This window comes from Mastigoproctus giganteus, chromosome 9 (assembly GCF_048544385.1).
Source record: "Mastigoproctus giganteus isolate SK-2022 chromosome 9, ASM4854438v1, whole genome shotgun sequence".
Classification (NCBI taxonomy): Eukaryota; Metazoa; Arthropoda; class Arachnida; order Uropygi; family Thelyphonidae; genus Mastigoproctus; species Mastigoproctus giganteus.
In genome coordinates, this window is record NC_143583.1 from 103,189,452 (window position 1) to 104,310,818 (window position 1,121,367).

Sequence of the window (1,121,367 nt, forward strand, 5' to 3'; positions counted from 1 at the left end):
TATTTAATATACGCGCGAAGAAGAACTGCTTTAATTCTATAGAGGGCGCAATGAAAACATTTTTAATTATTACATTTTTGTTGTGCCTTTTAGATTTTTCGTAACTAAATTCCTCATTTTAGGAAGGACGTAGAGTTGCTTGAGCATGTACAGAGAAGGGCAACAAGATTGGTTAGGAGAACGAAGGGGTATTTTTTACCAAGAAAGGCTTAAGTTCTGCAAAGTGCAGCGGCGGAAGACTAGGTACCTGCAAGGTTGAGGGCCTTTGTACACAAATGAAAAATAAAACCAATTTCCTACATTACAAAATAAAGATTTCTTCACACTGACATAATATGTGGGAATAGAATGGAACAGTCAATTTTTACCTAAAGGCGTTTAGAATAGAACAGAACAGAAAATGCCGTTGTCCTTTGTCTGACATAACATAAATCATTAAGGTAAAGAAATTAGTGGCATTATACAAAAATTTGTTTGTTTACTGTGCATTATTTAATAGTTTGAACAAATGTAAATTTAATTCTGAGTCTTGGTCTCTCTTTCTGATGGAATTCTTCCACTTGTTCAGATTATGAACCTGAGGAGGCATGGATTAAAATTGAAGAAAGACAGTTGTAGAATAGATGTACGGAAAATTGCCTTTAGCCAGTGGGTGGTTAATTGCTGGAACAAACTTCCATCTGTCGTTGTGGAAGTGGATAGCTTAAATAAATTCGAGGAGGAACTGGACAAACTTTTAGAGGGTATGGATGAATGAAATTGTTTTTTTTTTTTTTTTGTTTTTTTTTTGGCTGATGCTACATAAGCTCATGCGCTTGCTTTCTTGCATCGCACGCCTCCATTACTACTACTGCTGACTATTGTTCTCTTTCTCTCTCTATGTAAGTCAAAAAATTTTTTTGGCCGGTGCAGCAAAAGCCTCGGGCTTCTTTGTAGCATATTGCTATTGAATTCAAATTGAGGCTTCTTTGTAGCATATTGCTATTGAATTCAAATTGAGGCTTCTTTGTAGCATATTGCTATTGAATTCAAATTGAGGCTTCTTTGTAGCATATTACTATTGATCTAAATAATAATAATAACTAAGGGACTCCGCCCCCTGCCCGCTTTGCTCGCCAACCCCTGGGCACGCTTTTCTATGGTAATATGTAGAGGTATGACAGAGCAAATCAAATCTTTTCTAGGTAAAATACACACTTGTCGAAACGCACTGATCGATACCTAATCAGGAAATGACCTATGTAATTATTTACTTGTGCATTTGTAGTGCGCAGCATTCACAAGGTAGAATAAATATCACTATGTAATTATTTACCTGCGTTTACGTAGGTGACATAGGAAAAGGCATGGTAAAAATTCAGATCTTGGATACCATTCGATACTTCGATTAAACGTCAGGAAGAAGGCAGGTGTCGCTCACTGTTTAGCCCCACCCCCTCAGGGGGATAAACAGAAAGAAGCCTTAAGCAGAAGGATTAAGAGTCAAGATAGGCCAATTGACCCAATCCAAAAGTAAGAAATTGATTGGAAAAGTGAAGAGCACCCTCACGAGAGACGGCTTCCACACTAAACACGAGAAAAAAATCAGAGAATAGGATAATACCTGGACACACTGAAGCAGAAACTCCTGGCACTCAGCAAGAGACCATGCCAATCCAAAAGAAAGCTCCCGATTCTTCGATGAGCATCAAAGAGACTTCTACAAGAGTCTCTGAGAAGACGAGAACGGACCACCCGAGCAGAAGACGATTGAGGGGTTCTGGGGGTAACATTTGGAGCACGGAAGTAAGACATAACAGCCGAACCCCCTGTATAGAACTAAACGGAAGAAAACCAAGGACGTACAAGAGATGAGATAGTGGCAGATTCAGGAGGAAGAAGTAAAGCAGACGATCAGGAACTCTCACAACTGGCGAACTTCAAAAATAGATAACGTCCACGACTACTGGCACAAGAAGCTCACTTGCACCTACAAACACCTGGCAGAGCAGTTCACCAGAATCATAAGGCACCCAGAGACAATCCCGAAGTTGTTCACTCAATGAATCAACATATCTGAAGCCTAAAGACGAAGATACAATAAACCCGGCGGAATACAGGCCAATCACCTGCCTCCCAACGATGTACAAGATCCTGACCAGCTGCATAACCAAGAAGATATCAGATCACTTGGAGAGCCAGAACATAATGGCAGAAAGCAGAAGAGATACAAGCTGATGAGCAAAGGATGCAAAGAGCAATTAACCATAGATGCCTTTGTTATGCAGCAAGCCTACAAGAAGCGTCCCTCAACCTGTACACAGCCTACATCGATTACCACAAATCCTTCGACCGCGTGCCTTATAGCTCGCTAATGGAGGCGCTGAACATCTACAAAGTCAATCCCATGTTGACAAACTTCCTGGAAGCAACGATGGCGAAATGGAGTACCACCATTAGGGTCGAGAACATCACAACCAGGCAAAGCCCATCGGGAGAGGAATTTTTCAGGGAGATGCCCTGGGCCCACTGTGGTTCTGTCTATCACTTAACCCGCTATCCACCATGCTCAACAGCAGCAGAAAATACTGATGTAACCTCAAAAAAGAAAGGAAGGACCTCTACACCCTCACCCACCTGATGTACACTGATGACATCATGCTCTACGCAGCAAGCAATTCCAGCAATTACTCCGGATCACGGAAGAATTCAGCAATCATATTACGATGAAATTTAGTCTAGACAAATGCAAAACCCGCAGATTTCACAAGGAAAAATTAGTCAACCGAAACTATCAGCTGCAGACTGATAAAGAGATCGAAGCCATGACAGAGTGTAGAGTGTGTTTAGTGTCAAACGGCACCAGGGATTTCCCCTGTCTCCGCGTAGTATATATTGTGGGTGTGAAACAGAACACTGTCAATGCCAGAGGTTTAAAAGTGTATGGATTTTGTATTTTTTTCCGTAGCGTCGTGTTCCGTTGTTCCTCTGGTCATTTAGCCACTGGGCCCCTAATGAGTTCCATCGTTGTCCTCACTCTCCCCTGTGGAAGCAGACCAGGTACACTAGTATTATAGTTATTTACTCTGACAAGTCCTGCCAGCTAATTTCCTGAGATTTCAGTAGCTAGGACCTAGGAAAAAACAAAAAAAAAAAAAAACGCTACAGAAGAGGACAGCCAAAAGGATTACTGGTTATGCGATTTAATGTTGTTATTAAATTTTTGGGTGTAGGGCTCGGGGAATTTAGAGATGGTTCGGACGCTGGTTATAAGATAGAGAAGGGGGAGGGAGACGGAAGGCTGGGGGAAAGACAGAGATAAGGATAAGGAGTCCATTGAGAAGGTGACCCCCAAAACAGTGGAGCAGGTCCATTCCCCCCCCAGATGTAAAAGAGGGAAGGAGACTAGGGGCAAGGAAAGCTTAATGGCAGCAGCTGAGCTGTGCTTTTGGGTGTCATACCTGGGACGAAGGTCCCGTCCCATCTTGTCTTCTTTTTCACTCAGGTGAGGCTGTCACATTGGGACTGTACATAATGTGTCCCTCCCGATGTGTACTTATCACTACGAGTTCGGAGCTTTCAGGTCTGGTCGTCAAGTGTGTGGTTATCTTTTGGACTGTGTCACCAGTAGGGGTCTCTCCTCGGCGAGCCTGTCACACTTAGGACTGTACGTCATGTGTCCCACACGATGTATACTTGTCACTACGAGTTAGGAGCTTTAAGGTCTGGTCGTCAAGTGTGTGGTTATCACTGGACTGCGCCACTAGTAGGGTTCTCTCCTCAGATTTTTCCCGTTTGTTAAGTGAAAATTAGAGATGTATGTTCACTGCAGTCTGACTTGGAGGCGGTAGACATGTATAGTATCTTCTGTATAGCGGCTCCAGGAATATAACTTCATCTCCGCCCTGTTACTCTGTGATGATACATAACTCTGTAGAGCGGCCAGAAACGTGTAGTGTTACGTTTTTGTATATTATGTGTTGTTGTGTTGTTTAGTTGTTTCTGGCCTCTTTGCCACTGGGCAGGCGATCTCCTGGAAAGCGTGACCGATGTCCTTCTACACCACGAGGAGGTGGACCACAACTAGATATGTCCTTAGCCAAGTGGAGATAGACCATAACAATCTTTGTCTGCTCTGAAGAGGGCGAAGTCCCTCACCCACTGGAGATAGTGTATACCAGTGGGTGCCAGCAAATCCCGTACCCACAGCTATCGAAACTTAGGGTACCAGCATAGAGGAAAAAATTAATAAATAAAATCATAATTTAAAAAAAGTTAGTTAAAAAAAACAAAAAGTAAAATAAAATAAACTAAGATAAAAATTTATAGAGAAGAGTAGGAAAAAAATAAAATAAAAAATATTTATAAAAAAAATAATGAAATTTAAAAAATATGAAAATAAAATAAAACTATTAAAAAAAAGTAAAATAAAATAAAAAAATATATAGATAGATACAAAGCAAAAAAAATTGCTAATAAAATAAATAAATAAATAAAATGATGGGAAAGTCAAATTATATGAAATAAAATAAGATAAATAAATAAAAAAACAGTTTCCCAGACTTTCTTCTATTTTCTCTAGCCGGTACAACTAAAGAAAATAGAAGAAAAGAAAAAAAAATTACACAAAAGTAAAAATAAAATATATTAAAAAATAAAATAAAGAAAGAAGAGAAAAAAAAATATAAATAAATTTAGAAGAAAAAAAATAGATAAAAAAATAAATAAAAGTGAATTGTCTAAGATTGGACAAAAAACCAGAAACTACAGAAAATCATGGCTGAGAGCCCAGAGTGAACGATGACACATGGCGATGATGCCACCTGGCCTCAGAAACGATCCAACACATCACCGCGGGATGCAAGGTGATCGCCCACACGCAGTACACTCGTAGACATGACCAGATAGCCAGGATAATAACATCAGAAGCTAGCAAGAAAATACCAGTTGATCGAAGAAAGTGTACCGTACTACACGTACAAACCCCAGGCAGTACTAGAGACTCCCAACCCACAAGTTGTAGTGGGACCGCAACATAATTACGGATAAGACAATCCTGCACAACAGGCCGGACATAACCCTAGTGAACAAGAAGAAAAAGGCTATACCTATCTGATTGACATAGCGGTACCCAATACTGGCAACCAGCAAAAAACACATGAGGAAGTTCAAGAACCTAAGACAGGAGATCAAAGAGATGTGACATATGCAAAAAGTAACGACCAACCCGATCATCGTGTCAACCACCGATACAGTGCCAAAGACCCTATATAACAGCCTAGTAGCAATAGGTCTCCCAACGAACACCAACAAGGAACTTCACAAAATAGCAATCCTGATCATCACCCCACCAATCAATCAATCAATCACCCCACGTGCTTGGTAGCAATACCGTAGCGAGGTGGAACCCTTAATCAGGGAGAAATAATATGAGCAAAAAAAATAATAATAATAATAACCTAGGGGTCGTACTTGTAGTAAGTACCATACTACAAATATGAACCCTAGGCAGTACTAGAGACCAGAATCCACAAGCCGTACTGGGACCATGCCACTATAACGTATAAGACCATCCCGCACAACAGACCGGACATAACCCTTGTGGATAAGATGGAAAAGGCTACCTACCTACCTGATTGACATAGCGGTGCCCAACACTAGCAATGTCCAGAAAACCCATGAGGAAAAAATAAGGAAGTACACGAACCTGAGACATGAAGTCAAGGAGATGTGGCATATGCAAGAAGTATCGACCATCCTGATCATCGTGTCAACCACCGGTATGGTACCAAAGACTCTACATAGCAGCCTAGCAGCAATAGGTCTCCCAGAGAACACCTACAAGGAACTCCAGAAAGTGGGATAGTCAGAGATTTCTTCGACCAACAGTAACACCAGATATTACAACCACTCTGTGTACTTGGCAGCAGTACCCGTCACGGAGTGGAATCCCCCAATCAGAGAGAAATAATATAACAGCAACAACAATAATAATAATAATAACAAGGTGGCTTCGCCCCAGTTCGCTTTGCTCTCCAACCCCCCGTGCATGCTTTTCTATGTAATATGAGAGGTATACAGATTAAGTCAAATCTTTTTTACATAAAAGACACTGTCACCTGTAGAAACGCACTGATCGATATCTAATCAGGAAATGACCCACGTATTTATTTACATGTGCGTTTGTAGAGTGCGTCATTCTCAAGGTCGAATAAATATCACTATGTAATTATTTACTTGTGTTTACATAAGTCACTTAGAAAGTGCCTCTTGCTTCAGGTTCCAGAATGCATGAGGATTATTGTTGCATCCGAAAGAGCAGGACTGAAGTATATACAAACTATACAAACATTTAACTGAAATATTTACAAACTATAAAAATATTGAACCGAAAAATTTACAAACTATAAAAATATTTAACCAAAAATTTACAAACTATACAAATATTTACAAAATACTAAACTATTTAGAAATATACAATAGTCATTAATATACAATAAACGTTACAATGGAACATCAAATGTTACACAGCGAAGCACGTGCACGAGATTGGTAAACGTTTTGGAGACAATTTTTTATGACAATTTTATGGGATATTTTCCGCCTCTGACGGGTACTGTTACCAAGTGTATAGGGTGGCTGCTTGTGTCCAGTTACTGTTATTATTGCTATTACTGTGAGTCGAGGCACTCTCTTACTGTCCAACAGGTGTTCAGAATCGCAGCTTTCTGTAGTCCCATGTAAGTGCTCTCTTGGATGCCTTTTGCTAGTAGGTTCTTATGGAGGCTCTTTGGCACCATGCCGGTGGTTGACACAGTGATCAGGATGGTCTTTACTTGTTCCATATACCACATTTCTTTCACTTCTTGTCAGGTTTATGTATCTCCTACTCCTTTCCTCATTGGTTTTATGGTGGTTGTTCATGTTGGGCACAACAGTGTCGATCAGGTAGGTAGACATTTTCTTCTTGTCGTTGAGGGTTATGTCTAGTCTATTATCGGAATCATATTGTCCGTTATTATGGGGCAATCCCAGTATAGTTTGTGAGTAGGGTCTCTAGTATAGCCTTGGTTTTTGGCTGTTCAAGACAATAATACCCATTCTCGAATATGTACCACCAGGCAGTCTGAAAACTATACAGATTGAGGACATTCACAAACTATTGTATTCAAACAGAAATGTATGGGTTTATATTGTTGTAGTTGTAGTAGGGGTTTAGGAGCATTAGCAACTAAAGTCATATTGCTCCGTGTAAACTGCTTGTGTTCTGTGTTCGATTTTCTATTTGCTGGACAAAAAATCCGAGTTTCGGGGAGAAAAACCATGCTACCCTCGCCTGAGGCCGACTAACTCAGGCAGCCACGTTGTGATAAAAGTCCATAAAAATTCCTCACGCCATCGACGGGACTATAACTCAGTCCTTTTCCACCAGGTCTGGAGAGGACAGCGATTCCACCAACTGTAGAGGATACACTGTAACTGTTCACTAGCAGTCCGTGAAAGAATCATGATTTCTAAAGCAATCTGGGAAACAATAGCATTTATAGAATTAACATCACAGCATAAACTGTGGTAGAGGCTGACAGTTTGGGAAAATTGAAGTGTTACTCACGGCAGAAGTGAAACACATAGGTTATCCATTTTCTTTTTTTTTTTTTTTCGTTTATTATTTGTTAATTATTTATTTTATTTAATTTTTTATTAATACTATTTCTTTCTTTCTTTTTTGTGACTAGGGCAGCATAAGCCGTGAGCTTCTTTGCGCCATATGGCCATTACTAATACTAATAAACATTATTAACAGAATGATAATTATTGCAAATATAATGAATGAGATATGTTCCAGAAGCGAATCGACTTCCTTTATGAGCCGAGACAAACAAGAAGTGCTGTTGGTGGTTATAGAGTTTCAGGCACATCAGCAACTTAGACCATATTGCAACGTATACCGTGTAATATGCCTGTAAATTTCGTGCATTCTGTGGTCGATTTTATGTTTTCTGGACCAAAAATTCGATTGTCCGTGAGAAAAATCCATGCTACCCTCACCTCACACCGACTAACTAAGCCAGTTGTGAAAAAGGCCCATAAAAATTCCTCGCGTCATTGACGGGATTCGAGCTCGGATCTGTAGAGCCTCCGGTTACAGAACTCTTTAAGTCACATTACTATATCTGTAAAAACTCTATTTTTTCGTCCAGCAAAATGACAGACTTACCGAATAAATACAAAGCGCAATTGCAGACATAATATACTAATTCTTCACAGTCTTAGTTCCTTTCGTCTTAACACACAACTGGCCTATACGAACCTAATTGTAGAGGGTCCATCATGTATGGATTCCAATTAATGTTTCATGTCGCTGCAATTTTATATTAATTAAAGTTTCATGTCTCCAAAATTCATCAATCAATTTTTCTAAAACGTTTTAAAAGATTTTAACCTGGCGTTCGTTCTTGTAGGAATGTGCCTTCCATTTATATTCTGGGTTTTGCAGAAGAATGAGTGACTTGTTTACCATGCCTAAAGCGAGTTCGTTGTTCACGTTCAGAAAAGGACGAAATACAACAAAAAAAAAATTTAATTCTGGTCCCTTGCGCAATTCTTATGTGTTTCTCCAGTGCTCGTTAACACCGTAAAAAAACAATCTTCTGGCCTTTTACTCTTTCTCCTCCCTAGGAAGTGATGGAACTGGCGTAGTATTTTCACCACTGCAAGCGAAGCTATAAATTCTGCCCTCCCATTCCATCTGATTTATGAAAAGCCTATGTCAATAGCTAATAAAATTAGCTATTGAGTCCATTGACTCTTCGGGAGTGGGGGATCTATGGTGGTGATGGGCCTTACGGTGTGATACTTTTGTCACTATTCGCTCATTTGGAACTAGCCGGGGAGACTTTTACGTTTCTAAGAAAATCTTTGTCCACTCATTGAATTCAAGGAAATAAAAATAGTGTACATAACGGTGCATAGAGACCTCGTGAGGTCTCTATGCACCGTTATGTATACTATTTTTACGTATGTATACTATTAACCCCTGGCATGGTGCCGTGAAGGGCATTGTATGGTCGTGGTACCTGCGTGTACCGGTGAACTGTACAATAAAGATCTTATTTATTTTTGCATAGAGACCTCGTGAGGTCTCTATGCACCGTTTGGTAAAATCACCGTCTTCCCCACAATCGAACTCAGGTCCTTCCGGACGGAAAGGACCTGGGTTCGAATCCCATCAATGACGCGAGGAATTTTAATGGGTTCTGTTCCCAACGTGGTTGAGTTAGTTAGTCTCAGGCGAGAGTAGCATGGTTTTCCTCCCCGAAACTGGAAAGCAAACAAATCGATCACAGAACACGCGCAATTTACAGACATTGTATACGGTACAAAATGACCTAGGTTGCTAATGCGCCTGAAGCTCTAAAACAACCAACCAACGTTTCATATGCTGTATTTAGTTGACATTTATATGGCCTTTGGTGTTATTAATGCCAATAGTATTGATTTCTACCATTTTTCATTACAAATGTATAGTATTTTACCCGGAGCCCATTCAACGGGAGTTATGGGTTACATCCCCAGTACCTTAGCTGCGATAGAAGCCTCAAAAATGAATTATATATTCTGGCAATGTAGAGTAATCCCTCCCCTGGGCATCCAAAACTGTGCTCAGCCCTGATTGCCGGAACTGCTTAAAGGATCCTGATTTAAGCAACTTTACGAAATGAATAGGCTATTGCGGACTTTGAATGGATTGAACAAGCTCAATGCTGGTGGGATTCTTCCTCTTGCTCAGACTACACAGTGAGAAGCCACAAATTCAAATTGAGGAAAGACGGTTGCAAATAGATGTGCAAAAGTTTGACTTTTAGCCAGCGGATGGTTGATTGCTGGGAAAACTTCCATTTGTCGTTGTGAAAGTTGATAAATTAAATAAATTCAAGGAAGAACTAAACAAACTATTGAAGGCAATAAATAGGCAAAATGGAGGCGTCGTGTTTTTTTTTTTTTTTTTTTTTTTTTGGCTGATGCTGTATAAGCTCGCTTTCTTGCATCATTTGTCATTACTAATGCTAATTCTATTTAGGAACAGACCATTGTTCATGTTTTACCACCATTTACATTGTTTCTATCGGGAAATGCCTTCAAAAAACAATCGACTTAACAAAAAGCTTTTCAGACCGAACGAATTAATACTTTTTACCAGGTCGAATGTATTAGAGAATAGGCGTCAGGAAAAGACATATTAATATATATATATATATGTATTTTTTTTTTTTTTCCCGCTGGCTTGAACGGTTTATTAAAACGGCAAAATAAGTAAACAGATGTTAAAATGGTAAATTATCTACAATTAAAACTGAAAACACACAATTAAAAACAATAAATATAGCAATAGTAATAGTGGCATGTGATTCAAGAAAGCAAGCGTATGAGCTTATGTAGCATCAGCCAAAAAAAAAAAAAAAAAAAAATTCACACAACCATTCCCTCTAAATGTTTATCCAATTCCTGCTTAAATTTGTTTATCCTATCAACTTCCACAACAACAGGTGAAAGTTTGTTCCAGCAATTAACCACCAGGCAAATTAATATGGTAGACTACGATGCGCAATAAAATTAGCATTAGCATTAGTAGAGGCAAATGATGCAAGAAAGCAAGCTTACGAGTATACAGCACCAGCCAAAAAAATAAAAATAAAAAAACTTCCTATTTCACTTATCCATTCACTCCAAACGTTTGTCTAGTTCTGCCTTGAATTTATTTAAGCTGTCAACTTCCACAACAACAGATGGAAGTTTGTTCCAGCAATAAACGACCAGCTAGCTAAAGGCAAAATTCATCTATTCTACAATTGTCTTTCCTCAATTTCAATGTATGTCCCCTCAGGCGATTAATCTGGGCAAAAGGAGGAATCCCATCAGCATTGAGCTTGCTCAAACCATTCAAGGCCTTATTCACCTCAATCAGACCACCTCTCAGGTGCCTAGTCTCCAGGCACTGCAATTTGCAGAACTTAAGCTTTTCTTCACAAGAGCAACCCTTTGTCCCATTCACCAATCTCGTTGCCCTTCTCTGTACTCGTTCTAGCAGCTCTACATCCTTCCTAAAATGAGACCTCCAGCCCTATATACAGAACTGAAGGTGTGGCCCGACCATTGCCTTATACAAGGGGATAATCACCTCCTTATCAGTGCAGATGAATTTAATTATTCGGGTGGCCTAAAAATAATAGTTTGGGTTTTATTTTATCTTTTTTTTTTTAATGGTAGTAGATTAGACAGGCGTCCGTACCCGAGTGGTCATGAGCGGGAGTGCAGTAGCACACGCTTATTGAATAGACCTGGGTTCAAACCCCTGACTGCTAAATAAGGGCGATCTGCTAACTCGCACAGGAACAGCATGGCAGATTATGGTCCATTTATCCTCCACTTGAATCGTTAAGGAGGCTTCCATCCTACAGTGGATTGATAATGGCTACAGTTCACTTTTTTTCTTTTTTTTTTTTTATGCTAGTACAGTAGTTGAAGAAATTTCATCCATTGGTTTAAACTGTAGTGAGCACAGGAGCAACAGCGCGAGTAACAAGTTGATAGGGAGATGCACGACTTCGAATAATTATTTCACCACTTCAATGAATAGTGTGAAATCCCAACTACTTTATATTTATGATTGCGTTTCAGTTCTTTGTTCTTTCCTGGTTGTGGAAATTTTTGCCTGGTGTGAAAAATTTTACCCATACGCACATCTTCACTTATGTTTTTCTTCTCCTGATCAAGGAATGGAAAAGCATAAATACTTGCCACTGCTAGTAATGATAGCGCGTAGTAATGAAATACACAGGTAAATAATAAAATAGTGTTGAATTTCATCACAATGTGTGACTGTTACAAACTAGCATTCTTAACAATAGTGCAAGAGATACCCTTTGGAACAATTTAATTTGCTCCCATCAGTTGTATAAATTTAGTCTCACAACAATACGGGGTTGGATAAGTCGGCTCCTTAGTTCAATTGACGATTTCCATATGAACACGTAGGATTATGAACATTCCCACACAAGTGGATATTGTGGGATGCCAAAATTTTTGGGCTGCACTTCCAACCCCAGCTTTGGCCAAAATATTTTCATTTTTAAATTTCCGCGACCGTTTCAATGCTGCCTTAGTCTGCAGGTCCTGGTTGCATGCTTTCAAAACGCCTGCCTTATGGCGATCCATGACCTTCAGTTGCAATGGATTCCCAATAACAACAAGCGTTAAAAATGCTGTATCGTTTGCAAAACAGTAAGTAAATATTGATTTAATTAGTAGTTCGGTCCATAAATATTTTGATAATTTTCAACTTTGGCACGGTTATAATGGTAAAAAAAAAAATAATAATAAATAAAAAATCTGAAACAACTCGCTGGGTAAACCACACTTTCTCTGTCTCTGAGATCAGCCTCGATTGAAGAAGACACTACAAATTCTTTCACTCATAGGCGGGTATCGAACCCAGACCTCTCCAAGGAAGTGATGTGTCAAAATCACTATGCTGTCCCCGACGACAGGGTGGAAATTTTCATCACAAAAGGAGCAATCTTAGGTTCCTAGAGGAAAAATGATATTAGCTGCATTTCTGAAGGATTTTTTTCCGAGAGAAAAGATAGAAAGTTTTAGACGAGTGTTTAGAACAGTCTGGTATTCTAGTAATAAATGAACAATATTAGTACTGGTAACAATCGTATAACACGGTAGTTAGGTTCCTATAAAATTCCGTGTTGTGCGAAACCGTGTTATACGGGACTAAAAATAAATACAAAAAGGGGAGTTACGTTCCAAAAGCTAACAAGAATACACTATTTCGTTAACAAAAATACACCATTCTAGATTTCGTGTATCTTTTACTCTCTTTAAAAAATCCGTAATCTGGATTTGTTTGCTTTTGCTTGATAAATCTTTATGAATTTCTTCGTATGAAACTAAGCATTTTTTGAAGCTCCTTTTTGAACTCTGGGCCCCTTTCATTCAAGAATCTGCATTCAAAAAATAAGATTCTAATTGCTCGGCTAACTTTATGCCTTCCCGTATGCTTTTTAGTGTAAAATTCGAAAGTTTAGAATTTTCATTTCCGCTATCATCCTCTGAATTGATTTGATTTTATTTCCGATGCCATTTCCACCAAATCCGCTTCCCCACCTCTTTTTCTACCAGTAATTCTTGAACGTCTTCAGTAATCATATCTTTTTTTTAAATTTTTTTTAGGAGCATAGGCGACTAAGACAATGTTAATCTGTGTATATTTATTATAAATAAATTCGTGTGTCCTGAGGTAGATTTTCTGCCTTGCGGGAGAAAACACCATGCTACCCTCGCCCGACTAACTCAGCCACGTAGTGAAAAAGTCCCATAAAAATTTCTCCCGTCATCGATGAGATTCGAACTCGGGTCTTTTCCATCGGGTGTGGGGAGTAGGGCGATTCTATCAATTGTGCTATCCACGAGGGCTTCAATAGTCATATCATCAAAACCTTCCCTCCTACCGACGTAGCAAGTTTTACTATCGCACCGATTCTGTTTTCTGTGGTTGGACCATATTTCCTGAATGAATTGACTCTGGCCATACATTTTTCCAACACGCATTTAATGTTAACGGTTTTACGTCTTTCAGCGATAAAGTTATGATCCTGATACAGTCCACAATTGAGAAATGTTTTCATGCCTCCATTACTTCAATAGATTCGGAATCAATTTTTTTTCCAAAATCCATTGTAACGATTTTCTGATGTAATGAGTTTTAAAGGTGGATATAATGCCTTGATCTAACGGCTGAATGAAAGAAGTTGTATATAACCTAGTACAACTGTGGTGGTAGGAACAAAACATCAACGTTTGGATGGCTTAATCTTTTGGATGGCCTTGTGTGCTATACAATAGTAATAAACCTTTGAAATCCAGATTTTCCCACAAGTTCAATAACACAGAACGTATCACGGGGATTTCCCAACAAAATAAAATACAGGGATTTTTCAATACCTTTTTTTTTTTTTTTTTTTGACTAACGAGTCAACAGCGGGGGGGATTCAAAAGAATGGAAATGTTGAAAAATTACATCCAACGTAATATCAGGGGTGCCCCCGCACAAAAGCTCAAAAATACCCAAAAATACGAGATTTGTCTGCGCGGTAGTACAGTGGTATCGTCACTGTCCTCCCCCACACCGGGTGGAAAAGGCCCAGGTTCGAATCCCATCGATGAAGCGAGGAACTTTAATGGGCTTTTTTCACTCAGTGGCTGAGTTAGTCAGTCTCAGGCATAGAGAGCAAGGTTTTTATCCCCAGAAACTGGGGGTTTTTCGTCCAGCAAAACAGGAAAATCGACCATAGAACACACGCAATTTACAGACGCAAATACGGGTTAAATGTATTCAATTGCGGGCAACCCTATAATAATAATTTGGTTTTTTTTTTGTTATGCGAGATTTACCAAAATTCTCTTACCGTGTTATATAAGTATCGTGTTCTGCGAGGATTGCCGCAATTTATCAATCGTGTTAGAGCGAAACCGTGTTGTAGAAGTACTGTGTTATACGGAGGTTGACTGTATATTATTATTATTATTAATTATTAATTATTATTTATTTATTATTATTATTATTATTATTATTAATAGCCATATGGTGCAAGGAAGCCTAAGGCTTATGCTGGCTGCACCAGGAAGAAAAAAGTTCGCAAGTTACCGTTACCCTGAGAGAGAGAGAGAGAGAGAGAGAGAGAGAGAGAGAGAGAGAGAGAGAGAGAGAGTCAAAAGTAGAAGGGAATCACCAAGAAAGAGAAGAATGATCATATCCAGCTCAGGACCCTGGGGGTGCCAAGCCCATGTATGTTATAAATGAACAAATAATAAATATTGGAATATTATTACAATATTAGAATACTATCAGTATTACCTTTAAGTACCGTACTTGGACACAACAAGTGTGGTCTTATAATTGCCTTATACAGTTGGGTTATACCTTCCTTCCTTCTCTACAGAATATTCTTCGATAAGTCATCAATAAGACACCATGGGCGCTCCTGGCCGCCGAGTTGACATTGCTCAAAGATTTTCATATCTGCCCGTATCGTAACTCCCATATCCCTTCCTTCCTCTACTATTTTTAATTCAATCCCACCAAGTGTATCAGTTATTTTGGGGTTGCTGTTCCCCAAACCTTGCAGTTTGCTACATTAAAACATAGCTGCCACTTTTCTGACCATTCTTGAAGCCTGTTCATCCTGAAGTACCGCTGCTTGGTACTGATCATTAACGATTCTTCCAATCTTCACATCGTCTGCAAATTATAACCACGTCCTTCGTTTCATTGTCGATGTCGGTTTCAAAAATTAGAAATAACAGTGGTTTGAGAACCAAACCTTGGGAGACCCTACTAATCACGTAACACCAATCTGAAGAATAACCATTAATCACAACCCTCTGCACTGCAGCCACCCTGTGATCCACCTTAGAATCTTACCAGTAATCTCTCATGACTGAGTCAAATGCCTTGCTAAAATCCAAATAAACTATGTTGACATTATCCGATAATCCAGGTCATGAGAAACTGTGTCAAAATAGCTTACCAGTTAGTTATCTTGAAACCTTCCATCTGATCAATGATTGAAATAAGGATTTCATCAGTTTCGATCCTCTGGCTTATGTTACTCATCTATTGATATTTTCGGTGGAAAATTTGGTGAAACTCAAATAGTTGCTATTAACTATTCAAATGCTTTTGATGGTTTCTGACATAAAAGTCTTCTAAATAAGTTTCTAACTTATGGATTACCAACTGCTTTTTTGCAATTGGTATCCAGCTTCACTTCTGTCCACTCACTGCAACTCATGGTTGATAGCTCTCTGCGTTCTAACTTATTCACTAATGCTGGTATTCGCCAAGGTTCAATTCTCTCGACTATTCTTTTCTTATTGTACACTAAGGAACTTCTTTCGTTGACTGGAAATCCTATCTATAGTTTTGCTATGATAACACATTGCATTCCATCTTCCAGTTCGAGAAACTTTTTACAACACAAACTGCTTCAGCTTCTCGAATATCCACTGCCAATTCCGTAAATGCCGATCTCCAGTTAATTCGCCATTGGGGCAAACATAATTTAGTTAATTTCATTCCTTCAAAAACTCAGTCCTATTTTTATATCTCACAAAACAGGATTCTTCGGCTGCTATACTCGTCTCCAATGACACCCACATTTCTAGACAAGCTCACATATCTCTATTAGGGTAACTCTATTACGAAATCATCCTTACTTCTAATCTCTCTTGTCATAAAAACGTTACAAGCATTACTTGCTCTGCATCTAAAAACGAAGTTTCTCTTCAACTCTCAGCGTTTCTTTTCTTCTAAACAGCTATTCACTCTGTACAAATCCGCCCTACCATGGAATATTGTTCCCACATCTCGGGCGGTGCTCCTCATAATCTTAATCAAACTTCTAGACTCCATTCAAAAGCGGGCAGTTAGGATAATTAATTACCTATCTCTTACAAAGCCTCTCTCTACCACTCTCTGTCTCATAGACGTTCTGTTTCTGTTGCATGCTTTTTCTATCGATACTTCCATGAACACCGTTCTTCTGAATTGACCTCTCTTCCTAACCAGTCCGAACGTGCGCCGCAACCAGTCAACATCCCTTTACTGTCCAACTTCAAGTTCACAAAGCCAAATTTTCTTCTTCCTCATTTATCCCTTCAACTTCCGTTTTCCGAAACATTCTCCCTCCACAGTAATTCTTTAAAATAACACTCTACAGAAAACTAAATCCAAAGTCTGCAAGTATCTTCTTTCTCAACGCAGGCAGGGTACTAAGTAATATATGTTCTGATACCTTTCGTATTTAAGGTTTTCATAAGAAAAAAAAAGATTAACCTTATCACTGCTGTCAAACAGCTTCTATTATACTGGTCTGTAGTTACTCACTTCGCTGTTAGAACAGCATTTACGTACTGGCGACGTTGACACTTCTCCAAACCGAAGAAATCTTTCCCTAGTCCAATGATGCTCTCATAATTAACATTAATCGTTCAACACAATCTCTGGCTGCCACCCTCAAAAATTACTGGGTGCCATTAACTGGGATGTTGTTGTTGTTTTGGTTTTTAGGAGCATTAGCAACTAAGGCCATATTGCTCAGGGAATATGCGGTGGTCATTCCCTTGACCTTTCCGCATCCTCCGCATTTGGTGGTGACGGGCTCGAACCCCGGTCTAATCAAGAAGCGAGTGCTACGCACTGCTGCTCTTTCCCACCTGGCCACGGTGGCCATCAACTGGGTGCCAAAAATTACATATGCCATCAACTCCGGGGGCCTTACCTGCATTTAGGGTCAAAAGTTTTTTTTTTCTAATAAACAGTCATCTTTAATTTAGAAATCACTAATTTCATATACCTCAGTGTAACTCGCACAACTTCTCCTCAGCATGAAGGGTCTTTCGTCAGTAAAGATCGATGCGAAGTAACCATTCAATTTATGAACATCGGATGGGTTATCTAGGACTGTTATATTAGGGTCACCCGGTAAGTTATTAAATATACCCATGTGTATTTTGTCTGTAAATTGCGTGTTTTTTCAGGTCGATTTGCCTATTTCGCTGGATGAAAAACCCCAGTTTTTTGGGGGGAAAACCTTACCTGAGACCGATTAACTCAGTAACGGCGTGAACAGAGCCTATAAAAGTTCCTCGCGTCATCGATGGGATTCGAACACTGGCCTTTTCTACCCGATATAGGGAGGACGGTACCACTGTGCTACACGCTCTGACCAACTCTCCCACACCCAGTAAACAAGAGTCCGAGCTGATTCGTTTTCTTCTTATTCACATACGTAATAAAGTTCTTGTCTCCATTCTTTGCTCTCTCAGCCAGTGCCTTCTCATACTCTTAGCCTTCACCTCCCTGACCTTATCTGTGTTACTATTATAGATCAACTTATAGCTGTTGTAGGCTTCAGTACTAATCATCGCTCTGTAATTTTCCCACGCTATGGTTTTCTACGCTATTAGATTGGCAAGCTCCCTCTCTTCATCCATCTTGGCATTCTCCTCTTGCTATATTTTCTTAAAAAATTAATTCAGCTACCCATAAATATAATATTATGTTCGTGAATTTCGTGTGTTCTCTGACGTGTGTTTTGCTGGACGAAAAACTCGAGTTTCTAGGAGGGAGGGGGAACTTGCTATCTACCCCTGAGACTGACTAGCTTAGCCATGGAATAAAAAAAAAAGCCCATAAAAGCTCCTTGTGTCATTGAGAGATTCGAATCCGGGGTTTTTCGACCCGTTATGGGAAAGACTTTGATGATGTAACTGTGCTACCGGGGAAGACTATGTGTTTTTAATGGTATATATGCCTACATGGTTTCTATAATTGTTGTTTTAAAGGTATTCCATAATTCCAATGTAATCGCCTTCCCTCTGCAAATCGCCAAATTGATAAAGTCCAAGTAGTGCCTTATGCTGTCATAGCCGCCTTTTTAAAAATTAAAACCCCTGCCTTTACCTTCGACTACTGCGACATTTTTCTTCATCTTCCAAATTAGACTGCGTAATCACTACCTACCAGTGGTCCCTTTACTGTAAGCCCTCTGATGTCGTCTGATTCCTGAATAATGATGAAGTCTAGAATAATCTTACCTCTGGTATTTTCTCTAACATGCTGGTACAAAAAATAAGCATCTAGTTTATTTTTAAATTTTGTTCCCCATAGTGGATTTTCCTTCCGTTTATTCCAATCAATTAACTGCAGCTTGAAGTCACCCATAATACGAAGTTCGCATTTGATTGCCCGTTCCATCTGCATGTAAAGACTCTCGTCATACTCTTCGCAATCTTCTGGTCTACAGATTACTCCTACTCTCATTACACGTTTTCGTCCAACTATTCTCACATCACTCAGATTCTCCGCTGCCAGGTATAACTTCTGACTCAACAAAAGCTCTTTTCGCACTCTGGCTGCTTTTGATAAGCGCATAATCCCACCTCCCTTTCTGATTCCCAATTTTCCTAAATACATATACGTATCTTTCCTAAATACATTATACGTCGTGAAATTGACCATCCCAATTTCCGCATGACACCACTGTCCGTTAGCCCTAATATGTCAGTATTAGTTGTCCTAATGAGGAGTTCGAATTCACAGAATTTATTGACAGCACTCTTGATATTAGTGTAGACACAGTTAAGACTAAGTTTTCTTCTACCTAGACACACACCTTGAAGTTATTTACGCATGTTTCCCTAGCTTTATCTTCTCTCTCATTTGAAGCGTTGTCACTCTCAGGACATCTGGCCAACACGGCTCCAGCAACAAACAAGATTTTCTTGAGATTCGTGCGCAAAAGTTACTTTGACTCACATTATCAGAAAAGCACGCTATTATTATTATTATTATTGTTGTTGTTGTTGTTGTTGTTGTTGGTCTTATATTATTTCTCCCTTATGGGGGATTCCACTCCGTGACGGATACTGCTACCAAGTACACAGGGTGGTTGTAATGTCTGGTGTTATTGTCGGTCGAGGAAATCTCTGACTATCATACAGGTGTTCAGGATTGTGACTTTCTGGAGTTCCTTGTAGGTGTTCTCTGGGAGACCTATTGCTGCTATGTAGAGTCTTTGGTACCATACCGGTTGTTGACACGATGATTGGGATGGTTGATACTTCTTGCATTAGCATTAGCATTAGCATTAGTAGAGGCATTTGATGCAAGAAAGCAAGCTTATGCAGCATCAGCCAAAAAAAAAAAAAAAAAAAAAAACCCACTGCTACTCCACCCCTCTGTTCGTTCAAAATACCTGTCCAGCTGAGCCTTAAACTTATTTAGGCTATCAACTTCCACGACAAGGGATGGAAGTCTGTTCCACCAACCAACCACCCGCTGGCTAAAGGCAAATTTCCGCACGTCTATCCTACATCTGTCTTTCCTCAATTTGAATTTATGCCCTCTCAGGTGATTTTTCTGAGCTAGAGGAAGAATCCCATCAGCATTGAGCATGCTTAAACCATTCAAGGCTTTACACACCTCTATCAGATCACCTCGCTGGTGCCTAGTCTCCAGACACTGTAATTTTCAAAACTTAAGCCTTTCTTCGTAAGAGCACCCCTTTGTTCAATTCACTAATCTTGTTGCCCTTCTCTGTACTCGTTCCAGCAGCTCTACATCCCACTTGAAATGAGGCCTCCAGACCTGTATACAGTACTCCAGGTGTGGCCTGACCATTGCCTTATACAATGGAATAATCACCTCCTTATCCCTGCTGGAAAAATTCCTGTATATCATTGACAATACTCCATGAGCTACTCTTGCAGCCCGTCTGCACTGCTCAGAGAACTTCATATCTGCCTGCACAACCACCCCCAAGTCCCTTTCATTCTCTACCACTGTCAGTGTAGTACCACAGAGTTGATACGTTGCTCTGGGGTTGCTGTTTCCCATATGTAGTACTTTACATTTGTCAATGTTAAACTTCATTTGCCACCTCGAAGCCCATCTGCTCAACCTTTCCAAATCCTGTTGCAGTAGCATAGTGTCAGTAGTGTCCTTGACAACCCTGCCAACCTTTGTATCGTCTGCAAACTTGGACATTAAGCTTGATATACCACCATCAATATCATTTATAAATACAGAAAACAATAATGGACCCAACACTGAGCCCTGAGGGACTCCACTAATAACATTAGTCCACGATGAGCAGTGTCTATTGATTACCACTCTCTGTCTTCTCCCCCTCAACCACCCCTTTATCCACAGCAGCAATTTGCCTCAAATGTCACACTGCTCCAATTTGTGTAGCAGTCTTCCATGTGCAACAGTATCAAAAGCCTTTCTAAGATCCAAGTATACTAAGATCCTTTGTAATATCAAAGTTATTCCCTGCATCCAGTTCTTTTGTAACTGCATCATAGTATCCAATCAAGTTGGTCAGGCAAGACTTCCCCTTAACAAAACCATGCTGTGTCTGAGCTATAACTGAAGTCTTGTCTTCAGTTATAGCTCAGACTGAAGTCTTGTTGACACGAAGTCTTGTTGACACGATGACATAACTGAAGTCTTGCTGACGCGATGATTGGGATAGTTGATACTTCTTGCATATGCCAACATCTCCTTGATTTCATGTCTCAGGTTCGTATACTTCCTAATTTTTTCCTCATGAGTTTTCTGGACATTGCTAGTGTTGGGCACCGCTATGTCAATCAGGTAGGTAGTCTTTTCCATCTTGTCCACAAGGGCTATATCCGGTCTGTTGTGCGGGATGGTCTTATCCGTTATTATGGCACGGTCCCAGTACAGCTTGTTGGTTCGGGTCTCTAATACTGCCTGGGGTTCGTACTTGAAGTATGGTACACTTTCTTTGGTCAACTGGTATTTCCTCGCTAGCTTCTGATGTATTATCCTGGCTACCTGGTCGTGTCTATGAGTGTATTCAGTCTGGGTGATCACCTTGCACCCCGCGGCGATGTGTTGGATCGTTTCTGAGGCCAGGTGGCATCGTCGACATGTGTCATTTGACATTCCGGGCTCCCTTGCGATGTATTTTCTATAGTTTCTGGTGTTGATTACCTGATGTTGGATGGCCAGTATGAATCCTTCAGTCTCGCGGAAGGGCGTCCCGCTTGTGAGCCATGCATTGGAAGAAATGTTATCGATGTGATCTTGATGGAGGTCATTGTAGTGTCTGCCATGGAGTGTCTTCTTTGCCCATCTTTCTATCTTCGTTTCTTGTACCGTTTGGGCGGGAGGAGTTTCATCGCTTAGGTTGAGTGGGGTATACCACTTATCTATCTTCCTAATGGCCTGGTAGAGTGGTGCTGTGTCCTCGAAGTAACCCTTCAGGCTAACTATTGCTGTTTTCTGTTGTTCTGTCAGGTCTATCTGGCCCCTTCCTCCCTCTTATTCTCATTCTTATTCTTATTCTCTCCACTACTGACTTCGGATGGTGTTGGCGACTCTTGGTCATCATTGTCCTTCGCATGATATCTTCTAGCTCGGTGTTAGTCCAATCTATGACCCCGAATGCGTATGTTATTACTGGAGCTGCATAGGTGTTTATGGCTTTAACTGTGTCCCTCCGTTCAATTTAGCTTTCAGCAGGCTTCTGAGTCTCTGATGATATTTTTCGGTCAGACACTTCTTGATTTCCTTGTGCTGTAACTACTCAGCCTGCATCATCCCTAGGTACTTGTAAGTCTTTCCTTCTGTCATAGCTTCGATCTCTTTACCAATCAGCAGCTGGTAGTTGCGGGCAACTAATTTTCCCTGGTGCAGTGTGTGGGTCTTGCGTTTTTCTAAACTAAATTCCTTGCTGAATTTTTCGGTAATCCGGAGTAGTTGCTGGAGTTGCTTCTCGGTTGCCGCGTAGAGCTTGATATCACCCATGTACATCAGGTGGGTGAGGGTGTACAGATTCTTTCTTCCTTCTTTGAGGGTATATCTATACTTGCTGCCATTGAGCATGGTGGATAGCGGGTTGAGTGCTAGACAGAATCACAGTGGGCTCAGCGCATCTCCCTGAAAGCTCCCCTTGTAATGGGGATTGACCTGGTTGTGATGTTTTCGACCTTAATGGTGGTACTACATTTCGCCGTTGTTGCTCCTAGGAAGTTTGTCACTATCGGATTGACTGTAGATCTTCAGGGTCTCTATTAGCCAGCTATGAGGTACGGAGTCGAAGGCCTTGGTGTAATCGATGTAGGCTGTGTATAGGTTGCGGTGCTTCTTGAAGGCTTGCTCTATAACTGCGGCATCTATGGTCAATTGCTCCTTGCATCCTTTGCTTCTCCGCTTGCATCCTTTCTGCTGTTCGGCTATTATGTTCTGACTCTCTAAGTGATTATTATTAATAATAATTATGATTATTATTATTTCTCCCTGATCAGGGGATTTCACTCCGTGACGGGTACTGCTACCAAGTAAACAGGGTGGTTGTAATGTCTGGTGTTACTGTTGGTGGAGAAACTCTCTGACTGTCCTACAGGTGTTTTTATGGTGACTATCTGGAGTTCCTTGTAGATGTTATTGGGAGACCTATTGCTGCTAGGCTTATTATTATTATTAGCCATATGGTGCAAGCAAGCCTGAGTCTTATGCTGCACCAGCAAAAAAAAAAAAAATTCTTAATGAGAGAGAGAGAGAGAGAGAGAGAGAGAGAGAGAGAGAGAGAGAGAGAGAAACAGAAGTAGAAGGGAATCACCAAGAAAGAGAAGAATGATGATATCCAGCTGAGGACCCTGGGTGTGCCAAGTCCATACTCACCAGATGTGAGCCCCTGGGGTTAATGGCTATATTACCCTTCACTTCCTATGTAATAGTTTCCCTAACCACTTAGGTTATCTTCAATGTTATTGGCAAAAACTCTTGCACCGCCTTTGTTCAAATAAATTCTATCTTTACAAAATAGATTCCTTCTACCTATAAGTGGGGTTACGGTGGTAAAAATTTCTTCTCTAAAGCTTATCAGAGTCCCTCAAGTCTTGAGTTAATCCACAAGCTAAGGCTTTTAGCATAAAATCCCTCCTATCATATCTTGGCAGAACTACATGTACATACACATTCTGACTTACTTGAGGGACTCTGATAAGCTTCAGAGAAGAAATTTTTACCATCGTAGTCCCAACTTATACAGTAAGTATAAGTGGGGGCTATGATGTAGGTAGAAGGAATCTATTTTGTAAAGATGGAATTTATTTTAAACAAAGGTGGTGCAAGGGTTTTTGCCAATAACATTGAGGATACCCTAAGGTGTTTAGGGAAACTATTACTTAGTCAGGGATGGGCCGTCCCGAGAGTGATGGTGGTGCACTGTACCCGGGTGCCAACATTCAAGGGGCTCCTGAAAACCTGAAACTTACATATACATATGAAGAAAATTTTAAAATGGGCGCCAGATTTCAATTGGCACCCCGGCATCAAATTGTGATTGACACCCGGGCGCCGTATACCCTAGGAACGCCCCTGAGCTTGGTCGTAAACTTGTCTAACAAATCTTCAAGTCGTTAGTTTAATATAGTTATTCCCACGTGATAGCAATAATGCTCTCTCTATCCGTTAACCGTTTAACTTTATCCGTTTAACCTTAAAATCTGAAAATCTGTTGGTAACATCATAAGTTGTTACTCCCAGCAAAAAACACACCTATTTTTATCTGGTCCACCTATCTTTATTACAGAAAATGTTATCCGTTTCCCTGATAACAGAATCTCGCAATAAAACTAAATCCCCTTCAACCAAAGCACTTAACTGTTCTGTTCTGGGATCCGAATCGTGGATATATCATTTGGAGCTACCAGTTACATTTGTTTCTAGGGCAAGCACCGTTTCTTCAATAACACAAATTCTTCTAGTAATGTACCAAGTTGCAATTTGAGATCGGTACACTCCTTTCATCGGGTTTGAAGGAAAAACCATTAGTTGCGCTTGGTTTGTCTACTAGACTGACCTTAGAATACACGCCACAGGCTATATACAGTATAAGCAAAAAATTCAAGACTCACCTCGAAAATTCCCGCAGGAATTTCCGTCTGAGTAATGATGTCCTTGGACGATGTATTGGAAGTGGATCTTTTAAAAACCATTATTTCGATAAAATTTGTAGTTTAGAAAGATTACAGAATTTAAATTTACAATGTATTACAGAATTTAATTTAACAAAGTATTACAGAAATTAAAGGTTACCAAAACCTACTAGCGAATTTAAAATTACGCTTCCGAAGTACCAGAAAGAATATAACTTAGCAGAAATACAGGTACTGCACTTTAGAAAAGTTAAAAATTAAAATTTAAAAATATTGTAGAAATTAATTTCGCAAAATTACTGAAATGAAATTTACACAAAACTTACTGAAATAAAATTTACAAAATTACAGAAATTAAATTGAAAGAATTTTTATACAAAAATTTCGTCTACCAGACCCTGTTCTTAATCCCCTTCAGTTAATTCGCCGGATCCAACTAAAAACACTTCTGTTCTCTTCTACCTTCTTCAGCCAAAGTACTAACCGTAAGCAAACTACAAACGGTATAGTTTAGGGCTAAGCCTCAAGTTATATAAAGAGTTTAACTAATCCCCATTAAGTAGTTGGCTATTCAGTACATAGCCAAAATGGCTGAAATGATGCAATTTCACTAACTTGTACATTAGAAAACTACAAACTACTGTATTTACTTTGTGTAAAGTAAAGATATTAGTAACAGCAAGTAAGTAGTTATAAATTGGCCGAGTGGTTAAGGCAACAGACCTTACCGTACTAGCCTTCGCGCAGAGGGTGATTAAAAATGGATTAAGAAGGCTGCTAGATGATTAAAGATGTGAATAAAATCGTATTGCGAATAATACGTTATAAACGGGGGGGGGGGTGTACACCAACTTTTCTATTAGCTAGTATAGTACAATTAGAAAACTGAGACCTGCTGAAATTACGAACACCCAGGAAAATGGGTGCTGAAATCACCCAGGAAAATTCCTCACTGTTATGGAAATTTGAACTGGAGATAGCAGAAGTTCAAAGGAAGCAAATCGAAAAATTCAGTGTTATCTAAAGATGAAGAGCAATAAATACAACAAAGAAAATTTTCAAAATAGGGTAAGTTACGTTTCATAGACTTATTTGAGGCGAAACAATTGTACAGTTAGCAATTTGGGCAAAGAGATGAAGAAAAAATAGCGTTCAGGAGAATGGAGATAGAAACTGACTTGCATGAAACCAGAACTGAAACATTTATACTCGAGTATTTTTGAAGTAAACTTAGAATTTTTTTGTTTTTACTATATTTTTTTTAGTAAAAATTTTAGCTTTTATAGAATTTTCATCAATGTAAATAATCTTGAAGCGTCAATATATCGTGTATATAAATAGTATGCATTCTATGGTCTGTTTGGCCTGAGTTCTGGGGTAAAACACCAGAATTTCCAAGAGAAAATCCATAACTTAGCAGACATGTGAAAAAAGCACAAAGAAGTAGAAATCCCCATTCCTTACGAGAAAGTACTGTATTTCTTAATTTCAGCAGGCTCAGAAATCGAACTCAGGACTTTTTCCCATTGTGTGGGTAGGGTTTTGAGACCCCTTCATTCATTAATTGCTTGGAATTTTCTTTCTTCATTATCTTACTCAGTTCCTCAAGGAATTAAGTATATGAAAATTATTTTCCTTTGAAAAATTGTGAAATATTAAAATAAAAAACTATTCAGAAAATAATTTCTTAATACATTAAATTTTCTTTCTTACAGCCATGCAAAGGCTCTGCGAGAGCTCCATTTTGTCTTCTGGCATCGGGGTAACTTCAGACATGTTCGAATCCATCGTCAATTAAAAACTTTCTTTACATATGTGGGAGAAGCACAATTGTACGAAATTACTATAGATAATTTTTGTGTTGTTCATAAGAACTGCCACAGTTTTTCACGTAATACTTTCCTGAATACACTAGCGAACGTTTTAAAGAAACAAAAGTGTTTGAAGACGTTCAGCTTCCCCAGGGCCAACATCACTGAACAAGAAGGTTTGCCTATATTGTCTGCAATAGCCCTTCGAAACAGTCGCTCACTCCGAACACTCTCACTCGAATGCTCTTTCAAAAAAGACCAGAAGATCTTCATGTAAGTCTTCTTTACTGGTATGACTTTGTACGTATGGCTGAGAGCTTTTATTTAATATTTTCTTGAATACATTATTATTAGAAACTAATAAAAATTATTATGTTATATATTTTTATTAGTAATTATATTAAATATAATGTAATCTGTCGTTGTATGGACAGAAACGTCACCTAAAGTCTAGTAGGCGAAAATGCTGTTTTTAAAGTTATGACCTATAAAAAAAAATAAATAAATAAAAAAAAACTGTCGCATTAAGGCTACCCGAGAATAACCTCATCAACTCATGTGTATTATATCCATAAATTGCATGTGTTTCCTGATCGTGCTGCCTGTTTTACTGGACGAAAAACCAGAGTTTGTGTAAGAAAAATTTTCTGTTCTCACATGAGACCTACTAACTCAGCCACAGGGTTAAAAAAAACAAAACAAACAAAAAAAAAAACACTGTGTTATCTCGAGAATTTACAAATGGGTTGCAGTCCAACAATTTTGTTAGCGGCAAGCCAACAAAAAAAAAAAAAAAAAAAGGAAAGAAATTGGGTTTCTTTCTACTTTTAGATGCGCAGCTCACCTCCAGGTAGGTTATAATCAGTGCCGAATTTAATACAGTACAGTACTGTATTCGAATTAGTAGTGGCAAACAGGAACGAAGTAACTCAGGCGACGACCACCGCGGGAGCCAATAGCATTTGTAAAGTGTTACCGCTCCCGACCCCCTGGCAGCAAACAATGCAAGGAAGCAACTTAGTATCAGCCAGAAAAAAAATAAATAAATAAGTAAATAAAAATAACGACCCACTTCATCTCTCCACCTGAAATTTAGATAAGAGTTTTTATTCTGAGAAAAATTGTTTTTACTTAGATGTTTATCACTTCCATACACAAATTGGGGGTTTGTTCCAATAATAAATTACTCTCTGGCTGAAAATAAATTTTCGCACGTCTTTCCTGCAGCCATCTTTCTTCAATTGAACTTTATGTCACCTTATGTCAGGGGCGGGCCATCCTTGGGCGATAACGTTCAAGAGGCGCCTGAAAACCTGAAAATTACATATATATTTGAAGAAAATATTAAAGGAGGCGCCACATACCCTAGGAACGCCCCTGCCTTATGTTGTAGGAGAAAGAAGAAGGTTGCCATCAGCTTTTACATTATTCAATCCATTTTAAGTCTCAAAACACTTTAATCAGGTCTCTTCACAAGTGTCGAGTTTCTTGCGCTGCAACTTGCAGAACTCAATGAAGATTGAGTCAAGGAAGAACTCAATGAAGATTGAGTTCTTCCTTGACATTTTATACTAAAATCTCAATGAAGTCTCTAATTGAGATTTTAGCGTAAGCCAAGGCTAGAGGCTTCGCCTTTTCCTTTTCTGAAGAGAGAAATCTATAACTGTATATTTTGGATCTTGTTCATATGTTTTAACTTAGAGTCTCATAATATTGGGCACAGTAAATTGCACAATAATCTCATACATTTGGGTATGAGATTACTGATTTTTGGAACAAACATCCATCTGCTGTTGTGGAAGTGGGTAGTTTAAACAAATTCAAAGAACTAAATAAATTATTGGAGGGAATGGACAGGTGATGTGGGAATATACAAATTTGTATATATATTGTTTTGGCTGTTGCTTTATAAGCTCGTTTTCTTGCATCATTTCCCATTACTAATACTGTACTAATAATAATAACGTCTATGGTTGCAGTTTTGTGAGCTGTTTTGAATTTTTTTTTTTTTTTTTTTTTTTTTGCAGAGATAGGTACTTCCTAAAATATAGGTAGAGTGAAAGTAAAGCGTGTCATTCTATAAAATCGGGCTTTTTTAACATGTACGAGGTGTGGCAATAAAGTTCCCGGACTGGTGCAATAAAAAGAACACAAAGTGAAGGAGATTTGAAATGCTTTTAATTTTATTCAACGTAATCATAATAATTGAAAACATTTACCACATAATAACTGAATACATTTACTACACGGTTCTAAAAGTTGCTGAAAAGACGTCCAAAGTGATGTTCAGTCCTGCAGTTATTTTTTTTTTTTTTTTGGAAAGTGGTACAATAATGAGCACGTAATCTGCCTTTAATTTCTTAAATAAGCAGCTTTCCAGGGAGATTGCTGCTTCTGGGTAGCCAAGTGGCCAGAACAACACAACACACATAATACACACAAACCACACTGAACTATATACCTGGCCCATAGACAGTAATACTGTACAGTATGTAAATAGTGGCGGGGGTGCCAGGAAAGCTGGTGAGACCGCGTAGTACAATAAATAAATAAAGTAGTACTGTACGTCACAGTGATGTGAGGCGGAGTGCTATGAAGACATTAGGAATGAGCTGCGAAATGAAGTGCCATCCTTCAGCATAAATCAAGTTGACAAACTTGTTCTGACCTCACATCACTTGTCTGCACTCCAGGCTTTTTCAGCTGCTGCCTTTGCCAGAAGGAAAGATATGCTTACAACTAATGCGGTAGCATAACCTCAAGCACCAATCAAAGATCAACCTATTGACCTTTTCAGGCATATTATTATTCTATTTTATTTTTATTTATATTTTTTTCCTTTCCTCGCCTCTCTATCTTTTTTTTTTTCTTCTTCTTTTTTTTTTCTTCTTCCTTTTTTCCCCCCTCTTTTTTTCTTTTCTTTTTTTTTATTTCCTTCTTTTTCTTTTTTTTTTATTTATTTATTTATTTTTCTTTCTTCGCTCAAAACCTGCACCACGGGTAAATGTTTGTGTTTTTTTTTTTGTTTTTTTTTTTTTGCTGAAGTCTCTCTGGAATGGGCCCCCAGAGGATTCTGGCCCACCTGCTGGCAACACCAGGTGGGTCAGAATCTCTTTTGAGACGTTACATGATATACTGGAACTGGCCCACTTTCCCGTGGTGTGGACAAGTACCCAGAATCATCTGTCCAGGTGACTGATGCTTCTGGGTAGCCAAGAGGCCAGAACAGAACACACATATACTAATAGGTGGTAGATGACTTTCATCAACCGGTGAAATACCACCACTTTGCTTATTGGAGGCTTGAAGTGGTGAAACCCATGTTTAGTCTCTAGAGCAAAGTTTCCGGCACCCACCTCCCCCATACTTCTCCTTCAACCCATGCACGGTACTAAGTACTATAGGTTTTGATACCTTTCGTGTTTGGGGTTCTCATTAAAAAAAAAAAAAAAATACACACAAACCTACGTCACACACATATCTGGCCCATTTGTAGTGATACTGTTCTTCACAGATATACGAGGCGGAGTTGAACGAATGTTCCAGGTGCCGCCCTTGGCATATACACATGCCCTTCGGCGGAGTTGAACTGACGTTCAGGTGCCGTCCTACGTAAGATACCATACATGTCTACATACCTTTGTGGGTAGCACAGTTAGTAGAATCGCCGTCCTCCCCACACTGGGTGGAAGAGACCTGACGATGACGTGAGGAACTTTTATGGGCATTTTACACAATGTGGCTGATTAGTCGCTCTTAGGAGAGTAGCATGGTTCCCCCTCCGGAAAAATTGGGTTTTTCGTACAGCAAACAGAAAATCGACCACACAACACACACAATTTACCCAAAATATGTACGGAGCATATTATTTTCATCTTTATTTTCTCCTAAAGACGCCTGCTTACGGCTATTGATCAAGGGGTGTGCATACAGATATACAAATATAAGTTGTACATATAATTATCCACATACAATTTATACACATCCTTGTCTTATTATATTATACATACATATTATACATTGTCTTATTATATTATACATTGTCTTATTATATTATACATATCATTATCTTATTATATTATACATATCATTATCTTATTATATTATACATATCATTATCTTATTATATTATACATATCATTGTCTTATTTTACATTTCAAACATAGTTTATAATTTTACAACAAATTAAAGAACATTTAAAACAGAACAACACGACTATTTACAGCGAGATAACAACACATAAGACAAATAACAAAAACATAACAGGAGGGCCAGTTCGAAACTAAAACAGTACGATGAGTTTGATTTTGCCATTCAGTTTGTCTTCCCGACTTTAGTTCACTCTTCATTTCCTTCATTCTGTTTTCATCTGTAGGCTTTACTTACTCGTAGCATTTATGAGTAGAGAAAAACATTCTGAAACACTTCCGTCGTGTACATCTTCTCTGTCCAAAGCCTTTCTGGGTCTAGTTGGAGATCGTTGTACACCTTAATGGTATTAGAAGAAAAAAATCGCTGAAGACTTCCCAGCTGTGTGAACGCGCTACTGAGTGGATGTGATGGCGTTTTACGCCCACCTTTGCGTCATGCGGGGCTGAGTGCAAGTACTCAGCTTTCAGTGAGTCGAGTCTCCCGGTCAGCAGTTTCGCGAGCGTGAGAATGTTCTTTGTGGCGATTATGTGGGTCCACAGCGTGATATCCAAGTTGGTAAGTGGCTGCGTACTAATACTGTTTAACCATCTCAGCATCGAGTACTCTAAACCCAGGAAAGATTTGATGGTAGAGTCCGGGGCAGAAGGCCAAATCTGAGATGCGTATAGAGGGATAGGGATGACGCAGCTCAAAATGTATTGCTTGATAAGGTCTAGGTTTCTAATACCTACCAGCTTGTGTGGAGGTCCATAGTTCTGCAGCCCCAGGGGCTCACATCTGGCGAGTATGGGCTTAGCACACCCAGGGTCCTGAGCTGGATATCATAATTTTTCTCTTTCTTGGTGATTTCCTTCTACTGCTCTCTCTCTCTCTCTCTCTCTCTCTCTCTCTCTCTCTCTCTCTCTCTCTCTCTCTCTGTGATGTATTCAGGCCGGAACTCACGGGAACTACGTTCCGGTACTTTTTTCTAAATGTCATAATAGAAAATCATTAATATTATTAAACAATGGCATAATCAAAGTGCAGGGAGAAATATCTATTTTACCCATTGCTACTAAAAATATATATTAATAATAATCTTTAAAATTAATAGATTTCTTTAAAAATTTATTTAAAAACAGAAATATAAATTTCGGAATGAAACTTTTTCAACGTTTCTTACTAAAATACAATGTGTTAGATAAAGAGATCCAACGAATTAGATATACTGTGATGCGTGCGAACGCTGCATTTTGATTTGGCATGAGCTGAACACTAGAACTGATTGTTCTATGAACCGTGAGTCTGAAGTCTGATTCAGTTACTGTACAGTCGATGTGGCGTTACCATATAGTCTTCTGGAGAACGAGCATTCGGGTACTATTTGTTTTTTTAGCAATACACCTCTGCTCTCTCTCTCAGGGTTATTCAAATTTTTTTTGCCTGGTGCAGCATAAGCCTCAGGCTTCCTTCCACCATATGGCTAATAATAATAAGTTTTCGTCTTTACATGTCCTTTTATGGCCTTAGTAGTTCATGCTCTTAAACCCTACAACTACCTACGACGCGGAGTGGAACTGACGGTCTTGGAACCGCCCTTACAATAACAAATGTCCACATGAATGGTTGATCTGTACAATGCATGTTTCCTTAGAAATGTCTTCACAGCAAGTGCGGAATGAGCGGGGGCATTGTCGTGCAACAAGAATCAGCTACTTTTTTTCTCTAGAAATTGCAGCCTCACTTGTGAAATGCACTTCTACGTAAAACGCAGCATTGACTCTTTCCCCTTCAGGTACAAATTCCTTGTGAATCACACCCCTTTTTTTCGAAAAACACGATCAGCATTGTCTTTATTGTGGATTCCTGTGCGACCATACAGTCAGAGGACTTCGCAAGATACGGCACTGTATTCAGTAATCATACGGGCTCGAATCACTCAATACACGTGTACTTATTATGCCCTCACGCCAGATCACTCAGTTATAGCAGACTGTCAATCCTAAATCGGTGAAACAGTTATTTTGTTTGGGAATTTCGCTGAGAGATGTAGTCAGTATACCACGCTTCCAATATACTTGTATGCTTTGCCTTGAGATATACGTGCAAGTATATCTCTCCCTAACCGTTTCAGCTTTAAAGTCGATTTTACAGAATTCTCTTGTGAAGAGAATTCTGCAAAATCGACTGTTTTAAAAGTACATTAATTCCAGGAAATATGCGAAAGATAAGCTCTCGCACAGTTGTGTTTTCTTTAGGTATTCTTGTAACATACTGCATGAAGCAGTATATGTTATTACTAATGTAGAAAAGTTGTTAGTTCTCTGAGAATCAATGGATAAATAATATCAGTTTACTGTTAAGAGAAATGTTACATAGCAACGCATCCGAATATAACAAAACTGTATCAACCCAACAGAAAAAATAACAAAAGCAACTCACAAGAAAAGCAAGTTAAGCCACGAGTAGTTAAAAGCAAAACGTAGGTTAAACATTATACATAATTTAAAAGAGTCGATTATAGTACAGTTTCATTATTATTCTTTGTCGAGGATGTCAGAAAAGAATAATAATGCTAGATCAATGTTCATCAGATTACGGAAATAGGGAAATTCCCGATCTAAAGAAGATATTCTGTTTGGGACAAGGAAAGGTTTCTGCAGGTTTGGATCCATTGGAACCGATCCCAAATAGTAAGTGTCTAGCAAACACCTGAAAATATTTTGGCCAGAGCACAGAGATTTTATCTGAATGAGTTTTACAACGATCACATTTAGGTTACGGTATGTCACGGGCCTGCGTATGATGTACGGGAAATCACGTTGTACTTTGGCACACCCCAAAATCAGATATTCAGTTCCTAAGAGTCTCTTATGGTTAGACTGTGCTGCCTCTGAGTCGATTTCAGCGACATACAGTATGGAGGTAAACAGAACTCCTCTGACCGTTTGGTCGTCCCGGAGTATAAACAGAAAATGTATTTATTTATTTTATTTAGATGCAAGATTAAATATCTCGAGAGGATCGAGGAATCTGAAAGGTAAAAGATTCTCTAAGAATTGAGTTCTTTTTATTGCTTTAATTTTTAATTGATAATATGATCTGAAGATAGCAGTTTAGAAGACACTTAGATCTTTGTAAAAGTCGACCAATATAATTTGGAAATGAGATGAATGGTGATTATCCATGGATTATTGTTTGAAATGAACCAATATTTCACAAATTGATAAAAGAGTAGTTCATTTCAAACATTAATCCATGAAAATAAACCAGTTGCACAGGTTAAGTATGGATGACTAGAATAAGATTTAGGGTAAAGAAAGGTTTGGATTGGATTGATTTTTTTTTTTTTTTTTTTTTTTGTTATGATATGGTACTATAAATCTATCACGCCATGAATGCTTATCTGCTCTGCATGTTCCTATAGGTCACAGAAGTTCAAGGCAGTTCTATCCCTTTTCTCCAATTTGAGATTTTTGTCCCTGAATTACAACTGTCTAAGCGATGAGATAGCAGCCCTCTTTTACAATTTTGTGCCAAATTTGGAAACCTTGGTTATCACTTGTCGATCAGGAGAGCTTTATGATAATATTGTTACAAAGAAAATATGGATGGCACTAAAAGCGACATGTCCTCGACTAACCTTTGAGTTCAAAATAAGTAAGTAACAAATTAGTTAATGTACGCAGTGCGTTATATTTCAGGCACGTTCGATTTTTTTTTCTTTTTCTCTGATTAATACAAGTGGAAAGCATAGTGTGCATAGTGTGCATAGTATTAGGGTCAGGCGCCACCTGTGGTTTCCCACATCTGCGCCATATGTTCGCTGTGAAGGAATACAGTACTACTGTAAATGCCAGAAAAGTGTTGTGTGTTGTATATGACATATTGCGTTAGGTTCTGTTGTGTGTCCTGGCATTTGGCCGCAGGGCCCCTAGTGGGACTCCACGTTGCCCGCACACACCACTAGGAGGTAGCCAGTCTGCCCATTATTCTCTGGCTTGTCTCCGCCAGGGTCGCCAGAGCTTCCTGGACGGAGACAAAAAAAAAAAAAAAAAAAAAAACGATAGAGTCGGGGAAGTACAGAGTGTATGCAAGAAAGGAGGGTATAGCTAGAAATATGGAGGATGTAGGCGAAGGTATCCTCCAGGTTATCAATGGAGCAATAAGCGCCATCAGTTGAAAGGGAAACCCGGGAAGGACGATAAATAAGACAACAAGAGAGCCGTGTGCAAGTTGCTACTGAAGAATGAGGTGGTCCATATGCCAGTTGATCCTATCCAGGTTAAGATCGGTTTTGCCAGTTAGGTTAGGATCAGATGTTTGGGTTGTTCCTATTTTGTGTTGGCAATAGGGTGCTCCGTCTTGTGAAGAGGACTTGTGCAAACTTGGTAAACTCATAGTAGTAGTTTTCTTCTGTGATGAATAAGTGTTCATTTCCTTGAGGGTTATCTTGGATACGAGTAAACAGGATGCTGCGGAGGTCCTCATAGTGTTGACAGGTATATACTAGATGGTTCCAATCTTCTATTTCACCACATGCACAGTAGGGGTTGTCAATGATTCCCATGGATGTTAATTTATGGTTTATTGATCCGTGTCCAGTGATGAGGTAGGTGGTATGAAGACCAGGAGAAAACCAAGTTGGAGATTTAGGAAATACGGCATTCACATACGGTATAAATTTCTTGGTGATTGGGCCCTTGTCGGTAGCAGTCCATCTGTCCTGCCAGGTCTGAAGTAGAAGGATGGCAATTTTTTTCTTTTCCTGCCTGATTTCATTCAGGTTATTGATGGAGTGTCCAAGGATAGTTGCTGGTATACCCCTGGATAGACAGTAGTGGAGGCCCCTTTGAATAACCTCCAGATCAAGCGGAAGGACGCCCGCAAGAACCTGAAGGGCTGGGTTGCTAACTGTGCAGCATGCCCTTGTAATAGTAAGAAGGATGGTGCGCTGGATGGTTCCCAGTTTACGTTTGTTGTTGTAAAGAGTTGCCCTGCGAAACCAGACCCCTGATCCATACGTTATGAAGGGAAGGAAGATTGATTTATACAGAATCTTAAGGGTGCGTCGGTTCAATCCCCAATCGCGACGACTCACCCGTGCGATGAGAGCAGTGTAGTTTCTCACTTTCGCGTGGAGGTGTGCAAGATGCGGAGAGAAAGTGAGCTTAGGGTCAAGTACTATTCCCAGTAGTTTTAACGTAGAAACTAGCTTGACGGTTTGGCCTTGAAGTTTGATAGTGGGGTTTCTAGTAGGCTGCAGTGATCCCTTCAGGAGAATGGATTGTGTCTTTTGGGGTGAGAGTCTTAGTTTGTGTAGGGCTGCCCAGTTCTGAAGGATTTGAAGTGCCTGGTTTCCTCTGGCTTCCAGAGAAGCTCTGCTGTCAGCCTCAATCGAGATGGTCACATCGTCAGCAAAGGCTTGTATAGCTACAGGACCTAGGTCCAGTCCAAGGAGCTCATCCAGGACAATGTTCCACAAAAAAGGACCAAGGACTGAACCCTGGGGGCAACCTCTGTAGATTGACCTGGTAATTCTTCGGTACGTTGAGGAGATTGTAATTTTCCTATTTGATAAGTAGTTTTCGATGCATTTGTATAAATTTAATGGTATATTTGCTTGCCTAAGTCTGCGAAGGATACTTGCCCACCAGAGCCTGTCAAATGCTCCTGCGAAATCTATTGCTATTAGTAGGTGGTATTTGGAGGTAGAAGTTGAGACTGCAGAGATGATCATTTGCAGTGCGTCTTCTGTGCAACGCCCCGGTCGAAATCCAAACTGGAAGTTGGACTGGAGCCCAGCTTTGGTGTAATGGTCTTGGAGCCGTACTAGGAGTAGTCGTTCAAACAGTTTACTGACCATGGATAAAAGGGCAATGGGTCGATATGACTCTGGTTGTTGGAGCGGTTTAGACGGATTTTTTATGATTAGTTTTACATTGGCGTTTTTCCATTCTTCTGGAAAAGATCCATGGGACAGGCACTTATTGAAGAGGTCGAGTAGAAACTGGATGTTAATTTGGGCGGTCTTTTTAAGGACTTCGGGTTCAATGAGGTCTGGTCCGGGACATTTCCTCTCTTTCATTTTGGTAAGAGCCTGCTGCAGTTCATCAGTGGTAAATTGGTCTTCTACAGCATTGTTGAAGTAGATGTTGTTTGCCTGGCATATTTCTTGCTGTTGTACTGTCAGAGGATCAGTATCTGTACCAAAAAGTGTGTCCAGAATATTGGCCATAGACTGCTCCCACGATGTAGTCATAGTGCCGTTTGGTGTGAGAGTGGATTGGATAACTCCGCCCCTCGGGAGCTTGTTGGTGGTGATGCGGTACACCACCCCCCAGGGTTCAGTATTGCCAGTCGTTTTGACGAGTCGTTCCCAAGATGATCTTTTACACTGCCTTATAAGGGAGGTGTAATCGTTTCTGACTCTTCGATATTCTTCACGGAGGGTGTTGACCTCATTTGGGGGCCAAGAGGTACGAGCTCTCTGAAAGGCTTTTCTTTTGGAGTATACAATTCGGCGAAGGTGCTCCAGCTCTGGGGACCATCATGGGACGGCATTTGGCATTGGTCTTTTCTTTCTAATTGATTGATTGCAGGCCTGGATGATGATTTCTGTTGTGAGCTTTTGATGTTGGTTGGGGTCCAGTGCTGGAAGATCAGAAGAGTTGTGGTTCTGGATCATGGTCTGCAGCGTGGAGCAAAAGATTTCCCAATTGGCCTTGTTAATGGCATAGCGACTAATATTGTAGTGAGGTGGTGGAGTTGGATCAATGGATCTTGTGAATTGAAATGTAATAGCTCTGTGATCTGAGGTGGTCCAGGCCTCATTGACCTGCCACCCAGAAATTTTGCTGGAAATGGATCGTGTAGCTATGGAGATATCTATTGTGGATTCCCACAGAGTGCTGGAATAGGTAGGCAGGTTATTGGGCTTGTTCAGAACCAGGAAGGGAGAAGTGGCCAGGAAATCTTCAAGAAGCTGCCCATTGTGGCACCCAGAGCGATCAGTGGTCAGGCTGTACCAGGTAGGAGGGCGGCAGTTTACATCTGCCCCAAGGATAATCTTGCTGTTGGGAAGTGTAGCAAGGACTGTACGTAGATAATTTATTGTTGGAGTGATATCTTGACCAGGTCTGCAGTAGAGGGAGATGAGGTAGAAGGCTCCCAACGGGCAAATTACATGGGCACACGCCGCCCATGCAGTGCATAGGGAGGAAATCCTTGTAACCATGATGTTAGGGTTACGGACAGCTATGGCAGCCCAGGGCGTGTCTTCATCTGTATGTATGATTTTGAAAGTCAAGGGGTATCCCCTGACTAGCTTTGAATGGGTATATGGCTCCTGTAGAATTAATATGTCAGCACTACTGCACGGGCTCGCTGGGCATTTAGTTGGATGAACTTTATGATATTGCTGTTGAATGACTTAGGGCATGCTGCCATAATCGGTCTTGATTTATTGGTTCCTCTTAGCTTTTAGATAAACAGGGCACTTACTGTCCCTGAGAGAATGTGCTGCATCGAGCTTTGCTGCTTTGCAGTTTGCACAAACTGCATCTGTGGATCTGTTTGGGCAAGACTTATAGTCATGCCCTTTTTGGGCACAGTGCCCACAGGTAGATAGTTTGCATGCATGTGTGGGTGGTGTGCCCAAAATGACAGCATCGGAAGCACTTCGGAACAGGCACGTGCTCCTTGAAGCGGTGACTGCTCCAATCCATAAAGACTCTGTCCTGTAGTTTGAGGATGTTCCATGCCTGTGGAGAAAGCTCCACCACCCAATTGTATAGCTGGGGAGACTTGGAGCTAGTGTGATATTTTGGTTTGATGTGTTCCTTGGCATTACTTATGTCAGTTAATTCTTGGAAGTTTCTGTTGAAGAGTTCATCTGTGATGTTCTCTGGAGTGATATCCTTGCCCACATCAAATATACGTATGGATGGGCCTCTCTTTTTAGGGATTTCTGCTGTAAGACCTAGGGTACTGACTGTTGGATTGGTGATGATAGAGTGAGCCTCTTGCTTGGTTGTTGTTTCAATGATTACTCCAACATTTCTTGTTTTTAGGATGGACTTTATTCTTGTGGTTTTAAAGTCCTTTGCCAGTTTCTGGACAACGGTAGTTTTTACTGCTTCGCTACTGTCTATTGTCGAGTTTTCCACTGGCTTTATTATGACCAGATGTGGCGTGCTGAGTAGTGTTTTCTTCTTTGTTGATGGTAGTTTGATGCTTGCGGTTGTATCTGGAGTTGTCCTCAGCGCTTGGGCATAGGATAGGGGGCGCTGTGGCATTTCTTTCCCCCTTCCTTCAAGATAAGCTTCTAGCTTAGCCTTCGTTCTCTCATGTTCTACATGAAGATTTACCAGAACATGCTCCATTCGGGACCATACTTCTATGATTTCTCCTCTGACAATGGTAGTGATTTGATTGCTCTGTTCTGCCATTATTGCCTCCAGGTTTAGGCGCAGTGAATGGATTTGTTCTGTTATAGATCCATGTAGTGACTGTACGGTGTTAGCATCTGTATTCAGTGATGTAGAGTCTTTGGGGTCGTCATTCTGCTCTGGCAGCATGTTAGCTTCTGTGGCGACCCTCGGGGCAGGTTTGCACTGGCATCGGGCACAAACGTAACGCTCTTTAGTTACCTTTGTCATTTTAGAAATTAGTGACCGTCCTGAGCAATTTCCGCATAGGGATCGGCTGCAGTCGCCATTGCATATTATTACGTGTTTTACCTTCTTCAGGCAGGCCTGACAGGTGTGTAAAAAATCTTCTGACGACATATTGCTCATAGAGTTATTTTGGTCAGTTGTAGTGCTGTCTCTCTCTGCGTTGTTTTTTCCAGCACTTGAAATGCCGCTTTTGCATTGGCTGCAGTAGTATCTAGATCGAGCCGTGGAACTTATCTTTGGAATCGTAGATCTACAAGTGGAAAGCAATTATAGGTATCTCTTTATCAATTAATTACTGGGATTAACTTTAAAAAACACAACGAAACTATAGTTTTGCATTCTCTCAACTTAGCCGTCCAATTCAATCACCACTATACATATAATATTTATTACTCCTCTACAATATACTCTTATTGTCTGTTCTCTCTCTCTCTCTCTCTCTCTCTCTCTCTCTCTCTGTCTCTCTCTCTGTATATATATATATATATATATATATATATATATATTTGGCCACCCTGTATATATATATATATATATATAACTTTACAACTTATAACAGTCGTCATTTTGGTTTTGTTCGAACGTGACAGTGCATATTTGACCGTCGAGCAGTGTAGACACGGAAAATTTGTTATGGAGCGCTTAAAGATTCAACAACGCGTTCTTATTATTAAAACATACTACGAAAATCAGTCTTCAATAACTGCGACCCTCAGAAATTGCATCCAGTTCTTGGCAGAAACAATAGGTCTTCCAGACCCACAATTATTCGTTTAGTGGCTAATTTCGAGAAAAGCGGTGCTGCGGCAGATAGACCAGGGTCAGGCCACGTTAGAAGTGCACGCTCAGTGGAGAATATTGAAATCGTGCATAAAAGTGTAGCTGAAGAACCGACAACGTCCTCAGGGCAACGTTCCCAACAAATTGGAATTTCGCGGTCGTCTCTGCAGAATATTCTCAAAAAAGATTTTCGTATTTATCCATATAAGATACAGTTGAATCACGAGCTTCAGCCTCGAGACCATGAACGCCGTCGCAACTACAGTAATTCAATCTTCCTCGTCTCTAATGAAAACCTGAATTTTTATGAGAAAATCATAATGAGCGATGAAGCCCATTTCGATCTCAGTGGTTATGTTAACAAACACAATAGCCGCTATTGGGGCACTGAAAATCCACAATGATTCATCAGCGACCATTATATCCTCGTTGAGTGACAGAGTGGTGTGGAATTTGGTCAGGAGGTGTTATTGGACCTTATTTCTTCGAAGATGCTGCGGATAACGCTGTAACTGTGAACGGCGACCACGATCGAGAACTTTCTGTCACAGCAATTGGATGAACTGAGTTTGGAAAACATGTGGTTTCAGCAAGATGTAGTAGTAGTAGTAGTAGTAGTAGTAGTAGTAGTGGCCTGTGATGCAAGAAAGCAAGTGTATGAGCTTATGCAGCACCAGCCAAAAGAAAAAAAAAATCACACCATTCCCTCCAAATGCCTGTCCAGTTCCTCCTTAAATTTATTCACCCTATCAACTTCCACAACGACAGATGGAAGTTTGTTCCAGCAATTAACCACCCGCTGGCTAAAGGCAAATTTCCGCACATCTATTCTACATCTGTCCTTAATTTGAATTTATGCCCCCCCCCCCCTTAGGTTCTTAATCTGAACAAGTGGAAGGATCCCATCAGAATTCAGCGTGCTCAACCCATTCAAGGCCTTATAGACCTCAATCAGATCACCGCGCAGGTGCCTAGTCTCCAGCCACTGCAATTTGCAGAACTTAAGCCTCTCTTGGTAAGAGAATCCCTTCATTCCCCTCACCAATCTTGTTGCCCTTCTCTGTACACGCTCAAGCAAATCGACATCCTTCCTAAAATGAGACCATCCTTCCTAAAATGAGACCTCGTATCTACGCAGTACTTAAGGTGTGGCCTGACCATTGCCTTATACAGAGGGACAATCACCTCCTTTTCCCTGCTAGCAAAATTCCTATATATCATTGAAAAAAACCCCATAACCTGCCCTGGCAGCCTGTCTGCATTGCTCAGAAAACTTCATATCTGACTGTACAATTACTCCCAGGTCTTTTTCATTTTCTACCACCTTAAGTGTAGTACCACACAGTTGGTACGTTTCTCTGGGGTTACTTCTACCCATATGCATACTTTGCATTTGTCAAGATTAAACTTCAGTTGCCACTGCTTAACCTATCTGCCCAAATTATCTAGATCCTGTTGCAGTAGCACACTGCCATTACTGTCATTAACAACCCTGCCAACCTTTGTATCATCTGCAAACTTCTACATTAAGCCTGATATACCTTCATCAATATCATTGATAAGTAAACAAAACAACAGTGGACCCAACGCAGAACCCTGTGGGACTCCACTAATAACATTAGTCCACGAAGAGCAGCACCCATTGATTACCACCCTCTGTCTTCTCCCACTTAACCATCCTTTTATCCATTGTAGCAACTTACCCTTAATACCATTCTACTCCAATTTGTACAATTGTCTTCCATGCGCAACAGTGTTAAAAGCTTTCCTGAAATTCAAATATATGATATCGAAATTATTTTTTGCATCCAGTTCCTTTGTAACCACATCATAATAACCAATCAAATTTGTCAGACAAAACAAACCCATGCTGTGTCTGAATTGTTGCTGCAGTCTTGTGTAGATGATCCTGCAATGCATCTTTAACCAGTGACTCTATTATTTTACCCGGAACAGAAGTCAAACTAACTGGTCTGTAATTACTCGTGTCACCCTTCGATCCCCCTTTTTGAATTGGGGATACATTTGTACATCTCCAGTCCGTGGGAACCTCCCTTGAGTCCAAGGATGCTCTCATAATTATGGCTAAGGGTTTGCTTTGTTGCTTTGCCGGCTCCTTTAATATAACTGGATAGATCCCATCCACCCCAGGTACTTTTCATATGTTTAACTTCAACAATTTCTCCTCCACTTTGCTCTCAGTTATTACAAAATCATTAACTATCCTGCTACAATTTGATAACCTTCTGCCATTTTCAAACCTTAAAATGTTACACAGCTCGAGTCACAATCGAAAATTTGAAGAGAATGTTTCCACACCGATTAATCTCCAGAAGCAGTGACATCGACTGGCCGTCAAGATCGCCAGATTTAACTGCTGCAGACTTTTTTCTGTGGGGGTTATCTTAAAGGACGTGTCTATGCGAACAAGCCAGCGTCGATTGAATGACTAAAGAACAATATTCGAGAAGCAATAGTTGAAATATCGCCTGAAATTTGTGTAAATGTTATGGGAAATGCTCTTGAAAGAACTCGCATTTGTGTGGCAGCAAGAGGCCGCCATTTGGCTGACATTAAATTCCACAACATAACAATACACGAGAAGCATGCACTGACATTTAAATTTAACAATATATTTATGTACAAGTTAGTGCAATTGCATCATTTCAGTACATAGCCAACTAAGTAGTTATAAATTGCATTATTAAGTATATCTCACATTGTAAATACCTTCACAACGAGTTGCCATGATATTGCACTGCCTCGAATAAGTTAAACTTCACCATAGGAAAAGACTATTATTACTTATTCTCAGCGGATACCATCACCCATACGACACCGTTTCGGAGCTTATTAGCTCCTCATCAGTGGGTGGGCATGTACCCTGGTGTTGTAATTGATGACAACCCAGTTTCAAAGTATAAATCCACAATATGAGAGATGCCTGATGGTGTGGAGTAATTTAGATTACGGTATAGTTTAAGGCTAAAGCCTCAGGTTATGTAAAGAGTTTCCGCTGAGAATAAGTAACAATAGTCTGCTCCTATGGTGAAGCGTTACTTATTCGAGGTAGTGCAATATCATGGCAACTCCTTGTGAAGGTATTCACAATATGAGTTATACTTAATGATGCCAATTTATAACTACTTAAGTAGTTGGCTATGTACTGAAATGATTAAATTGCACTAACTTGTACATTAGTTAAACTCTACATAACCCGAGGCTTTAGCATTAAACTATACCGCAATATGTTTATCACAGTACTGCAATAAATCTGCACTTAATCTATGAATTTCTTTTTTTACATACAAATTGTATGGAAAAAAATTAAATAATAATTGCGGGACCTCTATTTGTCCGATTTTAATGAATTTTGGAATGACTCCACAAGTATTTTTATAAGGTCCAAATATAAAATTTCATGAAAATTCGCCCACTAGGAATCAAGTTGTTTGTTACATGAGGCGAGCGGACGGACAGAAAGACATAATGAAGAAAATAGGCGCATTATGCATATACACTGCTCTACCATTAATATCTGGACACCTACCTTTAGACACGAAAAGAGCTTTTATTGTGTCATTTAATATTTTGTGCTATAACCTTTTGCTTTTATGACGGCCTTCAATCTTCGAAGTGTACTCTCAACCAGCCTTTTCAAATTTCAGGTGATATGTTCCTCCACTCGGTCTTTAACGCAGTCACCAGTTCGGCCTTGTTCTTTGGGCGATATTGACGTGCACGATCCAATACATCCCAAAGATGCTCGATAGGGTTCAGATCAAAACTCTGGACTGGCCAATCCAACTTTACCACACACATGTTCTCAAATCACTCTGTTACGACCTGAGCAGTATGGCATGGCGCATTGTCTTGCTGATACAGGTATGGGTCTTCCCCGAAGTATTGCCATAATGTTGGAAGTGCATAATTGTCCAGGCTGTCCTGGTACTGCACAGCATTCATGGTTGTGTCTATAACGACTAATGGGCACAAGCCAAACCATGAAAAGCAGCCCCATACCATGACACTGCCTCCACCAAACTTCATTGTTGGGAGGATACAAGCAGGAAGGAACTGTTCCCCTGGCATTCGCCAGACCCAGGAACGGCCATCAGACTGGTAGAATGTGAACCTGGACTCGTCTGTCCATAGGGCTGTTCTCCACTGCTCTACAGTCCAGGATTCGCGCTCCTTACACCATGTTAATCGGCGTCTATCATTTGTTGAGGTGATCAATGACTTGTGAACAGCTGCACGACCATTGTAATCCATATCATGGAGTGTCCTTCGTATTGTTTTAGTGCTGATATTAATCCCAATACTGTCACAGAGGGTTTGTGTGACTTGAGACAATGGCAAATTACGATTTGGCGCACAGTTCTTGGCAGAAGTCTCTTGTCCCGTTCTGTTAGTTTTCGGGGGCTTACCAGGCCGTTTTTTTTTGGCAGATTCAGTCCCATTCCTTTTCCATTTGCATAAGAAATCACTAACCATTGACCTAAGGATCCCCAGAGTGACTCCAATGTCTCGTACCGAACGCTTGCTTTGTGGCATCTTACTATCATTCCACGTTGGAAGTCTGTTAATTTTGTTGAACGTGTCATCTTGCATGCCCACTTTTGCAATTGTCTGTTCGAAGCTCAGTGTGCATATTTATAGTAGGTTCTGTGACATGTTGCATGCATAGGACCTGTTTTCCCATCTATGGAGGGATGTCCGGATATTAATGGTAGGGTGTATGCAGTGTGTATGCAAAGGCGCAAAAAAGAAAAAAAAAGCTACTATAACACAAAAAGTTCAATCAAATATACTACTGCTTTTATTCAAAATTACATTCACAGTGTCATAAATTACTGTATAGGTTTAAAACTGAACCTCGTTATTGTTTGTTGTTGCATCAGGAACCTTTGAAATTTGCTAAACAGATACAGTGATCAGATAAAGAAGAAAGAATTCCAATAGTGAAGTTTTTCTACAAACTTGCTAGTACAACTCTTATCCATAAAGAATGACTAAAACATTTTGATTCATAAATATTCTTTCAGAGGCATGGTGCAAGATATATCAAGAAATTGGAATTAGTGAAATAATGAGCACTTCAACCTGCGTGGAGTGTAATCTGTCTTTAATTTCTAAAGGAATTACAGATTATTCGCAGAGGTTTCGTGGTACTTCCTGTACCACTTCTTCGGTGACTATATAAAGACAGAATAACGGGCAAATTATGCTGACTTCATTTACCTAGAGTTATCCAGGTTGACGTGCTCATTATTTCATCAATTTACATCACACGTTGACTCAGCTCTACCATAAAAAGAAAAAAATACCATCTGATTAAGAAATTTGAGGATGAGAGTATTCTAGCCACTCGTAATTCGAGTCCCAGTAATAAAAATGCTGGACAAGAGTTGAAATTCTACAGAATAGTCGTTAAAAGCCAACACGACAACCGACATTAAAATGAAAATGTCGTCTCTTATAAACAGTTTAAGATTGGAATATAAAGTTTATACTCCACAATCATATCGAGCTATAAATGATAACGATCCTGACAGAAGAATAGAATTTGTTGAGCCTTTTATCAAAAAGATTGGCAAGGACGAAAAATTTCCCAACAATGACCAACAGAGTTATTGAAAAGAAAAGGTGCATAGTCGCAAAAAATCCTTAGACACTGTGAAAACATTCATTGCCCAAGAACTTTCTAAAATTAATCATATACTATTAAAGAATTATGTGAGCATGTGCATAAAATAATGTTTTTTTGTATCAAGGCATAAGGATACCTAACCCTGGTGGGTAGCATACTTGGCAGAATCGCCATCCACACCGGGTGGAAAAGACCTGGGTTCGAGTCCTATCAATGAGGAGATATATTTTTATGGATCATTTCACAACGTGGCTGAATTAGTCGGCCTCAAGCGAGGGTAGCATAGTTTTCTCCCGAAAATCAGGAGTTTCTGCAAACAGCAGAATCAGTTATTCTTTCAGCAAACAGCAATTTACTGACGCAATATATGTTGTTTTCACCCAACATGCCTTTTGCCCTTCTTATATTGGAAACTTGAAAGCCTACTGGAATCTATTAAGAAATTTTCTTATACGTTTAATAATTTATTATTTACTAGCCATTTCTTTATCTATAGTATTTTGCCGATATCAGAATATGCTGTTCCTGTGTGGGTCCAGAACAGGACACGTGCCCATGAGCTGGAAAATATAAAAAATAAATGAATAAATAAAACCTCCACAGCATTATTTCTAAAATTAGATTATGCAAAATTTTTCTACAAGAAATATTACAACATGTTTCTTAAATATTTTCACTGTTTCATTTATTAAAACAGGCGAACCTTGATGAAACTCAAATTTCTTCTTAAGTTCTTTCATCACAAAATCTTAAATGCAAATCGCATAGAAAATATAAATTATTCTGTTCTTTTTACTTAGTTACGATGTCATCCATTTTTTTCATCATATATATTTTAATTATGGAGAACAACAGCTCGTTATTCGGTGTTTTTTCTTTGCTGAACAAATCGATCTCTTTAATATAAATCTACCAAATTTCAGATCCTTTTACAATATATTAAATGTTATTCAAGCTGTAAAACCCCGGCTATCGATTTGGATTTAACTCTAATTTTCACCTAAATTGATAACCGATATATTCGCGAAGTTTATTTTAAAATTTCGTTAATTTATTGTTCTTTAATATAAACATATATTACGGTATTTGTTCAAATGATATTTATTGTTATAATTATATAAATACACAATCTAAATTAAATTTACAATTTTATCTACATCTAGTTATTGTACCTCAATATATATGCATGGAATTGAAGGAACTCCATTATTATTGATTTATTATCATTTTTCAGGTGATATAAGAGATAATTTAATTTTATTTCGAATTTTACCGCCTGGAATTCCATTACGTGGCCTTTTATACCAAACTGGCATTTCGCGCTTCTATGAGGGAAATAATGGACTACCGGAATTTTTGAGATACCTACAAATCAATTTTTCTCACTGTTTGCGTAAGTATGCACATCTATCAGCACTACTGAGTTCACTGGTGGATCCAGCAGGGGCGATCCACCATTCATGTTGTATGTATGCTATACTGTATATTACTGGTTAAAAAATTGAAAAAGGTCAGTCTAAACCATAGTTAAATTTCAATTATATGTCAGTCACTTATATTATTATCGTTATATCGACCCCTTAAAATATGTCATTATTATATATCTCCCTAGAAATATATCATCATTATTATATCGCTCCCCTAAAAAAATTGTCTGGATCTGCCATTAGCTGAGTTAGATATTTAACTGATTGTAAAATATATTTCATTTATGAAGCTTTGGCATGATTTTTAAGTTCTCTTTATACTCCAACATGACTACATACGTCAGAGGACTTTACAATGAACCCACGGACTGGAGATGTGCAAATGTGACCTCAATTCACAAAGGGGGATCAAAGGCTGACACAAGTAATTATAGACCTGTGAGTTTAACTTCTGTTCCCGGAAAATTAATGGAGGCACTGGTTAAAGAAGCACTGCAGGATCATCTAGACAAGACTTCAGTTATAGCTAGGACACAGCATGGTTTTGTTAAGGGTAAGTCATGCCTGACCAATTTGATTGGATACTATGATGCAGTCACAAAAGAACTGGATGCAGGGAATAACTTTGATATTATATACTTGGATCTTAGAAAGGCTTTTGATACTGTTGCACATGGAAGACTGCTGCACAAATTGGAGCAGTGTGGCATTGGAGGCAAATTGCTGCTATGGATAAAGGGGTGGTTGAGGGAGAGAAGACAGAGAGTGGTAATCAATGGACACTGCTCATCGTGGACTAATGTTATTAGTGGAGTCCCTCAGGGTTCAGTACTGGGTCCTTTATTGTTTTCTGTATTTATAAACGATATTGATGATGGTATATCAGGCTTAATGTCCAAGTTTGCAGACGATACGAAGGTTGGCAGGATTGTCAAGGACACTACTGACACTATGCTACTGCAACAGGATTTGGAAAGGTTGAGCAGATGGGCTTCGAGGTGGCAAATGAAGTTTAACATTGACAAATGTAAAGTACTACATATGGGAAACAGCAACCCCAGAGCAACGTATCAACTCTGTGGTACTACACTGACAGTGGTAGAGAATGAAAGGGACCTGGGGGTGGTTGTGCAGGCAGATATGAAGTTCTCTGAGCAGTGCAGACGGGCTGCAAGAGTAGCTCATGGTGTATTGTCAATGATATATAGGAATTTTTCTAGCAGGGATAAGGAGGTGATTATTCCCTTGTATAAAGCAATGGTCAGGCCACACCTAGAGTACTGTATACAGGCCTGGAGGCCTCATTTCAAGAAGGATGTAGAGCTGCTGGAACGAGTACAGAGAAGGGCAACTAGATTGGTGAATGGGACAAAGGGGTGCTCTTACGAAGAAAGGCTTAAGTTTTGCGAATTACAGTCTGGAAACTAGGCACCAGCGAGGTGATCTGATAGAGGTGTACAAAGCCTTGAATGGTTTGAGCATGCTCAATGCTGATGGGATTCTTCCTCTTGCTCAGAATAATCACCTGAGAGGGCATAAATTCAAATTGAGGAAAGACAGATGTAGGATAGATGTGCGGAAATTTGCCTTTAGCCAGCGGGTGGTTGGTAGGTGGAACAGACTTCCATCCCTTGTCGTGGAAGTTGATAGCCTAAATAAGTTTAAGGCTCAGCTGGACAGGTATTTCGAACGAACAGAGGGGTGAAGTGGAAGTGGTTATTTTTATTTATGTTACTTTCTTTTTTTTTTTTTTTTGGTTGATGCTGCATAAGCTTGCTTTCTTGCATCAAATGCCTCTACTAATGCTAATGCTAATGCTAATTTCGACAAGAAAGTATCATTAATCGTGTTTAGCGATCACGTGGGTCGAACTACGATCAACTCAAACACGAGTACAGTAGTTCAAGGCTGCCTACAAGAGAATCAATCAAAATTAAAGGAAACTGGGGGGGGGGGGGTGTTGCTGCATAAAACGTTTCTGAGTGCTGTATCCCATTACGTTTTATTTATGGAGTTGTAGCTTAATGGACTGCTTTACAGAGAAATCAGTTTACAATTACCAGAGTTGGGTAAGTTACTTTTTAAAACAAACGCAGTTAAATTAAATTTGTTGGCTGAGAAAAGTAATTAAGTTTAGTTAAAAGTTACTCTAAGAAAAAAGTAACTCGTAAGTCATTTCATTAAAAGTAATTTTAAGTTACTTTCAAGTTTGTTTTTTACTTTGTCTTATGCCATCTTACACTGAATAGGTTTTTTAAAGATTGCTAAAACCGCTAGAAAAACATGGGAAATGTAAAATGAGTTTATTATATATATATATATATATATATATATATATATATATATATATATATATATATATATATATTTTTTTTTTTTTTTTTTTTTTGTAGCAAAGAAAATTTTATTATTTAAAATATTTATCGAATTTCAATAACAGCTGCATTTCAAAATTCTCGTAGATAATTTTCCTCATTTGTCTTCAAATAAGATCCTTGTAGCCCTAGGCAATCTGATTACATAAGACAACGATTTTTATTATCCTGTATTGTAGTAAAAATAGGGATTTCATAATTAGAAGGATTTTAATTAGTTAAATAGTTAGTGAGTTGCATATTTTCGTCCTCAAGATCTGTTTAAAAAAAAAAAAAAATCCTCATGTTTATTGTTTTCAGAAAAGATTTTTAGATTTCCTGGTTTTTTTTTTTTTAATTTTAATGCTACATGTAATTTGCTATCTTACTCTGGGGAAGCACCACAATGGTTGAGGGAGTTTCTTTGTTGGTTGTTGTAGATACAGATTAATACTAATCTATGGATGTAGAAAGAATTTCAGAATTAAATCAACGCAAAATTATTTGGACGTAATTCAAAATTTTTATTTTTTATATCATTTACAAATTACTCATGGATTTTGAATAGATATGAAATAAATTTGATTAAATCAAATCTAGTGATTTTATTACAAAATGTCCATCTAATTTGGACTCTAACAATTTTTGTTGCTACTGAACTTCAGTGTCTGGAATGGAAGTTGGCAGAAGCAGGTGAGTTCTTTATCTGGAAATTTCATGGTGGGCCCTTTTTCTCACCGTACTTATGGTTCTCTAGAAACAAGACTTAATGTAGGTGCCCGATAGATCAGTACAGCCAAATTAATCGAATGTTGCAGCAGAATTTCTGTTGACCCACGATCAGTTTCCATTCATTCAATGTAACAAAAACCAAAGAATTTTATTTTTTTTTCCCTCTGACTGCAAAGAACTATAATACAAGAACTGGTACAATTAAACTGAGGACAAAGAGAAACAGAGCTACCAGAAACGGTAGTAGAATAACTGGTGATTTGAACATTCTTTTTCCACCTTCACTTGACGTCACTGACTAAGTGACTATCATACTCTAATTCGGGCTCGATCCTTTGCGTGAACATATTTTGTCTTCCATAATCCTTCGGTCTAGTTTTAAGTCAGGTACATGTTTTTGACTCAGTAACGTGAGTCAAAAACAGTTACACTAAGGCAATAGCAAACAGGAAGCGACAAATGCAGGTGTAATTCGCATTTGATGTAGTCAAAGTTACAGGAAATTCAAACCCTTGGGGACTATTGTATAAAATAACAAGACATAAGTTGCAAACGGCTGGCGTATTTGGATCTGTCTCAACTGGTGACAATGAAATAACGGGATGGATTGGTTTAGTTCAATACCATTATTAATTGACCGTTTCGTGTAGATGACTCTGAAAATGATTCTGTTTATCATTCAGTTACTAGAATTGCTAATCATAGTTACTGGACTCAGACAAATTGTAATCCTTTTACTCTAGAGTCTAGATGAATTAATGTTGGTACTTAAAAGTTAATGCTACAAAATGCCCAGGATGTGATATGAATGAAACTGTCTTTATACTTCAGTTCTCTATGAAATTACCACACGTCTTATTGATAGTATTCAATAAATGTCTATGTACAGGTCTGTTTCCGAAAGCCTGGAAAGTTGCTCTGCTAAAACTTATTAAAAAAAAAAAAAATCAGAACTAGATCCTAAATCATATCGACCCATAGCTTTGTTTGCAGATGGCGCTAAGAACATCAAAGAATGTCAAATAAGAACTTAATATCATCTAAACAGGGATTAAAGTGAAATAAACCAGTAGCTTCCTTGCGTAGAGTCCACTTGAATCAAGCCTTCTTGACACAGTCCGGTTGTAAATGTTTTCACATGTGGCTGCAGCAACCTCAATAGACACAATGACAGGACATCGTATGGTTCCGCCTTGTTGTTAGAGCCAGACAGCGATGTATTCTGGTTGATGTAGCTCTCGAGAGACCTTGGTCAGCTCTTTTTATAATCGTTCCTCTCTCCTGAAACTGTTTCCATAGTGCCGAGACGACACTGTGTGACACATTTAGGCAATGTAACACCTCCGCCTGCGACTGCCCGGCTTCAAGTAGTCTAACTGCTAGCTCTCTCAACGAATCAACTAAACGACGATAACTTGCTGTCCCGAGTACTGGAGATGTGGCTATACCACTAAGCAAGACAAAAAGGGGAATGAAGTGAGTGGTCGCAACCCATCTTTTCATACGTATGAATAATATGCACAATGTGTGGATCTGTAAGTTGGTAGATCGATTTCATTCGATACTCGTAATTTGCTTGCCAGAATGCTGCTTATTATATCAACTATTCGCCTTGGATAAAACTGTTCAGAATAAAATATTTAATGAAAAACATTTTGTTCTGTTAATTTTTTCAGGCAGTGATTAACAAATTGTGGGTAAACTTGGAGACAATGTCCGAATTTTTCTGCTGAACAGAAGATTTGCTTCTGTCTGACAAATATACTTCCGTACACTGCTTAGTGCCGTGAAGGGTTTTGTAAAGTCTGAATACTTTTGCACCTTACAATACAGTTCCTATTTATGTTTGTAAAAAAATAGATTCTACAACGTTTTCAGGATTTTTGCATTTGAATTATTTAGGAGAAGGAAGCAATTGACATAATGAAGATAGTTAATAACAGGACCGTGTGCTGAATATCGCACTGTATCTCTTTTTATGATCCTTGCTGTGGTAACATGCAGTGGCCATCATAATATTATACATTTTTTTTTTGAAGTTTCTAGTTTTTTTCTGAATAACGAAAAACTTTAGAATGGTATTCCATTTAAATGGATATGATCTTATAGCTTGAATAATTATGCAGTAGGATTTTTTATTTCACTCTGGAGCAGGCCCCGAGAGAGAAGCACCCCATCCACTGGTAAGGCACTATTTCCTGTGTGTGGGGATTGTCTCAAAAATGAGACCTTCAAAGCTATCTACTGGATTGGCCCACCTTCCCGTGGCGGAACGAGTACTCGAAAGCAACTTTCCAAATAATTGCTACTTCTGGGTAGTGAAGTGGCCAGAACGACACAACACACATAATGCACACTAAACTATATACCTGGCCGACTGACAGCAGTACTGAACTTCTCAGTGACCCTAGGCGGAGTTGAACTGACTTCTAGGAGCGGCACTTTCACTAACACATGTCCAGGTCCTTTGCGCGAAAAAACCACGTGACTTAACTCCTTTTCTTTTCGCTACTAGTGGACGCCACTAGTTTATTTTAAAATTTTTCTACTACTACATGGCGCCACATGATTTTTTCATTATAATAACTTATTATTAGTGGGATTCGGAAGTCTCTATGTTCTTGTGAAAAGTACCGGAACCATTGGGCTACTAAGAAACCCAGGTTTCTTTCATCCTCCACTACTCGAGTGTACCAACTGTGTGGTGTTACACCCAGGGTAGTAGAGAATGAAAGAGACCTGGGGGTAATTGTGCAGTCAGATATGAAGTTTTCTGAGCAATGAAGGCAGGCTGCCAGACCAGGTCATGGGGTCTTGTCAATGATATTGTGGGCGGGGGGGAATTGTTAGGTTTGTTTTATTTTGCATTTGAATCCTACTGGAGTCACAATCCCACCCCACAAAACACAAATCTGACTGCAATTTACAGAAAATTCTAGATTCTAGGGTGTGTAAAGCGGCTGTTAGCAGAACATTAAAGACACACCTTTATTACAAAATATTTATAAAGCTTTAATGAACATTATCTATAGCATTTACATAAAAAAAACAAATAATTACATACAAGCATACCAATTTCCATATATTTGAACCATACTATAGTACAATACACTATCTCTCTCATCAACTATTCTCGATTTATAAATTATTAACATTAGTTTGTATCAGTTGTATCTTATTTAATATGAACCCTCGATGAATACTCAATCATTCTCTTACATTACCAATTTTTGTCACTTACATCAGTAAAACTCTTCAAATCTCTTTACTCTTTTTGTATATTTGTTTCTAGCCTTTAACAAGTGAAATGTATTACAACTAGTGTCCTCTTACTTCAGTAATATTCACTATGGATCACCCATTCTATCTTAATTACCCTCTAGTTATCATCTTAGTCATCCCCTTTACCACCCTTACGTTATTTCATAATTAACATTCATAAGAAATTATCTCAACCATAGTAACTAACTTGCCTAATAAAACACAAATCTTTTTTTTTAAAAAGGACTATCACTCAATTCCTTACAGAGTCCTTGCGTTCAGTATTCGAAAAAAACAAGAAAAGACTTACGTTCCGGAATGGCCGCTACTTCCAATTACCTTGCGTTCAGGCTTCCTTCGCGTCAAACAGGCTTTCTTCCATTTCTTGGGCACTCTGCTTTCCTTAGTGGCAGACAGGCTTTCATTCTTTCCTTGGCTCACTTATCTGCACAACTGGCTATTTCTCAACGGGCCGGACCCTAACACAAGTGTAGGCTCTTCCACTTGTGACAAAACTTCGGAGGTACATCTTGCGACTTCGTTGCTAGGGACGCTGATCACCCTATCACTGCCTTCCGATGCCGGACCAGGCTTTCTTTCTCTTCTTGGCTCACTTATTTGCACACGTGGCCATTATCACTGCCTCCCGATTCCATACCAAGCTTTCTTGCATGTTTACCTTAACCTTAAACTTAACCACCACCTTCACTGCCTAGCACTGCCCTCCGATGCAGGACAAGGCTTTCTTTTCTCACGTTTTTATTTTTCTTTTTCTTCTTCGTCTTGCTACCACGAGATGTGAACTCCGACCATCAAAAAATCTACTTCACTTCAACCCACAAATTCACAACTTTCTCCTTTAGACCACAGAGAAGTCAGATACAGAGTAGACACTTGCTCAATTTCTCCCCCCGAACTTTTCATTTTCCCTCAAGTTTGGAACGCCTCCACCAAGGACTCGTAACCAATCCCCCTACTCCGCTTAATTTTCCATTGCTTTCTATTTGCTAAAACATCTCACCCCAGCTGTCTCCCCAGTGCACAAACAAACCCTTCTCTAGAAATTTCTTATTTTTTTTTCACATGGCAGTATGGTCTTTTCATGTTTGGTGGTCGCCTCCGAAACACTCATTTTCATGTTCACCACTCTAGAAATTTCTTTTTTTTTTTTTTTTCACACGGCAGTATGACCTTTTCATGTTTGCCGGTCACCTCCAAACACTCATTTTCATGTTCACACTTTCTCTTGTTCTTCATTTATATCCTCGGGCACGGCTAGCGTCTCGAAGCGGTTGGATAGGGCGATCTGATATGCCCTTTTGTTGGCAGCATTCATTAGCTGCCTCCAGTCCAGCTTGGCTGACCGAGATGACCTTTTTGCATGCCGTAATTTGAGCTGCACCTTAGCCCGGATGAGGTAGTGATCAGATCCGCAATCAGGTCCCCTCATGGCACGAACGTCCATGAGTGATGAGCGAAATCGGGCGTTGATCAGAATGTAGTCCAGGATTGCTGAGTCCTTGCCAGATGGATTTCGCCATGTAAGTTGATGTTTTTGAGGGTGCTGGAAATGGCTGTTTCCGATGATCAGGTTGTTAGATGCGGCAAAGGACAACAAACGTAGTCCGTTGTCATTGATCTTCCCATGGCCAAACTTGCCCATTGTTGTTTCCCAACCAGATCTGTCCACGCCAATGTGGGCATTAAAGCCCCCTGCGAGGATGATCCCTTCTGTCTGTGGAATTGAATCCAGCGTATGTTGGAGCTGGTTGTAGAAGTCATTCTTGGTCGGGTCCAGGCTAGTCTCAGTTGGTGCATAGGCGGAGATAATATGGGTCTTGATGGTGCCCTTGACAGTAAGGACTGCCAGGCGGTCCGATATTGGTTGGAAAGCGATCACACTACTGGTGGCCTGAACATCGACCATAAAGCCCACTCCTGCTTCTCGTTTCTTCGTTAGGTGCTGGTGGTTGGATGATCATCGTTCCAGACCCGGTGAGCCTTAATTCGGATAATGCCGCGATTGATACCTTGCACCTAAGTAGTTCTTGGGCAATGATTTCCTTTTGTCCAATGTGGTGTCCCGTTCGAACATTCCATTCGCCAATGTTAATTGCCCTTTTCGGCGTAGTAAGCTTATTTCTATGGCCAGTGGTCCACTTTACATCAGCACCCTGGGTCCCCAGTGCTGGCGCATCGGCTACCCCGGATGCGGTAACATTGTTATAAGAGCTTGTTCTGTGGCCAGTGGTCCACTTCACACCAGCACCCTGGGTCCCCAGTGCTGGCGCATCGGCTACCCCGGATGCAGTAACATTGTTGTAAGAGCTTGTTCCGAATTTCATGCGGTTTCTTGCCTAGTTTCCCCGGTTTCCCAGTTCTGGTCATTTCGGCAGGATGACCACCCTCCTCCTTTCGCAGCCGGGCTTGGGACCGTCCATGGCGGAGTTGACCACCTACCTAATACTTCGTAGGACCTTTTGCCCTCAGTACAGCAGGTATCCGACGTGGCATTGATTCAACAAGATGTCAGAAGCGTTCGGGGGTGGTGGTATGGCCAACCAAGCCGTGTGTAATGCGGCCAGTAATGCAGGTATGGAGGTGACTGGTATATCCAGAACGCCTGATATGCCTTTCCATAGTGTCCCACAAGTGCTCTATGGGATTGATATCGGCAGAGGTCGGAAGCCAGTCGATGTGCTGGAAGTCAGAACTGTGTTCCTCAAACTATTCATGCACAACAAGTGCCTGATGGCTCGGCGCATTGTCATCTTGGAAGATACCAACGCCATTCGGAAAAAGTGTAACTTAGTGGGGTGTACACAGTCTGCAAGCAGTTGACGATAGCGGGGACCACTGATATGGTGTTCCACATGCACCAGGGGTCCAAGTTCCTGCCAGTGACACATGCCTCACACCATACAACCACCTCCACCGGCCTGCACTTTTGATACCATGCATGATGGATCAAGAGCCTCATGTTGTTGACGCCAAATCCGCACACGACCATCCACAGTGTGGAGTAATAACGTGACTCATCCGACCAGCACCCCTTCTTCCAGTTTTATAATGTCCAATTTGCATGCTCTTTGCACCAGGCGAGTCTTTTGCGCAGATGAACCTTGGTTAAGAGAAGATGCCGTAGGGTTCGTCTATTGGTATAGCCCATACGTGCGAGCGTGTGACGCATGGTCATGTCAGATATTGTTCCGGGTTGGCGGCCCATATTATATTGGGTAGTGAACTCTTACACAGTGCTGCGTCTGTTCGCCTGTACGAGTCGTCGAACCCGGCGCTCACCTCTAACATCCATCTTTCGCTGACCTTGTGTGACCATTTTGACGCCATCCCTGGTACACTTTAACTACGACGGCTCTCGACGCCCCACCAGTTCAGCCATTTGGGAAATCGAGGCACCAGCTCGTCGAGCACCCACAATCTGCCCTTTATCAAAGTCCAATAAATCCTTCCTTTTCCTATCACGCTCGGAATTTTACTGCCTACCGAGGCACTGACACCTTATCTATGCTACGTAGGTCGACTAACTCCGCACTCTCGTACCTCACGTGGTCAACGGGTCGCATTCAGTTTTTATAAGCGTGGTCATAATTCAGTGATCACTTAGTGTAGTAGTTTAGGCAAATAGCTTAATAAACTATATTATTAATTTCACGTGGTATATGAGTGGTATTAAATATAGTAATAATCTTAATAGAACTGGACATGATTTTTTTTTTAAATTCTAAGGAGAAATAAAGTTAAATGAACAAAATGATAGTGTATTTTTCTTTTGAGCTTTCTGAGAAGCAATTTAATTTTTTTGAACAGAATCTGATTTTTTTCAAAAAAAAAAAATTAAATAGAAATTATAAAGTTTGGAAATAATAGTGTATTTTTAATTTCTGAAAATTATAAGGTAAACACTCCAAGATGCAATTATACCGTTTTTCACATCTGAACTAAGGGAACACATAAGAAGAACACATTTTAGTGAATGAAATGTAAATGTAATTGTGATATTTACAAAGGAGACATCATCAATAATAAAAAAAAAAAAAAATGTGCACTAGTCTTTTCTAATAATAAAATTCTCAATTCTGATAGCATACCATACTATTTTCAAAATACGAAATTTTAGAAATAGCACTAAAAGAACACCATAAGACCACCACAACAACAAAACTAAAAGAACATCATGACAACAACTCTAAAAGAACACCATAACGTCACAACACTAGATTTTAGAAACATCAAACCATAAATTTAAAGAAACATCACACCATAAATTTAACACCATAAATTTTAGAAACATCAAAATCTATACAGACCACTGAAACTAAAAACCTTAGCTAAATTCAAACAATTTTTTTTGCAAAAAAATTATTTTAATGAAGTTATTTTCTTTTATATAGATAACTGTCTGTTTTTTAAATTTAATAAAAGCGTCAAATTTACTAAAATTCAGTATGTATCCTCTATTAAACATCAACCCGTATTTTGAGAAGTGCATTTTCGTAGAACTTTGGAGATGGTGCTTAATGTTGATTTTACTGTATACAGGAACTATTAATTTTTCTCGATTATGTGGGAAAATGTACAAGTTAGTAACTAATTTACACTTCTTCATTTCAATTTAGAATCCCTTTCTCTGATTTTTGAGGGACGTGCCTACACCACTACTAGTTCACCAGAGAATCTTCATGCCCTGCTCCAGGCCTCTCGTAATCTCCAGTTTTTAGAACTTGGGGGTCGTTTCCCAATTACAGTCATTGAAGATCTATGTGATTACCGAATAGCAAACCTTACAAGTAATTATTAATGACAACCTTTAAAGTTGCATACGTATCTTTTTTTTTTCTTTTTTTTTTTTTTTTGAGTAATGTTATTTTAAATCAGGTGAAACCAGTGGTTTTAATCGATATATATATATATATATGTAGATGTATCATACTCTCGAATTTCTTTGGACATCCAGCAATAATGAGAAAAAAAAAAATTAAGTTTACAGTTTACCAGAGAGGTAGCTCATACATCCAGTGATCCGTGGTGCATTTTGCGTGTATTCGCTCGTCGATTTGCCTGCTTTTCAGAGGAAAACCATGTTACTGTTACTTAGGACCGACTAACTTGACCACGATATGAAAACAGCCATAAAAACTCCTCTTTTCATTGACCAGATACGAACCCAGACTTTTCCATACATGGGAGACAAGCAAAGAAAGTCAAATGGCAACATGGTTATGGATCTAAAGGTTTATCATAATAATCAATATACACCGTAATTATGACCAGCTAAAAACAAAACGGAAAAAAAAAAAAAAAACTTTCCTCAGTCCTAAAAGGAATTTCCAGCTCAACCGGTTGGGTTCCGGTAATTGATCAAGTTATAATTATGAAGTATGGGTGAAGTCAGCATCATACTCCCAAAACCATTTCCAAATTATCCATGTTATTTGACATTGGTATTAATTAGTAATGGTAAAAGCTTGAAGGAAAACGAGTTTGTGCGGAATACTCCAAAAATCCATCCCATATCACTTGCCCCTCATCCCAATATACTGTAGAAAAGTTAGTCAGGACACAGTTACGAAACTAGCCCTTTATTACAATAATCAACATATTTGGTCCTTGAAGCTTGTCACACACATTCTGTCAGGTATGGCTAGAGCCTGTTACCTGGGAGTCCAAAATACTGATAGAACTGATATTCAAGTGATACTTGAATCAAATGGACCGAATTTCGACAGAATTCGGTCGTTCAACTGTCCAAATCCTCCGCTTGCATGATGGTGGGACTGCTAATAACCCTGGGTATAATTAATGTGGGCAATCCTGAAATACGGCACCTAGTATATTGGAGGTGGCAACTCAAATGTGACCTTATGTAAGCAGGGGTAAAGGTGTAGCATTCACGCCACGCAGAGGAACGCGGAATGAGGCTCAGTCATATGAAATTGGTGGTTTCGAAAATACAGATGATTGTTTATTAGAAAAACTTTCGAGCCTAATGACAAGCATGGCTCGTGGAACTGATGGAATATACCCAATAATTTTGAAGAGGCAACTAGAGAGTGCATTGAACCATTGCAGTTAATTATGAAGGCATCATTGGACTCCAGAGAGAAATCTTTGGTTTGGAGAAGTGTCAACGTATCGCCAATGCATAAAGGCGATTCTAAGAGTGAAGGCGATTACTACAGACCTGTTAGTCTAACTTCTGTGGTAGGAAAAATATTAGCGGCAATGATTAAGACTGCGATCCAAGGACATTTAAATTGAAATGCCATTTTGAAGGACACACAACGTAGTTTTGTTAAGGGAAAATCATGTTTAACTGACCTGTTAAGCTAGTTTGACAGTTATTTTGACACAATTATTATCCTACTCATGAGACTAGCTGTAAGTAATAATTTCGACATTATTTATTTGGATTTTAGCAAGGAATTTGACCCAGTCCCTCATGAGCGGTTGCTGTATAAGATGGAATATGTTGGCATATGCAGGTAAGATTCTAAAATGAATTGCAGAGTGGTTGGAAGGTAGAAGACGAAGACAGAGGGTTGTGTTTAATGTATATTCTTCAGATTGGTGTAAAAATCAGAAGCAGGGCCTCCCAAGAACCGCTTCACTGTTTTTAATTTTCATTAACGACAATGGTGAAGAGATAAAGGGCGTGATGTCAAAATTTGCAGACGATATGAAGATTGGGAGAGTCGTTAATGCTCAGTGCTAAGCAGCGTTCCTTCAGGATGATTTCAACAGGCTTCAGGAACGATACGGGCAGATATGAAGTTTTCTGGGAAATGTAAACAGGCAGTCAATTATTCAATGAATCCTCGAAAAATGTTCCTGGTATCGTATCGATGATTCATTGAATAATACTCTGGACAGAGAGAGAGAGAGAGAGAGAGAGAGAGGTCATAGTCCCATTTTATAAGACCATTTTAAGATTTCCTGATATATTGTGACTATGACCGCATTTGGAATATTGTGTTCAGGTATGAAAGCCTCATCTTATCACATGACCTGGATTTGGCGCATTATAGCCTTAGTTGCTAATGCTACGCTAATCCGCTCTCTACCAAAAAACTACAGTGTGAGCACCAGCAATTTGCTGAAAGCCATCTGTTTTAATATTTACAATTTTCCCAGAGATAAAAAAATTTATTATTATTGATAGTTGTAAGAATGGGTACTTACATCCTCACTGGTGCCGTTGCGGTCATGTTCGATGAGTTTAAAAAGAAACAAAAGTACTATGTTGTACTTCAAACTTCCTCCAAGAGATGGAGATACAGAAATTGTCCAGTAGGCTGACAGCTTGCAAGTAACAACCAGTTTCTTTAGTAGCGTTAACATTCCGTGTAACGATTTCGCAATGGAGCAACGAACGAATATGACCTTTTGCTTTAATCCGGGAAAATCTGTAACAAAAATATGAAATGATAAAAACCGTTTATGGTGGTGAAACGTTAAGTCGTACCAGTATGTTTGAATGGCATGAATGGTTCAAAGACGGACGTGAGGACGTTGGCGATTTCCCAACAATTGGGCGTCCGTCAATCTTATGAGGAGAGAGTTGCCAAAGTTCGCAAAATTGGGGCAAGAGATCATCAGAATGATGGCTGATGAGTTGGATATGAATATGGAGACGATTCGTCAAATTCTGCATAAAGATTTAAGGAAAAGGAATGTCTGTGCAAAATTTGTGCCGCACAGCCTCACGGATGAGCAGAAGCAACGAAGAGCGTCATCATGAGAAGGCTTCATTCAGACTAACCAAGACAATCCTAATTTCCTTGAGTGCATTGTCACTGGAGATTAATGTTGGATGTCTGAGTACGATCCAGAGACGAAGCATCAGAGCATGTTGTGGACTTCAAAATCATTGCCAAGGCCCAAAAAGTTTCGTTTACAAAAGTCCGGATCAAGATGATGCTGATCATGTTTTCGACAAACAGGGTGATTCCCAAGGAATTTGTACCTGAAGGGGAGTGAGTCAATGCTGCACAGGTGTTTCAAAGACTACTGAAACTAAATTTTCGGTCAAGCTGCAATTTCGAGAGAAATGGAGCTGGTTCTATTTGCACTATAATGCTCCTACCCATTCCATGCTTGTTATGAAGACATTTCTGGCTAAACATGGCATTGTAAATATCAACCATCCACCTTAGTTTTCCGATCTAGCGAACTTATTCCTCTTGATGAAAGTGATGAAAATTTTCCTCAAAGGAAAGAGATTTCAGAATATTGAGGTCATAAATACCAACAGAACTTAAATATTCTTTCAGCGGCATGGTGAACGGGTATATCAAGAACTAGAAATAGGTGAAATAATGAGCACTTAATCTTGCGTGGAGTGTAATCTGCCTTTAATTTCTTAAATAATTACACATTCTCAGATATTACAGGAATTCATTGAAGAAGTCGTACATGAAGTATCACGAAACGTCTGAGAATAATCTGTAATTCTTTAAGAAATTAAAGGCAGATCACACTCCACGCAAGATTAAGTGCTCATTATTTCACCAGTTTCTAAAAACGTAACTGTAAAACTGAATATCATCACTTTGGACCACTTCGCTGACTTTTCAGCAACTCATAGAGCCGTGCAGTGAGTGATGCATTCGGTCAGGTGGCCATTATTTTGAATTAAAAGAAAAAAAAAAATTATGCTTCTTCATTTGGTGTTCCTTTTATTGCATCAGTCCTGGAACTTTATTTCTACACCTAAGTTAATTGAGAGGATGAGAATAGAAAATGAACTATAAATGGGGATTGCATAGATAACTCATATATCAATTATGGTTGCTGGGTTCCTTCTGCTAATAAATGCAGTGTCTCTAGTTCATAAACCAAATCATAATTAGTAGTAGTAGTAGTAGTAGTAGTAGTAGTAGTGGCACATGATGCAAGAAAGCAAGTGTAGGAGCTTATGCAGCATCAGCCAAAAAAAAAAAAAAAAAAAAAAATCACACCATTCCCTCCAAATGCCTGTCCAGTTCCTCCTTAAATTTATTTAACCTATCAACTTCCACAACGACAGATGGAAGTTTGTTCCAGCAATTAACCACCCGCTGGCTAAAGGCAAATTTCCGCACATCTATTCTACATCTGTCCTTTCTTAATTTGAACTTATGTCCCCGTAGGTTCGTAATCTGAACAAGTGGAAGGATCCCATCAGAATTCAGCGTGCTCAACCCATTCAAGGCCTTATAGACCTCAATCAGATCACCGCGCAGGTGCCTAGTCTCCAGCCACTGCAATTTGCAGAACTTAAGCCTCTCTTGGTAAGAGAATCCCTTCATTCCCCTCACCAATCGTGTTGCTCTTCTCTGTACACGCTCAAGCAAATCTACATCCTTCCTAAAATGAGGCCTCCAGACCTGTACGCAGTACTCAAGGCGTGGCCTGACCATTGCCTTATACAGAGGGACAATCACCTCCTTTTCCCTGCTAGCAAAATTCCTATATATCATTGACAAAACCCCATTACCCGCCCTAGCAGCCCGTCTGCACTGCTCAGAAAACTTCATATCTGACTGCATATTTACTCCCAGGTCCTTTTCATTTTCTACCACCTTAAGTGTAGTACCACACAGTTGGTACGTTTCTATGGGGTTACTTCTACCCATATGCAGTACTTTGCATTTGTCAAGGTTGAACTTCAGTTGCCACTTCTTAGCCCATCTGCCCAAATTATCTAGATCCTATTGCAGTAGCACACTGCCATTACTGTCATTAACAACCCTGCCAACCTTTGTGTCATCTGCAAACTTCGACATTAAGCCTGATATACCTTCATCAATATCATTGATAAATACACAAAACAACAGTGGACCCAACACCGAATCCTGTGGGACTCCACTTATAACATTAGTCCACGAAGAGCAGCACCCATTGATTACCACCCTCTGTCTTCTCACACTTAACCATCCTTTTATCCATTGTAGCAACTTACCCTTAATACCATTCTGCTCCAATTTGTACAGTAGTCTTCCATGCGCAACAGTGTCAAAAGCTTTCCTGAAATCCAAGTATATGATATCAAAATTATTTTTTGCATCCAGTTCCTTTGTGATCACATCATAATAACCAATCAAATTTGTCAGACAAGACTTTCCCTTAACAAACCCATGCTGTGTTTGAATTATTGCTGCAGTCTTGTCTAGATGATCCTGCAATGCATCTTTAACCAGTGACTCCATTATTTTACCCGGAACAGAAGTTAAACTAACTGGTCTGTAATTACTCGTGTCACCCTTCGATCCACCTTTGTGAATTGGGGACACATTTGCACATCTCCAGTCCGTGGGAACCTCCCCTGAGTCCAAGGATGCTCTCATAATTATGGCTAAGGGTTTGCTTAGTTGCTTTGCCGCCTCCTTTAAAATAACTGGATAGATCCCATCCACCCCAGGTGCCTTTCTTATGTTTAACTTCAACAATTTCTCCTCCACTTTGCTCTCAGTTATTACAAAATCATTAAGCACACTGCTACAATTTGATAACCTTCTTCCATTTTCAAACTGTAATAATTCCTCACGTGTGAATGTAGATGCAAAATACTCATTCAGTTTGTTTGCTATCTGAGCAGGATCATCAACAGTCGAACCATCGATGTCAAGTGGACCAATCATATTCATCCCCTTCCTTTTAGAGTTTATATAAGTAAAGAAATCCTTGCTGTTTTTCTTAGCATCTTTTGCCAAAGATTTCTCGTAATCCGCCTCCGCCTGCCGAACCTCCTTTGTGACCTGATTACAGACTAGCTTATATCTGCCACAGGCTTCTGCGTCACCTAAATTTCTTAATATACGTCTTCATTTTTTTGTATATGTATATATACACTCAGTGATCACTCAATTATGATCACTCCATCCGTAACGGACTATACCACATAGCTCGCAACATAAAAAGCCGAATAGCTTAGTATGCAAAAGCATTGGTAATTTGCATCTGGTCGTTCAAGTGGAAGTGATAAAGTAGCAGTTATAGTAAAGATATCACGGAGTTTCAAAACAGCATGATGGTACGAGTTCGTGCGTTGCGTGCTTCCCTATCGGAAATGGAATGAGATGAACTTTAGATAACTTGTAAATCCATATTTCGAATAACTCCTGGTAAGTAATAGGATTTTATATATGAAAATACTAGATATCCATAATTTTAGGACTTAAGAGTCTTTTTTAGAGAGAGAGAGAGAGAAACAGAAAGAGAGATTAGCAATTGGTATTGGGCAGCTGCCGGCCAGCACGCGCGCACACACACACACACACACACACACACACACACACACACACACACACACACACACACACACACACACTATACAAAAATGCACTATCCAGAGCTTCTGTATCCAACACAGATATACAAAACAGATTTGGACGAACGTCTAGAAGTCACCCAAAAACAACAATATATATCGGCAGTTCTTGGGAGACCAAGTGATCACTTAAAGCCATACCATGTTGCATTTTTTCAGGATAGTAACGAATCTTCCAAGGCGATATTTCTCCCGTCATCAGCCCCCACTGTGCACTAGTGATTTGAGGAACACAGTGAAGATATCACCCAATTTGATTTGCCTCAAAATTCTTTCAATCCAATTGAACAACTGTATGATGTCTTGGTGAGGCTTTTGGACACACACAACCGTGATCAATTCCGACCCACAGTGTTGGAATAGATGACAAACAGACGTCAGTAGAGATCTGCAGGCAGATCTCTACTGGTGCATCGCTGCAGATCCCGACGGACCAGAGGTCTAGTGGTGGCAATGCCTAGATGAACAGCAGCTGTTATTTGTGCTAACGTGGCCCAATCCGGTATTAAGTAGGTGGCTATAAGTCCGTGATCACTGAGAGTATGTAAAAAGATTTCTTATGAAATATTCAAATAAGCCTTCCAGTGCTAACAGCTTGAGGCGTGTAAAAAAAAAAAAAAATGTGACAGTTTCATATTTTATAAATGAATCTCTTTCTCTTGCTTTGAAAAGGCAAATAAGTTTAAACTCGGTGTATTATTAAAATGATTTGTATGTGCATACTCCCAATTTGTTACCAAAGAACTCGTTCGGAAGAATTTCAGCTAAGAGCCATCCCTGGTTAAAGTCTGTTAAATTTTATCCAACTAATTTTTTAAAAAGGTCTAGGATAATCCCAAAACATTTAACACGAGTTCGCGCGAGGCCTTCCCCGCCCCCACCTCCTGAGGCACCTCCAACACATCTCCTGTGTGTGCAACCATTTTCACTTCTGAATAAATAAGAAATATTTTTCTTAATAATATTAATAATTTCGGTACTGTGTTCGAACTTGGTAATTTAACTTATTTTTTATACTTCAGTCCACATTAACAAAAGAATTCAGTTGAGAATTGAAAATAACCAAATATTTTATTTACTTTTATTTAGTTTCCTTTTCTTTTCTTGCAGCTTATAAAAAACTTCAAGTTCATCTGCATATACATTACCAATATTTCAAATTTCTCTTGGATGATCTCAGTGCTCTCAGTCAACGCTTCAAAAACCAAGCTGGTGTTGAATTTCAGTACTTTAGCTTTTAATTAAAACGCGAAATCAAATTAGATTTTCTTTTTGGAAATCGAATTTTGTTGATATATTGCGAACAGAAATGCCAAAATGAAAGTATAGTGTCTTTCATTTTACAAGGGACAATAAATAACATTTAAAATTGTAATAATGCCTTATAAAATTGTAAAAATGTGTTATATAAATTCTAATAAATGAATATCTTATGAAAAGAGAATATTGTTTAGATGCGTATGAATTCATTCATCCCACACATGTATTTACTTTGCAGCACAGTGCAGACCGTTTGCAACAGCAAGAACTAGGCTAACGTTGCACTGCCAAACGCTGCCTTCCCTCTACAGGCTCGAGGGATCAGGTAAAATCCGTTGATAACGTCATTCCTATGGGTGGTTTTCTACCACTGCCACATGAAGTCTATGACACTGAGTTATATTAGGTTAGTTTAGTTTTGTTAAGCACCAAAGCAACTAAGGCTATGAGGCGTCTGTATATCTTGTCTGTTATTGAGTGTATTCATCGGTCGGTTTGCTGTTTGCAGGACACACCCGAGTTTCTGGGAGAAAAACTATGTAACCCTTGCCCAAAGATAAAAGTTAAGATTAAGATCTAAAGATTAAATAAACGTCAAATGTCAGAAATCCATTCAAGACTATAATGACGGAGTAGACACAGTATGACACAGTAGAAAGTCATTAATGTTTGTATGAAGATAGTCCAAGTGTTTGTTAAAGGTAAGCTTATTGTCTACAACAATAGCAAGGAATTTGTGGAAGCCCACAAGTGACGATGAACGGTTGGAAAGTTTGACAGTTTGGGGTATAAGCAAGACAACCTTTGAGTAGCATCATTTTGGTCTTATGAAGAGAAACATAATTTGCTGGTACAGGCCATTGAGATAGCCTGGACATAATTTGATTGAAAGAGAATTTCCAAGAACAATTACAGTGAAATCTTCTGCAAAGTAAGCTTTGTGGGGTTAGGAAAGGACAACGGAGGATAACGTACTACAGAAACTTGGAACAGTTAATATCGTATCACTACTGATGCAGATTCCAAATCTCACCTATGGTTTAGTAATACACTGCTCGACAAAATTAACAAAACACATAGAATACGTGGTGTAACTAGCAACTTGCGATGAAGCTGGACAACATTTGGTAAGGTGGTGGTGTAGCACAGAATAACAATGAAATGAGGAGACAGCAAGGCGCCTCCGTAGCCAGGTGGGCAGGAGCAGCAGTGCGTAGAACACGCTTCTTGATTAGACCTTGGTTCGAGCCCGTGCTCACCAAATACGGAGGATGCGGAAAGGTCAGGGAATGAACACCGCATATCCCAGAAGCAATATGGCCTTAGTTGCTAATGCTCGTAAAAAAAAAACAAAAAAAAAACAAACAAATAACAATAACAGGAGACAGCAAGAAACTTTGAAGAGGAATAAGAGATATTTATAGGAGTTGTATAAGAATTATCAAAAAGGTCACTTTACAGAAATCGATACAAGATGCACGAAAATATGGACACCTGACAGCAGTACAGAGTACGATCCATTCCAACGGTTAAACAAGTTTGACAGTGTTGAACCATGCTCGATATAAGGGTGTCTATAAGATTCTGTGGTAACAAATCCCATACTTCTATCAGCTCAGATCTTAGCTTACCAAGTGACTGAGGAGTTGGTTGTTGGCATGCAATGGAACTCCGAAGGGCGTTCCACTCGTGTTCGATAAGATTTAAGTCTGGTGATCGTGATTGCCACGGCAGTCGTTGTATATCTTCAGTTTCAAAATGTACTTCCGCCACTTTAACTCTATGTGCAGTGGCGTTGCCGACCCTGGCCAACCGCACCCCTAAATAGACAAACAGAGTTCGAACATTTGTTCTCGGTATTTCTGTGCAGTTATTGTACCTCTAATAAAAACATGAAAAGGGGTGCATCATTATTTCGCCCCACACAGGAACATCGCCTCCGCTGTAAGTGTCCCTTTCTCTAAGGTTGGAGGGATGGTACCACATTCCTTATTGTATCCAGATGAAATAACGATTGTAGGCTAAAACGGGACTCATCAAAGAATAGAACTAAGTTCCTGTCAGGGCTCCAAGTGGCATGTTCATGGCACCAGTTTCGACAAGCTTCTGCAGTGGTTTGGGGTTAATTGGATACAAAGTTACTTGCGTAGAGTCTATGTGAACTGAGCCTTCTGAACACAGTCCAGTTGGAAATGTTTTCATCTGTGGGCGCAGTAACCTCAGGAGATAGTTGATTACAGGACATCGTAGTGTTCCGTCTTGTTGGTAGAGCCAGACAGCGGTCTGTTCTGGTTGACGTAGTCCTCTGGCGACCTTGGCCATCTCTTCTTATAATGGGTCCTGTCTCCTGAAATGCTTCCATAATGCCGAGACGAACCTGTGCGACACATTAAGCAAACGTGCCATCTCCGCCTGCGACTGTCCGGCTTCAAGTAGTCCAACTGCCGGCTATATCAAAGAATCATCTGAACGACGATGACTTGCCATCCTGAATACTGGAGATATGGCTGTCCCACTGAGGAAGCCAAAAAACGGAAATGAATTGACTGGTTGCAATCCGTGTTTTTATAAACATGAATAATTTGTATAATGTGTGGTTCTGTAAGTGGTATTACTTTTGGATACTCGTAATTTGCATGCCAGGATGACTGTAATATCAAATATTCGACTTTGGCGGCACTGTTCCCAATAATATATTCATAAAAACCATTTTGTTCTGTTAATTTTGTCGAGAAGTGTAGTATGGATCAATGCAGAATATAATTTGAGGACTTTATTCAAGCTCACAATTTGGCTATAATAAATTCTCCAGGTTTTTTAAACCTTGATAATTTATTAACAAAATGAAGTATTGTTTGTTATTATTATTATTATTATTATTATTATTATTATGTCATATGGTGCAAGGAAGCCTGAGGCTTATGCTGCGCCAGCCAAAAAAAAATTTCTGAACTACCCAGAGAGAGAGAGAGAGAGAGAGAAATAAAAGGGAATCACCAAAGAAGAGAAGAATGATGATACCCAGCTCTATCATCACAAAATGTATTGCAAAGAATTACAGGCTGGTCAACAAAAACAGATTTGACAAACAGTGACCATATGATATGATATTTTTGGATTTGATATTTTCTTCAAAATATTTCCATTATCGCTTAGGAATTCAACAATTTCCTCTCCTTGACCTTACTTGTTTCTCATTGAGCAATATCATAGTGAATAAGTTCGTTGAGTCTGTTTTGTAGGATTTCACTACAGATGTAACTTCTAAAATAAAATCCTTTCCTGCAACAGACCTTTTTCAGTTAAACAAAATTCGATAACTCAAAGCAACAGTTACATCCACAAAAGAAATAAGTGTCTTATTCAAAATTTGTCCTTGGTGGATCAATGAACTTTCAAGTCTTAGAAAACAATTCATCAAGCTCGAGTGACCTGTCATCGTTGACATTGCTGTCGACGATTATAGGCCATCATTAGAAAAATAGAATAACATTAAACGATAATATTAGAAAAAGCAAACAGTAGAAATTTTATACGTGATAACAGTAAGTTCAACTTGAAACTAACACTAACAAGCAATTATTTTTACATTTTCAACTCTAGCGACAACGAGAAATACACGCCACCTGTGCGTGTATGTGTGTGTGTATTGCGCGTTAAGAATTATGCTTGGTGACATCATAAATTTTGAAAATCTCCCACTTGTTCAGAAAATAAATCGACATCCCAAAACAACTCGCTTTTGTGTGCATTCAGACAGTTGGGAAATAACATGTTGCTAGCTTTTAGCACACATTCGTCTTTCGAAATCAGTATTGGTGTGAGGTGAATAATATACATAATCTTAACTTTTGAAAGAGCAAAATACTGATGGAAACTCAAAGTTGATTAAAAACCAACGAACACACAGCCCTTTGTTATTAGGAAAAAAAGTTGTGTTCGAAACGAATAGTTTATTTTTTCAATAACACGTTTTAATTTTTGAAATTTAACGTTATCTTTCAGTAAAAATACTTAGCATATAGATATCTCTTGTCGATTGTCTCGTTGTCACTGTCAGTCCAAAACTAAAACCCCTCTTTAGTCACTACTACTAATGAAAAATCTAAATGTGTGTATTCAGGCAGTTGGGAAATAGAATGTTGCTAGCTTTTAGCATACAAATTTATACGTCTGAAACTAAACGAGTCTTTTGTCAACATCAAAATCAACGTGGGAACAGATAAACAGACCAAATAGTCTTTAGCCCTCTGTAGTATCCGAGGTAGTTTGATCAAGGTTGACTGGCGTGTGAATACAGTTCCTTAATAGCATTGAGATCCAGTTCCTTAGAAGCATTGCAAAATTATCTAGAGAAGACTTCAGTTATAGACACAGCATGGGTTTGTTAAGGGGAAGTCTTGTCTGACCAATTTGATTGGATACAATGATGTAGTCACAAAGGAACTGGATGCAAAGAATAATTTTGATATCATGTATTTGGATCTTAGAAAGGCTTTTGCAACTGTTGCACACGGAAGACTGCTGCACAAATTAGAGCAGTGTGGCATTGGAGGCAAATTGCTGCTATGGATAAAGGGATGGTTGAGTGGGAGAAGACAGAGAGTGGTAATCAATAGAAACTGCTCTTCGTGGACTAATGTTATTAGTTCAGAATGGACCCAACACTGAACACCCGCAGTGTTCAGTGTTGGGTCCATTGTTGTTTTCTGTATTCATTAATGATATTAATGATGGTATATCAGGCTTAATGTCCAAGTTTGCAGATGATAAGAAGGTCGGCAGGGTTGTTAATGACAGTACGCTGCTGCAACGGGATCTAGAAAGGTTGAACAAATGAGCTGAGAGGTAGCAACTGAAGTTTGACATTGACAAATGTAAAGTACTGCATATTGGAAGCAGTAACCCCAGAGTAACGTATCAACTGTGTGTACTACACTGACAGTGGTAGAGAATGAAAAGGACCTGGGGGTAATTGTGCAGGCAGATATGAAGTTTTCTGAGCAGTGCAGATGGTCTGCAAGAGTAGCTCATGGTGTCTTGTCAATGATATACAGGACTTTTTCTAGCAGGGACAAGGAGGTGATTATCCCCTTGTATAAGACAGTTGTCAGGCCACACCTTGATTACTGCATACAAGTCTAGAGGCCTCATTTTAAGAAGGATGTAGAGCTGTTGGAACGAGCACAGAGAAGGGCAATGAGATTGATCAGTGGAACAAAGGGTTGCTCTTACGAAGAAAGGCTTAAGTTTTGCAGATTACAGTGTTTGGAGACTACACACCTTCGAGATGATCTGATTGAGGTGTATAAAGGCTTGAATGGTTTGAGCATGCTCAATGCTAATGGGATACTTCCTCTTGCTCAGAATAATCGCCTGAGAGGATATAAATTCAAATTGACGAAGGACAGATGTGCCGAAGTTTGGATTTGGTTTTTGTTTTTTTGGCTGAGTCTATATAAGCTTGCTTTCGTGCATCATGTGCCCTTGCTAATGCTAATAAATAAAATAAATATATGGCGACTTTCTTACAAGTAACAGAGAGCTATCTTTGGTAGCTTGATCAAAGTTGGCGTACGAATCTAGGTTCTTTAATACCAATGACGGGATGGGTCGGCTTTCTTACAAGTCAAAGCGCTATCAGGGTTATTTATTGGCTTAAAGTTTTATCATCAACTGGCTAGTGATCGTTCAAACTTTAACCACACACATTAAAGTGAATTCAGATTTTTACTCTGATCTTGCCATCTTTTGATTTCAGAACACTGATACATAATGATTTTAGTTTGATTTTATGTTCAATTTTGAGGTGGGAGAGATATTTTCGTCTTTCCAAATCAGTAAAAGGGAGAAGTTGAAAAAACCTGCTCCAACGTGAGAATAGACAACAAAGCGAGTCGAATAAGAAAAAAAAAAAAAAAGCCTTGGTTAAATTTTCAGCTTTCCCACCAATCTGATTGGTTATGTTAGGTTAACATTTGAATCCTTGCTTGGGGTTAAAATGGCTAATTTTTGGTGGTGCTCCCTTCATATTACTCTTGTGTTCTAGTTGTTATCTTTCCTGTTGTAATTTTACCGGCGTTACTTTTTTCGTCCAAATGAAAGTGTAAATTAGCATTCATCAGATGCATCATCCCGCGATTCATCCAACCCTGATCGTAAGATTCAGGCGCCTTCACCTGACATTATTGTTGTTGCTGAGTATGAAGAAGAGTCAGATGAGTCCCACAGGAATCCTAATGATAGTGCGTTTTCGACGTCGGTTGTCTCGACGGTGACTATTAACTGGAGCGATCAAAATGCTGAGATAATTACAACGGATGATGGATACAATACTCAGCCCTATTTAGGTTAGGGGTATATGTTTTTTTTTTTTGCTTTTTTTTTGACTAGTGATAATAACTTTATTAATTGGGCATAATTTTTGTGTGATTGTGTGATTTTATCAGTGCCTGTGGTTGCTACATTGGTGTGCAAAACTTAATTACCAACACTATTTGTAAAGGTTACAACCACAAAATCTTTACATAAGGTACTCTTTACTGATGAGAGTAGATTCAGTCTCAGCAGCGATTCTGGACGTCAGGTAATCTTGCGAGAAGTTGGCTGATTGATTGATTGATTGATTGAGTTTTATTGGCGCATCAGCGACTATGGCTATTATGCGCCAAGCCCTAAAGAAGTTGGCACACGGTGTCACCCCGAAAATATCACCGAAATGGATCGACGTGGCGAGCGAGGGTTCTCGTCTGGGGAGGCGTTATCTTGGAAGGACGTCACAATCCAATACTGGAAGGCGGTACTGTAACCGGTGCACGCTACTATACTGAGGTAATCCTTCACTATGTGCGTCTGTTCCGAGGTGCCATTGACCCCGAGTTCGTGTTTATGGATGAGAACGCCATACCCCATCACACTGCAGCTGTTGATATGCTTTTGGAAAGTGAGGACATTGTTCGTATGGATTGGCCTGCCCGTTCTACCGATCTAAATCCCGTCGAACACATATGGGACGCTCAGGGGGAGATGCTTAGTGGCATGTCCACACCCACCAGAAAATGTTCACCACTGAAGATGGCGCTGACAGAGGAATGGACGATGTTACTGCAAGAACTTATCAAACACATTGTTCTAAGTATGGACAGGCGGTGCAAAACTTGCATCGACAATAGGGGTGGCCATATCTCCTATTGAGGACCACCTCTTCCCTTTGTTCCATATTTAGCAGTGATGCATCTGTATCATGGCAGCCAGTGCTATGTTGCCATTTTTGAATAAAGTCCCTCTGTACCGTTTTGTTTCCTTCATCATTTCTATACCTCACAAGGTTCCTTTGGTGCACTTTTCCCATATCCAGGCCACTCCTATGACAAGCTACAGGTGAAAATCTGACTGGTCCTTAAATTTTACACCAGTATAAGTTAGTCTATGGATAGAAAAATAAGCTTTTTAAATATAACTACTAGCAATGACTAGTTGCTGTTCCTTATATTCATCCTGGTTGGTGAATTTTATAATGTGGTCTTGGAGGTGTTACAGAGGCACCTAAATATCACTAAGGATATTTCTATAGCAGTTTTAAATGTGTTGACGGGCAGCCCACCTTCAATGTAAAATTATGTATATTTTTTTATTTTTTTTTATTTTCCCTTTTCAAATTGAATGTTTCTTTTCAATGAAAATTATTGTTTTTTAAATTTTATCTCTGTCTGTGTGATTCCTTAGTATTATTATTGAGAGAGAAAAATAAGTTTTAATTGCTAAACTATTGACAGTAACTACTAACATCTTAGTACTTTTGGAAAACAAAATTAATGCAATAATGCAATTGAAAGGGACAAACACAACTTTTATTTACAGCTTTCAAACAGTTGGAACCAACGAGGAACTTAACAAACACACAAGTTTAAGTTTTCAACTTTGAAGAACAGACGGAACATTATCAAGAAAATATTCACGTGCACTTGAAAAATGTATACACAATTTTTAATTTTCAGAGTTTAGAACAGATGGAACTTTGTCAAGAAAAATCAAAGTATATACAGTTTTAAATAGCACGAGAAAAACAACAAATACAATTTTTATTTTCGGCTGCAGAGAGGAGAATAAAACACTTTTTTCAAGTAGCTTCCAACAGATCGAGACAAAATCTTGGGTAAACTTAAATTATAACTTTAGTGGCGCAATAGACCTTCGTCTGGTGGGGCCGGCACTGGAGCCTCGTCGTTTTTCAGAGCAAACGACCCACCCCACAACTTATACCCATAATTCAAAGCGCAAAGCCTAATTACAAATTCACAAACTTTTTTTACGTCACAGACTGTTCCAAGTATCTTCAACTACCACTTTTACTTTCACCCTCCCAAAAAATCCTATAGAGCTGCTGACCAGACAAACCTGCGATCAAATCCTCCTTGGAAAACAAAAATAACTAATGATATCAAGAGTAGGAGACCGGCAGAATTGCTTAACAAGTACAGGTCACTGTTGGAAAAAAGCCATGAAATAGGGCTGAATTTGAAAGTGTCTGCAATTCTGCCCAGACACGATAGGAGGGAGTATATGATGAGAGCCTTGTCGATCAATTCGGCCCTGGAAGGATTGTGCAAGGCTCAAGGGGTAGAATTTTTTTCAGCCTGGACTGTACTTGTTAACAGGAGAGATTGCTTCTACAGGGATGGGATACACTTAAATAGAAAGGGTGCAAGAATATTTGCTGATGCTATCGAGGCAGTGTTAGGTGGGTCGGAAAACTGCTAGCTTGGGGGGAGACAAAGACGAATAGATTAACAGTAGCCACTGGCAGAGGTGAAAGAGATTCTTGCACTGCTTCTATTGGAATGAGCAGAAGCTTGAAAAACAAGATGCAGGATATTTCAGAGACTGCTGGGAGTCACTGCGGTACAAGTAAACACATGGGTTGTGTTAGGGTAGCTAAGAATAGAAATAGGTGCATGTATACTTGCGTGTACACCAATGCTAGGAGTTTAGTAAATAAATTTGATGAATTTGAGGTATTGCTCAAAACATCAAAGGCAGATATTGTTGGGATATCAGAGACGTGGTGTCACACAGATATAAGGAATGCAGAACTGGAATTTGGGGAATACAATGTGTATAGAAGGAATAGACAGAACAGGAGAGGAGAGGAGGAGGAGGAGGAGGAGAGGTTATGCTATTAGTTAAGAAACACAAAATCCAAGGAAGTGAAGCCAGTCGACATTGATGGACAGGGCAGTGTCAAGTCAGTTTGGTGTGACATAAGCATTGGGAGATCAAAATTGAGAGTAGGAGTGTGCTATAGGCCTAATGACTCTGATGAGTATAATAAGAAACTGTACAGGGAAATAGAGTGGGCCAGTAAATCAGAGAGTCTTATAATGGGAGATTTTAATTTCCCAGGTATTGACTGGAATTTGGGGGCTGGCCACTCACACACTAGCAAGGCTTTTGTGGATTTATTGGATGATTGTTTTCTACATCAGCATGTTCGGGAGGCAACTAGAGGGAGGAATACTCTTGATTTGATTATCAGCAGTGATTCTTCATGCATTAAGAATCTGCAGATAAATGAACCACTAGGTGGCAGTGATCACAATGTGCTGAAGTGGGATTTACTGAAAGAGGTAACTACCATTAGGGGTAAAGGGAAGGGTTATTGCTTTCGTAAAGGAGACTACGATGGACTGAGACAGCATTTCAATTCTATACAGTGGGACCAACTGATGATGTTACCAACAGCAAATGCAAAACGGGAAGCATTCAAAGAACTTATCTTGGAAGCCACTAGACTTTACATACCAACCAAGAAATATTGTTCAAGGTTTAGGACTAAATGGATGTCAGATGAACTGAGGAGGCATATGGCAGAGAAGAAACATGCATGGGATACGTACAAATTAACACATGACACAGAAGCCTATGATAGATACAAGTTGATCTGTAACCAAGTTACAAAGGAGGTTAGGCAGGCGAAGGCAGATTACGAGAAATCTCTGGCAAGGGATGCAAAGAAAAACAGCAAAGAGTTCTTTACTTATGTAAACTCTAGAAGGAAGGGGATGAATCAGATTGGACCACTTGACATCGATGGGTCAACTGTTGATGATCCTGCTCAGGTAGCTAACCAACTAAATGAATATTTTGCATCGACATTCACACATGAGGAATTATTTAGCGAGGGGAAAGCCAGAGGTGTATTCAACTCTAGCAGTAAGCTAGAGAATCTTGTAATAACTGAGAGTAAAGTGGAGGAGAAATTGTTGAAGATAAACACAAGAAAGGCACCCGTGGTGGATGGGATCTATCCAGTTATATTAAAGGAGGCAGCAGCGGAAGTAAGCAAACCCTTAGCCATAATTATGAGAGCTTCCTTGCACTCAGGGGAGGTACCCACAGACTGGAGATGTGCAAATGTGACCCCAATTCACAAAGGAGGATCAAAGGCTGACACAAGTAATTATAGTAAAATTAATGGAGTAAAACCAGTGAAATTAATGGAGGCACTAGTTAAAGAAGCACTGCACGATCATTTAGACAAGACTTCAGTTATAGCTCGGACACAGCATGGTTTTTGTTAAGGGAAAGTCTTGCCTGACCAATTTGATTGGATACTATGATGCAGTCACAAAGGAACTGGATGCAGGGAATAACTTTGATATTATATATTTAGATCTTAGAAAGGATTTTGATACTGTTGCACATGGAAGACTGCTGCGCAAATTGGAGCAGTGTGACATTTGAGGCAAATTGCTGCTGTGAATAAAGGGGTGAGTGAGGGGGAGAAGACAGAGAGTGGTAATCAATGGACACTGCTCGTCGTGGACTAATGTTATTAGTGGAGTCCCTCAGGGCTCAGTGATGGGTCCATTATTGTTTTCTGTATTCATAAATGATATTGATGATGGTATATCAAGCGTAATGTCCAAGTTTGCAGATGATACAAAGGTTGGCAGGGTTGTCAAGGACACTACTGACACTATGCTGCTGCAACAGGATCTGGAAAGGTTGAGCAGATGGGCTGAGAGGTGGCAAATGAAGTTTAACATTGACAAATGTAAAGCACTACACATGGGAAACAGCAACCCCAGAGCAACGTATCAACTCTGTGGTACTACACTGACAGTGGTAGAGAATGAAAGGGACCTGGGGGTGGTTGTGCAGGCAGATATGAAGTTGTCTGAGCAGTGCAGACGGGCTGCAAGAGTAGCTCATGGTGTATTTTCAATGATATATAGGAATTTTTCTAGCAGGGATAAGGAGGTGATTATTCCCTTGTATAAGGCCACACCTAGAGTACTGTATACAGGTCTGGAGGCCTCATTTCAAGAAAGATGTAGAGCTGCTGGAACGAGTACAGAGAAGGGCAACAAGATTAGTGAATGGAACAAAGGGGTGCTCTTACGAAGAAAGGCTTAAGTTTTGCAAATTAAAGTGGCTGGAGACTAGGCACCAGCGAAAAGCCTTGAATGGTTTGAGCATGCTCAATGCTGATGGGATTTTTCCTCTCGTTCAGAATAATCACCTGAGAGGGCATAAATTCAAATTGAGGAAAGACAGATGTAGGATAGACGTGCGGAAATTTGCCTTTAGCCTGCGGGTGGTTGGTTGGTGGAACAGACTTCCACCCCTTGTCGTGGAAGTTAATAGCCTAAATAAGTTTAAGGCTCAGCTGGACAGGTATTTTGAACGAACAGAGGGGTGAAATGGAAGTAGTTTCTTTTTTTTATTTTTATTTATTTATTTATTTATTTATTTTATTATTATTTTTTTTTTTTTGGCTGATGCTGCATAAGCTTGCTTTCTTGCATCAAATTAGCATTTAGCATTAGTAGAGGCATATGATGCAAGAAATCAAGCTTATTCAGCATCAGCCAAAAAAAAAAAAAACACACCACTCCCATTTCATCCCTCCGTTCGTTCGAAATACCTGTCCAGTTGAGCCTTAAATTTGTTTAGGCTATCAACGTCAACAACAAGTGATGGAAGTCGGTTCCACCAACCAACCACCCGCTGGCCAAAGGCAAATTTTCGCACATCTATCCGACATCCATCCTTCCTCAATTTGAATTTATGCCCTCTCAGGTGATTATTCTGAGCAAGATGAAGAATCCCATTGGCAATGAGCATGCTCAAACCATTCAAAGCCTTATACGCCTCTATCAGACTCTGTAATTTGCAAAACTTAAGCCTTTCTTCGTAAGAGCAACCCTTTGTTCCATTCACTAATCTTGTTGCCCTTCTCTGTACCTGTTCCAGCAGCTCTACATTCTTCTTGAAATGAGGCCTCCAGACCTGTAAACAGTACTCAAGATGTGGCCTAACCATTGCCTTATACAAGGGAATAATCACCTCCTTATCCCTGCTAGAAAAATTCCTGTATATCATTGACAAAACACCATGAGCTACTCTTGCAGCTCGTCTGCACTGCTCAGAGAACTTCATATCTGCCTGCACAATTACCCCCAGGTCCTTTTCATTCTCCACCACTGTCAGTGTGAAATGCCTTTACTAATGCTAATGCTAATAAGAAAATACCACTACCGCCGTCTAGGGGAAAAAATAAAAACAACAATACCAGAAACAAATATTTTTCACCCTCCCCAACACAGCCGCCATTAAAGTGTGTTACTATAGTCCTCAGATACTATTGTGGAGGTATATAGTTTGAAGAAATTAAAAAAAGTTTGGTCGAATTATTTGAACGAATGGGGAAATGAATTTTTATTTTTTTTTTTTTTGTCTGGTGTTATATAAAAAAAAATTCGTATTAAGATTAATACGAATGTTTATAAATTATTTGTTGGTCTGGTTCGTTTACCTGTTTTTCTATACGAAATACCCAAGTTTCCAGGAGCAAAACTCACATTAGACCTATTAACACAGACACGGAGTGAAAAAAAAGTGCATAAAAGATCTTTACCTCAGTGACGGGATTTGAATCCTGTTCTTTTTCCAACCGGTATGGGGAAGAACGGCGATTATAATCACTGTGTTAACGAGGACCGATGCTGCTCTATCAGCTTTGCTTTCTAGCATCTTTCTATAATACTATTGTATTGTTGTTGGGTTTTAAGTGTTAGCTTAGATCATATTATGTCTGTGAATTACGTGCGTTTTGCGAACGATATACCTGTTTTTTGTCAGAAAAACACGATTTTGGAGGAAAAATCATGCAACCGTCTCCTGAAACTATTTTAGCTTCATTGTGGAAAAAAGTCCATAAAAATTCTTTGCGTCATTGAAGGGATTCTAACCCGGACCTTTTCCACCCAATGTGGATTGCTGCTGTGGGTTGCATATTGGTGTCAATTGGGCATGCTATTGAATCAGCAAATATTTTACCATGATGATTTTTCTTAAGTACTTTAAATCTGAATCATTATGCATATACAAATATGGCTTACTTATAAAAACGAATGTTAACATAGAAGAGATCGTAAGACGTTTATAATCGTTGGGATTGGACTGCACAAAAGAAAATAATTATTTCCTTTTGTGCATTACTTCCATTTTCCTTACTTATAAAAACATTGGTTATATAACTTACTATAAATAAGGTTATATAACAGTTTTTATATATAACTTACTATAAGTAAGGTTACATAACAGTTTTTATGAGTAAGCCATATTATATGCATAATGATTCAGATTTAAAGTAGTTAAGAAAAATCATCATGGTAAAATGTTTGCTGATTCATAGTATGCCCAATTGACACCAGTATGCAACCCACAGCAGCAATCTGCACAAAAGGAAATAATTATTTCCTTCTGTGCAGTCAAAACGTTGGATAAAAAGATACTATTTGGCGTCTCGTTTCATCTTTGTCTGGTAAAAGGGACACCTTACTCAAAAATGAAACGAAATGAGACGCCTAGGCCTAGCCCACCGATCAAGCTAGCCTACAACTTATTAATTTGTTCATCAAACTTCGTGTTGTTCCGAAAGTAATGATGTCTGAACACTTTTTTTATGGTAAGATATTATGCATTCTAGAACCATACATGATACACAGTTGACTTGCTTTTTTAATGTTTAAAAAAACCTACATGATACACAGTTGACTTGCTTTTTTAATGTTTAAAAAAAAAACTGAAATTTCTAAGGGCTAAAAAACAAAACACGAACTTAATCCCGACGAGATGGCTATCGAATCAAAGATTTTTCTGTAGCATGTGAGAACGCTGCCATCTCTCTCTTAATCAGCTACTAACGTGCTAGCCATGAGGTAGATGACATTCGTATGTTTTTTATAACTAATGTATTTAACTCTTAGATTCATTTATTTTGATTAATCTATTTTTTGTTGACTCTTGGAAGAAATAAATCACAATGATTTTGTATTTTACGTACGTACAGCATCATCATCATCATCATCAGCCATTTTCCATCCACTGCAGGATGAAGGCCTCTCCAGCAAGTTTCCAGTTCCTTCTGTTTTGAGCACTGGCCATCCATTTACTACTCAAAAACTCATGAGTTTCATCTATCCATCTCCGCCTTTGTCTTCCAGGTTTTCTTCTAGCTCCTCTTGGGTACCATTCTGTTATTTTCTTAGTCCATCTGTCATCATGTCTTTGAGCTATGTGTCCTGCCCAAGACCATTTTAGTTCTTTAGTTTTGATAAGAATGTCCTTTACTTGAGTTTGCTGCCTAATCCATGTGTTTCTCTTCTTATCTAACAGTCTGATTCCCAATATAATTCGTTCCATTCTTCGCTGTGTAGTTCTCAGCTTCTCTTCCATTCTTTTGGTGACTGCCCAAGTTTCACTTCCATAAGTCATGGTGGGGAGTATACATTGGTTCATTATTTTACGTTTCAGACAAACTGGGATATTGCTCTTCAGTATGTGACTATATTTCCTGAATGCTATCCATCCAAAATTTATTCTTCTCTTGACTTCCAGCCATTTATCATTATTACAGCTAATAACTTGTCCCAGATAAGTACATGACTCCACCTTTTCAATTACTGCTCCTTCAATCATTACTTCCCTTTCCGTGGCATACTTGTTCATCATTACTTTTGTTTTAGCCATATTCATCTTTAGTCCAAAATCCTTACTACTGTGCATAACTGATTAAGATTTTCCTCTAATTCTTTGGGATCGTGGCTTATGACAACAATGTCATCTGCAAATCGTAAATGGTTTAGGTACTCTCCGTTCACATTGACTCCTTTATGCGACCAGTCTAATCTTCTGAAAGCTTCCTCAAGGGCAGCAGTAAACAGCTTCGGAGATATTGTGTCTCCTTGTCGAACTCCTTTCTCGATTTTAAATTTCCTACTGTCTTTGTCTAGTCTAATAAAGGATGTAGCACTCTCATATATTTTCTTCAAAATCATAATATATGGAGTATCTATGCCTTGTCTTTCCAGTGCCCCAAACATTGCCTTATGCTGTATGGAGTCAAATGCCTTTTCATAATCCACAAATGCCAGGCATAATGGTGTTTTATATTCATTTGCTTTCTCCATTAGCTGTGATATTACGTGAAGGTGATCCATAGTTGAGAATCCTGTCTTAAAGCCAGCTTGCTCTTTCGGTTGATTCTCATCAAGTATTCTTTCTAATCTGTTAGTAATGACCCTTGTGAACAACTTGTAGATATGGGATAACAAGCTAATTGGTCTATAATTTCCAATTTCTGATTTATCTCCTTTCTTTTGCAACAAAACTATGATTGCATTATTCCACTGTTTAGGCATCACACCTTTTCTAATGCACTTTGTGAAGAGCCTTGCCAGTTTTTGTGTTATGTCTCTTCCTCCCAATTTTAACAACTCTACAGTAACTTCATCTTCCCCCGGGGCTTTCCGATTCTTCATTTTCTTCAATGCATGTTCTACCTCATCAGGAAGAATATCGGGTATGTCGTATGTGTTGCTACTTTGCAATCCATCTTCCCCACTGCTGGTATCATTCCCTCGCTCCTTGTATAATTCTCTATAGTAGTCTTCTGCTATTTGAATTATGCCTTCTCTGCTGTTTATAAGTACACCATCGCTATTCTTCAGTTTCAGTATCATTTGTCTTTCTGTATTACTGCTCATGGCTGCTGATTTAAATCCTTTGTTTTCCCTTAATGCTTGTTCTACTTTTCTTGTGTTAAATCTTCTTATGTCCTCTCTGAGTCTCTTTCTAATGGCTTTGCATAACTCAGTATACTCAATTTTCTCCCTGTCAGTGTTTTTCTTGCTCTTCATTTGTCGTCTTTGGTTCATCATGACAAGTGTTTCTTGACTAATTTTTTCTTCTTTGGATTTCTGTTTCCCTATAGGTTTCTTGGGCTTTATCACTTTCAGAAAGTTGTAATATTCCTCGTCGATATCTTGGTCCTGAGCAGTCTGCAGAAGCTCAAACTTGTTCTTCAGTTCCAGTACATACTGCTTTTTCTCCTCCTGTGTTATTTCAAAGACCTTTGTATTATTTACTCGAGTCAGTTTTTTCCTCTCCTTTCCTACATCTATATCAAGTGTACATCTTACCATCCTGTGATCACTTCCAACATTTACCTTATTCAGGACGGTAACATCATTCACAATATATCTTCTGTTAGTGAGGATGAAGTCGATTTCATTAGTTGTTAATCCATTTGGACTCTTCCATGTCCACTTTCTGTTCACCCTTTTCTTGAAAAAAGTGTTCATTACTGACATTCCTTGAGATTTTGGAAATTCCACAAGTCTTTCACCCCTTTTATTTCTTTCACCAATTCCAAAATTTCCTATAGTTCCTCTTTCTGCGCTGTTTTGCCTTTTTCCAACCTTAGCATTGAAGTCGCCCATAATAATAGTGTAGTGGGTTTTCTGCTCATCTAGAAGACTCTCAATTTCAGTGTACATTTCTTCAACCTCTTCATCATCATGGCTCGATGTTGGTGCATAAATCATTATAATCTTTAGCTTGTACCTCTTAGAAATCTTGAGTATTAGTCTTGACACCCTTGGTGATGTACTTTTGAATTCCAAAATGTTGTTTTTAAAATCTTTATGGACCAGAAACCCAAATCCACCTTCACTCCTTTCACTGTTTCCATTGGTGTACAGCAGATTTCCACTTGATAAACTTATAAGCGATTCATTTCTTCTTCTTGTTTCAGCCAAACCGATGATATTCCAATTCACATTTTCTAATTCCTTTTCCAGCTCTAATATCCTGTCTTCACCGATGAGTGATCGTACGTTATAACAGGCCAAGTTCAATTTCCGTGGATGGCAGCCTGGTCGTACCCAGAGATTCTTAGCACCCTCTGCTTCCACTCTGATCCTCTCGCTGCCGTAAGAGGGAGAGTGAAAGCTGCTGGGGACTGAGGGCCATTTGTATTGTTGTGCTCTCATTGCTGGAGGGTTTGGTCTTTTCCTCTTCACGCTGACCAGGCGTTTTGAAGAGAACCACTCTACACGTTCGTTGCCACCTAAGTGACGTAACAGGGCTTACCATCGAGAAGGTGTGCATGAGTGGATTTTAGGGAGGCAGGCCAACCGGACTTCTCCTAAATCTTCTGTACAGCATGCACCTCTAAATGTAGCGATATGCTAGCTCTCTGTTTTTGAAATCTGCTGATAGGCGGCGCTGAGCAAATTTCAGTTCATGTGCAAGTTTAATAGCAAACTTGGTATGATATGGTGGCGCACAGAAAGTGCCATGCGATTCTTTTATCCACAGAGTGGTATCTTACTACTCTGTGCTTTTAACTGTTGTCAATAATTTTGAATAGGGGCTCTATTATTGCTTCTGGGAGGCTAAGATACAGAAATGTTTTTTTTACTGTTAAATGGGTCTCTCAGTTTAACAAAATGTTATTCCTTGCTTTCGCTGAGGCAGATACTCTTGAAATATAGAGGTAAATTTCATTCATTCTGCATTTAGGATTATGTTTGAATTTAAAAAAAAAATTAAATTACATGTATTTTACGGTTTTATGAAAAAAAAAAAAAAGTGAAGTTTGGTAAGGAAAGTTTCACAGGAATTGAACTTTTTTTTTAAATTACCATAAATTTTAAGTGTGCGTCTCAATCTCGAGTGTATTTTATGGGCATCAGTCATTTATCGTATGAGAAGACATCAAATGGAGATTTCCTGGTGCAATAATGTTGTCGTGCTGGAGGAAAAAGAAAAGTCACACTGTTTAGGAGTGGTAGAAAAGGCAAACCTAGGGAAAAATGTCACAGGGTGGATTTCCCATATACAGGGTTGCTAGGTTACCTCAGAAAAACCGAAGTGCTATCGGGTGCTCATAACTTCGGTTTCGTACATTCGCATTAGCTACCACAAAATGAATTGGCTTACTTGGTAGCTTCCATAAAAATACCAAACATCCACAAGGAAAGCTTGACACAAAAAAAAAAAAAAAAAACTGAAAAAGTGAAATTAAAATATAATGGAAGGGGTTAGATTATAGTAAGAAATATTAATCCAAAAATATAAAAATATAATGGAACTAAATTGAAACTTTCTTCTGCAACTTATTTAAATTTCATTTCACATCTTTTAATTTTCTTTTTATAGAGAAACATCTTTCATATGGATGTCATCATTCTTCCCTTCTACTTCTGATACACACACTTTTTTTTTTTTTTTTTTTTGGCTGGTGCAGCAAAAGCCTCAAGTTTCCTTGCACCATATGGCTAATAATAATAATATTCCAAACCATTAAGACATATTAAAAACAGAGTTACCTCATGCAAATTATCAATGCAGAAACTGCTATCTGTCCATAGATAGTGGTATTTCATTGAAACAGTTGAAAGTTTATTATTCTGGTATATGAGAATAATACAGAATACAGTTCATCCTGTGAATTTTGCAACAATGTTTGCAAAATTTGTACAAAGAAATTGAGCAAATACCAGACATATAAATGCCCTGTATTTGCTCAGTTTGTTTATTGAACAGCAAGCTCAAATACTGGACTGTGTCAAAAGTGGACACATTATTATTAGCCATATAGTGCAAGGAAGTCTGAGGCTTATGCTGCACCAGCCAAAAAAAAAAAAAAAAAATTCCCGAGTTAACCTGAGAGAGTGAGAAGTAGAAAGGAATCATCAAGAAAGAGAAGAATGATGATATCCAGCCTCAGGATCCTGGGTGTGCCACACCCATACTCACCAGATGTTGATCCCCTGGGGTTGTTTGCAACCCTAAGACTTACCAGATATCTGGCAAAAGGAGAACAAGTCCTCCCTTTTATCTGCCATTTCGTCTGTCCACAGGGATTTTAAATAAATCAGATTTTGTCTGGCATTTTTGCTCCCTCCAAAATCTATAAATTTCCTTAACAATGACAGCTTTCTCAGTGAACATGTGTTCTCCCTTCACAACTCCATTCAGATTTGAGTTTAAAGTACTCTAGTACCCATAAAGGCATGTTTTCTGCTGTGACTTGTTAGTTTAGGGTGTTTTCTGCTTATTATTGCCGAATGTGAGCAAATCAGCAAATGCTGATATTAGCATACTAAATTGATATCTGAAGCAATTTAACATTTATATAAGCTAATTTTAAAAGTTAATTTTGATCCCTAAAAGAAAAAAAAAAAAAAAAAAACTAGATAAATATGTGCTCTTGCAATGAAAATGCAAATTTTCTGATAATATGGAAGCAATACATTTTTTGTTTCTCTGAAGGGCAGCAGGAAAGCAGGAAAAGTGTTCTTCATCTCCAAAGGTAACAATTTTTTATATCACAGATGAAGCCTAGCTAATAGATGAGGCAAAGAAGACTATCTCGGGACACCACTCTGTATAATGTAGTGTAATGTAATATACACTGAGTGATCACTGAATTGTGACCACATACTGAATACTGTGTTGAGCCACCGTTTGCATGCATAACAGCCACTAACACATAACACCTGGGCCTTGACCCTCCTAGATGTCTGAAGACTAGAAATCTGCAGCCATGCTGCCTACAAGGCCTTCCACAGTGTTGGAATAGATGATGGTTGCATGTTCATACACCTCGCTTTCCATTCCAAAAAATCCTACAGGTGTTCAATTGGATTGAGGTCAGGTGAATTTGGAGGCCAGTCAAGATGGATGATATCTTCACTATGTTCCTCGAACTACTCGTGCAAGGTGTGCAGTCCAATGACATGGCACATTATTGTATTGAAAGATCCCGTTTTTGTCTGGGAAAAAATGCAACATGGAAGGATGCACATGGTCTCCTAAGATCTGCTAGTAGATCTCACCAGTGAAATGCTGAGCCATATGTACTAGAGGTCCTAGTTCTTTCTAGCAAAACATGCCCCATATTAAGCAGCAACTGCCACCTTCCCGTATAGTGGAAGATAGGTCCATGAACTCATGTTGCTTGTGTCACACGAAGGCATCCATTGGATATTGCATCAGGTATTTGGACTCATCTGACCAGCACACTCATTTCCAGTCCTTCATTATCCAATCAGCATATTATTGACACCACAGCATTCTCTGTTGACGATGATCAGCAGTGAAGAGAGGCTGTCTCTTGGATCATTTGTTATGGAACCCCATATATCTGAGCACATCATCATTTGGGATATTGTTCTTGCATTCCCCGTATTGTATTGCGATGTGAACCGTTGCATAGTGACCTGCCATTGAGCCTGTACAATGTGTTGCACCCTTCACTCATCACAAACATCTGCCTTGTGTAATCCTTTACTGTTCCGTAGGCGGGAGGTTGTTTTACCTGTTCAATACCATTCTTTGTACACCTTAACCACAGTGGCCCTGAGCAACTGACAAGACATGCCATTTCTGATGTGGAAGTACATGATGCACAAGCTCCCACAACCATTCCCTTTTGAAATTCCTTGATGTCTTTACTATATTCCTTGACTTCTATTTTGTCACTTTGACTTGCATGACCAGATGCAAATTATCACTCGTCTAGCATAGGAAGCTGTACAACATAGTCCATTAGTAGGGAGCTAGGTGGCCGGGGACAATAATCGGATCGCTCTGCCAAGATTTGTATTAAACATACAAAATGACAATATTTATTTCTCACAGGGTTAAAAAGAACTTTGTAATACGTATTAACCGAATTTTGTAGTAAACTAATATATTTACATAGAAAAGCCTATCCTTTCGCAGGGGAATGGTATGTGCTTCATATAAACGAGTACTTTGTAGAAACCGAGTTTGTATTAACAAGATTTCACTGTATCTCTTTTGGGGTTTACCCTGACTTCTAATCTCCCTTGGTACAAGCATATTACAAATATTGCTTCCTCTGCATCTAAAAAACTTGGTTTTCTCTTTCGCTCACGGCGTTACTTTTCTTCCAAACAGCTGTTCATTCTGTACAAATCGCAGATCTGCCCTACCATGGAATATTGTTCCCACATCTGGGGCGGAGCCCACAAAGCCTCTCTCAGGCTTCTAGATTCCATTCAGAAGAGGGCAGTTAGTTTAATTAATGACTCCTCTCAAACAGAGTTAACTCACTGTCTCATAGACGTACTGTTTCTGCTCTATGCCTTTTCTACATATACTTCCATGGGCACTGTTCTTCTGAATTGGCTTCTATAATTCCAGCTCTCTCTTTCAAAACAGTCCAAACACATGCCGCTACCAGCCAACATCCATTTACTGTCCAACTTCAAACTCACATATCCAACTTTTCATCTTCCTTGTTTATTCATTCAACTGCCGTTTTCTGGAACAACCTTCCTTCGTACATATTTCCTGAAAATTACATTCTGTAGAAGTCAAGTCTAATATCAACAAATATCTTCTTTCATCTTCTCAACCTCCAACCCATGCATGGTACTAAGTATTATAGGTTCTAATACCTCTCGTTTGGGATTTTCATAAAAAAAAAAAAAAAAAAAAAAGGTTACTTCCTCTGATTTGTGACAACAATACAGCACGTGTGTGCAGCTCAAGTTTTGTTCTGATCACCAGTTTTGCTAACAAAGTATAAGAGATATGCATGTTTGTTGTATTTTGGTTCATATCTATAGTAATACTGTAGATTTTCTTCCTCTGAGTTTTATTGTTGTGAACCATCCGATTAAGTAGCAGAAATTGTCAGGGTAATCCATACCCTTCTCTGGCAATTGAGTTACCGACAATAACTAGCTCCCATGGGACCAGCAGATTCTGCCTTGAAGGTTGACACTGTGTTGCCTGTTTCACAAAAGTGAGCTCTGGCGTTGAGTTGGGCAGCTGAGAGCTTGATCAGTACCCCCGTTTTAATTCCTTCGACGGCATCTATCCTACTCCTCAAATTTTCATAGATGTCTATCAGAATGCTTAGTTGTCACCTAATTTCTTTGCACTTTCTGCACCTAACACACTAAGGCATTCTCTTTGGCTAGATCCTGTTCTGGAGAGGTCCACTTACATTTCACAATTTGCACATTTTTTAGACTGTGATGGTCGAAGAATTGCCCCCTTTGATTTCTCCTGAGCTACAGCACTCCCGCTCCTTTGTGCCCATTGATTTTCTGCTCTGGTCTGGGCTTGATTTCCATTTAAATTCAATTTAATTGATCGACAATGGAAATTAATAAGATTAATAAATTTAATTGATCAGATCAGTTGACAGCACTACACTAAGCTAACAGATTCCAATGCAGCACTATCAAGTTTTACATTTACCTTACATTATCAAGTTCGAGATATACGCTGCACTATACTGTACGATCTAATATACTATAAAGCTACTTATAGAAAATAAATTTATGATATTTAGATCAATAAAACACCAAAATTTATCGAAAACTTATCCAATTGTGCAAGCTGAAAATTCTTTTCCCACATGTGCTTAACCTTTCACAACGTAATGGAATCTTCTAAATTTGTAGTGATGAAGATGATGAACCTACTATGGTTGAACAATTTTCAGTGAAAGATGCCCATCAAGGATTACAACTTGTACACCGACCAGGTGTACAAGTTATAATCCTTGTACGTTGATTAAAAACCCAACGTAAAATAACTGTTATTGTGCATCTTCATAATTGCCTTTTAAAACGTGCTCTACCATTGAAACAGCATGTTTTTAACAGATTATTTTAAAGTATGAAACAATTCTCCTGTTAGGTCTTGATAGGTCACAGTAGCTTATCTAGTGAAATTTAATTGTAACCTTGCTGCACTCTGCAATCAATGCAATTTTACAATCAATTTTCTTGTTTAAAAGTGTAGTACATATAAATAAGATTATACTGTATTGTATTAGTAGAATTACATTAAATGTTCAAACTTTTACTTTACTTGTTTTGTTGTTGATTTTATGAACGATTGATACAACGTCCTTCCTATATAACAACCATTTTTCTCATTTCCCCGGAGGCTGTTATATAGAGTTTCAACTGTATAATGCTGGTTGAATCATTTTTCATTGCATAGTTTTATGCTTAGCTAACTTTATAGATTTATTGGTTATATATTTTGCAAAAGATTTTTTTTTTTTTTTTTAATCTGTTATAAATTTTATTTTTATAAATATTTGAGGCATCTTGGTGGTAATTTACTTTTAAATTATTATTTTCATAATCTGAATTCTAATAATTGTTGAAGGGCATTCAAGATTTCTGGAAAAGCTTTCTGAACAAACCTTTTTCATTTTAGGAATTAGCATTTAAAAATGGAAGCATTTTACTACTGTTAAGTTGTTGAATTGAATACATTTAACCCCAAATTTTTTTATAAAAAGTATTTTTCATAATAATATCAAAGTTTAAAATTTTCAGGTGTGAGGCACTTTTTGTCTTCTGCTTATTCATGCGAAGATGTATGGGAACAGCGATTACAGTCCCCACTCCTAAAGAAAATCGATATGTGTAAGTACCACCCATTTTTTGTTTTTATTTAATTTTTTTTACTTTTTTTATCGTTGTAGCTAATTATTGAGATTATTAATTTTATATAATTTACAGAGATAAGAAATTAGACATTTCTTTAAAGAATTAGACTATAAAAAATTATATATAAATTCTGTGAGAAATATTCAGTCACAACTGCATTATAAGTGTTTAATGTTGGGTTGCAAAATTGATTCCATGCCATCACATAGGTCATGAAAATTTCTTATGAAAAATAAAAACAAAAACTCATGCTGAATAAATGTGGTCCATTTTCATTGTTCTTAGAGTGGTATTGACCAGAAAAACATTAAGAAATATTCATAATTGACTATGTTATAAATTTATAAGTCTGGAGTGTCCAAGTGATTCTGTAACATTATATAGTATGAACTAGAGCTGTAATGCTCAATAAATGTGCATGAGCATATAGGTCTTTCGCTGTATTATTTATCTCAAAGGTTTCATCAGTTAGGCATCATTCTTCACTGTTATAGATTTAGCATAAGGTAATCCCAATGATGTGAGTACTTACAGAGTTACATTATTTATATCACAGGAGGCTTTCATTAAACAATCATACTTACTTCAGGAACTGGGGGGGGGGAGGTATGCTTATACATCCTGTTTTTGAAATATTTATCTTCATTAGAGATAACTGTCAGAAACATTCAAACTTTTTGAAACCACTTTTACATAAGACTGCCAGCTAGCTACTCTCAGTTCTTCAACAGCTAGTCTAAACGATGGACATTCAGTCCAGAACTAGCATATACATACATGTTGATGGTGCATTCAGTTTCATTGTGAGGAGGTGAAAGATAGTTTCAAATGCTTTGTGGTTGTTTTAATGAAAACTTTTAATGAATCACTTTCTTTGTGGGGTTACCTACACTCTTTAGCCCACAATAAAATATAAAGCTCTCCTATATATTGGAAATGTGCAGGTGCTTCTGTTCACAAGGGTGGTTTGCAGGGTGAAGTGAGTAGTTACAGACCTGTAAGTTTTAGTATTGGTATTAGTAATGGTAGATGATGTTGGGGGAGGCAGGCTTGTACAGCATCAGCCAATGGTGGGAACACTTCGCATAGAACCTGTCCTTTCGCTCAGTGGTTTGTCTGGTTCTTTGTTGCATTTATTCAAGCTGCCTACTTCTGCAGTGGATGGAGGTTTGCTCCAGCAGTTTGCTGACTGGGGACAGGTTCCAGCTCATTTGTCCTGTAGCTGCCTTTCTCAGTTTCAGTTTGTGCCCCCCCCATGTGTGTAGTCTGGATTGGAGGGATAGATTCTGTTGGGGGTCTTGGGCACCTTGGTCAGGTCTCTTTACGGGTTCCGGTCTCTGGATGCTGCAATTTTCGTAACTGGACCCTTTCCTAGTGGGATGCCCTTTTGTTTCCTTCACAGGTCTTGTTGTTCTTGTCTGTGCCCATTCTAGTGTAGCTGCATCCTTCCTGGGGTGGGCTTCCAGACCTGCATTCAATAATGAGTTGAGCACCTTGTCTCTATGGTGGGCTTCTGGTATTGCTGAAAGGCCTAGGAGTCAGTCCTGGTGGCCTGTCTGCACTGTGCTGAGGGCGTTTGTATCTTGCAGTACAATTGCTCACTGATCTTTTTCATTCTCTGCTGGCATGGGTGTCATGCTGCAAAGTTGGTATGTTGGTCTCAGATTGCACCTGCCCATGTCCAGTGCCTTTCATTTGTCAGTGTTGGACTTCAGTTGCCACTTCTCAGCCCATCTGCCTAAATTTTCTAGGTCTTGTTGCAGTGGTTACTGATTGCTGTAATTGGCTATGCTACCGACCTTAGTGTCATTTACAGGCTTGAACTTTGGCTTAGTGTACTTCATCAGGGTTATTAATAGATGTTGAAGGAAGCAATGGGCCCATTGCTTCTCCACTCCTCCCTTGTGACTCCACTAATGCCACTGGTCAGGAGGACTAGTGCCCGTTGATGGCCACTCTCTGTCTTCTGCAGCCCAACTGTCCCTTTGCCCATGGCAGTGACTTTTACCTGCTGCTGCAGTGCTCCAGTTTGTGCCACAGTGTTAGGGCTTTTCTGGGGTCTGGGTGTTTGACGTTGAAGTCATTTTTTGCATCCAATTGCTTTGTTGCTGCCCCATGGTGTTGAGTAAGATTGGTCAGGTGGGATTGTCCCCTTAGTGGGTCCATGCTGAGTCTGCATTGTGGCTGCTTTCCTGTCTGGTTGGTTGTGCTTTTTGACTTTTGCCAGCAGGAGTGGAGGTCGGGATGGCTGGTTTATGGTTGCTATTTTGCTGGCTTCCTTTAGTGTAGTTGGATGGATCTCCCATCCACCTCAGCTGCCTTTTTTTGTATTTGACTTTGGGAATTTTTTCCACCTTCCTCTCAGTTGTTACAGGTCATCCGGCCCCCTGTTAGAGTTTGATACACTTATAGTATCCTCATCCTTAGGGGTTTCTCATTGGTAAATGTGAATGCAAGGAGTGTGTTCAATTTGTCAGTGGCCTGAGTAGGATCGTCAGCATTTGGGCCATTTCATGTTTGGTGGACCAGTGCAATTTGTCCCCTTCCTTCTAGTGCTTACATAGGGAGGGACTGTTTGCTGCCTTTCTTTGTGTTCTTTGCCAAGAACTTCTCGTGATCTGCTTTGGCTTACCTGCCCTCCTTTGTGATTTGATTGTAGACTGGTTTATCTCTCTTGTTGGCTTCTGTATTGTCTGATAGCTTGTGTATTCCATTCATTTTTCTTCTCTGTTGTGAGTGTCATTTCCTCATATGGCATCCATTTGAGTCTGGGCCTCAAGCAGTCTCTCTTGGTTGTTGTAGGGGTCCCGGTAGCTTCAGCAATTGCTACCCCAAGTGCTTCTCCTTTGGGGTTTGCTGTTGGTGGCATCATCAGTTAGGCCCACTGAAGTGATTTTGGGGGCTGTCTTAGACACTCATGGTCACTTTTTCAGGGGCAGGGATGGTGGTTGAATATTTGGGTGAATTCCGTGTTGGTGCAGTGTGATCACTGTTGCCCTGTAGGTCTTTTGTCTGCATATTCTTAGTGTATTAGGGGTTGCTGCTGATAATCTGAATGTTTGGGAGTGTTGCTTTCTCTCATTGGATCTCTAACATACTGGTATGGAGAGTGGTCATTGAGTGGATCCTTTAGAATCCTACTGCTGTGTTAGTGACCATCCCATGGGTTCTGGTCAGTTTCTAGGGGGATGGGTCCTCCATTGTGGGATATTTCTGTTTGTTGGTCCACTTTGTGTCTGTACAGCTGTTCATTTTACTCATCACAGTCATTAGACCTATAACACATTTCTGTTTTCATTTTTATTTTCCCAGTGCTTATGGCCAACCAAACTGACTCAACGTTGCACTGACCATCCAGGTCAACTGCCTACACTACCTTATATTTTGTATGGTTCTTAACTAAGAGCATAACCCTCCCCCCCCTGCTTCCTCCATTCTATCCTGTCAGAATGGTCCACAAGGGTAGCACAGTGGTTATAATCACAGTCTTTCTCACACCAAGTAGAAAAGGTCTGGGTTCCAATCCTGGTAATAATGCGAGGAACTTTTATGGACTTTTTTCATTCTGTGGCTAAGTTAGTTGATCCACCTTCCCTAGAAACTTAGTCTTTCATCCAGGTATACAGACAAATTGATCAGAGAACAAATGCGATTTATGGACATCATATACATGGGTAAATACTATCATTCTTGGGTGGCCCTAATATGACAGTTAATTTTATTTTATTGTTTTTTCCTTTGGAATGGGTCTGTGTGGTTTATAGGTCTGAAATATCTTTACTGTTGTTTTTATTGAGAGGTTTTTTTTGTTAAATGTTTTAATAAAAATGCTTCTTTGATTTTCATTTCCATAAATCTTTTTTCCTTCCCTCCTAATGTTATTTTCACTATATACAAATTTTATCACAGAATTGGCAGAATTTTCAGTTGAGTGCAACTGTACATTGAATAACTTTGGTATATTCAATGTCACCTGCAGTATTTCTCAACAGTTAATTTTGATGTTCATTTCTCACAACTTGCATTATCATTCTCTTTTTGTACACTGCTCTGTTGAAAACAATGTATCTGCACAAAAATTTTTTATATTATTTCATGACCAAGAACTACCATATCATATGTTGTTGCATCACTAAATTTAACATGTTGTGTTGCTATCACTAAAATCCGTAAATGAATTCAAATGAATTAATCTATCAAATTCAAATGGCTTTATTTTACACTATTCAGCATGGGAAACTGTTTTGAAGCTGTCTGTTATTGTTCCTAGAGTGATTTTGCAGAATTTCAGGCCAAACTATAAATGCTGCTGGATCTGATTCTTAATATTTGTGTCATGGGAAACTGAAATTTTTTTTTTTTTTTGTTTTTGAAATGATTTTTTTTTGTTTCTAATGAGTAATATTAATTGCTATTATAATGATTTGCAACTGTGTCGAGTATGAAAACTCTCCCAAAAGTTTTAGTCAGCCACTGTTATCAACTTGCTCTTGTATATTAAATTACAGTAAATTCCTGAAGCTGAAAATTTTTCATAATTCAATAAACAACAGTAAGGGGGAGAGGAAGCACAGATAATTAAAAAATGTGAATAATCCAAATTATTTTATTTATAATTTGCATGCATCATTTTTTTTTTTTTTTACATAAGAACAACTTCCAGTTATAATTTATGTCCATCTGTAACATCAATAAATAACATCAATATATGATTAACTGTTAATTACTAAACTTTTCAAATACATAACATTATAAATTAATAAAATTAGGTTTCTTTGACTTTTGTTGCACATTGCCCTCTGTTATTGATTTTATTTGTAAATCATGCAGTGTCATGCTATACTTTCACTAAATGGGACTCTTAAGATCAAATTACAAAATATTGTTTTGATTACTGTAATTTTAATCAAAGTACAGTACAGCTTGTCATAGCCACTAGCAACAAATAGGAGAATGTGATTTCCCTCCATTAAAAATAAATTTTCTGTTTATACTCTGGGATGCCCACAGAGGATCAGAGGAGTTGACAAGGTAAAGACTACAAGAATATTATTATACTTTTTGGTATCATATGGATTTGAACTGCAGAATGTGTAGCTGTGTATTGAAACTCATCACTTGGCTGTGTCAACTTAAAAGAAACCATAAACTAGACTGTTGTAAATGAAAGGCTGGGAAAGAAATTATAAGTACTTATGGCTATGTGAAGTTTCAGAAACCTTGAGTGTATTAAGTATTGGTAGTAATAATATAAAAAAGAAAAATCTGCTAAATTGTGCACTGATAATTTTCTTACTATTCGTTATCTGGAAGGGACCAGGAAACTTAAATATAGATTGTTGGAAACACAAAGCTGGAAGAGTGTGAGAGACAAATAAAAGCTTAGTTCAGTTTATAGATAAATTTGAATTAAAATTAAACATAAACAAATTTAAAAAATCATGAATAGGTAATCCAATAACTGGATAATCTGCACACCAATAATTTTTTTTTTTTTTTATGAGAACCCCAAACACGAAAGGTATCAAAACCTATAGTACTTAGTACCGTGCATGGGTTGAAGGAGAAGTATGGGGAGAGGGTGATGCCAGAAACTTTGCTCTAGAGACTAAACATGGGTTTCACCACTTCAAGCCTCCAATAAGCAAAGTGTTGTATTTCACCGGTTGATGAAAGTCATCTACCACCTGAAATTGGGAGCTTACTGTATTTGCATCAGTCATACGAATTCATTAATTCATTTGAAATGTTTTGCTTTGCTCTTATTTGTGTTTTAAGTTAATGTTCCAAAATAAACACACATTCTTTGTGGAAAAGATCCTATATTACATATTGCACAAATAAATGCTGTGCTGCTCCTTAAATACCACTCTGTGTCATAATGAAATTTATTTTTTCTGCCACCTCTTTCAAAATAATTCATTCTGTATTTAATTGCATTTTGTGTTGCTATATTTACTCACTTTTGTGGTAGCCACTGTAGATCCATTGGGTTGTATCACAAATAAATAACAAATAGATAAATATATCTAAACAGAACGAACTAATATTTATTATTATTTGGCTGACTGGAATGACATATGTGGTCACTAGTACTTAGTTTGCATATACTGGTAATGTGGTGGCAATGAAAACTGTTTCAGTGACATTGTAAACTCCATTTGTTATAAGGTGGCTATTCTGGTAGGGCCTCTTTATTTATTTATTATTATTATTTTTTTAATTTAATATTTACATTGAAGTTTTGCAAGTGTCTTCTAGATCTGAAATAAATTTGTTGATTCCTACTACTTATTATTGCCTGGTACTGCTGAGCTTGGCCTCTTGATTGTAGGAAAGCAGACTTTTTACACTTTGTTCCCAATGACCATTGGTTCATATCTGGATAGTCTCCTTCAGCATACTAGACATGATAATTTCACACTTTTGATTTGTGATATGTATCCATTGTATTAATAATCCTGTCAGCATAAAGATATAAGTAGAGGACTGATTGTGGCAGATTGACTGGACAGCAGTAAGTGTACATTGTTCTTGCTGTTATCATTGAAAGAATATGTGTGTGCTTTAATTTTATTCTTTATACAGGTGGGCCAGAGAAAAGTAAACTGCAAGTAAAAATTATAATGGTAAAGGGTTCTGATATAAATTTATATTGATAATTTCTGGCAACATGGATGTATCTGTCAGCTCATTGCAGGGCATCTGTGGGGAATGGCTTGTAATAAACTTTTTATTTTTTATTTTTTATTTTTAAGGATTATGCTAATTTCTCAGTGAATGTTTCCTTTTAAATTCTTTTGGAGAAGCAGTATGGTAGTCATAGAAGCAAACCCATGTGCAAAATAATTCCTACAATAAAGACACAAACATTCTCAAGACATCTGTACTCGGATACAAATGTTTTGGCGAAATACACTAAGAAAAGTTTTGGCAGGTGGTATGAAATTTGCATAGTAATGAATGGTAAATGGAAGGAACCATAGTACATCTGAATGGCTGTTCGGATAAAAGGTATCAAAGAGTATATGCCTAAGGGTCTGAAAAAATTAACTAGACGATTGCTGCAACAACTAGGTCACTTACAAACCATGTGCTGATGTGTACTACTAGACTATAATGAAAGTTTAATCCATTGTAGATGTGCTATAAGAAGCATAGCCTGATAAGCAGAAATGTCTATTATTGCGAATGGTTGCCATCTTTAGTTATAGTAGTTATGATTTCATATTATTACTGTTTTTTGATCAACAGGAATTATGACTATTTCATGATCAACAGGAATTATGACTATTTCATGATCAACAGGAATTATGACTATTTCATGATCAACAGGAATGGTTCCACTTGAGTAGCTAGCTCAGTGCTTATAACAAAATACATTGGTCTTCAGAAAATTAAGTTCAATTTGAGTTAAATGCAAATTCTTTTGCATGATAAATCGATTTGTGTATAGCGTGTCATGTTTGAAACAGCTCTTGCTTGTCAAATTTTCTGTACAGAAAACATTGGGTGCTAGATGATTATCCAAATGCCATACAGGATTTCAAGACAGTTGCTGGATAATCCACTTCTAATAGGATAATTTCTCATGTAATAGTTTGCACATTTCTTGCCTGCATTTATAAATACTATGATTAGGAAGGAACTATAAGGAATGAAGAATGTGTCTTCTGTGGTTCCCAGATTTTACCTCAGAAAGGATTTAAAAAATAATATTCAGTGAGAAATTTGTATGGTTCCTGAATCTATTAAGAGTAATTGTCGTCAACATACAATAACAAACAGACATGCTCTAATTTGTAAACTGTATTGTATGGTATATTATGGCTTATTAAATTGGTTTCATGTTTTTAATTCATGTCAGAAACTACTTCTGGAATTGCAGCTATAGCATATCTTTTACAGAATGGGCCTCAGAAAAGTAGCCTATCAAAAGCTACTTTTTTTAAGCCCACTCTGTAAAATATTGTATTTAGAAATAGCTTCAGCATTTCACATGATAATTGATTATGTTATTCCAGATTCTTACTTCAATGAATTAGACAAGAAGTTTGCTACAAAAAGAAAGCCCAGTGGAGTTGATATTGATATAGTAAGTAAAAAGCATTGTTTAATAGTTGATATAGTAAGTAAAAAGTATTATTTAATAGTTGATATAGTAAGTAAAAAGCATTGTTTAATAGTTGATATAGTAAGTAAAAAGTATTATTTAATAGTTGATATAGTAAGTAAAAAGTATTATTTAATAGTAGATGAAGAAGAGAGAAATGAAAAGTACAGCAGACTCTTGATTAACCGGGATCAAAAAAAATATCAACCAGAAATCAAAAAATTCAAGTAATAACTAGAATATTTATAAACAGATGTTTTGCAAGTCATAAATAAGCAACAAGCAGCATTATAAGTCATTGTTGGGAGATTAGTGTACCTATTATCTTGCAATCCCCACTGTCTTCACGCCCACTGCTTGAAAAAGAAAAAAAAAAGACCAAATGTTTAGTTTGTTTTAGTGTGTCGCATCGATTGTTGTGTTCCATTGCAGTGCAAAAAGACAAATTTTGTTTTGTTTTTTATGTCATGGATGTCAGAATTTTTTTTATAGTATTTTTTTTTTTTTTGTTGTTTAGAAATTGCGAAAATGATGGGTAAAAGCAAAAGGAATCCCAGAAAAAATATCCCCTGTAAAAAATCCCATTTTCTTGTTAAGATACATAAATGTTTGATTATAAATTGTATGATTTTGTATGTAACTCGATTACCAATTTTAGAACAGCTGGTTAGGGAGAAAACACCCTACCTCAGCTAAGACCCCCCCCCCTAGACAGCACAAATCAATCAGAAAAAAAACACTCTCGCCTTCACCGAATCACAAAATTTTCTTATTATCATAATATTATTTAAGTGGGTAAAACTCCAGATCAGTGATTGACAGGTGCCACTCACTGTCCTCCTACATTGATATGCCTAGGGTGTTTCTCCCCACTTGACGATGTTTTTAAATCACGAACTCGTTTACCGATTTTAAAACAGCTGGATAGGGGAAAAACATCCTACCTCAGCTAAAACCTCGCCCCATCGACGACACAGATCTATTAGAAAGAAAACGCTCTCGCCTTCACCGAATCACAAAATTCGACTGTAGAATCAATCCATTTTTTCCGGGGGATATTTTTATCGGTTACCAAGCAAAAGAGTTGCGTTTTCGGTTAAACTAAAACTTGAAATTATTCCAAAGTTTGAAAACAGTGCATCTGTTAAATCTCTAAAGAACCATTATAATGTTGGTGACCCAACCATATGCAACATCGTAAAAAATGAAGGGAAGCTATTAGACTTAAAATCGACATTGCAAAAAATAAAGGGACGCATCGTATTTGGACATGCGAGTAGTGCATGGTAAGTTTTTTCATTTTTTTATCTATCGCCATAATTTTTACGCAGGTTGCTGAACATTTTTCGATTCAATAAGTCCCCGATTTATGCAACTATGGATTTACATAATTTTTTTTTTTTTTTTTTAGGATTGTAAAATTTAAAACAAATAAAAATAAAATAAGCAATCAATAATGACGATTATGGCACGCACAAATTGCACAAGTGAGATTCAGAGTAACAAGCAAAAAAATAGAAAAGAAGAGAAGATTCTTACAATTTATTTATGGTTCTTTTTTTTTTTTTTTTTTGTATGACTGAAGATTTTAGTGAAGAGGAGAGACATTTCACCATAATAATGTAAAATCCCACACAATTCCAGTTATCGGTATAATCGCAACTGCAATAAGATTGAGTTTACTACCTGTTTATAATTAGATTCACGAACAGAAAGGCCCAGTAACCTGGAAGGTGCAAATTGTTTAAATGCAGTGACCTCCAGAAATGTGCTTTAGTAAAATATGAGTTCGCGTGAGGTGATAATAATGTGTTTCCCCCTTAACCCTGTGAAGTTCTTTTCAGAAAATTTCATTTTGACCGTTATCATGGTGCCGACTAAGAGAATAAGTGACAGTGCTACTAGTAAATCTATCAAGAAAAGGAAAGCCATCGATTTGGATCAGAAAATTAAACTAATAAGGATGTATGAAAATGGCCAAACATTAACAAGTATCGCACAGATTTCAGATTTGTCAATAAATGTAATAGTAATAGCATATAGTAGCAATATGTTATTAGTCATTCCCGAGTTACGTAAAACTCAATGAAGTAAGAAGTCCCGGAATGCATCTCTTACTTATGTCGGGGACTTTTGTATTTTTGGATCATCCGGGATTTGTTTTTTACCACCTATCCCAGAAAATTGAGAGTCTACTGTATTATTTAAAAAAAAAAAGTATTGTTTAATAGTTATATATAAAAAGACATTGCAGGGAGTTACACTGCTCAAGTTGTTTATGATTTGCAAGTCTAAAAGCCCATGTTAAAAAGTACGATCATATTCTTATCTTGCATGGAGTTTTTGTATATTTTAGAATAATAAATTTTACATATACAGTACAGTTTCATTTATGTGACCCCAATTATGTAACACTCTTATCTGGTTATCCATTGGATAACTTCTTGACATCGTAACAAGGTTTGTCAAAGGGAAAATAATAATAGATAGATAAATGTTTATTCACAAAAATATCATACCAGATGATGTTGAAATTATCATAAATATGAAGAATTTATGAATTATCATAAATTTATATTTACAAATAAAATTTAGCATAATTATACAAATTTTAGCTTAGTTATTGTGCTATTCAAGACATTATAATAAGATAAAAAAGATAAAAACTCTGTTAAAACAATAGTAATAGACTAATTGAACTTGCTTAATCTTTTAATCTTAAATTCTAAGTTCTTTCCCTTCTTTTTTGATAAAATGCAGTGTATTCATTTAATTTTCCTTTGACATTTAAACAGTGAACATTACAATGGCAAGCAAACCAAAAAGGAAAAGAAAATCATTACTATTGGAAATGAAGTTACAAGAACTAAAGAGATGTGATAAAGAGATTTGATAAATCATCGACTAAAATTTCAATACATTTAAGGGTTGGCTGAGTAACAGTGGGAGATTGTGTGCAATACTGTTTGTAAATCCACAATTGGTGCTTTTTAAGTGAAGCATCACCTTCTAGAATACAGTTTGGAGAGAAAAAAATTGGGTATAGCTCTTTTTGTCATAGTTTCTGTTTCAAAGAGGAAAAGACTACCTCTATATCTGGACCAATTTTAAAAGTCAAAACTTTGAAATTCAATGAGAATTAATTGTGATTAAACCAGTCTATATTATAAAATGATGACACAGAAACAGAAACCTTGGCAGCTAAAACAGAAGCAGTGGCTCCAGGATATAAGAAAAAAAGGAAAGAACACTTAACTAGTCTAGCTGTAGACAGCTGCTGGAACATTCAACCGTCCAATAATGGTTGTAGGAAAATGTGAAAAGTCAAGAGCATTTAAAAATTTTAATAACATTAGTTCTCTTCCAGTGTACTAGTTGTCATCAAAAAGGCACTTGGCTGGATTTTCGCTTATTTCAGATATGGTTCCTAAAGTGAAGGAATTCCTTTAGAACCAAAATCCTTCTCCTAAATCTCTTCTTTTAATTGATATTGCCTCAGCACATCCTTTAAATCTCCAAGCAGGTGATAGGAAATGTTTATTCACTCTCTCACCCCCAGAATTTGACTGCCCTTATTCAGCCAGTGAATGAAGGAGTTTTAGAGAATTTAAATATAAGATTCAAACTCATGACTCATGTTTTGAAAAAATCACAAGATATGACTAAATCCCTGAAATATATAAATGTCAAAGACATCATTTTCTGGTATTTTTGACATCTACTTTACTATAATTATTATTATTTTTTTCGAAATCTTTTCAAAATCTTGGCCCAACATGTGGTTATCTTGGACAGAACTGTTAAATCTATTGGACTCTGAGTCAACAGCTGATCACAGAAGACTAATTTTATATTCATTTCAGCAAATGGTCATGAAGGTGTAGATAAATCTGATGTGAAAGATTAGCTTACAAAAGACAAAAATCAAGAAATTACTGACGAATAAATAATTTCTAATTTGACTGAAAATGAAGACTTGTGAACTTGCTAGCTCTTTCATTGTAACACACACACACACACAAAACTTTGAAGCAGCTGATCATTTGAATAAAATATTTAGAACAATGAGTACAACATATGCTGAACTTTTAATTTTAAATCAAAACAAGAATTAAAATGAAAAGATATAAATCTTTGTCAAACAAAGATCTTACTATTTTTTTTAAAGAATGAATTAATTATGTTAAAAATTCATGAAATAAATTGTGTTATAATATTCAAGCAAGATATTCCTTGAGTGGCATGGTGCCTAGGTAAACTGTGTTGTTTGAAGATAAAGAACTCAAACCCAATTGGTATTATTATGTTTATTTCTGAATTGGAAATATGTACATAATGGAGTCAAACGTTTTGTGGTATAATGACAGCAAGTAATGGTTATTATTATAAAATTCTTAGAATTTTTGGTAGAATTAAAAATTTTATAGTAGAATTAAAAGTTTTAGATCTAATTTGAAGAATTTTGTTTTAAGGTTAATTTTAAATAAGTAAGTAACAACAATATGTAAACACTTTCCAGCTGTCTTTGCAATATCACCCTCACAAAAGGTCACTTCAGTCACAATAGCTTGTTGATTTGTTTATGGGCAAAACATATATATATGTATGTATGTGTACTGTGGTTTTCTTAATCTTGTTGCAAGGTGGTTTGGTGGACAAGAGTCTAAGGGATCCTTATAGTCTCAATATTAGGGTTTGCTTGTGCTCTGAGGGTAACATTACTTCAGGTATTGCCTTAGTAAACAAAGGATGGGGCAAGGTTAAGGATATGTGATTAAAAAAAAGTAAATAACAATAAATAAATAAAAATGCTTTACCAGTTACGATCTGTTTCTAGGGTGGTTGGTAAGGATTGACCCAGGTCATAGTGTATTCCTTAGTTGGAGTTAGTTTGGGAATTGTTTGATTGGAGAGTTTATTGCAATTAAGAAGTTTAAACTTATTTTTAATTTGGGTTAGGTCTCTATTCTTGAAGATGTGTATGTGGCTGTTTTTGATATGAATTACTTTGTTGCAGTTAATACTATCTGTGGCTTCTATTAAACCACTTTACAAAGAAGCCTTTTTAATAGGCGCTGTGGCTAGCATTAGCTGCAACGAATGAATTCAGATCAAAAACAGTGACATTTGGGTTAGGACTCTATTCTTGAAGATCTTCAAGAATTAGAGTCCTAACCCAAATTAAAAATAAATTTAAACTTCTTAATTGCATCCAACCCTCCAACTAAACAACTCTCCCTTCCCACAACTAAGGAATAGTACCCTACAATCTCTAGGAATAGTACCCTAGGTCAATCTCTGCCAATCACCCTAGAAACAGAAGATCTTAACTGGTAAAGTTTTCTGACAATATTATTTAATGCTTATAATTTAGCTTATATATTTAATTTTGTCTTATTCAATTTTAATTTAAAATATTTTTATTTATTTATTATTATTATTATTATTTATCACATATCCTTAAATGTGTATTAACTTCCTTTCCCCTTTATCCACTAAGCCAACAATTGCAGTAATGTTCTCTCAGGGTCCAAGAAAACCCTGATCGTAAGGCTATAAAGGTAATCCCTTAGACTCTTGTCCACCAAACCACCTGGAAACATAATTAAGTAAACCGGTGTGTGTGTGTGTGTGTGTGTGTGTGTGTGTGTGTGTGTGTGTGTGTGTGTGTGTGTGTGTGTGTGTGTGTGTGTGTGTGTGTCACCCATAAACAAATCAAGTTCTTGTAACCAAAGTGACCTTTTGTGAGGGTAATATTGCAAAGACAGGTAAGTGTTTATGTTATTGTTGTTTTTACATATTGTTCTGCAACTGCCTCGACTACAAAAAGTTACTTTTTTTGTAAAGCTACTTTCATTATCAATATGATATATAATTTTTGAAATCTACAGGGTGTTTCAGTTAAACGTTTCAGAACTTCTAAGAGGGGTAGGGTACATCCTGACAACTCGAAATCATATAGCAATGTGGGGTCGGAAATGCTTTCCTGAAGCGGTGTTGTACACAGAAGCACCATAAAGAAAAGAGACCGTAAGTGAGAAATCGTTTTAATAATACATGAAAAGAAGCAAAAGGTACATGGATTAAAGTAAGTGTTCGAAGTTTCTTCAACCTCGTATTGCTTTCGCACAGTGGTACCTTGGAAAATGTGCTACAAATCCCCTTTTTCCTGCTGAAGTGTTGTTTTCCGATGAGGCATCCTTCACAAGGGAAGGAATTTTCAACACGCATAACGACCATATCTGGGCGGTCGAGAACCCGCATGCAATACGACGTCGTGCAGCACAGATTCGATTTTCGGTCAATGTATGGGCCGGTATTATGGGAGATCACCTCATCGGACCTTACCTGTTACCGTGTCGTCTAACCGGACCTATCTACTTGATCTTTCTGCAGCAAGTATTGCCACAACTTTTGAGAGATGAACAGATTTCTGCATCGACGCAACAGACAATGTGGTTCCAACACGATGGAGCCCCTGCCCATTATAGCGGAGATGTTTGTAACTACCTGGATGTCACATTTGGTCAACAGTGGATCGGACGTGGTGGTCCCGTGCGTTGGCCTGCTCGGTCACCCGACCTATCATGTCTTGATTTTTATTTCTGGGGTCATATGAAATCGCTAGTTTATGACACCCCTGTTGACAATGCTGAGGAGCTGGTTGCAAGAATCGCAGTAGCTGCCGAAGAAATTCGAAATTCGCCTGGAGTATTCCAGAATGTTCGGATGTCCATGCGTCGGAGATGTGAGGCGTGCATTGTAGCCCGTGGAAGAAACTTCGAACACTTACTTTAATCCATGTACCTTTTGCTTCTTTTCATGTATTATTAAAACGATTTCTCACTTACGGTCTCTTTTCTTTATGGTGCTTCTGTGTACAACACCGCTTCAGGAAAGCATTTCCGACCCCCCACATTGCTATATGATTTCGAGTTGTCAGGATGTACCCTACCCCTCTTAGAAGTTCTGAAACGTTTAACTGAAACACCCTGTATATATTATTGTTGAACAGAAAAAAAGAAAAAAAAAATTTTTAATGTTCACCCAGTTTAAGTTTCTTATTTAGTTTAAGGTGGTATAAGTTTCTTGGAGTTAGGGTATAAAAAAAAAATGTGTTACACCTATTTGTGTCATAAAAGCTTTTTTTTTTTTTGTTTTGTTTGTAGAGAAATAGTATATATATATAGAAAAATAGTATTTTGCTTTTTATTGTATATAGTATTGACCAGAGTAAAAATGAAGATATTTCTTTACAGCCACATAATAAGCTTCTACAGTGCAAATGAACTGAGGATTTGTTGAAAAGTATAGGACCATGCTGAAAAAAAATGTTGAGTTAGTTGTTGAGGTACTCCGACAGGCCGCTGGGGAACAATTTTGCAGTGATAGAATACATTTGAACTGAGGTTGCCCAAGGTTTCTTGCTAATGCTATTGAAGGAGCTTTAAAAGTTCTAAAGCCTGAATAGAAAGGGAAAGGTTATCTACCAGGTATTCTGATTAGAATACCTATTGCACATTTAACTCTCTTATATCTGCTCACCAGGAATGATCCATTCCCCACTGCCTTGCACATTTAATCATTAACCTTTTATATTTTTAAGAGCAACAGACAGTATTTCTTTCAATTTCACATGTATGTAATACTCTCGCTCTCTCTACGACACATCTTAGGAGACAAGCAAAACATTGAGAAGCATTTTTACCTTTAATGCAGACCTTGAAACTGATGCAATTCTCACAAGATCCATAATAGGTGCAATATGGGCTCAGTAGTTTTTGTTACCACGAACTCTAATGCAGCAGTTTGATTCCTAATCAAAAATGTAAGGAAAAAGTAAGTAAATGAAAGAACAATAATGTAGAGTCTAATGGATGGTTGAGGACTAGGAGAAAAATGGGGAAGTATGGGAATGTTTGATGTGAAATTTAGAGAGAGTAAGGTGCTGTTGGATATGGGGGGGGGTGGAGGACATCTTAATGTCAGTAAAATAAGCCATTTGCAGGTAGAGGAAATCAAGAAAATTTAGCTGTACTTTGTGAAATCCATTCTGCAACATGCTGTATACACCAAAAATTGAAATTTTAATTACTTTATCTTTTGCTTTTTTTTAAAAAATATAAAATTAAATCTATTTTTTAATATTAATTTCAAAATAATGTATATTGCCCTTTTTTCTCCTTAGTTTGCTAATAAACTTGAACATGAAGATCAGCTAGAAGAACTTGAACATTTACTTTACAGGTAAGACAATATTAGAATTAGTCCTTGCAGAATGATACAAGGAAAGAAAGCCTTAGGCATATAATAAAAACTGTTTCATGTCAGTATTTGTGATCCATCTTTAAAGTTTCATGAATATTCTCTTTCCACAAGATGGGATGGAAGTTTTTTTCAACTGCTAATTATGTTTTGACTGAAAGAAAATTCTCACATCTAGGCTGCAGTTGATGTAACTTAGTGTATTACACTGTGTAACAAAAAAGTATGTTTATATTTAACTCTTTCTTATATGAATTTGTTTGCTGAACCAACAGTGTTATTGCTTTTGTCTAGTGTTAGTATTTTCATGGAAATTGAAGGTTTTGTGTTTTTGCGACATTTATACATATATAAGAACCCATAGTATTTATGTTTTTTTTTGCAGTTTGCTATGGCTGCTAAATGAACATGTTATCTACATGCTTAGTTTCTGCTATGTTTGTGGACATTATATAAATCTGAAGCAGTAACACTTGTTGGCACCAACCAGTGTTATGCTTTAAAAACTGGCTGAATATAAGCATATCTCAAGCAGGAGAAAAAATACCAGGGTAAAAAGGGAACACAAAACAGGAACAAGCACAGGTTTTGAGAAAAAGTGGAGAATTGCCATCAGGACCTTAAGCTTTCTTGGCATCACGGTTGTTCAGAAATATTCTAATATCCTGTCACAAGAGGTATTGAGTGCAGTGTATTAGTATGGCAGGAGGTAGTTTACTAGTCATCGATACAAGAATTAGATGAAAAGGAGGATGCTAGTAAGTCGACTTTCTTTTTAACTGAGGATGGAATAGAACCATTAGGTTGTAACAGAGGTGGGAGTATAGATGGATAGAAAATGTGGCCAATAGCATTGGCAAAAGACCAGAATGTTTGACTACCTTAGCCTGTTCAAAATAGTTTGGATTGATTAATAACTGTTTTACAGTTTCTGCAAGCTTTAGTGTAGGCAGAAAATGAAGCCAGAGATTTGAATAAAAGCCAACTGAAATATGCTACATTCTTATCTTGAACAGCTTTAGCACATTTATTGAAAAATCAAAGTTTAGATAAAGGACAAGATTTGCAGCATGAAGGATTTCATCCTTGCAAGAATAATTTCATTGACAAACATTAGGAATGGAAGCTTTAAAACAGTAGTTTAAACAAGGAAAAGAAGAATATAAATCACTCAGATCATCCCCTTTTGTATTCATAAATACCAAATTGCATGAGCCTGAGAATGGCTATGACAGAGAGAGAGAGAGGGGGGGGGGAGCTCCATTGGAGAAAAGACCATCACCAGGTTGTGATCTGAGGTGCCTAGGGGACCACGAGTATTGAATGTGTACTTTGAAGGATTGTTGGTGAGAAAAAGATCAAGGGTGCTGGGTGTGTGTTTAGGATTGTCTGGTATTCTGGCAGGTAAATGAACGAGCTGTATTCATTGACATTTGTAATTGAAGAATCCTCATCTCAACCAACTGGGTCCACATAACTAAGAAAACCAAGGTCAGATGTAAAAAATAAAGTTACCACCTTACTGTTTAGGAAAACTGAAGAAAGTTGGGTTTCAAAGAAGGAAGTCAGGTTGGTTGAGAGATTTAAAGCCAGAGGAGATCAAAAAGAGGAAATTCCAAATTAGGAAGTCTTTGACAAGGAATATCAGAGCAAACATATGTAGAAGTATCACTTTTGAAGTGAATGGAATCATAGAATGAATAATTAGGGCAACTGAGATTAAGTACTGTTTGAGACAACCAATAATTAGGATTTTGTGAGAAAAAAGTAAGCGGGATTTGGCAGATTGTAGGTTTAAAAATGGATATCGCTGAGATTAGAAGTGAGACCAATGTATATTTGTGAAATGAATGAAGTTTTTGGGAAGCTGAGATCTTTTTCGCTGTTAAGTTTGTTCTGTTAGTGTGATTAGTGTGACATTTCATGATGCATTCAGTAGATATGGCAAAAGTAGAGAAAGACCTCATTATATGAATTAATGAAATTTTTGGATATGGCATATATACAGCAAGATTATACTCATTTGCTTGACATAGCATGGCCTCATCAGCACCTCCCACATATGCACTACTGGTATTTCCTCCAATCACTAGGTGGCAGAGTAGAGGCAGTGAGATTATATATTAGGTGAACCAGGGGCCACCTAGAGAGTTACTAGTAAGTTCATACCAGTGGACTATTTGTCAATTGACTTGTGAAAACTATTTTAGAGCTGTATCTTTGAAATGTAAGGAATATTGGATCTCACTGTGATACTGGTCATAATCTTGAATGACATATGGCATGATGGAAGAGATGGGGATGGATTTCCATGCTTTGCTCTGCAGCTTAAGCATAGGTTTCACTATTTAAAGTTTCCAGAGTGGTGGTATTGTATCAAGCAATGAGAGTCAATGCTCACCAAGTATTGCCTGGTAACACAGATGGATAGTATATTTCTGTGTGATGTGGACATCACACTTCAACCCCTGCTTACATTGGTTCATACCAGGGCAGCTACATCCAATATACAAGGTGCATTTTTCCTAATTTTATGCATGCATACCCATGTGTAAAGTCACACAGAGGTGAAGGTGCAAGGAGAGGATTTAGTTGTTGCAGAATGATTGGACTTCATCGAAATTCAATCCCTTGACTCAAGTGGGACCTGAATATCAGTTTCATCAGCATTTTCGACCCCCAGGTTGCAAGCTCTATACTCTCATACCTGGAGAATGTCTGTGATAAGTCTCTGGGTGGTCAAACATGCTCTTCCCTTAACAACTATTCAATGAGTCCCATATAATTCTAGGTGCATTATGGCCTTGCTGCCCTTGCATTGTAAAGCCTACAAACAAACAACAAAACCTTATAATTCTATTCTTATGCAGATGAACATTTATTACTTCTCAACTGTGGACATAATTTTCCCTCATACCACAAATTTAAACATATACACCAACCGTTTATAACTGATTTAATAGTAAAATAAAATAAAATAAAATGATACAAAAGACTGTAAAATAATATTTACAAAAATATGATTATTTACAAAAAAAAAAAAAAAAAAAAAAACCTAATTTACAACAAAAATAAAATAAAATAAAATAAGTAAATAAGTTAAAATGCATTAAAATATAAATTTAAAATCGATAAAAACACCATTAAAGCTTTCGGAGGTGTCTGCCTCCTTCCTCAGCAATAATGAAATTTAATTTAAGCGACACATCCTTAAGTACCAGGTTCACGGCACACGTGGATGACCAGGCGCATACTCGGTATTCCTTTCACTTGTACCAGAACCAGAAGTGGTCTGGGGACGTGGAAAAGTAAAACGATTATCTCTGGCAAAAATCACCGCCTCAAAAAGAGGATGAAGCCTAACTCCCCTGTCTCTGTTCATGCTATTGTTGCCAGAGGATCCAATCCACAGACTTTCCAGCCACCTGCGGTCCCAGAATCTATGAACTTGGTCAAGGATGACAGCGTTGTCGGGGGAGATCTGGTGTTGTTTTTCCCAGTAGTGCTCGGCAATGGCGGATTTATTGAGCTCTGTGGTCCGTATCGCTCTTGAACGTTCCCCCAGACGGTCCTTGAGACGCCGGCCTGTCTCCCCCACGTAACATTCCCCACAATCTGGGCATGTGATTTCACATACGACCCCACTACTAGACTCCCTAGTAATGGAGTCTTTAACCTGTGACACTACTGTGTGCAACCTCCAGCCCGGGAGCTGCACACAGCGTGTCTGAAAATCGCGAAGCATCCTCGCAATGTGATCCAACAGGCCCGGATAGTAGGGAACATACACTGTGGTAAGCGGTACATGACGGATCTTATGAGGTGCGGTTACCCCCAGAGGGTAATTGATAAATACAATAAAGGGTAGTTCCGCCTGTACTGCTTACCACAGTGTATGTTCCCTACTATCCGGGCCTGTCGGATCGCATTGCGAGGATGCTTCGCGATTTTCAGACACGCTGTGTGCAGCTCCCAGGCTGGAGGTTGCACACAGTAGTGTCACAGGTCAAAGACCCCATTACTAGGGATTTTAGTAGTGGGGTCGTATGTGAGATCACATGCCCGGATTGTGGGGAATGTTACGTGGGGGAGACAGGACGGCATCTCAAGGACCATCTGGGGGAACATTCAAGAGCGATACGGACTGCAGAGCTCAATAAATCCGCCATTGCCAAGCACTATTGGGAAAAACAACACCAGATCTCCCCCGACAACGCTGTCATCCTTCGAAATAACACCTGATCCATAGGTTGGATGAGTGAAGTAGTATTTGGCGGTAGAAATATGACTCATGTTCAAATTGAAATCATCTAGATGTGTAGGATGTCCAGGAGCATCATCTAATAGAAGCAAAATCTTGAAAGGAATGTCGTTGTCATTACAATATTTTTCAACCTCTGGAATGAAGCAGCATTTAAACCAATCCTCAAAGAGAGATATTTGTTATCTATGCTCTCTGGTTCGATCTAAAATGCATGGGTAGGGTGGCTTTATTGATGCCCTTAAATGCACAAGAATTTCCAGAATGGTACACAAGCAGTGGTTTTAATCTGTAACCTCCCACTGCATTAGCTTCAAGCAGGAACCCTATCTTTCGAAGACTTGAAACCTGGCAGTCTTTTCCTCTTTGGCAATGTATGTTCGATTCAGCATTTTTTTCCAATACAGAGTAGTCTCGTCAATGTTAACAATTTTCTGCATTGAGTAACCACCTTCATCAATAATTTTTTTCAGCACATCACAAAATTTCTCTGCAGTTGCAGAATTGGCACTGGCGACTTCACTGCATACTTTAACATTGTGGAAAACAGTGCGATGCTTGAACCTATTAAACCACCCATTGCTTGCCACATAGTTTTTTCAGGTTCACCGAACTTATCCTTAATATCTTCATAAATGCTTGTTGCTTTTGCTTGATCATTAGACTCAGGGGCACTTGCTTCTGAATCTGATTTTCCATCCATATTATTAATAGCTTTTCCATCTTCGATATAGCACCTGAACGCTGTTTTATGATCACTGTTGATCTTAAGTGTGTTGATCCTTTGACATGTTCTTTTATACGTGCATTGTCCTTTAAAATAGTATTCACTGTTGAAGCAGTGAGACCTAATTCCTTTGCAATAGACGACAAACTTTGTCCTGCTTTGTACTTCTTAATCATTTTCATCTTCATTTCTAAATCAGTTTTGTTTCATTTTCTGCCACTACCATTACTTGCACTTTCTATAGTCGCTTTCCCTTCATCATTGTAATATGTAAATTGGAATGAAGAGAAGTTTCTGAAAATTTGTTTTTTATATGATTGAAGATTTCATGGAAGGGGAAACACATTTCACCGTAATAACGTAAAAACCCAAACAATTCCAGTTATTGAGATTATCGCAAATGCAATAAGGTCGAGTTTACTACCTGTACTACCTGTTTATAATAGATTGCGCTAACAGAAAAGCCAAATAAACTGGAAAGTGCAAATTATTTTTATTGTTTTATGGTAGTGACCTTCAGAAATGCATTTTATAAAACTATCACAAAAGCGTTCAAAATTGATTCTTATAATGGAACATACGATAACGATGAAAGGGTAGTTCAATTTCCATTATAAATATGACCTTTTAGAGAGATAAATAGCATAGTAATATAGCGAAATTTTCAACTTCCAAGGACTTGGAACAAATTACAAAAAAAAAAAAAAAAAAAGTGTTATTGGATTCACATTACGATATTTTCACAATACCAAATACGGAGGATGCGGAAAGGTCAGGGAATGACCACCACATATCCCTGGGGCAGTATGGCCTTAGTTGCTAATGCTCCTAAAAACCAAAACAACAACAACAACAATACCTCCATTTATCTCTACAGCTGCAAAATACGTTTACATATTTTTTTCAGTTTGCACCAGTTGGCAAAAACTTACATAAGGTCATATTTGTGCAAGTCGAGTATTACATAAGTCGGGGAGTTCCTGTACTTGTATTTTCTTTCTTAATCTTAATGCCTCACATCTTGTATCTCAACTTGTGCAGGCGCCTCCGTAGCCAGGTGGGAAGGAGCAGCAGTGCGTAGCACACGCTTCTTGATTAGACCGGGGTTCGAGCCCATCACCACCAAATACGGAGGATGCAGGGAGGTCAGGGAATGACCACCGCGTATCATGGAGCAATATGGCCTTAGTTGCTAATACTCCTAAAAACCAAATAACAACAACAACTCAACTTGTGTCCCAACTTAATACTCACAGAACGAATTCATGCTCCTTGCATAGTTAGGTGCACTGATGATTTGTTTCATCATGTTTATACATGGAGTTAAACTGTCAGCTGAAAAGATCTGTATTCATCTCTAATTCCTTTAGTTTGATAATATAAAAGTAGAAAACTAAACTGAATTTATAATGTTTATTCCATATACAAAGTACTGAATATTATTTATAAGTTTATAATGTAACTTTTAGTTGTTAATTTTTTTTAATTTCAGATTTAGAAAAACAAAAAAGACTGTTGAGATGTTAGAATCCACACACTATGCTGTTGTTCATGCATATATGAAATTTGAAGGCTTTGAAACTCTCCTAAAGATTCTTAATGATCGCATGAACTATGGAGTATTTCCTAATCATTACAGTTATAATATGCTGATGGATTCCTATTTGAAGCAGAATAATTATAGAGGTTAGTTTTTTAAGTAGTATACATGTTTAACTGTACTAGATTAAGCCATATATTCCCTTCTTGCTGTCACTGTCTGAATGAGGGGGGAAGAATGCCTAAAATTAATTTTAAATTCAATAATATGAAATTTTAAGGAGATTAAAGTTCACCTTTTTATAAAGTAAATAGAAAAATTAGGAGGAGGACGAAAACTTAAGATGTCAGTGAAATGGGAGGTCTCCTTGCAGATATAAAGTTACCATAAACAAATAAAAAAAATGACTGGAATGTCTTACTTTCCATAGTCTCTGTAGCTGGTCTAAAGCTTTTAGAAATAATACTCACACTCTATTACATTTTTCTGCACATAATGCTGGAGGACCATGTTGCAACATATGTGACAGAGAATGAACTTAAGCTCTTTGAAATGACTACGTTATCCATAAGACAACCTAAAGTAATAAATATTGTTTTTAATCATACCGCCGAGTAGGTGAATCTATATTTCATTAAAATCACTTTATTAATGATCCGAAGCTATCACAAACTGAAATGAATATAGAGAACAATAATATAGTAAGCCTAATGGAGTGGAAACAGAGGTTGTGCATTGTATATAAAAAGCAAATGGAAAAATGTGCCTGGGAGATAGAACAAGAAATTTGGCTGTTGCTGCCCCACATCTTTAGGAAATGCTACAAAAGCACTCTAGTAAGCAAAGGAAGAATGTAGTATTTCAATAAGCCCTCAAGCCAGAAAGGCTTAAATTGAGCAGCTGTAGTTCCTGCAATATGGCAGTCAGAGAGTAAACATATTCCTGTCATATAAAAAGAAAATGGAAAAAATATACAAGAAGGTGCAGAAGAAGAAATTCAGCTGCCAATCCCCTATCTCTTCAGGAAAAGCTAAAAGATGCTCCAGCAGGCAGGGCAAAGGAAGAATGTGTTTCAATAACCCCTCAACCCAGAAAGTTGAGTTGTTTGCTTACTCATTGCCACTACACAATGGCACTGAGTAGGTGAACACATTCCCAGAGAAGACTGATACTAAAAATGAACTAAGAAAATAACACAGCAGTTTTTTCTAGTTGTTTTGGTCTCATATATTTATCTTTTTGTTGTTGCACGATTATGCCCTGTGTTTCAGACTTGGCTGTTTCCTGCACTTTTGCCTTGCTACCTGGCATTCTTTTTATTTTTCACAATCAAAATTCTCAATTTTGTTTTTTCCTTTTAAAATTTTATCATTTAGTTATATAGCCTTTGTTATTTGAAACCTTTGTTATCTGGCAGACTTCATTATTTGAACTTGATATAAATTATTTTATGGCACACTCAGAGTCCTGAGCTGGATATCATCATTCTACTCTTTCTTGGTGATTCCCTTCTACTTTTGACTCTCTCTCTCTCTCTCAGGGCAACTTGGGAATTTTTTTTTTTTCCTGGTGCAGCATAAGCCTTAGGCTTCCTTGCACCATATGGCTATTAATAATAATAATAATATTCCATCCTCACTAGAGGTAGATATTTACACTGAGTTATGACCACCCCTATGAAAACTGAATGCGACCCGTTAACCACGTGAGGTATGAGAATGTGGAGTTAGTCGACCTACGTAGCATAGATAAGGTGTTAGTGGTTCAGTAGGTAGTAAAATTCCAAGCGTGATGGGTAAAAGGAAGGATTTATCAGATTTATTTGATAAAGGACAAATTGTGGGTGTTCGAGAGCCACCATAGTTAAAGTGTACCAGGACTAGTGGGGTGTTTGAGAGCCACCATAGTTAAAGATTCAAACAACGATCTGACGGCAAAACTGCAAAGGTCAGCGAAAGGTTGATGTTAGAGGTGAGCGTCGGGTCTGACAACTCGTACAGGTGAACAGGCGCAGCACTGTTGAAGAGTTGACTACCCAATACAACGTGAGCCAACCCGGAACAATATCTGGCATGACCATGCGTTGCATTCTTGCACGTATGGGCTATACCAACAGACGACCCCTATGGCATCCTCTCCTAATCAAGGTTCATCAGCGTAAAAGACTCACCTGGTGCAAAGAACATGCAAGTGGGACGTTACAAGACTGGAAGAAGGTGTGCTGGTCGGATGAGTCACTTTATTTACTCCACACAGTGGATGGTCAGTCGTATATGGATTTGGCATCAACAACACAAGGCTCTTGATCCATCATGCATGGTATTAAAAGTGCAGGCTGGTGGAGGCGGCTGTATGGTGTGGGGCATGTTTCACTGGCAGGAACTTGGACCCCTGGTGCATGTGGAACGCCATATCAGTGGTCTCCGCTATCATCAACTGCTTGCTGACTGTGTACACCCCCGCTATGTTACACTTTTTCCCGAATGGCGATGGTGTCTTCCAAGATGACATTGCACCAAGCCATCGGGCACTTGTTGTGCAGGAATGGTTTGTGGAACACAGTTTTGACTTCCAGCATATTGATTGTCCTCCGAACTCCTCTGATATCAATCCCACAGAGCACTTGTGGGACACTATGGAAAGGCATATCAGGCATCTGGATACACCAGTCACCTTCATACCTGCATTGCTGACTGCATTACACACAGCTTGGTTAGCCATACCATCCAAATGCTTCTGACATCTTGTTGAATCAATGCCATGTCGGATGGCTGCTGTACTGAGGGCAAAAGGAGGACCTACAAAGTATTAGGTAAGTTGTCATAATTCAGTGATCACTCAGTGTATATTTTTATGCACGTTTTTGCTTAGTTCATTTTTACAGTTTTGGTTCCTTTGCTGTTCAAGAATGTGTTTGCTTACTGGTTGCCATAGTGTAGCGGCTACAGTTGCTAAACTTAGACCTTTCTCGGTTGAGGAGTTATTATTATTATTAGCTACATGGTGCAAGGAAACCTGAGGCTTATGCTGCACCAGCCAAAAAAAAAAAAATTCTCCAAGTTACCCTGAGAGAGAGAGAGAGAGAGAGAGAGAGAGAGAGAGAGAGAGAGAGAGAGAGAGAGAGAGAGTCAAAAGTAGAAGGGAATCACCAAGAAAGAGAAGAATGACATTATAAAAGCACTATGGTCTTCCTTTGCCCACTGGGAGTGCCTTGTAGCTTTCCCCTGAAGAGATGAGGCATTGGCAGCTGAATTTCTCTTTCTGTATCTTCTCAGGTATATTTTTTCCATTTTCTCTTCATTTGTGATGCCCAACCTGTCTCAACTCCATTAAGATTATTCTTCTTATTCTTCTCCATTAAGCTTAATTTTATTCTTCCCTAAATTAATTTCAGCTAATGATAGATATAGACCAGTTAAGTGAGACATCTTTTCACTGGTTTTCTGGAGTTTTTACTTCTGAAAATTTCTTTGGTCATTTTGTTTAATTCACTTGTTGATAACGTTGTCCGAAAGAAGACCTGGCATGTTGAGCTTTCCTTTTTCTAATTACTCTACTTTATACAAGATCAGACTCTATCTCTCTCTTTGAAATTTGATATTATTTGACTTAGTGTTTGCAATATGGTCCAAAATAAAAATTAATAAAATAAGATAAACTGCCTATTTGACTCCCTCCTCACATAGATACCTATCTACCTGACCCTTGAATCTCCCCAGGCTGTTAGCCTCAACCATCCATGGAGGTAACTTATTCTAGTAATCAACAGTTTGCTAGCTAAAAGAAAACTTCATGCAATCTGGTTTAAGTTTCTCCCCTTGCAGTTTGAATTTATGGCTCACTAGTTTGCCTTATCATAACTGTGAAAATTTCATCATTCATTTTGCTTTCTCCTCTAGGTGCCTAGTTACCAAGCTCTGCAACCCACATATTCAAAATCTTTCCTCATATGGTCATCCTTTTGCTGATCTCACCAGGCATGTTGCCCATCTTTAAACCATTTCAAGAAGCACCATGTCATCTTTTAGTTGTTTGTTTGTTATTTGGTTTTTAGGAGCATTAGCAACTAAGGCCATATTGCTCCGGGATATGCGGTGGTCATTTCCTGACCTTTCTGCATCCTCCGTATTTGGTGGTGACGGGCTCGAACCCCGGTCTAATCAAGAAGCGTGTCTTTTAGTTGTAGTCTCTATACTTGAACATAGTATTCCAAGTGTGGCCTTGGATTTTAAGAGCATGAGTTCTCTCTCTCAGTACAAGCAAACGTTTGATAAGTCATCAATGGACACCATGAACTTTCCTTTCCACCTGTCCACACTGCTCATAGAACTTCATGTCTAATCATATCATAACTCCCAAATCTCCTGCTTCTTCTACCATTTTTAATGGCCCTGAGTGCCAAGCGATTTTAAGTCCGATTTTCTAGCGTTTTTCCTAGGGCGAGTACTAGTGTTTTAATAAACTCTCCACTGCTTGCGTCATTACTGCTGACTGTTCGCAACGTTACTGCTTCCCTCACTGAGAAATGGCACTGCTTCACCGCTAGTAATGTTACTGCTATCACTAGCATCGTACTGCTCTCCTCTTCTGCTGATTGCTTGGTCACTGGTTGGTACCGCTGCTGCCTCCACGTGGCGGGGCCGGTAACCTGGGAGAAGGAATTCCCTCTTCCAGAGCTAAAAGGAGCAATGATGGATTGCAATGAATATCCATCACTAGAGCCCACAGGCGGCAAAGTCATTAACTCTGTCTCAGAACATGAGTTGAATTGTCCGAAGATACTTCGGACGAAAAAACAGATTTCAGATATGCCAGCATTTCTTATAATGCACTCATTGTCCACACAACCTGTCAGCAAGCTATCACCTTTTCTGATACAGAAATGTTTAGAATCGGTTGTTGGATTCCCTAAAATGGTGAAGCATCTTCAATTTGGAGACCTAATTGAAATTTCAAAAACATCCCATTCAGAAAAATTGTTAAAATTAACAACATTCAACAATATTCCAGTGTCAGTTACACCCTATAACGCTCTGAACACGTCTAAAGGTGCTATCAGTGAATGGGACTTACTAACTGTCTCTGAAGAAGAAATAGTACAAGAGCTTAGCAAACAAAAGGTGACACATGCTCGAAGAATAATGACCAAAAAAGATGTCAGCCTACCACCAACCAGATCCATTAATTTGACGTTCAGCACTCCGATTCTTCCATCTTCTGTTAAAGCAGGTTACTTAAACTGCAAGATTCGACCTTATATCCTGCATGCCGAGGCGATGCTGTGTGTCCTATTTGTGCCAAGAAGCATTTCCAAGGAGAGTGTACAGCTTCCTCTCCTACTTGTCCAAACTGTTAAGGAAGCCATCCTGCATTTTCTAAAGCATGTGACCTTTGGAAAACAAGAAAAAAAAATCCAGAAATATAAAGTGGATCATAAAGTCACATATCCTGAAGCAAGAAAGCAAGTGCTGTTAACCATGTCTAGCTGTCATACGCATCAGTCACCACTCAGTTACAACACAAACAGATGTCTCCATAGAACCAAGCAGTTCTTTTTCCACCTGGGCCAAAACTGTGCAAAAGAAACTTACAGTCGATGAGACAAGCAATACGCCGATCAGTTTCCCAACTGATGCTGTCTCAACATTTCCCAAAACAGCAAAATCAGCAATTGTTGAAGACCAGGAAAAAGTGAAACCATGCATTAGCAAAATGGAAATTGATGTTCAACCAGAGAATGATGAATCTGTATTAGAATTTCATGCTAATGATACCATAGAAACAGGACAGACACTTTTCCAGGAATGAAAAATTAAAACAAAGCAGACTGAAGCCTTCTCAGAAAAAACAGTCAGATCAGTCTTCCTCAATCAAACTCAAACAATGAATAAATTTCTACAATGGAACTGTAGAGGATTACACAGTAATTTTGATGACCTGAGTGATTTACTTATTCAAACGAATGCAGTAGATGTATGCTTACAGGAAACATTTTTATCACCAAAAGTCTCTCTCAGATTCAAAAATTACACCATGTTTAGGCGAGACAGAGATTTTGACGGTCGTGCTCATGGAGCAGTAGCTGTTCTTTTAAAATCTACTATACCTTCAAGACATCTCCAACTTCCTTAGAAGTTGTAGCAGTTCGAATGACAATGGGAATATCATTAATCCTTACATCCATTTATATCTCACCGAATTATCCTTGCTCCCAGACTGAACTTGACAATCTAATCACACAACTGCCGTCTCATGTCTGTTTATTTGGTGATTTCAACAGCCACCACATGGATAGGAGAGGCCAATTAATCGAAACATTCCTGGATAACCATAACCTGACTTTGCTAAATTCTGGCTCTCCAACTCATGTCCAACTACCTACAGATACTACCTCAGCCATAGACTTATCCATATGTTTAGCATCTCTTTCTCTTTTTGCAAGCATGGAACGGTTAGTGCTGAATGATCCATTCCACAGTGACCATTTTCCTATTATCAGTTCAATTCAAACATAGGTCGTGTCATCTCCTAAAGGCTGTACTTCTTGGAACTTTCATAAAGCAGACTGGGAAAACTACTCCACGTGTGTCCTACTCGACACTCAATATGTTCAACAACAACAACAACATATTGATGATGTAACTAATCACATTACCAGCCATATATTATCTGCAGCAGAAATTTCTATCCCAAAATCGGACCATTGGTGGAATGCAGATTACTCCGAAGCGAAAGTAGAAAAAAACCATGCTTGGAACCAGTTCCGCAAATGCCCAACTACTGCCAAGGCCCCGGGTGCCAAGCATTTCCGTGGCCAAGCGATTCTCGTGTGATAGAAAAGCGTTTTTCTGTAAGCGACTAGGTTCTATTTTGTTTTCTCCCTTGATTATTAAACTTTTTCTTTAAGTAGCCCTTTTTCTTAAAAGCACTAAGAAGAGAGCCCAGAAGAAGGAAAGAACCTTTTTCTTTAATTAAATCCGTCTTATTAATTGTACTAACCTATACGCTTGGCCACAAGTGGCACTGCTCCCGCCTCCCCGTGGCGGGGCCGGTAATCTGGGTGGTAAAAATATACCCCCAGGGGCCAAAAGAGCTAACATGGATACGACAAATTATCCACCTTTAGAGCCATCAAGCTCAAGGTCAGAAATTCCTGACAATGACCGTGATACCAACCAGCCCAAAAGGCTTAGAAGGGAACCTGAATGCCATGATGAATTACCAAATTTCTTGGTGATTCATTCCTTATCCTCCCAACCTGTAGGCAAATTGTCACCATTTTTGATTCAAAAATATTTGGAATCAATTACTGGATCACCAAAAATGGTGAAAAGACTACAATCCGGAGATCTCCTCATTGAAACTGCCACCGCTAAACATTCTGAGCGGCTCTTAAACACAACATCATTTTGTGGGCTCACAGTATCAGTTACTCCACACAAAACCTTAAATTCATCAAAGGGTGTAATCAGTGAGTGGGACCTAATTACAGTCTCCGAAGAAGAGCTACTTCAAGAACTAAGTAGTCAAAAAGTTACAAATGTGAAACGGATTATGACTAAAAAAGATGGAAATCTCACTCCAACGAGATCGATCATTTTAACATTCAGTACGCCAGACTTACCATTCTCAATTAAAGCTGGTTACTTGAATTGTCGTGTAAGACCATTTATCCCGAATCCCGTTCGCTGCTTCAAATGCCAGAAATACGGGCATTCGCAGCAGGCATGTAGAGGTGAGGCCATATGTCCCATCTGCGGCTCTAAAGATCACACTCAGGCGAATTGCTCTGTCAAAACCCCTGTTTGTCCCAACTGCAAAGAAAGCCACCCAGCTTTTTCCAAAACATGTGAGCTATGGATTACAGGAAAGAAAATTCAGAAGTACAAAATAGAAAATAAAGTCACCTTTCCTGAGGCACGTAGACAAGTTATGTCGACCCTGCCTAGTAGTCGTTCCTATGCAGCTCGCACTCGGAACTTCATTTCTACTGCAGCTCAAACAGATGTATCAGTTCCACCTAACACCTCTCTAGCGAACTGGCTCAAATCTACGCTTTCAACCTCAAAGAAAGATACAGTCTGTCCTCGTATAGCACGATAGTTGTGTTCCTAGAAACCCTCGTGCAATGCAAAATCATGCAATATAAACAACAGGCCCTATGGGAAAAGTGGGGTTAGGTGCCGACCACCCAAGATTGAACACACATTTGGAACCAAAACATTACCAAACACAATAAATAATCGGGTAATTTTAATCGTTTTATAACGATTAAAATACGTAATAAAAATAACATATATTTTTTTATTATAATATAATAAATAATAAAATATTTATTTTTTTATTATTTATTATATTATAATAAAGTATTTTTTAATACTAAAAAGTATTTTTTAGGAATAAAATATGTATTTCATTTGTAAAAAATTTATTATATTAAATAAAATAGTCGTAATAAAATACTTACGTATTTTATAATACGTAAGTATAAATTATAATATGTAAGTCGTAATAAAATGCTTACATATTTTATTATGACTATTACGTAATAAAATATTGCTAATGCTTTTGCTTCTATCGTAAGCAAACTTGTTTTTTGTTTGATTTTCTATACAAACAGATAGAAAATCGAAAAACAGATAGAAAAGACAGCCGTTCCATCTCTTCCAATTCTTGTGTCTTAATCTAATGGATTTTAATTACACTTTGAGTTGTTCCCGCTATGAAAGTTGTTTTTATTTTCTCTGCATTCTTTGTAATTCTCGGCGTTGCCTCATTTAGGTCTGTAGCACGTGCAATATCACATGGTCTTTCATTTCGCTCAAAGCGTTTCACAATTTCATATTTTTTCTCTATCGACAGAGGCGGACTGGCCATAAGCCTTATGTGGGAAATCCCGGTGGGCCGGAGGCCGGTGTGATTTTGGCCATAAACCGTAGTATGAGGCCACTATAAATTTTCCCGGGTAAGAATTTTTGATCCAGCCCGCCTCTGTTTATCGATATTGCTTTTTTTTTTTTTTTTTTTTTTTTCTCTCTGAATCTGCAGTGTCTTCGCCAGGACACTTCCTTTTCACACCTTTTAAGTATTTTAATCATTTTTAAAGCACAATTACAAAATGGGAGGAGGCACGCTTAATACACATAAACAAAGCTGCGCGCGTGTAGCAACTGAATAAACAACACCGTAAAGGCCGAGATACACTATTAACACCGCACATTTCTGGGGGTTACTACCATAAAACAATTTCCAGTTGCGTTTCTGCTAGTGGAATCTGTTATAAACTGGTCGTAAACTCGATCTAATTGCAATTGCAAATTATCGATAGCTGGAATTTTGTTGGTTTTTACGTTATTATGGTGAAATGTGTTTCCCCTTCACTGATATAAAACACATAAATACATTTTCAGAATCTTCTTCATTCCTATCGTGTTGTGTTCAGTTGGGGTGATTCCGCGTTCGACTGCCATTTCTTGTAAACACAAAGGCGAATCGTGCATAAGCGAATTCGGTTCATGTTATATAAGATAACGTTCCCCTATTTATAAATCGTGTATGATCGAATTCGTGTAATGTAAACACGTGTTATACGAGGACCGACTGTATCTCTCCAAAAAGAACTAGCGAAGCCACAAATACTCCAATCAGCATTCCTACTCATACCCCATTAGTCCCAGTTGGAAAAGAACAATTAAAATCTGAATCAGTCTCTAAAAGAACGGAATCTCCCTCCAAAAGCATGGATGTAGATGAGCTGCTAGACAATGAGGAACCTATTCTAGAACTCCATGCAGATGACACCATGGATACTGGACGCCCCACATTCTCAAAAAAGGACCGGAAAAAATGTCCCACGTACAGAAAACAGTCAGATGAATCACCCTCAGGTAAACCTAAATAATGAACAAGATCATACAATGGAATTGCAGAGGACTAAGCACTCATTCTGATGACTTAAGAGATTTAATAGCTCAATTTAATCCCATAGGTGTATGCTTACAGGAAACATTCTTGTCACCCCAAGTTTTGCCAAAATTTTCAAGTTATACCATTTACAGACGAGATAGGAACTCGGTATCACCTGCACGTGGAGGAGTTGCCATTCTTGTTAACGCTAACATACCATCCAAGCCGATCCAATTGAGAACTACCCTAGAAGCTGTGGCAGCTCGCCTTGCAGTTGGTACGTCATTTACCATTGTTTCCATTTATATTCCGCCATCTGCCCCACTTCTGCTTTCAGAACTTGACAACTTCATTGCACAACTCTCAACTCCAATTTGTCTTTTTGGTGACTTTAATGGACACCATCCATTGTGGGGATCGGCCACAGTGGATATAAGAGGCAAATTGATGGAGGAATTCATGCATAATAATGATCTTAATTTATTAAATTCTGGATCTCCTACCTACATCCACTTAGCAGCCGGATCTGTTTCCGCAATAGACTTGTCAATTTGTTCGCCATCCATATTTCCAATCATGACATGGTTGGTATTAACCGATCCCTTCAACAGTGATCACTTTCCAATTATTTGCTCGCTACAAACAGGGGTAACTTCAAATCCTGATCAACGATCCACTTGGCAGTTTAAAAAGGCAAACTGGGGTGGCTATTCTGCCCAGATACGCTTAGACAGATTTTATGTTCAAAGGCAACATATTGATGATGTCAACACTTACATAACCAATCGGATTCTGACTGCAGCTAAGGCCTCCATTCCAAAATCCACACCATATCGAAAACACAGAAATCACTGGTGGAATACAGATTGTTTAATTGCCAAACAGGAAAAAAACCGCGCCTGGAATCATTTCCGCAAGTATCCCACCACTACTAACCTAATTGCTTTTAAAAGACTAAAAGCAAAAGCTAGACAAGTTAGGCGGAAAGTGAAACGGGATTCATGGATTGCTTTTGCCTCCACCATTACCAAAGACACGGACACACAAGTCATCTGGAAAAGAATACAGGCACTAAATGGCAAATTTGCTCGGCTGCCGTCTCCGATACTTCATTGGAAAGGGAAAGACATTTCTACTCCCGAAGAAGTTGCAAATGCATTAGCAGAATCATTTGCAAAAATATCAGCTTCTGCCACCTACGCCTCCATCTTCCAGAAAATCAAAGCAGGTGCAGAACGGTATAAAATTAACTTCTCCACGTGCCGTTCCCCGTACAACCAACCGTTTACGTTAATAGAACTTCAAGAATCATTAAACAGATCTTCCAATAGTGCTGCAGGTCCAGATGGAGTTCATTACATTATGTTAAAGCATTTACTTGGAGAAGACTTGAGAACCCTATTAATTTTTTACAATCGGATCTACTCTGAAAATGTCTATCCATGTTCATGGCGGCATTCGTTCATTATCGCCTTACCAAAACTAGGGAAAAATCCTTCCTGTGTTGAAAACTACAGGCCAATATCTCTTACAAGCTGCATGGGAAAAATTTTCGAAAGAATGGTTCATACTAGGCTCACTTACATCTTGGAGTCAGAGAATCTCCTTCCAGATCACCAGTATGGCTTTCGGAAAAATAGATCAACCCTAGATGTGCTCATTAAAGCCGAGTCTCATATCCGAAATGCCTTTGTCATGAAACAACATCTAGTCATGGTCAATTTAGATCTTGAAAAGGCATTTGACACTACATGGCGGCATGGTATTACTATGGACCTTTACCATCTGGGGCTTAGGGGTCATTTGCCAGAAATAATTCAGAATTTCCTGCAATTGCGCTCTTTTCAAGTCCGATACAAAAATGTCCTCTCTACATCTCACATTCTGGAAGAGGGAGTCCCGCAGGGTTCAATACTCAGTCCAACACTGTTTTCAATCCGAGTTAGCAGCTTGACACGAGATATCCCAAAAACTGTTCAAACTTATATGTATGCAGATGATCTTACCATTTCCTGTCAATCTCAAAGTATGAATACCATTGAACGGCAGCTACAACTTGCCATAACCAAAATAGAATCTTGGACTTCACGGAACGGTTACAGACTGTCAGAAAAGAAATGCACTGTCACTCACTTTTGCAAGAAGCGAGCTCTCCATCCTGAACCTGAATTACAAATAAACAATACTCCAATCCTGCTCGTTAATACCGTTAAATTTCTTGGACTACTATTAGACCGCAAACTAAATTTCCAAGCTCATATCACTTATTTGAGAACTTCTTGTTTAAAGCATTTGAATATACTTCGTTCAGTATCATCTATGTCATGGGGAGCTGATCGGTGTACTTTGCTGCACCTTTATAGAAATTTAATCCGTTCACGGCTAGATTATGGTTGTCCAGTGTATGACTGCCAGGAGCACTACTTTAAAACGGCTAAATATGATCCATCACAGTGCTCTGAGGACTGCGTTGGGAGCTTTCAGGACTTCTCCGATCCAAAGTCTGTATATTGAAGCGCATGATCCTCCATTACACCTGCGTAGAAAAACACTACTGCTTCACTACGCTGCTAAGATCCAGAGTCTACCATCGCACCCAAGTTGGGAGTATCTCTATAATACTCGTTGGGATGTCTTCTATGAGAGCAAGACAAATGAAAATCGACCCGCCTCTCTCAGGATCAAAGAGCTTGTTCAGACTTGGAATGTCGATTTAAATGAAATCTTCCAAGACACAACTACACCTGTTGCTCCTTGGACATATGTGTCTGTCTCTCAAGATACATACTTCCTCCAGTGGGGGAAAAATATACCTTCCTGCAATATCAGACAGTTACATTCAGCTCATGCTATGAACAACCATGCCTGTAAAATTTATACGGATGGTTCAAAAACTGAGAGTATGGTAGGTGCTGCGGCAGTTTTTCCTTTATGTACAATTTCAGCCACACTACCGCTTGCTTGCAGCGTCTTCACAGCTGAATTATACGCCATTAAGTTAGCGCTTAGTAAGATAATTGAGCTTTCCATCTCATCTGCCATAATTTACACAGATTCTCTTAGTGCTGTCTCTGCCATAAGGAAGAATTCCTCCATTTCTCACCCTACATTGAAACAGATTCATTCCCAGCGATTTGCTTGCAGTGTGTCCAATCAGTCAATCAGTTTTTGCTGGATCCCCGGCCATTCAGGCATTCCGGGAAATGAAAGTGCCGACTTTGCCACTAAACATCCTCAACCTGCTCTCTCACAACATCCTCAGGTTCCTTTCTCTGATTTTAAGTCTGTCATACGCAAAGCCTGCTACAATAAATGGTCACAGACCTGGAAAAGTGACCCTAACAATAAACTTTACCAGATAAAAGAAGATCCAAAGCTGTGGCTGTCTGGCTTCCGAAGAAACAGACGAGAGGAAGTGGTACTGGTAAGACTCAAAATTGGACACACTCACCATACTCATCTCTTTCTGTTATTGGGTGAAAGCCCACCACAGTGCCCATCCTGTCAGACGCAACTTACAGTCCGTCATTTCCTGGTTGATTGTCCCTTACATTCAACCATCCGGTCAAACAATTTTCAGTCTCTCTCTCTAAATTGAATATATCACCTGATTTATCTCGCATCTTAGGAAATGAAGCAAATATTGAAGAACTTTTATTATATCTAAAACATATTGGTTTGTACGGAAGCATATAATGTAATTTCTTTAACAATATACTTTTTGTCAATTAACGATGAAGAGACACAATTTGGCCTTAGTAGCCCTTGTGCCATTAAACCGAACAACAACAACAACAACAACAACTACTGCCAATCTAATTTTTTACAAAAAACTCAGAGCCAAAGCAAGGTAAATTAGGAATAAAGAAAAACAAAACATTAACTTCACATTAACAAAAATACTGACACTCAAATTATATGGAAAAAAATACAAGCTCTCAATGGGAAATTTCTACCGCTGCAATCTTCGATAGTACAGTGGAATGGGCAGGACCTATCCTCCACAACTGATATTGTAAATGCTTTAGCAGAATCTTTTTATAACGTTTCTGCCTCCTCACATTAAAACTGATGAAGAAAGTCATAAATTTACACGAAACTCACTCTTCTAACTCAGAGGCCTGTAAAATCTCTACAGCTGGATCAAAAACAGACTCAAGTAGGTGCTGCAGCAATCTTCCCTTCATTCACCATTTCTGTTTCATTACCATTAGAATGCAGTATCTTTACTGCTGAGATTTATGCTATAAATTTAGCTCTTGATCGGATTACTGAGCTTTTAATTATGCCTGCTTTAACATACTCTGACTCACTCAGTGCTGTCACCATTATAATTAGTAGTAACAACTCCTCTCGCCCTGTAATAAACAAATACATTCCAAATTACTTGCTTGTAATGAGTCGAACCAAACTATGACATTCTTCTGGATCCCATGACATTCTGGAAGCCAGAAAGAGCAAATCTTGCAGCCAAACAACCAGAAACTACTATTTCGCAAACTTTTCAAGTTCCATATACAGATTACAAACACATTATCAGTAAAGTATGTTATAATAGCTGATCACTAATCTGGAAAGGTTATCCAGGAAACAAACTCAACTAAATAAAACCAGAACCAAAGCTGTGACTCTCCAGCTTCCGAAAAAACAGGCGAGATGAAATAATTTTAGGAAGACTCAGAATTGGATACTCACCTGTATCTGTTAATGAATGACAGCACCCTGCAATGCTCATCATGTCATGTACTGACTGTTCGTCATTTATTAGTAGACTGTCCCCAGTTTCTAAATATCTGTTCAAACACCTTTAAATCATTTGCCAGTTCACATTAATGCAGATTCTCGGAGATGATCATAATAAAACAGAACTGTTTACCTTCCTAAACTGTAGAGGTATATATCACAAAATATAACACCTATTACAATAAAGTTAGTATTTCGTATTAACCATTTGAAAGACACAATATGGCCCTGGCAGCCTATGTGTTGTAAAACTCCATCCCAACAACTACAACCATTTTTAATTCAACCCCACCAACCAATTGTATAAGTTATTTTTAGGTAACTATTCCCCAAGTGTTAGGCCACTCTGAGTAACCGTTAATCACAACCTTCTATCTTCTACCCAACAGCCACCCTGAAATCCATCTAAGGATTTTCTTTGTGATTTCAACATGTTCCAGCTTATATTGTAACCTTTCATGTGAACAAAGTCAGATGCATTGCTGAAATCCAAATAAACTTTGAAATTATTTCCTACATTCAGCTCATGAGTTACTGTCAAAGTAGCTAATCAGACTGATTAAACATGACTTTCCCTTTAGGAAACTGTGCTGTTTCTTTCAGAATTCCATTTCTATTTAAATGCTCCTGTACTGCCCTCTTGATCACCTTCCTTAATTTTTCCCCTACCATTGAAATCAGGCTAACTGGCCAGTAGTTACTCACTTCATTCTTAGAATTTTCTTTATGTTTTGATACTTTAGCACTTCTCCAGTTCATCAAAGGAATTTCTCCTGTGTCTAGTGATGTCCTCATAATTAATCTTAAGGTGGCATACACTCTTGATGCTTCTCTCAAACTTACTGGGTATATGCCATCAATTCCAGGAGCCTTACTTGCTTTTAGGCTCGAAAGATTTCCTAATAAATAATCTTCTGAAATTTTAGTATTGCTAATTTCGTGTTTCCCAGCTTCACTTGCACAGTTTCTTTCTCTCCCTTATTCAGGATCTTTCATCTGTAAATATCAGTGCAAAATCCCTGTTGAATTCATCCACATCAGCCATGTCATCAGAGTTTTCTGCCTCCATTATACAAAGATCTGATCATGAGAAGCTTCTTGTGTCCATTCTTTGCTCTTAGCCAGTGATCTCTGCCTTTGCCAACCTAACCTTTTCTGTGCTACTGTTACAGATCAACTTGTATTTTTTTATAGGCTTCAGTACGTTTTATTTTTCTGTAACTTTCCCATGCCATCTTTTTTACTCTATTAAAGACTAAAATTAATTTTACCCCCGATTCAGTTAATTTGTACTAGATTGTTTTAGGTTTTTAATCAATTGCATAAATATTTTCGTTCAAGTTAGAAATACAGTCATATGCGGTTTTAGGAACCTTGTAAATAATAAAAACTTAGCTAAAATATCACATTAAGTTAAAAAAAAAAAAAAAAAAATATATATATATATATATATATATATACTATCATTGAATTATATTAAGATAAGTTAATTATAATAAAGTGAAAATAAATAATTAATTAAGCATTCATTAGAGGCAGTGACAGGCAATTCCTCCATATGAAGCTGAAATACATCCAATATTTTAAATTAAATAAAATAAAACATAAGCCAGTAGTATGGCAAAAACTGTAGAGCGAAAATTAACATAAAAATAACCCAAATAAACAAACAAATTTGTACTAGATTGTTTTAGGTTTTTAATCAATTGCATAAATATTTTCGTTCAAGTTAGAAATACAGTCATATGCGGTTTTAGGAACCTTGTAAATAATAAAAACTTAGCTAAAATATCACATTAAGTTAAAAAAAAAAAAAAAAAAATATATATATATATATATATATATATATATACTATCATTGAATTATATTAAGATAAGTTAATTATAACAAAGTGAAAATAAATAATTAATTAAGCATTCATTAGAGGCAGTGACAGGCAATTCCTCCATATGAAGCTGAAATACATCCAATATTTTAAATTAAATAAAATAAAACATAAGCCAGTAGTATGGCAAAAACTGTAGAGCGAAAATTAACATAAAAATAACCCAAATAAACAAACAAACGAAAAACAAGAATAGACATAAATAGTAGCCCAGAAACCCTTGTATAATTTCAAACTTTAAATCCAGTTAACAAAAACTATACAAAATTTAGGATAATGCCAATTACTTATTAATTTAGCGGTACCCCCCCCCCCCCCCGAGAGGTACCAGTTCCAAAAGACGTGAAAAGAGGGTTAAAGGAACTACCAAACGATAACAAAATCAAAATAAATTAAAATAAAATAGACTGACCATCATGCCCCATATCGACAGAGGACCATGAGGCCAATAATGGTCATGGAATCGCTGCATTTCAATCGCTATACAAATCGTCGCAATGGTGAAAAGATCGAAGCACCAATTCACCCTCCCTCCTCTGATCGATCCACCAATGCAGAGGATTTGCATGGCGGTGGTCCTTATGCAGCGAAAAAATAAATTATAGAACAGACAGCACTCTAGAGCAGAGCCACACCACTGACATACTGTAAGCTGAATCAGCTTATATAGAAGAAAAAAAAAAAAAAAGAAAATAGATGGCGGCACGGGCGATGCTAAATTAGCATATCGACCCATTACTATTGAATTATATTAAATGTTGACGAAAGTTAAATTATAATAAAATGAATAAATAGTTAAGCATTCATTAGAGGCAGCAACTTGCAATTCCTCCATATGAAGCCGTAATATATACTATCATTGAATTATATTAAAATAAGTTAATTATAATAAAGTGAAAATAAATAATTGATTAAGCATTCATTAGAGGCAGCGACAGGCAATTCCTCCATATGAAGCTGAAATACATCCAATATTTTAAATAAAATAAAATAAAACATAAGCCAGTAGTATGGCAAAAACTGTAGACATAAATAGTATTTATGTCTATTCTTGTTTTTCATTTGTTTGTTTATTTGGGTTATTTTTATGTTAATTTTCGCTCTACAGTTTTTGCCATACTACTGGCTTATGTTTTATTTTATTTTATTTAAAATATTGGATATATATATTAAACTTTCCACTGAGCTGAACTGAGCCGAAGCAGTGTATATTTTAGAATGTGTAAAACACTCAGTGCCTGTTTATATTATACAGGGTCATCGAAAAAGGTGTCCGTGATTTCCCTTTTAATTATCTTCGGAAAATATTTGATCAATTGGTGTGATCATAGCAGCAAACAGTGTGATAACTCACTAAGTTTTATTTGACACCTCAACAATGACCTCGGCTGCACCGTGAGTGTGTGCAGAATGACTCCTATGCACACTGCCTCAGTCAGTGTCAATAAGCTGGCCACCAAGAAGTCACTCAGTCAATGCCAGCCTTGGCCACCAAGAGGTTCTGACCTGACACCATTAGACTTTTTCTTGTGGGGCTACCTAAAGAACTTCGTCTACACAGAAAAGATTCGTGGTCTGCACCATTTAAGAAAGAGAATCACAGCTTCAGTAGCAACCGTTACGCTGGAAATGACTGAGCACACGTGGACAGAGATCGACTATCGCTTGGATGTTTGCTGAGCAATGAATGGTGCTCATATTGAAACATACTAAGGTATGAATTAAAACTTGAGATATTCCTGTTGTTGATATTAACAAAGAAATCAATTGATTTATGTAAGTATTTGCATTGTTATTTTATCATGAAATCACGGATACCATTTTCGATTACCCTGTATTTTGAATGGTAATCTACTGTATTATTTATTTATTTTTTATGGTGATCCCAAACATGAAAGGTTTGCTGTACAAAGCTGAGATAATGCAGTAAAGATGCATGATGAGATCTTCCATGTTGTTACTGGCAATAAAATGGATAAATCATTGTCATTAGCAAGTTATTTATGGTAGTACATTCATTACAGAAATGTGGGCACAGTCTATTCTATGTATTGCTCAGAGATGTAACTAGGTTCGTTGATGCCCGGGGGCAACATGTCTTCCTGGCACCCCCTGAGTGTGATAATGTAATGTAAATGTGATAGATAATTATAAGCCATATGTTTGTTGTTTGTTATTTTGGTTTTTAGGAGCATTAGTAACTAAGGCCACGGGCCCGGTCTAATCAAGAAGTGTGTGCTACGCACTGCTGCTCCTGCCCACCTGGCTACGGAGGCACCTATAAGCCATATGTATGCCCATTTTAGAGCGAAGTGATTTCATGGATTTTATTCACTCGATTTAGCGGTTTGGCATCTTTAATCAATTTAGTTTTGCTATCCCAGGGCTGCTGTATTCTGGCAAATAATATGAAATATTTAAAAACAAAACTATATATTTTTCTTAGAGAAAAGGGAAATTTTGGTATACAATAAACTTAATTTATTTCCAAATTAAAAATGATCGAAAAATATACAATGAAATTGTTAATGTTTCGAACACGAAGTCTATGATATGTGATGACCATTAAATATTAACTACTGTACTTGAATTTTTACAATGTGGTGAACTAAAGGCACCAAAAAAAATCATAGATATTTCTAATACATTACATAAATATTTTCAATGTAAGTTAATTTCCCTTGCCTTCACTTCTGCAAACTTATTGATGACATTATCAAAATCAATCTTTTCAAATGTTTCCCTTTATATACTCAGAAAGGCTAAGTTACTAATTCAACCCTGTCCCATTGAGGTCCTAAGGTAAGACTGAATCATTTTCAACTTGCTGAATGAGCGTTCACAGCTGGTAATGGAAATGCCAATGGCAAGAAGAATTTGCAATGAAATTTGTAAATTTGGAAACATCTTCTCCAGAACTTACAATAAAATATAAAAGTTCCATGGCAATATTGGGTTCAGAGATTCCGTGGGCCTCAAGAAGCATTTTTCAGTTGCATATTTCATTAAATACTCTGAACCTTCTACATCCATGTCATAAAATTTTCCAAATACATAACATTTTTGACGAAAAATATTCAAATTTTCATTTCCAAAAAGATCTTTAATATTGGGTAAGAATCCAAATTTTAGGTTCAGATCGTTAAGTCAAACAAACCTAGATGTCATTTCCTGTTTCCTGTCTATGGTACTTTTCATGACTCGCACAATCTCTTCTTCTGCAGGAATTTCTATGTCCTTGCCTAGCTCTCTAGTCATCTTTTTTGCCAGATTATTTTCCTATAGGTACTCTCCAAAGCTCACATTTACCCTTTCCATTTTGTACTGATTCTCCACACAAATCATCACTGTTTTCCACAAAATATTTTTGGAGGGATTGAAGATCCAAAGATGCTTTGTGAAAGTGCATCGCAGGATCTTGAAATCTTTTCTGAACATGGTCAATCTTTTTGAAGATATTGTACCAAAAAGGAAGGAGAACTAAAAAATCGAAATTAGTGATACCTTGTACAAGATTTACTGCTTCAAATCTAGTTTCATTCATTGCATTGAGATCTTCAGACTGCTGCCCCAATAGATCTACTACGTCATCAGTGGCATCATGAATTGATTTAACAGCCTCCATCTTGTATCTGACACTCACTTTACCATAATTGGAACAGTTTTTTTTTTTTTTTTCAATTCTTCCCAACGAAGAGTTGATCGAGAGAAGAATGGATGAATATTTTCAATACCAAAAATGTCACAAGTGGATCTACGCTTGCAGTGTGTAACCCTGATAGGTTCAAGCTGTGATTATTGCAATTAACAAACAATGTACGGGGATTTTTTGTAAGAATTCTCTGCTGAACATCTGTTATTTTCCTTGACATTATAGCAGTGTTATCATAACACTGAGCCCTACAATCTTGCAAAGGAAAATTATCGGACTCCAGTTTATTTATAATTATTTCTTCTTTAGTAACTGCATCCTTGCCATGAATATGGATGAAGTTGATAAATGACTCTTTTAACATAACTTTCTTGTTCAAGAAATCAACATTGACATACCTTATAACTTCAGATATCTATTCCTAATGCCCTAAATCAGGAGTTCAATCAAATAAATCCATCTTTTAATTTTGCACAGCAATTTATTCCTAACCTCTAAAGCAAGAATGCTGATGAATTTGTTCTGTATTTCCAGGGACAAATAAGAAACGGACAAATGGAGCTTGGATCCTTTAGAGCATTTTCTGAGTACATTTGTAAAATTGGATCATACTGAGCTATAAGTTCAAGAAGAGCCAAAAAGTTTCCAATGTTTTTACTATCTGAAATATCTAGATTCTCCATGTGACATCGAAGAGCCAGATTCTGAGAAGTCAGGTATTTTATGCAATTCAGAATCCGCTTTAGAACTTCTCGCCATCGTGCTACTTCTGATTGAACTTCAATTTTTAGTAATGAATCTATTTTGCACCCTTGATTTATTGAATTTTCTCTCTGTTTCTTTTCGAATACTGAAAGATCGCTTGTGGCTAGAACTGCTTTCATGTGCTATTATTTTTTCTGTCTTTTTCCATTTGGTAAACCCAGGTTCCAATTCGAACAACAATCTGGATGAAGTAAACAATAGGCATCAAAAACAGTATGCTGCTTCTTTGACAGGCAAATAAAGTATCACACTCCTGTTAACCTGATCTTTTCCATTAGCAAGCTAGTCATCGTTTGAACCACCCTTTTGTTATCAAACGGCTACCCTTTCCAGCAAATGTAATATCTTTGTTTTGAAACAATTGGGACCCTTCAGTTATCATTGCCATGCAAAGCTGTTCAGAAACAATAAGTAGCTTAGATGTTTGGTCAAAATCCCTGTAACCAACATCATTGAACAAGAGCACTGTTGGAACACATTTCTTCGTAACTGTCTTCAATTTCTTCTTCATTATCAGATGGTACTGGTCCTTCAAGGTCATTATTTTCATCATTGTCTTCTCCTTTTACTGCTTCATCTTCAATTTTGTTAATCTCAACTGCCTTATTCTTCAGATTATTGCTTATTTTTGGATCATCAACTAGTTTTTCATCATCTCCATATGAATATTTTTGTTCATTCTCCTTGCTTTTTGTCCTTTTCTTATCCAAAAAGAAATGCTGTAGTTTACTTGACTTCCTAGCTTCTAATTTTCTCTCCGATTTTCTTTTCCTACTCTGGGCACTGCTTAGGTTTGTTTTGTACATACCTAGGATAGGAATGGATGAAAGTTAATTCAAAAGTTTTTAACTTTTGCTCTTTTAAATATTTTTAAAGTGTAGATTTTTTTACTAAAATCTACATTAGGCAAGTGTGCAACACTAGAATTTAGACATTAAGTTTTTAAAGATAACCAAGCTGCACAATTACTATTCCAGCATTTACTAAGCAGTTTTTGTAATAGTTAATTTTTTTGAATGCACAAAAAAAGTCACTGGGCCAAGGAGGAGGCCCATTCATTTATTTTGTCAGAGATAAGTTGAAAATTGAACCCATACTTATCAATGTAAAAATAAATATTTGTTTTTACAGTGATAAATATCTTTTGTGGATTCAATTATCAATGTAAAAATCATGGTATTATGCTTCAATAAGAAAAAACCATAATAATTAATGATACCAACAATTTAATTATAATAGCTGTAAATCAGAAATAGTTTTATAGATCTAAGTAAAATTATTAAAGGGTGTAGAGTATAAATAATCGGGTTACAATCAAAAATTTATAAAGATATTAAACTAACCTCTTCAATTTAAATGCCACAGTGGTGAGTTTTACTGGAACACCTGTATCAGCTATAAAAAAATATATTATGAGTCATACCTTACATATACAATGCTGAGAGAGGAAAATATGTTTTTAAATAATAAAGAAAACTCCAGACTGTTATATATTACCTGTATTGATGGTGAATTTGCTAAAATGAACAAGAAACTACATTTCTGTTGATGTTTCCTTAACGGTATTCTTTATGGAACTAACAAGAGGGAAATGTAGCGAACAAAATAATTCTATTAGACTAGGTGGCAGAGTATAATCCAATTGAAAATTGTAAAGATTAATATGTATTTACATTGTAGTCCGGCCAGTTTTGTAAGAAAGGGATGACTCACACCTCGCTTAAGACACCCTTTTCATTCAGATTTCACAGTTTTTAGCAGTCGTTCTACGAAGTAGCAAAGGTTATGGTAGGATATATAATTGATAACTATTTGAAAGAGAGAGAGATAAGAGGAGATGAATTAGAAAAACGTATGCAGAACAATATTAACGAGATAAAATGGTGTGCCTGATGGACTTAGCATCTTGGAATGAATACTATGTTTTTACATTGATAAATATCTCTAAACACTTGAAATGATTGCAAGAGTTTCAGAAGAGCGTAGAATGAATCTACGGTTGATCCACTAGCACATTACTTTTATAGATGATTTTCTTTACCTATAAGAACTTGTCCTTCAGTTTGTGCCCCTGAAGTTTTGTACCTGGGAGCAACTCCCCCGACCCCCTGCTGTTCCTCTGGTATTGCTGATTCAGCATGCCATGTTAACTGATTGATAATGCTGATTTGTTTTGACAGTTTGGTTGTTAACAGTTTGCATTTGTTCTTGATGACCATAGGCAAATTGTTAAGAAGAGCCTGTGTCCAGAGTTCTTTCCTCACTCTGTACACTGAAACTCTGTACTCTAAAGATGTTGGTAACTTCAACCATTAATTCAATGATTTCATGAAGTTGCTTCTCAGGTGTATTTCTACTATTTTGCCATAAACTCAATACAATTTTCTTCAATTTACTATGCAGCTGCTTTCCCAGCTTGTTTTTGCCTTCAGTAAGAATAGGATGCCATTACACTGTAACATCTCTTCCAAACTAAAAATGACCTAGTTGATAGAAACATAGAATGTTAGGATAATAGTTGTAACATCACTCTTTTTTTATATTAAGAATGTCAAAGTTTCCTCTAGGTGAGGAGAGAATTCTGGACACAGGCCCGACTGTAGTTTCCAAGTTTGCAATAATAATAATAATTTGTTTAATTAAACAAAATGTTTATAGATTTAGTAATGTAAAGTCATAACAGACAGCTACATATACAGTGAAGTTATATCTATAAAGTCTTAAATTTCTGATTTTACAATAGTTGCCATATACATTAACCATGGTTGGCTAAAAGATGGTACATAATGTGTGTATGTTCACTGGTCACTGTCTTTAGCAGAAGCTTTTGTTATGGTCAAAAGTTCACTACAAAGTAACATTCTTGGTGAACAAGATGGAATGACAGGATACTTCTGAAATATCATTGAAGTTTGGTTAGGTTCCTTTAAGTAAGTTTCTTTAGGCACTTTAGTAAATGAAATGTCATACTATGATTACTGTTACCCATGAGATCAAATGCTGAATGTGTAAATAAAAACAAGCTATGACGTGTAAGTGACGTAATGTAAAAGTCTCAACCAAGTTCACCGATAGCCAGTTGAGATTGGTACATTCAAGAGATTGGGGGAAACAAAGTGAACCATATTTTCATTCTTTGTGTAAAATTGGAATGATTCCTGGAAATATTTTCAAAATATTGCAGCTTTTGATTATCTTTTACCAAGTTATAAAAATAGCTGAGGGCATAAAGCTTTGTGATGTCCGTTGGCCATCCGCATACTGTTCATACTTCAAAGGCTGTTATAAACTGTGAAATCCACTTTGAAGATAAAAGATAATTTTCAGAGCTGTTAAAAATCAGACCTGAGAATGAAAGTTATTATAGCATGTGAAATGACTCCAGATATAATATAGACTTTATGTAGCTTTCTGTATTATCCCTTGTCTCTCCATATTCATTCAATACTGGATATATGTGCACACTGACAGTTATAATCTGTATCACTTGCACTTTTGTTTGTGTAACAGCATTTATAATATGATTGGGTGATGCTGAATATAATGAATCAAGTAGATTCATAATAGTTGTTTCAAAATTTCAGTGACAAAAATAGTTAATAAAAGCTATTATTCGAAAATAAAAAAAAAATTGTAGATGTAAGAAGATAATGAAAACATAATAAAATTAATATAGTATGTACTTGGGCAATATCTGCTTATATGGTATAAATTTAAATCAAAAGCATTTTTGTATTAATTTTTTATAACATTTTATTTTACCACAAATGGAATTGTATTTGTACCCATGTTATTATCTGTAAATAGCATCAATGTCTCTCAACAGGCATGTGTCCTAATTCATCTGTAATGAAATTCTCTAAAAACTCAAAAGAAAAAAAAAGACAAATATTAATGACATGCATTAATGTTTTAGATGCAACCACAACAGCTATTTTGTTAATGCTACAGGAAGACTTCAACAATCCTATAACTCGGATACTTGCTCTATATTCCTGCCACATGTATCTTCGTGAATGCCAACCACTGCCGTGGGATACAAGCACACCCAAAAAGGATGACAATGAAAGAAAGACTGATGATGAAGAAGAAGAGGTAAAAAAATATTCTAAAAACCTTGCTCTCCAGTTGACTGGTAACTAGCACATTGTTATTATAAAAGTATGATACGGAAACGTTATACTTTTTTAATTTTGTATTTTATTTAATTTCATATAATTTAATTTTATATATATTCTTGAATAGATATATAAGTTAGTGCAAATGCATCATGCCTGCATGCAGTAAATTAACCGAAGTTATTATGGTGGCATTATCATGGCGGATCATTTTATTATTTTATCATTTTGTATTGTGAAATAAGATTTTCATCTTATGTGCACCACTTACAAATTAAAACAAACTTTTTGCATATAAATGGCTCTTATAGATATCTTCTGAATATGGCTCCATGGCCAGAAATTCCTGACCAAGCTCTTGTGACATAATTTTATATGTTACCAGATTATAAAATAGTGTTGCCAAAATTCCTTAAGTTCAAAGTACGTGTTTAATCAAGTAAATTTAGGGCAAAGGCAACTACAAACATTATTGTACAAGTATGGCATATTTTTATTTTGTACACAGCAATGAGCAAAGTAACATATTGTACACAGCAATGAGCAAAGTAACATATTGTACACATCAATGTACCAAGTAGCATTGATCTGAATAATGGCATATACGTTGAATAAATAGCAGTATACTTTCCATTAGAGTAGTGCTTTTTATTCAGAGTAGTGTTGATATTGAGGAAACTTGTAGTAACATGCCTTTACAACATGAGATCAATGCACCAAATAAAAAATGTAGTTTGTTCCTTGCTGTTGCTGCATACAAAATGAGACTATACCCCTACATTATACAATAATGTATATATTTAATTTGGATTTACGTTGTTGCAAGTTAAAACAAGTTAGGAATCACCTCTTCCATAGTCTTAAGTGTGGGTTATGAAAGAATTTGATTGGGATAGTTATTGCCTAAGAGTTATTTAATTGTTCAAACGAGGACATTAACTTCCTGAAAGCTGTGTTATCATGCCTATAGCTCTCATTGTTTGGTGTTTCATATTGTAACACCAAATATGATTCCAAATGATGAGAATATTGAATAGCAGTAAGTATATTTAAACAGCAATTTGGGTAGTGATTAATCTGATCTTAATGTAATGATATTTTTGCACTGACTGATGTGTACCTCATAAAAGCACATTTGGTTTCTATTGCCTTACCAAAAAGTTTTCCAAAATGTTTTGGAAAATTTTTGGCAGCTCAGATTTCTGAGTTATGTACAATTTTCTGGTTTAGGATTCTGACTTGCTATTGTATTTTTTCTGTCGGATTTAAGATGTGACTTCAAATGTATTGTTTTCTATGAATTTTACAATCTTGGGATACTGATTTTACAATCAGTATCCCAAGAAATGCTGTCACCACAAGTATTCCAAGAATTTATGATAGCCAATACTTATTAAAGAACTTGAATTTTTTCATAGTATTTTTTCATGTGAGCAACATGTTATTCAGGCATCCTGAATATGACACATACACCTTCTTAATCAATGGAGCAAATTTTGGGGTTTTACGCAGTCAGTTATATGCATACACACGCACAAGTAAATTGGAATTATTAATGCACTTTCGTTCAGGACATATAAACTATCTTATTGCTTTCTTACTGCCTGCTGTATGTTAGTTTGATTACTTTGTGACCGATCAATCTCCATGACACGATCTCTTGACTGTTGGTTGAGTAATATTTGTCATTATATTAACTAATAGTTGCATGTGTGACATTTTCCAAGCCAAATGCTTAGAAGATATGACTGTGTCAAAGAAATCACAAATGTACTTTTCCAAAAAAAAAAAAAATAAATAAATAAAAAATAGATGGTGAGTAATGGAACATTTTTGTACTCTTGGTGTAAAAATACATAAAAATTACTGAATTCTGTGTAAGTTAAAAAAAAAATCAGTTGTACATTGCATTTGGGCGTCATCAAGCTTAAATGAAATGTTTATAAAAAAGTTCTGTTTATATGCTGCACAGCCACGCAGGCCAGAGGATTTAAGAATTAATCATTTTGACAAAGATAGAACCATTAATCATATTTATCAGTCACATGTGCTCAAACCACAGTCAAACTCAAATGCATGTAATACTCCCACATTTGCTTGGCACCATTTTTAAAAACAAAAGTTATTATTTATTTATTTTTTTTTTACCAGTAATAGTATTCACCATATAGTGCAAGGAAACTACTTTTGCTGGAAAAAAAAAAAAAAAAAAAGCCAACTAGATTAGAAAATACAAATTTAATGCTTCCCTTCTCATGCAGGTAACTATCCAGTTGACCTTTGAATTTATTCAAACTGTCAGTCTCAGTTACCTTTGTGGTCAACTTGTTCCAGCAATCAGACTCACTGGCTAAAAGAAAACTTCTTATAATCTGATCTAAACTTCAACCCCTGTAATTTGAATTTATGACCCCTAGTTCTGAATTCTTTATAACAATGAGAATTCCACCTCATTTTGCTAATTCTTCTCAGAGCCTTATAAACCTCAATTAGGTCACCCATGAGGTGCCTGGTTGCCAAGCCCTGTAGCCCACATAATCTGAGTCTTTCATCATACAGTTGTCCTTCTGCCAATTCCCCCCCCTCATTAGCAATGTTCCCGAACTCTTTGGGTATCCTCAATGATATTGGCAAAACTCCTTGCACCACCTTTGTTCAAATGAATACTATCTCTAGAAAATAGATTCCTTATACCTACAAATGCGCGCCACACTGATAAAAAAATAATCCACAACTCTTTCAGTATATAATCCCTCCTATTATGTCTGGGCAGAATTGCAGATACATACACATTCTGACCATCATCAATTGTTGCTCCTGGCAAACACACTCTAGTTCTGGACCACCTGTCTTTATTACACAAAATGCTACACATTTCCCTGACAGTAGTCTCCCAATAAAACTAGAACACCTTCGACCAGAGCAGTCTGCACTTTTGACTATTCTTTTCTGGAACCCGAATCACTTGGCAGGTCAGGAGATATTTGAGTCCCTGTCGAGCTCCCAGTTACATTTGTTTCTAGGGCAAGCACTTGTTTCTTCAGTGCTCAAATTCTTCTCATAATGCACCAAGTTATAATTTGAGATTGGTACACTCCTTACATTGGCTGCAAAAAATAGAATCACCAGATGAGTAGTTAGGTTTGTTTACTAGACCAGCCTTAGAATACATGCCATAGGCTATACAAATGACAAAGTTGCAACTTGCACTGGAAATTGCCACAAGCATTTCTTTTTCAGTCCCAATGTGCCCGGACTAAGTATTGTAAGTTGATTTTAAAGAAAATTTTACTTTACAATATTACAAAGATTACAGAATTGAAATTTACAATATATATATTACAGAATTTATGTTAACAAAATATTGCAGAAATTAAACCGTTGACAAAACTTAAATCACTAAAGAAGTTAAACTTAAGCTACTGAATGAAAGTTACAAAATTCCCACCAAAATATCTATAACAAAGGCTATCTGAATATTAAGCTGTAGCTTTACAAATTTAAACTTGCCATATACTACGTAATTTAAATTAACAAAGTATTACAGAAATGATACTGCTGACAAAACTTTTAATCATTAGCGAAATTAAATTTAAGCTACCCTTCGAAAACTACGAACTTCCCACCAAAATATCGACAGCAGATCTTATCTGAATATTAAGCTGTAGCTTTCCAAATACAGTCAGTCCTCGTATAACACGTGTTTACACTACACGAATTTGATCATACACGATTTATAAATAGGGGAACGATATCGTATGTAACACGAACCGAATTCACTTATGCACGATTCGCCTTTGTGTTTACAAGAAATGGCAGTCGAACGTGGAATCACCCCAACTGAACGCAACACAATAGGAATGAAGAGAAGATTCTGAAAATGTATTTGTTTTTTATATCAGTGAAGGGGAAACACATTTCACCATAATAACGTAAAAACCAACACAATTCCGGCTATCGGTATTATCGCAAATGCAATTAGATCGAGTTTACTACCAGTTTATAACAGATTCCACTAGCAGGAACGCAACTGGAAATTGTTTTTATTGTTTTATGGTAGTAACCCCCGGAAATGTGCTTTAGTAAAATGTGAGCTAGTGAGGAGTTCATAGTGTCTCTGCATTTATGGTGTTGTTTATTCAGTTGCTACACGTGCACAGCTTTGTTTATGTGTATCAAGCGTGCCTCCTCATTTTGTAATTTTGCTTTATTCCCTAAAAATGAGCAAAATACTTAAAATGTGTGAAAAGGAAGCGTCCTGGTGAAGACACTACAGATTCAGAGAGAAAAAGAAAAGCAATATCGATAAACAGAGGCGGACTGGGTCAAAAATTCTTACCCGGGAAAATTCCGTTTATGGCCAAAATTACACCGGCCTCCAGCCCACCGGGGTTTCCCCCGGTAAGGCTTATGGCCATGCCGCCTCTGTCGATAGAGAAAAAATATGAAATTGTGAAATGCTTTGAGCGAAATGAAAGACCATGTGATATTGCACGTGCTACATCCCTAAATGAGGCAACACCTAGATTACAAAGAATGCAGAGAAAATAAAAATAACTTTCATAGCAGAAACAACTCAAAGTGTAATTAAAATCCATTAGATTAAAACACAAAGAATTGTAAGAGATAGAACGGCTGTCATCTGTTTGGATAGAAAATCAAACAAAAAACAAGTTTGCTTACGATAGAAGCAAAAGCATTAGCAATATTTTATTATGTAATAGTCGTAATAAAATACTTTTGTATTTTATTACGATAATTTATTGTGGTTGGTAACGTTTTGGTTACAAGCGTGTGTTCAATCTTGGGTGGTCGGCAGCTAACCCTATTTTTCCCATAGGGCCTGTTGTTTATATTGCACGATTTTGCATTGCACGAGGGTTTCTAGGAACACAACTATCGTGCTATATGAGGACTGACTGTACTTATCTAAATACAAAAATAAACTAACCTATGTCAAATAGGAATTCAAACAGTATACAGTAAACCCTTGCTAATCTGGAGTAATTGGGGGAGAGGTCATCCAGATTAAGCGATAATCCTGATTAGTGAAGCAAAATATAGCCCTAAAAGACAAAAAAACGTAGAACACAAATAAATGAAAAATTTAATGATATAGGTAAGTGCTGATGAAAATAAAAAAATATATATATATCACTGCAGAGCCTTTATTTAAAAACTATAAAAAGACAATACATTTATCCATCAATAGATGGATAAATGTACTGTCTTTTTATATATTTATTAGGTGGCACTCGATCATTGCAGGGTAGTAAGATATATCTTACTACCCAGCAGTGATCAACACCAGATTCATCATCAGCCATTTTCAATCCACTGCAGGATGAAGGCATCTCCAGCAACTTTCCAGTTCCTTCTGTTTTGAGCACTGGGCATCCATTTACTACCCACAAACTCACGAATTTCATCTATCCATCTCCACCTTTGTCTTCCAGGTTTTCTTCTCGCTCCTCTTGGATACCATTCTGTTATTTTCTTAGTCCATCTGTCATCATGTCTTCGAGCTATGTGTCCTGCCCAAGACCATTTTAGTTCTTTAGTTTTGATGAGAATGTCCTTTACTTGAGTTTGCTGCCTAATCCATGTTTCTCTTCTTATCTAACAGTCTGATTCCCAATATAATTCGTTCCATTCTTCGCTGTGTAGTTCTCAGCTTCTCTTCCATTCTTTTGGTGACTGCCCAAGTTTCACTTCCATAAGTCATGGTGGGGAGTATACATTGGTTCATTATTTTACGTTTCAGACAAACTGGGATATTGCTCTTCAGTATGTGACAATATTTCCTGAATGCTATCCATCCAAAATTTATTCTTCTCTTGACTTCTACCCATTTATCATTATTACAGCTAATAACTTGTCCCAGATAAGTATATGACTCCACCTTTTCAATTACTGCTCCTTCAATCATTATTTCCCTTTCTGTGGCATACTTTTTCATCATTACTTTTGTTTTAGCCATATTCATCTTTAGTCCAAAATCCTTACTAACTGTGCATAACTGATTAAGATTTTCCTCTAATTCTTTGGGATCGTGGCTTATGACCACATCATCTGCAAATCGTAAATGGTTTAGGTACTCTCCGTTCACATTGACTCCTTTCTGTGACCAGTCTAATCTTCTGAAAGCTTCCTCAAGGGAAGCAGTAAACAGCTTCAGAGATATTGTGTCTGTCTCCTTGTCGAACTCCTTTCATCTATGCCTTGTCTTTCCAGTGCTCTAAACATTGCCTTATGCGGTATGGAGTCAAATGCCTTTTCGTAATCACAAATGCCAGGCATAATGGTGTTTTATATTCATTTGCTTTCTCCATTAGCTGTGATATTACGTGAAGGTGATCCATAGTTGAGAATCCTGTCCTAAAGCCAGCTTGCTCTTTCGGTTGATTCTCATCAAGTATTCTTTCTAATCTGTTAGTAATGACCCTTGTGAACAACTTGTAGATGTGGGATCACAAGCTAATTGGTCTATAATTTCCAATTTCTGATTTATCTCCTTTCTTATGCAGCAAAACTATGGTTGCATTATTCCACTGCTTAGGCGTCACACCTTTTCTAATGCACTTTGTGAAGAGCCTTGCCAGTTTTTGTGTTATGTCTCTTCCTCCCAATTTTAACAACTCTACAGTAACTTCATCTTCCCCTGGGGCTTTCTGATTCTTCATTTTCTTCAATGCATGTTCTACCTCATCAGGAAGAATATCGAGTATGTCGTATGTGTTGCTACTTTGCAATCCATCTTCCTCACTGCTGGCATCATTCCCTCGCTCCTTGTATAATTCTCTATAGTAGTCTTCTGCTATTTGAATTATGCCTTCTCTGCTGTTTATAAGTACACCATCGCTATTCTTCAGTTTCAGTATCATTTGTCTTTCTGTATTACTGCTCATGGCTGCTGATTTAAATCCTTTGTTTTCCCTTAATGCTTTTTCTACTTTTCTTGTGTTAAATCTTCTTACGTCCTCTCTGAGTCTCTTTCTAATGGCTTTGCATAACTCAGTATACTCAATTTTCTCCCTGTCAGTGTTTTTCTTCCTCTTCATTTGTTGTCTTCGGTTCATCATGACAAGTGTTTCTTGACTTATTTTTTCTTCTTTGGATTTTTTTTTCCCCTATAGATTTCTTGGGCTTTTTCACTTTCAGAGAGTTGTAATATTCCTCGTCGATATCTTGGTCCTGAGCAGTCTGAAGAAGCTCAAACTTGTTCTTAAGTTCCAGTACATACTGCTTTTTCTCCTCTTCTGTTATCTCAAAGACTTTTGTATTATTTACTCGAGTCAGTTTTTTCCTTTCCTTTCCTACATTTATATCAAGTGTACATCTTACCATTCTGTGATCACTTCCAACATTTACCTTATTCAGGACGGTAACATCATTCACAATATATCTTCTGTTAGTGAGGATGAAGTCGATTTCATTAGTTGTTAATCCATTTGGACTCTTCCATGTCCACTTTCTGTTCACCCTTTCCTGAAAAAAGTGTTCATTACTGACAGTCCTTGAGATTCTGCAAATTCCACAAGTCTTTCACCTCTTTCATTTCTTTCACCAATTCCAAAATTTCCTATTGTTCCCCTTTCTGTGCTGTTTTGTCTTTTTCCAACCTTAGCATTGAAGTCCCCCATAATAATAGTGTAGTGGGTTTTCTGCTCATCTAGAAGACTCAATTTCGGCGTACATTTCTTCAACCTCTTCATCATCATGGCTCGATGTTGGTGCAAAAATCATTATAATCTTTAGCTTGTACCGCTTAGAAATCTTGAGTATTAGTCTTGACACCTTTGGTGATGTACTTTTGAATTGAAAAATGTTGTTTTTAAAATCTTTATGGACCAGAAACCCAACTCCACCTTCACTCTTTTCACTGTTTCCATTGGTGTACAGCAGATTTCCGCTTGATAAACTTATAAGTGATTCATTTCTTCTTATATCTTACTACTCTGGTGTTGCTGGGTATACCTGTTAAATACAGCTTCTTCCAGCAACACTCACTGTCTATTTGATGCACTGCTTTTATCACTCCCCACATCGAATTTTAAAGGAAATATCTTTATAAATTCTTTTTGTTTTTTAATATCTGACACAGCCTGTTGGCCAATACCAAATTCTCAGTAATTTTTTTTTTCCCCAGGAACCCCATTTTCAAGTTGTTCTATCATTTTGAGCTTGTTAATGATAGTTAAAGTAAAGTGAAAGTGTTTTCTTTTTATTTCACTTTTTAATTCTTTAGAACCCATAATTATATAAAATACAGTAGGCCATTGATTTAACAGAGTAATTGGGGGAAGGGGTGTCCACTATTACCAAAAGTCCGTTAAATCGAATGTATTTTAAAAACATATATTAATAACGAACGTACAATGTACAGAATGTATTAAAATGTTATTATAATGTATAAGTATGAATAAAATATTATTATAATGTATAAAATATTATTATAATGTATAAGTATGAATAAAATATTATTATAATGTACATTGAGTAATTTATACATGCCACTAAAAACATCTGTTAAAAATAAATTTATGACAGGAACTAAACTTTATTTTAATTAAACACATCAACAACTAAACAATGTAACTAATGGAGTATTTCCACCACTTTTTTAATTTTTTTTTTCTTAAAGCTCACACAGTTGTTTTCAATGCAAACATTAGTTTTTTCATTTAAAGCAATTTTAGAGGGGGAAAAAATACTTTAAAATTTTTAAACCCCATTGAATAAAATAAATACAAAAAATTATCAAAAAAGATACATAATATTCAATATTAATTTAATTGAAAGAATCAATTTTCAGAGTCAGAAACAATTGTCATTTGGAGGGAGTGGTGTTAATTCCTTTCTAGTAGAGGGTTCTGGTGAAATAGGTCCAATTGATGAAGTGATCTTGAAGAAATCATTAAGTTTCAGTTGCCTTACACCTTGATGCTGCTTCCTTATTACTGTAGATCAAAATTCTATAAAATTTTCATAATAAGGAAGCACATCACGGTCTGATGATGATTCAATATAATGTATGATGTTATCCATATATTGCCTTATAATTTGATAAAAAAAATTTGATAATTGACAGACAGTTTAGGATGATGAATATCTTTGTCATCATCATCGTCCTCTTGTTCTCCATGAAGAACATTTTCTGCAGTCTCCACCTCAGAAAAAATTTGATAGCCCAGATCGCCTTCATCATTTTCGAGCCACTGTTCCACATCATTCTCAGTTGCATTTTTGTTGCGGGCCCTCAGAAGAGTGTTCTGAAAATTAGACACCTCAACTCCTTCAAAGTCCATTTCAGGTTCTACACCATACAACTTCTTCCAGCATTGGCCCAAGGTCTTCATGTCTTTCCACACAGCTGCTAAGTTGAAGATAGCAGATCTGATGTTGTGTGCATGTAAATTTTGCAGTGTCCTGGTGCCTCTTGTATCTTCTTCTGCATCTTCTGTTTCTTCCAAAACAACCATCACTTCTTCCAAAAACTTCTTATACAACCTATTACATGCAATGATTACACCCTGATCCATCGGCTGTATCAGTGAAGTTTATTTTTATTTCACTTTTTAATTCTTTAGAACCCATAATTATATAAAATACAGTAGGCCATTGATTTAACAGAGTAATTGGGGGAAGGGGTGTCCACTATTACTAAAAGGTAATAGTAATAGTTAGGAGGCAGAAAAACACATTTAATTCTCCCATCCCTGCTAACTAACCTCCCAGCATTAGGGTAAGCAGGTGCATTATCCTGCAGTAAAACAACCTTTATTTGATGAGAAGGAATTTTCAGCACATCTGTCTGATGTGCGACCCTATCAGATATAATGATGGTTCTAAATTTTGACTTTAGGACAGAAATATTTTGTCCATTAAATTTGGGTCTGTTAAGTCTATGGCCTATTGTATGTTAACTTATATACATATGTATATACATATAGAGAAGCACACAAATGAAGCGATATAACCAATAACATCCGTCTGACTCAGGGTCAACAATGATACTAAACAACGTGCAAGACAATGTAATGTATATTCGTTCCATCTCTCTCTCTCTCTGCGCACTCAATCAGTATGCAGTTAGAGTTACTCATCTACCCCCTAAATCCTGTGGACTTTGCGCATCACGGTCTTAGTCATCTATGCCCCATAAAAACCTAAATCAAATCCAAATCCCGTGTGTCTTTCAAAGTACTCAATTGTGAACAGAATTTTTCATATTTCGATCCGGATTAACTGTAACCTGATTGGTCAGGGTTTACTATTATTAACTACATTTCAGTATATTAAAATCTCAAAATTATTTCAAACACTAACCTACAATGTGAAATAAGCAGCCACATGCTGTACCCTCAATCCAGGTGTCACAAAATGATGTGCAAAACATTAAGATGTTTTGTCAAATAGTAGAATTATCAGAGAGTAAGAGAACTTAATGTGCATACTTTTCTGACTAGTTTTAAGCTCAATTCCTGAAAGGGTATGTTTTCAGCATTCTTAGGTCATTCCACCACCATAACATGTTTTGCCTCTAAAGTAGAGTCAGAGATCAAAACTGGGAATAAATCACAAATAATCAAACCTTCACAGCTATTACTGTAATTGTGTGTTTCAATGTAGTTTTAGCAGCTTGCTGTAGTTTCAGGATAGCATTTTCTCTTTTCGTTGTGTCGATGACCTCATGAGCATGAATTGTATTTAAGTATGGTGTGCTGGTATGTCATTCAAAAAATGCAAAGAATGTAGCAAGTCGATGAATCCCTGGGGAGAACTTTAGGCCATTGGGCTCCCTGTAATATTCGCAGACGATATTGCCTACAGACTGAATCTCAATGAGTAACACTGATTTCTAGATCATCTATAATGCAGCACCCTGCTTCATGAAGCAGATGAGTTTACAGAGGTGGCTAATTGTGGAGGCTCCATTGTTTCAAAGAAATACCTGGGTGAGATTCTTTCCTTGTGTTTATTTCAAGGAGAACAGTTGCTTTTAATGGATGGCTACTCTACTCTTTATCAAACATGCATCATTGAATGATTTCATGAAGATAGTTAACTGAATCAAGCTAACAGACTGGATTTCCCAGAGAATGTATGGGATGCAGTCAGCCAACATATTGCATTACATTTGTTCCAGTGTGGATGGAAACAACATGTCACAGTTCCTGGACTGCCATTCTGATGAATGGCTGTCCATTCTGATGGACAGCCATCCATCAGAATGGCAGTCCAGGAACTGTGAAGTGTTTCTGTTTGTCAGGATAACTTCAATACCCTGATCATAAGTATGTAGCATGTAAAGTCTGGAATGGTATATCCTTTAGGATGGTGCATTTACTGCCATTGTGCATTCTATTATTTCATTTATCAGATTATATTCTTTTAGCTAAATTTTAATTTTTAGAGGCATTTAAAAAATGCTATATCACACCTTATGATAATTTTTTGTATTTGTTGCCAGTTTGGTTTTCATTCTCATTATGAATTATGAATGTAATCTTTTTTAATTATAGTGACCCTAAACATGAAAGATATTGGAATACTCTCTCTCTCTCTCTCTCTCTCTCTCTCTCTCTCTCTCTCTCTCTCTGTGTGTGTGTGCATGCGTGCGTGTTTTGAAGATTCTGTAGATTGCAATCTTCAGGAAATACAGGAAAAGTTGCTAAAGGACAGAAGTAGAAGGGATAAATGAAGTGTATTGATAGTTTACTGTAAATGGATCTTGATTACTTTGAGGTATGGTTTTTGGACTGGTTTGAAAGAAAGTGATGAAATTACAGATGCTGGTTCAGAAGAACAGTGCTCACAGAAATATCTGTAGATAAGAAGTGCAGCAGACTGAATGAATGAATGAATGAATCTGCTGTTAAGGAGTGGAGAGAGTTCATAAATAAGTCATTAATTAACCTGATTGCCCTCTTTTGAATAGTCTAATAGTTTAAAACAAGTTTTAGGAGATCCGAAGCAGATGTGAGAACAGTATTCCATGGTAAGGCAGATGTGTAATTAATAGAGTGATTAGCTGTTTAGAAGAAAAGTAATTCTGACAGTGAAATAGAGAACCTATTTTTTTATTTTTTCTTCAACGTGGACAAATCAATATAAAATTTTTAATATGCTTATATCAAGAAAGGTTAGATAACACAGTTGCCTCCAATAAAAAAATATTTGATCTTCTTGAATGAGAAATATGATTGTCATTGAAGGTGCAAGTGGAAGAAAGAAATAAGATAAGACAGGGTTGGGTTTCAGGATTGAAGTTCTGTTTTCTTCTTTCCACTTGAGAATTACCTGGTGATCAGCATTTGAGGAATAGGTGGTGGACATTTGAGAAGTTTTAAATGTTGGTGCAAAGCAGTGTATTGAATTTTAAGGTGGAATGTGGTGTGCTCTCATCAACAAAGTGGATGAGATTTTCAGTCAGGGAAAGATAGCCATTGGAGAAAATAACCTGGGAAACTCCAGCATTAGTTGAAAAGTTAAAAGACAGAGAGCTATCTCCCATCACATAGTGAGTGTTTAGATAAAATAAACTGGCTACTTCATTGCAAAGGGAAAATTTTAATTAATCTAACTTAGTGTACAAAACTGAAAATGCAGCAATAAAATTCAGCTCTGCAAAATCTGGCACATTTATGAAAAAAAAATCCCATTTTACAATTCAGAAATATATTAAAGCAGTTTGGCACTAGAGTAATCACACTTGTCTTTAAGAATGCATACAAAAAAGGTGACATTTTTCTCTTTTATTGCTCTTGTAAATTACAACTTTATAGCTGGTTATACATTGTGAGCCAGTAATCAGTCTAAAACAGCTGAGAGTAAGCAAAGAGAGATAGGAAGTGCCTAATGTTCAGTTGGAAAATGTGTGCTTGATTAAATATATGGTTAATCTCCTTCATAAGCAGCATCTTATTGATGTGTACAAACAATAGATTTAATTCCCTGCAACCAAAGTTTTTGTAATTAATCATACAGCTTAGCATTAGTAGAGGCATATGATGCAAGAAAGCAAGCTTATTCAGCATCAGCCAAAAAAAAAAAAAAAAAAACACCACTCCCATTTCACCCCTCCATTCGTTCGAAATACCTGTCCAGCTGAGCCTTAAATTTGTTTAGTCTATCAACTACAACAAGTGATGGAAGTCTGTTCCACCAACCAACTACCCGCTGGCTAAAGGCAAATTTCCGCACATCTATCCTACATCTGTCTTTCCTCAATTTGAATTTATGCCCTCTCAGGTGATTATTCTGAGCAAGAGGAAGAATCCCATCGGCATTGAGCATGCTCAAACCATTCAAGGCCTTATACACCTCTATCAGATCACCTCGCTGGTGTCTAATCTCCAGACTCTGTAATTTGCAAAACTTAAGCCTTTCTTCGTAAGAGCAACCCTTTGTTCCATTCACTAATCTTGTTGCCCTTCTCTGTACTCGTTCCAGCAGCTCTACATCCTTCTTGAAATGAGGCCTCCAGACCTGTATACAGTACTCAAAGTGTGGCCTGACCATTGCCTTATACAAGGGAATAATCACCTCCCTATCCCTGTATATCATTGACAAGACACCATGAGCTACTCTTGCAGCTCGTCTGCCTGCTCAGAGAACTTCATATCTGCCTGCACAATTACCCCCAGGTCCTTTCCATTCTCTACCACTGTCAGTGTAGTACCGCAAAGTTGATACGTTGCTCTGGGGTTACTGTTTCCCATATGTAGTACTTTACATTTGTCAAGGTTAAACTTCATTTGCCAGCTCTCAGCCCATCTGCTTAACCTTTTCAGATCCTGTTGCAGCAGCATAGCATCAGTAGTGTCCTTAACAACCGTGCCAACCTTTGTATCGTCTGCAAACTTGGACATTAAGCTTGATATACCATCATCAATATCATTTATAAATACAGAAAACAACAACGGACCCAACACTGAACCCTGAGGAACTCCACTAATAACATTAGTCCACGTTGAGCAGTGTCCATTGATTACCACTCTCTGTCTTCTGCCACTCAACCATCCCTTTATCCATAGCAGCAGTTTGCCTCCAATGCGACATTGCTCCAGTTTGTGCAGCAGTCTTCTATGTGCAACAATATCAAAAGCCTTTCTAAGATCCAAATATATAATATCAAAGTTATTCCCTGCATCCAGTTCTTTTGTGACTACATCATAGTATCCAATCAAATTGGTCAGGCAAGACCTTCTTAACAAAACCATGCTGTGTCTGAGCTATAACTGAATTCTTGTCTAGATGATCGTGCAGTGCTTCTTTAACCAGTGCCTCCATTAATTTTCCTTGAACAGAAGTTAAACTAACAGGTCTATAATTACTTGTGTCAGCCTTTGATCCTCCTTTGTGAATTGGGGTTACAATTGCACATCTCCAGTCTATGGGTACCTCCCCTGAGTCCAAAGAAGCTCTCATAATTATGGCTAGGGGTTTGCTTAATTCCTTTGCTGCCTCCTTTAATATAACTGGATAGATCCCATCCACCCCAGGTGCCTTTTTTATGTTTATCCTCAACAATTTCTCCTCCACTTTCCTCTCGGTTATTACAAAATCATCTATCTCACTGCCAATGTTTACTTCTCCTACGACATTCCCCTTCCTGAATAACTCCTCATGTGTGAATGTAGATGCAGAATACTCGTTTAGTTTTTTAGCCACCTGAGCAGGATCCTCAACTGTTGAACCATCAATATCCAGTGGCCCAATCTGATTTATCCCTTTCCTTCTTGAGTTTAAATAGGTAAAGAACTCGTTTCTGTTTTTCTTTACATCCTTTGCCAAGGATTTCTCATAATCTGCCTTTGCCTGCCTAATCTCCTTTGTGACTTGTTACAGACCAACTTATATCTATTATAGGCTTCCATGTCACCCATTAATTTGTATGTATCCCATGCATTTTTCTTCTCTGCCATATGTCTCATTAGTTCATCTGACATCCATTTAGGCCTGAACCTTGAAAAATATTTCTTAGTTGGTATGTAAAGCCTGGTAGCTTCCAAGATTAGTTCTTTGAATTAGTTCATTTTGAATTTCCTGTTGGTAACATCATCAGTTGGTCCCATTTTATAGAATTTAAATACTGTCTCAGACCATCATAGTTGCCTTTATGAAAGCAAAAACCCTTTCCTTTACTTCTGATGGTAATTACCTCCTTGAGTAAATCTCACTTCAGCACACTGTTATCATTGTCACCTAGTGGTTCCTTTATCTGCAGATTCTTAATGCATGAAGAATCACTACTGATAATCGGATCAAGAGTATTGCTCCCTCTAGTTGCCTCCCGAACATGCTGATGTAGAAAACAATCATCCAATAAATCCACAAAAGCCTTGCTAGTGTGTGAGTGACCAACCCACAAATTCCAGTTAATATCTCGGAAATTAAAATCCCCCATTATAAGACTCTCTGATTTACTGGCCCACTCTATTTCCCTGTACAGTATCTTATTATACTCATCAGAGTCATTATGCCTTTAGCACACTCCTACTCTCAATTTTGATTTCCCTATGCTTATGTCACACCAAACTGACTTGACACTGCCCTGTCCATCAATGTCGACTGGCTTCACTTCCTTGGATTTTGTGTTTCTTAACTAATAGCATAACCCCTCCTCCTCTCCTCTCCTGTTCTGTCTATTCCTTCTATACACATTGTATTCCCCAAATTCCAGTTCTGCATTCCTTATATCTGTGTGACACCACGTCTCTGATATCCCAACAATATCTGCCTTTGATGTTTTGAGTAATACCTCAAATTCATCAAATTTATTTACCAAACTCCTAGCATTGGTCTACTACAAGTATACATGCACCTGTTCTTATTTTTAGCTGCCCTAACACAACCCATGTGTTTACTTGTTCCGCGATGACTCCCAGCAGTCTCTGAAATATCTTGTATCTTGTTTTCCAGGCTGCTGCTCACTTCAATAGAAGCAGTGCAAGAATCACTTTCACCTCTGCCAGTGGCTACTGTTAATCTATTAGTCCTTGTATCCTCCCCAAACTAGCAGTTTTCCGACCCACTTAACACTGCCTCGACAGCATCAGCAAATATTCTTGCACCCTTTCTATTTAAGTGTATCCCATCCATGTAGAAGCAGTCTCTCCTGTTAACAGCTTGTTAGCATTGTGACAAGTTACAGTGAGGGCAAAAATGAAACTTAGCAAACTTTGTTATTAAGTGCAAGGAATTGATTGAAATTACTGTGACTTTGTTTATTGTCATTTGTTGACGTTTAACAAATTTAACTATTATTTACATTTTTAATAATAAAAATTGTAAATAATAGTGAAGTTCCATAAGTCATTATAAACATTTACAGATTTAAATAAGTTCAGTTTATTCTTGATATTCATGGATTATAAGTTTTGGTTTAGGGTACAGAAAGTAGAAATAGATTTTTCTTTGCACTAGTTGCCATGTTGCGTCTAAGTCAGAAGAATCTAATATGTAGTAATATAGTGATGTCCCAAATGATTTATATGGTGTTCTTAATTATTTGTTCTTTTGTACAAATCAGTTGTCCCTTTCTTTTTCAGGTATATGTAAGGGTTCCATATGTTCGTAACCCATTCTTTGATGATCATTTTGATATTAAGGATCCCAAGCATTTGATAGGAAAGACTCTATATCTTCTTGGTAAAGAACACCAGGATATTCTTGGGAGGACATATCAACTTATAGGACTTGGCTTATACGAAAAATTTGAAAAAGCATTACAGCTGTTGGACCAATTCCTCTTATTATCAGATAAACCTATTGTTGTGGACGAAGGGGTAAAAATTTTTTTCTCTTTAATTTTTTAAAAATTTGTACTTATGGAATTATGAAAAGTATAAGGATTTGATCAATCTTTTTTGTGTTTTTGTAAGTCACCAGAGTTTAAACTGCCTAGTAAATTCAGTGAATTTGACAGTTACATCAGAACAAACTTTGTTTTTCCCATGAGCTGCCTTGATATTGCATTACTGTCAAACTAATGCTATTACTGAGAGGTTAATCTCCATTGGTTAAAGAGAGACACTACTATGACAGCCATTTTTAGGAATTACTGGTACCTCATCAGTTGTAAGTTTTCCATGGGGACAGTTCCGTGACAATGAAAATATGGTTAATCTCCAATGAAAATTAAAATGGTTGAATATGTGTTGCTTCAGGGTATACAAAGTTAGAACTTCAAAATTTTAAAGTTGAAAGAAGTACAGTACAAAGATGTGCTATTTAAACATGGCTTATTCCACTGTGGGTATATCATTGCATTTACTAGGCATTTTAAACTAGGCTGGATAAAAAGAAAACAGCAAGGAGTACAGGAAATTCCTTGGCCTTTTCAGAATTTTGAAAAGGCCAAAATAGCATTAACTACTTTATAATTTTGAAGTTCTAACTTCATATGTTGATATAAGATTTTTAATACTATCTTTTAGTGAAAATATTCTCTTTTATTTATAGGAATGGTTAGAGATCTTTACAGGTTGCCTTAGTGAGGCACATCTGTTATCAGCTAAGGCATATATGTTATCAACTGTCAGCAAATGCTTGTCAAATTGCTTCTAGCAGTTTAACAAACATTTGCTGACAGCCTACATCATCCAAAGTTGACCATTGGTAATGTTATCATGAAATGGAAGTGTGACAGTACCACCACTGACACACAGAAAGACCATGGGAGCATAAGATATTTGAAAAGGTTGGAAATATATGACAATCTCATTAGACATCCCTGCAGAACATCAACAGGGACTGAGGTCTGTATGAACATATTAGATATACAGAATTCCTAGTTTTGGTTTTCATGGGATAGTGGTAGCACATAAGTCAAACATTGCCAACTACATCTGTTTTGTCTTGTATAGTGCAGCAACCATCATAATTGATCCATAGAGCAGTGGAAATCTGTACTATGGAGTGTCAAATCCTGTTATATCCTATTCCAGTCAGATGGGTGGTGGGTATGGAGAATGCTAGAAGAATGTTTGTTGCCAAGTGCATTGTGCCAACAGTGAAGTTTGGAAGAAGTTATGGTGTGGAACTGTTTCACCTGGTATGGTCCTCACCTGAAGGCCATACCACAGCCATACAACTTTGATGGTCGTGCAGGTAATGGTAACATTTTGGACAATTCTGTGTTTCTCACAATGCAACAGTTCTTTGGTACAGAACATGTTTATTTCAACAGGTTAATGCCCAATGACATACTGTCTGTGCTGTGAATGGTTCATGGAGATGAACATACAAAAGTCAGAATGGCTGGTGCAGTTCCAGTTTGAATCCTGTGGAACACCTGTATGATGAATTGGAATGTCTGGTGAGGGCAAGACCAACATATTTGTTTCATAGATAGCTCAACTAGTCATGTTTTTTAATGAGAAATGGAAAACTATACCCACTGCAGTCTGTCATTTGTTGGTGGGAAGCTTACCCAGTAGAGTGGAGTGTATCACATTGGCCAGGGCAAAAGACAACCAACATGCTATTAAAGTGAGTGATTAGTGGTATTAGTTTGAAACTTAGCAGTGTTCATGTACTTTTTGGAGCGTATTGTACATATGGAACTACCACCTGTACACATTTTCTGTATTCAAAACAATTGAGAAATTTGTCTCATTGTTTAATCAAAATTTTCCTACCAGTGTTAAAGAAATCTGAGCTTTGTACGTATAACTTGCCTCAAATTGTTTGTTAAACATCATCTCTCTCTCACATCATTGCCTTACCCTGAAAGGTGATTTTAAATGTGTAAACAATTGAACATCAGACAAATTTGAAAGTAATGCTTATATGGTATGTTTCAGGACATCACCCAAAATTTTCTAACAGCTTCTCTTTTTATATACACATATCATCAAACTCAGTTAAAGTGATCTAGGAAATAAATTGCTTATAACATCACAATTAAGTCAGTTAAGAAAAATCTGCATATAAACTGCCATTTTAGCTGAGTTACATCATTCCAAAATTGAGTATGCAGCTCTAACATCAAATTTCCAGCAAACTAACCAGCAATATGTATTCATTATATAAGCTGACCTTCCTCTCCCTTTTTACAGTAGTCTTTCTGATTTCACATAATAATGTATTGCAATAAACTTGCACTAAGAATCACTATGTACTTTTAATTTAATTATTTTTGTGTTTTTTTTAATTAAATTGAATTACTTTTAATTCAATTATTTCTGTTTTTTTTTTTTTTTTTTTTAAATATATATTGCGATATTTTATTACTCTGTACAGCAAACTGTGAATGAAGTAGTAAGCATGCAACTCCTTACAAAGGTCACAAAATCAAAATCATAGGTGGCAACATGACATCACTGTTACTAATGCCAAATGTATACATGAGAGGCTTTATATAAATGAGCCATTCCTTTTTTGCTTGTTTAGTACTGTAAATTGATAGAGATTTTAGATAATGTATTGATTTTAGACAATTAAGTCAATAAAGCGGCTAAGTATAATTAAAAACTTTTCGTAATTAAAAAGTTTTTAATTATTATACTTAGCTGCTTTATTGACTTAATTGTTAGATTAAATTATTATCTATAAGTAGCTTATAGACCCAGTCAAGCTCCGTGGTTTATTTTGAATTTAGATAGCGTGATTTGGAAAGTAAATAATGCCTCGTATCCATAGATTAACCGTTCGTAACTTCCCGCCATTATACGATACACTGTGTGTTGGTGTAAAGTTTAACGGAAAACTAGATAGCGAGTATAGTAGTATCAATTAATCAGTAAAATTTATTAATCTTATTAAATTGAATTGTCAATTGAATTGTACTTTTTAACTAAATAAATATAGTGACCTAGTTATTACAAACGTAACATCATAAATTAATACATATAAGTTGACAGGGGATAAGAAAATCATATAACATAACTCAGAGATAATATTCAATACCGAAATACATATATATAGTGTTATAACTGCATTGGGATATAGGTTTAGGATTATATTTTGTATTGGAATTTTATTGAACTTGAATAGAAATCGTGACTCAGACCAGAGCAGCAAAGCAAAAGGCTCAAACTAGTGGAAGTGCTGTGGCTCAGGGGAGAACTGAGGGGGGGGGGTTGTCCTCTGAATCACAGTCTATTGAAATGCATGCACTGCTTGTTTGATGTTTGTGGAGCAATCAGGAACAGGACATGATATTGCCTTTGTGTGTGCACGATGTACGGAGTGCGAGGAAATCAAGTGCCAACTCAGCATTGTTATGGGCTTATATGAGAAATTGAAGGACAAGGTAGATGCCCTCGAAGGATTTAAATTGAGGGGTTCATCAAGCTCTCAGCTACCCACATCAATGCCAGAGCTTGCACTTGAACATCACGCAACACGGCGGCAACCTCCAAGGCAGAATCCTCTGGTCCCAAAGGAACTAGTTGTTGTAGGTGACTCTGTTGTCAGGGAAATGGGGAACTTATTGTGCAAAAAGGATAAATGGAACAGGACCAGGGTATGTCTGCCAGGAGCAAAGGTTGATGATGTTGTAGTGCAGATATCATCCTTTAAGGGCACAAAGGGTGATATTATTGTATACGTTGGCACTAATGATATTAAGAGTAGGAGCCCTGCAAAATTACTTAACAAGTACAAGACAATGCTGAAAAAAAGCCGTAAGTTAGGGTTGAATTTGAAAGTGTCTGCAATTCTGCCCAGACACGATAGCAGGGAGTATATGATGAGAGCCTTGTCAATCAGTTCTGCCCTGGAGAGATTGTACAAGGCTCAAGGGGTAGAATTTTTCTCAGCCTGGTCTGTGCTTGTTAACAGGAGAGACTGCTTCTACAGGGATGGGATACACTTAAATAGAAAGGGTGCTATTGAGGCAGAGTTGGTGGGTCGGAAAACTGCTAGCTTGGGAGGATACATGGACTAATAGATTAAGAGTAGCTGCTGGCAGAGGTAAAAGTGATTCTTGCACTACTTCTATTGAAATGCAATTGAGCAGCAGCCTGGAAAGCAAGGAAATGGGAATATCCAGGACTGCTGGGAGTCATAGTGGACAAGTAAATACTTCGGCTGTGTTAGGGTAACTAAGAGTAGAAACAGGTGCATGTATACTTGCATATACACCAATTCTAGGAGTATAGTTAATAAATTCAATGAGCTTGAAGTGCTAGTCAAGACATCAAAGGCAGATATTGTTGGTATATCAGAGACATGTTGTCACACAGATATAAGCAGTGCAGAACTGGAATTTGGAGAGTACAATGTGTACAGGAAGGGAGGACGGGTTATGCTGTTAGCTAAGAAAAACATAAAATCTAAGAAAGTGCATCCAATTGATGTGGGTGGACAATGCAATGTTGAGTCTGTTTGGTGTGACATAAGCACTGGGAAAGGAAAAATGAGAGTAGGTGTGTGTGTGTTATAGGCCTAATGCATCTGATGAGTATAATGAGCAATTGTGCAGAGAAATAGTGGGCCAGTAAATTAGAGTGTCTTATAAGGGGGGATTTTAATTTCCCGGATATCGACTGGAATTTGTGTGTTGGTCATCACACACTAGCAAGGCTTTTGTGGATTTATTGGATGATTGTTTTCTACAGCAGCATGTTCGGGAGGCAACTAGAGGGAGTAATACTCTCGATCTGATTATCAGTAGTGATTCTTCATGCATCAAGAATCTGCAGATAAAGGAACCACTAGGTGGCAGTGATCACAGTGTGCTGAAGTGGGATTTACCCAAAGAGGTAACTACCATCAAGGGTAAAGGGAAGAGTTTTTGCTTTCGTAAAGGTGACTATGGTGGTATGAGACAGTATTTAAATTCTATATGGTGGAACCAACTGATGATGTTACCAACAGCAAATTCAAAATGGGAAGCATTCAAAGAATTAATCGTGGAAACTACTAGGCTTTTCATACCAACAAAGAAATGTTGTTCAAGGATTTAGGCCTAAATGGATGTCAGATGAACTAATTAGACATGTGACAGAGAAAAAAAAAATGCATGGGATATATATAAATTAACATGTGACACAGAAGCCTATGATAAATATAAGATGGTCTGTAACCAAGTTACAAAGGAGGTTAGGCAGGCAAAGGCAGATTACGAGAAATCTTTGGCAAAGGATGCAAAGAAAAACACCAAAGAGTTCTTTACTTATGTAAACTCTAGCAGGAAGGGGATGAATCAGATTGGTCCACTTGATATCGATGGTTCAACTGTTGATGATGCTACTCAGGTAGCTAACAAACTAAATGAATATTTTGCATTGACATTCACACATGAGGAGTTATTCGGGGAGAGGAATGCCAGAGGTGTATTCAACTCTGGCAGTAAGCTAGATAATCTTGTAATAACTGATTAAAATTCAGGAGAAATTGTTGAAGATAAACACAAGAAAGGCACCTGGGGTGGATGGAATCTATCCAGTTATATTAAAAGAGGCAGCAAAGGAAGTAAGCAAACCCTTAGCCATAATTATGAGAGCTTCCCTGGGCTCAGGGGAGGTACTCTTGGACTGGAGATGTGCAAATGTGACCCCAATCCACAAAGGAGGATCAAAGGGAGACACAGGTAATTACAGACCTGTTAGTTTAACTTCTGTTACAGGGAAAGTAATGGAGGCACTGGTTAAAGAAGCATTGCAGGTTCATCTAGACAAGACTTCAGTTATAGCTCGGACACAGCACGGGTTTGTTAAGGGGAAGTCTTGTCTGACTAATTTGATTGGATACTATGATGTAGTCACAAAGGAACTGGATGCAAAGAATAACTTTGATATCATGTATTTGGATCTTAGAAAGGATTTTGATACTGTTGCACACGGAAGAACTGCTGCCCAAATTGGAGCAGTGTGGCATTGGAGGCAAATTGCTGCTATGGATAAAGGGATGGTTGAGTGGGAGAAGACAGACAGTGGTAATCAATGGACACTGCTCTTCATGGACTAATGTTATTAGGGGAGTCCCTCAGTATTCCCCGTTGGGTCCATTGTTGTTTCCTGTATTTATAAATGATATTGATGATGGTATATCAGGCTTAATGTCCAAGTTTGCAGATGATACGAAGGTTGGTAGGGTTGTTAATGACAGTACACTGCTGCAACAGGATCTAGAAAAGTTGAGTAGATGGGCTGAGAGGTGGCAAATGAAGTTTAACTTTGACAAATATAAAGTACTACATATGGGAAGCAGTAATCTCAGAGTAACGTATCAAATCTGTGGTACCACACTGACATTGGTAGAGAATGAAAAGGACCTGAGGGTAATTGTGCAGGCAGATATGAAGTTCTCTGAGCAGTGCAGACAAGCTGCAAGAGTAGCTCATGGTGTCTTGTCAATGATATACAGGAATGTTTCTAGCAGGGATAGGGATGTGATTATTCCCTTGTATGAGGCATTGGTCAGGCCACACCTTGAGTACTGTATACAGGTCTGGAGGCCTCATTTCATGAAGGATGTAGAGCTGCTGGAACGAGTACAGAGAAGGGCAACAAGATTAGTGAATGGAACAAAGGGTTGCTCTTACGAAGAAAGGCTTAAGTTTTGCAAATTACAGAGTCTGGAGACTAGGCATCGGCGAGGTGATCTGATAGAGGTGTATAAGGCTTTGAATGGCTTGAGCATGCTCAATGCCGATGGGATTCTTCCTCTTGCTCAGAATAATCACCTGAGAGGGCATAAATTCAAATTGAGGAAGGACGGATGTCGGATAGATGTGCGGAAATTTGCCTTTAGCCAGCGGGCAGTTGGTTTGTGGAATAGACTTCCATCACTTGTTGTTGAAGTTGATAGCCTAAACAAATTTAAGGCTTCGCTGGACAGGTATTTCGAACGAACGGAGGGGTGAAATGGGAGAAGTGGTTTTGTTTTTTTGTTTTTTTTGGCTGATGCTGAATAAGCTTGCTTTCTTGCATCATATGCCTCTACTAATGCTAAAAGCGTACCACAGTTCAAATGTATTCATTTTCTGCATGATATCTACCCAGTTAATAGAGGCCATGTAGTACCTTAAGGCATCGTAATTTCCTTTTCTGAAATTAAAACCCATTCCTTTGCCTTTTACTTCTGCTACCTCTCGTCATCATCCACCATAGAACTCCGTGATCACTTCCTGCTACTGGTTCCTCTACTGTCAACCCTGTTATGTCATCTGATTCATGTGTGATGATGAGGTCTAGGATATTCTTTTCTCTAGTACTTTCCCTGACATGTTGATACAAATAACAGTCATCTAGTTGATTTAAAAATTTTGTTCCCCATGTCGAGTTTCCTTCCCATTTACTCCAATCAATTAGAAGCAAATTGAAATCACCCATAATAAGACATTGACGCTTACTTGCCCATTTCATTTGCATGTAGAGGCTTTTGTCATAATCTTCACAATCACCTTGTCTGTAGATTACTCCTACTCGCATTATACCTTTGTTTCCAACTATCTCACACCATACAGACTCTATACTAGCATGTGAAATGTCTGAATCCGGGAAAGCTATCGTCGCACTCAGGCTGCTTCTGATAAGAAGCATTACCCCACCACCCCTTCTATCCACCCTATCCTTCCTAAATACATTATACAAGCCGTACTTAAACTCATCATCCCCAATTTCCGGGTGGCACCACATCTCTGTCAGCCCTATTATGTCCGCGTTACTTGTTTTAACCAGCAGTTCGAATTCGCTCATTTTATTGATGACACTTCTAACGTTACTGTATAAACAATTAAGATTTACAGTTCTTGTATATTTAACAACCCTAACACAACCCTTGAAGTTTTTTAGGCTCTCTTCCCTGATATTAGTGCTTGCCCAAAATAAAGCCAATTCATCAGCTTTATTTTGGGGAAGCTTCATTAAAAATATTTCATCATCTTCATTAAAAATATTTTCAGGACTGTAATCTTTAAGTAAATATGGTAATTTTGATTCATTCTTTTGTATCAACTTTCTGAACAGAACCAGCCTCTTCTTCAATGACCTTGAAACTGCACCATGCCTGCATTTAAATTTTGTAAGCCAGCCATCACTGGCCTTAAAATTACTTTCACTGTAACCTAACAATTTTGCAAAATTTGAGCTTTTAATTGAATTAAGGGACCATCAGGTGGAAACGAGATTAGCTTGGTGCGGGTGAAGTTTTAATGGCTCCAGCAAATAGAGAAGTTTTTCTTAAATATTTACCATTTTGGTGGGGATTGTGGGGATTCACAGACTGAAAGATTAACGGTGCTGCAGGCAGAGGCGAAAGTGATTCTTGCACTGCTTCTATTGTAATGAGCGGCAGCCCAGAAAGCCAGTTGTGGGGATCATGAAACAAGTAAATATATGGGCTGGGTTAGTAAATATATGGGCTGAGTAACTAAGAGTAAGAACAGGTGCATGTATACTTGCATGTACACCAATGCTACGGGTATAGTAAACAAATTTGATGAATTTGAAGTGCTGGTTAAGACATCCAAGGCGGATATTGTTGGGATATCAGAAACTTGGTGCCACTTAGATATAAGGGTTGCAGGATTGGAATTTGGGGAGTACAATGTGTACAGAAAGGATAGACAGGATAGGAAGGGAGGAGGGGTTATGCTATTATTTAAGAAAGACACAAAATCTAAGGAAGTGCATCCAGTTGAAATAGATAGACAGTGCAATGTTGAGTCAGTTTGGTGTGACATAAGCACTGGGAAAGCAGAAATGAGGGTAGCAGTTTGTTATAGGCCTAATGACTCTGATGAGTACAGTGAACAATTATACAGAGAAATAGAGTTGGCCAATAAATCAGGGTCTTATAATGGGGAATTTTAACTTCTCAGATATAGACTGTAACTTGTGGTTGGTCACTCACACACTAGCAAGGCTTTTGTGGATTTATTCGATGATTGTTTTCTACAGCAGCATTTAGAGAGGCAACAAGAGGGAATAACTCTCTTGACCTGAATAATCACTGAATGCAGTAATTATTCATGCATTAAGAATTAACAGATAAAGGAACCACTAGGTAGCAGTGATCACAGTGTACTGATGTGGGATTTACTTAAAGATGTAACTACCATCAGGAGTAAATGGAAGGGTTTTTGCTTTCATAAAGGCTATAGTGGTCTCAGATTTTTTAGGTTCTATACAGTGGGATCTACTGATGATGTTACCAACAGAAAATTCTAAATGGGAAGCATTCAAGGAAATAATCTTTGAAGCTACTAGTCTTTTTGTTCCAACTAAAAAATACTGCTCTAGGTTCAGGCCCAAATGGATGTCAGATGAACTGATGAGACTCATGGCAGAGAAGAAAAATGCATGGGATGCACATAAATTGTTAGGCGGCACAGAAGCCTATGGAAGATAAAAGCTAGTCTAATCAAGTCACAAAGGAGGTTAGGCAAGCAAAGGCAGATTATGAAAAATCTTTGGCAAAGGATGCAAAGAAAAACAGCAAAGACTTTACTTATATAAACTCTAAAAGGAAGGGGATGAATCAGATTAGTCCACTTTATATCAGTGGTTTGACTGTAAATGGTCATTCTCAGATAGCTGCCGAACTAAATGAGCATTTTGCATCTACATTCACACATTTGAGGAGGAGAGGGCCAGATGTTTATCAAACTCTAACAGGGAGTTAAATGATTTTGTAATAACTGAGAGCAAAGTGGAGGAGAAATTGTTGAAGTTAAACATAAGAAAGGCACCTGGGGTGGATGGGATCTATCCAGTTATATTAAAGGAGGCAGCAAAGGAAGTAAGCAAACCCTTAGCCGTAATTATGAGAGCTCCCTTGGACTTGGGGGAAGTCCCCACTAACTGGAGATGTGCAAATGTATCTCCATTTCACAAAGGGTGACACAAGTAATTATACACCTGTTAGTTTGACTTCAGTTCCAGGGAAAATAATAGAGCCCTGGTTAAAGAAGCATTGCAGGATCATTTAGACAAGACTGCAGCAATAATTCAGATACTGCATGGGTTTCACAAGGGGAAGTCTTGTCTACCAATTTGATTGGATACTATGATGTGGTTACAAAGGAACTGGATGCAAAAAATAATTTTGATATCATATACTTGGATTTCAGGAAATATTTTGACACTCTTGCACATGGAAGACTACTGTACAAATTGGAGCAGTATGGCATTAAGGGCAAGTTGCCGCAATGGGTAAAAGGATGGTTGAGTGGGAGAAGATAGAGTGGTAATCAATGGACACTGCTCTTCATGGACTAATGTTATTAGTGGATTCCCCCAAAGTTTCGGTGTTGAGCCCACTGTTGTTTTGTATATTTATCAATGGTATTGATGAAGGTATATCAAGCTTAATGTCAAAGTTTGCAGATGATACAAAGCTGGCAGGGTTGTTAATAACAGTAATGACAGTATGCTGCTGCAACAGGATCTGGAAAAGTTTGGTAGATGAGCCGAGAAGTGGCAACTGAAGTTTAACATTGACAAATGCAAAGTACTGCATATGGGTAGCAGTAATCCCAGAGAAATGTACCAACTATGTGATGTTACACTCAGGGTAGTGGAGAATGAAAGAGACCTTGGGGTAATTATGCAGTTAGATATAAAGTTTTCTGAGCAGTGCAGACAAGCTGCCAGAATATGTCATGGGGTCCTGTCAATGATATACAGGAATTTGGTAGCAGGGATAAGGAGGTGATTATTCCCATTGTATAAGACAGTGGTCAGGCCACACCTGGAGTACTGCATGCAGGTCTGAAGTCCCATTTTAGGAAGGATGTAGAGTTGCTAGAAGAAGTAAAGAGAAGGGCAACAAGACTGGTGAAAGGATCAAAGGGGTGTTCTTTATGAAGAGAGGCTTAAATTCTACAAATTGCAGCTTCTGGAGACTAGGCGATCTGATTGAGCAGGCTTAATGCTGAGGGGATTCTTCCTCTTGCTCAGATTACAAACCTGAGGGGGCATAGATTCAAACTGAGGAAAGACAGTTGTAGAATGGATGTGCAGGTAGTCGATTGCTGGAACAAACTTCCATGTGTTGTTGTGGAAGTTGATAGCTTAAATAAATTCAAGGCAGAACCAGACAAACATTTGGAATGAATGGATCAGTGAAATGGGATGGTTTTTTTTTTTTTTTTTTTTTTTTTGGCTGATGCTGTATAAGCTTACTTTCTTGCATCATGTGCCTCTGCTAATGCTAACATTTTGACCGTGAATTTCTTCAAACCAATTTAAAACTGCTTGATAAACATCTTTGAAGTTGGGCTTATGGATTTTTTTTTTTTTCCCAATTTATTTGCAATTGGAAGATTTCCTTTCTCCAAAATCTTTTCCTTTGACACCAATATTCTTTGTATTACAGTTTTTGGAATTTGGAATTTATTTGACAAATCTTGTTGAGACAAATTAGCATCTTCTTCATGCTGCCTTATCACATTCAATTTAACAGATAAATCATAAGAACTTTTGTTTTGAGACATTTTTTATTTCCGAATACACAAATTTTACAGAAAACATTCACATAATGTTTATTTGTCATACAGTATATATCTTTGTAAATTTAAGGTATCCAGTTTCTTACATATCTAATTACCATAAAGACCGTTCCTTATAGAGAAAGATGCATTCCTTATAGGGAGAGTAACTTCACACATAAGATATATATGCATGTGCTGCCACTGGTGTTCCTTATAGTAAATAGAGAAAGTACTGAGAGAGAGAGAGAGAGAGAGAGAGAGAGAGAGAGAGAGAGAGAGAGTCGACTGTAGATCCACACCTGACTGAGTTTGTGAGAATTTCTGTAAACAGCAAGATGTTCGTGTAATGAATTACTGTGATGAATTACCATTAAATAGGTGACCAGGGGAAGCTGCTACAAATACTAGACTGCTTAATGTGCTATATTTGAAAGATAAGACTTTGCTTCTGTTGTTTTTAGGAAACCTGTTTAACTTAGTTTTATTGTTACATATTCAGTCCTAAATATTTAAACCACTACTCTGTATTTTTAAAAATGGCATCATGTAACCTTTAATTTAATTCCAATAAAATGTAAGTTGTTTGTCAGCTTATATGGACATTGTACGTGTTAAGCAGTTTTGCCACTAAATGCGACATCACAGTCTACGAAATGGACACCTCCAGCAGCATCAAGGTACATACATTTCATGTATATAACTTGGTACTGTTGGGTGTGGCCACACTCTATTCTGCCATATTAAGAACCAAAATGTAGCCTATAAGCTGGTTCAGATTAACTAAAATTTCTATTTCGTCATAACTAAATTTATGATGAAATAGGAATCACTTTTCATTTTTTTATCACTATAAAAAATTTTTTTTCTAACATAAAAGTGCATATATTACATTTTAAATATGAAAATTCTTTGTTTTTCAGATTTCAAAATTTAAAGAATGTCTGACTTCACTTCAACCAGAAGAAAGCCATGAATTAATAGAAAATTTAAAGGTAAAAGTGCATTTTTACGTATTATTATTCACATTTACGTATTATTATTCACATATATGAAGATTTTTAAATATGTAGATTTTTCCGGCTGTGAGAAAAAAGCTTATCCTGGGTGATGGCAGAAGATATTGAAAATCAAAAGGAAAAAAAATTTGTAGGAATTCTCACAGTCATTGATTTTGATAGTATTACAGCCCTTTGTATTAATCTTTTAGCTTTCTATCCAGCACTCTACTCTCTGGGTGAAAGCAAATTTCTGTACATCTGTCCTGTAACCATTCTTTTCAAAGGGTGGTTGCAGGCCAGATGTACAGAAATTTGATTTCGGCCACAGAGTAATTGAGTGTAAAGAGTATCATGCATAACTGGATGATACTTCTTCAAATATTCTACTCATTCTTTCATGGATTTCTGTAGCATTTCTGCCTTCTTTGGTCAGAAATTTGATCAGTGAATGGTATGTTTGATTTGTTGGATATACATTCTTATTCTTTCACTTACCAACGTAAAATATTAATTTTTAGCAACTGTATAAGCATTAAAATATTGATATAATTTTTTTTTTCATGTTATTTTATACATGATTAAGCTACCTTTTTGCTCGTATCCAGCCAGTTCCTAAAAAGGGTGACAAATCCCTCTCATCCAATTTTCATCCCCTGTAAAGTAATGGAAAAATCCATTAACCACCAACTCCTAAACTACCTATAAACCTTCCATCTGATCAATAATCACCAGTATGGATTCCATGAGTGTCAATCCACTGGTGATATACTGGTTTATGCTACCCATCTATGGACAAATTCAGTGGAAAATTTTGATGAAACTCAAGCAATTGTCTTGACATTTCAAAGGCTATTGATCATTTTTGGCATAAATATCTTCTAAATAAGCTTCCCATCTTATGGTTTGCCAATTGTTTTTTGAAATTGGATATTCAGTTTTCTCTCTGAGTGCTCACTGCGGGTGATGGTAGATGGCTCTCTGCCTTCTAACTTCTCCACAATGCTGGCGTTTCCTAAGGTTCAATCCTTTCTCCCACTCTTTTATATTAAAAACCTTCTATTGACTGAAAGTCCTATCCACAGTTTTGCTGATGATAGTACATTGCATTCCACCTTCCTGTTTGGGAAACCTTGCCCTGCATAAACAACTTCAACTTCTCGAAAATCCACTACCAGCTCCTTAAATGCTGATGTCCAATTCCTTGAATTCTTTGTGCCACTGACAAAGATAACTAAGCTAGTTTTGCCAGTGGGGCAAAGCTAACTTAGTTAATTTCAATCCTTCTAAAATGCAGTCCTGTCTTATATATCACAAAAAGGATTCTTCTGCTCCTGTTCTTATCTTCAACAACACTCGGATTTTTAGATAAGATCACATACACCGATGAGCCAAAACATTATGACCAGAAATTCATTATGCAGGTGAACTATGGTGCGTGCATGGGTCAGGACATGGTATAAAAAACACCTGATACTGAGCTCCACTAATCAGTGTTACTCTTGTTCTTCAGATGGGAAATGCAGCGGACTTAAGTGAGTTTGACAAAGTCCAAATTGTAATTGCCAGACGACTGGGTCAGAGCATATCCGAAATGGCACGGCTGGTGGGATGCTCATGGTCAGCCGTGGTTAGTACCTACCGAAAGTGGTCCGAGGAGGGGGAACCTACAAACCGCCAGCGAGGTGTTGGATGACCACGACTCATCGATGCTCGAGGTGAGCAAAGGCTCTCCCGGATGGTACATGGCAACAGAAGGGCAAGTGTGGTGCAACTCGCCAGTAATTGGAATGCTGGTGATGGGAGTAATGTGTCACAACACACAGTACATTGAACCCTGCTGAAAATGGGGCTGTGTAGCCGCAGGCCACTCCAAGTGCATATTCTAACCACGGTTCATCAGCGAGAGCACCAACAATGGACACACGAGCATCAAAACTGGACCTTAAGTGATTGGAAGAAGGTTGTCTGGTCCGATGAATCATGTTTCCTGTTGCATCATGTGGATGGCTGGGTACATGTGCATCGTTTACTTGGGGAAATGATAGCGTCTGGATGCACCGTGGGACGAAAACAAACTGGTGGTGGCAGTGTCATGCTTTGGGTGATGCTGGGATACCTTGGGTCCAGTCATCCATGTGCCAGGCACTCTGTCTACCACCTACCTAAACATCATTGCTGACCAGGTACACCCTTTCGTGGCAACAGTCTTCCCCTCTGTCGGTGCCATCTTTCAGCAGGGCAATATGCCATTCCACACTGCTCGGATTATTCGAGACTGGTTCGCGAAACATGAGGAAGACTTCCAAGTATTGCCGTGGCCTCCAAATTCCCCAGGCATCAATCCCATCGAACATCTGTGGTTTGTGTTAGAACAGCAACTCCAATCTGCGGCATCTCAACTACAGACCTTACAGGAGTTAAAGCATCTGCTGGTTATGTGTTAGTACCAGGTACCACAAGACACATTTACAAATCTTGTAGCATTCATGCCTTGCCGGGTACAAGCTGTTTTGGCTGCACATGGAGGACCAACATCATATTAGGTAGGTGGTCATAATGTTTTGGCTCATCGGTATATCTCTCTTAAGGATTACCCTCACTTCAGATCTCTCTCTCTCAGCATAAGTACATCACGAATATTGCTTCCTCTGCATATAAGAAACCGGTTTTCTCTTTTGCTGTCGATGTTATTTTTCAAAATATAGAGAAAATAATATTTCGTAATAGTTGGCCTCTCAGAAACTAATATTAGTGTAATTAAAGATGACTTTATTACACTAATATTTATAATAATATAAATAAAAAGAACCACTTCTGATGTGAAAATTATGGTTGGCACTCTTTTTCTGTATTATATTCTGCACATTCGTTTCAAAGCTGTCTGTCGAGCTAGCTGTTATCTTGCCTGTTTGCTGTTAAATTTAAAGTTTAGCATAGATTGCCTTCATGTTTAATTATTCGGACATAGTTAAACAGGCAGATAACAATCAGAAACAGAGAGCCTTGCTAATTATTAGTGGGATATATTGAATGGTGTTAGCCCTTAAAAAGTACCATTCAGTGTATCCGATTATCAATAATTAGATGCATAATCATTATATTTTTATTTTATTTTATTGCTAATTATATGTTTATTTCTAGGGTATAGCAATGTAAACCAACACGGGCTATCTTAGTTTTTATAGGTTCTTTTGGCCATGTGGCCCACTGAGTACTTTTATGCCAATGTTTTAATACACTTTGAATACCTGAATAGTATCAATTAGATTACAGATTGATGTAATGTTCAATCTACAATTGATAGCATTAATCTGATCTGACATACCCTTTACATCTATTCCAATATTTCATAATAGATTAAATACACACACATATATATATACAGGTAGCCCTCGATTGACGCCGGGGTTAATCTGCACAAATGGAACCCTTTATATAATGGAGTCAATCGGAAATCACAGGGTTAGGTTCCGGGCACCAAAAATTTCATCTACCAACTTTGCATTGATTGTTTTATTTTATTAGCATTCTTCATAGTTGTAGTAATAGTCGATGGAGGCATATTCATAGCCCTGCACACATTAGGGTGGCTTTCACCAGATTCCATCCTCTGAATATTGCACTAGAATTCAATGAACTTCTTTTACCAGACGTGCCATCTCTTTATTCTATTAAATTAAAAACTTTATAACACGATTGGCAAAAACTGTACACGGATATCACTATTATTATTATTATTTAATTTATTAATAGCACAATTAATAAAAAATGTTAGTGTGATAAATTTCCAACACGTGTAAATAGCGTAAACAACAACCAGCTGAATGGTTCACCACATCCATGAGCGATTACTTTGAGAGCGGGAATCTTTCTCGTCTCTGATACGGATGTGCTAATTGCTGATTGCCTCAAGCATTATACATGAAACATGCATTATACCTAATCAAGTGAACAGTGCATAGCCAGTATGATGCTGATAAATTTTGTCTGACGATTTTAAACTTCCAATTTATAAAAAAATTGCAAAAATAAATAAATAAAAATAAAAATGGCATTGTGGTTGTTAGCGATCGGCACTATTGAGAATCAGCGCAAATTGGACCTCTACAAAACGAGGGCTACCTGTGTGTGTATATATATATATATATATATATATTGGGGTCTGTAAACTTTTTTTTATTTTTGAAGGGATCCATAGATCTGAGTACTTTGGGAACCACTGGTTTAGAACAAAAAAAAATTAAGAAACAAGCATTATATAATCTTTCACTCCTGAGTTCATGCTTCAAACTTGGGTTCCATTTTCCTTTCACCTGATGAAAGTGTTATCTTAAATGTCATCTCCCTGATACAGTAAGTGACATTGCTTTTTCCCCATGTGGTGTCACTGTCATGTTTGCTGACTTGATCGCCCATTTCACAGTATGATTATGGCACATTCCACATTAGTAGTTGTCTGAAATGTGTCCCAAATGCTCTTAGGAGGAGTGGGGGAGTTATGGATCTCTGGATTTGCTGCACTTTCTTGGTAACAATATAGAACACCTGTTTATAGTTCTGGTGATCCTTGCAACTCTGGGTTGTAAGGAAAGGCAAATGAGTTTTTTTTTTTTTTTTTTGTGTGTGTATGTGTGTTAAATATAATGAAGCCAGTATAGTGAAGGACTGGACCCCAAGAGATCTGGGTAGTTGTAGCAGTCCAGGAACTGGAACTGCTATACACCAGACTTATCTTCAGTAACTATTCCTTCAAATTTTGTTGATTGTTAATGTTAACAGCACAAAAAAAAAACTAACCTATCCCCCTCCAAACCTGATATATTAAAAAAAAAAAAAAAAAAAAAAAAAAAAAAAAAAAAGGAGAAAAAAACTAACATTTATCTTACCTTACCACTCAGGGGGTTGGAAAAATGGTTATAATGATTGCTAGATGTCATAATGAATAGCTATTCCATATTTGTAACAGTAAATTAAAACAAATCTGGAGAGCTGTGGAGCTACTCATCCTTCCAAGGGCATTCAGGACACAGTTTATAGACTTGACTGCCAGTGTGGTAACGCTACGTGAGGCATTCATGTGATATAAACCAGAGGCACAAATTAGTGAACATGATATTGTTAGTGCCATGTTGGTGGTGGTGGGGAATTTCTACCACATCCATGAAGAGCATCTGTTTTACATGAGAAAACCAGAGAGTAATTAATTAGCATTAGTAGAGGCATTTGATGCAAGAAAGCAAGCTTATGCAGCATCAGCCAAAAAAAAAACCCACTTCCACTTCACCCCTCTGTTCGTTCAAAATACCTGTCCAGCTGAGCCTTAAACTTATTTAGGCTATCAACCTCCACCACAAGGGATGGCAGTCTGTTCCACCAACCAACCACCCGCTGGCTAAAGGCAAATTTCCTCACGTCTATCCTACATCTGTCTTTCCTCAATTTGAATTTATGCCCTCTCAGGTGATTTTTCTGAGCTAGAGGAAGAATCCCATCAGCATTGAGCATGCTTAAACCATTCAAGGCTTTATACACCTCTATCAGATCACCTCGCTGGTGCCTAGTCTCCAGACACTGTAATTTGCAAAACTTAAGCCTTTCTTCGTAAGAGCACCCCTTTGTTCCATTCACTAATCTTGTTGCCCTTCTCTGTACTCGTTCCAGCAGCTCTACATCCTTCTTGAAATGAGGCCTCCAGACCTGTATACAGTACTCTAGGTGTGGCCTGACCATTGCCTTATACAATGGAATAATCACCTCCTTATCCCTGCTGGAAAAATTCCTGTATATCATTGACAATACTCCATGAGCTACTCTTGCAGCCCGTCTGCACTGCTCAGAGAACTTCATATCTGCCTGCACAATCACCCCCAAGTCCCTTTCATTCTCTACCACTGTCAGTGTAGTACCACAGAGTTGATACGTTGCTCTGGGGTTGCTTTTTCCCATGTGTAGTACTTTACATTTCTCAATGTTAAACTTCATTTGCCACCTCTCAGCCCATCTGCTCAACCTTTCCAGATCCTGTTGCAGCAGCATAGTGTCAGTAGTGTCCTTGACAACCCTGCCAACCTTTGTATCATCTGCAAACTTGGACATTAAGCTTGATATACCATCATCAATATCATTTATAAATACAGAAAACAATAATGGACCCAACACTGAGCCCTGAGGGACTCCACTAATAACATTAGTCCACGATGAGCAGTGTCCATTGATTACCACTCTCTGTCTTCTCCCCCTGAACCACCCCTTTATCCATAGCAGCAATTTGCCTCCAATGTCACACTGCTCCAATTTGTGTAGCAGTCTTCCATGTGCAACAGTATCAAAAGCCTTTCTAAGATCCAAGTATATAATATCAAAGTTATTCCCTGCATCCAGTTCTTTTGTGACTGCATCATAGTATCCAATCAAGTTGGTCAGGCAAGACTTCCCCTTAACAAAACCATGCTGTGTCTGAGCTATAACTGAAGTCTTGTCTAGATGATCCTGCAGTGCTTCTTTAACCAGTGCCTCCATTAATTTTCCTGGAACAGAAGTTAAGCTCACAGGTCTATAATTACTTGTGTCAGCCTTTGATCCTCCTTTGTGAATTGGGGTCACATTTGCACATTTCCAGTCTATAGGTACCTCCCCTGAGTCCAAGGAAGCTCTCATAATTATGGCTAAGGGTTTGCTTACTTCCTTTGCTGCCTCCTTTAATATAACTGGATAGATCCCATCCACCCCGGGTGCCTTTCTTGTGTTTATCTTCAACAGTTTCTCCTCCACTTTACTCCCAGTTATTTCAAGATTCTGTAGCTTACTGCTAGAGTTGAATACACCTCTGGCATTCCCCTTGCTGAATAACTCCTCATGTGTGAATGTCGATGCAAAATATTCATTTAGTTTGTTAGCTACCTGAGCAGGATCATCAACAGTTGACCCATCAATATCAAGTGGACCAATCTGATTCATCCCCTTCCATCTAGAGTTTACATAAGTAAAGAACTCTTTGCTGTTTTTCTTTGCATCCCTTGCCAAGGATTTCTCGTAATCTGCCTTCGCCTGCCTAACCTCCTTTGTAACTTGGTTGCATATCAACTTTTATCTATCATAGGCTTCTGTGTCATGTGTTAATTTGTAAGTATCCCATGTAAGTATGTATGTATGTAAGTATGCATGTATCCCATGCATTTTTCTTCTCTGCCATATACCTCATTAGTTCATCTGACATCCATTTTGGCCTAAACCTTGAACAATATTTCTTAGTTGGTGTGTAAAGCCTAGTAGCTTCCAAGATAAGTTCTTTGAATGCTTCCCATTTTGAATTTGCTGTTGGTAACATCATCAGTTGGTCCCACTGTATAGAATTTAAATACTGTCTCAGTCCATCGTAGTCGCCTTTACGGAAGCAATAACCCTTCCCTTTACCCCAAATGGTAGTTACCTCTTTCAGTAAATCCCACTTCAGCACACTGTGATCACTGCCACCTAGTGGTTCATTTATCTGCAGATTCTTAATGCATGAAGAATCACTGCTGATAATCAAATCAAGAGTATTACTCCCTCTAGTTGCCTCCCGAACATGCTGATGTAGAAAACAATCATCCAATAAATCCACAAAAGCCCTGCTAGTGTGTGAGTAACCAGCCCCCAAATTCCAGTCAATATCTGGGAAATTAAAATCTCCCATTATAAGACTCTCTGATTTACTGGCCCACTCTATTTCCCTGTACAGTTCCTTATTATACTCATCAGAGTCATTAGGCCTATAGCACACTCCTACTCTCAATTTTGATCTCCCAATGCTTATGTAACACCTAACTGACTCAACACTGCACTGTCCAGCGATGTCGACTGGCTTCACTTCCTTGGTTTTTATGTGTTTCTTAACTAATAGCATAACCCCTCCCCCTTTCCTATCCTGTCTATCCTTTCTGTAGACGTTGTACTCCCCAAATTGCATTTCTGCATCCCTTATATCTGTGTGACACCACGTCTCTGATATCCCAACAATATCTGCCTTTGATGTTTTGAGCAATACCTCAAATTCATCAAATTTATTTACTAAACTCCTAGCATTGGTGTACACGCAAGTATACCTGCACCTGTTTCTATTCTTAGCTACCCTAACACAACCCATGTGTTTACTTGTACCGCAATGGCTCCCAGCAGTCTCTGAAATACCATGCATCTTGTTTTTCAGGCTTCTGCTCATTCTAATAGAAGCAGTGCAAGAATCTCTTTCACCTCTGCCAGTGGCTACTGTCAATCTATTGGTCTTTGTCTCCCCCCAAGCTAGCAGTTTTCCGACCCACCTAACACTGCCTCGATAGCATCAGCAAATATTCTTGCACCCTTTCTATTCAAGTGTATCCCATCCCTGTAGAAGCAATCTCTCCTGTTAACAAGTACAGTCCAGGCTGAAAAAAATTCTACCCCTTGAGCCTTGCACAATCTTTCCAGGGCCGAATTGATCGACAAGACTCTCATCATATACTCCCTCCTATCGTGTCTGGGCAGAATTGCAGACACTTTCAAATTCAACCCTAATTCTCGGCTTTTGTTCAACAGTGACCTGTACTTGTTAAGTAATTCTGCCGGTCTCCTACTCTTAATATCGTTAGTGCCAATGTGTACAACTATATCACCTTTTGTGCCCTTAAAAGATGATATTCGCTCTACAACGTCATCAACCTTTGCCCCTGGCAGACATACCCTGGTCCTGTTCCACCTATCTTTTTTACAAAGCATGTTCCCCGTTTCCCTGACAATAGAGTCACCAACAACTACTAGTTCCTTCGGGACCAGTGCATTCTGCCTTGGGGGTTGTCTCTGTGTCACGCGATGCCCAAGTGCAAGCTCTGGCATTGATGTGGGCAGCTGAGAGCTTGATGGGCCCCTCAATTTAGTTTCTTCGAGGGCATCCACCCTGTCCTTCAAGCTCTCATATAGGCCCACAAGAACGCCGAGTTGTTGCCTGATATCGATACACTCCTTGCATCGCGCACACACAAAGACATCCCCCTTGGCAGTATCATGTCCCGTACCCGATTGCTCTGCAAACATCAAGCAACAGTGCATTTTATAAGGCTGTGAGTCAGAGGACAACTGCCCCCCTCAGTTCTGCTCTGAGCCACAGCGCTTCCATTAGCTTGATCCTTTTGCTTTGCTGCTCTGGTCTGAGTCATGATTCTATTAATTTATTAATTATGTTATGTTATTAATTATGTTAAATATAATTAATTATATTACGTTTGTAATCTAAGTCGTTATATGTATTTATTTAAACGTACAATTTACCTGCTAACGAAGTTCAACTAACGCTATCTAGTACGGCATACAACTATCGTATCACAATGGCGGGAAAATTACGAACGGTACCGGAGTTGAAACACGTGGAAACCTTTACCGATACTTTTATGCAATTACAAGGCCGAGTAAAGAATAATTACACCAAGTTAATCAGAAAATCACAAAATAATGTTATACTACTAAATTTAAATCAAAAGTTTTAGAAAAACAATAATTTCAAATCAATAAATAAGAAAAATCCACTTAGCGGCTTGGAACACGACCGTCTCTAGTAGCCTCGTCAGCAGACTCCTGTTGTTGGAATAAACTTCCTAGTGTTATGGAAGTGGATAGTTTAAATAAATTTAAAGGTGGATTGGACAGATTATTAGGAGTTGGCATATGAAGTATTTTTTTTAATCTGCTGATGCTATAAAAGCTTGCTTTCTTCCATCATTTTATTAATACTAATACAGTAAGTCCTTGATGTTCATCACTCCATGTTCATCGTTTTGTTAATTCATTGCTTAATTCACAGTTTGTGATAACTCTCATCAGGTCATACTGCTGTTAAACGAGTTGTGTATTTATATATTGAGAATTTCTCAATTTCATTGCAACCTAATATTACATTCAATTATTTAAATATTCAAGAATAATTTAAAAATGCTGGAAATATCCACCTCCATTAGTCTTTAATTTAGATGAAATAGGAATGAAATGCCAATGTTTTTCTCCTTGTTAATGTTTTTATAGTTTAGTAAAAGTTATAAATTTGATCATTTAAGGTCTGTGCTTTTTATCCACATAAATACAGTGTGATTCATAAGTACGTTACCACCCTTGTGGGAGTTTTTGTTGATGCTAGTGTTTACACATTGAATGGTGATACTTTTTCTTGGTTCTCTTTTTAAAATTTCCTGTGGAATTTTGTAAAAAAAAAAAAAAAAAAAAAAAAGGTTTATTGTTTTTGTATTTATATTTTTTGCCATTACAGTGGTAACATACTTATGAATCATTCTGTTGAATATTATTTTGCCTTTGGAACATAACTTTCATGCTGTGTCAATACATATGGAGGTTGGTCAGCTCTGATGTTCATCGCAGTTCTAGGAATATAACCATGCCAAAAAAGAGAGGACTTACTGTACCTACAGATACTCAACATCAAATGGCATAGTACAGGCTGCTTAACTAAGCTTGGCTGCCTTCAATATAGACTCACTATTCCTCCCCCTCTCCTTGCTCACTGTGTTCTGAAATGTGTCAGGAGACTCCTGGGGGTTCTCTAGAAACAGGTTCACTCCTCTCTTTGCCATGATATGACATCATGGATCACTCTAGATCTTGCAGCAAAACATCCACCTTTGGCATTCCCACCACCCCCAGTCCCTAGCTCCAGAAGCCACCTTGACTCATAACTTGAAAACACTTTCTTTGAATACCAGAGTGCAAGAAACTAGTTTATTCCCACCTAAAATATCAGGAAAGTCTGAAAGTGTCAAACTAAAACATGTCAGTGTTTGGGAAAAACAATTACGCATCAGTTTACAAATAAGGGAAGTAATCCCAAAACTGTTTTGGATAGCATTGCTCTGTTCACCATAAGTTCAGTTCTTGCTGCTTCAGATTTTTGTCTTTTTGATTAATTGGTGAGTGCTATTCATGGACAGAAGTCTGGAAATGAAGTGATGATCACCAATGACAACTTTGTTGCTGTCATTTCCATTGGTGATGTAAAGCTATTATAGAAAAAGCAGAGATTATGTAGAAAAACAATATATGTAAACAAGGTATGTAAAAACACTTCCATCAGAATATAATAGTAATAGAGGCATGTGATGCAAAAAAGCAAGTGTACGAGCTTATGTAGCATCAGCCAAAAAAAAATTCACACAACCATTCTCTCTAAAAGTTCGTCCAGTTCGTCCAGTTCCTCCTTGAATTTATTTAAGCTATCAACTTCCACAACAGATGGAAGTAAAAGTTTGGTCCAGCAATTAACCACCTGCTGGCTAAAGGAAAATTTCTGCACATCTATTCTACAGCTGTCTTTCCTCAATTTGAATTTATGTACCCCTTAGGTTCGTAATCTGAGCAAGCGGGAGAATCCCATCAGAATTCAGCGTGCTCAACCCATTCAAGGCCTTATACACCTCAATCAGATCACCTTGCAGGTGCCTAGTCTCCAGCCACTGCAATTTGCAGAACCTAAGCCTCTCATGGTAAGAGGACCCATTTGTTCTCCTCACCAATCTTGTTGCCCTTCTCTGTACATGCTCAAACAAATCTAAATCCTTCCTAAAATGAGGCCTCCAGACCTGTACGCAGTACTCAGGGCATGGCCTGACCATTGCCTTATCTTCTTCTTCCAGTCACATAGTTCATGAGGAGCTGTTGTGGCCACCAACAGCTTCTTCCAACTGCATCGATCATGTGCTATACTAGCAGTATCACAAAATGTCATGCCCAAAAGTTTACTGATCCCCATCCTTCAACCTAGTTGCAGGTCTTCCTTTAACAGCAGTTTTTGGAGTTGGTTTTGTTATGGTCTGTGGCATTAGATAACGTGGTAGTATGCCATTGCCTACCACATGGCTAATTGCCTTATACAAAGGGATAATTATACAAAGAGATTATGTAGAAAAACAATATATGTAAACAAGGTATGTAAAAACACTTCCATCAGAATGTAATAGTAATAGAGGCATGTGATGCAAAAAAGCTTTTCTCTGCTAGCAAAATTCCTGTATATCATTGACAAACCTCATGAACTGCTCTGGTAGCCTGACTGCAGAATTACTCCCAGATCTTTTTCAATTTCTATCACCTTAAGTGTAGTACGTTATGCTGAAAAAAAAAATTGATGCAATTTGAGCAACTCTCATACTTTCATTTACAAATGAAAGGTTACTGTCATGGAATTAGTCATAGTTTGAATCATTTGACATTGAATTGGCAGAGTTTTAGAACAGAAAAAAAAAAGCAAAAAGATATTCTGCAAAAAAAAGCCCATCCTTTTTTTTTGCACAATATCACAGATGTTGAAATGCATTGTGGGCCACCTATATGTGGAACTAGAAGCTACAAATCAATAAATCTCCAACTTACTCATCTGTGTCTAGTGCCACCAAATGTTTTTGCTAACTACATAAAGGAGTTTTATGCTAAGTGAGTTCTTGTAAAAAAAAATTAAAACAGTTTTACATTTATAAAATAAATATAATATTGTTAACAAATAGATATTCATCCTTACAGAATAAGTGTTGTGAGGGGCTCAGTAACGTTCCTACTTACCTGCACTAAATTAACACTGAAAAATATAAACCATAGATTCCCATCACAATTAAACCCAGGTCATAATTTCTAGCAGTAAAAGTGGATTTATGCAGTCTTTATTCTGATTTTTTTTCAAATCGATTGTACAATTTTTGTTATTTATTTATTTTATTATTTTTTTTTTTTCACATCATGCTGTGGGTTGATCACCCCTGTTTTAGCATAAACAGTAGCACCTTTTCAACTGTTTGAAGCTAAAATAATTCAAAATAGCCATTAGATAAACTATTTTGAATTATTTCATTAAATAAAGGGAACAGCAGAAAATGGATAGTTATAAATTCCTCTAGTCCCATATTGTTGTCAGAGCAGTAGTGTACAATTATGTGACTCAAAAGTTATATAGATACTATAAACAGTTATAAAATTTTAGTCCATTCAAAAATAAATATACCATGTGTAGACTTTAAGAACAGCCTCAGATTGTGTAAAATAGAACCATTATTGGGTCACAACTGCAAACCCCACCTGTGGAGTTTTTAAGATACTTAATGCCACATGATAATTACAGAAGAAAGGTTTTCCTATTTGTAGCATAGGAAGACTTTTCTTTGTAGAATAGAAACTCACTACGTTTGGTGGGGGTTGAATTAAAAGCAGTAGAGGAAGAAAGGGATTTGGGAGTTATCATATGATCAGACATGAAATTCTCTGAGCAGTATAGACAGGTGGCAAGAAAGGCCAGTGGTGTCCTATCAATGATTTATCATACATTTGCTTGTAGAGATAGGGATATCATAATTCCACTATATAAGGCAATTGTAAGGTCACACTTGGAATACTGTGTTCAAGTATGGAGACCATATCTAAAGAAAGACATCGAGCCTCCTGAAAGGGTTCAAAGGCAGGCAGCACACCTGGTGAAATCAGCAAAGGGACATCTGTATGAGGAAAGACTGAATATGTGGAAAGGTTGGGAACTATGCACCTTAGAGGAGACCTAATTGAGGTGTACAAGGCTCAGAGGGGAGAAAGTAAAATGGATGAGAGCAAAATCTTCACTATTTTTTTCATATACAAGTAATTTCCAAACTAGGGGCCATAAATTTAATTATGAGATAGATATGTGAGAAGTGGTTCATATAGGTAGTTTGTTTTATTTTATTATTTATTTATGATTTTATTGTATTATTCTTAATTTATTTATTTATTTATTTCTGTTGGTGCAGTAAAAAAGACTTAAGATTCCTTGCGCTATAATGACTAATACTACTTGGCTTATTTAAGATTTTGAAACTAAGATAATAATATCTTATGAAGAAATGTGTTTTTTTTTTAAATTTTTTTAACAAAATTAATTTTACAGGATAAAATTCAAAAATTGGAAAGCACTGAGGATAGTACATCTACTATAGACTTACACTCGCTGATGTTAGAAAAACTAGAAGAAATTCCTAGATATGAAGAAGCTGATATCCTGGTGCAAATTAAACTTTTTAAAGAGTGGGAAGTTATGAGACAAGAAGCATTAGATAAGCAGGTGAAAGAATATTTAAAAGATGAAACGTTAAAGATTATAGAGGAAAAAAAGAGGGAATTGGAAGAAAAGGAAAAACGTCTCTTCTTCTTTGAAAACTGGAACAAGATTGAAATAGAACTTGCAGAAATTGAGGATTTAAAAAAAAATTTAAAACCACAAGCTGAAAGTAAGGAAGATGATGGTTACATTCCACCTGATGTTCATCAAACAAAAAATTAACAGAAATTTTAAGCATGAACAAAGGCTTCACTTTAAAAATGTAACTAACTCTTCCCCCCTCCACCTTCAACTCTTTCTTTAAGAGATCCTAAATTGTCTGAGAGATTCTTTTAGCAATAATTCTTTTATTGGTGCACACCTTATATTACTATATCCATACATCTGTAAGAAACATATGTTCTTAAAATGTTCTTAAACAATAAAATATTATCGGTAAGCATTGGGCTTTAAATATTTCATCTTATCTGGCCCCCCCCCCCCCCATTTTTTTCTGATACATTGGCTGCTTTGTAGCTTTAATGAAAGCATTTTTCCTAATGCTTTCATTAATGGAAAAATATTGGTTGCATTCTTTGTAGATGGTTGTTCTGTGAGGCCATTGTCATATCTGCTGGATCTATATTATATTATTAATAACATTGGTAAGGATATTACAAGTTTGATGTCAAATTTCACTATCATAAGCAAAATGTTTACTAATGCAACAAACATGAAGGTAACTTAAGTTGGAAAAGATTTGGTGCATCTGACACAAATTTTGTTTAACTAATTTCACAAAAAATTTTATATAAGTTTTAAATTTGGTACCAATAGTCACTAAAGCATTGTAATCATTGTAGGAAACATCAGGTTGCCATAGCAAATGAGGATGTGAAGTTCCTCACACAAATACCAATGCTAAACTTATTCCATATAAGCAGTTTTAGTGTTGAAGGAATCCAGTACAGTTTAATGTAAAGCCTTCATAAATATCCTATCTGCTATAATGTTGGATCAATCTTGTTAACCATCTGCTGATTTTTATCATGCTATTGTGATTCACTAAACAACAGGATTCTTTGGATTTGAATTAGATATTAATGAAATATAACCTGTTCACAGTGAACAGCCTACCATGGTGTGATGTTTTAGTTACAATGCTATGGAACCTTACTCTGATTACAAACCCCAAAAACAGTAGTATAAAATAATGTATATTTAACCTGTTTACTACTGTTTATACTTCAGAGTGCATTCTGTGTGCCATAATTTTTTCCTTTTAATATCTGTCTAAAAATAAATAAGTAAAAGTATGGAATTTATAGTTAAAAGCAAATACTTACTTTTGGGCTGAGCTAGAAATCAACAAACCTCAAAATTTTATCATTCTATGTACATAATTAAAACTGTACCAGTACCAAGTATATAGCTTTACAGTGTCAGACTGTGTGGTTGGTGATAAGAAAAAACCAAGGCTTGCTGCAAATAACACAGATTTCATTGTGCCAATATCGAGCAGTTGTAAATTTCATATGCTTTTACAGTACTTCTCCATTGACTGTTTAGGAAGGACACAATATGCAGCACTTGGCCACTATTTGATGCATATATATGCATCATCAAGCAGCAGCAAATGTTAACCATTTAGTTGAGATTTTAACTGTTTCTATTGCATTCTTAAATTTACATTTAATTGGCAATGGTTTTAACATGACATTGCAACTTCTAAATGTCATTTTAAGTTTTTTCCATTTCTCTGGATTCAAATTTCCTATATTCTTCCCAACCTCCAGATCATTTTTTAATTGATGTCTGTCCTCTTGCATACTACTGGTGTATCATGAGTCTATTGCTTGCTCAAATCACAAAACACCTTAAAGACATACCTTTTTGAAGAAGAACTTGGCTATTATTCTGCAAAAATGTTTACAGATCTTTGGGGCGCCTCGGTGGGCAGGAGCAGCAGTGCGTAGCACACGCTTCTTGATTAGACTGTGGTTTGAGCCCATGACCACCAAATACGGAGGATGCGGAAAGGTCAGGGAATGACCACCGCATATCCCCGGAGCAATATGGTCTTAGTTGCTAATGCTCCTAAAAACAAAATAACAAACAAACTAGTCTTTTGCATACATATTTAGCTTTGGCTTGCAAAATTATGATTAGTAATTTTTGAAACCTGGCAAATGAGAATGTTGAGATCAAAGTGATACTATTATTCTTGTTATACACCAGTGGGATATATATATCAGTCAGACCAAAATTATGTTTTTATAAAGTAAACAAGGAGTCAGAAACATTTATGATAAACATTTAAAACATTTATGATAGACTTTTCCTTCTCTTGAATAATGAGATTAGCCCATTGGTAGTTGTGATGGATCATTTCTGCTCCATGTTTCTTTACTCCTTTTCACTTGAAAATTGTTATCCCCTTAAGAAGTAATTTTCAGTATCTTCCAGGGTAATTTTTTGATGTGAAAACATCTTTGGCAGCACCTACTACATTTTTGAACTGAAGCAAAACCAGTTGGTAATGAAATTTTCAGATGGAAATGACGTCACTTCCTAAATGGCGCTAACGATGCTGACTCAGTCACTAACGAATTATTAATATATATATCATAAACCACTCTCATACCATGTGGAGTTAATATATTTTATTTAAGCATTAACCTAAACTAATATACATTGGGTAACGTTTCAGGTATCTTGCCGATACCCATCATCAGACTGTGCTGTCTGGGAAACAAAAATAAAGGTTACAAATTAGATTTTTCATTGATTTGGTCACAATTTAACTAAGTATCAGTTCTAAGATGAATTAACAGATATAAAGTGGGGGGGAGAGAGAGAGAGTGAAAGAAAGAAGGGGAATAGAAGGTAACAAAAAAATGTTACCTTCAATAATTTCAATAATTACAAAATTGAAAAAATAAGGGTGTTGCCACACAACTTACAAAACTGGCCCCTTGTCAGATGTCAATGGCCAGGATTGCAAGCAAAATAGCAACATGTTATATTTGTTACTTCATTCCTGATGTAAACCACAAGACAAAGGTAAAAAGCATAAGCATAATGTTTATTCTTTTTACCCTTTGGCTTGTGGTTTACACCAGTAATGAAGACACATGTTGCTATTTTGCTTGCAATCCTGGCCATTTACATCTGCCGAGAGGCTGGTTTTGTAAGTTGTGTGGCAATTTTGTCAGTTTTGTAATTATTTATCTCTTATTATAAATTTTTTTTTTTTTGTTACCTTCTGTCTCCCTTCTTTCACTCTCTAGCTCTCTCTCTCTCTCTTTATTGTCCATGCTCTGCATAGGTTTAGCATTGCTGCCTTTGACTGCACTAAATTACTTCCTCTTTTTTCCATTTTTCTGCCCTCTTGTTTCCACTCTCTTGTTATTCTATTCAATATAACTAATGATATACATATACTGGACAAACAGTATTAGTATATAGAATGTACAGTAACCAAGCATTAGCTATGTAATCATGCCACTCAAGAATGAAATGTACAATTATTCCAGTAAAATTTGTATGCGTGAACTATCTTTTTCTTTTGTAATACTTTTATGTATTAGCTGAATATTTCTCAAGATTTAGGTAATTATGTTTCTCATAATAGTGATTATAATCATTGTAGTTACTATAATAATATAATTACTAAACACTATATTAAAATATACATTTCCCACTCAGTGCAAATGTACCCTGCTCAGTAACACAGCCCAGTGCAAACTTCAGAAAGTTGGTGGAAGTGACAAGAAGAGGAGGAAGCAAGTGCAAAAATAATGACTTCAGTTAATGCATACACACCCACCCATCCACCTGTATTGCCATCTTTTTCCACCCCCACCAATTTATTCATGATAAAAGAGAAATTAGTAAATGTATTAAAAATGAGTATGCTCTATATAACTGACATCATCTGCTATTGTAAAAATATGAGACCATGTTCCAGTGGAGTGGAAAAGAAATGTTGCCCCTCATGTTAATTAGAGTATGTTTCCCACTTTGGGAAACTTTTATGAACATCACATTCTAAGCTTTAAGTAAAGAGAAAAAAGAAACTGTCAGTGGTGATTGTATTAATACATCTTTGAAAACACAATCATGGTAAAGTCTGCACACCATAACTTCCTGAAGCAGCATGCTTCTCTGGAAAGTTTCCTAACATATTGAGAAATGAATGCACATCAAAATCAGCGAAATATATATAATCGCAGTTAAAAAATATAATAAAATAAAAGCTACTTGTTTAAATAACAGTAGCTGCAATTAGAAGCAACTGATGAAGATATACCTTCTGGAGTTTCACTTTGGGCAGCTGTGGCATAGTTTTCCATTGTTGTGAGCAATTTGTAATAATCAGAGCAACAGCATGAATTGTCGGAATTTTCAAAACTGTGTTAGATTGTTGCAATGCTATATTTATGAGATTTATTGTATTTTTCATATGAGAAAATGACGATTTCTCAGAAATTGGTTGATGAATCATTATTTGATAATTGTTGAACAGTTGTTCCAATAAGTGGTTTATTTATTGGATAAAGAGAGTGTAATGCCCTGAGATTCATGTTGTGAAGAGAGATGCATTATAATTATTATTTAGCCTTGCTGCGTAACTGATTAGTGAGGTAATTCAGAAGAAAATAAAAGGAAAAAAAAATAGGCATTTGTAAGTATAAATATTAATTGTAAATAAACATTTTGTAAATATTAATATGATATGTTCTTATTTTTTTTACATATAAAAAATATACACATTATCTACTTGGATACACACTGATAAATAGCAACATTTATTACAATTGTACATAACTAAAGGGATCTTAGCTGCTATACAATTTTGGACATTTTTTTCTTTTTTTTTTCTTTTTTTTTTTTCTTTTTCTTTTCAATTCTTAGTAATATACAAAAATACAACGATTTTCAGTTCTTATTAGCAACTGGTTTTAATTTATCTGTCTTTAAATTACTACAATCTTCACTACTTTGGATGCACTGTTTTTTTTTAATGCATTGATGTCAAAATTACAATAAATTCTCATTGCCAGAAAGACTAAAGTATCATTATGGTTAATTTGTGTCTGTCCAACAAGGAGTGTAAATTTAGAGAAAATAACAATTCTGTCACATTACAACAGATGACTGGTACCCGTTTGCAATAACAGTAAATACAAGGAAACATGAATGAGACAGTTAGATTCCATTCTTGGTGAAAGGCAAAGTGCAGATACAGCAGACTTTTAAATGGTTTACAACTATATAAGTGGCACTTGGAATTGCCAAAATTCAATAATTATAACTAGAAGTATTTTGAAATAATTTAGAATAATTGTTTAAATATTTAATCTCTAGGGCATATTATAAATTATGACAATTAAATGTGCCAGTTTTGAAAATTCTGTATTCAACAATTACTTTGTCACTTTCTTATCAATTTAATAGCAGGAAAAAAAAAAATTAAACTAATTATGAAATGCTCTCTAGGTAACTTTAATTTTTGTACTACCCTAACAAACAAGACTGGTTGAGCTGTTATTCTTCATCACATTCCTTCAACAGTAGGATTTTCTCCTCCTTAACAGAATGCTGGTGATAGGTTAGTGTGCATTTTATATTGTACGTTTGTTGAATTTTCAGGCAATCCTTGGCCAAGTACAGCCCACAGCAATTGTAAAACAAAACTCTCTTAAGTCGCAAGAAAGCCTACTAGATTTGCTAGTCGCTAGTCTACTAGATTTGTTGAGCTCCAAATAATGGTTTTTTGCAGTGTTATCTTATTTGATGGCTTCCTGAAAGCAATTTTCGGTCTCAGTTTTCTATGGAATTTATTCCCTTGCCATAATAAGCATCAGATATGGGATCTCAAATGAAATTCTTCACCTAAACACATGAAACAGTATGGCATTTGTCAAATTAATCATTATTGACTTACTGGAAATGCATGAAATGATTGTGTAATGTTGTACATATATTGCTATTGTACATATATTTCCAGTAATGCCATAAGTAGCAGTTTCAAGTTGGAAAATAGTTTCCTGAAAGTGGTCGTTGATAGCAGGCCAAAGCATAATGTTTTGTGGTATTCAACTTACAATATGTATTTTTCTCACTCCTTTACTTATTTTATACATTTCCAATCCATCTGGTTGAGTGGAAACTTCACTGTTGAGTAACTGCAGTCAGAATAATAAGCTTCACAGGGTCTAGTGAAATACGAATTGTTTCCACTTCTTCTGTGGAGGTTAATCCCCCTTCTTATAAATTATGTACCAAATGCTATAACAGAAGCTTGGGTAATGAGGAAAAATGCAAGTAGAGAAACTATCTGGACATATAGTTTCATAACCTTTTTTTGTCGGGTATTGATTTTTAGTGTACAAATGCTTTTTTCCCCTTCAATATTAAAATTATTGGGGAACAAAACTAAAAATGTTAGAAAAACTGGCAATGCTCAAAACTTTCTAGCACACATGTGCTGGAAGTCGTTAAAAGTAGTTTTCAGTATAAACTTTCCCTATAGATGTATGTATCGTTCCTGTCACCACCAAAAGATTCTTAATCCTCCACCAGTCATAACTGAGGATTAAGAATATCTCTATCACTGATGGATGAGTGGTGCTGTTGCAGAAAATACTTAATGTGGAAGGATGGTTTTTTTTTTTTAAATAGTCAATACAAAAGTTATGTATTTAAATGGAAGTTCTACTTGGCTGTCTGCTTAGACAAATACATTATTCACAGTTTGGCATGCATTCACTAACAGAGACCAACTGCCAGCTGACGAGAAGCCAGTAAGCTTTGAAACAGCTATCCTGGCAGTGTCTCAGATTTTTAAATGTTCACCTGTTCAGATAATGCTTATACAGTTTAAAAAAAAATTAAAGCATGTGTATCCTGTATTCGCAAAAGATGTTTTATGTGAAAACATACTTGGCCTGGAAGAGATTAGCCAAATCCATTTATAGAATAGTATGATTTGCAACAATACAAATATTTAACCACAACATTTGCATTTCTGTTACACTTCATTTATATTCCATTTTTAGGTGCCACTATAGATGTTTTCACATCAAAAAGATTATTAGCAATTTGGGCAGCATGGATGACAGCATTTGTCTAAAGTTCTGTATAAGATTAAACTTCATACAAGGATTTAGTACTCTGCCTTCATTGAGAGCAAAAAAGTCTCTCCATGATCAAAATTAAAGGAGGTAACATATACAGATTTTGACTTGAGCAATTTTATGACAAAATTTAGTCAATTTAAAGAAAACTACATGTTAGAATTTTTTCATGTTTTTTGATCTGAAGTGTGTAGCTGCTCACTCCAGATTGCTCATAGAGCTGTTGGAAATTTTAAAACCCTTTTGAGATAACCACCACGAATTCCTTTATCATATTTCTTTTAATATTCAGTGCGTGGCAGCTGGGTGCCTTTTATATATTTTTAAGAAGTTGGAGAGCACCATCAAAAAAGGGGAAAAAAATTAAATATTTACCAAAAATAAGCAAATATATACTCTTCTTCACTGCTTTTTTTTACATTACAGTAGTGTCAGTTATCTGGAATAACTGATGTCAGACCTCTTCCGGATAATCGAACCAGAAATTTTTCAGGTAAGATTAAATAAATGTAATCTTACCTTACGATTAAATTAAATTAAAAAAAATTATAAATCAATCTTGGTAAACAGAAGCATCCATCCAGACATTTTTATGATTTTTATACAAAACAGGAAAATTAGAAAGATTTTTAAATGCTCTGTTTTTTTGACCAATAACAAGCATGGACAATCTGTGCATCCCAGTAGTATTTGCACAATAGCAATTGTTTTTCTCATCTTAACACTTGGTGCAGGCATTTCTCTTTTAGTGGCTAGGGTTTTTCTTGGTAATGCTTTCCATAATAAGCCCATCTCATCATTATAAACATTTTCTTTCTCATAATTTGCTATAACTGAAGCAAACTTACTTTTCAAAGGGATACCGCTGCTGATTCGTCTGCAGAAAGTTTCTTGCCTTGAATATCTAGTTCACGTATACTGTGTCTCGGTTTAAAGTTTTTCAGCCAACCTGTGTTTGCCTTAAAATCTTCATTACCTATTAATTTTAAATTAAAATCCAATGCTTTTTCACACAACATTGGGCCATACACTGGTTCACCTAAACTTCACTTTGAAGAAAAGAAAAAAATAAAGTGAGGGCACTCTCTAAAGCGGCATTTTCAGGTTTTGGCATCGTCTTTTCCCTGCTAGATTCTCCTTCACTATCCATAATCTACAGAAATTCTGTTATAGAATTGGAATTTTTCTTATTGTCGTAAATTGAAGTCCCCACGTTAAATTCTTTGGAAAGATTTCCTAAATTTTCACCATTTCTAATTCTATTAATAATTTCCATTTTTTTTTGTTGCAATGTTAAAACTATGCATTTTCTTTTTGTTCACCTTTCACTGTAAAAAATTGAGAAAAATAATAAAAAATCATACAGTTTCAGGCCGATATTATTCTTACTGAATCTGGAGCTAAACTAATCTGAAATTCACTCATGGTTTCCAAGAAAACCCAGTAATCTCTGTAATATTTTTCTAAAGCACACAATCATAAAACAATAAAAACAATTTGCAGTTTTCAGTATTGGGCTTTTTGTTTGTACAATATGTTATAAACAGGCAGTAAACTTGATCTTTCGTTTATTATAATCAAAATTCAATTTGCAAACATGATCACTATAACCGGAGCTTACTGTACTACCGTTAATAAAAAAAAAATAAGAAAGATCAGCCTTTCAAATTATTCCAGATAACCGACCTTCTACTGTACTTTGCTTTTTATAATTATCCGTAATTAGTCATACGTGCAATTTTCTGGGCAAAAATTTTAAACTTTGGAGAAATGAAATTCACTAAATGAAGTTCAATTGACTCATTAATAAATGCCATTTTATACCAGAAAAATTCTAATTTCTAATGCTTGTGTCCTAGAATTTCCTCCAAATGTATTCTTAAAAAGGTGGTTGCCAATTTGCAGGTGTCATCTGACACCTGCAAATTGTGTCAGCACCCTCACTGCTTAGTGAGGGTGCTGCATTGGACAGCTGTGCTTTACACCATCAAATTGTCCTTTCAATGTGGATATAATTTTGCCGAACAGGTAGCAGTTTGGGTGGAGGGAACAAGGGGAATTAGACCCACAATCCTACACTTTGCCAAAATCTCCTTGATAATCATCACAGTATGTGGCCTAGCATCATGCAATAGGAACCACTTCACTTTTTGAAAACAAGCCTTACTGGTGAATTCTTTACTAAACTGATTGAAAAAATTGTGCATAGTACTCCTTATTTGTTGTCTTACCTGATGGAATAGATTTCTTGGGATTGATTCCCTTGTTGTTCAAGGAAGTGAATTAATATTTCTTTGGTTTTTGATAACAAAATTTTGTCTGAAAAAGCATGCTGATTGCAATTTCATGTTTGTCTCTGTTTGCAGATGATATTAGAATTGTGACCTCTCACAGTCAATATGATTGTAATTTTGGTTTAAAATAACTCTCACATGCTTGAAACTCTAATCAGCTTTTGCTCATTTTTTGTTAAAATAGTGTGAAATGAACACTGAGAACAGTTCCATTTACTCCTTTACTTCACTTGGTGTGATGAGGTAAAGGAGAAGAAAATTGGAATGCCTTGACCCTTAACAAAAGATTGCAGTGCAGCTTTCAAATGCAAGACCAAGACTACAATATTTTCTATGATACATAAATAAAAATTGTAGATAAGACTGTGGTTATGAAATATTGTCCCCTTCTTATTTTCTATTTAATGATTTACCAAACATGTGCCTAGCTCACAATTCCACTGTTTTCTTCTGAAAATGCTTAAACATAAATAAGTACATGCCGTGATCACTGAATTGTGACCACCACATCCGTAATGAACTATGCCACATGGCTCACAGTATAAAAAGCCAAAAGCATTGTATGTTAGAACAGTTGTAATTTGCATCTGGTCATGCAAGTCAGTGATAAAAGAAATAGCAATTATTGGATGTGGTAAAGATATCATGGAGTATCTTTATGCAGGTTGGAGTTCGTGGTGAGTTGTATGGGCTCAATGGCAGGTCACCATGTGACAGTAGACATCGCAATACAATATGGGTAATGCTAGAATATCTCAAATGATGTTATGCCACACACTCAAACATGGAATTCCACAGCAGACAGCCCAAGAGACGCCTCTTCTCATTGCTAATCATCGGTGATGGAAAATGCTGTTGTGTCAACATGTGGGTTGGATACTGGAAATGAGTATGTTGGTCAGATAAGTCCAAATACCTGATGCAACATGCTGACAGATGCCTTCATGTGTGGTACAAGCAACACGTTTGTGGGCCCATCGTGCATGGTGCCCACTATCCAGACAGGTGGTGGTGGTTGCTTAATATGGGGCATGTTTTGGTGTCAAGCACTAGGAACCTGGTGCTTATGGACCAGCATTTCACTGGTAAAGTCTATTGGTGGCTCTTAGGAGGCCATGTTGCATTTTTTCCCAGAATTAATTCACTGGTCAACACTTAAAATTTTACAAAAATGAAAATAACCAATCTTGACTAATTTCATGCTGCTGAACATGAAAATCAAAAATTGTCTGTTGGCTCTTGTTTTCGAATTACAGTTGGGGTCTCATATTAGTGAGTTACTCTACATCAGTGGTTCCCAACCGGTGGTTTGTGAACCCCCAGGGGTTCATGAAAGTGTTCCGGGGGGTTCGCAGTAAAAATTCTATAATGGCATCTGCTTAGATTTACATAGGCATATTATTGTAAACTACAAAATATAACTAGCAATAAACAATAAAGTAAAATCAAATTAAATAAAAAGTAAAGAATTGCCAAAGAAAGAAACCACATCTCCCCCAATTCCTTATAATTAGTTTACTACCTTACATATATCATGTTAAATAAACGTTTTCCATACTAAATTTTTTTTTTATTCTCAAGGACCATTGTTATGTACGTGTACTTTTAGGGTCTGAAGTCTAACGAAGGACCCTTATAATGTCACTCGGTTGTCTGTCACAGCATTTTATCTCTGGAACCACTCAACCTATTGGCTTGAAATTTTGCATGGGCTTGTACATCATGTGGGCCAACATAACGCTATATTGATTGTTGTTGACAAAAATTTGTCTGAGAAAAGGGGGGTAAATGTGGGGATACAAAAAAGTGTCAACAACCTATGGCAGCTTATTATACACCATTGGAAAGAGCTCAGTGAGTAGGTTTAAAATATATTTTTAATTTTTGGTAGTGCCAGACAGGAAAATGTGAGTAATTTTTGTTCCCCCTCTCTATTTCCGTCGCTAATGGAGCTAAAAATTTAAAAATCATATTAGCTTTGCGTTATTTGATGCTTATCAAGGGGAAACTATTCCGATTGAAATCTATCATTTACTTTTTGTGTTTAAATTAAAAAAAAATTTATTGCACTTCGACAGCACGCTTTTTTGTACTAAGTAACTCTCGTTTTAGTGACAAAAAGATTTCTAAATAGTTAGTTAATAATTCTATAAAGGTCATTTATAAATTTTGCGACGAGAAGTATTTTTTAACAATTTTCAAAGCTGGAGTTGTAGCGGCAAGGAGCTACTCAGAGAGCCAGTGTTGAGGTGGGGAGGTGCCTGCACGGCCCTCACCTGCCAGTTGCTTCTCCTCCAAGACTTTAATCGCTTCTCCAGGAAGAAGTCTGAGTTGCTTCTCCCACCCTTGTCATTTACAACAACTGGAAAGACTCAAATAGACAAAGTTTTCATTAGTTCCTCAGTTTTAGGCCAAGCCTAAAACTGTTTCTAGTACCAAGGGTACTAGAAACTTTTTTTCAGTAACCATAAAGCTCTCTATTTCAGATACTACACTAACGATCATTTGTGACTATGTATCCAAAACTCAATGTGTGGGTGAATCGAAAGGGACATTGCCTTTCATAGTGCCTATGATATGGAGGGTGCCAACAAATCACGTCACAGACTGTTACTTCTGTATGGTACCTCGCATTAGAAAAGGGATAACAATGAAGTAAAAGTGAACAGTGATATACCCAAATATACCATCTGCAATTCACCCCATGCCTCATGGTGAAGTACTACCTATTCCTGAACCACCCGACCATTTTTCTGTACACTCTGATGAAGGTGAAGACACTGATAAACATCAACTTGATATACATGAAGAACAGCAGCTGTTTATGTCACCATTTTGTACAAACCTTTATCCTTCTGAACCATATAAGATCACAGAAAATGAGCTAAATGACCTCGTCAGGAATCTCGAACTTCCACCTCGTGACTACAACAGTGGAATCTTCTAGATCAATCTGTGAAAGTGACAACATTTTGTACTCGAAATAAAGACTATGATAAATTCTATCAAACAGAAGGTGAACTTACTGTTTGAAAGGATGTTGATGATCTAATGGCAGCAATGGATATGAGACACGTTCCCAAAGAATGGCGACTATTTATAGATGCTTCTAAGGTTAGCCTTAAGTATGTGTCATTACACAATGGAAATGTGCTGCCTTCAATGCCTCTTGTGTATGTCATCCACAAAAAAAGAAACATATGCAAACATGGAGAACATTTCTTGGGTGTACACTATTAGAAGTATGAGTAGCAGATATATGATGATTTAAAGGCAATCGCCATTTTATTAGGACTACAAAAAGGTTACACTAAATATTGTTGCTTTTTCTGCGAGTGGGATAGTCGTGTCAAGGATATGCACTACAAGAAGAGGGGTTGGCCTCAACAAAAATCATTAACACCTGGAATGAAGAACGTAGCATTTGAACCTCTTGTAGATCCAAATAAAGTTTTGCTTCCACCGCTCAGCATCAAACTAGGGCTCATCAAAAATTTTGTGAAGGCTTTGGAAGTGAATGGTCCTGCACTCACATATTTACTTAATATTCTCTTAGTAGAGAGAATATTAAGGCAAGCGTTTTCATTGGTCCACAAATAAGGCAACTTTTCAAAGACGAACAGTTCGAATGTGTCCTTAGTGATAGTGAGAAATCAGCATGGGAAGCCTTTCAAAATGTTTTGACTGGTTTTTTAGGAAACGTTAAAGCCAGCAATTACAGGCAGTTTGTGGAAGACCTCGTTACTTCTTACGAAAAACTGGGGTGCAACATGTCACTGAAGATGCAGTTCTTGCACTCACACCTGGATTTTTTCCCGTCAATGGTGGTGGTAGTAGTAGTAGTGGCATGTGATGCAAGAAAGCAAGTGTATGAGCTTATGCAGCATCAGCCAAAAAAAAAAAAAAAAAAAAATCACACCATTCCCTCCAAATGCCTGTCCAGTTCCTCCTTAAATTTATTTAACCTGTCAACTTCCACAACGACAGATGGAAGTTTGTTCCAGCAATTAACCACCCGCTGGCTAAAGGCAAATTTCCACACATCTATTCTACATCTGTCTTTTCTTAATTTGAATTTGTGCCCCCTTAGGTTCGTAATCTGAACAAGTGGAAGGATCCCATCAGAATTCAGCGTGCTCAACCCATTCAAGGCTTTATACACCTCAATAAGATCACCGTGCAGGTGCCTAGTCTCCAGCCACTGCAATTTGCAGAACTTAAGCCTCTCTTGGTAAGAGGATCCCTTCATTCCCCTCACCAATCTTGTTGCCCTTCTCTGTACACGCTCAAGTAAATCTATATCCTTCCTAAAATGAGGCCTCCAGACCTGTACGCAGTACTCAAGGCGTGGCCTGACCATTGCCTTATACAGAGGGACAATCACATCCTTCTCCCTGCTAGCAAAATTCCTATATATCATTGACAAAACCCCGTGACCTGCCCTGGCAGCATTGCTCAGAAAACTTCATATCTGACTGCACGATTACTCCCAGGTCTTTTTCATTTTCTACCACCTTAAGTGTAGCACCACACAATTGGTATGTTTCTCTGGGGTTACTTCTATCCATATGCAGTACTTTGCATTTGTCAAAGTTAAACTTCAGTTGCCACTTCTTAGCCCATCTGCCCAAATTATCTAGATCCTGTTGCAGTAGTACACTGCCATTACTGTCATTAACAACCCTGCCAACCTTTGTATCATCTGCAAACTTCGACATTAAGCTTGATATACCCAATGCCCAGGTTCATCCTGCTATGGTGCCATCAGCGATGAACATGGTGAGCACTTCCATCAAGACATCGGCAATGGAACAAAGATACAAAAACAGATGGAGTGCTGCCATGTTAGCCAATTATTGTTGAATGGTGGAAAGGGATGCTCCTGAAACTGAATACAAGCGAAAGGGTCCAGTGTTTGATACAGGTATGTTTGTAGCTACATTTTACTGCCATATAAATAAAAAATATACCTTTTATAAATATAAGAACAAGAGCTAATCTGGCATTTTAAGCACTATTTCTGTTTAGCACCCCAAAATCTATAAACTTACTTTCATGCCCGTAGCAAGATATGACCAAAAATTTGTTGTTCAGTGTAATGTGGCATGTCATCAGGCCTGCACAAGTTAGAGGAACACAGTGAAGATATCATCTATCTTGATAGATGATATCTTCACTCCAAATTTGTCTGACCTCAATCCAATTGAACACCTGTGGGAAGTTTTGAAACAGGAAGTGAGACATATGGATGCTCAACTGTCATCTTTTCCGACACTGTGGAAAGCCTTGCAGGCAGGGTGGTTGGAGATCCCTATGGACATCTCACACATCTAGTGGCATCTACCCACACACATCTAGTGGCATCTACCCAGCTGTTATCCATGCAAACAGTGGCCCAACACAGTTTTAGGTAGGTGGTCATAATTCAGTGAACACTCTGTGTAAAATAAATGAGGGCTGTTTGCAGTATGAAATTTAATATAAGTCAAATAAGCCAAGTCTTAGAATCCTGCTATCCAGTAGGATAGCTCATCAATTCCTAGCAATTTCATTAGATGTCTTGCTGAAGAGCCCACAGAACGTACTATTTTCTTTTTTCAGATAATGGACAAATTTGAATACTGTACCATCATCAGATACTGGCAGAAGAAGAGTTTAACACAGGGAAATTTGTGGGAGAAGACAATGCTTATCAATGAACACTGCTCTTCGTGGACTAAGGTTATTAGTGGAAACCTCCGGAGTGTGGTGCTAGGCCCATTTGTTGTTTTATATATTTATTAATGATATTGAAGACATATCCAGAATTAATGTCTAAGTTTGTAGATGATACAAAGGTCGGCAAGGTGGTTAATGAAAGTATGCTATTGAAACAAGATTTAGAAAAATTAGGCAGATAGGCTGAGAAATGGCAATTGAAATTTAACCTTGACAATGCAAAGTGCTGCATACAAGTAGCAGTAACCCCAGAGTAACATATTGACTGTGTGGTACTATACTCAAGATAGTGGAAAATATTTGGGGGTAATTGTTCGATCAGATTGAAGCTCTCTGATCAGTGCAGACATGCTAATAGGATAGCTCATAGGGTTTTGTCAGTGATATACAGGAATTTTGCTAGCAGGGATAAGGGGATGATTTGGCCACCATGGATAAGGGGATGATTATCCCCTTATCCATGGTGGCCAAAAACTAACTTTACAAATTATAATGGCTGCCATTTTGGTTTAGTTTGAACGTGACAGTACATATTTGTCTGTTGATCAGTGTAGACATGGCAAATTTGTTATGGAGCGCTTAAAGATTCAACAACGCATTTTTATTATTAAAATGTAGTACAACAATCAGTCGTCAGTAACGGTGACCCTCAGAAAATTGCGTGCAATTCTTGGCAGAAACAATATGCCTTCCAGAACCACAATTACTCGTTTAGTGGCTAATTTCGAGGAAAGCAGTGCTGTGGCAGATAGACCAAGGTCAGGCCACATTAGAAGTGCACGCTCAGTGCGTAACTGAAGAACCAACAACGTCCTCAAAGCGACATTCTCAAAAAAGATTTCCATATGTATCCATATAAGATACAGTTGATTCAAGAACTTCAGCGTTGAGACCATGAACGCCATTGCAACTACAGTAATTCAATCTTACTTGTCTCTAATGAAGACCTGAATTTTTATGAGAAAATCATAATGAGCAACGAAGCCCATTTCGACCTCAGCGGTTATGTTAACAAACAAAGCTGCTATTCCACAAAGTGATTCATCAGCAACCATTACATTCTCGCAGAGTGACAGTGTGGTGTGTAATTTGGTCAGGAGGTGTTATTGGATCTTATTTCTTCGAAGACGCTGCGGGGTAATGCTGTAATTGTGAACAGCGACCACTACTGTGGTCGCTGTTCTTGGAAAACTGAGCTTGGAAAAAGTGGTTTCAGCAAGATGGCACTACATGTCACACAGCACGAGCCACAATCGGAATTTTGAAGAGAATGTTTCCACACAGATTAATCCAGAAGCGGTGACATCGATTGGCCACCAAGATTGCTAGATTTAACCACTGCAGTTTTTTCTGTGGGGTTATCTTAAAGGACGTGTCTAAGCCAATGAACAATATTTGAGCAGCAGTAGTTGAAATAGCACTTGAAATTTGTGTAAATGTTATGAGAAATGCTCTTAAAAGAGATCGCATTTGTGTGGCAGCAAGAGGCAGCCATTTGACCGACATTATATTCCACAAATAATTGCAAGGTCCAAATAAAGCATTTATGTTAAAATCTTTATTAGATGAATTATTTGAAATGAAAGTTGTAAAGTTAATTTTTGGCCACCTTGCATAAGGCAATGGTCAGGCCACACCTAGGGTACTGCACGCAGGTTGGGAGGCATCATTTTAGGAAGGATGTAGAACTGCTGGAATGGGTACAGAGAGGGGAAACAAGATTGGTGAGGGGAACAAAGGAATGCTCTTACCACAAAAGGCTTCAGTTTTGCAAATTGCAATGTCTGCAGACTAAGTCACCTGTGAGGTGAATGGATTGAGCAAGCTCCATTCTGATGGGATTCTTCCTCTTGCTCAGACTATAAACGTGAGGGGAAAATTCAAATTGAGGAAGGGTGGTTGCAGAAGTTTGCTTTTAGCCAGTGGGTTGTTGATTGCTGGAACAAACTTCCATCTGTTATTACAGAAGTGGATACCTTAAATAAATTAAAGGAAGAACTTGATAAACTAGGAAATGTGAAATGGGTTTTTTTTTGGCTGATGCTGTATAAGCTTGCTTCATTATATGCCACTGTGAAAAAGATTGTCCTACAGTGGATGGCCAATAACAGGTAATAAACAATATATTAGTGGCAGACCAGCAAAGGCAGCACTCTGAGCAGACAACACAAACTTTTTACTATCTTGTATTTCTTAAATTACACCTTCAGAAATTCAAGCTCAATATTAACATATTTCTTTTTAATTTTGTAATGTATGCTCATTCTACAAACAGTACTATAGGAGTCAGTAATGTTTGCATTTTGTTGTGATAATGATAAAACAAAAGCTCCCTAAGCTTGATCATTTTTAAGACTTTTTTTTTAATGATAATCTTAAATGCTGTCAAGTGAGAGAGTTAAGTGATTGATATATTTAAATTCTCTAGAAAAGTACTTAGTGACACGAGATGCTAATATAATGACATCTGGTACTCAACGATTTTTTTTTACATAAAGCACAAACCACATTTACAAAATGATTGTTTTGTGATAAAATATAAACTTAAATCAAAACTGCACATAGCATGATTGGATTTTTTTTCTCAAAAGCAACAGTAGCTTCATATAAATAATATTCACAAATAATTTATGATTTACATACATGCAATCTATTCACAGTTCACTAAACAGGGTGTTCCGTATGACTTAATATATAATACAATGCTAAAACATCTAATAAAATGTGTACAATTAACAAATTGATTTATTATAAGAGGATATATGATAAAGCAATGAAGTCTGCATAATCTTAAGGCACAATATGCACATTTTATTAATTTATCAAAATAACCAAATATTCCCAAGAGCAGTTTTTCAGTAATTTTGTTAATAAACTCCATCTGAAGAAACACAGCTCTTCAATGTTCACATAAAGATATTTACAGTCAGAGAACTTAGTTAATAAGTTAATAGAAAACTAAATAAATTGGATTATGTGACTTGCTCTAAGAAAGGAAATGTTTACATCTCTTCAGTTCATGCAACTCCAAGACAAACAGCAAACTCTCTTGAAGTGAACATTCTCGCTCTTGCAGTTCTCTAACAGCGATGAATATTGTCTTTGTTTATAGTGAGACAAACTTAGTAACGTGTTGGAAGTGCAATCAAGTTTCCACAAGCCACTGAAGATGATAAAGGATGATAGGGACACTTATTGTGTAAGCTGACATTACTGTGAGTTTCTACCATTCTTGAACTGAATCACAAAAAAATAAGTTCATTCACTTTATTATGATGTGAAGTGTCTTTTAAATATCTTAAGCCTTTGCTTTAATAAGTTGTTTTAACTTAGCCAAATGTTAACAGTTCTGTTTATAAAATCTTATGTTCTTCCTTGATTTGACATATGCAGTCTTCCTTTTAATACATCATGTTTGTTGCAAGTATAGCAGCATTTCACTTTAAAATACCAAGTGGAACACATATGTCGCAGAGATTTACAAAGAGGGGTTTCCAGTTGATCTTGACATTGAGTAAATGCTAAAATAAAAGAGAAATTAAATAGATATAAATGAATATTACTTTCAGATATCTATTATAGGTTTATTTAAAGAAAATTTGACAATTTCTGAAAGGTTCATAGTCTTAGCTTCATCCATCTCTTGCATACTGCTTAGATTGCTTAGATCAGTGTTTCTCAACTGCCAGTCTGGTGAAAGTTTAAGAAAAGATCTGAAGTCCTGTACTTTAAAGTAGAATGAAGAAAGGCCCTGTGGCCCCTTCATCCTTTTCTTTCCATTTGACTGCAGAATTTACAAGCCCTCAACCCTTCTCCTCCCTCCCCTTGAAAAATTTTTGCAAACATGTGGTACTCAGGTAGTTTTCCTCACCTCTTTCCTTGCAGCTCATTGGAATGAATTACCGTATTTCCCCATGTATAAGATGCACCTTAATTTTGGGGCCCAAAATTTGAAAAAAATGAATTACATAAAGTTATTGAACTCAAGTTTTATTCATCATATCATACAACTCCTCATCACTGTCAAAACTTCCATCCATTAGCTTGTCCTCATCTGTGTTTGATGACGAATCACTGTCTTCATATATTGCCTCGTCCTCAGTTCCATCTATGGCATTTGAAATGCCACACTTCTTAAATGACTTGACAACGATCTCAATCTTGATATTATCCCAGGATCTTTTCACCCAGGTACAAACTTCTCCTATAGTTGGTTTCTTCACTCTTCCTGCTGGTGTCAAATTGTCCCCAGAAGACTTCATCCATTGGTTCCATTCGTGTCTCATGGCAGCTTTGAAGGGTTTGTTAATGCTGACATCAAGTGGTTGGAGCTGGAATGTCAAGCCTCCAAGTATGATGGCAAGATTTGTTTTTTGCTCTGCAGCAATCTTCTTTGTGTTTTTTGTTATGTGTGCCCTGAACTGATCAAGCACCAATAGGGCAGGTTTGTGTAAGAGCCCACCTGGTCTCCTGCTCCAAACTTTCTCAAACCAGATCATCCCATCCTGATCAATCCAACCCTTGTCATGAACGTGGACAATCACTCCTCGAGGAATGTCTTCTTTTGGCATTGTTGTGCATTTGAAAATCAGCATAGGAGGCGGCTTGGTTCCGTCGACACAACAAGCTAGAACAACTGTATAATGGCTCTTTTCATGTCCACTTGTCTTCACAGTTACAGTTTTCACCCCCTTCTTATCAACAGTTCTGTTACTTGGGACATCAAATTGAAGGGGGACTTCGTCCATATTTGCAATCTGTTCCAACTCAAACTGATGCGTCTTCTGACATTGAATGACAAAACAATGAAATTCAAGGACCTTCTGCTCAGAGCTTTCAGGCATCTTTTGGACAAATCTGGTGTGTGTACGCATGCTTAGTCCATTCCGTTTCATGAACCTGAAGCACCAATTGTGTCCTTTTTCATCAGCAATTCTTCTTGCCTCATGCTGAACCATCTTTGTGGACACAGGAATTCCAATTGCCCTTTGCTCTTCAATTCCCTCTCTAAATCAGGCCATTCTGCTGACATGCCTCTCATGGCCTTCTTCTGCCATGGCGTGTTCAGTAGGGTTTCTTCTTCCCGTAGCCAGTCTCGGATTGTTTTCTCAGTTGGAGGAGGACCAAACTTACGTTCAGCAGCACGATTTCCATTCACTTTTGCAAACTGGATCACTTTTAACTTGAATTCAACACTGTACGAAAATCTTTTCTGGGGCGTACATGGCAAAACATAACCTAACATACCGGTAACAAGTGCAAAACAATGAGCGCAAAGGCAGGAAATGCAAGTAAAAAAAATCTACAACCACTGTATAAGACGCACCCAGTTTTTAGACCCCAAATTTTTCGAAAAAGGGTGCATCTTATACATGGGGAAATACAGTAATATCTCCCCCTCCCCAACATCAGAAATAAAATCAGGAAGTGTGATTAAATGAGATTGCTATTTAATTAGGTTTTGAGAACACCATTTTTTATAGTGTAATATGAGAATTAATATCGCATTGGCTTAATGTGTAAACCACCTGTACATTTTAAATAATTATTTTAATGAAATTATAAACTGTTGTGAATTAAATCTTTATCCTTTAAAGTAGTCTAAGATGCTTTCATGATTTTTACAAATGTTCAGCTGGAATATAATCATATTGTATACAAGGAAGGTACACACTTAAGCCTAATAAATATTTCAACATTCATAGAATTTCTTATTAACCCCTTAACTGGGCATGGCATGTCAATGTTTTTTTTTTTTTTTTTGAGGATCAAATGCACACTAAGAAAAAGTTACCTCATTTATATATAACCTTCAAATTTTGAATTATTTCTTCAAAAAATTAATTCAGAATTGTTCACTTTTTATGCTACTTTTATTTTCAATCTATTATGAACACATTTGAGAAACATTCATTGTTTTAAATAAAACATATATGACAGAATTTTATAGTAATTCTTAAAGTACCATGTTGTGTTAATAATCAATAGTATAGCAATTGCTTAATTATCAGGTATCACCTCACTTATCCATTTTCACATTGGTAGTAGAAAAAGTGAAGGCATTAAAAATATATAATTGAACTACATTAATGATTTTAACACTGTGCTCGGAGGAAGAAGAGGTGCACAACTTTTAACAATTTAAGTTCGTTTACATAGTGATTTTTATAAATGACAACCGGGGAAATGAGGTGAGTATAAAATATATATTTTTTTAATAAAACCTTCTCTGCAGTTCTTTAGCCATATTTTTTTATCATCCAGAAAAATGGAAATTGGAAAACCCACTTACTTCAATTGTATGCCAGCCAGCTCTTCCGTACCATAACACAAAGCCAGAGAGTAACAATTGGAAGCATTGCAATCAAAGAAAACACTTTTGTTAAACAGTAAAGGAAATTTCAAGTTGAAAGGCAAAGGCCGTGTAGACTGAGAAGATGCACACACAATATTGCTGAAATCTGGTTTCTCATAGACCCTATACACATCCACTGTTTACCTAGCTAAACAATGTTCATGACCCATACAAAAATTATGCTGGCAATATCAAATCTTGTAATTTTCTTTAAAACAGTACTACATAACAATGTAAATTTGAGTATAACAGATTTCTCTACTTTGTGGTTGATGAAAATGCAAAAATTTACCCACGTGTGCTTTTTTTCCCTGTAGTTGCATATCTTTATTTGATTGGATCTCGTGACTTACATTTCAGATTATCACCAGAAAGTTAGAATCAAAAGACAAATTCCTTCTTCGTGTTATTGGACTTTGTTAATTACAATCAAAGCTCTTTATAGCAACCGTCTTTTTAACTTCCCACATGTTATAACGTCCTATGGGGTTGGTTCTTGCCAATTTCTCATTAACCTAATGCTATTTTATGAACAATCAATATAACACCCTTCCAATATAATGACTTTTTTCATGCCCTGGGAGGGTCATTATATAAAGCTTTGACTCTACATATTACTGCAACAAATGGCATATTTTCACATGTAAACATAATGCTTCCATTTCATATTAGTAATAAGCCTCTCATCAAAAGTTTTTCAACCAAGAATTCTGTTCTGGAATACAGATAAAACTTTGCAATTAGAGATGGGCAATATCCAGTATTCTCTAAATGCACATAATAGAAAAAAGGCATCTACTTATCTAAGAAAAACTCATCATAATACTGCAGAGTTGCAACTGAAGTTAAAGAATTATGTAGTTAAAAAGAGATTTATGCATAAACCAAAAGCTATTATTAATACTGACAATATCTGCATTCCATCACCGTGTAAGTTCCTAAAATGAAGATATTGTCATATAAAAAGTTGACAAAGGAGATAGCATAATCATTATCAACAAAAATGCACCTAAATAATAATTCACAAAATACAGGCAGTTTACGAGTTTTTTTTCCCCCTAAGTATCAAGTATCAACAAAATCGAAAATATGAACATTAATTGCAAAAAAAAAAAAAATGAATGTTAAACATTCATAAATACCAAATTTCAAACCACGCTCGTAGCTGTAAGATACAGTGTACCCCTGCTTTATGATATTAATCTGTTCCAGAGACACCATCGTAATGTGAACCCAATAACACAGTTTTTAGTAATTCATTCCATGACCTCGCAAGTTGAAATTTTCACTATATAACTCTCTGGAAGATCATTTTTATAGTGTAAATTTTATTAGTTACCAATTAAAATGCACTACACTTTCATCGTTATCATATGTTCTGTTATAAGAATCAATTTTGAATGCCTTTGTGATATTTTCTAAAACACATTTCTGGAGGTCACTACCATAAAACAATAAAAACAATTTGCACTTTCCAGTTTATTGGGCTTTTCTGTTAGTGCAAGCAATTATAAATGGGTAGCAAACTCCATGTTATTGCATTTGCAAAAAACACCAATAGCTGGAATTGTGTGGTTTTTTATGTTATTATGGTGGAATGTGTTTCCACTTCCATGAAATCTTCAATCGTATAAAAAACAAATATTTAGAATTATTGCTGAATTCATCTATTTTTATTTTTAATACTGGTTAACAAGAAAGTGTTACATACAAATATGAGTATTTGTACATAACACTTCATTCTTTTTTTTTAAGCTTCGTAAACTTTTTACTCTGTGCAAATCGTTTTAGTTGCAATTTGTGCATTCCGTTAAAAAATGCTTATGCATGCTATTCAAATTTATAAAGAAAAGAGATTATCTTGGAAACAAACACCTCGAAGCATTTCTGAAGACGACAACTCCTTGTGCAATAAACTAATGAGTGCTGAGCCAATAATGAGTGATCAATGAGTGTGCATTTAGTTGATGATGATGAAGAATAAACATTCTTTAATATTATAATTTCTTAATTTTACAGGCTACGTTTTCATTTCTTTGGATAAATCAATCATTGTTTAAACAAACTAATTAGCTAACTAATTTCATTGTTGAAAACGTAACCCCTATTTTTAGCATTATGTATATGGGAAATAAATTCCCACTTTACAAGCGTGTGCTAGGAACGAATTAACTCAAAGTCGGGAACTACCGGTATTACATGAATACTCATATTCGTATATAACACTTTCTTGTTAACCAGTATTAAAAATAAGTAAAAATTATTTCACCTCATACAGTATTCCCAATTTAAAGTTCAAAATACTGCAAAAACAAGATTTAATTACTAAAATTTAAAAATACTTAGTTTTAAATTTCTCAACTTCACTAATAGTCCATACAGTTGGAAGGTAAGTTTGGAGAAAAATTAAGCCTTGTTAATTTTTTATAGGAATTGCTATTATTTATAATTTCAAAACTCAAAGCCCATGCCAATAATTGTTTTTCATTTCACATGTTTTGTACACCAATGCTAGGAGTTTGGTAAATAAATTTGACGAATTTGAGGTTTGCTCAAAGCATCTGCAGTAGGAAGGATATAACCTACTGTAGGGGTCAGCAACCTGTGGCTCTTTAACTTTTAGCCCACATGAAGCACAATTTAAAATGCAATTAGAGGACTTAAAAATCAAGGACATGTGGAGTGCAAGACTAAAATGCCTTAAACTGAAATTGAGGATTTGTCAAAGCAAAAGGCTGCCCTTGTAATTCTACACAAATGGATGGCAATAGATGAGTTGAAAAAGAAAAACCAAATTGTGTTTGATGCATAGAGTAGCTTACCAGACAAGTATATAAATTTGAAAATATTTTCTTTTGGACTTCTCTCAGTTTTTTGTTCAATGTATTTCTGCGGGAAAATATTTTCGAACATGAACTGTGTTAATGAATTGTTAACAGGAGAGACTGCTTCTACAGGGATGAGATACACTTAAATAGAAAGGGTGCAAGAATGTTTGCTGATGCTATCGAGGCAATGTTAGGTGGGTTGGAAAACTGCTAGATTGGGGGGATACAAGGACTAATAGATTAACAGTAGCCACTGGCAGAGGTGTGATTCTTGCACTGCTTCTATTGGAATGAGCAGAAGCCTGGAAAATAAGATGCAGGATATTTCAGAGACTGCTGGGAGTCATTGGGGTACAAGTAAACACATGGGTTGTGTTAGGGTAGCTAGAACAGGTGCATGTATACTTGCATGTACACCAATGCTAGCAATGCTCGAGTCTGCTGACAAGGCTAGTAGGGGCCAGATGTGTTCAAAAGCCGCTAAGTGGATTTTTCTTATTTATTGATTTGAAATTATTGTTTTTCTAAAACTTTTGATTTAAATTTAGTAGTATAGCATTATTTTGTGATTTTCTGATTAATTTGGTGTATTTATTCTTTACTCGGCCTTGCAATTGCATAAAAGTATCGGTAAGCTTATCCACGTGTTACAAGTTGCAACTCCGCTTGAACGAGAAGTTTTTTTTTAGCCATATTTAGCCGCTTATTGAATATTTTTTACATCAAATTATTTTTTGTAAGTAGCTTATAGACCTAGTAAGGATCGTTAGTTTATTCTGAATTGAGACAGCGAGATTTGAAAGTTAATTAATACTTAAGTGTCCATAGATTACCGTTCGTAACTTCCCGCCTTTGTCCTTGTCATACGATCGTTATATATCGAACCTAGATATCGTTAGTATAGTATAGGTTATAATATTTTCAGTGATCGGTAAAATCTATTAAACTTGTTGAACTTCGTTGGCATTTAAACTGTACTTTTAACTAAATACATATACCGACTTAGATTACAAACGTAACATAATTAATTAATACATAACTGATACGGAAGTTATATAAAGGGAACTCGGAGATAATTAATACTTGACACTAAAAAATATATATCCCGTTATAACTGTGTTGGGAGATAAGTTAGGGTTATAAACTGAAATTGAAATTTTATTTAAATTAAAAGAAAGCATGACTCAGCCCAGAGCAGCAAAACAAAAGGCTCAAGCTAATGGAAGTGCTGTGGCTCAGAGGAGAACTGAGAGAGGCAGTTGCCTTCTGAATCACAGCCTTCTAAAATGCACAGCTTGCATGCTGTTTGTGGAGCATTCAGGTATGGGACATGATATTGCCATGGGGGATGTCTTTGTGTGTGCGCGATGCAAGGAGTGTATCGAAATCAGGCAACAACTCAGCGTTCTTATGGGCCTATATGAGAGCTTGAAGGACAGGGTGGATGCCCTCGAAGGAACTAAATTGAGGGGCCCATCAAGCTCTCAGCTGCCCACATCAACGCCAGAGCTTGCACTTGGTCGTCGTGCAACACAGCAGCAACCCCCAAGGCAGAATGCGCTGGTCCCAAAGGAACTAGTAGTTGTTGGTGACTCTATTGTCAGGGAAACGGGGAACATGCTTTGTAAAAAGGATAGGTGGAACAGGACCAAGGTATGTCTGCCAGGGGCAAAGGTTGATGATGTTGTTGAGCGGTTATCATCTTTTAAGGGCACAAAAGGTGATATAGTTGTACACGTTGGCACTAATGATATCAAGAGTAGGAGACCGACAGAATTGCTTAACAAGTACAGGTCACTGTTGAAAAAAAGCCGGGAAATAGGGTTGAAATTGAAAGTGTCTGCAATTCTGCCCAGACACGATAGGACGGAGTATATGACGAGAGCCTTGTTGATCAATTCGGCCCTGGAAAGATTGTGCAAGGCTCAAGGGGTAGAATTTTTTTCAGCCTGGACTGTACTTGTTAACAGGAGGGATTGCTTCTACAGGGATGGGATACACTTAAATAGAAAGGGTGCAAGAATATTTGCTGATGCTATCGAGGCAGTGTTAGGTGGGTCGGAAAACTGCTAACTTGGGGAGGAGACACAGATGAATAGATTAACAGTAACCACTGGCAGAGGTGAAAGAGATTCTTGCACTGTTTCTATTGGAATGAGCAGAAGCCTGAAAAACAAGATGCAGGATATTTTAGAGACTGCCGGGAGTCATTGCGGTACAAGTAAACACATGGGTTGTGTTAGGGTAGCTAAGAATAGAAATAGTGCATGTATACTTGCGTGTACACTAATGCTAGGAGTTTAGTAAATAAATTTGATGAATTTGAGGTATTGCTCAAAACATCAAAGGCAGATATTGTTGGGATATCAGAGACGTGGTGTCACACAGATATAAGGAATGCAGAACTGGAATTTGGGGAGTACAGCATCTACAGAAAGGATAGACTGGATAGGAAGGGAGGAGGGGTTATGCTATTAGTTAAGAAATACATAAAATCCAAGGAAGTGAAGCAGTGGACATTGCTGGACAGTGCAGTGTTGAGTCAGTTTGGTGTGACATAAGCATTGGGAGATCAAAATTGAGAGGAAGAGTGTGCTATAGGCCTAATGACTCTGATGAGTACAATAAGATACTGTACAGGGAAATAGAGTGGGCCAGTAAATCAGAGAGTCTTATAATGGGAGATTTTAATTTCCCAGATATTGGCTGGAATTTGGGAGCTGGTCACTCACACACTAGCAAGGCTTTTGTGGATTTATTGGATGATTGTTTTCTACATCAGCATGTTCGGGAGGTAACTAGAGGGAGTAATACTCTTGATTTGATTATTAGTAGTGATTCTTCATGCATTAAGAATCTGCAGATAAATGAACCACTAGGTGGCAGTGATCACAGTGTGCTGAAGTGGAATTTACCCAAAGAGGTAACTACCATTAGGGGTAAAGGAAAGGGTTATTGCTTTCATAAAGGCGACTACGATGGACTGAGACAGTGTTTAAATTCTATACAGTGGGACTAACTGATGATGTTACCAACAGCAAATGCACAATGGAAGCATTCAAAGAACCTATCTTGGAAGCTACTAGGCTTTACATACCAACTAAGAAATATTGTTCAAGGTTTCGGCCTAAATGAATGTCAGATGAACTGATGAGGCAAATGGCAGAGAAGAAACATGCATTGGATACATACAAATTAACACATGACACAGAAGCCTATGATAGGTACAAGTTGGTCTGTAACCAAGTTCCAAAGGAGGTTAGGCAGGCGAAGGCAGATTACGAGAAATCTTTGGCAAGGTATGCAAAGAAAAACAGCAAAGAGTTCTCTACTTATGTAAACTCTAGAAGGAAGGGGATGAATTCGATGGGTCAACTGTTGATGATCCTGCTCAGGTAGCTAACAAATTAATGAATATTTTGCATCGACATTCACACATGAGGAGTTATTTAGCGAGGGGAAAGCCAGAGGTGTATTCAACTCTAGCAGTAAGCTAGAGAATCTTGAAATAACTGGGAGTAAAGTGGAGGAGAAACTGTTGAAGATAAACACAAGAAAGGCACCTGGGGTGGATGCGATCTATCCAGTTATATTAAAGGAGGCAGCAAAGGAAGTAAGCAAACCCTTAGCCATAATTATGAGAGCTTCCTTGGACTCAGCGGAGGTACCCACAGACTGGAGATGTGCAAATGTAACCCCAATTCACAAAGGAGGATCAAAGGCTGACACAAGTAATTATATACCTGTGAGTTTAACTTCTGTTCCAGGAAAATTAATGGAAGCACTGGTTAAAGAAGCACTGCAGGATCATCTTGACAAGAATTCAGTTATAGCTCAGACCAATTTGACTGGATACTATGATGTAGTCACAAAAGAATTGGATGCAGGGAATAACTTTGATATTATTTATTTGGATCTTAGAAAGGCTTTTGATACTGTTGCACATGAAAGACTGCTGCACAAATTGGAGCAGTGTGGCACTGGTGGCAAATTGTTGCTATGGATAAAGGGATGGTTGAGTGGCAGAAGACAGAGTGGTAATTAATGGACACTGCTCATCGTGGACTAATGTTATTAGTGGAGTCCCTCAGGGTCCATTGTTGTTTTCTGTATTTATAAATAATATTGATGATGGTATATCAAGCTTAATGTCCAAGTTTGCAGACGATACAAAGTTGGCAGGGTTGTTAAGGACGCTACTGACGCTATGCTGCTGCAACAGGATCTGGAAAGGTAGAGCAGATGGGCTGAGAGGTGGCAAATGAAGTTTAACGTTGACGTTAAACTGAAGTTTAACAATGTAAAGTACCACATATGGGAAACAGCAACCCCAGAGAAACGTATCAACTCCGTGGTACTACACTGACAGTGGTAGAGAATGAAAGGGACCTGGGGGTAATTGTGCAGGCAGATATGAAGTTCTCTGAGCAGTGCAGACGGGCTGCAAGAGTAGCTCATGGTGTGTTATCAATGATATACAGGAATTTTTCTAGCAGGGATAGGGAGGTGATTATTCTCTTGTATAAGGCAATGGTCAGGCGGCACCTTGAGTACTGTAAACAGGTCTGGAGGCCTCATTTCAAGAAGGATGTAGAGTTGCTGGAACGAGTACAGAGAAGGGCAACAAGGTTAGTGAACGGAAAGAAGGGCTTAAGTTTTGCAAATTACAGTGTCTGGAGACTAGTCACCGGCGATGTGATCTGATAGAGGTGTACAAAGTCTTGAATAGTTTGAGCATGTTCAATGCTGATGGGATACTGCCTCTTGCTCAGAATTATCACCTGAAAGAGCATAAATTCAAATTGTGGAAAGACAGATGTAGGATAGATGTGCGGAAATTTGCCTTTAGCCAGCGGGTAGTTGGTTGGTGGAACAGACTTCCATCTCGTTGTGGAAGTTGATAGCCTAAATAAATTTAAGGCTCAGCTGGACAGGTATTTCGAACGAACGGAGGGGTGAAGTGGAAGGGTTTTTTTTTTTTTTGGCTGATGCTGCATAAGCTTGCTTTCTTGCATCATATGCTAATGCTAAATCAAGAAATCGTCTGAACAATGCAAGTCTCTCGGTATGTTTAAAGTTAAAAATTATGGCATACTCGCCTGATGTTGAGAGACTCACTCAAGATATTAAGCAGCAAAAGTCTCATTAATTTGTACCTAATTGGATGTGTGTGTTAAGTTTTTTCAGTATTAATAAATATTTCAATATATATATTTTTTTAATAAAACACCTTCCCACTCTATTCCATTTCTTAAACCCCCCTCCCCCAGTTTGAGCTGAGATGTGGCTCTTCAAATTCTCTTTTCTTTTAAATTTGATCATAATACAGTGAATTCACTCAAAAAAGGCTGCTGACCCCCTGACCTGTATAAGGCAATGGTGAGACAATACCTGTAATACTGTACCCAATATGGATACCACATCTAAAATGCATTGAACTTCTTGAAAATGTCCAAAGAGAGACAATGTGCTTGTTGAGATTGGCAAAAAGTGCACTCACATGATCCAAAATTTTGATTATGTGGTTTGAGAAAAACCTGGTAACCAGATCTCAGAGAGGATCTAATTAAAGCCTCACAGGCAGCACAGTCATAATTACAATCTTCCCACACTGGGTTTAAAAGGCCCAAGTTTGAATCCTAGCAATAACACGAGGAATTCTTATGGGATTTTTTCAGAATGTGACTGTCTCAGTAGAGCTAACTTAAAAACTTCATTAAAATCGAAACATAATCATAGGATACCTAATTAGTAATGGGTAGGCCCACCTTCACCCAGATAAGGGCAGTCACATGGTGAGACATTGAGTCCACTAGTTCATAAAAGTGTTCCACAAGTTTTTCCATGCTTGCTGCACTGCTGTCCACAATTCCATTGCATTCCTGGGTGGGGGATCCAAAGCTCAAATGGTTCATGTGTAGTGAAACAGGGAGGCCATTCCATGGTGGTAAAATCTGCAGAATGCTCTTCGAACCACCACAGCTCTCTGGGGAGGTGCATTGTCCTGCTGGAAGAGTCCATTGCCCTGTGAGTGCATGATGACCATGAAGCTATGTAGAGGGTCTGCAAGAATGGACACATAACCTGGACCATTCAGCGATGCATCTAAATGTACCAGAGGTCCCAACATGTGCCAGTTCAACACACCCTATACCATTACTGACCATCCACCTGCCTGAACAGTTTCTTGTTGACATGACGGGTGCATAGCTTCGTGCAGTTTCTGCCAGATACACACCCTCCTGTCCTCTCAAAATAATTGGAAACAGGACATCATCCAAGGTCAAATCTCATGAATTCTGTCCTTTAAGTGTACATAAATTAAACCACAAAACAAACATTTATACTGCAATTGTATTAGAGATGGTTCTACATTGCTTGCCAAAATCATGCCATGAAATTGAATTCTTGAAAAGAACACGTGCATTTTTAAGTCGGTCTTTGGGGACTAATTCCAGTGAGTATGGTTGCTACAAGATTCACTCGAAGGATATTGTGGACCAGACAGAAATGCCTGCAGACATTTCCAGTGTCAGTCATGAGTTCATCATTTGTATAGCTTGTGGCATGTATTCTAAGGTTGGTCTAGTGGACAAACCTAGCTCAACTGATTCTTTCCTTTGCATCTGACGTAAAAAGTGCATCAATCTCAAATTAGAACTTGGTGTGTTATGAGAATTTAAGCCACTGAATAAACAAATGTAACTGGGAGCTCATTAGGGAAACAAGTATCTCATGATCTGGTAAGTGATGCACCCTCAATTCGGGTACTAGATAAGAATAGTCAAGTGCATACTGCTCTGGATGAAGGTGATCAAGCTTTATTGGGAGACTATTGTCAGGTAAAAATGGATAATCATTTTGTAATAAAGATAGGCAGACCAGACCTGGGGTGTTCTGTGTTAGAACCAGGAGCAACAATTAGCATTAGCATTAGCAGAGGCATATGATGCAAGAAAGCAAGCTTATTCAGCATCAGCCAAAAAAAAAAAAAAAAACCCACTCCCATTTCACCCCTCCGTTCGTTCGAAATACCTGTCCAGTTGAGCTTTAAATTTGTTTAGGCTATCTATCAACTTCAACGACAAGTGATGGAAGTCGGTTCCACCAACCAACCACCCGCTGGCCAAAGGCAAATTTCCGCACATCTATCCTACATCCGTCCTTCCTCAATTTGAATTTATGCCCTCTGAGGTGATTATTCTGAGAAAGATGAAGAATCCCATTGGCATTGAGCATGCTCAAACCATTCAAAGCCTTATACACCTCTATCAGATCACCTCGCCGGTGCCTAGTCTCCAAACTCTGTAATTTGCAAAACTTAAGCCTTTCTTCGTAAGAGCAACCCTTTGTTCCATTTACTAATCTTGTTGCCCTTCTCTGTACCCGTTCCAGCAGCTCTACATCCTTCTTGAAATGAGGCCTCCAGACCTGTATACAGTACTCAAGATGTGGCCTTACCATTGCCTTATACAAGGGAATAATCACCTCCTTATCCCTGCTAGAAAAATTCCTGTATATCATTGACAAGACACCATGAGCTACTCTTGCAGCTCGTCTGCACTGCTCAGAGAACTTCATATCTGCCTGCACAATTACCCCCAGGTCCTTTTCATTCTCCACCACTGTCAGTGTAGTACCGCAGAGTTGATACGTTGCTCTGGGGTTACTGTTTCCCATATGCAGCACTTTACATTTGTCGATGTTAAACCTCATTTGCCACCTCTCAGCCCATCTGTTCAACCTTTCCAGATCCTGTTGCAGCAGCATAGCGTCAGTATTGTCCTTAACGACCCTGCCAACCTTTGTATCATCTGCAAACTTGGACATTAAACTTGATATCCCATCATCAATATCATTCATAAACACCGAAAACAACAACGGACCCAACACTGAACCTTGAGGAACTCCACTAATAACATTAGTCCACGTTGAGCAGTGTCCATTGATTACCACTCTCTGTCTTCTGCCACTCAACCATCCCCTTATCCATAGCAGCAATTTGCCTCCAATGCCACACTGCTCCAATTTGTGCGCAGTCTTCCATGTGCAACAGTATCAAAAGCCTTTCTAAGATCCAAATATATAATATCAAAGTTATTCCCTGCATCCAGTTCTTTTGTGACTACATCATAGTATCCAATCAAATTGGTCAGGCAAGACCTGCCCTTAACAAAACCATGCTGCGTCTGAGCTATAACTGAATTCTTGTCTAGATGATCCTGCAGTGCTTCTTTAACCAGTGCCTCCATTAATTTACCTGGAACAGAAGTTAAACTAACAGGTCTATAATTACTTGTGTCAGCCTTTGATCCTCCTTTGTGAATTGGGGTTACATTTGCACATCTCCAGTCTATGGGTACCTCCCCTGAGTCCAAAGAAGCTCTCATAATTATGGCTAGGGGTTTGCATACTTCCTTTGCTGCCTCCTTTAATATAACTGGATAGATCCCATCCACCCCAGGTGCTTTTTTATGTTTATCCTCAACAATCTCTCCTCCACTTTCCTCTCAGTTATTACAAAATCATCCAGCTCACTGCCAATGTTTACTTTACCTACATCATTCTCCTTCCTGAATAACTCCTCATGCGTGAATGTAGATGCAAAATACTCGTTTAGATTGTTAGCCACCTGAGCAGGATCCTCAACTGTTGAACCATCAATATCCAGTGGGCCAATCTGATTCATCCCTTTCCTTTTCGAGTTCAAGTATGTAAAGAACTCTTTTCTGTTTTTCTTTGCATCCTTTGCCAAGGATTTTTCATAGTCTGCCTTTGCCTGCCTAATCTCCTTTGTGACTTGGTTACAGACCAACTTATATCTATCATAGGCTTCCATGTCACCCATTAATTTGTATGTATCCCATGCATTTTTCTTCTCTGCCACATGTCTCATTAGTTCATCTGACAACCATTTAGGCCTAAACCTTGAACAATATTTCTTAGTTGGTATGTAAAGCCTGGTAGCCTCCAAGATTAGTTCCTTGAACTTCCCATTTTGAGTTTGCTGTTGGTAACATCATCAGTTGGTCCCACTGTATAGAATTTAAATACTGTCTCAGACCATCATAGTCGCCTTTACGAAAACAAAAACCCTTCCCTTTACCTCTGATGGTAGTTACCTCCTTGAGTAAATCCCACTTCAACACACTGTGATCACTGCCACCTAGTGGTTCATTTATCTGCAGGTTCTTAATGCATGAAGAATCACTACTGATAATCAGATCAAGAGTATTGCTCCCTCTTGTTGCCTCACGAACAGGCTGATGTAGAAAACAATCATCCAATAAATCCACAAAAGCCTTGCTAGTGTGCGAGTGACCAACCCACAAATTCCAGTCAATATCTGGGAAATTAAAGTCCCCCATTATAAGACTCTCTGATTTACTGGCCCACTCTATTTCCCTGTACAATATCTTATTATACTCATCAGAGTCATTAGGCCTATAGCACACTCCTACTCTCAATTTTGATTTCCCTATGCTTATGTCACACCAAACTGACTCGACACTGCCCTGTCCATCGATGTCGACTGGCTTCACTTCCTTGGACTTTATGTGTTTCTTAATTAATAGCATAACCCCTCCTCCCCTCCTGTCCTGTCTATCCTTTCTATACACATTGTATTCCCCAAATTCCAGTTTCGCATTACTTATATCTGTGTGACACCACGTCTCTGATATCCCAACAATATCTGCCTTTGATGTTTTGAGCAATACCTCAAATTCATCAAATTTATTTACCAAACTCCTAGCATTGGTGTACACGCAGGTATACATGCACCTGTTTCTATTCTTAGCTACCCTAACACAACCCATGTGTTTACTTGTACCGCAATGACTACCAGCAGTCTCTGAAATATCCTGCATCTTGTTTTTCAGACTTCTGCTCATTTCAATAGAAGCAGTGCAAGAATCACTTCCACCTCTGCCACTGGCTACTGTTAATCTATTAGTCCTTGTATCCTCCCCAACTAGCAGTTTTCCGACCCACCTAACACTGCCTCGACAGCATCAGCAAAAATTCTTGCACCCTTTCTATTTAAGTGTATCCCATCCCTGTATGTCACCAACAGTATATGGGTGGCAGCAAGTGAGCACATTGAACCATTATGGCTAATTATGAGAGCATCACTAGACTCAGGAGAGATTCCGTTGTATTGGAAAAGTGCCAACATATAGACCTTCCTTTGGGACTCTATAGAATTTTTTTTATTTTTTATTTTTTTTTAAGCCACGCTCCCTTGCGTGGCCCTTTGCCTCCACTCCCCGGGCGGGAGTGGGAGGTGACTTCTGGGCTCCTCCTCCCCCTCTCTTCCCTCTGGTGGGGCATGGGCCTGCTCCACTGATTTGGGGGTCATCTTCTCTATGGACCCCTTATTTCTGTCTTTTCCCCCAGCCTTCAGTCTCCCCACCCCTCTCTCTCTTTTAATTATAATTACTAGTGTCTGAACCATTGTTAAATTGCTTGAGCCCTCCACCCAAAAACTTAAGAACATTTATTTGCATAAATAGTACTTCTTTTTGGCTGACCCATAACTATAACGGTTTTTTTTTATTTATATATTTTTTATTTTATTTATTTATTTTTTAAGGTCCTAGCCACTGAAATCTAAGGAAATTAGGTGGCAGGACCTGCCAGAGTAAATAACTATAATAGTGGTGTACCTGGTCTGCCTCCACGAGGCAGAGTGTGGACAACGTTGGGTCCCAGCAGTTAAATGACCAGAGGAACAACGGTACATGACACTACACATGTACAAAATCCATACACTTTTAAACCTCTGGCATTGACAGTGTTCTGTTTCACACCCACAATGTATAGCATGCGGAGATGGGGGAAACCCCTGGTGCCGTTTGACACTAAACACACTCTACACTCTAATACATAAAGGCAGTCCTAAGAGTATAGCAGGAAATCACCGACCAGTCAGTCTAACTTCAGCAGTAGGGAAAATTGTGGAGACAATGATCAAAGATGGAATTCTGAAGGATTCACAGCATGGTTCCGGAAAGGGAAAATCAGGTTTAACAAATCTGGTTAGCTATTTTGACAGAGTCACTTATGAGCTGGATTTAGGGAATAATTTCAAGATTGTTTATTTCGATTTCAGCAAAGCATTTGACTCAGTCCCACATGAGCGATTACTTTATAAGCTGGAACAGGTTGGGATCACAGAGAAAATCCTTAGATCGATAGTAGGCTTCAGGGCAGGACGCAGTGTCATGATAAATGGTTATTCCTCAGACTGGGTTAATGTAAGAAGTGCGGTTCCCCAAGAATCAGTATTGGGACCACTGTTGTTTTTGATTTTCTTAAATGACATTGATGAAGAGATGGAGAGCGTGATGTCTAAAATTGCAGATGATGAAAAAGATTAGTAGAGTAGTTAACAATCACTGCCAAGCCCAGATTCAGAGTGACTTAGATAGACTTCACGGATGATCAGAAGTATGCTTTAATTTAGCAAAATGTCTTACACCTGGGAAACAGCAACCCCAAAATAACTTATACACTTGGAGTTGAACTAAAGTCAGTAGGGAAGAAAGGGACCAGGGAGTTATGATGCAGTCAGACACAAAGCTGGGCATTGTAGACAGGTTCCAAGGAAGGCCCGTGGTGTCCTGTCGATGCTTTATCAAACATTTGCTAGTAGAGATAAGGATGTCATAAACCCATTATATAAGGCTATTCTTAGACCACACTTGGAATGCTGTGTTCAAGGTGTATGGAGACTACACCTAAAAAAGAGGTGCTTCTTGAAAAGGTCCAAAGACGTTTAACTCGCCTGGTGAGATTAGAAAAAGGGTATCCATATGAGAAAAGACTTCGAATATGTGGGTTGCACAGCTTGGAAACTAGGCACCTTAAAGGAGACTTGATTGAGGTGTTGAGGCTTAAGGCTCTGAGAGACAAAAGTAAGATGAATGAGGACGAAATTTTCATGGTTATAAATGATTCTAGAACTAAGGACCATAAATTCAAGTTACAGGATAGAGATGTTTAGACTGGATTGCAGGTTTTATTTTAGCCAGCAGGTTAAGGGTTCAGTTATAAATTACTGGAATAGGTTACCTACATGGGTGGTTGAAGTTGACAGTTTGTGGAAATTCAAAGGTCAGCTAGATAGTTACCTATGGGAGGAGAGAAATGCATAAGTTGTGTATTTCCTTTTATTTTATTAATTATTTATTTTATTATTATTATTTTTTTTTTTTTTGGCTAGTGCAGCATAAGCCTTAGGCTACCTTGTACCATATGGCCATTACTAATACTAAATACAGATTTTAAGGGGCAAAAAGAGCATTACAGGAACTCCCCGACTTACAGAAATTCAACATTACACAAGTTTTTGCTGGCTAGTGCAAACTTAAAAAAATCATGGAAACGTATTTTGCATTCCACAGGAATAAATGGAGGTATCGTGAAAATATAATGTGAATCCAATAACACATTTTTGTTTTTTTTTGTAATTCGTTCCAAGTCCTTTGGAAGTTGAAAATTTTGCTATATTACTAAGCTATTTATCTCTCTACAAGGTCATATTTATAATGGAAATTTCACTACCCTTTCATCATTATATTATATTTCATTATATTTCATCATTTTTATTTATTTTATTATTATTATTTTTTTTTTTTTTGGCTAGTGCAGCATAAGCCTTAGGCTACCTTGTACCATATGGCCATTACTAATACTAAATACAGATTTTAAGGGGCAAAAAGAGCATTACAGGAACTCCCCGACTTACAGAAATTCAACATTACACAAGTTTTTGCTGGCTAGTGCAAACTTAAAAAAATCATGGAAACGTATTTTGCATTCCACAGGAATAAATGGAGGTATCGTGAAAATATAATGTGAATCCAATAACACATTTTTGTTTTTTTTTGTAATTCGTTCCAAGTCCTTTGGAAGTTGAAAATTTTGCTATATTACTAAGCTATTTATCTCTCTACAAGGTCATATTTATAATGGAAATTTCACTACCCTTTCATCATTATATGTTCCCTTTATAAGAATCAATTTTGAATGCCTTTGTGATATTTTTCTAAAGCACTTTTCTGGAGGTCACTACCATAAAACAATAAAAACAGTTTGCACTTTCCGGTTTATTGAGCTTTTCTGATAGTGCATCTAATTATAAACAGATGGTGAATTCGATCTTATTGTATTTGCCATAATACCGATAACTGCAATTGTGTGGGTTTTTATGCTATTATGGCAAAATGGGTTCCCCTTCACTGAAATCTTCAATCATATAAAAAACAAATTTTCAGAAACTTCTCTTCGTTCATATTTATGTATTACAATAGCAAAGGGAAAGCAACCAACGAAAAGTGCAAGTGGTGGTAGTGGCAGGAAACGAAATGAAAATGATTAAGAATATGAAGCAGGACAAAGTTTGTCATCTATTGCATGGAATTAGGTCTTGCTGCTTCAACAGTGAAATACTATTTTAAAGGAAGTGCATGTATAAAAGAACATGTCAAAGGATCAACGCACTTAAGATCAACAGTGATCACAAAACAGTGTTCAGGTGCTATATTGAAGATGGAACAGCTGTTAATATGTATGGAAAATCAGATTCAGAAGCGAGTGTTCCTGAGTCTAATGACCATTCAGGCAAAAACAAGTATTTATAAAAATATTAAGGATAAGTTGGCAAACCACAACCCAAGTTCGTGGAAAGCAACGGGTGGTTTAATAGGTTCAAGCATCGCACTGGTTTCCACAACATTAAAGTATGTGTTGAAGTTGCCAGTGCCAATTCTGCAACTGCAGAGAAATTTTGTGATGTGTTGGAAAAAATTATTGATGACGGCGGATATTCAACGCAGCAAATTTTTAACGTTGATGAGAGTGCTCTGTATTGAAAAAAATGCCAGATCGAACATAGATTGCCAAAGAAGAAAATACAATGCCAGGTTTCAAGGCATCAAAAGACAGGACAACGCTCTTGCTTGGGGCTAATGCAGCAGGCAATTACAGATTAAAACCACTGCTTGTGTACCATTCTGGAAATCCTCGTGCATTTAAGGGCATTGATAAAGCCACCCAACCCATGCATTTCCGATCGAACCAGAGAGCATGGATAACAATATCTCTCTTTGAGGATTGGTTTAAATGCTTCTTCATTCCCGAGGTTTAAAAATATTGTAAAGACAACAACGTTCCTTTCAAGATTTTGCTTCTATTAGATAATGCTGCTGGACATCCGACGAATGATTTCAATTCGAACGTGAGAGTCATATTTCTACCGCCAAACACAACTTTACTCATCCAACCTATGGATCAGGGTGTTATTTTGAATTTAAAAGAATACTGTTTATGTACAACATCTGCTCAGGCAGTGTCTGCAGTAGATGATGAGAAAAATTTTTACATTAAGAGACTTTTGGTGGAAATCTTACAATACTTACCAAGCCATCTAAAACATTAATAAGGCCTGTGCAGAAATTACTAAAAGTTGTTTAAATGGGGCATGGAAGAAAATATGCTCACAGTACATGAAAGGCTTTGAAGGAAATGAAAAAGACAAATCGTACGAAGAGGTTACAGATAAGATTGTAAAGATTGAAGAGCTACTTCAGTTGGAAGTTGATGCCAAAGATATGGAGGAGTTTATTAATAGAGGAACAAGAGAAGGAGTTATCTAATGAAGAACTTATTGAATTGCAGGCAGCAATAGTGAAAAAAGAAAATGCTGACGAAGCTCAAGATGAACCAAATGAGGAGCCAAGACGCTTCATCACCAGAGAGATGGCAATGGCAAGGTTTGAGAAGATGGATTCTGACAGCAAACCAATATTAAAAGTTAACAGAGGGTTGAATGATATGCTTGCCTGCTATAAAGAAATCTACGATGAAGCCATCGTCCAGTCATCCATTAATATGTTCCTTTGTAAGGCTTTGAGCAGCCGACCCCTTCTAAATCTCCATAGCCTTCAACCTCTGCAGCGGCTTACTTATCAGCTAAAGACGTCGATTCTAGCACTGATGCTTGAGAGGTAAAACTTACTGACATTATGCCTGTCTCCTCTCTTTTTTTGTAATTTTTCCTGCACGTGAGAAAAAAAATTGAATAAATACAATAAATAATTCTATTTACATGTTCGTTGAATATTTCTTTTTTTGATTCAATGAATTCAGCGAGCACAGTTGCGAGTGCTGCACGAGCATGGGCGAAATTCCGACTTTAGCATTAGCATTAGTAGAGGCATTTGATGCAAGAAAGCAAGCTTATGCAGCATCAGCCAGGAAAAAAAAAAAAAAAAAAAAACCACTTCCACTTCACACCTCTGTTCATCAAAATACCTGTCCAGCTGAGCCTTAAACTGATTTAGGCTATCAACTTCCACGACAAGGGATGGAAGTCTGTTCCACCAACCAACCACCCGCTGGCTAAAGGCAAATTTCCGCACGTTTATCCTACATCTGTCTTTCCTCAATTTGAATTTATGCCCTCTCAGGTGATTATTCTGAGCGAGAGGAAGAATCCCATCAGCATTGAGCATGCTCAAACCATTCAAGGCCTTATACACCTCTATCAGATCACCCCGCTGGTGCCTAGTCTCCAGACACTGTAATTTGCAAAACTTAAGCCTTTCTTCGTAAGAGCACCCCTTTGTTCCATTCACTAATCTTGTTGCCCTTCTCTGTACTCATTCCAGCAGCTCTACATCCTTCTTGAAATGAGGCCTCCAGACCTGTATACAGTACTCTAGGTGTGGCCTGACCATTGCCTTATACAAGGGAATAATCACCTCCTTGTCCCTGCTAGAAAAATTCCTATATATCATTGACAATACACCATGAGCTACTCTTGCAGCCCGTCTGCACAGCTCAGAGAACTTCATATCTGCCTGCACAACCACCCCCAGGTCCCTTTCATTCTCTACCACTGTCAGTGTAGTACCACAGAGTTGATACGTTGCTCTGGGGTTGCTGTTTCCCATGTGTAGTACTTTACATTTGTCAATGTTAAACTTCATTTGCCACCTCTCAGCCCATCTGCTCAACCTTTCCAGATCCTGTTGCAGCAGCATAGTGTCAGTAGTGTCCTTGACAACCCTGCCTACCTTTGTATCGTCTGCAAACTTCAACATTAAGCTTGATATACCCTCATCAATATCATTTATGAATACAGAAAACAATAATGGACCCAACACTGAGCCCTGAGGGACTCCACTAATAACATTAGTCCACGACGAGCAGTGTCCATTGATTACCACTCTCTGTCTTCTTCCCCTCAGCCACCCCTTTATCCACAGCAGCAATTTGCCTCCAATGCCACACTGCTCCAATTTGTGCAGCAGTCTTCCATGTGCAACAGTATCAAAAGCCTTTCTAAGATCCAAGTATATAATATCAAAGTTATTCCCTGCATCCAGTTCCTTTGTGACTGCATCCAATAGTATCCAATCAAATTGGTCAGGCATGACTTCCCCTTAACAAAACCATGCTGTGTCCGAGCTATAGCTGAAGTCTTGTCTAAATGATCCTGCAGTGCTTCTTTAACTAGTGCCTCCATTAATCTTCCTGGAACAGAAGTTAAACTCACATGTCTATAATTACTTGTGTCAGCCTTTGATCCTCCTTTGTGAATTGGGGTGACATTTGCACATCTCCAGTCTGTGGGTACCTCCCCTGAGTCCAAGGAAGCTCTCATAATTATGGCTAAGGGTTTAATATAACTGGATAGATCCCATCCACCCCGGGTGCCTTTCTTGTGTTTATCTTCAACAATTTCTCCTCCACTTTACTCTCAGTTAATACAAGATTCTCTAGCTTACTGCTAGAGTTGAATACACCTCTGGCTTTTCCCTCCTTAAATAACTCCTCATGTGTGAATGTCGATGCAAAATATTCATTTAGTTTATTAGCTACCTGAGCAGGATCATCAACAGTTGACCCATCGACATCAAGTGGACCAATCTGATTCATCCCTTTCCTTCTAGAGTTTACATAAGTAAAGAACTCTTTGCTGTTTTTCTTTGTATCCCTTGCCAAAGATTTCTCGTAATCTGCCTTTGCCTGCCTGACCTCCTTTGTAACTTGGTTACAGATCAAGTTGTATCTATCATAGGCTTCTGTGTCATGTGTTAATTTGTATGTATCCCATGCATGTTTCTTCTCTGCCATATGCCTCATTAGTTCATCTGACATCCATTTAGGCCGAAACCTTGAACAATATTTCTTAGTTGGTATGTAAAGCCTAGTAGCTTCCTAGATTAGTTCTTTGAATTAGTTCATTTTGACTTTCCTGTTGGTAACATCATCAATTGGTCCCATTTTATAGAATTTAAATACTGTCTCAGACCATCATAGTCGCCTTTACGAAAGCAAAAACCCTTTCCTTTACTTCTGATGGTAGTTACCTCCTTGAGTAAATCCCACTTCAGCACACTGTGATCATTGCCACCTAGTGGTTCCTTTATCTGCAGATTCTTAATGCATGAAGAATCACTACTGATAATCGGATCAAGAGTATTGCTCCCTCTAGTTGTCTCCCGAACATGCTGATGTAGAAAACAATCATCCAATAAATCCACAAAAGCCTTGCTAGTGTGTGAGTGACCAGCCCCCAAATTCCAGTCAATATCTGGGAAATTAAAATCTCCCATTATAAGACTCTCTGATTCACTGGCCCACTCTATTTCCCTGTACAGTTTCTTATTACAGGTGACCCCCGCTTAACGCTGATCATTCGTTCCAGAAAAACAGAGCGCTAAGTGAATCCGCGCTAAGCGAGCGCCGCTTTCCCATAAGGTAACATATGTATTTATGAGCTGCGGTCAGTGCCATAGGATATTTCCTAATGAATAATAAACAGTAATGAAAAGATGCACAAATGTTGGTCAAAATATTTAATATTCAAATATTTGCACATATAAAATATTCTGCATTGCATACGTATAATTATGTGGTAACTACTTGCGTATCAAAAGTAAATTTAAAATTCCAATTAAAATAATGAATTTAATTTAATTGATGAATTTAATCATGAAAAATGTGTGGATTTTGAGTTGAACTTTGGCCCTCTTCCTCGTAAACTAAAAGGAGTATTAATTTTAAATCCCCCGCAGCGTTAAAACCAACAATAAAGTCAACCGATCCTTCACCGCTTTGAAACCTGGCATGTTTTTTTCTTCTTTCAATATGAAACTTCTTTTAGGCATTCGTTTCCACAAAAGTCCTGCTTCAGCTATGTTAAAAACTTGTTGAGAAGTATAACACATAATACCCCTCTTCAATAATTTTAACAAAAGTTCTTTTTTGAAAGTTTCGGCTCCTTGATCTGCACTTGCAGCTTCTCCCTGGATTTTAAATCTATTCAACCAGCCCTTACCAGTTTTAAATGGTTCCACATTTTTTTTTTTTTTTTTTTTTTTAGGCGAGTTTTCTTCAGATCATCATATTGGCTAATCTCTTTCTCTCTCTTTTTAATATTTAACTTAACTGAATTCTGCATTGGAATATTATCTTCAATAAAATTAAAGTCTTTCCATTTCAATCCTAATAGCCGGCTTAGTCCTAGTTGCTTGCAGTGGAACAGCTATCTTTCCCGCTGCAAAAATTAATTCTTTATTTTTTTATAATTGTTCTTACAGTTAAAGTTGCGAGTCCTAAATTATGGCACACATCCGTTTGTCGTTGACCGGAATCGATTCGCTTCAAAACGTCTAATTTACTTTTCAAATTCAGTCTTTTTCTTACATTTATAGTCTTCGTACTGCGCCCAGACGTTGTTGCTTTTTCATTCCTATCAGTCATTATTAGCTCTTCGAAAATGTAACTGCGTTGGTTGAATTAATTACGATACAATGTTCAAGTAAACTTTCCGTTACGCACGATGTCTAATACTCTACTGAGTGATGACTAGACTTCGGATAAATGCATATAACGCAAATATTACAAGCAATATACTTGATCATTTTTTAAAATGTTGATCGCGGAACTACGTTACAAGTCACTGTACTGAAACTAAATTAGCGTGCGAGAAAATTTTACTGAGCGTGGGAAAATGTCTCAAGTCGGCGTGGGAAACGTTTTAATGCTGTTTTGCTATTCATTTTCAAGCTATTGACTCCATCAAATGAAACGATTTCGTTAATATGTCAAAAATGTAATCTGTAAAAGAGCGTTATAGTGATCTGTGACAGCGTTATAGTCAGATACGGGTTATAATATAAGAAAAGCGTTATAGCGAATCAGCGTAAAGCGAACCGCGTTATAACGGGGGCCTGCTGTATACTCATCAGAGTCATTAGGCCTATAGCACACTCCTACTCTCAATTTTGATCTCCCAATGCTTATGTCACACCAAACTGACTCGACACTGCACTGTCCAGCGATGTCCACTGGCTTCACTTCCTTGGATTTTATGTATTTCTTAACTAATAGCATAACCCCTTCTCCCTTCCTATCCAGTCTATCCTTTCTGTAGATGTTGTACTCCCGAAATTCCAGTTCTGCATTCCTTATATCTGTGTGACACCACGTCTCTAATATCCCAACAATATCTGCCTTTGATGTATTGAGCAATACTTCAAATTCATCAAATTTATTTACTAAACTCCTAGCATTGGTGTACACGCAAGTATACATGCACCTATTTCTATTCTTAGCTACCCTAACACAACCCATGTGTTTACTTGTACCGCAATGACTCCCGGCAGTCTCTGAAATATCCTGCATCTTGTTTTTCAGGCTTCTGCTCATTCCAATAGAAGCAGTGCAAGAATCTCTTTCACCTCTGCCAGTGGCTACTGTTAATCTATTTGTCTTTGTCTCCCCCCAAGCTAGCAGTTTTCCAACCCACCTAACACTGCCTCGATAGCATCAGCAAATATTCTTGCACCCTTTCTATTTAAGTGTATCCCATCCCTGTAGAAGCAATCTCTCCTGTTAACAAGTACAGTCCAGGCTGAAAAAAATTCTACCCCTTGAGACTTGCACAATCTTTCCAGGGCCGAATTGATCGACAAGGCTCTCATCATATACTCCTTCCTATCATGTCTGGGCAGAATTGCAGACACTTTCAAATTCAACCCTATTTCACGGCTTTTTTTCAACAGTGACCTGTACTTGTTAAGCAATTCTGCCGGTCTCCTACTCTTGATATCATTAGTGCCAACGTGTACAACTATATCACCATTTGTGCACTTAAAAGATGATATCTGCTCTACAACGTCATCAACCTTTGCCCCTGGCAGACATACCCTGGTCCTGTTCCAAATTACGTACCATTCCGCGGAATGCAACGTTGTGAAGGCATCCTGTTCGTTGGAACAGGATGCCTACACAGGTTGTTGAAGTTGACAACTTTAATAAATTCAAAGGTCAACTGAATAGTTACATATGTGAGGAGGAAAGTGAGTAATATTTTATTTTCTTATCTACTTGGTGTTCCCCCCGTGGCTAGTGCAGCAAAAGCCTGTGGCTTCCTTGCACTGTATGGCTATTACTAGTGAGGATGCACAGTGATAGAGAGTACTTCACAAGAAATTCTTGAATAAAAAGCACCAAGTGTGCAGGAGCATTGTCATGACACAAGCACCAGTTTCTTGAAGTGCACTTTTCTGGCTGTTTTCTGTGAAAAGCATTGTACAATTACCGTAGAAATGTTTATTTTACATACATACACTAATCTCAACACAAATGAAAAACAAATAGAACTTTCAGCGTAAATACACAATTCTTTGTCTGTAATAGCAAACTACAGAAGTAGTTGATTGATTGATTGATTTGGTAGTTGTTGGCGCATCGGCTTCTGTGGCCATATTGCACCTCCCAAGGTTTTTGCAGTACTTTGATCCAAGCCCGAGGCGGGAATCGAACCCGCGACCTTTGGGTTGCCGGGTAGGTACTTTACCCACTCGGCTAGCCCAGTCGGCCAACACACAGAAGTAGTGTGAACGGCACTGATTTAATTGTATCTCACATTGTGACTACCTTCACAATGAGTTACATGTATTGTACTACCTCAAATAAGTAATGCTTCACCAATGGAGAAGACTATTGTTACTTATTCTCAGTGGATACCACCACCCAGACGGCACCATTTCAAGGTTTGTTAGCCTATCATCGCAGGGGTGGGTAGGTGCCCTGGTGTTACAATCATGCCAACCCAGTTATAAAGTATAATTCCACAATATGAGACATGCCAAAAGGTGTACATAGTAATATTACTAATAAGAAATAAATGCACAAAGCATAATAAACTACGAATTTGAAATTTACTATAATAAATTTAAAGTAGTAAATTTCAAGTTCTAGTTTATTATGCCTTGTACATTTATTTCTTATTAGTAATATTACTATGTACACCTATCGGCATCTCTCACATTGTGCAGTTATACTTCAAAACTGGGTTGGCGTGATTGCAACACCAAGTACCTATCTACCCACAGATGATAGGCCAACAATCCTTGAAACGGTGCCATCTGGGCAGTGATATCCACTGAGAATAAGTAACAATAGTCTTCTCCGTTAGTGAAGCATTGCTTATTCGAGGTAGTGCAATACATGGTAACTCGTTGTGAAGGTAGTCACAATATGAGATACAATTAAATCGATGCTGTTCACACTACTACTGTACGGAGCAATATGGCCTTAGTTGCTAATGCTCCTAAAAACCAAATAACAACTACTACTGTAGTTTGTTATTACAAATAAAGAATTATGTATTTACACTGAAAGTTCTATAGTAACTTTCAAGTTTGTAGTTTATTATGCCTTGTGCATTTATTTCTTATTAGTAGAAAACAAATAAAAATGTGTACCAATCTAGACAAAAATGAAGCATTACTACTAATCGCCTAGATTTCAGTCAATGTGCCAAGAGAATCGAGCAGTTGATTTCGTGTGCCTTTACTTCTATACCATTTGTCTATTGACTGCTTAAGAATGATGCTTATATGCATCGATGAAACACCTTGGGCACTGAGACATCAATCTCTCAAATACTCAGGAAAACCTTAACAGGAGACTGAGTTCATGGCCTACATACATTAGAGTTGAACTTGTTAACATACAACCCAGAAGAGGCAACAGAATATTTAATCTAGCATTTGCATCAGGTGCAATATGTGGCTAATCAAAACCCTATAAGCTATATACAGTTAGATCACAATCCCATCATTCTCTCTTTGAAAATGGAAGCAACCATTACCTCCTGTATAAAGAAAAGCCACAACAGACAATTACAACACCCAAGTATCTTGAACCAACAAAATGCAGCTATGCTACCCAGACCATACCATGGGGTGTCTTCATGGATTGCAATTCTGAACTTGGAATCTACCTGCAAACAAGATGGATAACTTTTATCTCTTTCTTTCAACAAAGAAATTGATCACTGCAGATATTCAAAGGCCTGGCAGTACCCAAAACTCTGAAGATTTCCATATTAAGTAGGAACTGCACAAGAAGTTTTATGGCTAGAACGAGCCTATTAAAGCTCCGAGAAATCTCTTCTGAAAACATTAACCACCCAAATAATTCCACAACAGCTTCCACAGTTTCAACTACGCTCATCTTGACTGATGAGCATAGTTGAAACTATGCTCATCAGTCAAGATCAACCATCACATCAACACCATTAACAAGATCCTTGAAGTATTTATAAACAGGTCTGTCTGAAGTCAGTTATATACACCACTCCCCTACCATTAATATCTGGACACCTGCCTTTAGACAAAAAAAAAAAAAAAAAAAAAAAAGAGCTTTTATTGTTTCACTTAAAATTTTGTGCTGAAACCTTTTGTTTTTATGATGGCCTTCAATCTTCGCAGCATACTCTCAACCAGCTTTTTATAAATGTCAAGTGATATGTTCCTCCACCCGGCCTTTAACTCAGCCACCAGTTCGGCCTTGCTCTTTGGGCGATCTCGACATGCACATACCTGATGATCCAATACATCCCAAAGATGCTTGATAGGGTTCAGATCAGCACTCTGGGCTGGCCAATCCAACTTTTCCACACCCATGTCCTCAAAATCACACTTTTACGACCCAAGCAGTATGGCATAGCGCACTCTTGCTGATACAGGTATGGGCCTTCCCCAAAGTATTGCCATAATGTTGGAAGTACATAATTGTCCAGGTTGTCCTGGTATTGCGCAGCATTCATGGTTGTGTCGATAACGACTAATGGGCCCAAGCTAAACCATGACACTGCCTCCACCAAACTTCATTGTTGGGAGGATACAATCAGAAAGGAGGTTCCCACTGGCATTCACCACATCCAGGAATGGCCATCAGACTAGTAGAGTGCGAACCTCAACTCGTCTTTCCACAGGACTGTTTTCCACTGCTCTACAGTCCAAGATTCCCACTCCTTACACCATGTTAATCGGCATCTAGCATTTGTTGAGATGATCAATTCTGTTGAACTGTTGAGGTAATTCTGTTTAACGTGTCATCTTGCATGCCCACTTTTGCAATTGTCTGTTCGAAGCCCAGTGTGCATATTTATAGCAGGTTCTGTGACGTGTTGCATGCATAGGACCTGTTTCCCCATCCATGGAGGGGGGTGTCTGGATATTAATGGTAGGGCAGTGTATGTCAGTGTCCAGGCTGCATCTGATGCCATATCCATTCGTGTGCTGACAGGCCTGACAAACATGTAGACAGTGTTTCAAAATAGTACTATTGTTGTTCGAGATGGTGGTTGGAGCTGCACCAGGACAATTACAGCTGAAGTTCTGCCAGGTGGAGCCAAGTCTGGGGTCTTGTTCCCAGCTATTCTTGTGCCTTTTGTGACAAGCCAAAGCAACATTATCTCCTTTGCTGGTGATCTAAAACTCTGCTCTCATCACCTTTGGAAATACAGCCGACTATATCAATGATTTAATCTAACAGATAGTCCAAACTATTAAAGCCTGTCTGAATTTGGTCTTTGCATCAATTTTGATAAGCTGAAACAGTTTACTTTCCCACTCAAATGTAATCCAACAATGGTATGGCCTATATTAAGAGATTTGTGATCTCTGCTGTCTAACAGCACACCAATATGGGTATTGTTTTCAACCAGAAGCTTTCCTTTCTTCCACACATAGATCACCTGCAAATTAAGTTCCACTGACTCCAATAGTTGCTAAAGCAACAACTTTCTCATGTGCAAGACCAAGCTGTTGTGTCCAGATATATTAAGGCTTGAGTCTACCCTCTCATTTTCTATGGTGCCATAGTCTAGACATCAACTGTTATGATGCACCTCAGATGCATTTTAACTGGAAAATTCTGGCTGTTGAATCAGGCCTCCCAGACAGAGGTGACTCAACATCAAATGTCTTCCAACCATCTTTCCCACGAGAAGGTTCATCTTTGCTGTCAAGAAAATGGTCAAGATCATCTCTGAACCCAACTTCTGGAATCACTGCAACTGGAGGATCCAAGTCCCAAGCCTTAGGGAAAACTTTATGCAGCCACGAAAGGGGGCCAACTAAAGTTATTGGATTGGCTCCTACCCATGCAAATGCTGGGCTACATACACTCACAGGATAGTGACAAGTCTGCAGTAGATAAAAGAAAAAATAGGCAGATCTTACTCCTTCCAAGATCCTTGTTACAAGGCAGTAAAACCTGTTGAGGACCCCTACTAATTCAACAATAACCACTTGCAGTGTTCCCAACTTTCTGCTGCTTTGATGATATGACTTGAGACCTACATTTTGCAATTCACAATTATCTCTGTTTCTACCTCTACTATCTATGTCTACCTCTGGCTATCTCTGTTTTCCCAGAGAAACTGTGCAAATCTGTGCTGAATGCAAATGATGGCTCCCATTATAGACACACAGGTAAGATTAACCCGTGTTAATGTTAAAGAGTGATGGACTATGTACTGGACCCTTGCTACACAACAGGTCTCCTCTGTGTCCTGCACTGTCTGCATGAGTAGCACAGTGGTATCATCACAGTCCTCTCCACATCGGGTGGAATACGCCAGGGTTCGAACATCATCGATGATGCGAGGAACTTTTATGGGCTTTTTTCACTCCATGGCTGAGTTGGTCAGTCTCAGGCATAGACAGCAAGGTTTTTACCCCAGAAACTGGGATTTTTTGTCCAGCAAAACAGCAAATCAACCAGAAACACACACAGTTTACAGACACAATACACATGGGTATGTGTAATAACTTACCAGGTGACCTAAATATAATAGTTTGGTTTGTGTCCTGCACTAGAAAGACATTAACCAAGATAATATTTGTATTGCTTCTTAATACATTGTTGTATATTTTATATATATATACAATTGAACTTGGTTATAACGAGCATTAAGGGACCAACAAAATTTCCTCGTTATAACTGTTACTCACTATCAGTGATAGCGGAGATGGGGACCCCCTGGGGCCATTAAACAATGAACACTTATATCAGTAATGAGTTAAATCTACCTCCTATTTTTTAAATTCTCAATAACTTGATAAAATGATATTTAAAAAACAAAAGAAATATTAGAGAGAAAAAAATATAAGTATATACCTACATTATTTGTATTAATATGCTTGTATAAACTACAATACACTTAATATTACACAATTTATTTCTCTGTACAAACAATACTATTTAATAATAAACACGATTTCAATCAGCATTTTATGAATCTTAAAACTGATGTTTGTTTTAATAATTTCACTTTGATAAGTTCCCCCTTAAAACACTCAACGCGTTAAAAGTCTCATTACTTGCCTCAGTTCCTTCAAAAAAATTGACTAATGTGTCCATTACACCTTGGGCTTATGGGCACTGATTTCAATTCACTTTCAGTTGTCATCATATCATCATCTTTGTTGAGCACAGCATCTACAGTGTCACTCTCTGTAGGAAGACCACCAGTTAATAAGTTGTCATCGACTCATACAAATTCATCGATGTTATCTGTATTAAAGCCTACAACATTGTTACGTAGCAACCATTTGGATAATGGTAAGCTGTTTTCTTTGCTTCCATCTTCATCTACAATTGAAATTTCATTTGAATTTAATTTCGATTTCTTAAGCAATTCAATATGGTTGTCAAAGTAACATTGTTTCACGCATCATTCAATAAATTTATAGCATCCAATATTGATATAGACTCAGTAATTTTCTCTTCTCTTTGACTGAGCAGATGTAGAAATAGAAGTCTTTTATAAAATCCTTTCAAACTCTTGATTACACCTATGTCCATTGGTTGTAAAATTAACAGCATTAGGAGGAAGAAACACTAGCTTAACGTAGGATAAATTTTTAATGGGGATGTGCAGGACAGTTATCAATTAAAGCATTCCTTTGTCCTCTTCAAGGATAGCTCCTTATTCCAATCATTTACTTATTGCCAAAAAATATCCAAAGTCATCCAAGCTTTCTTGTTTGCAGTGTAATCCACAGGAAGCTTCTTTATGTTTTTTGAAATGCCGAGGTTTTAAGGTTTTTTTTTTAACAGTTCCTGTCATATTTACGCATACAAGCACCGTCAAGTGAGCCTTTGATTTTTTCCACCAACACATTTTTTCCCTTTGAATTTAAATGTATTATCAGGTGTGAAATTATAAAAAAGTCCTGTTTTGTCTGCATTGTAGATGTCTTCGTCATTGAAATCTTTCCTGATTTCTGCCCAAACATCGTCAATCCATTCCTTTGCCATTATTGGATCTGCAGATCGATATTTTCCACTAATTTTTGCATAAACAATGTTATGTCGGTTTTTATATCAATCCAGCCAACCGTTGTTACACACAAATTTGTTGCGTCCAAATTGTTTAGCAAATTTTTCCGCTTGAGCCTTCAAGATCAGACCGTCCAGGGGCTCACAGCGGTGAGTATGGGCTTGGCACACCCAGGGTCCAATAATAAGAACAATAATAAAAATCCAGCACTTCTTTGTGTGGTGAACCATTGAAGCAATGCTTCATCGATGTTTGTAACCTCGCACTTTCTAAATTCCTCCCACCCGGTTATGTTCTTTTCCAGTGCTGATATCTAAACATCTTTATTCTTCCACAATGTCAATAAACTTGAAGAGGACAAAGAAAACTTTCTGCACACTTCAAAATTATATTTTCACCATGTTCTAACTGGTGCAAAATTAATTTTGACTTTTTTGTGAATCAAGAGACACTTCCTTTTGTTAGTATACATGTTTCCGAAGGAAGGGTTCATTTCTAACTGATTTTACTTTAAAATGATAAAGTGATCTGCATACAAAGTTCTTAGAAGTCCCGAAATAAATTTATGGTTCAGTGAATACAAGACAATCTGTAAATAGGATAATGCGACAAGCCAGTGCACTATTGTAGAGCCTCCCCGTCCCCAAAAGGACAAGGTCATAAACCGGCTGTTAATCCTGATGCGATGCGGGTGGTCATAAAAGCTTAAGTCGCCCTTTTCATTTTTGTCTATTCCAAGAATTGGGTTTTTTTGACCCCGAGCAATGAAGAATGTTTGCATAGTTACCAAAATTTGTTCGGTATATCCGTGTAGTATGGCTTTTTGCTTGTTATAGCCATGATCTCGTTATTTCCATGCAGGTTATAACCAAGTTCGACCATATATATATATATATATATATATATACATACAGTGTAAAGTGTAAAATGTGTTTGGGGTCAAACGGCACCAGGGGTTTCCCCCATCTCCGCGTAGTTTACATTGTCGCGTGATACAGTACGCTGTAAAGGCCAGAGATTTAAAAGTGTATGGATATTGTACATGAGTAGCGTTGTGTACCGTTGTTCTTCTGGCCATTTAGCCGCCAGGCCTCCGCTGAGGCCAGACATTGCCCACACTTCGCCCCGTGGAGGCAGACCAGGTACACCAATATTTTAAATAAGTACTCTGGCAGGTCCTGCCACCTAGTTTCCTGAGATTTCAGTGGCTAGGACCTAAAAAAAAATAATAATAAAAAATAAAATAAATAAAATTAAAAATAACTAAGTAATAAAAAAAAAAAAAAAAAAAATTGAGAGGTTATCGCGTGGTAGTTGTGCTAGAATTGTGAGGCCAAAAATTGTGGGTGAATCTAATTTGGCTGTAGTTAAGTTTGAATGTGTGGGGCATTCGCTTGTGTGCAGGTAGAGTGGGAGGGAGACTGAAGGCTGGGGGGGCGACAGACAGCATTCATCCACACTTTCCCTTCTGGTGGGGCATGCCCATGCCCCACCAGAAGGGAAAGTGTGGGTGGCAAGGAGGGAAGGAGACAGAGGGACTGTCACCTCCCCCCCCCTGGCCAGGGAAAGGGAAGAAAAGTGGGCCAGGCAAGGGCGCCAGGTCAGATCGCCAATAAGGCTAGTGTGCAGAGAGGCTCTGCAGTTTCTTCAGTCGGTGGAATGTCATTTCTGGGACATTGTCCCGTCCGAGGTTTACAAAAGTCCAGTTTATTTTGTAGCCATTCATTGGTTAGGATCCCATCCGAGGTTATTTAGTCCAGTCAGTTTGGATGTGCATTTGCAATTTCATTTTGTTCCTTCTGTTATGAAGTCGGATCCCTGCGGGTTTGATTTGTTCTGGTGGTCCTTAGTGGTGTTGAATTGTTTTTCAGATTATGGGCAGCTTTGATGGGTACTTGCATTCTCTTCATTGCAGTGGTTGCGGCTGGGGGAAGGTCCATCTTCTGCTGAAGAGGCCCTGAGCGAATTTTGTTAGAACTTTGTAGCTGTCTTCTTCTTCAAGGATGAGGTGTTCCTGGTTTTGCAGTGTGAATCGAATTTCAGTGATGAGCCGGCAGCGTAGATCTTGATACAGGTGACAGTGATACATGAGGTGTTCCCATGTTTCTGTTTGGCCACAGTGGCAGAGAGGAGTGTCACTGAGTCGGAAGCTTGATTACTTGTGTCTGAATGCACCGTGTCCGGTGAGTAGGTATGTGACCAGGAGTCCTGGAGACAGCCAGTGGGGATATTTTGGATATACCGTCTGAATTGTCGGCACAAATTTCCGGGTGATTTCACCTTTGATTGAATTTTCCCAGTGGGTTTGCCAGGTCTGTTGGAGATGCAGTGTGAGTCGCTTCTTTTCCATTTTAGGGTCATTGGCTAAGTCAATCGTGTAGTTCAGGCAGGTGGACGTTTTTCCTTTGCTGAGGTGGTGTAGGATTCCGCGATGAACGATCTCCAGGTCCAGGGGGAGGGCACCCATAAGGACCTGTAGCACGTGAGTACTCACCGTCCTGCAGGCTCTGGAGATCGTTAGCAGGGTATATCTTTGTATCGTCTCGAGTTTTCTCCTGTTGACCGCGGTGGTCGCTTTGTGGTACCAGACTCCGGAGGCATATGAAATGGCTGGCAGGAATACTGTCGTATAGAAGAGGGCGAGGGTCCTTTTCCTCAAGCCCCAGTCCTTACGGGTGACTCTTGCAAAGAGTGCAGAATAGTTTCTGATTTTATTCCTGATGTATGTCAGATGTGGTGTGAAGGATAGATTCCTATCGAGCATGACTCCCAAATGTTTTAATTCTGTTACGAGTTTGACGGTTTCCCCTGGACTTTGATTTGGGGAGGCCTCCTAATATCTAGGTTCTCTCTGAGTAGGACTGAACATGTCTTGGTTGGAGAAATTGTGAGTTTGTTGTTGTCAGCCCAGTCTTGCAGGATAGTGACTGCTCTATTTGCAGAGTTCTCTAATTGTGCTCTGGAGTCCTCAGCAAGCATCAGAATAAGATCGTCTGCGTAAGCCTGGGATGTGACATTTCCAAGGTTGAGATTTAGGAAGCCGTCTAGGACAACATTCCAAAGAAGAGGGCCCAGAACGGAACCCTGTGGGCATCCTCTGTGTATCAACCGTGATACGGAGCAATACAGAGTAGTGACTGTGACTGATCTGTCTGAGAGGTATGTACTGATGCATTTGTATAGATTTGCTGGCAGGTTAGCCTCCCGGAGCCTGCCAAGGACACTTGGCCACCAGAGAGTGTCAAACACCCCAGCAAAATCTATTGCGATGACGAGGAAGTACTTTCGGTTGGTTGTGGTTGTGGCGTTAACAATATTTTCCAATGCATCTACGGTGGAGTGTCCTTTTCTGAACCCGAACTGATTTCGGGATTGAAGGCCTACGTTTGAGTAGTGAGTTTCTATCCGATTTCGTAGAAGGTGTTCCATCAATTTGCTCAGTACGGATAGTAAGGCTATGGGTCTGTAGGACCCTGGGAGATCCTGCTGCTTTGTTGGATTTTTGAGGATGAGCCGAAGCGTTGCCATTTTCCAGGTGTGTGGGAAATAGCCTTCTTTTAGGCACTGGTTAAATAAATTTAGTATTTTTTCTGGGATAGTCTCAACTGCCTTTTTTAAGATTTCTGGCTCTAATAAGTCTGCAACTGGCGATTTCTTGTTTCTTAGTTTGGCGGCTGCAAGGTCCAGTTCGATCCTAGTAAAGGGCTCCTCTTCGATTGTTGTGTAGGTACTATTTCTTAGGCAGAGCGATGTTTGTTCTGGGGTGGTTGGATCCAGGTGTTTCTGGAACATGGCATCTAGGATATTATTGATGGATTCCTGCCACGTTTTGATGTACTCCCCTTGTGGCTTCTTGGTTGTGGGGATGACTTTGCCTCTGGGGAGTTTATTTGTGGTCACTCTGTAGACCACTCCCTAGGGGTTGTCGTTTCCAACTGTGGATACTAGGTGCTCCCAGGAGCGTTGTTTTCTTTCACGGATCTTTGCTGTATATTGATTCCTGGCCGTTCGGTACTGTTGTCGTAGTGCTTCCACCTCTACTGCAGGCAAGCTATGCCTGGCACGTTGAAAATTTTTTCGGCAGGTGTTTACCACACGTCTGAGTTGTTGTAATTCTGGGGACCACCAGGGAACAGCTCCCGGAGTAGGTTTTTTCCGCTTTATGGAATTGTTTGCTGCATCTGTGATAAGCTTGACAATTTTAGCTTGGTGTCCATCTGGGTCTAGTCCTTCTGTGTCAAGTGCTTGAGCGGCTGTATGTAATGACTCCTGGAAGAGAGGCCAGTCTGCCTTCTCAACAGCATATCTGTGTTGCATTTGTATATTATATATATATACAGTAAACCCCTGCTATTCGCGGTCACTGATTTAATATAAAGTGAAACCTAAAAAAATGTGAATTTTAAATCGCCGTGAACATTTTCCGCCATAAAAAAACATGGGCGTGGCTAAAATTATCTTTCCCGGTCAAACCAGCGCTCAGTAGGTGGGGGGAGAGGGGTGACAAAATCGCGAGCGTGGATGTTTCTCGCTAATCCTTGTTCAGTATGTGTTATACACTTGTCATGGCAGGTTGTCATTTGCTTTTAATTTATATGCTTATAAATTGAATAAATTTATCAATTTATAAATTGATATGCTTACAAAAGTGAAAAATCTACAGTTTTGCAGTATAAAACAGACTTTTTTTGAGTTTGTTAACAGAAGAAAGTGACTTTATTGTGGACAAGTTCTTTTCTAACCCCTACAAAAATATGGCTACGAATAACAAGGGAATTGTGAAAAGATCAAAGAAGGTGATGACATTTGCGAATAAAATTCAGTTATTAGACAAAATTTCTAATGGTGAAAGTGTCTCGTCAGTGGCAAAACATTATAAAATCAATAAATCAATGATACGATCAATCAAGAAATCGGAAGAAAAACTCAGCCGTAGTGTTCGTGAAAACACGCTAATTGCTTCAAAAATTTGCTCTGTAACTCGTGATGTTAAATTAAAAAAAAATGGAAAAAGCTTTAAATCTGTGGATAGAAGACCGAACTCAAAATAAAATTCCATTGAGTTCGCTCATCATTCGTGAAAAGGCAAAACTCCTTTATCAACACTTTAGCGAAACTGGTGATAGCACTGGCGGGATAAGTTTTATTAGCTATAGCAAAGGCGCTGGTTGAAAGATTTGTTTGAAATTTCTAATAAATATTACATTTAATATTAAATTGTTTCTTATTTTCATTTTATTAAATTGTTTCTTATTTTCATTTCGATGCCTTATGCTTTCATTTCACTATGTACTGTCTATGTACATAGTCATATTATGAAGGTACATATAACACATACATAGACAAAATTTTAGACTAATTTTTCTTATATATTTCATACTTTGGAACGGAACCCCTTTATTACTATGGGAGCCATAACTCAGTATTCACGTTTTCGGTATTCGCGGCATTTCTCAGGAATGTAACCCCCACGAATAGCGGGGGTTTACTGTGTATCATCATCAGCCATTTTCAATCCACTGTAGGATGAAGGCCTCTCCAGAAACTTTCCAGTTCCTTCTGTATTGAGCACTGGCCATCCATTTACTACCCACAAACTCATGAATTTCATCTATCCATCTCTGCCTTTGTCTTCCAGGATTTCTTCTAGCTCCTCTTGGGTACCATTCTGTTATTTTTTTAGTCCATCTGTCATCATGTCTTCGAGCTATGTGTCCTGCCCAAGACCATTTTAGTTCTTTAGTTTTGATAAGAATGTCCTTTATTTGAGTTTGCTGCCTAATCCACGTGTTTCTCTTCTTATCTAACAGTCTGATTCCCAATATAATTCGTTCCATCCTTCGCTGTGTAGTTCTCAGCTTCTCTTCCAGTCTTTTGGTGAGTGCCCAAGTTTCACTTCCATAAGTCATGGTGGGGAGTATACATTGATTCATTATTTTACGTTTCAGACAAACTGGGATTTTGCTCTTCAGTATGTGACTATATTTCCTGAATGCTATCCATCCAAAATTTATTCTTCTCTTGACTTCCAGCCATTTATCATTATTACAGCTAATAACTTGTCCCAGATAAGTATATGACTCCACCTTTTCAATTACTGCTCCTTCAATCATTATTTCCCTTTCTGTGGCATACTTGTTCATCATTACTTTTGTTTTAGCCATATTCATCTTTAGTCCTAAATCCTTACTAACTGTGCATAACTGATTAAGATTTTCCTCTAATTCTTTGGGATCATGGCTTATGACCACAATGTCATCTGCAAATCGTAAATGGTTTAGGTACTCTCCGTTCACATTGACTCCTTTCTGCAACCAGTCTAATCTTCTGAAAGCTTCCTCAAGGGCAGCAGTAAACAGCTTCGGAGATATTGTGTCTCCTTGTCGAACTCCTTTCTCAATTTTAAATTTCCTATTGTCTTTGTCTAGTCTAATGAAGGAAGTAGCACTCTCATATATTTTCTTCAAAATCATAATATGTGAGGTATCTATGCCTTGTCTTTCTAGTGCCCGAAACATTGCCTTATGCTGTATGGAGTCAAATGCCTTTTCATAATCCACAAATGCCAGGCATAATGGTGTTTTATATTCATTTGCTTTCTCCATTAGCTGTGATATTACGTGAAGGTGATCCATAGTTGAGAATCCTGTCCTAAAGCCAGCTTGCTCTTTAGTTGATTCTCATCAAGTATTCTTTCTAATCTGTTAGTAATGACCCTTATGAACAACTTGTAGATGTGGGATCACAAGCTAATTGGTCTATAATTTCCAATTTTGCTGCATAAGCAGCAAAACCATGATTGCATTTTTCCACTGATTAGGCATCATACCTTTTTGGATGCACTTTGTGAAGAGCCTTGCCAGTTTTTGTGTTATGTCTCTTCCTCCCAATTTTAACAACTCTACAGTAACTTCATCTTCCCCTGGGGCTTTCTGATTCTTCATTTTTTTCAATGCATGTTCTACCTCATCAGGAAGAATATCATGTACAATGTATGTCGTATGTGTTGCTACTTTGCAATCCATCTTCCTCACTGCTGGCATCATTCCCTATAGTAGTCTTCTGCTATTTGAATTATGCCCTCTCTGCTGTTTATAAGTACACCATTGCTATTCTTCAGTTTCAGTATCATTTGTCTTGCTGTATTACTGCTCATGGCTGCTGATTTAAATCCTTTGTTTTCCCTTAATGCTTGTTCTACTTTTCTTGTGTTAAACCTTCTTATGTCCTCTCTGAGTCTCTTTCTAATGGCTTTGCATAACTCAGTATACTCAATTTTCTCCCTGTCAGTGTTTTTCTTGCTCTTCATTTGTCGTCTTCGGTTCATCATGACAAGTGTTTCTTGACTAATTTTTTCTTCTTTGGATTTCTTTTTCCCTATAGGTTTCTTGGGCTTTATCACTTTCAGAAAGTTGTAATATTCCTCGTCGATACCTTGGTCCTGAGCAGTCTGCAGAAGCTCAAACTTGTTCTTAAGTTCCAGTACATACTGCTTTTTCTCCTCTTCTGTTATTTCAAAGATCTTTGTATTATTTACTCAAGTCAGTTTTTTCCTTTCCTTTCCTACATCTAACTCAGTATACTCAATTTTCTCACTTTGCATAACTCAGTATACTCAATTTTCTCACTTTGCATAACTCAGTATACTCAATTATATATATATATAAAAATTTTTATCACATATTCTAACCACAGTTTTTCTGTTTTCCTCTTCTGTCTTTTATTCTCTCCCCACCTCTCTCTCTCTCATTTATATTCCTTATTTTTGCACAATGTGTTGTTGGATATTGCTTTATGCAGCCACTTACGTTCGTGGGTTTCTACTTTTATTGTTATTTCTTTCCTTCTTTTCTTAATCTTTTATTATTATTAACTCTTATAGGTTACACATGTTGGATATTTCTTTAGGCAGCCAGTTACATTTGTAATTTTCTATATATATTTTTTTCCCTAGTGCATGTAATGTGTGCGAGTTGCATTGTTTTGCCCTGCTCATACTGCCCTCTATAATCTGGTTTTATATTTTGTTATCAACTTCATTCTGGCAGTAATCGGATCTAGGGGTGAGTGCTTAAGCTTTTCTGTTTTTTTTTTCTATTGTTGCATTAGGGCCTCTGTAATGTAATTTTATTGCTTCAGAAGGTGAACATTTTAGTTCATGTTCGCCTACGTCTGATGCATTGCATTTGAAATGCACTAATTTTCATGGCCGTTGTATCCAGTGGCCCTATGAAGAGAATGGTTGCAACTGTCGCTGTGGTTTTGTCTTACATATATTTTTTTGTGGCTGGTTTATTGTGTCCCCTTAGTAATATTTCATATTTTTTTGGCCTTGGTGGTTCTCAAGATGCAAGTCTAAATTTATTACTTATTGGCTCATAATTTTGGCTATTGCCCCTTTGTCTAATATTTTTATAAAATATTTTTTATCACATATTCCAAACAGATTTCTATTTCCTCTTCTGTCTTTGTTATTTATTTATTTGTTTTTTTCACTCATTTTCCACTCCCCCTCTCTCTAATTTATATACCTCATTTTTGCATGATGTGTTGTTGGATATTGCTTTATGCAGCCATTTATGTTCATGGTTTTCTATTTTTTGCTATTTCTTTCCTTTTCTTAATCTTTTATTATTATTAACTTTATATATATATATATATATATATATATATATATATATATATATATATATAATTCACTTCCTAAGGTATGCAAGTTATAGTCAGGACACCGCTGATGCAAGCAATTAAGTTATAGTTAGTTACAAGCATTTATAGAAATATAGGAACATTTCTTTAAAAATACCTGAATTGTTTTCTGGACACTCGTCAGTATTACAAGATTGTCGATGAGTAGGCTTATCTTCAGAATTGCAGCCTAAGGCAGGTTCTTGGGATGTGTGATTTATACATTTGATGTGACGGATTTGATATCCTCCTCCACAAGTTACAGAGCACTGAAAGAAATGCAATAAAATGAAATGATTATTTATGCTCAACATTCAGTTTCTAAGACTGATTATACTTGCAGTACAAGATACATCAAAGACAACTCTGGTTGCAAACTTCCATTGAAAGGAAAATGAACATATATACAGAGAGTAGATTATTTTCTTAGCCATGTGGTGTGCTACTTTGTGTTCTATTTTGTATTGATTTTTCTCTTTTCTATCTCCCTTTGCAATTAGGGCATTTTGGTTATGACACTGAATATTCCTGATTGTTATAATCTTCAGATCCAAACTTGGAATAAGTGGAGATTCCTGGGCAACGGGTTTGAGAGTGCTCAAATTTTTGAAGCTGTAATATCAAAGTAGATCGGGGATTGTGGTCGTATATGGTACATTAAATATTCAGCTTTAAACCCTAGTGAGGAGTTAAGTATATCAGTGGTTAATACAGTGGATCCCTGCTTTACGATATTAAGCCATTCCAGAACACCATCATATCATGAAAATATCATAATGGGAACCCAATAACACATTGTTTTTGATAATTCATTCCAAGACCTTGGGAAAGTGAAATTTTTGCTATAAAACTAAGCGATTTATCTTTCTAAAAAGGCGATTTTTTATAATGAAATTGTACATATTGATTAAAAAAATTGATTAAAACTAATATATTGATTAAAGCACAACACATAAAATCGCTTCAACTAAAGGATGCAAAAACAAAACACAGCCAACACATTTACAATGGTTGCTATTGGCTGAGAGGAAGGACCACGTGGCCCGGTCGGAGACTATCTTAAGCCCAAGTGAAATAAGTAGGCACCTCTTAAAATGGTCACTGATTATTAGAATCAGCCGCTTTATTCAAATTTCAGAAAACCAATTTAAATCATTAAACTGCAATACACTCTCATCATTATCATATGTTCAGTTATAAGAATCAATTTTTAATGCCTTTGTGATATTTTTCTAAAGCACATTTCTGGAGGTCACAACCATAAAACAATAAACAAAATTTGCATTTTCTAGTTTATTGGGCTTTTCTGTTAGTGCAGTCTATTATAAATGGGTAGTAAACTCGATCTTATTGCATTTGCAATAATACTGATAGGCGGAATTCTGTGGGATTTTGTTATTATGGTGAAATGTGTTTCCCCTTCCATGGAATCTTCAATCATATAAAAAACAAATTTTCAAAATCTTCTCTTCATTCCTATTTTTTTAATTTTCGTAAACTCGTTACTCCATGTCTCACTTGTGTGTATCGTGTTAGTTGGAATTTTATACATGCCATGTTCTTCATTATCGATTACTTATCTTTTTTTGTTTTAAATTTTACAACCCCCTCCCGCAATAAAAAATTTCAGTGAACAGAAATATCAATTAGTTAACATGTAAATTATACAGTATTAATTAAGCTATGTACATAAGTGTAAATTTATTTTTATTTTGCTAACCTGTGGAATTTATTCTTCTGATTTTCAAGTATCATTTAATTTTGTTAATTGCCAAGGTAATAAAGCATAAATATGTGCTTTAAATCTTTACTTTTATAGCCTGTAGATAATACTTCTCCTATTTTCACTTATCAGAATTGCCGTTTAATAGAATTGAAATTCAATTTGCAAACGGGATCACAATAACCGCTGCTTACCACACATCATAAAGTGATTTGATTGTAAAGTGAACCAATTGTAAAGTGGAGGTACACTGTATAACGGTTTGTGTAGGGGTAATATTTCCCTCTCTGTTCACTACTATGAACTTCTGTTCTTTCAGTTCTATTCCTCATTTGGGATATTGAGGTCTCACCCTGAGATTACTCTTTTTTTATTAAAATGCTGAATAACTCCTCACACATGAGGAGTTATTCAGCGAGACGAATGCCAGAGGTGTATTCAAGCTAGATGGCAGTAAGCTAGATTATCTCGTAATAACTGAGAGTAAAGTGGAGGAGAAATTGTTGAAGATAAACACAAGAAAGGCACCTGGGGTGGATGGGATCTATCCAGTTATATTAAAGGAGGCAGCAAAGGAAGTAAGCAAACCCTTAGCCATAATTATGAGAGCTTCCTTGGACTCAGGGGAGGTACCCATAGACTGGAGATGTGCAAATGTGACCCCAATTCACAAAGGAGGATCAAAGGCTGACACAAGTAATTATAGACCTGTGAGTTTAACTTCTGTTCCAGGAAAATTAATGGAGGCACTGATTAAAGAAGCACTGCGGGATCATCTAGACAAGACTTCAGTTATAGCTCGGACAAAGCATGGTTTTGTTAAGGGAAAGTCTTGCCTGACCAATTTGATTGGATACTATGATGCAGTCATAAAAGAACTGGATGCAGGGAATAACTTTGATATTATATATTTGGATCTTAGAAAGGCTTTTGATACTGTTGCACATGGAAGACTGCGCACAAATTGGAGCAGTGTGGCATTGGAGGCAAATTGCTGCCATGGATAAAGGGATGATTGAGGGGGAGAAGACAGAGAGCGGTAATTCAATGGACACTGCTCATCGTGGACTAAAGTTATTAGTGGAGTCCCTCAGAGTTCAGTGTTGGGTCCATTATTGTTTTCTGTATTTATAAATGATATTAATGATGGTATATCAAGCTTAATGTCCAAGTTTGCAGAAGATACAAAGGTTGGCAGGGTGGTTAAGGACACTATTGACGCTATGCTGCTACAAAAGGATCTGGAAAGGTTGAGCAGATGGGCTGAGAGGTGGCAAATGAAGTTCAACATTGACAAATGTAAAGTACTACATACAGGAAACAGCAACCCCAGAGCAACGTATCAACTCTGTGGTACTACACTGACAGTGGTAGAGAATGAAAAGGACCTGGGGGTAATTGTGCAGGCAGATATGAAGTTCTCTGAGCAGTGCAGATGGGCTGCAAGAGTAGCTCATGGTGTCTCGTCAATGATATACAGGAATTTTTCTAGAAGGGATAAGGAGGTGATTATTCCCTTGTATAAGGCAATGGTCAAGCCACACCTTGAGTACTGTATACAGGTCTGGGGGATTCATTTCAAGAAGGATGTAGAGCTGCTGGAACGAGTACAGAGAAGGGTAACAAGATTAGTGAATGGAACAAAGGGTTGCTCTTACGAAGAAAGGCTTAAGTTTTGCAAATTACAGTGTCTGGAGACTAGGCACCGGTGAGGTAAACTGATAGAGGTGTATAAAGCCTTGAATGGTTTGAGCATGCTCAATGCCTATGGGATTCTTGCTCAGAATAAACACCTGAGTGGGCATAAATTCAGATTAAGGAAAGATAGATGTAGGATAGATGTGCGGAAATTTGCCTTTAGCCAGCAGGTAGTTGGTTGGTGGAACAGACTTCCATCCCTTATTGTGGAAGTTGATAGACTAAATAAATTTAAGGCTCAGCTGGACAGGTATTTCGAACGAACGGAGGGGTGAAATGGAAGTGGGTTTTTTTTTTTTTTTGGCTGATGCTGCATAAGCTTGCTTTCTTGCATCATATGCCTCTACTAATGCTAAGTACAGGTCAGTGTTGAAAAAAGGCACAACATAGGGTTAAATTTGAAGGTGTCTGAAATTCTGACCAGATATGATAAGAAGTATCACAGGATGGGATACACTTAAATTGAAAGGGTGAAAGAATATTTGCTGATGCTATCGAGGCAGTGTTAGGTGGGTCAGAAAACTGCTAACTTGTGGGATTCACAGTCTAATAGATTAACAGTAGCCACAGGCAGAGATGAAAGTGATTCTTGCACTGCTTCTATTGGAATAAGCAGCAGCCTGGAAAGCGAGGTATTGGGGTTTTCAAGAACTGCTGGGAGTCATCATAGAAAAAGTAAATACATGGGTTGTGTTAGAGTAACTAAGAGTAAGAACAGGTGCACGTATACTTGCATGTACACCAATGCTAGAAGTATAGTAAATAAATTTGATGAATTTGAGGTGCTGGTGAAGACACCAAAGGCTGATGTTGTTGGGATATCAGAGACATGGTGTCTCACAGATATAAGGAATGCAGAGCTGGAATTTGGGGAGTACAATGTGTACAGAAAGGATAAACAGGATAGAAGAGGAGGAGGGGTGATGCTGTTAGTTAAGAAACATAAAATCTAAGTAAGTGCATCCAATTGACATGGGTGGATAGTGCAGTGTTGAGTCAGTTTGGTGTGACATGACCAATGGGAAAACCAAGTTGAGAGTAGGAGTGTGTTATAGGCCTAATGATTCTAATGAGTACAGTGAACAACTGTACAGAGAAATAGAGTGAGCCAGTAAATCAGATTGTCTTATAATAGGCAATTTTAACTTCAGATATAGACTGGAACTTGTGGATTGATCACTCGCACACTAGCAAGACTTTTTCGGATTTATTGGATATTTGTTTTCTACAGCAGCATCTTTGAGAGGCAGTCGGAGGGAGTAATACTCTTTACCTGATTATAAGCAGTGATTCTTCGTGCATTAAGAATCTGCAGATAAAGGAACCACTAGTTGGCAGTGATCACAGTGTACTGATATGGGATTTACTTAAAGATGCAACTACCATAAGGGGTAAAGGGAAGTTTTTTAGCTTTATGTATAGGTGACTACAGTGGTCTCAGACAGGTTTTTAAATTCCATACAGTGGGACCAACTGATGATGTTATCAACAGCAAATACTATATGGGAAGCTTTCAAGGAATTAATCTTGGAAACTACTAGGCTTTTCATCATCATCGTCATACAAGTTTATAGCAACGACCAACTAACTAGTTAAAATAAATTTATTAAAATAAACAAATGATATATACATAAAATATTAAAACAGAAATAAAATAAAAGCATTAAAATACAATAAGATAAAAGCATTAAAATACACAGAAGCTTTCAAGACGAAGTGCCTCTTCATCAGCTAGTCAGTGAATGACATACTTCAGTATACAGTGTTGGTTACAACAACAAAAGTCAGCTGAGCATGATCATGTATCACAAGTCACAATATCCAATAGGCTTTTCATACCAACTAAGAAATAATGTTCGAGGTTTAGGACTAATTGATTATGAAAGCTTTCTTGGACTCAGCGGAGGTCCCAGTGGACTGGAGATGTGCAAATGTGTCCCCAAGTCAGATAAACTAATTAGACTCATGGCAGAGAAGAAAAATGTATGGGATGCATATAAATTATCAGGAGACACATACCTATTGGAGAAATAATATAGTCTATAATCAAGACACAAAGGAGGTTAGGCAAGCAAAGGCAGATTATGACAAAACTTTGACAAAGGATGCAAAGAAAAACAGCAAAGACTTCTTTACCTATGTAAACTCTAGAAGAAAGGGGATGGATCAGATTGGTCAACTTGATATTGATGGTTCGATTGTTGATGATTCTGCTCAGGTAGCTGACAAAGTGAATGAGTATTTTGCATTTCACATGAGGAAGTCTGTAGGGAAGTTGAGGACAGAAGATTATCAAACTAACAGGAAGTTAAATGATTTTGTAATAACTGAGAGCAAAGTGAAGGAGAAATTGTTGAAGTTAAACATAAGAAAGGTACCTGGGGTGGATGGGATCTGATCTATAAAGTTATAATAAAGGAGGCAGCAAAGAGAGTAAACAGGCCCTTAGCCATGATTATGAAAGCTTCCTTGGACTCTGTGGAGGTCCCCATCAACTGGAGATGTGCAAATGTGTCCCCAATTCACACAGACCAGTCAAAGAATGACACGAGTAATTACAGACCTGTTAGTTTAACTTCTGTTCCAAGGAAAATAACGGAGTCACTGGTTAAAGAAGCAATCTAGACAAAACTGCAGTTATAGTACAGACACAGCATAGGCTTGTTAAGTAGAATCTTGTCTGATAAATTTGACTGGATACTATGATGTGGTCACAAAGGAATTGGATGCAAAAAATAATTTTGATATCATACGCTTGGATTTTAGGAAAGCTTTTGATACTGCTGCGCATGGAAGACTACTGTACAAATTGGAGCAGTATGGCATTAAAGGCAAGTTGCCACAATGGATAAAAGGCTGGTTGAGTGGGAAAAGACAGGGTGGTAATCAAGCAGTAAACAGAGAGTGGACTAATGTTATTAGTGGAGTCCCCCTGAGTTTGGTGTTGGGCCCATTTTTGTTTTCTGTACATATTAATGATATTGATGAAAGTATATCAGGGTTAATGTCTGTTTGCAGACGATACGAAGGTTGGCAGAGTTGTTAATGACAGTAATAGTACACTATTGCAACAGGATCTGGAAAAGTTGAGCAGATGGGCTAAGAGGTGGCAACTAAAAGTTTAACATTGAGAAATGTAAAGTACTGCATATGGGTAGCGGTATCCTCAGAGTAACGTATCAAATGGGTGGTACTACACTCAGGTTAGTGGAGAGTGAAAAGGACCTGGAGGTAATTGTGCAGTCAGATATGAAGTTTTCTGAACAGTGCAGACAGGTTGCAAGAGTTGCTCATGGTGTCTTGTTAATGATCAATGATATGCACGATTTTTGCTAGCATGGGTAAGGAGGTGATTGCCCCTTGTATAAGGCAATAGTTAGGCTGCACCTTGAGTACTGCATACAGGTCTGGAGGCCTCATTTTAGGAAGGATGTAGAGCTGCTGGAACGAGTACAGAGAAGGGTAGTGAGATTGGTTAGTAGAACAAAGGGTTGCTGTTACCAGGAAAGGCTTACATTCTGCAAATTGCAGCATCTGAAGACTAGACACTTGTGAGGTGATCTGATTGAGGTGTATAAGGCCTTGAATGGTTTGAGCAAGCTCAATGCTGATGGAACATAAATTCAAATTGAGGAAAGAGAACTAGATAAACATTTGGAGTGAATGGATGGGTTAATTGGGAAGTTTTTTTTTGTTTTTTTTTTTGACTGATGATATATAAACTTGCTTTCTTGCATCAGATTCCTCTGCTAATGCTATTGTAATGTAAAACAATGCCGGTATTTGTTGGTTTCTTGTAAATATTAAACTGAATATCATCCATATCTTGGTTAAGAGTAAAATTTTAAAAATTCAACGATTTCTTATCACTTTCTTTAGTTTCTAATGTGAGACAGTCTAGAATGAATATGATTAAAATCGTGTAGGACCTCCCGGATGGTGCATGAATCTGTAACACAAAAAATATCATTGAGGTTTCTTCCGTAATACCTAACACAAGGAAGAAATGAGTATTAAATACAATTGTCCAATTTTTGAGAGATAGATTTCAGACATAGGACAACTCAGACCCAAACCCATAGGTAGTATTTGATAAAGGGAAACACACAGCAATCAGCAAAAATATTTTATTAGATGGGCAAACACTTTTTGGGAATGGGAAACATTGATAAAGAACAAAATAATTAATAAAGTATCTTAACATACAATACAGAAATTAATATTTTGGTCAATCACACAGCAACAACAACAACTGGGAGGGTATTAATTATATTGAATAATTCCTCATCATTAAACACTACCATTTGATGTTACTCTTATATGGAAACATGTCAGACTGAATGACAGAACATGAAATGTTAAATATATAAATCAGAACTATTCCTCTTCCAGTTATTAGAACTGGAAGAGGAGCCCAATGCAAACATTCTGCCCTTTCGCCTTTTTTATTCAAAATTGAACATGGATAGAAACAGTATATTTAATCTACATTGCATTGTGGACTAAAGTTTATGGAGTGAGGTGGAAAGGAGATCTAATCTATTTTAAATTTAGTTCTAGAAACCACATTGTATATTGTTGTACATGCTGCCATAAATGACATTAAGAGTAGGAGATCTGCAGGCATACTTAACTTAAAAAGTACAGGGAAATTTTGAAAAAAAGTCACGATTAGGGTTAAACTGAAAGCGCCTTCAATTCTGCCCAGACATTATAGGCAGAATATATGACGATAGTAAATACATGGGCTGTGTCAGAATAACTAGAAGTAAGACCGTGTGCATGTACACCAATGCTAGATTAGGGACATAGTAAATAAATTTGAAGTGCTGGTCAAGCATAAAATGCAGACATTGTTGGGATATCAGAGACACGGTGCCACTGAAATATTAAGGATGCAGAATTTGAATACGGGGAGTACAATGTATACAGAAAGGAAAGTGGAGTGCAAGATCACATGTGCAGATGTGTTTATGTTTTTTGGCAGTTTCCGGGATTTCTCCCATTAATGGTTGTAGCATCTGTTTTAGGTATGTGCCAATGCTGGCAGTGTGTTTGTTTTGTTGAGTACAGCATCTCCCCCCCCCGCCACTTCTCTTTCAACCCATGCACGGTACTAAGTACTATAGGTTTTGATACCTTTCATGTTTGGGGTTTTCATAAAAAAAAAAAAAAAGAAAAGAAAGAAAGAAAGGACAAAAAAACCAAACTATTATACAGTAAAGTAAACCCCCGCTATTCGCGGTCGCTGATTTAATATAAAATGAAACCTTAAAAAAAATGTGAATTTTAAAGTGCCGTGAATATTTTCCACCATAAAAAAATATGGGTGTGGCTAAAATTATCTTTCTCGGTCAAAACAGCACTCAGTGGGTGGGGGAGAGGGGTGACAAAATCGCGAGCGTGGATGTTTCTCGCTAATTTCTCATTCAGTATGTGTTATGCGCTTGTCGTGGAAGGTTTCGTCGTTTGCTTTTAATTTATATGCTTAAAAACTGAATAAATTTATAAATTGATATGCTTACAAAAGTGATAAAAAAGACTTTTTCAAGTGTGTTAATGGAAGAAAGTGACTTTATTGTGGATAAGTTCTTTCTAACCCATACAAAAATATGGCTACGAATAACAAGAGAAATGTGAAAATATGAAAGAAGGTGATGACATTATCGAATAAAATTGAGTTATTAGATAAAATTTCTAATGGTGAAAGTGTCTCCTCAGTGGCAAAACATTATAAAATCAATGAGTCAAGGGTACGATCAATCAAAAAATCGGAAGAAAAAATCCGCCGTAGTGTCCGTGAAAACGCGCTAATTGCTTCAAAAATTTGCTCTGTAACTCGTGATGTTAAATTAGAAAAAATGGAAAAAGCTTTAAATCCGTGGATAGAAGACCGAACTTAAAATAAAATTCCATTAAGTTCACTGATCATTCGTGAAAAGGCAAAACTCCTTTATCAACACCTTAGCAAAACTGGTGATAGCACTGGCGGGATAAGTTTTTTAGCTAGCAAAGGCAGTGGTTTGAAATTTCTAATAAATATTACATTTAATATTAAATTGTTTCTTATTTTCATTTCAATGCCATATGCTTGCATTTCACTATGTACTGTCTATGTACATAGTCATATTATGAAGGTACATATAATACATACATAGACAAAATTTTAGACTAGTTTTTCTTATATATTTCATACTTTGGAATGGAACCCCTTTATTACTATGGGAGCCATAACTCAGTATTCACGTTTTCGGTATTCGCGACATTTCTCAGGAACGTAAGCCCCCGAATAGCGGGGATTTACTGTATTAGGGTCACCTGGTAATTTCTTACACATACCCATGTGTATTGTAATTGTAAATTGCATATGTTCTCTGGTCGATTTGCCTGTTTTGCTGAATGGAAAAACCTCAGTTTCTGGAGGGAGGTGATTTTACTATCTAAGCCTGAGACACGGAGTAAAAAAGCCCATTAAAGTTCCTCGCATCCTTGACAGGGATTTGAACCTGAGTTATTTCCACCCAGTGTGAGGAGGATGGTGATGATACCACTGTGCTACCAGCACAGATATACAGAAAAGACAGATAGGATAGGAGGGGGGAAAGGTTATGCTCTTAGTTAAGAAGCACATAAAAATATAAGGCAGTGCATCCAGTTGACATGGGTCGCCAGTGCAGTGCTGTCAGTTTGGTGTGACATAATCACTGGAAAAGCAAAAATGAGTAGGTGTGTACACAGAATGTCTTATAAAGGGTATTTGTATTCTAGGACTGGTCTAGATTGACCTATCTCATCTGATGATTCTTTTCTTTGCAACCAATGTAAGGAGTGTACAGATCTCAAATAGAAATTGGTGCATTATGAGAATTTGTGTCACTAAAGAAACGAGTGCTTTCCCTAGAAACAAACATAACTGTAGCTCATCAGGGACTGAAGTATCTCGTGACCTGCCAAGTGATGCACCCCTGATTCAGGTCCCAGAAAAGAACAGTCAAATGCAGACTACTCTGGTCAAAGGTAATCTAGGTTTATTGGGAGACTATTGTCAGAGAAATGGGTAACATTTTTTGTAATAAAGATAGGTGGTCCAGAACCAGAGTGTGTTTGCTAGGAGCAACAATTCATGATGTTACCAACAGATTATCAGAGAGTACTATTATTTGTGCGGAGGCTAACAATATTAAACATAAATGTTCTTGACCATCAGTTGGATAAATATAGGATTATGTTGAGAAAATGCTGCAAGTTAGGCCGGAGTGCTTAAGTGTTTGCAATACTGCCCACACACGAAAGGAGGGATCATATGCTGAAAACCTTGTGGATTAACTTGAGACTTGAGGGAATCTGCAAGGCTCTAGGGAGGGGGATTTTTTAATCAGCATGGCCCGCATTTGTAGGTAGAAGGAATCTATTTTGTATGGATGCTTTCATTTGAACAAAGGTGGTGCAAGGATTTTTTCCAGTATAACTGAGGATACTCTAGGGGTTCAGGGGAACTGCTAGTTACAGGAAGAAGGGTAATTTAGATCTGCATCTATCTGATGACATGGGTCAAAGTATTGCTTGCTCTCACCTCACAAATTCATGTTTGTTACCTCAACAGCCAATATTGATAAGATGTTCTGAAGGTAGTAACATTTCAAATGAGGAGGAAGATATAGCTTGGGATACAAACCTAAATACCTTCAAAGGGTGCATCAGGGTAGTAAACTATAGAAGATTACATAGTCTCAAATGTGTTTACAGTAATGTCAGAAGTGTTGTCAATACTTCCACCTGTGGAGTGATCTGACTGAGGTGTATAAGGCTTCGAATGGTTTGAGCAAGCTCAATGCTGATGGGATTCTTCTGCACCTTAGGGGACATAAATTCAAATTGAGGAAAGACAATTGTAGAAAAGATGTGCAGAAATTTGCCCTTAGCCAGCGAGTGGTTGATTGCTGAAACAAACTTCCATCTGTGGTTGTGGAAGTTGATAGCTTAAATAAATTCAAGGAAGAACTGACAAACTTTTGGAGCGAATGGATGGGTGAAAGGGGAAGTTTATTTTATTTTTATTTTTGGCTGATGCTGTCTGTATAAGCTTGCTTTCTTGTGTTATATGGCCACTGCTAATGTGAATGCTAATAAAATGGCTGAATTTGGATTCCTGATTAGGACAACAAATGCTGATATAATAGGACTAACAGAAATATTGTGCCAACCAGAAATTGGGTATAACAAGTTCCACTATAGTAAGTATAATGTATTTAGAAAAGATAGGGAAGATAGAAGGGATGGAGGGGTCATGCATCTTATCAAGAACAGCCTGAATGCAAAAAGTGCTTTTGCTGAGTCTGAAGTTAAGTCCCAGCATAGAATCTGTGTGCTGTGAGTTAGTTGGAAGTAAAGGAATAATGAGAGTGGGAGTAATCTACAGACCAGAAGATTGTGAAGAATATAACAAGAGTCTTTACATGCAGATGGAATGGGTAAGGAAACATGAATACCTTATTATAGGTGACTTTAATCTGATTGAAATAAGTGGGAGGGAAACTCACCTTGGGGGAAATTTTTTTTAAAATAAACTATATTATTTGTACCAGCATGTTAGAAAATACTAGAGGTGAAAATATTCTTGACCTCAATATTACTAATGAATCAGATGACATCACAGAGGGCTTAAAATACAGGAAGTGACTGTGCAATTGTCAGTTGGAAGATGAAGAAACATACTGCAGTAGATAAGGTAAAGGTATGGGTTTTAACTTCAGAAGAAGTTAAAACCCATACCTTGACAGTTAGCATTATTAGAGGTATATGATGCAAGAAAGAAAGCTTATACAGCATCAGCCAAAAAAAAAACCCTTCCCATTTCACTGATCCATTCATTCCAAATGTTTGTCCAGTACTGCCTCGAATTTATTTAAGCTATCAACTTCCACAACAACAACAACAGATGGAAGTTTGTTCCAGCAATCAACTACCCGCTGGCTAAAGGCAAATTTCCGCACATCCATTCTACAACTGTCTTTCCTCAGTTTGAATCTATGCCCCCTCAGGTTTGTAATCTGAGCAAGAGGAAGAATCCCATCAGCATGGACCCTACTCAATCCATTTAAGGCTTTATACACTTCAATCAGATTGCCTCGCAGGTGCCTAGTCTCCAGAAGCTACAATTTGCAGAACTTAAGCCTTTCTTCTTAAGAGCACCCCTTTGTTCCCCTCTTATTGGCCTTCTCTGTACTCATTCTAGAAATTCTATATCCTTCCTAAAATGAGGCTTCCAGACTTGTACACAGCATGCAAGGTGTGGCCTGACCATTGCCTTATACAAGGGGATAATCATCTCCTTATCCCTGCTCCAAAAATTCCTGTATATCATTGACAAGACCCCCTGACCTACTCAGGCAGTCTGTCTGCACTGCTCAGAAAACCATGTCTGACTGCACGATTATCCCGCCCAGGTCTCTTTTATTCTCCACTAACCTGAGTATAACACCACCCAGTTGGTACATTTCTCTAGGGTTACTACCCATTTGTCAATGTTAAATTTCAGTTGCCACTTCTCAGCCCATCTGCCCAACTTTTCCAGATCCTGTTGCAGCAGCAGCATACTGTCATTACTGTTATTAACAACCCTGCCAGCTTTTGTATCATCTGAAAACTTTGATATTAAGCTTGACATTTCTTCATCGATATCATTGATAAATATAGAAAACAACAATGGGCCCAACACCCAACCCTGAGGGGCACCGTTAATAGCATTAGTCCATATACAACAGTATCCATTGATTACCACTCTGTCTTCTCCCACTCAACCATCCTTTTATCCATTGTAGCAAATTAAAGCCACTATATGGCATCTATGAATTGGGCAGATTGCCGAGGGTTGGTAAATACATTTGAATTATGGAATACTTTTAAAGCAAAAACCACAGAAGCCATGAATGCATGCATACCACAACGGGTTAGTGCCATTGCACCATATTTTGTTTGTAGTGAACTGCTGAAGTAGATAAATTGGCATTTTTTAATTGTATCTCATATTGTGAATACCTTCACAACAAGTTGCTTTGCTATGGCACTACCTTGAATAAGTATTACTTCACCAATGGTGAAAACTAATGTTACTTATTCTCAGCAGATACCATCGCCCAGTTGGTACCGTTTTGAGGGTTGTTGGCCTCTCCTCAGTGGATGGTTAGGTATCCTGGTGTTGCAATCATGACAATCCAGTTATGAAGTTTAACTCCAACAATATGAAAGATGCCTGATAATGTGGAATAGTATAAACTAAGGTGATTGTTTTGCACTAGTGAATGGATTAGTGCCATTGCACCATATTGTAGAGTTAAACTTCATAACTGTATTGTCAAGATTGCAATGCCAGTGTACCTACCCGCCCACTGAGGAGAGGCCAACAAGCCTCAAAACGGTGCCAACTGGGTGGTAGTATCCACCAAGAATAAGTAACATTAGTCTTCACCATTGGTGAAGCAATACTTATTCAAGGTAGCGCAATACCATGGTAACTTGTTGTGAATGTATTCACAATGAGATAGAATTAAAATTATGATAATTATCTACTTCAGTAGTTCACTATGAACAAAACATGATGCAGTGGCACTAACCCATTCATGAGTGAATCTTATGCATAGTCTCATGCTTTATGCAAAATAATCACATACTATTAAGAAAATATTCCAGGAGGAGGAGGAGGAGGATAATAAAATAGATGAATCAGGAGCTGGCCTGTCAAATAGAGCAGAAAAAGATAGTTGGAATAGTTACAGAGTGATAAAAAGTACTGAAGCCTACAACAGGTACAAGATGATCTGTAATTGTAACACAAATAAGGTTAGGGAGGCCAAGGCTGCCTATGAGGAAGAACTCGCCAAAAGAGTAAAGTATGGGTTCAAGGAATTTGTAATATATGTGAATACAACAAAGAAGAAAGCTAATCAGATATGATCCTTGTGCACTGGGTGTGGGAAAGTCTTAGATAACCCAGCTGATGTTGCAGATGAATTGAATAGGTACTGTGCATCACTCTTTACTAATGAAAAACCCTTCACACTGAGAAGAGGCTGTGTGAGTGAGGCTGAGCTATATGAAATTAGTAATGCTGTAATTACAAATGACTGTTTGTTAGAAAAACTTTTGAGCATGAAGACAAGTAAGGCTCCCAGAATTAATGGCATATACCTTGTGGTTTTGAGGGAGAGCACCAGGAAGTGTATTGAACCACTGAGGTTAATTATGAGGGCATCTTTGGACTCGGAAGAGATTCCTTTGGATTGGAGAAGTGCCAACATATCATCAATACATAAAGACAGTTTTAAGAGTGAAGTTGGTAACCACAGACTGATTAGTCTGACTTCAGTAGTAGTAAAAATCTTAGAAGAAAATCTTCAGTAGTAGTAAAAATCTTAAATCTTGATTAAGAGAGCAATCCAGGAACATTTAGATAGATACGATATTCTGAAGGCCACAACACGACATGGCTTTGTTACAGGATAATCATGTTGAACTAACTTCACAAGCTATTTTGACACAGTTACTCATGAGCTGAATTTAGGGAATAATTTCAACATAGTTTATTTGGATTTAAGCAAAGCATTTGACTTGATCCCCTCATGTGAGGTTACTGTATAAGCTTGAACTATTGGGATTACTAGTAGGATTCTAAAATGGATTCCTGGAAGGCTGCAAAGCAGAAGGCAGAGGGTTGTAATTAATGAATATTCTTCAGGTTGGTGTAATGTAGGAGCAAGGTCCCTCAAGGATTGGTTATTGGATCACTGTTTCTTCTCATTTTCATAAATGAGATCAATGAAGGGACAGAAGGCATGATGTCAAAATTTATGACAAAGTAAAGATTGGTAGAGTCATTAATGATCAGTGCCAAGCAGTGCTTCTTTGGGATGACTTGAACAAACTTCAAAGATGGTAAGAGAAGTGACAGCTATGTTTTAATGCTGCTAAATTCAAAGTATTACACTTGAGAAATAGCAACTTCCAAATAAATTATACACATGGTAGGTTGAATTGAAAACAGTGGAGGAGGAAAGGGATCTGGGAGTTACATTTTTTTTTTTTTTTTTTATGTAAACCCCAAACATGAGAGGTATTAGAACCTATAGTACTTAGTACCGTGCTTGGATTGGAGGTTGAGAAGACCAAAGAAGATATTTGTTGATATTGGACTTGAACTTCTGTAGACTGTAATTTTCAGGAAATACGTATGAAGGAAAGTTGTTCCAGAAAACGGCAGTTGAATGAATAAACGAGGAAGATGAAAAGTTGGTTCTGTGAGTTTGAAGTTGGACAGTAAATGGATGTTGGCTGCACGTGTTCGGACTGCTTTGAAGGAGAGAGCAGGAATTATAGAAGCCAATTCGGAAGAACAGTGCCCATGGAAATATCTGTAGAAGAGGCATGCAGCAGAAACAGTACGTCTATGAGACAGCGAGTGTAGAGACTCTGTTAGAGATGAGTCATTAATTAACCTAACTGCCCTCTTCTGAATGGAATCAAGAAGCCTGAGAGAGGTTTTGGGGGCACAACACCAGATGTGGGAACAATATTCCATGGCAGGGCGGATTTGCGATTTATACAGAGTGAGCAGCTGTTTGGAAGAAAAGTAATGCCGAGAGCGAAAGAGAAAACCAAGTTTTTTATATGCAGAAGAAGCAGTATTTCTAATGTACTTGTGCCAGGAGAGATTAGAAGTCAGGGTAATCCCCAAAAGCGATATATCTTTTTGCCTAAAAATCGGAGTGTCACCAAAGATAAGCATAGGAGCAGAAGAATCCTTTTTGTGAGATATAAGACAAGACTGAGTTTTAGAAGGATTGAAATCAACTAAGTTGTCTTTGCCCCACTGGAGAATTACCTGAAGATCAGCATTTAAGGAATTGGTAGCAGATTTTCGAGAAGTTGAAGCTGATTGAGCAGGGCAAGGTTTCTCAAAATGAAAAGTGGAATGCAATGTGCTATCATCAGCAAAACTATGGATAGGATTTCCAGTCTATGGAAGAAGGTCATTAATATACAAGAGGAAAATAGTGGGGGAAAGAACTCAACCTTGGGGGGAAACCGGCATTAGTGGAGAAGTTAGAAGACAGAGAGCCATCTACTATTACCCTCAGTGAGCGATCAGAGAGAAAACTGGATAACCAATTACTAAAAACAGTTGGCAAACCACAAGATGGAAGTTTGTTTAGAAGACCTTTATGCCAAACACAATCAAAAGCCTTTGAGATGTCAAGAGCAACTACTTGTGTTTCACCGAACCTTTCCATTGAATTAGTCCATAAATCAACAACATAAGCCAGAATATCAACATTGGATCGACACTGGCAGAATCCATACTGGTGATCGTTGATCAGACGGAAGGTTTCTAGGTAGTTTAAGAGTTGGCAGTTAATTGATTTCTCCATTACTTTAAAAAGAGTAGAAGTAATTGCAATGTGACGATAATTGGATGGGAGGGATTTGTCACCCTTTTTAAGAACTGGCTGGATATGAGCAAATTTCCAAGCAGAAGGAAAAACACCTTTGGAATAAGAAAGTGAAAAAAGGCAGCAAAGAATAAGAGTAAGTTCAGGAGCACAGGTTTTGAGAACAAGTGGAGAAATACCATTGGGACCTGCAGCTTTCTTAGCATCAAGATTCGTCGACATCCTTTTGACAGAAGACCACAGGGGGCATTGAATGGAGCATGTTGGGAATGGTGAGAGGTGTTTTACCAAGATCATTAATACATGAGTTGGAAGAAAAATGGGATGTTAGCAGGTCAGCTTTATCCTTGGCTGAAGTAACAACAGAACCATCTGGTTTGTACAGAGGTGGGAGCAGAGATGGGCAAAAGTTGCGGCCAATAGCTTTGGCAAGAGACCAGAATGCTCAGCTACCATTAGGGCAAGAAGCAAGTTTTCTACTCTAGTTTGAACTGATTAATAACTGCTTTACAATTGTTGCGAGCTTTGGTGTAGGCAGAAAATGAAACTGAAGAATTAGAAACAAGCCAATTACGATATGCAACGTTCTTCTCCTGAACAGCTTTAGCACATTTATTGGAAAACCAAGGTTTAGATAACATACAGGCAGATGTGAAGTTTTCTGAACTGTGTAAACAAATCAGCCAGGTTAGGCCGTGGTATCCTATTGATGATTTATCGAACATTATCCTGTAGAGATAGGGAGGTCATAATCCCGCTGTATAAAGCAATTGTAAGATCACATTTAGAATAGTGTGTTCAAAAAAGAATTGAGCTTCCTGAAAGGATCCAAAGACTGCAACTTGAATAGTAATATTGGCAAAAGGACAACCATACAAGGAAAGACTCCTGAGTATGTGGGCTAAAGAGACTTGGCAACCAGGCACCACAGAGGTAACGAGATTGAGGTTTATAAGGCTCTGAGAGGGGTTAGTAAAACGAATGTAGGTGGAATTCTCACTGTTATAAAGAATTCTAGAACTAGGAGGCATAAATTCAAATTACAGAAGTTGAGGTTTAGATTAAATTGTAGAAAGTTTTCTTTTAGCCATAAAGTTATTGCTTGCTGGAACAGGTTGCCCACACAGGTACTTGAGGCTGACAGATTGAATAAATTCGAGGGTCAACTGGATAGTTACCTGTGTGAGAAGGGAAGTATGTAATTTGTATTTTCATATCTTTTTTTTTTTTCTTTTGCCAGTGGCAAATACTATTATTATTTTTAACTTTCCATATATTGACTGGAACTTACGAGTTGATCATTCAAAGATTAGCAAGACTTGTATGGATTTGCTGGATGACTGTTTTCAACATTAACAAGTTAGAGAGCCAACAAGAGGGAGTAATACTCTTTATCTGATTATCAGCATAGATTATTCATGCATTAAGAATAATAGGCAGATAAAAGAACAACTAGGTGCCAGTGATTAACACAGTGTATTGATGTGGAATTTACTTAAAGATGTAACTATCATAAAGGGTAAAGAGAAGGTTTCTGCTTTTGTAAAGGTGACTACAGTGGTTTCAGACAACTTTTAAATTCTATACAGCGGGAACAACTAATCATGTTACCATCAGAAAATTCTAAATGAATTCAAAGAATTAATGCAAATGCATTAATTCTTTGAATATATGCATTCAAGGAATTAATTCCTTGAATGCATTCAAGGAATTAATTACAGAAACCACTTTTCATACCAACTAAGAAATTTCTCTTCGAGGTACAGGCATAATTGGATGTCAGATGAACTGATGAGGCTCGTGGCAGAGAAGAAAATTCATGGGATGCATATAAATTATCAGACAATACAGAAGCCTATGGTAGATATAAACTAGTCTGAAATTCAAGCCACTAAGAAGGTTAGGCAATCTAAGGTAGATTACAAGAAATCTTTGTCAAAGGATGCAGACAAAGATTTCTTGTAATCTATAAAAACAGCAAAGACTTCTTTACTTATGTAAGCACTAGGAGTAAGGGGATGAATCAAATTGGTCCACTTGATATCGATGGTTTGGCTCTTGATGGTCCTCCTCATTTTGCATCTATGTTTACCCATGAGGAATTCTTTACGGAAGGAGATGCCAGAAGTTTATCAATCTCTAACAGAGAGCTAAATGATTTTAAATAAATAAAAAAAATCTTTATTTGTACTACCAAATTTAAAATATAGGTGTACATTGGTAAGTGACAAATTCCCTTCACAGCAGAAAATGCCAGGGGATTACCATAAAATGTGAATAAAAGAATGTCTAAAATATACAAGAAAGGTTAAATATACACGAAAAGATGAAATATAAACTGCATTACTCATCACTACATTTCTGTGTAGAGTCCTGGCAATTGTAATACAAAAGTTCATCTTAACATCACATCCACTGATCAACTTGTGCGAGATATACACACAGTTCTTGACAGAAATTCACACAACTATTAGGCAACAGTAGACTCAGCGAACCACACTGCCGTTTGTTTCCTATATTTCAGATCTTCTATGAGCCTTAGTAGGTCAATTCCTATATGCGTTAGGCACTGAACTGATTCTAACGCACTGGCGGGTATAAACCTGTCGGCAATCTTCAGTCTGTTGGTCTTCATTCTCAAGGATTTTGTGCCTCGTAATGCAGAAGGCGGGATGTGCCACTCACAAAGCTGCCAGAAGCATGGTGATGATATTGTGCCAGTCATCATTTTGATTGTGGTTATTAATCATTTCCAGGCAATGATGTCTGGTAAATGCTGCAGTTTAAGCTGCTCAGAGAACTGCGTGGTTCTTAACTGTTGAGGGAGATGGTGCTTATGGTTTGCCCACTTCAGCAGCCAGAATTCACTCGCATATATTCTCCTAATGTGGGTAGGGGTAGCTGATGCCCACAATTCAGCGCCATACAAAATGGCCGAATACACTGTGGTTCTTAAATATCATGCGGTTGTTGTAGTCTGTTTCACGTGCAAGAGGTGCTGTTTTGTTGCCCAACGTAAGTAATTCATTTTCTTTACAATCAGTTCAATATGAGATTTGAACTTAAGTTTTGTATCAAATGTTACTCCCAGATCTCTATGCGTCTCAACAACTGGGATAGGTTTGCCATTAAGTTTCGTAATGACTGAGAGGAAAGTGAAGAGAAGTTGTTGAAGTTAAACATAAGAAAGGCACCTGAGGTAGATTGGATCCATCCATTCACATTAAGAGAGGCAGCAAAGGAAATAACCAAACCCTTAGCCAAAATTATGACAGCATCTTTGAATTCAGGGGAAGCCCCTCCAGACTGGAGGTGTGCAAATTTATCTCCAATTCACAAAGGGAGATCAAAGGGTGAGAAGTAATTACATTGTTGTTCCAGGAAAAATAATGGAGTCACTGGTAAAAGAAGTAATGCAGGATCATCTAGACAAGGCTGCAATTATGCTTCTGACACAGCATGGGTGTGTTGAGAGGAAATCTTTCCTGACTAATTTGAATGGATACTACTCTGGACTCGAAATGCTGGAAAAAAGAAGAGATAAAGCCGACTTACTCCTTCTTAACCAGCTGTTAAATGGTACCCTGAATTGCCCTCATCTCGTCTCACAAATAAATTTCAACGCTCTGACAAGAGCGTTAAGAAACCATCCACTGCTGAAACCATCCTATGCGAGAACAAATTATGGATACTACAACTTCTACAACAGGACTGCAAGATCAATGAACAAAGCAAATGTGGAGATATTTGACACCCCCGGACACTTCAAGAGGCAACTGAAATTGCTAACCTCATCCGTTACCTGACTTAAAATGGACTCTTCTTGCAAGTTCTAAGGTTCTGATTGTGTAATGTGTGTGAAGAAATACCAGTGCTCTGCCTTACTCCTACCTGTTCACTGAAATAGGATGGATGAGTCCTACTTTTATTTATTTAGTTTTATTTTATCTGTACATTTCAATTCACTAATCTTCTTATGTACATTTACTTCTCTCTTTACTTTGGAAATGTATACTCCAAGCTTCTGCTTTGAAGCTGTGTAATAATGTTTTGTAGCTGTTAACAATAATAATAATGATGTAGTCACAAAGGAACAGGATGCAAAAAATAATCATGATATCATAGACTTGGATTTCAGGAAAGCTTTTGATACTGTGGCACATAAAAGACTGCTGTACAAATTGCAGCAGTGTGACATTAAGGGCAAGTTGCTGCTATGGATAAAGGGATGGTTGAGTGAGAGAAGACAGAGTGGTATAATAAATGGATATTCCCCTTTGTAGACTAATGTTATTAGTGGAGTCTCCCAGGGTTCGTTGTTGGGTCCATTGTTGTTTTCTATAATTATCAATGATATTGATGAAGGCATATCAGGCTTAATGTCCAAGTTTGTAGATGACACAAAGGTTGGCAGGGTTAATGCCAGGAATGATAGTATGCTACTGCAACAGGATCTAGAAAAGTTATGTAGATGGGCTGAGAAATAGCAATTGAAGTTTAACATTGAGAAATGCAAAGTACAGCACATAGGTAGCAGTAACTCCCAAAGAGTAATGTACCAAACATGTGATACTAAACTCAGGGCGGTGGGAAATGAAAGACTTGGGGATAATTGTGCAACTGGATATGAAGTTCTCTGAGCAATGCAAATATGCTGTCAGGACAGCTCATGGAGTTTTCTCAATGATATACAGGAATTTTGCTAGAAGCGATAAGGTGGTGATTATCCCATTGACAATGGTCAGGCCACATCTTGAGTACTGTGTACAGGTCTGGAGGCCTCATTTTAGGAAGGATGCAGAGCTGCTGAAATGAGTACAAGGGCAACAAGTTTGGTGAGGGGAACAAAGGGGTGCTCTTACCAAGAAAGGATTAAGTTCAGTAAATTGCGGCATCTGGAGATTAGACACCTGCGAGGTGATCTGATTCAGGTGTTTAAAGGCTTTGAATGGATTGAGCAAGCTCAATGCTGACGGGATTTTTCATCTTTCTCAGACTACACGCAAGGAGGCACCAATTAAATTGAAGGATGGTTGTAGAATAGATGTGCAAAAATTTGCCTTTAGCCAGCGACGGCTGATTGCTGGAAAAAGCTTCCATCTGTTGCTGTGGAAGTTGATAGCTTAAATAAATTCAAGGATGAACTAGACAACCTATTGGAGAGAATGAATAATAAATGAAATGGGATTTTTTTTTGGCTTATGCTGTTTTCCAAGATATACCCCACAAACTGTATCCCCCCCCCTCCCACAACACACAGACTTTTAATAAAATATAGAAAAACGACATACTCTGCTAGACTCAACTCCTTATGACCAAGGCAGAATATTAAAAACAAAAAATTAATAAATAAAATAACCTATATTGTTATTTATCAAATATCTTACCTGACTCAAATATCTTACCTGACGATTCATTTTAATGCACTAGACACTGACTCAGTTCAGCTGATGAAGGCAGCTGCTGCTGCCAAAAGCTATTGTTGTATTGTGTTTTAGTGATTTTAATCTTTTTAGTGCTTTTTTAAAATTTTTATTTTATTTATTTTATTCTAACCTCAGTTTATATTTTATTGTACAGATTTATTTTATATTAAAACTTTGTTTTATTTTGCTTGAATCAGTGTTTATTGCATTAAAATGAATCATCAAGTTCCTGACTCCAGAGGCCTTTTTAATGAATTATCTTACCTGACTCCATGCCCCTACTATCCAGTCAAGACAAGGTTTCAGAAAACATGATTGAGATTCTTGAGGTTTGTTATAAATGCTACAGGAATTGGGTTGAGGGCAGTGGACATCTCTATATTTTTTTCCATCTCCACATGAAACTGAACACTACAAGAAATGGAAAATAGTAATGTTATGTTTCAGTGATCTTATTTCAACTGAAAAACCAATTAATAAAGCTAGAGCTTTCGAAAGCCTCATACTATTTGTTACATGTTGTATTAAACCCAAAAAAAAATAATGTACAGAAATACAAAATAAATCCATAAAGCCATCACCCACCATCTTTAAGTTTCAAAAATGAATAATTCAGGTACTCACTACTCCCTAAAAAAAAAAAAAAGGTTACCTTTTATTTATTTCCAGACCTGGGATCACCCTGCCATCCTAAAATATCCTAGCACTTTTTGAAAACTATAGGCTGTGTGATAGCTTTATAGTTTAATTGTTGCATTTATGTATTTCACTATTGATAAATGCAATTAGCCAGTTAAAGCATTAAGGGTTTTTGTCAATGTTTAATATAATATAGATAAAATAAATAAATAAATGTTCTGTGACACCCAAACAAGACCTATGCAGTCATTTCCAAATTTTAAAATATGCAAAAAAAAAATTTTAATGCTCTACTATGCAAAGTATTTTTCAATTGGTATTTTACTATTTGTGTACGTTATTATACTATTTATAATTGTGTTTCATATTATAAACAATAAGTTTAGCTAATTCTGCAGTTATAATTATTGAACTCAATAGTACTGATTTCACATTAAGAGGTATCTCTAGTCTTCTTTCTTAGATATGTGATGAAATGTATTCAGGAAAAACTGTAGTTTAGTCAGCTCATTCTCCCATCCCATCTGCAGCCTTCCCTCAATAACTTACGGTAGTGGACTCAGAGGTTATGAGGAAGGTTCCTTCCACTGAAAATGGTTTCCACACATGTTATGGCTATGTTTCGCAGCACATTTTTGCAACTCACTGCACTCATTGGTAAAGTGATGTGTCTAATTTTTACCATCAGCATTAGATGAAGTTTTCAACTTCTGTTTCTCTATGCAGCACATGACCCCCTTTGGGCCATTTAAAAAATTTCCAAATAAGATTTCCAAATTTCCAAAGAGAATGAAACACAAGCAAAAAATAAACAAAAATGCAAATTTATTGGATAATCCATCTATTTTTATTCCTTGATGAATGATTAAAAATTATTTTTTAAATTCTTTTCTGGTGATAACCAGAAAATTTGAGAGAAAAATTATATTTGGTCCTTGAGGTTGTCACAGACATTCTCTCAGATATGCCAGACAAGCTGTTCTTGCTACCTGGGAGTCTAAAACGCTGATGGAACTGATATTCGGGTGACACTTAAGTCAAGTGGACCCAATTTCGGCGAAGTCCGGACGGTCTATGACAGCCAAATCCTCTGCTTGCACCTTCACGATGGTGGGACTGTTAGTAATCCTGGGTATAACCTCCATGCACAAGTACATGGTGGGTGACCACCCAGGTGTGAACCAACGTAAGCAGGGGTTGAGGTGTGGCGCCCACACCACATGGAGGAATGCCGCCCCTCTATGTTACCAGGCAGTACTAGGTGGTAGATGACCTCATCAACCGGTGAAATACCACCACTTTGCTTATTGGAGGCTTGAAGTGGTGGAACCCATGTTTAGTCTCTAGAGCTAAGTTCCGGCCAACCCTTCCCTATCTCTTGCATCCTGCAGTATGATTGATGATTTTTGAGGTTATGATGAATGTCGTGGCGAGATCCAATATTCCTTACATTTCGAGGGTACAGCTCTAAAACAGTGTTCGCAGGCCGGCCGCTAGATAGTATACCGGACCAAACCTATTGGTAACTCTCTAGGAGGCTTCCAGATCAGCTAGTGTATAATCTTGCTACCTCTACTCTGCCAGATAGTGACTGGAGGGAGTCCGAGTAGTGTGTATGCAGGGAGCATTGTCGAGGCCACGTTATGTCAAGGATCTGGGTATATTCTTACCACATGTACGCCATATCCAAAAATTTTATTACTTCATACAGCATGTCCCACCCACTTTTTCTTACTATTGAATACACCATGAATTGTCAAAATAATAGAGCAAGCTTATCTGCGAAAAGACCTAAACCTCCCAAGGACTTCCTAATTCATTTCACAAATATACGTGGTCTCAATTCCAATCTCAACGATGTCCATTTCCACTTGCAGTCTTCCAAACCCCATGTACTTTTTCTGACTGAATCTCAGTTATCAGTTGATTCAACTACTGCTCATCTCAGATGTCCAAATTATTTGCTGTATGATTCCTTTCGCCTCAAAGGTGGTACTTGTGCATATGTCCGTTCTGATATTCCCTGTCAGAGACTTGGCAATTTGGAATCTCCTCTCTTTGATCTTCTTTGGCTTAAAATCTCTCTACCTCATTGTGTTAAATTCATCTGTTGTCTCTACCGTTCTCCCAACTCCACTAATCACTTGGAGCTCTTTGACTTCCTCTCTTTGCAACTTGACTTTCTCCAGTCCAACTTTCCTAACAGTGAGGTAATTTTCCTTGGTGATTTTAACATTCACAACTCCAGCTGGCTTCCATTTTCTAGTTACACCGACCCAGCAGGTCGAGATGCTGAGGCTTTTGCAATTACTAACGACCTAGCACAGATTGTTCATTTACCTACAAGAATACCGGACAATCCTAATCATACAGCCAATACGCTTGATCTTTTTCTAACAAACAACCCTTCTAAGTACAAGGTCGAAGTGAGAGGTCCTTTACGCACTTCAGATCACAACTTGGTGATTGTCTCTTCTCCAATGGAACCTTTATCTCATGGCTATTCCCAACCTCGTATTGTTTGGCATTACAAGAATGCAAAATGGGATGACCTGCGAGACTTCTTTTCTTTGGTCTGATTACTGTTTCAAAACTTCTGGTGTCAACGTTTGCTCAGATCGTGTCAGTGAAATTATTCTTGCAGGAATGGAATCCTTTATCCCACACTCCACTTTAAAATCTCGTCCTTTATCTAAACCTTGGTTCTCCAACAAATGTGCTAAGGCTGCCCAAGAGAAGAATGTTGCATATCGTAATTGGCTTGTTTCTAATTTTTCAGTTTCATTTTCTGCCTACACCAAAGCTCGCAACAATTGTAAAGCAGTTATTAATCAGTCCAAACTAGAGTTTGAACAGGCTAAGAGTAGAAAACTTGCTTCTTGCCCTAATGGTAGCCGAGCATTCTGGTCTCTTGCCAAAGCTATTGGCCGCAACTTTTGTCCATCTCTGATCCCACCTCTGTCCAAACCTGATGGTTCTGTTGTCACTTCAGCCAAGGATAAAGCTGACCTGCTAGCATCCCATTTTTCTTCCAACTCATGTATTAATGATCTTGGTAAAACACCTCCCACCATTCCTAACACACTCCATTCAATGCCTTCTGTGGCCTTCCGTCAAAAGGATATCAGAAGGATTTTGATGAATCTTGATGCTAAGAAAGCTCCAGGTCCTGATGGTATTTCTCCACTTGTTCTCAAAACCTGTGCTCCTGAACTTACTCCTATTCTTTGCCACCTTTTTTCACTTTCTTATTCCAAAGGTGTTTTTCCTTCTGCTTGGAAATTTGCTCATATCCAGCCAGTTCCTAAAAAGGGTGACAAATCCCTCCCATCCAATTATCGTCCCATTGCAATTACTTCTACTCTTTCTAAAGTAATGGAGAAATCAATTAACCAGCAACTCTTAAACTACCTAGAAACCTTCCGTCTGATCAACGATCGCCAGTATGGATTCCGTCAGTGTCGATCCACTGGTGATATTCTGGCTTATGTTACCCATTTATGGACTAATTCAATGGAAAGGTTCGGTGAAACACAAGTAGTTGCTCCTGACATCTCAAAGGCTTTTGATCGTGTTTGGCATAAAGGTCTTCTAAACAAGCTTCCATCTTATGGTTTGCCAACTGTTTTTAGTATTTGGTTATCCAGTTTTCTCTCTGATCGCTCACTGAGGGTGATGGTAGATGGCTCTCTGTCTTCTAACTTCTCCACTAATGCCGGTGTCCCCCAAGGTTCAGTTCTTTCCCCCACTCTTTTCCTCTTGTATATCAATGACCTTCTTCCATTGACTGGAAATCCTATCCATAGTTTTGCTGATGATAGCACATTGCATTCCACTTTTCATTTTGAGAAACCTTGCCCTGCTCAATCAGCTTCAAGTTTTCGAAAATCTGCTGCCAATTCCTTAAATGTCGATCTTCAGGTAATTCTCCAGTGGGGCAAAGACAACTTGGTTGATTTCAACTCTTCTAAAACTCAGTCTTGTCTTATATCTCGCAAAAAGGATTCTTCTGCTCCTATGCTTATCTTTAGTGACACTCCGATTTCTAGGCAAAATGATATATCTCTTTTGGGGATTACCCTGACTTCTAATCTCTCTTGGCACAAGCACATTACAAATATTGCTTCCTCTGCATCTTAAAAACTTGGTTTTCTCTTTCGCTCTCGGCGTTACTTTTCTTCCAAACAGCTGCTCACTCTGTATAAATCGCAAATCCGCCCTGCCATGGAATATTGTTCCCACATCTGGGGTGGTGCCCCCAAAACCTCTCTCAGGCTTCTTGATTCCATTCAGAAGAGGGCAGTTAGGTTAATTAATGATTCATCTCTAACAGAGTCTCTCCACTCGCTTTCTCATAGACGTACTGTTTCTGCTGCATGCCTCTTCTACAGATACTTCCATGGGCACTGTTCTTCTGAATTGGCTTCTATAATTCCCGCTCTCTCTTTCAAAACAGTCCGAACACGTGCCGCCACCAGTCAACATCCATTTACTGTCAAACCCACAGAACCAACTTTTCATCTTCCTCATTTATTCATTCAACTGCCGTTTTCTGGAACAACCTTCCTTCATACGTATTTCCTGAAAATTACAATCTACAGAAGTTCAAGTCCAACGTCAACAAATATCTTCTTTCGTCTTTTCAACCTCCAACCCAAGCACGGTACTAAGTACTATAGGTTCTAATACCTCTCGTGTTTGGGGTTCTCATAAAAAAAAAATATATATATATATATATATATATATATATATATATATATATATATAACAAATAACATCTCTTTTAGAGTGCAACCCAGATATAACATACCTTGTTATACTGCAGTTTTGGATATAATGCCAGTGTGATGATATTCTGGAAGAGGAATATAAAAAATAATGCAGTTTATGGAAACAAAAATTTCACAATAGACACCAGTAACAGTAAACTCCATACCTCATGGAGGGAGCACCAGTTAATGCAATGGTTTCCAGATGTGAACTACTGGGCTACTGTATTCCCTTGTACAGCACATTCTGACAATCAGCAATTAAATGTTTATAAAAAACAAAGATTGATCCCAGAATAATTACAGTAGACATTATTTTTCATCTATCTTGGCCCAATTAGAGATACAATAAAAAAAAATAATAAAATAAAATACAGTGCATCACTGACAAGTAATTGCACACAGGAAATTGAAACTTACAAAAAAGTATACATGTGTCCTCCAAAGGGGAAATGAGAATGAGTTACCCATTGCAATATATTCAGTTATAATTTTTATTAACAACAGCATGCGGAATCCTCTTCAACGATATGAATCCATGCGTAGAATTGCAAAAACTGCTAAAGGCATAATTCAAAGCGTTCCCATAATTCATGTAATGAAGGGGTATTCAGACAAAAACAAACCTTTTTTTTCTGTAATGTAATGGGAATGTGTACTTATTTCTTTTAAAATTAAAACTTTATATTGCAATTGTTGGTTATCACATTTTAAAGTTAATAACCAACAACTGCAATTGGTCTGATTTGAGAAGGTGCCCATCTAACTTTTTCATTTATTGAAAGCAGCTTATAAAAATTAAATTGCATTCAATATTGCAGTTCTTCCTGAAAAAGGGCTGCAATATTGAACACTGTTACATTTTATTCTATAATTAAACTTTGTCATTTTGCAGTATCAAATAGAGATCAAAAATGGAAATAAGTTTTGTTTGTGTGTTCACTATTTAAATGAAAATAACTCACTACAACATTGCTAAGTAAGAATATCACCTTAGTAAAAGAGTATAATATGTCTTTTAGCCATTGCTACCCTCACCCAATAAACATAAAAAAAAAGAGTCAGGAACAAACGCTCCTACAAAAAAACAATCACTGTCAATAGCTATGATGTTACACAGCAATTACTTCCTCCCCGAACCTGGAACAAGTATGTCAACACATGCAAATAGATATTTTGTTCCAAATGGCTGAAAATGAAACTTAGGGCTGGCAAATAAACTGTTTTACGCTGAGATCCCCTGTCATTTTGGGGCAGTTCGGGGGCTACTGTGTGATATGAGGATGGCAGGCATCACATAGCAAAAGCTGATCCATGCCATGAATATAGTAATAATAAAATTTATTATCTTTGTTTCATAAAAATAAGAAAGTTGTCTTGCTTTTAACAGTGAGAACAAGAGATAAATACAAATGTATTTATTCCATAGCTAATGCAGAGTGTTTACACATTTGTCAACAATAAAAAATATGTGCTCATTGCTCCTCCCACTTGGCAATGCTACAGAGTGAGCTGAGAAAGAGCATCTTGGTATATGAAAATTAATCCCCTCCCCCAAATGAAATTGCTCACAATAAAAATGCTTGTTGCACATTACATATTCATATTACAAAAAAATAAGTAAATTTTATTTCAGGATATAATACAAGCATTAAAAGTTACCCCACCACCTACATTATATCGAGGTTGTGCTGCATTAATAAATATTGAAATATTTAATGTTCAGTGTAAAAGGTATTGATATTCGAGGGGGCAAAATTTCAAACTCCCATACTAGGTTCTAGTGTATTTTAATTATAGATATACTTTTCTTATATAGAACTTTACTAGAACCTTATATAGGTTCTAGTATCTTTTATTATCTATTTTTTAACACTTATCTGCACATGTAGGATTTAGGGTTAAAAAGCCTCAGACTGTGTAAAAAAAGTTTACTGTCATATAAGTTAATGACATTAGTATCATTTCTATACATCAGGAGTGGGCAATCTCCAGCCCACGAACGTGGGCTGGAGTTTTTAACTATTCTTTTCTGTAAGTGAATCACCGGATTCACTTACAGTTTTTAACTATTCTTTTCTTTTCTTTTATTTCGATGACAACCAAGGATTGGATGTGTACACTTCTATTTCCTTGCGCCTATTTAACTCAGCCAACTTTTACCTACTTCCCTCCCTTTTAATTTTTCAATTTAACAATTCAACTTAAACATTAACCATGCTACCTAAGTAAACCATCGCAGATTAATTTCAAGGTGAGTACCGCTTTTTATCACAACTCAAGTAATTGGCAGGCAAGCACAGCTTCTGGCAATGCTGGTAGGCAGGCACAGACTTGTATTCTCAGCTCTGCAGAATGTGATTGCAGTGCAAGTGTATTGCACATTTCAACAAAAAATGTCAGTGAATGATTGGCAGATAAAAGTAAATAATTTGGAGAGGATTCACCATTTTATTTTTATGAAGGTATTTATTGAAAACTATCGCAATGCATAATTGAAAATCTATGATTATTAAGGTTTTATTAAATCTTTGAAATTATAATAATATTTGATTTAATTTTTTTATAATTGTATACTATAATTGTATTTTTGAAATTTTATCTTGAATTTGTATTTCATTTTTCTTATTAATAAAATTAATTATAATACGAGTATGTATAAATATTACAATGAATAACATAGAACTGTTTATGACAATTTTTTCATTATACACCATTTTAATAATCCTAAAAATCATGGAAAGCTAAAAAAAAAAATTTGGCCTGCCATTTAAAAAGGTTGCTCACCCCCTGCTGTACACAGTAAACTAACTGAAGTTGTACAGTAGCATCATTATATAACATCTCATATTGTGAATTTCTTCACAAGTTGCCATTCTCATTATATCTCAAATACGTAAGGCTTCTCCAGTAGAGAAGACTAGTGTTACTTATACTCAGTGGGCACCACCACCCAGACAGCCATCAGACATTTATATGATGCTTAACTACACTTATGACACTTATCTACACTTAATTTTTAGGATTTTATATGTACTGTATTAATTTTTATTTTCTAAATAAACCATTTTAATTTTTATATTCTATTGTTTAGTCAGTTGATTTGATGCTAGTGGTACTAAAATTTGTATTTACGAACATTTTAGATAAAGCAAATCTTAATAATATTTTTAATTATTTGTTTTATACTTGTTCTAATTTCTCTTTCTGAGGACCCAAAATCCAGAAAGCCTCTAGTCCCAAGTTTTCTGGATAAGGGGTCTCATACCATAGTTACCAGAGATGAATCCTAAGTGCAGTATAATATACCAGAAAGCACATGCCAAATTTCAGAGTGGCAATGTGTAGACTCACCTCAACTGAAGAAAATCTGTGGAATATAAGGAACCATCATCTGGAGGGTTTGTTTGTTATTTGGTTTTTAGGAGCATTAGCAACTAAGGCCATATTGCTCCAGGGATATGAGGTGGTCATTCCCTGACCTTTCCGCATCCTCCATATTTGGTGGGCACGGGCTCAAACCCTGGTCTAATCAAGAAGCGTGTGCTATACACTGTTGCTCCTGCCCACCTGGCTACGGAGGTGCCTCATCTGGAGGGAGGAGAAACAGTGCTGAGTAAGAAATACTGCAATGCACTTCTAAAACAATTAAATTTGAAAGAAACAGTAATTTGCTGAATTCAGGAAATTAATGCAGTGTTAGAGGAAGTGTGTTGAACATAAAGGAAACTACACTGAAGACTGCATGCATAGTTTCTTTGTTATTTGTGAAATAAAACTCTTATTTCACTCTTGCAGTTTTCACTTGTGAATGACCTTTTTATCTATTATTAAAGTGATGTTCATATAAGTTTAGTATTCCTTCACCACAGTTCTGACTTTCAGTCTGCATCACTGACTGCATTAGAATCAGAAAAGTACATTCACTGAAAAATCAGATAGCAGTATATACCAATTATTTGCATTTTATGTCACATGCTCACTCACATAAAAAACTAACAACTGTATATTATATACTGTACAACCACAGAAAACTTGCTGAAACAGCATGTAACCAAACTCATTTTCCTCAGACTCATATATTCATTGAAGCAGTATTAAATCAACATTGAAAATACTGTTCAAAAGTATCAAAGCCAAACTGAAACAAAAATTTGTCTAAATAAAGAGTTTTAAGTGTTTAATTGCCATGTACAGTGAAGAAATATCTAAGCATTTCAATTATTATAGAGCTGGCTTGGATAGAACACATTATCATGGATTTTTTTTTTTAAGTTAATCATAATTTTTTACTTTCAGCTTGGTACCCAAGTTTTATAAGAGACATTTAGATCTGGAATAAATCTGTTGACTCCAACTTATATGCATCTCTTATTCAATCTTTTATTAAAAAATCTGCTCTACAACCATGTTGTCCATCAACTATTTTCTGAAATCCTGGTTAAATGTAAAGATGGCACCAGACAATTCTCTGGTGCATGCCGGAGAAATTCTCTCAGATGTTCAAACAATTAGTCTTGGCTGGCAAGACTGATTGAACATCTGGGAAGATTTTAGCCTTGGGAGGAATCCTAAGTTCAGAGCATGACTCTATATCCATGAATCAGATTGTTGTGCCTTATAACAATTCAATTGTATTCAGACCTCTAGTTCGACAACTCTTATAAATGAATAATGTCACTCTTCACTAAAAAATATCAGTGAAAAATTTTACTAAAAATTTTTTTGCTACTGATATTATCTATACAGGGTGTCTCAAAAATACATGGCATAACTTCAGGAATGAGTTCCTCATATGTAGACAATAAAAATATTTTATATCAACATAGTTCCCGAAATGTTTGGTTCCTGAGTTATTAACCGGAATGTACGCCTGCCCTGTGAGTTTGTTTGGAAGTACATGGGGGCCCAAATAACTTATCACTAAAAACACCAGATGTTGAGGCTGAACCGCTGTTGGTGATGTGATGGAAGAATTGCATGTGGGTTTTCCTCAGCCCATACATGCTGATTGTGAAAGTTTTGGATTCCGTCTCGTGTGAACTGTGCTTCATCTGTGAATATCACTAAGGCAGGAAAGTGAGGAGTTGTACCACACTGCTGCAATAACCACTGGCAGAACATTACTCGCACATGGTAATCTGCTGGTGACAAGGCCTGTACCCATTTCAGATGGTAAGGATACAGTTGGCATTCTCGCAACGCTCTCCAAATAGCTGAACGTTGAACAGCCAGTTGCATTGCTATTCTGTGTGTGCTGATTCCAGGAGTGGCATGCACAACATCCAAAATCTCCTTCTCTACTTCAGGAGTCATAGATCTTGGTCATCCTCTGTCGGCAGCGGATACCTTCAAACATTTTCCTGTCTGGACATCTTCGTTCTAGGAACCTTTCATGGTACAAACGACAAGCCTCCAGAGCATTGCCGTCCGCCAAACCGTACATAAAGTGCATATCCACTTGCTCCTGATTTGAGTACATGGTCGGAATGGAAAACCACCAGATTCTGTCAGGTGATGAAGGAAATCAACTGCGGGAGATAAGACATTCCGGTTAACAATTCGGGAACCAAGCATTTCCGGAACTATGTTGATATAAAATATTTTTATTGTCTACATATGAGGAACTCATTCCTGAAGTTATGCTGTGTATTTTTGAGACACATTGTATATAAATCCTAGTTTGTCTCTGTCAGAGTACTGCCCACTTCTTGGTCAGCAATATAAGATTCTTTTATATACTGTCCACAACAGAGAAACTGAAAGCATATACTTAGCACATTATGATATTCTCAACATAACAGTGGCTTTGAAGTACCTATTGATAAATAAAATATGATACATATGCATACTTACTCATTTGAAAATCGAAAAAAAAAATAATAATAATAATAATAAATAAAAGCACAATAATAATTTGAAATAAAATAAACTTACAAGAAAAACCACAAATCTCCAAAAAAAAAACAAAGGGTTGGCATGCATATAGACAAACTGATGTCTATATAAAACGACAAAGTTAATGTGAAATATTAATCTTTATTATTGCTACAGGTATTCATATGATAACACAATAAATTTTATTTTTAAATATATCTTTCTATACATTAAAATAATTTTCCTCCTAATGATATTTATTGGGAGAAGAGATGCAGTTTATGTAGTAATACGTAACAAATACAAAAATACACAACAAAGGCTTGTTTTACTATGGTAAAACAAGCTTCTGTTTAAGCATGGTTATGCACTATGTTTATCTAACATGACCATGCAGTACCATTCTTGATTTCCATATGTAACATATTTATTTAAATAAACTAAATGCAACAAGGCATAATATTTTAAAAGTTTAAGATTCTATATCTATATAAGATCAGTGTAGATACACCATAGACAACTCTTAAAGAAAAACTACGATTGTAGTGTAAAAGGCACCCACCAATGAAAAGCCAACTAGCTTTGAAACAATGCTGTCTGTCCAGGTGGTAGTGCCCACTGAGAATAAGTGACAATAGTCAATTAGTGAAGCTTTACTTATTCGGGGTAGTGCAATACATGGTAACTCGTTGTGAAGGATGAGCACAATATGAGATACAGATGAAATGACGCTTTTCAAACTACGATTGTAGTTTTTCTTTAAGAGTTGTCTATGGTGTATCTACACCGATATTATATAGATATAGTAACATATTTATGTATTCATAGCTGAGGAAGAGATACACAAAGAGTTGAAAGTTATTTGTTTTTTGATAAAAACAAATAAAATTCTGTAAGAATTTTATTTGATTTTATCAAAAGAAGTGAGCACAGAAAGCAGGGGGCAAAGCCTCCCTAGTTGTTATTATAATAAAATATGATAATGCTACTCAACAAAAGAATTTAATATTAATACTGAGAAAATACTCACAGAACTCCATTCAGATAACACCCACTGTAGACAGGGCTCCAGATTGCAAGATTCAGTAGTTGCTGGTTTATTAAATGAATCACACAGTTCAGATACAACCATGTGTTTGGTTATTACATCAAAACACATTGCTTCTCGTATTCTTGTTCCACCATCACACAAATGAGAGCACTATAAGTTAAAAACTACTTGGTATACACATATAATACAGTGAAAAGTTAATTATAGCTATAAAAATAAAAAAAGGTAAACTTTTAAATATTATTAAAATATTAATCCATCAGTTAATTAATAAGTTAAAAAATTAATTATTTCACAAAGAGTGGTATATTACTTAACACTGCACCATTTATTTGATCATTACAGGACTGACAATTTGTCAGATAACCTGGAGAGCAAAAAGGTTTTGCTATTTTAGTTACAATAGCTGCTTAAAATTAAACAAGTACATAATTATTTTCAACTAAATATATGTACTTACATATTCACAGAACAAAATATCTATTTTAAAGATAAGCAAACACTAAAATAAAAATAAAATAATTGCTTGAATTTTATATTTTTAGCAAAGTTTATTTATTCTCAGACGAAGATGACAACCCACTTGCTAAAAAGATTTCCTGCAATCTGGTCTAAATCTCTTCCCGTGTAATTTGAAATGATGGGCCCTAGTTCTGTAATTCTTTATAATAGTGAAAATTCTGCCTTCAATCGTTTTACTAATCCCTCCCAGAGCCTCATAAATCTCAACCAGGTCCTCTCTAAGGAGCATGGTGCCATGGTGCCAAGCTCTGCAGCCCACATAATCAGTCTTTCCTTATACAGTCATCCTTTTGTCAATCTCACCATTCAAGTTGCCTGTCTTCGGACCCTTTCAAGAAGCTCATTGTCTTTTTCAGATGATGTCTCCATACTTGGATGCAGTATTCCAAATGTGGTGTTACAATTGGCTTGTACAGTGAAATTATGACCTCTCCACAGGATAATGTTTGATAAATCATTGATAGGATACCATGGGCTTTCCAGGTGTCTATCAATGATTGCTCAGAAAACTTCATATCGGCCCACATCATAAGTTTCAGATCCCTTTCTTCCTCTACTGTTTTTAATTCACCCCAACCAAGTGTATAAGTTATTTTTGGGTTGCTATTTCCCAAGTGTTTTTGCTACATTAAAACATAGCAGCCACTTTTCAGACCATTCCTGAAGCCTATTCAAGTCATCCTGAAAGAGTGCCACTTTGGCACTGATCATTAACAACTCTCACAATCTTTGTATCATCTGCAAATTTTGACATCATCACTTTATGTTGTTGTTGTTTGGGGTTTAATGGTGCAAGAGCAGCTTCGGCTATATTGCGCCTGTTCAAGTTTTATTATTTCCTGTTATGCTAGTACTGATTTTACATATTAGATATGATTGGTTAGGTTTATTAAACTGAGGTATGAAAAGAGTTCACTGACGTTTGATTTTTCTCCCATAATGAGCTGAAGGCCTAATGGCTCATTTGAATGCGATTTGAAAGCTGATTGGCAGGCAATTTGGTATCGTGGACATTCTATGATGATGTGCTTCACTGTTAGTGTGATCAGACACTGAGAGCATTGTGGAGGATCGTCTTTCATTAGAAGGTAAGAGTGTGTTAAATGTGTATGGCCGATGCGAAGCCGGGCGAGGATAACCTATTCGTGTCTGTTTGACTGAAAACTTGATTTCTAGGCTTTCTGCTGCTGTTTGATTTGATATAATTTATTGTTTGTTTGAGACTTTCAGGTCTGCATCCATATATTTTCAGAGGCTTTTCGATTGATGTTTTTAAAGTCATTGAGCGGAATTTTATGCAAGTGAAAATTTTCGTTCAATGGATGTTTTGAGATTGCCGAGTATTCCAGAATGTCCAGGAATCCAAGTGAATTCCTGAATTTTTCTTACATATGGATGATCTTCTCTCTGTAAAGCATATATTGCACTTAATGAGTCTGTGAAAATGATACTTTTTTATGAGGGAATTTTTGGCAATGTGATCTAGGGTGAGAATTACTGCAAACAATTCAGCACTACAATACAGATACTATATTCTATTGGGAGAGACTGTGAAATTATGCTGTTTGGCAATACGACGACTGCAACACCATGTGCATCCGTATTGGATCCATCAGGTACAGATGAGAATAGTCAGAGAATTCCATTACATAAAATAAATGTAGCTGTTTTATATGTTGATTTGGGATATTGTTCTGTTTCCATTTTATGAGGACCATGTCACACAAAATGGAAACAAACACACCATGGGAAATCAGTTCAGTTGACTCGCATATTCTGAGAGTCAACTGAACTGATTTCCCATGGTGGAAGGGATGTGGGGGTATCTTGGTAGATTTTATCCATACTTAAGTTCAATTGTGAGAGTATTTCTTTTAGTCGGATGCCTGCAGGTTTGCAGGTGTTAGGTTTATTCACATATAAGGTTTCCCATTTCGGTTTATACAGATATTGCCATGTTGGATGTCCAGGAAGGCTTTGAACTTTCACAACATAGTTCAGAAGAAGGACTTGTCTACGAAGACTAAGTGGGAGTTCATGGATCTGTGTATAGACTATACACAGGTGAGGACGAAAGGCTCCTGAAACAACACGTAATGTACTGTGATGAATTGGATCTAACCAATTCAACACACTTTTCCTAGCTGAGGAGTAAATGGGAGAACCATAATCTAATCTAGATCTTATCATTGCACAATAAACATGCAAAAGTGAATAACAATCAGCTCCCCATGTCATGGCTGATACAGCTCGTAGAATGTTTAATTTTTTTAAGCACATTGTGCGTAGATATTTTGTGTTCTAGGAAGTTTAATTTATGATCCATGATTAGTCCTAGTAATCGAATACTATGTTTGAGTGGGATTTGTTGATTGCTTAATCTTAGTTCTGGGTCAGGATGCATCTTTCGTTTTCTGCAGAAGTGTATTGCCACTTTCTTTTGTACTGAGATTCGATATCCATTATAGATGGACCAAGACTCTATTAACAGAACATTGAAGCTGCCTCTCGACTGTCTGCATATTCTGCTTGTTTGTTTGTTTGTTGTTTGGTTTTTAGGAGCATTAGCAACTAAGGCCATATTGCTCTGGGATATGCAGTGGTCATTCCCTAATCTTTCCGCATCCTCCATATTTGGTGGTGACGGGCTCGAACCCCAGTCTAATCAAGGAGCAGCAGTGCATAGTACTGCTGCTCCTTCCCTTTTGGCTACGGAGGCGCGCATATCCTGCAAGTGACATGATATTGTGAGGTTGTCCGCATATAGGTAGGTTTCTACTGTTGCTGGAATAACTTCTGTTATAGGGTTGATTTTGATAGCGAAAAGGGTTGTACTGAGGACTGAGCCTTGGGGGGAGGAGACTCCCTGTTCTTGATTGTATATTAGAGACAGAATATGATGGTAGTGGACTTGAAAAGTTCTTTTAGTCATGAAATTCTGAAGGAATTTGGTAGATAGCCTTGAAGTCCTAATTTGTGCAATTCATTCATGAAGGATACCACATCTCCAGGTAGTATCGAATGCCTTTTCGATATCAAGGCATATATTACAAGGTGTTCGTTTCAGAGAAAGGCATTGCAAATATTTGATTCAGCTTTTGTCATTATGTCTATTGTTGATCTATTTTTCCGAAAACCGTATTGGCTAGAACTAAAGAGGTTATGGAAGTCAAGAAACCATGTTAACCGATCATTCACCATTTTTTCTAAAGTTTTACCTAGACAGCTAGTGAGGGCAATGGGGCGATAATTATATGGGTTTGAATGGTCCTTCCCAGGTTTTGGAAAGGCCAGTACAAACAAATGTTGCCAAGAGTCTGGATATGTATCCTCAAGGTATATCCTATTATATAGCAGTAAGAGCATGCATAAAGAATTTTTAGTGAGGTGTTTAATCATTTGATAGTGGATTCCATCCGGACCTGTTGCATTTGCTTAGATTTGGCTAGGGCTTTATGCAATTCATTTATAATAAAGTGATAAAATTGTGATAATTTTGTATTTTTCGATTTGAGATTTATATATGTTTGAAAGATTGGTCTGTATGATGTTGTTGCTGACAATTCTTCAAATGTTTCTCCTAGTAGATTTGCAATTTTTTCTGGTTCAGTTATGTCATGACCTTTCCAGCTTATGATTGGTTTAGGGATGGTTGAATATTTGCCTGAAATTTGTCTAATTTTATTCAAGATTATTCTGCTGTCTGTATTTCTATTAATTTTGCTTGCAAAAGATATCCAGGACTCTTTCTGAGATTTCCGGCATATATAACATGCTTTTGCTCTGGCTTTCTTATATTTTATGAATACTGTGTATTCTTCATTCCACCACTGCTTGTAATGTTTATGGAACTGGTTAGCTGTCTTTGGTATTGCAATGTTTGCTGCAGAAATTATTTGATTTGTGATATGAGTAACAGCATTATTGATATCAGAATGTCTTATGATTTTCTCATCTAAAGAAGCAGTACATTGGTATTTTTCCCAGTTTGCTTTGCAAAATTTCCATTTTATACCTCTTATAGGTTGTGGTACATCATTTGCTAGTAGGTGACAAACAACTGGGTAATGATCATTGCTATAGGGATCATCAGAAACAGACCAGTCAAGGAGAGGAAAGAGAGCTGGGGAACAGATGGTGAGATAAATTGCAGAGGTAGTCCCTGTTGGTAAGTGGACATGGGTGTGAGTACTTGTGTTTAAGAGTGTTAAGTTCCTATTATCTATAAGTGTTTCAATCATCTGTCCTCTTTTGTCTGTATGAAGTGATCCCCAGATGATATGATGCCCATTAAGGTCCTCCATCAAACAGAAAGGAGATAGTAATTGTTCAATTAAGTCCTAAAATTCTTGCAGTGTATACACATGATTAGGTGGAAGGTAGAGTGAAACCATGGTCACAGTAATTCCAGTCACGATGCGTACCGCAATGCTTCAAGGGGTGTTTGCAGCTGAATATGCTTGGATGGAATATTAGAGTCAACAAGAATGGTGACTCCTCCATGAGCTGTAGTGGTTTTTCGATCTTGCCTATATACATTGTAGTGCTTGATTGAAATACTTATGTGCAGAGTTAAGTTTCTTTCTTGTAAACAGATACTTGCAGGGCATATACGGAAATAAGATCTTTGATATCGTTTAGATTACTTCGAATTCCACGACAATTCCACTGCAGAAGTGTATGCATTATTTGGGCTTAGTAACTGATTCAGATGACTTACGATGAGCTGCTTTTTTTAATATATCTGTGTTGATTTTTTTCTTTTCTTGGGAAGCTTGGTCGGCCACCACTGTCCATGTCATCATTTGCATAAAGTTCCAGAACTGGTTCATCTTCTTGCTCCTTTTCATCAATTTCCATAGTGTCAGTATTTTTTTGTGTTTTTTTCAACAGGTTTGGTGGGATTTGTACTGCTTGTTGGTGTTGGATCTTCAGCACCTGGCGAGATTACAATGGGTGTATTAATTGCCTGGTCAACTTTTGGTTTTGTTTGTAAAAGAAGATTACGTGCCCAGTCTGCTACTGAGATGTTAGGCGGAACTGAGATGTCAGTCTGTGTTGCAATTACCTTTGTTTTCTGCACCGTAGTTGCTGCTGCTGTTGCTGCTGCTGCATATGATCTCACTGCCGGAAATAGTGGTATCTGCTTTTTTGGATTCTTGATATGTGATCTTATGTTCAGTTTTATATTTTTGAACTTGCTTTTCTCTTTTCCATATATTACAGTCTCCTTTGCAGTTTGGGCAGCGAGGAGACTGTGTATTGCATTCTTTACAGTTATGTTCTTTTGAGCCACAAGTGGCACAAATAGCTTGTCCTCTGCATACTGTTTGGGAATGGCCATATTTTTGACACTTGAAGCATCTTATTGGATTGGGGATGTATGGCTTTACCTGGCAATTCAGGTATCCCGCTTTGACTGATGATGGTAGAGTTGTACTGAAAGTAAGTATGGTAGTGCAGGTCGGAATCAGGTTTCCATTCTTTTTAATAAGGATTCTTTTGGCATGGATGACATTCTGGTTTTGTAGCTGTTGTACGATTTCTTCTTCAGAGTTGTTCAGGAGGTCCCATTCCATGATAACCCCTTTAGATGAATTTAAAGTGGCATGTGGAGTGACTTTGATGGGAATTTCTCCAAAAGTTGTGGTTTCAAGAAGAAGCTCATAATGTTGATGATTTGTCGTTTCTATCAGTAGGTCACCTGATTTCAAGTGGCGAACCATTTTCGGTGGACCATCTATATGTTCTAGACACCTTTTGTATAACAAAGGGAGAAAGTTTACTAACTGGCTGGTCTGATAGGGAATGAAAAATTAGAAAGAGTGGAGAGATGGTTTGGGTCACATCTTTCTTTTGTCTTTTGGCAGTAGATGGATTAGGATCATCTTGCTGCTGATTATGATCAGTTTGATCCATAATTCCAGGAGAAGCCTGGTTTGTCAAGTCCACTGTTGCTCCGTTTAGCCCTGAAAGGATTATTTTTCCTTTCAGGTTTCTGGCCCCACCACGGGGAGGCAGGAGCAGTGCCACCTAGTGACCAAGCGGCTGGAGGATTAGTTTGTTAGTGAGAAAATGATAAATATCCTAAAAAAGAAAGGTGATTTTCCTTCCTGGGTTCTACTTAAAATCTGCTAAGTGAAGAACCACTTTCAATGAACTGAGTATAAGAGAGCAGCTAGAAATGAAACAGAACAAAATCACTTGGAAGGATCTCTTTATAATTCACTTAAGAAAAATCGCTTGGTCCCCTATCACTTGGCACTCGGGGCCCATGCACTTTATTTCTTTATTGATGATGTAAATAAAAATCAGAAACAACAGTAGTCCAAGAACTGATCCCTGGGAACCCCTCTTCTGACTTTACAACAATCTGAAGAATATCCATTAATCACAACCCCCTGCCTTCTGCCCTGCAATGCATCTTAGAATCTTTCCAGTAATCCCAACATGTTCCAGCTTACACAGTAAGCTCTCATAAGGGACTGAGTCAAATGCCATGCTAAAATCCATATATACTATCTCAAAATTATTCTCTACATCTAACTCATGAGTTACTGTGTCATAATAGCTTATCAGGTTAGTTAAACATGATTTTCCCTTAACAAAACCATGTTTTGTCTTTCAGAATGTCATTTCTATTTAAATGTCCCTAAATTGCATTCTTGATCACTGCCTCTTAAGATTTTTCCCCTACCACTGAAGTCAGACTAACTGGTCTGTAGTTACAAACTTCACTTTGGAACTGCCTTTATGTATTCATAATGCATTGGCACATCTCCCAAGATGCCCTCATAATTAACCTCAATGGTTCAATGCACTCTCTGGCCACCTCCCGCAAAACTACTTTATAAAAAAAAAATTTTTTTCTTTATACATAAACTGTTTGCTATTAATAAAATGCCCTAAAATAACATAACTAACTTAATTTGATAAACCTTGTTATGATCTCAGAAAGTTGCCAATCAGATAATTGAGATTGTTAGTATTAGTAATGGAAAATGATGCAATGAAGCAAGTTTATACAGTATCAACTTTATAAGATTGCATCATTTTGTGATGTACCAAAAAAAAAAAAAAAACCTCTCCACATCATCTGTCCATCTCCTCTAATCCTTAAATAAATTCAAACTGCCTATTTCCACACATCTGTTCTACAACCATCCTTTTTCAATTTATCTCCCCTTGTTTGTGTCATCTGAGAAAATGTAAAGATGCCATCTATTACCTATTTAAAGCCTTATACACTTCAATTAGGTCACCATGCTGATGCCTCATTTCTAGAGACTGCAATTTACAGAACTGCAGTCTTTCATAGTAAGAATATCCTTTTGTGCCCCAAATTAATCTTGTTGCTTCTTCTTTGCACCCTTTCCAACAGATTTATGTCATCCCTAAAATGAGGGTTCCAAACCTGTACAGTATTCCAGATATGGCCTAACCAAATGTGTCTTATACAATAGGATAATTGCTCTGTTTCTTCTGATGGCAAAATTTCTGAATATCACTGGTCAGAGAATTTCATGTCAGACCATACAATTACTCCAAATATTGTATAAAAGAAAAGAAAGTAGTGTTGAAAAGACAAATTTGTAAGAGAAAAACAATTTAATATTAATTGAAAAGAATAATTCTAATTTTTTTTTGTTGACAGATGCTTATAAGCTTTCGTTTTCTTTTCATCATTTTACCAATACTAATCCATGCAAAACAGTGAGTATAGGCTTGGCACACCCAGAGCTGAGCTGGATATCATCATTCTTCTCTCTCTCTCTCTCTCTCTCTCTCTCTCTCTTAGGGTAACTTGAGAATTTTTTTTTTTTTGGCTGGTGCAGCATAAACCTCAGGCTTCCTTGCACCATATAGCATAATAATAATAATATGACAGGATACTGTCATACTATCTTTTCTTACTGAGCAGTATTTATTCAGTAAAAAAAAAAAAAAAAAAAAGTCTATGAATTGGGAATGCTAAAGAATTTTTTTTTCTTTCCAAAAAATATTTAGAAAGCTTTAATTGCCATGATGCAACTAGCACCAAAAACAAATAGTGTGAAAATTTTCCTTCTGTGAACACACAATTTCAAATGGTAGCAATCATATGTAAATCAAATTTATCTTTTTATCTCAAAGCTGTGAGGAATATTTATAGATGGAACATTTACTTATTGTGTGAATCACAACTAAGAAATCTACAATTTTAGAGAATATTCATTTCTTCTTATGTGTTTTACTGCATCAGAATTTAGAAATTCAGAAATTTAATAATAAATTTTAAATTTAATTTTACTGTATCTTTATTTAAATACCTGGCAATTACTTCTGCCATTTGACAAGTAACTTTTAAGATGATATGGTCATGACAGAACTTTAATCCATTAACACCCATCAGTCTGGAAAAATGCATACTGTTTTTTTTTTTTTTTTTGGTTCTCTCAAAAGTGAGCTTGTTTAGACGATGGGATGTGTGGTAGGTAATAAAAAAGGTGTGCTGCTTTAGGCAATTGTGATGTTATTAGTAGTGGTAAATGATACAAGAAAACACACGCATGCATGTGTGCACGCACGCACACACACACACACACACACACACACACACACACACACACACACACACACACACACACACACACACACACACTAAGAATTTTCCTAGTTCTTATTTAAATTATTCAAACTACCCATTTCCCAACATCAGATAAAAATTTATTCCAACAATCAAATACCTGCTGACTGAAAGAAAATTTACACACATCAATCCTTCAATTTATTCCTGAGAAAATACCAAAAACAGGTGGTTATCTGGAAGTTGTATTGTTGTCTGTAGTTATTAGACAACAATATCTTTTAATCTTTTAAGCATTACTGTAGATATTATTTAAACATGGTGTGTAAAATTTTAGCAGTTATTGTTGATGTGTGTGTGAGGTTGAAAGGAGATTATAATTTTATAGTATATTTGTAATGCACTCCTACACCTAATTTTATTTAAGCTATAAAAATATCATACTTACTTTGCTCCATACTCCAGTCTTCCATTCATATTTATAACTGTCAGTTTCTGGTATTTTTCTTTCCTTTTCCTCTGGAATAACTTCTGGTTCCTTTCTAATTTTGCCCAAAGATGCATTGCCATTTTCTATTTCATTTAATATTACCAAGTCATTCTTATGAGGATCTTCTGTTTCATAAAATGGAATGTATATAAAATCTTTAGCAACAGTATGGGGCCTTTCAGTCATATTCTTATCTGTGCGATGATGTCCTTTATGATAATGGTGGTGCCTATGCTTATTAAGATTATTTGGTGTAGAACTATCATGAGAAACGTTAGGCTGAGGTGAAACTGTATCCACAGGAGAAGTAAATATGAAATCAGTTGTAGTGACAAAAGGATTTTTTGAAGTTGAAAAATCATCACTATCATTGGCAAGATTTTGTTGACAAGGCTGTAAATTGCACACTTTTAATGATGATGGTTCAGTAGCTTGATGACAAACTATACCCCCTCGACATGTAACAGTGCGAAAATGCACACCTTCACTACATGACTGAGAACACTTGTAAAAAAAAAAAAATAATAATAATCAAATTTGTATAACAAAAATAAAAATATTTATTTATATGTCAAATAAAAAGTGTTACCTATCAAAATACAAAAAAGATTTTTAAAATAGTTATGCTTTACATTTTACTAATCATAGTATAGTGATAAAATATTCAGGTAAAAACATTTACATACGTAACTAAATTGCAAAGAAATAAACATGCAAAATAGAATAATTTATGGTTACCTTCTAAGGAAATCAGATTTACAAAAAAAATCCTGCTTTGTTAAGCTCTGCACATATTACAAAAGAAAAGCATTAGAATTTGTTAAAAAGGAATATTGGGCAAGTTCTGGGGGAAAACTTGGCAAACAAGATAAATCATGTGCCCAACAAAGTTTGCAATACTTGTGTTTAATGTCTGAGGAAATGGCACTGTCCACAAACCAAGTCCTGTTTGACCCCTCGCTTTATTACTCAGAGTGCTTACATGCTGGAGCTAATAAGGCCAGTTTCTGTAGTACTGCCATAGTGCAGGTAACTCATAATTGTCCAAAACATCAAAGTAGGTCATAGGCTTCATGGTTTCAATTACTGCCACCAAGAGACCAAGTTAAAACAGTTCCATACCAGTAGACTATTTACACCAAACTACTGGAACAAAATGGTGTGCAGCAAAATTCATCACATCATAGCATCTTATGCCACTATTCTAGGATCCATGAATGGCAGAATAATGCACTCTAAATGCCATTTCGCACTGGTGACATCACATTAAGGCTTATGCCTACCATTGAACCTAAAGCTATGCAGCTCCTTATATAGTAATAATCTTCGCCATATAGTGCAAGGAAGCTACAGGCTTTTGCTGCACTGGCAAAAAAAAAAACAGTACAAATAGAAATTGTTTCCCTCCTCGCATAGGACAGGTAACTATCCAGTTGACCTTTGAATTTATTCAAACTGTCAGCCTCAACTACCTGTGGGGGCAACCTGTTCAAGCAATCAACGAATCGCTGGCTAAAAGAAAACTTCCTACAATCTAATCTAAAACTCAATCCCTGTAATTTGAATTTATGACCCCTAATTCTGGAATTCTTTATAAGAGTGAGAATTCCACCTTCATTCATATAGGCTGACTGATGTGGATGTTCCTATGGTATGGACCTTCTCCATGATGTTTTCTGCTGACAATGTGAATGACACATGAACTACCCTCTTTATGATTCATCAAACATGTTTCTTGAGTTTGAGAGCCTGTCCATTTTTTTTTTTTTTTTTTTTTAAGGTATCACCTGCAGTTTTTGAATAACATCAACCACAGTGGATTTTGGAAATTCAGATGAACTGCAGCTGCACACAAAAAAAAAAAATGCAACAACCTACAGCAGGACCTTGAAATCCCCAACACCTTGCTTTCCAGGCTGCATGTTTCAATAGAAGCAGGGCAAGAATCACTTTCACCTCTGCCTGCAGCTCTAAGCAAGTTGTTAGATGCAAGATAAGCTTGAAAATTTGTTTCTTGCATCCCCACAGAATTTTCTAGAAAATCTTGATTCCTTCAGTGAGAAACTGAATTAACAATTACATCAAGATATAAAAGGAGCTCTCAGTGAAAGTCAAATGTAAACATGATAATAGATTTCTGCTGGACCTTGAGAAGGAAGATATCTAGAGTACTGAATTAAAAGAAAAACCATAAAATGTTCATTTGAGAACACAGAATGTAAAATTGATTCCAAGAAATGAGGTGAATCTATATAAATGTCCACTCTGGTATTAAAATGAAAAAAATTAAAAACAGAAGTCCCATTTGCAGACCTGTGTACTTAAATGCTTAGAGTGGCTCACCACTTTTAGTATAGTTGGGTGATATGTTTGAAATACTGGTAATGCCCCTAAACCTGTATTGGATGAATTCTACATCTATGTTACTCTTCATCCTATTGGATGAAGAGTAACATAGATGTAGAATCCCTTGAGCTCTTGGATACATCAAGATCTCAGGTTAACAATATAACAATAAATGATAGGTGCATTCTAGATCTTATGGCCAATCAATGCACACAATCTAACTTTTATCATCGCCATTTAGAATAAGTTATAGGTTATATATATGATCAACTGAAACACATGCATTGGTATCAGTAGTGGCAAATTGTAAAGCAACAGACAAAAAAAACTTTCCTCATCATCTCAAATAGTTTGTCTATTTCATCCTTGAATTTATTCAAACTAACCATCTCCACAATAACAGATATAAATTTGCTACTTGTTCCAATAATCAACACCTGCTGGCTTAAGGCAGACTTCTGCACATCTATCCTACAATCATCCTTCTTTATTTTGAATTTATGCTCCTCGTGTCTGAAGTCTGAGAAAAAGGAGAAAGGAGGATTATTGTAGGGAACTGCACAAATAACATTAGTCCACAAAGAGCAGTGCCCATTAATAACCACTCTGTCTTCTGCCATTTGACCATCCCTTTATCCATAGCAGTAACTTATCCTCAATGTCACTCTGCTCCAATTTGTGCAGCAGTCTTATGTGCAATAGTATCAAAAGCTTTCATTAAATCCAAGTATATGACAGCAAAATTATTTTTTGCATCCAGTCCCTGTTTTCTTATTGCATCAGAGTAGCCAGTCAAATTGGTCATATCAGATCACCCCTTAACAAATCCATGCTGTGACTGCAATATAATTGCATTCTATCTAGATAGTCCTGCATTACTTCTTAAACCAGTGACTATTACTTTCCCTGGAATGGAAGTTAAGCTACAGGTCTGTAATTGCTCATGTCACCTTTTGTGAATTGGAGATACATTTGCACATCTCCAGTCTATAGGGACCTCCCCTAAATCCAAAGATGCTCTTATAATTATGGCTAAAGGTTTGCTTACCTCTTTTGCTGCCTCCCTTATATAACTGGATAGATCCCATTCACCCTGGATGCCTTTTTTTATGTTTAGCTTCAACAATTTCTCCTCCACTTTCCTCTCAGTTATCACAAAATCATTTAGCTCCCTATTAGAGTTTGACAAACTTCCCATCATCCCCATCTCTGAAGATTCCTCATGTGGATATAGATGCAAAATACCTATTCAGTTTGTAAACAACCTGAGTGAGAACATCAAAGTTAAATCATTGACATCAAGTGAACCTATGTGATTCAACTCCTTCCTTCTACTGTTAATATAAGTAAAGAAATCTTTGCTGTTTTTCTTTGCATTCTTTTCTGGAAACTTCTTGTAATCTGCCTTAGCTTGCCTATACCCCTTTGTTACTTAATTACAGATTAGTTTTCATCTAGCATAGGCTTATGTATCACCTGATAATTTATATGGATCCCATGACTTTTCTTCTCTACCACAAGTCTCATCAGTTCATCTGTCATCCATTTAGAGTTAAGCTTTGAACTCTAAATTCCTTAGCTGATATAAAAAACTAGTAGCTTCTACGATTATTTTCTGAATGCTTCTCATTTAGAATTTTATGTTGGTAATTTCATCAATTGGTTACACTGCTCAGAATTTAAAATATGTCTGAGGCCACTGTAGTCACCCTTACAAAAAGCAAAAGTTCTTCCCTTTACCCTTGACAGTAATTATGTCTTTAAGTAAATCCCACATCAGCACATAGTGACCACTGCCAACCAGTGAATCTTTTACCTGCAGATACTTAATGCATATAGACTCACTGCAGATAATCAGATCAAGAGTATTGCTTCCTCTTATTGCCTCTCTAACATACTGATATAGAAAATGCTCATCTAATAAAGCCACAAAAGTCTTGCTAGTGTGTGAGGGACCAGCCCTCAATATTTCCCATCAGGCGCACTATAGCCATAACAGCTAATGCACCAATAAACAACCATACCACACATACACACCGTTCCCATCAAGGTTTCCACGTGTTTCAACTCCGGTACCGTTCGTAATTTTCCCGCCTTTGTAATACGATAGTTATATAGCGTACTAGATAGCGTTAGTTGAACTTCGTTAGCAGTTAAATTGTACGTTTAAATAAATACATATAACGACTTAGATTACAAACATAATATAATTAATTATATTTAACATAATTAATAACATAACATAATTAATTATAATTCATTAATAAATTAATAGAATCATGACTCAGACCAGAGCGGCAAAGCAAAAGGCTCAAGCTAATGGAAGTGCTGTGGCTCAGAGCAGAACTGAGGGGGGCAGTTGTCCTCTGACTCACAGCCTTATAAAATGCACTGTTTGCTTGATGTTTGCAGAGCAATCGGGTACGGGACATGATACTGCCAAGGGGGATGTCTTTGTGTGTGCGCGATGCAAGGAGTGTATCGATATCAAGCAACAACTCGGCGTTCTTGTGGGCCTATTTGAGAGCTTGAAGGACAGGGTGGATGCCCTCGAAGAAACTAAATTGAGGGGCCCATCAAGCTCTCAGCTGCCCACATCAACGCCAGAGCTTGCACTTGGGCATCGCGTGACACAGAGACAACCCCCAAGGCAGAATGCGCTGGTCCCGAAGGAACTAGTAGTTGTTTGTGACTCTATTGTCAGGGAAACGGGGAACATGCTTTGTAAAAAAGATAGGTGGAACAGGACCAGGGTATGTCTGCCAGGAGCAAAGGTTGATGACGTTGTAGAGCGAATATCATCTTTTAAGGGCACAAAAGGTGATATAGTTGTACACGTTGGCACTAATAATATTAAGAGTAGGAGACCGGCAGAATTACTTAACAAGTACAGGTCACTGTTGAACAAAAGCCGAGAATTAGGGTTGAATTTGAAAGTGTCTGCAATTCTGCCCAGACACGATAGGAGGGAGTATATGATGAGAGCCTTGTCGATCAATTCGGCCCTGGAAAGATTGTGCAAGGCTCAAGGGGTAGAATTTTTTTCAGCCTGGACTGTACTTGTTAACAGGAGAGATTGCTTCTACAGGGATGGGATACATTTAAATAGAAAGGGTGCAAGAATATTTGCTGATGCTATCGAGGCAGTGTTAGGTGGGTCGGAAAACGGCTAGCTTGGGGGGAGACAAAGACCAATACATTGACAGTAGCCACTGGCAGAGGTGAAAGAGATTCTTGCACTGCTTCTATTAGAATGAGCAGAAGCCTGGAAAACAAGATGCATGGTATTTCAGAGACTGCTGGGAGCCATTGCGGTACAAGTAAACACATGGGTTGTGTTAGGGTAGCTAAGAATAGAAACAGGTGCAGGTATACTTGCATGTACACCAATGCTAGGAGTTTAGTAAATAAATTTGATGAATTTGAGGTATTGCTCAAAACATCAAAGGCAGATATTGTTGGGATATCAGAGATGTGGTGTCACACAGATATAAGGGATGCAGAACTGCAATTTGGGGAGTACAACGTCTACAGAAAGGATAGACAGGATAGAAAGGGGGGAGGGGTTATGCTATTAGTTAAGAAACACATAAAATCCAAGGAAGGGAAGCCAGTCGACATCGCCGGACAGTGCAGTGTTGAGTCAGTTTGGTGTGACATAAGCATTGGGAGATCAAAATTGAGAGTAGGAGTGTGCTATAGGCCTAATGACTCTGATGAGTATAATAAGAAACTGTACAGGGAAATAGAGTGGGCTAGTAAATCAGAGAGTCTTATAATGGGAGATTTTAATTTCCCAGATATTGACTGGAATTTGGGGGCTGGTTACTCACACACTAGCAGGGCTTTTGTGGATTTATTGGATGATTGTTTTCTACATCAGCATGTTCGGGAGGCAACTAGAGGGAGTAATACTCTTGATTTGATTATCAGCAGTGATTCTTCATGCATTAAGAATCTGCAGATAAACGAACCACTAGGTGGCAGTGATCACAGTGTGCTGAAGTGGGATTTACTCAAAGAGGTAACTACCATTAGGGGTAAAGGGAAGGGTTATTGCTTCCGTAAAGGCGACTACGATGGACTGAGACAGTATTTAAATTCTATACAGTAGGACCAACTGATGATGTTACCAACAGCAAATTCAAAATGGGAAGCATTCAAAGAACTTATCTTGGAAGCTACTAGGCTTTACATACCAACTAAGAAATATTGTTCAAGGTTTAGGCCAAAATGGATGTCAGATGAACTAATGAGGCATATGGCAGAGAAGAAAAATGCATGGGATACTTACAAATTAACACATGACACAGAAGCCTATGATAGATACAAGTTGATATGCAACCAAGTTACAAAGGAGGTTAGGCAGGCAAAGGCAGATTACGAGAAATCCTTGGCAAGGGATGCAAAGAAAAACAGCAAAGAGTTCTTTACTTATGTTAACTCTAGAAGGAAGGGGATGAATCAGATTGGTCCACTTGATATTGATGGGTCAACTGTTGATGATCCTGCTCAGGTAGCTAACAAACTAAATGAATATTTTGCATCGACATTCACACATGAGGAGTTATTCAGCAAGGGGAATGCCAGAGGTGTATTCAACTCTAGCAGTAAGCTAGAGAATCTTGAAATAACTGGGAGTAAAGTGGAGGAGAAACTGTTGAAGATAAATACAAGAAAGGCACCTGGGGTGAATGGGATCTATCCAGTTATATTAAAGGAAGCAGCAAAGGAAGTAAGCAAACCCTTAGCCATAATTATGAGAGCTTCCTTGGACTCAGGGGAGGTACCCATAGACTGGAAATGTGCAAATGTGACCCCAATTCACAAAGGAGGATCAAAGGCTGACACAAGTAATTATAGACCTGTGAGCTTAACTTCTGTTCCAGGAAAATTAATGGAGGCACTGGTTAAAGAAGCACTGCAGGATCATTTAGACAAGACTTCAGTTATAGCTCAGACACAGCATTGTTTTGTTAAGGGGAAGTCTTGCCTGACCAACTTGATTGGATATTATGATGCAGTCACAAAAGAATTGGATGCAGGGAATAACTTTGACATTATATACTTGGATCTTAGAAAGGCTTTTGATACTGTTGCACATGGAAGACTGCTACACAAATTGGTGCAGTGTGACATTGGAGGCAAATTGCTGCTATGGATAAAGGGGTGGTTGAGGGGGAGAAGACAGAGAGTGGTAATCAATGGACACTGCTCATCGTGGACTAATGTTATTAGTGGAGTCCCTCAGGGTTCAGTGTTGGGTCCATTGTTGTTTTCTGTATTTATAAATGATATTGATGATGGTATATCAAGCTTAATGTCCAAGTTTGCAGATGATACAAAGGTTGGCAGGGTTGTCAAGGACACTACTGACACTATGCTGCTGCAACAGGATCTGGAAAGGTTGAGCAGATGGGCTGAGAGGTGGCAAATGAAGTTTAACATTGACAAATGTAAAGTACTACACATGGGAAACAGCAACCCCAGAGCAACGTATCAACTCTGTGGTACTACACTGACAGTGGTAGAGAATGAAAGGGACTTGGGGGTGGTTGTGCAGGCAGATATGAAGTTCTCTGAGCAGTGCAGACGGGCTGCAAGAGTAGCTCATGGAGTATTGTCAATGATATACAGGAATTTTTCCAGCAGGGATAAGGAGGTGATTATTCCATTGTATAAGGCAATGGTCAGGCCACACCTAGAGTACTGTATACAGGTCTGGAGGCCTCATTTCAAGAAGGATGTAGAGCTGCTGGAACGAGTACAGAGAAGGGCAACAAGATTAGTGAATGGAACAAAGGGGTGCTCTTACGAAGAAAGGCTTAAGTTTTGCAAATTACAGTGTCTGGAGACTAGGCACCAGCGAGGTGATCTGATAGAGGTGTATAAAGCCTTGAATGGTTTAAGCATGCTCAATGCTGATGGGATTCTTCCTCTAGCTCAGAAAAATCACCTGAGAGGGCATAAATTCAAATTGAGGAAAGACAGATGTAGGATAGACGCGAGGAAATTTGCCTTTAGCCAGCGGGTGGTTGGTTGGTGGAACAGACTTCCATCCCTTGTGGTGGAGTTTGATAGCCTAAATAAGTTTAAGGCTCAGCTGGACAGGTATTTGGAACGAACAGAGGGGTGAGGTGGAAGTGGGTTTTTTTTTTTTTTTTTTTGGCTGATGCTGCATAAGCTTGCTTTCTTGCATCAAATGCCCCTACTAATGCTAATTCTAATGCTAATATCTGAAAAGTTAAAATCCTCTATTATAAGACATTCTGATTTATTTGTATATATTTGTTTGCTATACTTATCGGTCATTACACCTATAACACACTCCTATTCTCATTTTCATTTTTCCAGTGCTTATGTCACACCAAATTGATTCAAAATTGCACTGGCCACTGATGTTGACTAGATGCACTATCTTAGATTTAGTATGCTTCTTACCTAAGAGCAAAATTCCTCCCTTCTCGTTTCCTGTCTGTATTTTCTGTACACATTGTACTCCCGATATTCAAATTATGCATCTCTTATGTCTCAGTGATACCACATCTCCAACATCTGTACAATGTCTACATTTGATGACTTAATCACTACTTCAAATTCGTCAGATTTATTTACTATGCTCCTAGCACTAGTGTACATGCACCTGTTCTTACTTTTAGTTACCCTAACACAACCCATGTACTTAATTGTTCTATGATGACCCACAGTAGGGCTTGAAATCACTAACACTTTGCTTTCCAGGCTACTGCATGTTCCAACAGAAGCAGTGCAAGAATCACTTTCACCTCTGCCTGAAGCTATTGTTAATCTATTAGTCTGTGAGTCCCTCCAAGCTAGCAGTTTTCCAACCCACCTAACACTGCCGCGATACCATCAGCAAATATTCTTGCGCCCTTTCTATTAAAGTGTAACCCATCCCTGTAAAAACAGTCTTTTCTGTTAACAAGCCCAGTCCAAGCTGAGAAAAATTCTACCCCATGAGCCTTTTTCACAGTTTCACCAGAGCCAAACTGACTAACAAGGCTCTCAACATGCAATCCCTTCTATCATGTCTGGGCAGAATTGCAGACACTTTCAAATTTAATCCCAAGTCATGACTTTTTCTCAACATTGCCCTGTACTTGTTAAGTAAGTCCTCAGATCTCCTACACTTAAAATTTTATTACCAATGTATATAATATTACTTTTCATGCCCTTAAAAGATGAAATTGCTCTACAGCATCATCTACTTTTGTCCCTGGCAGATCATACCCTGCTCCTATTGCACTATACATTTTGCATAATATATTTCCCATTTCCCTAACAACAGAGCCGCTGACAATAACGACCTCCTATGGGACCAACACATTCCACTTTAGATGCTGCTGCTGTGCTGCCTGATGCACGTGTAAGATCCTGTGTTGTATTGGCCAACAATGGGCATCTCATAAATTCCCATCAGAACACCGAGTTTGCACCTAATTTTCTCATAATCTTTGCACCAAAAACACACAAAGACAACCCCTTGGCTGTATCATGTCCTGTTTGAGATAGGTCTGCAAACATCACACACAAGTTGCATTTTGTAAGACCATGATTTGTAGATGAACCACCTTTCAGTTTTTTCACTACTTTGAGCTTGTTGCTTTAGTCTGAGGCATGATTTCTGTTTAAATTGAATTTAATTTGAGAATACTACACTAAACTAATGAATACCTAAATGCAGTAATGACACTACTCTATTCACAGTTATGCAGCAATAATACTAGTAAATTAATAAGAGGAGTTTACCTCAATATAGTACGTGGAACACTTCCGTATGATACCCTTCAGAAATTAAAACGGAAAAAACGAAAAAATCGACAACTTACCGGTACATTAAAGTAAAATATAAATAATTAAAGTAAAATATAAATAATTAAATAATCAATTTAACACAATTCAAAATCAATTCAAAACAATTAAAATTCAAATTAACGCAATTAAAAGAATCTAACGAAAAAATTCAAAACGATTTTCCTTCCTTAGATTCTTTTTTCGTTAGATTCTTTTAATTGCGTTAATTTGAATTTTAATTGTTTTGAATTGATTTTGAATTGTGTTAAATTGATTATTTAATTATTTATATTTTACTTTAATTATTTATATTTTACTTTAATGTACCGGTAAGTTGTCGATTTTTTCGTTTTTTCCGTTTTAATTTCTGGAGGGTATCATACGGAAGTGTTCCACGTACTATATTGAGGTAAACTCCTCTTATTAATTTACTAATATTATTATCAACGTAGAACATATTGAGTATTACAGCTCTGATTCATACTAGCAGCAATAATACGTATTACACAAACTAGCAAGTTTACATTACATGTATTATGCCAGTGGTCTCCAAACTTTTTTGGTGTGCATTTTTTATTCCGGGGTGCATTCTAATCCTTTTAAGTAAAATAAGGATTAGCATGCACCCCGGAACAAAAAATTAAATATATAAGTTTAATATATTTTTTTTATTTAAAAATCATTTACATGGAAGGCATTATATCTAAAATCACATATAATTTTAAAAGATCACAAATAAAAAAATACAAACAAAAAATTAAATTGAAGTTCAAGCACAAAATTATATGAAATCATTAATGTAAAAAGTGTAGTAAATGTAATGTAATACTATGTGTTTTATTTATAAATAATTTACATGGTATGCATCATATCTAGAATCACATATATAAAATCACAATTAATTCGATGCAAATTACAAAACAAAATGAAATTGAAATTAAAGTACAAAGTGGTATAAATCAAATCAACAGCATTTTTTAGTGGAAACAATGTGCTTGAATATTTTTCATTATTGCCATGTATCTTGGTTTCATATTTTGGGACACAGCTACCCAAAGATCTGGTTCCAAGTTAAGTTTATTTCTAAACATGGGTTTAATAATAATCACTGCAGAGAAAGTCACCTCACATAGGTACGTTGATCCAAATGAAAGGATTGCATCGCTCACTCTGCTTACCAAATCACCCCATGGATCATCCATGCACCCCACTTTGGAGACTACTGTATTATGCTATACTGTTATGTTTGTAGTTTTAAATTAGTCATAGCCTTACTATAAATAAAATTTATTATCTAAAATGTGTTTTGCTATGAGAAATTTACATATATTTTTGCATGTTATAAGCCTTCAATAATACTCTAGTGTCAGATCTATGAACCGGCCCCCATTTTATTAATCAGCTTAAATAATATCTGAAGCCTGTACTTTTAACAGATTCTTTTTATTTTTTCATTAATACCATTTATGTATGGAATTACTATTACTCTTTTGTAATCCATATTGTATGTTTAGTAATTTTTTTAAATTACTATTTTATATATAGAAGGCATATAATACACAAAAACATGTGTGAATGTGACAAAGTATATATAGGAGAGACCAGAAAATTTCAAAAGTACATAGAACACAACAAACACAGAAGTAAACAGAACCTTAAAGAATCAGAATTGGCAGAACGTGAGTTGTAATGCATTCAGACATATAGATGATAGGAACTTTACAGTAATGGGGTGAGGAGAACTTTGAAAAAAGAAAAATAAAAGAGGCCCTTTTACATTAAGAAATTTAGTCAGGTGACTTTAAACAGAGACAAGGGGGAAAATACACAGTATTTATGAAATGGCCTTTTCAACAATAAAATTTAAGTAGGGACTAATGGAGCATGGTGGAGGTTCCAGGGAATGTGATTCTGTGAGAACACTGCTTTGGAGATGCCTCTCAAGACATGAGGTCTGCAGTTGGAGAAAGACTATTTTGTATTCCTTGTTCTGACTCATTAATAAATAAGAACCCAGTAAAGACTTTTTAAAGTGATGCTTGTTTTTTAAAATTATTTAGTGTATAAAATGTTTGAATAGTTTATTTCAGGGGTGGCTAACTTAATATGTGATGCAATCTACTTTTTTTCTTCAAAATGTGCCACGATCTACCATCTCAAGTATTTCATTGCATATGGTTAAAAAAGTTAATCAACACATATTGAAAAATGTTGTTTATAAATTTTAAAATTTAATGAAATTCAGAAATCTTATTTTAAATTCATACATACTTAAATTTTTAATTTATGTGAAGCTTGTGTGTTCATGTCATCTGCCAAGCTTTCAAAATTGAGGTATACTGTGATAAGGCCAACCGTAAACAGTCTTCTGTATGCGAGTCTGTAAGAGTAGAGCAATTCTTCGTCTTTGTTTGTTTCAAATACAAAAACACTGATTCACATAGATATGTGGAGCCAAAACAAGAATTTAAAAGTTCACTACATTTTTTTTTTCATATTTGGGTACTTTTCTCGGCAAATGTATTTCCAAAAGTCTTTTCCTGATGAGCTGGCTTTTAGAAAGATATCATTTCGCAATGTAATAATTTCATTTTCAAGTAATGATTTTCTCCATGTGAAAAATCTCAGCGATTTTTTTCTGATTTGTTTTGTATCTAAGTCAACATTAAATGGATAAGAAATATATTGAATGATGTCTTTAATTGTTTTAAAATCACCGAATCTGGTTTTAAAATCATCCACAACTTTCTCAATTTCAGAAACATATTTCTCACTATTACATTCAAAAACAGGATATTTTTGCAAATGATCTTGCATATTTGCAAAATGATCGAATTCTTTTTCTTTGAGATCCTTAGCCATTGCCAAAAATTGATATTTATATGCATAAATACTACTGATCATATCACCCACATTTTTATTTTTTCCTCGTAATTCCAAATACACATTACTTAATTTACTGGTAAAATCTGCCATAAAAAAAAAGCCAGATTACACAACCACTTCCTATCTTGCAGCTGCTGATAATCATCTCCCCTTTGTTAAACAATTTTTTTTTAATTTCATTCAGCAAATTTCAAAATCTCGGTAGAAACTTACTCCAACTCAGCCACCTCACATCTGTGTATAATATCAGATCTGGTTCATTTTCATTGAGTTGCATTTTGAAAAGTCTCCTTTAAAGAGATTGTAAAATTCATCAGAGAATTCCTCTGATGGAATTCGTGATTTTGAAAGCGATGTCGATAATACTTTTAGTATTTAATCTTTTGCTGGCTAACACTTGTTGGTGGATGATACAGTGGCAACTCAAAATATCTGGGAATTCATCATCCTTTTGGCACAAAGTGATGAATCTGTTAAGATGCCCTGTCATTGTTTTAGCTCCATCTGGTGTTATTGATAAAAGCTTAAATAGTGATAATTTAATTTTTTCAATAAAATTTTTGAATGCATTAAATGTATCAAGACCTCTAGTTCTTTCTTTTAACGAAAACCATATGAATAAAATTGAGGAATTGAGCTGTATCAGTGACGTCTGTAGATTCATCCAGTTGTAAAGAAAAGGACACACCATTAGCAACATGAGCATGCAATTGTTTGCTCACATTTTTACTCATTTTTTCAATGCGTCACGTCACAGTATTTCGAGATAATTGCAGACCTTGAAGAGCACTTTTAATTTCATTTTTGTTCTTAAAATTTTCAAAAAGAGAATCTGTTATTTCTAAAAATGCATCTTTGATGAATTAACCATCAGAAAATGGTTTGTATTTTTTGCAAGAAGATGACTCGATTTAAATGATGCTACAGTTACTGCTTTAGATTGTAAATGTGTTCCGCAATGTGGCTAAGCAATTTGAAATTTGCAAGGACACTGATGGGGCATATTGTTGTTGTTATTTGGTTTTTAGGAGCATTAGCAACTAAGGCCATATTGCTCCGGTGCGGTGGTCATTCCCCTGACCTTTCCGCATCCTCCGTATTTGGTGGTGACGGGCTCGAACCCCGGTCTAATCAAGAAGCGTGTGCTACGCACTGCTGCTCCTTCCCACCTGGCTACGGAGGCGCCGATGGGGCATATGTGGAAAGCAATAATTAAATTCTTGACCTTTGTATGTAATAATTTTTTTCTGTTTCAAACTTGGATATTGTATAAAGATAAACTGTAATCATACTATTAAGTCATTCATCTCAAATTCATGAGATTTCACCAAAATACAGTGACTTTTGGGACTCCCTGTATATTTGTTATATGTAGCACATGACTCTAGAAATGTATGCTACTTTCTTTCAAGTTTGAGGATTACCAACAAATCTTTTACATTTCTTCAATAATTTTGCAATATAAAATAAGTTTTTATTTATCTTACCAGTCTTATCGTATGCATCTTAAAATTTTGAGATTTTATGAAAAACCATGTGTATTTCTCACAAAGGTCTGTTTTCAAAAAGAAAGGAAGAAAATCGCGCATCATCGCACAACACAGCGGCAACCCCCAAGGCAGAATGCGCTGGTCCCAAAGGAACTAGTAGTTGTTGGTGACTCTATTGTCAGGGAAACGGGAAACATGCTTTGTAAAAAGGATAGGTGGAACAGGACCAGGGTATGTTTGCCAGGGGCAAAAGCTGATGACGTTGTAGAGCGGATATCATCTTTTAAGGGCACAAAAGGTGATATAGTTGTACACGTTGGCACTAATGATATTAAGAGTAGGAGACCGGTGGAATTACTTAACAAGTACAGGTCACTGATGAAAAAAATCCGTGAATTAGGGTTGAATTTGAAAGTGTCTGCAATTCTGCCCAGACACGACAGGAGGGAGCCCTGTCGATCAATTCGGCCCTGGAAAGATTGTGCAGGGCTCAAGGGGTAGAATTTTTTTCAGCCTGGTCTGTACTTGTTAACAGGAGAGACTGCTTCTACAGGGATGGGATACACTTAAATAGAAAGGGTGCAAGAATGTTTGCTGATGGTATTGAGGCAGTGTTAGGGGGGTCGGAAAACTGCTAGATTGGGGGGATACAAGGACTAATAGATTAACAGTAGCACTGCTTCTATTGCAATGAGCAGCAGCCTTGAAAATAAGATACATTATATTTCAGAGACTGCTGGAAATCATGGAGGTACAAGTGAACAGATGCGTTGTGTTAGGGTGGCTAAGAGGAAGAGCAGGTGCATGTATACTTGTGTGTACACCAATGCTAGGAGTTTAGTAAATAAATTTGATGAATTTGAGGTATTGCTCAAAACATCAAAGGCAGATATTGTTGGGATTTCAGAGACGTGATGTCACACAGATATAAGGAATGCAGAACTGGAATTTGGGGAGTACAATGTCTACAGAAAGGATAGACAGGATAGGAAGGGAGGAGGGGTTATGCTATTAGTTAAGAAACACATAAAATCCAAGGAAGTGAAGCCAGTCGACATCGCTGGACAGTGCAGTGTCGAGTCAGTTTGGTGTGACATAAGCATTGGGAAAACCAAGTTGAGAGTAGGAGTGTGCTATAGGCCTAATGACTCTGATGAGTATAATAAGAAACTGTACAGAGAAATAGAGTGGGCTAGTAAATCAGAGAGTCTTATAATGGGGGATTTTAATTTCCCAGATATTGACTGGAATTTGGGGGCTGGTCACTCACACACTAGCAAGGCTTTTGTGGATTTATTGGATGATTGTTTTCTACATCAGCATGTTCGGGAGGCAACTAGAGGGAGTAATACTCTTGATTTGATTATCAGTAGTGATTCTTCATGCATTAAGAATCTGCAGATAAATGAACCACTAAGTGGCAGTGATCACAGTGTTCTGAAGTGGGGAGTTACTCAAAGAGGTAACTACCATTAGGGGTAAAGGGAAGGGGTATTGCTTTCGTAAAGGCGACTACGATGAACTGAGACAGTATTTAAATTCTATACAGTGGGATCAACTGATGATGTTACCAACAGCAAATTCAAAATGGGAAGCATTCAAAGAACTTATCTTGGAAGTTACTGGGCTTTACATACCAACTAAGAAATATTGTTCAAGGTTTAGGCCTAAATGGATGTCAGATGAACTAATGGGGCATATGGCAGAGAAGAAAAATGCATGGGATACATACAAATTAACACGTGACACAGAAGCCTATGATAGATACAAGTTGATCTGTAACCAAGTTACAAAGGAGGTTAGGCAGGCAAAGGCAGATTATGAGAGATCCTTGGCAAGGGATGCGAAGAAAAACAGCAAAGAGTTCTTTACTTATGTAAACTCTAGAAGGAAGGGGATGAATCAGATTGGTCCACTTGATATCGATGTGTCAACTGTTGATGACCCTGCTCAGGTAGCTAACAAACTAAATGAATATTTTGCATCGACATTCACACATGAGGAGTTATTCAGCGAGGGGAATTCCAGAGGTGTATTCAACTCTAGCAGTAAGCTAGAGAATCTTGTAATAACTGAAAGTAAAGTGGAGGAGAAATTGTTGAAGATAAACACAAGAAAGGCACCTGGGGTGGATGGGATCTATCCAGTTATATTAAAGGAGGCAGCAAAGGAAGTAAGCAAACCCTTAGCCATAATTATGAGAGCTTCCTTGGACTCAGGGGAGGTACCCATGGACTGGAGATGTGCAAATGTGACCCCAATTCACAAGGGAGGATCAAAGGCTGACACAAGTAATTATAGACCCTTGAGTTTAACTTCTGTTCCCGGAAAATTAATGGAGGCACTGGTTAAAGAAGCACTGCAGGATCATCTAGACAAGACTTCAGTTATAGCTCGGACACAGCATGGTTTTGTTAAGGGGAAGTCTTGCCTGATCAATTTGATTGGATACTATGATGCAGTCACAAAAGATCTGGATGCAGGGAATAACTTTAATATTATATATTTGGATCTTAGAAAGGATTTTGATACTGTTGCACATGGAAGACTGCTGCGCAAATTGGAGCAGTGTGGCATTGGAGGCAAATTGCTGCTATGGATAAAGGGGTGGTTGAGGGGGAGAAGACAGAGAGTAGTAATCAGTGGACACTGCTCATTGTGGACTAATGTTATTAGTGGAGTCCCTCAGGGTTCAGTATTGGGTGCTTTATTGTTTTCTGTATTTATAAATGATATTGATGATGGTATATCAAGCTTAATGTCCAAGTTTGCAGACGATACGAAGGTTGGCAGGGTTGTCAAGGACACTACTGACACTATGCTGCTGCAGCAGGATCTGGAAGGGTTGAGCAGATGGGCTGAGAGGTGGCAAATGAAGTTTAACATTGACAAATGTAAAGTACTACATATGGCAAACAGCAACCCCAGAGCAATGTATCAACTCTGTGGTACTACACTGACAGTGGTAGAGAATGAAAGGGACCTGGGGGTGGTTGTGCAGGCAGATATGAAGTTCTCTGAGCAGTGCAGACGGGCTGCAAGAGTAGCTCATGGTGTATTGTCAATGATATATAGGAATTTTTCTAGCAGGGATAGGGAGGTGATTATTCCCTTGTATAAGGCAATGGTCAGGATGGGCTGAGAGGTGGCAAATGAAGTTTAACATTGACAAATGTAAAGTACTACATATGGGAAACAGCAACCCCAGAGCAATGTATCAACTCTGTGGTACTACACTGACAGTGGTAGAGAATGAAAGGGACCTGGGGGTGGTTGTGCAGGCAGATATGAAGTTCTCTGAGCAGTGCAGACGGGCTGCAAGAGTAGCTCATGGTGTATTGTCAATGATATATAGGAATTTTTCTAGCAGGGATAGGGAGGTGATTATTCCCTTGTATAAGGCAATGGTCAGGTCACACCTAGAGTACTGTATACAGGCCTGGAGGCCTCATTTCAAGAAGGATGTAGAGCTGCTGGAACGAGTACAGAGAAGGGCAACAAGATTAGTGAATGGAACAAAGGGATGCTCTTACGAAGAAAGGCTTAAGTTTTGCGAATTACAGTGTCTGGAGACTAGGCACCAGCGAGGTGATCTGATAGAGGTGTACAAAGCCTTGAATGGTTTGAGCATGCTCAATGTTGATGGGATTCTTCCTCTTGCTCAGAATAATCACCTGAGAGGGCATAAATTCAAATTGAGGAAAGACAGATGTAGGATAGATGTGCGGAAATTTGCCTTTAGCCAGCGGGTGGTTGGCAGGTGGAACAGACTTCCATCCCTTGTCGTGAAAGTTGATAGCCTAAATAAGTTTAAGGCTCAGCTGGAGAGGTATTTCGAATGAACAGAGGGGTGAAGTGGAAGTGGTTATTTTTTATTTATTTATTTTACTTTATTTTTTATTTTTTTTTGGCTGATGCTGCATAAGCTTGCTTTCTTGCATAAAATGCCTCTACTAATGCTAATGCTAATGCTAAAATAAAAAGAAAAACAAAAAAAAACTTACTTCTGACCAATTTCCAACTGTCCACACTCCACAAGTAATATTACTACACTGTCTTCTAAAGAGAGGCTTCTGCTTTTCATCACATTTACCATTAGGAATATTGCAATAAACATGGCGTGTTTGATAATCACAAGGATCTGTGTTGCAATTCTGCTTGGAAACAAATTTTAAAAAAAAGTTTTTTTAAATAATATTTTCTTTTGATATAAAAATGTAACATCAAACAAAATAATTTGGGTGTCATTTAGAAGATGGCATATAACTGCATTACTGATAAATAATCAGAACCACACACACAGTGTTTTATAACATGTGGGCCATACCTTCAAGATAAATTCAACACAAAGAAAAAAATCTGGATAAACAAATATTCAGCTGATTCTGAACAGTTATGGAGCTATAGCTGTTTGAATTAAAAAAAAATATATATATATGGAGTTTTAAATGGTAAAAGGTAATAAAAATAATAAAAAATAAATAAGTATAAGCAAACCTGTACCTATATGAATTATTATTAGGTATACATCTGCTTGTTCTTATCTATTATTTTTTACCATCAAAAACTTTAGCCATATTTTAAAATTCAAACAGCCATAGCTCTATAACCATTCAGAATTGGACATATAAACTTATTGAAGGTACAGCCCATGAAGCTGTGTGTGTGTGTGTGTGTGTGTGTGTGTGTGTGTGTGTGTGTGTGTGTGTGTGTGTGTGTGTGTGTGTGTGTGTAAATTCCAGTAAATTCCAGAATTTACCAATTCACTTTGGTAAGAGCCTGAAACATTCAGTTTATTTTCTGATATGATAAATCTTAGGATTTACCTGTTTGCATTGGTAAAAAACCCAAAATAATATCAACAAATTTCACTTTATTTCAGGCTTTCACCCTGATACAGTAACTCCTGGTATTTACCAGTGTGTTTTGGTAAAAGCTTGTTTGATAATCACATTTGTGAATTCTGTTCCATTTTCTGAATAAGGTGCTGAGGTAATGTTTATTAGGTTCTCCAATTATAGTGAATTTTTTACCCAGGCAACTTTGTAGAGATAGCAGATATACTCCCCCTTGTTCAGAAATCGAGAAAAGTGGAAGGGCCAGGAAATTATTACTGCTTCCCTTTACACACTGTCTTATTACCACTTTTCCAATTCTTAAACAATAGCATATAAGGCGATATATTCCCTATCCTCAAAATATCTTTGGTGATGGTGGGAAAAGGAAAACTATAGTAATATTATCCTGCTTAATTCACTTTTCTGATTTTTAAACAAAGGCATAGAGGAGATAAATCTCATAACCCCACAAGGTTGTCTGTGTTACATATTCACTGTATTATGAACACAGTGAATATGTTACCCAGACAACCATTTGGGAATAAGAGATACATCCTCCTATGCCCTTGTTTAAAAATAGGAAAGTGAATGAATCACTGATGTGGAATTTGATATTTCAGGCTTGATATTTTGTACTTTAATCAACACAAACTGGTAAAAGTTTGAATTTCAGGCTATTACCAAAGTGAAATGGTAAATTCTATGATTTATTGGATTTCGGGCTTTTACAGTAACAATATACATACACACATTCCAGCATGCCAAGGTAAGTATACTTAAGTGTTGACACAGATTAGGATCTTCCTGCATTATTAATGTACCCAGAGAGTGGCATCGTCATCCTAGAAGAGAATGTGATGATGCCACTGTACACAACACAAGAGTTGTGCAGGGTAGGTTTGAAAAGCACACTGAATAAATGAAGCATCTAACATGGGCCCCTACAGTCCCTAATTGAAATTTAATGAGAACCTGTGTGACCATCTGAAAAAATGCACTAGGCTGTGATAAAAGAATTGCTAATGAATAGTGAAAACAAATAGGCTGTGGCTATCATTACCATTATAAGAGGCCAAATTCGATATCCATTACATTCACTAATACTTTGGTAGAGTGCTTATAATATGATAGCACGATAACTACCTCACCATCAGTAAACATCATACCATTCATTTAAAGATATTTCAAAGCTATATATTTACATATAACGAAAATCTGACCCTTACATTTGACCAGTCTCCTGTTTCCCATCTAGCATCTCCTGGACAAGGAAGTTTATGACGACATGGTTCTACAGTTATAGGTCTTTCAGTTATATTGCATTCATTGTCCAAAAGGGCTATCTGTTCATCAGAACCCAGTGAACGGACACAAATAATAGTTCTCTGTCTTATTCCAGTATTGCCACAGCTTACTGAGCAATGCTGCCATGGTCCTGCCCACCACCTATAACAAGTCAAATTACTTTGTATAAAAAAACAAAACAGTACCTCACAAAGAATGTAATTTAAGGTGCCATATTACCAACCAGTGCATTCAGCATTTTATATTTTCTAATTTTAACAAGAATTTTCTGCCTATCAATTAAAAAATATATATATATAAAAAATACTCTTCAGTATTTTAAATAAATTAAAAAACATTTTTGTTGTTGGAAACAAAGCTTATGTTAGTTCTACATTCATAAAAAAGCTACATTCATAATTGTATTATACTTTTCTAAAAATGGAGGTTTATGATAAACAAAAGTGCCCACTTATGGAATTCTGTGATAAAGAAGAGTCAGGTTAAAATTAAAAAAAAAAAAAAAATTGTTTCTGGATGAGGATATTTTATTTTTATAATGCATATAATAATATTAATCAACAAAAAAGCAATAAAAATCTATTGATATTATCATTTAAGCTAATAAATTAGAACATATTATAGGTGCCTCCGTAGCCAGGTGGGCAGGAGCAACAGTGCGTAGCACACGCTTCTTGATTAGACTGGGGTTCAAGCCCATGACCACCAAATACGGAGGATGTGGAAAGGTTAGGGAATGACCACCGCATATCCACGGAGCCTTAGCTGCTAATGCTCCTAAAAACCACACAACAACAGAACAAATTATTAAGACTGTAGTTGTTATTGACATTTTACTTAAATTTTTTAAACTAAACTATTAGAGTTACGAATAGAATTATTTATATTTATAGCATTCTAAAAAATGACAAAAAAAATAAAATAGAGAAAAAAATAAAAAAAACGGAGAAATAATGAGCTTTTACCAAAGTTATGGAGCTCTTACAGGTTTACTAATGTGGCTATGTTATATACTTTAAATATTTATGCACTAAAATCAGCCTACACACTAAGGTTAAAAATAAAATTAAAAAGTTTACCTGATCAAGAAAAAAAAAATTTTTTTTTTTAAATCAGTTGATCAAGAAAAAAAATTAACACAAAACATTCATATGTAGCCATGTTACAAAATGCTAAATATTGCAGATGTAAAAATAGTGATATAATTCACATAACTATAAAATTATAATTACATAAATAATATTATTGTATGAATAATATAATGATACGATTTTATTATATATAATAATGATGTTACGATCATAATTATAACACAAAAGAAGAAAATTTAGAGTTGAAGTGAGCACAGAATTGTTAACCAGAAAAAAAAAAATTTCAACGAGACTGTTCATGTTCAGTTCAAGGTTTGGGCCTAAATGGATGGCAGCTAAACTAATGAGACTCGTGGCAGAGAAGAAAAATGCATTGGATGCATATAAATTATCAGGTGACACAGAAGACTATGGTAGATATAAGCTAGTCTGTAATCAAGTCACAAAGGCAGTTAGCAAGCAAAAGCAGATTATGAGAAATCTTGGGAAAAGGATGCAAAGAAAAACAGCAAATACTTCTTTACTTATGTAAACTCTAGAAGGAAGATGAATCAAATTGGTCCAATTGACATTGACGGTTCGATTGTTGATGAACCTGATGAGGTACTGACAAACTGAATGAGTATTTTGCATCTACATTCACACACTATAGAAAAGTGGAGGCCAGAAGTTAATCAAATTCTGGCAGGGAACTAAATGATTTTGTAATTACTGAGAGCAAAGTGGAGGAGAAATTTTTGAAATTGAACATAAGAAAGGCACCTGGTGTGGGATCTATCCAGTTATATTAAAGGAGGCAGCAAAGAAAGTAAGCAAATCCTTAGCCATAATTATGAAAGCTTTCTTGGACTCAGGGAGATGTGCAAATGGACTGGAGATGTGCAAATGTGTTGCCAATTCACAAAGGGGAATCAGACTGTTAGTTTAACTTCTGTTCCAGGGAAAATAATGGAGTCACTGTTTAAAGAAGCAATGCAGGATCATGTAGACAAGACTGCAGTTATAGTTCAGACACAGCATGGATTTGTTAAGAGGAAATCTTGTGTAACAAATTTGATTGGATACTATGATGTGGTCACAAAGAAACTGGATGCAAAAAATAATTTTGATATCATATACTTGGATTTTAGGAAGGCTTTTGATATTGTTGCACATAGAAGACTATTGTACAAATTGGAGCAGTGTGGCATTAAGGGCAAGTTGCTACAATGGATAAAAGGATGGTTGAGTGGGAGAAGAGAGTGGTAATCAATGGACACTACTCTTTGTGGACTAATGTTATTAGTGGAGTCCCACAAGGGTTCAGTGTTGTGCACACTGTTTTTTATACTTATCAATGGTATTGATGAAGGTATATTAGGGTTAATGTCTAAGTTTTCAGACAATACAAAGGTTGTTAATGACAGTAATGATAGTACACTACTGCAACAGGATCTAGAAAAGTTGAGCAGATGGGCAACTAGTTTAACATTGACAATGTAAAGTACTGACAATACAAAGTATAGCAGTAATCCCAGAGTAATGGAGAATGGTAGTGGAGAATGAAGTGTTAGGAGTGGGAGTGCAGTAGTACACGCCCTTTGAGTAGACATGGTTCAAGTAGCCCCTGACTGCTAAATATGGTCAGTCTGCCAACCCGCACTGAACCAGCATTGCAGATTATGGCCCATTTCACTTAATATGAGTTGTTGAGGAGGCTTCCATTCTGCAGTGGGTTGATAATGGCTACAGTATACTTTTTTTTTTTTTTTTTTTTAAATCAGGCTTAATATCTAAGTTTGCAGATGATAACCTTACTCTGATTACTATCATTAACCAAAGGTGGTTAATGATAGTAATCAGAGTAAGCTAGTGCAACAAAATCTAAAAATTGTATGTAGATGGGCTGAGAAATGGCAGTCAAAGCTTAGCATTGACAAATGTAAGGAAGTGTATATGGGTAGCTGTAATCCTGGGTTGATGTACCAACTGTGTGGTACTACACTCATGGTAGCAGATAGTGAAAAAGACCTAGGAGTAATTGTGCAGTCAGATATGAAGTTCTCTGAGAAGTATAGATAGGTTGCCAGGACAGCTCATGGGGTTTTATTGATGATATACAGGAACTTTGCTAGCAGGGATAAGGAGGTGATTATCCCATTGTACAAGGCAATGATTAGGCCTCATCTTGAGTACTGCATACAGGTCTGGAGGCATTATTTTAGGAAGGATGGAAATCTGCTGGAACAGGTGCAGAGAAGGAGAAACAAGATTAGTCAGAGAAATAAAAGGATGGTCTTACCAAGAAAAGCTTCAGTTCTGCAAACTGCAGTGCCTGGACACTAGGCACCTGCAAGGTGATCTGATTGAGATGTTGAATGCTTTGAATGGATTGAGCAAGCTCATTGCTGATGGTATTCTTCCTCTTGCTCAAACTACACATGCGAGCAGGCATAAATTCAAATTGAGAAAGGATAAGAAAGGATCAGCCAGCAAGTGGCAAATTGTTGGAACAAATATCATTCTGTTGTTGAGGTCAGTAGTTGAATAAATTCAAAGAAGAACTAGACAAATTATTGGAGGGGATGGAGAGGAGATGTGAGAATTTTTTTTTTTTTTTTGGCTGATGCAAGAAAGCATACTTTCTTACTAATACTAATGTAATGCAAACACAGAATTTTGAAAAAAGTTTATTCAAGCTAACTTTTTAATATAAATTGTTACCTTGTTACACACTGTTTTCATTTAATGTATAATTACTTCACAATCACTCTGCTATTTGGATCGTTAGGTGGTATGATTGTCTTTTTTTTTAATATGATAATATAAAATTTTTAAAATGTGGAGTCACATGAGCTTTCTGGATCTGGATAAATGAATAATTGATAGAAGGGCTTTTACTGTAGCTAAAGCAATACGTTTTTCAATATTAGTTCTGTCAACTTCAGTGTGATAACCAACCAGAAGTTGTTACGAAAGAAGAAAAAAATTAATGTACAGTGGTCCTTGGTGAGAGAATTTATAGACTAAGAGGAGCCAAATTAAAGTGTAGAAGAGGAAAGAGATTTGATGGATTATAATATAGACAGACATGAAGTTTTCCAAGCAGTTCTTTCCTGCTGTTTGTCTAGACAAGCAGAAAAGAATGGAGCCCTATCAGGATTTATTGATCACTTTCTTGCAGAGAGAGAGAAAGGGTGGAAGGTTATAATTGCACTTGGAATACTATCAATAGTCAACTACCCACTGGCTGAAGGCAAACTTCCGCACATCTATCCTGCAACCATCCTTCCTCAAGTCAGTTTACTCAATCCATTCAAAGCCTCAAACACCTCAATCAGATCACCCCCACAAGTGCCTTTGCCAGATGCTGCAATTTGCTGAAACTGAAGCCTTTCTAGGTAAGAGCACCCTTTTCTTCCCTTCATCAATCTAGTTGCCCCTCTCTGCACCTGTTATAGCATATTTACATTCTTCCTGAAGTGAGGCCTCCAGACCTGTATCCAATATTCTAGATGCAGCCTAACCATGGCCTTGTACAAAGGGCCAATCATCTTCTCCCTGATAGCAAAGTTTCTGTATATCATTGACAAAACTCCATCAGCTGTTCTGGCAGCATGTATGCACTACTCAGAGAATTTCATGTCTGACTGCACAATTACCCCCAGGTCTTTTTCATTCTCCACTATCCTGAGTGTAGTACCTCACAGTTCATAAGTTATTCTGGGGTTACTGCTACCCACATATAGTATCTTGCATTTGTCAATGTTAAACTTCAACTGCCTTTTCTCAGCACATCGACCTAATTTTTCTAGATCTTTTTGCAGTAGCTCACCCTGATGACTGTCATTAACCACCCTAACAATCTCTGTATCATCTGCAAACTTGTTTTCTAGTGTTGAGCAATTTCAAACCACGTTAAAACCACCTAGTGACCAAGTAGAAGTAGATTGTATAAATACACCTAATTCCCTACAGATAAATATTTATCTGTAGGGAATTAGGTGTATATGGACCAAGCTACCAAGTTAGTAACGGTAAACTAGCTTTAGCTTGGGGGGGGGGGCTATATAACGTTATATTAATGAAATGGAAATAAAATCAAAATAAACTTAAAAATAAATGCAAAATGATGCTGTACAATTAAAATAACAATAACAATGATAATAAACAATGCAAAATGCAAATAACATTCCCTCACTTGGCCACTGGTCTGCTACTTCATCGGGGGCTTTAAGCAGAACGATAACCAGACTAAAGGAATGTCTCATACCTACCTACCCGTTTATGTTGTCCCCTTCCAGTTTTGCCAGTTATTAATTTTTAAGTGATAGTATTATAATTAAATTAAAATTAATAGAAATTAAATGAGAATAGATAATATGTTTAATTTAATTTTTGTAAAATATTTAAATTTTAATTTTTGCAAGTTTAGTGTCAGAAGCAGCAAACTGGGGTAGGCAACACAAAGCCCAACAGGTATGTATCAGAATAAATGAGAAAGGTTCTTACTTCTGTCTTGTTCTGTGGCGGTCAGACTGAAAAGGGGTCAATTCCCGCCTTCTGGTCGTTTTATTTGTTGATTAGAATATACTGCACAGCTGCGCCTTTCATAGACTATGGCATGATGGTGAAATTGCTGTAGGCAATATATCCTGTGTCAATGCAAATGTTTTGAAAGTCTTGGAAGGGTTTATGTTTGTGCTCCTGGGGTTTCCTCTGACGTCAGATGGAACCTATATAAATGATGTGTTTTTACCAGTATAATATGTGCTAGTATGATTAAATATAATAAGTATGTTAATTAATAGGGGGTGCTATCTCCTGGATAAGGCCAGTATAGCTTTTCTAAGGCATAACGTCCAGTGTATGTCCAGGGGGGGGATAGCTATATACATATTTACAGCCTTAATTTGATAATGGGTACAGATTTTTAGACAACCTGGTAATGGTAGGCTACGGGCCATTTATAGCTCTAAACTGTTTCATTGCATGTTCAATAAGTGTATTGGGATTGGCGTTAAGGTGGTGTATGTTGAGGTTCGCAAGTATGACCGCTTTAATATGGTGTTTGCTGTAGTTGGTAGGTATATTATTCTTGATGAGAGTATCTATAAGTTTTTTAATTGCTTCCGTAATGTTATCTAGATTACTGCAGATGTGTATTAACCTGTTTGTTTGGTTTCTAATAGTGTTGCCATGGATATGCTTAGCTAGATTGCTCTCCCAGTTGATGACCTTTATGGCTGGGAAGCTAAAATGGTCTCTCTTATCATAGTGCTGAGTGTAGACATTGTCTTTGGTGATGGAGATTTCGCTGTTGAAATAGTAAGATTGTAAGTTGCTATCCGGGTTAGTGTGTTCTATGGTTAAATCTGTGGGATAAATTTCCTGGGCTATACTGCCAAAATTGATAACTAGGACGTCATCAATATATCTGTAGAATATAATTTCTTCTTTGATATTGTTTTCGAAATAATGCAGGTAAAGGTTGGCTATGGAGCAGGAACTGCTAGTCCCTATGGCAACCCCCTACTCTGCACGTAAATACTGTCTCCCATAAGCACGTAATTGTTTTTGACTTTAAGATTAATAAGGTCGTGCCAGTACTGTTTACTACATTCCATTATATTTTGATAATTTTCGTAGTAGTGTAAAAGGACTTTAATTATATATACACACATACACACAATAGAGAATTTGTTTAAAACTCTAGAAATATATAGCACTCTATAACTATAAAAACTGCCTTACAGAAATCACAAAATTGCAGAGAAATCACTTGATCACTAGAAACTCTCTTGTTCAGTAAACTTCATAGTTTATTGAACAAGAGATAGCATTAAAAGTACAGTACTGTTGCCTTGGTATACTAGCTATATGATTTTGAAATTCTACAGATTGTTATCTATAAACTAATAGGAAACCAATTTCAAATTTCAAATCTAACCTCACTTCGAATGCTTACACGAAGAGAGCAATATTCTCTTTCATGGTTTATTATCCTATTTGTTTCCCAAAACTCTAATAGCAATATAATGTTCTATTGGACATTATTTAATGGTTATAGGCACATCTGAACCAACAAAGTCTTTGGCAAATGGAAACTACCAGGAGGGGCAGTATATTTCCTCAATGTTAATATAATAGGAAATTTCTGTTGACAGACTTTCATGAGCATTAAGTGAAGGTAGTGCTATATATGGGGACACTACTGGTATTTGACTATATATCAAAGAAACATCTTTTATCTTTGATCTGACTATGACAGAGAGTGGCAAGAATATAATACATGAAAACATTAATTGTGTTTTCATGTATTATAATCTCTTAAAACTTCACACAGCAAGGTGAAATGAACTGAGAAATTCCATAATTATCTGTAGAACAAGTTCTAAATTCGTATCAGTCAGATAATCCTTAAGGCAGAAAATCTTACTGATTAATTAATTTTTTTTGTCACAACTTGAAGTTATGTAAATCAAATTTTGTTTTGTTAATTATAATTTGTGGTGTTTATTTAGACTCTCCCAGACACAATTAGCTGGCCTCCGTGGCCAAGTGGGAAGGAGCAGAAGTGCGTAGCACACGCTTCTTGATTAGACCGGGGTTCGAGCCCGTCACCACCAAATACGGAGGATGTGGAAAGGTCAGGAAATGACCACCGCATATCCTAGAGCAATATGGCCTTAGTTGCTAATGCTCCTAAAAAACAAATACAATTAGCCTTCAGCAAGAATGTCAGAGCATTTCCTCCAAAACTGGAAATTCTGCATTTTTTTTTTTATAAATAAATCAAAAAGTCCCTACAAGTCTTTACAAAGTCTTGTAGAAACAAAAGGTTCCTACAAGATACCTCTTTCATTCTCATTCTCAGGCCTCCATTTCTAAATACATTTTTTCTATATCCTCAGCTGACACATCTTAATCTTCCTCTTTGTTTTCCAAAGTCCAACCCAATGTCCATGTCATCGGGATGACAGTAACTATGAGGGGAAGTTGCATGGGTACTCTTGTGATGACTTGAAAGTAGTTGGCTAATAGGGCTCTGGTGAAGCTGTGACAAGCCTAGAAAGCCAACAGAGGATAATTAAGTGCTTTCAAAATCAAATAAGCCAGGAAAATTGGACAGAATTCTAAATTTAACAACAGTGGCAGATGGAAGAAGGACATGGTACTTGTAACACTGAATGCTGTAGCTTTAAACAAGAAGAGTTAGTAAATGTAATAGTGGAGAAAAGACTAGATGTGTTGGAATTGAGAAGTGAAGTAAAGGGGCAAAGGACAAAAGGACCTAGGAAAGGATTAAAAGCTTTGGTCAGGAAATGAAGAAAGAGGGAAAAATGAAGTGGATATAGTAGTGAGGCCAGAATGGAGGGAGAGAGTTGTGGATGTTAACCAAACAAACAACAAAACAGTAGGATCAAGATAATGGTAGGACAGAAAGATCAACATTCTGCAGGTGTATGTGCCACAAACAGGATATGAGAGTAAGGAAAAGGTTATGTTTGAGGAAAAGATGGAGAAGTATCTAAAGGAAGAATATCAAATTGTTATGGGGGATTTTAAGGCACAATTTGGCATAGATAGAAGAGGATATGAAAAAAGAAGTAGGCAAAATAATGTTGGACCTATGTGTGAGGAATGGGTGGTTCCAGAAGCAGGACAGTCATGGTTATATGGGATAGAGGAAGCAGAAGTCAATAACTGACTATATATTAATTAGTAGTGACCTATGGCTGAGAGTGAACAATATTAGGTACTACCAGGAGTAGTGATGGTCAGTCATTATAGACTGCTTACAGGGGGTTGTAGCATCAATGAAGGAGAAAAATAAAAGAAGACAAGAGAAGAAGATTAAGATATGGAGGCTGAAAAACAAGCATACAGGAAAAGTGTACAGAGAAAAGATAGAGAAACTTGGCCTGAGAATGAAGTACAAGGATTAGAGAAGAAATGGGAAGGATTTAAAGTCTTTGTTGTGATGGCAGAGGAGGTGTGTAGGAGGACAAGTGATGTGAGGAGATGGAAAAGATGGAAAGTGACGCAGGGGAGGTACAGTAAGAAATGTGGCCATTTGTGGGAGAAGAACAATTACAAGAGAAGATTGAGAGGAACAGACTGAGATAGTCTTGTCATGTAAAGAGAATGGAGGAATAGACTGCCAAAAAGGATGTTAAAAATGAAAATGGACAGTAAAAGACCAAGAGGAAGGTCAAGAAGAAGATGGCAAGAAGAGGCAAAGAGCAACATTGAGAGAAGAGGCATTAACTGGGAGGAGCTGGAGAGGGAGGAATGGCAAAAAGATAGAGCTGAATGGAGAAGACTGGTTTCGTTATCAAACCAGCAAGAAGCTGGAATGACAATAGACATGTAGGTAAGTAGAGATAAAAAAAAGTAAAATTATTTGCCAGCTTCCAAATGAACTAATTCAAAAATTATCAGCACACTTACTTGGCAGGACACTGATGTTTGTTGCATATTCTTGTGATATCTACAGGCTTCTCAGCTGAATCACAGTAACTGTCTTCTACTAGCCCTGCCTCTCTTTCAAGGCATCTAGGATGAGATACTTGAACACCTAAGGAAACAGAAAGGTAAATATTTAAATAGCTAATTATTAGCATTAGTTATTAGTCATATGATGCAAGGAAGCCCCTAGGCTTTTGATGCATCAGCCAAAAAAATTCATAATAATTAATGATAAAACAATTAATTAATTTTAAAAATAATAATGATAAAATAATTAATTGATTTTAATAATAACAAATAAAAATAATGATAATAAAATAATTAATTTTAAAAATAATAATAAATAAAAATAATGATAAAATAATTAATTAATTAATTTGAAATAATAAATAAATAATAAAATAAACTACCTAGTTGACTCCTCCTCACACAGGTATCTATCCAGCTGACCATTGAATTTCCCAAAGCTTCAGCCTCAACCACCCATGGAGGCAACTTTTTCCAGTAATTAATAACATAATGTTTGCTATAAGAAAACTTCACGTAATCCAGTCTAAACCTCTTATCCTGAAATTTGAATTTACAACACCTGGTTCATTTATAACAGTTAAAATTATACCTCATTCATTTTATTTTCACCTCTCTCCTTATACACCTCAGTCAAGGCTCTGGCTCTCTCTCAACCCACATATTTGAAGTATTTTTTTGTATAGATGATCTTTTTCCAATCTCACCAGGTGTGTTACAAGGAAATTATCAGACCCTTTCAAAAAAACACAACATTTTTTTAGGTGCAGTCTCCATATTTGAACATAGTATTCCAAGTTCTATGAATTATGAGATCCCTAACTTTATGTGCAAATATTCAATAAATCAGTGACAGGAAACCATGGACCCTCTTTGCTTCCTGCCTATGCTGTTCATATCCAACAGTATCATAACTCTTAAATCCCTTTCTTCCTCTCCTGTTTTTAGTTCAGCACATGTGTAAGTTATTTTGGGATTGCTATTCCTCAAGTGTACAATGCTTCTGCTTGCATTCTGCTTCATTAATATACAGATGCCACTTTTCTGACCAACCATGAAGTCTATCCAAGCCATAATGAAGAAGCTCTGCTTGGCACTGATCATTAAATACTCTAATATTGGAACATGCAGCAGCCTGGAAAGCAAGGGTTGGAGATTTCGAAGCCTCCAGGAAGCTCAGCATAGAACAAGTAAACACATGGGCTGTGTTAGAGTAATTAATAGTAAGAGAATGCATGTATACTTGCATGTACACTAATTCCAGGGGCACAGCAAATAAATTTAATGAATTTGAAGTACTGATTAAGTCATCAAATGCAGAAATTGTGAAGATATTGGAGACATGGTGTCACTTAGACATGTATGCAGGAGTGAATATGGGGAGAAGAATGTGTACAGAAAGAAGTGAATATGGGATGTATGTGTAAAAAACTGCAGCCATTATCAACCTACTGCAGGATGGAAGCCTTCTCAACAATTCATGTTGAGGTTAATGGGCCATAATCTGCCACGCTGGTCCAGTACGGGTTGGCAGATCGACCGTATTTAGCAGGCAGGGGCTTGAACCCCGGTCTACTCAAGGAGCGTGTGCTACTGCACTCCCGCTCCTGGTCAAGCAGCACCAGGGCTCTTTCCACACTCAGCTTTTGTGACATGATACAACTCTGTAAAGGCCAGAGAGTGTGAGTTATTGTGTGGTTTACATAGTGTAGTGATGGGTTATGTTGGTCTATTGTTCACCTGGCCTCTTAGCTGCTAGGCCCTGGGAAACCAAGAACCCGATGTTGCCAGTCCAGTTGTACAAGGAGGCAGGCCAGATACAGTAGGATTGTGAGTCTCAAGCAGGGAGAACCCTAGCATCGCTGAGGGCTTGCCAGGGAAGGCCCTCAAAAAAAAAAAAAAAAAATGAAGTTTTTACTGGAAATGACAGTTAAAGTTTGGGATGAAAGGCAAAGAGGAGGGTGAATGTTAGGAATGCTTTCCACCAAGAAATAGAAGAATATGGAATATAAGAGGCACTTCTGCGAAGGCAACCCATCCTACATTGGGGGGGAGGGGGAACTGATAAAAGTTGTTGCTGTTTTTAGGGAAGTAGAGTCCACTAGATAAGATTTGGAGGGAGGGGAGGGAAAGGCGTGGGATTTTAGGGGGAAAGGTTATAGTGGTAGGATGCCCTATGGGGGGAACTGTTTTGCCTTGGCAGTTTTTTTTGTCAATTTTTGACAGCCCACACTGGTCAGACCAGCTATAACAGTGTCAGCAACCCATGCTATATATTTCTCAGCATCCCACCTGAGAAAAGGAATCAGCACAGCATATGCAAAGGCAGTAAGAGCTTCCTGGGGGTTGCTTGAAGTGCAGTCTCAAGTTGGGGGGCCTCCTGTTTTCCAAAAGTATACAAACACACATATACTCATCAATTACACGCCATTCTTATCAACATGCACACAATACACTCTATACACACTGTGCTGCCACTTTATTTGGTACACCCCTGCTGTGCACACAAATGGTTTGTCCCACAATGTTGCAAGTCACATAACCACAGTTGTGGATATAAATGCAGCAGAACAACCTTTCTAGTATCAGTTAAGCGTACAAACCGTAGCAAGAATGGGGAAAAGGAGTGACCTAACCGACTTCGAACATGACATGGTAGTAGGTGCAAGACGTGCTGGACAAAGCATCTCTGAAGTGGCAGTTCTCCTGAACTTTTCACGCACCACAGTTTCAAGGGTGTATCGAGAATGGTGCAACGAACACAAAACATCCTCTCAATGGCACTCCTGTGGAAGAAAATCGCTTGTTGATGAGAGAGTGTCAGAGGATGGCTAGAATTGTGCAAGCAAACAGATGGGCCACAATGTTGCATATCATGTCAGAATACAACCTTGATGTGCAGAACAAAATATCACAATGGACCACTAGTCGCACTTTGTCGCGAATGGGCTACAACAGCCGATGGCCACATTGCATACCTTTGTTATCAATGAAGAACAAGAGAGCACGCCTCCTGTGGGCAGAGGAACACCAGCACTGGTGTTGGATTGGAAAACAGTTGCTTGGTCTGACTAGTCCAAGTTCCTGGTGCATCATGTTGATGGAAGGCTCAGAATTTGGTGAAAGCAACATGAATCCATGGATCCGTCATGTCTCATGACTATTGTGCAAGGTGGCAGGAGCAGTGTTATGTGTGGGGAATGTTTTCTTGGCACACATTGGGTCCACTGATACCTATAGATTCATGTCTGAATGCCACATCATACCTAAACTTTGTTGCTGACCAAGCGCATCCATTCATGTTGACAGTTTATCCTCATAGTCAGATGGTTACTTCCAGCAGAATAATGCACCAGTGCACAAAGACCGAATCACTATGGAATGGTTCCAGGAACATGACAATGACTTTTCTTTGCTGCAGTGGCCTGCTCAGTCTCCAGATCTCAATCCTATTGAACATCTTTGGGATGAGCTGTAAAGGGCTGTTCACTGCAGCCCTAATCGAATCTCAAGGAACTGCATGACACACTCATGTCTGCATGGTACTCCATTCCCGCATGTTTTCAGTATCTTGTTCAATCCATGCCTAGACAAATTCAGGCTGTTTTGAAGGCTAAAAAGGAGGCTCAACACACTACTATATAGGTGTACCTAATAAAGTGGCAGCACAGTGTGTGTATATATATATATATATACACAGTAGAACGTCGGTTATCCAGAACATCAGTTATCTGGAATAATTTGAAAGGCTGATCTTTGTTTTATTAACTGGTAGTACAGTAAGCAATGGTTATAGTAATCATGCTTCAAATTGAATTTTGATTATAATAAGCAAAAGATCGAGTTTACTACCCGTTTATAATAGATTGTACAAACAAAAAGCCCAATAAACCACCCCTAAACTGCAAATTGTTTTTATTATTTTATGGTTGTGACCTCTAGAATTCTATGTGACCTTCAGAAATGTGCTTTAGAAACATATCACAGAGACTATTGGGTTTTCTCAGAAACCATGAGTGAATTTCAGATTAGTTGAGCTCCAGATTCTGTAAGAATAATATCGGCCCGAAACTATGATTTATTATTTTTCTCAATTCTTTATAGTAAAATGTGAATGAAAAGAAAACGTGTAGTTTTAACATTGCAACAAAAAATGGGAATTATTAAGAGAATTAGAAAAGGTGAAAATTTAGGCAATCTCTCCAAAGAGTTTAATTTGATGACTTCAAAAATTTATGACATCAAGAAAAATTCCAATACTCTAACAGAATTTGTGTAAATTACAGATAATGAAGGAGGATCCAGCAGGAAAAAGGCTATTTCGAAAACTGAAAATGCCGCTTTAGAGAGTGCACTTTATATTAGGTGAATCAGTGTCTGGCCCAGTGTTGTGGGAAAAAGCATTGAATTTTAATCGAAAATTAAGAGGCAATGAAGATTTTAAGGCAAGCACAGATTGGCTGAAAAATTTTAAACTGAGACAAAGGAGAAATGTCTGCACCAACTTTTAAGATGAAAAACAACTAGGTATTGTGCTATGGTAGGCACTTTACACCTTTAAAGCATCTTGGATTTCCCAATCACTAACAATGGTAAAACATGCTATCCATTTGCATTTGTACACACCATAACTGTAACATGTTGTTTGTTAGCGTTGAAACCAGGAGCAGCCATTTCGTGTTGTGATGCAAGCGATTTACGAGGGAGTGACTTCCAGTTAAGACCAGTTTCATCTGCATTGTAAACTTCATCCTTGGAAACACCTTCTTCCTCTACCATTTTCAGAAAAGATTCTTTAAAAGCTTCTGCTTCCGGTACATCACCTGATAAAGCTTCTCCTTAAATTTCAAGCTCCCTTATAATGTGATGAGATTTGAAATTTTTTAGTCATCCTGTACTGGCTTTAAATTCAGATGGGTTTTTAAACTTTTGATTCAATGGTAACACTTTTTCACATAACAGAGGTACAGAAATAGGTTCACCTTGACTGCTTTTTTGTAGAAACCATAAATAAACAGAGTCTTCTAATTTCTCATCACTAGCATTTTTCATAGTTTTCCTTTTTTTAGAGCCATCTTCATTGTCTAACTTTGAAGCAAAATTCAAAATTTCATTTTTTTCTGCTCTTTATGTCAGATATGGTTGCTTTACTAACGTTAAAAATCTTAGCAAGAGATACACTGGTTTCACCCTTTTCCAGTCTATTAATAATTGTTATCTTGTCTTCTATTGACAACAACATTGCAGTTTATTTTGCGTGTAGATGCCATTATTAATACAAATTGGCAGCAGTATTAAAATTATAAAGCAAAATTTCACTTTGAAATAGCCACGAAGATTGAGTTATTAGAAACAAAACACCTCCAATTACCTCACACTGCATTGGCTTGCAGCAGACTGAGTGAAAGCTAACTGTGCCCCCACACTGTACTCCTGCGCTCATAATGGGCAACAGTACAACAGACAATTAAGCATCAAGGTCATGGAAGACTGTCCTGGATCCACACAGTAGCTAAAGCCAACATTTTATTTTTTAACTCCAGTAATGACAAATTAAGACTATTTCTATGCTATATTGCATATATCTTTGAATAAATAATCGAAAACGAACGCATTAAGCAGCAGGAGTAATATTTCAGCATAACAACCAGTGCACTAAAAGTAGATACTGTAATTTTTGGGGGACGGCAGTGGTTTGGATAATCGACATTCTAGTGTGGTGTGTGAAGTTTTTTTTTTTTTTTTTTGCACCACATTGCAAAATATCCTGCTGGTGCCCATACTTGTAATGGAAAAAATGAATTGAAATACTTATCAAGTATAATTTTTTTTATTTTTTTAATGAAAAATTAGTTTCAATAAAACAGAACTTATTAATTCTATTAAAAATTAAAACAAAGAGAAAAAATTATAAAGGTAAAATGTAAATGTGAATCTTTATGTCACTTACTTCTATTTTGAATTTATAAAACAGTTAAGTGTGAGTGCAAAAATTTCAGCATTGTTCAAAAATTTCAGCATTATGCAAGTGCAATTAATAAATAATAATTGAGACAAGAACTAATTTAAACAATAATCAAACACATGACAAAGAGTAGATAATTTATATAGCAATAGTGCCAACTATAGAACGCAATAGTTCTAAGTGGTAGATGACTCATCAACCGGTGCAATACCACCACTTTGCTTATTGGAGGCTTGAAGTGGTGGAAACCATGTTTAGTCTCTAGAGCTAAGTTCCAGTCAACCCTTCCCTATCTCTTCCATCATGCAGTATGATTGATGACTTTTGAGGTTATGATGAACATCGTGGCAAGATCCAATATTCCTTACATTTCAAGGGTACAGCTCTAAAATGGTGTTCGCAGGCCAGCTGCTAGTTAGTACACTGGACCGAACCTATTGGTAACTCTCTAGGAGGCTTCCGGATCAGCTAGTGTATAATCTTGCTACCTCTACTCTGCCAGATAGTGACTGGAGGGAGTCCGAGTAGTGTGTATGCGGGGAGCATTGTCAAGGCCAAATTATGTCAAGGATCTGGGTATATTCTTACCATGTATACGCCATATCCAAAAATTTCATTACTTCATACAGCATGTCCCACCCACTTTTTCTTACTATTGAATACACCATGAATTGTCAAACTAATAGAGCAAGCTTATCTGTGAAAAGATCTAAACCTCCCAAGCACTTCCTAATTCATTTCACAAATATACGTGGTATCAATTCTAATCTCAAAGATGTCCATTTCCACTTGCAGTCTGCCAAACCCATGTACTTTTTCTGACAGAATCTCAGTTATTGGTTGATTCAACTACTGCTCATCTCAAATGCCCAAATTATTCGCTGTACGATTCCTTTCGCTTCAAAGGTGGTACTTGTGCATATGTCCATTCTGATATTCCCTGTCAGAGACTTGGCAATTTGGAATCTCCTCTCTTTGATCCTCTCTGGCTTAAAATCTCTCTACCTCATAGTGTCAAATTCATCTGTTGTCTCTACCGTTCTCCCAACTCCACTAATCACTTGGAGCTCTCTGACTTCCTCCAGTCCAACTTTCCCAACAGTGAGGTAATTTTCCTTGGTGATTTTAATGTTCACAAGTCCAGCTGGCTTCCGTTTTCTAGTCACACCGACCCAGCTGGTCGAGATGCTGAGGCTTTTGCAATTACTAATGATCTTGCACAGACTGTTCATTTACCTACAAGAATACCGGACAATCCTAATCATACAGCCAATACGCTTGATCTTTTTCTCACAAACAACCCTTCTAAGTACATGGTCAAAGTGAGAGGTCCTTTAGGCACTTCAGATCACAACTTGGTAATTGTCTCCAATGGAACATTTATCTCATGGCTATTCCCAACCTCGTGTTGTTTGGCATTATAAGAATGCAAAATGGGATGACCTGCGAGAATTCTTTTCTTTTTTTCCTTGGTCGGATTACTGTTTCAAAACTTCTGATGTCAACATTTACTCAGATCGTGTCAGTGAAATTATTCTTGCAGGAATGGAATCCTTTATTGGAAACCTTGGTTTTCCAATAAATGTGCTAAGGCTGTTCAAGAGAAGAATGTTGCATATCGTAATTGGCTTGTTTATAATTCTTCAGTTTCATTTTCTGCCTACACCAAAGCTCACAACAATTGTAAAGCAGTTATTAATCAGTCCAAACTAGAGTTTGAACAGGCTAAGAGTAGAAAACTTGCTTCTTGCCCTAATGGTAGCCGAGCATTCTGGTCTCTTGCCAAAGCTATTGGCCACAACTTTTGCCCATCTCTGCTCCCACCTCTGTCCAAAACAGATGGTTCTGTTGTCACTTCAGCCAAGGATAAAGCTGACCTGCTAGCATCCCATTTTTCTTCCAACTCATGTATTAATGATCTTGGTAAAACACCTCCCACCATTCCCAACACGCTCCATTCAATGCCTCCTGTGATCTTCCGTCAAAAGGATGTCAGAAGGATTTTGACAAATCTTGATGCTAAGAAAGCTCCAGGTCCCGATGGTATTTCCCCACTTGTTCTCAAAACCTGTGCTCCTGAACTTACTCCTATTCTTTGCCGCCTTGTTTCACTTTCGTATTCCAAAGGTGTTTTTCCTTCTGCTTGGAAATTTTCTCATATCCAGCCAGTTCCTAAAAAGGGTGACAAATCCCTCCCATCCAATTATCGCCCCATTGCAATTACTTCTACTCTTTCTAAAGTAATGGAGAAATCAATTAACCGGCAACTCTTAAACTACCTAGAAACCTTCCGTCTGATCAACGATCGCCAGTATGGATTCCGTCAGTGTCGATCCACTGGTGATATTCTGGCTTATGTTACCCATTTATGGACTAATTCAATGGAAAGGTTCGGTGAAACACAAGTAGTTGCTCCTGACATCTCAAAGGCTTTCGATCGTGTTTGGTATAAAGGTCTTCTAAACAAGCTTCCATCTTATGGTTTGCCAACTGTTTTTAGTAATTGATTATCCAGTTTTCTCTCTGATCGCCCACTGAGGGTGATGGTAGATGGCTCTCTGTCTTCTAACTTCTCCACTAATGCCGGTGTCCCCCAAAAGTTCAGTTCTTCCCCCCACTCTTTTCCTCTTGTATATTAATGACCTTCTTCCATTGACTGGAAATCCTATCCATAGTTTTGCCGATGATAGCACATTGCACTCCACTTTCCATTTTGAGAAATCTTGTCCTGCTCAATCAGCTTCAACTTCTCGAAAATCTGCTAACAATTCCTTAAATGCCGATCTTCAGGTAATTCTCCAGTGGGGCAAACACAACTTAGTTGATTTCAATCCTTCTAAAAGTCAGTCTTGTCTTATATCTCGCAAAAAGGATTCTTCTGCTCCTATGCTTATCTTTAGTGACACTCCGATTTCTAGGCAAAATGATATATCTCTTTTGGGGATTACCCTGACTTCTAATCTCTCTTGACACAAGCACATTAGAAATATTGCTTCCTCTGCATCTAAAAAACTTGGTTTTCTCTTTCGCTCTCGCCTTTACCTTTCTTCCAAACAGCTGCTCACTCTGTATAAATCGCAAATCCGCCCTGCCATGGAATATTGTTCCCACATCTGGGGTGGTGCCCCCAAAACCTCTCTCAGGCTTCTTGATTCCATTCAGAAGAGGGCAGTTAGGTTAATTAATGATTCATCTCTAACAGAGTCTCTCCACTCGCTTTCTCATAGACGTACTGTTTCTGCTGCATGCCTCTTCTACAGATACTTCGATGGGCACTGTTCTTCTGAATTGGCTTCTATAATTCCCGCTCTCTCTCTTTCAAAACAGTCCGAACACGTGCCACCACCAGCCAACATCCATTTACTGTCCAACTTCAAACTCACAGAACCAACTTTTCATCTTCCTCGTTTATTCATTCAACTGCCATTTTCTGGAACAATCTTCCTTCATACGTATTTCCTAAAAATTACAGTCTACAGAAGTTCAAGTCCAACGTCAACAAATACCTTCTTTCGTCTTCTCAACCTCCAACCCAAGCACGATACCAAGTACTATAGGTTCTAATACCTCTCATGTTTGGGGTTTACATAAAAAAAAAACAACTGTCCAATGAGAAATATATTTGTTTACATTACACAAAAGATAGCAACATAAAGTGTAAGGCAAAGACAGTGACATAGATGTTGGCACCAGTCTATCAGACCATTTTCATGTATGATTCCCAGTAAACAGTAACAAGTCACTTCAAAAAAGCAACTCAAATAAGCTTCTGTGTTACTTGGAAAGCAGAGAGCATCAGCCACTAATTTTAAACCAACAAATAATGTGCAATTGATATTTTTTTCTGAAGCATCCATCAGACTAGGTGCTATGCTGCTAGGCTAAAATGTGATTAGGTGAAGCAGATAAATGAAATGAAATGAAGACATGGTTTATGTTTATGAAGGGAATTTGTTTTTTCAAAGGCTGATGCTATAAAAGCATTGCTCCATTGTATAATTTGTCTATATAAAAACTAACTGAAATAAAAAAAAATTCTTTAAATTATCAAAAAAATTAGTGTTCAAATTATTTTGAGCAACTGCACTATGAATATGAAATTTAAAAAAAAAATGAATTGAGTAAAATCAAGATAATTAAATTCAAACTAACCTCCACCACAAGTAGTTGAACAAATTGTCCAGTCAGTATATTCCCAATGGAATTCAGGTTTTCTTGTAGCATTTTCATTGGGAATGGTGTATTCATATGTCAAACCAGGGTTTTCATTCTGGTATAAAAGCTACAACAGAGGATGGTTATAATTAGTTTAAAAATAATAATTCGTGGAATCAAAATCTTAGCATAAATTGTGTAGTATAGAATTATACTTTTAGTAATCAGCTACTCTTATACCACATGAATATTAAGATAATAACTAAATTCCTAGTTTGGGAACCTTGTCAGTACTCCCCCACACACACTTGCCAGGTGTGTCGATCCCTACTGAGCATTCTTATGAAGTACATTTTACTGAATGACAGAGAATGCACAGTAGGTTCAAGACCAGTAAAATAGAATACTATGGAACAGAAAGGAGAAAAAAAAAAAAGTCTTTAAAAGGAGTTTCTAGGAAGGCTTTTTTTTAAAAAAAGCAATTTCATAATTTGTGAGTTTTCAAATGATTTCAGTGCCTTGGCTACAACATTTTATGCTTTGTCAGCATCAATGGGAATTCTATAAAAAAATTAAAATATCATCCTCTGAAATGGATAGTGATCAAAAAATAAAAGAATCAGCTTCCAATTAGGGTACACTATAATGTTTCTGCTGCTATTGTTGTTCATACATTGGCATCTAAGGTCATACTGTGCTAGCGATGCTGTAGAAGTATTCATGGGCCAATCTGCATGTTTTGAAGCTGCCTAACATCTGGAATAACTCACAAAAAAAAAAAAAAAACACCCTCTACTACTTCCACCTGAGAACAAATAACTACAGCACCAAATGAAGAGACCTGCAGAAATTCCACCAGTCTCCAATGGGATTCAAAATGAGTGACAAAATCCTCTGTGACAGGCATCATGGAGGACAATTTTTCTGAATCTATCAATATGTACCAACAAAACAGTAATTAATTCAATTTCAATGGAAAGGCCTTGTAAGCTAAGATGCATGGTGAAGAAAGCTGGAATGCTCTTAAAACCATAGAATTCTAGTATTAATGCTCTTTAAACCAGAGAATTCTAGTATTAATGCTCTTTAAACCATAGAATTGCAATGCAGTTTGTGTAATGTGAAATTCTTTTTCTCAGCATTTGTCTGAAAGCTTTCTTGTGCTGGAAATGTATTTTGAATATTCATCATACCTCAAGATCAGGTATGGTTCTGGGTAGGAGCTAAAAGGGCTACAGTCCCTTCCCCCTTGTTATCAAAAAAATATGGAATTTTTTTTACTGCTACATGGTGATTGAATCTTAATGATTCTCTAGAATACTGCTTTAGCTACCCCCTTCAGAAAATTCCCATCATACTACTGTCGAGAAGCATCCACTACATGTGCACTCGTCAGACTGATTTTGTGACTGGTCTGCTTGTTATGCTTGCTGCACAGTTCCTAAGTAAGCCTTGGTACAAAATTGTGCTGTTTACTCTATTCCTGAAGAGATCAGGGAACAAGTATCTTTATTTTATAAGGGAAGAGCTGATGTTTCTTGCTGGATACTAAATACTCTTTATGCTAGATGTCCTGGATATTCTAGCAATATACTATTTTGAGGTAAAAGGCAACGAATGACACAGACAAGGGTTGTCACTACTCAATTCTTGTTGTTATTTTTTTTTTTTTTTTTTTTTTTTTTAGGAGCATTAGCAACTAAGGCCATATTGCTCCAGGGATATGCGGTGGTCATTCCCTGACCTTTCCACATCCTCCGTATTTGGTGGTCACGGGCTCGAACCCCAGGCTAATCAAGAAACGTGTGTTATGCACTGCTGCTCCTGCCCACCTGGCTGCGGAGGTGCCTCAATTCTTGTATCTGGTTGTCAGACATGTATGAAAAAAGCTGTTAATTAGTGTAGGAAGTAAGTGGCATCATTAGTTTTCTTTATATGAGTATCATATCAAATTCAATGAGCCTGCTGTTATTGTCCTTGTAGAACAGACTAGAACCAAGACTGCCATTCGTTGGACAGTGAGTAACTGTCTGCAGTCTTTGCAAACAGTTGCTAACACTTTGGCTTTCTTAAAACTGTGATGGTGGTGAGACTTGTATGGTTTCTGCTGATTGTTACCTTCAGAAATGATTACTGTCTGTGATTTTCTGCTTCCATGGTAAACAGTGCTGGGGTATTTGGTTGGCAAATACCAGTGATCTGTCAGTAGTGCTTCTACATATTTATGTAGAAGCACTACACTATAGGTTGTGTTTCCAGGAAAAGAGTTCAATACAGGCAACCCCCCCATATAATATGGTACTTCTACAACACAGTTTTGCTCTAACACAATTGATAAATTGCAGCAATTTTTGCACAACACGGTACTTATATAACACGGTTTCGCTTTAACACAGTTAGAGAATTTCGGTAAACCTCGCAAAACAGGGTATTTTTGTGTGGGGGAAACCCTGCTATTAGGTTGGATGTAATTTTTCAACATTTTCACTCTTTTTGAATCCCACTGTTGACTCGCTAGTCAAAAAAAAAAAAAATTATTGACAAATTCCTATATTTTATTTTGTTGGAAAATCTCCATGTCAAGCTTTGTGTTTGTTGAACTTGTGGAAAAATCTAGATTTAAAAGTTTTATTACTATTGGATAGCACACTGAGCCATCCAAAGTCATCCAAACATTGAAGTTATGTTCCTACTGCCACAGTTGTACTGAGTTAACACAACTTCTTTCATTCAGCCATTAGATCAAGGTATTATATCCACCTTTAAAACTCATCACATCAGAAATCGTTACAATGGATTTTGCAAAAAAATTGATTCTGAATCTATTGAAGTAATGGAGGCATGGAAACATTTCTCAATTGTGGACTGTATCAGAATCATAGCTTTATCGCTGAAATAAGTAAAACCATCCAAGTTAAATGCATGTGGAAAAATGTACGGAAAATATGGTGAAACCGGCAGAAAACAGAATCGGTACAATAGTAGAACTTGCTACGTCGTTAGGAGGGGAAGGTTTTGATGATATAACTACTGAAGCCTCATGGGTAGCACAGTTGACAGAATCGCCCTCCTCCCCACACTGGGTGGAAAAGACCAGAGTTCAAATCCTGCCGATGATGGGAGGAATTTTTTGGGTCTTTTTCACAACATGGGCGAGTTATTCGGGCTCGAGAGAGGGTAGCATGGTTTTTTTTCTCCTGGAAACTCGGGTTTTTCTTCCAGCAAAACAGAAAATAGACCTCAATTTATAGACAATATACACAGATTAACATGGCCTTAGTCGCCAATGCTCCTAAAAAAAAAAAAAAAAAAAAAAAAAGTAAAAAAGATATGATTACTGGTAGAAAAAGAGGCTGGCAAAGCAGATTTGGTGGAAATGGCATGGATGGTAAAACCAAATCAATTTAGAGGATGACAGCACAGATGAAAATTCTAAAATTCAAAATTTTACACTATAGAGCATACAGGAAGGCATAAAATAAAGTTAGCCAAGCAATTAGAATCTTATTTTTTGAATGAAAGGAGCCCAAAGTTCAAAAGGTAGCTTCTAAAATGCTTAGTTCCATATGATGAAATTCACAAAGATTTATCAAGCAAAAGCAAACAAACCCAGTTACTGATTTTTTAAAGAGAGCAGAAGATACACGAAATCTAGAATAGTGTATTTTTGTTAGTTTTGTTAACGAAATGGTATACTTTTGTTAGCTTTTGAAATGTAACCTCCCATTTTGTACATTTTCTTAGTCCCGCATAACATGGTGTCACACAACATGGCATTTTATAGGAACCTAACTACCGTGTTATATGAGGGTTACCTGTAATATGGTTCATATTATGTACTCCATTACCATATTGGCTATAACTGAAGTGACCATGGAAAAACCTATAGCACTTTCTAAAACTGCTTGATCATAGAGTTAGCATAGGCAATAGGGGTGATGCAGGTAAAGTTTCATATGGAACAGATGTTAACTTCGTAAGGTGCATAGGCGTGTTATTTTTGGCAAGAAGTGCACATATTTACTTAAAGATGTAACTACCATCAGGGGTAGAGGGAAGGGTTTCTGTTTTCGTTAAAGTGACCACAGTGGTCTCAGACAGTTTTTAAATTCTATACAGTGGGACCAACAGCATATTACAGTGGGACCAACAGCATTTGCTGTTGGTAATGATATTACCAACAGCAAATTCTAAGTGGAAAACATTCAAGGAATTAATCTTGGAAGCTACTAGGCTTATCATACCAACTAAGAAATACTGACCAAAGTTTAGGCCCAAATGGATGTCAGATGAACTAATAAGACTTGTGGCAAAAATGCATGAGATGCATATAAATTATCAGGCGACACAGACACCTATGATATATATAAGCTAGTCTGTAATCAAGTCACAAAGGAGATTAGAGAAGCAAAGGAAGATTACAAGAAATTTTTGGCAAAGGATTAAAAAAAAAAACAATAAAGACTTCTTTACTTATATAAACTCTAGAAGGAAAGTAATACATGCTATTTTTCATAACATACTTATGTAAAATCTAGAAGCAAGGGGATGAATTGGATTGGTTTACTTGATATCGATGGTTCATACATTGATGATCCTGCTCAAATATCTGACAAACTGAACGAGTATTTTGCATCTACATTCAAACATGAAAACATGATGAGTTAATTAGGGAGGGGGATGCCAAAAGTTTATCAAACCCTAACAAGGAACTAAATGATTTTGTAAAACCGAGAACAAAGTGGAGGAGAAATTGTTGAAATTAAACATAAGGCACTCAGGGTTCAGTGTTGAGTCCATTGTTTTTTCTGTATTTATCAATGGTATTGATAAAGATATATCAGGCTTAATGTCTAAGTTTGCAGACTATACAAAGATTTACAGAGTTGTTAATGACAGTGCACTGTTGAGTCAGTTTGGTGTGACATAAGCACTGCGAAAGCAAAAATAAGAGTAAGAGTGTGTTATAGGACTAATGACTCGAATGAGTACAATGAACAATTGTACAGAGAAATAGAGTGGGCTAGTAAATCAGATTGTGTTATAATGGGGGAGTGGATTTTAACTTCCCAGATATTGACTGGAACTTGTGGGTTGATCACTCACACACTAGTAAGACTTTTGTAGATTTATTGGATGATTGTTTTCTGCAGCAGCATGTTCGACAGGCAACCAGAGAGGGTAATACTCTTGATCTGGTTATCAGCAGTGATCATTCATGTATTAAGAATTTGCAGATAAAGGAACCACTAGGTGGCAGTGATCAAAGTAAACTGAGGTGAGATTTACTTAAAGATATAATTACCATCGGGGATAAAGGAAAGGTTTTTGTTTCTGTAAAGGTGAGTACAGTGGTCTCAGACAGTTTTTAAATTGTGTACAGTGGGATCAACTGACGATGTTACCAAGAGTAAATTCTAAGTGGGAAGCATTCATGGAATTAATCGTGAAAGCTACTAAAAGTTTCATACCTATTAAGAAATATTGTTCAAGGTTTAGACCTAAATGATTATCAAATGAACTAATGAGACTCGTGACACAGAAGAAAAATGCATAGGATGCATATAAATTATCAAGCCACTCAGAAGCCTATGGCAGATATAAGCTAGTCTGTAATCAGGTCACAAAGGACGTTAGGCAGGTGAAAGCAGATTACGAGAAATCTTTGGCAAAGGATGCTAAGAAAAACAGCAAGGATTTCTTTACTTATATAAACTCTAAAAGGAAGGGGTTGAATCTGATTGTTCCACTTGTTATCGATGGTTCGACTGTTGATGATCCTGCTCAGATAGCAAACAAACTGAATAGGTATTTTGCATCTACATTCACACATGAGGAGTTATTAAGGTTTGAAAATGGCAGAAGGTTATCAAATTGTAGCAGGGTGCTTAATGATTTTCTAATAACTGAGAGCAAAGTGGAGGAGAAATTGTTGAAGTTAAACATAAGAAAGGCACCTGGGGTGGATGGGATCTATCCAGTTATATTAAAGGAGATGGCAAAGCAACTAAGCAAATCCGTAGCCATAATTATTAGAGCATCCTTGGACTCAGGGGAGGTCCCCACGGACTGGAGATGTGCAAATGTATCCCCAGTTCACAAAGGGGGATCGAAGGGTGACACGAGTAATTAACACCTGTTAGTTTAACTTCTGTTCTGGGGAAAATAATGGAGTCACTGGTTAAAGATGCATTCCAGGATCATCTAGACAAGACTGCAGCAATAATTCACACAGAGCATGGGTTTGTTAAGGGAAAGTCTTGTGTGACAAATTTGACAGGATATTATGATGTGGTTACAAAGGAACTGGATGCAAAAAATAATTTTGATATCAGGTATATCAGGCTTAGTGTCGAAGTTTGCAGATGATACAAAGGTTGGCAGGGTTGTTAATGACAGTAATGGCAGTGTGCTACTGCAACAGGATCTAGAAAATTTGGGCAGATGGGCTAAGAAGTGGCAACTGAAGTTTAACCTTGACAAATGCAAAGTACTGCATATGGGTAGAAGTAAACCCCAGAGAAACGTACTAACTGTGTGGTACTACACTTAAGGTGGTAGAAAATGAAAAAGACCTGGGAATAATTGTGCAGTCAGATATGAAGTTTTCTGAGAAATGAGCACAGGCTGCCAGGGCAGGTCATGGGGTTTTGTCAATGATATATAGGAATTTTGCTAGCAGTGAAAAGGAGGTGATTATCCCTCTGTATAAGGCAATGGTCAGGCCACGCCTTGAGTACTGCGTACAAGTCTGGGGGCCTCATTTTAGGAAGGATGTAGATTTACTTGAGCGTGTACAGAGAAGGGCAACAAGATTGGTGAGGGAAATGAAGGGATCCTCTTACCAAGAGAGGCTTAAGTTCTGCAAATTGCAGTGGCTGGAGACTAGGCACCTGTGCGGTTATCTGATTGAGGTGTATAAGGCTTTGAATGGGTTGAGCATGCTGAATTCTGATGGCATCCTTCCACTTGTTCAGATTACAAACCTAAGGGGGCATAAATTCAAATTAAGAAAAGACAGATGTAGAATAGATATGCGGAAATTTGCCTTTAGCCAGCGGGTGGTTAATTGTTGGAACAAACTTCCATCTGTTGTTGTGGAAGTTGATAGGTTAAATAAATTTAAGGAGAAACCGGACAGAAATTTTGGAGGGATTTTTTTTTTTTTTTTTTTGTTTTGGCTGATGCTGCATAAGCTCATACACTTGCTTTCTTGCATCACATGCCACTACTAATGGCAGTAAGCTACTGCAACAGGATCTAGAAAAGTTGGACAGATGGTCTGAGACGTGGCAACTGACATTTATCATTGACAAATGTAAAGTACTGCATAAGGGTAGCAGTAACCCCAGAGAAACATACCAACTGTGTGGTACTACACTCAGAGGGGTGGTAGAGAATGAAAAGGACCTGGGGATAATTGAGCAGTAGATATGAAATTTTCTGAGCAGTTCAGAAAGGCCGCCAGAGCTGCCAAATCATGGAGTCTTGTCAATGATATACAGGAATTTTGCTAGTAGGGAAAGGAGGTGATTATCCCTTTGTATAAGACAATGGTCAGGCCACACCTTGAATACTACATACAGATCTGGAAGTCTCATTTTAGGAAGTAAGTAGAATTGCTAGAACAAATACAGAGAATATCAACCGAAAGGGTCTTCTTTCCAAGAAAGGCTTAATTTCTTCAAATTGCAGCATCTGGAGGCTAGGCACCTGTGAGACGATCTGATTGAGGTGTACAAGGCCTTGACTGGTTTGGGCAGGTTCAATGCTGATGGGATTTTTCCTTTTGCTCAGATTATGACCCTGAGAGTGGCATAAATTCAAATTGAGGAAGGACAGTTGTAGAATAGATGTGCTGAAATTTGCCTTTAGCCAGCGGTAGTTGATTGCTGGAACAAACTTCCATCTGTCATTGTGAAAGTTGATAGCTTAAATAAAGTCAAGGAAGAACTGGACAAACTTTTAGTGAATGAAAGGGTAAAATGGGAATGGTTTTTTTTGCTAATGCTGTATAAGCTTGCTTTCTAGCATCATATGCCTCTTCTAATGCTAATATACAACCCAAAGTGGTCTCATCATTATTATTATTATTATTATTGTTAACAGCTACAAAACAGCAAACAAACGAGCCTGAGGGAGCAGCTACAAGGCATTATTACACAGCTTCAAAGCAGAAGCTTGGAGTATACATTTCCCAAAGTAAAGAAAAAAGTAAATGTACATATAAAATAAAACTAAGTAAAAGTAGGACTCATCCGTCCTATTTAAGTGAACAGGTAGGAGTAAGGCAGAGCCTGGTATTTCTTCACACACATTACACAATCAGAGTCTTTGAACTTGCAAGAAGAGTCCATTTTAAGTCAGGTATCAGATGAGGTTAGCAATTTCAGTTGCCTCTTGAAGTGTCGGGGGGTGTCAAATATCTCCACATTTGCTTTGTTCATTGATCTTGCAATCCTGTTGTAGAAGTTGTAGTATCCATAATTTGATCTCACATAGGATGGTTTCAGCAGTGGATGGTTTCTTAACGCTCTTGTCAGAGCGTTGAAATTTATTTGTGAGACGAGATGAGGGCAATTCAGGGTACCATTTAACAGCTGGTTAAGAAGGAGTAAGTCGGCTTTATCTCTTCTTTTTTCCAGCGTTTCGAGTCCAAAGAATACACACCACTCTTGGTAGGATTTTTCATTGTATTCAAGGCCACTTTTAAAGCAAACATATTGGATTGCTCTTTTTTAAATATTTTCAATTTCTAATTTTTGATAAGCAACATGTGGGGACCAGACCTGTGAGGCAAATTCTAGGGCTGGCCTAACATAGATTTTGTAAAGAAAGATGAAAAGTGCCAATTGATTGAATTCTCGGTTAATTCTTTTCAGGAAACCTAGTTGTTTGCTAGCTGCCTTCACAATGTTAGAGACATGGGCATCATGATTGCCTTGTTGTTGATACAATAAGAAAAATTAAGTTTGTTTTTCTTGTGTGCATTAGCAAAGCTCATCAGCTCACACTTGTTTTCATTGACTGTCATTTTGTTCTCCTTCAGCCACTGAATAACTCGTTGAAGAGCTTCGTTTAGGATGATGCAGTCATTGGTACTGCGAATTGCTTTATAGATTTTTATGTCGTCTGCAAATACGTTGATTTTGATTTGGTAGTCTCCAAGGGTGCTTGGCAGGTCATTGATGTAGATAAGAAATAATAGCGGGCCTAAGGATGAACCCTGTGAGACACCAATTTCAGGACTGAAAGGATATGAGGTTTTACCTTTAAATGACATTTCTCTACCTTCCGGCGCCTCCGTAGCCAGGTGGGAAGGAGCAGCAGTGCGTAGCACACGCTTCTTGATTAGACCGGGGTTCGAGCCCGTCACCACCAAACACGGAGGATGCGGAAAGGTCATTCAGGGAATGACCACCGCATATCCCGGAGCAATATGGCCTTAGTTGCTAATGCTCCTAAAAACCAAATAACAACAACAACAACTCTACCTTCCAAGTAGTTTTCAATCCAGTTTAGTGCTTGTCCTCTGAGGCCATAGTGATGCAGTTTGTTGATTAGTCTCTGATGGACTACCTTGTCAAAGGCTTTGCTTAAATCAAGGAAGATGGAGTCGACTTGTATTCCTTCGTCAAGTGCCTGGGATATGTTCGAAACAAATGAGATCATATCTGTGCAGGTGGAACGACCCTTGATAAATCCGTGAGAGTAATCTGACAAATTAAGTTTCATAAAGTTAAATAGCTGCTTCATTACAATGGATTCAATTATCTTTGAGAGTGTATTCAATTGACAAACTGGTCTGTAATTGTTAGGTGAGGATGGGTCTCCTTTTTTGTAAAGAGGGGTAACAAAGGCCTTTTTCAGTTGAGCTGGATAGATTCTACTTTCAAATACCAATTTTATTAAGTGAAGTAATGGCTTTATAAGTGTAGTTCTACATTTTTTCCATAAGACAGTAGATAAGAATGGAAGCAAAAAGTGATAAAATAAAGGAAGACTGAGCAATTTTCTCTGGTTGCTTTTGATGTACAAGTACCTTAACAACTATATGATTCTGGCAATGATATTTGAACCGCATCTTGAGATTTGAGTGATGGGGTCATAGGCTGAGTGATAAGCTGATGCCAAATCAGGATGGTAAATCAGAGGCCTATCATACAAAACAATGAACCAAGACTGCGCTTAGCTGGAACCACCAACTTCATTTTTATTCAGTGGGTAATGTGGTGTTTTACATTTGACACCAATTTTTGCAATTTATAATGAGGCTGCCAATAGATGAATTTCTTCAAAATTTTGTTAGTAGATGAAATACACACTGAAGAAAGAAAGGAAGTATAATAATTTTTTTTCAAAAAACAATTCATCACGAGAAACAAATTTTATTTTTATTTGCATGTAAAGGAACTATTATAGTATAGTTTCTTTTCACATGTTCTGATCTAAACACGTGAAAGCATGTCTTAGCTGAGTAAACCAGCTGCAGCTGCCACACACTAGCTAATTATTCATTATTACAGTAAGTAAATGCACAAACTGCAGATGATTCAAAAATCTGGCAAAATGCCAGTTTAGTGAGAGCCCTCCTATTCATTTATGCTGGTAATAAACTAAAAAGGCTTGGTAACATTTCATACTTGATCCAATGTTTTCCCTGTTTTTATTGGAGATGAGATTTGTGTAATTTTAAATGGGGAAATCAAAGATAACATTTTTGTTGAAAGGTACTAAGAGTTTCAGCTGTGTGGATGGAGTAGATGAACAGCACAAAATTGCTGAAATTTGATCTGGGTTGGTTGGTTTAAGTTTTTATGGCACATTGGGCCATAATATGCTAAGTCCATTTGATCTGGGTCTAGTAGACCAACAGTGAGTACCAACAGGTTAATTATAATAACTACAAGGTCTTTACAAAAAGATTCTCCAATATTAATTAAATATATGTACTGCACAATACATAACATATACGAATGTGTTTATTGTTTTTGAACTCAGCAGTCTTGGGACAGTGACAATTACATGAAAACAATATGTGCACCACTGGTATCCAAAATTGCATAATCATTTTTGTGAATGTTCAATTATTCCAGCCAGAGTTTCTTGAATGATGTTCACAGATGTTAAATTTCTTTCTCTAGTCTTTGAGAGTTGAGCATGGATTGTTTCTGTAAATAGTATCCTTAAGTTAAAAAAAAAAAAAAAAAGTCACATTGGTTCAGATCTGTAAAGTATGGTAGCAAGAACAATCCACATCTAAAATGTGCAGGAAATTAATTAAACAAACCTTGGCAGTGAATGATCACTGCGAACAACACTGCATTTGTTATATGTGGTCATATCCCATCATATTTAAAAAATATTTAGTCAAAATTTATACCCATATTTTGGAGAAATGGGCTAAACTCTTCTTCAAGAAAATGTAGATAATAGTCACAATATCAACAAAATTGATCTAATGATACCAAAAGCTGCATTTTCTCAGAGTACAATTTAATATTCATTATTTTATGTGGATTTTCTTTAGCCCATATGTGCACCACTGGCATCCAAAATTGCATAATCATTTTTGTGAATGTTCAATTATTCCAGCCAGAGTTTCTTGAATGATGTTCAAGAAACTCTGGCTGGAATTTTCATCCATTTTGACCATTTTCATTTGGACCATTTGGACCATTTTCATCTGAATGCAGCCATTCAGATGAAAATGGTCTTTATCCTTAAATTATATGCTTATTAGAGCAGCACATGCAATACAAAAAACTGAATCTTCTATTTTATATATGTTGGAATAATCCTGTATGTTGGTGATTCTCCTAATTCAAATTGTGAAAGCCATTTTACAGATTTTCCAGGACCTCCCAACAGTGCATGCTGAACATGCACAATGTATCTTTGTTTTGAATACCTTATTTTTACTGACAATACTCTGTTTGTTTAATGATCAGCCATAGACTTAATATTAAACTTGTTAACTAATCTATTTATTGTAGACCTGCTTTGAGCTGTCTAGCACTCACATTTTACACAAAAATGTGTAAAATGTGAGTGCTAGACAGCATTTTGGCAAAACTGTTTCATTAAGAATATAAGCTGCTCTACTGTGTGCCATCTTACTCAGTACTGCTTTTATTAAGTAATCACAAGGGGGCAACATATCCTGCAAAGACTGCTGAAATCAGAGCCAGCAAAAATATTTATGTATGCCTTGTTTCAGTAAATATATATAATTAAAACAGGAGTTTCTTTTTGGTAAGACCCTGTAAGAAACATAACATAGTCACCTAAAAATGTATATAACCTAAATACATTATATGAAATCATAATAAGAACTACATAATTACTAAAACATGAATGTCTTCTTTAATAGGTCCAGGAGCATGAAGAGATTCTTTTTCTTTTTCTCGTTGATAATAAAACATGGTGCCTGCTGCACGATATTCTCCACTCCATTGAATAAACCATCGTCCATTTAAATAAAACTCTCCATCTTTCCCTTGTATAGCTATATAATTACTTGCATCTTCCACCTCTTCTAGTCTTATGTTACGTGCTCCTTCTGGAATTTTTACTACTGGCACATAGCCTACAAATTAAATAAATTAGCCAGTCAAGTGATACTTAAGTAATATTAATTATGCATATTTTAATATATAAATATAAGCACAACATATATGTTCACATGCAAACATAAAGGTAAAGGCTGAGCTACCATTTCCATACCTGTAAACATGAATGTCTTCTTTAATAGGTCCAGGAGCATTCTGTTCCCATTCCCATTCTGTCTGATTTCCAGTATTAATGTATACAGTATTTGATATTTTTCAAGCATGTTTAACTTTTTTTTTTTTTTTTTTTAACAGATTTTCATCATGTTTGTCTTTTTTTTATACAAATTTTATTTACCAGTACAGACTTTTCATAGTTAGTTATCAGTTAAGAAATTAGTGTAAGAATTTCTGCTTTTAAACTAATGACCATGAGCCACCATATAAACCACTCCTCACCTAATTTTGCAAAATTCTACCTAGCAAATATTATTTATTGTTTCACTTTTTGATACTGATATTGAGAATTTTGTAATTATTTTTCAATTTCTTGTATTACTGTTTGATTATCATCAAAAAGAATTGCATTTGTATGTGATTTTGTTAAGTAAAATACCCAGGTTAACCATATTCTTTCAATCTATGGTGACATCATCCAACATGGATGATGTCATCATAAATTGAAAAGAAGAGAAAATATACAATGTACCTGTTCTTATACAGCAGCTAATATTTATATCCTCTTTATTACTGAAGCCTAAATCTAAAATTATTTTTGTTATTTGATATAAACTTTATATGGCTTGTATTAGACTTGAATACGAGTTATGGGCAGTTAATGAAAAATAGCATTCTAAGGGAATTAAAAAAAAATAATAAAAAATAAATGAATCACAACTTAAAATTAAGAACTTCCATAATCTTCCTCAATGTTAGGATTAATACAGGCATGCATCAGCAAAAAAAAAAAAAAAAAAAAATCCGAATTCACCCCTCCATTAGCTCCAAACCAAAAGTTGGTCCAGTTCTTCCTTAAAAGTTATTTAAGCTATCAACTTCCACAACGACAGATGGAAGTTTGTTACAGCAATGAACCACCTGCTGGCTAAAGGCAAATTTCCACACATCTATTCTACAACTGTCTTTCCTCAATTTGAACTTATGCTCCTCAGGTGCATAATCTCTGTACTCATTCCAGCAGCTCTACATCCTTCTGAGGCCTTCAGACCAGTATACAGTACTCAAGGTGTGCCCTGACCATTGCCTTATACAAAGAGATAATCATCTTATCCCTGCTAGCAAAATTCCTGTATATCAGTGACAAGATCCCATGAACTGCTCTGGCAGCCTGTCTGCACAGCTCAGAAAACTTTGTATCTAACTGCACAATTACTCCCAAGTCTTTTTCATTCTCCACTACCCTGAGTTTAGTACCACATAGTTGGTATGTTACTCTGGGCCTATTGCTACCCATATGCTGTATTTTGCATTTGTCAATGTTAAACTTCAATTGCCACCTCTCAGTCCATTTGCTCAACTTTTCTAGACCCTGCCAACTTTCATATAGTCTACAAAATTGGACATTAAACCTGATTGATAACAAATGAACCTGAATGATAAAGAAACTTGGAAATTATACATTCATCAATAACATTCATAAATATAGATAACAACAATGGGGACTCCACTAATAACATTAGTCCATGAAGAGGACTAATCTATCAGTCCACTGATTATCCCTCTCTGTCATCTCCCACTCAACCATCCCTTTATCCATAACAGCAACTTGCCCTTAATTCCATACTGCTCCAATTTGTACAGGAGCCTTTCATGTGCAACAGTAACAAAAGCTTTTCTGAAATCAAGTATATGATATCAAAATTATTTTTTTTCATCCAGTTCCTTTGTGACCACATCATGGTATTTAATCAAATCAGTCACACAAGATTTCCACTTAGCAAACCTATGCTGTATCAGAACTATAACTGCAGTCTTGTCTAGATGACCCTGCAATGCTTTTTTTGACCAGTGACTCCATTATTTTTCCTGGAACAGAAGTTAAACTAACAAGTCTGTAATTGTTCATTCCACCCTTTGAACCCTTTGATTCCACCTTTGTGAATTGGGAATACATTTGCATATCTCCAGTCTATGGGGACCTCCCCTGAATCCAAGGATGCTCTGATAATTATGGCTAAGTGTTTACTTACTTCCTTTACTGATTCCTTTAATATAACTGGAGAGATCTTATCCACTCCAGGTACCTTTCTTATATTTAATTCAACAATTTATCCTCCACTTTGCTCTCAATTATTACAAAATCATTTAGCTCCCTGTTCGAGTTTTATAAACTTCTAGCCTCTGCTTCCCTACAGAATTCCTCATGTGTGAATGTAGATACAAAATACTCATTCAGTTTTTGTAAACTACCTGGGAAGGATCATCAACAGTTGAACCATCGATATCAAGTAAACCAATCTGATTCATTTCCTTGCTCCTAGATTTCACATAAGTATGTTATGAAAAATAGGCAGTGTTTTTTTTTTTTTTTTTTTTTTTTTTTACTTTCCTATATAAGCAAATGTTTGATCATATGTGAAAAACAATCAAACAAAAAATAAATGGATTACAACCTATAATTAAGAACTTACACACTTATCCTTAAGTGTGCATTTTCTAATGCAATTAAATGTCGACACTATGTTATATCATTTTAACTTACATCAGCAATGAATTTAATTTTTATTTTCTTGAAATATAGATTACATATTTTTAAGATAATTAATGATAGAAGTTCATTTTAAAAAGGCAACTCACCCAAACCTTGCTTCTGTTCAAACTTTCCTCTGATAGTACGGCATAAAGTACCATCTCCGTGACAGATACCACAGCGGTCCTCTTGAGCATTTGAGTCAATGCCCCAGTCACAGGCAACTTTCTTTGGACAAAAAAAATAAATTTAAATAAAATAAAGAAGAAAAAGAAAGAAAGATATATAATAACTTAATTTAATCAGGCCAAAAAAAAAAAAAGAAAGAAAATGAAGCAAGTTGTTTTGCACTTGCTTTCAATTTAATGCAATTTCGAGCATTTAATCAACAGTCTCTCTTTCCATAATACATTGCAAAATTAACTATGATAAACAATATACTGCTTATTAAAGGCAATAGTTTTGATGAGATGAACTCAATTTCAAGTAACTTTATTTTAATTTTAATTTAATAGCCTAAATTCAGCCTAAAATCAATGTTTTCAGTCTCATAAATCCAAATACTTGCAGCTCTCTATTTAAATTTTTTCAATTTTTTTACCAATGTTATTCCTTCAATGTTTATATAAATTCATTCCGAACATAATCAAATTTTGGCTACTGAATGTGCTTAGCTTGCCTGTGGATAATTATTTCTATAATAGGACTTACATTCAACTTCTACTGAAAAGGCAAATTAATCAAAAAGAGAAGTCTTTTCAAAGATAAATTGTGAGAACACAATCACACACTGCCTCGATGCTACACTACAAATAAATAACACATAAAAGGGAGGTATAGTGGTACTACTCTCCCCCACCACCCAGAGATAGCCATTATATTTCCAAAATACAATATATTTTGGAAGGGGGTGAAGGGTGAAAAGCTTCACAAAGTCACTTCATTGAACTCCCATGGCATGCCAGTGGGAGGTCAGCCACTCCAATCAGTGATGATTTAGCTTACAAAGTGAACTTCTTATTCACAGATAAGGGTAGCATGCAACTGTGGTATACAGACTCTTATGAGTAAGTGTTTATGTACCACAGACATCCATGGACAGCAATTTTGTATCAGGTAGACTGCACAGAAACTGACATGCAGATAAATTTAATTTTATTTTTGAAACCTGAACACTTTGAAACATGGAAGAGCAAATTTTGAAGGCAGACTAGAAATATTCTTGTTCTTTTTGTCAATGACAATGTTATATTATTGATAACAATAAAACAAAATGACATTTTATTTTGGGGAACCACCAATAAAACAAGGAACCAAAAACGTTTGTGTGACATTGAGCTAAGAGCATTCAACAGCTTTGTTGATTTGCACACCTTTTGGGATATTTCATCTTGTAAGTTATTTAAAACATCACCAAGTTGTGAGTTGTTGTACTAATGGGGTGAATAACCTACCACTGATAAGGTGACAAACACTAAAATAACATTTTAAATTTAATCCACCTTCCTCTGTGAAGAAGGGGATTAAATTACAAAAGACTATCATTATACACTGGATCAGAATTTTCCAAATTTCCAGTGGCCATCTATCATAAAAATAAGCCATGAAAACATTGCATTTCTTTATTACAGCTTTTGTACACAGTAAACTACAAATGTAGACTTTTTTCGAGAGGAGAGAGAAAGGTGACATGCAGTAAATACAACATGAGATGACTGCTACACAACCACAGAGGTGGGTGGGGAAGCAATTCTGCCACCTTTTATAGTCATCTTCCATTCACCCCCCATACTGAGTGACTAATCCTAATACAGGACAAGAGTCTTCTGTTTGTATGAAACGTATGTGCACAGGTCTATTTGTACATTGTGTGGTTAGAAAAAAACCTCAAAATAACTCAAAGAGGGCTCCGCTCCCTTGCCTGAGATCAGCTAACTACACCCAGAAAAGGCTTAAAGAATTTCTCCTGTCACAGATGGGAACAATAACAATACTAAACCTCTCCAAAAACTGGCAACATATTGTACTAAGTGCACAAAAGACTAATATACAGAACAGTAAAGTAATTAATTATTACTCATTTTCCATTTCCAAAATAAACTTTGTACAATACAATATATTTTGGAAGGGGGTGAAGGGTGAAAAGCTTCACAAAGTCACTTCATTGAACTACCAATGTTGTAAGTCTTTGATATCTTCCACTATAGATATGGACTTGTGTACTGTATTTTGAGAGGCAACAATCCCCTGAGCTACTTAATTTTATATGGTGCCTCTGTAGCCAGGTGGGAAGGAGCAGCAGTGCGTAGCACACGCTTCTTGATTAGACCGGGGTTCGAGCCCGTCACCACCAAATACAGAGGATGCGGAAAGGTCAGGGAATGACCACCGCACATCCCAGAGAAATATGGTCTATTTGCTAATGCTCCTAAAAACTAAATGACTAACTAACTTAATTTTATATTATATAACATTTGGACAAATACAAGTGGATGAAATAAATGTTCTAAAATTATTCACAAAACAGTAAACATGTTTAGTAAACCATTACCTCAGTCTAATGATTTATGTGTGAATTGTGCATCGTGAAACTCAGTAAGTCATTGCTTATTATCAATCAAATACTAATCTTGTACATGAATAGCAATTAGACAATTCCACGATAGCAAAATTTATCAATCACTGGAGCATGGTCAAAACTTAATTTAAACTGAGTTGAGATTTTAATTCTGTACAATCAGCTCTAATGCTGCTTTAGTAAATGGCCAATCACAGAATTAAATTTAATTCTTCATGGTTTGTCAGATTCACCCATTTTCCTAAATGCAGCTGGAAAAGGGAGATGCCACAAGCTTATATGGCATCAGCCAAAAAAAAAAAAAAAAAAAAAAGTTTATCTGTCCATCCTCGCTAACAGTTTGTTTAGTTCTTTCTCTTGGGATTTGGAAGGTTCAACTTACTTCTCTTTTAGAGAATTGCAACTCATTCATGATATGGCATTGAGGCAAACTATAGCAATAGCCATACAATTTGAGAGATAAAAGAAGCCTTTGAAAAGACTTCTTTTCATGTCAATTTGCCTATTTTATAAAAAGAAAAGTTAAAAAAAAATGGAGGCAAGCGTCCTATTATAGAAATAATTCCCAATATAAAAGTACTGCACTCAAGATACAAGTGCCTATCCAAATGTTCTGATGAAAATATATATGCATAAAACAAATTAAATTTAGTAAGTTAGTGCAGTAATTCATTTTAAATTAACTGCTATCATTAACTTCAATTCATATAAAAATACTAACAATTCATTTTATATAAAAACATACTAAAAAGTTAATCTGCTTTAGCAGGTAATTTTTTAGTTTCGGCATATTTTACTACTATTGTTATGTAACATAAATCTAGCCAGAGATGCTATGGTCCAGTCTCAAAAGTAACATCCTTTGATTTTCAGCAAATCAGTGACAAACAGTGCCACAGAGAATAACTCTAAGCATGTTCTGAAATCAAACCCAAAAGCCACTGCCAGGAAATTTAACTTTTTCCCCCCTTCCACATCCTTTAAAATGTTAGTATTAAATTTGATGCAATCCATCCAATAGTCAGTCTTTGAGACCTCTTGCTCAAGTTTGTTTCTAAGAAAATGTTGGCAGTTACAAATCAGTCCCATTTCTTGCCATTCCTGTAAATGGAGGGAATCCTGTTCCTGACTTATTATTATGCACATTAATTCGTTCCTGCCTCATTACTGTGTATTTACCACTCTTTTTGTCATTCTTCTTTGAAGATAAGTGACACATGCAATGAACAAACAATGTAGTGATGTGGGTACTCCCAAGGAAAATTGGTCTAGGGTGCAGAGTTATAGTTATCAGCATTTACAACAGACTTTAATTTGGCGCAGAAGCCACTGAATGGCATAACTCAAATTATGGACACTATTACAGTTTTATTACTTAATGTATATTAGATATAAATATCTTAAACTTAGTTAGATATCTCTCAGTAATTTAAAATACTAAAGAAGTTGGTTGGTTGGAGGTTTCTCAGAACAGCAATTGATTATACTGCACTAGTTCATATGATTTTAAATGTATGATCCCTTTCAATGTATTACATGTCTATACTGGTGTGTACTGGTCAATTTGCATGATATGTGAGCTGAAACACTTGCAAACACTACTCCCTTCACCTGAGGTCAGCTAACTATGCCCCCAACTGAGGAGACCTGTAAGAATTCCTCCAGTCTCCAGCAGGGTCAACCTCAGACCTCAACAAGCAAGTAATAAGTGGCAAACCTGATATACTTCACAGTGCATGATGAAATTCATTACATAGAAAATTTGCTAATTTGACAGAGACCATGATACTTAATCACCTAGTTAAAAAAAAAATAAATAATAAATAATTCTTTGTGAACATGGGCAATATTCTCTATTCACAATTTACACAAGTCTTCCACATTCATTCTCTCTCTTTCTCTCTCTCTCTCTCTCTCTCTCTCTCTCTCTTACTGAAACTAAAAACATAAGATAGAAATTATAAAGACAATGGCAGAAGTCGATAAATTATAATCAACAACCTTTACTTCAGTTAACAAATTGAATAGCTGAGTAGTTGAAATTTAAGAAAGGAACAAAGAAAAATACCATCAAGAAAAAATGGAATGTTGCTTTCAATGTCAGAAACTTAAGCTGCTATTCAATTTTGACATAGTCAAAGCTGGTTTACATGTAGCATTTTTGTGTTTTAGACAGCCTTTCAATATATCATTGTTGTTATTATTTAAAAATATTAGGTATGAATTATTAATTTATACTCTTACCCTGCATTTACCATTGATGCACATGTCTCGGGTTCCTGGATTACATGGCGTTCCATCTTTTACTGTATCTGACAACATCACTGAGAAAAACTTCCCCTGTGGCTTACAATGAAGCTGACAGGGAGTCACTACACAAGGAAAGTATGTAGTAAATTTTAAATGATGAAACTGTCATTTCTGAAAATGAAAGATACTGATATTTGTAAACAGATTTATAGTCAAGTAGAAGTTTTCTTTTGCTTTACTGCAAGGAGAAATTAATTCAAGATATAAATTATATTGTATTATTATTGTGATGAAGCTTCAAGGAATCCAGTGATTTATTATCAAAAATCTAGTACTGACACCAAATTCCTTCAATGGTTTCGTATGCTTTTTTTTTATTATTGAAAAAAGCATATCAACACCAACAGACAATGAAAGTCAAAATACATAAAATAGCCAATTTGTAAAATAAAGAAAGAGAATGCAAAAGAGAAAAAAAATGACAAATAGCACTGCAACCTACAGAAACCGTTTGAATGCTCATTTACTGTAACACATTACCATTAGCATATGATGCAAGAAAGTACGCTTATACAACATCAGCCAAAAAAAAAAAAAAAAAAAAAAAAACAACCTTCCCATTTCTCCCATCCATTCGCTCCACATTTTGTCTAGTTCTGCCTTGAATTTACTTAAGCTGTCAAGTTCAAAGACAGATGGAAGTTTGTTCCTGCAATCCAACAACCGCTGGCTAAAGGCAAACTTCCGTACATCCATTCTACAACTGTCTTTACTCAAATTTGAATTTACATCTCCTCAGGTAATTAATTTGGGCAAGAGGACAAATCCCATCAACATTGAGCATGCTCAAACCATTCAAGACCTTATATACTTCAATCAGATCACCTCACACATGCCTAGTCTTCAGACACTGTAATTTGCAAAATTTAAGCCTTTCTTCATAAGAGCAACACTTTGTTCCTACATCCTTCCTAAAATGTGGCCTCCAGACTCAAGGTGACCTGATATTGCCTTATACAAGGAAATAATCACATCCTTTTCCCTGCTAGAAAAATTCCTGTATATCATTGACAAGACACATTGAACTACTTTTGCAGACTGTCTGCACTGCTCAGAAAACTTCATATTTGACTGCATAATTAACCCCAAGTCCTTTTCATTCTCTACCACACAGTTAGTGGTAGAGAATGAAAGTTAGTGTAGTACCACACATATGTTACTCTGGAGTTACTGCTACTCATATTCAGTACTTTACATTTGTCAATGTTAAACTTCAGTTGCCACTGCTCAGCCCATCTGCTCAACTTTTCTAAATCCTGTTGCAGCAGCATACTGTCAGTAGTGTGATTAACAATCATGCTAACCTTCGTGTCATCTTCAAACTTATACATTAAGCCTAATATTACATCATCAATATCATTAATAAATACAGAAAACAACAATGGACCCAACAGTGAACCCTGGGAGACTCCACTAATAACATTAGTCCACAAAGAGCAGTGATCATTGATTACCACACTCTGTCTTCTCTCGCTCAACCCATCCCTTTATCCATAGCAGCAATTTGCCTCCAAGCCATACTGCTTCAATTTGTGCTGCAGTCTTCCATGTGCAACAGAATCAAAAGCTTTCCTAAGATCCAAGTACAGTCAAACTTGGTCATAACGAGCACAGAAATAACAAGATCACAGCTGTAATGAGCAAAAAGCCATAATGATTTTAATTTACGCATATTCCCATACAATCGCTCGCTGTTATAACGAGTGTACTACACAGATATACCGAACAAATTTTGGTAACTCTGCAAATATTCTTAATTGCTCGGGGTCGACAAAACCCAATTGTTGGAATAGACAAAAATGAAAAGAGTGACTTAGCTTTTATGACCACCGCATTGCATCGGACTAGTGGCCAGTTTATGATCTTGTCCTTTTGGAGACGGGGTCTATACAATAATGCATTGGCGTTTCGCTTGTTGCATTATCCTATTTACAGATTGTCTTGTATTCACTAAACCATAAATTTATTTCGGGACTTCTAAGAATTTTGTCAATGGGACTTCTAAGAACTTTGTGTGCATTTCAGGACTTCAAAGAATTTTGTAATGATTTTGGGACTTCAAAGAATTTTGTATGCAGATCACTTTACTGTCATTTTAAATAAAATCAGTTAGAAATGAATCCTTCCTTCAGAAACATGTCTACTAACAAAAGAAAGTGTCTTTCAATTTGCAAAAAAGTTGAAATTATTCGTGAGTTAGAAAGTGGTAGAAAAAATTTTGAAGTGTGTAAAATGTTTCTTTGTCCTCTTCAACAATAATTGACTTTGTGGAAGAATAAACATGTTTATGTACCGGCACTGGAAAAGAACAAAAGATTAAAAAATTAGAAAGTGCAAGGTTACAAATGCCGAGGAAGCATTGCTTCAATGGTTCACAACAAAAAGAAGTGCTGGATTTTCAATAGCCGGTCTGATCTTGAAGGCCCAAGTGGAAAAATTGCTAAAAACATCTGTGTGTGTTTGTGTGTTGATCACACATTGCAGAAGTTAAGTGAAACTTCTTTAGGTGATTATTTATAACTTGACGGAGGATCAAGTATTGACCATATGAATGCCGCAGGAAACGAATCTGCATGAATGTGAGCTTTGGATATATAAGACGTTCTGTTACCAAATCTAGTTTCGGAAAATGATGTGGCATCAGATGATATTTAAAACCATTTGACTTCGATAGTGGTGGAATCACTTTGTTCCTCAGACAGCCACGACAACTGTTCCAGGCCGATATTTCACTTACATCCTCATTTTGGAAATGCTATTTGAAGAAAAGGGCGATCTCGAGCTGTTACAATCTTCACATCATTCTTGAACACACACACACACACACACACACACACACACACACACACACACACACACACACACACACACACACACAAACAAAACAGACTGAACCAAAATCATTATCAAGGAATGTACATTTAAACTGTGCATGGATGGTTTGGTGTTTCCTAAAATATTGTTGCTGCTCCGGCTGTGTACTACATGTTCTACGATTTCAGGTTGAACTTCTGGAAACTGGTTTTGGCTTCTTTGCTTTCCGTTTAGGACTCTGCTTCGAAAGCTCTTCATTTTTTCATTTGCAGTATCAATGTCCATGACTCCTTCCAAATTCACTTCTAACATTTCTGGGGAGATGTAAGGCTCTGAAGATGTGATTGGATTTTCTCCGGATTCTACGTTCAACTCCATTGCATGCTGTAATTTCTTCCGCTTTCGAAATAGCTTAGATCTCTCCTTTGTATTCAATGTAGGTGGTTTACTAGTCACAATGCACGTATACTTACTCTATATGCCTTACAATGCTCACTATCGGTCTACCATATGTTGAATTATAAATTTTTTTCTGTCAAATTTTTTTTTGAATACAGTGGAGAATAAAGAAAGAAATAGTATGACACAATCAGTACGGGTACTGATTAACTCATGTGTCTCTCGTGCCTGATAGAGAGTGGTACAATGGTGAGAGGGCAGATATGTGCTACACGTGCATTATACTGTTGATAATCCTGCTCAGATAACAAACAAACTGAATGAGTATTTTGCATTTACATTCACACATGCGGAGTTATTAAGGAAGGAAAATGACAGAAGTTTATCAAACTGGAACAGGGTGCTTAATGATTTTGTAATAACCGAGAGCAAAGTGGAGGAGAAATTGTTGAAGTTAACTATAAGAAAGGCACCTGGAGTGGATGGGATCTATCCGGTTATATTAAAGGAGGTGGCAAAAGAACTAAGCAAATCCTTAGCTATAATTATAAGAGCACCCTTGGACCCAGGGGAAGTCCCCACAGACTGGTGATGTACAAATGTATCCCCAATTCACATGGGGGATCTAAAGGTGACACGAGTAATTACAGACCAGTTAATTTCCGTTCTCTTCCAGGTAAAATAATGGAGACACTGGTTAAAGATGCATTGCAGGATCATCTAGACAAGACAGCAGCAATAATTCAGACACAACATGGGTTTGTTAAGGGGAAAGTCTTGTCACAAATTTTATTGGATACTATGATGTGGTTACAAAGGAACTGGATGCAAAAAATAATTTTGATATCATATACATGGATTTCAGGAAAGATTTTGACACTGTTGCGCATGGAAGACTACCCTTCCATATGCAACAGTGTCCACTAATAAGTCTTCTTTGATTAATGTTATTAATGGAGTCCCACAGGGTTCAGTGTTGGGCCCACTCTTGTTTTGTATATTTTTCAATGATATTGATGAAGGTATATCAGGCTTAGGGTCGAAGTTCACAGATGATACAAATATTGGCAGGATTGTTAATGGCAGTGATGACAATGTGCTACTAGAACAGGATCTAGAAAATTTGGGCAGATGGACTGAGAAGTGGCAACTGAAGTTTAACATTGAGAAATACAAGGTACTACATATGGGTAGGAGTAACCCCAGAGGAACGTACCAACTGTGTGGTACTACACCTAGGGTGGTAGAAAATAAAAAAGACCTGGGAGTAATTGTGCAGTCAACATAAAAGTTTTCTGAAAAATGCAAATAGGCTGCCAAAGCAGCTCATGGGGTATTGTCAATGATATACAGGAATTTTGCTAGTAGGCAAAATGAGGTGATCCTGTGTGCTATCAGACACTCAGCCTAAAACACTGATGGATCCAATATCTCTCTATTACAGAAGATTTAGGAGAAGTTCGGTTGGCCTGCCTCCCTAAAATCCACTCATGCATACCTACTCGATGGTAAGCCCTGTTATATCATTTAGGTGGCAACGAACGTGTAGAGTGGTTCTCTTCAAGATGCCTGGTCAGTGTGAAGAGGAAAAGACCAAACCCTCCAGCATATGAGAGCACAACAATACAAATGGCCCTCAGTCCCCAGCAGCTTTCACTCTCCCTCTTACAGCAGCGAGAGGATCAGAGTGGAAGCAGAGGGCTAAGAATCTCTGGGTACGACCAGGCTGCCATGCACAGAAACTGAACTTGGCCTGTTATAACGTATGATCACTCATCGGTGAAGACAGGATATTAGAGCTGGAAAAGGAATTAGAAAATGTGAATTGGAATATCATCGGTTTGGCTGAAACAAGAAGAAATGAATCACTTATAAGTTTATCAAGTGGAAATCTGCTGTACACCAATGGAAAGAGTGAAGGTGGAGTTGGGTTTCTGGCCCACAGAGATTTTAAAAACAACATTTTGGAATTCAAAAGTACATCACCAAGGGTGTCAAGACTAATACTCAAGTTTTCTAAGAGGTACAAGCTGAAGATTATAATGATTTATGTACCAACATCGAGCCATGATGATGAGGAGGTTGAAGAAATGTACACCGAAATTGAGAGTCTTTTAGATGAGCAGAAAACCCACTACACTATTATTATGGGGGACTTCAATGCTAAGGTTGGAAAAAGGCAAAACAGTGCAGAAAGAGGAACTATAGGAAATTTTGGAATTGGTGAAAGAAATAAAAGAGTTGAAAGACTTGTGGAATTTGCAGAATCTCAAGGACTGTCAGTAATGAACACTTTTTTCAAGAAAAGGGTGAACAGAAAGTGGACATGGAAGAGTCCAAATGGATTAACAACTAATGAAATCGACTTCATCCTCACTAACAGAAGATATATCGTGAATGATGTTACCGTCCTGAATAAGGTAAATGTTGGAAGTGATCACCGAATGGTAAGATGTACACTTGATATAGATGTAGGAAAGGAAAGGAAAAAACTGACTCGAGTAAATAATACAAAGATCTTTGAGATAACAGAGGAGGAGAAAAGGCAGTATGTACCGGAACTTAAGAACAAGTTTGAGCTTCTGCAGACTGCTCAGGACCAAGATATCGACGAGGAATATTACAACTTTCTGAAAGTGATAAAGCCCAAGAAACCTATAGGGAAACAGAAATCCAAAGAAGAAAAAATTAGTCAAGAAACACTTGTCATGATGAACCAAAGACAACAAATGAAGAGCAAGAAAAACACTGACAGGTAGAAAATTGAGTATACTGAGTTATGCAAAGCCATTAGAAAGAGACTCAGAGAGGACATAAGAAGATTTAACACAAGAAAAGTAGAACAAGCATTAAGGGAAAACAAAGGATTTAAATCAGCAGCCATGAGCAGTAATACAGAAAGACAAATGATACTGAAACTGAAGAAAGCGATGGTGTACTTATAAACAGCAGAGAAGGCATAATTCAAATAGCAGAAGACTACTATAGAGAATTATGCAAGGAGCAGGGGAATGATGCCAGCAGTGGGGAAGATGGATTGCAAAGTAGAAACACATACGACATACCCAATATTCTTCCTGATGAGGTAGAACATGCATTGAAGAAAATGAAGAATCAGAAAGCCCCGGGGGAAGATAAAGTTACTGTAGAGTTATTAAAATTGGGAGGAAGAGACATAACACAAAAACTGGCAAGCTCTTCACAAAGTGCATTAGAAAAGGTGTGACACCTAAGCAGCGGAATAATGCAATCATAGTTTTGCTGCATAAGAAAGGAGATAAATCAGAAATTGGAAATTATAGACCAATTAGCTTGTGATCCCACATCTTCAAGTTGTTCACAAGGGTCATTACTAACAAATTAGAAAGAATACTTGATGAGAATCAACCGAAAGAGCAAGCTGGCTTTAGGACAGGATTCTCAACTATGGATCACCTTCACGTAATATCACAGCTAATGGAGAAAGCAAATGAATATAAAACACCATTATGCCTGGCATTTGTGGATTATGAAAAGGCATTTGACTCCATACAGCATAAGGCAATGTTTCGGGCACTGGAAAGACAAAGCATAGATACCTCATATATTATGATTTTGAAGAAAATATATGACAGTGCTACCGCCTTTATTAGACTAGACAAAGACAGTAGCAAATTTAAAATCGAGAAAGGAGTTCGACAAGGAGACACAATATCTCCGAAGCTGTTTACTGCTGCCCTTGAGGAAGCTTTCAGAAGATTAGACTGGTCGCAGAAAGGAGTCAATGTGAACGGAGAGTACCTAAACCATTTACGATTTGCAGATGACATTGTGGTTATAAGCCACAATCCCAAAGAATTAGAGGAAAATCTTAATCAGTTATGCAAAGTTAGTAAGGATTTTGGACTAAAGATGAATATGGCTAAAACAAAAGTAACGATGAACAAGTATGCCACGGAAAGGGAAATAATGATTGAAGGAGCAGTAATTGAAAATGTGGAGTCATATACTTATCTGGGACAAGTTATTAGCTGCAATAATGATAAATGGCTGGAAGTCAAGAGAAGAATAAATTTTGGATGGATAGCATTCAAGAAATATAGTCACATACTGAAGAGCAATATCCCAGTTTGTCTGAAACGTAAAATAATGAATCAATGTATACTCCCCACCATGACTTATGGAAGTGAAACTTGGGCACTCGCCAAAAGAATGGAAGAGAAGCTGAGAACTACACAGCGAAGAATAGAACGAATTATATTGGGAATCAGACTGTTAGATAAGAAGAGAAACACATGGATTAGGCAGCAAACTCAAGTAAAGGACATTCTTATCAAAACTAAAGAACTAAAATGGTCTTGGGCAGGACACATAGCTCGAAGATGATGACAGATGGACTAAGAAAATAACAGAATGGTACCCAAGAGGAGCTAGAAGAAAACATGGAAGATAAAGGCGGAGATGGATAGATGAAATTCATGAGTTTTTGGGTAGTAAATGGATGGTCAGTGCTCAAAACAGAAGGAACTGGAAAGTTGCTGGAGAGGCCTTCATCCTGCAGTGGATTGAAAATGGCTGATGATGATGATAATGCAATAGTCAGGCCACACCTTGAGTACTGTGCACAGGTCTGGAGGGCTCATTTTAAGAAGGATGTTGAGTTGCTTGAGCATGTACAGAGAAGGGCAACTTGGTGAGGGGAACAAAGGGGTCCTCTTACCACGAAAGGTATTTAAGTTATGCAAATTGCAGCAGCTGGAGTCTAGGCACCTGTGAGGTGATCTGACTGAGATGTATAAGGCTTTGAATGGGTTGATCACACTGAATCCTGATGGGATTCTTCCACTTGCTCAGATTACGAACCTCAGTGAGCATAAATTCAAACTGAGGAAAGACAGTCGTAGAATAGATGTGTGAAAATTTTCTTTTAGCCAGCGAATGGTTAATTTCTGGAACTTTCATTTGTCGTTGTGGACGTTGACAGCTTAAAAAAAATTCAAGGAGGAACTGGACAAAGTTTTAGAACAAATGGATGTGTCAAATTGTTTTTTTTTTTTTTTTTTTTTGTTTGGCTGATGCTACATAAGCTTACTTTCTTGCATCACATGCCTCCATTACTACTACTACTACTACTATATCAAGCTCAGGATTAATAAAAAAAGGAAAATTTTCCTACCATCTGTTTAAAAAAATAAACAGTCGCAAGATTTGAATGTTATCAGTGACAATCAATGGGATCTGTAGATTAATAATTTTTATGCTCAAGAATGTAATCAAATATGTGAAACCATGTTCGATTACATTTAGTATTAGTAATGGCTATACAGTGCAAGGAAGCCTAAGGTTTATACTGAACCAGACAAAAAAAGAGTAAAATAAATAATTAATAAATAAAGAAAAGAAAAGGAAATAGACAACCTATGCATTTCCCTCCTCCCTTTGAATTTCCCCAAACCGTCGGCCTCTACCACCCATATAGGTTTATTTCAGTAATTTATAACTTGGTGGCTAAAATAACTTTCTGCAATCCAGTCTAAACATCTCTCCCCGTAACTTGAATTTATTGCCCCTGGTTTCAGAATCATTTATAATTGTGAAAATTTCGTCCTCACTTATTTTACTTTTGCCTCTCAGAGCCTTAAACACCTCAATCAAGTCGCCTCTAAGGTGCCTAGTTTCCAAGCTGTGCAACTCACATATTCAAAGTCTTACCTCATATGGATCCCTTTTGCAGATCTCAGCAGGTGAGTTACCAGTCTTTAAATCCTTTCAAGAAGCTCTGTGTTTTTAGGTGTAGTCTCCACACTTGAGCACCGTATTCCAAGTGTGGAATAACAATAGCCTTATATAATGGGATTATGACATCTTTATCTCTACCAGTAAATGTTTGATAAATTATCGATAGGACACCATGGGCTTTATTTGTAACCTGTCTACAATGATCACAGAACTTCATGTCTGACTATATCGTAAATTCCCAAGTCCCTTTCTTCCAACTACTAACTTTAGTTCAACTCCAAAAAGGGTATAAGTTATTTTGGGGTTGCTGTTCCCCAAGTGTAAGACCTTGCATTTTGCTGCATTAAAGCATGCTGTAACTTTTCTGACCATCCCTAAAGTTTATATAGATCACTCTGAAGAAGCTCTGCTTGGCAGTGATCATTAACTACTATACCGATCTTTACATAATCTGGAAATTTAGACATCACACCCTCTATCACCTTTATTGATGTCATTTAAGAAAATCAACAACAGAGGTCCCGATACTGATCCTTGGGGAACCCCACTTCTTATATTAACTCAATCTGAAGAATAACAATTTATCACACCCCTCTACCTCCTGTCCTAAAGCCATCTTCTATCCATCTAGGCATGTTCCCTGTAATTCCAACCTGTTCCAGCTTATAAAGTAACCGCTCATGTGGTATTGAGTCCAATGCTTTGCTGAAATCTAAATAAACTTGTTTTGTATTGGAATTTTATTTGAAATTGAATAGAAATCATGACTCAGAACAGAGCAGCAAAGCAAAAGCCTCAAACTAATGGGAGTGCTGTGGCTCAGGGGAGAACTAAGGGGGGTTGTCCTCTGAATCACAGCCTTTTGAAATGTGCTGCTTGTTTGACGTTTGTGGAGCAATCAGGAACAGAACATGATATTGCCAAGGGGAATGTGTGTGTGTGTGTGTGTGTGTGTGTGTGTGTGTGTGTGTGTGTGTGTGCGCGCGCGTGCGCGCACGCACGCACGCACGCAATGTAAGGAAATCAGGTGCCAACTCAGCGTTGTTATAGGCCTATATGAGGGCTTGAAGGACAGGGAGGGTGCCCTCGAAGGATTTAAATTGAAGAATCCATCAAGCTCTCAGCTGCCCACATCAATGCCAGAGCTTGCACCTGAACATCACGCAACACAGCGGCAGTCTATAACAGCTACAAGATGATGTGTAATAGAGCCACAGAAAAGGTTCAACAGGCAAAGGCAGTTAATGAGAAATCACTAGCAAACAGAGCAAGGAAGGGGGGGATAAGGAATTCTTCACATATATAAATGCCAAGAAGAGCAGGACAAACCAGATCGGACCGTTATGTAAGGGAAAGGGGATAGTATTAAATACACCAGCTGCCATTGCAGATGAACTCAACAGTTATTTTGCATCAATATTTATAAATGAAAAACCTTTTGTGGCAATGGGAATTTGTGGGAGCGAAGTTGAAAAATATGTAATTAATGATATTGAAATTTTGCAAGCTTATTTAATGAAAAAACTTTCGGGCCTACAGGCCAGTAAGGCTCCTGGAGTTGATGGAATATACCATATAATCTTAAGGGAGGTTATGGTTTTGTAAAGAGAAAATCATGTTTAACAAATCTGGTTCGCTATTTTGAAAGGGGGTCACTGATGAGCTGGATTTATGGAATAATTTCGACATTGTTTATTTAGATTTCAGCAAAGCTTTTGACTCAGTCCCACATGAGCAGTTGCTTTATAAGCTGGAACAGGTTGGAATCACTGGGAAAATCCTTAGATGGATAGCAGGATAGCTTCAGGGCAGGAGGCAGAGGGTTGTGATAAATGGCCATTCCTCAGATTGGGTTGATGTAAGAAGTGGGGTTCCCCAAGGATCAGTATTAGGACCACTGTTGTTTTTAATTTTCATAAACAACATTGATGAAGGGATAGAGGGTGTGATGTCTAAATTGGCAGATGATGTTAAAATTGGTAGAGTAGTTAATGATCACTGTCAAGCCGAGCTTCTCAGAGAGACCTAGATAGACTTCAAGAATTGTCAGAAAAATGGCAGCTATGCTTTACTCCAACAAAGTGTAAGGTATTATACTTGGGAAACAGTAATCCCAAAATGTTGTTGTTGTTGTTTGGTTTTTAGGAGCATTAGCAACTAAGGCCATATTGCTCCGGAATATGCGGTGGTCATTCCTTGACCTTTCCGCATCCTCCATATTTGGTGGTGACGAATCCCAAAATAACTTATTCACTTGGTGGAGTTCAACTAAACCCAGTACTGGAGGAAAGGGACTTGGGTGTTATGATATGGTCAGACATGAAATTCTCTGAGCATTGTAAACAGGTTGCAAGGAAGGCCCATGGTGTCCTATCGATGATTTATTGAACTTTTGCAAGTAGAGATAGGGATGTGATAATCCCATTATATAAGGTTTTTGTTAGACCACACTTTGAATACTGTGTTCAAGTATGGAGACCGCACCTAAAGAAAGAAAGACATCGAGCTTCTTGAAAGGGTGCAAAGATGGGTAACTCGCCTGGTGGGATCAGCAAAAGGGCGTCCTTATGAAGAAAGACTTCGAATATGTGGGTTGCAGAGTTTGGAAACTAGGTACCTTAGAGGAGATTTGATTGAGGTGTTTAAGGCTCTGAGAGGCATCAGTAAAATGAATGAGGATGAAATTTTCAAGATTATAAATGATGTTAGAACTAGGGGACATAAATTCAAGTTACGGGGGGGGGGGATGTTTAGATTGGACTGCAGGAAGTTTTATTTTACCCAGCGGGTTATATATTACTGGAATAAGTTGCCTACATGGGTGGTAGAGGCTGACAGTTTGGGGAAATTCAAAGGTCATCTGGATAGTACCTTCGGGTGAGGGAAGCGCATAGGATGATAGGTTTAATTTCCTTTTCTTTTATTAATTATTATTTTATTTATTTTTCTTTTTTTATCATTGTTTTTGTCGAGTTTTTTTTTAGATGGTGCAGCATAAGCCATAAGCTTTCTTGCACCATGCGGCCATTACTAATACTAATACTAACCCCCAAGACAGAATGCACTGGTCCCAAAGGAACTAGTTGTTGTTGGTGACTCTATTGTCAGGGAGATGAGGAATATATTGTGCAAAAAGGATAGGTGGAACAGGACTAGGGTATGTCTGCCAGGGGCAAAGGCTCATGACATTGTAGGGCAGATATCATCTTTTAAGGGCACAACAGATGATATTGTTGTACATGTTGGCACTAATGATATTAAGAGTAGGAGATCGGCGGAATTACTTAACAACTACAGGTCAATGTTGAAAAAAAGCCACGAGTTAGAGTTGAATTTGAAAGTGTCTGCAATTCTGCCAGACATGATAGGAGGGAGTATATGATAAGAGCCTTATCGAACAATTCGGACTTGGAGAAATTGTGCAAGGCTCAAGGGATAGAATTTTTCTCAGCCTGGTCTGTACTTGTTAACAGGAGAGACTGCTTCTACGGGAATGGGATACACTTAAATAAAAAGGGTGCAAGAATATTTGCTGATGCTATAGAGGTAGAGTTAGGTGGGTTGGAAAACTGCTAGCTTGGGGGGGGATACATGGACTAACAGATCAACAGTAGCCGCTGGCAGAGGTCAAAGTGATTCTTGCACTGCTTCTATTTAAATGAGGAACAGCTTGGAAAACAAGGTTCAGGGTATTCCAGAGACTGCTGGAAGTCATTGCAGAACAAGTAAATACATGGGCTGTGTTAAGGTAGCCCATACAAGAAGCATGCAAAAGTTCAATGAAATTTACCGGTAAAAGTACTTTGCCATAACGGCATTTGTATTGTTGCTCGCTCGGTAAACAGACGGTGGGTCTTATCGGTCTACAGTAGCAGTTGAATCCCACAGGAACTTGAAACCCTCCCAAAGTGGAGGGGGGTAACCTGACCTTTTTTCTTTAGAATCACTAAGTGAATCACGAACAGAGTCATATTGGAAGTTCTAGTGTCATAAAAAATGTTCATAATGTAGATTTACCGATAAAATTTTTCAAAGTTTGCCATGCTTCTCGTGTGGGCTTCCTTTACCTTTGCCTTTTGTTTTCTTAATAAACAATTTATCTGCTAGTCCACCAATGATTCTAAAGAAAAAAGGTCAGGTTACTCCCTCCACTTTGGGAGAGTTTCAATTTCCCATGGGATTCAATTTCTACTCCTGACCGATAACACCCACTGTATGTTTACTGAGTGAGCAACAATACAAATGCTATTACGGCAAAGTACTTTTACTGGTAAATTTTTTCATCAAACTTTTGCATGCTTCTCATGTGGGCTTTCTTTACCTTCACCACATATTTTTCAACTTCACTCCCATAATTTCCCATTGACAAAGTATTTTCTTCTGTAAATATCAATGCAATGTAACTGTTGAGTTCATCTGCAACATCAGCTGGGGCATACTGTCCCACGTCTATTACATAAGGATCTGATCTGATTTGTCCTTCTCTTCTTTGCATTTATATATGTGAAGAATTCTCCACACTTTGCTCTCTTTGCCAGCCTAATCTTTTTGTGGCATTATTACAGATCAATTTGTTGGTTGCTGTTATGGGCTTCAGTACTTTTTATTGTTCTAACTTTTCCATGCTGTCTTTTTCTGCTCAAGTAATCTGGCAACTTAATATTCATCACTTGGAATCCTCCTCATGGGAGTATTTTTTTTTAATGGTATACCCACATTCAATGCTTCTCTGATTAATGTTTTAAAGGTATACCTTAATTCAGTTGCAATTTCTCTCTGTGAGATATCTACCCAGTTAATGGAGGCCATGTAGCCATCATAATTTCCTTTCCTGAAATTATAACCCATTCCTTTGCCTTTAACTACTGTTCACCGTAGAACTCCCTGATCACTTACTGCTACTGGTTCCTGTACTGTCAGTCTTATTATGTCATCTGGTTCATTGGTGATGACGAGGTCAGTAATATTCTTTTCTCTAGTACTTTCCCTGACATGTTGATACAAATAACAATCATCTAGTTAATTTAAAAATTTTGTCCCCCATGTCGAGTTTCCCTCCCACTTGCTCCAATCATTTAGAGGCAAATTAAAATCAGCCATAAGACATTCATGCTGACTTGCCCATTCCATTTGCATGTAGAGGCTTTCATCATAATCTTCACAATCACCTGGCCTGTTACTCCAACTCTCATTATATCTTTGCTTCCAACTATCTCACACCATATAGATTCTATACTAGCATATGAAACGTCTGAATCTGGAAAAGTTTTTGTCATGCTCCGGCTGCTTTTGATAAGAAGCATTGACCCCCCACCCCTGCTATCTGCCTTATCCTTCCTAAATACATTGTACTTACCCTACTGAAACTCATCCCATATTGCCGGGTGGGATCATGTTTCTGGAAGCCCTATTATGTCAGCGTTACTTGTCCTAACCAGCAGTTCGAATTCACTCATTTTTAGCTGCTTGGCCAAGCAGATAGTGCTAAATATAATATTAATACACCCTGACAACTTGCACTCTGAAAATATGAAAAAAAAAATCTATTTTTCTATTCATAAAATCTTTTTTTTTTTTTCTCCACTTGTTCCTCAAACTTGTGCAACTGAGTTTCTGCCTATTCTGTTGCTTTTTATAGTTTCTTATTTCACTGTTGTTTTTCCTTATGCTTGGAAATTTCTCACATTCAGCCAGTTCTTAAAATAGGAACAAATCTCTTTTTTCCAATTATCATCCCATTGCAATTACTTTTTCCAAAGTAATAAAGAAATATGGATTCCATCAGTTTCAATCCACTGGTGCTATACCAGCTTACTGCCTCATATGGTACTCATCTTTGGACAAATCCAATGGAAAATTCTGGTAAAATTCAAGCAGTCACTATTGACATTTTTAAGGCTTTTATTTAAATTTGGCATCTTCTTCTTCCAGTCACATAGTTCCCTGAGGAGCTGTTGTGGCCATCAACAAAATCTCCAACTGCATCGATCATATGCTATGTGAGCGGCATCTCAAAATGTCATGCCCAAAATTTCACTGATCCTATCCTTCCACCTAGTTGCAGGTCTTCCTTTAACAGCAGTTTTTGGAGTTGGTTTTGTTATGGTCTCTGTGGCATCAGATAATGTGGTGGTATGCCATTGCCTACCACATGGCTGATTTTGAAAGGGGCCAGCTTTAATCATAGGAAAAGTCATCATGCATCCCACGAGATGCTCTTGAAGAGGAAAGGTGACTACAGCAAAGCCCCACTTAGTGCCCCATTATTATTTTTTTTAATCTTCAGTGAGGTGGCGCATTATCACTCTTCCTCTCTCAATCTCCAGCTAATAATGTCCATTATATTAATGATTTTTGAATTTTCTTAAACACATTTTCATGGTGGTTTGCACAGGCTTAGTCCCAATGAATAAATTATAGCCAGATAAAATATTAAGTATTTGCACTATGCTGTAACATAGGCAAACAATCAGCTGGCTGTTAGAACTAAGAACATTCCAACTGTCAAATAAACGCATGTCTATAAGTAGTTGAATATACTACCTGATATGGTGCAAAAACACTCAACCCTAACTACAATGAAACTCGTTAACAAGGTGATCACTAAGAAAAATCAAATAACTCTTCTTAAAACCACATTTTAACATAAAATCCAGGAGCACACAGTAACCGCGTTAAGCATAGACAGTGGCCAGTGGCACCACTGTCAAATTTGGCATAAAGGCCTCCTAGACAAACTCCCATCTTATGGATCATCAACTGTGCTTTGCAATTAGATATCCAGTTTTCTCCTTGACTGCTCATTGCAGATGACAGTAGATGCCTCTCTCTCTCTCTCTCTCTCTCTCTCTCTCTCTCTCTCTTCTTTCCCCCCTCCCCTAACTTCCCCACTAATGCCAGTCTTTCTCCAAACAATTCTTTCTTCAACTCTTTTCCTCTTGTATATTAATGACCTTCTTTAACCAAATGGTTATCCTGTCTATAGTTTTGCTTATAACAGCACACCACATTCCACCTACCAGTTTGAGAAACCTTGTCCTGCAAAAACAGCTTTAACCTCTTGAATATCACCACCAATTCCTTAAATGCCGATTTCCAGGCAATTCTCCAATGGGGCAAAGAAAACTTAAATGCATTCAAAAACTTTCTTATTTCTCACAAAAGAAGAGTCCTACTGCTCCCATGATAATCTTTGATGACATTCAGATTTTTAGATAAGATCACATATCTCTATTAGAAATCTCTCTTGATATAAGCACATCACAAGTATTGCTTCCTCTGAATAAAAAGTTCCCACATCTAGGGTGGTGTTCCAAAAACCTCTCTCAAGTTTTTGGATGCCATTCAAAAAGAGGAAAGTCTCGTTAATTAATGACTCCTCTCTTAAAACGTTTCTCAACTCTATTTCATTAGGTTGTATAGAATAAATGCCAAATAAGTCTGTGAGATAGTTTTTATTATATTATGTATATTATTATGTCTGCAAATTGCACATTTCCTTTAGGTTATTTTCTCAGAAAGAGTTTTAAAAAAATTACAAGGCAAATTGGGGATTTTTAACCAACTATAATGATAGGGTACTTCCTAGCTATCAGAAAATAAATGGATTTTCACCAATTTATTTCTGTAAGTTTTTTTTTTTTTTTTTTTAAATACGATTTAATGGATTGACTGCCATTTCATGATTCTTTGTGAAAAATGAGAGGGTAAAACTACCTCCAACAAGAAGTGGCAGAAAGATCAACAAAAGGAATTGAGCTCTTTGGGAAAGGATTGAGGCTGATATAGTTAGAGAACTTTTTAAATTAAATTTGTATTCTCTTGTTTTGTTTAATGTACTTCAAAATATTAATGTTGTCATTGAAATATTTCAAAGACCACAGTTTGATTTCTTAGCTGCCACAGATACTCTAGATAGTTTATAAGCACTTGCAGAGTGAATAAAACTGATGACAGATTTTGCAGTGCAGCCATTAAATACTAAAGAATTGGTATAAATGACACCAAGTTCAAAATAGTTTGCTCAGTTTCAAAATGGAAAAGTGACAGCAACAGCAAGAAGCAGTAATAAGAATCTGCCAGATGAAACTCCTGAAAGATCTGGAACTATAACAAAAAGATTTAAATTGTGTATTTGACAGAGTAATCAATGGAATGTGGAAAAGATTTAAGGAAACCTCCAACATGATTCATATATTTAACACTTTCATTAGTGAAAATATTACACATAAATGTTACTGAAAATATAATTTAGATTTCTTTTATTCAACAAATTGGCTGACCAGTGCGATTTCTCAGACACTATTTTTGAATTTCACCCTCAAAGAAAGAAAAGTGTCATTTTACTAGAGATTATCTACAAGGAAGAGTAATCTGTCACTGAAAAAAAAAATTAAAAATTTTAGAGTTTTATATAATGTTTCTTGCAACTTGACCATTAATAATGATATTTAACAATGTAAAAATATGATAAATGTGAAAAATATAACTGTGTAAAGTTGTTAAACATCAGAGATGGGAGAGGGAGCAAAGTTAGCATTTTCACATGGTAACAAAACACATGACTATAATCACGAATATAATAACAGCCAGTCATGATGCGATGCTAGGCTACTAAGCATGCATAGAATATTATTCATTTGGTAATCATTAGGTATCTACCATTAGAAAAAAATATCAGTTAGCTATACATTTCATTTATTCTTGAAATTCAGCTTAGAAAAGACTGTTTTTTCATATTCATATGTTAATCTTGTGATCATTTTAATACTGCAGCTCCAGCACTACACCTGTGAGGTACTTACTTACTTTCTTTATCCACGCTGTTTGTCCTGGTTAGGGGTCAGTGACATGGATGGAATGTTTCAACTTAGTACAGTTGGCACCAGTCTGCTGGAGTAAGCCCTAGCTCTTATATATCTTGCCACACTCTGTTCTCTATTATCATCTTCGGCCTGCCTCTCCTCCTTCAACTTGGAACTTGGCAGCTAAGCACATGCTTGGTAATGTGGATATAATTGTGGGTATAATGTGGGTATAATGACTTGGTGAGTATAATTGCTTGCCAGAAAGGATGCCACCACCAGAACCTTCCCACACTAACATACTGGAACAAACTCCGCCCAAGGTTGCTAGTACTGTCCTCCAATGCGAGGGAACCCAAGTTTGCCCCATCCCTGTCATGATCTCTCAACAATGAGAGCCTCTACTTGTACGCAGCTGGGAAGCAAGGCTCCCTCCAGTGAGGATAAGCATAACAACCTCTCCTACCATCCACATAATGTTCCAGAATATCAGGTCCTTAAATTCTACTTTCAAACTCATTAGATATCTTGTGCCTCGCTGAAATGTGGTTAGATACAAACCAGACAGATATAAGCTGTTCCGTTCCCACAGGCTTCCATGTACTGGCTGCCTCCCGCGATAACTGCAGGAGGGGAGAGTTGCTATAATCTTCAATATGGCAAAGTTCTCCATTGTACACTCTGTCTCAAGCACCTCTCAAGATGTGGAAGCCTTAATGATAACTCTGGAACATCAAGGAATTTCGAACATCAAGGACTATAGATGCCGCATCCCTGTACCTTCCTCCAACCCCAACTATGATGGCTATCAATGAGGCCACTAACTGGTTAATAAATAAGCTGCACCCAGCAGCCACTCATATCGTATGCGGAGACTTCAATCTTCTGCCATCTACCCAACACCTCAAAAGTCGGCTCATAAAATTTCTCCAATCAATTCAAATCTTCCAAGTTAACTGCCAACGAGATACCAAAACCTGCTGGACATAGTCTATTCTTCGATATGTCAACTCGATAAAACCACAGGTGATATGTTTCAATCAGACCACCAACCAATCATATTTACAGCTCTTCTACCCAAAAAATACTTCGATATCCCCAAAACCAAATCTGTACGAAAGGTCACCATCCCAAAATTTCTGAATCCAACATGCTGCATTGAAGCTGCATCCACAGTCCTGTGGAACATCTTAGATAGATGTGAACTGAGCCTCACAGTCGATCTAATGACCAAATCGATCAATATCATTGCCCTTCACACTGCTACCAAGACAGTCAACATCACTCCGCATTCCAGAGCGTGTTGGACTCCCCAGCTCAACCAAAGTTTCCACTAAAAGCAATCACTACAAGCCAATTAGAAAGCTTCTGGCAATGTCCAAGACTGCATTGCATTCTCCAAAGCCAGGGCCGAATTCAACAGAAACAAATCAACTGCAATTAAGGAGCACCTCGAAAGAACCCTAAAAAGGGGGGAACCATTCTACAGAACAAAGGCTAGTTCTTCCAGCAACATCAACCCGGTTGACTGGCTCGACTATGTTGCCAGATTTTCTAAGCAGCCTCCAGCTCTACCCAACCTGCCAATCTTCAGCCACTCTCATCCCACTGAGAGTCTCGCCACGATTCGAATTTCCAAGCAACAACTGATGCAGGCCATTAACACTCTTTCTCTCACAGCAACCACCGGTGGCACCTCCGTAGCCAGGTGGGCAGGAGCAGCAGTGCATAGCACATGCTTCTCGATTAGACTGGGGTTCGAGCCAGTGACCACCAAATACGGAGGATGTGGAAAGGTCAGGGAATGACTACTGCATATCCTTGGAGCAATATGGCCTTAGTGGCTAATGCTACCAAAAAAAAAAAAAAAAACCAACCACCGGTGACAATGGCATCCCCCAGTTTATCATTGAATACTTAAGCATCTTCATCATCGATCCACTGCTCAATCTATATAACAGATGCCTCAAGGTTTGTTACTTTCCACCACAATGGAACAGGTACTCTGTCTGGCCCCTTCCTAAGCACCAACAATCGACCCTCCCAAGCCAACATAGGCCCATCGCTTGCACCTCTGTATTGCTAAAAATTCTGGAAAAAGCACTACTACTGTCCATCACCCATCAAATTCTCTGTGACAGTCCTCAGCAAATACACTATGGAATATCAGGAAGGTCAACTATAACTAACCTTGCAACAACCACACTGCACATCTTAGAAGCCTTAGAACAAAGACAGGAATTGTCAGTCATATACCTTGACATCCATTCTGCATTTGATGACATCTATATACCCAATCTCCTACATCTCTTAGAAAACTACTTCAATTTTCACTGCGATTTTCTCTGGTTCCTAGAATCTCTACTATCAAAGAGGACCCTTGTGCTAAAAATTGGAACAAAGACCTTCTAGTGTCACATAACTGCTGGTGTGCCTCAAGGGGGGGGGAGATCCTGTGTGGCATTCTCTTCACGGCAATCATGGAGCTGTTTGTGGCCAACAAATGCAATTGGATCACATATGCTGACGATGTCAAGCTCCTTACTAGGATATCGCCATCTGACTCTGCAGCCAAAACCACTCAGTAAATCAATAGCAAAGTACAGGACATGGCTGACTACCTTAATGCTTTCAAGCTCCAAATTAACCCCCTAAAATCGGCAAAAATAATTTTTTAACTAAAGGGCAGCCCAACAATGTTGGTGCCTGTGTTCAATGGCTCCTCAGTTCAGTTCCAAGTGTTCAAATGCACAAAGATCTGGGTGTCATTTTCGACTCCAAGTTACCCTTCAATTACGTAAACCTCATACAGTCGAGGCTGACCACTATGTTGGTTCACCAAGCAACAGCTGCTCCACACCAACGATCCACACCTGGTAAAAAGATACATCGTATCAAACCTATACCCGACAATACTGTATACTTCAGAGATATGAGCCTCGGCTTCCGAATCCAACATTAAAAGAATATTCTGTACCGAATTCTGGCTTCTAAAATGGGCTAACACCAAACTCCACCTTCCCTAGCTCTCAGATCAATGCAGCTAGTAGCTGCCCTTCAACTGCGCAGGCTCCGATCCTACATAGAAGAAAGAAGGCTGTTGTTCACCATCAAGATGGCCACTGGTAAAATTACAGAGCCGAATTTCTGGGATCACTGCTCTTGGCGCATTCCTCCCCCTTATCTCTGGTCTTCAGCACAGCTGCTAGCAAACCATAACTGGCTAGCAGTAACCAGCAGATTCCTGCCAAAGCAAATTCTACCCTCACTGCAAACGATCGACAGTGACCTGGAAGAAGTGGTCAACAATAAAAAATACAGGAAGGGAATCTTCGTCGAACTGAAAATGTAGAACTGTGCTTTGTTGCCTTCCAATAATCTGGATTTGTAACATATATGTTTTTCTCATGTGTATCTCTTTTGTAAATATGTATTGTAAACCCCTGGCATCATCATGCCACGACAGGACTAATTGTTTGTATATCATGCTGCAATTAAAGATTCTATTCTATTCTATAAACTCGCAGCACTGGACGTGCCCCCACCATTTAAGTCTGGTCTCCCTAATCTTCAAGTTGATAGGTGCAGTTTATCTCCCATCTCACATCTTCTTTCTGCCTTCTGTCTCTTAGGATTATTCCCAAACTCCACCTTAGCATTCTCATTTCTGCTGACATTAAAGCTCGTCCTTCTTTTCTTGCGATAGCCCAACACTCTGAGTGATATAACATACATAGCCTTAAATTTTTGATTTCAGTTTTGTTGACATCTTCTTGTCTTTCAAAACACTAGACATTTCCCACCACCTGGCCCATCCAGATTTTAATTTGACTTTGGACGTCCTGTTCACAGCTGCCATTTGTGTCTAGCACTGACCCAAGGAACTTGTAATTTTTAACCCTATTAAGCTTTATGTTGCCAATACTGAGAGAGCCGTCTCAGTTGCCAAAACACTCCATGTATTCTGTCTTGTTCCTGTTGAATTTTAGAACTGTTACCCATCTCTCTAGCTTCTCCAGCACTGCACCTGTGAGGTTTAACTCAAAAATAACCAGCATGCGTTAATTTTTGGATGAAGATAAAAATCTGTTTTCTGTACCTTCCTAAATATGACAAATTTTTACTTGATATGATTTTTGAATTTTTATTTATTATTTTCCCAGAGTTATAGCATGAGTGATCAATGGGTACAGCCCACACTTTTGTTCTGCTTTTAACCTGGAGTAATGATGGCATGGGAAACTAACTATTACTGATGCTACAAAACTTAGAATTGTGTTTATTTCTAGTTCAAGTTATTTATGAAACTCTTCTACATGATCTAATAATTACTAATAGTAATAAACTACATATTTTTGAATGATTCATTTTGAAATAGTTATTTTTTAATAATGATTCATTTTGAAATAGTTATTTTTTAATAATGATTCATTTTGAAATAGTTATTTTTTAATAATGATTCATTTTGAAATAGTTATTTTTTAATAATAAATGCAACACAAAACGCGATAATCACTCAGGATAGAGAGTTATTATGTGAATTATGTGTTTGTTTCTAGTTCAAGTTATTTATAAAACTCTCCCATTTGATCAATCATTCTTAAAGGTTTCTAACAGTCTCAAACTGTCTTTTTGAAATATTCATCATTATTTTTAAATAATAAACACAGAAACAAAGAAAGTGATAATCACACAGGATAGACAGTGATATGAATAATATTCAAATTTTATATGCTACATGATGCACCAAATTTTAAATAAATTTCTAAAATTTTTTTATATTTTAAATATTTAAAAGTTTTTGAAAACTATTTACACATATAAGAAGTAGAAATATATGCGCATCCATGTTTTTAATTTTATGCATTTAATGGTTTTTAAACTGAAAAATGGGAGGGCATAATAACATCATATTTTTATTTTATGCTTTAATATATATATATATATATATATATATATATATTTTTTTTTTTTTTTTTTTTTTCAGGCACCTATTAGCCTTCTCTATTAGAGGAAGCATTACTTATTCAAATATATGAAATACAGGCAACTCATTGTGGAAGATTTCACTTTATGAGATGTAATACTTATTTGTTGTTGTTGTGGGGGTCTCACGGCGCATAAGCAACTTTGGCTATAATGCGCCTATTCATTTATATTAAAGGAAAAGGGAAAGAATCATACTGTCTGAAATGTCCTTAATCAGAAAAGATTAAAAATTCTAATTTGCTTCAGAAAACGGAAGAATTCAGATATATTTGCCTTGTCACCTATCAAATTCTCTAGGGTTATTGGTTGTTGAAGGATAACCAATGATTGCAGGGTTGAAATTCTGTCTTGTTTATAATAGGGGCAGTCAATGAGAATGTGTTTAACTGTCATATTTATATAGCAATGTGGACACAGTGGTGGATCATCTCCTGTGAGTAAATGAAGGTGTGAGTAAATGAAGGTCATACTTACCTGACGGTAAGTATGACCTATTCTTACTCTTGAAAGAATTACTTCTTCTCGTCTTGATGTCCGGACACTGGAGGGCCAGATTTTCGGAACCTGTTTAATCTGAAAGAGTTTATTGTTCGTTTGGGAATGTCATTGCGCTGTCCATTCTGTTAGGCATGCAGCATGAATCATTATTGCATAGTCTGAGGCTGGGACAGGGATATTGGTTAAATCTAAGCTGGTTGGGTTTTTTGCAGCTTTATCAGCCTGTTCATTGCCTAAAATACCAGAATGTGCTGGTATCCAGCAGAAAGCGACCAGTTGGTGACGTTCTTTAATCTTTAGTAATAAATTTCTAATTTCATTTATAACAGGGTGAAATTTATCTGAGGAATTACTCAAAGCCTTGATTGAGCTGAGGGAATCCGTGTAAATTACTGATTTTAATGAGCAGTCAGGAGGGAGATTTTTTAAAGCTAGTTTAATTGCGAATAATTCGGCTGAGAAGATACTGAATTCAGAAGGAAGGGCTGCTGATACAATTGTATTCGGAAACACTGCAGCTGCTCCAACTTTTGAATTGGATTTAGAGCCATCTGTGTATATTGGTAAAAAATCAATATACTTTTGAGTGTGGACAGTATGAACTTGCCTGATATTTGATGATTGCAAAATATTCTTTCCCCACTGACAGAGGTAAGTGTCACAGGTCGGTATAGGAGTTTGAACCCATGGTGGTTGGGTACAAGTGGCTACTTGTTGTACGGAATGGAGGGATATATTCCAAACCTGCAGTAGTTCAAGAAGGCGATGACCAGCTGGTTTTACTATGTTAGGTTTATTTCTGTACAGATTTTCTAATGGTGGATTGAAAAGATATGGCTGAATGGGATGCGAGGCACAACTTTGTATCTTGACAGAATACTTTAGCAATAGCAGTTTCCTATGTAAATATAGTGGCGGCTCATGAGCATCAATGTAAAGGCTATGTGCGGGCGATGTTCTGAATGCGCCAAGTGCAATCCTTAGTGCACTGTGTTGTACTGGATCAAGCCAGCGTAATGCGCTCTTTCTGGCAGAATCATAAATGGGAGCTCCATAATCAAGACGGGATCTGATTAATGCCCTGTATAATCGAAGAAGGCAGGTTCGATCTGCACACCACGTTTGTGCAGATAAAGCTCTTAGTATGTTTATCTTTTTTAAGCAGGCAGTACGTACTTTTTTAATGTGCTCTAAGAAATTTAGCTTGTTGTCCATGATTAAACCTAGAAATCTAATGTTATTAGTGACTGGGATGGAAATATTAGAGATGTGAAGTTCAGGATCCAGATGAAATTTGCGTTGTCTACAAAAATGGATAGCAACTGTTTTCTTTTGTGATAGCCTATAGCCGTTAAGGCTGGCCCATTGCTGTATTTTATTTAATGATATCTGTAGCTGTCGTTCAATAGATCTCATATTTTGGGAATGACAGGAGATGGAAAGGTCATCGGCATAAAGGTAAGTTTCTACAGTATTTGGAAGTTGTTTAGTGATAGAATCTATTCTTAGAGCAAAAAGAGTGGCACTCAGTACAGATCCCTGTGGAACACCTTCTTCCTCAATGAAAGTTGCAGAGAGGGAATGTTGGTATCGTACTTGAAACGATCTAGTGTGTAGAAAATGCTTTATAAATATAGGAAGGTTGCCCCGCAGACCAAGAGAGTAAAGGTCTCTTAGTATGCCATGCCGCCAGGTGGTATCAAAAGCCTTCTCTATATCTATGGAAACCATTACTAGATGTTCATGCTTAATAAAGGCATTACGAATGGCAAATTCAGCCTTAACCATAAGGTCCAGGCATGACCTGTTTTGACGAAAGCCATACTGACTACTGCTCATTAACTGTTCTGATTGAATGATCCAGACAAGTCTAGAGTGGACAATTTTTTCTAGAATTTTGCTGAGGCAGCTTGAGAGGGATATTGGTCTATAGCTATGGGGATTGGTTGGATCTTTTCCAGGTTTTAGGAATGCCAAAACAGTAGAATGATGCCAAGAAGTTGGATAGACATTTTCTAAAAAAATACGATTGTAAAAGAGCAGAAGGAGACGCAAAGCTTTGTCGTCAAGATGTTGTAGCATGACGTAATAGATTCCGTCTGGTCCGGCAGCACCATTGTGGGCTGCTCCGATAGCATGTAAGAGTTCGGAATATTGTAGAAGTTTGTTATACGGCAGAAGAAGAGCAGTTTGGAAGTTAATAGAGTGCTGTTCTGCAGTGTTTTTTATTCTCTGGAAAAGTGAAGTGTAAGCTGCTGCTGCTGAGATTTCAGCAAATGTGTTGCCCAAAGCATTTGAGATATCTAAAGGACTAGATAAATCTTGCCCATTATAGGACAGAATTGGTGAAGGTATGGTAGGAAACTTACCAGAAAGCTGTCTAATTTTTTTCCATATTATTTTGGTGTCAGTGTTTTTGTTAATGCTTGATGCAAAACGGATCCAGGATTCTTTCTTGGCTTGCCTTTGTATGAAGCGTGCTTTTGCCTTTGACTTCTTATAATTTATTAGATTGGGTGTTGTTGGATATTGCCGAAACAAATTCCAGGCTTTATTTTTTGCTTTTTTGGCTTTTGTGCATTGCTCATTCCACCAATAATTATAATGCTTACGAACCGAGGGATTTGACAGTGGTATTGTTTCTTTAGCTACATTTAGGAGATGTGACGTGATGTATTCTGTCACATCATCGATGGGCTGGAGACGGATTTTTTGCTCATCAAAAGATATTGATGACTGGAATTTTGCCCAGTTTGCTCGGGCGAATTTCCATTTTCTGAAGTGTTGAGCTGGAGGAGTCTGTGTTATTAATAGGTTGCATACAATTGGGAAGTGATCACTACCCATTGGATCATTTAAAACATACCACTCAATGGTCGGGACCAGTAATGGAGAACAAATGGAGAGATCTATGGCTGATGTATGACCACTTGGGAGCTGAACGTGAGTGTGTGTGCCAGTATTGAGTATAGTGAGGTTTATTGCCTCTATTAGGCTCTCAATGAGTCGACCTCATCTATCTAATTTAGGATCGCCCCATAAGGGGTGGTGCCCGTTGAAGTCCCCTAACATACAGAGAGGTGGAGGTATCTGTATAAGGAGATTTTCAAGATCTTTTAAACAATAGGTACGGTTTGGCTGTAAGTAGATTGATACTAATATTATTTCAATATGGAGTGTTATACGCACAGCAACAGCTTCTATTTCAGTTTGAAGTGGAATATGCTTAGATGGAGTTTTTGAATTTATCAGGATTGCTACACCACCATGGGCAGCATTTGTTGTATTACGATCCCTTCGATAGAGGCAATAGTTCTTTATCGAAGGAGAAATTTGCAAAGTTAAGTAAGTTTCCTGAAGACAAAGGGCAACTGGAGAAAATCTATTTATTAGATCTTGGATATCAACTGTATTGCAACGAAAGCCTCTGCAGTTCCATTGTAAAATACAAGGCATTATTTGTGTTTAGTTGATGGAGCTGACTCTGACTGTTTTTTGAAAGTGACTGGTTTATGACGATCCAATTTGTGTTTGTCTTTTTTTTGGAAGACTGGCCAACCAGTGTCCATTTCTTCCTCTTCAGCATGGATTTCTAAAAGAGGATCTTCCTCTATAGATGTTCCATCTGTGTCCATGGTTGTGTCTCGAATATTTTTGATTATATTTGAATTTGTATTACATGGTGTGGTAGCACTCATTGGAGGAGATTCCGCTGGTATTGTAAGAGGAGTATTATTTGCTTGATCTGAGAGTTTGGGTTGTTTTTTAGGTACATTTGGTTTTTCCACAGAGAGGACAGTTCTAGCCCAATCTGAAATTGAAATATTAGTAGGAACTGTAACATTAGTTTGAGTAGAGATTGTTTGGTATTTTTTAACAGCATTAGCATAGGAAATATTTTTATTCATAGTAGGTGCCACTAGTCTTCTCGCTTCTGGGTAACTCACTTTGTTCTCGACCTTGTATTTTACAATTTGTTTCTCCGTTTTCCATTTTTCACAAATTCTGGAATAGGCAGGATGATCACCTTTGCAATTTGGACAGGTCATTTTTGTTGTTGTACAGTCACTTTGTATGTGATCCGAGGAACCACAGTTGGGGCAGACAGGAACTCCTCTGCATACAGTTTGTGAGTGGCCATACTTTTGACATTTGTAACACCTTAAAGGGTTTGGAATGTAAGGCTGGATTCGGCAAAGTAAATAACCTGCTTTTACAGAGGAGGGTAAGTTGGGTGTATTGAAGGTGAGAATAATGTTTCTTGTAGGTGTAAGTACATTATCTTTTTTGATCATTATTCGTCTTGCTTCAATTACGTGTTGTCCCTGCAGCTCTTGGGTTATTTCTTCCTCAGTAACGTTTAATAAGTCCCAACTGGATATCACACCCTTAGATGAATTTAAGGTTGTGTGCGGGGATATTTTAACTGGAATTCCAGCAAAACTTGTAAGCTGTAACAGCTTCTCAGAATGTCTGTGGTTGGTGGTTTCTACTAGTAAGTCTCCTGATTGCAGTCTCTTCACCATCTTGGGAGATCCTGCAATACCCTCCAGATGTTTTTGTATGACAAACGGAGACAATTTATTAATGGGCTGACTAGTAAGAGAGTGGATAATTAAGAACGATGGGCAAGGTTGCTCCATCCGATCAGTCTTTTGTCTCTTTGGATTTTCGTTCTCAATATCCTGATGGTCTGTGTTTGCCATGTTTGCTCCTTTTAGCCCTTGGCAAGTGGTCTTACTTGCCAAGATTTCCGGCCCCGCCACGGGGAGGCAGGAGCAGTGCCGCTAGGAGGCCAAGCGGTTAAAGTGTTAGTTAGTTAGTGGAAATAGAGATATATGGAAAAATAAAGAAAGGTGAGTTTCCTTTCTCTGTTCTAACTTGTGGCTTTTAAGTGTAGAACAATATAGAAATAAAGCTGCTAATAGAAACGTACAAAATTAGAAAAAACTTTAATCGCTTTTGATGAGCACTCTATATATCGCAGAGAAATCGCTTGACCTCGAATTCGCTTGGCACCCGGGGCCGAGATGTAATACAATGATGCCTCTAATAATACAATTTTGGTTGGTACAACTGCTATAGACATGCTTAAGCACTAACTTGCACAGTATATAGCAAACTCACACACAATAACTAGCAGTCAGTTGTCGTATTGCAATCCATTTAGAAAGGATGAAACACTGATATACTCTGAGCAGAATTCAAAAAACCCAAGAAGTTCTTCTAGAAATTAAAAATAAAATTTATCACTTATCAGGTTCTCTGCCATTGGGTTTGTTACTTTATGGAATGCCACCAATGCAGGTTAAAAAACATATTTTGATTTTTAATGTTAATGACTTTAGAGAAAAGGAAACTTGGATAACAAATTTGAATTAGAATAGAAAGTTAAGTTTTCCAAATTCAGTGGCCATTCCATGGTTTGAATAACTGTGAATTTTGACCCCCCCCCAACTATCAAGACATTTAATTTACACTATGAAGGTTGGAAATTTAAAAGTTATGTAACCATTCTTTTAATCGCTACGTAATCTTATGCAACCATTAAATAAGAATTTTAAAAAGTGATGCAGTGTTATTAGGATAAGAATTTTTACACCATATCTGAGCATAAAGTTTGAGAATTGGTTTGACTTCAGTAGGATAAAAATTCAAAGAAAACATAAAAAAGGAACCACTACTGCAAAATATATTTTAAAAATTTTAAAAAGTGTAAAGCTTATTAGAGGATTTACTTACATGGAGTAGCAACTGGCACCCAAGTATGCAGCTCATCCTTATATGGCACATCATCATATTTTCTACACTGGACAGTTCTAAAGGTGGCAGCATTCTCAGAGCACAGCTAATAAAAAAAAAATACCATAATTATTTATAAGACAATAAGAAAATGAAATGGGTAATAAGCATTCAGACATCAATCAAAATAATATACAATGCTTGGTATTAGTTTAAAAAAGGTATTTTGAAACACAACACAACTGACTGCTAGTTCTTAATCAACAGTGCAGTCTTAGTAATCAGCACAAAACCACAGTTTTGTTATGTTAACAAAAATCCAACATGTTCAACTTATATGGAAGCAAAATTAGAAAGACATTTTATTTATCATCTTATTCCTGATAGTTGAGAAACATTTTCTTTCATTATAGGTGGTTATAAAATTTATAGGTGGTTATAAAATTTTCCTTTAGCTGCTGTTGTGCCTATGGTGCAACACAACAACAGTATATATTCCCACCAAACTGGTAGGAATATATACTGTGAATCCATATACAGTTGTGCCCCCATATCTGCTGATTCGATATCCACTGATTCAATTACCCACGGTTAACCACATAAAAAAAAACAAAAAAACTTAACATATACTACTCGCATGTCCAATACGATGCTTCCCTTTATTTTTTACAATGTCACGTATGGTTTGGTCACCAACATTATAATGGTTCTTTAGAGATTTAACAGATGCACCATTTAGAGATTTAACGGATGCACCATTTAGAGATTTAACGGATGCACCAAACACAACTCTTGCGTTTGCCCATCATTTTTGCGATTTCTAAACAAAAAGAAAAAGTTACTATAAAAGAAAAAAAAATTCTGACATCCCTCATATAAATAACGAAACAGAATTTGTCCTTTTTCGGTGTGACTGAACGCAACAATCGAACCAACACACTAAATCAAACTAAACATTTGGTCTCTTTTTTTTTTTTTTTTTTTTTGTTTTGAGCGGTAGGTGTGAAGACAGCAGGGGTTGCAAGATAATAGGTACACGAATCTCCCAATGACAACTTATAACGCTGGTTCTTGTTGCTTATTTATTGACTTGCAAAATATCTGTTTATACCTATTCTAGTTATTACTTGAATTTTATGATTTCTGGTAGATTTTTTTTTTTTATTTTTTATTTGGAGTTTTAAGTTTAAAGTGTCCCGGTTAATCCAATCCCGGTAAATCAAGAGTCTGCTGTACTTTATTATTACCGTATTTAATGTTGGTAATGTCGTACTGTGTGTTAATTTATCAATTAAACTTTATTATACGTATGTACATACAAGAAAATCACATTATATATGAGGTCAGCAGGTGTTTGCTTATATCTGCAGTTTCAGCCACCCACAGTAGGTCTTGGAACATATCCCCCGCAGATTTGGGGGGGGGGGGTCTTACTGTAGTCACATTAGTTAGTTTATTTTTGTATTTAGTTAAGTATTTATAAAGCTACAACTAAATATTCGGAAGGCCTTTGTTATCAATATTTTGGGGGGGAACTTCGTAACTTCTGTTCGGTAGCTTAAATTCACCAGTTGTTAAAGTTTTGTTAATAGTTTAATTTCTGTAATAAAGGTAATGCTAAAGGCCATTATGCACCAAACAATGGTAGGAATATATAGTTTGAATCCATATAGTCATGTCAGTTAGTTTATTTTTGTATTTAGTTAAGTATTATAAATCTACAACAAAATATTTAGAAGGCCTTTGTTATCAATACTGTGGGGGGGAACTTCATAAATTCCATTCGGTATTAAATTCACTAGTGGTTAAAGTTTTGTTAGCAGTTTAATTTCTCTAATATTTTTTAATTTAAATCTTGTAATAAAAAGTTAAGTGCAGCCATTATCAACCCACTGCAGGATGGAAGCCTCCTCAACAATTCATGCTGAGGGAAATGGACCATAATCTGCCACGCTGGTCCAGTGCGGGTTGGCAGATCGACCGTATTCAGTAGTCAGGGGCTTGAACCCCGGTCTACTCAAGGAGCGTGTGCTACTGTACTCCCGTCCCTGACCACTCGGCTACGGAGGCCGTTAATATACTATACATTTAAAGTTTTTAAATGTATTTGAAATGCAACAGCTTAATATTCAGATAGCCGTTGTTATCGATATTTTGCCAGAAACTTAACTTTCATTTGCTTAAATTTAATTTCTCTAATGGTTAAAGTTTTGTCAACAGTTTCATTTCTGTAATATTTTGGTAATTTAAATTCTGTAATATATTGCGGACTTAACTTTTGTAATCTTTCTAAAGTTCAAATTTTACCTTAATAATGGTTACTATAAGATCTGCTTACAACACAAAGTCCAAGGATATCGTGACCCAAACGGAAATGTCTGCAGACATTTTTAGTGTCAGTCATGAGTTTGTTATTCATATGGCATGTATTCTAAGGCTGATTTAGTGGACAAACCTAGCTCAACTGATGATTCTTTTCTTTGCACCTAATGTAACAAGTGCACCAATCTCAAATTAGAACTTGGTATATTTAGCTCTTGCCCTAGACACAAATGTAACTGGGAGCTTATCAGGGACTCGAGTATCTCATAACCTATCAAGTGATGCACCCTCTGAGTTTTCTTTGTTCCCCTTCATGAATTGGGGACACTTTCACACATCTCCAGTGCATAGGGACCTCCCCTGAATCCAAGGATGTTTAATAATTATGGCTAAGTATTTTGCTTACCCCTTTGCTGTCTCTCTTAATATAATTGGATAGATTCCATCCATCCCAGGTACCTTTTTTTTTTTTTTATGTCCATCTTCAACAATTTCTCTTCCACTTTCCTTTCAGTTATTACAAAGTCATTTAGCTCCCTGTTAGAGTTTGATAAATTTCTGGCAACCCCTTCAGTAAAGAATTCCTCATGTGTGAATGTAGATGCAAAATACCTAGTCAATTTATCTACAACTTGAGCAAAGTAATCAACAGTTAACCCACAGACATCAATTGGGTCCAATGTGATTCAACCCCTTCCTTCTATTGTTAATATAAACATAGAAGTCGTTGCTGTTTTCCTTTGCCAGGGAATTCTCATATTCTGCCTTAGCATGCCTAACCTCCTTCGTGACTTGATTAGAGACTAATCAAGTCCCATAGGCTTCTGATTCACCTGATAATTTATATGCTTCCCATGCACTTTTCTTCTGTGAACATGTCTCAATAGTTCACCTGACATCCATTTAAGTCTAAGTCATGAACAGTATTTCTTCGTTGGTATGAAAAGCCTAGTAACTTCTTCGATTACTTCCCTGTGTATTTTCCACTTTGAACTTGCTGATGGTAATATCATCAGTTGGTCCCTGCACAGAATTTAAAAACTGTCTGAGACCACTGTTGTTGTTATTTGGTTTTAGGAGCATTAGCAACTAAGGCCATATTGCTCCAGGGATATGCGGTGGTCATTCCCTGACCTTTCCACATCCTCTGTATTTGGTCTGAGACCACTGTAGTCACCCTTATGAAAGCAAAAGCTTATCCCTTTACCCTTGATAGTAAAATAAATTCTTAATTAGTAAACTGTGATCACAGCCATCCAGTGGGTTTCTTACTTGCAGATTCTTAATGCATGAAGAATCACTGCTGATAACCAGATCAAGTGTATTGCTTCCTCTTGTTGCCTCTCTAACATACTGCTGTAGAAAACAGGCATCCAAAAAATCCACAAAAGTCTTTCTGGTGTGTGTGAGAGCGACCAATCCACAAATTCCAGTCAACATCTGTAACGTTAAAAACCCTCATTATGAGACATTTTGATTTGCTTGCACCACTATATATAGATAGCCCACAGTATATTTCACTTTATAGCTGTTTGGTATACTCATCACAGTCATTAGACTTATAACACACTCATACTCTCAATTTCGTTTTCCCAGTGACACCAAACTGACTCAACATTGCACTCGTCACCCATGCCAACTGGATGCACTGCCTTAGATTTAATATGCATCTTAACTAAGAGCCTAACCGCTCCACATCTCCTGTCCTGTCTGTCCTTCCTGTATACATTGTACTCGCCATATTCAAATTCAGCATCACTTATGTCTGACTGACATCATGTAGTAGTAGTAGCATGTGATGCAAGAAAGCAGTGTATGAGCTTATGCAGCATTGGCCAAAAAAAAAATTCACAACCATTCCCTCTAAATTTTTGTCCGGTTCCTCCTTAAATTTATTCAACCTATCAACTTCCACAACAACAGATGGAAGTTTGTTCCAGCAATTAACCGCTGGCTAAAGGCAAATTTCCGCACATCTATTCTACATCTGTCCTTTCGTAATTTGAATTTATGCCCCCTTAGGTTCGTAATCTGAACAAGTGGAAGGATCCCATCAGAATTCAGCGTGCTGAACCCATTCAAGGCCTTATACACCTCAATCAGATCAACGCGCAGGTGCCTAGTCTCCAGCCACTGCAATTTGCAGAACTTAAGCCTCTCTTGGTAAGAGGATCCCTTCATTCCCCTCACCAATCTTGTTGCCCTTCTCTGCACAAGCTCAAACAAATCTACATCCTTCCTAAAATGAGGCCTCCAGACCTGTACGCAGTACACAAGGCATGGCCTGATCATTGCCTTACACAGAAGGACAATCACCTCCTTTTCCCTGCTAACAAAATTCCTAAATATCATTGACAAAACCCCATGACTTGCCCTGGCAGACTGTCTGCATTTCTCAGAAAACTTTATATCTGACTGCACAATTACTCCCAGGTTTTTTTCATTTTCTACCACCTTAAGTGTAGTACCACACAGTTGGCATGCTCCTCTGGGGTTACTTCTATCCATATGCAATACTTTGCATTTGTCAAGGTTAAACTTCGGTTGCCACTTCTTAGCCCATCCGCCCAAATTTTCTAGATTCTGTTGCAGTAGCACACTCCCTTTACTGTCATTAACAACCCTGCCAACCTTTGTATCATCTGCAAACTTCGAAATTAAGCATGATATACCTTCATCAATATCATTGATAAATAGAAAAAACAACAGTGGACTCAATACCGAACCCTGTGGGACTCCACTAATAACATTAGTCCACAAAGAGCAGCACCCATTGATTACCACCCTCTGTCTTTACCAACTCAACCATCCTTTTATCCATTGTAGCAACTTACCCTTAATACCATTCTGCTCCAATTTGTACAGGAGCCTTTCATGTGCAACGGTATCAAAAGCTATCTTGAAATCCAAGTATATGATATCAAAATTATTTTTTGCATCCAGTTCCATTGTAACTACATCATAATAACCAATCGACTTTGTCAGACAAGACTTTCCCTTAACAAACCCATGCTGTGTCTGAATTATTGCTGCAGTCTTGTCTAGATGATCCTGCAATGAATCTTTAACCAGTGACTCCATTATTTTACCCAGAACAGAAGTTAAACTAACTGGTCTGTAATTACTCCTGTCACCCTTCGATCCCCCTTTGTGAATTGGGGATACATTTACACATCTCTAATCCGTGGGGACCTCCCCTGAGTCCAAAAATGCTCTCATAATTATGGCTAAGGGTTTGCTTACTTCCTTTGCCACCTCCTTTAATATAACTGGATAGATCCCATCAACTCCAGGTGCCTTTCTTATGTTTAACTTCGACAGTTTCTCCTCCACTTTGCTCTCAGTTATTAGAAAATCATTAAGCACCCTTTTACAATTTGATAACCTTCTGGCATTTTCAAACCTTTATAACTCCTCACGTGTGAATGTAGATGCAGAATACTCATTCAGTTTGTTTGCTATCTGAGCAGGATCATCAACAGTCAAACCATCGATATCAAGTGGACCAATCAGATTCATCCCCTTCCTTTTAGAGTTTATATAAGTAAAGAAATCCTTGCTGATTTTCTTAGCATCCTTTGTCAAAGATTTCTCGTAATCTGCCTTCGCCTTCCTAACCTCCTTTGTGACTTGATTACAGACTAGCTTATATCTGCCATAGGCTTCTGTGTTGCCTGATAATTTATATGCATCCCATGCATTTTTTTTTCTCTGTCACGAGTCTCATTAGTTCATTTGATAACCATTTAGGCCTAAGCTTTGAACAATATTTCTTAACAGGTGTGAAACTTTTAGTAGCTTTCACGATTAATTCCTTGAATGCTTCCCACTTGGAATTTGCTGTTGGTAACATCATCAGTTGATCCCACTGTACAGAATTTAAAAACTGTCTGAGACCAATGTACCCCCTTTACGGAAGCAAAAACCCTTTCCTTTACCCCTGATGGTAATTATATCTTTAAGTAAATCCCACCTCAGTTTACTTTGATCACTGCCACCTAGTGGTTCCTTTATCTGCAAATTCTTAATACACAAATGATCATTGCTGATAACCAGATCAAGAGTATTACCCTCTCTGGTTGCCTCTCGAACATGCTGCTGCTGAAAACAATCATCCAATAAATCCACAAAAGTCTTACTAGTGTGCAAGTGACCAAGTCACAAGTTCCAGTCAATATCTGGGAAGTTAAAATCCCCCATTATAAGACATTCTGATTTACCAGACCACTCTGTACAATTGTTTATTGTACTCATTTGAGTCATTAGGCATATAGCACACTCCTACTCTCAATTTTGATTCCCCAATGCTTATGTCAAACCAAACTGACTCAACAGTGCACTGTTCATCTATATCAACTGGATGCACTTCTTTTGATTTTATGTTTTTCTTAATTAACATGATAACATCTCCTCCCTTCCTGTTCTGTCTATCCTTTCTGTACACATTGTACTTCCCAAATTCCAATTCTGCATTCCTAATATCTGTGTGACACCACGTCTTTGATATCCCAACAATATCCGCCTTTGATGTCTTGATCAACACATCAAATTTATTTACTATACTTCTAGCGTTGGTATACATGCAAGTATACATGCATCTATTCTTATTCTTCGTTACCCTAACACTTCCCATATACCCACCTGTTTCACAATTAATGCCATCAGTCCCTGAAACCCCCAGCACCCCCTGCTCCAGGCCACTGCTTATTGTAATAGAAGTAATGCAAGAATCACCTGCACCTCTGCCTGCAGCTACTTTTAATCTGTGAATTCCCCCCCCCCAAGCTAGCAGTTTTCTGATCCACCTAACACTGCCTCGATTGCATCAGCAAATATTCCTGCACCCTTTCTATTTAAGTGTATCCCATCCCTGTAGAAGCAGTCTCTGCTGTTAATAAGCACAGACCACGCTGAAAAAAAAATTCTACCCCTTGAGCCTTGCACATTCCCTCCAGGGCCGAAATGATTGACAAGGCTCTCATCATGTACTCCCTCCTATCATGTCTGGGGAGAATTGCAGACACTTTCAAATTTAACCCTAACTCACGACTTTTTTGCAACACTGACCTGTACTGCCTAGATTTACTTAAATCTACAGATCTTCTACTCTTAATGTCAATGGTGCCAATATGTACAACAATATCACCTTTTTGTGCCCTTAAAAGATATATGCTTTACAACGTCATCAACTTTTGCCCCTGGTCCTATTCCATCTATCCTTTTTACACAATATATTCCCCGTCTCCCTGACAATAGAGTCACCAACAATAAGTAACCCCCTGTGGGACCAGCCCTTGGAGATTGCTGCTGTGTTGCCTGATGCCCAGGAGTGAGCTCTGGCATTGAGTTGAGCAGCTGAGAGCTTGACGGACCTCTCATATTAATGTTTCTGCTATTCCTACAATGTCTGCATTTAATGACTTAATCAGTACTTCAAATTCATCAAATTTATTTAAAATGCTCCTAGCATTAGTGTACTGCAAGTATGCATGCACATGTTCTTACTCTTAATTATACTAACACATCCTATATTTATTTGTTCCATGATAACTCATGGAACAAATAAATAAATACAGCAGAGCCTGAAGTACAAGATACCTTGCTTTCCAGGCTGCTGCACATACCAATAGCAGAAGTGCAAGAATCACTTTGATCTCTGTCTGTGTATCTGCCTCCCCAAACTAGCAGTTTTCTGGCCCAACTATCACTGCCTCAATAGCATCATTACTGCACCCCTTCTATTCAAGCTCATCCCTGTAAAAACAGTCTTTCCTGTGCAGATCGATCTGAGAAAAATTCTATCCCATGAACCTTGCATAGTCTCTCCTCGGTCGAATTGATTGACAAGGATCTGAACATATACTCTCTCTTATTGTATCTGGGCACAATTTCAAACTTTCAAATTCAATCTTAACTCATGACTTTATCCTAACATTACCCTGTACTTGTTAAGTAAGTCCTCACACCTCCTACTCTTAATATCATTAGTGTCAACGTGTACATCACTTTTTGTCCCATTAAAAGATATCAGTTATATCTGCTCTACAACATCATCTACTTTTGCCCTGGCCCTATTCCACTTATCCTTTTTGCACAACATATTTCATGTTTCCCTGACAGGAGTCACTGACGATAACCCACCTCCTGTGGGACCAGCACATTCTTCCTTGGAGATTGCCTCTGTGTTGTCTGATGCACAAGTGTGAGTTCTGACATTGAGTTGGGCAACTGAGAACTTGATGGGCCCAATTTTAATTCCTTCAAGGGCAGCTACCCTACTCTTTAAACTCTCACTAATGCCCATCAGAACACTGAGTTAGCATACCTAATTTCTCCACACACTCGGCACACATAAAGACATCCCCTTTGGCTGAATCATGTCCTGTTCCAGAAAGTTCTGCAAAACATTTCACAAGTTGCACATTTTGTTAGGCTGCGATATGTTGGAAAACTACCCCTTCAGTTCTACCGCGAACCACAACAATCCATCTACTTTGTGTACACTGCTTTACTGCTCTAGTCTGGGGCATGATTTCTGTTTAAATACAATTTATTGATTAACAATAAAAATTAATAAATTTAATTCATTAATTGACAAAACTAGACTAAGCTAATAGATTCCTAAATGCAATGATACGTATTATGCTATCAAGTTTTACGTTATTAGCATTAAGTTGAGCACCCCCACTATTCATGGTATCTGTATTCGTCTTTTCACGGTCAATGATTTAAATCTAAAAAAATGTGAATTTTAAAGCGCCGTGAACATTTTCCGTCATAAAAAAACATGGATGTGGCTAAAATCATCTTGCCCGGTCCACAGAGTACTACTCTGTAGACCTGTCAAAACAGTGCTCAGTGGATGGGGGGAAAGGTTACAAAATTGCGAGTGCAGATGTTTCCCGCTAATCCTTGTTCAGTATGTGTAATGCGCTTGTCGTGGAAGGTTTCTTCTCTTGCTTTTAATTGATATGTTTAAAAAAGTGAAAAATCTACCATTTTGCAGTGTGTTGGTGTAAATAGACTTTTTTGAGCATGTTAACGCTAAAAGAAAGTGACTTTATTGTGGACAAGGTCTTTTCTAGCCCTACAAAAATATGGCTACGAATAACAAGGGAATTGTGAAAAGATCCAAGGTGATGACATTAGCGAGTAAAATTGAATTATTAGACAAAATTTCTAATGGTGAAAGTGTCTCGTCAGTGACAAAACATTATAAAATCGATGGGTCAACGGTGTGATCAATCAAGAAATCGGAACAAAAAATCTGCCGTAGTATCCGTGAAAATGAGCTAATTGCTTCAAAAATTTGCTCTGTAACTCGTGATGTTAAATTAGAAAAAATGGAAAAGGCTTTAAATCTGTGGATAGAAGACCAAATTCAAAATAAAATCCCGTTAAGTTCATCATTCGTGAAAAAGCAAAACACCTTTATCAACACTTTAGTGAAACTGGTGATAGCACTGGTGGGATAAGTTTTCAGCTAGCAAAGGCTGCTTTGAAAGATTTAAAAATCGATATGGCCTTCATAACGTGAAACTTGTAGGCAAGTCTGCATCAGCGGATTTCGTGGCTGCAGAAAGTTTCCCAACTGAACTAAAAAAATTAATTACGGACAAAGGATATGTTCCCAAACAGGTGTTCAATGCAGACAAAACTGGGTTGTTTTGGAAGAGAATGCCAGCCAGAACATACTTAATACAAAATGAAAAATCTGCTCCTGGATTTAAAGCTTCCAAAGATAGGCTTACTCTTTTGTTTTGTGCAAATGCTAGTGGACACATGATCAAAAAAAATCACAGAATCCACGTGCTTTGAAGGAAAAGAATAAAAGTCATCTTCCAGTTTATTGGAAATCCAATAAAAAAGCCTGGGTAACAACTATACTTTTTAGAGAGTGGTTTAATGATAGTTTTGTGCGAGAGTGGAAAGTTACTTAGCTTCAAAATCTTTGCCTTTCAAAGTTCTGCTTCTTATTGATAACGTGCCAGGACATCCATGCAGTCTAGAATTTGACCACCCAAACGTTGAAATTGTTTTTTTTCCACCCAGCACCACATCACTTTTATAACCACTAGACTAAGGTGTGATTTCTGCATTTAAGTCTTACTACGTTAGGAGAACTTTTACTGGCTTAATTGAAAAAATGGAAAGGGAATCAGACTTTAACTGTAAGCCAAAGTTTGAAAAATTATAACATTGCAGATTGCTTGATCAACATCAAGATATCAGTTGATGAGATAAGTGCATCTACAATTAATGCGTGTTGGCAAAAATTGTAGCCAGAAGTGGTTGTTGCTAAAACAATCCCTAATGTCAATGAACTGGTTGCCAATATTGTAGAAATGCACAGGGAATAGAAGACGGGGGGCTTTGAAAACATCGATGCAACAGACATTCAGAAACTTATTGAGATTCATGCAGATGAACTTACAATAGAAGAGTTGGATGAATTAGTAACAAGGTCAAATGAAAACCAAAATGATCCTGAGGAGGAAGATCAACATTGTTAGACCAGAGTTAAATAGTAAATCATTAAAGGAAATCTTTAGCTTCTCCATACAACTTTCAGAAAAGGTGGTAGAAATGGATCCTAATTTGGAAAGAAGCATCAAGTTTAAACGAGACCTAGAACAATTACTCTTGCCTCACAGAGAAATTCAAAAGGAGCTCAATAAAAAATGAAGAAACAAACTTCGATTACGAGTTATTTTTTGAAAGGTTTGTTTAAAATGTCTAATAAATATTACATTTAATAAGTTGTTTTTTATTTTCATTTCGATGCCTTATGCTTGTATTTCACTATGTACTGTCTGCGTTTATGTAGGTAAATACACATAATACATACAGACAAAATTTTAGACTAGTTTTTGTTACATATTTCATACTCTGGAATGGAACCCTTTTATTACTATGGACACCATAACTCAGTATTCGCAGCATTTCTCAGGAACATAACCCCCACTATTCGTGGGGGTTTACTGTACAAGAAAGCATGCTTATACAGCATCAGCTAAAAAAAAAAACAAAAAAAAAACTTCCCATTTCGTCCATGCATTCCTTCCAAATGTTTGTCCAGTTTTTCCTTGAATTTATTTAAGCTATTAATTTCCACAACGACAGATGGAAGTTTGTTCCAGCAATCAACTACCCACCGGCTAAAAGCAAATTTCCTCCCATCTATTCTACAACTGCCTTTCCTCAATTTGAATTTATGTCCCCTCAGGTTTGTAATCTGAGCAAGAGGAAGAATCCCATCAGCATTAAGCCTACTCAAACCATTCAAACCTTATACACCTCAATCAGATCACCTCGCAGGTGTCTAGTCTCCAGATGCCACAATTTGCAGAATTTAAGCCTTTCTTGGTAAGAGGATCCCTTCATTCTCCCTCACCAATCTTGCTGCCCTTCTCCATACTCATTACAGCAACTCAACATCCTTCCTAAAATGAGAACTCCAGACCTGTATGCAGTACTGAAGGTGTGGTCTGATCATTGCCTTATACAAGGGGACAATCACATCCTTATCGCTGTTAACAAAATTCCTGTATATCGTTGACAAGACACCATGAGTTACTCTTGCAGCCTGTCTGCACTGCTCAGAAAACTGCATATCTGACTGCGCAATTGCCCCTAGATCTTTTTCATTCTCTATCACCCTGAGTGTAGTACCATACAGTTGATACATTTCTCTGGTACATTATACCTTATGCTATCAAGTTCAAGACATACGTTACACTATAACATTATGATTGCAGTGTTAAATTAGTTATATTCTTACTAAAAAGTAAAATTCCTTAGCTAAACACAAAAAGATATATACCCAACAAGTGATTAGAACCCTTGAGCTACTTATTTAATCACAATTAAAACCCTACTATTCCACTACATTACTCATTAGATGCTATGATACGCATGCCAAAACATGGATACAATAGCAGTATAAATAGTAAATTGTAACTTACAAAATCATTCTAGCTAAATTTAAAAAAAAAAAGCTAATGATTGTGACAGACTATTTAAACTATTTGTAAAACACAATTTAATATGCTAATAAATCAAAAAGATGATAAAAATTTCCAAAAAATGTATTGTTCCCACAAGCTCATGTCATTGGTGCCAATATTTACAACAATATCGCCTTTTGTGCCCTTAAAAGATGATATATGCTTTACATATATCATATGTAAAGGATAGATGGAATAGGACCCTGGTCCTATTCCATCTATCCTTTTTACACAATATATTCCCCATCTCCATGACAATAGAGTCACCAACAATAAGTAACCCCTGTGGGACCAGCACATTCTGCCTTGGAGATTGCTGCTGTGTTGCCTGATACCCAGGAGTGGGCTCTGGCGTTGAGTTGGGCAGCTCAGAGCTTGATGGGCCTCTCATATTAATGTTTCTGCTATTCCTAAAAATGTTATGAAATCATAAGTGTCCTGGCACTTTTGATTTCAAACTCAAGTAATTTGTTATATTTCAAGCTTCCTTGTGAACTTCTTCTCCAAAGATTACTGCACATTAATTTTTCTTATTTCATTATTATGAAAGAAGAATTGGCGGAACTAATACCGAAAAAATATCTATTTCTTTCTGTCAATTAAGTTTGCAAAAAATAATATTATTTTTGGCAAAATTGATTCATTTCAATTTCTCAAAAAACTTTCTCCTAATAGCAGAATTAGGTGACAAATTGGTTCTCCAAGTATTATTATATTTTAGTAAAAGTTAAATAATATTTATTATTATTATTATTATTAATATCCATATGATGCAAGGAAGCCTGAGGCTTATGCTGCACCAGGAAAAAAAAAAAAAAATGTTCCCGAGTAACCCTGAGAGAGAGAGAGAGAGAGAGAGAGAGAGAGAGAGAGAGAGTCAAAAGTAGAAGGGAATCACCAAGAAAGAGGAGAATGATGATATCCAGCTCAGGACCCTGGGTGTGCCAAGCCCATATTTAACTGAACACTTCTGAAAACTCAGCTGGCAACCCACTATTTATGAATTCTCTTTGGAGCAAGGAACTTTCAGACTTCCATAAGGATATCTGCCATGAAACAAAGTTCACATTTATCAAATTTATTCATAAAGAAATACAGATTGTGCTATGAGTGTATTAAATATTTGAAGCTGTACTGCTTCATTGAATTGTATCAGCAGAAAAATCTGCTTCATTGAATTGTATCAGTGATTTACTGATAGTACACATCATGATAGTATCATGATGGTTCAACCAATTCCCAAAACATCCATTTTGGACTGTGTCACAGCCTTTCTAAAATCTAAATAAGTTATGATAAAGCTATTTCTTGCATATTCAGAGAGGACATAACCTTAACAAATGCATGCTCCAGCTCTATTATTATCTCATTCCTGTCAAGTCAATCTTTCACTGCATCTTTAATTGCTGATTCAATCATTTTTCCTCCACAGAAGTTAGAATTAACCCCAGGGGCTCACATCTGGTGAATATGGGCTTGGCATACCCAGGAGCCCATCTTTGTGTATGGAAGACATATTTGCACATCTCAGTCTTCTAGAATTCAGCTGAATAAGGATGCTCTTGTTATTGTTGCTAGGGACTTTGTGATCTCCTTAGTCACTTCCTTTCAGTATAACAGAATAAATATCAATAGTCCCAGTACCTAATTTACTTTTAAACCTAAAACAAAGATCATTCAAATAAAAACTGCAAAAGTTAAATAAAAGTTGTATTTCACAAACAAGGATACTAAACATACTGATCTTTGATGTAGACCCTATTATATTCCACACACCTACTCCAACATACGTTGGAGGAATGTAATGGGATCTACACCAATACATGGATTCTTTGAGAAAAAGCTTTTGTGGCTGGCGTCAGAGCCATTCAAGAAGCACTGTCTTCACCCCTCTTCGTCTGTCATGAAGTGATATCCTCTTAGTGCATTTTTTATCGGCAAAAAAAAAAATTTTATAATCATGTGAAGCTAAGTATGGTGAATATGGAGGATGGATAATACCCCAGACTTCATTTCCTACATCTGAATTACTGTAGGATGAGCAGTGTGAGGTAAGACCTCCCACTGACCACTACTCAATCTAACCTCATTAACATGAAGGCAACATGTTAATGAAGGTTTCTTTCAAATTGCTGGCTTTAACTGGTTCAGAAGAACATCATTACAATAGTTGTCACTGTTCTCCTCTCTCAAGTTAATGTTCCAGAATCAGTCCTTTATGATCCCAGAATACAGTGGATACACTGACTAATGCCTGGGTATAGACTTGTTTTGGATGAGGTGAGCCTATGTGGCACCACTCTGAACTTGTGCACCCAAAATTCATCTCCAGCCACTATGTATTCCAAAAAAGCATCTCCTTTGCATTCATACCAATCAAGAAGCATAGAACACACAGTAAATTGTCATTCCTTCAGTTCTGGTGTTAAATAAAGAAAAATTCATCAAGTACACAATTTTCAAAAGTGCAGCTCCTTGATAATGACAGCATGCAGTGAATCAACATTATTCTTGAACGATGTGGCAATTTCTTCAAAGTAATGCAAACATATGTAATGCCTCATATCAGTTCTTTGACTAGCAAAGAACAAGGGCAAGCACACCATGTCATGATGTGCTTACCCTGTTCAAGGAGAATCTTCAAAACTTTCATTGCCATTCTTAAACCTATTCAGTCACTCATATACTTGCCATTGATTTATGTATGCTTTACCAGAGGGAGCTAACATTTGGTAATAAATTTCAGCAGGTTTTATTCCTTCTGCATTATAAATCTGACTGCAGATTCCATTTCTTTCAAATTGCTGGTTGCATAACTGCAAGGTGCCACCATCTTGAAAATTGACTGTTTCCAAATAATGTCAGCAGATGGTGCCATGTGGGTTCTCAGATTATCATCAGTTTTGTGTATGCATTTTACGTTGGTTTAGTGGTTGTCACTTGAATGAACTTTGGAATTTATCCTTAAGCACTTTCCAGTTATCACAAAATTTCTCAACCAAGTAATTGTTAACTAGATTAATAATCTATCCCCCCCCCCATTAAAACTGTGTTCCTCTAGGAATAAATGCAAAGGGTCATCAACAGTAGTTCCACTAGTCCTCTATAGTGATTCAATGTGGTTTCTTTCCTTTTAGTGTGTACACATATAAAAAACTGACTACTTGGGCTCTTTTCTAAGCAAAACTGGAAGAAAAATTTTGCACATAAATATATTTATGATGATGATATAATTATTTTTAAGAATATTTATAATTTAATGTATACATACCTCTGTATTGCACACTCGGTACTTTTTTCTTTCTCCAATGCAGAATCTTCCACCTCTGGCAGGCCTTAAAATATTGTCAAAAATTTTTCTTAAATATTCCATCCATAAAAAGATCCTTCATTTTTCATAGGCTCTCTTTATTAAAATGGTGTGGATATAAAACAGTGCAAGTCATATTAATAATCAGTAACATATGATAGAATTATAAAGTTGACAATAATAAAGTATAAAAAATACAACTTATTAATTTTACACATTCTCCTTTATATTATTGCAATCTTGTTAAACTAAGAACCAAAATTATACAAGCATTTTATTATTTCTGTGTAGCATATAAATCATAAGATAATCTATAACAGGGTTCTTTTCAGCTTCTTAGTTTCTGTCAGTTGATTCCAAGACTATGAAACAAACTTCGAATACTATGATGATGATAATGAATGATTGAATGTCATTTTGAATAACAATTGCAAGGCCTTGAAAATTGTCTTAAATTATCCTGTAAATACTGTCAAGCAAATGTAACATGGAAAACAAGTTGGATAATAAAAAAAAAGTTGCATCATGACCTGTTAATATTAAGATAATTTGTATTCTAGTCTAGTGCACAGATTAAATAGTTTTCATTTTATAGATATACAGGGTGTGTCAATTAAAGGGCACCAGCAGTCTATCTCACTAATTTTCAGATTTAGCTATTTGTCACCTGGACCTTTTGTCATATTTGGGCTAAAATTTTTGAATTTGATGTTAAAATTGGACTAAGTATTACCATTTAGATTTGATTTCTGAATTAAAATTCTGCCTAATCAACTGCTTTTCACACAATGGGAAAGTTGCTCTCTGTCTTCAGTTTCAGTTACTAATCAGTATTAGTTACTGGCAAATGATGACCAAAATCCAGCAAAATGTTAGTTTGGTAAGATTCATAGTAACAGAATAACTGGGATTATATGTTTTATAATGTATGGTGAGAAGAGGAGAGAAACTGCACTGAGAAAATCAGTGTAATATTAAGGCAGATGAGATAGAAAGGTCAATAATCTGATCCACTGCTAGTTTAATAGTGAACTCAACAGTGAAGATACTGTGAGCTACCAATAACAAAGCTGAAGTGGTGAAAGAGGAAAAGACTGCAGCAGCATCAACCAGAGTATCACATTTTGATCCATCAGTATAGATTCCGTAGGTCTGTGGTTTAGAAAGGGAATGAACTGTATGTAATGTAATTAGTATTAATACTGGCAAATTATGCAAGAAAGAAAGTTTATATGGCATCAGTCAAAAAACCACTTCCCATATCACCTATCCATCTCCTATAACAGTTTGTCATTGCCTTCCTTGAATTTATTCAAACTAACCACCTACACAATGCCAGATAGAAGTTCCCTCAAACAATCCACAACCAACTGGTGTTGTAGAGGTGGGTAGTTCAGCTCTGTTCTAGATCCTGTTACAATAAAATACCTTGATTAATGCCATTAACCACCCTGCCAACCTTTGTATTATCTGCAAACTTAGACATTAACACTGATATGTCTTCATCAATATCATTAATAAATATAGAAAACAACAATGGGTCCATCAATGAACCATGGGAAACTCCACGAATAACAATACTCCAGGAGCAGTGCCTTTATGTGTCTATAGTCTGAGCAAGTGGGAGGATTCCATTGGCAATGATACTCAATACATTCAAAGCCCTCAAGATGCACTGCAATCAGATTTCCTTGCAGCTGCTTAGTCTCCAGATGCTGCAATTTGCAAGACTGAAGCATTTCCTGGTATGAGCACCCTTCTGATCCCCCTTACTAATCTTTGATACTCTTCTTTGCATCTGTTCCAACAGATCCACATCCTTTCAAAAATTAGGTGAGGTGAGACCTATATGCAGTACTCAAGTTGTGACCTAACCATTGCCTTATACAATGGGATAATAACCTCCTTATCCCTGCTGAAAAATTCTTGTATATCACTGACAAAACTCCATGAGTTATCCTGGCAGCCTGTCTGCACTGCTTAGAGAACTTCTTATGCAATGGCACAATTATCCCCAGGTCCTTTTCATTCTCCACTACTCAGAGTAGCACCACATAGCTGGTACATTAATCTGGGATTACTGCTACTCACATGATGTACCTAGCACTTGTCAACATAAAATTTCAATTTCCATATCTCAGCCCATCTGCCTAATTTTTCTAGATCCTGTTACAGTAGTATACCTTGATTACTGCCACTAACCACCCTGCCAACCTTTGTATCATTTGCAAACTTAGACATTAAGACTGATATGTCTTCATCAATAGCATTAATAAATATAGAGAATAACAATGGGTCCAGCAATGAACCATGGGAAACTCCATGAATAACAATAGTCCAGGAGCAGTGCCCATTGATAACAACTCTGTCTACTCACATTCAATCAACCACCCCTTAATCTAGTGGTTCTCAACATTTTTGGCTGAGGTACCCCCCCCCCCCCTAGAAGTTTGACAAGGTCCTCAGTACACCACTAAGATTATCACTGACATAGAATGCTAAGAAAAGGGCATTTTTTGTTTTTTTTGCATGTATTATAATGGAACCAAAAAATAATTGCTAATCTTAAAATTTTAAACTAAAAAGAATTTTAAATATTATTAAGACTCTAAATTAAAAAATAAACTTACTCAGTAAGTCTAATCAGAGACCTGCTGTGACAGATTTTTAATGATATTGCTGAAATTAGGTGTCAAAGCTTATTTGTGACAACTTATTTATTAACAGATATTTATTTAAAGTATACCCAGTAAAATAAAATAAAATAAAATATTTCCAGAAGCTTTCGGAACTCGTGTCCCTTTCTCAACTGACAGAATTTTTAAATACATTACAAGCAAACTGTGGCACGTTACTCATTCGTCATTGTTGTAGCACGGACGTGTGCTGCCTTGCGCCAGTGATCATCCATCAATAAAACGGTTGTCTCCAGGATTGGATGTATACGCATGCCTTTCTGGCGATTTAATGCCTTAGGGTTGTTCATTATGTTTAGTGACTCTAGCCATAGGCGGTGGCGAAAGTGTCGCGCGTGGTCCACTATCTCAAAGTCGCGCTTGGGGTCAAGATCGTGGTTGGTAGCCCAAAAATGTTCTGCAAGCGCGGACTGGTCAGTTTCGGCAAGCCGGATTGCTCTGTCGTGTTCCGTGAGGCGATCCTGGAGACGTCTCGATGTCTCACCTACGTAGCAACTGTTACAGGCCCTACAGGTGATACGGTACACTACATTGCTGCGTAAGACAGGTGTGACAGGGGTCTTCACACTGGAGACAAGTGAACGTAGGTTCCTACCTGGTAATTGTACACATTTTATGTTGTAACTTCTCAGGATCTTCGAGATACGTCCTGACACTCCTGGATAATACGGAATGTAGGCGGATGATATGCCGACTTGCTTCGGAGGTCTTGGGTTGGAAGTAAGTTCTTGTGCCTGTAACAAGCATCTGTTTAGTACATGGGATGGATAACCGCATCTGGTTAAGTCCGCCTTCACACGGGAGATCTCGTTACGTCTAATTGTGTCGGTGCTGGAATGGCTCCAGGCCCTGGAGAACAGGGTGCGGGCAGTGCTACTGAGATGGCTTGGAGCGTGGCCGGACCCGTAGTTGGTGAATTGACCGCACCACATGGGTTTGCGGTATACTGAGGTCTCTAGATGTGGGCCTACGCGATGCACTAGCACGTCCAGAAACGGGAGCGAACCGTCCACCTCTGATTCTACGGTAAACTTGATGAAATTGGATAGAGAGTTGAGGTATTCTAGTAGTACCGTTTCAGAACCACGTGGTATTATGGTAAAAATATCGTCGACATATCTACACCACGTTGTAATAGGTGTAGGTGGGTTCTGGTGTATCTGCTTCTCCAGATCTTCCATGGCGATGTTAGCTACTACGGAACTGACAGGGGCACCCATAGCAGTGCCATGTACTTGTTTGTAGAGTGAGTCTTCAAAGGTGAAGATGCTGCTAGAGAGGCATAGGTTGAGGGCGGTACAGATGTCATCAGTGGATAGTGACGTCCTGGATTGGAGGCTTAAGTCGCTCTCAAGGAGCCTTCTGGCGCAGTGCACGGCCTGTTGGACGGGAATCGAGGTGAATAAAGAAACCACGTCAAATGATGCCATGACAGAGTTATCAGGGATTGAAATGTCCTTAATGGTGTTAATGAATTCACTGCTGTTTTTAACGGTGTGAGATGTATTACCTATAAGAGGCGAGAGGAGGCTCGCGATGTGTTTGGACAGTTCATACGTTGGGGCACTGCAGCAAGACACTATAGGTCTGAGAGGAATACCCGGTTTATGGATCTTTGGTAATCCGTAGAATTGTGGTAGTTGGCAGCCAGTAGCACGCAGAAGATGGTGAGTCGCGGTCGGGATCTTCTTATCTTTAAGCCATGCGTGGACAAGTTTATTAACATTTGCTTCCAGACGTTTCAAGACTTTAACGGGAGGATCAGGTAGAGGTTCATATACGTTAGGATCGAGTAATAGGGCCAAGGCTTTCTCTCGGTAGGCTGATCGGTCCAGCACAACAGTCCGGCGCCCTTTATCAGCAGGAAGTACAACGATGGAGTTGTCTTTTCTTATAGATGACAGGGCGGCACGTTGGCGGTGGTTGAGGTTTGAGCACGTTTTTCGAGTGTTGCGGAGGACTGCGGCAGTCTTGAATCGGATCTCGTTGGCAGTTTCTTCGGGAAGGTTGGTAATACTGGCTTCTATGCCCATAGCGAGCTGTGTGATGGGAGGTTTCGATGGTATAACGGCGAATTTCATACCGTTTGATAAAACACTCAGCTGCTCATTGGACAGTTGTTTGTTACTTAGATTCAAGACGAAAGAAGTCGTGTCGTCTGAACGAGTGTTCGTCTTTAAGGAGTTAGTTTCTATGCTCAAGTTTATGAACTTGCGCTGTTGGCGTAAACGGTAGGTATCCGAGGTCTGACTAGCCCGATGGCAGATGGTATGTATAAGGTTTGTAAATACAATAGGCGAGACCTTACCTTGTATGTGTTGTAACAGTCTGGACTTGTTGTAGTCAGCGTTCCTGATTTCACGGTGGAGATGGGATATCCATAAATTTAACGTGCGCAGGCTGAAGTTAAAGCAGGCACGATCCATATGAGAGTTGTGGAACGGGGCTTTGTATCGGAACCCTTTAGGTATAATTCGATTGCTTTTGCATCTGTGGGCGAAGCGTAAATGTTGCCTGTAGCGAGCTATTGAGAGGAAGCACTTTTGCAACTGTGCACAATCGTTGTAGGTATTATGGCCATAAAGTGATCGAATAGTGACAAATGGGCCTGGAGTACTGGGGTCCATAGTTTAACAGATATTTATTTAAAGTATACCCAGTAAAATAAAATAAAATAAAATATTTCCAGAAGCTTTCGGAACTCGTGTCCCTTTCTCAACTGACAGAATTTTTAAATACATTACAAGCAAACTGTGGCACGTTACTCATTCGTCATTGTTGTAGCACGGACGTGTGCTGCCTTGCGCCAGTGATCATCCATCAATAAAACGGTTGTCTCCAGGATTGGATGTATACGCATGCCTTTCTGGCGATTTAATGCCTTAGGGTTGTTCATTATGTTTAGTGACTCTAGCCATAGGCGGTGGCGAAAGTGTCGCGCGTGGTCCACTATCTCAAAGTCGCGCTTGGGGTCAAGATCGTGGTTGGTAGCCCAAAAATGTTCTGCAAGCGCGGACTGGTCAGTTTCGGCAAGCCGGATTGCTCTGTCGTGTTCCGTGAGGCGATCCTGGAGACGTCTCGATGTCTCACCTACGTAGCAACTGTTACAGGCCCTACAGGTGATACGGTACACTACATTGCTGCGTAAGACAGGTGTGACAGGGGTCTTCACACTGGAGACAAGTGAACGTAGGTTCCTACCTGGTAATTGTACACATTTTATGTTGTAACTTCTCAGGATCTTCGAGATACGTCCTGACACTCCTGGATAATACGGAATGTAGGCGGATGATATGCCGACTTGCTTCGGAGGTCTTGGGTTGGAAGTAAGTTCTTGTGCCTGTAACAAGCATCTGTTTAGTACATGGGATGGATAACCGCATCTGGTTAAGTCCGCCTTCACACGGGAGATCTCGTTACGTCTAATTGTGTCGGTGCTGGAATGGCTCCAGGCCCTGGAGAACAGGGTGCGGGCAGTGCTACTGAGATGGCTTGGAGCGTGGCCGGACCCGTAGTTGGTGAATTGACCGCACCACATGGGTTTGCGGTATACTGAGGTCTCTAGATGTGGGCCTACGCGATGCACTAGCACGTCCAGAAACGGGAATGGATGGATAACCAGATGCGGTTATCCATCCCATGTACTAAACAGATGCTTGTTACAGGCACAAGAACTTACTTCCAACCCAAGACCTCCGAAGCAAGTCGGCATATCATCCGCCTACATTCCGTATTATCCAGGAGTGTCAGGACGTATCTCGAAGATCCTGAGAAGTTACAACATAAAATGTGTACAATTACCAGGTAGGAACCTACGTTCACTTGTCTCCAGTGTGAAGACCCCTGTCACACCTGTCTTACGCAGCAATGTAGTGTACCGTATCACCTGTAGGGCCTGTAACAGTTGCTACGTAGGTGAGACATCGAGACGTCTCCAGGATCGCCTCACGGAACACGACAGAGCAATCCGGCTTGCCGAAACTGACCAGTCCGCGCTTGCAGAACATTTTTGGGCTACCAACCACGATCTTGACCCCAAGCGCGACTTTGAGATAGTGGACCACGCGCGACACTTTCGCCACCGCCTATGGCTAGAGTCACTAAACATAATGAACAACCCTAAGGCATTAAATCGCCAGAAAGGCATGCGTATACATCCAATCCTGGAGACAACCGTTTTATTGATGGATGATCACTGGCGCAAGGCAGCACACGTCCGTGCTACAACAATGACGAATGAGTAACGTGCCACAGTTTGCTTGTAATGTATTTAAAAATTCTGTCAGTTGAGAAAGGGACACGAGTTCCGAAAGCTTCTGGAAATATTTTATTTTATTTTATTTTACTGGGTATACTTTAAATAAATATCTGTTAAACTATGGACCCCAGTACTCCAGGCCCATTTGTCACTATTCGATCACTTTATGGCCATAATACCTACAACGATTGTGCACAGTTGCAAAAGTGCTTCCTCTCAATAGCTCGCTACAGGCAACATTTACGCTTCGCCCACAGATGCAAAAGCAATCGAATTATACCTAAAGGGTTCCGATACAAAGCCCCGTTCCACAACTCTCATATGGATCGTGCCTGCTTTAACTTCAGCCTGCGCACGTTAAATTTATGGATATCCCATCTCCACCGTGAAATCAGGAACGCTGACTACAACAAGTCCAGACTGTTACAACACATACAAGGTAAGGTCTCGCCTATTGTATTTACAAACCTTATACATACCATCTGCCATCGGGCTAGTCAGACCTCGGATACCTACCGTTTACGCCAACAGCGCAAGTTCATAAACTTGAGCATAGAAACTAACTCCTTAAAGACGAACACTCGTTCAGACGACACGACTTCTTTCGTCTTGAATCTAAGTAACAAACAACTGTCCAATGAGCAGCTGAGTGTTTTATCAAACGGTATGAAATTCGCCGTTATACCATCGAAACCTCCCATCACACAGCTCGCTATGGGCATAGAAGCCAGTATTACCAACCTTCCCGAAGAAACTGCCAACGAGATCCGATTCAAGACTGCCGCAGTCCTCCGCAACACTCGAAAAACGTGCTCAAACCTCAACCACCGCCAACGTGCCGCCCTGTCATCTATAAGAAAAGACAACTCCATCGTTGTACTTCCTGCTGATAAAGGGCGCCGGACTGTTGTGCTGGACCGATCAGCCTACCGAGAGAAAGCCTTGGCCCTATTACTCGATCCTAACGTATATGAACCTCTACCTGATCCTCCCGTTAAAGTCTTGAAACGTCTGGAAGCAAATGTTAATAAACTTGTCCACGCATGGCTTAAAGATAAGAAGATCCCGACCGCGACTCACCATCTTCTGCGTGCTACTGGCTGCCAACTACCACAATTCTACGGATTACCAAAGATCCATAAACCGGGTATTCCTCTCAGACCTATAGTGTCTTGCTGCAGTGCCCCAACGTATGAACTGTCCAAACACATCGCGAGCCTCCTCTCGCCTCTTATAGGTAATACATCTCACACCGTTAAAAACAGCAGTGAATTCATTAACACCATTAAGGACATTTCAATCCCTGATAACTCTGTCATGGCATCATTTGACGTGGTTTCTTTATTCACCTCGATTCCCGTCCAACAGGCCGTGCACTGCGCCAGAAGGCTCCTTGAGAGCGACTTAAGCCTCCAATCCAGGACGTCACTATCCACTGATGACATCTGTACCGCCCTCAACCTATGCCTCTCTAGCAGCATCTTCACCTTTGAAGACTCACTCTACAAACAAGTACATGGCACTGCTATGGGTGCCCCTGTCAGTTCCGTAGTAGCTAACATCGCCATGGAAGATCTGGAGAAGCAGATACACCAGAACCCACCTACACCTATTACAACGTGGTGTAGATATGTCGACGATATTTTTACCATAATACCACGTGGTTCTGAAACGGTACTACTAGAATACCTCAACTCTCTATCCAATTTCATCAAGTTTACCGTAGAATCAGAGGTGGACGGTTCGCTCCCGTTTCTGGACGTGCTAGTGCATCGCGTAGGCCCACATCTAGAGACCTCAGTATACCGCAAACCCATGTGGTGCAGTCAATTCACCAACTACGGGTCCGGCCACGCTCCAAGCCATCTCAGTAGCACTGCCCGCACCCTGTTCTCCAGGGCCTGGAGCCATTCCAGCACCGACACAATTAGACGTAACGAGATCTCCCGTGTGAAGGCGGACTTAACCAGATGCGGTTATCCATCCCATGTACTAAACAGATGCTTGTTACAGGCACAAGAACTTACTTCCAACCCAAGACCTCCGAAGCAAGTCGGCATATCATCCGCCTACATTCCGTATTATCCAGGAGTGTCAGGACGTATCTCGAAGATCCTGAGAAGTTACAACATAAAATGTGTACAATTACCAGGTAGGAACCTACGTTCACTTGTCTCCAGTGTGAAGACCCCTGTCACACCTGTCTTACGCAGCAATGTAGTGTACCGTATCACCTGTAGGGCCTGTAACAGTTGCTACGTAGGTGAGACATCGAGACGTCTCCAGGATCGCCTCACGGAACACGACAGAGCAATCCGGCTTGCCGAAACTGACCAGTCCGCGCTTGCAGAACATTTTTGGGCTACCAACCACGATCTTGACCCCAAGCGCGACTTTGAGATAGTGGACCACGCGCGACACTTTCGCCACCGCCTATGGCTAGAGTCACTAAACATAATGAACAACCCTAAGGCATTAAATCGCCAGAAAGGCATGCGTATACATCCAATCCTGGAGACAACCGTTTTATTGATGGATGATCACTGGCGCAAGGCAGCACACGTCCGTGCTACAACAATGACGAATGAGTAACGTGCCACAGTTTGCTTGTAATGTATTTAAAAATTCTGTCAGTTGAGAAAGGGACACGAGTTCCGAAAGCTTCTGGAAATATTTTATTTTATTTTATTTTACTGGGTATACTTTAAATAAATATCTGTTAAACTATGGACCCCAGTACTCCAGGCCCATTTGTCACTAACTTATTTATTCACATATGGTAAAAGTTTACAAACTGCTTTGTCTGCTATATTGGGGAAAGAGTCCAATGAACTAGCCCAGAATGAAGACAATAGAATACAAACTTTTCTTGTGACATGTCACAAGAGATATCAATCAGTTCTTCTTCTTCTTCTTTTGTGGATAGGACAGAGGATTTCTGGTTTTTCAAGAAAGGGTTAGCTATCCATCTGTAATTTTCAATGTTTGTATTAATAGGAAAATATTCTTCAAAAGAGATCGACAGCTGTGTGAGGTGGTCAATTATTGCTTTCTGTAAGTCTGTGGAAATATTTTTTTTTCAACAAGATGTAGTAAAAGTATCAAAGGCATCATATTGTCCTTCTTCAGCTCACTTTCTCCAAAGAATAATTTTATCTTTGAATGCAAGATTTTATCACTAGCCATGAAAAGTGTATTTTTACCTTGAAGTGACAGATTCCATGCATCCCCTTGTGAATTACAATCACTAGACATAAAGTTGATGAATCTCTGTGGCTTCAGCTTTACGATCAGTAAGAAACAACACAATTTTAGAGAGTAATTCAGAGAATCTTATCAGCAACTAACCTCAACTCAGCCAAAGTGCTTCAGTGCAAAAAAGTAAGCAGTTATAGTCAATGCCCATTTCATTACAAATTTGCTGAAAAAGCCTTGTATTTAGGCTAGACTTCACATAATTGATGATTTCTATGCAAAAGTCTTAAAAATATCTTTCACAGCTAAATTTTCCCTGTGGAGTACAGTGACTACTTGAACAGGAAGGGTGTGCAACTTCCTTGATTCTTGTAACAACAACTGAAATGGGACTCTGCATAGCCTTGGCACCTTGTCAGACAGACATCAATACACTTTTTCCAGTCAAGTTCATGAGAACAAAACAAGCTGCCAATTTTTTCAAAAATATCAACTCCTGTTGTAGTGGTTTTCAAATCATCACAGATAAGAATGTCTTTGCACAGCTTACCATCATACAAGTATTGAACAAATACTAACAGCACAGTTTAGATACTGACATCAGTGCTCTCATCGAGTTGCAAGGAATATCTCAATTACAAAGCTTCTTGTATTTATAGCAGAAAATCTCCAAAGTGGATAGTAGCCAATGAAATCCCAAGTAAACAGACAGACTGTGTCAACTGCATGATAAGATCATCCAGTTTAGGCTGGGTACAAGGATAAGATGGTGGAATATAAAGTAAAAAAAGAGTTAATATGATATTCCTATTCTAACACAAACTGCCAAAATTTCTAACAAGATTATAAAATATTTCTGGATGGTAGAGTAGATTTAACCAGAATTGTAACCCCATCATGAGCAGCAGAGTCAGCACTCCTATCTTGCCTATACAGAGTATGAGCCCAGTAGTATTCAGGAGAAATTTGTGGGGAACAAGAAAGTCTCCTGTAAGGAGATCTTCCACAGGACTAATCTGAATAAGTAAATCATTCAATTCATGGAAATTACTGCAAGTCCTCTGCAGGTCCATTGTATGGATTTATTTGTTGTTTGAGCTTGATTAAAGATTTCTCTGACTGTTTTTTTTATGAGTGGCAGTCGTCTGTCACACTTGTTTTAGATTTTTTTCCCTAGGAAATGCCAGGGTTTCTGATTCCATAGTATCATTTGAATGCAATTCTAACATGTGTCATCAACACCTTGAGTGCTCTTACCCAAGCCTTTCTTGGGTAAGAGCACCCCTTTGTTTTGCTCACAAATCTCACTGCCCTTCTCTGTACCTGTTCTAGCAGCTCCACATCCTTCCTAAAATGAGGCCTCCAGACCTGTATGCAGTACTTCCACATTGCTATAGTATGACTGAACAGCCTTCTGGACTTTAACACTTTTTTGATTTCATCACTTCATATAACATTGAGATAGCATTTGCTGGAACATTGCTAGTTTCATTTATAGTCTGCTTTTTTGGAGATTGTTAGGATCAGTTAGTGCAAGAAATGTTTGGGTTATAACCACATTATATCATTTAGTGATTGTTTCGTATAGGAGAAGTTAAGTATATTTAACAAAACTTTTTTGTGCCTCAGAATGTGTAAATTTAGTTTGATTTTTATACTTTTGAATTTTTTTTAATGTTTTCCAAAAATCATATGCTTTAGAAAAAGTTGGATGGCTTCCTTTGCAGTTAGAGCAAATGGAAGTAGAAGCTACACAATCTGCTTGAGTATGTCCTTTAAACCAAATAAGTAAATAGGGTAAGTAATAAGTAAATAAATAAGAAAAGAGTAAACCAATTGGGGTATGGAGCATCTTCTAAACTCATCATCAGGAAGTGGCCATACATCTGGCATTTAGCATTAGCAGTGGCAGATAATGCAAGTAGGCAGGCTTAAAGAGCACCATCCAAAAAAAAAAAAACACGACACCTCCCATTTCACCTATTTATTCCCATCAATAGTTTGCCTAGTTCTTTCTTGAATTCATTTAAACTATTAACTTCCACAACAACAGATGGAAGTTTGTTCCAAAAATCAACCACTCACTGGCTAAAGGCAAACTTCTGCATGTCTATTCTGCAACTGCCCTTCCTCGATTTGAATTTGTGTGTGCCCCTCGTGTGTTGGTCTGAGCAAGAGGAAGAATCCCATCAGCACTGAGCTTGCTCAATCCATTAAAAGCCTTAAACATCCTTAAATCAGCTCACTTTGCAGGTACCCTAGTCTCCTAGGGGTGCTCTTACCCAAGCCTTTCTTGGGTAAGAGCACCCTTTGTTCTGCTCACAAATCTCACTGCCCTTTTCTGTACCTGTTCCAGCAGCTCCACATCCTTCCTAAAATGAGGCCTCCAGACCTGTATGCAGTACTCAAGATGTGGCCTGACCATTGCCTTATACAAATGGAATAATCACGTCCTTATCTCTGCCAGAAAAATTCCTGTATATCATTGACAAAATCCCATGAGCTGTCCTGGCAGCCTGTCTGCACTGCTCAGAAAAATTCATATCTGATTGCACAATTATCCCCAGGTCTTTTCCATTTCCCACTACCCTGAGTGTAGTACCACACAGTTGGTACATTACTCTGGGGTTACTGCTACCCATATGCAGTAACCCCAGAGTAAAGGTACTTTGCATTTATCAATGTTAAACTTCAATTGCCATTTCTCAGTTCATCTGTCTAACTTTCTAGAACATTAAAAACAGCAAATGGGATTTGGGATGTAAGATCCAATCTTGAAGTTCCCACCCAGTCCTGCACAAGCCCATCTCCAGACCTGTATGCAGACCTAGCTTACCTGAAACAGTTTACCCCATACAACTCCTTTTTGATTTTTGCGTTTTCCCATCATCTTTACATCCTATGTTGCTATCCTATTTCTACTTACTACCCCTAGCTTCCCTCTTCTTACAACTGTATAATGCAATGATACCAAACATTTTATTATTTTTATTTTTATGAAAATAATCCTTCAATTTCTAATTGCTAGCCTGTGCTTGTGCAATTGTTTTACACTTTACCCTGCACAGTTATTTTTCACTTGGTCCCATATTCCACTGGAATTGGCTCTGCCCTGTCTACCAGAAGAAGGGAGTGGTCTCAACTCTCTTCTGAAAAACAGATAATTCTATGGAAACAATTGGTCATGAACTTCAGTGGCATACAAGAAAAATTATGAACAACGTGAATAATGTACAGTGTTATAAGATGAAAAGCCTTTGTGCCATTAACTGAAAACCATAGCTTTCGCACTTGACAAACTAAAAAAAACATTCTACCATTCTAGATGCCACACAAGTAGTAATTTACTTCACAAAATTTCTCTAGATTTTCCTCCACTTCATTTCTTCTTTTGGCATGGATAAAGACAAAAGGTATATACTATGGGAAGGAGTTTATGGACATCAAAACCCAAGGACATACAGGATGTTTCAATTAAAAGGCATTGGGGTCTATCTCGCTTATTAAGACCTTTATTGTCAATATTTGGGCAGAACTTTTTTAATTTGACGTTAAACTTGAACAAAACTTAAACTTTACAAATTTAATTTTTATTTTAATTGTTTAAATTTTACAACTTTTATAAATGTATTTAATTTAAAAATCTTTAAATTTAAAATTTTGATATTTCAATTTTGCAATTTTTAAATTTAAAATTTGTTTAATCAACTGCGTTTACCTCAATGAGGAAAAAATGCAGTTGATCAGGCAATTTTTTTTATGGAATTTCGGAATTCTTTCCAATTTTTTTTCCCCATTTTATTTGAAAAAATTAAAATAAATAACACTGGTTGTAGTGTGAGCAGCAACATTAACTGCTCTCTAAAACCAACTACAGCTAAACCTAAGTGCTAAAGACCAAACAGCCCATACAGCCATTAATTTTCTAAGGCTAGTCTAGTAGGCAGACCTAGCTCACCTGACAATTATTCTCTTTGCACCTGTGCAAGGAGTGCATCAATCTCAAATTACAACTTGGTGCATTACGAGAAGAATTTGAGTCACTAAAGAAACGAGTGGTTGCCCTAGAAACAAATGGAACTGGGAGTCTGTCAGAGACTTGAGTATCTCCTGACCTGCCAAGTAGCGATGTACCCCCGATTTGCGGTCCAAGAAAATAATACTCATATGCAGTCTGCTCTGGTCGAAGGTGCTCTAGTTTTATAGAGAGACTATCATCAAGAAAATGGGTTGCATTTTTTGTAATAAAGATAGGTGGTCCAGAACCAGAGTGTTTTTCCAGGAGCAGGAGCACGAATTGATGATGTTACTAACAGATTGTCATATTATAAGGGAGGTAAAGAGAGAATTATTAATCTAGGGAAAAAAAGTTTTATCAGTATACCCCACATTTGTAGGTAGAAGGAATCGATTTTACAGAGATGGTATTCATTTGAACAAAGTTGGTGCAAGAATTTTTGCCAGTATCATTAAGGATACCCTAAAGTTTCAGGGAAACTATTAGTGGGGGGGGGGAAGATAATTTAGATCCACATTTATCTGATGATATGAGTCAAAACAATACTTGCTCTCACCTCACGAATTCTATTTGTTGCCAAAACAACCAATGTTGATAAGACATTCTGAGGGTAGCAATGTTTCAAATGAGGGGAAGGATAAAGTTTGGGATACAAACCTAAATAACCTCAAGGGGTGTGTCAGGGTAGTAAAGATTAGAAGATTATTTAGTTTCAACTGTGTCTACAGAATGTCAGGAGTGCTGTCAATAAAATGACTGAATTTGAACTCCTGGTTAGGACAACTAATGCTGATATAATAGGGCTAACAGAAATGAGGTGCCACATGGAAATTGGTGATAAATTTTATAAAATTATATATTTCATATAATTATAATTTTTGTACATGGCATGATGAAGTGATGTAAAAATACAGTACTATTCATAAACAACACATTTATAGGTAGAAGGTCTATCTGCTTACTTTACTACCCATGGTCTAGAGTCTAAAGATATTATCTAGATGGAATCTAGAGTCTAGAGATTATCTGGATGGAATCTAGTCTAGATTGCATCCAGATAGTATTTTAACGTCCCATCTACAAGTTACATCCATTTATGACAAGTTCTGCTTTTAAAAAAAGACCTCTTCTGTGATTACTGCTGATAATCAATTGTTGCCACCACAATTTAAAAATTAAATTCAATTTTCATTTTCTTTCTCATTTTCTAAATTGGGGACGAAAAACTTAAAAATGAATCTAATTCCCATTGTTCACAGCAGTTACACATTATTAGGTAAAAGCCACATTAGAGGTAAATCACAAAATGCAGTAATCTCTTAATTTAAGAACATCTAATTTACAAATGTTAGAAGTTATGAATGATATTTTTTTATAATACAAATTCAATTTATGAACATAAACCTCAATCTTATGAACTTTTGTAAAACTTAAGTGCATAAGATGTCATCTTTTGAAAGTAAAATGATGCAAAAGTTTTGTTGCCACTAGTACTTAGCATTAGTAGAGACATATTATGCAAGAAAGCATGCTTATACAGCATCAGCCAAAAAAAAAAGAAAAGAAAACTTCCCATTTCATCCATCCATTTCCTTCCAAAAGTTTGTCTAGTTCTTCCTTGAATTTTTTAAGCTACCAACTTCCACAACAACAGATGGAAGTTTGTTCCAGCAATCAACCACCCACTGGCTAAAGGCATATTTCCACACATCTATTCTGCAACTGTCTTTCCTTAATTTGAATTAATACCCCCGCAAGTGTCTAATCTGAGTAAGAGTAAAATTCCCATCAGCATTGAGTTTGCTCAAACCATTCAAGGTCTTAGACACCTCAATCAGATCTCCTCGCAGGTGCCTAATCTCCAGACACTGCAATTTGCAGAACTTAAGCCTCAGTAAGAGCTACCCTTTGTTCCTCTCTGTACTTGTTCCAGCAGCTCTACTGCCTCCTTAAAATGAGGCCTCCATACCTGTATGCAGTATTCAAGGTGTGGCATGACCATTGCCTTATACAAGGGGATAATCAGTTCCCTAAACCTGCTAGCAAAATTCCTGAATATCATTGACAAGGTGCCACGGGCGGTTCTGGCGGCCTGCCAGCACTACTCAGAAAAATTCATATCTGGATGCACAATAACCCCCAAGTCTTTTTCATTCCCCAATAAACTGAGTGTAGTACCGCACAGTTGTTATGTTACTCTTGGGTTACTGATACCCATATGCAGTACTTTGCATTTGTCAATGTTAAACTTGCCACCTCTCATCCTATCTGCCCAACTTTTATAGATCCTGTTGCAGTTGTGTACTGTCATTAACAACCCTGCCAAACTTCGTATTGTCTGCAAACTTGGACATTACGCTTGATATATTTTCATCAATATCACTTATAAATACAGAAAACAACAATGGGCCTAACACCGAGCTCTGGGAAGAGCAGTGTCCATTGATTACCACTCTCTTCTGCCACCCAGCTATCCATTTATGCATAGCATCAATTTGCCCTTAATGCCATACTGCTCCAATTTGTTCGGTAGTCTTATGTTTTTTGAAGACTAAATGCTCAAGGCATAATACATTATGGGTTGAAATTAACTATATAATATTGGTGTAAATACACCATAGTTTACCCATAAGTTTAATTACATACATAGTGTAACGGCATCATTTATATTTTATCTCATATTGTGGCAACCTTCATGAGATAGCAGGAGTTATTTATTTGAAGTAGTGTAGTACCTGGTATCTCATTGTGAAGGTAGCCACAATATGAGATAAAATCTAAATGATGCCATTACACTATGTACATAGTTAAACTTATGGGTAAACTATGGTGTATTTACACTGATATTATATAGTAGTCTTACGTGTAACAGTATCAAAAGCTTTCCTGAAATCCAAATATATGATATCAAAATTATTTTTTTGCATACAGTTCCTTTTAGCATTACAGTTCCCATCGTAGTATCTGATCAAATTGGACAGAGACGACTTCCCCTTAACAAACCCATGCTGTGTCTGAACTGACGAGGCTAGTGGGAGTCAGACGTGTTCAAAGCCGCTAAGTGGATTTTCTTATTTATTGATTTGAAATTATTGTTTTTCTAAAACTTTTGATTTAAATTTAGTAGTATAGCATTATTTTGTGATTTTCTGATTAAACTGGTGTAATTATTCTTTACTCGGCCTTGTAATTGCATAAAAGTATTGGTAAAGGTATCAAATCCACGTGTTACAAGTTGCAGCTCCGCTGAACGAGAAGTTTTTTAGCCATATTTAGCCACTTTATTGACCAATTGTTACATCAAATTATTTTCTATAAGTAGCTTATAGACCTAGTCAGGATCCTTAGTTTATTCTGAATTGAGACATCGAGATTTGGATGTTAATTAATACTTAAGTGTCCGTAGATTTACCGTTCGTAACTTGCCGCCATCGTTATACAACACAACGTTATATCCTGAACTAGATAGCGTAAGCTTAGTATAGTACAGTATATAATAGAATATTGTCAATTAATCAGTAAAATCTGTTGGACTTCATTGTCAGTTAAATTGTACTTTTAACTAAATACATATAATGACTTAGATTACAAACTTAACATAATTAATTAAAACATAACTTGATACGGAAGTTATATAAACGGAACTCGTAGATAATACTCGATACTGAAAAATATATATAGCGTTATAAATGTGTTGGGATACACATTTAGGGTTATAATTTTGTACTGAAATTGAAATTTTATTGAAACTAAATTGAAATCATGACTCAGACCAGAGCAGCAAAGCAAAACGCTCAAGCTAATGGGAGTGCTGTGACTCAGGGGAGAACTGAGGGGGGCACAGTTGCCCTCTGAATCACAGCCTTTTAAAATGCACTGCTTGCATGATGTTTGTGGAGCAATCGGGTACGGGACATGATATTCCCATGGGGGATGTCGTTGTGTGTGTGTGTGTGTGTGTGTGTGTGTGTGTGTGTGTGTGTGTGTGTGTGTGTGTGTGTGTGTGTGTGTGTGTGTGTGTGTGTGTGTGTGTGTGTGTGCGATGCAAGGAGTGTAACGAAATCAGGAGACAACTCAGCGTTGTTATGGGCCTATATGAGAGCTTGAAGGACAGGGTGGATGCCCTTGAACGATCTAAATTGAGGAGCCCATCAAGCTCTCAGAGCTTGCACTTGGTCATCACGCAACACGGCGGCAACCCCCAAGGCAGAATGCGCTGGTCCCACAGGAACTAGTAGTTGTTAGTGGCTCTATTGTCAGGGGAAATGGGAAACATGCTTTGTAAAAAGGATAGGTGGAACAGGACCAGGGTATGTCTGCCAGGGGCAAAGGTTGATGGCATTGTAGAGCGGATATCATCTTTTAAAGACACAAAAGGTGATATAGTTGTACACGTTGGCACTAATGATATTAAGAGTAGGAGACCGTCGGAATTACTTAACAAGAACAGGTCACTGTTGAAAAAAAGCCATGAATTAGGGTTGAATTTGAAAGTGTCTGCAATTCTGCCCAGACATGATAGGAGTGAGTATAGGATGAGAGCCTTGTCGATCGATTCGGCCCTGGAAAGATTGTGCAAGGCTCAAGGGGTGGAATTTTTTTCAGCCTGGTCTGCACTTGTTATCAGGAGAGACTGCTTCCACAGGGATGGGATACACTTAAATAGAAAGGGTGCAAGAATATTTGCTGATGCTATTGAGGCAGTGTTAGGTGGGTTGGAAACCTGCTAGCTTGGGGGGATACAAGGACTAATAGATTAACTGTAGCCACCGGCAGAGGTGAAAGTGATTCTTGCCTGCTTCTACTGGAATGAGCATAAGCCTGAAAACAAGATGAAGGATATTTCAGAGACTGCTGGGAGTCATAGGGGTACAAGTAAACACATGGGTTGTGTCAGGGTAGCTAAGAATAGGAACAGGTGCATGTATACTTGCATGTACACCAGTGCTAGGAGTTTGGTAAATAAATTTGAGATTTTTTTTTTTTTTTTTGGTAGTTGTTGGCGCATAGGCTTCTGTGGTCATAATGCACATCCCAAGGTTTTTACAGTACTTTGATCCAAGCCCGAGGCGGAAATCGAACCCACGACCTCTGGGTTGCCAGGCAGGCACTTTACCCACCCGGCTAGCCCAGTCGGCTGAATTTTAGGTATTGCTCAAAATATCAAAGGCAGATATTGTTGGGATATCGAGACATGGTGTCACACAGATGTAAGGAACGCAGAACTGGAATTTGGGGAGTACAATGGGTACCGAAAGGATAGACAGGATAGGCAGGGAGGAGAGGTTATGCTATAAGTTAAGGAACACATAAAATACAAGGAAGTGAAGCCAGTCGACATCACTGGACAGTGCAGTGTCGAGTCAGTTTGGTGTGACATAAGCATTGGGAGATCAAAATTGAGAGTAGGAATGTGCTATAGGCCTAATGACTCTGATGAGTATAATAAGACACTGTACAGGGAAATAGAGTGGACCAGTAAATCAGAGTCATATAATGGGGGATTTTAATTTCCCAGATATTGACTGGAATTTCCATGGGCACTGTTCTTCTGAATTGGCTTCTATAATTCCCGCTCTCTCTTTCAAAACAGTCCGAACACGTGCCGATACCAGCCAACATCCATTTACTGTCCAACTTCAAACCCACAGAACCAACTTTTCATCTTCCTCATTTATTCATTCAACTGCCGTTTTCTGGAACAACCTTCCTTCATACGTATTTCCTGAAAATTACAATCTACAGAAGTTCAAGTCCAATGTCAACAAATATCTTCTTTCGTCTTCTCAAACCTCCAACCCAAGCACGGTACTAAATACTATAGGTTCTAATACCTCTCGTGTTTAGGGATCACATAAAAAAAAAAAAAAAAAAAAAAATTTGTGAGTTGGTCACTCACAACACTATAGCAAGGGTTTTGTGGATTTATTGGATGATTGTTTTCTACATCAGCATGTTCAGGAGGCAACTAGAGGGAGTAATTCTCTTGATTTGATTATCAGTAATGATTCTTCATGCATTAAGAATCTGCAGATAAAGAAACCACTAGGTGGCAGTGCTCACAATGTGCTGAAGTGGGATTTAGTCAAAGAGGTAACTACCATCAAGGGTAAAGGGAAGGGTTTTTGCTTTCACAAAGGCAACTATGATTAGTCTCAGACAGTATTTAAATTCTATACAGTGAAACCAACTGATGATGTTACCAACGACAAATTCAAAATGGGAAGCATTCAAATAACTTATTTTGGAAGCTACTAGGCTTTACATATCAACTAAGAAATATTGTTCAAGGTTTAGGCCTAAATGGATGCCAGATGAACTAATGAGACTTATGGCAGAGAAGAAAAATGGAAGGGGTACATACAAATTAACAAGTGATACAGAAGCCTATGATAGATATAAGTTGATCTGTAACCAAGTTACAAAGGAGGTTGGGCAGGTGAAGGTAGATTACGAGAAATCTTTGGCAAAGGATGCAAAGAAAAACAGGAAAGAGTTCTTTACTTATGTAAACTCTAGAAGGAAGTGGATGAATCAGATTGGTCCACTTGATATCGATGGTTCGACTGTTGATGATCCTACTCAGGTAGCTAACAAACTAAATGAATATTTTGCATCGACATTCACACATGAGGAGTTATTCAGCGAGGGGAATGCCAGAGGTGTATTCAACTCTGGCGGTAAGCTAGATAATCTTGTAATAACTGAGAGTAAAGTGGAGGAGAAACTGTTGAAGATAAACACAAGAAAGACACCCGGGGTGGATGGGATCTATCCAGTTATATTAAAGGAGGCAGCAAAGGAAGTAAGCAAACCCTTAGCCATAATTATGAGAGCTTCTGTTCCAGGAAAATTAATGGAGGCACTGGTTAAAGAAGCACTGCAGGATCATCTAGACAAGACTTCACTTATAGCTCGGACACAGCATGGTTTTGTTAAGGGAAAGCCTTGCCTGACCAATTTGATTGGATACTATGATGCAGTCACAAAAGAACTGGATGCAGGGAATAACTTTGATATTATATAGTTGGACCTCAGAAAGGTTTTTGATACTGTTGCACATGGAAGACTGCTGTACAAATTGGAGCAGTGTGGCATTGGAGGCAAATTGCTGCTATGGATAAAGGGGTGGTTGAGGGGAGAAGACAGAGAGTTGTAATCAACGGACACTGCTCATCGTGGACTAATGTTATTAGTGGAGTCCCTCAGGGTTCAGTGTTCGATCCATTATTGTTTTCTGTATTTATAAATAATACTGATGAAGCTTAATATCAAGCTTAATGTCCAAGTTTGCAGAGGATACAAAGGTTGGCAGGGTTGTTAAGGACACTACTGATGCTGTGCTGCTGCAACAGGATCTGTAAAGGTTGAGAAGATGGGCTGAGAGATGGCAAATGAAGTTTAACATTGACAAATGTAAAGTACTACATATGGGAAACAGCAACCCCAGGGCAACGTATCAACTCTGTGGTACTACGCTGACAGTGGTAGAGAATGAAAAAGATCTGGGGGTAATTGTGCAGGCAGATATGAAGTTCTCTGAGCAATGCAGACGAGCTGCAAGAGTTGCTCATGGTGTCTTGTCAATGATATACAGGAATTTTTCTAGCAGGGATAAGGAGATGATTATTCCCTTGTATAAGGCAATGGGGTCAGGCCATAGCTTGAGTACTGTATACAGGTCTGGAGGCCTCATTTCAAGAAATGATGTAGAGCTGCTGGAACGTGAACGGCAACAAGATTAGTGAATGGAACAAAAGGTTGCTCTTACGAAGAAAGGCTTAAGTTTTGCAAATTACAGTGTCTGGAGACTAGGCACCGGCAAGGTGAATAAAGCCTTGAATGGTCTGAGCATGCTCAATGCCGATGGGATTCTTCCTCTTGTTCAGAATAATCACGAGAGGGCATAAATTCAGATTGAGGAAAGACAGATGTCGGATAGATGTGTGGAAATTTGCCTTTAGCCAGCGGGTAGTTGGTTGGTGGAACAGACTTCCATCCCTTGTTGTGGAAGTTGATAGCCTAAATAAATTTAAGGCTCAGCTGGACAGGTATTTCAAACAAACGGAAGGGTGAAGTGGAAGTGTTTTTTTTTTTTTTCCCTTTTTTTGTCTGATATTGCATAAGCTTGCTTTCTTGCATCATATGCCTCTACTAATGCTAATGCTATAACTGCAGGCTTGTCTAGGTGATTCTGCAATGCTTCTTTAACCAGTGACACCATTATTTTCCCTGGGAACAGAAATACTATATAATTACAGGTCTGTAATTACTCGTGTCACTCTTTGATCCCCCTTTGTGAATTGGGGATACATTTGCACATCTACAGTCCCTGGGACCTCTCCTGAATCCAGAGATGCTCTCATAATAATGGCTACAGGTTTGCTTTCTTTCTTTGCTGCTTCTTTAAATATAATGGATAGATTCCATCTACCCCAGGTGCCTTTTTTTGTCTTTAACATCAACAATTTCTCCTCCACATTGCTCCCAATTTTTACAAAATCCTTTAACTCCCTGTTAGACTTTGATAATATTCTGGCATACCCCTCTTAAACAACTCCTCATTTGTGAATGTAGATGCAAAATACTCAGACAGTTTGTCAGCTACCTGAGAAGGATCATTAACAGTTGAACCATCGATATCAAGTGGACCAATTTTATTCATCCCCTTCTTCTAGAGTTTATACAAGTAAAGAAGTCTTTGCTGTTTTTCTTTGCATCCTTTACCAAAGATTTCTCGTAATCTGCCTTTACTTCCCTAACCTCCTTTGTGATTTGTTTACAGACTAGCTTATATCTACTATAGTTTTCTGTGTCGCCTGATGATTTATGTTTCTCATGCATTTTTCTTCTCTGCCATAAGTCTCATTAGTTTATCTGACATCCATTTAGCCCTAGCCCTTGAACAGTATTTCTTCACTGGAACAAGAAGTCTAGTAGCCCCCAAGATTACTTCTTTGAATGTCTCGCATTTAGAATTTGCTGTTGGTAACATCATCAGTTAGTATTAGTAATGGCCATAGGCTGAAAAGTAACCTAAGGCTTATGCCGCACCAGCCAAAAAAAAATAATAAAATAATAATAAATAAATAAATAAATAATAATAATAATAAAAAAATAATAATAATAAAAAAATAAAATAAAATAAATAATAATAACAGAAAAGGAAATAGTAAGGGAAATAATTTCCCCAAACTGTCAGCCTCAACCACCCATGTAACCACCCTCAACCACCCAGGTAACTTATTGCAATAATTTATAACTCACAGGCTAAAATAAAAAAACTTCCTGCAATCCAGTCTAAACATCTCTCTCCATAACTTGAATGTATGGCCCGTAGTTGTAGAATCATTTATAACCATGAGGATGATTCTCAAAATCATCCTCACTCATTTTACTACTGCCTCTCAGAGCCTTAAATACCTCAATCAAGCCACCTCTAAGTTGCCTAGTTTTCAAGCTGTTCAAACCCACATATTTGAAGTCTTTCCTTATAGGGACATCTTTTGCCGATCTCACCAGGCAAGTTACCCATCTCAAGGACCCTTTCAAGAAGCTCGATGTCTTTTATTTAAGTGCAATCTCCAAGTTGAACACAGTATGCAAGTGAGGTCTAACAATAGCCTTCTATAATGGGATTATGACATCCTTATCTCTACTAGTAAATGTTTGATAAATCATCAATAGGACACCGTGGTCCTTCCTTGCAACCTGTCTACAATGGTTGGAGACCTTCATGTCTGACCATATCGTAACTCCCAAGTCCCTTTCTTCCACTAAGTGTATAAGTTATTTTGTGGTTATTGTTCCCCAGGTGTAAGATTTTGCACTTAAAGCATAGCTGCCACTTTTCTGACCATGTAGGTCACTCTGATTTAATTTTTTTTTTTATTAAAATTACCAGGTTTCTGAAAGAAACCTTACTGACAGTCATATCACCTTAAGTATCATATATATATATATATATATATATATATACATAAAATATCAAGAATAGTACTAATAAGTTAAAAACAGTGGAAATAAAGGAAAAATAAAAATAGACTGAATATTATTATTTTCGTTGACATCGGATTTAATTGTATTTTTGTTCTATTTCCCCTTTTTTTGAACTACGGCTAAATTTTATCCACCATTATCTGATGTTATTTTATTTTAGTAAATTTAATTAATTAATTTATTTATTTTATAGGTCACTTCCTTTAAAATATTTCTTTTATGTTTCGGCTATTATTCCTTTTTGGCTTTCCATGTAACTCATACATCTTAATATTCATTATAACTAACACGCACGCCGCATGCACACACAGGGTGTCCGTAAATGATGTTTCCGATTTTGATATTTTTTTATTCAAAATTTCTTCAAAAAAGCTACACTCAAGAAACACACTCCAGCTGAAAGATCAATTCACTAAGTTTTTTTTTTAAATTGGCACTCGACTGCCAGTTTTGTATTCTACCTGCTATGCAGTGCTACATTTGCCAGAAAGGCAAAATGGTGACCGGGCCAGAGAAAGCATTCTGAGTATTACCACTTCATGCAACAAAATCTTTTGTTACAGGATTTCTTTTCATGTGGTTATGTGAAGGACAATGTATACATTTCTCAACTACCAACGACACTGCAGGAGCTGAAGACAGGGATCACAGAGGCCTTTGGTAAAATTTATTGCAAAATGAAGCACAACATATGGCACGAGATTGAATATCACTATGATATCATTCAAGTTATTAATGGTGCCCACACTGAACTTTAAGAATGACTTTATGTACCTTCATAAAACTTATTGAATTGATCTTTCAGCTGGTATGTGTTTCATGGCACATACCAGCTGAAATGGGGGATTTTCACTTCCCAGATATTGACTGGAACTTGTGGGTTGGTCACTCACACACTAGTCAGACTTTTGTGGATTTATTGGATGATTGTTTTCTGCAGCAGCATGTTCGAGAGGCAACCAGAGAAAGTAATACTCTTGATCTGGTTAGCAGCAGTGATCATTCATGTATTAGGAATTTGCAGATAAAAGAACCACTAGGTGGCAGTAATCACAGTGTACTGACGTGGGATTTACTAAAGAATTAATTACCATCAGGGGTAAAGGAAAGTGTTTTTGCTTCCGTAAAGGCAAGTACAGTGGTCTCCGACAGTTTTTAAATTCTGTACAGTGGGATCAACTGAAGATGTTACCAACGGTAAATTCTAAGTGGGAAGCATTCAAGGAATTAATCGTGGAAGCTACTAAAAGGTTCATACCTATTAAGAAATATTGTTCAAGGTTTAGCCCTAAATGGTTGTCAAATGAACTAATGAGACTCGTAACAGAGAAGAAAAATGCATGGGATGCATATAAATTATCAAGCGACTCAGAAGCCTATGGCAGATATAAGTTAATCTGTAATCAGGTCACAAAGGGGGTTCGGCAGGCAAAGGCAGATTACGAGAAATTCTTGGCAAAAGATGCTAAGAAAAACAGCAAGGATTTCTTTACTTATATAAACTCTAAAAGGAAGGGGATGAATCTGATTGGTCCACTTGACATTGATGGTTCGACTGTTGATGACCCTGCTCAGATAGCAAACAAATTGAATGAGTATTTTGCATCTACATTCACACGTGAGGAATTATTAAGGTTTGAAAATGACAGAAGGTTATCAAATTGTAGCAGAATACTTAATGATTTTGTAATAGCTGAGAGCAAAGTGGAGGAGAAATTGTTGAAGTTAAACATAAGAAAGGCACCTGGGGTGGATGGGATCTATCCAGTTATATTAAAGGAGGTGGCAGAGCAACTAAGCAAACCCTTAGCCATAATTATGAGAGCATCCTTGGACTCGGGGGAGGTTCCCACGGACTGGAGATGTGCAAATGTATCCCCAATTCACAAAGGGGGATCGAAGGGTGACACGAGTAATTACAGACCAGTTAGTTCAACTTCTGTTCCTGGTAAGATAATGGAGTCACTGGTTAAAGATGCATTGCAGGATCATCTAGACAAGACTGCAGCAATAATTCAGACACAGCACGGGTTTGTTAAGGGAAAGTCTTGTCTGACAAATCTGATAGGATATTATGATGTGGTTACAAAGGAACTGGATGCAAAAAATAATTTTGATATCATATATTTGGATTTCAGGAAAGCTTTTGACACTGTTTCGCATGGAAGATTATTGTACAAATTGGAGTAGAATGGTATTAAGGGTAAGTTGCTACAATGGATAAAAGGATGGTTAAGTGGGAGAAGACAGAGGGTGGTAATCAATGGGTGCTGCTCTTCTTGGACTAATGTTATTAGTGGGGTCCCACAGGGTTCGATGTTAGGTCCACTGTTGTTTTGTATATTTATTAATGATATTGATGAAGGTATATCAGGCTTAATGTTGAAGTTTGCAGATGATACAAAGGTTGGCAGGGTTGTTAATGACAGTAATGGCAGTGTGCTACTGCAACAGGATCTGGATAATTTGGGCAGATGGGCTAAGAAGTGGCAACTGAAGTTTAACCTTGACAAATGCAAAGTACTGCATATGGGTAGAAGTAACCCCAGAGAAACGTACCAACTGTGTGGTACTACACTTAAGGTGGTAGAAAATGAAAAAGACCTGGGAGTAATTGTGCAGGCAGATATGAAGTTTTCTGAGCAATGCAGACAGGCTGCCAGGGCAGGTCATGGGGTTTTGTCAATGATATATAGGAATTTTGCTAGCAGGGAAAAGGAGGTGATTATCCCTCTGTATAAGGCAATGGTCAGGCCACGCCTTGAGTACTGCGTACAGGTCTGGAGGCCTCATTTTAGGAAGGATGTAGATTTACTTGAGCGTGTACAGAGAAGGGCAACAAGATTGGTGAGGGGAATGAAGGGATCCTCTTATCAAGAGAGGCTTAAGTTCTGCAAATTGCAGTGGCTGGAGACTAGGCACCTGCGCGGTGATCTGATTGAGATGTATTAGGCCTTGAATGGGTTCAGCACGCTGAATTCTGATGGCATCCTTCCACTTGTTCAGATTACGAACCTAAGGGGGCATAAATTCAAATTAAGAAAGGACAGATGTAGAATAGATGTGCGGAAATTTGCCTTTAGCCAGCGGGTGGTTAATTGCTGGAACAAACTTTCATCTGTCGTTGTGGAAGTTGATAGGTTGAATAAATTTAAGGAGGAACTGGACAGGCATTTGGAGGGAATGGTGTGATTTTTTTTTTTTTGGCATGCTGCATAAGTTCATACACTTGCTTTCTTGCATCACATGCCACTACTACTACTACTACTACTACTAGTAGTGTAGCTTGAAGTAATTCTGAATAAAAAAATTATCAAAATCAGAAACATAATTTACAGACGCCCTGTATATACACACACACACACACACACACACACACACACACACACACACACACACACACACACACACACACACACACACACACACACAGTACTTTAATGTTTTTGATTAGTCTGATTACTCTTCTCTGCACTCATTCTAAGAGATTCATAGTTTTATTAAAAGGAGCTTCCAGACCTGTATAAAGTACTCAATATGTGGCCTAACCATTGCCTTATTTACAAAGGGATAACCAATTCCTTTTTTATTTATTTATGTTTTTTTTTTTTGGTGATAAACTTTTATACCAAATATATTCTTATTTAGAAAATAAAGAATAATGTATGCATTAAATAAAGTTTATTTGTTAAAGTTTGTGTTAGTTTATTTGTTATTAAAGGTTATTTGTCTGCTATTTGCCTGGCAACGAAGTTTTGGAAATTGTCAGCTTTTGCCTGGACAACGCTCTCAACAGATCACTTTTACTTTGACTACTAAACACAATTGTAAAACATTTTTTCAACCCACTCGTAATCCTTTTATCTGCGCCTAAAATCTGAAAATGCCTTTAAAGCAAGATCACCCAAATGATGAAAGCTGCGTAATTTGTGGCATTGTTCCGGACGCAGCTATAGAATGTACTTCTGTCTCAAGACATATGGAAGCGAATGTCTCGCGTTGGACCTAAAGAGGCTCGGGAAGCAGCGACGGAAAGTATGGCAGTGTCCCCCTGTAAGGGAGAAAATTATATGCAGTCACTAGGAACAACTGGTGAAACTTCTAACAACGACGCTAACCAAATTTCGGATTCACTTGAGCACAGGACCCAACCCGCACCTGAAGTAGACACGGAAAAACTGAGATCGTCAGAGATTCACATGTGGAATTGACCCCTGATTCATTACTGGCAGAACAAAATCTCATCATGCAAAAATCAAGTAGTTCCCAACAGGATAACATCCTATCAACAGAGATCTCAGCAATAGTTAATCAAGCATCACTCGAACACAGTCCACTCTTTGTCTCGCTCCTCACAAATATCGAGACAACTCTATGTAAGAAGCTATCCCCAATTAATAATATCCTCGCAGACCTACTGCTTGAAAACAAGCGACTACGAGAACAAAATGAATGCATGCACAAAACATTGGAGGTGTTGGGGAAAAACTTTGATGACTTAAAGCACTCTGTTTGTGATCTTGCTGTTCAAACTAACCATCATGAGCAGCATCCTCCGGACGGACACGTTCATGCGAAACCGAGAGCTCCTACCCAAACCACCCCATCTTTATTATCACATGACTCCTCTCCATCCCCCATTCTTACAAGATGTGAGTCTGAAGTTGTGCCCTGAAATCACAGCAGATGCCAGCGAATACTCTGGAAATACTGCCTCCCAGAAGATCCAAAGAAGTCATCAGGAGCAAAACCTGCCAAATTGCACCTTTTCGCGATCACAAAACTCACATATGGGGTCCTCGCGCTCGAGACCGGATAATGCTCTGGCTGCGGAAGTACATCGCAATTGTGGCTCCACCTCAAACAACGTGAGGGGTAACCAATATACAGGGACTACGATTGTATCTAATGTAAAGACCCATAGAGACACTACAACGTATGCAATGATTGCAAGCCAACGAACAAAAGAACAAACACTGACCCGTAATCCAACTCTTAAGGAACTGAGCCCCAATCTTAAAGTTATTGGAACCAATTTGCACTTCAGCAAGACAAATTGAGAACACTAGAATGATGGACAAGCGGATGCATAATGTCTTCATTAGTAGGCTCTCCCCTGCTACCTCAGCCGATGATGTGGAAAACCTTCTTGCTGCATTCAAAATGAATGGTAGAGTCACTAAGCTGTCCACGAAATATCCCACCTACGCCTCCTTTAAGATCGATGTAGCTGATGCAGATTTTGAAGCACTCTTCAATCCTGAAATCTGGCCTGCTGGAGCTCTTGTTATGTTGTTTGTTTGTTATTTGGTTTTTAGGAGCATTAGCAACTAAGGCCATATTGCTCCGGGATATACGGTGGTCATTCCATGACCTTTCCGCATTCTCCATATTTGGTGGTGACGGGCTCGAACCCCGGTCTAATCAAGAAGCGTGTGCTACACACTGCTGCTCCTTCCCACCTGGCTACGGAGGCGCGCTCTTGTTATGCCATATCTCGGGCAGCGATATAGAAGTAATGGAAAGGACTCCCACCAATGGTACCCTGATTCATAGCAGTTCCAGATCTTGTTACCGCAACCAGAATCACAGACACAGAACACCAATATGCCGATCCCTGTGCTCATCAGTCCTAGAGACACCCCGCTGAATCAAGTAGTGCCATGTCAGAGACCACCCGTCCGTATCAAAGTACCCAGAGTACCTGCCTGCACCATCTTTTATCAGAATGTGCGTAGTCTTAGGAACAAGCTTGATACTACGGAGCAAATTCTGCTCGCCGGACATTTTGACCTGCTCGCCATCACCGAAACCTGGCTGAATGATGATGAAGAATTCCTAGCGGCAGCTGCCCCAGCTGATTATGGGGTCGTATTCACATCTCGGATTGCACGCAAGGGTGGAGGCGTCGCATTATTCTACAAGAAATCCGCTTTCAAGCTATTGGATAATAAATCCAGTAACTCTCCCAACTATGAAGCCATCCTCGTTACGTTAGGATACAACTTCGTGACGTTTGACGTCTGTGTGCTGTATATACCCCCAAAGCCGTCCCAGCAAATCATCCTTGAAGTTTCTAACTGGTTAATCAATCAGCTGCATCCCACAGCTTCTCACTTAGTTTGTGGTGATTTCAATTTACCTCCTCAGCTATCTAATCTGAAAAAGGATCTTCTGACACACTTGAGATGTGCTGACCTACAACTTATTAATGAAGCTCCAACCAGGAGGAATAACCTCTTAGATCTAGTTCTAGCCTCTTTCTCTTGCACCCTTGATTACATTACAGAAACATCATTTGACTCTGATCATGTCCCGATACACGTGACCGCATATCTGTCAGCCCCCAAATTAGAAGCCAGAAGGACAACAACAAAGGTTGACATTTCTAGCCCCAACTTACTTGACATAGATAAGTGCATCAGAGCCGCCTCTCTCCTAACTATGAAGCAATCCTCGTTACGTTAGGATACAACTTCGTGACGTTTGACGTCTGTGTGCTGTATATACCCCCAAAGCCGTCCCAGCAAATCATCCTTGAAGTTTCTAACTGGTTAATCAATCAGCTGCATCCCACAGCTTCTCACTTAGTTTGTGGTGATTTCAATTTACCTCCTCAGCTATCTAATCTGAAAAAGGATCTTCTGACACACTTGAGATGTGCTGACCTACAACTTATTAATGAAGCTCCAACCAGGAGGAATAACCTCTTAGATCTAGTTCTAGCCTCTTTCTCTTGCACCCTTGATTACATTACAGAAACATCATTTGACTCTGATCATGTCCCGATACACGTGACCGCATATCTGTCAGCCCCCAAATTAGAAGCCAGAAGGACAACAACAAAGGTTGACATTTCTAGCCCCAACTTACTTGACATAGATAAGTGCATCAGAGCCGCCTCTCTCATTCCCTGGGTGGCTTTAGGGACTTGTGACCCAGAACTAGCTGTGAACATTCTCACAAACTGGATCAACATGGTTGCCAAATATGCTGCTTCTAAAAACATCACAATCAGTCCATATACAAGACTTTGGTGGAATTCTGAACTCAAAATGAGTTTCCAGCTGAAGCAACAGCTCCATCGCACATGGAAACAATCTCAAAATGTCAATGATCGTATCGTTTATTCAAGGGCACAGGCTCAATTTAATCGCCTGAAATCTGAGGCAATCAAATTATATGTTAACCGTGAGCTGGCTAAAGGAAAAATTCCATACAAGAAAGTGAACCCTCATTTTCCTTTACAACTTGATCCTGAATTGTGGCTCGATTTCGTCACAAGATTTAACCGTAATCCTATGCCAAACTCAGATCTAGCTCTACTAACAGAGCCCATCCAGCAAGAAGTGTTGAACAACATTCAGATTACAAAACAACAACTGATCGTAGCCATCAATTCTCTACCTGCCTCGTCAACCACCGGTGATGATGGAGTTCCCCAATTCATGCTCAAATGCCTAAGTCCGTACATTATTCAGCCACTTTTAATTATCTTCAACCAGTTACTCTCGAACAAAATTTTCCCACAGCAGTGGAAAAACTATCTCATCAAACCTTTAGCCAAAGTTCAGTCGCCATCGAAACCTAAACACTTCCGACCCATCTCCAACTCCTCCAACCTGCTGAAGCTCCTGGAGAAGGCCTTACTCCCCATCCTCACTAAGCAGATCTTGCCCAGTAATCCAGCCCAAATTCACTACTCCCTTCCAAACAGATCAACAATCACCAATCTGCTAGCCACCACGAATACTATCTTGTCAGCATTGGAGAATAGGCAGAAACTAGCTGTGACTTACTTAGACATTGAGGCTGCATTTGATGCCGTCCAAGTAAACCAACTTCTCACTCTCCTGGAATGCCACTTCCAGATCACAGGGAACATATTATGCTTTCTCTCCTCTCTTCTGAATAACAGAGTTATAAAGCTTCATACAGGAGATAGCACCCTTACTAGATCCGTCACCGCAGGAGTCCCACAAGGAGGGGTCCTTTCGGGCCTTCTGTTTTCATCCATTATCTTCCCACTGGTTGCACATTCTCGATGTCTACTGAGCTATGCGGATGATATCAAGATACTCACTCCCATCATTCCCGGTCAAGACCTAGATCTGGTAAAAGTGGAAATTAACAACACTCTCACCACAGTCACATCTTACCTCTGCCAGTTTGGGCTCAAGATCAATCCTGCTAAGTCCGAATTCATGGTGTATTCATTGAAGCAAACTCCTTCTTCTCTCCAGCCTTCGGTCGGCAACACCCTCATCCCAATTGTGTCCAGCCATCGTGATCTGGGCGTTGTATTTGACCCAAAACTTTGATTCAACGCCCACATGGATATGCTCCTCACACGTGTTTCAAGACTCCGGTGGATAGCAAAACAACATCTCCTTCATATCACAGATAAAAAGATAACCGTGAGGTACATAAGAACAGTTATCTTTCCACCTTTACTCTATGCTGCTGAAATTTGGGCGTCAGCGGCACCGTCAATAAAGAAACCACTCTTTGCCACAGAATTCTGGCTCCTAAAGTGGGCCAACAGGAAGCACAACCTTCCAGCTCTGATTCATACCACACAGCTTGCCAACTCTCTCGGAATTCCACGGCTTCCCACCTTAGTCGACGACCAAGGCCTCCTAGCAACAGTCAAGATGATAACAGGCATAATGGCAACACCTTCATTCTGGGATACCTGTGGCTGGAGGATCCCCCCCCTGCTGCCCTTAGGGCCAATCCCGAGCTCTACTCGCATTCAGCACGACTCCATCTCTCGGACAGGTTCCTTCCTCAGCAGATGCTCAAGCAAACCCAGGCACTGGACGCCGACCTGAACAAATTCGCTGCTGACCGGACTTACCGGAAAAAAATTATGACGAGTAGGACTAATCAGCAATGACTGACGTATACCTTGCATCTGTTCCTGTCTGATTGAGCTGGTGCTCTTATCTCGATGTTAAGCCAGCTCAATCAGATTTAACTCTCGTAAGGAGTTCTCCCCTTTGTATTATAATATGTTTTCTTTGTAAAATTACCTTTTTGTAAATAATTGTTCAATTTTCACAAGTTTGGGAAACTGTAAGCCCCTGGCTTTATGGCCGTGAAGGGTAATAAAGATTATCTCTCTCTCTCTCTAAATAAAGAATGCATCACATGAATTAAAAGCTGAGCAACACAAGTGGAAATTTTTTTTTTATTAGTGTGCATTATATATATATATATGAGAAATCACTCCCTATTTTACAGAAATGCAATATGTTTGCAAACAAGAAGAATACTGTGCTACAAATAACTAAATTTTATTTTATAGGAAAAAAACTAACCACTAATACAAAAGGTGGTGAGAAGGGGAGAGCTTGTGCAAAAGTTGTACTAATTCCTTTGTTATTGTTGTTGTTATTGTATGTTTTACGGCACAATGACAGCTATAGGCCATTATGCACCAAATAATTCCTTTATTACATTCCATTTGATAAAAGAATTAGCATAGATATCATAATATAAAGCTTATACTTGAGGTTAAAAACTCTCCACAGAAGAGCATTTACTTATTTGTAATATCATGGATATTACAAAGAAGATGATGTAAATTAAAACTATACACTTGATGGATCTAACTCATGAAGATGCTGTTCATATAAAAATAAGGGCTACTTTTTACCTTTAAAACAAGAAAGTCAGTCAATTCTTCTGGAACATGTATGGACAGATGCATGAACACACCCTCTACATTGAACTTTTAGCACGTAATATCAAAGTGGGAGATATCAGTAAGTGGATTAAAAAGTGCTGGGAAATTGCAGCCTAACATATTATAACACTTACATAGGATTATCACAGTGCCTCTCAGAATACATAATTCCTGCACCACATGTTCTTGAACATTCAGACCAAGAGCTCCACTGGCCCCACTCTCCATCAATAGCTTCTGGTCGCTCTCCAATCATTACACATTTGCCCATATGACACCACTGTAACATAATATGATTAGAACATTAGATGTAGGTTAAATTACTTTAATGTTCTAATCATTAAATGATTAGAACATTAAAATAATAAGGTTCAAACAAAAGAATTACATGTATATAAAAGATAACAACAAAAAAAAGCAGCGTGTGTATCCTGTACACACGAAAAACGTTTTATTTTATGTGAAAACATCTATGGCAGCACTAGAGTAAAACTGTTTAAATTTTTGATCAATCTGACTGAAACTTACCTACTTACCAGGCTAATGTTGATCAAAATATCGAGAAGCAGATTTTATTAAAGTCTGTATTTTTTTTTTCGTTCTCTATGTTTTTGAACTCATTCCTTTTCGAACCGAGTCAACGTTAGTGACTGAGTTGGCATCATTTAGGAAGTGACATCATTTCCATATCTTAGTATAAACTTATTCTATTGAATCAACTACTTACTCTGCCGAATCAACATTAGTGACTGAGTTAGCATTTAGGAAGTGACGTCATTTGCATCATTTAAAATCTAACAGCCACCTAATAGGAAGTGACGTCAATTGCAGCATTTCCGTAAAAAAATTCGTTAACAATCAATTGTCATTTTTGTAAAAAAATTTCATTACCAACTGGTTTTTACTCCAGTGCCAACCATAGATGTTTCAAATCAAAAAATTAATTACAGTTTTCCTTACTATTACTCTCTTCTTATTGTTCAAAGTATTCAGATGCAAGATTAGGCACTCCATAAAGTTGCTTTAATTAAAACCTCAAGAAATAACCTGAAGCTGGAAATTCTAAGCTTGGCTATACAGGCAAGCTGTGTTTCATTGTCTGCTAATTATGCATAGTACACATGAAAGAAAAATTATGATGTATGACCAATAAGTTTCTGAACTATATGTTATTCTTATATTTTTACATTTCACTGTTGTTCCATGCTGATTAGTTCTGTTCACCCCCCAGAGAAGTTCTGCTGTTACTTGATACAGCAAGTCCAGCAATTTGGCCGTTGTTGAAACAATCTATGGGTTTGCATTCACCAAATGTAGTCTGCAATGGGTCTTGAATCATGATGATGATGATGTTACCAAATCTCCTCCCTACATTTCAGTGTGCAATTTTGGCAAAATAATAGTGACACGATAGAAGATCTGAAAATTACAGAAGATGTGGTTTTTAGACAGGCATTTCTGTATAATAAAAGAAAAATTATCAAGAGAGTTGTTTTATTGAGAAACTAATCTCTAATGTTTCACTTCTTGAAACACTTTGGCACACATACTGTATCTCTACACTGTAGAGATACAGAACATTTTTTTTAAATGTTCTTATAATAACAATAATTATAATAATAATTATTATTAGTAGTAGTAGTGGCAAATAATGTAAGGAAGCAAGCTTATACAGCATCAGCCAAAAAAAAAAAAAAAAAAACTTTACCCATCTCTTCTGTCCATTCCTTCTAATAATATGCCTAATTTTTCCTTAAATTTATTCCAACTACCCACTTCCACAATACCAAATGGTAGTTTGTTCCAACAATCAATTATTCTCTAGCTAAAAGTAAACTTTTACACATCTATCCTGAAGCCATCCTTTTCAGTTTAGTTTCCAAGTGAACCAAAGTCTTTTGTGGTAACAATGTCTCTGTGTTTTTGATTAATCTGATTACTCTTCTCTGCATTCATTGAAAGAGATCCATATTTGTCTTAAAATAAGGCATTCAGACCGGTTTACAGTAACTCAATATGTGGCCGAACCATTGCTTTTACAAAGGAATAATCACTTCCTTGATTCCTAGTTTGTTCCTGTGGAATCAATTTCATGCTTTTCACATTAGAACAAAACTGTACGGCTTTCTTTGGGTGCAGTGACTTTGGATTCTTCCTCTATGACGCCTATTTGCTTTGTTTCAGAGTTATACTCATAACTCACATTTTATCTACTGTAATGGCTTTAGAAAGGAATTATGAGTCTCCCTGAAATATTTCCCAAAGAAAAATAGTATTTGTGTGTATAAGGTTCTTATACACACAAATACTATTTTTGCTTACCATTAGCAAACAAAAAACAAATCTAGTAGCAATCACTGCATGTTCAAAATACTGTTGAGCCTTGTTTGAGGATGCTCATCCTGAACATTCAGTACCCTCAGCAGAAGTCATTCCGCTTCTGAACTTTGAAAAACCACTTGAATGTTTGAGATCTACTCATTCTTTCCTCTCCAAAACAAAGTTTTAATGTACCATAGGTTTCCATATAAATTTTTCTTAGCTCAAAACAGAGCTTCATGCACAGTCTTCAAAGTTACTATATTTCAGCCTTTGCATCTAGCTCTGTTTTAGTAATTAATTGTTCATGAACTTCTGGATTAGAAGAAAATTAAAAGATGGAAGGACTAGTTCTAGGTGAGTGCAAGAGGTACAAATATGGCAAGACTGGTTCAACAGCAGTCATAAGAAAAGCAATGTACCTGGCCCAGTGCTTCAGCAAGCCCTGAGAATTCATGTTTTAAACTCAAGTGTAAAACATAACATGTGTACAACATGAAATCCAGAAAGCATTTTAATAACTAATAACTAGAGGGGGTAATACTCTTGATCTGATTATAAGCAGTGATGACTCATGCATTAGGAATTTGCAGATAAAGGAACCACTAGGCAACAGTGATCACAGTCTACTGATGTGAGATTTACTACAAGATGTAACTATCACCAAGGGTAAAGGGAAGGGTTTTTGTAAAGGTGACTACAGTGGTCTCAAGCAGTTTCTGAATTCTATAGAGTGGAATCACCTAATGATGTTAAAAACAGTGAATTCTAAATAGGATGCCTTCAGGGAATTAATCTTGGAAGCTACTAGGCTTTTCATACTAACTAAGAAATACTGTTCAAGATTTAGGCCTAAATGGATGTCGGATGAACTAATGAGGCTGTGGCAGGGAAGAAAAATGCATGAGATGCATATAAATTAGCAGGTGACACAGAAGCCATTGGCAGATATAAGCTAGTCTCTAATCAAGTCACAAAGGAGGTTAGGCAAGCGAAGGCTGATTATGAGAAATTCTTGGCAAAGGATGCAAAGAAAAACAACAAAGACTTCTTTACTTATGTAAATTCTAGAAGGAAGGGAATGAATCAGATTGGTCCACTTGATGTTGGTGGTTCAACTGCTGATGATCCTGCTCAGAGAGCTGACAAATTGAATGAGTATTTTACATCTAAATTCACATATGAGGAATTCTGTAAGGAAAGGGAGGACAGAAGTTTACTGAGCTCTAACAGGGAGCTAAATGATTTTGTAATAATGGAGAGCAAAGTGGAGGAGAAATTGAAGTTAAACATAACAAAGGCACCTGGGGCAGATGGAATCTATCCTGTTATACCGAAGGAGGCAGCGAGAGAAGTAAGCAAATCCTTAGCCATAATCATGAGAGCATCCTTAGATTCAGGGGAGGTCCCCATGGACTGGAGATATGCAAATGTATCCCCAATTCACAAGGGGGAAATTTCAAATAATTATAGACCTGTTAGTTTAACTTCTATTCTGGAGAAAATAATGGAGTCACTGGTTAAAGAAGTGATGTTGTTGTTGTTGTTATTATTTTTTAGGAGCATTAGCAACTAAGGCCATATTGCTCTGGGGATATACGGTGGTCATTCCCTGACCTTTCCGCATCCTCCGTATTTGGTGGGCATGGGCTCGAACCCCAGTCTAATCAAGAAGCGTGTGCTATGCACTGCTGCTCCTGCCCACCTGGCTACGGAGGGGCCTAAAGAAGTGATGCAGGATCACCTAGACAAGACTGCAGTAATAGTTCAGACACAGCATGGGTTTGTTAAAGGGAAGTCTGACCAGTCTGATCGGATACTACAATGTGGTCACAAAGGAACTGGATGCAAAAAATAATTTTGATATCATATACTCGGATTTCAGGAAAGCTTTTCATACTGTTGCATATGGAAGATTTCTGAACAACTTGGAGCAGTATGGCATTAAGGGCAAGTTGCTGCAATGGATAAAGGGATGGTTGGGTGGGAGATGGCAGAGAGTGGTAATAAATGGACGCTGCTCTATGTGGACTAATGTTACTAGTGGAGTCCCAAAAGGGTTTGGTGCTGGGCCCATTGTTGTTTTGTGTATTTATTAATGATATTGATGTAGGTATATCAAGATTAATGTCAAAGTTCGCAGATGATAAAAAGGTTGGCAATGTTTTTAACGATAGTAGAGACAGTATGTTACTGGAACAGGGTCTATAAAAGTTAGGTAGATGGGCTGAGAAGTGGCAACTGAAGTTTAATATTGACAAATGCAAAGTACTGCATATATTCTTGGGATATACCCAAGCAGTAAACCAAGAAAAACATACCAACTGTGTGGTACTACACTCAGGGAGGTGGAGAATGAAAAAGCCCGGGGGTAATTGTGCAGTCAGATATGAAGTTCTCTGAGCAGTGCAAATGGGCTGCCAGAGTAGGTCATGGAGTCTTATCAATAGTATATAGAAATTTTGCTAGCAGAGACAAGGAAGTGATTATACCTTTGTATAAGGCAATGGTTAGGCCACACCTTGGGTACTGTGTTCAAGTCTGGAGGCCTCATTTTAGAAAGGATGTAGAGTTGCTAGAACGAGTACAGAGAAGGGCAACAAGATTGGCGAGAGGAACAAATGAGTGCACTTACGAAGAAAGGCATAAATTCTGCATGTTGCAGCATCTAGAGACTAGATGCTGCAACATGATGTTCCAAGGTGATCTGATTGAAGTGTACAAGGTCTTGAATGGTTTGAGTAGGCTCAATGCTGATTGGATATTTCCATTTCCTGAGATTAAGAACCTGAGGGGGAATAGATTCAAATTGAGGAAAGACAATTGTAGAATAGATGTGCGGAAGTTTGTCTTTAGCCAGCGGGTAGTTGATTTGCCACCTCTCTTAAATTTAAAGTTGAACTAGACAAACATTTGAAGTGACCAAATGGGAGGTGTGGTTTTTTTTTTTTTTTTGGCTGATGCTTTATAAGCTTGCTTGCTTTCATCATATGCGTCAACTAATGCTAATGCTAAATATCTTCTATTTTATGTTTTGAAAACTAATACTTAAATTTATTTAAGCTATCAATAGAGATTAATACTTAAGAACATTATTTACCTAATGTTCTTGTAGATGAATATTTATTATATTATACTTAAATATTTAATTCATTTCATTTTATTTATTTATAAAAAAGAACCTTCAAATAATTTCTGATTGGCTCAGCTTAGTTACTTCATACCTGGCTTCACACTTACACTTGGGTTTGCAAGCCTTAGATGCAATCCCGAGATAGGTAATTGTGTCAAATGGAATTCTTGACTGGTGATTGAAATGAAGACTAGTATTTTTCTTAGTGTGAAAATATTCATAAAAATCTGCAATGAGCATCAAGTATTTGTAACTCTGATCTGTGGTTAGAAGATTGCTGATCTGGAGTTCCAAATAATGAAACCATCCAAACAAAGAATGAAAGAAACAGAATGCATAGGTATAGTCTCAAAAACACCACCACTACACACACACACAGCACTGCTGCTCTGCTATATTTATATACAGAATTAAACAACATTGTGTTTTTGTCAATCATGGCTATTTAGCCAGGAACGTGCGGTGCTAAACTCTTTATTTTATATATACTCATTAAGATCTAAGATTCAAGAAACAGACTATCACACAGAATAACAAAAAAAAAAAATATATATGAAACACTAATAAATAAAAAAAATTTCTTTTTTTTGTTTGGTCTGTTAATTCTGTTACCTAAAATTCTATGTCATCAGAATAGTACGATACTTTTTCTTGTAAAGGTGACTAGTCAACTGCACACTATAAATAGTTTAACAATTATGTTTATTTACCTCTTGGTTTCTAACTTACTGAGATTCTTGGAACTATATGTGCAAAACAAACAGATTTCTGAGAAGTAAGAAAATATTGTTATTTTAATCATATTTTCACTTCACAACATAAGATCAATTAATTTCATAAATCAGCTTTATCAACCTCAGAAATACTAATAAACATTCGTTAGCTCAAATCTACAACAATTAAAACCAATATCATTGTATATGAATGGTCTTCATCTGTAGTAATAATACTTGATCAGTATTATGAAGGGTCATAATACTGAGCAAATTGAGTGTACTACTTAGTACATTGCTCTCATATTGTGGACACAATCTACCATAGTTGCCTGGTATCAAACTACTCTAAATAAAATGCACTACTCCAGTGGAAAAATGTATTGCTGTTTTATTTTGATCTTGTTGTTGTTGTTGTTATTTGGTTTTTAGGAGCATTAGCAATTAAGGCCATATTGCTCCAGGATATGCGATGGTCATTCCCTGACCTTTCGCATCCTCCGTATTTGGTGGTGAGGGGCTCGAACCCCGATCTAATCAAGAAGCATGTGCTATGCCCCGCTACTCCTTCCCAATTGGCTACGGAGGCGCCTATTTTGATCTTAAATATTCTTTTAGCAACAGGGTACACAGGCATATCACTAACAGGAAATGGATAAAATAATGAGCACTTAAATCTGCATGGAACGTAACCTGCCTTTAATTTCATAAAGAATTACAGATTATTCTCAGATATTTTGTGGGTACTCCATTTCTTCAATGACTATAAAGACATTAACTACAAATTAATTTGATTATAAGTTATTAAAAATTTCTTATTTGTTAAGATTAAAGTTGGTTTAGTCTTGAATTAGCATTAGCAAATTAACATATTCCCCCAGATATTGACTGGAATTTGTGGGTTGATCACCCACTAGAAAGGCTTTTGTGGATTTATTTCAAACTAACACTGAATTAATTAGACTTTTCTGAAAATGGATTAATATAACTAGATACAGATATTTTAAAATATCATAGATTTTATCACTCTGCATTAACATCCACTCTCTCCCTTCTTTTAACTTGATTAGACTATATAAATTTCAATTACAATTAATCTATACATAAAACAAATTGAAAATATATATTAGGAAGAATACTTTCACTTGCCATATTTTTATCACATAAAGTCCCCTCTACTGCAGGTTCCAATCTGGTAACACATTTATTTTCCTGACGACACCATAATGTTTGACAAACATCCTGAAATATATATTTCTCATACATCATAAAAATCTAAATAATTATGTTTGATTTTTTTTCAATAACTTAAACAAAATACAAGTTTTGATATATTCTGCTGTTTATAAATCTTAACCCAATTATCCAATATAATGTAGTAGAGTATCATTAAAATATAACTAGCGTTTTTAAAAAGATTACTGGTAAACTAGTAACAAGGGAACATTTCACTGTGTTGGAGAGAGATTTATTCACAGAAATGATATAAAGGATACTAAAATCTATTATAATTTTTTTTTTTTAAAAAAAAGATAAGGAACCTTATATTGCCACCCCTCTAGGTAAAGGGAGAAATATTTGATTACAGTTTTCTACCTCTATAGCAAAGTTCACTCAGCTTTTGTTCACTATAGCACTCTATAATTTGATACCCTTCTCCAGAGTGCACTCTGTTTCTCTCAGGATAGCAGTATTCACTCCAAATGCCATGGGAGGAGTTATGGGTAGTGTTTGGGTGCCTGAGAGGTCCAACCAGAACAATTTTTTTTTTAATGCTCTTCAGGATCTAGAAAAGTTGAACAGATGGGCTGACAGGTGGCAAATGAAGTTTAACATTGACAAATGTAAAGTACTACATATGGGAAGCAGTAATCCCAGAGTAACTAACAACTCTGTGGTACCACACTGACAGTGGTAGAGAATGAAAAGGACCTGGGGGTAATTGTGCAGGCAAATATGAAGTTTTCTGAACAGTGCAGACGATCTTCAAGGGTTTTGATTTAATTTTTAATGGCGCATTGGCAGCTAAGGCCATAATGCGTCAAGTCAAATCTGCAAGAGTAGCTCGTGGTGTCTTGTCAATGATATACAGGAATTTTTCTAGCAGGGAAGAGCAACAAGATTAGTGAACAGAACAAAGGGTTGTTCTTACAAAGAAAGGCTTAAGTTTTGCAAATTACAGTGTCTGGAGACTAGGCACCTGCGAAGTGATCTGATTGAGGTGTATGATTCACCTGAGAGGACGTAAATTCAAATTCAGGAAAGACAGTTGTAGGATAAATGTGCGGAAGTTTGCCTTTAGCCAGCGGGTGGTTGATTGCTGGAACAAACTTCCATCTGTCATTGTAGAAGTTGATAGCTTAAATAGATTCAAGGCAAAACTTGACAAACATTTGGAGCGAGGGGATGGGTGAAATAAGGTTTTTTTTTTTTTTTTTTTTGGCTGATGCTATATAAGCTTGCTTTCTTGCATCAAGTGCCTTTGCTAATGCTAATTCAATTTTCCAATCAACTGTAATTTGCAGTACTTGCCTTCAAAGAGGTGTCCTGAATTTAAACCGACTCTTAACCAATACTGTAATTAAAGAGAAAATGACTGAATTTAAATTGAATTTCTAGCCAAACTGAAAATGCTGTAAACCATTTCCAATTTATGACAGGAGAAATTTTGAAAGCGGTCTATTTATTGTCTCAAAAGTTGCTTTTTGTGTCTGTGGGTAATTTACATCTCCGTGCTAATTTTCCATAGCTGTTTGTACTGTCACCAATTTCCTGTGTCCACAGCTGTACAATGCTATGGTCAATCAGTGCAAATAAAATGGTGGAAAAAATATCAAAGCAGTCACTGCACCACTTCTTGGGTATTTTGAAAATATACACTTTATATCCCAAAAAGTGGCGTTATAGAAAAGAGTGCCCATTCAGGGGATTTTAATTAGCTTAAGTTTACTGGTGTTATTTATAAAACTTCTCTTTAGGAACTGTTGTTTCCTGACAGGAAGTGCATTTAACTGCACAGTGCTCAGTAGCACTGCTCAGCAATGCTGTTTACAGTTTAGTTTTGGTTTCTGTATTATTTATGTGCATTTTGTGTCCTAGTGATCGATTTTAGTTTACCATGCAGGTAGTTTCAATTTCTCTCTTTTTTTCTGACCACAAAGAGATCAAGTGAGTCAGGTAATGCTAATAATACAAAGAAGGTGAAAAGCTATCAGAAACACTTTGTGCTGGAAACTTAATTGACATTCAAAAAAGACTTGATTTAGGTGAGCAGTAGATTTAAACCACATTACTGCATTTAATGGTTTTGAGAAATTTGACAATAAATAGCATTGTAAGCTGTTAGCTTTTATGCAAATAATGTAAATACAATATATGTATAAGGTGCTGTAATAAGTAAGCTTTCCTGCATATTTAAAGCTTATTTTTATTTAAATTTAATATTTAAGACTTTAAATGTTTCTGCTATACTTAACATTATTATATAGAAAAATGGCCTTAAAATCACCCAGAAACTACCTGTATATATAGATAAGCAAAGTTATAATAATTATGTGAGAGAAAAAGCTGACAGATGGAAATATAAAGGGCACAGGGTGCCAAACTAGTAGAGAAAGGACAGATAAGTATTTAGGGTAGATGAAAGGGAAAGAAAGCAAAAAACCTAAGTGATACTTTGAATTAAAGTAAAGTAAAATGCAGCCATTATCAACCCACTGCAGGATGGAAGCCTCCTCAACAATTCATGCTGAGGGAAATGGACCATAATCTGCCACGCTGGTCTAATGCGCTTTGGCAGATCGACCGTATTTAGCAGTCAGGGGCTTGAACCCCGGTCGACTCAAAGAGCGTGTACTACTACTACACTCCCGCTCCTGATCACTAGGTTACAAGTTGAATTAAAAAGCCGATTAGATGGAATGAAGCTACAAAGGAAAAGTAAAAATAAATGACTAATATTAATGATTATAATAAATTAGCATGCATAAAATATGAGGGTGGAAAATTTTTTTTTTTTTTTTTTGATGTGCAAGAGAAATCTAAAGATGTGAGAAGGAAAACACTAATAAAATAATAAAAAAAATTTTTTTGGTGCATGCTATAAATAATTGATACATAAAGCAGGTAATATATTGGGAGACTGCGCCTGATTATACATCAAGAAATTGCATTTCTTTTATAGTGATTTTGCATCTTCAAAATAGCTATGAAAGAAAAGAATATTAAAAGAGGATACTCTGATAGAACGAAAATATGAAAAAAAAATTATGATAAGGATGTAGTCCCAATGCAATGTGTATGTGAAAAATTAAGGTAAAATTTAAATAAATAGTACAGTCAGTTCTGCTATAATGTTAGCATTAGCATTAGTTGAGGCAAGAAAGCAAGCTTATACAGCATCAGCCCAAAAAAAAAAAAAAAACCTTCCCATTTCACATGTCTGGTCACTCCAAATGTTTCTCTAGTTCAGTCTTAAATTTATTTAAGCTATCAACTTCCACAACAACAAATGAAAGTCTGTTCCATCAATCAACTACCCGTGGGCTAAAGGCAAACTTCCACACATCTATTCTACAACTGTCTTTCCTCAATTTGAATCTATGCCCCCTCAAGTTCTAAATCTGAGCAAGCGGACGTTCCTGTCAGTATTGAGCCTGCTCAAACCATTCAAGGCCTTATACATCTTGTTCAGGTCACCTTGCAGGTGCCTAGTCTCCAGATGTTGCAACTTGCAAAACTTAAAGCGTTTCTTCATTAGTGCACCCCTTTATTGCTCTCACCAATCTTGCCCTTCACTTTACATGTTCTAGCAACTCTACATCCTTCCTAAAGTGAGGCCTCCAAACCTATATACAGTACTCAAGGTATGGTCTGACCACTGCCTTATACAAAGGGATAATCACCACCTTGTCTCTGCTGGCAAAATTCCTATATATCATTGACAAAACTCTATGACCTGCTCAGAGAACTTCCTATCTGACTGCACAATTACCCATAGGTCTTTCTCATTCTCCACCTCCCTGAGTGTAGTACAATACAGTTGGTATGTTTCTCTTGGGTAACTGCTACCCTTTCATTAGCATAGGCACATGATGTAAGAAAGCAAGCTTATATAGCATCAGCCAAAAAAAAAAAAAAAAAAAAAAAAAAACCTTATTTTGCCTATCCACTCACTCCAAATGTTTGTCAAGTTCTGCCTTGAATCTATTTAAGCTATCAACTTCTAAAATGACAGATGGAAGTTTGTTACAGCAATCAACCACTCGCTCACTAAAGGCAAACTTCCACACATCTATCCTACAACCGTCTTTCCTCAATTTGAATTTATGCCCTCTCAGGATTATTCTTAGCAAGAGGAAGAATCCCATCAGCATTGAGCATGCTCAAATCATTCAAGGCTTTATACACCTCAATCAGATTACCTCGCAGGTGCCTAGTCTCCAGACAGTGTAATTTGCAAAACTGAAGCCTTTCTTCATAAGAGCAACCCTTTGTTCCATTCACTAATCTTGGTGCCCTTCTCTGTACTCTTTCCAACAGCTCTACATCCTTCTTAAAATGAGGCCTCCACACCTGTATACAGTACTCAAGATGTGGTCTGACCATTGCCTTAAACAAGAGGATAATCACCTCCATATCCCTGCTAGAAAAATTCCTATATATCATTGACAAAACACCATCAGCTACTCTTGCAGACAAACTTGAACATTAAGCCTGATATACCATCATCAATATCATTTATAAATACAGAAAACAACAATGGACCCAACACTGAACGCTGAGTGACTCCACTAATAACATTAGTCTACGAAGAGCAGTGTCCATTGATTACCACTCGCTGTCTTCTCCCACTCAACCATCCCTTTATCCATAGCAGCAATTTGCCTCCAATGCCACACTGCTCCAATTTGGGCAGCAGTCTTCCATGTGCAACTGTATCAAAGGCTTTTCTAAGATCCAAATATATGATATTAAAGTTATTCTTTGCATCCCGATCCATCCAGATCCTTTGTGACTACATCATAGTATCCAATCAAATTAGTCACACAAAACTTTCCCTTAACAAACCCATGCTGTGTCCAAGCTATAACTGAAGTCTTGTCTAGATGATCCTGCAATGCTTCTTTAACCAGTGCCTCCATTAATTTCCCTGGAACAGAAGTTAAACTAACAGGTCTGTAATTATCTGTCCACGTGTTTAACGTTCGTAAATAGCGGTCATTGTACGCGATACAAAATATCTCGAAATAGATAGCATAAACTTAATATAGTATAGTACATAATATTGTCAATTAATCAGATAATTAATCTTGTTGAACTTCATTGTCAATTAAATTGTAATTTTAACTATACATATAACGACTTGGGTTACGTAACATAAATAATTAGTAAAAAATAAATAATTAATACTTAACTTGATACGGAAGTTATATAAAGGAATTTCGTAGATAACACTCGATACTGAAACATAAATATAGCGTTATAACTGTGTTGAGATATAAGTTTATCTACAGGGATGGGATACATTTAAATAGAAAGGGTGCAAGAATGTTTGCTGATGCTATCGAGGCAGTGTTAGGTGGGTCGGAAAACTGCTAGATTGAGGGGATACAAGGACTAATAGATTAACAGTAGCCACTGGCAGAGGTGAAAGTGATTCTTGCACTGCTTCTATTGGAATGAGCAGCAGCCTGGAAAATAAGATGCAGGATATTTCAGAGACTGCTGGGAATCACTGGAGTACAAATAAACACATAGGTTGTGTTAGGGTAGCTAAGAAAAAGAACAGGTGCATGTAGACTTGCGTGTACACCAATGCTAGGAGTTTAGTAAATAAATTTGATGAGTTTGAGGTATTGCTCAAAACATCAAAGGCAGATATTGTGGGGATTTCAGAGACGTGGTGTCACACAGATATAAGGAATGCAGAACTGGAATTTGGGGAGTACAATATCTACAGAAAGGATAGACAGGGTAGGAAGGGAGGAGGGGTTATGCTATTAGTTAAGAAATACATAAAATCCAAGGAAGTGAAGCCAGTCGACATTGCTGGACAGTGCAGTGTTGAGTCAGTTTGGTGTGACATAAGCATTGGGAGATCAAAATTGAGAGTAGGAGTGTGCTCTAGGCCTAATGATTCTGATGAGTATAATAAGAAACTGTACGGGGAAATAGAGTGGGCCAGCAAATCAGAGAGTCTTATAATGGGGGACTTTAATTTCCCAGATACTGACTGGAATTTGTGGGCTGGTCACTCACACACTAGCAATGCTTTTGTGGATTTATTAGATGATTGTTTTCTACATTCAGCATGTTCGGGAGGCAACTAGAGGGAGTAATACTCTTGATTTGATGATCAGTAGTGATTCTTCATGCATTAACAATCTGCAGGTAAATGAACCACTAGGTGGCAGTGATCACAGTGTGCTGAAGTGGGATTTACTCAAAGAGGTAACTACCATCAGGTGTAAAGGGAAGGGTTTTTGTTTTCATAAAGGCGACTACAATGGACTGAGACAGTATTTAAATTCTATACGGTGGGACCAACTGATGATGTTACCAACAGTAAATTCAAAATGGGAAGCATTCAAAGAACTTATCTTGGAAACTACTAGGCTTTACATACCAACTAAGAAATATTGTTCAAGGTTTAGGCCTAAGTGGATGTCAGATAAACTAATGAGACATATGGCAGAGAAGAAAAATGCATGGGATACATACAAATTAACACGTGACACATAAGCCTGGGATAGATAGAAGTTGATCTGTAACCAAGTTACAAAGGAGGTTAGGCAGGCGAAGGCAGATTACGAGAAATCTTAAGGCAACGGATGCAAAGAAAAACAGCAAAGAGTTCTTTACTTATGTAAACTCTAGCAGGAAGGGGATGAATCAGATTGGTCCACTTGATATCGATGGGTCAACTGTTGATGATCCTGCTCAGGTAGCTGACAAACTGAATGAATATTTTGCATCGACATTCACACATGAGGAGTTATTCAGCGAGGGGAATGCCAGAGGTGTATTCAACTCTGGCAGTAAGCTAGATAATCTTGTAATGACTGAGAGTAAAGTGGAGGAGAAATTGTTGAAGATAAATACAAAAAAAGCACCTGGGGTGGATGGGATCTATCCAGTTATATTAAAGGAGGCAGCAAAGGAAGTAAGCAAACAATTAGCCATAATTATGAGAGCTTCCTTGGACTCAGGGGAAGTACCCATGGACTGGAGATGTGCAAATGTGACCCCAATTCACAAAGGAGGATCAAAGGGTGACAAGTAATTATAGACCTGGTAGTTTAACTTCTGCTCCTGGAAAATTAATGGAGGCACTGGTTAAAGAAGCACTGCAGGATCATCTAGACAAGACTTCAGTTATAGCTCAGACACAGCATGGTTTTGTTAAGGGGAAGTCTTGCCTGACCAATTTGATGGGATACTATGATGCAGTCAAAAAAGAACTGGATGCAGGGAATAACTTTGATATTATATACTTGGATCTTAGAAAGGCTTTTGATACTGTTGCACATGGAAGACTGCTGCACAAATTGGAGCAGTGTGGCATTGGAGGCAAATTGCTGATATAGATAAAGGGGTGGTTGAGGGGGAGAAGACAAAGAGTGGTAATTAATGGACACTGCTCATCGTGGACTAATGTTATTAGTGGAGTTCTTCGGGGTTCAGTGTTGGGTCCATTATTGTTTTCTGTATTTATAAATAATACTGATGAAGGTATATCAAGCTTAATGTCCAAGTTTGCAGACAATACAAAGGTTGGCAGGGTTGTTAAGGACATTACTAACGCTATTCTGCTGCAACAGGATCTGTAAAGGTTGAGCAGATGGGCTGAGAGGTGGCAAATGAGGTTTAACATTCATTGACAAATGTAAAGTACTACATATGGGAAACAGCAACACCAGAGCAATGTCTCAACTATGTGGTACTACACTGACAGTGGTAGAGAATGAAAAGGACCTGGGGGTAATTGTGCAGGCAGATATGAAGTTCCCTGAGCAGTGTAGATGGGATTCAAGAGTAGCTCATGGTGTCTTGTAAATGATATACAGGAATTTTTCTAGCAGGGATAGGGAGGTGATTATTCCCTTGTATAAGGCAATGGTCGGGCCAAAGCTTGAGTACTGTATAAAGGTCTGGAGGCCTCATTTCAAGAAGGATGTAGAGCTGCTGGAACGAGTACAGAGAAGGGCAACAAGATTAGTGAATGGAACAAAGGGTTGCTCTTACGAAGAAAGGCTTAAGTTTTACAAATTACAGTGTGTGGAGACTAGGCACCGGCAAGGTGATCTGATAGAGGTGTATAAAGCCTTGAATTGTTTGAGCATGCTCACTGCTGATGGGATTCTTCCTCTTGCTCAGAATAATAATGACCTGAGAGGGCATAAATTCAAATTGAAGAAAGACAGATGTAGGATAGATGTGCGGAAATTTGCCTTTTGCCAGCGGGTAGTTGGTTGGTGGAACAGACTTCCATCCCTTGTTGTGGAAGTTTATAGCCTAAATAAATTTAAGGCTCAGCTGGACAGGTATTTCGAACGAATGGAGGGGTGAAGTGGAATGTTTTTTTTTTTTTTTTTTTGGCTGATGCTGCATAACTCGCTTTCTTGCAACAAATGCCTCTACTAATGCTAATGCTAATACCTGTGTCTCCCTTTGATCCTCCTTTGTGGATTGGGTCACATTTGCACATCTCCAGTCCATGGGTACCGCCCCTGAGTCCAAGGAAGCTCTCATAATTATGGCTAAGGGTTTGCTTACTTCATTTGCCACCTCCTTTAATATAGCTGGTTAGTTTCCATCCACTCCAGGTGCCTTTCTTGTGTTTATCTTCAACAACTTCTCCTCCACTTTACTCTCAGTTATTACAAGATTATCTAGCCTATTGCCAGAGTTGAATACACCTCTGGCATTCCACTCCCTGAATAACTACTCATGTGTGAATGATGATGCAAAATATTCATTTAGTTTGTTAGCTACCTGAGCAGGATCATCAACAGTTGAACCATCGATATCAAGTGGACCAATCTGATTCCTCGCCTTCCTTCTAGAGTTTACATAAGTAAAGAACTCTTTGCTGTTTTTCTTTGCATCCTTTGCCAAAGATTTCTTGTAATCTGCCTTCGCCTGCCTAACCTCCTTTGTAACTTGGTTACAGACCTGCTTATATCTATCATAGGATTCTGTGTCACATGTTAATTTATAAATATCCCATGCATTTTTCTTCTCTGTCACATGTCTAATTAGTTCATCTGACATCCATTTAGGCTTAAATCTTGAACAATATTTCTTTTTTAGTGTGAAAAGCCTAGTAGCTTCCAAGATTAATTCCTTCAATGCTTCCCATTTAGAATTTGCTGTTGGTAACATCATCAGTTGGTTCCATCATATAGAATTTAAATACTGTCTCAGACCACCATAGTCACTTTTACGAAAGCAAAAACCCTTCCCTTTACCCTTGATAGTAGTTACCTCCTTGAGTAAATCCCACTTCAATACTCCATGATCATTGCCACCTGGTGGTTCCTTTAGCTGCAGATTCTTGATTATTATTAACCATATGGTACAAAGAAGCCTGTGGCTTATGCTGCACCAGCCAAAAAAAAAATTCCCAAGTTACACACAAAACTCCACTAATAAGTAGTAGTACGCATAGAGCAGTGTGTCCATTTATTACCACTCTCTGCCGTCTCCCACTCAACCATCCCTTTATCCATTGCAGTAACTTTCCCTTAATACCGTACCGCTCCAATTTGTACAGCAGTCTTCCATGTGCAACAGTATCAAAAGGTTTACTGAAATCAAGTATATGATATCAAATTTATTTTTTGCATCCAGTTCCTTTGTGACCACATCATAGTATCCAATCAAACTGGTCAGACAAGACTTCCCCTTAACAAACCCATGCTGTGTCTGAACTATTACTTCTGTCTTGTCTAGGTGATTATGTATCACCTCTTTAACCAGTGACTCCATTATTTTCCCCGAAACAGAAGTTAAACTAACATGTCTATAATTATTTGTGTCACCCTTTGAACCCCCTTTGTGAATTGGGGACACATCTGCACATTTCCATTCCATGGGGACCTCTCCTGACTCTAAGGATGACTTCATAATTATGGCTAAGCATTTGCTTACTTCCCTTGCTGCCTCCTTCCTTATAACTGGATAGATTTCATCTGCCCCAGGTGCATTTTTTATGTTTAGCTTCAACAATTTCTCCTTCACTTTGCACTCAGTTATTACAAAATATCTCTTAGCTCCCTGTTAGAGTTTGATAATCTTCTGGCATTCCCCTCCTTCAATAACTCCTCATGTGTGAATGTAAATCCAAAATACTCATTCAGTTTATTAGCTACTTGAGCAGGATCATCACCAGTCGAACCATCTATGTTAAGTGGGCCAATCTGATTCATCCCTTTCCTTCTAGAGTTGACATAAATAAAGAACTCTTTGCTGTTTTACTTTGCATCCTTTGCCAAAGATGTCTCGTAATCTGCCTTCGCCTGCCTAACATCCTTTGTGAACTGATTACAGACTAGCTTATATCTACCGCCTGATAATTTATATGCATCCCATGCAGTTTTCTTCTCTGCCAGAAACCTCATTAATTAGTCTGACATCCATTTAGGCCTGAATCTTGAACAGTATTTCTTAGATGGTATGAAAAACCCAGTAGCCTCCAAGATTAAGTCCCTGAAGGCTTCCCATTCAGATTTCACCATTGGTAACATCATCAGTTGATCCCACTGTATAGAATTAAAAAAATGTCTGAGACCACTGTAGTCACCTTTACGAAAACAAAAAACCTTCCCTTTACCCTTGATGGTAGTTACATCTTTAAATAAATCCCACATCAGTACACTGTGATCACTGTCACCTTGTGGTTCCTTTATCTGCTAATTCTTAATGCATGAATAATTGCTGTTGATAATCAGATCAAGGATATTACTCCCTCTGGATGCACCTCAAACATGTTGCTGTAGAAAACAATCCTCCAATAAATCCACAAAAGTCTTGCTAGCGTGCAAGTGACCACAAGTTTCAGTCAATATCTGGAAAGTTAAAATTCCCGATTACAAGACATTCTGAGTTACTGTCCCATTCTATTTCTCTGCACAACTGTTCATTGTACTCATCAGAGTCATTAGGCCTCTAACATACTCCTACTCTCATTTTTCTTTTTCCAGTGTTTACGTCACACCAAACAGACTCAACACTGCACTGTCCATCCGTGTCAACTGGATGCACTTCCTTAGATTTTATGTTTCTTAACTAACAGCATAACCTCTCCTCCCTTTCTTCTCTATCTGTCCTTTCTGTACACACCATACTCTCCAAGTTCCAATTCTGCACTGCTTATATCTGTGTGACACCATGTCTCTGATATCCCAACAATATCTGCTTTTGATGTCTTGATCAGCACTTCAAATTCATCAATTTTATTTACTATCCTTCTAGCATTGGTGCATGCAAGATACATGCACCTGTTCTTACTCTTAGTTACCATGTATTTATTTGTTCCATGATGACTCCCAGCAGCTCTTGAAGTCCCAGCAACTTGCTCTTTAGGTTGCTGCTCATTACAATAGAAGCAGTGCAAGAATTACTTTTGCCTCTGCCTGCCACTACTGTTAATCTTTTAGTCTGTGAATCACCCCAATCTAGCAGTTTTCTGACCCACCTAACACTGTTTCGATAGCATCAGCAAATATTCTTGCACCCTTTCTATTTAAGTGTATCCCATCCCTGTAGAAGCAGTCTCTTCTGTTAGCAAACACAGTCCATGCTTAAAAAAATTCTACCCTGTGAGTCTTGCACAGTCTCTTCAGGGCCAAATTGATTGACATGATTCTCATCATATACTCCCTCCTATTGTGTCTGGGCAGAATTACAGACACTTTCAAATTTAACCCTAACTTGCAACTTTTTTCCAGCATTGACCTGCACTTGTTAAGTAAATCTGCAGATCTCTTACTATTAAGATCATTAGTGCCAACGTGTACAACAATATCACCTTTTGTGCCCCTTAAAAGATGATATCTGGCTACAATGTCATCAAGTACAATGTCAATTTTGCCCCTGGCAGACATACCCCTGGTCCTGTTCCACCTATCCTTTTTGCATAATATATTCCCCATCTCCCTGACAATAGAGTCACCGACAATAACTAGTTCCTGTGGGATAAGTGCATTCTGTCTTGGAGATTGGCACTCTGTTGCCCGATGCACAGGAGTGAGCTCTGGCATTGAGTTGGGCAGCTGAGAGCTTGATGGGCCCCTCATATTAATTTCATCTGGGGCATTTAGCCTGCATCTCAAACTCTCATAGAAGCCCATCAGAACGCTGAGTTGGCACCTAATTTCGTCATAGGAACACGTACCTATACCTGGTACATGTGTTCCTAAAAATCTCCATGTTATGGTATTTTATGCATTTAAAACTACAGAACTTATGGGAAAAATTGGGATGGGGCAGAGAACTCAAAAAAAAAAAAAAAAAAAAAATGTTCAGTCTGTTAAGTAAAGCAATAAAAAAAAGTTAGAAACCCAATAAAATTGCTAAAACAGGTTTAAACATCTTAAATTTCTAATAAATAAATAAATATTGCAGTAAATATAGCACTTTACCTTGAAAAGATATGAAGTTCGATTGATATTTCTGTTCACTGACATTTTCTTTTTTGGATTGTAAAATTTAAAACAATAAAAAAGATAAGCAGTAAATAACAACAAACACAGGATGCGCAAATTGCACAAGTGAGACAAGTTGACGAAGCTTAAAAAATAGGAATGAAGAGAAGATTCTGAAAATTTATTTTTTTATGTTTTTTATATGAGTGAAGATTTTGTGGAACACATTTCACCATAATAACGTAAAATCCAACAGAATTCCCACCCATAGGTATTATTTCAAATTCAGTAAGATCGAGTTTACTACCCCTTTATAATTAGATTGCACTAACTGAAAAGCCTAATAAACTGGGACTGCAAATTGTTTTTATTGTTTAATGGTAGTGACCTCCAGAAATGTGCTCCTCTGCTCATGCTATCACACCTCACCAAATTTCTGTTCGAACAGAAAAATGTGAGCTCCCAAAAACGAGTCAGCCTACAGTATCATATGTTATCTTGTGGATACAGCGAATGACTGTGTCTCTAACCAATACAACTACAGTAAATGGGAAATAGAGCTCTCACACACTTGATGTTTGACATTGAAACTTCGTATATTATATTTGTATGTACATGTCACTACATTCAGCTTGGTGGCGGGTTTTGCATTCACCTGGTGTTATTCACAGACGAAATTGCACATGGGCTATTCCGTCTGTGAGTAACACACGAAATTGTGCATGAGCCCCAACCTAAAAATTGCATTATACTCGCATTGATCCTTAATATATCAGTCGCTTTGGAGCAAATTCACATTGTGAAAATGCACGTTATAGCAGAACTGAATGCGTATATACCATTAAAAAAATACTCCACGAGGAGGGTTCCAAGTTGGATGACTAGTGAAGTTGCCGCATTACTTGAGCAGAAAAAGGTGGCATGGAAAGGTTACAGAACAATAAAAAGTACTGAAGCCTATAATAGCTACAAGGTGATGTGTAATAGAGCCACAGAAAAGGTTCGACAGGCAAAGGCAGTTTATGAGAAATCACTAGCAAACAGAGCAAAGAGGGGGGATAAAGAATTCTTCACATATATAAATGCCAAGAAGAGCAGGACAAACCAGATCGGACCTTTATGTAAGGGAAAGGGGATAGTAATAAATACACCAGCTGCCGTTGCAGATGAACTCAACAGTTATTTTGCATCGATATTTACAAATGAAAAGCCTTTTGTGGCAAAGGGAAATTGTGGGAGCGAAGTTAAAAAATATGTAATTAATGATATTGAAATTTCGCAAGATTATTTAATGAAAAAACTTTCGAGCCTACAGACCAGTAAGGCTCCTGGAGTTGATGGAATATACCCTATAATCTTAAGAGAGGCGGCAAGCGAGTGCATTGAACCATTGAGGCTAATTATGCGAGCATCATTAGACTCTGGGGAGATTCCCTTGGATTGGAAAAGTGCAAATGTATCTCCCATACTTAAGGGTGGCTCTAAAAGTGAAGTTGGAAATTATCGACCTGTCAGTCTGACTTCAGTAGTAGGGAAAATCATGGAGGCAATGATCAAGGGTGGAATTCAGGATCATTTGGATCGAATTGAAATTCTCAAGGATACTCAGCATGGTTTCGTAAAGGGAAAATCATGTTTAACAAATCTGGTTCGCTATTTCGAAAGGGTCACTCACGAGCTGGATTTAGGGAATAATTTCGACATTGTTTATTTAGATTTCAGCAAAGCTTTTGACTCAGTCCCACATGAGCGGTTGCTTTATAAGCTGGAACAGGTTGGAATCACTGGGAAAATCCTTAGATGGATAGAAGGATGGCTTCAGGGCAGGAGGCAGAGGGTTGTGATAAATGGCTATTCCTCAGATTGGGTTGATGTAAGAAGTGGGGTTCCCCAAGGATCAGTATTAGGACCACTGTTGTTTTTAATTTTCATAAACGACATTGATGAAGGGATAGAGGGCGTGATGTCTAAATTTGCAGATGATGTTAAAATTGGGAGAGTAGTTAATGATCACTGTCAAGCTGAGCTTCTTCAGAGAGACCTAGATAGACTTCAGGAATGGTCAGAAAAATGGCAGCTGTGCTTTAATCCAACAAAGTGTAAGGTATTACACCTGGGAAACAGTAATCCCAAAAAAACTTATTCACTTGGTGGAGTTCAACTAAACCCAGTACTGGAGGAAAGGGACTTGGGTGTTACGATACGGTCAGACATGAAATTCTCTGAGCATTGTAAACAGGTTGCAAGGAAGGCCCATGGTGTCCTATCAATGATCTATCGAACTTTTGCAAGTAGAGATAGGGACGTGATAATCCCATTATATAAGGCTTATGTTAGACCACACTTGGAATACTGTATTCAAGTATGGAGACCGCACCTGAAGAAAGACATCGAGCTTCTTGAAAGGGTGCAAAGAAGGGTAACTCGCCTGGTGAGATCGGCAAAAGGGCGTCCTTATGAAGAAAGACTTCGAATATGTGGGTTGCAGAGTTTGGAAACTAGACACCTTAGAGGAGATTTGATTGAGGTGTTTAAGGCTCTGAAAGGCATCAGTAAAATGAATGAGGACAAAATTTTCAAGATTATAAATGATGCTAGAACTAGGGGACATAAATTCAAGTTACGGGGGGAAATGTTTAGATTGGATTGCAGGAAGTTCTATTTTAGCCAGCGAGTTATAAATTACTGGAATAAGTTGCCTTCATGGGTGGTAGAGGCCGAGAGTTTGGGGAAATTCAAAGGTCATCTGGATAGTACTTTCGGGTAAGGGAAGCACATAGGATGATAGGTTTAATTTCCTTTTTATTTATTTTTTATTTTATTAATTATTATTATTTAGTTATTTTATTTTTTTGTTTTTATCATTGTTTTGTTCGGATTTATTTTTATTTTTTTTTTTTTTATTTTTTTTTATTTTTTTATTTTTTTGGCTGGTGCAGCATAAGCCATAGGCTTTCTTGCACCATGCGGCCGTTACTAATACTAATACTAATACTAATACTAACTGACTGTATAATAAAATTAAAATAATAATAAGTCAATGTATGCAGTAATAAGTGAATTTGAAGGTAGATTAAAGATCAATAAGGTGAATCTGAAAGAAAGGTAGGTTGATAAATTTGAACAGGCTTTGTATGACTACAGTTGAAGCAAAGATGAAGTATAAGTAAAAAAATGGATATGTATTATGGAAGAAAAGAAGTAAGTAGAGGCAAATGGTATTGGAAAGAAAAAAAAATATGCTAAAGGAGGTGAAAAATAATGCATAAAAAAGGAGTCGAAGATAGCTGTTATTTGGTTTTTAGGAGAATTAGCAACTAAAGCCATATTGCTCCGGAGATATGCAGTGGTCATTCCCTGACCTTTCCACATCCTCCGTTTTTGGTGGTCACGGGCTCGAACCCTGGTCTAATCAAGAAGCATGTGCTATGCACTGCTGCTCCTGCCCACCTGGCTATGGAGGCACCTGTCAAAGATAGCATAGAGAAAAGGATAGCAATAGTATCCACATTGCCCTCATATTACACTAATAGCTCAGTGGACAGTAAAAACAAGTATAGAAAGTAAAAACATAAAAAGGAAAGAATTTCAGAATCCTTGTACAAGCTTCTTCACCTCCTTTTTTATGCATTATTTTACATCTCTCTTACCACACTTTACTCTCTTTTCCAATACCATTTGCCTTTACTTATTTCTTTTCTTCCATACATATCCATTTTTTAAACCATTTTTCTTACTTATACTTCATGTTCAACTTATTAGTCATATAGCATACAAAGTCTGTTCTAATTTACCAATCTACCTTTCCTACAGATTTGCCTTATTGATCTTTAATCTTCCTTCAAATTCACTAATTACTGCATACATTAACTTACTATTATTTTAATTTTGTTATACTATTTATTTAATTTTACCTTAATTTTTCACATACACTGCATTGGAACTATTCTCCCTATCTTTTTGGAAGAATTTGCTACTTTTACCCTCCCTATTATAATTTTTTTTTTTCCATATTATTTTCATTCTATCAGAGTATCCTCTTTTAATATTTTTTCTTCCATAGCTATAATTAAAATATTTTACCTCCTAGTGATATTTATTCAGTCAATGGGAGAAGAGAGATGCAGGTTACATAGTAATACATAGCAGAAGCTTGTTTTACTGTGGTAAAACAAGCTTCTGTTTAAGCATAGTCATGTGCTATGTTTATCTAACACGACCACACGGTGCCATGCTTAATTTCCATATGTAATGTATTTATGTTTTCATAGCAAAGAGACACATACACAGTGCCAAAAACTTCTGTATTTTATTTTACTTTATCAAAATTGCAGCAAGCAGGGGGGTGAAGCCCCCTAGTAATAATTTATTTTTACTTTTCCTTTGCAGCTTCGTTCCATCTAATCAGCTTTCTAATCCAGCTTTTAATTTCATATACTTCGAAGTATCACTTAGGATTTTTTGCCTTCTTTCCCTTTCATCTACCCTAAATACTTCTTTCTTTCTCTACTAGTTTGGTACTTGTACTCTTTACATTTTCTCTGTCAGCTTTTTCTCTCATTTAATTATTATAGTTTTGCTTACATACTTTTGTATCTTTTGTTGTAGCTTTGCACACCTAGGTACATTTGCCATATAACCTTTATACTATAACTAAATACATATATCCCCATTTTTTCCGTATTATATGGTGTTGCTATAAAAATAAAAATCTAACCTTTATATCTTCAAAAATGAAGATATAAAGTACAAATTTACACTTTTATTACCTTACCAATTAACAAAATTAAATGATACATGAAAATCAGAAGAATATTATCCACAGGTTAGCTAAGCAAAAATAAATTTACTCTTACATACATAGCTTAATTAATATACATACAGTACTAACTAAACATAACACACACTGTAATCTGATATTTCTGTTTACTGATTTTTTTTTTTTTGGGGGGTAAAATCTAAAACAGCAAAAAAAAAAAAAAGATAAGCATCAATCAACAACAAAGAATACAGCACACAGAAATTGCAACTAACATGATATGTGCAAGTGAAATACAGAGTAAAAAGATTCTGAACATTTATTTACAGAGTTTTATTTTACTGTTCTTTTTTGTCTTTTCAAAGGAAGCAGAAATTTTTAACAATTGAATTGAAGATTGAGATTTTAAACAGACTATCAAGAGGAGAAAGGTGGTCTTTGTTAGCAAAATTTTAAGAGGTTAGAAAGTCAATCATAACAGACATTAAAAACAACATGGAAAAAATTTAAAGTTTGCATCAAAACTTGATTCAAATGGTGGTGTAAAAAAAAAAAAAAAAAAAACTATGAGTGCTAATGACCCATCCTTCAAAGATGTCGTTTACTTGTAGTTCACATAGAGACAATTTAGGAGGACCCATATCTGTAGCTTCGTTGCATGAAAAGGTGCTGGATTTTAACAAAAAATTTGGTAGTCCCTCAGATTTTAAACCCAGTACAGGCTGGCTAAAAAACTTTAAATCATGGCATGCATTAGGAACTTCACATTGAAGGGGAAATTTTATTTTGTGATTTTGCTGCAGTGGAATTGTTTAAAAAAAGTTTATTAGTCTTATGAAAGTGAAGGATATTCCAAAGATGATGTATACAACACTAATGAGACTGGAATAAACTGAAAGTCACTGCCTCAAAAATCTCTTACATCTCACCATGAAACTGGTGCTCCCGGGTTTAAAGTGAGTAAACAGCAAGTTACAGCTATGATCTGCACTAATGCCAATGGGACTCATGCTTTGCCATTGATGTTGATAGGAAAATCAAAGAAACCTCATTGTTTTAAAAATGTCTCTTGCCTCTCTGTGAGCTATAAAGCACAAAAAAATGATGAATGGATGAACTTAGAAGTGTTTACTGATTGTTTTTATCAACGATTTTATTTCAAATGTCAAAAAGTAACACGAACAAGAAGGCAAAATGGGCAAGGTCTTACTTATCCTAGACAACATGCCATTACATTCTTCAGTGGAAACATTAAACGAAATAGACAATGGATCCACAGTCATGTTTCTTCTGACAAACATTATTGCACTCCTCCAACCAACAGACTAGAGAGTCATTAAAAAGTTGAAGGAAATTTACAAAAAAACAAGTTTTATGTTGTTTACTTTTAGCAGAAAGCATCATAGTTTTTCCAAAAAAGCTCAGTCTCAAAGACAGCTGTTACATGTTAGCTGGGCGCCTCCGTAGCCAGGTGGGAAGGAGCAGCAGTGCGAAGCACACGCTTCTTGATTAGACTGGGGTTCGAGCCCATCACCACCAAATACAGAGGATGCGGGAAGGTCAGGGAATGACCACCGCATATCCCGGAGCAATATGGCCTTAGTTGCTAATGTTCCTAAAAACCAAAAAATAACAATAACATGTTAGCTGACACATGGGAATCCCACGCTGTGCAGAATTTAAAAAATACTTGGAAAAAACTGTGTCCAATTGCAAAATAAAGCATAGAAGATGAGCAGAATTGAACTGAAATAGATGAGGGACAAATGCCGAATGAGATGATCAACTTGTTTAAGTCAATCCCTGGGTTTGAAGATTGTGATAAAGGTGATGCAAGAACGTGGCTAGAAAATGATAATGATGCTACAGGGTTTCCAATTATAAATGAAATTGTGAATGTAAAAGAAACTGGAGCACCTGAAAATGATACAGACAAAGAAAATGACGTCAACACTGCGCCTACGCATGCTGAGGCATTACCCATGCTATAGACTGCAATAGCTTGGTATGAGCAACAAACTGAATGCTATGCAACTTAACTACTCTTGCTGAAAAGAGAGTGAGATCTTGCAGAAAACATACAAAGTTCAAAAATGGTGCAGCAAAAAATAAGTAATTATTTTGTTAAAGGCCTATACATATGTGTTATTGTGGCTGAAAGTTTCATTTATTTTGTTTTCTATGAATAAAAATACAAAAGGACATTTAGACAAAAGGGTTTGCAAATAAAAGAAAAAAATGTTTTTATTTCTAAACTTACCAAACCTTTTTTTTTAGTCTCCAGAACAGTAATTTTGATAACCAAAAATCCGAACAAATCGGAAGTCTGAACTACCCTGTCCCAATTAGTTTGGATTTTCGATGCTCTACTGTATACATGAAACTATAAAAATAATGTTTAATAGTAAAAATAAAGAAAGAGATGACTGCAAATGCAAGCAGCTGCATAAGCAATATCCAACAACACATCGCATAATATATAGAAGCAATGTGAAAAAGAAAAAGCAGAAAATAAGTGAAGAAAAAATTAACAAAGACAAAAGTGAAAGAATATGTATCTAAAAATTTTTTTAAAATATTAAGTATGAGGCAAATGTAGCCAATAAATAATAAATTTGCCACTTGACCACACCGAGGCCAAAAAAGTGAAATATCACTAAAATAATACAATAAACATTTATTGTATCATCATAAAGTCCAAGAGACAGATGGACACCCAATTACGCTGAGAGAGATTATTCTAAAAAAGTGTATCCAACCATTAATATTAATGACAACGTCATTAGATTAAGGGATTATTCTACAGGAACTTTTTGCCAATGTTGCACAAACCATGGGATTTTGTTCATTGGAGAATTTCTGGATGTAGGTTGTGTACGTAACCTGAGTTTTCTTCATCATCAATAAAGAACAAGAAATGTGCTATTTTGTTAATACTGCACTGGGATATCGACCAAGATTCCTGGAAAGTGTCGCCTATTCATTTGGTGTCCTTCAAGAAGAAGCTCACCAAATGAAAAGATGACATATTTTTTCTTTTATTTGCAAACCCCTTTGTCTAAATGTACAGAGTTGTCTGCAGCTTAATTTTATTTTTATACAAAAGCTAATTTATATATATATATATATATATATATATGAGTCACAGAATGGTTTTGTGAAAGGCAGATCTTGCCTGACAAATGCAGTAAATTACTACGACAAGGTAATAAAGCAGTTAGATGCAAAAAAAAAACAACTTTGACATTATATGTCTGAATCTTAAGTAAGGTTTTTGATACAGTTCCTCATGAAAGGTTACTGTACAAATTAGAGTAGGCCAATCAGTGACCAAAGAAGATCAATCGGTGAATTAGGGTATCAAAGGACAGGAAAGAGAGGGTGGTCATAAATGAATATTTTACAGAATAGACTGGAGTAGTAATTGGGTCCCTCAGAAATCAGTGCTCAGACCTCACTGGTTTCTTATCTTCCTAAATATCTTATCTTCTTACCTTGCTGATGCTATCGAGGCAGTGTTAGGTGGGTCGGAAAACTGCTAGCTTGGGGGGGATACAAGGACTAATAGATTAACAGTAGCCACTGGCAGAGGTGAAAGTGATTTTTGCACTGCTTCTATTGGAATGAGCAGCAGCCTGGAAAAAAAGATACAGGATATTTCAGAGACTGCTGGGAGTCATTGCGGTACAAGTAAACACATGGGTTGTGTTAGGGTAGCTAAGAAGAGAAACAGGTGCATGTATACTTGCGTGTATACCAATGCTAGGAGTTTGGTAAATAAATTTGATGAATTTGAGGTATTGCTCAAAACATCAAAGGCGGATATTGTTGGGATATCAGAGACATGGTGTCACACAGATATAAGGAATGCACAACTGGAATTTGGGGAGTATAATGTGTACAGAAAGGATAGGAAGGAAGGAGGGGTTATGCTATTAGTTAAGAAACACATAAAATCCAAGGAAGTGAAGCCAGTCGACATCGCTGGACAGTGCAGTGTCGAGTCAGTTTAGTGTGACATAAGCATTGGGAGATCAAAATTGAGAGTAGGCGTGTGCTAAAGGCATAATGACTCTGATGAGTATAATAAGAAACTGTACAGGGAAATAGAGTGGGCCAGTAATCAGAGAGTCTTATAATGGTGGATTTTAATTTCCCAGATATTGACTGGAATTTGTGGGTTGGTCACTCACACACTAGCAAAGCTTTTGTGGATTTACTGGATGATTGTTTTCTACATCAGCATGTTTGGGAGGCAACTAGAGGGAGTAATACTCTTGATTTGATTATCAGTAGTGATTCTTAATGCAATAAGAATCTGCAGAGAAAGGAACCACTAGGTAGCAGTGATCACAGCGTGCTGATGTGGGATTTACTCAAAGAGGTAACTACCATCAGAGGTAAAGGGAAGAGTTTTTGCTTTCGTAAAAGCGACTACGATGGTCTGAGACAGTATTTGAATTCTATACAGTGGGACCAACTGATGATGTTACCAACAGCAAATTCAAAATGGGAAGCATTCAAAGAACGTATCTTGGAAGCTACTAGGTTTTACATACCAACAAAAAAATATTGTTCAAGGTTTAGGCCTAAATGGATGTCAGATGAACTAATGAGACATATGGCAGAGAAGAAAAATGCATGGGATACATAAAAATTAATGGGTGACATGGAAGCCTATGATAGATATAAGTTGGTCTGTAACCAAGTCACAAAGGATTAGGCAGGCAAAGGCAGATTATGAGAAATCCTTGGCAAAGGATGCAAAGGAAAACAGAAAAGAGTTCTTTACCTATGTAAACTCTAGAAGGAAAGGGATGAATCAGATTGGTCCACTGGATATTGACGATTCAACAGTTGAGGATCCTGCTCAGGTGGCTAACAAACTAAATGAGTATTTTGCATCTACATTCACACATGAGGAGTTATTCAGGAAGGGGACTGCCAGAGGTGAAGTAAACTCTGGCAGTGAGCTAGATGATTTTGTAATAACTGAGAGGAAAGTAGAGGAGAAACATAAAAAAGGTACCTGGGGTGGATGGGATCTTTCCAGTTATACTAAAGGAGGCAGCAGAGGACGTAAGCAAACCCTTAGCCATAATTATGAGAGCTTCTTTGGACTCAGGGGGAGGTACCCATAGACTGGAGATGTGCAAATGTGACCCCAATTCACAATGCAGGATCAAAGGCTGACACAAGTAATTATAGACCTGTGAGTTTAACTTCTGTTCCAGGAAAATTAATGGAGGCACTGGTTAAAGAAGCACTGCAGGATCATCTGGACAAGACTTCAGTTATAGCTTGGACACAGCATGGTTTTGTTAAGGAAAAGTCTTGCCTGACCAATTTAATTGGATACTATGATGCAGTCACAAAAGAACTGGATGCAGGGAATAACTTTGATATTATATATTTGGATCTTAGAAAGACTTTTGATACTGTTGCACATGGAAGACTGCTGCACAAATTGGAGCAGTGTGGCATTGGAGGCAAATTGTTGCTATGGATAAATGGATGGTTGAGGGGGAGAAGACAGAGTGGTAATCAATGGACACTGCTCATCATGGACTAATGTTATTAGTGGAGTCCCTCAGGGTTCAGTGTTGGGTCCATTATTGTTTTCTGTATTTATAAATGATATTGATGATGGTATATCAAGCTTAATGTCCAAGTTTGCATATGATACAAAGGTTGGCAGGGTTGTTAAGGACACTACTGACGCTGTGCTGCTGCAACAGGATCTGGAAAGGTTGAGCAGATGGGCTGAGAGGTGGCAAACGAAGTTTAACATTGACAAAGGTAAAGTACTACATATGGGAAACAGCAACCCCAGAGCAACGTATCAACTCTGTGGTACTACACTGACAGTGGTAGAGACTGAAAAGGATCTGTGGGTAATTGTGCAGGCGGATATGAAATTCTCTGAGCAGTGCAGATGGGCGGCAAGAGTAGGTCATGGTGTCTTGTCAATGATATACAGGAATTTTTCTACCAGGGATAAGGAGGTGATTATTACCTTGTATAAGGCAATGGTCAGGCCCTACCTTGAGTACTGTATACAGGTCTGAAGGCCTCAATTTCAAGAAGGATGTTGAGCTGCTGGAACGGGTACGAGTACAGAGAAGGGCAAAAAGATTAGTGAATGGAACAAAGGGTTGCTCTTACGAAGAAAGGCTAAAGTTTTGCAAATTACAGTGTGTGGAGACTAGGCACCGGCAAGGTGATCTGATAGAGGTGTATAAAGCCTTGAATGGTTTGAACATGCTCAATGCCAATGTGATTTTTCCTCTTGCTCAGAATTATCATCTGAGAGGGCATAAATTCAGATTGAGGAAAGACAGATGTAGGATAGATGTGCGGAAATTTGCCTTTAGCCAGCAGGTAGTTGGTTGGTTGAACAGACTTTCATCCCTTGTTGTGGAAGTTGATAGCCTAAACAAATTTAAGGCTCAACTGGACAGGTATTTCGAATGAACGGAGGCGTGAAATGGAAGTGTTTTTTTTTTTTTTTTTTTTGGTTTTTTTTTGGCTGATGCTGCATAAGCTTGCTTTCTTGCATCATATGCCTCTACTAATGCTAAAAGATAGTGATGAGAAAATACAGGAGAAGCTGTCATAGTTTGCTGACAATTTAAAGGCTGGAAGTGTGGTTAATGATTGGATACTTCTTAAAAAGGATTTGGATCAAATGCAAATATAATCTGAAAAATGGCAGCTAAAGTTTAACACTACATAATGCAAGACATTGCACATGGAACAGAAGCACAGGAATAGTTTATAGACTAAGGGAAGCAAAATTGAGGAACATTGAAGAAAAGAAAGACATGTTCTTGTGAACAAGTGGCAGAAAGGGCATACAGAATTTCATCTATGATTTATCAGAATTTTAAAATAGAGATGAAGCCATTATCCCTCCCTATAAGCCAAGTAAATTTAGTACAAAAGTCTCATCCTACAAGGGCTATAAGGCAACAGTGAGGCCACAGTTTACTTGGAATATTATATCCAAGTCTTGAAGCTACATCTAAAGAAAGATCTAACTTCTGGAGAAGGTGCAAAGAGTGACACTAGATTTGTAAAGAGTGCTTAGCTCTCTTTACCAGGCTCATAGACAGTTTAGAACAGGCATATCCAACCCACAATGTATTTCTTCATTGTGCAGACAATTGCCATGTAGTTAGCTAAATGTTATGCTCTATCTATAAGCTTGTTTTCAATATATAACAATATTATTACAACATTATAATAAAATGTTAATAGTGTCTTGTCATAATTGTGTACTTCGTTATTAAGTATAAAAAATTTTAATTCCAAGGAATTTTAGAACAAATGCTTAAATGCTAAGTGTAATGCTTGAATGTGAAGTATAAAATATTTCACCTTGTCCTAATTTTCTACAAAATATACATTTTTTTAACAAAAATTAAATCTTATTGCAAAAAAGGAATAATTAGTGGTATGGAACTAATAATAGTAATAGTAGTAGTGGCATGTGATGCAAGAAAGCAAGTGTATGAGTTTATGCAGCATCAGCCAAAAAAAAAAAAAAAAAAAATCACACCATTCCCTCCAAATGCCTGTCCAGTTCCTCCTTAAATTTATTTAACCTGCCAACTTCCACAATGACAGAAGGAAGTTTGTTCCAGCAATTAACCACCCGCTGGCTAAAGGCAAATTTCCGCACATCTATTCTACATCTGTCTTTTCTTAATTTGAATTTATGCCCCCTTAGGTACGTAATCTGAACAAGTGGAAGGATCCCATCAGAATTCAGCGTGCTCAACCCATTCAAGGCCTTATACACCTCAATCAGATCACCGTGCAGGTGCCTAGTCTCCATCCACTGCAATTTGCAGAACTTAAGCCTCTCTTGGTAAGAGGATCCCTTCATTCCCCTCACCAATCTTGTTGCCCTTCTCTGTACACGCTCAAGTAAATTTACATCCTTCCTAAAATGAGGCCTCCAGACCTGTACGCAGTACTCAAGGCGTGGCCTGACCATTGCTTTATACAGAGGGATAATCACCTTTTTACTGCTAGCAAAATTCCTATATATCATTGACAAAACCCCATGACCTGCCCTGGCAGCCTGTCTGCATTGCTCAGAAAACTTCATATCTGACTGCACAATTACTCGCAGATCTTTTTCATTTTCTACCACCTTAAGTGTAGTACGACACAGTTGGTACGTTTCTCTGGGGGCTACTTCTACCCATATGCAGTACTTTGCATTTGTCAAGGTTAAACTTCAGTTGCCACTTCTTAGCCCATCTGCCCAAATTATGTAGATCCTGTTGCAGTAGCACACTGCCATTACTGTCATTAACAACCCTGCCAACCTTTGTATCATCTGCAAACGTCGACATTAAGCCTGATATACCTTCATCAATATCATTGATAAATATACAAAACAACAGTGGAACTAACACCGAACCCTGTGGACTCCACTAATAACATTAGTCCATGAAGAGCACTACCCATTGATTACCACCCTCTGCCTTCTCCCACTTAACCATCCTTTTATCCATTATAGCAACTTACCCTTAACACCATTCTGCTCCAATTTGTACAATAGTCTTCCATGCGCAACAGTGTCAAAAGCTTTCCTGAAATCCAAATATATGATTTCAAAATTATTTTTTGCATCCAGTTCCTTAATTATTTTTTGCATCCAGTTTGTACTCATTCGAGTCATTAGGGCTATAACACACTCTTACTCTTATTTTTGCTTTCGCAGTGCTTAAGTCACAACAAACTGACTCAACAGTGCACTGTTCATCTATATCAACTGGATGCACTTCTTTTGATTTTATGTTTTTCTTAATTAACAGCATAACACCTCCTCCCTTTCTATCCTTTCTGTACGCATTGTACTCCCCAAATTCCAGTTCAACATTCCTTATATCTGTGTGACACCACGTCTCTGTAATATCCCAACAATATCCGCCTTTGATGCCTTGACCAACACTTCAAATTCATCGAATTTATTTACTGTACTTCTAGCATTGGTATACATGCAAGCATACATGCTCCTACTCCTAGTTATTCTAACACATCCCATATACCCACCTATTTCAGGATTTACTGCCATCCGTCCCTGAAACCCCCAACACCCCACGCTCCAGGTCGCTACTTATTCTAATAGAAGTTGTGCAAGAATCACCTTCACCTCTGCCTATGGCTACTGTTAAACTATTAGTCCTTGTAGCCCCCAAGCTATCAGTTTTCCAACCCACCTATCACTGCCTCGATAGCATCAGCAAATATTTCTGTTCCTGTAGCCTCCATCCTGCTGCTTGCAAGAACTAATGTGTCCCATGACCTTTAGCATTTTATCTGTTTTGGCCCCTAGTTAAAAATGGTTGGATGACTGACTTAGAAGATGTGGTCTACACAGCTCAGTAACTAGACACTTTAGGAGAGATTTGACTGAAGTGTATCGGACCAGGAGGTGGGGTGGGGGGGGAAATTAGCTACTTTTTGACAATAGATAATGGATAATGAGTAATGAATTTTTTTTTTTTTTTGCAGATGCAGAATAACTTTGTTTCCCTGTATCATTATGCCATTTTAATACTAAAATATTAATATTCCACAAGAGCACATATTTAATGATTAGTGATTAAAGCACTGACAAATTAAGATAACAATACCTCTATTCCTTCACAAAATTCTGCAGTTGGTCCATACTGAAGACGACATTGGTGATTAGCATCATACATTGCTCCTGGTGGAAGTTCAGGAAATGTAAAATCATGGTCGGAAGGTTCATCGTCCAAGCAGCTTCCCCAGTCATGGCTAATTATATATTTAACAGACTGTATTCAGGAGAAATTGACTAATCAATGTTAAATAAAACTTTGTTAAATAAAAATCATAGTTAGAAAAATGCAACAATGTAATGATAAAAAAATGTAAGTAAAATACAGGATGGTCCATATGTCAGTTTACTGAGAAGAGATGCAATTTATTGAGAAGTAAATCTTAAATGTCATAAATACAGGATATCCACAAACCTCCTTTACAAAACTAAAATGTTTGTGAATAGATTGCAGGTTTGTGACACAAACCTGCAACCACTTCCCAGTAATAGAGGATATCTTCAAGTTTTTTTATTCACTAATCCAAAAAATGTGTTAAAAAATAAAACAGAGTATGGCAGCATAATCAAAAAACTCTTAATAGCAGCAGAATTTACACACAAAATTCCATCCTCTTGGTTTTGTCATTAATCAACGGCTTATGTACAAGCTGTAACTTACATGGTTTCATCCTTAGACAGTAACATAACATATTACACACTATGGACTTTGACATGATAAACGTATGTCTGGCATGCCATATATCCTATAAAACTTACTTCTCAAATCAGCTGTACTGCACCCTTTGACTGCACCCTCATTCACTTTTGCTTGGCCAACACCCTGGCTAGGTTGACTGCACAAATTGGTGTCCTTTTATGAATTTTCCATACCACTGTAGAGCTGTAGGTACAATCAGCTTCTTTTTAAACCACATTCAAATTTTACACCTAATAGCATTGGCAAACTTCAGCTCGATGAACCAAAGTACATGCTATACTTTCTTGAGGTTGGTAAATTCAGCAACAATTACAGTTTTGTGATTATGCTGCCTTTTACTGTAGCATGCACATTTTCCAGTTGGTGAAAAAGTTGAATATATCCTCTGTTATCTGGAAGTGGTTTCAGGTTTGCATCATATACCCTATTTAGACAATGTTCTAGTTTTGTAAAAAATGTTTGTAAATTTTTTGCCAATGCAGCAAAAGTCACAGGCTTTTGCTGCATTGGCAAAAAAAAAACAAAAAAAAAACAAGTAAATAAGAAAATGCAAATTATTTCCAGTATCCAGTTGACCTTTGAATTTATTCAAACTGTCAGCCTCAACTACCTGCAAGGACAATTTGTTCCAGGAATCAACGACTCCCTAGCAAAAGAAAACTACCTACAATTTAATCTAATTTAAACTTCAACCCCTGTAATTTGAATTTATGACCCCTAGTTCTGGAATTCTTTGGAACAGTAAGAATTACACTTTCATTCATTTTACTAATCCCTCTCAGAGCCTTATTAATTTCAATCAGATCACCTCTGAGGTACCCAGTTGACAAGCTCTATAGCCCACATAATCCGAGTCTTTCTTCGTACGGTCATCCTTCTGCCGATCTCGCCATTCAAGCTGCCCATCTTTGGACCCTTTCTCCATACTTGAACACAGTATTTCATTATGTGTCTTACAATTGCCTTAAACAGATGGAGTGTGACCTCCCGGTCTCTACAGGATAACGTTTGAAATTATCGATAGGATATCTGGGCTTTCCTGGCATAATTTACTGAAAACTTCATATCTGCCCATATTGTAACTCCCAGATCCCATTCTTCCTTCACTGTTTTTAATTAAACTCCACCAAAGTGTATATTTATTTGAGTGTTGATATTCCTCAGGCGTAAGACCTTGCATTTAGCAGCATTAAAACACAGTTGCCTCTTCTCTGACCATCTTTGAAGTCTGTTCAAGTCATCCTGAAGGAGTGTTGCTTGGCACTGATCATTGATGACTCTGCCAATCTTTACATCATCTGCAAATTTTGACATCCCACCTTCTATCCCTTCATTGAAGTAATTTATGAAAATGAGAAATAACAGTGGTCCAAGAACTGAACCTTGAGGGACCCCACTCCTACTGTTACACCAATCTGAAGAATATCCATTAATTGCAACCCTCTACCTTCTGCCTTGCAGCCACCCAGCAATCCATCTTAGAATCTTACCAGTAATCCCAACCTCTTCAACTTATCAGTAAGCTCTCATGAGGAACTAAGTCAAATGCTTTGCTAAAATCCAAATAAATTATGTTAAAATTGTTCTCTAAATCCAGCTCATGAGTAACTGTGTCAAAACTGTAATTCTATCACTGTTTAAACATAATATTAACATTAATAAAATAAAATAGGCACAAAACTGATTCAAGATTTAAATTATACAAATCATTTCTCGATACATTGATATATGGCCCACACTGTACATTACATTGAATCATGATAACAGAGAAATGCTCCATGAAATATCAAAATCTGTGAATTTTATTTTATTAGGAAATTAAGAAACAAGGGTAGGTGAAAAGTAATACCTCTTATTGCATAACTTTTGAAGTAAAAGAGATAATTTCAAAAGAAGAAATGTTGCTTGTTGATAAAAATATCTTTAAATTTGCTGCATCATTTTTCTACATATGCCCTGCCTAACTCAATACATTTCATCTAGCACTTAACAAGTTTTTAATATACCATTCAAATAAAATTCTTTCAGCTGAGAAGCCAAACATCTCTTCACAGTAATTAGTTACTTCAATGAAGGGAAGGAATTATTAATATATATCATAAATCACTCTTATACCACATGGAGTTACTAATATATTTTATTTAAGCATTAGCCTAAACTAATATACATTGAGTAACGTTTCAGGTAACTTGCCGATACCCATTATCAGACCGTGCTGTCTGCTGACCAAATAATCTTTTCGGGTTCACAGATGGGTAGGCAAGATACCTGAAACATTACCCAATGTATATTAGTTTAGGCTAATGCATAAATAAAATATATTAGTAACTCCACGTGGTATAAGAGTGGTTTATTATATATATTAATAATTCATGATGAATAACAACCATGTAATGTCCTTCCCAAACTATATTAGAAGGGAAGGAAAGTTACATCAATGTAACTTCATTGGTTATTGCTGTTGCTTTAGAGATGTTCATTAAGCTTTCATGGGGTGGAGGAGACATTCAGTGAAATCTATCTATAGAAAAGATTGAAAGAAAAGATCTGGAACATTCAAATCCTAGCAACAAAATTCTTGCCAATGTTGAACTGCTAGAGCAAAGTCATGTATTGTTGTGTTGAAGTAACACTGATGTATTGCTAGGCTTTACTCATTTGATTCTTTTTTTTGAAACTGTCCAATGTTCCCGTATACCAGATGGAATTCATGGTGGTCCTTTTTCTAAATTCTGTGTGAATAAAATCAACAGAGTACTGTCAATGTCACTTTTCTGGTTGATAATTGGACTTTGAATTTTTTGGATGTGGATATGTTTTATAACAAAATTCCTCAGATTTCCTTTTTTTTGGGATCACAGCGGTGAATCAAGGGTTCAACTCCAATATAATGTTTAAATTGTCTTTGTTGTCTTTTAATTTTTTTCTATAAGCCTTCTGGAGCTCATCTGGTGTCCTACCTCAGAAAAATGTGCTGAATATGTTTTTTTAGAAATATCTAAAGTTGTGGCAATATCTGACTGTTTGATCTGATGATCACCACAAACAGATTTAGCTTCTTTTTGTTTATGCACTTTATCATTGACATTGCTGGTTATCCAATTTGTCTTTCATCACTGACAATAGCTTTACCAACATCGTTACCTTTGACTTGTAAAACCAACTGATGAACAGTGTTGACCTAAGCAGTTTTATCCTTATATGCAGCCAGTAATCATCAATAAATTTCAATGGGTTTAAAATTTTCAACAGGCAGAAACTCAATAACTGCACATTGTTTGAGCCACACATACGCCACATATGAACCATATGCTGACGATATGAAAGTTGGCAGGGTTGTTAAGGACACTAATGACAGTACGCTGCTGCAACAGGATCTAGAAAAGTTGAGCAGATGGGCCAAGAGGTGGCAAATGAAGTTTAACATTGACAAATGTAAAGTACTACATATGGGAAGCAGCAACTCCAGAGTGACGTATAAACTCTGTGGTACTACACTGACAGTGGTAGAGAACGAAAAGGACCTGCGGGTAATTGTGCAGGCAGATATGAAGTTTTCTGAGCAGTGCAGACGGTCTGCAAGAGTAGCTCATAGTGTCTTGTCAATGATATACAGGAATTTTTCTAGCATGGATAAGGAGGTGATTATCCCCCTATATAAGGCAATGGTCAGGCCACACCTTGAGTACTGTATACAGGTCTGGAGGCCTCATTTCAAGAAGGATGTAGAGCTGCTGGAACGAGTACAGAGAAGGACAACAAGATTAGTGAATGGAACAAAGAGTTGCTCTTACGAAGAGCAACATACCAATAGTTTTGCAAATTACAGTGTCTGGAGACTAGGCACCTGTGAGGTGATCTTATTGAGGTGTATAAAGTCTTGAATGGTTTGAGCATGCTCAATGCTAATGGAATTCTTCCTCTTGCTCAGAATAATTATTTGAGAGGGCATAAATTCAAATTGAGGAAAGACAGATGTAAGATAGATGTGTGGAAGTTTGCCTTTAGCCAGCGGGTGGTTGGTTGGTGGAACAGACTTCCATCCATTGTTGTGGAAGTTGATAGCCTAAATAAATTTAAGGCTGAGCTGGACAGGTACTTGGAATGAATGGAGGGGTGAAATGGGAGCATGTGTTTTTTTTTTTGTTTTTTTTTGGCTGATGCTGCATAAGCTTGCTTTCTTGCATCATATGCCTCTAATAATGCTAATGCTAATATTCAAAAATGCCTTCATTAAAAAAAAAGCAGAGCTTGAAAACAAACACCACAGAGAAGTGAAAGAATTAACTAGAAACCAAAACTAAAATTAACTAAAAACTCTTGCTCTGCCACCAATTACTGATATTATGTACTAAGAGGGGCATTACTTTTCAGAGCATTACAAGAAAATTTGATGGATAAAATTTCTTTGCCTTCAAGGTCAAAGGAAAAGTCAATTTTTAATACAATAAAACTAAAGCACCAGTCACTGATATCAACCAAGTTTCATCAGATTTGCTACCATGCTCAAAACGTTTGTATAGTTTTGAAATATTTGAAGATCTTGATAAGTGTTCTCTCATCATACCTCATGCTGAAGCTGTTTCAGTTCACATATTGAATGATTTTAAATCCATTTAAAGGGAAAGAATGAGGAGCAGGCAATGAAAATGATAATTCCTTCTTTGGAAATGAATATACCTTATTTCACTGAACAATTCTAAAGAATAAGATTGGAAACAGCTTAGCCATAGAAGCTAAACTATATTAACCAAAACAGCTGGAACTTTTATTAGTACAGGCATTTTGTCACCATTAGACTATCTACAAGCCAAGTGATTTCTATACAGATATTGCTATAATAATGCCAATTAAGTACTGCTCTAGAAGCTATCCTTTAATATTTTCAGTATATGGCTGATTACCACTCTGCACTGTGATCTGATTCACAATGACAATAACTGCAACTGGCTGCTATACAATGCATATACATACCAATAGCAGAGTAAATTAGCAAAGTACACTGTAGCAGCCACAAAGGTCAAAGATAGAACGTTATTGCAAAACAGAATTTGGCTTTGTTACTGATATTTTTAATGTGCTTATTCATTGCTCAGGAAACTTTAATGAGGTCAGCAATAACACCACAATTGTCATAGTGGCAAGGTTGCTTCACCACTCTCTCTGTTGGAGCACTACAAAATAATTTTTGCAAATGTGCATTGTACTATCAGCAGTTATCTGAAAATAGATTTAAAAATTCCAGAAAATGTCGAGAACCAGCATTGCCAGATTTATGAGGTTAATAATAATAACTAATCAAAACACAATAAAAATATAATTAAAATCTTCACATAACCAAAGGGCTTATCTAAACATATGATTAAGTAATAAATAAATAAACACCAGATTATTGGTTATAGAGATAAAGTTACAAGGCTACACACCAAAATGTACCAAACCTTGTAAAGAAAAAACACAGAAATTAATATAATCAAATAGCATAATAAACAAAATGTTAGCTTAAGTAATAATAAATACCATCTGGTTTGGTTTACATCAGGTATTCTCAATGGGGGGTGATATTGCCCCCAGGGGGGAAAAACCATGGGTATCACAGTGGTGTGTGGCACTCAAGTTCAACCCTACCCAATGACATCTTATTCCTTAATATTTATTTTCTCTCATTGGGTTTTCTTTTTCCCTAAGACAACTGATTTTTAATATATATGTATATTATATTAGGAGTGAGTGAGAAATCTTGATAAAAGGATGATAGTGGATGTGATTTAATTCAACTACCTTTGCTTTTTACACAGGCATTAAATGATTACGTGCTTTCAGAGGTAACATCTCCACAATCCTCGCGGTTTGTGCCTTTCCAACAACTGCAGCCTTCATGGCGGCATTGTGGGTGTGGTTTATTTATTTATTCTTTTGTTTCATTGGTCAATATATGAGACATGGATGGGATGAGGAAATGTTTCAGTTTATTGTTTCTACTTTCTAAATGACAATTAGTACTGATTTATTGTTTCCTTGTGGAAGTTTATTTTTGAAATAAAAATAGTTTATATTTTATTAATTATTTGAATTATTCAACAGATCATTAATCATATCAAGTGATGGAAAGAAAAAAGTGTCAACAGTATCTGGATGAATATCTAGCTTATGGTTTTATTGAAAGTCCATTCAATTAAAGACAGCCTATGTGTCTTACGTGTAATAGTTCTTTTTCAAATGAGGCTATGAAACCATCAAGAATTTAGATCACTTAAAAAGGAAATATCCCGATAAAGTTGGTAAACATATCGAATATTTTAAAAATTTAAAACAGAATTTTTAGCAATGTAACGCTATTACTTCCTTATTTAAGAAGAACACACAAACAAATGACGACGTAATGATTGCGTCTTATAAAATTGCAGAAATAATCGGAAAAACTGGTAGTGCTCATACAGTTGCTGAGACTGTTATACAACCTACATTAGAGACTGTAATTTCAATAGTGATGCATCAAATCCTTCCAGTATTTTAAAAGCATTGGCATTGAGCAATGATTCAATTCAAAAATGAATCGATGAGATGTCAATTAATATTGGAGAGCAGCTAACTGATAAACCAAAAGTGAGAAAATTTTCTACTCAGAATGATGAATCCACAGTTATGTGGATAACTGTGGATTCATCATTATTGTAAAATAAGGTTCTTCTAATGGCATACGTTCATTATTTTGATGATGATTGTAAATTGCTGAAGAGATGTTATTTCTAAAATCTATAGAAACTGACTACTGGAACATCCAATTTTGCTGCTGTAAAAACCTGGTTTGATGAAAAACAAGTGCCATTGGAAAATTTGGTATCCTGTTCACTGAAAGTGAACATAAAAGTTTTATAGCCCACCTAAAGGAGGTATGTCCCTAAGTGAAGTTCTTGCAATACACCGCATTGTGCACCGATATCATCTGGTTGCAAAAAAATTAGTCCATTTCTTTATCAATTTCTCAATGTAGTTATTAAAACTATCAATAAAATAAAGTCACATAACAAATATGATTGCCTTTTCAGAAAATTTTGTGTTAATAATGAAGAACAGTGTGTGAGGCTTCTTTTACATACAGTAGTCAGATGGCTTTCTAAAGGAAACTGTCTAACAAGATTTGTAAACCTTTTTGATATGATAATTAGTTTTATAGAAAGCAAAGGAGACACAGATTTAGCAAAGGAGATCAGCAAACACAAAAACGACTTATACTATATAGCTTACATTTTTCAAAAACTTAATGAAGTATCACTTCAACTTCAAGGGAAATTAATTACGGTGATAGACTGAAAACGTGTATTAAAGCCTTCATCGAAAAACTGGAAATATTTGAAAGCAATTTAATGGAAAAACAATTTCATGGTATGCAAGAGTTAGCTGAAATCAATGAATCTCTCACCAAGAATGATCTTAAGAATTATTCAGATCATTTGTGTTCTTTAAAAGGTGAAATGAAAAATAGATTTTCAGATTTATTTTCTTTTGAAGTGAACCCATGGATGTTAGATCAAAATGGATGCAATTTTGGGTCTGCTAGCAAAGAAATTCAAGAAGAATTCATTGAATTAAAATGTATTGAAGAATGCAAATATAAATTCGAAAAAGGTGGAATGGCTGAGTTGTGGGGGATCAAAAAGAACTAAACTTCTTTATCCAACAATGTGGTATGTAATGGCCAAAGTACTTCTTTGTTTCCAACATCTTATATGGTTGAATTCTTATATGGTTCAGTAAATAAAATATTAAGAAACAGAAGGGATATAGGGTATATATGTTCAAGAGGAGACATTAGAATAAACTTACTAACATCATACCAAACATTGAACTTTTAGTTAAGAAGCATCAGGCTCAGGGATCCCAATGAATCAAAGGAAAAGTATAAAGTATTTTCTTGTTTAAAATTTCATGGGGACAATTAGAAAAAAAAAATTGTCTAAAAAAGCCCTTTAGGGGGCAATAATTAAAAAAAGGTTGAGAGACACTTTTACATTAAACAATGGTAAGTAAAATCACTTAACTCAACAAAAAGCAATTGCAACATATGTACATGAATAATAAAGAATACCAGAAAGATACAGATTGTAAAGCTTAAGTTTAGATAGATGAGTTAATGGGAGAGAATCAGTTTAACAATATCTTTCTTGCATTTTTTTTTTTTTGTGAGACAACAAATAGAAAAATGCACAGTCTTGGGAAGATATTCTATTTGCAATAGGAATAAGAGTTGGTTTCTGTTCGGTTTGCCTAGGTGGAAGGATGCCAACCAACCTTACTACAAATGGAAGGTGTTTGCCAAAAACCTGAGAATATTTTAGAGACAGTACAAATTGATTTATCTGGCTGAGCTTAACTACAAGAATCAAGTTCAGGTAACAATACATTTATCTCAAAATGTTGTTGGGAGATGGGTATCCACATATAAGTTCTCCAATTTCAATACCAAATATTCAAGAGCCCTTTTGAGATTGGATCACACAGTCACAGACCAGACTAGGTCATACAATACAGAAGTAAAAGAATGTAAAGTGCGAAAGGAGAAGAAACATGCTGTAAACTTTGCCTGAGTAAGAAGTTTATCAATGATTTAATTTTAACTAATTAATATGAAATACTAACTAGTTATGAAATTATACATTTGATTTGAAATACAAATTTCAAATCAAAGAATACTTCTAAATCCATATGATGAATTATTCAAATTTTATACTGTCAATGTAAGTGATGTTGTAAAGTGGAGGCCTTCCCCCAGTGTATCCCAGCATAGACAAATTGCTGAAAAACTTGAACTCTTCCTTAAAAAAACAGGGCATGGCTGAAAAGTGATGAGTGTATAAAGTGCAATATGTCACTAGGAGTGCTGGAGAAATGTTCAAAGAGGTCTACTAAGACTGAAAGTTTAATTTCATTAAAAGTCACTAGTAAATTAATAAGAGGAGTTTACCTCAATATAGTACGTGGAACACTTCCGTATGATACCCTCCAGAAATTAAAACGGAAAAAATCGACAACTTACCGGTACATTAAAGTAAAATATAAATAATTAAAGTAAATTATAAATAATTAAATAATCAATTTAACACAATTCAAAATCAATTCAAAACAATTAAAATTCAAATTAACGCAATTAAAAGAATCTAACGAAAATATTCAAAACGAATTTCCTTCCTCAAGGAAGGAAATTCGTTTTGAATATTTTCGTTAGATTCTTTTAATTGCGTTAATTTGAATTTTAATTGTTTTGAATTGATTTTGAATTGTGTTAAATTGATTATTTAATTATTTATAATTTACTTTAATTATTTATATTTTACTTTAATGTACCGGTAAGTTGTCGATTTTTTCCGTTTTAATTTCTGGAGGGTATCATACGGAAGTGTTCCACGTACTATATTGAGGTAAACTCCTCTTATTAATTTACTAATATCATTATCAACGTAGAACATATTGAGTATTACAGCTCTGATTCATACTATCTAATTAAAAGTCACTGTCAGTGGCTTTTGATGAAGAAAATCCTTTCCATGAAACACTATTTCCAGAAGCTAAAAATAGTATTCTAAGTAGATTGGGCAGAATGGAGACCCCCTTTTCTCCTATAATGAATATGAGAAAAATTGCAAGGGCAGAATGTGTTGGGTGAGAGAAGGGAGACAAAATCTCTGAAATAATTCCAACAATGAAGATGAGACAGAAATAGAATGTCAACCTTGGAAACACTGATTAGAGGTTTTTGCTACAGAAAACCTTAAGTGAATTTAAATAAATTTAAAATTTAAGTTAAATTAAGTTAATTTAAATTATAATAAATTTTATTATATATTATAACTTCATTGTTAAATCCTATAATTAAATTTATAATAAAATAATAATAAAATAAGATGACATTATCATCTTATTTTATTATTATTTTTATATTATGTGTTTAATTATAGGGTATAACAATGAAGTCCAACTTAGGTTAACTAAATACTTCGGCCTTATGGTGCTATAGGTATACTTTTGCTCTGAATACCTATATTCCATTTTCTAATTATATACCGATGAGCCAAAACATTATGACCTGCAAATTGAAGCAACTGCAGGTGAACTATGGTGCAAGTGCGGGTCGAGACACGGTATAAAAAAGACCCGATACTGAGTTCCGTGTTACTCGTGTTCTTCAGATGGGAAAGGCAGCGGACTTAAGCGAGTTTGACAAAGGCCAAATTGTAATGGCCAGATGACTGGGTCAGAGCATATCCAAAATGGTATGGCTGGTGGGGTGCTCATGGTCAGCCATGGTTAGTATCTACTGAAAGTGATCCGAGGAGGGAAAACCCACAAACAGCCGACAAGGTGTTGGACGACCAAGCTCATCGATACTCGAGGTGAGCGAAGGCTCTCCTGGATGGAATGTGGCAACAGAAGGGTGACTGGGGCACAACTCGCTGGTAATTGGAATGCTATTGATAGGAGTAATGTGTCACAACATATAATACATCGACCCTGCTGAAAATGGAGCTGCATAGCCACAGGCCACTCTGAGTGCCCATGCTAACCACGATTCACCGGTGACAGTGCCTACAATGGGCATGTGAGCTTTGAAACTGGACCTTGAGTGATTGAAGGTGCCTCGTCTGATGAATCACGTTTCCTGTTGCACCATGTGAATGGCCGGGTACGTGTGTATCATTTACCTGGGGAAGTGATGGCACCTGGATGCACTGTGGGACGAAAACAAGCCAGTGATGGCGGTATCATGCTTTGGGCGATGTTCTGCTGGGATACCCTGGGTCCAGTCATCCATGTGCTGGGCACTCTGACATCTACCACCTACCTAAACATCATTGCTGACCAGGTACACCCTTTCATGGCAATAGTCTTCCCCTCTGGTTGTGCCGCCTTTTAGCTGGATAATGCGCCATGCCACACCGCCCAGACTGTTCGAGACTGGTTCGCAGAACATGACAAAGATTTCCAGGTATTGCCCTGACTTCCAAATTCCCCAGACATCAATCCCATCAAGCATCTATGGTTTGTGTTGGAACAGCAACTCCGATCTGCGGCGTCTCAACCACGGACCTTACAGGATCTTGGTTACATGTTGGTACCAGATACCACAAGACACATTTAGAAATCTTGTAGCGTCCTTGCCTCGCCGGATACCAGCTGTTTTGGCTGCACGTGGAGGACCAACATCATATTAGGTAGGTGATCATAATGTTTTGGCTCATTGGTGTATTTCATTTGTCATATGATTCCCATGATCTGTATATATATATCTTTTTTTTTTTCATATATATATGAATAATACTTCCAATATGCATTAGCTTACTCTAAAAATTTAGTGATTTCACTTCGACTACAGTTTGACCACATTAGAGGGCTTGCATCAGAATTAAGATGTGGTGACATTACATGCTGACGTTCACCAAGTGGTGCCTGACAACCATTGTGGAGACCATCATGACTCATTCCAAAACTAAAAAAAAAAAAAAAAAAAAAAAAAAAAATGAATAAGTAATAAAAATCCAATTTTATGTAATAAAAAGTATTCAGTTATAACAATTCTTATCAAATATTCATAATACTTACATTTAATTAAAATTTTTATTAAATGTAATTTAAGTGAATTTATATACTAGGAAAAGTTGAAATTAATATTTTATTAAATATAACACACTTACATTAAATAATTTTTTAATAATTCACAATCATAACTATGGTATAAAATCCTGTCATGTCTAATTATCTCCTAAATACTCTCTGCCTACTAAACATAATAGCTAAGTTACTTTATACTTGACTTTATTTTTTACCAACTGCAAATACTACATAAATCCCAAAGATTACTATGAAACAAATTCATAATTAATTTGCACTTGAGTTTTTAAAAAATTTCAATTGGGAAATGCAGTAAAAAACTTTAACCTTCATTTTTAGGAGAAATTAACCCTCTAAACTTAATTTGCTGAAAGTAATCCTCTGTTAGTGATACATGTGTATTTAAATAGAAAGCTTTTGTAAAACTAAATCAAAGCTATATCATAAAATTTTGAAGCGTTGAAAGTATCTAAAATCTTAAATTTTCTAATTATAAAAAGAAATTCCAGACTTGTGTAAGTGATTCTTAGACCTGATAAAGATTTTACTTAGCATTTAAAACAGTTAAATGCTAAGCAAAAATTTTAATATTTTTAATACTGTGAAACCTTTTTGAAATTAATTTCACATTGGTCTTTAGATTTAATGTATTTTGTCATAGTTGCTAAAAGAAGGGTCACCATAGAAAGAAATTAGTTATATTTATTTATGATTTCCATTTTTCAAATAAATGTGTTATCTTTCATGGTAATTAACAACTATGGAATTTACACTGAGTCATTAATTTAGCAGTAGGCCTGGGTCACCAGCCTACTATAATATGCCTTGTAATATGCTCTCTCTCTCTCTCTCTCTCTCTCTCTCTCTCTCTCTCTCTCTCTCTCTCTCTCTCTCTCTCTCTCTCTCTCTCTCTCTCTCTCTCTCCCTATATTACTGACTTTATTTTTTCTTTTTTGCTCACTGTAGCTTCTTTTTACAAATGTTAATCTTTAATCTTTCTTCTTCTTCTTTCTAGGTTTTTCTAACAAAGAATCACTGTTATATAAAATAGAGAAAAACAAAGAAATCGGATGAGCTTCAGCTTGGCCACTTTTTTCTCTTGCACCATTTATTTACCTGTCTTAAGAATCAAATATATTATTAGCACTTACTTGTGACCCATCTCATGTGCAATTGTATAGGCCAATGCTAGGCCAGTATCCTCATTAACACTACAACTTCGGTGAGGCTGGCACATGCCTGCTACTTCAGCCAGACCCAAAGTACTGCATGGTTCATTGACTCTAGTGCAGATATTATATCTGTAAATATACATTTATAAATCTGTTTTAGTTCTCTGTTGATAATATTATGAGTGTTAGTTGTAGTTGATAATATTATGAGTGTTAGTTGTATTGATATTAACTGTTTACTAGTTGTGCTGGTGATGAAATGTCTTAAATCTTTAAAAATTAAAATATCTATTAAATTGTCATTTACACGAATTTTATTTTTCCTTCCTTACTATTTGACTTTTTCTGATCTACACCATTAATAGTTTTGTTATTGAAGAAGTTTGGCCTAATTAGGCTAAATGACAACCTAATTAATGCAATTATTGTAAAACAAGAATTTAAAATTAGCTAAATCTCTCGTGTCCAATTACTGAAGCATGCTAGCTTCATGTTTTTAGCAGCCTTCTCAAACTGTTTATGCTGTTGTTGGTGCCACATGTTACTGCAGAGTCTGGCTAGCATATAACTGTTGATGCATGTGGGTGCTATTTCACTGTTGCTATTAGTCACAGCAACAACATCCAAATGCAGACAACAGTGCAGACAACACCCTAGTGACACAGAGTGCATATATAAAGTGCTCTGGTGGGAGAAGTTACTTTAAAAATTAATTGAAAATATATTTTCAATATTAGAAAATGTATTTTTCAGTGTTGTATTCATAATATATTGAAAATAAAGCTGTCTCAAAAATGAAATTTTGAATTATTTCTTGCCAGTACACTTTAAGGTTATAAAATAGGGTTAGTGTTTCTGAGTGCACAACTGAACCTAAAAAAATATCATACCTAATAAACAGTTAACTGCAGTGAATTTATTTATTAGCAAAGCAGAAAAGCAATTTAAAATTATGTATTTCTAAATTCAGTTTCTGTCTGGGAAATGCTTTAGTTTTCTAGCAACAGAGACCAACTACATGACCATGGAAGTTTAGATTCATGCTTGCATTAGAGAAAGCACCACTTCAAGCATCAAAAAAAGCAAAGGGATGAGGTTGCACTGGATGATGAGGGTCATCTACAACCTAGTAATGCCTGGTGACACACAGGGGCATCATTTGTATTTATGTCATATTTATGCCACACTTCGGCTCTTGCTTTCATTAGTTCAGAGCTGAGTGGTCACCTCCAATACACTAGGTGCAGTTTTTTGCACTTTGCACATGTGGAGTATACTTAGGGTTATTAACAGTACCATCACCATGGAGGTGCAAGCATTCATATATAAAGTTTTCATTTTTACAAATTTTCAAAATTTAATGGAAAAAAAAAAAAAAAAAAAATCACTCCACAGAGTACAACAATAACAAAAAACTCACTGCTCAGAGCCCATATGTCCAGTAGTAAGAAACTCACTAAATACCACTTATCATCTGATGAGAAACTAGCAGTTCACTTTTTTTGGTGACGCTGTTTGTATAAAATTATTTTAGAAATTTAGATTCACTCAAGGATAATAAGAATAATGGTTACCTCTCTAAGATCATAAGCACACTCTTTGTAGCCAAAATGTTGGTTAATGTCACCCTAGTGACGAAGGTCAATGATAATTGGATAAAAAAATGCATGCAATTTTTAAAATTGATTTATGTTTTAAAAATAATATGACCAATTCCCCATTTAAAAATAATAAGACCAAAACCAAAACTCTGAAAAATAGGAATAATGAAAGTAAATTCATCAAAATTGAAATAAAAATCTGCTTTAAGCTAATTATACAATTCTCAAGTAAATTTAAGATATGTACATAAACTTATACTTAGGCATGAAAAATTCCCTTTATGTGATTCAGTTTCCATATAAAGATATATTACTAAACACTGGTGTCTTAGAGACCTTAAAAGTCAATCAAATGATATACGCAAACTATTACTGAATAAAAATTTGTTTGTCAAATTTTGAAATTAGTTAGTTACAGAAATTATTCTATTTTATTTAACTTGTGTTCATAACATACGAAAAGTTAACACTATTTTTATAATACAATTATCTTATTTATTAAAGTCAAAATTCATCATCCAAATGCCATGATGGGCAAAGGGGAAAGTATGAAGGACTGTTTGTTTTTTCCTTTTTTTGGTAGATAAAGAAAAAGTCTGCTTCCTTGCATTATTTAGCCAGTCTAATACTAATAACTAAATACGTTAGACTCAGTGCATGTATAGGTCACTATGGTATTATAAATCTTTCCTTCTAAACTATCAGCCTTCCATTCACTATTTTCTTCAATGCTATCATATTTTCTGTTAAATATTTAGGTATAATGAGAGTAAGTCCTGTTTACTTGATATTGATCCATATCTTCTTCATTTTTGTTTAAAATATCTATTTAGCTATTCTTCCTATGGCCAATATTTCTGTATATGTTAATTAAATAAAATAAATAAGTTGTCTGTTTATAGTAGTAGTAGCAGCAGTAATGGCAAATGAAGTAAGAAAGCAAGCTTATATAAAATCAGCCAAAAGAGAAAACCAGTTCACCCATCCAAACCTCCAAGAATTTGTCTAGTTCTCCCCTGAATTTATTCAATCCATCCACTTCCACAATAACAGATAGAAGCCTGAAGGCAAACTTCTGCACATCTATCCTGCAACCATCCTTCCTCAACTTGAATTTATGCCCCCTCATGTGTGTAGTCTCAGCAAGAAGAATACCATTAACATTCAGTTTGTTCAATCTAGTCAAGACTTTAAACACTTCAATCAGATCTCCCAGCAAGTGCCTACTTTCTAGATGCTGCAATTTGCAGAACTGAAGCCTTTCTAGTTAAGAGCACCGTTTTGTTCCCTTCACCAATCTGGTTGCCTTTCTCTGCACCTGTTCCAGCAGATCTATATCCTTCCCAAAGTCAAGCACGAGGATACAGACATACCCTTGTGCTTGACCACATGGCTAAAATGGCCAATTAGTATCGGCAACATGACTGGCCACTGATATAGCACCAGCCAGGGGGGGGACATTTTAGTTCCCCATTCCTTCCAATAATTTCTTCAAACCTTCCTTAAATTTATTCAAACTATCTACCTACACAATATTAGGTGGGGATTTATTCCAACAATTGATTACTTGCTGGTTGGATGCAAATTTCTGCACATTTATTCTGCAACCATCCTTTTCTAGAAAGGGTAAACATGCTATTAACATTTAGTTTACTTAACTCTTTTAAAACCCTTATACACTTCATTTAGGTTATCAAAAGTTACCTAATTTCTAGAGATGGCAATTTATAGAACTCCAGTCTTTCTCGGAGTTCTATAAATTTTTTGTGTCCCCAACACAATTAGTTGGGGACACAAAAGAATATCCTTTTGTGCTCCCAACTAATCTTGTTGCTCTTCTCTGTTGCCATTCTGCTGACGAGGCTACTAGGAGACGGTCGTGTTCAAAGCCGCTAAGTGGATTTTTCTTATTTATTGATTTGAAATTATTGTTTTTCTAAAACTTTTGATTTAAATTTAGTAGTATAACATTATTTTGTGATTTTCTGATTAATTTGGTGTATTTATTCTTTACTCGGCCTTGTAATTGCATAAAAGTATCGGTAAGGGTTTCCACGTGTTTCAACTCCGCTACCGTTCGTAACTTTCCCGCCTTTGTGATAATAGTTATATACCGTACTAGATAGCGTTAGTTGAACTTCGTTAGCAGTTAAATTGTACGTTTAAATAAATACATATAACGACTTAGATTACAAACGTAATATAATTAATTATAATTAACATAATTAATAACATAACATAATTAATTATAATTAATTAATTAATTAATAGAATCATGACTCAGACCAGAGCAGCAAAGCAAAAGGCTCAAGCTAATGGAAGTGCTGTGGCTCAGAGCAGAACTGAGGGGGGCAGTTGTCCTCTGACTCACAGCCTTATAAAATGCACTGTTTGCTTGATGTTTGCAGAGCAATCGGGTACGGGACATGATACTGCCAAGGGGGATGTCTTTGTGTGTGCAAGATGCAAGGAGTGTATCGATATCAGACAACAACTCGGCGTTCTTGTGGGCCTATACGAGAGCTTGAAATACAGGATGGATGCCCTCGAAGAAACTAAATTGAGGGGCCCATCAAGCTCTCAGCTGCCCACATCAACGCCAGAGCTTGCACTTGGGCATCGCGTGACACAGAGACAACCCCCAAGGCAGAATGCGCTGGTCCCGAAGGAACTAGTAGTTGTTGGTGACTCTATTGTCAGGGAAACGGGGAACATGCTTTGTAAAAAAGATAGGTGGAACAGGACCAGGGTATGTCTGCCAGGGGCAAAGGTTGATGACGTTGTAGAGCGAATATCATCTTTTAAGGGCACAAAAGGTGATATAGTTGTACACGTTGGCACTAATAATATTAAGAGTAGGAGACCGGCAGAATTACTTAACAAGTACAGGTCACTGTTGAACAAAAGCCGAGAATTAGGGTTGAATTTGAGTGTCTGCAATTCTGCCCAGACACGATAGGAGGGAGTATATGATGAGAGCCTTGTCGATCAATTCGGCCCTGGAAAGATTGTGCAAGGCTCAAGGGGTAGAATTTTTTTCAGCCTGGACTGTACTTGTTAACAGGAGAGATTGCTTCTACAGGGATGGGATACACTTAAATAGAAAGGGTGCAAGAATATTTGCTGATGCTATCGAGGCAGTGTTAGGTGGGTCGGAAAACTGCTAGCTTGGGGGGAGACAAAGACCAATAGATTGACAGTTGCCACTGGCAGAGGTGAAAGAGATTCTTGCACTGCTTCTATTAGAATGAGCAGAAGCCTGAAAAACAAGATGCATGGTATTTCAGACACTGCTGGGAGCCATTGCGGTACAAGTAAACACATGGGTTGTGTTAGGGTAGCTAAGAATAGAAACAGGTGCAGGTATACTTGTGTGTACACCAATGCTAGGAGTTTAGTAAATAAATTTGATGAATTTGAGGTATTGCTCAAAACATCGAAGGCAGATATTGTTGGGATATCAGAGACGTGATGTCACACAGATATAAGGGATGCAGAACTGCAATTTGGGGAGTACAACGTCTACAGAAAGGATAGACAGGATAGGAAGGGGGGAGGGGTTATGCTATTAGTTAAGAAACACATAAAAACCAAGGAAGTGAAGCCAGTCGACATCGCTGGACAGTGCAGTGTTGAGTCAGTTTGGTGTGACATAAACATTGGGAGATCAAAATTGAGAGTAGGAGTGTGCTATAGGCCTAATGACTCTGATGAGTATAATAAGGAACTGTACAGGGAAAGAGTGGGCCAGTAAATCAGAGAGTCTTATAATGGGAGATTTTAATTTCCCAGATATTGACTGCAATTTGGGGGCTGGTTACTCACACACTAGCAGGGCTTTTGTGGATTTATTGGATGATTGTTTTCTACATCAGCATGTTCGGGAGGCAACTAGAGGGAGCAATACTCTTGATTTGATTATCAGCAGTGATTCTTCATGCATTAAGAATCTGCAGATAAATGAACCACTAGGTGGCAGTGATCACAGTGTGCTAAAGTGGGATTTACTCAAAGAGGTAACTACCATTAGGGGTAAAGGGAAGGGTTATTGCTTCCGTAAAGGCGACTACGATGGACTGAGACAGTATTTAAATTCTATACAGTGGGACCCAACTGATGATGTTACCAACAGCAAATTCAAAATGGGAAGCATTCAAAGAACTTATCTTGGAAGCTACTAGGCTTTACATACCAACTAAGAAATATTGTTCAAGGTTTAGGCCAAAATGGATGTCAGATGAACTAATGAGGCATATGGCAGAGAAGAAAAATGCATGGGATACTTACAAATTAACACATGACACAGAAGCCTATGATAGATACAAGTTGATATGCAACCAAGTTACAAAGGAGGTTAGGCAGGCAAAGGCAGATTACGAGAAATCCTTGGCAAGGGATGCAAAGAAAAACAGCAAAGAGTTCTTTACTTATGTAAACTCTAGAAGGAAGGGGATGAATCAGATTGGTCCACTTGATATTGATGGGTCAACTGTTGATGATCCTGCTCAGGTAGCTAACAAACTAAATGAATATTTTGCATCGACATTCACACATCAGGAGTTATTCAGCGAGGGGAATGCCAGAGGTGTATTCAACTCTAGCAGTAAGCTAGAGAATCTTGAAATAACTGGGAGTAAAGTGGAGGAGAAACTGTTGAAGATAAATACAAGAAAGGCACCCGGGGTGGATGGGATCTATCCAGTTATATTAAAGGAGGCAGCAAAGGAAGTAAGCAAACCCTTAGCTATAATTATGAGAGCTTCCTTGGACTCAGGGGAGGTACCCATAGACTGGAAATGTGCAAATGTCACCCCAATTCACAAAGGAGGATCAAAGGCTGACACAAGTAATTATAGACCTGTGAGCTTAACTTCTATTCCAGGAAAATTAATGGAGGCACTGGTTAAAGAAGCACTGCAGGATCATTTAGACAAGACTTCAGTTATAGCTCAGACACAGCATGGTTTTGTTAAGGGGAAGTCTTGCCTGACCAACTTGATTGGATACTATGATGCAGTCACAAAAGAACTGGATGCAGAGAATAACTTTGATATTATATACTTGGATCTTAGAAAGGCTTTTGATACTGTTGCACATGGAAGACTGCTACACAAATTGGAGCAGTGTGACATTGGAGGCAAATTGCTGCTATGGATAAAGGGGTGGTTGAGGGGGAGAAGACAGAGAGTGGTAATCAATGGACACTGCTCATCATGGACTGATGTTATTAGTGGAGTCCCTCAGGGCTCAGTGTTGGGTCCATTATTGTTTTCTGTATTTATAAATGATATTGATGATGGTATATCAGGCTTAATGTCCAAGTTTGCAGACGATACAAAGGTTGGCAGGGTTGTCAAGGACACTACTGACACTATGCTGCTGCAACAGGATCTGGAAAGGTTGAGCAGATGGGCTGAGAGGTGGCAAATGAAGTTTAACATTGACAAATGTAAAGTACTACACATGGGAAACAGCAACCCCAGAGCAACGTATCAACTCTGTGGTACTACACTGACAGTGGTAGAGAATGAAAGGGACTTGGGCGTGGTTGTGCAGGCAGATATGAAGTTCTCTGAGCAGTGCAGACGGGCTGCAAGAGTAGCTCATGGAGTATTGTCAATTATATACAGGAATTTTTCCAGCAGGGATAAGGAGGTGATTATTCCGTTGTATAAGGCAATGGTCAGGCCACACCTGGAGTACTGTATACAGGTCTAGAGGCCTCATTTCAAGAAGGATGTAGAGCTGCTGGAACGAGTACAGAGAAGGGCAACAAGATTAGTGAATGGAACAAAGGGGTGCTCTTTCGAAGAAAGGCTTAAGTTTTGCAAATTACAGTGTCTGGAGACTAGGCACCAGCGAGGTGATCTGATAGAGGTGTATAAAGCCTTGAATGGTTTAAGCATGCTCAATGCTGATGGGATTCTTCCTCTAGCTCAGAAAAATCACCTGAGAGGGCATAAATTCAAATTGAGAAAAGACAGATGTAGGATAGACGTGCGGAAATTTGCCTTTAGCCAGCGGGTGGTTGGTTGGTGGAACAGACTTCCATCCCTTGTGGTGGAGGTTGATAGCCTAAATAAGTTTAAGGCTCAGCTGGACAGGTATTTTGAACGAACAGAGGGGTGAAGTGGAAGTGGGTTTTTTTTTTTTTTTTTTTTTTTTTGGCTGATGCTGCATAAGCTTGCTTTCTTGCATCAAATGCCTCTACTAATGCTAATGCTCTGCACTCTTTCTCACAAATCTATATCCTTCCTAAAATGAGGTTTACAAATGTATGCAGTATTCCAGGTGTGGCCTAACCATTATCTTATAAATAGAATAATCACCTTTTTGTCCCTGCTGGTAAAGCTCCTGTTTATTATTGACAGAAGCCCATGGACTGTTCCCGTAGCTTGACTGCACTGCTCAGAGAATTTCATGTTGACCTGTACACAATTCCGCATATGTATTTTTTATACTTCATTTCAGCTTGGTACCACCCAAATTCTGGGATTGCATTTGTATTCACTAAATGCAGGCAAACACTAGAGTGAGAAACACTAATGTGGAGAAAATTACATTATTTATATGAAGGGCTTTAGCCAGGACCACAAAAATGAATAAAAACCTTAGATCAAGAAACCAAACCTTAAATAAGGATTGTTATATATGTGTGTGAGACAATTTTTTCGGTATGATTCAGAAATGCTCTGTATATATTGAGGGTTTAGTGTCAAACAACGTTAACTACAAAATTGCAATTTTGTTTTGAAACAACTTTTACTTTATACAAATAACAATACATATCATGCCGCAGAACTGTATCTCTCTAGTACTTTACAAGTTAGCTTAGGCTATAAGAACATTTCCAGTAAACCAAGAAAATGTCAAATGACTTTTTCTTGGTCAATTACAAAACATTTACCACAAAATGATTTTGTAGTTAATGCTGTTTGACACTAAACCCTCGATACATACATACATAATTTATATATGTATAAATTATCACTATAATGCATATTGAGAGAGAGAAAGCAAAAAACATGAAAGAATTGCTGCTGGCCAGTGCTGAATAAGGTGGACTTTCACAGTTAGCAGTAGTCTGCAACTTTTCATCCTGGTGATTGTGTAGGCCTCTCACTCTCTCTCTCTCTCTGATACCAAATAAGTGGCATTAGCTCCTTCTATCACTCTCCTATTTTAATATTAATACTATATTGCTTGCATTAAGACATAAACAGACCAGAAGCTCAACTAAATTGCGAAGTATTTGTATATTCATCCATTCTGCTTATAAGTGCATTAATTCTGAATTGCAGAGAGAATGATAAAAAACAAAAAAAAAAAAAAAAACTTTAAACCCAGTAGAGAAAAAGAAACAGTATTTCATTGTACAAAATAATCTTTTTACCATATCATGTATAGTTAATTTAGGTTTTAAAATATTAATTTGAAAAAGGATGCAGACCCTTGGTGTTGTTCCCTTCCTTGAAGGTTCCTTAGCCTTCAAGGAAGGGAATAAGAATAAAAAGGTCAGTTATGGTTACACAGGAGAATTTTTCCCTTAACTGGAACAACTTGGGTTCTAAAAGTTGTATAGTCTAAAAATTATTCATATTTTATGTAATGGCCCATACGTAAGCTTTAAGATTTAAAAAAGTTAAATAAACTAAGTAAATACAGAAGTGGAAGAGGGGGAAATAATATTTTTCCATGACATGGGGATTTAAAATCAGAATGAGTAATTGTGTAGAACCCAAATGTTAGTAAGTTTTCTTTGAGTAACAAAAAGCTAGCTACTCTCCTCTGGTCTTGTTATATCAGAAAATATAAATAAACATACAAAAAAACTTTGTTAATGTACACAGTCCATTACATTTCAGGAGCATTAGAAAGTAGTAATAATTCATGATTTATAAAAAAAAAAGAAAAAAGCAAAGACTTATGTGCAAACTCAGAACATTTTTTTTTTCTGTACATCTGCCACATTGCCCATTCATTCCTCCAACTAGTGCATAGCAACAATTATAATATCCAGTACTTCAGCTACAATATATGGTATACGGATAACCTACGTGATATATATATGTATGAAAAATTAAATAATAATTGCTGGATTTCTATCAGTCCAATTTAAACAATGGGATGGCCCAAATAAAAAATTCTATGAAAATCCATCCACAAGGGTGGATTTTCATTGAATTTTTTATAGGCTCTTATTTATAGGCCTATAAAAGCCTAATTTTTATAGACTTTTATAGGTTTCTAGTGGATGGATTTAGGCACATTGCACATAGGCAACAAGTCTAAAATCTTTGGTTAAAATAAATGTTTATATTTATTTGTGGCTTACAGTTATAATTCTTTATAACTGTAAGCCACAACAAATGTATGTGGCTTACAGTTATAAAGAATAAGGACTAGAGTTTTCTTTTTTAGCTAATGGCATAAGTTTTGCTTCTTTGCTAACACTAATATAGGTCATTCAAAAAATCATCAAATTCTTTTAGCCATTCATGAATCACTGTTTCTGTATATAACAATAAATTCTCAAATAAGAATTGTCAGATAAACTTTGAAATGTTTTTAAAAAATTCTCACTAGAAATGTAATTTCCATCACTTCTACTAGGGAAGGGGAGGGGTAAAAGCATGTTACTAAAATTGCTTCTCCATAAAAATATTGCTTTTTGTCCTACATTTTGCAAAGACAAACTTGATGACTAGAGTGTAATGTGACTTTCACAGAAGCTATAATAAGATTCCTCACAATTTACAACCAATATAAACAACTTGAAAGCAAAAAGCTTTGCTTTCAAATTGTTTTATTCCAGTTTAAAAAATATTAAACTACAAAGAGGAGAAGATGGTTCCTCCCGTGCCACTGAAGAAACAGTGCACCATGTAAGAGAAGTCTTTCAAGAAAACCTGAAAAAGTCCACTTACAGATGAAGTCATGAGTTGCATATGACTCAAACAACAATGTGGCATATTCAGTAGAAGCATTTACATATGCAAGCTTAAAGCTGCAGTTACTGCATGCATTAAAATCAAAAAAACATAAAACCAATAAGAGTTTTACTGTGACTTTCAACAAAAGGTGGAAATTGCATAGTAGCCCAGCTTGTTTTCAGTAACAAAGTCACTTTTCAGTTGAGTGAAAGAGTTAAGTGCCACAACATTTTGATATAGGATACTGAAAATCCTCAAGTCAATGAGTATAAATGGGACCCCAAAAATAAATGTTTTGTGATATTTCAGAATATTTATGAGCATTTCTTTTTTTATGGAAAAGATGACCAATGGAAACATTTACTTGGTAAATATAACTTGAAGAATCCATTTGTTTCATCTTCCAGCACGAAGAACAATGTGCTTGTTCACTTTCATGTGGATGCACAAGAATATATCAATAACACTACCTCAGTGATGGATGATAACCACATTACTATTTTTTTTTTTTTTTTTTATCAGAGATTCACAAATAATGTTGATAAGTTAATAATGTTAATAATAGTGTTAAATATGGTATAGTTATAAAAAACTTAATGTAATTTAATTTATTACTTATTTCTGATATTACTTACTTTTTTCATGTCATTATGTAGGATGTTTCTTACCGTGCTAACTCTAAATGAAGTCCCACTTCTTAACAGACACTATGCAGATATTTGCAAGTTGCTCTTTCAGTAGTGATATACTGTACAGTAATCCCTCAACAACCATGGGTGATTGTTGGCAACACTACGGGCTCACACAAAATAGAGGGTTACAGGAAAAACAATAAATATGTTGATAAAATATATGGAAAAAAAAAATGGTACGCTTTATTTTCCATTTGCACAACATAAAAATGACAAGATTGACAATACAATAAGAAAAAAAGATAAGAAAAAGGTGATGGAACAAAATATACATAAAATAGACTATCTTCCTAAGTTGCATATTCGTTCACAGTGCATTATGAAAACAAATACAAAATATGCATGGGAAAATTGTAAATGTTAATCAAAAGCACAAAAATCTATAGAGATGCAGTAACATATCCATTATACATACATACAACACTATACATAGTACTGACAAGTGCATCATTGAGGTGGTAGACTGCAGAGGTTCCCAAACTTTTCCCTGGCACTATAGTGTGCCATGTGATTAGGAAAAACTCCACTGAGTTCAAGGACAATCGCTCTTTAGGTGTGCTGTGAATATAGTCTATTTTAATTCCAAGTGTGACCTGACCCAAGTGACACATGGAATTAAATCTGAATTAGTGATAATAGGGTTGAACTTAAATAAATCACATCCCTCTACCCTACCCATTCTCATGATCTAAGGAAGGCGAGTGCAATAACTGTTGTGTCCTTTCTAAAGAGACTGGATCAAACTGCATATATGTGTATATGCAGTTTGGAACAGATGGAAGTCTATTCCAGCAATCAACTACTGGCTGGCTAAAGGCAAATTTCTGAGCAGATCTATTCTACAACTGTCTTTCCTCAAGTTGAATCTATGCTGCCTCAGGTTCTTAATCTCAGCAAATGGAAGTATCTTATCAGCATTGAGCCTGCTCAAACCATTCATGGCATTGTTCACCTCAATCCTAGTTTCCAGATGCTGAAACTTGCAGAACTTAAGCCTTTCTTCATAAGCACACCCCCCTTGTTCCTCTCAACAAAATTGTTGCCCTTCTCTGTACTCTTTCTAGCAACTCTATATCTTTCCTAAAATGAGGCCTCCAGACCTGTACATGGTACTCAAGGTGTGGCCTGACCACTGCCTTATACAAAGGTATAATCACCTCCTTGTCTCTGCTAGCAAAATTCCTATATATCATTGATAAAACTCCATGACCTGCTCTGGCAGCCCGTCAGCACTGTTCAGAGAACTTCATATCCGACTGCACAATTACCTCCGGGTCTTTTTCATCTTCCACCTCCCTGAGTGTAGTACCACACAGTTGGTACATTCCGCTTATGCTACCTATATGCAGTACTTTGCATTTGTCAATATTAAACTGCAGTTGCCATCTCAGCCCATCGACCTAACTTTTCTAGATCCTGTTGCAGTAGCATACTGTCTTTAATATCATTAACAACCCTCCCAACCTTTGTAAAATCTGCAAACTTGGACATTAAACCTGATATGCCTTCATCGATATCATTAATAAATTCACAAAACGAAAATGGGCCAAGCACCGAACCATGGGGGACTCCACTAATAACATTAGCATTAGTAGAGACATTTGATGCAAGAAAGCAAGCTTATGCAGCATCAGCCAAAAAAAAAAAAAAAAAAGTAACATAAATAAATAAAAATAACCACTTCCACTTCACCCCTCTGTTCGTTCGAAATACCTGTCCAGCCGAGCCTTAAACTTATTTAGGCTATCAACTTCCACGACAAGGGATGGAAGTCTGTTCCACCTACCAACCACCCGCTGGCTAAAGGCAAATTTCCGCACATCTATCCTACATCTGTCTTTCCTCAATTTGAATTTATGCCCTCTCAGGTGATTATTCGGAGCAAGAGGAAGAATCCCATCAGCATTGAGCATGCTCAAACCATTCATGGCTTTGTACACCTCTATCAGATCACCTCGCTGGTGCCTAGTTTCCAGACACTGTAATTCGCAAAACTTAAGCCTTTCTTCGTAAGAGCACCCCTTTGTCCCATTCACCAATCTTGTTGCCCTTCTCTGTACTCGTTCCAGCAGCTCTACATCCTTCTTGAAATGAGGCCTCCAGGCCTGTATACAGTACTCTAGGTGTGGCCTGACCATTGCCTTATACAAGGGAATAATCACCTCCTTATCCCTGCTAGAAAAATTCCTATATATCATTGACAATACACCATGAGCTACTCTTGCAGCCCGTCTGCACTGCTCAGAGAACTTCATATCTGCCTGCACAACCACCCCCAGGTCCCTTTCATTCTCTACCACTGTCAGTGTAGTACCACAGAGTTGATACGTTGCTCTGGGGTTGCTGTTTCCCATATGTAGTACTTTACATTTGTCAATGTTAAACTTCATTTGCCAACTCGAAGCCCATCTGCTCAACCTTTCCAAATCCTGTTGCAGCAGCATAGTGTCAGTAGTGTCCTTGACAACCCGGCCAACCTTCGTATCGTCTGCAAACTTGGACATTAAGCTTGATATACCATCATCAATATCATTTATAAATACAGAAAACAATAAAGGACCCAATACTGAACCCTGAGGGACTCCACTAATAACATTAGTCCACGATGAGCAGTGTCCATTGATTACCACTCTCTGTCTTCTCCCCCTCAACCACCCCTTTATCCATAGCAGCAATTTGCCTCCAATGCCACACCGCTCCAATTTGTGCAGCAGTCTTCCATGTGCAACAGTATCAAAAGCCTTTCTAAGATCCAAGTATATAATATCAAAGTTATTCCCTGCATCCAGTTCTTTTGTGACTGCATCATAGTATCCAATCAAATTGGTCAGGCAAGACTTCCCCTTAACAAAACCATGCTGTGTCCTAGCTATAACTGAAGTCTTGTCTAGATGATCCTGCAGTGCTTCTTTAACCAGTGCCTCCATTAATTTTCCGGGAACAGAAGTTAAACTCACAGGTCTATAATTACTTGTGTTAGCCTTTCATCCCCTTTGTGAATTGGGGTCACATTTGCACATCTCCAGTCCATGGGTACCTCCCCTGAGTCCAAGGAAGCTCTCATAATTATGGCTAAGGGTTTGCTTACTTCCTTTGCTGCCTCCTTTAATAGAACTGGATAGATCCCATCCACCCCAGGTGCCTTTCTTGTGTTAATTTAATGTGTAACATTAGTCCACATAGAGCATGTCCATTTATTACCACTCTCTGCTGTCTCCCACTCAACCATCCCTTTATCCATTGCAGCAACATGCCTTTAATTCCATACTGCTCTACTTTGTACAGCAGTCTTCCATGTGCAACAGTATCAAAAACTTTCCTGAAATCCGCGTGTATGATAACAAAATTATTTTTTGCATCCAGTTCATTTGTGACCACATCGTAGTATCCAATCAAATTGGTCAGAAAAGACTTCCTCTTAACAAACCCATGCTGTGTCTGAACTATTACTGCAATCTTGTTTAGGTGATCCTGCATCACTCCTTGAACCAGTGACTCCATTATTTTCCAGGGAACAGATCTATAATCTCCAGTCCATGGGGACCTCCCCTGAATATAAGGATACTCTCATAATTATGGCTAAGGGTTTGCTTACTTCTCTTGCTGCCTCCTTCAATATAATTGGATAGATTCCATCTGCTCCAGGTGCCTTTTTTATGTTTAACTTCAACAATTTCCACTTTGCTCTCCATTATTACAAAATCATTTAGTTCTCTGTTTGAGTTCAGTAAAACTTCTGTCTTCCCCTTCCTTACAGAATTCCTCAAGTGTGAATGTAGATGCAAAATACTCATTTAATTTGTCAGCTATCTGAGCAAGATCATCAACAGTCAAACAATGAACATGAAGTGGACCAATCTGATTCATCCCCTTCCTTCTAGAGTTTAAATAAGTAAAGAAGTCTTTGTTATTTTTCTTTGCATCCTTTGCCAAGGATTTCTCGTAATCAACCTTTGCTGGCCTAACCTCCTTTGTGACTTGATTACAGACTAGCTTATATCTACCATAGGCTTCTGTGTCGCCTGATAATTTATATGTATCCCACGCATTTTTCTTCTCTGCCACAAGCCTCAATAGTTTATCTGACCTAAATTTAGGTCTAAATCTTGAACAGTATTTCTTAGTAGGTATGAAAAGCCTAGTAGCTTCCAAGATTAATTCCTTGAAGGCTTTCCCACCATTTAGTGTTCACTGTTTTTAGCATCATCAGTTGATCCCACTGTATAGAATTTAAAAACTGCCTGAGCCACTGTATCACCTTTACTAAAACAAAAAATCTTCCCTTTATCCCTGATGGTAGTTACATCTTTGAGTAAATTCCACATCAGTAGACTGTGATCACTGTCATCTAGTGGTTTCTTTATCTTCAAATTCCTAATGCATGAGTCATCACTGCTAATAATCAGATCAAGAATATTACCCCCTCTGGTTGCTTCTCGAAGAACATGTTGCTGTAGAAAACAATCCTCCAATTAATCCACAAAGGTCTTGCTAGCGTGCAAGTGACCAATCCACAAGTTCGAGTAAATATCTGGAAAGTCAAAATCCCCCATTACAAGACATTCTGATTTACTGGCCCACTCTATTTCTCTGCACAACTGTTCATTGTATTCATCAGAGTCATTAGAACTATAACACACTCCTACTCTCATTTTTGCATTTCCCAATGCTTATGTCACACCAAACTGACTCAACATTCCACTGTCCATCAATGTCAACTTATTGCACTTCATTGTATTTTAGTGTTTACTAATTAACAGCATAACCTCTCTTCCCTTTCTAACCTTTCTGTATGCATTTTACCCCAAATTCCAATTCTGCAATGCTTATATCTGTGTGAACCAAGTCTCTGATATCCCAACAATATCTGCCTTTGATGCCTTGATCAGCGCTTCAAATTCATTTACTATACTTCTAGCATTGGTGTACATGCAAATATACATGCACCTGTTCTTACTCTTAGTTACCCTAACACAGCCCATGTATTTACTTGTTCCATGATAACTCCCAGCACTCTTGAAATCCCCAGAAACTTGCTTTCTAGGCTGCAGTTCATTACAATAGAAGCAGGGCAAGAATCGCTTTTGCCTCTGCCTTTGGCTACTGTTAATCTTTTAGTTTGTCAATCCACCCTCCCCCCAAGCTAACTAAAAGATTAACAGTGGTCGCAGGCAGAGGCAAAAGCGATTCTTGCACAAATAGGAAGCACATCTATCTGCAAATTACGCTGGTCAACAAATTTAAACTGTTTTGTAATAAAATGTTACCTATTATGTATTCTGATTCTGAACAAATTGTGAACACAAATATGGCCTTAAATTTTGTTATCATGTGTAGTTTTTGAGAAAATTAATATCTTCATCAATTTTGTTAAGAATTTGTTTAACTAGCTTTAGCAAAACGTGAATTTTTATGTGCTTAAAATGTTTTGAGCAATTAATTTCTATTATTTTCCACTTACCTCCCCCCTCCATAAGTTTCCCTCATAAGTGTCCAGCAGTAATTAGCAAATGTATTTGAACTCTGCCTTCATACTGTATTTTATGCAAAAAATATCCTAGTGAAATCTTTCCCCTTGTACATTGCTCACATCTCCCAAGTTTTGGGAAAAAAAAATTAAGATGCAAATATAGAAAATAAATTTTTAGGATTAATGATGACTAATTTTACAGCTGAAAGCTTGAAGTACTGTTGATTATCTATTAAGATTCTTAGCAAAGCATATTATCTTAGTAGTCACCTCTAGATCTGTATTAGTTAGGGTTAAATTTACATAAAGGAAAGTAAAGAAAGTAAAAGTTTCCAATTATATTAATATTTAAATTTAAAAACATGTCTCTAGGAAGAGGAAGTGCACCACATTTTCTTGGATGTCATTTATAAAATTATATGAAGAAGATTTGCGTATTGAAAAACCAAGACCTGGACAAGAAGCTTTCGATGTTGTCGTCGTCGGTTGGTGAATGATACGAGTTGTAAGTATTGATTTATATTATCGTAATACCCAGGATTCATTACATTAAACACGTGGAAATTTGATTCATGTGAGCTGCCATACTGGTGATAGACCCACAGGTAATTTAGTGTTTAAATTTCATATGATCTATTTTGGTGGAACCATTCTATAGCTAGGGCTTCATACCGGAATATCTTATAATTCAATTTAAGTTTAATTAGCATTATCTATTAATGGATCACGATTAAAAGAGTATACATGCTGACTGAGTTCAGTTCCTGGTTGGTCTGATTTGAAACTATTATAATGATAGTATGCTTTCGTGTTGGCTGTTCTAGAAGTTCCATATTTTGTGGTGGTGTGTGGATGTAATGCATGCTACCTATGTAGCATGCATTACATCCAGATTGGCATTTTATAAGGTATATTATATTGTTTATGTCTTAAATATTGTATTTATATGTTTCTCTGTATTTGCTGAAAAAAGTACTTAGTTATATGATGAAAAAATCTGTGTAATGTTTGTCCCTCTAAAAATATTCTGGAGCTGAGGTGCAAGTTGGCTATGATACAGAAGTGTGACTATTGTATTTTGTGTATGATCAGTACTAATGTTATCACTGCAAGAACTATTATTTTTTTCTTTTACAGCTAATATGGTTTTTTGAATTAACTGTTTGGGGTATTTTCTTGCTATAAAGGTTTTTGTTTGTTATAGTAATTCTGTAGTCAAATCTTCCTGTGAATGATTGTATTTAATCACACTGTAGATTTGGTTGTATAATACTGATTTTTTTTGTGTTGTAGGGGTGGTGGCAATGAAAATGTAGGAATTTTCCTGCATGTGTCTTTTTCCTATGTTTGCGTTTTGAGTTTGTTATCAGATTTATATATGTTCAGATTTAAAAAATTAATACTATTATCTTCTTCTAGTTCCAAAGTATATTTTAGTCTGTTGTGGATGGAATTAAATTTTTTTAGGAGTTTATCAATGGTGGTTTTATTGCTTATAATTAATGTCATCTGCACATCACATGAATAATTTAATCTTAGAAGGAAAGGGTTTAAGTATTTGGTTTTCAATAGTGGCAAGATAAATTTCTGAAATTGGGGCCGAAATGCCCAAACCCATTGAAAGCCGTATACTTGTTCGTATATATAATGACAATAGACTCTACACTAAAAGATTGCAAATCCCTAAACATCAATGGTAGCCTAGAATTAACTAGGCTTTTAGTTAGGGCAAAACATTTTCAGTTTCGGAATTATATATATGAACAAGTATGTGGCCCTCCAATGGACTTCCAGAACAGCCACCATGAGAACATACTATCATTATAATAGTTTCAAATCAGACCAACCAGGAACTGAACTCAGTCAGCATGTACACTCTTTTAATCATTATCCATTAATAGATAACGCAATTACACTAATTAAACTTAAATCGAATTATAAGATATTCCATATGAAGCCTAGCTATAGAATAGTTCCACCAAAATAGATCATATGAAATTTAAACACTAAATTACCCGCGGATCTATCACCAATAAAGCAGCTCACATGAATCAAATTTCCACATGTTTAACGTAATGAATCCTGGGTATTACAATACTATAAATCAACACTTACAACTCATGTCATTCACCAACTGATGACAACGACATCAAAAGCTTCTCGTCCAGCTCTTGGTTTTTCAACATGCGAATATTCTTCATATAATTTTATAAATGACAACCAGGAAAAAGTAGTGCACTTCAGTGGTGCAGTCCTAGAGACATGTTTTAAAATTAATCTATTAATATAATTGGAAACTTACTTTTACTCTCTTTACTTTCCTTTATGTAAATTTAACCCTAACCTGTTTGCTGATTATTTAGGAGCATTAGCAACTAAGGCCATATTGTTCTGGGGATATGCGGTGGTTATTCTCTAACCTTTCTGCATCCTCCGTATTTGGTGGTCACAGGCTCGAACCCCGGTCTAATCAAGAAGCGTGTGCTACGCACTGCTGCTCCTGCCCACCTGGCTACGGAGGCACCTCAACCCTAACCAATACAGATCTAGAGGCGAGTACTAAGATAATAAGCTTTGCTAAGAATCTTAATTTTTAGAATTATATTACAAGCCAGTTCTTTGTACACTTGCAAAAGCTAGTCAAAAGTTCCTTATATTTTTTGATAATCTTTGATTTCTTAAAAAGTTTTGCCACAGTGCCTTGAAAGCATTCCATGTGGCTTTTCACCTCACACACATTGAGGACATCATAAAAACACTTTTTCAGTAATATCTTGATTTATGGACCAACAAATATTCTCTCTTTTATCTTTGCACCACTAAATCCATGAAATTTTATGAAGTTTTTCATTAAGTCTAATTTGATATGAAGGGGAAACAATAAAAACTTTTCCCATTAACCTGTGGCGACTGGCAAATGTTTTTATGTCCCAAAAATACACAGGACGATTCAGGAGGAATAGTAAATATTTTGGGAGGTTACAGTATCGATTATTCTGAATAAAAAAGTTCATATAAACATGTGTCCAATTCTTGATGGATACAGAGATACAGCAGTATGAAACTGGCACACACAAAGTCATTATGAGAGGTATTAAAGAAGGATATATGACTTATTATTAGTATTTATTGACTTTTTGAATGATACAAAACGCAAATAATTGACAAATTTTTGATAGTTCATAATAAATGTTTGAAAATCCCGCCGCCAACTTCAATGCACTTTGCAACTCTTGTGGTAATATGATGTGTTGTTCTTCTGAGGTAATCTTAGCATTCCTTTATGAGGGCAACAGTATCCAAAATGTGAGCAAGCAATTAGTCTCTTATATTCTTTGTATTCACTTTTTCTTTGTATACTACACTTTTCATCCATCCCCACAAACAAAAACTAACAGAGTGAGCTCTGGAGACTTTGCTGGACAATGAATGGGACCACTGCAGCAGATCCATCGATCAGGGAAAGTTCAATTTATATTGTATCACTAGAAAGGTATAATGTGAAGGAGCTCCATCATGCTGAAACTATATACCAATCCTTGAAGCCAAGGGAACATACTCCAATAGTAATGGAAGTTCGTTTTACAGAAATTTTAGGTAAATGGGCCTAGAACTCAGCATGGTCTGTAAGACGATTTTGTAACACAACAGGTCCAATCAACTGATTGTTGATGATACTGCACCACAGAGAAGCAATGTTGAAAATTTGTTTCTACAGTGGCATATGGATTTGTCTGATTACCTATGAGAGTTACAGGTGTTGTTGATACTGTAACAGGTGAAAGTAGCTTATCACTGAACAGTATTAATAAAATTAATCAGCGATTAGCAATTTACCCACCAACAAAATTCCAATCACTGGGCGTCGTCTCCTGGTTGAAGGTGTTGCACCCACTGTATGTGAAATGGATACAAGCCATGCACACGTAATGTTCAGCATACTCTTGTATGTGGAACACTGACATGCATAGAAATTTTTTGGGTGCTAATAGTAGTACTATGTTCTACCGACTGAAGAATGTGTTCTATTTCATCCACATTTTGTTTATTTGCATATTCAGAAGCAATACGAGTGCTAGGAACTGTACCAGTCTCATGCAGTTTGGTGTAAACACTAGTAAATGCTCGTGAATTTGATATTCTACAGTTTGATATTCAAGCAGCAATAGCACTTCCACCACAAAAACCATAGACAAACACCATATCGGCATGTGCGTGCGTGTGTGTGTGTGTGTGTGTGTGCGCCAGTTTCAAACAGTTGTATCTCTGTATCCATTGAGAATTGGACACATGCTTATATGAACTTTTTTACTCAGAATAATCAATACTATAACCTCCCAAAATATTTACTATTCCTCCTGAATCACCCTGTATGCACTTCTTGAGATGACCAATTCTTGAGAATACGATGGGAACTCACCTTGCTCTGCTGTCCGATTCACACAAGAAACAATAAAAATTTTGTAAAACCAAATTTCAATCCCTTTAAGAGTGCAACCACTTTCAGATCACAACAAAATTTTCAGTTTCAGTTACATCTTGTGTAATTAATTTTTTGAGGAGGAATTTCATATTTTCATAGGATTCTCCGCAGATCTCCTTTTATAAGATATCTGCAGACTTACTTAACAAGTATGGGTCAATGTTGAAAAAAAAAGTCACAAGTTAGGGTTAAATTTGAAAGTGTCTGCAATTCTGCCCAGACATGATAGGAGGGAGTATATGATGAGGGCCTTGTCAATAAATTCAGCCATGGAGATATTTTGCAAGGCTCGTGGGGTACAATTTTTCTCACCAAAGGTCTTTGCTTGTTAACACAAGGGACTGTTTCTAAATAGATGGAATACACTTAAATAGAAAGGCTGAAAGAATATTTGCTGATGCTATCGAGGCAGTGTTAGGTGGATCAGAGAAATTTTTAGCTTGGAGGGATTCACAGACTAATAGATTAACAGTAGCCTTAGGCAGAGGTGAAAATGATTCTTGCACTGCTTCTATTGGAATGAGCAGCAGCCTGGAAAGCAAGGTACTTGGGATTTCAAGGACTGCAAGCAGTCATCATGGAACAAGTAAATACATGGGCTGTGTTAGGGTAATTCAGAGTAAGAACAGGTGCATGCATACTTCCATTTACACCAGTGATAAGGGTATAATAAATAAATTTGATGAATTTGAGGTGCTGGTGAAGACATCAAAGGCTGATGTTGTTGGGATATCAGAGACATGGTGTCACACAGATATAAGGAATGCAGAATTGGAATTTGAGGAGTAAAATGTGTACAGAAAGGATAGATAGGATATATGGAGAGGAGGGAGTGATGCTGATAGTTAAGAAACACAAAATCTAAAGAAGTGCATCCAGTTGACATGGATGGACAGTGCAGTGTTGAGTCAGTTTGTTGTGACATAAGCACTGGAAAAGCAAAATTGAGAGTAGGAGTGTATAATAGGCCTAATGACTGATGAGTACAATGAACAACTGTACAGAGAAATAGAGTGGGCCAGTAAATCAGATTGTCTTATGATGAGAGATTTTAACTTCCCAGATATAGACTGGAACTTGTGGGTTGGTCACTCTCACACTAGCAAGACTTTTGGGGATTTATTGGATGATTGTTTTCTTTAGCAGCAGCAGCATGTTCAAGAGGCAACCAGAGGGAGTAGTAGTAGTAGTAGTGGCATGTGATGCAAGAAAGCAAGTGTATGAGCTTATGCAGCATCAGCCAAAAAAAAAAAAAAAAAAAAAATTACAAAACAATCTCCTCTAAATGTTTGTCCAGTTCCTCCTTAAATTTATTTAACCTATCAACTTCCACAACGAAAGATGGAAATTTATTCCAGCAATTAACCACCCGCTAGCTAAAGGCAAATTTCTGCACATCTATTCTACATTTGTCCTTCCTCAATTTCAATTTATGCCTCCTTAAGTTCGTAATCTGAACAAGTGGAAGAATCCCATCAGATCTCAGCATGCTCAACCCATTCAAGGCTTTATACACCTCAATCAGATCACCTCGCAGGTGCCTAGTCTCCAGCCATTGCAATTTGAAGAACATAAACCTCTCCTGGTAAGAGGATCAATTCATTCCCCTCACCAATCTTGTTGCACTTCTCTGTACATGCGCAAACAAATCTACATCCTTCCTAAAATGAGGACTCTAGACCTGCATGCAGTACTCAAAGCATGGCGTGACCATTGCCTTATACAGAGGGACAATCACCACCTTTTCCCTGCTAGCAAAATTCCTGTATATCATTTACACACCCCATGACCTGCTCTGGCAGCCTGTCTGATTTGCTCAGAAAACTTCATATCTGACTGCACAATTACTCCCAAGTCTTTTTCATTTTTTTTCACCTTAAGTGTAGTACCACACAGTTGGCACATTTCTCTGGAGTTACTTCTACCCATATGCAGTACTTTGCATTTTTCAATGTTAAACTTCAGTTGCCACTTCTCAACCAATCTGCCCAAATTTTCTAGATCCTGTTTCAGTAACACATTGTCATTAACAACCCTGTCAACCTTTGTATCATCTGCAAACTTCAATACTAAGCCTGATATACCTTCATCAATATCATTGATAAATATATAAAACAACAGTGGACCCAACACCGAACACTGTAGGACTCCACTAATAACATTAGTCCATGAAGAGCAGCACCCATTGATTACCACCCTCTGTCTTCTCCCACCCAACCATCCTTTTATTCATTGTAGCAACTTACCCTTAATACCATTCTGCTCCAATTTGTACAGCAATCTTCCATGTGCAACAGTGTCTAAAGCTTTCCCGAAATCCAAGTATATGATATCAAAATTATTTTTTGCATCCAGTTCCTTTGTAACCACATCGTAATAACCAATCAAATTTCTCACACAAGACTTTCCCTTAAAAAACCCATTCTATGTCTGAATTATTGCTGCACTCTTGTCTAGATGATCCTGCAATGCATCTTTGTGACTCTATTATTTTACCCAGAACAGAAGTTAAACTAACAGGTCTGCAATTAATTGTGTCGCCCTTTGATCCCTCTTTGTGAATTGGGGACACATTTGCATATCTCCAGTCCGTGGAGACCTCCCATGAGTCCAAGGATGCTCTCATAATTTTGGCTAAGGGTTTGCTTACTTCCTTTGCCACCTCCTTTAATATAACTGGATAGATCCCATCCTCCCTAGGTGCCTTTCTTATGTTTAATTTCAACAATTTCTCCTTCACTTTGTTTTCAGTTATTACAAAATCATTAAGCACCCTGTTACAATTTGATAACCTTTTGGCATTTTCAAACCTTAATAACTCCTCATGTGTGAATGTAGTAATGCTCTTGATCTAACTATCGGCAGCGATTCTTCATGCATTAAGAATCTGCAGAGCCACTAGGTAGCAGTGATCACAGTGTACTGATGTGGGATTTACTCAAAGATGTAACTACCATCAGGGTTAAAGCAAAGGGTTTTTGCTTTCATAAAGATGACTACAGTGGTCTCAGAGATTTTTTAAATTCAAACAGCAGGAACAACTGATGATGTTACCAACGGCAAGTTCTAAATGGAAAGCATTCAAGAATTAATCCTGGAAGCTACAAGGTTTTTCATACCTACTAAGAAATACTGCTCAAAGTTTAGGCCTAAATCGATGTCTGATGAAATAATGAGATTTGTGGCAGGGAAGAAAAATGCATTGGACGCATAATAATTATCAGAAGATATAGATGACTATGGTAGATATAAGATAGTCTGTAATCAAGTCATAGAGGACGTTGGGCAAATAAAGGCAGATTACGAGAAATCTTTGGCAAAGGATGCAAAGAAAAACAGTAAAGACTTCTTTACTTATGTAAGCTCTAGATGGGGGATGAACCAGATTGGTCAACTTGATATTGATGAGGATTCTGCTCAGACAGCTGACAAAGTGAATGAGTATTTTGCATCTACATTCACACATGAGGGGTTAATCAGGGAGAGGAATGCCAGAAGTTTATAAAACTCTGGCAGGGAGCTAAACGATTTTGTAATAAATGAGAGCAAAGTGGACGAGAAATTCCTGAAGTTAAGTGTAACGAAGGCACCAGGAGCAAATGGTATCTAGTAGTAGTAGTAGTGGCATGTGATGCAAGAAAACATGTGTATGAGCTTATGCAGCATCAGCCAAAAAAAAAAAAAAAAAAAACACACCATTCCCTCCAAATGCCTGACCAGTTCCTCCTTAAATTTATTCAACCTATCAACTTCCACAACGACAGATGGAAGTTTGTTCCAGCAATTAACCACCCGCTGGCTAAAGGCAAATTTCCGCACATCTACTCTACATCTCTTTTCTTAATTTGAATTTATGCCCCCTTAGGTTCGTAATCTGAACAAGTGGAAGGATCCCATCAGAATTCAGCGTGCTCAACCCTTTCAAGGCCTTATACACTTCAATCAGATCACTGCACAGATGCCTAGTCTCCAGCCACTGCAAATTTGCAGAACTTAAGCCTCTTGGTAAGAGGATCCCTTCATTCCCCTCACCAATCTTGTTGACCTTCTCTGTACACGCTCAAGTAAATCTACATCCTTCCTAAAATGAGGCCTCCAGACCTGTACGCAGTACTCAAGGCGTGGCCTGACCATTGCCTTATACAGAGAGATAATCACCTCCTTTTCCCTGCTAGCAAAATTCCTATATATCACTGACAAAACCCATGACCTACTCTGGCAGCCTGTCTGCATTGCTCAGAAAACTTCATATCTGCCTGCACAATTACTCCCAGGTCTTTTTCATTTTCTACCACCTTAAGTGTAGTACCACACAGTTGGTACGTTTTTCTGGGGTTACTTCTACCCATATGCAGTACTTTGCATTTGTCAAGGTTAAACTTCAGTTGCCACTTCTTAGCCCATCTGCCCAAATTATCTAGATCCTGTTGCAGTAGCACATTGCCATTACTGTCATTAACAACCCTGCCAACCTTTGTATCATCTGCAAACTTCAACATTAAGCCTGATATACCTTCATCAATATCATTGATAAATATACAAAACAACAGTGGACCTAACATCGAACCCTGTGGGACCCCACTAATAACATTAGTCCAAGAAGAGCAGCACCCATTGATTACCACCCTCTGTCTTCTCCCACTTAACCATCCTTTTATCCATTGTAGCAACTTACCGTTAATACCATTCTGCTGCAATTTGTACAATTGTCTTTCATGCGCAACAGTGTCAAAAGCTTTCCTGAAATCCAAATATATGATATCAAAATTATTTTTTGCATCCAGTTCCTTTGTAACCACATCATAATATCCTATCAAATTTGTCAGACAGTACTTTCCCTTAACAAACCCATGCTGTGTCTGAATTATTGCTGCAGTCTTGTCTAGATGATCCTGCAATGCATCTTTAAACAGTGACTCCATTATTTTACCCGGAACAGAAGTTAAACTACCTGGTCTGTAATTACTCGTGTCACCCTTCAATCCCCCTTTGTGAATTGGGGATACATTTGCACATCTCCAGTCCGTGGGAACCTCCCCTGAGTCCAAGGATGCTCTCATAATTATGGCTAAGGGTTTGCTTAGTTGCTTTGCCACCTCCTTTAATATAACTGGATAGATCCCATCCACCCCAGGTGCTTTTCTTATGTTTAACTTCAACAATTTCTCCTCCACTTTGCTTTCAGTTATTACAAAATCATTAAGTACCTTCTACAATTTGATAACCTTCTGCCATTTACAAACCTTAATAATTCCTCATGTGTGAATGTAGATGCAACATACTCATTCAGTTTGTTTGCTATCTGAGCAGGATCATCAACAGTCGAACCATCGATGTCAAGTGGACCAATCAGATTCCTCCCCTTCCTTTTAGACTTTATATAAGTAAAGAAATCCTTGCTGTTTTTCTTAGCATCTTTTGCCAAGGATTTCTTGTAATCTGCCTTCGCCTGCCTAACCTCCTTTGTGACCTGATTACAGACTAGCTTATATCTGCCATAGGCTTCTGAGCCGCGTGATAATTTATATGCATCCCATGCATTTTTCTTCCCTGTTACGAGTCTCATTAGTTCATTAGATAACCATTTAGGCCTAAACCTTGAACAATATTTCTTAATAGGTATGAAACTTTTAGCAAATCAAAGGTATTACAATTAATTCCTTGAATGCTTCCCACTTAAAATTTACTGTTGGTAACATCGTCAGTTTATCCCACTCTACAGAATTTAAAAACTTTCTGAGACCACTGTACTCACCTTTACGAAAGCAAAAACCCTTTCCTTTACCCCTAATGGTAATTATGTCTTTAAGTAAATCCCACATCAGTACACTGTGATCACTGCCACCTAGTGGTTCCTTTATCTGCAAATTCTTAATACATGAATGATCACTGCTGATAACCAGATCAAGAGTATTACTCTCTCTGGTTGCCTCTCGAACATGCTGCTGCAGAAAACAATCATCCAATAAATCCACAAAAGTCAGACTATTGTGTGAGTGACCAACCCACAAGTTCCAGTCAATATTTGGGAAGTTAAAATCCCCCATTATAAGACATTCTAATTTACTGGCCCACTCTATTTCTCTGTATAATTGTTCATTGTACTCATTCGAGTCATTAGGCCTATAACACACTCCTACTCTTATTTTTGCTTTCGCAGTGTTTATGTCACACCAAACTGACTCAACAGTGCACTGTTCATCTATATCAACTGGGTGCACTTCTTTTGATTTTATGTTTTTCTTAATTAACAGCATAACACCTCCTCCCTTTCTATCCTGTCTATCCTTTCTGTACAAATTGTACTCCCCAAATTCCAGTTCTGCATTCCTTATATCTGTGTGATACCACGTTTCTGCTATCCCAACAATATCCGCCTTTGATGTCTTGACCAACACTTCAAATTCTTGAAGGAGAAATTCCTGAAGTTAAGTGTAAGGAAGGCACCAGGGTATCTATCCAGTTATATTAAAGGTGGCTGCAAAGGAGCTAAGCAGCCCCTTATCCATGATTATGAGAGCATCCTTGGACTCAAGGGAGGTCCCTATGGACTGGAGATGTGCGAATGTATCCCCAATTCACAAAAGAGGATCGAAAGGTAACACAAATAATTACAGATCTATTAATTTAACTTCTGTTCCAGGGAAAATAGTGGAGACACTAGTTAAACCACAGTGCAGGATCATCTAGATAAAACTGCAGTTATAATTCAGGCAGAGCATGGGTCTGTTAAGAGGAAGTCTTGTCTGACCAATTTTATTGGATACTATGATGTGGTTACAAAGGAATTGGATGAAAAAATAATTTTGATATCATATACTTGGATGTTTGAAAAGCTTTTGATACTGTTGCACATGGAAGACTACTTATACAAGTTGGAGCAGTATGGCATTAAGGACAAGTTGCTACAGCGGATAAAATGATAGTTGAGTGGTAGAAGACAAAGAGTGGAAATTAATGGACACTGCTCTTCACAGACTAATGTTATTAGTGAAGTTCTCTATCTCTCCATGTTGGACCAATTTTTGTTTTCTTTATTTATCAATGATATTGATGAAAGTATATCAGTCTCATGGGGTCTTGTCGATGATATATAGGAATTTTGCTAGCAGGTATAAGGAGGTGATTATTATTATTACTAGACATACAGTATAAGGAAGCCTGAGCCTTATGCTGCACCAGCCAAAAAAAATTTCCGAGTTACCCTGAGAGAGAGAGAGACAGAAGTAGAAGAGAATCACCAAAGAATGAAGATATTTAGCTCAGGACCCTAGGTGTGCCAAGCCCATACTCCCCAGATGTGAGCCCCTAGGATCCTCTTGTATAAGGCAGTGTTCAGGCCATATACTGCATACAGGTCTGGAGGCCTAATTTTAGGAAAGATATTGAGCTACTAGAACAAGAATAGGGAGTGGAACAAAGGGTTGCTGTTACCAAGATAGGCATAATTTCTGCAAATTGCAGCATCTGGAGATTAGGCACCTGTGAGGTGTTCTAATTGAGTGTACAAGGTCTTGAATGGTTTGAGCAAGCTCATATGCTGATGGGATTCTTCCTCTTCTCTTGTTCAGATTCCACACCTGAGGGGGCATAAATTCTAATTGAGGAAAGTCAGTTGTAGAATAGATGTGTGGAAATTTGTCTTTAGCCAGCAGTATTGCTGGAACAAACTCCCATCTGTTGTTGTGGAAGTTGACAGCTTAAATAAATTGAAGCCTGAACTAGACAAAGTTTTGGAGTGAATGAATGGGTGAAACGGGAAGTTTTTTTTTTTTTTTTTTGGCTGATGCTATATAAGCTTGCTTTCTTGAATCATATGCCTCTACTAATGCTAATGCTTCCTTCAACAGGATGGCATTTCTAAGCTACATGACTATTTCCATTATGCAACAGCACATCCTTTAAACTACATTTTGAAGGGTCTATAAAAAAAAGCTTTTGCTGAGGATGATGCTTGTAAATATACGGCATCCATTAAGCCAGGAGTGAACTTCTGTTACAATAGAGCGGAGGAAATGTTTTGAAGGAGCCTATTTTTTTTTTTTTTCTTCTTTTTATTATTAACTAGAAGTATCCATTGCTGACCACAAGAGTTAAAGATCAGAAATCTCTCATGACTGACAAAACTGCACACAACTAATATTTCATCTTCACAGGTTGCCATCCTATCTGGAGTTGGCAATCAGCACCTGTTGTAAACATCATGAAATTACTGTTCCAAAGTTTTGCCTGTCCATTCCTTCAAATCATCCAGCCATGATATCCTTCTTCCTCTTACCATTAATTCTTCCAGTCAGAATTATTTGTGGCACTGCATATTCTTCTCGATGTCTCAAAATATGACCAAAAAAAAAAGGAAAAAAAGTTTTTAATTTGATGCATTATGACAACTGATATTTAAGAAACTATAAAACGGGAGTTGCATTCCAGGCAAGTTGAAAAATACAGAAATGTAATTTTTTTAACAATGAAAATAAGAAAAATTAGTAATGTAAATTTTGTCTAATTTGCCAATAATCCAAAAGAACAGACCACAGGAATCATCACACAGTGAAAGACGATGGGTAATTTGATGATGGAGGAGTTAGATGCGGAGGATACAGACATAATGAAACTTGATGTAGTAGAGGCAGAAATTGGCTTCAAGAACTAGGTGACTGAAAGCTATCTATCTTCCTTTTTAATATCTTTATGGAATTATTCATTAGGGTAATACAGCAGCTTCAGAGTTTTCAGCATGCAAATGTTTATAACCTGTAAACATAACTTGTACAGACATAATACACAAAAAACCATTGATGCATTATGAAAAAACAACATTGGCGTGCTAAAAATCCCCAAAACAAGAACAACTATAATAAATATTTATACATATTTAGAATAACATATTCAATGTTGCTCAAGACCCACAAGCAAGGGAAGTGGTCTCACTCAGAAATTTCCTAGTGTCACAGTGGCCCAATCCATAACTGCTAAAGCATCAATATCACTACAGAAAGTGAAATCTCTCGTCATAAAATCTCTTGTAATGCTGCAGAAAGTGAAATCTTTGTTCTTGGAATAAAAGTAAAGGCTTTAAGACTCCTCTTTCCTTCACATGGTCAACACTAAACACTTCCCCATTGCTTTGGTGGCTGCAGAAAAGTTTTCTGTGACTATCACAAGAGCACCTTCAATTAACTTAAAATCAATACAAAAAAATCACTTCAGAGAACAAATGCAAAGTTCAGATAATAATCTTTCAGCATGCAATGCAGGTGTCAATTGATCCAGCAAACTATGTTAACACAGTTTGTTGGATACATGTATCTACACATATATAAAATCAATGCATTTAACTTGACCCTAGTTTGGCACATTATGGCCTTGTTGCCTTTATGCCCTAAAGCCCATAAACAAACAAACAAACAAATATACACATATCTACATATCTGAACAGTGTTATCGGCTGATAGTGCTCTTAAACATCAGAAATTCTCCATAGCTGTGTTCAAATACCTCTAATACAGCCTTTTTTCAAACTATTCTCTGTGGAGCCCTTGGGCTCTGTCAATAGTTACTGGGGCTCTGCGAGGAAATTTTAGTTAATATTTTTTTCTAAAAAATTGAATCAGAATATGCTGTGCATAAAAGTAAAATTGGCCTTTTCTGAGTGACCTTGGACTGTCAATGTACATGTTACATATGTAAAGATCTGCTGCTTCTATTTTTAGTTTCTATTTTTAGTGTATTTTTTTATTAAGGCTCCAGAATGTTTTTTCTTTCTGATGTGGGGCTCCACACATCTAAAAAGTTTGAGAACACCTGCAGTACATACATACATACCTGTTTTACTTACTAAAATGTTAAACAGATATACAGTACATAATTAGAAAGGTAAGAGTAACAAATACAACCGGTGGTGAGCTATAGTGGGCTCGCAAGAGCCCATTTCTTGAAAATTTGCAAGCCCATTGTTGGGACGATCGTTTATTTTACAAATGAAATCCTGGATGCAATTATTGAGTATCCAGTGCCGAAACTATGGTGGGGCGAGTGGGGTTATTGAGTATCCAGTGCCGACACTATGGTGGGGCGAGCAGGGCCCCATTCCCAGTATTTTAATGGGCAATCAATCAGTTATGTATTTTAAAATTGCTTCATTTTTGATTTAATTTTTAAAATTCCTCTTGGTAATTACATTTAAAATATAGAAGTTTTCGTTGAACGAAGAAAATTTTCATGTAATGAATGGATTAGGAGAGACAACTTTGTATGCATTGTTCTCACCTCTGGCCTTCAGCCAATTTAGGTAATTAGAAAGTGCAAATTAAGGGTGAAAGGTATTACCATTTCACAATGTTAGTGGTGTCTGTCCTTAAAACCTATGCAGTCCCATAGCGAGAAGTCATGCTAGCCAATATGCTTTCATAGACAGTCAGAGGATTAAGAAGATTCCTGACATGGATAATAGCCTCTGGTCAAGGTGTCTTGTGGTCCCCTTTACTCTGACAAATGGGTATATGTTTTTTTGGAGAAGTGAGTGATCCACGCCTCCCAGTAAATTTCTCCTGTCTATGTTTACATGGACAGGAGAAATATATATATTCACAGATATATTCACAGTAGGTGAATATATCTGTGTGATTCTGACATTTTGCACAATATTCGAAGAACTAGTGACAGTTGCAACGTAGGAGGGGGCTTAAGGCAACTAAGATATTATATAAACTTTACGAAGATGAAATCTTGGCAGATTTTGAAATTTCATCAAAGCGTTCACTGTGTAGAAAATGTTATAAAATAAAAATTAATGATTTTAGAGATTTTGTTGAAGACAATTTATCTTTAAAATTGAGTGAAATTCCCTTTTCAATTAAGAAAGCCAGAAATATCTTTGAAACCATTGCGATTAGTAGTGCTGAAGCTGAGCAAGCTTTCAGCATAATGAATAATATTGTGTGAATAAATGAATGAATAATATTGTGACAATTAAACACGTTGCAGATTATGATTCCCATACATCTAAATGGAAAACCATTGCTTCTTTTGATCCGGATCATTATGTCAAATCATTCCTCCGTAATAATAGCTCAGCTATCGAGCAAAGAAGAAGATCGAAAACAAATATTAACAAATATAAGCAGTTTGTTTTTTATATAATATTTGTTTTTATATTCTAGAATGTTTTGTGATAATTAGTTATTTGTGATATGGGAAATATTTTCATGTTATTTTTTTATTCGCAATATTAAAATTTTATTGTGAAAAAAATGTATGTATCCATTATATTTCCCTAGTTGTAAAAAAAAAGTTGCGCGTCTGCCGAGTACGTAGATGGTTTTATGTTTCACATAAAACTGTGAAAACTGTAAAACATAATGGTTTTATGTTTCACATAAAACCATCTACCATACATAAAACCATGTTTCGCATTTCTTTTAGATATTTTGATTTGTATATATTGATTACGAAATAAAGGAGATTTTGTATTGTAAATATTTTATTGATCATTCACAAATTTCCATAATTTCTGGAAGATAATATACAATGGATTTATGATAACTAAAGTAAGAGACGTATACTTTGCAGTAGCAAGTATGTCAGGGCACCTAATAATGGAATATTAGCTGAACAGCTGCGTATGCGAAAATGCGAGACAAAAATAAGAAATTGTTGACAATTCTTTGTATTGTTGCAGTCATATGACAAATACTTGCAATCATACTTACTGCAGTAGTATGATTGCAAGTATTTGCAATCATACTACTGCAGTAAGTAGTAGTATGCAATCATACTATTGCAAGTATTTGCAACTGAAGGAAGTAATGATTGTGATGTCATACTATTCAAACTTCCAAAAGGTTAGAACTCGAAATATCGTACTGGTCATGAAAAATGTGTCGCATGATCTACTAGTGAGTGGATCATGCGACACACAGACTAGAGGTCTGAGTATGGGAAGCACCTCTGGCAGATTCCTCGGATGACGTCACTTCCGTGACTGATCAGATTTACTCGGTAGGTCCCCCCCCCAACAAAAGATGTTTCACATCAAAAAGTCGGCAAAAGTGCGAGCACATTGTTAAAATATTCACAGCTCACCACTGAATACAACCATAATAAACAGCTGGGAAAAACTTTCCATGAGCCATCAAGCAATTTTGTTCTGCAAGTTTTATTCCTATGCAATGCAAATGATATGTCCCAGATATGGTCCTCTCCCACACTTTAGAGAATAGTAAACATTTAACTAATATAAAGAATAATAAATAAATAATCAATAGTCTATTTGCCAAAAATAAATGTATAGGTACAAAGTTACTGATGGAGTTTTCAAAGGCATTAAAGTTAAATGTTGTTGTCAGTGCTATTCAAAAAAAAGTTTTGGATTGATTTGAAATGGTCTGTTTTTGGGGTGGAAAAAACATTAAAAAATGCCCAGATTTTGGGTTAGTCATTCCAATTTTTTGGGCAGCTGCATTTCAGATTTTCAGTCTGTATTAAAACCTCAAACTAGTAAAGACTGCAAGCAGAAAAATATTTATTTCCAAGAACATTAAGTAATAAAAAAATTAAACTATTCCTGCTTTACGAAGTTTCTGTATTAAAAATTTAATTACAAAACAAGATTTGATTCAATAAGTACATATTTTAGTAAATGCAAAACACAACATTTAGCACTAACTTCATGTTAATAGAGAATATCATTGATATAAAGCTAATGCTACAATTTGATTTAATCTGTGGTTTTTCTCTACACAGAATCTCTTGTTCTATTACCCATTCTATAAAAAATTAGAGCAAGAAAACTGATTTCCACCTTTTAAAAACCTAATTAAGAATAGTTTTGCAGCACTATCTCAACAATTTAAAATTAAAATAAAAATGACTGCTTACCACAATCCATACCTAGTGAGTAAGATGGCAACATCGTGATGGTTTGGATGGGTTTCATCTTTAGGATTTACAAATTTCTGCCACTTGCAAAAACTTTTCAGTGTATTATCTGCATGATGACTAATACTTAAATCTTCTTCTCTCTGAAAATTTTTACAGTTGTTCACTAAAATTTACATGGAAGCACAATTTAACAATATAAAAATAAATAAAACATAATAACATTTGAATTTTAAATTAAATAATTCTTTAGCATTATACTCAGAGTCATTAGGCCTATTAGCATTAGCATCAGTAGAGGCGTACGATGCAAGAAAGCAAACTTATGCAGCACAACTTCCACAACAAAAGATGGAAGTTTGCTCCACCAATCAACCACCTGCTGGCTAAATGCAAATTTCCGCACATCTATTCTACAACTGTCTTTCCTCAATTTGAATCTATGCCCCCCTCAGGTTCTTAATCTGAGCAAGAGGAAGAATTCCATCAGCATTCAGCTTGCTCAACCCATTCAAAGCCTTACACACCTCAACCAGATCACCTTGCAGGTGACTACTCTCCAGGTGCTGCAATTTGCAGAATTTAAGCCTTTCTTGGTAAGAGCACTGCTTTGTTCTCCTCACCAATCTTGTTGCCTTTCTTTGTACTCATTCTAGCAACTCTACATCCTTCCTAAAATGGGGCCTCCAGACCTGTACACAGTACTCTAGGACTCTATAACACACTTCTACTCTCAATTTTGCTTTGCCAGTGCTAATATCACACCAAACTGACCTGACACTGCTCTGTTCACTCATGTCGACTGGCTGTACTTCCTTGGATTTTATGTATTTCTTAACTAATAGCATAACCCTCCTCCTTTCCTATCTTGTCTATCCTTCCTGTACATTTTGTACTCCCCAAATTCCATTTCTGCATTCCTTATATCTGTGTGACACCACGTCTCTGATATCCCAACAATATCTGCCTTTGATGTTTTGAGCAATACCTCAAATTTATTTACTAGCATTGGTACAGGCATTTTAATTTATTTGTAAATAAATTTACTAGCAAATTTATTTACAAACTCCTAGCATTGGTGTACAGGCAAGTATACATGCACCTGTTCCTATTCTTAGTTACCCTAACACAACCCATGTATTTACTTGTTCCGCAATGACTCCCAGCAGTCTTTGAAATCCCCCCACACCTTGTGTTCCAAGCTGCTGCTCATTCAAATAGAAGGAGTGCAAGAATCACTTTCACCTGTGCCAGCAGCTACTGTTAATCTATTAGTCCATGTATCCCCTCCAAGCTAGATGTTTTCCAGCCCACCTAACACTGCCTCAATAGCATCAGCAAATATTCTTGCACCCTTTCTATTTAAGTGTATCCAATCCCTGTAGAAGCAATCTCTCCTGTTAACAAGCACTGACTAGGCTGAGAAAAATTCTACCCCTTGAGCCTTGCACAATCTCTCCAGGGCCGAATTGATCATTAAGGCTCTCATCATATACTCCTTCCTATCGTGTCTGGGCAAAATTGCAGACACTTTCAAATTCAACCATAACTCGTGGCTTCTTTTCATCATTGATGTGTACTTGTTAAGTAATTCCGCCGGTTTTCTACTCTTAATATCATTAGTGCTACTGTGTACAACAATATCACTTTTTGTGCCCTTAAAAGATGATATCTGCTCTACAACATCATCAACCTTTGCCCCCTGGCAGATTACCCTGGTCCTGATCCACCTATTCTTTTATAATCATCTGCAATTACAGGCATTTTCATTTAATTTGCAGCTTTTGTCAATAGGCATTTCTGCCTGGTTAACAACCAACATATCAGGAACAGAAGCTCTAATAGTGTATAGTCTCTCTCTCTCTCTCTCTCCAAAAGTTTGCATACCTGCAATAAGGAAGTACAAGGAAAGTGGCCATAACTCACATGTGAACTGTCAGTGACAATTTCTCTAACGGTCATGACATCCTGTGACAGGTTATGCATACCTTTTCCAGTTTAAACCATAATTCCATTAAAGATTTAAATAATAAAAATAGAGAAATAACTTCCGGTGAATTACTTTTAAAAATGACCCTCTTAAAACGAAAACTTCTCTGCATCGTTCCAACAGACCTACATCTTTCTTAAAATGAGGCTTCCAAACCTGTATAAAGTATTCATGACACAGCCTAAGCACTTCCTTATAAAACAGTATAAATCACCTCTTTTTGCCTACTAGCAAAATTCAGATATATATTGTTTCTACAGGGATGGGGATACACTTAAATTTAAAGGGTGGGCTGTGTTAGGGTAACAAAGAGTAAGAGGTGCTAAGTAAGTAAGAGGTTAACCAAGAGGTGCATGTACACCAATGCTAGGAGTATAGTAAATAAATTTCATGAATTTCAGGTACTGGTCAAGAAATCAAAGCAGATATTGCTGGGATATCAGAGACGTGGTGTCACATAGTTATGTTGTTGTTGTTATTTTGGTTTTCAGGAGCATTAGCAACTAAGGCCATATTGCTCCAGGACATGTGGTGGTCATTCCCTGACCTTTCCGCATCCTCCGTATTTGGTGGTGACAGGCTCGAACCCCGGTCTAATCAAGAAGCGTGTGCTACGCACTGCTGCTCCTTCCCACCTGGCTACGGAGGCGCCGTGTCACATAGAAATAATAAATGCAGAATTGGAATTTAGGGAGTACAATGTGCACAAAAAGGATATAAGGAGAGGAGGGAGTGATGCGGATAGTTAAGAAACAGATAAAATCTAAAGAAGTGCATCCAGTTGACATGGGTGGACACTGCAGTATTGAGTCAGTTTGTTGTGACATAAGCAATGGGAAAGCAAAATTTAGAGTAGGAGTGTGTAATAGGCCTAATGACCGATGAGTACAACAAGCAACTGTACAGAGAAATAGAGTGGGCCAGTAAATCAGATTGTCTTATGATGGGAGATTTTAACTTCATCATCATCATTAGCCATAGGCTGCAAGGAAGCCTGAGGCTTTGGATGCACCAGCCAAAAAGAAAAAAAATAATAATTCAGAGTTACCCTGAGAGAGAGAGAGGGAGAGAGAGAGAGAACACAAGAGTCAGAAGTAGAAGGGAATCACCAAGGAAAAGAAGAATGATGATATCAAGCTCAGGACCCTGGGTGTGCCAAGCCCATACTCGCCAGATGTGAGCCCCTGGGGTTAACTTCCCAGATATAGACTGGAACTTGTGGGTTGGTCACTTGCACACTAGCAAGACTTTTGTGGATTTACTGGCTGAGTGTTTTCTACAGCAGCTTGTTCGAGAGGCAACCAGAGGGAGTAATACCCTTGATCTGATTATCAGCAGTGATTATTCATGCATTAAGAATATGCAGATAAAAGAACAACGAAGTGGCAGTGATCACAGTGTACTGACGTGGTATTTACTCAAAGATGTAACTACCATCAGGAGCAAAAGGAAGGATTTTTGCTTTCATAAAGGTGACTACAGTGATCTCAAACAGTTTTTTAAATTCTATACAGTGGGACCAACTGATGATGTTACCAACAGCAAATTCTAAATGGGAAGCATTCAAGGAATTAACCTTGGAAGCTACTAGGCTTTTCAGTCAACTAAGAAATAATCTTTGAGGTTTAGGTCTAAATGGATGTAAGATAAATTCAGAGCAGAGAAGAAAAAATGCATGGGATGCATATAAATTATCAGGAGACACAGATGCCTATGATAGATATAAGATAGTCTGTAATCAAGTCACAGAGGAGGTTAGGCAAGGAAAGGCAGATTGCGACAAAACTTTGGCAAAGAGTGAAAAGAAAAACAGTAAAAACGACTTTACTTATGTAAACTCTAGAAGAAAGCGATTGGATCAGATTGGTCAACTTAATATTGATAGTTCGATTGTCGATGATTCTGCTCACGTAACTGACAAAGTGAATGAGTATTTTGCATCTACATTCACACATGAGGAATATCTATAGGTTGTTGTTATTTGGTTTTTAGGAGCATTAGCAACTAAGGCCATATTGCTCTGGGATATGCAGTGGTCATTCCTTGACCTTTCCGCATACTCCGTATTTGGTGGTTATGGGCTCGAACCCCGGTCTAATCAAGAAGCATGTGCTACGCACTGCTGCTCCTTCCCACCTGGCTACGGAGGCGCCCGAATATCTATAGGGAAGTGGAGGACAAAAGCTCATCAAACTCTAACAGGGATTAAACGTTAGAAAACAGGCCTTGTGCATCAGGTTGCATTATATCATCAAAGGTCGGTCATTGCAAGAAACTTGGATGAGGGATTAAACAATTCTGTAATAACTGAGAGCAAAGTGGAGGAGAAATTGAAGTTAAACATAAGAAAGGCACCTGTGGTGCCTTTCTTATGGCACCTGTGGTGGATGAGATCTATAAAGTTATAATTAAGGAGGCAGCAAAGGAAGTAAGCAGTAAGAAAGGAAGTAAGCATAATAAAGGAGGCAGCAAAGGAAATAAGCAGACCCTTAGCCATGATTTTGAGAGCATTCTTGGACTCAGGGGACGTTCCCACAGACTGGAGATGTGGAAATGTATCCCCATTTCAAAAAAGAGGATCGAAAGGTGACAAGTAATTACAGACCTATTAGTTTAACTTCTGTTTCAGGAAAATAATGGAGACACTAGTTAAACAGCAGTGCAGGATCATCTAGATGAGACTGCAGTTATAGTTCAGACACTGCATGGGTTTATTAAGAGGAAATCTTGTTTGACCAATTTGATTGGATACTATGTTGTGTTCGTGAAGGAATTGAATGCAAAAAATAATTTTGATATCACATACATGAATTTTAGGAAAGCTTTTGATACTATTGCACATGGAAAACTACTATACAAGTTGGAGCAGTATGGCATTAAAGGCAAGTTGTTGCTATTGATAAAGGGATGGGATGGTTCAATTGGAGAAGACAGAGTGGTAATCAATGGACACTGCTCTTTTTGGACTAATGTTATTAGTGGTATCCCCCATGGTTCGGTATTGAGCCCATTGTTGTTTTCTGTATCTATATTATCTATATATGATATTGAAGATATGCTTAACGTATATATCATGCTTAACGTCCAACTTTACAGACGATAGAAACATTGGTAGGGTTGTTAATGACAGTAAGGATGGTATGCTACTTCAACAGAATCTGGAAAAGCTGAGCAGATGGGCTGAGAGGCAGCAACTGAAGTTTAACATTGAAAAATGCAAAGTGCTGCATATGGGTAGCAGTAAATCCAGAGTAACATACTAACTGTGCAGTACTACACTCAAGGTAGTGGAGAATGAAAAGGACCTTGGGGTAATGGTGCAGTCAGGTATGAAGTTTTCTGAACAGTGCAGACAGGCTTCCAGAGCTTTATTTGTTTGTTTGTTATTTGGTTTTTAGGAGCATTAGCAACTAAGGCCATATTGCTCCGGGATATGCGGTGGTCATTCCCTGACCTTTCCGCATCCTCTGTATTTGGTGGTGACGGGGGCTTCCAGAGCAGCTCATGGGATCTTGTCAATGATATATAAGAATTTTTCTGGCAGAGATGAGGGGGTGATTATCCTTTTGTATAAGGCAATGGTCAGGCCACATCTTGAATACAGCATACAGGTGTTGAGACCTCATTTTTGGGAAAGATTTAGAGCTGCTGGAATGAATGAAGAAAAGGGCAACTAGATTAGTGAGTAGGACAAATGGTTGCTGTTACCAAGAAAGGCTTAAGTTCTTCAAATTGCAGAGTCTGGAGACTAGGCATGTGTGAGGTGATCTGGTTGAGATATATATAAGGCCTTGAATGGTTTGAGCAAGTTCAATGCTGAAGGGATTCTCCGTATGCCTCTAGTAATGCTGATATCATCGACAGGGCCCCATGAACTGCACTGTTCAGAGAGCTTCATGTCAGACTGTACAATTACCCCTTGGTCTTTTTCATTCTCCACCCATGTGTTTGGTACAACCAAATGGTAAGTTATTCTGGGATTATTACTACCCAAATGTACCTCACACTTAACAATGCTAAACCTCAACTGCCTTCTTTGGGCTCATTTTCTAATTTTTCCAGGTCTTGTTGGAGTTGCATGTCCTTACTACTATTCATTAACCACCCTGCCAACGTTTGTGTCACAAGCAAACAGATATTGAACTTGATAACCCCAGGGGGCTTACATCTGGTGAGTATGGGCTTGGCACACCCAGGGTCCTGAGCTGGATATCATAATTCTTCTCTTTCTTGGTGATTCCCTTCTACCTCTCTCTCTCTCTCAGGGTAACTCAGAAATGTTTTTTGGCTGGTGCAGCATAAGCAGGCTTCCTTGCACTATATGGCTGGTAATATTAATAATAATAATATTAATACTAGCCATATAGTTCAAGGAAGTTGAAGGCTTTGCTGCACCAACCAAATATAATAATATAAAATAATAATAAATAAAATAATAACACTATAATAATAAAACAATAAAAATAATAATATATAAATAAATCACGAATAAGAATTAATATAGAGAAAGATATAAAAATAAAAGAAAATATTTAAATAAAGTAAATAAAAAAATAGACTAATTATGTGCTCCATCCTCACATAAACAACTATCAGTTGAAGTTCTGCAAGCTGTCAGCACCACCCATGAAAGTTCCAGTAATCTACAACTCACTGGCTAAAATAAAACTTCCTGCAATCCAGTCCTAAATCTCACCCCCATAATTTGAATTTATGGCTGCTAGTTCTAGGATCCTTTATAATAGTAAAAATTTTGCCTTTGTTTATTTTACTATACCCTCCCCCTCAGAACTTGATAGACTTTACTGAGATTTTCTCTCTAAGGTGCCTACCTGGCTGCCAAGCTCTGTAACCCAGATAATTAGTCTTTCCTCATACAGTCAATCTTGTTGTAGTTCTCACTATGCAGGTATCTGTTTTTAGACCTTTTCAAGAAGCTCAATGTCTTATTTTATGTGAGATCTATACTTGGATACAGTACGGGCTTATAATTTCCTCATCCAGTGGAATTAAGACTTCCCTATTGTTCTACAGGATACTTGTTCAATAAATCGTTAATAGAACAACGTTAGCATTCCTGGCTGCCTGTCTACACTGCTCAGAGAACTTCATGTCCACCATAATCATAACTCCCAGATCCAATTCTTCCTGTTTTTAATTCAATCCTCATCAAGTGTATAAGTTACTTTACAGTTGCTATTTCCAAAGTGCAAGACCCTGCATTCTGCTGCATTAAAACATAGCTGCCACTTCTCTGTTCAAGTCAATATGCTTTAATCAATATTGTTAACAGATATTAAAAAAAATTAAGGGCCTAAACCATGAAACAGCAATGGCATTAATAACCAATCTGTTTCCTGCCACCCAATCATACCTTTATCCATAGTAGTAACTTTCCACCAATGCCACACTGCTGCAATTTGTATATCAGTCGTTCATGTAGTACAGTATCAAAAGCTTTACTGAAATCAAAGTATTTCATATTAAAAAATTTGTTTTCTGCATTCAGTTCCATTGTACTAGTTCCACAGTAGCTAGTCTGATTGATCAAACAAGATCTTTGCTTAATAAAGCTATGCTGCAAATCACTTCTTTAACCACAGAATCCTTTATTTTGCTAGAAAAAGAAGGCATACTTAACAGGTCTGTAATTACTCACTTCACCCACTGATCCTCTTTATGAATAGGAGAGCCATCCACTGAATCCAAAGATGCTCTCTCATTTATGGCTAAAATGTTTGCTCACTTCTTCTGCTGCTTCTTTTTAATATAACTGGATAGATTCCCTCAGCTTCAGATGCTCTGTTTACTTTTATCTTTGACAATTTATCTTCAAGTTCCTTTCAGTTATTATAAAATCATTTAATGTCAAATTAGATTTGGGTAGTTGATTGTCAAAACAGGCTTCCATCTGTTGTTGTTGTGGAAGTGGGTAGTTTAAATAAATTCAAAGAACTATATAAATTATTGGAGAGTATGGATGGGTGAAGTGTGTAGTTTTTTTTGGGTGATGCTATATAAGTTTGCTTTCTTGCATCATTTGTCACTACTACTACTAAAGTATACTTCTGGTACCTCCATCATTATAAAAACTCCTTCGCAAGTGAATGTAGGTGCAAAATATTTATTAATTTTTCACTAACCATCATCATCAATAAGCCATTCGTGTCCAATGGATCAAAGTGATTCATCCCCTTTCCAGCTAATATTAAGCAAAAAATTCTTTGCAATCTTAGTCAAAACGTTCTCATTATTTGCCTTAGCATTACAATACTATAGACGTGCAGAGTATTTTAATGCAGTAGTTGAAATTAAAAAGTGCAAATTTTGATTTGACTTAATATATATCTCAACCTCCTTTAGTAAGTAACTTGATTTCTGACTGGTTTATGCTTCTGTATCCTCGATAATTTATACATTATCTCATGCATTTTTCTTCTCTGCCACTAATCTCATCAGTTCACCTAACATCCATTTAGGTCTAAACTTTAAATAATATCACTTAGATGGTATATAAAGCCTAAATTCTGATTATTTTTTTTTAACACTTACCTTTTTAGCATTAGACAAGATCAGTTAGTAGCACTGAAAATAAATTACCAGCAGTGACTTAATCTGCAAAGGTGATTACAGAAGATTCTTAGTACACAAGGGTACTGCTTTCTCTTGTTGCCTCTCTAACATACTGGTATAGAACAGTTATCCAGTAAATCCATGAATATTCTGTAAATTGAAATTCTCCCTCCCCCATTCAAATTACATGAGGGGGAGAATTTAGATTGCACTATAGGAAGTTTTCTTTTAGCCAGTGAGTTGTCTATTATTGGAAAAAGTTGCCTCCGTGGGTGATCGAGTCTGACAGCTTGGGGAAATTTAAAGCTAAGCGGAATAGATACCTACACGAGGAGGGAGTCAAATAAGTGTTTATTATTATTATTTTTTATTTAATTTTTTTTTTTGGCAGTGCAGAAAAAGCCCAGGGCTTCATTACACCATACGGTTAATATTAAATGTTAAGTTAAAATTCCCCCAACAATAAGAGATTATGATTCACTGGCCCACTTGGTTTGTCTATATAGCTCTTCATTATACTCATCACATTCATTTGGCCTACAACATACCTTTACCCTCATTTCTGTTTGTTATGTCACAACAGACTAAGCATTACACTGGCAAATAATTCAATATGATGTACTGTTTAAGAATCTTAACAAAGAGCAAACTTTGACAGAATCTTAACAAAGAGCAAACCTTTTCTGTACAAAGGTTTGAAAATTTGAGTTTTTACCATCAGGTGCAGATTAATGTCCATGTAGGCTCAAGGCACTACACTGTCAGATGCATTTTTATGGGTAGATGGGTGATCAAAATTATTTTGAATGAATAATTTTTTTTCAGTACCAAAAAATTATGTAAAGGACTTAACAGCTGATTTCATCACTGTGCTGATTGTAATGTTCTTATCTTTTGTTTTTACAAATTAAAAAAGTTTAAAGTGAAGGAAACAGTTTAATACCATTATATGTGCACATTTTTACAATAATCATTTACATTTCTCTAAGCATGCAGCATGCCATCTTGGGAACTAATTGTGAAGGTAGTGTTCCTTTTCAAAGGTAAAGATGAGAAATTATCTCTGATCAATCATAGGACAATAATGCTTATCTTTCCTTACAAAATCCCAAAGTTCACTGTGTTAATTCCTTTTACTTTATAAAGAAAAAAAAATTGCCATTGATATGATTGTGTATACACTGTGCCCAGTCCTGTTATATATAAATTTATTGACGACATCTTTGTTACAGTTTTATCATACAAATAAAAAAAAAATAAATAAAAAATATATATATTGTATGCCATCTAGTTTTCAGACTCTAGGCATAGTGCCTATTGTGCCTGTTAGCTACTATGGTCCTACCTAACATATTTATACTTGTAAAAATATAACATTAACAAAGCAAGGTGTCAGGAACTTCAAGACCTTCATAAGTGCACAAATACTAGGTGCATAGTAAATAAATCTGATAAATTTGATGTACTGGTTAAATCACCAAATGCAGGTATTGGAGTTATGGTGTCACTCATATATTAAGGGATGCAGCATTTGAATATGGCAAGTACAATGTGTACAGAAAGAATAGACAGGACAGGAGGAGCAGAGGTGTTATGCTTTTAGTTAAGAAGCATACAAAATCGAAAGCAGTGCATCCAGTGGACTTGGGTGGCCAGACAATATTGAGTCAGTTTGGTGTGATGGCAAAACAAAATCGTTGGTGTGATGGGAAAAACAAAATCAAAAAGCAATATTATTATTATTAGCCATATGGTGCAAGGAAGCCAGAGGCTTATGCTGCACTGGCCAAAAAAAAAAAAAAAAAAAAAAAAATTCCCTATTACCCTGGTAGAGAGAGAGAAGGAGAAGGGAATCACCAAGAAAGAAAAGAGAAGAATGATGATATCCAGCTGAGGACCCTGGGTGTGCCTAGCCCATACTCACCAGATGTGAGCCCCTGGGGATAAATGTATATGTTCTGTACTGTACTATCAAAATAAGAATTTTTTGAATCAAAACTCAAGTTATGATCTCCTGGGAGCACTCATAGTTGTACTTGAGGGTAAAGATATTCACAGAAAGAGAATAGTTTTCAATGTTGTAGGATTAGACTTAAATTGTGTGGGTGGGTTCAAGCAGTAGCTTAGCGAGGATCGTCAATGCCTGTGGGTAACTTGATCCTGGTGCCCTTGAATGTGATATATAATTCCTTCAGTTCCCCCCCCCAAAGCTCGGCGCCCAGGGAAACTTCCCCCATTGCTACACCTCTGAGTTCAAGATTACGTTAGAGGGAGGATGGTGGTTCATTTTCGAGAAATAATTATTATGGTTTCCATTATGGTTTGTTTGGCTTATACTGATGACCTGGCCTTGATGCTTGCTGCAGGTAGCAGGACACAACTGGAAGCTTCAGAAAACAGAGCCCTCGAAACCCTACAGGAATGGGCAACTCAACACAACCTACAAATCTCTGCCGCTAAAACCTGCTCAGTCTTCCTAAAGGGACATCTGCATCCAAAGATAAAGATTACAGGTAAAGATTCAAAATAAAACAGTTCGAATGGATACCCAGCTTAAATACCTGGGGCTCCTGCTAGATAATAACCTTACTTTTAAACTGCACCTCAAGTACCTGCAGAGGAAAATTAAAAGCTATGCTTCACTGTTCGCCAGAATTACCAGGAAAGACTGGGGACTCAAAATGAGAATCCTCAGTCTATTCTACAAGACGGTCTTTCTACCCGCTATTACATATGCCGCTCCAGTCTGGTACAACAAGACCACAATGGTCTGCAATCAACAGAAGCTTGACACTGTCCAGAGGACAATATTACTGACAGCTTCTTGAGTTTGCTGCATAGTCAGCACCCACACCCTGCAGGCCCTAGGGGAGGCTTTCCCCCTGGATTTGGAGGTAGTCTGGTCTGGCAACCTGACCAAAGGAAAGACTGCCACCTTCCGAGACCTCACCTCAAACACAGCAAACAACCACAAAATGGAAAATCGACGTTTAACCGAATACTTACATGACCTCTGGCAGCAATGCTGGAATGACAGCACAAAGGGTGCAATTACCAAAAAATTTATTCCAGACCTCAGAAAAACTCATTCAGAAATGCCGGTCTGGCTTTCCCCAGGCCTACTGTCTTCATACCTACTCACTGGGCGGCGCCTCCGTAGCCAGGTGGGTAGGAGCAGCAGTGCGTAGCACACTTCTTGATTAAACCGGGGTTCAAGCCCGTGACCACCAAATATGGAGGATGCGGAAAGGTCAGGGAATGACCACGGCATATCCCCAGAGCAATATGGCCTTAGTTGCTAATGCTCCAAAAAAAAAAAAAAAAACCAAAACCAAATAACTCACTGGGCATGGGACCATCAGAGGAAAGTTAATAACAATGGGATTAACAGATAACCCCCTACGCTATGCTCCCAGAGACCTGGGAGCATTTGCCCAATCTGTGGAGACCTAAGATGTGTTTTAATTACCAAAATACACTTTAATCCAAAGGACTAAGAGCATTACCTCTTGGAATCCAACAAGACCTATAATGCTTTTACCAACTTCGCACAGGAACTCTTTTACAGAAGGACCCTCCCACAGTCATAATCTTGGCTTATATTACCACTGTACATCGAAACTGAGGACAGCACAATCCCAACAGCGAATAACAAAAGGACTCTCCATATACGAGGACCCTAACATGGAACCCCTGTTCACGTGAACGTCAAATCGGAACAAATGTGACGTTCATGGGTGGGGCTCTACCCCAAAGGAAGGCACAGACAGGACATCTCCGCTCCTGAAGGAACAAATGGCCCACTCCACCAGCGAAAACTCCAGCAGTGGGCCCAAATATAGAAACTTGTTTTTTTCCCATGGAATACTGAACTGTCTCCGAACCTTACCTCACTACTGTTGACTCTCGGACAGGATTTCCAGTCCCCCCAATGGACAAGACTGGACATGACATGGATCACTATGGTGGCCCTGATATAGAGATGGCCTAATGGCAACTCTTAATCCACCCTCCCTTGAGCGGATCTTTCCTTCCAACTCCCCTGGTGGAAGGAGAGTTTTACCTCTTCTCACCTCCCCAAATTTTCACTCTGGTGGGGCATGGGCATGCCCTACTGAAAAAAAAAATGGGGTCACCTTCATTATCGACCCCCTCCTTCCTACTTCACCCCCAGTCTTCAGTCTCCCCTCCCAATACTTTCTCTTACACAGCGTTGATCCCACACGTCCAAACTTAAATTACAACAAAATTTTGCCCGACCTTTTAGGCTCCTAGAACTCGTCCTTTCAGCGTACAACCCCACGCAGCGCTCTAACGAAATTTTACCTAAATCAACTGCGATCACTTCAACCTTTTTTTTCCTCTTTCTTTTTAGGTCTTTGAACTGCAATCCCAGGAAAGTAGGTGGCAGGACCTGCCAGAGTATTACTTACTGGTAACACCTGGCTAGCCTCCACGTGGTGGGGTATGGGCAACGTCGGTTCCCAATAGGGGCTCGGCGGCCAATAAGCCAGAGGAACAATGACAACATCTTACGCAACCCACGACCCACACACTTTTAAATCTCTGGCTTGACAGCGTTCTGTTTCCAATACAATGTGCATACGCGGAGATGGGAGAAACCCTTGGTGCCGTTTGATCCGAATTTACCTTATACCTATTATGGTTTCCATTTTTGTTTTTTATCTGTTCTAATACTCTGCTCTTGAAAATATGCATGTGGTTGTGGTTAATGAGGAACATCTGAGAATAATCTGCAATTCTTTAAGGAAAAGGCAGATTTCAGTCCATGTAGGTTGAAGTGCTCATTATTTCACAAGTTCCATTTCTTGATATACCTGCGCACCGTGCTGCTAAAAGAATATTAAAGACTCTTCAGTTCATTTGTTGTTTTCTAGAAAAAAAAAAAAACTTGAATTTCTTTGCGGTGGGGACGTAATCCACTTCTGAGATACTCGCTAATATCATTTTGAGGTACTGCATGCTTTTGCATTCTCAGCTAAGCATGTAAAAAATTCTCTTATTTGTACCCTGAGACAACCACATCAGTTCAGAGGAGTTTACAAGATAGAGAATACAAGAACATAACTACATTTAGCCTCCCACGGGCTGCAACCATTGTTGTTTGACGACATGGCAGCGTCACGCCTGGTAAGCAATCTACTAGTATACAATGAGTGGTCACTTCGTTGTCTACTCCAACCCTTTTATGAACATTTAAATTTTATTTTAATTAGAGCACTCATTAGCATTAGCATTAGTAGAGGCATTTGATGCAAGAAAGCAAGCTTATGCAGCATCAGCCAAAAAAAAAAAAAAAAAAAACCACTTTACCCCTCTGTTCGTTCAAAATACCTGTCCAGCTGAGCCTTAAACTCAAAATACCTGTCCAGCTGAGCCAATAGAAAAACAAAAATGAGGGGAGGAGCATGTTATAGGCATAATGACTCATGGGTATAACAAACAACAGTGCAGCGGGACAATAAATCAGAATGTCTTATAATGGGGAACTTTCCAGAAACTGACTGGACATTTTGGGTTGCCATTCACATAGTAGCAACACTTTTGTGAATTTATTGTGTGTTTGTTTCCTATACCAGCAAATTAGAGAAGCAACAAGAGAAAGCAATACTCTTGATTTAATTAGCAGTGACTTGTCATGCACTAAGAACCTCCAGATAAAAGACCTACTAGGTGGCAGCAATCTCCATGTATTGATGTGGGATTGACTTAAAGATGTAACTATTGTCAAAGGCAAAGGAAAGGCTTTTGCTTTCATAAAGGTGACTACAGTGATCCCAGATAGGTTTTAAATTCTATGCAGTGGAAACAAACTAATGAAGTTATCAACAGCAAATTCTAAATGTGAAACATTCAAGAATGTTATCGTAGAAGCTACTGGGATTTTTATACCAAGAGATACGGTTCAAGACATAGACCTAAATGAATATCAGATGAACTGACAAGACTCATGGAAATGAAGAAAAATGTATGGGATGCATATAAATTACCAGGTGATATGGATGCCTACAGTAGACATAAACTAGTCTGCAATCAAGTCACAAAGAAGATTAGGCAAATTAAGGAGGATTATAAGAAGTTTCTGGCAAAGAATGCAAAGAAAAGAAACAACAGAGGCTTCTTTACTTATGTAGCAATAGAAAGAGAGGGTTGAATCAGACTGGTCTGCTAGATGTGAATGAATTAACTGTTGAGGATCTTGCTCAGGTAGTGGAAAAACACATGAGGAATTTTTTTAAGGATGGGAATGCCAAAAGTGAGAAAAATTCTGGCAGGGAGTTGAATGATTTTGTAATAGCTAAGAGGAAAGTGGAGGAGAAATTATTCATGCAAAATGTAAAAAAGGAAACTAAAGTGGATGGGCTCTATCCAGTTATATTGAAGGAGGTAGCAAAAGAGGTAAGCAAACCTTTAGCTATGATTATGAGAGCATCTCTGAATCCAGGAGAGGTCCCTATTGACTGGAGATTGCCAAATGCAAGGTACTTCATATGGGAATCAGTAATCCCAGATTAATGTACTAGTTGTGTGATACCATATTTAGAGCAGTGAAGGATGAAAAAGACCTGGGGGTAATTGTGCAGTGAGATATGAAGTTCTGCAAGCAGTGGAGACAGGCAGCCAAGAAAACTCATGGGATTTAGTCAATGATATACAGAAATTTTGCCGGTAAGGATAAGGTGATTATACCATTGTACAAGGAAATGGTTAGGCCACATCTTGAGTACTGCATACAGGACTAAAAGTCTCATTTTAAGAAGGACATGGATCTGCAGGAACAGGTGCAGAGAAGATCAACAAGATTGGCAAAAGGAGAAAAGGGGGTGCTCTTACCAGGAAAGGCTCCAGTTTTACAAACTGCAACTAGGCACTTGCGAGAAAATCTGACTGAACTGTTTAAGGCTATGAATTGATTAAATAAGCTCAATGCTGATGGAATCTTTTCTCTTGCTCAGACTACACATGATGGGGCATAAATTCAAATTGAGGAAAATGGTTGCAGGTTGGCCATGTGGAAATTTGCCTTCAGCCAGAGGATGCTTGATTGTTTGAACAAACTCCCATCTGGCATTGTAGAGTTTAGTAATTCAAATTCAAGGAAGAACTAGATAAACTGTTGTTAGAGGGGGATGAGCAGATGAAATGGGAAATGTCAGCTTTTATTTTTTGGCCGGTGCTGTATAAGTTTGCTTTCTTGCATCATTTTCCAAATTCTAGTTATTACTAATAATAATAACTAGAGGGCTTCACCCCTGCTCACTTTGCTTGCCAACCCCCGCAAATGTTTTTCTACGTAAAATGTAGAGGTATAACGGAGTAAGTCAAATCTTTTCTATGTAAAAGACACACCTGTCAAAATGCACTGATGTTCTTCCTCCCTCTTTTTACTCCCACCCTTCAGCTATCTCCCTCACTCATGCTTTTTTTCTTCTTCTTTTGTTCTCTGTCAGGAAGCTCAGGCAATCTCTGATGGAGAGCAGCCAGAGTACTGTGCACAGCCTGGCTCACCTCCCAGTGGTGGTGGCAAGCAATGTGAAGTCCCACTAGGGGTCCAGCAGCCAATAAGCCAGCACTAACAACAGAACCCACCACAACACTGTTCTGGCTTTTACAGAGGTTCTGTATTCATCACAAGAGTACTGATGGCACAGATGTGGGAAACCACAGGTGGTGCCTTACCCAAACACTATGCCACTATGATCAATATCTAATCAGGAAATGACTTATGTAATTATTTACCTGTGCATTTGTAGTAACATAACTGCCCCACCCACTTGTATCACACGACCAGCATCCCTCTTCTCCCAACATGCAGCATTCTCAAGGTGGAATAAATATCACTATGTAATCATTTACCTGCATTTACATAGGTCACTTAGGAAAAGACATTTTGCTTCAAGCCGACTGGGCTAGCCGGGTGGATATATAGCATCTGCCTGGCAACCCAAAGGTCGCGGGTTCGAATCCCACTTCGGGCTTGGATCAAAGTACTGCAAAAACCTTGGGAGGTACATTATGGCCACAGAAGCTGATGCACCAACAACTACCAAAAAAAAAATTGCTTCGGGTTCCATAATGCATGACGAATATTGTTGCATCCGAAAGAGCAGGACTAAAATATTTACAAACAAACTATACAAATATTTAAAATATTTACAAATACAGTATACAAACTATATTGGGTTCCTTCATCAGTTAACATTACAATGGAACATCAAATGATGCTATGCATGGCCATGTATTACAGAATGAAGCATGTGTATGAGGTTGGTGAATATTATGGAGGCAGTTGTCTTTCAATGTAATTATTTACCTGCACATTTGTAGTGACATAATTGCCCTATCCTCTTTTCCCATTGGATCAAATAAATATCACTAGGAGGAAATCTTTTTTAATGTATAGAGAGAGATAATAATAATAATATTATTATTATTAATAATAATCTGATAGCAACAAACTTCCTAGAAGCAGCCATGGAAAAATGGAGTACCATCATCATCAGGGTCAAGAACACCACAACCAGACTGATCCTCATCAGGAGAAGAATCTTTCAGGGAAATGCCCTGAGCCTACTCTGGTTCTGTCTAGCACTCACCATGTTCAACAACAGCAAGTATGGATATAACCTCAAAGAAAGAAAGAAAAAGCTGTTTACCCTCTTCCACCTGATGTACATGGATGCCATCAAGCTCTACGCAGCAACTGAGGAACAACTCTAGCAACTATTCCAGATCACCAAAGAACTCAGCAATGATATCAGGATGGAATTTTGTCTAGACAAATGCAAGACTCATCATTTGCCTAGCCCAAACTGCAGACTGGCAAACAGATTGAAGCCATGACAGGGCTTCAATCTTCTGGGGATGATGCAGGCTCAGCAATTAAAGCACAGGGAGATCAAGGCCTGGTTGACTGAAAAATACCATCAGAGACTCAGAAGCCTGCTCAAAGCAAATTCAATCTGAATGAAGGGATCACAGTTAAAGCCATAAACACCTAAACAGTCCCAGTACTAATATACACTTTGGGATGATAGATTGGACTAATACTGAGCTGGAGGATATCACGAGAAAGACAATGATGACCAAGAGCTGTCAACACCACCCAAATAGCTCAGAAAGAAGGAGGAAGGGGCCTGGTAGATCTCATCGAGCAACAGAAGACAGCGATTGACATTGGCATTAGTTGAGGCATATGATACAAGAAAGAAAGCTTATACAGCATCAGCCAAAAAAAAAAAACACCCTTCCCATTTCACCCATTCAGTCACTCCAAATGTTTGTCTAGTTCAGCCTTAAATTTATTTAAGCTATCAACTTCCACAACAACAGATGGTTGTTGTGGAAGTTGATAGGATATTATGTTTGCCATCCAAGACCAGGTAATCAACACCAGGAACTATGGAAAATACACTTTTTTTTGTTTGGTAGTTGTTGGCACATCGGCTTCTGTGGCCATAATGCACCTCCCAAGGTTTTTGAAGTACTTCGATCCAAGCCCAAGGCAGGATTCGAACCCGCGACCTTTGGGTTGCCAGGCAGACACTTTACCAACCCAGCTAGCCCAGTCGGCAAAAATACACTGCCAAGGAGCCAGAGTGTCAGATGACACATGTCAATGATGGCACATGTCAATGATGGCACCTGTCCTCAACAGGATGCAAGGTGACCACCCAGGATGCAAGGTGATGCAAGGTGATCACCCAGGTTGAGTACACTCATAGATACAACCAGGTAGCCAGGATAATATATCAGAAGTTAGCGAGGAAAAACCAGTTGATCAAAGAAAGTGTACCGTATTACAAATACAAACCCCAGAAGCTGTACTGGGACTGTGCCATAATTGCAAACAAGGCAATCCCACACAATAGACCGGACACAACTCTTGTCAACAAGATGGAACAGGCTACCTATCTCATTGACACAGTGGTGCCCAACACTGGCAACCTCCAGAAAACACATGAGAAAAAGATAGGGAAGTACATGGACCTTAAGACAGGAGATCAAAGAGATGTGGCATTATGCAACAAGTTACTTAGCATTAGCATTGGCATATGATGCAAGAAAGCAAGCTTATTCAGCATCAGCCAAAAAAAAATAAATAAATAAAAAAATAAACACCACTCCCATTTCACCCCTCCATTCGTTCGAAATATCTGTCCAGCTCAAGCTCAGCCTTAAATTTGTTTAGGCTATCAACTTCCAAAACAAGTGATGGAAGTCTGTTCCAACAACCAACTACCCGCTGGCTAAAGGCAAATGTCCGCACATCTATCCTACATCTGTCTTTCCTCAATTTGAATTTATGCCCTCTCAGGTGATTATTCTGAGCAAGAGGAAGTATCCCATCGACATTGAGCAAGCTCAAACCATTCAAGGCCTTATACACCTCTATCAGATCACCTCGCCGGTGCCTAGTCTCCAGACTGTAATTTGCAAAACTTAAGCCTTTCTTCATAAGAGCAACCCTTTGTTCCATTCACTAATCTTGTTGCCCTTCTCTGTACTCGTTCCAGCAGCTCTACATCCTTCTTGAAATGAGGCCTCCAGACCTGTAGTACGACCATCCTGATCATCGTGTCAACTACCAGTATGGTGCCAAAGACCCTACATAACAGCCTAGAAACAATAGGTCTCCCAGAGACACATACAAGGAACTCCAGAAAGTCACAATGCGGAACACCTGTAGGATAGTCAGAGAATTCCTAGACCAACAATGACACCAGACATAACATAACCACCTTGTGCATTTGGTACTAGTACCTGTCATGGGATGAAACCACCATCAGGAAGAAATAACACAATAACATAAAATAAAACAAAAACAAACCTCTTGTTCTTCTGTTTCCAACAAAATTATCCTCACAGGAACAATGTTAATGGCATTACCAATACTTGCGTCATGATATAGAGATGACACCTTTGAAATAAAAAAAATAAAAATATATATGTGTGTGTGTGTGTGGCTATTGCTAATAATATATAAAAACAGATAATCTTCACCTTTCTCAATTTTTGCTAATGAGTAAAATATAAACAATGTTTGTTCAAAAAAGTGAATGCTGCAAAAAAAATAATTTTATTTCATAATAAATGCTTATATTAATATTCTTCAATACAAGCTCCTTCTGCAATCACATACATTCCATTGTGCTTGCCATTGAAATAATTTATCAAAAAATTTTTGGAAGTAGTCTTTTGTGAACAGGCCATTTTAAGAACTCTTGCCCCCCCCACTGAATTTCCAAATGTAGTCCCTATTCAGTTTAAATGTTGTTTTAATTTTTTTTCTGGGTCTCTCTTAGTCGCATTCCTAACATTATTCGTATTCCTAACATCATTTCTAACATTATAATATATAATTATATGTATATTATTAATTTATAATCATAAGAGAGAATTAAATTTGTTAATTAATTTTCTAAATATTAATATTTTTGACACTTTAAACTACAGCAGACTCTTGATTTTCTGGGATAGATGGTAAAAAACAAATCCTGGATAATCGAGTTCCCAGTTAATCCAAAAATACAAAAGTCCCCGATATACGTAAGAGGTATGTTCCACGACTTCTTACTTTGTTGAGTTTTATGTAACTCTGGAATGACTAATAACATATTGCTATTATATTATTATTGACAAATCTGAATTCCGTGTGATACTTGTTAATGTTTGGCCATTTTGATACATCCTTATTATAATGATTCCTTAAAGATTTAACAGATGCACCATTTTCAAACTTTTGAATAATTTCAAGTTTTTGTTTAACTGAAAACGCAACTCTTTTGCATTTACCAATAATTTTCGTGATTTCTAAACAAAAAAAAAAAAAAATTTTACTGTAAAAAATATTCCGACATCCCTGACATAAATAACGAAACAAAATTTGTCCATTTGCGCTGCAATGGAACGCAACACACTAAAACAAACTAAACATTTGGTCTCCCTCTTTTTTTTTTCTTTTTTTTTTTGAGTGGCGGATGTGAAGACAGCAGGGATTGCAAGATAATAGGTACACTAATCTCCCAATGATGACTTATAATGCCACTTGTCGCTTATTTACGACTTGCAAAATATCTGTTTATACCTATTCTAGTTATTACTTGAATTTTTTGATTTCTGGTTGATTTTTTTTTTTTTTTTTTTTAATTTGGAGTCTAAGTGTCCCAGTTAATCGAGAGTCTGCTGTATTTAAAGAAAGCCAAAAACATTATTCTTATATCATTATATTCCGTGCTTGCGGTGCTTTTGACTGCAATGTAACATGTGACAGAGGGTCTTTTAAAAAATTATTTAGGTTCAACAAGTGAGGTCCCTGGTGTCTGCTGGTGCACCCATGTATTAAAAAGGTCCAATTTGTGAATACTTTTAGGGCCATCTATGCTTGAATGGATTTCTTGAATTGCTTTAAATCATTTTCTTTTCATATCCTGTTTTAATTTTGGGAATAGCTAAAAGTCGCACGATGCCAATTCAGGTGAATAAGGTGATTGAGTATAACAGTAATGATTTTTCAGTCAAAAATGGGCAGACAGCATGTAACATTAACATGCTACATTATTATGTTAAAGGCATTGGGCATTTCACTATTTTTAAGATGATTTACAGTGGATAATGTATCTCAACTGTTTTAAAACTACTTAGCAGTAGGCCAAAGAAAAAGTTTTATTTACAGACGTCTAAGCTCAAGATAATGCAGATCATGTTTTTCAACAGTGACACCTTACAGAATGAATTCTAATAATACCATCCCTTCATTATCAAAAAAATGCAATCTGCGTGATTTCTGTTGTGCCTTTTTGGCCTTGTTGATAATGCTGTTTTCCTCTGCATGCTTTGAACCTTTGTCTCTTGGTCATATCCATGCACCCAAGACTCATCACACAAAATGTAATGTTTACATGTTGTTCAAATTGTCATTTTCGATAGATATGACAAATGAGAAAACAGGAGTTCAATCAAAGTAGCATTCCACTGACTGATGCATAACAAAACTTAAAACTTTGTGTGCGTACCCAAATGATGTCATTTTAAGCCCTACTGCAGAGGGGGATTTATTGTTAAGCTAATGAAGCTTAAGCTTCAGGGCCCCTCACTTGCCCAGACCCCTTCCAGAGCCCTGGGTGAGGCCCCTAACAATGTGTTCACATGGTCAAGTATTTTTGTAAAATTTGCAAAAAGTAAAATATTTTAACCACAATCAGTTATTGCTGTCTTTTTCCACTCCAACTTCCCCTCCGTCACACTTCTATCTGTGACTTTATTCAACAAAGTGAAACAAGTTCTGGATGATTGCCATTGAACAACATTCTTGGTCAGTCATATGATAATGCAGCTGTTATGAAAGGTGAGGACAAAGGGCTCAAAGCACTCTTTAAAAACATTAACAAGTGCACAGAATATGTGCTGTAAGGTATCTTATCTTACAAGTTATTTTTAATTATTTTTCTGTCAGAATTTAAATATTTTTGTTTGCAAATAAATTCTATAAAACTGTGTTTGGATGAAGAGAAAGCATATCGAAAGACACTAGGCAGATTTTTGTTTGATGTGGATGCAGCATATCTTTGCTAATGGAAACAGGTCCAGGAGAAAATATATATAATAGAAGGTAACTGTGGGAGATGGTGGTTTACCCGAAATCGAAAGGATGCAGTACTCAGGTAATGGCCAGGGTAAGAGTGGAGGCAGAAATTAAAGTGACCGACTCTGAAATGCAGTTGAAAACTGAAAGGCAGCCAGTTCTTTTTTTTTTTTTTTTTTTTTTTTTTTTGTTAGTTGTTGGCACATCGGCTTCTTTGTGCATTTACTCTGATCCAAGCCCGAGGCGGGATTCGAACCCGCGACCTTTGGGTTGCCAGACAGGCACTTTACCCACCCGGCTAGCCCAGTTCAGCCAGTTCTGGCAGAATGCAGAACCAAAGGGATAATGAGAGAGGCCATTAAGTAAAGTAGCCGATGGAGGCAGCTCCGAAAACAACACGAGTATCCCTGCAGAAGGATGGCTTGTCTATACAGAATGTTTCAAAGACAAAGAAGAGAGAATAGAGCAAATTAGAATAAACATTCAGAAAGAAAAATTGATGGTGATTGGCCAAAGAAAGGATGGAGAGGGAGTGCAAAAGTACAGTAGTTTTGATAAATGGGTATGGGAAGTGGAATAAGTTAATGGGAGACTGTAGAAAGTCTTGGTGGGTAAAGGAATACATGAAAGAGCATGGGACGATGAGAAGGCTACAGGAATCTTCTATGTGCAAGAAGCAGAAGCTACACATAGCATAGAGCCCCTTTGTGATTGCTGCTTTATGAGGATGAAGACCAAGCTAGTGTTATACGGAGACCAGTAAGGAAGATGTTCGTTTGAAGGAGTCCAGGAGGCAGGAACTCCATTGAGGCAGTGGAAGAGAAAGTAAGGAAGAAAAGAAAAGGTAAGTCCCCTGAAATTTTGATTACATTAAACTGATAGGCAATAAATAAGAATGATAGGTTGAGTTGTATGCTTTATTATAGAAAGGGAAGAGAGAAAGAGTAAGAGAGAGAGAGTGAGTTATCTATCTGTGATATAGAAGCATATGTGGAGTTAAGAATTAGATGTTATTGTCATTAATAAAGAAAGTAAATGCTCTGAGTAGAGAAATCAATTTGTTTATAAACCAACGAGAGATCTGTATGGCAAGGAAGGCTACATGCCCTGTTTTGGAGTTTATATGTACTAAGAAAGAGTGAAAATGTAATTATGTAAATATATATGTATATATCTATATATGTGGTTGATAGTGAATAAATATTGAGAGGTTAGTAAAAGGGGAATAAAATATACCTTTAGTCATACCGATGTTGATAGAGGGATATAAAAAATAAATAAGATAATTATAATTGTGAAGGAAAGGTAGACAATATAAGAGAGCTTATAAAGATGTATTACTGTGGAGGAGGAAGAATTGGATGATTATATATTCTTGTAAAGTTAGTATTTTATATTTCTCACATAAGTTAACTGTGTTATGTTACAGAAAAAAAAAATGACTCTTTATTCAGGAGAGACATACACAGCCAACTAGAATAGCCACTGAAACTTATCATGGAAGGAGAAAATAAGAAAATCCTCATTGCCCAGAATCTTCTGAGAAAGGATATTATTGCAGTCAGATAGCTTATGGGTCTTGGAGAAGGTGAGGATTCCAGTTGTTAAATTGAAACTTAATAACAACTACCTTAGTGGTAAATAGGGGTATTAGAAAGATACACTGGTGTTCAAAGAAAGTGCATCACCCCTTAAAACTGTAATTGTCATCTGAATAACGTAAATATATGGTAATATTTCTTACAGATTGCATCAGATAAGATTAACACGCATAGGTGATGATGTAATATTGCATCATCCGTTACTTTCAGCTATATAAGCACGCTCTGCAAGAGTTGTAGTCATTCCTTGCTTGTGTCAGGATGGAGAGTTACGTGCAGGTGACACCATGAAGAAAGAGTGCTACTGTTGTTTTACATGAGGAAGGATGTTCTTCCTGTCAATATTGCTTACAGAGTGTCTTGTAATCAGTCGACAGTGAGTAGATTTCTTTCCAAACTCAAGAATACTGGTTCTGCTGATAGGAAAAAGGAACCAGACACAAATGAGTCTCTACACCAAAACAGGACCGCATTTTGAAGCACTTATGCCTTAAAAACAGTAAAGCTTCTTAGTCTGAGCTGAAAAGAGAATGGGAAGAACATACAGGAGTCGTAGTAAGTGCAGAAAAGGTCAGAAGACGCCTCTTCAAAAATGGACTTGCAGCCCGTCTTCCTAAGAAGCCCCTTCTCACACAAAAAATGAAAAAGTCCCGATTAATTTGGTGTAAGGAGCATGTCAAATGGACCCCTCAAGCAGTGGAAGTCAGTTATTTTCTCAGATGAGAATAGAAATTCAATAGATGGGAGATAAATGATTCGCTGTAGACGTGGTGAAGAATACCATCCAGACTGTATGGTGTCTACAGTGAAATTCCATACCAGCCAAATGATATGAGGGTGCATTTTGTATCACGGAGTAGGTCACCTGCAGTTTATAAAAGGTTCTGTAAATGCCAATGGATACCTGGCCACATTGGAAGGCAAATTGCTGCCAACCATTAGAGATCATTTCAACCTGCCAAGTAATTGCATCTTTCAGGACGACTCTGCTCCTTGTCATCGGGCAAAAAGTATAAGTAGGCACTTCTGTAGTTACTTTAGCTTAATTTCTGCATTAGAGGTTCGACAATGTGGTTACATTTGTTACAGGTGAAAAAATCGTTGGAAGTACTGTACATTACAACTCTTAGCTAGCCAGGAAACAGCCCAGACCTGAATCCTATAGAGAGCTGTTGGCATCATGTGAAATCTGCAGCTGCCAGAAAGAAACCAAAGACCCTTTGTGAATTTCAGGAAACCATAATTCGTGTTTGGAACCACGAACTATCAGTTGATTATCTTCAGAAATTGATCTTATCAATGCCTCAACAGGGTGCTGCTGTCATCAAGGACAGAGGCAGTTCAACTAAATATTAGTTTGCACCTGGTGAACTTTTCATTTTGTTTCTCATTTAAAATGATAAACTGAAGCAAATTGAGAGCGTCTGATAACATTTCAGCCATAATTGTTGTGTTTACCAAACTGTTGTATGAAGGTTGCAAATGCTCATTTTGGAAGATTTTGAGAGCACTTGTCAAATTTTACTTAGCTTTGCCTTAACTATTAATAAATATCTTTTGTTTATATATCTATTTATGATGCTGGTCATTAATGCAACATGCCATCACGAAAAAGGGTTAGAAATGTGAAATTCCTAGGTGATGCACTTTCTTTGAACACCAGCGTATATTTATATAGTTAAATAATTAAATAAGATAAAGAAAGAAAGACCCAGTTCCCACAGTGCCATGCACAGCTCATTCCCTAAATTTTCCCTGGAACAGGGAAAATAATGGAGTCCCTAGTTAAAGAAGCATTGCAGGATCATCTAGACAAGACTGCAGTAATAATTTAGACATGGCATGTATTTTTTTTAAGGGGAAGACTTGTCTGACCAATCTGGTTGGATACTATGACGTGGTCACAAAGGCAAGGGTTTGGTGTTGGGCCCATTGTTGTTTTGTATATTTATGAATGATATTGATGAAGGTATATCAAGCTTAATGTCAAAATTTTCAGATGTTACAAAGGTTGGCAGGGTTTTTAATAACAGTAATGACAGTATTCTGCTGTAACAAGATCTGGAGAAGTTGGGCAGATGGACTGAGAATTGGCAACTGAAGTTTAACATTGACAAATGCTACCCATATGCAGTACTTTGCATTTGCATTGACAAATACAAAGTACTGCATATGGGTAGCAGAACCCTAGAGAAAAGTATAAACTGGGTGCTGGTGTTACACTCAGGGTAGTGGAGAATGAAAGAGACCTGGGGGTAATTGTGCAGTCAGATATGAAATTTTCTGAGCAGTAGACAGGTTGCCAGAGTAGGTCATGGGTTTTTGTCAATGATATACAGGAATTTTGTGAGCAGGTATAAGGAGGTGATTATCCTCTTGTATAAAGCAATGGTCAGGTCACACCTTGAGTACTGCATACAGGTCTGGAAGCCTCATTTTAGGAAGGATGTAGAGTTGCTAGAACGAGTACAGAGAAAGGCAACAAGACTGGTGAGGGGAACAAAGGGGTGCTCTTATGAAGAAAGGCTTAAGTTCTGCAAACTGCAGCACCTGAAGAGTAGGCACCTGCAAGGCGATCTGTGCAATTATATTAAGGGAGGCAGCGAAGGAAGTAAGAAAATCCTTAACCATAATTATGAGAGCATCCTTGGATTCAGTGGAGGTCCCTGCAGACTGGAGATGTTTGAATATTATTCCCAATTCACGAAGGAGTGACATGAGTAATTACTGACCTGGTAGTTTAAATTCTCCCCCATGGAAAATAATGGAGCCACTGGAAAAGAAGAAATGCAGGATCCTCTAGATGAAGCTGTACAGGTAACCCTCATATAACACAGTAGTTTTGTTCCTACAAAATCTCGTATAATGCAAAACCGTGTTATATGGGACTGAGAACCAGTACAAAAAGGGGGGTTACATTTCCAAAAGCTAACAAAAATACACCATTTTTTTTATAACTATCGGAAAATTAATTTTTATAGTAGTAATCACTTAATATTTTAACTTTATTTTTATAATAGTAGTAACTTAAATAGTAATAACTGAACAGATGTCTTGCATTACAAACTGTGATACTTATATGTGAAATAATGTACATTCATTTAATTTTCTTCCTCTTCATCGCTGCTAAGCACAATCTCTTCTGCAACATCTAGATTTCGTGTACCTGCTTTCTTTAAAAGTCACGAACTGCACTCTTCGAAGTCAATTTTTTTATGGTCTCAAACAAGCACAAGTTCAATAGCACAGAACCTAACCCATGGATCTCCCAACAAAATACAGTGAACCCTCCCGCTTTAAATGATATGTGAAAATAGGAAGAATATTTTCCAGTTAGAAAAATAAAAATAAATTTACGCTTACATACATAGCTTAATTAATACGTACTGTTATATGTACATGCTAATTGATATTTCTGTTCACTGACTTTTTTTGGTTGTAAAATTTAAAACAGTAAAAAATAAGCAATTAATAACAAAAAATATGGCATGCACAAGTTGCTTGTTTGTTTGTTTGTTTGGTTTTCAGGAGCATTAGCAACTAAGGCCATATTGCTCCGGGATATGCGGTGGTCATTCCCTGACCATTCTGCATCCTCCGTATTTGGTGGTGACAGGCTCGAACCCCGGTCTAATCAAGAAGCGTGTGCTATGCACTGCTGCTCCTTCCCACCTGGCTACAGAGGCGCCTGCACAAGTTGCAACAAACAAGCTACAGAGTAATGAGTTTCTGAATATTTATTTATGATTTTTATATGATTGAATATTTCATGGAAGGGGAAACATATTTCACTATATAATAACATGAAAACCCACAGAATTCCAGCTGTCGGTACTATAACAAATGCAAGGAGGTAGAGTTTACTACCTGTTTATAATTGATTGCGCTAACAGAAAAGACCAATGACCCAGAAACTGCAAATTGTTTTTATTGTTTTATGGTAGTGACCTCCAGAAATGTGCTTTAGAAAAATACCATGAAGGCAATAATGACTAGCAATTCAATAGTGGGGATTCACAAAAATGAATGGAAATGCCGAAAATTACATCTAACATAATAGCAGGGTTTTCCCAGCACGAAAGCTCAAAAATGCTGTGTTAGAGTGAAACCTTGTTGTAGAAGTACTGTGTTGTGTGAGGATTTCCGCAATTTATCAATCATGTTAGAGCAAAACCGTGTTGTAGAAGTACTGTGTTATACAGGGGTTGCCTATACAATGTCTGAAGGGGTTGCCTGTAATTATACAGGCAACCCCTTCAGACAAAGCACGAGTTTGTTAAAGGGATATATTATCAGATCAATTTGATTGGATACTATGATGCAGTCACAAAGAAACTGGATGGAAAAAATAATTATGATATCATATACTTGGATTTCAGGGGAGCTTTTGATAATGTTGCACATAAAAGAATGCACACAAATTGGAGCAGTGTGGCATTATGTGCAAGTTGCTGCTATGGATGAAGGAATAGTTGAGTGGATGAAGACAGAGTGGTAATCAATGGACATTGCTCTTTGTGGACTAATGTTATTAGTTGAGTCCCCCAGGATTAGGTGTTAGGGATATCGTTCTTTCCTCTCTTTATTTATGATATATTGATGAAGGCATATTCAGCTCCATGTCCAAATTTGCAGATGATATAAAGGTTGGCAGGGTGGTTAATGACAGCATGCTATTGAAACAGGATCTAAAAAAAGTGAGGCAGATGGGCTGAGAAATGGCAATTGAAGTTTAATATTGACAAATGCAAAGCACTGCACATGGGTAGCAGCAACCCCAGAGTAACATATCAACTGTGTGATACTACACTCAGAGTAGTGGAAAATGAAATAGCCTGTGGGGATAATTATGTAGTCAGATATGAAGTTCTTTGGGCAGTGCAGACAGGCTGCTAGGACAGTTCATGAGGTTTTGTCAATGATATATAGGAATTTTGCTAACTGGGATAGGGAAGTGATTATCCCATTGTATAAGGCAATGGTCAGGTCACATCTGGAGTATTGCATACAGGCCTGGAGGTCCCTATTTTAAGAAGGATTTAGAGCTGCTGAAACAAGTACAGAGAAGGGTAAAGAGATTGGAAGGGGGAGCAAAGGGGTAACTTTTCCAAGAAACGTTTCAGTTTTGCAAATTGCAGCATCTGGAGACAGACTAGGCATCTGGAAAGTGATCTGATTGAGGTGTTTTTTTTTTTTTTTTAATGTGAAAACCCCAAACACGAGAGGTATTAGAACCTATAGTACTTAGTACTGTGCTTGGGTTGGAGGTTGAGAAGATGAAAGATATTTGTTGACATTAGACTTGAACTTCTGTAGACCGTAATTTTCAGGAAATACGTTTGAAGGAAGATTGTTCCAGAAAACGGAAGTTGAATGAATAAACGAAGAAGATGAAAAGTTGGTTCTATGAGTTTGAAGTTGGACAGTAAATGGATGTTGGCTGGTGGTGGCACGTATTTGAACTGTTTTGAAAGAGAGAGTGGGAATTATAGAAACCAATTCAGAAGAACAGTGCCCATGGAGTATCTGTAGAAAAGGCATGCAACAGAAACAGTACGTCTATGAAACGGCGAGTGGAGAGACTCTGTTAGAGATGACTCATTAATTAACCTAACTGCCTTCTTTTGATGGAATCTAGAAGCCTGAGAGAGAGGTTTTTGGGGCACCGTCCCAGATGTAGAAACAATATTTCGTGGTAGGGCAAATTTGCGATTTGTACAGAGTGAACCAGCTGTTTGGAAGAAAAGTAACGCCAAGAGCAAAAGAGTAAACCAAGTTTTTTAGATGCAGAGGAAGCAATATTTGTAATGTGCTTGTGCCAAGAGAGATTAGCAGTCAGGGTAATTCCCAAAAGAGATATATCAACTTGCCTAGAAATCGGAGTGTCACCAAAGATAAGCATAGGAGCAGAAGAATCCTTTTTGCGAGATATAAGACAAGACTGGGTTTTAGAAGGATTGAAATCAACTAAGTTGTCTTTGCCCCACTGGAGAATTACCTGGGGATTGGCATTTAAGGAATTGGTAGCGGATATTCGAGAAGTTGAAGCTGATTGAGCAAGGCAAGGTTTCTCAAAATGGAAAGTGGAATGCAATGTGCTATCATCGGCAAAACTATGGATAGGATTTCCAATCAATGGAAGAAGGTCATTAATATACAAAAGGAAAAGAGTGGGGGACACAAGCATTAGTGGAGAAGTTAGAAGACAGAGAGCCATCTACCATCACCCTCGGTGAGCGATTTATGATGAATTTGTCCATAAATGGGTAATAAGCCAGAATATCACCAGTGGATTGACACTGATGGAATCCATACTGCCGATGGTTGATCAGACGGAAGGTTTCTAGATAGTTTAAGAGTTGGCGGTTAATTAATTTCTCCATTACTTTAGAAAGAGTAGAAGTCTGTTTGTTTGTTATTTGATTTTTAGGAGCATTAGCAACTAAGGCCATATTGCTTCAGGATATGCGGTGGTCATTCCCTGACCTTTCCGCATCCTCTGTATTTGGTGGTGACAGGCTCGAACCCCGGTCTAATTAAGAAGAGTGTGCTATGCACTGCTGCTACGGAGGTGCCAAGAGTAGAAGTAATTGCAATGAGACGATAAATGGATGGGAGGGATTTGTCACCCTTTTTAGAAACTGACTGGATATGAGCAGATTTCCAAGCAGAAGGAATAACACCTTTGGAATAAGAAAGTGGAAAAAAAAGGTGGCAAAGAACAGGAGTAAGTTCAGCAGCACAGGTTTTGAGAACAAGTGGAGAAATACCATCAGGACCTGGAGCTTTCTAACATCAAGATTCGTCAAAATCCTTCTGACATCCTTTTCACGGAAGACCACAGGAGGCATTGAATGGAGCATGCTAGGAACATTGGGCGGTGTTTTTCCAAAATCATTAATACATGAGTTGGAAGAAAAATGTGATGCTAGCAGGTTAGCGCTTTATCCTTGGCTGAAGTGACAACAGAACCATCTGGTTTTGACAGAGATAGGCAAAAGTTGCAGCTTTGGCAAGAGACCAGAATGCTTGGCTACCATTAGGGCAAGTAGCAAATTTTCTACTCTTAGCCTGCTCAAAATCTAGTTTGGACTGATTAATAACTGCTTTAAAATTGTTGCGAGCTTTGGTGTAGGCAGAAAATGAAACTGAAGAATTGGAAACAAGCCAATTACGATATGCAATGTTCTTCTCTTGAACAACCTTAGCACATTTATTGGAAAACCAAGGTTTAGATAAAGGACGAGATTTTAAAGTGGAGTGTGGAATAAAGGATTCCATTCCTATAAGAATAATTTCACCGACATGATCTGAGCAAACATTGACATTGAAGTTTTGAAACGGTAACCTGACCAAGGAAAAGAAATCTTGCTGGTCATTACATTTTGAATTCTTGTAATGCCAAACAATACAAAGTTGGGATTAGCCATGAGATAAAGGCTCCATTGGAGAAGAGACAATCACCAAGTTGTGATCTGAAGTGCCTAAAGGACCACTCATTGTGACTGTGTACTTAGAAGGGTTGTTTGTGAGAAAAAGATGAAACGTGTTGGCTGTATGATTAGGATTGTCCGTTATTCTGGTAGGTAAATGAACAATCTGTGCAAGGTCATTAGTAATTGCAAAAGCCTCAGCATCGCAACCAGTTGGGTCGGTGTGACTAGAAAACGGAAGCCAGCTGGAGTTGTGAACATTAAAATCACCAAGGAAAATTACCTCACTGTTAGGAAAGTTGGACTGGAGAAAGTCAAGTTGCAAAGAGAGGAAGTTTTTGTTTTGTTTTTTTTTTTTTAGGAGCATTAGCAACTAAGGCCATATTGCTCCGGGAATATGCGGTAGCCATTCCCTGACCTTCCTGCATCCTCCGTATTTGGTAGTGACAGGCTCGAACCCCGGTCTAATCAAGAAACATGTGCTACGCACTGCTGCTCCTTCCCACCTGGCTACGGAGGCGCCGAGAGGAAGTCGAAGAGAATGGTAGAGACAATAGATGAATTTGACATGAGGTAGAGAGATTTTAAGCCAGAGAAGATCGAAAAGAAGAGATTCCAAATTACCAAGTCTCTGACAGGGAATATCGGAACGGACATATGCACATGTACCACCTTTGAGGCAAAAGGAATCATAAACGAATAATTTGAGCAACTGAGATGAGCAGTTGTTGAATCAACTGATAAGTGAGATTCTGTCAGAAAAAGTATATGGGGGTTTGACAGACTGCAAGTGGAAATGGACATCGTTGGGATGAGAACTGAGAACACATATATTTGTGAAATGAACTAGGAAGTGTTTGGGAGGTATATATCTTTTCGCAGATACGCTTACTCTGTTAGTTTGACAATTCATGGTGTATTCGATAGTAAGAAAAGTGGGGGAGATGTGCTATATGAAGTAATGAAATTTTTGGATATGTCTTACATATGGTAAGAATATAAAACTAGATCCTTGACATAATGTGGCCTGGACAATGCCCCTGCTCCCACACATACACACTACTTGGACTCCCTCCAGTCACTATCTGGCAGAGTAGAGGTAGCAAGATTATACACAGCTGATCCAGAAGCCTCCTAAAGAGTTACCAATAGGTTCAGTCCGGTGTACTAACTAGCGGTCAGCCTGCGAATACCGTTTTAGAGCTGTACCCTCAAAATGAAAGGAAGATTGGATCTTGCCATGATGTTCATCATAACCTCAAAAGTCATCAGTCATATTGCATGATGGAAGACGTGGGGAAGGATTGATCGGAACTTAGCTCTGGAGACTAAACATGGGTTCCACCACTTCACGCGATGCCTCTGTAGCCAGGTGGGCAGAAGTGGCAGTGCGTAGCACACGCTTCTTGATTAGACTGGGGTTCGATCCTGTGATCACCAAATACGGAGGATGTGGAAAGGTCAGGGAATGACCACCGCATATCCTCGAAGCAATATGGCCTTAGTTGCTAATGCTCCTAAAAACCAAATAACAACAACAACAACAACAACCACCACTTCAAGCCTCCAATAAGCCAAGTGGCGGTACTGCACCTGTTGATGAGAGTCATCTACCACCTAGTATTGCCTGGTAACACAGAGGGGTGGCATTCTTCCATGTGGTGTGGGCACCACACCTCAGCCCCTGCTTACGTTGGTTCACACCTTGGTGGTCACCCACAGTGTGTTTGTGCATGGAGGTTATATCCAGGATTACTAACAGTCCCACCATCATGAAAGTGCAAGCAGAGGATTTGGCTGTCGCAGACCATCCAGACCTCACTGAATTTGGTCCACTTGACTTGAATGTCACCCGAATATCAGTTCCATCAGCATTTTAGACTCCCAGGTAGCAAGTACGGCTTGTGTGGCATATCCGAGAGAATGTCTGTGACAACCTCAAGGACCAAATGAAATAGACCCCGGGGGTAATTGTGCAGTCAGATATGAAGTTCTTTGAGCAGTGCAGACAGGCTGCTAGGACAGTTCATGAGGTTTTGTCAATGATATATAGAAATTTTGCTAGCAGGGATAGGGAAGTGTACCCCATTGTATAAGACAATGGTCAGGTCACATCTGGAGTATTGCATATAGGCCTGTAGGTACCTATTATAGGAAGAATGTAGAGCTGCTGGAACAAATACAGAGAAGGGTAACGAGATTGGTGAGGGGAAACAAAGGGGTAACTTTTCCAAGAAACGCTTCAGTTTCGCAAATTGCAGCATCTGGAGACTAGGCACCTGCGAGGTGATCTGAATGAGGTGTTTAAGGTTTTAAATGGCTTGCTCAAGCTCAGTGCTAATTGGATTATTTCTTTTGCTCAGATTACGCTCATGATGGGACATATATTCAAGTTGAGGAAGGATGATTGTAGAATAGATGTGCAAAAGTTTGTCTTTAGCCAGCAGGTGGTTTATTGCTGGAACAAACTGCCATCTGTCATTGTGATAGTTGATAACTTAAATAAATTCAAGGAAGGAAGAACTAGACAAACTATTGTAGGGAATGGATAGGTGAAATTGGAGGGGTTTTTTTTTTGGCTGATGCTGTATAAGCTTGCTTTTTTGCATCATTTGCTAATGCTAATTTCCTGAACTTTTGCAACTCTGTCCTTATTTTGATAGGTTCACAGGCACTCACTTCTTGAGTCATCTTGAACAGCCTCATGCATGTCTTTGAACCAAATTTTTCGTCACCATAAATAATTTTTGACATTTGATACATTTTATTGCTGATTATCTCAGTTTAAAGCAAAATTTGATATTTGTTTATTGCTCCCCTGTGAAATCATGACATAGAACATTACTGTCACTAATAAAACTGGTTATTTATTTCAGTCTGTTAGCCTACTGAACAATCTCTGTACTACTGTCTGTTGGACGAAGTTTGAACTACAACAGTTACTACTTCCATTTATTTTCAAATTCATTGAACATGACTGCAACAGCACCGGTGGGAACTTTATTGACGCACCTCGTATACACTGAGTTTTACTGTTTGTCCTTTTTTATGCAAAATATTATGTCATTGTTAAAAAATTTCCAGGTAGTTCATATATTTTTAATTTTCATCAGAGTTATTTTATATGTGAATGTCAGGTGTAATGCTATAAAATTTTAACCAATGACATTAGTGAATATCTATTTTTTTACTTTTGTTCCTCTATACAGGATATTTCCTCAGGTTGTTAAAGATTTCCAAGCAGTATGACTTTGTAATTTCAGTCGGAGCTCTTTTACTTGTGAAAGTCACATGTTTGCTGGTGAGCAATATAACAAACTTGTCACCATGGTAGTTCATTTTTACTAACAGAATATGAAGATGCCTAGCTATTATGAAGTATGATGCTATAATTTTATGCTGCAGACCTTTGAATGTTTAAGTTACCGAAATGAATCATATTTATTTGCTATTTTTAATTTTGTTTACTGTGATGACAGTGCAAACAATGCTGCTTAGTAGCTGGTTATATCAACCACCAGCAACTATTTTAAACATAGTATTAAATGTTTCAATAAAGTTTCAATATTTTAAAAATAAAATATTATAATATTGGGTTGTAGAGTTATATTTCGATATGGTAGTTGCAGTTGAATAAACGTGTACACAATTATTGTGTTTAATTTTGATTACAAAGAGAGATCTTTGCTCCCACTGAAAGCTGAGAGCCGAGCTTTTGGCCACCATAGCTTGGACTTATGTTGACCTTAGAGACAAATACAGTTACCAACAACTCTGCCTGAGTTGCTAATATCTTTTTAAATCATATAGCATCACCAGAAAAGGTGAATCCGTCATATATTTAAAATTAAATGAGACACTTCCAGGGCTGTTTCAAAGCTTACTGGCTTCTCATCAGTTGGTTCATAATCTCTATTAGCAAAAGTTTGCTAAACTGGGAATAATGTATTTTGTTTGAGTGAACAGCTAAGTGTTGAACAGAAGGAAATCTTCCATTTAAACATATAACAAACTATTATGTGTACCTTTAATCCCTAGAATCAGGCCATGGTATCCCTATGCAAGTCCAATAATATAGGGTTGTGAAATTATATTTCAATGCACTGGTTGAAATTAAATAAAACTTGTACACAATGCTACACTGAATTTTGATCACAAGAGATTTTTTTGCACCTGCACAATACTGATGGCCAAGTTTTTGCTCCCAAGGCTGGGCCTTATGTTCAACTTAACATTGTGGATAACAAATGCAATTTATTCACAATTACACAATAGTTATTCACAATTCTACCTAAGTTGTTAATATCTTTTCAAATTGTATAGCATTATCTGAAAGGCAAATGTGCTATACATTTAAAAATTTGACTCTGCTAGGGGAGCTGTTTTAAAGCTTACCAACATCTTATCTGCTGGTTTCTTTTTTTAATAAATGAAGTTTTACACCCTTGCACTGCTTGGCTGTTCACGCAGAAAAAATACCTTATTCACAGTTCAATAGAGATCTTATTATTTCCGGTTGTCTTCTATATAGGATATACACGTTACATTACTTTAGGCTTAAAAATATTAAAAATTTATAGGTCATGTTCAATAGGTTTTTTGAGAGTTAATGTACAAGGTTTAAAAACAGGTTTGGTGAATGATCTTCATAGCAGTAGCTAAAGATTGTGAGTGGAGCTTAAAATGACATTGTTTGAGCAGGGGTGGATCCAGCTTTTGTGGGGCCTAAAGCTTATAGAATTTTTGGGGCCCACTTTAAGAAAAAGAATACAAAATTAGGTACAAAAGTGAATATTTATTTCGAACAAGAAAAGAAATAATAAATTACAAATTTATAAAAGATGACAAATGCCACGAATATCACAAAATCCAGAAAAGTAATACAGTATAATATTTTTATTAATTAACTGCCTGACACACTTCTATAATACTTTTTTTGGCTGCATACTCTTTGATCACCTCTTCATTTAGAATGATTTTGTAATATAATTTTCTATAGAGAGAGAGAATACAAAGATAATTCAGGTTTCCTCTAGCATGGTTTATTGAAATTTGTTTTTTATTCTTGATAGTTTAGAAAAGTTTCTTCCAGCTTCACAACTCGTTACTGGTAATGTCATTTAAATTTTTAAAATTTTTTGTTAAATTTGGGAAACCTCCATCAAGTTTCTTTCATATATGAGCTGTAAGCTTTCAGGCCATTTCAAGTTTTTTTGTGCAGTAACTAATCTTATACCATCCACCCTAGGTGCCTTTCTTATGTTGATTTTTAAACGATTTCTCTTCCAGTTTCCTCTCAGTTATTAAAAATCATTTACGTCCCTCTTAAAGTCTGATAAACTTCTAGCATCTCCTTCCCTAAAGAATTCCTCATGTGTGAATGTAGATGCAAAATACTCATTCAGTTTGTCAGCAACCTAAGCAGGATCATCAACAGTTGAATCAATATCAAGTGGACCAATTTGATTCCTCCTCTTCCTTCTAATGTTTACATAAGTATAGATGACTTTGCTGGGTTTTTTTGCATCCTTTGCCAAAGATTTCTCATAATCTGACTTCACTTGCCTAACCTATTTTGTGACTTGATTACAGTTTTTACTACTCCGTAGCTGAGTGGTCAGGAGCGGGAGTGCAGTAGCACACGCTCTGAGTAGACCGGGGTTCAAGCCCCTGACTGCTGAATACGGTCGATCTGCCAACCCGCACTGGACCAGCGTGGCAGATTATGGTCCATTTCCCTCAGCATGAATTGTTGAGGAGGCTTCCATCCTGCAGTGGGTTGATAATGGCTGCACTTTACCTTTTTTACCTACCATAGGCTTCTGTGTCACTTGATAATTTATATGCATCCCGTGCATTTTTCTTCTCTGTAACGGTTCTTCATCAGTTCATCTGACATCCATTTAGGCCTATACCTTGAAGAGTATTTCTTAGTTGGTATGAAAAGCCTAGCATCCTTTATGATTAATTCCTTCACTGCTTCCCATTTAGAATTTTCTGTTAATAACATGTTGGTTCCGTTATATAGAATGTAAAAAACTGTCTGAGATCAATGTAGGCACCATTACAAAAGCAAAAACTCTTCCCTTTACCCACGAGGGTAGACTTGTCTTGTCTTCCTTCATGGATTAGGCAATCTGTCTGTTCCGATCTCAAAGAGGTCTGCCCATCTTTTCTTCAGTCTTCCTCTGTCTCTTTTTCCTTTTGCTCTATATGTGTAAGCTAATTTAGGGAATCTATTATCTTCCATTCTTTCTACATGTTCTTTCCATCTTTGTCTATATATTCTATAATTTTTTCATTAATTGAGTAAATCTTTAATTCCTTTCTAATATTTACATTTGGTATTTTATCTAATTTTGTACATCCTTTAACATATCTTAAAAATTTCATTTCTGCAGCTTGTATTCTATTAATGTCTCTTTGTTTTGGTAGTTACATCTTTAAGTAAATCCCAAATCAATACACTGATCACTACCACCTAGTAGTTCTTCTATTTGCATATTCTTAATGCATGAATAACCACTACTGATAATCAGATCAAGAGTATTACTCCCTCTTTTCGCCTCTTTAATATGCTTCTGTAGAAAACAGTCATCGAATAAATTCACAAAAGCCTTGCTGGTCTGCGAGTGACCAACCCATAAGTTCCAGTCAATATCTTGAAATGGAGTCTACTCCATTATTCTATTATAAGACATTCTGATTTACTGGCTCACTCTTTTTCACCATTCATTTTACTCGTCAGAGTCATTAAGCTAACCACACCCACTCCCATTTTTGCTTTCCCAGTGCTAATTCACACCAAACTGACTCAACTTTGCACTGGCCACCTATGTCAACTGTATGCACTTCCTTAGATTTTATGTGTTTCCTAAGGTGAGGTGTATAAGGCCTTGAATGGGTTGAGCACCTTGAATTCTGAAGGGGATCCTTCCACTTGTTCAGATTGTGAACCTAAGGGGGCATAAATTCAAATTAAGAAAAGACAGATGTAGAATAGATGTGCGGAAATTTGCCTTTAGCCAGCGGGTGGTTAATTGCTGGAACAAACTTCCATCTTTCGTTGTGGAAGTTGATGCCTGTCCAGTTCCTCCTTTAAGGAGGAACTGGACAGGCATTTGGAGGGGATGGTGTGATTTTCTTTTTCTTTTTTTTTTTTTTCTTTTTTGGCTGATGCTGCATAAGCTCATACACTTGCTTTCTTGCATCACATGCCACTACTACTACTAACTAACAATATAACTCCTATCCTGTCTGTCCTTTCTGTACACATTATACTCTTCATATTCAAATTTTGGCAGGATCGGCGTATGACTCTCAGAATGATGGTGCTTAATAGTTGGATAAGAATAAGGAGATGAGTCATCAAATCCTGCACGAAGATTTAGAGGGAAGTAAGGTCTGTGCAAAATTTGTGCTACACAGCCTCACAGATGAGCAGAAGCAATGAAGAGTGTCATCATGTGAAGGCTTCATCCAGACTTGTGAAGAAAATCCTAATTTCCCTGACTGTACTGACATTGGAGAATGTTGGGTGTTTTGGTATAACCCCGAGACACAGCAGAGCATGCAGTGTACTTCAAAGTCATCAACCAAGACCCAAAAGTTTCATTTACAGATGTCCAGGTTCAAGATAATGCTGACCATGTGTTTCCACAAACACAGGGTGTGATTCACAAGGAATCTGTACCTGAAGGACAGGAGAGTCAATGTTGCATTCTACGTACAGGTGATTCAAAGACTAGTGAAGCTCATTTCCCATGTGAAGCCACAATTTTGAGAGAACAGCAGCTGGTTCTTGTTGCACGGCAGTGTCTATGCTCATTCCGCACTTGTTGTGAAGATTTTTGATGAAACATGACATTGCACAGATCAACCATTCACCCTGCTCACCAATCTAGCACCAGTGGAATTCTTCCCTTTCCCAAATTGAAAACTGCCCTAAAAGGAAAGAGATCTCAGGATATTGAAGACAAAGATAAATATAACCTTAAAACTTAACATTATCTCTTTAGATACCTTCACTGACTTTTCAGAAACTTTTAGAATAGTGTGATAAGTGCATTCAATTAGGTAGTGATTACTTAGAATAAAAACAAAACCATTTTTGAGCTCCTTCACACTTTATATTCTTTTTATTGCACCAGTCCAGGAATTTTAATGCCACACCTCATAAAATAAATGTGGTATATTCAATTAATAATGTCAAAATTAAAAACTCTAATACCATATATAAAAATTGATACTGAATACAAAACTAAAAGCTAGCTATTCTGTTTGCCATTGGATAATATCTGACAATGTTCAGTGGACAACATAACTAGCTAACATGTGGAAATGTTTGAATGACTGTTTGAAGAAACAAAGAAAAGTCCCAACAAACCAGATATTGTTTGTTTCAGTAATTTACACAATTCACAGGTCAGCTGAATAAAATTAACATTGTATATCATAACAGAGAATAAAATTATATGACCCACTGATTGGGTGCTATGTAGGATAACAGATAAACCGACTGACATGTTGGCCTAACAGACCATAATATCAGAGGCTCAAGTAATTGAGATACCTTTTATATCTCGACATGGTGGCCGAACTAATTAGGTCACTGAATGTTTTAACTTTTTATATATGACCTGGATTTGGCACATTATAGCCTTAGTTGCTGATGCGCCAATAAAACCCAAACCAAACCAAATCAAATAAAGTGATTGAGTGACTCAGTAATTCAGATCAATCAACAATTAATGAGAGAGCAGTTTATCGATAGTGCTCATAGTCTCTTTCTTTACCTTTGCACAGGCTGAGACATTCCAATATTGCATAAAGAATCTTGCTTTGTGATCTTCCACTACTGCATTTCCTTTGTCTTTTTTTAGGTTTCATCCCATTTTGTAACTCACCTTTTTTATTAACATAACACACAACACTTCACTTTGTCAGCCATAGTGCTATTGCATCATGCAAACACATAGTTCACAGCATGCCTTTGGTTGAGATCAGTTGATAAATGATTTGCTGATTGTTGATTAATTAATATTCATAATATGGTCAAGCCCCATTTATGATGAAGTTGTTTATAGAAATATTTATGGGCATGATAAATAAATTTCAGTTCCTCTTAATTTAGAGCTTAAAACATGTTGAAGGTTAAGTAGTTTCCAGCAGTTTATTTCCTTTAACAAACTACTGGAAATGGCACCTACAACTGCAAAAAAGTTTAGAAAAACTTTCCACATTAAATCTTTTCCTCTTATAAAAAGTCATTATTGGGAGGTTGATACATGGATTAATCAACAAATTAATCAAATCTTTGGACTTAGTTACTATACATACATACATGCAGCCTAAAAATTATCTCACCATGTTCATCACTGTAAGAATATATGTCTCAATATCTTCATTAGAATAATACTCCACCATCATTTTATCAGCTACAACTAGAGTTTCTACATTGCGTTCTAGACTAATTGAACGTTTTTTTCTCAGCCCTTGTTTCTTTTGTCTCTTTCGGCTTTTTTCCCATCTTCGCCGTTTGTCGACACCGTCAACTATAATATCTGAAAAAGATAAACAAATTAAATTTTTCCCTATTGATTTTTTCAAGCTGAGCTGATTATTAGAAATTGAATTAAAATGGCAAATGTTTAAGCAGTATTTAATGGCTATAGACATTACAAATCTGTAATACTATTATACAACTTATGCAGCCAGCATTTATTTTATTTAGAAATATTTACTGAACAGATTCCCATAACTTATACCATTTCTATTTGTAACTAATAATAAAAGTATTTTTCAGTTGTGTAACAAACAATACATGAGGAAAAAAAAAACAAAAAAAAACATCCCTCTTATAATAAAGCTCATTTATGTTGTGATAGTTGGACTTGGAAAGTTACCACTTCATCTGATGCTAGCAGTCAGGTTAGCTGATGATCCTTCTCTTATGTACAGATATTTTAGATCCTACTGCGGTGCCTTTTCTACAGATATTTCCAATGACACCATTCTTCTAAATTGGTATTAGTATTAGCAAATCATGCAAGAAACCAAACTTGTGCAGCATCAGCCAAAAAAATCCAACACTTCCCATATCACCTATCCACCCCCTTCCAATAATTTGTCTAGTTCCTCCTTGAACTTATTCAGACTACCCACTTCCACAACACCAGATGGAAGTTTGTTCCAACAATCAACTACCTGGCTGAAAACAATTTGCACATCTATCCTGATCCAGCTCAATCGGAATTTATACCCCCCTCATGTCTGCAGTCTAAGTAAGAGAGAGAAAGGTAACCGTCAACATTGAGCTTACTCAATCCAGTCAAGCATGCTTTTGGTGAATATTAGTTGAAACCCTCCATCAGACCTCCTCGTAGGTACTTAGTCTGACAAAAGACTATAGAGTTCATTTAATGGATTCAATGGGAGTCGGTTTTTTTATTTTCTATTTTTAGTAGTTTTATTTATTTGACTTTCTTTGATGGTTGATTTACTGTATCTTTGTTGTAATATTTCACTTTTTTTTTTGGCCTCTGTGGTTACTGGTTGTGTCTGCTCAAAGTTCTTTCTTTTTTGGCTTTTAAACCTGGCTACTTCTGTTTACTATCTTACATATATTTTTTTTATATATATACATATTCCTTCCATTGCATTCTTTATCTTAGTTTTCTATTTTATTTATTTATCATACTTTTGTGTATGGTTTTTGGTACCATGCAATTTTTCACATTTCTGGCCTTGGAACCATCGAGAGGGCACCAGTCTCAATTTTTATTTATTGGCTCATAATCTTGGCTACATTTGCCTTTTGTTTATAATGTTCTAAATTTTTGATACACATTTCTTCTGCTGTACTCGACCTTTTTTTTTTTTTTTTTTTTTTTTTCTCCTTTATTTACTTCTATCTTGGTTTAACTTGTTTCTGCACTTTTCTATTCTGCCTTCCTCCTAATATATGGTGGTAGCTGAATGTACCTCTTAGATGAGGTATATACAGGTTAGTATAGTTTAGAATCCTAGTAGCCTGTGATACACCATAACCCATCGAGACAAGAAGACCAAAGTACGCGCCAACAGGAATTGGAAAAAATAACATATATACAAAATATTAACATGTTAATTATAGGTAATTAGATACATTGAAAGGGACTTTATCGAGGGCTAACCCTTTCAATGTATCAACCATAATTAACGAGCTATCCATTTCTGTTATCATCATCCAGTCCTACGATATTCAAAAGATAGTAAAAGTTATACATAAGTGTGGTATACGAAAATGAGAGTTCCAAAATAGAGGGTATACATAAATATGGTATACAAGAATGAGATTTCCAAAGTAAAATATGCTAAAATATTGCCGTAGACTGGCGTAATGATGTTTAAACCGACGGATAAAACTAATAGTTAGTGTTATTAAGTATGAGATCCATCCACTGTTAAACTTAAATGTGTGTTGTAAGAATTTAGCTTTTTTAAATTATTAAATCAAAGGATAGCGTGCACTAACAGAAGGTGAACGGAGGTAGAGTGGAGTATAGCTATACTCCACTCTACCTCCTTTTCTCGCAGAAGAAAAGACTTGACTCAACACCACTGGTTCACACCTGAGTAATCCACCTTATATACTACGTGTTTATTGTAATATTGAGGCCTTTTGTCCAGGGCTCTCAGATGCAATACTATATTTTTCCTCATAACATTTTTTTTTAATATACTCTATGGGTAAAACCAAAATTCACTTTTGAATATTATCAGGCTGGGTAAGCAATTCTCAATCTTTTTTTTTTTGGAGGAACCCCTAAAATATTTTTTCATATCCCAAGGAACTCCTACCAATGAAAACATTTACAGATGATATTTCAAGAAATATTTGGAATTTTTCGCAGTATTTTTAAAGTTTTATTTCTTTATTCCAAGATTTCTCACTGAACTTCAGGATTCCATGGAAACCTGGATAAGAAACACTAGGCTAATTCTTCAATCATAACTAGCAAGAATATTTACTGATGCTATCGAGGCAGTGTTAGGAGGATACAAGGACTAATAGATTAACAGTAGCCACTGGCAGAGGTGAAAGTGATTCCTGCACTGCTTCTATTGGAATGAGCAGAAGCCTGGGAAACAAGATGCAGGATATTTCAGAGACTGCTGGGAGTCATTGCGGATCTAGTAAACACATTGGTTGTGTTAGGGTAGCTAAGAAAAAGAACAGGTGCATGTATACTTGCGTGTACACCAATGCTAGGAGTTTGGTAAATAAATTTGATGAATTTGAGGTATTGCTCAACGCATCAAAGGTGCATATTGTTGGGATATCAGAGACATGGTGTCACACAGATTTAAGGAATGCAGAACTGGAATTTGGGGAGTACAACATCTACAGAAAGGATAGACAGGACAGGAAGGGAGGAGGGGTTATGCTATTAGTTCAGAAACACATAAAATCCAAGGAAGTGAAGTCAGTCGACATTGCTGGAAAGTGCAGTGTCGAGTTGGTTTGGTGTGACATAAGCATTGGGAGATCAAAATTGAGAGTAGGAGTGTGCTATAGGCCTAATGACTCTGATGAATATAATAAGAAACTGTACAGGAAAATAGAGTGGGCCAGTAAATCAGAGTCTTATAATGGGGGATTTTAATTTTCCAGATATTGACCGGAATTTGTGGGTTGGTCCCTCACACACTAGCAAGGCTTTTGTGGATTTATTGGATGATTGTTTTCTACATCAGCATGTTCGGGAGGCAACTAGCGAAGTAATACTGATCTTGATTTGATTATCAGTAGTGATTCCTCATGCATTAAGAATCTGCAGATAGAGGAACACTAGTGGCAGTAATCACAGAGTGCTGAAGTGGGATTTACTCAAAGAGGTAACTACCATCAGGGGTAAAGGGAAGGGTTATTGCTTTCGTAAAGGTGACTACGATGATGGTCTGAGACAGTATTTAAATTCTATACAGTGGGACCAACTGATGATGTTACCAACAGCAAATTCAAAATGGGAAGCATTCAAAGAACTTATCTTGGAAGCTACTAGGCTTTACGTACCAACTAAGAAATATTGTTCAAGGTTTAGGCCTAAATGGATGTCAGATGAACTAATGAGACATATGGCAGAGAAGAAAAATGCATTGGATACAAAAAAATTAACACATGACACAGAAGCCTATGATAGATATAAGTTGATCTGTAACAAAGTTACAAAGGAGGTTAGGCAGGCGAAGGCAGATTACAAGAAATCTTTGGCAAAGGATGCAAAGAAAAACAGCAAAGAGTTCTTTACTTATGTAAACTCTAGAAGGAAGGGGATGAATCAGATTGGTCCACTTGATATCGATGGTTCGACTGTTGATGATCCTACTCAGGTAGCTAACAAACTAAATGAATATATTGCATCGACATTCACACATGAGGAGTTATTCAGCAAGGGGAATGCCAGAGGTGTATTCAACTCTGGCAGTAAGCTAGATAATCTTGTAATAACTGAGAGTGAAGTGGAGGAAATATTATTGAAGATAAACACAAGAAAGGCACCTGGGGTGGATGGGATCTATCCAGTTGTATTAAAGGAGGCGGCAAATTTAGTAAGCAATCCGTTAGCCATAATTATGAGAGCTTCCTTGGACTCAGGGGAGGTACCCACAGACTGGAGATGTGCAAATGTAACCTCAATTCACAAAATAGGATCAAAGGCTGACACAAATAATTATAGTCCTGTGAGTTTAACTTCTGTTCCAGGAAAATTAATGGAGGCACTGGTTAAAGAAGCACTGCAGGATCATCTTGACAAGAATTCAGTTATAGCTCAGACACAGCATGGTTTTGTTAAGGGAAGGTCTTGTCTGACCAATTTGATTGGATACTATGATGTAGTCACAAAAGAATCGGATGCAGGGAATAACTTTGATATTATATATTTGGATCTTAGAAAGACTTTTGATACTGTTGCGCATGGAAGACTGCTGCACAAATTGGAGCAGTGTCGCATTGGTGGCAAATTGTTGCTATGGATAAAGGGATGGTTGAGGGGGAGAAGACAATGAGTGGTAATCAATGGACACTGCTCATCGTTCACTAATGTTATTAGTGGAGTCCCTCAGGGTTCAGTGTTGGGTCCATTGTTGTTTTCTGTATTTATAAATAATATTGATGATGGTATATCAAATTTAATGTCCAAGTTTGCAGACGATACAAAGGTTGGCAGGGTTATTAAGGACGCTACTGATGCTATGCTGCTGCAACAGGATCTGGAAAGGTTGAGCAGATGGGCTGAGAGGTGGTAAATGAAGTTTAACATTGACAAATGTTAAGTACTATATATGGGAAACAGCAACCCCAGAGCAACGTATAAACTCTGTGGTACTACACTGACAGTGGTAGAGAATGAAAAGGACCTGGGGGTAATTGTGCAGGCAGATATGAAGTTCTCTGAGCAGGGCAAACGGGCTGCAAGAGTAGCTCATGGTGTCTTATCAATGATATACAGGAATTTTTCTAGCAGGGATAAGGAGGCGATTATTCCCTTGTACAAGGCAATGGTCAGGCCACACCTTGAGTACTGTATACAGGTCTGGAGGCCTCATTTCAAGAAGGATGTAGAGCTGCTGGAAAGAGTACAGAGAAGGGCAACAAGGTTAGTGAACAGAACGAAGGGTTGCTCTTATGAAGAAAGGCTTAAGTTTTGCAAATTACAGTATCTGGAGACTAGGCACTGGCAAGGTGATCTGATAGAGGTGTACAAAGCCTTGAATGGCTTGAGCATGCTCAATGCTGATGGAATACTGCCTCTTGCTCAGAATAATCACCTGAGAAGGCATAAATTCAAATTGAGGAAAAACAGATGTAGTATAGATGTGCAGAAATTTGCCTTTAGCCAGCAGGTAGTTGGTTGGTGGAACAGACTTCCATCCCTTGTTGTGTAAGTTGATAGCCTAAATAAATTTAAGACTCAGCTGGACAGGTATTTCGAACAAACGGAGGGGTGAAGGGGAAGGATTTTTTTTTTTTTTTTTTTTGGCTGATGCTGCATAAGCTTGCATCATATGCCTCTACTAATGCTAAACTGAAGAATTTAGACCTGAACTGAGCTATATTTATTTATACCTTGCATGAGAATCTAATCATTATTTGTTATGTGAAGTTACACTGATGCTACTGTATGTGGTAATTGTCAGTGCTACTATGGAATTCCCAATTAATAAAATATCTCAACATTTAAAAAAATATATATATAAAAAAATCAATGAAAACTTCATTCTGGATTCATTATTTTGCTTAGAGAACTCTTATAAAATATCTGAATTCTAAAGAAATTAATAATATGCAATTAATCTCTCGATTCGATCTGAATAAGGTTAACTATGATATCAAAATCCAGATCTTTTAAATCAAACTTGTATTCAAGATGTAGTAGCTAGGCTTCCTTTTAAATCATAGGTAAATCCTTGGAAGCCATAAGGAGATTCCCGATATATATCAACCAAAATATGCAGAATGAGGTAAACAACATGGTTTGTTTTTATGGTCTTCAGATAAAACAGAATTTAATATTGCATATTAATTTTAAAACCTATTCCTGTTTCTTTTCAAATACCTTTTCCATCTCCAGACTAAGAACATTATGAAATCTATCATATATCTAATATGACCTAAGAGCAAAAGAAAATAAAAAAATAAATAAAAAATAATTATGCCCAATTTAGAGTTTAAAAATTAAAAAATTCTGTTCTCTTTGAATTAAAAATTGATAAATCTTAAAAAAACATACCCTAATTATATCTACACACTAATAAAAGATAATATGAGACAATGATCTATGTTCTTCTGATATGATGGTATTAAGAACACTGGGAGAAAAAAAAATAATAATAATACTAATAATATATATATACACACACACACACACACAGACACACCAATGAGCCAAAACATTATGACCACCTACCTAATATGATGTTGGTCTCCATGTGTAGCCAAAATGTCTCGTACCGGCGAGGCATGGACGCTACATAATTTCTAAATGTGTCTTGTGGCACCTGGTATCAACATGTAACCAGCAGATCCTTTAACTCATGTAAGGTCTGTGGTTGAGATGCCACAGATCGGAGTTGCTGTTCTAACACAAACCACAGATGCTTGATGGGATTGATGTCTGGGAAATTTGGAGGCCAGGGCAATACCTGGAAGTCTTCCACATGGTCTGCGAACCAGTCTCAAACAATCTGGGTGGTGTGGCATGGTGCATTGTCCTGCTCAAAGATGGCACTGCAAGAGGAGAGGACCGTTGCCATGAAAGGGTGTACTTCAGGGGTGCCCAACCTATGGCGCATGTGCCAAACATGGCGCTTTGGAAGATTACAAGTGGCGCATTTCATCATAAAATTTCTCAAGTACCCAAAGCCCATATTGCCGATTCTTTGGTTCTATTTCCTTTCATTTCAGGTCCTTCCGCATATGGCTTAAAACACTCACCACCTTCTTTCCACTTACATGCACATAAACGTATCAATTCCCTCAATTTAGCAAAAGAAATAAATTAAATAGTCTCCAAAAAAATGCATTTCTGAATTTTGACTGTAAGTGGTCCATGACTATGAAAATATATCAAGCACCTAGTTGTCCATTCTTTTGTACAGCCGTTGCCTCCGGCGCCCGACTCTATGCACAAGTGGGAAAATAAATGCAATACGTGACTTTTTCAGGGGACTGAGAATATACAAATAGATCCTTTGTCGGAAGTCTTTCAAGTTAAAAGGAAACAATGAAATGATAAATTTGAAGTATTTTCCTTTGAGAAATGATAAATTTGAGGTATCTATGAGAAATTTCAATCAATCGCATTTCCAAACTCAAGAAATAGTAGGGGGAGCTCCCCCCCTCGGTCGCGCCTGCTCATCAGTTCGTCGAAATTTTTCAACAGTTTACAATTGATATTCTGTGGGATGCGACGTACATACTTGTGATCTGTTTGATCTTTTTCAAGATTTAGGCTTCTAGAGTTTGTACTTTTCTGTTTTTTTTTTTTTTAGTCCTTCTATCCACCACAGTGCAAAAGAAAATGAGCAAAAGAAAAGCAGAAAGTGATATTAAACGTGAATTTAATGAACAGTGGGAAAATGAGTTGTTATTTTTAGCAAGTTCATCAGGAAAACCGTTTTGCATTGTTTGTGAAAGTACTCTTTCACATAATAAAAGACATGATCTTAATAGACACTATAAATCACAGCATCAGACTAAAATAGAAGGAAAAATGAAGCTCGTTCTTGGGTCTGAGCTATGAAAAGAATATGTGATTAAGAAAAAGGAAGAAATCAGAAGAAGACAAAATATATTTGCTAAAGTAAGTTGTGAAGACTTGGCGATGATAGAAGCATCCTATGAAATTGCTTTAGTATTGACAAAAAAAAAGAAACCTTTTTCTGACGGAGAAGAAATTGTTAAGCCTTGTCTCCAAATTTGCACGCCATCTTGGTAATAAAGGTAATTGAAAGGAAAGCAGACGAAATTGCTATATCAAGGCAGACAGTTACGAGACGTATCAAGGAACTCTCTCAGGGTGTATCTCAGCAACTAGAAGATCTTGTCCATTCTTGTACTTTCTTTTAGCATTAGTAGAGGCATATGATGCAAGAAAGCAAGCTTATTCAGCATCAGCCAAAAAAAAAAAAAAAAAAAAAAAAAACACACACCACTCCCATTTCACCCCTCCGTTCGTTCGAAATACCTGTCCAGTTGAGCTTTAAATTTGTTTAGGCTATCAACTTCAACAACAAGTGATGGAAGTCGGTTCCACCAACCAACCACCCGCTGGCCAAAGGCAAATTTCTGCACATCTATCCGACATCTGTCCTTCCTCAATTTGAATTTATGCCCTCTGAGGTGATTATTCTGAGCAAGATGAAGAATCCCATTGGCACTGAGCATGCTCAAACCATTCAAAGCCTTATACACCTCTATCAGATCACCTCGCCGGTGCCTAGTCTCCAGACTCTGTAATTTGCAAAACTTAAGCCTTTCTTCGTAAGAGCAACCCTTTGTTCCATTCACTAATCTTGTTGACCTTCTCTGTACCCGTTCCAGCAGCTCTACATCCTTCTTGAAATGAGGCCTCCAGACCTGTATACAGTACTCAAGATGTGGCCTAACCATTGCCTTATACAAGGGAATAATCACCTCCTTATCCCTGCTAGAAAAATTCCTGTATATCATTGACAAGACACCATGAGCTACTCTTGCAGCTCGTCTGCACTGCTCAGAGAACTTCATATCTGCCTGCACAATTACCCCCAGGTCCTTTTCATTCTCCACCACTGTCAGTGTAGTACCGCAGAGTTGATACGTTGCTCTGGGGTTACTGTTTCCCATATGTAGTACTTTACATTTGTCAATGTTAAACTTCATTTGCCACCTCTCAGCCCATCTGTTCAACCTTTACAGATCCTATTGCAGCAGCAGAGCATCAGTAGTGTCTTTAACAACCCTGCCAACCTTTGTATCGTCTGCAAACTTGGACATTAAGCTTGATATACCATCATCTATATGATTTATAAATACAGAAAACAACAATGGACCCAACGCTGAACGGTGAGGAACTCCACTAATAACATTAGTCCACGTTGAGCAGTGTCCATTGATTACCACTCTCTGTCTTCTGCCACTCAACCATCCCCTTATCCATAGCAGCAATTTGCCTCCAATGCCACACTGCTCCAATTTGTGCAGCAGTCTTCCATGTGCAACAGTATCAAAAGCCTTTCTAAGATCCAAATATATAATATCAAAGTTATTCCCTACATCCAGTTCTTTTGTGACTACATCATAGTATCCAATCAAATTGGTCAGGCAAGACCTGCCCTTAACAAAACCATGCTGCGTCTGAGCTATAACTGAATTCTTGTCTAGATGATCCTGCAGTGCTTCTTTAACCAGTGCCTCCATTAATTTACCTGGAACAGAAGTTAAACTAACAGGTTTATAATTACTTGTGTCAGCCTTTGATCCTCCTTTGTGAATTGGGGTTACATTTGCACATCTCCAGTCTATAGGTACCTCCCCTGAGTCCAAAGAAGCTCTCATAATTATGGCTAGGGGTTTGCTTACTTCCTTTGCTGCCTCCTTTAATATAACTGGATAGATCCCATCTACCCCAGGTGCCTTTTTTATGTTTATCCTCAACAATCTCTCCTCCACTTTCCTCTCAGTTATTACAAAATCATCCAGCTCACTGCCAATGTTTACTTTACCTACATCATTCTCCTTCCTGAATAACTCCTCATGCGTGAATGTAGATGCAAAATACTCGTTTAGATTGTTAGCCACCTGAGCAGGATCCTCAACTGTTGAACCATCAATATCCAGTGGACCAATCTGATTCATCCCTTTCCTTCTTGAGTTTAAATATGTAAAGAACTCTTTTCTGTTTTTCTTTGCATCCTTTGCCAAGGATTTTTTGTAGTCTGCCTTTGCCTGCCTAATCTCCTTTGTGACTTGGTTACAGACCAACTTATATCTATCATAGGCTTCCATATCACCCATTAATTTGTATGTATCCCATGCATTTTTCTTCTCTGCCACATGTCTCATTAGTTCATCTGACAACCATTTAGGCCTAAACCTTGAACAATATTTCTTAGTTGGTATGTAAAGCCTGGTAGCCTCCAAGATTAGTTCCTTGAATGCTTCCCATTTTGAGTTTGCTGTTGGTAACATCATCAGTTGGTCCCACTGTATAGAATTTAAATACTGTCTCAGACCATCATAGTCGCCTTTACGAAAACAAAAACCCTTCCCTTTACCTCTGATGGTAGTTACCTCCTTGAGTAAATCCCACTTCAACACACTGTGATCACTGCCACCTAGTGGTTCATTTATCTGCAGATTCTTAATGCATGAAGAATCACTACCGATAATCAGATCAAGAGTATTGCTCCCTCTTGTTGCCTCATGAACATGCTGATGTAGAAAACAATCATCCAATAAATCCACAAAAGCCTTGCTAGTGTGCGAGTGACCAACCCACAAATTCCAGTCAATATCTGGGAAATTAAAATCCCCCATTATAAGACTCTCTGATTTACTGGCCCACTCTATTTCCCTGTACAATATCTTATTATACTCATCAGAGTCATTAGGCCTATAGCACACTCCTACTCTCAATTTTGATTTCCCTATGCTTATGTCACACCAAACTGACTCGACACTGCCCTGTCCATCGATGTCGACTGGCTTCACTTCATTGGACTTTATGTGTTTCTTAACTAATAGCATAACCCCTCCTCCCCTCCTGTCCTGTCTATCCTTTCTATACACATTGTATTCCCCAAATTCCAGTTCCGCATTACTTATATCTGTGTGACACCACGTCTCTGATATCCCAACAATATCTGCCTTTGATGTTTTGAGCAATACCTCAAATTCATCAAATTTATTTACTAAACTCCTAGCATTGGTGTACACGCAGGTATACATGCACCTGTTTCTATTCTTAGCTACCCTAACACAACCCATGTGTTTACTTGTACCGCAATGACTCCCAGCAGTCTCTGAAATATCCTGCATCTTGTTTTTCAGGCTTCTGCTCATTTCAATAGAAGCAGTGCAAGAATCACTTCCACCTCTGCCAGTGGCTACTGTTAATCTATTAGTTCTTGTATCCCCCCAACTAGCAGTTTCCTGACCCACCTAACACTGCCTCGACAGCATCAGCAAAAATTCTTGCACCCTTTCTATTTAAGTGTATCCCATCCCTGTAGAAGCAATCTCTCCTGTTAACAAGTACAGTCCAGGCTGAAAAAAATTCTACCCCTTGAGCCTTGCACAATCCCTCCAGGGCCGAATTGATCGACAAGGCTCTCATCATATACTCCCTCCTATCGTGTCTGGGCAGAATTGCAGACACTTTCAAATTCAACCCTAATTCACGGCTTTTTTCTAGCTTTGGATGAATCAATGGACATATGTGGTGTAGCCCAGGTAAGCATTTTTATAAGAGGAATTGGTGATAATTTTAATGTCTTTGAAGAACTTGCCAGTCTGGAGTCATTGCATGGTAAAACAAGAGGATCAGACATATTTGAAAAATTAAAATCATGCCTAGAAAATCTAAAATTAGATTAAAGTAAACTCAAAGTTGTAGACTACAACTTTGCTTGAAAATTTTTTAAATCATCCTGTACTAAAATATCACTGCATTATACACCAAGAGGCACTGTGTGGAAAAACTTTAAATATGCAGCATGTTATGTTACCGGTTGTGAAATTTGTGAATAAAATTAGAGCAAGAGCATTAAACAGATGAGAATTCAGAGAATATTGTGAGTTGTTAGATTTGGAATATGGTGAACTTGTCCTTCATTGTGAGGTGTGCTGGCTTTCTGGAGGGCAGGTTCTGAGTAGATTTTGGAAATTGAAAAATGCTGTTTATAATATTTTAGAACAGGAAAATGAACTACCTGATGAAAGGACCTTATTATTAGATAACAACTGGCTATTTGATTTGGCATTTTTAGTTGATGTTACTAGTCATCTCAATGATCTAAATTCGAAACTACAAGGCATGAATAAATTATTTCCTAGCTTAGTAAATAGCATCAATTCATTTAAAATGAATTAAAACTGTTCATCTCTCAGTTAGAAAATCAGGATTTAAGTCAATTTCCACACTTGAAAGAGCAGAATGAATGTGCTGTGGATGATAACAATTGGACCAAATATCTTGAAAAAATCAAGTTATTGTAAGTGTCATTTGAAAGTCAATTTCATGATTTGGCTAAAGAAGAAAACTACATGCTCGCATTTATAAACCCATTTTTACTTAGTGAACAAAACATAATTGAGATGCCTAGTAATATACAAATGGAACTTATTGATTAAAAAACAAATTCATTATTAAAAATGAAATCTGATGAGCTTTTTTCAGATCAAAATGCTTCTGACATGATTAATTTCTGGTGTTTATTACCCTGTGAACATTTCCAAGAACTAAGAAAATTTGCAAAAAATTATATATGTCATTTCGGAACGACACACAGATGTGAACAAGCATTTTCATCCATGAAATTGATCAAAAGCAAAACTAGGTCGTGAATGACTGATTCAAATCTGAAGAATTCTCTGCTGCTCTCAGTAACAAATTTAACACCAAACATTGAAAGACTGGCGAAATCCAAACAGGCTCAAAAGTCTCATTAATGGTAAGTAATGTTTATGTGCTGTAATAGAAATTGCTTTACATACAATAATTAAATCATTTAAAAATGTTAATTATGTTCATAAACATACTTTTATTAAAAAGGTTATTAAAGATATGCCTGGACTCCTTCTAGCAAGCAGAGAGAACAGACGACTCCAAGTTCCAACCTGATCTCGCTCTCAGTGCTCCATCTCGCTCAGAGCCCTCTCTCTCTCATCACAAACAACAACTGTGGTACAGAGCTATCTTCACCAAACGAGACTCTCTGGCAGCTGTAGCACCATCAGCGGGTTCCACAACAGCGGTTGCCCTCTCGTCCAAGAGATCATCTCTCACTATTGTAGATTGGTGCTCCAATAAACATGTGTCTTTTGAACTGGTGTACATTATTTAATTTAGTTTCGTGTTTGAGTTATTCTTTTTCCTCCCCTAAGCGAAGCAGATCCTACCCTTATCCCTATTTTCCAACCCCAACCATGAACGTAAGAAGGTAGAAAAGGTGCTCGAGTTGTATGGCACATCTGAACTTGTATGTGAAAAAATTGGCGCATAGTATGTAAAAGGTTGGCCACCACTGGTGTACTTGGTCAGCAATGATGTTTAGGTAGGTGGTAGACATCAGAGTGCCGGGCACATGGATGATTGGACCCAGGGCATCCCAGCAGAACATCGCCCCAAAGCATTACACTGCCACTGCTGGCTTGTTTTCATTCCACGGTGCATCCAGGTGGCATCACTTCCCCAGGTAAACGATGCACGTGTATCCTGCCATCCACATGATGCAACAGGAAACGTGATTCGTTGGACCAGATGACCTTCTTCCAATCACTCAAGGTCTAGTTTCAATGCTTGCATGCCCATTGTAGGCACTGTCACCAGTAAACCATGGTTAGCATGGGCACTCAGAGTGGCCTGCGGCTACGCAGCCCCATTTTCAGCAGGGTTTCATGTATTGTGTGTTGTGACACATTACCCCCACCCATCACCAGCATTCCAATTACAGGCTAGTTGCGCCACAGTTGCCCTTCTATTGCCACGTAACATCCAGAAGAGCCTTTGCTCACCTGGAGCATCAATAAGCTGTGGTCATCCAACACCTCACCGGTGGCTCGTGGGTTTTCCCTCCTCTGACCACTTTCGGTAGGTACTAACCATGGCTGACCATGAGCACCTCACCAGCTGTGCCATTTTGGATATGCTCTGACCCAGTCGTCTGGCCATTACAATTTGGCCTTTGTCAAACTCGCTTAAGTCCACTGCCTTTCCCATCCGAAGAACAAGAGTAACACTGATTAACGGAGCTCAGTATCATGTGTTTTGTAAACAGTGTCCCAACCTGCGCAAGTGCCGTAGTTTACCTGCAGTTGCTTCGATTTGCATAACGACTCACTGGTCATAATGTTTTGGCTCAGTGTATGTAGCTCACATAGTGCTGGATCTAGGAGGGAAGCAACTGAGGTAATCCATTCCTCCCCACAGAGGCCAAGTAAATTAGAAAAAATACTGTGTGTTTTATGATATTAAGCTGTTGGATAACTGTGTTGTACAATGTCTAATGAAAATGTTTAGCACATAATCTTACAATTATTGAACAAACAATAGTAGATTGTGCTTACAATGAAATCTTAAGCAAGCAAGCACACACACACATACGCAGCATTGCTAACCTGCTGTTATGCAGCAATCCATTGGAAAATTACTTTGCATGAACACATTTTTCTCATTTGTCACATCAGCTCCTTCACCACAAAAATGTGCATGTCAGTCACTCGCTGCCTGGCAATTTTTAACTGATGAAAATATTCCTGAGCATTAGCATTAATGCTAATTTTACTCCAGGTGTCTTGAATACATGGCATGGGTTGCATGGAGGATGTCAACTGATTTTCTGCAGTCTTCTCACTGATTTTATTCTAATTATAAAATATGTCCTATTTCAGTAACCCAAAAATTTTTAAATACATGGAATTCTCATTAGAAAATAAATTATCCAAAAGGATTGAAACTGCAAGAAATGAAGATCCTCCATTTTTCCGTTGAGAGGCAATAGTAATAGAGGCATGTGGTGCAAGAAAGCAAGCATACAAGCTTATACAGCATCAGCCAAAAAAAAGGTGACCAAGCAGTCTAAATTGTTTGTAAATTTAGGCATTCAAATTAAAATGAACCTCATAACATATGAAGAACAGAGTTATGATATTTTCATTTCCTTTAAAGATGTGCATAAACAGCTCTCAGTTTCAAGACAGGTCAGAGTATAACCCACCACTGCTAAACGGAACCTATTTTTTTTTATTTATTTTGTGTGTGTGTGTGTGTGTGTGTGTGTGTGTGTGTGTGTGTGTGTGTGTGTGTGTGTGTGTGTGTGTGTGTGTGTGTGTGTGTGTACTTTGCTCTGTCTTTTATTATGGATATGATATTTGTACAAAGAAGGTTAAATATGCAATCAATTTTACCACTTATTAGATCATATTTTCCAGCTTTTATTTTTTTCAACTTTAAATCTAAGAAAGATTTTATAGATTTTTTTGTTTCATCACAAACAGCATTGTATCCTACACATTACCAGCCATAATTACTGAGCACAATTTTTAATTCATCAAAATGACTGTTCACCAATCATACATACACATAATGATTGGTGGACAATGATCATATGCAAGCTAGCCAAAACCATCATCTGTTCAACAGAAATGCAGCACAAACACAGCCAAAAGGTCCAACACTTTACAAAGACATTTATTATCATTTTAAATTTAAAAGTGGCATGAGAGCAATTAAAAAATAACTAACTTATTTATAATCAGAAAAACAATTCACTGAAAATTCTTTTCTGGTTAAAAATATGTTACGTTTTTTTTTTTTTTTTTTTTTTGTTCTTATGCCACTTTTTTCCGACACCAGAAAACTAACATAAAAGCAGATCATTTTAAAACATAGATTGACTGTATTATTGTTTTCAGACAATAAAATTCATAACCCATAGGTTTCAAGTTTTAATAAGTTGGAGCTTACATGGAAATGACCAGAGATTCTGGTTATGAGACAACACTACAAATTCTTGACCACTGCACAAGTATAAAATTACACCATAACCAACCCCCCCCAGCCCACAGATGGAAAGACCAGACAACAGAGTAGTTATGCCATTGTTTCACTGTAAGATACTATAGTGGGACAATGTTGTCATATTTTTTTAATTGCTCTCCTAGGATGACATAGGTATCTTCATATATCTCCTTTGTACATGGTGATGTGTGCTGTGTACACACTACTACTCCCCATAATAGGTGCTGATGCATCTCAAAAGCCCTTATAAGTTTGAAACCCCCCCTCCACTATCTGAAAAAAATGTTTAAAGCAGCCTAATGGAATTGACATTTTGCTGCCTGATTTAAATGACCATAATGACTTGACCAAACCCTATTCCACTTAGTTCCAAAAGTGTTCACTGAAAAGTCTACTTTAGGTAGGTTAAAGAGATGCATCCCTACCCTCACAGGTCAAACTACTTTAACCAGCTCCAAATGTACTAATCACTCATTACCAGTTAGTATATGTTGGTGAAACTGGTATTTTTAATTATTACTAGAAAACCCAGGCTACTACAAAGGCAGTTTGCATATATATAATTTATCAGTAACCACAAATCCTAATGCTATCCTTAAACTCTTAGAAATAAGCATTTATGAAGTCCAAGTGCACAAATCATCCAATAATATCTTACCTTGGTTTCCACAAGTTCCATCTTGCTTATTATGTAAAGGTGAAAAGATAGCTGATCTTTTGTAGACCATATGTGGATGTTGAGAATCTTTTCTTGTTCTATTACTTCTGAAAGGCTCAATAAAATAATCCTCTTCTGGGGTTCTAAGTACTCCCTTCTACAAAGAACAAAATATAGTCATAGTGAATAAAGCAGAGTAAATAATTAAGTATAAAACACGTACACATTTATATATTCGTGTCCAGAGAAATATTTATATATATATATATATACACAGTAGCACATCAGGGACATTTCTTTGGAGGATTTTGTTATTTGTTATTTTTGGATTTTAGGAGCATTATCAACTAAGGCCATATTGCTCCAGGGATATGCGGTGGTCATTCTCTGACCTTTCCGCATCCTCCGCATTTGGTGGGCACGGGCTCGAACCCCGGTCTAATCAAGAAGCATGTGCTACGCCCTGCTGCTCCTGCCCACCTGGCTATGGAGGCGCCTCTTTGGAGGACGCTAAGGATCAGAGTCTGCATTTGCTCCCAGAGAAATCTAATGTTTTTTTTTTTTTTTTAATCAAATCTCTTTAGGAGGAGCTAACACTCATCACCCTCAACTCCCAAGAGTCCAAACAGAAGACTCTATCTTGAAAGTCTTCCACTTGGACTCTTGGCTTTTAACCCTACAGTTTTAGTTTTTCTCATTTACATATGTTTTAGGTTCTTCTCGTTTACACAGTGATTTCATAGATGACAACCAAGAAAAAAGTAGTGCTCTTCCGCTGGGCACAGTCTTAATTTTTTAATGTAGTTAAACTTTCACTTTTATCTTTCTTATGAACTTCAAGTAATAAATATGAATTAAGAGGCGAGTACTGGACAAATTAAGCTATTGCTATAAATTAATGAGAAAATAAATAGTACTTTAAGTTCTAACTATAAAAATCTTCTAACGTCAATCCTTCCTAATTAGATCAAGAACATGTGAAATTGAATCATGGGTTTTTGAAACTGAAAGGCAGTAAGAGCAAGGAAGGGCTTTGGTGGACAAATATTAGTATCAGCTATATAGTGCAAGGAAGTTACAGGCTTTTGCTGCACCAGCCAAAAAATAAAAACAATAAATAAACATACATACACACATACATATATATATATATATATATATATATATATATATATACACACAGGGTGATTCAGGAGTATAGTAAATATTTTGGAAGGTTATAGTATTGATTATTCTGAGTAAAAAGGTTTATATAAACATTTCCAATTTTCAATGGATATGGAGATATAGCTATTTGAAACTGAGGCTTTTCATCCATCTCCACAAACAAAAATCTAATGGAGTGAGGTCTGAAGACCTTGGGGCAAAGTAACGAGACCACCGCAGCTGTTCCACTGTTCAGGGACAGTTCGATTTAGATATTCAATTACCAGACAGGCATAATGTGCAGGAGCTCCGTCTTGCTGAAAGTACATACCAATCTTTGTAGCCAAGGGAATATCCTCCAATAGTATTGGAAGTTCGTTTTACAGAAATTCTAGGTAAATGGGCCCTGTAAGATGATTTTGTAACACAACAGACCCAATCAACTGATTGTCGATGATACCACACCACAGTGAAGAAATGTTGAAAATTTTTTTATACAGTGGCATGTAGATTTGTCTGACCACCTTAGCTTTAGCATAGGCATATGATGCAAGAAAGCAAGCTTATGCAGCATCAGCCAAAAAAAAAAAAAAAAAGACACGTTCCCATTTCACCCCTCCATTCATTCCAAGAACCTGTCCAGCTCAGGCTTAAATTTATTTAAGCTATCAACTTCCGCAACAAAGGATGGAAGTCTGTTTCACCAACCAACCACCCGCTGGCTAAAGGCAAACTTCCGCACATCTATCCTACATCTGTCTTTCTCTTTCCTAAATTTGAATTTATACCCTCTCAAATGATTATTCTGAGAAAGAGAAGAATTCCATCAGCATTGAGCATGCTCAAACCCTTCAAGGCTTTATACACTTCAATCAGATCACCTCGCAGGTGCCAAGTCTCCAGACACTGTAATCTGCAAAATTTAAGCCTTTCTTCGTAAGAGCAACCCTTCGTTCCATTCACTAATCTTGTTGCCTTTCTCTGTACTCGTTCCAACAGCTCTACATCCTTCTTAAAATGAGGCCTCCAGACCTGTATACTGTACTCAAGGTGTGGCTTGACCATTGCCTTATACAATGGGATAATCACTTCCTTATCCCTGCTAGAAAAATTCCTGTATAACATTGACAAGACACCGTGAGCTACTCTTCCAGATCGTCTGCACTGCTCAGAAAACTTCATATCTGCCTGCACAATTACCACCAGGTGCTTTTCATTCTCTACCAATCTTTATATGTCAGTGTAGTACCACACAGTTGATACGTTACGCTGGGGTTACTGCTTCCCATATGTAGTACTTTACATTTTTCGATGTTAAATCTCATTTGCAACCTCTCACCCCTTCTACTCAACTTTTCAATACCCTGTTGCAGCAGCATACTGTCGTTAGTGTCATTAACAGCCCTGCCAACCTTTATATCATCTACAAACTTGGACATTAAGACTGATATACCATTATCAATATCATTTATATATACAGAAAACAACAATGGACCCAACACTAAACCCTGAGTTACTCCACTAATAACATCAGTCCACGAAGAGCAGTGTCCATCGATTACCACTCTGTCTTCTTCCACACAATCATCCCTTTATCCATAGCAGCAATTTGCCTCCAATGCCACACTGCTCAATTTGTGAGGCAGCCTTCCATATGCAACAGTATCAAAAGCCTTTCTAAGATCCAAATATATGATATCAAAGTTATTCCCTGCATCCAGTTTCTTTGTTTCCACATCATAGTATCCAATTAAATTGGTCAGACAAGACTTCCCCTTAACAAACCCATGCTGTGTCCGAGCTATAATTGAATTTTTGTCTAGATGATTCTGCAGTGCTTCTTTAACCAGTGCCTCCATTAATTTCCCTGGTACAGAAGTTAAACTAACAGGTCTATAATTACTTGTGTCGCCCTTTGATCCTCCTTTGTGAATTGGGGTCATATTTGCACATCTCCAGTCCATGGATACTTCCCCTGAGTCCAAGGAAGTTTCATAATTATGGCTAAGGGTTTGCTTACTTCCTTTGCTGCCTCCTTTAATATAACTAGATAGACCCCATCCACCCCAGGTGCCTTTCTTATGTTTATCTTCAACAATTTCTCCTCCACTTTCCTCTCAGTTATTACAAAATCATATAGTTCACTGCCAGAGTTTAGTTCACCTCTGGCATTCCCCTCGTTGAATATCTCATGTGTGAATGTGGATGCAAAATACTCATTTAGTTTGTTAGCTACCTGAGCAGGCTCATCAACAGTTGAACCATCGATATCCAGTGGACCAATCTGATTCATCCCTTTCCTTCTAGAGTTTACATAGGTAAAGAACTCTTTGCTGTTTTTCTTTTCATATTTTGCCAAAGATTTCTCATAATCTGCCTTTGCTTGCCTAACCTCCTTTGTGACTTGGTTACAGACCAGCTTATATCTATCGTAGGCTTCCATGTCACCCATTGATTTATAAGTATCCCATGCATTTTTCTTCTCTGCCACATGTCTCATGAGTTCATCTGACATCCATTTAGGCCTTAATCTTGAACAATATTTCTTAGTTGGTATGTAAAGCCTAATAGCTTCCAAAATTAATTCTTTGAATGCTTGCCATTTTGAATTTGCTGTTGGTAACATCATTAGCTGGTCCCACTGTATAGATTTTAAATACTGTCTCAGCCCTCCATAGTCGCCTTTAAGAAAGCAAAACCCTTCCCTTTACCTTTGATGGTAGTTACCTCTTTGAGTAAATCCCACTTCGGAACACTGTGATCACTGCCACCTAGTGATTCCTTTATCTGCAGATTCTTAATGCATGAAGAATCACTACTGATAATCAGATCAAGAGTATTACTCCCTCTAGTTGTCTCACAAACATGCTGATGTAGAAAACAATCATTCAATAAATCCACAAAAGCCTTGCTAGTGTGCGAGTTACCAATCCATAAATTCCAGTCAATATCTGGGAAATTAAAATCCCCCATTATAAGACTCCCTGATTTACTGGCCCACTCAATTTCGGTGTACAGTTTCTTATTATACTCATCAGAGTCATTAGGCCTATAGCATACTCCTACTCTCAATTTTGATCTCCCAATGCTTATGTCACACCAAACTGACTCTACACTGCACTGTCCAGCGATGTCGACTGGCTATACCTCCTTGGATTTTATGTGTTTATTAACTAATAGCATAACCCCTCCTCCTTTCCTATCCTGTCTATCCTTCCTGTGCACATTGTACTCCCCAAATTCCAGTTCTGCATTCCTTATATCTGGGTGACACCACGTCTCTGATATCCCAACAATATCAGCCTTCGATGTTTTGAGCAATACCTCAAATTCATCAAATTTATTTACCAAACTCCTAGCATTGGTGTACACCAATGCTAGGAGTTTGGTAAATAAATAGGAACAGGTGCAAGTATACATGCACCTATTCCTATTCTTAGCTACCCTAACACAACTCATGTGTTTACTTGTACCACAATGACTGCCAGCAGTCTTTGAAATCCCCTGCATCTTGTTTGCCAGGCTGCTACTCATTCCAATAGAAGCAGTGCAAGAATCACTTTCACCTCTGCCAGCAGCTACTGTTAATCTATTAGGCTGTGTATCCTCCCAATCTAGCAGTTTTCCAACCCACCTAACACTGCCTCGATAGCATCAGAAAATATTCTTGCACCCTTTCTATTTAAGTGTATCTCATCCCTGTAGAAGCAGTCTCTCCTGTTAACAAGCACAGACTAGGCTGAGAAAAATTCTACCCCTTGAGCCTTGCACAATCTCTCCAGGACCAAATTGATCAACACGGCTCTCATCATATACTCCCTCCTATCGTTTTGTGCAGAATTGCAGACACTTTCAAATTCAACCCTAATTCATGGCTGTTTTTTCAACAGTGACCTGTACTTGTTTTAGTAAATCCACCAGTCTCCTACTCTTAATATCATTAGTGCCATTGTGTACAACAATATCACCTTTTGTGCCATTAAAAGATATCTGCTCTACAACGTCATCAACCTTTGCCCCTGGCAAACATACCCTGGTCCTGTTCCACATATCCTTTTTACACAATATGTTCCCCGTTTCCCTGACAATAGAGTCACTGACAACTACTAGTTCCTATGGGACCAGTGCATTCTGCCTTGGGGGTTGCCGCTGTGTTGTGTGATGTTCAAGTGCAAGCTCTAGCATTGATGTGGGCAGCTGAGAGCTTGATGGGCTCCTCAATTTAGATCCTTCGAGGGCATCCACGCTGTCCTTCAAGCTCTCATACAGCCCCATAACAACTCTGAGTTGTCTTCTGATTTCCTCACACCCTTGGCAATATCATGTCCTGTACCTGATTGCTCCACAAACATCAAGCAAGCAGTGCATTTTTAAAAGGCTGTAATTCAGAGGGCAACTGCCCCACTCAGTTCTCCCCTGAGCCACAGCACTACTATTGGCTTGAGCCTTTTGCTTTGCTGCTCTGTATAGTTCTGCCTTGAATTTATTTAAGCTGTCTATTTCCACAATAACCAATGGAAGTTTGTTGTTTACTGTATATGATATAAAAATTATTTTTTGCATCCAGTTCCTTTGTAACCACATCATAATATACAATCAAATTGGTCAGACAAGACTTCACCTTAAACCCATGCTGTGTCTGAACTATAACTGCAGTCTTGTCTAGATGATCCTGCAGTGATTCTTTAACCAGCAACTCCATTATTTCCACCAGAACAGAAGTTAAACTAACAGGTCCCCCTTTGTGAATTGGGGACACATTTGCACATCTCTAGTCCACATGACCCTCCCCTGATTCCAAGGAAGCTCTTGTAATTATGGCTATGGGTTTGCTTACTTCCTTTGCTGTCTCCTTTAATATAACTGGATAGATCCCATCCACCCTAGGTGCTCTTCTTATGTTTAATTTCAACAATTTATCCTCCACTTTGCTCTCAGTTATTACAAGATCATTTAGCTTCCTGCCAGAGTTTGATAAACTTCTGGCATTCCCCTCCCTGAATATCTCCTCATGTGTGAATGTAGATGCAAAATACTCATTCAGTTTGTCAGCTACCTGAGCAGGTTCATCAATAGTCGAACCATCGATATCAAGAGAACCAAACTGATTCATCCCCTTCCTTCTAGAATTTACATCCCTTCTAGTCTTTGCTGTTTTTATTTGCATTCTTTGCTAAAGATATCTCATAATCTGCCTCTGCTTGCTTAATCTCCTTTGTGACTTGATTACAGACTCTTATATCTACCATAGGCATCTGTGTCTCCTGATAATTTATTAGCATTAGTTGAGGCATATGATGCAAGAAATCGAGCAAAAAAAAAAACTTCCACAACAACAGATGGAAGTCTGTTCCAGCAATCAATTGGGTGACAGGTGCAATGTTGAGTCTGTTTGGTATGACAAACACTGGGAAAGGGAAAATGAGAGTAGGAGTGTGTTATAGGCCTAATAACTCTGATGAGTACAATGAACAGTTGTGCATAGAAATGCATCCCATGCATTTCTCTTGTTTGCCACAAGTCTGATTAATTTATCTGACATCCAATTTAGACCTAAACCTTGAACAATTTTCTTAGTTGGAATAAAATGCCTAGTACTTCCAAGATTACCTCCTTGAATGCTTCACATTTAGAATTTGCTGTTGGTAACATCATCAGTTTGTCCGACTGTGTAGAATTTAAATTCTGCCTGAGACCACTGTAGTTTCATAAAGGTGGTCTCAGGCAGAGACCACCTTTATGAAAGCAAAAACTCTTCCCTTTACCCCTGATGGTAGTTACATCTTTGAGTAAATCCCACATCAGCACACTGTGATCACTGCCACCTAGTGGTTCCTTTATTTGCAAATTCTTAATGCATGAAGAATCACTGCTGATAATCAGATCAAGAGTATTACTCCCTCTGATTGCCTCTCAAATATGATGCTGCAGAAAACAATCATCCAATAAATCCACAAAAGCCTTGCTGGTGTGCGAGTGACCAATGCACAAGTTCCAGTCAATATCTGGGAAGTTAAAATTCCCCATTATAAGACAATCTGATTTACTGGTCCACTATTTAGGTAACTGGGGAGGAGGAGATGTACCATCAAATACAATACCTTGGATGCAGAAATTAGTTACAAGAAATAGCTGGCTGGCTCTGAAAATGATAATTTAAACATTCACATTCCTTTCTGCAAATCCATATATCTTGTGTTGTAGTAGTAAGACATAAGCGGAGTTACTTATCTGTTCCCCCCCCCCCACAAACCATTTTTGCAACTCAATCAGAAGAGTGCAGCCAGAGGCATTTACTGGTTTGATGTAACTGATACATTAGAGCAACACTGACCGTTTTGATATTATTTCTGTTTTGATTGTAGTTGTCTATTGTTCTTCACTTCTTACAGGTGTGATTTGATGATTTAAACTGTTGACATGAGGTTCACACAATATTAAAATGCATTTTTCCCATTCCCAACACACACAGGGTCCTTAGCTGGATATCATCATTTTTCTCTTTCTTGGTGATTCCCTTCTACTTCTGACACACACACACTCTCACTTTCTCTCTCTGAATATCCTTCAAATTTTTCCTTGCACCACACAGCTAATTATAATAAAAATATATATATTGTTTAAATGCTTGAATCTCCTATTGTACTGTATTTTAAAGGATGTTCAATTTCTGCTCTCTTTTATGGACTGTTCATAAATTTACAGTGACTTCTAGACATCCTATTGTTAAGCCTATGAATTTTCTTTTATTTCTTATTTTTTTCGGAAATCTACAAGTAATTGAAATAAATTAGCTTCATTATTTATTCACTTTCCTGTTTTGTCTACAATGCTATTGTTGTCACAGAAACTTGGCTCATACTGGAAAATTACCTTGTTTCCATGATGCATAATTTTCCTTTTAACATTATGACTCAAGGAAATTGTTTTATTTCTGTTTACAGTAGTACTTAAGATTTTATGGTTGTTTATTGAGCATCAGCACAATCACTGTTATTTAAGGAAATAGCATTCAGAGAAATGATTGAGTTTATTTATTTTTTGATTGTAGTGTCTATTGTTCTTCAATTCTTGCAGGTGTGATTTGATGATTTAAACTGTTGACTGCTTTCTCTATCTAAACTTTTGGATAATATTGGATAATAACACACACACTATAAGGTCATCTTGATCGGGTTTATCTTAATTAAATAAAAAAATAAAATTTATAACTACAGGCACGGCCACATGAGTTCACAGTGTGGAAGGAAGGGGAGATAAAAATCAGTTTCAAGAACTGTGCGATTGAAGATTGATCATTTCTCTTTTTAATCTCTTTATAGAGTTCTTTATAAAAGGTAATAACAGCAGGTTCTTCAGTCCCCCCACATGAAAATTGGCCTGTGAACCCATTTTTTACAAAAATAATACGTGTGTGTGTGTGTGTGTGTGTGTGTGTGTGTGTGTGTGTGTGTGTGTGTGTGTGTGTGTGTGTGTGTGTGTGTGTGTGTGTGTGTGTGTGGACATGTGTTTTTGTAATGGGCGGCACCTAGAACGTCAGTTCATCTCCGCCTCGTATCTCTGTGAAGAACAGTACCACTGTAGAAGGGCCAGAAATAAGTAGTGTATGTTTGTGTGTATTCTGTGTGTGTTCTGTTGTTGTGTCTGACCGCTTGGCTACCCAGAATCATCAGTCACCTGGATAGATGATTCTGGGTACTCGTCCACACCACGGGAAGGTGGGCCAGTCTCAATGGAGCTCGCACTGTCTCAATTCGAGACTCTAACCCACCTGATGTTGGCAAAAGATGGGCCAGATTCCTCTGGGGGCCCACTCCAGAGGAGAGAAAAAAAAAAAGAATTTCCCCGTGGTGTTAAAAAAAAAAAAAATAAATAAATAAATATATAAATAATAAAAAATAATAAATAAATAAATAATAATAATAAATAAATAATAATAAATAAAATAATAATAAAATAATAATAATAAAAATAAATAAATAAATAAAAAAAAAATTTAGGCAATGTTGCTCCCTATTGAGCAGCTCCACCAGCCAAAGGAGTAGAATTATTCGTAGCCGTATAACTAATTCTTCTTCTTGTGAAAACATCAGATGCAAACTGCTGAAGAGCAACATAAGAATTCTTGTCTCCCACCAGCAAAGTTTCATGCCCATGAGAGAGTGTAGAAACTGATGAACGAAGAACATCTCTAAAGTCATTATACAGCGGACATTCAAATAAAATATGGCTCCAATTTTCATTTTCCCCGCACTGACAAGCTCTTCCGTTCTAGAAAGACCAAAACGACATAGTTTTTCGTTAAGAGATCCATGTCCCGTTAAGAGGAAGGATGTATATAAGTCTAAAGAGAACCAAGCAGGTTTCTGCTTTACACAAAAGGTTACCTCAGGGAAAAAAGTCCTAGTAACAGATCCGACAGATGACGTATCCCAGCGGGTCTGCCACAGATTTATCATTTCATTCCACAAACGATTACGTTCTTGCTTAATATCTGAATTAATATTCAGAACCAAACCCATAAATTCAGTCGATAGTTGGTTTTTTAACCTATAACAAAGACCTCTGTAAGCTACGTGAAGGTCCAATGGCAATACACCTGCAAGAACCTGCAGTGCAGAAGTTGAAACAGTTCGACAAGCTCTTAACATACATAATAATATTGTGCGTTGCATAGTAGCCAACTTCAATCGAAATTTAACAGTTCTAAGCCTGTGAAACCATACACCTGCAGCATAAGTAGCCATAGGAAGGAATACGGCGTTATAATAGATTCTCATGGTACATCTAGAAAGTCCCCAGTCTGAACGAGAAATTTTTACAATAGCACCAGTGAATCTTCTGATCTTTGTTGTTACATTATTTAAATGAGAGACAAAATTAAGCTTTGAGTCGATTGTAATCCCAAGTAATTTAGTTTCAGAGACAAGTGGAATCCTGTTATTATTAATCTTCACTAAAGGGGGTCGTTGAGGGTTTAAATGTGATCCAAAGATCATCATTTTAGTCTTGGACGAACTTATTGTCAATTTATTATCCACTGTCCATTGGAATAAATTTTGTAAGACATCATTGGCATTACTTTCGATAGCAGATCTAGATGAACCATGAATTAAGATAGTAAAATCGTCGGCATAAGCGATGATTTTGGTACCACTGAAACTACGGGAAATCCAATCCTGCAATACCATATTCCATATAAGAGGCCCTAGGATAGACCCCTGGGGACACCCTCGTGAAACTTCTCTAGACACCTCCTGAAATTTAGATTTCACTAAAATGTGACGATTACTGAAATAGCTTGTAAATAGGTGGTATAGTTGCTGAGAGCATCCAGCTGATCGTAACCGTTCGATAGCACTCTGCCACCATAGAGAGTCAAAAGCACCCTTGAAATCAACAAAGGTAGCTAACGTGTACTTTGATGTTGAACTCTCAGTGCTGCCAGCAAATTCAACAAGTGCATCTTCACAGGACTTCCCCTACACAGAACCCGTATTGATTAGAGGACACCATATTTTTCGCCTGAAGAAGATCAGTAACACGCAGAGTCATTAGACGTTCTAGAAACTTCCCAAGATTTGGCAAAAGTGCAATAGGCCTATAAGATCTGGGATTTAATGCTGGTTTATCTGGTTTTTTTAATCAGTTTTAAAAGCGCAATTTTCCATATATCAGGAAAGAGACCTTCTTGGAGACATTTGTTAAAAAGTAAAAGCAGTACTTGTGGACGCAATTTGAAAAATCGCAAAATAAATGTATTTTCAACCAGGTCTATCCCTAGACATTTCTTAATATTAATCTTTTTAGCAACAGCGGTTAACTCATCAATAGTAAATTCTTCTGTCTGAATATTGGTGGTATAAAGCGAATTTGCAACTCGAATATTTGAATGTATAACAGAATCAGTAATTATATCATCCACCGGGAATAGTCTGTCAAGAATAACATTAACTGTATTCATCCAATCAGTGGTCTCCAGAAAATCTTCTTTCACAGTGCTGTATACATCTAAAGAGTGAATCTTATTACGAGCTATCTTATAAATAAGACCCCAAGGATTATCATTACCAGCAGTGTGAACAAACTCCTTCCATGTTTCCCGCTTACGTGTGGCAATAGCCTTTACATAACGTTGTTTGAGTGAAATATATTGAGAGTAAAAATAAGCTACTTCATCAGAGTGCCAATCCCTACATCGATGCTGATATTTTCGGTGGGCTTGATGTACCTTTTTCCTTAAAGAAGACAATTCTGAGGTCCACCAGGAACAGATCTTTAATCTAATCTTTTTCTTGCTGGCCGATTTGTATGAGGCCTTAAGTAATGACTGGCGTAATAAGGAAGCAATTCCAGCAGCCGTAAAAGAGTGAAGAGACGAAAAGTCTTGTTCAGGGAAATCTGCAGAAATGGAGGAGTCAAATAATTCCCAGTTTATATGATTTATGGAAAATCTGACTAAAGCTGGCTGTAGTAGAAATTGATCTCCAGGTTTAGAAAAATCAGTAACAACAAAAAATAGAACCCGATGATCACTTGTTGTCCAATCAGTAATCACCACCCAATCACGAACAACTGCTTTAAAATGAAAATTAGTTAATGTCACATCAATATTTGATTCTCTAACAGAGCTGGAAAAAGTTGTTACTACTTGAGGTAGGTTTATTACATTTAAGCTGTTATTAATAATAAATTCCTCCAACATATGACCACGACGATCGCTTCCATTACTGAACCAGAGTGGAGATTTAGCATTTACGTCAGAAGTTATTATGACATTCTGTGGACCCAAGAAATTTAAAGTTGTTTCTAGATAATTCAAGGATAAATTAATCTTCTGAGGGAGGACAATATAGAGAAATTAAATAAAAATTCAAATTCAAATATGTAACCAAAATACAAGTAGCTGTTCTATTGCATAAACCATTGATTATAGTGATATCAAGCTGATTATTTAACACCACAATACATGTTTTAAGTTCCTCAGAGACCAGTTGAATTATACGGGCAGTGAGTGGAAATCCCGTTACCTTTGGAGTATATCCAGGTTGCACTTTAACAGTATAAGGCTCTTGAATTGCAATAATATCAATAGCATTTTGCTCAGCAGACACTCGAATTTCGTCCGATACTGCTCTAGAACGCTGACCGTTAATCTGCATAATCCTAATACCAGCAAGCAAAGATGCAGGAGAATCAGCAAGAACATCATTATCTCCAATAACAGATCCACCTCCGGGAATAAAACTTTTATTATAACTATTATTCATTGGCGGTCCTTAATCGTGCCATCTGTAATGTCTGTAAGTACTCGGGACATGTGCCGTCCCTAACCGAGTGCTGATATTCCTTCCTACGTCTCTTACAGTTGATACAACTAGGTGGCTCTTCCTTAAATGGACACTCATTAAATACGTGCCCACTTCGAGCACAATGTCCACAAGACGGGGACTCATGCGAACAATATTGGGTAGTATGTCCATACCCAAGACACAGAAAACATTTAGTGACTATCGTATAAGGACGGTGCTTATGAGAACTCCAAGTCAAAAACAACCTGTCCAGGGAGGACACATATTTATAAATTTTAGGTGAGAAGCTAACAACCCAATGAACTAGCGATGACGACCTGGCCTGAGTAGTAAATCGAAAAACTGTTTGTTGCTTCACTTCTTCCAATGTGAAACCGTAATCTATCAAGTTCTTGTTATAGAGATTATCCACAATATCGTCCTTTGAAAGATCCCGTGGGACATCATAAATTATGACTGATGGATTACCTTTACGAGGAACGCCAGTGATCACTCCAGCTTCGGAAAACACCGCCGTAGAAGTTAAGCAGTCCAAATCTGATTTCGTAGCTGTTTCCACAACCACTCCTCGATTGCGAACAAGTCGCAAAGATTTCACTTTTACATTCTTTCTTCAAATCATTTTTAAGAGTTATAGTAACTACATTTTTCACATCAGAACTTGTTTTCAAGTCACTAGTATCTGAAGCTCTAATTATTAGATGATTTAATAATATCACTAGAAGAAACACCCTTCTCAATAGTACCCCTCACAGTATCAGCATAGGTACGCACAGGCTCTTGTGTATGTAACCTATCCGTCAGAAACTCATCTGTATCTACATCTGACTTTTGTATGTTCTTCCCTTCATCCTGTTCAATGTGTTTACCAGAGACCACAGATAAAGTTTTTAACACTTTATGTAGCAATTGGGCTCTTTTATCAATTTCCTCATTAATGGCTTTTAATCTCTCATTTTCTATCAATAATGCAGTTGTTACAATCTCCAAATTACACCATTTGTCCATAATGATATCCCCATTTTTTTAGTCACCTTATTAGCCTCTCTGAAAAGAAAACTTGTGATATCTTTTCGCATTTTAGAAATGACCGCGTATACAGAGGACGCATCTTGAATATTATCGCACTCATCAGTTATTATACTTGCATAATTTTCACATTCGTCAGTCATTATACTTGAATCAGTATTCAAAATAGGGGTGGGAATAGACCCAATCCCCTCCACTTCAATTAACTCACCACCTGTGCTCTGCTCTCATACCAACTGAGCTGCGGGTCTTAACTGCTCGTGACCAATACTTTTAGAATATACGAACTCACCTAACCTTCGTATATCGCCATGAGATTGAGGAATTTTAGGTGGGAGCAGGGGTGAAGTATCCTCTCCCTCCCCGCTGGATCTGTCTAAAGATCATTTACCATTAGGATTTCTATCTTCCATAATTGTTTAACACCAAAAACTCACAAATAGATTAATATTAGTAGTATTAAATAAGCAACTTCCAAATGTATTAGTAATAACAACTACAGTATTTCAATAATTCCAACTTCTAAATCCTGTGTTCTTGAACTGTTCCTTTTAGGTTCAAAGCAACAATATTATTTGTACTTACAGTAACTTTCTTGATCTATCAGCAAAAAAAAATAAAATAAATAAAATAATAAGAAACGTGATTTACGTTTCCCGCCAAAACTATGAATCTGCCGCTGCTGATCGTTACCACATGGCAGCCATATTGGCTCTGCCAATGTGGTAAACCTCACTCACTTAACCAGATAGCTGTATTTGTATCACAAAAGCTTAATATTAATAGTTTCACCTCGAAACTATTAATCACACCTAAGGAAATTCTTCCACAGTCAAATCACTCAAAATTAGAACCCGTTTGATCACAATAAACTGAAAATACGATGGACAATCCGTATGTCACAGTACTTCTACAACAAATACGCTGTAGCCTCGAGTATGCGAACATTAAGCGTGACTATATACTTACACATATATACTTACCACAAAAATAATACAGTCAAACCTCCCAAGTCTGGCAATCTATTAGCTGGCATCACCCATTTTCAAGCTATGCTTAGGAAACTGGGCAAATCTGGCAACCACCAAAGAATCAGCATTTATTTAATTGACTATACAACAAAGCAGCATTAGAGATGATTGTACACAACTAAAAATTCTCTATGATTCTGCCCGTGGAATTGTTGAATTGTTATTCTGGAATAAGATTAGTGACTCATGGATAATACGTAATGGAGTAGTAGACTATGGTAAAGGTTAATTAAACAACGTTATTGTGTAGTGAATGTTTTTGGGATATTTAGATTGTCATTTGTAATCGATGACCTAGTAACATTTCTCCACTTGTATTTGCCAAAAATGCTTTTTAAAATACAATTAAGTAGTATTGAGCATCACAGCTCTGGTTTATATTATCAAATGAAGTAGACCAGAATTCTTTCCCTTGAGTTAACCCAGTTTTTCAGTCTGAACAACATGAAAAATTGCCTGTGAACACATACTTCTACAAATATAATCAGTGGCAAAATTACAAATTCTGGGCCCAAGTGATCTTTAATAACCATATCAAATCAGAACCATTGGGGCCCCCTTATCCTCACTCCCACCCTGCACTGAGAGACCTGGCATATGGTAGTTTTGCCAATGAAATAATACACAACAAGCAAACCAGCTCAAAGGGTTGCAGCACCCTGAGCAAACTTAGATTTTGCACGTGTGCTCCGATAACATTCAAAAGTTGAAAAAAAGGTTTTTCAGAAAGTTCAAAAATAAAATATCAAATTTTTGATAATTTTATTGTTTATTTCATTCAGTTCATCCTTCATGACTATACAGTGGTTCCACCACTTGTCACTTGTTTAGGGAGGCCTGGCTTCAAATCCCATCAATGACTGGAGGAACTTCTAAAGTCATTTTCAATTGAGGCTGTAGTTAGCAAATCTCATATGGAAGGAGGAGGGTCCCCCCATGAGTTATTCCAGGATTTAGCTCATACAACATGCAAATCAGCCCATGAACACACTTCTATTTTTATAATAATAATTATAAAAAAAATTAAATATATCTCATTCAGTTCATTTTTATTAAAATCTTAAAATAAAAAAACGATTCATTAATTTAAATTTAATAAACAAGTTATCATTAAATTTTCATATATTAAATAATCTTTATATTTTCTGCTTCAAAGATTAATTTTTCAGGCCTTAATGGCTCCAAATCTTTGGATCACTTCATCTTGGTCTAAATCTTTGGATCACTTCATCTTGGTCTAAATCTTTGGCAAATGCATGTTCAATTGATAAGGTTGTCCAGAGGCGGATTTAACGGCGGGTGCACCGGGTGCACGCCCTGGGCCCCGACTTCTGAAGGGCCCACACAAAACCCCAACAAATTAGTTGAACATATTAGTTCAACTATTAGTAATATTTTTTATTTATTTAAAAAAATGGTTAACACATATTTTTATTTTCCCTGTCTCTCTTTTTTTAAGGGGCCCAATATTTTCTTCTGCGCCCGGGGCCTCAACCGACCTTAGTCTGCTCCTGAGGTTGCCAATCAATCTTATGTCACCATGGAATGGAAGTAGGTTTTGATTAAGATTCTTTGGCAAAAGAATGATAAACAATAGCAGGAATCTGGATGTGTGCTTTATTGACTGCGCAAAAGCATTTGACATGGTAATTTGGAATGAGCTTTTTTCTCTACTAGGAAACATGGGATGTCCACAAAGATTAATTAGGCTAATATTTGACTTGTATAAAAGACAAAAGGCCATCATTAGGTTAAACGGAGAATTGACAAAAACAGCAAAAATAAGAGAGGAGTGAGGCAAGAATGCCTGCTTTCCCCAGGTTTATTTAATATATTTGCAGAATTAATAGTGAAAGAAGCATTTGATGGTAAAAAGTTAGGTATAAAGATAGGCAGAACACTTAGCACAATCAAGTTTGCAGATGATCAGGTAATCCTTGCAAGTAGCCCAAGAATGTTATCCAATATGCCAAAACAGTTAACTAAGAAAATAAAGAAATATGGAATGAAGATTAACACTAATAAAACAAAGATTATGATGATAAGTAAAAAGCCAAAACAATTTCACATTGAAACTGATGGAGAAAAAAATAGAACAGGTAACAAAATTCAAATATCTAGGACAGATTATGACACAAGATTCATCTTGCCACAGTGAAATCGGTTCAAGAATTGCAATGGAAAACAAGCATTCAGAGGTAAAATCTCTAGTACTTAGTAAAGTACTAAGTACCAGAGGCATGGACATTAAACAAAACCAACTTGAAAAAACTAGAGGCTTTTGAGATGTTGTGCTGGCGGAGAGTGGAAAAGATTAGCTGGACAGAAAAAAAATAGTAATAACATGGTTTTACAACGTATAGGAGAAGAAAGAGAATTGCTAAGAAGAATCAGAAGACAGCAGCTACAATGGATCGGACACACCATGAGGCATAGAGGGATGTTACTGGATATGCTGGAAGGCAAAATACCTGGGAAAAGAAAACAAGGAAGACCAAGAAACATCATCATAAATACAATTCTGAAGGAAACTGGGCTTCGAAGCTATGCAGAAGTGAAACACCTAACACAAGACCGGGAGAAATGGAGACAGCTCATCAAAGGGGCAAACCAGTTGATAGATTGATACACTGAAGAAGATGCATTGGGTAATTAATCATAGTTAATCATTGGGTAGTTGATCATAGTTGATCACAGCTGTGCACTGGGTAGTTGATCATCTGAGTGACATTTGTGAATTTCATTTTTCAGACATTAGGGTAAGTAAGGATTTCAAACTGCAAAGAACAAAACGTACTTCAATAATATGCAATGCTATAGCACCACATTTCGTGGATAATTTAAAATCTGATTTAGGAAATAGAAACTCCAGTTTAATTATCAATGAAAGTAATGACATTAGTGTCATAAAAACGTTGGGAATTGTAATACAGTACTATTCGAATTTCAAGAAGCGATTTGTGGTTGTGTTGTTGTTATTTGGTTTTTAGGAGCATTAGCAACTAAGGCCATATTGCTCCGGGGATATGCGGTGGTCATTCCCTGACCTTTCCGCACCCTCCGTATTTGGTCACGGGCTCGAACCCTAGTCTAATCAAGAAGTGTGTGCTACGCACTGCTCTTGCCCACTGGCTATGGAGGCACCTCGATTTGTGTAACTTTTCTTGACATAATCGAACTAAATGAATGCACTGCAAAAGAAATATATGAACCTTTGAAATCATCGCTAAGAAATAATGATTAAATTAACAATGATGTATAAGAAATTAAAGGCTGAGTTCCTTGTCTGTCTTCTTCCAAATATCAAGTGTGTATATCATTCACTCCAACTAGCGGTGTCGATGAGTGTCTACCAAGAAACAGATTTTCTCACACCCACCTGTTAAACAGGCTAAATATAAGAAGCTTTATAGTTTAATGAATGATGGAGTTCCATATTTGATCGCTGATAAAGCACAAAGTGCAGTTATTTTATAAATTTTTTTATTCTACAACAAGTAAGTTGAAACAAAACATGCAAGAAAATGTTTTCTAACCGTCTGTTGCCTTATACTGTCTTTTTAGAATGTAAAAAAAGAATAAAAGCACACAAAGCAGCTATGCTAAAAGGAAGAGGAAAAGAGAGTCCACAGAAGCACTAGAAAAAGAACTTTTTCATCTGATTTTATTGGATGGAAAAAGGATTTTATTGCACTAGAAAAAGAACTTTTCTAGTGCAATAAAATCCGCCAAGTATTTCGCCATTATTCTTGTTTGTACACCTGATATCAGCCAGATTAAGGTATTCCTGCGCGCCATGGGCCGAAAGATTATTTCGGTGCCCTTTGCATATCCTAAAAATCTGAGTAAAGGCACCGACTCCAAGCTATAATCAGCTTCTGGAGCCCCTGTGTCTGTGCGAGTAGCACAGTAGTATCGTCACTGTCCTCCACACACCAGGTGGAAAAGGCCCAGGTTCAAATCCCGATGACGCGAGGAACTTTAATGGGATTTTTTTCACTCCGTGGCTGAGTTAGTCGTTTTCAGGCATAGATTGCAAAGTATTTTCCCCAGAAACTGGGGTTTTTCGTCCAGCAACAACAGGCAAATCGACCAGAGAAAGCATGCAATTTACAGACAAAAACACATGGGCAGATGTAATCAATTACAGGAGGCCTTAATAAAAAATTTTTTTCTAGAGAACCTGTAAGAATGATGCCCCGGGAGACTGCCCTGTTAGCTTGTGCCTTAATCCATCACTAATCAAGAACAAATGTTCCAATTAGATACGTCTCCAACGGAACGTTCCCCAACAGAGGCGGATTTAATGGTGGGCGCACCGGGCACGCACCCTGGGCCACGACTTCTGAAGGCCCACACGAAACCCCAACAAATTAGTTGAACATATTAGTTCAAAACTTTGTGATTATTATTATGCTATTATTAATTATATTATACATATATTATATTCAAATTTTATTGGAAATAAAACATTAATAGTACATAATATTTTTTATTTATTTAAAAAATTGGTTAACGTGTATTTTTATTTTCCCTGTCTCTCTCTTTTTTTTAAGGGGCCCAATATTTTCTTCTGCGCCCGGGGCCTAAACCGACCTTAATTTGCTCCTGTTCCCCAATACGCCAGTCAGTGTGTATGAACAGTTCATAAAATTTATCAATGTAAAAAGCAGTACCGGAGAAAATTTGTACAATGTGCTGAAACAGGAATTCGAAATATCAGGATTAGACATAACTAATATCTGAGGGCAGGGTTATGACAATGGTGCTAATATGAAAGGAAAAGTTTTAGGTGTTCAGGCAGAACTTTTACAGGAAAATTCAAGGAAATTTTTTACACCATGTGCTTGTCACAGTTACAATCTAGTTCTAGGTTAACAAGCAGTGTGCAATTCACAGTGGCAGATTACCTATTAAGGCAATGAGGCACGTGCCTGGGGGGGGAGGCTTTGGGGGCCCCCAAGCCAAGACATTTTCCTATAGTGTTCTAAAACAGATTGTTTTCAGTAAACATCATAAAAATCTTGATTAATTTAAGCAAAAAATTCAAAAGTACAAAATTTCATTTATTTGCCACCTAACTTTTATTTATTTTTTATTATTATTTTTTGGGGGGCCCCCAAATATAATTTGCCTAGGGAGCCCAACTATCCTTAATCTGCCACTGGCAATTCACAAAGAAGTTGTACCTAAAGGGAAAAGAGTCAATGCTGTGTCCCATACAGGTGCTTCCAAGACTGCAGAGGCACATTTCCCAGACGAACCTGTAATTTCAAAAGAATTACGGCTGGTTCTTGTTGTACGACAATGTCCCTGCCCATTCTGCACTGGTTGTGAAGACATTTCTAATGAAACATGGCATTGTACAGATCAACTACCCATCCTGCTCCCCAATTTAGCACCAATGGACTTCTTCCTCTTTCCCAATTGAAAACTGCCCTCAAAGGAGAGAAATTTCAGGATGCTGTGGACAAAGAAAGATGTAACTGAACACCTTTACTAACTATTTTTAAAACTGTGTAAAAAGTGCATTCAATCATGCTATCATGTGGTAATTACTTTGAATAAAAATAAAACCATTTTTAACTCCTTCACTTTGCATTATTTTTATTGCACCAGTCTGGAAACTTTATCATCACACTTTGTATGTAGTACAAATGGTCTGGGCACAAGTGGCCTGAGGACTACAGGTTGGGACGCACTGGTTGAGAAGACATTTAAATTTATCAATGTTCTATGCCCCGAATTAAACCTCACGATGTATAGTATATTTTGGAATGGAAAAATAATAACTTTATTCTGTTCTGCATATTTACTGTGCCTTCTGTGAAAGCTTGTTTGGCAATATTGGTAGCGCTGCAACCCTATGTGCCGCTAGCAGGCAAAATAAAATTTGCCGTCCAAAACGTTGAATAGTGATAAACGTTAAAACCAATATCAAAAAAAATTTGACGCCTTCCTGAGCTGCCACCCGTAGGCAACGCCTACCCACTTTCGGTAGCCCCGGTAATATATCGACCCCTACCACTCGTTTGGGGCGTCTCCGTAGCCAGGTGGGAAGGAACAGCAGTGCGTAGCACACGCTCCTTGATTAGACCGGGGTTCGAGCCCGTCACCACCAAATACGGAGGATGCGGAAAGGTCAGGGAATGACCACCGCATATTCCCGGAACAATATGGCCTTAGTTGCTGATGCTCCTAAAAATCAAATAACAAACAAACAAACCACTCGTTTGGAGAAGTCTGGGTTCTATTCCCGTCTGTTATTGAATAAATTGTGGTACTACACTGATTCTTTAAGCCATCTTCAATGGTGGTCGCAGTTTGCAGATCTCAGGAGAGAGGAAGAGGTTCCCACCAGTGTGAATTATTCCCGGATTTTTACATCGTTATTTGACAAAACATGCAAATCGGACTGTGAAAACAGACGTCGTAAGCCAGAAGACACGTGCCACATATTAAGATTAGTCATCATTTAGTACGGAGAAGACAAAATTGATTCGCTACAACACCTGCGGCTGGGCGATAGTCACGACGTGTCATGTCGTATTTATGTAGATTGTGATATTATGTTATCCTTTTTCTCAAAAAAAAAAAAAAAAAAAAAAAAAAAAAAAAAGAAAGAAAAGAGAGAGAGAGATTCCACTTCTACAGTGCTATGTACAAAACTTGAGCACAAAAGAGCAATATTTTTCGTACCTTTTCTTTGCCTATATGGCTCACCTGAAATCTGGAAAATTCCGAGGCCGTGAAAGATCTGATTCCGAAGTTTCAACTGTATGCAATAAACCATGTGAACAAGCACCTTATGACAAACTGGTTGATGGGCCAAAAGTCCACAAAAAAAAAAACAGCCACAATAAATTTTACCAATTCAAATCTCCTTTAATTAATGGATCCTTGTAACTACCTTTAATTAATGAATTTAATTAAATTCTTGAAAAGCTTGTTTCCAATTTCGTTTTTCTTATAGTTTATTTTTATTTATTTATTTATTATTATTTTTTTACACACGTGCAGAATTATCATACACGCAAAAAATCAACACCGCGAGCAAACACGCGAAAAGCTAGTGACGTGCACGAGATATACCTAATCTGTCTTGCTCGTCCTAATTTTTCTATTACATCGCATCTCTCCAAGCTTCAAGTCGGATGCAAACAATCCATCAAGAAAACAATCTTTCCCCTTTCGGCAAACATTTATTGCCTGCAGAACTTTGTAGCCTGCTGCGGTCTCTTTGATTTTTTGCTCAATATAGCACCACTGGGCGAAGTTATTAGAACGAAACCCATCCTGCAGGTGAAGCATAGAAGAACTGCCAAATTTGTTGATTGAAACTTGAGTCAAATCAAATCAGGACTCCAGATCGTTGCTCAGGGCTAATATAGTTGGTAACTGCATTCGCATTAAAATGACCTCTTTAATCAGAAGTCCTCATTGAATTTTAAGTTGTCTCTGGACTAGCGAAAATAGCAGTCAGCCTTTGATCAGTATAAAAAGCATGTTAAATCAATGGAGAAAAGAAATGCAGTAGGATATTTAGGAGCGTTCTAACCAGAGGCAGGGGATTTTTTTTTTTTTTTTTTTTTTGAGGGTGTGTGTGTGTGTGTGTGTGTGTATGTGTGAGAGAGACAGACAGACAAGTTCCACAAGTCCACTGCGCTTGAACTATCGTCATACCTCTAGTAGTAAGAATGCTCTTCCTACTTAGATCATTTAATGTTTAAGATTTCCATAAATCTCTCACTACAGCCACTACCACAGATTTCGGATTGGTATGGATAATTTATTTAATTAAACTTAACATGTAAAGCTGCTTATTTAACTTGCATCTATGGTTTCAAGATTGTAAGCCTATGAATACGGCCCAAGTGTATCTAGTTTGTTAAACACTAATTCATATTCAAATCTCTTGTAGCTATTGTATTATGTTATTACTGTTAAAGTTGTGTTGTTACGTGGGTCTGCCGTCAATGATTTCTCTCATGCTCCTACATTATTAATCCGATCACTGACCGCTACACTTTGGAATCTTATTCTGCTCATTCGCTTGTCTGAAGAAGACGAACCAAGGATCTGATTTATGCAGAGAGAGAGAGAGAGAGAGAGAGAGAGAGAGAGAGAGAACGGTCATCTGCACAGCGACAATGTTTCTCGAGGCGTCATCTCTCGCAGCCGTATCCTCTAATTGCCTCACAATTACATAGTCGCCAAACGAGAGGAGCACACTGCTTGCAAAGAACACATGGCCTGTAATTTTCTTCCCCTCCTTTCCTTTCACCTCGAACGATTCTCTCTTCCTGAAGCATAAGCGCCTAAGACCGCAACAACAGTGTGATACCTGCAATTCTTTCAAAAATTTAATAATCTAAGGTGCCAAGTTTAAATTTGTATGATTGTACCTTCGATAGGTCTTGCTGCTTAGGGACCAAGGGGTTGGGGGGGGGGGGGGGTATCAGGAAATTTCCCAGTGTCCCAAATGGCCCTTCGATATACAAACTAAAATTATCATTTTTGATTAGCATTTTCGGTTAATATAACAAGAGGCGAAAGGTCTGTGCTCGTATCCTGGCGTTGACTAGGGAATTTCGAAGGGCCTCTTCAATCGTGGCCGGGCTAGCTAATCTCAGGAGGCAAGTTCCCCCGATATCCACCTTTTTCCTTACCACTTTGGTCAAAATGTAAACTTGTCGCTGTCCACTGGCTCCAAAAGTTTATCCAGTTCTTCCTTGAATTTATTTAAGCTATCAACTTCGACAACAGGGTCTCATGTCTGGTGAGTATGGGCTTGGGAAACCAAGGGTCCTGAGCTGGATATCATCATTCTTCTCTTTCTTGGTGATTCCTATTTCTCTCTCTCGATAACTCAGGGAACTTCTTTTTTTTTTTTTTTTTTTTTGGCTGCTGCAGCATAAGCCTCAGGCTTCCTTGCACCATATGTCTAATAATAACAACAACAACAACAACAGATGGAAGTTTGTTCCATCACTCAACCACTCGCACATCTGTTCTGCAACTGTCTTTCCTCAATTTGAATTTATGTCTCCTCAAATATGTAACCTGAGCAAGAGGAAGAATCGCACTAGTTGAGCTTGCTCAAACCATTCAAAAGCCTTATACACCTCAATCAGATCACCTCAAAGGTGCCTAGTCTTCAGACGCCGCAATTTGCAGAACTTAAGCCTTTCTTCGTAAGAGAAACCCTTTGTTTCCCTTCTCTGTACTCGTTCCAGCAGCTCTACATCCCTCCTAAAATGAGGCCTTATGACCTGTATGCAGTAATGAAGGTGTCATGACCACTGCCTTACACAAAGGAATAATCACCTCCTTATCCCTGCTAGCAAAGTTCCTGTATAATGTGTATATCATTGCAAAACCCCATGAGCTGCACTGGTATATGACCAATATACCATACCATACTGGTATATGACCAATATACCCCTTACAGGAGATCTATGATCCTTAAGTGGACTGGCAAAAAGACTGATCAAGAAGAGTAATCAACAATGAGATCCTTTAGGTACTACTCTAATAGAATTTTTATCATCTCGTCTTCTTGATTAGACCGGGGTTCAAGCCCGTCACCACCAAATACGGAGGATGCGGAAAGGTCAGGGAATGACCACCGCATATCCCGGAGCAATATGGCCTTAGTTGCTAATGCTCCTAAAAAAAAAAAAAAAAAAAAAAAACTAAACTAAACTAAACTTATCATCTCGTCTACTTTTGTAGATTGTGATAAATGAAATTTGGCCCACAGTATTTGTGATTAGCGAAAGCTGTGCTGTGTTATCTGTGCTTACCTGTCGACTGCGCTTTAAGGAAGTCTCTCTCTCTCTCTCTCTCTCTCATAGGAACAAAGTATCTTTGAAATACTCGCACTTTAAGTCATAAAGCAAGCAGTCTTCATATACCTATTCAAGGTTAAGAGAATTTCAGAGAAGCAATAAGAATGCCTAATTTCGCATGTCATTGTGAAGTACGCACATAACCTTCACTTATGCCAAAGTCTGACAGGTATATTCCTTGACTATTTACAACACTACAATCAGTATAAGGAAAGCCAGAATGACAACCTCACGAAACAGACAGGTTTACGGTAAAGGAGATGATTTATTTGCGTGCCTTTTCACGATACAAATGAGCTGTAACATGGGATATGTCTTAGTACACACACCCATGCCATTCATTATTAAAAAAAAAAAAAAAAAAAAAATCGCGTTATCATCCCTTCACTATGTTATACACAGACACTATAAAAGCGGATATACTATAATAAAAATTAATATGGCATTGACTAAGTTTTATTCTCAATATATAAGGCAAACAATAGTTTTAAATTAAATTGTCAAAAGAATGAGAAATATGTAAAAAGAATGCAACTACCGTTTTTCAACAATTTGTATGGAATTTAGAAGGAATCTAACCTACGACTGCAAGTAGGAAATAGTCAAAGGCAGCCACAGAATTTTTTCTAAGGAGAAGAGGGAGAAGCAACCCATGTCTTAAAATAAAAAAAAAAAAAAAACATACCCGCTTTGGAAGTCTAAAGAAATGTGTTCATTGTGATATTTTACAGTACTTGCTTTTTAAAATAAATTTAAATTTTCTGTTTATACTCCTGGATAACGACACGGTCAGAGGAGTTCACGAGATAGAGATAATACGAGAAACAGCATCGTATTTAGCAGTCACGGGCTTGAACCCCGGACACTCAAAGCTTATGAACCCTCGCGCCTGACGGCGGCCACTAATTAAGTTTCGTTGTAGCCGAAAGGTCAAACGCCAGAGTGTAGTACGTACTGTATTGCACAAGAGTATGAGTGGACAGTGATTCAAGCTCTCGTAACTGCTAGATACGGTTTTTAAAACCTTGAAGTCAGAAAATAAAATATAAGAGATGGATCGGAATTTAAAATTAAAAAACTAAAGACATCCCACATTAGAGAATGATGCATGCCATTTTCCCTGGATCGACAAAATTAAAATCGCATGATATGATAAAATGAATTAAAAAAAAAAAAAAACGGCGAAGGGTAACAATACTTCTGGCTTTACTGTCTTTTTGGCGTATGCCTATTCATTTCACCATGTCCATCTGTAAATAACTCAACTCACCATAGACGAATTTTCATGAAATTTTATATTTGAACCTTCTAAAAAGATCTGTCAAGCCATACCAATTTCATTAAAATGGGAGGCGCTTCCGTAGCCAGGCGGGAAGGAGCAGCAGTCCGTACCACACGCTTCTTGATTAGACCTGGGTTTGAGCCCGTCACCACCAAATACGGAGGATGCGGAAAGGTCAGGGAATGACCACCGCATATTCCCAGAGCAATATGGCCTTAGTTGCTAATGCTCCTAAAAACCCAATAACAAACAAAAAACAAACTGCAAGCAATTATAAACGGGCAGTAAACTCAATGTTATTACATTTGTGAAAATACCGATAGATGGAATTGTGTGGGTTTTTACGTTATTACGGTCAAATGTGTTTGCCCTTTACTGAAATCTCCAATCGTATAAAAAAAATATTATTTTCAGAATCTTCTCTTCATTCCTGTTTTTTTTTAAGCTTCGTAAACTTGTTACTCCGTGCAAATCGTGCGTTCCGTTAAAAATTGCTTATGCATGCTATTCAAATTTATAAAGAAAAGAGAAGGAAGGAAATCTTGGAAATAAACGCCTCTTGAAGCATTTCTAAAGAAGACGACGCCTTGTGCAACAAACCAACGAGTGCCGATCCAATAATGAGTGATCAACGAGTGTGCATTTAGTTGATGATGATGAATAAACATTCTTTAACATTTGTAAGTCATAAATAATTTCTTTATTATTATAATTTGCACAGGTTATGTTTTCATTTATTTGGATAAATCAATCATTGTTTAAACATAAACTAATCAGCTAACTAATTTCGTTGTTGGTAACGTAACCCCTATTTTTAACATTGTCTATGGGAAATAAATTCCCGCTTTACGAGCGCGGGCTAGGAACGAATTAACTCATAAAGTCGAGAACTACCTGTATACCTATAGACCTTTGTAATAAGATTAAGCAGAAGGGGGGAGCAGGATTAACCTATCAGATTTCATCTCGAGAGCTGAGAGTTTAGGCCATTGTACATCTCCCCCCCCCCAAAAAAAAAGAAAATAAAATGTTTTCTTTTTTTTTCCCAAAAAATAAAAATAAAATAAAATAAGTGTTTACCAAAACTTCTAATTTCAAAGAGAATTACAGCAGAAGAAGTCGTATATATCATGGAGCTTTATGATATTAAGAAATAAATCCTGATGGTTCTATGGTTGATTGGAATAACGCACCAACAAAGAGGTCGTGAGGTGTCAATATATTGTGTCTTATAATCTACGGTAGGTGTTCCTTGTCTGCAATATGAAAAATCTGAGTTCCAGAAGAGAAAAATCATAGCAGTCCAGTAAGACTAACTAGGCCACAGTATAATAAAAAAAAGAAAAAAAAAAATTTCGAATACAGGCAGTTTTAGCCAGTACTGTATATAATTTATAAGCTATGGGATCGTCGCCGTGCAGGAGACATTGAATTTGCAATTAGTAACATACTTGAAGTAGTCCAGTGACAAATATACCTCTGTACCTTGCGATACCTCTGATGGACAAGAGCAACAATAACAATCTTACCACGAGACGACTCAATTGAGTTACCCGTCAGAGACATTTTAAGAATTCTTTTCTCCCCCTCCACCGAACTTGTAAAAGTGGCCCTTGGATATTCGTATCTGCCTACTAGATAACATATGCAAGCCACTGATGCGCTAAAATCTCGAGAGAATGAAAAAGTCCTATTTCATTTTAAATTTTTTTTTTTATTAAGTAAACAAAATTATAATACTATTATAACTTTCGTCTGACATTTTGCGTTTTTAATCGTCCAAATAAATACGAAATAGGATAAATCAGAACGAAACGTGCTGTTGAATTCCAATAACGAAGAGTTCTTAATTTTTTTTTAATATTGATTTTATATGAAATGCTAGCGAAGCTTCCGACAGTCCCCTGGTGGCCGCCAAGTGTGACATTATGTTAAGACGTCCCTGTTACTGATAAGATGCCACAACCAATTACTGTATTCAAAAATCTTTAAGCACTAAGATGATGTGAGACAGAGTAACTTTGTTTTCTTTTTTTTAAAGATGGCATCACTTTCGAGTGTTTTGAACTGTTTAGGAAAGATACCAGAATGGATGCGGAAATATACAGCAGTATTAAGATCTTTAAGACACTTTTTATAAAGATTGGTTATATCCAATTTAATTTCAGAATAACCCTGCAAAGAGTATGCAGCCTTAAAAATACACTGGTGTCCAAAAGCATGTTACAACTTTTTTTTAACATGACTGTGTTAAGCGTTTCGATGAGGGGCCCATCAAGCTCTCAGGTGCCCACATCAATGCCAGAGCTGGCACTTGATCATCACGCAACATAGCGTAACCCCCAAGGCAGAATGCGCTGGTCCCACAGGAACTAGTAGTTGTTGGTGACTCTATTGTTATAGAGACGGGGAACATATTGTGCAAAAAGGATAGGTGGGTATATCTGCCAGGGTTGATGACGTTGTAGAGCGGATATATTCATTTAAGGGCACAAAAGATGATATTGTTGTACACGATATTAAGAGTAGGAGACCAGTGGAATTACTTAACAAGTACAGGTCACTGTTGAAAAAAAGCCGTGAATTTGAAAGTGTCCGCAATTCTGCTCAGACACGATAGGAGGGAATATATGATGAGAGCCTCGACGATCGATTCGGCCCTGGAAAGATTGTGCAAGGCTCAAGGGGTAGAATTTTTTTCAGCCTGGTCTGTACTTGTTAACAGGAGAGACTGCTTCTACAGGGATGGGATACACTTAAATAGAAAGGGTGAAAGAATATTTGCTGATGGTATCGAGGCAGTGTTAGGTGGGCCTGGAATTTGTGGTTCGCCACTCACACATTAGCAAGACTTTTGTGGATTGAGAGTGGCTAGTGGAGAATAGATATTGTGATAACTAGAGTGAGTAATACATGATCTGATTATCAGTAGTGATTCTTAAATGAACACTAGATGCAGTGATCACAGTGTGCAGAATGGGATTTACTCAATGAGGAAGAAATGGATCTTCAGGGTAAAGGGAAAGGATTTCGCTTCGTAGGCGACTACAATGGTCTGAGACAGCATTTAAATTCTATACAGTAGGACCAACTGATGATGTTGCCAACAGCAAATTCAAAATGGGAAGCATTCAAAGAATTTATTTTGAAAGCTACTAGGCTTTACATACCAACTAAGAAATATTGTTCAAGTTTTAGGCCTAAATGGATGTCTGATGAACTAATGAGACATGTGGCAGAGAAGAAACATGCATGGGATACATATAAATTAATGGGTGACATGGAAGTCTATGATAGATATAAGCTGGTCTGTAACAAAGTCACAAAGGAGATTAGGCAGGCAAAGGCAGATTATGAGAAATCCTTGGCAAAGGATGCAAAGAAAAATAGAAAAAGAGTTCTTTACCTATGTAAACTCTAGAAGGAAAGGGATGAATCAGATTGGTCCACTGGATATTGATGGTTCAACTGTTGATGATCCTGCTCAGGTGGCTAACAAACTAAATGAGTATTTTGCATCTACGTTCACACATAAGGAGTTATTCAGGAAGAAGAATGCCAGAGGTGAAGTAAACTCTGGCAGTGGGCTAGATGGTTTTGTAATAACTGAGAGGAAAGTGGAGGAGAAATTGTTGAAGATAAACACAAGAAAGGCACCTGGGGTGGATGGGATCTATCCAGTTATATTAAAGGAGGCAGCAAAGGAAGTAAGCAAACCCTTAGCCATAATTATGAGCGCTTCTTTGGACTCACTGGAGGTACCCATAGACTGGAGATGTGCAAATGTAACCCCAATTGACAAAGGAGGATCAAAGGCTGACACAAGTAATTATAGACCTGTGAGTTTAACTTCTGTTCCAGGAACATTAATGGAGGCACTGGTTAAAGAAGCACTGAAAGATCACCTAGACAAGACTTCAGTTATAGCTCGGACACAGCATGGTTTTGTTAAGGGAAAGACTTGCCTGACCAATTTGACTGGATATCATGATGCAGTCACAAAAGAACTGGATGCAGGGAATAACTTTGATATTATATATTTGGATCTTAGAAAGGCTTTTGATACTGTTGCACATGGAAGACTGCTGCATAAATTGCAGCAGTCTTCCATGTGGCATTGGAGGCAAATTGCTGCTATGGATAAAGGGATGGTTGAGGGGGAGAAGACAGAGAGTGGTAATCAATAGACAATGCTCATCGTGGACTAATGTTATTAGTGGAGTCCCTCAGGTTTCAGTGTTGGGTCCATTGTTGTTTTCTGGCGCTTCCATAGCCAGGTGGGCTGGAGCAGCAGTGCGTAGCACACGCTTCTTGGTTAGACCGGAGTTAGAGCCCGTGACCACCAAACACGGAGGATGCGGAAAGATCAGGGAATGACCACCGCATATCCGCGGAGCAATATGGCCTTAGTTGCTAATGCTCCTAAAAAAAAAAAAAAAAAAAAAAAAATAAAGAATTGTTGTTTTCTGTATTTATAGATGATATTGATGATGGTATATCAAGCTTAATGTCCAAGTTTGCAGACGACACAAAGGTTGGCATGATTGTTCGGGACACTACTGACAGTATGCTGCTGCAACAGGATCTGGAAAGGTTGAGCAGATGGGCTGAGAGGTGACAAATGAAGTTTAACATTGGCAAATGTAAAGTACTATATATGGGAAACAGCAACCCCAGAGCAACATATCAACTCTGTGGTACTGTACTGACAAAGTATGTTTGTGTCAAACGGCACCTGGGATTTCTCCAAATTCCGCGTGTGTTTCGCTGTATCAAGCCAGAGACTTGCAAGTGTGTGGGCCGTGTCTGTGCAGTGTGATATGTTTTGCCCATTGTATGACCGGTTTATTGGCCGCCAGGCCCCTGGTGGGGCCTGACGTTGCCCATGCCCTCCCACGTGGAGGCTAGCCGGGTGTATCCAGTATCACAACAAATTGCTCTGGCAGATCCTGCCACCTAGTTTCCTGGGATTTCAGTGGCTAGGACCTTAAAAAAAAATTTTAAAAAAATTACGCATTTGACATTAGTGCTTAATGGGATTTCTGTTAGGAAATCGCTGGTTGGAGTTAAACGCTAAAGAGATGTATTAAAGGCCTAATAGGTTGGACAAAATTTTGATGTTATTAAATTTAGACGCGGGGCTATACGCTAGATAAAAGCTAATAGTTTTTGTAGTCTTAGAGATTTAGACAAAATCGGTGGAATTTAGACCTTGATTAGAATTTGGCGGCATTGTTAAGAGTGTACCTTGGTCAATTTAGTGAGGGGGGGAGACTGAAGACTGGGGGTTTGTTTGTTTGTTTGTTATTTGGTTTTTAGGAGCATTAGCAACTAAGGCCATATTGCTCCAGGATGTGCGGTGGTCATTCCCTGACGTTTCCGCATCCTCCGTATTTGGTGGTGACGGGCTCGAACCCCGGTCTAATCAAGAAGCGTGTGCTGTGCACTGCTGCTCCTTCCCACCTGGCTACAGAGGTGCAAAACTGGGGGTAAACAGATAGAAGAATAGGGATGATAGAGTAGGCATCCCCAAAGAGGTCAGTGGAGACGAGCCCACCAGGTGAAGTATGGGGGGGTAGGCAGGGAGGAGAGGAGACAGAGATCTGTCTCCCCCCGCCTGGGGATAGGGTTTTAAAGGGAACCAGGTTAGAGTACCCAGTTCAGATCGCCAATGGCGTGTTGGCAGCAAAGCCGCAGAATGTCTTCGTCAGTGTCATGTCCAAGCAGTGTCGAATCCGGTATGAAGGTCAAGCTGCCCATCCCGCTCCGGGGGTGGGATATGTTAGCTGGCAGTGGGGAACCCACCAGGCAAGGGGGTTGGAGAGACACACATTTATTTCATTCATAATCTGCATTCTCACTCTACTTGCATTCTTTTTTTTTATTTATTTTATTATATATATATATATATATATATATATATATATTTTTTTTTTTTTTTTTGCACTCAACTCATTCATCTTTTTCTCACACACCAGGAGGGGATGCAATGATGTGCAGTGTAAATTTAAACACTAATTAAAACGAGTTAGTGTGTACTTAACTGTAGCATTTATGGTTTGTGTTTTTTTTTTTTTTTTTTTTCCTCACACGCTTACACTTTTATTCATTCTTCTAGGTCTCATCTCATTTATTCGACTCTTACTTTCTCCACTGCACTCTCTGGGCTCCTCAACTTACTGTTATTCTTCAGTTGTGGTGCAGGCCTAGCCGCAAGTTTTTTTTTTTTTTTTTTTTTTTGCAGTCCAGGGGAGAATGCAGTGATAGTGTTTATGTGGTTAGTAAACGTTTGTTAGTACAGTATATGTAAAGTAATGTAAGTTATTTTTAGCTTTGTATTCTTTCGGCCAATTACATTTGCTCTTCCACTCATTCCCATTCACTCTCTCTTTCCCTCATGCTAGGTCACTTTCTTTCACCAAAACTGCCATTTATTCCCTTTTACCATAATTCCTAGTTCACTCAGTGCCCAGCCTATTCATTCTATCTTTCATTTTCATTCTTCTTTCATTCTACATTAGATCCCCTTGCTACTAGCTTACTGATATTTCTCAGTTAATCTGCGTCCCTGGCTGCCTGTACATCTCCCCTGCATGGTTACTTATTTGATGTGGGGCCCTAGGTTCCTACATATGGCAGGGTAGTCCTGGGGAGTTTTGTTATATCAGGTTTCTGTCAGGGTGCAGAATACTGCTGTCCTAACAGTTTTTAAGTCACCGTCTGGGCGTGGTGGAAAACTTGGGAAATTTTACTATTGATTATTGTCTAATTGCTGGGGGGCTGAATTGCCATTCTTTGGATTGCTCTGCGCATTTCGAATACTTTCTGTGTGAAAGATGTAAAAGCTTTATAATTTTGCTCTTCTACGATGAACAGATGTTCTTCTCCCCTGGAAAGGGAACCAATCTGTGCTATTAGCTCTGTTCTGGGGATGTCATATATTATACATTCATATAGAATGTGTGCCCAATGTTCTTCACTTTCGCCACAGGTGCAGTTTGGGTACTACACTGACAGTGGTAGAGAATAAAAAGGACCTGGGGGTAATTGTTCAGGCAGATATGAAGTTCTCTGAGCAGTGCAGACTGGCTGCAAAAGTAGCTCATGGTGTCTTAAATGATATACAGGAATTTTTCTAGCAGGGATAAGGAGGTGATTATTCCCTTGTATAAGGCAATGGTCAGGTCACACCATGAGTACAGGTCTGGAGGCCTCACTTCAAGAAGGATGTAGAGCTGCTGGAACGAGTACAGAGAAGGGCAACAAGATTAGTGAATGGAACAAAGGGTTGCTCTTAAGAAGAAAGGCTTAAATTTTGCAAATTACAGTGTCTGGAGACTAGGCACCTGCGAGGTGATCTGATTGAGGTGTATAAAGCCTTGAATGGTTTGAGCATGCCCAATGCTGATGGAATTCTTCGTCTTGCTCAGAATAATCACCTGAGTGGGCATAAATTCAAATTGAGGAAAAACAGATGCAGGATAGATGTGCGGAAATTTGCTTTAGCTAGCGGGTAGTTGGTTGGTGGAACAGACTTCCATCCCTTATTTTGGAAATTGATAGCCTAAATAAATTTAAGGCTCAGCTGGACATGTATTTTGAACGAACGGAGGGGTAAAATGAGTGTTTTTTTTTTTTTTTTGGCTGATACTGCATAAGCTTGCTTTCTTGCATCATATGCCTACACTAATGCTAATGCGGGATCAGCCAATATCTAAAGAAACTAATTATCGGACTATTGCATTATTTACAAGACTCAAAATTTCAGCCACTTTCCAACGACCGTTTCCACGATAACTGGCACTTTATATCAGCGGAAGCAAGGAATTTGAATAAAAGATTCTGAAAACATACAGTGACAGATCTAGACTGTTTTTCTAGGATGGGGTATATAACGATGACGATATATCCCATTAACAATAACTGAAAATTAAGCTGCAATTTAGCTTATCTAGTTTTTATATAATACATTTTTTTTTATTATTAAAAAAAAAATAATAATACATTTTTTTTTTTATTAAAAAAAAAATTTATTATATAAAAACTAGATAAGCTAAATTGCAGCTTAATTTTCAGTTTTTATATAATAGCTTATCTAGTTTTTATATAGCTTATCTAGTTTTTATATAATACATAAAGAACACCAACAGCTACCATAAAACTGAGGCTCTAGGAAGGAGATCGCCCATGAGAGGGTGGGGTCGCCCCTTCCTGGATCCGCCAGTAAGTTTTTATAGCGCTGAGGAAAACCATTCCAAATCTCCGAGTAAAAAAAAAACTGCCCCTAAAATGAAAATGAAGGTGGAGTAAATTTTGTACACGTTGAAGAGAAGACAAAGGAAAAGGATAGGAAGACTGCTTTCTTCGCCCTCTAATAAATAATAGCTTAGTAAGCAAAAATAATAAGAGAGAGAGAGAGAGAAAGCAAAAAAGTAAAGACGAAATGAAAGTACAGTATTATTCAAGCCCTTGTCCAGTCTCCTATTAATGAGATTCCTGGAGTATCAAACTAAAGACACGAAATATAACTTGAATGAGTTTAGCCCGCAGTTTTGGAATTTTTTTTTTTTTCCAGGACTATGTAACTTACGTGCCTTTCAGTTCGTTTTTTTTATTTTCATATTCATTACGAATCTTTTATCCAAATATCTAGTTTCCCATTGATGAAGTGCAATTACTGTTGAAATGACTATCTGGGAAGTGGAGAAAATCATTATTTAAGTATAATTACTTCTGAATAATTACTTCGTAACAGCGGGTTTCGGATAGTAAGACGTTTACCGAAGGCTGTAGTCATATGAAGTTTAACGAGGTAACAGCACAAAGTGCTCACTTTATTATTATTATTATTAAGTAATTTGTACGGTGCAATATGGCCTTAGTTGCTGATGCTGCCTAAACATCAAATAACAACAAGTAATTTGTATTTGGCGGCCTCATGTAATTTATCGAAATAAATCCGAATATGAGGTCAGGTTTAAATATCTACAACATACAAATCAGGTAGATTAAAAAAAGTGTGAGCACTACATCATAACCACTCATTTCTTATCTAATATGGTGCAGAACTTATCTGATTAAAATGGAAATCAGACATTTTGAAGTTTCGAAACAAACGGTAGTTACTGGCAAGTCAAAATCGCAACCAAAAGTGGCTAAGAGTCATATAAAAGAAGGCTTCTTAACAGACTCGCTGATTTTCTGCTTTAAAAAATATTACCGTCTGATGCCGCAGGTATCAGACGGTAATGTTTTTTGAAAATTTCATTTTGGAAGTCGTCACAGATCTAAATATACAAAAAAAAAAAAAAAAATTATATATATATATATATATATACCCGTCACCACCAAACCCGTCACCACCAAATACGGAGGATGCGGAAAGGTCAAGGGAATGACCACCGCATATTCCTGGAGCAATATGGCCTTAGTTGCTAATGCTCCTAAAAACCAAATAACAAATAACAAACAAACATAGGGTGTCTCCAAAATATTGGTACAAACGTTTAGGGGAGGTAGGTAACATCTAAAGGAATGTGAATCGCATATGAACCCATAACAGGAAACGTCACGGGAAAGTAGTAGCAGAGGCACAAGAAGCAGAAATGACACAAGACAGTAATTAGTGGCAAACATTTATTTGACATAATATTAACAAGGGAGTATGAGATGGATGCATTTCATGATGTTACAACATCATTTCATGATGTTCAAGATGCTCGAAGGTTCCACCATGAGACGCGATGACACCGACGCAGAATGGATTGGCGGACACGGTCGAACACACCTCGAGTTTCTTTGACAGTAGTAGCAGCGCCGACGAATCTCGCCACGAGATCCATTTCCGTCTCCACAGGCGATTTATACAAGATGATTTGAGGGCCCCCACAGAAAGAAATCAAGGCTCGATAAATCAGGTGAGCGTGGGGGGGGGGCAGGCAACGGGTCCACCACGGCCACTCCATCGACGCCCAAAACGCCAGTTCAAATGGTCACGAACACACCTTCCATAATCGGCAGGCGCCCCGTCATGTTGAAACCAAACATTGCGTCTCACGTTTGCTGGAACATCGTCAAGTAACCCTGGTAGAACTTGTTCAAGAAAGATCCGATATTTAGCGGAGTTCATGCGGGATGGTAACAGGTATGGGCCGACTAAGCAGTCACCGACCATACCTGCCCACACATTTATTGAGGAGCGATGTTGTGCCGCATGGGGGGGGCGCACACCGTGTGGGTTGTCGCGAGCCCACATATGAGCATTGTGCTGATTGAATAAGCTTTCCCGAGTGAAAGAAGCCTCATCCGTGACCAAAACATAGGCTGGAAAATTGAAGTCTTGAACACTTTCTTGGAGAAACTACTGCGCAAAAGCCACACGTGCAGGATGATCTTGGGGGAGCAGTAACTGAACCCTTTGTAGATGAAAGGAGTGTAAGGAATCGTCGTGCCAGACACGCTGTACACCGCAACGAGACACCTCTAAGGCAGAGGCAACGGCACGAGTGCTGGTAGTAGGATTATTTTGGACGGCATTCAACACACTTTCTTCCATGGCGGAGTTCGCGTCGAACGACCCATACCTCTAAATGACCCATAATCGCACAAATTTTGATGCGCACGCATAAACAAACGGTGGTCCGGTACATGTCTGTTTAGGAAGCGTTCTCCATTAATTCCTTGAGCGGCTCGTCCATTGCCCTCTGCTAATCCATACACTAGGTGCATGTCTGCCAGCTCACAGTTCGTATATCGATGCACGCTCTTCGTGCGGCGACTACTGCTTGAATGAGTAAACCAGAAATTTTCCCTCTCGCGAACTGATGAACAGCGCCGTGTACATACTTACGGTGACGTTTCCGGTTATGGGTTCCTATGCGATTCACATTCCTTTAGATGTTGCCTACCTCCCCTAAACGTTTGTACCAATAATTTTGAGACACCCTGTATATTGAATCAAATCTAGGACCAAACGTTTCTCATGCAGCCGCCAAAATGACTCTTAGATAAAACTTTACATTATATTGAACGACAGCTAGTTGTTGTTGTTTGTTTGGTTGGTTTTTAGGAGCATTAGCAACTAAGGCCATATTGCTCCGGGGATATGCGGTGGTCATTCCCTGACCTTTCCGCATCCTCCGTATTTGGTGGTGACGAGCTCGAACCCCGGTCTAATCAATAAGCGTGTGCTACGCACTGCTGCTCCTTCCCACCTGCCTACGGAGGCGCCTACGACAGCTAGATCCAACGGTCAACGATGTGATGTTTATAAAATAAAAAAATGAGGGAGTATGCTGCAAAACCCACATTTTATTATCTAAATCGACGAAAGTTACTGATTTTATGTAAATGAATGTACTGTACATGTAGAAAATAATATTCTTAAGGCCCATATACAGTATATGTTTTTTTTTAATGATTTCCCGCTTTAACAGGCCAAGTACTAGTCCCAATTATATCGGATAAGAGGGCTTCTATCGAATGTGAACAGTAATTTCAAGAACTATAAATTATAACAACAGCATAGAGAGATGGGGGTAGAAGCAACCCCTAAGGGGAAGTTTTGTCTGACCAATTTGATTGGATACTATGTAGTCACAAAGGAACTCGATGCAAAGAATAATTTTGATATCATATATTTGGACCTTAGAAAGGCTTTTGATACTGGCATAGTATTTAGGTTCAGGCACCACGGTGGTTTCCCACATCTGCACCATATGTACTCTATGATGAAATGCAGAACTACTGCACAGCCAGAAAAAAAAGTGTAATGTCTGGTTAATGTAGTATTGTGCTTTGTTCTGTTGTTGTGTCTGGCTGCTTGGCCGCGGGGCCCCTACTGGGACTCCACGTTGCCCGCCACAACCACTGGGAGGTGAGCCAGGCTGCCCATTATACTCTGGCTGCCTCTGCCAGGGTTGCCTGAGCTACCTGACAGAAGCCATAAAAAAAAATAAAAAATAAAATAAAAAAAAATTATAATAAAATAAAAAAATAAAAAGGCTTTTGATACTGTTGCACATGGAAGACTAGCCAACCGGGCTAGCCGAGTGGGTAAAGTGCCTACCTGGCAACCCAAAGGTCGCGGGTTCGATTCCCGCCTCGGGCTTGGATCAAAGTACTGCAAAAACCTTGGAGTACTGCAAAAACCACAGCAAGTACTGCAAAAACCACAGCAGCCTATGCGCCAACAACTACAAAGAAAAAAAAAAAAAAACATGGAAGACTGCTACACAAATTAGGCAGCGTGGCATTGGAGGCAAATTGCTGCTATGGATAAAGGGTTGAGAGGGAGAAGACAGAGAGTAGTAATCAATGGACACTGCTCTTCGTGGACTAATGTTATTAGTGGAGTCCCCCAGGGTTCAGTGTTGGGTCCATTGTTGTTTTCTGTATTCATTAATGATATTGATGATGGTATATCAGGCTTAATGTCCAAGTTTGCAGACGAAGGTCGGCAGGGTTGTTAATGACACAAATGACAGTACGCTGCTGCAACAGGATCTAGAAAAGTTGAGCAAATGGACTGAGAGGTGGCAACTGAAGTTTAACATTACATTTGTCAAAGTACTCAATATGGGAAGCAGTAACCCCAGAGTAACGTATCAACTGTATGGTACTACACTGACAGTGGCAGAAAGCGAAAAGGACCTGTGGGTAATTGTGCAGACAGATATGAAATTTTCTGAGCAGTGCAGAGAGTAACTCATGGTGTCTTGTCAATGATATACAGGAATTGTTCTAGCAGGGATAAGGAAGTTGTTGTTGTTATTTGGTTTTTAGGAGCATTAGCAACTAAGGCCATACTGCTCCGGTGATATGCGGTGGTCATTCCCTAACCTTTCCGCATCCTCCGTATTTGGTGGTCACGGGTCTAATCAAGAAGCGTGTGCTACGCACTGCTGCTCTTGCCCACCTGGCTACGGAGGCGCCGGATAAGGAAGTGATTATCCCCTTGTATAAGGTAATGATCAGGCCACACCTTGAGTACTCTATACAGGTCTGGAGGCCTCATTTTAAGAAGGATGTAGAGCTATTGGAACGAGTACAGAGAAGGGCAACAAGATTAGTGAATGGAAGAAAGGGTTGCTCTTACGAAGAAAGGCTTAAGTTTTGCAAATTAGTGTCTGGAGACTAGGCACCTGCGAGGTGATCTGATTGAGGTGTATAAAGGCTTGAATGGTTTGAGCATGCTCAATTCTGATGGAATTCTTCCTCTTGCTCAGAATAATCGCCTGAGAGGGCATATATTCAAATTGAGGATAGATGTGCGGAAGTTTGCCTTTAGCCAGTGGGTGGTTGATTGCTGGAACAAATTTCCATCTGTTGTTAAGTTGATAGCTTAAACAGATTCAAGGTAGAACTAGACAAACATTTGAAGCGAGTGGATGGGTGAAATGAGAAGGGGGGGGTGTTTTTTTTGTTTTTTTTTTGGCTGATGCTATATAAGCTTGCTTTCTTGCATCATGTGCCCCTTGCTAATGCTAATGCAAGTTCGGCGTTCACTATGACAACTCACTATTGTTTCTAGAGGTCTCAGCGGCCACATGAACAGCACTTCCGCGGTAAACTGTACACAGAAGGCTTCAGAAAAGGGAGATTCGATGCAAGATGGTTCACGGTTGCGTTTTCTCTTATCTCCCTTCGCACAGGACGGTTTTGGTTTAGTGTAAATAAGTATGCAGAACAAGGATCAACATCAAACTCCGAACTTAATCCGTTTAGAGAGTGCCAAAATTCTCTCAGAATCCCCACGCTAAGATCTGCTCTTGCAAAGGGAGGGCAATTTATTAGCTGAAGACCTTATTATCTGCCTTGTAAACATCGTGAAAGCTGATTGTGAGAGTTTGATTGTCAAGAGTAATAAAATTCTCTATTAAGTATCTCAATTATGCAGGAGTGGATGAAAATTTCAAATATCCTAGGCTCAGAATATTTTAAAATTGAGGGTGATGAGAACTTTTTAAGCACATATGAGTTTCTGAACATATCTGAACCTCGACAATCTGTCGAAATTATTTGAGGGAGGAAATTGATGCTGACCAGTGTAATTTATTACACATACCACTTTCAACTGTCCAGTCGAAAGAGTATTTTATTAACTCAAACGAGAAAATAAAGAGCAACTACTAATAAAGTTTTCGAGAAGAGAAAAATTAAACTGTTAATATTCTGAGAAACGAGATCAATATTTATCAATAAACATTATTTATGGAGGAATTAGCAAATGCTTTTGCTGGTTGAAAATTAGGAAAAAATTTCCATGAAGTAAAATAAATATTTGAAGCTCCAATGAAACTATGTACACGGTTTGAGAAATTGAACATTAGTAGAGTAACTAATAAATGGAGGGCTCGCCTACAAACGTTTACACGGGATCCACTAATTTACTCACACGCTACACTACCCTACCTAGCCACGGTATCTACCATACGCCAGTGGTATTATTTATTTATTAGCTATATTATACTGCACTGCCAGCTCGCCGTTGTTGAATACCAGTGCCTCCACCAACGAAGTGATGAACCCACGAAGGGTACCAATTACATTGCTGCCTTGAGGGCTCGGCCAGAGGTTCGGATCTGATAGAAATTAATGATCAAAATGGTAACTTTAATCATCGATTTTAATTCGCCTCATTCAACCCTTGCAGCTAGCACAACCGCCAATAGCCATCCTTCGACACAATGTGGAAGAATACTGGGTTCGAGTCGGTACAGACCAGTGCTTATGGACTGATGCTCCGCGAGAACTAATAACTTGGATTCCATGCTTAGGAATAAATTTTTACATTTATCTACAAGTCTTGTAAATATGAGTGAGATCGCATTTAGTTCATTTTCTGGATCATTTTTACGCTAAATGTAATATTTATATACAGTAAAATGTATATTTCACACCCTAGCTGAGTTGTCTTGGAGGAGGAATGCATGGTTTTTCATCCAAATACACAGGCAAATTAACCGTAGAATACACGCAATTTACATTCACAATGCAGGCTCCTCATGGCCATAGCTGATGCAAATCAGCTATGGCTGATGATAGCAAACCATAGCTGATGATAGCCATCAGCTATGGCTATCTGATGATAGCCATAGCTGATGCAAAAATTAAAATAACAAACCCCATTCCTTGTTCACTTAACACCGATATTTTTCACTTGTTCATATGCTCATACTCCAATAATTTCCTTCGATGTATTATCTCATTTATATTACTCAAACAATTCTTATACTCCAATAATTTCCTTCGATGTATTATCTCATTTATATTACTCAAACAATTCTTATACTGTATACGAATGTTGAAAAATTCAGAACTCTATTCTTTCCAAACCAATATTATCTTACACCTTGCATTTAAACTTTTTTAATTTAATAAATCATTCTTGTTATATTAGCCACCATTGGATATATTTTATTATTATTATTATATATATATATATATATATTTTTTTTTTTTTTTTTTTTTTGTATTATTACATGGACAATTCGCCAGAGAATTGCTATAGTAATAGCAATAAACATGTCAAGAAAGAACTTTCACTGCGGCTGTTTTATTAATTTAACTTCCTATTTATAATAATTTGCAAGTCTTAAATTTGTTGTTGATCGCGACAAGCGACACTTAGTGAGCAGAGTAACAGAAAATTGCACATCATTATAAATATGATTACTGTATAAGAATGGGTAACGGTAGGTGGTAATAAAAAGTCACACTTAATGTAACAGAAATAATTTCATCAATGGACGTCAAAAGTGACGTAGCCTCTTAGAGAGCGTGTGCTTGAAAGCACTCATGGGGTTTTCACTCTTACTCTTATATTATGTTGTGGGAAATGAGATACAGATAATGAGATATAGTTAGGGAGAAAACACCGTTAAGGTGTACAAAGGCCTTGGCTATCATCAGATAGCCAAGACTATTGCGCCATAACGACTTGTTTTTTTTTTTTTTTTGTTTCGTAATAAATTTCTTCTAGAGCAATTTAAAATTAAATAAAGTACAGGAATAAATGAGCAATGGCGTCAGACTTCTTAACGACAGGGAACATTAAGAAATTTCAAAGACAAACTGCTGTGAAACAGCTTACATAAAAAAAAATAATAATAAAATAACTTGACATTAGGTGCTTATGTGAGCAGGCCAGCGGATATGACGCAATTCTCGTATAGACCAACTGTTTATAGTTTTGAATCAAGCATGTATTAGCAATCAGACGAGTAAGAGGATACCCACAAGTGATCTCGCTTCACAATTACCTCCCATCGCCCCTGTTACAAACTAAGAAATATTGTTCAAGGTTTAGGCCTAAATGGAGGTCAGATAAACTAATGAGACACGTGGCAGAGAATAAAAATGCATAGGATACCTATAAATTAACAGGTGACATGGAAGCCTATGATAGATATAAGCTGATCTGTAACCAAGTTACAAAGGAGGTTAGGCAGGCTAAGGCAGATTACGAGAAATCTTTCGCAAAGGATGCAAAGAAAAACAGCAGAGAGTTCTTTACCTATGTAAACTTTAGAAGAAAGAGGATGAACCAGATTGGTCCACTTGATATCAATGGTTCAACTGTTGATGATCCTGCTCGAGTAGCTGACAAACTAAATGAGAATTTTGCATCTACATTCACACATGAGTAGTTCACACAGAGATAGTTTTGTAATAACTGAGAGCAAAGTGGAGGAGAAATTGTTGAAGATAAACATAAGAAAGGCACCTGGGGTCAATGGGAATCTATCCAGTTATATTAAAGGAAGCAGCAAAGGAAGTAAGCAAACCCTTAGCCATAATTATGAGAGCTTCGTTGGACTCAGGGGAGGTACTCATGGACTGGAGACGTACAAATGTGACCCCAATCACAAAGGAGGATCAAAGGGCGACACCAGCAATTACAGACCTGTTAGTTTAACTTCTGTTCCAGGGAAATTAATGGAGGCACTGGTTAAAGAAGCACTGCAGGTTCATTAGGGAAGACTTCAGTTATAGCTCGGACACAGCATGGGTTTGTTAGGGGGAAGTCTTATCTGACCAATTTGATTGGATACTATGATGTGGTCACAAAGGAACTGGATATAAAGAATAATTTTGATATCATATATTTGGATCTTAGAGAGGCTTTTGATATTGTTGCACATGGAATCATCATCAGCCATTTTCAATCCACTGCAGGATGAAGGCCTCTCCAGCAACTTCCCAGTTCCTTCTGTTTTGAGCACTGGCCATCCATTTACTACTCAAAAACTCATGAATTTCATCTATCCATCACATGCAATACTGCTGCACAAATTGGAGCAGTGTGGCATTGAAGGCAAATTTCTGCTATGGATAAAAGGATGGTTGAGGGGGAGAAGACAGAGAGTGGTAATCAATGGACACTACTCTTCGCGGACTAATGTTATTAGTGTAGTCCCCCAGGATTCAGTGTTGGGTCCATTGTTGTTTTCTGCATTTATTAATGATATTGAAGAAGATATATCAGCTTAATGTCCAACTTTGCAGATGATAGAAACGTTGGTAGGGTTGTTAATGACAGTAAGGACGATGTTACTGCAACAGGATTTGGAAAAGTTCAGCAGATGAGCTGAGATATGGCAACTGAAGTTTAACATTGACAAATGGAAAGTACTGCATATGGAAAGCAGTAACCCCAGAGTAACGTATCAACTGTGTGGTACTTCAGGCCTGACGTTGCCCAGTGGTCAGGAGCGAGAGTGCATAGCACACGTTCCTTGAGTGGACTGGGGTTCAAGCCCGTGACTACTAAATACGATAAATATTTGTATTGACGATTTATTGTAAACTCTACTGACTTGGTTGTCGTGTCAGAGTATAAACAGAAAATTTATTTTTTTATTTTACACTGACAGTGGTAGAGAATGGACCTGGGGGTAATTTTGCAGGCAGATATGAAGTTTTCTTAGCAGTGCAGACGGTCTGCAAGATTAGCTCATGGTGTCTTCTCAATGATATACAGGAATTTTTCTAGCAGGGATAAGGAGGTGATTATTCCCTTGTATATCGCAATAGTCAGACCCCACCTTGATTATTGCACAGGTCTGGAGGCCTCATTTTAAGAAGAATGTAGAGCTGCTGGAACGAGTACGAAGGGCAAATTAGTGAATAGAACAAAGGGGTGCTCTTACGAAGAAAGGTCTTGCAAATTACAGTCTGGAGACTAGGCACCTGCGAGGTGATCTGATTGAGGTGTATAAAGCCTCGAATGGTTTGAGCACGCTCGATGCCGATGGGATTCTTCCTTTTGCTCAGAATAATAGCCTGAGAGGGCATAAATTCAAATGGAGGAAAGACAGTTGTATGATAGATGTGTGGAAGTTTGCCTTTACTCAGCGGGTGGCTGATTGCTGGAATAAACTTCCATCTGTCGTTGTAGAATTTGATAGCTTAAACAGATTCAAGGCAGAACTAGTCAAACATTGGGAGCGAATGGATGTGTAAAATGAGATGTTTTTTTTTTTTTTGGCTGATGCTATATAAGCTTGCTTTCTTGCATCATGTGCCTTTACTAATGCTAATCTCTAACAGTCCCAAACTAATCATTAATGTCTGGGATTAAAGCAGGTTTCCGCAAACAAGGGTATTCTAAAGTACTCCGGTGGGGAGGGATAAACTCTTAACACCTTTTATTTCTGAGTAATTTCGTATTGATTCATTTGTTTAATAAATAAATACGAAGGCACTACCAAGAATATACAGTAAACCAGTGGTCTCCAAAGCAGTACCCTCGGGCACCATGGCGCCCGCGGGAAGAAGTCAAATGAGTAGGGAACGTATATACGATTATAAACTCGTGAGGGAAATCAACGATACGCGCGTGCTAAATCTTCGAGAGTAACACAATGATTATAATCGTCATTCTACCCACAGCGGGTGGAAAAGGCCTGGGTTTCAATCGACGAATTATTGGGTTTATTTGTTTATTTTTTTACTCCGTGGCTGAGTTAGTCGGTCTCGGGCGCAGTGTTATATAGCAAGGTTTCATATCTTAAAAATTCGAGGTTTTTGTTGGGCAAAAGAGAAAAGTCCATCACGAAACGCGCAATTTACGAGTAGGTGAGGTAATTCTGGGGTAGCCATAAATGAGGGTGTAATTCTGATTGATGATTGTGTATTTCAACGGAGTAATTCTGATTGATGAAAAATTCATCACGGAAGTAGTGATTAGAGCTCGTGACAATTTTCGTGACTGGTATGATATCTCGAATTCTAGTGAACCGATTTACAAAATCAAATGCCATTCGTTTGAATTTCGTCGAACAGCATTAAAAAGCACAATACTACAAAAAAAAAAAAAAAAAACGAGTGTGTACCTTGTACGCACGAAAGAAGTTTTATTTCATGTGAAAACATTCTTCGCTTGTAAAAGGTTGGCGAAATCTGAGCCGCCGCCTTCTTTGGATTTATTACGTTATTACAACGGTTCTCTTCACCCTAACATCGAAAAGTCATTCCTTTATTCTTTTTTTCCATTTTCTTCTATCTTCCCAATCTCCGTCCACCAGTCTTCTTCTATTCATGGCTGTTCTCACACCCTCTATCCACATCCTTCTTGGTCTTCCTCTCTTTTTCCTTCTCCATGGCTCCTCTGGGCAATCTGTCGTCCTCCATTCTCTTCACATGGCCAAACCACTCCAATCTTTTCTCCTCTAGTGTATTAATGATGATTTTTTGGGCATTCATGCCCAAAAAATCATCATTAATACGTGTTTTAATACATACAGAAATTAATATTTCTGTATGTATTTAACCTAATTGTAACCTAATTTCTGTATGTAACCTAATTTCTAACTTTTTCAGTCCTAGACGTTCTTCCCGATCTTCGCCAAAAATCCATCTCAACGGCCAGTAGTTTATTTTTTTGTTTTTTTTTTTAAGGTCCAAGTCTCATATCCATATAATAAAACACTTTTTAATATTGCATTATATATTTGATGTTTAGTTTTGTTAATAATATTTTTATTCCATAGCACAGAATTAAGCATTCCAGAATCTTCTACCCTCACCCAGTCTCCTCTCAATTTCCTGCGTAGATGATCTGTCAGCCTGAATAATTGCACCCAGGCCTCCGTAGCCGAGTGGGCAGGAACGGGAGTGCAGTAGCACACGCTCTTTGAGTAGACCGGGGTTCAAGCCCCTGCCTGCTGAATACGGTCGATCTGCCAACCCGCACTGGACCAGCGTGGCAGATTATGGTCCATTTCCCTCAGCATGAATTGTTGAGGAGGCTTCCACCCTGCAGTGGGTTGATAATGGCTGCACTTTACTTTTTTACTTTATTTAAATTGCTAATTACCCATTTGGTTGTAGCCATTTGTTGAATAATATGACGTGTGATCACAATCCTGCAGTAGTAACTGCAGGATTGTGACGTCATTACAACATACTTCCTGCAGTAGTAACTGAGGAGGTATGATTGCAACAATACAAGTATATATCTTGTATGATTGCATTGCAGTACAGTACAAGTATATGGTTGCAACAATACGAGTTTTTGTCATATGACCACAACAATACGAGTTTTTGTCTTATGACTATAACAATACAGTACAAGCATTTGTCAACGATTTCTTTTTTCGTCTCTCATTTTCGTTACATTCCATTCCATTCCATTGTTCGGTGCTGCTATAGATATTTTCACATCAATAATTTTCGAAAATAAAATTTGTGTTCAACAATGCCGAAGTCAAGTGCAGAACGTTCTCGAGAGTTTCGAGCAAGAATGAAAGCGACAAAACCTAAGAAAATAAAGATGAAGGCCGCAAGCATCGGGTACCTCGATCGACGCAGTTTTCCAGAGATATTTAGATAGCTGTAATCGCAAGTATATATCTCTAATTTTAGTTTATCATAAATCCAATGTAGGAAGTTTCACATAAAACCATCTACCGCGCGTGCTCGGCACATGCGCTTTTTTTTTTTTTTTTTTGCTGTGGAATGCTGCGTGGTACTAGCGTTCCACAGTTCCCGGTGGAATGCTAGTAACACGCAGCTAATGAGAGAATTTCTACACTGTTTGACAAAATTAACAGAACATGTAGAAAACGTGGTGCAACTCGTGCAGCTTGCGATGAAGTGGGGAAAATTTTCGTATGGTAGTCTACCATAGAATAACGATAAAATGAGGACATAGCGAGAAACTTCGGGCAGGTATCAATTGCTCAAAATACCGGGTGGTTATAAAACAAGTTTCACTATTCAGGAGACCCTAGTGTCAAAACGGTTAGAGTTAGCGCTGTGAAAATCGGCCCATTTAGGGTATGGGGGAAGCGATTTGTAGAAAAAAAAAAAAAAAAAGTTCAAATTGCTGCCAGCAGGGGAAAAACGGCCTGCACATATGTAAAAATTGTCATTTACTTCAAAACACGCTGCTTACGCAAATGAGATTCTGTTAGATAAAAGCAGAAAGGCCAACGCCACCGTCAATAACCATTATGGCTCTTACAAAAAAGGAACGTGCTCTTTTAGTAAAACTGTTCTACCAGAATAATAGTAACGCTAATGCAGCAGCACTACGTGAATATCGGACACTTAAAGGTTTGTGTAAAGTACCTTTGACGTCTGTGGGGCTTCGAAAACTAATAAAGAAATTTGAAGCGACCGTGCGGAGAGTTAGGTGTATTTTCAGGTAGGGGACTGGACGACCACGTATCGGAACGGAGGTAGTGGATGAAGTGGCGGTTGCAATGGTCAGAATACGAAACATTACCAGTCAGTAGTGCCACAGGTGTGTCAAGAGACTTGAACCTTCCTTGGTTTTCTGTTCGTAAAGTGCTTCGAATAATTTTACGCTGGTTCCCGTACAAGATTCACGTAGTGCAAGAACTAAAGACTTGTGATCAGCAACAACGAATAGACTTTGCTCTACGATTTCTGGCTCGTATGGAACTGGACGATACATGGGCTCGAATGACCTTGTTGTCTGATGAGGCACATTTCACTCTTCGTGGGGCTGTAAATGCACAAAACTGCCGAATATGGGGAACTTCTCGTCCATCTGCTGTGCATGAAAGACCACTACAAAGTCCATACGTTACAGTATGGTGTGGATTCACAGCAGAGTTTATAATCGGACCATTTTTCTTTGAAGAGGCTACACTATGCTCCCCCACCCGTAAGGTGTACGGTAACTAGTGCACGGTACTGCACCCTTCTAAGAGATCACATTATTCCCGCTCTGCAAGAAAGGCAATGCCTGGAGACCGTAGTGTTCATGCAAGATGATGCCCCTCCCCAGGTTGGTCGACAAGTGAAGGAACTGCTCCGTTCAACATTCGGAAATGATCGCTTCATTTTTCTAGAGACTTTCCGCAGTTCTGGCCAGCCCGATCAGGAGAAAGACGGCATACAGATGCTTGTCGATTTGAAAGCAAGCATTTCGCATAGCATCTCATTGGGGATGTTGGCTACATGCCATGTAGCCAACATCCCCAATGAGATGCTACGCGAAATTGTGTCGCACGCAGTCATCCGTTTTCAGAATGTCATCTCAAGTGAAGGAAAGCACATAGAACAATAGCTGTAGATTTCTGATATTTAAATCTAATTTTAAGTTAAGTATTCCATCTCATGTTTACAGTGCCAATTTCTCCCCTGCTGGCAAAAAATTCAACTAATTATTTTTTCTTCTACAAATCGCTTCCCCATACCCTAAATGACATATCCACCGATTTTAACAGCGTGAAAATCTAACCGTTTTGACACTAGGGTCTCCTCAATAGGGAAATTTATTTTATAACCACCCGGTATAACAAACCATAAACTCCTTTGAGGTTTGTAGGAGCACATTTCAATGAATGTTAGGCACTGACTCACTTAAGTAGTGGTTAAAATGCAAACAATAGTTCAGTTTTTTAAATATGAACAAATGTGTTCTTATCCACTGTAGTGCTAATTTCGAATGAACACATACATTATCAGATGGCGCCTCCGTAGCCAGGTGGGAAGGAGCAGTGCGTAGCACACGCTTCTTGATTAGACCGGGGTTCGAGCCCGTCACCACCAAATACGGAGGATGCGGAAAGGTCAAGGGAATGACCACCGCATATTCCCGGAGCAATATGGCCTTAGTTGCTAATGCTCCTAAAAACCAAAATAACAAACAAACAATAAACATTATCGGATAGATATCAACGAATACGCTCCAGAAAAAAAAATAAATAAATAAAATACTTTCACATTGGGTGGGGGAAGGGTAAACATAACTATTCTTAAGGAACAATTATAACGAGGTATGTGCAATCTTTATGAATTTACGTATCGCCATATAATGACAAAAAAAAAAAAAAAAACTGGTTATGGAATTGAATCTATTTTGTTTGAGGCGTCAGTAAGTCGCTGTTTATAGAAGAAATTCACCATAGATTTTATGAAGCGTACATTTTTCCAGCTGTACTCACACTTTCTCCTGATTTTATGATTCTATACTTTTTTTATTGAATTTAAATAAATAAATAAAATTTCTTTATACCCCAGATCAGCCACATAAGGTTAGAGGAGTTTACAAATAGGGAAAATACAAGAACATCACCGTATTTAGTAGTCACGCACGCTTGAATCACGGTCAATTCAAATATACCCTAATGTCTGACCACTCGGCTACTAGTAGATAAATTCTGAATTTGAAATTTATCATATTATAATTTCAATCAGTAAACACAGATAAGAATAAATAAAAAAAAATTCAAGAATTCCTAATACAAAAATTAGAAAAGAAACAAATAAATTTAAAAAAAAAAAGCACTAAATATAAAATGACTGACTAAACAGTTTTTTCCAGAAATATTTTTAATTACTTAAATAGCAATTAAATTCGACCTGGAAAATACTTCAACTCCATATATAAGAATTTGACTTTTTTTAATATTATTTTCGCAGGTGAAAATTTCTCTCTTAGCCTCCAGTAACAATAATTTTAATTTATTTCTTACCGCAATATTTTATTTTATTTTTGGTAGCAGCTCCCACCAACACCATACTTTTGTCAGCAATGCCATAGGCAGTTAGTTAAGATAACTAAAACGAACCCTGGAATACCGAAACCAGAGAATCATTTTCAGAATTTTGTATCCTGAACTAAGAGAAAATATGCTTAATTTCTATGACCTTTACTTATTACATAACCTGCCATGTGTTAATCCCGGAAGAACAACGCACGTGAGAAAACATCTTAATTTCACCAACATTTGACCTCCGATACACGTCAAGGAGGAAGTTTTTTCAGAAGGGCTGTGCAAATCAGCTTACCTGTTACTAGACCGATATCTTAAGACGTGACAACGACTTTATACTTGCTAAACGAGAATATTGAGCACCCGAAAAAATTATTCAAGGTCAAAAAAACAGAAATTTGCGATGCTGAGATGATGGAACGTGACGTAGAGCAGGCATGCAAAATTGAACTGGCATTTTTCTGAGCTCGGTATACTGCGAGCTGCTCCAGACAAATTCAGTGCACAGCAGCAGTCTGGAAAGAACTCGAGTAGGATATTCATTCTGAATTTAAAGTCCCACGCTGATCGTAAGCAATCGTCACAAAAACATCGAAAGATATCAAAAATCGTATTTTCATGGTTAACAAAAACACTAGGTATAAAACGTATTGTTATTTCGATTATGACTACCGATTATACCCATTACTACCCAACCCCAAGGGCAGATATATGCTGAGGTTTTGGTAAACTGAAACATTGCTGAGTGACTAAATCATCGTGACTCAGTGCTTGTTAGAATTGAGAGTCACCTTAAACAGACGTCGCAAATAAAAAAAATAAAAAATTTCGCTAAAAAAATTATTTTTAAAATAAATAAACATAAAAAATTCTCTGAAATGTAGATAAATTAATTATAATTTATATCCCCTCGGTACGCCCATGATACCTGAAATATGTTATTGTTTATACTCCAGCACGACCACAAGGTCTAAGAACTTTACAATAAATCAGAAATACAATAGCTAATTGCGCTTAGCAGTCACAGACTTGGACCACTCTGCACTCAAAGAGCGTGTGCTGCTGCCCTCTATCTGTCATTTTAATTTTAAATCATCCCCCACCCCCGAATTTGGTAGCTAGGCAGTGAAGATAGGAATGGCTAGGACTAAAACGTAACTATCATGTTTTATAGGCCTTTGTTGACAAAGAGTGTTTTGCGACTACTTCAGCTTATCAAAACTTACGGACACAAATTTTTTTTGACTTTCCAAAAGATTTGTGTCCGTAAAAATATAAATCTATATCTTTCAATTTTTAATTATTTTATCATTTATTTATTATTATTATTTTGCAATACAGTATGGCAACTGACATTATTGTGGGTTTCTTACGATTTTTTCGAGAACTTTTAAAGAGCGAAAAAAACGTACTCGTATAATAGCCACAGAGCCAAAGCAGGAGTCCAATGAAAGTTCACTGACGCATTTAACAGATATTGGTTCATTTGAGACCAATCACTTCATCCTCCCTTCATGAATCATTGCTTCCCCATCTCGTTTGTTACTACTAGCTAAAAATACAATACTTATCTACAAATAGAGTGGCATTTCAGACGTTTACTATATGGTAGTATCTGCATGTAATGGTTTGCGCGAGCAAACTCCGGTTAGGAGTGACGCCAGTGTGTGTGTGTGTGTGTGTGTACACGGCATGAGGAATCCACGTGTTAATTCCCGCATTCGGACAGCGATTAAGTGTAATACGAGAATTCATGCAAATGTCATAACTTATTGAAGAATGGCTTGGGAACAAATTTCCAACTGTATGGAAAAACTGTTCAATGGTAACTGAATTCTATTAAGTCAGGGTGCAACCAGGTGCTCTGAAAGTGATGTATGCCATGTTCTTCACTATCATGGGCTTACCTTAACCACTCTTTGCCACCTGATGCTACATATCAAGCAGTATGCTGTTACATCATAAGTTAAGACTTGTACTACGTCTGAAGCGAAGCGACCTGAAGTTCTGGAATAATGGTGTTATTTATCTTCAAAACAATGCGGCACTCCACGCCACCGGAATGTTCAATAACTGCTGCAGTCCTAGAGTTAGAGTTGGCATACCCTCCTTATTCTTTGGACCTATCCTCGTGTGAATGAGCCACTTCGAGGACACGCAAATGCCGTCAGAGGATTATTAGGTAGCCTGAAAACAGCCAAGCCCGACGGGGGAGGGCAGGTTAGGGGGTCTGTAGTACCTGGGTCAGCAATTCTTCAATGGGGTCGGCCGAGACCTTACTATTACAATTTTTAATAATCTGTAAAAATTATACAAACTTAAAATAACAAAAAAATGTTTTTGTTTTACATTGGTTAGTACAATTGTATCATTATTACATAGTTGAATTTTAAGACAGACCGAAATTTGCATGTTAAGCGTTATTATTATAATTCTCATATTGCAAAATCCTTAAAAACGAGTCGACTTCCTCTTATACTGTACTTCGAATAAGTAATACTTTCCCATTACAAAATCCTACTGTTACTTATTCTCAGTTGTGTACCACCCAAACTGCACCGTTTCGAAGCGATTTGGTCTCTCAAAAACATTAAAAATATTTTATTAATTTATCTTATTGATTTATTATACGTTAAAAAATGACTTGTTGCATCTTAACCCTCACATCTACATATGGACACAAGTACACAAACGGACCTGTCATGTATCCGCATTACCTCTCGACGCCCTTGATTACTAGCACTGAGATTGACTCCTTTACCAATCAACCCCAGAGGTTCACATCTGGTGAGTATGGGCTTGGCGCTGGATACCATCATTCTTCTCTTCCTTTGGTGACTCTCTCTCTCTCTCTCTCTCTCTCTCTCTCTCAGGGTAACTCAGAAAGAAATTTTTTTTTTTTGGCTGGTGCAGCATAAGTCTCAGGCTTCCTTGCACCATATGGCTATGCAAAAGAGTTCTGAAATGATCATCACAAAGTAAATAGCAACATACATAAAATAATAAATTAAAGTCTATAATATAAAAAAAATATATCTTATAGATGCAAGTCCATACCGTAAGATCGGTAAAATAATATCCATTAAAAAACACTGTATATTAAAAGATCAGAAGTTTATAAAGCTCGACTAATCATATCATAAAACATTACAAATACTCAAACACACAATCAGATGCCTGCATGAAACTATATTTCAACTTTGTGAACATATCTAACAAAATTAATCATCAGACATTCAGTCAATTAATATATTAATTCCGAAATAGTTTCCTAGTCAAACTTATCTTTTCCCACAAGTCTAATTTCGATCACAAGCAAATTCAGGAAAGTAGCCACCGTGTTCGTTGAAGTAATCGAATTACAATTTACACTAAGTGGCACTTTATTAGGTACACTTACCCTTTAATGAAATGGAGCGCTTCTTCAACGATAGCATCAACGTGCTCATGCCATACGATGTAAAGGTAGATGAAGAAAAATGTAGAAATGAAATTCCGTGCGAAAATCAGCAAGACGAAAAAAGTTAGATGATCTCAAACGTGACATGGTAGTCGGCGCCAAATGAGTTGATATGAGCACTCGGAAACTGCAACACCTTGCCGGGGTCTTCAAGTATGACTGTATCTCACGACTGGTCCAATAACCAAATCTAGTATACATCCTACTAACAGCAATCCTATGGCCGGAAGGAGGCTAACAAGACTTCCGTAGGATAAAAGAAAGTCTACAGTCAGTCAAATAAAAACTGAGTACCAAAATTGTAAATAACGCAACATTTCAAAGTGCATATTGCGTTGTATGTATCTTGTCACGGACGAGGTATCGTAGCGGATGACCGAACTGGATTCCACCACTCCTGTCAGAAGGGGAAAAAAAAAAAAAAGATTTGGTTACAGCGGACTCACATCAACACTGTACAGTGGAGAATTGGGGGGAGGAACGTTTCTTGATCTGACGAATACTGGTTCCTGCTGTTTCCTACTGACAGGAGAACCAGAAAACGACAAAAAAAAACAAAAAAACAGGACGACCACGAATCTATGGATCCATTCTGCCAGGTATCAACAATGCAGACCGTTTGTTGTAGTGGCGGCATAACAGTGTGGAGTGTTTTCATGGCGTACATTAGGTTTTCTGATACCAGTGAAGCAACATTTAGATGCTTCTAGAATTTTTTTCCGACCAGGCGCATCCCTTCACGACTGCATTGCATTCATCAGCGAATGGGTTCTTTCAACAGGATACCACGAGGCCAGAATTGTACACAGCTGGTTCTAGGAATAAGCGAGTGACTTCAGTGTACTACGATGGCCTTCTCAGCCACAGATCTCAATCCAGTTGAGCACCTGTGGGATGAAGTGAAGAGCTCTTCAGAGTATAGGTCCAGAATCATCCAATTGCAACAAATGTGGGAAGCGATTGACTTAATATGCACCAGCATCCTTGTGGCTCGCTTTCGATATTTCGTTGAATCCATGCCACGACGAATCCAGACTGTTCAGGGGGATTGTGGTGGGGGGAAGATGCGCTTAATAAAGTGACCACTCAGTGTATGTAGTTAAAAATCATTGCAGACATTCATATAAATTTAATTAGAAACAAAATAACCACAAAATGTATAAAATTTCGATAAGAACAAAACTATTATGAAAAGAAAATAAAAGAAAAATAAATAAAAACTATAATTAATTAAACTGGACGCATAGTTCAAGTGCTCGTTTTTCCCCGTAATTTCTCTCCCCCTTCCAGTAAGTCACTTATCCCAACGGCTAAGAAAATGGCTTATTGAAAACTGGTGCATTAAAAAAAAAAAAAAGGGCAAAAGGAGGGAGTTAAGAAAGAAAGAAAATGCCACTTCCTGTCGTTCTTAAGTCTTTCCGACACTTAAGGAGAGCTCTCTCTGATAAATGTTAGGTGCTTCTTATGGAGCTTCATAAAATAAAGTTTCACATGACGGAACGTTTTCTTAATGGTGAACACTTCTGCTCATCTTACCACACCCAGACAAAGAAACCTCAGTTAGGCTGGACTGTCCGATACTACAACCAATGTTTCCAGAAAGCTATTTAGGGCTTCTTGTATTTCATCCAAGGCCAAAGTCGGCTTCATCACAGAACATTCTGCCATTTCAATAACGATAGAACTGTATGTTCAGGTACACTATCAAGTATGTAACGCTCATTAAAGACCTAATGAGAAATTAAGATTGTCAATGTCTTTGCAAAACAAGCAAAGTTATGCTTCTGTCATGATAAACTTATTTACTTTTAATTTAAAAAAAAATTCAAATGAATTTAATTTTTTTCCAGTGGCGCAGTCATGAAAAGCCGCTAGCCTTCGTTTATTTTCTAGGACTCGAAAATGTACTAAGCAATTTAAAAAATGTTAATAAATATCAAGGTTTAGAAATTTTGCTTTTGGTTAAAAAAAAATCATTTTAAATGAGTACAGTATGTGCACATACTTTTCTGTATCGAACTGTAAAATTAATACATGAATATGAAAGAGAGTAGCCCCTCGATTTAACGGACTTCCGAAATAACGGACAGCGTCTACACAAGGTTTTTCGTGCATACGGGACAAATGCTTTACCTTGATTATCACTATGGCAACACATAATCAGATCTGGAAGCAAATACTGTACGAAGAATTTTTGGTTTCTTTTATGACTATTGAAATAGCTTGTTGAAATGCTGCACATAAACCATGTTTATAGTTCCTGTTGTAAAGAAGAAATTATGAGAGGAACGAAATTGACATGTCACTTTATCGATGTCATTAATGGTGATAAGTGTATTAAGGGCCCAACGCCGAATCGTGTGGTGCCCTACTCGTCATATTGGTCAATGACGAACGGTGATAGTGGCTTGCCGCTAGTTCCGCGTTGCTCCGGTATATACAGCAGCCATGCATGCGTCGAGAGCTTTGCTGAAATCTAGGTATACGATATCAGGGTCTTTCTTTGCGTTCGGTTCTTTTGTGGCAGCTTCGTGATGGCTGATCGGGCTGGTCAAATATGGCTTCCCCTTAGAGGGTTCGTCTTGCGATTTCCTTATGGCTCCTTACTGCGGCTCCAATACAATAGTTACAATGAAGTTGTAAACTCTTCTAGCCTCGGCCGTCCAAATATAAGTGGACATTTATTTAAAACATTTTCTGCTGTAGAGACTTACAGCAGAGAAGAAGGTACGCTGAAACCATTACCAGTAAACATTGTAAAGAGAGATTTCGATGAACTGTTGAAGAGTAATTACTCCATGCTCAAGTATCTCCTACCACAAGTGCCAGAAAGTTGTCAGGTGGGTATATGTTTCGTCTGCAAGCGTATCGAGGACATTTACAGAAATTCCATCCAGTTCACAATAAACCTGTAAAAGAAATGTTGCCACGAGATATGAATGGACTTTCGCCCAGTCTTAGTAAACGTAGAAACTTTTGTCAGTGGCTCATTTCGCAATGTACATACTATCCTCAATTTCTAAACGTTCTGGTTATAAGAAATGAAATTCTATTTCTAGAAACACTCATATTTGGGCCGAAGAAAACCCACATGCGATTGCCAGTACTCCATATTGTCAGCACTCGATGAACATACTTTTTTTCTTTAATGTTGAATGTTGTGTTCTTTGAGACAATCTTATTGATTATTATTATTTTACCAGCCTGCCTTTTCTTTTATATTTTCTGCAGAATAATCTGTGGTAATTGGAAGACATGCCCTTTGAAAATGGGCAGAGAATGTGGTTTTTATGCACAAAGATGCAACACCTCGCTTTTCCCCATGATGTAGCCAACTTTTTAAATAAGGAGTTCAATAACCAATGAATTGGTGGGAAAGATCCTGTACAAGGGCTACAACGTTCATCCAACTTCACACCCCAAGAGGCGCCACACATGCATAAACCTTCATGGTTGGCATCGTTTGCCATCGTTCCAAACAACCTTCCCGCATATAGTATTCTGTTCCCGATAAACCGAACTGTCCTGGTTATCCGGATTATATCGAAATGGAGGAGAAATCTGAAAAAAACGAGGAACCCCGACCCAGCGTCAGAACAACCCTGTCATTGTTGGCCAAACAGATGAAGCAGAGAACTCCCGACCAGGGGGATCTCTCAAACAAAGCGCAAAAATCGCAAACAGACGGTTCCTAAGTCAGAGAGAGAAACTCGCTCCCAGACTGAGGCAAAGGAACTGCAGGACATCACTGTATCCCAAAGGAAAGACCCTTGCGACAAAAGGCAAGGACCAGCCATTGGATCCTACCTTCACCCCACCCAGGGTACCCTACATGAGGAAACCCTATTTCTTAAGACGGCCTTGAAAAACATCTTCAAGGATCACCCAAACCGAGTCTCTACATAGTGGTATAGCGTTTAGGGTAAGGTGCCACCTGTGGTTTCCCACAACTGCACCATCTGTACTCTTGTGAAGTATACAGGACTCTGTAAATTCTAGAAATGTGTGTGGCATGTAGTATGTGTACAGTATTGTGTTGGATTGGATTCTGTTGTATCTCTGGCTTCTTGCCCTCAGGGCCCCTAATGGGACCCTACGTTGCCCGCCACCACTACCACCACTGGGAGGTGAGCGAGCCTGCCCATCATACTCTGGCTAGCCTCTGCCAGGGTCGCTTGAGCTTCCTTAAAGAGCCCACAGAAAAAAAAAAAAAAAAAAAAGGATTACGAGCCCAAATCGTAACAATCTTTAATAAAATGGAAGCCCTTCTCTCTGACACCTATCTGGAAAGTGAAAGAAAGGGCAACCGCCAAATTACAAGCATACAAGGAATGTGGGGCAAACCAAATGCCACAGCGGCCCCCCCCCCCCACATATGCACAAGCGCTGAAGACACCAGCAAATGCTCCCACTACCGCAGCTGGTGCAGAACAAGACAAAAGGAAAACCTTAATTTAGCAGCCAAACCTAGTAATCTTGCGCCTTAAAGAAAATGAAACAAAAATGACAAGCGAAGAGATAAAGACTGAAATCACGGATACGATGAAAGAAGATCTTGGAAGGACGAGAATTAGATCGATCAGAAAAATGCGAAGCGCTGGAATTGCTTTCGAAACGTTGTCGAGTGATGAGGTCCAGGGGATTATAGACAACCCTAAGTTTACGACCCTCGGCCTAACTGCTAGTCCCCGAAAAGAAGAGGCCCAGCGGCTAAAATCTTTGAACTGGATAAGGAAATTGCCCTACAGCAAGTGGTGGCCGAAATTTACCAAAGAAATCTCAGACAAGCACTACCTGATCAAGATCCAAGGAGCCTGATAAACCCAAGATACTCTACCAAGACCAGGAATAACAACATATGCAACTGGATGGTGGAGTTTACCCCAGCAAAAAAACAGTGAGCACCTAGACTAGACTACATACATTGGAGTTGTCACCGATTTAGGGAGCATGTGATAGTGCCGAAATGCTTCAGGTGTTGCAGGTGTGGCCAAACCACCCATACCTGCAACCAGACGGAAGCCACCTGTGGCCACTGCTCTAGAAAAGGTCATGAATACAACGATTGTCCGAATAAAAGCCAAAACCCACTATGTGCAAACTGCAAAGCTATGATAATGTAATCAAACCATTCATTCAGGGACCTGAAATGTCCATTATACATCAAGGCAAAGAGTACCTACCAAGTAAGAATTAACTATGGTAATACGAGCTAAAAAGTCACTTCAGAGGTCAGAGTTTTCCAACACAATGCACAGCGGACCAGAGCGGTGGCCCAGCACTCCATGTCAGGGAGATGAAGAAGGTGCGGATATCCTACTGATCCAGGAGCCGTACGCTCTAGCTGGGCAAGTGACAGGTTAACCCCTGACATAAGCTGATCCAAGCAGACAATGAAACACCTTAGGCCGTGGTCTTAGTCCGCAATCCTAATCTAACAGCTACCAAAATAACTGAATACTGCATACTATGGGCGGCCTTGCGCACATATAATTTCTCCAGTTGGCTCATTCTATGTGGTGTCCTATATTGTAGCCCTGTCCGGGATATCACCTTCGCCACAGGTTACCTACAGCGCCTTGTAGAAGCCCTCCCGAATCAGAAAATAATAATTGAAGCCAACGTGAACTGTCGCTCGCCTGCATGGCATAGTGCCACACAGGACAGAAGAGGAACACACAACGGCGAAGTTCTTGAGAACTACATAGCTGGTACGAGACTCAATCTTTAACCTGCGGAACCAACTGCCAACATTCTGCAACACCCTATGTGGGAGGCGACAATTGATGTCTCACTCGCCACTTCCAACATGGCTGCACACATTATTGACTGGACGATTGAAACTCATGGTTGTGCCGATACATGTATGAGATAGGAACCTGTTTACACATGTATCCACAAATCTCTAGTTAAAACAAAGCTAAGTTGAAAAATGTCAGCCGACAAGGAACGTCTTAAGTTTTTAAGTATGTGTACATTATTATTTATTTATATATGTTTTACATCGGGTCATATTACTGTTAAATCAGTTTGCTTTATGTATTTATTGAGAATTTCTCAATTTCGTATAAATTTCACTGCAACCTTAATGTTACTTTCAATTATTTAAAACATTTATGAATAATTTAAAAAGGCTAAAAATATCTTCGGATGTTTTAATACATCTTTTTTTATTTAAAAATGATATTAATAAAATTAATAAATCTGCGTATAAAGCAAGAATATGGCGAAAGTGCCAATGACAGAAAAAAAAAAAAAACTTACAAAGGTAGCTAAATGAAAAAAAACATTCGTCTAAATTTACTTTAGAAGTTTAAAATCATGTCTAAGTTTATTTATTTACATATTTTTAATCGTCAATATGATCGAATTAATTATTAAAGTTAATTATATGACACTAATTATAACATATAAAATAAATTACAGCAGCTATATATTAATTATTACTTAATGTTGAATCTAATTTGTTCGCGCTTTCCAAATAGCGGTAATTTCAAAGACAGCTCCATCAGACAACTTGTGGTTTGTATTTTTACTGCCGATCTATGGGAGGGGAGACAGGATCACTTGTAAGTGAGCAGGAAGCTATTTTACTCGAGTTCTGCCAACAACACCCTTACGAAATCAGTACTTTAAGCGTCTGCTCCGCTTTTCTTAGATCTCGGTCTAGATAATCGAAAGAAGTATAGTATATCACTAGAGCCGGCAAACATTTAAAAGCTCAAAATTTAAACACTTGAATATTGTCCTAATTGGTAAAATATTGTAGTTGGTAACTTGAACGCCTCAATTTGCAGTGAAACTTTCCAGCAGGAAAAATAAGATATTTTACGATACAACTACATGTATAACGAGATTCGTTATTTTCTGTGGAAGGAAAGAAAAAAAGGTTCGTATCACAGACTACACCAACTTTGTGTTATTCAAGGGCAGAACCGACAATAGAAAAGCACGGGTAACTAAATATTACTGACGAGAAGAAACAAACTATAGTATATCATACAGAGAGCTCATGAATACATACTTGCAAAAATATATTTATGATTTGATTTGTTCATCTCTTCTTTATTTTTTTTAATTTTTACATTTTTCCTAATGGTGTACAAATACTACTGTTTTGTGTCGGGCTGCTGAATTTTTTAATGATATTTCCATTAAACAGAGTCTCAACAGTGCATTTAGTACCATCGTAGGCGGTAGCAATCCATCCATTCCTCAAGTTGACAGTCGTATTGTTGGCGCACTGTCTGGCAGCTGTCACATGCACATGTGCTGGTTGCTTGACTTCAGCCAGCCACTTTGTCATCGCTTATGGTTTAGTTCAAAGGGTACAAGAGTTATCGCTCATTTAAGGCGTAAGTCACCAAAAAAAAGAAGAAAAATGGAAAAAAATAGTTCACTCAATAGAAAAAATTTCAGTAAAGGTAAGAAAGCGACTAATGCAATGTCCAGGATTCGTATTATGGGACTTAATTAAAAACAGAGACAAAAATTACAAATTGCAGTACCATCATCGGACAGTTTATATGAAAGAAATGTTAAGTTCACGAATCCCTCAGCGAGGGGGCGGATGAAATACAAGCAATTCCATTCGCGGATACTTCATTTTTTTGTTGCGTGAGCGCATTAATCATACTAGGAGAGAGAGAGAGAGATAGAAGAAGAAAATTTATGCTCATAAGAATATCCTCCGGTACTTACCGTCGAGATTAAATACAGGTTAATATTTAAAAAAACAATGAAAGAAAGTTAAGGGATTTGGTAATGTGCTTTCGACTAACTGAATAAAAACACTAAAGGTATTTCAGTTTCTAACTCTTCAAATACACAGATGTTTTATAAAAACTTCAAGCGACGAAAGGAACATTTATTACATTCTTTTAACACCGTGGCGTTAATCAGTATCTTGAGAAGAATGGTTGTTATCTTCTCCAGGAAAGTCGGGTTTTTTTATCCAGAAACAGCCAAGCCAGTTAAAATACACGCAATTTACAGAGAAATATACTGATGCCTCGTGGCCTTCATTGCCTCGGCATTTATAAAGCAGTTCATAATTAATGACTCGGGAGAGGGACGACTCAACAGATTCAAAAAGTACTGTGACAGAAAATTTCTGTAAATTGAGAGTGCAAGCACCGACACATTAATTCCATTTAAATGGATAGGCGAGTAGAGCATCATCAGTTGCAAACAAAAACTGTTAAGACACTGACCAAACATAAAATTTAAACTAAATTCTTTAAAAATAAAAATTATAAAAAGAAGAAATTAAATTGAAAAAAGCAAATGCAGTCTAATACAAATCTTTAACTTTTCATCATTTATAAGCATTTTAATATACAGTCCAGCTCTAAAATACAGCAACTTCGGGACCTGATACTTTCTGGAGCTTCGAATTTTCCAGATTTCGGGAGGTCATATTGAAGTCATTAAAAAAAAAAAAATCGTAAATTACTGCACAAAAACTTATTATACATAGTACTCACAAGCGTACCCTTTTTTACGAGAGAAAAGTAACTTACAGTTTTAAAACTACAGTCCTCTGGGCTATTTAATTTTTTTTGCAAGCAATATATTATAAATACAAAGGGACGACAGTGTGGCTGTGTCAATGTTGTTACAAAAAACCTAAAAATTCTAAAAACATTCATTAATAGTATATGTGTTTAATGGGTGTAGGACAAAACACTCTCAATTAAAGTGCAAAGTAGGACGAAACCCCCTGGGACAAATAATAATATGAAATTTTTTTAAGAATAAATACTTAAAATACTTTGGTCCTTGAGGTTGTCACAGACATTCTCTCAGATATGCCAGACAAGCTGTACTTGTCTGGCATATACAAATGAATACAAATACAAATTGCTACCTGGGAGTCTAAAACGCTGATGGAACTGATATTCGGGTGATACTCAAGTCAAGTCAAGTGGACCCAATTTCGGCGACGTCCGGACGGTCTATGACAGCCAAATCCTCTGCTTGCACCTTCACGATGGTGGGACTGTTAGTAATCCTGGGTATAACCTCCATACACAAGTACATGGTGGGTGACCACCCAGGTGTGAACCAACGTAAGCAGGGGTCGAGGTATGGCGCCCACACCACATGGAGGAACGCCGCCCCTCTATGTTACCAGGCAGTACTATGTGGTAGATGACTCTCATCAACCGGTGAAATACCACCACTTTGCTTATTGGAGGCTTGAAGTGGTGGAACCCATGTTTAGTCTCTAGAGCTAAGTTCCGGCCAACCCTTCCCTATCTCTTCCATCATGCAGTATGATTGATGATTTTTGAGGTTATGATGAATGTCGTGGCGAGATCCAATATTCCTTACATTTCGAGGGTACAGCTCTAAAACGGTGTTCGCAGGCCGGCCGCTAGATAGTACACCGGACCAAACCTATTGGTAACTCTCTAGGAGGCTTCCGGATCAGCTAGTGTATAATCTTGCTACCTCTACTCTGCCAGATAGCGACTGGAGGGAGTCCGAGTAGTGTGTATGCGGGAAGCATTGTCGAGGCCACGTTATGTCAAGGATCTGGGTATATTCTTACCACATGTACGCCATATCCAAAAATTTCATTACTTCATACAGCATGTCCCACTCACTTTTTCTTACTATTGAATACACCATGAATTGTCAAAATAATAGAGCAAGCTTATCTGCGAAAAGATCTAAACCTCCCAAGGACTTCCTAATTCATTTCACAAATATACGTGGTCTCAATTCCAATCTCAACGATGTCCATTTCCACTTGCAGTCTTCCAAACCCCATGTACTTTTTCTGACTGAATCTCAGTTATCAGTTGATTCAACTACTGCTCATCTCAGATGTCCAAATTATTTGCTGTATGATTCCTTTCGCCTCAAAGGTGGTACTTGTGCATATGTCCGTTCTGATATTCCCTGTCAGAGACTTGGCAATTTGGAATCTCCTCTCTTTGATCTTCTCTGGCTTAAAATCTCTCTACCTCATTGTGTCAAATTCATCTGTTGTCTCTACCGTTCTCCCAACTCCACTAATCACTTGGAGCTCTTTGACTTCCTCTCTTTGCAACTTGACTTTCTCCAGTCCAACTTTCCTAACACTGAGGTAATTTTCCTTGGTAATTTTAACGTTCACAACTGCAGCTGGCTTCCGTTTTCTAGTCACACCGACCCAGCAGGTCGAGATGCTGAGGCTTTTGCAATTACTAATGACCTAGCAGAGATTGTTCATTTACCTACAAGAATACCGGACAATCCTAACCATACAGCCAATACGCTTGATCTTTTTCTCACAAACAACCCTTCTAAAGTACAAGGTCGAAGTGAGAGGTCCTTTAGGCACTTCAGATCACAACTTGGTGATTGTCTCTTCTCCAATGGAACCTTTATCTCATGGCTATTCCCAACCTCGTATTGTTTGGCATTACAAGAATGCAAAATGGGATGACCTGCGAGACTTCTTTTCTTCTTTTCCTTGGTCTGATTACTGTTTCAAAACTTCTGATGTCAACGTTTGCTCAGATCGTGTCAGTGAAATTATTCTTGCAGGAATGGAATCCTTTATCCCACACTCCACTTTAAAATCTCGTCCTTTATCTAAACCTTGGTTTTCCAATAAATGTGCTAAGGCTGTCCAAGAGAAGAATGTTGCATATCGTAATTGGCTTGTTTCTAATTCTTCAGTTTCATTTTCTGCTTACAAAGCTCGCAACAATTGTAAAGCAGTTATTAATCAGTCCAAACTAGAGTTTGAACAGGCTAAGAGTAGAAAACTTGCTTCTTGCCCTAATGGTAGCCGAGCATTCTGGTGTCTTGCCAAAGCTATTGGCCGTAACTTTTGCCCATCTCTGCTCCCACCTCTGTCCAAACCAGATGGTTCTGTTGTCACTTCAGCCAAGGATAAAGCTGACCTGCTAGCATCCCATTTTTCTTCCAGCTCATGTACAAATAATGATCTTGGTAGAACACCTCCCACCATTCCTAACACGCTCCATTCAATGCCTCCTGTGGTCTTCCGTCAAAAGGATATCAGACGGATTTTGTTGAATCTTGATGGTAAGAAAGCTCCAGGTCCTGATGGTATTTCTCCACTTGTTCCCAAAACCTGTGCTCCTGAACTTACTCCTATTCTTTGCCGCCTTTTTTCACTTTCTTATTCCAAAGGTCTTTTTCCTTCTGCTTGGAAATTTGCTCATATCCAGCCAGTTCCTAAAAAGGGTGACAAATCCCTCCCATCCAATTATCGTCCCATTGCAATTACTTCTACTCTTTCTAAAGTAATGGAGAAATCAATTAACCGCCAACTCTTAAACTACCTATAAACCTTCCGTCTGATCAACGATCGCCAGTATGGATTCCGTCAGTGTCGATCCACTGGTGATATTCTGGCTTATGTTACCCATTTATGGACTAATTCAATGGAAAGGTTAGGTGAAACACAAGTAGTTGCTCTTGACATCTCAAAGGCTTTTGATCGTGTTTGGCATAAAGGTCTTCTAAACAAGTTTCCATCTTATGGTTTTCCAACTGTTTTTAGTAATTGGTTATCCAGTTTTCTCTCTGATCGCTCACTGAGGGTGATGGTAGATGGCTCTCTGTCTTCTAACTTCTCCACTAATGCCGGTGTCCCCCAAGGTTCAGTTCTTTCCCCCACTCTTTTCCTTTTGTATATCAATGACCTTCTTCCATTGACTGGAAATCCTATCCATAGTTTTGCCGATGATAGCACATTGCATTCAACTTTCCATTTTGAGAAACCTTGTCCTGCTCAATCAGCTTCAAGTTCTCGAAAATCTGCTGCCAATTCCTTAAATGCCGATCTTCAGGTAATTCTCCAGTGGGGCAAAGACAACTTAGTTGATTTCAACCCTTCTAAAATTCAGTCTTGTCTTATATCTCGCAAAAAGGATTCTTCTGCTCCTATGCTTATCTTTAGTGACACTCCGATTTCTAGGCAAAATGATATATCTCTTTTGGGGATTACCCTGACTTCTAATCTCTCTTGGCAACAAGCACATTACAAATATTGCTTCCTCTGCATCTAAAAAACTTGGTTTTCTCTTTCGCTCTCGGCGTTACTTTTCTTCCAAACAGCTGCTCACTCTGTATAAATCGCAAATCCGCCCTGCCATGGAATATTGTTCCCACATCTGGGGTGGTGCCCCCAAAACCTCTCTCAGGCTTCTTGATTCCATTCAGAAGAGGGCAGTTGGGTTAATTAATGATTCATCTCTAACAGAGTCTCTCCACTCGCTTTCTCATAGACGCACTGTTTCTGCTGCATGCCTCTTCTACAGATACTTCCATGGGCACTGTTCTTCTGAATTGGCTTCTATAATTCCCGCTCTCTCTTTCAAAACAGTCCGAACACGTGCCGCCACCAGCCAACATCCATTTACCGTCCAACTTCAAACCCACAGAACCAACTTTTCATCTCCCTCATTTATTCATTCAACTGCCGTTTTCTGGAACAACCTTCCTTCATACGTATTTCCTGAAAATTACAATCTACAAAAGTTCAAGTCCAATACCAACAAATATCTTCTTTCGTCTTCTCAACCTCCAACCCAAGCACGGTACTAAGTACTATAGGTTCTAATACCTCTCGTGTTTGGGGTTCTCATAAAAAAAAAAAAAAAATTTAAAGGACACTTCTCTGAGATGTAAAATATTACATTCATTATATAATAAGCCTGCAATAAGGAAGGCATTATAAATATTGCACTGTAACATACATTAACACTTGCATTATAAATTTATAGCTCGCTGTTTTAAAGGAGTACAAAATTATTCACACAATCATAAAAATGAACATAATAAAAGGAACATCACACCGCATCTATGAAAATTCAAACAAATAAAGCACAATATGGAAAATCTCATTAAGCGTAAGGTTCATTTTACATTCATTAAGATTAATTAATAAGTTTCATATTATAATAAGCAAAATTCATTTTACTTCCACCTGATGCTAAGACCTACGGCATTCAGAAATTCCTCTCATTCACATAGTCCAGACATAGGTTCTTCAAATGCTGTTGATACTCCTTTGTGGCACGTTTGATTCGTTTTTTTGGAGACTCACCACGTGAATCTTTAATCAGGGCTGTTGATACAAGAGTCTGATCCTTTGTAATACTTTCAATGGCTTTCCAGATGGTCGGGAATCTTGCATAGGTTGTTGGCGCGATCCTCCTCATCAATGGTTGCCTGATGGACATTCCATAACTGTGGTGGAAACGGGGAGGAATCGTTCTCATGCATACTGGAGGAAGTATTGCGCCAGGAAGAGCTGGTGGCTGGATGCGACGACGAGTACCGAACACTTAGGTGCTACTGAAATAGTGCATTAGGCCTTCCAGTCCTTCAACAAACTTGGAAGTATTTCTGAATGCCGTAGATGACAGCATCAGGTGGAAGTAAAATGAACTTTACCTTGTTATAATATGAAACTTATTAATTAACCTTAATGAACCTTAACGCTTAATGAGATTTTCAGTGTTGTGCTTTATTTGTTTGATATTTCATAGATACGATGTGATGTTCCTTTTATGTTCATTTTTATGATTTTGTAAATAATTTTTTTCTCCTGTAAAACAGCGAGTTAAAAATTTATAATGCATGCTATAGTACCATATTTATAACACCTTCCTTATTTCAGGCGTATGATATAATATCTCAGAGAAGTGTTCATTTTTAAAGAACTACAAATAATAAGAATAAAAATTATGGTTTAAACAGTTCGTATTATTATTTGTCCCAGGAGGTTTTGTCCGGGCTCACTATTAATAAGTCGATAATCTTGTTCATGAATATCAATTAGCCAATTCCGTGACCAAAAAAAATTTTTTCCTTGATATCGACTAATTTCCTAGCGGTTAATCGGTTTCCGGCGTAGAGTAAAATCGTTCAAGAATGAAGCGAAAGCACCCCTCCCCCAGACCCTGCGCAATTTGTCTTGAATCAGCCAATATCATAGCACAAGAATTCTTTGTAGAGGTAACGCATTTCTTTCCTGTCCATACATATAGAGAAAGCATAAGACTTGAGTTTTACGCTTGTTTTCTTAATAACTCAGAGAGAAAGGGGGGTTATATTTCGATGCCCATTTAAATAACCACAATTTAAAATGTTAATTACCGCTTCTCTGTCTGCTGTAATTTTAATTCTATATTTAGTGTCTTTTCTTTACATGTATGTAAATAAGCCCTTTAAAAACATCTAAGCGTACCGAGAGTTTAATAAAGTACTGGTCTGGCTTTTCTTACTCTGATAAATGGTAAACCCACTGGAAATGGCCTCCTTCTGGGAACAAAACTGATAATTAGTATCAGCAGGAGCCAACTCAGTTCTTGGAACCAATACTGACTCATTTTTCTAGGCAGAGACAACAGTTTGACTTCAGTGTTACAATGGTCTTCTTATCCGTCTCTAATAAGACGGATAAGAAGCTCCTCACTTTACTGACAGCAGAACTGCAAAGCTCTGTATCCTTTTCTGACATGTAAGCTGAACCCTGAAAAAAAATGTGAGAGAGTAACTTTTGAAGTTCCTCCATGATAATCCACTATACATCTGTACTCCGAGATAAGTCATTGGTAATCTCGTGTTACATAATACTTTGGTAAGTTTGCTGTGCACTTTCTCAGAAGCAAATTAACGAATTCTATTTAAGAAACGCGCGGCAATCATTTCTGATGGCATGATTTATATGACCTAAACTTCTAAAGGAAAGCTGCTCTGCGTGGTAGTATACAGTGGCTTTGCCATTCGCTATCGTTTTGGAAATGCCTGGGTTTGACTCCCGTCGGAATTTCTAAGGCCTTTTCGTTCAGCGCTTAGTCTTGGATATAAACCCTGGATTTTCCTAGCTTTTTCATGTAAGATGCATGGCACGCTGGTATAGTGAAACTACGTTTTAGGCAATATTCTGCCTAAGAAGAGCAAATTTCTTGTACTGAAAAGTCAATATAATTCTTGTCTCCAACAATGATAAAAGAAAATGTAAAACACAAAGTAACAAGTTAGTCAATGTACGCAGTTGAGTTACATTTGAGGTGCGTTAGATTTTTATTTCTTAAATTAATTGATTTTTTCTTTTTCTATGAAGTGAAAATTAAATAACTAATTATATTGTTACTAATTAAATACGAATTGATTAGCCAATATATAAAAGTAATTGTTTTCACTTCACTTCACTTACTCCCCAACGTAAAAGTACTCCACATTTTGTAATACTCTAATCACTGCCCATGAAATGCAACACGTATTTCAAGCTCTGTGATTTAATAAATTAAGAAAATAGTCATGATTTATGTATTTAGTATACTGATAACAAAGACACGGCTTTCTCAAACCGCAACGACTTTTGTGCACGTACTGAGAAAATTTCGTTTCTGCACATCCGCCATATTGTTCATTAATTCCTCCAATCAACTCCCGACAACAAACAGAATATCAAGTGCTTTAGCCACAATATCCAGCCCTCGCGAGTAACAATGAATATAATCACCGTTCTTCCCACGCCGAATGTAAAAGATCAGGGTTCGAATCCCGTTAATAATGCAATTTTTATGGGCCTTTTTCACAACGTGCCTGAATTAGGCGGACTCGGAGAAGGACTACCTTGCCCGAGTCCGACTACTTCTCAGCCCAGCTGCCCAACTTCTCAAGGTTCTGCTGCAGCAGCATACTATCATTACTGTTATTAACAACCCTGCCAACCTTTGTATCATCTGGAAACTTTGACATTAAGCTTGATATACCTTCATCAATATCATTGATAAATATACAAAACAACAATAGGCCCAACACCGAACCCTGGGGTCACTACTAATAACATTGGTCGACGAAAAGCAATGTCCATTGATTATCACTCTCTGTCTCTGATTCACAATCACTGAAGAACCAGAGAAGACAACATCTACAAAACAAATGACTGTTAGATTCCATTATAAGAGCAAAGAGGGGGGATAAAGAATTCTTCACATATATAAATGCCAAGAAGAGCAGGACAAACCAGATCGGACCTTTATGTAAGGGAAAGGGGATAGTAATAAATACACCAGCTGCCGTTGCAGATGAACTCAACAGTTATTTTGCATCGATATTTACAAATGAAAAGCCTTTTGTGGCAAAGGGAAATTGTGGGAGCGAAGTTAAAAAATATGTAATTAATGATATTGAAATTTCGCAAGATTATTTAATGAAAAAACTTTCGAGCCTACAGACCAGTAAGGCTCCTGGAGTTGATGGAATATACCCTATAATCTTAAGAGAGGCGGCAAGCGAGTGCATTGAACCATTGAGGCTAATTATGCGAGCATCATTAGACTCTGGGGAGATTCCCTTGGATTGGAAAAGTGCAAATGTATCTCCCATACATAAGGGTGGCTCTAAAAGTGAAGTTGGAAATTATCGACCTGTCAGTCTGACTTCAGTAGTAGGGAAAATCATGGAGGCAATGATCAAGGGTGGAATTCAGGATCATTTGGATCGAATTGAAATTCTCAAGGATACTCAGCATGGTTTCGTAAAGGGAAAATCATGTTTAACAAATCTGGTTCGCTATTTCGAAAGGGTCACTCACGAGCTGGATTTAGGGAATAATTTCGACATTGTTTATTTAGATTTCAGCAAAGCTTTTGACTCAGTCCCACATGAGCGGTTGCTTTATAAGCTGGAACAGGTTGGAATCACTGGGAAAATCCTTAGATGGATAGAAAGATGGCTTCAGGGCAGGAGGCAGAGGGTTGTGATAAATGGCTATTCCTCAGATTGGGTTGATGTAAGAAGTGGAGTTCCCCAAGGATCAGTATTAGGACCACTGTTGTTTTTAATTTTCATAAACGACATTGATGAAGGGATAGAGGGCGTGATGTCTAAATTTGCAGATGATGTTAAAATTGGGAGAGTAGTTAATGATCACTGTCAAGCTGAGCTTCTTCAGAGAGACCTAGATAGACTTCAGGAATGGTCAGAAAAATGGCAGCTGTGCTTTAATCCAACAAAGTGTAAGGTATTACACCTGGGAAACAGTAATCCCAAAAAAACTTATTCACTTGGTGGAGTTCAACTAAAGCCAGTACTGGAGGAAAGGGACTTGGGTGTTACGATACGGTCAGACATGAAATTCTCTGAGCATTGTAAACAGGTTGCAAGGAAGGCCCATGGTGTCCTATCGATGATCTATCGAACTTTTGCAAGTAGAGATAGGGACGTGATAATCCCATTATATAAGGCCTATGTTAGACCACACTTGGAATACTGTGTTCAAGTATGGAGACCGCACCTGAAGAAAGACATCGAGCTTCTTGAAAGGGTGCAAAGAAGGGTAACTCGCCTGGTGAGATCGGCAAAAGGGCGTCCTTATGAAGAAAGACTTCGAATATGTGGGTTGCAGAGTTTGGAAACTAGACACCTTAGAGGAGATTTGATTGAGGTGTTTAAGGCTCTGAGAGGCATCAGTAAAATGAATGAGGACGAAATTTTCAAGATTATAAATGATGCTAGAACTAGGGGACATAAATTCAAGTTACGGGGGGAAATGTTTAGATTGGATTGCAGGAAGTTCTATTTTAGCCAGCGAGTTATAAATTACTGGAATAAGTTGCCTTCATGGGTGGTAGAGGCCGAGAGTTTGGGGAAATTCAAAGGTCATCTGGATAGTACTTTCGGGTAAGGGAAGCACATAGGATGATAGGTTTAATTTCCTTTCTATTTATTTTTTATTTTATTAATTATTATTATTTAGTTATTTATTTTTATTTTTTTGTTTTTATCATTGTTTTGTTCGGATTTATTTTTTTTTTTATTTATTTTTTATTTTATTTTATTTTTTTTTTGGCTGGTGCAGCATAAGCCATAGGCTTTCTTGCACCATGCGGCCGTTACTAATACTAATACTAATAATATAGAAATTCTTAACTCTACAAAAGTAATTTGCTTTCATTTCAAATATTTTGATCTTACTTCAGAAAAGAGTCATAAACTAGCATTACATTCTCGGGTTTCTCCCGAATATGCAAGTATTAAGCTTCTTTGAACTTAACGACTGAACAGTGTAATGAAAGGTGTGAAATAGTAGTCAGTATTCGTTACAAAAATAGTGTTTTTGCATATGCATTTTGATGACAACTTTCCTTGTCACTTGTTTCTCTAGATTTTTGGTTTACCAAGATTCGTATCGGCTCTTCGTATTATCTAGTTCATTTTAGCTTACCGGTCAACCATGCTGTGGACTGATGTATTTTTAAAATATATATGAAATTAAAATTTTTAATATAATGAAATAAGAACTATTTATATATATATTTTCTTTTTTTATAATCTAAGTTGCGCACGAATCACCTGTATGAAGCTCACAAATGGAAGTTTGTGTATGCGTGTGTTTTAGAAGGTTACTGGGACACAGCTTATGGTGGAATCCGCAGGTTCACAATGAAGGCCGAGTATTGTAGAATTTGAAAAGTACAGAGACCTCCCTTTCCTTTCTTTCCCTTGGATGAAGACTGATAGCAGAGAGAAAAAAAAAAAAAAAGACTAGAACTGTGCCATTTGCTTCTCGCATCATGCTTGTGAATGGAGCATGCCAACTGTAATTATTTCAGAGGTTGACATAGCAAAGGCAGGGAAAGTTTCTTACTCGGAAAGCAGAAGCAGGTTACAAAGTCATGAAGCTCAGGAGAAAATGTAATTTGTAAAGGAATAAAGGGTCATTACCTCCGCTTTTTTTTTTCTACGTGCGTAGTTTTAGAAGATCACAATCTGGTTTGCGGTATGGTAAATAAAGCTGTTTTTCAAGAACAAGTGCTTAACAAATCGCCACTGGATTTTTTGCGTTGCTTCTTTAAGTGTAATGAGATTCAGCACCGCACTTATGAGATGTAGTATTCCAGATTAGACCTGATGAGGAAGATTGACAGAAAGATGAGCGCCCGATTAGTCAGAAACATGGGCATGTGCGTCATTAGAAATCCCATCATCGTGTAAGCCGATTTTGTTGTTTCACTGGTGTCTGAGGAAGAGGCCTCGCATCTCAAACACAACGCCTAAATCTTTGAAGTAGTGGATTTATTTGGTAGCCTGTTGATTAATTTCCAGTGCGCTTTATTTATTTACTTATTTTTACTTTTATTTGAGCCTTACTTGTTTACTTCAATAAAGAATTTTATGCCTCATATACACACTAATAAACATAACGTTATCCACTTACACCATACAAAATACAGCAAGTACCTTAAAGCTCTTCGCCCCAATACAATTTGTTTCATTGTTAACAGGAACACGCAGCAGTGGGACTTGGAGATGTTGTTCATGAAGACATTGGAGAATAAGGACAAGGTTGGCATATGTTTTAATTACGATATGCAGCTGAAATAACTGACCTCTCACTTAATTGTGTATCCTTTTCCTACCGGTATGAGGGAACTTCTCAATTTCTAAACTACTGAATAACTAAACAATTTACTAGGCAATTATAGTTCTTTGACATTAACTGAATGAAATTTCGGATTACCCATAGAAGTACAGAGCAAATACAATTACAGTAGTTCCCCTGGCTATTATTAACCTCCATCTCGCAAGAATAATAAAATACTAATTTATGGTGGTTCACATATTAGTCTCTAAACCTTTTGGATAACTGACTTTACGTCTTACAAAATTGTTTTCGTTGCTCCTGATGTTACTCTTTCGCACAGTGACAGGCATTCGCCGACCGGGCTAGCCAGGGGGGTAAAGTGCCTGCCTGGCAACCCAAAGGTCGCGGGTTCGAATCCCGCCTCGGGCTTGAATCAAAGTACTGCAAAAACCTTGGGAGGTGCATTATGGCCACAGAAGCCGATGGGCCAACAACTACCAAAAAAAAAAAAAAAAAAAGACAGGCATTAACTTAGGGAGTACATTTGAACTTACGTTTCGACTCTCGACATGTTATCCAAACACGACTCGATCGTTTTCCTTATAATAAATTTCATTACAAACGGGTTATAAGCTTAAAGTGTAAGGAAATTAAGTGAATGTGTGAATTTTACATCAATTTTGGCGAAATGTTTCTAATAAAGACAGAATTCAACACAATGAATTTTTTTATTTAAAAATAATATTAGTTTCATAATGTCCACGGATTTAAGAGTTGGGTTGTTAGAATTCGCTGCAAGGCAACTGAGTCCACGAGGGGTCATTATGAGTCTATAAATCGCGTATACTTCATTCCCCAATTTGCTTCTTTTATGGGATGAAAAACCGAAGTCGAAAATCAAATGCAGGCGTTTTCACACGGAAAGGAAGGAGTGGCGACGCTATTATACATTAAACTATCCGAGTGTGTCGACTTAAAAACAACTTAGCACAAAGCTGATATCTGCCAGGGCAAAGCTGAAATTTAATTTGATACATTTTATAGAATAAAAACCAAACTGAAAACTACGAGTGCAATTCTCAGGGACTTGCAGGACAAGGAATGCAGTCACCCGAGTCAATCAATTTGATTACCCTTTTTAAGGGTATTGAGTTTCATTCGCTATGTATTAAATTTCGTTGACAGGCACTGCTTGTTTTTTTTATCCTTTCTTTCTTCCGCTCTCGTGCAGCGCAGTGTACAGCGTCGCCACTTTCTCACACAACGTTGGAAAAGACACCAGTTCAATTCCCTATAGAAGAAGAACTTATGGGGTCCCCCCCACGATAACTAAGTTAAAATGTCTCGAGCAATATTTGCATTCTTTTACCCCTCATGGAAAACAGATTTTTCATCCCTAAAACTACAGACAAACCAATAATATAATACATGCAATTTACAAGCATAATATACTAACGTCTCATGGCCATAGTTTCTTCGGCGTTTATTATAAGCAACTCAAATCAACCTTCTCCTTCAGATTTAACAATAAAACTTTTGGTTAAAAGTTAAATTTCCAAATGCAGTAAATTATATTTGGTAGATAATATAGTTAATTATGCATTACAAAATGGAAACAGTTTAGAGACATTTCGTTTACAGAATCTCAATGTAGAAGAAAGATTACTAATACTTTGCAGTGATTAGCAATAAATATATAATTCAACTAAATCAGTGATATTCAAACTGGGTTCGACGAGACAGTTTCTATGGTTTCAACGAGACATTTCTGAAGTTTCAAAAAAATTATTTTCGATTTTTTTTCCGTAATTATATTTCCCTTTCTACTTCTTCTCCTCACCATTATAATAATAATTAATGTTTCAGTAAAGTACATATGATTCTAAAAATTAAGTCATTTGTGTACCTAAAAACACATTAACTGAGGATGCCACAGAAATAATATTTAGAGACAAGGGTTCCGCAGATGTTGAAAGTTTGAAGACCACTGATCTAAATGAAGAGGAAGAGTAATCGCATTGTTTGCATTGTTCTATAATTCGAAGTTAAAAAAAAAGTTTCAAATTCCAAATATTAAGTAATGAAATTAATATTGTTACATAGCAGAATCAGAAGTCCCGAACACAGAATCGGAACGTGTTTCGAATTCCCAATCGCAAAAATAAAATGAAATTAGATTTTGATTCAGCCATTAAAAGTACCCAACAGATTCGTATAATGGGCTCTGAATCGGTAGGATTCAATGTTGTTAGTTACTAGTATTCTGGCGCAGTATAATAATAGATTAATACTCACTTTTATTTGTGTACATTATTTTAAAAATGTGTAAAAAAAAAAAAAAAAAAAACACACAGTTTTCCCACCTTTACCACACTTCAAAATAAAAAAAAATAAAAAAAACATACACAAAAAGTGTAACGTAACTATCACATTAGTAAACCGAAGAGCGTGTTATTTCAAAATTTTAGATCGAATTTCCATAGATAATAATTAATGGGAGGAAGTATAAGATTTCCATCAACAAAAGTAAAATTTGATACTTATACAAACAAGGGTATAAAGCAACAGGTGGGCATTTCTTAGCCGTCGCGACTAAGAAATTAGATGAGATGTTTGTATTTCGAAATACAAATATCTCATTGAGTGTGCGAAACAATGTAGATCTGTAGGCCAGCCATGGTGTCACAAGAGACGATAGCTTATCTAGCAGGCGTAATTGACGAAGGCATAAAAACTCAGTTATCATTGGGCATCTTCTAATGCACAACAGGGAAATGAGGACAGGAAAAGTAGTTCACGGTTATAGTGAACTAACTTCCCTTAACACATACAGCTGACGTCCTTGTCACTCGAAGATGCTATTAGTGTTGTAAAGCAAGGTGCGGAACCGACTAGGCTCCCGCCTGACGCCCGACTTGGGTGTCTCAGAGAAGTCGCTCTAAGTTTCAGCGGATTCCAGAGTTTGTAGCTGACAACGTGCCCAACCGGAACGATGAGTAAAGTACATTTTGACGACTCAAGATAGTTTGTCTGCCTTGGGCTTCTGCCAGAGAAAGAGTTCATTAAAGATAATCAGTGACCAGCGGACGGGAGTGACACCAGAAACCCTACGTCCACACCCACAACGGCATTTGTGTTTTTCTCTCTAGAGACGGGGAATACGAGGCACAAAGTCAGTAGGTGTGAAACTCGATACCGCACCTAACAAACACACTATAAACTTATCCTCTCAGTTTACTTTTGGTGAAAAGTAATTTATCATTAGTTTCAAGGCAGCTTACAATGTTACCGCACAGCTATTATGATCATTAAGGCATGGGGAAGAACGGCAGAGATGCCCACTTTAATGTAGGAGAGATGCGGGACCCGCATAGTCAAGTCAATTGTACAACCCAAGTTTATAAATACTACAAAAAACAGCCTCACACCTAAAATCAACTATGATATTCTACGTGCATGCATCATTTCGTAATTAAACTCTGAATTGAAGTTTTACTTTGGGTCGATATGTTATCTATTCTCTTATGAAAACGAGATGCTGTTACGTGAAACATTAAAAAGTGTAGTACTCCGGCACAACCACCAGGTCAGTGGAGTTTACAATAAATCATCAATACAGATTTTAATCGTATTTAGCAGTCACGGGCTTAAACCCCGGTCCACTCAAAAGAGCGCGTGCTACTGCACTCACGCCCCTGACCCACTCGCTACTTCAGGCCTTAAATATTGGTATTAACAGCTCCCAAGCGTACGCGCATAACGTGCATTGTGTTTATAAAGGTGTGTATTCACAGGCCGATTTGAATGTTGCGCGGCTGAAAACCGTTCATCCTCGCCTGAGATCGGCTAACTACATTGTAAGATCAAGAGGATTTAGAAATTCTTTCAACAGTGGACGGAATCGAACCCAGAGACCTCTCCAAAAGAGAAGCAGTAGTCTATTTTTTTTTTATTCCCAAGAATACATAAAAAAAAAAAAAAAAATCAGATCATCTCATGGATTTTGATGAATCCAAATTTGATGATAGTTATTGCCTATCACCTGCTAGAGAAGAACGTATGTTTCGCTTATTAGAATATTTATGAAATTCTGACAAGTACTTTTCGTCATTTATTGCGTAAAAATATTATATAGTCTGTTTTTTTCTTTTATAAATTTTGGAGTCTCTCTCTCTCTCTCTCTCTCTCTCTCTCTCTCTCTCTCTCTCTCACACACACACATCAGAATCTAATAAGTGTGCCAACATACTGACGCCTACCTTTCTTGGTAACATTTCTCCAATGTAGCAATATGTTTATGAAAACATTCACCGCTCTCAACGTTATCTAAATGACTGGAATGGAGGAAGCACTTTTTGCAGACATATTGCAACCTAGATTTTAGTGGGCTTGTAATAAATTCTCTGTCAAGAGTTTAGTTGTCAACTCTGTTGTTGGCCAGAAAGATGTTGAAACTTTCTTGAAGAAAGTCCTTCTTGCCTGTCAGTGCGAAAGGATTTAACTATTAAACACACTTTCAAACTGTCCATCTTTCAGTAGCTCTCTGTCTGCGAACCGATGAACACATGTTTTGACATCGCTTAATTGGGTGGAAACTTCAGTTTTAAATACTGAAGGCGATTTTCATTCCTGTCAATACTTTTTATAAAATTCTTCATTAGACCTAATTTTACGCGAAGCAGCGGTAAAAATGTTTGTTCGATCAAAAGTGACTTGTATATGACATATTTCCTTTCAAATACAAATTCTTGCGAAGAGGCGAAATCTTAGTTTCGTAATGAATGATTTTGACACGACTGTTCCTCTCGCACAAAAAAGCAAGTATACTTTGTATAGTCGGATTTCAAACCCTAAAAGATCAAATAACTCTGAAATCTCCGCGGATATGACACTTGCATTTATCTTAAGAAAAGAAGCCCGCAATTTTCTATTCTTGTATTCTATCTTGTGAACTTTTCTGACCGTGTAGTCGCCCCGGAGTATATATATATATATATTTTTATTTATTTATTATTTTTTTTTTCACTGTACTTTTCTTAAGAGAAGGTCCATGTTCTCAGGATTTTTTCATGACTGACTGGTACTGGTGAATGTGTATTTCCAATGTGGAAAAGCAAAGCGTTTAGACAATCTCCAAGAGTCAATGAAAAGCCTCCAGAATAGTCTACAAACTGCCGGAAACAGTCACCACAGCAAGATCTAGAAATCTTCAGATTTTCTCAATCAGCACTTAAACTAATAGGAACAGAAAGATTCTCTGGTCTCAGTACGTGAAAACTAATACATGAGATATCTTACGAACTGACAGTGCTACGAATAAAAAAAAAATCAGTGTTAAAAAATCTAATCCATCATATTTTTCTTGGAAAAAAAAAAAAAAAAAAAATTCATTGCTAGCGATATCTAAAAACGCCACCGTAGCCGAATAGTCAATCGCAAGGGTATAAAATTATGGTGATGTTCTCGTATTCCCTATCTTGTGAGCTGCTCTGACCCTATGTGACCGCCCCAGAGTACAAACAGAAATTTTTAAAATTTACTTTTAAACCACAGTTCACAAACCCAATAGGTAGCCTATATTAAACGAGAAGACCCACCAAAAATACATCCAATTATAATTGGTTTATGAATGCATATAATATTTTGTTACATTATTTTCTGATTTACACTGTTTAAACTGAAAATATCTGTAAATCATAATTTAACTTCGTATAGTAAAAACTCGATACGAATAGTGTCAAATGCCACAAACATATGAAGATACAAAGAAAGGATACAGTTCGGATGAATACATACTAAATACAGAAGGAATTTACTAAAGGTCAGAGTTAACTGTAGTCTCATGCTAGGAACAGGAAGAAAGGTTTTTGCGAGAAGTGACCAATATAATCACTACTTAAGTGAAACTTAGGTATACTATACCTTAAGGAATTATGCTGCTTTGTTGTTTAGCAAAGTTTAAATAAAATACCCGTGGGTTTTATTTATTAGATATTAACTAGGCAGGGAAAAAGATGCAGACGATTGGGACAAATTTCTAATATTATGTGTAATAGTTTTTCTTTTTTTTTTTTTTTTTAGTTTTTCTTCATTTTAAATGACAACACATCGGCTTGGAATCTCCGTTTCAAGTAAAATTTTACTCTGTTTACTATGAACTTCATTTCCACAAAACTTCTGCCTCTTAAATGGTGACCTTATTCTCCTAAACTGTAATTTTTAATACCACTTTACTGATATAGAAATAATCACATTTTTCTATTCACTATCACGATATCCTATAGCAATGCCCACTCCCATCAGTCAAATGAAAACAAACAAAGAGTGTCATTTTTGTACTTGTATATCGTGTAAATCTTTTTTATTTTATTTACTTCTCTTTCGGCACTCTATACACAGAATCGTAATATGGTTGTGACTAGTGATAGCAAAAGGATGTTGTGTGTAGTGCACATGGATATCCAAGGTCAGAGAACTGCACACACACAGGGCGCCGATTCTCCCAGCGTTTCCCGACTTAAAAAAAAAAAAAAAAAACTCCACTCCATTAGTTAAGTTCCCTGGGGTAAAGGAATGGCTTTAAAAAAATGAGGAGGGGAAAAGAAAGCCTCTTAACTGATGTTTTGAAGTACCAAACTTAGTCAAATGATTAAGCCACACTTCAGTTAATTTAAAGCTGAGCTTCATTTTCAAAAAAGTAAAAAGTACAAAGTATATTCTAAAATGAACAAATCCTCAGAGATCTTTAGTAACTGTCAAATAACTTAATAACTTAGTGAAATCCTTAGTAGTGTTTCGTCTCACAATAGCCTTATATAGTGAAATTATAACTTCCCATTCTTTATAAGTAATTTTTCCGTGAATTTTTGGCACCTATGGTCAAATATCAGAAATAACTTTGATTTTCATTAAATTTACAAAATTATCTATTTGATAAATAAATTATTAAATACTGCTTTAATAAAATTTAAATGGTTATAGTTTAATATTGTTTTAATCAATTAATTATAATATCAATCTATACCTCTTCATCTGAATTTATGCCACCTTCAAGCATCGAATACGTGAAAATTTAGCCTTTCACTCATTTTACTGTCTCTGCTCAGAACCCTCATACAATTCAATCAGATACCCTCTTATGCATTTAGTAACCATAATTTGGCGCCCTACATTTCTACATTTGGTGCCCTCGTGGGTAGCAGTTGATATAATCACAGTCCTCCCTACACCGGCTGGAAAAGATCCGAGTTCGAATCCCGTCAATGCGCGAAGAATTTTTATGGGTCTTTTTCGAAACGTGGCTGAGTTAGTCGGTCTCAGGAGAATGATTTTTCTCCCGAAACTTGGGGTTTTTCGTCCAGCAAACAGAAAATCGACCACAGAACACACGCAGTTTACAGACAATATATAGCGCAATATGGTCTAAGTTGCTAATGTGCCTAAAACCCTATAACAACCAACCTATATTTGATAACCCAGTTTTCTAGCCTACATTCGAAATAAAGTCTCACCTAATATGGACGACTTTTTTTTTTTTTTACCAATTTCATCAGATGTATTGATAGTCTGTTTTACGTGTAGCCTTAGTAATGGACCTTAGTAGTGTTCAGGTGCAGTCTCACAATAGTCTTATACTGTATAGTGAAATTATAACTTCCCATTATTTACAAGCAATTTTTCCATAAATCATCGAAAGAATACTATGAGCCCTACTTGCAATTTGTCTGCACCGAATAGAGAACATGCCTACACGTATCACAATCCCTAAATATCTTTCTTCATCTAGAGTTTTTAGTTCAACCTAAAAGTGTATAAGTTATTTTGGGATTGCTATTTCTCGAATGTAAAACTTCACATTTTGTAAAACCTCCTATCCAAGTCGTCCTGGAGCTCTACTACTTGATGCTAATCAATACCACTCTTCCAATCTTTACTTAGTCTGAATAATTTGACATCATCCTGTATCCCTTCGCCAATGTCATTTAAGAAAATTGGAAATGAGGAGTAGCCAATGCGCGAGGATGTCCACTTCTAATCGATTGTAGTCCATTCTGAAGAGTACCCATTAATCATTTGCCACCAGCCATGTAGCCATCCTGTAATCCATATAACGGTCTTGCCCATGATCCCAGCATATTTCAGCTTGTATAGCAATCTCTCGCGTGGAACAAGTCAAATGATTTGCTAAAGTCCAAATAGACATTGTTAAAGTATTTTATAGTATTTATTTGGACTTTAACAAAGCACTGAGAACATCATGCCTACCCGTATCATAATCTACAAATCCCTTTCTTTCGATATTATGATAATGATACTGTCATAGTACTTTATTAATTAAACAAAACTTTCCCTTTACAAAACCATGCTGATTTCCTTTGAAAATACCATTTGTGTCTAGATAACCTTGTATTGCTTTTTAATCATCGCTGCCATGATTTTCCTTACCACTGAAGTCAGACTGACAGATTTGCAGTTTACAACTTCTTTCTTCGAACCACCTTTACGGATTGTCAATACAGTGGCCTTCCCATCCAAGTGAATGACCCTTGAATCCAATGAGAACTTCATGATTAACACTAAAATGTCTGCATTCCTACGACTCCTATCACATGAGCCTTGCTTGAAGCTCAAAAATTGTATTTACTAAACAATCCTCTGCATTCTCTATAGCGCTGATTTAAGTGGAGCATCAGCATAGTTTCTCCTCCACATAGACAGCGCTCATTTGTAAAGGGCGATGCGAAGTACCGTTTAGTTCATAACGTAGGTTACCAATGACTTTCCTGCTTCATTAAGGGTAAAATCTTATTTATCTTTTACATACTTATAAAACTCCTCTTTTCTTTTTTTTCTGTTACATATGTGCAAATTCCTGACTCCCCTCCTTTTTCCCCTCTCTCCCTCTATTAGCTATTGATTTCTCATAGTCAGTTTATTCCAGGATAATCAGTGGGAGGGGAGCGCTTTCTCATCCTCAATAATGCGCCTATGCCATGGCACCCTTCTTGTCGCCTGTCTGCACTGTATGGAGAACTTCATGTCTTCCTGGATCGTAACCTCCAAACAACGAGGAGACAGTACGAGGTACTTTCTCCGCCATTCTTCTGCTATTTTTAATTCAATTCTCCAAGTGTATAAATTACTTTAAGGTTATTTCCTAAGTGCAAAACTTAGGAAATAACAACCATTGCATTTTTCAGCATTATAACATTTCATTCAGCATCATAACATTATAACTTGAATTAGATGCAGCTATTCAAGTAATTCGAAGAAGTGATATCTAGTGCTAGCTATTAACCGCCCTCCGAATCATCATATCTGCCAATTTTAACAGCACACCATTTTTTTTTACTTCGTCAAAGTCATTTTAAGAAATTCTGAGAGAAAACTGAAGGCCTTATTGGAGTTATTAAAAGTATACTATTAGAATAACGGCCTCTGTAGCAGAGTGGTCAGGAGCGGGAGTGCAGTAGCACACGCTCTTTGAGTAGACCGGGGTTCAAGCCCCTGACTGCTAAATACGGTCGATCTGTCAACCCGTACTGGACCAGCGTGGCATATTATGGTCCATTTCCCTCAGCATGAATTATTGAGGAAGCTTCCATCCTGCACTGGGTTGATAATGGCTGCAATTTACCTTTTTTTTTATTTATTAGAAAAGCAGACGACCTCTCGAGAGGCATAATCAGAGGTGCTTTTACAGCAGAACTATCGTTACAGGAAGTAGCAGAAGACAACTGATTGAAGACCAAAAAGATTCATCTGTGTATTTAAGGTCTTCAATCAGTAAAAAAACAGCAAACGGGAAGAACAAATCCTTCCCAAAGAAGATTCTCCACAATTGGGACCACAGATTGGTTGGTTGTTGTAGGATTTGAGGTGCATCAGCAACTTAGGCCATATATATATATAATGTCTGTAAACTGCGCGTGTTCTGTGGTCGATTTGCTGTTTGTTGCACGAAAAATCCTACTTTTAGGGAGAAAAACCATGCTACCCTCACCTGAGACAGACTAGCTCAGTCACTTTGAGAAAGAGGCCCAAAAAAAAAAAAAATAAAAAATTCCTGGCGTCATTAACGGGATTCGAATTAAAATCTGTTCCACCTGTTGCGGGGAGGATGGCGGTTCTACTAACTGTGCTACCCACAAGGATCAAAGGGACTATAAATGCCTGACCGACTATCCACATTTCAATCATCGAATGGCAGGAACCCGTTTCTACTAAAACAGTACACAGGGAGCTGGGGAATGAGTTTGTGGTAAACTACATTGTAAGTGGTAAGTGGTAAGCATTTCTTGCGTGAATGGAACAGACGGTACAGTGTACATTACAAATGGTAACGATGGAAGATGCAGCACTGGAAATATGTAATGCTGTAAAAACGAATCATGGTTCACATTGCTTAGTACTGACAAAAACTTAAGAATATGGAGGAAGCCGCATGAAGAAGGAAAATGCATATTGTTCTCGTTTGGGGAACTGTATTCGCGGTATGAGACGGGTCCTCTTATTCTGGTTGGCCCTGTCACGTGGAAGTTGTAGCTAAACATGCTTATGAACAAAGTCATCCCATAATGCTGACCATGTACCCGGCAAAGAACGTTTCCAAGACGACAGCTCATAGGGCGCGAACTGTGCACTAATGGTATGCAGAGTGTTCCAGAGAAATGAGCCACCTGCCATGATTAGCACACTCACAGAACATGAATCCAACAAAAATCTGTGGGTTCACCCTTAATGACGCATCCCAGATAAGCCTCAGCAACCAACAAATCAGAAGGATCTAAAGGTCTTTACGAACAGAAATTGAATATCACAGCCAGAGATATCTAGTCGACTCACTGCCACGCATAATACCATTCTCATCTCCGTTAAAGGAGGACCTACGTTCTCTAATACTTTGACAGGGCAATATAAATGTGGTGCTCAAAGTCAACAAGTTAAATTAATACATGAATATGGTTTAACAAAGTAGCAAAGTGTCGAAAGCATTTTTCAAAGACATTTCAGGAAGTAAAAGTAATGTACATTGGCTTCTTACAATAAACAGCTGAAATAAAATAAACTATAAAGATCCTTTATTAAAATAAAGGGAAAAATGAAATAAAATAAATTATACTGCCGAACTGTAAGACTCTGGAAACAGAGTAGAATACGATAAAGTTACCAAGAGAAATCTGAGCAGCAGGGGAGAGGTGTGGTGTTGTTGCACAAGTCTTGGTCAGGCCATTATTGGATTACAAAGCTCAACTGTAGTCGTCCAAGTTCAAGATGAATGTTTACAAAGTTTAAAGACTTAGAGAAAGCGTACCAGGCCAGTGACGGAAAGATATCCGAGAATTAGAACCACATGTTTCCCAATCAAATCAAGTAATGGAAGCCAAAAGAAATAAAGTTAATCCTGACCTATAACATATTCAATCGCACTCCATACGGAGATAGGATCGGTAAGAAATAAATGGCATACAAAGGGAACGACATGCGCAAAGGAAAATTATATTAAAAGGGATTTTTTTCTATTTTTTTTGCTTTTCTATTCACCCTTTATACAGCTAATTTTGGAATGAATTCATTTTTTTTTCCTACTACAATTATCACAGCATTATTTAAAGGATACAAAGATACAAAAATAAAATAAATTACAAAAGTATTTAATGATTAAATTATAATCGCGTGTCCTGCTGGGGGTTACAGAATTTGGTGACTACATTCCTTCTACGACCACCACATGGCGCCCCTGCAGTGGTTTATATGTATTATGTCTGCAGGAGCGTGTGTTCGCGAGCCGATTTGAGTGTTGCAGCTGAAAAACATTCCGGAATGATGCACGGGAAAAATCCCACACTCTCCGCCTGAGATCGTCTAACTATAATATAGCGGAGATGGAGGAAACCCCTGGTACCGTCTGACACCAAATACACCTTATAGCTTCTATTGAAGAGAACTACAGAAATTCCCCCAGTCTTCGACGGGAATCGAACCTAAACCTCCCAAAAAGAGTGGATGACAGTGAAGTATCTTGTCGACTAGGCAGCAGCGGAGGACAAGAATTAAATCAACTGAAATAAGAACAGCATATCAATTGATTATTTATTATTTAGATAGGCGCCATTACATAACTTAACATTACATTTAACATAACATTTTGTTACTTTGGGAAAATTCTGTACAAGAATAATTATGGAAAAAAAAAATGATCGTAAGTACACACTATTCTATAAAAAAACTATGGGATATACTCCATCCCTCCCACCGCCTCTATTACACAAAATTATGTGACGGCGCATCTTTGAAAGAAACCCTTGTGGATCTGCATCGTGCATGTGTAAGTTTTCCTCATAAAATCGTATTAATTAGATCTGCTACACAGGCAGATTAACAGATCCCCAAGGGTTTCTTTCAAAAGAAACCGTTGTGGATCTGCAGCATGCATGTGTAATTTTTCTCTAAAATCTAACATCAAAAGACGATGTAGTACATGAAAACGGATACCATAATATTTTCTGCAAAAGGTGTAAGCATTCTTGGCACTCAGCAAGAACTGACCTATGACATGATTAAGTGTTTATGGAGGATGGTCAATACTGACCACTCAGAAATATTACATTCTCTGCCAATCACAGACATCTTAAGACGTCTACACTGCATAACCAAGTCTTTCAGTTTTTATGGCACATTTTTGGAGAAGTCACTTCAGTTGGTCGTTCCGAGGGAGAGTCATCTTCTATGGATTCTCGACCCCATTTAAAACTGCTTGGTTAAATTGCTCACCATATACAGCTGTCATAAGTTCATGAATAACTTTTGGCCAATTCCCTTCTTTTGTGAAAAATTTGAAGTCTATGCTCATCAGAACCCGATGAGCATAGAGACAGAAACGGCGCTAGCTTTTGCGGCGCCTGAAGCAAAACCTTGTAATGGCGCCTAATTCATATCGTATCTTAACACGCATATATATGCATAGTGTTGGGGGAAAGGCGCCTCCCTTGGTTTCCCACATCTGCGCTATATAAACTCTGTGGAGACAAACAGTATCACTGTGAAAGCCAGAAAGTGTTGCGTTGTAAATGAAGTATTGTGCTGGGTTCTGTTGTGTGTCCTGACTTTTGGAATATTAGTGGTGTGGTGTGTGTCACACACCACTAGGAGGTAGCCAGGCTGCCCATAATTATTTCGCTAGTCTCCTCCAGGTCGCCTGAGCTTCCTGGAAACTGCATGTATATGCAGCAGCAGCACATCTAGCATTTCGGTTTGTAGGGTTAACCCGGAGAAAATTACTTACGACTTAAAAAAGCCCTCGTAAATTTACCCGCGCCTCCATAGAAAAGCATCTGAACTCTGCAGAATCATTAAAAGGAAGCACTTAAAATAGTTTATTAATAATTCCTCAACAATTCCTCACTCAACGTCATTAAGGGAGTATGGATTACTGTACCTATCGCTGTGCTATATTTGTATAATTGTAGATAGTGAAAACCTAACAGTACAATAAATAAGAAACGCTGTTTTGTATTTGGAGTAGAGAGAAAGTAGAAATTTGATACTGAATTAAATGTAAAACATATTTTATTAACGGCGCTGCGCCTGAGGCAAGTGACTCCCTTGCGCTTCACTAGCGCCGGCTTGTATAGAGGAGATATGAGGATGAGTAGCTGACCCAAAGGAAATCGCATCCAATTTTGAGATTTCGTTTGGGTTGGCTACTTTAATTTTTTTTCCCCCTTTGTTTTTTTTTTTTTTTTTTTTTTTTCTTTTCGTGCTTCACTGTATTGAGCTGGATATGTGCAAATAAGGTACGTACATTTATAAAAGTATAACAAAAGTACACTTTTGTTAAATATTAATACATATTTCCATAATTCCAAGTGTCACAAGATATCGTATGTTTCTATATATGAAAGGTAGTGTTCAAAGACCGTGTATTGGTCCTGGATATGGATTTTTGAAGTTGAAATCACGTACGATATCTGTAATATTCACTGTACTAGGAGATAAATCCCTGCTAAGTACAGAAGAAATGCAGAAGTACAGGCGTTTTAAAATTTCAGCATTCTGCTACGAGTTGGTATCAGGTTCCTTAAATCTAACAGAAAAAGGCCATGGTAGTACACGAAAACGGTTACCATAATATTTTCTGCATAAATCTGGAATCAACATATTTTCGCTCTTGGATGAGAATGCTTTCAATGGATACTGGAAAATTGCTATGGTGGATTTTGAGTAGTAACACTCGCCATATGCAATTAATATTTCATTATCAATTCCTTGTGGTTCTTGCTCTTTAGTAATTAAAAAACCGAATCACTGCACGTAGATCCGTTTTGGATGCAGTCTATTTGAAATGCTACAGGAAAAATTAAATGTAGGACCTCAACAAAAAACTCCACAAACTATACACGGTCTTGGACACTACCTTTCATATATAGAAACATACGCTATCTTGTGACACTTGGAATTATGAATGAAATATGTATTAATATTTAACAAAAGTGTACTTTTGTTATACTTTTATAAATGTCCGTACCTTATTATATTAGGGTCACCCGGGAAGTTATTGCATATACTCATGTGTATTGTGTGTGTAAATTGCGTGTGTTCTCTGGTCGATTTGCCTGTTTTTCTGGGTGAAAAACCCCAGTTTCTGGGGGGGGGAAAACTTTGCTATCTACGCCTTAGACCCACTAACTCAGCCACGGAGTGAAAAAAAACCCATTAAAGTTCCTCGCGTCATCGATGGGATTCGAACCCGTGCCTTTTCCACACGGTGTGGGGAGGACGGTGACGATACCACTGTGCTACCCACGCAGACCGTAGGACCGCAACAAAGAGAAAAAGAAATGAAACAGTGGGTTTAATTGTAAATGTACCTTTAGTTGTAATTTACACCTCTCTGCCATGGTACTGAGAACTGTCACGTCTCGAATGAATTTCAATTGAACAACCCTCATATATTCAGGGCTTTGTCAAGACTTAAAGGACCTTGTGGTATAGACAAGAAAATCCCATCATCCCACTTTATGCAAAGGTACCAGTAACACTGTTTATTTTTCTCAGGGATGATCAGCGTTACTGATCATCCCTGAGAGCTTACACCTGGACAGGGTTACTTTCTAACTTTCGTGTATGTAGGAGCAGAGTTATTTTCATGTTCCATTAACCTATAAATCAAGTTGCCGGAGAGTGCGATTTACCTCGTGAGAGACAATTGCACTTCGGGAAATTCTGTATGAAAAGGATCAATCATCTGGGTTAATATAGTGCATCTTTTCGAACGTAAACCACATTTTCTGCAAAAGCTATCTTACAGTGGGAATAGAATCCATACATAGCAATTGGAGAATTTTGGCATTGGCGAAGTTGCTACTAGGACAAAGGAATTGCTAAGTGGTAGAAGGCAGAGTTGTCATAAATGGCCTCTGCTCTCCGTACACTAGTGTGTAAATATCATATTTTTCAGTAAATCGCGAATTCTCCAAAGCTTTCATAAAAATTCTTCGTAACACTTCATGTAGCATAGAAAGGAAACTATTTAGAACCAGTCTACAGATTAATACAGCTGTTAGTCCGGAGGTGTGTACAAAACACCTTACATCGCCGCTAGTCTTGATGCTGTCAAGCTGCTCTAACACAGAGTTTATTTCGAGAGCTTATCTTTATTATTTATTTATTATTTTTTTTTTTTTTTTGCAACAATTATGTTCACTATTTGCAGTATTTAGCAATAACACACAGCAATAATACCAAACAAATAAGTAGGAGGTTCTTGACCCCTGTACACATACTGAGAATAATAATGAAAGTATATACAACTAATGTTTTAATACCAAATTATAGATTTATTTTCATTAAAGCCCTTGTTTTCATCAGATGTCAATATACTGTATTTCAAATGTTTAAATTACTACATTTCTGTAAAAAATAATAAAATAAATAACACCATATGACTAATAGCACTCTTTCTTAGGGAACGTTTTTAGCTATTTTTATTTATAGCTTTTTTTTTTTATTCCAGTTTTTATTCGAGAATGAAAAAAAAAAAAAAAAAAAAACTACTTAAAAAAAGTTTACTGCAAACCGGAAGCTGACATAACTTTCCCGGCCAACAAAGAAGTCGAAACTTGTAGTCCTTATGCCTGTGGTGTTTGCATTTCTAGTGGGAGTAAGAGAATACCAAGCTAAAAGACATCCCAGAATAAACCGAAGCTTTGCCATTTGTAAACAAAAACCGATGTTTATTTAGGAACTGGGTTTACAGCACTAGAATTATTCGAGAGAGAGTTCTCTTCGTTTGTTCTAACCGGCTAAGCAGAGCCGGCCCGAGGGGGGTGCGAACGGTGCGAGCGCACAAGGCCCCGCGTTTTTGAAGGCCCCGCGCCGCTGACTGATTTTGCAAAATAAAAATGGTTTCATTTTTTTTTTTTGTTTTAATACTGTCGCAAAATCTAGCGACATCGCCATAAAATGGTTATATTTTTAATATACATTCTTGGAGACATTTCAAAATTATCTTCTCTTGAAAATTCATTTTTTGGGACTTTACAAAGCATATATAATATTTTTGCAAGTTCTGTGATTCGCTGGGATATATTAAAAGAGCGTGTCAAACATCTTACTCCAAAACCGCTGTCAGCAACGAGGTGGGAATGTCGCCTCGAAAGTGTGAAATGTGTGAGATACCAAGTACCACAATTTTCTCTAGCTTTGAAATACCTTTATGAACATACCAGTGACATGAAAACGAAATCCGAAATCCAATCAATCGAAAATAAACTTACTTCATTTGAATTTTTATTAAGTTTGGTCATTTGGTATGACATACTGAATGAAATTGTGAGCAAGATATTTCAAAATTCAAATATAGATATCGGTACTGCAAATTCACATTTAAAAGGCCTTTTAAATTTTTTTGAACAGTATCGTGAATCGGGATTCAAATCTTCTTTAATAACTGCAAAGGAAATAGCTGAAGAATTACAAGTGACATCTGAATTTAAGAATCGAACGAATTGAACTGGACGAAAAACAAAGCAATTTTGTTATGAAGGAACCGATCAGCCTGTTTCATCAGGCGAAGAATATTTCAGAATTCAATATTTTCTAGCCATAATCGATAGTGCGATTATTTATTTTAAGAAAAGCTTCGAAATTTATCACGAACATGAGACATCATATGGTTTTTATATAATTCGGATAATATTCAAAAACTGACTGAAAACGATCTTCTTAAATGTTGCAAAGACTTAACTGCGATCTTGCAAGATGATATTGATTGCATTGATTTATTTAATGAAATCAAAATTTGACGTCGAGTTTTGCCTTCCAGGATCACAATATTACAAATATTACAATATTTACTGAAAAATAATTTATTTGAATTGTATCCAAATTTTGTTACTGTTCTGAAAATTATATTAACCTTACCAATTACCGTCGCATCTGCAGAAAGATCTTTCTTAAGATTGAAAATAATAAAAAATTACTTGGGGCTCACATCTGGTGAGTATGGGCTTGGCACACACCCAGGGTCCTCAGCTGGATATCATCATTCTTCTCTTTCTTGGTGATTCCCTTCTCTCTCTCTCTCTCTCTCTCTCTCTCTCTCTCTCTCTCTCTCTCTCTCTCTCTCTCTCTCTCTCTCACACACACACAGGGTAACTCAGAAATTTTTTTTGGCTGGTGCAGCATAAGCCTCAGGCTTCCTTGCACAATATGGCTAATAATAATAATAATAATAATAATCTAGCATTAGTCAAGAACGATTTACCTCCTTAGCCATTTTATCTATCGAATCCGAAATAGCCAAAAAACTAAATTATGATGATATTATCAACAAATTTGCTATAAAACATGTAAGAAAATGAAACAAAAATCACATATTGTGACCTTATTCGATTAAGTCGCACACCAAATTGTATTTTATAAGTATATGAAGCAGTTGTTTTTCTTATTTGATTTATTAAAGATTTTTTTGTGATTGAAATGTTAAGTTTATTAAAAGAATTTAATTATTTATCATTTTCATGTAATCCTTACTAAACCAATTTGTGCAATGTAATAAATGTCAAAATGCAATAAATTAATTATTTTGTTGTACGAATTTGTATCAAGGCCCCGCTAATGAACTTTGCACCGGGCCCCGCTTCTTTTCGGGCCGGCCTTGCGGCTAAGTCAGTCAAATCTTTATGGTGTCTGAAAGAAAACTGTTGTCATAAAAGTTAATGTTCAGTTTCGATTTAGGTATAAAAAATGCAAGTCAATACAACGTATACTTCACACTGGGTATTTCAGTTGTGGGAAATGCATTCTACTTTGCAGCCAGCATTTCTAAAAGTAACTGACTGATCTAAGAACACGTCTTAGACAGGTGGAATTGAATTAATATTCGGTAAAGTTGTCACCTCACACAGGGCCGTGCCGTGCTATGATACACAGAGGCGGCCGCATCGGGCGGCATCGTAAGGGGGCGGCATAAGCAGCGAAATCAAAATACGGGAAATCAAAATAGGGGCGGCATTTCGAAGACTTGCATCATACTCAGAAAATCTACCGCACGGCCCTGACCTCACACATCCAACATATGTATCAACACCATACTGTTCACTTGCTCTGCAAAGCCTATTAAAAGTTGGATCATTACCTTCTGACTAGCGAAATGGTTCAAATATCAATACGGTGAGGAGGAAAAAATGTACCTATTTTTTTAATGAAAAGGTCAAAAATATTATATGTTAAAATTTGGGAAAATGCAGAATAACAAAATCCCATACGTCTTTCATCAAAACGCTTTTGCAAACGGGAATTGGACGATAATCACTGGAAAGTTCATTCCAATTAAAATGAATGAATTTGTTTATAGCAGTGTGGCAAACATTAACAACTGAATGCAGAAATGGCGCTAGCGTTTGTAACACCTGAGGAAAAACCATATCACGGCGCCTAATTCATATCGTAATCTTAACACGCATACATATGTAGTTAGCGCATCTAGCAGCGCCTATTTTTGGCGGCGCCTGTGGCAAGTGCCTCAATTGCGCGAAGGCCCTCTCTCTAATCTGCAAAGCGGTATTCGTACCGATTGTCTGCTATGGAACTTCCATATGGTGCACTAGAGCAACACTTGAGCAACTCAATACTAGATCATTTGTAATTCTATCAAACCACGATGCTGGTTTTCGGTTAGAATCCATCGCAAATATTACTGAATTACTACCCAAGCGATTTTGAACCAGTTCCATGTACCTGATGTAGAAATTAATGTCTGTTGAGTGATGACAATACATACAATATTGATAGAATGATGCAAGATCTGACCAGGAGCGGATTAAGGTCGGTTGAGGCCCCAGGTGCAGAAGAAAATATTGGGCCCCTTAAAAAAAAGAGAGAGACAGGGAAAATAAAAATACATGTTAACCAATTTCTTAAATAAATAAAAAACATTATGTACTATTAATGTTTTATTTCCAATAAAATTTGAATATAATATATGTATAATATAATTAATAATAGCATAATAATAATCACAAAGTTTTGAACTAATATGTTCAACTAATTTGTTGGGGTTTTGCGTGGGCCCTTCAGAAGTCGGGGCCCAGGGCGCGCGCCCGGTGCGCCTGCCGTTAAATCCGCCTCTGAATCTGACTCTACCCCTATGCACACTATCTGTGAAGAGCACAACGAATTTATAACAGTGATAACTATGTTCTTATTAAACACTACAATTGCAGCTGTTAAATCTAGTTCATCTGCACAGAGTACACGTGCTAAAAGTGTATATCTGTAGGCGGACCTTTCACTAAGTGTGGTTCCTGTATGCAGGCTATATCAATGTTCTCTCTCTCTGATACACACTAGTCTAACTTCATAAGCCACAGATTTTGATCTCTGAGGATTAATCTGTAGTATACGTAGGTTACCATTCCATTTTGCATTGTACTGATTAAGATTTAAGTGATTATCAATATCTGCCATTAACGTTATCAAATTGCCGTGCTCTTTCTTTGACCAACTTAAGTGCATCCAAATATTCTGGACAATGTTTACTCCTTACAGAATGATTTGCAGCTCGATTTTTTGCCTTACAATTAGAACAGATCGGTTGTTTTCGCTGATGAGTACAGAATGTGTAGGAGTGTCCTATACCTGCACAATGACTGCAGACAGGGTCTGTGCGATAACATGTTCTGGCTGTATGACCAAATCCCTGACAATTGTAGCACAAACTAATTAAATGAAAGTCATTGAACTTATATGACGTGAAGCCAATGAAAATCCTACAATGCAGTAAAAAATTACTTCTAATACGCTTGACACCTGCAGGACCCAATTATTTCCTGTTTTTGCTTTATTAATACTACAAAAACGGACAAATATCTCCATCTTCACTTCCTCCCTCGAGATGTTCGTATTTAGTAAATTTTTGGTGTATAAGTCTTCTAACAGGTCTTCCTTGTTGATCGTTTTTTTCACATCATACAATATTATTTTTCATCCTGACTCTTTTGGAGTCGAGAGAATCACGCCCAAAACGTTTAATGCTCTCGCATTCCTTTACTTCTTGTAGCTCCTTTCCTGTTTGCATCTCCAATACCACACTATTATCCCTAATCTTCCGAAGCCTCCTTATCCTAATTTTCTTTAAGCTGCTTTTAAGCTCTTTAGTTACTGCTAAACGCACCTCATCACTATTTTTCAATCTTGATCCCTCAGCTGCTTTCACTATCAGAACATGTCCTCCTGTCCCATCCAATGACGAGGAAGACAAGCACACCTGACTTTCATTTGTGCCCTTAGTTTGCCCTCGTCCCTCGATGTTCACCTGATTCTGAGGTGTTCTATGCTGGATTACATTATTATATAGTTATCTTACCATATCACTATCTTTATTTTTCAGTCCTTCAATTTTTTGTTTGTATTCCTCCAATTTCACCTCCAAGGATGTAATGTTATCCTTTAAGCATTTATTTTCTGCTCCCAACAAGGAAGCATTAAACAGTTCCTTAGTAAGCTAGTCTTCCTCGGTCTGGATCTCTCTCAATTGTTTCCCGTTCACAACTAGTACCCTCTCTAAGCCAGTAACCTTGTCCTTCAGACGTACATTTTCAATGCCAACATCATGTAGAGCACTTTCAAGTGTGCGCCATCTTGAAAGTACCCCATTTACAATCCTCATACCAACACCTTTTTTCTTCTGAAAAAAAAAAAAATCCTCCAGGTCCTTGCGCAGGCAGAGAGAAAGCTCACTAAATGTTTTAAAAGATATTTTCTCAGCTAAAACTACAGGGTCCCTCGCACGATCCAGGTAAAAATCCCCTTGATCTAGCATGCTCTGTGTTCTATCGCATGGAGACAAACCAAGGGAAACAGTTGGTGTGCATTTCATCAACTTCTCCAAATTCCTATTTGCCTTGGCTAAGTCAAGATCCTTCTGAACATTGTGCATAGTATTTTTAAAACTGTTACTTACTTTGGAACGTTACGCACGTTTACCTTTGGCACTTTTCCTAGGCTGATGGGATCTACTGCATGACGACGTAGCCGTGCCCCGCGAGGTAGGGGTGCCCCTTGAACTGTCATCCATTCTATTAGAACTATTTCGAAGCCTAACTGCTCTAAAACAGCCGGGAGACCGACTTCTGGAAGATAATGGATAACCATCCCCAAGTCACCACTCATCTGCAAACCTTCACTTCTGCTTTCCTCTTCAGTATCTAGTTTAGTTAATGTTCCATCGGTTTTATTCTTACCGCTCTTTGGCCTACCCTTTCCAGAACTTCTTTGCATTGTTCCAGCGGATATTGCATCTGTTATATTTCTCATGACTCGCTACAGACATGTAGATTTCACTATTTTCATTCTCTCCATTATCAACTTTCTCATACCCAAATCCACAAACGTCCTACAGGTAATTGCTGGTACCATGCCATTGGATTTATTTATTGTCTACAGAGGGTTTTTGTACAAATTGAAAAAGGGTACATCAGTAACGTTTTTGGATATTACAATTGATTTGGAGAATAATATTAAAGAAGAAAAACAACGAATATGGAACAAATTAATGGATTTATGGCAGACCAGATGGGAAAGTGGTGATGTTGGAGCTGTGACGAGGAAATATATTCCCCAGGTGAACTATGCATTGGCAAAAACCGTGGCATCTTGGTTTACGCCTTCTATGTACACTTCTTATTTGTTAACAGGACACGGCTCACTTAGGGCCAAATTATATGAGAGAGGGTTGGAGACAGATCCTTTCTGTACATGTGGCGAGCAGGAGACTTGGATGCATGTAATTTTTTTATGTCGGGAGTATGAAGACCAAAGGCGGATTTTGATGGCGCATATTCCTGACTTATCATTTGATACAGTGCATTTGCTTATTGCAAATCGTGACTGTTTTAATTTATTTCAGGAGTTTTCAGCTGCTGTTTTTGCAAGAAGAACTGTTCTCAGAGCCTTTCTTCAGAGGCAAACCTAGTGTCTTAATTGTCTTCATGGAGTTTCACTATTGGTTTCTGCATCTGGCTGGCGGCTGGGGTGCTGGACCTGATTCATGGTGTTGGGTCTGGTGCTCTGGTTGGTTGTCTTTTGTGCTGCAATCATGAATACTCCATTCTGGATTCTGCCGTGCTGGATCAGATTCATTGCGTCGGGTCTGGTGGTCTAAAGCGTCTATTATCCATGGCGTACAGTTGGAGATTGCTGGATAGTACCGTTATTGGTTTTGGAGGTTCCAGTGCATGTGAAACAGCAGCTGAGGAAATATTCAGTTGAACTGTGATTTTTGAAGTTTATAGTTGTGCCATCCAGACTATTGAATATTATTGTTGTTTTATTATATATATATATATTTTTTTTATTATTATTTTTTTTCCCTGCTGGCTCCCTGGTATGGGCAACCCGGGGCGCGGGATTGCTGGCACTCACTGGTATTGCACTACCTCCAGTGGGTGCGGGATTTCAAGTGCGAATAGCGCTACAGTAAAATCAGACTCAAGTAATTTAACATACTTTTTAAGGACTGCTTTGTAAAGACTATATATTCCCAAGTTCTCAAGGTAGATTTGGGCTTATGCCTGGGAGCTACCCTGAATAAGAACACACTTGCACACACACATGAGAGTTTAATGTTTGTCAGAGCATATAATTATATGTAAATATATCTTGTATATAAATCATGTATATACTTTTATGTACATAATGTTGAGGCTATATTGTGTGTAATTAATAAATGAATGAAAAATGAAAAAAAAAAAAAACCCAAATCCAGTCATATCTCTTTCGCTATTTATAACTCCACTAATTTCTCCAAGATTATTCAATTTGCCTGAACAGATTGCATCTAGAACCTTGTCATTTGAAGATCCTAAACAATCGTTACTTCCCCTCACTATGTCTTGATTATTCCCTGCTGTGAGAGAGCAAAACTCATTCACCAATGTCCCATTGACATCAAAATCTCACTCTTTTCCACCCAACAATATTTTATTGTTCTTTGTTTCCATAACTACTGTATTTATTATTAGCCATATGGTGCAAGGAAGCCTGAGGCTTATGCTGCACCGGCCAAAAAAAAAAAAAAAAAAAAAATTTCCCTATTACTCTGTGAGAGAGAGAGAGAGAGAGAGAGAGAAGTAGAAAGGAATCACCAAGAAGAGAAGAATGATGATATCCAGCTCAGGACCTGAGTGTGCCAAGCCCATACTCACCAGATGTGAGCCCCTGGGGTTTCCATATCTTCAACTAAACCCATACATCTGTCCCATAACTTATCATCCAAATGTCTTTCTCTAATCTTACCTTTGTCCTTTGCGTCTTCTAAACCCTTAGCCATTATCCTTTGGTGAGAATCCGCAAATGTAAACTTTGAGCAAAGTAAACGGTAGTACAGCTTATGCTACCTAAAGCAAAGTACCAAATTCTACGACCACAAATATCGTTACTGATTCTTCACAAATAAAACATTTTAGTCCGGACATGTTGACTAGGGCTGCTACTGCAACTGCCAGGAAAATTAAAATACCAAACGTCGGGACTATTTTACTTTCAGATCTTTCCCCTGTCGATGCACTTACTTTCCTGCGAGAAGAAATTGAAACTTATTTATTAAACGACAATAGTAAGGTTACAAAAACTGCCATCAAAGCTATTCTTCATTCTTGGAGCGGTCTTGAATTAGTTGTGAATGGCTTGATTACAGAAAACGAAGCTCTTAAGATGAAAATAAAGATGCGGCAGATAAGAAGTGATGACTCAAAAACTATGCCCACACCTCTCTCATATGCTTCTGTGGCAAAATCTTCAACTTCTACAGAATTAGTTGATACTTCTTTGAACGTAGTTTCTCCTGAAAACTTTTCTGAGGCTACTGCACAATCCCTTGCAAAAAATTCTATTAACCAAACAGACAGTCTGCAATCCGCTAATGTTAAAACTACTTCAACCAGAAAACCACATTTATTACTCCTAAAGGCATCCGAGAGTTCTACTCTTACTACGAGCACTGATGTTAAAGAACGTGTAGTTAAAACCTTAAAGCAAGAATTGAAAGAAGTCAAAGTTAAAGCTCTCCGTCTTATTAAAAACAAAGGCGTAATTTTAGAAACTGATTCACGTAAAGATTTGGATACCATCTCTTCCTCAAAAATCCTGTCTGATGTTGGAATCACCCCTGAGATACCTAAGAAATTGAATCCAACCTTACTGGTATATAATATTGATAATGATTTAACCAAAGAGGATATACTTGATGATTTCTACTTCAAAAACCTGAAAGAATTTAAATTCACACGTGAAGAAATCTCACAAGAGATCACTTTCCGATTTAAAACTAGCTCCAAATCAAAGAATACTTCGAATTGGGTGTTTGACTTTACCCCACGTATTTTTTCGGCTATCTCTACTTTAGACAGGTTATTTATTGGGTGGACCTCTCACCGATTTAAGCCGTTCACTGTTGTGACGAAGTGCTATTGTTGTCTTGCTTTCGGACACACTTCAAGTATGTGTAAACAAGAAAGACCTTCTTGTGGACATTGTGGCAAATTAGGCCATATCTTTGCTGAGTGCCCCAGCAAGGATCAACCGCCTGTCTGCATTAATTGCAAGAGGCACAAACATGATGCTAATCATTCGGTCAGAGATATCAACTGTCCTGAATACATAAAGGCTCAAGACACAGTAAGGCAACGAACAATTCCCTTTTAATATCACAGTCTTATCGAGTTCAAGCGCTTCCCAGCCAAATATTTCGACTGTAAACTTAAAATTTCTGCAAGCCAATGCTCACCATTCACGCACCGTGGCAGATGAGCTACGTCGTGTATCTGAGGAGGAACTCATTGACATTCTCATTCTTCAAGAACCATATCATAAAAAAGGACGAATTGTCGGATATCCTTGCTCTTCTCGGATTTTACAACCGACTCATACAGATCCTAAGGTAGCCATCGTAATATTTAATAAAAATGTTGACGTTTTACTCTTGTCCTGTTTAACATCACAGCATGCTATTTGCATTCAAGTCTTGAGTCCTAATCACTCGACTTATGTTATCTCAATGTATTGCCCCCCGTCATCTGACTTGACTCCTCACTTACACTATATTGATTCCGTATTCAGTTTATTAGGCCCTATTCCTCTGCTAATTTTACTCGACTCAAACTCCAAGTCTGCATTGTGGCATAGTTCTTTCACAGATGCGCGGGGATTACTGCTTGAGGATACCATCTTCTCCCATCAACTTACCGTCTTGAATCAACCAAACCAGCCATGTACCTTTTCCAATTCCCTGGGTGAATCAAACATAGACATCTCTCTGGCTACAGCCCGTATTGCTCCTTATATTATTGACTGGCACGTAGAAACTGACCTAACGACAAGTGACCATCGCTCCATCGTCTTCCTGCTGGGATCAACTCTTGCTCCTCAACAACCTCTTCGTAATCTCATACGTTACTCTCTTAGAAACATAAAATGGGAACGTTTTAATCGTTCCGTTCTCTCTCAATTGCCTGAAGACAACCTAGAAAATTTTAAATCTCTTACCACCGAACAACTAGCACTGCAGATTCAAAACATTATCATCACTGCAATTCAGAAATCTACGCATAAAAAGAAACTAAAAACTAACTGCACACCTTGGTGGAATAATGAACTATCCTCTACTCGGAAACTTGTACATAAAGCCAGAAGAAATTTTCAGCGTAAACGGCGTACTTGGCCTCAAGAAGAAGTCAACAGATTACATGAAGAATACAAAACTCTCAAAAGAAAATACGTAAAATTGATTTATGAAAGCAAATTGCAATCCTGGCACAATTTTGTCCGTACGTCTGGTAATAATAATCCTTGGGGCGTCATCTATAAAATTGCTAAAAATAAAATGATCTTGGGTGACATTTTTAACTCCGTTACCTCCAACAGTATGGAAACTATTACACTAACAGACTCCATAAATGCCATCTTGGACCAACTGCTGCCTAACGATGATCTCACTATTGACACTTCACACCATCTATCTATTCGTGATTTAAACCAAAAATACCTTCCTTTAGAAGAAACAAGTCCATTCACTGCAGAAGAACTTACTTCAATCTTGAATAAAATTCAGTCAAACAAATGTCCTGGCGATGACCTGATTGACAACATATTTATCAAACACTTTTATGACCTAAGGCCCAAAGTTCTACTTAAATTATTCAACAACTGCTTAAATACTGGAACGTTTCCCAAACCGTGGAAACACGCCATTCTTAAGATTTTACATAAACCTGGTAAGCCACTAGATAATGCGAGATCCTACCGCCCCATAGCCTTGCTCTCTCACCTGGGAAAAGTGTTAGAGAGATTAATTGCCAATAAAATAACCACACTGCAGGGAGCCACAAGCTCCACATCCTCTCTTCAATACGGATTTAGGCAAGGGCTTGGATGCGAAGACGCCTTATTAGAACTCCACCACCTCATTGACTGCTCCACTTCCAAGTACGTTATGGCAATCTTTATCGATTTTGAGGGCGCTTTTGATAATTTATGGTGGGAAAGTGCCCTCAGCAGACTCCGTTCCAATCACTGCTCTCTTCAGCTTTATAAACTTGTTAGAAACTATTTTGCTGATCGCACCGTCACCGTCATCACTAAAAGCACGAAGATTAACAGATCTGTCTCCCGTGGTTGCCCCCAAGGATCTATTTTAGGTCCCTTGATTTGGAACCTAGTTCTCGATGATTGGCTGCTTAGGACTCCTGAATTCCAAAATGTGCGACAACTTGCGTATGCAGATGACATTATCATTTTAGTGAATGGAAACTCAAGATCTGAATTAGAACTCTATGCCAATAAAGTACTCTTTGAACTATCGTCCTGGTCCTCTAAGAACAAATTAAAATTATCCCCAACAAAATCGAAGATCATGATTTTTAAACACAAATTAGACTATCGCAGACCACCAGTTGTAAAACTTGACAAGAAATCACTTCCACTTGTCCGAAGCACCAAATTTTTAGGAGTCATCATCGACGACCGCTTCTCCTTTACTGAGCATATTCAACATCTGTCTGTCAAAGTTAAGAGTTTTACCGCGATGCTGCTCCAAATTACCAGACATGACTGGGGACTGAACACTAAAACCCTACATCTATTTTACAATGCTGCCATAATCCCAATTACAACCTACGCTGCCAGCCTTTGGTTTAGACGTACTGCACTCAAAACAGTACAAACCAAGTTATCCACTATTCAACGTTGCTTTCTCCTCAGCCTACTTCACGTTTGCCGAACAGTATCAACTCCAGCTTTACAGACTCTTGCAGGCACCATACCACTTGACTTGCATGTTGTGTTTAGAGGGCTTTGCTTTTACATCCGCAAAGGCATTTCCGTGGAATTTCAGGGAATCATTGTTAACCCTCAGACTGATCCCAAAACTGAGCGAACCAGATGCTGGAATTTGTTAGTGAATACCTGGCAGAATAGATGGAATTCTACCGAAAAAGGAGCTATCACCAAAAACTTCGTTCCCGACGTAACTGCACTACTTGCATCATCCACCAGAAAATGGTTTTCACCCTCACTGTTTACCTCCTACATACTAACTGGGCATGGTTCGCTTAACGCAAAACTCTACCAATTCAGACTTTCCAATACAGTCTCCTGTCGATGTGGGCTACCGGAAGACTCTCCTCATGTACTTTTTGAATGCTCCATTTACGATGATCTAAGATCGGCTCTTAAGGCAACAGTACCAAACTTGTGTCCCGGAGGTGAGAAGATACTCATTTCTGTCAACAATTTCCAGGCCCTTCAAACCTTCTGCAATGCTGCTTTTAATCGCAGGAAGGCTCTCAACCTCAATGTTAATTCAAGAAATGAAACTGAAAATGCATCATAAATCATAATACAACTGTGCGCTGCCTCGTCGTCCTGATGACGTCATATACAAAATTGTTGTGGCTTTCAAGAACACACAAAGATTTTGACAGCTGCTGCACTTCTCTGACTCATCCTTTATCAAGACTCTCTTCAACTAAACCTCTGCTCAGTGATACCGTCATCTACCAGAGACTTCTGACACCACTCCAGATTAACAGAATTCAGAATTATATCTAGAACTTGTTCCTGCCGATCATGATTGAATGACATTACAACTTCTGTTTGACAATACACCTTTTCTCTTTGTGGACCACTTTGGGCAGCACTGCATACAGATGTGGGCAAGAAATGGATAAAGATTTTATTTTTATTTTTTTTTTTTTTTTTTTTTACTTTATGCTATTCTCATCCTTATTTCTTCGTCTTCTGCTGTCCTTTCTCCTGGGAGTGTGTGTGTGTGTGTGTGTGTGTGTGTGTGTGTGTGTGTGTGTGTGTGTGTGTGTGTGTGTGCGTGTGCGTGCGCGCGCTGTTGCCGGCTTGCTGGCGCGGGGTTCTTTTGAATGGCTCCAAATCCTCTTTGGACATTCAGTACGTGACTGTTGAGGTTGGCCATGGTTCTTGCGCAGTTGTGGCCTACCTCCCCGTGGTGTAGACGGACACTGGGCAGGCTTTCCAGGTGATCGCCTGCCTGGTGACAAAACGGCCAGAAACAACTAAACAACACAACAACACACACACTGCACGAACATAACGTTACACACATTTCTGGCCTGTTACAGTGCTTTCTGTAACCATCACAGTGTACAAAGACGGAGATGAACTTTCGTTCAGGTGCCGTCCTACATAAGATACTATACATGTCTACATGTCTACCTAAAGCTTATTAAATCCTCCTTTACAGTTTACATTTATGACTAATAAGAGATGGCGCAACAGTTCTTCTTCCACGACTAACGTAGACTATTCTTAACGGCTATCTGACTTAAAACCGTTGGGCCTGGAATACTATAAGTAATTTAAATACTAGCCACCTCTACACATGTAATCTCGAGCTAGAGGTTTAATACCGTGACCTAAGATAAGACTGTCAGTAAGAAACAGACCCAGAATTTTGAGTCATATTAGTTCTCATTTCAAAATCCGTGTAAAGCACAGGAAGCCATTAAAGGCAGTTATGCTCTGAGAACGTTCAACTGCCACGACCTAAATTTGTATTTATATTCTACATATTTACCAATTCTTGACTAAAAATATTCAAACCAGAAAGCCAACAGTTTCCTCTACCAAAACCACGTATTTCTTTAACCTAGACTCGCTGATATTACTGTTCATTTAAAGAGAATATTAGAGCAGTAAAAAAAAAAAAAAAAAAAAAAAACAGAAGTGTACAATTATACAGCAGCGCCCCCCAAATAAAACGTCTAGATATATATATAGTACATGCGGACATGTGTTTTTGTAAGGGGCGGCTCTTAGAACGTTAGTCAACTCTAATAAGATCCACCTAGCTGACCGCTTCATTCTCACAAAGCATGCTTCAGACTGTCCAGAACCTGGATGCAGATCTCTATCAATTTATCTCTAACAAAAAGTATAAAGAGATGTCACTGCAAGAATAACATTATAAGGCAGCAGATTTATGTCACCGGAAGTCCAGCTGAAGTGGCATCTCCTGTTACCTTTTTCTAAATTTCGTATAATTTCCATCTTGCTTTATACTTATGTAGTATTCTAATTTACTGTATCTATTCATCCTTAATTGTCTAACTCGCTAAATTATGTAATATTTGATATATTTACACCAGAAGCCTAGACACTTGGGATTTCGATGTGAATCCTCTAGCTTTAATTCAGCTTCCTCGATGTAAAACCGCTGGCTATTGGTCGTATCATTGCCATGTAATAAATACTTATTAAAATGCATGTGAAAGAATAGAATAATACTGGCCGGCGATAATCAGGTGTCAATTATGTGTGAGCTAATCGACATCAATTTGGCGCAAGACAATCCGTACAACGATCTCAGTTAGATCCGTGACAATTTGGTAAGTACAATGATTCGGTGATTCTATGCGAGAATTAGGTGTATGACAAAGAAAGACAGAAAACTACTAACATGCCGTGCTGTAAATGTTTAATTTAGTTATCTGGCACGGTTCCTATTTCTGATAGAGCGCATTAGTGACGGTAATTGAACATTAAGCGATATCTCAAATAGAAACTGAAAATGAGGAGTGCAATATCTTCTTGGCTATTGCAAAGGAGTCTTTCTGCTTGCGTTAGTTCTTTGTGGTGCCTTTCAAAAGGAGGCTTAGAGCGTGACATGTTAACTGTAATCAGACTGTAAGAAAGTTTTTTTTTTTGTTTTGTTTTCGAAATATCGCGAGCTTTTTTAAATCCAAAAAATCACGTGAGGCACAGAATGTTTCCTTTTTCTCAATCCACTGTTTATTCAAACATACATCCTGAACAATAGCCCAAAATCAGAGAGTTCCCCACTTTCGGTAGTAGCTCGAGCACTACTGCTTGGTTCATTTCGTGATTCTAATAGCTTTTGAAGTTCATACAGTTTCCATAAACCAAAGAAAAAATGGCAAGTTCTCATTATATAGATGTCAGTTGTATGCCCAATGTTTATCCACAAACTTGTTTGTGTAATTATCAGATTAATTGAGTGCAACCCTATCTTTCATCGTGTCTGTAATGGCGTTATGTGAAGGACGAAAGTTGTGTAGTAGAAATACGCTGCACTCAAATTCAACGAAACGCCATTTACCATGCAAGTTATAAATTTTGAGGAGACGCCTACGCAAGTGAAACAGAGTAACACCCTAAAAGTGACAATATTTATTTTTCTCTGATAATCATGTTTTATTTCGAGAGGGCTGTCTTAACATCTGTTACGCCAACGGATTCTTTGTATTTTATACTCTCATCATTGTTCAAATTTCCAACTTACAAACAATATATAAGGTGAGGTCTTTGAACTTTGGAGATACGCATCTACAAATCTTTTAAAAGCAGGTCACCAACTTCTCATCACTAACGATATCAATGGAAGCAATTATACTCAGGATCAGCTAGAGACATATGAGCTATTTATTAGTACTGTATTTCATTTCTGGTAACGTTCAAAGATAGTATATTTTATGAATTTACTGGTAATAAAATTAGTTAATGTCGTACATTTTGTACTGCTAATAGATTTGTTATTATAAACTTTAACATTACTCCAATATCCCACAAATGTTAGCTAAAAATAAGTTTAAATTTTGGGCTATTTTTGCATTGTGCGAAAAAAGTTTTTAAAAGAAGAATACTATGTGATACGCAGGCTATGCAAAAGTTTGTATAATTGTGTATTACAAGTCAGTTAACGCACGCAGTGCGCTACATTTTAGGCGCGTTCTTTTTTTTTTTCTTTCTTCTTAAATTAAATGATTTTTTTTTTTCCATTTTCAGTGATTAATAGAAGTGAAAAGTAAACAGTATTATCTCCTTATCAAATAATACTAAGATTATAACCTTACAGAACACTTAATAAAACTTTAGTCTTACGTTTCTTAAACTTGCCTTTTCAGTTTAATTACAACTGAATAATATTTATTACTCTTCTCCCTTATACTTTTTTTTAGTCTTCTTTCTCTATATATGTGCACATATAGAGTGCATATAGAGAGCACGAGTCTTACTCATACATATTAATACACATGAAAACACATGTGTATTGAAAGCACAGACTGCCTAAAGGTAACAATAATGTATTAAAACTATATTTAATCCACAAATTTTTTAATATACAAACTGTATGGGGAAAAATAATAATAATAGTCGGATATGTCCGAAATTTGGAATATTTTTAAAATGCCCAAATATAAAATATTACGAGTTGTTACTAGTGGACGGACGGACATTGCGACGACAATAGGTGCATATACACTGCCATCTAAAAGTTATAATGGTGCTTTCATGAAATGAAAAAAACATTTCAGACTTTAGTCCTGTTTACTTAATGGATTTAAAAAGTTATTAATTTATTAGGCACAGCTAAAACATAAAAACAAACCTAACATTTCATATTTATACATCTTTCAACAAGAATCGGTAGCAACCTAAGCCTGAGGAAGGCCTTAGGTTGCTATCGATGAAAAATATTAACTTAAGGCCTTAGGAAAAAGATGAGAGTGGAGGCATCATGAAAGGATCTGAGATTCTGTAGGCCCACTTTAGTGTGTTAAATGAAAAGGCTCTGTGTGCAATTTAGGAAATATTTTTTTGTTTTTCAGTGCTGGAAAAAAAAAAAGAACTATTTTTGTTTCAACTTAGTTATATATAAATAGATCTAATAGAATGGATGACAGTTCAAGGGCCCCCCCCTACCTCGCGGGGCACGGCTACGTCGTCATGCGGTAGATCCCCGAAGCCTAGGAAAAGTGCCAAAGGTAAACGTGTGCAACGTTCCAAAGTAAGTAACAGTTTGAAAAATACTATGCACAATATTCAGAAGGATCTTGACTTAGCCAAGGCAAATAGGAATTTGGAGAAGTTAATGAAATGCACACGAACTGTTTCCCTTGATTTGTCTCCATGCGATGGAACACAGAGTATGCTAGATCAAAGGGATTTTTACCGGGATCGTGCGTGGGAACCTTTAGATTTAGCTGAGAAAATATCTTTTAAAACATTTAGTAAGCTTTCTCTCTCTCTGCCTGCGCAAGAACCTGGATTAATTTCTTTTTCAGGAGAAAAAAGGTGTTGGTATGAGGATTTTAAATGGGGTACTTTCAAGATGGCGCACACACTTGAAAGTGCTCTACATGATGTTGGCATTGAAAATGAACGTCTAAAGGAGAAGGTCACTGGCTTAGAGAGGGTACTAGATATGAATGAGAAACAACTGAGAGAGAGAGAGAGAGAGAGATCCAGATAAAGGAAGAGTGGCTTACTAAGGAACTGTAATTCCTTAGTAAGAAAATAAATGCTTAAAGAATAACATTACATCCTTGGAAATGAAATTCGAGGAATACAAATAAAAAATTGAAGGAATGAAAAATAAAGATAGTGATATGGTAAGAGAACTATATAGTAAGGTAATCCAGCATAGAACACCTCAGAATCAGGTGAACATCGAGGGACGAGGGCAAACTAAGGGCACAAATGAAAGTCAGGTGTGCTTGTCTTCCTCGTCATTGGATGGGACAGGAGGACATGTTCTGATAGTGAAAGCAGCTGAGGGATCAAGATTGAAAAATAGTGATGAGGTGCGTTTAGCAGTAACTAAAGAGCTTAAAAGCAGCTTAAAGAAAATTAGGATAAGGAGGCTTCGGAAGATTAGGGATAATGGTGTGGTATTGGAGATGCAAATAGAAAAGGAGCTACAAGAGGTAAAGGAATGCGAGAGCATTAAACAATTGGGCCTGATTCTCTCGACTCCAAAAGAGCCAGGGCGAAAAATAATATTGTATGATGTGGAAAAAACGATCAACAAGGAAGACCTGTCAGAAGACTTATACAACAAAAATTTTCTAAGGAGGAAGTGAAGATGGAGATATTTGTCCGTTTTTGTAGTATTAATAAAGCAAAAACAGGAAATAATTGGGTCATCTAGGTGTCAAGGCGTATTAGAAGTCATTTGTTACTGCATGGTAGGATTTTCATTGGCTTCACGTCGTATAAGTTCAATGACTTTTATTTAGTTACTTTGTGCTACAATTGTCAGGGATTTGGTCATACAGCCAGAACATGTTATTGCACAGTCGCCCTGTCTGCAGTCACTGTGCAGGTATAGGACACTCCTACACATTCTGTACTCATCAGCGAAAACAACCGATCTGTTCTAATTGTAAGGCAAAAAATCGAGCTGCAAATCATTCTGTAAGGAGTAAACAGTGTCAGAATACTTGAATGCATTAAGTTGGTCAAAGAAAGAGCACGGCAATTTGATAACGTTAATGGCAGCTATTGATAATCACTTAATAATCAGTACAATGCAAAATGAAATGGTAACCTACGTATACTACAGATTAATGCTCAGAGATCAAAATCGGTGGCAGATGAAGTAAGACTAGTGTGCAGCAGAGAGAATTGATATAGCCTGCATACAGGAACCATATTTAGTGAAAGGTCGGCCTACAGGATATCCACTTTGAGCACTTGTACTCTGTGCAGATGAACCAGACTTAAGAGCTGCAATTGTAGTGTTTAATAAGGACATACTTATTACTGTTATAAATTCCTTGTGCTCTTCACAGATGGTGTGCATAGGGGTAGAGTCAGATCTTGCATCATTCTATCTATGTTGTATGTATTGTCATCACTCAACAGACAATTTCTACATCAGGTACATGGAACTGGTTCAAAATCGCTTGGGTAGTAATTCATTAATATTTGCGATGGATTCTAACGCAAGATCAGCATCGTGGTTTGATAGAATTACAAATGATGTGGTCGTCAACTAGATGAATTCTTGGCTTGTGGATTGTTTATACAACATCTACCAAGTTCAGATAGTACTTTCTTCACTGTTAATGAAGAATCAAATATTGACTTGACAATCTGTAACGTAAGGGCAGCTGGTATCGTGGACGATTGGCGATTAAGAGCAGACTGGGTCTGCTCTGATCATCGGGCCATTGTATTCAAAACTAGCTCCGTCTCAGGAACAGTTACGATGATTTGCAATCGAAAATGCAAAGTTAAATAGGTTTGACGAATATATTCATGTCCGACTTGGGAATCTGGGTATTGGGGCATTCAGTCAGATGTCTGGAAAGACATCTGACTGAATGCCCCAATACCCCAATGCCAATAAAATCGGCAAGGCAATTAAAATATCTAGGCATTATGTTTGACGAATCTTTGACTTTCAACTCACATGTTACTTATCTATCAGAAAAGGTGAGGAAATTTATTGGGATGATTACTCGAATCACTTGAGTTGGCTGGGGAATAAAAGGTAAGGCGCTGAACTTGCTATATGAATGTGTATTTATTCCCATGGTAACGTATGGTGCACAAATTTTGTTTGAACGTGTAAGTGGAAAAGTATTTACTAGAAAGCTCAGTTCCATTCAAAGAGTAATTCTCCTTAGGATGTGCATGGCATGCAGAACTGTGTCAACCCCAGCTTTGCAGATTGTGACTGGAAAATTGCCTATTGATCTGCATTTATTGTATTGTGCATTGGCTTACTTCATTCGCCGTGGCATTTCCTGTTGTTTTCTGAATATACAGGTGGACATTTTGACAGATCCCAGGAAGGAAAGGACAAGAATCTGGGGTGCTTTGGTAAAAGTCTGGCAAGAGCGTTAGAGTGTTTGTGATAAAGGGCAGATTACACAAAAATTTTTCCCAGATTTAAGAAATGCAGACTCAATAAAATTCAAATGGTTTGCCCCAAATTTACAAGCTATGTTCCTATTAACTGGTCATGGTTCAATTAATGCAAAGTTGCATTATTTAGGAATTAACGACAGATCTATTTGCCATTGTGGCGAAAGAGAATCATGGGAACATATTATGTACAACTGTGAGGAGTACTGCGATCTACGAATTGAATTGGTATCTCGGGTCAGTAATCTCAATCTTATGGCAGAAGGCTGCGAGACAATTCTAGTTAATAAACAGGAGAACTTCTTGGCTTTCCAACTGCAATATTTCTTAGGTAGAAAACTTTTCTGCATCTGGAAGCCTTGGATTTGTAATGCAGTATGGTGTATGCCAAATTACCTAGAATTCTGTGAAATCGTGGAGGCTTGAGTCTGCTATATCCACTGCAACTCCAGCTCCTTGTGCTGGCATTTCTGTTCTCGGCAGCTCCTTGTGTTGGAATTTCTGCTCTCGGCAGCTCCTAGCACTGCTGGCTTTCCAACAGACTGAACAGATGCAGATCTTTCCAATGAAGTTTGGACTTTGTCTGAAATTTAATTATATGTATATTTTATTTTTTATATAATTTGATTATTTTTCAATTTGTTCATATCAATCTTTTTTGGTCATGGCAGGTTTTTTCCCTCCCTGTAATTGGGCAAACAGGAGAGGGAGTATATAAGAGTACTGCTAAATTACGTGCAACTGACAGCGGGGTTACCATTGGTTGGCTGGGACCGCTTTATGTAATAAATATCAATACTTTATAATAGCTATAACAGTTCCTAATTCTATCATATCTCTCTCTCTCTCTAACACACACACAGAGAGAGAGAGAGAGAGAGAGAGAGAGAGAGAGAGAGAGAGAGAGAGAGAGAGAGAGAGAGAGAGAGAGAGATGTATTGCTAAAAAATAATAATAATACCGGAACACTCCATCTCCAGAAGACTGTATGATAACGCCACATCGACTAACACATTTTACTTTAGCAAGAAATGTTCAAGTTTCATTGCGAAATTTATATTTTTGTTTTTAAATAAATTTTTAAAGAAATCTATTAATTTTAAAGATTACTATTAATATATATTTTTAGTAGCAATGGGTAAAATAGATATTTCTCCCTTCTCTTTGATTATGCCATTGTTTCATAATATTATATGTATAAATTTAATGATTTTCTATTATGGCATTTAGAAAAAGTACCGGAACGTCGTTCCGGTCCGAATACACTGCTGCATACACTATAGAAGATATGTCTTTATCAGGCGTTGTTTTAGTGGAATTATCCAAAAATGTATTTTAATTATTAGCGCCAAATAACAGAAAGCGAAAATTAAAGTACCGTATTTTATTTATTTATCAAATTTTTGACCTTGTATACAGGGTGATTCACTACCAGTGCGACAAACTTGCAGGAGGTGTAGAGGGCACAAAGACGAATCGGAATCACATAGCATCGCAGGGTCCGAAATGCCTTCGTCATGCGGTAGAGGACGTTGAACGGGAGGTCGCGTGAACAGCGATCCCGCTGGAAGTCAGCATTTGCGAACCGGTTCCCGAGGCAGTAGGATGGACGAGTATTCAAACGTTGAACTGGCCGACATGCACCTCGTGTATGGAGTTGCGGACTGTAGCGAGCGCGCCGCTCTGCGCTTGTACCAGGAACGTTTCCCGCACAGGCGTGCTCCCCATAATACGATTTTCGCACGTGTGCACAGAAGGTTACGTGAGACTGGTTGTTTCACGAGAGGTACCATGAATCGAGAGCGAACGATGAGGACGCCAGACAATGAGGAGAATGTCCTACGTCTTGCAGAAGGCAATCCGAGTACGAGTACTCGAGCGATAGGCCAACGATTGGGTATTTTCCCAATCCACTGTATGGAGGATACTGTCAACAAACCAAATGAGTTCATACCATCTGCAACGTGTTCAATCATTGGAGCCTGCGGATTATCCACTCCGGAGGACTTTTGCTACTTGGTTTCTTCAACAGAAACGGTTCGCAAATGCTGACTTCCAGCGGGATCGCTGTTCACGCGACCTCCCGTTCAACGTCCTCTACCGCATGACGAAGGCATTTCGGACCCTGCAATGATATGTGATTCCGATTCGTCTTTGTGCCCCCTACATCTCCTGCAAGTTTGTCGCACTGGTAGTGAATCACCCTGTATATCTGTATAAAAAGCAACGGTATATACATATCTAAAACTTGTAATTAAACCTAAAGAATAGCTCTGTTTTAATCAAGAATGATTAAAAAAATACCATTGTTCAAAGAGAGATTTAATGTACATGTTGTTTTAATGTGTATTTAAATGAAACTTTCAGATAAGTACATATTAACCTAATAAATGTTATTTAATGATAATTTCGAATTCGTGCTTGGACCTTAAGCTTCAGTGATGAATGAGCGAATGCAAGTTGTCTGCTCCCCAGTGAGAATTTCTTTTTAAAAAAGGATTTATTGTAACGTTATCAGCTTAAGGCCATTATCGTTTGAGAGAGAGACCTAGTTACTTCTTCCTACAAGGAAAGTTTTCACCCAGCATAAGTTATCGGAGAGTCTTAACATGTTTTGGCGTTTGTACGCACTTTTTGAAAGGGTGGGATTGACACGCGTGAATTATGAGGCCTTGCAGTATTATGACGAGTAGATAACCTCTGCTGATAAGCTGCATGGTGCAGGAGAAAACATTTAAATTTTTAAAAGTTCAGATCTAAAATAAATCTCACGCTGTTAAAGCAACAGTTATATTAAAGCAGAACAAAGTCCTGAACTTTTATATCCAGCTAAACAAAGTGCTTAGTAGAATTGTAACGGGAAATAGTCTAGTTATTCCTTGCAAATCAGTGTGCTCGGAGATGCCCTTTAAATCTGATAACACCACATGTAGTCGAGCCTTTATCATCTTTTGCTATTAGCTTGATTTAAGGGTGACTTTAGAACTTTAATATAACGGTATCTGTTATGTTAACCAACCTGAGGCTAATTTTAGTCCTAGATACAAATAGTCAAAGATACAAATGACCTAACACATACCGAGAAATTATTTAAGTACATTTTACGTGCAATATCCTGAAAAAAATTCACCTAATATTACTCAATTACAGAAACTAGAGAAGACTGATTGACTCGTATGGTTTTAAATTTGGCATTAGCGATTAAGGCCATATTGTGCCGTATATATATCAAGTCTTTAAATTGTGTGTATTCTATGGTTGATTTGATCGTTTACTGTACGGAAAACAGTTTCTCGGAGGGAAAAACCTTTATACCCTCGCCTGAGACCCATTAACTCAGCCACGTTGTGAAAAAGTCTCTTAAAAATTCCTCGTGTGTAGCCGGGATTCGAATTCAGGTATTTTCCCGAATACCGAATACAGTATTCAGATATTTGAATTCAGGTAAATACCTGAATTCGAATCCCGGCTACACGTGAACCCGGTGTTGGAAGACGATTATTATAGTAACTGTGCTACCGCGAGGGCACTAGAGAAGATCGAATCACAATAATTATATGTTGTCCAATGTTGCTTTTGATTTATTCTAGACGTTCAAATTTTCAGAATGCAATTTTGACACTGCATTCTGAAAATGATGGCTGAACATGAAAGAAAAAAAAAGTAACATAAAAACTGAAGTAGTATTATCGTGACTTAAATATTTATTACAGTCATGATCTGCAGTTTCGTTTTGAAGCTAATGTGAAATGGAAAGGAGATGGAATCATATAAAACAACCAGTACGAAGTTTAAAGAAATTCTTTAAATTAAGTGATTAAAATGCCTTTAGTAATCATCGCGTAATGCGAAAACAATCTTCTCGGTAATAATTTTTCTATAAAAAGCAATGCAAGGCTACGTTCTAGATAAAATTATCGGACTATTTTTTTTTTTTCTTTCATGTACTTCTTCATACTAATCTTTTATAATCGTTTTAAAGATAATCATATAATCATTTAACAATAAAAATCATTTACTTAATATATTAAACATAGCAGTAACTGATGCTGAAAAAAAAATTGCATTCAAAGGAATGCTTTAAAGGGCTTAAAATTCAAGATTATATCAATTATGTATCATTAACTCAATTTATTGAGTTATTGCTGTTCAGGGATGGTATGCTTCACCCCTGATAAATGTTAGCTAAAAATAAGTTTAAATTTTGGGCTATTTTTGCATTGTGCGAAAAAAGTTTTTAAAGAAGAATATTATCTGATACGCAGGCTATGCAAACGTTTGTATAATTGTGTATTACAAGTCAGTAACGCACGCAGTACGCTACATTTCAGGCGAGTTCTTTTTTTTTTTTTTTCCTTAAATTAAATGAGTTTTTTTTCATTTTCAGTGATTAATTGAAGTGAAAAGTAAACACAGTTATCTCCTTATCAAATAATAAAATATAACTTAATAAAACTTTAGTCTTACGTTTCCTAAACTTGCCATTTCAGTTTAATTACAACTAAATAACATTTATTATTCTTCTCCTTTATACTTTTTTTTTTTAAGTCTTCTTTCTCTATATATGTGCACATATAGAGAGTTATAGAGGGTGCATATAGAGAGCACGAGTCTTACTCGTACATATATCAATACACATGAAGCGTGCACAGACTACCTAAAGCTAACAATACTGTATTAAAACTACATTTAACCTACGATTTTTTTTAATATACAAACTGTATGGGAAAAAAAAGCCTTCAGCTGGGTGGGGATGCCTATATACATTTGTACATTATAACCTAGACAATAAACACACAAATCATAAAATACGCATATATAAACATTAGGTTCTATAACATAATAAAACAAATAAAAGCCGAAACGAGCAAATAAAGCAAATATATATAGTGACACAAGCACATACGTATCGTAATATATACAACTAACATACATAATAATACAGGCAAACAATAATTTAAAACAATTTAATTCTCCTCAGCAGAGGAGCAAAGTGGGGTTGAACGGAGATTCCATCATGAAAGGGATAATCTGGAAACTGCTACAACTCCATCTGATGGTACATGTTCTGTAGCTTCTGAGATGTGTACACTTTCTCTTCAGGGCGTTGTAGGTTTGGAGGGTGTTAGCCGGAAAAATCTAAGCATGGTTAAATTCTGTAATGAGGTTCTTTGGGGAATCCACGCGCCATCGCAAATGACGCGGGATCGTAACCTTTTTATTAATAAAAAAAGATAAGATCACAGAGTGTGTACTCATTGATAGCGAAATTAAGCTACCTTGTGGTGCGAATAGTTTTATTTTTTCTTCTGACCAAAATGTGCAGTTTCAAACGGTTTTTTTTTTTTTTTTAAATACGTACTATGAGATATACTTTTTATGCCATTCTAAAATTCCTTATAAAGTCCCGGTGTCGGGTTCATTATAAAAGTGGTCGCATCAGATATGTTTCTAAGCAGTCACAATCTCGAACTCACATAATTGGAGGAATAAATTTGCACACATCTGCAAAACCTAGGTACTCCACTAGGTACCACAATATCCAACACAGTTGTCGCATATAGTGAATCGAAAAAATATAAATACTGTATAGCCAATTGTCCGTTTTATCGTTTTCTGTTTGCTTTTCTTTCTTTCATTCTATTATTGGCTAGAATGTGCTATGAGGGTTCGCTAAAAGGGCGCAGTCACCAAAGTGGACACCGTATTGCTTAGTTAGGCTAACTCAATCAAGAAAGAAAATGAGTCAGAAAAATCAAAGCTGAGAATTTGGGAGAACGCGCAGTTTCTATGAGAACTTTGATTGCCCAAATACAACAGAGAAATTAAACTCATCAGCCAAGGAGGAGAGTGACTTAACTAGTAATTCTATAATGAGACATACAAAACTAAAGAGTAATATTATAGACAGGCAGGTAACAACATTAATATAGTGGTGAGGAGGTTCACAATTTGATGGTGATATGCAGCATTAGAGAGGCCTAATTTCAGAGTTGACATCACATGCTTCCAGGATCCGAACTACTAGGAGTGCCTGAAATGGTAGTTGAAAACGACCCATAAAAATTCCTCCAGTCATCGACGTTGAACTGATAGAAATCTATCACTGATTTTGAGTCTGATTAATCTTTCCTGTTTTACTGGATCAGAACGAAGCGAGCAATCCTTAGCATTGTCGCTGTTATGGGCATTGCATCAAGCATCCATGTAACTAGTCACTGATTGCAGTAAAGATATCATCCTGGTTAATGACGAATGTACAAATTGGGGATGATGATGTTCGGAGAAGTGATCTCCGATATTAGTTTAGTTGTAATGGTCAGCCAGTTCACGGTTATCGTGAAGTGTTAATTCTGCAGCTATCTACGTTGTCGCAATTTGTAAGGGGGGGGGATGAGGCTGCCCATTTAAGCAACCAATAATCAGAGTTGTGAATCTGTTCTTTCCACGTGCGGAGGTGGAGAGAACTAACATCTAGATTTCTTCTGCATAGAATATAAGTGAGTAAATCGTAGTCTAAATATACACTGTTCTCTGAAATGTATTGGCGCACCTCACCCCCGGGGATGAATGGTTAATTTAAAATATGATTAGTCAGTAGCCATACACACTATATTTAAGCTCAGCGACTGTGGACAGAGCCGCAGGGAAAAAACCCTGACGGAAGTTAAGACGGGACAGATTTTTCATCCCACTCGGGTTACAGATTTTCACGCCGACAATGAAGGGTCAATAACCACTTTGTCTAGACTACTCACATCTCAATAGGATATTGAGGTGTAAGATATGTCTAGACTACTCACATTTCAATCCATCTTCTTACAATAAAAAACTGCTTGTAATGGTATATGGCCTTGGTATATGCCCCCCCCCCCCCCCTTAAAATATAAGAGCAAAATCCAAAAGCAACAAAATTCACCATTTAGATTAAACTCTTCCCATATCATTCGATTAAAATTCTTAAAAAAATTTTGCCTCTGTGAATTGGAGTTTAACTACAGTAGTAGTGTTTTTCTATGTTACTAGAAGTATTGAGATTTCATTCACTAGACCAGCATCAACAAACGAAAAGCTGGTATTTCTGTGTGACAGCAATTAAAGCATCACTTTCATTTAAATAATTTTAAAGGATAAATAAAATGTTCCAACAGTTTTATCATCTAGTAAAACAGATAAGCCTAATGGTACAGAAAAATAAATGAGAAAAACAACAACAACAAAAAAAAAGAAAGTAAGTTCATCACTTCTCTACAATCAAGGAAGCCGCAAACACTCAAAGAATCGAATAATTATAGGGAAAAAAATTCAATGGGCATAAAATTAAGTAACGAAACAGACTTACCAAAGGAAAAAACGTTAAAAAAAGGGCAATAAAAAAAAATTGTCAGCAGCAGAATCTCAGAGAGCTATTGAATCAGATTGTAGTGACACTAACCGGTATGCTTGCTGCGAAAAAAAATAAAAATAACATATTAGGCCCAATTATCATCCCAAATGTCCCAATGTGTGTTGTGCAAATCATGGTTTCGTAAGTATTGCCACACGTAAAATTAAATTCATATGTGGGAAGTGTACATCATAGTGGATAATATAGCTGCGATCCAATTCACTCACACTCAGTAAACATACATTTCACCTGCTGATTAAAGTAAAAATAGCAGAGAGGGAGAAATACTGTATGAATTAATTAAATTTTAGATATGGAGTACAAACAGCAAGAACATGCCCAGCCCCCTTGACATAACGTGGTCTCGACAATGCCTCCCGCATATACACTAACTACCCGAACTTCCTCCAGTCACTAGCGGCAGAATAGAGGCAGCAAGATTTAGCTGATCAGGATGCATCGTAGAGAGTTACCAATAGGTTCAGTCCGATTGAGTATCTAGCGACCTCGAAATGTTAATTTTAATCTCGCCATGATTACCATCATAACCTCAAAAAAAAAAAAAAAAAAAAAGTTCGTACTGCATGACAGAAGGAGCACCCACTGGTATTGCACTACCTCTGGTGGGTGCGGGATTTCATGCGCGAATTGCGCTACAATAAAATCAGACCCAGGTAATTCAGTTAATTCAACATATTTTTCCAGGCCTGCTTTGTAAAGAATACACATTCACAAGTTTTCTAGGTGGAATTGGACTTATGCCTGGGAGCTACCCTAATTAAAGATCACGCACACACAATGATATATACAGAACATTAATAATATGTAAATATATCTGGTATATAAATCATGTGTATACTTTGATGTACATCATCTTGAGACTGTATATTGTGTGTAATTAATAAATGAATGAATGGATGCATGACAGAAGGCAGTGGGGAAGCTTTGTTCTGGAGACTAAATATGGATTTCACCACCTTAAGCCTCTACTAAAAGTGGTCGCGTTGCACCGGATGATGAGAGATATCTACCAGCAAGTACTGCCAAAGAAAAAACGTTAAAAAAAAAAAAGGCAATAAAAAAATTGTCAGTAGCAGAATCTTAGAGATCTATTGAATCAGATTGCAGTGACACTAACTAAAGACACAGAGGGGCGACATTCGCCTGTGTAATGTGGACGCCATACTCGACCCCCTGCTTACGTTAGTTCATACTTGGTTCATCACCTACCGTATACTAGGCGCAGTGTTTCAAAACTTGCACATTGGGTATGCCCCTATGTGCAAGGTCTGACATAGTTAACTAACAATTCCTCCACCATGATGGTGCAAGAAGCTACGGTTGTCGTAGAACGATCGGACCTCACTGAAATTCGGTCCACTTCACTCGAAAATGGAATCTGAAAATTAATGTTTTAAACTCCGAGGTAGTAAACCCTAACTGTTATATATGGAAGAGTGTCTGTGGCAAGCCTCAGGAACCATTATTTTTACATGGGCACAGCTTAGTAGCTCAAGAATACTGATTCTTCTCTCCACCAGAAATCATTTGAACCTTTCTTTGAACATCCCACAATAATGTGCACACAAGGAGGAAAGTGAAAATGTCTCCGTTTCGAAACCTATTCATTACTGTGCTTTACTTAATAGTATATTTCACCGTTTTAGCAAATTTAAAATCAGTTTTATTATTCTTTAAATATAATGACTACGAAAAGAAACTTTAATTATGTATGGATTTCCTAACCTTTTTCTCAATGCTTTTGTCGTGACTTATGAACTGGAATATAAGAGCAATGTCAATATGAACAGCACGTTTTGAATATTGGGTCATGCCACACAGAACAGAGTTTATTGTTTGTAAAATTATAATTTTCAGCAGTATATCTAATAAGTGTGAACCATTTCTTACGGAACTAGGCATTAAAATTAATTAGTTTTGCTAAACGAGTTCCAAGAAGCCATTATGAGATGAAAACCACCGGCACGTTATTATTCAAAGCGGGTTCATTGTCGCAAACTGGCTTGATTACAGTCTACAAAAGACATGGTTACTCTTAACAGCTGGCTACAATGACATTACTGTTTGAGGTAGCTCCCGGTGTGTCAGCAAGATCAAACATCAACCTTATAACTCTAATTACAGTAGCAGGACGTGACCCTTTTATCTCCGCTGATAGCGCAGGATGATGGGGGAAAGGATGTGTTCCCATAACAAGATACGATAGTGACAGCGATGTGGAGTTCACTGGATGGATAATCATACACTTAGAATTTTTTCTTTCTGTGTATGCGTTGAGTTACGCTCATCGAATCCACAAAAGTATATCGCAGTAAATGCTCAATAATCATATAAATTAAATTAGCAACATGTTAAAAAAAATGTAAAGAAATTAAACGAATGAAAAGTTTACTGTTACGCCCTCTGGAATATCAGTATCATTTGTGATCAAATCACAAAATTTAGCTGATATAGGCTTGTGTCAGCTATGAGAGACACCCTCGAAATGTAATTATTGAAATATAGTAGGTTCACCGTTCAAGTAGCAGAGAAGACTGAAGATTCAAGAATTTCGATAATTATTACGCTCGATATTAGAATGGTGCTCTGCATCGGTTGTCTCGTCAATTGATAAAATCGTTTTTAAATTTTTCGAAAACATGAAAAATTAACTTGTTTAGCATGTTTAAGGATGCTTTCACAGAATTTCTAGTAAAAAAGATTATTGGTAGTAGTCGAAGCATTTCTTTTGCACGATTGAACGCTGCCCCAGTTACTCATAAACCAGCTTTGGACCTAAGTATTTTCAGCCATCAGTCTTCCACTTTAAATAAAAACATACTAAAAAAGTCCTCATCCGGGATATTGTGATGACGCCTAAATTCCGTTGTTATTATTACCTGCGGGAGCACATTTATATATTTATAAGTCCTAGACAAAGACGTATGCAGACCGTAGAAAAATATTTGTATATGGACCTTTACAATAGTAACACGGGGGAAATTTTTTGAATAATTAGTATTTTGAGCATCATTCGAAATGTTTCGAATGATGCTCCAAATGCTGAATAATTCGAAAAATGAATAATGAAAAATCTGAAAAAATAAAACAACTGTTAAATAATTGCAATATTACAATTTTTATTTTAAACAAACAAACAAAAAAAAAAAAAAAAAAATATATATATATATACACATACATATATATATATATACACACACATATATACATACACACATACACACACACACATACATACATACACACACACACACACAGCAGAATTGCAGTATTCGATTTTTTTTGCTTTTATTTTTTTTACGTAATTTCCCTCAAAGAAAGTGTTTTATACTTCATTCTATAAAATTTTATTTGCATATTCCCTTGATTTAACGTTCCATAAACAGGAATTTTCTCTGTAAAGTCGCATAAACTTTTTGGAGATTTTTAACAGAAATGCGCAAAACTAGAGGTGAAGGTTGCATTAACTGTGCGTTAATGCAAAGCATTAGCCACAGGTTGTTTTCGTAATCCATGTTATCAATTTTAGCAGATGACTAAGTAGTTTTTATATTAAATGCTAATCCGAATTGGGAAAAAATTGAAAATTAAGAGGGAGCATTATTATAAATATATTACTGTAAAACCTCGAAATCTGGTAAATCCTAGGAATTCGAAATTTTACCGTTCTGATACAGTAAGTCCCAAGATTTACCAGTTCATATCGATGAAAGTCCAAAATATCAAAAAACGTTCCCATCAATGATTCATTCACTTTTCCCAATTTTAAAGAATTGCTCAGTTGGGATATATCTCGTATCTCTGGAAAGTTGTGTGAGTAACATATTCACTATATTATGAATAGTGAATATGTACCACAGACAACCTTGGCCCAAACCGTTGTTTAAAATTCGGAAAAGTAATCGAAGCAGGAAATTATCATTGCTTCCCTTTTCGCACTATCATCAACGACCTTTCGGGAATAGAGAATATATCGTTCCTATGCCCTTTTAAAAATCGAAAAAACAATGAATTGGGTAAAACATCTTGACCGCCTAATATACACCTAATATACACTAATATCCAAAGAAAGTGCATCACCTAGGAATTTCACATTTCTAACCCTTTTTCGAGATCATATGTTACATTAATGACAAGCATGACAAATAGAAATATAAACAAAAGATATTTATTAATAGTTAAGGCAAAGCTAAGTAATATTTGACAGGTGCTCTCGAAATATTCGAAAATGAACATTTGCAACCTCTATACAACAGTTTTGGTAAACACGGCAATTATGGCTGAAATGTTATCAGAAGCCCTCAATTTGTTCGGTTTATCATTTTAAATGGAAAACGAATTGAAAAGTTTACCAGGTGCAAACTAATATTTAGTTGAACCGCATCTGGCCCTGATGACGGCAGCACACCGTCGAAGCATTGACAAAATCAATTTATGAAGATAATCAACTGATAGTTCGTAGTTCCGAACACGAATTATAGCTTCCTAAAGTTCATGCAGGGTCTTTGGTTTCTTTCTGGCAACTGCAGATTCCACACAATGCCAACAGTTCTGTACAGGATTCAAGTCCGGGCTGTTTCCTGGCCAGCTAACAGTTGTAAGGGACCTGTAAGATTTGAAAATCTTACAAAAATAAAATATTTTTTATTAAAACTTTGAAAGTTAGTTTTCCTTTGATTCTTGTCGTTAATAGGATAAATGGGTAATATCTGCAGTTTCAGAAATAAGAATTATTCTGGTAAGAGGTATAAAAATTAAAAGAGTAGCGGGAACGAAAACAGAGCCATTAGCTTTACTTCCGTTAAACCAGGGAACAGATGGAGGATACTATGACAAACCCACCAGGGGGTCCGGCGCTACAAAAACAACTTAAGGTTTATGAGTGGACACACACCGGAAACGTATTCTGTACAACACACACTAGTTTCTAAAAATAGACGCTATAGTAGCCGGTGTCACAATTTGTGGTTTTTTTTGAGTGCAATAGAGACAAGCTGTTATGAGACAGGAAGAGTTGTTTTGGAATATTCGGCCGACATCAAAGAACACATGTTAACAAGTTGAAAATAATAAAAGAGAGGGATATAGGGAATCACGTGCTAGTGCTACGGGGCAGGCTGAATTAGGCCTTCCAACAAAGAAAAAGAAAGAAAAATTGAAAAAGAAAGAGTGATTGGAAGAAAACACTGTGGGAAGGCGTGGAAAACTCCTGGAGAAAATTGTGGATGGATATGGACACGAGGAGAGAGAGTGGAAAAAGGAAGAGAAGGAGAGAGGAGAATTTTTTTTGAGCGGTGCTAGTGAAAGGGTGAGTCGGGAGGAGTTGCTTGAAAGATGAAGAAATAGCCGACGAAAAAAGTCGAAGTGGGTTATCAGAAATGTAGTGAGTGAGAAATTAGGAGATGAACTGGAAAGGGGTAGTAAAAGGAAGTTCTGCAAACAGTGAGAATGAGAGAAGAAGATTCCCTTAGAACACCCAGTCCACCGAGGAAGGCGATAATATCCTGAAAGCGGAGTAGCAGTTGTGATGCCATATGATGTTGCCCTGGAAGCTGTAAGATGTTGCCCTGGATAAGGATAGGATAGAAGGCCCTTATGAAGACACCTGATCACAGAAATTAAGTGAAAGTTAATTCGAGAATACTGTAAGTTAACTGCTAGAGAAAGGACTGTAGAGCGATATTTGGGGAATTCAATGATAAGAGAAAGTTATTTTGAAAATACTGTAAGTTAAATACTAGTGAAAGGACTGTAGTGCGATATTGGGGAATTTAATGATAAAGATAAGATTAGATGGGTGAGCCAAATAGGAGTAAATTCTACTCTAAGGCAATTATGGTTGGTTTAGGCAGTAATTTGGAATAAGGAGGATAGTAATGTAGATGAGAAAGTGAACGGAAGGAATTGTAGTAAAAAATAGAAATATTAAATGTGTGGAGATAAAATTTATGTATATTGCCAACCCTTAAAGGTGTGTTTGAATGTAATATTGTATTTTGGTGATCAAGTTCTGTAACTGATAATGGTTAAAGAAATATATAAGAAAGAGGAATAGGGAATTAAAGAATAAATTGGTAGTTATGATGATACACAAAAGTAATATGATCAATGATATGTTTAACTTTAATGATAAAAAATGTTATTGACACCTATGAGGTATGATTTGATTGTGTTGTAATAGGAGCAGAAATAAGGTGAGCATATAAAGAGTGTAACTATTTAACCTGTGTATGCGTAATGAGAAAGGTGAGATAAAAAAAGAGTCAAGTCTGTAAAGGAGCCTGTTAGATAGGAAGAGACTGGATATGTTGTAAGTACCTTGGTGTTCAAACAGTGAAATTCTATTCTTAATGAGATTTGTTATGATTTAACTGTAAATATGCATGATAAACTTGTTTTTATGTATAACATTTGTGTAATTATTTGTTGTACTGGACACAAGCCTAACCAATGGGAATTAAACATATAAGAGTTTCTCCCCTATGAACTTAGAATTTTCTGAGAAGTAAAGTCAGATGCGCAAGTGGGGAGATATTATAAAGGGGAGTTGTTTAAATAAGGGGAATAAAAATAAATAATATAAAAATAATATATATATACACAACACCTTTTAAACCCCCCCCCCCCACACAGACCGTTCTTTCAACCATTTTTTCACCTGTAACAAATGCAAACACATTACTGTCGAACCTCTAATGCAGAAATGAAACTAAAGTAAGTACAGAAGTGCCTACTTACACTTTTTGCCCGATGACAAGGAGCAGACGCGTCTTGAAAGATACAGTTACTTGGCAGGTTGAAATGGTCTCTAATGGTTGGCAGCAATTTGCCTTCCAATAGAGCCAAGTATCCATTTGCATTTACGGAACCTTTTATAAACTGCAGGTGACCTACTCCGCGATACGAAATGCACCCCCATATAATTTGGCTGGTAGGGAATTTCACTGTAGACACCATACAGTCTGGATGGTATTCTTCACCACTTCTATGGCGAATCATTTGTCTCCCATCAGAGCCATGCAGGTCGAATTTCTTCTCATCCGAGAAAATAACTGACTTCCACTGCTTGAGGGGTCCATTTGACATGCTCCTTATACTAAATTAATCGGGCCTTTTTCATTTTTTAAGACGACGGGCTACAAGTCCATTTTTGAAGAGGCATCTTCTGACTGTTACTGCACTTGCTACCACTCCTGTATGTTCGTCCGATTCTCTTTTCAGCTCAGACGAAGAAGCTTTACATTTTTATGGCATAAACACTTCAAAACGCGGTCCTGATTTGACGTAGACTCGTTTGGGTCCGGTTGCTTTTTACCTATCAGCAGAACCAGTATTCTTGAGTTTGGAAAGAAATCTACTCACTGTCGACTGATTACAAGACACCCTATAAGCAATATGACGTGAAGAACATCCTTCCTCAGGTAAAGCAACAATAGCACTCTTTCTTCGTGGCGTCAACTGCACGTAACTCGTCATCCTGACACAAGCAAGGAATGACTGCGCAACTCTTGCAGAGCGTGCTTATATAGCTGAAAATAACAGCTGATGCAATATTACATCATCACCTATGCATGTCAAACTTATCTGACGCAATCTGTAAGAAATACTGCGTTATTCGGACGACAATTACAATTTTAAGGGGTGATGCACTTTCTTTGAACACCAGTGTATAATACCTCAATCAGATAATGGGAAGGAATTCGTAAATGCGATTATCAATCAAGCTTTAAGCTACGCTAACTCGTAAATCCTAAGACTTACCCAATCGGGGAGATAAAAGTCCGAAATAAGCTGAACATTTCGAGGTTTTATCAAGGCCAATTGGTAAATCCTAGGATTTACCAGATTTCGGACTTTTCAGTAACGTATTTAACGCCCTTCATATCGCTACTATGTGGCCTTCAGATTAAGAAAAGAAAAATAATCAAAACTGACATATTTCAAGCAGCAGAAGAGTTGCAATTATTTTTAAGCAGTATAATGCATCAATAATATTCAAATCACTATAATTTTTTTCCTGTTTCCCTTTTATATGTATAAGACATTGAGAATCGACTATCCGAAATACCGTCCATCCCAATCGTTTTGGACAATCGGGATTGTACATTTTGAAAATTGCGCTACAAATAAAACTGCGTGCAATTGTTACATCGATTCTTCCTCTCCAATTTTGTTTATTTTCAAACAGCCCGTATTCATTCCTGATAATAATAATTTCCTTAAATGCAAGAAAGTAGAGTGCGTTAAATTAAATTTGCATTAATTTTGTCCATCAGGTAGGGCAGAGTGTAAAATAAATGGAACTATGTTTAATTAATTATTATCATTTCCAAAAACGTTAAAAGCTCTAAGCCAGTGTTTCCCAAACTGGAGTCCGTAGATCAGTTCCAGGGGATCCGCTAAACGTACCCTCTGTAACTGGTCAAATTATTCGTTCTATAAATAGCAAATTAACGATAAATAAAGTTATTATTATATATTTATGTATATAATACACATATATATATGTACATATAGGGGTCCGCAAAATTTTTGAAGGGGTCCGTACTTTTTTTGGTTTTTGAAAGGGTCCACAGATCTTAGAACCACCGCTCTCAGCATTCAATTGATTAGTCAGCTTTGCTTGATACGGTCGACCGTGTTTTCCCAGCACTGAACATAAACACAGTTCATCCAGTACACACACACACAGATACGGACATGCGCAGTGATGAACCGAATAGTACTAATGGCTGCAAAACAATACAAGTGCTGCACAGGGGAGGGGAAAAAATCTGTTTGCATGCAAGTCCATTATTAGTGCTTCAAGTTTATTTTATTACCCCCCCCCCCCCCCGCTTTTAAAAACTCGCAAGCGTCTGCCGAGATCTAAATGACAGTCTCGGTGTCAAGGTCACTAACCCGCTGTGCTACGAACCAATGTTTATAAGAATACAGTACTGTATTACGAAATTGATTCCGGGTACTTTCATGTGGTCGTTCACGTGTGAATGTCTCGTATCTTACTAGCGAAGTCTGTGTAAATATTAGCAACACTCCCGTCCTTTCCTAAGTTTATAGCGCGATAACAGGAAAAACTGAAAAAGAGACTCAACTACTTACCAGACCAGAGCACGTAGATAAAGCCACCTGGGATCCTTCAATGTTGCGGATAAAGCCATGATAGTAACAGTGTTGATCGACCACTTTTTTCAGCCGATTCTCTTTCGTGCGGTTAAGATTCGTACTCTTTCTCTCGAGCACTAGACCCGGAGCCAAGAGGTCACGGTTGGGTGTTAAAGTCAGGAACATCTCCTTATCAGCTACAGGAAAGCGGTAGTGAATTGTGTCATCCAAAGACTCTACTCCACGACGCCGACGAACAACAGGACTTTTTGTGTAACGATGATTAACATCATAAGAAAGGAAATCTCCTTCAGAAGTCACCTTTCGGGGCACTGTAATTTCGTAAGATTCCAAATCACGGGAAAAGTCCCCTAGATAAATAAAAATAAATAAATAAAAATAAATAAATAAAAGAGAGAGAGAGATTAGCTGGTTATTTGGTTTTTAGGAGCATTAGCAACTAAGGCCATATTGCTCCAGGATATGCGGTGGTCATTCCCTGACCTTTCCGCATCCTCCGTATTTGGTGGTGACGGGCTCGAACCCCAGTCTAATCAAGAAGCGTGTGCTACGCACTGCTGCTCCTTCCCACCTGGCTACGGAGGCGCCTGAGAGAGAGAGAGAGAGAGAGAGAGAGAGAGCGAGCGAGCTGGATGTATTTATGTTAGAATTCGGTGGACACAGCTCTAAAAATGCTAATAATAAAAAAAAGCGGTTAGCTTTCCTTGAATACAAGCCACGTTGCGGGTAATTACTTATTTAGAATTTAAAAAAAAACAGTACACAATTCTGTTGCAGTTCCAGAAATGCCTTCTTAAGACAATATTTCTGCAATCAACCAATCAGGGACAGCCTTAATTACCTGAAATTCCTTGCATCATTTGCCAGTACTAATAATAGCCAAATGTAGGTTTTTCATCCCGCAAAACAGATAAACCGACCATACAGTACACTGGCCCGCAGAGGGGGACTGGGTCAAAAATTCTTACCGGGGAAAACTTGTAGCCGCCTCGCCTAGTGTTTAGGGCCAAAATCACACCGGTCTCCATCGGCTTCCGGCCGCCGAAGTTTCCCTGGTAAGGCTTATAGCCAGTCCGCCTCTGATGGCCCATCACACCGAGGACTGGCATTAAGTGGGGAGAGCAAAGATACACTGGTGTGAAAAACTTAAGGACCAACACTTTCTAAAGGTTACAACCACAAAATCTTTACTTAAGGTACTGTTTACTGATGAGAGTAGATTCAGTATCAGCAGAGATTCTGGACGTCTGGATCTATATGGCGGTCGAGAAGTTCTCATCTGGGGAGGCGTTATCTTGGATGGACGTACACAATTCCAGATACTGGAGGGTGTACTGCAACCGGTGCACGCTACTGTACTAACCACTAGGGCCGCCGTAGCCTAGTGGTTAGGCGCGCGGGTGCATAAGTACGCGTGCCTTGAGTGACCCGGGTTCGAGCCCGTGACTGCTGAATACGGTGCTGTTTCTTGTATTCTGTCTACCTTGTGAACTCTTCTGACAGTTTGGTCGTCCTGGAGTATAAACAGAAAATTTATTTATTTATTTTTACTGAGGTAATCCTTCCCCATGTGCGTCTGTTCCGAGGTGCCATTGGCCCCGAGTTCGTGTTTATGGACGATAACGTCACATCCCATCGCACTGCAGCTGTTGATATGCTTTTGGAAAGTGAAGAAATTGTTCGTATAACGCCTGCTCGTTCCATTGGTATAAATCCCATGAAACACATTTGGGACACTATGGGGTAACGCCTAGCGGCACGTCCACACCCACCAGAAAAATGTTCACCAGCTGAAGACGGCGCTGACAGAGGAATGGACGATGTTACTGCAAGAACTTAACAACACTGTTCTAGTCCATACTTAAGACTTACAGGCGGTGCAAAGCCTGCATCGACATTAGGGGTGGCCATAGCTCCTACTCAGGACCATCTCTTCCCTTTGTTCCATCTTTGGCAGTGATGCATCTGTATCATGGTAGCCAGTGCTACGTTGCCATTTTTGAATCAAGTCCCTCTGTACCATTTTGTTTCCGTTGTTGTATCGGTGTTGTTTCCTTCATTATTTCTGAACCTCACGAGGTATGCTTTTCCCATATCCAGGCCACTCCTATGAGAAGCTACAGGTGAAAACATGACTGATCCTTAAATTTTGCACACCAGTGTAGCATTGGCTTAGGGCGCATAAATGGGTGCGCCAAAAATCGAAAGAACAGTAGAAAAAAACAAAATATCGTTTAAAAAAGGAATTTCATCTATCTGCTGCCTGATTGTTTGGACAGCATTTTGAGCAAAGCCAAATAGCAGGCCAATGTGAATTAACATTACAAGCAAAGAGGTCAATAAAATAAATATTATAAGCAAAGCCCTCTACGAGGCCAATTTGAATATATGACATGGCACGGGTTAGAATCTCACCAATGATACGAGGAATTTGTATATGGAAGTTTTTCACAACCATATATATATATATATATATATATATATATCTGATAATTAAAATAAATATGATATTTAAATAAAATCATCAGCCAGTAGTACGGCAATAATGCAGAGCGAAATGAAACGCAAAATAATTTAAATAAACAAACAGGGAAGGGAAAGTAGAGATAATAGGACAAAAAGGTAGTCGATAATCCCCTATATAATTTAGTCAATTAAGTCATTAGACCCAATTAATAAAAAACGATATAAATTTAAATAATGCCAATTATAAATAATTTAGCGGTACCGCCCTTGAAGGTACCAGTTCCAAAAGACGTGAAATATCACCAAAAAAGGGTTAAAGAAACTACCAAAAAACTAAAATATCAAAATAATAGACTGACCATCATGCCCCATATCGACAGAGGACCACGAGGCTAATAATGGTCATGGAATCGCTGCATTTCAATCGTCATCCAAATCATCGCAAAGGCAGAAATATCGAAGAACCAAACCACCCCTCCATTCTCCGATAGATCAACCAATGCAGAGGATTTGCATGGTGGTGGTCCTTATGCAGCGAAGTCCTTATCGCTGCATAAGGACCACCGCCATGCAAATCCGATAAGGACTTCGCTGCATAAGGACCACCACCATGCAAATCCTCTGCATTGGTTGATCTATCGGAGAATGGAGGGGTGGTTTGGTTCTTCGATATTTCTGCCTTTGCGATGATTTGGATGACGATTGAAATGCAGCGATTCCATGACCATTATTAGCCTCGTGGTCCTCTGTCGATATGGGGCATGATGGTCAGTCTATTATTTTGATATTTTAGTTTTTTGGTAGTTTCTTTAACCCTTTTTTGGTGATATTTCACGTCTTTTGGAACTGGTACCTTCAAGGGCGGTACCGCTAAATTATTTATAATTGGCATTATTTAAATTTATATCGTTTTTTATTAATTGGGTCTAATGACTTAATTGACTAAATTATATAGGGGATTATCGACTACCTTTTTGTCCTATTATCTCTACTTTCCCTTCCCTGTTTGTTTATTTAAATTATTTTGCGTTTCATTTCGCTCTGCATTATTGCCGTACTACTGGCTGATGATTTTATTTAAATATCATATTTATTTTAATTATCAGATATAATTAGGCATCATGTGGAGGATGTGCATTTGCTGCCTCTAATGATAGCTACATAGCCATATTTATTTATTTTTATTACTTTTACCTAACTTTTACCTCACATAATATATATATATATATATACACACACGATGCAATATGCTCTAAGTCGCTGATGCGCCTAAAATCCTACAACAATTGTAGAACAGATAACAGATTACGTCACTTAGAAGACGTACCTTCGCGGCAGCGCAGTGGTTATAACCACCATTCTTTCCACAACATATTGAAAAGGCCCGGGTTCGAATCTCGCCAATGATGCAAGGAACTTTTTTCGCTCCGTAGCCGAGTTAGCTGGTCTCAGGAGATAATACTTGAGGTTAATCGTCCAGCAAAGGGACCATAGAACACACGCAATTTATGGACAATAATATCCATGGGATGTGTGCAGATGGTCCTAATATGATAGTTCATTTATTATTATTATTTTATAGATGATGCAAAAAATTTGGCAATGGAACTGAATCTGAGCAACAAGATTTTGCCCAGAAAAAGAATGTTTGATTATGAAAACAATGACGAAGCTGGAATGATGGAGAAGGAAATTTTTGAATCCACTTTTCCAATATTTTAGACGAGATCCAGTCATTAAAAGACAGGTTTCAATTTATAGTTGTTATTGGAGGTTTTATGGCGCAACGGCAGTTAAAGGCCATTACGCGCCACAATTTATAGTAAAGTATAATGATCATTTCCAATTTCTATACAGGTTGAATTATGCCAATGTGAGGATGGAAGAGCTGCGTAATAATTTATATGAAGGAAAATCTTGCAGTTCATGTGCTCAAACCATTTAACGGTATCGGAAAACAGAGGTCTTCAAAAATGAAATTAATCAAAACTTATCTTCGTTCCACGATGACACAAGATTGGTTGGATGGCCTGGCAACCTTAGCAATTGAAACATGCCACTACCAACGATTTAGACCTGGATGAAGTGATCTAAACATCCGAAGCTGTTACGGAAGGAAAATGTTAATCTTTGAAGGCAAAATTTTAACGAGTATATAATAAATGATACTTGTGTATTTAAGTTAAATCGATGAATTATATTTTTATTTTAATAAAATTATATCGAAAAAATTTTTATTTTATTTTTCACTGAAAAAGCTTTTTCAGCTTATATGAATTTATTACTTAGTAAAACTAAAATTAGAACAAAAGAAACGGATATGCAGCAGCTATTCATTTTGATTGGATATGGGAGCACAGGCGCCAAAGCAAAGTTGGCTTGGGGGTGCCACAACCTTGCGAATCGACTCCGGTCATAGTCATTTTGGCTCAAAAGCAACAAACATAATAGCCACAGAGACTGAGGAAGCAAGGCAATGAATACCTCAGAGAGACATTTGGTATCCAAACCACACGAAATATGTCCTCGTTAGAATCATAATGGTATTTCAACAACTTCGTTAAGAACAACCTCAAATTTATAACAGTCACACGCTTTTGTCATTATAAGCACAAAGCAGACAAACTGTCAGCCTCAACCACCCATTTAGGTAACTTATTCAAGTAATTTACACCAATGAGCCAAAGCGTTATGTCTACCTACCTAATATGATGGTCCTCCACGTGCAGCCAAAACAGTTCGTACCCGGCGAGGCATGGACGCTACAAGATTTCTAAATGTCTTGTGGTATCTGGTACCAACACGTAACGCCGCAGATCGGAGTTGCTGTTCCAATACAAACCACAGATACTCCATGGGATTGATGTCTATGGAATTTGGAGGACAGGGCAATAACCAGTCTCGAACAATCCAGGCAGTGTGGCATGGCGCATTATCCTGCTGAAAGACAGCACCGCCAGAGGGGAAGACCGTTGCAATGAAAGGGTGTACCTGGTCAGCAATGATGTTTAAGTAAAGTGTAAAGTGTGTTTAGTGTCAAACGGCACCAGGGGTTCCCCCCCCCCCATCTCCACGTTGCTTACATTGTAGGTGAACCAGTTCGCTGGGAAATTCCAGAGATTTAAAAGTGTGTGTGAATTGTTCATGTGTAGTGTCATGTACCGTTGTTCATCTGGTTATTTAGTCACTGGGCCCCTGCTGAGGCCCAAGATGTTGCCCCACTTATGCCGCATGGAGGCAGACCAGGTACCCAGTAGTTTGAATTTTTTTACTCTGGCAGGCCCTGCCACCTAGTTTCCTGAGATTTCAATGGCTAGTGCCTTTGTTAAAAAAAAGGGGGGGGGGGGAAATAATGCTAGAGTTGGAAAGGCCAAATATGGCGAGCGTGGTTGAATTTTGTCATAATTAAATTTGGACGTGTAGGGCGCCTCCGTAGCCAGGTGGGCAGGAGCAGCAGTGCGTAGCACACGCTTCTTGATTAGACTGGGGTTCGAGCCCATGACCACCAAATACACTGCATATCCCCCGAGCAATATGGCCTTAGTTGCTAATGTTATTTGGTTTTTAGGAGCATTAGCTCCTAAAAACCAAATAACAACAACAATGGATGTGTAGGGCGTACGCTAGTGTACAGACAGAGTGGGAGGGGGAGACTGAAGATTGGGAAGACAGAAAAATGGGGACGATAGAGAAGATGACCCCAGGTAGGGCATCCTTCTGGTGGGGCATAGGCATGCCCCAGAAGGAAAAGTGGGGTGGCGAGGAGACAGGAGGGCCGTCACCCCCTCCCCCATGCTGGGAAACTTGGAGTAAAAGGGCACCGTGCAAAGGTGTTGGCCTAGAAGGCCAATGAGGCATAGTGCAGTGTGGAGCTGCTTTGTCAGGCCAGTAGTCATTCCTGGGACCACATCTCGTCCTTGGCATCTACATGTCCAATCCTAGTGGTGTCATTCCTGGAACAGCTAGGTCCCGTCCAAGAGGTGTAGTTGTACCAGTCGTGTGTCAGACCTGGTTGGTTTGGAGCCTAGTCCACATTCCAGACAGTGGAACTGATGAATCCTGGCTGTTGTGGTTTGGTAAGGGTTTTGAGTTTGAAGTTTTGTGAATGGGAGGAATCCTGTCCGGTGAAATAGTATCGAGTCAGGTTGTCGGTGAAGTTCAGTGTCCATCCAGTTGAAGTTTGGGTAGGGAAATTCAGGTGGGATTTTGTCCATAGGAGGAATCCTGTCCAGTGAATATGTTTTCAAGTCAGGTCGAGTCATCTGTGAATGATGTTTGATCCTGCATCTAGTGGGAGTTCTATCGTATGGAGGGAGTCCAATCAGAAGAGTTCAGCGGAATACACTTAGGTCACTGGGTCTAAAGCCATTGACCCTGTGCTTCTGTCCTACCCATGAGCACAGTAATGTGCCTTCGGATCAGTCAGTCAGTTTGTCCTAGGTATGGAGTTGTTTTAGATTTGATCAGGAGAAAGGAGGGTCTTTCGCCTAGTGAATAGTTCCTGTGCAAACCTGGAGAATCATGATAGGTCTGGTCATCTTCTAGAAGGTGTTCTTGGTTCTTCAGAATGAACTGAAGCCGAGTAATGAGGTTGCTTCTGAGGTCGTCGTATAGGTCACAGTCATGTAGCAGGTGGCCACAGGTCTCTTGGGCACCATAGATGCATAATGGATTGTTTGCTATTCCTAGGAGGGTAAGCTTACTTCTGATGGCACCATGTCCAGTGAGGAGATATGTGGTGAATAATCCCGGGGATACCAGGTAGACTTTATGGACATCCAAGATGAATTTCCAGGTTACCTAGCCTTTGGTTGACAGAACCCACCTTATTTGCCAGATTTGCTTTAGATGGGTTCTCAGTTGTATCTTTTCAGCACGATAGTTGCTCAAAGGGTCTGTGGTATAACCCTGATATGTTGTAGGTTTTCCTCTGCTATGCTGGAAGAGTATTCCAATGCGTGCCACCTCCAGGTCAAAGGGAAGGGTGCCCTCCAGAACCTGATGTGCAGATGTGTGTTGACAGTATTGCAGGAACATGTTATGGTGAGGAGTATTGAGCGTTGGAAAGTGTCCAGCTTGCATCAGTTGACTACTGTGGATGACTTGTGGTATCATACACCTGAAGCGTAGGTGATGGCAGGGATAAAAACTGCCTTGTAAAATAATGCAAGAGTACGTTTTTTCAGTCCCGACGTATCACCCTGGCGACCATCGCAGCATACTTCCTGATTTTCTGTTTTAGGTATTTGAAGTGAGAAAGGTATGTCAGGTTCTTGACAAGGATCACACCAAGGTATTTAAGTTGGGTGTTGAGTTTGATGGTCATGTCCTGAATTTTAATTTGCGATGGTCTCCTGGGATCAAGATGTCCCTTGAGTAGGATGAACTGCGTTTTGGCCAGTGATATAATGAGGTGGTGCTTGTGTGCCCAGTCCTGGGGGGTTGTAAGAGCCTGATTTGCTGTAATTTTCAGTTGTGCCTGAGGGTGAGGATCAGTGAGATTATCGGCATAGGCGAGGGTCTGCATTTTGCCAAAGTCCAAGTTTAGAAATTCATCAAGGACATAGTTCCAGAGCAGGGGACCAAGAACTGATCCCCATGGACAGCGCCGATAAACCTGCTTGCCCACCATGCAGAAGGGTGCCTGAACTACGATATAGCTCTGTTTGTGAGATAACTTGAGATGACACTGTATAGGTTGTCAGGGAGATTTGCCAATCTGAGCCTGCATAGGATGCTCAGCTACCACAGGATGTCAAACGCTCCGGCAAAGTCAACAGATATAACCAGTAGAAACTTGTGATTGCAGTTTTGGACCACTTTGTAAATGCATTCAAGCATGTCTGAAACTAAATTGGTTTTTCGCAGGTAGATTGGCAGCATTGTGGTGTATATCTATTCTGTGCCTGAGGAGCTTTTCATAGACTTTACTCAGAACGGAGAGGAGAGCAATAGGACTCCAGATCTTGTCAGATTTGGTCAGGCTTTTTAGTATTAGCTTTATGCTTGCTGTTTTTCACACTGTAGGAAAGCATCCATTGTGGAGGCAGTGATTAAACAGGAGGTTCTGAGTGTACCGTGCCACTTTTTTTTTTAACAATTTCGGGTTCTAGCATATCTAACCCAGGTATGTTTTTATTTTTGAGTTTGGCTATTGCATTTGCTAATTTTGTTTCAGTGAAGGGTTTCTCAGTCTGTACTGAGTGGTAATTGTCATTGTCGTGACAGTTGCATTTGTTCTGGGGTATTGTGATCATTCAGCTTCTTGAAGATGGTATCCAGGATGTTCAGAAGAAAATCTTGCCAGGTGTTAGTGGTGCCAAGCTGGGGATAAGGGTGGAAGGGGTCACCTCATCTCTGGGAAGTTTAGGTAGGTGGTAGATGTCTGAGTGCCTGGCACATGGATGACTGGACCCAGGTTATCCCAGCAGAACATCGCCCAAAGCATGACACTGCAGCCACTGGCTTGCTTTCATCCCACGATACATCCTGGTGCCATAACTTCACCAGGTAAACGATGCACACATACTGGGCCATCCACAAGGTGCAACAGGAAACATGATTCATCAGACCAGACGACCTTCTTCTAATCACTCAAGGTCCAGTTTCAATGCTCGCGTGCCCATTGTAGGCACTGTCGCCAGTGAACCAGGGTTAGCATGGGAACTCTAGCAGCCTGTGGCTATGAAGCCCCATTTTCAGCAGGATGCAATGTACTGTGTATTGTGCCACATTACTCCCGTCACCAGCAATCCAATTACCTGCGAGTTGAACCACAGTCGCCCTTCTGTTACGACCTACCATCCAGGAGAGCCTTCGCTCACCTTGAGCATCGATAAGCCGTGGTCGTCCAACACCTTGCCGGTGGATTTTACCTCCTCAGACCACTTTCAGTAGGTACTAACCAGGGCTGACCGTAAGTATCCCACCAGCCATGCCGTTTCGGATATGCTGTGACCCAGTCGTCTAGCCATTACAATTTGGCCTTTATCAACCTTGCTTAAGTCTGCTGCCTTTCCCATCTGAAGTATAAGCGTAACACTGATTAACGGAGCTCAAAGTGTGAGGTGTTTTTTTATACCGTGTCCTGTCCAGCGTGCTTGCCGTAGTTCACCTGCAGTTGCTTCAGCCGACCGGGCTAGCCGAGTGGGTAAAGTACCTGCCCGGCAACCCAAAGGTCGCGGGTTCGATTCTCGCCTCGGGCTTGGATCAAAGTACTGCAAAAACCTTGGGAGGTGCAATATGGCCACAGAAGCCGATGCGCCAACAACTACCAAATCAAAAAAATCAATCAAGCAGTTGCTTCGATTTGCATAATGACTCACTGATCAATGTTTTGTCTCATCGGTGTATAACTTGCTAGCTAAAATAAAACTACTTGCAATCCAGACTAAACATCTCTCCAGGTAACTTGAATTTATGGCCCCTAGTTCCAGAATCCTTCATAACCGTGAAAATTTCATCCTCATTCATTTTACTATTGCCTCTCAGAGTCTTAACACCTCGACTCATTGTTTTTGTATAGAGTGGTAGGGAATTCAAATTTTTAATTGTGGTAATTAGGTGGCTCTAACCTATAATTATATAGCGTAATATGCATCACTGCATTTAGGATTCTATTAGATAGCGTAGTATTGACAATTAATTAAATTTATTGATCTTATTAATTGAAAATAGCATGCCAAAGACTAGAGCAGCAAAGCAATGGGCACAAAGTGGCGGGAGTGCTGTGACTCGGGGAAGAACTGAGAGGGACGATTCTCCAACGCATCACAGCCGAAAAAAAAAAAAAAAAAAAAAAGTGCAACTTGTGAAATGTTTGCCCAACTTCTGGAACAGAACAGATCTAGCCAAGGAAGATGTCTTTGTGTGTGCCAGGTGCAGAGAGTGTCTAGAAATTAGGCATCAACTCAGCGTTTTACTGGGCATCTATGAGAGCTTGAGGTGTAGGGCAGATGCCCTTGAAGAAATTAATATGAGGGGCCCGTCAAGCTCTCAGCTGCTCAACTCAACGCCAGGCTCACTCCTGGGCATCAGGCAACACAGCGGCAATCTCCAAGGCAGAATGCGCTGGTCCCAAAGGAACTAGTTATTGTTGGTGACTATTGTCAGGGAGACGGAGAATATATTGTGTAAAATGGATAGATGGAACAGGACCAAGGTATGTCTGCCAGGAGCAAAAGTTGATGACGTTGTAAAGCATATATCATCTTTTAAGGGCACAAAAGGTGATATTGTTGTAAAAGTTGGCACCAATCACAATAAGAGTAGGAGATCTGCAGATTTACTAAACAAGTACAGGTCAATGTTGCAAAAAAGTCGTATTCATGGTTAAATTTGAAAGTGTCTGCAATTCTGCCCAGACACGATAGGAGGGAGTACATGATGAAAGCCTTGTCAATCAATTCGAACCTGGAGGGAATGTGCAAGGCTCAAGAGATAGAATTTTTTTCAGCGTTGTCTGTGCTCGTTAACAGGAGAGACTGCTTCTACAGGGATGGGATACACTTAAATAGAAAGGGTGCAAGAATATTTGCTGATGCTACCGAGGCAATGTTAGGTGGGTCGGAAAATTGCTAGCTTGGGGGATTCACAGACTAAAAGGTTAAAAATAGCCAGAGGAAGAGGTAAAGGTGATTCTTGCACAACTTCTATTACAATAAGTAGCAATCTGGAGAGAGGAATGCTGGGGGTTTCAGGGACTGATGGCAGTCATTGTGAAACAAGTGGATATATGGGATGTGTTAGGGTAACTAGGAATAGGAATATGTATACTTGCATGTATACCAATGCTAGAAGTATAGTAAATAAATTTGATGAATTTGAAATGCTGGTCAAGACATCAAAGGCAGCTATTGTTGGGATATCAGAGACGTGGTGTCACACTGATATTAGGAATGCAGAATTGGAATTTGGGGAGTATAATGTGTACAAAAAGGATAGACAGGGTAGGAAGGGAGGAGGTGTCATGCTGTTAATTAAGAAAAACATAAAATCAAAAGAAGTGCATCCAGTTGATATAGATGAACAGTGCACCGTTGAGTCAGTTTGGTGTGACAAGTACTGCGAAACCAAAAATAAGAGTTTGTTATAGGCCTAATTACTCGAATGAACAATTGTACAGAGAAACAGAGTGGGCTAGTAAATCAGAATGACTTATAATGGGGGATTTTAACTTCCCAGATATTGACTGGAACTTGTGTGTTGGTCACTCACACACTAGTAAGACTTTTGTGGATTTATTGGATTGTTTTCTGAAACAGCATGTTCGAGAGGCAACCAGAGAGGGTAATACTCTTGATCTGGTTATCAGCAGTGATCATTCGTGTATTGAGAATTTGCAGATAAAGGAACCACTGGGTGGCAGAGATCACAGTGTACTGATGTGGGATTTACTTAAAGATATAATTACCATCACGGGTAAAGGAAAGGGTTTTTGCTTCCGTAAAGGTGAGTACAGTGGGATAAACTGACGATGTTACCAACAGTAAATTCTAAGTGGGAAGCATTCAAGGAATTAATTGTGGAAACTACTAAAAGTTTCATACCTATTAAGAAATATTGTTGAAAGTTTAGGCCTAAATGGTTATCAAATGAGCTAATGAGACTCGTGACAGAGAAGAAAAATGCATGGGATGCATATAATTTATCAAGCGACTCAGAAGGCTATGGCAGATATAATCTAGTCTGTAATCAGGTCACAAAGGAGGTTAGGCAGATTACAAGAAATCTTTGGCAAAGGATGCTAAGAAACACAGCAAGGATTTCTTTATTTATATAAATTCTAAAAGGAAGGGGATGAATCTGATTGGTTCACTTGACATCGATGGTTCGACTGTTGATGATCCTGCTCAGATAGCAAACAAACTGAATGAGTATTTTGCATCTACATTCAGACATGAGGAGTTATTAAGGTTCGAAAATGGCAGAAGGTTATCAAATTGTAGCAGAGTGCTTAATGATTTTGTAATAACTGAGAGCAAAGTGGAGGAGAAATTGTTGAAGTTAAACATAAGAAAGGCACCTGGGTGGATGGGATCTATCCAGTTATATTAAAGGAGGCGGCAAAGGAAGTAACCAAACCCTTAGCCATAATTATGAGAGCATCTTTGGACTCAGGGGAGGTCCCCACGGACTGGAGATGTGCAAATGTATCCCCAATTCACAAAGGGGATCGAAGGGTGACACGAGTAATTACAGACCAGTTAGTTTAACTTCTGTTCCGGGTAAAATAATGGAGTTACTGTTTAAAGATGCATTGCAGGATCATCTAGACAAGACTGCAACAACAATTCAGATACAGCATGGGTTTGTTAAGGGAAAGTCTTGTCTGACAAATTTGATAGGATATTATGATGTGGTTACAAAGGAACTGGATGCAAAAAATAATTTTGATATCATATATTTGGATTTCAGGAAAGCTTTTGACACTGTTGCGCATGGAAGACTATTGTACAAATTGGAGCAGAATGGTAAGGGTAAGTTGCTACAATGGATAAAGGGATGGTTGAGTGGGAGAAGACAGAGAGTGGTAATCAATGCGTGCTGCTCTTCGTGGACTAATGTTATTAGTGGAGTCCCACAGGGTTCGGTGTTGGGTCCACTGTTGGTTTGTATATTTATCAATGAAGGTATATATCAGGCTTAGTTTCGAAGTTTGCAGATGATACAAAGGTTGCAGTGTTGTTAATGACAGTAATGGTAGTGTGCTACTGCAACAGAATCTAAAAAATTTGGTCAGATGGGCTAAGAAATGGCAACTGAAGTTTAACCTTGACAAATGCAAAGTAGTGCATATGGGTAGAAGTAACCCCAGAGAAACGTACCAACTGTGTGGTACTACATTTAAGGTGGTAGACAATGAAAAAGACCTGAGAGTAATTGTGCAGTCAAGTATGAAGTTTTCTGAGCAATGCAGACAGGCTGCCATGGCAGCCTGTCTGCATTTTGTCAATGATATATAGGAATTTTGCTAGCAGGGAAAGGAGGTGATTGTCCCCATGTATAAGGGGCAATGGTCAGGCCACGCCTTGAGTACTGCGTACAGGTCTGGGGGCCTCATTTTAGGAAGGATGTAGATTTGCTCGAGCGTGTACAGAGAAGGGCAACAAGATTGGTGAGGGGAATGAAGGGATCCTCTTACCAAGAGAGGCTTAAGTTCTGGAAATTGCAGTGGCTGGAGACTAGCCACCTGCGCGGTGATGTGATTGAGGTGTATAATGCCTTGAATGGGTTGAGCAGGCTGAATTCTAATGGGATCCTTCCACTTGTTGAGATTACGAACCTAAGGGAGCATAAATTCAAATTAAGAAAAGACAGTTGTAGAATAGATGTGCGGAAATTTGCCTTTAGCCAGCGGGTGGTTAATTGCTGGAAAAAATTACCATCTGTCGTTGTGGAAGTTGATAGGTTAAATAAATTTAAGGAGGAACTGGACAGGCATTTGGAGGAATGGTGTGGATTTTTTTTTTTTTTTTTTTTTGGCTGATGCTGCATAAGCTCATACATTTGCTTTCTTGCATCTCATGCCACTACTTCTACTACTCAATTAAGTCACCTTCAAGGTGCCTAGTGTTCAAACTGTGCAACCCACATTTCCAAAGTCTTTCCTCATATGAAAGTCCTTTTGCTGATCTCACCAGGAGAGCTACCAGTCTTGGGACCGTTTCAAGAAGCTCGATGTTTTTTTTTTGTTTTAGGTGTGGCCTGCACACTTGATTGAATACAGTATTCAAAATATGGGTTAACAATAGCCTTATATAATAGGATTATGACGTCCTTATCTCTACTAGCAAATGTTCAATAAATCATTGTTAGGACACCACGGGCCTTCCTTGAAAATTGTCTCCAATGCTCAGCGAACTTCATGTCTGACTGTATCCCAAGTCCCTTTTTTCTGCTACTGACATTAGTTCAACTCCACCAAGGGTATAAGTTATTTTTGGGTTACTGTTCCCCAGGAGTAAGACCTTGAACTTTGCTGGATTAAAGCTTAGCTGGCACTTTTCTGACTTTCCCTGAAGTCTATCTAGGTCATTCTGAAAAAAAAAAAAAAAACTCTACTTGGTAGTGATCATTAACTACTATACCAACGTTTACATCATCTGCAAATTTAGACATCACGTCCTCTATCCCTTCATCGGTGTCATTGAAGAAAATAAAAAAAAAACAATGGTTCCAATACTGATCCTTTAGGAACCCCACTTCTTACATTAGCCCAATCTGAAGAATAGCCATTTACCACAACCCTCTGCTTCCTGCCATGAAGCCATCCATCTAAGGATTTTCCCTGTGATTCCAACCAATTCCAGCTTATAAAGTAACCTTTCATGTGGGGCTGAGATATTTTTCCATTCAAAACCCCCGGTCGAGCAGCAGAATGTTAATATAAAAATTAATGGATTTGTATTTTGCCCTAGTGGCCCTTACATCATTAGTTAGCACAAACTGGCATAAATTCGAGCCGTATATAATATCTGCAAATTGTGTGTGCACTGTTGTCGATTTTCTGAAAGAAAACACGAGTTTCCTGAGGGGGGCGGATCCATGCTACCCTCGCCTGACAGGGCCGCGGTAGCACAGTTGGAAATATCAGTTGGAATGTCACAGGAGACAGCTTCAATGAAACTGTCTATTGTGACATCTTGAACAATTCTGTCTTATTTGCATTTTGGAAATGCAAAAGGAACAATATTTGAAACTAAACTCTCAGATTTTGGCTCCAAATTAAAGCTCGTTAATACAGTAACGATTTCAGGAGAAAAATGTACTGAACTTGCCAGTTCAAGCCCAGAATCCAGATCTGAACTGGAACACCTTTAGCATAATGGAGTGTTGTGGAATTTGGTTATTTTGGAATAATGGAGTGTTAGAAGAACACTTAGTACAAGCAGGAAACTAAGAGAAGCCCTATGGGAGAGGTGTTAAAAAACCCTCGAATTAAAATATGCATATTTTAATTAGAGGGTTTAGTGTCAAACAACGCTAACTGCAAAATCATTTTGTAGATTGATGCTTTTGGAATTAACCAAGAAAAAGTCATTTGACATTTTCTTGGTTTACGGGAAATGTGTTTATCAAAGCTAACTTGTAAAATACTAGAGATATACAGTCTATGACATGATATGCATTATTATTTGTATAAAGTAAAACTAAAGTTATCGGAAAAAGAAAATGCAGTTTTGTAGTTAACGTTGTTTGACACTAAATCCTCGGATTTTGGCTTAACAGTGATAAGCACTTCATTTTTTTGTTAGTGGTTTTCTGACCTTTTAACAATTTTTGAACGAAGAAACACACAAAAAAATAAAAAAATATATATTGAGATGGCTCTCTCTGCTCGCCGAAGCCACCTTTTACACTTAACTCAGAGATAATTTAAAAATACAGTAATTAAAAAGCAGTGACATTTGTAAAAGAAGTCGGTTCGGGTTCTCAATTTGTTAACTTTCTCGGCTTTCAGAATAAGTTCGTAAAAAAAAAAACACATGTGGAATATTTAACGCTGGAGCACATGAGGATGCGCAATTTTTTTTTTCTAGAGGTGTGGGAAGGTAGAAGGAGGTTCCTCCAGGAAGTCTCGCTTTGTTGACAAGAATAATGGAATCAACTTCCTTATGCTAGAAACATGCAAGACATCTGGATTACTGCCAAATCACAGACCTCACTGAAGTGATTGTTTTGCAAATTCTAAAGAGTTCCGTGTTGGGTTATGAAGGATTGTAATCTTATTCCAAAAACGTAAGCCAAGATAGAAGTAAATTTCAATTCTTTACAAATATGCAAAGCTAAAAGCAGGATGCAGTAAAAAAAATAATAATACTATAGGGAATATGTAGAAACAGTTATTTGCAAACAATGTTGACGAATTCATTAGGCAATCTGGAGTCTGCGAAAGAAATATCAAAATTTTCCACCTACCACGGACGAAATATTGTGTAATCATTGTGTGCGTATGCCTCACATGCAGAAATAATAATTTTTTTGATACTAGAGAGCTTTTAAGTGCTCGATATTTCCTATATTCTATTATATTATGAATCAACAGGGCTTACCTTTATTTTTAATATAGGAAGCTTCTTTTCCAACTCTCCTTGTCCAACTCGCTAATAATTGATGGGGAAGGCGATATCAATTTTGCAAGACGTCTTGCAAAATTGATATCGCCTTCCCCATCAATTATTAGCGGGTTGGACAAGGAGAGTTGGAAAAGAAGCTTCCTATATCAAAAATAAAGGTAAGCCCTGTTGATTCATAATAATAAGAAATAATAATAAAAAAAAACTAATGACTAATTCCAATTTATCACCGATTAGTGTATTGAGTCAGGTTCAAAGCATGAACTCAAGCACTTGGTTTCTCGTTGGATAAGACTTTATTACATAAACTTAAGAACTATGATTCTTAATTTAACGAATACATTCCTCGTTCGCAACGTGAAAAAAAAAAAATAAAAAAAAAAAAATAGTGTATGAGAGATTCAAGTAATAGCAGCCAGTTTTAATTATGAGAGAAAAATAATAATAAATAAATAAATAGCCTCTGATTCAAATAGCCACGAGACGGTGTTGATGCGAGTATTTCAGAAAGTGCTTTCCAGCATTAACGGCCACTACTGAAGATCACTGTGCGCCATTTCAAAGTCGATCCGTGGGGATGAGAGGGTGTGGCGGGTACAACGCACCAGTGCTCCGATTGAAAATGACCCCCTTCACAATCTCAGCAAGGATGACTGGATAGCTCCAGTATTATTTCTAGCAGCTGAGCACTTGTGGAACGGCCCTGTACCAGTACTACTGCCTTTATCTTGAAGTGTGTCTCTGTAAGTATGGGTTCACAGCCCGAGTGAATTTATAATTTTTGAGACAAAATATCTACAAAAGAGCCCCCAAAAAAATAACCGTGTAGGGGTCTCTTCAGTGAGAAAAATCAAAGAATAATTTTTAAATAACGATGTTATTTTTTTTTTACATTTTATAAATGGTATACTGTATCCATAAATAAAAATCCCTACCTCACGGGTTGGCCTAAAGATGGTGTTGCGGCACGCATGACACTTCTGGCACGCGCAGCTCTTGTTAATGTCACGCCTCCAATGTGAATTATTATTATTATTAGCTACATGGTGCAAGAAAGCCTGAGGCTTATGCTGCACCAGCCAAAAAAAAAAAATAAATAAAATAAAAATAAATAAAATAAAATAAAATAATTCTGAGTTACCTTGAGGGAGGGGGGAAGAGAGAGCTATTGCTATTTTTTTTTTTTTTTTTTATAGGAGCATTAGCAAGTAAGCCCATATTGCTCCGGGAATATGCGGTGGTCATTCCCTGACCCTTCCTCATCATCCTCCGTATTTGGTGGTGACTGGCTCGAACCCCGGTCTAATCAAGAAGCGTGTGTTACGCACTGCTGCTCCTTCCCACCTGGCTACGGAGGCGCCTGAGAGAGAGAGAGAGAGAGAGAGAGAGAGAGAGAGAGAGAGAGAGATGGATGGATGATATCCAGCTCAGGACCCTGGGTGTGCCAAGCCCATATGAAAAAAGCCCCTGTGAAAAAAATAAAGCAAACACGTTGACCTAATTCGATGGTAAGAAAGTCAAGCTTTACAGTAAGTACTGCCTTGTAATATTTATTCATATCTTTAAGCAATAAAGGCTAAACCCTGAGGTAGGAATTTTAACCTTGTGGTGAATGATAATTTAATTTCGTAAGTGTTTTTAAAAGTCGATTGCATTCAAAGATATTTGAAAAGGCATCTTTTAAATATTAACGCGGAACAATAATTTGACTTCATGGCCGACCGGGCTAGCCAGGTGGATAAAGTGCCTCCCTGGTAACCCAAAGGTCGCGGGTTCGAATCCCGCCTCGGGCATGGATCAAAGTACTGTAAAAACCTTTGGAGGTGCACTATGGCCACAGAAACCGATGCGCCAACAACTACCAAAATTAAAAAAAAAAAAAAAAATTTTGACTTCATTAACTTCCTAGCAACTATTAATCTTCCTTCCAGAAGGCCCTTGAATTAAGCATCCCAATGTGGTCTCTCAAACCATCGCTCTAGCTTCAGTAAGGTTGGTTGGTTATTAGGATTTTTATGGCGCATCAGCATCTAAGGCTACTTCAGTAAGGAACAATGTCTGATATTGTGTTGAATATAATCAAGCGCACGATAAAACCCGTCGTTGTGTCCGAATGCGCTACCTCAAAAAATACTCTCATTGTATTTCCTTAGGAATACATGCCTCATATCACCATAAATTGAAATTCCATAACAATACATCAGATCCAAAAACTATCTGGATTACTTAACCTTCACTATAAGCCAGAAGAGAAGTGAAATAACCTGTAAAGAGTTCCAATACGAGCTATTTCAACTAAACCTAATCTGATATTTATACAATCATAATTTGAAACTGTCTTCTTGTTAAGTCTCAAATCCAAACGAGTGAAGTTCTACCCATTATCTGATCAAATGGCACGTTCAGCCATTTGCCATCCAACTCACTATTTTTGTATTACTGCCACGAGCACTTCTACTGCCTCCATCGGCGCCTCCGTAGCCAGGTGGGAAGGAGCAGCAGTGCGTAGCACACGCTTCCTGATTAGACCGGGGTTCGGGCCCGTCACCACCCAATACGGAGGATGCGGAAAGATCAGGGAATGACCACCGAAAATCCCCGAGCAATATGGCCTTAGTTGCTAATGCTCCTAAAAACCAAATAACAAACTCCCTCTATCCACTTCCGCCTCTCTAGAAGGCTTGAGATGAGCTGACTTCAATTTGAGCAGTTTAAAAAAAAAAAATCAAGAGAGCAGGCGGTCATTTAACTGGAATTTCACCGATAGAAAGCATCTAAATCGAGGCATTAATATATCTTGTCTGTAAATTGCGTGCATACTATTGTCAACTTGCTTGTTTTTTGGCAAGAAAAATTTTATTTTTTAGGATTAAAAAAAAAGAAAAGAAAAAAAGTTTGCCTAAGATCCAAAACTTAACTGCAGCACGAATAGTAATCCTCTAATTAGAGGCCAATATGTGGAAACTCGTTGGGGTGGGGAATGTAATTCGAGTTTTCTGAGCTACTTTAAACCTCTTTTGGTTAAGGAACAGCACGAGTTCTGTAACAAAAGTTTGGTCATTACAAACACGGCTGTTTCAGGAGAGCCCCAGCTGCCTTGCCGTTGCAGATAACACAACTGATACAATCACCGTCCTTCCACACCGGGTGGAAAATGTCCAGATTCGAATCCCGTCAACGACGCGTGGAATTTTCATGCATGGGATTTTTTATGTCAGTGCGACTGAGTTAGTCAGTCTTGGGTGTTGCACATATTTTTCCCCAGAAAGTCGGTTTTTCGTCCAAATCGACCAAAGGATACACGCAATTCAGAGACAATATACTGTCTCCTCGAACATTCACTCAGCTGCAGTGGACACAGATCTTATCTATGGACTTCGTCGAAAGGAGTTTATTGAAGCTTTTTAATTCCATCTAACTAACATTTATCAAATTTTCGATGAGTTTGGTGACCATCTCAGCAGGGCCTAGAATTTACTGGAAAGCGAAATACAGCTGTAGTCCAAGGTGTTTTTTTCCCAATCTTTCACTTTGGTTACCTCACGGGATAGTGCAGATATGGACAATGAGAACTAAAACGGATCTCTTGCAAACCGCTTCCAAACCCGAGGTTATTGATCCGTCTCTCCTTTTTTTCCCCGACGTCCCCGAGCAAATGCTTATTTCCAAGTTCATAAAGCTCACTGTTGGTTTAAAGATCTACTCTGACATTATGAATTAACAGGATGATTTTGACCTTCAGAAATCACCGGATAATCAGGGTAACCATTGTGCGTATATACACGTTATCCTACAAAAATATTCGAACATCAGCGTTGGAGAAATGGTGTTTTAATTAACAAATTAATATGCAACAATGATCCGTCACGGAATACCTTCGATCCGTACCACACAATTGAGAGTGTGTGTGTGGGCACCCGCATTATGCAAGGTGCCAGTCTACGACCCGTCACTGACAGTTTTTAGCACTACAACCAATGTAATGGTTCGAGCCCAGACCACGAGAAGCAGCTTGAAGCCATGCCTCACTATCCTCCGAACTTTATTGTGGGCATAATACATTGCGGTAGATGATGTTTTCAAGGATTCTTCACACTCACACTAGACCAACTAATATGAAAACTAACGACTCTTCAAGCCATAATTAAATTCCTGTCTCCACTGTTCCATGGTCCGAGAACGATCGTGTATGCACCACCTCGAACTGTGGGAGCAGTCCTAATACAAAAACTCATGCTATGCAGCTCCCTATGGACTGTGAATGCGTTTGTGGATATCTGGAGCTCCAACGTAAGTTTTTAAAGAGGAAGTAACTCATCTGCTTTTGTCTATTAGGTTTTTTTTTTTTTTTTTGCCTACCTGACCTGACACTTGCATCGCCCTCTTTGTTCCATTGTTTTTTTTTGACTACGTCGGCACCCTCGTAGAACGAAGTGTAATCAGTTTTCCCAAACCGGGTGAAAAGGCTTCGAATCTTTTTAACGACGCGAGCATTTTTTGGGCTTTATCTGTAACTGAGTTTCTCAGTCGAGGGCTGCATGTTTTTTTTTTTTTTTTTCCGAAAATTGCGTTTTTTGTCTAGCAAACAGCCCAATGAATACATGCAATTACAAACACTTCGTGTATTCTTATTGCCTTAGTTGCTTTGGCGCTTAACTCATACACCTCGCTGCCTCTACTCTGCCAGATAATGACCGAAAGGAGCCCGAGAAGTGTGTATGCGCGGTGGGGGAAGGGCATTGTAGAGGCCACGTTATGTCAAAGAGCTGGATATATTCTTGCTGTGTGTACGCCATATCCAAAAATTTCATTACTTTATACAAAATATTCCCCCACTTCCAGCTTTTCTTTACTACGGAATACACCATGAATAGCTAAACTAATAGAACAAACTTATCTGCGAAAAGATCTGAAGCTCTCAAACACTTCCGCATTCATTTCACAAATATACTTGGCCTCAGTTCCAATCTCAATGATATTCATGCTCTCGTGGATAACACAGTATAATCGCCGTCCTCTCCACAGCAGGTAGAAAAGACTTGAGTTCGAATACCGTCAATGAAACGACGGATTTTTATTGGTCTTTTTCACAACGTGGCTGAGTTAGTCGGTGTTAGGCGACGGTAACATGGGTCTTTTCTCCTGGAAACTCTGGGTTTTCGTCCAACAAACGCAAAAAACCCGCAATTTACAGACATAATGTATAGCCTAAGTTGCCGATACGCCTAAAACCCAACAACAATGATGTCCACTCCCTTTTACAGTCTGCCAAGCCACTTACTTTTTCTGACAGAATCCCAGTTATCAGTCGATTTAATCACTGGTCATCTCACTTGTTCGAATTATTCCCTGCACGATTCATTTCGCTTCAAAGTTTTAAGTTTCTGCACATGTCAGCTCTGATATTTCCTGTCAGAGACTTAGCAATTTGGAATCTTTTCTTTCGATCTTCTCTGGGTTAAAATCTCTCTCTCTCTCTCTCTCTCTCTCTCTCTCTCTCTCTCTCTCTCATTCTGTCAAATTCATCTGTTGCCTCTATCGATCTCCAGATTCTCACTAATCACTTGGAACTAACTTCTTTTCTTTGAAACTTGACTCTCTCCAGTCCAACTTTCCTAGCAGTGAAATAATTTTCCTTGGTGACTTTAATGCTCGCAACTACAGCTGGCTTCGTTTTCTAATCACACGGATCCAGATGAATGAGATGCTGAGACTTTTGAAATTACTAATGACCTCGCACATTTTACATTTTGTTCATTTTCCTACCAGAAATGCTAACCACATAGCCAACGCTCTTGATCTTTTCTCATAAACAACCCTTCCAAGTACATGATCAAGGTGAGCAGTCCTACGCACCTCAGATCACAACTTGATGGTCTCTTCTCCAACGGAGCCTATTTCCTGTGCCCATTCTGAGCCTCGTTTTGTTTGGCATTAAAAGAATGTTACCCATTTAATTGGGATGATCTGCGAGATTTCTATTTTCTTTCCTTGGTTGGATTACTGTTTTAAATCTTCTGATGTTAATGTTTGCTCAGATAGTGTCAGTAAAATTATTCTCGAAGGGATGAAATCCTTTATTTAAAACACTCTACCTTAAAATCTCATCCTTTACCTAACTTCGCTTTCCAATAAATGTGCTAAGACTGTTCAAGAGAAGAATGTTGCCTATTAGCAGTATCAGAGTTTGTGATACTGCTAATATGCAACATTCTTATCTTGGTTTTCAACAGGCTAACAGTAGAAAACTTTCTTGTCCAAACGGTAGTCGACCATTCTGATTTTTTGCCAAAGCTATTAGCTACAACTTTTGCTCATCAATACTCCCATCTCTATTAAAACCTGATGGATCTATTGCCTCCTGAACCAAAGATAAAATCGACTTACTAGCATCCCACTTTTCTTCTAACCTTTGTATTGACGATCTTAACCACCACCTACCATTCCCAGTACACTCCACTCAATGCTCCCTGTGGTCTTCCATCAAAAAGATGGCAGAAGAATTTTGAATAATGTTGATACCAAGCTCTAGGTATGATATTCTCCAGTTTTTCTCAAAGCTTTGCGCCTGAGCTTACTCTGTTCTTTGCTTCATTTTTACTGGTGTTTTTCCTTCTGGTTGGAACTTTGCTCAAACCAGCCAGTTCCTAAAAGGGATGAGAAATCCCTCCCATCCAATTATCGTCCCATTGAACTTAACTCTCTTCTACCTAAAGTAACGGAAAAATTCATTAACTGACAACTTCTACACTATTTTGAAATCATTTCATTAATGATCGCCAATATGGATTCCATTCCATTTTTTTTTTCCATTTATTTGTACACACAATTCTTTACATTTTATATACAAGAACTTACAGAGAATATATATATACAATTTTATATACAACATGGATTCCGTCAGTGTCGATCCACTGGTGTATAATGGCTTATATTACCCATCTATGGACAAATTCGATGGAAAAATTTGGTGAAACTAAAGCCGCTGCTCTTTACATTTCAAACTCTTGATCGGGTTTGGAATATGTCTTCTAAACAAGCTTCCATCTTATGGATAGTCTACCATTTTTTTGTAATGGGACGTCCAATTTTCTCTCTGACCGCTCACTGCAGGTGATGGTAAATGGCTCCGTCTTCTAACTTCTCCACTAATGCTGGTGTTCCCCAAGGTTCAGTTATTTCTCACATTCTTTCTCTTGTATATTAATGACCTTCTTCCATTGACAAGAAATCCTAACCATCGTTTTGCTGATGATAGCACATTGCTCTCCACTCCACGCTACCTTCCAGTTTGAGAAACCTTGTCCTGCACAAAAATATCCAATATCCATCAATTCCTTAAATGCTGATCTCCAGTGGGGCAAAGATATCTTAGTTTCAATCCTGTCATATCTCACAAAAAAAGGGATTCTTTTGCTATGCTTATCTTCGATGACACTCAGATTTCTAGACAAGATCGCATACATCTATTAGGTATTATTCTGACCATCTCTCTCTTGGAATAAGCACATTAGAAATATTGCTTCCTCTGCATCTGAAAAAAAACGGGGTTTCTCTTTCGCTCGCAGTGTTCCCTTTCTTCTTTTTATCACTCTGAACAAATCTGAAATCTGTCTTATCACGGAATATTGTTCCTACTTGCGGGGCGGTGCTCCCATAATCTCTCTCAGGCTTCTCGCCTCCATTCAAATGAGGGCAGTTAGCTTAATTAATGACCCATCACTCAGTCTCTCCACTATCTCATAAACGTTCTATTTCTGCTGCATGCCTTTTCTATAGATACTTCCATGGTCGCTGTTCTTCTGAAATGGCTTCTATAATTCCCCCCCTCCCCTCTCTGTCTCTTCCAAACCAGTCCAAACTCGTGCCGCAACCCGTCAACGTACACTTATAGCTCAACTACAAACTCACAGAACCAACTTTTCTTCCTCATTCATCCCTTGAATTTCATTTCAGGTTTCTGAAACAACCTTCCTTCACATGTATTTCGTGAAAATTATAATCTTCAGAAATTCAAGTCTAATGTCAACAAGTATCTCCTTTCATCTTCTCAACCTTCAGCTCATGCACGGTACTAAGTACTATAGGTTCTAATATCTATCGTATTTGCGGTATTCATAAAAAATTAAAATCCATTAATAATCTAACTACATACACTGACTTTGCGAAGTTCAAGCGTATGACTGTTGCATGCAATGATAAATTGCTGAAGATTAAATGTCTTCTCTGGAACCACTTAGCCTTACCGCGACTCATTCTGCTTGGTTATGATATTTCTGCTATTGAATGAGCACTTTTGTATACAGTTTGTTCGCACTGTTCGCTTCATTGGGCATGGCGTCCGAATACTTTCGGTAGAGTCAAGTTATGCACAAAACGTATAACGGAGATGGTCCACATCTGTGTAACTCGCTATGAGAATAATTTTCATAGTCATATCGTTATTGGCAATTTAAAAACTGGTAAGAATACGTGGTTTCACGAAGAAGGAAGTTAAGCTTAGATTGCTTCCAAAACTCAGTGCTAAAAAGTCAAATATCAAACAGAAGAAAGTCTTGCAGCGTCGTGTAAAAGATTGCCAATTTTATGATAATTTTATACAAAGATTAACAACTGTTTCTTCAAGTAGACAGAGCTTTCGTGAGATATTTTAACGCAAATGAAGTTAATTACCGGTATATTGGCATAATATTAAACTGATTAAACATTAATAACACAATTACAAGATACGCATTACTAATATAAATAAGTTTTAAAATAAGAGAAGGAGGACTGTGCAATATTTTGAGAAAAGGGATTATATGGACATTTGAAATATGAACTGTTTAACAGAATTTAAAATAATAAAGAAAATAAATAGCGCTAAAAATATAATTATGCACAGATTTGCATTTTATAAGAGATTAGATAGTGAACATTGAAATACAAAATTTCCTTATATTTATCACGTCATTTCTAAAAATAATTGGTTTCTTTAGATAACCAGATGTAAATTGTAAAAAAGGCTTTATTTATTATTATTAGCTGTATGGTGCACCAGCCAAAAAAATTCCCGAGTTACCCTGAGAGAGAGATCAGAAGTAGAAGGAAATCGCCAAGAAAGAGAAGAATGATGATATCCAGCTCAGGACCCTGGGTGTGCCAAGCCCATACTCACCAGATGTGAGCCCTTGGGGTTACTAAGTTTAACTATTCCAAAAGCTCAGCTAGTTCAGCTTAATTTAATGGGAAACCATTATCAAAGATACTTGAAAAACATTAAAAAATATTCCCATACTGAAGTGTCGGAGCCCAGCTGAGGATGTGGCAAACCAGACACTTCGGGCGCAAGAGTCAAATGATATAATAATGAAAGTTCATGTGGCATAGTTATCTGAGGAGGGAGAAGTGCACATCTGAGTAGTGGCCTCGGACAGTCTGCGTGGTAGCACAGTGGTATCGTCACCGTCCTTCCCACACCTGGTGGAAAAGGCCCCGGTTCGAATCCCGTCGATGACGCGAGGAACTTTAAAGGACTTTACCACTCCATGGCTGAGTTAGTCTGTTTCAGGCGTAGATAGAAAGGTTTTTCCCCAGAAACTGGGGTTTTTCGTCCAGCAAAACAGACAAATCGACCAGAGAACACACGCAATTTGAAGACATAATACATATATGGATATATGTAATTACGGATGGCCCTTATATCTACGTCAGAGGTCACTCAAACTATTATATAACTCATTCCAGCTTCGAGAGGTGTGCTTGGAATGTAAATGAAAAAGGTTTTTACCATTTTTAATATTCGATACCAATTCAACTGGCAAAAAAAAAAAAAAAAAAACTGGAATCTTCATTGTTTAAAAAGTTGATGTAACTCGGATTATCGTCGGGTAAGATTAAGTACCATCTTGTGTTTCTTAAAAGTCGACTGTATTCAAAGTTATTTGAGAATGTGTTTTATAAATGTTAAGCGTTGGTGCTATGATTACACACAGGGTCGTCTTAAGGCACGATCGAGCGGTTCTTCCGAACAGGGCGCCAAAATTTAGGGGGCGCAAAAGTCTCTGAAAATTCACTGATTTGCTGTAAATTTCAAGTCGGAGAGGGCACACCAAAAAATCTTGCACAGGGCGCTGATAGACCTGGGGCCTCTTCTGATTTACACATTTAGTATACAACACATCTGCAATGTATTAATTTTAATCTGGCATACTCGAAGGTATGCCAGATTCTATAATCGACTTGTCTGAGATATTTGTGGTACAAATGGATCGCAAAATGAAGTGGGGGGACAGTTATATAGATCAAAAATAAAGTTCCAATTTAACTTATCGTGGTTAGTTTATTTAATCAGTAAACTGTTAGGTGACATGCTCTTTTACATCACTTCGTTCAATTTCTCTTTCAAATGAACCAATGAATAGTTGTGGGGAGGAAAGTCTACGTAAAAAGCCTACATCTGGATTTGATCATGTATACCCGAACTAATAAAAACATCAATGAATCTCTTTTATCCGTTTAACTACTGATTCAACTGTTGCCATTGGGCTTATAATATCTCGATTTACAATATCAGTAAGTCATTTGCGCAAACACATCAATTACTTAATTTCGTTTTTCAAAAATTAACTCATTAAATTCTAGATAATATAATAAACTTGACTCTGGTTGAATATTTTCGAATGATATATGATTTATCTTTGTAGATGAAAAACATTATGAACTAACAACATAATATTCGACAAGTTTGATATAATGTATAATATATACTGGGGAAGAGGATTGAGAAGTTTTTAGCCCAATATAAATTGCAAAGGTTTTGAAATAAAATGTTGCCAATCTGTGCTGTGACTTTCTTGCATGTTTACAAAAATAATTTCAGGCTTGTTTCTATATTCTTCTCCTTTACAGAAAGTGCTGAAGTGTGTAAAGTGAATGAAGATAGAACTGTCAAGAGAATCAAGCACCGTGTAGTCATCGGCTACTTTCAATTAAAGGGAATATCACAGAAAGAAATTCATGAAGGCATGCAGCTAACATTAGGGGAATCTTGTCCTTCGTACACCGTGGTCAAAAACTGCGTTACAGAATTTGCGTGGACGAGGCAGTGTCGCACGGTACAGGCCACCCAGCAGTGGGAGGCCTGTACCGTGCGACACCTGCACATGTGGATGCCATTCATGACTTGATCATACAAGACTGCAGAAAAACACTGAAGTACACAGAGACAACATTCAACATCTCCCATGAGCAAGCTCACGATGTTGCAGTGACTATTTTAGGAATAAAGGTTTCTTCAAGGTGGGTCCCTAAATCACAGAATGCAGATCACAAGCGGGAAAAGTGTTGTCATGAGATGCGCAGCATTTTGAAACCAATGAAGCTCAGTTTTGGGCGCCGTCGGTATGTCATTATAGACGAAACATGGGTGCACCACTTCGACCCTGAAACAAAAGAACAATCGAAACAGTGGAAGCATCCCTCTTCTCCCCCTCCTAAAAAGTTTCGAGTGCAGAAGTCAGCTGGGAAAGTCATCGCATCCGTCTTCTGGGATGGAGTGATCGTGGTTGATTTCCTCGAATGCCACTATCAACGCTGAGTATTATTCTAATCTATTGAGGCGTTTCTGCGAGGAAGTGAAGCTCAAGAGGGGAGGAAAATTGGCCAAAGGAGTCATCTTGCTTCTTGTTGCAAAACAGCGTTTGCGATCGGGCAACACTGTGGGTTCGAGCTATTACAGCATCAGCCCTGCTCACTGGATTTGGCTCCACCGGAAAATTTTCTGTGTGTATATATATATATATATATATATATAGAGAGAGAGAGAGAGAGAGAGAGAGAGAGAGAGAGAGAGAGAGAGAGAGAGAAAATCAGGTCTAACAGGCAGAAATTGAGTAGGGGTGCCGTTATTAAAAAAAAAGGTCGAAAACGATTGGGAAAAAAACCCAAATAGTGGGTCGTGCCAGAAAGCGTGTTGACTTAAGTGGAGACTATATCAAAATAAGTTTTCACAATTTTCCAGCATTCCTTCTATGAAAGGTTAGAAACTTTTCGACCCCCCCCCCTCGTAAACAGATTACAGAAAATTAAACAGATAACGGAAACCTCAGATAATAGAAACTCACATTTTTAATAAGGGCTTGTGATTCATTTACTGGTGTGTAATAATTATTATTGCGTCACCGCAATAAGTACAGAGTAATTTTTAAAAGGTTTTTTTTTTTTTTTTTATTAAACAGTATACAATACAAACGCAGCTGCATGCATAAAATGTACGGTATACAGGATGTAGTAGATACTAAATCAATAACGTTTATAAGAGTGAGGTGTTGTCATGAGATTGGCCAGCACTTTGAAGCTAAGTTTGGGGGGCAGTATGTCACTATGGAGGAAACATGGGTGCACCACTTCCACCCTAAAACAAAAGAACAATCGAAACAGATGAGGCATCCCTCTTCTCTTCCTCCTAAAAAAAGTTCCGAGTGCAGAAGTCGGCTGGGGAAGTCATGGCATCCATCTCCTGGGATGCAGAAGGAAGGATGATGGCCATTCCGTATTACAAGTTGGGGCACATTTATAACTCATCGTGACATGCAAATGCCAAACCAGTGACAACTGGGGTATGATGTTTCATGTTCTGGTTCAGCTTTTGACAAAAAGCATATTGTGTCGTTGTCAGGTTTAGCGTTCCGCTCGTTAATGTTTATCAATTTGAGTTGAGGGAAATATGACATCCAGTAATATCGAATAAACAATTTACTATTGACCAATGCGAAATTTTCATCTCCAGATCAGTCGTGCAGTGTTAACTTCTAATAGTCTATTATTATTCGTCATTATTTCTGTTGGATGGGCGATGTAAATTGTAATCTTTAGTTTAGTAATAAGGACAATTAATATTCTTTCCTGTTTTCACTCTAATCGTCAATGACATATAATGGTAAATTTTTGCCTTATTTCACATACGATGCAACGCAGTACTGAAGCAAAATATAACTGGAATAGAGGATGATCCTCTCGCGGCGAACAAACTAGCAGCAGACACACTTTATTGGAAGGAACAATTATATAAATCCCATCAACAGTGCATATCTGGATTAGACTCGGTTGCAACATATATCGAAAATATGAATTCGAACAAAGGTCATTTATCATCAAAAATAATATTACAATGAGATCAGCATATACGCGAAATATTTATAAACTGTATTTATTAATAACAACTGCATTTCAAATGGTAAAGTTTACAATAAAATGACTCTATTTTCCCATAAAAATCATCTGAATTAAAAGCAGTTCTCTTAAGATTTTTTTTTTTTTTTTTTTAAGAGCATAAAAGGCAATACTTTTTTGAAATGTTGCAAATTGGAAAGTCAAATTTTCCTATTTATTATTAATTTTTTCGATTACATATTTCGCAGAAAGGTTTAACAACATAACTGTTGTGTTAGCACACGTACAATTACATAATGAAAACTAGTATTACTCACATTGTTTTTGGTCCAAAAGTACAGCTTCAGTAAACAAATTCGCCAAAGTAAGTAATAATATTAAAGCTGTTCCGGCCATCCTACTGGACTGTCAATCTCCGATGGCAGCTACGGGTACCAGCGGCCTTTTAATAGCTGAAAAAATTGTTATGCAAAAGACCCTTTGTTTAATAAAAAAATAATTTAAAATAGTCTGCAGGAGTAACTGAACTTTGCCACGACCTAACATTAACGCTAGCCGAGGCTCTCATGCAGACTTTGCCCCACACAATTTAAAACTATTAAACTGTAGCGTCATCGCGACTATTTCGCTATACATCACGCTACTTTCAACTGATCACTGAATACTCAGCTACAAGAACACTTGCTCTACCCCGTACTACGCCTGGCAGCGAACTTAAATCACTCGCCAAAAATTCTGTTGTTTTATTACGGTAGCCAAGATTAGACGTTGCTTTCATGATAAGAAACTCTGCCCTCTAACGGTCATCTTCAGAAACGAATACTCATCATAGACGAAGACTTATGCAGCGTTGTTTTGCTTGTGTGTGTTGGATGTATTGAGGTACGTTCATGGTAGACATGTAAAATTCGTTTATTTAAATACACAAAGAAAGTGATGCCACATACATCTATAACATGAGTCTCACTTCATGTATTAGTACAACTATCATGAGAAATACTGCTTCATCGTATCATGAGCATGTCATGTACTCTGTGGCGCACGCCGTAGTAGGCACAGAGTAGTACTGTACTCCACAGAGAAGTAAGATATGTTACTACTCTGGGCTGTACTCTGTCTGTGGTAGTCGGTACAGTACTTTTCGTTCACCACACAGTAAATTCGAATAATGTCATCATTGAATTTTAAACAAAAATAAATAAATAATTACTGCGGTAATTTGGATATTGAAGTTACAAGTGTTTTCTGCCATTAAATAAATTAATGACAGGCAACGTTTAAAATGTTCAAAATAGCCCCTACTACTATATTAGGGGTGCACCGTAGGGCTCCAATATTTGGGAACCCAAAAGTTGAAATATATATCCAAACACACTAAATTTTCTAGAAGCAAGGCCCCCAAATCCTATAGCATTTTAGATCCCAAAATGATCTACACTAGCAGAGGCGGACTGGGTCAAAAATTCTTACCAGAGAAACAAATAGAATGTATCAGAGGTCAGAGTGCAGTACTGAAAATCACACCGGCCTCTGGCCCACCTGGGTTTCCCCAGTAAGTCTTGCGACCATCCGACCCTGTACACTAGCCACTGCTCGGACCACGTCCAATTCATCGGCCTAGAAAGTGGTGGTCAAAAGAAACATACATCTGCAAATTCCAGTGTGGTATTGCGAAATTCCTATTAGGGAAAAAAAAAAAAAAAAAAAACGACTGTAGATCTTTAAGTTGTGGATACAAAAACTCCTACTTACCCACGAAGGTATCTTATCCTGCGTTCATGACCATTTTCATAACTGTTATTAAGCTCGTTATCAGGAATTTAAATGGAAAAATTTACAAACCAGAACTCTCATTAAGAAAAAAAATTATATTTTTAATAATCAAGTACTGTACGTACATGAGATTGCCGATGCGCGTGACGAACCGGAACGGCGTTCTAGCGCGCTCCGATACATTCCTAGCTCTGCGTATTATCATTATTTATTCATACCAGAAGTTGTAATGTATCTGTTGTTGTTATTGTAGAGTTTTAGGCGCATCGGCGACTAAGGCCATATTGCGCGGTATATAATATGTCTATTTGTAAAATAATAAGAGGAGTTTACCTCAATATAGTACGTAGAACACTTCCATATGATACTCTCCAGAAATTAAAACGAAAAAATCGGCAACTTACATTAGAGTAAAATATAAATAATTAAAAACCTTAACGCAATTAAAAAGAATTTAACGAAAATATTCAAAACGATTTTCAATATTTGAATATTTTCGTTAAATTCTTTTTAATTGTGTTAAATTGGTTTTTAATTATTTATATTTTACTCTAATGTAAGTTGCTTTCGTTTTAATTTTTGGAGAGTATCATACGGAAGTGTTCTACGTTACTATATTGAGATAAACTACTCTTATTATTTTACAAATATTAATACCAACGTATTGAGTATTACAACTCTGATTCATACTATATAATATGTCTATAAATTGCATGTGTTCGGTGATCGATTTTCTGTGTGCTGGACGAAAAACCTGAGTTTCCAGGAGGAAAAAAAAAACATGCCACCCTCGCCTGAGATCGCTAACTCAGCCACGTTGTGGAAAAGCCATTAAATTCCTCGCGTCATTTACGTGACTCGAAATCAAGTCTTTTCGACCGGTGTGAGCAGGGGATTTCTTAGGGAATTTGGCGCCTCCTTTAAAACTTTCTTAATATGTGTATGTGAGTTTCAGGTTTTTCAGGCGCCCCTTGAACGTTGGCGCTCAGGTGCAATGCATCCCTTTCACTCTTGGGACGGCCCTCCCCTGGGTATGGGGGAGGATGGGGATTCTACAAAATGTGCTACCCACGAAGGCATATGAATCTGGTTGTAATGATACTTCACAAGCTTATGACTCTACATATAATACTTAGAGCATGTAAACAACGCGAATTTTGTGAGGATTTTGACACCTGAGAGGTACAGCATTAGGAGACTTTAAGAGTTATAGCTTTAGAGACATTTGAATACTTGGAATGCCCTCTCTATTTTATTAAATCTAAAAGTACTGTACTGTAAAGTATATTCTTTTAGTGTAAGTGGTCCCGCAGTTATTTTCGATACATTCTGTTTAACTGACACTGGCTAGCGCCCTTCACTGTCACTGAAGGACGCTTTCCAGCGAACCTGCTCTGTCGGAAGGGTACGGCGAGGTGAAGCGCAGTGTTCGACCTCGTTGATAAACCGAGATCAAACAAACTTCGTTTTTTATTCTCTTTACAGACTACGTTTCGGAATGGACCGGAGCATACCGAAATGCCTTTCGGGCTTTTCATATGCATCAGAAATGTATACATACTTGAAAATAAGATTTTATTAACGAGCTTTCTGTTTCATAAAAATGTTCCATTTCGACTCCTGTAAGAGAACCAGACTTAATATACATAATAAAAGTGCATGCACACGAAAAGACAAGAAACGTGGAGTGGCCACACGTCGCATATGCTTCAGTGAGCAAGCCTTATTTCAACTAACTTACCCAACTTTAACTGCATACATAAAACCATCTTTCTTCCATCTTCAGCTGGTTAAAACAACATTTATTACCTTTGTGTTATTTGTATATAATATATTTTCTCCTATTCCAGTAGCGTATCATCCTGTAGTTTAGCGGCACCACTTGCACAAGATCCTGAGCTCGGAAGTGGGGGGAACACAAAGTTTTTTTTTTTTTTTTTTGATTTGGAAGTTGTTGGCGCATCGGCTTCTGTGGCCATATTGCACCTCCCAAGGTTTTTGCAGTACTTTGATCCAAGCTCGAGGCGGGAATCGAACCCGCGACCTTTGGGTTGCCGGTCAGGTACTTTACCCACTCGGCTAGCCCGGTCGGCTGAACACAAAGTGAGAAAGGAACAAAATAAATAAATAAATTTCAGTAGGTCGTATCGGGGCTTAAGCTCTTCATACGCCACTGTCCCACATCCACTGCTTTCTTATCTCATTATGCAATGGTGGATAGAGCCGAGACCTATCGGGGGCAATATTCCCTCCCCCCAGTCTTTTTTTTGCTTCAATTTACATCATTGTAAATTGGAGCAAATACTGTATGTTTTATGATATTAAGTTATAATATGTTTGTCTGTGTTGTATGTATATAATATGATTGGATAAAAATTCGAGGCAAAATTTGAGCTTAATTTTTAAATTTCTGTCAGTCTTCTATTCATATCGTAAATCGCCTCCACACTAGAAATATATTATCATTGTTATATCGTATATCCCTAGAAAAACTGTCTGGATTCGCCAGTGACCTTACGTTTTCAAGTTAATTCTACTGGTTATATTTTTTGTTATAAAAAGATTAGATGGCTCAGTACAGTAATGAAGCTAAAAAATCTGTTCTTCCTACCCTTTAATTACTATGCTAAATAGACCTTCCGAATCCCTAACTCTTCACCCCTTCCCTCCACATGTAGCGGACCTAGCAGTGAGGTAGTTTTGCTAATAAGGAGAATCCTTCAAAAAGTGGCTACATGAAAGTGTGAAGTAAAAATACTGAGATAATCAGTAGAAACTACTATACAGTCAGGTCGGCCACTGCGAATATTGGGGGGGGGGGGGAGGTCTGATTGTTAGTTAAAGAACACGGATATGCCGATCGAGAATCTAGCGTTGGGGCCCGGAAATTTGTAGTTTCATCTCTGGAATAATTTTTTAAATGTATATAAATGCATTTAAATGTATATAAAATACTTATCTATCATAACAAAAGAAAATACATAGGATAAAAAGGGCCCAATAATTCCATTATTTTCATTAAGCAGTACTTTAAAGAAAACAGAAAATACATTTTTGTAAATCTTAATATATATTTTAGTTCCTTATGTTCACAAGTTTATTTACTTACTGAAAAGCTTCTCTTTTATTGTTGATTTTAAAAATAAAAAATAATAATTAAAATATCGAGAAGTGCCTAGAAGTGTTATTGTGTCCACACTACTCTGTGATTGTATCCATATGAGATAGAGCGACTTTTCAAAGTACAGTACGCTGAAATGAGTAAAATGGACAAAAGTAAGTAGAAAGCAATTCATTTTCATTAAATCATAAAGAATATCTTACAATTTTTGTTTTCACTACAGCCATGGGCGCAGACAGGATATTTTGAAAGGTGGTGAAAAAAAAAAAAAAAAAAAATCACAGTAGAACGTCGATTATCCGAAACCCCCTCCCCCCAGATTACAGTACCTACTTTTAGTGCACTGGTTGTCATGCTGAAATATTACTGCTGCCGCTTGATGCATTCGTTTCCAATTTATTTGAAGATACAGTATAGCATAGAAATATTCTTAATTTGTCATTACGAGAGTTAAAAATCAAATGTTGGCTTTAACTACTGTGAGGACCCTGGACAGTTTCCTGTGATCTTGTTGCGTCTTTGTCTGTTGTACAGTTGTGAGCGCGGGAATATAATGGGGGCCGGTCAGCTTTTACTCAGTGTGCCGTGTGGTGCTGCCGAAGAGATGATCACACACACACAGTAGTACTCTGTGGTCATACATGTGCACGATTTGAACGAAGACGTAGGTGAGATTGTAACTTTATTTCAAGGGATTCCCGGGTTTTCTGAGTGTGGGCAAAATGATGCAGAGGCACGGCTAAAACAAGGATGTCGATGATCCTGGTTATCCATATTTTAATTGAAGGAGAAATTGTATTAGTCCAGGATGAAGAACGTGCTGACTTTAACCAAGGTGATTCTGATGAAAAAGAAGAGGGAACGGGCTCACTTACGCAGAGGCCTTCACTGGCTAGAAACTGCAATGGCATGGTGTGAGCAACTGTCTGAATGCAGGTATTACGGAGATTTTGCTATTAAAGAGGATGAAAGATCTCGCCGCGAAAAAAAGACAATCTCGCATGTTTCAAAGAAAAATTCAAGATTGCATATTTTAAAAAATAAACCTTCCCAAAATTCCTTATACTCTTACATTTGTATGCAATTACTTGTTTGTTTATTTTTGTTTATGTAAAAAAGAAAAAAAAGTGATTTATAGTTGAAACGATGTAAAACAATTAGGTAAGTTCAAAATAAATGTAATATATAATCAATATACATTGTTTCTTCAAACCGGTTTGGTTATTTACAAACCAATTCCTAAATCAATTATATTTCATCATACTTCATATTTCAAAATACAGTAACAATAACCTTGTGTAGGTTAATTTAATTATAGGCTTAAATACACTGTTTCGTATCAACTGGGTATTCTCGTGTATGTTTGATTATCCGAACCAACCCTGGTCCCAATTAGTTTGGATAATCGCCGTTCTACTGTATTAGATTGGGGTAACCTAGTAAGTTATATGTGAACTATATGTGAACCCCTGGCGCTCGTCGCCGTGATGGGATATTGTGCTGTAAATCTACTTCACAATAAAGATTTATTTATTTATTTATTACACATGCCCATGTGTATTGTCTTAAGTTGCGTGTGTTCTCTGGTCGATTTGCGGATTAAAAACCCGTTTCCTGGGAAAAACCTTGCTATGTATGCCTGAGACCGACTAACTCATACAAAAATTCCTAGTGTCATCGACGGGATTTGAACCTGGGCCTTTTCCACCCGGTGTGCGGAGGACAGCGACGATACTACTGTGCTATCGCGCAGACTGAAGGTGGGGATAAATGGTTTGTTCAACAAATTTTCGAATACGTGTGATATCTTAAGTCAAGTTTGACTGATTTACGTGTACAGCCGAGAGTCCGTACACGTTCATGGTAGACATGTAAATCAGTAGAAACTACTATACATTTAAACTACTATTAATATTACAAAATTTGTAAATTAGATTCTTAAAAAAAAAAAAAAAAAAAAAATTTCCAATTATTATCAATCAACTTTAACCAAATATTCTACATCATGTAAAACAAAAAGCTTGAATTTCACCAATAAACTAAAATCAATTTTTCAATCAGATTTTTCTATTGTTATTTTGAAAACAAAGATTTCAAGTTCAGTGGTAAACTTTTCAAAGGGAATCTCTGTGAATATGCTTAATCCCGTAAATTCTCAAAGCATAAATCTCTTACAAAAACTTTTAATGATTTATTAAGAAAAGAAACCCCACAAATAAGCATCGGCAATTCTATTTGCAAAGGAAATTCTTCTTTCAAAGTAAACTAGTGGGCAGGAGCGGGAGTGCAGTAGCACACGCTCTTTGAGTAGACCGGGGTTCAAGCTCCTGACTGCTGAATACGGTCGATCTGCCAACCCGCACTAGACCAGCGTGGCAGATTATGGTCCATTTTCCCTGCAGTGGGTTGATAATGGCTGCACTTTACTTTTTACGTGTACAGCCGAGCCAACATTTCGTGATCGGTGAGAGAAAGTACTGCGCAGACTGAGCGCATTCGGGCAGAGTGAAAAAGACAAAGGCACGAAATTTCGTCATTGGCAATGAAGATTTTATGAACGCAGCTGCAGTAAGTCCCCGAGTTACGTAACTTCGAACTTACGTAATTTTTTTTTTTATTAGAATTGTAAAATTGAAAACAGTAAAAATAAGTAGTTAATGATGACGAATATGGCACGCACAAATTGAACAAGTGAGATGCAGAGTAACAAGTTTATGAAGCTTAAAAAGTAGGAATGAAGAGAAGGTTCTGAAAAGAGAGGTCGGTGGATTTTTAGCTGCTCTAAAGGGATAGGTATTTTGATACTTTTACAGTATTCTTCATTAATTAACATAATAAATTGAATTTTACAAAGATATTAAATAGGTTTAGTAGCATTTGTTAGCTTCTTATTTTTAATTTAACTAGTGATTTTTGGAAGTTACGACTCCCGGTGTTGGCGCCAATATTATTGAATTAGCCGCCATATTGTAATCGATAAGAAATAGCACAACGTATATATCTCGAACTCATAACGTAATACGAAGCACTGTATTAGGAATCTGTCAGCTTAGTATAGTGTTATCAATTAATCAAAAATATTTATTAATCTTATTAAATTCCATTGTTAATTAAACTGCATTTAAACGGAAATCATGACTTAGACTAGAGCTGCGAAGTAAAGATTGCAGACTAACGAGAGTGCTGTGACTCTGACCTGGTGGTAGTGTTGCCAACTCTTAATTAACCCGCTAACTTTTGAAATTTTCATTTGGGTTAAATCCTATTAATGGTGCCATAAAAATTAAGACCCCAACATTATGTCCAAACAAAAACTTCCAAATTGCATATTAAATGCAGTTTATTCTGAAGAAAAAGTCAAAAATAATAAGAACCGTTTAACGGAGTTGATGAATTTATGCAGTGGCATGATCACTGGATTTTTTGGTTCGCGAAAAATTACATTTTGCAGAGTACAGTTTTTTTTTTTTTTTTTTTGTTAATGCATCAGCTTCTCTTGCCATAATGCACCTCCCAAAGTTTTTGCATTTTACTCTGATCCAAGCCCGAGGCGGGATCCGAATCCGCGACCTTTGGGTTGCCACGCAGGCACTTTACCCACCTGGCTAGCCCGGTCAGCACAGCTTTTTGTGAAGTTTGCAATCTTGAAATGCGGCTTACAAAAAGTAAATGTAAAACTGATATGTTTAGATGGGATTGTAAGAAACCTTGCCGTAAAACAGAGTATTAGACATAAATCATTTTTTAATGATAGCAATGATTATCGTTATCTCAAAATTTATTATTTCTACTCTTCTGTTCCCAAGTTTGCATTGCTCTTGATTTAAATATCAATAAAAACATTGTTATTGAAAAATGCAAAGATCTGCATGATATCAATAATTGATTAAGATAGTTAACTAGGGGGGATTTCAGAAAATGGAATATACCTATCGAAGTTGAAATTGATGAATCCGTATTTTTCAAAAGAAAATATAATTGAGGACGACTAATAGTAACACAATGGGTTTTTGGTGCATTCGAAAGAATTATCAAATATTTTTTAGTTACAGTAGAAAATAGAGATAAAACAAGTCTATTATCAATTATAAGAGTGAATATAACCAGGTACAAGAATCATCAGTGATGGATGGCCTGCATATAAAGATCTCTACCGAGACATTATTTTTTTTTTTTTTTTTTTGATTTGGTAGTTGTTGGCGCATCGGCTGCTGTGGCCATATTGCACCTCCCAAGGTTTTTGCAGTACTTTGATCCAAGCCCGAGGCGGGAATCGAACCCGCGACCTTTGGGTTGCCGGCCAGGTACTTTACCCACTCGGCTAGCCCGGTCGGCCCGAGACATTAATTATAGAGGGGTGAAGTGGAAGTGGGTTTTTTTTTTTTTTTTGGCTGATGCTGCATAAGCTTGCTTTATTGCATCAAATGCCTCTACTAATGCTAATACCCATGATGAGGTTATTCATCGCTATAATTTTGTTTCTCCAGATGATTCAAGTGCTCATACTCAAAATATTGAAAACACTTGGTTACATGCCAAAGGAAAATTAAAATACCAGTTTGAAACACAGGATAGTCTACTAGAAGATTACCCATATGAGTTTCTATTTAGAAGGAAATTTTCTAAAGAAAAATTATTTAATTATCTTATTTTAGAAATAAATAAATAAGAAAGGTAAATTTTTTTGTGTTTTGAAGGTTTAATTGAATTTTTGATTTTCCCTAATTTTTTATTTATTAAATTTTTTCTAACTTTTTTAAGCCTATATTTTTTATGGCACCCATTAATAGGATTTAGCCTTCATTTGTTTGTAAGGATTTAAAAAATATATATTATATATAAGCAGTTATTTATTTTCTGTTTTTAATATAAAATAAATATCTAAATTAAAGTCGAAATTCAATACCTCCTCATCATATGCTTCTTGTGTACCCATTTTGCGAAGCATTTCTTCGGGTAAAACATAATTTTTACAACACTTTTCAGCCCGTATCCACATTTTTCGATTTGATTGAACAATTTAAAGCTATGACACAACGATCATGTCGTTTGTCCGCGAGTGTAACTATGTATTGAAATTGTTGGTTTCCCCTGAGGGGAAACCAACAATCCCTGAATAATATAAAACCGATTCTTCGCTTTATAAAAAAAAAAAAAAAAAACTGTGAAATAAGATATCTGTCTATGTTTACGATGTATATCAATAAAACATTTCAATTATGAAATATTTATATTATTAAATCAATATTTCTTAATTTAAATGTTACACTGCCGAAATATATAAAATGCTAAACATATTTAAAAGTTTTACATTTATACTCTTTCTGCTAAAAAATCCGCTATCCGCTATTACATATTTTAATCTGCCAAACCTGAAGCAATTCCGCTAAAACTAGAGGGAAAACTGCTAAATTGGCAACACTGCCTGGTGGTAGTGCCACATTACAAACCAGAACTTTTATTAACCTTGAATCTACGTTAATCTGTTAATCTTTATCGCCAGGAAACTGATGCTTCACGTAAATATTTTCTAGTAATGCTTTATCCAATTTCTTTAATTCACTTAATTACTTAAATCCCAATTTACCTCTTTAAAATTAATTTCCTGACAGTGAGTAATCATACAGTGTGTTTCTCTGGTCATTAGCCTTCTCTTACTTTGATTTGCTATTCTTTCCAGTAACTTCTGATAACACATTATTAAAATCAGCCCATAAGCTCTAAATATGATAAATTAATTCATTTGCTATCTGATGTTTGTATAATTGGAATATAAATACTGTAATTTTGCCATTTTATAAAATTTACATGCATAAAATGCATTTTAACTTTGGAAATGTTGATGGCATTATTGTACCCAACTCTGTCCTCACACGATGTTTCACATATTGAAAAAAAAAAAGGCCAGTTCAAAAGTTTCATTTCTGTGTGCCAAGAAGAGTATTATAAAAAAAAGACATATCATCGAAGTCATAATTTGAAATCAAATTAACAATAAAGCCACCATTTAAAAACTGAGTCAAAAATTAATAGATCATTTTTGGGATGTGACGAAGAACCATAACTTTGAAAGCCTTTTACAGAAACAATGCAATCAACTGCCCTTCAATGTTTTCGCACTACTGAATAATCTTCTCGGATGTGAAGGTTTTAAGGATACGCGTACAAACTGTTACTGCTATCAACAGAAATATTTATTGCAAATAGAAAAGGCGTATGATGTTATTTTAGCTTGTTACTCTATATATTAGACTATATAAATTAATGTAAGGCACCTCCATGGGCAGGAGCAGCAGTCCGTAGCACACGCTTCTTGATTAGACCGGGGTTCGAGCCCATGACCACCAAATACGGAGGATGCAGAAAGATCAGGGAATGACCACAGCACATCCCCGGAGCAATATGGCTTTAGTTGCTAATGCTCGTAAAAACCAAATAAAACAAACGAAAAATAAATAAATTAATGCAAATGCTTAGTATCCTTCTAGTTATTTTTTTCATTGCTGTATCCATCTAAGTTGCTTCGGCTTCTATAGTAACCCTATTATCTAACACCTATATAAGAATTTTTTAAATAACTGATGTTCTGAGCCTTTAATAATAATAAGCATTTCCTGCCTTTTTGATATAATTTGACCTAATATAATTACCCTAATGCATTTAATGACCAAAAAACCACTGGCTTTAATCACTCATAGAAGAAACCTATTCCAATGATAAACAACTAGCTAGCTAAAGAAACCTTTTTCTATAATTCAGTAAATAATTCTCCCTCACCCCTATTTGAATTTATGTCCCTATTTCTGGCATCATTCAATGAAAATTTCCCATTAATTAATTTTACTGTACTTTCTCAAAGCCTTATAAACCTCAACTAGATTTTCTCTAAGCTCTTTAACCTGTATGTTTGAAGCCGCTCTTCTCATATATCTCACCAGGAGTTTTACTTGCCTTTGGATCTTTTCTAGGACCATTGATGTTATTTTTTATTGTATATAAAATTTATATTTTATTATATATTTAATTTTATTATATATATATTTTTTTTTTTTTTTACGGAGCAGTAACAATTAGTCAAAATTAAAAAATGAAATATTAATTTTAAGATGATCCTCTTATATTTTTCAGTGTCACGATATCTCTCTCATTCTGGGATCACTGAAGGATCCCACTTGCTCAGCTTCAGACAACCCCAACTATTTGATTCTCCAGTCCCACCTACATCAGATCACTGTGTACCATACTAAATGCTCAAATGTGCCCAGGAAATTGGCACTGACCTCTTGAAATTTGCTGTCAACCAACATAACAGAAAATATACATTGACAACTGCCTGTCTCTAAGTTGAACCCAGGAGGGAGAGAGCGAGAGGTCATCACGAACAAACACTAAACAAGCTGCCCACAACCAAACTCATCCCTAGTTTTCTTGGAATGAGGATACATCATCGATGATTTCAATTATTCTGTAGATGCCATGCAGTTCTTTGTTTCGCAGTCAGCATAGAGATCGAGAACCGGGTGGACAGCTATATCAGCCTTCTTCTGTTTAATTTTTGCTTTATTGTTTTTTATTTATTTAATTTTCTCCCTCTACTATGCATGTATAATTTATAAGTGTATTTTTGGCTTTAATCTGTAATTGTCTTTTTATAAGTTTATAATTACTTTTATTACTGTTCTTCTATTTGAATCAAAAATCATTTTCCTGTAAAAAATAATGAACAAAGTTGGATAACATTATGCATTGTATTATCGCAATTGTCTTCACAGATGTACTTCATATTAATGTTTTATAATCATTTTAAATTAGAATTATATAATAAATATAGCATATATGAAACATTAAAATATTTTTTATGTTACCATAACATACAAAATATTTTAATATGTCTCATATATGCTAAAGAGATGGTTGAGTGTGAGACGGCACAGAGTGGTAATAAATGGACACTGCTCTATGTGGACTAATGTTATTAGTGGATTCTCCCAGGGTTCGGTGCTGGGCCCATTGTTGTTTTGTGTATTTATTAATGATATTGATGAAGGTATTATCATACCTACATCAATATCATTAATAAATGAAGGTATGATGAACGTTGTTAATGATAATAAAGATAGTATGCTACTGCAACAGGATCTAGAAAAGTTAGGTAGATGGGCTGTGGCAACTGAAGTTTAATATTGACAAATGCAAAATACTGCATATGGGTAGCAGTAACCCAAGACAAATGTACCAACTGTGTGGTACTACACTCAGGGAGGTGGAGAATGAAAAAGACCTGGGGGTAATTGCGCAGTGGGATATGAAGTTCTCTGAGCAGTGTAGACGGGCTTCCAGAGCAGGTCATGGAGTTTTGGCAATGATATACACTGTGCTGCCACTTTATTAGATACACCTACTTAGTAGCAAGTTGAGCCTCCTTTAGCCTTCGAAACAGCCTGAATTTGTCTAGGCATGGATTGAACAAGATGCTGAAAACATTGTGCAGGAATGGAGTACCACGTAGACAAAGCATGAGTGTCACGCAGTTCCTTGAGATTCACTGGAGGTGTAGGCATAACCATCTGACCGAGGATAAACTGTCAACATGAACAGATGCACTTTGTCAGCAACGATGTTTAGGTACGATTTGGCATTCAGACGTGAATCTATGGGTATCAATGGACCTAATATGGGCCAAGAAAACATTCCCCACACCATAACACTGCCCCCGCCACCTTGCACAGTAGTCGTCAGACATGATGGGTCCATGAATTCACATTGTTTTCACCAAATTCTGAGCCTTCCATCAACACGACGCACCAGAAACTTCGACTCGTCAGACCAAGCAACTGTTTTCCAATCCTCGATAGTCCAGTGCTGGTGTTGCTGTGCCCACAGGAGGTGTGCTCTCTTGTTCTTCATTGATAACAGAGGTATGCAATGTGGCCGTCGGCTGTTGTATCCCATTCGCGATGAAGTGCGACTAGTGGTCCGTTGCGATATTTTGTTCTGCGCACTAAGGTTGTATTCTGACGTGATGTATGACATTGTGGCCCATCTCTTTGCTTGCACAATTCTAGCCATCCTCCTCTGACCTCTCTCGTCAACAAGCGATTTTCTTCCACAGGAGTGCTGTTGAGAGGATGTTTTCTGTTCGTTGCCCCATTATTGATACACCCTTGAAACTGTGGTGCGTGAAAAGTCCGGGAGAACTGTCGTTTCAGAGATGCTTGTTTCGCACCTACTACCATGCCACTTTCGAAGTCCGTTAGATCACTCCTTTTCACTATTCTTACTACAGTCTGTACGCTTAACTGATACTAGAAAGGTTGTTCTGCTGCATTTATATTCACAATTGTGGTCATGTGACTTGCTACATTGTGGGACAAACCATTTGTGTGCACAGCAGGGGTGTACCTAATAAAGTGGCAGCACAGTGTATACAAATTTTGCTAGCAGAGACAAGGTGATTATACCTTTGTATAATGCAATGGTCAGGCCATACCTTGAGTACTGCATACAGGTCTGGAGGCATCATTTTAGGAAGGATGTAGAGTTGCTAGAACGAGTACAGAAAAGAGCAACAAGATTGGTGATAGGAACAAAGGGGTTCTCTTACCAGGAGAGGCTTAAATTCTGTAAGTTTCAGCATCTGGATACTAGGCACCTGTGAGGTGATCTGATTGAGGTGTACAAGGCCTTGAATGGTTTGAGCAGGCTCGATGCTGATGGGATACTTCCACTTGCTCAGATTAAGAACCTGAGGGAGCATAGATTCAAATTGAGGAAAGACAGTTGTAGAATAGATGTGCAAAAGTTTGCTTTTAGCCAGCGGGTAGTTGATTGCTGGAACAGAGTTCTATCTGTTGTTGTGGAAGTTGATAGCTTAAATAAATTTAAGGCTGAAACAGACAAACATTTGGAGTGACTGGATGGGTGAAATAGGAAGGTTTTTTCCCCCGTTTTTGGCTGATGCTCTATACGCTTGCTTTCTTGCATCATATGTATCAACCAATGCTAATGTGTCATATATACAGTAATAAAAAAAAAATCTGGTAATCCAAAATGGCCACATATGAGGTTATGTGGCCGTTCTGGATTACGAGATTTTTTTTTCTAATTAACATAATTAACATAAATTATGCAACACAGATAAATTAAAAATCAGGATTAAATTACAAAACGTGTACTCTCACAAAATGGCAAAACCTGAGTGATGTCAAAAAATGAGAATGAATCCGGTTTTTTTTTTTTTTTTTTTTCTGAAAGGATACATCCCCTGGATAGTCCACAGGCTAGGTAATCATACGTCATCAGGTATATCAAAATGTTACTCCCTACCTACAAGTATTAACTTTCACAATGCTTGGGGGATGCCAATTTGACACCTCCCATACTGTATGCCAAATCACAAATGTTATATTGAAAAACACTTACTTAAGATCACACAATAGCATCATGTTATATGAAATAATGTGAAAGTCACTGGTGTGGTCTGTATTCACTGATGAAAATGTGGAAATTTTTTAGGGAGGGGAGCTACTCGTTTCCTTCCCTCGAGATAAAAGTATATAATTGCATATTTTGAGGCCTCTTCTGAGAGGCAGATTTACCGTTATAATTACCGTTATCCCCACACCAGGTGGAAAAGGCCTGGAGGGTTCATATCCTGTCACTGATGCAAGGAACTTCTATGGACTTTTTTTTTTACTCCATGGCTAAGTTAGTTGGGCTTAGGCGTGGATAGCAAGATATTTTTCCCTGGAAACTGCTTTTTTGTCCAGCAAAAAAAACACATCAACGAAGACATGCAATTTATAGTTCTTGGATTGCCCTAATATAACAATCAGATGATTTTCCAGTGATTTTTACTTTACAAGGCTTTTGTGGTCAGTAAAAGGAACTTTAAAAGGTGTTAATTGGTTCCATATTGAATTTGACTGCATCGTGAGGATTCTCATTGCCAGGCATTTCAACATGGCTATTCCAACATGGCAAATTGTTGATTGACAGTTTCATTAGGTGGAACAAACTCTTTGTGGACGATTCCTTTTCGATCAAAAAAGCAAATTAACATGGTTTTCACTTTTGACTTTCTTGCTTCTTTGGGTTTTTTGCGAGGAAGCTCCCTTCCATTGTTGACTTTGCCTTTTTGTTTCAGGGTCATAAGCAAATACCCAGATTTCATCCCTTGTAATCATGCGAGAAAGCAAATCTGGAACATCTTCAATGCTTTCCAACATCTTCTGAGAATGTTGCAACTGAATTTCTTACTGCTTATGAGAGAGGTTTTTCGGTACTAGCTTTGCACACACTTTCCTCATCAACAAATTTTCAGTCAAAATTAATCTAACACTTCCCCGATTAATGTTTTGTTTTTCAGCAATCATTCTTGTGGTTAACCGCCTATCGCTTTGAACAAATCACGCACATGAACAATGTTTTCATCGTGTTGAGTCATGGAGGAGGATGCCCTGAATGCTCAGCATCTTTGACGGATTCACGTCCTTCTTGAAACTGTTTTGCCCAATTGAAAACACATGGTTTCGACATGGTATCATTTCCATAAACTGGTAAACTTGTCCATTTTTTTCGTAACATGGAACTGAAACACGTCTTTACACAAACCAACTTGTACAATGACTGAAAATTACTTTTTGCATGCAGGTAGAGGGGGGTTTCAGGCTACACAGCAGGAGGATGTAACGGTTTACAGTGTGGCCACTTTGATGGAAACAATTATTCTCGAAACTTTATTGTCACACCTCATATAACAAAGAATCCCTGTTTATTACCCACAGCCATGGATATACAATAGAGACCAGGATGTGTCTCTGCATCCTACTTTTGAGAATATTATTAGAGTATGAGGATACTTGGAAGACGAAGACTATCTAGTTTTTATGAAATCACCAAGAATACCAGGATTTCTCAGACTATTTCTAACTACCAGAGAGTATGCTAGATCAGCACCAATCACCATGAAACCCAGAAGATTGCTAGAACCATGAGCTCTTCCCTCTCTCTTCAGAGTTGAGAATCCTGACAGTTTGAAAGCTGCATATATAAGGACACAAACATGGCTCAAACCACACACTTTCTGAAGAAGGGGGAAACATAATTTCCTGAAAACTCTGTAGATATGTTGTTTTGATTGGAGCTAAGCTAAGCTACTCCAATTTTTTCCTTAAGTCATAATTTGAACTGCAGTGAGCCTTTCTATACAGGATTCAGTAATCCATATATCAATTATCCATCTGAAGATGTAACTGTGTGTAAATATGCAGTTAAGCATTACTTGAACTATCTTTAACAAAATTAAACATTCTGAGGGAGGGATATACACAGATATGGAGTCTGCTGCTTACTTATCTTTAATATTTTTGTTATAAAATTATTAATATTGCAGAATACACAGTTTTTTTTCATCTTTTCCCCTAATTTGACAGAATTTTACTTGGAAATAATACCATGCCACAGACATGCTACTTATTACCATTGTATTATTATAGAAAGAGATAGTAACCAAAAAAAAACTGCTTGCAAGAAATAGGTAAAAGAATCAGCCAACACTCAATAAAATTTATTTACTTTCCCTACAGTCATACATATGCAAACCACATGGTTTGCAGGAATAGTAACACAGACACTTAATGATCAGAATGCAGGTTTGGCTAACAGTCATAAATATGCATAGAAGCATGACAACTGTATACTTGTGCTTAAACCCATTATAACTGGTGCAAAATTGTGCATATATGGTAGTTAATTTTTAGTATAATTGGTGGAATTAAAAAATGTACAGAAAATAAATAAAAAGCAACTAAACTACAACTTTGTGTAGAAGGTAACACTGCTTATTTCTTATTGTGCAATGATATCTAATTACACAGCTAAACAATTTGTACAGATATCACTTTATTGGCCCGATACATATTTTTCAAGTAACATTAAACACAGCAAAATATCCAACAAGATAGTCTGGTATTAGTATTATAGTGGCAAATATTGATCAAAGAACAATACAGTAAGTTCAAATTAATCAAGACTAGCAATATGTGTAATGATTTTGTAATGGAGGAGAATATGCAATTGAAATTAACTACAGGTTACAAAACAACCAATATTCTGTCTTAAATTTAATGGAGTTGAGCACGTTACATATTTCAGTAACTTGAATGTTCTTAGTGAATCCTGTAATGCATACCTGAAGCTCTTTGTTGGCAAGATTTCCGCATCTGGCATATACACAAATTCAATTAAAGTTTATATGGATTTATATATAAATACATACAATGCTTAGATAAACAAAAAAATTCAAAAGTTAAACACTATTATTTGGGTGGGGGGAGAGAGAAGAGAAGAGAAACAACTAGGCTGAAAATGAAAAACATAGGTATTTATTTTCTTTCTTTTTTTTTAAGTAGTGCTTTATAAATTTTTTTTAATCTAAAAATTTTGTTTCAGTTAGTACGAGGGTCATAACAAAAGTAAATGAGTACATTTACAAAGTAACATGGAACAAAACAGGGCATTGGTAATATGGCTATTTCACACATATATTGCTTTTCTTTAAAAACTCTCAGAATGAATCCACATCCATGTTGCTAGTACTACATAAGCGTTTAAAATTCGTTTCAGTAGTGATTTTGTGGAAAAGTAACAAATATGTAAGGCATTTATCATCAATGTCCTCTTTGTATTTTTAAAAACATTCTTATTACTTTTGGCATAACCCTTGTATAAGCTTTGGTTTTCCTTTTTATGCAAATTTTTTTATTTACAAAACACCTGAAATAAAATTACTAGGTTGAAGTTTTTTTTATATATTTGTAGTTTTTTTAGAAAAACTGAAGATTTAAATATCTGCAGTTTTTCCAAGATAGTTTATCATTTTTTAAAAAAAATTATACATTAAGAAGCTTATTATTCCAATTTGTGGTAAAAATAATTATTTAAATTATCACATTTTCATATTTCACATTATCACACTGGTTTTTGAAGAAGAGATTTATAAAATATTATTACAATTTATTATTCTTATTTTAGGAAAATTTATGGTATAAATTATAGATCACACATTACATAATTAATATGATATTCCATAATTAGTACATGACAGTATATATGATATATAATAATGCACATGTGTGCATGTCTCTTGATGTTTCCTATTAAGGAAATATCATGATATATGTAAGACTTGTTCAAAACTTTAGACTGAAGGAATCATGCATGGAGTCTACACTGAATGGATCCTTTCAATAGTTAGAGGGTACACTTCAGCAGAAAGGGGGTTCAAGAACTTTTTCTAGATGTTATTGAGTTAGCTTTAAATGTTCAGAGAACTACTGCTGGGAGGGTGAGAAGACAGGGTAAAACTTCATATACTGTTATGAAAGAGTCAATAATGTGTCAGTTATAACTTCAGAATGCTTCAAAAAGGGATATAATGAAATTACACTCACGGTCAGTGATGCAATAGATATCAATAAAATTTTACATATTCAGAATTTAATTTATAAATAAAATTGTAGATACTGAGGTCAGAGTTTAACTGCAGTTACTTCCAAATGTTAGTAGCAAATTAGAAACTTTTCAGAACTGCTCTATAGCAAGAGTTATATTTACACATTAGCAAGTACCTTGATGTTTTCTAACTCCATTTTATTAGTGGTTTAGAACACATAAGAGCTTTGAATCATTCATTCCACCAAACATTCACTCAAAAAAATGTATTTTTTCCTGATTGAAAGACGAACAAAATTAAAAATTTTTAATTTCTGTATCAAAAGGGTGCAATTAGCTCCTGCGAGCCTACTAATAGTTTAAAAGGATAAGTAACTAAAATAAGTGATGTGCAGGTGCTCAGGAAAACATGGGCTTATAATCACAGCTAAGGATAACTGTAATAGAAGTTAAGAGCTGTCTAAAGTATGTTAGTATGAGGGTGAGAAGACAGCATAAAATGTCATAAATTGCAGTTTATGAAGTTTTATAAAACACATTGTTAATTATATAATTAGAAACTTACTTGAAGTGGGAGGGTTGGAAAGATTTGTTATTAGCAATTAAATGGAATGTATCAGAGTTATCAAGAATATAAAAAGGCAGAATCTTAATTATTTACTAATTCCAGGTATAGAGAAATAATTAATTGAATTTAAGTGCTGGATTAAAGCAACATATGTGTCATAATAGGAATATCATAAACATGATATTCTGTTATATGGTATGCCTATCTTACATATGGTGTCCAGGGGAAAATATTGTAGGCTCCTGCAATCTTAGGATTGCAGGAACAATAAATTATGCCATAATATAATTACACAGGAAGTTAGATGTGTTAAGGTAGAACATAAATTCTTTGGAAAAGAGGACTAAAAAGAGTTCTTCACATGTGAGAATATCAAAAGGAAGAGAGTAATTAAATTGGCCCACTCCAAATGGCTTTGGTAACATCATTGGTGACCCAACTCAGTAATTTATCTAAGGAGGCTACAGATAGTTGGCACAAAAAGTCATAAATGAAAGAGAAAGACATCTTCCAAAGAAAGCGATATTAGCAGAATTTTAGATTTATTTATTATTGTGTCCATGCTGCAAGAATTATCAGCACTCAGTTTAGATGCATAGTCATTAGATATTAATTTGTATTTCACCAAGAAGATAGAAAATTAGTTAAATATTTCAGAATGGTATTCTGAAACATGGACCATAGTATGTGATTAGTTCTGTTCAGAGAATGAAATTTAGAAAGTTCTTCATCAAGTCAATGCTATAAAGACTAATACAACCACCCATCCTGATGAATTTGAAGAAATTTTTAAAGAAAATTAGCTACTTCGTGATAATGACTCAGGCTTACCAAAATGGTCCAAGGAGACAGATGTACATAATTAGCCAAAAACATTCAGTATAATTTATTAGTTGACAAAAATGAAATTCACAATTTGGGAAGAAAAATTAGGATTGAATGATTATACACAGTATTCAATGATATGCACAAGAAATGAAAATTCCTGTTGCCTTGATATATGTTATGAAGCTGATGGCCTCTGTTTTATCAGTGCCCTTATTTTTATCAGTGAATGGAGTTAGTACATGATTCTCTCAAAAGAACATCATACAATACAATATGTTACAATACTTCCACATTCATGTATATTGAAATGGTTCCCTTGTTACCTTTGATCCTCACTGATTCCGCTTTGAATCAGTAAAATATCAAAATTGTGGTTATTCCAAAGTTGACATACAGCAATTAAAAAGAGCAAGGCACAAAAACATGATAATGGCAGTTCTGATGAAACATAATTGATATGTGTAATCTGCTTTAAGTTAAGCTAAAAAAACATTATAAAAATTGCTTTATATACTGCTCAAAGGTATTAAGAAGGAATTTGAAAATATTATAATGAAGACAATGCATTCATTTAGCACAGTTTAGCTGCAGAATTAGGATAACATATTTTAAAAGTTGTAAATTATAAGTGAAGACTGGATGCTCAGGTAAAATGCTTATTTTAATTTTTTTTTTTTTTTTTTGAGGAAAAACTGCCTTTTGTCTTTTAAAGAGCCTTTTCTGCCAATATTTTGCCTATATTTTCCTCTTGTCTACTTGAGCTAACATGAATTTTCTAGTGAAACCTAAAAGTAGTACCATAAAAATGAAATTTATATGTGAGATGAAAAAATATATGTTGCCACAAACACCCAAGTCATTGTGTATCTTGCTATTCCTGACTGATGCATGAAATAAGAGGCCAGGGATCTTAAAAATCTTTTCCCTTCACCGCATTGCATGACTTGTTTAGCATATGCACTCCAACTAAGAGGAAGTATGGAGTTTATTCCTGATGTTGAGCTATTGGTTCCAATGGTAAGAAGATTTGTTTGAAAGCTCCATGTTTTAAAACTTTTCTCTTTCTTAAAGTGTTCAAGGAAATTGCAACTGGACTTGTATAACTCCTCAGCCTACTCTGATTAGGTTAGGAACACAGATCCTATTGCACTTTACGATGCCAGGAATTTTTACAAGATAAAATACATTGTGGGTGAAGAGAATGCATCATAAAATAACTGTTGCTGAAAGTGATCTCTCATTTATTTTTTGCTCACTATCCAAACTTACTAGATGCCAACACATCACTTGAGAAAAGGGATGAAACTTTTGGAGGGATGATACTGTGATTGAAATTAACTGTTTTAGTGCTGTACATGAAAAAATGTGATTGTGCTTCTGCTAACCAAGACAGAGAAAATAAAGACCATTTACAAAGTTATTGGCAGATATTATGCTGAAGCTGATATGGCACTGTAACGTAGCACATTTAAAGTATGCTCCAGTCACTTCAGTTTAAGTAGGAAATAACATTCTCACTTTTATAAATCATGCCTTTCTCTAACAGAAGGCAAAATATCAATTCTAAAAACTTGAAGAAATTTCTCTTACATGTAACAAATGATAGCAATTTTTTATGAAAACTCTAAATATGAGAGGCATTAGAACCTATAGTATTTAGTACCGTGCATGGGGTTGAAAGTTTGGAAGATGAAAGAAGATATTTGTTGACATTAGACTTGAACTTCTGTATATTATAATTTTCAGGAAATACGTATGAAGGAATGTTGTTACAGAGACGAGAAGTTGAATGAATAAATGAGGAAGAAAAGTTGGTTCTGTGAGTTTGACGTTGGACAGTAAAAGGATATTGACTTGTTGTGGCACATACTCGAACTGCTTTTGAAGAGAGAGCAGAAATTATAAAAGCCAATTCAGAAGAACAGCGATTGTCTGCTTTTATTCATTAAGAATTTGTGTAATAGTATTTTGTGTACTGTTATAATGATATTTTTGTGTGTTAATGATTGGTTTAAAATAAAACTACAAATGCCCTTTTTTGGACTTTTGGAGCCTGTTTTTATTTATTTTTTCTGTTTGCCTGCTTTTTGAATGCTTTTTAAACTTTTTATCACTTAAACATTTGAGGCTTTACAATAGTGGTTTGAATCAATTTTTCCTATGAAAAATGAACTGATTATGATAATGAGATTGAATAAGTAATCATCCATGATGGGAGACAATACTGCCTGTTTGTAAGACTAAATATTATATACAAAGTAATGATGAGTGCCTTAAAGTTTATCTTTTCCTTAAAAGGATTATAAAATGTTGGGTATTACTACAGTAGGAATCTGAAATACAAATAAAATACTGGGCAGTTCAAAGAAAGAGTTGAAACACAATGTACCCATGGAGTAAGCGAAACAATAACCACACTTTACTAGATAATTGAAACTTCTTGGTGTACATAATCAAAAGAAAAATCATATTTCCCTGAAAAATTCTGAGAAAAGCTTTCATATCATAAAATTCTCCAGAGGGAAAAATCCAGATTTAAATGTTAACTAAAATGAAGTAACTCAACATTTAATTGTGAACACATTTATACTTAGTTTATATAAATCTTTATCACCTGATAGTCAATATCAAAATGTGTTCTGGAATAACCTGTTCTAAAAAAGGAAACAAGTAGCCGGTACAAAAATTACAAACACAAAGCTTTTTTTTTCATTATTTTTGTATGCAAACAACTAGTATGGCAAGGAATTTTGACATAATTTGTATCTAAGGCCATTTAGTACCAAATAATACTCTAGATTATCTACACATGTAGATAATCTAGAGTACCATTTTCTTGTTTGCATTTGTGTTTCATTAAATACAAGCATTCTGATGGCATTACTATGTAATAGCACAATTGTGTACAATGATTTATTCAATTACAAACTGTGATATTGCAGCATTTGCCATTTCCTAATAGAGGCATGTAAAACTTGCCTAATTATGATATGTAGTTTACTTTTAACAACTTGACATATGACCTGTGTGATGGTAGGAAGCAGTTAAAAATAGCATAATTTATTTTTAAATTAATTTGGTTATGATACATAATTCATTTTATTACCTTGTTAATATTTGCAGCAAAAATAAAAATGGCCAAGAACACAGATAGAGAAACAAGTCAACCTAAATCACAAGCTGCCTGCATTTTGATTTCATGCAATCTCAAAATAAATTCAAAGTTACAAAATCCAATAGAAAACATTTCACAAAAGTGTTTTTTATTTTAAGAAAATATTTTTGAATGCAAAAGAGGCATATGAGAAATAGAGAGAATACTACCAGCATTTTAAGTGTGCTCTCTCATGGTAGTCATTCTTTTTCCCAGTTTAGATGCAGAGCTTGTTTTATAATTAGCAACTGGATGATAAAATTATTTTATTAAGTAAAGTGGATCCTGCACATTTTGTCCATCCCTGCTGTTTGTTAAAAAAATAAAAACACTTCAGATTTGGATTTTGTCATGCAAAAGATAGCCACTAAGAAATTTCTCTTCATGTCCACATTGAATCAAATGAATAGTGGGCTGTGTAAATATCAAATATTAACTGTATTACAAAACAAATAATCTTGCTTGAACTCTGATGACATACCTGCCTGTGTGGGTGTGCAAAACACTACTACTAGTATGGCCCTGTACATATTCTGTACTACTTTAAACTTATTTTGAAGCAGATATCATGTCAAATATCATAAAATTTCAATAAACAATCCTTACAAAAGCAATTGAGTAATAATGGTAATGTTAAGAAAAAGTCAAAAATGAATTACTTTTGAAGGGTTTGGTAGCAAAAACTAATTCATATTTGGAACTTAACCACCAGTTAGCACAATGAATCTGTCTTTTGCCACCTACAAACAAACATTGAGTTAATTTTGATTTTTTTAAAATTTGCATGGGGGGATGCATCCCCCTTTCATGTTGAGCTTTGATGTTTTGCATAGTTATAGTAGCCTATGTACTTTATATATTCCTTTATTTTTTTTTATTTATTTATTTTTTTATGAGAACCCCAAACACGAGAGGTATTATAACCTATAGTACTTAGTACCGTGCTTGGGTTGGAGGTTGAGAAGACGAAAGAAGATATTTGTTGATATTGGACTTGAACTTCTGTAGATTGTAATTTTCAGGAAATACGTATGAAGGAAGGTTGTTCCAGAAAACGGCAGTTGAATGAATAAATGAGGAAGATGAAAAGTTGGTTCTGTGGGTTTGAAGTTGGACAATAAATGGATGTTGGCTGGTGGCGGCTGGACAGTAAATGGATGTTGGCTGGTGGCGGCACGTGTTCGGACTGTTTTGAAAGATAGAGCGGGAATTATAGAAGCCAATTCAGAAGAACAGTGCCCATGGAAGTATCTGTAGAAGAGGCATGCAGCAGAAACAGTGCGTCTATGAGACAGCGAGTGGAGAGACTCTGTTAGAGATGAATCATTAATTAACCTAACTGCCCTCTTCTGAATGGAATCAAGAAGCCTGAGAGAGGTTTTGGGGGCACCACCCCAGATGTGGGAACCATATTTCATTATTGCTAGAGACATCATATAATATACACACTGGTATACCGTATTTCCCCATGTATAAGGCGCACCTTAAGTTTGGAGCCCGAAATTTGAAAAAAAAAATGTATTATATAAAGTTATTGAACTCAAGTTTTATTCATTATAAAATTCATATAACTCCTCATCACTGTCAAATTTCCCATCCATTAGCTTGTCCTCATCTTTGTCTGATGACTAATCACTGTCTTCATATATTGCCTCGTCCTTAGTTCCATCTATGGCATTTGAAAGGCCACACTTCTTAAATGACTTGACAACGATCTCGATCTTGATATTATCCCAGGATCTTTTCACCCAGGTACAAATTTCTCCTATAGTTGGTTTCTTCACTCTTCCTGCTGGTGTCAAATTGTCCCCAAAGACTTCATCCATTGGTTCCATTTGTCTCTCATGGCAGCTTGAAGGGTTTGTTAATGCTGACCATCAAGTGGTTGGAGCTGGGATGTCAAGCCTCCAGGTATGACAGCAAGTTTTGTTTTTTGCTCTGCAGCAATCTTTGTGTTTTTTGTTATGTGTGCCCTGAACTGATCAAGCACCAATAGGGCAGGTTTGCATAAGAGCCCACCTGGTCTCCTGCTCCAAACTTTCTCAAACCAGATCCTCATCCCATCCTGATCCATCCAACTCTTGTCATGAATGTGGACAATCACTCCTCGAGGAATGTCTTCTTTTGGCATTGTTTTGCATTTGAAAATCAGCATAGGAGGCAGCTTGGTTCCGTCGGCACAACAAACTAGAACAACTGTATAATGGCACTTTTCATGTCCACTTGTCTTCACAGTTAGAGTTTTTACCCCCCTTCTTATCAACAGTTCTGTTACTTGGGACATCAAATTGAAGTGGGACTTCATCCATATTTGCAATCTGTCCCAACTCAAACTGATGTGTCTTCCAACATTGAATGACAAAATGATGAAATTCAAGGACCTTCTGCTCATAGCTTTCAGGCATCTTTTGGGCAAGTCTGGTGCATGTACGCATGCTTAGTCCATTCCATTTCATGAACCTGAAGCACCAATTGTGTCCTCCTTTGAAATCAGTAACTTTTTTTTTCATCAGCAATTCTTACCTCATGCTGAACCATCTTTGTGGACACAGGAATTCCAATTGCCCTTTGCTCTTCAGTCCATATCTTCAATTCCCTTTCTAAATCAGGCCATTTTGCTGACTTGCCTCTCATGGCTTTCTGCCGTGGCGTTTTCAGTAGGGTTTCTTCTTCCCGTAGTACAGTCTCGGATTGTTTTCTCAGTTGGAGGAGGACCAAACTTACATTCAGCAGCACAATTTCCATTCACTTTTGCAAACTGGATCACTTTTAACTTGAATTCACCACTGTATGAAAATCTTTTCTGAGCCATTTCTGGGCAGAACATGGCAAAACGTAACCTAATATACCGGTAACAAGTGCGAAACAATGAGCGCAAAGACAACAAGCGGGAAATGCAAGTAAAGAAATCTACACCCACTGTATCAGATGCACCCAGTTTTTAGACCCCAAATTTTTTGAAAAAGGGTGCATTTATACTTGGGGAATTACGGTAACTAATGCCAACATAAAAATAAATTCAAGAACAAGTAATTGTTCTTGACTTTTAGTAATTCAAGTAATTGTTTTACTTGAATTTTAGTAATTGTTACTAAAACTACTAATTTACTACTAACTTATTAAAAGCACTAAATTACTAAAAGTAATTGTGACTACAAGAAAAAAGTAACAATTACTTTTTAAAAGTGAAGTCCATTTTATGGCTATTCACCGTATCCTTTCTTTTTTTTTATATGTTAACTTAAATCAGATCTGTTGCTCCAAATAAGTAATTTAGAATGAATCTTTACATTAAAATAATTTCATGCCATTTGATTTTATTATTACATGAAGGCCAGTAATGAGCATTTAAAGAATAAAAAAAACAGCTAACACATGCCATTGGCAGCCTGTTTATCATTTACAATAACTGCTCTCCTAGCCCTCATATAAAAATATGTAAGAGAATATACAAGAAATTATCATCACAAGGAGGGTAAGGGGCCCCCTCCAGCTATGACTGTAACTGGGCCAATATTATTTTTATGTTACTGCCAGCTATGAAAATATATTGTTCACCATGCAAATATATTTCTGAATTTTGAAAAAGGCTTTATGTTGATATGCCTAGCAACAAGTATCTTAATGAGAACAGAAATTTTCAGATGGAACAGCACTTGAAGACAGCATTCTTATGCAATAAGAATATATCAGAAGGAGTCTAATGTAACTCAGTGGTTAACATGGGAGTACAGCAGTATACACATTCAAGTGGTTCAAAGTACATGGACTCCAAGTACAATAATGTTCTTGCATTTTCTGTTTTATAAACTCCTCTGACTGTATGTGGCCATCCTTGATTATATAAACAAAAAAAAAAGTAATAATAATAAGTGATAGGCCTAAACAATTCCATTCCTTAACAGGCTGAATATGCAAGCAAGCAGTATATTAGTTTTCAAAAGATTTGTGCTCAGTCTAAAAAATTCAATTTTGGAGATTTAAAAAATTTAATCAGTCAAGTTTCACTGAAGCAAGGTATCTATCTGCTAGTAGTAGTAAATTTTACATGATAACATATTATTTTTCCTAATGATATTCTTTAATAGTGTATATGGTGTTCAGTTTGTACTACGCAACATTATTAGTGAAGTATGCCGGTGTTGATATGCTCTTTCAAAACAATGATTTTTTTTTTTTAAATAGCCTTGCTACCTAAATATTAAAATCCAAACATTTACTGCAGCTTGCTCCATTCCCACCAAAGTTCCTGCTGAGCCAACGAGAGTATATGGTAGAAACCATTTTGTATTGTATAGTTTTGTTTGACAGTGAAGAAGCAGTCTCCATGAAGACCTGCAAAATTCAAATAAATCACATAGCTAAAATCAACTAGTTTGTTCTACATTATTCTGTTACAAAGTTGTTTTGAAGTAGGAATTTTTTCCATGGGTGTCCTTCATAGAAGAAATATGAGAAAATATCCTCAGTATGATTTTGAAGAGGTGGGAATAAAATCATAAATAATATGAATTTGTACATAATCCCAAAATATCAAAAAGCTATATTAAAATCAAATAATTTATTAAAACTTACATAAAGCTATTTATGTATAGTATATACAATAAAAATTATCATTATATGAACAATATTATTATTACATTATTGATCACCTTATTAGCAATATGTACCATTACTCTGCATCAGTTATTTAATGGCTGTAATGCTGGTAAGAATATTGTTGATGAAAGCTACTCTTTATGAACAGCAGTATAATAACAGAATATTGCATTTTATTTTAATGTTGGGATATATTATTTTCCATCTGCATGCAGAATGAAATTCCAATATATTATGGAACCTTAGTGAAAAAACAGAAACCCTAGAACAAAGGTACACAAAACTGGATCTGATTTAGATTCTAAACAAACATAATCCCCTTCCTGATAGGTCTACATTACAGGATAAGTTACAACACCCCATCACAGCCAAAACTTCTCAAAATCTGAAAGAAAGAAGGTCCCAATCCAACTAAACAATGACCTGAATATCCAACATCAACAAAGTGGATGGGGGAAGGGGTTGTAATTTTTGAACAAATTGGTCTATACAGAAAAGCTAAATAATCTTCTCAACGACCAAACGATATGGGCTTCACAAAAAAGACTCTGCCGAGCCACTAGAGAAGTGCATCAAACTATTTTTCAAAGGTTTATTCACTGAGAACAAAGCTGGGCAATCCACTTTTAAAAAAACTTAACCCCAACAATTCTGTCCCCCCCCCCCAAATATATCCTCCAAAATCAACAACGATCTGCCAGTTAGACCTACTGCGAAAAGAAAACACTAGGTGGGACAAAACTTTGCCAGATTTAGAGGGCTTTCTAACTCCAACAATATCCCTAATCCTTTAACTATTAAGCACTGATTTCATTAATAAAATTAAACAAAAAGACTTCCATGATGTTGACATGTTAATCAGTTTTGATGTTGAGTCAATGTTCATTAAAGTCCCTCTTCCTGATATGTCCACGTTACTGGATAAGTTACAACACATTATCACAGCCAACTCCTCCCACCCCTTAGAGGTGGAGGATATTAAAGAGGCTTTAGAATTAAGCATAGGGCAGTAACTTGCTTCTCTCTTGAAGGTAACCATTACATCCAAAAAGGGGACTAAGTATGTGTAACCCCCTCACTATAAACAGAATTATTTGTCAAAATTAGAACATGCAGGCATCAATACTTCCCTAACTACTCTCCCTCCCAAACTATGGCTGAGACATGTTGATGATATTTTTCATCCGGGTTCAGAATGATAGACAACTGGAAGTATTCTGCAACTGTTCCAATAAACTTAATCCCAACATTAAGTTCGCCATAGGAAAAGCAAAATTTTTATTTGTGCTTTTTCTATTTTTCTCCCTTTCCTAGACATTGTCATAATGTCTAGGAAAGTTATCAATAATAACTGTCTTAAAACTTCTGTTCTCAGAAAGTCTGCCAATACTCTATCTGTTTTAAGTTACTACAAGATCTAACTAACTATCCTCAGAAAAAATAAATATCCTAACATGTTAATTAACAGGATTATGGACTACACTATTAAAAATTTTAATAATAATCTCTCTCAATGTATACAACATCAAAAATCCCAGGTCATATTCCTCTCCCAGAATAGATGAACAGACTAAAAAAGAAATACGTGAGAATATGTTTCCCAAGCAACAAATATCTGAAGCAAATGCCCCACCTATTCCAACCCACCCCATCCCAAATGAAAGAAACTGTCTATAGACTGGATTGCCAATGAAGTAAGTACTACATACTCACTATATTGATAATAAATACAAACCAATAGTACTAGGAAAGGCAACATCCTCCAAGTTGTCATTCATCACACCATAACAGAGGGTCAGAGAGTTCATACATCACCAAAAACAATTAGCAGCAATATAGGCAGAATTACCCTCTTCCCCACAGCTTTGGTACCTACAGGAAACCATCACACACAGGCAAGAATCATAAGAAAGAAGACTCTACAGCAATTATCGATAAGTATCCATTACAATGAAGGTCATATATCAAGTTTGCACGACTGACGTTCTGATGCCCTAAAGCCTGTAAGCCACAACTGTGATGTTAGGTTCTTACATCACAGCCTCTCTCTCTCTCTCTCTCTCTCTCTCTCTCTCTCTCTCTCTAGCACTTCTTAATACAATTTTCTTCAACTAGATGTAGCACATTTAATATCAATTTTGTTACTCATAAACATGAGAAAATTTTCAGTGTTTACAGTTTATCTTAAGTTAAATAAGCAGTTACATACTATTCAACAGAAGAGGATGCACTTCCCCAAAATGTCTATATTTTCTGAAGTTATTATATTAACCTAATTAAAGTTTCAACTTATGTTCACTCAACACAGTGTATTGTGTTTTTTCCTAGGATTTATTGCTTCTGCAATTTACATCATGACCTTCAATTCCCTTACATAAAATTAATATATTTTTTAATTTCAATTACATGACAGTTTTACTGTAAATAGATTTGTATGTACTTTTAATAAATGACTTTGTTTTAAAATAGCTTTTTAATATTTTTGGGTTTGTTGTATATTATTATTGTTATAGCTGCATATTATTGTGAATATGAGAAAAAGTTTCAACAGGCTGAAAGCACTGACAACAATGTTATTAGAAAACTGTAAATGTTATATCAAAAATACAGACTTTCATATTTGATTCTGGTAGGGAATGAGACATTTCAAATACTGATTACTTCAAAGTCTGCACTGCTGATACTGTGCAACATGGAATTCACTTTTCATTATACTAATGAGAATCTTATACAGTTGAGAATCTAGAAGTAAACAATATTATGAAATTTATAAAATGATAAAGTGTAGTTTAAAGTTCTTTGATTCTTATTAGACATTTCAGCATTCTTTAATGTATAATGTGCATTATGCATTAAAGAATGCATTTAATACACTAGTAGAACTACTAGTGTATACTGAGTTTTTTCCTTTTCAGAAAACTGAGTTATTTGTAACAAATTGCTACTTTCTATAATTATGGGTATTCCTTTAATAAGAATTTTTTTTATTTTAAATTTAATAACATTGAAAATAAAAGCAGTCAATACATAATGAATTATAGTCTTAATTTTATAAATCCTGTTCTACATCTTGACATTTTAAGAATACTGCACAAAAAATATTCAGAGTTTTTATAATCAGAATCACAACAGGTCTAAAATGTAATGATCATAAATGCACAAATTGTACAGGTACAGTAAGAATAACTTATTTCCTTATTAATTTAACAAATAATTTTAAACTTTAGTTAGAATAAAGTTGTGATTAACAATTTATAAGGGTTTACACGACCATAAATTGTGGTCATGTCTGTGGGCCTTCCTACACCTGCCTGCCTCAATTCATGTTTTAAATCATTGGTTCTCAAAGTTTTTAATCCTGTGTCCCTCCTCAACCTCTAAGGAGCTCCTCTCTTCTCCTCCTTCATTTCCCTTTTTTCATAGGACCAAAAATAAACTTAAATTTTATTATAATTTTATTTTGTGACCACCATCATCCTCTACAGGACAGCAATGCAACAGTTTTAGTACCTTAGTTTTAAATCAAAGGTGCACATACAGGAAAGAAGGTGAAAGAATTTACCTTTTTTCTTGCATATGCAATACTCATTATATATAAATAATTTGCATAGTGATATATTTATTTTCATTGACTTCTGGTTACCCTTCTAATTCTTAATGTTTGCTTTTGATTTTATACAATTAATTTAAATGTAACCAGCTTCTATGTTTGTATTATGTTATAATATTTTCTTTATAATTCATGTACACCTCTCTTTACTGCTTAAATATTTCTTTTTGAATAGTATAAAATTTTTTTACGATATTATTTCCCTCTAGCTTATGGTCTGTATGGAACAATGTAAGAAACTGTTCACTGTATTAGTATTTTACATAATAAATCAATATTTTTAATAAATTTTGGAAGTGCATCAAACACTGTGTTTCATGATATGTGTGTAATTGGATGCAAGAGTTACAACTGAAAATATCTTAAATAACAAACTTTTTTTTTTTTTGTATAAGGGTAATTTTAAGTAATCTACAATTATCGAAGGGTCATTAAAATAAAACATTGGAAAACTGAATAGGATGGACTATACAGTTTTAGGAATAGTTTGTACTATATAGACACATTACATGTATGTGCTAGTGATGCATATATAGGTGCAGTACAGTATGCAAAGCAGAATAGTCTGGTGAAATGCAAAGTGGTGCTGTACTGGCATGTGTAGTTTCACATAATGGAGTTGTTCAAGTCAGCACAGCATTTTTTAATGCAGTTTTTGACTGCAGAAGTACTTAGAATTGCAATTTTTCATCACTTGCAAACTCTTCACAGGGAACAGTGTAAAGAAAGCAATAGTTTACAAGTAGTGTAGGACAGTCATCAGTTCATTGTGGATTTGCCATGACTTGGACAAAAATATGCCATTAATCATGCAACAATGTAAGGTGAATGATCTATTCAAGCAATTATCATGTAATGCTTTGCAAGATTTGAAAGTGGAAATATCAGTGTTAGTACAGCATACATCATCATATATGACTATTTGCATTATCAGAAGGTGCATGAGTGCCCAAATAATTTATAAATGAATGCTAGTGTGAGTCTCCACTTGCAAAATCTTATGTATTAGCAGCAGGAAGAGGCCAACTTCAGGCAACAGATTTTTCCTAGAGATTAATTGTGGTTTCACCATTATGAGCTATAAAAATGATAAGACTGCAGTAGGAAATATCAGAGAATGGTTTTTGGCACACTCTGTGCATTGATATCTTTAAATGTTTTGTTTATTTTTGATCATCAAGGGCTGTTATTCATAGAACTTCTGCTACATGGCACTGCTTCACTAGATAATTCAAATATATATATATTTAAGACATTTTATTATTTAAGTTTCTAGCATTGATATTCTTGTTCCTTTAATAATATCAGATGTTCTATTATGTTTATTCATTTCTTTATGAAAAGATTCTTTAAATACTTATTGACGGCCTCACACAGATAATTTCCATCTGGCCTTGTGTAGGTATTTTGCACTTGATTCTGCATGATAATGAACATTCTAATGTTTGCGGTTATGAAAGTTTTAACTGAAAGATTTTATTAGGAAGACAATCAAGCATCCTCTCTACAACTAAAATCTTTCTTTCTGCAATTACTACATCTTTGGTCCCTTGAAAAAACCTCTGAAAGGTAACGTTTTCATGCAAGACAGTGACGTGAAGATTACAGTAATGAGGTGGTTTAAATAATGGTTGCTGAATTCTATGCCAAGGGAGGGATGCGCTTGTGTAACACAAATACCCAAACATCTATGATGATCTGGTAGTATAATTGAGAAACATTTTCTTTTTCATCTAAATAACTTTTACAATATTGTTACATATACTACATTTATTCATATTCTCCCCTCTCTCCATGATTTTTTGATAACAGAGAAAAAGAATATGTAAATAATTTGTTTCATAATATGTAAATGCAGAAGTATAAAGGAATGGAGAGAAACAATCTGATTGAAGAAAAAAAATTGGTTTTATATATTGCATTTTATAAGTAGAGAATAGAGAAGACAAATTTTTAATGGCAAGGCAAGTTTCTATAGATTTCAAATAAGTTTAATAGTGGAATGTCATGTGTGTGTTCCTATGTAGCACTCTGTCCTTTATTTCATTATAGTACTTGGCAGAAAAATGAGCTGGCTCAAATATATGGTAGCAGAAGTACTGAATAAGACAATGTGAGAGAACAAGTTAAAAACTAAATGACTATTAACAGTTCAGTATTTAAAGACAAGAAGTTGAGGAAAGATATCACTGAAAAGATAAATTAAGTTTATACCTTAATTTATCCATTAGTGCAATTTTGTTCATTCATTACTTGGAAGGTGAAGGGGTGGAATGTACAGTTTTCTAAAATGAATGTTCACAAGTATATGAAAGTTGGTACTTTCTAGAATTTTTGCATTGAGAAGAACATGAAAAAACTTATGTAGAAATATTCTTTATTTAATTTTATTCTTATAGATGGGAATGAGAAAATGCAGTAAGGAAATTACACAGGTAAACATGGAAATATTTTTGTAAATATGATCAGAGAAAAGCAACTTGGCATGGCTTATAGGCCAAAGGAAATGTTTAGTTTCTTATGATAGGTCTTAAAATTGCTGTAATTATGTTTGAATAGATATGTAAAAAATTTCTCAGAGAAATTGAAATTAATGTGCAATTTAGATAAGGAGAATTTTCATACTGAGTAATATGAAAAAAGAATTCTGAATAAGGAACTAAAGACCATAAAAAAAAGCAAAGGAAAGTATTTTCAGTTATATAAATGGGATATTTTAAAAACAGGCCTTGTTTTCCATGCAAAAAAGAACAAAGTCAGATTTAATTGAGTTGAGCACTGTTAATAGGTTGATTCTAGGGAGATTTGCATTAGTCAATGAACAGTTAAATTACTGTAAAGATATTTTCCCCCATTTAATTGAAAAGAGTTTCAAGGGAGAAGAAGGCAGAGAGATTGCTATTCTATAAGAAATGAATTTCATCACTTTTGAAAATCTGAAGAGGATGTTCTCCAGTGATTTAAATCAAAATGCATTTCAGAGACAACATGATAACTAATCTGCTAATATTTTTAGCCTTTTAGTTTTCAGATAATATTTTTATATTTGTTATTATATTAATAAGTTCTTTGTAAATGTTGCAAGTCAAATATTTACAGATGATGTACATAGGGCTAGAAAATAAAATCTATGTATGAACAAATTGTTCATTAAGTTGCATTAAATTGCATGAGAAATTTAAATGTACCTTCTAAATAAAAATATCAGCATTCTTTATAAATCAGGTAAATTCAGTTTCCTGCCAATCATTGGTGGCTGATAACAAATCTGTATATTTACATGTGTTAAAAATATCACAGGAAAAAAGTCTTTAAAGAATTCTTTACCCATATAGAAACAGTTATTATACTATCACAGAGAAATATGAACATAAATGAAAAGAAACCTTAAAAAAATGCTATATATTCATACACAAATAGAACCTTGATTGTCATAAATCTCTCTAACTTCAAAAAAATTACATGATTATCTGAATTACAAATGGAACTTTGCTATCCCTTGATGGACTAAGATTTTTTACACATTTATCTCAGCAGCAAATTCTTTCATCATTAGTGGTATTATCCTCTAGTGTAAGTGAGCATTGTGTTGCATTTGAATTTTCAGTGCTGGTGATCTGTAATGACATCTGTTGTTCTAGATCAGGGCTAAGTTTGGCTCTTGTTGAACAAGCACAAATTTCACCACCGTCATTCTCATCATTGTCTGCAGCATGCAAAACTGTTGATGCTCTTTGAGGTGAAGATGTTGCAGCTGCGACACACTTCATACACAGTTTTTCTGAACAAGCTGTTCCATAACCAATTAAACCATTTCTTCTGATATCTACAAGACTGAGTGTCATCTGTTGCTTTTCTGACAATGTACAATTCTGTTCAGTGGAAGAAATAATATGGGAAGTTATAGGGACAGTATCTTGCATAACAGTTAGAGGAAGATTGGAAGCACTAAGTGATGAAACAAAGCCAGAAGTTGTAGGTCCACTCCATGACTGCCGAGAAATAACACCAATTGGTTGTTCTTGTTCATGTTTCAAATCACAGGAAGCAGTGCGGCGATGTTGACACAGCTCAGGTTTATCTGAAACTTCATCAGTGGCTCCTTTCACTGAACATGAAATTTGGAGAATACCTTCTTTCTGGAGATATTTTATTTTGTCTTGTAACAGATTTCTCTGAAAATCAAGGTCTCTCTGTTCTATCTTCAATTTTTCCTATAACATTACAGAAATGTTCATGAGTGGTTTCTCCTTTGAAATAAATTAATAAAATTTTCAAAAATATGCTAAATATTAAGAGAATAGCATATTTAGAAGATATTTGATCATATATTTTAACATAACTATCATTTTCATATCAAAAAATATTCCAAGTTCTAAACTGCAAATATGTTTGTTATTTGGTTTTTAGGAGCATTAGCAACTAAGGCCATGTTGCTCCGGGATATGCGGTGGTCATTGCCTGACCTTTCCGCATCCTCCGTATTTGGTGGTGACGGGCTCGAACCCCGGTCTAATCAGGAAGCGTGTGCTACGCACTTGCAAATATGTATGAAATGCACTCTGATTACACTAAAATATATTGGTGAACAAAAGCGCAATACCCAGCAAAATAATTGATGCCTGTGCAAGTTACTTAAATGTGGAATGGAAGTGCATTTTATGAAAGAACAGTACTGTGTGCAAACATATGGTTAAAGCATGGCATTTATGGGTAAAGGGAAGTGGTTTTGCTTTCATGGGACGCCTCCATAGCCAGGGAGGTGTATAAGGATTATTTTCCAAATGTTCACTCTGTGGTTTATAAAATTAGTTAAAATTTTCAAGAATAGTTTACATAAAACTAATTTTATATTTGTAAGATTTATTTCATATAACTTTTATAATTATTGGTTTTTAAGCTGTTTGTTTTCCAATTCACTTGTAATATTAATCATTCATTAATTTTGTATAGCAACCAGCTGTGCAACAGTGTAAGGTAAGTGCACAAAGTAATACTCATTCTGTGCACCGAGGGAAAAAAATTAGAGGAAACTATGCCCAGGGGTAATTGTACAGTCCAAAGTGAAGTTCCCTGAGCAGGTAGACAGGTTGCTGGAACAACTCATGGGGCTCTGTCAATGATATATAGGCATTTTGCCAGCAGGGACAAGGAGGTGATTTGTCTGTTGTTAAGGCAATGGTTAGGCTGTACCTTGAGTACTGCATACAGGTCTGGATGCCACATTTTAGAAAAGATGTGGATCTGTTGGAACAAGTGGAATATCATCTTTTAAGGGCACAAAAGGTGATATAGTTGTACACATTGGTACTAAAGATATAAAGAGTAGGAGACCAGCGGAATTACTTAACAAGTACAAGTCACTGTTGGAAAAAAGCCGTGAATCAGGGTTGAATTTGAAAGTGTTTGCAATTCTGCCTAGACATGATAGGAGAGAGTATATGATGAGAGCCCTGTCGATCAATTTGGCCCTGGAAAGATTGTGCAAGGCTCAAGGGGTAGAATTTTTTTCAGCCTGGTCTGTACTTGTTAACAGGAGAGACTGCTTCTACAGGAATGGGATACACTTAAATAGAAAGGGTGCAAGAATGTTTGCTGATGCTATCGAGGCAGTGTTAGGTGGGTCAGAAAACTGCTAGATTGGGGGGATACAAGGACTAATAGATTAACAGTAGCCACTGGCAGAGGTGAAAGTGATTCTTGCACAGCTTCTATTGGAATGAGAAGCAGCCTGCAAAATAAGATGCAGGATATTTCAGAGACTGCTGGGAATCATTGGGGTACAAGTAAACACATGGGTTGTGTTAGGCATAGCTAAGAAAAAGAACAGGTGCATGTATACTTGCGTGTACACCAATGCTAGGAGTTTAGTAAATAAATTTGATGAATTTGAGGTATTGCTTAAAACATCAAAGGCAGATATTGTTGGGATTTCAGAGATGTGGTGTCACACAGATATAAGGAATGCAGAACTGGAATTTGGGGAGTACAATGTCTACAGAAAGGATAGGCAGGATAGGAAGGGAGGAGGGGTTATGCTGTTAGTTAAGAAACATAAAATCCAAGGAAGTGAAGCCAGTTGACATCGCTGGACAGTGCAGTGTCGAGTCAGATTGGTGTGACATAAGCACTGGGAGATCAAAATTGAGAGTAGGAGTGTGCTATAGGCCTAATAACTCTGATGAGTATAATAAGAAACTGTACAGGGAAATAGAGTGGGCCAGTAAATCAGAGAGTCTTATAATGGGGGATTTTAATTTCCCAGATATTGACTGGAATTTGAGGGCTGGTCACTCACACACTAGCAAGGCTTTTGTGGATTTATTGGATGATTGTTTTCTACATCAGCATGTTCAGGAGGCAACTAGAGGGAGTAATACTCTTGATTTGATTATCAGTAGTGATTCTTCATGCATTAAGAATCTGCAGATAAATGAAACACTAGGTGGCAGTGATCACAGTGTGCTGAAGTGGGATTTACTCAAAGAGGTAACTACCCTTAGGGGTAAAGGGAAGGGTTATTGCTTTCGTAAAGGCGACTACGATGGACTGAGACAGTATTTAAATTCTATAAAGTGGGATAAACCGATGATGTAAACCAACAGCAAATTCAAAATGGGAAGCATTCAAAGAACTTATCTTGGAAGCTACTAGGCTTTACTAAGAAATATTGTTCAAGGTTTAGGCCTAAATGGATGTCAGATAAACTAATGAGACATATGGCAGAGAAGAAAAATGCATGGGATACATACAAATTAACACGTGACATAGAAACCTATGATAGATACAAGTTGATCTGTAACCAAGTTACAAAGGAGGTTAGGCAGGCGAAGGCAGATTACAAGAAATCTTTGGCAAGGGATGCAAAGAAAAACAGCAAAGAGTTCTTTACTTATGAAAACTCTAGAAGGAAGGGGATGAATCAGATTGGTCCACTTGATATCGATGGGTCAACTGTTGATGATCCTGTTCAGGTAGCTAACAAACTAAATGAATATTTTGCATCTACATTCACACACGAGGAGTTATTCAGCGAGGAGAATGCCAGAGGTGTATTCAACTCTGGCGGTAAGCTAGAGAATCTTGTAATAACTGAGAGTAAAGCGGAGGAGAAATTGTTGAAGACAAAGACAAGAAAGACACCCGGGGTGGATGGGATCTATCCAGTTATATTAAAGGAGGCAGCAAAGAAAGTAAGCAAACCCTTAGCCATAATTATGAGAGCTTCCTTGGACTCAGGGGAGGTACCCATGGACTGGAGATGTGCAAATGTGACCCCAATTCACAAAGGAGGATCAAAGGCTGACACAAGTAATTATAGACCTGTGAGTTTAACTTCTGTTCCCAGAAAATTAATGGAGGCACTGGTTAAAGAAGCACTGCAGGATCATCTAGGCAAGACTTCAGTTATAGCTTGGACACAGCATGGTTTTGTTAAGGGGAAGTCTTGCCTGACCAATTTGATGGGATACTATGATGCAGTCAAAAAAGAACTGGATGCAGGGAATAACTTTGATATTATATACTTGGATCTTAGAAAGGCTTTTGATACTGTTGCACGTGGAAGACTGCTGCACAAATTGGAGCAGTGTGGCATTGGAGGCAAATTGCTGCTATGGATAAAGGGGTGGTTGAGGGGGAGAAGACAGAGAGTGGTAATCAATGGACACTGCTCATTGTGGACTAATGTTATTAGTGGAGTCCCTCAGGGTTCAGTATTGGGTCCATTATTGTTTTCTGTATTTATAAATGATACTGATGATGGTATATCAAGCTTAATGTCCAAGTTTGCAGACGATACGAAGGTTTGCATGGTTGTCAAGGCCACTACTGACACTATGCTGCTGCAACAGGATCTGGAAAGGTTGAGCAGATGGGCTGAGAGGTGGCAAATGAAGTTTAACATTGACAAATGTAAAGTACTACATATGGGAAACAGCAACCCCAGAGCAACGTATCAACTCTGTGGTACTACACTGACAGTGGTAGAGAATGAAAGGGACTTGGGGGTGGTTGGGCAGGCAGATATGAAGTTCTCTGAGCAGTGGAGATGGGCTGCAAGAGTAGCTCATGGTGTGTTATCAATGATATACAGGAATTTTTCTAGCAGGGATAAGGAGGTGATTATCCTCTTGTATAAGGCAATGGTCAGGCCACACCTTGAGTACTGTATATTGGTCTGGAGGCCTCATTTTAAGAAGAATGTAGAGCTGTTGGAACGAGTACAGAGAAGGGCAACAAGATTAGTGAATGGAACAAAGGGTTGCTCTTACGAAGGAAGGCTTAAGTTTGGCAAATTACAGTATCTGGAGACTAGGCACCTGCGAGGTGATCTGATTGAGGTGTATAAAGCCTTGAATGGTTTGAGCATGCTCAATGCTGATGGGATTTTTCCTCTTGCTCAGAATAATCGCCTGAGAGGGCACAAATTCAAATTGAGGAAAGACGGTTGTAGGATAGATGTGTGGAAGTTTGCCTTTAGCCACCGGGTGGTTGATTGCTGGAACAAACTTCCATCTGTCGTTGTAGAAGTTGATAGTTTAAATAGATTAAAGGCAGAGCTTGACAACCATTTGGAGAGAGTGGATGGGTGAAATAAGGGTTTTTTTTTTGGTTTTTTTAGGCTGATGCTATATAAGCTTGCATCATGTGTCTTTGCTAATGCTAATGTAATGTCTTTAAGAGAATGAATAAACTTGAATGGAATAGCATGGTTTCAACAATTAGGTACCTTTGTACAAAAGGAGTGTGTGTGTGTGTGTGTGAATGATGTGAAGTGCTTTGATCATTTTTATAATTTAAAAAAAATTGTAGCGGAAAAATAAGGATACTAATGTTTCTGTTCCTTTTAAAAGTAAGATGGACTAATTATTTTAACCACTGTAAGAATGAAGAGTTTTTCTCAAAGCTATTAATAATTCTCAAATTTTCTTTTGCCTACCATCACATAATGCATTTATTGAAAGACTGTTTTCAATGATGGAGATGCAATGGTCTAAGGATAGAAACTCATTTACTTACAAAATTCAATTTCAGTGATATGCTGCGTAAAGATATCCATTGATATTTATCCAAAAGAACAGATTTACAGAGAAAAATTGCATCAGTGGAAAAATATAAAAGAAATGTAGAGGACAGCAAATAAATTACGCTCAGAAAAATAAAAGTATTTTTTTTATTCATACCATAAGTAAATTTTTTGTGTATCATTTTTTACAAGTTAAGCAATCTGCATAAGAATGGTAAGTGTGAATTCTGTTAATTTAAGGGATTTAAGATATTCAATTAAAATATTTAACACATTATTACTTTGCCAGTGACTGTGTTATTACCCTATTATCATAATAAACTGTTATTAAAGGCATAGGCACTTTTGAAAATACTGTAAGAAAATGTAAGGTGTGTTTTGTAACAATAGGGAAAAGCATCCTCAAAGTCCAGATTTTTCTCCCCAAAGTCCTAATTTTTAAGGTTAGAGAGATGGTAGCCCTAATCATAGTAGAAAAGCAATTATTCTTCTTTGTGTACATAGTGAGTCTTGAAACAGAAGTAATTTCACTTAATGTCATGCCAAAGGGTGGCTGTTGTTGAAACAAACTCTCATCTGGTGTTGTTGAAGTAAGTAGTTTGAATATATAATTAATAGGTAATAGAATAATTATTAATTATCTCGCTACTAATCTTCTTTCTGCTAATACTAGTTCTTAGTGAATATACAATGAGGGTATGAAAAGTTCATGGCCTGAGTATGAAAGGGTAGCATTAGAGTGTTAAAAATTTCTGTACTTAATGTGTAACAACTCGAATAGCAGCCCACCAAGTGTCATACAGTTTTGGTAACATTGTTTTTTAATTACAGGCACTAATACCAAAGTTAATTCATGAGGATATGGTTACATTGGGGAGGATGCCCTTTCTTATTCCATGGTTAAGCAGAATTTAAATGAAGAAAGAAGAGCTCAAAGATGACCCACACTGTGGAAAACCTGCAATGCCTACCACTCCAGGAGTTTTTGACAGTGTGTATGATATATGATATGATGAGTGACAGTTGGGTACACTGCCATCATCTTGGGCATCTTATCAGAACACATGTACCACATAATAACAGAGGTTCTCACTATCAAAAAGGTGTCAGCAAGATAGATCCCAAAGTTGTTGATAGTAGATTGAAAATGCACAAGAGTGTTCCTTCTTGTGCATTTTTGATCCTTGAATATTTACCCTAGAATATCTACCACTAGATTTACCCTAGATTTCTACACAAGATCACATCACAAATATTGCTTTCCTCTGCATCAAACCCCCCCCCCCCCACAAAAAAACTGGGTTTTCTTTTCTCCTGGTGTTTCTGCTAAATAATTATTCACTTTGTACAAATCTCAGATCAACCCTACCAAGGAACACTTGGTTTGGTTTGGTTTTTTTTTTTTTTTTTTTTTTTTAGGAGCATTAGCAACAAGGCCATATTTCTCCGGGGATATGCGGTGGTCATTCCCTGACCTTTCCGGATCCTCCGTATTTGGTGGGCATGCGCTCGAACCTCGGTCTAATCAAGACGTGTGTGCTATGCACTGCTGCTCCTGCCCACCTGGCTACAGAGGCACCCCCAAGGAACACTGTTCCCACATTTAGGGTGGTGCTCCCAAAACCTCTGTCAAGCTTCTAGATACCTATTCAAAAAGAGGGAGTCTGGTTAATTAATGACTCATCTTTTAGAAAGTTCCTCCACTCTATTCCATTAGGTTATATAGAATTAATGCAAAAGAAATTAGATCTATGAGATTGTTTTTATTATTTTATGTCTGCAAATTGTGCATTTTTTTAGGTTATTTTTGGAGAAAGAGTTAAAAAAAAAATATGAGGAAAATCAGGCATTTTTAACCACCTATATATGATAGGGTGCTTCCTAGCTATCAGGGAATAAATGGAAATTAACATATTTACTCCTGTAAGATTCTTTTTTAAAAAAAGAAATAGAATTTAATGGAATGACTGCTATGAAATGGCAGTCATTCCATTAAATTCTTTTATTCTTCAAGAAAAAATAAGAGGAAGAAAACTACTTTTATTTGCCCTTTCTGCTACTTCTCCAAGAAGTAGCAGAAAGGGCAAATAAAAGGAACACACTCTTTGGACAAGGAATAAGACTGATATGGTTATATGGCAACTTTGTGAATTAAATTTATATTGTCTTGTTGTTTTCTTTAATGTACTTCAAAACATTGATGTTGTCAGTGAAATGTTTCAGAGACCACAGACTGATTTCTCAGCTGTGGCAGATACTCTAGACCAGAGATTCTCAGAGTGTGGGGTGTACCTTGGAAGGTACACTTGGTTGTTTTTGGGCACTTTTTCACAAAGCACTTTTTTAACAAAATATGGACAAACCATCCCATTAATCCAGGTACAAAGTGTTTTTTATTACTTTATTTCTTTGAGATTAAATATATTGAAGCATATATTAATTTATAAAAGTATGCATATTCATAGCTAAATTTTATGTCAAATCTGTTTATTGGCAGAAATTATGGGAATTTTTTCAAAATAATTTGCTCAGCTTCAAAATGGATAAGTGACACCAACAGTAAGAAGTATATGAATAAGAATCTGCAGATGAACTCTTGAAAGATCTGGAATAAAATCTACAACAAAATTTTTTTTTTTTAACTGCATATTTAATGCAGTAATTAATGGAATGTGGAAAAGATTTAAGGAAACCTTTGATATACTTCATATAATACTTCCGTTAGTGAAAATATAAAGAAAGACAAGTATCATTTTACTGTGGGCATAATCTCTATGGAAAAGTAATTCTTCACTGAAAAAAAAAAAAAAATTATGATTTTATAGTTTAGTTGCAAGAAACACACTATAGTTTTTCTATAGTGTGTTTCTTGCAACTTGACCACTAACATTTTTTTACTTTACATTTATTTGTAATATACGAGGGGGTTGAAAATTCGTGGCCTGAGTATGAAAGGGTAGTGGTACAACAATGGTAGTGGTAGAGTTAAAAATTTCTGTATGTAATGTGTAATACTTTGAATAGTAACCCACCAATGTTTCATGCAGTTTCAATAATGTCTTTTTTTAATTACAGGTCCTGAAGGGAACAAATTTATGTGAATGAGGAAAGATGGACAAAATCAGTCATCGCAGTCATCCAATATTTGGGAAAAAGGGACTAATGCCAAAGGTAATTCATCAGAATATGGTTAAATTGCGGGAGTATGCACCTTCCTATTCCATGGTTAAGAAGTGGGCAGCAGAATTTAAATGAGGGAGGGAGAGCTTGGAAGATGATCCACAGTGTTCAAGGCCTGCAATATCCACCACTCCAGACGTTGTTGACAATGTGTATGAGCTGGTGATCAGTGATCGACGAATGAGAGCTCAGTATATTGCCACTGTCTTCGGCATCTCATCTGAATGTATGTACCACAAACTAACCAGTTCTCACTATGAAAAAGGTGTCAGTACGATGGGTCTCAAAGTTGTTAACAGCAAATCAAAAATGCACAAGAGTTGTCAGGGCAAGTGAACATCTGCATTATTTTCAAGCAGAATCAGCAAATTTCCTTGTAAGGTTTTGACGGTTGTGACCATGGATGAGACATGGGTCCAATACTTTCAGCCGGAGACAAAGGAGCAGTCCAAACAGTGGAAAAACAGCTCTTCTCTCCCTCCAAAGAAAGCCAAGTCAATTCCTGCTGGCAAGGCAATCGGTTGGCATTAGCATTAGTAGAGGCATTTGATGCAAGAAAGCAAGCTTATGCAGCACAGCCAAAAAAAAAAAAAAAAAAAACAAAAACTCACTTCCACTTCACCCCTCTGTTCGTTCAAAATACCTGTCCAGCTGAGCCTTAAACTTATTTAGGCTATCAACCTCCACGACAAGGGATGGAAGTCTGTTCCACCAACCAACCACCCGCTGGCTAAAGGCAAATTTCCGCACGTCTATCCTACATCTGTCTTTCCTCAATTTGAATTTATGCCCTCTCAGGTGATTATTCTGATCTAGAGGAAGAATCCCATCAGCATTGAGCATGCTCAAACCATTCAAGGCTTTATACACCTCTATCAGATCACCTCGCTAGTGCCTAGTCTCCAGACACTGTAATTTGCAAAACTTAAGCCTTTCTTCGTAAGAGCACCCCTTTGTTCCATTCACTAATCTTGTTGCCCTTCTCTGTACTCTTTCCAGCAGCTCTACATCCTTCTTGAAATGAGGCCTCCAGACCTGTATACAGTACTCTAGGTGTGGCCTGACCATTGCCTTATACAAGGGAATAATCACCTCCTTATCCCTGCTGGAAAAATTCCTGAATATCATTGACAATACTCCATGAGCTACTCTTGCAGCCCGTCTGCACTGCTCAGAGAACTTCATATCTGCCTGCACAACCACCCCCAAGTCCCTTTCATTCTCTACCACTGTCAGTGTAGTACCACAGAGTTGATACGTTGCTCTGGGGTTGCTGTTTCCCATGTGTAGTACTTTACATTTGTCAATGTTAAACTTCATTTGCCACCTCTCAGCCCATCTGCTCAACCTTTCCAGATCCTGTTGCAGCAGCATAGTGTCAGTAGTGTCCTTGACAACCCTGCCAACCTTTGTATCGTCTGCAAACTTGGACATTAAGCTTGATATACCATCATCAATATCATTTATAAATACAGAAAACAATAATGGACCCAACACTGAGCCCTGAGGCACTCCACTAATAACATTAGTCCACGATGAGCAGTGTCCATTGATTACCACTCTCTGTCTTCTCCCCCTCAACCACCCCTTTATCCATTGCAGCAATTTGCCATCAATGTCACACTGCTGCAATTTGTGTAGCAGTCTTCCATGTGCAACAGTATCAAAAGCCTTTCTAAGATCCAAGTATATAATATCAAAGCTATTCCCTGCATCCAGTTCTTTTGTGACTGCATCATAGTATCCAATCAAATTGGTCAGGCAAGACTTCCCCTTAACAGAACCATGCTGTGTCCGAGCTATAACTGAAGTCTTGTCTAAATGATCCTGCAGTGCTTCTTTAACCAGTGCCTCCATTAATTTTCCTGGAACAGAAGTTAAGCTCACAGGTCTATAATTATTTGTGTCAGCCTTTGATCCTCCTTTGTGAATTGGGGTCACATTTGCACATTTCTAGTCTATGGGTACCTCCCCTGAGTCCAAGGAAGCTCTCATAATTATGGCTAAGGGTTTGCTTACTTTCTTTGCTGCCTCCTTTAATATAACTGGATAGATCCCATCCACCCCAGGTGTCTTTCTTGTCTTTGTCTTCAACAATTTCTCCTCCACTTTACTCCCAGTTATTTCAAGATTCTGTAGCTTACTGCTAGAGTTGAATACACCTCTGGCATTCCCCTCGCTGAATAACTCCTCATGTGTGAATGTCGATGCAAAATATTCATTTAGTTTGTTAGCTACCTGAGCAGGATCATCAAAAGTTGACCCATCAATATCAAGTGGACCAATCTGATTCATCCCCTTCCTTCCAGAGTTTACATAAGTAAAGAACTCTTTGCTGTTTTTCTTTGCATCCCTTGCCAAGGATTTCTCGTAATGTGCCTTCGCCTGCCTAACCTCCTTTGTAACTTGGTTGCATATCAACTTGTATCTATCATAGGCTTCTGTGTCATGTGTTAATTTGTAAGTATCCCATGCATTTTTCTTCTCTGCCATATGCCTCATTAGTTCATCTGATATCCATTTTGGCCTAAACCTTGAACAATATTTCTTAGTTGGTATGTAAAGCCTAGTAGCTTCCAAGATAAGTTCTTTGAATGCTTCCCATTTTGAATTTGCTGTTGGTAACATCATCAGTTGGTCCCACTGTATAGAATTTAAATACTGTCTCAGTCCATCATAGTTGCCTTTACGGAAGCAATAACCCTTCCTTTTACCCCTAATGGTAGTTACCTCTTTGAGTAAATCCCACTTCAGCACACTGTGATCACTGCCACCTAGTGGTTCATTTATCTGCAGATTCTTAATGCATGATGAATCACTGCTGATAATCAAATCAAGAGTATTACTCCCTCTAGTTGCCTCCCGAACATGCTGATGTAGAAAACAATCATCCAATAAATCCACAAAAGCCCTGCTAGTGTGTGAGTGACCAGCCCCCAAATTCCAGTCAATATCTGGGAAATTAAAATCTCCCATTATAAGACTCTCTGATTTACTGGCCCACTCTATTTCCCTGTACAGTTTCTTATTATACTCATCAGAATCATTAGGCCTATAGCACACTCCTACTCTCAATTTTGATCTCCCAATGCTTATGTCACACCAAACTGCCTCAACACTGCACTGTCCAGCGATGTCGACTGGCTTCACTTCCTTGGTTTTTATGTGTTTCTTAACTAATAGCATAACCCCTGCATCCAGTTCCAGTTCTGCATCCCTTATATCTGTGTGACACCACATCTCTGATATCCCAACAATATCTGCCTTTGATGTTTTGAGCAATACCTCAAATTCATCAAATTTATTTACTAAACTCCTAGCATTGGTGTATACGCAAGTATACCTGCACCTGTTTTTATTCTTAGCTACCCTAACACAACCCATGTGTTTACTTGTACCGCAATGGCTCCCAGCAGTCTCTGAAATATCATGCATCTTGTTTTTCAGGCTTCTGCTCATTCGAATAGAAGCAGTGCAAGAATCTCTTTCACCTCTGCCAGTGGCTACTGTCAATCTACTGGTCTTTGTCTCCCCCCCAAGCTAGCAGTTTTCCAACCCACCTAACACTGCCTCGATAGCATCAGCAAATATTCTTGCACCCTTTCTATTTAAGTGTATCCCATCCCTGTAGAAGCAATCTCTCCTGTTAACAAGTACAGTCCAGGCTGAAAAAAATTCTACCCCTTGAGCCTTGCACAATCTTTCCAGGGCCGAATTGATCGACAAGGCTCTCATCATATACTCCCTCCTATCGTGTCTGGGCAGAATTGCAGACACTTTCAAATTCAACCCTAATTCTCGGCTTTTGTTCAACAGTGACCTGTACTTGTTAAGTAATTCTGCCGGTCTCCTACTCTTAATATTATTAGTGCCAACGTGTACAACTATATCACCTTTTGTGCCCTTAAAAGATGATATTCGCTCTACAACGTCATCAACCTTTGCCCCTGGCAGACATACCCTGGTCCTGTTCCACCTATCCTTTTTTGGGTTTTTTGGGATGCTGGTCTAGCATTGCTAGTGGATTACCTTCAAAAAGGCCAGACAGCCACATAAGCATATTACATGGGTAAGAAGTGAGCAGCAAAATTTAAATGATGGAGGGAAAGCCTGGAAGATGACCCATGCTGTGGAAGAACTGCAATGAAAACGGTGTCAGCATGATGTGTGTTAGAAAGGTGTTAATTACACAGACCTTGTGAGGTGTTTGTATGAAAACACCAAAGACAAATGCTGTCAGCAAAGGAATCTTGTTCCATCAGGACAACATGTTTTCTCAGAATTCTGTCACTGCTGTGGCTGCACTGCATGAGTGCAACTTTGAAATCTTGGACTGTCCCCCACATCCACCACATCTAGCACTATCAGACTTTCACCTATTTCGTAATTTGAAAAAATACCTGGCTGGCATCCATTTTCCCACCAACAGTGATATTACTGCTGCAGTGGACACATTCCTGGAAGCCCAAGAGAAATATTTCTTAGCAGCTGGGATCAATGCATTGCAGCATCATTGGCAAAAGTGTATTTACTCCAAAGGGGACTATGTTGAAAAGTAACATGCTATCAGACTCCTCATATAAACTCTTCATATTCAGGCCAAGACCTTTCCAAATGCTCTTCATATACTGCATATATGACATGTTTTGCCATATCTCTTCATTATGCTCTTTGAATTCAATGGCTTGTCGAGATCAAAATTGTGAAGTTGGAAAGCATAACAGCCACCATTCAAGCCATCTAAATAGATCTGAGAAAAATGTATATAAATATGAATTTGCTTCATGAAGTTTCCTAATATTAATATTCAGTATGGAGTCTGTTCTCCACTGGCAGAAGTAATCATTAAATATTATTGGAGCTAAGTTACATGGAGGATATTTTTTCTGTTATTACTACTTTCATTATGTGGTCAAAACAAAAAATCTTTTTTGCATGGAACCATAACATTTCCTGGCTCATTAAAACACCATTTGCTTTATGATTAAAAAAAATAATATTAATAATGAGAAAGAAATTTAAACCAATTGCAGCATAAGAATGAAAGTTTTCTGTTAAAAATAAATTTTTGTCATTTTTTAAAAATTATCATGCAGATCTGATAAAAACTGTTTAAAGAGTTTGTGCACCTTACTATAAATAAATATACTGTGGAAGAGAATACAGTTACTCATTAGTTTCTAAACTTCATGTAGTAACTTTCTCAGCTTAACATTTTCATTGGATTTCCCATCTTTTCTTTGAAGAGTTGAACTTGTTAACAGAAACATTGATTCCATTCCTTTCCTGGGTGTGTGCCTCCCCACTGGAAATAATTATAATAGCTGGTTACCTTCTGGGAAATACAGACATTTACTTTTGCTGGTTTAGAGTATAAAATTAGTTTTTTTTTTAATATTTCAACCTGGAAGACATGACCACATCCACATTATATCCAAAACTGCTATAAGGTTGCACTAATATTATTATTATTAGTAGTATTAGCCATATGGTGCAAGGAAGCTCAAGGCTTTTGATGAATCAGTCAAAAGAAAAATTAAAACACAAATTATTTTATTATTTGTTATTATTTTAATACTGTTTTCTATCTCACCTGTAATTGCTGAAGATCTTTCCTTTGTTTATTCATTTGAATTTCAAGTTCTGACTTTTGCTGTCGCCACTGCAATTTTTCATGGTTTAACTGCTCTTGCAAGTTACGAAGCTCATCAAGTTGATGTTGTGGTCTGTAGAAAGAGCGACGTTCTTTTTTTTCATTTGATATAAGATCTTTAGAAAGTTTACGTTTTTCTTTCATTTCTGCTACTTGAATCTGTAAACTAAAGTTCAGATAGTAAAAAAAATATATATATAACAGATATAAAAATGCAGTTACTGCATATAACTCACAGGACATAGCACATTTTATGAAAATGAGAAATGTAGTTGCACCTTACAGGTGACAGTGTGCAACAAACAACAATCTATGATTGTGATTATCTAGCAACACTGTTGTATTAGTTATTTGGTTTTTAGGAGCATTAGCAACTAAGGCCATATTGCTCCAGGGATATGCGGTGATCATTCCCTGACCTTTCCGCATCCTCCGTATTTGGTCACTGGCTTGAACCCCGGTCTAATCAAGAAGCGTGTGCTACGCACTGCCACTCCTGCCCACCTGGCTACGGAGGCACCTGTTTTATTAGTATTAGCCATGTTGTGCAAGGAAGCCTCTAGGCTTTTGCTGCACCAGCAAAAAAAATCCATATTATGTGTTCTACTCCTTACATAAGGGCTGATTAGTTGTTTTGAATTTTCCCAAGCTGCCAGCCTCAACTACCCATGGAGGTAACTTAATCCAGTGATATACAACTCACTGGCTAAAGGAAAACTTCCTACAATCCAGGCTATATCTCTTCACTCATAATTTGAATTTGTCTCCTAGTTCTAGTATCATTTGCAGCTGTCAACGTTTCACCTTCATTCATTCAACTATCCCCTCTCAGAGTCTCAATCAGGTCTCCTCAAAGGTGCCCAGTTACCAAGCTTTGTAGCCAACATATTAAATAAATAAACTATCTCTATTTAATTTAATGTTCCATGTATATATTTCTGTAACATTTTATAGAAATACATACATACACGGAAATGTGCCTGACTAAGCCCCCATAAACAGGGTACCCCAAAGTCAAGACCAAAGGTAGAGTCAGGGAGGGCAGGCAAATATAAGGACCAACCCACAGGAATAGAACTGTATTCCACTGTTAGATCACAGCAATGATTGGACCAACTTCTTCCTCATCACGCAGGTCAGAGGTAACACTAAGACCCTCTGGAAATTTGCCATTAAGGCAAATTTCCAGAGGGTTATGGTGTTGCAAATTATGAGGTAATTCTAAAAGTTAGGAAACTTCAGTTAGTTACTGAATATAAATCACAGGACATAGCACATTTTATGAAAATGAGAAATGTAGTTGCGTGCTTACAGGTAACAGTGTGCAACAAACAGCAATTTACCTTAATGGCAAATTTACAGAAGTCACAGTCTAGGTTTGGTATGTATGGTGGGCAACATTTCAGTCACTAGGAATTCAGAGATTAAGCCGGTCATTATCTAATCCTTTCTTCCTAATGAGATTAGGAAGTCAAGGAACATCCAGAGGTTGGGCCATATTGGTGGTCACTTGCTGGGGAAGGCAAAATTTTCATACCCATTTCAGAAGCTAGTATTTTAGCATTAGGCATATGATGCAAGAAAGCAAGCTAATGCAGCATCAGCCAAAAAAAAAAAACACGCTCCCATTTCACCCCTCTGTTCGTTCCAAGTACCTGTCCAGCTCAGCCTTAAATTTATTTAGGCTATCAACTTCCACAACAAAGGATGGAAGTCTGTTCCACCAACCAACCACCCACTGGCTAAAGGCAAACTTCCGCACATCTATCCTATATCTGTCTTTCATCAATTTCAATTTATGCCCTCTCAAATGATTATTCTGAGCAAGAGAAAGAATTCCATCAGCATTGAGCATGCTCAAACCATTCAAGGCTTTATAAACCTCAATCAGATCACCTCGCAGGTGCCTAGTCTCCAGATACTGTAATTTGCAAAATTTAAGCCTTTCTTCGTAAGAGCAACCCTTTGTTCCATTTCCTAATCTTGTTACCCTTCTCTGCTCGTTCCAACAGCTCTACATCCTTCTTAAAATGAGGCCTCCAGACCTGTATACAGTACTCAAGGTGTGGCCTGACCATTGCCTTATATAAGAGGATAATCACCTCCTTATCCCTGCTATAAAAATTCCTCTATATCATTGACAAGACACTATGAGCTACTCTTGCAGACCATCTGCACTGCTCAGAAAACTTCATATTTGCCTGCACAATTACCCCCAGGTCCTTTTCGTTCTCTGCCACTGTCAGTGTAGTACCACAGAGTTGATATGTCACTCTGGGGTTGCTGCTTCCCATATGTAGTACTTTACATTTTTCAATGTTAAATTTCATTTGCCACCTCTCAGCCCATCTGCTCAACTTTTCTAGATCCTGTTGTAGGAGCGTACTGTCATTAGTGTCCTTAATAACCCTGCCAACCTTCATATCGTCTGCAAACTTGGACATTAAGCTTGATATACCATCATCAATATCATTTATAAATACAGAAAACAACAATGGATCCAACACTGAACCCTGAGGCACTCCACTAATAACATTAGTCCACGATGAGCAGTGTCCATTGATTACCACTCTCTGTCTTCTCCCACTCAACCATCCCTTTATCCATAGCAGCAATTTGCCTCCAATGCCACACTGCTCCAATTTGTGCAGCAATCTTCCATGTGCAACAGTATCAAAAGCCTTTCTAAGATCCAAATATATGATATCAACGTTATTCCCTGCATCCAGTTCCTTTGTGACCACATCATAGTATAAAATCAAATTGGTCGGGCAAGACTTTCCTCTAACAAAACCATGCTGTGTCCGAGCTATAACTGAAGTCTTGTCTAGATGATCCTGCAGTGTTTCTTTAACCAGTGCCTCCATTAATTTTCCTGGAACAGAAGTTAAACTAACAGGTCTAGAATTACTTGTGTTGCTCTTTGATCTTCCTTTGTGAATTGGGGTCACATTCGCTCATCTCCAATCCATGGGTACCTCCCCTGAGTCCAAAGAAGCTCTCATAATTATGGCTAGGGGTTTGCTTACTTCCTTTGCTGCCTCCTTTAATATAACTGGATAGATCCCGTCCACCTCTGGTGCCTTTTTTATGTTTATCTTCGACAATTTCTCCTCCACTTTCCTCTCAATTTGTTTCTGAAAACTCTCTTTATTGGGTTGGGTGCAGTGGACTACAAAAATTTTGATCCATGAGAAGATATTGGTGAGAAAGTATTTGCAGGCCACAGAGCTATTGTCATTGTTGTTTGGTTTTTAGGAGCATTAGAAACTAAGGCCATATTGCTCCGAGAATATGCGGTGGTCATTCCCTGACCTTTTTGCATCCTCCGTATTTGTTGGTCACAGGCTCGAACTCCGGTCTAATGAAGAAACGTGTGCTACGCATTGCTGCTCCTGTCCACCTGGCTACGGAGGCGCCAGGCCACAGAGCATTTGACATGGAGAAGATCTTGTGAGTAGTTATTCAGCATGCTGATGAAATAAGAGCTTGGAGTTCGGCATATTGATAGGAGCTTGGAGTTCAGCATATTGATAAAAACCCCCCCCGGGGCTCACATCTTGTGATTATGGGCTTGGCACACCCAGGGTACTGAGCTGGATATCACCATTCTTTTCTTTCTTGGTGATTCCTTTCTACTTTCTCTCTCTCTCTCTCTCTCTCTCTCTCTCTCTCTCTCTCTCTCTCTCTCTCTCTCTCTCTCAGGGTAATAGGGAAATTTTTTTTGGCAGGTGCAGCATAAGCCTCAAGCTTCCTTGCACCATATGTCTAATAATCATAATAATAATAATGAAGGATTACTTCAAGAACACCATAGCACCACTCCACCAGGCAATAAGGAAGATAGATAAGTGGTATACCCCACTGAACCTAAGTGAGGAAACCCTTCCCGCCCAGATGGTACAAGAAACGAAGTTTGAAAGATGGGCAAAGAAGACACTCCATGGCAGACACTACAATGACCTCCATCAAGATCACATCGATAACACTGCTTCCAATGCATGGCTCACAAGTGGGACGCTCTTCCCCGAAACTGAAGGATTCAATGCTGGCCATCCAAGACCAGGTAATCAACACCAGAAACTATAGAAAATGCATCGCAAAGGAGGTCATTGTAGTGTCTGCCATGGAGATGCCACCTGGCCTCAGAAATGATCCAACACATTGCAGTGGGGCGCAAGGTGATCACCCAGACTGAGTACACTTATAGACACGACCAGGTAGTCAGGATGAGTCTAAGAAAATTGACTGCCAGCAGTTTACCGCCGCATCAGTTTATCGCATAAATAATTTACCGCCAGCAATTTAATGCCGCGTCAGTTTATCGCATTTTACCGTCTAGAAGCAATGAGATGTGTTTGGTCAAATCATAAAAAGTTATTTTTTATTTAAGTTTCTGCCTTAATCTATGATTAGCATATTTTTGGAATTCTATGAACTGTGAGGGAATAGTACGGAAATAAAAAAACACTTGTATGGAAATATGTAATTTAATAGGTAGATTATGTATTTTAATAGTTACATGTATCACAAAAATAGTCAAAAAATCCATTATTTGAACAATATAACAATTGGTTAATTTTAAACTAAACTAATTATAACATTAGGTATGTCATAGTATGCTGCAAAAATTCAAAATGAATGTTTATGCAATCTTCAGAATCAGTCACATTGGGATAATTTATTACTAAGAAACTGTAATATTTACAACACAGTATGTAAATTATTAATAAGAAATATTATGCGCTATACCTCTTAGATAATCAACAATATCACCCCGTTCATCATACGCACTAACAAGCCTTTTAATTCGTTCATCACAATTGTGATACTTCTTTTTTTTTTTTTTGCCCGTATCACTTTAATTTCAATATTGTTCAATGCGCATTTCGTTAATACTTTGTTCTTTTTTAATGCAATCAGTAAATTTCCAAATGTTGGGATGATAAGCATCAACTTGTTCCTCAAATCCTCTATGCCACCCTTCAACAGAATTATTCGTTCTTGGTAATCCTTCTAGAACAAGCTGGCATACGTTCCACATTTCATGGGAATACTTTGTTGGTCGATGAAGATGTCGTCTGGTTGGGCATCCAATCCATGTATCCTCAAAATAATCAACAACTTCTTGCGATTCTGGAGGAAAAACACCATTTTCACACAATTGTTGAACACCGACCGTCACAATTGGAGTGGGCACAAATGCAATTGCTGCCAAAATTCGCATATTTAAAACAAAATTAGCATCAGTTTCATAATGTTTCAATCCATTATTCTGAATGGAACAAAAAATACATTGTGGAAAGTGGAAAAAACAACCCCGTTGCGAAGCGTCAGGAAAAACTCTTCTGCAAGCATTCATCATCGCCGTCTCAAAATCTATAGTTATTGATTGCGGGGACATAGCCGGTTCCAATACTTTCAGCTGCTGTAGTAGAAATACATATGTTTCCTCAGACTTGCTAGGCAATAATGCATAAACTAATGGAAGCGATATTTTGTCCTTGAATCCATGTATCGTATACAGCTGATAAAAAAGTAAGGGAACAGTTTTGAAAGTCCCATCGGCATACCAGTGTTCACTTCGCACTAACAACTACAAATTTCTTTTCGTACTGAAAATTAACATACGATTGTCCTTGGGTCCAGAATCAAATTGTAGAAACAATTCTCCATTGCATGATGTTTTATATTCTTCTGTAAAAACTATGTCTCTACGATGCGTTGGAAGAACTGGGCCATCAAAATTTTGATTTCTTATATTTCGGATCATTCGTTTCATTGTATCTACACTTGGAAGCTTAGGGACTGCTGCTTGACTACAGATTCTCGAAACATTTGAAATAATACTATGAGGCATATTATTTGTTGTTTCTGCATAAGTTCGAATGGTTATCAAGAAGTTGTGCTGCCTCAACTCCTGCTGCGTCTCCACAGTGATTGTGCTCCTTCCATGTTTTAACGATGGTGTTATCTACCATAGTAACTCGAGCGGCACATTTGGTTTTTCGGTTTCCTAGACTAAGTCTAGGAAAGTTTATCACCCGCAATTCACTGCCAGCAATTAATCGCTAGCAGTTTACCGCTGCGTCAGTTTATCGCATAAACAATTTATAGCCTACAAATGATGGCTTGCATATTTTATCACCAGGCAATACATATAATTTATATAAATTTAGTGGTAATTTTAAATTGAAAATAAGGTATAGGTTTCTATAGGTGTTATTTAAGAATTAAGTGCAGTTAAAAATGGAAGTTATATGCTAGGTATACATTTCCTAGAAATATATACCATTGCAGGTGCTTTAATTTAATTGCCTGTTATTTTCCAAAATTGGAATTACGTATTCCGTAGCCGAGTGGGCAGGAGCGGGAGTGCAGTAGCACACGCTCTTTGAGTAGACCGGGGTTCAAGCCCCTGACTGCTGAATACGGTCGATCTGCCAACCCGCACTGGACCAGCGTGGCAGATTATGGTCCATTTCCCTCAGCATGAATTGTTGAGGAGGCTTCCACCCTGCAGTGGGTTGATAATGGTTGCACTTTACTTTACCTACTTAATCCCTTTAACTTAAGTAGCATGTTTTAGAGGAGTGGGGGTAGGGCGTGCCAATTAGTGAGGTACTTATATGTTTATAATCTCTTACAATCACAACATTTTCTTATTTTGAGTGTATTTTTCATCCTTTTGAGTTTGTGAACGCATCATGTCTGTGGAATTTTTGAAATTAGAAAAAGGAAAATCGAAATTGTGCTTTAGTGGACATGTGTTTTATAAAGACAGGCAAAATTAAACAAAAATTCATTGGAAGTGTCAAAATTACTGAAAAACCAAAGACCAAAAAGTAAATCCCACATCAGTACACTGTGATCACTGTCACCTAGTGGTTCCTTTATCTGCAAATTCTTAATACATGAATGATCACTGCTGATAACCAGATCAAGAGTATTATCCTCTCTGGTTACCTTTCAAACGTGTTGCTGCAGAAAACAATCATCCAATAAACCCACAAAAGTCTTACTAGTGTGCGAGTGACTAACCCACAAGTTATAGTCAATATCTGGGAAGTTAAAATCCCCATTATAAGACATTCTGATTTACTAGCCCACTCTATTTCTTTGTACAATTGTTCATTGTACTCATTCAAGTCATTAGGCCTATAACACACACACCTACTCTCATTTTTCCTTTCCCATTGCTTATGTCACACCAAACAGACTCAACATTGCATTGTCCGCCCACATCAATTGGATGCATTTCCTTAGATTTTATGTGTTTCTTAACTAACAGCATAACCCCTCCTCCCTTCCTGACCTGTCTATCCTTTCTGTTCACATTCTACTCCCCAAATTCCAGTTCTGCACTGCTTATGTCTGTGTGACACCATGTCTCTGATATCCCAACAATATCTGCCTTTGATGTCTTGACTAGCACTTCAAGCTCATTGAATTTATTAACTACAGTATACTCCTAGCATTGGTGTATGTGCAAGTATACATGCACCTGCTTCTACTCTTAGTTACCCTAACACAGACCATGTATTTACTTGTTTCACTATGACTCCCAATATCTGGGAAGTTAAAATCCCCATTATAAGACATTCTGATTTATTAGCCCACTCTATTTCTCTGTACAATCGTTCATTGTACTCATTCAAGTCATTAGGCCTATAACATACTCCCATTCTTAGTTTTGCTTTCGCAGTGCTTATGTCACACCAAACTGACTCAACAGTGCACTGTTCATCTATATCAACTGGATGCACTTCTTTTGATTTTATGTTTTTCTTAATTAATAGCATAACACCTCCTCCTCCCTTCCTATCCTTTCTGTACACATTGTACTCACCAAATTCCAATTCTGCATTCCTAATATCTGTGTGACACCACATCTCTGATATCCCAACAATATCCGCCTTTGATGCCTTGACCAACACATCAAATTTATTTACTATACTTGTAGCATTGGTATCACATAATAGACATGTGGTTGCTGATTATGGAGGATTTGAGTAGCCATCAAAGGCAGAATGGCTTTCTCAGAGTTATAAACTTGGGAAGAGAATGGTTTTTTGGATGAGGTCTGATAGTGTAGCAGTTCCAGCTAGAAGGGAAGTAATGCTGCTCTAGAATACAGTTATAGATGCTGAGGAGAGGTTCAAGGATAAATGCACTTCAGTTTTTAAGGTTGATTTGAGGAAGTCCACCATCTCTATAGGTCATTTAAAAATGTGAAGTGAGACTTCACTTCACTGTAAAGCGTATCAATGGATTGAAGTGAGATGAGAGAGAGAGAGAGAGAGAGAGAGAGAGAGAGAGAAAGAGAGTTATCTGGAAGTCTACCATTATATGTATGGATTGAGAACTTGACAATATGATCAAGAGTCAATATAATTCAAAGTATTTTCTTATAGGGCACCGTTTTGCTGATTTAATCAAGTGTATTGCCCTTCTTTAGACCTTTTTGTTTTAGGTGTGTTGTTTTTTTTAGGTGTTCTCTATATTTACACAGTAGTGTAAATATAGTAGTGTAAATATAGATAACACAGTAGGCTAAGTGCAATCTCACCTAGTTGTTTTCTTGTTGAAAGTTACTTTTTGACTTTTGTGATGGTTGACCTCTATTATGCAGACCTCCCCAGAAATAAATATAATTTACTAATTTTTATTGTAATAGATCATAGTACCTCTTCTAGGTCCATCATGCTATCAACTTGCACTATCTGACCACTACCACAAATTATATATCAGGAAAATTACCAGCCATAGGAGAGCTTCACTATTAGGCAAAAGAATGTCAGACAGTACAATAGCAACATTTTTTGTTATTAATTAATGCTAAGCACTTTATATACATAGTCTAAATTTGTTCGCAGCTTGAGGCTCTAGCCCTAAATGCGCCTTAGTGTAAATTTTATTGATCATACTCTTTCAACTACCAGATAGTACTTATTCAGCTGCCCCTTAAATGTTAACAGATTCTCAACCTTATCCACTGAAGAATGCAGTTTGTTCTAGTGGCTAACAATATGTTGACCAAATGTAACATTCCTAACATCCAGGCAGGGATTATATCACTCTTCTCCAGTAGTTCATATTTATACCACTTGGTTTTTGTGTTCCATTTCAATTTTAAAATTCTGCATCATTCAATTTGCTTCTTCCTTTCAGTGGCTTATACACTTCAATCAGAAACCCCTGATGCCTTGTTTCCAAGATCTATAACCCACACCTTTGTAATCTCTCCTTGTACAGATATCCCTTTGTTATTTGAACTAGACAAGTTGCTAATTTTTTGCCTTTTTAAAGAAGTTCAATGTCTTTTCTCAAATGTGGCCTGCAAACCTGAACACAGTATTCCAAATGTAGTCTCAACAATGACTTGTATAACAGAATAACTTCCTTTTCCCTAGATGCAAAAGTACTGTAAATGATTGATAAAACACTACCTCCTTGCCTGCCTGCTTACACTGACCTTCATGTTTGAATGAAGCAAAACAACCAGATCACTTTTCTCATTTATGCTCTTCAGTGCTACCTCCACCTAGGTATAAATTAGTCTCAAGTTACCATTTCCCAAATGCTGAGCATTACACTTGCCAGCATTAAAACATAACTGCCATTTCTCTGATTATCTACGAAGCCTACCTAAATCAATCTGAAGGTCAGTCTGATCTGTGCTGTTAACTACCCTTCTAACTCTTATATTATCTAAAAATTTCAACACCATACACTCTTTATTCCCTCATCTAAAAAAAAAAAAAAAAAAACTAAAAATTTTGAAAAGAAAGCAAAACAATTTAATTCAGCTTATTTAAGGAGGTTAAAAATGTTAATGCTCATTTTTTTGTACTATACATTCTCATATCATTACCATACTGGGTGATTATAAAGTTTCTTTTTTTTTTTTTTTTTTAAATCTTGAAAATATTGCTCACATCTTGGAAATTCAATCAAATTTCCAAGATCAAAATTTAGTATTAGTATAGCCACATAGTGCAAGTAAGCTTTTGCTGCACCTTCCCCCCCCCCAAAAGAAGAAAAAAGTAGATAAAAATTATGCACTTCCCTCCTCATGTAGGTAACTGTCCAGTTGACCTTTGAATTTATTCAAACTGTCAGCCTCAACTACCCACAGAGGCAACTTTTTCCAGTAATCAATGACTTTTTGGCTAAAATAAAACCTCCTACAATCTAGCCTAAATCTCTTCCCCTGTAATTTGAATTTATGGCACCCTAATTCTGTAATTCTTTATAACAATGAAATTTATGACTTCATTCAGTTTACTAACCCCACTCAGAGCCTTATAAACCTCAATCAGGTCCTCCTCTAAGAGGGACTCCCTGGTTGCCAAGCTCTGTTGCCCAAATAATAGTCTTTTCTTGTACAGTTGCCCTTTTTGCCAATCTCACCATGCAAGTTTCCTGTCTTTTGGTTGTTTCAAGAAGCTCAATGTCTTTTTTCAGATGAGGTCTGCATACTTGGCCAGAGTATTCCAAATGTGATCTTCCAATTGCCTTATACAGTGGGATTATAATCTACCTATCTCTACAGGATATTTTTTGATAAATAACTGACAGGAGACCTGAGCAGTGCAAACAGGCAACTGGGAAAGCCATGGGCTTTCCCAGTTGCTTGCCTGTTTACACTGCTCAGAGAACTTTATATCTGCCTATATTGTAACTCCAAGATTTCTTTCTTCCACTACTGTTTTATCCCCCTTAAGCCTTTCAGTGTCTCTCAAGTCTTAAGTTAATTTACAATGCCTTCAGCATATAATTCCTCTTATTGGGCAGAATTACAGACACATACATATTCTGACCTAACTCAAAGAATTTTTTCAGCATTGTCCAATATTAACAAAACAAATAGTCAGGTCATGTTCGTTTAATATCATTAGCCCTCACATGAATAATAATGCTCTGTTTCCCCCCCCCCTTAAAATTTGACATTTTTGCTCCCAGCAAACACACCATTTCTTGGATGACGGTTTTCTACAGCAACATGTTAGAGAGGAAGCAATACACCTGATCCGCTTATCAGCAGTGATTCTTCATGCATTAAGAACCTGCAAGTAAAAGACCCACTAGATGGCAGTGATCACAGTTTACTAATGTGGAATTTATTGAAAGACACAACTACTATTCAGGGTAAAGGGATAAGCTTTTGCTTTCATAAGGATGACTACAGTGGTCTCAGACAATTTTTAAATTCTGTGCAGTGGGACCAACTGATGATGTTACCATCAGCAAATTCTAAATGGGAAGTACACAGGGAAGTAATCGAAGAAGCTACTAGGCCTTTCATACCAATGAAGAAATACTGTTCATGGCTTAGACCTACATGGACGTCAGGGGAACTATTGAGACATGTGGCACAGAAGAAAAGTGCATTGGAAGCATATAAATTAGCAGGTGAATTAGAAGCCTATGGTAGATATAAATTAGTCTCTAATCAAGCAACAAAGGAGGTTAGGCCACTAGATATCTATGGGTTAACTGTTGATGACACTGCTCAGGTTGCAGACAAATCGAATAGGTATTTTGCACCCAAAGTTCTTTAGGGAAGGGGATGGCAGAATTTTACCAAACTCTTAACAAGGAGTTAAATGACTGTGATAAATGAAAGGAAAGTGGAGGAGAAATTGCTGAGGATGCATATAAAAAAAAGGCAGCTGGGGTGGATGGAATTTATCCAATTATATTAAGGGAGACAGCAAAGGAGGTAAGCAAACCCTTAGCCATAATCATGAGAGCATCCTTGGATTCAGGAGAGGTCCCTATGCCCCAAATATATCCCCAATTCATAAAGGTGGATCAAAAGGCAACATGAGTAATTACAGAACTGTTAGCTTAATGTCTGTTCCAGGGAATATAATGGCATCACTGGTTAAAGAAGCAATGCAGGCCCATTTGAACAGGCATGCAATTATGCTGCAATCTGGCATGGATTTGTAAAGGGGTAGTCTTGGCTAACCAATCTGATAGGATACTATGATGCAGTGAACAAAGAACTGGATGCAAAAAATAATTTTGACATCATATACTTGGATTTCAGGTTTGATTTTGATACTGTTTCACATAAAAGACTGCTGTACAAACTGGCATTAAGGACAAGTTTCTGCTATGGAAAAAGAGATGGTTAAGTGGAAGAAGACAAAGAGTGGTTATCAATGGGCACACTCTTTGTGGACTAATGTTATCAGTGGAGTTCCTCAGGGTTCATTATTTGGCCCATTGTTGTTTTCAATATTTATCAATGATACTGATGAAGGTATATCAGGCTTAATGCCCAAGTTTGCAGATGATACAAAGGTTGGCAGAGTGTTTAACGACAGTCATCAGGATGGGATACTGCAACAAGATATAGGAAAATTGGGTCGATGGGCTAAGAAATGGTAGTTGAAGTTTAACATTGACAAATGCAAGGTACTGCACATGGGTAGCAGTAAACCCAGAGTAATTTATCAACCATATGGTACTACATTCAGGGAAGTGGAGAATGAAAAAGATCTGGGGTAATTGTGCAGGCACATATGAAATTCTGTGAGGAGTGCAGACACAGCCAGTACAGCTCATTGGGTTTTGTCAATGATATACAAGAACTTTGTTAGCAGGGTTAAGGTGATTATCCTTTTGTATAAGGCCATGGTTAGACCGCACCTTGAGTACTGCATACAGGTCTGGAGGCTTCACTTTAGGAAGGATATAGATCTGCTGGAATGCAGAGAAGGGCAACTAGACTGGTGAAGGGAACAAAAGGGTGCTCTTACCTAGAAAGGCTTCAGTTCTGAAATTTTTAGCACCTTGAGACTAAGCAACTACGGGGAGATCTGATTCAGGTGTTTAAAGTCTTCAGTGGATAAAGTAAGCTGAATGTTAATGCCATTCTTCCACTTGCTGATATGACACACATGAGAGGGCATAAATTCAAGTTGAGGAAGGATGGTTGCAAGATAGATGTGCTGATGTTTTTCTTTGGCCAGCTAGTCGTTAATTGTTGAAACAGGCTTCCATCTGTTAGTAGTAGTAGTACTAGTAGTAGTTGTAGTGGCATGTGATGCAAGAAAGCAAGTGTATGAGCTTATGCAGTATCAGCCAAAAAAAAAAAAAATCACACCATTCCCTCCAAATGCCTGTTCAGTTCCTCCTTAAATTTATTCGACCTAAAAACTTTCACGACAGATGGAAGTTTGTTCCAGCAATTAACCACCCGCTGGCTAAAGGCAAATTTCTGCACATCTATTCTATATCTTAATTTTCTTAATTTGAATTTATGCCCCCTTAGGTTCGTAATCTGAACAAGTGGAAGGATCCCATCAGAATTCAGCGTGCTCAATCCATTCAAGGCCTTATACACCTCAATTAGATCACCGCGCAGGTGCCTAGTCTCCAGCCACTGCAATTTGCAGACTTAAGCCTCTCTTGGTAAGAGGATCCCTTCATTCCCCTCACCAACCTTGTTGCCCTTCTCTGTACACGCTCAAGCAAATCTACATCCTTCCTAAAATGAGGCCTCCAGACCTGTACGCAGTACTCAAGGCGTGGCCTGACCATTGCCTTATACAGAGGGACAATCACCTCCTTTTCCCTGCTAGCAAAATTACTATATATCATTGACAAAACCCATGACCTGCCCTGGCAGCCTGTCTGCATTGCTCAGAAAACTTCATATCTGACTGCACAATTACTCCCAGGTCTTTTCATTGTCTACCACCTTAAGTGTAGTACCACACAGTTGGTACTTTTCTCTCGGGTTACTTCTACCCATATTCAGTACTTTGCATTTGTCAAGGTTAAACTTCAGGTGCCACTTCTTAGACCATCTGCCCAAATTATCTAGATCCTGTTGCAGTAGCACACTTATGTTGTTGTAGAAGTGGATAGGGTGAATAAATGAAAGGAAGAACTAGACAAATTCTTGGAGGGTACAGATGGGTGAACTGTGTAGGTTTTTTTTTTTTTTTTTTTTTGACTGATTTTATATAAGTTTCCTTGCATCATTTGCCATTACTACTCTGTCCTCATTTCGAGAGGTTGATAGATGCCCTCTTCTCCAGTCATTGCAAATATTCATCTTTGCACATGGGTGTAGCAGTAACCCCAGAGTAACTTATCAACCATATGGCACTTCATTCAAGGTAATGGAGAATGAAAAAGACCTGGGGTAATTGTGCAGGCAGACATAAAATTCTCTGAGCAGTGCAGACATGCTGCCAGAACAGCTCATTTGGTTTTGTCAATGATATACAGGAGCTTTGTTAGCAGGGTTAAGGAGGTGATTATCCTTTTGTATAAGGCCATGGTTAGGCCACACCTTGAGTACTGCATACAGGTTTGGCAGCCTCAATTTAGAAAGGATGTAGATTTGCTGGAATGGGTGCAGAGAAGGGAACCCAGATTGGTGAAAGGAACAAAAGGTGCTCTTACACAGAAAGGATTCAGTTTTGCAAACTGCAGCATCTGGAGACCAGGCACCTGCGGGGAGATTTGATTGAGGTGTTTAAAGTGTGTTGGCCAAGAGTTGTGCAGCTCCGGCAAATGCTGTTTTTATATATATTTAGTCATTTTATTGACTTAATTGTTATACTAAATTATTTTCTATAAGTAGCTTTATAGTCCTAGTCAAGCTCCTTGGTTTATTTGAATTTAGATAGCGATTTTAAAAGTTAATACTTAGTGTCCATAGATTTTACCATTTGTAACTTGCCACCATTGTTATACAATACAGAATAGGGTAACGTAAATCCCAGATTCATATAGTATTATCAATTAATCAGTAAATTTTATTATCTTATTAAATTTCACTGTTAGCATTAGCATTAGTAGAGGCACTTGATGCAAGAAAGCAAGCTTATGCAGCATCAGCCAAAAAAAAAAAAAAAAAAACCCACTTCCACTTCACCCCTCTGTTCGTTCAAAATACCTGTCCAGCTGAGCCTTAAACTTATTTAGGCTATCAACCTCCACCACAAGGGATGGAAGTCTGTTCCACCAACCAACCACTCGCTGGCTAAAGGCAAATTTCCGCACGTCTATCCTACATCTGTCTTTCCTCAATTTGAATTTATGCCCTCTCAGGTGATTATTCTGAGCAAGAGGCAGAATCCCCCTTGTTAATTAAATTATATTTAAATGGAATCATGACCCAGACTAGAGACATGATGCACCAAAGCAACGAGCACAAAGTAGCAGTAGTACTGTGGCTCGTGGGAGAACCAAAGGGGGTGATTCTACAATGCATCACACTCTAAAAAAATATGCAAAATGTGAAATGTTTGCAGACCTGTCTAGAACAGGACATGATCTAGCCAAGGAGGATGTCTTTGTGTGTGTGCAAGGTGCAGAGACTGTGAGGAAATTAGGTGCCAACTCAGTGTTCTGATGGGCATCTATGACAGTTTCAGGTGTAGGGTAGATGAAATTAATATGAGTGGCCGATCCAGCTCTCAGCTGTCCAACTCAATGCCAGAGCTCACTCCTGTGCATCAGGCAATACGGCGGCAATCTCCAAGGCAGAATGCACTGGTCCCGCAGGAACCAATTATTATTGGTGACTCTATTCTCAGGGAGATGGGGAATATATTATGCAAAAAGGATAGGTGACACTGGACAAGGGTATGTCTGCCAGGGGCAAAAGTTGATGACATTGTACAGCAGAGCTCATCTTTTAAGGGTACAAAAGATGATATTGTTGTACACGTTGGCACTAATGACCTTAAGAGTAAGAGATTTGCAGACGTACTTAACAAGTACAGGTCAATGCTGAAAAAAAGTCACGAATTAGGGTTAAATTTGAAAGTGTCTGAAATTCTGCCAGACATGATAGGAGGAAGTATATGATGAGAGCCTTGTCAATCAATTTGGCCTTAGAGAGATAGTGCAAGGATTATGGGGTAGAATGTTTTTCAGCATAGTCTGTGTTAGTAAACAGGAGAGATTGCTTCTACAGGGATGGATACACTTAAATAGAAAGGGTGCAAGAATATTTGCTGATGCTATCGAGTCAGTGTAAGCTAGGTCGGAAAACTGCTAGCTTGGGGGGGGGGATTTACAGGATAAAAGATTAACATTAGGAAGAGGTGAAAGTGATTCTTGGACTGCTTTTATTGTAATGAGCAGCAGCATAGAGAGCAAGTTACTGGGGATTTCAAGAGCTGCTGGGAGTCATCATGGAACAAGTAAATACACGGGCCATGTTAGGGTAACTAAGAGTAAGAACAGGTGCATGTATACTTGCATGTACACCAATGCTAGAAGTATAATTCATAAATTTGATGAATTTGAAGTGCTGATCAAGGCATCAAAGGCAGATATTGTTGGGATATCAGAGACATGGTGTCACACAGATATAAGCAGTGCAGAATTGGAATTTGGGGAGTAGAATGTGTACAGAAAGGATAGACAGGGTAGTAAGGGAGGAGGGGTTATGCTGTTAGTTAAGAAACACATAAAATCTAAGGAAGTATGTCCAGTTGACATAGGTGACAGTGCAGTGTCGAGTCAGTTTGGTGTGACATAAACGCTGGGAAAGTGAAATTCAGAGTAGGAGTGTGTTTTGGCCCAAATAACTCAGATGAGTATAATGTACAACTGAACAGAGAAATAGAATGGGCCAATAAATCAAATTTTCTTGTAATGGGGAATTTTAACTTTCCATATATATTGACTGGACCTTGTGGATTGGTCACTCGCACGCTAGCAGGATTTTTGTGGATTTATTGGAGGATAGTTTACTACAGCAACATGTTCAAGGAGCAACCAGAGGGAGTAATACTCTTGATCTGATTATCAGCAGTGATTATTCATGATTTAAGAATTTGCAGATAAAGAAACCACTAGATGACAGTGATCACAGTGTACTGATGTGGGGTTTACTTAAAGATGTAACAACCATCAAGGGTAAAGGGAAGGGTTTTTGATTTCATAAAGTTGAATACAGTAGTCTCAAACAGTTTTTAAATTCTATACAGTGGGACCAACTGATGATGTTACCAATGGTCAATTCTAAAAGTGGGAAACCTTCAGGGACTTAATCTTGGAGGCTACTAGGCTTTTCATACCAACTAAGAAATACTGTTCAAGGTTCAGGCCTAAATGGATGTTAGATGTATTAATGAGGCTTGTGGCAGAGTATAAGAATGCATGGGATGCATATAAATTATCAGTTGACACAGAAGCCTACAGAGATATACAAGCTAGTCTGTAATCAAGTCACAAAGGAGGTTAGGCAGGCAAAGGTAGATTATGAGAAATCTTTGGCAAAGGATTCAAATAAAAACAGCAAAGAGGTCTTTACTTATGTAAACTCTAGAAGGAAGGGGATGAATCAGATTTGTCCACTTAACATAGATGGTTCGACTAGTGATGATCTTGTTCAAGTAGCTCATAAACTGAATGAGTATTTTGTATCTACATTCACACATGAGGAGTTATTCAAGGATTGTTTGTTTTTTATTTGGTTTTTAGGAGCATTAGCAACTAAGGCCACATTGCTCCAGGATATGCGGTGGTCATTCCCTGACCTTTTCATATCTGCCGTATTTGGTGGTGACGGGCTCGAACCCCGGTCTAATCAAGAGTTATTCAAGGAGGGGAATGTCAGAAGTTTATCAAACTCTAACAAGGAGCTAAGTAATTTTGTAATTCACAAAGGAAGAGAAAATGTTGAAGTTAAACATAAAAAAGGTGCCTGGGGTGGATGGAATCTATCCAATTATATTGAAGGAAGCAGCAAGGGAAGTTAGGAATCCCTTAGCCATAATTATGAGAGCATCCTGAGTTTCACGGGAGATCCCCAGGGATGGAGATGTGCAAATGTAGCCCCACTTCACAAAAGGGGTTGAAAGGACGACACAAATAATTATAAACCTCTTAGTTTAACTTCTGTTCTGGGGTAAAATAATAAGAGTCACTGGTTAAAGAAGTAATACAAGATCACCTAGACAAAACTGCAGTAACAATTAAGACACAGCATGGGTTTGTTAAGGAGGGGAAGTCTTGTCTGACCAATTTGATTGGAAACTACAATGTGGTTACAAAGAAACTGGATGCAAAAAATAATTTCAATATCATATACTTGGATTTCAGGAAAGCTTTTGATATTGTTGCACATGGAAGACTGCTGTACAAACTGAAGGTATGGCATTAAGGGCAAGTTGCTGCAATGGATAAAGGGATGGTTGAGTAGGAGATAGCAGAGTTTGGTAATAAATGGACACACTGCTCTTCGTGAACTAATGTTATTAGTGGAGTCCCCCCAGGATTCTGTGCTGGGCCCACTGTTGTTTTTTGTATTTATCAATGATATCGATGAAAGTATATCAGGCTTAATTTCCAAGTTTGCAGCTGATACAAAAGTTATCAGGGTTGTTAATGATAATAAAGACAGTATGCTACTGCAACAGGATCCACTAAAGTTAGGCAGTTGGCTGAGAAGTGGCAACTGAAGTTTAACATTGAGAAATGCAAAGTACTGCATATGGATAGCAGTAACCCACGAGAAATGTACCAACTGTGGGGTACTTCACTCAGGGAGGTGGAGAATGAAAATGACCTGGGGTAATTGTGCAGTCAGATATGAAGTTCCCTGAGCAGTGCAGACTGGTTGCTAGAGCAGGTCATGGCGTTTTGTCAATGATATACAGGAATTTTGCTAGCAGAGACAAGGAGGTGATTATCACTTTGTATAAGGCCTCATTTTAGGAAGGATGTAGAGTTGCTAGAACGAGTACAGAAAAGGACAACAAAGGGGTGCGCTTACGAATAAAGGCTTAAAATCTGCAAGTTGCAGCATCTGGAGACTAGGCATCTGAATGGTTTGAGCAGGCTCAATGCTTATGGGATCCTTCCGCTTGCTCAGATTAAGGTATAGATTCAAATTGAGGAAAAAAAGTTGTAGAATAAATAGATGTGCAGAAGTTTGCCTTTAGCCAGTGGGTAGTTGATTGCCGGAACAGATTTCCATCTGTTGTTGTGGAAGTTGATAGCTTAACTAAATTTCAGGCTGAACTAAACAAAGGTTTGGAGTGATCGGATAGGTGAAATATGAAGGTTTTTTTTTTTTTTTTTGGCTGATGTTGTATAAGCTTCCTTTCTTGCATCATATGCTTCAACTAATGCTAATCCTAAAAGCCTTGAATGGATTGAGTAAGCTGAATGTTAATGATATTCTTCCACTTGCTGAGGCTACACACGAGGGGATGTAAATTCAAGTTGAGGAAGGATGGTTGTAGGATAGACGTGTGGAAGTTTGCCTTCAGCCAACGGGTGGTTGATTGTTGCTACAGGCTTCCATCCGTTTTTGTGGAAGTGGATGGGTTGAATAAATTCAAAGGAAAACTAGACAAATTTTTGATCCTTGGAGGGTATAGATGGGTGAACTGTTATTTATTTTTTTTATTTTTTGGGCTGATACTATAAGTTTGCTTTCTGGCATCATTTGCCATTACTTCTACTACTACTACACCTTTCTGGTTTACCTTTCTTCATTAGAAAAAATGCTTTCTGTTTTCTCGAGAATAGAGTCTCCAAATAAAACTAAATCTCCTTCAACCAGAGGAGTACGCACTTGACTTGTCTGTTGTGGGACCCAAATTGGGAGTGTATCATTTGGCAGGTCACAATATTTATTATTAGGGCAAGCTCATTTCTTCAGTGACTCAAATTCTTATAATAATAAACCAAGTTTTCATTTTAGATTAGTACACTCTTTACATCAGGTGCAAAGAAAATAATTTGTCTACTAGCCTGACCTTAGAATACGTGACACAGGTTACACAAGCAAAGAATTCATGACTTACATCACAAATGCCTGCAGGCATTTCCGTCTCGGTCATGTCTTTGGATGATTTCGGTTAAAAATGCACTTAATAAAGATGGCAGAATTTAAATTTACAATATACATCATCATTACAATAGAAATCATCATCCCTTTCCATGCACTCTAACATATCGGTGCAAAAATTTTCTCTCTTCGACAGGTCCATGGGCTTCGAGCTTGAACAATTTGCAATTTGTAAGGTCAACATCAGATGTTTTTGCAGGATTTTGTTAACTGCTGATTTAGGAATTCCCAGCTGTAACTAGCTCAGGCTGTAGATTTTGTCGGGCTTCTCAAAAATGAATCTCTCACTGCGTCAACCGTCTCTTCTGGAATTCTAGGTCTGCCTTGCCCACTAAGCCTATGAGCCACACATCCCGTTTCGGTGAATCGCTTGTACCATGCTACAATAGTGTCTCTTTTTGGGGCACTTTTCTGGTATTCTCGACCTAAATTTCATTGCACTTGCACAGCGGAATGAGTTTCATGAAACCACAGAGAGCATTTCACTTTTTCAGCGCCGTTATACGTCTCCGTCATTACGAGAATACAGAAAGAATGATGAACAACTGCGAACTACATCTCACTCATACGTGGACTAGAAACACACGCGTGGACACCTAGCGCCATCTATCCGCAAACTTAGGATACAATACTACTCATCTGCCATTGAACTGGTACCTTACAATTAATATTTCGCAAATTATTCAATTACTAAATGCCCAACTATTTTGTGTCCAGCCTGTATTACAGAATTTAAATTTACAGTATATTGCACAATTTAAATTAACAAAGTATTACAGAAATGAAACTGTTCCAAAACTTTATCCACTAGTGAAGTTTAACCCCAGGGGCTCACATCTGGGGAGTATGGGCTTGGCACACCCAGGGTCCTGAGCTGGATATCATCGTTCTTCTCTTTCTTGGTGATTCCTTTCTAATTCCGATTCTCTCTCTCTCTCTCTCTCTCTCTCTCAGGGTAACTCTGGAATTTTTTTTGGCTGGTGCAGCATAAGCCTCAGGCTTCCTTGCACCATATGGCTAATAATAATAATAATAAAAAAAGTTAACATTAAGCTACTGAAGTTACTGTAAGAATTTAACTTAGCCAATATACTTTAGAAAAGTTAAGAATTAAATTTACAAAATAGTGCAGAAATTAATTTCACAAAATTACTGAAATATGAATTCAAATTTACAAATTACTGAAATAAGATTTAAAAAATATAGAAATTAAATTTAAACAAAATTTTTGCCTACCAGACATCATCATCATCAGCCATTTTCAATCCACTGCATGATGAAGGCCTCTCCAGCAACTTTCCAGTTCCTTCTGTTTTGAGCACTGGCCATCCATTTACTACTCAAAAACTCATGAATTTCATCTATCCATCTCCGCCTTTGTCTTCCAGGTTTTCTTCTAGCTCCTCTTGGGTACCATTCTGTTACCATGTCTTCGAGCTATGTGTCCTGCCCATGTCTTCTGTTCGGTACCATGTCTTCGAGCTATGTGTCCTGCCCAAGACCATTTTAGTTCTTTAGTTTTGATAAGAATGTCCTTTACTTGAGTTTGCTGCCTAATCCATGTGTTTCTCTTCTTATCTAACAGTCTGATTCCCAATATAATTCGTTCCATTCTTCGCTGTGTAGTTCTTAGCTTCTCTTCCATTCTTTTGGTGAGTGCCCAAGTTTCACTTCCATAAGTCATGGTGGGGAGTATACATTGATTCATTATTTTACGTTTCAGACAAACTGGGATATTGCTCTTCAGTATGTGACTATATTTCCTGAATGCTATCCATCCAAAATTTATTCTTCTCTTGACTTCCAGCCATTTATCATTATTACAGTTAATAACTTGTCCCAGATAAGTATATGACTCCACCTTTTCAATTACTGCTGCTTCAATCATTATTTCCCTTTCTGTGGCATACTTGTTCATCATTACTTTTGTTTTAGCCATATTCATCTTTAGTCCAAAATCCTTACTATATTCCTGCATAACTGATTAAGATTTTCCTCTAACTCTTTGGGATCGTGGCTTATGACCACAATGTCATCTGCAAATCGTAAATGGTTTAGGTACTCTCCGTTCACATTGACTCCTTTCTGCGACCAGTCTAATCTTCTGAAAGCTTCCTCAAGGGCAGCAGTAAACAGGTTCGGAGATATTGTGTCTCCTTGTCGAACTCCTTTCTCGATTTTAAATTTGCTACTGTCTTTGTCTAGTCTAATAAAGGATGTAGCACTCTCATATATTTTCTTCAAAATCATAATATATGGAGTATCTATGCCTTGTCTTTCCAGTGCCCGAAACATTGCCTTATGCTGTATGGAGTCAAATGCCTTTTCATAATCCACAAATGCCAGGCATAATGGTGTTTTATATTCATTTGCTTTCTCCATTAGCTGTGATATTACGTGAAGTGATCCATAGTTGAGAATGCTGTCCTAAAGCCAGCTTGCTCTTTCGGTTGATTCTCATCAAGTATTCTTTCTAATCTGTTAGTAATGACCCTTGTGAACAACTTGTAGATATGGGATAACAAGCTAATTGGTCTATAATTTCCAATTTCTGATTTATCTCCTTTCTTATGCAGCAAAACTATGATTGCATTATTCCACTGCTTAGGCATCACACCTTTTCTAATGCACTTTGTGAAGAGCCTTGCCAGTTTTTGTGTTATGTCTCTTCCTCCCAATTTTAACAACTCTACAGTAACTTCATCTTCCCCCGGGGCTTTCCGATTCTCATTTTCTTCAATGCATGTTCTACCTCATCGGGAAGAATATCGGGTATGTCGTATGTGTTGCTACTTTGCAATCCATCTTCCCCACTGCTGGTATCATTCCCTCGCTCCTTGTATAATTCTCTATAGTAGTCTTCTGCTATTTGAATTATGCCTTCTCTGCTGTTTATAAGTACACCATCGCTATTCTTCAGTTTCAGTATCATTTGTCTTCCTGTATTACTGCTCATGGCTGCTGATTTAAATCCTTTGTTTTCCCTTAATGCTTGTTCTACTTTTCTTGTGTTAAATCTTCTTATGTCCTCTCTGATTCTCTTTCTAATGGCTTTGCATAACTCAGTATACTCAATTTTCTCCCTGTCAGTGTTTTTCTTGCTCTTCATTTGTTGTCTTTGGTTCATCATGACAAGTGTTTCTTGACTAATTTTTTTCTTCTTTGGATTTCTGTTTCCCTATAGGTTTCTTGGGCTTTATCACTTTCAGAAAGTTGTAATATTCCTCGTCGATATCTTGGTCCTGAGCAGTCTGCAAAAGCTCAAACTTGTTCTTAAGTTCCAGTACATACTGCTTTTTCTCCTCCTCTGTTATTTCAAAGACCTTTGTATTATTTACTCGAGTCAGTTTTTTCCTTTCCTTTCCTACATCTATATCAAGTGTACATCTTACCATTCTGTGATCACTTCCAACATTTACCTTATTCAGGACGGTAACATCATTCACAATATATCTTCTGTTAGTGAGGATGAAGTCGATTTCATTAGTTGTTAATCCATTTGGACTCTTCCATGTCCACTTTCTGTTCACCCTTTTCTTGAAAAAAAGTGTTCATTACTGACATTCCTTGAGATTCTGCAAATTCCACAAGTCTTTCACCTCTTTTATTTCTTTCACCAATTCCAAAATTTCCTATAGTTCCTCTTTCTGCGCTGTTTTGCCTTTTTCCAACCTTAGCATTGAAGTCCCCCATAATAATAGTGTAGTGGGTTTTCTGCTCATCTAGAAGACTCTCAATTTCAGTGTACATTTCTTCAACCTCTTCATCATCATGGCTCGATGTTGGTGCATAAATCATTATAATCTTTAGCTTGTACCTCTTAGAAATCTTGAGTATTAGTCTTGACACCCTTGGTGATGTACTTTTGAATTCCAAAATATTGTTTTTAAAATCTTTATGGACCAGAAACCCAACTCCACCTTCACTCCTTTCACTGTTTCCATTAGTGTACAGCAGATTTCCACTTGATAAACTTATAAGTGATTCATTTCTTCTTCTTGTTTCAGCCAAACCGATGATATTCCAATTCACATTTTCTAATTCCTTTTCCAGCTCTAATATCCTGTCTTCACCGATGAGTGATCGTACGTTATAACAGGCCAAGTTCAATTTCCGTGCATGGCAGCCTGGTCGTACCCAGAGATTCTTAGCACCCTCTGCTTCCACACTGAACCTCTCGCTGCCGTAAGAGGGAGAGTGAAAGCTGCTGGGGACTGAGGGCCATTTGTATTGTTGTGCTCTCATTGCTGGAGGGTTTGGTCTTTTCCTCTTCACACTGACCAGGCGTCTTGAAGAGAACCACTCTACACGTTCGTTGCCACCTAAGTGACGTAACAGGGCTTACCATCGAGAAGGTGTGCATGAGTGGATTTTAGGGAGGCAGGCCAACCGGACTTCTCCTAAATCTTCTGTAATAGAGAGATATTGGATCCATCAGTGTTTTAGGCTGAGTGTCTGATAACACACACAGGATACCTGTTCCCCTCGAAGCCCCCCTAGCCCCCGAAGCCTACCAGACACATGATCTTAATCCCTTTAGTAGTTAATCTGTTGGAAGCCAACTTAAAATATGTGTACTCTGACTGCCAACATAAATTCCTAGTGATTCATTAAATTTATTTACTATACTCCTAGCATTAGTGTATACATAAGTATACATGCACCTGTTTTTATTCTTAGTAACTCTAACATAGCCATTGTATTTGCTTTTCCATGAGGGCTCTCAGTAGGCCTTGAAATCCCAGACACCTTGCTTTCCAAGCTGCTGCATATTTCAATAGAAGCAGTTATAGACTCACTTGCACCTCCTCTGCCTGTTGTTAATCTATTATTCTGTGTATTCTCCCCCACCACAACCAGTTTTCTGACCCGTGTAACACTGACTTCATAGCATGAGAAAATATTCTTTCACCTTCTATTTAAGTATATTTGATCCCTGTAAAAATAGTCTATCTTGTTAATGAGCACATGCCACACTAAAAATTCCACCCCACGACCCTTGCACAGTCTTTCCAAGGCCAAATTGATTGATAAGGCTGTTATCATGTTTGGGCAGAATTGCTGATACTTTCAATTTCAATCCTAACTCATGACATTTTCCAATATTGCCTTATAATCATTAATTAAATCCTCAGATCTCCTACCCTTAATATCATTAGTACTAACATGTACAACAAAACCACCTTTTATGCCCTTAAAAGATTATAGCTACTCTACACCATCAAGTTTAGCCCCTGGCAGATATACCCTGTTCCTATTCCACCTGTCCTTTTTGCACAATATATAGTGGGTTCTGGTTATTTGGGTCACCGGTTAATTGGGGCGGCCGTTTATTTCGGGCAAATCTTAAAAAACAGAACCCAATTGAGAAAATAGCCAGAGTTTACTTCGCTTAATTGGGACAACACATGCCATTTAATTGGGGCAGGAGACTGCAGCACTGGAGATTACCCTACAATTGTCTCCAACTATACTATGCGGTTCGGTCGGATTTCTGGAGGTCACAACCATAAAACAATAAAAAAAAAATTAGCAGTCACCTGTTTATTGAGCTTTTCTGTTAGTGCAATCTATCATAAACGGATAGTAAACTCGATCTTATTGAATTTGCAATAATACCGACAGCTGGAATTCTGTGGGTTATTATGGTGAAATTTGTTTACACTTCCATGAAATCTTCAATCAAATAAAAAATTAATTTTCAGAATCTTCTCTTCATTCCTATTTTTAAAGATTCGTAACTTGTTACTCCGTTCTCACTTGTGCGTATCGTGTTACTTGCAATTTGTGTGTGCCACTGATTACGTGTGTTATTGATTGCTTATCCTTTTACTGTTTCAAATTTTAACCCCACCCACAAATGTCAGTGAACAGAAATGTCAACTAGTTAGTATGTACATATAACAGTACTTATTAATTATTCTGATTATCACGTATCATTTAATTTTTTAATTGGTAAGATAATAAAGAGTAAATTTGTGCTTAATATATCTTTACTTTTATAGCATGTAGATAATATTATTCCTATTTTCACTAATTAGAATTGTTGTTTAATAGAATTAAAATTCAATTCACAAACGTGATCACAATGACTGGTGCTTACTACACATCATATAGTGGTACTTTACTATGGTGAGTCCATCATAACGTGATTTGATTGTACAGTGAACCAATTGTAGAGAGGGGGGGACCATTGTATTTTTAACTATTTATGTGAAACTTTGGATAATTGGGCAGCTGCTTAATTGGACCAAAATGCACTAGTCCCGATGTGTTCCAAATAACTGGAATTGACTGTATTTCCTGTTTCCCCTGACAATTGAATCAACAATTATAGCTACTTCCTTTGAGACCAAGGATCTCTGTTGTCGAGAATGCTTCATTGTCTGATGCTGGAGCATGGGCTCTAACATTGGGCTGGATAGTGAGTTAGTGATTGATGGTTTCCTCTCTTAATCCTTCAAGATCACACAACCCTGTTCTTCAAGCCCTCATATAAGGGCATCAGTGTCGAATTTGTACTTAACTTCCTCATACTCTTTGCAATGAACACACGTGCACACACACACACAGGCATTCCCTATGGTTGTATTATGTTCTGCTAAAAGTAGCTTCACAAAGAGGGAACAAATAACACACACACAATATAATCCTGATTCATAGGAGAACTGCCCTTTGCAGTTCTCCCATGAATCAAGGCATTTTCACTACTTTGAGCTCTTTAGTTTGCTGCTCTACTCTGAGGCATGATTTTAGTCAAAATTTAATTTAAAACAACACACAAACCTAATAGATATTAAAATAATGCTACGCTAATCCCACTTATTTGATAGTAGTACAAACTTATGCTATTTTAAATTAAGTTATGTACTATGGCTATAGTTTGGGTATAAAATCATGTTTGTATCGTTATAAATTTATATTTTATGGACTTAATAAATAAATAATAACTACACTACTAATTTTAAACAAAATTTAACAAAAAACAACAATTTTAAGCAATAAAGAAAGTTCCACTTAGCAGGCCCAACAAATGATTCAATATGAAGTTGTCTGAATATTAGCATTAGCATTAGTAGAGGCATATGATGCAAGAAAGCAAGCTTATGCAGCATCAGCCAAAAAAAAAAAAAAACACTCTCCCATTTCACTCCTCCATTCGTTCCAAGTACCTGTCCAGCTCAGCCTTAAATTTATTTAGGCTATCAACCTCCACAACAAAGGATGGAAGTCTGTTCCACCAACTAACCAACCACCCGCTGGCTAAAGGCAAACTTCCGCACATCTATCCTACATATGTTTTATCTCAATTTGAATTTATGCCCTCTCAAATGATTATTCTGAGCAAGAGGAAGAATTCCATCAGCATTGAGCATGCTCAAACCATTCAAGGCTATATACACCTCAATCAGATCACCTCACAGGTGCCTAGTCTCCAGACACTGTAATTTGCAAAATTTAAGCCTTTCTTCATAAGAGCAACCCTTTGTTCCATTCACTAATTTTGTTGCCTTTCTCTGTACTCGTTCCAACAGCTCTACATCCTTCTTAAATTAATGGCAGAACTTTATGGTTTATGCCAGTGTTCACCTTGTTTATGGTTACTGGCACTGGTGTTACCAGCAAGTCTTAAATATGGAAATTGTTAACTGGATGTCAAAATGCATTATTCAGGATGAGCATGCTTTGTTTGTTCAAGTTTCTCTTTGCATAACAGTCTTTAATGAACGAGGAAATATTCTGTTTTATATATTCTATTTTATATTTTATGTTATATATTCTATTTTATTAAATATTTCTATGTTAATTAAAGATTATTGTGGAAAGAAGTTATATGATATATGAAGTTATAAAATTCTGGAATTAAGTCATTGTCAATCCAGGGATTTTTATCCTAATCCACATGCTTGAAAATTTCCCCATATTATTCATAATCTGGCCTTTTTGTCTTATTTATTTATTTCAAAGTTTTATTTCTTTAAAATGTTTGGTTAAATCTTTTATTCTTTTGACTTTCAGGTCTTGTTCCAGCAGTTTCTTTATGGCTAAGGTTGTCACTGCCATGGACTACAACCTCACAACTCAGCCAAATGGTGGGATTTAGGAGTAACTGAAATGCTATGATCTCATGTTTGTTCATCAAGGACTTGTGGTTGCTTTTGAAATGGGGCTTTTTTTAGGTGCTGTGTCTAGGCCTGAATACAATATACAAATGCAATCTAATGTTCTTGTTTATATTCCAGCATGACCACCAGTTCAGTGGAGTTTACAATAAATCATCAAAACAAACATTAGTCGTATTTAGCAGTCACGGTCTTGAACCACGGTCCACTCAAAGAGCATGTGCTACTGCACTCATGCTCCTGACCACTCAGCTACATCATCATTGTCTTGTACAGAGGGTTCAAAGGTCCTATAAATCAAAGACAGGACACCATGTGCCTTCCGAGTTGCCCACTTACACTGCATGGAAAATTTCATGGTTGAATTGTAACACCTAAGTCTTTACCTTAAATTTAGAAGCATTACACTTTAATTTCCATTTTTCAGTCCTTACATGCAACCAAACCAAATATTTTTGAAGCATTATGGCCTGGCTTGTATAGTTAACTACCCTTTCCACCTTCAAATCATCAACAAAATTCAACGGCTTCCCACGGACACTATTTTCAATATCATTTATGAAAATTAAAAATAGGAGGGGCCCAAAATTGAGCTCTGAGGGACCTCCACTTGTTATGCTGGTCCACTCTGAAGACTGGCCATTTATGGCAACTCTTTGTCTCCTATCTGTTAACTAGCCAGTGACCCAGAACAGAATCTTACTAGTAATTATAGTTTTTTCTACTTTATATAACAGTCTTACAATATGGATGGTGCCAAAGCCTTACTAAAGTCTAAGTATACAATATCAAAACTTGTTACCTGATCTAAATGTTTACCAGACTGGTCAGGCATGACCTCTTCTTAATGAGCTGAGGGACTTATGCTAGTATAACCATAGAAAAAATTCGTTGGTCTATAGTTATTCCCTTAGACTGGAGACAATAGCATGTCTCCAGTCTAAGGGAATCTTCCCTGAGTCTAATGATGCTCTCAGTAACATTCCTAATGGTTTTATACACTCATATCCAGCCTTTTTAATTATAAAGGCTACTAAAGTTAAAGGAGCCTTGCCCTCCTTTAACTTTAGTAGCTTTTCTAACAAATGTTTCTCTTATATCATTATTTTGGTACCAACCAAATGTTATATTTCAAGAATTAGTAAGGCCAAATCACATTTCTCTAAGATCATTATATGTTTGGTACCACCTAAATGCTATGTTTTTAGGATTACTGCTACTCAAATGCAGTATGTTGCATTTATTCCTTAGTCTTAATTGCCATTTTCCAGCTCATTTACTTAGTTTCTCTAGATCCTCTTGAATTTGCATCCACAATAGGGGTGAGCTCTGTGGAGTGAGTTGTTTGGTTTTTAGGAGCATTAGCAACTAAGGCCATATTGCTCTAGGGATATGCGGTGGTCATTCCCTGACCTTTCCACATCCTCTGTATTTGGTGGTTACAGGCTCGAACCCCGGTCTAATCAAGAAGCGTGTGCTACGCACTGCTTCTCCTGCCCATCTGGCTACAGAGGCACCTGTGGAGTGAGTTCCTTTATTATATTTTGTAAAAATATAGTTTAGTAAAAATAAAAAATTTCTTACTTTTGAATATTAATTTTTTTTTATTTTGACTAGACATCAAATGAAAATTACTGTCAAAAATGAAACCAGAATTTAAAAACAAATATCTGCCCCCCCCCTTAATATGAAAAAAAAAAAAAACAAAAGAGTAAAAAACATAAAGAAGCTTGTTACTTTTTTTGAAGAAATAATATCCTCTACATGTATTGATATATTGCTTAATTCAATTTCATCAACTTTTGGATCTAAATTCCAGAGAGTTTCAGCTTTTGTAAGCCAGACAACAAGCCAACAGGTGGAATGTCCTTGTTCAGTTTTAATAGATGGCATCATGAAAATAGGTTTGAAAATTGGGAAAGAACATTTTTAGCATTAGTAGAGGCATATGATGCAAGAAAGCAAGCTTATTTAGCATCAGCCAAAAAAAAAAAAAAAAAACATCACTCCCATTTCATCCCTCTGTTCGTTCGAAATACCTGCCCAGCTGAGCCTTAAATTTGTTTAGACTATCAACTTCAACAACAAGTGATAGAAGTCTGTTCCACCAACCAACTACCCACTGGCTAAAGGCAAATTTCCACACATCTGTATTTCCTCAATTTGAATTTATGCCCTCTCAGGTGATTATTCTGAGCAAGAGGAAGAATCCCATCAGCATTGAGCATGCTCAAACCAATCAAGGCCTTATACACCTCTATCAGGTCACCTCGCTGGTGCCTAGTCTCCAGACTCTGTAATTTGCAAAACTTAAGCCTTTCTTCGTAAGAGCAACCCTTTGTTCCATTCACTAATCTTGTTGCCCTCCTCTGTACTCGTTCTAGCAGCTCTACATCCTTCTTGAAATGAGGCCTCCAGACCTGTATACAGTACTCAAGGTGTGGCCCGACCATTGCCTTATACAAGGGAATAATCACCTCTTTATCCCTGCTAGAAAAATTCCTGTATATCATTGACAAGACACCATGAGCTACTCTTGCAGGCCATCTGCACTGCTCAGAGAACTTCATATCTACCTGCACAATTACCCCAGGTCCTTTTCATTCTCTACCATTGTCAGTGTAGTACCACAGAGTTGATACGTTGCTGTGGGGTTGCTGTTTCCCATATGTAGTACTTTACATTTGTCAATGTTCAACTTCATTTGCCACTTCTCAACCCATCTGCTCAACCTTTCCAGATCCTGTTGCAGCAGCATAGCATCAGTAGTGTCCTTAACAACCCTGCCAACCTTTGTATCGTCTGCAAACTTGGACATTAAGCTTGATATACCATCATCAATATCATTTATAAATACAGAAAACAACAATGGACCCAACACTGAACCCTGAGGTACTCCACTAATAACATTAGTCTATGTTGAGAAGTGTCCATTGATTACCACACTCTGTCTTCTGCCACTCAACCATCCCTTTATCCATAGCAGTCCTGATAAGCCAGTGTTGTCCAATTTTGGCTTATAAAAGCTGAAATTCTCTGGAATTTAGACCCAGAAATTCATGAAACTGAATTCAGTGATATATCAATGGATGTATCACAGATAAGAGATAAAAACATGTACTGTATTAGAAAAATTTCGAAGAAATTCATACATAAAAGGATGCATTATTGCATTATTTATATTTTAATGACCTTCAAAAGTGCAGATTAACATATATACTCCCAGAGCCTGCACATGAAATCTCTAGATTAATCTGTTCACTCCTAAAAGGAATAAGTATAAATTTTTTTCATAAAAAGATATTAGTCTATGTAAGACTAAACTTACCATTCTGTTTCGGAGATATAATGGTTCATCAGGCACTAGAGAAGAAAAATCAGACAACATATGGGATTTTAAAACTTTTTAAAAGCATAGTTTGAAATACTACCAAAAATATTTCATGCATTAATTATCTAAACATTATATGTTATGTTTCTGAATCTTCTGAATTTTCAGAAGTGGCTTAAGATTTAGCCAGGCAAGGTCAGTGCCACAGCCTGAAGAATTTAGGCACCTGGGCAGAAAGACTTTTATGCACCTCTATCCCTTCATAGGTAATGAAATGCACAAGGAATTTTAATTAAATTTATTTTTTAAGCTTCAAAACTACAATAAGATAATGAACTGTAATTGAACAACATACTACTTTCATGGCTATATCATATCTTATCCTTTATTCAGTTTATGATCAGAATGCAATTTTAAAAATATCAGTAATATTATAATAACATACTCTAATTATTTACAATAAGAGAATACAATACACACATTTCAATGCACTTATTAAAACTATAATTATTATAATTATCAATCTCATAATTAACATGAACATGAAATTTTAATACAACACAATTGAAACATTAATTAGTCTTTCCATTAATTAATACTTTAATCTGCTGAAATCAATAACATTTCTTTTAATGTATCTTCTTCCTCGATTTCATGTCAGCAAAGTTATTAATAATTTCTGACAAATCCAATTTTGCTACTGTGTTGTTTTCGATAGAGAATTCCCAGCAAATTCAACTTTGTCCTCGTATGATAAGACACAGCCACGTTTCAGAGATTTCCAAGAAGTACCATGCCTGGTGTATTCTATGACAGGGTACGCCCGCTCGTGGGTTAATTTTTAGATGGCGAATCAAACAGTCATATGGCGGCTCCCAAAATTCGGCACCCCAGGAGGTTGCCCAGTGCTGAGGCCAGTACTGGGCAGGGTTGTGAGCCCTCTTCTTATTCCTAAAATAGTTTTTCTTATTAATTTTTAAATTTTTCCTATTCTTTCAAACAATTAATTTGATCACAATTTCTAATTTGCTAATAAGAACTAAATAACTGTGATTTTCCTTGAAGCATAGATCCTTAGTAAGCAAAAAGTCTAATCAAGCATAAGACTTAGAGGTGGGTAAATGCCCGACAATATTTTCTGACTGACAATATTATTATCAACTGATATTATTATATTTAAAACAGAAACAGGTATATAGTAAGGATGGTTTGGTTTATGGTTTTTTGGAGCATTAGTGACAAAGGACATTATGCGCCAAGACAAGGTAATAAAATTTTAAGAGAAATAAGATCTGGTAACCTTTGAAGAAGGTTACCTCATCAAACAAATGAATAAGTATAAGGTAAAAGGCGGTACATAAAACAAAAATATATGGAACATTTTGTATATATGAATATAAATGATTAAGTTGTAAAAATTTAAAAACAGCTGACACGTTGTCATTGTCAGATAAAATCTTACTTAGTGTATAAGGCTCAGTCAGATGGATAAATGCAGTAAAACATGTATCATTAAAATCCCTACAGTCAAGTAAAATATGTCTCACAGAAAAAACGGTGTCGCAGGAGTTGCACGTAGGAGGGTCATTGGCCCACAGCAAAAAAGGAATGCATCAGATGACTGTTTCCTATGAGGAGTTGAGCAAGAACAACTTCCTCTTTAAGATTCTTCTGCAGACTAGACTACCATGGTTCTATTACAGGCTTTATATGATGTAATTTATTTGTAGTCTGTCCCACTTCACTGTTGGCATTTGTAGTGAGAGGACGTGTTTTCATAGTGCTCCTAAGTCCAAAATGCAGGGAGAGCATAGAGATTAGAGAGGTCAGAAAATTGCTTTTAATTAATTTATTTAATATATTGTAAAGTTTATTTTGACATAAGTTTTTTTTTCTTGTAATAGTTTGTAAATTTAATTTTTATAATATTATAAATATAATTTTTTTAAAAAGTTACTTTCTGTAATAATTATTAAATTTAATAATGGTTGTGACAAGATCCACCTTGAACACTTTATTAGAGGGTATCATGACTCATACAGAAATTGCTGATGGCAATTTACAGGTGAATCATAATTTAATCATTTGCAGAACCTGTTCTCATGTGGCATGTACTCAAAGGTCGACTGAGTGGATAATCATGGCTCACCTGGCAATTCTTTTCTTTGTCACCATTGCACGGAGTGTACCAATCTAAAGTTAAAATTTGGTGCATTGCTAGAAGAATTTGAGTCACTGAAAAAATGGCTGCTTGTCCTCGAGAAAAATGTAACTGGGAGCTCATCAGGGACTCAAGACTCTAGAAACATACCAAGTGATGCACTCCCGGTTTTGTGGTTCAAAAGGACTTAATTCTATTAGGAGACTCCATTGTCAGGGAAACGGGAAATATTTTTTGTAATAAGGATAGGTGGACTAGAACCAGGTTATATCTGCTGGGAACAACAATTAATGATGTTGCTAAGAGACTGTCAGAATTTAAGGGAGGTAAAGAAGATATTATTCATGTGGGGACTAATGATATTAAGCACACATGATTTGATGATTCATTAGACAAATATAGGACTGTGCTGAAGAAATGCTGCAAGTTAGGTCAGAATGTCTGTGTGTCTGCAGTTCTGCCCAGGTGCAGATTATGATAAGAGCCCCTACATGCAAATGGAATGGACAAGTAAGGTTGAATGTCTTATAATGGATGATTTTAATTTGCCTCTAATTGATTGGAGCAAATGAGAAGGAAACTCTACATGGGGAACAAAATTTTTAAATCAACTAGATGATTCTTATTTGTATCAACATGTCACGGAAAAGAATATTCTAGATCTGATCATCACCCATGAACCAGATGACATAATAGAGCTGAGAGTACAGGAACCAGTAGCAGGAAAGGATCACTGAGTTCTATGGTGGACGATGAAGAGAGAGAGAGAGGTAGCAGTAGTTAAAGGCAAAGCGAATGGGTTATAATTTCAGAAAAGGAAATTAAGATGGCTTAAGGTGCTACATGGCCTCTATTAACTGGGTAGATATCTCACAGTGAGCGAATATGATTGAATTATGGCATACCTTTAAAACATTAATCACAGAAGCCTTGAATATATATATATATATATATATATATATACCATTAAAAAATACTCCATGAGGAGGATTCCAAGTTGGATGAATAATGAAATTGCCAGATTACTTAAGCAGAAAAAGATGGCATGGAAAAGTTACAAAGCAACAAAAAGTACTGAAGCCTATAACAGCTACAAATTGATATGTAATAGTGCCACAGAAAAGGTTAGGCTGGCAAAGGCAGATTATGAGACATTGCTGGCAAAGACTGGGGGATAAGGAATTCTTTATATATATAAAAGCAAAGAAGAGAAGGACAAACCAGACTGAACCCTTATGTAATGGACATAGGATAGTATTAGATACACCAGCTGACGTTGCAGATTAACTCAACAATTACTTTGCATTGATATTTACAGAAGAAAAACCCTTTATATCAATGAGAAATTCTGGGAGTGTAGTTGAAAAATATGTAATTAATGATATTGAAATTTCACATGATTATTTAATGAAAAAACTTGACCCTACAGGTGAGTAAGGCTTCTGGGGGTTGATGGCATATATATCCTATAATCTTAAGGGAGGCAGCAAGTGAGTTCACTGAACCAGTGAGGCTAATTACAAGAGCATCACTGGACTCAAGAGTGATTCCACTGGATTGGAAAAGTGCCAATGTATCTCCAATACATAAGGGCAGTACTAAGAGTGATTGACTTGGTGCATTATAGCCACAGATGCTAATGCGCCATAAAACTCTTAAGCAAACAAACAAACATCTAAGAGTGAAGTGGGAAATTGTTGATCGGTCAGTCTAATTTCAGTAGTAGGGAAAATCATGGAAGCAATGATCAAGGGTGGAATCCAGGATCATTTAGATAGAAATGGAATTCTGAAGAATATTCAGCATGGTTTTGTAAAGGAAAAATCATGTTTATCAAATCTGGTTAGCTATTTTGACAGGGTCACTCATGAGTTGGATTTAGGGAATAATTTTGACCCTGTTTATTTGAATTTCAGCAAAGCATTTGATTCAGTCCCACATGAGTGGTTACTTTTATAAGTTGGAACAGGTTGGAATTACAAAGAAAATTCTTAGATGGATAGTAGGATGGCTTCAGGGCAGGAGGCTGTGATAAATGATTATTCTTCAGATTGGGTTAATTTAAGAAGTGGGGTTCTCCAAGGATCAGTATTGAGACTATTCTTGTTTTTGATTTTCTTAAATGACATTGATGAAGGGACAGAGAGCATGATGTCTAAATTTGCAGCTGATGTAAGGATTGGTAGAGTAGTTAATGACAACCCCAGGGGCTCACATCTGGGGAGTATGGGCTTGGCACACCCAGGGTTCTGAGCTGGATATCATCATTCTTCTCTTTCTTGGTGATTCCCTTCTACTTCTGACTCTATTTCTCTCAGGGTAATTCAGAATTTTTTTTTTTTTTTTTTGGCTGGTGCAGTATAAGCCTTAGGCTTCCTTGCACCATATAGCTAATAATAAAAAAATAATAATAATAACTGCCAAGCAAAACTTCAGAGTGATCTTGATAGACTTCAGGGATGGTCAGAAAAGTGGCAGCTTTGCTTTAATCCAGGATAGTGTAAGGTCTTACTCCTGGGGAACATTAACCCAAAAATAACTTATACACTTGGTGGAGTTGAACTAAAGTCAGTAGTGGAAGAAAGGGACTTGGGAGTTACGAAACAGTCAGACATGAAGTTCTCTGAGCCTTGCAGACAGGTTGCAGGGAAGGCCCATGGTGTCCTATTGATGATTTATAGAACATTTTCTAGTAGAGACAAGGACGTCATAATCCCATTATATAAGTCTATTCTTAGACCACACTTGGAATACTGTGTTCAAGTATGGAGACTGCACCTAAAAAAAGACAACAGACTTCTTGAATGGGTCCAAAGAAGGGTAACTCGCCTGGTGAGATCAGCAAAAAGGGCACTCATATGAGGAAAGACTTCAAATATGTACGTTGCACAACTTGGACACTAGGCACCTTAGAGGAGACTTGATCGAGGTGTTTAAGGCTCTGAGAGGCAAAAGTAAAATGAATGAGGATGAAATTTTCACGGTTATAAATGATTCTAGAACTAGGGGCCATAAATTCAAGTTACTGGGGAGAGGTTTAGACTGGATTGCAGGAAGTTTTATTTTAGCCAGTGAGTTATAAATTACTGGAATAAGTTACCTACATGGGTGGTGACAGTTTGGAGAAATTCAAAGGTCAGCTTTATAGTTACCTATAGGAGGAAGGAAATGCATAGGCTATCTATTTCCTTTTATTTTATTTAATTTTTTTATTTTACTCTTTTTTTTTTTTTTTTTGGCTGGAGCAGCATAAGGCTTAGACTTCCTTACACCATATAGCCATTACTAATACTATTTCATGAATCCTGCCATTTGGAGTGCACCTTTCTGAGTATTATCTGCCTGTAGTCTATATGAGGGACACACAGGCAATGATTACACTAGTTTACAAATTTAAGTTTGTTCACTGGGGTTTGAATTTCAATAGGTCCTACTGCCGAAATATGTTGCTGTGATTTCAAATATGACTTAGATTTTTTCTATCACATCCAGATACATCACAATTTAAGAAATAAAAAAGTACAGTCAGTCCTCTTATAATACGTGTTTACACTACATGAATTCGATCATACACGATTTATAAATAGGGGAACGATATCTTATATAACACGAACTGAATTCGCTTATGTACGATTCGCCTTTGTGTTTACAAGAAATGGCAGTCAAATGCAGAATCGGCCCAACTGAACGCAACATGATAGGAATGAAGAGAAGATTCCGAAAATGTATTTGTTTTTTATATCAGTGAAGGGGAAACACATTTCACCATAATAACGTAAAAACCAACACAATTCCAGCTATCGGTATAATCGCAAATGCAATTAGATCGAGTTACTACCAGTTTATAACAGATTCCACTAACAGAAATGCAACTGGAAATTGTTTTTATTGTTTTATGGTAGTAAACCCTAGAAATGTGCTTTAGTAAAATGTGAGGTGTTAATCTCTGCCTTTACGGTGTTGTTTATTCAGTTGCTACACGCGCGCAACTTTGTTTATGTGTATCAAGTGTGCCTCCTCATTTTGTAATTGTGCTTTATTCCCTAAAAATGAGTAAAATACTTAATTAAAAGGTGTGAAAAGGAAGCGTCCTGGTGAAGACACTGCAGATTCAGAGAGAAAAAGAAAAGCAATATTGTATCGATAAACAGAGGCGGACTGGATCAAAAATTCTTACCCGGGAAAATTTATAGTGGCTTCATACTATGGTTTATGGCCAAAATCACACCAGCCACCGGGGTTTCCCCGGTAAGGCTTATGGCCAGTCCGCCTCTGTCGATAGAGAAAAAATATGAAATTGTGAAATGCTTTGAACGAAATGAAAGACCGTGTGACATGCTACAGGCCTAAATGAGGCAACGCCGAGAATTACAAAGAATGCAGAGAAAATAAAAACAACTTTCATAGCAGGAACAACTCAAAGTGTAATTAAAATCCATTAGATTAAGACACAAAGAATTGGAAGAGATGGAATGGCTGTCATCTGTTTGGATAGAAAATCAAACAAAAAACAAGTTTGCTTACGATAGAAGCAAAAGCATTGGCAATATTTTATTATGTAATAGTCGTAATAATATTACGATTATTTATTGTGTTTGGTAATGTTTTGGTTACAAATGTGTGTTTCAATCTCGGGTGGTCAGCACCTAACCCTATTTTTCCCATAGGGCCTGTTGTTTATATTGCACAATTTTGCGTTGCACGAGGGTTTCTAGGAACACAACTATCGTGCTATATGAGGACTGACTGTATTGTTTTTTACGAAAGTATATAACTTTATTGTATTTAGTAATGACAAATTGATAGGATTACATTTTCATATATCAAAAAATATGTAAATACTAACAAGTATTAATCAAAATTCTGAAACTTTCATTAATCAGACCTTCGTCTCTTTGTTTGAAAAGAATGTTTAATCATTTTTCTTTTATGTATAGTGCCAGGTTTCTCTCTTTTTAAACACCAGCAGTAGTCAGCCATCATGCTTGTATTCCACCTTCCCTGGTACCTCTGCTCCATTTCCTTTATGTCCAGATGGAATCTCTCCCCTTGTTCTTTGCTCATCTGTGCAAGATTTTTGGGAAAAAAATCAAGATGGGCACACAAAAAGTGAATTTTGATGCTCATACTGCAACCTAAATTGCAAAACGTTTTAAGCATATTTTGAACAAATTTTCTCATAATCCTGTGATTTATGATTTTCTAGGTTTCCATTACACTTTTAAAAGCAATCTAGGCTTCCCTTTCAACGTCAGTCATAGTAGTTTCAAACTGACTGTCTAAAACCAATTTTCTAATTTGGGGACCAATGAAGATACCCTCCTTAAGTTTTGTGTCAGATAAACCGGGAAATTTACTGCAAAGGTATTTAAAGCAGTTGCCATCCTTATTCAATGCTTTAACAAATTGCTTCATTATGCTTAACTTGCTATGCAGTGGAGGTAAAAGTATTTTATCTGGCTTCACCAAACTTTCGTGCACAATATTTTTTGACCCCAGTGTAAGATTGTGCCTCCGAGGCCATTGCTTCTTTGTCCAATGCAGCGCTTTAGCTTTGCTATCCCATTCACAAATAAAGCATGGCATTTTAGTGTACCCACCCTGTTGCCCCAACAACTTACATAACATATTTAAGTTTCCACATAGTTGCTGTTTGTGATTTTGATATTTAATTTTCTCCAGAAGCAACTTTAGATTGTCATAGGTTTCTTTTAAGTAGACTGAATGAGCAACTGGCATAGATGTGTACTTATCTCCATTATACAAGAGAACACCTTTTAAACTAGTCTTAGAAGAGTCTATAAATAGTCTCCATTCACTAGGAACATATGATGGAGCTCCTAAGGCTCCATCATTTATTAAACCAGCGATATCACTGCAATATACGAGAGGACCTTCTTGTGAAAAATACTGTATAAACTCCCTTTCACGATTTCTATACCAGAAAAATGATGTACCTGGAGCAAGTAAGTTCTTCGCTTGAAGTCTGGATCCCAGAATTTCAGCAGCATACTTTGGAAGACCCAAGTCTCTTACTAAATTGTAGTCCCTTACTAAATCGTTCAGTTTGACTTGTGTGAAGTGCTGTGGCGTTAAAATATTTTCTGGTTGATAGGATTCCTCTTCACTAACCTCTTTAGCTTCTGCTTCAGTGGAAGAAGATATGGACTCCAAAGTTTTTGGTGGAGGTTTTACAGGCAGATCAGGTCCATGCGGAACCGGCCTTATGGCTGATGGTAGATCTGGATATTTCATGTCCTTTTTATTTTTTGAATTGTAACCTTTAACGTCACATACACAAAAGTAACATTCGGCGTGGCTTACTGGCTCACACAACACCATAGGAATAGCACCTTTTTTTATTTACTGCCTCCATTTTCTGTGATGTTTGACACATGTATGGCATACTTTATGCGATGCCCACGATTTATCCTGATCGCCTAGTTTTATGTCAAAGTATGCATAACACGATTTTTTTACAAAATCGGCAATATTTTGCCTTTGCTTTACAGGAACAAAACAACCACATATGTAACAAAATATGTCGGAACTGTTTATAAACTGTCTGGTTGCCATACTAAAAGAAAACTAACACACAATGAGAGCTCACAATGGTTTTTACAGGAGTACTGTGACCACATAAGGGATGTGCCACTTATATAGGCTCTGTGGTTGAGTGGACTGTACAAACAAGTGAGTGCATGCTCAGACAAGTTTAACCCATAATTACACACAGGAGTCTCCCAGACTCCACTTGGAAAATAAAATTCTGGGAATCACAGATGGGCTGGAAGAGCAGGGTTGGGGGCTGTCTACCTTCCTGGGTCAAGTTCGGCTATCTTGTAGTGTATGTAGTGGGTTAAACATGCACAATCTGTTGTATTTGAGGCAAATATTTGATACTGATTATGAATATTGGGGTATAAAACTTGTAAACTATTGCAGAAACTATAGTTATGTACACATTTGCATATAATATCTAGGTAATATTTTGTTAATGAATTGTGAAAAATCTTTATGTGATAGAAACAAACGGACTTCAGTTTAGTAATCTGTAAACATGCATAAATAACTGCCACATACTTTTACTCAAACCCCAGATACACTGTAAACCAGTGTTATTAATGGGAAGTGCTGATTTTGCTGTGGTGTCAGCCAAATCATTTCTCCTAATCCCAATGTGGCTGGGAATCCAGCAGAAGCAAATATTAAATTTATGTTCATAAAGAGAATGTATTTTCTACTGAATCTGAATCAGGATTGGATGAGAATCAGAATATATAAAAAAACTTCAGTATTGGAAAGTTCTGATGTGATCCAAAGCTAACTCTATAGCATGCAGTTCTGCAGTGTATATGCTGGATTCAGGGAGAATCTGTGCAGACATAGTACTACTTTCTGGAAAGACAGCAGGAGATACTACATTGATCCTGGCTTCGAGCCCTCTGTGTAAACTGGCAAGAAGTTAAGAGTATTCAGCACAGTGTACTGAATAGAGCTGCAGGTAGACATATGAGGATTTGATGAGAGTCAGATGGAGTAGCTGACTTGACCCAGTTCTTAAGAGAAAAGTTGCATGATGGAATACGAGCATGCCAGGATGTAAGGGTTTGCTTTGATGTTTCAGCAACCTTGTCTACTATGATATGCAAATCTTGGAGTAGTGTTTGGACTTGAATACTGAAAGGATGATAAGTATTGTACAAATTTTCCCATTGTGACTTAAAAACGGATGTCCATGTAGAATGTCTAGCATGGATTTCAGTTTGAAAGCATGCATTAGAAACAGCTGCTTACATCAGAGCAATAATGGTGGTTTATTTGTTTCCACACATAGGTTTTGAACAGGAGATGCTCGAAATGCTCCAGCAGCAACATGGATAGCCTGATGATGGATGGGATTCAACAATCAAAGTACATTGTTTCTAGCTGATGTGTATACCTAGGACCCGTAATCTGGTTTAGATCACACAAGTGCGTGGTAAATGTGTAGTAAGGTGCAACTGGCCCGCACTCCAAGATGTAGTGGAGAGAGCATGAAGAATATTCAAGTCTCTTATGCACTTTGTATGGAGTTGATGGATGTGTTTGAAAAAGGCCAACTTTTTATCAAACACAGGTTCCAAGAATTTTGTGTCCAGCACTACTGGAATAGCATTTTGTCTGAATCTCAATTCTGGTTCAGGTTGAAGATTACGCTTACAACAAAAATGTATACAAATGGTGGAAAGAACCATTTGTATACATTTTTGTGGAAAGAACCTGAATCCATTAGCCAGTGCCCAAGAGTTAAGGTGATCATTGGCTTGTTTCAGTTTCAATCAATAACCCATATGTTGCATGACTAAGAAAATATCCTAAAGCAACATCGGGGGCACTATTTACATTTAGAGGAAGTTGTTCTGGGACAGCATTTACTTGGATAGCAAAAGTATAACACTTAATACATCCTTGCAGTATTCCCTCCTCCTATCAAAAGGGGTAAAATAGTGAGGATCCTACATGAACTTGGAAAGACCAAATTGGCTAAAACATTTTTGATGAAAACAGGGAAATGCCCTCTAAGACTGAGGTTATATAAGTCTTTTAAGATGCCAAATTTCCAAGTTGTGTCATACATTTTCTCCATGTCAAAGAATACAGACACCACATGTTCTCGTTTTAAGAAAGCATCCTGGATGGATGTTTCCAGTCTAATTAAATGGTCCACCGTGGACCTGTTTTTTTGAAGCCACACTGTATGCTGAAGAGAAGGTCATTTTATTCTAAAAACCATATAAGATGAGCATTAACCATTCTCCTCAGAATTTTGCATGCACAGCTAGTTAGAGCAATAAGTTAATAGTTGGAAAGAATTTTAGGATCCTTACCTGACAGCAAAAGTAAGAATAGTTGCCTTGTACCAGGCATCTGTAAATTGCTCTTCAATAAAGATTCTGTTATAGAAAAGGAGCAGGTGATCCACAGATTTTTGAGAAAGGTAAATTTCTGAGAAAATTAAGCCCTCGGCACTACCCCACAGGGCGTTATGTCCATTAAAATCCTTGAGAAGTAGGACAGATGAAGGTAGCTGCACAATGAGATCATTGAGGTCTGTCTGGCAGATGGCAGTCCCAGGTGGTAAATAAATTGAACAGACTGTTAATAGAAACCCTACTGTAAGGCAAACTGTGTTGATGGAAAGTGGCACAGGTTTAAATGGGATCTGGTTGCACATAAGGATAGCAATGCCTCCATGGGCAGGTCCATCTCCAGTTCTGTCCTTATGTATTATGGTAGCATTATGAATGGAAGGGTTTTCATTTGCCTTCAAATATGTCTCCTGGAAGCAAAAGCAAAATGGCTCACACTTTTGTAGGAGGGCATTTATGTCATCACTGTTTTTCTGGAATCCACGACAATTCCACTATAGGAATTTAGTCCTTATTTTGACTTGGTGGATACATAGGTCAGCTTCCGAAGTGCCAAGGGCTTAATTTTCTCAGTCTTGGATTTATTTTTCTGGGAACTTATGGATGCTGTCCTGTGTCCAGTTTTCCCTCTGCAAAGAGTTCCAAGACTGAATCATCTGGTACCTCCTTCACCTCAACATCCATTTTTTCTTGAGCACTAAGGGGTACTTCATGTTTATGTTCTTTTCTTTAGAAATTTCTTTTCTTACTGGTATTAGGAGGTACCTACCTAACTATCTCTGTGTGGGTAGGTTCATTCATGCATTTTACTGCTTTTCTTGCCTCCTGATATGATATGTTCAGTTCTGCCTTAAGTCTTCTTCTTGGCACCTCCATAGCCAGGTGGGAAGGAGCAGCAGTGCGTGGCACACGCTTCTTGATTAGACCAGGGTTCAAGCCCACCACCACCAAATACGGAAATGTCAGGGAATGACCACCGCATATCATGGAGCAATATGGCCTTAGTTGCTAATGCTCCTAAAAAAAAACCAAATAACAACAACAGCCTTAAGTCTTTGAACTTCTTTTTCTTCTCTGGCACATTTGTGAGTAAAGAGGCAATCTCTTTGGCAGTTAATGAAAATGGGTTTTGCAGCTGAACATGTAGTTTTCTGGTCCTTCGCAGCACATAAAGTGCATACAAGGGGCTTCGCAACAGGCCATTTGCAAGTGTCCATATTTCTGGCACTTAAAGCACTAAAGGATTTGGTACACATGGATGCACTGGACAGTTGATATAGCCAGCTTTGCTCTCATTAGGAGACATTGGTGAATTAAATGTCAGGATGATGTTTCTAGCAGGAACAGATATTTTCCATCTGCCTTTAGCTGCCGTTGCACCATAAAACCTCCAACAACAATTTCCATCCCTATGCAGGAATATTCATTTCACAGCTGTCAATCCTTGGAGTTTTAATTCAGAACAGCTTTCCTCTTCAGACACTTCAAGGAAAACCCATTCTGCAATGACACCACAGGATAAGTTAAATTGTGAGAGGTTATGGTGATTGGCATTTCCTCCATAGATGTGGCTCAGAAGAAATGTTCTGAATGTTTTAGGAGACAGATTTAGGAGAGCCTGCCAACTCTTCAAAACCCTTCTGGATAAAGAGAAGTGGCATTTTTCCTATAGCTTTCTCACTTGTAGAGTGTATTATCAGGTTTGATTTGATTTTGGTTTTTATGGTGTAGGTGTGACTAAGGCCAAGATGTGCCAAGTCCAGTATTTAAAAAGAATAGGACACAAGTAACTTAAAAATGATATCAGTATATACAAAATGATATCAGTATATGACTAAAAGAAAAGTAAATTTAGATAACAAATTCAGGTCAAAAAGAAATGTACATGGTGTGTGCTAAAACCATTTATATGTGAGTATAAAGGTTTGTGATTTTTAAAAATTTAGAAATTGCAGACGTATCATCTCTGTCAACTAAACTCCGACTGAGTGTATAAGGCTCAGTCAGATGATTAAAAGTGCTAAAACATAAACAGTGTTCATTTAAAAATCTATGACACTTAGTAAAGACATGTTTCACACTTAAAATGGTGTCACAGTGCCTGCACATAGGAGAGTCATCAGCTGTCAGCAGAAAAGCACACGTCAGATGACTGCGTCCTATACAGAGCCAAGCTAGAACAACTTCCTCCTTACAGTCCCTGCAAAGACTAGACGGCCAGTGTTCGATTACAGGCTTAATATCATATAGCTTATTTTCAGCCTGTCCATGCCAAGAATGTTGCCACTGGGAAACCAATTTCTTTCTAGTTAATTGCCTGTGGTCTTTATAGGAGACTAACAGACAAGGGTTATAACGGGTCACTGATTTGGCTGCAGAGTCTGCCAAATCATTTCCCAGGATCCCAATGTGGCTGGGGATCCAGCAGAAGTAAATATCAAATTCCAATTCAGAAAGGGAGTGTATCCTCTGCTGTACCCAGGACAAGACTAGATGAGGATTGCACCTCATTGATGACAAAGCCTGTAATGAACTAAGAGAATCGGTATAATGCATATATTATCAGGTAATAGGATGTTGGACTACAAGGAGTTTGGTAGGGAACCACAGGCTAGGGACCAAGGTTTTATTTTTGTAGTGTGGATGATTTTATATTTCTTTTTAAATACACTTGTTAAGCAATAATATATTTTTTAAAATACTAATGCTAATAGTATTAGTATTTACCATATGGATGCAGGTAAGCTCTAGGTTTTTGTTGCACCAGCAAAATAAAATAAAAAAAAAATAAATAAATAAAAGGAATTAAACCTTTCTTATGCATTCCACTTATCATTTAGGTGCTGATCCAGCAGAACTTTGAATTTTCTTAAATTTTTAGCCTCAATGCCCACAGGTAACTTATTCCAGTGATTTACAACTAGTTGGCTAAAAGGAAACTATCTACAATCCAGTTTATACCACTTTTCCCATAATTTCAATTTAAATCCTCTAGTTAAAACTGTAAAAATTTCACCTCGACTCACTTTACTATACCCTCTCAGAGTCTTATAGACGTCAATGACTTCCTTCCCCTCAATCTAAGGTGCCTAGTTACCAAGTTCTGTAGTCAACATATTCAAAATCTTTCTTCATATTGGTACCCTTCTGCCAATTTCACCATGCATGTTGTTGTTGTTATTTGGATTTTAGGAGCATTAGCAACTAAGGCCATATTGCTCCGGGGATATGCGGTGGTCATTCCCTGACCTTTCCGCATCCTCCGTATTTGGTAGTCACAGGCTTGAACCCCAGTCGAATCAAGAAGCGTGTGCTACGCACTGCTGCTCTTGCCCACCTGGCTACGGAGGTGCCACCAAGCATGTTACCCATCTTTGGACCTTTTCAAAAAGTGCCCAATGTCTTGCTTTAGGTGTGGGTTCCATACTTTGTCACTATGGAGTGTGTGATCTCACCATTACCTTATATAATGAGATATGATAATTTTGATTAAATTGCAATTAATGAATTATTCTACACTGGTCAACAGTATGTTGATAATGTTATTTCTTATCAGAATATATTAAATAGCATATTCATTTTTGATGGTAAGTGTGTGTGTTTATACACACACATTTATTTATTTTATTATCTTTTTAACATATACACAACCAAACTATGTGAAGATCAGTTTAAAAACATCACGTTAAAGATCAGTTGAGCAGACAGGTGAGAGGTGACAAATGAAGTTTAACATTGACAAATGTAAAGTACTGCATATGGGTAGCAGTAACCCCAGAATAACGTACCAATTTGATGGTACTACACTCAGGTTAGTGGAGAATGAAATCTGGGGTAATTGTGCAGTCAGATATGAAGTTTTCTAAGCAGTGCAGACAGGCTGCAAGAGTAGGATCATGGGAACTTGTCAATGATATATGGGAATTTTGCTAGCAGGGATAAGGAGATGATTGTCCCCTTGTATAAGGCAATGGTCAGGCCACACCTCGAGTACTGCATACAGGTCTGGAGGCCTCATTTTAGGAAGGATGTAGAGCTGTTAGAACGATTATAGAGAAGGGCAACGAGATTGGTATGTGGAACAAAGTGTTACCAAGATAGGCTGAAGTTCTTCAAATTAGCATTAGCAGAGGCATATGATGCAAGAAAGCAAGCTTATACCGCATCAGCCAAAAAAAAGAAAACCTTTCCCATTTTTCCTATCCATTCGCTCCAAATGTTTGTCTAGTTCTGCCTTGAATTTATTTAAGCTGTCAACTTCTACAACAGAAGGAAGTTTCTTCCAGCAATCAACCACACATTGGCTAAAGACAAACTTCTGCACATCTATTCTACAACTGTCTTTCTTTAGTTTGAATTTATGTCCCCTCAGGGGATTAATCTAAGCAAGAGATTGCAGCATCTGGAGAATAGGCACCTGCGGGGTGATCTAATTGAGGCATATTAAGCCTTGAGTGGTTTGAGCAAGCTCAATGCTGATGGGATTCTTCCTCTTTCTCAGGCTACTCACCTGAGGGGACATAAATTCAAATTGAGGAAAGAAAATTGTAGCCAGGGGGTAGTGGATAGTTGGAACAAACTTCCATCTGTTGTAGTGGAGGTCAAACTACTTATATAAGTTTAAGGCAGAACTGGAAAAATATTTGGAGTGAATGGATGGGTGGAATGGGAATGTTTTTTTTTTTTTTTTGGCTGATGCTATATAAGCCTCTACTAATGCTAAAACTGTCTACCACTTCTTGCATGATTAACTAATCTCCAAAAAAATTACAAAATAAAAGAAAACTATAAAACACCAAACACAGACAATATAAGATTCATATTCAGGTCATTTTATATGTAAAATTTATTGTATTACAGAAAATTAGCAGAAAATGCACTTGACTGCTTTTACAACAGCATCCAAATAAAAAGTACTTTTGTTAATGAGCGCAGAGCACAGAGCAAAAAACAGATAAACAATGAGAAAAACCTTCCCTTTCCCCCAGGAATTACTAATACAATCATATGACATTTAAAGCATTTGCATCATTATTACATAGTTGAATTTTTTAGCAAACCAAATTGTGTACATTGGCATCGTTATTGTAACACATCATATTGTGAAATCTTTCATAATCAGTTGCCCTCCTTATACTTCAAATAAGTAATGCTTCCCTATTTGAGAAGACCGTTATTTATTTATTGTCTGATGGGGAAGCATTACTTATTGGAAGTATAAGGAGGGCAACTCATGAAGTATTTCACAGTATCAGATGTTGCAATAATGATGTCAACGTACACACTTTGGTTTGTGTAAAAAATTCAGCTATGTAGTAAAGATGCAAATGCATTAAATAATGCCATAGTTTGAATTTTACATAGGTTGAGGCCTTCTACTCTAAAATATTATTAAAACTTAGTAAATTATTGCTGTAAGTGATTATAATTGCTCTGCCTTAAACTGTGGAAATTTGTAGACTTGAATAATTATCTCATAATTTTAATGTCCTGCATTTCTATATGCTTAACATAAAATCTGTGGAAAGCATTTCACATGCAATTCACTCATGAATCATTTTTTTGCTAGCAACTAAAATTATTAATGTTTGAGACCTGTGTAAAAGGGGAAGGAAGCAATCATAACAAATGGAGAGTAAGTCCTCTAATACATTATTAAAGCAAAAATATGTATGTATGTATAGTGATTAGTGGTGAGATTATTTATATATTCTTAAGATCATCTGGATTACATGTATATCTGCTTTCAGTTCCTAAGATATGCTGATTCATACTGTATTTACAGTTTTAGTGTTATTGACATTAGCGTTTAAGTGTATTGCTTCATTTTATTTTATTTCATGTGAAATTCAGCATTTTCCACAGGTATAGAAACAATGTACAGCCTCTTCTGCCTTAACTTGGATTATTTCTATACCAGTGGCAAATGCTGAATTTCACATGAAATAAAATAAAATAAAATGAAGCAATACACTGAAACTCTGATGCCAATAACACTAAATACACTGAAACCCTGATGCCAATATCATTAAATACACTGAAACTCAACATGCCAATAACACAATTGGCATCTTGAGGAATTTAGGAAGATGTAGAGCTGCTAGAACGATTATAGAGAAGGGCAACAAGATTGGTATGTGGAACAAAGTGTTACCAAGAAAGGCTGAAGTTCTTCAAATTAGCATTAGCAGAGAGGGCGCTGACTCTCTTTAAAAATTACAGCTGTGAATTACAGGCTCCGAAAAAGCGATAAGTGTTTGCCTTTTTATTTACATAATTGTTATTTTATATTGTACTTTATACGTAGTCTTACAGTTATAGTTATGCTGGTTATTTTAATTTTAATTTAGATAAAGAGTTTTTGTGGATTACTACTTAATATACGTAAAACCATTATTTCGTTTGAATCTTGCAGCCATTGTTTTTGTATATAGTGACAGGGAATTCAAATTTTTAATTGAGGTAACTAGGTAGCTCTAACGTATAATTATATAGCGTAAATTAGGAAGGATGTAGAGCTTGGTAGAACTATTATAGAGAAGGGCAACAAGATTGGTATGTTGCTGTTTCTATTAGATAGCGTAGTATTGACATTTAATTAATATCATTTATTGATCTTATTAATCTAAAATATCATGCCCCAAACTAGAGCAGCAAAGCAACGGGCACAAAGTGGCAGGAGTGCTGTGACTTGGGGGAGAAATGAGGGGGCCGATTCTCCAACACATCACAGCCTAAAAAAATGTGCAACTTGTGAAATGTTTGCCGAACACTCTGGAACAGAACATGATATTGCCTTGGGGGGTGTCTTTGTGTGTGCGCGATGTAAGGAGTGTAAGGAAATCAGGCGACAACTCAGCGTTGTTATGGGCCTGTACGAGAGCTTGAAGGACAGGGTGGATGCCCTCGAAGGATCTAAATTGAGGGGCCCATTAAGCTCTCAGCTGCCCACATCAATGCCAGAGCTTACAATTGGTCATCACGCAACACAGTGGCAACCCCCAAGGCAGAATACGCTGGTCCCACAGGAACTAGTAGTTGTTGGTGACTCTATTGTCAGGGAAACGGGGAACATGCTTTGAAAAAAGGATAGGTGAAACAGGACCAAGGTATGTCTCCCAGGGGCAAAGGTTGATGACGTTGTAGAACGGATATCATCTTTTAAGGGCACAAAAGGTGATATAGTTGTAGACGTTGGCACTAATGATATTAAGAGTAGGAGACTGGCAGAATTACTTAACAAGTAGTACAGGGCACTGTTGAAAAAAAGCCGGGAATTAGGGTTGAATTTGAAAGTGTCTGCAATTTTGCCCAGACATGGTAGAAGGGAGTATATGATGAAAGCCTTGTCAATCAATTCGGCCCTGGAAAGATTTTGCACGGTTCAAGGTAGAATTTTTTTCAGCCTGGTCCGTACTTGTTAACAGGAGAGACTGCTTCTACAGGGATGGGATACACTTAAATAGAAAGGGTGCAAGAATATTTGCTGATGCTATCGAGGCAGTGTTAGGTGGGTCGGAAAACTTGCTAGCTTGGGGGGATACAAGGACTAATAGTTTAACAGTAGCCGCAGGCAGAGATGAAGGGGATTCTTGCACAAATTCTATTAGAATAAGTAGCGACCTGGGAGCGAGGGGTGTTGGGGGTTTCAGGGACAGATGGCAGTCATCGTGAAATAGGTGGGTATATGGGATGTGTTAGGTTAACTAGGAATAGGAGCATATATACCAATGTTAGAAGTATAGTAAATAAATTTGATGAATTTGAAGTGTTGGTCAAGACATCAAAGGCGGATATTGTTGGGATAGCAGAGACGTGGTGTCACACAGATATAAGGAATGCAGAACTGGAATTTGGGGAGTACAATGTGTACAGAAAGGATAGGAAGGGAGGAGGAGGTGTTATGCTATTAATTAAGAAAAACATAAAATCAAAAGAAGTGCACCCAGTTGATACAGATGAACAGTGCACTGTTGAGTCAGTTTGGTGTGACATAAGCATTGCGAAAGCAAAAATAAGAGTAGGAGTGTGTTATAGGCCTAATGACTCCAATGAGTACAATGAACAATTGTACAGAAAAATAGAGTGGGCTAGTAAATCAGAATGTCTTATAATGGAGGATTTTAACTTCCCAGATATTGACTGGAACTTGTGAGTTGGTCACTCACACACTAGTCAGACTTTTGTGGATTCATTGGATGATCGTTTTCTGCAGCAGCATGTTCGAGAGGCAACCAGAGAGAATAATACTCTTGATCTGGTTATCAGCAGTGATCATTCGTGTATTAAGAATTTGCAGATAAAGGAACCACTAGGTGGCAGTGATCACAGTGTACTGATGTGGAATTTAATTACCATCAGGGATAAAGGAAAGGGTTTTTGCTTCCATAAAGGTGAGTACAGTGGTCTCAGACAGTTTTTAAATTCTGTACAGTGGGATCAACTGATGATGTTACCAACAGTAAATTCTAAGTGGGAAGCATTCAAGGAATTAATCGTGGATGCTACTAATAGTCTCATACCTATTAAGAAAATTGTTCAAGGTTTAGGCCTAAATGGTTATCAAATGAACTAATGAGGCTCGTAACAGAGAAGAAAAATGTATGGGATGCATATAAATTATCAAGTGACTCAGAAGCCTATGGCAGATATAAGCTAGTCTGTAATCAGATCATAAAGGAGGTTAGCCAGGCGAAGGCAGATTACCAGAAATCCTTGGCAAAAGATGCTAAGAAAAACAGCAAAGATTTCTTTACCTATATAAACTATAAAAGGAAAGGGATGAATCTGATTGGTCCACTTGACATCGATGGTTCGACTGTTGATGATCCTGCTCAGATAGCAAACAAACTGAATGAGTATTTTGCATCTACATTCACACATGAGGAATTATTAAGGTTTAAAAATGGCAGAAGGTTATCAAATTGTAGCAGGATACTTAATGATTTTGTAATAACGGAGAGCAAAGTGGAGGAGAAATTGTTGAAGTTAAACATAAGAAAAGCACCTGGGGTGGAAGGGATCTATCCAGTTATATTGAAGGAGGTGGCAAAGCAACTAAGCAAACCCTTAGCCATAATTATGAGAGCATCCTTGGACTCACGCGAGATTCCCACGGACTGCAGATGTGCAAATGTATCCCCAATTCACAAAGGGGGATCGAAGGGTGACACGAGTAATTACAGACCAGTTAGTTTAACTTCTGTTCCGGGTAAAATAATGGAGTCACTGGTTAAAGATGCATTGCAGGATCATCTAGACAAGACTTTGGCAATAATTCAGACACAGCATGGGTTTGTTAAGGGAAAGTCTTGTCTGACAAATTTGATAGGATATTATGATGTGGTTACAAAGAAACTGGATGCAAAAAAATAATTTTGATATCATATATTTGGATTTCAGGAAAGCTTTTGACACTGTTGCGCATGGAAGACTATTGTACAAATTGGAGCAGAATGGTATTAAGGGTAAGTTGCTACAATGGATAAAAGGATGGTTAAGTGGGAGACGACAGAGGGTGGTAATCAATGGGTGCTGCTCTCGTGGACTAATGTTATTAGTGGAGTCCCACAGGGTTCGGTGTTGGGTCCACTGTTGTTTTGTATATTTATTAATGATATTGATGAAGGTATATTAGGCTTAATGTCGAAGTTTGCAGATGATACAAAGGATGGCAGGGTTGTTAATGACAGCAATGGCTGTGTGCTACTGCAACAGGATCTAGATAATTTGGGTAGATGGGCTAAGAAGTGGCAACTGAAGTTTAACTTTGACAAATGCAAATTACGGCGGCATATGGGTAGAAGTAACCCCAGAGAAATGTACCAACTGTGTGGTACTACACTTAAGGTGGTAGAAAATGAAAAAGACCTGGGAGCAATTGTGCAGTCAGATATGAAGTTTTCTGAGCAATGCAGACAGGCTTCCAGGGCAGGGCATGAGATTTTGTCAATGATATATAGGAATTTTGCTAGCAGGGGAAAGGAGGTGATTGTCCCTCTGTATAAGGCGATGGTCAGGCCACGCCTTGAGTACTGCATACAATTCTGGAGACCTCATTTTAGGAAGGATGTAGATTTGCTTGAGTGTGTACAGAGAAGGGCAACAAGGTTGGTGAGGGGAATGAAGGGATTCTCTTACCAAGAGAGGCTTAAGTTCTGCAAATTGCAGTGGCTGGAGACTAGGCACCTGCACGGTGATCTGATTGAGGTGTATAAGGCCTTGAATGGGTTGAGCACGCTGAATTATGATGGGATCCTTCCACTTGTTCAGATTACAAACCTAAGGGGGCATAAATGCAAATTAAGAAAAGACAGATGTAGAATAGATGTGTGGAAATTTGCCTTTAGCCAGCGGGTGGTTAATTGCTGGAACAAACTTCCATCTGTTGTTGTGGAAGTTGATATGTTGAATAAATTTAAGGAGGAACTGGAGAGGCATTTGGAGGGAATGGTCTAATTTTTTTTTTTTTGGCTGATGCTGCATAAGCTCATGCACTTGCTTTCTTGCATCACATGCCACTAATACTACTACTACAAAAAAAAAAAAAAACTGTAAATACAGTGTAAATCAGCATATCTTAGGAATGTATGAGAGTTGTTCAAACTTATATCCTACATTTGCCTGATGTTCCAAGTTCCACGTGGGCATTAGTCGTCTAGGTTAAATTGATTTTGATAATGTGCTCCTCACTTTTTTGAATATATACAGTAGGCGGGAGACAAGATATTTTTTCTATATACGAAATAATAGTAATTCTGCCAAGCCGAGTTTTTATTGTTTCAGAAATAGAGGAACTCCCTTCAGATGAATAGGGCAACGTATTAGGAAGTTTTAATTTAAATGGCTTTTGCTTGTGAATCTTATGAGCACTTTGCCATAGTTACATGTTACTGGAAGTGTTGTTACCATTCATATCTGTTATAAGAATATATATTGTTGCTGTTATAAGAATATATATTGTTGTTGGTGACTCTATTTTCACGGAAACGGGGAACATGCTTTGTAAAAAGGATAGGTGGAACAGGACCAGGGTATGTCTGCCAGGGGCAAAGGTTGATGACGTTGTAGAGCAGATATCATCTTTTAAGGGCACAAAAGGTGATATAGTTGTACATGGTGGCACTAATGATATCAAGAGTAGGAGACCGGCAAAATTGCTTAACAAGTACAGGTCAATGTTGAAAAAAAGCCGTGAAATAGGGTTGAATTTGAAAGTGTCTGCAATTCTGCCCAGACACGATAGGAGGGAGTATATGATGAGAGCCTTGTCGATCAATTCGGCCCTAGAAAGATTGTGCAAGGCTCAAGGGGTAGAATTTTTTTCAGCCTGGACTGTACTTGTTAACAGGAGAGATTGCTTCTACAGGGATGGGATACACTTAAATAGAAAGGGTGCAAGAATATTTGCTGATGCTATCGAGGCAGTGTTAGGTGGGTCAGAAAACTGCTAGCTTGGGGGGGGATACAAAGACGAATAGATTAACAGTAGCCACTGACAGAGGTGAAAGAGATTCTTGCACTGCTTCTATTGGAATGAGCAGAAGCCTGAAAAACAAGATTCAGGATATTTCAGAGACTGCTGGGAGTTATTGCGGTACAAGTAAATACATGGGTTGTGTTAGGGTAGCTAAGAATAGAAATAGGTGCATGTATACTTGCGTGTACACCAATGCTAGGAGTTTAGTAAATAAATTTGATGAATTTGAGGTATTGCTCAAAATATCAAAGGCAGATATTGTTGGGATATCAGAGACTTGGTGTCACACAGATATAAGGAATGCAGAACTGGAATTTGGGGAGTACAACATCTACAGAAAAGATAGACTGGATAGGAAGGGAGGAAGGGTTATGCTATTAGTTAAGAAATACATAAAATCCAAGGAAGTGAAGCCAGTGGACATCGCTGGACAGTGCAGTGTCGAGTCAGTTTGGTGTGACATAAGCATTGGGAGATCAAAATTGAGAGTAGGAGTGTGCTATAGGCCTAATGACCCTGATGAGTATAATAAGAAACTGTACAGGGAAATAGAGTGGGCCAGTAAATCAGAGAGTCTTATAATGGGAGATTTTAATTTCCCAAATATTGACTGGAGTTTGGGGGCTGGTCACTCACACAACTAGCAAGGCTTTTGTGGATTTATTGGATGTTTGTTTTCTACATCAGCATGTTCGGGAGGCAACTAGAGGGAGGAATACTCTTGATTTGATTATCAGCAGTGATTCTTCATGCATTAAGAATCTGCAGATAAATGAACCACTAGGTGGCAGTGATCACAGTGTGCTGAAGTGGGATTTACTCAAAGAGGTAACTACCATTAGGGGTAAAGGGAAGGGTTATTGCTTTCGTAAAGGCGACAACGATGGACTGAGACCGTATTTAAATTCTATACAGTGGGACCAACTGATGATGTTACCAACAGCAAATGCAAAATGGGAAGCATTCAAAGAACTTATCTTGGAAGCTACTAGGCTTTACATACAACTAAGAAATATTGTTCAAGGTTTAGGCCGAAATGGATGTCAGATGAACTGATGAGGCATATGGCAGAGAAGAAACATGCATGGGATACATACAAATTAACTCATGACACAGAAGCCTATGATAGATACAAGTTGATCTGTAACCAAGTTACAAAGGAGGTTAGGCAGGCAAAGGCAGAGTACGAGAAATCTTTGGCAAGGGATGCAAAAAAAAACAGCAAAGAGTTCTTTACTTATGTAAATTCTAGAAGGAAGGGGATGAATCAGATTGGTCCACTTGATATCGATGGGTCAACTGTTGATGATCCTGCTCAGGTAGCTAACAAACTAAATGAATATTTTGCATCGACATTCACACATGAGGAGTTATTTAGCGAGGGGAAAGCCAGGGGTGCATTCAACTCTAGCAGTAAGTTAGCTAGAGAATCTCGTAATAACTGAGAGTAAAGTGGAGGAGAAACTGTTGAAGATAAACACAAGAAAGGCACCTGGGGTGGATGGGATCTATCCAGTTATATTAAAGGAGGCAGCGGAGGAAGTAAGCAAACCCTTAGCCATAATTATGAGAGCTTCCTTGGACTCAGGGGAGGTACCCGCAGACTGGAGATGTGCAAATGTGACCCCAATTCACAAAGGAGGATCAAAGGCTGACACCAGCAATTATAGACCTGTGAGTTTAACTTCTGTTCCAGGAAAATTAATGGAGGCACTAGTTAAAGAAGCACTGTAGGTTCATTTAGACAAGACTTCAGTTATAGCTCGGACACAGCATGGTTTTGTTAAGGGGAAGTCTTGCCTGACCAATTTGATTGGATACTATGATGCAGTCACAAAGGAACTGGATGCAGGGAATAAATTTGATATTATATACTTGGATCTTAGAAAGGCATTTGATACTGTTGCACATGGAAGACTGCTGCACAAATTGGAGCAGTGTGACAATGGAGGCAAATTGCTGCTGTGGATAAAGGGGTAGCTGAGGGGGAGAAGACAGAGAGTGGTAATCAATGGACACTGCTCATCGTGGACTAATGTTATTAGTGGAGTCCCTCGGGGCTCAGTGTTGGGTCCATTATTGTTTTCTGTATTCATAAATGATATTGATGATGGTATATCAAGTTTAATGTCGAAGTTTGCAGACGATAAAAAGGTAGGCAGGGTTGTCAAGGACACTACTGACACTATGTTGCTGCAACAGGATCTGGAAAGGTTGAGCAGATGGGCTGAGAGGTGGCAAATGAAGTTTAACATTGACAAATGTAAAGTACTACACATGGGAAACAGCAACCCCAGAGGAACGTATCAACTCTGTGGTACTACACTGACAGTGGTAAGAATGAAAGGGACCTGGGGGTGGTTGTGCAGGCAGATATGAAGTTCTCTGAGCAGTGCAGATGGGCTGCAAGAGTAGCTCGTGGTGTCTTGTCAATGATATATAGGAATTTTTCTAGCAGGGATAAGGAGGTGATTATTCCCTTGTATAAGGCAATGGTCAGGCCACACCTAGAGTACTGTATACAGGTCTGGAGGCCTCATTTCAAGAAGGATGTAGAGCTGCTGGAACGAGTACAGAGAAGGGCAACAAGATTAGTGAATGGAACAAAGGGGTGCTCTTACGAAGAAAGGCTTAAGTTTTGCAAGTTACAGTGTCTGGAGACTAGGCACCAGCGAGGTGATCTGATAGAGGTGTATAAAGCATTGAATGGTTTGAGCATGCTCAATGCTGATGGGATTCTTCCTCTTGCTCAGAATAATCACCTGAGAGGGCATAAATTCAAATTGAGGAAAGACAGATGTAGGATAGACGTGCGGAAATTTGCCTTTAGCCAGCGAGTGGTTGGTTGGTGGAACGGACTTCCATCCCTTGTCGTTTCTTGCATCAAATGCCTCTGCTAATGCTAATGCTAGAGTTACGTGTCAAGCAACATGCTACTTCTGTCCGCATGTCATCGAAAATGCATCAGAGTTGGCCTTTCATGTGGTCAAGAATGGTCACGTATTCCTATTCAGTGAAGCAGTAATTTTAAATATACAATACAATTACATAAAATTATTGATTGCTGAAACGCTTGATATGAAACTACACAAAAATTCTATCAATGTGCGACGACCTTATCTAATTTCGGATTTCTGGTCTTTTTTGCTCATGTGCCAATATAACTAATCTCTCTATATTTCTGAGTCAAATACACACACAAACACTTCGCGATATTCCCATTCTGTGAACACGGTGATCAACAAAAAGGCATGGTCTGCTTAATGAAGGGAAATAGCTGTGCATTTCGTTTAATTTAAGTATTCATCCAAATCTTAACTTTTAATCCATTTAATTTTAATAGTTTTTAATCTTTTTAATTGTGATTTTAATAGTGATCTTAATTATTTATTATTGGAAACAGTTTTAACTATTTATTATGACACAACGTCTTTTCACACTCGTGGTCTTGCTGTGGTGGTTGATGTGTTTCATGGTCGGGTTGGGCTCTCGGCTTTTGATTCTGTTGTGCATCGGATTTGGTCATATCTCTATGAGTGAGGGAATTCATATTTTTCACTTTTTTCATCTTATTTTATTCGTCGCATATGGGAGAGAATTGACTGGAAGCATTCCACGAAAAAGATTGAGGTAATAAAAAATCGTGGAAGTTATTGAGCTCTGTAGCTCTGAATTTTTAATAAAATATTTAGGATAACATATATAAATAACATCTACATTTACTGCAAATTATTGTAAGGAGTTTTTGGGTCTATACTCTTAATTCATGTGTTTTTGTGGCTTGTAGGATTTAAACTGTTCAGATAATGTAATGACCTTAATGTTCACAGCAGAACAAGCTTTGCCTTTATGAGTTGCCCTGGTACTGCACTACTTTCAAGCAGATGACATTGCTGGAAGGCTAACTGGCCATTTGCTTAAAAGATGAGACTCCTATGGTAGTTTGTTTCAGGACTTAATCATCTTGCATCAGATAGTAGGTGATCTCTAGTGACAATACTCAGTCAAAACAGTTGTAATGAAGTTAGTATTAGTATTAGTATTAGTAACGGCCGCATGGTGCAAGAAAGCCTATGGCTTATGCTGCACCAGCCAAAAAAAAAAAAAAAAAATCCGAACAAAACAATGATGAAAACAAAAAAAAAATAAATAACTAAATAATAATAATTAATAAATAAAAAAATATATATATAAATAAAATAAAATATAAATAAAAAGGAAATTAAACCTATCATCCTATGTGCTTCCCTTACCTGAAAGTGCTATCCAGATGACCTTTGAATTTCCCCAAACTGTCGGCCTCTACCACCCATGAAGGCAACTTATTCCAGTAATTTATAACTCGCTGGCTAAAATAAAACTTCCTGCAGTCCAATCTAAACATTTCCCCCCTTAACTTGAATTTATGTCCCCTAGTTCTAGCATCATTTATAATCTTGAAAATTTTGTCCTCATTCATTTTACTGATGCCTCTCAGAGCCTTAAACACCTCAATCAAATCTCCTCTAAGGTGTCTAGTTTCCAAACTCTGCAACCCACATATTCGAAGTCTTTCTTCATAAGGACGCCCTTTTGCCGATCTCACCAGGTGAGTTACCCTTCTTTGCACCCTTTCAAGAAGCTTGATGTCTTTCTTTAGGTGCGGTCTCCATACTTGAACACAGTATTCCAAGTGTGGTCTAACATAAGCCTTATATAATGGGATTATCACGTCCCTATCTCTACTTGCAAAAGTTCGATAGATAATTGATAGGACACCATGGGCCTTCCTTGCAACCTGTTTACAATGCTCAGAGAATTTCATGTCTGACCGTATCGTAACACCCAAGTCCCTTTCCTCCAGTACTGGGTTTAGTTGAACTCCACCAAGTGAATAAGTTTTTTTGGGATTACTGTTTCCCAGGTGTAATACCTTACACTTTGTTGGATTAAAGCACAGCTGCCATTTTTCTGACAATTCTTGAAGTCTATCTAGGTCTCTCTGAAGAAGCTCAGCTTGACAGTGATCATTAACTACTCTACCAATTTTAACGTCATCTGTAAATTTAGACATCACGCCCTCTATCCCTTCATCAATGTCGTTTATGAAAATTAAAAACAACAGTGGTCCTAATACTGATCCTTGGGGACCCCCACTTCTTACATCAACCCAATCTGAGGAATAGCCATTTATCACAACCCTCTGCCTCCTGCCCTGAAGCCATCCTTCTATCCATCTAAGGATTTTCCCAGTGATTCCAACCTGTTCCAGCTTATAAAGCAACCGCTCATGTGGGACTGAGTCAAAAGCTTTGCTGAAATCTAAATAAACAATGTCGAAATTATTCCCTAAATCCAGCTCGTTAGTGACCCTTTCGAAAAAGAGAACCAGATTTGTTAAACATGATTTTCCCTTTACAAAACCATGCTGAGTATCCTTGAGAATTTCAATTCGATCCAAATGATCCTGAATTCCACCCTTGATCACTGCCTCCATGATTTTCCCTACTACTGAAGTCAGACTGACAGGTCGATAATTTCCAACTTCACTTTTAGAGCCACCCTTATGTATGGGAGATACATTTGCACTTTTCCAATCCAAGGGAATCTTCCCCGAGTCTGGTGATGCTCGCATAATTAGCCTCAATGGTTCAATGCACTCGCTTGCCGCCTCTCTTAAGATATATTCCATCAACTCCAGGAGCCTTACTGGTCTGTAGGCTCGAATGTTTTTTCATTAAATAATCTTGTGAAATTTCAATATCATTAATTACATATTTTTTAACTTCGCTCCCACAATTTCCCATTGCCACAAAAGGCTTTTCATTTGTAAATATCGATGCAAAATAACTGTTGAGTTCATCTGCAACGGCAGCTGGTGTATTTATTACTATCCCCTTTCCCTTACGTAAAGGTCCGATCTGGTTTGTCCTGCTCTTCTTGGCATTTATATATGTGAAGAATTCTTTGTCCCCCCTCTTTGCTCTGTTTGCTAGTGATTTCTCATAAACTGCCTTTGCCTGTCGAACCTTTTCTGTGGCTCTATTACAGATCACCTTGTAGCTGTTATAGGCTTCAGTACTTTTTATGATGATGAGTTTCAGCCGTACTGAAACTCATCATCCCCAATTTCCGGGTGGCACCACGTCTCTGTAAGCCCTCTTATGTCCGCGTTACTTGTTTTGACCAGCAGTTCGAATTCGCTTGACATTAAGTTCGAAGTTGTTTGATATTAGCATTAGCAGTGGCAAATAATGCAAGAAAGCCAACTTATACAGCATCAGCCAAAAAAAAAAAAAAAAAAAAAACCACTTCTCATTCACCTATCGTTTTACTCCAAAACTTTGTCCAGTTCTTCCTTGAATTTATTTAAGCTATCAACTTCCAGAATGACAGATGAAAGTTTGTTCCAGCAATCAATCACTCACTGGCTAAAGACAAATTTCCACACATTAATTCTCCAACTGTCTTAACTCAATTTGAATTTATGCCCCTCAAGTGTGTAAGCTGAGCAAGAGGAAGAATCCCATCATCTTTGAGTGTGCTCAAACTATTCAAAGCCTTAAACACCTCGATCAGATCACCTCACAGGTACCTAGTCTCTGGATGCCACAATTTTCAGAACTGAAGAATTTCTTGGTAAGAGCACTGCATTGTTTCTATCACCAATCTTATTTTCCTTCGCTGTATCCATTCCAGCAGCTCTGCATCCTTGCTAAAATGAAGCCTCCAGACTTGTATGCAGTACTGAAGGTGTAGCCTGACAATTGCTATAATCACCTTCTTATCTCTGCTAGCAAAGTTCCTGTATATCATTGACAACATCCCATGAGCTGCTCTGAAAACTTCATAAATGTTGGTACAATAACCCCAGGTCTTTTTCATACTCCACTACCCTAAATGTAGTACCACACAGTTGGTATATTACTCTGGAGTTACTGTTACCCATATGCAGTACTTTGCATGTGATTTTAAATTGCAGTTGCCACCTCTCAGTTGATCTACCCATCTTTTCTAGATTCCGTTGCAGTTGCACACCATCATTACTGTCATTAAAAATCCTACCAAACTTTGTATCACCTGCAAACTTGGACATTAAGCCTGATATACCTTAATTTTTTATATTTATCATTGATAAATATAAAAAACAACAATGGGCCCAAAACCGAACCTGGGGAACTGCATTAATAATATTAGACCATGACAAGCAGTGTCTATTGATTGCCACTCTCTGTCTTCTCCCACTCAACCATCCTTTTCTCCATAGCAGAAACTTTCCCTTAATGCCATACTGCTCCAATTTGTATAGCAGCCTTCTTTGTGCAACAGTATCAAAAACTTTCCTGAAATCCAAGTATATGAATCAAAATAATTTGTTTTGCATCCAGTTCCCTTGTGACTATATTATAACATCAAATCAAATTGATCAGGCAAGATTTCCCCTTAACAAACCCATTCTGTATCTGGACTATAACTGCAGTCTTGTCTAGATGATACTGTATTGCTTCTTTAACTAGTGACTCCATTACTTTCCATGGAACAGAAGTTAAACTAACAGGTCTGTAATTACTCAAGTCACCTTTCAATCCACCTTTGTGAATTGGGGATACATTTACACTTCTACAGTCAGTGAGGCTCTCGTCTGAATCCAAGGATGCTCTCATAATTATGGCTAAGGATTTGCTTACTTCCTTTGCTGCCTCCCTTAATATAACTGGATAGATCCCATCCACCCCAGCTGCCTTTCTTATGTTTAACTTCAACAATTTCTCCTCCACTTTCCTATCAGTTATTACAAAGTCATTTAGCTCCCTATTAGAATTTGATCAACTTCTGGCCTCCACTTCTCTAGAGATTTCCTTATGTGTGAATGTAGATGCAAAATACAAATTCAGTTTGTCAGCTACCTGAGCAGGATCGTGAATAGTCAAACCATTGATGTCAAATGGAAAAGTCTTTGCTCTTTTTCTTTGCATCCTTTGCCAAGGATATCTCGTAATCTGCCTTCACCTGCCTAATCTCCTATGTGACTTGATTACAGACTAGTTTGTATCTACCATAGGCTTCTGCATCCCTAATAATTTATATGCATCTCATGCATTTTTCTTCTCTGTCAAGAGTCTCATTAGTTCACCTGACATCCATTTAGGCCTAAGCCTTGAAGAGTATTTCTTAGTTGGTATGAAAAACCTAGTAGCTTCTATGATTAATTCTTTGAATGCTTCCCATTTTGCCATTTGTAACATCATCAGCTGATCCCACTGTACAGAATTTAAAAACTGTCTGAGACCATTGTAGTCACCTTCACGAAAGCCTAAACTCTTCTATGTACTCCTGATGGTAGTTACATCTTTTAAGTAAATTCCACATCAGTACACTGTAATCACTGCTGCCTAGTGGTTCTTTTATCTGCAGATTCTTGATGTGTGAGTAATACTCTTGATCTGATAATCAGATCAAGAGTATTACTACCTCTGGTTGCTTCATGCACATGCTACTGTAGAAAACAGTCATACAGTAAATCCACAAAAATCTTGCTAGTGTGCAAGTGACAAACCCACAAGTTCCAGTCAATATCTGGAAATTTAAAGTCCCCCATTATAAGACATTCTGATTTACTGACTCACTCTGTTTGTCTGTAAAGTTGTTCATTGTAATCATCAGAGTCTAGGCCTATAACACAGTCCTACTCTCATTTTTGCTTTCCCAGTGCTTATGTCACACCAAATCGACTCAACATCCTGGCTGTCCTTTCTGTATACATTGTATCCCCAAATTCAAATTCTGCTTTGGTTATATCCATGTGGCACCACATCTCTGATAACCCAATAATATTCACCTTTGATGTCTTGACCAGCACTTCAAATTCATCAAATTTATTTACTGTACTCCTAGCATTGGTGTATATGCAAGTATACATGCACCTGGTCTTACTCTTAATTGCCCAAACACAGCCCATGTATTTACTTTTTCCATGATGACTCCCCACAGTTCTAGAAATCCGCAGCACCTGGCTTCCCAAGCTGCTGCTCATTCCATTAGAAGCAGAGCAAGAATCACTTTCATCTCAAGGCGCCTCCGTAGTCAGGTGGGTAGGAGCAGCAGTGCGTAGCACACATTTCTTGATTAGACCAGGGTTCGAGCCCGTGACCATCAAATACGGAGGATGCGGAAAGGTCTAGGGACAGCATAGCTATGGAGCAATATGGCCTTAGTTGCTAATGCTCCTAAAAACCAAATAACAACAACTTTCACCTCTGCTTGCATCCATTGTTAATCTATTATTCCCCAAGCTCGCATTTTTCCAAACCATCTAACACTGCCTTGATATCATCAGCAAATATCCTTGCACCCTTTCTGTAGGTGCAATCTCTCCTGTTAATAAGCACAGAACATGCTGAGAAAAATTCTACCCCAGGTGAACTGCTATGCAATATACGAAGTCAAACAATGTAACTTCAAATCTTTGAAGTTACATTGTTTGTGAAAAGGGATAAATGGTTAGTCACACATATAGATTAAATGACAACTAAGTATAATATAGATTAAATGACAATTTACAGATAAAGGAACCACTGTGTGACAGTGATCACAATGTATTGATGCTTCTTGATTAGACTGGGGTTTGAGCCTGTGATTACCAAATACAGAGGAATGGGGTGGAAAGGTCAGGGAATGACCACCACATATCCCCGGAGCAATATGGCCTTAGTTGCTAATGCTCCTAAAAAACCAAAGAACAACAACAACAATGTACTGATGTGGGAATTACTTAAAGGTGTAACTACCATCAAGGCTAAAGGGAAGGGCTTTTGTAAAAGTGACTACTGTGATCTCAGACAGTTTTTAAATTCTGTACAGTGGGATCAAATGATGATGTTACCAATGTTGAATTCTAAATGGGAAGCCTTCAGGGACATAATTTTGGAGGCTACTAGCCTTTTCATTCCAACTAAGAAATACTGTTCAAGGTTTAGGCCTAAATGGATGTTAGATGAATTAATGAGGCTTGTGGCAGAGAAGAAGAATGTATGGGATGCATATAAAATATCAGGTGACACAGAAGCCTATGGCAGGTATGAACTAGTCTGTAATCAAGTCACAAAGGAGGTTAGGCAGGCAAAGGCAGATTACAAGAAATCATTGGCAAAGAATGCAAAAAAAAAAACAGCTAAGAGTTCTTTACTTATGTAAACTCAAGAAGGAAAGGGATGAATCAGATTGGACCACTTAACATAGAGGGATTGACTATTGACAATCATGCTCAGGTAGATGATAAACTGAATGAGTATTTTGCATCTACATTCACACATGAGGATTCATTCAATGAGGGGAGTGCCAGACGTTTTTATCAAATGCTAACAGGGAGCTAAGTGATTTTGTAATAACTGAGAGTAAAGTGGAGGAGAAATTGTTGAAGTTAAACATAAGGAAGGCACCTGGGGTGGATGGGATCTATCCAGTTATATTAAAGGAGGCAGCAAAGGAAGTATGCAAACCCTTAGCCATAATTATGAGACCTTCCTTGGACTCAGGGGAGGTCTCCATGGTCTGGAAGTGTGTAAATGTATTACTAATTCACAAAGGGGTTTAACTTGTGTTCCGGGGAAAATAATGGAATCACTGGTTAAAGAAGCATTGTAGAATCATCTAGATAAGACTACAGTAATAGTTAAGACACAGCATGGGTTTGTTAAAGGAAAGTCTTGTCTGACCAATTTGATTGGATACTATGATGTGGTCACAAAGGAACTGAATGCCAAAAATAATTTTGACATCATATACTTGGATTTCAGGAAAGCTTTTGATACTGTTGCACATGTAAGACTGCTGTACAAATTGAAGAGGTATGGCATTAAGGGTAAGTTGCTACAATGGATAAAGGGATGACAGAGAGTGGTAGTCAATGGACACTGCTCTTCATGGACATATGTTGTTAGTGGAGTTCCCCAGGGTTCGGTGTTGGGCTCATTGTTGTTTTGTATATTTATCAATGATATTGATGAAGTTATATCAGGTTTAATGTCCAAGTTTGCAGATGATACAAAGGTTGGCAGGGTTGTTAACAATAGTAAAGACAGTATGCTACTCCAACTGGATGTAGATAAGTTGGGAAAATGGGCTGAGAAGTGGCAACTAAAGTTTAACATTGACAAATGCAAAGTACTGCATATGGGTAGCAATAACTGAAGAGAAATGTACCAACTCTGTGGTACTATTCTCAGGGAAGTGGAAAGTGAAAAAAGACCTGGGGGTAATTTTGCAGTCAAATATGAAGTTTGCTGATCAGTGCAGACGAGCTGCCAGGGCAGGTCAAGGAGTCTTGTCAATGATATATAGGAATTTTTATAGTAGGGACAGGGAGATGATTATCCCGTTATACAAGGCAATGGTCAGGCCACACCTAGAGTTCTGTGTACAGGTCTGGAGGCCTCATTTTAGGAAAGATGTAGAGTTGCTACAACGAGTACAAAGAAGGGCAACAAGATTGGTGAGGGGGAACAAAGGGGTGCTCTTAACAAGAAAGGCTTAAGTTCTGCAAATTGCAGTGCCTCGAGAGTAGGCATCTGCGAGGTGGTCTGATTAAGGTGTATAAGGCCTTGAATGGGTTGAGCAAGCTGAATGCTGGAGGGATTCTTCCTCTTGCTCAGACTAAGAACCTGAGGGGAGCACAGTTTCAAATCGAGGAAAGATAGTTGTAGAATAGATGTGCGGAAATTTGCCTTCAGCCAGTGGGTAGTTGATGGAACAGGCTTCCATCTTTTGTTGCAGGGACTAATAGCCTAAATAAATTTAAGGCTGAGCTGGACAGGCATTTAAAACGAATGGAGGGGTAAATGGGAGCATTTTTTTTTTTTTTTTGGATGATGCTGCATAAGCTTGCTTTCATGCATTGTATGTCTCTACTAATGCTAAAGTACACTGTTATACCATGTGAATGTATTTTAAAATGTATTTATTGAAGTGTTGCCACATCAACCTACACTTAAAATATTGGCAATGTTTCACAGTTCTACAACCGTTGTCATTAGGTTTCTTTAGAGGAGGGAATAATCACCTTAAGTACAGTTTCTTGTACTGGAACTACCTAACAGGTAGTCATAGCTCTAAATGTAACTATCTAACAGTTAGTTCCAGTTTAAAATTTGTTACTTGGCTGCTTGCTTGAACACACCAACAGGATTTGGAGCCTCCTCAGGACAGAAAGATGATCCATCTAAACCAATGATGCTCAATGTTCATTTATGTTGAAGAGCTACATTGGAGATTTTCTGAGACTTTGTGGCCCAGGAAAGGAAAGGAAATGGTCATGTTTTTCTCTATGAGAGCTAATGAAGGGGCATGGCATGTTCCTCAAAAAATAACTTAACTAAAATACAACTTTAAGCTTAATAAATTTTTTTTGATTTTTTTTAAAAATTTATATTTACTTATAAATATCAATAAAATAAATAGAACTTTCGTTATCGGCAACGATCTTGGAAGTACCAGCAACTGTGTAACATGTGTATATAAAATCATTCGGTGAATGCTTATATCTGAACAGCCTTGAAGCTGACTGATGCTGTTCAAAGTTATAGTTCCATATATTGCCAGTAGGATGTGTAATCTGAGTAGTAATAATTTTAAAAATTATTTAGAGGGCCAGGTAAAATCTTGCAGATGGCCGGGTTTGGTGAACAGGCTGTATTTAAAGCACCTCTGGGGCAGGCTGATGAAAGAGTGTCTAAAATCAAAAACTGTTGTCCAAGTTTAATATAATGTACACTAAAAACTAGCAGGAGCTTTCACAATGGATAATCTATATTCTATATTTTATTGAATTTCGCATAACCCTTATATTTACTATCATAAAGTTTGTTTTAAAAGAAAATATTCATAAGCATATATTTCATGATTTTTTTAAGATAAAAAGAAAAAAATACTTACAATCATAATGTTCAAATGATGGATCATTTCTATAATCTGTTCTTTTTGAATAAAATCCTGAAGCAAAGGAGGTGTAGATGGTGAACTAGTACTAAAACTATTTATTTCCCTGAAGCCTCTTACATTATCATGCACTAAAGAAAAATCTCTGTCCCTGGGAGGACTTTTGCACATGTTTTCCTACATAAACATAATATTATATTTGAAATTAATTTTTTAAAAAAGCAGAGCAAATTATTTGGATAACAAATTTCCTAGATAATAAAATCAAAAAGTATATTTGTCCTCCAGTTTTATTATTCACATATTACTGTCTCACTGGATTTAAGTTAAACGAATAAAACAAAACACATTCTAGATCTTATCAAAGATACACATATAAATAGTGTTATAACTGCATTGGGATATAGGTTTAGGGTTATATTTTGTATTGGAATTTTATTGAACTTGAATAGAAATCATGACTCAGACCAGAGCAGCAGAGCAAAAGGCTCAAACTAGAGGAAGTGCTGGGGCTCTGGGGGCTCACATCTGGTGAGTATGAGCTTGGCACACCCAGGGTCCTGAGCTGGATATCATCATTCTTCTCTTTCTTGGTGATTCCCTTCTACTTTTGTTTCTCTCTCTCTCTCTCTCTCTCTCTTAGGGTGACTTAGGAATTTTTTTTTTGGCTGGTGCTGCATAAGCCTCAGGCTTCCTTGCACCATATAGCTAATAATAATAATAACTGAGGGGGGTGGTTGTCCTCTGAATCACAGTCTATTGAAATACACTGCTTGTTTGATGTTTGTGGAGCAATCAGGAACGGGACATGATATTGCCAAGGGGAATGTCTTTGTGTGTGTGCGTGATGTAAGGAGAGCGAGGAAATCAGGCGCCAACTTGGCATTGTTATGGGCTTATATGAGAGCTTGAAGGACTGAGTGGATGCTCTCGAAGGATTTAAATTGAGGGCCCATCAAGCTCTCAGCTGCCCACATCAATGCCAGAGCTTGCACTTGAACATCATGCAACACAGCAGCAACCCCCAAGGGAGAATCTGCTGGTCCCAAAGGAACTAGTTGTTGAAGGTGACTCTATTGTCAGGGAAACGGGGAAGATATTGTGCAAAAAGGATAGATGGAACAGGGGCAAAGGTTGATGACGTTGTAGGGCAGATATCATCCTTTAAGGACACAAAGGGTGATACTGTTGTACATGTTGGCGCAGGCGCCTCCGTAGCCAGGTGGGAAGGAGCAGCAGTGTGTAGCACACGCTTCTTGATTAGACCGGGGTTCGAGCCCGTCACCACCAAATACGAAGGATGCGGAAAGGTTAAGGAATGACCACTGCATATCCTGGAGCAATATGGCCTTAGTTGCTAATGCCCCTAAAAAAAAAAAAAAAAAACATGTTGGCGCTAATGATATTAAGTAACCTCAGAGGAATGTACCAACTGTGTGGTATACTTAGGGTGGTAGAAAATGAAAAAGACCCAGGAGTAATTGTGCAATCAGATATGAAGTTTTCTGAGCAATGCAGACAGGCTGCAAGAGCATGTCATGGGGTTTTGTCAGTGATAAACAGGAATTTTGTTAGCAGGGAAAAGGAGGTGATTATCCCTTTGTATAAAGCAATGGTAAGGCCATGCCTTGAGTAGTGTGTACAGGTCTGGAGGCCTCATTTTAGGAATGATGTAGATTTCCTTGAGTGTGTACAGAGAAGGGCAACAAGATTGGTGAGGGGAATGAAGGGATCCTCTTACCAAGAGAGGCTTAGTTCTGCAAATTGCAGTGGCCGGAGACTAGGCACCTGTGAGGTGATCTGATTGAAGTGTATAAGGCCTTGAATGCATTGAATTCTGATGGGATTCTTCCACTTGCTCAGATTACAAACCTAAGGGGACATAAATTCAAATTGAGGAAAGACAGTTGTAGAATAGATGTGCCAGATTTTCCTTTAGCTAGCGGGTGGTTAATTACTGGAACAAAACTTCGATCTGTCACTGTGGAAGTTGACAGCTTAAATAAATTCAAGGAGGAACTGGACAAACTTTTAGAGGGAATGGTTGTGTGAATTTTTTTTTTTTTTTGGCTGACATAAGCTCATACGCTTGCTTTCTTGCATCACATGCCTCTATTACTATTACTATAATATCCAGAGCCCAACATAATGTTTTAATACTGTTCATTAATTGCATTGGACAAATTTCATTAATTATTACCAAATCCTCTGATTTTCTGTTGGTAATGCTTAGCATTAGCAAAGGCACATGATTCAAGAAAGCAAGCTTATATAGCATCAGCCAAAAAAAAAAAAAAATACCCTTATTTCACCCATCCACTCGCACCAAATGTTTGTCAAGTTCTGCCTTGAATCTAATTAAACTATCAACTACAATGACAGATGGAAGTTTGTTCCAGCAATCAACCAGCCACCGGCTAAAGGCAAACTTCCGCACGTCTGTCCTACAACTGTCTTTCCTCAATTTGAATTTATGTCCTCTCAGGCGATTATTCTGAGCAAGAGGATGAATCTCATCATCACTGAGCATGCTCAAACCATTCAAGGCTTTATACACCTCAATCAGATCACCTTGCAGGTGCCTAGTCTCCAGACACTGTAATTTGCAAAATGTAAGCCTTTCTTCTTAAGAGCAACCCTTTGTTCCATTCACAAATCTTGTTGCCCTTCTCTATATTCTTTCCAACAGCTCTACATTTTTCTTCAAATGAAGCCTCCAGACCTGTATACAGTACTCATGGTGTGGCCGTTGTTATTTCGTTTTTAGGAGCATTAGCAACTAAACCCATATTGCTCCGGGGATATGCGGTGATCATTCCCTGACCTTTCCGCCTCCTCCGTATTTGGTGGATCACGGGGCCCAAACACCGGTCTAATCAAGAATCGTGTGCTATGCACTGCTGCTCCTGCCCACCTGGCTAAGGAGGCGCCTCAAGGTGTGGTCTGCCTCGATAGCATCAGCAAATATTCTTGCTCCCTTTCTATTTAAGTATATCCCATCCTTGTAGAAGCAGTCTCTCCTGTTAACAAGCACAGACCAAGCTAAGAAAAATTCTACCCCTTGATTGCTTGATTCAGTTTCATCATATGGACATGAATTCCACAGAATTTATTCAATTTTGGCTGGTGTAAGCCTAAGTCACCTCAAATTTTAATGAAAGTTTGCACCAGAGTTGGGACTAAGATGGGTTGAATGTGGTGAATTAAACTCTTTGCTCTACATGTCCGGATTAAGGGACACTAAAATCATAATTTGTTAAGTGGAATTATTGGTACTAACAGGTAATATTGAATATTCATACAAGGTGTTAAACTACAAGTTGTAATAAATGACAGCATAGCATTTTAAATGTATTTCATTGTGTTTCAATGTAATTCGAAATTGAAAATGTGATTGCCAAGATGAAAAAATATATATAATAATAATTATTACTTTACACTATTTTATGTACTTTATAAATATATATATATATATATTTACTTACGGGGCTTCCTTCCCTAGATGGAACCTTTACTGCACTTACAGGCTAGGGTTGCACATGTCAGAAAAAAAAAAAAAAAGTTATTTATTTCATAGCAAATGTTAATGGTAGAATACTGCACTCCAGAATGGAATGCAGTATTTAAATTACTATGCAATTTCAAATAATGAATGATATTAAATCTTATGAAATGTTCATGTAAGTACAGTAGAAGCCCTCTTAACTGACTTCCACTTAACTGATATGCCAGATTAACCAATGCTCTCCCCCTCTTCTTTAAAAAATATTGCCTGATGCCCATGATACACTGCAGTGTGCCTTGGACACTGGTCCTGTATGCTTGTGGTTGGTGTAGTACACTATGCCCTCTGGTTGAGGTGTATGCTTTCTGAGAGGACAGTTGTGTGTGCTTGTTCCAGTGTGTGCACCAGTAAAATTATTTGTTATTGTAATTATAGTATGCAATTACGTAAATTAATGAATTTGAAGTGAGAAAAGAAAGAGTTGTTATTTCTGTGAAAAATTAAGTTAGATGATCTGGAAAGATTCAATAAAGGTAAGTCCCTAAAAAAATAACTGCTGTTGAAATTATATGTGGGCAAGACAACAGTAAAGATTGGAAAAAAATCAAAAAATCTAGAAGGATTCTGCACTCAGTTTGTACTTGCCTCACCACACTATCTCTAATATTTTGCTAGTGTAGTACACCTACATTTGTAGAAAAAGCTACAGACAATGCATATGGATGTAGTTTATGGAAGAAACTCCAACCAGCAGACCCATAAAAGCAGCATTAAAAGAAAATTTTGGCCTTACATCAAAAGTTTAATGGGGCAGAAAAGTTTTAAAGCAAGTTACAGATGGCTTGAACATTGGAAAATATGTCTTGCTATTCATATATATTAGTAGGGAGAGGTTACTCACTGATCAGCCAGCTGCTCAAAAACCTACAGAGGATTTAAGGTCATTTATCATCTCTTCCATCATGCAGTATGATTGATTAAGAACGTTATTTTACAGCTTAAAATAGTGTTCTCAGGCAGGCCTAGATAGTCCATTGGACCAAACCTATTGGTAACTCTCTAGGAGGCATACAGATCAGCTAGTGTATAACCTCATTGCTCCTACTCTGCCAGATAGTGACCAGAGGGTGTCTGAGTAGTGTGTGTGTATGCAGGAAGCATTGTTTAAGCCACTTTATGTCAAGGAGCTAGGCATATTCTTCCTGTGAATATGCTATATCCAAAAATTTAATTGCTCCGTACAGCAATTAAATTTTCCTCCTACTACCTTTTCTTTACTGCTGAATATATCATGAATTGTCAAACTAACAGAACAAATTTATCTCCGAAAATATCTAAACCTCCCAAACACTTCCTTGTTCATTTCACAAATATACATCGCATCAGTTCCAATCTCAATGATGTCCATTGCCACTTACACTCTGCAAAGCCCCATTTACTTTTTTTTGGTAGAATTATTGGTTGCCTCAACTACTGCTCATCTCATTATTATTTGCAGTATGATTCTTGCACTTCAAAGGTAGTAGTACCTATACATATGCCTACTCTCTGATATTCCTTATGAGACTTAGTAATTTGCAGTCTCCTCCTTTTGATCTTCTCTGGTTTAAAATATCTCTATTCCATTCTGTCAAATCATCTGTTGCCTCTATAGATCTCCCTAATCACTTGGAACTCTTTGATTTCCTTTGAAACTCAACTTTCTCCAGTTAAACTTACTACATATGTTGTAAGGTGATTTTCCTTCATGATTTTAATGTTTAACTCCAGCTGGCTTCAACTTTCTAGTCACACAAAACCAGCTGGTCAAAATGCAGAGGCTTTTACAATTACTAACGACTTCACACAATCTGTTCACTTACCTATCAGAATACTAGGCAATCCTCACCACACAGCCTTCTCACAGCCTTCTCTCATCTTCTTCTCACAAACAACATGACATGGTCAAGGTGAATGGTTCTCTAGGCATCTCAGATCCCAACTTAGTGATGATGTCTTCTCCAATGGAGCCTATTTCCTCTGGCCATTCTGAGCCTTGTTTTGTTTGGCCTTATACGAATGCAAAATGGTATGATCTGTGAGATTTCTATTCTTCTTTTCCTTGATTGGATTACTGTTTTAAATCTTCTGATGCCAATGTATATTCAGATTGTATTAGTGAAATTATTTTTGTAGGAATGAAATCCTTTATTCCACACTCCATCTTGACCTTGGTTTTCCAATAAATGTTCTAAGACTTCAAAATAAGAATGTTGCATATCACAATTGGGTTGCACCCAAATTGACTATTTTATTTTCTGTCTACAACAAAGTTTGCAACAAGTGTAAAGCAGTTATTAGTCAGTTCACACTAGATTTTCAACAGGCTGAGAGTAGAAAACTTTCTTCTTGTCCAAATAGTAGTAGAGTATTCTGGTCTCTTGTCAAAGCTATTGGCTACAACTATTTCCCATTTGTACTCCAAATCTGTTAAAACCTGATGGTTCTACTGGCACCTCAGCTAAAGATAAAGATGACTTACTAGCATCCTACTTTTCTTCCAACTCTGGTACTGACAACCTTTGTAAACCACCTCCTACCATTCTCTCCTGTGCCCTTCAATCAAAAGAATGTTAGAAGAAATTTTAACAACTCAAGGTCCTGATATTTCTCCACTTATCCCCACAACCTCTGCTTTTGTTTTGTGTTGCCTTTTTTTTTACACTTTTTTATTCCACTAGTAATTTTCTTTCTGCTTGGAAATTTGCTCATACGCAGCTAGTTCTTAAACAGGGTGACAAATCTTTCACATCTAATTATCATTCCATTGCACTTGCCTCTACTCTTTTTAAAGTAATGGAAAAATCTATTAACAGCCAACTCCTAAACTATCTAGAAACCTTCCATATAATCAATGATTGTCAATAAGAATTCTGTCAGTATCGATCCACTAATGATGTATTGTCTTACGTTACCCATCTATGGACAAATTCAATGGAAAAGCTTGGTGAAACTCAGGCAGTTTCTCTTGATACTTCTAAGGTTTTGTTTGTTTGGCATAATGGTCTTCTAAATAAGTTCTCATTTTTGGATTTCCAGCCATTTCTTGTAATTGGATATCCAGTTTTCTCTCTGATTGCCCACTGCAGGTGATGGTAGATGGCTCTTTGTATTCTAACTTCTCCACTACTGTAGGTGTTACCCAACAGTAGTGGAGCTCAGTTATTTCTCCTGCTCTTTTCCTCTTGTATATTAATGACCTTCTTCCTTTGACTCAAAATCTTATCCATAGTTGGGTTTGTTTTGCTCAATTTTGGCAGTGTCCCTGGTCCATAAACCATTGATTATTAATAATGTATACTGTTACATTATTCGTAAAAAATTCTTATAAATAAATTATACACTGAGTGATCACTGAATTATGATCATCCCTATGGAAACTGAATGCGACCCGTTGACCACGTGAGATATGAGAGTGCGAAGTTAGTCGACCTACGTAGCATAGATAAGGTGTCAGTGGTTCAGTAGGTATGTAGTAAAATTCCGAGCGTGATGGGTAAAAGGAAGGATTTATCAGACTTTGATAAAGGACAGATTGTGGGTGCTCGATAAGCTGGTGCCTCGATTTCCCAAACGGCTGAACTGATGGGGTGTTCGAGAGCCACCATAGTTAAAGTGTACCAGGACTGGCATCAAAATGGTCAAACAACGACCTTACGGCAAAACTGCAAAGGTCAGTGAGGTCAGTGCTGGGTCCGACGACTCGCACAGGTGCAGCACTACTGAAGAGTTGACTACCTAATACAACATGAGCCAACCTGGAACAATATCTGGCATGACCATATGTCAAATGTATGGGCTATATCAGCAGACAACCCTTACGGCATCCTCTCCTAACTAAGGTTCATCAGCGTAAAAGACTCACCTAGTGCAAAGAGCATGCAAGTTGGACGTTAGAAGACTGGAAGAAGGTGTGCAGGTCGGATGAGTCACGTTATTTACTCCACACCGTGGATGGTCGTGTATGGATTTGGCGTCAACAACATGAGGCTCTTAATCCATCATGCATAGTATCAAAAGTGCAGGCCAGTGGAGGCAGTTGTATGGTGGTGTTGTTTTTTGGTGCAAGGGCTACTTAGGCCATATTGCACCTATCACCATTATGAATGTTACATCTGCATGGTGATTGTGATGGCATTACTCAAAAACGATCATATAATTCGATCTTTTTTTGTAAAGTGAAAGAACTCCAGCAGATTAGCGTCGTTACCTATGATGTGGTAGAGTATCATGGGTTCTTTAAGGTTTGGCAGAAAGCTAAAAGAGACTTGGCGGGCAGTGGTGTATAAAGTACACTCAATAAGAATATGCTTTATTGCAAGCGGACAGTTGCACTGTGTGCATTGTGGAGGATCATTACCTGTGAGGAGATAAAGGTGGGTAAGATGACTGTGGCCTATTCGCGCTCTGGTTAAGATTACTTCCTCCCTCCTATTTATATGGAAACTGGAGGTCCACGGTTGCGGTTCAGGTTTTATTTGGCAGAGTTTATTGTGCATTTGGGCTTACCATTGAATTTTCCATTGTTCTTTACACATTCTTCGAATGTTACTTTTGTAGTCAAGATATGGAATGTAATACTGTGATAATTCTCTGTCGGATGGATGTTTAGTGGCATAGTCTGCACATTCGTTTCCTGGTATCCCAGCATGGCCTGGGATCCAACAGAAAATGGCCACTCGTTGGAGTTCTTGAAGATGCATCAGTTTGGATTTTATGAGCTTTATTAAAGGATGTGTTTGAGAAGAATTGTTCTGTAAAGCTATACTCGCACTCTGGGAGTCTGTATATATCATGCTTTTATGGATTGTCAGATGGAGGATATTTTCTACTGCAAGTTTGATGGCATATAATTCAGCTGTATAGCTGCTGCATTCATTGGGAAGTGATACGGAGAAGGTTTTATGAGGGAAAATGGCTGATGCACCCACTCCACTCTCAGATTTTGATCCGTCAGTATATATTTTCGAAAAATGCAGATAATTTTGTGTGGGCAATATGGAGTTGTTGTATATTAACATTTGCAAGAGAGCGTTTTCCCCAGTTTAGAAAATAACTGTCACAGAGTGGTTTAATAGACATCCATGGGGGATCTGTACTACTTAAATCTTGAAGAACTTTATCAGGATGTATATTCCAAGTTTGCGATAATGCTTGAGCTCTGAGAGCAAAAAGCTGAATTGCTCTAGGTTTATTTCTATAGAATGTTGTGAACTGTGGGTCATTAAGTATCGGCCTAATGGAATGGGTAGGTAGACTTTGGATTTTAGTTGTATAGTTAAGAAGTAACATCTTTCTCCTGAGGCTTAGAGGAAGTTCATGAGCATCAATATAAAGACTTTGAACTGGTGAAGTTCTATAAGCGCCTACAGAAATCCTTAGGGCAGAGTGTTGAATTGGTGCAAGTCGCGCTAGCATGCTCTCCCTAGCAGAATCATACACCGGGGCACCGTAGTCAAGGTGAGATCTGATTAGGGCTCTATACAAATGAAGTAACATGTACCGATCTGCACCCCATGATGTAGAAGAAATAATTCTGAGTATGTTCATTTTTTTCTGGCAAGATGTCTTTAGATGTTTAACGTGCTCTATGAAGTTCAACTTACTATCGAAAGTCAGACCAAGCAGATGAATGCTGTTCACAACTGAGATAGGCTGATTTGTTAAGTGTACCTCTGGATCTGGATGCATCTTCTGTTTGTTACAAAAGTGAACTACTTTAGATTTTGAACAAGAGAGTCGATACCCATTCTGTGCCATCCATAACTGAATATTATTAATTGAAATTTGGAGCTGCCGCTCAATGAAGGTCATGTTTTGAGAACTGCAAGAAAAAGTGAGATCATCGGCATAGAGTTATGAATTCACAGTGCTGGGTATATTTTTAGTCATATGGTTTATTCTTTTTTGCGAATAAGGTGGCACTGAGCACAGAGCCTTGTGGGACCCCTTCTTCTTGTATATATGTTTGAGAGAGAACTTGTCGGTATCGGACTTGAAAGGATCTGTGCTGAAGGAAATTCAATATGAAGTACAGTAAGTGGCCTCTCAGGTCAAGGGAATGCAGATCTCTAAGGATACCAAAACGCCATGTGGTGTCGAAGGCTTTTTCTATATCAAGGCATACCATGACGAGATGCTCATTTCAAATGAATGCATTCCTGATGTTTGTTTCCGCTTTGACCACGAGATCCAGAGCTGATTGATTTTTCCTGAAACCAAATCGATTGTCAGAAATTATATTTTTAGAGTCGAGAAACCAAGTAAGTCGACAGTGAATTATTTTTTCCAGGGTTTTACTTAAGCAGCTGGTGAGAGAAATAGGTCTATAGTTTTCAGGAATGGAATGATCTTTTCCTGGTTTGGGAATTGCTATTATATAGGAGTGATGACAGGAACTGGGGAAACAATGTTCAAGAAAGATGCAATTGAAAAAAGTGAGCAGTGAAGAGACCGATTCTTTATCCAAGTGTTGGAGCATTAGCATTAGTAGAGGCATTTGATGCAAGAAAGCAAGCTTATGCAGCATCAGCAAAAAAAAAAAAAAAAAAAAAAAAAAACCACTTCCACTTCACCCCTCTGTTCGTTCAAAATACCTGTCCAGCTGAGCCTTAAACTTATTTAGGCTATCAACTTCCACGACAAGGGATGGAAGTCTGTTCCACCAACCAACCACTCGCTGGCTAAAGGCAAATTTCCGCACGTCTATCCTGTAGTATTATGTAGTATATTCCGTCGGGGCCTGCAGCACTGTGTTCTGAGGTATGCTTCTTGAAGTTCAAGCATTGTAAGCGGCTGATTATAGGGTAAAGCACATTTACTCATAGGTCTGAAGTTCAGTTTGGACTTTTCAGCTAATACTTTGATCTTCTGGAATGATAGATCATATGCTGTTGAGGCAGATAACTGTGAAAAAACAGTCCCTAGGGCATTCGCTGTATCTGTAGGAGAAGAAAGATCCTGCCCATTCCGGTTGAGAATTGGGGAGGATAATAGGGGAACTTTGCCACTTAGTTGTTTTATTTTCCACCATATTATTCTTGAATCAGTATTTTTATTAATCGAGCTCGCAAATCAAATCCTTGGCTCCGAGTCTCTTGTAGTTTATAAGATTGGCAGTGGTGGGATGTTTTCGAAACAGATTCCATGCTCGGTTTTTTTATTTTTTTGCACCTTTGCACTCTTCGTTCCACCAATAGTTTATGGTTCTATCGGTTGTTGACTGTGATTGTGGAATCGCAGTGCATGCAGCAGCCAGTATTTGTCTCGTGATGTGATCAGTAGCTCTGTCAATAGGACAGGTTTCGATGATCTGTTCATCAAAGGACACTTAGGAAGTGAATTTTGCCCAATCTGCTCTGTGAAATTTCCATTTTACGTAGTTTTGGGAAATTATGGAATGTCCTGTTTGACTCTTACATATTAGCAGAAAGTGATCACTATTTAGCGGGTTGTCGAGAGCCATCCACTCAATACTAGGGAAGAGGATTGTAGAGCATATGGAAAGGTCTATTGCAGAAGTTCTACCCGTAGAGAGATGGATGTAAGTTGGCAAGCCAGTATTTAGTATAGTCAGATTTTTTCTGTCAGCAAGCTGTTCGATTAGTTGTCCTTGTCCATCTGCATTGGGAGAACCGCACAATGGATGGTGTCCATTGAAGCCACCCAATAAACAGATAGGGGTTGGCAACTGCTGAATAAGATCTTCCAGTTCATGGATGGTATAGGAGTGATTGGGCGATAGGTAGATAGAGACAATTGTCAAAGTAATACCAATCACAATATGTGTTGCAACAGCTTCAATGGTGGTTTGTAAAGGAATTAATCTGCAAGGTACTCGTGAGTCTATGAGTATGGCTACCCTTCCATGAGCATTATTTGTAGCAGTTCTGTCTTTTCTAAAGAGTGCATAATTCTTAACTGAGAGTGACACATGCCGTGTTAAATTTGTCTCTTGTAGGCAGATGCCTAGGGGATGGTAACGATCAATTAACTCGTGGATATCATCAATATTACTGCGAATTCCTCTACAGTTCCACTGTATGATTTGATGCATTACTTGGTTTTGTTACTTGAGGAACAGAGGCGGATTTAACGGCGGGTGCACAGGGCGTGCGCCCTGACTTCTGAAGGGCCCACGCAAAACCCCAACAAATTAGTTGAACATATTAGTTCAAAACTTTGTGATTATTATTATGCTATTATTAATTATATTATACATATATTATATTCAAATTTTATTGGAAATAAAACATTAATAGTACATAATATTTTTATTTTCCCTGTCTCTCTCTTTTTTTTAAAGGGCCCAATATTTTCTTCTGCGCCCGGGGCCTCAACTGACCTTAATCTGCTCCTGTTGAGGAAGATTCTGAGTCTTTTTTATTCCCAGGCTGTTTGTGGCGATCAAGTTTCATTTTCTCTTTTCTTGGAAAGGTTGGGCATCCAGTATCCACGACATCTTCTGCATGAAGATCTAGGATAGGTTCATTTGGGTCAGTATTGTTATCAGTGTTCATATTTACTGAAGTGATATTGTTTGTTTTCCTATTTGTAACTGAGTCGGCTTTTGACTTTGAAATATCTGATGGTCTATGTGGGGTTGCTGGTGGGACTGTGACAGGGGTGTTGTTGGCTCTATCTACTACCTTTTGCTCTTTTGGAGTCTGTTTCATTGATGGTGATAGTATAGATTGGGCCCAATCTGCAATCGATATGGTTGGGGGAACTGATACTTCAGTTTTGTGTTCTTAGGTGCGTTAATCATAATTTGCTTTCTTGCCTCTTGGTATGTGACTTTTCGTTCTACCCTGTACTTTTGGATTTTTTTTTCAGTTTTCCAGAGGTCGCATGGTTTGGAGTAGGCTGGATGCGCGCCTTTGCAATTCAGACAGTGTGGTGTTTTGGCGTCACAGTCTGTTTGCGAATGTTCTTTTGACCCACAGTTTGTGGCAGACTGGATCTCCTCGACAAGCCATTTGCGCATGACCAAATTTTTGGCACTTGTAGCATCTTATAGGATTCGGGATAAAGGGTCGTACTCGGCAGTTGAGATAGCCGGCTTTGACACTGGATGGTAATATAGGTGTTCCGAATGTCAGGATGATGTTGTGGGTGGGAACAAGTTCTCCATCTTTCCTGATCATGATGCATTTCGCTTGTACCACTTTTTCATGTTTGAGTTCTTGGGTCAATTCATCTTCTGTTACATTTATCAGATCCCACTCTGCAATTACTCCCTTGGAAGTATTTAGTGTTGCATGAGGGGTAACTTGAATGGGTAGTCTGCCAAATATCGTTAGTTTCAACAGTCTCTCAGAATGTGCATGACTCACTGTTTCTACCAAGAGGTCTCCAGATCTGAGCCTTCTCACCATTTTGGGAGAGCCCGCCACATTTTCCAAACATTTCTGTATAATGGTGAGAGAGTGCTCATAGATTTGTCAGACAGACTATGTAAGATAAGGAATGATGGGCATTCCTGTTGGTCTGTGTCTGTACGCAGTCGTTTAGACTTTGTTACATCGTGATAAATTTCATGGTCAGCATTGTTGATGGTACTGGAGCCTTGATTTCTTTCTGTGGGGTGCCTTCAAATCTATCGTGTATGAATCGCCTGTGGAGACGGAAATGGATCTCGTGGCAAGACTTGTCTGCACTGCTACTACTGTCAAGCTCTGGATAATTATCGTAGTCCGTGTTATGCTCCTTTTTGCCCTGGGAGGTTGACTTTCCCTCCCAAGTTTCTGGCCCATGCACAGGGAGGCAGGAGCAGTGCCACAAGGAGGCCAAGCGGTTAGATAAGTTAGTTGGTTAGTAAAATAAAGTAATATGTGTAATGAAAAAGAAAGGTGAGTTTTCTTTCTTGTTCTTACTTGTGTTTTTTCAAGTAGAGAACTGGATTACAAATGAATTTCTAGTAAAAAACGATATAACTTAAAATGAACTTTTATCGCTGGGAAAGATTGCTATATATTTGCACTTTGAACACTTGACCTCGAATTCGCTTGGCACCCGGGACCAGTTGTATGGTGTGGGGCATGTTTCACTGGCAGGAACTTAGACCCCTAGTGCATGTGGAACAATGTATCAGTGGTCTCTGCTATCATCAACTGCTTGCTGACTGTGTACATCCCGCTATGTTACACTTTTTCCCAAATGGCGATGGTATCTTCCAAGATGATAATGCTCCAAGCCATCGGGAACTTGTTGTGCAGGGATGGTTTGAGGAACACAATTCTGACTTCCAGCATATTGATGGGCCTCCGAACTCCACCGATATATCAATCCCGTAGAGCGTTTGTGGGACACTATGGAAAGGCATATCAGGTGTCTGGATACACACCAATCACCTCCATACCTGCATTGCTGACTGCATTACACACAGCTTGGTTGGCCATACCTCCCGAATGCTTCTGACATCTTGTTGAATCAATGCCACGTCGGATAGCTGCTGTACTGAGGGCACAAGGAGGACCTACGAAGTATTACGCAGGTGGTCATAATTCAGTGATCACTGAGTGTACAGATATATACAGGGTGTCTCAAAAATATTGGTACAAACGTTTAGGGAAGGTAGGTAACATCTAAAGGAATTTGAATCGAATGGAACCCATAACCAGAAACGTCACCGTAAGTCGGTACACGGCGCTGTTCATCAGTTCGTGAGAGGGAAAATTTCTGGCTTACTCATTCAAGCAGTAGTCGCCGCACGAAGAGCATGCATCTATATACGAACTGTGAGCTGTCAGACATGCACCTAATATATGGATTAGCAGAGGGCAATGGACAAGCCGCTCAACGAATTTATGGAGAACGCTTCCCAGACAGACATGTATTGGATCACCGTTTGTTTGGGCGTGTGCATCAAAATTTGTGCGATTATAGGCCATTTAGAGGTAACAGGAGTAGTGCGAGCAGACCACGTTCGACGCGAACTCCCGACATGCTATGGAAGAAAGTGTGTTGAATGCCGTCCAGAATAATCCTACTACCAGTACACGTGCCATTGCCTCTGCCTTAGGAGTGTCTCTTTGCGGTGTACAGCGTGTCTGACACGATTCCTTACACCCCTTTCATCTCCAAAGAGTTCAGTTACTGCTCCCCCAAGATCATCCTGCATGCGTGGCTTTTGTGCAGTGGTTTCTCCAAGAAAGTGTTCAAGACTTGAATTTTCCAGCTTATGTTTTGGTCACGGATGAGGCTTATTTCACTCGGGAAAGCTTATTCAATCAGCACAATGCTCATGTGTGGGCTCGCGACAACCCACACGGTGTGCGCCCCCCATGCGGCACAACATCGCTCCGCAATAAATGTGTGGGTACGTATGGTCGGTGACTGCTTAGTCAGCCCATACCTGTTACCATCCCGCACGAACTCCGCTAAATATCGGATCTTTCTTGGACAAGTTCTACCAGGGTTACTTGACGATGTTCCAGCAAATGCGAGATGCAACATTTGGTTTCAACATGATGGGGCGCCTGCCCATTATGGAAGGTGTGTTCGTGACCATTTGAATAGGCGTTTTGGGTGTCGATGGATTGGCCGTGGTGGACCCGTTGCCTGGCCCCCATGCTCACCTGATTTATCGAGCCTTGATTTCTTTCTGCGGGGTGCCCTCAAATCTATCGTGTATGAATCGCCTGTGGAGACTGAAATGGATCTCGTGGCAAAACTTGTCTGCGCTGCTACTACTGTCAAAGAAACTCCAGGTGTGTTCGACCGTGTCCACCAATCCGTGTTGCGTTGGTGTCACGCATGCATTGCGTCTCACGGTAGAACCTTCGAACATCTGTTGTAACATCATGAAATGCTTCCATCTGGTACTCCATTGTTAATATTATCTCAAATAAATATTTGCCATTAATTACTGTCTTGTGTCATTTCTGCTTCTTGTTCCTCTGCTACTACTGTCCCGTGACGTTTCCGGTTATGGGTTCTTATGCGATTCACATTCCTTAAGATGTTACCTACCTCTCCTAAACGTTTGTACCAATATTTTTGAGACATCCTGTATATATGCATATTGTGTGTGTGTGTGCGTGCCTGCGTGTGTGCATGTGTGTGTTTCTGAAACGAAAATTCAAAGTTTTATGCATGAAACAACTTAACTTTATTCTTATTTTTGTACAGATATATAATAATAACTTCATTTATTATCAATTTGCTATACATAGAATGAATAATTTGAAATATGTATACAATTATATATACTAATCGTGTCGAAAATAAGTAATATTCTATAACGAAATTTGATGAAAGAAGGTGTGCAGGTCGGATGAGTCATGTTATTTACTCCACAGTGTGGATGGTCGTGTATGGGTTTGGCGAACTTCAATGAAATTTGTTGTGATTTTATCAGTATATATTTTTTTATCAAATAAACACATATTACTTGATACCTTCTAAATGTTTCATGGACCCCTTGGAACTGGTATATAAACCCCCCAAGGGTTCATGGACCCCAGTTTGGAAAACTCTGGCCTAATGCATTAGCTATTTCTGTTGGTGTGTAGAACTCCTGTCCTTTCCAGTTTAGGATTGAGGCTGGAGACTGCACGTATTTACCATTAAGTGTGTGGATTTTCTTTCAGATGAGTCTGTTGTCCGTGTCCTTTTTAATGGTGAAAGTAATACTTATTTGGTGCAACTTGGCTTTGAGTCTTTTAAAGTTAATAAGATTACTAGTTATAGGGAACTCGTGTTTGAATCTTGCAAAGGATCAGTAGATGATCACTGTTTAGTTGGTTGCTAAGAACTGACCCCTCTGTACTGGCCTATATGGATGGAGAACAGATTGAAAGGTCTATTGCAGTCATGTGTAATCTTGTATAAAAATAGATATAGGTGGGCTCACCGGTGTTTAACAGGGTAGGACAATGAGCATCAAGCAGGGATTCAATTAGTTTGCCCCTTTTGTCTATTGTTGGAGATCCTCATAGCGAATGGTGAGCATTCAAGTCCCTGAATGGAGATGGCAGCTGATCTATTAGGTTTTATAGGTCATCTGAGGAGAAAGAGAAATTAGGAGGGAGATATACAGAAGCTATTGTGAGAGTGATACCAACTGCAATGCACACTGCCATTACTTCAAAAGGAGTCTAAAGAGAAACGTGTTTGGATGGAATGTTGTTTCTGACAATAATCGCCACCCCTTCATGAGCTGGCATGTCAATATTCCTATCTCATCTAAAGATAGCATAGTTTTTAATGGTAGGACACACTTGAGAATTTATGAGAGTTTCCCGTAAGGCTATGGAAGCTGGTTCATGCCAATCGATAAGATCCCGCAAATCAACTTTTGTATTCTGAAAGCCTCTACAATTCCATTGAAGGATTCTTTCCATTAAGTGGTTTTATGGATTGTTTTGGTTCTGAGGGTTGTTTTGGTTCTGACTGCTTTTTAGTTGTAGTTATACAGAAGTCTTGTTTTGTCTTTCTTAGGAAAGAAAGGGCAGGTCACATTCATTTCATCGGTTGCATGTAATTCTAGGAGTCCGTATTCTGAATCATGCTGTTCATCAATGTCCATTCCGGTGGAGAGTGATGATTGCGGTTTCATGGTTTCTGACACTTTTGATTTTATCATTGAGGAAACATTGGTTGGTATGGTAATTGGGGTGTTATTGGCTTGTTCAGCTGTTTGTTGTGATGGAGACTGTTTTGAGGTAGTGAGCAACAAACGTACCCAATTAGCAATAGATACATTCAGAGTGTGCAGATAGCCTGCTTTCACAGATGTTGGTAAGTTAGGAGTGTTAAAAGTGAGAATTATTCTCTTTGTTGGAACAAGATTACCATCTTTTCGAGTCATGATTCTCCTTGCTTGGATGACTTTTTTAGTGTAGCTCTCTGACAATTTCCTTCTCTGATACAGTTAATAAATCCCATTCTGTTATTACTCCCTTAGAAGAGTTTAGAGTGACATGGGGAGTAACTTTTATTGGGTGTCCTCCAAAGGTTGTGAACTTCAACAGCTTCACAGAATGTTGAGGTTGGGTAGTCTCAACCAGAAGATCACCAGATTGGAGTCACCTTACTGAGGCCTGCAGCAGTTTCAATGCATTTCTGCACAAGGAATGGTGATAATTTGCTCAGAAGCTGTTCTGACAGTGAATATAAGATGGTATCTTCTCTTGAGGGGTGGTTTTCAATCTCTTAGGTTGAAAAAAGTCAGTTTCATTGTCTTTTGTCACTGTTCTTGAATTCGATGGCTCTAAAGGTGGAAACATATTATTATCCATCTTTGCTTCTTTCAGCTCTGGGAGAGTGGATTTATTCTCCTGGGTTGCCGGGAGAAGAAATCAGTATCACTCTAGTAGCACTGCTCTTGTCTCCACAGGGAGGCAGGAGCAGTGCTGTAGCATCTTTTGCATCTGTAGGGATAAATGGAGGTATTGTGAAAATATCATAATGTGAATCCAATAACATATTGGGTTTTTTTTTTTTTTTTTGTAATTTGTTCCAAGTCCTTGAAGTTGAAAATTTCACTATATTACTAAGCTATTTATCTCTCTAAAAGATCGTATTTATAATGGAAGTTGCACTAAACTTTCATCGTTATCATATGTTCCATTATAAGAATCAATTTTGAACGCTTTTGTGATATTTTTCTAAACCACATTTCTGGAGGTCACGACCAAAAAACAATAAAAACAATTTGCACTTTCCGGTTTATTGGGCTTTTCTGTTAGCGCAATCTATTATAAATGGGTAGTAAACTCAATCTCATTGCATTTGCGATAATAGCTATAGTAATAGAGGCATGTGATGCAAGAAAGCAAGCGTATGAGCTTATGTAGTAGCATCAGCCAAAAAAAAAAAAAAAAAAATTCACACAATCATTCCCTCTAAATGTTTGTCCAGTTCCTCCTTGAATTTATTTAAGCTATCAACTTCCGCAACGACAGATAGAAGTTTGTTCCAGCAATTAACAACCTGCTGGCTAAAGGCAAATTTCCACACATCTATTCTACAACTGTCTTTCCTCAATTTGAATTTATGCCCCTTTAGGTTTGTAATCTGAGCAAGTGGAAGAATCCCATCAGAATTCAGTGTGCTCAACCCATATACACCTCAACCAAATGTTATAGGCCTTATACACCCCAACCAGGTCACCTCGCAGGTGCCTAGTCTCCAGCCGCTGCAATTTGCAGAACTTAAGCCTCTCTTGGTAAGAGGATCCCTTCATTCCCCTCACCAATCTTGTTGCCCTTCTCTGTACATGATAACTGGAATTCTGTGGGTTTTTACGTTACAGTATTATGGCGAAATGTGCTCCCCTTCACTGAAATCTTCAATCATATAAAAAACAAATTTTCAGAAACTTCTCTTCATTCCTATTTACTTATTACAATGGTGAAGGGAAAGGGACCAACGGAAAGTGTGAGTGCTGGCATTGCGAGGAAACAAAACAAAATTGATTTAGAAATTTAGAGGATTCATTAAGAAGTACGAAGCAGGACAAAGTTTGTTATCTATTGCAAGGAATGAGGTCTTGCTGCTTTAACAGTGAATGCTATTTCAAAGGACAGTGATCATATAAAAGAACATGTCAAAAGATCAATGCACTTAAGATCAACAGTGGTCACAAAACAGTGTTCAGGTGCTATATCAAAGATGGAACAGCTATTAATAATATGGATGGAAAATCAGATTCAAAAGCAACTGCCCCTGAGTCCAATGGCTATTCAAGCAAAAACAAGAAGTATTTATGAAGGTATTAAGGATAAGTATAATGAACCCCAAGCCAAATTCGTGGCAAGCAGTGAGTGGTTTAATAGGTTCAAGCATCGTGCTGGTTTTCAAAACATTAAAGTACGCGGGGAAGTCACCAGTGCCGATTCTGCAGAGAAATTTTGTGACGTATTTTAAAAAATTATTGATGAAGGTGGCTATTCAACGCAGCAAATTTTTAATGTTGACGAGACTGTTCTGTATTGGAAAAAAATGACACATCGAACATACATTGCCAAAGAGGAAAAGACAATGCCAGGTTTCAAGGCTTCAAAAGATAGGGCCAAATTCTTGCTTGGGGCTAATGCAACGGGAGATTACAGATTAAAACCAATGTTTGTGTACCATTCTGGAAATCCTCATGCATTTAAGAGCATCAATAAAGCCATCCTCCCATACATTTCCAATCAAACCAGAGCATGGATAACAATATCTCTCTTTGAGGAGTGGTTTAAATGCTGCTTCATTCCAGAGGTTGAAAAATATTGTAAAGACAACAACGTTCCTTTCAAGATTTTGCTTCTATTAGATAATGCTCCTGGACATCCTACGCATCTAGATGATTTCAATTCGAATGGGAGAGTCATATTGCTACTGCAAAACACGACTTCACTATTCCGACTTATGGATCAGGGTGTTATTTCAAATTTAAAAGCATACTGTTTATACACAACATTTGCTCAGGTTGTCTGCAGTAGATGGTGAGAAAAATTTTACATTAAGAGACTTGGAAATCTTACAATATTTACCATGCCATATTAAACATTAATAAGGCCCGGGCAGAAATTACTAAAAGTTTTTTAATGGCACATGGAAGAAAATATGTCCACTGCATGTAAAAGGCTTCGCAGGATTTGAAAAAGACGAATCACATGAAGAGGTTACAGATAAGATTGTAAAGGTTGCAGAGCTACTTCAGTTGGAGGTTGTTGCCAAAGATGTGGAGGAGTTAATAGAGGAAGAAGAAAAGGAATTATCTAAAGAAGAACTTATTGACTTGCAGGCAGTGATAGTGAAAGAAGAAAATGCTGACAAAGCTCAAGATGAACCAAATAAGAAGCCAAGACACTTCATCACCAGAGAGATGGCAATGGTATTTTGTGAAATTGCATTGGCAATGGCAAGGTTTGAAATGGATCCTGGCAACAAACGATTCTTAAAAGTTAACAGAGGGAGTGAATGATATGCTTGCTTGATACAAAGAAATCTACGATGAAATGAAAAAAGCCACCATCTAATCACCCATTAATATGTTCTTTCATAAGGTCGAGTGGCCGCCCTCTTCTAAATCTCCACAGCCCTCAACCTCCGCAGCAGCCTACTTATCAGCTGAAGACGATGATTCTGGCAATGATGCTCGAGAGGTAAAACTTACAGATGTTATGCCTGTCTTCTCTCTTTTTTTGTAATTTTATAATTTTGAAAATTTTTAAATTACATGCTTTTGTTATTTTTCCTGCGCATGAGATAAAATATTGAATAAATACCATAAATAATTCTATTTACATGTTTGTCGAACATTTCTTTTTTGATTCAATCAATTCAGCGAGCACAGTTGTAAGTGCTGCACAAGCATGGGGGAAATTCTGACTTATGTAGAGTTCTGTGGAATGCAACTCTTACATTAATTGGGGAGTGGCTGTACATTAGTTTAAAGGAAAAAAAGAAAGGTGGATTTCCTTTCTTAAACTTGCTTGCAATTCATAAGACTAAGTTACTGATTAAAAAAAACGTAAAATAACTTTTTTTGAAATAAAGTGTGGCTTTGAGTAAACACTCTATGAATCACTCAGAAAATCATGCGATCACATTACTATAATGCTTGGCACCCAGGATCCTGATTCAACAGTCAACAATGTGATATTTACACACACACACACACACACACACACACACACACACACACACACACACACACACACACACACACACACACACACACATATATTATATATATACCGTTGAAAAAAGCCGTGAATTAGGGTTGAATTTGAAAGTGTCTGCAATTCTGCCCAGACACGATAGGAGGGAGTATATGATGAGAGCCTTGTCGATCAATTCAGAACTGGAAAGACTGTGTAAGGCTCAAGGGGTAGCATTTTTTTCAGCCTGGTCTGTACTTGTTAACAGGACAAACTGGTTCTACAGGAATGGAATACACTTAAATAAAAAGGGTGCAAGAATATTTGCTGATGCTATCGAGGCAGTGTTAGGTGCGTCGGAAAACTGCTAGCTTGGGGGATATAAGGACTAATAGATTAACAGTAGCCACTGGCAGAGGTGAAAGTGATTCTTGCACTGCTTCTATTGGAATGAGCGGCAGCCTGGAAAACAAGAAGCAGGATATTTCAGAGACTGCTGGGAGTCATTGCGGCACAAGTAAACACATGGGTTGTGTTAGGGTAGCTAAGAATAGGAACAGGTGCATGTATACTTGTGTGTACACCAATGCTAGGAGTTTGGTAAATAAATTTGATGAATTTGAGGTATTGCTCAAAACATCAAAGGCAGATATTGTTGGGATATCAGAGACGTGGTGTCACACAGATATAAGGAATGCAGAACTGGAATTTGGGGAGTACAATGTGTACAGAAAGGATAGACAGGGGAGGAAGGGTTATTCTATTAGTTAAGAAACACATAAAATCCAAGGAATTGAAGCCAGTCGACATCACTGGACAGTGCAGTGTCGAGTCAGTTTGGTGTGACATAAGCATTGGGAGATCAAAATTGAGAGTAGGAGTGTGCTATAGGCCTAATGACTCTGATGAGTATAAAAAGAAACTGTACAGGGAAATAGAGTGGGCCAGTAAATCAGAGAGTCTTATAATGGGGGATTTTAATTTCCCATATATTGACTGGAATTTGTGGGTTGGTCACTCACACACTAGCAAAGGATGGTTGAGGGGGTTTGTTGTTTGTTTGTTTGTTATTTGGTTTTTAGGAGCATTAGCAACTAAGGCCATATTGCTCAGGGGATATGCGGTGGGCATTCCCTGACCTTTCCGCATCCTCCGTATTTGGTGGGCACTGGCTTGAACCCCGGTCTAATCAAGAAGCTTGTGCTATGAACTGCTGCTCCTGCCCACCTGGCTATGGAGGCGCCTCTGGTTGAGGGGAAGAATACAGAGAGTGGTAATCAATGGACACTGCCCATCGTGGACTAATGTTATTAGTGGAGTTCCTCAGGGTTCAGTGTTGGGTCAATTGTTGTTTTCTGTATTTATAAATGATATTGATGATGGTATATCAAGCTTAATGTCCAAGTTTGCAGATGATACAAAGGTTGGCAGGGCAGGGTTGTTAAGGACACTACTGATGCTATCGGAGCAATATGGCCATAGTTGCTAATGCTCCTAAAAAAAAAAAAAAACTAATGCCGCTATGCTGCTGCAACAGGATCTGGAAAGGTTGAGCAGAGGGGCTGAGTGGTGGGAAATGAAGTTTAACATTGACAAATGTAAAGTACTATATATGGGAAACAGTAGCCCCAGAGCAACGTATCAACTCTGTGGTACTACACTGACAGTGGTAGAGAATGAAAAGGACCTTGGGGTAATTGTGCAGGCAGATATGAAGTTCTCAAAGTGCAGGGCTGCAAGAGTAGCTTATGATGTCATGTCAATGATATACAGGAATTTTACTAGCAGGGATAAGGAGGTGATTATTCCCTTGTATAAGGCAATGGTCAGGCCACACCTTGAGTATACAGGTCTGGAGGCCTCATTTCAAGAAGGATCTAGAGCTGCTGGAACGAATACAGAGAAGGGCAACAACATTAGTGAATGGAATAAAGGATTGCTCTTACAAAGAAAGGTTTAAGTTTTGCAAATTACAGTGTCTGGAGACTAGGCACTGGCGAGGTGATCTGATAGAGGTGCATAAAGCCTTGCATAGTTTGAGCATGCTCAATGCCGATGGGATTCTTCCTCTTGCTCAGAATAATCACCTGAGAGGGCATAAATTCAAATTGAGGAAAGACAGATGTAGGATAGATGTGCGGAAATTTGCCTTTAGCCAGCGGGTAATTGGTTGGTGGAACAGACTTCCATCCCTTGTTGTGGAAGTTGATAGCCTAAATAAATTTAAGGCTCAGCTGGACAGGTATTTAAAACGAACAGAGGGGTGAAATGGGAGTGGTTTTTTTTTTTTTTATTGGCTGATGCTGCATAAGCTTGCTTTCTTGCATCATATGCCTTTACTAATGCTAATGCTAATATATATATATATCAAGTGAAGGGACTATGCTGAAAAATGTTACATCTCATCATCTAAACAGATGAAAATTACTGATTTTATGTAAATAAATATACATGTATATGTTTTAAGTGAAAATAAAATTCTTAAGATACATATGAATACTTTTTTAGATTCCCTTCTTTAGCCAACCAACACAAGTCCTGATCACATTGGATATGAGGGCCTCTACTGCAAGAATGTGATGAAATTTCGTTTGAATGGCAAAAAGTAGGTTGGAGTATAAGAAAATAACATTTACCGGAGGATACATTACTGCATGAATATTCTAAGTGTGAAAAATAATTTGAGGGAAACATATAGTAACAGAAAACCAATAGAAACTTAAGAAACTGAGTAATATACATGGGTAATATACAAGCAATACATGAGAATTATATAAGCAATCTAAATGATTTTAGTAAAGTGCTAAAATTTTTAGTCTGTCTTGAGTAGAATAGCATGGATGCTTTATTCATTAATTTCTCTTTGCCTGCAATAATCAACAGCATTTTTACCATGATCTTGATTTAAGAAATGATGGTTAATTTAAAAGATAGACCTTACCTTAACTTGTAAATTTTCTTCTACATGTTCTGTGAAATATTTTTCATCAGGAGAAGGTGTTCTTTCTCCAGAAAACCTCTTTGACAGAAAGAGATCTGCTGTTAAATCCAATAAAAAATTAGTATTTGACAAGTGAATTACAATTTTAATTAAACTTTTCTTACTGTGGTAGAGCTAAAGGCTATCACAATAATATCCTTTGCAAAAATTGCACATTCATTAATTTCTTTTATCACCAAAATTTGTGTTATTTTTAAAAAACAAATCAAAAATAAAAATAATAATTTTTGAAGCTATTTAATACATATAATAATACATATATAAGAGGGTATCAAAAAGTTTGTACCCTTATCTAGAAATATTAGCTCTAGAAAGGTGAAACTTCACAGGAACTTTAATCCTTTTCTATGTACTCTCCACGTATAGTAACACATTTCTCCCATGTATGGATCAGTTGTTTAATACCTTGATCATAGAAGTCTACACTTTTTGCCTGAAACTATGATTTCACTTCATTGATGACTTCCTGAGATGAATCCAAGTGGCATCCATGCAATAGTTTCTTCATTTCTCGAAACAAGAAGTCTGATGGTGCTAGGTCAGGAAAAAGTTCTCAACATCTGCATCACACAAATCCAACAGTTGGTGAGAATAGCAATCTTGGAACCCATCGTGCAGAGACCTTAGACATGTGGAGATGGTCATGTAAAATGCTGTGGGCAGACTCATAACTGATTCCCACTGCATTTGTGATGAAATGAATTGTTACACATCTGTCACTCAGCACCAGCTACTCAACCTTTGCAACTATCTCGCTGTCTGTGGATGATGATGGCCTTCCTTCTCTTGGCTCGTCAAAGACACTTGTGCAAACACTGGAACTCCCCTTTCCATCCTATGACATCCAGTGTCATAGGATGGACAATTCTGCCCATACACCACTTTCATTTCTTCATCAATTTCCTGATTTACTTGCCCTACAAATGCAGGAACTTGATCACTACTCCATATTCCACTTTGTCAACCATAGCGTCCTTCCTCAGATTCCGGGCTCCACCTCTGGTGTACAATCACCTACGGGAATAAAATTTCACGTTAGTTATTGAATATGTAGACAACATATATTAAAAATGGCATCTTCCTACTGATGTTTTATCTAGGTCAGGGTACGAATGTTTTTATACACCCTCGTAATACAGGGTGTGCCATAAGTTGCTTTATGGAAAGAAAATTAACATACATATGTGTAAAGAAAATATATTAGGAAATTCATAGATTAAAACATACTACTGATTAATTCAGCCATACTACAGAGAGCAGAGCAACATCTGTTTATGTGGATTTCCCGAAAATCTCTGCAAACAAGTGATTTCAGCTTGGGTATAGTATGGTTGTTGAAGATCATGTGGGGGCTGTTTGGTCAACCGGTGATGGGGAGCCACAAAATTTATAGTTTAGCCATTGTTTTCATCTTTGTTTCTGGGCTTAAGTCAGGTGATTATTTCAGAGATTATCTGTGATTATCACAGAGGCTTAAGTCAGGTGATTAGTAGACCATTTAATCATCCCATGATATCCTATGCAGACAGAGATTGGTTGGTTGGCTTAATGTTTATTGGCATATCAGAAACATAGGCTATATGTGCCAACAACGATAAATTAATAACAAACGGTAATAAAATCAGTTAAAGGTAGAAAGGCGATAAAAGATTATAGTGACCCATTAAAATTGGTCACTATGTCAAGAAAAGATTTGCCATAGATATATAAAAATATAAAATGATCATAAAAGTATAAGCGATATATAAATACAGTTAAACTTATACATAATAAAAGAGTATATTTTATATAAAAGGAAACAAGTTAATTAATTTTTAAAATGAAATAACAGCCGACACATGGTCATTATAAGACAGTATCTGACTGAGTGTATAGGGTTGAGTCAGACTGTTAAAAGCGGTAAACAGTATGCTCCGTTCATGTCTAAAATGTGGACATTCAGTTAAAATATGTTTATTTGTTAAAACGGTGTCTCAATCCTAGCACATAGGAGGGTCATTCACTCTCAGCAGAAAAGCATGTGTAAGATGGCTATGTCCTATGCAGAGGCGAGCAAGAACAACTTCCTCTCTACAGTTCCTGTGCAGACTAGACTGCCATGTTTGGATTAAAGGCTTAATCTGATACAACTTCTTTATGGCCTGTCCATGCCATGATTGTTGCCAATGGGAATGTATCACTTGCCTGTAGTCTGTATATGAGACCATCAGGCTGTGATCTCTTTGGAATTGTGCTGATCTGGTTGCAGCATCTGCCATATCATTACCCCTGATCCCAACATGGCTTGGGATGCAGCAGAAGCAGATGTCAAAAGTAGATTCAGTAAGAGAATGCAATTTCTGCTAAACTCTGGACAGGACTGGATGAGAATCATATCTCATCATTGATAGAGCCCTGTAGTGTACTTGAAGAATCTGTGTATATCATACACCTTTGATAATTATTAGTTTTTATGTGGTCCAGAGCTAGCTTTATAGCATACAAGTCTGCTGTGTATATACTGCAGTCATACGGAATCTTCTCAGATATTGTGCAGCGTGGGAAGACTGCAGCTGATCCTACAGATGACTCTGAACCATCCATGAAGACAGACAGTAAGTCAGAGTAGGAAGACTGACGGGCAGCATAGAGTTATAGGTAGACAGAGGGTGGTGTGACTGAAATTCCCCCATTAATAAGGGAAAAGATGCATGATGGCAGCCTGCCTTGGTGACTGGGCAACAGCAACATTGTCTACTGTGATGTACAGTTCTCTGAGCAGCTCTTGGTCACGAATACCAAAGGGGCAGTTGACAGTCTGATGGCTGTTATAGAGATTTTCCCATTGTGGTTGGAAAACAAATGTCCACATAGGGTTGTCTGGCGGGGACTACAGTTTAAAAGTATATTTGAGTGAAAATTGCTTTCATCAAAGCAACAAAGGTAGTTCATATGCGTTGACATATAAACTCTGAACAGGGGATGTTCTAAATGCTCCAGTAGCAGTGCGGATGACTTGATGGTGAATTGGGTCTAACCACTGCAGTACACTGTTTCTAGCTGATGAGCACACTTGGGACTCACATAATGTTATTTCGATCGGACAAGTACATGATAGAGATGAAGTAAAATACAGCGGTCTGCTCCCCAGTTATTAGAGGAGATGGCGTGTAAGAGATTCAGTCCCTTGTGCACTTTGTCCGTAGTTGACGGATGTGTGATAAAAATGTTAACTTGTTATCAAATATGAGCCCAACGAATTTTGTCTTAAGTGCTACTGGAATGATGTTTTGCCTGAGCTTGAGTTCTAAATCAGGGTGAAGGTCCTGTTTGTGACAAAAGTGTATGCAAACGGTCTTCTGAGATGAGAACCTGAAACCATTACTCATTGCCCAAGAGTTAACATGGTCAATGGCATTTTGCAGTTGCCTTTCGATAACCCTCATGTTGCATGACTGTGAAAAGATGCTAAAGTCATCAATGAAGAGGGCACTGTTTACAGTAGTAGTAGTAATAGTAGAGGCAACTGATGCAAAAAAGCAAGCTTATATAGCATCAGCCAAAAAAAAAAAAAAAAAAAAAAAACCCATTCCCTCTAAAAGTTTGTCCAGTTCCTCCTTAAATTTATTTAAGCTATCAATTGGAGGAAGTTGTTCCGCAATAGAATTAAATTTGAGAGCAGAAAGTGTAACACTAAGAACTGACCCTTGGGGAATGCTTTCTACTTGGCAGAAAGGTTGAGAGAGAGAGAGAGAGAGAGAGAGAGAGAGAGAGACGACCCCACAAGGACTTGGAATGTGCGGTTTAACAAAATGTTTTTAATAAAAGGGGCTATATGACTCCTAAAGATACCTTTTAAAATTCCAAATTTCCAAGCTGTGTTGTATGCTTTTTCCATATCAAAGATTATCGACACCAGGTGCTCGTATCTGAGGTTTTGAGACTCACTGCCACTTAGTGAGTCTTTTATATGCAGATCCTTAATGCATGGAGAGTTGTTGTTGATAATCAGATTAAGAGTATTGCTTTCTCTGACTGCCTTTCTAATGTGGTGGTATAGAAAACAGTCAACCAATAAATCCACAAAAGTTTTGCTACTGTGTGGATGACCATCTTACAACTTCCAGTCAATATCTGGAAAGTTAAAATCCCTCATTATAAGACATCCTGATTTACTGGCCACCCTATGTGTTTGTATAGCTATTTATTATACTAATCACATTCATTTGGTCTATAACGTACCACTACTTTTATTTTTGTTTTCCAGTGCTTAAGTTACACCAACTCACTCAACATTATGCTGTCCATCTATATCAACGGGGAGCACCGCCCAAGAGTTTATGTGGTTCTTAATCAAGAGCTATGTGGTTCTTAATCAAGAGCTAATCTCCACCCACTCCAATGTCTCATCTGTCCTTTCTGTAAATGTACAAGGTGAGTCACGAAAAAGTAGCCCCGTCAATGAAACTATAATGTGATGCATGCACAAGTGGGTAAATATGTAGTACACTAAAAAGGCCTCTGTGGTCAGGAAATCTATCCATAATTGATGCCACCAACTCTGACCAATTATAACTTTATAAACATAAATAAGATAAAATTAAATTAAAAATAAAATGAAATAAATAAACAAACTCGATTGTAAAATATAGATAATTTAAAATACACATATAAATTCCTATAAAACTTTGAAAATATTAAAAGCATTAAGACCATATTACATTTACACTTTAAAATACTATACATTAGAAACATTAAACCCGTACTACTATAAAACTAACGCTTTCGCCAGCATTTGCTGCCTTCCTTAACGTAAGTAGTGCTGCATCAACAATTCATTATAAAGCACTAAGCCTTCCCAGCAGATCCAGAATGTACTATGGTACCTGCGCATACTCCGTTTCCCATATGTCAACACCGGAAGTGGCACAGGGTTGTATGACCTTGAAATGCTCATCCCTATCCAGGATAATGGTCTCAAACATTACATTAATCCTATAACCCTTATCCCTATTCAAGCTAAGATCACCCAAGATACAAATCCTTAGGCTCTCCAGCCACTTCCGGTTTCAGAAACCCTTTACCTTATCTGTAATTACAGCTCCTTCGGCTGTTATACCATGCCTGGTTTCCCAGGCATGTTCCGCCACGGCCGACCCCGAGACATTAGCCAACCCTAAGTGCCCTACTATGCTCCCCCAGTCTATCGTGTAATCTGCGCTTAGTCTCACCTACATAACATCCCCTACAATCCGGGCACTGAATTTTATAGACAACCCCACTGTTGTCAACTCCCACAACAGGGTCTTTAACTGCCACCATCACCATAGTGCGCAGCTTCCAACCCGGATGCTGCACACAATGTAATTGGTACGACCATAAAATGCAGGCTATTGGCTGTGACATGCCCGGATAGTAGGGAATGTACATGGTGGTGCCAGGTACCCCGAGTACCACGTCCACAACAACCGTCAATCACATTCTGGGTGGTACTCGGAGGGAGGAGGGGGGTACCTGGCACGTGGCCTCATCTTGTTGAAATGTGTGCCACTCCTGCGCTCTTCAAGGGTTAATTGTGTGTGTGTGTAAAAGCTTTCAAATATTGCAAGGTACACGTCTATGTTAACAGTGGTTTCAAAGAAGATGGGCCCTACGATCCACTGTGCTGATATGGCACACCATAGTCCGATTTTTTCATCATGAAGCGGTTCTTTGTGGAGTTGGTGTGGATTTTCAGTTGCCCCAGTACATTGTGTTTTGAGAATTGATGTGTCTGGATAAATGAAACCAGGCTTCATCTGACATAAAATATTGAGTTGGATTGAGCATCCCATCAACGACGCTGTTGAGTAGCCACCTACAATAATTTACACGTTTCACTTTATCTTACTCTTTTCATTCTTGCACACGTTACGCGAAATGGCTTCAAATTTAGAGAGTGCAGTACATGTACACATGTTGCCTGACTTACACTGACTTCCTGGGCTAATTTCCAGGTACTCTTCCTGGGGCTTAATTTCATCCACTCACGAATATCGTGCACTACAGTTGGCGCTCTGTTCTCTTTTGCATTAAGGACACTTCCTGTTTCATGCCACTTCTTCATCAGTTGCTGTATACAGCATTTTGCTGGTATCCTGACAGTGGGGAACTGTTCTGCAAACATTCTTCTTGTTTCCTTAAATGAACTTGTATGCACATATGCCTCAATAATTACAACTCTTTCTTTTCTGGAACTGAATAAGGCATGATGCAGAAAACCCTTACAAACACAAACACACACACACACACAAACGTACATGAGACACAAACTGGATTACGTCTGGCAAGACACTGTCTTCCAACGAGATTGAACTTGAGAGGTGACGCATGCTACTAATCTATGAGAGGAAGATTTGTTTGTGCAGGCGGCTAGTCGTGTGTTGATTGGCTGCTGGTTCTTCCAAGCATGGAGCAGCAGGCTACTTTTTCGTGACTCGCCCTATACTATCCATATTCAAATTCCATATCCCCTATTCCTGAGTGGCACCATATTTCTGATATCCCTACAATGTCCACATCTGATGACCTAACCAATAATACAAATTTCTCAAATTTATTTACTCTACTTCTGGCATCAGTATACAAGTAAGTGCATGTGCATCTGCTTTTTGATAATAACCTTAACATGTCCCATGTAATCGCTTGTCCCATGAGAGCTGTCAGCAGGCCTTGTAATCCCCACAGCTTGTTTTCCTGGTTCCAATAGAAGCATAAGAATCAATTTCACCTCTTCCTACAATTGCTGTAAAACTACACACACACACTGGCCAAAAAAAACTGTGAACCTATTTATTAAGACAGCCACAGACATAAGAAATGTAAATAAATATAAATAAATGCAAAGAAAACTGTGATGCAGGGTAATCATGTGTTGCCTCATTGAGTATAAAGAGTGCACAGGCTGTTTGACTGCAGTAATCGAAGCCAGAATGGGAAAATTGCTATTAAAATCTATCAGACCTTGAAAAAAGGTCTTATTACAGGTGCATGTTTAGCAGAGGCCACAATTCAAGAAACAAAAGACAACTGGTTTCTCAAAAGCATCCATCTCAAAGGTTTTTAATGACTGGAAGCAAGCAGTTCTTCCACATCACAAAGGTGTAAATGGGCAGGAAAACAATACTTCAAAAGCAAAGCTGGCGTACACTAAGAAGGACTGTATAGAAAAATAGGCCATCCAGTGTGCAGCAAATAATATCTAAATCCAACCAAACTCAGAACTGCCTTGTTTCAACCTGTACCATGTGCAGAGAATTGAAGAAATTGGGTATTGGCAGTTGTCTGCCTATTTGGAAGCCACTTGTTTCAGAGAAAAACAGAAAAATCTGTTTGCACTGGTGCTGAGAATGTCTTGATTGGACAGTGGAATAATGGAAGAAAGTGACTTTCTGTGTGTTCAGATGAATCATGATACACTTTTTTTTCGACCAATGGTAGGCAGAGAGTGCAATGAGAATTTCACGAAACGATAGACTCTGCTTGCGTTGTTAAGAAAACTCAGGCATCTGAAGGTGGTTCCATGGTATGAGGAAATGTTTTGTTGGCACAGACTGGATCCTTTGATAATGGTGGAAGGTCGAATGTCACCCAGGGAACACCTGAATTTTGTATCAGATCTACTGGTACAAAATTTTGGTTACTGCATCCTGCAATGTTATTGCAGGATGCAGATCTACTGCATACTGCAATTTTACACTTTATCCTGAAGGTGATGGCCACTTTATGGATGACTGCAACAGCACAATCTTCCAGAATTGTGCAAGAATGGTTCAGAGAGCATGACACAGATTTCCACCATCTTCCCTGGCCTCCACATTTACCTAATCTCAATCCTATTGAGAATGTGTGGGATATACTGTAGAGAGCTATTTGGCAATGAAGTCCTCTTCCTTCAACTTTGTCACAGGTGTGCAATATTTTGCTGCAAGAAGAATGGTTATAATTAGACGAAAAATGCACTAAAACACTTTACAGAATCCATGCTGTGCTACACATTTTCTGTTATTAAAAATAAAGGTGGCCCGATTTGATACTTAATAAAGGTTTGTATTTTTTTTTTTTTTTGGCCAGTGTGTGTATTAGTCTGTGTATCCCTTCAAACTTGCAGTTTTCTCACTCACCTAACACTGCCTCAACAGCATCAGCAAATATTGTTTCAACCCTTTAAAAATTATAGATAATTTTGTATAATTTATCTTGTACTATACGGATAATGATATTAATACCTTATAATTACTATACAGTAATTATAAGCTATCAAAAAGTATACATTTTTCTACTTATTTTTATATTTTTGATGGCTATGAAGAAGATTTCATAAAACTTTTGGTCTAATTATCCAAATTAATACCAGCTTAAAGAATATATTATGAAATAAATAACTTTCAACAAACTAATCTCAGCTACAAAATCAGCACAAAGAAAATTGTAAGTTTAACACAATTAAATAGAAAAAGAAATCTAAAAAATTACTAAAAATATCAAAAAAAACTCATCCAGTTAAGTGCAAGTATCCTTAAAAATAAGTTTTCTACTAACTAACTAGAACTGTAGAGTTCAGGAAAAAGCATTTGTACCCTTTTCTATCCACTTATGATACGGCTGAGGAAAATATAATTTTCATCAATCTTAACAAACAGCAAATATTATAATGCTTTGTCCAACCAATCCTTAAAAACAAAAAAAAAAAAAACCACCTTTTCCAGAGGTCATAACTTTTCCATTGTAAACAACGACCTCCTCTCCAGGAATGCAAATCAGTAGCAGACATAATTCCAGAGCTTCATGAATCAAGAGCTGGTATCTCAACAAAATCCTATAAGACTTGAATGAGAATTTTACCATTATAGTTATTCTCACTCCCAGCTCCTGGAACTGGTGATAAGAACTACAGTAATTAACTAGTTAAGGAATATAGTGAAGGAAGTGAATACAGCAGAGCATATATAAATAATCAGAATATTTAACGAGTATCCTACTTTTCATAGATTTAAATTCATTCAAAAACTTTCCAGTGTTTTTATTAAGAGTTTTCAGATAAGCCATCCTTGTAAGGAAAATGAAAATACTGAATACTGTTCACTCTTGGCAGCCTGAAGAAATATTTTATAGATTACAAGATTTGAAAGACCTCTTATCACTATACAGACATGTATAGTGATAATCATTTAACACTCATTTGAAAAGTTCTGGGTGTGAGTCCTGTCACAGTCCATTGAAAGTTCTGACAGGTTTTTCATAATGTTTGAGTTAGTCTCAAGCAAAGATGTAGGTGTTTTTTTACCTCCTACAAATAGTCAAATTGATCTGTATACACAGTTGCAGAAGACACTGGGAAATTATTAGCCCGAAACTATTTCTCCTAATTGTTCAAGAAAGTGAAATAGGGAACTAAAGCAGTGAAGTAGGGAACTCCCTAATTAACACAAAGCAACAAGGAAATTATCTTGAAGATAATACAGAAGATGTTGCTTCCATCAATCTTCTTTCACATTTTAAAGCAGAAACATTTTTGAAATCAAACTAGGAATTGTAAACCATGATGATGAAATGAACTTCAAACTTTCTTAAATGATATTGATGAAGGCATATCGGGTACACCATTAAAAGTCAGGAAAATGGTAAATATTCACAACCTGCCTATGCTACTTCAAGATGATCTGGAGTTGCAACACAAAAGATCAGAAAAATTATGGTAAAACACTTGTAAATGAAAGGTCTTGCATCTGGGAAATAACATATCCCAAAGGCAACTTTTGGATTATGAGAGAGGAATTAAAGGCAGCCAATAATGAGAAGGACTTTGGGAGTAAGCAGAATTCAAATGCTCCACAAACAAGTGACCAGGAAGGCACTCGTATCTTATCAATGATTTACCATATAACTACATGTAGGAAAAACGAGCTTATAGATGCTATAGCAAAAAGGTTCCTCACTCACATATTAAATATAACCAAGCTAAAATGCAATCACTCTCAAAGTGCTCTCTTTGAGCAGTAATGCACTTTTCTGCCACTGATAAAATTGCTAGTAGCAGTTGTGGAACTATTCTAGCTGAATAATGCAGAGAGCATATCTTGAGCTGCATCAATAACCTCTTTTTTGCAGTGTAAATGATAGCCTCATAAATGTTATTTTATTTTCAGAAAAAAAAAAAAAATTACATAGCAGGTAATTTAAAAAAGGGAGATGATGTAACACAACAGCAATGTGCTACCACATCTCCCCTTTTCTTGACCTTCTGTTATGCAAAAAGGAAGATATGGTAACAGACTAGTGTTGTTTTACCATATCTCCAGTGTTGTGTTTAGTGAGTTCTTGTTTTATGACAAATGACTGGTGTACTGGTACACTGTCATGCAACAACTTCCAATTGTTTGCTGTCCACCAATCTGAGAACTTTTTCCAAATTGCCTCCTGCAGTTGGCCAAATACTTGTATGTATCGTTCCTTGTTCACAGCGACATCTTGAAAATGAATTCACAAGGAATTCATATTTCATTTTTGACAATCATAGCACACAATATCATGATGTTCAAACAAAAAAAAAAAAAACCCTGGAATTCACAAAAACATTTCTATATAATATTGGTGTAGATACACCATAGTTTACCCATAAATTTGAACTACATATGTAGTGTAAAGGCATCATTTTAATTGTATCTCACAATTGTTAAGTTTTTGTTTTCTAATAATGAAAACATTTCATAAATCTCATGAAATGTTTACAGCTTCTGCAAGTTTATCAATAGTCATACAGCAGTTCTGACATATCAGGTGTTCAGCTGCTTCACCTGCTAAACTTTCTCTTCCCTCTTTGGTTCATTCATTTCATGGTAGTCCGAGATGGAGGATCCTCTCTGTAAACTTGAGACTAACTAATTAAGGAATGTACTGAAGGCAGAAGTAAATACAGTAGTGCATATATAAATAGAATCAGATTTAATTTCAGTAATACTGGTATCCTACTTTTCATAGATTTAAATTCATTTGAAACTTTCCACTTTTCTTATAAGAAAAGTGGAAATGTTCATTCTTGACAGCGTGAAGAAATATTGCATGGATAAAATAATTTGAATGACCTTTTTGTCTGTACGATGACAGTCATTTATAACTGATTTTGATTGCTAAGTTTTGGCATTCCAAATGCATCATAAGCAGATCTCCTTGAATGTTGGAAAAATTTGATGTTTATGTAATGTTCCAAATTTGGCATTTTTCACACTCAGAAATTATGATAAAATAAATGCATTTCAAATGTACACAACAGTGAAACATGTACCAAATGATTAACAGACTACTACATGCATGTAGCTGTAGGACTACTGGCTGCAGCTATACATATGTGGTTATTACTGCAGCACTATGCAGCAAGTCTAAGAACTTTTTGATTGTATTACATACATTGGTGTGCAAAATTTAAGGACCAGTCAGGTTTTCACCTGTAGCTTCTCACAGGTTATTGTTATTTTTAGTTTTTAGGAGCATTAGCAACTAAGGCCATATTGCTCCGAGATATGCGGTGGTCATTCCCTGACCTTTCCGCATCCTCCGTATTTGGTGGTGACGGGCTCGAACCCCGGTCTAATCAAGAAGCGTGTGCTACGCACTGCTGCTCCTTCCCACCTGGCTACGGAGGCGCCGCTTCTCACAGGAGTGGCCTGGATATGGGAAAAGCATACCAAAGGAACCTAGTGAGGTACAGAAATGATGAAGGAAACAACACCAACACAACAATGGAAACAAAACGGTACAGAGGGACTTTATTCAAAAATGGCAACATAGCACTGGCTGACATGATACAGATGCATCACTGCTAAAGATGGAACAAAGGGAAGAAGGGGGGGGGGTCCTCAGTAGGAGATTATGGCCATCCCTAATGTCAATGCAGGTTTTGCACTGCCTGTCCATACTTAGAACAATGTTGTTATAAGTTCTTGTGGTAATATCGTCCATTCCTCTGTCAGTGCCACCTTCAGCTGGTGAACATTTTCTTGTGGGTGTGGACGTGCCACTAGGCATCTCCCCAGAGCGTCCCATATGTGTTTGATGGGATTTAGATCGGCAGAACGGGCAGGCCAATCCATATAAACAATGTCCTCACTTTCGAAAAGCATATCAACAACTGCAGTATGATGGGGTGTGGCGTTATCATCCATAAACATGAACTCAGGGCCAACACAGACGAACATGGAGAAGGATTACCTCAGTACAGTAACATGCACCCGGTTACAGTACCACTTTCCAGTATCTGGAGTTGTGTATATCCATCCAAGATAATGCCTCCCCAGACAAGAACACCTCGACCGCCATATCGATCTCTTTCAGTGATGTTTGTGGGGTGATACCGTGTGCCAACCTCTTGCCAGATTAGCTGACGTCCAGAATCGCTGCTGAGACTGAATCTACTCTCATCAGTAAAGAGTACCTTAAGTAAAGATTTTTTGGTTGTAATCTTTAGAAATAGTGTTGGTCCTTAAGTTTTGCATACCAGTATAGTTCTGTTATGTGGGTCAAGTGTAATACCACACTTGAAATATAAAATTCAGGCTGGAAGTTACATTTGAAGGTTGTTTTTGTATTGTATTATGGAAGCTACATCTGGATGATCCTTTTGCATGGCTGAAGGATGTGCAAAAGGATGCTCCTATAGAAGGCTTTGACAATATGGTTTGCAGAGATTGGAAAGTAGACACTGGGGGGGGGACGGAAACACCTGATCGAGATATATATAAGGCTCTAAAGGGAATAAGTAAAATGAATGTGAGGAGCATGTTCTTATTGGGGAAGCAAGTCAGGAAGCATAATAAAGAGACAGAACATATCTCAGGAAGTTTACCATTAGCCAAATTTGCTGAAGTTTAGAGTTTGGTGGAAAGGAGGAATTAGATGGGTAGACTTTGATTGGAAAGGTTTTTTTTTTTTTTTTTTGGCAGATGCTGCAAAAGTCTAGTATCCATACATCATATAGTTATTCTAATGACAATACAAATGCTAGCTCTTCATATAGATGTGCATAAAAAATATGATAGCAATTTTTCAGAAAGTATCTCCAGACAACCATCATTGTTACAAATTTGGAGACTGTTAATATGAAAAAAAGTCTATCTTCACTGTCTTTCTTTTTTTTTTTTTTTTTGAGATATTCTGCTGAAATGCTTTTGCTTATACTTGAAATATAGTATATTCATTTATGTGTGATTAACTGCTGGTCAGTAAGCTCATCCAAGGTTTTTCTTTGGGGAAGACTGAGGATCAGAGATACTACTTTGATGCAGAGAAAATTATTAGTTTTAAAATTATAATTAAAAGTAAAAATGTTTTAATTTTTTTGTTGTTTTAATTGAGTCTCCTTTTGGTAAGGTAGGGGATGAGGATCACTCTGGCAGTACTCCTCCTGCCAGGAAGGAGTACTGATCTTAATCAGGAAAGTGTACTCCCAGTGCTAGTCAATCTTTGATTATATAATGTAGTGGACTACAAACAACTTGTATTGTGCAATAACTGATTTTGACTACAACTACTACCTTGGATGAAATCCAAAGGTGGTAGTTGCAGTAAAAAAAATCAGTTATTGCATGATTATTGCAGAAGAGAAGGTGGTCAAGTTTTGCCCACCCCCCATGTGAATGTCATCTTTTAGGGCTTCTGTAAGAGTACAACAAAGAGCTTTCATATTCCTGGAAACTTTGTCTAATCAAAGAAAGTGGCATTGAATATTAATCACAATATCATGTAGCTTTCTACACTCACAAATATGTCTCTACTTGAATGCACAGATTAAATTTGAACAACCTTCATATATAAAAGCTGCCAATATTGTTTGTACATTATCCAATAAACTAAAGAAGAAATTATATGACATTGCACACTAGTTAAACTTATAAAGCTGAAGGCAGAATGATAAATTAACATCAAATGCTGCACATAAAATCAGGGTAATAGCTGAATTACCTTCAGATGACTGTAAATAAGCAGAGGGAACAACTGATATACATGAAGCATCCTGATTTTTACTTTCTCTGATAAAACTGTAATTTTGTTTTAAACTAGACACATATAATGCACTGGCTAGTCTGGACACTAAAAAATAAAGGAAAAATATATTTTTATTATCCAAAAAACTATAAAATTCATCAATATATCACACAAAGTGAAAATAAAAATATATGCATCTTTATTTCCATATATATTTCTGAGTATATCAGATATATCACATCAACACTTTCTTATCTTTCGATCACAAACCAGATCGGACCTTTACGTAAGGGAAAGGGGATAGTATTAAATACACCAGCTGCTGTTGCAGATGAACTCAACAGTTATTTTGCATCGATATTTACAAATGAAAAGCCTTTTGTGGCAATGGGAAATTGTGGGAGTGAAGTTAAAAAATATGTAATTAATGATATTGAAATTTCGCAAGATTATTTAATGAAAAAACTTTCAAGCCTACAGACCAGTAAGGCTCCTGGAGTTGATGGAATATACCCTATAATCTTAAGGGAGGCGGCAAGCAAGTGCATTGAACCATTGAGGCTAATAATGCGAGCATCACTAGACTCTGGGGAGATTCCCTTGGATTGGAAAAGTGACAATGTATCTCCCATACATAAGGGTGGCTCTAAAGGTGAAGTTGGAAATTATCTACCTGTCAGTCTGACTTAAGTAGTAGGGAAAATCATGGAGGCAATGATCAAGGGTGGAATTCAGGATCATTTGGATTGAATTGAAATTCTCAAGGATTCTCGGCACGGTTTTGTAAAGGGAAAATCATGTTTAACAAATCTGGTTCGCTATTTTGAAAGGGTCACTCGCAAGCTGGATTTAGGGAATAATTTCAACATTGTTTATTTAGGTTTCAGCAAAGCTTTTGACTCAGTCCCACATGAGCGGTTGCTTTATAAGCTAGAACAGGTTGGAATCACTGGGAAAATCCTTAGATGGATAGAAGGATGGCTTCAGGGCAGGAGGCAGAGGGTTGTGATAAATGGCTATTCCTCAGATTGTGTTGATGTAAGAAGTGGGGTTCCCCAAGGATCAACTGGAGTTTAGTGGAGTTCAACTAAACCCAGTACTGGAGGAAAGGGACTTGGGTGTTACAATACGGTCAGACATGAAATTCTCTGAGCACTGTAAACAGGTTGCAAGGAAGACCTGTGGTGTCCTATCGATGATCTATCGAACTTTTGCAAGTAGAGATAGGGACGTGATAATCCCATTATATAAGGCTTATGTTAGACCACACTTGGAATACTGTGTTCAAGTATGGAGATCGCACCTAAAGTATTAGTATTAGTAACAACCACATCGTGCATTATGCTGCACCAGCCAAAAAAAAAAAAAAAAAAAATCCGAACAAAACAACGATAAAAACAAAAAAAAAAAAATAAATAAATAACTAAATAATAATAATAAAAAAAAAAAAAAAAAGGAAATTAAACCTATCATCCTATGCGCTTCCCTTACCCGAAAGTACTATCCAGATGACCTTTGAATTTCCCCAAACTATCGGCTTCTACCACCCATGAAGGCAACCTATTCCAGTAATTTATAACTCGCTGGCTAAAATAAAACTTCCTGCAGTCCAATCTAAACATTTCCCCCCCCCGTAACTTGAATTTATGTCCCCTAGTTCTAGCATCATTTATAATTTTGAAAATTTTGTCCTCATTCATTTTACCGATGCCTCTCAGAGCCTTAAACACCTCAATCAAATCTCCTCTAAGGTGTCTAGTTTCCAAACTCTGCAACCCACATATTCGAAGTCTTTCTTCATAAGGATGTCCTTTTGCCGATCTCACCATGCCGAGAGCGAAAGAGAAAACCAAGTTTTTTAGATGCAGAGGATGCAATATTTGTAATGTGCTTGTGCCAAGAGAGATTACAAGTCAGGGTAATCCCCAAAAGAGATACAGTCTGTCCTCGTATAGCACGATAGTTGCGTTCCTAGAAACCCTCGTGCAATGCAAAATCGTGCAATATAAACAACAGGCCCTATGGGAAAAGTAGGGTTAGGTGCCGACCACCCAAGATTGAACACACATTTGGAACCAAAACATTACCAAACACAATAAATAATCGGGTAATTTTAATCGTTATAAAATACGTAAGTATTTTATAACGATTAAAATACGTAATAAAAATAATATTATATTATAATAAAGTATTTTTAGTATTTTTTAATACTAAAAAAGTATTTTTTACGGATAAAATACGTATTTTATTCGTAAAAAATTTATTATATTAAATAAAATAGTCGTAATAAAATACTTACGTATTTTATAATACGTAAGTATAAATTATAATACGTAAGTCGTAATAAAATATTGCTAATGCTTTTGCTTCTATCGTAAGCAAACTTGCTTTTTGTTTGATTTTCTGTCCAAACAGATGACAGCCGTTCCATCTCTTCCAATTCTTTGTGTCTTAATCTAATGGATTTTAATTACACTTTGAGTTGTTCCCGCTATGAAAGTTGTTTTTATTTTCTCTGCATTCTGTAATTCTCCGCGTTGCTTCATTTAGGTCTGTAGCACGTGCAATATCACATGGTCTTTCATTTCGCTTAAAGCGTTTCACAATTTCATATTTTTCTCTATCAACAGAAGCGGACTGGTCATAAGTCTTACGGGGGAAACCACGGTGGGCCGGAGGCCGGTGTGATTTTGGCCATAAACCGTAGTATGAGGCCACTACAGATTTTCCCGGGTAAGAATTTTTGACCCAGTCCGCCTCTGTTTATTGATATTGCTTCTTTTTTTTTCTCTCTGAATCTGCAGTGTCTTAGCCAGGACGCTTCCTTTTCACACCTTTTAAGTATTTTACTCATTTTTAGGGAATAAAGCACAATTACAAAACGAGGAGGCACGCTTGATACACATAAACAAAGCTGCGCACGTGTAGCAACTGAATAAACAACACCGTAAAGGCCGAGATACACTATTAACACCTCACATTTTACTTAAGCACATTTCTTGGGGTTACTACCATAAAACAATAAAAACAATTTCCAGTTGCGTTTCTGCTAGTGGAATCTGTTATAAACTGGTAGTAAACTCGATCTGATTGCATTTACGATTATACCGATAACTGGAATTGTGTTGGTTTTTACGTTATTATGGTGAAATGTGTTTCCCCTTCACTGATATAAAACACATAAATACATTTTCAGAATCTTCTTCGTTCCTATCGTGTTGCGTTCAGTTGGGGTAATTCAGCATTCGACTGCCATTTCTTGTAAACACAAAGGCGAATCGTGTATAAGCGAATTCGGTTCGTGTTATATAAGATAACGTTCCCCTATTTATAAATCGTGTATGATCGAATTCGTGTAATGCAAACACGTGTTATACGAGGACAGACTGTATATCATTTTGCTTAGAAATCGGAGTATCACTAAAGATAAGCATAGGAGCAGAAGAATCCTTTTTGCGAGATAGACAAGACTGAGTTTTAGAAGAGTTGAAATCAACTAAGTTGTCTTTGCCCCACTGGAGAATTACCTGAAGATTGGCATTTAAGGAATTGGTAGCAGATTTTCGAGAAGTTGAAGCTAATCGAGCAGGACAAGGTTTCTCAAAATGGAAAGTGGAATGCAATGTGCTATCATCGGCAAAACTATGGATAGGATTTCCAGTCAATGGAAGAAGGTCATTAATATACAAGAGGAAAAGAGTGGGGGAAAGAACTGAACCATTGGGGGACACCAGCATTAGTGGAGAAGTTAGAAGATAGAGAGCCAACTACCATCACCCTCAGTGAGCGATCATAGAGAAAACTGGATAACCAATTACTAAAAACAGTTGGCAAACCATAAGATGGAAGCTTGTTTAGAAGACCTTTATGCCAAACACAATCAAAAGCCTTTGAGATGTCAAGAGCAACTACTTGTGTTTCACCGAACCTTTCCATTGAATTAGTCCATAAATGGGTAACATAAGCCAGAATATCACCAGTGGATTGACACTGACAGAATCCATACTGGCGATCGTTGATCAGACGGAAGGTTTCTAGGTAGTTTAAGAGTTGGCGGTTAATTGATTTCTCCATTACTCTAGAAAGAGTAGAAATAATTGCAATGGGAGTTGGGAGAATGGTAGAGACAACAGATGAATTTGAAGCAATGAGGTAGAGAGATTTTAATCCAGAGAAGATCAAAGAGAGGAGATTCCAAATTGCCAAGCGAATAATTTGGGCATCTGAGATGAGCAGTAGTTGAATCAACCGATAACTGAGATTCTGTCAGAAAAAGTACATGGGGTTTGGCAGACTGCAAGTGGAAATGGACATCGTTGAGATTAGAATTGAGACCACATATATTTGTGAAATGAATTAGGAAGTGCTTGGGAGGTTTAGATCTTTTTGCAGATAAGCTTGCTCTATTAGTTTGACAATTCATGGTGTATTCAATAGTAAGAAAAAGTGGGTGGGACATGCTGTATGAAGTAATGAAATTTTTGGATATGGCATACACGTGGTAAGAATATACCCAGATTCTTGACATAAAGTGGCCTCGACAATGCTCCCCGCATACACACTACTCGGACTCCCTCCAGTCACAGGACCATGTTTTGAAGTAGTAATGCCTTTAAAACCATAAAACCTCTTCACCTGAGCTGAAAAGACAATGGAAAGAACATACAAAGGAGTGGTAGAAAGCGCAGTAACAGTCAGAGGATGCCTCTTCAAAAAATGAAAAAGACCTGATTAATTTGATTTGGTGTAAGAAGCATGTCAAATGGACACCCTGAGTAGGTTGTCCATTTGACACCCTGAGTTGAGCAGCATACTGACACTAATGACAGTATGCTGCTCAACAGGATCTAGAAAAGTTGAGCAGATGGGCTGAGAGGTGGCAACTGAAATTTAACATTAACAAATGTAAAGTACTGCATATGGGAAGCAGTAACTCCAGAGTAACGTATCAACTGCGTGGTACTACACTGACAGTGGCAGAGAGTGAAAAGGACCTGGGGGGTAATTGTGCAGGCAGATATGAAGTTTTCTGAGCAGTGCAGATGGTCTGCAAAAGTAGCTCATGGTGTATTGTCAATGATATATAGGAATTTTTCTAGCAGGGATAAGGAGGTGATTATCCCCTTGTATAAGGCAATGGTCAGGCCACACCTTGAGTACTGTATACAGGTCTGGAGGCTTCATTTTAAGAAAGATGTAAAGCTGTTGGAATGGGTACAGAGAAGGGCAACAAGATTAGTGAATGGAACAAAGGGTTGCTCTTATGAAGAAAGGCTTAAGTTTTGCAGATGAGAAGAAATTCGACCTGCATGACTCTGATGGGAGACAAACGGTTTGCCATGGATGTGATGAAGAATACCATCTAGGCTGTATGGTGTCTACAGTGAAATTCCCTACCAGCCAAATGATATGGGGGTGCATTTCGTATCGTGCAGTAGGTCACCTGCAGTTTATAAAAGGTTCTGTAAATGCCAATGGATACCTGGCTATTGGAAGGCAAATTGCTGCCAACCATTAGAGACCATTTCAACCTGCCAAGTAACTACATCATTCAGGACGACTCTGTTCCTTGTCATTGGGAGAAAACTGTAAATAGGGACTTCTATAATTACTCTAGCTTCATTTCTGCATTAGTGGTTCAACAGTTATGTGTTTCTTACAGGTGAAAAAATGGTTAGAGGGACAGTTCATTACAACTGTTAGCTGGCCAGGAAACAGTCTGGACCTGAATCCTATAGAGAACTGTTGGCATCGTGTGGAATCTGCAGTTGGCAGAAAGAAACCAAAGACCCTTCGTGAACTTGAGGAAGCCATAATTCGTGTTTGGAACCATGAACTATAAGTTAATTATCTTCAGAAAGTGATCTTGTCAATGCCTCAATGGTGTGTTGCTATCATCTGGGCTAGAGGCAGTTCAACTCAATATTAGTTTGCACCTGGTGAACTTTTCATTTTGTTTTCCATTTAAAATGATAACTTGAAGCAAATTGAGGGTTTCTGATAACTGTCATGTTTACCAAAACTGTTGTATAAAGGTTGCAAATGCTCATTTTGGAATATTTTGAGAGCACCTGTCAAATATTACTTAGCTTTGCCTTAACTATGAATAAATATCTTTTGTTTATATTTCTATTTGTGATGCTAGTCATTAATGTAACATACCATTGTGAAAAAATGGTTAGAAATGTGAAATTCTTAGGTGATGCACTTTCTTTAAACACCAGTGTACGTAAAATAGGACCACGGTATGTTTGCAAGGGCAAAAGTCGATGACATTGCAGAGCAGATATCAGTTGTAGAGCAAGCATGAAAGGTGATACCGTTGTACACATTGGCACTAATAATAAGAGTAGGAAATCTAATGACTTACTTAACTTAACAAGTACAGAAGGCACATTATAGCCATAGTAGCTTACGTGCCATTAAACTCCCATAACAACAAACAACAACAAGTACAGGGCAATGTTGGGAAAAGGCTGCAAGTTGAAAGTGAATTTGAAAGTGTATTTGAAAGGGTTTGAAATTTTTCCCAGACACAAACAGTAGAGCATAAATGATGAGATCCTTGAGGAGAAATTGTTGAAGATAAACATAAGAACCTGGGATGGATGTAATCTATCCAGTTATATTAAAGGAGGCAGCAAAGGAAGTAAGCAAACCCTTGGCCATAATTATGAGAGCTTCCTTGGACCCAGGGAAGGTACCCATGGCCTGGAAATGTGCAACTATGACCCCAATCCACAAAGGAGGATCAAAGGGAGTCAGAGGTAATTACAGACATGTTAGTTTAACTTCTGTTCCAGGAAAATTAATGGAGTGACACTGCAGGATCATCTAGACAAGACTTCAGTTATAGCTTGGACACAGCATGGGTTTGTTAAAGGGAAGTCTTGTTTGGCCAATTTGATTGGATACTACGATGTAGTCACACAGGAACTGGTTGCAAAGAATACTTTTGATATCATATATTTGGATCTTAGAAAGGCTTTTGATACTATTGCACATGGAAGACTGCTGCTCAAATTGGAGCAGTGTGGCATTGGAGGCAAATTGCTGCTAAGGATAAAGGGATGGTTGAGTGGGAGAAGACAGAGAGTAGTAATCAGTGGACACTGCTCTTCGTGGACTAATGTTATTAGTGGAGTTAATGTTATCAATGGACCCAACCCTAGTTTTCAGTGTTGGGTCCATTGTTGTTTTCTGTATTCATTAATGATATTGATGATGGTATATCAGGCTTAATGTCCAAGTTTGCAGACAATACGAAGGTTGGTAGGGTTGTTAATGACACTAATGACAGTATGCTGCTCAACAGGATCTAGAAAAGTTGAGCAGATGGGCTGAGAGGTGGCAACTGAAATTTAACATTAACAAATGTAAAGTACTGCATATGGGAAGCAGTAACTCCAGAGTAACGTATCAACTGCGTGGTACTACACTGACAGTGGCAGAGAGTGAAAAGGACCTGGGGGGTAATTGTGCAGGCAGATATGAAGTTTTCTGAGCAGTGCAGATGGTCTGCAAGAGTAGCTCATGGTGTATTGTCAATGATATATAGGAATTTTTCTAGCAGGGATAAGGAGGTGATTATCCCCTTGTATAAGGCAATGGTCAGGCCACACCTTGAGTACTGTATACAGGTCTGGAGGCTTCATTTTAAGAAGGATGTAAAGCTGTTGGAATGGGTACAGAGAAGGGCAACAAGATTAGTGAATGGAACAAAGGGTTGCTCTTATGAAGAAAGGCTTAAGTTTGGCAAATTACAGTGTCTGGAGACTAAGCACCTGCGAGGTGATCTGATTGAGGTGTAGAAAGCCATGAATGGTTTGAGCATGCTCAATTTTGATGGGATTCTTCCTCTTGCTCAGAATAATCATCAGAGAGGGCATAAATTCAAATTGAGGAAATACAGTTGTAGGATAGATGTGCGGAAGTTTGCCTTTAGCTAGCAGGTGGTTGATTGCTGGAACAAACTTCCATCTGTCATTGTAGAAGTTGATAGCTTAAACAGATTCGAACTGGACAAACATTTTGAGTAAGTGAATGGGTGAAATGAGAAGTGGGTGTGGTTTTTTTTGGCTGATGCTATATAAGCTTGCTTTTTTGCATCATATGCTCATGCTAATGCTAATCAAATGCTAATCAATTCAGCCATGGAGAGAGTATGCAAGGCTCGCTCATGGTGTAGAATTTTTTCTCAGGGTAGTTTGTGCTTGTTAACAGAAGAGACTTCTTTTACATGAATGGAATACACTTAAATAGAAGGGGTGCAAGAATATTCGCTGATGCTATTGAATTAGTATTAAGGGGGATCAGAAAACTGAATGCTTGGGGGAATAAACAAACTAAGAAGAGCCACAGGCAAAGGTGAAAGTGATTCTTGCGCTGTTTCTACTGGAACATTCAGGAGCCTGAAAGCATGGTGTCAGTTATTTCAAGCACTGCTGCGGGTTATCACAGAAGAAGTAAATATATGGGCTGTGTTAGGGTAACTAAGAGTAAGAACAGGTGCATGTATACTTGCATGTTCACTAATTCTAAGAGCATAGTAAATAAAGTTGATGAATTTTAAGTACTGATTAAATCATCAAATGCAGACATTGTAGGGATGTCAGAGACATAGTGTTACTCAGAAATAAGAGATGTAGAATTTAAACATAGGGAGTACAACATGTACAGAAAGTGTCATCTGTACTTAGTAAAAGCTAATGCCAGCCATGTAGGTTTGTGAAAGATGTGGTGAAGTGTTGTAGGCTGGCAATTGGTAACTTAGCAGCCAGGGGACAGCAAACACCCAGTGAGCTGCTCTTTTCATCCCATCCACCATGAGGAGGCATGTGTTGTTCTGCACACTAGAGCTCTTGCTGGTCTTCCCAGAGAATTCTGGAAGTTTGGGTGAAACATTGAAATGAGTAGGGAGGAAAATGGGTAAAGTTTGGGGTGGGAGAAAAACAGAAAGAAAAGGGAAGGGCAAATGAGGCATCCTTGGAAGTTGGAAGATATGAAACGCTCAAGAACTAAAGTGAAAAAACAGGAAGGACAGTGGAATCCATTTATCCCACAGGGTTTGGTATGGCCAAGTCACATTGGAGCCAACAAAAGTTCTACATCAAGGAGAAGCAAATCCCACCCAGCTGGATACTGGGTTTGTGGTGATCCAACTCTAGTTCTGAGGTCAACAGTCAAATCAGGTTAGTTAGTTTTTGAAGTTTAAGTCAGTCTTTTTTTTTTTTTTTTTATTCTGGTAGTCATGTCTTGGTTGATGGATAATCAAGTCTAGATGATGAGTCAGTGAAGGTCGCTCCAGCAGTTGAATTCTAATCTTTCTGCAGAAAGCTTTATTAATGAATTCAGAGAAGGTAAGGAAGTTTTCTCTTGAAGTCAGCAGGGAAGGTGAATCCTCTCTTGTCACAATTCCTGTTTGGATTTGGAGACTTGTTCCACGAGGTATGGGCAGTTTTGAAGGATATGATCTGATGTCTCCGTTGATCCACACTTGCAGTTAGATGCTGGTGATAGTCACAGTTTAAATAGTTTGGCATTCAGGCTACCATTGGTGGAGATAAGGTAAGTGCCAAAAAGCTCCAGGCAAAAAGCACCCACTTTAGATGCTGTATTTGAAACTCCTGGTGCATGGACAAAAGATGAAAGGTTGCTCTACCTTATTGCACCATCCTGTTGCCAAACAGGATGGTGCAAATAAGCTTGGTCTTGATTCTGGTTATTTCCTCCTCCTGTATCAATCTAAGTTATGTGAGACATCCTCAATCTCTGTCAGTTTATGTCTTCTAAGGATGAATTTCAGGTAGTTGAACATAATTTCAGACTAGATGAGCAATTTTACACAGATGCATGTCTGTGTAAAGCTGTTTTGCAACTCTGGAGGATTATGAGCAGAATACTGTGTGGTGTTTTTAATAATCTCTTCTGGGCAGATTTCACCACAATTCTGTATCCCCCAGGCTCCAGCTCCATATATAATGATGGAGAGAAAGATGCACTGATAGTATAGTTTAAGGGTACAGCCTTTATGGCCCAACTCCTTTCTTGTGACTCTTGTGATTTTGTCTGCAAGATTCTGCACTTTACCTTTGATATTAGTATAAGCAATGGCCACATGGTGCAAGAAAGCCTATGGCTTATGCAGCACCAGCCAAAAAAAAAATAATAAAAAAAAAAAAAAATAATAATACAGTGGATTCCGGTTATTTGGGCCACCGGTTAATCGGGGCAGCTGTTTATTTGGGGCAAATCTTAAAAAACAGAAACCAATCGAGAAAATAGCCAGGTTTTACTCTGCTTAATTGGGACAACATGCCGCTTAATTGGGGCAAGAGACCGCAGCACTGGAGATTACCCTATGATTGTTTGTGACTGTACTACGTAGTTTAGTCAGATTTCTGGAGTTCGCAACCATAAAACAATAAAAACAATTAGCAGTCACCTGTTTATTGGGCTTTTCTGTTAGTGCAATCTATCATAAATGGGTGGTAAACTCGATCTTATTGAATTTGCGATAATACCGACAGCTGGAATCATGTGGGTTATTATGGTGAAATGTGTTTACACTTCCATGGAATCTTCAATCATATAAAAAAATTAATTTTTAGAATTTTCTCTTCGTTCCTATTTTTAAAACTTCGTAACTTGTTACTCCATTCTCACTTGCACGTATCATGTTACTTGCAATTTGTGTGTGCCGTGTTCTTTGTTATTGATTGCTTATATTTTTACTGTTTTAAATTTTAACCCCAACCCCAACCCCACAAATGTCAGTGAACAGAAATGTCAACTAGTTCGTATGTACATATTACAGTACGTATTAATTATTCCAATTATCACGTATACTCTTCCGATTTTCACGTATCATTTAATTTCTTAATTGGGAAGGTAATAATGGGTAAATTTGTGCTTAATATATCTTTACTTTTATAGCCTGTGGATAATATTCCTCCTATTTTCGCTCATTAGAATTGCTCAATAGAATTAAAATTCAATTCACAAATGTGATCACAATGACCAGTGCTTAGTACACATTGTATAGTGAACGGTACTTTACTATGGTGAGTCCATCGTAATGTGATTTGATTGTATAGTGAACCAATTGTAAAGCAGGGTCCATTGTATTTTTAACTATTTATGTGAAACTTCAGATAATTGGGCAGCTGCTTAATCGGGCCAAAATGCACTAGTCCCGATGTGTCCCAAATAACCGGAATCAACTGTAATAATAAAATAAAATAAAATAAAATAAAATAAAATAACAAAACAATAAATAAAATCAAATAATAATAAAAATAAAATAATAATAAAAAGAAGAAAATTAAAAAAAAAAAAATAATAATCCAGCTGACCTTTGAATTTCCCCAAACTTATTCCAGTAATTTATAACTTGCGGGCTAAAAAAAAACTTCCTGCAATCCAAGTTACCTGACAGATACTTCTATCTGTCAGGTAACTTGAGATTAGAATGAGTACAGAAAGGACACAGTGTAGAGTGTATAGTGTTACATGACACAGGCACCAGGGGGTCTCCCCAACTCTGCATAGTATACTCTGTGTCACAGTACAAAACTCTGTAAAGACCAGAGAATGTAAGCTTATTAAAAAAAACACTCTGGAGGTTTTTATCAGAAAAGGAGGGATGTTGTTATTGTTATTTGGTTTTTAGGAGCATTAGCTTGTTTGTTTGTTATTTGGTTTTTAGGAGCATTAGCAACTAAGGCCATATTGGTCCGGGATATGCGGTGGTCATTCCCTGACCTTTCTGCATCCTCCGTATTTGGTGGTGACGGGCTCAAACCCCGGTCTAATCAAGAAGCGTGCGCTATGCACTGCTGCTACTTGCCACCTGGCTACGGAGGTGCCTAGGAGCATTAGAAACTAAGGCCATATTGCTCTGGGGAGGCAGTGGTCATTCCCTGACCTTTCTGCATCCTCCGTATTTGGTGGGCACTGACTCGAATCCCAGTCTAATCAAGAAGCGTGTGCTACGTACTGCTGCTCCTGCCCACCTGGCTACGGAGGCACCAAAAGGAGGGATGATAGTTCAATTTGGGGCATAGGTAAAGGAGGTAGATGGTAGCGAAATGTCCACCAGGAAACAGGAAGTTAAGGGAACTGAGGAGCACCCCTTATGTGGAAGCCCACCCTCCATGGGGGGTGTTAAGAACAGGGAAAGGTTTAGAGTGGTAGGGATTACCAGGCAAAAAGTAGGGATGGGACATGGAAAGGAACAATAGAAGCTCTACGGGGAAATAAAATCATTGTTTATACACACACATATATATATATCCAAGTATGTAAAAAGAAAATAGGATTGTTAATTTATATCTATTTTATAATATTATTTCTAATCTGTAATATTATTTTGTCACAGATCTGATTAATGCCATCAAAAATGATTAAACATTATATCCGTCTGTATATTATTTGAGTTAAGTTGTAATGTATAACATGAAATGAAAGCTAGTAAAATAGCTACTCAAGAAAAACAAAAACCTATACGAGTGCTAAACGTAGCCTGGAAAAAAAATATATATGCCAAAAATAACATAAAATAAGCAATACAAATGTACAATTACAAAGTTAATTATAGGCAATCAGATACATTGAAAGGGACTTTTTCAAGGGCTAACCCTTTCAATGTATCAACCATAATTAACGAGCTATCCGTTTCTGTAGTCATCGTCCAGCATAACTTGTCCGAATGATAGTTAAAAATTAATGAGATAGAGGGCCATAAATATAAAAGGTATTTTCGTTGATTATTCGAGGGGGATTGAGGTACTATAACTATACTTATACTTTTTCCGTTCGCCTTAGTTAGCACAAGCTCCTACTTTACTTGGTAATCGCTTAGACTGCATATATTATAAACTATTTAAAATAAATAAATGTACAAGGCATAATACTTTAAGAGTTTGGTATCTATATATGATATCAGTGTTTAGATACACCATAGATAACTCTTAAGAAACTACAGAGTAGTTGTTGGCAGCATCATTTGCTCTTTCTCATATTGTGCTCTGCCTTCACAACGAGTTTCCATGATATTGCACTACCTCGAATAAGTAACACTTCACTGATAGAGAAGACTATTGTTACTTATTCTCAGTTGAGTACCACCACCCAGACAGCACTGTTTTATGGCTATTGGCCAATCATCAGTGGGTGGGCAGGTACCCTGGTATTGCAGACATGACGACCCAGTTGTGAAGTTAATCACACAATATGAGAGATGCCAATAGGTGTAGATGTCAATATTTAAAATAAATAAATGCACAAGGCATAATACTTTAAGAGTTTGGTATCTATATATGATATCGGTGTTTAGATACACCATAGATAACTCTTAAGAAACTACAGAGTAGTTGTTGGCAGCATCATTTGCTCTTTCTCATATTGTGCTCTGCCTTCACGACAAGTTGCCATGATATTGCACTACCTCGAATAAGTAACGCTTCACTGATAGAGAAGACTATTGTTACTTATTCTCAGTTGAGTACCACCACCCAGACAGCACTGTTTCATGGCTATTGGCCAATCATTTATTTTAAATATTGACATCTACACCTATTGGCATCTCTCATATTGTGTGATTAACTTCACAACTGGGTCGTCATGTCTGCAATACCAGGGTACCTGCCACCCACTGATGATTGGCCAATAGCCATGAAACAGTGCTGTCTGGGTGGTGGTACTCAACTGAGAATAACTAATAATAGTCTTCTCTATCAGTGAAGCGTTACTTATTCGAGGTAGTGCAATATCATGGCAACTCGTCGAAGGAATCCTCTTGGTAAGAGGATTCCTTCATTCCACTCACCAATCTTGTTGCCCTTCTCTGTACATGCTCAAGCAAATCTACATCCTTCCTAAAATGAGGCCTCCAAACCTGTACTCAAGACATGGCCTGACAATTGCCTTATACAGAGGGACAGTCACCTCTTTTCTCTGCTAGCAAAATTCCTGTATATCATTGACAACACCCCATGACCTGCCCTGGCAACCTGTCTGCATTGCTCATAAAATTTCATATCTGATTGCACAATTACTCCCATGTCTTTTTCATTTTCTTACCCCTTCACTTTCTGGAGTTACTTCTAACCATATGCAGTACTTTGCATTTGTCAATGTTAAACTTCAGTTGCCATTTCTCAGCCCATCTGCTCAAATTTTCTAGATACTGTTGCAGTAGCACACTGCCATTACTGTCATTAACAATCCTGCCACCTTTGTATCATCTGCAAACTTTGACACTATGCCTGATATACCTTCATCAATATCATTGATAAATATACAAAACAGCAGTGGACCCAACACCGAACCCTGTGGGACTCCACTAATAACATTAGTCCACGAAGAGCAGCACCCATTGATTACCACCCTCTATCGTCTCCCACTCGACCATCCTTTTATCCATTGTAGCAACTTACCCTTAATATCACTCTGCTCCAATTTGTACAGTAGTCTTCCATGTGCAACGGTATCAAAAGCTTTCCTGAAATCCAAGTATATGATATCAAAATTATTTTTTGCATCCAGTTCCTTTGTAACCATATCATAATAACCAATCAAATTTGTGAGACAAGACTTTCCCTTAAAAAACCCATGCCGTGTCTAGATGATCCTGCAATGCATCTTTAACCAATGACTTGATTATTTTACCTGGAACAGAAGTTAAACTAACTGGTCTGTAATTACTCGTGTCACCCTTAAATCCCCCTTTGTGAATTGGGGATACATTTGCACATCTCCAGTCTGTGGGGACCTCCCCTGAGTTCAAGGATGCTCTCATAATTATTGCTAAGAGTTTGCTTACTTCCTTTGCCACCTCTTTTAATATAACTGGATAGATCCCATCCACCCCAGGTGCCTTTCTTATATTTAACTTCAATAATTTCTCCTCCACTTTGTTCTCAGTTATTACAAAATCATTAAGCACCCTGCTACAATTCGATAACCTTCTGGCATTTTCAAACCTTAATAACTCCTCACGTGTGAATATAGATGAAAATACTCATTCAGTTTGTTTGCTATCTGAGCAGGATCATCAACAGTCAAACCATCGATATCAAGTGGACCAATCAAATTCATCCTCTTCCTTTCAAAGTTTATATAAAAATAAAGAAATCCTTGCTGTTTTTCTTAGCATCCTTTGCCAAAGATTTCTCGTAATCTGCCCTCGACTGCCTAACCTCCTTTGCGACTTGATTACAGACTAGCTTATATCTGCCATAGGCTTCTGTGTCGCTTGATAATTAATGTGTATCCCATGCATTTTTCTTCTATGCCACGAGTCTCATTAGTTCATTTGACAACCATTTAGGCCTAAACCTTGAACAAAATTTTTTAATAGGTATGAAACTTTTAGTAGCTTCCACGATTAATTCCTTGAATGCTTCCCACTTAGAATTTGCTGTTGGTAACATTGTCAGTTGATCTCATAAATACGGTATTTATGAATGTTTAACATTAATTTTTTGCAATTAATGTTCATATTTTTGATTTTGTTGATACTTGATACATGAAAAAAAAAAAAAAAAAAACCCTCATAAAGTGGGAACTACCTGTATCTTTAATGGCTTAAGTTTCAGATAATGAATGGTCAGATTACTCATTTCCAATAATAGGGTAGCCCACAAACACCAACAGGAGTGGGCAGGATGACCCCATACCCAACTCATCTCTGAAATATTATACTATGTTAGCAACCATCTATTATATTAGTTCTAAAGCATATCCATTTTTTGATATTAGGATTAAAAAACAAGGATTTTTTGTCTTACATAATACAGGCAACCCCCATATAACACAGTACTTCTACAACATGGTTTCACTCTAACATGACTGATAAATTGCTGCAATCCTTGCACAGAATGATACTTATATAACATGGTTTTGCTCTAACACAGTGAGAGCATTGTGGCAAACCTTGCATAACACTGTTAATTTTGAGCTTTTGTGTGTGGAAAACCCTGCTATTATGATGGATGTAATTTTTCAACATTTCCATTCTTTTTTGTATATCCCCGCTGTTGACTCGCTGGTCATTAGGCAAAAAAAATATTGGGAAATCCCCGAATTTTATTTTGTTGGAAAATCCCTGTGTTAGGTTCCGTACTTTTAACTATTTTTATACGGTTATTTTGGTTTTTATTTGATTGTTTATAAATATTTCCAAGTATGTATAACTAAACCTTGTTCGTAAAAACAGTATTTGAATAATTTCTTTGTTGCGAATTAAATTCCAGCCCTAAATTATGCCTAAGGAAAGTAAAAAAAGCACCACTCAAAACAAACTTTATTTCTTTAGAATCAAAGATACAAATTTTGGATAGTCTTAAAACAGGGGGAAAGGTATGGTACATTGCAAAAAGTTTAAATTTAAAATCCGTATTTGAATCACGTTCTTAAAAACTACATTTGAATCAGAGACTCCTACAATGTTGTTGTTGTTGTTATTTGGTTTTTAGGAGCATTAGCAACTAAGGCCATATTGCTCCGGGAATATGTGGTGGTCATTCCCTGACCTTTCCGCATCCTCCATATTTGGTGGTCACGGGCTTGAACCCCGGTCTAATCAAGAAGCATGTGCTACGCACTGCTGCTCCTGCCCACCTGGCTACGGAGGTGCCAGTCTTACAATGGCCATTATTATAGATCTACAATTTGGGTAGCATTGCTCTATCAGATAACCTTATGGTCTGATTTTTGTTACTTTCGTATCATAACATTTTTCCATGACCAATTCATAAAACAAGAAGTAATAACTTTTTTTTTTTTTTTTTTTTGTTCTAATGGTAAATAAAATATTACTTACCATCACTAACAGCTTGAAGGATTAACAACTTTGTTTCTTCATCATCTCTTTGAAGCAAATGTGCATATTGTATCTAAATTAAAATTCAATATATTTCAGTTATAGAAATATATAAAACAAAATATATATAACAAAACAAAATATATATAACAAAGCAAAATAAAACAAAGCAATATATAAAACAAAATATATATAACAAATCAAAATAAAACAAAGCAATATATAAAACAAAGCATATCATATACTTTGATTTCAGGAAAGCTTTTGATAAAGTTGCACATAAAAGACTGCTATCCAAATTGGAGCAGTGTGGCACAAAGGGGCAAGTTGCAGCTATGGATAAAGAGTTGGTTGACTGGGAGAAGACAGAGAGTGGTAATCAATGGACATTGTTCTTCATGGACTAATGTTATTAGTAGTGTCTCCCAGGGTTCAGTATTAGACTCGTTGTTTTCTATATTTATCAATAATACTGATGAAGGCATATCAGGCTTAATGTCCAAGTTTGCAGATAATACAAAGGTTGGCAGAGTGTTAATAACAGCATGCTACTACAACAGGACATTGATAAATACAAAGTACTGCATATAAGTAGCAGTAATCCAGAGTAATGTACCAACTGTGTAGTACTACACTTGGGGCAGTGGAAAATGAAAAAGAGCTAGGGGTAATTGTACAGTCAGATATGAAGTTCTCTGAGCAATGCAGGCAAGCTGCCATTACAGCTCTTGGAGTCTTGTCAATGATATACAGGAATTTTTCTAGCAGGGATAAGGAGATGATTATCCCATTGTATAAGGCAATGGTCGGGCCACATCTTGAGTACTGCATACAGGTCTGGCAGCCTCAATTTAGGAAGCTGCTTGAACAGAGAGAGAGAGAGAGAGAGAGAGAGAGAATGGCAATAGGATTGGTGAAGGAAGCAGAGGGGGGGGGGGCGTCTGCCAAGAAATGATTGAATTCTGCAAATCGCAGCATCTGGAGACTAGGCACCGGCAAGGTGATCTGATTGAGGTGTTTAAGGCTTTGAATGGATTGAGCAAGCTCAATGCTAATGGGATTCTTCCTCTTGCTCAGACTACACACATGAGGGAACAATTCAAATTGAGGAATGATGGTTGCAAAATAGATGTACAGAAGTTTGCCTTTAACCAGCAGGTTGTTGATTGCTAGAACACACTTCCATCTGTTGTTGTGGAAGTTAACAGCTTAAATAAATTCAAGGAAGAATTAAGTAAACTATTGGAGGGAATGGATAGGTGAAATGGGGATTTTTTTTTTTTTTTTTTGGCTGATGGTGTATAAGTTTGCTTTCTTGCATCATATGCAGCTACTAATACTAATGCTAAACCAGAATACTAGAGTAAATTTAATGGAAGTGACATATATTTAAAGTTAAGTGAAAGATTACAGTATAGTTTAGGGCTGGAGCCTTAGGTTGCATACAGAGTTGACTAGCACGTACAAGTTAGTGCAAATGCATCATTTCTGTATGTAGCCATCTATTTAAGTAGTTATAAATTGGCATCATTAAGTATATCTCATATTGTGAATACCTTCACAATGAGTTGCCATCATATTGCACTATCTCGAATAAGTAATGCTTCACCATGGGAGAAAACTATTGTTAATTATTCTCAGCGGATACCATCACCCATACAGCACCATTTCTGAGCTTATTGGCTCCACATCAGTAGGTGGGCCGGTACCCTGGTGTTACAATGATGACAACCCAGTTGCAAAGTATAACTCAACAATATGAGAGATGCCTGATGGTGGGGAGTAATTTAGATTGCAGTATAGTTTAGGAATAATCTAAATTACTCCAAACCATCAGGAATCTCTCATATTGTGAAGTTATACTTTGCCCACCCACTGATGAGGAGCCAATAAGCTCCAAAACGGTGCTGTATGGGTGATGTATCTGCTGAGAATAAGTAACAATAGTCTTATCCTATGGTGATGTGTTACTTATTCGAGGTAGTGCAATATCGTGGCAACTTGTTGTTTGTTTGTTTGTTATTTGGTTTTTAGGAGCATTAGCAACTAAGGCCATATTGCTATGGGGATATGCGGTGGTCATTCCCTGACCTTTCCGCATCCTCCGTATTTGGTGGTCACGGGCTTGAACCCCAGTCTAATCAAGAAGTGTGTGCTACGCACTGCTGCTCCTGCCCACCTGGCTACGGAGGTGCCGCAACTTGTTGTGAAGGTATTCATAATATGAGATAATGATGCCAATTTATAATTATTTAAGTAATTGGCTATATACAGAAGTGATGCAATTGCACTAACTTGTATGCTAGTTAAGTGAAAGATAATTCTGCAATAAAATAACATACAAGACCGAAAGGTCATTTATGTTTCTTTGTGTATATTAGCTATACAAATAACATCTTGGAAGATTTTAATACAAAAGAAATTACTCATATAAGATATTCTTTTTTTTTTTTTTTAATGTAAATTCCTTTCTAAACAGTGATTATAAACTTTTCCTTTTATTTTATGCATGCTGGAAGCTGAAAGGTCAATTAAAAAATATGCAGTTGGTTAGTAGACTGGGTCACAATCTCATATGAAAGTGTGAGTGAGAGGTTTCCAGAGTATGCCTTGGGAAAATCATGGCAAAAACCATATAACAGTATGTATAACTAGTATGTATAATGGGCTAGCACTGTCATAATATTCCTTAGTAGTTACAAGGGATGTTTATGAAGTGAATAACAAGCAGATACAAATTTAAAACTGTTTATATAGTAATGTTAGGAGTATTGTCAATAAAAGTGGATGAATTTGAGTCACTGGTTAGATCTACAGATGCTGATATAACAGGCATAATTGAGACTTTCTGTCACTTTGATAAAGGGGATGAGTGTAATTTTGGAATATAAAATGAGTACAAGAAGGACAGGAAGAAAGAGTTGGGGGGGATTTGATTAAAATTCTTCTGATCAAAAACTGCCTGAATGCAGTATGATATTGTCTCCTGATTTGGAATAATCTTGGAAGAACATTGAGTTCTGTGTTTTGAGATAGTTAATAGCAAAGGAAAGATGAGAGTGTGGGTTTACTATAAACCACACAATAGTGATGAGTATGATATGAGCCTATGTACAATTTGATTGAGCAAGTCTGAATGCCTTGTTAATATGGGAGATTTCAACTTACCATTCACTGATTGTAAATCGTGAGCTAGTAACACAATTGTGAGATAATTTTTTGAGCTAAATTTATGACTGTTATCTGTATAAATATGTATGGAGAGTACTAGAGATATGATTATCCTTACTTGCATCACCAGTAATACAAATAATATTACAAATAATAATATTACAGATATGATAGCACAGGAAATTTCAGCAGCAAGTGGCTAGTGTCCTGAAGCAGGTGATGGCAAATAACATATTAGTATTCATGGGTAAGTGCATGGGTTTTAATTTCAAGACAGAGGTTTATTGTGGACTAAAGCTCTTTTTAGACTTTATCAATTGGAATGAAATATATAAGAGGGAAAGTACAGTTGAGTTATGGGAAACTTTCAATGCATTCATCATGAATGATTGCTATGAGTGCATTCCTTTCAATTTTGGAAATACTGCACAATAGGGATACCAAAGTGGATGAAAAGGAATGTTACAAGTCTGACACAACAGCAACAAAAGAAGGCAAAATGGGACAGTTACAGAGTGATGGGAAACTCAGATTTATATAATAAAGTGTTGATTTCTCACAAATTATATTTTTCATATGACATCAAAATATTCTTAAATAACTCCAACCAACTGGGGTAGAAAGAATCACTGAGAAAGCAAGAAAGAGAAGAATGATGATATCCAGCTCAGGACCCTGGGTTTGCCAACCCATACTCACCAGATGTGAGCCCCTGATAGCTGGTATTGCATTACCTTGAATAAATAGTGCTTCTCTAGTAGAGAAGACTACTGTTATTTATTTTCAGTGGATACCTGTGGATATTTTCAGAGATTATGCAAGGTTCACGGGGTAGAATTTTTCTCAGTGCAGTCTGTGCTTGTTAACAATAGAGACTGCTTTTACAGCATTAGTAAAGGCACTATTCAAGCTATCAACTTCTAAATGACAGATGGAAGTTTGTTCCAGCAATCAACCACCCACTGGCTAAAGGCAAACTTCCGCACATCTATCCTACAACTGTATTTTTTCAATTTGAATTTATGCCCTCTCAGGTCACTATTCTGAGCAAGCATGCTCAAACCATTATACACCTCAATCAGATCCCCTCAAAGGTGCTTAGTCTCCAGAACTGTAATTTGCAAAACTTAAGCCTTTCTTCATAAGAGCAACCCTTTGTTCCCTTCACGAATCGTGTTGCCATTCTCTGTACTCTTTCCAGCAGCTCTACATCCTTCTTAATATGAGTCCTCCACACCTTTATACAGTACTCAAGGTGTGGCCTGACCATTGCCTTATACAAGGGGATAATCACCTCCTTATCCCTGCTAGAAACATTCCTGTATATCATTGACAAGACACCATGAGCTACTCTTGCAGACTGTCCACACAGCTCAGAAAACTTCATATCTGCCTGCTCAATTACTACCAGGTCCTTTTCACTCTCTACCACTGTCAGTGTAGTATCACACAGTTGATACGTTATTCTGGAGTTACTGCTTCCCATATGCAGTACTTTACATTTGTCAATGTTAAACTTCAGTTGCCACTTCTCACCCCATCTGCTCAACTTTTCTAGTTCCTGTTGAGCAGTGTACTGTCATTAACAATCCTACCAACTTTCGTATTGTCTGTAAACTTGGGCATTAAGCCTGATATACCATCATCAATATCATTAATAAATACAGAAAACAACAATGGATCCAACAGTGAACCCTGGGGGACTCAACTAATAAAATTAGTCCATAAAGAGCAGTGTCCATTGATTACCATTCTCTGTCATCTCCCACTCAATCATCCCTTTATCCATAGCAGCAATTTGCCTCCAATGCCACACTGCTCCAATTTGTGCAGCAGTCTTCTATGTGCAACAGTATAAAAAGCCTTTCTAAGATCCAAATATATGATATCAAAATTATTCTTTGCATCTAGGTCCTTTCTGACCATATCATAGTTGTTGTTGTTGTTTTGGTTTTTAGGAGCATTAGCAACTAAGGCCATATTGCTCCGGTGCGGTGGTCATTCCCTGACCTTTCCGCATCTTCCGTATTTGGTGGTGACGGGCTTGAACCCCGGTCTAATCAAGAAGCGTGTGCTACGCACTGCTGCTCCTTCCCACCTGGCTACGGAGGCGCCTACCATATCATAGTATCCAATCAAATTGGTCAGACAAGACTTCCCCTTAACAAACCCATGCTGTCTGAGATATAACTGAAGCCTTGTGTAGATGATCCTGCAGTGCTCCTTTAACCAGTGTCTCCATTAATTTCCCTGGAATATTAAGTTAAACTATCAGGTCTGTAATTATTTGTGTCGCCCTTTGACCCTCCTTTGTGAATTCGGGTCACATTTGCACATCTCCAGTCCCTGGGTACCTCCTCTGAGTCCAAGGAAGCTCTCATAATTATGGCTAAGGGTTTGCTTACTTCCTTTGCTGCCTCCTTTAATATGGCTGGATTGATCCCATCCACCGCAGATGCCTTTCTTATGTTTATTTTCAACAATTTCTCCTCCACTTTACTCTCAGTTATTACAAAATCATCTTGCTCACTACCATAGTTAAATTCGCTTCTGGCATTCCCCTCCCTGAATAACTCCTTGTGTGTGAATGTAAATGCAATAACTCATTTAGTTTGTTAGCTACCTCAGCAGGGTCATCAACAGTTGAACCATCGATGTCCAGTGGACCAATCTGATTCATCCATCCCCTTCCTTCTAGAGTTTATACAAGTAAAGAAGTCTTTGCATCCTTTGCAAAGGATTTCTCGTAATCTGCCTTTGCCTGACTAACCTTCTTTTTGATTTGGTTACAGACCAGCTTATATCTTTCATAGGCTTCCATGTCACCTGTTAATTTATATGTATCCCATGCATTTTTCTTTTCTGCCATATATCTCATTAGTTCATCTGACATCCATTTAGGCCCAAACCTTGAACAATATTTCTTAGTTTGTATGAAAAGCCTAGTAACTTCCAAGATTAATTCTTTGAATGCTTCCCATTTTGAATTTGCTGTTGGTAACATCATTGGTTGGTCCCACCGTATAGAATTTAAATACTGTCTCAGACCTGTCTCAGTCACCTTCATGAAAGCAAAAACCATTCCCTTTATGCTTGATGGTAGTTTCCTCCTTGAGTAAATCCCAATTCAGTACACTGTGATCACTGCCACCTAGTGGATGGCGCCTCCGTAGCCAGGTGGGAAGGAGCAGCAGTGCGTAGCACACGCTTCTTGATTAGACCGGGGTTCGAGCCCGTCACCACCAAACACGGAGGATGCGGAAAGGTCATTCAGGGAATGACCACCGCATATCCCGGAGCAATATGGCCTTAGTTGCTAATGCTCCTAAAAACCAAATAACAACAACAACAACAGCCACCTAGTGGTTCCTTTATTTGCAGATTCTTAATGCATGAAGAATCACTACTGATAATAAGATCAAGATTGGATGGGATGGGATACACCGAAATAGAAAGAATACGAAATAATTGCTGATGCTATCAAGGCAGTGTTAGGTCGGTCAGAAAACTGCTAGCCTGAGGAGGAATACAAAGACATAGATTAACAACAGCTGTAGGCAGAGGTGATAGTAATTTGTACATTGCTTCTATCGGAACGAGCAGCAGCATTGAAAGCAAGGTGCTAGGGAATTCAAGAACTGCTGGGAGTTATCATAAAATAAGTAAATATAGGGAGTATGTTAAGGTAACTAAGAGTAAGAATAGGTGTATGTATACTTGTATGTGCACCAATGCTTGGAGTACAGTAAATAAATTTGATGAATTTGAAGTGCTGGTCAAGGCATCAAATGCAGACATTTTTGAGATTTCAGAGACATGGTTTCACTCAGATATAAGGAATGCAGTATTTAATATGGGGAGTACAATATATACAGATAGGGCAGACAGGATAGGAGGGGGAAGGGTTATACTCTTAGTTAAAAAGCACATAAAATTTAAGGCAGTGCATCCAGTTGAAATAGGTGGCTAGTGCAATATTGAGTCAGTTTGGTGTGACATAAGCACTAGGAAAGCAAAAATGAGACTAGGAGTGTATTATAGATCTATTTGACTGTGATGATTGTTTTTTTTTTTTTTTTTTTTATTAGGAGCATTAGCAACTAAGGCCATATTGCTCCGGGAAATGCGGTGGTCTTTCTCTGACCTTTCCGCATCTTCCGTATTTGGTGGTGACGGGCTCGAACCCCGGTCTAATCAAGAAGCGTGTGCTACGCACTGCTGCTCCTTCCCACCTGGCTACAGAGGCGCCTGACTGTGATGAGTACAACGAACAGCTGTACAGAGAAACAGATCGGGCCAGTAGTAGTAGTAGTGGCATGTGATGCAAGAAAGCAAGTGTATGAGCTTATGCAGCATCAGCCAAAAAAAAAAAAAAAAAAAATCACACCATTCCCTCCAAATGCCTGTCCAGTTCCTCCTTAAATTTATTCAACCTATCAACTTCCACAATGACAGATGGAAGTTTGTTCCAGCAATTAACCACCCGCTGGCTAAAGGCAAATTTCCACACATCTATTCTACATCTGTCTTTTCTTAATTTGAATTTATGCCCCCTTAGGTTCCTAATCTGAACAAGTGGAAGGATCCCATCAGAATTCAGCGTGCTGAACCCATTCAAGGCCTTATACACCTCAATCAGATCACCGCGCAGGTGCCTAGTCTGCAGCCACTGAAATTTGCAGAACTTAAGCCTCTCTTGATAAGAGGATCCCTTCATTCCCCTCACCAATCTTGTTGCCCTTCTCTGTACATGCTCTGGCACCTCCGTAGCCAGGTGGGAAGGAGCAGCACTGCGTAGCACACGCTTCTTGATTAGACCACAGTTCGAGCCCCTCACCACCAAATACGGAGGATGCGGAAAGGTCAGGGAATGACCACCGCATATCCCGGAGTAATATGGCCTTAGTTGCTAATGCTCCTGAAAACCAAACAAACAAACAAACATCTGTACATGCTCAAGCAAATCTACATCCTTCCTAAAATGAGGCCTCCAGACCTGTACGCAGTACTCAAGGCGTGGCCTGACCATTGCCTTATACAGAGGGATAATCACCTCCTTTTCCCTGCTAGCAAAATTCCTATATATCATTGACAAAACCCAATGACCTGCCCTGGCAGCCTGTCTGCATTGCTCAGAAAACTTCATATCTGCCTGCACAATTACTCCCAGTAAATCAGTATGTCTTGTAATGGGGGAGTTTAACTTTCCAGATATTGATTGAAACATGTGGATTGGAAATTCATAGACTAGCAAGAATTTTGTATATTTACTGGATGATTGTTTTCTACAGCAGCATGTTAGAGCAGTAACACGAGGGAGTAATACTCTCGATCTCATTAGCAGCATTCATAATTCATACATTAGGAATCTGTAGATAAAAGAACTGCTAGGCAGCAGTGATTACAGTGTATTGATGTGGGATTTACTTAAAGGCCTAACTACCATCAACAGTAAAGCAAAGGGTTTTGCTCTCATAAAGGTGACTACAGTGGTCGCAGACAGTTCTTGAATTTTATCAATGGGACCAACTGATGATGTTACCATCAACAAATCCTAAATGGAAAGTGTTCAAGGAATTAATCATAGAACCTACAAGGCTTTTCATACCAACAAAGAAATACATTTCAAGGTATAGGCCTAAATGGATGTCAAATGAACTGATGAAACTCGTGGCAGAGAAGAAAAATGCACGGGATGCATATAAATTATCGGGTGACACAGATGCCTATTGTAGATATAAACTAGTTCATAATGAAGTCACAAAGGAGGTCAGGCAAGCAAAGACAGATTACTTTGGAGCAGAATGGTATTAAGGGTAAGTTGCTACAATGGATAAAAGGATGGTTAAGTGAGAGAAGACACAGGGTGGTAATCGATGGGTGCTGCTCTTCGTGGACTAATGTTATTAGTGGAGTCCCACAGGGTTCGGTGTTGGGTCCACTGTTGTTTTGTCTATTTATCAATGATATTGATAAAGGTATATCAGGCTTAATGTCGAAGTTTGCAGATACAAAGGTTGGCAGGGTTGTTAATGACAGCAATGGTAGTATGCTACTGCAACAGGATCTAGACAATTTGGGCAGATGGGCTAAGAAGTGGCAACTGAAGTTTAACCTTGACAAATGCAAAGTACTGCATATGGGTAGAAGTAACCCCAGAGAAACGTACCAACTGTGTGGTACTACACTTAAGGTGGTAGAAAATGGAAAAGACCTGGGAGTAACTGTGCAGTCAGATATGAAGTTTTCTGAGCAATGCAGACAGGCTGCCAGGGCAGGTCATGGGGTTTTGTCAATGATATATAGGAATTTTGCTAGCAGGGAAAAGGAGGTGATTGTCCGTCTGTATAAGGCAATGGTCAGGCCACGCCTTGAGTACTGCGTACAGTTCTGGAGGCCTCATTTTAGGAAGGATGTAGATTTGCTTGAGCGTGTACAGAGAAGGGCAACAAGATTGGTGAGGAGAATGAAGGGATCCTCTTACCAAGAGAGGCTTAAGTTCTGCAAATTGCAGTGGCTGGAGACTAGGCACCTGTGTGGTGATCTGATTGAGGTGTATAAGGCCTTGAATGGGTTGAGCACGCTGAATTCTGATGGGATTCTTCCACTTGTTCAGATTACGAACCTAAGGGGGCATAAATTCAAATTAAGAAAGGACAGATGTAGAATAGGTGTGCGAAAATTTGCCTTTAGCCAGCGGGTGGTTAATCGCTGGAACAAACTTCCATCTGTCATTGTGGAAGTTGATAGGTTGAATAAATGTAAGGAGGAACTGTACAGGCATTTGGAGGGAATGGCGTGATTTTTTTTTTTTTTTTGGCTGATGCTGCATAAGCTTATACACTTGCTTTCTTGCATCACATGCCACTACTACTATTACGAGAAATCTTTGGCAAAGGATAAAAAGAAAAACAGCAAAGACTTCTATACTTATGTAAACACTAGAAAGAAGGGATGAATCAAATTGGTCCACTTGATATTGATGGTTTGATTGTTGTTCCTGCTTAGGTTCTAACAAACTGAATGAGTATTTTGCATCTACATTCAAAAGTGAGGAATTCTTTAGAAAAGGGGATGCTGGAGGTTTTTCAAACTCTAACAGGGATCTAAATGTGATCTAAATGGGAGTTTGCTGATGAGGCTAGTGGGAGCCAGACGTGTTCAAAGCCTCTAAGTGAACTTTTTTATTTATTTATTTGAAATTCTGTATCATAGTTTTTTAGTGATTTGCTAATTAAATTGGTGTATTTATTTTTTACTCGGCCTTTTAACTGCATAGAAAACCACAGTTGATTTCTGCCAGCATTGAATCAATAGTAGCATTCGAATCTGCAGCCACTGTTTTCGTATCGCTACAGCAGATACTGGTAGTTTCTATGTAACTTGCAGCAGTGTAATCAGTATTAGCAGGGGATTATAATCATAAATTATAGCACTACTTACATGATTTAATAATTTAACTTGTCACATAGATCGTAACGTAGGCAGTAATATTCGTAGAGATATCAGAATCGGTGATTTGGCATAGATAGCTAGTGGAGAGTTTGAATCACGTGGGTGGCAACAGATAATTAAATTTATTATCTATTATAACTACTTAGATTTTACAGATGTAATTTTTTAAGTAAATACCTAAAACGACTTAGATTTTACAAATGTAACATTATAAATTAATACTTATAACTTGATAGGAGATATAAAATTCATATAACGTAACTCGGTTGGAGATAATACTCGATACTGAAATATATAGATATATATATATAGTATTATAACTGCATTGGGATATAAGTTCAGTGTTATATTTTTGTATTGGAATTGAAATTGAATCAAAATCATGATTCAGACCAGAGAAGCAAAGCAAAAGGATCAAGCTGTTTGTTTGTTGTTTTTTTGGTTTTTAGGAGCATTAGCAACTAAGGCCATATTACTCCAGGAATATGCGGTGGTCATTCCCTTGACCTTTCTGCATCCTCCGTTTTTGGTGGTGACGGGTTCGAACCCCGGTCTAATCAAGAAGTGTGTGCTACGCACTGCTGCTCCTTCCCACCTGGCTACTGAGGCGCCTCAACAGTTGAACCATCGATATCAAGTGGACCAATCCGATTCACCCCCTTCCTTCTAGAGTTTACGTAAGCAAAGAACCCCCTGCTGCCCCTCCCTGCACCCCTTGACAAAGACCCCCTGTAATCCGCCTTCGCCCACCCAACCTCCTTTGTAACCCGGTCACAGACCAGCCCATATCCATCACAGGCCCCTGGGCCACATGCCAATTCATATGCATCCCTCCTCCTTGCCACATGTCTCATTAGTTTATCTGACATCCATTTAGGCCTAAACCCTGAACAATACCTCTTAGTTGGTATGTAATGCCTAGTAGCTTCCAAGATAAGTTCCTTGAATGCTTCCCACTCTGAACTCGCTGTTGGCAACATCACCAGTTGGTCCCACTGCACAGAACTCAAATACTGTCTCAGACTATCGCAGTCGCCTTTATGAAAGCAAAAACCCCTCCCTCCCTTCACCCCTGATGGCAATCACCTCCCCGAGCAAATCCCACCCCAGTACACTGCAACCACTGCCACCCAGTGGCCCCCCCATCTGCAGACCCCCAACGCATGAAGAATCACTACTGATAATCAGATCAAGAGTATTACTCTTTCTAGTTGATGTAGAAAACAATCACCCAACAAATCCACAAAAGCCCTGCCAGTGTGCGAGCGACCAACCCACAAATTCCAGTCAACATCTGGGAAATCAAAATCCTCCACTACAAGACTCTCCGATTCACTGGCCCACTCCACTTCCCTGCACAGTTCCTTATTATACTCATCAGAGTCATTAGGCCTATAGCACACTCCTACTCTCAATTTTGATCTCCCAATGCTTATGTCACACCAAACTGACTCAACACTGCACTGTCCAGCGATGTCAACCGGCTTCACTTCCTTGGATTTTATTTGTTTCTTAACTAATAGCATAACCCCTCATCCCTTCCTATCCTTCTAGGCCTAATGAATCTGATGAGTACGATGAACAACTATACAGAGAAATAGAGCCGGCCAGCAAATCAGAGTGTCCCACAATGGGGGACTTCAACTTTCCAGACACAGACCGGAACTCTTGGGCTGGTCACTCGCACACCAGCAAGGCCCCTGCGGACCCACTGGATGATTGCCCTCTACAGCAGCATGTTAGAGAGAGGGACCAACACTCTTAATCCGATTATCAGTAGCAACCACCCATGCATCAAGAATCTACAAACAAAGGAACCACCAGGAGACAGCAATCACAGCGTACTGATGTGGGACCCACTCAAAGATGCATCCACCATCAGGGGTAAAGGGAAGGGTTTTTGCTTTCACAAAGGCAACCACAGTGGTCTCAGAGATTTTTCAAGTTCTATGCAGTGGGACCAACCGATGATGCAACCATCATCAAACCCCAAATGGGAAGCATTCAAAGAAGTAATTTTAAAGTTACTAGGATTTTTGTTCCAACTAAGAAATACTGCTCTAGGTTTAGGTCTTAATGAGACTTGTTTGGTTTTTTTTTTTTTTTAGGAGCATTAGCAACTAAGGCTATATTGCTCCGTGGATATGCGGTGGTCATTTCCTGACCTTTCCGCATTGTCCGTATTTGGTGGTCACAGGCTCGAACCCCGGTCTGATCAAGAAGCGTGTGCTATGCACTGCTGCTCCTGCCCACCTGGCTATGGAGGTGCCTAATGAGACTTGTGGCAGGGAAGAAAAATGCTTAGGATGCATATAAACCGTCAAGTGACACAGAAGTCCATGACAGATACAAGCTAGGCTGCAACAAAGTCACAAAGGAGGCCGGGCAAGTGAAGGCAGACTACGAAAAATCTCTTGGGAAAGGATGCAAAGAAAAACAACAAAGGCTTCTTCATTTATATAAACTCCAAAAGGATGAATCAAATTGGTCCACTCATCATCAATAGTTTGACTGTAGATGATCAGTCTCAGATAGCTACCAAACTATACAACCAATTTGCAAAGGCTCAAGCTAATGCGAGTGCTGTGGCTCAGGGGAGAACTAAGGGGGGGGGGGGGGGGCAGTTGTCCTCTGAATCACAGCCTTTTGAAATGTACTGCTTGTTTGATGTTTGTGGACAATCAGGAACGGGACATGATTTTCCAAGGGGAATGTCTTTGTGTGTGCATGGTGTAAGGAGTGTGAGGAAATCAGGTGACAACTCAGTGTTGTTATAGGCCTATATGAGAGCTTGAAGGGCAGGGTAGATGCTCTCGAATGATTTAAATTGAGGAGCCCATCAAGCTCTCAGCTGCTCACATCACTGCCAGAGCTTGCACTTGAACATCACACAACACAGCAAAGCAGAATATGCTGGTCCCACACAGGGCCGCTGCGACCCTATGTGCTGTCAATAAGCAAAATCAAATTTGCTGCCCCAAAATATTTGGATTAAAAAATAAAATAAGTCATAATAATTATATTCATTGAAAAAGAAAAGAATTACAACATATCTCACATATAATATAATGAAACAATAAACAAAAATAACAAAATCATTCTGAAATTCTGGAAATAAACTTTAAATTCTAAATCACAGTAATTGTATTCTATCACAATAATAAAATAAAAGGAAAATTATAATGTTAAAAAAAATTATACAAATTTATGTTTCCTTGCTTTAAGAGATGCAAATTTATTAATTATTTCATTTATTTTTATTTTTTCCAAATGATCATTGTCTATTGAAATTATTGCCAGATTAGAGAGTCGTTGTTGAGATATTGTCCATCGTAAATAATTTTAATTTTGAAAAACTCCGTTCACCTGAGGCAACTGAAACTGATAAAGTTAGAAAAATTCTTAATGCAACTGCTACATTTGGAAAATGTATCTGTAAAATTGTTTTTAAAAATATATTGTAACAATTCAAATGGAATAATATTGTCTTTAATATAAACCTGAAGTGTTCTGAGTTCTTCAAATAATGCTAATCCATCAATATCAGACTCATCATGATCAATGTCACTTAATTTAATAAGCAAATCTTTGCAATGATTTAATAAATCATCATCTGACCATTTTTTAATTCAGAAATATTATAAAAGATTTTAAATATTTCTACACTTCTTTTTTGTAAACCTTTCAGTTAACGAGAAAATGGCAGTATCTATAATTTGAAAGAAAAAATAAATTTTGAAATTTTGTTGCGGATCCTGAATAGCTTCATTTCTACTTTCATTATTGAAACGGCATTTTTTCAATCTTTTCCCTACAGCGTCAATTGAAAAAGCTTCAATGCCAATGATAGTAGCCATATTATTAGCTGAATCAAGAATTTTTTGGAATGTTTCCTCTGTTCTATTTAATTAAAAATATTCCATGATATTTTGTAGACATTCAAGGGCTTCATGTATATCAAAATTCGTTTTTTGGAGCATTTTACTTACTGTATTAATTTTATTTTAAATATCATGCCAAATTATAATTTATAAGATGTTATTTTTAAGGCTATTGATTTAGCATTATTCCTTGTATTCATATCTTTATTTTTGTCTTCAGTGATTTCAAGTAAAGCATCAAAAATTTCTTCTATTTGGTTTCTCAGCGGTTTAATGGCCTCTATTCTACTTTCCCATCAGGTGTCAGACAAAGGTTTAAGACATAAATTAGTTATATATTTTTGAAGTACATTCCAATGATGGGTTGATGATGAGAGAAAAACATATAATTCCTGAACAATTCCAAAAACATCAACTATTTTAAAAGAAGTCTTAGTGGCATCGTTTACAACAAGATTTAGGGTGTGAGCAGCACATGGAATGAAAAATGCTCTAGGAACTTCAAGTAATTTTTTTGTAAACCTTTATGCTTTCCACACATATTCGAGCCATTATCGTAGCCCTGGCCACGAAAATTCTGAATATTTAGATATAGCTCAATAAGTAGATTTGATATATATTCAAACAATCCCTGTCCGGTAGAATCACACACAGGACAAAATCCTAGAAAATGTTTGTGTATTTCAACATTCTTAGTGCTTATGTCTCTAAATACAAATCTAAGTATCACAGTCATCTGTTGAACACGACTTACATCGGATGTTGTAACCAAAATCATAGCAAAATATTTAGTTTCTCTAGTCGTATCTAGTATTTTATTTGTAATATTTTGTGAAATTATTTCAGTAAGTTTTAAAAAGTTACCATTGTCATTTTCATATAAATCTTTTGAAGATCCCCTGAACGCTATACCTTGCGTTGCTAAAAATAGTATCATATATATTATTCTTTCAATTACCGAATACCAATACTTTTTTTCTATGTCATATAATTGTTGTTCTGTAGCATCGATAGTATTGTTTGTCTTTAGTGATTGTGCCAGATCTAACCATTTTTTATGATTTTTAATATGTACTGCACTTGTTTCGTGCTTACCTAAAATAGCAGATAAATTTCTCTAATTACTGTATCCAAATTGATTACTCAGCTGATTTTTACAATCGCTGAATATCTTGCAACAAAAGCAAAATACAGACTTCTGATTAGATAAAGAATAAAGTAACCATTCCCTTTGAGCTTTTTCTCCATTTTTCAGAATTCTCATATAATAAATATCTGAAAATTTTCTTTGACTTTCATCGGAAGGATATTCTCTATTTTTAATTTGTGTAGGATAATTTTGAATCAAATAATCAAGTCGTTTCACTGTCAGGTTTTCTGGCCAATTACCTGGATCAGTTGATAATGATATATTTGCGTCAATATTTTAATGAGTCTGTATTTTCTGTTCTTCCATCACAGTAGTCAATATTTTGATCTTGCTTATTATCTTTAGTATAAGTAATATGAAAATCATTATCTATTTCTGCTTTATCCTCTTCATTTTGCCCAGTATCTGAATTGTTAGCTGAATTTTCTGCTGTTATTTTTAAATATTTATTGAGCAAACCAGCACGTTTCCTTTTTTCTTCTTCTTGCAAAGATTTTCTTTTCCTATAGTAAGATCCTAGTAATTTTTTCCTATCTGACATTTATAAAGAAATTTTAATAAGTTTTAAGTTCTATTTTGCATTTAATTTTTTTTTGTATTGCTTATAAATAACATGAAACTTACCTCCTAATCCGTATGGTTAAAGTATGATGAAGAAATTGAAATGCGAAATTAAAACCCATTAAAATTAAAATATTGTTACAAACAGGAAGATTTAGAATCAGAATTACAATATCTAATCAATGCTTTTACAAAGAGAATGTATCCATCTCAGTTAATTCATAGCATTATAGCTGAAGAAAAATTTGGAATAAATAATCCTCCCACATTGAAATAGTCTATTATGAAAAATACCAGCCGTTTTTCCATATCATAGCCAACTAGCTCGATGAATCCTCAGAATTTTTTCTGGCACAAATATTATTATCTTCTCTCATAAAATAGACTAGGCGCACAATTCAGTAACTATAAAGAAACATAAGTACAGCATCAAAGATATGAATAATACAGTACTGTATATAAATGTTAACATGACTGTAAAGGCCCCTACATACGCTCCGGGTTTCCTGAACAGACCAAATACGCATAAACTTGCCTGAACCGTTTCGATGGCTACACATGTTCCGAATTTAAACTCCGGTTGCCCATGCAGGTCTCTCTGAACTGAAGCAATTTGATAACTTTACACGTGCATGAAGGTTAGTTTAAATCCAATTCTAATGTGACTAAGTAAAAATAATTGTGAAATAGTTTTGAGTGTTTTATCTGTATATGCCATAATACAAAAGATGAACAGAAAAAGTTAAGAACAAACTGGGTGAAACATTAGGTACTGAAGAGAAAAAATTTGTTTCATGTTAATTTGCTGGCTGAATTAAAGTTAGAAAAAGAAGACTGGTTCAAATATTTGCATATGGATGAAGAAACCTATTTGAAAATATTAAGATTGGTTTTGCCATACATAAGAAAAAATAATACCAGTATGAGACAGTCCATAAGTTGCATAAAGAAAATAGGTCACTCCAAATCCTAACCAATTAGCTGATATCGATTTATACATATCCAACCAAATGGGACCCAATGCCAGGGGACATAAATAATTCATATAGGCCAATTAGGCCTAGGGCGCAGGAAAATATAATAGTTCATTGTTCCTAATAGTTTATAGTTCAATTTGGATCACAGTGATCCCATATATTTTTATTTCTTTTTTCTAGTGAGCTATGGCTGATAAAAAACTACTTTCTGGACTCCAGTACTGTAAACAAAAGGCAGAAAAGGCTAAGGAGCAAGCAAAGCAAGAGGGTTTCTTCCTGAAATACCTTCATACACAGAAAGCAAATCAAGAACATGAATATGACTGTACTCTTATTGAAACTAGCATTTGGGGAGCTGAATGTGGTGCTCCTACTACAAATATATAAACTCTAAGACAGAAGTTTCACAAATTGGAAATATTTCTGGATGGTATTGAAACTTCTAAAGTTAGCAGTTTCAAGTTTTGTGCTTTTTATTTTTTCTACAAAACATCTGTTCTTAAAAATCGAAGTTGGCAATTTGGGGGGGGGGGGTGCAAGTAGTTCGCCTTGCCTAGGGCACAAAATAGTAATAGTCTGGCACCGGCCCTGAGGATACCTCATGATTTAATCTTACAACTTAATACACAGCTTAAGGGTAGTGAAGAAGAATTTCTTCCAACTTTTAATTTAAGATGCATTAAATATGAATTATTTGTTTCATTCACTGTGTTCAGTTTTTTGTCTAACCTACTGTTTGCTCACTCTATAACCCAGAATCTGGAAATTACCAATGTCAGAAGTCCAATCACAATCAGAACTTGTGAAGCTATTAATTATAGAACAATTTTATCAAGTAGGGAATTTGTTTACGCTATTGAGTGTGTCTTCAGAAGGTTCTTTGTGTGTGTGCCATATTTGGGAAAACCACATCTACATGCACAGACCTACAGGTCTGTGCAGGATAATTTCTGTCATCGCTCAACTTTACACAAACCGGGCTAGATGACCATTCAGGCATCCTGTGCTACATACACACACTCCGGTTTACCTGCACAAACTTGGCCTGTGTAGGCAAGCCGGAGCATCTGTAGGTGCCCTAATACATATGACATTGGTAGTATTACCGCCAAATTTGGATCCACTAAAACTGCAAATAACAGAGCTTATATCACCAAACCAGCCTTCATGCTAATTATTGAGCCATAGAACTCAGTCAACATTTGCATTCACATATTTATAACACTCAAACAGATTCTGCAATAATATTAACAAAACTGCATTCCAGTTATAAACTATTATTAATACACGAAGCTTTAGCCATTAAATGATTTTCTGACTGAACCTCGTGGAAAAGAGTCAACTTTTTTCCCCTTGGGGAATTTAAAAAATTTTTTTAATTACCCATTTTAATTTCTTCATTATATTTTAACCATACGTATTAGGAGGCAAGTTTCGTGATATTTATTAGCAATGCTAAAAAAGTGAAACCGTATAGAGAATTGAAGCTATAAGCATATGCTAACAAATAAGTTGCACATGGTAACACAAAAAATACTTATCCTGAGAAAAAAATTAAAATACTGTACATATATAGTACAGTCAGTCCTCATATAGCACATGTTTACACTACACAATTTCAATCACACACGATTTATAAATAGGAGAAACGATGCCGTATATAACACGACCGAAATCGCTTGTGCACAATTCGCCTTTGTGTTTACAAGAAATGGCAGTTGAATGTGGGAATCAGCCAAACTGAATGAAGAGAAGATTCTGAAAATGTATTTATGGTTTTCCTAATTATAATTGAAGATTTCAGTGAAGGGGAACACATTTCAATATTATAACGTAAAAGTCCACAATTACAGCTATCGGTATTATCGCAAATGCAATTAGATCGAGTTTACTACCCATTTATAATAGATTCCACTAGGAGGAACACAACTGGAAATTGTTTTTATTGTTTTATGGTAGTGACCTCCAGAAATGTGTTTTAATAAAATGTGAGCTAGCATGAGGTGATAATAATGTGTTTCTCGACTTTGTGGTGTTGTTTATTCAGTAGCTACATGCGCAGCTTTGTTTATGTGTATCAAGCATGCCTCCTCATTTTTGTCCTTTTTATACTGCAGTTTTGTTTTATCCTCTAAAAATGAGTAAAATGGTTCAGCAAAGTGTGAAAAGGAAGCATGCCGGTGAAGATACTACAGATTCAGAGAGAAAAAGAAAAGCAACGTCGATAGACTGTCAAAAAATTCTTAGCGGGGAAAACTTGCAGCAGCCTTATACTAGTGTTTATGGCCTCCAGCCCACCAGGGTTTCCCCGGTAAGGCATATGGTCAGTCCGCCTCTGTCGATAGAGGGGAAAAAACGAAATTGTGAAACGCTTTAAGCGAAATGAAAGAATATGTGATATTGCACATACCGCTAATATAAAATTTCGCTAATAAAGAAGTTCATTAAACAGAGGTCCAACTTGTATCTGTCAAAAGTTTTTTTGGTGCCCTCCTGAATTGCCACCCGTAAGCGACACTTACCTCACCTACCCACTTGCGGTGGCCCTGGTCCCAAGAAACTAGTTGTTGTTGGTGGCTCTATTGTCAGAGAAACAAGAAATATATTGTGCCAAAAGGATAGGTGGAATAGGACAAGAGAATGTCTGCCAGGGACAAAAGTTGATAATGTTGTACAGCAGATATCATCTTTTAAGAGCACAAAAGGTAATATTGTTGTATATGTTGGCACTAATGATATTAAGAGTAGGAGACCAGTGGAATTAACAATTACAGGTCAATGTTGAAAAAAAAAACCATGAGTTAGGGTTGAATTTGAAAGTGCCTGCAATTCTGCCCAGACACGATAGGAGGGAGTATATGATGAGAGCCTGGTTGATCAAATCAGCCCTGGAGAGACTGTGCAAGGCTCAAGGGGTAGAATTTTTCTCAGCCTAGTCTGTGCTTGTTAACAGGAGAAACTGCTTCTACAGGGATGGGATACATTTAAATAGAAAGGGTGCAAGAATATTTGCTGATACTATCAAGGCAGTGTTAGGTGAGTCGGAAAACTGCTAGCTTGGGGGGGGATACATGGTTTAATAACAGTAGCTGCTGGCAGAGGAGAGAGTGATTCTTCCACTGCTTCTACTGGAATGATCAGCAGCCTGGAAAATAATGTGCAGATGATTTCAGAGACTACTGGGAGTCATTGCAGAACAAGTAAATACATGGGTTGTGTTAGGGTAGCTAAGAATAGGAACAGATGCATGTATACCAATGCTATGAGTTTGGTAAATAAATTTAATGTGTTGGTCAAAACATCAAAGGCAGATATTGTTGGGATATCAGAGACGTGGTGTCACAAAGATATAAGGAATGCAGAACTGGAATTTGGGGAGTACAATGTCTACAGAAAGGATAGATAGGATAGGAAGGGAGGAGGGATTATGCTATTAGTTAAGATACACATAAAATCCAAGGAAGTGAAGCCAGTCGACATCGCTGGACAGTGCAGTGTCGAGTCAGTTTGGTGTGACATAAGCATTGGGAGATCAAAATTGCAAGTAGGAGTGTTATAGGCTTAATGACTCTGATGAGAATAATAAACGACTTTGCAGAGAAATAGAGGGGGCCAGTAAATCAGAGTGTCTTATAATGGGGATTTTAATTTCTCATATATTGACTGGAATTTGTGGATTGGTCACTCACCCACTAGCAAGGCTTTTGTGGATTTATTGGATGACTGTTTTCTACAGCAGCATGTTCAGGAGGCAACTAGAGGGAGTAATATTCTTTATCTGATTATTCTTCATGTAGTGATTCTTCATGCATCAAGAATCTGCAGATAAAGGAACCACTAAGTGGCAGTGATCACAGTGTGCTGAAGTGGGATTTACTCAAAGAGGTAACTACCATCAATGGTAAAGGGAAGGGTTTTTGCTTTCGTAGAGGTGACTACGTTGGTCTGAGACAGTTTTTAAATTCTACATGGTGAGACCAATGATGATGTTACCAACAGCAAATTCAAAATGGGAAACATTCAAAGAATTAATCTTGGAAGCTACTAGGCTTTTCATACCAACTAAGAAATACTGTTCAAGGTTTAGACTCAAATGCATGTCAGATGAATTAATGAGACTTGTGGCAGAGAAGAAAAATGCATGGGATGCATATAAATTATCAGGTGACACGGAAGCATATGATAGATATAAGCTGGTCTGTAACCAAGTGAAAAAGAAGGTTAGGCAGGCAAAGGTAGATTATGACAAATCTTTGGCAAAAGATGCAAAGAAAAACAGCCAAGAGTTCTTTACTTATGTAAACTCTAGAAGGAAAGGGATGAATCAGATTGGTCCACTGCATATTAATGGTTCAACTGTTGATGCTCCTGCTCAGGTGGCTAACAAACTAAATGAGTATTTTGCATCTACATTCACACACGAGAAGTTATTCAGGGAGGGGAATGCCAGAGGTGAATTAAATTCTGGCAGTCAGCTAGATGATTTTGTAATAACTGAGAGGAAAGTGGAGGAGAAATTGTTGAAGATAAACATAAAAAAGGCACCGGGGTGGATGGGATCTATCCAGTTATATTAAAGGAGGCAGCAAAGAAGTAAGAAAACCCTTAGCCATAATTATGAGAGCTTCCTTGGACTCAGAGGAGGTAACCATGAATTGGAGATGTGCAAATGTAACCCCAATTCACAAAGGAGGATCAAAGGGCAACACAAGTAATTACAGACCTGCTAGTTTAACTTCTGTTACAGGGATATTAATGGAGGCACTGGTTAATGAAGCACTGCAAGATCATCTAGACAAAACTTTAGTTATAGCTTAGACACAGCATGGGTTTGTTAAGGGGAAGTCTTGTCTCACCAATTTGATTGGATAGGATAATATGGTCACAAAGGAACTGGATGCAAAGAATAATTTTGATATTATATAATATCTTACTATAATTTTTATAGTAAGAAGGGAAAAATAATAAAACAGGCCTACGTGCTCTGGATTCATAATGCGAAAATTTATTTTTATTTTGTTACACAGAGCATTAATAAAACTACAATAAATAAATTAGCTTTCGGCTGGGTGGCAGCCTTCATCGGATTAAAATACTTGAATGGCAGTTGGAATAGAGATGCACTGCCAGGATGGTGCGTGAGGCACATGGTTAATTGTTTGTTGATGTTTGTGGCTGTGACGTATGGTGGTGACGTGGCCAGCGTTTGTCTATGGATAGAATTACTGACTCTGTGATGGGGTTAACTTGACAACCACTGTTCCTGTTCAAAGCGGTGTCCGAGCATTTTATATTTAGCGATTCCAACCAGGTACGCCTCAGGTAATGGTGGGACCTGTCCACAACCACGACATCGCGGTGTGGGTCGATGTCGTGGTGGGTTGTCCAGACATGCTCAGCGATAGCTGAGTGTTCTACGTCTGCCAAACGGATCGCCCTTTTATGTTCTGAGAGACGTTTCTCGAGTCGACGTCCAGTCTCTACAAAGTAGCAGCTCGTGCAGTCACGGCAAGAGATGCGATAGACCAAACCACTCTGTAGAAGGGTGGGGACAGGTGTGCCCACCCGCCTGGACACACTCCAGCTCCGCAGATGAAAGACGCAAAGAGATCACCAGAGTCAAAGTAGACCTTATGAGGTGTGGCTACCCCATCGACGTCCTTGACAGGTGTGATCTACAAGCACGCGACAATGTGACGACCAACAGCAACGCCAACAGTGACGAGTCATCCACGAGGGCATTCATCCCATACTACTCCAACCTGTCACAGCAGATCGGTAGAATCCTAAGATCGCATGGGATAATGTGCATCCAACTCCCAGGCAAGAAACTGCGTTCTCTCCTTTCCAACATAAAAACACCTGTCCCCACCCTTCTACAGAGTGGTTTGGTCTATCGCATCTCTTGCCGTGACTGCACGAGCTGCTACTTTGGAGAGACTGGACGTCGACTCGAGAAACGTCTCTCAGAACATAAAAGGGCGATCCGTTTGGCAGATGTAGAACACTCAGCTATCGCCGAGCATGTCTGGACAACCCACCACGACATCGACCCACACCGCAATGTCGTGGCTGTGGACAGGTCCCACCATTACCTGAGGCGTACCTGGTTGGAATCGCTAAATATAAAATGCTCGGACACCGCTTTGAACAGGAACAGTGGTTGTCAAGTTAACCCCATCACAGAGTCAGTAATTCTATCCATAGACAAACGCTGGCCACATCACCACCATACGTCACAGCCACAAACATCAACAAACAATTAACCACGTGCCTCACGCACCATCCTGGCAGTGCATCTCTATTCCAACTGCCATTCAAGTATTTTAATCCGATGAAGGCTGCCACCCAGCCGAAAGCTAATTTATTTATTGTAGTTTTATTAATGCTCTGTGTAACAAAATAAAAATAAATTTTCGCAGTAAGAAGGGAAACTTTCTGTTGAAGAATACATATAATGGAAGGAAAAACCAAGGGGAAGACATGGAGAGGAAAACCTGCAACTAGATGGAAGGATGGGATTAGTAAACTTCTGGGCATGACACTTTGCGATGCTGCTCGTATAGCACACGATTGATGCAGTTGGATTAATTTGGTGGTGGCCACAACAGTTCCTTAGGGAGCTATGTGACTGGAAGAAGGAGAGTCTCCAATACTAGCCTTGATTAACCTTGGATATATAACACAAGGTCATCTGCCTAGGCAATTTTACAACATTTGGGATTTTCTTTTATAAGCCATTGATCTAGTATAGAATTCTAGAGGATAGGTCCAAGAACAGAGCCCTGTGTTCATCTTCTGGAAATGGATTTAGAGTAAAGAAGACACTGTGATATTACTTTGATCTGGTGATTTTTAAAGTAGAACCTTATAACTTGGTACAAAAGCTTGTTGCAATTTGCAAGCCTGGGAGACCTGAGGGTGTTCTCCCACCAAAGGGGATCGAAAATGCCCTCAAAGTCTATGAAGACGACCATCATGTATTTTTTTGGTTGAACTTTTACATTGAATGACCAGGTTAAGGATTGCATCCTCAGCCGAGGAGCCCTTTTTATAACTGAATTGTGAGTGGGAAGTTATACCATTATTTGTTAACAACTGAAACAGCCTTGGGGCCAGGAGTCTCTCGTTTAGCTTTCCCAAATTTCCTAAGAGAGAGATATAGGATGGTAAGCTTTTGGGTCCAATGGAAGTTTTCCTGGTTTTAATATTTTCAATAGGACAATTTTCCAAAAGTCAGGGAAAATCCCATCAAGTAAGCACTTATTAAAAACATTCAGTAAGATTTAGCAATCTAAAATTCCTGGCTTAGTTCATCAAGAAGATTGCCTGGCCTAGTTCATCAAGAAGATTGCCTGGCCTAGTTCATCAAGAAGATTGCCTGGCCTAGTTCACCTAGTTAATGCATTTAGCATTAGCATTAGTAGAGGCATATAATGAAAGAAAGCAAGCTTATGCATCATCAGCAAAAAAAAAAAAAAAACCACTCCCATTTCACCCCTCCGTTCATTCGAAATACCTGTCCAGCTGAGCCTTAAATTTATTTTGGCTATCAACTTCCACAACAAGGAATGGAAGTCTGTTCCACCAACCAACTACCCGCTGGCTAAAGGCAAATTTCCGCACATCTATCCTACGTTTGTCTTTCCTCAATTTGAATTTATGCCCTCTCAGGTGATTATTCTGAGCAAGAGGAAGAATCCTATCGACATTGAGCATGCTCAAACTATTCAAGGCTTTATACACCTCTATCAGATCACCTCGCCGGTGCCTAGTCTCCAAACACTATAATTTGCAAAACTTAAGCCTTTCTTCGTAAGAGCAACCCTTTGTTTAATTCACTAATCTTGTTGCCCTTCTCTGTACTCGTTCCAGCAGCTCTACATCCTTCTTGAAATGAGGCCTCCAGACCTTTCTGCATCCTCCGTATTTGGTGGTGACAGGATCGAACCCTGGTCTAATCAAGAAGCGTGTGTTACGCACTGCTGCTCCTTCCCACCTGGCTACGGAGGCACCTGGAAAGACAGTAAGAGGTGAGGGTAAGGTCAATATTAGATTGCCCATGCACATTCCAGAAGGCTGATGGCATTCCAGGCCAATTATGTATAGTCCAATGATGAGAAAGGATAAATTCTTTCATTTTTGAATCTCTAAGATCCCCTTCATTGCTGAACCATAATTTGGATTTTGCATTTGAATCTGTTGAGACTAAAATATGTGAATTTCGGAAGTCATTTACTATTTCATCTAAAAGATGTATAGGAATTTCAATATCCTCATATGGAGCACAGTATATAGACACAAAGTAAAATTCCAGGTCACAAGTCACAATGTGAACACATATCGAAAAAGCTAAACAAAATCTAGAAATAACTGTCACATTATTAAAGATTATTATAACTGTTTTTGGCTGCTGTGTGTCAAAAGCAATTACTCTGTCAGTCAATGGATAACCAATAATGTGATAAACTTGTCAGTTTGTCTAAGAATACTATAAGGCTCTTGTAGAGCTAATATATTGTAATTCCCTTGACGACACGTGAACCTAAGCTCGTCTGCGACACATCTAGATCATTGCGCATTCACGTGAATTATTTTTAAGATCTTATCATTACAAGATGTTCTGTAATTTATTCTGTTTCAGTTCTGATTATTCATTTACTATTTTCTGTTGCGCTAGCTCCACCGCACATAAATACTCTAGGCAGTGAGGGTTTCTGGTGGAATGGGCACTATCCCAATAGTGCAGGGTGGTTAATGGCAGTATGCTACTGCAACAGGATCCAGAAAGGGTAAGCAGATGGGCTGAGAAATGGCAATTGAAGTTTAACATTGACAAATGCAAAGTATTGCATATGGCTAGCAGTAACCCAGATTAATGTACAATCGGTGTGGTACTACACTCAGGGTGGTGGAAAACAAAAAAGACCTGAGGGTAATTGTGCAGTCAAATATAAAGTTCTTTGAGCAATGCATGCGGACTGCCAGGCTAGCTTATGGGGTTTTGTCACTGATATACAGGAATTTTGCTAGCAGGAATAGGGAGGTATTATCCCATTGTATAAGGCTATCATCAGGCCATATCTTGAGTACTGTGTACAGGTCTGGAGGCCTCATTTTAGGAAGGATGTGGACCTACTGGAATGAGTACAGAGAAAGGCAATGAGATTGTTCAGGGAACAAAGGGGGGTGCTCTTACCAAGAAAGCCTTCAGTTCTACAAATTACAGCATCTGGAGACTGGGCACCTGCAAGGTGATCTGATTGAGGTGTTTAAGGCTTTGAATGGATTGAGCAAGCTCAATGCTGATGAGATTCTTCCTCTTGCTCAGACCACACACACGTGGGGGCACAAATTCAAAGTGAGGAAGCACAGTTGCAGAATAGATGTGCAGAAGTTTGCCTTTAGCCAGTGGGTGGTTGATTGCTCGAAAAAACTTCCATCTGTTGTTGGGGAAGTGGATAGCTTAAAGAATGTTATATATTATTTAAGCTTTTATTATTAGAGGAAGAACTAGGCAACCTACTAGATGGAATGGATATGTGAAATGTTTTTTTTTATTTATTTTTTTTGGCTTATGCTGTACAAGCTTGTTTTTTTTTTTTTTTTTTTTGCATTATTTGCCACTGCTAATGCTAATATCACTGTAAAGAGAGAATAATGTCAAGTTTTTTTTTTATTTTCCAATATATTTAAATATCTTTTTCATCAGTTTAATTTTTTTTAAATGAAATTTTGATTTTATTATTTTATTACCATTTTTATTTTATTATCAACAATAATCCTGCTCTAATATTTGTCTATAAAGGCAAAATATGGAAAAAAAATTAATATTTAAAAGCAAATTTTTTCAAGGAATTAAAGTTCTTTGAAAAAATTCACTTTGGGTCACATGCATATTCACTTGCAAAAGAGTTAAATCAATTCAAATTAATTTTATTTTGTTAGAAAACTTCCTAACATAAAATAGCTCTTTCATTTTATTGTAAGATTTCATTGCATATTAAATCTGTAAGTGGCAAAAGGAGTTGAAGCAATTGTCAATCTACAGAAATTTTAAATCCATTCAAAAGTAAGGAAAACAAACTGAAGATGATATAGTCATATGAAAATGATGTGAGAAGAGGAGTTAAATAAACCATATTCAAAGAAAAAATGAATGGTAATAGGTTTACAGGTAGAGTAATAGGGATATGGATCAATGGATTAAAGCAAGCATTAGAGGAAAGAGGGCTTACTCTAGCTAGAGCAGCACAAAGTAAAATAGTGAACAGAAGTCTGATAATTTAGGACTGATTTGTGCTATCATAATTATATGTCAGCATAAATTAGTCCTAAATCGGTGTTAAATCTAAATCTGCTATACCCCCACATTCACTGAGCAGATTTAGATGATGATAATAATGAAATTTTAAGTCAGTTTGGTCACATTGTAGAAAGATAATTGTGAACTACTATCCTCTCATTTAATAATTAGAGAATGAATTGAGAAAGCTCACATCTATCATAATGAGATTTATAAAAATATTTTAAAGGAAGTGATAATCTATTATTTAGGTTCACTACCTTAAAGTAACTGAATGGTGACACTGTTACCAAGAAGCACATAATTCCAGCAAATTATACATACTCAATTTAATTTGCTTAATTCATGCAAAACTGACATGGTGCATGTTTGTTTGTTATTTGGTTTTTAGGAGCATTAGCAACTAAGGCCATATTGCTCCGGGGATATGCGGTGGTCATTCCCTGACCTTTCTGCATCCTCTGTATTTGGTGGTCACGGGCTCAAACCCGGTCTGATCAAGAAGCGTGTGCTACGCACTGCTGCTGCTCCTTCCCACCTGGCTACAGAGGCACCACACATGGTGCATGTATGCTCTACCATCATATTTCATATAAAGATATAATTAACAGAAGCTGGGAATATTAATCATTACCACAAAATTGTACAAAAGTCTACCACAAATTGTATTCATCATTTCTCATGTATAACAGATCTAACACAAGTAATATTTCCAAACTTATTGTTAATACAAGCAAATTTAATGTATTAATTTAGAATTTATTCATGTACACATAAATAAGACTACTTATCCTAAACATAAAGATCTGCATCACATAACTGCTCATTCACACTAACTACAACTCTCAAGTTTTCTTATTCAAAAAAAAAAATAAATCAAATGTTTCTTCTTGGAAAAAAATTTAATTTTTTACAAGAAGAAATTATAAAATATCCAGCCTTTCTGATCAATTTTTCTTTAATTACTTTCTTTTAAATTAGTTATGAATATATCTCATTGGTATTAACATAATCACAGAGGTAAACTCCCACTTTCTGTAACATTAAACATTCAGAATTTAAGACAAGGTACCTTTGTTTTCACAAGAAGGGTCTGCTACTGTTTTTATAATAACTGTTAAGTTGTTGTCACAGGAAAGAGGGGAGAAATCTCAAATCAAGGAAAAGGAGATGCAGAAATTATTGCTCACTCAAATTTGGATTCATAACATCCATTAAATGGTTGAAAAGTCACAAGTATGCTAAAGTAAAGAAAACCCTGAGTGTTCACAAGCTCTTGCTGATACCAGCACTGAGAGCATGCAATAATGTAATTTGTGCTCTCATATTGTTGGTGTAGGTAGTTGCTTTAATCTGCAACCAAGGACAGAGACTTATGGTTGATGGCATTTTCATGTATGTACAGGAGTCCAGGCATAAACCTACACTGGGGCCATATAGTTTAGTTGGGTTGCAAAAACATTTGTAACTCATTAGCTTAGTGAATTCCTTTTTAGTCATGTTGTCACTTATTGTTCCTTTCCATGGACAAGACAAGTGCAGAGTTATGTGATTATAATAGTTTTATAAATATAGTTTAGTTTTAAATTTAAAAACATTATTTATAATGTTTTTAATATATACCAGTTTTATAGATACCAGAGATGGCTTTGCAGCCATCTCTGGTATATAGGAAGTTTGAAAAATTTTTAAATATAAGAAATGAATGTTTCATGTTTTATCATTGCTGAGTCAAATTTGGATTCATAACATCCATTAAATGGTTGAAAAGTCACAAGTATATAGAATTCTTCACAAGCATATAGAAGTGTGCACTGTATATAGAATTCTTTTTGCTTATCTTTTTATGCCCTTCTTGTAAAAATAAAGTACATCTTGTAAGCAACACTGGCTCTGATCCACGAGAGTTAAAAACAGTTACTTTTTTTTTTCAAAAACTATGACATAATTATCCTCAAAGAAGTAACACTATAGTTAAAACAGTTACTTACATTTTCAAACTTTTCTGCATTTGCTGATAATAAATCCTTAAACATAAGAAAAGATTATATTGCATTATTATTTGAATTTTTAAGTTGAATTAAAATTAATCAATGGCAAAAGATTAAAACACATTATTTTTTTATGATTAAATTTAATTATTTTGGATTTATTCTTATGGACTAGTAGTTCCTAATATTTTTTCTCTTTTCACAGCCCTTGAGTAATAATAGTTTTTTCCTTGCAAACTTCTCTTAATAGTTTATACATTTTCAAAATAAATTTTTTTTATCATATTAAGTTTATTGAATACAAAGCTTCTGTAATGCATAATATATGAATTTAAAATAAAATCAGCATTCCGACATATTCATCAGGTTGCAGTTAGGTTAGGTTAGGTTAGGTAGTAATATTTAAAATATAGTTCTTGAAATATACTTTTAACAAATTGAAAACAAAATCATTAAAATAAATTAATGACAACTTCTACATTTGTTTTGAAGAACACTACTTTTGTTGAGCAAAGTCTGGATCAACAGAAGAGGAACTATAATCTTAAATATTGCTCTAGATCACACTAGTTGTGGGTATTTTCACTGTTCAAAATGCTTTTTATTACTTGTAGTTATTTCAATTTAAACCTCATTAGACAATTAGTCTTTACTGACGTTTTTAAACAAAAATCAGCTAAAATAATATCTATCAACTTTTCTTTTTATGCCAATTTGTTAGTTGTTGAAGGTAAGTTGTTGACTGAGGATGCTTTCTATACCCAGTATAAAAACCAAACATGATAATCATCATTATATTTTCCTCTCTTGATATTTGCTCTTAATAAGGTGAACTATACTTTATTGACTTAAGGGCATTAAATTAAATGCATATTAATTTAACTACTTAAGGGCATTAAATTAAATGCATATTAATAAATAAATGCACACAATATTGTGGCTTTACAACTTCTCACAAGTCCAAGATAATGTTTTGGCTCATTTGCTGCATCACATCTGTTGTGATGCAGAGAGAAAAGTAATAGACTTCGAAGGAAATGACAAAGGATAATAAGGGATGATAAATTACAGTTCACAATTCACAAATCAGATAAATTCACCCAGGTGTGGCTCAAGGAATAGTTTCATGCAGACTTAGTGATAGCCTAATGATTAGTGTGTGTTTCATGTGATTCTGCATAGATTCCCCCATCCATGTATGTAGCAGCCCCCCCCCAATTATCCAAACTATGGAGTTTTCTATATGATGATCTCACAGAGACCACACTTTCATGATTCATTAAACTCTATGTATGGTCGGTTCTCCTGTAGCAATGAAATGTCCATTGTTTTAGATGTTTTCTGCATTTCTTTAGAAGTTTGCCTTTAGACAGCGGGTGGTTGATTGGTGGAACAAACTTCCATTCCCTTTACCATGCAGAAAATGATAATCTGTTCCTTTTCAAAATCAGTAAGTCGCTAGTCTGACACTTGTTAACAATGTAAACTGTTTGCATATCTTATGGCCTTTTATACCACAGTAAGAAGTAAAATTTTATATAAGGATGTTACATAAGTATACATTTAAAGCTACTCATAGCCATATGGAAAACATGCTGATAGTGGGATTTGCACATTATGTGTTCAATTACTACAAAATAACTACTGAACTATGTGTTTCACTATGAAGATTAATTACTGTATTTAATAACCACTCATACCATGGGCAATTAATAATATAGTTTATTAAGTTTGTAGCCCAAACCACTATATATTTAAGGTGACATTTCAGGCATCTTACTGATACCCATCATCAGACCATGCTGCTGACAGACTCCTGCTGGCTGATGCTACCAGAACCTGACGTACATACTCTGGTATGTATATCTGGGCTATAAGCTTAATAAACTATATTATTAATTTCAAGTTGTACAAGAGTGGTTATTAAATATAGTAATTAATCTTCATTGAAAAAAACCATGTAAGAAAAATAACTGATGCGAAGTATGTAGTTAAAAACTTTTGGCCCTATACAGCCATGCTGAAATATAAACAGATAATTTATTTATATAACTACAACACATTTATTTATGCAATTGCAATACATTTATTTATGTAATTGCAACACATTTATTTATGTCTTTGGTAACACAGTATATAAATTAAATTTATCAACAATTAAATAGAAGGACTTACCAACAATTCACCTAATATTTTCATTTTATCTTCACAGGTCTGAGCTATGCAAAGGTCCTTTTCATACAGCACTTCTAAAAGCAGTACATAAAGAAAGGATAATTTATTATCTCGCTATCAGCTCTGATAGTTAATTTGTTAATGTAATGATTTTATATTTAAGAATTTCACAGAATTACAAGTGTTTACAGAGTTACATATATCACAGAGTTAATACTAAAGGTCAGTAAATTATAAAGTAAATTTAATAAAGTTACAAAATCTATAAAGTTCTTCTGGTCTTATATGAATGTATATTTTGTTAATACAACTATGAAGGAGTTATTAGTAAAAAAAAATGTGTTACCAATTTTTCTGTCTTGTAAATTAAAATGCACCGTAAATTTAAATTCATCTTGAACTGAATGCAATTCATTTTGTTCAAAACAATGAAAACTCTTTGATTCAATTGGAATCTCTATTCAAAATCTCATAACTAATATGAAATTTATTTTAAAGCATGTTACACAGTATGTAAATGATACTAGTTGAGGGAGGTGAAAATCAATGAACCTGCAAGAGTAGTGTTTTTTTATTTTTTACTGCAGTTTGGCAAGGCACATTTACTTTGGTATCATAGCACTTTTTGGCAATCGGGATGTAGCTTTGCATTTGATTCCTTTTCATTCTTGCATTTCATAAAATTTTTTGGCCAGCACACTTACGTTGATCAGTCATGATACTAATCTGTTATTCTGGTTCAACTAATATCCTATTATACTATCATACTAATCTTAATTAATTCAAACCGTGTTGGCATAGCATTCGTTTACAGCTTTCCACAATGTGTTCTAGCTAAAAGTTCTAGGAAACAGTGTATCATAGCAACAAAAAAGTTCTTGCTTAAACAGAAGTATGGGTATAACAGTATAATATATTCTTTAATAACCAGACAATAAAACCATGTGTAGTACAGCTTAATGACAACTGACAGAATATATAAATTAAACTAATAAAAATAAACTAAAGCTATGCCACAGCTTTCAAAGCAATAGTGCTTTCATCACTAGCAATATAACAGATGGTAAACTTGCTCTTTATGTTGCAATAATATAACCAATAATATGGATCTTTGTTGCATATCAATGATACACCAGATGCAACTGCACTGTTATATGATGTGTTCAATGATACACCAGATGCAACTGCACTGTTATATGATGTGTTCACTGACGGACTCCAGAGAATGAAAACATTTAACATTATGTTACCTATCATGCCAACCAATAAAATTTTCAAAGACAGCATGTATTTGTATATTTTAAACTATATTAATGATATGCAAAAATACTGAATTGTAGCAATTTCTAACCATCTTTCCTAGCACCATCCACATAATAATCCACTATTCTTACATTGAAGGGAGCTAATCTGAGGATAAAGTGCAGAGACAACACAGAGCATGCAAATCAGCTACTCAAGTAGCAAACATTTTCTTTCACCAAGTCTTCCAACCTATATTTGGTTTCTTCCTAATAATTTTCTGATCAGACAGTAGTTTTTTACAAAAATATAAGAATAAATATAAATTCTGAGAGTGGTCTTTCTTCTATTCTCAGTGCGACTTCATTATGATCATGCTCTCCTAAACAGAACTCTAGCAGTACTGCCCTTATATGTGATATAATTGGCATATGTAGACACAGCATTAATACTTCTTACATTAGTGTGAAACAACTCACTCTCAGATCTTATATAAAATTTCTGTTGCCTATAACTTTACATAATTCTACAGCTGAAGCTAATTCAAAGACTTCCAAACCAATTTTTACCCTTCACTTATAAATTTGATATAGATTACTTTGTATAAAATCAATGTCTTACTGATTGTAATGCTTCTTTCTCCAATTCCTTGCATTATGATTCAATTTTTTATTCTCATGTGCACAAATAAGGTTTTTCAAAATTGCCTCTGTAGGTACAATCTTATGACAAAAAAAGCCAGAAGGAGCTCCAACTTTTTTAAGGCGCCTCTGTAGCCAGGTGGGAAGGAGTAGCAGTGCGTAGCACACGCTTCTTGATTAGACCGGGGTTCGAGCCCGTCACCACCAAATACGGAACTTGCGGAAAGGTCAGGGAATGACCACCGCACCGGAGCAATATGGCCTTAGTTGCTAATGCTCCTAAAAACCAAATAACAACATAACAACAACAACCAACTTTTTTACTGAGTCAATTTCAGCTTACAAGAAATTAATTTAAAGCCTGGTAAGTATGATTTGAATTGTTAATAAATAGCATAATGTAATGGCAGTTAGAATATATACAGTATATGGATATTTCAGTATTTATTGGCTAAAAGAAAATAATAAATTATTTTTTCTGAGAATTTTTTTCCATATAAATTTTTTATAGCATAAATATTGTATTGTTGTTGATCATCTTGGTTTTAACTTACTGCTTGGGAAACTTGTGCTTGTGAACTTTCACCTTGTTGGAAACTGCGGGAATATGGCGTATTTATAATTGTTATTGTTCCCTGAGAACTGGACAATGTATAGTTGTATAGTATACTGTATAGTATACAGTATGTATTGTTTGGTTGGTCTAGCTTATGCCCTGACTGGATTAAGTGTCAAATATTGAAAAGTATCGGTAAGGGTTTCCACGTGTTCGTAACTACCGTTAGTAATTTTCCCGCCATTGTGATACCGTACTAGATATACCGTAGGTTATATACCGTACTAGATAGCGTTAGTTGAACTTCGTTAGCAGTTAAATTGTACGTTTAAATAAATACATATAACGACTTAGATTACAAACGTAGTATAATTAATAACATAATTAATTAATAAATTAATAGAATCATGACTCAGACCAGAGCAGCAAAGCAAAAGGCTCAAGCTAATGGAAGTGCTGTGGCTCAGAGCAGAACTGAGGGGGGCAGTTGTCCTCTGACTCACAGCCTTATAAAATGCACTGTTTGCTTGATGTTTGCAGAGCAATCGGGTACGGGACATGATACTGCCAAGGGGGATGTCTTTGTGTGTGCGCGATGCAAGTAGTGTATCGATATCAGGCAACAACTCGGCGTTCTTATGGGCCTATATGAGAGCTTGAAGGACAGGGTGGATGCCCTCGAAGAAACTAAACTGAGGGGCCCATCAAGCTCTCAGCTGCCCACATCAACGCCAGAGCTTGCACTTGGGCATCGCGTGACACAGAGACAACCCCCAAGGCAGAATGCGCTGGTCCCGAAGGAACTAGTAGTTGTTGGTGACTCTATTGTCAGGGAAACGGGGAACATGCTTTGCAAAAAAGATAGGTGGAACAGGACCAGGGTATGTCTGCCAGGGGCAAAGGTTGATGACGTTGTAGAGCGAATATCATCTTTTAAGGGCACAAAAGGTGATATAGTTGTACACGTTGGCACTAATAATATTAAGAGTAGGAGACCGGCAGAATTACTTAACAAGTACAGGTCACTGTTGAACAAAAGCCGAGAATTAGGGTTGAATTTGAAACTGTCTGCAATTCTGCCCAGACACGATAGGAGGGAGTATATGATGAGAGCCTTGTCGATCAATTCGGCCCTGGAAAGATTGTGCAAGGCTCAAGGGGTAGAATTTTTTTCAGCCTGGACTGTACTTGTTAACAGGAGAGATTGCTTCTACAGGGATGGGATACACTTAAATAGAAAGGGCGCAAGAATATTTGCTGATGCTATCGAGGCAGTGTTAGGTGGGTCGGAAAACTGCTAGCTTGGGGGGAGACAAAGACCAATAGATTGACAGTAGCCACTGGCAGAGGTGAAAGAGATTCTTGCACTGCTTCTATTAGAATGAGCAGAAGCCTGAAAAACAAGATGCATGGTATTTCAGAGACTGCTGGGAGCCATTGCGGTACAAGTAAACACATGGGTTGTGTTAGGGTAGCTAAGAATAGAAACAGGTGCAGGTATACTTGCGTGTACACCAATGCTAGGAGTTTAGTAAATAAATTTGATGAATTTGAGGTATTGCTCAAAACATCGAAGGCAGATATTGTTGGGCTATCAGAGACGTGGTGTCACACAGATATAAGGGATGCAGAAATGCAATTTGGGGAGTACAACGTCTACAGAAAGGATAGACAGGATAGGAAGGGGGGAGGTGTTATGCTATTAGTTAAGAAACACATAAAAATCAAGGAAGTGAAGCCAGTCGACATCGCTGGACAGTGCAGTGTGGAGTCAGTTTGGTGTGACATAAACATTGGGAGATCAAAATTGAGAGTAGGAGTGTGCTATAGGCCTAATGACTCTGATGAGTATAATAAGGAACTGTACAGGGAAATAGAGTGGGCCAGTAAATCAGAGTGTCTTATAATGGGAGATTTTAATTTCCCAGATATTGACTGGATTTTGGGGGCTGGTTACTCACACACTCGCAGGGCTTTTGTGGATTTATTGGATGATTGTTTTCTACATCAGCATGTTCGGGAGGCAACTAGAGGGAGTAATACTCTTGATTTGATTATCAGCAGTGATTCTTCATGCATTAAGAATCTGCATATAAATGAACCACTAGGTGGCAGTGATCACAGTGTGCTGAAGTGGGATTTACTCAAAGAGGTAACTACCATTAGGGGTAAAGGGAAGGGTTATTGCTTCCGTAAAGGCGACTACGATGGACTGAGACAGTATTTAAATTCTATACAGTGGGACCAACTGATGATGTTACCAACAGCAAATTCAAAATGGGAAGCATTCAAAGAACTTATCTTGGAAGCTACTAGGCTTTACACACCAACTAAGAAATATTGTTCAAGGTTTAGGCCAAAATGGATGTCAGATGAACTAATGAGGCATATGGCAGAGAAGAAAAATGCATGGGATACATACAAATTAACACATGACACAGAAGCCTATGATAGATACAAGTTGATATGCAACCAAGTCACAAAGGAGATTAGGCAGGCAAAGGCAGATTATGAGAAATCCTTGGCAAAGGATGCAAAGAAAAAAAAAGAAAAGAGTTCTTTACCTATTTAAACTCAAGAAGGAAAGGGATGAATCAGATTGGTCCACTGGATGTTGATGGTTCAACGGTTGAGGATCCTGCTCAGGTGGCTAACAATCTAAACAAGTATTTTGCATCTACATTCACACACGAGGAGTTATTCAGGAAGGGGAATGTCGTAGGCGAAGTAAACATTGGCAGTGAGCTAGATGATTTTCTAATAACCGAGAGGAAAGTGGAGGAGAAATTGTTGAGGATAAACATAAAAAAGGCACCCGGGGGTGGATGGGATCTATTCAGTTATATTAAAGGAGGCAGCAAAGTAAGTAAGCAAACCTCTAGCCATAATTATGAGAGCTTCTTTGGACTCAGGGGAGGTACCCATAGACTGGAGATGTGCAAATGTAACCCCAATTCACAAAGGAGGATCAAAGGCTGACACAAGTAATTATAGACCTGTGAGCTTAACTTCTGTTCCAGGAAAATTAATGGAGGCACTGGTTAAAGAAGCACTACAGGATCATTTAGACAAGACTTCAATTATAGCTCAGACACAGCATGGTTTTGTTAAGGGGAAGTCTTGCCTGACCAATTTGATTGGATACTATGATGCAGTCACAAAAGAACTGGATGCAGGGAATAACTTTGATATTATATACTTGGATCTTAGAAAGGCTTTTGATACTGTTGCACATGGAAGACTGCTACACAAATTGGAGCAGTGTGACATTGGAGGCAAATTGCTGCTATGGATAAAGGGGTGGTTGAGGGGGAGAAGACAGAGAGTGGTAATCAATGGACACTGCTCATCGTGGACTGATGTTATTAGTGGAGTCCCTCAGGGCTCAGTGTTGGGTCCATTATTGTTTTCTGTATTTATAAATGATATTGATGATGGTATATCGGGCTTAATGTCCAAGTTTGCAGACGATACAAAGGTTGGCAGGGTTGTCAAGGACACTACTGACACTATGCTGCTGCAACAGGATCTGGAAAGGTTGAGCAGATGGGCTGAGAGGTGGCAAATGAAGTTTAACATTGACAAATGTAAAGTACTACACATGGGAAACAGCAACCCCAGAGCAACGTATCAACTCTGTGGTACAACACTGACAGTGGTAGAGAATGAAAGGGACTTGGGGGTGGTTGTGCAGGCAGATATGAAGTTCTCTGAGCAGTGCAGACGGGCTGCAAGAGTAGCTCATGGAGTATTGTCAATGATATACAGGAATTTTTCCAGCAGGGATAAGGAGGTGATTATTCCATTGTATAAGGCGATGGTCAGGCCACACCTAGAGTACTGTATACAGGTCTGGAGGCCTCATTTCAAGAAGGATGTAGAGCTGCTGGAACGAGTACAGAGAAGGGCAACAAGATTAGTGAATGGAACAAAGGGGTGCTCTTACGAAGAAAGGCTTAAGTTTTGCAAATTACAGTGTCTGGAGACTAGGCACCAGCGAGGTGATCTGATAGAGGTGTATAAAGCCTTGAATGGTTTAAGCATGCTCAATGCTGATGGGATTCTTCCTCTAGCTCAGAAAAATCACCTGAGAGGGCATAAATTCAAATTGAGGAAAGACAGATGTAGGATAGACGTGCGGAAATTTGCCTTTAGCCAGCGGGTGGTTGGTTGGTGGAACAGACTTCCATCCCTTGTGGTGGAGGTTGATAGCCTAAATAAATTTAAGGCTGAGCTGGACAGGTATTTTGAACGAACAGAGGGGTGAAGTGGAAGTGGTTTTTTTTTTTTTTTTTTGGCTGATGCTGCATAAGCTTGCTTTCTTGCATCAAATGCCTCTACTAATGCTAATGCTAATGCTAATGCTATGTGTAATCATTAATGTCTGCTTTCTTATGAACTTTAACTTCTGGAAGTTGCAAGTTGACTGTGAAGATTCAATTTTAAATTCCTGGATATTAGGTGGAGGTTGATGTAGTTCCTCTGCTGTCACTTAATCCTAAGGTCAATCATTATTTGGTTTAGAAACTTATTCTGCTGGTAATGTCACTGTTATTATTACTGTAGCCTTATGTCTTTTGTGTAAGGTTTGAGTGTAGTATATGCATATTTAAACTAATTAATTATGCTATTAGTTAAGAAACACATAAAGTCCAAGGAAGTGAAGCCAGTCGACATCGATGGACAGGGCAGTGTCGAGTCAGTTTGGTGTGACTTCAGCATTGGGAGATCAAAATTGAGAGTAGGAGTGTGCTATAGGCCTAATGACTCTGATGAGTATAATAAGATATTGTACAGGGAAATAGAGTGGGCCAGTAAATCAGAGAGTCTTATAATGGGGGATTTTAATTTCCCAGATATTGACTGGAATTTGTGGGTTGGTCACTCGCACACTAGCAAGGCTTTTGTTGATTTATTGGATGATTGTTTTCTACATCAGCATGTTCGTGAGGCAACAAGAGGGAGCAATACTCTTGATCTGATTATCAGTAGTGATTCTTCATGCGTTAAGAATCTGCAGATAAATGAACCACTAGGTGGCAGTGATCACAGTGTGTTGAAGTGGGATTTACTCAAGGAGGTAACTACCATCAGAGGTAAAGGGAAGGGTTTTTGTTTTTGTAAAGGCGACTATGATGGTCTGAGATAGTATTTAAATTCTATACAGTGGGACCAACTGATGATGTTACCAACAGCAAACTCAAAATGGGAAGCATTCAAGGAACTAATCTTGGAGGCTACCAGGCTTTACATACCAACTAAGAAATATTGTTCAAGGTTTAGGCCTAAATGGTTGTCAGATGAACTAATAAGACATGTGGCAGAGAAGAAAAATGCATGGGATACATACAAATTAATGGGTGACATGGAAGCCTATGATAGATATAAGTTGGTCTGTAACCAAGTCACAAAGGAGATTAGGCAGGCAAAGGCAGACTACGAAAAATCCTTGGCAAAGGATGCAAAGAAAAACAGAAAAGAGTTCTTTACCTATTTAAACTCAAGAAGGAAAGGGATGAATCAGATTGGTCCACTGGATATTGATGGTTCAACAGTTGAGGATCCTGCTCAGGTGGCTAACAATCTAAACGAGTATTTTGCATCTACATTCACGCATGAGGAGTTATTCAGGAAGGAGAATGATGTAGGTAAAGTAAACATTGGCAGTGAGCTGGATGATTTTGTAATAACTGAGAGGAAAGTGGAGGAGAGATTGTTGAGGATAAACATAAAAAAGGCACCTGGGGTGGATGGGATCTATCCAGTTATATTAAAGGAGGCAGCAAAGGAAGTAAGCAAACCCCTAGCCATAATTATGAGAGCTTCTTTGGACTCAGGGGAGGTACCCATAGACTGGAGATGTGCCAATGTAACCCCAATTCACAAAGGAGGATCAAAGGCTGACACAAGTAATTATAGACCTGTTAGTTTAACTTCTGTTCCAGGTAAATTAATGGAGGCACTGGTTAAAGAAGCACTGCAGGATCATCTAGACAAGAATTCAGTTATAGCTCAGATGCAGCATGGTTTTGTTAAGGGCAGGTCTTGCCTGACCAATTTGATTGGATACTATGATGTAGTCACAAACGAACTGGATGCGGGGAATAACTTTGATATTATATATTTGGATCTTAGAAAGGCTTTTGATACCGTTGCACATGGAAGACTGCTGCACAAATTGGAGCAGTGTGGCATTGGAGGCAAATTGCTGCTATGGATAAGGGGATGGTTGAGTGGCAGAAGACAGAGAGTGGTAATCAATGGACACTGCTCAACGTGGACTAATGTTATTAGTGGAGTTCCCTCAGGGTTCAGTGTTGGGTCCGTTGTTGTTTTCGGTGTTTATGAATGATATTGATGATGGGGTATCAAGTTTAATGTCCAAGTTTGCAGATGATACAAAGGTTGGCAGGGTTGTTAAGGACACCACTGACGCTATGCTGCTGCAACAGGATCTGGAAAGGTTGAACAGATGGGCTGAGAGGTGGCAAATGAAGTTTAACATTGACAAATGTAAAGTACTACATATGGGAAATAGTAACCCCAGAGCAACGTATCAACTGTGCGGTAATTCACTGACAGTGGTGGAGAGAATGAAAAGGACCTGGGGGTAATTGTGCAAGCAGATATGAAGTTCTCTGAGCAGTGCAGACGAGCTGCAAGAGTAGCTCATGGTGTCTTGTCAATGATATACAGGAATTTTTCTAGCAGGGATAAGGAGGTGATTATTCCCTTGTATAAGGCAATGGTTAGGCCACATCTTGAGTACTGTATACAGGTCTGGAGGCCTCATTTTAAGAAGGATGTAGAGCTGCTGGAACGGGTACAGAGAAGGGCAACAAGATTAGTGAATGGAACAAAGGGTTGCTCTTACGAAGAAAGGCTTAAGTTTTGCAAATTACAGAGTCTGGAGACTAGGCACCGGCGAGGTGATCTGATAGAGGTGTATAAGGCTTTGAATGGTTTGAGCATGCTCAATGCCAATGGGATTCTTCATCTTGCTCAGAATAATCAGCTCAGAGGGCATAAATTCAAATTGAGGAAGGATGGATGTCGGATAGATGTTCGGAAATTTGCCTTTGGCCAGCGGGTGGTTGGTTGGTGGAACTGACTTCCATCACTTGTTGTTGAAGTTGATAGCCTAAACAAATTTAAGGCTCAACTGGACAGGTATTTCGAGCGAATGGAGGGGTGAAATGGGAGTGATGTGTTTTTTTTTTTTTTTTTGGCTGATGCTGAATAAGCTTGCTTTCTTGCATCATATTCCTCTACTAATGCTAATTGTGCTGTATATGCTTTGATAATGTATTTGACGGTTAGCTTTGTTAATTTTACCTTTGTTAGCTTTGTTGTTCTGATGTCTAATCACACTGAGAGTGTTGTGATAAAGTTGTTATTGAGTTTTGAGTAATATACTATATTTTTAACTTCTTTCTCTACCTTGTGTTTGACCTGAAGATGTATTTAAATATATTTTAGCCATTCTACTGGCCATCTGGCTAGTTAATTTGTTTACTTAAGATGATCCTTCTTGTATTTTATGAGTGTTATCCTGTTAGAAATTGTATATAGAACTATAAATATTGTTGATTGTTCTGTAGATAATTTTGAGCAGTTACATAGTTACTCTGCTATCTCCACATGATGTTAAACTGCGGCTAATGGGGGAACCCTGGGTCCGCCAATCAACAAATGAATAAAATGTAAATGTACAATGTAATATAAATTTTTTCCACATGTAGGTAAATATTACAAGAATATAATAACAGATGATCTTAATGTTATTCCTTTTACAGAATTAAGAAATATATTGCCATTTGGTTTTATATTTAGATTATCACCATATATGAATGGTAATAGATTCAAAACTATTACTATTCATATATGGTAATACATAACTATTACCATATATGAATGGTAATAGTTATGTAGTAATTTGATAGTGACTACAACTTAAAACATAAATAATACATCATTATTTTGTCCATACAAATGACTAAGGTTTTTACAGAATACTTTTTACAGAATACTTTAATTAATACATAAATATGATAGTTCATTCTTCAATAATGTAAAATCATTAAAGAACAAATTAATAAGTTTAAGCAACATTTTATCATTATACAAACAGATAAAGCTAATAATAATAATTATGCTATAATTTGTAACAAAAAATTAGAAGCAATAAAACAGAAATTATTACACAGCCAAATATGTTAACCATTAAAATCAGTCAAAATATTATTAGTAAAAAATGTTAGCATTCAAGTAATAAATTTAAAAAATCAAAGTCATTTCCTTATGTTTATATGTACCACAGTTCCATATAATATACATCATATAAGATTAATAATATTCAGACATTTCATTTTTCAAATTTGTTTAGCCTTATTCCAGTAAGTAGTCTGAAAAAAAGGTTTTGAATCATTTATGATAAATATAAAGATACTTTCAGTGTCATATTCTTATATTTCTACATTTTTTATATTGCAATGTCATATTCTTATATTTCTGTAAAACTTACTGGAAGAGTCATATTAAATTTGTACATCCAATATTTAATATTGGTGTGCAAGGAGGTAAGTTTCTGCAGCATCAGCCAAACAAGTCCATCCCCTTTAATAATTTGCCTAATCATTCTTTAAATTTATTCATATTACTCAATTGTGAAGCCAGATATGAAATACTCTGAACAGTGCAGACATGCTGGCAGCACAGCTCGGGGGGGGGGGGGTGCCAATGATATACAGAAACCATGCTAGCAGGGATAAGGAAGTGATGATCCCATTGTACAATAACATGGTTAGGCCACATCTTCAGTACTGCATATATGGCGCTTCCGTAGCAAGGTGGGCAGGAGCAGTAGTGCGTAGCACAGGCTTCTTAATTAGACAGGGGTTCGAGCCCGTGACCACCAAATATGGAGGATGCGGAAAGGTCAGGGAATGACCACCGCATATCCCTGGAGCAATATGGTCTTAGTTGCTAATACTCCTGAAAACCAAAATAACAACAACTGCATATATGCTGTGCTGCCACTTTATTAGGTACACCTACCTAGTAGCGTGCTGAGCCTCCTTTAGCCTTCAAAACAGCCTGAATTTGTCTAGGCATGGATTGAACAAGATGCTGAAAACGTTGTGCAGGAATGGAGTACCACAGGCATGAGTGTGTCATGTAGCTCCTTGAGATTTGATGGAGGTATAGGCCTGCAGCGAACAGCCCTTTCTAGCTCATCCCAACGATGTTCAATAGGATTGGAACCCAGGGACTGAGAGGGCCACTGCAGCAAAGAAAAGTCATTGTCATGATCCTGGAACCACTCCATAGTGATTCAGGTTTTGTGCACCAGAGCATTATCCTGCTGGAAGTAACCATTTGACTGAGGATAAACTGTCAACATGAACGGATGCACTTAGTCAGCAACAATGTTTAGGTATGATGTGGCATTCAGACATAAATCTATGGATATCAATGGACCCAATGTGTGCCAAGAAAATATTCCCCACACCATAACACTGCCCTCACCACCTTGCACAGTAGTCGTCAGACATGATGGGGTCCATGGATTCATGTTGTTTTCGCCAAATTCTGAGCATTCCATCAACATGATGCACCAGGAACTTCAACTCATCAGATCAAGCAACTGTTTTCCAATCCTTGATGGTCCAGTGCTGGTGTTGCTGTGCCCACAGGAGGCATGCTCTCTTGTTCTTCATTGATAACAAAGGTACGCAACATGGCCGTCAGCTGTTGTAGCCCATTCACGACAAAGTGTGACTAGTGGTCTCTGTTGTGATATTTTGTTCTGTGCACCAAGGTTGTAGTCTGACGTGATGTGCGACATTGTGGCCTGTCTGTTTGCTTGCACAATTCTAGCCATCCTCCACTGACCTCTCTCATCAACATGTGATGTTCTTCCACAGGAGTGCCGTTGAGAAAATGTTTTCTGTTCGTTGCACCATTCTCGATACACCCTTGAAACGTGGTTTGTGAAAAGTTCAGGAGAACTGCTGTTTCAGAGATGCTTTGTCCAGCATATCTTGCACCTACTACCATGCCACATTCGAAGTTCATTAGATCACTCCTTTTCCCCATTCTTGATACAGTTTGTACGCTTAATTGATACTAGAAAGATTGTTCTGCTGCATTTATATCCACAACTGTGGTCAAGTGACTTTCAACATTGTGGGACAAACTATTTGTGTGTACAGCAGGGGTGTACCTAATAAAGTGGCAGCACAGTGTAGGTCTGGAGGTCTCACCTTAGGAAGGACGTAGATCTGCTGAAATGGATGCAGAAAAGGACAACCAGATTAGGGAAGGGAACAAAAGGGTGTTCTTATCTATAGAGGCTTTAGTTATGCAAATTGCAGTTTCTGGAGACTATGCATGTGCGGGATGATCTGATTGAGGTGATTAATAAATAAAATATTTAAATTATAAATATAAAATTTAAATTTTATAATATTTAAAATATTTAAATATTATAAAATATTTGAAGAACATTCTTCTTCTGGATGAGACTACACACTTGAAAGGGCATAAATTTAAGTTGAGGAAGGATGGCTCTAAGATAGATGTGCAGAAGCTTGCCTCCAGTCAGTGGGTGGTTGATTGTTGGAACAGGCTTCCATCTATTGTTGTGGAAGTGGATGTTTTGAATAAACTCAAGGAAGAACTGGACAAAATTTTTGGAGGGTATGGAGGGGTGAAGTGTGTAGTTTTTTTTTTTTTGGCTACTGCTAAAAAAAAATCAATTTTTTGATTTTTTTTTTTTTTAGCCTCCAGATTTTTTTTTTTTTCAAAAAAAAAAAAAAAAATCTGGAGGCTAAAATGTGGCATGGTGAAGTCAGATATGAAGTTCTCTGAGCAATGCAGACAGGCTGCTAGGACAGCTCATGGAGTTTTCTCAATGATATACAGGAACTTTGTTAGCAGGGATAAGGAGGTGATTATACAATTGTACAAAGTGCATCTTGAATACTGTATACCTGTCTGGAAGCCTCATTTTAAGAAGGATGCAGATCTGCTGGAATTGAGTGCAGAGAAGGAAAACAAGATTGGTGAGGGGAACAAAAGCATGCTCTTACCAAGAAAGGCTCCAGTTCTGCAAATTTCAGTATCTGAAAACTAGGCACCTGCGAGGTTGTTGGATTGAGATGTTTAAGGCTTTGAATGGACTGAGCAAGCTAAATGCTGATGGCATTCTTCCTCTTGCTCAAACTACACACATAAGTATGTATAAATTCAAATTGAGGAAGGATGATTGCAGGATAGATGTGTGCAAATTTGTTTTCAGCCAGCTTGTGTTGGATTATTGTTATAAACCACCATCTGTTCTTGTGGAGGTGGGTAGTTTGAACAAATTCAAGGAAGAACTAGACAAATTACTGGAGGGGATGGACAAGTGATGTTTTTTTTTTCTCCTTATGCTTTATAAGCTTGCTTTCTTGCATCATATATCACTATTACTACTAATTAAAAATAGTTGCAAGAATGGTCAAATGGCACCTGACAAGTACTCTCCCACAGTTTCTTTGCAAAAACTCTCAAATTTCACTTCAAAAATTACTCCAGTAAAATTGTCTCTATAGTTAGGAAAGTAGAGAAAGTTTCAGTCATTAACTTTGAATTAATAATTTTTGCATGAAGATTCGTTTTGTGAAGGAACTGATAGGTCCCGTGTGACCACTGCAGGGGCACATTTTATCACAAGTATTATACTGTACCTGCAAAAACTCAGTGTTGAATTTTGAAACCTCTGTCAGTCAGCAGATTATATACATACTAGAGGCCTCTATAGTCAGGAGAGGAAGTGCAATAGCATACAATTTTTTCAGTAGACTGGAATTCAAGACCCTTATGGCTAAATACAGTTGCTCTGCTAATCTGCACTGGACCAGTGTGGAAGATTATGGTCCATTTCCCTCAATATGACTTGTTGAGGAGGCCTCCATCCTGCAGTGGATTGACAATGTCTCCAGATTTATTATTTATTTTATGAGTAAATAAAACTGCAATAATTACCAAGGAGTTCTTTCAATTTAGAAGACCTTCTTTTCTCAGGCTTGCAATTTGCTTCAGAAAGAGTATTTTGATCTATAAAAGAAAGCTATTAAAATAACCTATATACTAATATACAATAAAATGTAGTTAAATATTTAATGGTTATAATTTTAAAAATAAAATTACTGAGTTATTAACTTTCTATATCTAAATTCCCATATACTAAACATTTATTTAAACAATTACATTGTTATGAGTTATGTAATATATACATATATAATCTTTATTTTTAATTCTAACTAGTACAAAAGATTTTATGGTTTGAAAGCAAACAAAATCAGAAAAGCTGATGAGATATCTTAGGTTTCATATAATGAAATGGTTAGAGTACTCATTTTTCCCAAAAGGGAAGCATTCATGCCATGCCAGTCCTCCTATCACCCTGATGTAATTTGTCACTTATTAAAGCTACATCATATAGCAAGTAGGGGGGTCCCATCTCTGAAATCCTGCCATTGCCAGATAACCTCACCTGAGGACAAATTCTGCTGGTATATATATAAAATTCTAACTAATATACATAAAACTCCAATCAGTGGAGGATGCTAATTGGGCTTTATGATTGGAAGGAAGGAATATATTATTAATTAAGTAGGACATAAAGTCCTTGTTTTTACTCAAGCTAGCATCAAAAGTTTTTTTGATGTTAATGTTGCACTTGAGTAATAATTTGTTAAATCCTTTGCTATAATTTTCATGAGAAACAATCTTTTTTGAAAAACATAAAACATCTAAGTTAGTATTAGCAATGGCCACATGGTGCAAGGAAGCCTATGGCTTGATATGCCTATTTATGTGGTGTGTGCATATAATAATAATAATAAAAAAAATCACTGACTGGTCTTTGTAAAATCTGAACAGGATTAGGAGAAAGAAAGAATTTTCTTGTTCGGTTTAGTAAAAACTTGCAATTATATAATTACCATAATAACAAAAGATTTTAATTTCCTTTTCTGAGAAATGTAGTGTTTCTTCTGCCTCCTGTGAAGAAATAGAAATCAATCAAGGCTGAAGCTTTTAAATCACTAATAGAATTGAAAACTTTAACAAGAGAAATTCTACTTTACAATAAAGTTGTGAAATTGTATTTACATAACATTCTTCACAGAGATGAACAGCTAACATCAATTCATCAATGTGAGGCAAAAATATATCTATTCTATGTAATAGAATAGATATATTTTTATGTTCTATGTAATAGAATGCATGTAGAATTAATTTTAAAAAAAAGGTGCATATCAACTCAGATGATATGCACCTTGTTCTGATTAACCTGGCAGAAGTGGTGGAGTACTTCACAGTGCCCCTCAAAAATAATGTTTCCACATTAACCATTAATCCATGATTAAAAATCTGAAATTTTTCTGTCTTCCTAAATATAGTTTTTGAAGTAATTTTATTAGGATTTTCATATAAAATTGGGTGTATGAACCCTCCACAGTTTCTGCAATTATTTGGATTTTGCTTGAAGAAGGGCATGGTACTGGACAAGTGCCAACCAATGCAGTGTTTGTTTAAAATTTCAGAGTACAAGTATTTGCTCTCCTACTAGGTCAATAAACATCTACCGCCTTATCCTAGTTGCTTTTGAAAGATTTATTATTGTTTTCATAGCATAAAATTTAAAATATAAAACCCAGTATTTTCTCAATTCTATAGAAGCAATGTACATAATTTCAAATTTTGTGTGCAGTGAAAGGTACTAAATTTGAAATAAATTTAGGAATAAGCCTGAGAATGGAAGTAATTAATAGTATCAAATATGCATAATAAGCTTTTTAGATTTTTATTAATATTTATATACATAATAAGCAGAAATATATGTGCATGCACAATTAAAATTTCATGCACTTAATGGTCTTTTAAGTAGGAAAATGGAAGAGGTTAAGAGACAGATGCTTCATTTTGGATCTAATAAGTTGTTTTGCAATTTTTTTTAGTTTTTTTTGAAAATGAAAGGTTTACGTAAAACATGCAGTTTGTTTTAAAATTTTTAATATTTTTTAAAACTTAAAAATTTATATACAAAAAGCATTGCAATCCATTAAGAAAAGATGAAATATTGGTATTGTTCAAGCAGAATTTAAAAATTAAAAAGAAGATGGGCACTTCTCAGGTGCCTCACCACCATTTTTGCTACAAACAGGACAGCACCACTGCTGGGTTAATAGCTAGATATTCAACTGCAAATTTGGAAATTTTCACTTTAGATGAAAGGTGATAAAAATTTATTCAAAAGTAGTTGAACAAGTAATCTGCATGTTGTTCCCCATATCTATATATGTGCATCTTCTGGAAAGACTAATTTTGCTAATTCTACTGAAAGATTCTTTCGTAGGAGCAGGGATCAAAAGGGAATATTTTATGAAGAGGAACACTTATTAATAACACTGGCCAAAAAAAAAAATTTTTTGTACCTCAGGAGCAAACAAAATGACAGTATTTTGTGAACCCTCCCTGTAGACTAGTGAGTTATCTAATTACCATAAGATCATCACAGATATTCAAAGCAGTCAAGTACTTTACTGCATTTAAGGTCTTGGACATACTTTCATACATTTCTTTCAAGAGCTTTCAGCATAATGTTGTTGTTGTTGTTGTTGGAGTGGAATTTATTGGCACACGGGCTGCTATGACCACGCAACCCTTGCGCTGGTCTAGAAAGGAGACTGGTCTAGAAGTGATTGCATGCGTTAATCATTTTTAGATAAGTGAAAAGTTCTGATAAAGTGGCATCATCTCCAAGTATATGGCTTAGTTGCAGAGGTTTTTGTGAGATAAGTAGAGATCTGAAACATGCGATTCTAGCTGAATGATAATGTGCACACTCGATGATAATATGTTTCACGGTAAGTATGGAACTGCAATGCAGGAAAAGTGGAGGATCTTCTCCTAGCAGTAAAAATAGGTGTGTTAGATGTGTATGGCCAATTTGTGCTCTTGCAAGCACGACCTCTTCTTGCCTGTTTAATTGGGAACTGGATCTCCATAGCTGTGGATTCTGTTTTATTTCAAGAAGTTTGTTATCTGTTTGATTATACCACATTTCAGACCACATCTCAGTACATATCTGCTGTATGACTGGTTTATAGTCAGAAAAATGAACTGGGATGGAATTGAAGCAAGCAGGGTGTTTTGCTGCTTTGTCTGCATGCTTGTTTCCTGGAATTCCAACGTGGCTGGGTATCCAGCAAAACGTGACAGTCAGCTTATTTTTATTGAGATGACATAACTGTGACCTGATTTGTGAGAGAAGTGGATGCAAATTTTGTGATTTATTCTGTAGGGCATTCACAGCACTTAAAGAGTCTGTACATCTGGGTGTTTGGAAGATCGTTAAGAAGATTTAAAGCCATTTTAATTGCATATAGTTCAGCCATAAAAACACTGCATTCAAGTGGTAATTGGACAGAGACAGTGGATGTAGGACTCATTACTGCAGCTCCCACGGATATATCAGTTTTGGAGCTGTCTGTGTATATCTGAAGACTGTGAGCATTGGTCAATGCGTGATCTGCATGTAACTGTCTAAGATTATGGTTCGATAGGGAGTGTTTTCCCCACTGAAGAAAATAGTTGTCGCAATGAGGTATATATATTGCCATGGTGCTTGTACTGCATCTGCAGCTTGAAAGATGTTCCAATTTTGAGTTACCTCTTGTAGCCAGATACCAGCAGGTTTGTTTTTGTTGGGTTTATTTTTATATACGTTTTCCCACTGCAGTTCAAAGAGATATGTCCAGATGGGATGAGATGAGAGGCTTCATAATTTCACTGCATAACTAAGAAGCAATACTTTTCTCCTAAGATGTAGTGGAGGTTCATTGGCATCTATATACATACTTTGCTCTGGGGATGTCTTAAAGGCCCCTAAGGCAATCCTGAGAGCACTATGCTGGACTGGATTGAGCCAAGCCAAATGCTGTTTTACATGCAGAATCATAAACTGGGGCTCCATAATCTAGACGAGATCTTTTTAAGGTTCAATATAGGTGTAGAAGAGTGAAGCGATCGGCTCCCCATGTCATGGAAGAGATAACTTCGAGGATATTCATCTTTTTCATGCACTGGGTTCATATTTGATGTATATGTGCCTGAAAGGTAACTTTAGTGTCGAGTATAAGGCCCAAGAGCCGCATATTTTTGCTAAGTGGTATTTTTTGGGTTCCAATATTAGCTCTGGATCGGATGGAGCTGACGCTTTTTGCGAAAGTGGATAGCAGTTGTTTTTGTTGCAGAGAGACAATAGCCACTGTGGGAGGCCCATGACTCTATTTTGTTTATTGAGAGCTGCAATTGTCACTCAATGGAGCACATGCTTTGTGAGTGATAGGATATAGTAAGGTCATCTGCATATAAATAGGTGTCAACATTTGCCGGAATATTTTCTGTTGCATTATTTAGCATAACTGCAAAGAGCGTTGCACTTAGAACTGATCCTTGTGGGACCCCTTCTTCTTGGACAACTGTACAGGATAGTGAATTGCAGTGATGCACTTGAAAGGTTCTGTTTTCTATAAAATTCTATATGATTAGTGGTAGCTGACCCCTAGGAGTCCTGTGGCATACAGATTTTGAAGTATGCCGTACCGCCAGGTGGTATCAAAGGCTTTTTCAATATCCAGGCAGATCATGACAAGATGTTCTTTATGGATAAAAGCATTGCATATATTGGATTCTGCCTTGATCATAAGTTGACCAATTTTTCCGAAATCCATACTGATTCTTATTCACCATTGAATGAAATTCTAGATACCATACTAAATGAGCGAGAATCATTTTTTCTAGTGTCTTACCAAGGCAACTGCTGAGAGATATTGGCCAATAGTGTTGTGGATCTGATTGATCCTTTCTGGGTTTAGCAAAGGCTGGGAATATTGAGAGGTGCGAAGAAAGAGGGTAGTCGCCATCTGAGAATATCCGGTTGAAGTATATTAGTAATGAATTAAAAGCTTGCTTAAATGTTTAAGCATTATATAGTATATCCCATCAGGCCCTGGTGCACTATCACCTGACCTATTTAGAGAGCTCTCTAGTTCAAATATTGTAAAAGATCGATTATGTAGAGGAGATGCCCCTGTATTGAAGTTCAGCTTATGCTTTTCTGCGTTAGCTTTTAGTTGTTTAAAGGTAGACTCAGCATAATGTAGAGGAACTGATGGGAATGCATTTCCATTGTGCAGCAAAACTTACCTTAAGCTTAATTTTGAGGCATCAATAAATATATGCCATTCATAACAATTGCATTCAATGCCCATTTTGTTCAAGTGACCACTAATGAATGTCATTACAGAAACACATACCGTATTCCATAAAAAAAGATTTTTAAAAAACTTTCTGATTTTTCTGATATATATGCAATTTTAGTTCCTGCTTCAGGTAACTTTACTGTTGTAATCCAGGACAGAGATTTTGCTTGCTTTTTAGCATTAGCATGGCAAATGATGCAAGAAAGCAAGCTTATACAGCGTCTGCCAAATAAAAAAAAAAAAAAAAGCACTTCCCATTTCACCTATCCATTCCCTGCAATAGTTTGTCTAGTTCTTCCCTGAATTTATTTAAGCTATCAATTCTCACAAAAACAACAACAGATGGAAGTATATTCCAGCAATTAGCATTAGCATTAGTAGAGGCATATGATGCAAGAAAGCAAGCTTATGCAGCATTAGCCAGAAAAAAAAAACTTCCACTTCACCCCTCCGTTCGTTCGAAATACCTGTCCAGCTGAGCCTTAAATTTATTTAGGCTATCAACTTCAACAACAAGTGATGGAAGTCGGTTCCACCAACCAACCATCCGCTGGCCAAAGGCAAATTTCCGCACATCTATCCAACATCCGTCCTTCCTCAATTTGAATTTATGCCCTATGAGGTGATTATTCTGAGCAAGATGAAGAATCCCATTGGCACTGAGCATGCTCAAACCATTCAAAGCCTTATACACCTCTATCAGATCACCTCGCCGGTGCCTAGTCTCCAGACTCTGTAATTTGCAAAACTTAAGCCTTTCTTCGTAAGAGCAACCCTTTGTTCCATTCACTAACCTTGTTGCCCTTCTCTGTACTCATTCCAGCAGCTCTACATCCTTCTTGAAATGAGGCCTCCAGACCTGTATACAGTAATCAACGTGTGGCCTGACCATTGCCTTATACAAGGGAATAATCACCTCCTTATCCCTGCTAGAAAAATTCCTGTATATCATTGACAAGACACCATGAGCTACTCTTGCAGCCCGTCTGCACTGCTCAGAGAACTTCATATCTGCACGCACAATTACCCCCAGGTCCTTTTCATTCTCTACCACTGTCAGTGTAGTACCACAGAGTTGATACATTGCTCTGGGGTTGCCGTTTCCCATATGTAGTACTTTACATTTGTCAATGTTAAACTTCATTTGCCACCTCTCAGCCCATCTGCTCAACCTTTCCAGATCCTGTTGCAGCAGCATAGTGTCAGTAGTGTGCTTAACAACCCTGCCAACTTTTGTATCATCTGCAAACTTGGACATTAAGCTTGATATACCATCATCAATATTATTTATAAATACAGAAAACAATAATGAACCCAACACCAAACCCTGAGGGACTCCACTAATAACATTAGTCCATGATGAGCAGTGTCCATTGATTACCACTCTCTGTCTTCTCCCCCTCAACCATCCCCTTATCCATAGCAGCAATTTGCCTCCAATGCCACACTGCTCCAATTTGTGCAGCAGTCTTCCATGTGCAACAGTATCAAAAGCCTTTCTAAGATCCAAGTATATAATATCAAAGTTATTCCCTGCATCCAGTTCTTTTGTGACTGCATCATAGTATCCAATCAAATTGGTCAGGCAAGACTTCCCCTTTACAAAACCATGCTGTGCCCGAGCTATAACTGAAGTCTTGTCCAGATGATCCTGCATTGCTTCCTTAACCAGTGCCTCCATTAATTTTCCTGGAACAGAAGTTAAACTCACAGGTCTATAATTACTTGTGTGTATTTACTTGATCCTCCATCCACTTGCTGGCTAAATGCAAACTTCTGCACATATTCTGCAACTATCCTTCCTCAATTTGAATTTATGCCCCTTCATGTGCATAGTCTAAGCAAGAGAAAAAATCTCATTAGCATTGAGCTTGCTCAATACTGATGGGATTCTTGCAATTTGCAGAACTGAAGCCTTTCTTGGCAACAGCCCCCTTTGTTCCCCTCACTAATCTTGTTGCCCTTCTCTGTACTTGTTCCAGCAGCTCTAAATAAGCTGAAATCACAAACTAAGTCATTCAAAATAATATTGATTAATTAAATATAGTATGTTATAATTTATTGGTTTATTAGCTGCTGACGAGGCTACTAGGCTACTAGCATAGAAGCTGCTGACGAGGCTACTAGGAGACCGTCGTGTTCAGAGCCGCTAAGTGGATTTTTCTTATTTATTGATTTGAAATTGTTGTTTTTCTAAAACTTTTGATTTAAATGTAGTAGTATAACATTATTTTGTCATTTTCTGATTAATCTGGTGTATTTATTCTTTACTCGGCCTTGTAATTGCATAAAGGTATCGGTAAGGGTATCCACATGTTTGCAACTCCGCTGAACGAGAAGTTCTTTAGCCATATTTAGCCGCTTGATTGAATATTTTTTACATCGAATTATTTCTGTAAGTAGCTTATAGACTTAGTAAGGATCGTTAGTTTATTCTGAATTGAGACAGCGAGATTTGAAAGTTAATTAATACTGAAGTGTCCGTAGATTTACCGTTCTACCGTTCGTTTCCCGCCTTTGGGATACGATAGTTATATACCGTACTAGATAGCGTTAGTTGAACTTCGTTAGCAGTTAAATTGTACTTTTAAATAAATACATATAACGACTTAGATAACAAACGTAATATAATTAATTATATTTAACATAATTAATAACATAACATACTTAATTATAATTAATTAATAAATTAATAGAATCATGACTCAGACCAGAGCAGCAAAGCAAAAGGCTCAAGCTAATGGAAGTGCTGTGGCTCAGAGCAGAACTGAGGGGGGCAGTTGTCCTCTGACTCACAGCCTTATAAAATGCACTGTTTGCTTGATGTTTGCAGAGCAATCGGGTACGGCACATGATACTGCCATGGGGGATGTCTTTGTGTGTGCGCGATGCAAGGAGTGTATCGATATCAGGCAACAACTCAGCGTTCTTGTGGGCCTATATGAGAGCTTGAAGGACAGGGTGGATGCCCTTGAAGAAACTAAATTGAGGGGCCCATCAAGCTCTCAGCTGCCCACATCAACGCCAGAGCTTGCACTTGGGCATCATGTGACACAGAGGCAACCCCCAGGGCAGAATGCGCTGGTCCCGAAGGAAATAGTAGTTGTTGGTGACTCTATTGTCAGGGAAACGGGGAACATGCTTTGTAAAAAGGATAGGTGGAACAGGACCAGGGTATGTCTGCCAGGGGCAAAGGTTGATGACATTGTAGAGCGAATATCATATTAGAGCTGGAAAAGGAATTAGAAAATGTGAATTGGAATATCATCGGTTTGGCTGAAACAAGAAGAAGAAATGAATCACTTATAAGTTTATCAAGTGGAAATCTGCTGTACACCAATGGAAACAGTGAAAGGAGTGAAGGTGGAGTTGGGTTTCTGGTCCATAAAGATTTTAAAAACAACATTTTGGAATTCAAAAGTACATCACCAAGGGTGTCAAGGCTAATACTCAAGATTTCTAAGAGGTACAAGCTAAAGATTATAATGATTTATGCACCAACATCGAGCCATGATGATGAAGAGGTTGAAGAAATGTACACTGAAATTGAGAGTCTTCAAGATGAGCAGAAAACCCACTACACTATTATTATGGGGGACTTCAATGCTAAGGTTGGAAAAAGGCAAAACAGCGCAGAAAGAGGAACTATAGGAAATTTTGGAATTGGTGAAAGATATAAAAGAGGTGAAAGACTTGTGGAATTTGCAGAATCTCAAGGAATGTCAGTAATGAACACTTTTTTCAAGAAAAGGGTGAACAGAAAGTGGACATGGAAGAGTCCAAATGGATTAACAACTAATGAAATCGACTTCATCCTCACTAACAGAAGATATATTGTGAATGATGTTACCGTCCTGAATAAGGTAAATGTTGGAAGTGATCACAGAATGGTAAGATGTACACTTGATATAGATGTAGGAAAGGAAAGGAAAAAACTGACTCGAGTAAATAACATAAAGGTCTTTGAAATAACAGAGGAGGAGAAAAAGCAGTATGTACTGGAACTTAAGAACAAGTTTGAGCTTCTGCAGACTGCTCAGGACCAAGATATCGACAAGGAATATTACAACTTTCTGAAAGTGATAAAGCCCAAGAAACCTATAGGGAAACAGAAATCCCTATAGAGACTCAGAGAGGACATAAGAAGATATAACACAAGAAAAGTAGAACAAGCAATAAGGGAAAACAAAGGATTTAAATCAGCAGCCATGAGCAGTAATACAGGAAGACAAATAATACTGAAACTGAAGAACAGCGATGGTGTACTTATAAACAGCAGAGAAGGCATAATTCAAATAGCAGAAGACTACTATAGAGAATTATACAAGGAGCGAGGGAATGATACCAGCAGTGGGGAAGATGGATTGCAAAGTAGCAACACATACGACATACCCGATATTCTTCCTGATGAGGTAGAACATGCATTGAAGAAAATGAAGAATCGGAAAGCCCCGGGGGAAGATGAAGTTACTGTAGAGTTGTTAAAATTGGGAGGAAGAGACATAACACAAAAACTGGCAAGGCTCTTCACAAAGTGCATTAGAAAAGGTGTGATGCCTAAGCAGTGGAATAATGCAATCATAGTTTTGCTGCATAAGAAAGGAGATAAATCAGAAATTGGAAATTATAGACCAATTAGCTTGTTATCCCATATCTACAAGTTGTTCACAAGGGTCATTACTAACAGGTTAGAAAGAATACTTGATGAGAATCAACCGAAAGAGCAAGCTGGCTTTAGGACAGAATTCTCAACTATGGATCACCTTCACGTAATATCACAGCTAATGGAGAAAGCAAATGAATATAAAACACCATTATGCATGGCATTTGTGGATTATGAAAAGGCATTTGACTCCATACAGCATAAGGCAATGTTTCGGGCACTGGAAAGACAAGGCATAGATACTCCATATATTATGATTTTGAAGAAAATATATGAGAGTGCTTCATCCTTTATTAGACTAGACAAAGACAGTAGCAAATTTAAAATTGAGAAAGGAGTTCGACAGGAGACAATATCTACAAAGTTGTTTTTACTGCTGCCCTTGAGGAAGCTTTCAGAAGATTAGACTGGTCGCAGTAAGGAGTCAATGTGAACGGAGAGTACCTAAACCATTTACAATTTGCAGATGACATTGTGGTCATAAGCCACGATCCCAAAGAATTAGAGAAAAATCTTAATCAGTTATGCACAGTTAGTAAGGATTTTGGACTAAAGATGAATATGGCTAAAACAAAAGTAATGATGAACAAGTATGCCACAGAAAGGGAAATAATGATTGAAGGAGCAGTAATTGAAAAGGTGGAGTCATATACTTATCTGGGACAAGTTATTAGCTGTAATAATGATAAATGGCTGGAAGTCAAGAGAAGAATAAATTTTGGATGGATAGCATTCAGGAAATATAGTCACATACTGAAGAGCAATATCTCAGTTTGTCTGAAACGTAAAATAATGAATCAATGTATACTCACCACCATGACTTATGGAAGTGAAACTTGGGCACTCACCAAAAGAATGGAAGAGAAGCTAAGAACTACACAGCGAAGAATGAAACGAATTATATTGGGAATCAGACTGTTAGATAAGAAGAGAAACACTTGGATTAGGCAGCAAACTCAAGTAAAGGACATTCTTATCAAAACTAAAGAACTAAAATGGTCTTGGGCAGGACACATAGCTCGAAGACATGATGACAGATGGACTTAGAAAATAACAGAATGGTACCCAACAGGAGCTAGAAGAAAACCTGGAAGACAAAGGCGGAGATGGATAGATGAAATTCATGAGTTTTTGAGTAGTAAATGGATGGCCAGTGCTCAAAACAGAAGGAACTGGAAAGTTGCTGGAGAGGCCTTCATCCTGCAGTGGATTGAAAATGGCTGATGATGAAGGGCACAAAAGGTGATATAGTTGTACACGTTGGCACTAATAATATTAAGAGTAGGAGACCGGCAGAATTACTTAACAAGTACAGGTCACTGTTGAACAAAAGCCGAGAATTAGGGTTGAATTTGAAAGTGTCTGCAATTCTGCCCAGACACGACAGGAGGGAGTATATGATGAGAGCCTTGTCGATCAATTCGGCCCTGGAAAGATTGTGCAAGGCTCAAGGGGTAGAATTTTTTTCAGCCTGGACTGTACTTGTTAACAGGAGAGATTGCTTCTACAGGGATGGGATACACTTAAATAGAAAGGGTGCAAGAATATTTGCTGATGCTATCGAGGCAGTGTTAGGTGGGTCAGAAAACTGCTAGCTTGGGGGGAGACAAAGACCAATAGATTGACAGTAGCCACTGGCAGAGGTGAAAGAGATTCTTGCACTGCTTCTATTAGAATGAGCAGAAGCCTGAAAAACAAGATGCATGATATTTCAGAGACTGCTGGGAGCCATTGCGGTACAAGTAAACACATGGGTTGTGTTAGGGTAGCTAAGAATAGAAACAGGTGCAGGTATACTTGCGTGTACACCAGTGCTAGGAGTTTAGTAAATAAATTTGATGAATTTGAGGTATTGCTCAAAACATCAAAGGCAGATATTGTTGGGATATCAGAGACGTGGTGTCACACAGATATAAGGGATGCAGAACTGGAATTTGGGGAGTACAACGTCTACAGAAAGGATAGACAGGATAGGAAGGGAGGAGGGGTTATGCTATTAGTTAAGAAACACATAAAAACCAAGGAAGTGAAGCCAGTCAACATCGCTGGACAGTGCAGTGTTGAGTCAGTTTGGTGTGACATAAGCATTGGGAGATCAAAATTGAGAGTAGGAGTGTGCTATAGGCCTAATGACTCTGATGAGTATAATAAGAAACTGTACAGGGAAATAGAGTGGGTCAGTAAATCAGAGAGTCTTATAATGGGAGATTTTAATTTCTCAGATATTGACTGGAATTTGGGGGCTGGTCACTCACACACTAGCAGGGCTTTTGTGGATTTATTGGATGATTGTTTTCTACATCAGCAGGTTCGGGAGGCAACTAGAAGGAGTAATACTCTTGATTTGATTATCAGCAGCGATTCTTCATGCATTAAGAATCTGCAGATAAATGAACCACTAGGTGGCAATGATCACAGTGTGCTGAAGTGGGATTTACTCAAAGAGGTAACTACCATTAGGGGTAAAGGGAAGGGTTATTGCTTCCGTAAAGGCGACTACGATGGACTGAGACAGTATTTAAATTCTATACAGTGGGACCATCTGATGATGTTACCAACAGCAAATTCAAAATGGGAAGCATTCAAAGAACTTATCTTGGAAGCTACTAAGCTTTACATACCAACTAAGAAATATTGTTCAAGGTTTAGGCCAAAATGGATGTCAGATGAACTAATGAGGCATATGGCAGAGAAGAAAAATGCATGGGATACTTACAAATTAACACATGACACAGAAGCCTATGATAGATACAAGTTGATATGCAACCAAGTTACAAAGGAGGTTAGGCAGGCGAAGGCAGATTATGAGAAATCCTTGGCAAGGGATGCAAAGAAAAACAGCAAAGAGTTCTTTACTTATGTAAACTCTAGAAGGAAGGGGATGAATCAGATTGGTCCACTTGATATTGATGGGTCAACTGTTGATGATCCTGCTCAGGTAGCTAACAAACTAAATGAATATTTTGCATCGACATTCACACATGAGGAGTTATTCAGCGAGGGGAATGCCAGAGGTGTATTCAACTCTAGCAGTAAGCTACAGAATCTTGAAATAACTGGGAGTAAAGTGGAGGAGAAACTGTTGAAGATAAACACAAGAAAGGCACCCGAGGTGGATGGGATCTATCCAGTTATATTAAAGGAGGCAGCAAAGGAAGTAAGCAAACCCTTAGCCATAATTATGAGAGCTTCCTTGGACTCAGGGGAGGTACCCATAGACTGGAAATGTGCAAATGTGACCCCAATTCACAAAGGAGGATCAAAGGCTGACACAAGTAATTATATACCTGTGAGCTTAACTTCTGTTCCAGGAAAATTAATGGAGGCACTGGTTAAAGAAGCACTGCAGGATCATTTAGACAAGACTTCAGTTATAGCTCGGACACAGCATGGTTTTGTTAAGGGGAAGTCTTACATTACCTTGCTAATGTAAGGGCATCATGTGCCCTTACATTAGCAAGGGCACATGATGCAAGGAAGCAAGCTTATATAGCATCAGCCAAAAAAAAAAAATAAAAAAAAAAATACACACCCCCTTCTCATTTCACTTATTCACCCTCTCCAAATGTTTGTCTAGTTCTGCCTTGAATCTGTTTAAGCTATCAACTTCTACAACAACAGATGGAAGTTTGTTCCAGAATCAACCACCCTCTGGGTAAAGGAAAGACAGTTGTAGGATAGATGTGCAGATGTGCTAATGGGATTCTTCCTGAAGAGGAAGAATCCCATCAGCATTCAAATAACTTATTTCATTTTCTCGTTAACATATCTTCTAGTGCTTAAAAAAAAAATAAACAAAAATAAAAACAGATGTTTACATAGCCTCTTCCAGACTGGATTAAAAACGCTATGTCAGAGAAAATCATAAGGTGTTTTGCTCTTAGTAAATCTTAGTAATCGAAAATTCTAAACATTAACTAATCATTAACTTAAAAATTTACTTTGCAAAAATCTAAATTTATAATGTATAAAGATAAGCTCAAAGCAGTTATCCTCTTTAGTTTATTAAATATTATTTCTGTAGTTGAAACCCATACAATGAAATATTGTTTATCAATTTTTTCATTCCAAAATCATAAGGTGTTTTGCTCTTAGTAAATCTTAGTAATCTAAAATTCTAAACATTAATTTAAAAATTTACTTTGCAAAAATCTAAATTTATAATGTATAAAGATAAGCTCAAAGCAGTTATCTTCTTTAGTTTATTAAATATTATTTTTGTAGTTGAAACCCATACAATGAAATATTGTTTATCAATTTTTTCATTCCACTGAAAAAAACACAAGGGAATTTATGTATTTGAATTGTCATGATATTTTGCTATAACTGGTAAATAATTATTGCACATAATTTATAGACTAAGGCCACTGCTAAAGCAATTAAAAATCATGGCCATAATGAATACATAATTGTAATATACATAATTGGGTAAGCAAATCTCTATGTTTAATTTATGGAGTACACAGAAACAAAAAAAACTTTAGAAGTCTTTTTTTTTCTTCTTTTTTTTACTTTACAAAGTTTTATTTTAAGCTGACCTTATTCACTCTTAATCTGGTTCTCTATTGGGTCAACAGTGAGCTATATACTAGTAATAATGATAAATTTATTTGGCATCCATTTGGCCTAACCTTCATTATCAAAATTCAGAATCTTTATATATATTATTATTATTATTGCCAGAATATAGTTCACTAACAAAACAGAAGACACATATATTGTTCTTTCCTCTCAATTTTGGTGGTTTATACTATGGTAACAATATACTATGTTCGTATTATGTATATAAGCTTTTTTTTTGTGTATTCCATAAATTCAAACCTAGAGATATACTTACTGAGCTATATATATATTAAAAACACAAAAATTTACATTTCTTACTATAAGCAATGATGTACCATTCTAATTATATATATATATATATATATATATATTTTTTTTTTTTTTTTTTCCTATAACAAATTTACCTTCATTTGGACATTTTTCTACAGCTTCTCTAATCTTTTCAATCCACTGCTTTTTTTCTTTGGCAGTAAGACAAAATAGTTCATACATTTCAGGTTCAACTGGACTTGAGGATATCAAATAAATTCCATGGTTGTTCTGACCAGCTTTTTCTCGAACTAGCAATTTTTGTAATGACAGTATTCCACACTGCAAGCATTGCAACATATAAGAACAGCATTAGTGATAAGCAATTAATAAAATAGTTGAGGATAAAAGAAAAATGCACCAAATCATGACACAAGAAAAATTAGTTCACAAAATTTTGTTTTGCAGGATGAATTTCCAACTCGGGGATGGTCAACAATAGCATTTTATTTAATAGCTTTACCATAAACAATCAGGATTTCCAAAGAAGATTATACAAGAATGGCAAACCTTTTCCAACTGAAACCACACGGTTAAAAAAGAAATGCAAAAATATTTTCATTTACTAAAGACTTTATCTTTAAAAAGTAAATACATTAAAACAAGCAAATTCCAGCTAGTGCACCTAAGATTCTTACATGTACCATAAGTCTGCTGTTCCTACATTATAATAATTATAAGTTGGTTAATGATAATTAATTTGGAATATAAAATGTTAAATTCATTTTGCACATAAAATGAGATAACAGAGAAATTGCTTAAACACTCTATATCTAACAGAATTATAAAAAGCAGGCATTATTTTACTTTAAATTGAAAAAAAAAAATGCTGCATGATGTGGATTCTACTTTGATCATTCCAGCAATTAAACCATCAGAAAAAAAACATTAAGTTTTGCAATGCTGTAGTATTATGCATTCTATGATCGACCCATCCTACAATCAAACCTAACTGTTGATAATTTATGCTAATTTCGTATTTTGAAAACAATGCCAAAAAGTAAAAGAAAAAAAAAGAGCTTATCCACATAATTTGCCTATCTTTTTATAATAATGTGTTCAATGCCTCTTTAAATTTATATTTGAATAATTTATGGTGATGGGCTTCCTTATAGATTTTGCATTAGATGGAAGTTAAATTAGTATTAGCATTAATCATATAGTGCAAGGAAGCCACAGGCTTCTGCTGCACCAGCCAAAAAAAAAAAAATATATATATATATAGAAAAAAATATAAATTATGCAATTCCCTCTTCATGTAGATAATTATCTAGTTGACCCTTGAATTTTTTCAAACTGTCAGCTTCAACTACTTGCAGAGGCAACTTGCTTGCTAAAAGAAAACTTCCTACCATCTAGTCTAAACAGCTTCCCCTGTAATTTTAATTTATGGTTCCTAGTTCAGGAATTCTTTATAAGAATGAAATTACACCTTCATTCATTTTACTAATCCCTCTCAGAGCTTATAAACCTCAATCAGGCCCTCTCAAAGGTGGCTGGTTGCCAAGCTCTGCAAGCCCACATAATCAAAGTCTTTCCTTATGGTCACCCTTTTGCCAATCTCACTATGCAAGCTGTCAGTCTTTCAATCCTTTCAAGAAGCTCAATGTATTTTTTCAGATGAGGTCTCCATACTTTGATATAGTATTCCAAATGCAGTCTTACAATTGCCTTATACAGCAGGATTATGACCTCTCTATCTGTACAGGATAATGTTCAATAAATAAATAGAACACCACAAGCTTTCCTGGCTGCCTGTTTACACTGCTCAGAAAACTTCATATCTATCATATCGTAACTCCCAGATTCCTTTCTTCTTAAATTGTTTTTAATTCAATCCCAACAAGTGTATAATTTATTTTTGGGGTTCACTATTCTAAGACCTTGCATTTTTCTGCATTAAAACACAGCTGCCACTTTTCTGATCATTCTTAAAGCATGTTCATGTCATTGTGCAGTGCTGCTCTTCACTGATCATTAACGACTCTCCCAATCTTTATGTCATCTGTAAATTTTTACATTACACCCTTTATCATTTTATTGATGTTATTTATGAAAATCAGAAACAACACTGTCCCAAGAATTGTTTGAGTAATCTTTGACATGTTCTAGCTTATACAGTAACGTTCGATGAGAAACTAAATCAAATGCTTTACTAAAGTCCAAATAAACTATGTTGAAATTGTTCCCTACATCCTGCTCAGGAATAACTATGTCAAAATAGTGTAACATGGCCTTGGCCTTCCTAAACTTATCCATTATACTATTGCAGATCACCTTGTAGCTGTTGCATGCTTCAGTACTTTTCATCACTCTGTAACTTTCCCATGTTATTTTTTTCTGTTCTATTAGACAGGCCAGCTTCATACCCATCCATTTCAGCATCCTCCTCGTGCAATATTTTCTTAATATAATATATGCATTCGTAGCTTCTGTAATCTTTGCTTTCAAGGTATTCCATAATTCAAATGCATTCACCCTCCTTCCCTCTGCAATCCACCCAATTAGTTGATGTCATATAGCACCTTAAATTGTCATAGTCCTCTCTTCTTAAATTAAAACCTGTGCCTTTTCCTTTAACTACTGAAATATCTTTCTTCATCTTCCAACTAACAAACGAGTGATCACTACCTGCCAATGGTTCCTGTACTTTAAGCCTTGTGATGTCATTTTGTAATAATCAGGTCAAGAATATTCTCACTCCTAGTATTTTCTCTAACATGCTGGTAGAAATAATAATACTAGTGATCCCACATTGTTTTTTTTTTTTTTTTGGCTTATGTAGCATAAAAAAAAAAAAAAACAACCCACAAATGCACACATCCATTCACTCTAAAAGTTTGTCCAATTCCTTCTTGAATTTATTTAAGCTACAACTTCCACACTGGCTAAAAGCAAACTTCCGCACATCTATTCTACAACTGTCTTTCCTCAATTTGAATTTTATGCTCTCTCTCAGGTTTGTAATCTGAGCAAGAGGAAGAATCCCATCAGAATTGAGCCTGTTCAACCCATTCAAGGCCTTATGCAACTCAATTAGATCACCATGCAGGTGCCTAGTCCCCAGAAGCGGCAATTTGCAGAACTGAGCCTTTCTTGGTAAGAGTACCCTTCATTCCCCTCACCAATCTTGTTGCCCTTCTCTGTACTCACTCAAGCAACTCTACATCCTTCCTAAAATGATGTCTTCAGACCTGTACAGTATTCAAGGTGTGGCCCGACCATTGTCTTATACATAAGGGATAATCACCTCCTTTTACTTACTACCAAAATTCCTGTATATTATTGACAAAACCCCATGACCTGCTCTGGCAGCCTGCCTGCACTGCTCAGAAAAATTCATATCTGACTGCACAATTACTTCCAGGTATTTTTCATTTTCTACCACCCTTAATGTAGTATCACATAGTTGTTACGTTTCTCTGGGGTTACTTTTACCCATATGCAGTACTTTTCATTCGTAAATGTTAAACTTCAGTTGCCACTTCTCAGCCCACCTGCCCAACTTTTCTAGGTCCTGTTGCAGTAGAACACTGCCATTACTGTCATTAACAACCCTGCCAACCTTTGTATCATCTGCATACTTGGACATTAAGCCTGATATACTGTCATCAATATCATTGATAAATATACAAAACAGTGGGACCAACACCAAACCCTGGGGGACTCCACTAATAATATTAGTCATGAAGAGCAGCATCTATTTATTACCACTCTGTCTTCTCCCACTCAGCCATCCTTTTATCCATTTTAGCACCATGCCCTTAATACCATACTGCTACAATTTGTACGGTAGCCTTCCATGCACAACAGTATCAAAAGCTTTCCTGAAATCCAAGTATATGATACCAAAATTATTTTTTGCATCCAGTTCCTTTGTAACCACATCATAGTATCCAATCATATTTGTCCGACAAACTTGGAATTACAGGTCAGTAATTACTTGTTTTTATTATTATTAGCCATATGGTGCAAGGAAGCCTGAAGCTAATGCTGCACCAGCCAAAAAAAAATTCCCGAGTTACTCTGTGAGAGAGAGAGAGAGAGAGAGAGAGAGAGAGAGAGAGAGAGAGAGAGAGAGGTATCACCAAGAAAGAGAAGGATGATGATATCCAGCTCAGGAGCCTTGGTGTGCCCACCAGATACGACTCCCTGGGGTTAGCATTGTGTCACCCTTTCAGCCCCCTTTGTGAATTGGGAAGACATTTGCACACTTCCCAAAGATGCTCTTGTAATTTTGGCTAAGGGTTTTTCTTACTTCCTTTGTGACCTCCTTTAATAATCATCTAGTTTATATAAAAATTTTGTTCCCCTAGTGATTTTTCTTCCCACTTACACCAATCAATTAGGAGAAGACTGAAGTTGCCATTCACACTTGCTTGCATATTCCATCTGCACGTAGAGACTATTGTCACACTCTTAAAAATCTTCTGGTCTGTAGATTATTCCAACTCTCATTATACCTTTGCCTCCGATTAACTCACAGCACACAGATTCTGTGCTGGCAGAAGTAACTGCTCAGTCAGAAAAAAGATATTTTCACACTTAGGCTGCTTTTGATAAGAAGAATGACCCTGCCACTTCTATACCTTCCCTATCTTACCTAAATACTGTTCACATTTGACTGTTGGCATTGGTGGTGAGCAAATGTATCTTGGTGGTGCTCTTCATAGTGATTATAGAGAATTAGGAATATGAGTAAGATTACAGAGGTTTGAATATTGCTTTTAAATAATTTATTTAGTATATTTTAAAGTTTATTTTGATATAAGTTTTTTTTTCACTGTAATAGTTTGATTTTTATAATATTATAAATATAATTTTTTGAAAGTTACTATCATTGACACTTGGTAAATTTTACGACGGTTGTTACAAGATCCACTTAGGACAGTTTGTCAGAGGATACCATAACTCATACAGAAATAGCTGATAGTGGTTCCTGGGTTAGTCATGATTTTATCCCTTGCAGAACCTGTGGCATGTATTCCAAGGTCAACCTAGTGGATAATCCTAGCTACCTGGAGATTCTTTTCTTTGTCACCATTGTACAGAGTGTACTAATCTTAAGTTAAAATTTGGTGCATTGTTAGAACAATTTGAGTCACTGAAAAAACGGGTGCTTGCCCTCGAGAATAATGTAACTGGAAGCTCATCAGGGACTCAAGACTCTAGTAACATACTAAATGATGCACTCCTGATTTGAGCCCCAGAACAGAATACCCTCTGCTTAAAAAGAGCCTTCATTGTCATCGTTGTTGTATTTGGTTTTTTTGGCACAAAGCCCTCTTGGGCCATATTGTGCCTGTTCAATATTTGCTTATTACAAATTTCACATGTTATTGTGATCACAGACTATTATAAAGATTTATCTGTTTCAAAAAAGTAAACAGTTCCTCCAAATTTGCGTCATTGCCAAGAATCTGTGATAAGGTTATTGGTTCCTTCAAGTGGGATAGGGAGATAAAGCTTGATTTTCTGATAGTTGGGGGGACATTCAATGAAAATATGATTTATTGTTAGCTGTGACTGGCAAAAGAAACACTGAGGAGGATTCTCTTCCATAAGCAAATACAGATCAGTTGGATGTGAATGACCGATGTGGAGCCTTGCTATACTTCTTGTCGTCTGCTTTTCCTGATACTAGATGTCCACACTTTTGGCTCTTTTTTTATCTGCAGCAGTTTATTATTTATTTGAGCTTTCCAGAGTGAGACCATTTTTTCCTACATGTTGTTTTAATGATGGATTTGCAGTTGGTGTAGGCACTTTTAGTTGCCTGGAAGAGCCTGAGTTAGGGTGTTCAGCGGTGCCATCCACTTGTTCATTACCTGAAATACCTACATGACCAGGTATCCAGCAGAGGGTAACCTTCTGGTTGGCTTTTTGGTAGTAAAATAACTTAGATTGCCTATCTCTTTAAGAATCAGATGAGAGGGCAAAATGGTAGATTGAATGGCAGTGATTGCGCTTAAGGAGTCTGTGTATATCAGAGATTGCTTTATATGGCTGTTGTGTATTCTATCTAGAGCTAGTTTTATTGCAAATAATTCTGCAGTATAGATACTGCATTCCATAGGAAGAGACACAGCAACTGAGAAGGTGGAAGAAATTGCTGTTGTTGTTATTTGGTTTTTAAGAGCATTAGCAACTAAGGCCATATTGCTCCGGGGATATGTGGTCGTCATTCCCTGACTTTTCCACATTCTCCGTATTTGGTGGTCACGGGCTCGAACCCCGGTCTAATCAAGAAGAGTGTGCTATGCACTGCTGCTCCTGCCCACCTGGCTACGGAGGCGCCGGAAAAAATTGCTGCAGTACCTACGGCTGCATCTGTTTTGGAGCCATCAATATAGATAGGTATTTTTTCTGAGTTTTCCAACGAATGAGTTTTATGGAGCTGTTGAAAGTTGATGTTTGCCAGAGAGGATTTTCTCATCTTAAAAAGAAATTGTCGCAGAGAGGTGAGATTCAGTCCAGGGAGGTTCAGGAGTAGCAAAGTCTTGGAATATGTTCTGAATTTAATATCCCAACTGATCATGAGTTCTTGCAGTCGAAACTCTGCAGGGTGGTTTTCATTAGGCTTACTGTGATAAAATTCAGCATATTGAGGATCAACCAGGTATTGCCAGCTGGGATGGGATGGTATGCTTTTAATTTTTGCTGCATAATTACACAATAAGGATTTTCTCCTGAGATGCAAAGGGGATTCATTTGCCTCAATATACAGGCCGTGGACCGGAGATGTTCTGAAGGCTCCCACAGCTATCCTAAGGGCACTATGCAGTATGGGGTTCAGACGTATAGCAAACTTTTCCTAGCAGAGTCATAGACAGGTGATCCATAATCTAAGTGTGATCTTATTAAAGCTCTATAGAGATGAAGGAGAGAGCTTCTGTCAGCACCCCAGGACATAGCAGAGACTGCTCTTAGGATGTTCAGTTTTTTAAGACATGTAGGTCAAAGGAAAGCAATATGGGAAGCAAAGTTAAGTTTATTATCTAAATATAACCCCAACAGACAAAAATTGTTAGTGATAGGAATCAGGCTGTTTTTTAAAAATATTTCTGGATCTGGGTGGAGTTTGTGTTTTTTACAACAATGAATTGCACTAGATTTCTTTTCTGATAGGGAATAGCCATTCTGCAATGCCCACGATTGTATTTTAGCGATGGAAATTTGAAGTTGTCTTTCAATGATGTTCATGGTTTGGGACTGACAAGAAATAATGAGGCCATCAACGAACATGTGCGATTCTACTGTATTCGGTACATCCTGTGTCACGTTTGTAATTCTTATTGCAAATAATGTCGGAATAAGAATGGACCCCTGAGGAACACCCTCCTTTTGTTCAAATGATTTGCATAAATTGTTCATGTATCTAACCTGAAATGTTCTGTAGCATAGGAAGTTTTGTATAAAGTGAGGTAAATGACCTCTCAAGCCAAAAGAATGAAGATCTTGTCACCATATCACCAGATGGCATCAAAGGCTTTCTCAATATCAAGATTGATCATGACCAGATGTTGTCCCCTTATGAAGGCATTTCGGATGTTTGCTTCTGCTTTTATCATTACATCTAATGCGGACCGGTTCTTTTGAAACCCGTACTGATTGCTATTTAGCAAGTTGTTAGTTTCCAGGAACCACATTAGCTGTAGGTGAACCATTTTTTCAAGCACTCTTTGCCTAAACAGCTGGTCAGTGAAATTGGCCTGTAGTTATGCGGAAAGCTGCGATCCTTTACTGGCTTTGGAAATGATATAATTGAGTGATGCCAGGAGTTTGGGTGAGTATTTTCTAGAAATATTCAATTGTAATATTTTAACAATGTTCTTTTTGTTCTGTTGTTTAGTTGACTTATCATGACGTAGTAGATCCCATCTGGACCAGCAGCATTACTGGATGTTTTATTGAGCACCCCCTAAAAGTTCTGTTAATGTAAATTGCTGGTTGTATGGGTGTGAAACTCTAGTAGAGAAATTGATCTCATGCTGTTCTGAAGATTCTTTAATTTGCTGAAAGATTAGGTTGTAGGTGGATACGCCTGATGTACTGGCAAATGATTTGCTAAGGCATTTGCAATTTCTGCTGGAGAGGACAACTCCTTTCCTTTCCAGTTTAATATTGAAGCTGGGGACTATACATATTTGCCACTAAGTGTTTGTATTTTCTTCCAGATGAGTCTGATATCTGTGTCCTTGTTTATACTAGAGGAAAACCTAATCTGTGCTTCTTTTTTTGCTTTCCTTCTTATTTGGTGGAACTTGGCTTTCATTCTTTTAAAACTAATTAGGTTACTGGTTGTGGGGAATTTGCGAAACAAATTCCAAGCCCTATTTTTTTCCTGTTTAGCATATGTACAATCCGGATTCCACCAGTAATTACCGTGTTTGCATTTCCCAGGCAAGGATTTGGTATTGTAGAGTTGGCAGCTTGTAATATTTGATTAGTTATATGTTATGTGACATAATCTATGGGCTGGAGTTGGATTATTTCATCATCTGACTGAACATTTGAAGCGTATTCATTCCAGTGTGCCCTATGAAATTTCCAATTGGAGTGACCTGGCAAAGGGGAGTTTACCCGTGTTTGCAGCTCGCAGAGAATTGGTAGATGATCACTATTTAGTGGATTTTCAAGAACAGACCACTCCGTATTGGTACATATGGAGGAAGAGCAGATTGAAAGGTCTATTGCACTGATGGATCCTGTAGAAAAATGAATATAGGTAGGCTCACCAGTGTTCAAAAGGGTAAGATGACAAACATCATGAAGAGTTTCTATTAGTTTACCTCTTTTGTCGATTGTTGGAGATCCCCACAGCAAATTATGAGCATTAAAGTCTCCGAGCAAATAGAAAGGAGGTGGTATCTGGTCTATTTTCTGAGTAGAATGAGGAATTTGGAGGAATATATATAGATGCTATTGTAATAGTCATGCCAATTTCTGCGTGCCCTGCCACTACCTCAAAAGGAGTCTGAAGAGCAACAGGTTTGGGTGGAATATTATTTTTAACAAGAAACACCCCGCCTCCACGGGCTGGTGAGTTGTTACTTCTATCTCTTCTGAACGTGGTAGGACACACTTGTGGATTTAAATAGGTTTCTTGTAGGGATATACCTGCTGGTTCATAGCGGTTGATGAGATCATGCAAGTTGTCTTTTGCATTACAAAATGCCTCTACAATTCTACTGAAGGATTCTTTCCATTATGCATTCTTGCTAGTTGTTTTTGTTTCTGACTGCTTTTTGGTTGTAGCTTGTTTATACCTCTCTATTTTTACTTTGTCTTTCTTATGAAAGAAAGGATGTGTCGTGTCCATCTCATCAGTTGTATGAAGTTCTAAAATTCCATCATCTGAATTATTCTGCTGATCAATATCCATTTCCATTGAAATCCATGGTTGCACCATTGGGGTTTCTGTAGCTTTTGGTTTCACTGTTGAAGGTGCATTGGCTGGAATGGAAATTGGAGTATTTCTGGCTTGTTCAGTTGTTTGTTGTGAAGGACACTGTTTGGGAGAAGTGAGCATGGACCGTGCCCAATTCACGATAGATGTATTAGGAGGAACTGTAACATCTGTTTGGATACTTACTGATTGGACCTGTTTAGCAGCTGTGGCATACATACGCTTTGGCTTCATTTTTATTATTTCTCTTCTTGCCTCTGAATAAGTGACTTTGTTCTCCACTTTATATTTCTGTATTTTTTCCCTCCTTGTTGGAACAAGAATACCATCTTTATGAGTCATGATTCTCCTGGCTTGAATGACTTTTTGTTCTCATAGCTCTTTGACTATTTCCTCCTCTGATATGGTTAATAAGTCCCAATTCTGCAATTACTCCCTTAGAGGAATTTAGGGTGGCACGGGGAGTGACTTTTATTGGATGTCTGCTGAAAGTTGTCAGATTTAATAACTTTGCAGAATGCTGGGATTTCATGGTCTCTACCAGAAGATCCCCAGACTGGAGTCGCCTTACTGATTTTGGCGAACCTGCGACAGCCTCTAAGCATTTCTGCACAAGGAATGGGGACAATTTACTCAAAGGCTAGTCGGATGTAGAGTGCAGTATGAGGAATGCTGGTATCTCCTCTTGAGGATTTGTTTACAACCTCTTGGGTTGAGAAAAGTCATCATCAGTGTGATTTGTTGCTAGTTTTGAGCTCGGGGGCTCTAAAGGTGGAAACGTATTTCCATCTTTGCTCCTTTTAGCCCTGGGAGAGTGGATTTCTTCTCCCAGGTTACCGGCCCCGCCACAGGGAGGCAGGAGCAGTGTTGCTAGAGTGACCAAGTGATGTAAAAGTCAGTATATTAGTTAAATGGAAAAAAAGAAAGGTGATTTGCCTTTCTGAAACTTAGTTACAGATCGTAAGACTAAGTTTACTATTATTTAATGAGAGCATAAGAAAACTTTTATAAATAAACAAAACTGTAGCTTTGAGAAAAATGCTCTAGAAATCACCAAGAATTGCTTGATCACTATAATGCTTGGCACCCGGGCCGACTCAATTGTCAGGGAAACAGGAAATATTTTTGTCCTGTGTGGACTACAATCAGCGTATGTCTACCAGGAGCAACAATTAATGATGTCACCAACAGCTTGTCAGATTTTAAGGGGGGGAGTAAAGAGAATATCATTATTTATGTGGGGATTAATGATATTAAGCACACACAATCTGATGAATTGCTAGACAAATAGAACCATGCTGAAGAAATGTCACAAGTTAGGTCACAATGTCTATGTGTCTGCAATTCTGCCCAGACACGATAGGAGGGATTATATGCTGAAAGCCTTATGGATTAACTCAAGACTTGAAGGACTCTGCAAGGGGGGAAATTTTTATCAGCTTGGCCTGCACTTGTAGGTAGAATAAATCTGTTTTGTAGAGTAATACATTTAAATAAAGGTGGTGCAAGGGTTTTTGCCAATATTACTGAGGATACTTTAAAGGCTCAGGGAAACTGCTAGTTTGTGGGGGTAATATAGATACATGTTTATCTGATAATATTGGTCAAAGTAATGCTTGCCCTTACCTCAAGTTCCTGTTTGTTGCAGCAACAGAACATATTAGCAAGATGTTCTGATGGCAAAAACTTTTAAAATGAGTGGGTAGCTAATACCAGGGAAGCGAGCTTAAATAACTTCAAGGGGTGTGTCAGGGTAGTTAACTATACAAGAACACCAAGTCTTAATTGTTTATACAGTAATATCAGAAGTATCGTTAATAAAATGAGTGATTTGAACTGCTGGTTAGGACAAGTAATGCTGACATAATAGGACTAACAGAAACGTGGTGCCATCCAGAGATAGGGGACGATGAGTTTCAGTACGGTATGTATAATGTATTTAGGAAGGATAGGGCAGAGAGAAGGGGTGGTAAGGTGATGCTTCTTTTCAAAAGTAGCCTGAGCGCGACAAAAGCTTTCGCAGATCCAGACGTTTCACATACTAGTATAGAATACTACTAGAATAGAATAAGGACAATACTATTCACTATTACCAGAGCATGTCGCACAGTAAGCACACCTGCACTACAGTTGCTGGCCGGAACTATCCCACTTTACCTGGAAGTAGAGGCTTATATTATAGATTTAAAAAGGGCATACCCACAGAATTTCTGGGGATAGCCCTTGATACAACCAACACCTTCAATGATGAAAGAAAAAGAATAGCCACAAAGCTCCATGAGCTATGGCAAACAAAGTGGGAGCAGGAAACCAGAGGTCTGATTACCAAACGGTTTCTGCCACGGGTGTCAATGGTTAGTCCAAAGCCACCTAAGTGGTATGCCCCTGGACTTTTTACAACATTTATATTGACGGGTCACGGCTCCCTAAAGGCGAAACTAACCTCCTTAGGCCTGACCAATGACCCAAACTGCACCTGTGGCAAAAGTGAAGACTGGGCATACATTCTATATGAATGTATAATATATGACATCCCCAGAACAGAGCTAATAGCACAGATTGGTCCCCTTTCCAGGGGAGAAGAACATGTGTTCATCATAGAAGAGCAAAATTATAAAGCTTTTACATCTTTCACACAGAAAGTATTCAAAATGCGCAGAGCAATTCAAAGAATGGCAATTCAGCCCCCCAGCGATTAAACAATAATCAATAGTAAAATTGCCCAAGTTTCCCACCATGCCCAGACAATGACTTAAAAACTGGTTAGGATAGCAGTATTCTGCACCCTGACAGAAACCTGACATAACAAAACTCCCCAGGACTACCCTGCCATGTGTAGGAACCTGGGGCCCCACACCAAATAAGTAACCATGTAGGGAAGGGAGATGTACAGGCAGCCAGGGAAGCAGATTAACTGAAAAATATCAGTAAGCTAGTAGCAAGGGGATGCAATGTAGAATGAAAGAAGAATGAATGAATGAAAATGAAAGATAGAATGAATGAATGAAAAAGAAAGATAGAATGAATGAATGAAAAAGAAAGATAGAATGAATGAATGAAAAAGACTGGGCACTGAGTGAACTAGGAATTATGGTAAAAGGGAATAAATGGCAGTTTTGGTGAAAGAAAGAGTGACCTAGCATGAGGGAAAGAGAGAGTGAATGGGAATGAGTGGAAGAGCAAATGTAATTGGCCGAAAGAGTACAAAGTTAAAAATAACTTACATTACTTTATATGTACTGTACCAACAAACATTTATTAACCACATAAACACTATCTATCACTGCATTCTCCCCTGGCCTGCAAAAAAAAAAAAAAAAAACTTGCGGCTAGGCCTGCACCACAACTGAAGAATAACAGTAAGTTGAGGTGCCCAGAGAGTGCAGTGCACTGCAGAAAGTAAGAGTCGAATAAATGAGATGAGAGCTAGAATGAATAAAAGTGTAAGCATGTGAGAAAAAGAACACAAACCATAAATGCTACAGTTAAGTACACACTAACCCTAGTTTTAATTAGTATTTAAATTTACACTACACATCATTGTATTCCCTCCTGGTGTGTGAGAAAAAGATGAATGAGTTGAGTGAAAAAAAAAAAATATATATATATATGTATATATATATATAAAAAACTTGGAAAAAAAATTATAAAATAAGAATAAAATATTAAAAAAAAAGAAATAAATAAAAAAAAAAGGGGAAAAAAAAAAAGAATGCAAGTAGAGTGAGAATGCAGATTATGAATGAAGTAAATGTATGTCTCTCCCACCCCCTCACCTGTTGGGTTCCCCACTGCCAGCTAACATATCCCACCCCCGGAACGGGATGGGCAGCTTGACCTTCATACTGGATTCAACACTGCTTGGACATGACACCGATGAAGACATTCTGCGGCTTTGCTGCCAACATGCCATTGGCAATCTGAACTGGGTACTCTAACCTGGTTCCCTTTAAAACCCCATCCCCAGGCAGGGGAGGGAGGAGACGGATCTCTGTCTCCTCTCTGTCTACCCCCCATACTTCGCCTGGTGGGGCTCGCCTCCACTGACCTCTTTGGGGATGCCTACTCTATCGTCAATATTCTTCTATCTGTTTTCCCCCCAGTCTTCAGTCTCCCCCCGTCACTAAATCGACCGAGTACACCCTTAACAATGCTGCCAAATTCTAATCCAACGTCTAAATTCTACCGGCTTTGTGTAAATCTCTAAGACAACTAACACTATTAGCTTTTATCTAGCGTATAGCCTCACATGTCTAAATTTAATAACATCAAAATTTTGCCCAACCTATTAGGCCTTTAACACATCTCTTTAGCATTCAAGCCCAATCAGCGATTTACTAACAGCAATCCCATTAAGCATTAATGTCAAATGCAAAAAAAATTTTTTTTTTTTTATAGGTCCTAGCCACTAAAATCCCAGGAAACTAGGTGGCAGGACCTGCCAGAGCAATTTGTTGTGATACTGGATACACCTGGCTAGCCTCCACGTGGCAAGGTATGGGCAATGTCAGGCCCCACTAGGGGCCTGGTGGCCAATAAGCCGGACAAACAATGGGCACAACATATCACACTGCACAGACACGGCCCACACACTTTCAAGTCTCTGGCTTGACAGTGTACTGTCCTCGATACAGCGAAACACGTGCGGAGATGGGAGAAATCCCAGGTGCCATCTGACACGAACATACCTTATACTAGTATAGAATTTGTATAATGAGAGTGGGAGTAATCAACATGCCAGGTGATTGTGAAAATTATGATGAGAGCCTCTACATGCAAATGCCATGGGAAAGTAAGCGAGAATGTCTTATTATGGGTGATTTTAATTTGCCTCTAATTAATTAGACCAAATGGGAAGGAAACTCCACATGGGGGGGCAAAATTTTTAAATCACCTAGATGATTGAAGAAGTTTGTTTATGCATGGGTAATGCACACACAACAACAGGGTACCTGCCCACCCACCAAGCTTCAAAATGGTGCTGTCTGGGTGGTGGTATCCGCCAAAAATAAGTAACATTAGTCTTCTCCATAAGTGAAGCATTACTTATTTGAGGAAGTGCAATATCATGGCAACTCATGAAGGTATTCACAATATGAGATATAATTAAAATGATGAATTAAAACGACCTTGGTAGTAGAAATGATGTGTTGCATTACCTATGCATAAAAAAACTTGGCGAAGGTAAAGAAAGCTTGCACGAGAAGCATGCAAAAGTTCAATGAAATTTATCAGTAAAAATACTTTGCCGTAACAGCATTTGTATTGTTGCTCACTCAGTAAATATACAGTGGGTGTTATCGGTCAGGAGTAGAAATTTAATTCTATGGGAGATTGAAACCCTCCCAAAGTGGAGGGGATAACCTGACCTTTTTTCTTTAGAATCACTGGTGGACTAGTGGATAAATTGTTTATTAAGAAAAAAAAAGGCAAAGGAAGCCCACACGAGAAGCACGGCAAACTTCCAAAAGGTTTACCGGTGAAACTACGTTACAAACAATTTTTACGATGCCAGAACTTCCAATATGACTCTGTTCGTGATTCAATTAGTGATTCTAAAGTAAAAAGGTCAGGTTATCCCCCCTCCACTTCGGGAAGGTTTCAAGTTCCCGTGGGATTCAACTTCTACTCCAGACCGATAACACCCACCGTCTGCTTACCGAGCAAGAAACAATACAAATGCTGTTGTGGCAAAGTACTTTTACCGGTATATTTCATCAAACTTTTGCGTGCTTCTCGTGCAGGCTTTCTTTACCTTAGCCAAAAACCTTTTCATACCGTTAGGCATTTAGCCAAGAAATATCCTTTAAACTAGATGATTGTTATTTGTATCATCAGGGAAAGCACTAGGGAAAAGAATATTCTAGACCTGATCATCACCCAAACCAGATGACATAACAGGGCAGACATAATAGGTACAGGAATCAGCAGAAGGAAGTAATCATAGAGTTCTATGGTGAACAATGAAGAGGGAAGTAAAAAAAAAAAAAAAAAAGTGAAGAGGGAGGTAGCAGTAGTTAAAAGCAAAGGAATGGGTTATAATTTGAGAAAACAAAATTACAATGCCTTAAGGTGCTATGTAGCTTCTATTAACTGAGTAGATATTGCACAGAGGGAGAATGCAATTGAATTATGGAGGTTGCAGATGAACAACGATTACTTTGCATCGATATTTACAGTAGAAAAACCCTTTATGTCAATGAGAAATTCTGGGAGTGAAGTTGAAAAATATGTAATTAATGATATTGAAATTTTGCATGATTATTTAAAGAAAAAATTTTCAAGCCTCCAGGAGAGGAAGGCTCCTGGGTTTGATGGCATATACCCTATAATCTTAAAGGAGGCAGCAAGTGAGTGAACTGAACCACTGAGGCTAATTATGAGAGCATCAATGGACTCGGGGGTGATTTCATTGGATTGGAAAGGTGCCAATGTATCTCCAATACACTGGGAATACTGTGTTCAAGTATGGAGACCACACCTAAGCTTCTTGAATGGGTCCAAAGATGGGTAACTCACCTGGTGAGAAGGGCATCCATATGAGGAAAGACTGCAAATATGTGGTTTGCGGAGCTTGGAAACTAGGGACTTTAGTGGAGACTTGATTGAGGTGTTTAAGGCTCAGAGAGGCATAAGTAAAATGAACGAGGACAAAATTTTCGCAGTTATAAATAATTCTAGAACTAGGGGCCATAAATTCAAGTTATAGGGACAGATGTTTAGACTGGATTGCAGGAAGTTTTATTTTAGCCAGTGAGTATTAAATTACTGGAATAAGTTACCTACATGGGTGGCAGAGGTTGACAGTGTGAGGAAATTCAAAGGTCAGCTGGATAATTACCTTTGGGAGGAGGGAAACATATAGGTTGTTTATTTCGTTTTCTTTTTTTAATTATTATTTTTTAAAAAAAATTTCCTCTTATTATAATTTTATTCTTTCCCCCCCCCGCTGGTGCAGCATAAGTCATTGGCTTCCTTGCAACATGTGGTAATTGTTAATGCTAATTATTTGTTTGTTATTTGGTTTTTAGGAGTATTAGCAACTAAGGCCATATTGCTCCAGGGATATGCAGTGGTTATTCCCTGACCTTTCCGCATACTCCATATTTGGTGGGCATGGACTCGAACCCCTGTAACACGAGAGGTGTTAGAACCTGTAGTACTTAGTACAGTGCTTGGGTTGGAGGTTGAGAAAACGAAAAAAGTTATTTGTTGACATTACACTTGAACTTCTGTAGACTGTAATTTTCAGGAAATACATGTGAAGGAAGGCTGTTCTAGAAAACGGCAGTTGAATGAATAAATGAGGAAGATGAAATGTTGTTTCGGTGAGTTTGAAGTTTGACAGTAAATGGATGTTGGCTGGTGGCGGCACGTGTTTGGACTATTTTGAAAGAGAGAGCAGGAATTATAGAAGCCAATTCAGAAGAACAGTGCCCGTGGAAGTATCTGTAGAAAAGGCATGCAGCAGAAACAGTACATCTATGAGACAGCGAGTGAAGAGATTCTGTTAGAGATGAGTCATTAATTAACCTAACTGCCCTCTTCTGAATGAAATCTAGAAGCCTGAGAGAGGTTTTGGGGGCACCGCCCCAGATGGGGGAACAATATTCCATGGTAGGGCGGACTTGTGATTTGTACAGAGTGAACAGCTGTTTGAAAGAAAAGTAATGCTGAGAGTGAAAGAGAAAACCAAGTTTTTTTAGATGCAGAGGATGCAATATTTGTAATGTGCTTGTGCCAAGAGAGATTAGAAGTCAGGGTAATCCCCAAAAGAGATATATCATTTTGCCTTGAAATCGGAGTGTCACCCAAGATAAGCATAGGAGCAGAAGAATCCTTTTTGTGAGATATAAGACAAGAGTGTGTTTTAGAAGGATTGAAATCAACTAAGTTGTCTTTGACCCACTGGAGATCGGGAATTTAGGAATTGCTAGTGGATATCCGAGAAGTTGAAGTTGTTTGAGCAGGGCAAGGTTTTTCAAAATGGAAAGTGGAATGCAATGTGCTATGATCGGCAAAACTATGGATAGGATTTCAGTCAATGGAGGAAGGTCATTAATATACAACAGGAAATGAGTGGGGAATAGAACTGTACCTTGGGAGACACAAGCATTAGTGCAGAAGTCAGAGAGCCATCTACCATCACCCTCAGTAAGTGATCAGAGAGAAAACTGGATAACCAATTACAAAAAACAGTTGGCAAACTATAAGATGGAAGCTTGTTTAGAAGACCTTTATGCCAAACACGATTGAAACCTTGTTTAGAAGACCTTTATGCCAAACATGATTGAAAGCTTTTGAGATGTAAAGAGCAACTACTTGTGTTTTACTGAACCTTTCCATTGAATTTGTCCATAAATGGGTAACATAGGCCAGAATATCACTAGTAGATCGATACTGACGGAATCCATACTGGCGATCGTTGATTAGACAGAAGGTTTCCAGGTAGTTTAAGAGCTGGCGGTTAATTGATTTCTTCATTATTTTAGAAAGAGTAGAAGTAATTGCAATGGGATGATAATTAGATGTGAGGGATTTGTCACCCTTTTTAGGAACTGATGGAATATTCGCAAATTTCAAAGCAGAAGGAAAAACGCCTTTGGAATAAGAAAGTGAAAAAAAGGTGGAAAAGAACAGGAGTAAGTTCAGGGGCACAGGTTTTGAGAACAAGTGGAGAAATACCACCAGGACCTGGAGCTTTCTTAGCATCAAGATTCGTCAAAATCCTTCTTACATCCTTTTGACGAATGACCATATGAGGCATTGAATGGAGCGTATTGGGAATGGCAGGAAGTGTTTTACCAAGATCATTAATACATTAGTTGGAAGAAAAATGGAATGCTAGCAGTTCAGCTTTATCTTAGGCTGAAGTGACAACAGAACCATCTGGTTTGGACAGAGGTGGGCAAAAGTTGCAGCCAATAACTTTGGCAAGAGACCAGAATGCTCGGCTACCATTAGGGTAAGAAGCAAATTTTTTACTCTTAGCCTGTTTAAAATCTAGTTTGGACTGTTTAGTAAATGCTTTACAATTGTTGCGAGCTTTGGTGTTGGCAGAAAATGAAACTGAAGAATTGGAAACAAGCCAATTACGATATGCAACATTCTTCTCTTGAACAACCTTAGCAAATTTATTGGAGAGAGAAGGTTTAGATAAAGGACGAAATTTTAAAGTGGAGTGTGGAATAAAGGATTCCATTCCTACAAGAATAATTTCACTGATATGATCTGAGAAAACCTTGACATCAGAAGTTTTGAAACAGTAATCTGACCAAGGAAAAGAAGAAAATAAATCTTGCAGGTCATCGCATTTGCATTCTTGTAATGCCAAACAATACGAGGTTGGGAATAGCCATGATATAAAGGCTCCATTGGAGAAGAGACAATCACCAAGTTGTGATCTGAGGTGCCTAAAGGACCACTCACTTCGACTGTGTACTTAGAAGGGTTGTTTGTGAGAAAAAGATCAAGCATGTTGGCTGTATGGTTAGGATTGTCCGGTACTCTTGTAGGTAAATGAACAATCTGTGCAAGGTCATTAGTAATTGCAAAAGCTTCAGCATATCGACCAGCTGGGTCGGTGTGACTAGAAAACGGAAGCCAGCTGGAGTTGTGTACATTAAAATCACCAAGGAAAATTACCTCACTGTTAGGAAAGTTGGACTGGAGAAAGTCAAGTTGCAAAGAGAGGAAGTCAGAGAGCTCCAAGTGATTAGTGGAGTTGGGAGAACGGTAGAGACAACAGATAAATTTGACACAATGAGGTAGAGAGAGACTTTAAGCCAGAGAAGATCAAAAGGAGGAGATTCCAAGTTACAAAGTCTCTGACAGTGAATATCAGAACGGATATATCCAGAAGTACCACCTTTGAGGCAAAAGGAATCATACAGCAAATAATTTGGGCAAATGAGATGAGCAGTAGTTGAATCAACTGATAACTGAGATTCTGTCAGAAAAAGTACATGGATTTTGGCAGACTGTAAGTAGAAATGGACATCATTGAGATTAGAATTGAGATCGCGTTTATTTGTGAAATGAACTGGGAAGTGTTTGGGAGGATTAGATCTTTTCAGAGATAAGTTTACTCTATTAGTTTGAAAATTCATGGTATATTCAATAGTAAAAAAAGGGGGGGGGGGGCATGCTGTATGAAGTAATGATATTTTTTGATAAGGCATATATATGGTAAGAAAATACCCAGATCCTTGACATAATGTGGCCTTGACAATGCCCCCCCCCCACATACACACTACTTAGACTCCCTCCAGTCACTATCTGGCAGAGTAGAGGTAGCAAGATTATACACTAGCTAATCTGGAAGCCTCCTACACTGGACCAATAAGTTTGATCCAGTGTACTAACTAGCGGCTGGCCTTCGAACACCGTTTTAGAGCTGTGCCCTTGAAATGTAAGGAAGGTTGGATCTCGCTACGATGTCCATAGTAACCTCAAAAGTCATCAGTCGTACTGCATGATGGATGAGATGGGGAATGGTTGACTGGAACTTAGCTCTGGAGAATAAACATGAGTTCCACCACTTCAAGCCTCCAATAAGCAAAGTGGTGGTATTGCACCGGTTGATGAGAGTCATCTACCACTAGTATTGTCTGGTAACACAGAGGGGCAGCATTTTTTCATGTGGTGTGGGCACCACACCTCGACCCCTGCTTACGTTGGTTAACACCTGGATGGTCACCCACAGTATGCTTGTGAATGGAGGTTATACCAAGGGTTACTAACAGTCCCACTATCATGAAGGTGCAAGCAGAGGATTTGGTTGCCACAGGCCATCCGGACTTTGCCAAAATTGGGTCCACTCACTTTGAATGTCACCCAAATACCAGTCCCATCAGCATTTCAGTCTCCCAGGTAGCAAGTACAGCTTGTCTGGCATATCTGAGAGAATGTCTGTGATAATCTCAAGGACTGAATTGACAACAAACCTGGCATTACCATAGACACAGTTAAAACTGTGTATTCTTCTGGGTTTACAACCCAGACTTACCCCCTGAAGTCATTTAGGTTTGTTTCCCTAGCTTTATCATCCCACTCATCTGAAACATTGCTACCCTTAGAATATCACACCAACATTGGCTGTTGTGGAAACAAACAAGAATTGTTGAGGTGAGCGCAAGCATTACTTTGACTATATCGTCAGAGGAATGCAAATCTATATTAGCTTGCTAATATAGATTTGCTATATAACTAGCATTTGCCACGTAACTAGCAGTTTCCTGAACCCGTAAGTTATCCTCAATGGTACTGGCAAAAATCCTTGCATTAAGTTTGTTCAAATGAAAAGAGGCTCTAAAAACAGATTCCTTTTATCAACAAGTGCAGCCCATGCTGATAAAAATTTTTGATAAAAGGGAAGGGTTTTTGGTTTCGTCAAGGTGACTACAGTGGTCTCGGACAGTTTTTAAATTCTATACAGTGGGATCAACTGATGATGTTACCATCAGAAAATTCTAAATGGGAAGAATTCAAGGAATTAATCATAGAAGCTACTAGGCTTTTCATACCAACTAAGAAATACTCTTCAAGGTACAGACCTAAATGGATGTCAGATGAACTAATCAGACTTGAGGTAGAGAAGAAAACTGCATGGAATGCATATAAATTATCAAGTGGCATGAAAGCCTATGGTAGATATAAATTAGCTTGTAGTCAAGTCTGTCATTCATATCTACAAGCTAGTAGATATGAATGACAGTCACAAATGAGGTTAGCCAAGCAAAGGCAGATTATGAGAAATCTTTGGCAAAGGATGCAAAGAAAAACAGCAATGACTCCTTATATGTAAATAATAGAAGGGGGAAGGCGATGAATCAAATTGGTCCACTTGATATCAATGGTTTGACTGTTGATGATCCTGCTTGGGTTGCTGACAAACTGAATGATTATTTTGCAAATACATTGATACATGAAGAATTCTTTAGGGAAGTGGATGCCCGAAGTTTATCAAACTTTATCAGGGTGCTAAATGATTTTGTAAATTTTGTAATAAGTGAGAGGAAACTAGAAGAGAAATCGTTGAAGTTACACAAAAAAAGGCACCTGGAGTGGATGGGATCTATCCAATTATATTAAAGGAGGCAGCAAATAAAGTAAGCAAACAATTAGCCATAATTATGAGAGCATCCTTCGATTCAGTCGAGGTCCCCACAGATCGGAGATATGTGAATATGTATCCCCAATCCAAAAAGGAGGACATCAAAGGGTGACATGAGTAATTACAGTCCTGTTTGTTTAACTTCTGTTCCAGGAAAAATAATGAAGTTGCTGGTTAAAGAAATAATGCAGAATCAGCTAGAGAAGGCTGCAATTATACTCCAGGCACAGCATGGATTTGTTAAGGGGGTGATCTTATCTGACCAACCTGACTGGATACCATGATGCAGAAACAAAAGAACTAGATGCAAAAAATAATTTTGATATCATATACTTTGATTTCAAGAAAGCCTTTGATAATGTTGCACATAAAAGATTGCTGTACAAATTGGAGCAGTGTGGCATTAAGGACAAGTTGCTGCTATGGATAAAATGTTTTTTGACTGGGAGAAGACAGAGAGAGTGGTTATTAATGGACACTACATTTCATGGACTAATGGAGGTCCCCAGGGTTCTGAATTGTACCTATTGTTGTTTTCTGTATTTATTGATGATATTGATGAAGGGATATCAGGCTAATGTCCAAGTTTGCAGATGATATAAAGGTTGGCTGGGTGATTAATGGCAGTAATGGTGGTATGCTACTGCAACAGGATCTAGAAAAGTTAGGCAGATGGGCTGAGAAATGGCAATTGAAGTTTAACATTGACAAATGAAAAGTACTTCATATGGGTAGCAGTAACCCTAGAGTAATGTACCAGCTGTGTGGAACTACACTCAGGATAGTGGAAAATAGGAGGTAATTATGCAGTCAGATATGAAGTTCTCTGAGCAGTGCAGTCAGGTTGCCAGGAAAAACTGAATGATATTCAGAAATTTTTAAAATACAGATAAGGAGGTGATTATCCCATTGTATAAGACAATTGAGTACTGTGTACATATTTGGAGGCCTCATTTTAGGAAGTATGTAGAGCTGCTGGAACGAGTACAGTGAAGGGCAATAGGGTTGGCGAATGGAACAAAGGGGTACCCTTACCAAGAAAGGCTTCAGTTTGCAAATTGCATTATCTGGAGATTAGGCACCTGCAAGGTAATCTGACTGAGGTGTTTAAGGCTTTGAATGAATTCAGAATACTCAATGCTGATGGAATTCGTCCTCTTGCTGAGACTACACACGAGGGGGCACAAATTCAAACTGAGGAAGGGTGGTTGTAGAAAAGATGTACAGAAGTTTGCCCTTTAGCCAGCGGGTTGTTGATTGTGGGAATAAACTCCCATCTGTTGCTATGGAAGTTGATAGCTTAAATAAATTCAAGGAAGAACTAGACAAACTATTGGAGGAGAATGGATAGGTGAAATGGGAATTTTTTATTTTATTTTATTTTGCCTATGCTGTATAAGCTTGTTTTCTTGCATCATTGGGCGCCTCCGTAGCCAGGTGGGAAGGAGCAGCAGTGCGCAGCACACATTTCTTGATTAGACCGGGGTTCGAGCCCGTCACCACCAAATACGGAGGATGTGGAAAGGTCAAGGAATGACCACCGCATATCCCGGAGCAATATGGCCTTAGTTGCTAATGCTCCTAAAAACCAACCAAACAAACAAACAAACAAACAAACAATCTTGCATCATTTGCCAATATTAATGCTATCTAGCTGCAGAGTATTTCTTAATTGGGGGGGGGGGATTGCTACCTTAAGGAATTGGGTATATCTTACCATGCATATGGAATATTTAAAACTTTATCACTTTATATTACATGTCTAAAATAGGGATACGGTGGTGATTATCCCATTGTATAAGGCAACTGAGTACTGCATAGAGATTTGGAGGTCTCATTTTAGGAAGGATGTAGATTCTCATATTTATGTAGATATTGGATTCTCATATTTACTGTGTTACTCATACTCATTTTACAGTATATTTCTGCATTATCTGTAAAGAGAATAATTTTCAAATGCTGTTGTCATTCCCACCAAGGTTGGAACTGCCTTGTTTTCCTTTCTTGTTTTCAATTCCCCAACAACCAAAAGCATACAACTACATAAGCAGTTATAAATTGGCATCATTAAGTATATCTCATATTGTGAATACCTTCACAACAAGTTGCCATGATATTGCACTTCGTCGAATAAGTAACACTTCACCATAGGAGAAGACTATTGTTACTTATTCTCAGGCAGATACCATCACCCATACGGCACCGTTTCGGAGCTTATTGGCTCCTCATCAGTGGGTGGGCAGGTACCCTGGTGTTGCAATGATGACAACCCAGTTGCAAAATATAAATCCACAATATGAGAGATGCCTGATGGTGTGGAGTAATTTAGATTACAGTCAGGGCCGGTTCTGGTAGGTGTGTAGTGTGTGCGTGCGTGCACGCAGGTGGCCAATCCCTAGGGCAGCTTGAAAGAATACAATTAAAATGTAATTTAATATTATTTTAATATAGTGGTCGGCGATGAAATAGCAAACGTGGCATTGTTAATAAATAATATTGTATTCTCTAATGGCCCATTCACAATGAAAATTAAACATAAAAATAACGTAACAAATGTTACCGTAAAATTAAGAAGTCATACCAACATTCACAACGGGAACATAAACATGACCGTAAATATATTTGATACAGCCTTAAATTCCATCCAGTTTTGAAAATCTAAATGAATGTAATAATGTATTTAAATTTCTTTGTGAATTTGGAGAAATCACTGAAGAGGAAATTAAAAAATCTTGTTTTGATTTAGATGTTTCCCTTCAAATTAATAAAGGAAGCACAAGTATTAAGGATATTGATGGTCTTCAGCTCTTCAATGAGTTGATAACATATAGAATTTTCAGCAGTAGAATTGCAGACCCATTAAAAAAACTTTGACATATATTACAAAAAATAACTTGATGTCAACATTTCCTAATCTGTTTATAGTTTTGAGAATTTTTCTGATGTTACTATTTAGTGTAGCATCAGGTGAAAGGAGTTTTTCGAAACTCAAACTTGTAAAAACATATTTAAGAACGTCAATGACTCAAGAAATGTTTAATGATCTAGGACTGTTAGCTATAGAAAAGGAATTGTGTGAAAGTTTACAATTATCAGATACTGATGATTGGCAAATAAGAAAGTAAGAAGAGTGCAGTTCTCACTTTATGGGTACATTTTGTTACTTCTGTTTTATATATCTTATACATTTTTGATTTGAATAAAATTAAAATAAATATATCAAATATTTTTATGGATTTTTTTACCCCTGTCAACTAAATGGAACTGTCATAAAAACATACTAGTAGGCTCCCATGAATTGGGTTAGGTTATGAATCTACTCACAATCTGCATTGATAGGGGCAGCCAAATATTTCAGTGCAGGCAGCTAACAGCCCAAAACCGGCCCTGATTATGGTATAGTTTAGGGCTAAAGCCTCAGGTTACGTAAATAGTTTAACTAATGTACAAGTTAGTGCATTTGCATCATTTCTGTACATAGCCAACTACATAAGTAGTTATAAAGCGTGAAGTGTTACTTATTCGAGGTAGTGCAATATCATGGCAACTCGTTGTGAAGGTATTCACAATATGAGATATACTTAATGATGCCAATTTATAACTACTTATGTAGTTGGCTATGTACAGAAATTATGTAAATGCACTAACTTGTACAATTAGTTAAATTATTTACATAACCTGAGGCTTTAGCCCTAAACTATACCGTAATCTAAAAATGTGTTATTTAACTGCATGACAAAGTGCTTTGAAACAGCAAGGTTTATGAAGGCCACAGAATAGATATTGTTAGGAGGTAACTCAAACAATATCTATCACATAGCATGGGTATTCATGTAATTACCATATCTTTAGAGGACATAATAAAATAAATACTAATTTACTTTACTGTCATAGTAATCTTCAAGAAATGAAAACAAGTTTGAAATACATCCTAGAAAAATGCAAATGTTAGACAGAAACAAAAATCTATAGAGAGGTGGTGACATATCCATGCACAATGCTGTATATGTTAGGGATCACCACTCGTGGACCATAATCTGCATCTGGACTACTGACAATTTTTCATGGGCATCATGTGATCTGAACTTAAGTCAATAAATTGTGCATAATGAAATTTTTCTAGTTTCACATTTTTTGTAAGTTCCCCTAATTTTACATGTGATATTTAAAACAACTAATCACAAGTTATAGTGAATGTACCTTTCTTTCCTTTTTTGTAATAGAAAGTAATAAAAGCATGTTACAAAATATTTGCTTAACATTTCATTTATTACATTTTTGCTAAAAAAAGGATCTGGACTGAGATGAGTTATATATTTTCTAATATGCATTATGAATAAAATTGGTGATTTTTGGTATATATGGCACCAATGAGTGTATTTTTCAGAGAAGGGAATTTAGTAGTAGTAGTAACAGAGGCATGTGATGCAAAAAGGCAAGTGTATGAGCTTATGTAGCATCAGCCAAAAAAAAAAAACAATTTCACTCAAACGTTCCCTCTGAACGTTTGTCCAGTTTCTCCTTGAATTTATTTAAGCTATCAGTTTCCGTAACAACAGATGGAAGTTTGTTCCAACAATTAACCACCCACTGGCTAAAGGCAAATTTCTGCACATCTATTCTACAACTGTCTTTCCTCAATTTGAATTTATGCCCCCTCAGATTTGTAATCTGAGCAAGCGGAAGAATTCCATCAGCATTCAGCATGCTCAACCCAATCAAGGACTTATACACCTCAATCAGATCATCTCGCAGTTGCCTAGTCTCCAGCTGCTGCAATTTTCAGAACTTAAGCCTTTCTTGGTAAGAGGATCCCTTTGTTCCCCTCAGCAATCATGTTGCCCTTCTTGGTAGACACTCAAGCAATTCTACATCCTTCCTAAAATGAGGCCTCCAGACCTGTACACAGTACTCAAGGCATGGCCTGACCATTGTCTTACAGAAAGGTATAATCACCTCCTTTTCTCTGCGAGAAAAATTCCTGTATATCATTTGACAATACCTGATGACCTCCTCCTCTGGCAGCCAGTCTGCATTGTTCAGAAAACTTCATAGCTCACTGCGCAATCACTTCCAGGTCTTTTTCATTTTCTACTACCCTAAATGTAGTACCACACAGTTGGTACGTTCCTCTGGGGTTACTTCCACCCACATAGAGTACTTTGCATTTGTCAATGTTAAACTTCAGTTGCCACTTCTCAGCCCATCTGCCCAAATTTTCTAGATCCTGTTGCAGTAGCATAGTGCCATTACTGTCATTAACAACCATGCCAACCTTTGTATCATCTGCATACTTGAACATTAAGCCTGATATGCCTTCATCAATATCATTGATAAATATACAAAACAACAGTGGGCCCAACACCGAACCCTGTGGGACTCCAGTAATAACATTAGTCCATGAATAGCAGCGTCCATTGATTACCACTCTCTGTCTTCTGCCACTCAACCACTCTTTTATCCATTGTAGCAACTTACCCTTAATACAATTCTGCTCCAATTTGTACAGTAGTCTTCCATGCACAACAATGTCAAAAGCTTTCCTGAAATCCAAGTATATGATATTAAAATTATTTTTTGCATCTAGTTCCTTTGTAACCACATCATAGTAACCAATCAAATTTGTCAGACAAGACATTCCCTTAACAAACCCATGCTGTGTCTGAATTATTGCTGCAGTCTTGGCTAGATGATCCTGCAATGCATCTTTTACTAGTGAGTCCATTATTTTACCTGGAATGGAAGTTAAACTAACTGGTCTATAATTACTCGTGTCACCTTTAGATCCCCCTTTGCGAATTGGGGATATATCCCTCGAGTCTAAGGATGCTCTCATGAGTCTGTTCATTTACATGAACAGATTCATATAAATGAGTCTGTTCTCTCTGCACCATGCACTAGCAAGGATTTATTGAGGATGCATTGGCACAGTTGCTTCAGAGTCCCCAAGGTTGCAGTGGACTCTGGAATTATGCAATTAGTGATGATCCAATTTTTTGGACCTCTAAAAATATGTGTACCAAGGTTCCAGATGAACTAAAACCAGGATTGCCTTCTAGACCTCTCAATGAAATATACAGGGGGCAGGAGCAATAATTGTTCACTTATTTTGTTTGAGAAGACTACATATATATAAAAAAAAAATGTGTATTTTAAAATTTTGGTATACGAACATGGTTTTACTCAAACCATGTTATTTCAAATTCGTGGTTGGTAAACCCATGGCTGGAGAGGGACTCCTGTAACTGAAATGATTTTGCAATCATTTTCAAAGCAGAATAAAATGTGCACATTTTGTTTCATTTGGACAATGCTTAAATTTATTTTTTATCAAAGGATCAGAATTAAAGTTAATATAATTAAATTTTCTTTTCTGAATATTAGAGATCAAAATAACCACAAACCTTACTGTCCAATGAGGAAAAGTAATACTTTTGACCACTATCTTGAAGAAATACAACAACATCTGTGAGAACAACTGCATTGATTTCTGCAGGGATGGGATGGAAAAGAAATAAAGTTGCAATCGTTAGGATAGTTAGATTCTTTAAAATTAAAGAAGCATTAGTATATATTAAATATATGTTAAATACAGGTGTCTCCCACTTAGTGCCCTTAAATGAGGCCCTAAAAACAGAGCACTAAGTGAATCCACATTAATCTGGGGAGAGTTAGCCAAAGGAAATAATGTAAATATTTTTAACTAGTTGGTGTGCCCAATGTTTCTGACTGATTTTAGGTATCATTTCTCTTTATAACACTATCAAATGTAGCAGAAACATTTAAACCTTTAAATATAAACTTTAAATTCGTAAATTATGCAAGAAAGCTAACCTTAAAATCACAGAACCTTATATGTATACATTATTTACAATAACAGCTTGCGATACTGTTAATTTTGAAATTGCACAAAATCACTAAATATAGTGCAAATCCAATCCTCTTCTAAATCCAATGTTTTTCGAATGTAAAGTTTAGTGTTCAATGATTTTTCATGATCATTTTGATTTGATTTTTTATCATCAGGCAATGCAGCAGAAATCCCCTAGGCAGAATGTGCTGATCCCATGAGAACTAGTTGTTGTGGGTGGCTCTATTGACAGGGAATACATTGTGCAAAATTTGATGATGTTGTAGAGCAGATATCATCTTTTATGGCACAAAAGGTGATATTGTTGTACACGTTGGCACTAATGACAAGTATAGGAGACGTGTGGATCTACTAAGCAAATATAGGTCAATGCTGAAAAAAAGTTGCAAGTTAGGGTTAAATTTTAAGGTGTCTGCATTCTTGCCCAGACACAATAGGAGAGAGTATATGATCAGTCTTTTCAATCAATTTGGCCATGGAGAGACTGTGCAGGGCTCATGGGGTAAAATTTTCTCAGCATAGTCTGTGCTTGTTAACAGGAGAGATTGTTTCTAAAGGGATGGGATACACTTAAATAGAAGGGGTGCAAGAATATTTGCTGATGCTATAGAGACAATGTTAAGCGGGTTGGAAAACTGCTAGCATGGGGGATTCACAGACTAATAGATTAACAGTAGCTGCAGGCAGAGGTGGAAATGATTCTTGCACTGCTTCTATTGGAATGAGCAGCAGCCCGGAAAGCCAGTTGCTGGGGATTTCAGGAACTGTTGGGGGTCATGAAACAAATAAACACATGGGCTGTGCTAGAATAACTAAGATTAAGAACAGGTGCATGTATACCTGCATGTACACCAATGTTAGGAGTGTGGTAAATGAATTTGAAGTGCTGGTTAAGACATCCAAGGCAGATATTATTGAGATATCAGGAACGTCGTGCCACTCAGATATAAGCGATGCAGATTTGGAATTTGGGGATCACAATGTGTACAGAAAGGATAGGAAAGAAAAAGGAGTCATGCTGTTAGTTAAGAACCACATAAAATCTAAGGAAGTGCATCCAGTTGACACAGATGGATAGTGCAATGTTGAGTCAGTTTGGTGTGGCATAAGTACTGGGAAAGCAAAAATTAGAGTAGGAGTTTGTTCAAGGTCTAATGAATCTGCTGAGTACAATGAACAATTATACAGAGAAATAGAGTGGGCCAGTAAATCAGAGTGTCTTATAATGGGGGATTTTAACTTTCCAGATATAGACTGGAACTTTTGAATTGGTCACTCGCACGCTAGCAAGGCTTTTGTGAATTTATTGGATGATTGTTTTCTACAGCAGCATGTTAGAGAAGCAACAAGAGGGAGTAACACTCTTGATCTGATTATCAGCAGTAATTATTCATGCATTAAGAATTTACAGATAAAGGAACCACGGTGGCAGTGATCACAGTGCACTGATGTGGGATTAACTTAAAGATGTAACTACCATCAGAGGTAAAGGGAAGGGTTTTTGCTTTCGTAAAGGTGACAACAGTGGTCTCAGAGATTGTTTAGGTTCTACACAGTGAGCCCAAGTGATGATGTCACCAACAGCAAATTCTAAATGAGAAGCATTGAAGGAAGTAATTTTGGAAGCTACTAGGATTTTTGTTCCAACTAAGAAATACTACTTAGGTTTAAGCCCAAATGGATGTCAGATGAACTAATGAGAATCGTGGCAGAGAAGAAAACTGCATGGAATGAACATAAATTGTCGACATAGAAGCCTATGATAGATACAAGCTAGTCTGTTATCAAGTCACAAAGAAGGTTAGGCAAGCAAAGCCGGATTATGAAAAATCTTTGGCAAAGGATGCAAAGAAAAATATCAGACTTCTTTATTTATATAAACTCTAAAAGTAACTGGATGAATCAGATTGGTGAACTTGATATGAATGGTTTGTCTAGATGATCATTCCCAGATAGCTGCCGAACTAAATGAGTATTTTACATCTACATTCACATATGAGGAGTTATCTAAGGAGGAGAAGGGCAGATGTTTATCAAACTCTAACAGGAAGTTAAATGATTTTGTAATAACTGAGACCAAAGTGGAGGAGAAATTGTTGAAGTTAAACATAAGAGAGGCACCTGGGTAGATGGGATCTATCCAGTTATATTAAAGGAAGCAGCAAAGGAAGAAAGCAAACCCTTGAAAGAGCATCTTTGGACTTGAGGGAAGTCCCCATGAACTGGAGATGTGCAAATTATCTCCAAATCACAGAGGAGGATCAAAGAGGAAGTATTGCAGGATCAACTAGACAAGACAGCTGTAATAATTCAGACAGCATGGGATCTTATCTTACCAATTTCATTGTATACTATGATTTGGTCACAAAGGAACTGGATGCAAAAAATAATTTTGATATAATATACTTGGATTTCAGGAAAGCTTTTGATACTGTTGCACATTAGCATTAGCTATATAATATTGGTGTTTAGATACACCATAGACACTCTTAAAAAACTACAAAGTAGTTGTTGTGGGCATCATTTGCTCTTTCTCATATTGTGCTCTGCCTTCATGATGAGTTGCCATGATACTGCACTACCTCAAATAAGTAACGCTTCACTAATAGAGAAGACTATTGTTACTTATTCTCAGTGAGTACCACCACCCAGACATGTTTCAAGGCTATTTGTATATGTGTGGGATAATAGTGGAAGAGGAAAAAGTGGATAATGTGGAAGAGGAAAAAGAAACATGTAGAAGAATGAAAGGGACTAACTCCTTCAACTCACACCACTCAAAAACTCATAAACTCCTCGAATAGGTAAGGCTTCCCCAGCAGAGAAGACTGTTGTTACCCATTCTTGGAAACTCCGTGAACACCAGGCTCCCCAGACATGTTTCAAGGCTATTGGCCTATCATCAGTGGGTGGGCAGGTACCCTAGTATTGCAGACATGACGACCCAGTTGTGAAGTTAATTGCACAATATGAGAGATGCCAAAAGGTGTATAAGATAATATTTAAAATAATTAAATGCACTTGGCATAATACTTTAAGAGTTTAATATCTATATAATATCGGTGTTTAGATGCACCATAGACACTCTTAAAAAACAACAAAGTAATTGTTGTGGGCATTATTTTAAATATTATCTTATACACCTTTTGGCATCTCTCATATTGTGCGATTAACTTCACAACTGGGTCGTCATGTCTGCAATACTAGGGTACATGCCCACCCACTGATGATAGGCCAATAGCCTTGAAACATGTCTGGGTGGTGGTACTCACTGAGAATAAGTAACAATAGTCTTCTCTATTAGTGAAGTGTTACTTATTTGAGGTAGTGCAGTATCATGGCAACTTGTCGTGAAGGCAGAGCACAATATGAGAAAGAGCAAATGATGCCCACAACAACTACTTTGTAGTTTTTAAGAGTGTCTATGGTGTATCTAAACACCGATATTATACAGATATTAAACTCTTAAAGTATTATGCCAAGTGCATTTAATTATTTTAAATATTAGCATTAGCAAAGGCACATGATGCAAGAAAGCAAGCTTATTTAGCATCAGCCAAAAAAAACCCCTTCTCATTTTACCCATCCACTTGCTCCAAATGTTTGTCTAGTTCTGCCTTGAATCTATTTAAGCTATCAACTTCTAAAGTGAGAGATGCAAGTTTGTTCCAGCAATTAACCACCACTGGCTAAAGGCAAACTTCCGCACATCGATCCTACATCTGCTTTTCCTCAATCTGAATTTATGTCCTGTCAGACGATTATTCTGAGCAAGAGGAAGAAGAATCCCATCAGCATTGAGCATGCTGATGGGATGCTCAAACCATTCAAGGCTTTATACACCTCAATCAGATCATCTCGCCGGTGCCTAGTCTAGAGACACTGTATTTTGCAAAACTTAAACCTTTCTATGGAAGAGCAACCCTTTGTTCCATTCACTAATCTTGTTGCCCTTCTCTGCACTCGTTCCAGCTGCTTTACATCCATCTTAAAATGAGGCCTCCAGACCTGTATACAGTACTCAAGGTGTGGCCTGGTCATTGCCTTATACAAGGGGATATCATCTCCTTATTCCTGCTAGAAAAATTCCTGTATATCATTGACAAGACACCATGAGCTACTTTTGCAGACTGTCTGCATTGCTCAGAAAACTTCATATCTGCATGCACAATTACCCCCCGGTCCTTTTCATTCTCTACCACTGTCAATGTAGTTCCACACAGTTGATACGTTACTCTGGGGATACTGCTTCTCATATTCAGTACTTGACATTTGTCAATGATAATCTTCAGTTGCACCTCTCAAACCATCTGCTCAACTTCTCTAGATACTGTTGCAGTAGCGTACTGTCATTAGTGTCATTAACAACCCTGCCAACCTTAGTACTGTCTGCAAACTTGGACATTAAGCCTGATATACCATTATCAATATCATTAATAAATACAGAAAACAACAATGGACCCAATACTGAACCCTGGGGGACTCTACTAATAACATTAGTCCACGAAGAGCAGTGTCCATCGATTACTACTCTGTCTTCTCCCACTCAACCTTGCCTCGAATGCAACACTACTCCAAATTGTGCAGCAATTTTCTATGTGCAACAGTATCAAAAGCCTTTCTAAGATACAAATATATGATATCAAAATTATTCTTTGCATCCAGTTCCTTTGTGACCAGGCTTTATGACAAGACTTCCCCTTAACAAACCCATGCTGTGTCTGTAGTGCTTCTTTAAACAGTGTCTCCATTAATTTCCCTGGAACAGAAGTTAAACTAACAGGTCTGTAATTACTTGTGTCCCCCTTTGATCCTCCTTTGTGATTTGGGGTCATATTTGCACTTCTCCAGTCCATGGGTACATCACCTGAGTTCAAGGAATCTGTCATAATTATGGCTAAGGGTTTGCTTACTTCCTTTGCTGCCTCCTTTAATATAACTGGATAGATCCTATCCACCCCAGGTGCCTTTCTTATGTTTATCTTCAATAATTTTTCCTCCACTTTGCTCTCAGTTATTGCAAAATCATCTAGCTCACTGCCAGAATTTAATTCACCTCTGGCATTCTCCTCCCTGAATAACTCCTTATTTGTGAATGTAGATGCAAAATACTCATTTCATTTGTTAGCTATCTGAGCAGGATCATCAACAATTGAATCATTGATATCAAGTGGACCAGTGGCAGCTCATGACTCTGATGTATGGATTGCTGCTTCTTAAAGCTACATTAAATTGTATTGGTTATAAGACATGTAGACATAGATGGTAATAATAATAATAATAATAAGCAAGTAAAAAATACTACAAAACATTACTTACTATTAACAGACTTGGGTAATCTTGAAATTTTATTTAAAAATGAAATCCATTCTTTGGCTTTTATTTGTTGAAAATAGATTAATAACTTTTTCATTCAAGTTTGGTGCACTGTTCAATTCGGCATTGCTCACTCCGCAATTCCTTTGACTCATTTTATCACCTCTAAAGAATGCTTATTGGCAACCTGCCAACTAGACATTGACTCAACCCTGGTGCTAAAATGAGTGGTGCACAGTTTCACACTATATGCGGAGACCTCTCTTCTCCAATGGAGCCTTTATCTCATGGCTAATCAGACAATCACCAAGTTGTGATCTGAGGTGCCTAAAGGACCACTCACCTTGACTTGTGTACTTAAAAGAGTTGTTTGTGAGAAAAAGATTAAGCGTGTTGGATATATGGTTAGGATTGTCCGGTATTCTTGTAGGTAAATGAACAATCTGTGCAAGGTCATTAGTAATTGCAAAAGCCTCATCTCGACCAGTTGGGCTGGTGTGACTGGAAAACGGAAGCCAGCTCGAGTTGTGAAAATTAAAATCATCAAGGAAAATTACCTCATTGTTAGGAAAGTTGCAAAGAGAGGAAGTCAAAGAGTTCCAAGTGATTAGTGGAGTTGGGAACAGCAGAGACAACAGATGAATTTGACAGAATGAGGTAGAGAGAGGGAGAGATTTTAAGCCAGAGAAGTTCGAAAAGAGGAGATTCCAAATTACAGTCTCTGATAGGGAATATCGGAACGGACATATGCATAAGTACTACTTTTGAGGCAAAAGGAATCATAAAATGAATAATTTGGGCACGTGAGCTGAGCAGTTGTTGAATCAACCGATAACTGAGATTACGTCAGAAAAAGTACATGGGAGTTGGCAGACTGCAAGTGTGAAATGGACATCGTTGAGAATAGAATTGAGGCCACGTATATTTGTAAAATGAACTAGGAAGTGTTTGGGAGGTTTAGATCTTTTCAGAGATAAGTTTACTCTATTAGTTTGGCAATTCAATTTTTCTTACTATATCAATAATAAGAAAAAGTGGGGAAGACATGCTGTATGAAGTAATGAAATTTTTGGATATGGCATACACATGGTAAGAATACACCCAGATCCTTGACATAACGTGGCCTCAACAATTCCCCCCCCCGGCACATACATACTACTCGGACTCCCTCCAGTCACTATCTGGCAGAGTAGAGGTAGCAAGATTATACACTAGCTGATCTGGAAGCCTCCTAAAGAGTTACCAATAGGTTCAGTCTGGAACCTATTTGTAACTCTTTAGATATGTACTAACTAGCGGCCGCCCTGCAAACACTGTTTTGGAGCTGTACCCTTGAAATGTAAGGAAGATTGGATCTCGCCACGATGTCCATCATAACCTCAAAAGTCATCAGTCATACTGCATGATGATGGAAGAAATGGGGAAGGGTTGACCAGAACTTAGCTCTGGAGACTAAACATGGGTTCCACCACTTCTAGCTTCCAATAAACAAACTGGTGGTACTGCACCAGTTGATGAGAGTCATCTACCACCTGGTATTGCCTGGTAACACAGAGGGGCAGCATTCCTCCATGTGGTGTGGGCATTACACCTTGACCCCTGCTTACATTTGTTCACACCGGGGTGGTCACCCACAGTATGCTTGTGCATGGGGTTATACCCAGGATTGCTAACAGTCCCACCATCATGAAGGTGCAAGCAGAGGATTTGGCTGTAACAGACCATCTGGACTTCACCGAAATTGGGTCCACTTGACTTGAGTGTCACCTGAATATCAGTTCCATCAGCATTTTAGACTCCCAGGTAGCAAGTACAGCTTGTCTGGCATATCTGAGAGAATGTGTGCGACATCCTCAAGGACTATACACAAGATAAGTTATTTTTCTGTTTCTTCAACAGGCATGTATAGCCCATCACACAAGTTATTAACTTGCTCTTTTCTCTTTCTAACCATGATACTTCACTAGGCATATACGTTTTTTAAAATATTTTCTGAAGATTTTCAATTGATTTTAACACAGACTGCTAAACATGGGATAGAAATAAAATAAAAAATATATATATAAAAAAACAGTTTTAAACTGAAATAAAGATAAAAGTAGAGGATGTGTTACAAAACTGCAATGTTCTACAATTACTGAACACAAGAGATAAAAAGGGATATAACTTGATTAGAATCAAATATCCCTGAAATATATCTCTTTATTAAAATTATAGATGGAAGTTTTTCATCCACCGAAAACCCTCAGTGAACAAGAACATTTTTTTGAAATTAAGTGTGAACATATCTAGAATTATACTGCACTCTAGTTCCAGGCATTTCAAGGAATGAATTACAACTGCCATGCTACACTACCATTTCCTTTCAATGCAATTATGAGAGTACTATTATCAAAACAATTATCTCACCCATTGTTTTCCCTCTTGAGCTTTTCCAGGATAAAATTCCTTCATGATGAAGTTTACGATTGTTAGAGAGAAGATCTGATTTCTGAAGAAAAAAAAAAAAAGAAAAGATTTTTTTTCCTTTATTTTACTGAAAGATTTAAACAGGCATATAACAACACATAACTGAAAATATTTACAACTCACCTTAAATTTTTTACCTCTATAAAATGCTGAGGACTTTGCATCTACTTTATTATATATCTCCAGCAATCTCATTTCTCTTTCTTTTTCTGCAACTACAGTATTTACTTGAAATATTATATCCTAGTTATATAAAAATGAGAAGATAAATCGGTGTAAAAAGATATAGAAATTGATTTATATTTATATTAATGTAAGATTGGAATTTTTTCTTATTAATCTACTGCCAAAAACAAAAACATATCATTTACTACTTTAACTAAATAATGAAACAGAATTTATTCACAAAAAAAAAATTACAAGAATAAATTGGAGAAACTAAAGTGCTAAAGGACACAAACAGAACAACAGAATGGATGTAAGAGATTTTTAAATACTTATTTAAAAATGATAAAGGAGAAATGCTAAGTTTATTTATCAGTATACTGCCTTGAGAATGATTAAAGGGTAAGAAAGAATCAATGTGAAACTGTCTGCAATTGGTGCTGCAGACAGAGCAGAGTAACGGTCTGTGCTGCAGCACCCATATTTTTTGTATATTCATAAATAGTAAATGGCTTTTAAATTTGAAAATTTGTTTCCCAAACTTTACTTTTCCTGTTTTTACTTCAGTTTCAACTTATGCAGTACTTATGCTTTCTACTTTCTATAATATAGAAAGTATAAAAGCATAAGTACAGTTCTTTTGTCTTTCCATTCAGTTTTCTTTGTATCTGTTACAGCTACTACAAAATCAGATCATAAAGGGTTAAAGCACATAATGTCAAATGATGGAAAAGTGGTTTGCCTTCACTGCTGTACTGATGATATTTTGTAAAAGGAGCTTGAACTGACTTTATTTAAAAAAATTTTTTTCTCTGACAGTGAACACCTTTCCTAGTAAGATAAAAAAGCAGCTGATTAAGCAAATTTAAAGTTTTGTATCATAACACCAAAAACAATGAATACTGAGCTCAGTTATAACTTTCAAACTTTTACAGCATAAAGGTGGCAAAACTCCTAACTTTCTTTAAAAAGCAAGATACACCCAGGTACCATTAAACACACACACACACACACACACACACACACACACACACACACACACACACACACACACACACACACACACACACACACACACACACACACACACACACACACACACACACACACCAAAACAATAATTAAATTTCCCATATATAGTACTTTACAAATGTAAAGTACTACATAAGTACTACATTACTGCTTCCCATATGTAGTACTTTACAAATGTAAAGTACTACATATGGGAAGCAGTAACCCCAGAGTAACGTATCAACTCTGTGGTACTACACTGACAGAGGGAAAGAATCAAAAGGACCTGAGGGTAATTGTGCAGGCAGATATGAAGTTTTCTGAGCAGTGCAGATAGACTGCAAGAGTAGCTCATGGTGTCTTGTAAATGATATACAGGAATTTTTCTAGCAGGGATAAGGAGGTGATTATCCCTTTGTATAAAGTTATTGTTATTGTTATTTGGTTTTTAGAAGCATTAGCAACTAAGGCCATATTGCTCCGCTGTATAAAATAATGGTCAGGCCACACCTTGAGTACTGTATTAGAAGCTGATTCAGCCACTCTACATCCATCTGAAGGCCTCAGCTTCAGATGGACGTAGAGTGGCTGGAATGAGTACAGAGAAGTGCAACAAGATTAGTGAATGGAACAAGGGGTTGCTTTTTCATGGAAAGGTTTGTTTTTCAAATTACAGAGTCTGGAGACTAGGCATCTGCGAGGTGATCTGATTGAGGTGTATAAAGCCTTGAATAGTTTGAGCATGCTCAATGCTGATGGGATTCTTCCTCTTGCTCAGAATAATTTTCTCTGAGGGCATAAATTCAAATTTAGGGAAGACAGTTGTAGGATAGATGTGTGGAAGTTTGGCTTTAGCCAGCTGGTGGTTGATTGCTGGAACAAACTTCCACCTGTCACTGTAGAAGTTGATAGCTTAAATAGATTCAAGGCAGAACTTGACAAACATTTGGAGTGAGTGGATGGGTGAAATAAGGGATTTTTTTTTTTTTGGCTGATGCTATATAAGCTTGCTTTCTTGCATCATGTGCCTTTCCTAATGCTAATGCTAAATTTTTATGAAGACTAGTTATCGTTTGGAGAACTTCTCTAACTTTGACATTAATGCACTATTTTACATATTATTACTGGTAAGTTCTCTAAAGAATAAGTTTATAATATGTTTATGGCCCATCAAGCTCTCAGCTGCCCAACTCAATACCAGAGCTCACTCTTGTGCACCAGGCAGCATAGCAGCAGTCTTCAGGGCAGAATGCGCTGATCCCACAGTAGCTAGTTATGGTCAGTGCCTCAATTGTCAGGGAAACAGGAAATATATTGTGCAAAACGAATAGGTGGAATAGGACCAGGGTATGTTTTCCAGAGGCAAAAATTGATGACGTAGAGCAGATATCACCTTTTAAGGGCACAAAATGTGATATCGCTGTACATGTTGGCACTAATAACATTAGGTGTAGGAGATCTGAGGATTTACTTAGCAAGTAAAGGCAAGTGTTAAAAAAAATTGCAAGTTAGGGTTCAATTTGAAAGTATCTGTAATCCTGCCCAGACATGATAGGAGGCAGTATATGATGAGTGCTTTGTCAATCAATTCGGCCCTGGAGAGGTTGTGCAGGACTCGTGGGGTAGAATTTTTCTTAGCACGATCTGTGCTTGTTAACAGGAGAGACTGCTTCTACAGGGATGGAATACACTTAAATAGAAAGGGTGCAAGAATATTTCCTGATGCCATCGAGGCAACATTAGGTGAGTTGGAAACTACATGCTAGCTTGTGGGAATTCGCAGACTAATAGATTAACAGTAGCTGCTGGCAGAGGTGGAAATGATTCTTGCACTGCTTCTATTGGGATGAGCAGCAGCCCGGAAAGCAAGTTGCTGAGGATTTCAGGAACTACTAGGGGGGGGGGGCGTCATGAAACAAGTAAATACTTGGGCTGTGTTAGAGTAACTAAGACTAAGAACAGGTGCATGTATACTTGCATGTACACCAATACTAGGAGTATAGTAAATAAATTTGATGAATTTGAAGTGCTTGTTAAGACATCCAAGACAGATACTGTTAGGATATCAGTGATGTGGTGTCATTCAGATATAAGGGATGCAGAATTGGAATTTGGGGAGTACAACATGTATAGAAAAGATAGACACGATAGTGAGGAGGGGTTATGATGTTAGTTAAGAAACATTTTTCAATTTCAGGACATCAGCTAAGGATGAGCTGGGCGGTGATCCAACAGTAACAGAGCCTTTTTTTTACAAGTTTTTTAGAATGTTGGTGGCATCTTACCAATGATAAAAACTCACTTTCAAACAACAAAGCAAAAATATCACTTGTCATCCAAGCATTGGAGCTATTATAAATCACAGGTAGAGATTTCATGTTGACATGCTTGAAACACTGAGGACTTTGACCTTTACTATTGCAAAATGGCTTTGGTTTGTGATATATAGTCTAGTTTGCACACAGTAACACAGTAATTCTTTCTTTGTTAGTTTTCAGTATCACTTCATTGCCTTTTTAATATCCAGTGACTTGTTGGGGAGACGTTTATAGTACAGCATTGTTTCGTCACAGTTGTACAACTGTTCATCTGTGAATTCAATCTTGAATTACATTAAGCAGAAATTCAGGAAACACTTCTGTTGCTATAATGTCACCACATACAGATTGTTGCTGTTGTTGTTATTTGGTTTTTAGGAGCATTAGCAACTAAGGCCATATTGCTCCGGGGATATGCGGTGGTCATTCCCTGACCTTTCCGCATCCTTCGTATTTGGTGGCTCACGGGCTCGAACCCCAGTCTAATCAAGAAGCACATGCTACACACTGCTGCTCCTGCCCACCTAGCTATGGAGGTGCCAATACAGATTCACCTAGAAGACTAACTTGGGATATCCCATGATGAGCCTTCCATCTGCAAAGACACCCTTCAGTATCTTTAAATGTGTCATCATCTCAACTAAGTTGCTTATGAAATTTAAGTGCCTGTGCTTTCAAAACTACCCCATTTATTGGCACTCCTTCACTACACTTCTGTAGAAACCACTTATATAAGCATTGGTCTTCATTACTGTTTTCATAAAGTCAGTTTTTCTTTCTTTGAAAGTCTACGTCATCCTTTAGGAGTGTATGACGAACACAATTTTTCTTCCTCTTTCATCCAACTGCAGACTGTTCCTTCTGGAATCTATACTCATGAAATATAGTGCATTTTGTTTCACCACTCTAAACTCTTTTGATAATCTTTAACTTTTAATTTTGATCATTAATTATAATTTTTAATTTTATTTTCTGGTGGCCATTACTTTCAGTCCTACTGATTTACTAATTTTTCCATGTATTTATTTCTGATGCCCTAGAATTTATAGTGTTTTGAGAAACTAAATCAAAATCAAACCAACCAGCCTATCATAGTGCTGAAGTAAAGTCATGTGATTTCTCCATAAATCACTTGTCAGTTCAGGTATATTTTTCTTAGTTTAGCCCTTAGCAGTTTTTGCTTTTCCAAATGAAACTTCTAGAGGAAGAAAGGATGTCATATGCTTTTTTTAACAAACATTTACTTTTGTTTGTTTGTTATTTGGTTTTTAGGAGCATTAGCAACTAAAGCCATATTGCTCTGGGGATATGCGGTGGTCATTCCCTGACCTTTTCACATCCTCCGTATTTGGTAGTCACAGGCTCGAACCCCAGTCTAATCAAGAAGTGTGTGTGCTACGCACTGCTGCTCCTGCCTACCTGGCTATGGAGGCACCTTATTTACTTCGTAACTAATGTGATGCACTCGAAGAAAGGACCAAGCAAGTGCAGGACTTTAAATACCTTGGGTCGCTGGTCCAGGAGAAGAAAGTTGCATCCACCATGGAAATCCACAGCAGAATTGGACAGGCGGCCACTGCATTTGCCTCGCTCAAATGGTGTCTGTGGAAGAGGACCAACATTTCCACAAAGACTAAAATCCGACTCTTCCGGACTTTGATCCTGCCCATTCTTCTTTACGGATCGGAAACATGGATTTGTCTCAAGTTAGATTTGAACAAACTTGAGGTATTCCAAATGCGATGCCTGCAGCAGATCTTGGGCATCTCTCTTCGCGACCGCATCACTAATGATACCATCCATGCCAGATGCCAACAGCAACCAACCATTGCTGACCAAATCCAGAAGTGAAGGCTTAGATGGTTTGGCCACGTATGTAGAATGGGCACGAACAGAATACCATCCAGACTCCTTTGGAGACAACGACCCACCCAATGGAGCATCCAATGGACCGCGCCTAGGAAAACGTGGGCCAAGCAAGTGGAAAATGACTTGAAGAGCCGACGTCTCGACCTTAACCAGGCCAGGACTGACGCCATTGATCGTAAGGTATGGAAGAACATCACAGAGCAAGTCCGAAACCCTGCGGCACCTACAGCAGCATACTGGTTGCGTGGCCTACCGCCTCCCCCAGCTGCCAGCTAAGGACTAAAGAAGAAGAAGAAGATGCACTCGAAGAATGGCAGCTGTATTTCTCCTCCAGAGATAGTTGTTTGTAATTAGCATTACACTGATACTCTTTTATTGCATCTCTAGTTGAGGGGAGAAACTGGGTGTGTATAGTAATTAGTCGGTAATGCCTGTTTTTTTACAAAAATTACTCTGCAGCTGTATACAGAATATCAAAGTGAATATACAGACAATTTTTAGCTAATTTCCCCTCTTGGAAATACAGCAGTAGGATATACAGTAGATACAAGTATATACAATATTCACTTTTTCTAGTTTCCAATATGAAACTGCTAGTTCACTACTTTTTTCATAATTTGTTTTGGAAATGTGATCATACTCCTGTTATATATATTGAGGTTGCAATGTACATAATGTAAAAATTGTTTCTGACATCTAACTCCTGTGTGATTGTCATTACAGTTTATCAAGTTGGTTAGACAAGATTTCTATACACTGAGTGATCACTGAATTATGACTACGTACCTAATACTTTGTAGGTCCTCCTTTTGCCCTCAGTATAGCAGCTATCCAATGTGGTATTGATTCAATAAGATGTCGGAAGCGTTCGGGAGGTATGGCCAACCAAGCTGTGTAATGCGGTCAGCAATGCAAGTATGGAGGTGATTGGTGTATCCAGACACCTGATATGCCTTTCCATAGTGTCCCACAAGTGCTCTATGGGATTGATATCGGAGGAGTTTGGAGGCCAGACCGATATGCTGGAAGTCAGAACTTTGTTCCTCAAACCATTCCTGCACAACAAGTTTGGTTTGTTATTTGGTTTTTAGGAGCATTAGCAACTAAGGCCATATTGCTCCGGGATATGCGGTGGTCATTCCCTAACCTTTCCACATCCTCCGTATTTGGTGGTGACGGTCTAATCAAGAAGCGTGTGCTACGCACTGCTGTTCCTTCCCACCTGGCTACGGAGTCACCGCACAACAAGTGCTCAATGGCTTGGCGCCCTGTCATCTTGGAAGGCACCATCACCATTTGGGAAAAAGTGTAACATAGTGGGATGTACACAGTCAGCAAGCAGTTGATGAGAGCGGAGACCACTGATACATTGTTCCACATGCACCAGGGGTCCAAGTTCCTGCCAGTGAAACATGCCCTACACCATACAACCACCTCCACCAACCTGCACTTTTGATACCATGCATGATGGATCAAGAGCTTCATGATGTTGATGCCAAATCCGTACACAACCATCCACGGTGTGGAGTAAATAATGTGACTCATCCGAAGAGCACACCTTCTTCCAGTCTTCTAATGTCCAACTTGCATGTTCTTTAGGCGCCTCCGTAGCCAGGTGGGAAGGAGCAGCAGTGCATAGCACACGCTTCTTGATTAGACCGGGGTTCGAACCTGTCACCACCAAATACGGAGGATGCGGAAAGGTCAGGGAATGACCACCGCATATCCTGGAGCAATATGGCCTTAGTTGCTAATGCTCCTAAAAACCAAATAACAATAACAATAACAATAATAATAGCATATTCTTTGCACCAGGCAAGTCTTTTATGCCGATAAACCTTGGTTAGGCGAGGATGCCATAGGGGTTGTCTGCTGGTATAGCCCATACGTGCAAGTGTGCAACTCATGGTCTTGGCAGATATTGTTCCGAGTTGGCCCATGTTGTATTGGGTAGTCAACTCTTCAACAGTGCTGTGCCTGTACGAATCGTTAGACCCAGCATTCACCTCTAACATCAACCTTTCGCTGACCTTTGCAGTTTTGCCATCGGGTTGTTGTTTGACCATTTTGACACTATTCCTGGTACACTTGAGGGGAGAAACTGGGTGTCTACAGTAATTAGTCACTAATGCCTGTTTTTTACAAAAATTACTCTGCAGCTGTATACAGAATATCCAAGTGAATATACAGCCAATTTTTAGCTAATTTCCCCTCTTGGAAATACAGCAGTAGGATGTACAGTAGATACAAGTATATACAATATTCACGTGGCTCTCGAACACAAGTATATACATTTATTAATGTGGCCCTCGAACACCCCACCAGTTCAGCCATTTGGGAAATCGAGGCACCAGCTCATCGAGCACCCACAATCTGTCCTTAATCAAAGTCTGATAAATCCTTCCTTTTACCCATCACGCTCGGAATTTTACTACCTACTGAACTACCGACACCTTATCTATGCTATGTAGGTCAACTAACTCTGCACTCTCGTACCTCATGTGGTCAACGGGTCGCATTCAGTTTTCATAGAAGTGATCACTCAGTGTATATGGTAGAAAACACACAAGATTTAATGACAGATAACTGCTCAGTGGAGCTTACAAAGAAAAACAGTAAATAAAAATTTAGAATTTAACAAAACAGATCTATAAATAAAATTTTAAATGATTAAATATAATAAAGACCACACTGAGTTTTTCTTAACCTTTTCCTCAGTGTTTGGGTAGATAGCTATGTTAAATTCAATTTTTTTTATTTACCGATTTCCTTATGCTCCTCAATCCAGTTATTTCTCATTAATTCTCCTTGCCTTCATCCTGCAGCGGATTGAAAATGGCTGATGATAATGATGAAGAATTCTTCTTGTTTCTTAGAAATTTAGTGTAGTATTTTGCTTCATCCCACATATATACCTTTCATTACCTGTATTAGAAGTATTTAAGGCTTTCAAAGGTTCAGAGAGCTAAACAATGAAGGCATCTTTCCTCTTTTTTCAGTGATGTCAATTTAAACTAAGAAAAGTTAATTATAGAATAGTTGAGAAAATTTGCTTTTCCCCGAAGAATAATTTGTTGCTGGAATAAACTTCCACCTCCATGTGTGGAGATGAGAAATTTAAAAATTTAAAGAGGACTAGACAAAAAAAAAGTGGGTGAAGGTACCATGGGTTACATTTAGTATATTTATTTCAATTTTTGGCCCATCTGTCCTTGAATCCTTTGCCAATAATAATATAAATAAAGATCAAAATCTTCCAGAATGATTTCATTATAAACAGCAAAATTAGTGTAGCTTCTTAATGATTATTTCAGTAGGTAGTGCTATCCATTGAGAATTCAGTGAAAATTATCATTGAGAAACCATGATAATTTATGACCATGACCTCCTCAATGGATAAGTGGTGATATCCATTGAGGAGAAGATAACCTGTATTTCAATTTGTCTCATCTATTTGTTTATTGGATTTCAAAACTAATAAGAAACAATAAAGGTAACAATAAATAAATAAAATACTATTTACTGTATTTCATTACATTGTAGTACTACTAATAATAATGATGATGATAATGAAAATTTATTACTACAACTACTAATTTTAATGAAAAAATTACAATTTACTGAAAGGATACTCACAGTGATGGTCCTAAGTAGGGACTCGAGTCCCTATAATCAAAATAACATAGATTTTTTTTTATTTCTACATAATGATTCAAGCTTAATGATTCTTTGAAAGTGCTTTTGCCTTCCCCACCCTTTAGATAATGCTGGGACCACCACTGGATACTCGTACTTCTAGAAATTTGAACAATTAAGTTTAAATTAAAACTATGTTAAGAATGCCAAAAAATTACCTTTATATTTGATAATGCAAGTAGCAGCCTTTCACATTCACATTTATTATCTGGAATTAAAAAAAAAAAACAAAAACATATATATAATTCAGAAAGCTATCATTGAAGAAAAATGTATATAGTGGGGGAGGGGAGACTATACAGCATGAATCAAATATGAATGTAAACAGAGTTGGATTCCAAAACACAAACATATATGAAAAAAAAAAAAGAAGGAAATCTCTTCTTTGGGAAGGTATATTGCCACAGCTTGGAAAGTATGAGGATTGTTCAAAAGAGTAGTGACAACATTCATTTTACAAAAAAAAAAAAAAAAAAGAGCCTTATTTACAAGTATTTGATGGTTACATTCTTGAGAGTAATTTCGTGCTTTCTGTGTATCTCAATCCCAATATATGGGAGGTATCTGATTCCATTGGCACCCTGGTTTTATCGAAGAGTAGTAAGGAATGAGGTGACCTACTGCTCACAGTATGTCTTGTCTTCTTTAAAAGCATTACCTGAGTGGCTCCCAAGGAAGTGATTATTCTAGTGTAAAGCAATGGTTAGATCACATCTTAAGTTCTACACAAGGTTGGGGAGCCTCATGTTAGAAAGAATGTATTAAAGTTGTTGGTGCAAAAATTTGCTCTAAGCCATAGGGTAATTTAGTGTTAGAATAAATTTTCATATGGAGTCACAATAAATGTCACTCTCAGAGTGGGTAGTTTGAAAAAAAAATTAAGGAAGGATTAGACAAGTTATTGGAGAGGATGGGCAGATGATGTGGTTTTTTTTTTTTTTTTTGGCTGGTGTTGTATAAACTTGCTTCTTTGCACCTGTATAAGCATATACGAGTTCAGAGAATGATTTACTTGAATTTACCACCTCTTGTAATTTAAATTAGCATTAGAAGGCAAGCTTATACAGCATCAGCCAAAAAAAAAAAAAAACGAACCTTCCCATTTCACTCATCCAGTCACTCCAAATGTTTGTATAGTTCAGCCTTAAATTTATTTAAGCCATCAACTTCCACAACAACAGATGGAAGCCTATTCCCGCAATCAACTACCTGCTAGCTAAAGGAAAATTTCTGCACATCTATTCTGTGACTGTCTTTCCTTAATTTGAATTTATGCCCCCTTGAGTACGTAATCTGAGCATGAGGAAGAATCCCATCAGCATTGAGCCTACTCAAACCATTCAAGGCCTTATACACCTCAATCAGATCACCTTGCAGGGGTCTAGTCTCCAGACACTACAATTTGTGGAACTGAAGCCTTTCTTGGTAAGAGCACCCCTTTGTTCCTCTCACCAATTTTATTGTCCTTCTTTGTACTCATTCTAGCAACTCTACATCCTTCCTAAAATGAAGCCTACAGATCTGTAGGCAGTACTCAAGGTGTGGACTGACCATTGCCTTATACAAAGTGATAATCACCTCCATGTCTCTGCTAGCAAAATTCATATACATCATTAACAAGACTCCATGACCTGCTCTGGCAGCCCATCTGCACTGATTAGAGAACTTCATATCTGAGTGCACAATTACCCCCAGTTCTTTTTCATTCTCCACTTCCCTGAGTGTAGTACCACACAGTTGGATGTTTCACTTAGGGTACTGCTACTGATATGCAGTACTTTTCATTTGTGAATGTTAAACTTCAGTTGCCACTTCAGGCTATCTGGCTAACTTTCCTAGATCCTGTTGCAGTAGCATACTGTCTTTATTGTCATTAACACTGGTCCCACAGGAACTAGTAGTTGTTGGTGACTCTATTGTCAGGGAAACAGGGAACATGCTTTGTAAAAAGGATAGGTGAAACAGGACCAGGATATGTCTGCCAGGGGCAAAGGTTGATGACGTTGTAGAGTGGATATCATCTTTTAAGGTCACAAAAGGTGATATAGTTGTACACGTTGGCACTAATGATATTAAGAGTAGGAGACTAGCGGAATTACTTAACAAGTACAGGTCACTGTTGAAAAAAAGCCTTGAAGTAGGGTTGAATTTGAAAGTGTCTGCAATTCTGCCCAGATATGATAGGAGGGAGTATATGATGAGAGCCTTGACGATCAATTCGGCCCTGGAAAGATTGTGCAAGGCTCAAGGGGTAGACTTTTTTTCAGCCTGGACTGTACTTGTTAACAGGAGAGATCTATAGGGATTGGATACACTTAAATAGAAAGGGTGCAAGAATATTTGCTGATGCTATCGAGGCAGTGTTAGGTGGGTCGGAAAACTGCTAGCTTGGGGGGAGACAAAGACAAATAGATTAACAGTAGCCACTGGCAGAGGTGAAAGAGATTCTTGCACTGCTTCTATTGGAATGAGCAGAAGCCTGAAAAACAATATGCAGGATATTTCAGAGACTGCTGGAAGTCATTGCAGTACAAGTAAACACATGGGTTGTGTTAGGGTAGCGAAGAATAGAAACAGGTGCATGTATACTTGCGTGTACACCAATGCTAGGAGTTTAGTAAATAAATTTGATGAATTTGAGGTTTTGCTCAAAACATCTAAGGCAGATACTGTTGGGATATCAGAGACATGGTGTCACACAGATATAAGGAATACAGAACTGGAATTTGGGGAGTACAACGTCTACAGAAAGGATAGACAGGATAGGAAGGGAGGAGGGGTTATGCTATTAGTTAAAAAACACATAAAATCGAAGGAAGTGAAGCCAGTCGACATTGATGGACAGGGCAGTGTCGAGTCAGTTTGGTGTGACATAAGCATGGGTAAATCAAAATTGAGAGTAGGAGTGTGCTATAGGCCTAATGACTCTGATGAGTATAATAAGATACTGTACAGGGAAATAGAGTGGGCCAGTAAATCAGAGAGTCTTATAATGGGGGATTTTAATTTCCCAGATATTGACTGGAAATTCTGGGTTGGTTGGTCACTCACACACTAGCAAGGCTTTTGTGGATTTATTGGATGATTGTTTTCTATACCAGCATGTTCGGGAGGCAACTAGAGGGAGTAATACTCTTGATCTGATTAGCAGTAGTGATTATTCATGATTTAAGAATTTGCAGATAAAGGAACCACTAGGTGGCAGTGATCACAGTGTGCTGAAGTGGGATTTACTCAAGGAGATAACTACCATCAGAGGTAAAGGGAAGGGTTTTTGCTTTCGTAAAGGCGACTATGATGGGTTGAGACAGTATTTAAATTCTATACAGTGGGACCAACTGATGATGTTACCAACAGCAAATTCAAAAGGGGAAGCATTCAAGGAACTAATCTTGGAAGCTACCAGGCTTTACATACCAACCAAGAAATATTGTTCAAGGTTCAGGCCTAAATGGTTGTCAGATGAACTAATGAGACATATGCCAGAGAAGAAAAATGCATGGGATACACACAAATTAATGGGTGACATGGAAGCCTATGATAGATATAAGTTGGTCTGTAACCAAGTCACAAAGGAGATTAGGCAGGCAAAGGCAGATTATGAGAAATCCTTGGCAAAGGATGCAAAGAAAAAAAAAGAAAAGAGTTCTTTACCTATTTAAACTCAAGAAGGAAAGGGATGAGTCAGATTGGTCCACTGGATGTTGATGGTTCAACGGTTGAGGATCCTGCTCAGGTGGCTAACAATCTAAACAAGTATTTTGCATCTACATTCACACACGAGGAGTTATTCAGGAAGGGGAATGTCGTAGTCGAAGTAAACATTGGCAGTGAGCTAGATGATTTTCTAATAACCGAGAGGAAAGTGGAGGAGAAATTGTTGAGGATAAACATAAAAAAGGCACCCGGGGGTGGATGGGATCTATTCAGTTATATTAAAGGAGGCAGCAAAGTAAGTAAGCAAACCTCTAGCCATAATTATGAGAGCTTCTTTGGACTCAGGGGAGGTACCCATAGACTGGAGATGTGCAAATGTAACCCCAATTCACAAAGGAGGATCAAAGGCTGACACAAGTAATTATAGACCTGTTAGTTTAACTTCGGTTCCAGGAAAATTAATGGAGGCACTGGTTAAAGAAGCACTGCAGGATCATCTGGACAAGAATTCAGTTATAGCTCAGACACAGCATGGTTTTGTTAAGGGCAGGTCTTGTCTGACCAATTTGATTGGATACTATGATGTAGTCACAAAAGAACTGGATGCAGGGAATAACTTTGATATTATATATTTGGATCTTAGAAAGGATTTTGATACTGTTGCGCATGGAAGACTGCTGCACAAATTGGAGCAGTGTGGCATTGGAGGCAAATTGCTGCTATGGATAAAGGGATGGTTGAGTGGCAGAAGACAGAGAGTGGTAATCAATGGACACTGCTCAACGTGGACTAATGTTATTAGTGGAGTTCCTCAGGGTTCAGTGTTGGGTCCATTGTTGTTTTCTGTATTTATAAATGATATAGATGATGGTATATCAAGCTTAATGTCCAAGTTTGCAGACGATACAAAGGTTGGCAAGGTTGTTAAAGACACTACTGATGCTCTGCTGCTGCAACAGGATCTATAAAGGTTGAGCAGATTTGCTGAAAGGTGGCAAATGAAGTTTAACATTGACAAATGTAAAGTACTACATATGGGAAACAGTAACCCCAGATCAACGTATCAACTCTGTGGTACTACGCTGACAGTGGTAGAGAATGAAAAGGACCTGGGGGTAATTGTGCAGGCAGATATGAAGTTCTGTGAGCAGTGCAGACGAGCTGCAAGAGTAGCTCATGGTGTCTTGTCAATGATATACAGGAATTTCTCTAGCAGGGATAGGGATGTGATTATTCCCTTGTATAAGGCATTGGTCAGGCCACACCTTGAGTACTGTATACAGGTCTGGAGGCCTCATTTCAAGAAGGATGTAGAGCTGCTGGAACGAGTACAGAGAAGGGCAACAAGATTAGTGAATGGAACAAAGGGTTGCTCTTACGAAGAAAGGCTTAAGTTTTGCAAATTACAGAGTCTGGAGACTAGGCATCGGCGAGGTGATCTGATAGAGGTGTATAAGGCTTTGAATGGCTTGAGCATGCTCAATGCCGATGGGATTCTTCCTCTTGCTCAGAATAATCACCTGAGAGGGCATAAATTCAAATTGAGGAAGGACGGATGTCGGATAGATGTGCGGAAATTTGCCTTTAGCCAGCGGGCAGTTGGTTTGAGGAATAGACTTCCATCACTTGTTGTCGAAGTTGATAGCCTAAACAAATTTAAGGCTCAGCTGGACAGGTATTTCGAACAAACGGAGGGGTGAAATGGGAGTTATGTTGTTTGTTATTTGGTTTTTAGGAGCATTAGCAACTAAGGCCATATTGCTCCGGTATATGCGGTGGTCATTCCCTGACCTTTCCGCATCTTCCGTATTTGGTGGTGACGGGCTCGAACCCCGGTCTAATCAAGAAGCGTGTGCAACGCACTGCTGCTCCTTCCTACCTGGCTACGGAGGCGCCTGAAATGGGAGTAGTGGTTGTGTTTTTATTTTTTGGCTGATGCTGAATAAGCTTGCTTTCTTGCATCATATGCCTCTACTAATGCTAACAACCTTTCCAACCTTTGTATCATCTGCAAACTTGGACATTCAGCCTGATATACTTTCATTGATATCACTGATAAATACACAAAACAACAAGACCCCCAGCACCGAACCCTGGGGGACCACACTAATAACATTAGTACATGAAGAGCAGTGTCCATTTATTACCACTCTCTGTCATCTTCCACTTAACTATCCCTTTTTCCATTGAAGCAACTTGCTCCATAATGCCAATGGCTCCAATTTATACAGCAATCTTCCATGTGCAACAGTATCAAAAGCTTTCCTGAAATCCAAATATATGATATAAAAATTATTTTTTGCATCCAGTTCTTTTGTGACCACATTGTAATATTCAATCAAATTGGTCAGACAAGACTTCCCTTCAACAAACCCATTCTGAACTATTACTGCAGTCTTGTCATGATTATCCTGCAGTGCTTTTTTAACCAAAAACTCCATTATTTTCCTCAGAACAGAAGTTAAACAAACAGGTCTATAATTATTTGTGTCACCCTGTGAACCCCCTTTGTGAATTGGGGGTACATTTGCACATCTCCAGTCCATGGGGTCTCCCCTGAATCTAAGGATGCTCCCATAATTATGGCTAAGGGTTTGCTTACCACCCTAGCTGCCTTCTTCAATATAACTGGATAGATTCCATCCACCCCAGGTGCTTTTTTATGTTTAACTTCAACAATTTCTCATCCAGTTTGCCCTCCGTTATTACAAAATCAGTAATCAGTAATAATTTTAGAGTTTAGTAAACTTCTGTCCTCCCCCTTCCTTACAGAATTCACATATTCACATTTATGAAACCAAAAACCCTTCCCTTTACCCTTGATGATTGTTACATATTTTAGTAAATTCTACATCAGTACACTATGATCGCTGTCATCTAGTGGTTCTTTTATCAGCAAATTCTTAATGCATGAGTAATCATTGCTGATAATCAGGATAATCATTGCTGATAATTCATTATTTTTAACATCATTAGTTGATCCCACTATACAGAATTTAAAAACTGTCTGAGACCACTGTATTCACCTTTATGAAAGCAAAACCCCTTCCTTTTACCCTTGATGATTGTTACATATTTAATTAAATCTCACATCAGTACACTATGATCACTGTCACCTGGTGGTTCTTTTATTTTCAAATTCTTAATGCATCAATAATTATTGCTGATAATCAAATCAACAGTATTACTTCCCCTGGTTGCCCCTCGAACATGTTGCTATAGAAAACAATCATCTAATAAATTCACAAAAGTCTTGCTAGCATGCGAGTGACCAACCCACAAGTTCCAGTCAATATCTGGAAAATTAAAATCCCCCATTACAAGACATTCTGATTTACTGGTCCACTATTTCTCTGCACAATTGTTCATTGTACTCATCAGAGTCATTAGGCTAATAACACACTCCTACTCTCATTTTCCCTTTCCCAGTGCTTATGTCACACCAAACTGACTGAATATTACACTGTCCACCAATGTCAACTGGATGCACTTTATTATATTTTATGTGTTTCTTATCTAACAGCATAACTCCTCCTCCCTTCCTATCCTGTTTATTTTTCCTGTACACATCGTACTCCCCAAATTTCAATTCTGCATTCTTTATATCTGGGTGGTACCATGTCTCTGATATCCCAACAATATCTGCTTTTATGTTTTGACCAGCACCTCAAATTCATCAAATTTATTTACTAAACTCCTAGCATTGGTGTACACACAAGTATACACAGTACTGCCATAAATATGGACACATGAGTTACTGCATGTATCCACAAAATAAAAAGAAACAGGAACTCAAAACTGTAGGTTTATTCTTGAACACCCAAGAAATGAAGCAATACAGCACTCATTCAAAATGCCTCCCTTGTTTTTTTTTACAAAAGACCTCAAATGTCCCGGCCATTCATCAATAGAATTATGCACAACATCCAGTGGGAATTTGGCCACAGCATGCTCCAGTGATCTCTTCAGGCTCTGCAACATGGCATGCCTTTTACCACAGACCATCCCTTCCAAATAGTCCACAAAAGGTAATCTACTGGGCTGACAGGAGGCCATTTGTCATGATTGATGAACTCTGGCACATTCTCAGTCAGCCATGTTTGGGTAATCTCTGCCTTGTTGGCAAGTGCTAAGTCCTGTTGTAAGATCCAGTGCTGATCATTGAAAAGAGTCTAATTGAGGGGGTCTCACATGCAGCTCCAGAATATCATTCAGATACACCCTTGCACTGGTTTTCAAGTGTATCTTGCACTGGTACACCCTTGCACTGGTTTTCAAGTGTATCTTATTCATTGTACCCATCAATTGCCCTGTAGATAAATCTTTGTCTTATTCCAAGTGGTTTCAGAAGTTTGAAAATTGTAGGTGCATCATGTCCTGCCTTATGAAGACCTATGACAGTAGTCCTGTTTTCTTTATCTCCCCATTCCATCTTCACTGGCTTCCTTTACTAGTCGATGATACCTGTTAAAGAAAACCATACATTAGTACTACACATGATGCAAAACCCACCGCGCTGTGATATGATTTTCTATTTTTACAGGAGTCTTACTTTTGTTACGGTATTTATGGCAGTACTGTGTACATGCACTTGTTCTTATTCTTAGCTACCCTAACACAGTCCATGTATTTACTTGTTTTGCACTGACTCCCAGCAGTCCCTAAAATCCCCAGAAACTTGTTTTCCAGTCTGCTGCTCATTCTAATAGAAGCAGTGCAAGAATCACTTTCACCTCTTCCAGTAGCTATTGTAAATCTATCAGTCCACGTATCACCTCAAGCTGGCAGTTTTCTGACCCACCTAACACTGCCTCGATAGCATCAGCAAATACTCTTGCGCTTTTTCTATTTAAATGCATCCTATCCCTGTAGAAGTAATCTTTTCTGTTAACAAGCACAGACCAGGTTGATAAAAATTCTACCCCACGAGCCTTGCTCAATCTCTCCAGGGCTGAACTGATTGACAAGGATCTCATCATATATTCCCTCCTATCGTGTGTGAGCAGAATTGCACACACTTTCAAATTCAATCCTAAATCGTGGATTTTTTTTAACATTGACCTGTACTTGTGAAGTAATTCTGCCATTCTCCTACTCATAATGTCATTAGTGCCAACGTGTACAACAATATCACCTTTTGCCCCTGGCAAACATACCCTGGTTATGTTCCACCTATCCTTTTTGCACAATGTATTCCCTGTTTCCCCTGACAATAGAGAAATTGGTATTGGTGTTGGTATTTATGGTGCAAAGGCTACTAGGGCCATATTGCGCCTATCAAGGGTATGGAGTTCAGACATTATGATTATGAAATCATATCAGATGCAGTCATATAGCTGTATCTCTTTGAGGAAGCAGAAAAATTCTTGAAGATTTTCATCATTGCCTATAATATGACGAAGTGTTAAAGGTTCTTGAAGATTTCGTAGAATACTGAATGAGGCTTTTCGGGCATCAGTGTATAGTGTACGATCAATGAGAATGTGTTTGATTGTAAGAAAAGAGTCGCAGTTCATACACTTAGGAGGATCGTCTCCTGTGAGTAGATAAAGATGGGTGAGGTGACTGTGGCCGATTCGCGCTCTGGACAGGAGGACTTCTTCCCTTCTGTTTACACGGAAACTGGAAGCCCATAACTGTGGTTCAGATTTTATTTGCAGGAGCTTGTTCTGCGGTTCAGCTTGCCATAGAAGTGTCCACTGTTCCTTACATACATGTCTTATATAGGATCTATAGTCAATATACAGAACGTAGTAATCTGTCGATGTTATGTTGGATGATTGTTTTGCTGCATAATCCGCTTTTTCATTCCCTGATATCCCCATGTGGCCTGGGATCCAACAAAAGATGACTACTTGCTGGTGTTCTTGGATATGCATCAGTCGAGATTTTATTATTGCTATTACAGGATGTGTTGGCGTGGAGGAATTTTGCAAGGCTATAAGTGCACTCTGTGAGTCTGTATATATCACAGTTTTTTGGATGGAAAGATGGAGGATATTTTCTAAGGCAAGGTTGATGGCCCATAATTCTGCTGTGTAACTGCTGCATTCAGTGGGCAAGGAAACAGAGATGGTGTTATAGGGAAAGACAGCTGCAGCCCCAACTCCACTTTCAGACTTTGATCCATCAGTGTATACTTTTGTAAAATGTGGATAATTTTGTGTGTGAGCAGTATGGAGTTGCTGTATATTGATATTTTCAAGTGAATGTTTTCCCCAGTTTAGGAAATAGCTGTCACAGGATGCTTTAATAGAATACCATGGAGGATCTGCACTGTTTGAATTTTGGAAGACTTGTCAAGATGTATATTCCAGGTTTGCGATAATGCCTGCAATCTGATACCAGTTGGTTGAACTGCTCTAGGTTTGTTTCTATAGTGCATAGAGAACTGTGGATCATTAAGTATTGGCCGAATGGGGTGAGTAGATATACTTTGAATTTTGGCCGCATAATTTAGGAGTAACACCTTTCTCCTGAGTCTGAGGGGAGGTTCATGGGTTTCAATATAAAGACTTTGTACTGGCAATGTTCTATAAGCACCTACAGCAATCCTGAGGGCAGAGTGTTGAATAGGGGAAAGACGTGCTAACACGCTTTCCCTAGCAGAATCATACACCGGGGCACCATAATCAAGGTGAGATCTGATTAGGGCTCTATATAAGTGAAGTAAGGTGTAACGATCTGCACCCCAGATGTAGAAGAAATAACTCTTAGACAGTTCATTTTTTTCTGGCAAACAGTCCGTAGATATTTAATGTGTTCTTTAAAGTTCAATTTATTGTCAAAAATCACACCAAGAAGACGAACGTTGTTCGCAACAGTGACAGGTTGGTTTCTTAAGTGTATTTCAGGATCTGGGTGCATCTTTCGTTTGTTACAAAAATGAATAACACTAGATTTCTGATAAGACAGTCGGTAACCATTCTGTGTCATCCATAGTTCGATTTTATTGATTGATATTTGAAGTTGCCTCTCAATATAACTCATGTTTTGTGAACTGCAAGAGACCGTCAGGTCATCAGCATAAAGGTATGAATTCACTGTATTGGGAATAATTTTAGTCAACTGGTTTATTCTTATTGCAAACAAAGTTGCACTAAGAACAGAGCCCCGAGGGACTCCTTCTTCTTGTATATATGTTTTGGAAAGGACTTGCCGGTAGCGAACTTGAAAGGTCCTCTGCTGTAGGAAATTCTGTATGAAGTAAGGTAAGTGACCTCTCAGATCCAGGGAATGAAGATCTCTCAGGATGCCAAAACGCCAAGTGATGTCAAAGGCTTTCTCTATATCGAGACATGCCATGACGAGATGCTTATTTTCAATAAATGCATTCCTAATATTTGTTTCTGCTTTGATCATAAGATCCAGTGATGATCGGTTTTTCCTGAAACCAAATTGATTATCAGATATCATGTTTTGGGAATCAAGGTACCATATGTTAGTCTACGGTGTATTATTTTTTCTAGGGTTTTACTTAAGCAGCTGGTGAGAGAAATGGGTCTATAATTATTAGGCATAGAGAGATCTTTCCCTGGTTTGGGTATTGCCAGTACAAAAGAGTGATGCCAGGAACTGGGGAATGAATGTTCCATGAAGATGTGATTATAGAATGTCAGAAGGGAAGGTAGCGATTTATTATCTAGATGTTGTAGCATTATGTTGTATATTCCATCAGGGCCAGCAGCGCTGTTCCTTGCAGTGGATAGAGCCTCTTGAAGTTCTAGCATAGTGAGTGGTTGACTGTACGGTAGAAACGATTTAGTTCTGAAGTTAAGCTGGGATTTTTCAGCTGAAGTCTTAATCTTCTGAAAAGATGGTTTGTATGCCGTTGATTGAGATAACTGTGAAAATACTGCGCCTAGGGCATCTGCAATCTCTGCAGGAGTAGACAGTTCCAGCCCATTCCAGGTGATAAGTGGGGAGGACAATGGGTGAAATTTTCCATTTAATTGCCTGATTTTTTTCCATATAATTCTTACGTCAGTATTTTTATTAATTTCAGTTGCGAATCGAATCCAAGAGTCTTTTTTTGCTTTCTTCCTAATATGGTGGACCTTAGCTCTAAGTTTTTTGTAGTTTATCATGTTAGCAGTGGTAGGGTATTTGCGGAATAAATTCCACACACGGTTTTTTTTCTTTTTTTGCATTTCTACAGTCCTCATTCCACCAGTAGTTTCTGCTTCTACGGATGCTTGACTGTGATTGTGGAATGGCAATAGATGCAGCTACGAGGATCTGTTTTGTAATATGGTTGGCAGCTTTGTCAATTGGATGGTATTCAATGGTCTGGTTGTCAAAGGATACATGGGCAACATACTTTGTCCAATCTGCCTTAGAAAATTTCCATTTTGTGCTGGTTTCTGAAGTTATGCAGAGTGAAGTTTGTAATTTACAGATTATTGGGTAGTGGTCACTACTGAGTGGATCGTCCAGAGCAGTCCACTCAGTACTAGGAAAGAGGATAGGAGAGCAGATGGATAGGTCTATTGCAGAGACTGATCCTGTTGGGAGATGGAAATAAGTTGGTGAGCCTGTATTTAATATGGTTAGATTTTGTCTGTCGACAAGCATTTCAATGAGTTGTCCTCGGGCGTCTATGTTCGGAGATTCCCACAATGGATTGTGTCCATTGAAATCGCCCAATAAACAGAAAGGGGTTGGCAGCTGCACAATGAGATCTTGAAGTTCTTGAAAGGTACAAGGATAACTGGGTGGCAGATAGATAGAAACTAGTGTTAGGCTAATGCCAATCGCTATTTGCATGGCAACAGCTTCAATGGTAGTTTGTAGCGGAATGCGTTTACAAGGGACTCGTGAATCCACGAGTATGGCTACCCCTCCATGAGCATTTGTGGTTGTAGGTCTGTCTTGCCGAAAGAGAGTATAATTTTTTATCGAGGGAGACAACTGAGGTGTTAAATATGTCTCTTGTAAGCAGATTCCAATTGGATTATGGTTCATAATTATTTCGTGGATGTCTTCAATATTGCTGCGAAAGCCTCTGCAATTCCATTGTACAATGTTTTTCATTGTTTGGATTTAAATGGAGTAGCTGCGTCTGTCTGCTTTTTGGAAATCTGTTTCAGGCAGTCAGCTTTCATTTTCTCTCTTTTTGAAAAAACAGGTCTGGTTTCTATTTCGTCTTCTGGATGGATTTCCAGAATGGTTTCATTTTCTTCTTGATTGCAAGCCTCATTTGTGTCCATAGCAGAAGAAGATTCAGCATGCTGCTTATTAATGGGATCAGAATTTTCTCTTTCAGCAGGTCTTACGGAAGCTGAAGCAGCAACAGGTGGTATCGTGACTGGCATGTTACTAGATCTGGTTAAAGTCTGTTGCTTTGAGGACTGTGGTACGGAAGAGAGTATAGATCGTGCCCATTCAGAAATAGAAATGCTTGGTGGTATTGATGTGTCAGTCTGAAAGGATATTGTGTGAAATCTTTTGGTAGCATCAGCATATGTATGTTTTGGTATCAGTTGCTGTATTTGTTTTCTTGCTTCTGAAAATGAGACTTTTTTTTCTACCTTGTATTTCTGGATTTTCTTTTCATACTTCCATTGGTCACATGTTTTAGAGAAGGCTGGGTGGTTGCCTTTGCAGTTCGGGCAGAGTGAGGACTGTGATTTACAATCAGCTTGGACATGCTCCTTCGAGCCACAGTTAGGGCGTACCGCATCACCTCAACAGACTGTTTGGGAGTGTCCGAATTTCTGACATTTATAACATCTTAATGGGTTTGGAATATACGGGCGAATGCGGCAGTTTAGATACCCAGCTTTCACCGATGTAGGTAGGTTTGGTGAACTAAATGTCAGTATGATGCTGCCAGTTGGCATAAGTTCGCCATCCTTCTTCAGCATAATTCTTTTCGCCTGTATGACCTTCAGATCTTGCAATTCATTTACAATTTCCTCCTCTGAGACATTCATTAAGTTCCATTCTGAGATGACACCTTTGAATGTATTGAGTGTAGCATGTGGTGACACTGTGACTGGAATTCCACCAAATGTGGATATTTTCAGAAGGGACTCAGAGTGTTTGGAGCTGGTGGTCTCAACCAGTAGGTCGCCAGATTTAAGACGTCTCACCATTTTCGGGGAACCTGCTACACTTTCCAGACATTTCTGAATGAGAAATGGAGATAGATTGCCTATGGCCTGATTTGTTAAAAAATGCAAGATCAGAAACGTTGGACGTTCTATTCTGCAAGCATCCGTCTTAGTCTCTTTCTGGTGTTTGTGTCATCATCGGGATGGTGCAAATCCATTGAATTAGGATTTGCTGTCTGGATCGGGGGAAAGTTGTCGAAATCCATGTTTTGATCCTTTTGGCCCTGGGGGTTTGCTTTACCACCTAGGGTTCTGGCTCTGCCACGGAGAGGCAGGAGCAGTGCCACGAGGTGACCAAACGGCTGAGTTAGTAGTTAGTACTAATAGAAAAGGAAACAGAAAGGTGATTTTCCTTTCTGGGCCTACTTCTTGTAGTGCGAGAGAGCTACTCTAATATATAAATTAAGAAAACGGTGTTTCAAACTAAAAATATAAACTGATTGCTTAAATTCTCTTTTTAGAAAACGCTTTCAGAGATGCACTATAATCGCTTGGCCACGGAACGCTTGGCACCCAGGGCCGACAATAGAGAAACAGGTCAGAAACAGAAACAGAGTCATTAGTGCCAACGTGTACAACAATATCACCTTTTGCCCTTAAAAGATGATATCTGCTCTACAATGTCATCAACTTTTGTCCCTGGCAAACATACCCTGGTCCTGTTCCACCTATTCTTTTTGCACAATGTATTCCCTGTTTCCCTGACAATAGAGAAATAGAGTCACTGGCAACAACTAGTTCCCACGGGACCAGCACATTTTGCTATGTTGCCTGATGATGAAGTGCAAGCTCTGGCATTGATGTGGGCAGCTGAGAGTCCGATGGGTCCCCCAATTTAAGTCCTTCAAGGGCATCTACCCTGTTCGTCAAGCTCTCATAAAGGCCCATAACAATACTGAGTTTGCATCCTTACATCGAGCACAAACAGGACATCCCCCTTGGCAATATCATGTCCCATTCCAGATAGCTCCACAAAGATCAAACAAGCAGTATATTTCAAAAGGCTGTAATTCAGAGGACAACCCCCCCCCCCAGTTCTCATGAGAGTTTGAACCACATTCATGCTAGTTATTTGCAATCTACGCCAAATAACTGATTCTAAATGCTCTATGAATATTACTGTTGTACATTACGGTTTACATGACAAGTTAAATTATTAATGTCCCCTTAAATTAATGTTTAATTAATGGTTAAATTAATTTAACTCTAACTCGCAACTTTTTTTCAACATTGATCTGTACTTGTTAGTAAATTTCCAGATCTCTTACTAGTAAGGTCATTAGTGTCAATGTGTAGAAAAATATCACTTTTTGTGCCTTAAAAGATGCTATCTGCTCTACAACGTCATCAAATTTTGCCCCTGGCAGACATACCCTGGTCCTGTTCCACCTATCCTTTTTTGCATAATATAATTTCCATCTCCCTGACAATAGATTCAAAAACTGGGAGCTTGATGGTCCCCTCATATTAATTTCTTCACCTACACCTCAAACTCTCATAGACACCCATCAGAATGCTGAGTTAGTAGTAGTAGTAGTGGCATGTGATGCAAGAAAGCAAGTGTATGAGCTTATGTAGCATCAGCAAAAAAAAAAAAAAAAAAAAAAAATCACACCATTCCCTCCAAATGCCTGTCCAGTCCCTCCTTAAATTTATTCAACCTATCAACTTCCACAACGACAGATGGAAGTTTGTTCCAGCAATTAACCACCCGCTGGCTAAAGGCAAATTTCCGCACATCTATTCTACATCTGTCTTTTCTTAATTTGAATTTATGCTCCCCTTAGGTTCGTAATCTGAACAAGTGGAAGGATCCCATCAGAATTCAGCATGCTCAACCCATTCAAGGACTTATACACCTCAATCAGATCACCGCGCAGGTGCCTAGTCTCCAGCCACTGCAATTTGCAGAATTTAAGCCTCTCTTGGTAAGAGGATCCCTTCATTCCCCTCACCAATCTTGTTGCCCTTCTCTGTACACGCTCAAGTAAATCTACATCCTTCCTAAAATGAGGCCTCCAGACCTGTACGCAGTACTCAAGGCATGGCCTGACCATTGCTGCCTAATTTCTTCACACACTCTGAACCTAGCGCGCGCGCACACACACACACACACACACACACACACACACAAAGACAAAGACATCCTCCTTGGCTAGATCATGTCCTGTTCCAGAAAGATCCACAAACATTTCACATTTTGCACATTTTTTTAGACTGTGATCAGTTGGAGAATCGCGTCCTTCGGTTCTTCCCCAAGCTGCAGCACTCTCGCACTTTGTGCTCATTGCATTGCTGCTCTAGTCTGGGTCATGATTCTATTTAAGTACAATTTATTTAACAATGAAATTTAATAAGATTAGCTAACTTTATTTATTAATTGATAATACTGTACTAAGCTAACAGATTCGTAATAAAGTGTTACGTATTGTGCTATCTAATCTTACGCTATACCTTTAGCTATTGAGTTCGGGATATATTTACTCTATTCCGTATCAACCTAATATACTATAACAATGGCAGTAAGTTACGAACAGTACAAGGTTCTATGGCCACTAAGTACTAACTTGCAAAATCGCTATCTAAATTCAAAATAAACTAAGGAGAGTGACTAGGACTATAAAGCTACTTCTAGAAAATAAATTAATATGAAAATTAAGTCAATAAAATGGCAAAAATATAGCTAAGACTTATCTGTTTGCCAGAGCTGTAAAATCTACACCTCAAATTTCCTCAAATTAGCTAACTAAGACCACAAACAAAGAGGCCTTTAAGAATCATCCTCAACTGTGGTAATTCTTTTGTCTTTGGAAAGATTTAAATCCAAATATTTCCAAACAAGTAACAAGTACAGTGGCAATATAGCAGCGAAACCACTACACACTAACATGGAGAACTTAGTTCTAGGATTACCCATTCACACTAAAGTGGCTCCTTAGAGCTGACTGTGCAGGGTGGAGTTGTCACCTCAGAACTATGAGTTTTAACCATGCTTCAACAACATTGAGAAGTTTGTTAGGTCATAGAATTGTCTAAATGCTATTTATAGACAGTGTTAATGACTTATTGATAACAAGCAATGGACTGCTCACGATTTCAGCATTTTACAATTTGTAATTCAAACAATAATTGATTGTGTTTGTTTGTTTGAATGAATGAATGTTTTTAGAACTTTTAGTTTGTCCTTTAAAAATGACACTGACAATGACATTTAAAAGAAAATTAAGTGGCTCAAAAGACTATGGAGCATGCAAAATACATAGGCAGGTGATTATCTATTGCAGATATATGTGCCATTATCAAAGAGTCTGACAATTTAACTTCAGTGAGTAATTGTATAAAACTTCTAGCTTTCCTTATCCAAAATATAGGTGCAGTTCAACATGACCATAAATGGTGATGAAAAATTATAGGTGCAGTTCAACCATGACCATCTACATGACCATAAATTTCATCTGTTTCACAGATCAACTTTCCATTTGATTAAGCAAGAGGTGGTGAAACATGTAAGTAGTTATCCACAAAATGATCCATCATAAAATCCCAAGTGTAAATTGTAACTGTTTGTTGGTATATAAGTTTACTTATTTTGGCTATAAAAAAGACAGCAAGACTTTTGTGGATTTATTGCATGATTGATTGGGGCAGAAGATTAGCTCGGTGCAGGCGAAGTTTTTACGGCTCCAGCTAATAGAGAAGTTTTTTTTTATTGACTTAATTGGCATATTAATTTATTTTCTAGAAGTAGCTTTATATTCCTAATTATGATACTTAGTTTATTTTGAACTTAGATAGAGATTTTGTGGGTTATTACTTAATATCAGTAAAACTTGTACTGTTTGAAACTTTCTGCCATTGTTAGTATCAATATGGAATAGCATTATGTATATCTCGAACTCGATAGCATAAGGTATAACATAAGGTACAATGTAGATAGCATAATACGTAGCATTGTAGTAGGAATCTGTTAGCTTAGTATAGTATTGGCAATTAATCAATTACATTTATAAATCCTTTTAATTTTTATTGTTAATTAAATTGTATTTAAATGGAAATCATATCCCAGACTAGGGCAGCAAAGCAAAGTGTGCAAAGTAGCGAAAATGCTGTGGTTCGGGGGAAAATCAAACGGGGCGATTCTCCAAAGCATCTAAAAAAATGTATAAAATGTGACTTGTTTGCAAATCTCTCTTGAACAGGACATGATCTAGCCATGAAGGATGTCTTTGTCTGTACTAGGTGCAGTGAATGTGAAGAAATTATGCACCAACTCAGCATCCTAATGGGCATCTATGAGAGTTTGAAGAGTCGGGTAGCTGCCCTTGAAGGAGTTAAAATGAGGGCCCCATCAAGACCTCAGCTGCCAAACTCCATGCCAGAGCTCAATCTTATGCACCACGCAACACAGCGGCAACCTTCAGGGCAGAATGCGCTGGTTATTGCGCAAATAAGGATAGGTGGAATAGAACCAGTGTATGTTTGCCAGGGGCTTGTTTGTTTGTTTGTTGTTTGGTTTTTAGGAGCATTAGCAACTAATTGCTCTGAGATATGCGGTGGTCATTCCCTGACCTTTCCGCATCCTCTGTATTTGGTGGTGACGGGCTCGAACCCTGGTCTAATCAAGAAGCATGTACTATGCACTGCTGCTCCTTCCCACCTGGCTACGGAGGTTACATGCCAGGGGCAAAAGTTGATGACGTTGTAGAGCAGATATCACCTTTTAAGGGCACAAAAGGTGATTTCATTGTACATGTTGGCACTAATGATATTAAGTTTAGGAGATCTGCAGATTTACTTAGCAAGTACAGATCAACGTTGAAAAAAAGTCACGAGTTAGAGTTAAATTTGAAAGTGTCTGCAATTCTGCCCAGACACGTATAGGAGGGAGTATATGATGAGAGTCTTGTCAATCAATTAGCCCTGGAGAGATTGTGCAGGACCTAAGGGTAGAATTTTTCTCAGTGTGGTCTGTGCTTGTTAACAGGAGAGATTGCTTCTAAGGGATGAGATACGCTTAAATAGAAAGGGTGCGATTATATTTGCTGATGCTATCGAGGCAATGTTAGGTGGGTGGGAAAACTGCTAGATTGGGGAATTCACAGACTAATAGATTAACAGTAGCTGCAGGCAGAGGTGGATATGATTCTTGCACTGCTTCTATTAGAATGAGCAGCAGCATGTATAGCAATTTGCTGGGGATTTTAGGAACTTCTGAGAGTCATGAAACAAGTAAATACATGAGCTATGTTACGGTAACTAAGAATAAGAACAGTTGCATGTACACCACTGCTAGGAGTATAGTAAACAGTAAACAAATTTGAGGAATTTAAAGTGCTGGCTAAGACAACCAAGGGGGATATTGTTGGGATAACAGAGACTTGGTGCTACTCAGATATAAGTGTTGCAGAATTGGAATTTGGGGAGTACAATGTGTACAGAAAGGATAGACAGGATAGGAAGTGCATCCAGTTGACATAGATGGACAGTGCAATGTTGAGTCAGTTTGGTGTGACATAAGCACTGGGAAAGCAAAAATTAGGGTAGGAATTTGTTATAGGCTTAATGACTGATGAGTACCGCAGGCCCCTGTTATAACACGGTTCGCTTTACGCTGATTTGCTATAATGCTGTTCTTATATTATAACCCTTATCTGACTATAATGCTGTCACAGATCACTATAATGCTCTTTAACAGATTGCATTTTTGGCGTATTTAACGAAATCGTTTCATTTGATGGAGTCGATAGCTTGAAAATGAATAGCGAAACGGCATTAAAACGTTTCCCATGCCGACCTGAGAAATCTTCCCACGCTCAGTGAAATTTTCTCGCACGCTAATTTAATTGCAGTACAGTCACTTGTTACGTAGTTCCGAGATCAACATTTTAAAAAATGATCAAGTATATTGCTTGTAATATTTGCGTTATATGCATTTATCCGAAGTCTGGTCATCACTCAGTACAGTATTAGACATCGTGCGTAATGGGCAGTTTACTCGAACATTGTATCATAATTAATGCAACCAACGCAGTTACATTTTTGAAGAGTTAATAATGGCAGATAAGAATGAAAAAGCAACAACGTCTGGGCGCAATACGAAGACTAGAAATGTAAGAAATATACTGCTGAATTTGAAAATTAAATTAGACGTTTTGAAGCGAATCGATTCCGGTCAAAGACAAGCGAATGTGTGCCATAATTTAGGACTTGCATGTTTAACTGTAAGAACAATTAAAAAAAATAAAGAATTAATTTTAGCAGTGGGAAAGATAGCTGTTCCACTGCAAGCAACTAGGACTAGGCTGGCTATTAGGATTGAAATGGAAAGACTAACTAATTTTATTGAAGATAATATCCAACAGAATTCAGTTAAGTTAAATATCATAAATAATAAAAAAGTGAGAGAGATTAGCCTATATGATGATCTGAAGAAAACTCACTTAAAAAATAAAAGAAAAAAGAATTGGAACCATTTAAAACTAGTAAGGGCTGGTTGAATAGATTTAAAATCCAGGGAGAAGCCGCAAGTGCAGATCAAAGAGCCGAAACTTTCAAAAAAGAACTTGTTAAAATTATTGAAGAGGGGTATTGTGTGTTATACTTCTCAACAAGTTTATAACATAGATGGAGAGGACTTTTGTGGAAACGAATGCCTGAAAGAAGTTTCACATTGAAAGAAGAAAAAAACATGCCAGGTTTCAAAGCGGTGAAGGACCGTTGACTTATTGTTTGGTGGTAACGCTGCGGGGGATTTAAAATTAATACCCCTTTTAGTTTATTTGGAAGAGGGCCAAAGTTCAACCCAAAATCGACACATTTTTCATGATTAAATTAAATCAATTAAAATCAATTAAATTCATTATTTTAATTGGAATTTTAAGTTTAATTTTGATACATAAGTAGTTACCACATAATTACATACGTATGTAATGCAGAATATTTTATATGAACAAATATTTGAATATTAAATATTTTGACTGACATTTGTGCATCTTTTCACTACCGTTTATTATTGATTAGGAAATATCCTATGGCACCGACCGCAACTTGCAAATACATATGTTACCTTATGGGAATGCGGCGCTCGCTTAGTGCACATTCACTTAGCGCTCTGTTTTTCCGGAACGAATTATCAGCGTTAAGCGGGGGTCACCTGTACAATGAACAATTATACAGAGAAATAGAGTGGGCCAGTAAATCAGAGTGTGTTATAATGGGGGATTTTAATTTTCCAGATATAGACTGGAACTTGTTGATTGGTCACTCGCACACTAGCAAGGCCTTTGTGGATTTATTGGATTATTGTTTTCCACAGCAGCATGTTAGAGAGGTAAAAAGAGGGAGTAACACTTTTGATCTGATTATCAGCAGATTATTGTTTTCCACTGCAGCATGTTAGAGTGGTAAAAAGAGGGAGTAACACTTTTTATCTGATTATCAGCAGTGATTATTCATGCATTAAGAATTTACAGATAAAGGAAACACTAGGAGACAGGGATCACAGTGTACTGATGTTGGATTTATTAAAGATGTAACTATCATTAAGTGTAAAGGGAAGGGTGTATGCTTTTGTAAAGGTGACTACGGTGGTCTAAAACAGTTTTCAAATTCTATACAGTGGGATCAACTGATGATGTTAAAAACTGTGAATTCTAAATGATGTTAAAAACAACAAATTCTAAATTCTTAATTCCAAATATCCACTGATATTATTCTTGGAAGCTACTGGGCTTTTCATACCAACTAAGAAATATCGTTCAAGGCTTAAGCCTAAATGAATGTCAGATGAATGAATGAGACTTGTAGTAGAGAAGAAAAATTCATGCGATGCATATAAATTATTAAGTGACACAGAAGTCTATGGTAGATATAAGCTGGTGTATAATCAAGTCACAGTGGAGGTTAGGCAAGCAAAGGCTGATTATGAAAATTCTTGACAAAGGTTGCAAAGAAAAACAACAAAGACTTCTTTACTTATGTAAACTGTTATGTTTACATAAGTAAGCATAACAGTTTACATAACATAACTTATGTAAATGGTAATAAATGGACACTGCTCTTCATGAATCAGATTGGTCCACTTGATATTGAAGGTTCGACTGTTGACAGTCCTGCTCAGATAGCTGACAAACTGAATGAGTATTTTGCATCTACATTCACACATGAGGAATTCTGTAAGGAAGGGGAGGACAGAAGTTTACTAAACTCTAATAGTGAGCTAAATGATTTTGTAATAACAGAGAGAAAAGTGGACAAGAAATTGTTGAAGTTAAACATAAAAAGGGTATGGGGTGGATGGAATCTATCCAGTTATATTGAAAGAGGCAGTGAGGGAAGTAAGCAAACCCTTAGCCATAATTATTAAAACATCCTCTGATTCACAGAAGGTCCACATGGACTGGAGATGTGCAAATGTATCACCAATTCACAATGGGGTTCAAAGAGTGACACAAATAATTACAGTTTAACCTGTTAGTTTAACTTCTGTTCTGAGTAAAATAATGGAGTCACTAGTTAAAGAAGCATTGTAGGATCATCTAGACAAGATTGCAGCAATAGTTCAGACACAGAATGGGTTTGTTAAGGGAAGGTCTTGTCTAACCAATTTCAATGGATACTATGATGTGGTCACAGAGGAACTGGATGCAAAAAATAATTTTGATATCATAAACTTGGATTTCAGCAAAGCTTTTGATACTGTTGCACATGGAAGACTGCTGTACAAATTGGAGACAGGCGGCATTAAGTGCAAGTTGCTATAATGGATAAAGGATTCGTTGAGTGGAAGATGACAGAAAATGGCTCTTCATGGACTAATGTTATTAGTGGAATCTCCCAGGGTTCGGTGCTGGGTCCACTGTTGTTTTGTGTAGTATTGATGAAGGTATATCAGGCTTAATGTCCAGGTTTGCAGATGATACAAAGGTTGTTACTGACAGTATGTAACTGCAACAGGATCTATAAAAGTTAGGCAGATGGGCTGCGAAGTGACAACTGAAGTTTAACCTTGACAAATGCAAAGTACTGCATATGGGGAACAGTAATCCATGAGAAACATACCTAATGTGTGGTACTACACTGAGGGAAGTGGAGAATGAAAAGATCTGGGGAAGGGGGGGGTAATTGTGTAGTCAGACATGCAGTTCTTTGAGCTGTGCAGATGGGCTGCCAGAGCAGGTCATGGAGTCTTGTCAATCATGTACAGGAATTTTGATAGAAGAGGTGATTATCCCTTTGTATAAGACAATGGTCGGGCCACACCTTGAGTACTGCGTACAGGTCTGAAAGTCTCATTTTAGGAAGGATTTAGAGTTGCTAGAAAGAATACAAAGTAGGGCACGATTGGTGAGAGGAACAAAAGCGTGCTCTTACCAAGAAATTCTGATGTAGTAGTGGCATGTGATGCAAGAAAGCAAGTGTATGAGCTTATGCAGCATCAGCCAAAAAAAAGAAAAAAAAAAATCACATCATTCCCTCCAAATGCCTGTCCAGTTCCTCCTTAAATATATTTAACCTATCAACTTCCACAACAACAGACGGAAGTTTCTTCCAGCAAGGCAAATTTCCCCACATCTGTTCTACATCTGTCTTTTCTAAATTTTAATTTATGCCCTCTTAGGTTCGTAATCTGAACAAGTGGAAGGATCCCATCAGAATTCAGCGTGCTCAACCCATTCAAGGCATTATACACCTCAATCAGATCACCGTGCAGGTGCCTAGTCTCCAGCCACTGCAATTTGCAGAACTTAAGCCTCTCTCTTGGTAGGAGGATCCTTTCATTCCCCTCACCAATCTTGTTGCCCTTCTCTGTTCACGCTCAAGCAAATCTACATCCTTCCTAAAATGAGGCCTCCAGACCTGTACGCTGTACTCAAGGTGTGGCCTGACCATTGCCTTATACAGAGGGACAATCACCTGCTTTTCCCTGCTAGCAAAATTCCTATATATCATTGACAAAACCCCATGACCTGCCCTGGCAGTCTGTCTGCATTGCTCAGAAAAATTCATATATAACTGCACAATTACTCCCAGGTCTTTTTCATTTTCTACCACCTTAAGTGTAGTACCACACAGTTGGTACATTTCTCTGGGGTTACTTCTACCCATATGCCGTACTTTGCATTTGTCAAGGTTAAACTTCAGTTGCCACTTCTCAGCCCATCTGCCCAAATTTGCTAGATCCTGTTGCAGTAACGCACTGCCATTACTGCCATTAGCAACCCTGCCAACCTTTGTATCATCTGCAAACTTCAACACTAAGCCTGATATACCTTCATCAATATCATTGATAAATATACAAAACAACAGTGGGCCCAACACCAAACCTTGTGGAACTCAATTAATAACATTAGTCCAAAAAGAGCAGCATCCATTGATTACCAAACTCTGTCTTCTCCCACTCAACCACCCTTTTATCCATTGTATAGCAACTTACCCTTAATACCATTCTGCTCCAATTTGTACAGTAGTCTTCCATGCACAACAGTGTCAAAATCTTTCCTGAAATCCAAGTATATAATATAAAAATTATTTTTTGCATCCAATTCCTTTGTAACCAAATCATAGTTGGTTAGGTTGGTTATTTGGTTTTTAGGAGCATTAGCAACTAAGGCAATATTGCTCCAGAAATATGCAATGGTCATTCCCTGCCCTTTCCGCATCCTCCATATTTGGTGGTGACGGGCTCAAACCCCGGTCTAATCAAGAAGTGTGTGCCATGCACTGCTGCTCCTTCCCACCTGGCTACGGAGGCGCCCCCAAATCATAGTATCCAATGAAATTTATCAGACAAGACTTTCCTTTAACAAACCCATGCTGTGTCTGAATTATTGCTGTAATCTTGTCTGGTTGATCCTGCAATGCATCTTTAACCAGTGACTCCATTATTTTACCTGGAACAGAAGTTAAACTAACTGGTCTGTAATTACTCATGTCACCCTTCGATCCCCCTTTGTGAATTGGGGATACATTTGTACCTCTCCAGTCCTTGAACAATATTTCTTAATTATGGCTAAGGATTTGCTTAGCTGCTTTGCCGCCTCCTTTAGTATAACTGGTTAGATCCCATCCACCCCAGGTGCCTTTCTTATGTTTAACTTCAACAATTTCTCCTCCACTTTGCTCTCAGTTATTACAGAATCATTAAGCACCCTGCTACAATTTGATAACCTTCTGCCATTTTCAAACCTTAATAACTTCTCATGTGTGAATGTAGATGCAAAATACTCATTCAGTTTGTTTGCTATCTGAGCAGGATCATCAACAGTCAAACCATCAATATCAAGTGGACCAATAAGATTCATCCCCTTCTTTTTAGAGTTTATACAAGTAAAGAAATCCTTGTTGTTTTTCTTAGCATCTTTTGCCAGAGATTTCTCGTAATCTGCCTTCACTTGCCTAACCTCCTTTGTGACCTGATTACAGCCTAGCTTATATCTGCCATAGGCTTCTGAGTCACTTGATAATTTATATGCATCCCATGCATTTTTCTTCTCTGTCACGAGTCTCATTAATTCATTTGATAACCATTTAGGCCTAAACCTGGAACAATATTTCTTAATAGGTATGAAACTTTTAGTAGCATCCACGATTAATTCCTTGAATGCTTCCCACTTAGAATTTACTGTTGGTACCATCGTCAGTGATCCCACTGTACAGAATTTAAAAACTGTCTGAGACCGCTGTACTCACCTTTACGGAAGCAAAAACCCTTTCCTTTACTCCTGATGGTAATTATATCTTTAAGTAAATCCCACATCAGTACACTGTGATCACTGCCACCTAGTGGTTCCTTTATCTGCAAATTCTTAATACACGAATGATCACTGCTGATAACCAGATCAAGAGTATTACCCTCTCTGGTTGCCTCTTGAACATGCTGCTGCAGAAAACAATCATCCAATAAATCTACAAAAGTCTTACTTTTGTAGATTTATTGTGTGTGAGTGACCAACCCACAAGTTCCAGTCAATATCTGGGAAATTAAAATCCCCCATTATAAGACATTCTGATTTACTAGCCCACCCTATTTCTCTGTACAATTGTTCATTGTACTCATTCGAGTCATTAGGCCTATAACACACTCCTACTCTTATTTTTATTTTGCAGTACTTATGTCATACCAAACGTTACTGAGTGCCAGAGCAGGTCATGGAGTTTTGTCAATGATGTATAGAAATTATGTTTAAGAATTATAGGATGATGTAACATAAGCTCCAAAAGTGCTTATGTCACGTCCTCCTGCAACTTGTTCTGCAAGTTCCAGCCTCTGGAGACTAGGCACCTGCAAGGTGATCTGAATGAAGTGTATAAGGCCTTGAATGGTTTGAGCAGGCTGAATGCTGATGGGAGTCTTCCAGTTGCTCAGATTACTTATATGAGAGCGCATAGATTCGAATTGATGAAAGACAGTTGTAGAACAAGTGTGCGTAAGTTTGTCTTTAGCCAGTGAGTGGGTGATTGCTGAAACAGACTTCTATCTGTTGTTGTGGAAGTTGATAGCTTAAATAAATTTAAGGCTGAACTAGACAAACATTTGGAGTGACTGGATGGGTGAAATGGGAAGGGTGTTTTTTTTTTTTTTTTTTATTTGGCTGCTCATCTGTATGCTTGTTTTCTTGCATCATATGCTTCAGCTAATGCTATTGCTAATAAAAATAAGAGGCACAAGTTCAATATTTTAAAATTTGAATAAAAAATCAATAACACATAATGGGTTGTTATTACACAGAAATTACTTTTAATATGAGTGAGTTTAATGAAATTTGATATCATTTTTACGAAATCTAATTTTTTTTAAATTTTCAATATCGTTCTTCATTGTTTAATAAATTTAATATTTATTCTTTCTTAATTTTTAGTTTGGCACATTAACTTTTTTATAAAAATAGAAATTATAAGCTGTGTGAAATGATTCACAAGCACTGGTGTTATAGACTGGTTCACATGTATTGGTTGGTCAAATATAAGGAGAAAATGTCTTCTGATATATGTTTATACAAAATAATCTCATATTTGAATAATCTATTCATCATTCAGTTAGCATTAGTAGAGGCACACGATGCAAGAAAGCAAGCTTATGCAGCATCAGCCAAAAAAAAAAAAAAAAAAAAAAAAAAAAGCTCCGATTTCACCCCTCCATTCATTCCAAATATCTGTCCAGCTCAGCCTTAAATTTATTTAGGCTATCAACTTTCACAACAAAGAATGGAAGTCTGTTCCACCAACCAACTACCCGCTGGCAAAAGGCAAACTTCTGCACATCTATCCTACAACTGTCTTTCCTCAATTTGAATTTATGTCCTCTCAGGTGATTATTCTGAGCAACAGGAAGAATCCCATCAGCATTGAGCATGTTCAAACCATTCAAGGTTTTATACACCTCAATCAGATCACCTCACAGGTGCCTAGTCTCCAAACACTGTAATCTGCAAAACTTAAGCTTTTCTTTGTAAGAGCAACCCTTTGTTCCATTCACTAATCTTGTTGTCCTTCTCTGTACTCGTTCCAACAGCTCTACATCCTTTTTAAAATGAGGCCTCCAGACCTGTATACAGTACTCAAGGTGTGGCCTGACCATCGCCTTATACAAGGCGATAATCACCTCCTTATCCCTGCTAGAAAAATTCCTGTATATCATTGACAAGACACCATGAGCTACTGTTACAGACCATCTACACTGCTCAGAAAACTTCATATCTGCCTGCACAATTACCCCCAGTTTATTAGCTGCTCTTTCAAAAACAAAGCATTCTCCAATATCATTATGATTAATAATGATTAAGTTAAAAATTAAATAAACAATGAAGATTAAATATTAAATGCAATAACCATTTACTAAATGATTTTCCATCTTTATAAATAGAACTTAATCCTAATCCCCTTATATTTTTAAATATTAAGTCTAATATTTAATTCGAGTCTGGTTGCGAGGTTAGCCTGTGCGGACGTAGCTACTTGAAGCTCCTGGAACAGAGAAGTTTTTCCTGATTTATTTTCTGATTTATTAGCTTAAATTGTCATATTAGCTTATTTTCTAGAGTAGCTTTATATTCCTAGTTACGATACTTAGTTTAAAGTTTAACTTAGACAGAGATTTTGTAGGTATTACTTAGTATCGGTAACGGTATCAAATCCACGTGTTACAAATTGAACGAGAGGTCTTTTTTTTAACCAAATTTAGTCGATTTATTAACCAATTGTTATATCAAATTATCTTCTATAAGTAGATTATAGACCTAGTCAGGATCCTTAGTTTATTCTAAATTGAGATAGCGAGATTTGGAAGCTAATCAATACTTACGAGTCCGTAGAAGTACCGTTCGAGAATTCCCGCCATTTTCACACGATAGCATAAGCTTAGTGTAGCATAGTGCATAATATAATATTGTCAATTAATCAGTAAATCTATTAATCTTGATAAACTTTATTGTCAATTAAATTGTATTTTTAACTCTATATATATATATAACGACTTAATCGTAACAAATAATTAATACATAACTATAGTGGTACACGTGATACGGAAGTTGTATAAAGGGAACTCGTAGAAAACACTAGATACCGAAAAAAAAAAAAAAATATATATATATATATATGTATATAACATAACTGTAACATAATATAACTTAAGGATTTAATTTTTGTTTTGAAATTTTATTGAATTAAATCGGAATCATGACTCTGACCAGAGCAGCAAAGCAAAAGGCTCAAGCTAATGGGAGTGCTGTGGTTCAGGGGAGAACTGAGGGGGGCAGTTGCCCTCTGAATCACAGTCTTTTAAAATGCACTGTTTGCTTGATGTTTGCGGAGCAGTCGGGTACGGGACATGATACTGCCAAGGGGGATGTCCTTGTGTGTGCATGATGTAAGGAGTGCAAGGAAATTAGCGAAAACTCAGCGTTGTTATGGGCCTTTATGAGAGCTTGAAGGACAGGGTGGATGCCCTCGAAGGAAATAAATTGAGGGGCCCATCAAACTCTCAGCTGCCCACATCAACGCCAGAGCTTGCACTTGGTCATCAGGCAACACAGAGGCAGCCCCCTAGGCAGAATGCGCTGGTCCCACAGGAACTAGTAGTTGTTGGTGACTCTAGGTGGAATAGGACCAGGGTATGTCTGCCAGGGGCTAAGGTTGATGACGTTGTAGAGCGGATATCATCTTTTAAGGGCACAAAAGGTGATATAGTTGTACACGTTGGAACTAATGATATTAAGAATAGGAGACCGGAGGAATTACTTAGCAAGTACAGGTCACTGTTGAAAAAAAGCCGTGAATTAGGGTTGACTTTGAAAGTGTCTGCAATTCTGCCCAGACACGATAGGAGGGAGTATATGATGAGAGCCTTGTCGATCAATTCGGCCCTGGAGGGATTGTGCAAGGCTCAAGGGGTAGAATTTTTTTCAGCCTGGACTGTACTTGTTAACAGGAGAGATTGCTTCTACAGGGATGGGATACACTTAAATAGAAAGGGTGCAAGAATTTTTGCTGATGCTATCGAGGCAGTGTTAGGTGGGTCGGAAAACTGCTAGTTGGGGGGGGGATACAAGGACTAATAGATTAACAGTAGCCACTGGCAGAGGTGGAAGTGATTCTTGCACTGCTTCTATTGAAATGAGCAGAAACCTGAAAAACAAGATGCAGGATATTTCAGAGACTGCTGGGAGTCATTGCGGTACAAGTAAACACATGGGTTGTGTTAGGGTAGCTAAGAATAGAAACAGGTGCATGTATACCTGCGTGTACACAAATGCTAGGAGTTTAGTAAATAAATTTGATGAATTTGAGGTATTGCTCAAAACATCAAAGGCAGATATTATTGGGATATCAGAGACGTGGTGTCACACAGATATAAGTAATGCGGAACTGGAATTTGGGGAATACAATGTGTATAGAAAGGATAGACAGGACAGGAGGGGAGGAGGGGTTATGCTATTAGTTAAAAAACACATAAAATCCAAGGAAGTGAAGCCAGTCGACATTGATGGACAGGGCAGTGTCGAGTCAGTTTGGTGTGACATAAGTATAGGGAAATCAAAATTGAGAGTAGGAGTGTGCTATAGGCCTAATGATTCTGATGAGTATAATAAGATATTGTACAGGGAAATAGAGTGGGCCAGTAAATCAGAGAGTCTTATAATGGGGGATTTTAATTTCCCAGATATTGACTGGAATTTGTGGGTTGGTCACTCGCACACTAGCAAGGCTTTTGTGGATTTATTGGATGATTGTTTTCTACATCAGCATGTTTGTGAGGCAACAAGAGGGAGCAATACTCTTGATCTGATTATCAGTAGTGATTCTTCATGCGTTAAGAATCTGCAGATAAATGAACCACTAGGTGGCAGTGATCACAGTGTGTTGAAGTGGGATTTACTCAGGGAGGTAACTACCATCAGGGGTAAAGGGAAGGGTTTTTGTTTTCGTAAAGGCGACTATGATGGTCTGAGACAGTATTTAAATTCTATACAGTGGGACCAACTGATGATGTTACCAACAGCAAACTCAAAATGGGAAGCATTCAAGGAACTAATCTTGGAGGCTACCAGGCTTTACATACCAACTAAGAAATATTGTTCAAGGTTTAGGCCTAAATGGTTGTCAGATGAACTAATGAGACATGTGGCAGAGAAGAAAAATGCATGGGATACATACAAATTAATGGGTGACATGGAAGCCTATGATAGATAAGTTGGTCTGTAACCAAGTCACAAAGGAGATTAGGCAGGCAAAGGCAGACTACGAAAAATCCTTGGCAAAGGATGCAAAGAAAAACAGAAAAGAGTTCTTTACATATTTAAACTCAAGAAGGAAAGGGATGAATCAGATTGGTCCACTGGATGTTGATGGTTCAACAGTTGAGGATCCTGCTCAGGTGGCTAACAATCTAAACGAGTATTTTGCATCTACATTCACGCATGAGGAGTTATTCAGGAAGGAGAATGATGCAGGTAAAGTAAACATTGGCAGTGAGCTGGATGATTTTGTAATAACTGAGAGGAGAGTGGAGGAGAGACTGTTGAGGATAAACATAAAAAAGGCACCTGGGGTGGATGGGATCTATCCAGTTATATTAAAGGAGGCAGCAAAGGAAGTAAGTAAACCCCTAGCCATAATTATGAGAGCTTCTTTGGACTCAGGGGAGGTACCCATAGACTGGAGATGTGCAAATGTAACCCCAATTCACAAAGGAGGATCAAAGGCTGACACAAGAAATTATAGACCTGTTAGTTTAACTTCTGTTCCAGGTAAATTAATGGAGGCACTGGTTAAAGAAGCACTGCAGGATCATCTAGACAAGAATTCAGTTATAGCTCAGACACAGCATGGTTTTGTTAAGGGCAGGTCTTGCCTGACCAATCTGATTGGATACTATGATGTAGTCACAAAAGAACTGGATGCAGGGAATAACTTTGATATTATATATTTGGATCTTAGAAAGGCTTTTGATACTGTTGCACATGGAAGACTGCTGCACAAATTGGAGCAGTGTGGCATTGGAGGCAAATTGCTGCTATGGTTGAGTGGCAGAAGACAGAGAGTGGTAATCAATGGACACTGCTCAACGTGGACTAATGTTATTAGTGGAGTTCCTCAGGGTTCAGTGTTGGGTCCGTTGTTGTTTTCGGTGTTTATGAATGATATTGATGATGGGATATCAAGTTTAATGTCCAAGTTTGCAGATGATACAAAGGTTGGCAGAGTTGTTAAGGACACTACTGACGCTATGCTGCTGCAACAGGATCTGGAAAGGTTGAACAGATGGGCTGAGAGGTTGCAAATGAAGTTTAACATTGACAAATGTAAAGTACTACATATGGGAAACAGTAACCCCAGAGCAACGTATCAACTCTGCGGTACTGCACTAACAGTGGTGGAGAATGAAAAGGACCTGGGGGTAATTGTGCAGGCAGATATGAAGTTCTCTGAGCAGTGCAGACGAGCTGCAAGAATAGCTCATGGTGTCTTGTCAATGATATACAGGAATTTTTCTAGCAGGGATAAGGAGGTGATTATTCCCTTGTATAAGGCAATGGTTAGGCCACATCTTGAGTACTGTATACAGGTCTGGAGGCCTCATTTCAAGAAGGATGTAGAGCTGCTGGAACGGGTACAGAGAAGGGCAACAAGATTAGTGAATGGAATAAAGGGTTGCTCTTACGAAGAAAGGCTTAAGGTTTGCAAATTACAGAGTCTGGAGACTAGGCACCGGCGAGGTGATCTGATAGAGGTGTATAAGGCTTTGAATGGTTTGAGCATGCTCAATGCCAATGGGATTCTTCATCTTGCTCAGAATAATCACCTCAGAGGGCATAAATTCAAATTGAGGAAGGATGGATGTCGGATAGATGTGCGGAAATTTGCCTTTGGCCAGCGGGTGGTTGGTTGGTGGAACCGACTTCCATCACTTGTTGTTGAAGTTGATAGCCTAAACAAATTTAAAGCTCAACTGGACAGGTATTTCGAACGAACGGAGGGGTGAAATGGGAGTGGTGTGTTTTTTTTTTTTTTTTTTTTTTTGGCTGATGCTGAATAAGCTTGCTTTCTTGCATCATATGCCTCTACTAATGCTAATGCTAAGTCAAGCGGAATCAACACTCAGAAATTTTAGTATTAGTGAAAACAATGCTGATGAACATATGAACTGAAATTTAGAAATCAACTATAAAATAATGTGGCAGGGGGGGGAAGACTTACATTCATATTTTTTCTCATAAACATCAATTCATATGAACTAGTTGTTTTGTTTCCTAACAAACAAAACAAAACAATAGATGAACATATGCACCGTTTTGTATATCACGAAAAGTAAATAACTGGAATATTTAGTGTAGTACTGAAAGGTGACTTGACACATAGAATGTCAGCTTTGGATAAAAATCTGAAATTACTTTTAAAAGAAAAGATGATAATATTTTCAGCTTTATAATTTTCCAGTAAAACAGTTTCAGTCCTGCTTGTTTTTAAACATGCTGCTTCTAATGTATCCTTTCTCTATCCACCATTAGTTAATGTGGCCTAACTACTTTTTCTGGCAATATATACATATTTTATCTAATGCAAGAAATCTCAATAGTGGTGAGATTTGCTTCATTTTCAGTTGATTGCAGTTTTTTCCTTATAATTTTATAAGGCCTTTCAGTTTGTTGATTTCTTTTTCTTTACATGAGTTACTAATGATCTGATAAGACCACACAGACAGAATGACTATATCCAGATGTGCAATATGCATTTATATTATTTTAGTAAAGTGTTACTTATTTGAAGTATAAGAGCAAGGTAACCCTTTGTGAAGGATTTTGCAATATGAGATATTATAATAATGATGCCATACAATACAACATGTACCTTTTTCTCCAAAAAAAAAAAAAAAAAAAAAACCCTACATTTGTGCAGTACAGTAAGTTGCAGTATAAAAATAAGTATTTTTCACTTTATTTTTTAAGATGACTACCCAAAAGCTAGAAAATTCCAATATCTGGCATGGATCCATTTCCAAACTTACTTTCTGGATTTGGGAGGTATTGACTGCATTACTATTAGATAAAATCTGCATCTTCATCTTGAACAATCCTAATCTTGGTAAACTAGCTCCCACCATTCCCAGTACACTCCATTCGATGCGTACTGTGGTCTTCCATCAAAATGATGTCAGAAGGATTTTGAACAATCTTGATGCTAAGAAAGCTCCAGGTCGTGATGGTATTTCTCTACTTGTTCTTAAAACCTGCACTCTTGAAATTACTCCTGTTCTTTGTTGCCTTTTTTCACTTTCTTATTCCAAAGGTAGTTTCTTTTCTGCTTGGAAATTTACTCATATCCAGCCAGTTCCTAAAAAGGGTGACAAATCCCTCCCATACAATTATTGTCCCATTGCACATACTTCTACTCTTACTGCCAACTCTTAAAATATCTGAAACTTTCCATCTGATCAATGATCACCAGTATGGATTCCATCATTGTCAATCCACTGGTGATATTCTGGCTTTGTTTCCCACCTATGGACTAATTCAATGGAAAAGTTCGGTGAAACTCAAGCAGTTTCTCTTAGTACAGTGCATTCCGGTAAATTGGGGCAGCCGCTTATTTGGGGCAAATTATGAAGAGCAGAAACAAAACAAATATTTAGCCTGAATTTGTTCCGCTTAATTGGGACAATCAAGGTCTTGATTGAACAATAAACTATATTTAGATGGTGCGCACAAACATCTAAATATAGTTTATTGAACAATAAACTAATTTAGATGGTTCGTAACAAAGAGATCATGCAGGCAGCAGCCAAATCAGTTACTGCAAAGTCGTGCTGTACAGTGGTTGTTTTATTTGTTCTGTGTCATGGTAATTGGATTCTGAAGAAATTTTTCTTGCAGTTGTTTATGATCACGCTACGTACATATGTATACATCTTGTGGGTTAGAATAGATTAAAAACTGTATCAAACAGTGCACTGATTTTGGTTTCCTCCTCCCCTTTTTTTCAGTACATTTAAGACCCCTGTCAAGATGCCATGTAAAGATTTGTCGCTTTCAGAAAAAGTCGCTATTCCTGACAAGCTAAAAAGTCAACTTCCTAACGTCATTCATTGTCAGCTAGTGGAGATAATAAAGGTGCCAAAATCTACAATTTCACTACTGCTACAGCAACAAGCAAAAACTTAGAGAGGAGTGGACATTGCACGTGGATTTAAAGAAAACATCTCATAAGCGAAAGAAAAGAGGGAAGACAAAGATCCAGACGTTGAAGATGCTTTGAATCAATGGTTTTCCACTGCATCTAAATGAGGAGTGTGTGTAAGCGGCCCTATGCTAAAAACCAAATCAGAAGAGTTGGCCAAAAAGCTAGGTTATGTAAATTTCAAAGCAACAGATGGTTGGTTATCTCGATGGAAGTGTAGACATGACATTAGTTACAAAAAAGCACATGGCGAGAAGGACAGTGCTGATGCTACGAGTGCTGAGCAATGGAAATCTGAAAAACTGCCAGAGTTGCTTAAAAAATTTAGTGGGGATTTACAATGGTGATTTAATTGGCATTTACAATGTTGATGAAACAGGTCTGCATTATCATGCTACGCCGGATGGTTCCCTCAGCTATCAACCCATAACACTGTCCGGTTCAAAGAAAGCAATGGATCGTGTAACAGTGTTGGCCTCTCAAACATGTCAGGAAATGATAAACTCAAACTTTTGGTTATTGGTAAAAGTGCCAAACCTTGTTGTTTCAAGGGGGCTTACAATAGGCAGTTTGCCAGTTTTGTATTATGCCAATAAGAAGGAGTGGATGACCACATATATTTTTACGCAATGGCTAATGAACTGGGACGCAGAACTGCAATGGAAGTCCAGAAAAATTCTGTTGATATTGGATAACTGCACCACACACTCTAATGTAGCTGGTTTAAAAAATATTGAACTGGAATTTTTACCCCTAACACCACATCCCTGATACAGCCTATGGATGCGAGAATTATAAAAAGTTTGAAGATCTATTATCGCGGAAAGCTGGTTAATCACATCCTTGAAGCAACTGAGGAAAATCTGCTGACATCATCTTCGAAATCAATAGAGGTTAGTGCAAAAGTTTCAATTTTAAAAGCTGTACAATTTATCGCCGATAGCTGGTGAGGAATAAGCAGCAAAACAATTCGGAATTGTTTTGCTAAATGTGGTTTCACAACTAATTGTGATTCAGACGTGATAAGCTGTACAGAAAATGAAATGGCTTTGGAACTTCAAAACTGTGAAGAATTTTTAAAGATTGGCAATAACCTTCAATGCCACGATGAAAATGAAGATTATGAGGAAACGATTATTGAATAAATTGCAGCAAAACACTCAGAGACACCAAAAGACCAAGAAAATGATGACGATGATATACCTAAGCGAGTGACTAACCAGGATGCCAGGAAATGTATCGCTGAATTGAGATGTTATTTCATGCAGGAAGGCAATGAAGGCAGTCCTTTATCAGCATTAGATACCTGCGCCAACTTTGTTCAATTGCAGTCCATAAAGAGAACACGTCGGGGTATACTTCATAATTTTTTTCAAAGTAAGAACCCTTAAGTAATGTGTAACCTTAGCTTGACACAGACATTATTCTGTACTGTATCTTCATTTTACATATGTACATACGTACATTTTGTTTGCTTTTAGCTTTAGTTATTTTTAAATAAATGTTTGTACCAATATAACTTAAATACAGTGTGCTTTCTTTAAATACCACATTCCCTTTATTTTATTCATACCTTTTTGCCTCCATTAGAATGTGCTTTTCAGCTCATTAAAATTTCGCTTAATTGGGGCAACCACTTAATTGGGCTAAAGTGATCTGTCCCGATGTGTCCCAATTAACCGAAATCGACTATATTTCAAAGGCTTTTTGATCATATTTGGCATAAAGATTTTCTAAATAAGCTTTCATCTTATGGTTTGCCAAATGTTTTTTGTAATTGGATATCCAGTTTTCTCTCTAACTGCTCACTATGGGTGATGATAGATGGTCTCCCTAATTCTAATTTCTCCCCTAATGCTAATGTTCCCCAAGGTTCAGTTCTTTCTCCCAGTCTTTTCCTCTTGTATATTAATGTCATTCTTTCTTTGACCAGAAATCTTATGCATAGTGTTGCTGATGATAGCACATTGCATTCCACCTTCCAGTTTGAGAAACCTTGCCCTGCACAAACAGCTTCAACTTCTCAAATATCCACTACCAATTCCTTAAATGCCAATCTCAAGGTAATTCTCCAGTGGGACAAAGATAACTTAGTTGATTTCAGTCCTCTTAAAACTCAGTTCTGTCTTATATTTCTTGCAAAAAGAATTCTTCTGCTCCTATGCTTATTTTTGATGACACTCTGATTTCTAAGCAAGATCATATATCCCTATTGGGGATTACCCTGACTTCTAATGTTGTTGTTGTTGTATTTGGGGTTTTTGGCACAAGGGCCTCTTGGACCATATTATGCCTGTTCATGATTTGCTTGTCACTATGATCACAGTCTATTAAACAGATTTATGTGTTTCAAATAATTAAACTGTTCCTCAAAATTTGCTTCATTGCCAAGAATATGAAATAAGGTTAAGGGTTCCTGTAAGTTGGAGGGAGATAAAGCTTGATTTCCTGACTGTTGAATGTTGGGGACATTCTATGAGGATGTGTTTTATTGTTAGCTGTGACTGACAAAAGAAACACTGAGGAGGATTCTCTCCCATAAGCAAATACAGGTGAGTTGGATGCGAATGACTGATGCGGAGCTTTGCTAGAATCACTTCTTGTCACCTACTTCTCCTAGAACTAGATGTTCACAGTTGTGGCTCTTTTTATATCTGCAGCAGTTTATTACTGATTTCAGTTTTCCAAAGGTGAGACCATTGTTTCCTGCATGTTGTTTTAATGATAGATTTGTAATCGGTGTAGGGCACTTTTAGTCGTCGGGAAGATTCAGAGTCTGGATGTTTAGCAGCATCATCTGCATGTTCATTACCTGGGATGCCGACATGATCAGGGATCCAGCAGAAGGTAACCTTCTGGTTGACTGTTTGATGGGAAAATAACTTAGATCGGATCTCTTTAAGAATAGGGTGACAGAAAGAAAAGGTAGATTGAATGGCAGTGATTGCACTTAAGGAGCTGTATATATCAAAGATTCCTTGATATGGTAGTTTTTATATTATCTAGAGCCAAACTTATTGCGAATAATTCTACAGTATAGATACTGCATTCAATAGAAAGAGACACAGCTACTGAGAAGGTGGAAGAAACTGCTGCAGCACCTACTGCTGTATCTGTTTTGGAGCCATCAGTATAGATATGTACTTTTTCTGAGTTTTCCAAGGAATGTGATTTCTGGAGCTGTTGAAAATTTGTATTAGCCAGGAAGGTCTTTCCCCATCTTAAAAAGAAATCATCACAGTGAGGTTCAGGAGTACCAGGGTCTTGGGAAAACATTCTGAAAATTAATGTTCCAAGTGATCAGGAGCTCTTGCAGTCGAAGCTCTGAGAGGCAATTCTCATTAGGTTTGTTGTGATATAGCATAGTGTATTGCAGGTCAAACAAGTGCTGCCAGCTAGGATGTGATGGAATACTCTTAATCTTTAGTGCAGAGTTACACAGTAAGGATTTTCTCCTTAGATGCAGTGGAGGTTCATTTGTCTCAATATACAGGCTGTGGACCGGAGATGTTCTGAAGGCTCCCACAACTATCCTAAGGGCACTATGCTGTATGGTGTTCAGATGTAATAGCAGAGCCATCAACAGGTGATCCATAAGCTAAGCGTGATCTTATTAAAGCTCTATAGAGATGAAGGAGAGAGCTTCTGTCAGCACCCCAAGACATAGCGAAGACAGCTCTTAGGATGTTCAGTTTTTTAAGACATGTAGTTCGAAGGTAAGATATATGGTAAGAAAAGTTAAGTTTAGTATCAATAATCCCAACAGATGAAAATTGTTGGTGATAGGAATCAGGCTATATTTTAAAAATATTTCTGGATCCAGATGTGGTTTGCATTTTTTACAAAAATGAATTGCAGTGGATTTTTTTTTTTCTTCTAAAGAATAACCATTCCGTAGTGTCCATGATTCTATTTTAGCTATGGAAATTTGAAGTTGTCTTTTAATGGTGTTCATAGTTTGGGATTGACAAGAGATAATGAGGTCATCGGCAAACATATACGATTCTTCTGTATTTGGTACTTCCCATATAATATTTGTAATTCTTACTGCAAATAATGTTGGACTGAGAATGGAACCCTGCGGTACACCCTCCTCCTGTTAAAATTATTTGGATAAATTATTCATATATCTTACCTGAAACATTCTGTTGCACAGAAAGTTTTGTATAAATTGAGGTAACTGACCCCTCAAGCCGAAAGAATGGAGATCTTTAAGTACGCCATATCACCAGGTGGTATTCAAAGGCTTTCTCAATATCGAGATTAATCATGACTAGATGTTCTCTCCTTATGAAGGCATTACGGATGTTTGCTTCTGTTTTTATCATCACATCTAGCATGGACTGGTTCTTTCTAAATCCATATTGGCTGCTGTTTACTAAGTTGTTTGCTTCCAGGAACCATGTTAGCTGCCTGTGAACCATTTTTTCCAGGACTTTTCCTAAACAACTAGTCAGTGAAATCGGCCTGTAGTTATGCAGAATTGTACGATCCTTTCCTGGCTTCAGGAAGGCTAGAACAATTGAGTGATGCCAGGAGAGTGGGCAAGTATTTTCTAAGAAAATTTGGTTGTAATACTTTAATAATGTTCTTTTTGCTCTGTTGTCAAGTTGTTTTAACATTATATAATAGACCCCATCTGGCCCAGCAGCACTACTGGGTGTTTTATTGAGTGCCCCTAGAAATTCTGTTAATGTGAATGGCTGGTTGTATGGGTGTGAAACTGGTGTAGAAAAATTAATCTTATGCTGTTCTGCAGATTCTTTAATTTTTTGAAAGGTTGGGTTATAGGTGGATATTGCTGATATGCTGGAAAATGATTCCGTTAAGGCATTTGCTATTTCTCTCGGTGATGACAACTCTTTCCCTTCCCAATTTAGTATTGTAGTTGGGTACTGAACATATATGCCATTGAGCATTTGAATTTTCCGCCAAATGATTCTGCTATCTGTGTCCTTATTTATACTCGAGGAGAAGCTAATCCAGGCATCTTTCTTTGCTTTTCTTCTTATTTGACAGAACTTGGCTTTCAGTCTTTTAAAGTTAATTAGGTTACTTGTTGTGGGGAATTTACGAAATAAATTCCAAGATCTATTTTTTTCCTATTTGGCATGCGCACAAACTTGGTGGACCCAAGAGTGTGCGCATGCCAAATAGGTGTTTCCGTTTCCCCGGTAAAGATTCTGGTATTGCAATGGTAGCAGCTAATAATATTTGACTAGTAATGTGTTCTACAACATTTTCTATGGTCTAAGATTGCATTATTTTATCATCTAACTGAACATGAGAGGCATATTCACTCCAGTGTGCCCTACGGAATTTTCAAATGGAACGACGTAGTGAAGGGGAGTTTGCAGAGAATTGGCAGGTGATCACTGTTCAGTGGGTTTTCAAGAACAGACCACTTCATAATTGTATATATGGAGGGAGAACAGATTGAGAGATCTATTGCACTCATGGATCCAGTTGAAAAATGAATATAGGTTGGCTCGCCAGTGTTTAAAAGGGTGAGCTGATAAGCATCAAGAAAGGATTCTATTAGCTTACCTCTCTTGTCAATTGTTGGAGATCCCCACAGCGAATGATGTGCATTAAAGTCTCCGAGCAAGCAGAACAGAGATGGTAGCTGGTCTATTAGATTTTCTAGGTCATCTGAAGAAAAGATAAATTAGGAGGGATATAATATTGAAGCTATTGTAAGGGTGATGCCAATTACAATATGCACTGCCACTGCTTCAAAAGGAGTCTGAAGAGAAATATGTTTCGATGGAACATTGTTTCTAACAAGAATTGCCATTCATTCACGGGCTGGTGAGTCTATACTCCTATCTCATCTGAAGATGGTGTAATTTTTAATGGTGGGACACACTTGTGCATTTAAGTAAGTTTCCTGTAGGGATATGCCTGCTAGATCATACCGGTCGATGAGATCATATAAATTGTCTTTTGTATTAAGAAAGCCTCTACAATTCCATTGGAGGAATCTTTCCAAAGAGAAAGCGAAATTGGATCGATGCAAGCAAGTTTCTACTAAAAAGCAGTCAGAAACAAAAATAAACAACAAACCCACTTAATTACGACCAATGGGTCGCATGAAGTTCTAATATACCATCATCTAATTAGTTGCATTGGTCAACATCCGTTCCCGTTGAAACTGGTAGGTTCAGTACTTTAGTTTCTGACACTTTGGTTTTGCTGTTTGAGGCACATCGGCTGGAATGGTAATTGGGGTGTTACTGGCTTGTTCAGTTTTTTGTTGTGAAGGACACTGTTTGGAAGCAGAGAGCAAGGAACGTATCCAATCAGCAATGGATATATTTGGAGGAACTGTAACATGTTTGGATACCTACTGACTGAAATTGTTTAGCAGCAGTGGCATATGTACGCTTTGGTTCTGTTTTGAGTATTTGTCTTCTCACCTCTGAGTATGTGACTTTATTCTCGACTTTATATTTTTGGATTTTTCCCCTTGTTTGCATAATTTGCATATTTTGGAAAAAGCCGGATGATTACCTTTACAGTTTGGGCAATGAGATGTAGCAGTGCATTCAGACTGATTATGATCCTTTGATCCACAATTAGGACATATTGCCTCACCTCTACATGCAGTTTGGGAGTGTCCATATTTTTGGCACTTCTAGCACCTGACTGGATTTGGGATGTAAGAATGGACATGGCAATGAAGACAGCCTGCTTTAACAGATGTTAGTAGGATAGGAGAGCTAAAAGTGAGGATTATACTCCTTGTGGGTACAAGAATACCATCTTTCTGAGTCAGGATTCTCCTTGCACGAAGTTCTTGGACTATTTCCTCCTCTCATATATTTAATAAGTCCCATTCTGCAATTACTCCCTTCAAGGAGTTTAGGGTGGCATGGGGAGTAACTTTTATTGGTTGACCACCAAAGGTAATCAGCTTTAATAACTTTGTAGAATGTTGGGATTTCATGGTCTCTACCAGAATATCCTCAGACTGGAGTCGCCTTACCATTTTCTGTGAGCCTGCAGCAGACTCAATACATTTCTGAACAAGAAATGGTGATAACTTACTCAGAGGCTGGTCTGAGAGAGAGAGTGCAGAATGATTTTGTGCACAGATTTTATGCCCTTTTAAGGGCACAAAAGGTGATATAGTTGTACACGTTGGCACTAATAATATTAAGAGTAGGAGACCGGCAGAATTACTTAACAAGTACAGGTCACTGTTGAACAAAAGCCGAGAATTAGGGTTGAATTTGAAAGTGTCTGCAATTCTGCCCAGACACGATAGGAGGGAGTATATGATGAGAGCCTTGTCGATCAATTCGGCCCTGGAAAGATTGTGCAAGGCTCAAGGGGTAGAATTTTTTTTCAGCCTGGACTGTACTTGTTAACAGGAGAGATTGCTTCTACAGGGATGGGATACACTTAAATAGAAAGGGTGCAAGAATATTTGCTGATGCTATCGAGGCAGTGTTAGGTGGGTCGGAAAACTGCTAGCTTGGGGGGAGACAAAGACCAATAGATTGACAGTAGCCACTGGCAGAGGTGAAAGAGATTCTTGCACTGCTTCTATTAGAATGAGCAGAAGGCTGGAAAACAAGATGCATGGTATTTCAGAGACTGCTGGGAGCCATTGCGGTACAAGTAAACACATGGGTTGTGTTAGGGTAGCTAAGAATAGAAACAGGTGCAGGTATACTTGCGTGTACACAAATGCTAGGAGTTTAGTAAATAAATTTGATGAATTTGAGGTATTGCTCAAAACATCAAAGGCAGATATTGTTGGGATATCACAGACGTGGTGTCACAGAGATATAAGGGATGCAGAACTGCAATTTGGGGAGTACAACATCTACAGAAAGGATAGACAGGATAGGAAGGGGGGAGGGGTTATGCTATTAGTTAAGAAACACATAAAAACCAAGGAAGTGAAGCCAGTCGACATCGCCGGACAGTGCAGTGTTGAGTCAGTTTGGTGTGACATAAGCATTGGGAGATCAAAATTGAGAGTAGGAGTGTGCTATAGGCCTAATGACTCTGATGAGTATAATAAGGAACTGTACAGGGAAATAGAGTGGGCCAGTAAATCAGAGAGTCTTATAATGGGAGATTTTAATTTCCCAGATATTGACTGGAATTTGGGGGCTGGTTACTCACACACTAGCAGGGCTTTTGTGGATTTATTGGATGATTGTTTTCTACATCAGCATGTTCGGGAGGCAACTAGAGGGAGTAATACTCTTGATTTGATTATCAGCAGTGATTCTTCATGCATTAAGAATCTGCAGATAAACGAACCACTAGGTGGCAGTGATCACAGTGTGCTGAAGTGGGATTTACTCAAAGAGGTAACTACCATTAGGGGTAAAGGGAAGGGTTATTGCTTCCGTAAAGGCGACTACGATGGACTGAGACAGTATTTAAATTCCATACAGTGGGACCAACTGATGATGTTACCAACAGCAAATTCAAAATGGGAAGCATTCAAAGAACTTATCTTGGAAGCTACTAGGCTTTACATACCAACTAAGAAATATTGTTCAAGGTTTAGGCCAAAATGGATGTCAGATGAACTAATGAGGCATATGGCAGAGAAGAAAAATGCATGGGATACTTACAAATTAACACATGACACAGAAGCCTATGATAGATACAAGTTGATATGCAACCAAGTTACAAAGGAGGTTAGGCAGGCTAAGGCAGATTACGAGAAATCCTTGGCAAGGGATGCAAAGAAAAACAGCAAAGAGTTCTTTACTTATGTTAACTCTAGAAGGAAGGGGATGAATCAGATTGGTCCACTTGATATTGATGGGTCAACTGTTGATGATCCTGCTCAGGTAGCTAACAAACTAAATGAATATTTTGCATTGACATTCACACATGAGGAGTTATTCAGCAAGGGGAATGCCAGAGGTGTATTCAACTCTAGCAGTAAGCTACAGAATCTTGAAATAACTGGGAGTAAAGTGGAGGAGAAACTGTTGAAGATAAACACAAGAAAGGCACCCGGGGTGGATGGGATCTATCCAGTTATATTAAAGGAGGCAGCAAAGGAAGTAAGCAAACCCTTAGCCATAATTATGAGAGCTTCCTTGGACTCAGGGGAGGTACCCATAGACTGGAAATGTGCAAATGTGACCCCAATTCACAAAGGAGGATCAAAGGCCGACACAAGTAATTATAGATCTATGAGCTTAACTTCTGTTCCAGGAAAATTAATGGAGGCACTGGTTAAAGAAGCACTGCAGGATCATTTAGACAAGACTTCAGTTATAGCTCAGACACAGCATGGTTTTGTTAAGGGGAAGTCTTGCCTGACCAACTTGATTGGATATTATGATGCAGTCACAAAAGAACTGGATGCAGGGAATAACTTTGATATTATATACTTGGATCTTAGAAAGGCTTTTGATACTGTTGCACATGGAAGACTGCTACACAAATTGAAGCAGTGTGACATTGGAGGCAAATTGCTGCTATGGATAAAGGGGTGGTTATTGTTATTTGTTGTTATTTGGTTTTTAGGAGCATTAGCAACTAAGGCCATATTGCTCCGGGGATATGCGGTGGTCATTCCCTGACCTTTCCGCATCCTCCGTATTTGGTGGTCACGGGCTTGAACCCCGGTCTAATCAAGAAGCGTGTGCTACGCACTGCTGCTCCTTCCCACCTGGCTACGGACGCGCCGATAAAGGGGTGGTTGAGGTGGAGAAGACAGAGAGTGGTAATCAATGGACATTGCTCATCGTGGACTAATGTTATTAGTGGAGTCCCTCAGGGCTCAGTGTTGGGTCCATTATTGTTTTCTGTATTTATAAATGATATTGATGATGGTATATCAAGCTTAATGTCCAAGTTTGCAGATGATACAAAGGTTGGCAGGGTTGTCAAGGACACTACTGACACTATGCTGCTGCAACAGGATCTGGAAAGGTTGAGCAGATGGGCTGAGAGGTGGCAAATGAAGTTTAACATTGACAAATGTAAAGTACTACACATGGGAAACAGCAACCCCAGAGCAACGTATCAACTCTGTGGTACTACACTGACAGTGGTAGAGAATGAAAGGGACTTGGGGGTGGTTGTGCAGGCAGATATGAAGTTCTCTGAGCAGTGCAGACGGGCTGCAAGAGTAGCTCATGGAGTATTGTCAATGATATACAGGAATTTTTCCAGCAGGGATAAGGAGGTGATTATTCCCTTGTATAAGGCAATGGTCAGGCCACACCTAGAGTACTGTATACAGGTCTGGAGGCCTCATTTCAAGAAGGATGTAGAGCTGCTGGAACGAGTACAGAGAAGGGCAACAAGATTAGTGAATGGAACAAAGGGGTGCTCTTACGAAGAAAGGCTTAAGTTTTGCAAATTACAGTGTCTGGAGACTAGGCACCAGCGGGGTGATCTGATAGAGGTGTATAAAGCCTTGAATGGTTTAAGCATGCTCAATTCTGATGGGATTCTTCCTCTAGCTCAGAAAAATCACCTGAGAGGGCATAAATTCAAATTGAGGAAAGACAGATGTAGGACAGACGTGAGGAAATTTGCTTTTAGCCAGCGGGTGGTTGGTTGGTGGAACAGACTTCCATCCCTTGTGGTGGAGGTTGATAGCCTAAATAAGTTTAAGGCTCAGCTGGACAGGTATTTGGAACAAACAGAGGGGTGAAGTGGAAGTGGGTTTTTTTTTTTTTTTTTTGGCTGATGCTGCATAAGCTTGCTTTCTTGCATCAAATGCCTCTACTAATGCTAATGCTAATGATGGTATCTCTTCTTGAGGGGTTGTTCTCAATCTCCTGAGTTGAGAGAAGTCATTTTCATTGTCATTTGTGTCTTGTCTTGAGCTCAATGGCTCTAAAGGTGAATACATATTGTTATCCATCTTTGCTCTTTTCAGCCCTGGGAGAGTGGATTTCTTCTTCCAGGTTACTGGCCCTGCCACGGGGAGGCAGGAGCAGTGCTGCTAGAGTGACCAAGTGGCATAAAAGTTAGTACGTTAATTTAAGGAAAAAAGAAGGTGTTTTTTCTTTCTTAAATTTGCTTACGATTTGTAAGACTAAGTTGCCTATTAATAGAAAAGTAAGAAAACTTTTATAAATGAAACAAAATTATATCTTTGAGAAAACGATCTAGAAATTACTCAGGAAATCGCTTGATCACTATAATGCTTGGTACCTGGGGCTCTGACTTCTAATCTCTCTTGAGAAAAGCACATTACAAACATTGCTTCCTCTGCATCTAAAAAAACTGGGTTTTCTCTTTCATTCTTGGCATTACTTTTTTTTCAAATAGCTGTATACACTCTATACAAATCGCAAATCCACTCTATCATGGAATATTGTTCTCACATCTGGGGCGGTGTCCCCAAAACCTCTCTTAGGCTTTAGATTCCATTCGAAAGAGGGCAGTTAGGTTAATTAATGACTCATTTCTAACAGTCTCTCCACTCTCAGTCTCATAAATGTTCTGTTTCTGCTGCATGGCTTTTTTATAGATACCTCCATGGGCACTGTTTTGAATTGGCTTCTATAATTCCACTCTCTCTCTCTCTCTTCCAAAACAGTCCGAACACATGCCTCCACCAGCTAACATCCATTTACTGTCCAAATTCAAACTCACAGAACCAACTTTTCATCTTCCCCGTTTATTCATTCAACTGCTGTTTTCTGGAACAACCTTCCTTCATATGTATTTCCTGAAAATTAGATTTGAACTTCTGTAGATTGTAATGTTAATAAGTATCTTCTTTCATCTTCTCAACCTTCAATCTATGCATGGTACTAAGTACTATAGGTTTTAATACCTCTTGTGTTTGGGATTTTCATAAAAAAAAAATAAAATAATAATAATAATACAGTAAACTCTCGATTTAATGGACTATTAGGGGAGAAGGAGTGTCTGTTAATGCCGAACGTCCATTAAATCGAATGTAACCTGGGTGGGCATATTTTATTGTTCTTAATGTAAAAAAAAAAAAAAGCTTTAATACAACACACCGTACTGTACAATATAAAATTATTTTGCAATCTGGCCTTTGATTTACTGATATCAGAAACAGTTTGTTTTTTTAAGCTGTAAATTTCACAAACATGTGCTACTGAGATGTCTTGTTCTAATTTCTCAATGAGCTCTAATTTCTGTGCCACATTTTTAGTTCACAAGTTTCCTTTTAACTCCTCTATCACTTGATGTCATTTTAAATTGTAAGGATTGCAAAATTATTTAATAAATAAAGTTACAATTCAGAACTCACAGAAACACTCTGATACAACCTGACAGCACAATAGCTTGAGGCAGACTGAAACAGAAAAAGAAACAAAGCGAGTCAGTACACATGCAGTTTAGTGTCCTGAGTCATGTTCAGCTTACAAGTCACCACCTGCTCTTATCTGTTATCTGTAATCTGGGAAAACAGCTATTTGAACATGTTTTCAGAAAGAATAAATAACAATTTTATGACTAAAATTTCATGAATTTCATTATAAAAATAAAAATAGGTAATTATTATTAATTTTTAATTAATAATAACACTGAAGTTTTGTATAACCTAAAAAAATAATATGGTCGTGATTAATACGTACATTACTGTATTATTATTTGTCTGGTCCGTTAAATCCGACATTCATTATATCGGGGCCTGTTAAATCAAGGGTTTGCTGTACAAAGAAGTCAGAAGCTTTTGCTGTTCCAGCCAAAAAAAAATTGTCCATGTATATTTTTCTCTTCCTGTGGGTAACAATTTGGCAAGTATTTTTCACTTTATTTTGGAGAAATTCAGAGAAATTGAAGCCATTGGCTTCACTCACTCACAGAGGCAACTTTTTTTAATGATAAAGAACTCACTGGCTAAAGAAAAATTTCCTACAATACAATCTATAATTCTTACCTTTAATTTGAATTTATGTACCCTGCTCTAACATTTAATACAGTAAAAATTTCACCATCATTAGTTTTACTATCCCCCTCTCACAGTTTAAACCTCAACTTACTTTTACGGTGCTAATTTCATGAATTTAGTGATCCTCTTCTTTAGTCTGGAGCTGGAACAATAACTCTTTAAGGGTACAAATAAGACAAATAAGTAAAGAAATACAAATTATTTCTTTGAATAATTGCCATTCAGAGTTTGTACTTATTAGGTTCATCAACACTGAATAGAATTTGAGTAATGCCTAAAGCCAATTCAAATAATGCCTTTGAAATTGCTTCCATTTTCTCTTTTCAAAGCAAAAAGACAACTACTATGACAACTACTAATATCATCTTTATGTTCTATTTATATTAATATCATCTTGTGGTATCATGAAAAATATTAAGACCACCAGTTGCACTAATAGTTGGTGGACATGAGAGAAATCATTTTCACCAGTGTCTTTATTGTACTTTTCTATATTATGACACAGTTTATATTTTTTTTAAATAGAAAATTTTTTGTAAACTGAACTCATAAAAATGAAAAGAAATCTTAATGCAAGGTATATATAAACTAATTCAAAACACGTATAAACTAATATTACTTATATTTATTCATTATTAACCAATACTATTTATATTTTTGGTCTCTCTCTCTCTCTCTCTCTAAAAATTACGAATCCCAATTATAAACTTTTTCATTAAATGAAAAAAGTTTATAATTGGAATAGAAATGATAATATATAAAATATATAAAAGGATAGGATATAAAAGGTTATAAAAGTGACACCACATATTTCTATTAACTTTAATTTGATATTATTTTACCTTTGTTAACTTTGATAAGGGATTCAAAGAGTAATGGATATTTAGTTACTCTTTGAGTAACTAACAAAATGCATTCTGGAATGCCTCTTGTCTTACAAAGTGACTTCATACTGCATTTCTGAAATCAGAACAAAAAAAAAAAAAAAAAAAAATCAGTTATTATTGTTAATATCTTTTCATAAAAGAAATATTTACTGATATTAGTTTACTTAACCAGGCAACAGAAGGGGCTGATCTGACAGGTCCATCTCCTCAGCAAGATATCTATAGTTCATTAAGACTTACTTGAGCATATTGGAAGTGCTGTGTTATTTTCTAAAAATTATATGCAAAGAAGGGTCTAACAGTTCAAGTGCTACCATCTCTGTTACAATTTTTACCTTCAGTTTCATGAAAACAAAGGCAAAATATATCTAAAAAAAAAGTAAAGTGCAGCCATTATCAACCCACTGCAGGGTGGAAGCCTCCTCAACAATTCATGCTGAGGGAAAATGGACCATAATCTGCCACGCTGGTCCAGTGCGGATTGGCAGATCGACCGTATTCAGCAGTCAGGGGCTTGAACCCCAGTCTACTCAAAGAGCGTGTGCTACTGCACTCCCGCTCCTGCCCACTCGGCTACGGAGGCCGTCTCTGTAGTAATTAACATTTGTCAAATATATGACAAATGTTAATTATTATTTAAAAATTAGTGGCTTTATAATATTTAAATCAGTGGATTATTATGTATCTTAGATTTTCTCCAGCTATCTTCTGTAGAGTTTATACTATTCCTACAGTTTAAATAATGTTCATTTTATGTTTGAATTTGCACAAAAATAGTTTATTGTATGTGTATACGTTGAGTAGAATAACAAGAAAGTAGAAACAAGAAGGCAGAAATTGGCTCGGAAAAAAAGCCGACAGAAAAATGAGGAAGTAGCTTAGTGCAGTCAAAGGCAGCAAATGCTAAACCTATGCAGAGCATGGACAATAAAGCAACATGTGTCTTCATTTCTGATGTAAACCACAAGCCAAGCCAAAGGGTAAAAAGTATAAACATAAATAAAAATGAAAATAAAATTTTTGTAAACAAAATATATATTTTTTAAAATTATAGTGTCACAAGCTATTATGAAAATAGCTTGTGACACTATAAAGACAAAAAGTTCAAAATTGGAATTGACAACAGAAATTTCTAGAAACAACTTATTAGTCTAATCCAAGTAAAGGTAAAGAGATTTGAAAACATAGTAAAATGCAAGCAACCTTAAAAGAGATCAAGAGACTCGAGATAGGCAAAGTTGCAAGCAACAGCTGCAGAAAAAGTTGCATAAAAAGTGAAATATAAATATAAAACTAAACAATAGTGACAACTGGAAATAAATTTTAAATCAGAATCTAGAAATTTCTAAGAGTAAAAAACATTAGCATTAGCATTAGCATTAGTAGAGGCATTTGATGCAAGAAAGCAAGCTTATGCAGCATCAGCCAAAAAAAATTAAAGTAAAATAAATAAATAAAAAATAACCACTTCAACTTCACCCCTCTGTTCGTTCGAAATACCTGTCCAGCCGAGCCTTAAACTTATTTAGGCTATCAACTTCCACGACAAGGGATGGAAGTCTGTTCCACCTACCAACCACCCGCTGGCTAAAGGCAAATTTCTGCACATCTATCCTACATCTGTCTTTCCTCAATTTGAATTTATGCCCTCTCAGGTGATTATTCTGAGCAAGAGGAAGAATCCCATCAGCATTGAGCATGCTCAAACCATTCAAGGCTTTGTTCACCTCTATCAGATCACCTCGCTGCTGCCTAGTCTCCAGACACTGTAATTCGCAAAACTTAAGCCTTTTTTCATAAGAGCACCCCCTTTGTTCCATTCACTAATCTTGTTGCCCTTCTCTGTACTCGTTCCAGCAGCTCTACATCCTTCTTGAAATGAGGTCTCCAGGCCTGTATACAGTACTCTAGGTGTGGCCTGACCATTGCCTTATACAAGGGAATAATCACCTCCTTATCCCTGCTAGAAAAATTCCTATATATCATTGACAATACACCATGAGCTACTCTTGCAGCCCGTCTGCACTGCTGAGAGAACTTCATATCTGCCTGCACAACCACCCTCCAGGTCCCTTTCATTCTCTACCACTGTCAGTGTAGTACCACAGAGTTGATACATTGCTCTGGGGTTGCTGTTTCCCATATGTAGTACTTTACATTTGTCAATGTTAAACTTCATTTGCCACCTCTCAGCCCATCTGCTCAACCTTTCCAGATCCTGTTGCAGCAGCATAGTGTCAGTAGTGTCCTTGACAACCCTGCCAACCTTCGCATCATCTGCAAACTTGGACATTAAGCTTGATATACCATCATCAATATCATTTGATATTGATGATGGTATACCCAATTCACAAAGGAGGATCAAAGGCTGACACAAGTAATTATAGACCTGTTAGTTTAACTTCTGTTCCAGGTAAATTAATGGAGGCACTGGTTAAAGAAGCACTGCAGGATCATCTAGACAAGAATTCAGTTATAGCTCACATGCAGCATGGTTTTGTTAAGGGCAGGTCTTGCCTGACCAATTTGATTGGATACTATGATGTAGTCACAAAAGAACTGGATGCAGGGAATAACTTTGATATTATATATTTGGATCATAGAAAGGCTTTTGATACTGTTGCACATGGAAGACTGCTGCACAAATTGGAGAAGTGTGGCATTGGAGGCAAATTGCTGCAATGGATAAGGGGATGGTTGAGTGGCAGAAGACAGAGAGTGGTAATCAATGGACACTGCTCAACGTGGACTAATGTTATTAGTGGAGTTCCTTCAGGGTTCAGTGTTGGGTCCGTTGTTGTTTTCGGTGTTTATGAATGATATTGATGATGGGATATCAAGTTTAATGTTCAAGTTTGCAGATGATACAAAGGTTGGCAGGGTTGTTAAGGACACCACTGACGCTATGCTGCTGCAACAGGATCTGGAAAGGTTGAACAGATGGGCTGAGAGGTGGCAAATGAAGTTTAACATTGACAAATGTAAAGTACTACATATGGGAAACAGTAACCCCAGAGCAACATATCAACTCTGCGGTACTACACTGACAGTGGTGGAGAATGAAAAGGACCTGGGGGTTATTGTGCAGGCAGATATGAAGTTCTCTGAGCAGTGCAGACGAGCTGCAAGAGTAGCTCATGGTGTCTTGTCAATGATATACAGGAATTTTTCTAGCAGGGATAAGGAAGTGATTATTCCCTAGTATAAGGCAATGGTTAGGCCACATCTTGAGTACTGTATACAGGTCTGGAGGCCTCATTTCAAGAAGGATGTAGAGCTGCTGGAACGGGTACAGAGAAGGGCAAAAAGATTAGTGAATGGAACAAAGGGTTGCTCTTACGAAGAAAGGCTTAAGTTTTGCAAATTACAGAGTCTGGAGACTAGGCACCGGCGAGGTGATCTGATAGAGGTGTATAAGGTTTTGAATGGTTTGAGCATGCTCAATGCCAATGGGATTCTTCATCTTGCTCAGAATAATCAGCTCAAAGGGCATAAATTCAAATTGAGGAAGGACGGATGTCGGATAGATGTGCGGAAATTTGCCTTTGGCCAGCGGGTGGTTGGTTGGTGGAACCGACTTCCATCACTTGTTGTTGAAGTTGATAGCCTAAACAAATTTAAGGCTCAACTGGACAGGTATTTCAAGCGAACGAGGGGTGAAATGGGAGTGGTGTGTTTTTTTTTTTTTTTTGGCTGATGCTGAATAAGCTTGCTTTCTTGCATCATATGCCTCTACTAATGCTAATGCTAATTTATAAATATAGAAAACAATAAAGGACCCAATACTGAACCCTGAGGAACTTCACTAATAACATTAGTCCACGATGAGCAGTGTCCATTGATTACCACTCTCTGTCTTCTCCCCCTCAACCACCCCTTTATCCATAGCAGCAATTTGCCTCCAATGCCACACTGCTCCAATTTGTGCAGCAGTCTTCCATGTGCAACTGTATCAAAAGCCTTTCTAAGATCCAAGTATATAATATCAAAGTTATTCCCTGCATCCAGTTCTTTTGTGACTGCATCATAGTATCCAATCAAATTGGTCAGGCAAGACTTCCCCTTAACAAAACCATGCTGTGTCCGAGCTATAACTGAAGTCTTGTCTAGATGATCCTGCAGTGCTTCTTTAACCAGTGCCTCCATTAATTTTCCGGGAACAGAAGTTAAACTCACAGGTCTATAATTACTTGTGTCAGCCTTTGATCCTCCTTTGTGAATTGGGGTCACATTTGCACATCTCCAGTCCATGGGTACCTCCCCTGAGTCCAAGGAAGCTCTCATAATTATGGCTAAGGGTTTGCTTACTTCCATTGCTGCCTCCTTTAATATAACTGGATAGATTCCATCCACCCCAGGTGCCTTTCTTGTGTTTATCTTCAACAATTTCTCCTCCACTTTACTCTCAGTTATTACAAGATTCTCTAGCTTACTGCCAGAGTTGAATACACCTCTGGCATTCCCCTCGCTGAATAACTCCTCATGTGTGAATGTCGATGCAAAATATTCATTTAGTTTGTTAGCTACCTGAGCAGGATCATCAACAGTTGACCCATCGATATCAAGTGGACCAATCTGATTCATCCCCTTCCTTCTAGAGTTTACATAAGTAAAGAACTCTTTGCTGTTTTTCTTCGCATCCTTTGCCAAGGATTTCTCGTAATCTGCCTTCGCCTGCCTAACCTCCTTTGTAACTTGGTTACAGATCAACTTGTATCTATCATAGGCTTCTGTGTCACGTGTTAATTTGTATGTATCCCATGCATTTTTCTTCTCTGCCATGTGCCTCATTAGTTCATCTGACATCCATTTAGGCCTAAACCTTGAACAATATTTCTTAGTTGGTATGTAAAGCCTAGTAGCTTCCAAGATAAGTTCTTTGAATGCTTCCCATTTTGAATTTGCTGTTGGTAACATCATCAGTTGATCCCACTGTATAGAATTTAAATACTGTCTCAGTCCACCGTAGTCGCCTTTACGAAAGCAATACCCTTTCCCTTTACCCCTAATGGTAGTTACCTCTTTGAGTAAATCCCACTTCAGAACACTGTGATCACTGCCACCTAGTGGTTCATTTATCTGCAGATTCTTAATGCATGAAGAATCACTACTGATAATCAAATCAAGAGTATTACTTCCTCTAGTTGCCTCCCGAACATGCTGATGTAGAAAACAATCATCCAATAAATCCACAAAAACCTTGCTAGTGTGTGTGACTGACCAGTCTCCAAATTCCGGTCAATATCTGGGAAATTAAAATCCCCCATAATAAGACTCTCTGATTTACTGGCCCACTCTATTTCTCTGTACAGTTTCTTATTATACTCATCAGAGTCATTAGGCCTATAAAAGTAAAGTAAAGTGCAGCCATTATCAACCCACTGCAGGGTGGAAGCCTCCTCAACAATTCATGCTGAGGGAAATGGACCATAATCTGCCACGCTGGTCCGGTGCGGGTTGGCAGATCGACCGTATTCAGCAGTCAGGGGCTTGAACCCCGGTCTACTCAAAGAGCGTGTGCTACTGCACTCCCGCTCCTGCCCACTAGGCCTATAGCACACTCCTACTCTCAATTTTGATCTTCCAATGCTTATGTCACACCAAACTGACTCGACACTGCACTGTCCAGCGATGTCGACTGGTTTCACTTCCTTGGATTTTATGTGTTTCTTAACTAATAGCATAACCCCTCCTCCCTTCCTATCCTGTCTATCCTTTCTGTAGACATTGTACTCCCCAAATTCCAGTTCTGCATTCCTTGAAAATAGCTTGTGACACTATAAAGACAAAAAGTTCAAAATTGGAATTGACAAGAGAAATTTCTAGAAACAACTTATTAGTCTAATCCAAGTAAAGGTAAAGAGATTTGAAAACATAGTAAAATGCAAGCAGCCTTAAAAGAGATCAAGAGACTCGAGATAGGCAAAGTTGCAAGCAACAGCTGCAGAAAAAGTTGCAGAAAAAGTGAAATATAAATATAAAACTAAACAATAGTGACAACTGGAAATAAATTTTAAATCAGAATCTAGAAATTTCTAAGAGTTAAAAACATGTAAAAGAATGGAAAAAATAACTAACATTGTAGAGAAAAGTGAGGAAAAGGTGATAACATAACTGTACTTAGGATAAAACAAAACCAAAACTATATCTGCTTATATCTTTATCACCTATTTCACATTTTTTACTCTAAGCTTGTACATTTTATATATATAGCATATATTTAATAGTTTATGACTACATTTAATATGATGTCTCTATGGGATGTATGTGTTTTTTTTTTCCTGATTCCTAGTTATTTCTATTTTTGAAAATTTTTATCACTAGGTGCTACTGTCATATAACTTTACATTTGCATCTCACTGGCTTGTATTTTTTAGTTTTGATTTTGTTTTGTCCTGGGTACAGTTCTTTTTCACCTTTTTCTTATGTCTTTACAATGTAAAAAACATGTAAAAGAATGAAAAAAAAACCTTATTTTTTCCATTCTTTTACATGTTCTTTTATTCTTAGAAATTTCTAGATTCTGGTTTAAAATTTATTTCTAGGTGCCACTATTGTTTAGTTTTATATTTATATTTCACTTTTTCTGCAAGCTGTTGCTTGCAACTTTGCCTATCTTAAATCTCTTGATCTTTTTTAAGACTACTTGCATTACACTATGTTTTCAAATCTCTTTTCCTTTACTTGGATTAGACTAATAAGTTATATCTTTCTAGAAAGTTCTGTTGTAAATTCCAGTTTTTAATTTCTCGTCTTCATAGTGTTAGATGTAAAGTTCACAAGCCACTTTCAAAAAACTCCCCTTTTAATCCTTGTAAAATAAAATATATTTTGTTTTCAAAAATATAATTTTCATTTATTTCGGTAATAAAACTTTATACTCACTTTTATTTATGTTTATTTTTTACCCTTTGGTTTGTGGTTTACATCAGAAATGAAGATGTTGCTATTTTGCTTGCAATCCTGGCCATTTGACACCTGGTGAGAGGCCGGTTTTGTAAGTTGTGCGGCAATATCCTTATTCTGTCAGTTTTGTAATTATTTATCTCTTATTATACATATTTTATTGGTTACCTTCTATCACACTCTATCTCCCTCTTTTTTTTTTTTTTTCACTTTATATATTTGCTCCCCAAATGTTCCCAAAATTTGAATGTAGCGTGGGAACTACATCTAGTACGGACTTGTAGCACTAGGTAACACTGTATGCATCCTTTGTGAATCAGTGTGCTACATAGCATCAGGCTGGATAGAGTCATTGAATATTTATGCGCAGTTCTTTGGCAGTGTATTTTGCATAGTTTGCAACTGTTTCGATGACTGATGTGAGAGGGCAATGTGCTTGCATCAAGTTTTGTTTCCTTCTTAACGATACAGCAGCAAAAACCAATAAGAAGTTGAAACAAGCTTTAGGCCAGATGCAGACCTACTACTGGTTTAACAGTTTTAAAAATGGTCAAATGTCGGTTGATAACGATAATCGCTCTGGGCATCCATCATCAAGCACTATCGCGGAAAACATTGCAAAAGTTTGGGAGGCAATCCGTGAAGCCTGCAAGCAGACCATCCCCGACAATTGTGGCATTGTAGGACTATCATATGGCACGTGTTTGCGGATTTTGTCAGATGAATTGAACATGAGAAGGATTGCAGCCAAGTGCGTGCCATGGTTACTGAGTGAAAGCCAAAAGCAGAATCCCATGGAAGTTAGCAGAGATCTTCAAGAACGGGCCAGGAGTGATCAAACCGTCCTTTCTATGGTCGTGACTGGTGAAGAGAGTTGGGTATATGGGAATAACCCAGAAACCAAGCAACAATCATCCCAGTGGAACAGCCCAACTTCATGCCAACGGAAGAAAGCCCGACAAGTGAGGAGCAATGTGAAGCTGCTTTTTGGACACTGATGGGATTATTCATAAGGAATTTGTCCCTCCTGGCCAGACCATCAATGCAAAGTTCTACTGTGACATCCTGAGGCAGTTAAGGGAAGCTGTCAGGAGGAAATGTCCAGAGAAGCAGAGCACAAAGAACTGGGTCCATCATCATGACAATATGCCGGCCCACACATCTCTTGCTGTGGTGCCGTTTTTGGCATCCAACAACATGACAATCATTCCCCCCCCACCTTATTCACCAGACTTAGCTTCCTGCAACTTCTTGCTCTTCCCAAGGATGAAAATCAAGCTGAAGGATCGAAGATTTGACAGCATAGAGAATATCCAAACCAAATCGCAGGCAGTGCTGAATACTACATGAAGAAAGACTTTCAGGATGCATTCAAATCATAGGAGAAGCATTGGGATGGTGTTTATGCTCTCAAGGGGACTACTTTGAAGGTGATGGTGGAAAAGACCAGAGTGAGTCTAATTTATTTTATAAATACATTTCAGGAACTTTTGGGTAGCACCTTGCATATATGCACTGAGTTAGCTTTGTATTAGATTAGCAATGGCTACTTAATACCTTGTGAGCTGCCTTTTGCCTGTAATTCAGCCTGTACATATTAGCATGGACTCCATAAGGTGTTGCAAGGCATCCTGTGGTAGTGTTACCTATACATTGTACAATGTGTTCAGTAATGCCCATAAATTGCCAGGTGGATGATCATAGTACTGAATTTCCTTTTTTGTAGGTCACAAACATGCTTAGTTGGGTTGAGATCAGGAAAGCTGGGCAGCCACATGAGGATAGAGAATTCATTGTCATGTTCCTGAAATCAGTTAGCAAGCTGCTGGACTTGGTAGCATGGTGCATTGACTTGATACATTGTCATCATGAAAGGGTTACTTGGTTGGCAATAATAGGAGGGTAGGAGTTCCCATTAAGCTGTTGATTAATGGCAATCAAAGGACAAGGAGAAAAAAACAGTCCCCCAGACCATTACATTGTCAGTGGGCAGCAAAGTCATTATAATCACCATTCTCACCATGTACATTTTTCAGGTACATAAGATGATCCATGTTTTTCAAAGTCATTTCAAGTGCATTTCAAATAACATGTCCATTTCTGTAAAAATTGTCCTGAAATTTGTTAGGTAAGTATTACTATCTTTTATTTTTGTTTCCAACTAACAGTAGATGCAGTTTAGCCAAAAAAAGATTTGAAAATTGGAGGAGGGCATCACACCTATTGGTCGCTGTTGTCCTATTTTTTCTTAGAAAACTGAAAATTGGACAACAATGATAAAATTATTACTATCTGAAATTATTACCTGAAATTGAAGAAATCTTCAATTGAAGAATTTACATCTTAAAGTTGACAAAAAAATTGAAATAGCATTATAATTTGAGATAGTACTAACTGGATAAAATAAGTTATTATAGATCTAACATTTTATATTAACATAAAAACAAAAATGTAATAGTAAATTTCATTATATTTAATATGATAAACATTATACATAAATATTTATATACAAGGTGTTTGTATTATATACAAATATTTATATACAACTATTGAATAATAAGCCTGCATATGCAGCTATTACATACAAATTGCTAATTGTGAAACAAAGGCACAGAAGTTGACCTTGAACCTTTCCTTAGTTATCCACCATGTCACATTCCAAAATGCTCATTCGCTTTGCAATGAGACAGGTTTCATTACCTCTTGTTTTTGTAGTTTGCTGGAAAAATGACAGACAAAAAAATCAAACAATGAATCAACTGCAAATTTTTAACAAAACTAAAGAAAACACCAAGTGAAAGTTATGAGTTGTTATATCAAGTTTAGGGGGTAGACATATGTCAAGAACTTGCATATTTGAATAGCATAAAAGATTTTTCGGAGGAAGAGAGAATGTGGAATGCAATGAATGGCCAGGCCATCCGATATCCATGAAAACTGATGAAAATTTGGACTGGGTAAGGGCATTGATTAGAAGTGATCATCATCTAAGCATCAGAATGGTTGCATCAGAACTCAACATGGACAAAGAAACAGTTAAACAAATTTTAACTGAAAATTTAGGAAAAAGTATAATTGAGAAAACTGTGCCAAGGTGGTGCCAAAAATTTTGAATGAAGATCAAAGAATGAGATGATCCAAGTTTGTGAATATGTTTTGAAAAAAATTAAAGACCCAGACTTTCTGAGAACTGTAATTACTTGCGATGAAGTTAACTGTTCTAATATGATCCAGAAACTAAAAGACAGTCAATGCAATGGAAGACAAAACAATCCAACCAAAAAACAGAAGAATGTCAAAATCAAGAAAACCATGCTTCTGCTTCTTGTTGTTTTCTTCAATATTAAGGAAACTATTATGGCTGAATAAATCCAACCAAATCAGACTGTCAATCAAACATTCTACACTGAAATTCTAACAAGGCTGCAGGGAAAAAAATTGAAGGAAGAAACCTGAATTGTGGAAGGATGGTTGGGTGCTCCATTACGCCAATAAACTCCAAATGCAATACCACCACTTTGCTTATTGGAGGCTTGAAGTGGTAAAACCCATGTTTAGTCTCTAGAGCAAAGTTTCCGTCATCCCCCCCCCCACACTTCACTTTCAGCCCATGCACGTACTATAGTACTAAGTACTATAGGTTTTGATACCTTTCATGTTTGGGGTTTTCATAAAAAAAAAAAAAAAAAAAAAAAAAAAAAAAAACACACAATGCATTCTCTGTTTCTCTATTTGTCAGTTTCTGGAAGAAAGCAAGTAGGGTGCATGTTCACATGCACCCTACTTGCCAGACCTAGCCCCTTGTAACTTTTTTCTCTTCCTTAAACTGAAAAGTGTACTTAAGGGAATCCATTTCAATCCATTGAAGACATTCAGAGAAAAATTACTGAAATGTTAAAAGGGCTTACAGAAGGTGACTTCCAGAAATATTTCTAACCTTGAAAGAAACATTGGAACAGTGTATGCAAGCCCAAGTAAATTATTTGGAAGGAGATAACTTGTAAGATAAGAAATATTTAATTATATTATTTATTGCAACAGTCTTGTTATTTAATAGCCACCTATATACAAAAAAGATGCTTATTTTAGATATAGGAAGCTTCTTTTCCAACTCTCCTAGTCCAACTCACTAATAATTCTTGAGGATGGCGATATCTATTTTGTAAAGCAGGTGGGACATCTTCCCCACTGTCAGAACCGTAGCGTTCAGACCGTGCAGTCTCAACAATGAGCGTTCATGACTGCTGTCTAAAAACACCATACTTCTGGCAGCATGGAAACCATTACTTGGATTGGCATAAAATTAGATTTTGAGGTCTAAACTGTTTAATAAATATGGACCGATTATTTCTTTCGGTCCTATAGCTGGACTTTAGAGTTTGATTTAGGGTTCTAATAAAATTGGATATGGGGAGGGGGATTATTCTCTACATTCCTTAAGTCGGACTAGAACTTTTCGGGAGTCATGTTCACAGGAACGGAGAAACTCACAATTAATCCGAAACTTTTGTCTTATGTTGTAGTGTTTGTTCTTCACGCATGCATATAATTGACCAATCGTCGGACAATAGGAATGGCCTACGGATATTGATTGAAGTTTCATGTAGTTTCATCTCTAAGGTTTCTGCAATAAGTAGTTTGTGATAGTTGTGTTGAATATTTATAATTTTTGTTTCATTAAAGCTGAATGACTGTCTTTCATTTATTGCATGGAACGAAAGTTCCGATGCATTTGAATGACCCGCCTGCACAGAAGCTTCGTGTTGTTTTGCTTGAAGCTGTGCCACTCCCATGGTAGATCCTACATAGACAGCGTCGCAATTTTTGCATGGGATGTTGTATACGAGGTCGTGCTGTGATTGGAATGTGGTGGTTGAAGGTCGATTTCTGAAGAATGTGTATAATTTGTTCATGGGTTTTGCTATAATTTTCATGTCGGTTCCCTTGCATATTTGATTACGTTTATTGTACCAGTGCTCAACATATGGAATTGTGATGAAATGTATTTTGGTCTTGTCAGATTTTTTGCAATGTTTGTTGCAAGGTTGTTGTTATTTATTTTATCATGGGCTATTGTTTTGACTTTGTTTATATAGGTTAGTGGTTAACCCCTATTTGAGAATCTTGTAATTAATTCATTTATTTCAGTGGTTAGAGAAATTTGGGTGGAAGAATATTTAAAGGCATTAAGAAATTGGTTCAGCATGACCGATTTTTTGTATGGTTGGGGATGATAACTGTGGAAATGCAAAAGCATCCCCTTATTAGTGGGTTTTCTATATATGCTAAAATTTAGTTTTTGTCCTAATCTGTGTATAGTAAAATTAAGGAAGTTTATGGAGTGGGTTTCTGCTGCAATTTCTAATTCAAATTTTAATCTCTGATGGACGTTATTAAAAATCTGAAGAATATTATTTATGGTCAAATGATCTGTGATAATTAGGATGTCATCCAGATATCTTCCGTAATATGTGATCTGTGGTATAAATGGATCAAGATGGATCTTTTATAATTTGTCTAAGTATAGTTCGGCAATGAGTCCACTGATGTTTAGGCCCATTGGAAGGCCGAAAATCTGTCTATATATTTTTTCTTGAAAGAGAATGTAATTTGCATTTACTAACAGTTTTGTTAGTTCGAATATTCTGTCTTTGGGGAGTCTGGTGTTATTAATTTTTATATTATCATCGTTTAAGTAGGCCCAGGCCCAGGCTATGTCTAAGGCATAAGGTATATTTACATTAGTGTGTAGTGAAGTCACATCCAGTGAATATAACTTCATATCCTCCTTGATATGGAGATCTTTGAGGTTCCTGAATAAAGCATCGTAGTTTGTTATGTTATATGTTAGGAGTTCTCAAAGTGGTTTTAGAATTGGGTAGATGAACTTGGCTAAGGAAGCAAAAGCTGAATTCTTATATGACACGATTGGATGAATTGGGTATCCTGTTTTGTGTAATTTTATTTGGCCAAATAAGGTTGGGATATTGTATGTGTGGGCTTTAATTTGTTTAAGTTGGGCCATAGTGATGTGGTCATCTTTCCTATAGGTGGTGAGCATTTTGTTATATTGTTATTATTTATTATTTGGTTTTTAGGAGCATTAGCAACTAAGGCCATATTGCTCCGGGATATGCGGTGGTCATTCCCTGACCTTTCCGCATCCTCCGTATTTGGTGGTGACGGGCTCGAACCCCAGTCTAATCAAGAAGCGTGTGCTATGCACTGCTGCTCCTTCCCACCTGGCTACGGAGGTGCCACATTTTGTTATATTTTTAACTAAGCTGTTGAACTCTGATGGTGCAACGACATAAGAAGAGGTTGCACCATCAGAGTTCAACAGCTTAGTTAACAAATATAACAAAATGCTCACCACCTATAGGAAAGATGACCACATCACTATGGCCCAACTTAAACAAATTAAAGCCCACACATACAATATCCCAACCTTATTTGGCCAAATAAAATTACACAAAACAGGATACCCAATTCGTCCAATCGTGTCATATAAGAATTCAGCTTTTGCTTCCTTAGCTAAGTTCATCTACCCAATTCTAAAACCACTCAGAGAACTCCTAACATATAACATAAAAAACTATGATGCTTTAATCAGGAACCTCAAAGATCTCCATATCAAGGAGGATCATCATCATCAGACATTTTCAATCCACTGCAGGATGAAGGCCTCTCCAGCAACTTTCCAGTTCCTTCTGTTTTGAGCACTGGCCATCCATTTACTACCCAAAAACTCATGAATTTCATCTATCCATCTCCGCCTTTGTCTTCCAGGTTTTCTTCTAGCTCCTCTTGGGTACCATTCTGTTATTTTCTTAGTCCATCTGTCATCATGTCTTGGAGCTATGTGTCCTGCCCAAGACCATTTTAGTTCTTTAGTTTTGATAAGAATGTCCTTTACTTGAGTTTGCTGCCTAATCCATGTGTTTCTCTTCTTATCTAACAATCTGATTCCCAATATAATTCATTCCATTCTTCACTGTGTAGTTCTCAGCTTCTCTTCCATTCTTTTGGTGAGTGCCCAAGTTTCACTTCCATAAGTCATTGATTCATTATTTTACGTTTCAGACAAACTAGGATATTGTTCTTCAGTATGTGACTATATTTCCTGAATGCTATCCATCCAAAATTTATTCTTCTCTTGATTTCCAGCCATTTATCATTATTACAGCTAATAACTTGTCCCAGATAAGTATATGACTCCACCTTTTCAATTACTGCTCCTTCAATCATTATTTCCCTTTCCGTGGCATACTTGTTCATCATTACTTTTGTTTTAGCCATATTCATCTTTAGTCCAAAATCCTTACTAACTGTGCATAACTGATTAAGATTTTCCTCTAATTCTTTGGGATCGTGGCTTATGACCACAATGTCATCTGCAAATCATAAATGGCTTAGGTACTCTCCGTTCACATTGAACTCCTTTCTGCGACCAGTCTAATCTTCTGAAAGCTTCCTCAAGTGCAGCAGTAAACAGCTTCGGAGATATTGTGTCACCTTGTCGAACTCCTTTCTCAATTTTAAATTTGCTACTGTCTTTGTCTAATCTAATAAAGGAGGTAGCACTCTGATATATTTTTTTCAAAATCATAACATATGGGGTATCTATGCCTTGTCTTTCCAGTGCCCGAAACATTGCCTTATGCTGTATGGAGTCAAATGCCTTTTCATAATCCACAAATGCCAGGCATAATGGTGTTTTATATTCATTTGCTTTCTCCATTAGCTGTGATATTACGTGAAAGTGATCCATAGTTGAGAATCCTGTCCTAAAGCCAGCTTGCTCTTTCGGTTGATTCTCATCAAGTATTCTTTCTAATCTGTTAGTAATGACCCTTGTGAACAACTTGTAGATGTGGGATAACAAGCTAACTGGTCTATAATTTCAAATTTCTGATTTATCTCCTTTCTTATGCAGCAAAACTATGATTGCATTATTCCACTGCTTAGGTGTCACACCTTTTCTAATGCACTTTGTGAAGAGCCTTGCCAGTTTTTGTGTTATGTCTCTTCCTCCCAATTTTAACAACTCTACAATAACTTCATCTTCCCCCGGGGCTTTCCGATTCTTCATTTTCTTCAATGCATGTTCTACCTCATCAAGAAAAATATTGGGTATGTCGTATATGTTGCTACTTTGCAATCCATCCTCCCCACTACTGGCATCATTCCCTCGCTCCTTGTATAATTCTCTATGGTAGTCTTCTGCTATTTGAATTATGCCTTCTCTGCTGTTTATAAGTAAACCATCGCTATTCTTCAGTTTCAGTATTATTTGTCTTTCTGTATTACTGCTCATGGCTGCTGATTTAAATCCTTTGTTTTCCCTTATTGCTTGTTCTACTTTTCTTGTGTTAAATCTTCTTATGTCCTCTCTGAGTCTCTTTCTAATGGCTTTGCATAACTCAGTATACTCAATTTTCTCCCTGTCAGTGTTTTTCTTGCTCTTCATTTGTTTTCTTCGGTTCATCATGACAAGTGTTTCTTGAATAATTTTTTCTTCTTTGGATTTCTTTTTCCCAATAGGTTTCTTGGGCTTTATCACTTTCAGAAAGTTGTAATATTCCTTGTCGATATCTTGATCCTGGGCAGTCTACTGAAGCTCAAACTTGTTCTTAAGTTCCAGTACATACTGCTTTTTCTCCTCCTCTGTTATCTCAAAGACTTTTGTATTATTTACTCGAGTCAGTTTTTTCCTTTCCTTTCCGACATCTATATCAAGTGTACATCTTACTATTCTGTGATCACTTCCAACATTTACCTTATTCAGGATGGTAATATCATTCACAATATATCTTCTGTTAGTGAGGATGAAGTCTATTTCATTAGTTGTTAATCCATTTGGACTCTTCTATATCCACTTTCTGTTCCCTTTTCTTGAAAAAAGTGTTCATTACTGACAGTCCTTGAGATTCCGCAAATTCCACAAGCCTTTCACCTCTTTTATTTCTTTCACCAATTCCAAAATTTCCTATAGTTCCTCTTTCTGCGCTGTTTTGCCTTTTTCCAACCTTAGCATTAGCATTAGTAGAGGCATTTGATGCAAGAAAGCAAGCTTATGCAGCATCAGCCAAAAAAAAAAAAAAACCCACTTCCACCTCACCCCTCTGTTCGTTCCAAATACCTGTCCAGCTGAGCCTTAAACTTATTTAGGCTATCAACCTCCACCACAAGGGATGGAAGTCTGTTCCAACAACCAACCACCCGCTGGCTAAAGGCAAATTTCCTCGCGTTTATCCTACATCTGTCTTTCCTCAATTTGAATTTATGCTCTCTCAGGTGATTTTTCTGAGCTAGAGGAAGAATCCCATCAGCATTGAGCATGCTTAAACCATTCAAGGCTTTATACACCTCTATCAGATCACCTCGCTGGTGCCTAGTCTCCAGACACTGTAATTTGCAAAACTTAAGCCTTTCTTCATAAGAGCACCCCTTTGTTCCATTCACTAATCTTGTTGCCCTTCTCTGTACTCGTTCCAGCAGCTCTACATCCTTCTTGAAATGAGGCCTCCAGACCTGTATACAGTACTCTAGGTGTGGCCTGACCATTGCCTTATACAATGGAATAATCACCTCCTTATCCCTGCTGGAAAAATTCCTGTATATCATTGACAATACTCCATGAGCTACTCTTGCAGCCCGTCTGCACTGCTCAGAGAACTTCATATCTGCCTGCACAACCACCCCCAAGTCCCTTTCATTCTCTACCACTGTCAGTGTAGTACCACAGAGTTGATACGTTGCTCTGGGGTTGCTGTTTCCCATGTGTAGTACTTTACATTTGTCAATGTTAAACTTCATTTGCCACCTCTCAGCCCATCTGCTCAACCTTTCCAGATCCTGTTGCAGCAGCATAGTGTCAGTAGTGTCCTTGACAACCCTGCCAACCTTTGTATCATCTGCAAACTTGGACATTAAGCTTGATATACCATCATCAATATCATTTATAAATACAGAAAACAATAATGGACCCAACACTGAGCCCTGAGGTACTCCACTAATAACATTAGTCCACGATTAGCAGTATCCATTGATTACCACTCTCTGTCTTCTCCCCCTCAACCACCCCTTTATCCATAGCAGCAATTTGCCTCCAATGTCACACTGCTCCAATTTGTGTAGCAGTCTTCCGTGTGAAACAGTATCAAAAGCCTTTCTAAGATCCAAGTATATAATGTCAAAGTTATTCCCTGCATCCAGTTCTTTTGTGACTGCATCATAATATCCAATCAAGTTGGTCAGGCAAGACTTCCCCTTAACAAAACCATGCTGTGTCTGAGCTATAACTGAAGTCTTGTCTAAATGATCCTGCAGTGCTTCTTTAACCAGTGCCTCCATTAATTTTCCTGGAACAGAAGTTAAGCTCACAGGTCTATAATTACTTGTGTCAGCCTTTGATCCTCCTTTGTGAATTGGGGTCACATTTGCACATTTCCAGTCTATGGGTACCTCCCCTGAGTCCAAGGAAGCTCTCATAATTATGGCTAAGGGTTTGCTTACTTCCTTTGCTGCTTCCTTTAATATAACTGGATAGATCCCATCCACCCCAGGTGCCTTTCTTGTATTTATCTTCAACAGTTTCCCCTCCACTTTACTCCCAGTTATTTCAAGATTCTGTAGCTTACTGCTAGAGTTGAATACACCTCTGGCATTCCCCTTGCTGAATAACTCCTCATGTGTGAATGTCGATGCAAAATATTCATTTAGTTTGTTAGCTACCTGAGCAGGATCATCAACAGTTGACCCATCAATATCAAGTGGACCAATCTGATTCATCCCCTTCCTTCCAGAGTTTACATAAGTAAAGAACTCTTTGCTGTTTTTCTTTGCATCCCTTGCCAAGGATTTCTCGTAATCTGCCTTTGCCTGCCTAACCTCCTTTGTAACTTGGTTGCATATCAACTTGTATCTATCATAGGCTTCTGTGTCATGTGTTAATTTGTAAGTATCCCATGCATTTTTCTTCTCTGCCATATGCCTCATTAGTTCATCTGACATCCATTTTGGCCTAAACCTTGAACAATATTTCTTAGTTGGTATGTAAAGCCTAGTAGCTTCCAAGATAAGTTCTTTGAATGCTTCCCATTTTGAATTTGCTGTTGGTAACATCATCAGTTGGTCCCACTGTATAGAATTTAAATACTGTCTTAGTCCATCGTAGTTGCCTTTACGGAAGCAATAACCCTTCCCTTTACCCCTAATGGTAGTTACCTCTTTGAGTAAATCCCACTTCAGCACACTGTGATCACTGCCATCTAGTGGTTCGTTTATCTGCAGATTCTTAATGCATGAAGAATCACTGCTGATAATCAAATCAAGGGTATTACTCCCTCTAATTGCCTCCCGAACATGCTGATGTAGAAAACAATCATCCAATAAATCCACAAAAGCCCTGCTTGTGTGAGTAACCAGCCCCCAAATTCCAGTCAATATCTGGGAAATTAAAATCTCCCATTATAAGACTCTCTGATTTACTGGCCCACTCTATTTCCCTGTACAGTTCCTTATTATACTCATCAGAGTCATTAGGCCTATAGCACACTCCTACTCTCAATTTTGATCTCCGAATGCTTATGTCACACCAAACTGACTCAACACTACACTGTCCGGCTATGTCGACTGGGTTCACTTCCTTGGATTTTATGTGTTTCTTAACTAATAGCATAACCCCTCCCCCCTTCCTATCCTGTCTATCCTTTCTGTAGACGTTGTACTCCCCAAATTGCAGTTCTGCATCCCTTATATCTGTGTGACACCACGTCTCTGATATCCCAACAATATCTGCCTTTGATGTTTTGAGCAATATCTCAAATTCATCAAATTTATTTACTAAACTCCTAGCATTGGTGTACACGCAAGTATACCTGCACCTGTTTCTATTCTTAGCTACCCTAACACAACCCATGTGTTTACTTGTACCGCAATGGCTCCCAGCAGTCTCTGAAATACCATGCATCTTGTTTTCCAGGCTTCTGCTCATTCTAATAGAAGCAGTGCAAGAATCTCTTTCACCTCTGCCAGTGGCTACTGTCAATCTATTGGTCTTTGTCTCCCCCCAAGCTAGCAGTTTTCCGACCCACCTAACACTGCCTCGATAGCATCAGCAAATATTCTTGCACCCTTTCTATTTAAGTGTATCCCATCCCTGTAGAAGCAATCTCTCCTGTTAACAAGTACAGTCCAGGCTGAAAAAAATTCTACCCCTTGAGCCTTGCACAATCTTTCCAGGGCCGAATTATTATTATGGGGGACTTCACTGCTAAGTGAAGTCCCCCATAATAATAGTGTAGTGGGTTTTCTGCTCATCTAGAAGACTCTCAATTTCGGTGTACATTTCTTCAACCTCTTCATCATCATGGCTCGATGTTGGTGCATAAATCATTATAATCTTTAGCTTGTACCTCTTAGAAATCTTGAGTATTAGTCTTGACACCCATGTGATGTACTTTTGAATTCCAAAATGTTGTTTTTAAAATCTTTATGGACCAGAAATCCAACTCCACCTTCACTCCTTTCACTGTTTCCATTGGTGTACAGCAGATTTCCACTTGATAAACTTATAAGTGATTCATTTCTTCTTCTTGTTTCAGCCAAACCGATTATATTCCAATTCACATTTTCTAATTCCTTTTCCAGCTGTAATATCCTGTCTTCACTGATAAGTGATCTTACGTTATATCAAGGAGAATATGAACTTATATTCACTGGATGTGATTTCACTATACACTAATGTAAATGTACCTTATGCCTTAGACATAGTCTGGGCCTACTTAAACGATGATAATTAAAATTACACAAAACAGGATACCCAATTCATCCAATCGTGTCATATAAGAATTCAGCTTTTGCTTCCTTAGCCAAGTTCATCTACCCAATTCTAAAACCACTTTGAGAACTCCTAACATATAACATAACAAACTACGATGCTTTATTCAGGAACCTCAAAGATCTCCATATCAAGGAGGATATGAAGTTATATTCACTGGATGTGACTTCACTACACACTAATGTAAATATACCTTATGCCTTAGACATAGCCTGGGCCTGGGCCTACTTAAACGATGATAATATAAAAATTAATAACACCAGACTCCCCAAAGACAGAATATTCGAACTAACAAAACTATTAGTAAATGCAAATTACATTCTCTTTCAAGAAAAAATATATAGACAGATTTTCGGCCTCCCAATGGGCCTAAACATCAGTGGACTCATTGCCGAACTATACTTAGACAAATTATAAAAGATCCATCTTGATCCATTTATACCACAGATCACATATTACGGAAGATATCTGGATGACATCCTAATTATCACAGATCATTTGACCATAAACAATATTCTTCAGGTTTTTAATAACATCCATCAGAGATTAAAATTTGAATTAGAAATTGAAGCAGAAACCCACTCCATAAACTTCCTTAATTTTACTATACACAGATTAGGACAAAAACTAAATTTTAGCATATATAGAAAACCCACTAATAAGGGGATGCTTTTGCATTTCCACAGTTATCATCCCCAACCATACAAAAAATCGGTCATGCTGAACCAATTTCTTAATGCCTTTAAATATTCTTCCACCCAAATTTCTCTAACCACTGAAATAAATGAATTAACTACAAGATTCTCAAATAGGGGTTACTCGCTAACCTATATAAACAAAACAATAGCCCATAATAAAATAAATAACAACAACCTCGCAACAAACATTGCACAAAAATCTGACAAGACCAAAATACTTTTCATCACAATTCCATATGTCGAGCACTGGTACAATAAACTTAATCAAATATGCAAGGGAACCGACATGAAAATGATAGCAAAACCCATGAACAAATTATACACATTCTTCAGAAATCGACCTTCAAACACTACATTCCAATCACAGCACGACCTCGTATACAACATCCCATGCAAAAATTGCGACGCTGTCTATGTAGGATCTACCATGGGAGTGGCACAGCTTCGAGCAAAACAACACAAAGCTTCTGTGCGGGCGGGTCGTTCAAATGCATCGGAACTTTCGTTCTATGCAATAAATGAACGACATTCATTCAGCTTTAATGAAAAAAAAAATTATAAATATTCAACACAACTATCACAAACTACTTATTGCAGAAACCTTAGAGATGAAACTATATGAAACTTCAATCAATATCCGTAGGCCATTCCTATTGTCCGACGATTGGTCACTTATATGCATGCGTGAAGAACAAAGACTACAACATAAGACAAAAGTTTCAGATTAATTGTGAGTTGCTCCGTTCCTGTGAACATGACTCCCGAAAGTTCTAGTCCGACTTAAGGAATGTAGAGAATAATCCCCCTCCCCATATCCAATTTTATTAGAACCCTAAATCAAACTCTAAACTCCAGCTATAGGACTGAAAGAAATAATCGGTTCATATTTATTAAACAGTTTAGACCTCAAAATCTAATTTTATGCCAATCCAAGTAATGGTTTCCATGCTGCCAGAAGTATGGTGTTTGTAGACAGCAGTCATGAGTGCTCATTGTTGAGATCGCATGGTCTGAACACTACAGTTCTGACAGTGGGGAAGATGTCCCACCTGCTTTACAAAATAGATATCGCCATCCTCAAGAATTATTAGTGAGTTGGACTAGGAGAGTTGGAAAAGAAGCTTCCTATATCTAAAATAAAGGTAATCCCTGTTGATTTATAATATAATAGAATATAGGGATTATTGAGCATTTAATAGCTCTCAGTTATCAAATTTAACAAAAAAGATGATAAAATGAATTAACATCCATGCTCTTATTGAAGATTCTTTTGTTGTTTTTGAAGTATATGCATCAAGTATGGATTTTGGGCCACCAAGTGACATCTGTCCTTTTACAAATTTACAAAATGAGTGCCTGGTCACTATGATGAGATGCTAACAACAATAAAAACAGCTCTCAGGGGGTAGAACATTATAAATAAAGAAAAGGTTTTTTTTTTAACAAAAACATTAATTTGTAGTTTGATAGCAGGACAGTCGTAGCCGAGTGGTCAGGAGCGGGAGTGCAATAGCACATGCTCTTTGAGTAGACCGGGGTTCAAACCCTGACTGCTAAATACGGTCGATCTGCCAACCGACACTGGACCAGCATGGCAGATTATGGTTCATTTTCCCTCAGCATGAATTGTCGAGGAGTCTTCCATCCTGCAGTAGGTTGATAATGGCTGCAGTTTAGCAGGACAGTTTATTGCAATAGCAATGCAACTTGAGAGATTAAAACTTATTACAAGAATTTTCTGCGCTTCCTTTTAGGTATTTACTATAATTGTAAATGGATGACGATCTGAGGATATGATAGAATCATCAAAACAGCTGTCAAGGAAATGGCACTACATAAAAAAAATAAGCATTATATTTCTTTTATGATAAGTACTCTATTTTGTAGGGTAACAGCAAGGAAACTTGTTCAAATAGCATTCTAACCTGAGAGAGAGAGAAAAGCTTACTGCAAGGATTTTATATTCTTTTTTACAGCAACTGTTTACTGTTTGGCAACGACTAGTATTGCAAATAGAACTACAACAGTAGTACGTACACTCTGGAATTATTCATGTAGATAAATACATTTGATTTGTTAGTTAAATTAATGATTTAATTTTATCATGCATTCTTTTATTAATAAAGAGCATATTCTTAAAATTTATAATGAAGAAGTGTAAAAATATTACCTTAATAAAATTTTGAAATTTCCTGTCAGATTTTAGAATATCTTTATAAAGGGAAAGAGCTTCTTTATGCATACTGCAAAAGTTACCATATGCTGATTTCATTTGATTTGCTGTTCTTCCTTGAAACTGCAATAAACCAAACCATACTGAAGTATCAACAATAAATTAAACAATTCAAGGGTGAGGGAGATGTATTTAATTTACTGACACAGGATTATGGCATGGGACAGCATTCACTATTAAAAATATTCATGAAACTGCAGAAAATTTTCATTATATTTATCAGTAACTAATAAAATCGCAGGCATTACTAGACTAAGTATAATTCTGGAAGTTACAACAAAAATGATTGTGAAGAATAATTTATATAAAAAATAATTTATATAAATAATAAAAAATATATATACAGGGTGTCCATAAATGATGTTTGCGATTTTGATATTTTTTTATTCAGAATTACTTCAAGATACACTCATGAAACACATACCAGCCGAAAGATCAATTCAGTAAGTTTTATTGAAATTGGCATTTGACTGCCAGTTTTGCTTTCTACCAGCTATGCAGTGCTACATTTGCCAAAATTGCAAAATGGCAACCAGGCCAGAGAAAGCATTCTGTGCGTTAGCATTTCATGAAACAAAATCTGTTGTTACAGTGCAGCGACAGTTTTGACAAAAGCACGGGAAGACTGCTCCGAGACTTTGCAGTAAAGTTAACATTTTTGTTGCAGTGTCTCGAGAAAAGCTGTACATTCTTCTTCTTCGAACTGATGGTGACAGGGTTCATCTACTTGGGCACGGTCAGTGAATGTTTAATGCCACAGCTGCAAGAGGACATTGCAGATGTGATTTATCAACAAGACTGTGCCCCTCAGCATTTTCATAATGAAATGAGGTTGTACCTAAACGAACATCTTCCTCAGTGTTGGGTTAGGCATGGAGGCCATATGGAATGGCCTCTGAGGTTGCCTGATCTGATGCCAATGGATTTATATTTGTGGGTTATGTAAGGGATGTGACAGTGTGTACATCCCTCCACTACCAACTACACTGCAGGGAGCTGAAGGCACGAATCACAGAGGCCATTGGTAAAACTGATTGTGAAATGAAGCATAGCATGTGGCAGAAGATTGAATTTCGCTCGATTACTCATGGTGCCCACATTGGCAGGAGATTGAATATCACTATGATATCACTCGAGTTACTCATGCTGCCCACATTGAACTTTACCAATGACTTTATGTACCTTCATAAAACTTATTGAATTGATCTTTCAGCTGGAATGCGTTCATGAGTGTAGCTTGAAGTAATTCTGAATAAAAAAAATAGGTATACACCCTGTATACATAATTTTTCGAAAAAAAAAAAATTTTTAGGTCTTCAACAGATACATGTGGGAGAAAATGACCCCAGTGTATTTTAAAGCTGTTTTGCACAAAAAATTTTTCTTTCAATCCACTGAATGATACTCATTCCTTGTATGCCTCCCATGAATATTATAAAGCTATCCCTGGTAGTAATAAAATATTTACAGACTTTAAAGATTATGATTTAGAACTTCAAAGTATAAATTTTTTTTAATTTTAAAACTAGTTCCACCATGAAGATGAGATTTTATTTTGATGAGATTGGTTTCATATTTCATAGGTGGACAATTCCACTTTAATGGAAGACCAATTGTACAGAAGCCTTTTTGAGAATATTACTGATTCATTCATTTGTGCATTCTAAAGTCCAGATCCACCCTTAGGGTAGAGTTGTAAGAGACATTTGACAAATGACATGTTTGTAGTGTCACCTGAATCTACTATTTAAATCAGCGTTTCCCAACCGGGGTCCACAGAAGCTTTGAGGGGGGGTCCACAAGAAAAAAAATTGTATTTCGGAGGTCCATAATATGAGCTAAGGGATTCATGATAAAATATTATAAATAAAATAATTTGTTAAATAAAAAATAAACAATAATAATAAAATAAACTGATGTCATAGAAAAGTCCAGAAATTCACAGTTAGAAGATGCTCGTATTTTCTGGAACCTTTAGTTGACGCAAAAAAAAATTTCTTTCCATAGAAAATTCTCGAAGAAGAAAACATTATTTAAGCACCGACTAATCTAGTAAGAGTCAGTCAGTCAGAGGCAGTCATTTCATTCTATAGTGAATAATCGGCATCGTCGTGGTGAAATCTATTGTTTCTGTTATTGAACGTTATTGTTCTAGTGAACTATATTTCCATTAGTACCTACAAGCATTTCCAACATTAAATATTATAGGTTAATAATATTATTATTGTTTTCAGAATACCCATGGCTCATGCAAAGAAGAAAACAAGACAATATTTGACTGAATATCTGTCGTATGGTTTTATTGAATCACCAGAGAATATCACAAAACCAATGTGTCTTATATGTATGACTGTGCTGTCTAATGATAGCATGAAGCCAAGTAAGCTTCGTCACCATTTGGAGACAACGCACAGCGAAAAGAAAAATAAATCAGTGGAATATTTCCAAAAACTACGAGACAATTTTCAAGGAAGACACAAATCGGATTAGATTTTTAGTAAACAAGCAAGCAATAAAGATAGCGGTTTATTAGCATCATATGAAATCAGCAAAATAATAGCAAAATCTGGAAAGATTTTGGTGAAACTGTCATCTTGCCTTCGATATCAGATGTAATTTCAACAATGTTAAACAAAAATGCACGTGAAATTACCAATAACCTTCCTTTGAGCAATAACACAATATCCAGACGCATTGACAAAATGTCTGAAGATGTAGAAAATCAACTTATTGCTCAATTATGAGTGAAACAGTTTGCAATGAAACTCGATGAATCAACTTTGACGGGCAATGAAGCAATTTTATTGGCATATGCAAGATGTATGGATGATAATCAACTCAGAGAGGAAATTATTTTTGCAAGATTCCTCAAAACAGATACTAAAGGTGAAACAATATTTAAGGAAGTCTAGTCTTATTTTAGAGAAAAAAATATTCCACTCGAAAATTTAATGGCTTGTGCTACTGATAGCGCTCCTTCCATGATCGGTAGGTACAGAGGGTTTATCACTCATTTAAAAAATGCATTGCCAAAAGTATTTTGCATACATTGCATGATTCACCGCCAACATCTGGTGGTGAAGAGATTGAGTGGACATCTTCATGAAGCTTTAACTCTTGTAATAAAAGCTGTCAACCTCATTAAGGCTAATACTCTTCAAGATCATCTCTTTCGCAAATTTTGTGATGCGATGGTTGTCTAAAGGCAATTGTCTTCATCGTCCTTTGGGACAGTATTGTATCATTTCTAAACGAAAAGGAGATTGGAAAACAGTTGGTTGCCATGAAAACAGACATATTTTACCTCTCAGATGTGTTTGAAAAACTGAATTCTCTTAATAAGCTGCAGCAAGGACATAATTGTGATTTAATATCTAGCAAAGAAGCCATTAATGCATTCCTAGGAAAACTCAAATTGTACAGTCTTAATATCCCAAGCTGTGCATCTGACCAGTTTTCAAACCTTGCTTCAGTTAGTAGTGATTTAAAAGATGATGATTGTGTTGTGTATGTTGATCATTTAAAAAAAAAATTTATGAAGACATGCAAGTTTGGTTCAAGGACCTACTAGAACTGACCATCCCAGATTGGGTGCTGATTCCATTTGAGGTAAATGTTGTTGATGTTGAAATTGATTTACAAGAGGAACTTGTTGAATTGCGGTCTGATGAGACAGTCCAAAGTCTATTAAAAAAAGGAAAGCATGATGTATGGAAGAATAGTGACATTGCATGTAAATATTGCTTTTATGGGAGAAAGCTAAAATGTATGTCATTGTTTTCCCATCATCTTATCTTGTGGAATCTGGCTTTAGTCGTGTAACACAGTTGTTAACAAAAAATCGTAATCGACTTGATATAGTAAAAAGAGGTGATCTTTGTCTGACTCTCACAAAATTGGAGCTAGATATTAAAATGCTAATATCAAAACATCAGCCACAAGGATCTCATTAGTAGGGCCTATTTAATGGGATACTATTTAATAGTCTTAGGAATAAATTTATATATGTTGTTTGAAATAGTATATTTTTTTACTAATTCTGTCATTACAAGTAAAAAGATGTTTCAGTTTTATCAATTAAAATTTTCAAAATTTGTAATTTACATTTTTTATATTATATTGGAATTGTTTAATTATTAGCTTTTACTAACCTACAAATAAATATTTCATTTAAGAATATTACATATGCATATATGGGGGTCCACATACATAAAGTTACGAATCAGGGGGTCCACAAGCAAAAAAAGGTTGGGAACCCTTGATTTAAACAAGATTTAAACATTATGTGAGGGGGAACTGAAACCCTTTGTTTCAGTTCCCCCTCACATAATAACTTTATGGGCAAGGTGAAAATATGTAACAATGTATCTGTTTCTATCATAAAAAAATGGAGAAAATAATTCTTACTTTTTGACTATTGTTCATTTAACTAAATACAAGTTTCTGAAAATAATGTAGTTACAAAATCTTTTGTCTGTGTGTATTTATCAAGATGACATAACTGCTATTCGCTTATCTACTCATGGTTGCATTATGAACTTCTGAAGGCAGGATGGAATTTTGTTAGGTGGTTTTTTTTTTTGTTTTTTTTTAATAACTAGTTCCACCATGAAGATGAGATTTTATTTTAATGATCTTTGTAAAGTATAGAAAATAATATCAAATATGCATTCACAACCTTGTTGAAACTTCTCAAAATAATGGTAGCAAAGTATTGCACATACTTGCTCTTTTATGACAGTTTTTTTTGTAAAACTAACTGCTGGCACTATGAATATTTATTTTTGCAATGAGTATAGTCAGAGTATGTACACAATGTATATAAGTAGCAGCACTCCAAACTGATAACTTGTGGCTGAGATGGAAATACACCTCAATTCTGTCAACACCAGGTTGACAGTATTGAGACGTCAATGTTATTAGGTGATTTTATGAATGCCTAAGAAGAGGGTGCAGCATTCTGCTTACAGTTCTCACAGACAGAGGTAGGCAACACTTGGTATGAATGCTTGATATAGGAGAAGCAGTGGCATCTAATACAATGTCTAGCATGTGCACATACTTTCTTGATGGTTTGGGGTAGTAGTAGTAGTAGTAGTAGTAGTGGCATGTGATGCAAGAAAGCAAATGTATGAGCTTATGCAGCATCAGCCAAAAAAAAAAAAAAAAAATCACACTATTCCCTCCAAATGCCTGTCCAGTTCCTCCTTAAAATTATTCAACCTATCAACTTCCACAACGACAGATGTAAGTTTGTTCCAGCAATTAACCACCCGCCGGCTAAAGGCAAATTTCCGCACATCTATTCTACATCTGTCTTTTCTTAATTTGAATTTATGCCCCCTTTCTTAATTTGAATTTATGCCCCCTTAGGTTCGTAATCTGAACAAGTGGAAGGATCCCATCAGAATTCAGCGTGCTCAACCCATTCAAGGCCTTATATACCTCAATCAGATCACCGCGCAGGTGCCTAGTCTCCAGCCACTGTAATTTGCAGAACTTAAGCCTCTCTTGGTAAGAGGATCCCTTCATTCCCCTCACCAATCTTGTTGCCCTTCTCTGTATACGCTCAAGTAAATCTACATCCTTCCTAAAATGAGGCCTCTAGACCTGTATGCAGTACTCAAGGCGTGGCCTGACCATTGCCTTATACAGAGGGATAATCACCTCCTTTTCCCTGCTAGCAAAATTAGCATTAGCATTAGCATTAGTAGAGGCATTTGATGCAAAAAAGCAAGCTTATGCAGCATCAGCCAAAAAAAAAAAAAAAAAAAACCACTTCCACTTCACCCCTCTGTTCGTTCAAAATACCTGTCCAGCTGAGCCTTAAACTTATTTAGGCTATCAACCTCCACCACAAGGGATGCAAGTCTGTTCCACCAACCAACCACCCGCTGGCTAAAGGCAAATTTCCGCACGTCTATCCTACATCTGTCTTTCCTAATTTTGAATTTATGCCCTCTCAAGTGATTATTCTGAGCTAGAGGAAGAATCCCATCAGCATTGAGCATGCTTAAACCATTCAAGGCTTTATACACCTCTATCAGATCACCTCGCTGGTGCCTAGTCTCCAGACACTGTAATTTGCAAAACTTAAGCCTTTCTTCGTAAGAGCACCCCTTTGTTCCATTCACTAATCTTGTTGCCCTTCTCTGTACTCGTTCCAGCAGCTCTACATCCTTCTTGAAATGAGGCCTCCAGACCTGTATACAGTACTCCAGGTGTGGCCTGACCATCGCCTTATACAATGGAATAATCACCTCCTTATCCCTGCTGGAAAAATTCCTTTATATCATTGACAAAACCCCATGACGTGCCCTGGCAGCCTGTCTACATTGCTCAGAGAACTTCATATCTGACTGCACAATTACTCCCAGGTCTTTTTCATTTTCTACCTTAAGTGTAGTACCACACAGTTGGTACGTTTCTCTGGGGTTACTTCTACCCATATGCAGTACTTTATCTAGATCCTGTTGCAGTAGCACACTGCCATTACTGTCATTAACAACCCTACGAACCTTTGAATCATCTGCAAACTTCGACATTAAGCCTGATATACCTTCATCAATATCATTGATAAATATACAAAACAACAGTGGACCTAACACCAAACCCTGTGGGACTCCACTAATAACATTAGTCCAAGAAGAGCAGCACCCATTGATTACCACCCTCTATCTTCTCCCACTTAACCATCCTTTTATCCATTGTAGCAACTTACCCTTAATACCATTCTGCTCCAATTTTTACAATAGTCTTCCATGCGCAACAGTGTCAAAAGCTTTCCTGAAATCCAAATATATGATATCAAAATTATTTTTTGCATCCAGTTCCTTTGTAACCACATCATAATATCCTATCAAATTTGTCAGACAAGACTTTCTCTTAACAAACTCATGCTGTGTCTGAATTATTGCTGCAGTCTTGTCTAGATGATCCTGCAATGCATCTTTAACCAGCGACTCCATTATTTTACCTGGAACAGAAGTTAAACTAACTGGTCTGTAATTACTCGTGTCACCTTTCGATCCCCCCTTTGTGAATTGGGGATACATTTGCACATCTCCAGTCTGTGGGAACCTCCCCTGAGTCCAAGGATGCTCTCATAATTATGGCTAAGGGTTTGCTTAGTTTTCTTAGTCCAGGAAAATTAATGGAGGCACTGGTTAAAGAAGCACTGCAGGATCATTTAGACAAGACTTCAGTTATAGCTTGGACACAGCATGGTTTTGTTAAGGGGAAGTCTTGCCTGACCAACTTGATTGGATACTATGATGCAGTCACAAAAGAACTGGATGCAGGGAATAGCTTTGATATTATATACTTGGATCTTAGAAAGGCTTTTGATACTGTTACACATGGAAGACTGCTACACAAATTGGAGCAGTGTGACATTGGAGGCAAATTGCTGCTATGGATAAAGGGGTGGTTGAGGGGGAGAAGACAGAGAGTGGTAATCAATGGACACTGCTCATCGTGGACTAATGTTATTAGTGCAGTTGGGTCCATTATTGTTTTCTGTATTTATAAATGATATTGATGATGGTATATCAAGCTTAATGTCCAAGTTTGCAGACGATACAAAGGTTGGCAGGGTTGTCAAGAACACTACTGACACTATGCTGCTGCAACAGGATCTGGAAAGGTTGAGCAGATGGGCTGAGAGGTGGCAAATGAAGTTTAACATTGACAAATGTAAAGTACTACACATGGGAAACAGCAACCCCAGAGCAACGTATCAACTCTGTGGTACTACACTGACAGTGGTAGAGAATGAAAGGGACTTGGGGGTGGTTGTGCAGGCAGATATGAAGTTCTCTGAGCAGTGCAGATGGGCTGCAAGAGTAGCTCATGGAGTATTGTCAATGATATACAGGAATTTTTCCAGCAGGGATAAGGAGGTGATTATTCCCTTGTATAAGGCAATGGTCAGGCCACACCTAGAGTACTGTATACAGGTCTGGAGGCCTCATTTCAAGAAGGATGTAGAGCTGCTGGAACGAGTACACAGAAGGGCAACAAGATTAGTGAATGGAACAAAGGGGTGCTCTTACGAAGAAAGGCTTAAGTTTTGCAAATTACAGTGTCTGGAGGCTAGGCACCAGCGAGGTGATCTGATAGAGGTGTATAAAGCCTTGAATGGCTTGAGCATGCTCAATGCTGATGGGATTCTTCCTCTAGCTCAGAATAATCACCTGAGAGGGCATAAATTCAAATTGAGGAAAGACAGATGTAGGATAGATGTGCGGAAATTTGCCTTTAGCCAGCGGGTGGTTGGTTGGTGGAACAGACTTCCATCCGTTGTCGTGGAGGTTGATAGCCTAAATAAGTTTAAGGCTCAGCTGGACAGGTATTTTGAATGAACAGAGGGGTGAAATGGAAGTGGGTTTTTTTTTTGTCTGATGCTGCATAAGCTTGCTTTCTTGCATCAAATGCCTCTAGTAATGCTAACGCTAATGCTTTGCCGCCTCCTTTAATATAACTGGATAGATCCCATCCACCCCAGGTGCTTTTCTTATGTTTAACTTCAACAATTTCTCTTCCACTTTGCTCTCAGTTATTACAAGATCATTAAGCACCCTGCTACAATTTTATAACCTTTTGCCATTTTCAAACCTTAATAACTCCTCATGTGTGAATGTAGATGCAAAATACTCATTCAGTTTGTTTGCTATCTGAGCAGGATCATCAACAGTCGAACCATCGATGTCAAGTGGACCAATCAGATTCATCCCCTTCCTTTTAGTGTTTATATAAGTAAAGAAATCCTTGCTGTTTTTCTTAGCATCTTTTGCCAAGGATTTCTCGTAATCTGCCTTCGCCTGCTGAACCTCCTTTGTGACCTGATTACAGATTAACTTATATCTGCCATAGGCTTCTGAGTCGCTTGATAATTTATATGCATTCCATGCATTTTTCTTCTCTGTTACGAATCTCATTAGTTCATTTGACAACCATTTAGGCCTAAACCTTGAACTATATTTCTTAATAGGTATGAAACTTTTAGTAGCTTCCACGATTAATTCCTTGAATGCTTCTCACTTAGAATTTACTGTTGGTAACATCGTCAGTTGATCACCTATTCCTATTCCCAGCCACTCTAACACATCCCATATACCCACCTGTTTCACTATGACTGACATCCGTCCCTGAAACCCCCAACACCCCTCGCTCTAGGTCGCTACTTATTCTAATAGAAGTTGTGCAAGAATCACCTTCACCTCTGTCTACGGCTACTGTTAAACTATTAGTCCTTGTATCCCCCCCCCAAGCTATCAGTTTTCCGACCCACCTAACACTGCCTCGATAGCATCAGCAAATATTCTTGCACCCTTTCTATTTAAATGTATCCCATCCCTGTAGAAGCAATCTCTCCTGTTAACACGTACAGTCCAGGCTGAAAAAAATTCTACCCCTTGAGCCTTGCACAATCTTTCCAGGGCCGAATTGATCGACAAGGCTCTCATCATATACTTCCTCCTATCGTGTCTGGGCAGAATTGCAGACACTTTCAAATTCAACCGTAATTCACGAATTTTTTTCATCAGTGACCTGTACTTGTTAAGTAATTCTGCCGGTCTCCTGCTCTTAATATCATTAGTGCCAACATGTACAACTATATCAGCTTTTGTGCCCTTAAAAGATGATATCTGCTCTACAAACTCATCACCCTTTGCCCCTGGCAGACATACCCTGGTCCTGTTCCATCTATTCTTTCTACAAAGGATGTTTCCTGTTTCCCTGACAATAGAGTCACCAACAACTACTAGTTCCTTTGGGACCAGCGCAATCTGCCTTGGGGGTTGCCGCTGTGTTGCGTGATGACCAAGTACAAGCTCTGGCATTGATGTGGGCAGCTGAGAGCCTGATGGGCCCCTCAATTTAGATCTTTTGAGGGCATCCACCCTGTCCTTCAAACTCTCATATAGGCCTATAACAACGCTGAGTTGTCACCTGATTTCCTTACACTCCTTACATCGCGCACACACAAAGACATCCCCCATGGCAATATCATGTTCCGTTCCAGATAGTTCGGCAAACATTTCACAAGTTGCACATTTTTTAAGGCAGTGATGCGTTGGAGAATCGCCCCCCCTCGGTTCTCCCCCGAGTCACAGCACTCCTGCCACTTTGTGCCCGTTGCTTTGCTGCTCTAGTTTGGGGCATGATATTTTAAATTAATAAGATCAATAAATTAAATTAAATTAAATGTCAATACTACGCTATCTAATAGAAACAGTGAAGCGTATTACTGTTTCTATAATTATACGTTAGAGCTACCTAACTACCTCAATTAAAAATTTGAATTCTCGATCACTATATACAAAACAATGCCTGCAATATTCGAATGAAATAACGGTTTTATAAAGTATTACGTATATCTACAAAAACTGTTTATACAAATAAAAATAAAAATAACCAGCGTAATTAGAACTATAAAACAACGTATTAAATACAATATAAAATAACAATTATGTAAATAATAAGCAAAAACTTATCGTTTTTTTCGGAGCCTGTAACTCGCAGCTGTATTTTGGGTGACCCAACTGCCATTTACTACATTACAAGAAGACATAATTTGCACCTGTATCACTTTTGCCTGCCAGTTATGAATATTGTGTGTTCTACTGCAGGTGAGTTCTGGAACAACAGGTTCTTGACAAACATTTTTTAAAGTTCATCCTGTAGCCTAATGAAGCATGCATCGCATAGGAGGTCATCTGGATCTGTCACAATAGAAATAACTAGGTGAGAACAAATCCTCATTTTAGTTGAAAATCTGTAGCAGATTCAGCTTCAGAATGGACCAGTATTGGAGACAAAATCATAGGTTTATCTGATCCCTGATTGCCTAAGTGGGGAGCATTATGTCTCATTTTTATGGAGGACTGTTAAAAGGATTTTTCACTCATATTTCAGTCTAATTTTCATTTACTGTTGCAACTGGGCTTATTATATGACATGCCCTTGGCCAGGTTCTGTGTAATGGTGTTCCTACATGATGGTGTCCAATTTGCATTTTAGTACTACTATCTATTATCACTTCAAAACAGCATTCCCTGGGAGATGGAGAGGCCATGCTGATTCTATAGTCTGGTTACCCAAACACTTGACCTAAATCCATTGGATTACCTTCTCTGGAATCATATGAAGGAACAGATTACTGATGACGTGCCTTCAAATTTTGAAGACAATTGAGTAGCTCCATACAGCCATCATATTACCGCTGTGGGTATCCATATATTACAGCACATACATAGCAATCTACAACATCATCTTATTGCTTGATACAACTTACATGGATGGCATTTTGAGCATCTATTGTACGAGCCTCTCTTTCAGCAGCTGGCCAGATACTTTATTTCAGATACTATACAGTGCACAATTGCTGCCCAAAGTGTAATGAAATAAACTGTTACTTTCACTTTCCATTGATGAGCTCGTTGTTTTGGACACTCTCATCTCTGTATTCATGCGCCTCCGTAGCCAGGTGGGAAGGAGCACCAGTGCGTAGCACACGCTTCTTGATTAGACCGGGGTTCGAGCCCGTCACCACCAAATACAGAGTATGCGGAAAGGTCAGGGAACGACCACCGCACCGGAGCAATATGGCCTTACTTGCTAATGCGCCTAAAAAAAAACCAAATAACATAAATAACTCTGTATTCATTATTCTGAACACCCATTGTATTATGAATATAAATCGCTCAGCCCAATGTGACATCATCATTTATTTGTGAATATCAGGTTACATAAGTGTCATACTGAAAAACTGTTCAGAACATTTTCAGTTTATTTTTGGCCAAAGAATCATATCTTGTCTAGATTATGAGGCAGTAACAATACTCCCTGTGTAATACACAGCAACTGTTGCTACTGTTTTTGTTTTTGCAGAAAAGCAATTAAGGCTGTGAGGCATCAGTATGTTATGTCTGTAAACTGCTTGTATTCTACGGTTGGTGTGCTGTATGAAAACCCAGAATTTTTTTTGTGAGGAGGGTGCTGGGACATGCAATCTTCATCCAAGATGAACTAACTTGGCTACAATGTGAAAGAAGTCCATAAATATGTCTTCTTCCTTAAGAGGATTCAAACCTAGCCTTTTGCACAGAAGAAAAGAACTCATGACCACTGTGCTACCCATGAGTAAAAATGACAATCTACAATTTATGGTAACTTCATTGCAGATGCCGATGCTGGCCTGCCATTCCCAAAAAAAAAAAAAAAAAAAACCTATGTACAGAAATATAAGTTGGGTGTCTTTGTATTCAGTTTGGAAGATTTGTGCTTGCAAGGAAAAAGCGCTGATGGAAGTTTTCTATGTTAAAGAAATGTCAAAGTACAGGAATACCTCACATAGCGCGTTTACAAATTGAAAAAAAATTAACTGCATTACGTACCAATACATTTGATATGTATGTATGTATTATAATGCCAGCACGTAGGCCGATGCATTATGGATTCAAGGCCATTCTGACTGTTGTCGAAACTCCCATTATATACGGACTCTTCTAGCATTCATACTAATGTATGAATGCTAGCATCATAGTAAACACTCTAGATTCTGAGCGGTGAGGTCGTTGATTGTGTGCACGCTGTACAAATATTTTTCGCTGTGTATTTTTATTAGAGATTATTTTTTAAAAATGTTACACCTTTATACACAAATGTGAGTGGAAAGAAGAAATGTAATGGCACTGAGTGTTCTTCTAGATCCAAACATCGAATGAGGTATGAAAGTAAGGCAAGCATTGCAAAATGACATTCGATGTTATAAAGAGATGTATGCAGATAAAAAGAAGAAAAAAACTGTGCAAACTAAGCTGATCAGTTATTTTTAAAAATAAAAATACACTACATACTTCACTTATATTCTTTTGGTATGTACATACTTCAATAAAAATCATTTCTACTGTACTTACTAGTATTTTTCATTTTTATCATTTTAGTTTCTTTTTTTTTTTTGCAAGAACTTCGTGTGCATAAATTTATAGTAAACAAACACCAATATATTTTTGCAACTTGACCCATATAATCAAACTGTCGGAGGTGGTAGATGACTTTCATCAACCAGTGAAATACCACCACTTTGCTTATTGGAGGCTTGAAGTGGTGAAACCCATGTTTAGTCTCTAGAGCAAAGTTTCCGGCACCCCCCTCTCCCCATACTTCTCCTTCAACCCATGCATGGTACTAAGTACTATAGGTTTTGATACCTTTCGTGTTTGGGGCTCTCATAAAAAAAAAAAAAAAAAAAAAAAAAAAAATACATACTAATAATACCTCAATCAGTGCGATTTCGCATAGCACGGTATTTTTTTGGCATGAATTAACCGCGCTATGCGAAGTATTCCTGTATTGTTCTCTATGAATCATACACTGAAGGATTATTATTATTTTTTTTTTTTGGATTCATTATTCATAAGTGTAATGGGATGCCATTTGCTGTTAGTACTGCAGCAGTAGGAACACAGCACTCTGTGGGCCAGTGTCACACAGGAGCAGTGTAACTGGATGCTCTTTCATGATGTTAGCTCACTAAGTGTGACAAACTATCTGGCAGATATCAAGGTTATAGTACTGCCACACCAGTACTTTCCTGATCTGTTTCTGCCAGACTTTCACCTCTTCAGGGTCATAAAGTCAACTACTGAAATGCCAACTGAAGGACTGGCATTTCAGTAGTGTGGATGAGTTGAAAGATGTAATGGTAGCTGCTCTGAAGGGAATTCCAGAAAATTATTTATAGTAGTATTTTTAAGGAGTGCATAGTCAATGGCAGAAATGTGTAGTTGCTAAAGGATACTTTGAAGGCCATGCTTTGTAATCTAAAATTTGCTGTTTGTTGTTTGTTATTTGGTTTTTAGGAGCATTAGCAACTAAGGCCATATTGCTCCGGGAATATGCGGTAGTCATTCCCTGACCATTCCGCATCCTCCGTATTTGGTGGTGATGGGCTCAAACTCTAAAATTTGCATCTGCAGCTATTGTTGTTATTGGAGTTTCTGGCACAAGGGCTACTTAGGCCATACTGTGCCTACAAAAGGTAGTGAGATTATATGGGAGCAGTTAAGTGTATCTGCAGTTAACTATGAAAAAACAATATTGTGGCAGTAGCAGAGTGTGATTATAAATGGCTGTTGCTTTTCAGAGTATTAGTATCATAATTGGTAAATGATGCATGGAAGCAGACTTTTTGTGCACCTGCCCAAAGGGGGGGGGGGAATTCAACTTTACCAAACTATCTGCCTTGACTACTGGAGCAGGCAATTCATACAACAATGTAAACTTCAGGAGATCCAGCCTTCTGTTACTCCCCAAAATTTTGTATTTGTGCCTCTAGTTCTTTTTTATGCCAGTGATAACTTTGTCTCCTACCTTTTTAGCCAGCCCTTGATCCAATGCAGGATCTTGCCATTAATCCCAATTAGCTCCAGTTCATATAGCTTTTCATGAAAAACCATATCAAAATCTTTAATCAAAAATTGTATGAATTTTAAGGCTATAACCCTCTTATAGCCTTAAAATTCCATTAGGTTACCATGCAGATGTCAAGCTTTCAGCTGCTGCAATTTAGAGAACCCAGTCTTTCTTGAATATCCCTTTGTGCTCCTAACTCACATCATTGTTCTTCTTTGCACTCTTTCCAACAGATCTATGTCCTTTCTAAAATGAGGTTTCCAAACATGTAATCAAAACCAATTGATTTATACAATGGGATAATTACCTCTCTGTTCTTAAAGACAAATTTAACTTATGAGCACACACATTAAAACTTGGGATTTCATGCATGTGCATGAAATCTCAAGGAACTTCAGCAGGGAAGGCTGTGTGTGAGTGAATATTTTGAAGTTATACTGTTTTCAGAAGTCAGTGGTAATTTTTATGTGTGCGTGCATGCTCCTGGGTTAAAGAAGAGACTGATAAATACTTAAGATGAAACAGATAAATGAAGTAATTTTGCAGTTGTCATGGTAAATATAACAAGATTTGTTTCCTTGAATCATTTTGTCAATAACAGCACTAACACTAAAGGCTATCAACTTTTATTTCAGGCAACATGAATAGAAGAAGTATATAATACCTGTTCAACAAGGATATCTCCTATAGCTTTTATGACAGGTTCCTGACGCTGTCTCTCTCTTAATTTATGCAAGAATGGAACATGCAATTCTAATAGGTCTTCCAGACATGGAAAAATGCGCTGGACCATATCTTTACTTATATGGAGCTTTTTCATCATACCATTAGCAAACACCTAGAAAACATATAAACAAAAAATGAAAAATAAAAACACTTTTATCATCACAACAAATGATAGTATGTATTTACAATGAGCGGCCACTTTATAAGGTACACCTACCCTTTTCATGAGATGGAGAGACCCTTCAGTAACACAGCATCATGTTACTTTAAATTAATACATTCGATATAAAGCAAGTGGGCAGATAAGTAGTGATGCTGTATTTGTGAAATTCAGCATGAGGGCAGGAAGAATCTAAGTATATGTTTTTTTTTCAACTTTGTATAAGTTACCTGATTCATCAATATTAATTCAGTTTTCAACACTCTCTGTACGACATTTGATTGAACTGCATGGTCAGTTTCTATTGGATTTTACTTTCACTTAAGTCCAGTTGGGATTGAAAACAAAGTTGTTGTCTGCTTATTATTCAATTATATAGAGTATTTGCTTCTAATGTAATGAGCAGCAGCCAAGAAAGCAAGTTGCTGGGGGCTTCAAGAACTGCTGGGAGTCATCATGGAACAAGTAAATATATGGGCTGTGTTAGGGTAACTAAGAGTAAGAACAAGTGCGTGTATACTTGCATGTACACTAATGCTAGAAGTATAGTAAATAAAATTGATGAATTTGAAGTGCTGATCACGACATCAAAGGCAGATATTGTTGGGATATCAGAGACATGGTATCACACAGATATAAGCAGTGCAGAATTGGAATTTGGGGAGTACAATGTGTACAGAAAGGACAGACAGGACAGCAAGGGAGGAGGGGGTTATGCTGTTAGTTAAGAAACACAAAAAATCTAATAAGTGCATCCAGTTGATATGGGTGGACAATGCAATGTTGAGTCTGTTTGTTGTGACATAAACACTGGGAAAGGGAACATAAGAGTAGGAGTATGTTATAGGCTTAATGACTCTGATGAGTACAATGAACAGTTGTGCAGAGAAATAGAATGGGCCAGTAAATCACAATGTCTTGTAATGGGAGATTTTAACTTTCCAGATATTGAGTGCAACTTGTGGTTTGGTCACTCGCATGCTAGAAAGGCTTTTTTGAGTTTATTGGAGGATTGTTTTCTACAGCAACATTTTCGATGGCCAACCGGAGGGAGTAATACTCTTGATCAGATTATCAGCAGTGATTATTCATGCATTAAGAATTTGCAGATAAAGGTACCACTATGTGACAGTGATTAAAGAGTACTGATGTGGGATTTACTTAAAGATGTAACTACCAACAAGGGTAAAGGGAAGGGTTTTTGTTTTCGTAAAGGTGACTACAGTGGTCTCAGACAGTTTTAAATTCTATACAGTGAGATCAACTGATGATGTTACCAATGGTGAATTCTAACTCAGAAGCCTTCAGGGACTTAATCTTGGAGGCTACTAGGCTTTTCATACCAACTAAGAAATACTGTTCAAGGTTCAAGCCTAAATGGATGTTGGATGCATTAATGAGGCTTGTGGCAGAGAAGAAAAATGCATGGGATGCATATAAATTATCAGGCAACACAGAAGCCTATGGCAGATATAAGCTAGTCTGTAATCAAGCCATAAAGGAGGTCAGGCAGATTAAAGAAATTTTTGGCAAATGACGCAAAGAAAAACAGCAAAGAGTTCTTTACTCATGTAAACACTAGAAGGAAGTGGTTGAATCAGATTGGTCCACTTAACATAGATGGCTCGACTATTAATCTTGTTCAAGTAGTGGATGCTGTTCAAGTAGTTAATAAACTAAATGAGTATTTTGCATCTACATTCATATATGAGGAGTTATTCAAGGAGGAGAATGCCAGATGTTTATCAAACTCTAACAGGGAGCCAAGTGATTTTGTAATAACTGAGAGCAAAGTGGACGAGAAATTGTTGAAGTTGAACATAAAAAAAGGCGCCTGGGGCAGATGGAATCTATCCAGTTATAATGAAGTAGGCAGCAAGGGAAGTAAGTAAACCCTTAGCAATAATTATGAGAGCATTCTTAGAGTCAAGGCAGGTCTCCATGGACTGGAGATGTGCAAACATATCCCCAATTCACAAAGGGGGTTCAAAGGGTGACACAAATAATTACAGACCTGTTAGTTTAACTTCTGTTCCGGAGAAAATAATGGAGTCACTGGTTAAAGAGGTGAAACAGGATCACCTAGACAAGACAACAGTAATAGTTCAGACAAAACATGGGTTTGTTAAGGGAAGTCTTGTCTGACCAATTTCATTGAATATTACAATGTGGTCACTGGATGCAAAAAATAATTTGATATCATATACTTGGATTTCAGTAAAGCTTTTGATACTGCTGCACATGGAAGACTGCTGTACAAATTGGAGCAGTATGGAAGTTACTGCAATTGATAAAGGGATGGTTGAGTGGGAGACAGCAGAGAGTAGTAATAAATGGACACTGCTCTACATCGACTAATGTTATTAGCAAGGTCCCCCTGGGTTCGGTGCTGGGCCCATTGTTGTTTTGTGTATTTATAAATGATATCGATGAAGGTATATCAGGCTTAATGTCCAAGTTTGCAGATGATATAAAGGTTGGCAGGGTTGTTAATGACAGCAAAGACAGTATGCTATTGCAACAGGATCTAGTAAAGTTAGGCAGATGGGCTGAGAAGTGGCAACTGACGTTTAACATTGTCAAATGCAAAGTACCATATAGGTAGCAGTAATCCAAGAGAAATGTACCAACTCTGTGGTACTACACTCAGGGAGGTGGAGAATGAAAAAGACCTGGGGGCAATTGTGCAGTCAGATATGAAGTTCTCTGAGTAGTGCAGCAGGCTGCCAGAGCAGGGCATGGAGTTTTGTCAATGATATATAGGAATTTTGCTAGCAGAGACAAGAAGGTGATTATCCCTTTGTATAAGGCAATGGTCAGGCCAAACCTTGAATACTGTAAACAGGTTTGGAAGCCTCATTTTAGGAAGGAGGTAGAGATGCTAGAACAAGTACAGAAAAGGGTAACAAGATTGGTGAGAGGAACAATTGGGTGCACTTACGAAGAAGGCTTAAGTTCTGCAAGTTGCAGCATCTGGAGACTAGGCACCTGCGAGGTGGCCTGATCAAGGCCTTGAATAGTTTTAGCAGGTTCAATGCTGATGGGATACTACCGCTTGCTCGGATTAAGAACCTGAGGGGGCATAGGTTCAAACTGAGGAAAGACAGTTGTGGAACAGATGTATGGAAGTTTGCCTTTAGCCATTGGTAGTTGATTGCTGGAACAGACTTCCATCTGTTGTTGTTGTGGAAGTTGATAGCTTATATAAATTTAAGGCTGAACTAGACAAACATTTGGAGTGACCAGATGTGTGAAATGGGAAGGGTTTTTTTTTCTTTTTTTTGGCTGATGCTGTATAAGCTATCTTTCTTGCATCATATGCCTCAACTAATGCTAATCTAATTTTTATTCTTATTCTGAAAAATTCAGTGTTAATGATTATCCTTAAATTATTTTTGTGGATTTTGATGATGACTGTTCTCTACAGCAGCATATTAGAGAGGCAACAAGAGGAAGCAATACTCTTGATCTGGTTATGAGCAGGAGTTCTTCATGCATTAAGAATCTGCAGATAAAAGGTCCACTGGGTGACACTGATTACAGTGTACTAATGTGGAATTTAACTAAAGGCATTACTACTGTCAAGGGTAAAGCTTTTGCTTTTGTAAGGGTGACTACAGAGGTATCAGCCAGTTTTTAAATTCTGTGCAGTGGGGCCAAATGATGATGTTATCAACAGAAAATTCTAAATGGGAAGTAATCAAAGAAGTTACTAAGCTTTTCATATCAACAAAGAAATACCATTCAAGGCTTAGACCTAAATGGATGTCAAATGAACTATTGATACATGTGGCAGAGAAGAAAAGTGCATGGGATGCATATAAATTATCACGTGATACAGAAGCCTATGGAAGATATAAATCAGTCTGTAATCAAGTCACAAAGGAGGTTAGACAAGTTAAGGCAGATTACGAGAAGTCTCTGGCAAAGAAAAACAGCAAATACATCTATGCTTATATTAACAGTAGAAGGAAGGGGTTGAAAAACATTTGGCCACTTGATGTTTACGGGTTAACTGTTGATGACCTTGCTCAGATTGCAGACAAACTGAATAGGTATTTTGCATCTACATTCACAAAAGAAGAATTCTTGAGGGTCCATCCATTGCCAGAAGTTTATCAAACTCTAACAAGGAGCTAAATGACTTTGTGATAACTAAAAGGAAAGTGGAGAAGAAAGTGTTGAAGATGGACATAAAAAATTCACCTGGAATGGATGGAATATATCCAAAATTATATTAAGGGAGGCAGCAAAGGAGGTAAGCAAACCCTTAGCTATAATTATGAAAGCATCCTTGGATGCAGGGAAAGTCCCTATGGACTGGAGATGTATGAATGTATCCAGAATTCATAAAGGGAGATCAAATGGGACATGAATAATTACAGACCTGTTAGCTTAATGTCTATTCCAGGGAAAATAATGGAATCACTGGTTAAAGAAGTAATGCAGAACCATCTGCACAAGCATGCAATTATATTGCAATCACAGCATGGATTTGTTAAGGGGTGGTCTTGTCTAACCAATCTGATAGGTTACTCTGATGCAGTGACCAAGAACTGGATGCAAAAAATAATTTGCATCGTGTACTTCATTTTCAGGAAGGCTTTTTGATATTCTTGCACATAAAAGACTGCTGTACAAACTGAAGCAATATGGCATTAAGGTAAAGTTAAGTGGAAGAAGCCAAGAGCAGTTATCAATGGGCACTGCTCTTCATGGAAAAAATGTTATTAGTGGAGTTCCCCAGGGTTTAGTGCTGGGTCCATTGTTGTTTTTAATATTTATCAATGATATTGATGAAGGTATATCAGGCTTAATGTCTAAGTTTTCAGATGATATAAAGGTTGACAGGGTGGTTAACTAGAGTCAGCATGATGAGCTACTGCAACAAGAGCTAGGAAAATTGGGTCGACAGGCTGAGAAATGGCAATTGAAGTTTAACACTGACAAATGCAACTGCATATGGGTAGCAGTAACTCCAGAGTAACTTATCAACTGTGTGGTACTACACTCAAGGTAGTGGAGAATGAAAAACACCTGGGGTAATTGTGCAGTCAGATATGAAATTTTCTGAATAGTGCAGACATGCTGCCAGCACAGCTCATAGGGTTTTCTCAGTGATATACAGAAACTTTACTAATAGGGTTAATGGAGTGATTATTCCTTTGTATATGGCCATGGTTAAGCTGCATCTTGAGTACTGTTTACAGGTCTGGAGGCCTCACTTTAGGAAGGAAGTAGATCTTCTGGAATGGGTGCAGAGAAGGGCAACCAGACTGGTGAAGGGAACAAAAGGGTGCTCCTACCTTGAAAGGCTTCGGTTCTGCAAACTGCAGTGTCTCAAGACTAGACACCTGTGGGGAGATCTGACTGAGGTGTTTAAGGCCTTGAATAGATTGAGTAAGCTGAATGGTAATGGCATTCTTCCACTTGCTGAGAATACACATATGAGGGGGCATAAAAAATTTCGCAGGTCCAACGATGGTTGCAGGATGGATGTGTGGAAGTTTGCCTTCAACCAGTGGGTGGTTGATTGTTGGAACAGGCTTCTATCTGTTGTTGCAAAAGAGGATGAGTTGAATAAATTGAAGGAAGAACTAGACAAATTCTTTGAGGGTATGAATAGGTGAACTGTGTAGGTTTTCTTTTTTTTTTTTTTTTTTTTTTTTGGCTGATGCTATATAAAGCTTGCTTTCTTGCATCATTTGCTATTACTACTACTACTATTAATATCCTTGAAATGCTTCATTTTTCAACCAGTTTAGACATTGTTGATTAAATCAATTAAATATTTTGTTTTAGTCTCAGTCTATGAATGTACTTCACTTAATTCTAAAACTGAAAACAAAGCATGCATGTTATCCTCAACATGACTACTATAATATCACATTAATTATAAACAATCAACATTATCTATTTCATAAATTATGCATAAATGAAGTTTAATATAACTGTAAATCAACATGGATATATTGTGTAATAACAAAAACTGTAGGTAACTTATGTATTTCCAGATAAATCACTAACATTTATATTAAAGCAAGCAATTTCTCATCAGGTGTCTTCCACATTATGAAATACTTGCCATGGCAGAGTACATACGAGTATACAGTTATAGTTGATATTGTGACATTTTCAGCAATATTAATTCATAAAGTGAAAATAATGAACTGAAAACAATGAAAATAACATTTTGATTCAAAATCTGTCATAAACTTTTACTACTTTTACTATAATGCAGTCATTGCAAGAGAACTTTTTATTTTGACAAAAAGAAAAAAATATGTAATTAATAAATTAATTACTAGTACAACAGTGTGCTTTATTTTTATCTTTGCTGACATTAGCAACAATACAATTCCTTGTGGTTAGGGATTAAGATTTAACCACTCTATCCTCTACATGTTGTAAATCTAAGAGAGAGACTAGCATCAGCAAGGGCATCTGGCCATAAAAAACTCATGATATTAAACAATCATGAGTGGACAGCAAAGTCTGTGGAGGCTACCCCTGGGAAGAGAAATTAAGGTCTTTCAGTAAATGATGATTTGCAACAATGTATTAAAAAATCTTGCTACACAAATGAACAATAGTTTCATTTTATAATAGTGCAGTTCTTAGCATTATCAGTAGGGTCCACTGAAAGATAAAAACAAATTATAGACCTACAGCTTGCATTAAGAGGGGTAATGAGGGGGAAAAATTCTAATTGTAGTTAGGATGGTCAGCCATCCTGGTTTTTCCATTAAGTCGGATTTTCGTATCTTTTAAGGAGTGAAAATTCCAAACCCTTATTTCACCCATGAATATGCTACTGATTTATCACGTATCTCTTTTTTTGTTTTCCTTTTCAATAGAACATTCTATATAAATTAAAAAAATTATAAATTTGAAATACTGTTCAGATAAATCAGAACAACCTGGTTATTTTAAGCACTGATATTTTTAGTTCATTAAGTTTTAAAATTGAGGTTTATTGAGGTATACAAAATATATCAAAATATATATAAGAACTGTTAAAATTACAGAGACCTCAACCAATGGACAAACACAGTACTATTTGTTATTTTCCTAAACTTAAGATACTAAGACTTCTAATATCTCACAAATTAAGATAATAACTACAAAGGCATGCACAATTTATAGCAAACCTTACCTTCTGCATTACCTTCAACGTTAGACAATGATGCTTTTCAGTAATGATTAGTTCTGAAATTTGGTAAGATAAAACAGTTTTAAAGCATAATTATGATAATTAAAAATGAATACAGAGTAAAAGAACCACAGTTAATAATCCAATATAACAGACTTAAAACAGGGATAGTACATTTTCAAGATGCTTTTTTTTATTTATTTATTTTTGTAATGGTGATCCCAAATCCCAATGACACATGAAACTAGTACCATGGACAAAAGTGTAAACTTATCGACAATAATATTGATTTGCTGTAAATTTTAATTTTCAGTATATATGAGGCTGTTCACCAAACAGTAACTGCAATTTTTAAATTATTTATTTAACTTAATGTGCATCCAAGTTTGGTTTCTTTTTGAAAAAATGCATGTTATTTCTTCTCCAAAAACTGTTAAAATCATTTTTTGACTACTTTTTACAAATCACATTCTGATAAGGGTTTTAAAATCTGAAAATTTAAACTGTTCATTACCTTAATTTTAATTTTTTTTTAATGTGAGAAAAATAAAAGTCACATGGTGCCATATTTGTAATAGGAGCTGTGGTAAACAGATGGAAACCAACCACACTGTGGCAACTAGAACAACATGGGGATATATGTGGCTGTGATTGAGCATTGTGCCACGAATATGGAAACTAGGTTATTTCTAGCAGATATCTTCTCATTGTTTTAAGCAGAAAAACATAATACTTGCTAATACATAATACATAACATGACTGTATGGGGTGGTGAAACATCCTGCTATGCTATTTCTAGTAATGTAAAACAAAGTTATGATCATAACTCCCCTTGCCAATAAGTACATCTTTCAGAAATCTGGATTTTCCTGGACATGACTGGGCTTTTCACCTGTATGGTGAAAAGGCATATTAAAGGAATATCTGGCTGGGATATTAAAGGTTGACCAGGTTTTTAATCGCAAGTATATTTTTTGTCAAATGTATTGAAGCATGGTACTATTTCAATGAAAGTATTGAAATAGTTTGAGAGAAACCACTAACACTGCTTTAATTTTTTACTGAGGGAAATTTGCCCCTACTGTAACAATGACAGAAACAACTGTCCTCTGGGGCTTATGTCTCTTTAGAAATGACTATGTTATCCATGAATTAACCTAACGTAACTAATATCATTTTTAATTGAAAAACAATACCAAGTAGGCAGATCTATTATTCATTAAAAACTCAAAAGCACTGTAGCAACTGGTTTCAGAACATTTCGTTCATCATCAGACAATAGGTAGCCTTAATTAGTGACCCTGTGCCAGGTGGTAAATAAATGTATCGAATCTAAAAGAGCAGCCAAGCAGTATTCAAATGAAAAAACTTCCAACTGAAAATGTAACTTTCATTACATTATAAATAAAATCCCCAGTGGTAGGCAATAAAGACCTACTACATTAATCAAATACACTGAGTTGGCATTACATTAGCAACAGTCCATTTCAACTCTCAGTGTAGGAATGAACTGGTATATGATACTGGTGAAGGTGTGAAGTCAGAAATGGCTGATATAAGATAGTTTTTGAGTGTCTTCGAGAAAGAATGTGTCAACATCAAGATCTTTTTGAACTTGGAAGTGCAATGACTGTGTTGCTAAGACACATAAAGGTGCCAGTATCTCAACAACAGCCAAAATGGTTAAGTGCTCCTGTTCTGTGGCCTCACGCGTCTACCACAACTGGCTCAACAGCAATGAAAAAACCCCATCAAAATTCACACATGAGACAACCATTTGTTGTTTGATGTCTGTGGTGAGCATTGTGGTCTCATCTTGTAACACATCAATGAATTATGAAAGCAACCCGAGATTTAGGGTAAGTTTCTGTGACCTGGACATATGTGAATGTATCTCCAATTCATAAAGGGAGATCAAGGGGTGATATGAGTAATTACAGACCTGTAAGTTTAACTTCTGTTCTGGGGAAAATAATGGAGTCAGTGGTAAAAGAAGAAATACAGGATCATCTAGACAAAGTTGCAATTATTTTTTTATTTTTTTATGTAAACCCCAACGAGAGATATTGGAACCTATAGTTACCTTAGTACCGTGTTTGGGTTGGAGGTTGAGAAGACGAAAGAAGATATTTGTTGACATGGGACTTGAACTTCTGTAGATTGTAATTTTCAGGAAATGCGTATGAAGGAAGGTTGTTCCAGAAAACGGCAGTTGAATGAATAAAATGAGGAAGATGAACAGTTGGTTCTGTGGGTTTGAAGTTGGACAGTAAATGGATGTTGGCTGGTGGCAGCACGTGTTCGGACTATTTTGAAAGAGAGAGCGGGAATTAGAGAAGCCAATTCAGAAGAACAATGCTCAGGGAAGTATCTGTAGAAGAGGCATGCAGCAGAAACAGTATGTCTATGAGAAAGCGAGTGGAGAGACTGTTAAATATGAATCATTAATTAACCTAACTGCCCTCTTCTGAACGGAATCAAGAAGCCTGAGAGAGGTTTTGGGGGCACCACCCCAGATGTGGGAACAATATTCCATGGCACGGTGGATTTGCGATTTATACAGAGTCAGCAGCTGTTTGGAAGAAAAGTAACGCCGAGAGCGAAAGAGAAAACCAAGTTTTTTAGATGCAGAGGAAGCAATATTTGTAATGTGCTTGTGCCAAGAGAGATTAGAAGTTAGGGTAATCCCCAAAAGAGATATATCATTTTGCCTAGAAATCAGAGTGTCACTAAAGATAAGCACAGGAAGAGAAGAATCCTTTTTTGCGAGATATAAGATTGGGTTTTAGAAGGGTTGAAATCAACTAAGCTGTCTTTGCCCCACTAGAGAATTACATGAAGATTGGCATTTAAGGAACTGGTAGCAGATTTTCTAGAAGTTGAAGCTGATTGAGCAGGACAAGGTTTCTCAAAATGGAAAGTGGAATGTAATGTGCTATAATCGGCAAAACTATGGATAGGACTTCCAGTCAATGGAAGAAGGTCATTAATATACAAGAGGAAAAGAGTGAGGGAAAGAACTGAACCTTGGAGGACACTGGCATTAGTGGAGAAGTTAGAAGACAGAGAGCCATCTACCATCACCCTCAGTGAGCAATCAGAGAGAAAACTGGATAACCAATTACTAAAAACAGTTGGCAAACCATAAGATGGCAGCTCGTTTAGAGGACTTTTATGCCAAACACGATTGAAAGCCTTTGAGATGTCAAGAGCAACTACTTGTGTTTCAACGAACCTTTCCATTGAATTAGTCCATAAATTTTTTTTTTTTTTTTTTATGAAAACCCCAAACACGAAAGGTATCAAAATCTATAGTACTTAGTACCGTGCATGGATTGAAGGAGAAGTATTGGGGGGGGGGATGCCGGAAAATTTGCTCTAAAAACTAAACATGGGTTTCACCCACTTCAAGCCTCCAATAAGCAAAGTGGTGGTATTGCACTGGTTGATGAGAGTCATCTACCACATAATGGGTAACATAAGCCATGCTCGACACTGATGGAATCCATACTGGTGATCGTTAATCAGATGGAAGGTTTCTAGGTAGTTTAAGAGTTGGCGGTTAATTGATTTCTCCATTACTTCAGAAAGAGTAGAAGTAATTGCAATGGGACGATAATTGGATGGGAGGGATTTGTCACCCTTTTTAGGAAGTGGCTGGATATGAGCAAATTTCCAAGCACCAGGAAAAACACCATTGGAAAAAGAAAGTGAAAAAAGGTGGCAAAGAATAGGAGTAAGTTCAGGAGCACAGGTTTTTGAGAACAAGTGGAGAAATACCACCAGGACCTGGAGCTTTCTAAGCATCAAGATTCGTCAAAATCCTTGTTACATCCTTTTGATGGAAGATCACAGGAGGCATTGAATGGAGCATTTTGGGAAGGGTGGGAGGTGTTTTAACAAGATCATTAATACATGAGTTGGAAGAAAAATGGGATGCTAGCAGGTCAGCTTTATCCTTGGCTGAAGTGACAACAGAACCATCTGGTTTGGACAGAGGTGGGAGCAGAGATGGGCAAAAGTTGCGGCCAATAGCTTTGGCAAGAGACCAGAATGCTCGGCTACCATTAGGGCAAGAAACAAGTTTTCTACTCTTAGCCTGTTCAAACTCTAGTTTGGACTGATTAATAACTGCTTTACAATTGTTGCGAGCTTTGGTGTAGGCAGAAAATGAAACTTAAGAATTAGAAACAAGCCAATTACAATATGCAATATTCTTCTCTTGAACAGCTTTAGTACATTTATTGGAAAACCAAGGTTTAGATAAAGGACGAGATTTTAAAGTGGAGTGTGGCATAAAGGATTCCATTCCTGCAAGAATAATTTCACTGACACGATCTGAGCAAACGTTGACATCAGTAGTTTTGAAACAGTAATCCGACCAAGGAAAAGAAAAGAAATCTCATAGGTCATCCCATTTTGTATTTGTGTAATGCCAAACAACACGAGGTTGGGAATAGCCATGAGATAAAGGCTTCATTGGAGAAGAGACAATCACCAAGTTGTGATCTGAAGTGCCTAAAGGACCTCTCACTTCAACCGTGTACTTAGAAGGGTTTTTTTCTGAGAAACAGATCAAGCATGTTGGCTGTATGATCAGGATTGTCCGGTATTCTTGTAGGTAAATGAACAATCTGTGCAAGGTCATTAGTAATTGCAAAAGCCTCAGCATCTCGACCAGCTGGGTCGGTGTGACTAGAAAACGGAAGCCAGCTGGAGTTGTGAACATTAAAATTACCAAGGAAAATTACCTCACTGTTAGTAAAGTTGGACTGGAGAAAGTCAAGTTGCAAAGAGAGGAAGTCAAAGAGGTCCAAGTGATTAGTGGAGTTGGGAGAACGGTAGAGATAACAGATGAATTTGACACAATGAGGTAGAGAGATTTTAAGCCAGAGAAGATCAAAGAGAGGAGATTCTAACTTGCCAAGTCTCTGACAGGGAATATCAGAACGGACATATGCACCAGTACCACCTTTGAGGCAAAAGGAACCATACAGCAAATAATTTGGGAATCTGAGATGAGCAGTAGTTGAATCAAATTATAACTGAGATTCTGTCAGAAAAAGTACATGGGGTTTGGCAGACTGCAAGTGGAAATGGACATCATTGAGATTAGAATTGAGGCTTAAAGTCCAAGTTTATTCTCTAGAGCTAAGTTCTGGTCAACCCTTCCCTATCTCTTCCATCATGCAGTATGATTGATGACTTTGAGGTTATGATGAACATCGTGGCAAGACCCAATATTCCTTACATTTCGATGGTATAGCTCTAAAACGGTGTTCTCAGGCCGGCCGCTAGTTAGTACACCGGACCGAACCTACCTATTGGTAACTCTCTAGGAGGCTTCCGGATCAGCTGGTGCTATAATCTTGCTACCTCTACTCTGCCAGATAGTGACTGGAGGGAGTCCGAGTAGTGTGTATGTGTGGGGCATTGTCAAGGCCACGTTATGCCAAGAATCTGGGTATATTCTTAACGTGCATAAGCCATATCCAAAAATTTCATTACTTCATACAGCATGTCCCACCCACTTTTTCTTACTATTGAATACGCCATGAATTGTCAAACTAATAGAGCAAGCTTATCTGTGAAAAGATCTAAACCTCCCAAAGCATTTTCTAATTCATTTACACGTAACAAATATACGTGGTCGCAATTCTAGTCTCAACGATGTCCATTTCCACTTGCAGTTTGCCAAACTCCATGTACTTTTTCTGACAGAATCTCAGTTATCGGTAGATTCAACTACTGCTCATTTCAGATGCCCAAATTATTCGCTGTATGATTCCTTTCGCCTCAAAGGTGGTACTTGTGCATATGTCCATTCCGATATTCCCTGTCAGAGACTTGGCAATTTGGAATCTCCTCTCTTTGATCTTCTCTGGCTTAAAATCTCTCTACCTCATTGTGTCAAATTCATCTGTTGTCTCTACCTACCATTCTCCCAACTCCAATAATCACTTGGACCTCTTTGACTTCCTCTCTTTGCAACTTGACTATCTCCAGTCCAACTTTTCTAACAGTGAGGTAATTTTCCTTGGTGATTTTAATGTTCACAACTCCAGCTGGCTTCCCTTTTCTAGTCACACTGACCCAGCTGGTCGAGATGCTGAGGCTTTTGCAATTACTAATGACCTTCCACAGATTGTTCATTTACCTATAAGAATACAGGACAATCCTAATCATACAGCCAATACGCTTGATCTTTTTCTCACAAACAACCCTTCTAAGTACATGATTGAAGTGAGAGGTCCTTTAGGCTGGTCTTGGCGCATTATAGCCTTAGTAGCTGATGCGCCAATAAAACCAAAAAAAACCAAACCAAACCAATCCTTTAGGCTCTTCAGATCACAACCTGGTGACTGTCTCTTCTCCAATAGAGCCTTTATCTCATGGCTATTCCCAACCTCGTGTTGTTTGGCATTACAAGAATGCAGAATGGGATGACCTGCGAGACTTCTTTTCCTTAGTCGGATTACTGTTTCAAAACTTCTGATGTCAATGTTTGTTCAGATCGTGTCAGTGAAATTATTCTTGCAGGAATGGAATCCTTTATCCCACACTCCACTTTAAAATCTCATCCTTTATCTAAACCTTGGTTTTCCAATAAATGTGCTAAGACTTTTCAAGAGAAGAATATTGCATATTGTAATTGGCTTGTTTCTAATTTTCCAGTTCCATTTTCTGCCTACACCAAAGCTCACAACAATTGTAAAGTAGTTATTAATCAGTCCAAACTAGAGTTTGGACAGGCTAAGAGTAGAAAACATGTTTGTTGCCCTAATGGTAGCCGAGAATTCTGGTCTCTTGCCAAATCTATTGGCCGCAACTTTTGCTCATCTCTGCTCCCACTTCTGTCCAAACCAGATGGTTCTGTTGTCACTTCAGCCAAGCTGACCTGCTAGCATCCCATTTTTCTTCCAACTCATGTATTAATGATCTTGCTAAAACACCTCCCACCATTCCCAACACGCGCCATTCAATGCCCTCTGTGGTGTGGTCTTGCGTCAAAAGGATGTCAGAAGGAGTTTGACGAATCTTGATGCTAAGAAAGCTCCAGGTCCCGATGGTATTTCTTCACTTTTTCTCAAAACTCATGCTCCTGAACTTACTCCTATTCTTTGCCGCCTTTTTTCACTTTCTTATTCCAAAGGTGTTTTTCCTTCTGTTTGAAAATTTGCTCATATCCAACCAGTTCTTAAAAAGGGTGATAAATCCCTCCCATCCAATTATCGTTCCATTGCAATTACTTCTACTCTTTCTAAAGTAATCAAGAAATCAATTAACCGCCAACTCTTAAACCACATAGAAACTTTCCGTCTGATCAACGATTGCCAGTATGGATTCTGCCAGTGTCTATCCGCTGGATATTCTGGCCTATGTTGCTCATTTATGGACTAATTCAATGGAAAGGTTCGGCGAAACACAAGTAGTTGCTCTTGACATATCGAAGGCTTTCGATTGCGTTTGGCATAAAGGTCTTCTAAACAAGCTTCCATCTTATGGTTTGCCAACTGTTTTTAGTAATTGGTTATCCAGATTTCTCTCTGATCACTCACTGAGGGTGATGGTAGATGGCTCTCTGTCTTCTAACTTCTCCACTAATGCCGGTGTCCCCCAATGGTTCAGTTCTTTCCCCCACTCTTTTCCTCTTGTATATTAATGATCTTCTTCCATTGACTGGAAATCCTATCCATAGTTTTGCCGATTATAACACATTCCATTTCACTTTCCATTTTGAGAAAACTTGTCCTGCTCAATCAGCTTCAACTTCTAGAAAATCTGCTACCAATTCCTTAAATGCCAATCTTCAGGTAATTCTCCAGTGGGGCAAACACAACTTAGTTGATTTCAACCCTTCTAAAACTCAGTCTTGTCTTATATCTCGCAAAAAGGATTCTTCTGCTCCTATGCTTATCTTTAGTGACACTCCGATTTCTAGGCAAAATGATATATCTCTTTTGGGGATTACCCTGACTTCTAATCTCTCTTGGCACATGCACATTACAAATATTGCTTCGTCAGCATCTAAAAAACTTGGTTTTCTCTTTCGCTCTCGGCGTTACTTTTCTTCCAAACAGCTGCTCACTCTGTATAAATCGCAAATCTGCCCTGCCATGGAATATTGTTCCTACATCTGGGGTGGTGCCCACAAAACCTCTCTCAGGCTTCTTGATTCCATTCAGAAGACAGCAGTTAGGTTAATTAATGATTCATCTCTAGCAGAGTCTCCCACTCGCTGTCTCATAGACGTACTGTTTCTGCTGCATGCCTCTTCTACAGATACTCCCATGGGCACTGTTTTTCTGAATTGGCTTCTATAATTCATGCTCTCTCTCTCTCTCTCTCTCTCTTTCAAAACAGTCCGAACACGTGCTGCCACCAGCTAACATCCATTTACTGTCCAACTTCAAACCTACAGAACCAAATTTTCATCTTCCTCATTTATTCATTCAACTGCCGTTTTCTGGAAAAACCTTCCTTCATACGTATTTCCTGAAAATTACAGTCTACAGAAGTTCAAGTCCAATATCAACAAATATCTTCTTTTGTCTTCTCAACCTCCAACCCAAGAACGGTACTAAGTACTATAGGTTCTAATACCTCTCGTGTTTGGGGTTTACATAAAAAAAAAAAAAAAAAAAGTTTTCAGACAACATAAAGACTGGCAGGGTGGTTAATGACAGTATGCTACTTCAACAGGATCTAGAAAAGTTAGGCAGATGGACTGAGAAATGGCAATTGAAGTTTAACATTGACAAATGCAAAGTACAGCATATGGGTAGTAATCCTAGAATAATGTACCAACTGTGTGGTATCATACTCAGGGTAGTGGAAAATGAAAAAAGACTTGGGGGGGAAGACTTGGGTGTGCAGTTGGATATGAAGTTTTCTGAGAATGCAGACAGGCTGTCAGGACAGCTCATTGGGTTTTGTCAATGATAAACTGGACTTTTGCTAGCAGGGATGAGGAGGTGATTATCCCCTTGTATAAGGCAATGGTCAGGCCACATCTTGAGTATTGCACAGAAGTCTGGCAGCTTCATTTTAGGAAGGACATACAGCTGCTGGAAAGAGTAGAGACAAGGGCAATGAGACTGGTGAGGAGAACAAAGGGGTGCTCTTATGAAGAAAGGCTTGTTCTGCCAATTGCAGTACCTGGAGACTAAGCACCTGTGAGGTGATCTGATTGAGGTGTTTAAGGCTTTGAATGGATTGAGCAAGCTCAATGTTGATGGGAAAAATCTCTTCAAAGATCATTGTTGTTAATCTTTTCTGATGACAGATGCTTAGTGGGGGTTCATCTAGTGACCCCTCTACCAGAAATGTTTGGCAACAGCTGAACAGTATTCTGCATTTCAAACAGCATCCCAGTGACCACTTTGCTTTGCTGATTTTTCAGACTGACTGATTCAAGCTACTACATCAGCAAAGCAAAAAGACAATTTAAGGATCAGCTGGGAATCCATGTAGATGTCATAAAAAATGGAGATATCAGTTTGGTTGTTGTGAAACATAATAACAAACCATGTTTGGTAGAGGGTTCACCGTGTACACTTCCTCTCAGCATCTATCATCAATTATGAAATGGATCAACAACAAAGATGATGGCTTGAAGAAATACATATTTATTGTGAAAAGCAATCAATAGAGAGTAGGTAACTTGTATTCACCCTGTCTTTGAATTAGCAGTACTGTTGCAACAAAACCTGTTGGAAAGTAAGGAGGGAGAGGGAAGATGGTTCAATGGATATACTGGAAAATGACAAAGATATTAGTTACACATCAACACAAACATGCATGATCAGTCTACACTGTCAGGCAGTTATATATGAGCAAGCTGTCAGATACAAGATTGAGGAAGAAACTATCTATATGCCAAAAGCTAGAATTTCATATTTCAACTTTCCAGCATTTTTATTGATAGTTATATTTTATATATACAATTAATACAGTTGATTGGTACTGAATAAATAAATATGGATGAGATGTCCACATTCTTATAAGCATTTTCTCATATGTCCATAGAATTGATTAATTTAGATAAGCTTGGCAACTGATTTTGTAGACTGTTTCCCCTAGCTCTAAGGAAGATAGCAAGGGCAAATCTCAATAACTATTTGAGCTCTTTACCGCTGGAAAAGATTATTATGCTCTGTTTTCTTATCAGCCTTGCTATCATGTCGTTGTTCAGATGTGGCATTAACGGTAATAAAACATGTTTGGCTAGTGTGTGTGTGTGTGTGTGTGTGTGTGTGTGTGTGTGTGTGTGTGTGTGTGTGTGTGTGTGTGTGTGTGTGTGTGTGTGTGTGTGTGTGAGGGTCGCAGGCAAATGACCTTGGAAGTGTTCGTCTAGATCAGTGGCTCCCAAACTACTGAGATCTGCAGATCCCCCCCCCACACACATATATAGATATAAAATAAGTGTTAAAAATATAGAAAAAAAATAGAGATTTAGAAAAAGAGTGTCAGATTAATGCCATCCAGATACTGATTAAACATTACATCAGTCTAAAACTTATATTACAGTATTTATTGAATAGTATACCCAGGGAATCAAATGACAAATGAAATTTAATAAGAATATGGGATATAGGTATATAGAGTAAAAGTATACCTATAGAGCCATAAGGCCAAGTATTTAGGTAACCTAAGTTGGACTTCACTGTTATATCCTATAATTAAATACATAATATATAATAAAATAATATTAAATAATAATAATAATAATAATAAAATGATGAAGCTAATCACTGATAAAAGTTGTTGTTGTTGTTGTTGTTATTTGGTTTTTAAGAGCATTAGCAACTAAGGCCATATTGCTCCGGTGCAGTGGTCATTCCCTGACCTTTCCGTAAGCTCCGTATTTGGTGGTAATGGGCTCGAACCCCGGTCTAATCAAGAAGCGTGTGCTATGCACTGCTGTTCCTTCCCACCTGGCTATGGAAGTGCCTTCACTGATAAAAGGATACATTGACTGGTATGTTTACTAGGGCTAGCACCACTCAATACATCCTATCAATAATTGGTTAAGGCTATATGTTATCTAAAATTATAGATTCAAAACTCTAAAATTATAGATGCAATTTATGTTAAATTTAGCATCTAACTGGCAGAATAACAGCTAGTCCAACAGATAGCAATGAATCAAAAATAATGAAAGTGAGTGCCAACTAATAATTTTCTCATAGGTTTATTTACTAGTGAAAAATAATTATGTAGTGAAAAGGAAAGGCTTTTGCTGATTTAAGGTGAAGCGGAAGAGGAGTAAGGATAGCAATAGTACCTCAATATCCCTCAAATTGTTTTCTAATAGATTTTGAGGTATAAAATTTAAGGTTAGCAAGCATAAACCAAAAGTAGAGAAAAAGCATATTATAGAGATACTTCGGCTTTATCAGGAAATAACTGCCCATCGATTAGTAGGGATTCTGGTATTACAGTAGGTAATGTTGCTTGAAGTAATATTGAAGAAATTATGGAATATCAGATGAACTATATTACAGAAATCCAATAGAAAATAGAGAAATACTTGAGGTAATAAAAGATTCTAGAATAAAAAAAAATAAAATAGTATAAAATTCTACCAAATAATTAAGGAGGATGGCAAGGGGAAATCTCAGTAACTGTTTGAGCTCTTTACCACTGGGTCTGGAAGAATCAGTGACGTTTGATTTGCTAATTGTATGTACCAATGTAGTAATTAACACAATTCTGTGACCTAGATCGGCAATCACCAATTCCGAGAGAAAATGATGCCGTCATGAGTCTTAACGGAAATATGGAGAGAAACATGCTGAAAGGTTACAAACTAATCATAAAATAAGTTTGATGACGATGGAGCAAGTGGAAAATCAATGCTACAGAAAGGAGGTAGCTAATAAGGACAAAAAACAGGCCAAAACTCAGCGAACCATTAAACGGATCAGGCGTAATGTCAGGGGCATTCATAGGGTATGTGGCACCCAGATGTCAATTAAAATTTGGCACCCCTTTAAAATTTTCTTTATATGTATATGTAAGTTTCAGGTTTTGAGGTGCTCCTTGAATGTTGGCTCCCGGGTGCAATACACCCCTTTCAACCTCGGGATGGCCAGCCTCTTAGTTCGTTATCAGGATCTTCCCAAGATTCTGATAATGAAGAAACCACTAAGTATCATATTGCGATTTAGGCGATATGGTAGATGAATGTCAGTATTGTGGTGGATTATCTTTTCACGATGAACTTAGAAGTGCTGCACATTTGTGTTGTCATGGAGGGAAGGTATGTTAGCCAACAGCAGATACCTATCCAGATGCTTTAAAGACTTTGTTGTTTGACAACACGGAAAAAGGGAGACACTCCCGAGAAATCGTTCGAGTCTACAACAATCTTTATGCCTTCGCGTATTTTAATGCTGAAAACACAGACTTTCATGGTGGCCCTTATGCAATGTGAATATGAGGAAATTCCACGATGAGTTTAATGTCCGTTAAACACATTCCACAATTCGGCCAAATCTACATTTATGACGACGGAGAAGCATGATGGAATGAGCTAAAAGAGCGAAAAGGACTGATGTAGACTTGAATGTTTTCTCGTTCGAGTCTACATCAGCAGGGGTTGGAGCCCCCTGGTTATTATTAAAATAAATAAGGAATATTAAAATCAATGATATAATCAGAAGTTTTCTACATTTCTACTATCATACATGGCAAACTTGGAGTACCAGAGTTGAGAAATCTAATACTACAAGTTTTGCATTCCACTAATAATGCAGGTAGCCTATGTTATGACATCGTACATAAAGAAAAATATGATTAGTCCTGCTGATGTATGAGAGTTGCCACTTTTAAAATTGAAATTATGCAGATATTTGAGGAGTAGTTAGTTTTCCTAACTTAATATTTCATGAAAATCTATAAAAGATAATTATATAAGGAATGATAGCAGTCATGTATCAGCTAGATCAATTATTTTTCTTGACATTATATCAAAATGTAGACATCTGCATTACGAGCAGAGTTTTTTGATTCCAGCACTAAATTTTCTATGCTCAAATAGCAAAATAAATTGCTATGTGTGAATTATATTCACAATTTCAAATTTGTATAAATATTTTATACAGATATATCTGAGGTCTGGAATCTAACTTTAATTTTCATATAGACATTTCTGCTTGACAACCACAAAGATCTTCAATAACATAACTTTGCAATCAACAAGGTCAGTCTGTATTTGAGCTTCTACATATGACTTGTAACTTGTTTAATGCTTGCCTGCTTTTTTGTTGACATATACTTTGTATTTAACCTTTCACTCGTGATACTCATTTGTAATATGCAGACTCAGCTTTATAAGCTAATCATTAAATCTCATATGGTTGCACATCTTACCATATATAGCTTCTTGTCGTTTCACATCTTTGTCTTTTAGCTTTTGTAAGATCTGTAAAGAAACAGAACTACTGTTATTATTTAAAAATAATTTATTACTATTATTATTATTATATTGTTTAGTGCAATTGCTTTGTTACTACATAGTCGAATTTTAAGCCAAATAAAGTTTGTACATTGATTAAAGAAGTTAGTAACAGTAGACTGCATTGACTGACATGATGATTGATCACATGAATCTGATTCTTGACACATTGAACCAGAATGTTGGTCAGTGTTATCTTGTTCTTGTTCTTGTTCATAATAAAACCAGGCTATGGATAGCATTCCATAGCCTGGCTTTATCATGTAATTGTAGGATGGTTTGTATTCTTTTGAAGAGCAGTTTTCATTACTGAAGGGGAGCTATGTGGTCCTGATTCATTCCACCGCATATGCATTCTGAGAGAGGGAGAGTTTGGAGGTGCTATGTGGGTGGTAATTGGATACCAAAGTCATGCTGAGCCTTCCTAAGTTGGATGTATCCTGTCATCAAGTTATGTGTTCTGTGGTTCCATCTGTGCAATTTTTTGTGCATCCACTTTGGATTTGTACAGCTTGACTAGTTCCTGTGAAGACAGAATGTTAGTTATGACTGAGGCATCGCTAGTTTAGAGAGATCTGATAGGTTGACCAGGTCTATGTACTGATTCCTTGTAGGATTTTTTTTCTGCTGCTCAGAAAACAAAGTTGTTTCAACATATTTCAGCAAAGTTGTGCCATTCAGAAGAACACTATCATGTTAAGTGTGGAAAATCCCAGTTCCTTATATCTTCAGAGGGGGGGGGGAGAAATAGTTGATGCAATCAATGCGAGAGGGATATCCATTTTGGAAGTTTTCTACCTCATTGCTTTCTACCTCATGAATTTCTAGGACATAGTTCATCAGAGGCCAAAATATGGAAGAAGATAGAGATTCTGATAACCTTTAAAAAGGTTACCTCGTCAAATTGTTATATATATATATATATATATATATATAAATAAAAAGCAGTATAAGTTTAAAAGTAAATTATCTAATTTAGATATATATGCATATATTAACAGCTTGTAAAACCTTTAAAACTGCTGACACATGGTTGTTGTCTGATATAATCTGACTGAGTGTATAAGGCCCAGATGAGTAAAAGTGATAAAATATATATAACAAACATGGGTAAAATTAACGCACTCAATTAAAATGTTTTATAGATAAAATGGTGTCACAAGACACGCACGTAGGAGGATCATCTGCCTCACCAGGAATGAATGTGTTAGATGACTGTGTCCTATGAGGAGTCGAGCAAGAACAACTTCCTCGCTACGATTCCTGCGCAGACTAGACTTCATGAATTACAGGCTTTATTTGGTATAATTTATTTGTTTTCTCTCTATGCCATAATTCTTGCCATTGGGAGCAGAAAAAGATTATTAGTGGGAGTTGCTGATTTGGCTGCCTTGTCAGTCAATTCATTTCCCCTAATCCCAATGTGGCCAAGAATACACAGAAGCGAATATCAAACTTGTGTTCATAAAGAGAACATGTCTTTTGCTGAACCTGGCAGAGAACTGGATGGGAATTGGGTCTCAAAGATAATAAAGCCTGTAATATACCCAAGGAATCAGAATATATTATTGACCTTTGGTATTAACAAGTTCTAATATGATCCAAGGCTAACTCTATAGCATGCAGCTCTGCAGCGTATATGCTGGACTCAGGAAAAATCTGGTGAGATATAATAGCATCTGGAAAGACAACTACTACTACATGACCTAACTTGTCTAGTTGTTTGTTATTTGGTTTTTAGGAGCATTAGCAACTAAGGCCATATTGCTCTGGGAATATGCGGTGGTCATTCCCTGACCTTTCCGCATCCTCCGTATTTGGTGGTGACGGGATCGAATACTTATCTACTACTACTACTACTACCACTACTACTACATTACCTTCCTTAAATTTATTGATATTACCCAATTCCTCAACACCACATTGTTGGTTTGTTCCAACAATTAATTTTTTTTTTGGTGAAAGCAAATATTTGCACATCTATCCTGCAGTCATCCTTTTTCAATTTAATTTATGTCCTCTTATATGAGTTGACGATCTTGTATAAGTTGCTGATAAACTGAATAACTATTTTGCATTTACATTCATACTTAAAAATTTTTAAGATAAATATACCAGAAGTCCATTGTAAGGAGATAAATGACTTTATGATAACTGAGAGGAAGCTGAAAGAGAAATTATTGCAGCTGAAAGTAAACAAGACACCAAGGGCTCATGGAATCTATCCAATATATTAAAAGAAGTAAATAAACCTTTAGCTATAATAATGAGTGCATCCTTGGATTCAGAAGAAGTTTCTACAGACTGGAGATGCACGATGCCATCTCTTTTATAAACGTTGTTTAAAGGAGTGAGTGAATAATTACAGACCTGTAAGTTTGACCTGTAAGTCTGTAGTTAAAAATGTAATGCAAGGTCATTTGGATAGGTTAAGTTAGGTGTATGTTAGGTGACAAAGAAACTTAGGCCATGAGGCATTAGTATATTGTGTCTGTAACTGTGTGTATTTTTCAGTCAGTTTGCCAGATGAAAAACCAGAGTTTCTGGGAGAGAAAAAAACATATACAACTTTTGCCTGCAAGTCAATAACTCAGTTATGTTGTTCAAAAATCCAGAAAAATTTCCTAGTATCACTGATGGTATTCAAACTTAGACCTTTTCCACTCAATATGTAAGGATGGTGATATACTGGATAGGAATGGAGCTGAAAGGCAACCACAGCATTAGTTTGCTAAGGAAAATCATGCCTGACCAATCTCATTAGCTACTATGAGAATTATTCTTTGCAGAATAATTCTTACATCATATAACTACATTTTAATAATGCTTTTGATATTGTTCCCCACAAAAAATTGTGGCGCCTCCATAGCCAGGTGGGAAGGAGCAGCAGTGCGTAGCACACGCTTCTTGATTAGACCGGGGTTCGAGCCCGTCACCACCAAATACAGAGGATGCGGAAAGGTAAGGGAATGACCACCGCATATCCCGGAGCAATATGGCCTTAGTTGCTAATGCTCCTAAAAAAAACCAAAATAACAAATAAATAACAAAAAATTGTATAAATTGGAGCAATGTGGCATTATGTGCAAGTTACTACTATGGATATAGGGAAGGTTAAGGGTAGGAGACAGAAAGCAGTTATAAACTACCACTGCACTTCAAGGACTAACATTATTAGTGAGGTCCAAAAAGGTGTTAGCTCTGTATTTAATATATATTAATGATATTGATGTAGGTATTTCAAGTTTAATGTTTAAGTTTGCTGATGATACAAAGATAGGCAAGATATTTAATGACATTAATCTAGATAAACTAGTTCAGCAATATCTAGATTAGCCTAGACGTAGCCAAGTGGTCAGGAGTGAGAGTGGAATAGCATGCATTCTTCAGGGTTCAAGCCTGTGACTGCTAAATACAATTAATGTTTGTATTGATGATTTATTGTAAACTCTATTGATCTAGTGGTCGTGCTGGAATATAAACAAGAACATAAAATAAGTTAATGTGTTGAAAAGCGGCAATTGTAGTATAACATTGATAAATGCAAGGTACTAGAAATGGGTAGCAGTAATCCTAGAATAACATGCCATTTCGATGGCAAACTAAACGAAAAGATAGTTGATAATAAATATGACCTGAGACTAGTACAGGCCAATAAAAAATTTCTCTGAGCAGGTACAGACAGACTCTTAGGACAGCATATGGAGGTTCTGACTAGGAACTTTGTCAGAAAGGATGAAGAGGTAATTATCCTATTTTATAAAACAACAGTTAGAACACTATCTTGATTACTGCATACAAGATTTTGTAAACCTAATTTTATGAAGGACATTCATTTGTTTGAAAGAGTACAGAGAAGAGCAACAAGATTAGTTGCAGAGAAGGAGGCACAAAAGGGTATTCTTATCAAGAAAGACATGAAGTTGTAAATTGCAGTGCCTAGAAACTACATGCATGTCGAGATACCTAATTGGAGGGCTTAAGGGTTTAAAATAGTTGAGTAAAATAAATGTCAATAGAAACTTTAACCTTTCTCAGCTGACACAAAAGGAAACCTATATTTAAATTGAAAAAGGATGGCTGCAGATTAGATTTGCAGAAATGTTAGGTGGTATTAAATTCAATTAAATATTCAGTTCAACAGTCACTCTCGACAGCCAGAGAATAACTGATTATTAGAATAAACTTCTATTTATTATTGTGGAAGTAGGAAGTTTGAATAAATTTGAAGGACTGAATAAATTATTAGAATGGAGAGTCACAAATGAAGTGGGTAAAAGTTGGGGTGGGATTTGAATAATGCTGTATAATACAGGCATCAGCACTATCAATAATTTTCCTCAATCAGACCATTTTTTGAAAAATGTAGTGGTCAGACAAATTTAGACTGCTCATTAGACAATTTTATATTATTTACTTTATTGTTTGTTATTTGGTTTTTAGGAGCATTAGCAACTAAGGCCATATTGCTCCAGGATATGCGGTGGTCATTCCCTGACCTTTTCGCATCCTCCGTATTTGGTGGTGATCGGCTCGAACCCCAGTCTAATCAAGAAGCGTGTGCTACACACTGCTGCTCCTTCCCACCTGGCTACGGAGGTGCCTATTTACTTTATACATATTCAAATCTCAATGTACTGTAGGCACCAGAACCATCAACAATTTCTTTCCTTAATCTGACCACTACATTTTTCAATGAATGTGAAAGGAAGTTTGCAGGAATTCTGAAAGCGACTTGGTGAACATTAGTGAAAAGTTATAAAACAGAATTTTGAGTAATATGATTGATTAACTTTGGCTGGTTTCATTTACTGTAAGTTTAACAAGAAAGGCAGACTGCAGAGTACAACACGCAAAAGGTTTCTCATTCTAAACTTCCCAAAGAGGAAAATAAATTGTGCCAAACCATAATGGTTGATGGCTTATTAAAGAAAAATTGATATGAAACTTTATAGAAACTGACTAATTCATATTTATATTAAAAATATTACTTTTTTATCTACTGAAGATCTCCAAGCCTCTGGTTCTTCATCCATTAACCTGAGCATCGAGTCATCTTCAGCATCACTTATATCTTGAACACCTTAAAAGTAAAACTATCATAAAAAACTAGAAGAAAACAACACAGAAATAGAGAAGTGTTTTCAGTCATAAACACAATTTTATAGTCTATGCTATTCTCTCTATATTAAAAAAACTTCTTTCTTACCACTTACTTAGCATTTTCATAACTATTATTGTTTTATATAAAAAAAGAGGCTATGAACTTGATCATTACCTTTTCATAAGTTAATATTTTTTTAATATACATGACTTATGCTCTTGTTCTCTATTATTTAAAATTATATTGAAAGCCACAAACATATTGGTACCAGTGTTAAAGTATCAATCAGATAAGAAGGGTAATGAAATAGATGACAACAAAGTTTATAGATCTTATACAGGTAAAGAAAGAAGCATGGAATAGTTACAGATTATTATGCAACAAATAAGAACTAAAAGCAAATATGTAAAAATACTACAGATCAGATAAGAAAAGCTGAGTATATTAGAATTTACTGGCAAAAAAGAGGATAAGAAGTTTTTCTTGTATGTTATGAAAAAAAAAACAAAAAAAAAACAGTAAATCATATAGATCTCCAGATCCAAAGTAGTGAAATCATATGCAATCCAGCCAGAATAGCAGATGAATTGAACAGGCATTTTACATCTATTTTTATAATTAATGTACTCTTTTTTTTTTTTCCCTGACAGAAACTGATATACTGGCTGCCTCAACCATCTCATCTCAATTATCTTAATTATTCACTTCAAAGGTGGTATATAAGTCCACTCCAACATCCCTTATTAGAGATGGCCTAATCTAGAATTTCCTCTTTTTGATTTCCTCTGTCTTAAAATCTCTTTACCCATTCTGTCCAATTCATTCTTTGTCTCTACTATTTCCCAACTCTACTTTCTTCACTCACAAATATGACTTCCTCTCTTTGAATTTCAAATTAAACTCACTTTCTCTAGTCTAACTTTCCTAAAAGTAAAGTAATTTTCCTTTAAACTGAAGCTGGCTTCAATTTACTAGTTGTGTGGACCCAACTGGTAGAGATGCTGAGGTTTTGCAATTAATAATGACCTAACACAACTTATTCATTTACCTATTAGAATATCAAATAATCCTCACTACATTCTCAACACTCTTGATCATTTCCTTACCAACAATTTTTAAAAGTACATACATAGACAATAATAATTATCCTCTAGGAATCCCAGATCACAACTTGGTGATGGTTCCTCTCACCAACAAAACCTTTCTTTCAAGCCGATTCTCAGCCTTGTGTCATTTGACATTATAAAGGATGCAAAATGGGATGATCTACATGATTTCTATTTGTCTTTTCCTTGGTTGGATTGCTGTATCAGATCCTAATTTGGGAAAGCATGTGATAAAAATAAGCAATTTTAATAGAGATAAATGTATCCTCTAAAAGGACAGCACAGTGGACAGGTTTTCCATTGTTACATATTTTTTTGCTTTTTTTTCTAATGAAAACCCCCAAACATATGATACTTAATATTATAATACGTAATATTATGAATGGGTTGAAGGTTGACAAAACAGGATACCTTTGACGATAGACTTCAATTTCTAGAATACTGGGGCTCATAGTTTTGAATTCAACATACTGCATCTTGACATTATAGTAAAATGAAAGTGAAATAAACAGTGAAAATGAAATTAACAATACAGGCTCCAAAATTACATTTTGAGGCCCCTATTTTTAATTTCATCAGTTCTGTAAGATCTGAATCATTTATTCCCTCCTTCCCCCTTGGCTATTACTTCTGGTGCACTGCACCAACCTATATGCTACACCACTGGGAATAAAAAAATAGAAAAACCCTGTAAATATAATTCATAAATGGTATTCTTATTTCAGTTTTTATAAGTTCATTCAGAACTACTGATTATAATTACATTGTAACTGTAAGATATTCTGAAAATAAATCAAATACAGTAGAACCTGGATAAGAAATTCCTGCATAAGAAGTATTTCCCTGTACTAGGTTTGGTTTCTTAATTCCCAATTTCAACTCTATATATTGTAATGTATTATTTTCCCATGAAAGAAGTTTCCCAGGTAAAAAGCTTTCCTGCATAAAAAGTATGTGATAAAGAATATACAGTGTATTATTATAATACACTGTGTATTCTTTATCACTGTGTATTTTATAATAATACACTGTGATAAAGAATACACAGTGTATTATTATAATGATGTTTTCCCACTTAATACATTTTTTAAATAATGTTTTGATATAATGTAAGTGACATATTGCAATTGTTTTCATTGATATCCATAACTGGATAGCGGTGACCACAAGAAGCGTTTGCTGTTAAGTTCTAATGGTTCTGAATTACTTAGTGGATTGTTGTTGTGTCTTATTGTAATTGTGACCTTTAAAGGTATGTTGAAAACTGAATTTATAATACCTTATTTATTTCTGTAGATTACCATTAATATTTTTGGTAATTCTCAAACAAGTTAGGGCATAGCATCATATTAGCTCATATTAGCCTTAAATCCCCGACGTAGGTGAAATGCCATTTTTCATTATATCTCACATTGTGAATGCCTTCATATTATGAATGGGTTGAAGGTTGACAAAACAGAGGATACCTTTGACATTAGACTTCAATTACTAGAATACTGGGGCTCATACTTTTTGAATTCAACATACTGCATCTTGCCATGTAAAATGAAATTGAAATTTTTTATTTTTTATGTAAACTCCAAACAGGAGAGGTATTAGAACCTATAGTACTTAATACCATGCTTGATTGGAGGTTGAGAAGAGGAAAGAAGATATTTGTTGACATTGGACTTGAACTTCTGTAGACTGTAATTTTCAGGAAATACGTATGAAGGAAGGTTGTTCCTTCATACATATTTTGTTTATTCATTCAACTGCCAGAAAATGGCAATTGAATGAATAAACGAGGAAGATAAAAAGTTGGTTCTGTGAGTTTGGAGTTGGACAGTAAATGGATGTTGGCTGGTGGTGGCACGTGTTCGGACTGTTTTGAAAGAGAGAGCGGGAATTATAGAAGCCAATTCAGAAGAACAGTGCCCGTGGATGTATCTGTAGAAGAGGCATGCAGCAGAAACAGTACGTCTATAAGACAGCGAGTGAAGAGACTCTGTTAGAGATGAATCATTAATTAACCTAACTGCTCTCTTCTGAATGGAATCAAGAAGCCTGAGAGAGGTTTTGGGGGCACCACCCCAGATGTGGGAGCAATATGCCATGGCATGGTGGATTTGCAATTTATACAGAGTGAGCAGCTGTTTGGAAGAAAAGTAATGGCGAGAGCGAAAGAGAAAACCAAGTTTTTTAGATGCAGAGGAAGCAATATTTGTATGTACTTGTGCCAAAAGAGATTAGAAGTCAGGGTAATCCCCAAAAGAGAGATATTATTTTGCCTAGAAATCGGAGTGGCACTAAAGATAAGAGCACTAAAGATAGGAGCAGAAGAATCCTTTTTGCGAGATATAAGACAAGACTGAGTTGGTTGAAATCAACTAAGTTGTCTTTGCCCCACTGGAGAATTACCTGAAGATCCATATTTAAGGAATTGGTAGCAGCTTTTTGAGAAGTTGAAGCTGATTGAGCAGGACAAGGTTTCTCAAAATTGAAAGTGGAATGCAATGTGATATCATTGGCAAAACTATGGATAGGATTTCCAGTCAATGGAAGAAGGTCATTAATATACAAGAGGAAAAGAGTGGGGGAAAGAACTGAACCTTGGGGAACACCGGCATTAGTGGAGAAGTTAGAAGACAGAGAGCCATCTACCATCACCCTCAGTGAGCGATCAGAGAGAAAACTGGATAACCAATTACTAAAAACAGTTGGCAAACCATAAGATGGAAGCTTGTTTAGAAAACCTTTATGCCAAACATGATCAAAAGCCTTTGAGAAGTCAAGAGCAACTACTTGTGTTTCACTGAACCTTTCCATTGAATTAGTCCATAAATCGGTAACATAAGCCAGAATATCACCAGTGGATCGACACTGACGGAATCCATACTGGCGATCGTTGATCAAACGGAAGGTTTCTAAGTAGTTTAAGAGTTGGCAGTTAATTAATTTCTCCATTACTTTAGAAAGAGTAGAAGTCACTGCAATGGGACGATAACTGGATGGGAGGGATTTGTCACCCTTTTTAGGAACTGTTTGAATATGTGCAAATTTCCAAACAGAAGGAAAAACACCTTTGGAATAAGAAAGTGAAAAAAGGAGGCAAAGAATAGGAGAAAGTTCAGGAGCACAGGTTTTGAGAACAAGTGGAGAAATGCCAGCGGGACCTGGAGCTTTCTTAGCATCAAGATTTGTCAAATCCTTCTGACATCCTTTAGACGGAAGACCACAGGGGGCATTGAATGGCGCGTGTTGGGAATGGTGGAAGGTGTTTTTCCAAGATCATTAATACATGAGCTGGAAGAAAAATGGGATGCTAGCAGGTCAGCTTTATCGTTGACTGAAGTGACAACAGAACCATCTGGTTTGGACAGAGGTGGGAGCAGAGATGGGCAAAAGTTGCGGCCAATAGCTTTGGCAAGAGACCAGAATGCTCGGCTACCATTAGGGCAAGAAGCAAGTTTTTTACTCTTAGCCTGTTCACACTCTAGTTTGGACTGATTAATAACTGCTTTACAATTGTTGCTGGCTTTGGTGTAGGCAGAAAATGAAACTGGAGAATTAGAAACAAGCCAATTACGATATGCAATATTACTCTCTTGAATAGCCTTAGCACATTTATTGGAAAATCAAAGTTTAGATAAAGGATGAAATTTTAAAGTGGAGTGTGGGATAAAGGATTCCATTCCTGCAAGAATAATTTCACTGACACGATCTGAGCAAACGTTGACATCAGAAGTTTTGAAACAGTAATCCGACCAAGGAAAAGAAGAAAAGAAGTCTCGCAGGTCATCCCATTTTGCATTTGTGTAATGCCAAACAACACGATGTTGGGAATAGCCATGAGATAAAGGCTCCATTGGAGAAGAGACAATCACCAGGTTTTGATCTGAAGTGCCTAAAGGACCTCTCACTTCAACCGTGTACTTAGAAGGGTTGTTTGTGAGAAAAAGATCAAGCATGTTGGCTGTATGATCAGGATTGTCCGGTATTCTTGTAGGTAAATGAACAATCCGTGCAAGGTCATTAGTAATTGCAAAAGCCTCAGCATCTCGACCAGCTGGGTCGGTGTGACTAGAAAACGGAAGCCAGCTGGAGTTGTGAACATTAAAATTACCAAGGAAAATTACCTCACTGTTAGGAAAGTTGGACTGGAGAAAGTCAAGTTGCAAAGAGAGGAAGTCAAAGAGGTCCAAGTGATTAGTGGAGTTGGGAGAACGGTAGAGACAACAGATGAATTTGACACAATGAGGTAGAGAGATTTTAAGCCAGAGAAGATCAAAGAGAGGAGATTCCAAATTGCCAAGTCTCTGACAGGGAATATCAGAACGGACATATGCACAAGTACCACCTTTGAGGCGAAAGGAATCATACAGCAAATAATTTGGGCATCTGAGATGAGCAATAGTTGAATCAACCAATAACTGAGATTCTGTCAGAAAAAGTACATGGGGTTTGGCAGACTGCAAGTGGAAGTGGACATCGTTGACATAACATGGCCTCAACAATGCTCCCCGCATACACACACTACTCGGACTCCCTCCAGTGACTATCTGGCAGAGTAGAGGTGGCAAGATTATACACTAGCTGATCCGGAAGCCTCCTAGAGAGTTATCAATAAGTTCAGTCCGGGAAGACTAATGTTACTTATTCTCGGCAGATACCACCACCACCCAAACGGCACCATTTGTAAATGTGTATGGGATGATAAACATTGCTATTCGCATCTCTGTACCTATTAGACATATAATAGCAAAAAAGTGGGGGAAAGTGATAGAAGGAGAGGAAGACGGAGAAATGCCATTGAAAAAGGAAAAGGGCAGTTACTCTTCAAACTCACACTCATTCAAGTATTCACTCATAAATCCCTTGAATAGGCACCACTTCCCCAGTAGGGAACACTGTTGTTACCTATTCTCAGTAACGAAGGATTCCATTAGGCTTCCCCAGATGGTTGTTGTTGTTATTTGGTTTTTAGGAGCATTAGCAACTAAGGCCATATTGCTCCGGGCGGTGGTCATTCCCTGACCTTTCTGCATCCTCCGTATTTGGTGGTGACGGGCTCGAACCCCGGTCTAATCAAGAAGAGTGTGCTACGCACTGTTGCTCCTTCCCACCTGGCTACGGAGGCGCCTTTCCCCAGATGGCACTGTTTCAAGGCTTGTTGGCCTCTTGTTGGTGGGCAGATAGGTACCCTGGTGTTACAATAAGTGACAACCTAGTTATGAAGTATAACTGCATGATATGAGAGATGTCAGATGGTGTAAATGGTGAATTGATATGATGCTATGAAGCACTGCTTATTTGAGGTAGTACAATATCAGGGCAACCCGTTGTGAAGGCATTCACAATATGATATATAACAAAAACAATAGCATTTCACCTATTTCAGTGATTTACCACAACCTAATATGATGCTATGCACTAACTTGTTCAATTAGTGAATTTTCAGTAGTCTGAGGCTTTCAGACTTAAAACCTTTTTAAGTCTTTTGGTAATTCTTTAAAGAATAACCAATTTTTGTCTATCTACTGTATTGGCCCTAATTATTCATTCCTCCTTGGCAGTTTTATTTTAACATTACAAATATTAACTATTAATTAATAATTAATTAGAATTAGAAATTCTAATTTAATTAATAATTAATATTAACTAATCAGAAATCCTCAGTTTAAAAATGCTTCCCATAGGCAGAGTAAAATATTTATAAATTCTAAAATAATACTTAAAAATCATCTTTAACTTATGTATGTGTATCTTTTCATTTTTATTTGTGTAGTTAATATTTCATACCCCTAGGTCATTTTCCCTTCTAAGAAGTTTTTCCGTAAAAAATTCTAAACCTCTGCTGCTCCCTTCCAAAGCTTCTTAATAGGGTTCTACTGTATTTGCAGAAAACAGTGTGAATCATTTAATTTATGAACAACATAAATAATTTACCTTCATCAAGAGATTCCATTGAAACAGAATTGAGTTCCATTATGCTGAAATGAAAGGATCATATCATTTTTAATTATACTTTATTTTAGGAAAATTAAAACAAAAGAAATAAGGTATTTCAGCCAGTTGATATAGTTATTCACACTACACAACCAAAACCATTTAAATACATAAAAGGTAGTTGCAAAATTAAAATTTAATTAAAACCTAACATATAATTCTACCTTTGGCTTGCATAATAGCTAAAATTGCCACGTACTTCCTACCAACTTCCAGTAGGTACAGCCAAAATTCACCTCCATTCCTCCTGCAAAGAATGCTGCCAAAGCTGTTTGGAAGGAGGTCATTTTAGTCCTAGCCTAATCTGGCACAGCAATTTGTCCCATACATGTTCAAAGTAGTTGACGTCTGAGCTCAGAGCTGGCCAGTCCAACTTTTCATCATCATTGTCTACATACTAGGCCTCTGTGCTTGCTTGCTTTATGACATGGTGTTATCATGCTGATACTGACAAGACCTTCTTCTTCTTCTTCTTTGGTCCTTAGCTGGCAGCTGGGGGAGGCGGTTGGCCACGCAACCAGTATGCTGCTGTAGGTGCCGCAGGGTTTCGGACTTGCTCTGTGATGTTCTTCCATACCTTACGATCCATGGCTTCAGTCCTGGCCTGGTTAAGGTCGAGACGTCGGCTCTTCAAGTCATCTTCCACTTGCTTGGCCCACGTTTTCCTAGGCGCAGTCCGTTGGATGCTCCATTGGGTGGGTCGTTGTCTCCAAAGGAGTGTGGATGGTATTCTGTTCGTGCCCATTCTACATACGTGGCCAAACCATCTGAGCCTTCGCTTCTGGATTTGGTCGGCAATGGTTGGTTGCTGTTGGCATCTGGCACGGATGGTATCATTAGTGATGCGGTCGCGAAGCGAGATGCCCAAGATCTGCCGTAGGCACCGCATTTGGAATACCTCAAGTTTGTTCAAATCTAACTTGAGACAAATCCATGTTTCCGATCCGTAAAGAAGAATGGGCAGAATCAAAGTCCGGAAGAGTCGGATTTTAGTCTTTGTGGAAATGTTGGTCCTCTTCCACAGACACCATTTGAGCGAGGCGAACGCAGTGGCCGCCTGTCCAATTCTGCTGTGGATTTCCATGGTGGATGCAACTTTCTTCTCCTGGACCAGCGACCCAAGGTATTTAAAGTCCTGCACTTGCTCGATCTGGACGCCTTCGAGATAGATGGTGGCTTGCGACCCATCTGTTGTCAGGGCCTTTGTCTTACCAGCATTGATCTTCAAACCGTATGGCCGGGCAATGCGGGCAATGTCGTAGAGGATGTCCGTGGCTTCAGCGTCGTTACCGGCAAGGATAGCACTATCATCAGCAAACATCAGGTCAGTCACATAGTGATCCTTGTTTCTTGTCAACTGACAAGACCTAACATATTTCTGTACTACTGCTACAGAGTGGATAGTGCATAATTGTCTGAAATGTTCATGTAAGTCATAGCCTTTACAGGTTTCGCTTTAACAGGAAACACTCCCCAGCCAATCTACATATCCAAACACATTCAATGGAATGAAATATTTTGTGGAAAAATTTGCCACTCCATAGCACCTTCTGCCACTGTTTTAAGAGTCCATGAATGTTGAGAATGACACCATTCCAAATGTTTTTACACTGATGATCATGATATTAGACCATGTGCAGTTACTCTTCCATTGAACCTAATACTTTGCACCTTCGTTCAGATGGTAGATGTGCTGATGGGAACTTCTCTGACCTCTTTGGCCTTATTAGTGATGTTTCTGAAGTGAGGCATGTACTACCCTCTTTAAAGCTTGTTGAACACATTCCATGAGCTTGCGAGATCATCCAAACTTTTTTGTCATTGATGTGTCACCTATAGTCTTCCAGTGGATTTTGGGAAATTTACCAATGCACAGTTGTGTGCACAGAAAGGTTACTGATATGGCATCCAACCACCACCATTCCTTATCAAAAGTTTGTACATTCTCATCTATGACCAAAGAGATTTATATTGGTATTTTTGAGATGTTCATTCATCGGAGATTTCTGGCACAGTACACGATATCCATAAGGGTGTCAAATACTTCTGTCATAATAGTGTGTACAGAATGGAAGACCATCTATCCATACACGCAGTATGCAATAGTATTTGGACATTTTTCCAATATATATAAAGGAAAAAAATCTTTTCTGCTGTTATCTTGAAAACAGACAAAGTTGAGCAACCTGAAGATGCTTTAATATAGTTATAACTGTTGAAAGACATGATAATGCAGACCTAATTATTACTGTGAAGAAAGAAAGACACTTTTTGGCATACACTTAACGAAAATAATTTAATAAAAGGTAAGTAATATTAATGTATAGAATGATACTATATAAACATTAAATGTAAATTATATAGTAAAACATATATCAGCAAAATGAATAAAGTACAACAGCAAAGACTGTACTTAATCTGGTATGAAAAAAAAAAAAAAAAAAAGTCACTGGCATGAACAAATAGTCACATGCCCTGTAAGCTGCATCCTGCTATTGCCTAGCTTTGTTGGCAGAATGCTTTATCAGCTAGTGACCACCGGGGTCAATTCACCAATGACCGACATCTAGTTGATAAGCAATGATAGTGGGAATAATACTGTACATAGTCAGAGCTCTTGAGAAGAGGGAGAAAAGAAATAGAGGGATGGGAGAAAAGTAGTAAATGAAGGATAGAATCTCTCCCATTCCCTTCTGGTAGAATTAAGAAACAGAGCTGGTCAAGGGAAGGGAACAGTTACTTTCCCTATGTTTCGATTTATAATGTTGGAAGATGAACAGATGTGGAAGGGCTCAACATCTTCTTGTGCTATTTTTCACCTAGGATTTCAGGATTTTTTAGGTGAAAACTATTTTCTTCAGATATGGAGTGGTGCGCCCTCTCCAAAATTATGCCTAGTGTTTGAGCAGCATGTTTTTTTTAATTTGGCTTTCATCTTACAGTACTACTATCCAATGTAATATTTTCTCTACTTGCATATTACCTTAATGGTGTCTATCCTTTTCCAGAGGTGGGAGGAGAGGCTTGGGAGAGCTGAGGATCTGTTTATACCTGTTTCCTTTGATGTGTACTCTGATACTGTGGCCCCCTCCCCACTAGTTATTCTATTCATTTTTATTCCAGAATGGGATGGTATGAAAGAGAAATGGCTCGTGTAAATTGTAACATCTGGAAACTACGCATGTGTACTCTGATACTGTGGCCCCCTCCCCACTAGTTATTCTATTCATTTTTATTCCAGAATGGGATGGTATGAAAGAGAAATGGCTCGTGTAAATTGTAACATCTGGAAACTACGCATCTGTGTTATTTGTTATTTGGTTTTTTTTTTTAGGAGCATTAGTAACTAAGGCCATATTGCTCCGGGGATATGCGGTGGTCATTCCCTGACTTTTCCGCATCCTCCATGTTTGGTGGTGACGGGCTCGAACCCTGGTTTAATCAAGAAGCGTGTACTACGCACTGCTGCTCCTTCCCACCTGGCTACGGAGGCACCCGCGCATCTGTGTGGTGATCTAATTGAAGAGTTTAAGACTTTAAAAGGGTTAAGTAAACTAAATGCTGATAATATTTTCTTTAGATGACATGCACAAGGGAACATATATTTATATTGAAAAAAGGAATTGCAAAATAGATGTACAGAAATTTACCTTCAGCCAGAGAGTAATTGGTAATTATTTTTTTTTAATGTAATTGATTAAGATCTTGTTTCCAGCATTCTGTGGTTGTCTTTACCAGTCTTATCTTGGAGCTATTTTCTCTATAATGCTACATCCCTTTATATAACTTTTCTCACCACCTTCCACAACATTCACCTATTTTATCTCTCTTCTCTGTCATTCCCTTACCTACCTGCTTTATTATAATTCTTCTTGACTCAAACTATAGGAGCTAAAAATAATTATTCTACTAAACCATTCCAACAGAGAAACAACTCCTTTATACATTTTTTAGGAAAAAAACCATAATGTTATGTAAATGATATTTTAATATGTCAGTACAATTACAGAAACTCCCCAGCTTACATAAGGGTTGCGTTCTGTGCAACGCTACATAAGTCAGAGAATTTCCCCCATGCTTGTACAGCACTCGCAACTGTGCTTGCAAAATTGATTGACTCAAAACAGAAATGTTCGATGAACATGTAAATGGAATTATTTATTGTACTTATTCAATTTTTTATCTCATGCTTAGGAAAAATTACAAAAGCATACAATTTAAAAAAATTTTCAAAATTATAAAATTACAAAAAAGAGAGGGACAGGCATAATATCAGTAAGTTTTACCTCTCGAGCATCTTTGCCAGAATCAACGTCTTCAGCTTATAAGTATGCCGCTGCAGAGGTTGAGGGCTGTGGAGATTTAGAAGGGGTTGGCTGCTCAACCTTACAAAAGAACATATTAATGGATTACGGGATGGTGGCTTTTTTCTTTTCATCATATATTTCTTTGTAGCAAGCAAGCAATCATTCACCCCTCTGTTAACTTTTAAGAATCATTCGCTGTCAGGATCCATCTTCTAAAACCTTGCCATTGCTGATGCAATTTCACGAAATACCACTGCCATCTCTCTGGTGATGAAGCATCTTGGCTGCTCATTCGGTTCATCTTGAGCTTCATTAGCATTTTCTTCTTTCACTATTGCTGCCTGCAAGTCAATATGTTATTTGTTAGATAATTCCTTCTCTTTTTCCTCTATTAACTCCTCCACATCTTTGGCATCAACCTCCAACTGAAGTAGCTCTGCAACCATTACAATCTTATCTGTAACCTCTTCATATGATTCGTTTTTTTCAAAGCCTTCATAGCCTTTTACATGCCATGGGCATATTTTCTTCCATGCCTTGTTTAAACAACTTTTAGTAATTTCCGCCCAGGCCTTATTAATGTTTAAGATGCCGTGGTAAATATTGCAAGATTTCCAAAAGTCTCTCAACATAAAATTTTTCTTATCATCTACTGCAGACAATGCCTGAGCAAATGCTGTCCGTAAATAGTATGCTTTTAAATTCGAAATAACACCCTGATCCATAGGTTGGATGAGTGAAGTCGCGTTTGGCTGTAGAAATATGACTCTCACGTTCAAATTGAAATCATCTAGATGTGTAGGATGTCCAGGAAAATGACCTAATAGAAGCAAAATCATGAAAGGAATGTTGTTGTTGTCTTTACAATATTTTTCAACTTCGGGAATAAAGCAGCATTTAAATCAATCCTCAAAGAGAGATATTGTTATCCATGCTCTCTGGTTCGATCGGAAATGCAGGAGTAGGGTGTCTTTTTTCCCTTAAAATTGATGCCCTTAAATGCACGAGGATTTTCAGAATGATACACAAGCAGTGGTATTAATCTCCCGCTGCATTAGCCCAAAGCAAGAGCGCGACCCTATCTTTTGAAGCCTTGAAATCTGGCATTGTCTTTTCCTCTCTGGCAATGTATGTTCGATCCGACATTTTTTCCCAATACAGTCTCATCAACATTAAAAATTTGCTGCGTTCAATAGCCACCTTCATCAATAATTTTTTCCAACACATCACAAAATTTCTCTGCAGCTGCAGAATTGGCACTGGCGACTTAACCGTATACTTTAACGTTGTGGAAACCAGCGTGATGCTTGAACCTATTAAACCACTCGTTGCTTGCCACGAATTTGGGTTGGGGTTCACCGTACTTATCCTTAATATCTTTATAAATACTTGTTGCTTTTGCCTGAATGGTCTTTAGACTCAGGGGTACTTGCTTCTGAATCTGATTTTCCATCCATATTATTAACAGCTGTTGCATCTTCGATATAGCACCTGAATTCTGTTTTGTGATCACTGTTGATCTTAAGTGCGTTGATCCTTTGACATGTTCTTTTATACGCACACTGTCCTATAAAATAGTATTCACTGTTGAAGCAGCGAGACCTAATTCCCTTGCAATAGATGACAAACTTTGTCCTGCTTTATACTTCTTAATCATTTTCATCTTCACTTCAAAATGAATTTTGTTTTGTTTCCTAGCACTACCACCACTTGCAGTTTTTGTTGGTCGCTTTCCCTTCATCATTGTAATACATAAATAGGAATGGAGAGAAATTTCTGAAAATTTGTTTTTTATATGATTGAAGATTTCAGTGAAGGGGAACATATTTCACCATAATAGCATAAAAACCCACACAATTGCAGTTATTGGGATTATTGAAAATGCAATAAGATTGAGTTTACTATCCCTTTATAATTAGATGCACTAACAGAAAAGCCCAATAAATCGGAAAGTGCAAATTGTTTTTATTGTTTTTTTGGTCCTCACCTCCAGAAACACACGTTTCTGGAGGTGATGACCAAAATATCACAAAGGTGTTCAAAATGGATTCTTATAACGAGAACATATGATAACGATGAAAGGGTAGTTCAATTTCCATTATAAATATGACCTTTTAGAGAGATAAATAGCTTAGTAATTAGCAAAATTTTCATCTTTCAAGGACTTGGAACGAATTACAAAAAAAAAAAACAGTGTTATTGGGTTCACATTATGATATTTTCACGATACCTCCATTTATTCCTACGGGATGCAGAATACGTTTCCACAAATTTTTTAAGTTTGCATCGGCCGGTAAAAACTTACATAAAGTAAATTTCCATAAGTCAAGTATTACGTAAGTTGGGGAATTCCTGTATTAATATGCCAGAATTTATATGTCCACAATGTGCTAAAGGCATTTGTGCTAATAATATAATTAAATATTAATATTTCATGATTTATCTATATTTAAGATAAAACTGATGTTATATTTTCAGTTTGCACAAACTAGTTTTTATAATTTACATTTTTAAAATCAATAAAGAAAAATCTTATACAGGAATGCACTAATAAAAAAATCTAAGTTTTGAAACTAGTCTTTAAACAACTCACCCAGTATTTGTATCCTCAGATGCATCAGCTTCTTTCTCTTCATTAATTACTTTACTGCAACAATTTCATTTAAGGAATCAGATACAAGACATACTATACTAACATTCTGAATTAATTTCTCTCTTTTCCTCTTAAACACACACACACACACACACACACACACACACACACACACACACACACACACACACACACACACACACACACACACACACACACACACACACACACAAATATATATACTTGCATACAGGAACATGCAAATGTGTGTATTCACATGACTTAAATATAGCA

General features: G+C 37.7%; 4 protein-coding genes across 4 annotated transcripts; 1 reads left to right on the forward strand and 3 right to left on the reverse strand.

The window, feature by feature from the left end:
* Nucleotides 1-83,551: 83,551 nt before the first annotated feature.
* LOC150080605 (uncharacterized) lies at nucleotides 83,552-181,583 on the forward strand. The gene is made up of 9 exons (XM_090381205.1): nucleotides 83,552-83,790; nucleotides 89,636-89,725; nucleotides 97,774-97,844; nucleotides 106,051-106,109; nucleotides 112,608-112,801; nucleotides 137,524-137,702; nucleotides 154,282-154,518; nucleotides 167,039-167,110; nucleotides 181,038-181,583. The coding sequence occupies exons 1-9, from the start codon at nucleotides 83,703-83,705 to the stop codon at nucleotides 181,428-181,430; spliced, it is 1,383 nt and encodes a 460-aa protein (XP_090237331.1). The 5' UTR covers nucleotides 83,552-83,702; the 3' UTR covers nucleotides 181,431-181,583.
* A 17,712-nt stretch (nucleotides 181,584-199,295) lies between these two features.
* Nucleotides 199,296-717,968, reverse strand: LOC150080606 (A disintegrin and metalloproteinase with thrombospondin motifs 6-like). Its single transcript, XM_090381965.1, has 25 exons — nucleotides 717,586-717,968; nucleotides 687,549-687,922; nucleotides 562,899-563,055; nucleotides 546,339-546,535; nucleotides 525,185-525,274; nucleotides 505,782-505,912; nucleotides 471,691-471,840; nucleotides 470,271-470,417; nucleotides 458,285-458,429; nucleotides 431,373-431,465; nucleotides 424,193-424,338; nucleotides 390,163-390,226; nucleotides 374,563-374,668; nucleotides 345,533-345,660; nucleotides 340,818-340,938; nucleotides 337,797-338,038; nucleotides 325,447-325,576; nucleotides 315,285-315,411; nucleotides 305,682-305,901; nucleotides 303,622-303,771; nucleotides 285,039-285,584; nucleotides 275,482-275,652; nucleotides 263,431-263,577; nucleotides 240,993-241,143; nucleotides 199,296-199,862 (listed from the first exon to the last, which is right to left on the reverse strand). The coding sequence occupies exons 1-25, from the start codon at nucleotides 717,662-717,664 to the stop codon at nucleotides 199,705-199,707; spliced, it is 4,170 nt and encodes a 1,389-aa protein (XP_090238091.1). The 5' UTR covers nucleotides 717,665-717,968; the 3' UTR covers nucleotides 199,296-199,704.
* A 34,925-nt stretch (nucleotides 717,969-752,893) lies between these two features.
* On the reverse strand, nucleotides 752,894-837,523 carry LOC150080607 (uncharacterized). The gene is made up of 5 exons (XM_090381626.1): nucleotides 837,486-837,523; nucleotides 833,998-834,177; nucleotides 798,534-798,568; nucleotides 767,177-767,402; nucleotides 752,894-753,589 (listed from the first exon to the last, which is right to left on the reverse strand). The coding sequence occupies exons 2-5, from the start codon at nucleotides 834,169-834,171 to the stop codon at nucleotides 752,906-752,908; spliced, it is 1,119 nt and encodes a 372-aa protein (XP_090237752.1). The 5' UTR covers nucleotides 834,172-834,177; nucleotides 837,486-837,523; the 3' UTR covers nucleotides 752,894-752,905.
* Nucleotides 837,524-857,645: 20,122 nt separating this feature from the next.
* LOC150080608 (rho guanine nucleotide exchange factor 18-like) lies at nucleotides 857,646-1,028,535 on the reverse strand. Its single transcript, XM_090380752.1, has 12 exons — nucleotides 1,028,440-1,028,535; nucleotides 986,228-986,347; nucleotides 986,045-986,126; nucleotides 977,853-977,938; nucleotides 950,020-950,206; nucleotides 935,102-935,173; nucleotides 920,633-920,706; nucleotides 918,458-918,493; nucleotides 888,966-889,038; nucleotides 872,117-872,245; nucleotides 858,083-858,180; nucleotides 857,646-857,804 (listed from the first exon to the last, which is right to left on the reverse strand). The coding sequence occupies exons 1-12, from the start codon at nucleotides 1,028,533-1,028,535 to the stop codon at nucleotides 857,646-857,648; spliced, it is 1,212 nt and encodes a 403-aa protein (XP_090236878.1).
* Between the last annotated feature and the right edge of the window lie 92,832 nt (nucleotides 1,028,536-1,121,367).

Bases quoted from the DNA above. Each gene is read 5' to 3' on its own strand.
- LOC150080605 (XM_090381205.1), top strand. From the start codon at position 83,703: ATGTTTTTTTTACTGTTAAATGGGTCTCTCAGTTTAACAAAATGTTAT. The intron at 83,791-89,635 runs GTAAATTTCATT...TAAAATTTTCAG, and splicing joins GATACTCTTGAAATATAGAG to GTGTGAGGCACTTTTTGTCT. The intron at 106,110-112,607 runs GTAAGACAATAT...TTTTAATTTCAG, and splicing joins CTTGAACATTTACTTTACAG to ATTTAGAAAAACAAAAAAGA.
- LOC150080608 (XM_090380752.1), bottom strand. From the start codon at position 1,028,535: ATGGTGGGAGCTAGTTTACCAAGATTAGGATTGTTCAAGATGAAGATG. The intron at 986,127-986,227 runs GTGAGTTGTAAA...TTTTTTCTTCAG, and splicing joins ATAGAGGTAAAAAATTTAAG to AAATCAGATCTTCTCTCTAA. The intron at 858,181-872,116 runs GTAATTCAGCTA...TGGATTTAACAG, and splicing joins TTATTTACAGTCATCTGAAG to CAGATCTCTTTCTGTCAAAG.
- LOC150080607 (XM_090381626.1), bottom strand. From the start codon at position 834,171: ATGTGCAAAAGTCCTCCCAGGGACAGAGATTTTTCTTTAGTGCATGAT. The intron at 798,569-833,997 runs GTAAGTATTTTT...TTTCTTCTCTAG, and splicing joins ATCATTTGAACATTATGATT to TGCCTGATGAACCATTATAT. The intron at 753,590-767,176 runs GTGAGATAGAAA...GTAATGTTATAG, and splicing joins AAGATCTTCAGCAATTACAG to GAAAAATTGAAGATAGAACA.
- LOC150080606 (XM_090381965.1), bottom strand. From the start codon at position 717,664: ATGGCCGGAACAGCTTTAATATTATTACTTACTTTGGCGAATTTGTTT. The intron at 340,939-345,532 runs GTAAGAGTATAA...TTTTGTCCAAAG, and splicing joins GCATCAATGGTAAATGCAGG to AAAGTTGCCTGTGACTGGGG. The intron at 325,577-337,796 runs GTAATTATGTAG...CCTCTGTTGTAG, and splicing joins AAGAAGACATTCATGTTTTA to CTTTTATACCAGAATGAAAA.